At 38.4% G+C, this 1,153,433-nt stretch overlaps 36 protein-coding genes and 2 long non-coding RNA genes across 67 annotated transcripts; 17 read left to right on the forward strand and 21 right to left on the reverse strand.

Moving 5' to 3' along the window:
• Positions 1–56,217: 56,217 nt before the first annotated feature.
• sox6 (SRY-box transcription factor 6) lies at positions 56,218–215,109 on the reverse strand. 5 transcript variants are annotated; one of them, XM_087793751.1, is made up of 17 exons: positions 214,705–215,109; positions 190,766–190,836; positions 183,387–183,437; positions 165,425–165,665; positions 161,736–161,946; positions 140,244–140,333; positions 126,489–126,661; positions 122,685–122,753; positions 106,171–106,291; positions 100,412–100,491; positions 88,911–89,060; positions 86,609–86,789; positions 86,337–86,524; positions 73,478–73,583; positions 63,531–63,704; positions 62,354–62,570; positions 56,218–60,325 (listed from the first exon to the last, which is right to left on the reverse strand). In XM_087793751.1, the coding sequence occupies exons 3-17, from the start codon at positions 183,419–183,421 to the stop codon at positions 60,019–60,021; spliced, it is 2,343 nt and encodes a 780-aa protein (XP_087649877.1). In that variant the 5' UTR covers positions 183,422–183,437; positions 190,766–190,836; positions 214,705–215,109; the 3' UTR covers positions 56,218–60,018. The 5 variants fall into 5 exon arrangements, with proteins under 5 accessions (XP_087649877.1, XP_087649875.1, XP_087649876.1 ...); XM_087793749.1 differs by having other exon boundaries at positions 106,171–106,294; XM_087793750.1 differs by having other exon boundaries at positions 122,685–122,756.
• alx4a (ALX homeobox 4a) lies at positions 80,092–394,623 on the forward strand. Its single transcript, XM_087793756.1, has 5 exons — positions 80,092–80,105; positions 375,366–375,713; positions 386,220–386,533; positions 392,529–392,675; positions 394,297–394,623. Exons 2-5 carry the CDS (start codon positions 375,371–375,373, stop codon positions 394,615–394,617), a joined length of 1,125 nt encoding a protein of 374 aa, XP_087649882.1. The 5' UTR covers positions 80,092–80,105; positions 375,366–375,370; the 3' UTR covers positions 394,618–394,623.
• plekha7b (pleckstrin homology domain containing A7b) lies at positions 227,479–312,435 on the reverse strand. Of its 7 annotated transcripts, XM_087793742.1 has the most exons (30): positions 312,086–312,435; positions 311,889–311,965; positions 311,753–311,810; positions 269,285–269,368; positions 265,626–265,731; positions 263,914–264,018; positions 262,642–262,714; positions 262,291–262,391; positions 256,337–256,515; positions 254,338–254,730; positions 252,696–253,224; positions 250,095–250,178; positions 248,203–248,331; positions 246,828–246,881; positions 246,550–246,630; positions 244,900–244,968; positions 243,874–243,954; positions 241,697–241,846; positions 240,842–240,943; positions 240,575–240,686; positions 240,281–240,468; positions 238,781–238,972; positions 238,614–238,722; positions 238,468–238,559; positions 237,128–237,346; positions 235,300–235,527; positions 234,094–234,227; positions 233,864–234,006; positions 229,760–229,971; positions 227,479–227,995 (listed from the first exon to the last, which is right to left on the reverse strand). In XM_087793742.1, exons 1-29 carry the CDS (start codon positions 312,166–312,168, stop codon positions 229,766–229,768), a joined length of 4,161 nt encoding a protein of 1,386 aa, XP_087649868.1. In that variant the 5' UTR covers positions 312,169–312,435; the 3' UTR covers positions 227,479–227,995; positions 229,760–229,765. The 7 variants fall into 7 exon arrangements, with proteins under 7 accessions (XP_087649868.1, XP_087649864.1, XP_087649863.1 ...); XM_087793738.1 differs by lacking the exon at positions 246,550–246,630 and having other exon boundaries at positions 312,086–312,433; XM_087793737.1 differs by lacking the exon at positions 246,550–246,630 and having other exon boundaries at positions 238,468–238,722.
• nucb2a (nucleobindin 2a) lies at positions 320,795–327,764 on the forward strand. Its single transcript, XM_087793729.1, has 13 exons — positions 320,795–320,895; positions 321,117–321,242; positions 322,841–322,948; positions 323,035–323,167; positions 323,339–323,442; positions 324,510–324,695; positions 324,762–324,852; positions 324,919–324,977; positions 325,039–325,131; positions 325,889–325,978; positions 326,042–326,212; positions 326,885–326,939; positions 327,004–327,764. The coding sequence occupies exons 1-13, from the start codon at positions 320,881–320,883 to the stop codon at positions 327,189–327,191; spliced, it is 1,419 nt and encodes a 472-aa protein (XP_087649855.1). The 5' UTR covers positions 320,795–320,880; the 3' UTR covers positions 327,192–327,764.
• Positions 328,724–340,448, reverse strand: caprin1a (cell cycle associated protein 1a). Of its 4 annotated transcripts, none has more exons than XM_087793731.1 (17): positions 340,284–340,448; positions 336,119–336,253; positions 335,914–335,976; positions 335,707–335,793; positions 335,356–335,591; positions 335,206–335,288; positions 334,976–335,131; positions 332,808–332,860; positions 332,662–332,745; positions 332,421–332,588; positions 331,897–331,999; positions 331,775–331,836; positions 331,547–331,678; positions 330,570–330,726; positions 329,531–329,719; positions 329,371–329,477; positions 328,724–329,305 (listed from the first exon to the last, which is right to left on the reverse strand). In XM_087793731.1, the coding sequence occupies exons 2-17, from the start codon at positions 336,251–336,253 to the stop codon at positions 329,219–329,221; spliced, it is 1,902 nt and encodes a 633-aa protein (XP_087649857.1). In that variant the 5' UTR covers positions 340,284–340,448; the 3' UTR covers positions 328,724–329,218. The 4 variants fall into 4 exon arrangements, with proteins under 4 accessions (XP_087649857.1, XP_087649856.1, XP_087649859.1 ...); XM_087793730.1 differs by having other exon boundaries at positions 335,707–335,789; positions 335,910–335,976; XM_087793733.1 differs by lacking the exon at positions 331,547–331,678.
• A 3,778-nt stretch (positions 394,624–398,401) lies between the features above and the next one.
• On the reverse strand, positions 398,402–413,764 carry ext2 (exostosin glycosyltransferase 2). 2 transcript variants are annotated; one of them, XR_015711453.1, is made up of 16 exons: positions 413,648–413,764; positions 412,941–413,282; positions 412,604–412,827; positions 412,281–412,370; positions 411,415–411,531; positions 411,110–411,305; positions 410,898–411,037; positions 410,697–410,790; positions 407,733–407,864; positions 403,982–404,171; positions 402,480–402,646; positions 401,084–401,227; positions 400,641–400,769; positions 400,037–400,119; positions 398,889–399,164; positions 398,402–398,674 (listed from the first exon to the last, which is right to left on the reverse strand). XR_015711453.1 is itself a non-coding variant. In XM_087793761.1 (15 exons), exons 2-15 carry the CDS (start codon positions 413,253–413,255, stop codon positions 399,026–399,028), a joined length of 2,160 nt encoding a protein of 719 aa, XP_087649887.1. In that variant the 5' UTR covers positions 413,256–413,282; positions 413,648–413,764; the 3' UTR covers positions 398,402–399,025. The 2 variants fall into 2 exon arrangements, 1 of the variants encoding a protein (XP_087649887.1); XM_087793761.1 differs by having other exon boundaries at positions 398,402–399,164.
• Positions 413,765–414,594: 830 nt separating this feature from the next.
• Positions 414,595–448,922, reverse strand: dagla (diacylglycerol lipase, alpha). Of its 2 annotated transcripts, XM_087793763.1 has the most exons (22): positions 448,644–448,922; positions 448,391–448,553; positions 434,249–434,350; positions 433,941–434,152; positions 431,950–432,051; positions 431,740–431,878; positions 431,574–431,661; positions 430,680–430,814; positions 430,524–430,601; positions 429,858–429,982; positions 429,495–429,645; positions 428,457–428,540; positions 426,967–427,044; positions 426,772–426,852; positions 426,544–426,686; positions 425,635–425,703; positions 425,496–425,568; positions 425,194–425,405; positions 424,742–424,868; positions 421,474–421,652; positions 421,309–421,326; positions 414,595–419,362 (listed from the first exon to the last, which is right to left on the reverse strand). In XM_087793763.1, the coding sequence occupies exons 3-22, from the start codon at positions 434,341–434,343 to the stop codon at positions 418,282–418,284; spliced, it is 3,270 nt and encodes a 1,089-aa protein (XP_087649889.1). In that variant the 5' UTR covers positions 434,344–434,350; positions 448,391–448,553; positions 448,644–448,922; the 3' UTR covers positions 414,595–418,281. The 2 variants fall into 2 exon arrangements, with proteins under 2 accessions (XP_087649889.1, XP_087649890.1); XM_087793764.1 differs by lacking the exon at positions 421,309–421,326 and having other exon boundaries at positions 448,391–448,922.
• Positions 448,923–450,135: 1,213 nt separating this feature from the next.
• On the forward strand, positions 450,136–452,590 carry LOC148076458 (uncharacterized). 2 transcript variants are annotated; one of them, XR_015711419.1, is made up of 2 exons: positions 450,136–450,266; positions 450,860–452,590. It is a non-coding gene; the product is annotated as an uncharacterized LOC148076458 (long non-coding RNA). The 2 variants fall into 2 exon arrangements; XR_015711420.1 differs by having other exon boundaries at positions 450,137–450,262.
• A 202-nt stretch (positions 452,591–452,792) lies between these two features.
• On the forward strand, positions 452,793–454,906 carry polr2l (RNA polymerase II, I and III subunit L). The gene is made up of 3 exons (XM_087793766.1): positions 452,793–452,866; positions 453,353–453,465; positions 454,682–454,906. The coding sequence occupies exons 2-3, from the start codon at positions 453,371–453,373 to the stop codon at positions 454,788–454,790; spliced, it is 204 nt and encodes a 67-aa protein (XP_087649892.1). The 5' UTR covers positions 452,793–452,866; positions 453,353–453,370; the 3' UTR covers positions 454,791–454,906.
• Positions 454,907–455,475: 569 nt separating this feature from the next.
• LOC148076460 (cleavage and polyadenylation specificity factor subunit 7-like) lies at positions 455,476–460,149 on the reverse strand. Its single transcript, XM_087793765.1, has 9 exons — positions 459,683–460,149; positions 458,545–458,736; positions 458,368–458,471; positions 458,110–458,255; positions 457,737–458,043; positions 457,549–457,652; positions 456,833–456,977; positions 456,519–456,754; positions 455,476–455,744 (listed from the first exon to the last, which is right to left on the reverse strand). Exons 1-8 carry the CDS (start codon positions 459,770–459,772, stop codon positions 456,523–456,525), a joined length of 1,320 nt encoding a protein of 439 aa, XP_087649891.1. The 5' UTR covers positions 459,773–460,149; the 3' UTR covers positions 455,476–455,744; positions 456,519–456,522.
• Positions 460,150–460,352: 203 nt separating this feature from the next.
• Positions 460,353–463,091, forward strand: sdhaf2 (succinate dehydrogenase complex assembly factor 2). The gene is made up of 4 exons (XM_087793249.1): positions 460,353–460,475; positions 461,560–461,783; positions 461,849–461,958; positions 462,677–463,091. Exons 1-4 carry the CDS (start codon positions 460,449–460,451, stop codon positions 462,802–462,804), a joined length of 489 nt encoding a protein of 162 aa, XP_087649375.1. The 5' UTR covers positions 460,353–460,448; the 3' UTR covers positions 462,805–463,091.
• A 3,457-nt stretch (positions 463,092–466,548) lies between these two features.
• syt7b (synaptotagmin VIIb) lies at positions 466,549–576,099 on the reverse strand. Of its 2 annotated transcripts, XM_087793769.1 has the most exons (13): positions 575,528–576,099; positions 515,922–516,025; positions 510,244–510,320; positions 508,303–508,443; positions 505,688–505,888; positions 499,506–499,853; positions 491,616–491,738; positions 476,539–476,674; positions 472,555–472,822; positions 471,736–471,905; positions 471,350–471,464; positions 471,083–471,282; positions 466,549–469,700 (listed from the first exon to the last, which is right to left on the reverse strand). In XM_087793769.1, the coding sequence occupies exons 1-13, from the start codon at positions 575,574–575,576 to the stop codon at positions 469,596–469,598; spliced, it is 2,037 nt and encodes a 678-aa protein (XP_087649895.1). In that variant the 5' UTR covers positions 575,577–576,099; the 3' UTR covers positions 466,549–469,595. The 2 variants fall into 2 exon arrangements, with proteins under 2 accessions (XP_087649895.1, XP_087649896.1); XM_087793770.1 differs by lacking the exon at positions 505,688–505,888 and having other exon boundaries at positions 575,528–576,098.
• Positions 576,100–587,785: 11,686 nt separating this feature from the next.
• LOC148076463 (SMAD family member 6-like) lies at positions 587,786–605,289 on the reverse strand. The gene is made up of 4 exons (XM_087793771.1): positions 604,159–605,289; positions 600,545–600,592; positions 599,799–599,873; positions 587,786–588,693 (listed from the first exon to the last, which is right to left on the reverse strand). The coding sequence occupies exons 1-4, from the start codon at positions 604,826–604,828 to the stop codon at positions 588,074–588,076; spliced, it is 1,413 nt and encodes a 470-aa protein (XP_087649897.1). The 5' UTR covers positions 604,829–605,289; the 3' UTR covers positions 587,786–588,073.
• Positions 605,290–614,089: 8,800 nt separating this feature from the next.
• tmem208 (transmembrane protein 208) lies at positions 614,090–616,725 on the reverse strand. The gene is made up of 6 exons (XM_087793181.1): positions 616,579–616,725; positions 615,661–615,756; positions 615,521–615,580; positions 615,202–615,338; positions 614,526–614,610; positions 614,090–614,441 (listed from the first exon to the last, which is right to left on the reverse strand). Exons 1-6 carry the CDS (start codon positions 616,582–616,584, stop codon positions 614,304–614,306), a joined length of 522 nt encoding a protein of 173 aa, XP_087649307.1. The 5' UTR covers positions 616,585–616,725; the 3' UTR covers positions 614,090–614,303.
• A 209-nt stretch (positions 616,726–616,934) lies between these two features.
• On the forward strand, positions 616,935–622,620 carry slc39a1 (solute carrier family 39 member 1). The gene is made up of 4 exons (XM_087793813.1): positions 616,935–617,388; positions 618,736–618,866; positions 619,998–620,291; positions 621,539–622,620. The coding sequence occupies exons 1-4, from the start codon at positions 617,274–617,276 to the stop codon at positions 621,890–621,892; spliced, it is 894 nt and encodes a 297-aa protein (XP_087649939.1). The 5' UTR covers positions 616,935–617,273; the 3' UTR covers positions 621,893–622,620.
• Positions 622,621–626,479: 3,859 nt separating this feature from the next.
• LOC148076466 (uncharacterized) lies at positions 626,480–630,229 on the reverse strand. Of its 3 annotated transcripts, none has more exons than XR_015711456.1 (5): positions 630,152–630,229; positions 629,739–629,844; positions 629,290–629,342; positions 627,188–627,318; positions 626,480–626,995 (listed from the first exon to the last, which is right to left on the reverse strand). It is a non-coding gene; the product is annotated as an uncharacterized LOC148076466 (long non-coding RNA). The 3 variants fall into 3 exon arrangements; XR_015711457.1 differs by having other exon boundaries at positions 627,177–627,318; XR_015711455.1 differs by lacking the exon at positions 627,188–627,318.
• Positions 627,793–631,478, forward strand: LOC148076467 (retinaldehyde-binding protein 1-like). Its single transcript, XM_087793877.1, has 7 exons — positions 627,793–627,844; positions 628,244–628,372; positions 628,440–628,638; positions 629,690–629,868; positions 630,911–631,069; positions 631,142–631,252; positions 631,313–631,478. Exons 1-7 carry the CDS (start codon positions 627,836–627,838, stop codon positions 631,457–631,459), a joined length of 933 nt encoding a protein of 310 aa, XP_087650003.1. The 5' UTR covers positions 627,793–627,835; the 3' UTR covers positions 631,460–631,478.
• A 1,250-nt stretch (positions 631,479–632,728) lies between these two features.
• Positions 632,729–647,487, reverse strand: LOC148076468 (monoacylglycerol lipase ABHD2-like). The gene is made up of 11 exons (XM_087793772.1): positions 647,185–647,487; positions 646,320–646,371; positions 645,463–645,678; positions 640,926–641,101; positions 640,557–640,724; positions 639,089–639,272; positions 638,133–638,225; positions 637,654–637,752; positions 637,478–637,547; positions 637,325–637,409; positions 632,729–635,668 (listed from the first exon to the last, which is right to left on the reverse strand). The coding sequence occupies exons 3-11, from the start codon at positions 645,669–645,671 to the stop codon at positions 635,460–635,462; spliced, it is 1,293 nt and encodes a 430-aa protein (XP_087649898.1). The 5' UTR covers positions 645,672–645,678; positions 646,320–646,371; positions 647,185–647,487; the 3' UTR covers positions 632,729–635,459.
• A 2,575-nt stretch (positions 647,488–650,062) lies between these two features.
• On the forward strand, positions 650,063–661,349 carry LOC148076469 (lactadherin-like). Of its 2 annotated transcripts, none has more exons than XM_087793773.1 (10): positions 650,063–650,212; positions 652,606–652,731; positions 653,307–653,438; positions 656,958–657,071; positions 657,158–657,339; positions 657,400–657,555; positions 657,664–657,808; positions 658,633–658,835; positions 659,558–659,713; positions 660,677–661,349. In XM_087793773.1, the coding sequence occupies exons 1-10, from the start codon at positions 650,149–650,151 to the stop codon at positions 660,818–660,820; spliced, it is 1,422 nt and encodes a 473-aa protein (XP_087649899.1). In that variant the 5' UTR covers positions 650,063–650,148; the 3' UTR covers positions 660,821–661,349. The 2 variants fall into 2 exon arrangements, with proteins under 2 accessions (XP_087649899.1, XP_087649900.1); XM_087793774.1 differs by having other exon boundaries at positions 658,651–658,835.
• A 5,132-nt stretch (positions 661,350–666,481) lies between these two features.
• Positions 666,482–668,529, forward strand: mibp2 (muscle-specific beta 1 integrin binding protein 2). The gene is made up of 8 exons (XM_087793028.1): positions 666,482–666,700; positions 667,033–667,123; positions 667,322–667,367; positions 667,501–667,696; positions 667,825–667,896; positions 667,974–668,080; positions 668,146–668,236; positions 668,296–668,529. Exons 1-7 carry the CDS (start codon positions 666,675–666,677, stop codon positions 668,229–668,231), a joined length of 624 nt encoding a protein of 207 aa, XP_087649154.1. The 5' UTR covers positions 666,482–666,674; the 3' UTR covers positions 668,232–668,236; positions 668,296–668,529.
• Positions 668,530–678,277: 9,748 nt separating this feature from the next.
• Positions 678,278–682,851, reverse strand: bloc1s6 (biogenesis of lysosomal organelles complex 1 subunit 6). 4 transcript variants are annotated; one of them, XM_087793782.1, is made up of 6 exons: positions 682,726–682,851; positions 682,536–682,600; positions 680,980–681,145; positions 679,886–679,973; positions 679,711–679,797; positions 678,278–678,787 (listed from the first exon to the last, which is right to left on the reverse strand). In XM_087793782.1, exons 2-6 carry the CDS (start codon positions 682,582–682,584, stop codon positions 678,668–678,670), a joined length of 510 nt encoding a protein of 169 aa, XP_087649908.1. In that variant the 5' UTR covers positions 682,585–682,600; positions 682,726–682,851; the 3' UTR covers positions 678,278–678,667. The 4 variants fall into 4 exon arrangements, with proteins under 4 accessions (XP_087649908.1, XP_087649906.1, XP_087649909.1 ...); XM_087793780.1 differs by lacking the exon at positions 682,536–682,600 and adding an exon at positions 682,407–682,509 and having other exon boundaries at positions 682,726–682,846; XM_087793783.1 differs by having other exon boundaries at positions 682,536–682,632; positions 682,726–682,823.
• Positions 682,852–682,893: 42 nt separating this feature from the next.
• Positions 682,894–692,950, forward strand: slc30a4 (solute carrier family 30 member 4). 3 transcript variants are annotated; one of them, XM_087793776.1, is made up of 8 exons: positions 682,894–682,947; positions 683,153–683,681; positions 685,722–685,868; positions 687,642–687,795; positions 688,872–689,172; positions 689,284–689,389; positions 689,472–689,606; positions 691,201–692,950. In XM_087793776.1, exons 2-8 carry the CDS (start codon positions 683,264–683,266, stop codon positions 691,353–691,355), a joined length of 1,416 nt encoding a protein of 471 aa, XP_087649902.1. In that variant the 5' UTR covers positions 682,894–682,947; positions 683,153–683,263; the 3' UTR covers positions 691,356–692,950. The 3 variants fall into 3 exon arrangements, with proteins under 3 accessions (XP_087649902.1, XP_087649904.1, XP_087649903.1); XM_087793778.1 differs by having other exon boundaries at positions 682,930–682,947; positions 683,308–683,681; XM_087793777.1 differs by lacking the exon at positions 682,894–682,947 and having other exon boundaries at positions 683,108–683,681.
• Positions 692,951–695,174: 2,224 nt separating this feature from the next.
• Positions 695,175–697,353, reverse strand: coxfa4l3 (cytochrome c oxidase associated subunit FA4L3). The gene is made up of 5 exons (XM_087793254.1): positions 697,211–697,353; positions 697,072–697,130; positions 696,889–696,977; positions 696,751–696,811; positions 695,175–695,553 (listed from the first exon to the last, which is right to left on the reverse strand). Exons 2-5 carry the CDS (start codon positions 697,108–697,110, stop codon positions 695,485–695,487), a joined length of 258 nt encoding a protein of 85 aa, XP_087649380.1. The 5' UTR covers positions 697,111–697,130; positions 697,211–697,353; the 3' UTR covers positions 695,175–695,484.
• An 837-nt stretch (positions 697,354–698,190) lies between these two features.
• Positions 698,191–703,583, reverse strand: afg2b (AAA ATPase AFG2B). 2 transcript variants are annotated; one of them, XM_087793786.1, is made up of 11 exons: positions 703,414–703,583; positions 702,761–703,328; positions 702,510–702,695; positions 701,715–701,999; positions 701,463–701,648; positions 700,737–700,904; positions 700,057–700,266; positions 699,152–699,379; positions 698,947–699,081; positions 698,419–698,544; positions 698,191–698,358 (listed from the first exon to the last, which is right to left on the reverse strand). In XM_087793786.1, the coding sequence occupies exons 2-11, from the start codon at positions 703,265–703,267 to the stop codon at positions 698,221–698,223; spliced, it is 2,169 nt and encodes a 722-aa protein (XP_087649912.1). In that variant the 5' UTR covers positions 703,268–703,328; positions 703,414–703,583; the 3' UTR covers positions 698,191–698,220. The 2 variants fall into 2 exon arrangements, with proteins under 2 accessions (XP_087649912.1, XP_087649911.1); XM_087793785.1 differs by having other exon boundaries at positions 702,761–703,583.
• A 1,107-nt stretch (positions 703,584–704,690) lies between these two features.
• Positions 704,691–726,452, forward strand: nnt2 (nicotinamide nucleotide transhydrogenase 2). Its single transcript, XM_087793784.1, has 21 exons — positions 704,691–704,943; positions 705,377–705,606; positions 706,678–706,877; positions 707,173–707,260; positions 707,325–707,413; positions 707,498–707,685; positions 708,994–709,127; positions 709,194–709,385; positions 709,895–710,045; positions 712,197–712,358; positions 712,440–712,550; positions 712,616–712,761; positions 714,054–714,249; positions 715,806–716,039; positions 717,228–717,388; positions 719,800–719,979; positions 720,045–720,204; positions 724,362–724,443; positions 725,568–725,686; positions 725,989–726,104; positions 726,173–726,452. Exons 1-21 carry the CDS (start codon positions 704,814–704,816, stop codon positions 726,317–726,319), a joined length of 3,216 nt encoding a protein of 1,071 aa, XP_087649910.1. The 5' UTR covers positions 704,691–704,813; the 3' UTR covers positions 726,320–726,452.
• A 191-nt stretch (positions 726,453–726,643) lies between these two features.
• On the reverse strand, positions 726,644–730,103 carry dtwd1 (DTW motif tRNA-uridine aminocarboxypropyltransferase 1). Its single transcript, XM_087793084.1, has 4 exons — positions 729,048–730,103; positions 728,821–728,958; positions 727,312–727,597; positions 726,644–727,187 (listed from the first exon to the last, which is right to left on the reverse strand). The coding sequence occupies exons 1-4, from the start codon at positions 729,354–729,356 to the stop codon at positions 726,958–726,960; spliced, it is 963 nt and encodes a 320-aa protein (XP_087649210.1). The 5' UTR covers positions 729,357–730,103; the 3' UTR covers positions 726,644–726,957.
• An 8,827-nt stretch (positions 730,104–738,930) lies between these two features.
• Positions 738,931–743,958, reverse strand: fgf7 (fibroblast growth factor 7). Its single transcript, XM_087793790.1, has 4 exons — positions 743,535–743,958; positions 742,819–743,397; positions 739,722–739,828; positions 738,931–739,647 (listed from the first exon to the last, which is right to left on the reverse strand). Exons 2-4 carry the CDS (start codon positions 743,108–743,110, stop codon positions 739,432–739,434), a joined length of 615 nt encoding a protein of 204 aa, XP_087649916.1. The 5' UTR covers positions 743,111–743,397; positions 743,535–743,958; the 3' UTR covers positions 738,931–739,431.
• Positions 743,959–768,422: 24,464 nt separating this feature from the next.
• Positions 768,423–775,206, forward strand: cops2 (COP9 signalosome subunit 2). Its single transcript, XM_087793788.1, has 13 exons — positions 768,423–768,587; positions 769,036–769,149; positions 769,769–769,849; positions 769,933–770,058; positions 770,138–770,227; positions 770,303–770,380; positions 770,784–770,958; positions 771,046–771,224; positions 771,327–771,379; positions 772,896–772,993; positions 773,100–773,182; positions 773,905–773,963; positions 774,696–775,206. Exons 1-13 carry the CDS (start codon positions 768,534–768,536, stop codon positions 774,838–774,840), a joined length of 1,335 nt encoding a protein of 444 aa, XP_087649914.1. The 5' UTR covers positions 768,423–768,533; the 3' UTR covers positions 774,841–775,206.
• Positions 775,207–775,413: 207 nt separating this feature from the next.
• secisbp2l (SECIS binding protein 2-like) lies at positions 775,414–789,212 on the forward strand. Its single transcript, XM_087793791.1, has 18 exons — positions 775,414–775,607; positions 778,612–778,826; positions 780,048–780,369; positions 780,478–780,616; positions 780,975–781,198; positions 781,542–781,566; positions 782,102–782,217; positions 782,559–782,669; positions 782,742–782,852; positions 782,934–783,101; positions 783,187–783,328; positions 783,437–783,609; positions 784,446–784,578; positions 784,698–784,860; positions 786,188–786,408; positions 786,491–786,645; positions 786,721–786,940; positions 787,009–789,212. Exons 1-18 carry the CDS (start codon positions 775,587–775,589, stop codon positions 787,632–787,634), a joined length of 3,285 nt encoding a protein of 1,094 aa, XP_087649917.1. The 5' UTR covers positions 775,414–775,586; the 3' UTR covers positions 787,635–789,212.
• Positions 789,213–789,780: 568 nt separating this feature from the next.
• Positions 789,781–798,694, forward strand: LOC148076480 (SHC-transforming protein 1-like). Its single transcript, XM_087793431.1, has 13 exons — positions 789,781–789,870; positions 791,072–791,416; positions 791,483–791,553; positions 794,108–794,159; positions 794,215–794,328; positions 794,420–794,473; positions 796,683–796,734; positions 796,893–797,022; positions 797,447–797,582; positions 797,809–797,881; positions 798,049–798,139; positions 798,226–798,373; positions 798,441–798,694. The coding sequence occupies exons 2-13, from the start codon at positions 791,087–791,089 to the stop codon at positions 798,582–798,584; spliced, it is 1,395 nt and encodes a 464-aa protein (XP_087649557.1). The 5' UTR covers positions 789,781–789,870; positions 791,072–791,086; the 3' UTR covers positions 798,585–798,694.
• A 13,787-nt stretch (positions 798,695–812,481) lies between these two features.
• On the forward strand, positions 812,482–864,876 carry fbn1 (fibrillin 1). The gene is made up of 66 exons (XM_087793792.1): positions 812,482–812,761; positions 812,852–813,089; positions 815,300–815,382; positions 816,804–816,902; positions 817,106–817,201; positions 817,315–817,410; positions 823,816–824,013; positions 825,520–825,645; positions 826,320–826,445; positions 828,483–828,635; positions 828,717–829,001; positions 829,865–830,020; positions 830,084–830,203; positions 830,276–830,401; positions 830,833–830,955; positions 831,736–831,858; positions 832,949–833,101; positions 833,580–833,633; positions 833,744–833,869; positions 833,951–834,076; positions 834,153–834,272; positions 834,389–834,526; positions 834,593–834,643; positions 834,713–834,838; positions 835,475–835,702; positions 835,777–835,902; positions 836,500–836,628; positions 836,852–836,977; positions 837,520–837,645; positions 837,739–837,861; positions 839,054–839,179; positions 839,564–839,689; positions 843,077–843,199; positions 843,504–843,626; positions 843,719–843,844; positions 845,251–845,373; positions 845,448–845,570; positions 845,638–845,805; positions 846,947–847,015; positions 847,083–847,208; positions 847,753–847,875; positions 848,436–848,594; positions 848,664–848,735; positions 848,802–848,927; positions 849,017–849,139; positions 850,636–850,761; positions 850,829–850,945; positions 851,019–851,144; positions 851,230–851,349; positions 852,863–852,988; positions 854,225–854,377; positions 854,458–854,520; positions 854,582–854,701; positions 854,790–854,909; positions 854,976–855,098; positions 855,572–855,703; positions 856,470–856,595; positions 857,030–857,236; positions 858,324–858,449; positions 858,532–858,654; positions 859,750–859,866; positions 861,145–861,273; positions 861,350–861,469; positions 862,043–862,274; positions 862,340–862,511; positions 863,401–864,876. Exons 2-66 carry the CDS (start codon positions 812,908–812,910, stop codon positions 863,782–863,784), a joined length of 8,742 nt encoding a protein of 2,913 aa, XP_087649918.1. The 5' UTR covers positions 812,482–812,761; positions 812,852–812,907; the 3' UTR covers positions 863,785–864,876.
• Positions 864,877–865,139: 263 nt separating this feature from the next.
• Positions 865,140–867,228, reverse strand: dut (deoxyuridine triphosphatase). The gene is made up of 7 exons (XM_087793834.1): positions 867,045–867,228; positions 866,286–866,427; positions 866,101–866,192; positions 865,707–865,751; positions 865,550–865,624; positions 865,325–865,395; positions 865,140–865,249 (listed from the first exon to the last, which is right to left on the reverse strand). Exons 1-7 carry the CDS (start codon positions 867,172–867,174, stop codon positions 865,193–865,195), a joined length of 612 nt encoding a protein of 203 aa, XP_087649960.1. The 5' UTR covers positions 867,175–867,228; the 3' UTR covers positions 865,140–865,192.
• A 1,334-nt stretch (positions 867,229–868,562) lies between these two features.
• On the reverse strand, positions 868,563–882,412 carry slc12a1 (solute carrier family 12 member 1). Its single transcript, XM_087793828.1, has 26 exons — positions 882,091–882,412; positions 881,122–881,262; positions 880,116–880,191; positions 879,293–879,388; positions 878,557–878,696; positions 878,224–878,334; positions 878,030–878,141; positions 877,790–877,917; positions 877,531–877,615; positions 876,556–876,716; positions 876,383–876,490; positions 876,183–876,306; positions 875,549–875,650; positions 875,086–875,241; positions 874,908–875,007; positions 874,723–874,834; positions 874,463–874,603; positions 874,055–874,161; positions 873,351–873,433; positions 872,259–872,384; positions 871,895–872,023; positions 870,553–870,664; positions 870,320–870,406; positions 870,126–870,261; positions 869,336–869,403; positions 868,563–869,267 (listed from the first exon to the last, which is right to left on the reverse strand). The coding sequence occupies exons 1-26, from the start codon at positions 882,334–882,336 to the stop codon at positions 869,132–869,134; spliced, it is 3,123 nt and encodes a 1,040-aa protein (XP_087649954.1). The 5' UTR covers positions 882,337–882,412; the 3' UTR covers positions 868,563–869,131.
• Positions 882,413–888,372: 5,960 nt separating this feature from the next.
• ctxn2 (cortexin 2) lies at positions 888,373–889,982 on the reverse strand. The gene has a single exon (XM_087793793.1). It carries the CDS (start codon positions 889,764–889,766, stop codon positions 889,521–889,523), a length of 246 nt encoding a protein of 81 aa, XP_087649919.1. The 5' UTR covers positions 889,767–889,982; the 3' UTR covers positions 888,373–889,520.
• A 5,516-nt stretch (positions 889,983–895,498) lies between these two features.
• Positions 895,499–901,923, forward strand: myef2 (myelin expression factor 2). Its single transcript, XM_087793794.1, has 17 exons — positions 895,499–895,651; positions 896,447–896,640; positions 897,297–897,349; positions 898,043–898,050; positions 898,145–898,238; positions 898,400–898,588; positions 898,665–898,818; positions 898,910–898,959; positions 899,033–899,093; positions 899,371–899,469; positions 899,924–899,980; positions 900,051–900,152; positions 900,233–900,295; positions 900,371–900,460; positions 901,180–901,340; positions 901,405–901,456; positions 901,543–901,923. The coding sequence occupies exons 1-17, from the start codon at positions 895,545–895,547 to the stop codon at positions 901,704–901,706; spliced, it is 1,698 nt and encodes a 565-aa protein (XP_087649920.1). The 5' UTR covers positions 895,499–895,544; the 3' UTR covers positions 901,707–901,923.
• Positions 901,924–902,356: 433 nt separating this feature from the next.
• Positions 902,357–910,994, reverse strand: slc24a5 (solute carrier family 24 member 5). The gene is made up of 9 exons (XM_087793179.1): positions 910,986–910,994; positions 908,417–908,672; positions 906,129–906,212; positions 905,945–906,048; positions 905,630–905,730; positions 904,297–904,580; positions 903,414–903,620; positions 902,811–902,912; positions 902,357–902,737 (listed from the first exon to the last, which is right to left on the reverse strand). The coding sequence occupies exons 1-9, from the start codon at positions 910,992–910,994 to the stop codon at positions 902,415–902,417; spliced, it is 1,470 nt and encodes a 489-aa protein (XP_087649305.1). The 3' UTR covers positions 902,357–902,414.
• A 4,680-nt stretch (positions 910,995–915,674) lies between these two features.
• Positions 915,675–917,987, forward strand: LOC148076487 (E3 ubiquitin-protein ligase RNF128-like). The gene has a single exon (XM_087793803.1). The coding sequence runs from the start codon at positions 916,031–916,033 to the stop codon at positions 917,096–917,098; it is 1,068 nt and encodes a 355-aa protein (XP_087649929.1). The 5' UTR covers positions 915,675–916,030; the 3' UTR covers positions 917,099–917,987.
• Positions 917,988–944,252: 26,265 nt separating this feature from the next.
• sema6d (semaphorin 6D) lies at positions 944,253–961,565 on the reverse strand. 4 transcript variants are annotated; one of them, XM_087793797.1, is made up of 20 exons: positions 961,339–961,565; positions 957,015–957,174; positions 956,057–956,168; positions 955,520–955,580; positions 955,344–955,406; positions 955,149–955,250; positions 954,966–955,056; positions 954,702–954,821; positions 954,350–954,438; positions 953,483–953,697; positions 953,288–953,419; positions 952,629–952,784; positions 952,317–952,490; positions 951,618–951,758; positions 951,346–951,423; positions 951,205–951,263; positions 950,670–950,726; positions 949,995–950,177; positions 947,952–948,190; positions 944,253–947,872 (listed from the first exon to the last, which is right to left on the reverse strand). In XM_087793797.1, the coding sequence occupies exons 2-20, from the start codon at positions 957,124–957,126 to the stop codon at positions 946,745–946,747; spliced, it is 3,312 nt and encodes a 1,103-aa protein (XP_087649923.1). In that variant the 5' UTR covers positions 957,127–957,174; positions 961,339–961,565; the 3' UTR covers positions 944,253–946,744. The 4 variants fall into 4 exon arrangements, with proteins under 4 accessions (XP_087649923.1, XP_087649924.1, XP_087649925.1 ...); XM_087793798.1 differs by lacking the exon at positions 950,670–950,726; XM_087793799.1 differs by lacking the exon at positions 949,995–950,177 and having other exon boundaries at positions 961,339–961,564.
• Between the last annotated feature and the right edge of the window lie 191,868 nt (positions 961,566–1,153,433).

Below are 1,153,433 nucleotides of genomic sequence, written 5' to 3' on the forward strand. Positions count from 1 at the left end.
TGCTGGGGTGTGTTGCCGTATCATGAGGTTGTCATCCGGTGCAAGAATGTGTGTGTGTGTGTGTGTGTGTTTGAATGTAAGACAAGCTCAGTGGCTGCAGGTGTGAAAGTAGCCGGGGCTGTGAACCGCACACACTCCATCATCCCCTCGCACTTCCTCTCTCCACTCATTTATGCTTCTTTTTCCCTCTGATTTGGTTTTACACTGCAGCAGTGTGTACTCCTCATTTGCATCTCCTCCTCACACCCTCGTGCCGTCACAAGGAGCCCTTGTCACACACACACACACACACCGAGACACACACACACCGAGACACACACACATCAGAAAGTAACAAGCAAAGATAGTCAAAATGTGCAAAAAAAAATGACACACTTTGAATTTTCTCCTTTTCTGCCGTAGTAAAAGTTGTAATGTTTATTTTCACTTTAAGTAGGCAGAATTATTAGAAACGTAATTAATCCGCCACAAAGGTGTTTATTTTTCCTTTAATCAAATCATTTTTTAACTGGGATTTAAGCTGTGAATATAATTATTTAACCTTGAATAAGTAATAAAAAAAAAAGATGGATTTGGGATGATTGATTTATTAAAAATCGAATACATGGTTTTTTTTTTAAATTATCTTGAAGATTAAAACAAGCAAATATGTGTAAATATGTAAAAATGACACATTTAGAATATTCTCCATTTCGTCTAAAAGTTGTAATGATTATTATCACTACTACAAAAATAGGCAGGAATGTTATAAAACATATTAAATTAACCACAAAAGTGTAGTTTTTATTTTTTATTCAAATCAGTTTTAACTATAATTTAAGCTGTAAATATATATATTTGTAACCTTGAACTAATAAAAAAGAGGTGAAAAAGATGGATTTGAGATGATGAATTTATTTAAAATCTACCACGTTTTTTTTTTTAATAATCTTGAATATTAGGAAAAAAGCAAGTATGTGTAAAAAATGTTGAAAAATGAATGTGTAAAATTGAGACACTTTGAATTTTCTCTTGTCTTTACCTCAAGTAAAAGTAGTAACTCCAATTACAAGCATATTTAATCAACCAAAAAGCTAGTTGTCGTGTTTTCTTTTAATTAAATCTTTATTTAACTGCATTTTAAGCTTTAAATATAATGTCATGACCTTGAATTCAAAATAAAAAAGAGTGATTTGAGTTGATGAACTTTCTCTTAAAATCGAATTCATTGTTTATAAATGATCTCAATGATTACAAACAGCAATTATATTACTGTCTATATCTTTTAATTGTACATATTATTTGGTGAATATAATTATATAAATGTTACCTGTGGTAAAAGATGAATTTCAAAAAGGTTTTCTTTGTATAAATTTACCAAAATGTACTTGTACAGCCTTGAATCTGTCTAGGGTTGAGTTTTAATGATGCAGCTCCTCTGATGTTGCTTTTTTTATGAGAGAATTTTGTTGCTTTTCTTTCTATATATTGACATAAATAGACATGTTTGGTCGACCATGGAAAGGAGTTAAAAAAAAAAGATCCTGCTGGCGAACACGTTTACAGAGATGTGGATTCATGTTGTCATTGTTAAGAATTACTGAATAAATAGATACAAACATTATTAATAATAGAGATGTTTTAGTGACATGTATTAGTTAAAAACGAATAATTGGTTTTGCAAATAATGTCTTTATTAAACCTTCATCAAAGATTCTTGGGGTAATGATTATGTAAAATACAAAATAAAGCTTTTATTTTTAAACAAATTAGGTTAGATAAGAGATGAAAACAATTCTTCATTAGTTTTATCACAGTAGAACAACAAAAAAATGAATAAATTAATTATGTATAGACTTAATTTGCTATTAGTAGTAATTAAAAATAATAAATTCAGGTAAATTCAAATGGAAACAAAAGTGTTTTGTTGTTGCATGAAATAATATGAAACTTTTTCCTAACTGACATAAATACTTTATAACAAGACTACATGAAACAAGTCGCAGGTCAGACTTATTATCTCTTCTGGTGACGGACACGTCTGACCCCGAGGAGTTCACACACAATCGCTCATTGATTTTCTAAAGACGCAGTGTTTAATAAATTTAGCAACATTCTCCGGGACCAGGTGGTCAATGATTGTCTCTTCTCTCCTGATGAGCATTTCCCAGGCATGACGGGAATAATAACCTTTTTGTTCTTGTAATTACAGCGTTGTCGCAGACAAGAGCACATTTGCATTTTAGACAAGCTCTCGTTCTGATTGTTGCATCTTTGGCTTCACAGCGAGCGCCGAGCCCTCGCTCTGCACCGACTCCCCTATCAGCACCGCCGAAGATTCTTTAATATATGTTTGTTTGTTTTCATTTCTTTTACACTTATGCATACTTTAGTGATATTTTTCCTCCCACCAACGATTAATTTAATCTCGCTGCCTTCTTCAAGGTCTTTTCTCCCCCCTCTGTGCCCCCCCGCCCCAACTCCCAGTTCAAGCAGAAAAAAGGGAGAGGGTCGGAGGAGAAAGGGAGAGGAGGAAGAAGAAGAAAAAAAAAAGATGCTGGAATCAAATACGCTTTAACGGTTTTTGACTGCTTTTGCACTATTTTCTTTGAGTGGATTTGAAGCAGGGCTGGGCCGCTTCCTGAATATCTTACAGCATCCTCAGTGTCTTTATCTACAATTCCACTTATTTACTGATCACTGGAGGAACATCTGCTCCAACACTTGCCCCAAATCTAAGAAGTGATGTTTTGCAATATAGCATTTAATTTTTAATGCCCAAATTCAGTTCTCCTTCAAAACAGAAGAACTTTCATAGAGACGCTGCTTTTGATGACAACCAAACAACATCCGATAGCCGGGGAATCTGCTGGAATCTAAGGGGTAAACAAAACTCCGGCAAACAAACAAGTCAAGTAAACAGCACATGTTGACAATATCAGAGCTTCAGATAAGTTTCAGCACTTTCTTCATCTGTGTCCGGATACACAAGTCAACTCCTTCATTATGTTTCATCAAATACAAAGTTTGTTTTTTAGCTGCTCTGCTTCTCTGGAAATGTGATTGTTAATACTGCTCCAACCTCTGAGACTTTTTTTTATTATTACATCACCTTTAAACTGTAAATCTGTTTATTTGAAACAATTAAACCATGAATTTATTAAGTTTCCTGGTCAAAATCATGGCTAATTTACTGAATATATACATGGTTGTTAAAGAATAAATCAATGTCATAAATTGCACATTCTGTAAAATTAACATTTAATCTTTAAAAATGTAGTTTTCATTGTAACAAAAATGTGTAAATCTAATAAAAAGTGAATAACTATAAACGTAATTCATTGGTGATACGATACATATCACGATACGGGGGCATCGATACGATATATTGTGATACTGTAGTAACAAGGATATATTTGTAGTATTGTCCATTACTTGACTCAGGTGTTGTAGAATTTACAGACCACATGACCCTTGACGAAGTCGTAACTGAATTAATTTGTTTTGAAACCAAAATACACCCAAACATCAGCTTTAAAAGCACTTGGTGTATCCTCTTGTCCTCGGTCGTCACAGGGATCTTGCTGGATTTCACTTTTCCTCAAGAGGACTTAATAGTTGCTGCCATCTAGTGGCCAGAAGTTTATTTGCAACACAAACATGACCAATCACTGTAAATATTTGCATTTTAATTGTTAAAGAAATTAATAGAATTATACTAACTTTATTCAAACTTAACTTAACTTAAAAGAACTATAGTAATATGATTTGAAAGCAAAAAATATATTTAATAAATATTAAATAATATTATTAATAAATATATTTTTTAAAACATCGATACATTGCTGTTGAATATCGATATAGTATCATAAAAAAAACAACATTGAAATATTTATGTTTATCAATAAATTCTTTTTTTTACTTCCCTACAAGTCATCATAGATGTTTAATTTTCATTTAAAGCGACAGCTCCCGTCAGTCTGAATTAATTTAGAAACTTTTATTCAACACTTTGAATAAAGTGCTCATGGAATCGACTGGATCACAATGAGAGTGATTTTGCTCCGACAACTTCCTGATAATTCAAGACAACATAAAAAAAACTTGTGATAGATGAAGAAACATGAGCGATGCTACTATTTTCCAATACTATCTTGTGTTCTATGAATCGTCGGCTGCCTCGTGTGTATTTCGGGGAGAAACATGTACAGATGGTCTCGTTCCTCTCGGGACCAGTGACCGAGAAAAACACTTTAGCCTCCGTCTGACCTTTCACCTCCCTCTCGCCGGAATAACACACTCTCTCTCCGCGGGCTTGTGTAAATGGGACATTGTAATTGTAGTGTCGGAGCGGCTACCTGGCATTCAACTAGCCAAATCAGACCGTTTGTGTTTACACAAATACCAGACATAAACATACGTGTCTCCTGGTTCTGGAGCGCTCATTGAATACAGGGCGTCGGGGCTCGGACCCGCTCGGGCTCTGAGTGGTGTCTTTTTCATCTGCTTTGACAGCTCCTTATCACGCCGCTTGTGTCACGGAGGCCGGCCGCCGCGTGTCATAACAACACGGCTTCTTTCCAGCTGTCAGTCACTGTCGGGAAGTGATATTTACGCTGATGTGTGTTTGACCGTCGGAACAACCCTGGTCAGTGTGACGCCGTTTTTTTTCTTGAAGAGACGCCGGGAAATGTTACTGGACCGTCCGTGGCTTTTGTCTTCAGTTGAATCTTTAAACAGGGTTTTTATGGTAAATACTGAGACAAAAGGAGCAGTTTTAGTAGTGATGGGTTGATGAGGCTTCATGAAACAGATGTGTATTGAAGCCACTGTGTCATGATACAGGAAAGGCCACTAGATGGCACTCTTAGTTTGTTTTTTTATAAAACCGGGAATATTGTTCAGACTGTGCCGTCTAGTATGTATCATGATCCAGTTTTTTTCACTGCACTGCTGTTTCATGAAGCCTCATCAAACCATCACAAGTTTTTACTCCTTTTAATTTTGAAAAATAATTACAAAAAAACTATTCACTTTACAACTGCTGCAAGTATTGATGGTTTGATGAGGCCTCATGAAACAGATGTGTATCACTGTGTCATGATACAGTGTCTTCAGATTGAAAGGCCACTAGATGGCACTCTAAGTTTGAACAATATTCCAGGTTTGATAGAAAACAGAGTCATCAGTGAAAACACTGGATCATGATACAATTGAATAATATAACAAGGCATATTTTTCAAAGATGATAAAGCAGAGAGTGACGTATAGCTGCCTTTCAAAAGTATCAAGATACTGTTTCATGAAGCCTCATCAATGCATCACTGCAAGCAAGTAAAAGTTCCCTTTTCTTTACATAAGGCGAAACTTTGGCTAAACCGTAATCCTACCAAGAAGTCCAAAAAAAAAAAAAAAGAGTCAGTGAAAGTCTGAATAGAAATGTTGAATTTCTTTGACTGTTGTTCTGACTTTTGGTTCAAAGGTCAAACCTGCTCATGTTTTTCTTTATAGTTTCTGTTGTGTTTCTCTTGTGGATCTTTTAGTCCTTCAAGATGTAAAAACAACAATAATTACACAGTTTTTTTGTTGTCATTTTTGTAAAGGCAACACGTGAATCTTCGGTGGTGGAATTACAAAATAAAATAATGAAATAAAATAACGTGCACAATAGGCAATAGAAAAACTAAAGTCAATTTCTGTTTATTATTAATATTATTCTTTTTTTAATTATTATATAAATTACCACAGTTGATAACTGTTAAAAAAATGTTTTAAATGAGAAACCTTTCACAGTGATTCTTATGATAATAATAATAAATGTAACCAACATTATTGCTCGACTGACAATAAATCTCAACACAACGCTGTAATATTCCTGAGCTGGTTTTATGAGCAACAACATGATCACGCGTAGAGTTTGTGTTTCACCTAATTTTGTTAATAAACAAGTTTATTTTTGGAGTAAACGTGATCTGAACGACAACATCATTCAAACGGTAATAATCCAAACATTGAAAATCACACATGTTTTTTATTTTTCTGTGTGGCCTGGTTACAAATGATATTATTGTTATTTAGTTTCAATTCTTGTTTTCTGATTTTGGGGGTTTGCTGTAGCAAGTCTAGCTTCTTAACTTATCTTGCACACATCTTAACTTATCCACACACACACACACACACACACACACACACACACACACACAGACACACACACACACACACACACACACACACACACACACACACACACACACACACACAGGCTCAGACAGTCTTTTTACTTCTTCTTTCCCCTGAAAGTGTGATCGATACATTGTGCAGCAGACGGCGTCTCAACAAAGGTAAGAATATGTAAACTTTTGTTTTACACTCTGTCTTTGTAAGAAAAAGAAACTTCAAATGGAGGAAACATCAAACACAGAACCGCACACTTTGATCCGACTTTGAATGCAATGAAGTTACATTGCATTAAAATTTCACAACTGGACTTGGAAATAGAATAGTGTAGTGGAACCTGTACGAGGAAGAGCCCAGTGTTCTGCAGTGAGACCAGCTTCAATAAAAAAAACCCTGTGTTAGAAAATTCAAGAGAGAATCTCCCCAAACCCCAGAGATCGGAAGATTTATTGACCAAGAATCTTCTGTGTTTTATCAAATTACAAAAGTACCAACTCTTCATACAAATGCTTGAGTGTCTGTGGCAGCTTTTACTTCTCTTTGAAGTTGAAATTGAATAAATTCCACCTGAGCTGAAAGACCTTGTTTAGTGTAGAATTGGCAAATAGTTCATAGAACTAAAAAGCTTTATACTTAACACAAATAAAAGAAAACCTTAATGCTCATTAAATAATATAATAAAAAATATGAAAGCAGATTTATGTATGTGTGTGTATATATATATATATATATATATATATATATATATATATACATGTATTTTTATGTAAAATCAAAGTAGATTCATGATCATGTTGATATAGTGACCAATAAAGTTTTAAGGAAAGATAAGAGATTCTACAGAATTCTAATGAAGGTAAAACTGATGTTAAAGGAATATTCTTATTTGCTTATACTTCCTGTTACAGACAGTTTAGTAGATTTTAACTGTGTAGTAATTTTTTTTTTTAAACCTGTGACACAGACTGATTAAAATATTTGGCCCCTTGTGTGATTGAGTTTGACACCTCTGATCTAGAAGAATGTGATTTTATTTTATTTTAGAAATTATTTTTATTAGTATTTTTGAATATTCAGTCTTGCCTGGTGGTGACGTTGTGATCAGGTACATTTCAAAAGACTTCAATAAAATACGTTTAATGCTGAAAAAACTAAATAATAAAATGATTATTAATGGATACATTCCATTATCATGGACGGAATTTTTCAACTTCATTCATATTTAATGACCTCAATTTAAGACGATATCTGAACCAGGCGTAATAAGTGTGTGTTGACAAATCAACATGACAGGGTCATGCTGCTTTACTTACGGTTTTGAAGGAGAGAGCCAGGGTTCTACAACAGTCTGCTACAGCTGGTAACAAACTATTCTTTTGTATGGAGATGAGACAGTTTTAGTTCAAGAATCTCTTGAGGATGTTACCTGACTACATTTCTCCCGAGATCATCGAAGCATGGATTGCTGGGAAATGGACAAGTTTGCATTAAGTCTTCATTTTATATTAGTTACGTACTTACTTACTATATCGGATTCACTATATGCTCCCTCAGTCAGATGCCAATAAAAGAAAAAAAGTAGAGCAGAGTTGCACCAAAAAAAAAAGACACCGTAAAACCAAAGGATAAAATACTTTTCAGAAAATGTTCTGCTCGGCAAAAGTCAATTTACTGTTTTTCAGCCGAAAAAACTTTTAGCAGTGAAAACTTGTAAAATGTAAAAAATGTATAAAGAGATAGGAAATTACTCAAATATGTTTTTTAAATGTTCTTTTTTTAAATTAACACTTTCAGTGGCCAAATTGTTGGTGCACCACCCTCCATAGTTAGACACAAAATAAAAAAGAATGCGTTCAATACCTTTTACATTTTGTTAAGAATAATTATTGAACATCAAAATGACATATATCGTGACATTACTAGATACTAGATTTAGACTTTATTAATCCCTCTGGAGATCTCCTTTGGGATAAAAGGTTTCCAGTTCACAGCAGAAGGTAGTTTCGTAAGAACAAAGTGCAAATATAAAGAACAAAGTGCAAATATAAAGAACAACGTGCAAATACAAAGTGCATAGATCAGAGGAAATAACAAAAAGAAACGGATACAAAGAACAACATAGTTAGTTCTTGCAATAACAGAATAACATCATCCTTATGCTACTGCCTTTTTAATTAAATTAAAAGTTAATATTAAAATGATTTGAAATGTTTTATATCGTTTAAATAGTTTTTCGTAAGAACTTAGTTTCCCCATTTCTGCCGTGGAAGTAACCCAAGAAGACGCATGGTCACGTGAGCAGCCATGTTGTGATGCAGTGGAGAGGCAGGCCAGTCAGACGATCAGAAGTTTACAGCTGTTAACACACTTGAAAGTGATTAAGTTTGGAGGTGGGTCTGTATTTGGGGTGGGGATCTTTTCCATTAGCGGCTGATGAAATAATGATGAGCTTGTGAATATTTACTGCGATATTACAGTGAACGTAGCGTGTGACCCACTTTGGAGTTTTCGCATCTGAAAAAAAAAAAAAAAGAAGGATAGAACCCTTTGATAATTCTTTGACTGCAGACACAAGTTGACAGTTAGTTTTAGGTATTAAAATCCACTTCTTTGAAAAGGTGCTGGAGTTGTGTTTGTGTTGCCGGGGCGACAGGCGTGACTGAGTGATGTGCGGTGTAATCTCTCGGACATGTTTACAGGACGTTATTCCGAGAGAGGATACGTGGGTTCGCCTCATGAAACATTTATCGGGGAGGAGTGGAGAGCAAGAATGGAGTGACAGAATGAAACGAGAGACTGACGAGCGAATAACAAGAAAAGCGTTTGTGTGATGACATCCTCGGATGAAGCGACACACACACTATGAAAAGTATTCTTTTTCACGGACGAGCACAGGCGTTTGAAAAAACACACGCGTGTGGTTTCGGAACATGCTCCGAGGGCTTAAGGAGGCTTTGAGTGAGATAACTTTGAACAAAAACCCCGAGGCTGAGCTCTGACACAAAGCTTATAATCTGAGCAAATGTTCCAATGAAACCTTCGACCAGCAACAAATGTTGTCCAGGACTCCATGATTCACAGGTTGGTGGACGAGACCTTCAGCATCTGTGGTCGCATAGTTGGTTCAAACATGATCACAATACATACATCTTGTAAATAAATATATTTTATTCAACATTGTGCATAATGACATTGAAGAGACAAAATATAGATGCTTTTTGACAAAACAAGGACCAAATTTACGCTTAATTCTATATTTTTGCTAATTGACGTTTGAAAATCTATTTATACAACTATTTTATGCACTGAATTAATTTATTTAATTTTTATTTTCAAATATTACTTTTTTTGTTTGACTTTCTTCTCTCATTTTAATCATAGTTATTCTATTATTAATATTATTTAATAGTACAATTACAAAAAAATCTTTTTTTTTTTAAATGTACAATTAATGCGCAAATATTCAAAGCGTTTTTTGTTGTTGCTATTAAAAGCCAACTAAAGGTCACAAGTTGGAAGCAGGTATTATGTCCTTTGCAGGAACAATAAAATCCTTTTTTCGGCCAATGACTGAGGACAAGAGGATACAGTCAACTCTATTATCTTTTAACATTGATTTTTGGGGCAGTTTTTTTTATTCAAACAAATGAGAGCAGTTACACAGCAAGTACTCAGACAATACTACACGTATATTCTTGTTCCAATTGCAACATATGTATTGTATATACAGTATATATTGATTATATCGTTGCCCCTGTATCGTGATGCGTTTCGAATACCCATATGGTTGCCGATACACACCCATAATGTGTCTGGAAAAAACTAAAACAGATGTAAAAATATTAAAACATGGCATTGTGAATATTAAAGTAAGACTTTTTCCCCCATCAATCTATTGTAAAGTTAAGTTACATTTTTAATTGTTTAAATGTGTGTTCAAATTCAACGCAACATTTTTGTTGAAGTCAACATTGAGGCGGATCAGCTGTTAATGCAAAATGTTTAACTGCAGCACACGAATGAATAAACAACGTGAATATTTGAGTGCTTATCGTCAAATAAAACATTGAATGACTGTTTTATATATACACACTAATGTAATATAAACCATAAAATAACCTTGAATAAAAATTGAATATCGATACAGTATCGGGAATAAAAAAAATATTATATTGATATTTTCTTACACCCCTACTAGCAACGGGGGTCCACCACACCTCCTCTAGTAGAAGAACTCACATTTCTCCGATGCTTAAATCTCTTCACTGGCTTCCAGTTTCTTTCAGGATCAACTTTAAAATTCTGGTTCTTACTTTCAGATCTATTCATGGTCAGACTCCTCCTTACATCAGTGATCTGATCCAGCCTTACACCCCAGCTCGGGCTCTGAGGTCTGTGGATCAGAATCTACTGATGGTTCCTGAACACGGTTCAGGACCAGAGGAGAGAAATCCTTCCAGACTGTTGCTCCTAAACTTTCGAACGATCTTCCTCTCCCTCTGTGTTTGATGATCTACTGACTCCTTCAAGAAACATCTTAAGACATTTTATTTGTGCAGACTTTGCTTTATTTTCTGGGACTCCTGAGTCTTATGTGTCTTTTAAAATATAGATTTTAACTGTGTATTGCTTTTGATTGTTAAAGCGCTTTGTGACCCTGGTCTAGAAAGACAAATAACCTTTACATACTTACTTATAAGATAGACATGTATGATCCTCGTAGGGAACTCTCTGAATCTTAAGATGCCTGGTCTTGCTCTTTGTACCTCCAGATGCTACTGGACTCTTGGGGCGTTGAGGGAGCCTGGTGTACATGATCCTCATACGTGACTTCCACACAGACAAGGTCATGCCTCTTCGTATTAGCCTCAGAACAGCCCGGGGAATAACGTTCTTAAACACTTGCTATTAGTGCCACACTGAGACCAATTACCAGCAGGCAAAGGGCGAGCGGCGAGCCGACGTTAACGAGTCCTCGCAGGTTAAAGTGCTCGTACGTAGCAAAGGTCAGTGTTGTCATTTCAAACAGGACGCTGTTGTAAATAGACCTCGTATAGATACGCGAGCGACAAGGTTTAATGAAGTGGCCTGTTACCGACGGAACCGAGATGGCGTCCATTAGGAGGCCCTTATTGCAGCGGGAGAGCATTATTGTCATTATCTGAATTGTCTTCAAACTCTCAGGATATCGACTCGCATGAGTGAGCGACTCGCTTCGGCACCGTTGTTGATCAATGCAACCTTTTATTGTTCCGGCGAGTCCTTGGAACGGCAAAGTCATGTACGTCATTTACCACACATTTCAATATGTTCTTGTGTCTCACTCGTGTCGACTCCATCCCCCCGCCCCCCCTCTCCCCTCGTCCTCCATCTCCGATGAAAATGTTTTAAATTAAACGGTGAGAAACTTTACTCGTTATTTTTGTCCGTGTTTGAGTGAAAATTGCAAGCCTGTTCACGTCCACAGGAAGTCGGACTCCTGCTGTTCCACGAGTGAAGAACTGTGAACAGTCACATGTCGTCAGTGACATGTTGTTTGAACCGCGGAACACACTCGTCTACCATCAACAGGCTCGTCTTTACCAGTGGAAACGAGGATTCGCTCGCGTTTGTAAGTGTGAGGAAGTTATGAAAGCATCACCAATGGTTCAGTTTTATCTTAGAAATCATCTTAAAGGGATTCACACATTTCTTCTCAGGCTCATGTCGACTAAAAGTTTAGATTGTTTTCAAATGAATCTGTGTCTATTTGGAGTTAAAGGCTGAAATGTTTGTCCACTTTTCCTCAAACACACAGTTACATCTCTTAAATCCTGGTCTGTATTGAGTATGGAGTGTTTCCTATTTGTGTAGCATTTTAGCCTGTTAGCTTCTGCTATAAACAAGTTTAAAATCTGGAATTTTTCAATTTATTTCGGAAGAATTTCTCATGTCCAGGCTTTAATGCAAGAGGGACGTTACAGACGAGCAGTATGGAGGTATTTAGAAGTTTTTAAATCGATGTTTTGTTGACGAAGAAAAGTCTGTGCCATTTGTTAACACCATATGGACAAAGGTTTCTACTTAGTAACTCAGAAAAGACGGATTCATCTTAAAATGTTTCCTAATCCCAGTCGATTTAGTGAGTAGAAACTGAGTGAAATTTGTTTTGTTTTTTGGGGTAAACTATGACTTTATCTCTTGGTTTTATAGCTGCTTTTTTTTGACAAAGTAAAGTCATCTTTAGAAACAACTCGGTGTTAAGGAGCCTAAAAAAAAAGTCACTGTTAGTTCAAATTAGCACGTGAGGTTGACCTGTCAATTAAACAGCAGCTCAAACAGTGACTTGTCCTTTATCAACACGTCGGTAGTGTTTTAGCGCCAGCATTTAGCCGTGACACATTCTCCTGCAAACCATCAACGCGACTCATTTCTCGCCGCCATCACGCACTTTTTAAATGTCACCAAAAAAAAAAAAAAAATGCGAATCAGCAGGAACTGTTATTGTCAGCAGGAAGGGAAAACTTTTTTATCCAAACTCATAGACGGTAAATAAAATAGATGGGAACCAGACGTCCAAATTATAATCGTAAAAAAAGTAAAATTGGTTAAATTTTCAATGCATATGGTTCAAAACCTTTAAAAAAAATACACCGAATTTCCGGCTGCTTTCTTTGCGCCTGCAATATTTTACTTCTTAGCTTAGCAGGGGACTCTAGTCCAGAATCCTCAGGAAGTTAAATCATAGATAACTATTTTTAAATAACTATGTTTTTACTTCCGTAGCTAAATTATTTTTTATCAGTTGTACCATAAACATACCTTTAGAATTAATTGTGTGGCCAGATATAGTCAAGCTCCTGCCTCTCTGCAGATAAATAAATAAGAATAACAGTAAAATAAAATAAAAAACAGTAAAAAGATTACATAAGATGTACAAGCGAAATAACATCATTTATTGACAACATGTTATTTTTTAGATCATCAGTTTAGGTTAAATATCAAGCCAGATGCTCCAACACAAGCAAACCTTTCGTATCAACTGAGAGTAAAGTGAATTTGTGCGACAGTTGGCATGTTGAAACTGTTATTATTGATTTTGAATTCAATAAAAGGAAAAAAAAAACATCTCAATCGACTCATCGATTGGTCGTAAAGTTTTTAAACATAAGTGAAAGACTTGGATGCGAGACTGACTGCTTAACCCTTCGTTGGTTATTAAATAAATCGATGCCTGAAGAGGATTTAGAAAGCACATTAGCTTGAGGACACTGATTCACATGTTATATTTATAAACACGTCCGTAAATGAGTAATACTTATGGGTGGAATCCATGCGTTTCATACATTTATACATGCATTAACAGAAATTTAAAGGATCATCCTGCATTCTCGGCTCGGCTTCTTACCTTATTTCTTATTAACACGTCACCTTATTACACTTAGTTATTCGGCATATCCACGTGAGATACCTTCCTAAGTGTCGTGGTCCGGGACGTGGCGTATGGATTATTCATCCTGGGCTGACGTTCCATGATCAAGTGACGTGTCGAACAAGTGATCCGTGATCGGATATATCGGCATCTGGAAAAACAGAAAAACCTTCTAATGTCCACAGTCTTTTATGTACAGACGGAACATTTCCTTTCCTCGCTCGCCACGGAGGGATGATCAGATGGAGGAAATCAGGTCGCTCTCTAAATTTCCTCTCAGCTGATTAAGACAAACTGCTTTTCAGCCATGGTTACCCCGGCCAATCAATTAAAGTAATCAATTAAAGGCCTGCCGGCTGAGCCTCCCGTAATTGTGGCTCGAGTAAACACACGCTGCTAATGCCGCCGACGAAGGCGTAACAAAGCCGCGGTCATTGAAAAATGCAAAAACAAATTAGAATCTATTTCTAATAAGAGTTTATCTCTTCGCCGCTCTTGACGAGTCATTTGTATTTTAATGTTAGGTTTGTTTAAGAGCACTTGAACTACTTTAGTCTAAACACCTGACTTACACAATTGCTGCGTATTTTATATTTAACTTCATTCTTAAACAAGTATCGTATTGGAAACTGACATATTTCACTTTTTTATCCACTCTATATTGTTTTATATTTTCAACTCTACCAGTGATCCATAAGGAATTTGATTCCGGGACACTGAGAAGAAACAATACTTTAAACAATGTCTTTATTTAGGAAATTATTGGATTTTCTTTGAAGTAACATAAGTAACATTAGCCTCACAATTTAGGAAACTTGTTTTGCTCAAGTGTAATTTCAAAAAAAAGAATCATGTAAATGACAGAAAATGAGTAAAACATCATCTTTTAATGGGACCATTATTGCAGAGAAATCATTCCAGTCTCATTTTGATTTAGCATCATTGTAAAATGTATTCCATACACTTAACATTTTCCTTTGTCCATTTGTTTTTGCTGTTTTTATCCACGGTTTGTGAAAATAATGTTGACATTTGCTCAGTCCAGAGTGCAAAAACGGTCTCGGGCAAAATGTTCTTAAAATATTGAAAGCCTCGTAAGAAAGAAAGTCCAGGACGGATGACATTATTAAGAAACCGTTTAATTAAAGATCGAGTCTAGACTAAGGCCTGGGAGCCAAATCCTTCCCACCAAAGCTGTAAACACCTGTATTTTAATTAAAATAGTGACAGCATTTTTTTTAACTCTTAAACTTATATATAGTGTAGGTTTTTTGACTCACTATTTGGGTTAAGTTTTCGGCACTCAAATAATGACGTTTTTCGCACATCAATTATGTTGTGAATAAAAGTTCTGCGTGGATGTCGGCATTTAAAACTTAATAATAATGCAATTTTGGTATTTGGTTGAAGAATTTCAACCTAAGGTTTCTTCCAAGATAAAACCATAAATCCCTCAGAAAACTAAAACTGTATTCAATTATATCCAGTTATTAACTCTACAAGGAATAATATACAACCAGTAACTTGGTCCAAATGAAGGTAAAGTTTTTGTGAATAATTTCAACAGGTGATTGACGTGTAAAGTTTGGACGTACAGGTTTAGACGGGTTTATTAGAAAGAGGTCTTAGTAGAAATAAGAGGCATGAAGCTCATGACACATTTTTTAATCCAAAAAAATCATCTAGATATTTGTTTAATACATAGTCAACACTGTTGTGTTGCTCCACGCTGCCAGAGATTCGGTCCCAGGACGTTAAATATTGAATGAAATCGTCAGCCAGGCGTCTCCAATTGGCTTTGGTGGCTTTTTGATAAAAGTGCCAAAAGAAGCCAAACACGGCCCAGTGTTCCAGCACGTCCTCCAGTGAAAACAAATCCTCCGAGGAGGGTGAAAGGGACTCTTTAGCCAAGCCGGGCCTCTCCAGCCCTGGCTTCAGGTCGACGAGGTGAGGAGGCTCATTGTACTTCAGGGGTCCTGGAACGACACACCGGGCTCTCTGACTGGATAATGGTGTACTTCTCTGGTTAAATACATTTCATTTTCTCAACTTTTGTGAGTAGCATACATAGATGTGTAAGTATGTGTGTGGAACATTAGGGTATAACACATGTTTCTAACAGATTTGTCACGAAGAAACGTTTCTTAACCATATTTTAACAGCAGTTTGTACATTTGGTTTAAATAAAGATGTTCTTTATTCCCCTACATTTGGAAAAACCTGTCATCTGCTGCTTCTTTTGGCTTTGTAGCGTCTCATTTACACGACGTTTACTAGAGAACTGGGGACAACCGTGGGCTCCGTATGATGGGTCTTTGTTGTATATCTGCGTGACCCCTTCCTCTTTATGAGGTCACCGTTTATATGTGCACGCTGACAGGAGGTGGATTCAATAAATGCTCATGGAGTCGCGTCCTGATCTTCCACATCAAGGCATAAAGTCAAGTATGCTAACAAATAGCCAGGAGATGCTTAAGTCCTCAAGGTCAAAAACACACACTTTGTTATAACAGATTTTCCTGAATATTCCCAAGACACATTTTGGTCTTAAGACATAGTCTTAAGACACAGTTAAATAACTTTGTTCTTTTATGAATATGATCATGGCTCTTTTAAGTTATAGGTTTTATGTATCACAATTTTGTGAATGTATCCCTCTATATATATCTAGTTATATACTGTGTATAAATATATATACTTTACATAGCACAAGGGGCGTAAGAAGGAGAATTCTGATCAACTTTATACCCGATTTATAACATAATAAGTGTGAAATATTTCCATAATTCCAGCTCCTTTTCTTACCTGTAAGGACGCAGGAAAGATGGCAGAATAACAAGGTCAAATTCAAATACATTTCTATCATATTTAGAACATAATTGTTTAGGATGAACTCCAGCATTTCCGCTTCTTATTCTCAATTGTCAAGTCCCAAATTTCACTTGAACATTTCAAGTTTTAGATCTTTTTATGTCCGTATAGTTCAGCTAGATTTTTGTAAAATTTGTACTCTATTCCAATATCAAGTTGCATTACATCACCACTTTAATCATTTGGGGTTCTGAGTCAGCCATGTTTATTATTAAACTGCCTTCTTTAAAGGTAAAGTTTAAAGTTTGGAACAGACCTGACATTTCATTAGAAAAGCACTGAGAGAGCGCAGACCTCTGCCAAGCACCTCATTTTCAACTCCAATAAAGCACATACTTGATTGTCCGACGAAATTTCGACTGTCAAGAAGACGGAAACACTTTCAAGTGGTGTAAGTTGTTCAAAAGCAATGTCAAAAAAAAGAAAGAATCTTGAACCAGTCTGTGTTGCGTTCCGGTTTTTTTTTAAAACAAATTCTTCAAAAGTTTCCTGGATCCGGGTGGTCATCTGGAACACCTTCAAATGCTAAAAATCTGGTCCTTATTTTGATTAACTTTGCCTTTGAGATTTAACTCCTAAACTTATATATAATGTAGGTTATTTGGCCCATGAATTGGCTCGAGTTTCTGCCGATCCAAAAAAAAAGTTTGACGCGTCTGAATTATGTCGGAAATCAAAGTTGTGCGTGGATGTTGTCATTTTAAATTTGATTATACAATTTTGGTTTTTGGTTGAAGAATTTGAGCTCAACTTTTCTTCTAAGATGGAACCAAAAATCCCTCAGAAATGATATACAGTTAGTAAACTCTTTAAGGAATAATACACAACCAGTAACTTGGTCCAAATGTAGTTGTACAGGTGCAAATCATAAGGATTTCTTTTAACAAATTCTTCAAGAGATTCCTGGATCCGGGTGATTATCTGGAACGCTGCCAAAATGTTAATAACCTGGTCCTTTACTTTTGACATCAGACAAAAAAAACAGGAAATCCGAGCCTTGTTGGTGGTGATAAAAACCGATCCACTAAATCACCACCAGATATCGTGACGTGAAAGTTGTGAACGAGCCTGTATTGTGTGCTTTGTGATCATTGAGGGAAGTGCCTTTTCCTGCTTCACTTCATTATCTAACAGCCACATAACATAATTTAACATTTCCTTTGTGTTCGGGGACACCGCCGCAATTAGCTAACAAGTGGGTCATCCATTAACCAGGCCCACGGCCCCTGCGAGGGATACAAGCCTCCAGGGCAACACTCAACAATTCTCTGTAATAGAACGGCTCGGGGAGAGCCACCATTAGCAAACATTTAGGAAAATCACAGGGAGAAGGCTGCGCCGTGTAATTGTATTACTGATTATTTACAACAACAAATACACTTCATTGTGGTTTTTATCTTCGTGACCGTATTGACAATGAAACCGCCTTCAACAAAGAAGGGCTACTTTCACTTTTTTTCGGACAGGGTTGATATCGTAGGTGTGGGTCACTCCTTTGAAATCCTTAAATAAATACTTAATGCAGGATTATTTTATTCCTCAAGAAATAATTCATCCAACACACTAAGATTTGTAACGGTTAACCGGGCCGGCACAACAGTGTTAGAGTAAGACTCAAGGTTGATCAATAGAGGCCTTCAGGGGTTTTTTATTTTCTGTTCCTTGATCAAGGCTGTCAGATTAGTATAGGTACAGTGTAAATAAGTCGGCTCCTGAGTGCAGACGGCGGCTCCGCGGCGCAGGTTGAGGCGTCGGCGCCTCATTAATATGATTAGGAAAACAGCCTTCGGCGGTGAGGATGCGGCGCAGCCCACAGCGAGGCTCACCGGAGGTCTGGAACAGTGCACCGGCACAATGGCGGAGTTTGTTCTGGATTTTTTCCCGATGCATCTTTTGCAAGTCTTTTACCGTTAGTCCACAATCTGAGGATTTAAAAACGCTACGATGGCATCAGTAGTTAGAATTAGGGTTGTCATACCGAGAGATTAATCGCGATTAATTAATTACAGTCATGATTAATCGCATTAATCGTATTCTGAATCTCTATTTTTAAGATTCTTTTTTGTAAAAGGATATTTTTTGTGTTGGTCTTCTAGTGCGTGGTTGTCGTGATGAAAACCATGGTCACAGTGAAGTGGATGTTGATCGTATAATTCTCGTTTTTAGTGTTTATAGTGTTTATTTCAAAGACTTTATCCAAAGCGGATGTTTTGTTTTACGTTCTAATGATTTAGACGAAAGGATGACAGAAATATTCAGCCCTGCTGGTGGAAACTAAAGGTTGCAGCAACACTTGGACTTAAATACATATAATAAATAACTAGAACTGCATCTATTAAAATCTGCTTAAAACAACAAAATTACTTTATGATAACTTTTTTCTTATTTTTAAATCTTTAGGTCCGACACAAAAATGAATAAAGAAAAATAAACTTGAAGACTTTTCTCAGCACTTTTTAGGTGAGATTAAAAATAGATTCATTACATCAATTAATCACAGATTATTATTAATTAATCAAATGTTTACAGGAATATTTATTTTAAAATTGTAATATATATATTTTTTAAATATGTATCCAGTCAAAACTTTTTTTCCAATTATCATGGTAACCAATTTATACAGAATATCAACTGCATTTGTTCAAGTGTGTTTAAAACAATAAATTACATCATGAAGACACTTTTTCTAATAAATCAATCCTAAAATCTGTAACAAAAACTTATTTAAATTAAAAAAAAAAGTTGATGACTATTTTTCAGCACTTCTTATGCGAGATTAAAAATAGATTAATTCGATCAATTAATCACAGATAATTATTTATAATCAAAATGTTTACGGGAATACTTATTATAAAATTTTAATAATTGTTTTAATTTTGCATCCAGAAAAAACTTACCAGCCACAGTTACAATGAAAACCAATGTATACATAATATTAATGACTTTCTTGTATGTCAATCTTTTTATCCAATACAATGTAAATTTAATAAAAAAAAAAAAAAAATTGGACTTCTCTAGGCAAATTCTATGTGAGATTAAAAATAGATTAATTAGATCAATTAATCACAGATATTTATTCTGAATAATCCGCTCAAAAATCAAAAAAACATTAATGGAAAAAGAGAGTTAGAAAAGAAGGACAATACAGGAGGCGAGTGGAGAAGAATATTTAGACACAGATCCTGGTAAAAAATCTTCACACCTGGTTAATCCAAGTGCAAGATTTTTAAATCCGGACCATCAGAACCAATTTTGAGAAGCTCACGCAGAGTTGGAAAGATGATCGTCATGGCAACAAGGATAACCCTGCCAAGGGTCAACGGGGTCATTACAAAACTGGCAAAGCATCAGGTATTGACAATATTATTCTGTGAGTACTGAAGATCCAAGTGTAAAAAAAAAAAAACGGGGTCAAAGTTCAACCATATTTTCTACTCATCGTCAGCTACTTAACGTATTCACAGAAATGTATTTTAATGCCTCAAATGTACTTTCTTAAGGTTTTTAAAATCAAGATAACATTGTGCAGCTCTACACTCATAAACATGTTTGTTTAGCTTCTCAAGGTTGACGTTGGAAAACGGCGGCTGATCTCAACTAATGACATTAATTCAAAACTCTTTAAAAAAGAAAAAATCCAAATCATGAACACTCTGCGAGCACCTGTATAAATATTTGTGCTATAAAGATTCTTCCGTTCGAGGTGTCAAAAGCCAGGAAGAAGACGAGCGACGCTCCCGCTGATCCTCATACTTGACATTTTTTCTTCCGTTTTTTTTTTCAGTGCCACGAGTGTTATCGAGACGTGTTCGGCAAGATAGGTGTAAATATGACACATAGTGACTAAAGATGCTTGATTAATGTATATTTTGAAGTTGGATATATCTTTTTAGAGTATTATTTAGTCTTCATAGTGTATGTTTTTATTCCCTTCACATCTTTTTTATGATTTAAAGTCGATATTTTATCAAGTTTGTCACTAAAATGATGCTTTTTATTTTAGTTCTAAAACAATTTTCCATTCTAGAGCGCTCCACATGTAGTCAGTACCGCGAGTCGCCGGTAGATGGTGCTCCACTGCGGGACTACACGTTACACAGTGTTGGGCCTGAAGCAGTGACAGGAAGAGGTCAAAAAGTTTGAGAGTCGACAGATGTGGTGTTTAAAAGTGATGGTTGAAGGTAGATGATTGGATGCATCTGCGACGACGTCGCCTGAAGTGTCGCCGGTTCTCAGATCAGATAAGTCACAAAAAAAACCATCCCAGAATGCTTTGTTTTCCACTCCTCAAAGGCGTTTGTTCCTCCTGTACGGTGGCGGTGGGAACCTGCCGGCGAAGAATACTCTTTCTCTCAATGTTCCTTATCCCCCGGTGGCGTTGGCGAGGTGTGGGAATATTCAGCGTGGCGGACACTGTTGCTCCGAGATAGCATTCACACAAGAGCATTCAAGCCGAGGAGGGGGGGGTGTTGGGGAGCCAGGGGCCTCACGAACGCTGCACCCGGCTGGACAATGTGCACTATCTTTGCTTTTTGACACAAAGAATCAAGGTTTGATTGTAGGGTTTGGCAGGACTCGCTCGCTGGTTCCATTCTGGTTAGAAAACCTCTCGACTCTGTTGCTTTGAGTTGATTTCATTACATTTGTATTCATTGTGTTGATATGAAATACTTTTATTGGAGCTGACGTATGTACGTCGTATACAATCTGTTGTTCTTTGCATCTTCTTTCGCGACTCAACGACATCGTCTGAGATGATGTGATTTTATATGTTCATTTTATACATCTCAGACTTTCCTTCACATCAGTTGAGAGTATAACTGTATGTATTTTAAAATCACACACTTTGAATCGTTGTTTTGTATCAAACATACATGAACAATTGTAGATTAATCAAACAATTTTCAATGTGATTTAACTATTTTCAACTGTAATTTAACATTTTTTAACTGTAATTTAGCAATTTTTAACTGTAATCAAACAATTTTCAACTGTTATAAAAAAAATTCAACTGTAATCAAACAATTTTTTACTGTAATTTAACAATTTTTAACTGTAATCAAACAATTTTCAACTGTAATAAAAAAAATTCAACTGTAATCAAACAATTTTTTACTGTAATTTAACAATTTTTAACTCTAATCCAACAATTTTCAACTGTAATAAAAAAAAATTCAACTGTAATCAAACAATTTTTTACTGTAATTTAACAATTTTTAACTGTAATCAAACAATTTTTAACTGTAATTTAGGTTTTTTAAACTTTAATCAAAAAATAGTAATGAAACTATTTTCGACTGTAATTTAACAATTTACATAATGTATTAACTGCAATAAATGATTTTCAACTGTAATTTTGAAAATTAACAATTATAACTAATTGATTTTCAACTGTAATTTAACAATTTTTCAACAGTAATTTAGCAAGTTACAAAAATAATCAAAAATGTTTAACTGCAATAAATGATTTTTGACTGTAATTTAACAATTTTCAACTGTAATCAAAAAATTCAACTGTAATCAAAAACATTTACAAATATAATCAAACAATTTTCAACTGTAATTAAAAACTGTTTTCAAATGTAATAAAACAACTACCAAAAGTTTTTTTTAACAATATAAGATTATTTTTTCCAATTTTCTCATTGGTTTGAAATCACAATAATAACTTAACTTAACTGCATGTCTACTAGTATACATTCATTCATCAGTCATTTTTAAAATGCTTGATCCATTTATTGAACAGAACAATAATTTAATTAAATAGTTTGTGGGATCAATTAAAAAGTCTCTAAATGTAGTTCTAGATGACAAAAGAAGTCGACATCAACATCAAGTGTGAATACGATCAAATGAAAGACAAATATCTTCCCTTTAGTGGCAATAAAACCCAATCATGGAATTTAAAAAGTTGTGCTTTAAATCAAACCCACCACAGTAAACACTAATAGATAATAATACTATTGATTCCCCTGATTGATCCACATTGTGTGCAGTAGAAACACAGCTTGGTGATTTAATCAAAGTTAAGATATTAAACAACAATTGAGTATAAAATAATCAGGTCATTGTCACGATGTGTTCATGGTTACATTCTTCTGTGATGTCAGCAGTGGCGTGTGATCCACTCGTGTCTCAGCATCAAATGAGGGCCAAACGTCTCCGATGGAAGTTGGGAGCGACGCCGCCTCCCACTGAGGCCCCGGCGTCGCACGGGATAAATGAGTATTATGATTTTTAGGCATAAATGGCTGTTTCACCTAATTAATCCGCCACATCACAGGCGGGTTTGACTCTGTGAACCCGGCACATCAAGCACCTCGGATCAAAGCCGCCATCACTGTTAGGATCCGGCGCCTGCGAAGAAGGTGCCTTGTTTGTGGACGTACGCCATTAACGGCGGAAGAATACGGCAGCGCAAAATTTGTTTATTGGTCGTTAAGGAAATGATGTCGCAACTTTGGTTTTTGCAAATAAGAAAATGATAATTGGGTTTTCTGGTTCTTTCTGAGAGTCATTACTGTGATGATGGGTTTAACCAGATCGCTCCGGTTCAAGATGTGGTTTGGTTTGTGTTGGACTGAGATCGATATGGAAATATATTTGAGATATATCCAAAAATCATCATTTCTTACTAAGAATTTTCCTTAAAAATGACATCAGCTTCGAACACAAGTGAGACACAAAGAATCTCAAAATAATATTTAAAAAAAAAGATGCGATAAGTCTGCAGTGGTCAGTGGCAACAGAGGACAGAAAAAAAAAAAAAATGTTAATAGTGTAGGTCGAGTGTATTCACAGAGTAAGAAACTATTTTCAACTTTAGTTCAACAAGTTTAAGCTGAAACTGAACCTTTTTCAATTGTATTTAAAACTTCCAACTGTCATTTAAACAGGATTGTAATTAAAACTATTCACAACTGTTATTTTACCCTTGTCTTGCCTCTGGGTCAACGTGACCCGAAGGCGCTAAAACAAATGTGTTTAACATTGTTAAAACATATGTTTTTGGGCCAGAGATAAGTAAGTAAGTAAGTAAGTAAGTAATATTTATTTATATAGCGCTTTTCGAGACCAGGGTCACAAAGCGCTTAAACAATCAAAACAATACTCAAAAAAAAGTACATACTTTAAAGATCAAGATAATACTGAGAACAACACAGGAGTTCGATAACACAAGCTTTATCAATATTCAAACTACTTTTGTATGTATTTAAACAATTTTCAACTATAATCAAACATTTTTAACTGTAATTTAAATTCTACTCTAATCTAAAATGTACATTAAAAAAAATAAGTGAATACAGAAAATTAAACAAAAAAACCCCCCTTTAAATAATGCTGTTTATTATACATACAATGATAGTTTTCCAGCCGTTGAGATTTTTAACCTTTTATTTACATTTTATCAATTTGAATGTATGACAAATGTGCGTAAAACCCGATAAAACCAATATAGTTTATACGATTATTCTAATGTTGCAGAACAAAATCACACATTTAAAAACATATTTTTACTACATCAAGAAGACAAACAAAACTAATTAACTGAACTTTTATTTAATAATGTTTTATTGTGCCACACAAACACACACACTTCCTAAGCATAGCTAGCATTAGCTTCACAACCATGCTAAGGAAATAAGTGTAAAAAAATGAATGTTTTTGCTTGAAATTGACTCAAAACTGTCTGAGACTCTTTTAATTGTCCTTTTCTTTTCTTAATGCATCTATTTAGGAACATTTTAATCTCCATTTCACTTGATTTATCCTCCATTTTATATGTTTTAAACTGACCAGGGAACGACGGTACAACTAGCATGTGAGGAAATGACGAAACAAATGATCAATAAGTTATTAAAACTCCTTCTCAAGACTCTTCATAAGACAGTAATGATCTTATTTTTCCTCATTTACTGTTCTAAGATCTTACTGTTATTGGTACCATCCAATGGTATCGACATCATAATACTTTTAGTACTGCAATACTGTACTGCACAAGCTTATGCAGCTCAAAAAGTTATTTAAATAAGAATTCTGTCAGATTTTTGTCTGCCAATCAAAACAGGTATAGAAGCAGAGCACATCAATAATGGCGCTCACCTCGCACCATAAAGACTTCCACACTGATCTTCAAGCCTCCTGCTTCAGATCGGGGAGGACAGGCCTGAGGTTTCTTCATTCAATGCACTTGTTCTGCTCCAATAAAAAGCCAATCTTCTGCCAACTTTCCACACATTCTGCGTCAACGGAGAGCGGCTCCATTTGTGATTTTTCTTTTTTTTTTCCTTTTTTTCTTGCGCATAAGCTCGTCTCTTCCACTTAAATGATTTGCAGTCGCGGTGCTTTCTTTTGACACGTGCACGGTTCCTGCTGACATTAGAGCTTAAATTTTTTAAGCAAAGAAAAGTCATTTGTATGAAATAATAATGACCATCTCAGACATTATTTTTGCAGCCTCTGTCGTCGCCTTTTTTCTTTCTCTCCGTTTACCGCAATCTGTCAGACCCACTTTTCACAACTTGTTTTTTGTCTCGCCGAGGTTGTGTGTAGCTTGTGTTCTTGTGTGTGTGTGTGTGTCTTGATAACTAACTCCTGCCTTAACTTCTGCCTTTCTTAAAATTAAACAAACTTTCATGTAATTTCTATATATATATCTTTATATTGCAAATGCATTATGGGTAAAACAAATGCAAAAGTAACTTAAAGTAGTATCGAATTTAAAAAAAATATGATGTTGTGTTTAAACTTGTGAAAGATTCATATTAAAGTTACGAAACAGTTTACATATTTATTTATTTAGAGGTTAAAAGAGGGAGGTTCATGAAATGATGCATTTGAGTCAAGTTATTAAACCTAAAACATTAAAATCTAATTCAAGTTATACTACTTAAACTAATAAGGAAGTTACTTTCTAAGTAACTAGTTTCAAGGGAAAGGAACTTTTTTTTTTAATAGAGGGATGAAGGCAAACTTGTACAGGTCAGTGAAAGGTTGGATGATATGACTAAACAATTCAGAAAAAAAGGTCAGAACAATAAATTAAATACAAAAAAAATAAAAGTAAAATAAACGAGGGTTGCACTGATCATTATTTTTGTGACTGATACAGATCACTACTTTTTTTCTGTTGCAAATAGCAATTAATTTCCAAGTTAACTTTTCTTTGAATTGATAAGCTGATCAATTGATTGAAGTATTCAGTTATACCGTGTTTTGAATTTAGTTTGAAAATATCATGAGTTCTTGAACGCACCATGGCAATCCCATTATCATTGAATGCATCATTCCTGAGGTGAAGTAAACATTCCTGTTTCTTCCTGTGTTTACCTCGTCCACGTATTTATGGTTAACATATTTGAAAAGATTTATAACAAAGCTGTCATTATCTATCGTGTAAGAATGTAAAACAGAATATTATAAAAAAAAAAAATTCAGGCCTTGAAACCACTGCCTTTCACGTAACTCTGTTGTGCTGCCAAGTAAGTTAATTAAGTTAAACGCAAAAACTAGCATTGTTAACTAAATAATGCAGTAAGAGTGACGTACCTTTCTTTGTGTGTTTTAATGTACGTGCTTTTATTAATCCAAACAAAGTTTTATATGGAATGTTATGTACTCAACTGCTTTGCTAATGTTAGCATCGCTAGCGGTTAAGCTAGCGGTAGCAACCTGCATTAGCCTCCAACGTGATGAATTTCTTTCCACGTTTACAGAAAATACCAGTCAAAAGAGTGCTGTAAAAGTACTGTATATTAACAATAACTATAGTTGGCAGATTTTGCAAAATGCATTAGAGATGAACCTTGCATGGACTGAGTTAGTGAATAATTCAGACGACAGTATATTGATTAAAGTACAAGTGTGTGTTATAAAAACAATACAAACAACTTAATTCAACATTTCATTAACAGCACCTTCTCACAGGCATCCTTCCGCCGTGTGGTGTTTTTTTTTTTTGTTTGTGTTAATTTTTAAAACGCCACTCAAAACATTCTCCATAATTCATCGGCGTTAGCATGGCGGCGTCTGTCGGCTTAAGTGACGAACACGCGTCTCGTCTCTTCTTCAAGAGCCGCCGTTTGTTTTGTCGCTGTTCCTTTGTGTCGGCACGCCTCCAGTCTCAGCAGAGTGTCTGTGTCACAAAGCATTAGGAAGTATGAGATTCAGGATGTTCCATTTAATCTCCTTGACTTCCCCAGTTAGCAGAGGAGCCAAGCGGCAGCGGAGGGAGCCCCAGACTCCCGTGGAACAAAGCTGGCTGACATGATGTTTTGCCTGAGGGGCCTGCACTCACTCTCGCTGGCATGGAGCGCCGGCTTGTAAAACAATGGGAAACCAGCCCGACTGACACAGGCATTAAACTGCAGTCACTTTGAATGACAACGGAGCATGAGAGGAGCCGTGGCAGCACTGCCGCCATCGATACTCGTAAATCACTGGAGTGCTGCTGCTGCTGCTCAGCTTTTTCCTGCGCGCTTTCATCAGGAGGGAGGAGGAAGATACCGATACTGAACGCATCGTGGCTGAGTAAAGTACAAAATGTAAAGAAAAGATAGAGCTTATGAACGCATCGTGGTTGAGTAAAGTACAAAATGTAAAGAAAAGATGCAGCTTGTGAACACATCGTTGTTGGGTAAAGTACAAAATGTAAAGAAAAGATACAGCTCGTGAACGCATCATGGTTGAGTAAAGTACTAAATGTTAAGAAAAGATACAGCACCTGAACACGTCGTGGTTGAGTAAACTAAAAAATGCAAAGAAAAGATACAGTTCGTGAACACATCATGGTTGAGAAAACTAAAAAATGTAAAGAAAAGATACAGCTCGTGAACGCATCGTGGTTGAGTAAAGTAAAAGAATGTAAAGAAAAGATAGAGCTTATGAACGCATCGTGGTTGAGTAAAGTACAAAATGTAAAGAAAAGATACAGCACCTGAACACGTCGTGGTTGAGTAAAGAACAAAATGTAAAGAAAAGATACAGTTTGTGAACGCATCGTGGTTGAGTAAAGTACTAAATGTTAAGAAAAGATACAGCTCCTGAATGCGTCAGGGTTTTGTAAAGTACAAAATTTAAAGAAAAGATACAGCTCGTGAACGCATCGTAGTTGAGTAAAGTACAAAATTTAAAGAAAAGATGCAGTTCGAGAACGCATCGTGGTTGAGTAAAGTACAAAATGTAAAGAAAAGATACAGCTCGTGAACGCATCGTGGTTGAGTAAAGTACAAAATGTAAAGAAAAGATACAGCTCTTGAACGCATCGTGGTTGAGTAAAGTACAAAATGTAAAGAAAAGATACAGCTCGTGAACACATCGTGGTTGAGTAAAGTAGAAAATGTAAAGATAAGATACAGCTCCTGAACGCATCGTGGTTGAGTAAAGTACAAAATTTAAAGAAAAGATACAGCTCGTGAACGCATCGTAGTTGAGTAAAGTACAAAATTTAAAGAAAAGATACAGCTCGTGAACGCATCGTAGTTGAGTAAAGTACAAAATTTAAAGAAAAGATGCAGTTCGAGAACGCATCGTGGTTGAGTAAAGTACAAAATGTAAAGAAAAGATACAGCTCGTGAACGCATCGTGGTTGAGTAAAGTACAAAATGTAAAGAAAAGATACAGCTCCTGAACGCATCGTGGTTGAGTAAAGTACAAAATGTAAAGAAAAGATACAGCTCGTGAACACATCGTGGTTGAGTAAAGTAGAAAATGTAAAGATAAGATACAGCTCCTGAACGCATCGTGGTTGAGTAAAGTACAAAATGTAAAGAAAAGATACAGCTCGTGAACACATCGTGGTTGAGTAAAGTAGAAAATGTAAAGATAAGATACAGCTCCTGAACGCATCGTGGTTGAGTAAAGTACAAAATTTAAAGAAAAGATACAGCTCGTGAACGCATCGTAGTTGAGTAAAGTACAAAATGTAAAGAAAAGATACAGCTCGTGAGCACATCGTGGTTGAGTAAAGTAGAAAATGTAAAGATAAGATACAGCTCCTGAACGCATCGTGGTTGAGTAAAGTACAAAATTTAAAGAAAAGATGCAGTTCGAGAACGCATCGTGGTTGAGTAAAGTACAAAATTTAAAGAAAAGATGCAGTTCGAGAACGCATCGTGGTTGAGTAAAGTAGAAAATGTAAAGATAAGATACAGCTACTGAACGCATCGTTGTTGAGTAAAGTAAAACATGTAAAGAAAAGATACAGCTCGTGAACGCATTGTGGTTGAGTAAAGTACAAAATTTAAAGAAGAGATCCAGCTCCTGAACGCATCATGATTGAGTAAAGTACAAAATGTAAAGAAAAGATACATTTCCTGAACGCATCATGATTGAGTAAAGTTAAAAAAAAAGGTAAAGAAAAGATACTGCTTGTGAATGCATCATGGTTGATTGAATCACAAAATGTAAAGAAAAGATACAGCCCCTGAAAGCATCATGTTTGAGTAAAGTAAAGAAAAGATACAGCTCGTGAACGCATCGTGGTTGATAACAGTAAAAAAAAAGTAAAGAAAAGATACAGCTCGTGAACGCATCGTGGTTGAGTAAAGAACAAAATGTAAAGAAAAGATACAGTTTGTGAACGCATCATGATTGAGTAAAGTAAAAAATGTAAAGAAAAGATACAGCTCGTGAACGCATCGTGGTTGAGTAAAGTACTAAATGTAAAGAAAAGATACAGCACCTGAACGCGTGAGGGTTTTGTAAAGTACAAAATTTAAAGAAGAGATGCATCTTGGAACGCATCGTGGTTGAGTAAAGTTAAAAAAAGGTAAAGAAAAGATACAGCCCTTGAACGCATCATGGTTAAGTAAAAGTAAAGTAAAGTAAAACACAAATATACATATCTCAGGAAATAGTAAAATAAAAAAAATAATCTCATGAACTCAATGTTCATTCGTACAGTAAAAAAATGTGCAAAAAATAAAAACAATAATCTCATGAACTTGTAGATGTGGAGTAAAGTTAAAAAATGGAAAGAAAGGAAACGACATCAGGAGTTTTAAGCTCATCCCTTTTCTTTAAGTTAAATTTAACTAAAAAAAACGATTTGGCATTTAAACTCCAATAATGATATCCAGCGGGTTCCCAGTAAGGACTGAGGACGAGAGGATACAGTCGACTCTAGCATGATTTTGAAATATTTTGGTTTCAAAAGACACCAAAGTAGTCGACAATACTACAAAAATACCCTTGTTCCAACAGTATCATGATATATTGTATAGTTTTCCCTGTATCGGGATACGTATCCTATCGCCAGATTCATATAATTGAACACCCTTAATCATGTTAAAGTGTCTTTATATTAAAAGCCACTAGATGTCAATTTCTGCTTAATAATCTTTGGCTTTGAACTCTTAATTTAATGAAAACTGGAATCTTTTTCATCAAAATGAGAGCGCCATCTAGTGGCCATTCAAAATGAAGACACTGTATCATGATACTTCATTAGCTTTTTCATGAAGCCTCATCAACACTTGACCTACAATGAAAACTAAATTGATTAGCTTAAAAGGAATTGTGTATTTTTGCTAAAAGTCCCTCAAGAACTCACATTTTGAACTAAGAAGACAAATAATTCAGCAGGTTGTTGATGGAATGAAACTCGAGCGAAACAAAAACACACGTCGACACTTAGTGGCAGTGATTGGAATATCAACTTTCTACAAAATAAAGTTTTCTTGCCAAATGTTGTTGTGGTCACTCTTGTCATCCTTCTGGGAAAACTGTGTCGGCGGGTGAGTCGTCGTGACCCGCTTGAGTTACCGGTTAAACGGGAGCAGATGCTCGGCCCGTTCCGAGACCCTTTGCAAGGTTTTCCCTTCCATGTCATAATGATCCGAGAGGGGCAACGAGACGCAGCGTTTGACCCGCGTCACCCTGAAGAACACGGGAATTACAATCAAGGAGTTATTTAGATTTTGTCCTGATTTGACCTCCGGGGCTCCTCCGGCTCGTGCCAGGGTCGAAAAACCCCTGAGCGGCTCGTGACAAGTCATGATTGAGTGAGACTTGAAGGACCACCCTGATGAAGACCAGAGCTCCCCTAAATACATTTTTTTTTCTTGCCTTTTATTCGGATGTCAACACCCCCGAAAACAGGTCAAAAGGCTTCATGCGGTGTCGCATTTCTTTTTTCCCCCGTGTGTCCTTGGGGAACGCCTCGCTTGCATCCTCCACGTCTCTCATTTGCACACGCCAGACTGCTAGTTGCCGCGGCTGAATCCAGATCATGTCATGAGCCGTGTCTAGGAGGCACTTGAAAGGACAAGATGAGAATGAGGGCCAGGAGCTGGCATATGGTGCTGATTAGCAGGCGAGTTTACAGGGGTTCTCCATCCACGGAACATAATCAGACCTTTTCCCCGACATCCTGGTGGCTAAATATCATCTCGCAGACTCTGATTCCCCTCAAGATCCACCCCGAGCGTCCGTCTGGAGGATCAACTCTTTCTTTTTTTAAACTTCTTTCAAAAAACCTGCCTATTGAAAAAAAAAACGAGTTTGTATTTAATGATTTGCTTGTAAAAAATGGAATTAATCAAAGATGGATCCGGTGGTTTCTCCCTCAGGGATCCGGTTGAATGATTCGCGAGTGCACCGACGAGTGAAAAATATATATTTTCAAATCACAAAACTCTTCCATTTGTTCTGCGACGGCACGCGTCTTCTCACCAGGCACGACTCCACTGGAAAAAAAGCCAAACTTTTTTCCTCCAGCCACAGTGGAAAGCGGCAACATCTGGCTGCTCGTGTAGACACTTATTAGGATGAAATTAAGTAGAAATGAATGGGATGATACATGACAGGGTGCAGATGTTCAAAGCCGGGGTGTGAAAATCCGAGGGCAGGAACCCTCCTAATGAATTCTGTGTCTCGGAGCAGGGGTGAGGTTTCGGGTTCACAGGTTTGGAGAAGGGAAAAAAAAAAAAGAAAAAAGAAAAGCTAATTAATTCTGAAGCAGGAGAAAATAAATGTTTGTTACTCGGCGCCTGTCTCATTAAGCCTTGGCGTGCTCGGGGACACTGTTATGATTTGCAATTAATCCTGCGATAGAGCCGATTGTTGGTCATTTATTAACTAATTCATGATATATTTGTGAAATTAATTCCTCTCGCCGGATATTTACATTGAGCCTGAATCGAAAGACGGCAATTAAATATGTTTTTGATGTTGAATTCTAGGCTTATTTCTAACTTATGTTTCTTATAGTTTTCATGATCTGCTCTGAATTATGTTGCCTTTTTTCTAAGGTATATCAAGTGATGTCAAACCTAATCATATGAGGGACCACAAATATTTCAGCAAATTTGATCCCAGACTGATAAAAATGTGTATTTACTAAACTGCCTGTACCTCAAATTCCTTTCCTTCAAAATCAGTTTGACTCTCAGAGGTAGTCAGGGACTGTATCGGCTAGAATCTTGCGATATGATATACGTATCACGATACATTTACAACGATACGATACATTACGATACTGTATTGCTTACGATATTTTGAGTTTCTTTCAAAGAATGTATCCATCATGGTATCGTAAACACAAAATGCTAACATCAGCTGAATTCAACATAGTGATCTGTATTTGTGCCTCAGGGTCAAGGTCACCCAATGGCTTGAAAACAAATGTGTTTGTGGTATCCCTTCTGTTTTCTCTGGGTAAATGTAATCATTCCATTTCCAGAAGCAAATTTTCAAACAACCGAAGAGAATTTCAGTGTATGTTGGCAAATAAAGATGTCAACAGTTCTTCTTAACCCAGAGACAACGCAAGGGATACCACAAATACATTTGTTTTCAGGCCTCGGGGTCACCTTGACCCAGAGAAAACACAAGGGATCCTTCGAAACACATTTTTTTCTGGCCTTTTGTTCACCTTGACCCAGAGACAACACAAGGGATCCTGGAAACACATTTGTTTATAGGCCTCTGGGTCACCTTGACTCAGAGACAACACAAGGGATACTTCAGACACATTTGTTTTCAGGCCTTTGGGTCAAATTGACCCAGAGATAACACAAGGGATCCTGGAAACACATTTGTTTATAGGCCTCCGGGTCACCGTGACTCAGAGACAACACAAGGGATAGTTTAAACACATTTGTTTTCAGGCCTTCGGGTCACCTTGACCCAGAGACAACACAAGGGATCCTGGAAACACATTTGGTTCCGGGCCTTCGGGTCACCTTGACCCAGAGATAAAACAAGGGTTTAAAAATAAACGACTGTTTGTTGCAAACAAATATTGTGATATTTAAGTGTATGGATATTTTCTTACAATAGGAAGTCTTTTTAATTGTTAACATCGTAATCTTCCTTCCTTAAATTGTCTTTAACACTTAAAACGTCATAGGTCACCATAGCAACATGAACATTTATCTACTTTAGATTTCGAACCAACAATGACTCGGCCTTGATTTCAACACGTGTTGACGTTCCATTATGTTGTAACTTCTGGCAACCCTTGTAGTTTTTAAACTCTTTAACAAATGGCAGAATGATGGAGATAATTACAAGAAGCAGGCTTGAGTCGACCACTGTTAGCGACAGAACAACTGAACCTCGAAGTTTACTTTCGACATAATCTCTCCGAACTTAAATTACTCGTCAAGTCGATTTCCTGCGTTTCGAAGTGACTAATATTGTTTAAAAATAAGACCTCTTTCCTGCGTGGTTGTCTCTATTTCCTACCCCTTAATTCAATTTACGTTATTGACTTCATCCCCTGTGCTTCCACGTGGGTTTCTTGGTTTTTCTTTTTGTGGTTTTCCACCGAGAGTCCAAAAAAGTTTATTTGGAGACGGTAAAATAAACCTGTGTGTTCTTCAATTGACTGTTCACGTGTCCTGGCCGTCCTTTGACTCTCACCCCCATGTCGCTTGGATGACCTTTAACCCTTGTGAGCCGATACCAAGAACATTCCTGATTAAAATTCCCTTTTATTTTTTTAAATCAAATAAAAAAAAAAAACAGGCAAAGAATACATTTCGACAAGCGGTGTGTGCGCAACATCTGGGTGACTGACGGTGAATCATTTTCGATTCTCTGTGTGTTTCCCTCTGACTGTGCAGCCTCAGTCTTCCTGGGCTGGCACTTCCAGCAGGAAACTGACAGTATTATGTGACTCCATGGAATTTTTAAGAGCGCAGCAGCCAAGCGGCGTACATGTAACAACAATATCGCCTTTGTCCGGGACTTCCACTTCTCCGCCTAAATTTTAAAGGTGATGCTGAATGTACTTTTTAGACGTTGTGATTATCATTGAAACATGTTTATTTATGATCAATAAATGAGTGCTTTATAGTATATATCTGATTCATAATGAAGCTTCAATGAGATTTCCCATTTAACTTAAACTTAACTTTCTATTTCCATCTGTATTATTGTTTTTAAATAAACGTTCCGACTTCCTCTTTCCAAAATTGTGAGGGAAGAGGATTTTTTTTTTTTTAGGTCAACAGAGCAAATTGTGTCCGTGACAGAATCCACACTTTGCCCAATTTGTCGTCTTTAATGAACGCCCTGAATGTAAAACGGATTGTAATTGATCCTAAATGCACTTTAGTGCTTTCAAATCCGTGGATTTCGGGGTAAAAAGAGATTTAGATTAAAGGTCAGAGAGCTCTGCCAAAAACGGCTCTAGGGCTGAACTTCTCTTTGCAAGAAAATGGGATAAATAGTTGACTTAACTTTTGTTTAATTCCGTTTAAACTTCAGAAGACACGCGTTTATTGTGAGGAATCGTCGCCGTTTATGTTTCTGGCTCTTTGATCATGAGAAAATACAAAAGAAAAATGAATGTTTACAACATCTTTTCATTCTCTTTATTATTTACATAATAGATATAAATAATTTCGCCCCAATTTGCATTCTGTTGATGTTGGTTCAATTTACATTATCTTCTTTATATTTCCCCCTTTTTTTTCTTCTGGCCACCCCTGTAATGAGGGATTTGATGAGTGCCGAGGCTTGGTCCGGGTTTCGGCAACTCAGCAGGAAGAAGATAAAAAAGAGGGCGGGGGGGGGAGAAGAAGAAGAAAAAAAAAATCACACGGCATTAAAAACAAATCTACTGGGGATCCACCAGAAGCTTAAATGAGCCAAGACGATTAGAGGGTCAGTTGGTCAGAGTCTGCAGGCTGTAAGTGATGCCACTCACCTTGGCTCACCGGAGGGGTTGCCAGAACCCATCCTTCAATATCAAAGGTACGAGAAGGAGATCCAGTCAAGGTGAACTCAAAGATGCAGAGAAGCTTTTGTTAGATCTTCTCACTAGAAAGAATGGTGGAAAAAAGGGTTTCCTATTTTTTTTTAGTATAAAATAAAGAATAAATAAATAAATAATAATAATAAACATTTTGTGTTTCACTCGTTTTCACTAGTTTACAGGTTTATTTTTTGAGTAGACTTGACTAAATCCAGGGTCTTGACGTGTCAAGAGTCACAAGCTAATGTCACTTCAGATAAATATGATCTTAAAAAAACAAACAAACATGTTTTAGACAATAATAAACAATAGTAAATACATTATAATGCCTCACACAGGAGGTTTTGGGGCAACAGCTGTAAAACATTTTCCGTTGTTTTATACAGTAAATCTCAATCTACTTGAAATGAATTCTTCCGTACGGTCATTCCATTTATAGATAAATGGATAGATGGATGGATAGATGGATGGAGTGACTTTATTAATCCCTCTGGAGACCTTCTTTTGGGTTTCCACTTCACAGCAGACGTAGACGGTACAGCAAATTTCATAAGAAAAACAAACAAAGTGCAAACAGAAGAACAAATACAAGGGACAAAGTGCAAGTATAAATATTTATAAACAAATAAAACCCGTCTAAACTACAACTGTCACCACCTTTATATGTTTTTGCATTATGTTTGTATATTACTGTATTTTGTTCGACTTTATTACTGTTTGTAATTTAATTTCAAAAGAAGTCTATGTTGGCAAATAAAGCTGTTTCTGATTTCTGATTAACCCTTGTGTCAGGGTCAAAGTGACCCGGAAGCCTGAAAACAGTTCACCTTGAACCAGAGAGAACACAAGGGATACCACAAACTCATTTGTTTTTGGGCCTTCTGGTCACCTTGAGCCTGAGATAAGTGTTAAATAATACTGGAAATATAAATGTATAATTCAAACTTCTCTGTCTTTTTGTTTTGTAGTTTTAATCTAGAAATAGTTTCATTATTATTAGAATTTTTTTTACATTTAATATGATTCAGATTTTCTGCTAAATTTAAAAAAAAAAATCCTGAAAAACTCTCATTAGAACTGGACTTTAGGGTGACAATGAAACAACCGGGCCTTCATCGAGTAAATTCTTCTGATGAAAACCTCACCTTGACTCAGAATTCCGGACCATCGGGAAGCTTTGTTTGGGTCCAACACTGATACCTGACCGGGCTCCGGGGCCAAGCACCGGCTTTTGTCAAGTGGACAATTTAACGAGACGGCTCCGTTCATGCCTGTTGGCTCCTCCAGCGTTAATGGATTTCTTCATCAAGTGTTTCTCCTTTTTCCCGGGTTTTTTTCGCACTCCTTTTCCTCTGGACTTCTGGGCCCCATTCCAGTGCCGGAATCCTTGCTACCGACTTTGATATCTTTAGTTAAGTGATCCATCGCTCCAAGCCTGGCCAGCTGTTCTGGAAATCAGGCCCGGTTTGGGCTTCCAACACCTGATACTGCGCACTAATGTGAAGTGAAGAAAAGTGTCTAAATTGCCTGTCACTCCTTCCCTACACAACATTAGTCCACACGCTGTGATGTGGACTTGTGGTGTCGCACCATTATCTGACGGAGGAATCAAAATCTACCATTTATAACCACAGGGTTTCAGTTTTCACTTTTGGTGATAGAACCGCTCTTTCCCTGTCCGTACCCAATACTTATTTAAATACTTTTCATCCATTCTTTTCCCCTCACATTCCTCTAATGCTTGTGCGAGAATTCAACCGTGTGGTCAAAGTATTCTGTTGGTTGACAAAAGAAGTCAAAAGTGCATTTTAAAATCGAATTAAAAAGTTCTTGCGTGACAATTCTACTTGTGTTTGGTATCATTTAGGTACTTTTCAAAAGACGCTGGTGCTTCAAACCATGGGTATCTGTCGATAAACTGAAGAAGAAAGTCTGTGTATTATAAGTTTTTGAATAATACTAAAAATACAAATTCTACGGACTATAAGTAGCTCTTAAGATCTTGCCCTGTATAAGTTCAATGAAAACATGTATATGAATACAATTATTATTCTCATAATGAAGCTTAAATGATGATTTAATGTGCAGTAATTATGGTGATTAAATTGATGATGAATGGTGGTGTATCTTCAAATATAACCCAAAACCTTTGACAAACTTAAGTGAAGTTTCGGTGATGACTCCATGAGCCAATCATCAGCCAGGATACAGAACTCATGCTCTAAAGAGTCGGCGTCGCCTGTTAACCAATGGCATGCTGTTTTATAATTACACGGCTTCTTAATATCTGGTGCGCATTAGTTGATTTGACCAAGTTATGTTCTAGCAGAATGGTTTTGGGGCAAAATATTCAGACACTGACTCAGACCTTTCTCTCAATTTCTCTCTAAATCTGATGCTAAACTGTGTGAGACGGAATGAGTGTCTTTGCCGGCAAGTATCGATGCAGAGTGAAAGTGCTGCAAATCCCTGTCAAAATTATATTTTTTAATACATTTTGAATGTTTTTATTTTAGACATCTCACATTTATTCTTCCTTTCTTCCCCCCTATGCACTTATATGTATCAGTTGTGCCTTAAATATCAACTAAAGTGTTGATATAAGTGTGTCTTAAACAGATGTTGAACCTCTATTGTCCTCATCAGTATGTTTATGTTTGTACAAAACTCTTTTCTTTGAAAAATGTACATTACGGACAATTTTTTTGGCAATATAATGCTGTTTACCATAACCACGCCCACTCTCCTTTGATTGGTCAAGCATCGAGGATTGTCACCGCACATCATCAATCCTGGAAGTCTGCACCTCCAAAGGGACTCGTTGTAAAAACAAAGCGGGGGTGATCACATCTGGCTGATGGGGGTTTGAAGCCATTCTTACATCATAATGGACTCCGCTCTCGTAACCACTTGTTCGCTCATATTTTAGAAGGGGGAGAACTTTATACTGAATACATTCAAAACAGTGTAGTTTGAAATTAGTTTCCCTTTAACAGACACTATCTTTTCTCTCTGTCGCCTCTTATACTCTTTCAACTTCTCAGTCCTTCATAGAATTGCTGAGACCATCCTACTTGTGACGCCATTCTTCTCCTCTCTTGTGAACGCATGAACCGCAATGATTAATACACTTTTTGGAAACTTCAAAATGTCCTGGTATAAAGTAAGATGTTGGTCTTAAACCATAGATCTCTCTTAAGAGTTCTTTGTTTGCATTAAGTCATGTCTTCCTGTGAGGCCGAGGGCTCCGCTGGAAGACAAATAAAACATGTCGACTGTTCCAGGGATTATACGTCTTATTTTGAAGCGCTCTCAAATAGCAGGAGACACATTTAGATGAAGAGATGTGGAAAAGTACATTATAATTTTCTGAACAAGTTGAAAGGCTCTAAAAACCAGAGTTAATACGAAACAGACGGCGGAGTTAGTCATCGCCGCAGTGATTCCAGGGAGAGCATGTGTCTCCGCAAGGTGCCAAAATATTTGACAGCTTAAATATTCAGCGCTCTAATGTTGTTTACCCACTGAATTTATAATAGAAATGGACTACAATAATTCCGCTTCGTTTTTCTCTTAGCAAAGTGAGATGAATCCTTTTATCGTCAATCTTCACAGAAGGGAAAATTCTTTTCACAAAAGACATTGAAAAATAACCAGCGTAATCTTTCCCGCTGTCCACATTCTACCCATTGACTCTATTGATATGGACCCTTGTGAGACTTATTTTTTTTTTAATCATTCACAAATATTAAGTATATATGTGTTATTTTTCTTTCCCCTTTTTTGTGTATCTTTTTTAACTCTCTTCTACATGTTGTTTTATTCAATTAGATTTTCCTTTTTGTGAGTAATTCTTGTCCCAGAAAACATTTGTTTTAATTCACAGTTAAAGCAACAATACATACGTTTAAAAGCTTGTTTTTAGCGCCCCATGTGTCAGGAAATTGCAACTGCAACGTTGTAAAATCTCTATGCACCATAGCTACATATCAGATGTTAATTTGTTTATTAAACAAGATTTCAGAATCTGGTTTCATCTTCCTAGTAAATTTAAAAAGTTTTCAGTACTTCAAAGAAAATCTGTTTGGTGGTCACATGACACTCACAAACTCTCCTGGTTGGTCGTCCAATTATGTCGGACATTGTTATATTAATAGTGAAAACTTGATTGATCTAAATTAAACCAGTTATCACAGTAAAAATAATATTTAATTACGTAGTAATATCATCTACAAGCCTGTATGATTTATATTTATGGGATGCATACATAACTGAACTTTTTCACCTTTAAAACAAATAAATAATTGATTCATATCTTTATTTTGTATATATATATATATATTGCTATTCTTACTTGTGTGTTTTGCTTTAGTTTTCCCATCATCCCCTCTGACTTCAGACATGATTATCCCTGCATTAATAAACACTTTGTCTCGTCATTATATTTCCAAGTTTATCCTTAACTATCGTCATCAGTTTAATTAATATCTCCACCAATCAGCGTCGAGTTATCACAACCATCACTTTACTAAAAAAACACATTGAAACAGGCGTGAAATACAAACAATAGTTGCAGTTCGTCAGAAGCTGAATTTAACGAACATAAACCCGCCCGCAGAGATGTTTTAATTGTCAGAGGAATACATGTGAGGCCCGAGTGTTCCGGACGACTCTGTGATCCGCGGCCCAGTATCAACATTAATGAGAGATGTTAGAATTACACTAGATATTCAAAAGGCAGCGCGAATCAAAAGGCTCAGCCACCTCTGGGTGGAGGATAATTGAGCCGGCTGGCTGTGTTCTCGCTCAGTGGGCAGCGAGACAAAGACACGCTAATCATCCCGCAATAATTGATACTAAGACGGCTTTTTGTTTTAGCTGCCGGCGCCACAGGCGTTGCCCGAGCGCTAACAATACAATTATGCCGAACTCCTCTTGAGTCAGACAATTAGCCCGGCTCGCTGGATGTTGAATATGCTAACTAATTAGATGAGAATAATAAAGATTGTGGCTTCAATTCTTAAACTCTAATTATCTGTTTGGGGAGTCTGCGGGTTTCCCTGGTGGTCTCATTGTGGAGATTATGCTTCTTTTCTTTTGTGCTGACTCAAACTGAACATGCAACGTTAACTACACTTGTTTGTCCTGAATTATTCTATTACACCGCCTCGATCGCAGCCTGGTTATTATCTAATACCATCATTTACAGATCCGGAAGTTGTCTCGTTGGAAACGCCTCTAATCTGAGATTAATTGATCTAATTAATCTATTTTCAATCGCACCTAAAAATAGCTGGAAAGCGGCTGGATCTGAAGTTTTTCTCTTCTTTTGGCAGATAGACTTACGTATAAGAAAATTTCCTCACATATTAATCTTACCTGCAATTATTAGTGATTAAATATGAAAATGAAATACAATAAAAAATCAGGTCTAGATTAAGTGCTAGAAGTGTATCATTTTTTTTACCCCTAATAACACAAGCAAATAGTAATGTTAGAATAGATAACTGTGATACAATAACAACAAAAACAACAAACACTGATTATGGTTAATTAATCACAATTAATCACATATATCCAAACCCATAGTTTTATGTTCATAAAAACTGTCCTTATTTAAGATAATCAGATCTGTGCATAGAAACATTAACATTCAGCAGTAGTTTTGCAAATATTGTGTGACAAACCAAAATACACTTGATATACACATTCCTTCCATCTTAATACACAGTTCCTGGTTAACATTGATTAATATGGTCAAGAAAAGACATGTTTACATCATTTAAAACTAGTATTTACTAGTGATGTGCTGATGAAGCTTCATGAAACAGTGTCATGTTGTTTAGAGGTCAGTAGGTGGCGCCATCAGTTTAAAAATGATGTTTCATTAGAACAGTTGTTCAAAACAAAGAAAAAAAGGGCAGAGACCGCCATCTAGTGGGCTGTGAAGATAATGACACTGCTTCATGAAGCTTCGTCAGACCATCACTAGTATTTACCTCTTCACTAATAAACATTTGAAACTAAAGAAAACATTTTGTTGCAGATGCTCAAGAGTTAAATGTGTTCGTCTCCTTCTACTTTTTACCAAGGGTTAGGATCCACAATTACAGGAACATTTGAACCCACTTTAGTGCTTTGATTTTCGGCATCTTGGCCGAGAAGTAAATGTCTCTCATCAAAAGCACGTCCTCACACGTTCTTTACCTACACATCGGACCCCTGTGGTGTGCTTTGTAGCATTTGATAAAACAGCTTGAATTATCATAGAGATGTTTAAAGTCCACACTTTTATCTTTTCAAATGTGCATAAATTAGGCTTGACGCGTGAATAATAAATGAATTTGCATTATCGTCTTGACTGAGGGGCATTCCTCCGCTGCGTTGCACATACTGGACCCCCCCCCCCAATCATCATTCTGAATTCCTTAACCAAAGTTTGAATTATTAAAATGTTACTGTAATGCTGCCTTGGTCATCTAGTCTGTATGGACCAGGGGTCTGATACTGGACTGGCCGGGGGGTCACCACAGTTAAATTCTGGTCCAGACTGGGCTGCAGGCCGGGGGGTCTTTTTTATTTTGCACGTCTTTCATCCAAATTGGATTTTGTTGTTTAATGTTTGTGTGGTTTTACAGTGAATTTTGGCCCTTTTTAACATCTTTCTTTTTTTTTTCTAAAATAAATTAGTCCCATATTTTTTATACAAACCTTCCAACCAGAGCGAGCTTCATGTGTACAAATGTTAATTTTAGTTTATGTATGTTATTTGATTTATTACTTTAATTTGATACTTTTTCTATTGTCATCATTATTATTTTTGTTACCCACCAGTTAAGTTAAGGACCCATGATGAATTATTGAACATTGTGCCGTGTTCAAATCGGCATCAATTAATGATCAAACTTGTGCTCACGTTAAACTGTTTGTACCTTTCTGGGCTTCAGCCAATCAAATAAGGTCTGAATCAGCGGATCTGTTGAGTGGAGTCTCTCAAGGTTCTGTTTTGGGTCCGTTTTTTTTTTTTGCTGTACTTGATTCCCCTTGGTAAAATCATTCAGAGATTTCCTGATGTTTCTTATCACATCTTTGCTGATGACATCCAGCTTTACTGCTGATGCAGAGGCTGCCCAGCTTAGTCAATTGTTTGCTAGAAATCAAACAATGGCTCAGTGAAAACTCTTTGCAGCTAAATCTGGACAAAACTGAAACTCTGGTGATTGCTCCTGATGATAAGATTCCAGGGTTGAGTCAGTACTTGGATGACTTAGGTCAGTCTGTCAAACTGAGCCTGAGAAACCTGGGTGTTGTATTTGATGAAAACATGTCTCTTGTTCGACACTGCAGAAAACTGCCCAGTAATGGTTTCCTTCAACTGAGACAAATCTCTAAATTTAGGAAAATTATGTCACAATACAATCTGGAGATTATAATCCATGCGTTTGTGTCTTCTTGTTTAGACTATTGTAACAGTTTATTTTCATGTCTAAACAAGAAGGAGTTGTCTTGCCTGCAGATGTCAAAACTCTGCAGCGAGAATTCTGAGCTGCTCTAGTAGAAGAACTCACATTTCTCCGATCCTTAAAACTCTTCACTGGCTGCCAGTTTCTTTCAGTATCAACTTTAAAATTCTGGTTCTTACTTTCAGATCTATTCATGGTCAGGCTCCTCCTTACATCACTGATCTGATCCAGCCTTACACCCCAGCTCGGGCTCTGAGGTCTGTGGATCAGAATCTACTGATGTTTCCTCGCATATGGTTCAGGACCAGAGGAGAGAAATCCTTACAGACTGTTGCTCCTATGCTTTGGAACGATCTTCATCATTGATCTACTGACTCCTTCAAGAAACATCTTAAGAGCCTTTTATTTGTCTGTGTTTGTCTCATGCCTTGGCCTTTTAGAGTTTTTAGTTTGTATGTATTTTAAAAAAAATTCAATAGCTTTTGATTGTTCAAGCGCTTTGTGACCCGCTTTACAACTATTACTTGCTTTTTTACTAAGATATACACACGATACAACAACACAATTCATGTGTGATGTAACCAGGATCAGAACCAGTCTGCATCCCTGTGTTCTCAAAATTTGGGTTAAAGTAAAACTACCCAGTAGTTCGACTCAACGCTACAAAAACATCGAATACATGGACATGTGCCAGCGCAACGGTCATCAACGTGAACATCTCCTTTGATGCCTCGTCGGGCAGAAAAACTCTCGGACAAAATGTTTGAAGTGTCTGTCTGTGTAATGATCTCTAATTCACTTCAACTAATGCAAAATATTCTGGTAATATTTATTTTTTTGAAATGAAAATAAATTGTGCCCCCAGGGTCGGGCCCAGATTCCAAAGAGGATCACCCAAGAGCAGCAAATGATTTAATAAGCCACCAGCCTGATGATGTTATGGTGGGCCGCAGAATGAGGGATTTTCAAAGTGTGGCCAATTAGCAGCACTTTGCCACGGTGCCAATCTTTGTGCCGAGGACGAGGAGGGCTTGAAAACAGCGCTTAAGAATATACACGGGGATTAACCCCAAATGTGGGTAACCTGCAGAGCTGTAGCATTTACTTGTTTTGTCAAGTGACACTGTTGTATGATGGGACAGAGATTGTACAAATGATCGTCACGACTGATTTAATTTCTATTTTCTGGTTGATAATGACAGTGTTGAATCCCTGAGACACAGGGTTTGATCTTATGTTGGCTTTCGTAAAACACTCAAATGTGTCAAATATATTGTTTATTTTTATGTGTTTGTTCATACCAAAATGTTTCTGTTTTTCAGGGCTAACAAGAGCTGGAACCTTCACTGGATTGTGACAATAAAGTAAGTCGAATTCCATCAACAAAAATGGTTTATTTAACCCAGAACAGCAGATTATCATGAATAAATCAGTTTGCCTTTGTTTTAGATAAGTATACCCTTTAGTGTTCACAATGACCCAGAGAGGACACAAGGTATACCTCATACACATTTGTTTTCAGGCCTTCTGGTCAGCTTGATCTGCTCTTTTGATCCAACTGAGCCCCAGAGGCTGAACAGCTTAGTCAATTGTTTGCTAGAAATCAAACAATGGCTGAGTGAAAACACTCTACAGCTAAATGTGGACAAAACTGAACCACTGGTGATTGCTCCTGATGATAAGGTTCCAGGGTTGAGTCAGTACTTGGGTGACTTAGGTCAGTCTGTCAAACTGAGCCTGAGAAACCTGGGTGTTGTATTTGATAAAGACATGTCTCTTGTTCGACACTGCAGAAAACTGACCAGAAACTGTTTCCTTCAACTGAGAAAAATCTCTAAACTTAGGAAAATGTTGTCGGAACATGATCTGGAGCTTTTAATCCATGCGTTTGTTTCTTCTCGTCTGGACTATTGTAACAGTTTGTTTTCATGTCTTAACAAGAAGGATCTGTCTCGTCTGCAGTTGATTCAGAACTGCAGCGAGAATTCTGACCCGCTCAAGTAGAAGAATTTCTCCGGTCCTTAAAACTCTTCACTGGCTTCCAGTTTCTTTCAGGATCAACTTTAAAATTCTGGTTCTTACTTTCAGAACTATTCATGGTCAGACTCCTCCTTACATCACTGATCTGATCCAGCCTTACACCCCAGCTCGGGCTCTGAGGTCTGTGGATCAAAATCTACTTATGGTTCCTCGCACACGGCTCAGGACCAGAGGAGAGAAATCTTTTCAGGCTGTTGCTCCTAAGCTTTGGAACGATCTTCCTCTCTCTTTGCGCTTGATGGAGTCTACTGACTCCTTTAAGAAACATCTTAAGACGTTTCTATTTGTTCAGGCTTTTCCTTGAATTTCTCGAACTCCTGTGTTGTTCTCAGTATTATCTTGATCTTTAAAGTATGTACTTTTTTGAGTATTGTTTTGATTGTTTAAGCGCTTTGTGACCCTGGTCTCGAAAAGCGCTATATAAATAAATATTACTTACTTACTTACTTACTTACTTGACACAGGAATAAAACAAGGGATACCTCAAACATATTTGTTTTCAGGTCTACGGGTCACCTTGACCCATAGACAACTCAAAAAGTTAATAATCAACATTTCATGTACACATTGATGTAATATAAAAAACAAATCTGAACTGGGAAGAATATTTTTTCAAATTGTATTTTCTGCACAGCTCAAATCCAATTTCCAAAAGTTTTTTCTCTCAAACAGTAACCGTTATCAAACCATATTAAGTTCAACCAATGGCTACAAAACTAGAGGCCATCAATCAAAAATCAACTCAGGATAACTTGTCAGTAGCTTTGCTTGGAAATGTACGACTAACTTCAATGAAGTTACTGGAAAAATGTTGCAGAAAATGTTTGTTTTTTCTACTAATGAATGGGATTTAAATATTGGGGAGAATCTGTCTGCGAGGGGCAAAGCTAGAGGTCAAAGCCCTCGGGCACGACTGCATTTATTACTGGCTTCTTTCTCTGTGTCGATATTGTCCAAATAATCCATATTTACAAGCTGATACTTCAGTGGTGGGTGTATAAATGCATTAGCATAGGAGGAAAAAAACTATTTTTAAAAAATATTTTAATCGTAATTATAAGTCAGTATAACAAGAAAAAATGCATTTTACTCGTTCATTTAAGTAAAAAAGAGGTTTATAGATGAAGGAGAAATCTATATTTTCAGAAATGTAAAGAAAAAAAAACTGATTTTTTTGTGGTAAAGTAAAAACCAGTCCATTAAATTAATTTTATAGTTGATTTTGCACCAAACAAACCATGAAAACAAACATCAAGCTAGCAGGCGACGATGCTAACAGCCGTGTGTTCCAAGTACACACACTGTCACTCTCCCTCTATGATTGTTCGACAACTCAAGTCGGAGCTTAAATCACAGCCTACACACACACACACACACACACACACACACACACACACACACACCGCCATACACACCCATTATTCAAATTGAATTCACTTTTATTTAAATGACCCGATGAATGATTTACCGGTTGCACTTTTGCAATGTGAAGTGTTATACATTATAATGGTGACACATTTGTTTGTTTCTTTTAACCCCACGCGTGCCGTATTAGATAGACCGTTCCCAGTCCCCCGGGACCCTGCGCTCCGAGTACCAGCGTGTTCATCCATTAACATAACTATGTCCATGATCCAGTTGGAAAGCACCAACAGAGTGGCCTTGTTTGGAAGGCAGCGGTGTAACACACGGATCAATGCTTGTGTGACAATAACCAGAAGTGGTTCCGAGTCAACCTGCGAGTGTTTATTCAATAATTCAATACATTATTGTTATCAATGAAATAAAATAGAATATAACTTGGAATTTGACTTGTAGTCAAGACTGAACAGAGAGCAATTTGATAGCCGGGAAAAGGTCATAGATAACTAGCGTCAATACTTCCTGTTAAGGAACAGTTTAGTAAATACACATTTTGTTTTGGCGAGCTTGTTTTTAACACCATGTGTAACTGAGTGGAAACTTAGACTTTTCTAGATTGAAACCAAGACTCAAACAACCAGGCCATAAAACTAAATAAATAGACGTCAGCCTATGATCCATCCCATCACTTGATTGATAAGAGGGCAGTCAGATGACATCCAAATTTGTTTTTTTTTACACCAAACTAACACTGCAAATTGGTTTTCCTACCGGAGAGTGATGCGACTGCACATTTCATCCGTTAATTATTGTCAAATCGAATACTTTCTTGTTGTTTTTTCTTGGACTTTTGGATGTTTTTATTCTGTTCATATGAGTTTAATAACAACTTTATTGACACTACTCTGTCATGGAAAATGATGTATGTGACGGTCAAGCTTATTGGAGAAGCCCAGTATTGGTAAGCAAAGAAATCAATTGGCTGCTTTTTGTGTACAAAAGGTACCGACACACTTATAGATTTAACTGGATAAACCGATGGTCAATTGTCAAATGTCAAGGATCGCGGGATTGAAATTTAAACGTTTTGATCGAGTCACATTATTCCAGTGCAAGTCATTGGAGTAAAGTCAGGAGACAACAACCTATAATGTTAATAAATAACACTATTAATAAATGAGAACCTTCACGGACCAATATTAATAATAATATATCATATTTATTGAGCGCTTTTTAGGACACAATCTCGTTGTGTTGTCCGAAATTATCTAGTGTACATTGTACTTACAAAGACTTCCTGATATATTTTTTAATATATACATGTTTTTTCTAGTTGTTACATATACAGTATAAACACTCCAGAGTTCTGCAGAGCCAATACTTTTCTAAATGGTTCATCCGTCTACATTAAAACCATTGAGTTGTTAGTTTGAATCCCGGTCCAATAACTTAAGTTTTTCTGAGTCTTGAATATCTTGAGTTGATCTATTCATTTTAATGATGGAGTCCTTATCAAGTTATGAAACTAACAACCATTTAAAACATTTTATTTATTCTTATAGCAGTTGAATCACTTGAGTTCCTATTATTTTTATGTATTCTCTGTTTTAATAAAGGCAGGAGAAACAGTATCATCTTTTTTTTTTAATAAAGATACCTTAATAAATAAATAAAACAACAAATCATTCATCTGTGAATAATCATGTGTCTTTTTCATCCTCATTTTTTCTTCTACCTTCAATCTAAAAAAGCGTTTACGTTAGGTAAAAGCGTGTCAGAAGAATGCTAAGCTAATGATAATTTGAAGAGCCGCTATATCCGTCTACAAGTCAATCAACACAGACGATTGTGTCTTCAACACCGCGAGCGCATTCGCCGAGAAGAGAAATCCATATATCAGATCATCCGACATCTGCGGCGATACCTCCATGAAGAGCTATGCAAATCATATTCATAGAATTACACCAAATTACAGATGTTGTTCAAAACCCTCTGAAAACGTGATGATGAATCCTTTTTTTTTTTTCTTTTCCTTCAACTTCTTGCTTCTAATTCATCGGGCCTCACCAGCTAAAGTATTGGGCGTGTGAAAAATGCATGAATTACTAATTAATGAGGCATTTTGAAGATTTACATATTCATAAAGGTGTGTAATTCAAACACGCACCAGCGATCTGAGTGATCGCTCGGAGAGAATAACACATATTCCAAGAAACCTTTATTTGGCCAGAAAGCGAGGGAGCAGCGAGCGCTTTTTAAAACGCATTTATTCTTCCCCACAGAAATTCGCTCAAATGCGTTGGGAAACAAATGCGCGGGTGGGATGCAATGATGTGAAACAGTATGCAAAATTACATTTTCTGAAATATTGTCCCGTGTGGATTTTTAAAAGTTCATTTAGCAACAACTGAGCTCCTGACGACAAATCAGACTGATTTGCATAGACGTGATCTGTTTTCCGTGTCATTCGGGTGAAAGAAAGAGAGACACGACCCGTCACGTGATGGATGGATCCGGTTTGATTCCAAAGCTCACCAAATGAAATCCTGTTAACGCATATACAGTTTTTTGCATAATGTTATGGTTTTGTGAGTATTTTCTTAGTTGTTTTTTTTACCATCATATCTGATGCATTTTTACCGAAACCTCTGAATGTTAGTCCCAAACTCTGTCTTAAAAAATGTGTCAATGACAAAATTAATTAGAAAAAATATAAAAATAACATATTTTTAGATGCAAAAATATCCATATATTTTACTTTTGGCCACTTTTATAGCAGTTTATTTAAGACTAAAATACCAATAGATTTGTCGGGGAAAAAAATGACATGATAAATTAAAGGGGTTATAAAAGAGATGTTACAGTATAGATGGATAGATAGAAGGATGGATGGATGGATGGATGGATGGATGGATGGATGGATAGATGATAGATAGAAGGATGGATGGAGGGATGGATAGATGGATAGATGGATAGATGGATAGATAGAAGGATAGATGGATGGTGGATGGATAGATGGATAGATGGATAGATGGATAGATGGATAGATGATAGATAGAAGGATGGATGGATGGTGGATGGATAGATGGATAGATGGATAGGTGGATAGATGGATAGATGGATAGATGGATAGATGGATAGATGGATAGATAGAAGGATAGATGGATGGTGGATGGATAGATGGATAGATGGATAGATGGTTAGATAGAAGGATAGATGGATGGTGGATGGATAGATGGATAGATGGATAGGTGGTTAGATAGAAGGATAGATGGATGGTGGATGGATAGATGGATAGGTGGATAGATGGATAGATGGATAGATGGATAGATGGATAGATGGATAGATGGATAGATGGATAGATAGAAGGATAGATGGATGGTGGATGGATAGATGGATAGATGGATAGATGGATAGATAGATAGATGGATAGATGGATAGATGGATAGATGGATAGATGGAGGAATGGATGAAAACACATAAATACATAAGTCAAAGTTGCCAACAAAGTAAAAAAGTAAAAGTGCATGTTAAGCACGAGGGATATCTGTTGTAACATCTTATGGCAGAAGGAACAAAGGATTTCTTAAACATTATAATAAATTATTTAATAAATAAATAAACGTTTGAATAAGAAAATTCTCTCATACTAAAGAAAAAATAACAATATTCATATCTTAAAAATAAAATAAAGACCAATGCAAAAATGTAAATATAGATAAATTATAAATAAACTAAATCGCAAATAACTCAAATAAATTGTAAGTTATTAATGTCACAACATACACTTGGACCACAGGAAACACTATAACTCACAAATCCAACATTAAGTTTTTATTATAGAATACATGGAGGAATGCATGTGAAATGTTTATATGTGTTTACTGGTTCTTAAGCCTCATATGTATTTTGAGTACTTCATGTTTCCTGGCTTCCACTCTGCTCACTGACTCTGATAAATACTTTTATTACAGAAAATTCTAACTATAAAACTAGCAGGTTAGCATCAAGAAAAGTAGTCCCTTGATTATGTAATGAAGTAATCCTGGGCCGTGGATCTACAGGTGTTATGACCAGAGCTTTTCTTTATGCGAACCTACTGTTTAAAAGCCTCCATTTTCTATTTCCCATGATATCAGTTTGATTGATGTTTGTTGGTACATATGTTTCATCGATGGGACGCGGTGACTGAGATTATATCACGGTGTCAAACTGAGTCACACAAGAGCCAAAATCATGGGCCAAAGGAATTACAACCTCATAGAAAGTATGATTTTGATGTTGACTTTTCATTCTTTAGGGATTCATTTATCTTAATTTTCTCTCTGTTTGTGCTCTATTATCAAATAAATTCATAATCAGTCATTATCTTATCTTAAACACTGACATATTTATATATCAAAATCAACAATAATCTACAAACATGGACAGGCCACATATAATAACTAAAGAAAAAGTGCCGGTTAATGTGTTTTAAGAGCTTTCAAATCCAACAAAAATACAGAAATGCTAGAATGTTTGGCAATAGCAGTCATCCCAGTTAAACACATCTTCACTCACGGAGCTCTTGTTCTGCTGATCCAAGTCCATCTGGCACCAACCTGATCGCTGTCCCACCACCGCATTGTCCTCGACCTCCTCACGGCTTTGTGAGAAGCGTCTCAAATATAGTGGGCGGAGAAACAACAAACAACATTCACATGGTTTCCAAGCTTTCCTCCCAGCTATGCGTCCAAGAATGACAAGTTCAACAAAACCATGTTGAGTTCTTCACCCGGGGCCATTGTCTTCGCACATTAACTCTAAGCCGGGCCTTTGCAGTCCAGGCCAGCATTTTGTCAGCTCTGTTCGGACCGAGCCCAGCACCAACAGCAGGCCGGGTCTTTTCAAGCGCCACACAGAGGCTGATTCACTCCTTTCTCCCGGCTCTTTGCTGACACTGCTCACAATGTGAGGAGCGAATACAAAGGATGCAGTCGGGATGAGGCACATGTGGCCAAGTTGGCCATTTTACATTTTCTCATCTTCTGCTCGAAAACATCACCTTTCATTTGAGCTGCTTTTAAAATATGTTGTTTTGGAAATTTTATGGTTTTTTTCTGTCCTCATTTTATTTATATAACATACAATTTGTATTTATAGAACACTTTCAAAACAACACATTTAGTGAATTAAAAAAACAATAAAATAGTAGAGTATAATTTAACAATAAGACAACTAGGAACATATAAAACCATGAGATCAAACTCATTTCAATAAGAAATATGTGCTTGGATAGTAGATAAAAATGGATAAAAGTGAGTGATTTATTGATGTATGGATATTTAGATAGATAGATACAAGGATGGATGGATAGAGGGATGAACAGATGGATCGATGGATTGATGGATGGATATTTAGATGGATAAATGGATGAGTGGATGAATGGATATTTAGATGGATAAATGGATGGATGGACATTTAGATGGATAAATGGATGGATGGATATTTAGATGAATAGATGGATTAATGGATGGATATTTAGATGAATAAATTGATGGAGGGGTATTTAGATGGATGGATGGATGAACAGGTATTTAGATGGATGGACGGATATATGAAAGATTGATGGATTGATATTTACATGGATAAATAAATGGATGGATGGATATTGACATGGATGGATATTTATATGGATGAATTGATATTTAAATGGGTAAATGGATGGATCGATATTAAGATGGATGGATGGATAGATGAAGGATTTAATGGATTGATGGATGGATATTTACATGGATAAATAAATGGATGAATGGATATTTACATGGATGGATGGATGGATATTGTCCATTGTCCAAACACATGTTGGCCACTACTGTGCAAACGTGAATAAAACAAACAATAAAATAACCACTTAGTACTAATAAATAAAATAAATACAAACATACATGACCAAATGAAATAAGATTCTAAAATAAAGGATTTAAAACATCAAAAATAAGCAGTGTGTTTGGTCAAAAGTATTTAAAAAAAACAGATATTTATATAAATATACAGATATTTATAAATATAATTGATTTGTTCTACCTTTACTCTTATTTTCATCGAACCGATTCTCCTCCAATTGAAAACGAGATGAAGCCAAACGTGCCACAGGAACAGGGATGATGTCTGGAGGAAGCATAAGTTTGAATTTAACCTTGCAGGACTTTTGGAAGACACTTCTGAGCATCAGGCGCCGGCTTCTGGCAGCTGCACAGGGAGCCTGGTGGGTCAGCTCTTCTCAGGGAGCTGCTCCTCCACACTAATCTATTTTAAACCATCTGTGAAATTAGCAAGATTTCCTTTAGTCCTTCACCTCCAAGGATTAAAGCATAACTCGGGGTATATGTTGCAGTTTACTCTCCGCCAGTTCTTTTTTTTTCCCCCCTTGAATAAGTCGCTCCGACTCGAACCGGGCCTCGGAGAAAAAAAGTCATAGATTCGCCGGTGTCGGCGTTATTTAGCAGGTTATGGGCAGAACAAGCTTTTACATGGCAGGTGTTCCACGTCTGAAGCAGGAAACATTAGTCAAGGTGAGGCCTCATCTGCGCGCCGGCGCCTCTGCCAAAGCAAGTACAATGAAGTCATGAGTCAAGTCTAATGAGAAAATCTGATAAATAGCAGCTGTTCTTGAGGAAATGAAGCCTCTGACGGATTCACTGTGTGACATATTCTCGCGGCTGCCGCGTCCAAATGAGGGAAAGATTGTTCCGCCGGCTTCGCTCGCTGCTCACCTTCCCCTCCGGTGTTTAGTCATCAGGAAATAGAAGTCCCGCCGCTCGACGACGGCGATGTGCGAACGGTAATTGTGATCAGACAAACATACACATCTTTGTAAAGCGCTGACAGACCATCGGAGCACCGCTCTCTCTCGCGTGAAACAAGCGCTCGCCATCTACGGAGCGTAAACGCCAGCCGATGGAAAGAATATTGATGGATTTATCTTCGAGTGCAAGGAGCAGCAATTTCAACCCGGGATTTTCCAAATTTGCTTTTCACACTGACATGGATCAGAGAGGAGCAGGCGTCTCATGCCTGGAATGTTAGACTGCGAGGATCTCTTGACGTTTGACAAGCAGGAAACAACTGATTTGAAAGTTGTTTTTTTTATCTTTTTCGGCAAGATTTTGACCCAATAAATCATCTGGTTTTAAAAGAATATTCTTGGCTAAAAACAACTGAAGATAAGGTTTAAAAGGTGGAAAAACAAAACCCTGGAAGACCTTAAAAAAGCGTATTGTTGGTTCTAGTGATGGGTTGACGAGGCTTCATGAAACAGCTGATGAGGCATCATGATACAGTGTCTTCATTTGAAAAAGACCACTAGATGTCACTCTCTGCTTTATAATATTCGGCTCTGATCTAATAATTCAATGAAACCTGCCATTATTTTTAAACGTATACCGCCATCTAGTGGCATCTTAAAATGAAGACAGTGTATCTTGGTACAGTGTCTTCACTACACAAATGTCTCATGAGGCCTCATCACTAGTTGGTACCATTACGGCTATTATTGTGTGTTAACTTCGCTAAAATCAAGGCATTGTAATTGCATACATTTTTTGAAACTATTCAAACATTTGTTTTAAATTTAAAAAATATTGTGAAAACAAAAAAAATAAAAGAAAATGAGGTAACAAATGCCAGAAAATCAAAACCGAAACACTGAAATAATTTATTAAACTAGTTTTTAGTACGAGTGATGGTCTGACGAAGCTTCACGAAACAGTGTCATTTTTTTCAGAGTCCACTAGATGGCGGTCTCTGCACTATTTTCCTTTGTTTTGAACAACTGTTCTAATGAAACATCACATCATTTTTAAACTGATGGCGCCACCTACTGACCTCTAAACAACATGACATTGTTTCATGATGCTTCACCAGACCATCACTACAAAATATGGAAAACTGTACTATGTTAGTTGTTGGTAGTAAAGTGTACCTCTCTGAGATTCTTCAAAATACTTCAATTATTAAAAAATGTATTGTGTGCAGACATTTTGAAAATTCACTATATAAAATAAAATAAAAATGTAAAATGCAATGTCTTGTTGTCAAACCAAACAACACTCTGAGCTGAAATATTAATAAAATTGTGTATTGTTCAAAGCGTTTCTCTAATTAAAGAAATACTGATACATGTTAAAATATTAAGTGTATTTCAACATGTATGTGCACAAAGTTACTTCAGAAAAATTAGCTTCTGCCTGACATTAGAAGGTTTTGAGAGATATTCGTAAAAAGAACAGTTTGTTAAATGTAAAATATTAATGATTCATAATGAAAAGAATTCAACACGTACATTAAAAAAAATAAAGATTAACAGAAAAATGAAATTATCATTGGTACGAAACCCAATGTGTTTTCTATGTAATAGTTTGTTCATAGTAGTGAATGGTGTTTATTTCTACAACGCTCTTGAATGCACCCTCGCTACCCCGAAGTCATTGAATGCATCATTGGTACCCAGTGCATTATGGGAACTGTTTGTTCGTGAGTGTTTTCTACATTTTTAACATGTTTAATTTGACCCCATGTTTGAATCAGAATATCATGATGAAAGTTAAATTAATTAACTTTCATTCATTAATAGAGTCAAGATCCAAAGATTAATGTGTTATCGATTACTTTAAATAAATAAGGGACCTTGTGTGAATGGATGTAGGTCAGAATATTTTTTATTTATTTCATATTTTGTTTTACCTTTATGTTATAAATTAGGATTATAATGTGTTTTCTGTCGTGAATTTTTTTCATTGTGATTCAAAAGAGATGTTTAACCAGCCGTGGTCAAAAACTCTTGAAAATCAATGAAATTGAGTTGATAGGAAAAATATTGACCTCCAGAGTGAACTTTATTTTGGCGCCGATCACTTGAATAGATAAATAGAACGTTATGCTGCAGGTGCTGAAAGTCCAACATAGCGATGATGAGCTTCATATGGCGTCGATCCAGACCATGATGAGAACGACCTCTGGAATATTTGACTTTACATTCAAAGACTCGCTTGAAATATTGTTTCTATACAAGACATCGACTTCATCAAGTCTGGGGTTTGCATCACTTTACTGTCCAATCTTTCAAAACCATTTTAGAATTTTTTCGTTCCAAAATGACGTCATGAAACACATTTTTTCAGGTTGTCGATGAACAGTTAAATGTTCTTGTTTATTTGCATGAATCCATTCTTTGAGCTCACTTATCTACGGACTTGTCAAGGACCCCAAAGAAAGCAACTCAATAGTCTCACTTTCTTTGTTCTCACTATTTTTAGACCAGCAAATACTCGCCATGAATCAATTTTGAAATCAATTTATTTTGACTTAGGGTTACGACTGTCGGTTGGTTTAGTCACGTGTAACAAGAGAAACAATTCACCAGCCTGAGAAGTTGAACGCTGTTCTTACTACTCGCCTGAAGGCATCACAGAGAGTAAGTTTGACTTCGGAAAGGTCAGATAATCATTAAAAAACTCGACTATAATGTCTTGTTTAATTTACTAACCCATTTACTGTTTACTACTCTTTTTTATTGTCTGTGTTTTGCTTATAAGTAAATGATCTGCCCTGCAAGTTTAAGTACACATGACTCTTCTTCTGGTGCTCCTTGGTTCTGTGCACTATTTGCTTTGAATTATACTACATTATTTTATTGTATCCACACTTTGTGAGGCAAAAATAATAAAACTCAGAAAATGTATCGTTTTATATGTATATAATATTTCAATTACTTGTTTTCTCAGATTTTCTGTACTTTTGTAATGTACATTTCAAATAAAAAGAAAATCGATCTATATCATTTTAATCAATATTTATTGTTTTTTTATTTTGTTTATTTATTATGATCATTATTATGTCTTTGTTTTTCAATTATAGTTTTTGTTATTATTTGCTTTAATATATGTACTGTATGTCCTAATAATTTTATCTACTTCTGAAATAACAAAAATAAGAGTAAAAAATAAGATTTATTTTTATTTTTTATTTCTTATAATGTGATTGCGATTTTCCATGAACTTAATTTGAGCAAAATATCGTGCAAACATGGAAGATAATTTGATGCTTTTTCATTATTAAGTGGTGATTATTTTCACATTAACTTGTATTTTCAAAAGATTTTTGTTCGTGCAAAAGCATTTTTCCTGTCGGGGCTGATTCTAAAACGACATGAGCACACGCTCGGTTTTTTTATTCTCTGATCCTGAGTCACTTTTTCTTATTCTCTGTTGCATTATGGGCAAATGGTTTGGATGCAATACCGAGACCACAGACTCGTTCATTTAGATGAAAGGGAATTCTGTCTTGGCAGAAAAAGAAAAGCACTCAGGGAGCGCAGACCTCCACCAAGCAGCTTATTTCTGCCAAAAACATGATTCTCGATGTTAATGTTACTAATCTAAGCATCGTTGTTATCAGGCTGCTGATCTAGGATCAGATAGTTAGTGGCTTCATGCCGGGACCACTGTTGCGTTCAAGTGTTGTCGGAAAAATCTGAGCCCCAACTGTTGTCGCCGCAGTCGGATGAAAGTCGTTTCGTCGACCATAACCGGCTTGATGTCGTCATGTTTTCGATTTTGTTGCAAATGGACGTAGCGCGACATTTCTCTTCCTTCGAGAGTGACTTCAAAAGATCCCTGGATCCAGACGGTTATCTGTAACGCTCAGGTAATGACAACAACAAAGTCGTGTTTTTAAAACAAAATGTCTCTTTAATTTGTAAGTGTCAACAGCAGTACAAAAGATGGAGTGATGTGACAAGCTTCTGTAACACAATGTCTTTTGTTTTTACAGAAAAGGAGGAAATTCTTGAGGTAAATGAACATAAAGAGGAAGTTCTTCAGCCCCTATTATTATTTTTTTTTCTTTACAGTTTACTGAGACATACAGAGAATGGTGTCACATCAACATGTGTCTGGACTCAGTTTCGGGGGGGAATATATAAACCTTGTACAATATACACACTTCTATGGTGCTGCGGCGACACCGACGTGTCACTTTTTTCTTCTTCTTTAAATATTAGATTATAGTATATTAATACTAAGTCGAGGAGTTTGCGCTCAACACACACCACTGTAAAAATGAATCACCTTAAGTTTACCTCACGTCAATACTGCACATGGAAACCAAAGACTGCCTGGTGTACACGTTCGAAGCCAAGCAGAAATAATTAAATTAAATAAGGAAGGAAAAACATTTTTTTTTTAAGACAATAATACTCCTAGCAGATAAATGATCTGTTGCAACGTATAGAGAATGTGAACACAACCGTGATGGCAACATCTTTTTAAAAGTTGAATTAAAAACTTTACATTGGACTGTACAAGATATTATGATAAACTATTTACATATTGAGACATAAACCTTTTTTTTTTTTTTCTCGAAGCAGCAACAAACACTATGTATTTCATTTTTCGCTAACAACACCCAAACGATACTCAACCTTAAGTACCTACCAGAAAAAAAAAAAAAAGGGGGGACAATTCGATGTAGAAAAGTCAGGGCTCCCGTGACGGAAGGAGCCTCACACAGTGTTGCTTGAAAAAAAAAAAAAAAAAAAAGCAAAAGTACCAAAGACAACTTTGAGAAACATTGTCCCGAATGACGATCTGTACACTTCTGAACAGCAGCTAGCACGTCAGTCCAGCATGTCGTTGAATTGTGCTGATTAAATTAACACAGAAAAAAAGAAAAAAGAAAAAGAAATCCCCGCCATATACATCACGATGTTCAGACAGAAAATTAAATTACAGTAATATTGACACAGCATTGAAAACTTCCGATGGTCGCTCCGACAATTTTTTTTCATCCGAGTTCTTAAAAATGGCTGAAACCTCATGAACAATAAAAAATATAAGCAAAAAAAAAAAAAAAAAACACACCGGAAAAAAAATAAAAATGGACAGAATAGAAAATAAATAAATGCACGTTGCCAACTCTTAAAAACATTGTGTGGCGTCAAAAACAAGCAATTTTTTGTTCATCCTGGTTCTATCAATGGACGCACATTTGATCAGGACGATACAAAACCGTAGCATGGATTTACAGCATCGGACCTTGATTGTGTCTTGATCGGAAACATGTGATCATCAAGTGCTTTATTTTCTTTTTTATTTATTAAGTACCTTTTCTTGATTTAGATTATCACAACAAAGTCTGATTCTTAAACATTCCATAGAGAGTTTTGTTCGTACGCTCTTTTCCACAAGTTACATTTATTCGTAAGTAGTATTTGATGGATTGACAAATTAAAAGAGTTAAATTTGCTTTTTAAAAACTTGAATACTGGTCACAAAAATACTTGACTATAGCCTGGCCAGTGAAACATACCAGATACACTTAAATTAAAACTTTAAATCAAACGTTTTTGGAAAAGAAACCCCTCCATATATTAATGGCACGTTTATCGTATAAAATTTGTTCTGGACCTAAAGTCAAATTCTTCCCAAAAACAAAAAAAGAAAGTCCAGCATCTACATGAGGTACAGGATTTGACAAAGTATTTCTGCTATATTTACAATAACTGAAAGGATGAATTCAAAATATTTATCGCAGTAATTGATCAAATATTTCCCTCTGATTGTCTTTTGACTGACAGTTTTAGAGCCAGCTGTGGCTGAAAATAAAAGTCAACTAAAAAAAAAAAAAAGGTGTTCATTCATCTCGTTTTTTTTTCTTTAAATGTATTTTTGTTCCGCATAAATAAAACAAAAAAAAGCACATAAAAGGATTGAAATCTGGGCGACCCACTTAAGTCCTGGGGGGAGTATAGAGGGTGGGGGGGTTGGTTGTCAATTTTTCAACAGCTTCACATTAATCAGAATCGATTAAAAAATACCATTTATATCCAGTGCTTGTAACACTTAAGGAAACGTTGTCGTCCGTAGAGTTCTTTTTTTTTGTCGTTTTTGTCTCTCCGTCTCTCTCTCTCTCTTTCTCTCGGCCGTCAAGTTTCAGTTCAGTGAAAAGTGTCTTTTTTTTTTTGTAACTCCTAGCGCGTCTGTGCGGCGGCGTCAGAAAACTATTTACAATCACGTACAAATCAATCGACGGCGAAAACAGGAAAAGGGGAGGAGCCAAGTCGACTGGATTTGAACCGTCGTTCCTACTGGTGAAATGAAGCGACCATAGAATGGTCGGACCAGAAAAAAAAACCCCAAAAAAAAACATGTTTGAGACGTCAAGGGCAGCGATGGTCGGACTCATGCATTAATAATGGTGTGTTTCCGATGATATCCAGTCGTCTGTCATTTTAATAATCCCCCACAGCTTGATGCACTTGTTCCATCTGCTCGCCCGGCAGCCCGGCGCGAGGGGCCGAGGTGGGAGTTCGGGGCGGAATCCTCACTTTTCCAGCACTTTGATGGAGAGCACAATGAGGCCCACCATTTTTTGTATTGTTCGCCGTTCCCCTTCCCCTGGTGCTGAGGCAGATGGTCGCACCCCTCGGTGCCGACGGTTGCCACGGGGCCCCGGGGTCAAAGGAGAATCTCTCTCCATCTCACTCGGCTTATAATTGATTTCAGGAAAGATAAGAGAATGTTTTGACCATTTGAAAAGGATCAGGATAGCATTTAAGCTAACGATAAATGAACGTTTGCGTCAGAACTTTAGTCATTAATATGAAATTGTCTCTCTTTTCGTTCGGAAAACTTCGTAAAAAGGAGAATTTAACCATAAATAAATCGATTTTTGTCGCGTATATTCCAGGAGATTGAAGTGAAGCAATCAACTCCACTTCTTTAAGACTTCTTAGTTTAAGATTTGCAAAGAGAATTAACAGAAAAAAAAAACAACTTTCTTTTTTAAGACTTAAGAACGTGTCGTCCAAATAGGGCTAAAGTGTTTAACGAAATCTCCTGAAGCCACACATTGTACGACGTCAATTTGGGAAAAAAAAGATTGTAAATGCCACCAAAGCTGCCGTTTCCCGTCTGTTCCAATCCCCGCAGATTTGTTCATCCTGGCCTGATTACAATCGCCTCAGATTTTTAAGGAATTAGGAAATTTCGGGGACTGTGTGGTCGCACTTGGGACCGTGAATGAAAAAGAACGGGCCCCCGGGGGGAAGCATGTATGGTTGATGCATTTACTGTCGCTCTCTTTCCAAGAGAGTTTGCAACGTCTCGTTTTCTAGATTTGTTCATGTGATTACGGCGAAAACAGGGTTAAGGGATCTGCATTAAGAGCTCAAAAGATTGTCTAAGACTTACAAAGATTCTCTCAAAGGACTTAAGTTGAACAAGTTGAAATGTTTTTGGCCAACCCACGATAAATTTGTTTTTTTTATGGTGATGGTTAGTTTGTTTTCTTTTTAAAACATTCCAGCTGTACCTGAGTGAAGATGACATTAATTTACGTTGTAAAACAAGCGGATGAACTAAGATTGAAAGACTTGCCCCGTGAATGAAATAGTGTTTCTTCAGCCACTCTATGAAAATGTTTAACCGGACCCCCACTTTTCCCCCCCCGTCCTGTGTCCACGCCCGCCTTCAGTTGGCACTCACTGGTTCCTGTGTTTCATTTTCACTACTATAGTCTGATTTGGGCTCGTCCTCGAAGTCCTCATAAATGTCCATTTCGTCCTCGCCGTTGATGGGCTCCGTGGCGCTGGCTAAGGGGTTGGGCTCCAGCTTCAGGTTATAGTTGCTCTGGATGACGGGGATGGTGGGCTCCGGGCTCGCCGAGGCGCTGGAGCACTCCGAGGTCATCTGAGGCGACGGGGTGGTGGTGGCCATGGACATGGCTCCCGGGTAGACCAGACTGGCACTGGTGGAGATGGGGATCTGCGGGGTCTGCCTGGAATGTGGAGGATATGTTTGTGTTCAGATGAATGTTCTTAACCTCTTGAATCATCATTTATCAACCATCAACACTGAAGGTCATGAACATAGAACAGAAAACTCTTTCAGTGATGGATACATGAACTTTATGAAGAGTGAAGACAGCACTTTGTTCATACAAGTGTAATATTTGAATCCTGAACCTTTGTTTTCATACACGTGCTTGACTTTTCACTGGATGTGTGCAAGAAATGTAAAAAGGTGAATATAAATATAGGAAAACCCTATAAATGCAAAACAGTTTTCATGTTCAGTTACCATTTTCTGACGATATTTATTTATTATATTTGAAAATTGTTTTTAATTACAGTTAAAAGTTGTTTGATTACAGTTGAAAACTATTGAATTTAATCCAATAATTATTTAATTAAATTAAATATTTATTTGATTAAAGTCGATAGTTGTTAGATTACATTTGTTTGTTTTTTTATTATAGTTGAACATTATTATTTGATTACAGTTAAAAATTGTTTGATTATAGTTGAAAACTATTTAATTTAATCAAATAATTATGTAATTAAATTAAATATTTATTTGATTAAAGTCGATAATTGTTAGATTACATTTGATTTTTTTTTATTATAGTTAAAAATAATTATTTGATTACAGTTGAAAATTGTTTGATTATAGTTGAATTTTTTTGATTATAGTTGACATTTAAATTATTATTGTTAAAAATTATTATTTGATTATACCTGAAAATTGTTTGATTATAGTTGAAAATGGTTTATTACAGTTTAATTTTTTTTATTATAGTTTAAAATTATTATTTTATTATTGTTGAAAATTGTTTTTAAATTCAATAATTATTTATTAAAGCTGATAAATGTTTGAATACAGTTGAAAATTGTTTGATTATAGTTGAAAATTGTTTTTAAATTCAATAATTATTTTATTAAAGCTGATTAATGTTTGAATACAGTTGAAAATTGTTTGATTATAGTTGAAAATTGTTTTTAAATTCAATAATTATTTTATTAAAGCTGATAAATGTTTGAATACAGTTGAAAATTGTTTGATTATAGTTGAAAATTGTTTTTAAATTCAATAATTATTTTATTAAAGCTGATTAATGTTTGAATACAGTTAAAAATTGTTTGATTATAGTTGAAAATTGTTTTTAAATTAAATAATTATTTTATTAAAGCTGATAATTGTTTGATTACAGTTGAAAATTGTTTGATTATAGTTGAAAATTGTTTTTAAATTCAATAATTATTATTATAATAAGTCTATAATTGTTTGATTACAGTTGAAAATTCTGCAGTTGAAAGTGTGAAATGTATACAAACTACAAATTGTGTAGAATTTAAAGCATACAATTCTATAATACTCAAAGATATACTGGACACAAATGAAAATTACTTTGTGAGGTTGAAATAAATGAATCAATAAAATAAAATACAACTATAAATCTCAATAGTAATATTTATGTGTAATGTGTAACATGGAATGAAACAAGTCATCAGAAGACACATAAACTTTGCAGCATAACTTGAGAAACTAACATTGCTATACTTTCTTGTGTATATTTCTACTCTAGTATTCTATCATTGTACCATCAACAGGTCTGTGTGCAGCAGATGAAATAATCCTCTCTGTAGTAAAGACATGTCCCGACTCCTTCACTTGTCATGAGATTTCTCAGATGACAGGCGGCAGAAGTATTTTTTAAAACCCCCACTTGGTCCAAATTGACGACACCTAAGTCTGTTCTGAGGGGTGATTCATGGTCTCTCAAGAGTTTGACTGACACGCCGACACCTGGATGAAGCCTCGGCTGTTTACCAGCCGCAGTAAAAGAAAGTGTTAAGCTACAGTCGCCCTGCAGGCTTCCATAAACCCACACTTGAAGTTTATAGCCTGTAATCACGCGCCAGCGTCGGGCCACAGCTATTGTGGGGCAACATGGCCGTATAATAAAGATAATAAAGATTTAAAAAAAAAAAAAGATCATTCTCAGTCAATAAAAAGTTTGGCTCACCCCACCGTGAAGAACTGTCTCATCTCCTGACGCCGTGAACGCATCATCTGCTTGTACTCTCCGATGCGGAGCTTCTTCCCGTCGATGATGCAGGTCCTCTTGGGCCGGGGCTTGTACTTGTAGTTGGGGTACTTCTCTAAGTGCTGCTTGCTCAGGCGGGCCTGCTCCTCGTAGTACGGCTGCTTGTCCTGGTTGGACATGGACTTCCACCGAGAACCTGGACCCAAATACCAAATCATTAGATTCATTTTTTATAGACTTTATTTTTTTTACTGTCTTAGTAGAATAATCCTCTGACTCTCTCTTTTCAAGTTTAAACTATTATGTACTTCAAGAAAACATGTTTTTATTCATGTGTTTTTCCTCAAAGGGTCTACATCTGGGCTATAGAATACTTAGGGGGCCACTGTACACTTTACACAGGGACAGTTTTTAAATCAAAACATTTCCAAAAGTTTTAACCCTTGTTTAAGCTCAGGGTCAAAGTGACCCAAAGGCCAGAAATCAAATATGTTTGTGGTATCTCCTTGTGTTTTCTCTGGGTCAAGGTGACCCGAAAGGACTGAAAACAAATATGTTTGTGGTATCTCCTTGTGTTGTCTCTGGGTCAAGGTGACCCGAAAGTACTGAAAACAAATGTTTGTGGTATCTCCTTGTGTTGTCTCTGGGTCAAGGTGACCCGAAAGGACTGAAAACAAATATGTTAGTGGTATCTCCTTGTGTTTTCTCTGGGTCAAGTTGACCCGAAAGGACTGAAAACAAATATGTTTGTGGTATCTCCTTGTGTTGTCTCTGGGTCAAGGTGACCCGAAAGGACTGAAAACAAATGATTGATTTATTGGAAAAAAATTTTTTTTTGATAAATCCAATATTTTCATAATAAAACATTTTTACACATAGATTTTAACATTTTAATCATAATAATTGAAAAATAAAACGTCTAAATTCAATATTTATGAATCCGTAGCCTTTTAAATTCAATGTAAAAATGTTGGTGTAATATTGTCACCATACTATACTGACTTGAAAAGTCTACAAACTAAAAATATTTTCTTTTGGATTATTGGAATTCGAAATATCACACTATACGTGTAAAAGAAAAAAAGCATAAATGCAGAAAATGCAATTAAAATAGTCTTAATATGAAAGAAATTGAATAAATTGTGGTGAAACTCACCCAGGATCTTGCTGATGTTGGAGTTATGCATGTCAGGGAAGGCCTGCAAGATCTTCCGTCGCTCGTCTTTGGCCCAAACCATGAAGGCGTTCATCGGCCGTTTGATGTGGGGCTCGTTGTTGTTTCTTCCTCTAGTTTCCCGGAACACTCTCGCCTCGGTGGAACCAGCGCCCCCTGTTGAATTCAAAAATGATTTGAATACAGTCGATAATAGATAGTTTGATCACGGTTGAAAATTGCTTGGTTTCAGTCAAAAATGATTTGATTATAGTTGATATTTGTTAGAATTAAGTCGATCATTGTTGGATTACAGTTAAAATTGTTTACTCGCATAAATATTTATTTGATTATTCATTAGAATATTAAATGGTTAAACTTTGGATCTAAAAATCTTTCAATTTTTGTTTTTGTTTAAAGCATTACATTGTTTTTTCCTTTTTAAAATTTAAACTTAAAGTGTAAATATAACGCTTAACACTTAACACATTTTAATATTCAAATTCTCAGAATTAAAAATATAATATTTTTAGTTTGTAACCTTTTTAATTTAGTATTGTATGGTGGAAATATTACACCAACTTTTTTTTACATTGAATTCAAAAGGCTATGTATTAAGAAGTAGTGAATTTAGAAGTTATATATTTTAAATATTGCGATTAAAATACCACAGACTATGTGTAAAAATGAAAATTTTGGATTTTTTAAATTAAATAAATAGAAAATTCGACATATACAGTGTATATATACAGACAAGATTGAAGTGAATTACCAAAAAAATAAATAAATGTAAAAACGTTTCAACATTTGTAATGTTTGCACTGATGTTCGTCCATCTTGAATCAACCAAACCATCAACTTCACGTCCAAACTACGAACACACACTCCTGCTACTGTACGACACACACACAGCTTCTCAATCAGGGCAGAATCACAGAGAGAGTTTCTCTCCGGATTAAACTGTACATCAAACTGATAATGATTTCTGTTTGCGTGCGCATTTGCTTCCTTTTATATGTAAGATGTGAAAGAATTAAATAAAAGCAGTATGAATATTTAAACAAACAAAAACATGTTGATAAACAAGGCTTGAAAAATAAAGACAAAAAAAAATAAAAAAAATCCTTCCATATGCTACGATACATCTTTAATGATCTCAAGTCTGGAAAAGAAAGCTCGAGATGACTCATGCATATTTCATCATCCACATGTGAAGTCCTCTCATTAGACCGGTCGGCGAGGCCGCCTTGGCACGCGTTACCTGGGGTTTGATTTCTATTATCATTTCAGACGATAAACAAATTCAAACGGCTAATGAGTGACGGCGTGCGGCGACGTTAATTCCTCAGTCACGGAAATGTCGCTCGCTTCTAATCACAGATCTGCTGCTACTGTTCCATTTCCAGTTCATTGTGGAACTGATGCTAAATATTAACTTGTGAGTCGAGCGAGTGGGTTTAGAGAAAATAACTGATGAGTTTCTTGATCTTTTTTTGAATTTCTGATCAAATATTATCTGTTATTTATAATATAACATCTTTATTATCGCTTTTTTTTGTCTTCTACCAAGTATTGGAAATTTGCTTCATGGTCCCTAACTTCTGGTCCAGGGTCCAGTATGTTGGCCATGTCTAGCTGAAATCTTTTTTGAAGTTTTATCCATTAGTACTGTCTGGCAGATGTTTTATTTTGAAAAAAGTCCAAATTTTCTTTGGAGTATTATTACCATTGACAAGTAAAGACATGTTTAAGTTTTTTTAGTCAATTTTACTCAAAACATTTTCTGGAAAACTAGTTAAAATGATTAACACGCAAACGATTTTGTCGCAGGAAAGATTAGTCTTTTTTCGATTATTACTGTCTGGCAGCTGTTTTATCTTTAAGTCTACATTTTCTTTGAAGTAACATAACCACTGACACGCTAAGATGATTACAATTTTTATTTATTTTTACCAGTTTTATCTACCAGTAATGGTATCTTATTGAAACTTTTTTTTACATTAAGATAGAAAGATAGATAGATAAAACTTTATTGTTTGGTCGGTCCATGAATACAATGCCAACATTCACATTGGCATTGACATGTTAAGACCATTTTTTTTTTTCAGTCAATTTTTCTCAAAAAATAAACCTGTAAACTATTGAAAAATAAAAGCAGTTTCCTCTCAAAAAATCCGGTCTAGTGCTTTTGCTGAGTCAGCGTTAGATCAAGATCTACTTTTAATGCTCTTTACATTTGTTTTTTCTACCGGTCATGGAATTTTATTCAAACTTTTTTTTATACGTTAAGGTCAGTTCATGAATACAATGCCCACATTAAAGGGGTCCACGGTGCTAAAAAAAAAGGTCGGGGACCAGTTTAAAGTAAGATTTAGATTAGATTAGATCAGATAGTTCAAAGTCAAAAGTCCAAATTTTCTTTAAACTATGATTACCATCGACACGTTAAGACGATCGTTTCTGTCAATTTTACTCAAAAAGGTAAAACCTGTAAACTAGTGAAAATGATTAAAACGCAAACAGTTTTGTAGCAGGAAAAACTTCAGATCGGTTTCATCGATTATTACTGTCTGGCAGGTGTTTTATTTGGAACAAAAGTGTGGGAAAAAAAGGTTTAAAGTGACATTTAGATTAGATTAGGTCAACTTTCTTGGGATGTCCTTCGGTAAATGAGATTATCTCTAAAGAAAAATTAAGAATATTTTGATTAAGTAAATATATGCAACATGGATCTGTGATCGACTCGCTGCATACACTTCCTGTTCTTATATTACAGTCAATAAAGTTGAATTCGAAATCTAAAGGACGAACAAGTCGAACAAGTCAATGTGTTGAAAACCAAAACTATTGGAAGTGAATAAAAACTGGATCTATGTGTTGGAACAAGAGTGTGTGAAGATTCATCCTCTCAAGAACCACCATGAAGCCATCAAGGCGAGAGAAGAAAAAAAAACGTTCCTCCCACAGTTCGTTAATTTCATTTAGCATGCGCTCACTGTACAGAATGAATTGATTTCACTTTGTTTGCTTTTGACAAGCATGTTTATTGTGCAATGAAATGTGGTGTGGCGGCGGCCTGACAGTATCCATCAACGGCGGGCAATCTGCTGACTGCCGGGGCCAGATGAAGGTATTCATTAGCTCAGGAGCGCGGCGCTCACTCAGACAAGACAGCCAGTGTCTGCACTCTGGGATCGCCGGGCGGTAATTTACGAGGCCTCCGCCGCCATTACTCTATCACTGACACTGATTCAGCAATTTATATACTGGCGTGCATGCATACGAGCGGAGGTGAGCGGCTCACGGGGAGGGGACAAAACAAGTGGCGGCCATCAGTTAGTGCCACAGCCATAGTTAAGCATGTGACGCTGGAGCGACGCCAGATCAAGCAGGTTTTTTTTTTTCCTCTTCCTGTTCTGTTCCTGATCCAGATCCAGATTTAAAGATGGGATCCCTGGCTGGCTTTTGAACTTCAGAAGGAAGCATTCTTGTCCTGACCTCACACTGTTTCCTGCCTGTTATCATCATATATTTATCATATTTATATGTATTTATATTCAGGAATTTTATTAATTTTATCACCTAAAATATACTTGCCTATTCAAACACCTATTTTTTGTAACTATTCCAAGTAAAAATAAAAGTTTTTCACTCATTTATGCTGATTAATAATAATAAATAATGAGCGATAAATAGGTTTTATTCATTGAGTAAAAATGGGGGCCAACTTTTTTTGAAACAATCAAATTTTTGAGGGGTATTATAGCTACAATTTAATACATACGTTCCTTTATTTTCTTAACAAATTCTATCCGACCCGGACCATGGCAAAGTAAGGTCCGCAGGCCACAAGCGGCCCTTGGCATCCATTTATTACGGCCCCTAATGAAGTCAGAGTCAAACAATAATGATTTTTAATAATAAATAAACAATAATAAGACATAATTCAGGCTTATAAAATGTATAATACATGTATTTATTTAATTGTTTTTAATTTTCAAATTCTGAAATTGTTTTCAACCAAACATTAACTTGAATAATATTCAATAAAAATATTTCACATATTTATGTTTATCTTGTTATTGCGCGGTCACACTTAAATATATCATTTATTTCTTGATTTTTTTCGTAACTTGATCATTTAAAAACATATCTAATACCATTAACTTTGTTTGTATAATATTTGAATAGATTTTTAAAACTTTTTTTTTTCAAATTAAGACTTCTACCAGCACCCTACACCAGTCTCACTTTATAATGTGGCCCCTGGGAAATTTAAGCTCAAATGTGAAACCAAATTTTTAACATTTGGTCCCCCAAAAATATAATTTAACACAGTTCTGTATGTGCTAATATATCGAACGATAACAATATAGTTTGTAATATACAAAAGAATCCAACTGTTTGTCCCTAAAAGTTTCAGATGTTTTTCTACATTAAGGGCCAATCTGCTGAGGGCCAGTGGGTCGGAACAATTACAGATTGTTTTTCTCTCTTTCATTGACAAAGTGTGACACAGCTCTGACATCCTAGGGATCAGTTTGTTAGGTGTGCGATTGTGTAAATAAACACACACAGTTAGCAGTGACAGAGGGGTGTGTGTGTGTCGGGGGGGTATGTGGCCCCCACGGGTGGGTTCCGGGGGAGCCGGCGTAACGGACGGGGAAGTGTTGCTTAATAGAATTTATTGTGATTCATGAGGCTCGCAGCTCAAGTGTGACAGAGCGATATGAGAATCCTCCATTAATTTCTCTCCCAGAAACATTGCAGATGAGCAGCATGAATTACAGTGAGAAAGAGTGATTGTATGATTATCAAGGGAGGAGGAGGAGGAGGAGGAGGAGGAGGAGGAGGAGGAGGAGGAGGAGGCGTTGAGTGGATAAAGAGGAAGGAGACGATATAGGTACCATAACGTTTGTTTACAACTCACTCTGTTTGGATTGTGTGAGTCATCTGTGCGCGACATATCTCATCTTTATAGGTCCTCGCTCGTCCACGCAATCATATGTTCGCGTCCTTGTTGAGTTTAACTGTGATTCTAGGACTTTTATAAGATGGTTTGTGAGAAACGAAAATTATTAAATATAAAAACTCTCTCTTTTGTGGCTTTTTTTCATAGTGGTTTAATATCCTACGCGTTATATGTTGGTGCAGTTGTTAGGGACCGTCAAGCCAAAAGAAAAAAAAAAGGCTAGAACCGACCATTTTTTATTTTTTTTATAATTTTGTTTACTTGTATCATCTTAAGAAGTAATACTTACTACTTTCTAATTTAGTGTCTAACATTATAAAGTATATTTAACATGAATGCAACTTTGTTTTTAAACGTTTGCCAGCTGCTTTAGAAGTCTTTTGCTGAGCATTTTCAACATTGTGTTTTCACTGAAATGCATGTGGTAGTAATTGAATGTATCTAATCATAATCATAATAATACAACTTTTTTTAAATCCACAAAAACTTTGAACAGAATGTCTTTTCACTAATAAAAAGTGTATCTTAATACTGAGCTTCATATACTGTACATTCATAAAGGTTCAACTTGTTTTTTTAGGTACAACAACCCTTCATTCATCCAGTTCAAAAAATGTTTTTTTTTTAAACCGTAAACACTTATCATTGTCGACTGTTTCCAGCTTTAAATGTGTAAAGTTTTACTGCTTTAAGCGACTAATAGATAAATAGATGTATCATAACTGTGATTGTTCTTAGGGACCAAAAGAAAAAAAGGGCAGAAACGACTCTTTTTAAATTTCATTTACTTGTATCAGCTTAATTGAGTAATACTTTACTTACTACTAAATACTACTTTCTATTTTGGTGTCTAATATTATAAAATAGATTTAACATCTATAAAACTATTTTTTTGAATCATTTGCCAGCTGCTTTAGAAGTCTTTTGCTGAGATTTCCTAAAGCGTTTTTTTTCACTCAGCTTCATATACTGTACATTCATAAAGGTTCACCTTGTTTGTTTTTAGGTACAACAAGCCTTCATTCATCCAGTTCAAAAAATAGTTTTTTCAAACTGTTAAGACTTATCGTTGTTAAAGAGTAAAGTTTTATTGCTTTTAGCGACTGATCGATAAATAGATAAATAGATATATCATAACTGTGACTGTTGTTAGGGGCCATCAAGACACAATCAAAAAGAAAAAAGCAGAACACAAGTAAAGAAAAATAAGAAATGTCAACAAACAAATAAAACCCAAATGTGCCAGTAAAATATGAATAAACCATCAATTAAATATTGCATAAAATATATATGTTTTCTAAATATGATCTCAGTATTCATTATTTTTGGGGTTCTATAAATGAAATGAAAAAACGTGGCCACCGCCTTCACTTTGCCCAGCGATGGTGTATCTCAAGCACATCCTACTGAACATTTAAATGAATAAAAGGCTGTTTTTCTTTCTTTCCCACATCTCTACAAACCCTCCTCTGGCGATGCTCGGGACACAAAGAAGCACTAAATGTGAATAAACCATCAGCAAAGAGGCCAAGGTCGCCGTGATGTTTGCTAATGTCATTATCGGAGCTTAAAAAGAGCTAATGATTTAGCAGCGCGGGTCGTGGCTTTATAAACTCAAGGAAATGCTTCTATTTCCATCCCCGCTATTTTTCCAGCCTCTGCTCTGAGGACTTTGGTTTCTGCATGCTCTGCAAATATTGGTTCAACCTAAAGCTTGTGTGAAGTGACGACAGAGGAGCTCTGTGCTCGGTGTGGGACGCTCTCTTCTGGAGGGGAAGCTGCAGGACACCGAGGGGCTTTCACGGCCCCTCTAATGGACCAAACGCCCAGTACTTTTCCTTCTATAAAACAACTGAGGAGACCTGTGCTAGAAACATTCCACTCATTCTGGTTTAGAACCTTCACTTCATACTAAGAAAAGTGCTTTTGATGATTGAGATTGATTATAAATAAGTGTATTTTTATTCATGTTATCGACACTGGTCTGAAATGTGTGTCTCCTCATTGAATTATATTTATTTAATTACTTTTTTAATGGTTAAATTACAGGTTAATATGCATATAATTCTACAAAACTTTTTTCTTTCCTGGCAGCACAAAGTCAAATGTATGGATTTATTTTCATTTTAATTCCTTCAGTTGGTTTATATACATATACATAAAGTAAAAGTAGAAATGTATATGTGTTTTTATTCATTTTGTAATTGATTTAAGTAAGAAAGTAATTTATATTTATAGTGTGATATTTTTAGAGTGCTTTTATAGCCCGTTATTATTATATTACTATATTTCTTTCCTAAAGTGAACACATGAGACCTGATTTTTTCTTATTTGTAGGGAAGAAAAAATAAAAAAATAAAAAAAACGTTTAATTATTAAACATTGACGTTTTACAGAAAACATAAAAACAAATAAAACAGTAAATAAAAAGGTTTAATAGCACTTTATTTTGTTAATTAATGTCTATTATCGAATGATTTAAATTATATTTTAACTTGGTGTCAAATTAAGATGTTTGACAAGGTTTATAAAAAAGGAATATTTCAAACTTTTTATTTTACTGCTGCCGTAGAAGTCTTTTGCTACCATTTCTGCCTTTTTGGTTTTATTGAAATGGGTGTAAATAATAATAATAATGAAAAAAAAGACACTTTTAACATACTTGACACTACATTTCAGCTTGAATTGTTTCTTGAAATCCTATTTCATGAAGTGGAAATATACTTTTTTAAACAAATAACATAATATCAAATAAATTAACATTTATTTCTCGAGTTTCTCAAGGACCTTATAGGTTGTAATAACTAAGATTCAGTCTCAACAGTGAGCTTCAATGTGCGTTCATAAAGGTTTCAAGGTGCATCAGTAAAACAACCCTCGATTCATCCGCTGAAACTGTTTTTTCAAACAGTAAACACTTTGTGGTTCGAGTGTTTCTCGTCTTTCAAGTGTAAGGTTTTTCACCGCCGAGAGTGACAGATAGATAGATATTTGTGGCGCAGGAGAAGAAATGGCGGCTCTGTCTTGAGTTATGTTGCCGGTGCTCTGGCTCCCGGCCACGTCCGACCCCCCCTGGGAAGAAGACCTCCCTTCTCCTTTAACCTCTGCTCGCTCCTAATCCATCGCTCACTGGGAACGCCAAAGTGAGGCGTCTGAGCCTTTTTCCCGTGGCCCTGCGCGGGGATTTAAAAGGACACTGCCCTTGTGTGTGATTCTTTTTCCGCTTCGAGTCCACGGTAGCGGCACAGGGAGGGTCCCGGAGGGGGACCCCCGAGGCACATCTGTCTGGAGAGAGACTCCTGGTTCACAGGAAAAGTCATTGATTCCGCGAAAACCCGCTTGTTATAGTCGAGGATTTCTCCTAAAACACACCGAAGACTGTCGATGTCATCGATGACGACGGGTTACATTGTCCCGAGAAATATCTCCGAGACATTCTGAGGCATCAAGACATGAGTCAGAGACGTTTTCCCCCCTTTATTCCTGAAGTTCTGCGGCGCCATGGTAACGCCCCGCAAAATATTGACGCCCGACAAACATCGGCCGACGAAGCTTCTCGTGCCGAAGGCGAAGCCACAAAAGGCGGGATGACGCGATATCGCGACGGTGCGAACCAGAACTGACACCTCCCGTGACCCACAACCTGGAGAGACCGGGAGAGAAGCCAGCTTTGTCCTTCGGCACTTTTCTGTTCCACGGCTCACCTACTCGTGAAAACTTTCGCTTAATTCAAGAGGTATTCGCATTTTACTGCACCGACACTCCTTCCTGCTGCCACGCCATACTTGCGGGTTTGAAGCCTTCTGTGGTCGAGTTTAGGATAGTTTTTTATCTCATATCTTTGAAGGTGGAACTTATATATATATCTTTTTTTTACTACGATGACTTTTGATATCACCTTAACTTGGTTTCCAAATTTGGATATTTGATTTGTTTTTGTAAGATGAACCTTTTCTTTACTTTAAAAAATCCAACTTTTCATTAGCCACCTGCTGTAGAAGTCTTTTGATGACATTTCTGTCTGTTTTCACTGATATAGTGGTAGTAGTATAAATGAAGCTAATAATAATAATGAAAAACATTTTTTTTTATATACTTGATACTAGGGGTGTGTATTGGCAAGAATCTGGAAATACGATATGTATCACGATACAGAGGCAACGATACAATACATTTTGATACTGTAGTAACAAGGATATATTTGTTGTATTGTCTGAGTACTTGACTCTGGTGTTACAGAATTTACAGACCATATGACTCTTGACGAAGTCTTAACCACTTTCATTTGTTTTGAAACCAAAATATGTTCAAATATCAGCTTTAAAATCGGTTGGAGTCAACTGTATCCTCTCGTCCTCAGTCATCAAGTTTAGTTACAACACGATATGAACAATCACATTAAGTGTATATTTATATTTTCTTACACCTTTACTTCTGATGGTAAAGTTTATGACCATTTTTTGCTTGAAATTTGATCTTATATCTTTGAGACTCACCTTTGAAATAGACTTTTTAAACAAAATGAATCTTTAAATTTCACCATCGAGTATAGAAACTATTGTCTCAAGCAGGAGTGTAAGAAAAATATGTTGATATTCATTCCAAGATAAATCCAAGGGGGTAAAAAAGTGTGTCCATCTTTTATTACAGAATTATTTTTAACAAATAAAATATGTATTTGCTAAGATTAGCACATAAAAATAAAAAAAGGATGTTATTTTTTCACTGAATATCGATATATTTTTCTTACACTCCCGCTTGAAACTATAGTTCTGATACTTGATGCTCACTTTTTATGCTTATTTTAGCTTCAAATTGTATTTTATTTAAGCGCACTTTTGTTATTAAGACTCAACTGTGACATTCACTTTTTTAAAACCTGAAACATTCTATTAAACGAAGACTAACAAATGTGTTTTCTTGCGACGTGAGTCTCAGCCTGAGACTGAACCCAGAAAAGCGAGCGTGAAACTCTTACCGTCCAGATCCTCCGGCCTGGTGAGGTCGATCACTCTGTGGCCGAGCTTCCCGTCCTCGCCCAGTTTGCTGAGGTGATTCCCGATGCTCTCGTAATGCGCTCGCTCCTGCAGAGAAACACAAACATAAGTCCAGATCCACGGCGACTCGAGGAAAGAAAAAAAATGAAAAAGCGTGTGATTATAAAAAGGGTCTTTTTTTTGAAGAGCTGCTCTTTTGACACCGGCTAAGATGTAGCTTTTTTTTTTCTTCTCTGGGCTCCATTCATGGACGGCGATGATGACTGACAGGAGGAGAGGAGACAGTGAGGGCCAGGGGTGCCGTAAACAGATTTGCAGAAGGGATACTTTCAGATCCCGGAGCCACACAATGGGGTCGTGGCCCCTTCTTTTAGCGGTGCTCAGATTTTTATTTTTTTTCCTGTGTAATCTTCTTGTGTGACATCCTCCCCTTCAAGTCCTTCGGCGCCCGGAGCTCAATGGACCATCATTTATTCAGAGTCCGCACCGTGTTTGTCGTGTCACTTTGAGCTCGGATTAAACTTGGCATCGTGTTGTACTTGACGCACAATGAAACCCTGTCACTCGGGCACTCGGCGACAATATCAAACGTCATGTCCATGTGCATTCACGGAATAAAATAACAGCTTTCAGGGGGTCTCTGAATAGTTCCTGCACATTACACTTAATGTATTATGCAAGGGGAGAGAACGCCGACCGCGGCTCCCTCCATTGTGGACTGACCTACTTCCTGTGTGAATAGACAGGGCATTAGCGGAGCACTGTCTTCCTCTCTAAAGACTCCACTACAAGACGGACACTTTGACTCCGCGTGATACAAACAATCCCCCCCCCCCCCCCGACCGACCCCCTCGCTCCTCTGGATTTGTCTGGATGACACTAAAAGCAGCCATTCAGGAATGAACTTTTGTTGCATGCATTCAGTGTCCGTCAATAATGCTGCGATGACCTCCGACCCCTTGTTTTTACACATGCCTATGACCTGCTACAGATGTGCAGGTGAGATGAAAACACATCTATTGATATAAATGAATCGCTTCTTTCAAACCATTCGGATCAGAATTAACTTTTTAAGTCACGATTAAATAGCATTATTTTTTAAAGTATTTTAATGAGCTTTTTATCGTTACACGTGTTTATTCAACACATATAGATATTTTTTCTTTTTAAAGTAACTTCTTGAAATATGTATATTTACACACACAAATATACATATATTAAAACATATAATGTATATTGATTAAAAGATACAAGACTATAATACAATTAATAATAAAATATATAATAAAATTAAAAAAAATACCAAGCAAAAAAATAGGTCTTATGGTGTTACTGACAGTATAAACTATAATATTATTCTATTAAATAATGCATTGGGGCTTGTAAATGCAACAAATGTCATTGATTTAAATCATTGTTGTATGAACAAATTTCATGTTAATGACCTTAAAGTTTTTTACTAAACTTTACTCACTTTTTGACATTTTCCAAGAGAACTATTGATCAAATCTTAGCTACTACACATTTTCAAATGCATAAGAAGGATAATTCCAGTATTTAATATATTTATATATATATATATATATATATATCAAATACTGGTATTATACTTCATTCTTATTTACTTAGTAGTAAAACAATTTTTAACTTTTTTTTGTTCTTTTTTTTAAACATGATTTTATTCAATGTATTTTTATTCATTTTTACTTTATACTGTCATCACCACATAAGAAATTGTTGTGTTTACTGGCAATAAACATGTTCTGACTCTGATTGTTTTCTATATAAACTATAATATAACACTTGCAAAGGCTACAATTGTCAATTATATTTACATCAACAATAAATGTATTTTTTTCCTGAGAAATCCATTTAAAAAACTGTTTTGTATCTAGTAAAATAAGACCAAATATAATTAATATTAACTACAACGTTTTGGTTGAAATGGAAAAAAAAAAGAAGTCATTGAAAAAAAGCACTATTTCTTGTCAGTCTTCTTCATTGTGTTTTGATTCTTGTCACATTTGTATTTATTCAAGAGCAATTCCTGGGAAGAAAAGGACTCCGGGGAGGACGAGGCGAGAGCGAGAGCCAGCACTGAATTACGCCGTCATACTCGAGGAGACGGTCATTATTTATGGCCAGCTGAGTGATTCGGATATACAATTAAGCACTACCTGCTTACGGCCTGTGATTAGAGCCTGTCTATCTGATGGCCCTTTGCTTTACTTAAGTGTTTTCTAATTATGACATATGTGCCGGTCCCCGCTGGGCCGCCAGACGCTTTGTAAAAGGAAGATGAAGTACTTTTCTCTCGGCGTGACAGTGTAAAGCAGCGCATGTGCGTGTATCTAAGTGCACACTGAGCCGAATTCATCACGGGGCCCACATTATTGCTCTTAATGAAAGAAGCTAGCAGCGCGATGACAACATGACTGATGTTCGATTAGCCCGGGCGGGCGACGGGCCGCCTCGGATGCCGCCAGGACGAGTCCGGGGGAAAAAGGAAGACGCATCGTACTGTAAGATCCGTAATAAAGTCGTCGACTCGTTTCCTCTTCCGCGCTCCGTCGCTCCCTCCTGATCAATCAAGTCCTTTTATAAACTCATGATCATTAAGCATCATGTTGGCCCGAGAAGGGCGGAGGAACCAGGAGCCATCCATCAGAGGCGCTCATTAATAACGGCTGTGGCTTCATACTTCAAGACTTCAAGTCTTTCGTCGCCGTCAACACGTTAAAGCGAGTTAAGGCTCAGTTTGTTTCGTCAACTTGTCCAGGTGTGCGAACACGGATCCACTCCCGTATGTTTCGTAAAACTTTATAGACTCGTCACACACTTATTGGTTATAACATTGTAATTTATTTCACTCCGGCATCTTATTTTTTTTAATGCTTGAGAAATATTCAGTGAATTAACGCGTCTTTATAGCCTGTGCATCAAGTGCTGTGATAAATTGACGACACTTTTATTAGTTTTATGGTCTCATTAAATTTTTACTGATCACTCCGATGCAGAGGACGCTCGACTCTGACGACAGAGATCGTCCTGCCAGGATCGGACGATGGCCCCGTTTTTTTACAGGTGACGCGCAGGGTCGATTCAATCAATGCAATTAATCGCGATTAATTGATCACAGTCATGATTTATATCATTGATATTATTTGTTTTAAATCTGTCTTTGAAAGTTTGTTTTCCAATAGTCGTATGGGTTTGACGCGGATGAATATTGTTACAATAAGGGGTGTCAATCGATGCAATTAAACAGGATTAATTAATCACAGTCATGATTAATCTCATTGATCTAATATTTTTCCGTTCTGTCTTTGAAAGTTTGTTTTCCATCAAAAGAACCTCAAACACTCTTTAAAATAGTCGTTTGCCTTTGATGCGGATGAGCAATGTTAAAATTAGAGGTGTTAAACTATACGATTAATCACGATTAATTAATCAGTTTCATAATCTAAAAAAAGTTTCTTCTTTATTGTGTCTTTTGCAAGTCTTTGACAGTTTGTCCACAACCAGAGGACTCTCAAACACTATTAAAAATAGTCGTTTGGGTCAAACACGGATGAATATCGTTACAATAATGGGTGTCAATCGATGTGATTAAACAGAATTAATTAATCAGAGTCATGATTAATCTCATTGATCTAATTTGTTTTAAATCTGTCTTCGAAAGTTTGTTTTTCCATCAAAGGAACCTCAAACACTCGTCGATTGCCTTTGACGCTAGGTGTTTAACTATACGATTAATCACGATTAATTAATCAGTTTCATAATCTAAAAAAGGTTTCTTCTTTATTGTGTCTTTTGCAAGTCTTTGACAGTTTGTCCACAACCAGATGACTCTCAAACACTATTAAAAATAGTCGTTTGGGTCAAACACGGATGAATAATGTTACGATAAGGGGTGTCAATTGATGCGATTAAATGTGATTAATTAATCACAGTCATGATTAATCTCATTGATCGAATTTGTTTTCGTTCTGTCTTTGAAAGTTAGTTATCCATCAAAAGACTCTCTAACACTCTTTACAAAAATGTTTGCCTTTGAAGTGGATGAGCAATGTTAAAATTACAGTTGTAAACTATACGATTAATTAAGATTAATGAATCACTTTCATAATTAAAAAAAAAGTCTTCATTATTATGTGTCTTTTGCAAGTCTTTTATCAGTTTGTCCACAACCAGAGGACTCTCAAACACTATTAAAAATATTTATTTGGGTTGTCTAGGCAACGATAAAATGACAGGTTTCAAACTGTATGATTAATCGCAGTTAATCATTACTTTCACGATCAAGAAAAGGTTGGTTCTTCATTATGTGTCTTTAGTAGGTTTTGCCAACGAGATGACTCTCAAACTTAAACTATTAAAAACATTTTTTTTGGGGTTTGATGAATAATGTTCCAATAAGGGGTAACAGCGACATGATTAATCGCATATTTAATCGCCATGTTTATCATTTGTTTTTGTTCCGCATTTTCCCTCTTTTTGAACAATGTTAAAATTAGGGCTGTCAAACTACATGATTGATCAATTACTGTCTCAATAAAAAGAAAATCGCTTTTCAAAGCTATTTTTAAGTGCGATTAAAAACGATATTAATCAGATCAATTAACTTCGGATCATAATTAACAAACCTCTTGTCGCCACTAACACGTCATGATTACAAAGGGAGGTCGGCTGAGGTCTGAGGACCGTCCTGGGCGAGCGGACCTGAACCTTTAACGCTTTAATCTGGCAGAGCGAGGAACATGTGGCGCAGGATCTGCTGCCGTTCTGCCCGCAGGGCGTGTTCCTGGGGCTGCAGCGGGTGGTGCTCGCCCCGTGCATTGTGCCTTTCACCGGCCCTGTAATTACATCGCCCACTGCCAATCATGACACTCCTTTATCCTGCTGCTGCTCAAAGAGGCTGCAGCCCAGAGCTAAAGATTGTTTTTAGTTTTCAATGATTGTTGCAGAAAGAAGTGTCACAGCACGTTATTGAGGAGGATTTAGGTTTTTCAATTTTAATGGACTATTCAGTGTAATGTTGTCTTCATAACAGTTTGCACGGAAATAATGAATAAAGGGAAGAAATATTTGTTCATAATTAGGAATGGAATTCAAATTTGATTCAATACTGACTGTAACTAAGACTAGTACCTTTGAAACTTCCCACATGTTGCTTAAATAATCAAACACTTTGTCCAAAAACTTCTTTTGTTGCATTTCTTTGCTAAATAAAGTGATATTCCTTCAATTTAAATAGGCAAAAATAGTACTTTGAAAGTTTTACCATTGTTACACTGTATTTTTTAAGTGGCTAAATTGGGTGCGTACTTGAGTACATGAGTTTAAATCAAGATCTCTAAATAAATATACTGAAAACTTCATCATCTGCTTCTACACAACATCAAGACCACACAGTTACACAATCTATCTATCGAACATGTCTCATTTGTCAATAAGAGAAAGTTATTTGATTATATATTAAGTTTTCTCATCATCGCATTTATTAACTTAGATTAAACTAGTTAAGATACTCAGCATTGACTGGGTATAAAATATACATTTAAAAAAGCAAATATTATTGGCTTCAAGATTCACAAAAGAAGCTAGAATTCTGGAAACTTACTTATCTAAGACCCACTGAAAATTCAAATATTTTATATCAATATTAAAGTTTTGATTCAAATTGGACCCATTTGAATTGAAAGCCTTACAATAAGAAAAAGAAGTAAAAAATTCCGGAAATACCCATTTTTCTTAGTATGTGATACATATGGTTTAAATTCCATATACATTTTCATGGGGGTCTTTAGTCCCCCCCCTTGATCGCCTTCCGCCCTCAAAACCACTTTTAAAGTTGTTTTGCGTTGAAGTCTATGAGACGTTTAGCTCATTTTTACAGACGGTGCAACATTTTTGTTTTAGTTAAGAGAAGGAAACAGAAGTGTTTTGTAATCTGATAGTATTTTGCTGCTATTGTAAAGTATCTGTAGAAATTCACAAATTGTCCTTTCAAGAAATAAGATCCTTTTGCAAACATTCTTGCTCGGATAATAAATCCATTGGGAAGAAAATAGTTTGCAACATATATATAATATAAGATATATATTTTCAGACATTTCATCTCCACGTCCATGAGTCGGTTTTACTTGACGGTGACGACAAAGAAAGGTTTATTTTGAGAGTCTACGGAGGAGACGCTCACAGCAACTGGATGTACTTTCCAAAAGTACCTACATTTCTTCTTTTTTTTTGCTCCATAGTGGAAAATAAGCGCTCGCACATGCTTACAATTTGGGCGACGGGATCCTTTAACAGCTGCAGAAACCTTAACAGCCACTTAAGCTGGATAATGTGCCGAATTGTCTCTGCTCGTATCACACACCTGGTATGTGGCATCGGCCGCGATGCAGGGCTTTACGTATCGAGTGTCAAGTCATCGCCCCCGTGATCCGCTGGGCCCTCCAACCGGAGTCTGGGGGCCCCCGCTGCCGGAGTCTGCAGATCCTCGGCGGCTCAGGGCCCTCATCTGTTTTGTATTTTTATTGTAACCAGTTGCAGTGTTATTTATAATCCCTCAGCCTTCCAGGAGTTTTTTTTTTTTTGTTGCAAGTTTTGAGCCATTTAAATGTTAAGTACATCCAGCCATGCGGTAAAACCGCCGCTGCTTTCATGTCGACCGGTTGCTCTTACTCTTACTCCGCGAGCTAAAGCTAATGCAGGCAGAGTCAACAGTAGCAGCCGCAAGAAAAAAAAAGGCTGGCATCTGTTCTTATGGTTCTCGACGTCACGCGGAGACGGAGCAGCTATTCTGGTGCCACTTGGCCTGCGGGGGCATCACCTCATTTGTTTAAAACAGTAGAGGAACAAGGCTTTAATTAAATTAAGGAGCTTAACTGTGTCACGGGTTGGTGAGCTCGCTCGGGCTCCGGGCTCCGGGCCAGCCACGTTTTTTTATTGTTTGGTTTTAATAAAAGCAATTTTTACAATGATTGTTTATGATGACTTATTGTTGTTGGAAGGTCACGCGCCGTAAAACGGGACCTCGAGTAAAAAGTGCATTTGTCGGAACCAACAGAAAAAAAATAAAACCCCAACGTCATGTCCTTATCTTGTCTTTCTTAAGAAGATATTTTGAGGAAAATAGATCTTTTTGGAAAAAATGTTTTCAAGCTAAATGGAAAATACGACACAAAGTACTCGCCACATTCAGAAGTGCCATTGGTTCTGATGACTTGGCGCCGGATTAAAGGCGGTCGTTCAGAATCCTAATTATGCTTTATTTTTCATTCTCTCAGCAAACAATCCGCCAAAACCATAAATGAAAAAAAAAAGAAAGAAAATCTTTAACAATAGACCTCGCTGGCTGTGGTCGGCGTCATTGAGCAGAGCGTAATCGAATTTGGACGGAAAAAGGCGCGTTTGCCGAGTTGCGTCGCGGCCAAAAAATGCTCTGGTTTTGTCCAAGACGGCGTTCAAAGAGAAGGACGGTAGCGGCAGAATTTTCAGCCTCTGAATACTCATAACTATGGCGTTAACTATCGTAGCTAATAGGTTAACTATCGTAGCTAATGGGTTAACTATCGTAGCTAAGAGGTGAGAAATCCAGTTGTTTTCAAGGATGACGTTTTAAATGCCGCGTCTGGATATTTACAGGCCGAGGCAGGAAATGGAACAATTGTGATCGATAGCGAAGGAAGGTGGTGTCGAGGGGTGGTGGGGGGGGGGCAGGGAAGGGTCGGTTCAATAGGTTAATGCTGACCTTTCACCTCTTGATTCCAGTTAGTATCATGTCAGCAGAAGAATGTATTTCATCCTCAGTCAGCGTCGCTAAAGTCAGTGTCAAGATCAACCGACGTGATTTTAACGTGTTTGTTTCATCGTGTTATATTCTCTAATACCTGTGATCTTCGAAAATACTTGAAATACTATAAATCCTTGAAACTGTCACTGTTCATTTGTATTGTTTTGGAAATACCAAAACATTTGTGACGGTTTTAATTGATCAAATTTATGACATTTTATAAAGTGAGATGTTTTTTTTTTTTTTTATTCTTGAAGGATATATTTTCAAGCACCAAAACCTTCACAGATAAGGAGTTTTTCTTTTTCATATTTATTGTTCAAGTCGTAAAAATATTGCACAAGGTACTTCTTTGGAAAACTTAAGTATCAATTGTTTGACCTTGAAAGTGAAATTTCACAGTTGTATTCCTCAATATTCAGGGAAGATGAAAATAAAAACAAACTGGATAAGTAGTGAGTTAAACACGTAGCATTTGTTTACATCAGTTTTTGTTTGTAAACAGCAAACAAAGAAGAAACATAAATTTTAAAGATTGGTTAGAAAATGTAGAAACTTAATACTACGTAACCCTTCTGTTGTCTCTGGGTCAAAGTGACCCGGTGGCCTGAAAATAAATGTGTTTTTGGTTTCTTTGGCATTGTATCTAGGTTAAGATGACACTGTGACCAAAACATATGTGTTTTGAGGTATCCCTCGTTTTTTTTAGGGTCATTGTGACCCGGTGGCCTAAAACAAATGTGTTTGTGGTATACCTTGTGTTGCCTCAGGTTCAAAGTGACCTGGTGGCCTGAAAACAAATTTGTTTGTGGTATCCCTTGCCTTCTATCTAGGTTAAGCTTATACAGTGGCCGAAAAAGAAATGTGTTTTGAGTTATCCCTTGTGTTGTCTCTGTGTCAGGGTGACCCGGTGGCCTGAAGACAAATGTGTTTGAGGTATCCCTTTTGTTATCTCTGTCTCAAGGGGAACACCGGGTGACCCCGGGACAACACAAGCGATAATAACGTCACTATATATGTGACAACAACATTCTTAGATCAAGAAAGATTTTCTATAGAATTGATTGTATCGTACGCTATATATTTTTTAATTTGCTCCTTGGCAGAGGTATGCGCTGCCTCATGCTTCGCCATTTTATCACTGTGTTTTTCCTTTCTATACCGTACTGGTTTTTCTATTTTCCACTTCTACTCTAACACTACGAATGTGGTGGTCTACGTGGTCGCGATGACCTTCTTCCACAGTGAAAACACGGCTCCTATCCATTCACCCGTGACCCGCCCAACATAGCTTCTCCAGTTATAGCGCCAGTGCATAATAGAAGAAAACAATTCCGACGGTTACAAATGGATTTTTTCGACTCATCGTACTCGTCCGTAGGCACGCGCCGCCTTCTAAGTAAAAGCCTCCTCTGGCTGAGGAAGCAACGGTAAATAATGGAGGAAAGTAATTGCCCTCTGTAGACAATAATACGTCGGGATGAATATTTCAGAACAGCAAATTGCTGAGGGGTTATAAAAGGTTTTATTGTAGTAATGGGATATAGTAAAAACAGACAAATAAAAAGAGAATCGGCTGCTGTAACGCATGAATATTTTACATGTCCTCAGGTGAAAGAAGGCTTTTTTTTTTCTCCCGTGGAACTTCCGTGTTGCCGAATGGTTCCAGAGGTATTGTCCTGATCAGACACACTTTGTATGGAAAGATGAATTGATCCATCTGTAAGCAGCACTTAGACCCACTCCTCTGCCCGGTCATTACAGTGGGATAAATCAATATTTAATATCCCTCTCCTAACAGCTGCATCGGATGATCTTAACCTCTCCTTAATCCCATTTATGTTACCTTTCCAGAATCCCGGTGGCGTAAGCTCTCGCCGTGATAAACTTCCAAACAAGAGACTGGGACGGGGAGCTATTAAAGCCCACATCATATTTATGTCAGGTGATGCACTTTCTTGAAATATTCATATTCTGTAACTGACCAAACCTTTTATCCGAGGCAACCCGATGCCTCTTTGGTCTGTTGGCTTGTATCAGCAAAAACTCTCTCTCTCTCTCTCTTCGTCTCGTTCTGCCCGCTGAATTACAGCCCACTGTTCTTTATGGCAGCCGAGGGGTGAAGATGATGGGGCAATTCTTTTAGCTGACTTGATAAAGTGTCCCTGTAATTCTCCGGGCGTCCTAATAGGCAGAGTGTCTTCGGGGAAAATAAGACGCGGCCTCTGCGTGATTTGCGTCGGCTGGAGTTCAGTCGGGGTGTCATTTAGAAAGACATAAAATGAAGGAAACATTTAATTAAAGTTTTCTTTTTTTTTTCCCCAAGTCTCGCTCGCCTTCCGAATTTATCTGTTTTTGATTTAATATTGTCAATTCCCCTGTCCTTGTAGTGCAGTCAACCTTTTTTTTTTTTTTTTGCACATCAGACTCCATTCAATTTGCCGTTATTATTACCAACCTTCAGCTAAAAAAAAACACCTAAAATATCACAATTTTAATTAAATCAATACCAGAAATTCATTTAGAGATTATTATAGTTACGCCATTTAAGAAAATGGCTTTAATCAACAGTTGTGCTGATCGTTACTGAATGATATTTTTAATAAAAATACCAAAAGGTGTGAATAATAGGTAAGAAGTTTTTGCTTCAATGTCACATATTCATTATTATCTGTTTGATCTTCAAAGTTATATCTAAAGTTTTTACTTGAAAATTCCTTAAAAAAAGGAGGAAAAACTTTCCTAAGCTCGAGTCCAAACCCTAGTCCTAACCTTAACCTTAGCCCTAGCCCTAGCCCTAGCCCTAGCCCTAGCCCTAGCCCTAGCCCTAGCCCTAGCCCTAGCCCTAGCCCTCAATACATAAATTAAATATTACAACCAGTAAAAAAAGTGAAGGTTAAGCACATGAAATGTACATTTCAAATTAACGCTGACTCAGCAAGCGCACTAAGGCTTAACTTTCCATAACATGGTCCGATATAACGCTTTATGTTAAGAAAATGTCTCTGGTTTACACACTTATTTTGGGAGTAAATGTTAGTGAAAACAAAGCTCTTGACTTGTGTAATGTTAATACTGGAAAAAATCTTGTCTTTTTTTCAAAATAAAACACCTTTCAAACAGTAATAATCGATGTGACAGAAAATATCTACATCATTTATTCGTTCTTTACGGTCAAACAAATGTATCACCGACTTAATTAGACGTACAAAACTGTTTTCTTTTCAACAAACTTGACAAAATCTACTGAATATATGAGAAACATGTTTAAAAAATATAGCCTAAATCACTGATGCTGTGTGATTCGCCACCTGTTTAAAACGCTAAATAAAAATAGATATTCATCGACTTCTTTACATATACATTGACCTACTTGAGGCTGTTTGGTTAAAAGTGTTGTGGCCCCTGAAATATTAATGAGCATCGCTCCCAGTTCCTGTCTGCTCCTCACCGCCAACTGGCAACATGGCATCAAGTTGAAGAGCGGAGGACATTTTTCTTCTTTTTTTTTTTCTCGCTCCTTGATTGACTCGATGATTGAAGATATTTTTAAAGGGAATCCCTGGGAGTGTGTGCTCCCGGTACAAAGCCGTCCTGTTCCGTGTCGAGGGACGCCGAAGGGCCTGCGAGTCTGCTTTTATTGGGCAGAGACTTCAGAGTGTTCTTATCCCGAGCTAGACACTGCCCTGGCCCGTCATGGCCTCCAACACCGACATCAACCGGGCCTTCTCTGCATGCACACGCTGATAAACTCGTTCGAGTAAACACCACTATGCCAGTGCTCGTCATTATGACCGCCCCTGGACCTCCATTAAAGAAGTCCTCCTGTCTTAGATCAAGATTCACTCTTTTCTCTCCTCAACAGTTTCTTCCCTTTCGCTTCTTTTTTTTTATGGTCAAAGAAAACTTGATTTTCTCTGAACATATATGTAGCAATAAATGTTTAAAAGAAAAATAATTATGCTACAGCAACGACACAAAAGTTTTAAAAGCTGACACTAAAGAAATAGATTGTTTATATCAACTAGTTATTTATTTACTGAGAAAAATACAATTCTTTGCCAGCCTTTGGTGTGGCTCAGGGGCCACATGTGGCCCTCAGCCTGTATTTTTCTGGCCCAAAGAAGGTTAGTGATGAAACTGAATATCTTATTCATAGCTTATTCATTTGCCATTTATTTTCAGCCAGATTAAATAAATAAACATATAAACCCTTGTGTTATCTCAGGGTCATGGTGACCCGAAGGCCCTGAAAAAAACAAATGTGTTCGTGATATCCCTTGTGTTATCTCTGGATCAAGGGGAACAACCTCTGTGGTCTCCAAAATATATATATATATATACAGTGGTGGAGGTCGTTCTTGATGCAGAGACATCCCAAGGGATACCACAAACGCATTTGTTTTCGGGGATTCACCTTGACCCAGCGATAACACAAGGGTTATATTTACTCTGAATCAAAAGCCTTTGGAGCCCTTTGGAGCAAATTTCAAGTGGCCCACAGTATCTGTCGTAAAATGTATGATTCAACAAGGTATTGTGAAATGGAAAACATTGATAAAATAAAAATAGTTTTAATGCGAAAAGGCGAGTAAAGTGAAAACACCATAGAGTAAAGATGCGAAGTGTGTCAATGCTGATACCAAAAAATAATAACTCAATTTTTATTGTTTGTTCAACTTGTAATAAACACAATTACATGTAAGATAACCCTTGAGGTCCATGTTTAAAGTGGGGCCCCTGTTTACTCCCAGTCGGGTCCTAATAAGAAAAAAGATACTTTGCCTGACCTTTTTTTTGCTTAATATGTAAAAACAAATCAAGTATTTAGTCATAGTATTTAAAATATGTTGACCTTGTTTAATTAATCAAAATGTTCCCATTGTATTAGTGATTTCCCTTCATTCCTTCCAACTTTTGGCCCCAGAATACTGAATTTAATTATCAACCCCTGATGCCCTTCCTCTGTGCCCACATGTTTTTCAGAAAATGATATTGGTTCATCTTTACATTGACTTCAGTATCGATAGAGTTCCTACCTTGTCGTTCCTGCAGTTGTTGAGTCCGACTGCGGTGAGCGCGGCCAGCTTGGCGTCCATGCCCTGCTGGTGGTGCTGCAGCTGCTCCCTCTGGATCTGCTCCCTCATCTTCCGGGCCTCCTGGATGGCCTTCAGCACCGTGTCCTGGTCCCCGAACAACGCGGTGGAGTTCAGGCTGGACAGGATGTCTGCACCAGAAACTTAAAATCACCCCCTGATACACCATCTTTATCAAGACCATCTGGACGGGGAGACCAGAACCGAACGCTCACCTAGCGAGGAGCCTCGTCCCAGGGCGTTCCCCAGCGGGCTCGGGATTCCCCCCTTGCCAAGGAAGCTGTTGGGGCTGCTCTTGCACCCGGAGAAGGGGTTCTGCGTGGGGGACGTGGGGGACTTGACGAGCTCGGTGGTCTTGGGCCGAGCGGAGAGGTTGAGCGGCTGCGTTCCCTCCTCCTGCAGGAGTGTAAGCGAGGACAGATGTGAACACTCTTCAGGAGGATGCATGAATATGGACCGGGTCGCTCCTGCTCAGAGGTTAATTATATCTTATATACAGCTTATACTTTTCCTCTCCTCCGAAACGTGTCTTTTTTTTATTTTTTTTTTCCCGCCTGAGCTACAGCACTGTGATCTTCCTCACAGTTGCTCAGCGCCTTTGTTCAGACTAATTAAAGCAGATTCTGCCTCTCTGTACATCTTCATCTGTTCTGCTTCTCCTCCTCCCGCCTCCCTCTATCTGAACTCCGGGCTGCAGGAATAAATAATGACCAGATAACGGTGCTGCCAGTGATCAAAGACAGCTGTTCCAGTCATCAGACGTCGACTCGCATTATCTACTTCATTAGCTTGTTTTCTTATTTCATTCATCATCGCTGCTCGCCGGTTTTTTTTTTCGCGCCCGCCTTTGATATTCGCCATTCCAAAAGTATATATTGAAATAGAACCTTTTTAAACAGTGCACAGTGTTGACCTTTTTAATTAGTTACTGATACAGTTCATTTTATTAGCATTTTAGCAATAGGTAATACAAGGGTAAACATGTATATTATATGTTATAGCTATAATAACTTTGATTTTATACCCAGAAATCTAATTTTCGTCATCGTAAACGTGACCACTTTTATTATTCATTCACGCAGACGTCAAATAAATGAGGGCGTGCGTCGCAGCACATTAATCGACTGTTCATAAGAGGATGATTTTCCACGTGATGAACATTCTTGTCGACGAGCCCAAGTGTCTTCCTGTCCAAACATATGGCTCGGGCGCCCCGGCGGGGCCCTCGGGGGCCTTGTTATTGCTGTGCCAATAACACTTTTTTTTTTTCAAGCGGCGGAGCTTAGAGAAGACAAACAAATGAAGTGAAGGCGATTCTTGATCTCGGGGCAAGTCTGCGGAAACACCTGAGGTTCGACTCATTACATTTGCCCCTCGTTTGTTTGGTCAACAAATCTGTTAATTATTGAACATGTGTTTAAATTAACAACATTTATTCAAACATTCAAACTCAACATTGCACATGAGGTGCCATCTCTCTTAGCAACCCTCTCAGTAACCGAGACCTGAACTACCCCTGGAATGCTTTGCCGCCCAGCCAACCAAACACAGTTGTTAATCACGACATATAACAAGCAACATAGCAACATAGACATATAATTCAAATACAGTAATGTAGCAACGGATCAGCCATCGATACATAGAGCATGTTTGTAGAACAGCATCATGGGAGTTCACTGTTCCGTTAGCAACATAAGTAAGATGTCTGTGGTAATTCTGTGTTTATGTCTAAATCAAACAATTGTAACAGAGTGAACAATGAAACTGAGATGAGTTGTTTACAGCTCATAACAATATATTTGGAAATATGTTGTGTGCAAAAATAAGTAAGCAGTGAAACCCCCATGAATAAGATTTTCCCAATGTGATGGTATTTTATTTTATTCTATTTCGTATTTTATTATTTATTTATATGGCATCCTATGGTAATGTATCCTATTTTATTTTTTATTCATTGTAATTAATGTATTTTATTTTATTAATCGCTTTTATTTCATTTGTATTATTTCATTTTATTCATAATTCAAATTTTCCCAATGTGGAAAAAAAATAAAATCATTATTTCAATTTATTTTCATGTTATTTTATTTAAATTACGTGTAATACATTGTAATTACTGTATTTTAATGTATGAATCTTTTTTCTTTCGTTTGTATTATTTCATTTTATATATAAATAAGATTTTCCCAATGTGTAACTTTTATGGTAATGAATCCTATTTGAATTTAATTAATTGTAATTAATGTATTGTACTCTATGAATGTCTTTTATTTCATTTGTATTATTTAATTTTATTCATAAAAAATAAAGTCATTATATTTTTTATATATATATGGCATTATATGTTCATGTATCTTATTTTATTTTAATTATTTGTAATGAATGTATTTCATTGTATTAATCTCTTTCATTTGTATTATTTCATTTTATTTTCTTTATAATGCCTGTGTTGTGTTTGCATGGCCAGCAGCAGATAAAAGTTCTGATGGTGACTAATACTGAACCAAAGCTCTTCACCTTCACTTGCATGATGGGACTGGAGGAACTCTTGTCGTTCTTCAGAGATGACGGAGAAATTGGGCCACTTGCGTTGAGCGGCTGGGTGAGGGGAGGCATCTTGGCTCCGGGGGAGACCTGCATGCTGGCGAGCTGGGCGGCATACAGTTGCTGTGGAGGAGAGGAGGGGTGAGGATGGGTGAGGAGGAGGGGGGGGCGAACAAGGCGTTAACATCCAAAAAACAAAGTTTTATATTCTGTCTTTTCCTCCCTCGACTTCTGTCTCTGCCTTCATCCCCTCCCCACTCCGTCTTACGTCCTCTCTTTCCATGAGGCTGGCAGAGAAGCTCCATCAAAGGTCTTAACTGTATTTCAAAGGCTGAACCCGGAGAGACAGCAGTCTTCTAAACCACACAGAGATGGCTTTCATTCAAGATACTTGGAGCCCTTATTTTCCACTCATCACAGAGAAAAAGTTTACAGAATGGATGCGAGTGTGTTAGCAAGAATCTCTCCTCCTGTTGATCTTTTTTTTTTGGCCTGTGATTTGCCTCCACGCATGTGAGACGGTCCACAACCTTACAAACCCAAACCTCAGTTGGACCGCCTTCATAGAGCGAGTCCAACGTAGCCGTTATTAAATCTTGGTAAAAACCTACACAAAGAACACTGATGGAAGCGCCGTGATTTTCCTTGGCCTCACATCTGTGAGACGTCGGACTCTATGAGATGTTACCACACAAGTGGTCGCGTCTGCTGAAGCACTCTGCAACCAAATTGCCTTTTACAACTTATAATATTATTCGAAAGAGGATATATTATACAACTTGGAAATGAAACGTAAGATTGTATCGTGGCTGAGAAAAAAGAAATCCTAATGTTGACCTGTAGAATATTTTGATTTTCTTAATATCAGTTTGTTGTTATGATAACAGAACTTGGTCACCATGGCAACAAAATCAGCTTTTCCACAGTACTAAATATGAAGTTTATTTTGAGCAAATATAAAAGATTTAAGTATTGGAAAAGTAGAAAGTCTACATGCAGAACGACATCATCTGAGGCTTCAAATATTAAACGTACCAAGTGAAGTGAGATATACAACTTCAAAACCTAAATAATTCCATGTTTAAATATAGAGGCTTTTACAGCCTGCAGGCAAATCATTAACTCATCAGTGTTAACAGTTTTATTAAAAAACACTCTTCAATAATAAACTAGATCATGTTTATTTAGAATATTTTTCATTATTTTCAAGTTTTGGAATATTTCCTTTAAATCTAAACTTTTATTTATCGCACCTTTTTTATTTCCTGTTTGGTGCTGTCAAGGTTTCTGCCCTAAACATTCCGAGGTAGTTTTTTGTGTCTATAAAATAATAAGATAAGATATTCCTTTAAAGAAATTTGAGTTCTCACAAAAGTACATATACACATAATATTGAACATACAGTACACAAATTAAAAAATATAACAAAAACAATAATAATAAAAAATGTACAGTGGAAGCCAAAAATGGTAGAAATCATTTGTGTAGATGTATTAATTATTTATTATTATAATTATTTATTTTTACTTCTAAATATCGTAATTTTCACCACATTACTGACATTTTTTTTTCTTTTTCTGCAATTAAAGTATTTAATATCCAGTGTTGAATTGCTTGTCTTTTGTCCCTTTAATTAGTTGTCAACATAAATTGATTGAAAGAAAATTAAATAATAAAATAAAGTGCAATTACTCCTGGTTATTTTTTAATTGTAGTTTTCCCATTACTTTGAGATTTTCCTTCAGGTCCCCTCTTTATTTTCTTTTTCTTGGCCCCACACAATGCAATAACGTGGCCCACTAATTCATTTAAGCGCACACCGCTGTACTTTGGTTAAAATAAAAGGCACAATTCCTCTTTTTATCTGTTCCTGGTCCACCTCGTACTTAATATGAAAACCAGTATTTTTGTTTTACGACCAGCCATGTGAAAATAAAGGTTTTATTGAAGACTTGATGAATTGGAAGGAAAACAAAAGTGGGTTTGAAGCAGCATTTGTCATCATTACAATACTTGCTAATGGAAAACACACGTGGAATATATATATATATATATATAGTCGGAGGTAAAGTCCTTAAGTTTGAGGAAGTCTGGAAGAATCGAATTTCTCTTCCTCCGTCCAATCAGCGAGTCTCGTCTCATTTCCTGGTCCGACCGACGTCTGCATGTGTGTCGAGGCAACATGACTCCTCTGACTTGAGCGTTTCTCAGCAAACAAAGCACTATATGGGCGATGTATCTCCCAAGATAAACACACATGCTTGTAAGAAATGTTATCTTCCACATTAGCAGCCGCACAAATGGAACATTCTTCCCGGGATAACAACAGCACATGGGCAGCGGAAATGACTGATTATGTTCCCACAATGATAGCACACCCCCCCCGCCATCACCCCGACGCCCCCCCACCCCTGTCACAAACGCTCTTTTGTCGCTGAAACAGAAGCTTTTACTCCTTCTTTTCTCCCCCCTTCTCAACTCTGCTGCTCTTGATGAACGAAGAGTGAAGGAGATGAAGAGCGACGGCCCGACGCTGTTGCTAGAGGAGTGTGTTTGATTGACAGATGCTTCTAGTTGACATGCATGGCCCTGACCCTTTAGTGAGGAGAACTTTATTGTCCAGGGAATCCTCTTAACTACCCCTTTTTTTTCTCTTTTTTTTTTTTTACCCTCAAATTAGACCCAACCAGGATGTCGACGCTGATAAGTGGGTCGGTGTGTCGAAGTCATTTAAATGAAGGTAGTAACCAGGACCAGACAAACTTAAGACGGTTTATTTTCTTTGTGTAAAAGTATCTGAAGAATATTTAACCTACTCCATTAACAATAATAATTGTGTTTATTTGTTGTCCCCTTTACATCGACCGATCTCAACTGGTTACAGAGTAAAAACAAAAAAAAATCCTAATAATATAAAACCAGGATATGAGTTAAAATAACAAAAACATGTCATTGCATATAACAACAAGGATTTTTAAGATAATATATAGAAGTATATATGGTAGAACTAAATGTTTTACTGAATACAATTGCCTGTAAACCCTTTTAAAAACAATCGGTGGATTGATGGTTCGCACCAATAAAAACAATCAAAAGTGTTGTAAAAGGTTTTTAAAGATGTAAGAAAAAAGAGTTTTCTGTTTTTTCAGTTTGGTTTTAGGTAACTGCAGAAACCAAAATACAAGTCTGTTCCTTTTTGACCAAAGATATGGCCAAACTGCATTCACAATACTCACATAAAAGTAGTTCGTATTTGTGTTTCTTTGCGTTGCATTTTGGCCTCAATTCACCCAATTTCCGTAAACTTGGTTGGGTGCTACAGAGGTGCTACTTGAAGCAGAGAAAAAGAGGCCTAAAGTATGCTGGACTGGTCCTGGAGACCGTCATGAACTGAAATTTTGGCCTTTTTGGTTCACAAAGGCCAAGAAGGCCGAAAACTACCATGCGCTAATTATTATTATTGCTACAATAACGTGAATAGGATCATCTTTTACGTCTTATTCCATGAAGATTTTTTAAACTAGATGGTTCTGAAGCTCAAATATAAAGGAAGTTAAAGCCTTTTACAAGTCCTTCAACTTTTGGGCCTTCCCTCTGTCCAATTTTTTCAAGGTTTTTCTATCTTAAAAAAATACTTCGGGACATCTGCGCCAACACACCAGCACTGACCACTCTAGCCACTGGTTAACTGGGTTCACCTACACTTGAGGTTCTGCTCACAGCTATTCAACCATGAAACACAAATACTTTTTTAAAAAAGGCCGATAAAACTGTAGTTTCTGTGCGTTGCTTTTTGGCAAAGGCTGTATGTTCCGTAAAGCGTGAAACTCCAGTTTAGATTTTGCAACATGCCGTTCTCAAAGCAACGAAAAACAAATTTAACAATGAACAATAAAGGTATTTCTGTGAGCTTTATGGGTCAAAATGTCTGCCATCAACAAGGAGGTTAACATGGAGACTAACTCAACAGCTGGAAGTCCTTCTAAAAATCTGTCCCTCAGGAAATTTTGGTTGAAGTGCCCAAATTTCACTATTTACCTGTCATTAGATGACTTACAGTTACCAACATATCTGAGTCTTATCTTGGGCTTGTTGGGGATCAATGTCTTCACACGTTGAAATAAATAAGGTGTACATGTTTCATGGGTCCCTTCTACACCCTTCTACATCTGAGCCAGCATAGATTCCAAATGAGAGCAGCATGCCCAAGGTCAGCCTGTTAGCCTCTGCTAATTAAAAACAAGCCCTCTAGATGCCGCAGAGGTTAAACGGGGAGGTTTACTTTCTGCGACATTAAACCGAGATTACACACTCGACTGATGAGGTTAGACGTTTCAGATGTCGGGTCCAGAAGATGTGCAGGAGCGCTCTGCCCTTTTACCCCAGAAATTAAAGAAAGAAAGGAAGTATCTTTGGTTACCTTAAGCGTTAGTTCACCCAAAGTTACATTTTCACTCGTTTTTCTGCTAACCCTCATGTCGATGAAAGGTTGGGATTATCTTCAGAGTAATCTGTTCCATAATAGAGTTATAGGCAAAAATGTTTCTTCATTTTAATGTAGCGACTCAGTTGATGGTCTCAGTTGTCTTTGTCTTCATCTTCATCCAAAAAGACAAACTTAAAAACAACCAAATACCAGTGTGATGCTCGTCTGTAACGTCCATCTTGTATTGACGCATCGACATGAGGAATTTTTCCAGAAAAAACTTAAATAAGTCTGAATTTCAAGCTTGTTCAGGGAGCATACTAGCATGTCTATGGCTTATATGGCGATATTTTCCCGGAGTACTTCCTGTCTGTATCGCTTGTTATTCTGATACAAACAAGCTTAAAACATTACTTTGTTTAAGAATTTTTGCAAAGCAATTTCTCTTGTTAAAGCTTCAGTACAAAATGGACGTTACAGACAAGCTGTAGAGGTTTTTAGGTTTGTCTTTTTGGACGAAGATGAAGAAGAAGACGAAGACAAGGACATACATTTGTTGCCTATAACTTGAAAAATAAAAGGATCACTCTTAAAATAACTCCAAGACTATCACTTCCGAGGGACGTTTGCCGAGACGAAAAGGTTGACTATCTGTCAAGTGAAAATGCACTCATCGCCCTGAAACCACAACATTCCTAATGACCAATTAACATCGCCTCCAGATTGATGTGGCGAGCGATATCTAGTGGCCGCCGCTACGTTCATAATTGCACACGTCGCCGCTTTGTGTGTCTGTCTGTCAACGTCTCATTCACCTCTGCCTGGCCGAGGGGAGCCGAGCAATGGGCTGGAGATGAGGGCATTAACCGTGCTTGGGTGCACCCCGCCATTTAAAAGGCAGCGCAGCGCCAGCCCTGTTTGCCACAAGGCTTGTACAGGCTCATTGCCCAGGGCAACTAGGCAGGCTGACCCAGCCTAGACCCAGATGTCTGGAGTGGAGAAAGCCGTCCTGGTGCACTGTGCCGATGCTTTCCAGTATGGCCCAACATCTGTCTCATCTGCTGGCGTCCAACCTGCTCGCTCCGGCCCCTCCTCCTTATCTGACATCTACAGTATATACGTAGAACTTTCTTCTGGAGTCCTTTTTTTTTTTTTTTTTGCTGTCTGGCAGCCAGTGTTTTTGCTTGTGTAAGTATGTGTGTGTCCTCCAGAGCCAGGGGCCCCAGAGCCAACTCTCCCATTCAGTGCTGCTCACTGCATTATCCACTCTATCTGTCCATCTGTCCCTCTGTTCGCCGCTGCCTCCATCCAGCTGCTCACCTAGCCGTCCTATTAGCCAGCCCCTCCACACACAGCTAGCGCCGCTGCACCGCTCTGGGTCGCCTTCAAAGACCGAGCTCCTTCGCTCATAAACTCAGAAACAGCTGCTCTCGACAGTATGTCTGTTCTCTATCTCCTTCCTCCGACCCCCCCACCCTTCCTCCCTCTCTCCAAGTCTCTCTTTCAAAGTCAAAAAAATGCCTCACTTGTTAATGATGGAAGCTTCACATCTGTACTACACAGGCGTTTACATCCAAACAAAAGATAATGTACGCTCCCCCACTTTTCTTCTGTTTGTCCCCCCCCCCGACGGTGTCTTCTTATCGGTCGTCTGAGCCACTCGTCGCGACTCCTTCAGATGTCTTGCGGCGTGACTTCGCCGGATGCTTTTCATCTTAAGAGGGGCTGTACGAAGATTGGGCGTCGAGTTACGCTGGTGCTTACAGGTGCCGCGATAAAAAGACGCGTGATGGTAATTTGCAGTTTCGAGATGCTCCGTAAAAAAAGTATATATCCCAATTTTATTCAAACGCGAGCGATCATTTATCTGACCCGGAACAACAGATACATTCAAAATCCAGACTTCAGCAACGTGTGACCCTCAGAAATCAAAATTTTCACTATGAAACTGATTATCTATAAATGTTCCTTCCTGTTTATAACTGTCTTTTATTTTGTACTTTTCTTATAAGTAATCATTTCAACTCTTACATCCGACATCTATTTTACTTCATTGTTTTCCAAATAAAAATGTGTATAAGTTTTTAATTAATAAAAATCAGTTTTACAGAATAATATTAATACATATGTAGTGTGAAATATTTTAACAGTTTACTAATTTATCAAGATAATTATAACTTATGTTGAATATGAACATAAAATGGGAACAGTTTTTGATATCCTTACTTATAATATTAGGGTTGTTTGAAATGTAAATTTTATTTGTTGTGAAGAATTCAAAAGCCTCACATTTCTATAAATTATTGCAGATGCACGGTGAGGATTTTTCCCAGTTGGTCCTAACATTTCCTTTTATCACCTTTGTTAAGATGTTTGTTTTTGCCTGTGTTTTTATTCATCTACCTGTACATTTTTTAGCAAAATTGTCACTTGTATGGCCTCTAACTGCTGCTGCTCACATGGCCATGTTGGCTGAGAACTAGCAACAACAAAAACACTTTATAAAACACAATGAATCACTAAAATAAATCAACTTCCTACGCGGTTATGGTCTGACGAAGCTTCATGAAGCAGTGTCATTATTTTCACAGTCCACTAGATGGCGGTCTCATTTTCCTTTGATTTGAACGGCTGTTCTAATGAAACATCACATCATTTTTGAACTGATGGCGCCACCTACTGACCTCTAAACAACATGACACTGTTTCATGAAGCTTCACCAGACCGTCACTAGTTTTACGGTGAGAGTTTTGTCAAGTTTTTTAATTTGCTTGACATTTACGGTGTTAAAATAATGCCAGATAAGCTTCTTGGCAGATGTTTACACCATCTTGTGTTATCTTGTATATGTTTATTTAATTCCATAGAATTGAAGACGTCTATGTCTAGTTGCTGGACAACGTGAGCACGATTTCCTCTGTTTGCTTAGGCGTGTCACTTGCGATCAGGGCGAGACAGGCCGGGACGGATCCATTGTTTTTCGGGGGCCGTTCTTGAGCTCATCCCGACACTATGCCGGCCGCTAATGAAGAGGGGCACGGCATGCTGGGATAGTTTACCGGTTCCCCTCTCCTGTGAGTTGAAGACGGGAGCCAATCTGTCAGGAGAACATTGAGGGAAATTGCCCAGTTGGTACAGCAACGCGAGGTGACAGCCACTCGTAGTCTTGTATTGACAAGGAAATTACTGTCTACAACACTAACACACATCTAGGAGATTCATTTACATCCATCAGCTTTAAGCCTTTTGTTGCTTTGTTGCTTTGCTCGTCTCCTCCCGGAGAATGGGCGGAGGAAAGAATGGCAAAACCAGACTGTTATGACAGAGATCGCGAGGCGGCAACGCGAGCGACATTAAGACTGACGGAGCGGCAGATTTCTCCGGCTCGGTGGCTGATCGCATTACCTCGGCGGCATTGTGGAAATTAATTCCTCCAATAAGATCTTCTTTTTTTTTTCACGTATCGCATGATATGAACTCGGATTCATTTGTGTAAATTATAGCGTGCGGATGACGGAAAGAGATATTTTAATTGTTGGTGTGGAAATTGAAGTTTGTATGAGAGTGTCTGAGGGATTGTACGGTTGAATTATCTTGAGTCTCCGGCGATAAATGGAAACTTCTATCGTGTTTTTCGTTTTTCTCGTCTTTTCTATGGGTTTTTTTTTTCTTCACAACCTCATGATATTTATCGATAATTATTTTATGTTTACCAGCCTTTTCTCAACACTTCTTTCCTTCTTTATTTAGTAGAACTTTAAAGACTGAGGGCTTCAAACAACCTCCAACTCAGGGTCTTAACAAATTATCTGTTGAATCAATTAAACAGGAACTTTAAAAAAAAAGAAAATTGCTTTTAAAATTGATCCAATCCGTGAATCTGTGTCTCTTGTGTTTCCTCTTTGAGCATCTATTGTTCCTTACATCCATTTCCCTTTATTTTCATCCATTCTTTTGGAAACAACCGGATTAATTGTTCGTCGAATGGTCAAGATCAAGCATTTTTATTGTTTTTGGGTCAAAACGCCAACGTTTTTTGGCAGCTTTGAATCAGTTTATTCATAAAACCTGAGTTTTTTTCTTCACTATTACAGTCATTGTGTAAATATGACTTAACTATAATCCAGCAAAGCCTCTTAAAACCATTGAGGAAAGTTACAAGCTTAAACTGGCACACTTTAATTGTTGGAGGAGGTCAGATTAAAGTTCATTGAACACCTATTTTGAAATTCTTAAATTTGAATACCATCACAGTATGTTTTATCTCTAAGACAAACCTTAATATTACTATCGTGGATCACTTTTATGATGTCGGTTTTTGCAGGATAATAAGCAAGGAAAGGTGGAAAAGGTTTAGTTTTTTTCCAAAAGTTCTGAAACTCTTTAGACGTCTGGCTCGACGAGACGGTTTTAATCATCGTTCCGGTGCTTTGTGGAGCCGGTGGTGGCAGTTTGTTGATCCCGGCGACGTAGAAAAGGGCATGTTTGACTTGCCTTGCTGTTTTAAGGGAGTCTCCAGGCAGAGTAAATAGCAGACAGCAGGCAGGATCTGTGACAGGCTTCAATTAATGGGAAATGCACCTCTTTTTGTTGACTGTGTTTGGTAAAGGTCAGGGAAGCCATGGTCTTGGAGGCTCTGTTTTTGCCCATTCCCAGGGTTAGATACATACGCAGAATTAATGACTCCCGACCTGTCCCCCCCCCCCCCCCCCGCCCGCCTCACGCTCAACCTTCAGATACATGACTGCCTGATCTGACCTCATCGGCCGCCATAAATAATTCAGACGTTTGTAGCCAGAACTTTTTTTTTTCTAGATAAATAGAGCGAGCACTCAACATACATTTCCCCCTAAACTGCCTTCATATCTTTGACTGACAGCCGTCCGAGGATCACAATGAACTCCAGCGCCTGACGGGGCCTGCGATCGCGCCTCATATCCCGCCGCGAGCACTGTCAGGACTTGCCAAGGCTCGTTCACGCCGACAGAGGTAGCCTCCGAAGGACACATGCCACATATATCAGCGAGCGAAAAAGACTCCCTCTCGACTCCAGTCTTGAACTCTCTTGTTGCGTCTTGTCACTTCGCTGCAGAGGGATCGAATGCCATGATGGCTCCTTTCAGAACCCTCAACAAATGTTTGACAACGAACAAAAATCTTCTGTAAATGATCCTGAACTTGTGTGTCACAGCGAGTTGTCCTTGAGCAAGACTTTGAACCCATCATCGCTCCTGGTGCCGCCTTGATCTCAGGCTCCCGATCAGAAATTAATAAAGCACTCACATTCTTTTTTTTTTTGTCCTTTAGGTATGTTCTACTTTCCCCATAACGCTGTCAATCACAATAAAAAAAAAAAAGGTGAAATTCTATCCTGGGATTTTGAAAACACAAAGACGCAATCCTGCTTTTGTACTTTTTAAAACCGCTGGATAACGTTGCCGTTCAAAACTCTGACGACAAGCGCAAAGATAATTATCTATATTAAACATGATGCCCTGAGGCTGAGCTCTGACCCGAGTTCATCTTCTTTAAATGATGTGTACGAAGGCATGGGAAGACAGGGCGGTCGTAAAACAGTTTAGCTGTCATCTTCCTCGCCAATCAATCTTCCTTCCTGCACTCCCTTTTTTTTTGTTCTCCTCCACACAATGATAGAACAGAAACATTTCAGCGATGAAGTTTGATTTGTGAGAAATATTTGATCTGCTTCCACCTTAACTGGAGAAAAACAATCATATATTCCCACTCAATATAATCCTAGGCTGGAAGAGAGGGCGGGAAATATCTGGATAAATTAAAGTGACGAGGCAGAAATGTTTTAATTGTTTCAGGTGCAATACTTGCCACTGCTTTTAAATCATATTTATAAAGTATTTTTAAACAATTTATTAATCTATATATATTTATAAGTTATATATTTATTTGAATTTTCTATTTTCATTATTTTTCTTTTCAGATATGCCATCATTACTATTAAGATTTAATTAAAGATCTATATAATATGGAATAATTTGTACATACAAAATTAATAATAAATGTAAAAAATAAAGCCAAATAGTTCAGAAAATCAGTAGGAAGAAGTATTTATACTTTTTGTTTTATTTCCCACCCTTTTAAAATTATTCTTCATAGCAACTGTCTACTCAGATATCCATAAAAATACACAATATATAAGCTCTCAAATCAATACATAACTTACATATTGTGTCAAATGATCTATATTACACAATATAAGTAATTTTTATTTATATAGCGCTTTTCCAGACCAGGGTCACGAAGCGCTTAAACAATCAATACAATATTCAATAAAGTATATACTTTAAAGATCAAGATAAAACTGAGAACACAACAGGAGTTCCAGAATCAAGGAAAAGCCTGAACAAATAAAGATGTTTTAAGATGTTTCTTTAAGGAGTCAGTAGATCCATCAAGCGCAAAGAAAGAAGAAGATCTTTCCAAAGCTTATAACATGATATAGTAAATATGTATATGCATATACAAAGCAAATATCCATATAAATACTACATATACATTATTATTACCCCCATAAATGCAACCATCAACACTATCCTTTTTCTAGATTTACACCTCCTCCTCCTTATTTATCACCCTTTCTCTTCTATATACTTATTTAGAAAATAAAATCATATTATAGTGTTTTTTTTAAGATTTATAATTGAAATTTGTTTTATTTCTGTCTCAAGAAATTCACAAACAAGCTTTATATGCTTTTCCATTGTATAATAACAACGGATCTTAGAGGTCTTCATGAAACTTATTGAGAATATTTATAATTTTAGAGGATAATCACTTGTATTTTTCCACCTTATTCCACTTTTTCTTGTATCTTCCTCACCAATAATGTTAGTTGAAAAAGAAATGAATGACAATTTTCCCATAAAATGTTTTTGTGGCCCCTCACGAGTGCAGCACGAGGCCCCTCCAGGATCTAAACGGTTCACGAGGAGCTCATGACTCGGCCTGCAGCTGCACTGCCCTGCGTTGGCGTGTGCGTCGCTCACATTCTTTGTCATCATAATACACATACCTGGAGCTGGAGGGGGCTGAGTCCTGACGCCGCCGCCGCTGCCATCGTGGAGGGAATGAACTGCACAGGGTAGTTATCGCCTGTCAGCGAGAGAAAACAATACACAGGTTGAGACAATGAGCGACAGGACAAGTGCCAACACGGTTTTGGTTTCCAACCACAGACACCTTTCTACCTCCACGACTACAGGAGCTGGATCGCGTCTCCACTTTTTCCTCTTCGCTAAAAACAACTGTTCGTTCGACACGTATTTCTTTAAAAAGTAGTTTTGTTTAAAGCGTCTCCTGTGGTATTCAATTAGCGGTGACGCGAGAGAGTTTTCGGCGTGTCCTCGCACGTCGCCGCTACAGATGTAGACTTGTTCGGACTATTGTTCCGCGCAACATTGTTTTTGACTGATGGCTGCGGCAGTCGTGTGAAAACAACTCGCGCGTCAACTGGTCAGGACAAGTGCGAGGCACAATAGCAATGTTGAAAAACACACGCTCACAGCTGGATACTTCACACGGATGCCTTCTCTTGTTCCTGACTGAGCCTGTGAACTTTTTACTTTTAACCCTGTGTTTGGAAATGAAAACTGTCAATTTGTTTAAAAAGAAATCCCTTTTAAAATGTGCAGCTTCGTATAAAGGTTCCATTTAACATGTTATTCATTTAAAAAAAGGGTTTTTTAATACATTTTTTAGCGCAAATGATGACCTATAAAATGATTTTCCAACTCAGGCATGAATCCCTGATGAAATAATTTTGTCCACTTTTACAAATATAGAGATAATTCAATTTTCAACACCAGATAATAGACAATTGTTAAAATCCCAATCAATTAAGAAAAAACATAACGTTTTCTTTGTCAAATGTATTCAACTATAGGTTTGTCATTTGACTAAATTTGCAAAAAAAAGGTAAATTAAGTTCTCATAATATGCAATTATAATTATTGTTGTAAAACATATCAAAAATAAAAACAGAATGACCACGGCTAGCACGTTTAGCGATTGGCTAAGCTAACAAGAATAGCATTAAATGTCCTTGTGTATTATTACACAAGGTAATATTGGTTTTAATCTATCTTTTTTTACAGGGAGGTTAAGGCAAGCGTAAAGCACTCTGTGTGCCTACAAAATGAGTGCAAATAAATCACATCAAATTGTGCGTACAATTGCCTGTTTGTGGCCTTGGCTCATTTGCTGTCTGTGATGTCACTTAAAGGAACCAGAAAAGCTGAATTAAGTAAGCATTACATGTAAAACTGCAAGGCATAAAGCATGATTCTGACGTAAGAAATGATACAAAAACAAATGTATACTACATATCAAATATATACTTTTGATAAGAACACAAAATGTATCTATGTGCCCTATTTTCCTTTGTATTCTTTTCTTAGCATTATTTTCATTCTTCTTTATATTTTGCACTTTGTTCTTTTGTTTGCACTTTGTTTTAATGAAACTTGCCGTACCAAACTGGAAACCCAATTGTAATATAATAAATCTATCTATAAAAATATGGTTTTGAATATGATCATTTGAGTGTTTGGTGCTAATTGGTCGGATGTTCCCTCGTTCTTTTCAAGCTAACGGTTGCTAAACGAGTGTGTTTCATGACTCCTGGTCCGGGCGGCTCAGCCAGACAGGGCTACACGCTCCAGATTGTTTAAAAAAAAACACGTGTCTGGAGCAGGAAGCGGCCGGTGGAAGCGTTGGCCTCGCTCAGACCTCACTTCTGCTTGTCACATTGCCTCGCCGACATATTGAGCCATTAAGCCTCCGACAAGGTAAATGTCTGCACCTTCTCTTTCACTTTACTTCCTGCCCAAAGGCACTACTTTGCAATCTTGCACAGCGATGTAATACAGAACATGGAAATCCAATCCACCATTCAGTTGCAAATAAAATCACGCAGCAGAAGTGCTTTCCAGCGCTGCTGCTGGCGGCGAGGGGGGGGGACGTGAAGGGGGTCACCCCGTGGTTATTTCAACAACTCCTCGTTTTTTGTCCCGCTGCTGCTGTTTGTGATGTAGGAGTTTGAAATAACAAATGGCTGCATGACCGGAGATGTCATGTGAAACCTGGAGAGGGTCATGTGCTAAATGAGAGCAGCGCCAGGGCTGGAGAGTCGGGGGTGGGTGGGTGGGTCGGGGCGGGGGGGGTTATGTGGGCACAAATAGTCTATGTGCCAGCAAAATGCTTGCAGTGCCAGGTCAGTGTCATTGCTGGAATGGGAATGGCGGTGGGTCCCATACCCACAGACGACTAGACCTGGACCACCGAGGTCAGTTTCACTACTCATGTGGTCCCGTGTAATCTAATCACGGTCGGGGATCAAGTGCCAGCTGATGTGGGTACATACCTTTTCTGGATCTGGTCAAGTGATAATGATTTACTTCCCTTTTCCTTTCTTGTCAGTGGAATCGAATAACTAACGATGAGAACTAAAAGAACTAACTTCAGTTCTCGTTCTGTCCTAGAAGCCTTGGGATTTATTGTATGTACTAGGAGGTCTCAAGATATATGTGTCATACATGAAATGATATCTGATTTTTAACTATACTTAATGCATTATTATTAAAGTTTTATCCGCAAAATTTCCAATGGTGTCTTTATGAAATTAAGTACCTTGGAAATTGTGCATAAATTGAAAACTAAAATTATATGGTAATCCAATTATTTTTGTCCAACGCCCATTATGTTTTTAGTACGGAATTAGATGCTAAATACTTAATAAGAACATCAGTTTTCTCTCTATTATTGGTTTGTATCAATAAGTGAGGCTCAATATATCGTCATGGCATCTAAAACTTTATCTTATTTTATTATTTTCAAAGTGCTTGACAGGCATTTACAGTGTATAGCTTATGAATTATTTTTATATTAGCTTTTATTTTGGTGTATTTACTTTGCAGCTGGAGTTTATTCTGCCTGTACTACCCATTCAGCTACTAGTGCTGGTGAAGGTTCATGAAGCAGTGTCAACTTGTATAGAGGTCAGTAGGTGGCGCCATCAGTTTAAAAATGATTGGATGTTTTAGTTGGAACAGTTGTTCAAAACAAAGGAAAATACATCTAGTGGACTCTGATTCATGAAGCTTCGTCAGCATCACTAGCATCTTCTACTTAAACTTTCTGGTTCCAGTCCGTGGTGTCAGCTCAGTTTGGGTTCCCCTATTTCCTCGCATACAGTATCTCTAATGCCTTTTCTTTCTGTATATATTTCATCAAAAATTTCCAAGAATCCAATGATTGTTTCAATTAAGTATCTTTTGGCTTCTTAAACATTTATTTTATCTTGTTTTTCTTAATAATAAAGCCAAGTTTGTCCTTTATCAATTATTCCATTTTTCATCTTTATAACCTTTCTTAGTCTGGTAAACCGTCAACAAATCCGCATTTGTTGCTAAAGAATATTTTTTATATCATTTAAGAGTGTAACGCAGCAATTCTGGAAAACCGAACATGTTTATTTTCTATCTGTATAAACAGAATAGACGAACTATAAAACCTCTCTTCAACTATTTGTGTAAACGATGACTTTTATGGCTGTGTCGGCGAACCGTGCGATCACCGGCCATCGAGCACAGCCGGGCGACGGTTGATGACTTGCCACCGTAGCGTCGGCTCGACTCCGGTGCCGTGCGAGCTCGGCGGGGGGGCCCCGGGGGTCATAAGCAGCGGCCCCCGCGGGAGATGCCTCACGATGATAACATTAGATTAGCGTTGGAAGTGAACGCTTGGCCACACACTTCATGGAGGACGGACCCGAGCCGCATCCCGTGGCCGCGGCAGGTGGCGGCGATAACATTGTACTTTCTGCTCATATTGTGTTGAAATAACAGAGGTTATGAAATGACTCCGCCAGTCATTTCCAGACCCCCCCCCCCCTCCCCCCGCCCCCTCTCGCTACTTCTTCAAATACATCATGAATTATGCAGCAGAAAACACATGGCAACCTCTGACCACGATTCCATAATAGCCTCTGTTATTTGAACTAAAACATTTTCCATGTCGGACCCATTGCAGAGAGCGCACTGTTGAAAGTCTCCCCCTCAGGCACTTTGTTTAAGCTGTCATGGCTCCACAGTTCCAAAATAGCTGACTTTGTTTTTCATCCTGTGCTTCTATACAACATTCATTAACAGCGTTTCTATACCTTTATCGTGCTGGTGCAAATACTGCTGATTTTATATTTACTCTATTTTTTTTTCTCAAGTCTGGATTTTGCAGATGCGTAAAATATTGTGTTTCTTTCACGCGAACATTGAGATGTGTCAAAACACGGCTCTGGGAACATTTTACTCGACAAGTCGTGACAGTATTCTCTTTCTTTTATTTTAAAGACGGCTTTACTTTTGTGTTTGACCGGATTGAAAAAAAAAGAAAAAAGGGAGGGGAAAGACTTGCAGTGACAGGCTTTGAAAATTAGTCATAATCGGAGGGAAACCTGTTGACGAACAAAACAATTACCTGAGCTATTGTGATGGGACGACTTCATCGCTCGTGAATCGTGTGAGTGGCTGCTATTGAGTTGCATCAAGTAGAATCACATGACGACACTGGAAAAGGCCCTTTGTTTCATTCAAGCTAAAAATTGCTTTTTGTGTTCGCTTTGGAAATTATTCTAATTACGATGTGGGTTGATAATACCTTCACTTCAATTCAGAAACAGTGTCTTCGTAATAGCAGGATTATGTAAGGGTTACGGGGTGCAATTTGATACTGTAGGAAAGTGCAAATTTCTTTAAGAATTTGTACTTTTTTAAAACATGGATCATCCATTAAATTGTTCTAATAATAATACATATATAGTTAGAAATAATAGTTATAATATAATAGATGGATATTCTTACAAAATAATTAAACTGGTAATATAAGAGATGGTGGAAATTGTCTCTGGTTTTGGTGAAAGTTTAAAGGTTTATTTTTGGGAATAAAAATGCGTCAAAGTCACAGGCTAATGTTTCTTCCAGAGGAGAAAACACCACATTTTTCAAGACACAAAAAAAAGCAAACAGTAATAATCAATAAAACTGAATTCATATAAAGTATTTTATCCTTTTTGTTGACCCGGTTTGAAATACTATCCGATACCAGCCCGTTGAGAGTGATTTTTGAGGCCACAGATTTAATTCAAAAATATTTAGATACTTTTTTGACACATTCAATATTTTTGTAAGGGATTTGACACATAATGTCACGAGTCACGCAAGATGAAAGTTTTTGGTTTCATGATGTGGTCATCATTGTTTTAAACCATAATCAAATCGTCTTCGAGTATTTTATGTAGAATCTAAAAAACACTTTCCTTTATTTAAGTGTGTTTTTCGGAACGTGCTTAACAGGTATATACAGTATTTACGGTATCTATGTTATGAAGGTCTTTGTATTTGCTTTCATTTTATGTTGAGGTTTAATCTGCAATATTAGTACTTCCTTGTTCCAGTCCGTGGTGTCCGCTCAGTTTGCGTATTACCTCACGTACCTGTAATGCCTTTAGTTTCTCGTTTGCATTGTATTTACTTCATCGAACAATCCCTTCTTTAACGGAAGGCGCAGTGCTTTACGTAAATAGTCAAGAATATATGAAAAGAGTAAAAGGCCATCATGATTTAAAATAATAATAATCAAAACGTAGTTCATCCTCTGCACAGTAATGTAGTTCTATTAAACTAGTATTCTGGATTTAAACATGTATTTTTTAGACTGAGGAGAGCCCTCACTCGTTCCGACAGTGTGTGTGAAGACATTCAGAAACAGTGAGCATACCTGGCTTATAAGACATTCCTGGAGGGAAGAGAAAGCCTTGCTGGGCGGCGGCTGCCGCTGCCAGAGTGCGCTGGTCGTGTGGAAAAATGGGGATCATGAGCGGAGGCATGTGACCCTGGACCTGCTGGACAGATAGGGAGCAGAGATCAGAGGAAGCCCTCAGCACAGGCCTGCTACACACAGAACACAGATTCCACTCCGGGGGAGGCCAGATCACAGGTCTCTCTAACGCATGCTGACAAGGGAGGACGGGCCTCGCTCGCTCGCACAATACCTGGCAGACCTGCGCCTGCTCTTAATCCAAACTACAATTTCGACCTCAGCACTTCAAAGGCTCCACACGCGCACATTGTTCCAGGAGCAGTTAGCGGAAGGACGGGAATGAGAGTGAAGGGGGGAATCTGTTGGAATGCAAAACTTCAACCGAAAATCAGCGAAACATGTTTTGAAATATTAACCCTCCGTGACAGGAGCTGGCGAGACTCGTATGCGTCTTAGGCCTGGATGTTCAAGTCTGAACCCTCCAGTCAAAAGGATTCTGTGTGATAAACTCAATAAAAGAAAGACTTTTTTTTTCCAAGAACCATCACTAAAATCTAAAAGCATAATCTGAAACTTTGCATCACTTTTTTGTCATTTGAAGAAGTTCTGCACAAACACCACACACCTGCTAAAGACTGGGGTAGATGTTCTTCAAAACGTTGTGAGCAAATTGCCTTTTTTGATTCAAAAGTTCAACAAGAACTTATTGTATTTCCACTAAGATGAAATCGACGAGTGGACAGTTTTTACAGCACATTGTATTAATGTGTTAAACTTTTTCTACTACAATCACAGAGTGTAGCGTAAAAGTAAATTCTTTTGACTGTCCTTTCAGTAAATATTTGGAATGCCCAGCCTCTGGTTATAAGCCTGTGAAAATAAAATGCTAATCAATAAATGTAAATACTGTATCTACAATATAACAACTATGATGTTTTCTTATTATACAATAAGAGTTATTAGCAGCATCCTTGTAGCATTGTGCAAACATCATATGTTTTAACAGGCCTTCAAAATAAGAGCATTAGAGAGCACGTCCCTACATATTAAGCAGATCTAAGTTACTAATTGAGCCGCATCTGTCAAATGTAATTTTTGATTTTGTGCGGCCCAGTAACACCTGCCTCATGGACCGTTACTGGTCCACAGACCAGGGGTTCTGTGGTCCCGTCATTTAAATGATAAATAAATTAGAAAGTAATATATTATTTCTATTTCTGCAACATAAAAGGTAAATGACTGACGTTATGAAAAACATTGGCAACATTGTGGGAAAAAAAGCAGAAAGTCTGCTTGATTAAGTGAGTTCAAGGTTTAATCTGACGGTGCTGAACAGTCCATCGGATCCTCAGGGAACACGGCGGGCCCGTTTAAAGAAGTCCATATTTGCCTGTCAGTTCAAGTCGCGTGTTAACTTTCAACACTCTCCGACACAGAGTATGGACACAACTCCCGGCCTGTGTGAGTGTGTCAAGGGTGGTTGAAGAAGCGTGTGTCTGCAAAGTGGTGTGTGTGTGTGTGTGTGTGTGGTGTCGTAACGGGGGCCAATCTTACTGTCGCCCCCCGCTTCCTGACTCTCCGTGATGGGGAGCAGCCCGGCTACTACGAGACTCTGAGGCTTAATCTAGCGCAAGCCAGGCCACCTCAGGGGAACCTGCCTGGAAAATAGGTTAATAAAGGTCACCCCCCCTCACCCCCACCTTCTCACCCCACCTCCCCAAAATAAACACTTTACAGAATGTTTCTCTATTCATTCCTCTTCAAAATCAACTTGCTATAAAAGGGGGCCTGGGTGCAATTACTGCCGCGGCACTGGGGCATGAAATAAGCCCGGGTCTGAGAAACGACTTTCCCCTCATGTTCTGGCTGAGGTCTGCTATGATCTCCACTTTTTTTTGCTCCCCCTGTAGACCACCGGACCCGGTCCCGACCCGCGTCTCCCTTTTCGCTACTTAAACCCGCTTTATTGATCCGTCCAGAGGTGCCGAGCCGAACCGAAAGAAAAACTAAATAAATAAAAAAAAAAAAACGTTTTATGTCGACTGAGCTTTTACTGAGGTGAAGTTGCAGAAATGCATTAGAGAATAATAGAAAAGTGTGTAATTCTTCCAGAGGTAATTTTGTTACCAAAAAAAAGTGCTTAGGCGGAAGAAAAATAAATGGCCGAGGAGACAGCGACAAATGACCTTAAATAAAACTTGGCTTTATGGGGATTTCAGCAGCAAGTTTCCATGCTGAGTGAATGATAGATGGATATTGGCCTTGCATGTACGGACCAGATGGAAAAACACAATAATTAATGTCACAACATGCCATGAGGCCAGTGACAGGCAAGGGCACACAAGGGAACACAGCGTTTCTCAGTCTCTCTTTTCGGACTATTAAACCAGATGGTGTCTGTTGCTGAGTGTGCGGCTTTTATTTCCACAAGTGTGTAACCAGGTACGGCAGCAAGAACACGGGCGGTGCGACGCATTCGAGATTCCATTTTTTCTTGAAAATAATCCTATAAATGAAACGTGAGAAGCAAGTGTTTACTAAAGCGAAAGTTAAACGTCCACTAAAAACTTCCCGAGTGTGACTCGTGAACACTTTTTCGCTCACACTTTTTCATGCTTTTTTGCTCTTTATGTCGATTTAACTCTTGTGTCGTTCACGTACGGATGCTTTCTCAGGATAATTAAACGAGCCCAGAGTCACAGCGACCGGGAATGGTTTACGTCACAATATAAAAGGTGCAGTTTGAGTCGATCATTCTCACGTTTAATTTGCCGTCACTTCATTAAAAAACAGACCAGAAACGTCATAATATGGAAGTTAATGTACATGTTTTACCGCTATGATAATAGTATATATAAATATATAATTTCCTATGGAAGCTTTTTTTCTATTAAAGACCAAGCACCCCTTCAAACTGGCAAACTTTAGTAAAATTGAGTTTGTATACTGTAATTCTCTTTATAAAACAGCATTCAATTAAATACAAAACTCAATCAAACTGTTTGCGACAGCCGCCCAAATTTAAGCCATAGGTCATATTTTGTCTGACTTAGTTTGTTTGTCGACAACAAACCTGAAAATGAATTATTAAGGAATTGCGATTTTTGGTTCTACTTCTTGGTGCTCCGTCCTCTAACCAATCGTAAAACCTGAAGTTATGAAGCCAATAACTCAGAAGTTTTATTTTGTAGTTTCACTTGGATTAAGGAAGTGTGTCGTATGGCTATTATGTGCTGCTGCTTAGACTGGCAACCTCAGGTAAAAAAAAAAAACTAAAACTTTAACCGCCTAAATGTACATAATGAAAATAAGCAAAATGTACGAGTTGAATTTCTAATTTTCGTTTATTTTATAATATAATCTAGTCACAAAAACATAAACCGTGTTCAATAAAATCAAATTATGAATGAACGTTGTCATCACTATGTTTGAGAATTGTGTTACCGGTGGCGCAGTGCTAAAGACCCATAGCTCCCATAGGGAGAACTGAATGGCACCTTGGCAGGGGTATGCGTTGACAAAGTGCTTCCCTCGGTTACCACATTAGCAGAGTTTGGTAGAGTGATGGCTGACGGCATGTTATGCACCTTGGCAGGGGCATGCGTCGCCAAAGTGCTTTTCTAGTTTACAACATCAGTAGAGTTTGAAACCCATCACAAGTGTTGGTGCACATTCGCAATTTTTACACTGATGGCCTCCGGTCTTCTGCAAAAAACTCACTCAAAATAAAGACTTTTTTGGGGAAGAATTCTTCTCTCGAAGGCTTCAATACAAGATGGAAGTTAAAGACGAGCAGTATGGAGGTATTTGGATGATTTCAAGTTCTGTCTTTTTGGACGAAGACAACTGAGCTCCAGTCACTACATTAAAATGAACAAACATTTTTGACTATAATTTTAAAAAAAGGACAGATTACTCTGAAAATAACACCAACCCTTAGTAGACAAGAATGTGGGTTAGGGTCAGGGTCAGGGTCAGGATCAGGATCAGGATCAGGATCAGGATCAGGATCAGGATCAGGGTTAGGATCAGGATCAGGGTTAGGGTCAGGGTCAGGGTCAGGGTCAGGGTCATGGTCAGGGTCAGGGTCATGGTCAGGGTCAGGGTCAGGGTCAGGGTAAGGGTAAGGGTTAAGGTTATAGAAGTATGGGTGAAGTTTGGTCGAGGATATGATAACAGTTATTTCCAATGGATTAAACAAAATAATTTCTGAGATTATCTCTTGACCTGACAAGCCTAATCCAGAAGGAAACAACACACTTATCGTAACAGACAGAAGACATTTCTTCTGTGTTCACCAGACACTTCAGATAAAGTGTTCAAAAGTGCGTCAGTCTCCGAGCAGTCGAGGAGGAATTCTTCCGGCTTCATGACGTCATCCTTCTGAACTCCATCCAACTGTTTTATTGGATCAATACCACAATAGCGGCGAACAAAAAGCACGTCCTCCCGTTATGAAGCGACGTACTTCCTTCAAGAGACGTATTCAAGTTCAAACATGGACGGGCCGGCTGCCCAGGATGTCTCAATTGCCAAGATGGTGTCGAGGACTCGGGCGCGAGTGAAGTGCAGCAGATGTGAGCGGCGGCTTCTCTTCCTTCTTCATTCAGCGTCATTGTTGTGCTTTCTGCACTTCCTTTTGTCTTAGCGCCGCTAAGTAGCAGATAATGTGGTTTCACACCATCTGCCCCGGGCTTCATTAAAGATACATGAATGGGCCGTCTTATGAGGAACAGGTGCCATTGTTCGTCCCTCAAGACCGAGTGCGACGGATCCGACTCTGAATACTTGACGAGGAGCATCTGTAGTGATCAGTCAGGCAGACTTCGCCGAGGCTGCCGGCACGACTCCGACAGAGGTTTTTCTTCTGGGGGGGCCTCGGTCGCCTTTTAACACGTATCATCAATTTAGATGACCGGATGAGGTCTGTAGCAGCCATGTGCACAATCTGTTTCCTGTTGCTGGAGATGTTTCATAGTTTATTAAGAAGATGCTTGGCTTGTGTACTCGTGGTTTTTACATTCTTATTACACGTTTTCTACTCTGGTTCTTGGTGTAAATCCATTTATATGTGCCTAAAGGACAGTGTAAGATGATAAATCCAACACTATCTTGCTATTTAAGAATGAGGGGAAATTAAGAATGAGAGGAAATGACAAAATATAATTTCTTGCTTTGATTGTTTCCATTGGTTTTTATAGCCTTAATAACAATAGGTTTTGATTGAGTTTTCACTCTTATAATAGTCACAAATATGTCATATAATATGAATTAAAAATGTATTTTTTTCTAACAAAAAGCTATATTCTCTGTCTGTCTCTATGTAATTTATGTATGAATAAAGAAAATAATTTATGTTACATCAGAGTCTGTGAAGAATTAAGCGATGGAACTCTCTATATAAACTAGCGAAAGATTTCTCTGCCGCAGCTTAAATATTGAATCAATGCTTAACATATTTCAGCTGGAAAAGGAACACAGAATTTGGAATAATAATATAAATCAAAATATCTATATTGTCTCAAGTACCACTTATTTGTAGGTTTAGATCTTGGTTCTTCTCTGTGTCTCGCCCAGAATTCCTATAAAATCAACTTCAATATAATAATAATAATAATAATAATAATCTCTATTTATATAGCGCCTTTCTAGACCCATGTTTAAGTTCATCAAATCAAGCACATTATAGTGTGTTATATATGCGTCTCTTATTTATTTATATTTTATGTTTTTTTTAAATAATAACAATAGATATTAAACTATAATGAAGCTTTATAAATATAACACTAACCATCTAAATTACTGGTAAATATTTTAGATATATCTTTATTTTCAATCTCATATTCACAACCCTCGCCCATCATCTCTGTCCACTATTCTCTTCATTTTGTTTCCCTTCTTCTCAAAGTCAATCCTCAAACGTGGCACTGACTGAGTCGCCAACAATCCCGAGTGTGATTAGAGACGAAGGAGCACTATCAGCTCTCCATCCTTGTCCTGTCAACACGCATGTTCCTCAGAGCCTCTCTCCACAGAAACACCCTGGAGGTCTGAGGACCCCCCGCTGGCTTCTCACCAACCCTGAGAGATGCTTTTTCTTACAGCCACCGAAAAAAAAAACCTTCCTTCTGTTTCCTCAACTTCATAATCGGATTCAACTTCAACCGACAGTGTTAAAGAATAATTCTCATCTTTGAAGTGTTCAAAATATAAAAGGTGAGAAACAAGAGTGTCAGGTATTCTTATTAAAAAGTTTCTTTTTTTTCTCTTGACAGCTGATTTTATTATGTGCCGGAGTGACGTCTGATCAACACGTCTTCAGATCATGTCTACATTTGAACATTTATAATAGTATTTTCCATTAAAATGTAAAGTTATAATAATTTTAAAAAACAGGATTGTATTTGTGTGGATCAATATCTTTATATTCGTGAATTAACTTTTAATTTAATGTACGATATGTACATGTATATTAATAAATTATCACAAAATGATTGAGGAGAATATCACTACTTCTTTTTTTTTCTCACTTGAGTAGCTGTCGGCCTCACGTCTCTGTTACCTGCCTCTTCACATATCTTCCCTCGGAGGGCGTCTGTCATTTTTAGGGCTCCAGCTGTTGTGGGAGAAGCTGGTAGTTCACACTTCCTCTCGTCTCACGCTCTCCGCTGAGCCGCACACCCGACTGCTGCGAGTGACTTTAAACAAGCTGCTGCTTTCAAATCCACCCACTGAACTTGAGAAAACAATACCAAATAAAAGCTGGATTTTACTGATGATTGGTATATATTTTCATTTACTTTTTAGATATATATTTATCCATTATACTGATTTATTGTATATATATATATATATATATATATATATATATATATATATATATATATATATATACATATATATATAAATATCTTGGGTATGACACTTGTAGAGGACAGCGCCATCTAGTCACAACTCAATATTTCTTTCAAAACACTGGAGACTTCAGCCAATAAACAACTTCTTGTTCACAGTTTGTTTGTTTTTTTGAAAGCAGCCATTTTAGTTTGTCCCTCTTATGATGACAGAAACTGGAGCCTTGAACACACCACCCCAAAAATCGCCCCAAACCACCTCTACTGTCTACTGTTTGCTCACCTACACTGTCCCGTCTTTGAGACGTGAACAAGCAGTTGTAAAAAGAAACGTAAAATCTGTAAGATGAAATGTTTTACCTGCGGAAACTGTTTTGTTTGAATAAATTGTTAAAACTCCAATTTGATATTCTAAAATAAATGTATTGTATATTTTCACTTAAAATAACATATTTATTATGGTATAAATGTAATATATATGTTTAGAAATCATAATTTATACTGTGTATATATATATTTTTTTTTTTTATTTAAGAGATAAATCACCTAAAACTTTATTTATCTTTTTTAAATATTTGAATGCAATCTTTCAACTATATCTTTTCATGAGAGTAAATGGTTGTTTGTTCTTGAAAATATATTGTATCTGTTCCTTGTTTTTAGTAGTAACATTATTCTAGCCGGAAAGATTAGTTGACTTAACTAATAAATCGCATATTTGCTTGCATTTTTCCTTCACTTTCTTATTTGTATTTATTTATTTATTAAATGTATTTAAAAATTGAATTATATTTAAGTATAAAATAATATTGACCGCAACACAAAGTTTTAAAAGAAAAAATATATATATTTTGTCAATAATGAACATAAGTAGACGATGAATATAATTGGTCTCAAGACCAATTATTTGTGGTTTTTGGACTGTTTTCTATGTGTCCAGTTTTTGGGCCTTATAACCCTTGTGTAATCTCAGGGTCAAGGTGACCAGGAGGCCTGAAAAAAATGTGTTTGTGGTATCCCTTGTGTTTTCTTTGGGTAAATACATATGAAGTGAAGGAGTCAGACCTCTGGGTCACCTTGACCCTGAGATATCATAAGGTTTAAAGATGGATTGTGATTTATATTTGGGGGGGTCTTCTTTAATCACACAAACATTGGCAGAATATGATGTTTTAAGTCAAAATTCAGCAAATTATAGTCAATTTTACGATGTGTCTTATTTATTATTGAATTAAATTGTTAATACATTATATTAAAGTAGAAATAAGAGAATATTATTTAAGCATCAAGAGCAACACAACGTTTTATTAAAAAAAAAAGATTTATGAGCATAAGTAGATGATGAATCCCCAGGATCATGCGACAAAAAGACCATTCATCCGATCATATTCCTGGTTTTCTACCTGCTCTCCTGCTCCCCCCAAGTCAAAATACATACATTTCTCTGCTTGTTTTAAAGCCCGGCACTGACAAAAGGCTCCATTCATTGTGTTTCACTGGGGCACGGTTGCACTTGCACACCCCACCTCCACAACCCCCCCTTTAAAACAAGAGGCTCCTTTTTGGCGTTGGCCGTGGACTGAATGCTTCGCTTTGGTGCCCCAGCGCTAAGAAAACACTCGGCACTTTCTCCCCCGTCCGCAGCCCAAATCTGTTAATGAAACTCTTTCTCCCGGAGAGTGTGCCGCTGCCGAGGGCGACGGCCGCGCCGAGCCAACCCAAAGACAAAACAGTTTGCACAACATTAGCAGAGAAAACACGCTTCATGCAGCGAGGCCGAAGAAACTAAGTCAACATCACACTGGAGGACGTGTTCCCCGCTAACTGATGTTTTCCTTCGGCCACAATAGAGGATCGGGGCGCACAACGCCGCGCTCTTATCCAGCCCCCCGGAAAATATTGAAACAGGTGACGTCCGATGGATCGACGGTATACATCGAGTCGGTGGGAGTCGAACCCACGAAGCTCCCCCCCCCCCCGCACGACAAACTGTGCAAATTCAAACGTGTGAGTTTGTCTATTAAATCAAGGGGTCCCCCAGGCTGCGCCGCAACCCCCTCAGGTGACTAATTTTTAGTAGACCCTCAGGTGTGATCTCGCACATTACAGCCGTTTGTGAGCCGGTGTTCAGATGGAGGCTCCTAATTATCGCCGCTTAAACTGCTGAGGTGTCTGAATACAGAGTCTTCGACGCACTCTTTACCGTAACGACGCTACAACCTTCGCTAACGTTCTTTATTGACTCACGTTACGGGGAAGTCCATGAAACAAGGGGATGTGTTTTTTTTATCGGTTGTTGACTTCTGGAGGAGAAAGTGTGGCTACACTGATATATCATGATATTTTTTGACATGATATTGTGTCGATATTCATCAGCAAGTGTATCCATTATATATTTATTTTTCTTATATAAGCATTCAAACGTCTAGTTACCATAATTCTTTTCGTTTATAGTTCAATAAAGTATGTGAAAGATCAACTCGAGTTTTTATTTACAACTAAATTGAAAGAAGTAATTCAAGCCTTCGCAGATAAAGAAACAAGTAAATCCTGAGAGATCAAGGAGATGACTGAGGACGAGAGGATACAATGGATTCCAGCAGATTTTAGAGCTGATGTTTGGGCATAATTAGGTTTCAAAACAAATGAAAGTAGTTACAAATTGGTCAAGAGTCATGTGGTCTGTAAATTCTGCAACACCAGAGTCAAGTACTCGACAATACTACAAATATATCCTTGTTACTACAGTATCATAATATGCTGTATAACACTCCTTATTAAACAAGTGTAAGCTAGAAAGGTTTTTTTTACTTTATCCTTTTACCTTTATCCATACAATCTAAATAAATAAAGTTTATCTTTTCTTATTAGAAATACAAACAATGTATAGTCACCGATATCTTCATAAATGTACAAAAAGGCAGGTCAAGTAAAGTAGAAGTTGAGCTAAGTTTTTTGTAACTGATTGTCATGTACTGTATTTGTTTTTCGTGAAATGATTTACAGTTATGCTAAAAAAAAACAACTTAGTATACAACAAAGCTTAAACAGTAGCAGTTTTTTGTTACATTGTGTAAAAGCTAATAGCACTTGAGCTATATATTTTAAGATTTAAATTTCTATTTCTATTCTAAGATTCTAGTAGCTAGACTTTCAGTCCTACCATGTGCTTCATTAATAAAGTTTTATATCATTAAAGCAGAATTAATTAAGGGAAAAATAATTTTAAATAGTGAGCCCTAACAGCATTTTTGTGACTCCTCATTGGCGCAGTTGTAACATACTGCATATTAATTTGTTTAAAAACGGGAGGAAGTCTCTTGTAGTGACATTTTTGGGTTTATGAAAACGCTATAAAGTAGTTTGGTGGTCACCTGACTCCACTTGAAACCATCATTACAGAAAAAAGAAAATCGAAATGTTACATATTGCTGCTTTAACTGGAAAACATACCAATTAATATATGTATTTTTACAAGCTCCTAATGAAAACATAACAAAGTGAAATCAAATCAAACATTTTCAGGCGAAGATAATGCGTATTTTACGAAGGACACGTTTACAAAGATCAATGTAATCACCTGTGCGAAAGCTTCCCTCTGTATCTGCTCCACATCATCTCGCAACATTAACATTTATACGCCGCGTTTTACATCTTTATTGTCTGAACCGCACACGACTTTATCCCAACGTCAGCTTCTTTTTCTGCCGCCCGCCCCGAACGAGAAGTCACATTTCATAACTAATTAAATTGATCCCGCCTCACCGGCAGAGTCCACTAAAGGGAATTATTTGTTAGCAAGTGTCAATATATTAAATCAGCGGGGCTAATGAGTCGGGTCATGGCTCTCTATTATCTTCAGTCGTGCATGTACACATCTTCATCACCTCACAGTCTCCTTAAATGGAGGATGAACCGCCGGACTGAGCCTCCCTGGGCGGAAGCCAAAGCCCCGTCTGACTAGGCTGTTAATGCCTCGACATAATCCTGCGAGCCCGGCGAACACGGACTTCTTCGGTACGAGGAAAAAAAGGCGCTGACGGCAACACACCATCGTCTCCCTCCTCTAGTCGTCTCTTATTATGCTATCACTTCCTTTTGTTCGGCGCTAATTGGCCGCTCGCGCATTATTTTTTAACAATGTCTGTTTTTTTTTTTGCTCACACTGAGCAAAATCGTTTGTCCTTCGGAGACAACAAAAGCATCCCAGAATACACAAATTAGCGCTTTATTTGTGCAATTACATACACACACACACACACACACTCAGAACCCCCCCCTGTTTATTTAAACTCATGTGACGGGTTTAAAATATTTACCATACCCTTCTAATTGGAAACCATTTGCTTTACTATTTATGACCGACATTGTCTCTGAATAAATGCATGCAGCGCTTCATGTGGATTCTCTTTAGAAACAATTAGATCCCAGAGAAGCAGAATCAAAGAGAATAATCGTCTGTTTCTGCCTGTTCATGCACACAAATAAAACAAGTATTTCCACACGAGGCAATTGAATGCATGAAGATAATCTTTGCAAGTTGTAATTGGAAAGTTTAACGTTGCAAACATAGATGAAATAAGGGGTTTGTTGAGGTTTATACAATATTCAAAGATTTTTTTTCTTGCTTCTCTTGTTGGCTCTTTCCTTTCTGAAGTTTAAATGTTAATTCATAATCTCTGCATTGTTTTTTTTCGCAGTGCAATTATTTATACTTTCAATATTATTGGTCATTATCTATATTTTAATCACATTACAATTCTACCAATGTATATTTGTTTAGTAATTATTGTTGATTGTTATATTTTAAACATTCCATTTTTAAACCTTTTTTTATTAAAGTTGACTTTTAGGAATGTAAACTTTCTCAGGATGTCATCATATATTTTAATATAATGTAATTTAATGTGAAAAAATATGTGTATTTTTTTAAGTAAAACACATTTTCACCTGCTTCTGGTTCTGTCATTATTTAATTGTTTTTATTTGCTGGAATACATTTTACACTTTAAAACTGGATGAACTCCTTTTTGATATTGTTTTTTATCTGCATCTTTAAGTGTCAAAGTCAAAGTACAAAATCTTCCCAAAAGTTTTTTTTTATACAAACACCATAAAAAACACATGTATTGATATTAAATATGTTTTTTTTAATCATAGTTTTAACAACTTGTGAAAAGCTTAGAGGATCATAGTAATTATGTTTGGTTCAATGGTAAAATAAAAATTGACAATAAATCTTAAATGATTTCCCAGCGAACCGTAATTTAGGCATAAATCAAAGAAAATAATAAGAATAAAGTCAAATTAAAATCACTTCTTTGAAAGTGTAACTACTGTATATTTGATTCTGAAATGCAACTTTTTTCCAACTTTTTGTTCGTATCCATCAATTGTTCTAGTGTTGCATGACTTTAATGTTGCTTAAATGTCCATTGATATTCTCGCCGACACCTCACTTCACAACTGGTTCGACTGCATTGAGTCAAAACTAACGTTTGTAAAAATCTCTCTATGCTGGACACACAGGCCTTCGTTTGTTTTGCCCACCGACTCCTACACAGACATGAGAAAGAAATATATAATTTACTCGTCTCCTCGCTGCATTAATGTGTCGCTTCCGCGTTTTAAAAATCCCATCTTAATTGTCTACAGCCACGCAGGAGTCATTGAATGTCATCTTTAATCACGGAACCTTTGGCTTCAAACTATTGAATGTTGTGGCTCCCCCACTGTTTATTTACGCCATTAAAGATACATATGAGAAGGACTTTGAAGCCTTTGAAGCGTTCGCTGGACAACAATGTCGTCGCCTTTTCTCCCTTCAAATCTATTTGCCTGTGTGTGTGTGTGTGTATCTATGTGTGTTTGTGTTGGACGCTTAAATGTTGTTGTTTTTTTGTTTTTTTTCGAAACATTCCTGCGAGTGAAACGTAATTAAGCAACAACTCCGACCTCGAACATTGTGTTCTCACTTCTGACACATCAATGTCATGGATGAGTAATAATGCTCTATTATGTTCCATATTTGTTTGATAAGAGAGGGTGAAGAAAAAAAAAGGTTCTATCAAAACGCTTCCAGATTAAAAGCCTGTTTCATCTGCTTTCAGTTGCCTGTTTGTGAAGATAAAGTTCAAGCTGACCTTTGAGTAAATATTTATTCTCTTGATGTTCGGTATCAATGCAGAGGTTTCCGTCAGCGCGTCCGTCTACTGTACGCCCGGCGTCTTCTCCGGGCGTCCGTCAGCTCACGTGACGATGGCTTTTCGATTAATTCTGGAGGTCACGACCTTGAGGATCGGCACCTCAGCACTGTCACTAATGGTTCAAACTTTTTTTCCTTGTTTTTATAAGATGTTTGAAACAAGAAAAGTGAACCACAAAAATGTTGGATCAGCTGATATTATCAGAATAATGGGCCCATTTAAAGGGAAATTTCACCCAAAAATTCACTCATTATCTTCTCACCCTCAGGCATTGATACTTACATAGTCATGAACTGTGACACTGAGGCTTGGATATTACCCTGAAGAACTGGGAGCTTCCTCCACAAACCATCTTAAAATATAGACTTGTTTAATTTTCTAATGTTGAGGCTTCAATACAGGAGGAGCGTTACAGACGAACAATATGGAAGTATTTGGATGTTTTTAAGTTTGTCTTTTTGGAAGAAAATCCAGTCGCTACATTAAATTAACAAACATTTTTGACTATAACTCTAAAAAAAAGAACAGATTAATCCCAACCCTTAATCGACAAAAGGGTGAGCAGTAAATTAAGTTTGACTCTTCAGTGAACTATCATTTAAAATTTCATCTGCCTGTCAAGTTAGATCCTTCAATAAATCGCGCAGCGGACCTTCTAATATACATGTTTAAATGTCACGTCTCTTCTTTTTTTTTTATAAATCCTGAATAGCTTTGCTAACTAAATCAACTCTGAGTTAATCTCCTTCCAGGATTGAGAAAGTGCCAAGATGATTTTAAAGATGGCGTCGAATTAATGGCGTGCCAACAGGGCTTCGAGGGAAAACACACAAAAGCTGCGAGCTTAAACTTGTGATAAGCCCCCCGGGGGGGGAACACCGCAATCCAAACATCTGCTATCTTAAAACAAGTGACATTGTAATCCCGGCGGACAAAGACCACGGATCTGGGGTTTGGTTCTCTAAATCTACTCAACAAAAACATGATTAAACACTTTTTTTTGTTCCTTTAATCTCTGGACTACCCAGTTTGTTTCAGATACTCAAAAATGTTTTTTTTTTATATAAATAGATTTAATCAGATACGAGATAAGCGGGTAAAATACACTGAAGAGATTTCGTATCCATCGGCTCCACTTTTAAAGAAGTCAACAGCGTGATCGTTGAAAAAGTATCTTCAGTATTACCACATCAAAGTTTTCTGCCTCCTTAAGTCTGATCGTTGCACTGATAGTTATCTCTGTCATGTTTAAACTTGCAGTGTATCATTTCACGGGTGTCACGTCACATGTGAAACCAACACCTGTCGACCTTGAAAAGTACTTTATAGACTTTCATATGGATCTACAACATATTAGATGTTAGATCTACTTTTAAACAAGTTGGAAGTCGTTTCTCCACGATTGATTCTTGATCTGTGTCGCGTTTATCAGAAATAAAAAAATAAAACAACTCAAAACAAGTGAAGTACCTGCTGAGGGGCCTGCTAGTGCTCATTTCATGGAGGACTCTTTAGAGATTCTCCAGAGAGCTTTGCCCAAATGTCTCCCACTTCTTCCCAGTGTATACTTTCATCACTTAATTAAATGCAAATGGCCCCTCATAACTCCTCGCTGGAGAGGGACGGGGTCAAGTGTGTGATGGAATCTACTTCTAAATATCAATTTCAAACACTCCAACAAAGATGCAAGTAAAGTCTCCACTTGAAAGCTCCGTTACTTCCCTCTTTATATAATGATCCACAAAAAAGACAACAGTGAGACACGTTCGAATGTTTGGAGAATCAATCCAGGTTGTAATCACAACTTTACTAAGGACTTAAAGTGAACAAAAATTCCAATTTAACTTATTTTCTTCTCGCCCTTATGTCGACTAAGGGTTTTCGGAACTTTTTAAGTAATTTGTCTCTTTTTTTGGAGTTGCAGGTGGAAATGTACGTCCATCTGATGGTCAGGAATGAGACACAGGGAGCTTCTTAAAAAACAATTACTTATTTCAGGGCTTTAACACGGACGAGCAGTTTGGAGGTATTTGGATGTTTTTAATGTGTCTTTTTTGGAGGAACAAGAGTGAGCCCCATTCGCTGCGGTTATGTGGACGTACAAGACTGGGATCTTCCACCAAAAACCATCTCAAAATATAGACTTAATTTCTTAATGAACAGTTTCTAGTGTTGAGGCTTCAATGCAAGATGGATGACAGACGAGCAGTTCTAAACTATTTGGACATTTTTAAATGGACAAAGAAATTGAGCACCGGTCGCAAAAGTCATATGGACGTAATTGCCTCCAAAAAAGACAGATCTAAAAAAAGAAAGAAAAATCGAACAACCCTTAGTCGACATTAAAGTGAGTAGAAAATGAGAGACTTTAGAATTTTGGATGAGCTATCCCGTTATTAAATAAGTCTCAAGACCACTTATTTAAGGTCCTTTGTTGGTATTTTCCTATCCTTTTCATCTTTTTAAAAGACACCTATGATGCAAACGTTGGTGAGATCAGGAGACAGAAGGTCGTCAATGAGATCTTGGTCTCTTAGTCCTGAATTACTTTGTCTCGATCTCAACACTTTCTAGTCATAGTGGTGTCTTGATCTCATCTGAGGAGCTCTTCACCTAAGGTATAGTAAGTTGGTGGAGACCTGCCAGAGCTATCGTGAGACATTCTTGAATTATCTTAACCCTTGTATTATGTTTGTGGTATCCCTTGTGTTGCCTCCGGGTCAAGGTGAACGACCTCTCTGGCTTCCATAAATACATATGCAGTGCTGGAGGTCGTTCATCTTAAACACGAGGCAAGACCCTGAGATGACACGAGGGTTAATCTACAATAATATCCAGTTATTTCGGGCACTTTTCCCAAACGTAAGATGAATGAATGGTGCGATCTCGCTCTGTTCTTCTCCCACATCTACACACCAACCATCTCAAGACTTTCCACTCAGAACTGGACGTCTTTGACGCATCCAATGCTACCAAGGCCTTCTGGATCGAAAGGTCATTTAGGCGTGTGACGAGAAAAGGAAGGTCTACTCCCTGTTCTCCCTTTTATCCAACAAGGAGGTGAACATCCTTGAGAGTCCTGGCCTTGGGGGCGTCGAGCACACGCTGACTGTTGCTAGCACCATCCTGGCAGGGTGGTCCTTCTCCCTCCCTCTTATCGCTCGATAGTTTAGCAAAACTCCAGATAATGAAGCTGGTCGTCGAGCAGCTGACTTTGCACGTCCCTTCTGGACTCTCCGTCGGCCCTAATGTACCTATTAGCAGCAGCTAATTATTCTGCTTATTAAAGCAGCTCCATTCATCGGCAGGGAATTAACATTGGATACGGCTGATGTTTACGTGTCAGATGAATCACAGATGAAGAGGAGATGCTTGCACAGAAGTGTGTTTTAACGGTGGACACGTCACTCACCTGGATCTGCTGCTGGAGGAGGTTGATTTTGTGTTGCTGCTGAAGAAGCTGCTGCTGTTGCCTTGCAATCTGCTTGGACGCACAGAAGAGTGGACTTCAATTACAATTTCACTTTTACTTCATGTTTCGATGGGCTTAGCGTGTCACGGGGGGGCACATATGGGATGTCGGATTAAAACTAGCTAAATCTATAAAGGACACTTGAGTCAACTTGGTTTTCTTGTCAATTACTTTAGTTCTGAATCATTTCTTTATGTTATTTTCTGATATGAGTTCAGGAGGTGTATCAAGTAATAGATCAGATGATAACATTTTGATCACTTTTCTTGGAACTGTCTGGTATCAGGTACTTTCCAATGCAGTTTATTTTCCATGCGATGCATGTCCTACAGATCTTTTTATTAGCTGATCTGTGTCTCGACTAAGAGGATTTTTTGCTCATTGTTTTTGGTCCGCAAAGGCTGAAAACGGTTGTCCGCTAACTTGTCCCCAATTATTAATGTTATTAATATGTTAATAACAGGATTTATTTTGCTTTGCCTCATTCAAATAATGGTTTTAAACCAGAGCTCTGTTGCTCAAATATTACGCAAGTTACTGCCTTTTAAAAATCCTTCAATGCCTTTTTTTAGCCCCTCATTTTTCAACAATCATTAGCGCTTATTTAAGTTCATCCACGCATGTTAAAGGGACAATCTTTTTCTTTTTTTAATTACATTTCCTTTGCATATTTTCATCTACATTTTTTCTTGCAAAAAAAAGGGGCAACCGTGGTTACTGTAGCTAGTACAACTATTAAACTGATGTTTCTTTCAGGAGTTTTCTTGTCCGTCAAAATAAATCAAAAGACAATTAAATAACTGTTTTAAGATAAAGTGCCTAATTGTGACGACTTGTCCATTTATATATAAATATACTTGCTGAAATACGCGGAATTGGTGGACTAGGAAATACATTTAAAAAAACAAATAACCCAAAACTCTGAGTAAATTGAGGCAGATTATGGGCCTTAAATTATCCTTATCTAATATATATTTAATATGCCTTCACTTAAAACTTGAAATTTGACCATCAGCATCTGAATTTCCAGTCTTATGCCCCCCTTGTAGCCCCCGACAATAAACAAAAAGAGCTTAAATTCTGGAAATATTTCTTATGCATTATGTCATAAATATGGTTTCAAATTCATCAGAACTAGTTTGCGTTGTGTTTTTCAACAAAGAGACCCTTTCAAGTCGTATTAAGCTCCGTGATGTGTGATGTCGTCAGTTAAAAAAAAAAGAGAGAAGAGCTGCAGGTCCTGGTAGAGCAGGATGATATATTTATAAGGCGCCCGAGAAACGAACACAAGTGTAATTCCTTCAACCCCGGATGAAATGAAGTGTGCAGCGCTCCGTCACATTAGCGGAAACGTGGAATTAAAGATTTACAGGAGACGAGCGAGATGATTGTGATGAAGATAACTGATGCGGACGGAGCGGGAGTGACAGATGTCGCCTCTCGCTCTGAGTGACAGTCCACATCGACCCCCCCCATTTCCCCCTCCGTCCCCCTCCTCCTATCAATTCATGGAGCATGACAACCTAGTTTTAAGTGTCATTTAATTTTCATTTTTAAATATAATTACAAAGTGTTCACTGTAAGGTAGCGGCCGTCTGCAAATGTGTCAGGATTAATTTGTGCCGGGTTCCTCACGAGTGTCAACAGTTAATTACTGTGTTGTATCTTTGACGGCTTGATGACATTCAGGGCTCTCAGCGGGCTTCTTCTTCTCCTCCCCTCATCCCCCCATCATCCCCCCCGATTCATTAATACTGCTCCATTTTTTTTAAAATAAGATCAAATAATAAAACATCTGATGTCTGCGAGGGCCGAGCGAGGTTTTTGCAAATGAGCGGGCATTGATTGAAAAAGATATCAATACGGTTAATGTATTATTAGTGTACTTTCGGCAGATGCATTACTCGGAGGTATGTGGTGTTTCTCTTCATTTACGCGAGGAGGTCCTGAGCGCGAGCCGAGGAAAACTCTGAGTGAACTCCTCGCTGATAATTGACTCATAGCCATTAAGATGGCGGCGGATAATAAAAGTGTCGCCCGTGTGGATAGTTTGTGTCCTTATTTCTTCTCCGACATTAACACACTTCATGGCCTCTGCTAATTTGCTGATTTGTACAATATGGCTCATTGGCCTGATTTGTGCCGCGAATCTAATGCCCGGCTTGTTCTAATAGGAGTCGATATAAAAAGATAGAGAGGACTTTTTCCACGTTTAACGTTTATCTCGTCGCGTTTTCCCAACATTTGTTCACTCGAGTTACGAGCGGGACTCGCGAGAGCGTGACGCGACATTATTCCAAAGTTAAACACGGAAGAGCGGGTTTTAGGGTCGTGCCTCGGGTATTTTTTTAGTAGCGCTTCGGTTTGAGTTACAGTTCGACGTATGAATGTGTTTATTGACGCTCGTTTCCCGAAGAGAGATGTTTAATAAACACGTTGTTATTATCTGTTCATCACTAGACGACGCTGTCGTTAAACTGTAGGCAGATGTGGACGAAAACAAGGACGAAGCAGTTTGAATACAGATTATTCCATTTTAAACCTGAGAAAAGGTGCGGCCCGGGGGCCACACTGGGTCCCCTGACTCCATCTATGCGGCCTGCAGGAAACTGGCCATTTAGAAATGTTCAAATTGGTTTCCATTAATACTTAACTAGTTCAACGCTACATATAATTTCCTCAAGATCTTTGTTAGAATATTTATTTTTCCTGTACTGCTTTTATGTGATATTTTTAAATAAAATGTTAATCAAATTAAATATTACACAATTTGTCTTAAGAATGTTTGTTTAAATATCTCTTGTTTGCCTCTTGGGTTTTTGTTTTATACTTTTCATAGTGCTTTTACGTAAGAATTTTTAATAAAACGTATATAAATTGAATTAATAAAAATTACGTTAAATTATCAGATTTAGAAACTTGTATTCCCATTGTCCCATAATATCAAATTACTTATTTGTTCCCTTTCTTCTTTTGGCCTTGACGGCCCCTTAGAACATACAGTATATAATGTGGCCCCTGAGGAAACACAATTGACCACCACTGGCCCAGACATATCAGACATATCTTCAACAACTGACCAATTTTTTTTACTTTGTTTATTCTTTGTATAACTTTTCAAAGTCTTAATACAAATTGTCTCATGACTTTACTCACTCGCTTTTTTTTCCCTTTTCCTATTGAAAATATGTATTAATCATCATTTTTTAGACTATGAAAGACAAAATAAAAAGCCAAGAAATTAACCAAGACTAGCATGTAGCAGCTATTAGTTTGAAAGATAATACTTTCATAGAATTTCATAGGAATTCATCTTTTAAATAAAAATAACTAGAAACGTTAACATAATAACCAAAAACTAATCTTGTTGGTTTTTTTCAATAACATTATGTCATATTAGCTCTTATTGCTTTTCTTTCTTTACTGCCTTCTTTCAAGCTTTTTTTTTCTTTCTTACGATATTTGTAAGTATTTTTCTTCATTTATTTTGGCTTGACGGTCCCTTACAACAGTCATGATTTATGATGCGGGCCCTGGTCAATTTTAAGTCGCTACCCTTGTTCTTGGATGTCAAATTGAATACATTTAATTTACTTTCAAAGCAAAGTACGAGGGAAAATGATAAAATCACAAGTTTGACATCAGATATATGTTCAGCGACATATATTCCAGGAGTCAGTTTGACTGGCGAGACAGTAGAACCAACACTCGTGTCCATCAGAATCAAACATCGTAGAGAGTTACCTGCTCCTGCTGCTGCCGGGCCAGCTCCATTTGCTGCCTCTGCTTCTCCATCTGTGACGCCGCCAGTTTCTTCTGCTCGTCGTGAGCGGCCAGCAGTTGCTCTCGCAGGCTGATGAGCTGACCGATCATGGTGGAGAGCTGGTGCTCCTTCTCCGCCAGGCTCTCCGGAGTACCTGGAGGCCGGAGAAGAACGCATGAGGGGAAGGTTTTTCGACTGGGAGAGTTTACGAATGCTTCTCGGTGGCCTTCGACTGTATGTCTGCGAGTCTTTGTCCGAAACGTTGGGTTCACGGAGTTTCTATATATAGAGGTGAGAACGTGTGCTATTGTGCGACGCACAACGGCGAACCAGCCGGACAACGAGCGAGAACATTGACTTCAGCCGCGAGTCTTAATGTCACACAGCAATGAAAAGTGTTGCTTTTAGACGAAGGGAAAAGAAGGGAATTGTTATCGGTTCCTGGACAAAGACGCTGTGGGAAGAGTTCCGACTGTGAGTCGGCTTTATATGAAATCTGACCGTTAAAGGTATATTTTTTTGATTCTAGCGTTTGTGCAGCTACTGCAGCAACTACAGTTACAATTAACAACTATGAAGTTTCATTGTCGTCCCTTTAAGAAAGGAAATAAAATGCTAGATATTTTTTTAAACCTCGTTATTAAGGGATAATCATTGCCGGAAGAAAATCCTTAGTTAGACCAAAGACTAGTTTTATAGCTTATGTATAGTGTCATGATTTTATTATTTTCCCCTGAAGATCATTGGTCAAGATGTGATGTTGTTTCATTGTTCACTGATACACAATGTTCCACACAATCGTCACACACTAAACAAACTAGGCTCTGATATCATCTCATCTTATTAATTATCTTCAATAAGGAGACCTCCTGATTATCCCGAAGGAGACCTCCTGATTATCAATAAAGTTCTACCTAACCTAACCTTAAAACACCAAAACAGCGTTGACCCAAAGGAACCAGCCATGAACGAGTATAAATATCAAGAGCGTGGGATGAATCTAGAAGACCAGTTAGCAGAGTGAGAGAAAATATAGTTTGAGTCCAAAATACTGACTTTCAAACAATTCAATAAACTTAAACCAATAACTATTTCATTTTTATTCTGAATAATTCCTCTGGTCGAGACTTCAATACTACGTTACAGATGAGAAATACGGAGTTATTTGGATGTTTTTAAGTGTCTTTTTGGATGAAGACGAAGACAACTGAGCTCCAGTCGCTACATTAAAATGAACAAACTATTCTTACTATAACTATATAGAAAAAGGAACAAATTACTCTGAAAAATAATCCCAACCCTTGGTCGACATAAGTAGAAACTAAGTGAAATTTTGACTGTTGGGTGAACTATTCTTTTACAAACTTCCAGTGTGTGGAGGTTGTGTAGGAAAAACGACTTTTTGTCAATGATCAGGTACTGGTGGTTTTAAAAAGTCAAAAAATCAACCAAAACTTTCTAAATTTGAGCAGATTTTCCTTCTCTTTCACACTGTCATTCATTGTCTTCTTGCTACCTGCGGTGGTGGTCCTGTTTCTGAAGAATCGTAGCTGCCCACCCTCACATGTGACTTTCTCTCTCTCTCTCTCTCTCTCTCTCTCTCCCCCTCCCTCTCTCTCTCTCTCTCTCCCCCTCTTTCTCTCTCCCTCTCTCACTCCCCCTCTCTCTCTCTCCCTCCACCTAATCAATGCTAAGTGATCCGACCATTGACTAACACCGCCAACATAATTGCCAGCGAGAGGCTAGACAGTAACTCACTAACCGCCCACTCTACTCGTGCGTGTGTGTGACAAGCCGATCGGCGACAGACACACACACACACACACACACACAAAATAAAAAGAGAGTAAAAAACCGAGGTAGGAAAGTAGAAACCGAGAGAGCGCCGGCTGGCCTTGGGCCAACAGAAGCTAAATTCTTTCCTGGGTGTCTTCCTCTCGTCTTTTGTCCACATCTGTCTTGAGTTTTTTTTTTTTTTTTTTTTCTCCCGGAGAGCTCCCAGGGGCCCCCTCCACTCCAACTATTTTAATTTGACTAAACACCTGATTTATTTGATCTCCGCGATGAGGAAAGCCGTTTGTCTTAATAGCGACTGTCAACCTCCAGATCCCATTCACAGCAATTTACTGGCGAGCAAACGTGAACCCTGGTTAGCCTTACTCTTCCTCCCCTGAATGGAGCGATGCAAGAGAGAGCGGCGATTCTCCATTTATCCTCCCCAACGGAAAAAAAAAAAAAAGAAAAAAAGAAAGCGGCTAAAAGCAGCCATTCATTGGTCCAGCGAGCCGTTTCTAAAGGCCTGAATTGACTTCTTATTCAGCTTGTTGTGAATGACTTATCTGTAATATTGATACAATCACCAGCAATTTTGTTAACCTTTTGACAGCGGCCACGCTCGCGACAGGTTTTCGACGGGAACATGCGTCGCCGTCGCCGTGACAACAAATCATTGTTGTCGATGCTGGAGTTTTAAGGGATGGAAGGTGGAGAGAAGAAGAAGAATGACCTGCACAACAAACCAGGGGCTTTAAGTTAAGGTGACTTTATTTCGCAGCCATGTTAAAAGTCAATCCGAGGGATTTATTCTTATTTTAAAATTATTAATTTTATCTTCATCTTAACACAGTTGACATAGATTCATATTAAACCCAACCCTTTACCCTGGTAATATCCCTGGGTCAGAGTGACCCAAAGGCCCGACATAATCCAAAAATGTATTCAATTCAATTAATTTCATTTCATGAATGTCCTTCGTTGAAAAGTTGTTGTTTTCTTTTATTTATTTTCAAATTAACATAATTTATATTCTTATATTTAACATATATAAGGATATCAATTGTTACATGGTTGTATTTGTCAACTCAGCTTGTCGGTAGCATAGCACTGTTGTCGACTTGGTAAATATATCATTTAGTTTATATTAAAAAAGAAAACTTAATTGTCGGATTGTATGTGAATCTGTCTGCTTCAGACCTCGGATCCTGCATTGGTTTGAGGTTTGAGTTTTGTCTTTTTTAGTCTGTGATGTCAAAGGAACAAAACAAAGATAACATGTTAACATTGTAATCTGGTTGTTATTTATCAATATTAACGTAACCACCCCATTAACCTAGTCTTATCTCTGGGTCAAAGTGACCCGAAGGCCCGATATAATCCAAAAATGTATTTGATTTTTCACCACTTGAAAAATGTCCTTTGTAAAAAAGTATATGTTTTTTATTAATTTTCAAATTAATAGAATTTAGATGCTTATCTTTAACATATATTATAAATTGTTACAGGGTTGTATATGTCAACTCAGCTTCTCCATAGCATAGCACTGTTGTCGACCTAGAACATATACCATTTAGTTTAAAAATAAATGTAACTTTGCATTAAAACAAACAAAAACATAGTAAAGAGTAAAGAGCATCTTTTCTTTATAATATTTAATATTGTTTTAAGTTAGTAAGTTAGCTTTATATTGAAATAACAAGACATGGCAAAAGTTGAAAATAAAATGAATAAACCTTTTTCTAAAAAGGAAATGGACAAGAAAAGTTACATATTTCATTGAATAACTCGTAGGTGATCCAGCACTTTAATCCACCCCATAATAAGTTTTTGTTAAATTGTCATAAAACCTTAAAATCATTCAGTCGCTCCTCACTGTTGTCTGGCGTCTGCCATTCATGTCAAGTAAGTGTAGAATCACTCACACATGTTTGTGTTAGTTTGTCGAGTGTAAAAACGTGTGTCCGTGTTAAATTATGGATCAGCTTTAAAAAAAAAAGCCGATAAAAGTTTCATCGGCTGGCGGTGCAGGAGCAGGAGAGGGACTCGCTGGCGGTCTCGGTTTCTGACAAAAGAAGGTTGTTCCCTGCATATTGCATGACTTCTAACAGCTCCGACACTTCTGCTCACGCGGATGCGTCCGCGGACCAGATCCCACCTGACATGCTTCGACATCCCTCGCCTCGGGAGGAGGAAACAATACGAGCCAGAACCAGGAAGTGAGCAGTCAACACATCTCAGGTCAACAACTTCAGAGACAGCCTTCACCTTTTTTTTTTTTTTATCTTCCGCCTCTTTTTAAACGTCACAAAGTAGGCCAGAGAACATCCACGGGTGACTAAATAAATGATAAGAGAAACACAAGCCGAGCCACGGTTGCTGGGGAGGGATTGGGGGGGTGAGAGGGGGGGGATTTCAGCCTTGGGGTCTTTGGATAAAAGGCACTTTGTAGGGGTGCGACTTTGTTTTGTCCAATACCCACATCTCCCTCTCACTTGGCTCCCCTTCTCTCGGCTCTAATCAAGCAGTCTCTAATTTGGGTTCCAAGTCCAGTACCGGGGAAAAAAAAGAAGGAGGCTTGTTACTTTGAAGAGTCCCGGGTGAATAACACAGATAAAAGATTCAGGCACAAAAAAAAAGAAAAAAGAAGAAGAAGAAGAAGAAAAGCGAGGGAGGGCGAGGGCAGAAAAAGGGGGAAAATCACAAGGCGCCCTATTCTCTTCCTTCCTTTTGGTCCGGACAGCTGAGCGACCCGGAGTGAGTTTGGACGAGACTGGAATCTTATTGTCCCGGTATGGTGCAAAAAAAAAAACCCAAAAAAACAACTCTCCGTTTTCCTCCCGGTCCAATACTTCCACATACGTGTGCTCGCCGGCACTAAACACATGTGGCGCGGCCACATTTGTTTGCAGTAATACGGTGTTAATGTGCTTCCATGTCTTACAACCAGGACAATATGAGTAACAGCTGCTCTACCTGGCTGTCTGCCGCTGCCATGATATAAAAGCTGTTAATCTCGGCAATAAAACACCATTAACAAGCGCGAGCGATGACTCACGCGCACGTGTCGTCCATCGGCGGCGACGACTCGCGATTCCTGCCTGGATGTGTAGTCGCTCGACTTCTGGGTTCAAATCTTATAAAAAAAAAGCTGCTGCAACGTGATAAAGTCTCTGGATTCAGATTGAAGTTAAGGTACAATAGTATGTTTTTAGAGGACTAGTCTATGGATGAATATGTTTACCATGAAGTTAGATTTCCCTTGACTAGGAGTGTCAATTGATGCGATTAATCGCGATTAATCTGTTTTAATTTTTAACTACTGTTTCTGTCTATTTTCAAGGTCGCCTCTATTTGTCTTGTTCTTCTTGTGTCTGAGTTCTCCCTTGATTAAGAGTTTCCATCGATGCGATTAATCGCGATTTATTAATCACAATCTTTTTTTATATGTAGTTTTTTGTTGCATTGATAACATTTTTTATCTTAAGCTACTGTTTCTGTTGTTTTTTTGTGAAATATTTGTATTTGTTTTTTTGTTTTTTTTTGTGCTTGAGTTGTCGGGGAGATTTCCCTTGTTCAAGAGTGCCAATCAATGCGATTAATCGCGATTAATCTGTTTTAATCTTTACCAACTGTTTCTGTCTATTTTTGAATTCGCTTGTATTTGTTTTGTGCACCTTGTGCTTGAGTTGTCGGGTGATTTCCCTTGATTAAGAGTGTCCATCGGTGCGATTAATCGCGATTTATTAATTACCATCTTTTTTAAATGTAATATATGAAATATGAAATAATGAAATATATTTATGAGTGTTGTTATATTTGTGCTTGAGTTGTCGGTTGTGATTTCCCTTGATTGAGAGTGGCTATTGATCCAAATAATCGCAATTAATTAATTACAATCTTTTTTACTTTTGTTGCATTAATCATGTTTTTGATATTTACCTACTGTTTCCGTTTCTTTCTTGTAATACCATTTTTTTTTGTGTGTTCTTCTTATGCTTGAGTGTTAAGGTTGATTTCCCTCCATTAAGAGTGGCTATTGATTAAAATAATTGCGATTAATTAATTGAAGTCACGATTAATTTGTGTTCTTTTATTGAATGAATCACATTTTTAATCCATACCGTTTATGTTGCTTATTTTTAATATCATTTTTTATTTGTGCTGATCTACAAGTGCCTGTCCGGGTGATCTCCCTTGATTAAGAGTGTCATGATGCAAATAATCGCGATTAATAAAATACATTTGTGATCTGTTTTAGTTTGTTTTATTGCACATTTTCACTATCACATCACTATTTAACTGTTTCTCTTGCATTTTTGCTACATCTTTTTTAATTTTGTCAGTCTTCTTGTGCTTGTCAGGGTGATTAAGCGTGTCGATTGATGCGATTAATCGCGATTAATTAATTAAAGTTATAATTTGTTTTTTTATTTTGTTTTTACTTGCATTGATTGTTATTTTTTCATCTTAAAGTTGAATTTTTTTTTTTTAATCACTTAATATAAACCTGATTTTTCGATTTATCTTCCTTATTCTAAGACAATAGTCATATCCCGCCCTGCTCCGTGAGATTAACGCTTGCGGCACAATTTGCTAAATATTTCCTCCTGGCACCATCATCATCATCGCGATGAATGTCACCAGAGATTGTAGCACTTTCTATTGAATCTCTCTCCGATAATGAGTCTGTTTCCTTTGAAGTGGAAAAAATACGTACAACTGTTTTCAAGGTCTAGCTTTTCTACGAAAATGTTCAAGTCAGCGAAGGTACCAGAGCTAAATGTCTCCAAGTCCTTGTAGGAGGAATTAAGACTTTGACGTTATCTTTTTTTTTCTTCTTGCTTTCACCGAGCTTTTATTTCATGGATCCGTCTTTCAATCAGGATTCCGCAGGTCGCCGGCAAAAAAAAAAAGGGTTCGACTCACGGAGGCAAATTCAGATGTTATTATCACAAATGACGACTGAATCTTTTCATCGGCAAATTGAAACGCTTTAATTTGTCAAATAAAAAAAAAAATAAAAAAAAGAAGTAGAAGAAAATCAATAGTAAAATAAGGGTCGGAATATTGACGCGGCTCAATAGAATTCCTCTGCATATTAATTCGCGCACAATCCGTCTCATAGTTCCAGAGCCACAAGCTAAATTCCTCAATTCATTAGAGGAGAAAAACACACAGTCTAACACTCGGCTACATTCATCTGGCAAACGTTGCCTGAGGAATAATGATTTACTGTGGCTCATATTTCACCTGAGTGCACAGGCCAAACAGGCGACTCGAGTGTTGTACGCCAAAATGCTAACTGAGGCTTTTTTCTTTTTTTTTCACCTCAACTAGAAGGAATTTATGTAGGTATTTATGAAGGAATTAAAGGGTCGCGGGGGTGGCACTTTCATTCATTGGAGCATTTATGATTCAATTGAAGCTCTGAACCTGACAAGAAATGTATCGCGTTCTTTTTCGTGACAAGAGGTCTTGATACGAAGCAAATAAAAGGAACGTGTTCATTTGGTTTTGCTAAAATTTGTCCCTAAAGGGCCACATTATGTAATACAATTACTGCAGAGCCAGAGAGAGAAACAGCTGAATAAAAGAGGCTCAGTATGATAAGAAAACTTCAATAAATAAATGGAGCTATGGAAAAAAAATATGACAAAATGGTATACTTTAACAAATATATATATATATATATTTACAATAATAAGAAGAAAGAACTCAAACAAGTTTATTATTAAGAAATTAACTGGTTATGAATAAATATATAAAATAAAAATGATATTATTTATATTGCTATGTTATTTTACACGAGAAAATGTGTAAATAGAATATATTTAAAAAATATGTTTGTTTTTTTGTATTGCTAAGTGCGCTGTTTTCTAACTTTTTATAAAACAAAGAAGATACAAGTAAATCTATATTCTCAATAAAAGATCTATTAATATAATATTTTTTTAGAAATATATATATTTTTTTAAATTGCTTAGTGAGCGGTTATTTAACTTTTTAAAAATGAGAAAAAAAGAATTTAGAAAATCTATATTATTACTAGAAAATCTATAAATTGAATATTTAAAAACAAATCTGTATTTTTCTATTGCATAGTTCGCTGTTATTTTCCTTTTTTTTAAATGATAAAAGATAATAGAAAGCCTATGTTCTCAATAGAAAATAAAAAAAATATATATTTAAAATAACTTTATAGTGTATACATTCCTTAGAATGCTGATATTTTCATTTTTTTTAAATTGTAAAAATACAATTATATTAGAACATCTATGTTACCCATAGAAAATTAGTTAGTTTAATTTATTTATTTTATTGTCTTTCAAGTGAGTTTACAGTCAAATAAACCTTGATTTAGCGACAGTAGAAAAGAAAATGGTTGTGCAAGCATGTTACCAAACTTGCTGCTTCTCTGCCGGATGAAAAATCCCCAATTTATCGTATTGTCGTCCAGAATCGCGTTCAGAACTATTTACAGAAAAAAAACACATTCACACTGAGCTTAACTGCTGACGTGTGATGAGTCTGACGGACGAGCCCGAGTTTCATTTCCCAAAATCCAGGGGCTGCACAGGTAGAGTCACCCCGAGATTGGTCTCAGCTGCCAGCGCGCCCTGCCCTGTGTTCTCCCCCTAAACAGCTTCCACTTATCTTGCTGCCACAGGAGCGCCTGTGTGCGCCCGGACCACTGTCATGTGGACACCATTCTAAAATTGATTGTGACTGTGCAATGGCCCCAATTTTCTCGCTTCAGATTTCAAGCTGCCGTTTCAACAGCAATGTACAATGTTAAGCTTTTTTTCTTCTCCTGCCTTAGTACCTTTTTTTTTTTATTCAAATTCCAAGAGAATCAATGCAGCTTGTGTTCCTATTCGCTAACAGATTTTTCTGCATGACTTAAAGCATATTGCGCCGTTATTTTCTCACAGAAAGAGGTTGAGAGCGTGGAAACTTAAATCGCTTCTTTGAGTCGACACACAGAGCAACATTATCTGGCACGGCAGTGTGTCGGGTCAGTTTTTTTTTAACTTTACAAGAAGTCACTTCTGTTTTTAGAAGAAATCCTTCATGATATAATTGATTGTATTGACAAGTTTAATTCATTTTTTAATGTTTTTGCTTAAATCTGATAGTATTAAACGCAACATTTTATCAATTTGTGTACTTGGAAAGCGTAAAAATGGTCACTTATGTCATCCATGAATCGTTATCAGGCTTTATTTTTTATTGATCTATCTATTTTTTCAATTAATTCATTTCTTTATAATGTTTTCTCTGCCTCCTTCAACCACTGTCTTCGAATTATCTACTACTATTCCGTGGTTAATAGTACCTAAGTGACTGTATTGGCTTTAATGTTGTCCTGATGGAAAAGTTTAAATTTTTAAAATCTTAACCTAAATCTGAGAGTCTGGAACGCAACATTTTATCAATCTGTCTACTTGGAAAGCATAAAAACTGGTCGCTTCGTGATCAATGAATCGTTATCAGGCTTTGAAAGCGATGATTTCTTCTTGATCCATGTGTTTTTTTCGATAAATTGATGTCTTTCACATGTTTTCTCTTCACTTTCCTCCGCCTCCTTCAACCGCCGTCTTGGAATTATCTACTACTATTCCATGGTTTGAAGCTACTACACAATATTTCACTTCTCTATTAGAAATCGTTCATGATATAAGGGACTGTATTGGCTTATCTGTAGTCCTTATGGACAAGATATAAAAAAATAAAAAAAATTTCAAGAAAAACACACATTTCTTCATATCTTAACTTGAATCTGAGAGTCTGGAACGCAACATTTTATCAATCTGTCTACTTGGAAAGCATAAAAACTGGTCGTGTCATGATCAATGAATCGTTATCAGGCTTTGAAAGCGATGATTTCTTCTTGATCCATTTGTTTTTTTTCAATAAATTGATGTCTTTCACATGTTTTCTCTTCACTTTCCTCCGCCTCCTTCAACCGCCGTCTCGGAATTATCTACTACTATTCCGTGGTTTGGAACCCTTCCAGCGCACCTTCTCTCGCTCGCTCTGTGGTTTTTGTTTTAGAGATTTCATCTGGCTCCCCATCGTTCCTGCAGATTGACAGCTGAGCTCAGGTATGAAAACAAACAGTTTGCCCAGGAATCGAGGAGTGAAAAGAAATCCCTCTCTAATGCTCCCCCTCCAACGGCACTACTGTTGATACTAATACCTGCCGACGCACAAGAAAAGGCACTTGGAGATTTTGAAATCCTTAAACCTTTGTGACGCTGCCGTGTTAAAGCAGACCACCTGCTGGATTACTGCGCTTTCCCTCACGCTCAACCTTTTATTGGAGAACACACACACACACACACACACACACACAGACACACACACACACACACACACGCGTGTGACAATACACTGTAATTACCGTTGAACTGTTTGCACGTCTTGAAGAGCAAATTGCTGATGTGTTTGATACTATTGTCCTGTTGTGTTTGTTTATCGTCGGCATGTGCAGACTTACAAAGTATTTCACGGCATGTCGGGACACAACTGTACGGAAAGGAATGTCTTTTTTTTCTTTTGTGTCCCGAGTTGAAAATATGAGTGGACGTTGGGAAAGTGGGAGCCGGAGGTAACGAGACAACCTTCGCTGGTATTTATCTGGATATCTTGAGGTCTTTGTGAATCTATTATCGTTATTATTGTAATATATTTATTAGTCTTGAGTTGCATTTTTATTCCTTATGTAGAACCTAATTTCTACCTTGTTTTTATGTTGAAAATATGTGTTTAAATTGGTTAAAATATATTACATTTGTACAACTTTTCAATGAATCTTCGTCTGCAACTTTTCCTTAACATTTAAAGAGTTTTAGGATTAGAGACATTTTGCAGTTTCCCTTATTTTTCAACATTGAATATCTATTTAGAAATAAAGTCATCAGTGACTAACAACATCAGAGCTCGCCTGACAAAGTTTAGTCCCTGAATTATACTGACAGAACCTTCACTTATTCTTTAACGGTTGACAAAATAATATTGATAGAAAATATATGAAAAGAAAATCGTGTTTATTCGTCAGGCACTACTTTTGGCTACATTTAAGCACTGACAATTTTTTTTATTGAAATTTCACCCGCAAATGTTCAGTGTTTGTTCATCGTTGTGTTGCAATTAAACTTCTTGTCGCTAGATGGCAGCATTCAGTACGCTCTCGGTAGCTAAAGGAACAATGATATTCCTCAGATGACTAAGGACGAGAGGATACAGTCTACTTTAGCCGCTATTAAAGCTGATGTTTGGACATATTTTGGTTTCAAATCAAATAAAAAAGTACTGATTTGGCACCATTATCGGATAGCTATCGTTACTCTGGAAATACTGTATCTTTAACGTACATTTATTGACGCCTTGAATACATTTATTTATTTATTAGTTTGCTTCTCTGAGTTTGTCAAAATACAGATTCTACTAAAGTTTTCAGGAAATCTTTGTAATGGTATCAGGGATGAACCAATACATTTTGGTTAAGTTAAGAAATACCATCTGACTCCACTAATATTTTGAAGGTAAAGGAGCTAGAACTCCCATTCTGAGAAAGGAATCGAAATATTGCGATAAATTAAGTGTGGGCTTGGTGGAGCTGTTCGATATCTTGGGTCCAGTTTCCCGTTTTTGTACGTTTTTTTTCGGTGTGTACTACTGTAGTCATCCTGGGCCACAAGGCCACACCGTTCGCGCCGCTTTATTCCGACCCTTCCACCATTAGAAAATCCTCTGCTTTATGGTTCCACTTTAGAGTGTAATGGTGAGGTGTTTTCTGCTCACTACCTTTGTTTGTGTGTTAATTACGCAGACCTTGTGCGTCTTCAACCCTGGGCTTTTTTTTTTTTTTAATTGCCTGTATTTACATCTGGCAGACTTCAAACGCTGAGAGAGAGAGATTTGTAAGGAGGTGTGTGTGTGTGTGTGTGTGTGTGTGTGTGTGTGTGTGTGTGTGGACCCTCTTTGAAATGTCTACAGTCAAATGAAATCGCAATCTAATTAAAAAATCTAAGGCTGCGACTGCGATAGAAGACACATTTATATCGGCGTATAGACCGTCTCAATAACTCAGTGGCAGACAGAGGGCACACTGTTTATTATCTCACTGCCTACCTGTTTACAGACAACATGTAACCTTTGGTTTACACTCGTCAGACCCGGAAAACGCCCTGCTTGTAATTGAACGGGGGCCGGCTTCCTGAAGGCTAAATCATGTTTAACATTTTTACTTTGATCTACAGTGTCACGCCGCCGAGGTGCCATGAATCAAGCGATAATTTATCCCACGGTTCATTAAGGTTATTGCCCATGAATATAATATGGGCGCCGCGACCCGGTTCCCTTTTCCCACCGGTGAGAGGGGAACACAAGTCGGATGTAATTCAAAACCTCAGGTTTGTTTTTTTTCGGCGGATGCTTGATGTCGGCGGTTGATTTTCACGCTTACGGATTAAAAAAAATATATCTAATAATTGATGTAGAAAGAAAGAAATGTTAGAAATATGATTTCTTCAAACAGGTGTTTCAGAAGTGGCCTTGAGCGCTGAAAAGGAATCCAGCAGTAATTGTCAGTCGGTATCTTTTTTTGATTTTTTTTTTCATCTAAATCTTAAAAGTGTATTTTTTTTAAGAGGCTTCGAATGATTAAAAGGTTTTGGTTCTCCCATCGAGTGAACCCTCTGAAAGAAGTTATCAGAGATTGTCTCGATATTAAGAAACTTATTTCATATTTTTCACTTAATTATACAGTAATAGTGTCGGAGTACTACCAGGTTTTTTCTTCCTTATGTTTTTCTCCTCATGCTCTATATATTTACTCCTTCAATTAATAAATCAATCAAATATGAACGTATCAGTGAATCTATCAATGAGAAACGAACCATAAATATAGTTTTATTTCTGTCTACAGACCTCTTTAATTTGATATACATTTGCTATACTCTCAATATTAACAGATTAATGATGTATTGGTTTTATTTATTTGTTATTATTTTATTTAATTTAGCAAAAATAGTTTTCATTGTTTGGTGTTTTTTTAAAAAAGCTGCTGCAACTAAGTATTAGGTATTTATGAGTATATTGCTCTTTATTATTATAGTTTCAAATATTAATTTCATTTTATTTTAGCTCTTGAACGAAATAAATTAAAGTGATGAATAACATCTTCCAACTGAGCCGTCCATGTTTTGGGAAGTGATGTTTTTTTTGGTCCTTGAACAGTAAAATAAAAAAAAAATGTATGTACATGAATAGATAACAAGCTCTCTTATATTTTACTCCAGGTTTACTGTTTTATTTAAGAAGGGGTCTTTCATTTTCCGGCGCCGCACATCTTCGTCCGGTCTGACATTGTTCATTCCTCGGTTCATGACGGAGGTTGTGCAGAACCGGTGACAGCTCAGTGTTATCAGCCAGCTGGTATTGTGCTTCCCTGCGCTGTATAAACACTCCTGCTCGCAGTAACAGTCAGTGCTAAGAACTGAAGGAGCGGCCCTGCCCACCCCCGGGCTCACCTTCACCCTGTCGTAAACACACATTTTGGGGGAGTACTGATTTGCGCTTCCCAGGGCGTTCACCGCGTCAGACATTCCGCTCTTTTTTGGACGAAAACCCAAACTGCTCTTTTATTTATTTTTTAGCTCATCAATTGTGGCAACTCGACTGAATCCCCGGTACATAGACACGAGACAACAGCTATACATTACCGACGCGCTAAACTATTTCGGCGAGAAGTTCTGGAGACAGTTCTTTGGACCCGGGTCGAGACATTCCGAAAAAAGGGAAGATAAGGGGAGAGAGAAATGAATGAGGAGGGCAGCCAAAGGCTTTGTTTTAATTCAGTTTACAAGGCCGTGTGTGATAATACGCAGCGCAACGATGAAGCATGTCTGATAGGAACGAGGGGGAAAGCTGTGTGGTACAAGTTCGTCTCCTACCTTTCACTTCTGCCAGAAGTTCATTGGTGTTGAGCCTCTCCATCTTTTCTTTCCAGTCCTTTGAAAGCAGCTTCTCCATGCAGGTCGACTCTGTGAAACAGAGAAAAAAAAAAAAACGGTGAGCCTAATTTTTCTCGATATGACCTCCTCCTTTAATGGAACATGGCTTTTCTTTGAATGATTATCAAGCCATATGAATCATTTTTACTATTCGCTCTACACCGAGAGGAAGTCGGGGCGCAGGGGGAGAGGGAGGATAGGGCGTTTCGTTTAATAGCATTACAGCGGCGGCATTAAAGCTGGCGGGTCTGACAAGTGAGAGATGAGGTGGAGGTGGAGTGAGACGGGAGCCAGACATTGTGGGGATAACATAAGGGCAGAGACACTCATTAATTGGGAGGCAAGGACTGAGACTGGGTAGGTCCAAGCATCCGTAGGGCCTGCCAATGATGAAAACAATTAACATTTGTCCGGCGGACAATGAATCAGAGCAGGAATGGCTGCAATCTGCCACGCTGTCGCTGGGGTAGCTGATAAAGAACACACTGGGCCCGACTGACCCGGGCCTCCGACATCAGGGGTCAACTGGTTCCCATTTAAGCACCGGCCGCCCGACTGTAGCACCTTGAGGTACATTTACATGGAGCCGTTTCCTTTGAATATCCAGCATCGTGTTAGATTTTCTTCCTGTTTTGACTTGAAATTCACCAACATTTGGGAATCGATTTCTGTAAAGGTCTTTATGAAGACAATCATAAGATAAAAAAATGTGTTTTTAAAGTTTAAATAAGTCATTAAAATAGAACTGTTTCATCAAATTCTTTGCCAATGGTATTTCAACTTTAATAATAGTAAACTCCCATGATGCTTTTCTACAGACTGCGGCTGATTTGAAGCAACAATACTGTATTTATAATATATGTCTGCCATGTCAACTTATAGTCAGTTGGCTTTTTGGTTGGCTGGGCGGCAAAGCATTATTGGAGCTGTTCATGTCACCGTAACTAAGAATGTTGTTAAGAAGAGATGGAACCTGAAATGCAATGTTGAGTTTTTAAGTTCAAGAAAATGTTGTTAATTAAAAAATAAATATTAAACTTCTGGTTGGCTGGGCGGCAAAGCATTGTTAGAGCTGTTCAAGTCACCTTAACTAAGAATGTCGTTAATAAAGGATGGAACCTGAAATGCATTGTTGAGTTTCCAAGTTCAAGCAAATGTTGTTAATTTAAAAATAAATATTAAACTTTCCGGATTAATCCAATGTATGATGGTTTACTATCATCTATTATCCACTTAAATGAAGGTTTTTCCAAATTAAATTAAAATAAAAGGCTGTAAAATTGTGCCGTAAAATCAAAATGGAAATAACAATAAATGTGTATTGAACGGGATGTTATTTCAAATGGAAGACTGCTCATTTAATGCAAACACAACACTTGAGACGGCGCTGTATACAAATGGGTTGATAATAAAGCGACAGGAACATTGTGACCTCGCTCCTATTATTATCCTGGACAATGTTTACAGATGGCAGTTTTGAATACACACAAGGAAACGTTTCATCGTGGCCGTCCTTCACATGTTTGGATCTATTCAACAAACCAAACACTGTTCAAAAAAAAAAACAACCAAACTTTAGACGGACTGGGGAGGAACCGTGGGCGGCAGTGGTGGTGGGGCGGGGGGGGCACAAGATGTTGTGGTCTTGTTTAAGAAAGATCAAGCAGAGTGTCCATTTTGTTTGATTGTCCACTTCCTCTCGGAGTGATGGAGGTCGACAGGACATCTTCAAGCTCACGGTCATTATAACATTACTTTTGCTTTATTGACTTTCCAATCTCAAGCGCACAGTTGGCACCCTTGACCCCGGCCCCCCAACAAAAAAAGGGATAGGGAAAAAGAAATGTGTTGTTTTGGTGTGTTAACTTCCTGTGTGAAACCAAGACCAGGGGAGTAAACATGCCTCTGGTCAAGGTGAGATCCCTGCAAAAGTGTTTAGCTCTGACTCAGATATCTATACTAGCATATATGCTAACAGGCTCAGTGATCTATATTAGTACGTATGTTAACAGACTCAGGGGTCTTTATTAGCATGTATGCTATCAGACTCAGGGATCTATATTAGTACATATGCTAACAGACTCAGTGATCTATATTAGCATGTATGCTATCAGACTCAGTGATCTATATTAGCATGTATGCAATCAGATTCAGTGATCTATATTAGCACATATGCCATCAGACTCAGTGATCTATATTAGCACATGTGCTAACAGACTCAGGGGTCTATATTAGCATGTGTGCTAACAGACTCAGGGATCTATATTAGTATGTATGCTAACAGATTCAGTGATCTATATTAGCACATATGCCGTCAGACTCAGTAATATATATTAGCATGTGTGCTAACAGACTCAGCGATCGATATTAGTACGTATGCTAACAGACTCAGGGGTCTATATTAGCACATATGCCATCAGACTCAGTAATCTATATTAGCACATGTGCTAACAGACTCAGGGGTCTATATTAGCATATGTGCTAGCAGACTCAGGGGTCTACATTAGTACGTATGCTAACAGACTCAGTGATCTATATGAGCACATATGCCGTCAGAGTCAGCAATCTATATTAGCATGTGTGCTAACAGACCTCTGCGATCTATATTAGCACTTATGCCATCAGACTCAGTAATCCATTTTAGCATGTGTGCTAACAGACTCAGTGATCTATATTAGTACGTATGCTAACAGACTTAGGGATCTATATTAGTACGTATGCTAACAGACTCAGGGATCTATATTAGCGTGTATGCTAACAGACCTCTGCAATCTAAATTAGTACGTATGCTAACAGACTCAGGGGTCCATATTAGCACGTTTGCTAACAGACGTTTCAGAACAAACACAGATGTTGCTCCGGCACTCGATCATTAAGGACTGTTGTAGATAATGCGGTGCCAGCTTCCATTCTACTCCAGTCCTCCCCTCTTCCTTCCACCTTCCTCCCAGGAAAAGCTGCCACTCCCTCGCTTCTCCATCCCTCCGCTCACTCCGACTCTACCTGCCAAGTTTTCCTACCGGAGCGACCACAGCTGGAAAACGCCACTGTTCTCTCTGTAAATGGTAAATAATGACCGGGATCAGCCGCTCAAATAACTCTCAGACGGAGAGAGCGACGGCAGAAAGCAGAGGCATGTTTGAGAAGAAAAAAAAAAAGTTAATGAGTCTGATGTCTGGCTTCTTTCAAGCCGCATAGTTCAAGAGGAATTTGAAAAAGCTTCACGAGACATACATCAACTTTTAAGAGAAGTGCAAATATTATTGTTCGCCTGTCGGCGGACGATCATCTCGAGGAGATATTTGATGAACTTGTGAAGTTTGTCGGACTCAAGTTTGTTGTCCTCTTTTAAGTAGGACATCACATACTGGGGGGAATCGACCAAGAACAAGAGATGAGTCCAGTGAGTTTATTTTTATTTTCCTTAGGGGGGGCTCTTAAATCTCTTGTACCCCCCCCCCGCTTCCATTTTCTTTTCCTCCCCCTTTCGAGATAACATGCTCTGTGGCTGGGGAGCCGAGCATTCAGCGGGGATGAGAATGGAATGAAAACAATAGCCCTTATCAGGCTCTTATTTACATTTTCCCAGCGTTGCTGCACTAGACGGCTTGGCTTGTCACCAGGCCCAGATCTGCCCCACTGGACCCGGACCAACTTCCTCCAGCCCCGATGATTCCACCCGGTTCCCCCTGGACCCTCCGTCTGGCACGGACCGGGTCCACTGTGCAGCTTTGCGCAGATAGCAATACACAAAACAAAACTACTGGAGTGTGCGTCCAAAGACGTGTTGCCATTCAGACGGGAACGTTATTGGATTGCCGAGCCTGCCGGGATCTTATTGTCTCCTCTCTTGGGCTGAGACTCTGGAAGGGTTTCCTGAACACTTTCCCAATGTGTGTTTTGTTTTTTTTTGCAAATTCTAAATTAAACAAGATTATAATTATATGTTCGCGTTAAGCCATGTTTAATACCACGAGTGGCGAAGAATGTCGCTGGAGATCCTGATGACAGTCGTCCTCTGAACACTGTCAGCAGTGAGCAGAGAAGCAGATGGAGCGCAAATGCTCTTCCCATGATGCGACACTAATAGACTCAGGGACTCATTCATTCCTTGTGCTATTAGAGTGTTTAATTCTGAGTTTGGGGGCAGGAGTAGAGTGAAAATATGTTTCTATTCCATGTTAGTATTTGTATGCTTTTCTTGAATCTATGTTGTTTATACTTGGATTTTGGTAATTTTTTCTTTTTGTTCTTTTTTTGCACTTGGTTCTTGTTCTTGTTTTATAAAAAAAATTTACCATAGGAGATCTCTAGAGGGATCAATAAAGGGTATCTATCTATCCATCTGTCCATCTGTCCATCTGTCCATCCATCCATCCATCCATCCATCCATCCATCCATCCATCCATCCATCCATCCATCCATCCATCCATCCATCCATCCATCCATCCATCCATCCATCCATCCATCCATCCATCCATCCATCCATCCATCCATCCATCCATCCATCCATCTAGATATTTTGTCAGTTAGCTTCATTTAAAAAGTAAAAGTCACATTTCGTCACAACAAAAAACAAATCTGAAGTTCTTATTGAGTTAACCACGTTTTAATTGATTTTATTATCTGAATTATCTTCGATTTAAAATGAAAAATTAGGAATTTCAATCATGTTCTGACTTTCAGAATGAACGCAGAAGTTGAATGGATTCACCAAACATACCACCGTGTTTTTCAACAACTGCTTCGCGGCTTCAAAAGCACAAAAACGTTGTGTTTCAACACGCAGAGGCAGGTGTTTTATTACACGCTGTTGTCAACAGTGAAATTGTTCCGACGGTCTTCCACCGCATTCTGAGCTTCTCTCTGTTTCCGAGCCTCCCGGGAGAAAGATGATCCTCGGGTTCGAGCGCTTGTTGTGTTAAAAACCATTAGACCACAAATGTCTGGTGTCAGGAGGGCTCACCGACGACTCTTTTGACAACATAAACAAGTAAATAAACCGTTATTTTTTAAATGTTTTTCATCCTAAAAGTGTTGAAAAACCTCAAATTTCTTTCAAGCCAAAGTTTCGTGGTCGTCCGGCGAAGGCGACGCTCGATGATCTTGGCAAACATCCACTTACTTACTCCGGCTCTCGCCCTGTATTTCAATTGTCTCAGCCTCAAGGGGAAACATTTAATGAGCAAATCAATGATCAACTGACACTGACCATATAAATAATTTCCTCCTCCTGAATTCACGTTCCAGAATCAATGCGGTGAGCCATGAACCAAAGTAACGGGGTTAGATGACTTTGTGCGTATGAAATATTGTTTTAACGCATTTACCATTTCTTCTGGTCGTCTATAGTCAGTTAAACAATCAGCATCAGGAAGATCTATGAACCTCTGCCTTTTATCTGAATCTATGAAAATGAACGGCGGATAATAAAAAGGTTTTATCACAATAGCTCGTTAAACGCGGAGTGAACTTCTGAAGACACTTCCATTGTGTTCATAAAATGAGTCGATGGAATATGAACCGTTTCTCATCTATGAAGAGAATCTATTGAAATACAACTGATGATGTTGTGCGGATAGAACTGTATATTTAGTGTGTATTGAACTCAACATCAACATACATTTAATTTCACGTGATTTATCCTTGATCGGTTAGTTTGACGGAACCTTTAGTTTGGTCCTTTTAATGAGAAGATTTAATCCTGTGTTTAAGTCCCTTGCCATTAGTCCAACCATTTCATATATGAGGGACTTTTATCGTTCAACCATCTTTTGGAATTTACTTCCAAACTTGCCAACTTCCAAAAGCCATGTTGGGTGAAATGACCCAAAAGACGTGTTGGGTGATATTACCCATAAAAAGGCACTTAACTAGTTTCCCTTCAATAAAATATTATTTTAATTTTATCACCGAATGTCAAAATAATGCATGAAAACAAAGTCAAGAAGGAATCAAGATTATATTAACATGAACTGTATCCACTTAAATGTATCACATTTGTCTCAAAATTGCATCAAAAGTATAAAAAAAAATTATAAGTTATAAATTAAACTACATTATAATTATATGTTGTAATAAGTCATATTCAATGTGTGGGGAAAACGCCTCCTACGAACTTAAAGGAAGGCTAGGTGTTCTCTAAAACTTTGAGTGAGCTGCATGTAAAACTTAGTCCGAAGTTATTTTCTTTTTTAACTGAGCAAACCACTTTTCAATCGGAATAATTAAATTGAAATGTTGAAGTAAAGTGCTCTCACTCCTTTAGAATGAAGAAAACTGCTCATAAAAATAAATAAAATACGCATTTTCCTTTGAATTATGCCTGTAATTACCAATGTTTTAAATGAACAAATGAAAACGCAAACTTCGTAACAGCTCTTGTTTACCAAGGTTTTTTTTTTTTTTTAAGAATCTGAATCATCATCCAGTTAAAAGTATATTAAGGTAAGACACCCATCATAACCTCATACTTATTCAGAAAAACGAGCCGATGTCTAATTTCTCATCCACTCTCCGGCGCTCGGGGAAACAAATCAAAAGTCAAGATTGATGAGGAAGAGAAAAAAAAAAAAGGAAAATGACTGTGACACACTCCAAGAAGTCTTTGAATATCCTAATCACAAACACACTAAAAACAAGACCCCATCACGGCGGCAAATAAAACATAATAATTACAAGAGGCTGGCTCGGGAGTGAGATGCAGAGAGAAAACATGTTTTTGTCATCCAGCCGGTAGTCCCTCAGACAACAGCTGTTAGATGCCGCAAATACTCCTGGAGTCTCCATAATCATGGTGTTATTGAAGTGAGGACAAAAAGGGCACTAATTGCACGGGAGACGCAATAGGTTACACACCCGGGTGATGCTGCACAATGCAAGTGCTAAAGAGAGAGCTGGAGGCAAAGTACACACTGTTGTCGCTCATTTTCAGGCAATTACCTTTTCCCCGTTTTCCAAATTTTTAATAACCTTTGCCGTCTGCGGAGAAGTTTTTTGGTGCTGTTTAGGCTTTTTAACGTGCAATTACGTGCACTGGCATGTATCAATAAAAGAGGTTCAACTTCTCCAGTGTATTGTGTTGCACCTGCACGCCGCCGAGTGCCACAACCGACAACTCGTCATTATTCCACTTGGTGAACATCTCGGGTTTCTATAAAAGCATTTGGACTGAGCCAGAGCAAACATTTGGTTTTAATGATCAGTAAATCGTCTTCAGAGGAAAAAAAACAGAAAAATATTTAGAGTTTAGGAGATTTGTGGACTTGAATGTAACACAGGGGCAAACAATTATATTTCTGAGTCACAAAAAGATTATTTTACAATTATTATTTCAACTTATATACAATAAATGATAATGTTCTATAGTGTATTTCTTAAATTTACTTCAAAAATCATTCTAGGAAAATAAATACTCCCAAAAAGGACAAAAAAAGAAGGTAAAAGGTCCTAAAATTATGTAATTAATGTGTTTAAAAAGGAAAATAAAATTGTAAGAGTGCAGGACGGATGTAAAATGTCAACAGAAAAATGTTTTAATCACTATTCAAATGGTAAACTTTGCACCAATAGCAAGACCATCATCATAAATATATGTTAAATGCAAATATTAATTTCTTTATCTACTTTTGAATCTTCATCAGAAAAAAGTAACATAGCTAGATAATGTATAATCTTTATTTTAATCTAAATAAAACAGAATATGATCAAGTTTCTTTAATTCCTTTGAGGAAAAATGAATTCTGAAAAAAAGTAAAATAATTCATCAAAATAAACAGTTTATAATGTTGTACGTTAAAATGAATAAAAAAAATATATACATAAATAAAATTGTAAGGAAAATGTTTTAATTGTTATTACAAATATACAACTTTGTCATAAATATATGTTAAATTAAAATATTAATTTCTTAAGATTACATCTTTTTTGTTTAAATCTTCATCAGAAAAATGTGAATGATAAAGAGTTTACGGGAATCGTGGACTTAAATGTCGTACGTGAAAGGTAAAGACAATCATAAAACACAATTGAAATGCAAAGATATCTTTCTTCAAACCAGTGTTTCATCCTGTCATTCATCTTGAGTGTTTCCGCCGCCACAGTAGCAGACACAACTCAAACAAGCCGATGTTTCCAGGCACGTAAACCTGCTTCAGGGAACTTCCTCCTCCTCCTCCTCCTCCTCTTCTTCCCTTTAACTGCATCGGCCGGCGTGTTAATCCCGCCGCTGTGACCTGGCCATTTTGCCGAAGCGTATACATACGCAGCACCCTGACCTCTTTAAATAGGACACATGTCTATCAAGCATATATGAATTAACCATCCCCATGAGGCGTCACCTCCTGAGCTGAGCAGCATGTGACCTCTCCCAATCCATTTTACTGCGGCACTCTGTGGCAATCAGGCTTGAATTATTAAAGTGAGCAGTGAGCAATGATCAATTCATTGCGGCCCTCGCTCGTAGACTGCCCGGTCGTACTTCAGCCGGAATGACATTGAGAACACTTGAGTGTGCTTCCAGACAATGCACATAAACGTGAATTATGCCAGACCCGATATGTCAATAATCATAACTGTACAGGCCGAGGCCATGTTCGGGCTAAGCCTACAGGAACGCTGTTAGATCACCGAGGGCGACGAGAAAAACCTCCGACGCTGCTTCTTAAACACTGTTGGACTCCTTATAGCTGCTTTTTTATGAAGTAGCATTTGTGTCTGTGTCCTTAACACACTTTAAATCAACGCAAATATACATTTCTCCAACTTAGAAAACCTGTCACACACTTTGTTCATTCAGTCATTTGTTTCTACCACTCATCGTTGGAGCTTGTCCCAGCTGCCCAGGGTAATAGGCGGAACAGGTCGCTAGCATGTCTCATGAGACAAAAAGACACATTCATCATATACACACACACCTAAAGACAATTTAAAAAACTCCATTAACCTTTGGATGTTTCTGGACTATGGGAGGAAACCAGTGTTCTCGGAGTAACCCCAAGCATAGGGTTTCCAAGATCTCTGAAGCTGGAAGCAAACCTGCATTACTAGTGATGGTTTGATGAGGCTTCACGACACGACTGATAAGGTATCATGATACATTGTTTTCATGTTGAAAGATGGTCCTTTTTGTTTTGTAGTCTTTGGTTCTGATCTAGTTCAATGAAACTTGGCATTATTTTCAAACTGATTATGGAGACACTGTATCATGATACTGTTTCATGATACAGTGTCTTCATTTTGAAAGGCCACTAGATGTCATTATCTGTTTAATAGTCTTTGGTTCTGATCTACTATTTCAATGAAACCTGGCATCATTTTCCAACTGATTATGAAGACACTGTATCATGATACTGTATCATGATACAGTGTCCTCACTTTGAAAGGCCAATAGATGTCACTCTCTGCTTTATAATCTTTGGTTCGGATAGTCTAGTTCAATTAAACCTGGCATCATCTTCAAACGACAGTGCCATCTAGAGGCCTCTCGATCTGAACTCACTGTATCATGATACCTCATCAGCTGTTTCACGAAGCCTCATCCACCCATCACTAGCGACAACCATCATTCTTAACGTAGCCATCGCTAATATTTATTATTGGATCACGAAAAGAAGGTTTCACCGACGTAACTGATGCACCAGAAGCACATTCACACACTCAAATAAATATATTTTAACATGTATAAATTATCCGGATTCTTCCTCTTGGGATGTATTTCTTCAACTGTCTTATGAAATAATGCCCGAAAACATCCTTTTATGAAAACAACTGCATGCATTTTGGGACTGGAACATGCAAACCGAACTAACTGCACTTGTCAGCAGAGTAAAACAAAAAGTAGGATAAGATTGAATATGAGGAAGATGTTGGTAAAATAAGAGTCAAAAAAATGTGGAAACTTTCCTGCGGAGGAGAGGCCCAGATAAACCAGCGCTGCAAGCCCCCAAAACTGCAATCTCCCCTTAAGCCGAGGAGCGGCAGCTGGCAGAACAGCTGGTGAATAGGATTAATGTCAGAAGAATGAAATAAAACTCAACATATGTCCGAGCCTGAGGTGTTGGGACTGTGCGTGATTGTGCCCCCGATGGATGCCATGTGTGCAGCTGGAAGGAGCTGCTGTGCCGCTCCGCTCTGCACAACCACAAGGTCACTTTTAAGAAGTCGGATCATTAAATGCTTGGATGACAAACATTTACTTTCACAATTTGTTGCTCCACTTGTGCGGCGAAAAAACTGTCTATCGTTGGAAAGAATTGAAAGAAAACTCGCACCGCTTCCAATAATTCCTCCATGTGTGCGTCTGCACCGTGTTTGTGTGTGTTCTTTTTTTTATTTTATTAGGCTTAATTCACACTTTTGTGGTCCACAAATGAGCATTAATTACAATAATTCCTCTCTCAAGTAAAACCTCAGGGCACCTCACATCAGAGACTCTATTTTGGACACCCTACAATTGAACTGTCGTTTATAAAAACTTAATCAATTCAGCCAAACCTTCTGATTTATTCATCAAACTAATAAACGTGCAGAGGGAAGTCATCAGTGTGATTTTCCAAATGAACGTGTGTGGAACCCTACAAGGACAAAGAGAGACTAATGGGATGCACTCGGGTGCCTTTACAATTTGCGCCGTAGCCAAGAGTGTTGTATTCACAGCTGAACGTAACTTCTGCATGGATGTTGCATTATGAGACACAATATCTGTGTGTGTCTTCGTAACTCAAACGTAATTGAAAGAATAAAAATAATCAACATATTTAAGGTTGTGTTTTTGCATTAACCATTAGAGTGCTGTATAATAGAATTGATCATTACACAAGTCAAACTTTTGCACATGATATGACAATATTAAATAGATAATATAAATTATATATATATATATAATTTTCTAGTTTATTTATTGAATTATTTTCCTTTTTTAAAATAATTTGCTCTTTTTACTAAAACAATGAGATTTGTTTTGTTCTGTTTAGGAAGGAAGTTTTGTAAACACTCAGCAGCATTTTTATTTGGAATTTGCAGAATTTAGAAATGGACTCTATATACAGTATATATATTTAATTTCATAGTTTATTTATTTCATTATTTCTCTTCACAGAAAATGTCCTCTTTTTTTTACAGAATTTGCTATTTTTACCCAAAACATTTTTTTTGTTTTGTTTAGGGAGGAAGTCTTGTATACTCACAAAATTGAAGCGGCATTTTTATTTGGAGTTTGTAGAATTTGCAGAATAAATCTTTAAATATTTTTCCTCACTGGTCAGTCGCAATATGAACATCAAAAGTCTTTTAGTTTTTCTGGAAAAAACTGTTTACTTTATTATTATAAGTAGTAGTAGTAGTAGTAGTTTTGGTATCATTAATATTGTTTATATTAATTTAATTGGTTTTTATGTATTTCTTGTTATTATTGATGTTATTATTAATATTATTCACGTTATTATTTGGCAAAACTAAAACAAGTTGACATTAAATCACTATATTTGGATCCAACTTCTGATACTTCTTCCATGGAGCTCCAAAAGTCTCGGTGAATTGAAGCCGTCGGTTTAAGGTTAATCCTGGTATTTCATGCCGTGCGTGTCGAATAAATGTTAATAATGAGTCATGACTCTGCCTCCGTAAATCTTACCCCTGGGCTGGAACGCCAGCTCATTGTTTCGAGTTCACGATGGGTAATTGATACGAGGCATTAATGCATATTAAACACTCAGCCCAGTGCATATTTGGAGAATTACACTCAGGTAGTTTTAAAAGATTGATGTCGTTCATCAAATAATTATAATCATCGGCACTCAGGTTTTTGCAGTGCAATAAAACACATCTCCGTTCATTCCTCCTGACATCCTCATCACACCCCGGCGCGTGTTATTGAACAAGGAGAAGGAAAAAAGACGACGAGTTTCGCAGGAAACATCTGTTTTCGCTGATTAAAGAGTCTCTTTGTTCGCGGGAACGAGCCGTCAAAGTTTGTCACGTTCGACTCGTGTAATTGCTGTTTGGGGAGAAAAAGGAAAAAAAAAACACAATGCTAAACGTGTTACTACAGCGGCTGCGACACAGGTTGTCGTGTTCGCTTGTGTCGGAGTGGATCTGTTCGCCGGATGGCTGACGTACCGCAGACTTACAGAACAAGTCTGAAATGTGCTCTGAAATCATTAGCAAGTGGCAGGGAGAGTCTGTGCCCGCGGTGTGAGTTACACTCTCACTATTTTGATCCTCGGTCAGATGACACCGGCTCTTTTGTCAAGTTATGTGTGGAGAATGCTTCGGAGCCGAATGCCAGGATCCGGAGGGGTTGAGCGAGAGTGAGACGGTGCTTCTCGCCCTCCCTCCCATTGTGAGTTAGCCTCTGACAACCTTAGCTGCTCATCCCCATGAATCCAATAACCCCGTTCCTATTCCTCACTCTTGTAAATGTACAATAAATCTATATCCATGCGTCGCCGCCTTTCTGACAAATATAGTATCATTAATGGCCTCTGCCTCCTTCCGTGTCAGCGTTTCGCCATCTATGTACCTACTAAATACTGCCGCGGTGTCACGTAAGCCTTTACAAACTTCAGCGCAGTCGGGAGGGTTTATAAAACGGATCTTTTTCCTCTCCTCTTAGAAAGTCATCCGGGGCCACACATGCATGGATAAAAAAAAAAAAGTCGCCCCGTCCACACCGGAGTGTAGATCTGTGACAATGTTGGCCTGAAAGACAATCGTCTGACTTGTGTGTGTCAGAAAAATGTTGTGTATTTGAGGTTTTGAAAGAGAGTCGTCCCTGATCACTGATGGTTTCCACCTGTTCCCCCCCCTCGACACTCGGTGTCGTCCTTTGTCTCGTGCCAAAGTGTTCGTCCTGAACCTCCAGCCCTTGATCCTCTTAAGTTGTAGTGTTTTTGTTTGTTTTTGTTTGGCTAATTTCACTAATAGCTTTTTTCTTCCTCCTCTTTTGAGCGATTTTTTGTTTTTAATTGCCAAAGTGCCTAAGAAGTTTAGTTCATTGCTATTCTATTTCTCTTCTTTAGTGAGTGACATTTTTTTTATATCTTGTCTTTATTTTAGAGGTTTTTTTTGTCTCAGTCTGTTTTGTTTTTGGTTTCTGTGAAGAAATATACTTGTAAATAACAACTTAATTCTGTCTTCAGCCCTGGCCTGACAGAGAGTTTAGTTCCACTTTTAGATTTTATTGCGAAGTCTTTAGCTGCCTTTTTAGATTTGACTTCAGTCTTTAGTTGAAGTTTCTTTCTGTTGTTACTTTAACCATCATCTTTCAAGTGCATTTTCAGTCAACTTCATTACTGAGCCTTTTGGTCTTATCATCCGCGACGAGTTCAAGTTTTAGTCGACGGAAATTACTTTACTTTCTCCTAGTGATGCGATTTATTTTCATCTCATCAACACTGTTCAAAGACCGAATCAAAATGCTTATGGTTACCTTGACTTTTCTAAGATGGCTAAGAAGTGCTTTGTTTGACCATCGCCTGACCTCTTTAAAGAATTCCTTTAGATGTTTATTTTAAGAAAAGTGCACACTCTTTTAGGTTCGCTTATTTTCTGTGAATCTAATTTGTCCCACGGTATTGAATGCATCATAGCTTCTTTTTTTTCTTAAAGTATTAAGGCCAGGTGTTTTGCAACATAACGATAAAACAATGTTTTTATATTGTTATATTGCTATTAAAATGTGTCCAACATTAAATTCCTCTCTTTCTTCTAGAAATGTTAAATACTTTGTTACACTTGTGTTTCTTTTATATCAGCGTTTATTTCCAAACAGTAGAAAATAAATCATATTTACTATTGTTTCGCTTCATTAATTGAGTCCGAAAAAAACGAAAAAAAAACAGATGATTTCAAACGTAACGTTCACCAATGCTTTGAGTTGTATTTCTCACTGCATACAGTTTTATTTATTTATGTGTTTTTCTGCTACATCTGAATGTGTGATCTATGAAAACAGTTTATCTACATTTAACTCCTTTGTGGAGCAAAAAGTTTGGTGACTCTTGTTCTAAATAATGTACCAACGTTTTCATCTAAGATTCAAAAACACTTGACAATTTTCTTTTCTTTGTGTTTTGTTTACTGCTGCGATCTCAACACTATCTTGTTATCATTCATTTTACGCTAAATATCAACAATAAAGACTGTGTTGAATCATGAAGAGGAGGTTTGTCACCTGCAGCCTATGAAAATGTGAGATAAAAAACACTAAAATAATTTCACAACAATATTGAATTTCACGTTGAATGACCGTCTGACTGAGACACCTCTGATAAAGTGACGTTTGAATCGTCTTTATCCTGCTTTAACAGTGTTTATTTCTCTGTAACGCCGCTCATTACACCAACAATAGACGCACGAACATGTGGATTGTGTGAAGACAAGTACGTCTCTGTTGGTCCCTGGCTGTGATTTGCCTCTAAGAGACACCGGTTTCCTCCTATCGAGGGGTCCCGAGCGAGCCAGTAAGCCAGGATCACAATGGGAGTTTTGTGCTGCGAGGGTTCGGGGGGGGGGGGGGATACACTTAACAGCTGAAACCCGGGAAGATGGCCCCTGGAATGCTCCGCAGCAGTTGCTACTGTTGACTAATCGGAATATGAGAAGCAGGGAAGGTGATCTTGAATGCAAAGAATGGCACATTGAAGAAGCAGCTGCTTGTTTTGTCATCCCAATGACCAAGACAGCAAGAAAGTTGTTCCCGGTTTAAAAAAAAAAAAAGAAAAAAAGGAGGGCAACAAAATCCTTATCTGAGCTTGTGTAAAGTGAAACCTGTGTTGGCTCCTCGTGTCATGCGGGGGGGGAGAGGTGGGCGGGGGGCTCTGTTTTGTAACAGATAGTAAATACATAATTCGGGGATGGGAACAGACACCCTTGCACTATTCCCGATGTACAGCCAGTGCGTTTAGTCCCGGGCTCTGATCTTAGCCTGGCACTGAACCACGCTGACACCGGAGACTGGGACGGACATTTATTGAGGGGTGGGGGGGGGGTCTAGATAAGGGGGTCAATAAGGCAGGGTGTTCCTGGTTAGGTGAGGGTGACGTCCATCCAGGAAAAATTAGAGGCCGGTGGATCTTTTTTTTTTTGGTAAAAGTTGACATGTCGAGCTGGCGTCGGGCCCTACAGGCACGCCGCCGAAAACTGGATGTAACGTCTGCCTCACAGGGCGACGAGAGGGTTGATTGGCAGCGAGCAGAGGAGCCGCTTTTGATCATGTGTCCTAACAAGCGCTTCCAAGTCATGTCTCTTCAGCCTGAACAGATCTACATTACCTATTCAAACAAAAGTGACGGACCAGAGCACGGCTCCGCAGGGCGGGGGCCACACCGCAGGCCAACACACACCAGTGGAGCACCCCCGCGGACACCCGTCTAGCCACACACACACACACACACACCGACCCGCGGAATATCAACCATCAAATAGATTACTCACGTCAGGGAGAAGCGAAGGAGAGCGAACAAATGATTATTAAAGGAGACGGAAACATGGTTGGAGATGTTGGAATGATGTGTTTCCAGGTCGTCGTGCCAGGGCGGTCTTGGCCGGGCACTGCCCGATGAAAAACCTCCAAAAGATCCTGCTTGACTTGATACATCAGGGTTCATTATTGAAGAATTTGTATACAGAATTTAAGCCCCTTAACCCTTTATTTATTTGATTTATAAAATAAGTCGAAGAATTTATATAATTTTGGAACCCGTACCACAAACTATACATTAAATACTTCTCTTTATAGTTGAGTGGAAGCAACTGCCTGCTGGAAAGTTTGTAAAATATTGACAATTTTTACTCAAATAATTGAACTTCTAATATTTCATTTGAAACAAGGGAAGTGCAATCTTTGTTTTCACTATTTATGAACTGATTATTTGACTTTTTTTTACACCCGCACTTTTGATTTTGTTTGTTGTTCAATACTGATCAATAGTGTGAATTATTAATTTTGTTTTATATACATTTGTCACCTGGTTGAGGTGAGGTGCACAGGGAATTGTACTTGTATTTCTTTCGTATGTACTTTACGTACGTTTGGTACTTTATTTTAATACATTATACTTAGATTTTGTCAACTTGCACTTTGTTCTTTTTATTGGACTTTGTTCCAATTTCACAAAGTAGACCTCAAGAGGGATTAATAAAGTTTTTCTATCAATCTATCAATCATCTCTCTATCTATTAAGGCCAGACCTGGGCAAAGTGCAAATCATTTTACAATTTGAGTTTTTTTTTTCTTCATTACTAGTCTCTTAATATATATAAAGGGTTTTTGTGTTTTAGGACTGTACTTTTTTCCCTTTAAGAAGATTTAAGTTGTTTTTCTAAATGGAAAAACTGCTTTATATAAAATGAGCAATACAAAACTTGTATATAAGCTATGATAATGAATCATTTGTGCTTTTCTGTCATTTATTTTTTTGCTTGACGGCCCCTCAACGACATCCACTGTAGAAAATGTGGCCCCTGAGTACATTTAAATGGTAAACCACTGATCATTTATGTTGTTTATATATGATGGTTTGAATTAAACGTTCAATAAAATGACTTTTAAATCAGATATTTCCTGCTCTGGTTTTTATCAGTATCTCCCACTAGAACTAGAACTCGCTTTTTTTTCTTTTTTTTTTGACATCAAATTCAACTGAATAAAGCAGTGAAACGTTCCGTCATCGTTCGATCTGTATCGAGCCTCGGCGCCGACCGCGGCTGACGCTGCGACACCGATGGTGTTAGAAGAGTCAAGAGTTCATCAGCGCTAATCAGACCAAAGGCTAAGGATCTTGATCCTTCTCTCTCTTCCTGATGCTTCCACCGTTTCCTGAATCTCATTAGGCAGCTGCGCCCGGCGTCGCACACAACACCGATCGCAACGCAGATCCGAGGATAACCTTCCGAAGTCAAAAAAAAAAAATAGGGGTGAACTTCGAGAAGGATTCACGTCTTTTATCGACACATCTCTGACTTTTGTTTTAATGACGATCCCTGCGTTTACCTGTTTGTCTGTTTCAATGATAATTAAAAAAGGCTTTTGTTGTGCGACCAAGTGGCCTGTTTGCTTCTAGTGTGTGCAGTCAGTCATCCGCGAGGGAGTCAGTGGCCTTCAGGTGTGTTATTCCACTTCACCACCTCCTGCCTCCTCTTCGTCTAATCAGCTTTTATATCGCTTTGTTCGTTTTCGACGCCACATTGTGCGACTTTTCTCTGATGTATAAACTTTTCTTTTTTTTTTTACAGACGATATGATAAGTAGAGGTTTGAACCGACGCACCTTCCACGGAGTGCGTTTTCGCTTACGCGTCGTAAATTAACTTAAAGTTGAACTTAACAACCCAAATAATCAATGAGATTGCCTCGCCACATATTTCTCCACGATCAGGAGGCGTAACAAGGGTTGCCGGCGTTCAATTTAGATGATTTGGCGACGACCCAGAAGATGCACTTAAAGACAGGAAGATAAAAAAGAAAAAAAAAACGTCTTTGGAAAGATCGTTAATGCAACAAAGTATTCTTGTGTTGACTATTGATTCACACTTTTAGTGCGTAAAGTAAAAAACGACTTTAATCGCATGTAAATCAACTCGCGGTCACCTTGAACTTCCTTTATACTGTGTTTGTCTTGTTTTTTTTCCCCCGCGTAATAATCGCGGCAGACATTTTTTTTAAATCTTGCCCATAAATAATCAATTTACAATACCTGGTGCGTAAACACAAGGCACCGCCGTTAGCTCTGATGGCCACTGGGCCCTAATAGAGCTTTTACAGCAAAGGTGACTATTCAGCTAAATGTGGCGTTCGCTGCTCGGAGGACATTTTCATACATTAGCACAGTCACAAGCACTTAAAGCACTTTAAGGACCCCGAAATGGAGAGTGAAGATAGAAGGAAAGAAAGAGGTTATGAATAAAAGAAGGACGGAACTGTCGTACCTGAGAACCGAACAATTGCTGTGTCGCGTCAAAACCAGGAACTTTGAATCATCTCCTCGATGACCCAAGCTTTGTAAATACACTTTTTATCACTTCTCAATTTGTACGTCCCACACAATAACTTGTCATTTTTAAACACACAATTTATTTTTGCAACTTTTTAAAGTTAAAGCTTGAATAAGGGGAGGGTGATCTTAAAAACAAAAACACCCTGACAAGGACGGGGGATGTGAAGGGTTGTGTTTTCTAACTCGCATTAAAAGGGATAGTTCACTCAAAATTTAGGAGGTATTTGGATGTTTTTAGGTGTATCTTTTTGGGCGAAGTAGAAGTAAGCCCCGCTAGTGAACGTCATATAGACCAAAAAGACATTGATTCTAAATGTTCCTAACCCGTAGTCCACACGAGGGTGAGGAGAAAAAGAATGCAATTTAAATTTGGGGTCAGGGTTAGGTCTAGGTCTAAGATTGGGGTTAAGGTTAAGGTTAGGTCTAGGTCTACGATTAGGGTCAGGTTTGGGGTTACGGTTGGGGTTACGTTTAGGGTTAGGGTTGGGGTTCAGGTTTGGGTTAGGGTTAGGTCTAGGTGTAGGTCCATGATTAGGGTCCGGTTTGAGCTTAGGGTTGGGGTTAGGGTTGAGGTTGGGGTTGGGGTTAGGGTTAGGTCTAGGCCTAAGATTGGGGTTAAGGTTAAGGTTAAGGTTAGGTCTAGGTCTACGATTAGGGTCGGGTTTGGGGTTACGTTGGGGTTACGTTTAAGGTCAGGGTTGAGGTTGGGGTTAGTTCTAGGCTAAAAGTTAGGGTGAGGTTTGGGGCTAGAGTTAGGGCTAGGGTTAAGGTTAATTTGCGGTGAACTAACCCTATAAGAAAGTTTAAAAATATATTCCTGAGCACAGATCAGAGATATCAGTTTAGTCCCGTTCAAGAATTCAATGCGATCTCTGGCGTTGTGTTCGTTCCACACAGTTTAAACGAAGACGATCTATTACATAATCATTTAATTTCCGCTCATAATTAACTCTCTTATCACCCAGGGGGTTAAAAATATGGTATGCAATCCATGACGACAATGGATCGGGGCCAGACAGGGAATCCCAGGAAAGAATGGTAGCAGATGGCGTGTCTCTCAGGACCCCGGTGATCCCGAACCCAGCAGACACCAAAGACGCAGAATTAGACACAACAGTTGTCATGCTTAGATAAGCGATATATTTAGCTCATCAGTTGCTTGCGCCACATTAGCGGCATCATTAAGACAACAAATGTTGAGTCCAACCTTCCTGTGTGCTCTTTAATTGTTTGATCCCGCCTTCTTTTTCCTTTCCATGCGTGACTCCTTCCATAAACAAACCCCGGTCTCCTCGATAAAGTTCGCTTCACAGCGACGACTCATCGTCGCCGCCGCCGAAAGACACTTCAAGTGCTCTCCAGAGCACAGCCTTGCTCAGCGGCCGCGGCGCGAGGACGGCGTTCTCGAACCTCGTGAATCTCTTGACTTCTAATTTCCTCCAACAAGGGAGTTTATTTCGGGGGCGATGACACACGGAGCATGAGGTGCACCGAGTCTCTATTATTAACAGGAGATTAAAACAGCTGTATGTTCCTCTAAAGAAGCCGCTCCTTACGGCTAACATACGGCGCCCGGATTACAAGCTGCACTTGACCATTTAAATTACTGCAACAAACAGCCTTCACCAGCTGGGGCTTATTATCATAACACCCGCCGCTGCGATACCACAATCTTCTACAGTCCACTGTGCCGCGAACATTCTGAATAAACAACCCTTTTTTTTTTTTAATGTATTTGACTGACGATCAGCGTTTTTTTTCTACTTTCACCGTACTTCATTACACCATTTCCAAAGACAATGTCAGCAAAAGACTTCTACAGCAGCTAACAAATGGAAGGATAAAAAAGATATGGAAAATCTTAATAAATCCAGTGAAAATTTGACACATTTTAGGGAGTAGAGTTGAAGCTAGTAATGGTAAGGAAGGCCTATACAATTACAAATAATTTGCTGCATATTAATGTTTTTTTGGGGGAGGAAACTATAGAATGTTATTGCTTGAAATGTAAAATAAAATGAATTTTTGTTTTTGGTGCAGTCGTGGGCTATTTAATTCAACTTTGGGCCACATTACATTTTTGAAAATAAAGATTTAATGACAAAAAGCACAACATACTTGAGTGTTTGAAGGGAAAAAAGATCAACTGTTCAAGTTAAATATATATTTAATCATCTCAATGAATCATAATAGAATTTGGAATTGTTATAAAACTGTTGTAATGTAAATATTTTGTATTGAATTGATGAATTGAATTGGATTTAAGACGCATTGTTGATGAATTGAATAAACTACATTAAGAATGGTTATTTTAAAGGAAGAGTAGGTGATCTTGGGCAACTGTTTTAGAAAGTTGAATTTGGATTTAACCCTCTTAGACTCTCACCTTTGCTGGTGATTTCTCATCAAAAATCCCCAAAGATATGAAAGATAAATGAGTAAACACCCCAAAAAAAAGGATTGTTTCTCAAAAGGTCATTGACTTTACGACAGTATTTAACCATGACTTTCTTAGTACTTAAGCAAATCTCTGACATCATCTCATAATCTGTCACTTTTAAGGATTAAAACCATGTAATTACATAAAAAAATATCCAATATTTACATTGGCTAATTTGTTTGAATTACTTGTTTCTAATTCTTTAAATTATTCACAGATATTATGAAGACGAGAAGTTGTTTAAAACTAGAAACACAGGTGATTTATTTATATGTATATATATTAATATAATATACGCTTTTCTAACTTCCCCTTCCAAGTGTTACATCAGGAACGTTGAGCAAGTTACAAAATAATTAAAAGAAATAATAGAAATAACATACAATGCCTGATATTCTCGACACCGGCTCAGGACTTTCGTCGACGAAAGATCACACTTTACACAAAAGTGGTAAATGTTGTTTTTTTTAGGCTAACAGAGGTCTAATGTATTCATGTGATAAAATGCTTTAGCTAAGAGCTCCCCTGACACCGAGGAAGACGTCGGCGCTCCCGGGAGGCTCCGCCATTTGATTGGATGTATTTCTATTACTACAGCACTAATTAAGAAGGGGGGGATGTGTGTGTTTCAGCAGCTCTTTCAAATATTTGTTTTCCTGCCACACTCTGGAACGTCTGCAGGCTGTGGGCGGAAGAGACTCATTCTTATCGTGGAGGTTGTTTCAAATACATCATCAACGCGCACGCGCGTGTGTGTGTGCGATCGGGATCGGGGTCGACAAGAGTTGTGCGTCGCACGGTGAACGATCGTGACGCGTTTGCTTTGGCGACGACGGAGACTAAACAGACTGAGCAGAGGCCGGACTGGGAAAAAAAAGAAGAGTTTTCCCAGCTGAGCGTGTGCATGACAGAGTCAGGAAGTTATAAAAGAAAAAGAGGGAAAACCATTATGATGCTCTCATCCCACACAAACAAACACAGCCTGGGGGATTCATACCATCTTGCTCTGTCTTTGTCATCTCCTCCAGCTTCTTCTGCTTCAGAGTGTCCACCACGTCTGCCAGGCTTCCTTTGCGGCGCTCCGGAGTTCCGAACGCTGATCCGCTCAGCAGGTCGCTTCGCTCCCGGGCCCCCTCCTCGGGCTTGTGCGGGGACGTGGAATTGTTCCGGAAGGAATAGAGGGAGCATACTTTATTGCTGTCAGATTCCTGCAAGACAAACAAGACGAGTTTAGGGAAGGCGTGGAATCGTGAGACTTCACGGCGAGTTGAGCTCGAATCAAGTGGTTTTTTAACCTCTTTACATGCGGTGATCTTGACCACATGAAGTGAGTCCGAGTGTGTCTCTTTAACGATGAAATAAAGAGGTAAACTTTCATGGAGGATATTCATCACAACATTACACCCATTTTTAGTGACAACACAAATGTGCGAATGTCAGCAAAAGACTTCTACAGTAGCCAAAACATTTGATGCAGAATAATTAAAGTCACAATTCTAGACATTTTAGCAAGTGTTAGTAAAGTTAATGATATTATTCCTTAATTTTCAACATAAAAAAACACTTTTTTGTGGGTGAAAAAATGCATTTCAATTCACTAAAAGGTCTCATTCCATCATATTTTAAAAGAAAGATTTGAGGAAGAAATGCGTGACTGACAAGAATAAAGAAGTAAAATGAAGAATCAATCGTTGAAAGTAAAGGTATAGTATACTTTAAAGGTAATTTATTTAACTTACAGAAAAATACATTTAGAAAAGATTAAAAAATATTACATAATTGTTATTTTATTCTGCTACTTTATTCAAACAAACTTCATTGAATATTGTTATCTTAAAGGAGGGGTAGGTGATCACTGAAAAGATGTTTAGAAAGTTACATTTTGAAATAAAACCCCTCTCTTCCATCACTAGATACTGTTTTGTCTTTTATTAATCAAATTCCAAATGACAGATTGACATTATAAGATCTAGAATATCTTGTACAATTGTCATTTTATTTCACTTTAGAGTTGAGACTCAAATCAAGTGATTCTTAAGCTGCTTCCATGTGGCGATGTTGAGTGTGTATGTCTGACATGATGAAATAAAGAGCTACACTTTCATGCAGTATATTCATAATAAGCATTACTTTTCATCTGCAGACTACACACACACGCACAAAAAAAAAAAAAAAAAAAAAAAAAACCCTCCCGACTGTAATTTCTCAAATTGCTTTTGAGTGTGCATTTGTGTTGGAGTGACTGCTGTGTAATTTGTTCATTTTCTAGTGGAGACCTATTCTCAGCTGAGTGCCTCCAGCCATCGTAAATCTCCGTCCTGTCTCGCGCTGTTGTTGTTTTGCAGTCCCACCTGTGTATGGTTTAGTATTTAACTAACAGTCCTGTCTCCTGGCTGATGGGCTGAGTGCTCCCGGTGCACAGACACAACTCGCCGACTGAAGAAATTAAGAAGGAAGAAGAAGAGGCAGGAAACGCTCCGCAGATGTGAGCGTATCATTAGCTCACGGGGCCGTCGGTGGAGCGTCTGACAGAAGGTCGTGTTAATTATGATTCCTCGGCTCCGAGAAGAAGCAGAAGGTATCCGAGCTGCAGCCCCTTCATCCGGGGAATAGTTTCGGTTTTTGATTTAAACCTTTGGCCCCCCGACTGTAAAGCAAGTGCATGTGTGTGGCTACATGTGTCTTCATCATGTACGGCTGAGCTCTGGTAAAAAATCTTCCTCCGGAGAGTCACCAAAATAAAAGCTTCTTTTTTTTTCTTTTTTTTTTTGGGAATGCAGTAAACGGGGCGCTAAAGGAATGTTGACAGGACCGTTTTCTCATCCCTGTGTTGCATGTCGAGGCCCCCGGGGGCGGAGCGGTGTTGTGCGAGCGAGCGAGGGTGGTCTAGTACCAAGCGCCCGGGTGGCACGACTGTCCGACCGACTGCGCCTCCCAAGTCTGCGCTGGATGATTATGCAGCGTGGCAGAGGCGGTGGAGAGCGCTGGAGGGGAGTGAGAGGAGTGCCGGGTTAATCAGCTGGCACAGGATCAGGGCACAGCCCACACAGACCCACAACACCCGAGTCATCGGTGCAGGATCCTTGCTCTGTTATCTGACACTTTCTTCTGCTCATTAAAGAGCAGCAAAAAAAAATCTCCAGGTCCTTAAATATTTTCATAATATCAAAAGATTCATTCAGCATCAGCTGGGATTCACGTAGTATCGTCTCTTTGCCGATACTTTTTGTATAAAGCTGTGAGAATGACGCCTCAATTCATTTACGATTAATCGCGATTAATCAAGGCCCATGATTGATATTATTTAGACAGCACTAGTATTAAATATAGTAGGAGTTACCATATATGTAGAAGACATTGTGCACTTCATCTTGTGGGCTTCATTTTTTTAGTCTCAATTTTAGTTATCCTAACTTCTGATGCAGTCTGAATATTCCTTTTCAAATTTGCGATTAATCGCGATTAATCGAAGCCTATGACTGCAATGAACTTGTTTGTTTATTTATTGTAGCTCTGTAAACCTTTTAGTTATCATAGCTGTAGGACATCATCTTGTTGGCTTTGTTTTTGTCGTTACTTGCGTATTATAACGGAGCATGTTTACATGTATTTACCATTTTCTTATTTGTGATTAATCGTGTTTAATCGAAGGTGATGATTGTGATTAAAACGCTTATTTTAGGGCAGTACTAGTGTAGATTCTGGGGAAAATATTTTGTAAAACATAGAGATACTATAGTGCACATGTACGTGTAAATGTGTATTTTTTATTTGCGATTAATCGAAGCCCATGATTGTGATTAACTCAATTATTTTTTAGAGCACTGATATAACTTATGCCCACTTGTTGGTTTCATTTTTTATTCTTAATGTTATTTATTCATGTCATCTACATTTACATATAAAATATAATTTTGCGATTAATTGTGATTAATCCAAGCGTATGATTGTGATAAACTTTTTGACAGCACTTCAAAAAACAGATTCCATTTTTTTTACCATGGAGTTACCATGGCTATTTTTTAATCTTAGGTATACTTATCTTAACTTATTTATCTCAACACCATTAAATGCACATCTCAATTTTAAATGTGCGATTAATCGTGATTAATCAAAGCCTATGATTGTGATGAACTCGATTCCTTAGACCGGACTTTTACGAAAGTTCTGATTTCTGTTACAATAGCAAGCTTTATTGTACTTATCTTAACTTATTCATCCCAGTACCATTTACATTTGCGATTAATCGCGATTAATCCAAGCTCACGATTAAGCCTGGTCGACCTCACACGCACACACCTTCCTCTCCCGGCTCACAGTCCTCCAGCTCGCATTCATGTTGAGCTTGGCTGCAGACGTCCTCACAACAGCAAAAACAACTGTTGAGCTACCGAGGACAGGATTTGTTTTGATAGCAACAATGAAAGTAAACTGAAACAGAGACGTTCCGGGCCAAGTTAAATCATTGCACCGCCGGGACTTGAACTATTACTCAAGGCGAGTTAAGGGGTCTGTAGTTGGAGCTCAGAATAGCCTCGTGAGTTTGTGAGGTTGATCGATGCACCAGGAGTCGAGTTTTTTTTTCAGTAGCTTTACATGCTTTTTTTTTTTTTTAAATGAACTTTAACTGGTTTTAGTTGCTTCACGGCTCTGGTCGCGAGTGTGTGGTTTTTTTTTTTTCCTCACCATGCGTTGCTGAGCAGACACCAGGCTCTCCCAGTCGCTCTCGGCCGGAACGCTGCTCAGCGGCTGCAGCTCGTCCGGGTGGGTTTTCCCGTGCAGCAGGTTGTGCAGCGGCAGCTGTGGCGTGCAGTGAGCCTCCACGCTCTCGTCCTTCTCCCAGGACAGGTGCTCCTGGCTCATGGCGTCTTCTCCGTCGACCGCCGAGGTGAAGGGAGAGGTGGCTTGCTTGGAAGACATGACTCTGCTGTGGAGGGAAAGAGAACGGAAAGTTTGAAACATGTGGCGCTAGAAGAAGAAAAAATGAAGCAGAAGTTTTCTCATCGTCTCATGTTGTTATTAACATCCTCGGATCATTTAGGTACTGTTATACCAAAGGAAGAGAGGAAAAAGAAGCATTAAACAAGATAAAAAAGTTAATAAATCTCTATATATATTTACAAAGACTCCTTTTTCATATAACTCTTCTAAATATTCCTAATTCATTTAGGAGAAAAAGAAAAAATCAATTAAGAAGGACAACATTTATTTCTCAATTTGACAAAAGGCGTTTTTTGTCAAAAGAGAATGAGGAATGATGTTAAATAAAAGGTAAGTAAGTAAGTCATTTTTATTTATAAAGCGCTTTTCCAGTCCAGGGTCACAAAGCGCTTAAACAATCAAAACAATATTCAATAAAGTATATACTTTAAAGATCAAGATAAAACTGATAACTCAACAGGAGTTCCGGAAAATCAAGGTGAAATGATTAGGTTTCCATTGATCCTCTGAAGGCCAAGAAAAAGATACGAGTGAACATTTTATTCTTCTGTAACTACGACCTTTTCAAAAAAAAACAAAGGCTTCAATGTTTCGTGCGTCAGAAGCAAGAATTGTATCATCTCTTCAACAAACCGTTTAGCTCTGGTTTTTTTTAACGGACTCGCAAACACACTCGGAGGTGAGCGCAAAAGCGGCAGGAAAAAAAAAGCAGCGGTGGCCCTTATTTAAACGCCACGTTCCTGAGCAGCTGCACAAACACAACTCCCTCGCTGAAGCAGGTAGACAGCTGAGACCTGTCTGTCCGTCCGACGAGTGTTTCCGGCTGCGTCTTCAACCGGGTCTCTCCATTTTAATCAACCCCCCCCCCTCCCTCTACACACACACACACACACACCCCTTTAAACTGCTTCCGGTAATTACATCCAAACCCAAAGTCATCTACGAGTGTTGAGTGCTTGTAATTGAAAATCAAAAAAAAAAAAAGTCAGGCGAAAAGTTCAGAGTGTGTCGACACGTGTGTGTGTGTCGAGAGCAGTATTTTTTATTAATGCTCCCAAAAAGCCGGAGCCTCGAGTGCAAAACGACGACGTCGTCCTCAGCGGAGAGAGTGAAACAAAGCACTGCTTTTGTATTACACACTAAATCAAGTGGTATTATTTTACCACTAAAATATTCAGTCTCTCAGGCACTCTTACTTGGGTCTCCAACCATCCGTCAAACTGCTGAGGCGTGAGCGAGAGAAAGGGATTTTTTTTTTTTCGAGAGCGAAAAAGGAGTCTCCGTCCTCTTGTAACATGTGTCTACAGCAATCTTGTTAAAGAATGCAACAGATCTGCAGCAGCTCCATAACAGTATTTGTCAGCAGGAGTTAATAATTTATTAGCAGCGCTGGGAGGGCTCGGCACGGAGCAGACCCTCTGCCCCACCCCCCCAACCCCTGACAAGCAAACCCCTCCACAATACTACCTCGTATCATTGAAAGGGAAAAAAAAAAAAGGAGAAGTGCGGCAGTAATTCTCTGAAAATATCCGAAGGCAAGCGTATAATATTTTATTTCTCGTATTGAAGCCAGAATCACCCAGGGCGAAGATCTAAAGGTTCTCAGCGAGCGATAGATCAATATAGACACAACAAAGGCACCCGAAGAACATCAACTTGAACGAAAGGTATTACCTTATGCATGCAGATTTTTCACCCTGTGTTTAAAATACCTGAAGAAAAATTCATCCATAATTGAAGCAAGTTTATTCGAGTGGAAAATAGCTCTTTCGACGAGCCCCCCGGTCGCACAATAAGAATAGCGATCGATAACCGGTTGTTTCCGAGCCTTAAAAAAAAGAGTGAGTTTGAAGGCAGCACTAAGGGTCAATCAAAGGAGAAAAGAAAGTCTAAATATAGCTGACAATATTGCATACGTTCGGGGGATTAAGTTCCTAGACGCTTGGGGATGGGGGGGGTTTATGTGGCCCCCCGGAATGCCTTTGCGTCAAGAATTGTTCCCGGTGATACTGTTTCATCAGCGTGCGAAACAACCTCCGCCTAATTGAAGAGTATTAGAGAGGCAGCAGGTCTTGTGATCGAGTCCTATCCCATTTCCTGTCGTCGTTAAAAAAAAAAAGAGGCAAACACTTGTCCGTCTCGCTCTGGCCCCCAATTTTATGGGTTGAAAAAAAAACCTGCGTCTTATAGCGGCCAAAAGAAATAAACTTTTTGATAACCGGATGAATAAAAAATTAAAAAAGCTGATGTGTTACGATAATTCTTAATAATAAAAAAAAGATCTGCTTAATGGTGAAATGACAGATTTATTATGCACATCACACTATCAAGTATAGATGATTTACTTTTGCATCCGTATGGCTTTCCAACGAAATTCTGTAAATTTATGAAACTCGTATATTTTGACCCATAAAATAAGTACTTTTTAAAAAATGTAATATTAACACTTGACACCGTCACCGTCCTTCTATAAAAGCCTCATTTACAAATGTTGCACCACCAACAGCTTCAACAAGAGCCAAAGGTTTATCTCAATTAAAGCACATTTCATGAGACACTAGGTATGCGAGGCGGTGTGTGTGGAGGGAAGGAGTCGAGCCTTCTGTGTGTGATTCTAAAGGTGAAGAGAGAAATCATCTGTTTCCCTTCAGGGGGTTCCTCCTGTTCTAACAGGTGTCGTTGTAGGGTTCCTCGGGGTTCTTCACCTGCCATAATGAGATATTACTACCTGACAGCTCCCAGCTGGAGGATCATTGACACGGAATCCGCCGTTTAGCACAATTAAATTATCGCTCGCCATTTTGATTGTGTCACGCTGTGCGCCAGCCGGATTTTTTTCCCTTAGTTTGGAAACATCGTCGACTCGCGCTTCAGCCGTCACACTGGTTTTGTTTTAGGTAAGATATGACGTGTTGTTTTTTTGGAATATATCAACTATTATGTAAAAGGAAAATATCTCTTTAATCAGGATTTTGAGTATACTTTTAATTGAAGCCCACTTATGTATATTTTGGGATATTTCTTACATAACCCTAACCTTAAACCTAGCCCTAACCCTAACCCTAGCACTAGCCCTAGCCCTAACCCTAACCCTAGCCCTAGCCCTAACCCTCACCCTAATCGTAACCCTAACCCTAACCCTAGCCCTAGCCCTAGCCCTAACCCTCACCCTAATCTTAATCCTAACCCTAACCCTAGCACTAGCCCTAACCCTAACCCTAACCCTAACCCTAACCCTAAATCTAACCCCTAACTCTAACCATAAGCCTACCCCTAACCCTAACCTTAGCCATAAATCTAAGACTAAGCATACCCCTAAGTCTAAGCCTAAACCTAACCTGACTTAAGGCTAAGGCTTCCAATAACCCCTTATCCATTGTTATTGTCTTACATTTGTTTAATAGATATATTTTTAAACCTTTTTTAGCATTTAAAAAACAGGTGGTGGCAACAAAACCAACAGCACAAAAAGCTTGTTCCATACCACCATGTTTGACGAAATGATTCCTAGATCCAGATGGTAAGTTGGATCAGCACTAAAATTTTGTTATACGTTCTTGGTCTATTGGTACGTTTTCGAGGTACTTCGCTAGAATTCAGACCTAACGATTCTCGGATCTAATGCGTTGGTTTACTAGTAAATACAGGAAAAAAATACTGAAAAGTTTTTAATTAAATAATAATGGATTTCCCTGTAGATTACAATTCAAAACAACAACCGTTGCTGTACAGTTTGGTAAATGGTTGATTTTATGTGGGAAAAGCTAATGGAGCATTACACATCTTTTCCCTTTTCTCGTCTAAAAGCATCGTCCTCCAATCATTCCGAGCTTCTCTACGATATTTCTCAGTTTATTTGACATGTATTGACACAAATATTGTGTCTACATCGCCCTCCTCTAATGAAGTATAAACGACCGGGAAACAGGTTCTCCTCACTCTCGACTCTTCGGGGGAGTTGTCTCTATGAAACGGTTGAAATTGTTCCAACCATTATTGTTGACCTTCCCCTGCTAAAAAGTCAACTCAATTACAACGCCACTTCATCCCCTCTTCACATGCCGTCCCGATGCCTCCTCTATTAACAACCCTTGCCCGGGGCTGAAACCCACACGATCGCCCGCCAGAGCGAATTAAGCCGGGCCGCCCTAAAGTGCACACTTTGCATAGCGAGCCAGGGAATCTAAAATGACTTTGCGGCGTTAATTATTTGCAATAATTTGCTGGCTGAGAAACGGTCTTGTTCCTCACTGTAAACACTTGTACAGCTGCCCCGACAGCTCGGTCGTCCCTGCCTCCTGAAGAAGAGCAGATACAGGTGCTGGAGTGATGGAGTGTTCCTGTATGACTCCTCGGTGGAGGGTCAATTAGTGCGGGAGCCTCAATAGGGCCCTTCTCCACGTTTTCTTCCCATGTGGCATTGGGCCTTTCAACCGCTCCAAGGGCGGCGACTCGACGGCTGTTTATTTATACAAAATGTATTCCTTGTATTTCTTTATCGGATGCTTGAATATTTCCTGCCCAACCTTGATCTCCGCGGCTGACCCCGGGAAACAATGAAAAAACATCTTTACAAATCATGTTTTTGAAGCTGAGGAAAAGCCTCTTGTCATTTCTCTCTTTCAACCCCCCCGCCCCATCATTTTTCCACCGCCCTATAAGAGGACTCCTAAGAGGCAGGTTCTGCCCGACTCCAGCAGAACCTCACAGAGAGCCGTCGACTAACACAACAACCGCTCGCCGAGCAACAGTGGAGCTTTGTGACTTCGTAGTTGACAGTAAGTTATGAGCCCTTTGTGAGCCGGGGGAAGGAAAACAGAGATCGGAATTTGGCAGGACCATTATAATACAGAATTGTCCCCGTACATGGAATCTGAAATTTTTCACGGCAACAATAAAGCATTGTCGGCGCGGAGAAAAGCAACGGTGACAGATGAAATATAGAGTTAGGGGCCCACTTTTTTTTTTGGTGGAACTGTAAACAAAGCACTATTCAAAGCCAGGTCCTTTTTTTTTCTGTCATTTAAAACGACGACTTTGTCCGCCCGGTGCAATTGAATGAACTTTTATAGTCGCCAAGAAAACGTGAGGCCAGAGGTTCCAAATTTTACTGAGGGGGGGGAAAAAAAAAAAAGAAAAACCCGTATGAAATGCACAACGAGCCCACAGTGGATCGCTATGAAATTCAGCCGAATGAGTTCGATAGTAAAAAAAGAATTGGCTTTGAAGACAGAGGGACTCTTATGAGAGGGGACTTGTGGGGGGTCATTGTTCTCTATGACAAGTAAACCATGGGGCCCAGTCATTGGCCTTTTCCATCGTCGCGGGCATTATTGGCAACACTTGTGCCCGACAGAACTGGTGTTGGTCCGACACCCGTTGGTGTGGACATCTGGAATGTCGGGAGACAGTGGGCCATTTTTTTTGCTCTCGGTTAAAGACCTCACACCGTCACAAATATTCCACATAAACGCTTAAGTTTTGAGGTCACTTTTCCTTTTCTGAATACATTAATAGCATTCATTGGGCTAAAAAAAAAGAAAAGAGGGGGGTTGTTTGGGTGAGAGGGGGGCACATTTGTCTTCTGACGACTAGACCTCTTTGGCCTCTTTGTCTTTGGACCCCGTGTGAGTGTTTTGAGGGCTGTGAGAAGACGGATCGCTGGGGAGAAGAGCGGAGTTTCATGGGACACGTCAATTGGAAAATCAAAACAGGGGTAGTTCATTTGCTCCACCCAGATGAGGCCATGTAGCCCGCGATGAATCGGGGGGGTCAGGCCGGCCACACCTCGAAAGATTTATGATTAAGGCTTATTATGTTGGGGGGAAAAGTGACATTGATTGCTGATTTAAACCTACTGAAACCAATTAATTTTGCCAGGAGTGAATAGAAAGCATGGTCAACAGTGTGTGTCATTCTGACAGCTCGGACAGGGCGAGGGGAAGAAGCCGAAGCAAAAAGTGAAGGATACGTTAATTGCCGGCTCTGTTTGGAGGCTGTTAGAAGTTGGGATGAGTGATTGACAGCCGATACAAAAAAAAAAAACCGAGGGACCTGGAGCAGAGCCAGGAAGCCCCGGTCACTGATCTGAGTAATTGCCCCCAAAATTTCGGTTCACAGAAGCCACGCACCGTGTTTTAGCAATGCTAAGATGGTTTCTCTGAGAGGGGCCCGGTGAGTAAATGAAGGCGAACACGGCCTTTAATAAAACCAGAGCTGACAGACAGCTGAGCCGGACTTGATGCCGACTCAAACGACCCCGATGTTCTGCCGGACCAACCTCTCCGGCTTCGACTTCCAACCACACACACCTACCACTGCGAATACACAACAAACGCCTCAATTACATTCAGTGTTTCTTCCTGTGGTTGTCGGCTTCGCTTTGTTTACCAATTCCCCCCTTTTTTTTTTTCTTCTCCCTGTTCTATCATGACACGGCTTGGAAATGAAATCATTAACTAAATTGCTTCTTTTTTTTTTTCTCCTCTCTCCCTCTCTTTCTCTTCTGAAGCCACAAGTGTGCGTCAGGATCTGTGTGTGTCTGGCGGCGGGCCACAAGCCTCTGGTTCCCATACAAGCCTCTTGCCCCGGCTCTGTTGTGGTTCCCTGCCACCGCACTCATTACGCTCGTACGCAGCACGACGCGGCGCTGCATCGACTCCTAGAAGTCGGAATTAATCGGGTAATCTCAAGACACCACTGTTCAAACAAGGAGGCCCATTGTTCCCCGGGAAACACTCGCCCAGTCGCTCTTTTAAATCTCCATCGCAGGGTTCTGAAGGACGTTACGCGAACCTGGTGTTGTGGTTTTTTTTTGTTTTTTTTTTAAAAACATGTTCAACATATTCTTGGAAACTTTTCAATATTGTCAGACACCCGAGCAAACAGATGGAAGGCAAATATGAAGTGAAGGCCGGACAAATATGTGATAAGAACACAGGAACAGTGGTTGAGAAGTGCAACATGATCCCACCTACACACACATGCGTGTACACACACACACAAACACACACACACACTCACAGTAACCCGTGTTTTTATCTGTTTATCACTTCTCCACGGAGCAGCAGATGTTACTTTCACAGGCTGTTGTGTCAATTCCTTCAGAAGTTCAGCTCTTTCTATTCACCTCCAACCATGACCGAAATGAAAGCAAATTGTTTACACACCAAACTGAAATCCTTTTTCTTTTTCTTTTTTTTTACCGAATATTCATCAAAATGAAAGCCTTTTGGAGCAAGTTTCCAATTAATAGGAGTTGGTTCTGACCAAGTCACCAGAGTTGTGCGATGTCACGCACGGAACCACAACCGACACGGTGAAATCAGCGCTGACAAACATGTGAAATGACTATGATCCCTGCATGGGAGTTTAAAGTTAATAACTGCTCATCAACCCGACTGACTTCCTGTCTCCGGTTTAAATTAGTCAAAATTATAGAAGTAAAATAAAAGCATAGCATTGAGCAGCGACAAACGAGTCAAAATAAAAAGATATACTACCTATATCTTACATTTAAATAACTTTTTTTTTCTTCTTTTTTGATATCCCAGCTAAAAAAGGGCGAGAGGTAAGGACACCCTGGACAGGTCAATGAGCCACTTAAGCACAGATAAATGTTATATCCTGGTGAGGTTCATACAAGACACATGTAAATCTGATTTATAGTTATTTAACCCCTTTGTTGACCATCTAGTCACATCATAAAAACAAAGTTCGGGGCCCTTTTTTGAAGGACGCCCCCCACCCCCCAACATGTTTACAGTAGGACCCCTAAACCACAGAGAAATCTTCACTACGTAGCACTCTTGGTCTGAGAATAACTACAGACTAGTTTTAAAATAAACATTTTAAAAATGACGTATGGCAGCTGATTGATGAGTTTACTGAGAGGGGGTGAGGCACAGACAGATTCGTTTTTTTATAAATCGAGTGACTTGTTTTGAGACTGAGTTAGAAACAAATGGTATTATTATTATTTTATTAATTCAAAAGTTATAAGGCCAGCAAGTGTGGGTTCACCTTGTGCTGCTCAGTCCTTCCAAACCAGCTAAAAAACTATAATATATCTTTCAGAGAAACAGAAATACATATGTGTAGGAGTGAAAATGTACCATTACTAATATAAGAAATAGTTTAAAAGTAATTATCTCAGTTGGTTTAAATTGTTCTAGTTCATCTTGTGAAATAGGATAAAACATAAAATCGAAATAACTATATTAGTTAAGGGGTTTATTAAGTCAAAGTCCTTTTCAAAACATGTTTTCGTTGCGTCTTTACATTCAGTGTGTAGTGACTCCAGGCCGCTTGTGTTGTTACATAGTTATTAATAACCAAATATCAAGCGGCCTGTGGTGAAGCCGTTCTGTTCGCAGAACATATTGTTGACTTGTTTTATTTCCAGAGGCCTGAGTAATACAGATGGTGTTGTGCCGAGTGTGCAGAGTCTATAAAGCTGCGACACCAGAGACCAAACAGCGTCGGGCTAGTGTGTCGACTATAAATGGCCGCTACATCACAGCGGCTAAAAATACAGCATCAAGTTTCCTCTGTTTCTCAGCCGCGAGCCCTGCTTCTTCTCGCTGGCTCCGAGTTTCTTTTTGAAAAAAAAAGTTAAGTCTCACACATCGCTCCGATTTCCTCCCCTTTAAAGCTCTGAAGTGTTGCATCATGGGACAGCGAGCGATTGTGCAGGAAACACACCTCAAGTGGATTCAATCATAAACACCACTCACCGGTGCTGGTTCTAATGGTGCTGATGACTTAATCTTTACACAAACCTGTGTTTCAACCGCACACACACACACACACACTCGCGGATGATTGTGTGTTTTAATTGAGTCTCAGCCTTTGTGTTGTCTATTATCTCTGACTAATAGCATACATCCAAGCTCTCATTATCAGAGTGGCTCTTTATCCGGGACCCCTTGCTTGATCCAGTTGGAGTTGATGCAATATGAAGCGAACACACACACCCGTCAGCGTCGATCTGCATATTCAATAACTTCCGTAATTATATGCACAATTCATCAGATGGGGTGTGATTGCAGGGGAAGTGGAGGAGAGTGGAATAGAGAGGGCGCCGAGAGGTCTGATTCCTGGAGGACTGAAGTCTAATCACAAAACTAACATGATAATTGAAATCTAAATTGAAAGGTTTTGCTCCGAGTTAGTCAGACAGTGAGTGTAGACGTGAGGGTGGGTGTGGTGTGGTGTGGGGGGGGGGAGTAGTCACGAAGACGGAAAAATGCATTTATATACAGCCTCTTAAGATAGTGGTACTTGTCAGCAGCTGCCGAATGATAACATGTATATTATTACACGTTTATTACCGTCATTTTTGCTTAAGATAGACACTAACCTTAACCCTAAAAATATATACATTAATTGTATTTTATTTTTCTTCACCTGCCATTTTATTATATGTGTGTCTTATCAGGAAAAAGTGTCAAATGTATTTTCAATGTGAAAATATAGACTTTATCAAATGTACATAAAGTGATGCAGAAAAACATAAATGGTTTTGGTAGCTGCTCTAGAAGTCTTTTGCTGACAATCCTACCATTATGTTCCCACAGACGAGGTTGGATTATGATATATCGTAGTGTTCGTGCGAGTATATTGACCCCAAATGTACATTAAAGGTTTTTTTTCAGGTTAGATAAGGAGAACATCATGATGTTTACTTGTGTTCTCAAGTAATTGATAAAGTTGTGTTTTAAAATAGACTTTGATCACAGAAGGGGCCAAAATATATTGACAATGTAAGTCGAGGTCCGAACAAAATGGTATTAACAGGAAGTTTTACTTTTATTGGAGGTGTGTATAGTTAAAGACATCAATAATATTACTCCTTGTCTGTTTTTTAAACCTTTAAACATCTTTTTAGGTCACGAAATTAACACAAAACCATCCTGAAGGCAACATAAAATAACAGATTATTATTCCCCCTTAATATTTAGCATATACTACCTGGTTTTATTTCAGAAATATCTTCTCTTAATCATACTTTTGTCTTTATTTTTTTAAGGAAAGTGTGCTTCTTGTATAGAAGAATTTAATTAAATATTATAGTTTATTAAATTAATTGCTTCAGTTGAACTTAAACTGTGATATTTTGAACATGTTTTCATCGCTCATGCCGCGGCTGAATGTCGTCCAAGCGTCTGCGTCAGTTCTTTGAAAAGGAAAAACAGGAACAAGTTGACCGTGACTCCCATGACTCACTTCAGCCTATAGCTTCCACTCCTCAGACGTGGAACTCCAGGAAACATTTATTCACCTGAGTAGTATCTGGCGATGAATTAAATCAGAGAGCATTGTCTCCCGCCTGTCCTCCATTTCACCTCACTGTCTTCGCATTCATGTTTTACTCATCGCCGCATTAAAAAAAAAAAAAAAAAAAAAAAAGAAAAAGGAAAGTGCAGAAAAGTCCTCTGCCGTCCTCCCTTCCTCCCCCTCTCCGTCTCTCGGCTGTCGCTCTCCAGCACAGGATTCATATTCATCCCTCAATAACGTTTAATTAGTAATGCCAAATTCATTAACCTATACTGCTGTTACGCTGGCCTCAGCCATAAATTAGCTTAATGTGAGCCGACGTATTGCGGCTGTAATAAGGGACATAAAACTCAAACAGATACTGTTCTTCCACTGGATCATTTTAACTCGCCGGCGTTTTTTACAGCAGACGATTAAATCATCCGCCGACAATCGGCAAACCTGTTTAGCTTAATTGATGTTTTAATAAAAAACCTCTGTTTATTCAGCTCAGGGTTTGAAATGAAATATATTTCAGGGTTGTTTTTGACACATTTCACCTCAGAAAATACACATTTAAAGTCGTTATTATTTGGCAGAACTAGGAGAACGAGGGAAATTCGTGGCCCTTTGTTTGTATCTTAAAAGAGTCAAAAACCACCGCACTGTTTATGTTTTCACACTTTTATTTATTTTATTTTCATTATTAGTAAAACTCTAATCTTGTAAAGGTTATTTGTTATTAGTTATTAGATGCATTTCAATAAAAAGTTAAAGTTAGGCAGTTAAATAACAGGATACATTTATTTAGCTTCACTATTTGTCAAACTTGTATTGAAGTTGTTGTTTTTTTCTGTTTTGTTTTTGTTTTTAGTGCTTTTTAAGGCTTTTTTCTCCTTCATTCCTCGTTCTTTCAGCTTGACAGTTCCTTACGAATCTCACATTAAATTCTAAAAGCTGTTTTGGAAACCAAGGTTGGATTTGTGAATTATATAGAAAATGTAACACTAAAATATAACTTTTAGACGAAAATATAAGTTCTAAGGCTAGTGTAAGTGGGTCTGTCACTCATACTGCTCAGTCCTACTAAACCAGCTAAAAATCACCAACTTTAGTTTTTTATAAACACCGGGAGTTAAAATGTACCATTCTTAATATGTAAAAGATTAATTATAAATACAAGTTCATAACGCTAGTCGACTTATTCAGTATTTCAGTTAGTTTATAACTTTTATATATCTGTATTAAACTGTTGAACAACTGCCACATATTTCATAAAGTAACTTAGGACAAAAGTGCTCATTCAGCACATTTTTTTCAACAGTTCTGCACCAAACTTTTTCTGCCACTTTTTGTTGTTGGTATCAAATCTTTTGTTCGGCTCTTTTCCCTGCATTCATTGTTTTATTTTTGGCTTGCATCTGTCGAAGCATGAATGGTAGGAAACTGCGTTAAGATGTTTTAAAAAAGTACATTATAAACTGAGGAGAAACTATAAAATAAATGCTCAGTAAGAAAAAGCAAATATGATGTCAAGTTGTGTAAAAGATGAATTGAAAATATCATCCTCATAACTAAAGATTAGTCTTTTCTTATCCGTGATCCCTTCATAATCTGAGCCCGTCGGTCTCTGTCGTGCTTTCAAAAGAGTTCAAATGTCACTTTCTTATTCAGACGAACATCTTCAGTACAAAACAGCCTTCACTGTCCAAGGATTACGTGCCGACCTCCGTGACCTTCGATCCCCCGGCGCTCTCGCCTAACAGCTCGCACCAAAGAACCTATCAGGATCTTACTTGGACCACCACAAAGGGTCTTGTCCTTTTTTCTGAACACTCTTCCTCTCTGTTTTCTTTTCCTCCTCGAGCATAGGTGATGAAGGAACACTGCGCCATTGTTTGCTAGCAGATGGACCTCGGGGTTGCCCGGGCAACCGCTCTAATCCGCCTATTTTTTACCACTTTATAAATTAACAGTCTCCGAGTGCTAGCCTTTTAAGCAACGGGGCCAGCGCTCGCCTTTAATTAGCTAAGATCTGCCGGGAGACGCCGCGATAAGCTAATCGAGATTTAACTAAATAACGACAAAAGCGACTCCCCCCCCCCCCCAAAAAAAAAAAAAACCCCGGTGCCAAGAACGACAATAATGAGGGCGCTATTGAGCGTTAAAGATTCTGGCCCGCCATCAAAACAGAGGGGATAATTGTTGTGGTGTTTTCCATACAATCAACAAGCCATTGTCTGGGACTTGAACACTACGGAGAATAGAAGCCTTTTTAATGATGGGCCGGTGCTGCCATGAGGATCCTGAACAAAGTGCTCACACAGGAAGGACCTTGATAGACTACTGATTTCCTTTGCACCGTGGTTCAAGACAGCTTTGTTAGGAAATGTCTTGTCCTCTTTTCGGGGTTTTTTTGTCTCTCCTCCCGCTCAAACAGCCCCGAAATGCATGAGAGGAGAAGCTTTTACGCCCGGAAAGACTCGCTCAAAGAATGATGTTCAATTGTCTACTTCCAAAACTGGACAAATTCACTCAGAAAATATTAGTTATTCAATCAAGTATATCTATCTCAGATCCCGACAGACACACCTACGGATTATTAAAATCTTCATTTAAGTTCTGTACCTTTTCGGACTTTGGGAGGAAACCAGAGGTAACTCAAAGGAAGGAATTAGGAAGTCAGAGAAAGGATAAACTCAGAACAAGTTAAACGTTGTTATCATATATATTATCGTTAGCGTTAACATCTCCCATAAGACATTACAGGTAAAAAACATTTACTTTTCAGTACAGAAATCAGGTTATGTTTGAAGAAATGGCTTCTGTGATTTGAATTTCATCAAATACGTTTGACATTTTTGACGTGTAAACTTGGCAGCTGCTGAAGAAGTCTTTCGCCGATATTTCCCGTTTTAAATATGGCTTAAAGTGTAAATGGAAGTCGAACATTTTTGAGGATAATATAATGTAATTATGTTATTTCCTGTTTAAAAAGGTTCTGAACAAAATGTTATTAATCATAGATTTAACTTGTTAGTAAAAGTGATAAGACATTAAACATCTCAAAGATGAAAAGTGAAATAGATGATATCTTGAAATGAGGAATAAATAACCTAGTGACTAGTGATAGTATAAACATGTAAAACAGGGCTGATTCCAAAGGTTTAATCAGTTTTAAAGTCTCCTTAATCAGAGCCTTGACTTTGGTACGGAAATGAAACCATGCAATATAAATATACTTTAGAAACATTTGAATTAGAGGATCTCAAACTCAACTGATCAGTCTATTATTTGATTTAGTTGTTGAGAACTTTTGTTTGATTTTACTGTGAAAACTATTTCAAATGGAGGATGAAGTGAACATCGTCAAAAGGATAGTTTTAAGGACTGAATTAAAATTTAAACCGTACATTTTTAGGTTAAACAAGCACAACAACAGCTTAAACGTTTTCTCAATTTAAAGGAGGGAATCCAAGACTTGAACTCTGAGACCATGGTTCTCAAAATAAGCAAGTTCCAGCAAAATGCAGAACATCATTATGTTCCCTCAAGTATCTTTTAAAACTTGTAATCCGAGCTGCCGCAGATCAACGATAACGGGAAGAATTCCAACATCTTTCTAGTCCGAACGCTCGACTTGACATCGTCGCCAGTCTCTGAACCCGCACATCATCTTCTCAGACGTCGATTCCGATCGCGTGTGATGTTCGTCATCCCGGCTTTATTTAACATGAAGAGTCCATTAGATAATTGAACGCTAACTGCATTATGGACGTGAGGGCGACCGCTGCTAAATCAAAGATGATCGTGGGCCAGCCTTGAGAAAAAAAACATTAAAAAAAACTACAAATGTTTTGCTAAAAAGTTGCACTTTTTTTCCTCCTCACCCTCGCCGGGGTTGTGCAAACACAGCGCTGCACTTATTAGCCGAGTTCCATTGTGAGCCGACGTGAGAGACAGAGCTGGAGGGCAGGAGGAATGCTAAGTGGGCCCCTTAGCCTAGTCAACCTTCAGTGGGTTTCATTTATCTTCATCTTGTTAGACTAAATTAATTAACAATCTCAATGTTACACACTTTCTCCTTTCATTACATCAAATAATGGCAGAAATGTAGGGGGAGGTCCGGCCCACTGGGACTAGACAGAGACTAAAGACATCTCTCTTTTTTCTCTCTCTTCGTCTCTCTCTCTGTCTTGCTTTCTTTCTCTCGCCTACCTACCTCTCTCTCTCTCTTCCTCTCCTCTTTGACTACACAAACAAAAACTGCCTAAACGTATTAAAAATGGATCTAAAACTCCTTGACAAAGAGTGGAGCTGCACATCTTTCTGATAACGCCTTCATAAATACTTGTTTATATTGATGTATCTTTTTAAAACGGTGCCACACCATCAGGTGCAGAAACGTTCTCGTGACGCTCTCTTGAAATGACTCGACCTGGAACAACTAAAATAGATTTCCGCTGATGAGATACGGACGGCTTCCAATCGTTTAGCGCGTCTGCTAATCGCCGCTGTTCTGCTCTCTTGACCTAATTCAACACGCTGAAGAAGAAGAAGAAGGAAAAAAAAAAAGATTTTCCTGCAGAGGAATGTCAAGCCGCCACATCCCCTTTCCTCGCAACCACTGCAGGGCACAAGTTCTTACCGGGAGCTAACCCCTTGAGCAAAGCCGGCCCCCTTTAATCTGGCCCTGATTGTTTAGGACCTTCAATCTCCAGCGCCCGGGTGTCATATCGCAGCACTCTGCCCTTCTTCTTTAATTAAACTCGGACAGAAGGACGTGGATTAGCGGGCGACAATAATGTCTTCACTTAGAACAGTCGCTGTTCTCTCGCGGCATCGGAAGGACAAAGGGAAATTGTTGCGGCGGAGGTCAAAGGTCGCGGTTGCACCATTTAAAAGCGGCGTAGATGAAAACACACGAGCAAATACTGGCACAAAGAAGAGAGGTTTTCGTCTCGGAATCAAAGGGATTTATATTGATAGCAATCAATGTGATTTTTTTTTGTAATGTTTCATTTAATAAAACTTAAAAGGTATTACATTTTATGTGGCCCATAGGATGGTCTGCTTAATGTAATGTTGATTTATATATTTGTCAGTGTTATATATATGGTTGGGAACATGGATACAGTCTCTTCCAATAGAAAGTAAAATGTGCGTTCATGAAAAGATGGACACACAAATACACAACCTGTTACTTCCAGTTGACAGTTCGGTAAATACACATATTTGCTAATGGGTTTAAGCTATCACCTTGACCCAGAGACAACACAAGGGATACCACAAACACATTTGTTTTGGGGCCTCCGGGTCAGTTTGACCCTTAGATAACACAAGGGTTGAAGTATTAAACTACGTAAAACAAAATTGCATTTTGTTATCTTCACAAGTTAAATTTTTATGTCCATCTTAATATAAGGATGTGCACATACGCATCCTTATATTAAGAAAAACTATATCTAGGAATAGTTTTTCTTTTGGTTTATCTTTTTTTTAATATGGTATAGTTGATGTATTTATGTATGTTTAAATGTCTGTATATAAATCACGGCAAGAAAAGGAATAATATGCAACAAATAGGAGGCAGAAGTGTCCAATAAATCAACGTATAACTTACTAAGTTTGATCAAAAGTGTCAAACATTCTAATAAAGCGATAAGAAACTTTTTTAATAAAAGATCTTTAAGTATGTTTTGCTATTTTCTGTATCATTATCTATATACTTTACTTACATCTCCTTATCAGCTAAAGTTATTTCTTGACTTTCTCAAGTGTCGAAAACTAAATAAAACTAACATCCAAACGAAGCCTTTTATACGAACCAAACATACAGTTGGTTTTTCCTGCGCCGAGCGTCTGCAGATGAATGAAACAGTGTGATGTTACATTAAGGACTTCTTTTTTTTTTCACTGGCAAATCAAATGCATGTTAACAAGTAGGAGCTTTTTCATATTGAATTCCTGAAGGACGTTTTGACTGGCAAAAAGGACTCGTATCAAATTGTCCTTTCGCGACTCAACACCAGCAGTTCAGAGAGCCAGAGATAGCGAGCATAGAGAGAGAGAGAAAGAGAGAGAGAGAAAAAAATGCTGTTAATTTAATCAAATAAGTGACCTTTTTGAAAAAGAAATCAAAGAGGATTCATTAGCTTTAGTAAAGTTTGGCTGACAGCGGCTTTGAAAGGCAGATGCTGCTGCTGTGGCTTCTAATGAGCCAACCCTAATTAGGAAGCAACACTGGAGCCTGGAGAAGGTGGTTGACTAGGAATGGCGCCAATGGTAAATACACGCTCTTGTTTACTTCCTCTGTGTGCCCAATGACAGCAACATTTCTTTTAATTAGAATCACGACCGGGGTTAAGACAAAACTGTAAATCTTTTACGTTTGAATACAAAACAAATACCATCGGACAAGAGAAGTTTGGAGGAAAAGTCGTGCGTCGTTTATTTTGATTTAACTTTAACCCCCGGTCGCATGTCATGGTATCAAACTCATGGACCGGGCTGAAAATAAAAGTAGTATTAAGATAAGATAATAGTCAAAAACTGATCTTGATGTATGGCAAACAACGTTTTCAGATCAATTCTACAGGAAATATGGACATTTTTTCGGAACATACGGAAAAATGATATCAACTATTCTCTGGTAAAGTTCATATTGTTGATCTCAACGTACGCTAAAAGACTCGAGAGGGGTCTGGCTGCAGACCCGTCTTCTCAGGCCCTTCCACCTGCTCTACTAAGCCCCTACTTTTCAGACATCTACCTCTATCTGGGTCCTGCCAGTACAGAAACAACGTAATTTTTCGATCGATTATACCGGAAATATGAACATTGTTTCCGAACAGATGGAAAAAAAGGTCAGTGACTACACTGTGGTCAAGTTTAAAAAAAATCATATACTGTAGTTAACATACACATACATAAAAAAATGATAGCCTTTAGTCAAAATGGCCGAACGTGACTTCCTGCTCTTGCACGACTTGTGTACTTACTTTTACATGTGTCTGAGCGTAGACTTGTGTTACCACATGCTAAGGCTAGCCTCGTATTCGTGTTGTTTTGACTGTATTTGTGGCCGACGACTCGGTTGTGTTTCGTAGGCATACCGCTAGAAAGAGTTGGTTTATTACTACAACAAAAAAAAATTGACCCCTTGTGTCACTGAATTTTAAACCACTGCATTTACAGGATTCATCGCATTAAAGTCACAATCTTTGGGACGCTATGAGTCGAATAAACTGATAGGTCGAGCATGCACAGTTTGTCCATCAACAGCGAACTCAATTCAGCATGTTAGCGACCACGTTCGACCTCGTCTAAACACACACACAAACACAAACACAGGGCAAAGTCTAAACTGTGTGTCGCCCCCCCCCCCCCCCCCCCTCACCCCCCCTCCTCCATTATCACCCTGAATGTCAACAACGGAAATGAAACTAACCTCAGTAAAAAGCTGCTACGTAGAAAGCCCTCCATGTCAGCGAGTGGGGTTCTGGTAGGAGAAATCACAGAGAACCATTTTTCATCAGGAAGAAGAACAGCAAAAAACACAGAGTATACATCTTTCCCCTACAATAAGGGACGTCTTTAATTACGGCAGAAAATATGACGATAAAGCCGTCCTCTTTTTTTATGACATCATTAATTATACCTCATCCCGTCCAGGGATCGGATTTGCATACTACATTGGTTTTGCGCTGAAGGCCTGATGATATGGTTGCATCAAATAAACTCTCCGTCGCTGATCTGCGGAGCCTGTTTTTTTCCACTGCTGTTTGCAGATATATACATGTACATCCAGCGGCGCGACCACAGATCCCAGCGCAGCTCCAGTTTGTTCAGAGCGGTGGTCCAGCTGCTGCACATGTGTGGCGAGTGTGCTGCGGCTTCTGGATGCCGGGGCCACCGGGGACCTCGGCTCGGATTCGCCGTGCCAATAAGTTAGGGAAGATGTGGTCATGATGTCATCACCCGGAGGGGTCGTTCAGGAGCCGAAAAACGACGGAGGAGACGCGTCTGAATTTGACTTACAGCGAGTTTCCAGCGAGCGCGTTATTGGTTCTGCGTAATGTATCGTTTTATTGTTTTAAGGCTGGTTCGGTTTTTCTCTTCTTTTTTTTTTTGCGTTGTAAAGATCAGCGGCGCAGATTTAGGGCGTGACGGTGCAGCCGAGGGCTGGAGCGTGCGGTCGGATGAAGTCATTACAAAGCAGCTCATGATATGAAACTATCTTATCTTGAGTACCTTGTTTGCCAGGCCGCAGAGCTGAGCCTTATCTTGGCTCTTATATAAATAAGGATATTGTTTAGGCTTCATGCAATACGGGTTCCAAACCAGGCTAACTTTGGTTAAACTTTTTCCTTTTCTTCCAGCAAAATAAAAACACTTTAAACTTTTCTTTGAGAGTTCAGGATCAGTGGTTAAAAATCTGCTCAGAGGTCTCCAAAATAGACCAATACAGGGTAAAATAATGGTTGACATAAACTGTAATGACCAGACCCAACATCAAGCTTCATTCTTGGTGGTTTCACGTTCCTTTATGAAAATCTTTCTCTAAAATTTGGAAATATATATATTTTTAAAGTGAAAGCCACTCATGTACACACATCTTTAAGCCCCTAAAATAATATTTTAAGGACCCTTTCCAGTACTGTACCGGTGTGACGTATCGATTTGCCACTGGTATTGGTTAAAAAACCTAAATAATACCCATCACTGGCAATGAATACTTCTACCAACTGGATATTTTTGACGGCCTGTCTTCTGCTTCAACACGAAAATGACTACTCGGTTTCACAATCTTTTAAAATATCAAATGGAGCATGATTTGAGTTGGCATTGAAAAAAAGTTGTTTTCAAGATATCCAGCACTTTACACTCAGCCCCCAGCACTGCTTCTATACCTAATAACAAAAGCAACCAGGACTTTTATAAGATACAAAACCTTTTCAAAAGGACACTTATTTAAAGGCAATGTCACTTAGTTTAATATATTTATTTGTCCCTTTGAAATTACTTGAACTTCCATGTACTAAAAAAGGTGCCAGCTTCATTTTCTTTTTACAGATTCTGAATAAAGATGTGGAAACTGCTGTAGGTTAAAAGAAGGCCAAACGTGTGGAAGGGTTTTTTACAAAAAGGTGTAACTTTCTAGTGCTCACAATAACAATAAGGGAATTGGCGCACATTGGTTTTCTGTCCTTTTTAGCGGTTGCAGAGGAATCAGGAAAAATCGAAAAGTCAGGATTAGTCCAGTCACAGAGCAGTTCATGGGGGTTATTTTGAGCCCAAGAAGAGCTTAGTAGGACCCCTGTAGTACCATGAGAGAACCAAGCTGACTCAAGTGTACTTTATAGATAGATAGATGAAGTGTATTATTCACGAAGATTATAATTCGGGACAAAGAAACTACAAATGCAGGACGGAAATCATTATGTTTTTCTCCTATAATAAATGATTGAACCATTGCTGTTGTGGTATCAGTACCCATCAGTGGCTTTGAAAACCCTTCCAACCATTCTTTTTCCTCTAAGAATCACTTTCTTATACATATATACGGCAAACAAATGCGGCTTCTCCAAGTGAGGACCATTCAATGTACCGTCACTCCCACAATGGAAAATACTATTCCAGCTCCGCTTCTGACCGAAAAAAAAAAAAAAAAAGGCCGACCACAACAGCGAATGACATCCAGTCAGTTTAACAAACACCTACAAAATTTTTAGTGACACGGGCATAATTTCGCTTTTTTCTTTTCCTCGCCTCATCTTGGCTTATGAGACAAAAGCCTCTGAGAGAATGGAAAGAATGAGCCGGGCTCAAGGACACTGTGCCTTTCAGTCTGGCCAGCACTTAGCCAGGCTGTGGATCCGCACGGCCCAGAGGGCTCAGTCAAGACTTTTCTCACAATAAGGTGTCTGGGGAGGTGGGAGTGGCGTAGCCGGGGGCGCCGCCTGCTCTGCTCTTTTCCCCACTCAACTGGGCCCCGGCGAGCATAATACCATCAACCCGCCGCGGAGCTCACCAGCCAGTGACAACGTGAGAAAACACCCGTCAAACAGTGCAGAACAGATCAAGCGTGTCTCCTCACTTCGGAGTGCAAAGAGCACACATGCTCCACGGCAGCTCGACACAGAAAAACAATTACCCGAAAATAAGACGGGCTTAAGCCTTTTCTGTTTCTACATAATCAAGTTTGTGTTTTTAAGGAGAGTGACGCACGTCAGGTCCTCTTTATTTTTGGTCTCTTGTTCTTTCGCTGCTGATGTTTCCTCAGCTGTGCTTCTGTCTGGAGTCCCATTGTGGTCAGATACAACTGAATTTACCACATGGAAGCAAAAGTGCGGTTTTTGGAGCGAACGGCCATACTTGGACAGCGAGGAGTTTTTTTTTTTTCTTCTTCTTGCAGTCGCTCTTCTCAAAGCAAGGAATGACTTTAAAATAGGGCTTCCATTCAAGGGCAGAGAGATTGTCGGAGTCGTCCTGGACCCGGTTCGAAACGAAAGAAAGGAGCTTCTGCCAAAATCTGCCTCTGCTTAAGCAAGTCTCCCACCATCTGCAACAGGCGCGCTCTATTAAAGCAGTACCATATGGGCAACAAGCTAGCTATTAACACGGCCCCGGCACATCCCCGCAACCTCGCCCAGATTTCAAACTCGGCGAAGGCAAATTGAGTGCTGAGTTAAGACACGGCCAGCAGACATGTGGGTCTTGGCAGAAGTCGCCGCTCTACCGTTGACACGGTGACGGGCTCGATGTTCATCCCAAGTCGCGCGATAAGGTCTTCGGAGGCCTATTGTAACGGGTGGAAACTATGGGGTAAGAGGTGCTATAACCAGAGGTGGTTCTCCCGCTGATGTGAAGCGACAGTTATGAACCCCACAAGGAGATGCTCTGAGGGGTGTTGTCGTCACACAGGCCCAGAACTAGTCTGCCTGAGAGAAATTTGAGTTACGAGTTTGCTTCCTACGGGAAGATCTCTCAAATAAATTAAGTATTATATTTAAGATTAAATAGTTCAAGCTATATGGGTTTTATAATCATAACTTATGGAAGATCAAACGAGTTAAATTGACTTAAAAACTGCAAAAATGTGTGTTAAAATGATGCAGAAAAATAGTTGCGTAAGCTAACCTAGCATCGCAAGAGCCTGTTTTGAACCAACTGTGGGACTACACTTGCTTAGCACATGTCGTTAAACTGATAATTTTATCAAAACTTTTGTTGTTTAAAATAATAACATCAATATTCAAATGATCTGTTCGTGTTTTCATGGTACCTGGACTCAGTATTTTAGCGCTTTCAGAACTTTTTACTGTCAACTGAACCTTAACCAGGCGGGTCGTATTCTTTTTGTTAAATTGTTTATTATAAATGTTTCTTTTTTTGAGGGGAGGTTTTTTCTGTTGTTGCGAAAATAAATGTTAAAAGCAGAAGATTCGAAGAAAAAAAACTGTCGCTTAAGCTAACCTAGCATCGCAAGAGCCAGTTTTGTACCAACTGTTGAAAGACACTTGTGTTGTACTTCAACTGATAATTCCCCAAAAACTTTTATAATTTGGAATAACTTCTTGAATATTCCAATTATCAATTCATGTTTTAATGCTACCTTGACTACTGTTCAGTATTTTAGCGACTGAACCTCTACCAAGGTTCTTGTTTTGTCAAATTAGAAGTATGTTTTTGTTTTTTGTAACTGTCCAGGAAACTGTTATGGGTTATTTGGTTAGGGTTCGGGGTACCCCTAGGGTTGCCCCCTTAACCCTAACCAATTGTAGATTTATATATTTCGAAGATTACAATCTATATATATCTCCAACCTAGTACAAACTTCAAATTGTTTCATCACCTCTGCCAACAAGTTTTTTTTTATCAACATTTTCAATATACTTGTGACATGGTTAAGACTGCTTGGGTTCAAATCCCCTTAGTTTTTGCCTTAAGCCGACACAAATCTTGATGTGTTGTGTTCGGTCACGTGAAACTGTATCTTCGGCGGAGGTATGCGTTAGATTTTTGTTCACTGCTGACACACCCTGTGTCGACTTTATTTCAGGAAGCTTCGGCGTCGAACGCCTCTCCTGTGTTTTCTTGACATACATGCATCCACACACACACACACACACGAACACACACATGCACACACACACACGCACGGCTCAGTCAGAGCTGCCAGATGAGTAGTGAATTAATTTGTGTGAGCCACTCCAACATTAGGAAGGTGTGTTGAAAGGTGTCTGCTCATGTTTCAAATTAAACGCGCTGCTGGTCAGCATTAGCACCTCGCCACCCGTCGGCAACTGACACTTAGGGGGCTGGGGGGATTGGGCGGGAGGGAGGGGAGCCCAATCCGCCGTTCACACTGGAATAATTAGAACATGTCAGGAGGAATTAATTTCCTCATTTTTCAAAAGGATACACAGAAATTACCATGTTATTATATGACAGGGTCCCTCGGAGGATTGGATTAAATTTGATTTCTTGCGCAGCCCACACAACAAATTAAAGTCATAAATAAGATGGAAAGAAGCGGGGCACAGAGCATATGTTTATGGCAACGAGTGAAGCCAAGGGACCAGAAACAACTATCTTCATTTCATTTTATTTAAATCAGGCCGACACCGTGTGTCTGAATGACAGCGTCTTTGCTAATGGCTCCAGATTAGTGGCTCCTTGATATTAACACGGAGATTCAGCAAGTTCTTCTGCAAAGTAAGTGCCGCCTCAAATGCTTCATAAAGTTTAAAAAAAAAAACAGAAAAATCCTCACGACTTTCTGGCGCCGTCCAAAAAAAAAAACTTAAAATACGCCTCGGCGATTGTTGTAGCAACACAAATTCAGCCGCACTTCAACGGAAACTATTAGCTTACCGTCAGGATTTATACGCCAGTGAAGAATGTTCGACACTTTCAAAAATGGGCCCACATTAGACGCTAGCACTCCCCCGGGTACCACAAACTTTAAATAATTTGCAAATCAATTAACTGGCTACTCTCAACGCTACAGAGATTTCACACTCTGGGGTCGTGGTGCATTATCTGCTGGAAACGATTCATGGTGTTTTGGGAGAAAAGTTCATGGTTGAAATCATTAATTCATTTTACTGGACTTTTAGTTATGCATTGCTTTCCGCAGCTGGGGTGGCGGGAAGATTAACGGCATGGGTTGCCTATAGGTCCTGTTTTTCTCTCGGCAGATGCTTCTCTGTCTTATGGTCCAGGCTGAAGGACCTCCAGATGCAGGACACACGTTGTACTTTGCCGTATGGAAATGTCCTCATGAGGACCTCGACAGTGCAAATATAGATGTGCAAGTGACTCGCGGTGACACAGATAAGGTTGTGGACTTGATTGATTTGGGAAACATATGTCAAATTCAAGGCTCTGAGGTTCCAAACCAGCACGTGAAGTCATTTGAAGTGGATGGTTACGGAGTCAAAAATCTAACAGAAAACCTCATAAATAGTTTTAGCAATACTTAAATAAAACTATTGATAAAAACAAGGAAACCAGACAAAGATTTTAAAGCATTCCATGTTTTTTTGTTTTTAAGTGTTATTCATGTTCTTCAGATTATTAATTTCAGTATGTATTTGTTTGTACAAAAATCTCTTTTCATTGAAATATTTACATTGGAAAATGATCTTAAGCCCCGCCCACTGAAAACACTGTTTATCTAGAGATTATAGGTTAAAGGTTTTCACGTTAGTTGCCCTTTAATTGTAATTATTTTTAACCATTCAACCTGTGTTTAAGTTAGTGGATGTGATGGAAGGATGATCCAAATCTGTAACTGATACTTTTTTTTTCTCTGGAAAGTGAATGAATGACATTCTCGCTAGATTAGGTAGTTGACAACAGTGCTAAATGTTGTCGTTCTAAGGTAAAACTGAACTTTTTTTCATTATTTTTTAGAAAATTCTACAATTATAAGTGAGTTATGGATGCAAACGAAAATGTGTAGAATATAAAGTGTATAAAACACTCACAAATGTACTAAAACTGATGACGAGACGAGATGACAAACCAAATACATAAAAACAAAATTTGCAAACCCGTAACACTTTGGGTATTTAGAACATTAGATTACAATTGTGTACAATTACAATAAGAGGAAACACTGAATGTGTTGTTAAAAACAATCAACTCTGGCTTTTTAATGGCGATTAGAATATAAAATGGTTTCGTGGACAATAAAAGTGCATTAAATGTTGTTGTATTTTTGATAGTAATGAAGAGTAAACAGCTTGTACTAATAAGGAGTCCTCGCTGTATTCAAGTGTAGCTGAACATCTTCGACTGAAGGTGCATCGACGTAATTCAACTCAATTAAAAAGATACAATTAGGAAAGTAATGAGAGCCTGTTAGACACCGCAGAGTAATTGACCCGGTTTGGATTGTGTGGTTATTAATGAAAGTCGCTGGAGAGTTGGTTGCTTCTGAATCAGAATCGTGGTGTTTTTTCAAAAGAGTGCTTGCCCTTCTTCTTCGGTGACCCAGTGACGCCCCCTTGTCACCCCATAAACAAAATATGCAACAACCTCAAGAATGAATGGACGGGGATATAAAGCATTTTCTAGAACCAGAGTTATGCCTCTTGAAAGTGAATCTATTCTGGTTAACCCTTGGAAAAATCCGACAAGACCTCAGGCAGCAGAGAGCGTCGGTGGGAGTGATTGTCCCGATATAACCGTCTAATTGTGCATAGATATTGTGGCCCGATCCAATTGTCCACCTCATTTGATGCAGGTGTTCAGTGTGGGTGAGACACAGCAGGGGGGCGGGGGGGAACATACAAAAAGAGGCAAATTGATACTTACAAAAACTGAAACACTCAATCCCCAGCTTCCAGCGATCACTGGCTGGTTGATGTAGGATTCATGTAAGTCACCTGGAGGGACACAGAAAAAAAGGACGGTTAAGGTTGACATTATCCTTGGTTTACTGGAGAACAAACAGGCGACGGATGACAGTATCAGAGCCACTGTTGGCCGAGGGTCAGAGTCCTTCTCCGGCTGAGCCGACACAGCTTTGTTTCGAGGCCTGACCTCTCGTCCTCACAGCCGTCACCGTCCGAGACTGTGTTTAAAATCCACTTCTCCGCTACCTCATAAATCCACCCTTTCCCGCCGGCGTGATTCCCCCAATAAACATCTTTCAAACAAATATCTTTCGTTTTGTTTCACTCCTGCCTGTGAGATGTCGTGTTGTAACGTCTCCAGTCAGAGCCGAGCAAACCCTGACGCGATCCAGACGCGTCTTCGTAAAACACTGAAAAGCTGCTTATTTCACACGACACGGAGGAAAGTGAAGCGGAACAATTGTGTTGTCAGAAAGTGAAAACATAAGTGCCTCGACTGGGAATTAAAACAAGAGCCACGTGTGTGTGAAAAGTTTACCTTTGATTTAGCGTAGCATGTCAACCAAAAACCACTTGTTTTTTTTAACCAAAGTCATACAAAAATCTGAATAATTTCAGTCACATTTTCTACATTCACAATTATTTTGATAACAGACAAATTCATAGAGTTGTTTCTTTAAGGAATGGTTTTAAAAATGGAATCAATACATTCATAAGTGCTTTAAACTTTGGAATTTTGGGATGAATTAGGACTTTTTCTATCAAATAAATTCATTTGGAAACAGAGTTTTTATTTACTGAATTGAAGTTTAAAAATCCGAGACCTCACCGTGAAGGATAATCTACACATTAAGCCAGTATAGTTCATATTGCCTTGTCCATGGATCTTCAGCTTCTTCAGCTAGTTTGTTGAAAGGTCAATTAGTTGAGACTTGCGCTGCCCACTATCCTCGGTGCTGATTGGTCGGGAAAATAGCATCGATATAACTCACATACGTTTCTTTGTGAGCGAAGGCCATGTGTTGTGTTGTCATGCAGGAGAACATTCTGACGCTTACTATAGTATAAACAGAGAAACTTCTGGACATGTCAAAGGAAGGGCGAGTGGGAGGAATGAGAGAATGGCAACTGCCGTTGAGAGCTTAAATATAAGAAAAACAACCTTTATTTGCCTTTTGAAAACCTTATTAAAAAACTGATTGAATAACATCTTTTCAACTCTTAATGTTCTTTCATTATATTTTGCAGTTACAAACTTTCAGACCTGGTCCTCCAGTTGACCGTGGGGTCCGGTTTCTTTTTCAAGTTCATTTTCTAACGTCTCCTTTTTTTTTTAGTCATCGGGATGTCATCACCCAATGATTTATACAATTAGGCCGCATCAGTACCGGCAATTATTCGAGGGTATTTTTTTTTAAGGGGTCACGCTCGACCGGTCCATCGCTAATTTGCTTCCTCGCCACCTCCCGCCTCACTGCCGGGCGAATAAAACAAAAAAACACAAACAACATGATCCGGGGAAAACGTAGCGATTGTTGTCAGACGCGTGGGAGCCTGGACTTGAATGTGCTTAAGCGCTAACAAGATTCGAAGACGCGTCTGAATGATCCGGCCTTGAGGCTTTTCCCGGAAAACAATTGCGCCGACGAGACCCGGTCGACCTCCGAGTGGAATACCGAGGCGGTTAATGGCACACACCAGTTTATCAAACCGGCTTTTTTTTCTTCGACCCAACACTTGTCTTCTCCACACCGACGGTTTTAGATAAACATTGAGTCCCTAATTCGGGCGTTAATTGAGAAGAATGGGCGACGATATCCTCTGCTTATTTAAGTGAATTATTTGTGTCAGAGAGAGAGGGATGAGGAGGGGAAAAAAACAAAAGAATTTATAATTGCATATAATGAGCCGAGCTGAGTAATATTCTAATGAAGCAAATGCAGAGATCCCAGTGGGGTAATAAGAGTCGGTGTCAACAGCCCATTGTAGCTGCGCTCTCTCCCCGCTGTGAATTAGACCTACAGGCAGGAAACATAAAATAGAACGCTCTCCATTTCTAATTAGAGGATCAGAGACTTATTAAACACAATTACAGTCAACTTCTGCGGCTGATTATTACTTCCAGCGCGGCTTTTCTCTCTCTCTCTAAACATTGTTCCAGGGATTCCGCGGGGAGAGACGCTCCATAAACTCTATTAGTCCACAAATGAGATTGTTGCAGGTATAATAGCACCTCTATTAAGGGTCTTCACCGCCCCCTCGTACCAAACAGATCCCACTGTTCAGACTTCAAAAGCGGCACCCGGAGCTTCGCGGCAACCTGTGGCATTTCTGTTCTCTCGCCCCCCGACTCCCCCCTCCCCGACTTCTCACTCTCTCGCGGAGTAACATCAAAATGTTAGCAAACAGCAGAATCCTTGAAGGCTTTTTCTGCGCCGACTGAAGGAGGATTGTTGCTCACATTGTTCCCGCATTCTCGTCTGAAGTAGAAAGATAAGAGCGGGTTTGTTGCAATCGAAAAAAATGTTTTTATTTTGCTTCTGACGTTGACCCATTATTTGATGTGCCTCTGCTTTTTCAAAATATTTGAAGAGTCCCTCATCACGACGATGTTTTAAAGTTATTACTTTATAAAGTCCTGTCTGAAATCTCGGCGAACGAGAGGTTACGAGAGCGGAGTCTATCATGACGTATGTAAGAAAAATCCTCCAGCGAGCTGTAAACACGCCCCGCTTTGTTTATACATCGAGTCCCTTGGAGGTGGAGACTTCCAGGATTGATGACCCTGCGTGACAAACCTTGATGTTTGACCGATCACAGCAGAGTGGGTGTGGTTATGGTGAACAATATTTCGCGATTCGATTTTTGTGGGCGGGGCTTAAGCAATTATTTGAATGTGAATATCTTTATTAAAAGAGAGTTTTGTACAAACACACACAGGAGCACAATAGAGTCCAACATCTGTTTAAGACTCACTTGATTCGACTCATAATTTGACCTTTAAAGATCAGTTTCGAGCTGAAAAACGTTTGCCACCCAACGGTGACTTATTTTGTGTTGTTTCCGTGTAGCTCAGCGACAACTGACGCACACATAAAGAACACTTATCTCACACCAGCATCAGCCGCCACCCGAGATAGTTGCACTCATAGGTCCGACTCCTACACAAACACACACACACTAAAAAAAAAGGTGTTTGATAAGCCAGCACTATTTCTTATCTGTCACGATTCATTCTGTTCTTCACATGTTTGCGTAACAAAGTTTTCTGCTTGACAGTGTTTTATGTAACTTGTGAGTCTAAACAACTTCATTTTCAATTCGCTTTCTGACTCATTTTTGTGAGGAACATACGTCTCTCAATTTGTACAAATTTGGTCCCTTTTTTACGTATTTTATCACATAAATTATTTCTCTTAAGACTACGAAAATAATTACCATCCATTGTGTCTTTAATTGTATTGTGTGTGTGTTGTGGTGAGCAGTGAACTTGGCACGACTTCCTCTCTGCGTGCAAAGATCACTCTTAACGTGTCGTACGATGGACAGACAACCAGGATGTCGTCTCTTACCCTATGTAGCTGGGATATAGTCTTGCGGTAAATCCAGTAAAAGCAGAGTAAAGACGAGTGCATTTCACTCATTTAAACAGCAGTTACATTGAATTCAAATGTTATTTGAACCTGCTTCATAAATGTATCAAATTCTAAGGAAGCATTTCAGGAATCCATCCTGAAAGATAGGCAAATGAAAATAAAAGGGTGTTGACATATATAGACACTCATTTACAACCATGTTCTGGCTTTTTTACCAATATTATTTCCATTAATAGCTTTTTAAGCTTTTGAAATATTGTTTGCTGGTGGAAAAATGTATTTAAATGTATTTACTGTTTTTAATGTTCTGAGCCATTTCTAATTGATTCAAATTTATTTTATGTACAATTAACTTTTGATAGTGAATGTCTAAAAGGTGCTATATAAATAAAATTTTCAATTTTATTATATTTATTTGTTACTTTAATACAGATAAAACAGATTAAAAAACTGAAGCGTTATAATCTGACATTATCAAGAATTATATTTCATCATATTCACGTCTCAACATAAAACTACTGCTTACTAATGAATAATAAAACTCACCTGAGTCGGTAGAATTTTTTGGAGTTTCCATGTGTACCAGCACCTACAATACACACCACTTGGATTGTGTACATTTCGATGAGGTCAGCAAAAACAGAATTACACTGCCTCTCTCTAGTGTTAATAAAAAATAAAAAAATCTACTGTAAACTAAATCCAAACACACACAGAAGTAGGAATTCTGCCGACTTGGTTATTTTTTCTGACAATGGAGGTAATCTCTGGCATCGGCCCGGCTGCTGCTCACCTGCTTCCAGAGTGTTTATCTCAGCGGGAGCAGCAGCCACACACACTCGGAATTTAGGACTGCCCGAGTGAGTTTGGGATGCAAAGAGGTTGTGAGAGCAGACCCCCGCGGGAAATGGACGAAAAAAAGGTGTGTGTGTGTGAGTGTGAGTGTGTGTGTGCAGATAATACCGGCGCAGAAATGTCTGATGTGGTAATTGAACGTGTGTGATTGTGTGTTCAATATCCAGCTCCGTAAAAGTCGACGAAGAGTGTATGGAAATATCGTGAAACAAAACTGTGGAGATATAAAGACGACAACGAGCCTCGATTATTCTCTTATAGAAACACTTGGTCTGTTGAAGTCTAAACCAGGGGTGGTCAGAGATTACAACTTTTTTATTCCATAAACAAGCTTCACTTGTACACACATGTGTGTATTTTTACAATGTTTCAGCAGGAAATGTGTCGCCGTCTCCTTATCTCTTTGAACTCCTGTGGTCTGGTGTGATGGTTTCCTATTAATATCGTATTTCATCTTGCAACACTGCAAATATGACAGTTCTTCTAAACTGAAACCAGAGATCTCATCTGGTCCACTTGTCCCGGGTATTCCCCCCCTTTTTCTATCACCACCAAGTTTACGCTCAAACCCCCTTCGCTCTTCTTGTCCCTTCACTACGAAACAAGATCTGTAGATTGAAAGACGTCTTGACTTCATTTCTGGGCTCAATCTGTAGTCATTTTTAGATACTACTATTTATACTATTTAATTGAAATATGGGCTCTTTAAATATACATAGATGAATCCATTGCTACTAATCTTGATCAAAATGAATCTCCTGCTTCTCGGAATCTCATTTAGACACAATTCTGGGGAAGCAAGTAGAGCACATACCACCTGAATAGTTGTTACCATCAAAAGTGTACTTTTATTTGAAACCTCAAGCCAAAGCAAAAGTGTTTTTTTAAACGTCTCTGCTCTTTTGCAACACCATGAACACGCCCAGTGGTGTGTTCAGGTACTTCATAATTTCTTGTGGTGCATTCAACGGGGAAAATTGTTCACATTCACACAGTTTTACTTGAATTTTGAATTTCAAGTTTAATTTTTGGAGCATGTGTTTGGCAATTGAATTTATTCAGGGGCCACATTTTATACAGTGGCTGTTGTGAGGCGCCATCAAGCTAAAATAATAGTTTTTATTCAGAGATAAATACAAAATAAATGAGTTTGTTAGCAACATCAATACAGTAAAAGGGCTGCGTTTTTTTCCACGTCTGGTTTTAAGTATTCTTTTTTGAAATAAAAGTTTATTTTCACAATAATAAGATGTGTTGAAAGTCTCAGATTTTTTGTAAAGAACAATCATTGATTCTATTAGACAACAAGTCTGAGCTGGTTAAATCAAAATATATACTTTACCTATAATTCTTTCCTTGATCTGTTTAATGCAAAATGAAACACGTCTAAATAGACGTCTAAATGTTTTAGTCCATTTCCTAAAGGTGTTTTGGGTACAATTTTTTAAACTAAAATGTCTCAAAATAAGAATAAAAAAAACTCTTAGTCAAAGTTCACGTACCAAAACTTTATAGTCATTTTTTACCAAATACATGGACAATATCTCTTCGTCTCCACACAGAATTACTACATTTAATGTTTTTAAAAATAAAAACATGATTTAAATAGATTTTTCTGAATGAATCTACAGTAAACCTGTCATTGATCAGACTCATCACTTGTTCAGTTCCTTCTGCTGATTCCGTCAGTAAAACTTGTGTAAAGGTTCACCAGCTCGAGCCACAGAGTTCAAACTCTACTGACGAGAAAGGAAACGGAATCTCGACGGGAGTTACGGGAAGAATCCTGGACTCGCTACAGACGCACCGTCCGACTCAACAAGAGCTTTCATGTGCTGCTCATTTTAATGTTTATCTGCCGTTTCCCTCGCCGTCGAATACCAGGAATGAAAGACTCTTTGACGGAGCAAGAGGGTTTAAAATCGCTGGAGAGAAAAGGACCAACCGTGCAACCTTCTCGATTCTCTTGGACTCGCATTTCTTGTCTTTTCCCGAGCTGGTATCTTAACTTAACTGTGGATGCATTCGACCATTTTTTTTGTTGATTCTACTCTGTGTTTTTGGAGGGTCGGGGGGGGGGGGGGTGTGACCAGTGTCTCGCCCTCTCCAGGTAATGGTTTTATTTTCTTGAAATCATCTCCTAGTTTAGTGTGTGCCGCTGTTTTGTCCCCCTCTTATCGCCTGGAACCTCGCGGGGGCATTTCTAGTCCCTCAAATCCTGTTCGCCACATACTGGTTTTAGAATCTGTGAAATGAGTGCCGGAGAAGCGTGGCCACAATGTCCGCCTGTGTTGGACTGAAATGGGCTTTTTTTTCTATTTTTTTTGTGTGTGTGTGTGTGTGTGTCCGGTGAGATACATAAATGGAAGTTTTTAACACCTCAAAAGAGGCGAGGCCTTTTGTGGAGACAGCTTCCAAGTCTCCGGAGGACGACGAAGACACACCGTGAGTGCAACCCCCGGAACAAAAGAGCGGCGCAATCGGCAGGGGGGCATCACTCTGGCGCGGGGAACATGCACACACGTCTGGGCGGTGTGTACATACGTGACAATATAACTCACGCCCGATGTTAAAAAACCTCGGCATTATCTGCGACACAAACATGTGAAGCGCGGTTTCTCACTGCAAATGGATTCACACATGATTGTGCAAACACGCTCAATACACGCCGTCAAACAAACGCGCCCCATTATTGATTTCACATCCACTGTTTGAAAATAATTCCTTCATTTCCATCCCAATTTGCCGTATTGAAAATTCTTTATTTTATCCCGAGTACAGTCCAACATCTGGCGTCACAATCAGTCTTTAAGCTGGTTAGATGCTGTCAATAAGCATTTAGATGCAAATATCTCCAGGCTGCCACAAAAGGAACAACTTCTGTCAGGAGCAACATAATCAACCGGCAATTGTCTCCTGGTTTCCAGTGACGAGGTCCTGAGCCGCCCGGCGTCTGCATTCAAATGATCCTTGTTATTCCGGGAGCGCAGTTTAGCGGATATTTTTCCAACAGTAGTTCAGTGAAAATCAATCACATGGTGAATTAAACCAGAAAGGAAACAACTGATCCATAAATGATCAGGTTACGACGAGGTCTGCGCATTATTCACCACTCAGGGTTTTCGGCACGAGGAAAGAAAAGACAGAAAATCTTTTTTGATGGCTTTTGTTACTTGATCATGAACGCCGTGTTAAATCTTGTGTAAAATAATACAAAGTAAAATGGATGGAATATTACTTCAGTGTCATGTCTTCTCAATATATCAAATTCAAATTATTATTTTTTTTAAATCAACTGGGTCACTTTGACCCAGAGGACCGAAAACAAATGTGTTTGAGGTATCCCTTGTGTTGACCGTTAAAGGTATATGTTTTTGGGTCTCTGGGTCACCTTGACCCTGAGATAACACTAGAGTTAAGCTCTACTCCAGACCATTTGCGACACTTTTACACAATCTAGCTCTGAACAGTGTCTTTTATTTAAGTTTGAGCAAAGCATAGGAAATACATTTTAGAAAAAGGTGTTTTGAGGTAAAATTTTGAAAAAGTAAAATAGTTAATTGGTTGGTTTGAATGACAATAAGATAAGTCTTTTTAGTCCATTCTTTTATGAGGAAATATTTGTCAAAATATTAATGAAAAGATCAAAACTCCTAATAAAATTGTTTAATGTTTCAATTTTGAATATAAATTTAAACTTTTTAGTCATTTTCTACCAAAACATGGACAATACCTAAAAAGCCTTGCATTTTTTAATAAAAAATATTTAAAAAATTAAGTTTGCCTTTAATAAATGTTTTTTTTAAAGTAAGAGTATAATTAATCTGATTTAAAAAATCCATAACATTTACAATTCAAAGGATACTGTTTCTTTAACTTTTGTGTTGATTCTGGGTCCAGGTGAGCAAATTAGTTTTTTCGTGCCCCAGGGTCACCTTGACCCAGAGATAACACAAGGGTTAAGTGTAGTCTTAAAACAACAGATCCCTTAAACCGTTGCAGAAGCCAAGGTCTCATTTAGGCAACTTTTGAATTGAGTTTGATACGATTTATTTGCTATTTTTGAAACTGGCTTAACCATGAAACCCTGTAACATACAATAGATCGATCAATATTTCCAGGTATTGGGAGTGAAATTAACACAAAAACACTGAATTTAAGAGAATGTTTTCGAACAATATTTAATTTATAGAACATTTTATGTTTATGGAATGCAGACTGAAATAATGATATATAATATTATTATATCTTTTCACTCAGGAAGACGATCCCTCTTTATATTTCACTCCATCTGCGTCAATTCCTGCATCTTCTGGTGACCCTAAAATGTTATTTTAAAACATTTCTAGCCCTCGTGGAAGTGCCCGATGTTTGGCTCCGTCAGGTCGTTATACAGATGAAATAAAGCGACATATGTCGAGTGGAACCCGGTAAGAAAAAAATGATTGACACCTTCAATAAGATCCAAGGGGTCAAGCAAATTAATGGAATTAGCCGCTGCTGCTGCTGCTGCTGCTGCTGCTGTGTGTATGTGTGTGTGTGTGTGTGTGTGTGTGTGTGTGTGTGTGTGCGTCCGTGGTGTAAATCTGAAAGTGATGGGTTGCATATGCTGAGCGTTGCCCGCCCTGGCCCCCAGTACCGCCATTCTAATGATTAACATTATAACCTCTACTCAGCCTTATTTACAGTTGCAAAGGTTATCTGTCTTTTTTTCACCAACGCGCCATTAATAACCTGCGCCGGCAAATGCAAATGATTTCATTGGAAATCGTCAGTTGAGAATATTCCTGCATTCTTAATCTTCTAAAGAGGGAAATGATTTAAAGGGAGGACACAAATCTCCAGTGACGTGGCTGCCACTGTCGGGCCTCCTTCTCAACCCCACCCCACCCCACCACCCCGGCCTCCCACCCCTCATTCCTAATTTACCTCCTCTTGCCCTTTAGGGGAGGAAGAGGTTCAGGAATGAAAAGCTCTTTTTTTTTCCCCCTTTAGAGAAAAACAAATGTAGTGTTTGAGCCACTGATCACCCACATAATCAAGTTTAACACTCCTTTTCTGGATTAAAAAAAAGGAAAAAAAGAGGGTCTCTGAAAAGAAAAGGTCAAATTACCTCCTCAGTCAGGCAATAAATAAGTCAAACAAGGTAAGCGCTTCCCGCCGGCATATATTAGCAGGAGATTCAATTAGCGGGAACTTGGGATTGAACACTGAGGAGCACAGAAGCCGTTCGAGACAATCCTGCGAATAAACAACAAACAGGAAGACATTCCGCCAGTTAGGTCTGCTGCCACGAAAACACTGTCACTCACGCTCGCAAACCCCTCACTCGCTTCCAAACAAAAGCCATTATTTCTGAATAAGAAGCTCTTGATATTTAAAAAAAAAAAAGGAAATTCAACCTTTAAGGGAATGTGAAGCAGAAAAGTCAAAGTGCACCTGTATATTTTTTTTTATAAAAAATACAAACAATAATAAGTTATTTATGTGTTGAGTGTTATAAATATGCAGAAAAGAGAATAATAGGCTGTTTTTAAACTTTAGAATGTTATATTTAATGCTCCAGGAAAATAAGTTAGGACAGTTTTTAACTCTTGAGTCTGCCATGATGCTAACTTAGATGCTAACTTTTAGCTTTATCTTTGACCTAAATGAATGATTATTAACAGTTCATAAAAAAGTAATTTTTTATTTTAAATTGTAAATTAGTTCAGTCGTGACATCACTGGACGTATCTGGAAGCCAAAGATGAACAAAAAAAAAGAGATTTAAGCAAATATAGTCTGGCTAAACAGCTCGACAGCTAAACCAAACGCCTTAAAGAGCAACCGCTAACGCCGCTAACTTTGCTAACTCCTCAAACTTTGTCGTTATTCTTTCCTTATGTTACTCTTAAAACACAAACAGTTACAAAACAGGAGTAATTATTGCAAAAAAAAAGTTGTAATGTGTGGTACAAGTTTGGTACGAATGTTTTAATAGTAGACAAGGTTTGTTTCGTGAAAATTGAAGTTAAATAATAAGTCTTTAAGTCACGCAGAAATCTACTTTAAGACATAAACACTGTTTGCTCAAGACAAACACTAAAACTAAAAAGCTTTTAAATCATGAAGTAAATTCACCTTTTAAAAGTCAAAGTCAAAAGTAAGAAAGTTCCAAGACAAACAGCTGTGTGAGGCTTATGTTTTGGGTCGCATTATGTAAGGCACGGTCGGGGCTCCATTGTGCATTGATCGCACAAGGAGAGGAAATGAGCGCAAAAATAAAAGTCAGTCTGGACCGGCAGCACAGACGGTGGCCCAGCAATCCGCCGAAACAAGGCGAGGAGCGAGACACCGTTCTCCACCCAACCGGCTACAATGTGCCCTTTGTGACATAATGCACACGGCGCGGCAGATTGTGGAAAATAATCCACAATTTACTAGTCCGACCGTCCAATAATAACAAGTGACATCACAACACGCCGTATATATGCCACATTTCTGGGCATATTTAGCGGAGAAAGTTGGGGGGTAAGAGAAACGAGGGGCCAAGCCGTCATTATATTGCCATCGTGTCCTGTGAGGCCATTACAACATGGCACACTCGCTGGTAAACCTGGAGACCTGGCACGTCGTCGCCCTCTAAACCCGATGTTTACTGCGGCAGGAAAAAAAAATCCTCTTTCTGGACCCTTCACGTCCAAATGAGGAGCGTTCTGCGCCTGTTCTCGATGGATAATTGATTTTCAAAAATCATGGTACGACATGAGAATGGCGTTAACTGTCCTGGGAGCATGACAGGTGGGTCACATGAGACGCCCCGGGTTCACATGTTCGACACATGCTTCTGATTATTCACGAGAAGGGAAAAAACGAGAAGATCCCACAACAGGGTTTCAGACGACTTTTAATGTCGTTATTCAAAGTCAAATTCAATTAAGTCGCAATTTAAACGCAAGATGGTTGAGACACGAGAAGAATATATTGATTAGTATTTATCAATAACTGTTAAATTGACCATTTTTACTTCCCTTTCATGAATTAATAGTGATAATACATTTCTTTCCTTTTAACCCAAACGTTTCAACCGCTTTTTCTCGAATTTCCAACAAGATTTGTTTTATAAATGCAGACATTTTTTAAAGCAATTCAAGTAAAATTGTTCATAAACGTGAACAATTTTCCTTGTTTGAACACACCACAAGGAATTGTACGAGAGACATTTAAAAAAACAAAAACGCTTTTGCTGTGGCTTGAGGTTTCAAATAAAAGTACACTTTTGATGGTAACAACTATTCAGGTGGTCTGTGCTCTACTTGCTTCCCCAGAATTGTGTCTAAATTAGTTTCCGAGGAGCAGGAGATTAATTTTGATCGAGATTCGTTGCAATGGATTCATCTATGTATATTTAAAGAGCCCATATTTCAATAAAATAGTATAAATAGTAGTATCTAAAAATGACTACAGATTGAGCCCAGAAATGTATCAAGATGTTGATCTTGTTTCGTAAAATAAAGCTAATTTAATTTTTAAATCTTACAGATGAAAAGCATATATATATATATAAAGGAAAATAGGATTTAAAAGTATTTAGAAATATGTTATACCTTTTTTTTTATTGTTAAATGTTTTAATGTTTTAATGTTTTTAAGTACATTGTTGTATCCTCTGTGTGTGTGTGTGTGTGTGTGTGTGTGTGTGTGTGTGTGTGTGTGTGTGTGTGTGTGTGTGTGTGTGTGTGTGTGTGTGTGTGTGTGTGTGTGTGTGTGTGTGTGTGTGTGTGTGTGTGTGTGTGTGTGTGTGTGTGTGTGTGTGAGCAGAACACAGGTTTGGACAGGCTGGTGACCGACAGTAAAAAAAAAAAAAAAATGTTGAAATTGGAAAAAAAAAACATTAGCCTTTTTTTTCTCTCCGTTGAATGGAGGCGAGATAAGTAGCCTTTAGCAAGGAAGCCGGCGGAGTTTAAGCTTATTATGAATACCTCTCCGAGCGCAGAAGCATGTACAGTGGAAATCAAAGGCAGTAATAGGAAGGTAAGCCAGTGTCATTTTAAGGAGGAAGTCAGTTGTGAAATTGTGAAATCTCAAGAGCCTGCTGACAATCCCCCCCCATCCCCCTCCTTAAAATGGTTTCTAATGGCCTCGGCTATCGCACATCTGAGAAAAAAGTTTGTGAGGCGGCGAGAGGAATAGAACTCTCCGCCATTGTCGGCGACTAATAATAGTCGGGTTTTGTTAAAAGCTTCTGAGAATTAATAAACTGCGGCCTCACTTGAAGATCAACATGAGCTCAAGAGATTTACAAATAAAGTTGGACAATGTCAGCGATACTGTTAAAAATCATAGTCAGAATCTTACAAACAAATAATAATACATTTTCTTGCACCTTTTTCTCGCCGATAAAGTTAGTTTTTAGCAAATATTGTTCTTTTTTTTCCATAAACGCATTAAGACGTGGCATTATTTCTGACCAGTTTTGATTGACAGAAACGTCTTATCACAGTGTTGTTTTATCTCAGGGTCAAGGTGACCCAGAGGCCGGAAAACAAATGTGTTTGTGGTATCCCTTTGTGTTGTCTTTGGGTCAAGATTAACAACTTCCCTTTTCTCCAGAAATACACATGCAGTGAAGGAGGTCGTTCACCTTGACCCTGAGATAACACAATGGATACATCAAACACATTTGTTTTCAGGCCTCTGGGTCCCCTTGACCCTGAGATAAAACAAAGGGTTAAGAAGTTTATATTACGGACAAGATGTTCTTCATTATACACAATATACTTCATATTATTATTTATTTCCTGATATAATAATAGCCTCCATTTTTAAATGATAGGTTTTCTATGTTTATACATAAATATACAAAGATACAGTGCGTTACGGGGTGTTAAAGTTGACGCACTGCTATCTTGTTTTGTTAGCTAGTTAGCTTAGCTGGCAAATGTAACATTCTGTTTAAGATGTCCTTCATTATTAAACTGAGTTCCCTATTTATTACACATTGTATGGCGTTAAGCTAGGTTATGGTCACTTGCCTGCTTGAGGCCTTGGCTCCTGCAAGGTTTGAGTGAAGTCAACAGCTGTCTCAGAGGATGTGATTGGAATAGCTTTAATGATTTGATTTTAGATAGAAAACTGTACTTTTTTTTTTTAATTGTATGTATTGTAGGACCAAGGGTAACTGGGTTTTATTTTCATTAAATAAAATTTAATGAAAATGTTACATGCTAAGGACTTTCTGTAGATTGTGGAAATGACTGAAAAGTTTAGATTTACATTCACGATGACATTAAAAATACTTAAAAAGAAAATTAGATTAATTGATCCAGTTCTTTGATTAATTGATCTAATTAATCAATTTTTAATCTCATCTACAAATGTATTCGTTATCGTGTCAAATCAAAAGAAAAAAGTTTTTGAAAGACTTCAACAAAAGCAGTTTTAGTCCGTTTATATTCTGCTGCATTTGAGACTCAAGTGTTGCTGTGAAGTTTAATTTTTTTGGGTTGAATATTGCAGTTTTCTTTTGTCTAAATTATATAAAAATAAAAGTGAGTCTATATAGAGGATGTGACTGAACATTGTTTTTACTGCAACAATTCAAACACGACACACACATTTGAAAGAACGAGAATAATGCTATTATTTAGATAAAGCACTAATTATAACTGTAATTAATTAATCGCGATTAATGCATTAATCGCATATTGGAATTTAAACTTATATTTGACACAGTTTTCACCAACGCAAAACACGTTTTTACGCCGAATGATCCTTTATATTGTTGTGCGATTAGTAATGCCTGGCGACGCCGACCCGACTCCTCGCTGACTCACTCCGACCACTCCGAGGAGTGACTCAGGGCTGAAGTCTGTCGATGGAAACTGATATAAAAACACACACCACGGCTCGCCGATGCTTTTTTTTCTACCTCTGAATATTCATCCGCGATTCCAGCACATCTGCAGGTTTCTCCTAATCACAGTCACTTCCCCTTTAATCACAGAGACCTAATTAGGTCCTAATAAACCATTTTGCCATCCTCTCCGAGTGCCCGCGTGTCACTCACACATCAAAACCATGAAATAGTGTATTAAGGGCCTGTCAGGCTCAAAGGGAAAAAGCAGCAGCGATGGATACGGCGAGGCAACACCCTCTTACACTAATTGAAATTATAGAAAGCTCCACTTACATGTGACACTTGGCCACGTCTGGAGCTGTGACGTACAACAGCGGCGCTCTTGTGCCAGCGCTCGCTCTGATGTCGGGTGTAATTGTTTAAAACTCAGCGAATATGGCGTACGGCCTCACGCTGGATGTTCTGCCAAGAAGAAAAAAAAAACTCCTCTTTCTGTTTCTATTCTGATTCAGTCCGTCGTGGGCTTCAGGAAAAAAAAAAAAAAGCCTCGATGCTGATCTAGAAGAGCCCGTGTTGGGGATGATGATGGTCCACCACAAGTTGATAATGATGACGCTTTAATTAGAAGCCTTTTCTCTGTCCTGCCCACAAACTCCTCCACCCTGCAGATGGTATCCAATAAATTTAGCCTCCAGTGAGGATGAGGAGAAACATTGTACCTCCCAGCGTTTCTTTTTTTCTTCCTCAGTTCCACCCCTTTGAGCCGAGGGACGTAAAGCTTTTCTCCTCGTGGAAACGACCACAACCAGAGCTCCACGCCTTTCTTTACGTTGACCGGCGTCGTGAATGAGAAGAAGAAGAGAAAAAAAGAAAAAAAAGAAAGGAGAAACATCCTCTCATCGTAGTCCGAGCGTGACAGCGTTTTTATGTTGATGTTTAGGGAGCCTGGTGAGGGTTAGGTAAACACTGTGGTCATGGTGAGTATATTATGGTCTGGGTTGGAATACTACAGCGCTTTATTAACCTTAAGAAAAACATCGTAGGTACAATAAATATTCATGAAGAGCCTCGCACAAGGTTTTTTTTCCAAAATACCTTCGTCCCGGTTGTGTTTCTTGTGTACAATTGTTGACCTTTTTTAGGATTCCTGACAATAGTTTTCAGAGACAGTGGTGACTTTATATGATAAGAACATCTTTTGAAATTGTCGGAGACGTTCTCTTATCCCACAAGTCTCAAGTACATGCGCCAACGCACTGAGACAATGCATACCTCTGCCAAGGATCTAATGCTGCCCATGTAAGATTTTGAAGAAGAAAAAAAACAGGATAAAAATTACATTTATTTAACATGTTCTGTGTTTAAACAAGGTTTTTTTGCGATGGTCGCTACGGTGGAAGCTAGAATTATAGCAACCCTAAAACACAATGTGGGACGAACATGTTTTGTCATCGTAAAAACATAAAGGTTCTTTTATTTTAGGACATTTGTTTGTATTTTGTACAGTCAAATGTCCATTCTGAAGCGATAAGTCAACGACACATCCCTCAAAACCTTTGTGAATCCGGATGGAACCTCAAACTACCACCACTTTTTCCCAGTATTCCCCTGAAAATATTGTTGAAACACATCAGTTTTTTTAGTTGTAAAACAGACTAGCACGTTAGTTATCTCCTTGGCAGAGGTAATACGATCATCATAAAGGTAGGTTTGATAAGGCAACGATTCTTAAGGTTCTTAACTGACTAGTTTGTTCCACAACAACGTGTTTCTCGTGGTCTTGTGTGACTTTGCCAGAGAAGCTCTTGACGCCCAGAGACGACACAGCAAAAGAAGAAAAAAGTTCAATTCAGACATGAAAAAAATGTTCCATTTTCAACAAAAAAAAAAGTTAACTTTAGCTCTGGACCCCTCCCAATTTCCTCCTGTCCCCCCCGACCGTCTCCCCCCCGACCGTCACCACCTCACGTCAGTCATTCCCGCACATACGTGTCCTCCCATTGGTTTTTACACCGACACGCTTTGGCAGAAGCCTCCGCTCTGTGTGTGTGTGTGTGTGTGTGTGTGTGTGTGTGTGTGTGTGTGTGTGTGGGGGTGTGTGTGTGTGTGTGTGTGTGTGTGTGTGTGTGTGTGTGTGTGTGTGTGTGTGTGGCATACATTTACGCATGTATGTGCTGGATGCGGGTGGGTTAGCGTGTGCCAGAGTGACTCTCCCCTCAGATTGCAGGAGGCTCATGGGAAATGTAAAGCACGAGCCAAAACCTCAGACTTTCTCTATCATTTCAGCAGATATTTCACTGAACTGCTGGTTCTGAACGTGACTTGAGCAGCAGAAACTTTCCTCTTCTCGCTGACGAGCGTTTGACACGCCAGACGTTTATGACGATTGTGATATTGATCATAAGTTCTCGTTTCTTACGATTGATTAACATAAATTACTTCAATTTCTAGACGATTTAGAAGATCTAGAAGTTGTTTTTTTCTTAACATGATTTCACGTCATGTCATTCTCTTTGTCAATCACAATTTGAATTTTTACATAGTTTTCTTCTAGTTATATCAATTCATATTGGAAAAACTAATTCAAATATTAATACAAGTTTGTCTGTGTCTAAAATGTAAAAGTAAATAAGCGTTTTTTGGGGGGTATTTTATTGTATTCTTTCGTATAGTTTTCATGTTTTTCAACTTATCGAGATACTAAATCTCCACGGGACTCACTGTTGAAGGTTCTCTCAGGATTTCTTAATACCTCAATAATTCAGGAAAGAATATTACTCTTAAAAATGGATTGAAAAATTAAGTGCAAGTAAAACAAAAAACTAAAGATAAAAAAAACCTCTAAAAATTCAAAATAAATACTCTGTAAAAGGGAAAGAATTTTATATTTTTTAAATAATATTGCTCAAGTGAAAGCCATATGCTTCAGTCTAAAAGCAATACTGATACATAATATTTAAAATATAATATAAAGTACTGACACTAAATCAATTAAATGTATTAACAGGCTTCGTAAAACAAATCAACGTAAGATTTTCACTACACACAGGTTTGTCGCAAGCGTTTATACATTTTATTTATATAGGTAGACTCTTGTCAAAGGTCCTGGCAAAGAAAATATATATATATATATTTTTTTAAGTGGAAACAAAAAGAAGCGAAGTGAGGACATATGCCGTATTTAACTTCATCACAAGTTCATCCCTAAGACCCGTTTTTTCCCATCGATTCCAGCTCCCTCCCTCTTTGACACTTTTGATTTATTTCTGGCATCATCTATAAGCTAAATTTCCACAGAATAAAAAAAACAACTGTCAGGAATATGATTTCTGGCCCAACACATCCGCTCTTTTCCATAACTTCCTCCCCACTTCGCCGTGAAGATGACGGCGCTCCATGATGCAAGTGGTGAGGCGAGGATTGTTTCCATCCCACAGCAAACACACACTATCAGGAGAAGATTGTGTTGTACCGCACGATCACCGACGTTACACGTGAGACGGAGACACGACGACTGTTTTCTCGCCGCAGCGACACAATAACGGTGTGAAGTTGAAGGGTGACGCGGATAAAAGAAATAGAAGAAGAAACAGAGAGAAAGAACGAGGGAGGAAGGCGGAGAAATAAAGTGATAAAAGTGATTTATCATGTCAGGATTTGCTTAGACATGCTGCTCATGTGGATTCAGGCAGTGGTCAGTACCTAGAAGATGTGGTGGAATAGCTAGAGGGCATGTAAATTAACTTGCTGTGGTTCATAAGTAGCACTTTGTCAAAAAATAATAATATTCAAGAAAAATACTTTTTAACTTTTTTTTTTTATTATTTAATATTAATTTTAATATCAATAATTATGATTTAACTTGGTAAAGGTGGTGTTTGCTATTTGAGAATTTTTTGGCTGACATAAAATTTTAATTTGTTATTTACAAAATGGCTCCAAAAGAAGTTTTTTTTCAAAACATGTTCTGTAAAATAATATATTTTAATATAATTGCTTTAATTACAATCTATTTTTTTCTACTACATTATTATTTTTTCTTCTCTCCCCCTTCAAAACTCTCCTACTATGTAATGTGGCCCCGTTGGTTAGTTCCTAAATAATTTCGACACTTTTGAGAACACAAAAGTTAGCGTTAGTTTAAACATTCGTCTTATTATGGTCTTTTATATTTCCTACTTCACAACGTTTAAACAAGCCAGCGCCTGTGCATCAGCTAATACAGTCTCTTAGGCTAATGCTAACAACGTAAACGTGCTAATGCTAACAAAATAAATGTTGTAATGCTAACAACGTAAACGTAGTAATGATAATAACGTAAAGGTACTAATGATAAATACGTAAACGTGGTAATGCTAACAACATAAACATCTGCTTCAACTAACTCCGGAATAATCTAGTCAGTATTACAACTTTAAGATTTAAATCCAACGCTGATGAAAGAAATACGTCGTATACTTTGTGTTTCTCTTTTGTTAGCATCAAACAATCCACTCATGACAACATGTTCTATTCTCGCCAAGTCGGGATCAGACGTGCCAACAAAAAAGTACTGCAACCTGGATATAATTGCCAAATAACACAGTTTAAAAAAGTCACAACGTTTGCTAAAGTCTCTGACGCGATCCATCTTCGGTCATGATGGTTTTGCGATGACATTTTGGACGTTAGAAGGTGAGCGTCGACCCCCCCGTGAAGACTTGTGTTCCAGCCATCGACGCCTGAGAAGTTTGAACGCCAGAGAAATAAAATAACATCACCAGCTGCTAATGCAGAACTCCATGATGGAATCCTTCCAGTCAGACGCAGAAGAAGAAGAAGAAGAAGAAGAAGAAGCATCTTGTCGTCAGGAGACCCTGGTCCAAACACAATAAGGGCCGGGGGGGGGGGGCTCTTGAGTGGGGGTTTTGGGGGGGGTCACGAGGAGTTGCTTTTTGTGTAAAAGCCAACATTACACTAATCTCCTCTCCCTTGTTTCGCTCGCAGGACACGAGCCCCGGGTCTTCTCGGGGGGCTCCTTCGGATCCCTGGCGGAGCCACAACAAAAAACCCCGTCGAGTGGGACTCCGGGGAAGATCTGAGCCTTCCCCCCTCGTTTTTGTCTTAATCCCGCCATTGTGCGTCAAGGTCAGCCCTTCGCCATCATCACGCCCGGGATTAATGGGTTAATAATAACAAGCCTTTTTTTTCTTTAAGCGGCGAGCGACACGTTCTCTGAGAAACAAGTTCAGGTGAGACTTTGACCTCTGATGACCTTGAAGATCATCTTGAAGTTAGAGGAGGATTTACTGGCTTAAGCGTCTGAATTAAAAAGAGTTGAATTTAATCCAGTGAAAGTTTATTGTACTTGTTGAAGCTCCTGAGACGATTCTATAAAAAAAAAAGATCTTCTCGACTTCTATCACTTTCACCCACGTTTTTTAAAGAACTTTGGGTCACAGGGTGAGAGGAATCACCGAAATGTAGGTCAATGTTACAGCGACGACAGTCCGTCAGTGTGTGTGTGTGTGAGAACATCTGCACCCCCCAAAAAAAAAGAAAAAAAAAGAAACCCACCACATTTTAATTACTGCCCGACCGCACTGAGCGCCGCCTTTGATATGGAAATAACGACGAGCGTCCTCGCCGCCGCCGAAACAATCTCCACGCGATTCATAAAAAACAATGACTAATTCCTTCACCTGATTGCAGGACCCCCGTGTCAGAGGCGAGGCCCCCCCAATTAATTCTACATATTAATGTGTGATTTGAAGAGGAGTCGGGGTGGGATGTGGGGGGGTGGGGGGGGTCATCTCTGGCTACCACTGCCAGTCTGTTGCATTTTCAAGTTAATTACGGTTCCAACTTAAAAAAGAAAATGTCCAATTATTTTGAGGAAAACAGATTGAGCTGGAGAGTGAATGATACAGATTAAAATGTCCCCGCGGTGAAACACACATTTACTTCATGTGTGTTCCTTTAATGTCGGCGACGGTGTCGGAAAAGGTTGGTCTAAAAAAAAAAAAAAGAAGAAAAAAACACGTATGAAATACCTAATGATGTTTCGGGGGTTATATTGGATCTGAGCGTTTCTCGCTGTAAAGTTAAAAAAAAGATAAATAAAAGAATGAATCTGCAGAAGCTTCTTCATGGACGAGCATCATCATCATCATCATCATCATCATCCCGTCGTCGCACAACGTAACTCAACAGGAGGATTCCGTCTGTAATGAGCTGCTTGATCCGAGCGATGGAGGATGAGGGAAGATAAGACCCCCCCCCCCACCTCGACCACCGTACGGACGAGAGGTTCTTTCTCTTTTTTTATTTCAAGTTAAAATAAAGACGTGGAACAATCCGGCTCCAGCGTTGACGGAGAGAGAGAGTGTGTGTGTCGTCGGCAGATAAAACACACTCTTCTCTCTCCGCTTTCCTCCCACAGTTGCAGGTTAATTTGCGTGAGAGCTCGTCGTCCTTATCAAGCTAGCTATTTTTTAACTTGGCTACCTGTCCAGGGTGTCCCCTTTGACCTTTAACCTCAAGTGGCAAGAGGATAGATTCAAATATTTCTCACAAAAACACTTTTTTAAATACCTTTAGAGCCTGATTTCTATTCAATTTCACTTCTTTTAACTGTTTTATTAGAAGTTGTTGCTGCAGCTGGAAGAAAAAAAAAAGGTTATTTTCTCTTCCTCTGAAGCGTTTTTCTTTCTCAATATTCGAGGTGAATTTCAACCGTCACACGTCGAGCGTGGGTTCCAGTCGGCCATCGCTCAATCAGAGTTGACCCCCCCCCCCCACCACTCACCCTCGCCCTCCCCTCGCCAGCGTTCCATCACGACGGCCATGATTGTTAAAAGTGACTTCTCGTCGCAGGGATGAGAGAAGAAAAAAAAAAACGCCGTCACTAGTGATCATTGTTGAATTATTGGGGCAGCGATTAGATAACACTTACAAAGACAGATGTCACAACATGTGCTGCCACATTTATTATCTCCCACGACCCCCCCCAACACACACATACACACACACACACTCCCTCCGTCCTCCTCGATACCTTTACCAGGCCTGCTGTTGTTTACCTTGTTTATCATCTGTTCAGATGCTCACCTCGCTGCTACAAAGACACGTCTGTCCTCCACTGACTCCCTCCTCAGTCACAAGAGAAACTCAGCGTCTCGACAAAACCGTCGTTACTGTAAAGTCCTCGCACGTATTCACCGCCTCGTTCGCCGCACGTACATTTTTAATAAACGCTTTTCCACTCTTATTCGACGTGAGGCTGACGTCAACCTTCTTGTTTTTATGTCGATTTAAAGGATGTTCATGGTTTGAAAATAAAGGCCACAAATGAGACTGAAGCAAATCAGCTGATGTAAAATACACAACAATTAAAAATATATGGATTTAAAATTCCTACATTGAGAAAACAAGTGGTTTCTGTGATCAATCAATTCATAAATCACTTAAATATAATGAAGAAAAATCAGATTTAGGTTTTTCTGTAGTGACTATTTCCTATTGTATCTTTCTACAAATAAAACAAATAAATACATTCTGAAATAAAAGCTGGTATTTCAAGTTAAAAAGGTGTAATTCTGAACATCAATTATCAAAACACACTTTCTAACTAAGAGGAAAATAATAAAAGTGAATTTCTCTTGGAAACAACTGAAGTCATGGAGGAGAACAGTGTGTGTGTGTGTGTGTGAAGGTGTGTTTTCATGCTGCTTTTACACACTAAATATTTCATCGTTTGTGAAATGGTTTCAGAGAATTTACGAATAGGGCCGTTTACAACATTCTTAGAACCAGAGCAGCTTCTTTTCTCCTCAGGAAAAAATTCCAGTTATCGTAAAAAAAATCGTCTTATCATCTTTACAAAAGGGAGACATTTTCCGGGGTTTTTACCCGACAATAATTCTTCCTCAAATTCCACTATCTTCAAACGCAGGATTATTGTCCTCTCACGGTTTGATCGACACACTTGGCGTCGAACCGCAGGAGGAATCTAGGCCAGAAACTGAAGAGAGCATCACTTCCACTGGCATCATGGAGTCAAATATGTTTAAATTAAGCTTATTTCTCATGAGACAAAACCTTCAAAACCAAAAATAACCCTCTTTAATTTAAGGATTGATGGGATCAACTCCTCAAGCATGTTGGGGGATATTTTCATGCACAATGTGTGAAATAAAATAGATAAAAAAGTGGCAGCAAAGTTCTGCTATTGCGCCACTAAAAAGGACGTTGGACCTGGACACAGAGCAAAGGGGGGTGTTTGGACAAGTGACCCCCACATGTTGACACACAGGAGGAAATTGAATATGACAGTCTGGAAGAAATGTCACAGAGCGTATCTTAATATTTAGAGGGATTTTAAGACAAACAAATCAGCTTTTTTCAACATTTAAAGCGAGTGTATCGTTGGAGAAAGAGGGTTTAAAAAAAAAGAAAAAGAAAAAAGATGCCGCTGAGAAGATGCGCCAAGTGCGCTTCTCTAGACGCTCCTCAGCCTTTTCTCCTGGAGTCAGACAAGAGTGTCCGTGTATAGTCACCAGTCAGGTCGTGGTGCTGAATGGACAGTCTAATTATAAATGTCCCGGTTCTGCTCCTGCCGTTCGGTGTCCGGACCAGCTTGACCTTATGTGGAAAACCTGCGCGCGACCCCCTCGCACTTTACGCAATAAATACCAGTTTCTCAAATAAAAAACCTCTTGAATCAATCATTTATATTTTTTTTATGACTCAATGCAAGATGTTTTTCAAATGTGGAGCTATGCGTGTGTGTGTGTGTGTGTGTGTGTGTGTGTGTTTGGAATTAAAGTATTATCTGAAGATGATTTAATATTCGCAGTGTGAAGGTGTGTTTTAATAAAGCGTCCGATATATATTTTGTATTTTAAAAGAAGCCCTTCAAGTAGGTTTAAGGTGTAATTTTGACATTTAAAATACAAACCTTTATTCGATTTCAGAGTTTATTTAAAGTCCAAAACGTAAGTTTATTTAATTTAAATTCACACGTATAAGGAGTGCACTTCTCACGCGTGTGTGTTCAAGTTCATCTCCTCCAAATGAACAACTTCTCAATTGAATTTGCGCTTTTTATTTCCCCCAAACAACACAAAGTTTCTCTCGCGATCTCTATAGAAGTGCATCTTTAATTCCCAAAAAAGACACACCTGAGGTCTGTCCTGCGGGTGGAATTTTGTGCTATAGAAAAGTTTTTGACGTTTTTTTTTTCGTGGAGGAAACACTTTTTTGAGCAGCGCTTCACGGAGCCGATATAAAAAAACAACAACTTTAGACACGTTTGAACGCAACACTTGGAAATAAGGAATAAGAATAAACGAGTGTAAAGTGTTAGTGGATTGTCTTTTGGTAAAAAAAAATTGGGTTGATTTTAAACACGCGAGGATGACACTTGTGCGCGCGTCAGTCTGGAGTTTTGAAGTTGCGTGGAAAACACTCCGTGGAATCTTCTTAAATTAAGTTTTAAATTGATATAAAAAGAAAGATATAGACCATGCTGTAAAAGTAAAGGAGAAAGAGCGCAAAAACGGACCGTGGAAGTGCGTGAGAAAAGAAGCGCTCAACAAGGAGAGTAAAATAATAATAAGAGTCTTTACCTTTGATGCCGTGAGTTTTCTTTTTGGGGTGAAGATCGTCCTTCTCGTGGAAAAAAAAAACAAAAAAACAAAAAATCAGTTGCGTGGAAACTTGTGCGAGTTGACTCGAGGCATGTGAGTGTGTGTGTGGGGGTCCCGTGTGAAGTTGAGCGGGTCCGACAAGGAAGGGAGAGAGAGAAGAAGAAGGAGGAAGAAGAAGAAGAAGAAAAAAAAAAAAGCTAGTCAGCGCCTCTTGTTTGACTTGTTGTTGTCTCTCTAGTGTCAGTCTTGGCGATCAATGCGCGCTGCCATGTCGCTCCTATTCAAAACATTTCCCGTCGCGCAACATCAGAAAGTGAGTGGCCAGAGCATTGATCTGTGGAAGGAGGCAGGACTCTCCTCCTCCTCCTCCTCCTCCTCCTCCTCCTCACCTCCTCCTCCCACCCAGGAGAGAGAGAGAGAGAGAGAGAGAGGTGAGAGAGAGAGGGAAGGGGGGAGAGATTTGTGGTGACATAAAAGAGGAGACAAGGAGGATGGTTGTTGTCGCTGCCCACAGTTTAGTCCGTTTAATAAGAGTGGAAAAAAAAAAAGTGAAGCCACTTGAGAAGCGCCTCAGTCACACAGAGAAGACACTTCAAAAATCTACAACTCAACTTGCTTCCCGAAACTTTTTTTAAAAACTCATTTTTCTTTCCATAAACAAATTGTGTTAAAAAAAAGGTCAAACACAAAAGCTTAGTTTTTTCCAAATTGAGTGATTTTTCAGAAAAAAGCGAAATGAAATGGAACCACACAAGTTGTGATCAGACGCCAACACAGAAGCTTTTTTTTTTTCTTTTTTTTGACAATGAAACACGGAATGAACATGTGTTTTACATCAGAGGCCCACACACACACACGCGCGCGCGTGCACAGAAACACACACACACACAAGTATAACTTTCAAACAAGACACTTCATTTGGACTTTTAGTCTCAAACAAAAGCCGATTTTAAATTGTAATAAAAAAAAAGTTAGTCACAGAAAGAGGAAGAAATAGGGGATGGTTGGAGGAGGGAGGAGAAGATGGGTGAGGAGGGTGAGGAGGGTGAGGAGGGTGAGGAGGGAGAGACAACTCATCTCATCTGATCACACGTCACTCACCCTTGAGTTCTGGTCAGATCAATTCGAATCAAACACAGTTGAAACGTCACATTCGTTCTCTCTATTTACACCAAATTACTATAATTGAATTATCAAATTATATATTTAACAACTTCTCATTTTTTTGCTCGTTTTACCTCGTTTTGTGTTTTATCTTTTAATATCTATATTCTTTGAATCAAAATTTTAATGTGTCAGTTAATGAATACAAACGATCTTTTTTGATACACATTGAGCATTGAGTTTATTTACCTGACGATCGGTGAGTTGCGTGTGTGTGACTCTCGGCGTGTGTGTTCTCGCCTGGTCACCGCTGGGAGGTTTCACGGTTCTCATACGCCACCTATTGGTCGAAGCGCGAACTACAACCCAACACTCCAAGAGACGCTTTTCAAGTATTTTCTTGTGACGTTTGCAAATTTAATATTCAGGGATTATAAACCGATGTGTATTAAAATAATTACTTAAACTGAACTGAACAATAAAGTGGTTTAGAGATGAGATAAAATTGTGATTTATTGATAATAACATGTATTTGTATATCAGAGTATAGACGTGAATATAGTATTTATATCATGTTAAATAACTTTTCTTTCTGGTATTTGCTCTTAGAAATGATGTGATAACTATGATAACCAAGTAGATAATAAAGTATACTTGCAGCTGAATGTAAATCCATTTTTAAATTTAACATAAAAACTAAATTCAATGTAATGTCAGCCATTAAAAAATACATTATTTTATTATTATTTTAGACGATATATTTTGTGTTTTATAGTAAATTCTTAAGCACTATGATGATGATGATAATAAAATATACTATATATATATTAAGTGTTTTTGATTTTGTAAGAGTAAAATATTTGTTTCAATAACGATTAATAGTATATAATATTTACATGTATTATCTCATCAGATGTGATCTTTTTTTTTAGTTAAAATGAGTGAATAAATTAAATTAAATTTTTCCCACCCTGGCACACAACAGTTTTTCTTTGCCCACAATATCAAACATACATGACCTTTTTTTTCTCACCACAGCGACAGACAAATATGTGTCTTCAGTATCTCAGGATCTCATGAAGCTGCTGAAGCTGCTGAAGCTGCGTCCAACTTGTTGGAGGAGGCGTGGGGTGGGTTAGGGTGGTGAGGGGGGCATCATTTGCATTTACGATGAGTCTTTGATGCATCTTGAAAACTCAAGTCTAGCCCATAAATAATTGAGAAGGAGAGTGCATGAAAATCAACATTTTTGTTACATTAAATTAACATGTGTTCTTCTCCTGCTCGGCATTCTTAATTAGAGAGAAGCCATTCAGTCGCCGAGTGAAGGGAAGGAGGTGTGTGTGTGTGTGAGTGTGTGTGTGTGTGTGTGTGTGTGTGTGTGTGTGTGTGTGTGTGTGTGTGTGTGTGTGTGTGTGTGTGTGTGTGTGTGTGTGTGTGTGTGTGTGCGTGCGTGCGTGCGTGCGTGCGTGCATGCGTGCATGCGTGTGTGTATGATTGTGTGAGTGTGTGAGTGAGTGTGTGTGTGAGTGTGTGTGTGTGTGTGTGTGTGTGTGTGTGTGTGTGTGCGTGCGTGCGTGTGTGTGTGTGTGTGTGTATACGGGGGGGACATGTATGTTTTAAAGGTGTGCAGCAGGTTATTGCTCATGAAGTGGAAAATGTTTTCAGTGACATTTAATATAATCAAGTCCTTGTATTTGCCTGAAATCTTCTCGATAAATTATAATAAATCATAGGAAAAAAGGTTAAAGTAATATAAAGTCGTAGGAATTCTCATAAAATAACTCAAATAATTTAACCCTTGTGTTGTCTCTGGGTCAACAACAAAAGGGATACATTAAACACATTTGTTCTCGGCCCTTCGGGTCACCGACTTTATATTTTATTATATTTTAAAGATGAGTGAAATAGTAAGTCAATGCTATCAAAACCTTTATTTTAAATTGTTTAATACTTGTATTTAAAATTCGTTTAAATATCTTTCATTAAAGTAAATCATTTAAATAATTATTTATTACACTGTATTAAACTTTAACATAAATCCCTCAAGTTTTGCTTCAGTAAACAATAAAACACTTTTACACTTATTTTTTTAGAATTGACAAATATATTAGCAAACATTTTTACATTGTCTGGAAATGTCTACTAATGTGACTAATGTGAGTTAAAAAAAATTATGATACCATTTAATTTTCTTGTGCATAAAAGTGTATTTATGTTACATTATAGTTGGTTTATTAAATTTTTTAGAAATATGGATGTTTTCAACTTTTGTTTATCCCATGAATTTGTAAGTATGTTATAATATGAAGATTTTTAATCTTTTTCATTTCAAGAAAAATAATGATTTCTGTTTTTATGCTTTAAAAGCAACAATAATTACAAGTATTTTGAAAAAGATATCATGCACAGTAGATACACACGGCGATCTTTAGCTAAGCTAAGCTAACAGCTAACTCTATTATCATGCACAGTAGATACACACGGCGATCTTTAGCTAAGCTAAGCTAACAGCTAACTCTATTATCATGCACAGTAGATACACATGATGATTTTTAGCTAAGCTAAGCTAACAGCTAAGTCAATTATCATGCACATTAGGAAATAAAAATTACTTACTTACTTTCTTACACGACGATCTTTAGCTAAGCTACGCTAACAACTAACTCAATTATCATTCACATTAGAAAATAAAAATTACTTACTTACTTACACATCAATCTTCAGCTAAGCTAAGATAACAGCTAACTCAATTATCATGCACAGTAGATACACAAGACGATCTTTAGCTAAGCTAAGCTAACAACTAACTCAATTATCATGCAAATTAGAAAATAAAAATGACTTACTTACTTACTAACACGACGATCTTTAGCTAAGCTAAGCTAACAGCTAACTCAATTATCATGCACAGTAGATACACATGGCATTCTTTAGCTAAGCTAACAGCTAACTCAATTATCATACATAGTAGATACACGCGACGATCTTTAGCTAAGCTAAGCTAACAGCTAACTCAATTATCATGCACATTAGATACACGCGACGATCTTTAGCTAAGCTAAGCTAACAGCTAACTCAATTATCATGCACATTAGATACACACGACGATCTTTAGCTAGGCTAAGCTAACAGCTAACTCAATTATCATGCACATTAGATACACACGATGATCTTTAGCTAAGCTAAGCTAACAGCTAACTCAATTCAAAGTCAATTCAAAGTTAAGTTTGTCGTCCACGGGTGATTTGTCGGACCACCCGGCTCTTGTTTGGGGGTCTCTCTCTCTCTCTCCCACCGCCTCATTATCCCGTCATTTCCTTGAATCCCGAAGTTACGCAATTAAAGTCCAACGTCATTTGCATACATGCTAATTGTCAGTCACACACCCGGCAAAGTGGGACGCTCTGTTCTCATTAGCTGACCCGGATCCGCGAGTCGTAAATCTGGATTTCATCAAAGTTTAGTCGGAATCTAATATTTCCTTTCAAGTTAACAGAGGAGCACGGATTCGTCGTGTCAACACGAGAAGTGCAACATGCCACGTTCTAATTATATACTTTCAGAGGATCCTCCATCCGTCACAAGTCGTCCGGGCTAACCTAGTGATCTGGATTAGATCAGAGACATTTACATCTCATCGCAAATACCATTGTTTACCGCATTTATTTACATTTTTACCAGCATTTTTGTCCAATATTCAATGATTCCATTTGTGTTTCTTCACCTTCTTGTTTTATCTTGAGACCCAATTGTTGTTTGTTGTTGTCGGTTTGATAACAAGGTGCGGCGGAGAAGCCGTGATGGGGGTCACGAGGGGGTCAAGGTTCAGCGATGCATGCCAGAGTGAAATGTGTATATTCGAAAATAACAAAAACCGTCGCTTCCTCTGCGACTCGTATTGTTTGCCTTTTCTCCGCTTCATCGACCCGGTTCATCCTTGACCTTTAACCTCATGAAGCAGGTGTCGGATTATCAGCTTCTTGTGTTTTTGTGTTTTGAGCGCCGTAGCAACATGCTAACTCACATGGCCTGGGGGGGCCATCATTTTAGGTGGCCTGTTGGATGGTCGGCCTAAAATTAATGAGATTTATTGTATGTTTTTTTTTCGCCAAAGTTGAATTTTATTCCACTGTGTGTGTGTGTGTGTGTGTGTGTGTGTGTGTGTGTGTGTGTGTGTGTGTGTGTGTGTGTGTGTGTGTGTGTGTGTGTGTTCGTGTGTGTGTGTGTGTGTGTGTAGCTACTAGATTAAAGAGCAGCTCTCAGGGGTTTTCCCTTCATTTACAAAAGCCTTTAGCTTTTATGTCGAGAGAGCAGCGTTTGCAGAAGGTGTTGTAAACGTCGCCGTTTAATGAACATTAGTTCTTTGTTAACACGATTGTTTTCTCTCTGTGATCAATATTTGAGAAGCATGGTGTATTTTCCCTTTAGATTTCTCTTGTTCACATTAATGTCAATTTAATTAGATTATATTTGCAGGTATTAACCAATGACAGGAAAGGATTAAGTCCTACTTTGTAGGCACAAAATAGTATAGTACAGTAACTCAACTGAAAAAGGTGTTGGGTAAAGGAAACAATTTTCATATTGTATATACTGTACAGTGTACTGTATTATTTACTTTATTTTTAAAAGTCACTTAAGCTAAAGTAGAAGACAGATACAGGACGCTGTATTAAAAGAAGTTGTCAAATTTTGACTTTGATTTTTATATTTTTTTAATTTTTGATTTAAAAATGAGGGAACAGTTGATTTTAAAATCTTTTTTAAATTAAATAAATAGAATTGATTCTGTAGTAACAAGGATATATTTGCAGTATTGTCTGAGTACTAAACTCAAAATATATCCAAACACATCAGCTTTAAAAGCTGCTGGAGTCGACTGTATCCTCTCGTCCCCAGTCATCCCTGGGATTTCACTGTTCCTTTAGCGTGAATATTTGCATATGAATTTAAAAAAATAGAATAATATTATTTTACACACATTAAAATATGATTGGATCAAGAAAAAATGCTGGACAAAAAATACAGTCCCGTTGAATATAAATACTGTATCGTAGAAAATATATATTTGCTATATCGATATTTTCTAACACCTAGTTTCAACTTTTTATTTGTCAGTTGCTGTAAAAGTATTTGTGAACATCCCTATCATTTCATTTATTTTTAAAGGTGGTGAAAAAGTTTGGATCATCTTCAAAATTAAGAGTTTCTACTGTTGCAGTGCATTATGGAACCTGTCGTACAAGATGGTAGGTCTTAGTAACCCTTCATTTATGTCTGGGTCAAGGTGGTAAGAGGTCATTCACCTTGACCTAGAGACATCACAAGGGATACCTCGAACACATTTGTTTTCGGGGTCTCTGGATCACCTTGACCCAGAGACAACACAAGGGATACCTCGAGCACATTTGTATAAGAGCCTTGGGTCATCTTGACCCAGAGACATCACAAGGGATACCTCGAACACATTTGTTTTCGGGGTCTCTGGATCACCTTGACCCAGAGACAACACAAGGGATACCTCGAGCACATTTGTATAAGAGCCTTGGGTCATCTTGACCCAGAGACAACACAAGGTATACCTCGAACACATTTGTTTTCAGGTCTCCGGGTCACCTTGACCCTGAGACAACACAAGGGATGCCTCGAACACATTTGTGTAAGGGCCTTGGGTCATCTTGACCCAGAGACAACGCAAGGTATACCTCGAACACATTTGTTTTCGGGCCTCCGGGTCACCTTGACCCAGAGACAACGCAAGGTATACCTCCAACACATTTGTTTTCGGGCCTCCGGGTCACCTTGACCCAGAGACACCACAAGATATACCTCCAACACATTTGTTTTCAGGGTCTCCGGGTCACCTTGACCCAGAGACACCACAAGATATACCTCCAACACATTTGTTTTCAGGGTCTCCGGGTCACCTTGACCAAGAGATAACACAAGGGTTAAGCGTTCTGGCCAATGATAAAAAAAAAAATGTTATTTAATTTCATTATTCAGTACAAATGTGTACATTTACGTCGAATAAACAAATGTTTTTGTACTTCTTTCATTCCTAAAGTGTACTTTACGAATCCATTAGTATTGTGTGTTGTCGTGGAGTCGGTTTCGCTCTCTGTGTTTCTTTTTATAGCAGCGAGGCTCACATGCAGCGGAATATTCAGTGATTCCCAACGTTTCAATAATTCAACAAATCACTTCTTACACATTAAAAAGGATCCATGTGTGAAGCCAGAAAATGATTAAACAGCATAAAAAGACTGTTTTAAAATCAAAGCACCTATTGCGTGAGCTTCCTCGGGTTTTTGTATTTGTGGAGCGGGTCGAGGGTTGGGATCCCCGCGGAGCACAAAGGCAGATCCCGACTGTTGTCTGAACCCTCGCGGGCCGTAACAATAATATTTATGGGCTGGAAATGAGGAATCGCTGTCGAGTTTCTGGGTACGACGTCGAGGGAAAAATGAGGAGAACGTTTCAAAGTGAACAATGAAGGTCGTGTTTTATTTAAACTCAGACGAGCAGCGAGCGTTTGTTACTCGGGTTTTTTTCTTCTGCCGACACTTTTTTTTTTTCCGCTCAGTCATGGTCACCCTACGAAACTGTGACTCAAAGCGTTCATGCAAATGAAGGGTGAAACCAGTATGAGGCGGTTTGGAGAGAGGAGAAAAAAAAGATAAGAAATGAACCACAAGGCCGAGAGCGAGAGTGTTTCTCACTTTCGCTCTCATGTTCGTTCTTTCATGAGTCGTTTGTACCATCATGTCGTTTATGGACGATTCAAATTTGACCTTCACCTCTTTTTCACTTCTTAGTCGTCATCTTCTTCTTCAGGGGTTTCCAAACTAGTTTTGAGGAACACGTTTGTCCTAGCGATGTGTTGATGAATCAGCTGATGAGGTATCACGACACAGTGTCGTCATTCTAAGAGGCCACTAGATGGCGCTCCACGTTTTAAAATGTTGCCAGGTTTCATTATATAAGTGGATTAGAGGACAGTGCCATCTAGTGGCCTTACAGAGTTGTTGGCTAAAATGGCTTTAAATCCAAATAACTTTCATGTTGATATGGTGAAGATGTTTAACCCTTGTGTTATCTCAGGGTCAAGGTGACCCGAAGGCCTGAAAACAAATGTGTTTGAAGTATCCTTGTGTTGTCTCTGGGTCAAGGTGACCCGAAGGCCTGAAAACAAATGTGTTTGAAGTATCCCTTGTGTTTTTTCTGCATCCTATCAATGAAATAACAATTATTAACTTTAAAATTATTACTTTCAAATATACTTAACTGACATTGAAGTAGAGGATTGTATGTATTTACTGAAGGAGGATGGACACAATCTTTTAAGTATTAGATATCATGAAAATATTATCTGACTCAAATCTTTTGTTAAATTTTTGTAAACGTAATGCAAAACAACAACAACAAAGCAAAAATGTTTGTTCATTTTAATGTAGCGACTGGAGCTCAGTTGTCTTTGTCTTCATCTTCGTCCAAAAAGACAAACTTGAAAACATCCAAATACCTCCAAACTGCTCGTCTGTAACGTCCATCTTGTATTGAAGCCTCAACATGAGAAAATGACCCGGAAAAACCTAAATAAGTTTATATTTTAAGCTTGTTTGTAGCAGAAGTTATAAGTCGCTCAATTCCTGCCTCATGTCTTTCCTCATTGAAACACATTGCAAGCGTCATGCATATAATATACACTGATGGCCAAGCAGCTAGCATAGCAGCTAGCTAAGCAGAATCTGATAAAAACAACGTAAAATATCCATGATTATTTTTATTATTTAAACTTTTTGAAACAATTACTCACGTCAAGGCCAAAGCCAACCGAGCTATGTTAAATTTGACTAACATTTTTGTCTATAACTCCAAAAACAGAACAGATTACTCTGAAAATAATCCCAACTCTTAGTCGCCATGAAAGTGAGAAGAACATATTGGAAAATATCACTTTAATATAGATTCTCTTGATATACACAAAATGACACAAAACAAAGAACTATAACTAAAGTTTTATTGAATTAACTCAATAATGAAGACAAAATAAATCCCATTCTCTGCATGATCTACTTTGACCTCATGAGGGCCACATAAATACAGTCAAATAAATAAAATAAAATAAAATAAAATAAAATACAGTGCTATTCCCATGTCTATGTCAGACTAAATTGGACCGGAACCAGAACAAACCATATGGAGACCTTCAAGTGTTGAGTGCAGGCGTGATTGTGTGGAACAGAACAGAACCGTCTCCACATAAAAGACCCTCCTTCAGTCTCTTTGAAGTCCAGAGCTCAGAATAACAAATGTATACGAACCGGCAACCCCTCGTCGATACATGCCACGACTCTCAGAGGAGGGTCTTCAGCAGTTTTTTGCAACGGTAGGAGAAAGAAAAAAAAACAGTTTATTGCTAAATAAGCAGAGTTGGAGATGAGATGTTCCAGCGGCCACCAGGGTGTGCAGACGCTCTGGGCTGCCGGTCCTGGAGGACCAGGGAGGAGGATGTGTCTGCAGCCTCCACCAGGGAGACCCTCCTCGCCCTCTCAGGTGCGTTGGAAGCGTTGAACGCCGCACACCAGGAAAAGTAATTACTTCCCAATTAAAGATGAAGACGTCACTCGGGAGGGAGTCGGCGCTCGGAGCAGGAGCGAGGGATGAAGGAGTGATGGTGTGAATATGTCAGTGGGGGGGGGGGGCGAGAGAAACATGATAAATATTTGTGTTGCAAACCGAGGAAACTCATCGGAGTGGAAATATCAACATTTGGTTACACAGCTGTCAATCATTTTTACTGTGACGTTTAAAAAGAACTTCATTTTTTAACTTAATCAATCAAGAATGTTCACCAAAAATCCTTTTTTTAATACGATCCTTTCATCAGACACAAAGATAATTAAGATAAATCTATTCTCCAAATTTGAAAGAAGAAGTGAAATACTGGTGTCAGTACTAGCAAAAAACGAATGAATGAATTATGGTGTTTTCTAATTTACCATCTGGATCTATGGACAATTTGAAGATTCATTCGTCTCCGTGTGGCAGTTACACGTCACCTACTCATGCTTGTCCATTAGGCTAACAATTTTTCAAATGCTAAAAAAGTATGATGTTCAAATAAACATAGGTGTATATTATTGAGGAACAAAATCACATTTCCTAGTGATATTTGAAACTGATTTAATACTTTTGTGATTCAGAAATATTATTACTTCAAATATATTTAGGGGTTTAAAAAACTTTCCAGTATTACATTTTGTTAAAACACCATGGAAGTACATCAGTGCCATCAATATTAAATGGTTTAATATACGTTTTATTGAAATGTTTTTAAGCATTTAATTATTTTTTAAATAATTTAATTAAAAGAAAAATGCACATTGAAAGGTTGCTTTCGTTTGTATTAAATAATAATATTTAATAATGTATTAATTTAATAATATAAATATTTAAAAAGTTAGAATTCGTTTAGTTTTCTAATAATTTGGTTTAAAAAATTGAAGAAAATATTTCACACCTAAAGTTTGATATTTTTATTTCAGTTAATACAAATAAGCGTTCTAAGTTGATTTTTATTTAATTCATAACATTTTAACGTAATATAAAATGTAGGGATAATACCAGACGACACCAGAAGAGAACGGAGCAGGAACTTTCAGCCAATCATGTGACGCGCAGACGATCATGTGACGACGTAAAGGCACAGTTCAGTGTCAACACAGGTCATTTGGTGACACAGTGTCAACCTTGTTTGGACGACTGGAGACTCGAAGAGCTCACACTACGATTCACTTTCACATGATCCGGTTTCTCGTGTCACTCGTGTCACTCATGTCACGGAAAGTGTCGTCGACAGGAATCACACCTCCTGCTGCGGCGAGAACACGACGACACGCCGATAATGAAGGAAAATGTAATAATAAGTGAAACATAAAGAGATGAAAAACGCTTGATTTTCATGTATTTTTTTCCAACTCTATCGATCAGTCGCTCTCGCCTGGTGATGAACAAGGAGATGTTTCTTCAAGAAGCTGCAAGAATTAAAAATGCTCTTTGAAACCTAAGGAAACACTTTTTTTTGTGTTCAAATCTCACAAGTGTTTCCCAACTTTAATCTCTTTTTCCCGATAATAGAAAGAAGTTTCATGGTTTTAACGGATCAAAGAGAATTCCTAGTGTGTGATATGAATCTGACTCAATACTTATATGTCTTCATTAGTTTATTTATTAATACATTATTATTCAGGTTTTGAATCATAATTATACTGTATGTCCTTCTTAAAATGAATAGCTATTTATGTATTATTTCTATGCAACTGTATGAACTTGTCTTTAATTTTAATGTATTGTATTTGAATCATTTTTTATTATTTTATTTATATTAGTTCATTATTTTATTCTCAATTAAATATAAAAATAATTGTTGTGTTTACAACACTTTCAATAAAAGTTTCTGATTCTAGAAAAAAAAAGCTTCTCTTTTCTTTTTCTTGGTGTTTTTTTACATGTTGTTTTTTAAATGAGATCAGATTAATTTATTAAAAATGTTTCTCACGACCAAAATTTTTATTTTATATTATTTTTTTAATGAATACAAGTTCATGTATTTATCATAAAATGCCACTGTGTGGTAATGTATAGATAATGTATGTAGGTATTTTATTTGCATATATTTATTTTATTTGTTTATTTTATTAATATTATTTCATTATTTTATTTTATTCACAAAAAACTGTGTTGTGTTTACAACATTACCAATAAAGTTTCTGATTCTGATTCAATTCCAAAACAACACTTTTTGTTTTCTCCTCTCGTCTTTTTCTTGGCCCTCAACATAAAAAAGGTGTTTATATTCATATTAAAGGTTTACAAAATACAATACATTTGCTTTTTAGAATATTTTTTGGTTGATTGATGCAATTGTATTTGTTTTTTTTATTAGTTTCTTTGCTCCTTTCTTCTAGCTTGACGGCCCCTGACAAAGCTCACACTAAAAAATTGTGGCCCCTGAGGAAACTCAAGTGTTCACCATGATCCAAGTGGATCTAGTGAATCTACATTATTTACTTTTAACTTTTGTAACTGACGTTGAAGTTAATTGAAGCAACTATTTTCTGATCAAAATAATACTTCAATTATACGCCGAGAAAAAAGTAGTTTGTCTTTCTTTGTGTGATCATAGTGTGTTTAATTCTGTGTACTTTCAAGGCTTTTAAATAGTATATTATAGTAGTGATGTGTTGGTGAAGCTTCATGAAACAGTGTCATGTTGTTTAGAGGGCAGTAGGTGGCGCCATTAGTTTTAAAATGAAGTGATGTTTCATTAGAACAGTTGACGAAAAAAGAAAATAGTGCAGAGACCGCCATCTAGTGGATTCTCACTAAAATTACACTGCTTCATGAAGCTTCAAGAGACCATCACTATATTCTAGTGCCGTTGTTGGTCCTAGAATTATTTTAGATTAGATCACAAACACACAAAATCTTGTGAATTGGATTGAATACACAATAAATGTCTGTTTAAATTACTATAAAAATAAAACAAAATTCAACATACACAAGAAAAATCACATTTTCTTTAGTTATGAACTTTATTATTTACAGTTTAATAAATTTCTTTGTGCGACCGTCCGTGAATGTAAAAGTTGTCGTCCCGATGTCAACAAAAATAAAATCCTCTCGTCTCGCCCGGACTAACGCGCCCGGCGAGTGCTGCCGTAGAAACCTTCCGGTTGTTTGGTGTACGGACGGCTGGACCAGGAAGTCCGACATCACGAGTCGTCGACTACGCTACGCAAAACAAACCAAGCGCGGTCGGAGCATGAAAGTATTAGCCAGAGTTCAAAGTGTAGAAAAAATAGATATATTTTTAATCTTCTGCGAGACGATCATGTTATTCACAGCAGCAAAATAGTTCTTGACTAGAAAGTCTTGACTCTGCGTCGAGCTCATAGAGCAGGTAAGTCACCGTCTGAACAAACCATCGTCCAACAACAGAATCCTTCTCGTCCAGACCAGACCGGACCAGACCAGACCAGACCAGATCGGACCAGACAAGTCCAGACCAGACCAGACCAGTCCAGACCAGACCAGACCAGACCAGACCAGACCAGACCAGTAGAAATAGCACCTTAGTGTCCAGAAATCGCTTGAGCTGCGAAGGAAACAAAGATATTTGTGTCAAAAGTCGACGACTGAGATAAACATGGTTTAGAGAATACGTTCAAAAATTCAACGTTTCAAGACATCTTCCCTGTGAACAGACGTCGTCTGTTTAAGTCCATGATCAAGATGGACGCACGAACAAGAAGGCAACACATGCTTGATTGACAGGTGAAATTAACACTAGCTGTGGTACATGAGGCTCTAATTGAGTATTTAATAAGAATTTAGAAAGTGAATAAAAACAAACTCACAAAGACACACCACTGCAGATGTTTGTCCACAATATATATATATATATATATATATATATATATATATATATACGTATATATATATATATATTATTTCACTGCTTTAACTTCAGATTATACTTTCTATATACTCTGACGCTGCATATAAAAGTATCTTCATGTAAAATTCCAGTTTTAATTTCTCAGAAAAGTAAATATATATTTATAAGGCAAAACAAAACTACCATTTAATGTTTTATCATTATTATCTAATATTCAAAGTTTGAAATAAATAATTAATAAGAGGGAATAAAATAATAATTAAGAATATTATTGATCAACTTTATATTAAATAAATAAATAAAATGTTTAGTATATAGTATATATATATATGTATATATTTTTCACAAGAATATTGTAGATTCAAACATGTTTTTTAATATGAACTGAGGATCATAATAAACCCAAAATCAATACATAAAACATTTGTAAATAAAATAGTAAAATAAATAGTTGCACGTTAAGACAGGGACAAGTTAACGACTACTGTGGACAAACCAAATAAATACACAGTTTAGAAACTCTTAATGGCCAAGAACCGTAAGACAAACACAGGAGTCTCAGAACGCAGGGAAAAGAACAAATAAAAACGTCTTAAGATGTTTCTTGAAGGAGTCAGTAGATCATCAAACACAGAGATCGTTCAAAAGTTTAGGAGCAACAGTGGAAGGATTGAAAGTAAGAACCAGAATTTTAAAGTTGATCCTGAAAGAAACTGGCAGCCAGTGAAGAGTTTTAAGGATCAGAGAAATGTGAGTTCTTCTACTAGAGCAGGTCAGAATTTTCGCTGCAGAGTTTTGTTGAACTCCAGGCGAGACAGATCCTTCTTTTTTAGACGCAAAAATAAACTGTTACAATAGATACAAATGCATCAAACAGAACTGTATTGATATTTTTGAAATAATTCAGTTTTTTTAACATACAAATCAAATTTTACTTTTTATAGTAGTTCTTTTTAAATAAGTGTGTATAAAATAAGACAATATAACTTTTATTTATTTATTTTTAAATGCAAATATTCGCATCATTTGTTTATTATTGTGTTGCACTAATATTAATTCATGTGTCTATATCAACAACTAAATCAAATTGATGACAGACGTGTCACCAGTGAGTCCAGCTTCAAATTAGGAAACCAAATGTAATATTTGATATTAAATCACATAAACTACAATATAAAATATATAAATATATTTGTCGACAACAACAGACGACACTCTCCGAGCACGTTTATTCATCGACGGCTGCTGTTGTTGTTGTTGTTGTTGTCGATGAACGCAGCTGTGAACGTCGAGGTGTTAAAAACTCCAAAATCCCTCTTTTGTTAATTGAACACAAACAGCTTCTTGTCGATCCTCCGTAAACATTGAGTGGGAGAAACCATTATCCCAGCGGGGAGGAGGGGAGGAGGCCTCGACCTGCAGATGCTCGTACAGTAGAAGTGGAAACATGCGGCAGCTTACTTGAGCTCAGACAAACGTGTAGTGGATCCCAGCGCCGCGAGGAGAGGGAGGCACCAGAGAGACGGGAGGAAGAGGAGGAGGAGGAGGAGGAGGAAGAGGAGGAGGAGGAGGAGGAGGAGGAGGTGGAGGAGGCGGGGGAGGTGGAGGAGGAGGAGGAGGTGGAGGAGGCGGAGGAGGAGGAGAAGAGGTGGGGCTGTTAGCCTGTGGTGGAACTGTTAAGAAGGAAAGAAAAGAGGATTTTCTCTCAGTAACTGGTAAGCGATGCACTTCAGACGCACAAGAAAAGATGGAGCCGCGGGCAGGGCGGCCGTTGATGTGGAGGTTAGCTTAGCATCGTCGCTAGGAGGAGAAACACGCTTTTTTAAAGACGAACTTCACTAGAGTTTCCGTTTCATGAGGATGACTTTGACGCAGAGATGCTACCGCCGCAGTGCATCGTGGGAATTGTTTTGTCAAGTTACTGGTCGAGGTCAAAGTGGTCAAGGTCAACATCAAAGAAGAAGTTCAAGTCCTACAGGGACGTTCACTTCCTCAATATGACTTCTTCTGTGTGTTTTTTTGTTCTGTTGCCATGGTTTTTGTTCATGTTTCAATGTTTCTTCTCATTCATGTTGTGGCGCCTGAACCAGGGGTCACAGGGTCAACTCGACGGACACCCCAAGACATATAGTATTGTTGAGGTGGCCATTTAAAAAAATAAATGTTTTTTTTGTGCGTTTGTTTTTTATTTAATTGAAATCTGTTCCATCTTAACTATACATCTAAAGTTATATAAATATCTTCATTTATAAACCTTTATAAACCACTGTACAAAGACTGGTCTTAGCGTCAATAATGAAAACATATAAAGTAGTAAATACATGTGTAGAAGCAGGAAATGGAGAATAAAACTATAGAAAGGCAGTTGAAAAAAATAATAATTTGAAAGGCAATACATTTTACAGATGTTTGTCTTATTGAAATATGATGTTAAAGGTTAAGCAAATAAAACTATTAAGAGATAAAATATGAAATAAAATAAAACAGAAAAAAAAGTATGAAAACGACTTATGTTTTTATTTAGATTGTCAATATTCAACAACACTGTATAGATGTTAAAAAAAACTTTATTTTGCTTTAATATATATATATATATTTGTAATCAAAGTTATTTAATGGTTTATATTTCAATAAATTATGTATAAAATAAAACAATTTGATTTGTATACTGTATATACAATTAACATGAGAATATTCACAGTGTTCGTTCATTTTTGGGTTGCAATTAAACTTCAGTCCACAAGATGGAAGCAGTCGTTACGTCTTCTGCAGTTTAAGGAACAAATCCTGTGAGATCCCGGCAATGACTGAGGACTAGAGGATACAGTGGAGTCCAGCAGCTTTTAAAGCTGATGTTAAGACATATTCTCCGATTTCAAAACAAACGCACTTGAAAAAAATAATAACACATTTTAAAGGCGATACATTATCACAAATATGTGTCTTATTGAAATATGATGTAAGAGTTTAAACAAATAATACTATCAAGAGTTAAAATATAAAATAAAATAAAGGACAAAAAAGGAAAACTGTGTCCTAAAATTTCAGATTTAAAATATCCTGGGACTGCTAATTAATAAAAAGTAAATTACATAATAAAGGGAATATAAGTAAGTAATATTTATTTATATAGCGCTTTTCCAGACCAGGGTCACAAAGCGCTTAAACAATCAAAACAATACTCAAAAAAGTATATACTTCATCAAGATCAAGATAATACTGAGAACAACACAGGAGTTCCAGAAAATCAGGGAAAAGCCTGAACAAATAGAAACGTCTTAAGCGGTTACTAAGGATATTAAAAATAAATAAATAAAACATAATCTACGAATTTCGGTTTTCATTTATCATGAACATTAGTAGTAATTATTTGTATAATAATTAAACATAAATTGGATTTTTTTTCCCCCCAAAGTAGTTGTATTGCTAAAAAAAATTGTTATTTTATTTAGACATACAATAAATTATTTTCTTTTATCAAGGCAAAAAAGGTTGGCAACAGTCCTCACACAATAAGTATTTATAAATGACAACAAATGTAGATTAATAATGACCATTAGATCATTAATAATAATAGTTTCACTCACGAGGGTCTCATGTTAACATGCACTGAATCTAATCTGGACCAATTATCCTCGTTTTATAATCCACGACAAAGAAGGAAATGATTTCAAATGAGTGAAACTTGTCAAACAGTGTTTCTTCCTCTTGTGTTGTTGAAGTCACTGGTGCGTGAAACTGAAGGAAGAAAAAAAAAAACTTTTTTCTTTTTTTCCACGTGATATATTTGCATACTCAGACCAAAGCAGTCGAGATTCATGGAGCATCTCCGCGCTGACAAGATGCCACTAAATATATTCTCTGACACTTCCCTGCTCTGGAAATAATGTTATAATTGTTGACTTTACCTCGCGGTGCATAATAAGCCTCGACACACTCTTGACAGCTTTAGTGCTGCTGTGTGTGACATATTTACGTGTGTGTGTGTGTGTGTGTGTGTGTGTGTGTGTGTGTGTGTGTGTGTGTGTGTGTGTGTGCGTCAGGCAGACAGACAATCTGCGGCGGCTCGGGTGTAAATGAACTTGCCTGGCTGCTGTAGAGCATGAAAGAGATGAAAAGTGAGCGTGGCATCTTTTATGCAGGTTCAGAGCCGCGTTCAAAGACGAGTTAATGTTATGCAGAGAGTGAAAGAGAAGAGCTCGACTGGGTCATTGATCAGCTCGCAAAATGGCCTCATCAAGTTATTCCTCCCCTGTCAAAGGAGATTCCACCGCCGCAATTAAAGACCAACTGAGCGTCTCACAAGAATTAATGTTCGGTTATCAGGAAATTTAGCGGCGCAAGTTCTGCGCTCTTAACCCGGTGCTGCCTTTCATGTCAGCGCGCTGGCGTTTTTTTTCTCTTGAAAGAACAACTTTCTTTATCTCCTCGGCAAACCTGGAGACGTCATCTTGAAGGAGAGGAGGCTCAGATGGAGGGATGGAGAGTTGTGAGGTTGGATTTGAAAGTGAGAGGAATTCAAGGAACGTAAAGGGAAGAAAGGTGGTAGACTTTTGGACTTTTATTTTGAAAACAGGAAACAGTAAACAGGTTATTAAACAGTAACGTGTGTTCATTTTTATTTTTTTGTCTTTAAGATGTGTTTTAATCACTGACTTCTTTTCTTTTTTTGCAATAAGATGAAACAAAAACAAGTTGTTTTTAAGCCCAGAAAAGATTTATAACAATGTTGAAATATGTTTTATTAAACACCAATTGCAAAAGGAAATGTACTGCGATGCTTAAACTAAAGAAATAAAAAAATGGATTTTTTTTTCCTCAGTTTCTCAACCGAATGTGAGGGATTTCAAAATAAGGGTCTGATTATGAAATTATTATGTTAATCAGTGTTTTAATTGGGTACAACACGTATTACAGGTCATTAAAAATAAAGTTATATTTTTATGTTAAAATCTTAAGCTCTGGCAAACAGATGGAGCTTAAAAAGTTAAATACACTTTGATGATCATTTTTATTTACCATTTGTAATGTGACTGAAATATTTTTTGAATAAAACAAAACAAAAAAGACACACAAAATAAAAATCATATTTATATTCCTTTTTAAAGAAAAAACACAGTATGAACATGTGTGTTTAAAAAAAGAAAAGGATATGATTTCATTAATTATATATATATTTCTTAAAAGTTTATTATTTTTGTGTTCATTGTAAATGGCTGATTTCCGTTTCCTGTTTTCAGAATAAAACCCTGCAGTTAACCATCTACTCTAATTAAAGAACATTTTGGTTTGCTTCACTCAAATTTCCTTTTCACATGTTTTTGATCCAATAGACACCAAATCATCAATTAGTCAGTAAAATGTGTAGTAAAGTGTGTAGTAAAGTGTGTAGTAAAGTGTGTAGTAAAGTGTGTAGTAAAGTGTGTAGTAAAATGTGTAGTAAGTCACAGAAACAGTAAAGAAAATGAGTCAGAGATCAAATGTAAAAATTCAAGAGTAAATCGATTACAATTAATTATTATTATTATATATTATATAATGGTGATGAGGGTCAGGGTTACGAACCTGCGACCCGCTTGCTTTTGAGCGACGCCTCAGACGCCAGGGCGTAGGACATGGTGATGATCCTCTCCTGCTCCTGCAGTGCAGAGTCCAGCGCCCCCAGACTCAGCTCAGAGGTGTCCACGGTGGAGGCCAGCTTCTGGACGCTGCAGGGAGAGAGTCACGCATTCAGAGGTTCTCGTCTCAGACACTCGTCGACGTGCGTTTGAATCCTGGCTGCACTCTGAACCCACCTGGACTTGGCCAAGAGGTTCTTGATGCGTTCGACCTTCCGATGTCGATCCTCGAGCTCCTGAGGACTGAGCGGCTCCTCTGGCTCCGTCTCCACGTATCGCTCTGGGATCAGAACCTTCTGAGGTTTGGACAGCTGGGACGGAGAAACACAGGATTGTCAAGGTCGGATCCATCGGGTTTTTACACTGAACTCTGCAGTTAATGTTTTTATAAAAAGCAATGTTTTCCGATACGTCATGAAGTAGTCGTCCATACAATTACTTCTGCCAAGGAGCTCATCCTTTTTTTTTGTGAACAGTAGATGTGAAGATCATTCTCATGGAACAACTTTGAAGGGAAGACACTGTATCTCAGATCTTCAAAAAGTGTGGCCCGGGGGCCACGTGCGGCCCTTTAACTGTATTAATGTGGCCCTTATGAGATTGACAATCATGTAAATATTCCTCTTATAGCTAAAAGCATTTTTATTTTGTGCTTATTTTTATGAAATATATTATTATTTTTAAAGATCCAGAATTAATTAGAATAAAAAGCAACAACATTACTTTTTCGTTTTTTTTTTTTTTTGCCCTTTTTCATTCTTTTATTTGTCCATTTTGAAGTAAAAGTTTAGAAAGAAAAATTGCCTTTTACCTCATTTTATTTTTTAATTTTAAACAGTGGTAGTTTAATATACTTTGTTATAAAATGTCGTGAAATAATAGAGTATTTTTATTTTAATTATATATTTTTAGGTTTTGTTTCATCTTTCTTATTGGATTGGCGGCCCCTTACAGTGGTCACAGTATACAATGTGTATCATGATACAGTGTCTTTATTTTAAAACACCACTAGATGGTGCTGTTGGTTAAAAAAAAAAAGACGCCATGTTCCATTGAATTAGTAGATCGCAGCCAAATATTATAAAGCAGAGAGTGACACCTAGTGGTCTTTCAAAAGAATACACTGTATCATGACACCTCATCAGCTGTTTCATGAAGCCTCATTAACACATATTAGTGAGAATAATACAGTTTTAGGAGACATAAGAAAAAGGGTTATTATTATTATATAGTTTGTTCTTGGTGATCTGGAGTTCCATCTGGATCCAAGAAGGTTTTGAAGGATTAACCTCATCATTGACCAACAAGCACCTGCAGCAGTTTTAATCTCCGGTTCAGACTCAAGTGAAGGTCAAGTGAAGGTCAAACAGTCACTTCCTCTACCTCTTTGTTGAGGTCCAGGTCGTAGTCCAGGAGCTCCTTGTCCGTGTCCTGGGTCGGTGGGGTCGTGGGCTCGGAGCGAAAGGTCAGCCATTCATCGGAGTGGGAGCGGGGTCTCTCTTTGTGCTCGGGGGGCTGCTCCTCCCCCTGGACGCTCCTCACCCCCTGAGCCTCCTCGCCCTGCACCGCCCTCTCCAGCAGCTGCAGGTCAAAGTCCTGCTCGCGCCTCCACTGGACCAGAAGAAACCAGAGTCAGATCAGGATCCTTCAGTTAAAGTAGAAACCATGATGATCTGAGTGTGTCTACAAACCAGGAGCATGCATATCCAGGTATGCATGCATAGTTCGAGGTGCAAAAAGTAAAGCGTGCTAAACTACAGAAATAAACAGACGAGACAGTCAAACACAATGGAAATAATATATCTGGAAAAAATAGACATTTAAAGAGCAAAAAAAAGAGTTTTTATTTGTTAAATATTTTTACACTTGAAAATGTAATTTTTAAAAACTAAAAAACATCTTTAGAAATGGCTACGAGAAAATATAAATAAAATGCAATTTTTTTTCAACAAAAATGACAGGAAACAGCGCCACATACCGTTCATGTTCAGAAATACAACTTAAGTGTGACTCGAAGGCAGTTTAGTGCAAACAGATTAAGACCAGTTTCTAGTGAAAAAAGTGCATAAAAGATCCAGAACATGGATCTTTAAAGGTTTATATATATTTATGTTATGTTACATTGTGTCAAAGTATAACATATTTTATACCCATATCCGTTTTTAGACAAATATTTTATGTACATTTAGGAATCAACTATTATTTAAATATTATTATTTTCCTTTTTGCTCTGATGTATTTTTTTGTTTAGTGATGTTTCTACGTTATTTCTGGAATTCTTTTATTTAAGTTATTTTTGTTTGTGTCATTTCTATTTATCATTAATTAAATTAAATTTAAATATTTATTTTTCAATAAAACACATCGTTATTAACAATGTAATCAAGATCAGTCTAACGGCTGCAATGCATTATGGGATTTGTGTTAAAGGTGTTGAAAGTGACATCTATTATTTTTATATATATATATATATATATATATATATAAATTAACAAAATAAAAACGGAATATTTTGTTAATTAAGGATTTCTTTTAACACATACAGTTAAAAATGTTTGAATAAAATGTTTAAATTCAATACATAGTTGGTATATTAGTGTCACAAGACATTACTGCATTTAAAAGGATACAAATTAAATATAATGTATATTTTTCCGAATGATTTTATAAGAATCTCAAACTCTGTGTTAACAAAAAAATAATTTTGAAAATACTACATTTAAAAAGATATATAGATATTTAAAAAAGAAAAATTTCAATATAAACAGTATTGAATTCAATTATTCAATAAAATACAGATTCAACCTTTAATATAGAAATAAACCAATTCAATGATTAGAAAATAAATAAATGTAATAAACAAAAAATTGTAAAAAAAAAAAAAAAAGTGATGAATTTAGGTAAATATTCCGATTACACTGATATACTTACATATACTAATACTATATAAGTTTGACATACCTGGTGTAAGTGGTTGAGAAGAACAGCAAAAACATTATGACCACCGGCTTCACGTCATGTCACATGATCTTTGTCGGTTTCTTTGTTTTCGTGATATTGAGACGTGACAGTCAGGTGGTCATAATGTTACGGTTTGTTCGAGGCTGGAACCTCAAACGCCGTGTTAGTGCAGAAGAACATGCAGCTACAGAGTTAGACGAGTGGAGACTCCATCTACCGCCGTCCCCGTCATGCACGTCTAGTAACATACTGATCCGAAGTCAGCCGAGAGCGGCCGCGAGGACAGCGACGAAGAGCGCGAGGACGAGGAGGAGCGCCGCTCTCCGTGGCTCAGGGTCCGTTTGCGCTGTCGGACCAGAGCCTTCTGGTGCCTCTTCATCCTCTCCAGCTGCTCCTCGGCGCTCATCCTGCCGCTGGGCATCTGAGGGGTGACGGAGTACAGGCGCTCCAAGGCACTTCGGGATCTCTCCTGGGGGGGCAGCGAAGGGGGTCCGTGAGTGAAACACTGAGGCAGCGAGAAGCTGAAAGTGCTGACACTGCAGAAACTGAAGACAAACTGACTCCTGTTTTTCTCTCTTTGAACATTATGAACTAGCAGTGAGAGATTTAAATAACATTCTTACCCGATCATTACTGGGGATGTCATAGTTTCTAGTGAAGATTGTACTGGCATTGAATACATATTGGTTATTTTTTTTAAATAAAAATGTTTGTAAAAAAAAAGAAAAAAGACCAAACACATTAAATACATATTTTTAAGTTGATTTATTTTCCCATCACCGTCTGGTTTTCCTCCTTAGGTACAAAAACTTTATATCCAATATATTATTTTTTGTAATATTTAATTTTCCCTGTTTATTTAAGTTGAGCCTGTGATATTTGCTTTAAACATGTTTAATAAACACATGAACAATGTGGATTTTATTTTTCCATCTTCTTATGTGGCCCTGACCTTTGACTGCTGCAGTGCATTATGGGGCTTGTATAATGAGTCATGTGAGTCCTAATGTGAAAACTCTCTTGACTCACTAACATGTTTCAAAAGTCTTCCTCTCCAAGATGCATTTAGTTCCTCATCATGACCATGTTTTCAACTTAATACTTTATAAAGAAATCTTGGCGAACGAGAGGTTACGAGAGCGGAGTCCATTATAAATAAGTAAGTAAGTAATTTATATTTATAGAGTGCTTTTCTAGACCAGGCTCACAAAGCGCTTAAACAATCAAAACAATACTCGATAAAAGATATACTTAAATTGGTATTATGATATTATATATATATATATATATATATATATATATATATATAATATATAATATTGTGACGTAATAATGGCTTCACTCCTCCTCCAGCCAGCTGTAATAACGCCACGCTTCATTTATACAACGAGACCGTTGTTGGTGGAAACTTCTTCATGAATTGATGACGCGTGGTGACAAAACCTAATTGTTTGACCAATCACAGCAGAGTGGGGCGTGGTTTCGGTAAACAAGATTTAATCTCCAGAAAAAAAAGTGTTTCTAGTGGGCGGGGCTTAAGATCATATTCTAATGTCAATATTTCAATCAATAATCATCTTCAGAACGAACCTTCTCTCCAGCCGAGGAAACGGCTCGTCTCAGCGTGACGTACGAGGAGATGCTGGACGACTGGTTGAGTCTGAGGGCGGAGCCTGATACTCCTGCAGGACGACAGGTCAGTGGTTTCTCAACACGTGACGGGGTTCTGAACCCACCTCTGCTCGGTAGCGTCTGGTAGCCTCCTAGCGTTGGGGCGCTGATGCCGCTGGACCCGTCTCCCGCGCCCATGAGCTCGGGGTCGCTCAGACTGGGCCTCAGTTCCACCTGTGGTTCCGGGACATGGAGTTAAGTCAGGGTTCCGAACACTCGAGACTCGACGCACCTTCTCTGGTCCGTTGGTGAACTGAACGATCTCCCGGTCCCTCTTCCGCTCGTCGGACTGTCTTTTGAGTCCACGGACCGACGTGTGTCTGATGACCGACGACTCTTTGGGCAGCGGGGGGACGGCGGGGGGGTTCTCGTCTGGACTGTACAGCTGAGGTAGAGGAGGTCTGGGGGGCACGTCTTCCTCACACTGCACAGAGATGATGGTTGCTATGAGGCCATGTTCCCAACTAGCGACTTTTCGTCTTCTACTAGCAACTTTATGTCTGCAGCTAGAAACTTTAAAACTGCAGCTAGCAACTTTAAAACTGCAGCTAGCAACTTGACATCTGCGGCTAGCAACTTGACATCTGCGGCTAGCAACTTGACATCTGCAGCTAGCAACTCTACAACTGCGGCTAGCAACTCTACAACTGCAGCTAGCAACTTTACATCTGCAGCTAGCAACTCTACAACTGCAGCTAGCAACTTTACATCTGCAGCTAGCAACTCTACAACTGCAGCTAGCAACTCTACAACTGCAGCTAGCAACTTTACATCTGCAGCTAGCAACTCTACAACTGCAGCTAGCAACTTTACATCTGCAGCTAGCAACTCTACAACTGCAGCTAGCAACTCTACAACTGCAGCTAGCAACTTGACATCTGTGGCTAGCAACTTTACATCTGCAGCTTGCAACTTTACGTCTGCAGCTAGCAACTTTACAACTGCAGCTAGCAACTCTACAACTGCAGCTAGCAACTCTACAACTGCAGCTAGCAAGTTGACATCTGTGGCTAGCAACTTTACATCTGCAGCTTGCAACTTTACGCTTGCTGCTAACAACTTAATAGCTGCTAGCAACTTTACGCCTGCAGCTAGCAACTTTTTGCCTGCAGCTAGCAACGTTATGCTTGCGACTATCAACTTTCCCTTTACAGCTAGCGACGTTACATCTGCAGCTAGCAACATTATATCTGCTGATAGCAACATTAGATCTGCAGTTAGTAACATTACATCGGCAACTAGCAACGCTACTTCTGCTGCTAGTTACATTACGGAGTTAGATTAGTTAGCGAACATTATCAAAATAGATATAATTTATGATACAGTACATGGTCATAGCAATTAATTTATCCCATACTGTGTGGAAACTGTTTAGACAGATATAAACTGTAAACTAAAATGTTGATAAAATTAATTTATTATTATATAAAGTATAATATAAAATAATGCTTTCATTTGTAAAAGAAAAAAAAGAAAATGCGTAGGCCATCATTTTAGTTAAATAATGACATTATAAAAAATAAAATTGTCATTCTTTTTGTTTAATTTTTTTTTTAATAATTTAATTTCCACATTTTTATCTTACGAAATAAACCAGTTTGCATAGAACGACCAAAGTCCACCTCTCAGTGACATATTTGTATTTGTACTATATTCCCAACTCTCACTGCAACAGTCTAAACGCCAGCGCCGTCTCTCCCTCAAATCTGGTAACAATGCTGCCCAAACTCACCCAGACGGGAGCGATATTATTCTCTGTGAAGTGGTACACTGCCGGGCTGCAGGACAGGGTGGGGGTTGCAGGGCCGTGGCTACTGAGGTGGGGGCTGTGCTGCTGCGACGACCTCATCTCCATCACAGACGGGCTTCCAGACACCGAAGGCACCGACGACGCCGACACTGAAGGCACAAACTTCCTCTCTGGGGAGGCAGATGAACAGCCGAGATGTTGTCGTTGCCCCACAGGAAGTGTTCCATGCATTAGAAGAGCCGTGTCTCGGTAATGGAGGCGCGACCCTGCGTTTACCTGGGTTCACGATGGAGGAGACGGTGACTTTGTAATTGGCTTTACTGCTGCTGAGACCCGCGATCACGTCCTCGATCCTCCACAGCTCCTTCCTCAGCTGGAGCTTCTCTTGCTGAAACAACACGATGGTCTCCATTAAAACTTAATTAATTTGACACGTAACACATCCGTCAACATTTGAATGTTAGGGTTCAGCTGTGACCTCACAAAATAGTGTTTTTTTTGTTTTTGTTTTTTTTAGTTTTGAGGTCTTCACTTGGGTCTGACCGGAGAAAGGTCACAGCGGGTCATGTGTCCCTGCAGAGCAGCTTTCAGCCAGTCCACGTCGTTCTCCAGCCGACTGTACTCGTTCCACGCGTTCTCCATCTCCTGCAGATCAGTGTCAGGATGAGTGACAAGTTCACGCGGGACAATACTGTCATCCGTCAAAATTAAATCCCGAGCAAGCTAAGAAAATAAGATGTATACTGTAGATATAAAACAATATGAAAAAAATAAAAACGAAAAAATAGAAAACAATTATATTTAATAATTCTACATTATAGGAATACTTTCAATATTGTTTAATTTTACACACATTTAACTATAAATACTAACACGTAGATATGATGAACACTTTTAAATTATTTATTGTACTTTATTTTGAAGGGCTAGAAATAATCCGAAAAACGAACTTTAGTGCCAAACAAAATTGAAAAAGTGGAGTCATAGAAAACATATTTAATATATTTAGAATAAACTGCTCCTTAATAATAAAACATTATTTTACATTACGTCAAAAGATTAGTTCAAACCTTTCTCATTTTTAATCATGTCAAATAAGAGTTGGAATTATATGTCGAGGCTTCAATACAAGATGTTACAGACGAGCAGTATGGAGATATTTGGATGTTTTTAAGTGTCTTTTTCGACAAAGATGAAGACAACTGAGCTACAATAAAATGAACAAACATTTTTGCCTATAACTTTAAAATAAACTCTGAAAATAACTCAACTCTTAGTCGACATGAGGGCGGGTAGAACGTGAGTGAATTCTGGGTGAACTATGACCATTAAAAATGATGTGAACAACATGAACTTTAACTCTTGTTTGCCTTTAAGACAAAAAAAAAAACATCTCACATTTGATGCTTTTGACATTTCGGCTCTGATGTGAACCACATCCTCCTGCAGCAGCTTCTGCTGGTAGGCGATCTTCTCTGCGTGCGCAGGCTGGTCCCGGTACTGCTCCATCTGCTGGTGGGACACGTCCAGCACCGACTCCAGCTTGTCCTGAGTCAAAACAAGCATCATCAGATGATCTTCTCCTGCAGCTCAAAGTAACCTTAAATAAACAGGATTCATATCATTTTAGATTTAGAAAAATACTATTTTATAATGATGTTTACATGTTATGAATAATCTCTCAGTCGACTTGTTGTTCTTTAGTTTTATGTTTTTAATTATTATTTATTTAGTGTTTATTTGCAGAGCCAGTATCTCTGGAGGAGGATCAATAAAGAGTCATTTCAATAAATCATATTTCAGGAGTTAAATTAAACAGGAAAGCACAATATCAACAGAACGGATTAATTAATACAAGTAATGAAGAATTTATGGATTTAATAAGTAAAGTGCATAAGAAATACGTTTTTAATTAAGATTTCTTTAAAATAATGTTGAATTTTTCAATTTATTGCTTAGTTTTAAAGTAGCCAAACCAAATGAATTTTAGATTAATTTAGATGTTAATCGGAAATAAAATGACAGCAGTGGGTCAGAGACAGTGTTTTCATATATATATTTCAAGTTACCAGGAAGATAAAACAAGAACATTTTTTTGTGTAGCAAAGCAGGTTCCACAACTTTGCAGTTTGCAATTCTGACACTGGGGGGAGCCAGAAATGTATTTTCAATCCAATTTATTGCTGCTTTAAAAACAACGTGACAAATACCTAATATTTGTGACATTTGTGAGGGGTTTGTATTAAAAAAAACTTTTAAAGCTTAAAATGTTACATCTGTAGCTGGCAACATTAAATGTGAAGCTAGCAATGTTAGCTCTGAAGCTAGCAATGTTAGATCTCAAGCTAACAATGTTACATATGAAGCTAGCAATGTTACATCTCAAGCTAACAGCGTTGGATCTGATGCTAGCAACTTTATACTTGAAGCTAGCAATGTTACACCTGCAGCTAGTGACGTTACATCGGAAGCTAGCAACGTTACATCTGAAGCTAGAAACGTTACATATGAATATAGCAACGTTACATCTGTAGTTAACAAAGTTACAAATGAAGCGAGCAACGTTAAATCTCAAGCTGGCAATGTTAGATCTCAAACTAATAATTTTAGATCTTAAGCTAGCAATATTAGATCTCAAGCTAGCAACGTTACATCTGAAGCTAGAAACGTTACATATGAATATAGCAGTGTTACATCTGTAGTTAACAACGTTACAAATGAAGCGAGCAACGTTAAATCTCAAGCTGGCAATGTTAGATCTCAAACTAATAATTTTAGATCTTAAGCTAGCAATATTAGATCTCAAGCTAACAATGTTACATATGAAGCTAGCAATGTTACATCTCAAGCTAACAGCGTTGGATCTGATGCTAGCAACTTTATACTTGAAGCTAGCAATGTTACACCTGCAGCTAGTGACGTTACATCGGAAGCTAGCAACGTTACATCTGAAGCGAGCAACGTTAAATCTCAAGCTGGCAATGTTAGATCTCAAACTAATAATTTTAGATCTTAAGCTAGCAATATTAGATCTCAAGCTAGCAACGTTAGATCTGAAGCTAGCAACGTTAGATCTGAAGCTAGCAACGTTACATCCACAGCTAGCAACGTTACATCCGATACTAGCAACATTACGGACAAGTTAGCAAACCTTTTACTCTCAAACTTAGAACATGCATTTGCAATCTCTGAATTAAACAGACACGTCAACACTTTTAGTAAATAAAATAAATGCACAAACTATTTTTGTTATACGATTGCAATCAATGGTTAAGCACCATGCAGGTAATAAAACGTTTTTTTCTTATATATTTTTAAACCTTTCTAATAATTTATTAATTCGATTTAAACATTAAAAATAGAGTACAGTGTATAATTACTGTATATCAATTTAATCTTTTTATAATCATTTTTTTTACAGTTTAAATTACTTTTATTAAATTAATGATAAAGCATTTTTTTTATATGAGATATGTTGCGAAAAACTATTTTTATATTTCATATTTCATTTATAACATAAGGAATAGTTTCTCGCACAAACACACAGTGACAAAAACACAGAAAAACAAAAAAACCTTGTCGTCCTTTAAAGTGCGTATCTGCGCCTCCAGCTCCTGCAGAATCTTGTCCTGCTCACACAGTCGACTCAACTTCACCTTCAGTAAGAGAAGAAACACAAGACAGGATTTGTTTGATGAGCACCGAGAACAAGCGGAACAGAGAAAAGGAGGATGTTTGGATCACAGAGACGCTGAAGTCTTCGGCTCAACGAGACAAATTGATCTTCTTTGTGTGGCGGCGCGTCAATAAGAGGCGTCTGCAGCCGAAGCCCGGAGGAGTTTCCTCTCATCGCCGAGGCGAGAAATATCAAACGCTCTGGAGCTGTCAAAGTTTGAGGTCAGATCTGGTAACACCAATTATGAGTAATCATAATCAAAAATCCATATTTTTTCGCGCTGGCTTTTTTGGGAGAAAGCCGCCTTCATTGGCAGTGACAGATTTGTTTTCCCAGAAATGGGTTATGTGTTTATGAAAACAAGATCATTCTGCAAGAGTTCACAGTCTTCCTCGTGCGCTGTATTCCTCCCTCTCAGATCTATTTATCATTCTCTTCTATTAATAATTAAGCTGTTTTTATTTGGCCTGCCGTATATTGTTGTTTTTTAATTGCATGAAATATTCATTGTTTCCAAGAAACAAATTTGCTGGGAATTTTCTTATAAATTAGTAAAAGTGCAACAATGCTAATGATGAAAAGCCAGGACATCCATCTTATTTACCTCCATTCAGCGGGAAAACAAAGACGGCGAGAGAGCGGCGCCATCCGGCAAATCAAACTGAAAAATTTAGCAGCTCGTCAGCTTTAAACTCCCATTACATGTATTTTTCCCTTTAAAATTGTGGAAGGAAAATAAAAGTCTCCGAGAGCAGCGTGGACCGGCGTCCCCACAGTGTTGGTGATGCGTGTACGTACAGTTTGAGAAAACACACAAGCAAAGTCAAGCTCATCTCTGGTGGATTCTAGAAAGATTTTTTTTTTTTTTTTTTTAAATGAATAAATAGGATTTTTTATATTGCAACTTATAGAAGGATTGACTCACGTCGGCGTCGCTCTCCGCGATCTTCACAGGCAGCGGCGACTCTCGCTTCAGACTCTCTCGCCCGGTGACCTGTGGTGACCCCGAGAGAGAGTTTTTAAAGACACTTTATAACATCTTCATGAAGCCATTAAAGGAAGAGTCAGCGAGGATGAAGTGATGAAGGTGAAAGAAGAAGGTGTGGATGATAAACAAAATAATGGATTTAAATGCTAACCTTTGAAAATATTGACTCTAAACTAGTATGAAGAGTTTTTTTCTTTATTATTCAAGCGAACAAAAAGTTGCTTCAATGAAAAAAATTAACAAAAAAAAGTTCCTTTAACCAAAAAAATGCTTCAATCAAAGAAATATACATAGAAACTATAATTTCATGTTATTGAAGTAACTTTTCTTTAATACAACTATTTGTTTTGATTGAATAATGCATAACAACTAACTTCATAAACCAGCTCCCCTTAAATAATGATTGAAAGCTGAAGTTTAAAAGATTAAGTGACTGAAACGTACCGACATGAGATTCATTAAAATCTAATAATGATCAGGTTTGGTTGAAGAAAAAGTTTGTTGTTTTTTTTTAAAGTTGGGTAGATGACAAGGTTTACGCAGCACACAGACATGTGTGTGAAATACTGTTTTTATTTTAGTGAGAAGGTAAAAATAGTACAGAATCAAACAAGTACTCTGACTTAATTCTTCATTTATCAATTTTAAATCTTTATTTCTATCACAATAACTGATAAACCTGGACTTCTAAGGCTCCTATGTTGAAAATCTAGGGATGCGCTGGTGACGCAGTGTCATGTTGTTTAGAGGTCAGTAGGTGGCGCCCTCAGTTTAAAAATGAAGGGATGTTTCATTAGAACAGATGTTCAAAACAAAGGAAAATAGTGCAGAGACCGCCATCTAGTGGACTCTGAAAATAATGACACTGCTTCATCTATTTTTAAGTTAAATATTTTTTTCCCAACAAATTACATATAAAAATGAAAATGTATTGCAAAACATATTTGATTGGAGTTAATTAAATTAATATAGCTTTGTTCATATGACTTTTAAATTAAATATATAACCAATAATCTCCAACAATCTCCATACAATAGGACTTTTTTTCAACGGGTCACTTTTTTTTCAAATGTAAGATTCTTTAACATAATTAAGAGAAAATACATTTGTTCTCAAGGGTAATAAAGTAGATTTGTAATTTTTACGCAAAATATCAGGAATTTAACCTTCTATTACATTGGTGCATTCATTATAAATTAACTGAATCATTGATCAATACATGTTGACCAATCACATGTGGCTTTCACACAAAAAAGGAAACATTATGATTAAATACATCAAGTACAAAAAATACTTTTTATCAAAAAATATCTTAAACAATATTCAACAATAAAGTCAATTTTTCATCCTCACTATTATTTAAACCAAACATGAGAATCAAATGTCAAAAAAAAACAAAGTTGAAGATGTTTTTCCAGCACATGTCAAATGTTGAGATGAAAAAAAAAGGTTGACTCGAGCAGATCTTGATGCAACATGCTTCTCCGTCGGATCACATGACGTCATCATGTCATGAACAATCCCCCGAGAACATGCTCCGATGTTCATGTAAGATCTATGGAACGCGTTCGACTGTCATGGTCTTACATTCTGAGAGAAGCCAAAAGCAGGAGGAGCGTTGTCGAGCACTTTATGAACCGACAAGATCATCGGGTCAATACTTTGGATCTGTGTTCAAGCAGACGGTGACGTGTAGGAAAAGATGTCATTTCAATCTGACATCACTCAGAAGAACAAGAATCAGTTGAACCAGTGAACAAAAAGTGCATCATTTCAAAGGGAATCTTGGGAGACAAAGGTTGAGGAACCACAGGAGAGAAGATGCGAGAAAGAAACGTTGATTTAGTGTTGTAACGGGAGCCCACCTTCAGATCTAGATACTCCAGGTCCTTCTTCAGTTGCACGTAAGTATCGTCAGCCTTGAGCAGTCGGGAGATACAAAGTATTACAATCTGACAAATACATTACTTTTTTTCTTTCTGTTACTTTCAGCATCTGCCGGTCAAGTGTACTCAACACACCCCGTCATCACACAACAAAATCTTTAGTCCTTGTAAGTAAGTAAGTAAACATTATTTGTAAACATTATTGTGTTATCTCCGGGTCAAGGTGACCCGCATTGTGAGATAAAACAAGGGTTAAAGCGGCAACTATATAAAATTTAAAATGTTTTTCTAACTCCCCCTAGTGTTGAAAAAATGTACTAGCAGAGCCTTTGTAAACCTTGTTTACTAAAAGTAGAGGACTGAGGACTCCAGTTGGTACTTTAGCCATTATGGTAATGAATGCAAACGCCGTCTATATATATTATTATATAATGACTAGGGGTGTACAAAATATCGATACACCAATATATATTGCAATATATTTTTCACGATAATATACCGATATTCTACAGCACTGTATCAAAAAAACGTTTTGCTTTCAAATTATTTATTATTTGTATTATAGTAGTTTTGCCTTTTTTTATTTCAATAAAGTGTGAAAGAAATAAAAGTATTTTATTATTTATTTTTATTTACAATTAACATGCACATATTCATAGTGTTTCTTCATATTTTTGCTGCAAATAACCTTCTGGCCACTAGATCTATAACATACTCCTGTATGATCACTGCGATGACTGAGGACGAGAGGATACGGTCGACTCCAGCAGCTTTTAAAGCTGATGTTTGGACATATTTTGGTTTCAAAACAATTGAAAACAGTTACGACTTCGTCAAGAGTCATGTCTGTAAATTCTGCAACACCAGAGTCAAGTACTCGACAACACTACAAATATATACAGTATCACAATATATGGTATTGTTGCCCTTGTATCGTGATACGTATCATATCAATAAACTCTTGCTAATACACACCCCTAGTCATGAAACCAATCATCACAGAATTTTTAAATGTTACGTAGTTCTGCTTTAAACAGGTCCTGCTGTGGAAAACTATGAAAAACAATATAAATACAGATATTTAAGTTGTACTTAAGTCTAAACATAAAAGTTTATATAGTTTTGTGTTGACCTGAGTTCTCAGAGATGTTCAAAACAGATTGAAAGCATGACTTAAAAGAACTAAAGAGCCATAAAGCTGTCAAGTCGACCCTGAGATGCTTCAAAGGTCATGCCAGGGTCACAGCAGACTGCACTCATGATTGACAGAGATGTGTGGGGGCTGAGGGGGGGCTGAGGGACCACAATGCACTGGGTCAGGGTGTGGATGTGCTGAGACAGAGGGGCCCCTGACCTGCATGCTGGGGCCCAGAAGCCCGTTGTGCTGCTGGTGCTGCAGGTGAGCGAAAGCGTCACAGGGAACACCGGCCATCTTGGCCTGATGCCTCCGCAGCTGAACGAGGAGCAGCGTCAGCTCCTCCGGCTGCAGCGAGCAGGAGCGCAGAGGGAGGAGACACTTTAGAAACACTTCACAGCTGGACCAGTAGGTGGAGCCTGAGTTCACTCCGTCTTGGCCTAAAGTCTTGCTAACACCAGTTTTGTACGAGATGAAAAAAAGTTTTCAAATATTTCTGATTAATATTTTTGTTCCACGATTGATACCATTTTTTTTTAGATTTCAGTTTAAAAGAACAGTTTTTACCTTTTACTTTTCTTTTTATCTTTAATTAATGGTAAGTGTGAAATGAAATAGAGGTTATGTGTCTGTGTGTGCATGTGTATTTATGTACACATGTGTGTGTTTGCACGTGTATTTATGTACACATATGTGTGCACCTTTGTGTGCATGTGTATCTATCTACACATGTGTGTGCACCTTTGTGTGCATGTGTATTTATCTACACATGTGTGTGCACCTTTGTGTGCACGTGTATCTATCTACACATGTGTGTGCACCTTTGTTTGCATGTGTATTTCTCTACACATGTGTGTGTTTGCATGTGTATTTATGTACACATGTGTGTGCACCTTTGTGTGCACGTGTATCTATCTACACATGTGTGTGCACCTTTGTTTGCATGTGTATTTCTCTACACATGTGTGTGTTTGCATGTGTATTTATGTACACATGTGTGTGCACCTTTCTGTGCATGTGTATTTCTCTACACATGTTTTTGTTTGCATGTGTATTTATGTACACATGTGTGTGTTTGCATGTGTATTTGTGTACACATGTGTGTGTTTGCATGTGTCTTTATGTACACATGTGTGTGCACCTTTCTGTGCATGTGTATTGCTCTACACATGCATGTGTTTGCATGTGTATTTATGTACACATGTGTGTGTTTGCATGTGTATTTATGTACACATGTGTGTGCACAAGTTTATGCATGTGTATTTCTCTACACATGTGTGTGCACAAGTTTATGCATGTGTATTTCTCTACACATGTGTGTGCACAAGTTTATGCATGTGTATTTCTCTACACATGTGTGTGCACAAGTTTATGCATGTGTATTTGTCTTCACATCTGTGTGTTTGAATGTGTATTTATGTGCACGGTGTGTTTGCATGTGTATATATGTACACATGTGTGTGTTTGCATGTGTATTTATGTACACATTTGTGTGTTTGCATGTGTATTTACAGCCACTTGTGTGTGTATCTGCGTGTGCATGTGTATTTATGTACACATTTGTGTGTTTGCATGTGTATTTACAAAAACGTGTGTGTGTATCTGCGTGTGCATGTGTATTTATGTATACATTTGTGTGTTTGCATGTGTATTTACAGCCACGTGTGTGTGTATCTGCGTGTGCATGTGTATTTATGTACACATGTGTGTGTTTGCATGTGTATATATGTACACATGTGTGTGTTTGCATGTGTATTTATGTACACATTTGTGTGTTTGCATGTGTATTTACAAACACTTTTGTGTGTTTCATTCGGCACCAACCATTTTAAATATACATTCAAAATAATTGAATCATGATCATTCTGATCAGTTCCACCCTGAACCTCCAGAGGGCAGCAAACACACAGTTAATCACACTGTTCCCAGGCCTGGGTTAAAGGTCAACTTTTGGCCAAGACGTGGAGAACCTCTACAGCTACGAGCTGAAGCGAGCTCAGCTATGAGAGAGCGATCGATGATGCGTTTTTAATCCGACACAAACAAGTTCCAGACGATCACAAACACACCAGCAGTTTTTCCTGGAACGTGCAACTCTCTAGGATTCGTACCGTCTTCCCGTGCAGGCTGGGCGCGCTGACGGTGTGCGTGATGTAGCCCATGGCTGGCATTGACCTTCTCTCCAGTTTGGAGGTCTGCGGAGAGAGAGAGGGAACTCATCAACAGATGGAGAATCAAAGGGAATGTCTAATGGTGGTTGTTGAGTCGTAGCTCAGTCAAAGTTAAAATGTTGCCTCAGAGTCGAAAACAAATTCGACGACACAGCAGATTCATCTTCCCACATCTCTCTCTCTCTCTCTCTCGCCCAGTTTCATCCTTCTTTTTTTTATCCGAAACAAGGTGTTTGAGTTGTTTTTCCCGCCACGGGGCCCCCCGAATCTGACGTTTCTGCCGAACACACAGAACCGGCGCGGGGCCCGACGCATCGCCTCAAAAGGACGTAAACAACAAGAGGTTTAATTAACGCCACATAAATTACAGCCCAACCTGATTCTTAAAATAACATTTGTTTGCTACCAGCAAGACTCGCTCTCCGCCGAGACGCTTTTTTTGCTGTATAATAGGTTTTTTATTTAAATGTGGGCTCAGAAGAAAGAGCTGCTGAGGCGCGGGTGTGTTCTTAGGGTGCTCCACGCCCGGGGCAGCAGATTATGGGCAAATAAAAGGCGTCTCTTAACGATAAACCCCAGAGATCTACGGCTGCTTGTACTCGTGTGAGTCTGTGAGCCTCACCCATCTGTTACTGACCTACTCTGGTCAACTTCACTGCAGGTCGCGGGTCCGCCCTGGGGCCTCCCCCCGGTTCAATAGTTCCAGAACACATTGCAAGTAAAGCATCAAGACAACGTTCTAGTTTCATAATACACACTATCCTCCACTCGTCAATAAGTCCCCATGATACTTCCTGTCAAGCTGTCTGTGTGTGTTTGTGTATTTGTGTGTATTTGTCTGTGTGTGTTTGTACGTGTATTCATCTGTGTGTTTGTGTGTGTATTTGTCCGCATGTGTTTGTGTCTTTATTTGGCTGGTTGTCTGTTTGGGTATTTTTCAGAGTGTGTTTGTAAGTGTTTTTGTTCATGTGTGTGTTTTTGTCCGTGTATGTACTTGTCTGTGTGTGTTTGTATGTGTATTTAACTGTGCGTTTGTGTATGTATTTGTCCATGTTTGTATTGCCTGTGTGTCTTTGTTTATTTGTCTGCCTGTGTTTGGGTATTTTTCTGTGTGTGTTTGTAAGTGTATTTGTTCATGTGTGTATTTGTATGTGTATTTGTCTGTGTGTGTTTGGATATTTTTCTGTGTGTGTTTGTAAGTGTATTTGTTAATGTGTGTGTTTGTAAGTGTATTTGTCAATGTGTGTATTTGTCTGTGTGTATTTGTATGTGTATTTGTCTGTGTGTGTATTTGTCTGAGGGGGTTTGTGTGTTTTTTTGTCTGTGAGTGTTTGGGTATTTTTGTTTGTGTGTGTATTTATCCGTGTGTGTAATTGATTGTGTGTGTGTATTTGTCGGTGTGTGTTTGTGTGTGCATTTAGCGGTGTGTGTTTGTGTGTGTATTTGTCTGTGTGTGCCTGTGTGTATTTTTGTGCATGTTTGTATTTGTCTGTGTGTTAATGTGAGTGAGTTAAGTATATGTGTTTGTAGGCGTGTGTGTGCCCATGAGTGTGTACGTGTTTGTGTGTGTGTGTATGTGTGTGCGTGTGTGTGCGTGTGTGTGCGTGTGTATGTGTTTGTGTGTGTCCATGAGTGTGTGTATGTGTGTACATGGGTGTGTAGGGGTGTACATGAGTGTGTGTATGTGTGTACATGGGTGTGTAGGGGTGTACATGAGTGTGTGTATGTGTGTACATGGGTGTGTAGGGGTGTACATGAGTGTGTGTATGTGTGTACATGGGTGTGTAGGGTGTACATGAGTGTGTGTATGTGTGTACATGGGTGTGTAGGGTGTACATGAGTGTGTATATGTGTGTCCATGGGTGTGTAGGTGTGTACATGAGTGTGTATGTGTGTACATTAGTGTGTGTATGTGTGTCCATGGGTGTGTAGGGTGTACATGAGTGTGTGTATGTGTGTACATGGGTGTGTATGTGTGTACATGGGTGTGTATGTGTGTACATGGGTGTGTATGTGTTTGTGTGTATGTGTGTACATGGATGTGTACATGAGTGTATGTGTGTACATGGGTGTGTACATGGGTGTGTGTGTGTGTAGATGGGTGTGTATGTGTTTGTGTGTATGTGTGTACATGGATGTGTACATGAGTGTATGTGTGTACATGGGTGTGTACATGGGTGTGTATGTGTGTAGATGGGTGTGTATGTGTTTGTGTGTATGTGTGTACATGGATGTGTACATGAGTGTATGTGTGTACATGGGTGTGTACATGGGTGTGTGTGTGTAGATGGGTGTATATGCGTTTGTGTGTATGTGTGTACATGGGTGTGTACATGAGTGTGTGTGTGTACATGGGTGTGTATGCGTTTGTGTGTATGTGTGTACATGGGTGTGTACATGGGTGTGTATGCGTTTGTGTGTATGTGTGTACATGGGTGTGTACATGAGTGTGTGTGTGTACATGGGTGTGTATGCGTTTGTGTGTATGTGTGTACATGTGTGTGTGTGTTTGTGGCTCTAGATGTAGGGGGGTCACTGTACCTGAGACAGGTGGGCGCAGAAGTGGGCGGGGGAACTGGATCTTGTGCTGTCCCCGATGGCGAGATCATCCAGGGGTCTGACGGTGCGTCGGTCCGAGGGGGTGTGAGGTCTGCGGGGGGAGACGGGCTTGAAGGAGGAGGGCAGCGAGGGAGGGACCTCGCAGGGGGACGGGGGCACGGACAGGGACCTGGGCATCTCCAGCGCCAGCCTGAAGGAGTCCGTGAAGTTCTGTCCGGCGTAGACGGAGGCCGTGGGGCTGCCATGACGGAACTGCTGGCGCTGCTGCCACTCGTAGAGCTGCCACACCGTGCCCTCCTTGGTGGCCAGACGCTCGTCCGTGGACATGCGGAAGTGGCTGAGGCGGTCGTGGGCGTACTTGTAGTCGCTGGGCAGGTTGGCGGTCGGGGAGTCGCCGCCCGACGGCAGCCGCGGAGACTTTGGCAACGAGTGGTAGGTGGTCTCGGAAACGCTGACGCGGGGCTTCGGAGGCGGCGTCCGTCTTGGAAGGTTGTACTCGGCCGCGGGGGTGCTGCGACGGAGGGGGGGGACAAGGACGTTCGTTTAGCTGACGCTCGTCTGAAGTCCTGCCAGAGACCTTGTCCGAGGTGAAGCTGATCATTAATACTTCCTCAACAAACTCAGATGTTGACTTTCTGTTTGAGTGAAGCTGATGTCACTGAAGTAGAAATGTTGGATATAAATCACAACTTCCTGTTCTATCTATTTTCTATGCTTTATTAGATAGTAGTGCTTTATTTAGTTTAAATATAACCTTCCAGGCCACAAGTAATTGATAAATTATACTTATAAAATGAAGGTAGATTCTGAGAAATAAATTGATCTAATTCAGATTCAAACATTAACTTTTTTCTTTGCCTTGTATCATCGGAGAAAACTGTTATTTTATGATTTATACTAAATATATTTGAATAAAAATGAAATAACATACAACGGTGCTCCATTTAATAGAGACATTCTCAATATTAAATATTAATATTTTTAAAAACATGAAAGGTGATTTGTTTCTGATTCATTAATAATATGAAAATTATTAGAAACAACGTTTTTTTTTTAATCAAAGCATCAACTGTATATTAATTTAAAATGATATTCAAGATAGTGAATCACAATTTAAGTGATAAGAAAAGTGGGAAAAAAAAGTGAATGAATAGAAAAAATATATGAAAAAAAGGATTAAAAAAAGAAATAATTAAATATACAAATAAATCAAAGTTAAATGTAAATGAATATATTTCTGGAACTCCTGTTGTGTTATCAGTTTTATTTTGCCCTTTTAAGTATATATTTTATTGAACATTGTTTTGATTGTTTAAGTGCTTTGTGACCCTGGTCTGGAAAAGCGCTATACAAATAAAAATTACTTACTTATATTCATTTTAGTTTTATTTATTTATTTTATTTATTTACTTATACATATAGATTATTTAGTTACGTATGTATTTATACATTTATTAATTTATTAATAATTATGATAATCAAGCAGAAGCAAACCTTCACAAAATGCAACAAAACTAAAATCATTTGCACTCGTCAGTTGAAGAAGGTGCTCCAACTAAACGTCGCCACTAGATGGCGACGTTTTCTTTCATCAACAGAGCAAGTGTCTCGAGGACTAACTGACCTTTTCTGAGGATCTCCCTTCTGGGCCTGGACCCAGTTCTCCACCTGAGCCAGAGCGTTCTTCCTCTGCACGTGTTTCTCGGGGTCGGCCCGGGACACGAAGCCCCTCTGATACACGATGTTCCCGTTCTGTTCGGGGGGCAGCGCCACCTGGATCACCGTCTGCTGCTTCGGCGCCGCTCCGTTCACCAGGTCCGGGGACAGTCGCTCCGCTTTCTCCGGGTGTCCGGGCCGACCTTTGACCTCCAAGACCTGTCGTGGGTTCTGGGGCGCCCTCACGCCGTTCTCCTGCGGAGGGTTCTCCGGCTCCTGGTGCTGCGAGCTCTGGTTGTGCTGGACGTGGTTGTTCTGAGGAGCTGCTTTGTGGAGCGATCGCTCCGGCTTCTCCACCTCCCTGTGGTGACAGTTACACATGTGAGCGTGTACAAGTACACAATACTTTAAAGTTGTACAACTTAAAAAATGCTTTTCTTTTACTGATCTATGTTCTTTTAATGACATTTGTTAAAGTAATACATTTGTTACATACTGTCGAGAAGTCCTTCTTTAGCTTTAAGGTGACCCGAAGGCCCTAAAACAAATGTGTCTGTGGTATCCCTTGTGTAGTCTCTGGGTCAAGGTGACCAGAAGGCCCGAAAACAAATGTGTCTGTGGTATCCCTTGTGTAGTCTCTGAGTCAAGGTGACCAGAAGGCCCGAAAACAAATGTGTTTGTGGAATCCCTTGTGTAGCCTCAGGGTAAAGGTGAACGAAAGGCCGAGAAAGCAAATGTGTTTGTCGTATCCCTTCTGTCATCTCAGGGTCAAGGTGACCGAAAGGCCTACAAATAAATGTGTTTGAAGTATACCTTGTTCTGTCTCAGGGTCAAGGTGATCCGAAGTCCCAGAAACAAATGTGTTTGTGGTATCCCTTGTGTTCTCTCTGGGTCAAGGTGACCCGAAGGCCCAAAAAAAGATGTGTTTGTGGTATGTTTTGTGTTGTGCCTGGGTCAAGGTGACCCTAAGGCCCTAAAAACAAATGTGTTTGTGGTATCCCTTGTGTCATTTCAGCGTCAAGGTGACCAGAAGGCCTGAAAACAAATGTGTTTGTGGAATCCCTTTTGTTGTCTCTGGGTCAAGGTGACCCGAAGGCCCGAGTTCAAATGTGTTTGGGGTATCCCTAGAAACTAACATGAAGTATTTACACACGCTTTACAGAAAATGATTAATACTGTCAAACTCTAGCAGCAATGGAAGCTCAAAACATGGCTTTAATACAAGATACATGCGTTTTATATTTCCTATATTATTTATATTAAGTGAAACACACAGTGGATGTCTAGATACTAAATTCATTTTGATATGGAACTAATTTATTCAATCTCATTTCCCAAAGGATTGATAATGTTATGTATTTATCCATTTATTTTGATTTATACGATATAACTTTAGCACCAATACAATTTCAAATGGCTCTAATATGAAACTAGTCTCTCTTTTTCCTCATTTTTTGATCCCAAACTCAAGTCTAAATATATACTTAAAACATAAAAATAAACATTAATTTGTAATCTATAGAAAGCTTTTATTTTAATATAAAATTAAACCTAATTTCGGGTGAACACCAGGTGGTGTTGCAGTCAAAACTGACATTTTATTAAAAGCATCTCAAGGTCAGAGGAGGAATCAAGAACTGCCATGTTGGTACTGTGCCAGAGGTACCGCTAGGGGGCGGTGTTGCATGTAGAATTTCAGAATCAAATCAGTTTATACGGCACTAATCGCTGAGGAGGGACAGTGGAAACGACCAGAGGGAGAAGAAACATTTAGAAGCACAGAAACATCTTCTTGTGTCTGAGGATGAATCGGTGAATTATACTGAAATATGGTCTGGAATTAATCGCGTCAACATACTTCCCTGAAATAGCAGTCGGGGTTGAGGAGAAGGTTAAATGTTCAAACCCGGGGGGGGGGGGGGGGGGTCTGACTAATATAGGAGGAGAGATTTTTTTCTATTGCCAACCTCCTTATGGTGTGACTCTGCTGCATCAGCGCCGCCTGGTTCATGGCCCGGATCCAGCCGTTCATGTCCTCCTGTGTGTCTGCGCTGAAGAAGTAGGTTCGCATCCCACAGTGTTCCGCCTGAGAGCCAATCACAGAGTTCTTATTGTAGATGTAGGAGCGCATCCCTGTGTGGCTCGCCTGTCCGGGGAGAGCAGCAGAGTCAGGTCCATGAACTGAGACCAGCAGAAAAAAACTTACAAATGAATAAACCATATTCTGCAGCACAAATAAAGAAGTATATCAGTAGCATCAGATGTTGAAATTAACATTTCAAATGTTGTAATTTTTATGTTGAAATATTTATTTAAGAGTTCATTATTTTTTTAATAATTGAATTCAATAGTTACTACTTTTGAAAGGTTAAATTTGTTTCTTCAAGATCTTTTAATACATTTTACATTTTCAAAATAAATTATTTTATTAGTTTTTTTTACACAGTAATACAGGGTATTCTAATTTCAATAATTATGACACCTTTTCCAAATTAAATGTATTTAATTTGTATGCATTTACATGCAATATAAAAACTGGTAAACCTGATAACCTATATATATAGATATAGATATCGTATACATTTTATCCCCAGATGCAACACTAATAGACTCAGGGACTCATTCATTCCTCATTGTATCATTTTGAATTTGGGGCACAAATGTAGAGAAAGGATGATGTTATTTTATGTTAACTTTGTATACTTTTCTTTTTTTTTGTGTTATTTCCTTTGATCCATGTTCTTTATATTTGCACTTTGTTCTTTTTTATTTGCACTTTGTTCTTGTTCTTTTTATGAAACTATCATCTGCTGTGAACCGGAAACCAAATTTCCCGAAGGAGATCTCTAGAGGGATTAATAAAATCTATTTTTACATGTGAAAATTATTGCATTAAGAAAAAAAAAGTGTAATATTATTTGTCTTAGAATATCAAACTATGTGTAAAAGTGCTATCATTTTTGAAATATTCGAATTTAATAATAATTTAAGTCTACAACCTTTGATTTAACAAAAAATTAAATCCAAGCATTCAATATAAACAAATTCAATGTATGAATATAGACATAACTGAATCCAATTATTTCAAAAAACAATTGAATGCTAACAAAAAAAAAGAATAAAAGCTTCAACATTTGAAATGTTAATTCAATCGTATAATATTCTGATGGCACTGATCTACTTCCATAGACGAAGAGCAAAATATTAAATTTTAAAAAAGCCATTAGCAGAATATCAACTTTGAGTATAAATAATTTAACTCAAAGGGCCACTACTTATCCTCAGGGGCCACATTATATAGCAGAATGAGAAAAAGGGTTGAAGAGAATGAGCCCTAATATGAAGTAAAAAAATAAATAATTACATTCTATGCAAATTTCTGTAGTTAATATAGATATATTTATATATTATAAATGTATAACCTGACATTATACATTATACTATTTGCAGTTTATAATAAACAATGAAAAATCAAAAGATTGGAAACAAATGGAATATAGAACCAATGGTGTGTCCCAGATCGTGCACTTCTGCACTTACACTTAATATTTTGAATACACAAGTGTATTCCCTACTGAGCAGTGTGTTAAAATGTAGTGTGCAATGAGCACTCAAACGGCCAAAAGATTGACGGCCGCCATCTTAGTGACGTAGATGATGCTACGCCTAAAGCTACATCGCTAAACGAAGAAACATAACTGACAACACGTCTTCAGAGCAGAGAAGACTGTGTACTGTAAAGCAGTGCACTTAGAGAAGTGCGCGATTTGAGACACAGCACAAGTTTGAGACTCTAATATTAAGAAAAGAAAAGTATTTTAACACGTGTATTTGAACAGACAAATGCAAAACTTCATATCCGTTCATGTGGACAAACACAAAAACCAACATGAACAATGAACAGATACCAGAGCAGATGTGTCAGAAGTGAAGAATCAAAAGAGGCACATCTTCCTCTGGTATGGTCAAACACGTGACGAGAATGGAACCAGCATCATGAAGATGCCTCTCATATCAGGCCTCGTCTGGAGTCTGATCAAACAGCTAATCATGCAAGACGGTGAAGCTGATTCAAGAGCGTCTCCTGAGAGTACTCACTCCGCCTCACACACACACACACACACACACACCGTGGGAGGCGAGAGACCAGCAGCGAATGAGAGAGACAGTGGGATGAGAAAATAAGATCGTACAACGTGAGTCAAATCAGAGCTGACGCAGGCGATGACTTGAAGAGGCTCATTTTCAAACAGTTTAGAAGGACATGAGAGTGACCCTAGAAACCCACACGTCGTACGTGACTGGCAGGATAAAGACGAACGTAATAGATGTGGTTCTGAAGAAACATGTGGAGGATCTATTAGGATCTAAGGCTCATGTCAGGCACGAAGAAGAAGGATGCAAATGAAAACATTCAAGACATTTTCATGAGAAGCTTTTTACCTCTTTCTTTATTTTAATTACATTTTAAACTAAAGGACTTACAAAGACACCCTTTAACCAGGATTTTTTACACAAATATTTATAACTATACATAGTAACTTAATATTTACTTTAATTTAAATGATTGTATTTCCAATTACTTTATTCACATCCCAACAATGTTATAATATAACTTTTTGTATACATTTCGTATACATTTAATACCCAATATAACACTAATAGACTCAGGGACTCATTCGTCCCTTGTGCTACTAGACTGTATAGTTTTGATATTTTAGAAAATATTCAACATTTATGTTCATACCTTTACTTCAACGCATGAATTTTTTTATTAGCACCATTCCCAGATGCAAATAGGCTCTGCAGACCAGAAATGGATGTTTCAATTCTGGAAAGTATTACCATAAATATATATATATATATACACATATATATTATTACTAAAAATTCATATTAAACAATGTAAAGCCTATACAATTATCCAGGAAAAAGAAAAAAAAAAGAAAATCCATGAAATTCAGAAATTAATTTTGGATTTTCATTAATAAAATAAAAAATAAACTGTTTTTATAAATTCATCTTAATGATTGTGATGTCAAATTGAAAATATAATCTAAAAAAAGATTACCTTTTTTGTCCATTATTATGGGTTACCACTATTAACTCGTCAAATAAAGTGTTAGAAGCACTAAAGATGCTTTGAAGCTGCACTACATATAACATTTTGTCTTGAGTAATGATTGTATTTAGAACTGTAATGACTCATGTAATAGAACTATCTTGCTCTTTTTTTTAACAATGCTATTTTGTAATGTGACCACAGAACATATGAATTACTGAGAGACTTTTTCAAGTTAGCAGGAAGATCAAACCGGAAACTGACATAACAAACTTGTTGAGGGCGTCAGAACTACTGATGGTAGTGTGGTTGCTCGCGGTATGGGGGTTTAATCCCAGCTCCGGAAGAGTTTGTGACGTTGCGCCCCTGAGCAAAACACTTTACTCTGTGTGATTGTGTGTATGAACGGGGGAATGCGTGAATGTTCAAGCACTTTGTGACCCTGGTCTCGAAAGGCGCTTTACAAATAACCTTCTTCTTCTTCTTCTTCTTCTTTAGGAAAGACAATGCACTTTTCTGACACTGGGGGGAGGCAGAAACAATCTTTTCAATCAACGTATTGCTGCTTTAAAGATAAATGAAAGTTAATAAAAAAGTGAATAATAGCAGGTAATTACTCTGTGGTCACAAGGCTTGTTTGATGCACTTTAACATTTATTTTCCAGTTATAGAGAAGACCACATCCTTTTTGAATACATTTAAATAAACCATTCAAGTCATTTAAAGACACAGAACTCTCTTTTTGTGTCGACGATAAATTCCCCGACAATCTCCTCGGCCCTGCTGAGCTTCAAAAATAGGCCGAACCTTGTCCTGGGAGTCGTCGTGATTAATAAAAGTTTAAGACACAGTAGCGTCGAGCTATAGATCTTGTAAATTACACGGCGCCGCAGCCTCGCTGAGCTGTGGGAGGTGATGTGTGAGCAAAAAGAAAAAGAAAGAGCGCTTCATTAATATCCCCAAAAGCAAAATTACCATAGAAATTTTCACTGTGATCTGATCGTTAAACACACAGGAGACGTCTCCAGCTCACACACACACACACACACAAACACACACACACACATCCTAAGAATAAAAAGCCAGGGAGCGAGCGAGCTCCGAGGTTTGCAGCAAAATGCCCCGGAGCTGCTGCTGCAACATCAAACATTTAAGCATTATTGTTCTTTGCAACGAGCTCTTTGTTCCACGCAGATGAAGCTGAATAATGTTCACACACTCTCCGTGTAACCACAAGACAAATCCTTTCATTGTCCCGCGGCAGAAGGAGAAGAGATTGTTTCCACATGCAGGGGAAGAGATCCGTCGCTTCCTTTCAAGTGATGATCATCATTTAAACATGTCGACGAGATCCAGGATTTACACATGTCATGAGCTTGTGCGGTTCAGCCAAAGAACAAAACTTCAAAATCATTTTTTTCTCTTCATAATAGCATCTAATTCTTCCTTTTTTCTCTCTCTGTTCTTGCTGCATATGGATGAGCGGCAAGGGACACCCTGGAGAGCCTGCCAGCCCCTATACTGCAGTAGTGTGAAACTGAATTTTCTCAGGGGCCACATTTTAGTGGCTTTTGTCAGGGGCCATTAAACAAACGTACCGTATTTTCCGCACTATAAGACGCACAGGATTATAAGGCGGACCTTCAATGAATACATTGTATACATTATGAAAACAATAACTGTTTTCATAAATAGGGCGCACCGGATTATAAGGCGCATACAATTAAAGATACAGTCAAATGTTTGACTGGGGTTGCATTGGGGTTACAAAACAGTCAGATAAAGTCAAACTCTATTAAGCGCTCCGACAACTCCATTCACTCCCATGGTAACGATGTTCAAATGATGTTTAAAAGGCTTCAATCAGCAGCGCGTGAGACTGGTGTTGTGAGCAGACAAATGTCGAGCGCGTAGCAGAGAAGTTGAGCGCATGTATGACAGCTAGAACGCGCGTGTATGACATGTTGAACGCACGTGTATGCCTGGTTGAGCACGCAGCAGGGTGATTTTGCGCAAATAAAAACAAATGTTTTGAGTGTACAACAAGCAAGACACACTCGCTCAAAAGGTCGCAGTAATCTTACTCCATAGCCATCTGCCATGATGTGACGTGCATGGTAAATCCCACCCTGTGATGACACAATCTCGCCCACGGCGTGTCGGCGTCAAGTGTTTGTAAACAAGTCACCCACCAGGTAAAAAGGAGCTCCGGATTATAAGGCGCACTGCCGTTTTTATGAGAAATTTTAAGGCTCTTAAATAAGTAAGTAAGTAAGTAATATTTATTTATATAGCTAAGTGCGCCTTATAGTGCGGAAAATACGGTAGTTTAAAATCAAGAGATCTAGCTAAAAATGCTAAAATTATTAATTCATTTTCTACTGCTTTATCCCTAATGGGGGGTCGTGGGAAGACTGGAGCCTATCCCAGTATCATAGGGCGAGAGGCAGGGGATGCCAGTCTGCCGCGGGGCACACAAAGACAGACAACCATTCACACACACACTCATACCTATGGACAATTTCCCTCAGTTCCCATTCAACCTCTTTAGGTTATGGACTGTGGGAGGAAAATTTAATTATTATTTAGTTAAATGTTTTCCAATTTCAAATCTTTTATAAAAGCACTTTTCAAAAAACTAAATTAAACTCTCTTCAATCTTTTTGAGGCGCAATAAATATTGACGAGAATTCAACCAAAATTCATAAAAAAAAAGTCATTAATAAGTTTAGTAATGAAAAGCAGTAATAAATATAGAATAAAGTTAGTTTCAACATGACCTTTGACCTCAGGACTCACAAATAGAGTCAAACATGTGACACCCAGGTCTGCTCCTCACAAACACCAACAGATTTTTACCTTGAAGGCATATTTGCGATTGATGTGGTCGTCGGCCTCCACGGGTGCGATGACATAGCTGGGCAGAGGGATGCTGCCGAGGACCGCCTCCTCTCTGCTGTCTGTGGACACAAACACACCAGGTCTGTGAACCAGATCTCGTTGTTTACAAGTGTGTGAGCAGCAGGAGAATCAGGGAGGGCGAGCGACTCTCAGGGGGGAGTAGAGGAGCTTCACTCTTGATCCATTATTCACAGTGATTAATGGAGGCAATAGTGTCTCGACAACAACAGAGATCCCAGAAAAAAAACTATGTCGCTGCGCCTCCCGGGAGGGGGTTTATTGTTTGAATGAAACTTTATTGAAACTCACCTTTGTAGTAAAACAAGCAGAAGTCGGACAAAACAAACCACTTTCGCTTCCACAGTCGCATCCCGGAGCTGTCCTGAGAGGAAGACAAACATGCAGAGATTTTTAAATCGTTGACGAGGAATTCATGTTGAAGTCGAGATAAAAGAAGATCTTATAATACGCAACAATTACATTGACATGGTACAAACAATCTTACATATTTACTGCAAATCTAACATTTCAAACATTGTAACTTTGAATTGTTTGATTGAAATATATATATAAATACAGAATAATAATTTCTATGTTGCAAGGTTTCATTTTTTTACGAGTTTTTATTGTAATCAATATTTTTTTTCTTTATTGAGAGTTTGAATTTGTTTTTTATTGTAATCAATACTTTCTTTATTGAGAGGTTGAATTGTTTTTTTTATTGTTATCAATAATTTCTTTATTGAGAAGTTGAATTCGTTTTTTTTATTGTTATCAATATTTTCTTTATTGAGAAGTTGAATTAGTTTTTTTTATTGTTATCAATATTTTCTTTAATAAGAGGTTGAATTAGTTTTTATTTTAATAAATGGTTTCTTTATTGAGAGGTTTGACTTGTTTTTATTGTAATAAAATATTTCTTTATTGGGAGGTTGAATAAATACATTTGAATATAAATGGAATTAAAAATTGTGTATATTAAAAAGATTGAACTTTTTTTTTCTTTCTAAAATTTAATTTTAAAAATTAAAAAGGCCACAAATGTAAAAATATTGGATTCAGAAATTTGATTTCTGAATTATTGGTATTAGAATATCAAACGCTATGTGTTAAAATCTTCTTTTTTTTTACCTGGAAAATTGCTGTTTTTTTAAAAATTAAATTATGAAACAAAGAAAAATCAACTCAACATATAAAAATGAGAATTCAACTTGTCAATGCAGAAAATGAATACATTTTTAAAAATAAATATTCAGATAAATAATTAATATTATGCTTAAATAACAAGATTTCATCAAAGAAATGTGAAATTCGACCATCAACTGATGTCACCGACATACGTCCATAAACCTGCCGCACAGAAATAAAGTCATTATTTATGATAACCCGGGCTCGGAGCACTGATGCTACTCTAACCGTCTGAATCCAGAACGTGTCTTCGGGGAGCGAACCTTGAGTGCTGCTGCAGCCCCCACACTCCACTGCTCTTGTCGCATTAAAACAAAACGTGATCAAGAGCTTCTTCAAGTCTCCTCCTCGCGTAACATCTGAGCGTGTTTGGAGAAGCACTCGTCGACCTACCTGTTTGTACAGCCATCCTCTCACCACCACCGGCACGTTGAGGTTCCTCTTGATGGCATTATCTCTCTTGCCAAAGCTGTGAACCTTGGCCGAACCTCTGGAGCCCTGCACCAATCACAGGAGGCCAAATCTTAACAGTGTTATTCAAGATACCGCTTCATTTATGAGTATTATATATTGTAAAGCTGCTTTTATCTGTTGTCATCTGGTAGTTTATAAATCAGTATCTATGTCTGTATTTAATTAAACCTCAAACATGATGGAATCATTTTAGTGTTTTTTTTAAACACTAGAACACTGACACCAGAGAGACATATGACAAGAAAAGAACAAACAAAATGGGAATAAAGATAAAAAGAAATAACTGTAATAAAAGTTAATTCATTGACACAACAAGGAAGTTACATATTCATTCATGGAGACAATTCAAAATTAAAAAAATATATAATTTAAACATTTGTAGTGAGCTTAATATTTAAAATAAATAAAAAATAAAAGTAATATAGTATTGCATAATTGTTGTGTTTTCACTTTTATTTAGTTCTCACACTTCCTGTTTTCTTCCCTCAAACAGGAAGTGAGAGATCAAAATAATACCAGTGAAATATAGTAGTGAAAACATGACACATAATAGCATTAATAGCTTATATGTTATTTATTTATTTTTTTTAACACGTTTTAAACCCTTTTCAAAAAAAAATTCTGTACAATTACACTAATAGATGAAGATTCTATTGGAAGATTTATAAATTGATCTTCAATTCCGAGTGTGATTGTGTATGTAAGACAAAAGCAAAGATTAGAAAAAGGAGCACATTCGCTTTTCTTTGTTTGTTTGTTCGTTTATTTTAGCAGCGGAACACCTTTCATGGACCACATTACTGACAAAATATTAAAAACAAAATAGTTGACATAAAAATAATAATTTTAGTCAATATGTATCTGTGCGTTATACGGTTTAACTGTGCAAAACTGTTTGCTAATGCTAAAAAAGGTGCATCTCGAGATTAGCATTAGATTCTTGAGGAAGAATGAAAGTACATTTTCCTCTATAAGCAATGTAATGTCAAGCTGTATATATATAATTATGTTGCACGTCATAATCGGTATGTGTCATTGTGTTGACTTTTCAGAGTTTCTTTTTAATGTTTCTATTGTGTTGTGACTGTAGGGAGCACAGGAGCTGTCAGGATTCATGACTACATCCGACTACATCCATCCATCCGTCCATCCATCCGTCTATCCGTCCATCCATCCATTCATGACTACACAAAGAGAAAAAGGCATTTTTTTGACTTCAATTCCTTTTTAGAATTTCCGTTTTAAATTACCATTTCACGAAGACGCATTAGTTCTTAAATTAAGTACTTACTAAGAGTTTACTCCATTGTTTCGACCGGGGAGCTTGATTTGTCCACCACAGCAGCAGATTGATTTCAAGCATTTTTTCCTCATTTAATGTTTCGTAAAACAAAGTCTTACATGCTTGCCTCATGAATGTTTGTTGTTCTTCTGAATTTGTGCATGAGAGAGGGTTGTGTGTCCCTACATTGAACCCATGACTTCAAAAGTTGTGTAATTTCACAAGTGTCATGTGTGATGTCATAGATGTGTCTCCATCACTTTGTTGCTGTTCTAGACTACACACACACAGTGACGTTAACACAAACTGACAGTGCAAAACAACAAAAAAAGAATCCAACAATCCTCACCTTAAAGCCTGAGTTGGCGTCCACTGAGGTCACAGGCTTGGGTGTCTCTGCGACGTTGTTCGGGGGGCTCTGATTGGCTGCCGGCTGGGACATATGGGACCTCTTACTGAGATAACAGAGAAGAGCGAGAGAGAGCAGTGAGAGGATACGATGACTTTGCTGAGCTTTCAGAAATGACGGACGTGACTTTTTCCCCGAAGCCGCAGCAGAAACCTTGAGTGCAAGTTCAATTTAAACTATCAGGATGTCTTGAAATAAAAAGTGTTTGTTACTTTATTTTTTTTTATCTCAGAGTGTCGAGGATGTGGCCCCAGTGTTTTTACTTCCTGGACTGGATCCAGCACTTTTACAGGATGTGGCATCAACGGAATCATGTTTTTTTTTTATGTGAGGTGTTCATCCCGTTTACCGCCGTCGTCATCGCCGAGGTTTCCCGGGAGATTTGCGGCGTCTTCGCTCCGTCGTTGTTCTCACTGCAGCGATAAAGCTTCGGAAACATTCCGGGAGACGCTTTATCTGGTGTGTGAAGTCAAACATTTGTACAGGAAGCTACTATGACATGATCCGGTCACGGAGAGGTCATGTGATCCAGTATCTGAGAGCGGTGGCATATACTGAACAAACATGTTAGTTCAGCGGTTTTTAATCTGCGGCGTTGAAGTCGAGATAACGTTGTTTATCCGACAAATAACATTGTGATGCGCTTTTCTGTTTCGGTGTAAAGTAGTCACGAGTCTCCTCTGATGCACCGACTTCTGATCCGCACTCGTCGCTCCCAATAAAACCTGAGCGCCTTCAACGCTGACGTCTCTCCTTCATCCACGTATGACTGGATGTTGCATCAGGACTTTGAAGGAGAGATGGAATATCAATCAACTTTGATGTCGGACAGAAAGAAAGAGTATATGAGTTCCATCAGAATACTGAAGGAATTTAATATTTCAAATAATTAAACTTTAATAGCCTTGAATATCGTTTTGAATGACTGAATTACATGGTTTCTGTATTATACTGTTGTTTTTAATGATTAATTGAAGAAAAAAATTAATTTTTTTTTTGTTTTAAAAAGAAAACTGATCAAAAACTGTTTTCCTCAACTGAGGAAAATCTCAAAACTTAGGAAAATGATGTCAAAACATGGTTTAGATCTTATAATCCATTGCTTTTCGTTTAGACTATTGTAACAGTTTGTTTTGGGGTCTAAACAAGAAGGAGTTGTCTCGCCTGCAGTTAATACAAAACTCTGCAGCGAGAATTTTGACCTGCTCTAGTAGAAGAACTCACATTTCTTAACACATTCCTTAAAACTCTTCACTGGCTTTGAGTTTCTTTCAGGATCAACTTTAAAATTCTGGTTCTTACTTTCAGATCTATTCATGGTCAGACTCCTCCTTACATCAGTGATCTGATCCAGCCTTACACCCCAGCTCGGGCTCTGAGGTCTGTGGATCAGAATCTACTGATGGTTCCTGAACACGCTTCAGGACCAGAGGAGAGAAATCCTTCCAGGCTGTTGCTCCTAAGCTTTGGAACGATATTCCTCTCCCTCTGTGTTTGATGATCTACTGACTCCTTCAAGAAACAAATGTGTTTGTGGTATCCCTTGGGTTGTCTCTGGCTCAAGGTGATTCAAAGGCCTGAAAACAAATGTGTTTGTGGTATCCCTTGTGTTGTCTCCAGCTCAAGGTGATTCAAAGGCCTGAAAACAAATGTGTTTGTGGTATCCCTTGTGTTGTCTCTGGCTCAAGGTGATTTGAAGGCCCGAAAACAAATCTGTTTGTAGTATCCCTTGTGTTGTCTCTGGCTCAAGGTGATTTGAAGGCCTGAAAACAAATGCGTTTGTGGTATTCCTTGTGTTGTCTCTGTCTCAAGGTAAACGACCTCCACCACTGCATATGCATTTCTAGAAGCTACTTCCATAATACTTGTTAAATCATATCATAAACTTCACTCTCAATTACCAACTAAAGTAAATCAACCCTCAGAATATAGGATCTTAATTTGTTGTGTTTGCGTGAAGAGACAAAAATGAATATCCAGACGTTATGGTTCTAGCAAAAACATAAAAATGTACTTATAAATGCATTCTGTGTTCATTTAAAGCGTTTTTTTGTTTGAGGGAAACATCGTGTTACAGGCAAAAATGGCACTTGAGAGGAAATGACTGTCAGTTAAACAGAGCGTGCCCGCAACGTGCGAGGAGTTGCTTTGCTTCGAAACGTTGCAAATTAAAACAGACTTCCATTATCCTCGGCTCGTCAGGCGGCGAACAAAGTTTGTCTTCGGCGGCGTGTTCTGAGGGCGCAGAACTACAGCGAGAGTTACGAGCTCAAAGAGATTACCATCGGGCGCTTTCAAAGTAACAGAATGAAAACGTGCCGTCGAGGCGTCTTTTAATCCGCCTGATGGTTTACAAATCCTCTCTGGCCCAAGACCTGGACCGGTCTTAACAAAGAGCTGCGGGGGGGCCTGATGGTGCAGGATCACGTCATTAGTTCAGTGTTTCATGGAGCGTGAGGTTTTATTAGCACCAACAGTTTGAGCTTCAACACGCCTGCAGTGAAATTTTCACTTAGCGTGTGACGGAACACCTGCTAGCTTAGCTGTGATCACACTGTTGCTGCACAGTTATTACGTTTTTTAAACTGTGGAACTCTTGTTTTTCATTAAATAATTATTTAAATGTCAATGAAGAAACATGTAAAAACGCAAAAGTGTTGTTAGTGACACGTTTTATTCCCCTTATTATTATAAACCCACGTTTCTTTTTGTTATTTTTACAAACAAATTGAACACCTGTGTATATAAATAGTCTATAAACATATAATGAGTGTATTTATTTAACTTTTTTATATTTGTTTCATTGATAATAGTACACGCTTAATATGAATAGTGTAAAATATTTCTAAATAACATGAAAATAAATCAAACATGACTTGCAAGTTCTGGCTTTTACAAAGATATTTTTCTTTAAATGTCATCACTGACAGCTGATGACTCAAACTCTATTTGCTGCTTTATACACTATGTTTGTCTTAATATTACCTTGTGAAACATAATGAATAATAAAATTAATAAATTTACTTTTTTTTTAAGTTAATGTTACACCAAGTAGCAAACTAGCAAAGCAATGCTCATTATGAAGTCAAATGTATCGACTCGCCTCACTTTGTTTGGACCGTTTTTGAAGATAATAATCATTATTCTGTGAATCTTCACTTAAATAACAGATCTGTACCTTATAATATTAAGGAAATATCAGGAAATTTGATAAGTAAACGTCTTTAAAAAGAAAAGAAGTCATAAATTGTGTCAAAAATGCGTCTCGAAAGTTCGACGACACTATAAATAATAACGTTAATAGAGATTCATGCCTGAGGTAATAAAATAACATTTGCAAGTCATGTTACATAATGTGTTAGTTAAAAAATATATATTTTCATTGTGCAAAGTTACAGATTCAGTTTGACTTTATTAATGAGGCCAGAATTCTATTTAAATCAAAGATAAATGTGTTTTATATGTATGGTAAATATGGGAATCATATTGATGACAAGAATTGTAAATTAACTTGATGTTCAGTTGACTATTGACCTTCATAATGACCTCCAGCAGCATCAAAACCTTCAGACATGCAGCATGTTAGAGAAGTTACTCACTGGTCTTCTAGTGTGTACTCGATGTTGTCCTGGGACATCTGTCCAGTCACTGGGTGTCGGAAGGATGTGAACCTCAGGTTGTGGCTGCAGGCAGGAAGAGAAGAAGAGAAACATGTCAAAGAATAACTCGAGTGTTTGTGTGTTAGCAGCAGCAGGATCAGCTCAGAGGAGATGTTGGGAATAAAAGAAGTATTGCAGTGAAAGGTGTGAGTGACGCAGACTTCAAACTCACGCCTGGATCATCACCATCACAAGAGACATTTATCAGACATTTACATTGAAAGGTTTGCCTCAAAATGAAGTTGGTTAATAATGTGATGCTGCTCAGATAAACATCTTCAGTCTTGAGCTTTATATACATTATATACGGATTCATCAGGTTTTAAACCTCAGTTGTCGTACTGACCAGAGACAAAACAGCAGGAAGTAAGTAAGCAAGTAAGTAATAGTTATTTATAAAGTGTCTTTCTAGACCAGGCTCACAAAGCTCTTGAACAATGAAAACAATACACAGTTAAAAATACATACAGATTTAAAAACTCTAAATGGCCAAGACAACAAAAGACAAACACAGGAGTCCCAGAAAAGTAGGAAAAGGTTGCTCAAATAAAAAGGTCTGTTTGGAAGGAGATAATATAAGTTTATAATAACTGTGTGTGTGTAGGATGAAGGAGATGTTCTTAACATCTTAACTCTTACTAAATAAACTTAAGTAGGAGGGGAGTTCATCCTTTTATTTATTCATTGCATTTTTCCGTAATCATTTTTTCCACATTTTTCCGAGTAAAATGACATGAACTTTGCAATAACAATTTCAATTAAAAGAAAACTTTGGCAACTATAAACAACCTGACATTCTAAATTATTTTACATATTTGGATCCATAAGCTCAAAACTATTACTACGAAAAGCTAATTTTTAAATAGTAGCTTTTTGCATTAGCATTTGGTGCTACAATAGGGCTTACAATAGACTTCAGATCTATCAAAGTACTGAGTTCAGTCTTTTCTAGTTATAGTTTCTCAAGAAATGCCTTAAGCTGGTTGTAGAGTTAACTAAAGACAGCACAGAAACTTTCTGCATCGCACTCACAACAACAATGACGAACTAGAATTCTATTTATAACCAAATACCTTTCTATGAAATTATGTTTCCAACACGACTCTCCCTCTTTCACATCGAGAAGTGTTATAGAAAAACTCTTTATTCCATTCATATATTTATGTTTTAATTGAACTAGTTGTTAAGAGGTTATTGTACCAAGAAGCCTGTGTTACTCTTGACACATAGTAAGTAAGTAAACGTTATTTGTAAAGATCTTTCTGGAACAGGGTCACAAAGCGCTTTAATCAACAAAAACAATATAAAGCTAAAATACATGCTTTAAAAGGCCAAAACAACATAGAGACAAACACAGGAGTCCAAGAAAATCAGGGAAAGCACAAATAAAAATGTCTTAAGATGTTTCTTGAAGTGTCAGTAGATCATCAAACACAGAGGGAGAGGAAGAACGTTACAAAGCTTAGGAGCAACAATCTGGAAGGATTTCTCTCCTCTGGTCCGGAAGCGTGTTCAGGAACCATCAGTAGATTCTGATCCACAGACAGAGATGTAAGGAGAAGTCTGACCATAAATAGATCTGAAAGTTAGAACAAGAATTTAAAAGTTGATTCTGAAAGAAACTGGAAGCCAGTGAAGAGTTTTAAGGATCGGAGAAATGTGAGTTCTTCTACTACATCACCTCAGAATTCTAGCTGGAGAGTTTTGTATTAACTGCAGGCGAGACAGCTACTTCTCGTTTAGACACGAAAATAAAATGTTACAATAGTCTAAACGAAAAGACACAAACGCATGGATTATAAGATCCAGATCATGTTGTGACATAATTTTCCTAAATTTAGAGATTTTTCTCAGTTTAAGGAAACCGTTTCTGGTCAGTTTTCTGCAGTGTTGAACAAGAGACATGTCTTTATCAAATACAACACCCAGGTTTCTCAGGCTCAGTTTGACAGACTGGTCCAAGTCACCCAAGTACTGACTCAATCCTGGAACCTTATCAACCAGAGTTTCATTTTTAATGTGAAGAAGTTTCTGGTCTGGGTTTAGGTGGTACTTTTGAAGAATTTCTTGGAGCTGCTTCCAGATGATGATTGGATTTTCTCTACAGGATAAGCCTTTGAGGAGTTTTGCTCATGGAGTATTGGAACAGAAATGAGAAACTGATTATTTTTTTAAAGGATTCTATTTTAGGAAAAGCGTGTCTTTTCTTTGTTTTTTATCCAACATTGTGGCTCAGTGCTAAAGTTTGCCGTATAGCAACCGTTTCATCAGAAAAAACACCAAAAATCGAACCATCTTGACATGAAAGGTCAATATTTCACTCACGCCAGATGAAAACTGACAGATTTCAACTGTGACATCAGAACTCCTTGTAGTATTCCGTGTTGATTTCATCATAACGTGAAGAAGAAAACAGTCTTCGGAGCTTCACCGCGAGAGACTCTTTATTGTCTATAAACCGGAGCAGGTACGTTACTTTTGCTTCTAAGAACCATTAGTTTGGTCATATTTAAAGCATAATGAGATGTGAAAAGCTGATAAAACTCAGACTCGTCGTGGACGATGAGCTGGTGGGATGATCTCAGGAGTCTCCGAGATAGCGAGGGAATGTTTATGAGACAGTGAGAGCGGCTTTGATGGATGACTCGGAGATGCCGAAGCTGACAGAATAATGGAGAAAGACCAGGAATCGGGAGTGTTGGAGATGCTGCGCTTTCTTTAGCACGTTCTGTCGAAAATGACTTTGGACGGATTCAGATGAGAAAGGAAAGCGCAGGAAGACGGAATAGATGGAGGAGTTTATACATCGTGGCCAACTCAGAAGAACAATAGTTGGTTAAGGTTCTTGATTGTACATTGATTCAACAAATATGTCAGCAGCTAATATTTCAGACACAACTACCAAGTTACGTCAAGATAAATGAACAATGTCTTTGGGAATATTTAAAGATCCAAGTACTGTATTTTGGTTGTAATCAAGATGCAATTAAAAGTATATCCAAAATGTTCAAATTGTGAATTCCTTGTGTTGCTTGATTAAGTTTGTATGTTTGGAATCTAACCAGGACATATTTAAATTGTGCAAAAGAAAACCCATATATTGGACTTTGGACCAGTTCCAGTTAGGAGGGCGGTTGGTATTTTCTGGAAAAGTATCAACGCTCCGATTTTCGGAAAAAGGATGTATTAATGTGCATTGACCTGGAAAAGCTGATGTATATAGCAAAGGAAAAACAGAAAGATTTGAAGGGTTAGTTCACCCAAAACTATTTCTACACACCCTCATGTCGACTAAGTGTTGGGATTATTTTCAGAATAATCGGTTTCTTTTTAGAGTTATAGACAAAAATGTTTGTTCATTTTAATCTAGCGACTGGAGCTCAGTTGTCCTCGTCCAAAAAGACATACTGCTCGCCTGTAACGTCCATCCTGTATTAAAGCCTCAACAAGAGGAATTTTGCCAGAAAAACTTCAATAAGATTATATGTTCGTGCTCTTTGTAGTAGTAGTTTAAAGAGTAAAACGCGACACAGACAGGAAGTACTACTAAATATCGCAAGTCGTTCCAGAGCGCACAAGGTCTACTGTCTACACTGGAAGCACTCGCAACAATCTTAAGATGAGTTTAAGTTTTACCAGCTTTTTAGATTTTTATTATGCTTTAAATTTGACTATATAATGGTTTTGAGAGCGACTACAGGAAAAAAGGTTAAGTAGGTGCTACAGTTTATAGAAAAAAAGGACTGTCATGATGTTATGGCAGCTATGTTTAAGCTCTTGTCGAGGCTTCAATACAAGATGGATGTTACAGACGATCAGTTTGGAGGTATTTGGATGTTTTTAAGTGTCTTTTTGGACAAAGATGAAGACGAAGACAACTGAGCTCCAGTAGCTTCATTAAAATAAACAAACATTTTTGTCTATAACTCTCAAAAGAACAGATTATTCTGAAAATAATCCCAACATTTAGTCAACATGAGGGTGAGTAGAAAAGTTTGAGTGAACAATCACTTTAACCCAACTTTTAAAACAATACATTGGTATATGTGACATGAACTTTATCTACTACAAAGACAAAGAAGGGAGGAAAAGTGTGTCTATGGACTGTGTATTGTCTCTTTTGTCGTTGTTGCAGTTGTTTGTTTTGTGCGTGTGTAATATGTAAAACAGTAAAATGAAAATAACAATGACGGTAATAAAGCTGCAGCTTGTCTTAGAAAAGACAGAAAGTGTCAGTTGAAATACTTTGATCAGAGAAACTTAAATTGTACATTTGTGCTCCGCCGCCATCAATCATCTCTTTAAACTGTGCCACGTCCTTCGAGATGCTGCTATCTGTCACTTTCTTTCTGCATACCAGATTTCTCAGATCTTAAGTCTAGAAACCACAAACTAAAACACACTCGAATCACTCGAGCAACACACATCAACATTAAGAAGACTCTTTATTATCATGTGTTGTTTCTTTTCTGCTTGAAATCAAACCAGGAAGTCATTTCTGTAGACCAATCACCCTTCACAAACACACAGCTGCAAAGTTGAGTCCCAGGAATGCAGAGGAAGATACAAAGTGGAGGCTCTCGCTGCATCATCATGCAGCAAAATGAAGCGCAGGAAAGATTTACGAGTCGCCTTTTCCAGAAAAGTTGAGAGGATGTTTTGAATCGGGAATGATGCTGAAGCTACAACGAGCGACGTGATCGGAAAACCTGAAGACCGGGAGACGCACACAGAGCCACACACACACACACACACACACACACACACACACACACACACGGAAGGTTGTTCCTGGTCGTAATATGCTGAGCTGCACATGGAGCTCTGCACCAGCATCCCCTGTTAATTAGGAATCTGCATTCTTTCAGGCTTTTTGTTTTTAGCCGCATTACTTCTGAACTATTTGTCACGGAATTCGCAGCATCCCCGTTGAAAACGCTGCGGCACAGTGGATCCGTTTGTTAGCCGCATGTTTGCCGGTCGACGCATGAGACACCGTCGTCCTGAAGGGGAGGAAATTAACTTTTTGCAACAAAGGAGTGACGCGGCAGAAACTTGTCGTTCATCGGGCCGTCGGAGTGATTGTGTCAGCGGGATCTATTTCCAGACCACAGGGAAGGAGACGCTAACAAGGAGGATCTTACTGGTCGTGCGGAGATTGACGTGACATTGTGGCTCCTTCGTATCGACGGAAGCGTCACTTCATCCTGCTTTTTTTTCTTTTTTTTTTTGGTTTGAAGAGATGCAGAAATATTGACAGATGGATCCTGCATTAAACATGTGTATATAACAACATATATGCTGGACTATCACCGTGTTTGACATACAGCTACTCAAAGTATCAACAACAACAAAAATAACTGCATTTAAAAGCTACAGAAGGGTTCCTAAACCCTGGTCCGAGGGCCAGAACTGGTCCATGAGGCAAGCGTTACCCGGTCGTGCATTGATAACCAATAATTTGTACAGTTTCTGTTTTATTTATTTTTGTCAGAAATGCGTTTATGAAAAAAGACTGTATTTTCTCTTAAGCAACAATAGCTTTGATTCCCTTGTGTTAACGCTGGGTGAAAATAAATGTGTTTGTGTTATCCCTTATGTTGTTTCTGGGTCAAGGTGAACGACCTCCGCCCCTGCATATGTATTTATGAAAGTCAGGCCATTTATTGTGAACCATAGACAACACAGACGATACAACAAACATGTTTTTTGGGGGGGGGGTCGGGTCACCTTGACCCAGAAATAACAGAAGGATTAAACGTAAGGAAGCTCCTTTTAGATCAATGAATTTAAAAAAAAAAAAAGAAACTCTATAAAAAAAATGAAAATGAGTGAAAGACAAACTCTATACAATGGGTTTTTTTTTAAGGTTGGTTCCATGATTATGATGGAAAAACTTAACTGGTTTGCGGTGCCAAAAAAGGTTGGTTAACCCTGAGCCACAGAATATTTGAGATTAAATAGAGCTCTACACTGTTATACATATGGTCATTAGAGTATCTTTAAAAAAATAGGATTAATTATGATTAATCATTTGGCTATAGTCGTACATAAATCACACTTATAAACCAAGTCGAACTTAGGCAAAGATTTAGTATTAATCCTAATTAATGCGATTAAAAAAAAAAAACAATTCAATAAGATTAAATATGAGAAAAAGATGGATACTGTTAACAAAAACACTTTTAATTAAATGCCTAAATTATGTTTATGACTTTTAAAAGGATGCATTTCCTCGAGACTGTCACGTTATGATTTAATCATTTTTGATTCGATGGGAGCTGTTTTTCTATTTATTTTTATTATTATTATTTATTATTATTTATATATAGTGTAAGTTCAACTATAAAGTGTCTTGAGCAAACTTATCTATGATTTGACACTTCTAAAATGAAAATTGAATTAATCCTCAAATTGTTATTGAGCTTTCAAACATTTGAATTAAACACAACTTTGAGTAGATCTTAACATATATAAATGCAGATTCACTCCACCTTAGAACTCCTACATATAAATCTGATAAAATCCACTGGATTAAAAATATAAGTTCATAAAAACATGGTTTTTATCTGGTGAAATAACGCAGCGAACAAACACCATGAAAGCTGATGAAGAAAAGTTCATATCAACGTCATGTTCAACCAAAGATCTCTGTAAAGAAATATATAAATAATAAAATAAGTTGTTTATCATAAACAGCAGAAACACGTCTCTCTACTGTTTCCACGTTAAGCTACACCATGACACCTTTAACACCCAAACAACAGTATCAGGGTTCAGATTAGACAACTACAAAAAAAACAATGTCATGCAGAGACATAAACCCTGAACGCATCCCACTCACATTGGTCAGTCCCAGACCCCTGAGCATGTTCACAAGGCTACACTGTTCCCTGCTTCATCATCCAGCCCAGGAAGAAACAGCCTCACCTGCCCTGAGGAAGCGAACCATCATCACGAGCCTCCAGATCTGCTGCTGTGGGTCGGAGCGACGCTCATCGGGGGGAGGATGCAGCGAGCGCAGCAGGTAACGTCTGCATCCGCAGTAAGAGCTGAGCCGGAGAGCCAGAGGAGGAGGAGCTCTACCCGAGGACCACTTCCTCCTGCCCAATTGTGTGGTTTGAGGGTTTGAGAGCAGATCATGCTCTCCCACGCGAGAGGAGGGGGATCCCTCCCTTTGATTTTTTTTTTTTACATGAGCCCCTCTTCTGTGCAAGCGCTTTCTCGGAATTGGTGGCTAGTGTAGGATGGTAGTCGTAAACAACTCACACAACAACATATAAAGGGGGTCCCGGGGGTTTACGTTCTGTTAAACCCTGCATTAAATCTGCAGCATGAAACTAAAAACTTTAATTTAAAATTACAAACATTTCATACAAGGCGTCCTCTCTCTTAATACCTTCTCAGTAACGGTGACCTGAACACCTTCCATAATGCTTTGCCGCCCAGCCAACCAATCACAGATTTCTATCACTTTATAGCAACATCGGTGTAGAATTTAAACACAATATAGTAGCGACCCATCAGCCGCCACTTAATAAAGCAGTCTGTAGAACGGCATCATGGGAATTGATCGATTTGCTTTTGGTACCATAAGTAAGGCGTTTGCGGTTATTAGTGCCTCCTGACTCGTGTTTAATTATATTTAATTTACAAAAATTATAATTATAATTATAATTAAATCACCTTTTTGTAACAGAGTTAAAAAAAAGACAATGAACTGCAGTTCAAATAATTCTTCAAAAGTTAGACTACATGAACCGTGGCCACATCATGTCCACCATATGACCACACATGGCCCGCAATCAAATGATGTAAAGTACATTAATAGTGTTGCCAAATTCACACACAACAAATCCCATAATGCACTGCAATTGAAGATAAAATGATCCTGTCTGGAAATTACTTTTTGACTTTGACCTTTTGGTGATCGAGTTCACAACTACTCCAATCATGCACATTTAACACATGTCATTGTTCTTTTAATCAAAGTTTAATAGGAGGGTTCTTAAAAAGGAAATATTAATATTATATATATATATAATATACATAAAATAATACGGATAAAGAAATCGAGTGATAGGACGTGGACGTTTACATCTATCTATAACTTGTGCCAACTGTATACTTTATAAAACCCCAAAACAAGACTTAAAGAATGAAAGATACTTTAAAAAAAAGTTTGTATTGTGTCAATATTATTTAGAAAGTGTACATGAGGCCCTAGGCGAGCTCAGGGGGTAAAGTGAGTACTGACTCCGATTCTAAATACATGTTAAATGCAACAAAAAATAACTACTTGAAATGCCTTGTTGACCAAAAGAAAAAACATGGACAAAATGAGGTTGAGAATATTTGTTAATTTTATGCCTGGTTCATAACGTTTACGGCAAAACTTCCAAGATAAATGTGCAAATTTCATCTAAATTTACAAAGTGTTAAGTAAAAAAACATGAAAATTAATTGATCAATTGTAGCTACAGCTAGCATCACGATGAATGAAATTGGCAACAGTTCTTCTGATGAAATAACCCAAAATTATTTAAAAACAATAAACACTGGACCTGAATACTTGACATCATTTCTACATGAATAGTTCGCCTCTTCTAGCGTCAGGTTCCAGCAGGAGACGGCCTCGGTTATCTTCATAGCAGAGGTTCACCGCCGACATTGACCCGTGAGCTTCTAATCCCGAGGTATGTGGAGCGAGGAGGCCGACGGTATCAGTGGAGTTCCAGCAAATACGAGGTGAGACCCGTGTTGGCTCAGCTGTTGACACGCAGAGATGTTTTCGGCCACCTTGAGAAGCAGGTGTTAGCAGGAGCGTCACTACTTATATAATATAGATGGACTGGAGAGAAGAACATGCTTTTTTTTGTGTGTCGGGATGTTTTAAAAAAGGAACGTTTACTCTTGAGATTTAAAAACAAATGGATCTGACCTAGTATGTGAAGTAGGGAAAGTCTAAACTTATGGGACAGTTCACTTACTGTATCAAATAAATGCAGTTTTGGTTTAAAACACACATACAGTCATAGTTAGAATCAAAAACTCAGGTTTGTTTGAATAAACTATTTCAAGTACAGCTTCATATCTTGAAGGCCGAGTAAATATTTATTCTTCTCCTCTCCTAAAGATAAGCTAAATGATGTAATACAGCTTAGTCTTGTTCAAAACAATCTCCACCATTGTTCTTCTAGGGATCTTCACATTTGATATCTAAATAAAATGTCAAATGAAAACAAAAACAACGACTTTGATGTTTTCTAGCTCATTATATTATGGTGGAATTGCACTTATGGTGGAATATCCTACTTTTTACATCTATATACTGTGACTGTTAGAAGGGGCAAAAGTAAGAAAGGAAAAAAAAGTCATTAAATGCTAAATAAAAGTGTTATTATGCCAAAAAAAGAGTTTTATGAATCAAATTATTTTCAAAGAAATAAAAAAAACATTACCTATAAATAGGACTAATGGGAAAAAGGACAAAGAAATCTTAAAAAGATACATGTATAGTTAATCTAGTAATAGATGTGTTAAATATCCAACAAAACATTTCTAAATTGTTAGTTTAATAGTATTATTTTTAATTTATGCGGGCCACATATATGTTGCCAGTCACTTTGCTAAGGTCTATTCTAAATCATATTAAGGCTTTATTTAAATATACAATGTGTATGTTTCCGTAAGAGACTCATTAAAGTAAGTAAGTAATTTATATGTGTAGAGCGTTTAAACAATCAAAACAATACCCAATAAAATATATAGTTAAAAGGTCAAGATAACACAGAACAACACAGGAGTCTCAGAAAATCAAGGAAAAGCCTGAACAAATAAAAATGTCTTGAGATGTTTCTTGATCAGAATATTATGTAATATCAAAAGTATATAGGAATATAGAGTAAACATGATATAGAACAACCTTTCAGTTTAACTGTTCAAATCTAAATCAGGATATTTATGACACGATTGGGGTGAGAATGTTGTTTTGATTTGGCCTTTATCTAAGATGTCTTTAAGGAAACAAATCATGTCTTTATATTGAACTGTTATGATGGTCGGGACACTGAGTAGCACAATGAAAGTGACAAATGAGAACTCATTTTAAGAAGTAAAATAATGACAATTAAAGTTACATTTTTTTGCTTTAGGAATGTGTCAGGAGAGCCTTTATTGTCTTGCATTTTTAAATTATATATCATAACAGCTGTTATGACTCACAGCTTCCTTATTTTTCCACTAAAGTCCTGTGAAACTCTCTCAACGCAGCAGAATATGAACCGATCAAAGTCTCATTGTGGCTCTGATTGTCATTTACAATGAAGCAGGGTCATTCATTTCAGTGGCCAGTTCCGCCAATCCAGAAGAAAAAGGGCAATTATTGGATCGAGTTGCTGAATTACATAGCAAAAAAAAAAATTCAATCAGCCGTCAGGAGAGAATCAATACAGCATCAAGCCGTTGAGATGCCGGTCGAGCCCAACGTCCTCCTCAGTAGCGGAGCTGCTCGGGTCATTAGGAATATGCAGCATGAACGCTTGTTACAGCGTAATTACTTGTTGCTGTGTGCAGCAGGAGCGTCACACGCTGGCCAACCTTTGGCAGGATTCATAGCAGGACACTGCAGCTTCCACTGTCATGCAAATGAATTTGAGAAAAAGTTCTCCGACTTTGAGCCACAAGGACACGAAGCAAACAAATCAAGTGCAGAGTCATTTAATCGCTCCTGTAATTTAGCATCTCCAATAAAAGAGGGAGACAGTGAGTTTATAGCTGGATTAAAACATTCTTTGTTGCTCATCATGAGCTCAGGATTGTAGCGGCTCACACGTAAAACACTTTTGGATCGATCAAAAATGACATCAATTCATTCTAATGTTTGTAATGTCAGACAACACAACAGGCGATCAATGATGCGATTGATTGATGTCTTTTAAAATGATTTTTAGAGCCTCACATGTGTGCGAAGATATCAATGTTACTGATGTATTACGATATTTATTTTTTACGATAAATATCATTACACTGCTATATTACGATATTTATTTTTACGATAAATATTGCAATGCTATATTACGATATTTATTTTTACGATAAATGTCAATACACTGATATATTACGATATTTATTTTTACGATAAATATTACAATGCTATATTACGATATTTATTTTTACATTAGATATCAATACAATGATATATTACGATATTTATTTTTACGAGAAAATATCATTACACTGATATATTACGATATATATTTTTACGATAAATATCATTACACTGATATATTACGATATTTATTTTTACGATAAATATCAATACGCTTATATATATTACGATAGTTATTTCACGATAAATATCAATACAGTGATATATTACAATATTTATTTTTACAATAAATATTAAACTGATATATTGCGATATTTATTTTAACAATAAATATCATTAAACTGATTTATTACGATATTTATTTCTACGATAAATATAAAAAACAGCACTGTTTCGATTTGATTGTTTCAAAACGTATTTTATTTTTTATCGCATTTGTATGATTTATGTTTCAATATTTAATTTACAAATAATGTGCAAATATTCGTGGCATTTGTTCATTTTTGTGTTACAATTAAACTTCCCGCCGCAAGATAGCAGCAGTCATTACGTCCTCCGCAGTAAAAGGAACAATGATATCCTGCGAGATCCTTGCGATGACTGAGGACAAGAGGATGCAGTCGACTCCAGCAGCTTTCAAAGCTGATGTTTGTACATATTTTGGTTTCAAAACAAATGTAAGCAGTAACGACTTCGTCAAGATTCATGTGATCTGCAAATTCTGCAACAACAGAGTCAAGTACTCGACAATACTACACATATATCCTTGTTATTACAGTGTCACAATGTATTGCAATATATCATATTGTTGCCCCTGTGTCACGAAAACTAATTATATCATCAGATTCTTGCCAATACACATCATTACTCCACAGGTCACAGTTGATCTACCTTCCTTCTCTCATGTAAGGTCGTAGGTGAATCTACAATGGGGCGGGTAATTTTCAAGGTAATGTCAAAATGGCGGCTTAAAAAATAAAAAATAAAAATAGGACCTTCAAGTGACCAACTATGATTACCAAATAAATACCTTTTCAAATCTCAAAAAGGAAAACTTTTCGGGACATGGTTCAGCCAATCAGCTGCGTCGTCACATGGAGCCTGGACATATTATGTTGGGATGAAAAGTCCAACACACTGCCCTCTAGTGGTTCAGTGGAAGTTTTGCTCACTCATAAAAAAAGCTTCTAAATCATTCCATCGGATCCGTCTCCTTCCATTCGGCTTTTTTCTAGTCCCCCTGAGATCTGGGCTCTGATTTTTCAATTTGATACTATAAATGTTGCCTAAAACAATAAAGACCCTCTTACCCCCCCAAACCCCCTCTGACATTCTCCATCTCCACATTGTGTCGCACATAACATCTCCTCCACAATCACTTTACATGTAAATCAGCAGGTTTAGATGCACAGCACGTGTTCCACAAGATGTTGGAGTCACCTCAACCGAAGCAGCTCCTGCATATGTGCCTCATTCATAGAGTGATTCCTCAACGTTCAACTGGGCCTCTTTCACCTCTGCTGCTGCCCCTTTGACCCGACCTTGCATGAGAGGAATGTACTTGAGCAGGTTTTGTTTAAGTCATTTTTTTCAAATCGGTACTTTCAGATACAAGCAATTTTTTTTGTTTTTTGTATGTTTAAAACTCCGTATTTTATTGAGTAAAATTCAATCAAACAAGGTTTGCGCCCAAAGGAAAGAAGCATTAGTCATCCCAGAATAATACATTGGGTTTTTTTTTCAGTTTTTATAGCTGCTGCTGTTTGCCAAGTACTATTGATTAGAGAAGATTTAGATTTTCATCTCATTGTCTCTTTTTCCTCAACACAAAAGTACACCTTTAACTGACAGTGAATTTTAAATGAGACGTTTGTGCAAAAAATAAAGAAGTTGTGTTTATAAAGTACCACAAAAATGTGTTAACAGGGATGGTTTAAGAATGAATTGCGTTGAAGAGATGAAGCAAATCCTTCAAGATATCCTCCTAAGACACCTGAAGACATTGTGAAAATTACACCTAAGAAAGGTGTCTGAATATAAAGGATTATTTAAGGAACTTTGCAATATCGGTGTCTTGTTTTAACACATGTGTGACATCACGACACGCGTTTAAACAAGTCACGGTTCAAGCCATTCTGCATGATTTCATGACAAGAATACTTGTGTAATAGTGATTTTCCAGCACGAGTTCAGACGTTGACGTGAGCCGTGACCCAGAGGTGTTAAATGGTGTTTTGTTGGAGCTCAGCATGTCGAAGAGAGCAGATCACAGGATGTAGGCTTGACTCCTCTGTTCTCTAATCATGGGTAAAATTGCGGCACAAAAACTGAAGCGACGTGAAGCTTCTGGAGGCGAACACTTGCTGCTCAAAACTCATTATTTAAACCATCATAGGTCACTTTCATTTGCTGGGAGTGAATTTATAACTTTGAACTTTACCGTACGATCAATTCTTACCTTAAATCTAGTTTATATAAAAGTGAAAACACAGCCTCAGACCACATATGTTGAGACTTTAGGTGTTGCATGTTTGTATCAGGCATTGTTACTTCAATTTTGGTGAGAGGGAACATGTATAACTACTGTATGTCGTACTATATGCAGGGTATGTCCCAGCTACAAAGGGTGCTAGGTGGCTAATACTGGACATTATCCTTATTAACTCTGAACCGAAACATGCACACTTTGGAAAACCTTGTTTTATTTTATGCTTTCTTAAAGGGATTTTCTTTAAAATATTTAAATTTTTACTGAAGGGAATATTGAGATAGTATTTGAATAAAATATTTGATCAGTCAAAAAAGGTTTTAAGCGTCAACACGGAAACACAATTGTACTTTTCCACTTTCATATATGTAATTTTATTGGATTCTTTTCGCCGATAAAAAAATTGAATAAAGAAAGAAATAGAATTAAAAGAAAAAAACAGCTACTTATTACATGCAGACTAACCACACCAATAAAATAAAGCTAAATATGCAAAAATTATCATTTTAATAAAACATTTTCATTTGTATTTGTAATAAACACCTTCACTTTTCTTTATGAATATTATTGTATATTCACCTGTATCTTTTTAAAGGTAAAAAGAAATCCTAAAACGAAAACCCTTATTGTCATCTTAGGGGCCAGAATAGAAATGAATACAGTTTGTTTCTACATGATCTTTCACTTTTCACTTTCATCTTCATCATCACTTTCAACAAAAGGAATTCATTTTAAATGGGCCACTTTAAATGATTCAACCTTGCTTTTTTACTGCACTGTATGTACTTTTACTCCACAGTTTACTACTATGGTTGTTTTATTGTGTAGTAGGATTTATTGTAGGAAATATGAGTGCCCTAGAAAGCGCCTAAATTGAATAAAATTAATATTAAAGTGTTGTGGTTCTGATAAAATCTCAACCATTATCTACTTTGATAATTATGTTTAGAAAAATAAAATATTTTAAAGACACCCAGTGACATTGAACACTCGCTGGTGAAGCTTCATGAAGCAGTGTCATGTTGTTTAGAGGTCAGTAGGTGGCGCCATCAGTTTAAAAATAATGTGATATTTCATTAGAACAGTTGTTCAAAACAAAGGAAAACAGGACAGAGGCTGAATTTAGAATCCATCTTGGAATACATTGTCAGTAAAAGAAGTTCCACAACAAGAAGAGACGTTTGTCGAAGTTTAAAAGCAGTCTTCAGGTCCTCGGGGGATGTTTTTAATCATAACTGTGTCACATGGATGTTATCAGGACTTCACTGCCGCTGATAAGACCGACACTAATAAAATAAGTCTTAAAAAATGACACCTAATTAACAAGACGGACATAAAAACGACGGTAGAATCGAGGCAAAGGTTGTCGGTTTGGCCCCGAAAAGGAGACTTTTTTCCCCAGCTTGTGATTAGCACATCAATGGAAGCACTTCAAAGGCAATTTGTCTCCGTGGACACGCACACAAAAGCACTTGAGCAGCAACATCAAGTCTCATCAGAAGGTCTGGACTGATGGCTGAAGATGAGCTCCACAACAAATTGAACCACTTGCCTCAGGAAAGACGCAGGTTAATTAGAAGAACATGAGAAAAAAAGGAAAAAAGGAAACTTTATTTGGAGATTTAAAGCAGCAATATGTAACATTTTGAAATAATTTTATATATTCTGTAATGATTGGTAGAATTTTGAAAAGTCATGGCTCAAGCAGTATACATACTTTTACAGTATTTTTTAATGATGGAAGATATAACCCTTAACTGACTCCTCTTTTATTCTAGTGTAAACAAATGGACATGTGGGAAAATGGAGGTTTAAATGATTGCAGTTACTCTTGTGGGACACTAGAGGAAACAAAAACAATATTTACAATCTTACATATTGGTGCTTTTTGAGCTAATGAGAACTAGAAAAGCCTGTTTTTATACCCACATTGTCACACTTTTATATTATCTTTAAAAAGGTTGTTCGCCATCACAAAATGACCTTCAAGTGTTTTTGGTTCTAGATCGGTGGTGGTTGAATTCACTTTCTTCAGGGGCCACATTTTGTGTGGGGCCATCAAACAAATAAAGTTGTGCTAATTTTTTTTTTTTTTAAGTAATAAAATCAAGCCAAAATGGTAAAATAATTATTTTATGTAACTTTTTTTATTTTTATCTGTTATTGAAAAAGTTGTTTTTTTTTAATTTGCCTAAATATTTTTGAGGGTAAATAAATAATCACAAAAATTACAAAAGTCCCCCCCAAAAAACCCCATTGTAGTATTTAGAGGCCAGTTAAAGAAATAAATACAGTGAAAGGGCCACGATTGAACTCAAGAACCTCAAAGATTTATTCTTCTATCTAGAGTTTCTGATTATTTAATTGAAATATGTTAATACATTTTGCTGACTGACAGATATTTTATTGACAGAGGTAACAAAAGACAAAATACAGAACAACATTTTTTGTACGAGGATCTCATGTCATTTAGGTAGGTAGGTAGATAGGTAGAACTTTATGGATTTATTGATTATTTATTATTGATTATTTTCACTGAAAATTTGTTTAAATATTAATGCACTTAAAACAAATATTGAATGTCATATGTTCAACGTTCTTTTTACCAGGAGATCATTTTATTATGCATGTGAAGATGCATGTTATTGTTACTGTATTGCACTGTTTATGTCAGTAGAACTAGTTATAACACAAGCCAGAGATGAATGAACTAAGTTGTCTTGATTATTGACACTATAACCTTCAATATCCAGTTAAAAATATTATCTTCCCAGTTGGGTAAAGCACATTTATTACAGTATATATGTACACATCCCAACCCTCCAATATATGTTGTTAAGAGGAATTAAATCAAGTGTATGAATTCTATCTTCCCCAAAGCTTTCCTGACGTTGTTCAGTCAAGCAAAGACAAGTCGTGATTCTATCTGGAATAACTGCGGAGAAGAAAAAGTTTCTTTACTTTCAAGTCTACTAGTTACCGTTATGTAACCTCGATCTACGCACGGCAGTTCATTTTAAGTGCATTAGGTGGATGTAAATGCCCTGAAAATTGAAATATTCCAGCAGAAAATTGAGTGAACTTTTCCTTCTGCGACGGCGGAGAAACACCCGTGCATCCGCTTAAGAACTGCAGCAGAGCATTTTGTTGCATTGGACTGCGGCGCCAATAAAAACAGTTTAGCCTCCATCACAAAGCCAAACACAGCTAATCGCTTGGCCGTGCAATGTAGGACAGCGGGTGCGGCGAGGGGGAATGTTAAATCTGACCAGAGATGGAGCAAACGCCGCTTCCTCTGAAGCCTTCGGGAAGCGTGATCCACTTAGAAAATAATATTAAGAATTCAACACGCCGCCAGCGATCGTTGTCGTAACACTTTTTAATCAGCGTTTTGAAATCAGACAAGTGTGTCTGATTAAAGAGGTTTCCATTCTCCTTAAGTATTGCCTCAGAATTCATCGGGATCTGACCGGCTCACCCTTGATTCCCCGGAGGCAGCTCCGCCCACGCGTGGGCGTCCTAATGAGCCGATGGCTGCACCGTAAGCAGAATTTCCGACTACAATTGTGAAAAGAGCTGCAGGTTAGAGGAGCTCAACAAAAGACACAATAAGACGAGTTCAAGTGAAGCCCACATTCCGAACCGTGCGACGGTAAATTAAACAGCAGGTCACGGCGGAACAAAGATATTAGTTTACAGCAGCAAAGATTGATGTCATGGCCGAAGACATCACGTGCAAATTCCTTTTTAATTAAAAGAGCTTCGGCCTTAAAATAAGTTGACCGGTGCAGCGACCTGAGCAGAGACTGACAATAAACAATGACGGTAACAAGAGACTATGAACTTTGCGGTGAATAGAAGTAAAGTCCATCTGTTCTGCAGGGTGAGAGGCTTTTATTTGTGCTTTTGTGTTTTTTGTGAACGCTAACTAGCACAACAGCTAACACTGGGTCAAACAGTCGTACCAGGGAAACCGGTCTGCTGCTCCAAGTCAAGCCAACTGTTAGATGCTTAATGCAACTAAAAATGAATTCATTTAGTTTATAGCAAGTGTTTCAATTTAAAAAGTCAGATGTAAACCAAGAGAAGGCTACAATTGATCTTGTTAGCCTTTATGTAAACATGGATGATGTGTCTCAAATCGCATACTTCTCTTAGTATACTAAAAGTTAGTATGCGTCAGGATAGTTTACGTACTAACTAGTATGCAAATTCTCGACAGATAGTATGTCTCAAATCGAACTCTGCCGCTACGCACTAACAGGAAATGACCCAACAGCTTATTTTTCTACTACTATTTAACGATGCTTGCAACCAGCTGTTGGAACACTATCGCCACCTTCTGGCAGCACGTTTTGCAAGTTTGGAAGAAATAAAGAAAAAATATGAGAAACAAAATATTCGCGAGATATTTACACCGGTATCAGCACCGAAGACATGTCATCCTTCTACTGTTGGCTGAAAATGCACCTGTAAGTATATGCATATATATATGCATACATATGACGTAACTTCCGTTAACAACGTCACTAAGATGGCGGTCGTATAGGGTAGATAGTGTCTATCAAACCATACTCAGTTTTGTGGCCGTTTTTTTTGTGCGCCATGCACACTTAATTGGCATACTAAGAATTGAGACGCACTTGCGTACTAAAAATACTAACTTTGAGTACGCAAGTAAGCAATTTGAGACACAGCACAATACATTGATAGAAAATAGAGGAATTCATTCATTAAATAACTTAATTAAAAGCCCTTAAAACTAAGATGGTAAAATTTGGCCACAGTCAAATGCTGGCAGTTTATAATTTACACTTTTAGGTCCAAATATTTCTGATCCAATGACAAGAAAATAAACAGCGATTTAACAATATTCTTTACGACCAACGCACTACATTTTTAATATATGGCAAAAAACACTACTGTGCTCACCATGTGACTAACATACAGTAAAGAAAACAATGTCATAGCTATTGACGTCATTTTGGTTATTGTCAAGGATGGAAAATGTCTAAAAATCAGTAATTTAACCCTAATGGGCTTTTGTTGTTTTCATTATTATTATTACTACTGTTGACCAAACAAACAAACATTTAGTTTCACCAGGAAGCTAATAAACAGGAAAATAAATATAAAATATTGTTTCTTAACTGTGTAAAATATACAAGTTATGAACGGAACCCAAACTGAGGAACATCTGATTCCATCGGCAACAGATAAAATGTGTCAGTAAGTGGACGTTATATTATCTGCTGTTTTTCACATTTACACCCGATCTTTCTTGTCGCCTGTACAGATCTCAGCCACACCACGTATATGTCAAAACTTCACCACACAACTTCACGAGCCACAGCAGAGCCTACCGGCAGATCTCCTGAGCGAGGTCCAGGCAGCAGCACTTGTTATCCGAGACACTGAATCCATGCATTTTGATGATAATCCCAGGGCAGGTTTGAGAGATGGACACGGTCCGGGGATGAGCTACCATAACAATACTCCTGACACTGATGGATACATATTGCATATGATCAGATAATCTCTTTGATCTCTCTATGATCCTGCAACATTAAAACAACTAAATCCAACAATAAACAAACGTGACCCATAGAAAATGTATGAATTGTTGAAATGATTATTATAAACGAGCATTAGAAACCTGTTGAGTTTCTTATTTGGCACGTAAGCCATGGATAGAAAGCCAGTCAAACCAACATATTCAATATATATACAGTATATAAAACATAGATAGATGAGGTGAACTCACCAACCAGCTGCTCCCATTCTTCATCAAGTGGATCAGTTAAGATATCATATCCTGTCCCACTCTCTGAGCTCAGTTAGGCAACAAGACTAATCTACTCCAAATCCATCGTATCCTTCAGGATTAGCGAACTAATCCCGATATTTTAATACCATTTCATTAAAACCATGTCACTTGCTGGTGCTTGTGCGTCTTCTGCTTCCAAATAAAAAAAATAAAAAACAACATATCCCTGGATCCTCCGACAATCTGTCTCGGCTTACCCGGTGTGAACATAAGTCTGTTACACCATCACCTAACCAGTCTGCACCGATCAATCCACCTTAATTTGAGATTAGTGGGTCAATTAAACGGTACTTCTGTCTCCAAACTTGAACCAGATAACTCGACAACAATTCATTTACCAATGAACAGGTTGAATTCGCAAATTTGCCTTTTTTAAACCGAAAAAAAAATTCAAATTGAATGTAACATGAGCGAAGCTTCTTGGATACATGAAAACTGCGAGGACATTTTTCAACTGCATTCATATGTCTTTCTTGAAATACAAGAATTATTTTGGAGGCGTTTGTCTTTCCTACAGTTTGTTTATAAAAACAAGTTCTACTCAACTCTTCCTATTAAGTTATCATTTCACAGCGGATTATAAAATCAAAGATGTAGAAATGTTTGATTTGATGATATTTATTCTTTAACCATCTCATATTTTTACAAAGATGGAGTCAAGAATGTCAACTCATGGGTCGCAAATGGCCCTTGGCCCAAAAGTTCGAGAGCCCTATTGTAGATAATACAATGTCTTCATTATAATCCTTTGTTATTCATATTTTAATCTGCCGTTTTGATATAATTGTCTTTCAAAAAAGTAGATCATACCAACCACAGCGTGACGACACCTCTGCTAGCATGTAGCTAACAGTACCATGGGCGCGAAGGCAATTCTCGGTTCGACATATTTCTATGGCAACCTAATTCAGACAAAAAAACAGGAATATGTAAGCAAGTGCCGTACTGGGAAATCAGCATTCCATTTGTGCATGTATGTTTAATTCAAAAACAAAACTTTATGTTGCTTATGTTTGTTTATTCAAGTCTCAAATCATTGAATTGGTAAAAGATGCAGAGGAATATCAATCATCGAGGCTATATATTTTGGAGGTCAAAATCGAGATAACTATTAATACGTTCTATGGAAAGGATTGTGTTGGCCTGGTCAGTTTAGAGGAAAACATGCCCTGATCTCTGCAGTGAAATAGAAGTGTGTCCTTGAAAAACAGAGGTTCTTCTTGGACTATACATCATCCTGATGTTTACACTTAATTTACACAGACTCGATGATTGGTTTTCCTTATCATGTTTCATGAAAATATATATATACTTTGAGACTAGAAGAGACTAAATAAATAGTTCTGTTTTTGGATGCAACTCACATGTGCCCACTTACTAAATATACAGTATTCCATTTTTTTGTTTTGAGTTGGTTTTCCATAAAAACATGGCAGATCGACACTTAAACACTGCGTTTATGGATCGCACATATCTTCTGGATCATGTCTTAACAGACACATCTATCCATCGTCATTGGCTTAGGCATAGTTAGGTTATTATAGAGGACAAAATTCCTGTTTCTAGAAAGTTCCTCCAGCTCTTCTGAGGATATCAACAGGTCAACCAAGATGCATAATCTCTCGAGGCGGTCCTGGACCCACTCACACAAATGCCTGCACATAAATAGATTGATTAATAGTGAATTGCTAAAAAAAAATCACCTCATGATAACATCCTAATAACTCGGGTCATAAAGCGAATCATCGTAATAATTCTGTGTGTGCGAAGCTCAGTCATTTTGATTCTTCGCAGCGAAGACGTGTCGGACACCTCGGCCACAAATGTCACTGCAGCAATTGTGAAATCAGCTGAGTGTGTCTGTGATATCACCATCTCCCCGCCGGGACCTGCAGCGTCCCGGGCTCGCCGTCCATTGGACGGTGGATACAGAGTCTGACACACTTGCAGCGAGAGACGCATTTATCTTCGCATTACTCCTGATCATAGCGTGAACAGAACCTGCCACCAGAACCCACCAGCGGTCCGAATCATCAATAGATAATGTATGTTATACGTTCATCGACGACCTCTTCTTGTATTCCGTGCACTCCTTCTCTTCCAGGGACAGGCGGACCATTAATTCCTCTAGAAATGTTAAATGAACCGCAGAGGACTTGTACGCTTCATCATGTGACCTTCTACTTTAAGGATGGCATTCTCCCCGCGTGTTACGGATCGTCTTCTATTGTGAAATGTATTAATCCTGCTCCAGTTTTTTACACTCCTTCAGCACTGACATCAATAATCTCATGGTGGGATGATCCAGAATAGCCGTCTATAGCTGTAAAGATTGTGTTTTCTGAGCCAACTAGAAGTGACCAGAGATCCTCACTGGTCTGTTGCAAGGTTAAGTTGTAAATCAGGTTAATTTTACCAAACCAGTACCGGTCAATTTAACAAGTGAAAATAGGTCCAGAGCAAATAAAAAGGATCAAAAGTGTATAGTGACTTACATAAATTATGTTTTAAAGTCATTATAGATGTCAATAGAACACGTTTTTGTCGTTATTACAAGTCGTGGAAAATGTCCCACGTCAAGAAAAGTCAGAAATTAAATCAGCAACTTAGAATGACTTTTATTTATAAATTCTTTATTAGTTTAACTATCGAAACTGTTGCTGTTAAAATGGAATACAGGTTCTGATAAGCACAAAGACACCGAGTAATTCAAACCCATGTTGGAGCTAAGGTCTCAAGCAGTTAAGTTCCAACGCCATTTTATATGATTGATTAGTTTCTTTTTACTACCCCATAACGCACAAATGACAGGGAAAATGTTAGCGTTAAGATGTTCAGATGAGCCAGATTAAATATTAATCCATCTTTACTAGCCAATAAGAGTTAATAATTCCAAGGTCAAGAGCTTGCCTGCTGCGTTGCAGCCTACTGCCATCAGTGTGAATAGGTGACTTAGTGTAAAGCAAGTTCGGAAAATGCAGCAATAGTGTTGTACAATTAATAATCATTTACCATTCATTTTGTTCAGGGGTGGTAACATTTAAATGTGATCAATTAAGATCCAAATGATTTTATTTTTGGCTCAAAATAGAGACATTTTAATGGTAGAAAACATTGGATGTTTAGAAATAAGCTGTACTTAAATATAGTGCATCTTGTCTATTATGGGGTAGTAAAGATTAATGGATCTGCTCAATAAAAACCAATGACAGCTGTGTCACAGTAAAAAAGGGGTCATTAAAACAGAGACTAAAAAGGTGGGGGAATAATTTTTATAGGTCATAATCTTATGGCTTTTAATGGATGATTTCATTTTTAATGCAAACTTGTTTCATAGGATGACCTTGCAGCAGTATTAGTCTGACCTCAAATGATAGGAGGAAACGATTACTGCTAAAGTAAGTCAAGAGCTTTATGAAACCACTGTTATCGGAGAATTCCATCCACCTTAGAAAAACATATTTGTCCGATAACATCTCACGACGTGACTTCGATGACTCAGACGGTTGCTGTTTTCAACAAACCCCGCTATGATCCACTACATTCCTTCACAGGTGCAGCTGTTCTTTTCCTCCCATCTGTCAACTGATTATTAACGTATCCGAGTTCTTGTGTTTCCCCTTTGTGATCATTTATGTATTTACCCAACGGTGAGGCACAAACACAGCTGTCTGGATTGTTTCACATCTGTACAAACATGCTTCACACACACACACACGTCAACACTGTTGCTGCATCACACTCATTATCATTTTATTGAGGAAATTAAGACGGATTAATGAAATTAGGTGGGCTAACACTTGGGGAGTAGGGGGGCTAAATGTGTCTATTTTTAGATCGGGAGCAGCAGGAGCTTGTGGAGACATTTCGAGCCTTATTAAGTCCAGCGTCAGTGGAGGCATGGGAGACCACATCTGCTGCTCATCTGGTTAAAGGGGATCGTTCTGGCTGCATCTTAGCAGAACCAACCCTTCGGTGGAATTTCCATCCCACTCACCAAAGCCCCTAATACAGTCTGGGGGACGTTAAAAGTAGTAGCACACACACACAAAAAGCACAAAAACCATTATGTCTATTCTAAGAAGTATTAAGTCTCCCCGGGAAACGAGGAGCTTTCACGAAGCAGGGTCACCTCTTTTCTCTAAAGCCGTCTCCGCGGGGATGTCCTCGCCACCACCAGATTTGGGATGTGATTTAACACGTAAAAGGTTTTAGCAGAAGTCACAAAAGGATGACCTGGAATGAAGCGCGGCGCTCGTGACGCATGCACCAGTCAGTCAGAAAGTCCTCGTTTAACCCTTGTTTGTCCATGTATTCGGTCATTACGGCGAGTCCATATTCAGCAAGTATTGATCCGGAGACAGCCCGGAAGCCTCCACCCCGGTCATCTCTCTGAGAATGTGTTGTGTGGCGTTTACGGCTGCCCTGAGCTCAGAGCACTAGGCTGACCAATGCAAGAATCTGACGGACGTAGAGCTCAATGCAGGAGTTTAAAAAATAAAATAAAAGTCTTCCATCTGTTAACAGCTGTCCTGAACACTTTCATGAGTCATCAGCTGCTCAAACTCTCACTGACCATGAACCTGCCGACATAAAGACGTTTAAGGACTCACACCGAGGTGCTCTGATCAATCCAGCTTCCAGCTGACGCTTTATTTTTCCCCCCGTCAGGGTGAACAAGCAGCTTGAGAAGGAGCACATGAGGTGATGCAGCAGACAGTGACAGAGACGAGCTACTGTCGCGTCAAATGTTGTATTTTTCTTTAAAAGATCAATTAAAGTGTTAAATTAAGTGTGCCTTAAATAGATGTTGGACTCTATTGTATCATCATTATGTGTCCGTTTGTACAAAACTCTCTTTTCATTAAAATATATATATATATGACAATGATCTTAAGCCCCGCCCACATTTTCTGGAAATTAAATCTTGTTAACCATAACCACGCCCACTCTGCTGTGATGCGCGTCGTCGATTCCCGGAGGTCTCCACCTCCAAGGGACTCGCTGTATAAACAAAGCGGGGTGTGATAACAGCTGGCTGGAGGAGTGAAGACATTATTACGTCATAATGTAATGTAATGTTGTTTGTCGAGATTTTAGATGGGGGAGAACTTTATAAAGTAATAAGTTCCAAACGTGGTCATGATGAGAGACTTCCTGCAATCCTGCACATTAGTTTACCTTTAAATAAATGCAAGTGAAACTTCTTTAACACTTTTGTTCACTTTGATAAGGTACAATCCAAATGTTTATTTATATAATTGAATCATAAGGGATGGACAGAGGAAAAATATATAAATCAAAATCTATATCATCTTTAATGCAGTTTTGTTTTTCAGGAAACAAATCATTAATATATCACAAGACAGAGCTCAGCCAAAAAGGAAAAGCTCTTGATTTACCGTTACAAGATTGAGTACAAGATGAAAATGAGGAGAAAGGACAAGAAGATAGACAAATTAAGTAAAAGAAAGAGGGCAAAAAGGGAAGAATAAATAAATAAATACAAAGGAAAGGAAGGACAAGAAAGTGAGATGGAAATAGGGAAAGAAGGATAAGAAGAATAAGTAAAATAAACAACAAAGGAAAAGAAGAATGATAAGAAAAAGTTAAAGTAAAAAAGAAGATAAGCAAATGGGAAAAGAAATAGGGAAAAAAAGGGAAGTGAAGATGGAAAAAATGGGGGGAAGCGTCACAATTATTCATAAAAGTCAAATAAAATAAAACAAAAGGAGAAGGACAGGAAAAAGGAAAATATTTAAATATAAACAATATAGAAGAGAAAGATGAAGAAAAATGATGGACAACAAGTAAAATAAGGCCAAGAAAGTTCATAGAGGTTATACAATTTAAGTCTGACTCTTCAAAGGCAGCAACATTATCAACTATAATAAAGGATTAAACAGCCTGAAACCTTCACTGAACCAGGGATCTGTGTTTGTGATCAAGTACCTGGATAAGTATGTCTTCTGTTTTGTTCACCTGTATAATCAGTCAGCCAGCAAGAGTTACTGTCCCGGCATACCAACCAGTCATATTCTCAGTCAATTTATATGCTGCATAGAATCCATCTGCGGGGCCGGGCCCCTCCAGCAGCTGTGCTACAGATTGAGGAGCAGAGTCATGTAAACAAGTACGTTCCTCTGGGGGCCTCTGTCTCTGCTGCTCTGACAAGGTGGATGCTGTCGGCCTTACAACGTGGACATCTGCGGATTAACTATGTACACATTACACGGCAACACAGTCGCACTTCTGCTGACATCGACAACAATCGTTGACCTGTGTTTATGAGCCACTGCAGCAGCATTTCTGCGCCGCTCTTCTCTGACCAGGCTAGTTGCATTAGCATGTTTGAAATGTATATATTTATTCGTTTGTTTCAGAAAGACTACACTTCACTAATAAAACCAGATTTGCCTTCATCAAATGGGACGTGATTTTAATAAATTAAATTCTAGTTAGCCGTCATTAGCAAAACTCTTTTGTTGTTGTGCTAACGTGCTAGCTGCGGCTCCGTTATGTTAGCTAAAGTCGCGCTGCTGTACTTCCTGTTAAGAGGCAGATTCTTGTTTTATTTAATTTAAAAGTATTTCTTTTATTTTGAGAATGGGTTTTTCTGGCAAACATCTAAAGACAATTTTATTTGTTCAGGCTTTTCATTGATTTACTGGAACTCCTGTTGTGTTATGAGTTTTATCTTGCCCTTTAAAGTATATACTTTATTGAATATTGTTTTGATTGTTTAAGTGCTTTGTGAACCTGGTCTGGAAAAGCGCTATTTAAATAAAAATGACTTACTTACTTACTTTGTTTCGATTGAATAATAATAAAAAGAAATTCTGCTGCCGCCATCGTTACCTCCAGGTTATCTGTTCAGCATTAGTTTCTTGCAGCAAAAAATGTACAGTTAATAAAAAAATCTGCTGTCTACCCGTCATAAAACATTCATAACGGTGAATAAAGTATTCCCTCTAGAGTCTCATTGTGATTCTATGGCCACCGGAGCAGGACACCCTCACATAGCGACTGTCCTCGCCATGTGTGCCACAAAAGAAAAGAGAAAAAACCACGGTTCAAAATCATGTTTCTTAACATCCGCAGCTGTAGCAAAGCAAAGTAAAACTATTGGAACAAATATATAAGCCATTGAAAAATGAATTTTCTTAGGCTGACTGTGGTGATATTTATATATTCATTTCAGTATTTATCTTTAAATTATGTAAACTTGGACTTGTGATCTTTTCTTATTTTTCACGGTACCATTTTTTCAAGCAAGCACGGTACCATTAGCATGTGAAATGAGCTTCATTTTTTTGGCCACAAAAGGTGCAGAGACTAACTAACAATTCATTCATTTAGATTTAGATCTAGATTTAGATTAATTTAGTTTCCTGTGAGTGTCCATCTTATCTTTCTGTAACAGATTATGCTGTCATCCATATGAGAGAAGACTCTCCATTATCCTCTTGTGACGTCAGCCATTTTAAAATGTATGTATATATCACTGTCCGTTAATATTTATTTCTACAATGAAGGTGTTTATTTTGAGGTTGAATCTACTGTAAATGGGTTTGTTTACATTCTAGACTAGCTTTTTTTATAAACATTGTTTCTGGCTCCCCTAGTGTTGGAAACTGTAACTGCAATATACCGCATGTAAGTAAGTAATATTTATTTATATAGCGCTTTTCGAGACCAGGGTCACAAAGCATGTACGTTTGCTCTTCTTATGTTAGTTTTTAGTTTAATCTTCCTAGCAAGTAGAAAAAGTCTCCAAGTACTTTAAATAGAAACTCATCTTTTACCTACTCCTGAAGTAGTTTGTTGGTCACATGACACTCACTAGACTCTCTGGATGGGTCAGTCAGGCAAAGCTACATAGTTAAGAAAAAACATCTATTCTACTGCACAAGACATAACTGAGTCAGATTAAAACAGTATATTGTTTAAAAAACTTTTTGAAAACAAATGTTAAAATGGTACGTAGTGCTGCTTTAAACAGACATGATATAGTTTTCCTCAGTTAATAAAAATGGTATTAATTCAATATTAATATGAAAATAAATTATTTTTACAGGAATTATGTGTATTTGGATTCTCTGTATTAAAGCAGGTGTGCTCCAGTTAGCATTGCTGGTGTTGAACATGCGGAATTTGTCTTTTTCTTGAATGTGAAAATTCAAATGAATGCACTAAATACATGTAGTGTGAGCTATGAAAGCAGTGATTTAATATTTGAGGCATGCTTATAATGTGTAATTGGAGTTATCAACAGTACTTTATTCCTACATTAGACACATTCACCTGGCACTAGTTTGACCCAAGTTTGTGCCATGAAACATTTCTATATCCATAAAACAAATCAAATAGAAGCCACCAAAATATTATATTATTAACCAGTTCAGATAATAAAGAAGTATAACAGTGCCATAGGAATATGGGTTAATTGAACTTTGCACTTTGTTTTATTTAAATGTTGTTTAGGAATAGATTTATTATTATTATTAATCCAACTTTCAGCAAATCATGCGACAAACAGACAATCACGTGACAAGCTAGAAGCAAACTGTGAAGTAACTGGCTCAAATATACCAATATTTTCATATTGAGTTCATAAGGCTACGAATAAAAATGTGTATTTATTGTACATAAAATATCAATCTTTAAGTTTAAAAAAAGGAAAATGTAACCTTTCAATATATAACTTACATACATACAATTAAATTATTATAAATAAATTAAAAAAAACTATTATACTTCCATAAGATAATTACTTAAACATTAAAAAAAGAAATGCAACAACCAATACAAATATATTGCAGCCATATAATTCAACTCTGGTTCCCATGTTGAGAACTACAGCCATGATGACTCGAGTGCCTGAAATGCAGCATTTAAAGCTGTAAACCTTTATAAAGAAGTACGAGGTAAAACAATAACATGTGAATTATTTACAAAAATATTACATATCTTTGAATTAGAGAAATATAGAGTTCCTACCTTTGACCAAATGTCAAAACATATGTTAAAATTGTCATAAAAATATAAATAAATAAAAAATACTTTCACTGTAAAATCACATTATCAACCCGCATGTATTTGTCTAGAGTGATACTCACACGTCAATAGATGAACCAGGAATAGAGATCCAATAGGAGCATCCAAATACTGAGCTTGTGACAATAACTGGTCAATAATAGAGTCTTCAGCTGCTCTCTTGTCTGCACAGTGAGGAAGTCAGCAAGCCTGGTGCTCAGACAAAACAGCTGCTTCAGCGCTCTGCTCTTAATCACTCTGAGAAACACTGCCGGCACCAACAGGACATCTATACTCAGCCGCCCAGCACAAGAAAAATAAATTGTATCGAGTCCTGTAAAGATCAGGAGCAGAGAAGGGTGTGGAGTCTGAAGCCTCCACTCGCTCTGATGTCTAGAGACGAGCAGGTCTCACTGCATTGTCCAGTCAAGTCGAAGTGCTGACCTGGGCTTCGGGCTGCAACCAGAGCCCTGCGTCTCACTCGGATACCCTTAGATCTGGTCGCAGCCCACTCAGCCATCCAGGCGGAGGCTTCGGGAGCTGGTAAGGGATGTCGCTGTGTCAAGTCAATAACGTGCAGAGACACGGGGAAGAACTCGGTGAGGGAAGTCCGAGTCGATTCATCGAATTAACTACAATGTCCTGGAGAGTTATTGACTTAATTCCTGCAGTGTTACCTTCACTTGGTTTACAGTATAATCCACCTGTTAGTCATGTCTATTAATTTGTAATTATAAATACAGCTTTTGATTTGTCCCTAAAATAAATAAAAGCCGATTCAAGTTTTTTCGACCATTTGACATTTATATTTTCATATTTTAGATCAGGTGACAAGTTAAAGATGTTTTTACTAGTCCCTTGCAGACATTAACTCACAAATTATTGAAATTGTTTAAAAATAATTATTGATAAAAATTAAACTACAGCAGTCGGTGCAACTAACAAACAAACAATTGAAAGTGTCAAGAATTGTCTCAGTAAACTCCTTTCACTGTTAATAATGTATATATTACATTTTAGCATATTTTAGCTTTGCTATTGTTATAATTTATTTTATATTTACATTTGCAAAATCATTTATTTTTGTAATTTTTATATTTCCTTGATCCTTGTCTCTTTGCAAATGGATGCTGCTAGTAATATAAAGCTCTCTCTGTGAAATAAGTGATCAAAATTAGTGATCCTGAGTCTCCACAAAGGGGCCTTTAAATAAAACGTATTAAATAAGAAACGTTTTAAACAAAGACTAAATAGCACTATCTAGCGGCAACAGATGGAACAGCAACGATGGTGTTGACCTGGACGTGTAATTGTAGCTCTAAAATAAGACGTCAAACAGAATGTGTTTCAGAAGCCTCGCGCAATGATTGAACTGCTACTTCTATAGATGATAAATAAAAAGGTTGAGAACTGAGCAATATTCAATTGGATAGCGTGATAAATGAATGTACTAAGTGCTGCAGAGAGACCAGAGCTCCACGTCCAAACATCTTCCTCGAGTGGGAAGAAACTTAACGTAAGTGTCTGCGAGGAGATTTACGATGTCTCTCTCACCACCATATCATTTGATTAATGTGCATTTATATTTGAAAGACAAATTAATCAAACTAATTTAAGTAGGTCCAAGACAAACATAAAAACGGTGTCTTATCAGAGGATTTTCCATGTGTATGGCTTATATAAACAATTATCTTTGGCAGGTGTGATCTGAGAATATGTTAGATTATACGAGACATAAATACAATCATTCATTCATGACCTTTCGTAGCAAACAGGGTTACAAACTAGAAAGGCACTCGGGGAGCGCAGACCTCTGCCAAGCAACTTATTCGCACTTCGATTTCTTTACCTAATTAGCCGTAGATCTTTTTAGCATTTGAAATATGGTCGATTGCAATGAGCTTGATGAGACATCAGTACAGTTGGATGACTTGTTTGCCTGACAACAACTTTGTGCTGGAGCTCCTTCTACACCACAGAGAGTGAAGAACCTTCCGAGGATCCGGATGAATGTTCAAATGGACTCATCGTTTCCTCTACCATGACCTACAAATATTACATTGAAATTTGGTCATCTTGAAAATATGCAATTTATAAATAGCAAATTATATATAAATATAAATAAACTTTTAATTATTTGTCAATTTATGTTTTATTTATTTTCAGTGTGTGTAATGGAAACCCAGCTCGACGACAGACACCAAGGACGACACTATTGTGGCAACAAATAAAACTTAAATACAATTCTAATGTACTGAACCGAGTCTTCAAGACGCAATACGTCAGGATTTAATTTAATCAATTTTCACAGACTGTAAATGCAAATGATCAGCTCTGCGACATTTGCAGACACATTTTCTATTTGATGCCATATTTTAAAACCATTAAATAAACTTCAGTTACGTTCAAGTCTCATTTTTTCTTATTTAAAACACGGTCCGTCTCTTCTTATTCATGTTTTTGTCGCTGCAAACTCTTTTGTCTGCGATCAGAGCCCGGTGGTACCTGCACCTTTCTGCAGGGCTCCAGTCGGGTCTGACAGAATGCGGCAGAGAAAATTGAATTCTATAGGAGGGAGGTACACAAACTCTTCGCTCGCTCCTGAGAGGCCAGTCAAATTATTCCTGGGCTTCCTTCCTTAACTACAGAACGTCAAACTGGTTAAACAGCGGAAGCGTTTGAAAGGTGATCGTTTTTCAACACTCGTATGAAAGTTAATGCTGAGGTTACCTTCCTTCAGTCTGGCTTTCCTCCTCCGCCCTGGACGTCTCGGTGACCGGCTCGTGGTCATCGTGGAGGCCGGTCACAGCAGAGGGCAGGCAGATGTACCAGCAGGATCCCATCTCAGCTCTGGCATCTCTCCGTCCTGCTCCCCCCTTCCCTGACTCCAGCTCCGACTGTCAACCCGCGACTTCTCCCAGATTTTTATCCACATCAAACCACTTCATCCACAGCGGGTCCCATCGATAAATAATGCAAGACAAAAACAGGCCGTGTAGGACGCCGTCTTTCTTTTTTGAAGCAGCACAAGAGACGATTGTAGTCGTGACTCAAATCGCTCTTTGTAGTCGTAATACAGTCTAGTGTATCAACTTTTTTTGTCCGATCATGGCACAACAATTGATTGACTCGCCATCACACGGACCCAAATTGATCACCGTAAGCAAGTTGACAACTCAGATCCTTCTACAATAAACAATCAAAGAGTGTTTTATTTGATCAAAAATAAACTGTATATACCGTTTAGTTATCCTACTTTATACGTCATCAAGTTTACTAGCGGGTAGATATTGTTACAAAGATATATTGCCTTTTCTCTACAATATTGTACCTATATTCAACATCACTATTTAAACAATGTTTTGTTATAATTTTTTCGCTTCCAAATCATATTTGATTATTTTTATCATAGTTATTTTATGGTTCACATTTCAATAAAGTGTGTAAAATACATAATAATATGAATTATTTACAATTAACATTCAAATAATTACACCGTTTGTTCATTACAATTCAACTTCATGCCGTGATATCCTGGCGATGACTGAGGACGAGAGGATGCAGTCGACTCCAGCAGCTTTTAAATGTGATATTTGAACATATTTTGGTTTCAAAACAACAAATAAAAGCAGTTACAACTTAGTCAAGAGTCATGTGGTCTGTAAATTCTGCAACCCCAGAGTCAAGTACTCGACAATACTACAAATAAATACTTGTTCCTACAGTATTTCGTATTGTTTCCCCTGTATAATGATATCATATCGCCAGTTCTTGCCGACACACACCACAAATATTTACACACATGAACACTGGAGAAGTTAAGACAGCCATCAAATCACGGCCCAGTGATCATCTTCAAATATCAGTCCAGCGTTTCTGCTGCAAACAGGAACGTGTTGCTCAACAAGAGAAGTTAAATAGATGCAAGGCAGAAGAAACCGCAGAGTCAGCGTTTGGTCAAAAACTGCAGGATACAGTGTGAGCGAGGGTTTCCAGATTAATTTATACAAATAATGTGCGTGTCCACTACTTTCACGGAACAACTTTTTAGTGAGAAAATCCTTTTTTTTCTTTTTTTAAAGAAAAAATGTATTCTCCTTACACAGCAGTTTCCGCAGCAGACTTTTCATTGGTGGCTGTTAACCCCCAAAAGAAATGTTGCGATTTAATTTTCAGCATTAGCTTCAGACGTGGCCGTTATATATATATGTGCAATACAAATAAAATCTGTCATTATTATGATTATATCATAGGTATGACAGAAAAATCAATATCGTAATTTCTCTTCTTCATCGTTTTCATTGACATTTCATCAATTAAAGGGAATTTGCAGTTAAATAACGAGAGAAAAAGTTATTATAACCATTTTTTTTAAAAAAGGTTTTCTAGGACAGTATGTTTACTATGTTACTCTTTGAATATCCATCGCTCACTGTACATAGTACTTCAAAATACGTTCAAATTCTAAACAGTACTAATACTTGTTTCTAACTGGACCCATTATTTCAAATCTTATTTTGCAAAATCACTCTTAAAAAATCCCAGTTCTGCAGGTAGTTGAGTCATGCATATTGTATCAGTATCTTCAGTATCTGGTTGAAGGTCTACCATGAAGTGTCAGCTGTCACTCATGACTGACAGGTAGGCATTTGTTCAACCATGGTGGCGACCAACAGCAGCACTTCAAAACACCACTTATATTGCTCACTACAAGTGTGGAGTAGCCTGTTCTAGCTCATAATTTTCTATGAATAAAGATACACACTTTCTCTGACAAGCCTGTCCATCACCTCTGACTCTGCAGGAATCAAATCCATTTCTCTGCTGCGCTCCTGTTGCCAGGAGAGCTCTGTCCGGCTTGTCACCCGTTTCCAATGCTTTCTCTAAAGCCTTGGGAAGACGATTTTCCAGGGAGCGTCCTAGTTCATTTACATCCAGGCTGCTGTCTCATTTCTCCAGAGGATTAGGATAACGGTCATTAAATTATCTACTTCCTCTGAGATATTTCCTGAAGGCCACAGTCATTTTCTGCATTAATGAGTGCGGAGAAGCCTCATAAGTTGAGCTTAATGATCTGATTGAGTACAGAGAAGTTTAAAATGGTAACTGTATTAATCATTTGTTTTGGACAGATTCGCTTTCTCGAGTTTGTCACGTTTGTTATCAAGTCATTTCCCAGTATCTCCCTTCAGATCAGCCGCAAAGACAAATCAATAGAGTAATGGCCACAACATTATTCAAACACCAATTAAATGACTTCCATCACTGACAACATCAGTCCCACAATGCACTGCCACAGCTGAACATCGACAGGAGAAACTGTGCTTAAAGGACAATAAATTACATTTAGACTTTCTTTAGTTCTGTAATTATTGTATCTTGTTTTAAATTGGAAAAAAAAAAAAAAACACTTTTATAGTGGAACTGTAGCTTTCTTTTAAACAATGTTCTTCACTGCAGAGATATTCTCATCTTATGAAGTAATGACACAACAAGAATCTTCATTTTTTTTTTTTAATGCAAACATTTGCATCAGAGATTTTACGACATGGCAATTACACATTTTTGACATGTGGGGTCGCCAAAAACAACATTTTTAAACCTATGGGTTGTTACTTTAATAGCAATTTTTTTCAGATATTTCAAATGTTGTTTTTTTTTCAACAAATTAATGTTTTGCACATTCACATTTTACTTAGTTTGGATTTACTTCAATATACTGAACTCCTTTTGACATAGGAGTAAATGGCATGTCTTTTCCTGAGAACAATAAAATTCATGGCAATTACAAAAAGGTTATATTTAAAACAAGGCGATTAGATTCTTTTGATCGCACTATATGATATTTTTGGGGTTTCTTTTTCCGTACAAAAAGTACTTTCAATTATGTTTATTTAGTGCACCTATAACTTCTAATCCCTTACCCCGAGAGAAATTAAAGAACAAAATACAGCAGACAAAAGCTCAGGTCTCCAAAGAGCAAAAGATCTTAATTGAAAAGTAAATCCTGTTTGATCTTGGTTGAACCTTTGTTATTTACTCCTGATATTTTTTCCTGTAATAAGGTTGTCACAGCGGTCTACGAAAGAAGAACTCAATAACAAAAGTTGAAGCGAAATAACAAAGTTTGAATTGCTGCTTCTTCAAAACTTCTTCAAAAGATTTGTTCCTTTACTGATATTCTTCCACTGGTGTGTGCAGAGTCAACATTGTTCTTTCTGATACTGCGTCTGCCTCCGAGTTTTTATAAGGACGTGAAGTTTTTACTCTTTTTACTCGTGGGAATCGATCAAACATCTCACAAAGATCAATGCTTATGAGCAGAACTGATCACATTCACTTAATTTACAGCAGCTTTAAATGGGTTTTAACACCCCGTGTCTATTGATCGAGAGAAGCTATCTCTCACCTTGAACTAATGGCTACGATAAGTCATCAGTGAGCTTTATTTGGCAGGCTTTAAATCAAAGTGCGAGACACAGATTGTTATTTATCATTTTGATTTCATTTCACAAACAATGCCATTATTCAAACATAACTTTTCAGAATAATTATAAAGTATAAAGTAAGACAAATTGTACTTGTTTAAGAATAAATTATGTCCTTTAGTAAATCTTTCCCATCTGTAACTGGAGGTAAATAATTACACTAATATTTGACGATTAGATTAAAATTAGACTAAATGAAACAGAAAAATGAATGAAAAGAAAAATGTATTGATGGATTTTGTTCTCCAAATATGTTTTTGCTTCATCATTCAGCGTTTCCATTCAGCCAGCTCTCATAATCAATAAGAACCAGTCTATGAAATATAGATCAGGCACATTAACTCCAACATGTATTTAGACTCCAGCCACTTTACTCGCTCCTTCAAGCTGCTTTACCGAGTTTCGGATTAAATCCCGAAACCGCAACACTCACTCTACGTTTTGCCTTCCGTTCCATTGATTAACAGCCCGAGGAGAAGCGTCTCCGCACACATTCATCCAAGATCTGCCTGCTCACCCCTCACGGGGATAAACAGGGATGATGTGGGGGATCAGCTTTAAAAATGGGTCACTTCCTTTGAGATTTCTCATAATGCACATTTTACTTTAAAAGATCTGCATCAGTAACACTGTCACATCTTCTGAGGTTTATTTTTAAGACAAGAATATGGCATTAGAATAAGAATGAGGTGGAACTAGTGATGGGCGGGTGAAGCTTCACGAAACGGTGTCATGTTTTTTTAAGTAGGTCAGTAGGTGGCGCCATCAGTTTAAAAATTATGTGATGTTTCATGGGAACATTTGTTTGAAAACAAAGGAAAATAGTGCAGAGACCGCCATCTAGTGGACTCTGAAAATAATGACACTGTTTCATGAAGCTTTGTCAGAACATCACAAGTAAAAATCTCCCATACTTGCACAAGGAGAAGTGTAAGTTAAGTCAACTACTCTAGAAGATGTTGCATCAATTGGGGAAAATACCGACATTTAACATGGATTTAAATATTTTAAAATCAGTGAGATTAACCCTAACTCACCAACTCCATCTCTTTGTACCTTCTGCGTGCCACAACTTAGCTCCAAAATTATATTGACAGAACATAACGCATAAGCCTTGTACGATGAAAACATGTTCAAAGCGGAGCGTCTTTTGACATTTTTTAAAATATTGGATTCATTTTGAAAAGGTACTTTGATTCCCAAGTACAGGTTTTGTACAAAAGAAATGCAAAATCCATACCCGTTTACTTAAACAACTGTGTTTCTCTGGCCTCTCTATTTAAGTAAAGGTTGACACTGCTACACCATGAAGATAATTTGTTATATGAGGCAGAAGACATAAACGTCCTCTATTTCAGTTGATAGAGCGAGGAATTATATTTCCTATCCAGGGTCTATAAATATAAGGTTAACTGCTTCACACTGAAAATATACCATCTTGACTCCCATGAGAATAACTTCAGCAAATTTCAACAACAGCTGATTTTCAGTTATTTCTAGGACGCGACTCTAAGGCCATTTTTTAAAAACCTGGAATGACCCATTTAAAAAAAAAACAAGGATGTTGCTGATGATTTCTAACTTACAATGAACTTGTGGACTTCCTTTGATGGCCAATTTTATCCTAAACCAAATTGTTTAAAGGACAATTAACCAAGGTGCCTTTTTTATATTTTAATACAAATAAATGTGGGTTTTTGCTCGGACCCACATGGAACTACTAATCCAGTGAGTGAAGTGAAAGAAAATAATGGGGTTTTTTTTCCAGTGAGGACAAAAGATTATTGTGCTCAAGAGACTTGAGAAGAATCGTCTGACAGACAGATTTAATCAATATGATTCCCACCTGTAGTTCGCTGTATACGGGCATGATATTGAACTAAAGTAATAATTGACATTGATAGCCACTGACATTCTCTGACTTTAAATTAAATGAGAGCTGTGTTTGTCCTTTATATCCTTGTACTATAATTACACACGGAAGATACACTTACAGATGTACCTTCGTGAATACGTTCGGGAAATTCTTCTTCATTAAAAATGATACGGTGGAACATTGAAGAATCCATTAAATCAACAATATGGAAACTATTGAAGTCTATCAAGTCTCACTCTAAAGAACAATGAAAACACATTTTATTGTCAGATTCACATTAATGTTTATTTTATTATAGTGATTCAATTCAATGCTGTTTCAGTCACTTTTATATTTTCATGTTGCTTTGGGTTGCGTTGGGATAGTTTGTTTTACTAAACCTTTGTTTGGAAGTTGCTGTGGCTTGGCTGGTATCATGATTTAGATGACGAGTCTGTAGAGGACAGAGCATGCATGAAGTAGAATTTCTGTTTCAAATTAGGTAGTATATTTAATAAAGTTAGGCAAATTCCATTATTCAAGAGCAGATTTGGAATAGAAGTTAATCGATTCAGAACCTTGTGATTCGAAATCGAATTAATTTAGGAACAGTATCGTCATTTTGGAAGGTTTTCAATGCTGAGCCTGACCCAGTTTCTCAAAATAAAATGATAAAGTATCAACACATTTGATTCTTATAAACCATCTCTCACCAAATCATATTATCTCACTAGTGTGCAGGAAATGACACTCACTTATTTAGGAAGAGCACTGAGGGGCCACATTTGGTGGATCAAAACTATTAATAATAATAATATTCTGCGGCTACTTCAAAGATCTTCCTGTTATATAGCATTGATTGTACAGATAAGATGGAACAGTGTGGAAAAACTCATACAATTAAAGAAGAAATTCCCCAATTTACTAAACATTAAACTAACAGTTATAAAAAAGCAGCTGAAAGACCTACCGGCCCCAACAAGAATTGACCTGGCGTGGCCCTTCAGTTTGAGACCCCTGGTTAAGAAGGTCCTGATAGATCTGAAGAGTGAAGATGTTCTTCCTGAATAAGATTGTGCTACATTTACCAGTTGGAATAGTTTGTAAAGGATTATCAAGTCAAGTTTTTTTGTAGTATTTAAGGTTGAATTGAAGAGATGATGAAACCAATAACTTTTCTAAAGCCACACAGAAACCGCAGAAGAACACATTTGTAATTTGAATCCAACCGAAGCGTGAACAAAATAAAATTAATTTACATGAATGCTGTTTATAAACAACCCACAGTCCCAAAACATACGTCTGCCAATATTTCAAAAGTCACTTTAGCTTCTGTTATAAGGGGTTGCCAGTTAAAAAAAAAAAACATTTTTGGATATGAATCAAGGTTCAACAGAACTGCTGGATTACATGGGAGTACATTTTTTACAAAAAGAGCACAGACTGCTCCATTCCAGTTTTGTCTTTAACTCCACTGGAATTTGCTCTCAATAACAAAGAAACAGCCAGAAAAGCCGATAAAAAAAAAAGAAAAAATCGTGATCCTTCCTGGAGCCAGCTGGGTAACAAGTCGTCAGTTTATTTACAGCCCGGACTATATATCAAACTTCTCTGCAGTTCTTTGTTTGTTCTGGTCCACAGACAGTGAGAGAAACAATGAGTCATCAGGGGAAGAAAATAATCAGGTTTTATGAGTCGTCGACTACAAGAAGGAATAGATTCTTTTGCAAGTCCTTTGTTAATAAAAGAAAATGGAATTGTTGTTTTGTTTTTATTAGCAGTCGCTTATAGAATATTGTCCCTTTGTGTCAGCGCTTGAGAGAAAGCGAGTGACCGCTAAACAATAGCTAGGTTGATATATTAGCCCCTAAATAATCGCCTTCTGTCAGGGGCCAACGAGGCAGATCTAATGAGACACGACTGGACCGTGGGTGGCGCCGCACAAAAAGCCACAAGTGGATGTAATTGACAAGCAAAAAAACTAAAATTCAATTTTTTTTTCTCAGAGCGATTATCAGCCTCGAGACACACATGAGGGTCGAGACATAGAAGCACTAGAAACGCTGCTTGACAAACAAATCTGGACACGGATCAATAAAAGGCTGCGAGGATCTGATCCCGACAAACTTTACACGGCGGCGTGACTTTGTAAAGCCTCCTCTACCTTCAATAATGGAATCATACCATAAGTCTCTGTCACCACATGGTCACACCCCCCCTGCAACCTTTACAGTCTCCCACTGCTGCGCTTGCGTACACACACACACACACACACACACACACACACACACACACACACACACACAATCTAATGGAGAGCATAGAGGTCCTGCGTGGAGGATGTGAGGAGAATTTTAATAGCTTTCCTGTCCTGCTCAGCTCTGCCTCCATCCACGAGGCAGTAAGCAATAATAGTTTTGATCCACCGAATGTGGCCCCTGAGTGCCCTTCTTAAATAAGTCATCGTCATTTCCTGCATACTAGCGACATTATATTATGTAAATAACTGATTTAATTTGTGTTGGCTTTAGATCGACATCCCCCGAGATGGTTTATAAGAATCAAATATGTTGAGACTTTATCATTTTATTTTGAAAAACTGGATCAAGCTTAGCATTGAAAACATTCCAAAATGACAATACATTTCCTAAATTTGATTTGATTCATAGGGTTCAATTAACTTATGTTACAAATCTGTTTTTTAATAATGGAATTTGCTTAACTATTTTAGATATACTACCTTACTTGAAACTAAAATTCTACTTCATGCCTGCTCTGTCCTCTACAGGCTTTCACTATGGGTTATTTCCCCCAAAAAAATCCCCAAACTTTCCTAAAAACACAGTTTATGGGGAGGTTTAAGTACAAAAAAATTGAAAAAAGATTAACTCCTAAGTCTGAAAGTACACTATATTATATACAATTGTAATACTATCAATCAATCAATCAAGATAATAAGGGAAATACTAAACAAGCTAAATCGTTTCAAGTCCTGCGACTTTGTTCTTTCACTTGGTGAGATTTTCATTTCGAAACAGTGATGTGCATGTGTCACAAGTTATAGCAACTCCCTTCCTACTAAATTAAAAAGTCATTATTCTCACGTTTGTACATCCTTGGTTTCAGAGTTTCAGTCAGATGTTTACGTTGCATCAAGACGTAGTGTAGTTCCAACACCTGAAGAACATTTAAGCCTTTGTTTTCCACCGGTGAGTACGAGCGTAATTTCTACTTCCGTTATCCTGATGGTCTTGGAATTGTTCTCTTCAATTTCACACTTTGGTCCCAGATGGTTTGTTGCTCTATTGATCAACATTGTACATTTTTTATGAAACGGATTAAATCAATTTGTTTTTACTCAGCCCGATATACAATTTCACAATCAGACTTGTTTTATAGATTTTGTTCGGCCCACTTCCTTGACTGTTAAATACATGTTGGCCCCTCGTGTGATCGAGTTTGACGGCCCTGCATCAGAGCTTCTACTGCTGTAGTGCAGTATGAGTGGTGGGAGAGCTTCTGTTGTCACTTGTAACAGACTTAACATCAAGGGTCTTCACAACTTCTACTTTTCTGAGAGACCACACGTGTTAATCTCGAACCTTAGGGGCCAAATCCTAAGTTTAAGTTAAAGTTAAGTTTACATGGATTGTTTATTAGTTCAATTTTCATAAGCCATGAAGACAGTAGTGTTTGACATCCTGTTCTCAAGTGAGTGAAAAATGTCACTTTCGATGACACAAAACTAATGGAAAAAAGAATATATACTATATTTTAACACCAAAGATAACTTGTAAAAGTTAAGGGCGACAGCGTTCTTTATTAAATGTTTAAACTACAGAGATACGGCTTCTTGATCTCGTACCTCGGACTGGGTAACATTTTAGCTCCTCGCATGATTGAGTTTGACACTGCTGACCTACATGGAGTAACCTCGGATACAATCGCAGTCATAAAGAGATTTGTCTTCACGCACACACACAGACATTCAAATACAATGAGTGTGTTAAGAGGATCTACTTGTTACAATATCGGCCTCACAACTGTATTGACGACCGGGATGAACGGTACCGTTTAGAAACATCTTGGTGACAACATCACGGCATGGACACAGAAGGATAACATTTTTAGAAAGAATTTGATAAAATATTTATTCTAAAAATATAGAGTTACATATTACACCCAGATTTTGAAACAGTGGGCCCCCGACCTCAGGTCCGTTGACCCGGTACATGAGGTATTTGTTACTGGGCCGCACACAATATAATAAATAATGTAATACATTTTTTATCGATTGATTATTACTGTCTGAAATTTGATTTATTTTGGAAAAGTAACTTTAGCCTTTGACTCTTTACACGTCAAGATGCTCATTTTAGTCAAGTTTACTCAGTGGGGTTGGGGGGGACTTAAGCTTATCCCAGCTACTTTGGGGCGAGAGGTGGAGGACACCCTGAAAAGTAGGGGTGATACAAAATATTGATATGGCAATATATTATTTTCTGCTATACTGTATCAATATAAGAAAGCACTTATATATATATTTTGTTTTCCTTTTTTTTATGCAAATTATATTTTATGAGGGGCCATAATTTGTCTATGGTTTAGGTATGTGGGTGTATGAATGGTTGTATGTCTTTGCGTGCACTGTGACAGACTGGCATCCTGTCCAGGGTGTCCCCTGGCTGTCGCCCGAAGAAACCCCCATAAGGGATAAAGAAGTAGAGAAAATTAATTAATTAATTAAAAAAATTCAATCAACAACAATTGGACATATTTTGCTTTCAAAACAAATGAAAGTTACGACTTTGTCAACAGTCATGTGGTCTGTAAATTCTGCAACACCAGAGTCACTACGAATATATCCTTGTTTCTACATTACCACCAGGGTTATCACTAGGATTTTTTTTTACAGCGTAGGGGGACCTGTGCACAACGCCCCCAAATGTTTGGAATTTGTAACACTCTGAAACACCATTTCCTGCATTTTGAGGGCCAAATTTTTTGTTATAAAAGGCAGAAAATAAAGACCAATTCACACTGTTGGGGGTCAAAATCACAGCGTAGGGGGCCCCTATGCTGAAGGCTGCTGGCGAGAACCCCGACCACAATACATCATATCGTTCCCCTCGTATCATGACACGTACAGCATCGCCAGATTATTTGCCAAATACACAGACAAAGGTTGCAAGTTTGTCTGAGAGACGCACAACCATTCGAGAATTCCGAATTATTGATCAACCTCTGTATGTTTTGATGGACTGAGGGGAGGAAACTGGAGTGTCGGGAGTAAACCCATGCAAATATGTCTTGATCAAATCGACATCTTCAACTATTATATATATTTAAAAAAAAACATTTTTTGTATTTTTTGATGACATGAAACGATTCAATCTGACGAGGTCTGACCGAGACACAACATACACCTGATCTACTCTCGCAGCACCTGCACCTAAAAAACGAACCCCAAGCTCCAGCATCTTCTCCTCTCGACCCGCCGCGTCTGTCCCGGTGCAGCGGCTGCAGTGCAGCTCTGAGCAGCAACGCGTGGTGCAGTCAAAGACTAGCAGACAAACTTTGCTCTACAACAAACCGCGCACTCACTTGATGAAGTAGCTGGCTCCCTCTTCCGTGAAACCTTCCTCCCATCCCCTCGGGAGATCTAGAACGACAAAAAAACATTTTTTGTAAAATGTGTCTCAGGTAACTCGTGATGCTTCCGGGAAAATCCGTGCCGTACCTGAACGTATCATGTGTCCGGAGTTAACAGGTTCTCCGGTGCGAGGATGAAGCCACGAAGTGCCGCGACTTTTATCGCTGCAACAACATGAAAGAAAAGAAAGAAAAAAAAAACACCTGTTACCGAACTATTGCTGGCTCTTGACCCGGTTCTGGTTCAACCCGCGCGGGTCCAGGAGGGTCTTAGACTCGGCTTACTTGATGAAGAACACTCGGCCATCTCGGCAAACTCCGTACGACCAGTAGGCAGGTAGAGTGTCCCGTCCGAGAGGTGCCGCCATGATTCCTCCTCTCTGGCTCGGCTGATCCCCCTCTCTCTCCCTCTCTCTCTCCCTTCCTCCCTCCCTCTCTCTCTCTCTCCCTCCTTCTGTCTCTCCCTCCCTCTCCACAGACGGTGTCCAGATAATACCCAGCACGCTGCGCGGCTCCTTCTTGTTAAAGGGGAAGTGGGAGTACGTTTATTTCCTTGTGATCCCCTTTAATTCTTCCCACGAAGAAGAAAGACCATCAATAATGACCTTTATCAAGACTTGAGGAAAAAAAAAAAAAAAAAAAACGACGCTAAAAACGGTGCAAAAAAAAAACCGAGCGAGCTAATCCTAGAAACTACGTTTGGAGACATGTTTATCCTCTAAAGGCTATTAAGGGATTACGTGGTTTGGCCTTTTTAATGAATCTTGACAAGTAAGGGGAATTTCTTGTGACGTCACACGTGGTAGAAATAAGGCATTGTTTGAGAAAGTCCAAGTAATTTAGTTTAAACTTATTTTTGGCTTTGTGATCCCTTTTTAATAATAAGAAAAATGAATTGATTCATATTTATCTACTCTAGAGTTAATATACAGTGCGTGATAAAACACAAGGTTATTATAAGCAGACGTTAGTGGGAAGAAAGTGCAAGGATTGTTAAGCATGATTTAAAATCTGCGATTAAGTTTCCTGAGAGGCCACATTATATACCAGGGAAAGCTAAAGTTAAAAAAAAAAAAAAGAGGACAAGGGCATTATAAAATAAGCTTGAGATGTAATGAAAAAATGTACAGTTTCTCATTAATTGTATTTAAAGATTGTTAAAGTTCGACTAATGTGTTGATTTAAGTGAGTATTAAATAGATGTTGGACTCTATTGTACTCATCAGTGTCTGTTTGTACAAAACTATCTTTTCATTCAAATATTTACGTAAGAAATGTGCTTAAGCCCCGCCTACTTAAATCTGGAAGTGTTTTTACCATAACCACGCCCACTCTGCTGTGATTGGTCAAGCAATGTCGTTTGTCACCGTGGCATCAATCCCTGAAGTCTCCACCTCCAATGACTTGTTGTATAAACAGAGCGGGTCGTGATGACAGCTGGCTGGAGGACAAGTGAAGTCCATTATTATGTCAGAATGGACTCCGCTCTCGTAACCTCTCGTTCGCTAAGATTTCAGACAGCGAAAAATGTTCTATAGTAATAACTTTAAAACATGATCATGTTGAGGGACTTACTGCATCCGAGAAAGACTTCAACGTTTGAAACATGTGAGTGAGTCAGAAGAGTTGTGTAACAACAACACAAAAGATAAGGTGTAGTTAATAGGGGTATACAGTATCGATTTTTTATGTATCAGTTAAAAAAATATATTAAAAAAATGTGGCTTTGAAGTCATTTATTTTTCATCATAGTTCTATGGTTCTATGGTTACAGTTCAATAAAGTGTGATTACAATTAAGTAATTATGTTTATTTCCAATTAACATACAAATATTCACAGGGTTTGTTTATTTTTTTGTTCCAATTAAAATTCCAGCCACTAGATGGCAGCAGTCATTACGTCCTCTACAGCTAAAAGTGAAACGAAAAACCCAATAGATTCTGGTGATGGCTGAGGACAAGAGGATACAGTAGACTTCAGCAGCTTTTACAGCTCATGTCTTGACATATTTGGGTTTTAAACCAAATTAAATCAGTTACGACTTCGTCAAGAGTCATGTGGTCTGTAAATTCTGGTCCGTGTGTCAAGTACTCGACAACAAATATGTCCTTGTTACTACAGTATAACAATGTTTCTTATCGTTTTTCGCTTGTATCGTGTAGCATCGCATGCTAGTAATTATGCCATGACATAATAAAAAAGTAACTATTTTATTGTGCAATAAATTATTTAGAATTGTGATATAAAACACTTTAATTTCTCAAATATTCCACCATAAACAGACAAATAAACAAAGATCAGTAATGAGTTAAATAACAACATTGATATATTATCTGCGATCTTGTGAGGGCTGCATGTGGACCTCGGGTCGCACTTTTCCCATCTGTGGTTTAAATGGACGTGAAATATTCCTTTAAGACCATAAAGTGAGGATTCATCTGCTCCTTTAGCATGTATCCATCATCCTCACATCACCTCGACTGCAGTAACTCTCCGTGGACAGAGAACCTTCCAGACCATGTCACATTATGCTTACAGCGCAGCAAACAGGGCCCGGCCCAGATAAATGTAAACACTTCCTTGATAATTCATCTGCAGTGTGCGATTACTCGGCTCAAAGTCAAAATAACAGCAGCGCTTGAGTAATGCTGCAGCAGGAGCAGCGGGGTTTTGAAAAGGTGGTGCACCCCCTTTTATGTTTCCTATGCAGGCGTTCTGGCGAGCAGGAAGCAGCTGTCATCTGTCAGGATGTGTCCGAAAAGTTTTTGACTCAGGAGGGATTTTCTTAGCTGTACTTTCATTGTACATCAGTATTATCAAAATGTGATGAAAATGTTCATAACGTGTGAAAATACTCGACGTCTGGTCTGCTTAAAATAATCTTGATTTGAAGTATTTGCCGTATTGTGCCAGGGTTTTCCCCCTTTTTTTAGAAGCTGGGATAGATGTTTGAATCCTGGCACAAAAATATGTTGTAGAAAAGCGCTGAGACAGCACATGCCTCTGCCAAGGAGCTCCTGTAATGTGAGATCACTGTATATGATTAAATCAATATTCATAATTCACGTGACTCACGCTGGCAAACTCTTCAGTTCCCCGTATTAGGACCCGACAGACACTGTTGATCTTGTTTACATTTCAAATTTTGGGGGCGTCATACTTCAGATGGTAGAGTGGTTGCCTGCAGTCCAAAAGGTTGAAGGTTCAATCCCAGCTCCAGACAAGCTTGTGTCGTTGTGTCCCTGAGCAAGACACTTTACCCTGATTGCTCCTGATGGTAGACTTGGCGCAGGTGTGCAGCCTACTCCCATCAGTATGTGTGAATGGCTGTCAAAAAGCACTACCAAATTTCCCCTCGTGGGACAAATAAGGGATTCTAAAAAAAAAGCTGTAGTTTACTAAAAATAAAATCTAAGTTTGTGGTTTGTTTTCCTTTATTCTATAGTTTCTTCTGTCCCTGTCTCTTGTCTCGCTCTGGGCAGTTTAATGAAACATTGATGGAACCAGGTTCCAGTCCGTGGTGTCAGATCGAACGCTTTCCTTTGCTGGTAATGTTGGCCTTCCTTATAGATATAGTTGTTGTTTTTTCTTTTGCTTTTGAGCTTTTTCTGATTCTAATCCTAGCATGCTTTGATTTTTTTTTTTTTTTACTATCGTACACTTGTGTTTACAGCTACACTATTCTTAATTTATATTTTCAGATTGTTCTGATTTCAGTTTCAGTTTTGCTTTTGCATGTCTTTCTCTCAGAATCCATTGATACTTTTGATCGGCCTTCCTTTCTTTTCTTATGGTGTAAATCGATGGTTAATTTGTTAATCTTAGTGTGTCTAGTCTTACTATTCTCAAGTCACTACAGGTATACAATATCCAAACTAATTATCAATAAATAAATCACATTAAAGTGCATTTCTATAGATTTTTTCGTTTTTCTCAAAGTTTCCTTCTTATTCGTATTTGCTGAATTTTTCTTGTGTTACCTCCTTGGCAGAGGTAATTACATCACAGTACTCGTGAGGATTTCGCAAGGGAAGCGAACTATATAACAAACTTTTTGAAAAAGGTGTGCTCGTTCTTTTTAGTCTATTTTAAAGATTTTCTTTCCTCAAATGTCAACCTCCCTGTGAGAAGTCCCAGGATGTAGCCATCGATCCACAAAAGTGCTGGCCTCGTGTGATCTTTTAGGAACGGGGGGATTGGATGGCCTTTATCTCACATGATGCTCCTTAACACGGGACTGAACTGATCACACAATTACAAACGCTCTCCGCCAGGAAAGTGTGGACTCGGCACTTTCCCCCGGTCGACACGGGTCCCTTAATGTATGCAGCAAACTAGATAAGCCAATTATCACTTCTCAGCGTAATGAAAAGGCACTTTCTGAGATGCAGATTCATTTACTCATTTTTTTTAGCTCGATGAACTGAAGAGTTCCAGGAGGATTTATTTTGTACGGAAGTATATCAGTGCCATCAGAATGTTGAACGGTTAAAACTGGTCAAATGATGACAATTTGAATAGTTTAGTTGAAACACATTGAATTATATATCTTTTAAATAATTTAATTTAATATTAATTTGTTTTGAATTAAATCATTAAATTCAATTTATTCATATTGATAGGTTAAATATGTTTGTTATTATTTATTCTAATTCAATTTAATATTTTCATTAAAGAGAAAACAAATGCATTGATGTTTTTCATTACTCATGACGTGTTGATATTCTAATTCCAATGATTCGAAAATATATTGTATATTGTATAAATCAATATTTTTAAGTGAATTTAATTCAATATAAAAACAATGTTAGTATAATAGTGACACCAGACTATACTAAAAGAGCACCGAGCTACGTGATCCAACTTTTCAGGCAGTCATTGTTTGTTTTTGTTTTCTTGGAATTAGAAATTCAATCTCTATGTTTAAAAAAAAAAAGGAATTTTATTTTGAAAATAACTTTTTTTCGAAATCAGTTATTAAATAAATCAGTTCAAACCTTTTTATACAACTTATTGAATTAAATATTTATCAACATAATGAAATGTTTAATTGATAAAACAAGTTTGATCATATGAAATATAAAATAAAACTATTCAATATTCTGATGCCACTGATTTACTTCCATAGACATCCCAGGAGTCCAGAAGGTCCAGTAGGGATGTGCTCCTCATGCAAAGGTGTAATCACAGCGGGCATCAGCCTCCAGACGTCAGAACACGAACAGACACCAGCGAAGCTCCACGTAAAGGCAATAAACTCTGTCAATAACAGCCAATAAAGGCACTCAGGACTCAATTACCTGGCATTGACCGAGCAAATAAACACCTGACAGGAGGCGCTCACGAGCTTCGGTGCCATCACCTGGTGTCGACCCTGCTCATCCGAAACGCCACCTTGCGTGACCTTGTGGTGATATTATCGTCGCCCAGCCTTACATGTGTGAGACATGCTAATGTTGCCACACATGGATGCGCAGCTCTGCAGCACTGGAGCTGCCAGTGGACCAGCAAGGTGACTCAATGTGACTGTCAGAGAAGCTCCTCCTGCTGAATCACCGTGAATCAATTCTCCTTCGTACCCGATCAATCATCCGTTGATTCTTAGACCTGATTCAAGTCTGCGTCATGATGGTCACGGGTGTGTCTGCTGTCCATCTGTCCACGTGTGTGTCTCCTTCACAACATCTACTTTGAGTGAGCAGATGATGAATGACCCTCCAGCTGCTTTATTTATGGCACCAGCCTCCACACGCGTGTTCTGATGATCCATTATGTTCAGGTGTTTTCGTGACAAACTGATTCTCGCAGTGATGCTGAGATAACCATTGATTGTGGAGATAAGACTCAGGTCTGAGACTCACCAGATGAATGATGTTGCTCGTCATGGAGGTCACTCTTCAACAGTGTCGTTTGCCAGGACTCGCGTCAGGTGCAATGTTGACAACAGCGACATCTGCTGGAAGTGGAAAAGAAATTTTTTGTACACATGTAAAATATGTTTATTGTGAAGCGACGTTTTATTTTATTGAAATTCCTTTTGTTTGACCAAATCAAAACAGAGTTATCTAAAGACACATTTAGATTTTTTATTTTATTTTGAAAATGATGTGGTTGTTTTTTAAGCATTTAAAATATGTTTTTCTTAATTTGCATTCAAATCGTGTCTATATTAAAAGATTCATTATTTATTTAGTTTTGTTTTTCATATATAATTGAATTTAAAAAACTCGATTTATTTTTAATATTATTTTTTATTATTTTGAAAAATAATTGGGTTTGTGTTTTTTTTCTCGAAATCAGTGATTGAATAAATCAGTTCAAACCATTTATATACAACTTATTTAATTAAATTATTCTCAGTTTTTTTTTTATTTATCAGGGGATTTGTTATTTTTTATTTGTTTGGGTTTTTTTTCGAAATGTTATTTTTTAACACATGAATTATGATATTGTTATTCCATTGTTATTAATTCAATATTGTATAATTTGTAGCATTTTAAATTCATTCAATTCACTTAAAAAATTGTATAAAAGTGGCAAGATTTAAAGAAACATTTAAAATGGTAAATTCAATTATTCTTTATTCACTGATTCACTTCCATACTTTATCATTTAAATGACAATATATATATATATAAGGGAGGTGAAAAACAGGTCCCAGGTGATCACAATGAGCGACAGTGACAAGGAAAAACAGGCAAAAACCTCGAGCAGAACCAGACTCGGTGTGAACGGTCTTCTGCTGTGACCGGATGGGAGGGAGAAGAGAGACACAGGAAGGGAGAGTGGGAGAGGACAGAGGGAGAGAATAGAGAGAATAGAGAGCAGTGTAATGTAGGGCAGCAGAGTCCAGAGAGGGCCCTGACGAGGAATCTAGATCTGTTCATACTGGGATGACAAGGTTCTGCTCATGGTCTGTCCTCGTGCGCTCAGTGTGATTCACTCGTTGTTGATTTGCTGTTTTTATTTTAATCGTGTCTTGAGATAACTCTGTTGTGATTTGACACTTTAAATAAAATGTAAGTTTATGAGTTTTGAGTCTTGTCTAGTAAATATTATAGGAAACCTTGACAAATAAAGCTTACTTTCACTTCTCCCTTAAAACATTTACCTCTAGAACTCAGCTGTACTCCATGTTATGTTCCTAAAAACTTTTGTTTTCTTTTCATTAGAACTCACTTAAAATCCTCACATACAACTTGACCTTGTATTTTGTATCATATCACAATGATTTGTGCATCATTAAGGCTGAAAAACTGTCACTGCTGCTCACTGGCTTCTTTTGACAAGCACTGACCACTCTGGACTAGTGAGGATGACTTTTTTCTGTTGAGTTTTTATGTTGTTTCAAGATATATTTGTACCATTAAAACAATTTTCTACTCAATTATTTGTCATTTTGTCATTTTTCTGACTCGACTTCATTCCGATAATGAACTGGGCCACAGGATGCCGAGACTGAAGCCATCTGTAAGAGCAGATGCTGCATGACTGCAAGAAGTTAACCATCAGTTCTCCTGTGAGTCAGCGACTCTTTAGACTTCCACTTGGAACCATTAATCACAAAGTGCTGCCTCGGTAAAATCTCAGAGCGAGCTCACAGATCATTGTCGCGCCTCGCTCTGTCGAGCAGAAGTTTATCAGCGAAGGATCGCGACAAAAGGTCACTCACTTGACCTGCAGAGACTTTGAGGACCAAGAGAATAAAGAAAACTAAAAAATAGTTGGGCTTCTTTATTTTATAAGCAAAGAACGGTCAAATTAAGAAGTCTAAATGAAATTCATTATTAAATCCACAGTACTTGTAGAATGGAAGAGAAATCTGACAAATGATGTCCTGGTTTTTGCCTGTATTTATACAGTCGAAATATAACAATGATGTTTCTGACAGCAAATATAAAGCCTTGCACTTTATAACTTCCAATTTATCCATAAATAATGTTTTTCTTTTTAGTACCTGTATTTCTCTTACAGCCGTGTGTAAAAAGTACATGATTCTATTTGCAGCTTTTGGTTAATTTCTGTTTCTTAAATATGAATAAAAGTAGAATGTGGCCCCTTAGGAAATGTAACTGCCAACAACTTCCTCACTCCTAATTATAATTGCAAAAATATATTATATAAACAGCAATTAAGTAAAACATTTCCTTAATTTACTCTAATTATATACATCTAATAAAATCTAAAATATTGAATTTGATCTAAAAATACATTTTGTTTATTCTATAAATATCCAAATCACACATTATTAATATTGTGTCATGTTAATGGTAATTCTTGTATTTACATATATCATTTTTGATCTATTTTTTTTCTCCCCCCGATTACTTTAATTCAGCTCTTGGCAATATTGTTCTTTTAAGATTGTATCTACAAATGTCTGAACCCTTTAGTCCATCAAAGATTTCAAGTTCACAACCTTGACGATAAACAAATAAATTCAATATAGAACTAAATGTGTGACATCAGACATTGAATTAATCATTCTTTAGAAACAATTCTGTGTAAGAAAAATCAGTGTTAACATCCGGGAAACCAGGGAGTATGAAAGTAAACGTCCTTAAATATGAATTTCTCACACTTCATTTTTACACTCTTTTTTTTATACAATTTACACATCAAAATAATAACAGACTTAATTTTTAAATTGAACCTCTATGCGCTATTTTTCATTAAAATAAATTGAGCATTTAATTATTTTTTTTTAACATTTATTTACTTGAATTATTTATTTTAATTAAATTGAATTTGACTTTGAATGTATTTCTACATTGGGAAAAAAACAGCGTAGTGTAGTTTAAAGACATTTATGTTAAAACTCTAAAGGCAACACTTGCATAATCCCATCTCGTTGTTTTCAATCGATCTCGCCATCGATATTTCCGGCATCCGCCGAAGTCCCGCCCCCGCGGCCCCTCGTCATCGCGCCACGTACGATCCAGTGCAACGCAACATGCTAGCGCGTTTGACTGACACCTCCCGCGACCAATGAGCTCGCGGATCGTACTCTCGTAGCCTCGCTCAGCGACGAGCGGCTTTACTTGTGTGTGTCCACTCGATCCAGCAGCTGGTTCCGACGATGGTCGCCGACAAAGTGAGTCCAGAAGATCATGTGTTAGAACGACGTCTTCAGCGTCACAATCGTTACTTTATTTACCGTGTTATTGTTTAGATATGGTGGAGGGATGAGCTAAAGCTAACGGCGATTATTATTAGACGAGCTCATGTCGTGATGTCGCGATATAAAGCGACATGACGCGTCTGTCACACGCACCAGCGTCTCCAACTTAAAGTCTGGTTCTGTTTCCTGTCCAGATGAGGTGGGCCCTGGTCACCTGCCTGGTGCTGCTGGTCAGCGTGGACTCGGTCCCCATCAGTATGGACAAGACGAAGGTCAAGCAGCCCGAGGAGATCCTGGACCTGGAGCCTCCAGCCAGTGTGGTGAGACCCTCACGACCAAGACCCCCCCTTCCTGCTGGTTGTCTGGAATCTGACTGTCCCATCATTGAATGGATCCACTATCTTGTGAAACTCTCCACTTGTGGAGGAAGATCTTTACTGATCTGATCCAGACTTACACCCCAGCTCGGGCTCTGAGGTCTGTGGATCAGAATCTACTGATGGTTCCTGAACACGGTTCTGGACCAGAGGAGAGAAATCCTTCCAGGCTGTTGCTCCTAAGCTTTGGAACGATCTTCCTCTCCCTCTGTGTTTGATGATCTACTGACTCCTTCAAGAAACATCTTAAGACGTTTTTATTCATTCAGGCTTTTCCTTGATTTTCTGGAACTCCTGTTATGTTATCAGTTTTATCTTGATCTTTAAAATATATACTTTATTGAGTATTGTTTTGATTGTTTAAGCGCTTTGTGACCCTGGTCTGGAAAAGCGCTACACAAATAAAAATTACTTACTTACTTACTTGAGTTTAAACCAAGGGAAGAAACAAATTCATAAACTAAACCTATATTATTGAAGCTTTTTATAAGTAGTTTTATTCAGAGTAAGAAGAGTTTATTGCCGCCTGTGTGAATATAGCAGGAGGCCGTCGGCAGTGACCACCTGTCAACCCAAATATATGAGCTCCAGAGCAAATACAGCTTTGTTTGGCGTCTTAGAGATGAGATGGAAACACTTTCAGTGAGAAGCGTCTCTTGTTCTCAATCTGTCTGAGTTCACACGTTTATTATTATTATTATTATTGCCACCAATAAGTTCATGAAGAAATGTATGGAAAAACTATTTCCCGAAGGAGACCTCCTGAGGGATCAATAAAGTTTCTTTTTAAAGTGTTTACGCAAGTAAAATACTCCACTTTAGTTCTTTAAAGAGGAATAGTTTGCTCGCTGTGGTTTCAGCCTGCAGCTGTGTTGTTTCAAATGTTTGCTCTTTAAGTAAACGTACACAAACGCTACAAACGCAAAGATCAATCACAATCTGTGTGTGAGATTGTCACATACTTGCATTATTATTTTATTTAATATGATGTTTATTTTAATTATATAATCGTCAAGAAACATCCTAATACATTTTTATTTGTGCAGGCTTTTCCTAATTTTCTGTGTTTGTCTTGTGTGTCTTTTTAAGTATATATTTTAACTTAATTAACTTACTTAACTTTAATTTTGTGTATTGTTTTTGATTGATAAAGCGCTTTGTGACCCTGTTCTAGATAAAAGGCTTTACAAATAACCATTACTTAATTACTTACTTACTTCCTACTATGATTTGTTTTGCATTTATTTTATTGCAACCACAAAAAATCCCACGTTGTGTTTACACCACTGACAGTAAGATTTTCATATTCTGGTTATCATTCTTTTTTTATTGGATTTATTGTTTTTATAATTATTTTTATGATTGTTTATTTTAACAACTGAACTGTATTTGTAGATATGTTTGATCTTTTTTTAAGTGATCTGCAACAACAACAAATAGAAAGAATACAGGTTTATTAATCAATAGAAACCTAATGAAGAATGTTTTTTATGCTGACAATCGGTTTGTTTTTGTTGCTAAACTTGAGTCTTCCGCTCCAGGACACTGGACTGCACTACGATCGCTACCTCAGGGAAGTCATCGACTTCCTAGAAAAAGATCAACACTTCAGAGAGAAGCTCCACAACACAGACATGGAGGACATCAAGGTGAGTGACCGCGACGGGTCTCTCGTCTGCACTGGTCTGTGGTCACTGAGACGCCGGACTTTACGTCACGCTTCTGTCCGTGACAGCAAGGGAAGCTGGCCAAAGAGCTGGACTTCGTGAGCCATCACGTCAGGACCAAACTGGACGAGCTGAAGAGGCAGGAAGTGAACCGACTACGGACGCTGATCAAAGCCAAGCAAGACATCGAAGGAGGAAATGGTACGATTTGTTTCACGCTCGACAGCAAAAACAAACGTTTGAACTGCTCTGCCGCTCATGAATATGCACGAGATCTTCTGGATTATCTGCCGCTCCCCTTAAACCAACACGTTCAGTCCTGAGATCTGAGGAGGTCCTCGCGTGACGCACTGTTCTTCTTCTCACCCGCAGACATCGCCGTGGATCACCAGGCTCTGCTCAAACAGTTCGAGTATCTCAACCACATGAACCCGCACACCTTCGAGGTGGAGGACCTCGACCGACTCATTAAATCGGTAAATGTCACTTTTGTCGCACAATGATACGTATGAAGCACGATACTGTATTATACTGTAGTAAGTAAGTAAGTAATTTTTATTTATATAGCGCTTTTCCAGACCAGGGTCACAAAGCGCTTAAAAAAAACAAAACAATACTCAATAAAGTATATATTTTAAAGATCAAGATAAAACTGATAACACAACAGGAGTTCCAGAAAATCAAGTAAAAGCCTGAACAAATAAAAACGTCTTAAGATGTTTCTTGAAGGAGTCAGTAGATCCATGTAGTATTGTCGAGTACTTGACTGTAGTGTTGCAGAATTTACAGACCACATGACTCTTTCATTTCATTTGTTTTGAAACTAAAATATGTCCAAACATCAGCTTTCAAAAAGCTGGAATCGACTGTATCCTCTCGTCCTCAGTCATCAATGGAATCTCATGGCATTTAATTGTTCCTTTAGGTACGGATAACATAATGAATGCTAATATCTAGTGGCTGGAAGTTTAAGTCAAACAAAAAATGGACTAATATAGTTGCATAAAAATAAAATGGCGACATACCGGTTTTTCCTTTTTTTTTTTTCAATTTTCTGAAGCACTTGTGTGGTACATGTTGGCCCTTTAATTGATGTGCCCTGCACATACTTTGATATATTTATTTATATAATATAAAAAATACTTTAATGTGCATCAGGTAGATCAGTGGCATCAGAATATTGAACTGTTTTTTTTTAATTATTGTAAACTTTTTTAAGCATTTAAATATTTAAATTTAATAATTGAATTCAATAATTCGTTAAGATTTATTTTCTTAATAATTGTTTTTTCTTTTTTTAATAATAATAATAATAATATTATTGAACATGTATATATGTTTTATATTGTAATTTAAAAAAAATGTACAGTATATAATAATAATAAACTTTACATATGCCCAATTTTTTTTCAACTGTCTTTAAGATTTATTCTTTTGTCATCTTTAACATGGAAACTAAACTTCAGCACTTCTTGTAAGTGGCTTCAGTTCAGCGGCTCAACAGGAAGTGGTTTCTACTGAGGTGTTTCTCTTCTCCTTCAAGGCCACCAACGACCTGGAGAACTTCGACAAGGAGCGTCACGAGGAGTTCAAGAAGTACGAGATGATGAAGGAGCACGACAGACGAGCGCACCTGAAGGACCTGGACGAGGACGAGCGCAAGAAGGAGGAGGACCACTACGAGGAGATGAGGAAGAAACACGCCGACCACCCCAAAGTCAACCACCCCGTGAGTGTCCCGGACCAAGATGCACTGCTTCTACGTGTTTCTTAACGCTCGTGGTTCTCCTCACAGGGAAGCCAGAACCAGCTGAAGGAGGTGTGGGAGGAAACGGACGGTTTGGACCCAGAAGACTTCGACCCGAAGACCTTCTTCAACCTCCATGGTGGGACTCGGTCGCCCCCGAAATATTTCTTGTGTAAAACTAACTTTTTTGTTTTTTTTAACGCAGACAGCAACGGCGACGGATACTTTGACGAGCAGGAGCTGGAGTCGTTGTTCACCAAAGAGGTACAACAAACTTTTTATTTTCCTCGTGTGACCAGAGCGTCAACGATTCTCTCCGTGTCAGCTGGAGAAGATCTACGACCCGACCAACGAGGAGGACGATATGGTGGAGATGGAGGAGGAGCGACTGCGCATGAGGGAGCACGTCATGAACGAGGTGATGGACGTGAAGCTGGAGCTTCTTCTGTGGTTTCTCTGCTCCTCAACTATGATGTATATCAGGGAATTTTGTTATTGAAATGTATATATATTTTAAAGGTTTAAGATTTATTTTTCTTGAATTCAATGGTTTCTATTATGAAATGTTGAATTTGTTGTTATTACAAAATCGAATCCAATTATTTTTATATTGAATGGTTTGATTATTATTTTATTTTAAAACAATTAAATTTAAAAAATGAATATTTATGGAATTATTATATTTTTACACATAGTTGTATTAACCAACTTTATTTTTTGAATTTTTGGAATAATATTAAAATTAAAATAAACTAAATTACAATATTAAATACAAATTAATTAAACCTTTCAATATACAAATGATTAAATAAACGATTAAATTATTAAAAACAAAACCAAAAAAACCTTGAATTGTTTAAATGTTTTTGGTTGTTTTTAAGCATTGGGTTATATTTTTTAAATATTGAAATCAATAATTTTTTAATTTTTCTTTTTCTTTTTTTTTTTTAAAAGTTTTTCATAAAATTATTGAATATAATAAAAGGTTACTTCTATTTTTTTGGACTAATTTGATTAAAATAAAGTAATTAAAAATGCATTTTTTGACATACATTCAACAATACATTGATATTGTATTTTTTAAATAATTCAATATTTTAAATTTATAGCCTTTTAAAAATTTGAATAAAAACAATTGAAGTTTTAACATTTAAAATGTTCAACTCAAACTCCAGGTGGACACTGACCGCGACAGGCTGGTGTCTCTGGATGAGTTCCTGGTTGCCACGAAGAAGAAGGAGTTCCTGGAGCCGGACAGTTGGGAGGTGAGACTCTTTTGAGACGTGGTTCCATCATCTGGACTTGACCCGACCCGTGCTCTCGTTCAGACGCTGGAGCAGAACCAGCTCTACACCGACGAGGAGATGCGGGAGTTCGAGGAGCATCTGGCCCAGCAGGAGCAGGACCTGAACATCAAGACCTACGACCTGCAGAAGCAGAGGGAGGAGCTGGAGAGACAACAGGCGGAGCTCAACGCTCAGAAGATGGAGCTGCAACAGGTGAGCTCTCGCTTCGTCCCCTCACCTGTGAACAAGACCGAGTGTACGGGTCAGGAACTCCTTCCCAACGTTCCCAGTGTTCGTCTTTTCTGTATCAGCCGATCCTCGGTCCATCTGTATGGAAGTATACGAGTGTCACAATATCAGAATATTGATTGATGACTGAGGACGAGAGGATACAGTCGACTTCAGCAGCAACTGTTATGATGTTTAGACATATTTTGGTTTCAAAACAAATTAATTTAACATTTCAAATGTTGAAACTCTTTTTTAATTTTATTATTTAATTCAATATTTCTTAGCTTGAAAGTTTGAGTTAATTTTAATTTAAAATAATAAAATGTAATAAAAATGAAAATGTACCAAACTATTTTATTTTAAACTTAGTTTGATATGATCTATATATTTATATATATATAATTTTAAATAATCTTTCTAAATTAAATGTTTTTTCAATTGTTTGTCCATTATATTCAATGTAAAAATGTTGGTATAAAAGCGCATATCGAATTTAAAAGGCTATAAATAAAGAAATATTGAATTTAAAAGATTGATTTTTGAATTATTGGAATTAGACTATATGTGTAAAAATAAATGTACTCATTTTGAATTAAATAACTAATAATTGCTACTTTCAATCAAACTTTCTACTAAAAGACTTTCTCCCTGCAGGCGGTCGAGCACATGGAAAAAATAAAAGTCCTGAAAGACGTTCCAGAAGTTCAAGGTGAGTCCGACTCAATTTCCGGAGGTGTTGCCGTCGTCATGACGATGAACGTTCTCTATTCCAGTGGAAGGAAACGCCATCCCAGAAGTGAACGAGTTCCATCAGGACGCAGCAGAACATCACCAGCCTCCGGACCAGATCCCGCCGGAGTCGCCTCAGGAGCAGCACCATCAGCAGCCGGTCCTGGACCAGCAGACGCACCAGATGGTGCAGCAGGGCCACCAGGAGGTCCTGCAGAATAATGTGCTTTAGGGGGAAGTTCTGAGGAGCCTCACTGACTTTTTCAGGCGGACTCGAAGGACCGGCGTCTCCGCTGAGCCGGGGCCACTTTCACGAGCAGGACCGGGGGTGGGGGGGGTCTCTGTGGGGGGACGAAAAAGAACAATCCAAGTGTTAAAATTTGAAATAATGACAAAAAAATAATTTTAAAACTGTTTTCGCTGAGTTGTGTGTTCTGTTGCCATTTTGGCGCCGCCCTGTGGATGAATCGTGAACCACTGCTGCTGACATGAAGCTGTTTTTTGAGTCCAAAAACATTTTTTTTTTTTTACAAAGGTACGTTTACGATCAGCTTATTCTGTGAACATAAAATCAAACTAAATAGTGAAAATTCCAAAAACGTTCAGGAAAAGTTGCAATTATATATATATATATATATATATATATATAAATAAAAGTTATTACGAACTTGTAATTGTGTTAAATTTTGATTTATTAGAATTATTTCAAAACAAAACTGGATATTATTCTATTGTACATAAACAAATTCATGTTCAATGTTTCGAGTTTACTTTTAATTTAATAAATTTGTTGCTATAAACCATCGCTCTGCTTCTTTCTTGACTTCTTATGAAGGTCTGAACCTGGGCAGGTGCATTCTGGGTCACGCTGTGTGTGTCAAGGAAGCTGTTACAGCTCCCCCACTGTTCGAAGGGTGTTATTGCACCATTTGAAAAACTACAGTAGGTTTTATTTGTAAACAGAACAGGGTGACAAGGGAACAAAACAAGACACCATTAAAAATACATTAACATTTGTTGTAAAACTTTAAAAGGCCAAGACAGCCAATGCAGAGTTCTAAGGATTCTGGGAAATGTGAGTTCTCCTACTAGAGCGGGTCAGAATTCTCACAGCAGTTCTGAGACAGGTGAGACGGCTCCTTTTTTAGACATTGATTGTATTAAATATAATTAAATAACATTAATTAAAATAATTATAATAATACTGTAGCTAATAATACATATTTACTTATATAATGGTTGACAGCTTCTTGTTAAGACAAAAATAAACTATACCCACGGTCACCATGTTTATTTGTCTGCAAGGATACAGGTTTTTTTTAACCCTTGACATCTTTGTTGTGGGTCACCTTGACCCAGAGATGACTCAAGGGTTAAGTCTTTCTGAAAGCTTCTAAAACTAAAGCCATGATGGAAATAATTTGCAAGTAAATGTTTACATGTCATACTTGTTTGTTTTATTACTAAATCATTTTGACTGCATTAAGAGTGCATTAGTGTCACTGCTTTTAAAACGTGGGCACTTCAATTTTTTTTGTTGTTGCAAGAAATGCTTTGAAATCGATATTGAATGAAGCAATATTTGGATGTTTGTGGTCAGTAGTGATGGGTTGTTGATGCGTCATGACAGTGTCATGAGGCATCAACAAACCATCACTAGTAAGAAGTACCAGATTAATATCGAGGACATTCTTCTGTTTTTAGTTCGGTTCTTCAGAGGTTTGAAAGTGGGCGTGGCCTCGAGGAGTCAGAGGAACAAATGACTTAATAGATCACAACTTTATTGAAACAGTCTTGACCAATTACATCGGCATACAAAGAGGTTATGACGCAGGTGGTGACGGGGATAAAAAAAAAAGAAAAGAATTGTTGAATGTCTAAGAAAAGAGCATCGGGTTCAAAGTGGCGAACAGCACAGGGTCGGCGGGAGGAAAAGAATCCTGGAATCAGATCGACAGTGGCGGGTATTTTTTGCATTTTTTTGTACAAAAAATAAATTAATGAAATCTTTCAAGTTTACAGGAATAACCATTTGTTGTTTTTCGTAGCACACAGACCTGCTCAGAGTCCCCACGTGTCGTGGGGTACAGCGTTTGTGTTCAAACGTTAAGAGGATGTGACCCCGAGAGGTCGACCGACGAGTAGAACAGAAGTTAAAAAAATAAACAAAAAAAAAAATAAACATGAGAAAGAAAGCGTTATAAAAGTGAACTTGGTGAACATCCAAAATCCTGAATGTTTGACGTGGTGTGACCCCCTTTAGGATCGCATCGCCTGGACGTTGCCCCGGGACAACCCTCGCGGTCCTTGGCCGCTTCCTCGCTTGTACCCTTGTTGGTATCCCTCCTGAAAGAACCACAACCCGTCAGCAAAAATCACTTCATCCCCTCATTAGGTGTTCGGACTCGTACCCTCTGGTAGGTGGCGTTAGAAAAGTCCCGCGGCGTGTTGTACTGGTTCTGACCGTAGCCGGGGGACGGGGCGTTCGCGAAGGGGGGTCGATAACCTTCATATGCTCCTGTGAGAGGTGAAAGTTCAGACCTGCTCGTCACAGACGGCTTTCCCTCGTACCTCTGAATCCGTTGGAGGATCCTCTGTAGCCGTTCAGCACGCCGCCGCGACTGCTCCTGGGTCCGCCCCGGGGCGCCGCCCGACTGTTGTAGAAGGACTGACCCGACGGGCCGAACCCGGCGCCGGCGGAGGAGTCTTCGTGTCCCGGTGTCGGCACCGCCTGCGATTGGGACTGGAAGCCTGAGACCACTGCGACACAAGGAGGAGGAACATGATGACTGAGGTGTGAGGAAATATCCATGTATCTGTACATGTCTTATAAAGATACTCCATCAATACTCAACAGTACTGTATCAATACTCAACAGTACTGTAAATGTTAATGTGTGTGTACTGGCAACAATACTAACAGCAATACTATACGCATCACGAAACAAGACAATATAGTGCAATACTGCTGGAACAAATATATATGTAGCATTCTTCGATTACTTGAAAAGCTGCTGGAAACAACTGTATCCTCTCGTCCTCAGTAACCTAGCTTTTTTTAATTAAACACAATACAGTGTTTGTAATTTTTTTTAAACTTATAACTGACATGCAAATGTTCACAGCATTTGTTTATTTTTGTGTAGTAATTAAACTTCCGGCAGCAGTTGTAACATCCACTGAAGCTTAAGAAACATGAAATTCCGGGGGTGACTGAGAACGAGAGGATACAGTGAACCCCAGCAGCTTTTAAAGCTGTTGTTTGGACATTTTGTTTTCAAAACAAATGAAAGCAGAGTCATGTGGTCTGTAAATTCTGCAACACCAGAGTTAAGTACTCAATACTACAAGACAATACTACAAATAAATACCTGTTCCTACAGCATCACAATGTATCGTATGGTTGCCTCTGTGTCTTGATACTTATTGCCAGACTCTTGCCAACACACTCCTACTGGAGACTCCCCCCCCCCCTAAGATTCAGCAGATCTGTTCTAAAAACCTTTAGCACAATATGTGATCAATGAAAGCCAAAATCTAAAACCTAAAAAAAAAAAAAAGCGCAAAAATACAGTATTTGCATCAATTAAAAAAAAATCCAGACTGGTCACCTGACTGTAGAGCTTCCTGTGGAATGTCGGACTGGTCCACGGAACCGTCGGTGTGACCGAAGCCCTGACCGTAGCTGCCGGGGAACTGGCTCTGTGTCTTCAGCACGTCTTCTTGACTCTCACCAGCAGGGGGACCCGAAGCATTCAGGTTGAATACCTGACGAGAAAACATCAACATTTACTTACATTGTATTTCAGTTTTCTAAATTATCTTTTAGAATTTAACATATGTCATTAATATCATTATATTAATAACATTTTAAATCATATTTAGTTTGTGCTTTAACTCACTTCTGAACCATCTTGCACTGTTACTACTGTAAATTGTTATAGATATTATTTTATTAATATAGTTTGTTATGGTTTAATATGTGCACTGTATGTTTATTCTTATGAGTGATGGGTTGATGAGGCTTCATGAAACAGTCATCTAGTGAAGACAATGTATCACGATTCAGTGTTTGGCCACTAGATGGCAATCTCTACTTTATAATCTTTGGCTCCAATTTTATAATTTAATGAAACGTGGCATTGGTTTCAAACTTACAGTGCCATTTAGTGGCCTTTTTAAAAAGTTTCACGAGGCCTCATCAACACATCATTAGCATGTATGCATGTTTTCGTGAACTAGCTGCTGTAATCAAATTTTCCATAAAGGAAATATCTTATCTAAGACAAGATTTAAGCCTTGAATTTCATCCAACTAGTTTCATCGAGTCACTTAGATAAAGTATTTCAAAGATCAGCTGCACTTCCTGTTGACGACAGACTGACGTTTGAACCTTTGATAGGAACTGGACGAACCAGTAGTAAGTAACAATTAACACGTCTCTGGATCGTCAGGCTCAAGTGACTTTCAAACAAACATGTGGAGGCAGGAAATCATGAGGACAGACGAGAAGAACAGAAGGAGGAAGTGAAAGCGAGCGAAAGGAGAGTCGAGAGCGTCAGTGGAAACACGTGGATGCTGATCGTACCGCTTGCACCGACTGGAAGGGCGCGGCGTTGACGTTGATGCCTCCGATGTGGGCGGGTTTGGAGACGGGCGGGTAAGCGGAGGACAGGGGACAGGGGGCGGAGGACGGGTCAGAGGACAGAGACAAGGATCCCTGAGGGGGGGGGAAGAGGAAAGGAGAACCGAACGAGGAAGGAAGAAAATGAGCGGAAGAAGCTTTTATTTTGGAGGAGGCTGGAGCTGGACCTACTTGAGACGAGTCCTGGGGTCCGGTCACCGAGGTCATCTGAGGGAGCCTGGACTCCGAGTGAGCTGTTGAAGGCGGAGGAGAGTTAGTCCCAACACTAGCCCCGGTGAAGAGCGCCGACTCACGGGACGTCATCTGCTGCAGGTCCAGCGTCTGGACCGGCTTCATGGGCTGAGCCGACACGATGGCCGGGTCCAGAGCCTGGCCGTCGAACTCCAGCATGGAGTCCTGGAGGAAGAGAGAGAGAGCAGGTGTCGAATCAGAGCCGAGACAACAGACGCACAAACATCCACAACACACTGTCCATGTTGGCGAGAGTCAAATATTTATCTAGAATCTCTGGTGTTTACCGTGTGAGTCAGATGTGTGTGATTGACAAGACAAACATGTTTTCCCCTGAAGAACAAGATTCTTAAAGTGCTTTTCTTGTGATAAATATCTACGTTTATTGCTACTTAACAATGAACAAATGCCGTAAATATTTGCATGTTAATTGTAAATAAAAATATACATATATTTTAAATACATTTAAATAAAATGCAAACCATAAAATAACTGATAAAATAAAATACTATTTGAAAGACAAAACAACATTATTATGAAAACATATTTTAATTGTATCAATTGCTGACATCGGTGTAAAGCTCACCTGCATGAAGTTGTACGTGCCCTGCAGCTGAGCCATGAGGTCTTGAACCACTTGTTTCCGGACCACCGGGTCGGGCTGTGGCACCGGAGCCACGTGGTTGACGGGGGCCGGCGGTTCCGGGGCCAACCGGGCGACGGGGGGAGGAGGGTGCTGCAGGGAGCTCACCAGCTGAGGACACAGAAGAGACGCGCAGGTGAGACGCGGGCCGGAGGTTTCGAGAGGGAAAACGCCGGGTCGGTACCTGGGCTTCCACCGACCACTCCTCCGCCTGCTCCTTGTCTGTGCTGCTGTAAGTGGCTTCTGGAATGAACTGTGTGTTGACGAACTGCAGGGAGAGACGGAGAGTTCAGTCGCGGTCGCACTCGGATGCGAGATATAAACTCTCACCTCTGTGGTTTCTACTTTTATTGACTCGGCAAAGGTTTCAGTCGCGACTCCTTCTGGAAGACACAGAACAACTTCATGAGCTTTTTCGTCTGAGCTTCAAAAATATTTCACTGATTCTTTAAATGACAAGTCATTATCTCTTGTTTGATTGTTGATGAAGTTGACCTCGGTTTGAGCCTTTAAGTTAGCGGTTCAAACTCAAACACCCACAGGATCATCATCTTAAACAGTCTGAGTTACAGGCTTAAAACAGAACCAAACTTTAAAATGTCCTTAGTAACAATGTGTTGATGAAGCTTCATGAAACAGCTGATGAGACTTCATGATACAGCGTTTTCATTTTGAAAGACCACTAGAGGTCATTATCAGTTTGAAAATAATACCAGGTTTTATTGAATTAGTAGCTTGAAGCCAAAGGTTATAAATAGGAGAGAGTGACATCTAGTGGCTTTTTTTATATATAAATTAAGACACTGTATCATGATGAATTAATTAATTGTTTATTTGGGGCATGATGCATGTCCTGAAAGGGAACAGTGGGAGAAGCAAAAGCTTATCTAGGCCTCACCCCCATTTACATTGTTTTCACTAGTTGGTTCAAGTTACTCCCAGGACAGAAAATATTTGTGTCATCTGCAAATATTATTAATTTTAGAATGATTGAGACTTTGCAAATATCATCTATGTATAGTATAAACAGTTTTGGCCCCAGAACCGAATCTTCTGGCCAACTTATTTTTTAATTGTCTGTCACCTATTTTAACATAGAGATCTCTTGTGTAAATAGCTCTTGACCCAATCCAGCTATATTCCTCTAATGCCAAATCGATATAGTTTAGCTAACAAAATATGGTGGTTATTTTGGACAGTTGCGGCAGTATTGAGATTGGTGTGTAGTTAGTAAACTCGTATGCATCACCATGAACAGGGGAATGACCTTGGCAACTTTCCTTTTGGTGGGAAAAGTCCCAACTGATGATAGCTTATCAGTTTCATGAACCTCATCAAACCATCACTAGTCTGGCATGATTATTTGTGTCCTAACATTTGATCAACAATTGCATATTAGCGCTGACATACAATCATTTCCATGATCTTTAGTCAACGGTTATTGCTTCAATCAGTCGTCTAATCTGATAACAACAATAATTTAACAATTTAGTGTACACTGCAACTTTGAATCCAGCACTGAGCTTCTCTTATACAACCATCAACAGGTTCCAAGTTTCTAAAGCTAAGGTGTCAAACTTGTTCCTCCAAGGGTCAGGAAGGTTCAGGTTGTTGTTCCAACCATGTAAACACACATGTTAACCAGTCAGTCGTAGCAGCATCTGACTGACAATGAATTGATCACATTCTTAAGAAACCTGTTTCAACTATACTTGCTTGACTTACAATGAAAAAACGATAGAAACTGAATTGAAGTTAACAACAATTATATTAAAACACAGCTTTCAGTTCATTTTGATTATAACGGAGTAGAAAAGAGTCACGCAACACCACTACCTGGTCTCAGAAAAGTGCTAAAGGATGGACAAGAATATTTTGTCACATACGTTTAAATGACGAAAGAATATAAAGAATTAAGAAGTAAATAACAGTGGTTGGCAGCAGGTTACAGTTTTCAAACATGTCAATGTTATAACGTTGCAGCAAACGCAACAAGTATTTTTAGACGAATGAAATCATCACCGTAAATGTTGATGGTAACTACTAACAGGCTGAATAACAAAGTACTTATGACTGGTGTTTGAAGTTGAATCGGCTTGAGCGCGTTTCTTTCAGAGACCGCCGTGCTGCTGGTTGACATTGCTGCTCATGCTTCTCCTTCATGTTAATGTTACGCTTTCGAGAGCTGGAGTTCTGTTGCACGTTGATATTAACTTACAGCGATATCGAGACAGAATCATACACACACAACTTAAATTTGTTGTTGACGGTTTTTCATGTTTGACATCATTGCGATAATGCAAAACTATTTTATCCAAGTCAAACTTTCCATGTTCAGATACCAACTGTTGACCTTCATCAATCATCAATCCGTAACACTTTATTCTGCAGTTGTTGGTGCACTTTAGAGACAAATTGGTCCCGCAGGACTTGAGGGTCCTTTAAATCATCATGTTCCTCCTGATCCTTGAAGGATCCTTGCTCTGTACCAGACTCACCAGGTTCTGCTGGCTTCTCCTCAGGAATGGCCTCGGCCTCCACGGTCTCCTTCTCCTCGCCCTTGTCCTCTTCACAGGTGCCGTTCTGGTGCGTCTGAGGCTGGTCGAAATACCCGCTCAGCAGCACCTTGTCAAGGATGTCCTTCAACGCCTTGTCTGAAGCAGAGGAATCATAAATCAACTTTGATAAAAACAAATCCACGACGACGAACTTGTGCCGAGCAGCTTACACGAGGTTCCCGCCACAGGCTTGTTTTTGCCCTCCAGCAGCTCCCACAAGTGCACCGACGCTTCTTCATATTGGTTGGTCAACCTGGGACACAAACATCAACACGATCGATCAGAACCCGACCTCCTGTCTCGAGTCCAAAGTTTGATACCTGAAGTCGTAGTTCCGCTCGGGTCCGACGAGTTTGTAGAAGTCGTCCAGTGACGTCAGCTCTGCCTCCGTGAGGAGGGGGGAATCTTGGGGCTGCTTTAGGTCCTGCCTGACGTGGTCGTCTCCCAACTGGTCCAGAATGAACTGCAGCTCCAGCACCGTCTTCAGCCGCTGCTGCTCCAGCTCTTCCTTCTGCAGCAGTTCTCTCCTCGCCACCTTCTTTCCCGCCTTCTGGATCTACGGAGGGAAGCGTGGACGCTTTGTTTGTCAAACAGTGCCTCAGGTAACCCAGCATTTATTGGATTTGTAGATAAACACACAACGTCAAATAGTCGCTGATGGAACCTCTCACCTCTTGGCCCAAGGCCAGGAAGCTCTTCTGGAGTTCCCGTGCAAACTCCAAGTTGTTCTGAATCTCTTGGTACTTCGCCAAGGCTTCCTGAAATGAACCCACGTATAAAATCATTGAACATAAGTACGGTTCGTCCATTAAATCTGATCACGTCAACCGTACAATTTAAACACCATAAAAAACAAGATGAAGTAAAAGTGGACTTGCCAGCTGATCCTGGTTCAGGTTTTCACCCTTGTCCTTCTTGGCCTGATAGTCATCCAGTTTAGACTGGACAGGAAGAAAACATGTTTGAGCCAACAGTTGAAAACACTCCGAGGACTTCACGGTGTGTTTACTTTGACAAGAAAACTATTAAACCGTGATTTCTTTCTTTTACATTAACAAAAGAAAGGTGAAAACTCTGCCGAACCTTCTTCTTCTCCATGTTGCGAACCTTCTTCTCGACCACACCGAGAAACTGCTTCATGGTCTCCGACTGACTTCCATTTCCAAGATCTGGACTCGCAGACTGAGCAGGGTTGTTGCCAACCATCGCCGATGGCATCTGCATTGGAGGATGAGAGTGAGAGAGAATGAAAAAGGTGAATTGTCAAAAGCATATTCAGATTTCAAGAATGAACCCAACAACTCGTCCAAAGAATCTTATTTCACACAACTTCCTTAAACACAACCTGCATCAAATGACTAAAACAAAGTGCATGATTTAACAATTGTGTAAAACCATGTCTGGTCTGTAAGGCCCGGATGAAGGTTCACTACTGTTAGTATTGACGGTTCAACAATTTTATATGCCCACCCTAAAACAATACCAAATATACTATAGCAACACATTTTGTCATCATATTCACATTAATATTTATTTAGTTTAGGGATATCATTGTCAGCTTTTACAAAGTCAAATTTTCCAGATGAAACTTCAAGAATATATAAACGTTGGTTCCTTGTTAGATTAAAGACTTGGAATTGGAATCTTATTTAACTAAACATAGATATAAAAATTATTTTGCTGATACCCAGACAGACAGAGGCTACGCCAAAGATGTAACTATGATCAAAAAGGTACTTCTTTCGTAATACTGAAAAAAATTATACCTAATTAAGATACACCTGATCACAAAAAATAGATTTGATAGCCATGTTTCATTCGACAGAGGAAGCCTCCATTATCTCCATTTTACATCAAATGTTGCCTTCCTAGTCGAGAATCACAATCACATTTTTAAGGAGGATGTCCAATTTTGTCCAGATGTCCTACAGATTGTTTTCTTATTTCATAAGTTGTCGAGTTCGAGATTGTCGGCTTGTACAAGAAGGGAAAATAAAGTTCTCTGCATTTAACATTAACATTCTCTGCTGACGAGGGGTCATTTTTATAAAAACCCATGAGAACCGCGAGGAAACTGATCCGTCTTTGCAACATTATCCTACACAAACAATCGCGCCACATTGTCCATATTTCACAAAGACTTACATTTATCGACTCCTTCATGTGCCTGTGGAGGTTTGTCCTCCAGCCAAAAGCCAATTCATTCTAAAAAGTGCTGATTCTTTTATACTCCAAGTTTAGATCTACAGCCATACTACAGCTGATGGCTCTATATGCAGCTAACACCCTACACACTAGTGAACCAACACTTATATTAGGTGGTTAAGATGATTAAATTGCAACAAAGTTGTGTACATAATGTCGTATGGTTGCATGCATCTAAACATACATCATGCATCAAGAAAAAACCAAACAATAAACTTCTTATGAATAATGATCACTGCTACACTCTTATCACTTGTGCATAACTTTGATTCTTATTTAAAATGGTGCAATCTTTATTGATAAAATTGGATGCACCTCTTCCTGTGTGAACTGAAGACAAAAACGATGCCCTTCAAGAACGCAGAGAAGACCAAGTAAGAAAGAAATGGTGTTTTTCTATTCAGTTTGGGTTTTATTTACTTTAGTTTCTACTCCTCGTCCCATAATTGGGATCTTTGGTTTGCAGGCCAGGGCAAAATCAAAAAGGAATCGATCAAATGAATCAGCCCCAAAATTGTGATCAATCAATATGACGAGCAAAACTAGCTCTAATATAGTTAATATGGTTGGATAACTAAAATATCAACAAGCTTCGCGTCTATGAGTTTATCTTATCTTATCTTTATCTAGTCTTATATTCAAGTACATCGTATTTTTCTATACGAACTCTGAAGTCTCAGAAGTAAACAAAAGATTGGGCCCTTTTTATCGTGACACCCAAAACATCATGACATCACATAGCAGAGAATCCCATCTGTGTTTCATTACATTGTAACTAAACCCCAGGACCTCCATCACTTTCAGCACCATATGGGATACATAGGTATACGTTTTGGTGCTAAGCCTTAAAAAACAAGTTACTCATTTGCAAAAAGCATGCAAAATCTCAACCCAAATGAAAAGTGGCTGATGGTCTTTCAATGAAAGTGAGAAGACGGTATATTTATGACAAACAAAACTAGCCACTAATTCATTATCTATGTTGAATTTGAGAACAAATTGGCCAGTAGACAGATCTACCAGTTCAACACAGAGATGGATCACAATAAACGGGGTGAGAACAGTATATTACATTCAAATTCCACTTGTTTTCTCAAAACCATTATGTAAACTAACATGGGAGAGTTTTCTCTTATGTTTTTAGAAGTTACAGGGGATTTTTGTGCAGCACTGCATGTCCATATGGTCTAATGGTGGCAAACAGGGCCCACTTTTCTTTGACCAAAAAGACTCAATCAATCAATCAAACACCCCAAAACATCCAAATACCTCCAGTCCATACTGTATGTAACGTCTTGTATTGAAGCCTGGACATGAGAAATTGTTCAGGAAAAAAAACGAACTATATTAGGCTTTATTTTAGAGGAAGCTCCAAGTGTGTCGGGACACATCTCTGGAAAAGACACTAACATTACACAAACAATTTTTTTTTTTCACTGAAAAATTCGTCACGTCGAGGCTTCAATACAAGAGGGACGGACATGGAGATATTTGGATGTTTTGGGAAAAAGAAAACCCTTGTATGAACATATGGAACCCCTGTAACTCCAAAACGAGATGAAATACTTTGAAACTTCTTCCAACCTTAAGTCGACATGAAGGTGCGGAGAAAATGATTTAAACCATCACCTAATGCACCTTCTGTAGGTATGTGTGTATTTGACGCTTCCTGAATATCTTTTGTTGCATGGTTGTGCGTCACTGTGTTCGTCTTAACTGCTGCAAAAACAATTGCCCGACAGGGACAAAATAAAAGTGGTAGTGGTCGTCGTACGGTTCGCGTTGTTCTGGTCACAACTATACAGCAATACTGATGGCGTAGAATACTTGTTAATCGAAGATATCGAAATTATCGGATTCACCGGGTACACACGTCACCCACATTGTCCCAAGTTTTCACTCGACAAAACTCCATCACGTGACATCTAAGGCGAGTAAAATGTTAATCGGAATCACTATAATAATACATATTATAGATTTATCAGTGAGTCTGCCAATCGTTTTTTTCTAATTGGTCATTGTCATGTCATTTTTTTTCCCCGTTTGCTTGCAATCTGATTCAAGACAAGTCAGACCAGTCATTTAACTGAATACAATGAATTAAATCAATTAAAAAAACGTTTATGTTTCCACAACTGTATATTCAAACAACACATACGTGCATTGGTTAAATCTGGAGTATTTATTCATTTTCTCCGTATTATTTTAAGAGCCAAGCGTTCTAATTCAACAAATAGATTAAAAAAACATTATCATCATCATCATCAAACATATTTGACCAGTTTCTTTGTGTAACAATGAGACCAACATTGTGAAAAACAAGGATTAAAAAAATGGGGTCACACGTAAAACATAGAACCCTATTGACTTAGTATTAAGGTTCAACAGATGATAGTTTACATAAATCAATTCATCTTTAAAATTGTACACACATAACTACAAAGAGATTATATATATATACTGTATACTATGTTGGTTCATAACAGTCTTCTGTCCTGAAATAAACGTTTTTTAACCGATTTCTCTCCCTAAAAAGCATGTTTTTCTGCAGGTGTAGGAAGATGAAAACAACACGCAGTCGCGTTAATATCATGTTCTGTGTTTGTTCCTCAACAACGCTCAGGAATACAACTATAATCCAGATACCTTTCGAGAAGATCTTCTCAACCTCCTGCCACTGGCGGACCTGAGGTTATATAAGTGACCAGTCCAGCAGAAAAAAACACGGTGGAAGGTTCGAGTCTATCTGGGCCGGACACGTCTGGTCTAGAACACGGACTGGGTTTTTTTTTTTGGTTCTGTGAACCGTGTAGCAGACGAAAACACTCGTGTTATTGAAGCCCGGATCTTATTGTTCGCGAACAGCGAGGACGGTCAACGGTCGCCCGAGGATCTGTAGATCTCTAGACCAGGATCTCTAGACCAGGATGGAAGGTTCGCGTCCAGGTCTCGGACAAAGACGATGTCGTAAAGATGACAAAAGACGATTAAAAAGAACGAACCGCTTTGAGGCTTTCGTGGGTCGCAACGTAAAAAGCCGTACCTTTGCACTCTTTTGTCTTCGAGCAGATGTCGACTGACAGCTTCTAAGACCTTCTGGGGAGGATTTTACTTTCAGACGTTTTTTTTTTTTTTTTTCAGCAGAGATGCTCGGACTCACACCGGCCAACCGTGCGGGATGCTACTGAGCTAATGGCTAAGAGGACCCCAGAGCAGGTGACCGGAGCACTGCCTGACTAAAAAAAAAAAGATGGGTCCTTTTTGCACGAGCACACGCACGAAATGTTTTTTTTCTGTAAAAAAAACTAAATGTATCAAACAAACAGGTAATTTGATCAAAAACCAAATGAACAAAATCAAGTTTGCTCTATGTTGTTTTTTATTCCAATGAAAGTGTGCTAGTATAGTAAACAGTTATTTATAACTGTTTAATGAAAATACACTGAATAAATATAGGATGAAGGACACTTGAAGTTTAGTTTTAGGAAAATAAATGTAGCTACAAACCTTTCTACTGAGCAAGTTCCTCAGTTTCCCCGAGCCCTGTTAATTTATGACTAAGAACCAAGATCTTAGACTTGAGAGGTGCTGATCCTCATCCCTGATGACATGGTTCAGGACCAGTTAGATAAATCCTTCCAGGCTGTTGTTCCTAAGATTTGGAATAATCTTCCTCTCTCTCTGTGTTTGATGATCTACTGACTCCTTCAAGAAACATCTTAAGACATTTTTATTATTATTTTTTATTTATTTTTGCAGGCTTTTTCCTTCTTGCCCTTTTAAAGTATATAGTTTTAACTGTGTATCGTTTTTTTTATTATTATTGTTAAAGCGTTTTGTGACCATTACTTACTTACTTACTTACTTACTGTATTTTTTATATAGGCGTGTGTGGCTGCAAAAATACAATTTGTATAGATTCCCCTCAGATACTTATTTATTTTAAGTCTTCTATATATTTACCTGTCTTTTTGTGCATAAATTGTGAAAAAAAAGAAAGAAAAAAACGTTTTGCTGTGACATATCAACTCAAGTCAAGTCAAGTTCTTTTAATTGTCAAATATGCATGTATTAAGACATACAGCATAAATGAAATCGTGGTCCTCTCTGACCAACAATGAAAAACATGAATACGGTTAAAATGTTTTGTTTTGTTTTGTTTTGAAAATATGTTGAAAATATAAAATGCATTAAAGTGCTTTAAATAATGATCAGTTGATTGATTGTTACACTTTAATTCTTCCCTGTTCAAAAGATTAGACATACAGTACATACTCATTATATTAAGACATCCAGGTCACATATTAAAAATCACAAAACAATTATACAAAATAAAAAACAATGAATAATAATAAAAAACAAGTGCTTGGTTCTGTTTATCTATTTCTTGTTTTGTGTGTCATCTAATTTCATTCTTTTATTCTGTACTTCCACCACATAAACATGTCCTGACAACACTAAAAGTTTCTGATTCTGAAATGAAAATAATAATAATGCTAAATGACAATAGAATGATAATAAATTACAAATCACAAAATAAAATAAACACAATAATAAATGAAATAATCATAAACATATCAACTCCAATAAACAGTGATACACTATACAAGTGAAACATTGAGTTCTTATTAAACATTATGTGTTTTTCATTGGAATCTCTCCTTCCTACAGCTCATTGATTTATTAAATGTGAAACCATTGACGAAATTTAATTTAATTTTTTTTTGTTTATCATTCAATCAAGTTCTCTTTTTTTGTTATTATTAAAGAACAAAACCATTGTAATCCATTTTAATTTCCCCCTCTATAAATCAATTGGTGATACGAGTAAAACTAATATTTATCTCTTCATTTTTTTCTTTGTTCATAGTAAATTTGTTTTAAATGTATCAGAACACGATGCCGTCACATCTGATCATGGAACTGTAATGACAAATAATTGCCAGAAGATGTCCTCAGTGTGCAGTTCTCATACTCGAAAAAAGTTTGTTTTTTTTTCTCGGTCCATAAATCATGCGCACGTACGTCCGAACATCTTTTTTTTATTTTTGTTTTAAAGCTTGCTCACAACGTAAAGACAACTTCCATAATGGATCCAGGCTGTTGTGGTGCGTTCAATAACGAGCCAGAGTGTCAGACAACTGCAACAAGATGCACTAAACTTTCACCCACGTTGAAATCATCACTCGTGTACAGTTATAACTGGAAAATTACACAAATAAATGAATATGTGAAGTCGTACATTTAAAAAAAAAAGAAGCTTTTGAACATTTTCCCAACATGTGGTTTAAGCAGCGGCACCGCTAAAGTTTGAACTTTGACCCAGAATTTTCACACCTCTCCCAATTTTTTTTTTTGGTCCAGTGAAGTCAGGTGGGAAGTCCAGTATATCTTGAGCTCCTCTCCCTCTGTGATGTGGCTTGTTTGAGTAATGGCCGTACATCCCTCTGTGCTCTTCTGCTGCTGCACATCTGACCGGATTAAATACGTGCCGAAGATTTATAGGCTGAAAAAAAAAAGACCCACAAGAGCCCCACAAACACTTCAGACCATTTATAACATGACTCAGCCGAGAGCGTGGACGCATCTGCTAAACCTCCGGCCTCACCTTCACTGGGTTCCTCTAGCTCTCGAGCTTCTGATGTGTTTCTTTTTCGTGGAGCGGCGACAACAGGAGGAGAGGCTGGATTAGCCATGAGAGGCATTAATAATTCATGGCCACATATGTTAGACACGTAATCTCCGCCGTTAACCACGAACCATTATCCTTATTGCAGCCAGAGAAAATTTTATTCAGCATCATGCAACACTGAGGTTTTGTTGTCTGGCTTGTGGTTCCAGAGCAGATTTGTTTCCATCAAGTCTTTCAACACGACCGCGTTCAGCATCTTCTCCGTTTGATCCTTTTTTTGAACGAAAATAAAAGCGCTCGTCTGCAATGTTCCTGCTCTATACAGTGGAACCGCAACATTCTTTTTGACGAAACCATTAAAGATAAAAAACACATAGAGTTTGTGTTTCACTCATTTTTTACTAGTTCACAGGTTTATTTTTTGAGTAAACTTGATTTATACAAGTGTCTTCAAGAGTTACAAGTTAATGTCATTTCACAAACTTTTTTTTACTAACAAAACACCATTCAGACAGTAATAATCAATACAACAGAAATCACAGTATTTTTCTTTCAGTGCCACCCGGTAACAAATACCCCACGGACCGGTACCAGTTCTGGATCACTGCTCTAATACTAGCATCATGACAAAACATCATTCAGACAGAAATAATGGATACATCAGAAATTATTTAATATTTCTTTCTTTCTGTGCCACCCAGTAACAAATACCCCACGGACCTGGACCAGCCATGGACCACTGCTCTAATACTTGCATCATAATAAAACATCTTCCAGACAGTAATAATCAATAAACAGAAATTATGAAAATTACATTTTTTCTGTGCGGCTCAGCAAGAAATGCCTTAGGTACCAAATTGAGTCCGGTGATTTCGTACTTCTCCCAAAATACTAGCGTCATAAAAAACATTTCAGACAGTAATAATCAATCGAACAGAAACTGTTTATATATATATTTAGCGTCACTGTAACAAAAGCCTCTCAGACCGGTACCAGAGACCATTGGTCTAATGCTAGCATCACAAGAGTGTGCGGCCTAGTAACAAATACCCCACGGACCAGTACCAGTCGTGGACCACTGCTCTAATACTTGCATCATAATAAAACATCTTCTAGACAGTAATATTCAATAAACAAAAATTATGAAAATGATATATATTTTTTGTGGCTCAGTAAGAAATGCCTCAGGTACCAAATTGAGTCCGGTGATTTTGTACTACTGCATCATAATAAATACTGGCATCATAACAAAACACATTTCAGACAGTAGTAATCAATCGAACAGAAACTATTTATTTGTAATATTGTTTTTCTTTCTGAGCGGCACGGTAACAAAAGCCTCACGGACCGATAACGGAGGTCATTGCTCTAATAGTAGCATTACCACAAAAACACCTTCCAGACAGTAATAATCGATAGAACATAACTGTTTATATATATATTTTTTTTCTTTCTGAGCTGCACTGTAACAAAAGCCCCGCGGACCGGTACCAGAGACTATTGCTCTAATACTAGCATCACAACAATACATTTTCCAGACAGTAATAATCGATAGAACATGAATGATATGAATTGTTAATTTTCTGTGCGGCCCAGTAACTAATGCCTAAGGGACGGGAACTGGTCCGGTGATTTCTTACTACTGCCAAAATACTAGCATCATAAAGAAATACCTTTCAGACAGTAATAATTAATGGAACCGAAACTTTTTTATTTAGATATATATATTTTTTACTTAGCGTCACGGTAACAAAAGCCTCTTGGACCGGTACCTGAGACCATTGCTCTGATACTAGCATCACAACAAAACACCTTCCAGACAGAAATAATGGATAGAACATGAATGGTATGAATTGGGTTTTTTTCTGTGAAAATCAGTAGTAAATGCCTGATGGACCGGTACCGGAGACCATTGCTCTAATAGTAGCATCACAACAAAACACCTTCCAGACAGTACTAATCGATAGAACATGAATGATATAAATTGGTAATTTTCTGTGCGGCCCAGTAGCAAATGCCTAAAAGATACAACTTCCAGACAGTAATAATCAATGGAACACAAACAATTTATTCATACTATTTTTTTTCTTCTAAGCTTTACGGTAACAAAAGCCTCAGAGACTGGTACCGGAGACCATTGCTCTAATATTAGTATCACAACAAAACATTTTCCAGACAGTACTAATCGATACAACTTCAGTAACAAACACATCCTGGACTGACACCGGTCCCCAGGGATTGGAGGCCACTCCACTAAAACTAGCATCACAACAAGACACAAAATAACACGAGCGAATAAAAGTAGCTTAACAAGGCGCAGATTCATTCACTCTGAGATTCTGCTTCACAAATCATGTTTGATTTGGTGTCCGGACGAATCAAAATGTCCGACAGGCGAGAAGAGCCTGCAGGTCTGCAGCGAAAACACATTACGGCATCATTTACATTTATAATACGCGCAGTCAGAAGACACATAAACACGCGTGGATCTGGACAATGACAAATGAGCGACTGTTTTTAAAAAAAAGGGCCGATACATGTGCGCTCGTTTCCTTACACGCCGCCCGGACACACATGCGGACGACGTCTGGCCAACATCACGACTCTCCCGGATCCCTCAAGTGGCTCTGGTGAGACGTCAGTCTCGGCCCGACCACCTCGACTACACGCAGACGTATAATTCGATCAGCTTTGATTGCCGTACCCGCGACAGGAATAACATGTTTGTCCATCTCTGCCGTAGTCTAGAGTCGGTACGGAAGCGGGCGTCATGGCGACGACGGGGGAAAAGGGTGGACGTGGCAGGTGCTCTGCAGATGATCTGAGGTCAGGACGCAGATTCGGCGTGAGTAGGTTTGAAGGGAGAGGCGGAGGTTTGACGTTAGACATGCGACGTCTGTCACCGACGGTGGACGCGGCATCTGCAGACGCCAAAATAGACGCTGGATGGTGGCACGCATGTTGACTTTGGAGAGGCACTGCAGGCGAGTGAGCGGCAGGCCAGGCCTGGGCTTAAGTTGTGTGTTTACGTCCATCGCTTTCATGTTTGCTCGTCCAGTTCCCTGCGAAACCCAGTGTTGAGCTCAAGTACAGGATTCTACTTTTGTTTTCTAATTTGTTTTTGATCTCGAGACTTTTTCTGTGTAAGTATATGAGTGACATTAAATTAAAAGTTAAGCATTTAATAATAATAATGGGTGATAATTGAATGCAAGTATTTCTATATTGACAGGTTGAATTATTTAATTCAATAATTTGTATATATAAAGTTTATATTGTCTTTAAATGAAGTCATTTTATTTCAAAATAAATTTAATTTTCTTTAATGGTATAGTTTGAATTTCCATATAGTTTGATATTCTATTGAAATATTTTTAAATATTTTTCTAAATTCATTACATTCAATATAAAAATGTTGGAATAATATTGTCATCAGATAATATTTAATTCAAAATATATTATTAATTGAATTGTATTCAAAAAACACATTAATAAATAAATAAAATGTAATTTCGAATTATTGGAATAAGACTAAGGATATAACTTAATTTTGAAAATATATACAATTCTTTAAATTCAATTATTAAAACATGGAACATTTAAATACATAAATTATACATTTAAATGTTTTCAATAAAATCAAATTCAACCTTTCAAAAAGAAAGTTTTGAATTATTAACAAAAAACAATTTAACCTTTCAAGATATAAATGATTGAATTCAACTATTGAATAAACAAATTTAACCTTTAACAATAAAAATAATGATATACAAATACTTATCCCCCCCCAATTAAAAAAAAAAAGTTTAACATTAGTTTAAGAAATTTTAATATTTCATTAAATAAATGTTTGTATTCAATTATTAAGGAAAAGTAAAAGAAAAAAAACCCAATCCCTTCTAAATTCGAATTCATAAATTCAAAAGTTTCATTACTTGAAATGTTGAATTTAATCCTTCAATACTCTGATGGCACTGATATAAGTTTTTGGCTTTTCTCAACCTTAATTATAGATATTGCTTTTTAGTTACCTCCTCCAAGGAGATTATGTGAACAAATAAATGTGTGTTAATTAAACCGTCCAGAACAATATGTTGTTTATTTGATGAAAGATTTTATTTTCCCCAAAATACCTAAATAGAAATATTTAGACTTAAATTTGTTTGTTCTTGTTTTGTCTTAGTACTTCAATTTGCTTTATAGTAAAAATATATTAAACTATTGTTATCGTGGTTGTTTAACTTAGACTTCAGTTTATTTCTTCAACAATCCTCACGTCAGAAAAATGAGACACATTGACGTGTCATTACTAACAACTTGTCCTTCAGTACAAAATACTTGGAACCATTTTAACATTTGTGTTCGTGGGTCACGGACGACGTTCGAAAAGCATCTTTTCCACATTATTACAAACCTTTGAGGCGAGAGCGACTGACATCTGAAGACGCTAATGAAGCTGTTGGAGCTGCAGATCCACCGCCGGTGTGACGATGAATTCATTGAGCTGCAGCCGTTTGTTGCTTCCCAGGGAGAAACACAGGCAGTAGAAAATTGAGCTTGGCTTCGTTCCCACTGTCAAACAAAGAATTATGTTCGACTTTGTCTTGGAAAATATCGGGGAATTCGAACCGTGAGACGTTTTGTTGAGTTATTACGAGAAAATTTGTAGCGAGATTGAGTTGTAGATATGATTTGAACGATGTCTGAAAGTCTATCTGACATTAATCTGCTCTCGGGCGGGATCAATGTTCTACCTGATTATCCTCAACTCGAGGTCCAGGAGCTGCAGTGTGGATCCAGAACCAGGTGGAAAAGATCTGAAGAAACACAGGTTAAAACATTTATCGATTCATGTCATATAACGTATTACATGCTTGTGTACTTTGTGTGTTTTTTATTATGCTACTGTTTTTTACCATCATTTGGTAAAACATGTAGAAATAAAATCAATAAAATCAATGTCTTAACAAATAAATGGAATAAAATATATCCACGTATATATCTTTACTTGGTTTAATTCTCCTTAAATATCTTAATCACAAAATTTTGTACAGATTATTGGATTCTCCCAATTCACAAATATATATATAATATCATATTTAATTTCTACTATTTATTATCAACTATTTCAACTATTATCAACTTATTAGGAGCAACAGCCTGGAAGGATTTCTCTCCTCTGGTCCTGAACCGTGTTCAGGAACCATCAGTAGATTCTGATCCACAGACCTCAGAGCCCGAGCTGGGGTGTAAGGCTGGATCAGATCACTGATGGAAGGAGGAGACTGACCATGAATAGATCTGAAAGTAAGAACCTAGAATTTTAAAGTTGATCCTGAAAGAAACTGGCAGCCAGTGAAGAGTTTTAAGGATCGGAGAAATGTGAGTTCTTCTACTAGAGCAGGTCAGAATTATCGCTAAAGAGTTTTGTATTAACTGCAGGCGAGACAGATCCTTCTTGTTTAGACATTAATTCTATTCAATTTAATTAAATAATATTAATTACAATAATAATAATAATGATACTACTACTACTACTTCTGATAATAATAATACATATTTACTTATGTAATGGAGCTAAAAGTTATCAGCAAAATTAGATCGAATTAAATAAATTAGACAGAAGACAAAGAAGGCGCAAAATCACAACGAAGAAGTCAACATATCATATTTCGTACCATGATGAGAGTTAAAAAAAACAAACAAGGAGTTTTCAGGTTGTAGCATTTTGTTCCTTCTATAGAAATAGTTTTATAATGTACGTATATATTTATTTATAATTACTTAAGTGAGTATTTCTGTAGATGTTTTCATGAAGTGACTTGTTTTAACACGCTTCTTGATGCATGTCCTACGTGTTATATTTATGACCTCCCGTAAGTCATTGGCGACACATTATTGGGTCAAAGGTCAGCGGGTTCACGTCTGGGTTCTGGAGGCGAAGAACAGAGCGGCGCTTCAAGAATCCGCAAAACAGCCACCGGGTTGTGTTTCACTAGAAAGAAAGAAGAAGAACTTCCACCTCCTGGTTTTCATTCTCAGAGCATCTTCCTCCAGACAGACATTAGACACTAGAAACGTGGACAACGACTTTAAAAAAAACAAAAAACTTTCCATAAATCCTTTTTTTTTTTAATAGCAAAACCAACATTGACTTGACATCAACGTTGGGTCCGGAGGACAGAATGAGACAAAATAATGAGCGTGTCCTTCCAGATGCAATCAAGAGCCGAGTGTCCTCCAGCGACTCCACTGCTCTTTGTTCCACAGAACCAGAGCAACTGGGTTTCGACGCTGGTTCTGCTAAACAAACAGAGACAAGCAGTGATTAGAGAAATCAACAAAAATCCTCGACAGGACATGAGCACATGGGCCTCCGGGGCCCGGATCGGATTCTTTTGGGAAAAAGGGTGAGTCCAAAAGAAGGGAGCGCGAGGCGAGGTGGCGCGAGGGGGCCGGTGAGGAGCCGCCGAGGGACCAGAGGTGTGAACTCGCCGCCGAACAGACTCTCTCAATTTTGGTCTAACGTATCCGTCATGGGAACATCGCTTGTATTTTCTTTTCATTACAGGGCCAATCTCTCCGCGATCCTCTCCGACGTCCTAAGAATAACAGCAGGGTTTTATGTGCACGAGGTCGTCGTGGATGGTCCAGGACACGGACCTTTATCGACATGATCCACGGATACGTTTGGTTTTCAGCAGAGATTCACTTGCATTTGGTAAAAACGGTCAAGAGAACTTGACAGCACTGTTGTTTTGCTGTTGTTGTCCAATTACAAATTATTTTTAAACTATTTGTTTTTGTATATTCCAACTACAACTACCTCTGCAAATGAGATTAAGTGCTAATCTATATGATTTGTTTGTTAAAAAACTAATTTCATCGACATGGATCCACTGATACGTTTGGTTTTTAGCTGAGATTCACTTGCATTTGGTAAAAACAGTCAAAATACCAGTTGAAATCCTGGGAGACAATTTCAAAGCACTGTTTTTTTTTGTCGTAGTTGTCCACTTTTAAATGTTTATTTTAGTATATTCTTATATTTAGTTAAATCTACCTCTGCTAATGAGTTTAAGTGGTAATCTATATTATCTGTTTGTTAAAAAAAACACATTTCATGCACATAGAGCCACTAAAAGATTTGTTTTTCAGCAGAGATACACTTGCATTTGGTAAAAACAGTCAAAATACCAGTTGAAATCCTGGGAGACAATTTCAAAGCACTGTTTTTTTTTGTCGTAGTTGTCCACTTTTAAATGTTTGTTTTAGTATATTCTTATATTTAGTTAACTCTACCTCTGCTAATGAGTTTAAGTGGTAATCAATATTATCTGTGTGTTAAAAAAACACATTTCATGGACATAGAACCACTAATAGATTTGTTTTTCAGCAGAAACACCGCATTTGGTAAAAACAGTCAAGATACCAGTTGAAATCTTGGGAGACAATTTCAAAGCAGTTTTTTTTTACTGAAGTTGTCCACTTACAAATGTTTATTTAGTATATTCTAACTATAAATATCTACCTCTGCTAATGAGCTTGAGTGGTAATATATATTATCTTTTTGTTAAAAAACACATTTCATGGACATTGAACCACTACAAGATTTGGTTTTAGCTGAGATTCACTTGCATTTGGCCAAAAAGTCAAGATACGACTGCAAACCATTTCCCAGCACTTTTGTTTCAATGCAGTTTTTGTTTTCACTTTTTATTGTAGTAGATTCAACTAACTACCTCTGATAATACGCTTTAGAGAAAATCCATATTTTTTGTATGAAAAGGAAAAACAATCAAACACATTTCAATGAAAATGTTCAGGAAATTTCTATAATGCGACATGGAATTATTGATTACATTTTGACTCATTCCTGAAATACCATCTGGATCCAGAAATCTATTGAAGGTTTTAATCACTCCCCGTGGTGCAGAAGGAGACGTAGCACAGGTCTCGTTGGTTGTTTCTGCTACATGTGTTTATGAACTCTACTGCCACCTGTAGTCCCATCGAACTAACTGCCATCAACACCATTTCAAATGCTAAAAAAGGTTCATACCTCAATAACAAAAGGAGGCCAAATCCTTAAGACATCGAAGTCACGGGTCAAACAAAATGTATATTATCCAGGAAGTGTCTGATTGCAACATTGTCTTTTTATTCCTGGGACTTAGTGGGAAACGTAAGAATAATTTAAATTCATTATAACTTTTTATTGCAACTATTTATAAACACGTTTTGTAATAAAATAGATTTCAAATACACTTTTTTGTTCTATTTCAGAAGCAAAAACACAATTCACTGTCTTGGATTATTCAAGAAGACAAGTGAGTGAAGCACACACACACACACACACACACACACACACACACACACACACACACACACACACACACACACACTGTGCCTGCTTCAGATCAGATCTGACAACCAGCCGACGCACACAAACGTTCTCCACACATGAGCACGACGTCTGTTAAGTGTTTTTTTTTGCTCTGAGCTGCTGTTGAAACGTACAGATGTGAGTGAAGTGTGCGCGTGAATATCTGAAGATACCATGATGATGATGATGATGATGATGATGATGATGGCGATGATGGTCCAGTAGCATCTGCCCTCATCCAGGAGCCCCTTCTGGACCTCAACGTCTCGCCGATACGTTCAAGACGAAGGATTGATGTGAGAGTTAAAAGCTTCTTGGATCAACTATAAAGAACTACTGTTTCTGTATCTGATGTCAAAAAGTTTTTACTCCCAGATGATTTTCTCTTTATTTCAGTACTTTAGTGATGTCGTATGATGTTAAAAAATAAAACATATGTACATTTTAATTCTGTACCAAATACTGGAGTGTATTAAAAATATAATGTTCCAAACATTTCTTCTTATTCATACTAGAGCAGAGCAACAAAGTATATATATATATATATATATATATATATATATATATATATATATATATATATATATATATATATATATAGACAGAGAGATAGATACAGTAGGTTTCTAATGTTTAAATATGAAAACAAGTGGAGGAAAGAGAAGAGAAATGTTTAATCTTTAAGAAAACGGGTATCGATCATTGTTGAGAAAGACAAAAGAAATGTTTTTTTTGTGTTGACTGACAGAAAAGGGTGATCATAGAAGAATCCTAGGAACCTACTAGATCATCACTAGATCAGGATCCATGTTAAGGTTTTCACAAAATGTCTTATTTGATCAATAAACTGAACATGTTTTTGTCATATTTAGTTGAAATAACTTGGAAAAAGTTGAATTATTGCACTTCAAATTCTCAAATTGACTTTAAGACTTAAACATGCTTGAGGAAAATAATACCAACATAGAGACAGTAATGAATAAATCAAATGGAGTTTGTGTTTCACTTATTTTCACTATTAAGCAGGTTTATTTGAAAACGTGACTAAAAAAACATCATGATGTCTCAAAAGTCATTGGCTAATGTAACTTCACAGAAAAAGAAAAAAAATCGAAAAACTCTTCAGACAGTAATAATCAACCAACTCTATATAAATGTTTATTTCTGTACGGCCCTGTAACAAATGCCTTAGGGTTTAGGTTTAGGTTTAGGTACCAGGCTTTTGGAACCACTGCTGCAAACAACTGATATATTTGAATGAATTCAATCGACATGAGTTTTTAGTTTTGTAAAGAAATTACATACATCAAAAAAATAAACACCCACATTTCTGGATCTTTTAACCCTTGAGTTATCTGAGGGTCAAGGTGACCAAGAGGCCCGAAAACAAATGTGTTTGTGGTATCCCTTGAGATATCTCTGGGTCAAGGTGACTCGGAGGCCAGAAAACAAATGTGTTTGTGGTATCCCTTGTGTTGTCTCTAATAGGTCAAGGTGACTCAGAGGCCAGAAAACAAATGTGTTTTTGGTATCTCTTGTGTTATCTCTGGGTCAAGGTGAACAACCTCAAACATTTTGTTTTCGGGCATCCGGGTCACCTTGACCCTGAGAAAACACAAGGGTTAATGAAAAGTGAGCTGAGCCAGACCCTTACATTTCTGCTAAATGTGCCTGAGATGCACTTACTTGGGTGGACGGCAGCTCAGTCATCTGTGAGGGTTCTTGAAGCAGAACCACCGGTTCAGATGGAACCATCATGTTCCTCCTCTCGTCGGATTCTACGTCAGAAGTGGCTTCGGTGGAGGAGTCCTGGAAGATACTGTTACACTGGCGGCGTGGCCGAAAATAAACAGCTGGGGATGAGAGGAGATTTGTCAAAGATGAGCGGAGCTAAAATATCTGTTGATATAACGTTGGTGGCTGAATATCGCGCCGGTGCCCTTGAATCATCTCCCAGTCTTGATACCATGTGTGAACGAGGGAAAAGTGGCTCCATTACTTCCCAACCAGCAGAACTGGAGAGTGTCATCTTCAAGAAATAACTCCTCAACTTATCGTTCAAGGAAGTTCGAACGTTTTCCCATCATAATGCGTGCAATCATCGGCGGATCCAGACACTTCTCTCCTCGTCTGCACGCAGATTTTTTTTTAAAAGCAACCGTAATCAACCGCGACGACGTTTCCGAAGGCCCAGCGTTCATCCTTCAGAAATCCCACCGAACGTGAGTGGTTGTGGAATTCCGGAGCGCCATGCCAACCGTGAAGCCTCCCTGCCTCTCTGCAGAGCGCTGCATGGACGGGCAATTTTCCTCCGGCTGAACCCGGCAAAGCTGCTTCACCTGGAACCAATCAGTAACACAATCGAAGGGTCCCGACTTGAAAGCCCATTCCTTTCCCTTTGATAGTCTCGACTGGGTCGCCTGCTCGGCGCTGGAAACAGACCTTTTGTGATCTGCAGATAGAAGAGAAGCCAGGGATTGAGACGAGTATCCACCCATCAAAGTGTATTATGCAAATAATCGGGAAACAAAGCTCAGATACTCTGTGTTTACTCTGACTTTTTTTTTTCTTGCTGAGATGAGGCAGGAAATTGTGCTGGCGTGTGGAAACTTGAAGTATTGTCGTCGTCCCCTTGTTTTTCCCCCAGACTTTGTCGACTTAATTTAACATGTTGAATCACAGATAAAACTGGTTTGTGGGTTTCTGATACATAAGAGCTTTTTGAAGCTATTTTGAGAAGAATCTTATAAAAGTCTTTTTTTTTTCATGCAGTGTGATTTCAATTGAGTAATTAGTGTAAATTGAATTAGCCATTGATGGAAAGCAGGAAATCAATGGGACATTTGTTCGGACAGAACTTCACTGCAGTCACAAGTCGGTGGTGTCGGGCCAAAACTTTGACCTTTCGCTGGTCAGGCCAGTGAAGTCAGGGCCGGACCGAGTGGACCTTTCGTACGACCGACTCTGAAGATACCTGCGGCTGCTGTTAAAATAAATGAATAATCATGATGACAGTAAAAATAAATCATGTAGAGTTTGTGTTAAACTCACTTTCACTAGTTTACAGGTTTATTCTTTGAGTAAACTTGACTGGAAGAAATGTGTCAATACTTACTGGATTACTTACTTATTAATTACTGGATAATGTTACTTCAGAGAAAACTTTCAGACAGTTATAATAGACCAAATTTATATAAAAATGTGTGTCTTTCTTTTATAAATGACGCATGGATACTGGCCCCCGAAAAAAGGGTTGGGAACCACGGTTTTTAAAAAAAACTGACCAATATTTCGGAATGAATTCAATCTAAACGAGTATTTAATCTTGTGAAGACTCACATTAAATACACCAAATTAAATTAAAAAACAGCCATGTTAACAACCTTGTGAAACTTTGAAACACATGTCTATATATGTATATAAAAACGATGACAAATGTGCAGTTATACACTTGTGAATGAATAAAATAAAGGCAAATACACAAAAGATAATTCATTTAAAAAACAGCCATGTAAACAACCTTGTGAAACTTTGAAACACATGTCTATATATGTATATAAAAACGATGACAAATGTGCAGTTATACACTTGTGAATGAATAAAATAAAGGCAAATACACAAAAGATAATTAATTAAAAAAAACAGCCATGTAAACAAACTTGTGAAACTTCACACATAAGTCTACATATGTATATAAAAACAAAGACAAATATGCAGTTATACACTTGAAAAATAATCAAATAAAGGCAAATACACCAAAAAAATTAAATAAAAAATACAGCCAGGTAAACAACCTTGTGAAACTTCATACGCAAGTCTACATATGTATAATAAAACAAAGATAAATATGCAGTTATACACCTGTAAATTAATACAACACAGGCAAATACACCAAAAAAATTAAATAGAAAAAACAGCCACGTAAACAACCTTGTGAAACTTCACAAACATGTCTACATATGTATATAAAAACAAATATGCATACACTTGCAAATGAATAAAATACAGAAAAATATACAGACATACAAAAAACAAAAACTTAAAAACAAACACAATTTATAAATGATCGATATATAACAAAACTCAACAGACAAAAAAATCTGATATAATTCTCCATTGCAAACAAGCCAAAGAAAAGAGAAAACAATGAGAAGAAGTACACACACACACACACACACACACACAAACACACAAAACATAAACACATTTAAAAAAAAGCAGACATGATAGTAAAGTACTTATCAAAGCAAATATCTAATAACACACAAACAAAAAACTCAACTAACACCAAAAGATGTTCAAGGACAAAAAGTAAAACAGTAAACAAACTCAAATAAACGAATAGAACATAAAAGCAAAGAAACAAATTAAAACAACTTTGCATAGCAGAAAATAACTACAAAATGAATGAACAAAAAATGAAAAGCAAAGACAAATGCAACAATGCAGTGAAGAAAACACTTCCAAAATACACAAATTTACCCAACATTACATACACTGGTTATTGCTGCTGATGATAAGATTCCAGGATTGAGTCAGTACTTGGGTGACTTAGGTCAGTCTGTCAAACTGAGCCTGAGAAACCTGGGTGTTGTATTTGATAAACACATGTCTCTTGTTCGACACTGAAGAAAACTGACCAGAAACTGTTTCCTTCAACTGAGAAAAATCTCTAAACTTAGGAAAATGTTGTCAGAACATGATCTGGAGCTTGTAATCCATGCGTTTGTTTCTTCTCGTCTGGACTATTGTAACAATTTGTTTTCATGTCTTAACAAGAAGGATCTGTCTCGTCTGCAGTTAATACAAAGCTCTGCAGCGAGAATTCTGACCCGCTCTAGTAGAAGAACTCACATTTCTCCGATCCTTAAAACTCTTCACTGGCTTCCAGTTTCTTTCAGGATCAACTTTAAAATTCTGGTTCTTACTTTCAGATCTATTCATGGTCAGGCTCCTCCTTACATCACTGATCCGATCCAGCCTTACACCCCAGCTCGGGCTCTGAGGTCTGTGGATCAGAATCTACTGATGGTTCCTCGCACACGGCTCAGGACCAGAGGAGAGAAATCTTTTCAGGCTGTTGCTCCTAAGCTTTGGAACGATCTTCCTCTCTCTTTGCGCTTGATGGATCTACTGACTCCTTTAAGAAACATCTTAAGACGTTTCTATTCGTTCAGGCTTTTCCTAGAATTTCTCGAACTCCTGTGTTGTTCTCAGTATTATCTTGATCTTTAAAGTATGTACTTTTTTGAGTATTGTTTTGATTGTTTAAGCGCTTTGTGACCCTGGTCTCGAAAAGCGCTATATAAATAAATATTACTTACTTACTTACATACTTACACACAAAACACACATAAAAAGAGAGGATGGATGGAGGAGGTTAAACATCCAATAATGTGCCAAGAAAACTATGATTTGAAATAGAAGTAAAATACTACCGCACACACACAGGAGAGAAATGTGTAAGAAAACAAAAATATTGCCAAATACAAATTTCCAATAAGAAAAAATCACACAAAATGAAACACACACACACACACACAACACACTGACAGGTGCGTTCATCGACTCGGGGTCAGGTAAGCACCGACTCTGACTCCAGCCTTCATGGAGTCTGTGCTCCGTAACCAAAAGCACATGACGGCGCTTCAAGTGCCAGAACCAAAAGACGAGGCTCTTCAGATTTCCTTGTGAGCTCTCTGACATTTCATGTGACACAAGTATCTGCCCGACAACTTCCTGAAGCCAGAGAGAGGAGCGTCTGCATGAGAGTAACTGTCCTGCTAAATTGAATAAAGAACATGACTCTGATTAGAACGCTCTTTGATGGAGAGGTTTTTTTTTTTCTTCCTCTGGCAGCTCTCAGGACATTCCAAGATATTAGACCAGTGAGGGATCTCTCTGTGTTCCCTCTCAGATGACCTCTGCTCCGGGGGGTCAGCGGTCATCAATATTAGCGCCTCGCTTGGCTACTTAATGGACGAACAAAGTGTCATTTTCTGACCGGGCCAAGAGGGAAAGTGAAATCATCCTGATGTAAAGGAGCGAACGATCAAGACGATCAAATTACTGCAAATTACTTTCTTCTAATCCTTGAATATTTATCATTGAATTTTAATCTATTTATTCCTCTAATTTTTATCTCATCTTTTCTCAACTGGACACAGCGTTGTCTAACTAAATTACACGAGGGGCCAAAATATTTTGCTTTTCTAAATTAGGGGCCAAATGTTTTTTGTTTTTTTATAATATGATTTTGATGTTGACTTTTTATTCTTTGAGGCTAAATTTATGTTGTGTTTCAACAACACAATTTACATTTACTTCAGTTTTACTCTTATTTCTCACCATAATGTTGGTCACACAGACGGCACACAGACAGACAGACAGACAGACGCACATACAACAGACACACAGACACACAAACAGACAGACACACAGACAGACAGAGACATAGACACACAGACACACAGAAAAGAAAGACAGACACACAGACACATAGAAAAGAAAGACAGACACACAGACAGACAGACAGACAGACACATAGACACACAGACACACAGAAAAGAAAGACAGACACACAGACACACAGAAAAGAAAGACAGACACACGGACAGACAGACCGACAGAAAAGAAAGACAGACAGAAAGACAGACAGAAAAGAAAGAGAGACAGACACACAGACACACAGACACACAGACACACAGACAGACACACAGACACACAGACAGACACACAGACACACAGACACACAGACACACACACAGACAGACACACAGACACACAGACACACAAACACACAGACACACACACAGACAGACACACAGACACACAGACACACAGACACACACACAGACAGACACACAGACACACAGACACACACACAGACAGACACACAGACACACAGACAGACACACAGACACACAGACACACAGACACACAGACACACACACACACACACAGACACACACACAGACAGACACACAGACACACAGACACACACACAGACACACACACAGACAGACACACAGACACACAGACACACACACAGACAGACACACAGACAGACACACAGACAGACAGACACACAGACACACAGACACACAGACACACAGACACACAGACACACAGACACACAGACACACAGACAGACAGACACACAGACACACAGACACAGAGACACACAGACACACAGACACACAGACACACAGACACACAGACACACAGACACACAGACACACAGACACACAGACACACAGACACACAGACACACAGACACACACAGACACACAGACAGACACACAGACACACAGACACACAGACAGATTCCTGGATCTCTCTCAGTTGGTTAATGTCATTAACCAGCTCCGGTCTGAGAGCACAAATGTAATTTGTGAAAACAACTCTGTGTTTGTGTTGATCTTCAAACTGTTGCCTCTTCAAAACCCCCATGATGCAACTCACCAATCCAAACCTCACATCAAAGCCAGCATCTGATCTTTGATCAGGTCACATGACGGACAGAGATGTGATCTCATAACGCTTCACGACTCTCTCTAACTTAACTCGTCACTTAACTGAGAGAATCCACGCACATCTGGGCGCATGTTCGGCAGCTGCCATGACCTCTGACCCCCGAACCGAGCATCCCACATGCTGCTGCTGCTGCCGCCGCCGCTGCCCCCCCGGGGTTCAAAGGTCCCGGCGACGACAGCGAGCACCTTGCTGCGAGGTTTCTGTCTATCCACCAAAATAAACACCGGAGGGTCCGAGCCCCCCGCCATCACCTCCTACTGAGGCTCAGAGATAAAATGGGGAGCACGAGGGATCCCGGCGCTTCCAAAAACTGTCCGGGTCAAAGGTCATGCCAGGAGATCACAGACCGGTGTCACGGAGACGTTGACGAGACGACGTCCACGAACACCTGCTCTTGTGTTTTTACTCGAGCCACATGTGATGGTGCGGAAGTTACTTCTTGCTTTTTTAAAGTGAATTAAAAAGTGAAAGTAAATTAATTAAAAGTGTGAAAATGGAGCCAGAACATCAGCCTCGTCCTGACGGGAACCTAATGAGATGGAAGGAGGTCGAAACATCTGGGACCAGCTGCAGCTCCCGGTCAGCAATGAATCTGCCTGTCAAACGCAACAAGGTCCAAACTAGGGTAAAAAAAACAACTGCGTCCAGTAACTTGATTTGTTCTTAATTTTGTCTTCTGAGTGTCTCCATATGGAGCAAAGAATCTCTGCAGGAGCAAAACTGTATTCTTTTTTTTTCTCTTCTGTTGTCCCGGCAACAGGCTGATATTGATAGATTCTTTTTTATCTTCACTTTAATACTGAATAAAACGTATTAACTTACTTGAAAAGTATTCACGTGAGGTATTAATGCAGTTATTTCAAACAGCCATTATTCATTTTTTATTTATTTCTGTTTTTTGATTATTAAGGTACTGTTTAAAAAATGGTTTTATTTTGAAAAAAAGACCAGATTTCCTGTGAAGTAATTTTAGCCTGTGACTCTTATTTTTTGTTCGCATAATTGTTTGCAATTAATTATTACTGTCTGAGATTTTTAATCATGAAAAATCATGAGGCTAAACAGATTAGCCTGTGACTCTTGACAAAATGTTTGCTTCAGTCAAGTTTAAAAAGTAAAAAAAAAAACAACAAAGGAAAAAAAAAAAAGGAAAAAAATAGCAACAATTATTAAAAACAAAAACTTTTTTTTCTTGTTTTTAACTCATTACTTTAATCTAGAAAACACAATTAAAATTGTAATCATGTGTAAAAAAACCCACAACATTCCCGAGTAATGCAGCGTTTTTCAATCACTAGACCATTGGTCTGTGAGTGTTTTTTTACCCCCTATTACGTCTTCTACTTCTACTTCTACTACTAACTCTACTTCTACTATTTCTACTTCTACTTCTACTTCTACTTCTACTTCTACTTCTACTTCTACTTCTACTGCTTCTACTCTACTACTTCTTATTTTACTTCTACAATGTACTTTTACTACTAATTCTACTTCTACTACTAATTCTACTACTTCTACTACTTCTTCTACTCCAACTACTTCTACTATTACGTATTCTACTTCTACTACTAATTCTAATAATTCTACTACTTCTTTTACTAATTCTACAAATTCTACTACTAATTCTACTACATCTTCTACTCCCACTTCTACTTCTACTACTACTTCTTCTACTACTTCTACTTCCACTACTACTATCTCTCCTACTTCTACTACTTCTACTACTAATTATTCTACTCCTATTACTTCTTCTACTACTAATTCAACTACTTATTCTACTAACTCTACTACTTCTTTTACTAATTATACTAATTATTCTACTAATCCTACTATTTTTTACTACTAATTCTACTACTTCTACTACTAATTCAACTACTTCTTCTGCTAATTCTAGTACTTCTTCTACTCCCACTACTACTACTTATTCTACTTCTACTACTTCTACTACCACTTCTACTACAAATTCTCTTTTTTTTCTTCTTCTCCTTCACTTCTTTTTCTTATTACTGTCTGAAAAAAGGACCAGTGACTCAATACACTTTCTTTGGTCAAGTTTACAGAAAATAATTATTCTGTAAACTAGTAAAAACTTTCTGGTTTCTGATGTTCTGGTCGTCGCTTCAAAAGAGACACAATATTAAAAAAGAAAGTGATAACACAAGAGAGTTTAATCAAACATGTCCGCGCACTCGCATATCTTACACAGGTTCTCAACTCAAGACAAAGCAGAGGTTGTGCAGTTCAAGGCGTCTCGTAACACGCCGACATCTGGACATTTGCAAATACAGGGTGGTAAGGACGGGGAAAACAAATTGCTCCACATTTGTGTAATTTATTCAGAATAAATGCCTGCTAGATTGGAGCCTGCAACCTATTTGCACGACATTATCTCTTTTAGAAGTGGTCGGAGTCAGACACCAGAGCCACGGTTTTATACTCGCGCATCAATTCTTAAATGTCTCCGCTTGTTTGAACCTGCTATCATTTCAACTGTGAGAGAATTAGATTAAACTCTAGCTTTTATTAGTAGGTCATCAAGATCAAGGGTGTCCAGGAGCTTCATCTGAAGGATCAGATCTGCAGCTGTTGGCTGCTACAAATACATATTTCTTTTATTGACTTGGATTCCTGCAACAGTGGAACTTTAATAAAAACACAGTTCGGCAGATGCTTATTGTGATGCTTTATCAGTGGGTTTTATAATTTAATAAGAACTAAAAAGAACATTAAGATTTAAAACATTTTGCTGTAAATTAGATAACTTTATCCATGTTGTTTATTTGAAGAAAGAAAATTGTGTCGTTTTTTTTATTTGTCCAAATCATATTGTGTTTTTATCATAGTTATATTATGTTTTTTCATTATATTTTGTTTTAATTCAAGTGTATTTCAAATAAAATTACTATTATTTAGAGTGTCTGTTCATTTTTGTGTTAAACATCTGCCATCATCACGGCCTGCACCGCGAATCGAAAAAGGAAATCCTGCAAGAAAACTGAGGACGAGAGGATACAGTCGACTCCAGCAGCTTTTAAAGCTGATGTTTGGACATATTTTGGTTTAAAAACAAATGAAAGCAGCTACGACTTCGTCAAGAGTCATGTGGTCTGTAAATTCTGCAACACCAGAGTCAAGTACTCGACAATACTACAAACACACGGTATATTCTTGTTCCTACAGTTTCTCAATACAAAGTATCATGACCCCTGTATCGTGATACCTATAATATAACCATATTCTTTCCAATACACACTCCTACTTAGGAATAAAATATTAAGTACTTCTCAAGAACAAGGCAGCAAGAAAAAGCAGAAAATATGGAAAATTAATTAATTTAAACTATTAATGGCAACTAAAAAAGTAATAATCAATTTTAGCTCAATAGCAAAGTAGAATTTCTGGTTCAAACATCTACACAAACTGCATTTCACTATCAAGCAAATAAGAAGATCTGTTAAATAAACCATATATTCAACACGTTTTTTACAAGCGACCTCCAAGCGAAGCAATATGTAACCAAATCTAAACTTTCAGGAGAAAAAAAACCTCTCAGCGCCGAGCGTAGTGTGTGTGGGCGCGGTGTGTGTGTGTGTGCTCTGAATGTGATGAAGAGGAGTAATTCTTTCAGCAGATCATATCAATAAAGATCCCAAGATGATCACCAGACTCGTGCGGCGGTCACATGTGGGATGGATTTACAGGTTCTAATAAACTTCCATCTCCGCAGTCGCGATATTGAGTGTCTGGATGTGTTGAGCAGCAGTTTTCCACTTCTTAGAAACCAATATCTGTCCTTTTCCTGGCAGGTGAAGGAAACATCGCTGAACCCGTTCCAGACCAGAACACTGGGTGGAAATAGTCGGGAGTGAGTGATTGCTTTAGTGTTCAAACGAGAACTGAGAGCAAACATTTTGACTTAAAGAGGCGTCATATGGATGAAATATGGATATGGATATATGTTAGTAAATATGGAAGTACATCAGTGTCATCACAATATTCAATGGTTGAATTTAACATTTAAAAAAGTTGAAATGAAGTTTTTGTCTAAGCATTTAAATATGTTTGTTTGTTGGTGGCACTATAATACCACATTTATATTGAATTTAAAAGGCATCACGTGAAACAATATTACATTTAGAATATTTATTTTTGAATTATTTTATTAAGAATAAAAAACTCTATGTGTACAGAAAATTATGATGAAATTATAGAATTTAATTATTGAATCAAAACAAATTCAACCTTTAAATATGGTTGTTTGTTTTTTGAATCCAATAAAAAGAAAATCCAAATAATCTAAACGTTTAAAAAAATTAAATGTTTATTTGATCAATGAATATACTGATATACTTATATTGCATTAACCTAATTTGGCTTCAATCTCCTCTTAACGGTTCGATTAGATCTTGATGTTTTGTCCAAATGTTGGCAAAAGTAAACAGTCTTGGCTAAAAAAAAAAGGAACAAGTATAATGTGAGAAGATGAGGTGTGTCCTTTGACAGGCGGGCGACCTCTCACCAAAACCAGCTGAGTTACGGAATCAATTTAAGGAAAATTCTGACTTCAAAAGGAGAACTGGATTAAGTGGTAGAAAATAAATGAATGGATTTTTGTTTGGACAATTAATTTAATTTAAATTCTGATGACGATTAGACGACGCTGTTTCTTCTATCATTGTTTAAAAAATGAAACGCATACCATCTAATCATGCACTGGTCCAACCTGTAGTCTGCCGACCACTAGGGGGCACCGCATGGTTCATACTTTATTAAACTGACTAAACTAATAAGCCTTAACTTCAAGTAACTCATGTATGAAAGAAAACAATGTCGGAATAAAACACACATTCATTCAGTTTGTAATTATATTATTATTATCCATTTTTCTAATATTCTAATAAATAAATGTAATTTTCCATTTTGTTTTCATTAAAATGCAATAAAAATACAGCGGTTTTTCCCTAAAGTCATTTATAATCATGATCGAAATATCAATCAAAATATACATGATTATTATCTTTGTCTAAGTCACCGAATCACCTTATTGTTTTGGATTGTTAAAAGCGCTATGCGACCCTAGACTAGAAAGGCGCTTTACAAATAACCATTACTTACTTACTTTCTACACTTTTGCATACTAGAAAAGTTATCCTTTTCCCAAATAAAAGTTTTTTAAAGCCAAAAAAGAAAACCAAGTGAGCTCACCTACCGATCCTCAGCCACCACTAACACCATCTGTGTGACGTTGTGTTAGAAAACAACTGTCTCTGCCGGTTCATCTGTTCACTAAGAGCCTTTAAAATAAAGACTAGAGTCTCTATCAGACAAAAGTACTTATGAAACACGGTGACTGACTCTAGTCCCCAGATGTCCCCAGACCAACTTTCAAAGCATTTAAAAAGTGAGAGTATTGTATATCCGCCTTGTCGGGCCTACATAGACTTTAATTTGTCCCAAGATCAATCGCTGCTGGTTTTCTGAATTTTTCTGTTTAATTGGATCAGGAATCTGCTGATCTGGTCAAGTCTCCAACTCATGTGAGACCACTTTCACTTCTAAAACTCTTATTCTGGCTTCAAACACTCAACCTGTGCCAATTCGGTCAAACTACAGGGAAATTTCTTCAGGACGAATTAAAGGTCAAAATCAATAACGAATAATAAACCTTCTGTTTACATGGTTGACCTACTTCACGCTACAACACTATGAAATATAAAAATAAAAAGTTAGAATTTTGTTCAAACCTGCTCTTAAAACAACTCACTTCAGTTTGGTGATGAATCACCGAATGAGCATCATCGTAGGAATGTTTTCACGTGTGATAAAAGAGTTTCTCTCTTATCTGCCTCAAAGCTAAACTAGATTTAGACTAGATTATCAAGTTATTTGAACAGGTAAACATATTTATTCAATAGCCAAGTGAAGTTTGAGCCATGATTCAGTTTCTAAAAGTTCTTATCCTGCACGTCTGACAGCACTGGCTCTATACAGCATGTTTGAGAAGGAAGACAATGGAATTGCACAGACGGAGCTGCAAACATCTGGACAAAACAATGTGACGCCTCCAGTCCTCATGCAATCCTGGGCTATTTTTGACTGCCCCCCCCCCCCCCCCCCCATGTGAGGAGTCAAACCCCAGGATCCATGCCGTGCTGAAACTAACTTTTCTGAGACATTCATTCATGGTTTTTTATTCTTAGGAATAGAAGAAATCATATCTGAAACTACAATTTCAGTTGCGTGGCTCATTTGAATCTTTTTAACTAAACTTTTTATGACGTTAATAGTGTTTTTTCTTTCATCAACACAAGTAGAAAACATTTAAGTTCATCTGAATAAAAGATATATTGTTGTGAAAGAAAGTATTTGAAAATGTCAGTGTCAATTCCCAAACTCTAACTCTAACTCTAACTCTAACTCTAACTCTAACTCTAATTCTAACTCTAACTCTAACTCTAACTCTAACTCTAACTCTAACTCTAACTCTAACTCTTACTCTAACTCTAACTCTAACTCTAACTCTAACCCTAACTCTTACTCTAACTCTAACCCTAACTCTTACTCTAACTCTAACCCTAACCCTAACTCTAACTCTAACTCTTACTCTAACTCTAACTCTTACTCTAACTCTAACTCTAACTATAAAATAACTCTAACTCTAACTCTAACTCTTACTCTAACTCTAACTCTAACTCTAACTCTAACTCTAACTCTTACTCTAACTCTAACTCTAACTCTAACTCTAACTCTAACTCTTACTCTAACTCTAACCCTAACTCTTACTCTAACTCTAACCCTAACCCTAACCCTAACCCTAACTCTAACTCTAACTCTAACTCTAACTCTAACCCTAACCCTAACCCTAACCCTAACTCTAACTCTAACTCTAACTCTAACTCTAACTCTTACTCTAACTCTAACTCTAACTCTAACCCTAACTCTAAAATAACTCTAACTCTAACCATAACTCTAACTCTAACTCTAACTCTAACTCTAACCCTAACTCTTACTCTAACTCTTACTCTAACTCTAACTCTAACTCTAACCATAACTCTAACTCTAACTCTAACTCTAACCCTAACCCTAACCCTAACCCTAACTCTAACTCTAACTCTAACTCTAACTCTTACTCTAACTCTAACTCTAACTCTAACCCTAACTCTAAAATAACTCTAACTCTAACCATAACTCTAACTCTAACTCTAACTCTAACTCTAACTCTAACCCTAACCCTAACCCTAACCCTAACTCTAACTCTAACTCTTACTCTAACTCTAACTCTAACTCTAACCCTAACCCTAACTCTAAGTCTAACTCTTACTCTAACGCTAACGCTAACGCTAACGCTAACGCTAACGCTAACTCTAACGCTAACGCTAACTCTAACACTAATTCTAACTCTAACTCTAACTCTAACCCTAACTCTAACTCTAACTCTAACTCTAACTCTAACTCTAACTCTAACCCTAACCCTAACCCTAACCCTAACTCTAACTCTAACTCTAACTCTAACTCTAACTCTAACCCTAACCCTAACCCTAACTCTAACTCTAACTCTAACTCTTACTCTAACTCTAACTCTTACTCTAACTCTAACTCTAACTCTAACTCTAACTCTAACCCTAACTCTAAAATAACTCTAACTCTAACTCTAACTCTAACTCTAACTCTAACTCTAACTCTAACTCTAACTCTAACTCTAACTCTAACCCTAACCCTAACTCTAAGTCTAACGCTTACTCTAACGCTAACGCTAACGCTAACGCTAACGCTAACTCTAACGCTAACGCTAACTCTAACACTAACTCTAACTCTAACTCTAACTCTAACCCTAACCCTAACTCTAACTCTTACTCTAACTCTAACTCTAACTCTAACTCTAACTCTAACTCTTACTCTAACTCTTACTCTAACTCTAACTCTTACTCTAACTCTAACTCTAACTCTAACTCTTACTCTAACTCTAACTCTAACTCTTACTCTAACTCTAACTCTAACTCTTACTCTAACTCTAACTCTAACTCTAACTCTAACTCTAACTCTAACTCTAACTCTAACCCTAACCCTAACTCTTACTCTAACTCTAACTCTAACTCTAACTCTAACCCTAACTCTTACTCTAACTCTAACTCTAACCCTAACTCTTACTCTAACTCTAACTCTAACTCTAACTCTAACTCTAACCCTAACTCTTACTCTAACTCTAACTCTAACTCTAACTCTAACTCTAACTCTAACTCTAACTCTTACTCTAACTCTAACTCTAACTCTAACCCTAACTCTAACTCTAAGTCTAACGCTTACTCTAACTCTAACTCTAACTCTTACTCTAACTCTAACTCTAACTCTAACTCTAACTCTAACTCTAACTCTAACTCTAACTCTAACCCTAACCCTAACTCTTACTCTAACTCTAACTCTAACTCTAACTCTAACTCTAACCCTAACTCTTACTCTAACTCTAACTCTAACCCTAACTCTTACTCTAACTCTAACTCTAACTCTAACTCTAACTCTAACCCTAACTCTTACTCTAACTCTAACTCTAACTCTAACTCTAACTCTTACTCTAACTCTAACTCTAACTCTAACTCTTACTCTAACTCTAACTCTAACTCTAACCCTAACCCTAACTCTAACTCTAAGTCTAACTCTTACTCTAACTCTAACTCTAACTCTAACCCTAACTCTAACTCTAACTCTAACTCTAACTCTAACCCTAACCCTAACTCTAAGTCTAAGTCTAACTCTTACTCTAACTCTAACTCTAACTCTAACCCTAACTCTTACTCTAACTCTAACTCTAACCCTAACTCTTACTCTAACTCTAACTCTAACCCTAACTCTTACTCTAACTCTAACTCTAACTCTAACTCTAACTCTAACCCTAACTCTTACTCTAACTCTAACTCTAACCCTAACTCTTACTCTAACTCTAACTCTAACTCTAACTCTAACTCTAACCCTAACTCTTACTCTAACTCTAACTCTAACTCTAACTCTAACTCTTACTCTAACTCTAACTCTAACTCTAACTCTAACTCTTACTCTAACTCTAACTCTAACTCTAACCCTAACCCTAACTCTTACTCTAACTCTAACTCTAACTCTAACTCTAACTCTTACTCTAACTCTAACTCTAACTCTAACTCTAACCCTAACTCTAACTCTAAGTCTAACGCTTACTCTAACGCTAACGCTAACGCTAACGCTAACGCTAACGCTAACGCTAACCCTAACCCTAACCCTAACCCTAACTCTAAGTCTAACTCTTACTCTAACTCTAACTCTAACTCTAACCCTAACTCTAACTCTAACCCTAACCCTAACTCTAAGTCTAAGTCTAACTCTTACTCTAACTCTAACTCTAACTCTAACTCTAACTCTAACTCTAACTCTAACCCTAACCCTAACTCTAAGTCTAAGTCTAACTCTTACTCTAACGCTAACGCTAACGCTAACGCTAACGCTAACTCTAACTCTAACTCTAACTCTAACTCTAACTCTAACTCTAACCCTAACTCTAACTCTAACTCTAACTCTAACTCTAACTCTAACTCTAACTCAAAGTCTAACTCTTACTCTTACTCTAACTCTTACTCTTACTCTAACTCTAACTCTAACTCTAACTCTAACTCTAACTCTTACTCTAACTCTAACTCTAACCCTAACCCTAACTCTAACTCTAACCCTAACTCTAACTCTAACTCTAACCCTAACTCTAACTCTAACTCTAACTCTAACCCTAACCCTAACCCTAACTCTAACTCTAACTCTAACTCTAACTCTAACTCTAACTCTAACCCTAACTCTAACTCTAACTCTAACTCTAACCCTAACTCTAACTCTAACTCTAACTCTAACCCTAACCCTAACCCTTACTCTAACTCTAACTCTAACTCTAACGCTAACGCTAACGCTAACGCTAACGCTAACGCTAACCCTAACCCTAACCCTAACTCTAACTCTAACTCTAACTCTAACCCTAACCCTAACCCTAACTCTTACTCTAACTCTAACTCTAACTCTAACTCTAACGCTAACGCTAACGCTAACGCTAACGCTAACCCTAACCCTAACCCTAACTCTAACCCTAACCCTAACTCTAACCCTAACTCTAACTCTAACTCTAACTCTAACCCTAACCCTAACTCTAACTCTAACTCTAACTCTAACTCTAACCCTAACCCTAACTCTAACTCTAACTCTAACTCTAACCCTAACTCTAACTCTAACTCTAACTCTAACCCTAACCCTAACTCTAACTCTAACTCTAACCCTAACCCTAACCCTTACTCTAACTCTAACTCTAACTCTAACTCTAACGCTAACGCTAACGCTAACGCTAACGCTAACGCTAACCCTAACCCTAACCCTAACTCTAACTCTAACTCTAACTCTAACCCTAACTCTAACTCTAACTCTAACTCTAACTCTAACCCTAACTCTAACTCTAACTCTAACTCTAACTCTAACCCTAACCCTAACCCTAACCCTAACCCTAACTCTAACTCTAACTCTAACCATAACTCTAACTCTTACTCTAACTCTAACTCTAACTCTAACTCTAACTCTAACTCTAACTCTAACTCTAACTCTAACTCTAACTCTAACCCTAACCCTAACTCTAACTCTAACTCTAACTCTTACTCTAACTCTAACTCTAACTCTAACTCTAACTCTAACTCTAACTCTAACTCTAACCCTAACCCTAACTCTAACTCTAACTCTAACTCTAACCCTAACTCTAACTCTAACTCTAACTCTAACTCTTACTCTAACTCTAACTCTAACTCTAACTCTAACTCTAACTCTAACTCTAACTCTAACTCTAACTCTAACCCTAACCCTAACTCTAACCCTAACTCTAACTCTAACTCTAACTCTAACTCTAACTCTAACTCTAACTCTTACTCTAACTCTAACTCTAACTCTAACTCTAACTCTAACTCTAACTCTAACCCTAACTCTAACTCTAACTCTAACTCTAACTCTAACCCTAACTCTAACTCTAACTCTAACTCTAACTCTTACTCTAACTCTTACTCTAACTCTAACTCTAACTCTAACTCTAAGTCTAACTCTAACTCTAACTCTAACTCTAACTCTAACTCTAACTCTTACTCTAACTCTAACTCTAACTCTAACTCTAACTCTAACTCTAACCCTAACTCTAACTCTAACTCTAACCCTAACTCTAACTCTAACTCTAACCCTAACTCTAACTCTAACTCTAACTCTAACTCTAACTCTTACTCTAACTCTAACTCTAACTCTAACCCTAACTCTAACTCTAACTCTAACTCTAACTCTAACTCTTACTCTAACTCTAACTCTAACTCTAACTCTAACTCTAACCCTAACTCTAAAATAACTCTAACTCTAACTCTAACTCTAACTCTTACTCTAACTCTAACCCTAACCCTAACCCTAACCCTAACCCTAACTCTAACTCTAACTCTAACTCTAACCCTAACTCTAAAATAACTCTAACTCTAACCATAACTCTAACTCTAACTCTAACTCTAACCCTAACCCTTACTCTAACCCTAACCCTAATCCATGTATTTACATTATGAATAATATTAAAATGCAACAACTTCAGCCTAATCATGCTATTTATCTAGAAATCCTTTCTTAATTGTTCAACCAGTTTATTATGTAAATGTTACACGCAAACATTCCTATCCAAGGTCTAGTCTCAGAACTAAGCTATTAAACCGACGTAGATATGAACACACATTAGATCTTAAACTGAGCTGGGATCAGAAAAACGTTATATTTGTTTCCAGGTCTCTTGTGTATTTGTTAAACATTGAGTAAACTTGTTTAAAAGCCATTAAGATAAAATATTTTTTGATTTTCTCACATTCACTCCAACATTCTAGTTTGATATGATATTCTTACAGGTAGGATTCAGCCACTGAAGCTTCTGTTCCAGCATGAATCTGACACAAGAGTGTTGGAATTCTGTCAAACTCAGATGACATCTGTGACCGTCTTCTTTTCTTATTTTTTTCTTTTACAGTAAAATTAAATAAAATAGATTAACGGGCCTCTCCGCTTCCTGTTCTGATTTCCGTTTTATGTTCATTTCCATCCTCCAACAAAGCCGAGTCTCCACGCTGCATTAATGCCCATCAAAGGCCTCAATCAAGCCTCGTCGCCACGGGCTAGAGAGGCTAAAGTTGAATGTTGGCAGAGCGGCGAGGATGTGGGCTCACGTCTCCCCCATGTTTTCTTTGCAGCCCCACAAGTATCGGGACGCTCCGGAGAAACAAAGCCCTGAGACTTAAAGGGCCACGTCGAGGTCACTTGACTGTGCCAACAGTCTCGCTCATTGTGCCACACGGACAATGTCCGTATGTATTTCACTGAGAAAGCGGAAAAGAATCGGAAAATAAAACTCAATTAGGCAGGGCATCCGAAAGATTAGTCACGGTGAGACTCAATGGACTCTTGGTTTGTGTGTTTCCGGTGACAAAAATGACACACAAAGTTGTCTCCTGACTTCTTCTGCTGGAATAATACACTTTTTTAAAAATGCATCTAAAGCAAATCAATGCACTTTTGTTGATTTACAGCGCAAAGTGTTGTAAAGTCACAATAAATAAATCGATATATATATCTAAACATTTTTAATGTTGATCTTTTTTAAGGTTTACAGATTAAATTGTGAAAGTTAAATAAAAACAAATTAGATCATGTAATAATTATTTACAAAACTCGAATATAGTTTAGGTGAAATTAAAAAGTCCTGCTTTTATATTTTAATTGAAATGAAAAAAAAAAGTTAACAGACGATCAAATTAGTTTTTGCCATTTTGTTTAGTTGTTATTTTAATGCTCGGTTATAATTATTTTAATTTATACATTTATATTGTTTTTCATAATAATTCCAAGTGTATATAAAAGATAATTGTTGTTGTCACTGGTAGTAATAGAAGTAGAAAAAAAACGCCTAAAAAATAAAAAGCTATTATGATTGAATGATTTAGTCTTTACTTCTCTTTCTCATTACGATTTTTCATTTTCATTTACTCACAATATTTGTGTTGTCATTAGTCATTAAGCATAGTATTAGTGTAGTATTTATTATTTATTTGTATACTTAATAAAACGTATTTCTATCTCCATTTCAGCTAAATTGATTTAATTCTGATTAAGTTTATTTACCGCAGTATATCTAATAAATTAAACTTTTGAAATAACATGTTGTTGTATATACTATTAAGTTTTTGGCCAACACTTCAAAAACAAAATCCGAAATAGTATTTGCTTGTTAAATGATGAGATTTAAATTATTGGAGATGCTGTCATTGACATGGTTGTTGACTGTGATTTTGTCTGATGTTGCGATTAAAATAAGTTGCTTTTTTTTTAACATCTTGACTCAGACCCACTTTTTCCTTCTTTTGATCAAAATAGGTTTTAAAAATATATGTTAGAATGAAATTATTCTTCGATGGGGTTTAATTTAACAAGAATGTATTTCACTAATATAATTCAGATCACAGATACACACATGTATCATGAAGACTGCATCGCACCTGTTCAAGTTCTTCAGACCGCTTGTAAAATAAATCATATTTTATTTCAATTAAATAAATATTATCAATGAAGTAAACAACAATGAACGAGTTGAAAAATATAAAAGAGTGACTAGAAAGCCACCTGTCAACATTAGCGATTAGCATGTGTGACGTGACAACTTCTCACAAGACTGAAAAATATAGCGTCAATTATTAACTATTTGTGGTTTAAAAAAATGTACATGAAGATCTTGTGTTCTTAATGACGTAGTAATAGTTGAATAAACATATGAAAATGAGCCAAAATTGTTTAATAAACTACAAGAAACAGCTAGCATGTCTCAATGCTAATGAGTTTAGCTTTCAAGCTAACTCTGCTCTTGTTATACACAATTAGAAAAACTATCATTCTTTTGTCTTTTGATACGAAATAAATAATAAATGAATAAAATAAAAATTATATTTCTAATCTTTTAGATAAGAAGACATGCTTGTTACTCACCCGGTACTGATGTGAAGATTAATTAGGATTTCATTAATTAATTAATTAAATTAAGATTAAAGTAAAAATAATACGACAAAACAATCCGAGTGTCTCAAATAAGACAGTTTATTTTCAAATAAATAAATTAAAAATAACTTAAATTACTCAAAGTACTAAAGAAATAAGAGTTTATTTTTCGATAGGATACTGAGAAACGTGATGTAACAGTCTAGTAATTAATCAAAGAATAAACAATAAACAAACATTTTAAAGAAAGGATTAGAAGATTTAAAAAACAATCATTTGACAAAGCAACATAGAAGAATTTGCCAGCAGGAAGTTTGCGTTGAAATAGTTTATTGTCTGTTGATTATATTCCATTTGTAAACTGTAATTTAAGATAACTTGGAGTGCGATTAATGTAACTTCCTGGTTGTATTGTTTGCCATGTTCTGTTCAGATGTTCACCACGTGTTGGTATCAAGCTGAAGGCTTCGAGCTGCTGAAACAACACTTCAATGCTTCTCAAGTTTCTGTATCTATTTATTTAAAAAATGTTTTTTTTTTCTTCCAAAAATGTCATGGAGGTGAACTCAAATCTCATCCCTCTTGTAAAGTGGCTGGAGCTCATTTGTCGACTTCTGTATGTAATGATGATTTGTTAACATCTTAACAGTGAGTTTATAGAGAAAATCCAGCGTCACTATTTCAACAGAGGTCTTATTGTAATTGTTAGCATGTTCGCCGGGTGGTTTATGATTCTATAGGTCAAAGTTCAACCGCATAAGGGGTCAGTTGTAAGTTCACCAGCACTTGTCAAATGTAATATATACTCAAAATAAACTTGTTTTCTCCACTGTTATTACACATAATTACATTCAACAATGGAAATAAACATAAATATTATCATAGTGGAGGTTGGACAGCGAACGTCTAACTTTGCTACATATTTGTTTTTTCTTTTCCTGAATCCAATTTATTTTATATTCTGTTTAAGCATCTATAGATTGCTGAAACATTCTCATTATTAAAAGTCAAGGTTTTCTTTATATTGCCTCATTTATCTATAGCTTTTGTTATGATGCTACGGTCGCTGATTTAGTTCTACGAGTTTATTAAATGGTTAATATTAATTATTATTATTAGTTGTATTGGTTAATATTTAATGATTGGTTGTACAGGTTATATTTCATTAGTAAGTAAATTACTAATGAAATATAACCTGTACAATCAATCATTAAATATGAACCAATATTTAATGAAAATTAAAATTAAAAAATAAATAAATTCTAATCCGATATTAACATAAAAGCAGGAATACATCTACACTGCACATTTTTTATGTTTATATTCAGTCTTCATATTATGAAATAAAAAACCCAAAACATAAATTATTAGTTAGATAATTTATTGAAATAAACAATTATTATGTCTACATATAATTGTTTTCATATAATCTATTTTGATCAGGTTTAAATTGATCAGGTTTAAATTAATATACTTTAAAATAAATGCGATTTAATGAACATATAAAATCAGAAGTTTATTTTATTTGTTCAGACACGGAAGATTGATAATTATAAAATGTAAGTAAGTGAGTAATTAAGTAAGTAAGTAATATTCAATGCTTTTCTATACCAGGGTCAGAAAGCGCTTAAAGAATCAAAACAATACTCGTAAATAAAATATATATACTAAACCGAGTTCAAGTGGTAATGATCTGTTCAAGGTGTTCCTCGACATTCATCCTAAATAGCTGGGAAAGATATCTGTGAATGATCAGCGTCTCTTTTTTTTTTTTTTTTTTAAAGTTTAGAAATAAATAAAAACAAGACATTTTTTAGCGGATTCGGGTGCAAAAATCGCTTGTATTGCGCAACACTTTTGCACATTTTCATTATTTCTATTTAGAATTGATCGATTGTATTTAGTTGTTTAAGCGGATGAAAATGAATGAATGAATCGTTTATTATTTTTTTCTTAGACACGTCAATTTGTCACATTTATTATGACATGGCCAATAAAAAAATGTAAATCAACCATTTTATTTCACTTATTTTAATTAAAAACGAATCTCTAAAACTTGTTATTCATCTCAAATCACAAGCCTGTGTTCAAACAAATAAATGAAAACATGTTTATTTTGTGGAAATCATAAATAACTTCTCTAAATACCCCGGATGAGCGGAGATGCTCCCCGTTGTTCGGAAGCAGCGGTTTGGCTCGGGGGGGTCGAGGGGGGGTTGGGGGGTCCTCGGTCAGTGGGGGACAATGGCGCGAGTGTGCGTGGGTGACGAGCGTGTCCGATGGAGCGTGAAATCCCGCCTGTCCGCTCCACAGCTTCATCCATGTGCACGTGAACTAATGACATTATTGTCATGAGGGAAGACCCCCCCACACCCCCCTCAAAGTTTTCTCTGCTAAAAAGCCAGAGTTCGGATCCGATGTTCAGAACCGGAGCAGAAGTTCCGAGTGTAACCAGACCCAGCTGGGACGGAGAGGAAGAAGAGGAGGAGGAGGAAGAGCGAGGGAGACAGAAAGAAAGAGAGAGAGAGAGGACATGAACCCCCAGAGCTGCTCCTCATACGGCGACATGACATCCATGGATTCGTACTACAGCTCCACGGCAGCGCCAGGCAGGGACCACCCGGTGGACCACTTCAGGACCTTCGGCGGCCCCCCCGACACCAAGTACTCTCCGGGCTCCTTCCTCTCCGGCAAAGGTCAGGGGTACCCGGAGAAGTCCAGGAGCCCCTTCCAGCAGGAGTGCCAGTCATTGGACGCCGGTGCCGTTGGGCAAGGGGCTTTCAGCAAATACCACCTCTTCAGGTCCTCGTGCAAGACTCCCCCCGAGGACGAGAAGGTGCAGCAGGAGAACTCCGGGGCTCTCATCTCCTGCTACGGTGAGACTTCTTCTCTTCTTTTCATCCCTTCATCACTGGAACACCATGAACTTCATGAACATGTTGTCGCTCGACGCGCTTTAAATATCGTGTTATTGTTATTTTTAATCGTCATAAAATGGATCTAAATAACGAAAATATTATTATATAGTAACTTTTTTTGTGTGTAGCAGGTGTGTGGCGTCAGTTAATATGTGTTTACAAATAACACGTTTGTAATCGTTTGGTGCTTTTATTTAAACAGAAAATATTAATTAAAAAAATGTAACCGATAAATAAATTAGCAATATTTTCAACTGCATCAACTAAAGGAATCAGCGGTATTTATATATCCAATATATTCATTTTAATAGTTTATTATATAGAATTTATATTAATTTATCAATTATTATTATAACATGGTTTATCTTAATTTACATTTTTGTAAGAAGGAAATGTAATAAACATTTGTTTTTTAAGTTTAATATTTATGTACAGAAATAGTTCAGGAGATTAAAATAAATTAAATGACAGTCACAGAAGCGAGAAGAGCGTGTTTTTGTTTTTCATAACACGCGCGTCTATATAAGAAACCATCGCGGATTCAAATTCTTTGTGAAACATTAAACATTCATTATTTAAAAATACATTAACAGAGCAAATACAAATGTATTTTATATAGGATTCATTTAAAAGCTGAAGATTCGTTCAACTTGACCCACAGAGACACGGCCTTTAAAAAAAGATTATTCTCGTTTGAAACTTAAATTTAGGATCGATCCCGTTTGTTTATTCATCTTTGTATCTTTTATTTTCGATGTTTTTAGTGAATTTAATGTGAATAATATTCGCTTCAATACGTTCTTTAAATGGACGTGAACAATAACAATATCTCGGCTTCCACGGTGGATTTCAATCATGTTTTAAGCAATATTTCGTTTCACGAAACTCATAAAATCAAAACTAAACGATTTAATTACACAACTTTAACAGGGAAACTAATATTTTTTAGTAGACACGTTTATTTTGACATGTATTTATCATTAGGACGATAAGAAAGAACCATCGAAAAAAGTCTGAATCTTCCCTAAATGGAAAATATGAATTTATAATCATATAAACGTGTTTTTTAATGCATATTTAAATCAATATTTACAAGAATTATGGGCTAAATTCAAATCGTCACAAAGACATTTAATATTTTTAAAATTACAATTTAATCGAATAACCAAATGGTTTACTTACTCAAAGTATAACAATAAATGAAGTGTATTAACGGTGACAGGTCAACACACAAGTGATGACAAACACAAACATGGAGACACAAATACAAATAAAAGAAAGACACCGAAAGTCATTCTTGTGTGTTTTCCTTTCGAAGAGATAAAAAAAAAGTGCTAATCTGCGCCATTTAATCCTCGATCGTGAAGTTGAGTCAGACAATTGAATTAACAGGTTTTCACGGACCGTGACGTGTCCGGAGAAGTTTTCACGTCACCGCTCCCACGCTGGCCTCAATTACGTCCTCGTAACGAGGGGGAATAAAACTTTGACCCTCCATTAGTGGACCCAACTTTTGAGGACTGTGTTTTAAAACCAACTGACACGCGGAGACTCAGCTGCGCGTCACACGAACGAATTCACATTTTTATTCTTTTTAGAACAAATTTTTACGTTAAATACGTGATAAATAATTCACATTTTTTTTAATCTTATAATGTTATTTGACACAACATCAACCAAAGGAGTGATAATACTAAATAAAAATAACATCAAAATCAAATTAATTTACCTTTTTATTATTATTAATTGTTAAAGTTAAATTCGTCCTAAAAAAGAATGTTTCTTAAATACATTTTAACACTTTTGAAGTGAAAATAAATAAGAAGAATGAACGTGTTCGACAGTTGGTTCTCAATAAATATCATACAAGGACGATAGAATATAAATAAATAAATACAAGTAATTCGTAAAATAATCAAACTATTAAAATATATTTAGAAAATATGAAGTAGAAAAAAACAAGTGACGTGACTTGAAGATTATTACTATTTAATTTTACATCAATTATTATTATGCATATTAAGAGTAAACTCTCAATAAAGACCTTTAGTCACGTGACTAACAACCACCATCAGTTTATTCACTTTACAATAAACTCTTGAGGAATCAGGAAACAAAAAAAACATTAAGTATTTTCCCATTAAAAATGTGGGTCAGTTACAATCAGTGTCAGCTTCTCCTCCGGCATCGATTGGAAGCAGCAGGATAAATATAAATGATTCCTGATGTTTTTATTGGATTATTTCAGTGGATCTCTGTGTTTCCTGGCTCCAGGATTTCACCCAAAAAGTGTGTTTTTACACGAGGTCCTGGCGCGGATGTTGAGCTTGTGGCTGGAGGTGAAGTGACGACCGACCTCGAGGTCGAGCTGTCGACAACAGCGGAGACGTTCTATGATAACGGACGTACAGACGAGAGCGATAAGACGCCGACTTTATAGTCGTCGTGTTCTGGACGTGTCTTTGACAGGCCACATGGATTCCTTCTTTCATCGTGGACTTTTGACACGTCCTCGTCCCTTCTGGTGACACTTTAGTTTGATAGAAACAGACACAGAATTAATTTCTGTCAAGTTTAAATTAGTACCTCAGTTACTAACTACTCCAAATGATACTTTCAAGTCCAATTGAAGTACTGATACCTCCCTCTGATTCTATCCAAATTAAATTTGTATTTATTTTAAATAGTGCCTACACTTTTACACGATCTTTCACCTTCTATTTCTACTTCAACTGCCTGTACAACCAGTACTATGTATGCATGTGGAATTTACATGATACAAATCGACAAAACAAATTCTTCCACTAGTAAGTAACCAATTACCTTTACTTTGACTGGATTTGCTTTTGCGAGAGATGATTAAAGCATCAATACGTAATATTTAAAGTATTGCTTTTGGCTCCCCCCAGTGACCAAAGAAGGTTATGGCAACGTTGTTAATAATGATAATCATACATCGTACTTATCTAGCGCTAGATCTTTTTTTTTAGAGTTTTTTTCTGTTTCTGTACAAAACGTAAAAAACACTTGTTTGTGTAAGTTCCTTGTTTTATCTTCATGAGTATTTTTAGAATAAAAAACATTTCAGAAATGATTGAAAAAAAACTGTCAAAATGTTACATAGTGTTGCTTTAAGAAAATATATCAAATGTTGAAAGATGAACGAGTGTCAATAATAATAAAAATATATCTTATTTTTGGATGACTCTAAACAAACGACTTAACAAGATCTATTAAGAATGATACTTTTGTTAAAAGTCATATATTTAGTAAAAACCAAAGGTGTTTTGTCATGTGACCTCCGCTGGTGTTTTATCGATGCGTGCAAGTAATGATAAATATCGTTTTAATTATTCAACCGTGTGATTATTTAATATTAATATACTATTAGATTTTCAAATAACGTCGAGTGGAAATACATTTTAAATCAATATATGTCATCAAAGTATGCTTAAAGTATTTTTAAAATAGGATTTTTTACAAAAGGATTTTTAAAAGTCACAGACTAATCTCGACAAATAAAAAAATTAATAAAACATAGCATGTCTTTTAAGTTTTAAATAAATACAGAAATTAAATATAAAAAAAAGTAAAATAAAATAAGGAGAAATTATTGAAAATAATTATGTCTCTCTTTATCAGCAAATAGATCTATAATTACTTTTACACTTTTGTCAAAAAGTATTTCAACTTTATCCTTACAACATCTCCTAGTATCAGCTTCGCATTCTTTTGTAAAAAAAAATACAAAAAAGTATCTGCTGCTACTATTATTTTTTCTCTTTCTATGTATACTGCTAACAATACTACAATCCTCTTCCTGCTTCTACGTTGACTACTTCTACGCCCATTTAAAATTAGATTGATTTTGTGTCTTTAATCTACTGACATCTATCCTCGTGGAATCAGATACACAAGTATCTGAAGATGTACTTGAGAGAACTGGTGTAACGTGACTCCAGAGGTAACTGCTGGTCTCTCCGGTCCCACAATAAAAGCCACAAGTGTCCTCTGGAGACCCGTCCTGAGAGCAGCCACCTCGTCCCGACTCCCCAGAGACGTCTCTCTTTCACCTTTGATGTTCCCGTGTCTCCTGCGAGTGTCTGAGGCCGATGACCTTTAGCTCGGCCTTCCTGCCGTCCACTGTTTTAGGGAGGAGAAGGAGGAGGAGGAGGAGGAGGAGGAGGAGGAGGAGGAGAAGAAGGAGCAAAACAAGCTTCTCTGTGGCAAGAAACAATCCATTTGCAACATCCAGAGTCCAGTTCTGACTTGTAACTACGTCTCCGTCACGGAAACACTCGAGTCTTCTCAGAGTTACTGATCATCTCAGGAGAACATTTAGAAGAACTAGTGATGCATCACACAGATGTTCACCGTCCATGTGACCTTCACTTCAATTTAATATTCCTGGAGACATTTATAATTAAATAAAAATAAATATGCTCATTACGGAAAAAGAAAAAAAAAATCCAAATAGTTTTCTTGGTATTTGCTTATAATAAGAGGGCAGGAATCTATCCCAGCTACCCAGGAGAAGGTGGAGAAAATTCAAGATACAGCATTTTGTAGGAAAAAAAATAACTTCACCAATTAATAATATAAAAAGGTAAATTAATCACCTCTATAAATAATAAATGAGGTCAAGGAGACCCGTAGGCCCGGAAACAAATGTGTTTTGGGTATCCCTAGTGTTGTCTCTGATTCAATGATGATTTTAAGTTACACAAACTTAACATTTATTCCTTAATTTTTTTTTGTGATTACAAATTGAGTTTTAAAAATAGTATCAAATATATATTGTTGATATTTTACAACCATTGCATTGAAGGAAATATGTTAACAAAAAGTTCTATAAATATATTCATATATTATAAAATATACACCGCCTTCTTAGGGAGGGGTTCCCGAGTCATGTTGAATTAGGAGGAGGCCCCGGGTCAGACCCAGGTCAACAAAATTATCTTGGAAATGTTTTATTCTCCTAAAAGAGCTGAAGGAAGTTGCTTCGACTGCTGCCCCCACGATAACTAGTGGAAAATTGATGATTTAAAAACGATAACTTAACTGGACCATGATCTAAATTATCTTGTGTTACAAATAAAGTAAAATATTTATTATACTATTACTGTCACAGACCCTTGTGCAGATCCACCGTCCACGGCAGCTGCAGACGGTCATAATGTTCTTACAAACACATTTTTTAAGAACGAACTGTTTCGCTTTTTCTTCATCACCTCCGATCCTCACGTAAGTGTCTGAAGCTGGAGACTCTAGAGACCGGCGTTAATAAAAGCCAGCGCAGGAGACGCGCCGGAGCGAGTCGTGACGTGAGTGAAGGCGACAGGACTCGGGATCGTTTTACCATTTAGCTAAAAGTTTGGCAGAACAATTTACATTAGAGCGCGTCGGCAGCTCCGAGTGAAAAACTGCTCCCGGAGTCCAGAGGAACACGAAGGTTCGGAGATGAACTCTGGAGAAGATCAGAGTTTTTCCATCGACAACTTCTCCTGCGACAGAACTTCATCACGAGTGGATTTGTAAATAGTTCACGGCAACATAAAAGTGTTTACTGAAGCTAACAGATGAACAACACGTTAGCTTTACTATAGCTAACAGATGAACAACATGTTAGCTTTACTGAAGCTAACACATGAACAACACGTTAGCTATACTGAAGCTAACACATGAACAACACATTAGCTGTAGTGAAGCTAACACATGAACAACATGTTAGCTTTATTGAAGCTAAAACATGAACAACAAGGTAGCTGTAGTGAAGCTAAGACATGAACAACATGTTAGCTTTATTGAAGCTAAAACATGAACAACAAGGTAGCTGTAGTGAAGCTAACACATGAACAACACATTAGCTTTACTGCAGCTAAAACATGAACAACAAGTTAGCTGTAGTGAAGCTAACACATGAACAACACGTTAGATTTACTGAAGCTAACACACGAACAACACGTCAGCTGTAGTGAAGCTAACACATGAACAACACGTTAGCTATACTGAAGCTAACACATGAACAACACTTTAGCTCTACTGAAGCTAACACATGAACAACACTTTAGCTCGACTGAAGCTAACACATAAACAACAGGTTAGCTTTAGTGAAGCTAACAGATGAACAACACGTTAGCTTTACTGAAGCTAACACATGAAAAACAAGTTAGCTTGTAGCAAAATAAAGAGCAACAAAATATGGAATAAAGCAGAATTAAATTAGAGTAAATGTTAAATAATGTAATTTAATTAGTATTACGAAGACTATATTATGGTCTTCAACACGAGGCAAATATTTAGTTTTTCTCTGGAAATATTATGTGAACTACAGACATTTAATAACATGTTAAATGTTTAAATATATTAGATATTATGTAATATATAACAGTAATATATATATATATACAACAGACATTTTTACTTAACACAAGATTAAAAAACAAGACAAAAATAACAATAACAACCATCTTTTTGCTTTTATGATGGAGTTCTGTAGTGTTTGTTCCTGTGAGAAAAGTTTTTGTTGGTTAATTGAAAAACTGGATTTCATGCCTTTTTTTTAAGTAGGAATTTTGTTCGCAACATCTTAATGTTTATAAATCACTGGAGCAGAACGGTGACTCGTGCGAGCATTAACAATAACACAAAAGTAGTGTTTGACCCGAGACACATTTGGAAGTGAAGACAGTGGGAGAACAAAAACCTCCGAGCGGTGATTTATCAGAGTTTTTTTCTCTTTTTTTTTCCCTCTCCTTCGCCGGCTGTGAAATCCTCACAATCTGCAGAGATCGATCATCGCGGCTCCGTCAGCAGAGTTGGATTTCAAAGTGACCGTACTTATCAAAATGTTGGACGTGGAAACTTGCGGAGAAGAGATGATTCTTCCCGTGAATCACGTCAACAAACGCCAAACGTGGAATTCCGGAAGAATAATGTTATTCCCTCGTAAAAGAACCAGCGGAGCTTCTAGAGAGAGACTTAAAAAAAAAGGAGCTGGTTAACTGGGTTACCTCAAGGGTTTGGATGCTGGGACTTCAGGAGGTTTGAGGCCCACATGCTGACTCGCTTTTTCCCCGAAAGTCCTGCCCTCCAAGAGCAGGAGAAGGATGGAGGAGAGCCAGAGCTTCATGGCACGACTCGTGCTTGACGTGAAATGTTGGGAAGAGAAACTCGTTCTCCTCTCAGGCCACATGAAGAGCCGACGCTGTTGTCGAGCGAAAACCAAACTGACAAGAAGTGAATAAATATATGATTTGAGGACAGAAACACTCATTAGTTCCATTGAAATACATTAAACTGGAGAACAATAAAAAAAGAATGATTTAATTAAATTATAATTTAGTCGACAACATGTGTTGAAAATTAGTTTGTAAGTTTGCTTAACGTTGAGAAAGTATTTTGGTAACTTAACTACTTTATCATTTTTAACCCTTGTGTTGTCTCTGGGTCAAGCTGACCCTAAGGCCCGGCAAGAAATGTGTTCGTGGTACTCTTTGTGTAGTTCTCTGATTCAAGGTGAGCTGTAGGCCTGGAAACAAATATGTTTGTGCTATCTTGTGTTGTCTCTGGGACAAAGTGACACGTAGGCCTGGAAACAAATGTGTTTGTGGTATCCCTTGTGTTGTCTCTGGGTCAAGGAGACCCGTAGGCCCGGAAACAAATGTGTTTTGGGTATCCCTAGTGTTGTCTCTGGGTCAAGGAGACCCGTAGGCCGGGAAACAAATGTATTTGTGGTATCCCTAATGTTGTCTCTGGGTCAAGGAGACCCGTAGGCCTGGAAACAAATATGTTTGTGGTATCTTGTGTTGTCTCTGGGTCAAGGAGACCCGTAGGCCTGGAAACAAATATGTTTGTGGTATCTTGTGTTGTCTCTGGGTCAAGGAGACCCATAGGCCCGGAAACAAATGTGTTTTGGGTATCCCTAGGGTTGTCTCTGGGTCACCCTGAGATAGCACAAGGGCTAGGGAAGGACTTTTGACTCTACAAAGTAATCCCAACAAACAGTAAAAAATACTATTTATTTATATTTTATCACCTCATCTTTAAAGTGTTTAAAAAGATGAGAATTTAATCGTATAAGTAAATAAAGTAAGTACTATCAACTGATCTAAATACATATTAAAATACATATTTAAAAATGTACAAATTATAATGACAATCACATGACAAATCCCAAATAAATAAAAAAGGTATTTTTATGTATTCAATATATGAATATAACAAGAATTGAACAAATATTGGTGAGACAGAAAGAAGTTTATTTATCTATGTCTCCTTCGGGGGAAATATCAAATTTCAAAATCTCAATTGTGAGGAAATAAACAGTCTCCGTGGAGCAGACTTCCTTTATTTATGTTTCCTGCCGTCTGGGATGTTTTCTTCCTCAATAATCTTGAGATTTATGGACTTTCATTTTTACACAGTGATCTGACCCGAGTCATCCGAGTCAACGGTCTGGTGCTTTACGGCCACTTAAACCACACTTTGAAGTTGTTTTGGCTCAAACCATCCGTCGCACCAGGAGGACGATCGAGTCCCGACTTCGGATGAAGATGGAAGTGAAGCTCAAGTAGCTTCACGTCATCTTTTGACGTGACATGAAGTCTCGAGTCATAAATACTCATGTTTTCTGAAGATCATCCATCATTCAAAGACAGTGCATGTGGAGAAGTATTGAACAGGGAAAAACGTCTTTTGACAAAAAAATATATTTAAAAAAGGTTAAAAAAAACCCCTCCTCTCCTGCTCTTTTTATTTTACAACATTATATCACGAAAACGTTTCATTCATCATTTGAATAGTTAGTTGAGTTCTAAGTAAAAAACAACCCTTTGATGACGACCCTCTAAAAACATTTTTATTTTCAAACCATATAAATAAAAATGGATTCAAATAAAGGCAAATCCTTTAATTTGAATTGATAAGAATTAAGGAATTTCATATAAATATTTTAGTTTATTTAGTAATATTAGTAAGTATAATTAGTAATATTTAGTAATATTACTATTGCTAGAACAAAACTTTTTTCTTTTTTAAAGGCCACATATGATTATATCGTGACCATAATTTGGCCCACAGGCCTTAAAGTTTAACTAATCTGTTGATGCAAGTGTGTTTTAAATAGGAATCTGACTCTATTGTATCATCAGTGTCTGTTTGTACGAAACTCTATTTTCATTTAAATATTCATGTTAGAAAATTATTTTAAGCCCCGCCCACTGAGAACACTGTTTTCTGGAGATTAAATCTTGTTTATCATAACCATGCCCACTCTGCTGTGATTGGTCAAGCATCAAGGTTTCGTCATAAATCCCAGAAGACTTCACCTCCAGGGGACTCGTTGTATAAACAAAGCGGAACGGAACGTCATAACGTGCTCCGCTCTCGCAACCTATTGTTTGCCGAGATTTCGGACGCGGGGAACTTTTTAAAATAATAAGTTCAAAACATGGTCATGATGAGGGACTTACTGCATCGTGGAGAGGAAGATTCAACATCTAAGAGAGTAATGTTGAAGTTAACATTGGTTGCTCTTTAAGTTTGACATCTTCTTGTTTTAAGGCTATAGAACAATTTAAAATATATACCAGAAAACTCTCCGACATCATTTTAACACAGAGTGAAGACTTTGATACTGTTCTGTGAAAAGGACTTCACATTTGTGTGGCTTTTAAGATATTTTGCCGCTGATGTCCAACAGTCGTCTCCTGAGGGAGGGCGTCATTAAAGCACAACAGTAACTTTGTTAGCGAGAACGAAGAGGTCTGGAAGAAAATACACTTTGTCCTCATAAAATATACACTTTTAAGAGCCAAAAAAAATCTCTGATCATTTTTCCACGGTTTGATGCTTGTGGTCCCGTCCAGGACGTCGATTTCCTGGTTTAACCCTGACTCACTTCTGAGCAGGGAACCTGAGTCTCTTCCGTCCCCGATCTAAGTTGGTGAAGATATTTTGAAGCCATCTCTGGACATTTGTCCATGCAGACGTTTGTCAGGTTAGCTCCTGGAGGTGTCCGTGCTTCGGTAGAATAGTCAGCGCTGAGTCAGCGGCGGGGCCGCCGCGATCCCAGTCCATGTTGGGAGATGTTCATCTCGGAGACGTTACTGGATATCTAACATTTGCTCGGTGTCACGGCGACATCCAGTCGAACGGAGAATTGTGACAAATTGTAGTTATTTGAAGCGAGCGGTTCAGTGTCGCACGAGTTGTAATGAGTTTTTGAAAGAACATACACAAGCGTCCCATTGATGTCCGGTATCAGCTCATTCATTAGCCTATCGCTCAACTATCAGCCATTAAAAAAACTCATAGCAAGCAAAATTTAACTTGAAAATTCAACTATACATCTACAAGATGATTTGAACACAACAGAAATACACATCAAACCTCATTTTCTGGGAGTAAATATGTCTTTATATTCAAATACAATGACCAACCGTGCCTCCTTTTTCCCAGATAAAGACAATTCCGATTTGACGGACTCCAACTTGACCTCGATCTCGGACCACACCGGGATGGACTACCTGAGCGTGAAGGACCAGGTGGTCAAGGGCACCTCCGACCGGCCGCTGGGCACCGACCTGGCCAACTCCATGGACAAGTCCGACGGCGCCGACAGCAACAAAGGCAAGAAGAGACGCAACAGGACCACCTTCACGAGCTACCAGCTGGAGGAGCTGGAGAAGGTTTTCCAGAAGACGCACTATCCCGACGTTTACGCCCGAGAGCAGCTGGCGCTGAGGACGGACCTGACCGAGGCCCGGGTGCAGGTAAATACTCTTTGGAATCCAACATGTATTCAATCTGTAAATACAATGTGAAGACTAGAAAAGTACTAAAAAAGAGAGCAGACGTTCGACTAGCTGGTCATCTACACCCATATTGAACTAATACTATTGCCCTACATTTATTTATTTAAATACCTTTTTAGCGTTGCAAAATGCTTCAATAGCAAAGAGCTCCACAGGTCATCACATGGTGGCAACATTCCCAATACGAAACACAACCAGTAGGCGTGAGCAAGAACAGGAGCTTGTGCCTTATATTTAATCATCTGTTCCTCGTCCAAGGCTTAACTTTATCTTCTTATACAGTATGAGGTAGAAATTGATTTTCTATTGCAAGAAATTCCATTTCTTCCACCTGTTTTCTGGCCACCTGTCCACGGAACCTCGGGGTGAGGAGTTTATTTCAGGCAAGAAGCCAGGACGTGTTGCAGGGCCATGATAGAATATTCATGAGCAGACACACATCTAGATGATTAAGAGTTGGAAGGGAACTCGCTCACAACTGCACACACTGGCTCATACAAGATCCAAGTTTTCCTCAAGATGAATGTGACCAATCCTGCTCTTAGGGACTGGAAGACAAATGTATTCTTTGTTCATAAAACCATAAATAAAATGGTTGCGATGGGTCTTCAAGTCAAGCCGTTTGAAATTATTCATTCATTCATTTGCTGTGCCGCTTATTCCCTTATGGGGTCGCAGCTTCATAGGACGAGAGAATGGGGACACCCTGGACAGGACGCCAGTCTGTCACAGGACACACAAAGACACAAGGACAATTTCCCTAAGTTCTCAATCAACCTCTGTTTGTTTTTGGACTGTGGGAGGAAACCGGAGTGCCCGGAGTAAACCCATACAACATGGGGAGAACATACACACTCCAAACAGAAAGATCACAAGTTGGTTCCCTCCTGACCTGGAAGCGAACCATCAACCTTCGTTGCTCGTTTGAAATAATTCCATGTCACAAAAGCAGGCGACGGATCAGACCAAAAAAAGTCTACACCCATAGCTTGTGACGGTTCTCGACTGCACCTGACCTTTATGATCCCACTCAGAGAATGCTAGACCCACTAGACCAGCTGATCCACGATGATCCTATAGGCTGAGACGACAGGGGCCCCGTAGTCAAAAGTTCGTAGCCCTTTAAGAACCCCTTCCCTAGCTAACAGTACCATTGGCGACCTTTAAGATTTCCTCCTGGTCACCTAGTTTTGTATATGTCCGGTATATCCGACTGGTAGGAGACCACTTGTAGACCCAGGCTAAGCTAGAAAGACAATGTCTCCCAGTGGTTATTCTCCGAGAGAAGCAAGAAGACGTTATTTGGGAAGAGGACATTTGGACCACTTTGCTCCCTGCAACCCCAAATCTTGGATAAGCAGCGTAAAATGGATGCATTCGTGTAGTGCACCGGTCGGCTACAGATAAACTCCAGGTCCTGACAGTTAACTACTGATGACAGACAAACCTTTGCACGGAACACAAACATGTTTGCAGCAGTGGGTGAGCGTGAAGCAGTGGCGAGGAGCGAAAAAGGTTTCTGAAGAACGCAAGCCTGACTTTGCAACATCTGCAGCTCTGCAGAGATAACGTCACTCACGGAATAACATCAGAGATTTATCTGCTGGCGTTGGGGGAGGAAGGGAGTGGGGGAGTAACTGAGGCCAGGGGGGCCCACAGGGCTGAGGTCTGAGCTGCCTGGGCCTCATATGTTCGGATTCAAGACTTTCATCAGCTCACAATGAGCCCGCTGTGGGATCAACAACAGTGGACGTTTTTGTTTGGTTCCCTTTTTCGGATTATCCATCAAACCTGGAGCGTGCACCCGACGGTCATCCTCCCGCCTGATTTACATGAACCCATTCTTCTAGTGTGGAGACATATGTCGGGGTTTAGGTGGAGCATCGATCGCGGGTGTGCGGCACATGTGCGCCTGAGTGTGTGTGTGTGAGTGTGTGTGTGTGTGTGTGTGTGTGCGCTCACCAAATCCCCAGGATTCTCAGTGTTTTTCTTTCATTAACTTCCTGTTCAGACAAGAATGTGTCCCCGCTGAGGTCTCCAGGGTAGGTGTGAAACCCTTCCCTAGAGCCCTGAGGCAGGCTAGCGTTTGATATGTGTAGAACATGAGCGATGAATATTTCTCTCACTTAAATACCAAAAGAAAAGAACTATGGGAATCATACACATGTGGTTTCTGTATGTATCTCGGACCTGGTTGAAAACCTCACGCCTTCTCTGGAGCACTCTAGGAAAAAGATGAAAGGGAAGCCTGTCAGTCAGAAAACTGGGCTCGACTTACACAGAAACACCGGCGCATCATCGTCGTACAATCGTACGCATCTCATGGAACATGTGTTCATTTGCTCTTGTTTTCCACTGACATATACGTCAAAGTTTTATTGGTGCTGAGTTGAGGAGGCTCTTCAAAGATTGTTTGTTTACTTTGTCTTTCAAAGAGATGAAGTCAGTCTCATCCACCACAGATACACCGGAGGGGTCAGAGGTCAAGTGTCAGGGGTCTTAAAAACATGGAGTCTGGATACCTCTGTGAGTCCAGACATTGTCTGGCATTAAAGATCCAAATCTAAAGAGCAAAGAAAATGGAAGGAACAACATGTGGATAAACATGTGATATTTTATTAGTTTTATTTGTATTCTGCACAACAAACGTGTTTTCTGTTGGTGGTCGCAGATGTCAATCACTTTTGATTGACAGTTGAAGAACTTTAGATGATTTTGTAACTTATCTGGCAGTAAACTTTACTTTAGTTCAAACCTCGTCAAAGTGCGGGACCACATGTGGCCCTTTGACGTATTCATGTGGCCCTCATGAGTTCAGAACAAAACCTTAAAATAGTTATAACTTTTGTACCCATATTGAATCTTAAAAAATAAGAACAATTAAAAATAAATTGTAAACGTTCTATTTTCATGTTTTTGGACCTAATCGTCTCTCATTGCTTTCTTTTCTTTTTATATATTTTTTTTAATTTATTGTCCGTCAAAGTGCTTAAACTATATTTACTTTCACTTTAACAGTCTTATCCTGTAAATATTTGTAATGTATTTTTTGTTCTTTTTCTTTGTAGATTTACTTTAAGCAGTTTTTTACGTCTGAGATCAAAATATTGGTCAGTATATTTTGAAATAAAACAATAATTTAGAAAAGATAATTAACTTTTTCTTTTCATTATGTGTCTGACACAGAAAAGAAGTAGTTTTTAGTTCAATTGAAACAATTAATTTTAAATTGTATATTGCCCTCAATTGAAAAAATATTACATCTGTGTATAATAAACATTATATATAGTATATGATCTCCCCTCAAAAACTCACTGTATTTAAAAAATATATAAAAATACTTTAAAAATGACATTTCTCTCATATGTGAAACTTCGAGTTCAAGACGGTAAATTAATTTAATGAAAAATGAAGCATTTGGATTTATAAGCTGTAAGTTAAAAACTTCATGGTTGATCTAAAATTGAGATATTAGTCAATAAATTTGTAATTCAATCATTATTACAACAATACTTTGCAGAAAATAATAATAATAGACGAAAATATAGAATGTAAAGTAACCGTTACGTCGAGATCTTTACTTTAAATTCTGTATATTTGACTTGAGATGAACAGGTGAGCAAACTCACAAAATAAATTTGATTTAATTTCTCTAATTGAAGATTCCATCGGCTCTAAGACCTGAAGTCACATCTCACTCCTGGTCATGTGTTCCTCACACACACCGTCGGACCATTAAAGAGTGTTTGGGATTCGATTCCCCATCACGGTTATCGTCACCTGGTCTCTGTAGCGATTACTGCGGTCGTACAATGTATTCTTTGGCGCGCGGCTCTGAGGAGGGAATATGGGAAATTGAAAAGTCAGTTGGGATTAGAAGGTTTGTTTGCGCTTTCCTTTTTAATTTCCTGAAGCCGCGAGTCCCGGGCCCTCAGATGTCGTCTCTTCAAGAAGCGTCGAGAGCCAAAAATATAATCACACTTTCTTGATCATTTTTTTTCGTTCTCCCGTCAGAATCTCACCCGAGATCGACGCCGGGGCCGAAACATGCGAGCGTGTTTTGAGGAGCCAGGGTTGTCAGCCGCCACTTCCCTCCCGAGTCTGTTGGCCATTACGGAGAAACACAGTTTCGTGTTGCACTCTCTGCGTTGTGACAGTAATTGGTAAAGACCTTGACAGCTTAAGTAGCTGGTGGACTTTCAATGAGGCTTTATTTATGTTTCAGCCGAAGAGAGCGAGAGCAGAGAAATGCCAAACCGGCCCCAGCAGGAGAGCTGTAGCCGGCTCACGGCGCTTTGAAGTGCGAGAGCCGCCCGCGGGATTGATAACCCGCCTCCGCTGTCACTCATGTCAGCTTCAGAAACCAAAGTGAAAACCAAATCCGAGGCTGAGCCTGGCTTCGGTTTTCCAACACCCCCCAAAGCACCAATAATGTGACGGAAACACTTGTGACTGGAGTCGGTTGCTTGTTAAAGACCATTTTTTAACGTCCCCCCCCCCCCCCCCGAAAAAAAAAAAACCTCTCCAAAAATAATTGAGGTCAGCAAAGGAAATCTTGAAAAAAAAAACCGATGGTCAATTATTTATTAAAAAAAAAAAAAAGGTTGTTGACGAAATCGTCCGCCACAAGAAAGTCAATAATGGTGGAACGTTGTAAATCAAAAGCGGTTTTTGTTGCTGAAATATTAAAAATAAATGTTTTCCAGCCGACATTCCTGTCACTCATGTGACTATGAGTGACATCATGGTCGCTGGTGTTTGTCAGGAAAGACGATAACAAGGAGGAATATTTAGTTTAGTAAATAACTAAAGTTTAGAAAAAAGCCGAACCTAAAAAGAGGGTCGGTTTATTCATAGTAATACGGTAATAATACGGGTCTATTGCTACATATTTAGCATTAATTCATCTTTTTCTTTTTTATATACAAAAAGAAAATTTGAAATCTTCTGAATTAACACACACACACACACACACACACACACACACACACACACACACACACACACACACACACACACACACACACACACACACACACACACACACACACACACACACACACACACACACACACATTATATATACATACTGTATATACACTCAAACACACATTATCCCAAAAATACTTTACAGAAAAAAACAAACTTTTTCTCGTCATCATGTGTCTGATACTATATACCTTTTTATAAAGAGAACAAAGTGGAACAAATATATATATGTATATTTATATATATATATATATATGGGCATAATATTTCTTTACCAAGACGAAAATATAGAATTCAAAGTAACAATCTTGATGTATCAGAGTTACTTGGAATTCTATGTTTTTGTCTTGGTAAAGAAATATGCCCATATATACAGTATATATATATATATATATATATATATATACATATATATATATATATATACATATATATATATATATATATCAGTTACTTTTTATAACCTTAGTGGTTTTCTAAGGTCGAAATTTGTTCTCATTATAAAATTGTATCTTCAGTCAGACACATAATGAAGAGAAAAAGTTCATTATTTTCTGTAAAGTATTGTCTTTATAATAGTTTTAGATACAAATGTACTAATATCTCAAGTTCAGATCTTAACCATGAAGTTCTTAACTTCACCAACATCACAGCTTACGAGTCGAAATACTCGTCACTTCATTCGTCCTTGAATGTCTTGAACTTAAAGACGAACCACAGAGTGTTTATTCTTTCTGTCGACGAATGTTTTACATGTGAACGTCGGCGTCGATTAGAGCTAAGCTAAGACTCTCGCCTGCACTCGTCAGAGCAAACGAGCGCCGACGCAGCGCAGACGAGTGTTTACGGCACATGACGCTCCGTGTTTACAGTTTGTTTCCTTCGCTTCGTTTTCGCAGCAACACCCTCAACATTCCTTCGCTCAAAAACACTCGGCGTTAATTCGTCTTCTCGTGATCCGCAGGTTTGGTTCCAGAACCGACGAGCCAAATGGAGGAAGCGGGAGCGTTTCGGTCAAATGCAGCAGGTCCGGACCCACTTCACCACGGCCTACGAGCTGCCGCTGCTCACGCGCCCCGAGAGCTACGCTCAGGTTGGAATCTTTCTTCATGTTAGTCACGAATGAAGCTTTAGAACCAAGAACTGTTGTCCATGTGTAGCTGTAGTGAAGCCATTCAATCCTTCAACACAAGTCTCTGTTTAATTTCCAACTTTAGATAAATATTTTAATTATGTGATCCATGATTCATCCAACAATTAGGGACTCCAGGCCCCGGGGCCAAATCTGTCACACCAGGTATCTAAACGTATAGTTTATATATATATATATATATATATTTTACGTTCACCATGCAGTGTTTCTAAGTTAAAGACTTTATCAATATTTTTAAAAACCTATTGGATTAGATTTAAGAACAACTGGACAATAAACCAATATTGAAGAAAAAACAAACAAAAAAAACCCCAACGAAACCATGACATAGTATTAGGGACAATTTTAGCCAAACATTATTTTGTAGTTACAGTTAAAACTTTCATTTTGAAAAACAAATCCTTCCAAAATTAAAGACATGAAAATAATCTCGAAATTTTACACAAAATAAGACAAAATCTTAGTTGTCGTGTTCAATTTTTAAGATTTTTGAAAATTCGATCCAAGACATTTTAATAAAATCAAGGCCTTATTTTTAGATGAATTATTTTAATGCTTTTTAAGACTTTAAGGATCCACAGACACCCTGGTGTATTAAAAATTGTATTTATAAACAGGGGATGAGGCCTCTGTGTAGTGAAGACACTGTATCATGATCCGCAGTTGAAGAGACCAGGTATAGTTGCTGAATTAGTAGATTAGAGCCAAAGATTATAAAGCAGAGAGCGCCATCTAGTGGTCTTTCAAAATGAAGACACTGTATCATGATGCAGTGTCTACGCTACACATAGTGTTTCATGAAGCCTCATCATCCAATCACTGATAAAGAGTAATTTTCAAACTGACTACCACCTAAGTATGTGGATATCAAAGTCCTGTGAGATGTTCATCAGCGCCCATGGAAATGCTTTCTAACCAGCGAAGATCTCAAATGTCCACAAATAATCTGGACAATTCGGAAATGTGAAGAACTGCTGCAGATGGAACGATGGGAGAACAGATGTGCTTATGTCGAGGTTTAAGGGAGACACCAGAGACGATTCATGCCAAGATTAGCGATCAGTGACTCCTGGATTAGATTATTCATTTCTCACCAACTCTTTCTAGTATACGAAATCAGGAAGTTAAAGCACTAATGACTAACATCATTGTAGGTCCAGTTCCTAGAAGATTCAGTCATACTTATATTCAAAACTAAGATCAGAAGTATTGATCTAGCACCACAAAAAATGAAAAACTTAAATAAATGTTGAAAAAAATTAAAAATGGAAGGACATTGTCGGCATTAATGACAAAATACTTCTGTGACTCACGAGTCCACAGTGATACGTTGACGAGGCCTGATGAAACTGTTGTGTAGTGTATCATGAAACAGTGTCTTCATTTGAAAAGGCCACTATAGTTTTAAACAGTTTTTTCATTGAACTAGTCGTTCAGAGCCAAAGATTCTAAGTCAGAGACTGCCATCTAGTGGTCTTTAAAAATAAGGACACTGTATCACAGCTGTTTCACGAGGCACCATCGACCCATCACTACTAACCAAGTGAAGTTTACTAATATTTTCCTTCGTCTCGTTTAGATCCAGAACCCGTCCTGGATCGGCGGCACCAGCGCGGCGTCACCGGTGCCGGGCTGCGTGGTGTCATGTGACACGGTGACCCCCTGCATGACGCCCCACCCCCACTCCGCCAGCGGGGTGAGCGACTTCCTCGGCGTGTCCGGCCCCGGGGGCCACGTGGGCCCCGCTCACATGGGCGGCCTGTTCGGAGGCTCCCCCGGCATGCCGACGGGCATCAACGCGTACGATCTCAACATGGACCCGGACCGCAAGACGTCCAGTATAGCGGCGCTGCGCATGAAGGCCAAAGAGCACAGCGCCGCCATCTCTTGGGCGACATGATCCGCTCGCACCTAGCCGACAGAGGGGCCGCGTTGGATCCCCCCCAAAAAGATGTCTAAGATGGACCCGGGCCTAGTGGCGGGCGACTTAACTCTGACAGGAAACACCCTCCGAATATTGCAACTGAAGGTTTTTTCAAGAGTGCGTCGAACTTTTAAATTTCAATTCATTGTTCAAATACAGGAAAGTGTTTTGTGTGTCGCTTGTTGTTTGGAGTTTTTACTGTTATTTAAAATTCAGTTTGTAAATTTAAAGACAAATATAATTGAGAAGAAAGTTCAATATTCCAATTTTTTTAAATGGTAAAGCCTGGAATCCACCTGTCGCTGCGACCAGGAAGCCATGTTTGGGCCTGAGAGGCCTGGGAACAGAACCGGCTCTGTGTCCAACAACACAAACTCAAACGTGGACACGACTTCACCCCCTTTTTTTCTTTTTTTTTTGGCATTTCCACCCTCGGGAGCATTAGCGAGAGAAGTGCCTGGTAGTCGTTCAAAGTTGCCAGAAATAACAGGAGAAGCAGCGGCGGCCACCTTTGAGCGGAGTGTGTGTCAACACCGAGAGGACGTCTAACAGGTTTTCGTCTTTGTGCCGAACCGACCAAACATGAGGCAGCGCTGGTTTCACTGTTTTCGCTCTTTCAACACAATCTCGTCTCGGCATCGTCGGGCGCACGAGGAGACGTGGATTGCAGATTTTTTTCAAATTGTTCTGACGGTTTTTAAAAGGATCGAGGCCGTTGTTGAGCGACAAGACGAGCGATGATTTCTGCTGCAGCATCAGACACCAGAACTACCGTTTAGAGCCGAGATTTAACTCTTCAGGAAACGTCCCCATCCAAAATATGACCCTAAAATAGGCTTTTTTTTAATCTTCCTCTCTGCTGACGAAAAAGAAAAAGTTTCTATATTTGCTGCTTTGACCTGTTAGAATGCCAGTTTCACTACCAAAGTCACTGTTGTTTTTAACTATAATAAAGTCAAGTTGGAAATAAATCCCAATGGAATTTTCCAAATGGATAAAAACACTCCTTATAATCTACATTTTTATTAAATCATGAAACATTATTCCAAATGTTCACTTTTGGTTCCAATTTTCAATCAGCTCAAGTTAAATCTTTTTTTTTTTTAAATATAAAAGTAGTTTGTTGACCTTGATTTTTACATAGAAATGAATAGATTCTTAGATCTTTCATGTAAAAAAGCGACAGTGACATTTAGTATTCAGACTGGCATTACAAGAGTGAAAATAAAAAACATTTTATGGTATTTAAAAAAAAAAATGAAATCAATGCAAAATATTTTAGCCAAAATGAAAAAGGTCGAGGGTTGAAAAGGCTTAGATTTGTGCGAGAGGGGCAGAAATATTTTACCCCGAACCCAACCGTTGGAAAAGCAAGATGGTTTCGTGAAGTTCTGTGGCTTCTTCAAATTAGTCGTGGAATGTCTTTAAAGGAGGATCATTTTAATTGAAAAGAACCACATAAGATTGTGACGCTGACGTTAGATCGTTGTCACCATCTGTGCGCTTCCAGCATTTTATTAAAAAATCCTCCTGTTCTGCAACGGTTTGACATTTAACCCCTTGTTGCCTGGAGTAGATCTGATGGAAGAAACTAAAACTACATCATATTGACAACATTAAAAAAAATTGACGATATTTGGATTCAAAAACGGAAATTATTTGAGAGTGACTGGGTTTGTACAATCAAGGAAGAAGAAGAAAGTTCCCCGTCGACCGATGAGAAGGATTTGAAATGTTTACATATAAAAAGTAGCTTCAGTTTCTCCATGTTTACTCGGCACCAGAGCCGCTCGGCAACAATGACAGAAATAGAACAGCAGAGATTCTTTTTCCCCCCGAAACATGTACAAGTGTTTGTTCTCCGGCTCGGAACTGAAGGCAGAACAAAGAGCTCCACGCTTCCTGAGAGCAGAACCCGATACGGTGCCGTGCACCTTCAGGCAGAGCAACCATCGCTAATTCCCTAAACGGAACCACATTGGCGGCCAGGTACGAGCTTCAGAAGGGCAACCTGCGAGACCGGCGCTCGTTCGAATTACATCCAGTTCGGATTCTCCGTCCAAATCCGAAGCATATGGACGGTCCCCGACTGTACGAGTGCAAGACCTAAAAAAAAAAAGCTGAGAATCTGCCTTTAAAAAAAAAAGAAAGAAGGATCTGGGGGCCCCTTCGCTCGGGCCGAGGGGTTGGATGGAGGGCGAGCCGCGAGGGCGTCTGCTGTGTTCCGGTGTTCTGGGAAAAGGACAGTGCACACAGCTGTGCTCAGGGGCTAAATGCAAAACAAACATGCCTCACACATGCTTCCCCCTCAGCTGTCAGGGCTCTGCTTTCAAAGACCCCCCCCCCTACCCCCCCAAACACACACACACACAATGCACTGTGGCTTCTCCTCCGCTCACTGTCCACTCGTCCAGAGCTCTGGCTCAGCGGCAGCCAAACCAGGAAGGCTTTTTAATTAATGTTGAGCCCTGCGGAGGCTGCGGGATTGTGTGTCAGGACGGACGGGACCGAGTGTGTCGGGGACAACTCTCTGAACCAGTAGCTCGGGATGTTTCGACACTTCTTATTTGGCTCTTCTCTATTTAGGTCCCGTCGTCGACGACCAAACGCAAAACAATGAAACCATCTCGTTCTAATACTACTGAGGTCGGGGGGGCGAGCAGCATGCAAGGTGTGCCTTTGTATTCATGGTGTTTGTGCTGCATGAAGGATTTGAAATGTTTTCATTTAGACTTTGTTTGACTTTTTTTTTTTTGTATGTAGGTGTGTTACATTTAATTATGTGTTTTTGTGGCTCCTTTGATGTTTTGTTTTTGGATGGAGTGATTAAAACACGATAAGTTATTGCACTTCTTCCCGACTTTCTTTTTTGGAGAACCCGAACCTGTGCTGTGTCTCAAATCGCATACTAGCTATCAAAGTTAGTATTTTTAGTGCGTCTCAATTCTTAGTATGCGAAATTTAGTGCGCCATACACACTAAATTGGCGTACTAACACGCCCACAAAACTGAGTATGGTTCGATGGACACTAACCACCCTAAACAGCCGCCATCTTAGTGACGTTTTAAACGGAAGTTACGTCATATATGAATGCATATATATTCATATACTTACAGGTGCATTTTCAGCAGGAGGATAAACACGTCTTCGGTGCTGATACCAGCTTAAATATCTCGCGAATATTTCGATTCTCATATTTTTTCTTTATTTATTTTTCCAAACTTGCAAAATGTGCTGCCAGCAGGTGTCGATAGCGTTCAAACAGCTGCTTAGAACATCGTTAAATAGAAGTAGAAGCTGTCATGTGATTTCCGGTTAGTGTGTAGCAGCAGAGTTTGATTTGAGACATACTATCTGTGGAGAATTTGCGTACTAGTTAGTATGTACACTAAACTGATGCATACTAACTTCTAGTATACTAAGAGTAGTATGCGATTTGAGACAAAGCAATCGTCTGGTTTTTAAAAAACATTTTTTCCTCCTGGAACGTTCGTGTCTCCCCCACATGCGGCGAGGGCTCCTCAGAAATCCCCTCGCAGTCCCGCGCTTTGAAGGGACGCGAGCGCTGAAACGAGATCGCACAACCCGCGAGAGTATCAGCCTAATTGAAGTTGACAAAAATACGAACTGCGCCCTCTTGAACCGCTGACATTGAACAGGGCGGATTAGACGAGCGATATTAACAACAGGTGACGCGGCCAGGAGAGCGAGGAGCAGGAACACACGTTTAAGAAATGAACCCATACATTAGCCAAAACATGTGCTTTATATTTTTTATTATAATGACAATCAAAGACGCTCAAAAATAAAAAAAACAAAAGGATAAAAACATGATAAAAAGAGTGAGACGGGTCAGAGTCGTTTGACGGATGGACGCGACACATGAAAGAAGCCTTTTTTTAAAACGGTTTGATCAACCGTTTTCGTCAAATTAAATATGAAAGCATTAAAAAAAGAAGTGAAGAGCCGTCATTTCGTTTTTGGCTCTTTTGTCGGGAAGCAATTTACATGACGACGGCACATTCCATGAGTCTGCGGAGAAATCAACAGTATTTTTCTTTTCTTTCATTCACAGACTAGATATATATTTAAAAATATTCTTAATGTAACGGGATAAATATTAACTATATATACAACTCTGTTGAACACACACACGCGCACACACACACACACACATACACACGGTTGTTTCTCCAGCAGAAGTTCAGTGTCAGATCAGAGAAGTCGTTCGTCTTCAGGAACCTACCAGGAATGAAAGGATTCTGCTCCGGGAGTCGAGCCTCAGAAGGAACAGGAACCCGACGGATGAAGAACATGCACCTCTTCAGTAAAAACCCAAGAACTGCAGTGATGAACGACGTGTTGAGTCCGAGAAGAAGAAGCTCAGAGGCTGCCGATGTTTGGAAAACTCTTGAGCTTCTCGGGAAAGTCGTCCTTGTAGAGGACCGGGTCTGCTCGGTGCTCCACCACCTTCAGGGGCATCGTTCCGAAAACGGACGCGAACTTGTTGATGCACTCGGATCTGAAGGACGAAATTAGATTTTACGTTGGAGGCCGACGTAAACCGTGATCGAGTGTTTTTCCTTGTAGTCGCAGGTCATTTTGAAACTATTCCAAATAGATTTTGGTTTTATATATTTGGGATTATCCCGACGAAAAGACCATTTTACATGTATTGAGGTCCCTCGCCAGGTCGGGTTCCCCTTCCAAGGACTTTCTTTTGCATACGGTGCTACTAAAGATCGGCAAAGCTCCTCGTTATCGTACACACCGCTAAAAACAAGTGATTTTTTTCCACACAACCTCAGAACTTCATTAGAGGAATCTTAGTTATGGTTTCAACAAAACGGTGAACTCCCATGATGCCTTTCTACACACTGCTCTACTTAATAGATTGAGCGGATTGGTCGCTACGATAGTGTTTAAATACCACGTCTATGTTGGTATGTCAAAAGTGATTGACAGCTGTGATTGGTTGACTGGGCGGCAAAGCATTTACGGGAGCTTAGGTGACCAACTGAAAGGGTTATTCGGAGGGATCGGCACCTTGTGTGCACCGGTTCCAGGTTCAAAAAAATATTTCTTTATAAAAGTTTTTAACATTTTTAAAAGTAAAAGTCACCACTTGGCAAATTTGTATTGAATGCTGGGGATTTTCAGAACGTAACCCTTCGCAATAAACAAGGGACCAATGTATGTTAAATAAGTACAAGTATAAGTTTTTACTGTTTTGAGTGGAAACTCTCCACCATGAGATCGACGGGAGGTCGACTATTAATTGAAAATATTTCCGAAAAATTATCTTTACCAGTCCACCTTGACTAGTGCTACATCTATTCATTTTTTGGTTGAATTAAACGCTAATAAATGAGGGTTTTGTTGCGGCACACGTACCTCTCCACCATGTGCGTCTGGTCCAGGGACAGCCCATCGATGGCGGTGCACTCCGGACACTTGAACTTTTTCCTGGGGGTCACCTGGACGACACAAGAGTAAAGTCAGTTAAGTACCGACACCAACGGAGTTCTGCTCCGTTGTTGGTCTCACTGTATGTGAGGGGTACACACATGATGCAAATAAAAACATCTTTGCCGTGTGTACTGGCGAGTTTACAGCCAGATCTACTGCAAGTGCTCAAGTCGGGGGACTTGGGGGTGATTCTTGAAAGGACTTGTGTGAGATGTGCTCGGGGGTCAGAGCACTTGCACAGGAACAGGGAAGTGTTCGACTTGTGATTCGGTGGCAGAGTGTGAGTGAGTTTTTGTGAGCTTAAGAAAACAGTAAGAGTTGGGGGGTGCTGGGGGGTGGGGGGGTGTCTGAGTGGGAGTCAGATAAGGGAGGTTAAGGTTGTGCCTCGATGCGGGCCCCTGCACCTGGGCGAAGTCAGCGTGATGTGGAGGAGGAGTGAGGGGTGAGAACTGATCAGACCCAGAAATCCTGGTGGGTTCAGTCAGTCTTCACCCCCCGTCCCCCCCCCCCTCAGCAGACATGAACGTACCTTTATCGGAGCCTTGCCGGTGATGTTCGCCACCAGGAAGTTCATGGCGATGTCCTCGCAGTTCATGTGCGCGTCCACCCAGTTCTTGATGTCTCCGGGCATCTTGTACGTGTACAAGTAGTTGAAGTACTGAAGGCGAGCGTGTCGAGGAGATAAAGAACAGACGCGTTATATTCAACGATAACCCCCCCCCCCCGTCCACGTAGGAGGATCCCGGCCCCGGGACGTCCTTTGAACTTAAGTAGGTGAGGGAGACTTTAACCGAGAGGTGATAACCTTGCCCTTCTGCTGACACTCGGGCTCCTCCATCATCATCTTCTCCATCACCGTTTGAAATGCATCTCACTTAAATTCCTGTTTTCTCGCTCACCGTAGCGTCTCACGAGGATTCAGGACTCGATACAGGAGGTCAAGAGAAAGAACCTCAAACGTTTCCGACTCACCTTGTGGTAAAAGGCGGCGCCCGTGAGAACCATGGACACCTCGTTGGTCCACTCCGACTCGTACTTCCATTTTCCCATCTCGTGATCCCAGAGGTGCAGCCGACCCGGGTACCCCACCAGCCTGTCGGGGAACTCCCTCCACACCTTCGTCGGAGGACAAGACGGAAGAGTGGGGATGTTTGAATTAGAATCTGAACTAAATACTACAAAAACAATTCAAAACGGCAACAACAGAGTATTTGCCATGAATATCTTTCACGTGGGTATCATCCTCATGTAATAATAATAATGTAATATTAAATTTGTTGTTTAGAGAAACAAAATTACTGTAACATAAGACACACTGCCAATGAAAGTCCTCTTGTTTGCATGGATATACATGTCAAAGTACAGATTGGAATCCAATAGGATCTGGAATCCTAGTAGTACAGATTGGAATCCAATCCTACTACTAAACTGGGATATGAATATTGGAATTCCAGTTTGTACTACTAGGATTCCAGATCCTACTGGACTCCAATATGTACTGTGACATATGTCTATTTATATCTATATACGTGAAAGATATTCTGGAATAAAATGCTTTTAAATCATATCCAGGCATATTTTATGATTTATATATGGATTATTTTTCATATAATGTATAGACAGTGAATTAATGGAACAAATTACAGCGTATTTTAAAATGTCACAGCATAACTAAACATTGAAATATCCTTCCTTACAAAATTTATTCTGTTTTATGTTTTAGTTTTTACCCTTAATAAAAAAAGAAGAGGTTTTAACATTATATTAAGACCCTTTTTCATTTATCTTTTTTTGGAACGATGGCTTCTTACCCCATTAGAAGTTTATAATGTGGCTCAACCCTGATGTAGCTTTTAATAGAAAGATATTAACTTGTATGTGTACAACAAATGTAATCTATTTTGAATCTATTTTGAAAAACAATTCACCAGCTCTTATTTGAAAAGCTGTTTCCAACTGAAGTTCAACACCAGCAGCCAACAGTGATTCTGTTGGTTGGTTTAGAGTTCCTCTCATTTTGTTGGACAACACCTCCAAAGTATGCTGTGTGTAATTCTACATAATTATCCCGAAAATGGGCACAATTTCATTAAATGCCGCCTAAATACATGCGGGCGATTACGCAGAGCAGGTATGGAGGCATGGAAAGCATCAACTCTGTAGCTGTCATCATTCTTCACACATCAAACACCAGCAACAGGCGGTCAAATCCTCACAAGTGGAGAATGAGACTGTAATCTCCCTGAACGACTTTAAACGCCGGGATCAAGTCGAAATGGTTCCCTGCTTTACCGCCGTCATGGGGGAGATGGCAAACTATGATCAAGGTTGGTGTTTTTCTTTGAATTTCCTCGGGATGTTTTCCCACCTCGTAGCCAAACTGGAGTTCGTCCGACGTCAGCATGATGATGTCATCGTCGATCGCCAGCACCGCCTCGGTCTCGATCTCGTCGTACGGGAAAAATCGGTTGCTCAGTTTGTTCTCTTTGGTTCGTACCACTTTGAGAGGGACGGTGATTTTGGGCCAAAGAGACTCTGTGGAGAGAACATGGAGAATGTTGTTTAAGATGCTGGCATTGACCTTGTAAAGATTTGTTCCTACATAACTTTTAAAACAGTTGAATTGACAGCATTTTATTTACCAGGATGAGCTTCAGTCAATGAAACAAAAATAATAATTTGCAGTATGGACCGTTTAGGAGGGCAGACACTGACACATCTGACTATCCAAGTTGAAACTGCTGTTCACTATTAGCAGACATTTGAAGTCCTGGCAGGGTTTAGCGTGACTTTCTGCACAAACCTCAAGCGCATGCAAAAGCGACCGCACTGCAATTCTTCACGAGGCGACCAACAAACGCGCACATTTTCAAAGATCTTGGACAGTGTCCATGTCACGGACAACGGCGCAGAATGTGTGTCCCTTCATTAATGGAGCGAATGTGCGCTGGCAGTCGTGAGGAAGACTTTTAGGTTCGTCCTAACCACGCCTGACAACGTCACGTCAAACCCTGTTGTTTTGACAACTGCTACGCCCCTGTCGCCCCAACTCTTAACCATAGCTGTCATTTGTCTGGAAGACAGTGGTCCTTCACCATATCGAGGTTCACAATACACGGCATTAAGCTGCAGTCAGTAACAACATAACTCCGGTTACAAACAGATGATTTATTTGATCAACAGGTTAACTCAGTGGGAGTACTTTACCCATCTTATGGTGACAACAAAACAGCCATGATGCCTTTCTACGCTGCTTTATTAAGCGACAGATGATTGGTCGCTGCAATACTATATTTAAGTTAAATGTCTCTGTTGCCATGTCAAAAGGGCTCGACATCTGTATGTGGTTGGCTGGGCAGCAAAGCATTATGGGAACCGTTTAAGTCACTGTTACTGAGAGGGTTGTTGCAAGGAATGACACCTCAACTGCAAAGTTGAGTTTTCAAAGAGGAGAAGAATTTCCTTAAAACCTTAATTGTGAAACAACATTTTCATTAATGGCCAAAGTAAGAAGAGTTTAAATAGAAACAAGGAGACACAAACGAGCAGCCAGTGAAGGCATCATATGAAGTATGGTGTCTTTCCTGGTGTCGGTCTGAGCCCTGTGAGTGTGACCCGTTGATGGCCTCTTGTTAATGCTAATGGGTCACAAAGCTCCAGCCAGGCGCTGCTGATTCCACTAATGAAAAGGCAACTCGCCGCTTCCAGAAGGGACTTCAAAGTCTGCTCGCTGGTTCATTACATTACGACCAACTCGACTCCTGCTTCGGACTGGATGAACCAAGCTTATCGTCCGACACTTAATAAGAAACTTCAGCACATAATTTGGAGTAGAAACTGGCAATAGCAAAGAAAGATAATGATGTTTACCTTCAGGAGGACTTTTGTTTTGGTTATTCCAAACAACCAACAGCTTCGCCAAACTGGGCACTTTGCTTATTTCAGTGATGACTCGGAAAAGACTCTCAACACGGTCGTATGTCAGCACCACTGCTGTGAACCCTGGTGCTCGAGGTGGTATCAGCGGCAGGAACAGTGGACTGTTCACACTGGACCACTTCTGCAGGAGACAAAACAGAAAAGAGAGATTAGGAAAAGTATATTTTTTGGTACTAATTAGGGGTGTGTGTGTGTGTGTGTGTATCATGATACAGTGGAAACGATATAGTGACAATATATTGCGATATAAAGTAATACTGTAGTTACAAGGGTATTTTTAGTATTGTCGAGTACTAGGCTCAGTTGTTGCAGAATTTACAGACCACATGACCCTTGACCTAAATGTTACTGCTTTAATGGGTTTTTAAATAAAAACATGTCCAAACATCAGCTTTTAAAGCTGCCGAAGTCGACTGTATCCTCTCATCCTCAGACATCCTTAGGATCTCACAGGATTCCAATGTTCCCATTGCTACGGAGGACATAATGTCTGCTGCCAACTAGTGGTGGGATGTTTAATTGCAACACGAAAATACAAAAAAAACAAAACGGGGTGAATAATAATAAGTTAATTATGAGATAAAGACAGAAAACACATCATTTGTTTATCATCTTTGGAGAAGATAAACCATAAAATAACTTGATTGATGATAAAAGAAAGAAATGATTTGAGAAGCAAACATATACACATATTTTTTTAAAACAACTATTCTCTAAAATGTCTAAATGGTATCGTGAGTATAAATGTCGTGATTTAGTGTGTTCATATTTTCTTAAATTCTCATTAGAGATACATCTTTCTCATAAAAATCATAGAGCAAACATCAAGTATCTTGAGGCATTGAAAAAATAGAAATATTCTCTTGAAAATCTATTTTTTGCTCGAGGTAACAATCGCACCAAATACAGCAAACATAGAATCCAATTATTTTGTGGTGTTGTTGAAGGCAACACGAAGCTAATAAAAACAAACAGATAACTTGGTTTCTCCCACAAAAGTGTGTCAACACAACAAGTTGAACATCTGCACACATCATCTGTCTCTTTGGTAACGATAATAATAAAAAGAAGAAGAAGACATCTCTTTACAGCCGAGTGGAAACTTCCCCGCGGCCGTTTTCACATTGTCAAAGAGCGACGGAGGAAACAATTAAACTAACACATCCCCGCAGATTCATTACAGACAAATACGGAGGCACAGGCCACTTAACCTAAACCCATTTGTCAATTAGATGAAACGACAGCTGCAGCTTAATAAGTTGGTAACACATCTCAAAGAGTGGAACACACTTGATAGTTGCTCTTGAAAGGCGACCGAGTTCAACTGTTAAAGTTTAGTGACAGTGCAAGAAGATGAAAGCAAGAAAAACACCAGTACATTTGTGATGTTTTGAAGCTGAGCTGAAGCCAATTAAAACTAGAATATATTCAACCACTTTAACAAATAACACGACTTTAAACAAAATGCCTAAAATAGTAGGTGCTGGTTTGCCAGTTAACTGAATGACTTATCCTTGCAAACAAGATTTTATCAGAGGGTTTCAGTCGATCACTTTAAATACTTGAAATGCATTTAAAGTCTGTGTTACAACTTCATTCGATTGTTTTATAATTAAAGTAAAAATAATTTGACTGCTTCAAACTTTCATAGAAACTGTGTTAACAAATCTCAAACTTCTCCTGGAATCGGCAACCGGTTCTAAGCATATCCGGGCTCATGTACGCAAGCTAACGTTAAAGATTCCTCCACCTTACACATGTACACGACATAAAAGTGCCAAACAAAAAGCAGCTTGTCCGTTATCCTGAAAACCCCCACTGACGGCACCAGCAATACTTTAGAAAATCTGCTTTCAATTACCAGCCCGAAGACGACAGGAGGTGCTGGTGGTAGAGGAGGGAGGAGAGAGAGGCGCAGTGTGCACTGCCTGATTTATTTACTGTTCGACTTCTTTTCACCGTCCATTTACTAAAGCCAACGAGAAAACAATTGTATTTCCCTCTTCTTATGTTAGAATTGTCTCAAAGTCAACGGTCGGCCGGTGACACTGATGAACTGGGATTTTACATCGTAAATATTCAGTAAATGTGATATTATAACAAGTTAATCTCAAGCGCGTGTTTATTTTAATGACTACAATGGTCGAGAGAAGTGTTTGTGGTTCTAGGACCTGAGGAAGGATCCCTGCCTCTGACAGATTCTGTGGTTTTTGGGCTCCATCAGGCCATAACTCTCAACCTTCAATGGCAGAGACGAACATCAGGGCTTTTCAGACCAAAGTTTTGAGTAGAAAAGGCAGGGATGGTTCACTCTTCTAATACGTCAAACAAATCAAAGGATAAATCTTAATAATTATTAGAATGTTGTATGTTTTGCGAATGCGTGATCAGATATTAAAGGGTTCCTTCAGCTTAAGGCAAGTTACAATTTAAGACCAAATTGACAAGTAAAAAAAAACAAAAAACCAGCACGATAATTACATAGGTGGAAAGAATATTTCAACCAAATGTTTACTTCAAAGTGAAATAAACATGTCTTTTTAGTCGATTAAAAACATTTCCTTCACTCACATCAAGCAGATTTAAAAAAAAATGTCCAGCACAAAGTACACCGTGTCTCGTACATGTTCAACCATGAACAAAAATGTTGCTTGGACAGCCAATTTTTTTTATTGAATTCACGCTTCAAAAGTTTGCCCAAAGCGAAATTCTCTTTCCGAAGTTGCTACAAGAACCACATTTAAGTAGAACCGCAACGTTCATCTGCTATAAGTCTTGACTGTAACCACTTCACTTTTATGTTAGTTACGCTGTTTTATATCGGATCAATCTTTTTAAATTAAAGATGTAACATCCTAAGATTTGAAACTAACATAAACTATTACCTATCACGGGTCAAATTCTAAGACTTTGTAATTTGGATTTCAGACATGTTGAGGCCAATTGAGGAATTAGTTTGAAGGATTTAATCCCTTTTAAGATTTTTTAAGTATCCGCTGGATTCCTGTATTTTAAATCACACAAATCTTCATCAGCAAACTCCATGTCCAAATAAACAAACTACAGTGAGCTGCAGGTTTGTGTTTGTGTTGTTGTCAACTCTGAATGTTTCTCCTAAAATGTATCGATAATGTCATAAATTAGACTAATTCTACCAAATGTTTGTCATTAGGGAAAATCTCAACAATAAGGTGTTGATATTCAAACCGATTCAGAGATTTTAACCTGTCAAATTGAAACAGGCCTTAGAGTCGCTGACTTTAAATGAGGGAACATTTTCAACAAATGTCACCGTGCACACCCAGAGATAGTTTGACATGCAACACTAGCATTTGCATGTGGCAGCTTGACTGATGCGGCAATCGCACATTTTCTCACACACATCGTCTGGAGTCTGAGGACACACTGGATCAGAGAGAGCTGATTAACAACTCCCCAGAGATGGTCATAGTCAGGCAGTCTGCAGCCACAAAACCTACAACCACAGGGATGCCAAACACACACACACACACATCATTCTTCACATCCAGAGTTTTGCACAAACAGTGATTCAAGACAGAAAGAAAATGCTCCTCAAAGAACAAACAAGGAGAATCAGAGCCAAAGCTTTTTTTTTGTTTGGTGCGTCAGACATCAACATGACATTGATTGATTACCAAGTTAAAAACAAGTTAATACATACCACGACAGGTGGATTGTTCCACTCCTCATAAGTGCGGGCAGCATATGGATAAATTCGGTCATTAATGATCTGCAGTGTTGTCAAGCCGATCACCTTCATGGAGCTGAAATAGGCTTCCCAGAACCAGCGTGCCTGAGGATGCAGAGGAAACAAAGACCTTACAGTAAACATTAAACTTGAGGTAATACAAAACACAACAAAGGAAAATATTGTTATTAATATAAAAGCAAATAACAAACAAGGTTTGTTTTCAACATTTTTCACTGAAGGTACTTGATACATAGCAAACACCACCAAGTGGTAAAATGCCAGTCGTCTCAGAATTTAAGAATCACCAACAAAAAGTCGACACTCGTGATCAAACCTTGCTTTGACCATTAATTAAAAAATATTTCAGGCCCTTTTTACTTTTTACTTTTTTCTTCAAAAGGGAGCTACACTGGGTTTAAATGTGCTCCTGGGTAAGGAACGGTCATATCTCATGTGCAGGTCATATTTGAAGCCATAGTGTCAAATACAGAGAATTAAGTCATAGGTTAAAGTCTGTAAAGAAGTATTTGGTTCTTCTTCATTCTCAGGACCTTTAAAAAAAGTCAAGTTCTGAAGCACTCAAAGATTTCTGACTGTTTTACTTCAACGAATGTCTGATGTGAAAAGCAGACGTGGATGATAAATGAACTCTTAACCCTTTATGTCATAGTTTTTGAATCCCTTTAGACACCATTTTGCTACAATCACATGACCGGGCCTGAGCAACAATCTACATTTTAACAGCACATTTACCCCCCAAAAAATCTTGTATGTGGTTCTTAATAAGGACCCTTCAAAGTCAAAAGAGGAAAGATTCGGTGTAGTCTAAAGCTGTGCATTACACAACAGCATGTCAATATTCCCTGTAAAAGATGATTAAAATACAGTAAAAATCATCACATTGAACTGAAACTATGTTGATAATAAAGTGTTGATAAATTAATAAAGAAGGCAAAAAAAAGATAATTTGGTTTAATGCTTGTCCGTGTGAGGAACCTAATGAAGCTTCAAACCACTTGAAGTCATACCTGACATGAATCTAAACAAAAAATCTCATAAAACTAGACATAACGACGACGTATACTTCCATCTAACGGACAACAAAATCATATAAAACGTTCTACCTCTTAGCATCCAGGAGACAATAAAACTTTAGCCTATTTTCTTTTTCTTTTTACAAAGCATTATACGTTTATGCAGTATACAAGGTCAGCTTTTCTACTGAAGGAGGGGTTAGGATCAATTCAAAATGACTTTCGGCTCTTATAAGAGAATCCCAACGGCTCATAAATCAGTCAGCGATGAAAGTTTCCTTTTCAACTGGGGGGAGGGACAAAGTAAACTGTGCTGGCCTGAAGGTCAATCCCACCGCCCTCCGCCCTCATCCAGCGCCTGCAGAATATTTTATGAGACAACGGGAGAGCAAGAGAGATCCAGTTTTCTACCGGAGGTTCCACTCCTGTACTTGAGCAATTACTAAAGTGCGAGACGATTTCTATATGCTGGGTATTTTAAAACCAAGTAAAATAAAATGGCATGTGGAACCAATCATACATAATTGGTCATTCTAAATCACAACCATATCTGAGTGCAGCATTTATGAACAACCACCAAAAATAATCTAAATGGATTTATGCTTTGGGCCAAAACTGGTAGCTAAATCCAGGAAAATAGCTAAACAATTTGCCTTTCTTGTTCAATAAAAAAAGCAGCAAAAGGATTTTGAAAGATTATTTGTGTAACTAGACCCAATAACAAATGCTCAAGTTAAAATCAGAATCGCATAAAATTGTTTCCTTTCAATGTAGAAGTCTAAAGGCTTGAAAATAACATGACTTACTACCTTATCTTTTTGGCTTTGAATTCTGTGTTTCACACAGTTTTTTCAAACACAACTTTTTCCTCAACCCTGACAAGTCATTTCTCGATGATGAAAGTGAGTGTAAAGAAAATGAAAAGAGTAAAAATGAACTGGTACTGTTACAATCTTAGCATGTTCACTAAAAAGGTACAACATACTGAACCTTAAACCAGAATGTAGGGATTGAAGTTTTAGAAATGCATCTATAAATGTAAACAGAAAGAGAGTTCTGATTAAACCATCAACCATCTTTTTTTTTACTAATGACTTTGGCAACGTCGGTTCAAAGAATGTTAGTAGAGTGTTGCAAGAAGATGTAAATCTTCATTACATAAATCATATTGAACTGTGGGACGAAGAGAATTCAAACTGAGTTTGTATATAATGAAGCTGGGGTGTGAGGAAAGGTGGTTATTACAGTAGACTGAGCCCTCTGCTGGACCATAGCGGAACTGAATTGGACTCGTGACAAGTGCAGCCTTCGTTGTGGTAATAAAACAAGTGAAAGTGAATCACCTCCAGAAAATTCAATGTAAACAGAACTATTAGCAAGGAAAAACATCCTTTTAGTAGAACTCATTATAAAATCATACCCACATTTCTGTAATAAAAATGCAATTAGTGTCAGAAATGATTTACAGCCCAACGTTTCCTCTTCTGCTACACATTTATAAACATGATCTTATTACCTGTATGGATTGAGGAAAATCAACCAAAACAAATGTTTTGGGTTTCAGAACCTCCAGCAGCTTTGCATTTGTAATTTGACACCAAGCATATTGCAGTTTGTTAAGCTACTATAATTGGTAAATGGTTGAGAGTTGAAACAAGAGAATGAGGTCCAGCTGAACTGGTGAACTACTTTCACAGTTGTTTACTGTGGCTCGATACATCAATTAAAAAAAATCCAAAGCATCTGAAAACCATGAATAAATCAAAAAACAAGTTGTGTGTTCCACCTTTCTCCATGCAAGAATTTCAAATTTAAACTAAAAACACTGGCAGTTATAAGAGGAACAAATGGACGCTACTTATTACGTTAACATCTAAAAATAAAATAAAAACATGGGTACCTGTCTCTGCATCTCCTCCACTTGCCTATGCGGAATACTTTTTAGGATAGCATACATCTCAGATATTTTCTCTTCTGGAATAACCACTGAAGCTCTGTTAAAAAAACAAGAAATTAATTAATGGATGAATGAAAAAAGTGTGTGAATGTATACGACTTTTTGATAATTCTCTTTTTTTAAGGGGTATCCACAGTAACAAACCTTTTCCAGTCGAGCACTTCAGAGAAGGGAAGGATGTAGGAGTCAGCCAGGATAACGGGGACACAGCCAGCCTGCAGCACATCACTGAGGGTGGCCTGACCCAAACGTGCCCCTCTCAAGACCACACAAAATGATGACTCCTGCAAGACAAATATTAGAAGTGTGTAGGTGTGTTTGTGGAGGTTTTTAAAAAGAGTGGAGATGATTCCCACCTGCAGAATCTGGGGATAGTCGAACACTTGACCCTTGAAACAGCGTTTGCGTGCAGACGCGGCCCCCTGAGAGAGATTGCTACATTTGTCCAGGAGCAGCAGAGCTTCTCCATTTTCTTCCTTCAAGCGCTCCAGTTCGGCTCGGTATTCTCGGTGAATTGCAGTTTGAGAGGAAAGAATGAAGTAACGCCGGGGCCTGGTGGGACAAATATAATATCAAATATTAAACACCATTTTAAAAGAGAACGGGTGGTAAAACAGAGCCTAAACTACTTATTTATGAATAAAAATGTCAAAGGTCTCACCCAGGCTGTCGATCAGGCAGTTCCACATCAGAAGAAAGGGGGCTGTATACTGGAATGCTCACATCATAACCTTGTCTGTAGGTCCACGTTGAGAAGCCGCCACCAGCCAAAAGTGCTCTTCATAAAAACAAAACATTTCCATCATCACAGATGTCTCAAACAAACTGAACATAAACACATTCTTTTCCGCAATAAAGCATGAAACTAAACCAGAGAAAGACATGCATTTATTAAAAGTGGATGTTAATACATCTTTTAAGATGAGAAGTTGAATAATAACATATTATAGTGACCGAGATGACGGTTTTAGATTAACTCGTCTCTAAGGAAACAGAATATATAAAGTAGAAACATGAAAATTGTATTCCACAGGTGGTTCTGATCAGTGGGATAAGTCAAGGAAATTCCCTACAGCTACAGGTAGTGTTCACCGTCTAGTGGATGTGTATTTATGGAAAATACCATGAAAGTCCTCATCCCTGTAGGGTATAAAACACCAGGAAATTCTTGTCTGCTCAACAATCCTACCAGATGTCACAGCTACAAGTCGTTTTTGCGTCAATTAAAATTGACAATACAATAGTTTTCTTATAATACCATTAAATTAAAATACATTTCAGTAAAATTCATAGGGATTGGGCATCGATGACCAAATTGTATTTGCTCTGGAATATATTTGACACTAGTGATTTCTGAACCTAAAACATTTATGTACAAAAAGTTCAGGGAGAAAGGTGTAAAGTATAATCTTAATAAGATAGCAACAGACAGGCAGGACTAGCTAAAATGCCAGGCACATTGGTATACAAGATATACACAGATTTATGACATCACATTATTTCATAAGAGAAAGGACATCGTCATACCTGTCTCGAGGCACATCCAAAGCTGTATTATAGTCTGGGGGTCCCCCAGGTAACATGTTGAAAAGCAGGTGATTCATTCCTCTGTCCCACCTGTATGAAACATTATAAGTTTCCATTAAAACTTTTTTAATTATACATTTTATGATAGAAATTAAAAACATTAGACTTTTAGCAAAAAATATGTTAATCCATCCAAATTTGCTTTGAACGAGTGTATAATCCCGTCACTCGGGACCTTTTGCATCATTTTGAACAGGAAAGTAATGCATCCCAAACATTAATTTGTATAAAAAGCATCAATATTGGGAGTGTAAGACACCCACCTGGATAACATTGAGAGAGCCTGTGCAGTCTCTCTGATGCGCAAGGAGTTTTGGTTCAGCACATCAATGGATGGAATGAAAAGACAAGCCCTGGTGACATCATCGGTGTAAAAGTCACTGTCAGAGATGGCACTGAGGAGATCATTGTACTCTCTGGACAGTCCAGTGCTGCTGATCGGAACCCCAACTTCATCCACAAACCTCTGCAGGGGGTAAATGTAAACCTACACAAACAAAGAGATATATTGAAAGTGTTTTAGAAAGATTTGAGAGCATTAATAATTTACTATGCATAAATAGATTGTGTTGATGTGTTGACAAGTGGAACAGAGATGACCTTGATTCTATTTTTGGGGTTGTATCCACATCTGTACACATCAAAACAAGTGTGCATGCGGCAGCTCAGGTCTCCCCTCTCGGGAATGGGACTAGAGACCGGGAGGCGAAACAAGGGGGCGTCGTGGACGCTGCGTTTATCCAGGGTCCAGTCGGCCGTCGATTCAATGGAGTGAGGCCAGAACTGGAACATCCCAGTGGCGATGAGCCCGAGGAGCACCACGGAGAAGAGGGTGATGTAGTAGATCCGGTGCTTGGTCTTCATCCGCGGGATGAGGGCAGGACCCCGCGAACTGTATTTCCCAGAAGCATACATGCCGCAGTCCCTTCTGTCCACCAGCCACTGCCAACACAGATGTTGTGACAAACGTTTTATCAAACGAGCAGCTGTAGATCTTTGGAAACATAAAGGCCAATGTTTGGGGCATAAAAACAAACAAACTGATCGTAAACAAGAACGAAACTGACAAGCTATAACAGTCGTGTATTCACCATTAAACGAGAAGTTCGGTAACATAACCAGTCAATAACATCATGTACAAATACTTCGAGTTAATAGAGAGAATAGTTAGTGTTTGACAATAGTTTATTTTGGATAAACGGCAAAGCTAACTCTTTAGGTAGCATAGCTAGTTGTCAGGGGTTTGTCTGTGTTAAAAAACATTAATATTGTATGCGACTGAATGTTTTCAAACGTCATTTACGTACCTCTGTTGTGAACCGGTCAGGTATTGTTTCTTTATGTTGTTAAATCATGACATCGGTTTGAAATCGCAGTAGCTGCTAAGCTAGCATGAAGCTACTGTACCGTTAGCCTGAAGGAAGCCTGAGTGAAGACTCTTCTTCGGCGTCGTATTTCGGGCTTGTTTTTACTGCCCTCTAGTGGACATTACACTGTTTAGCATCAGACAAACGTCATTTCCCAGTATAGTAAAAGCAAAACATGATTTTTGTAAAGTTGTGGTCAACAGTATAAAATTGAATTAATTAGATAAAATACAATAAAAATAAGGAGATTAATAAAGTACAATAACATGGGTGACTCGTACATTTAAGTGTGCTAAAATCAAAAGTGACAGTGCAAGTTTACAATATTTAATAAGGAACATGAAATGAGATTAAAATAAAAACAAGTGTCATGTAGAGTAAAATAAGGGAAACATGAAGTTGCTACTAGACAGTGATTTTGAATTCAACATTAGAAGTGTTCATGATCCAGACAGTAAGAAAAGAAAACATTCATTCATATTATGTTACCAGGAATAACATTTTATTTAATTTTAACTAAGAAAATGTAGGAAATGGGAACTCAACTAGGACTATGAACTCAATCAAAGTAAAGAAATTCCATGGTCTGTAGAAGTGCCATTTATTGAAATAGATAATTGGTTCTTCTATAAGTTTTTCTATTGCTTATATTGTGAGTTATCTTATTTCATCCTTGCAATACAATTTTGTGTAAAAGGGAATAAATATTCCCTATTTTTATTTCATTTGTTTCAAATGATGTAATTGTTCATTCCATTAAAATAACAAAACTATTTTACCACATAGAGAATCCAGGAATAAAAGCAAATCTTCAATTACCACAGTTAAATGACAAATATATAACCTTGTGTCATGACAAAAAGAGTCTTTTAATGAAAGACAAAATGTATCTTGGTTTGTTTATTCCATTTCAGGCAGGGAGGGATTAAATACATTCTCACTGTGGGTTAAGGGGAAGCAAACCAGGTTTACATGGACAAGACAGAGTTGAAATATTCTTTCAATTCAATTTGTTTTCTCTTCAACACTTTCAATAAATTATTTGGGATGAAATATTTTCTTTTAAATACATCAATGTTGGCATCTTTTTTATATAGTATCCTTATCGTTATACAGTTTTTCTATATGACTTTATTGGAATTCATTCTTTTTAAATAGACATCTGCATAAATAATTACACATAGAAGATGGTGCTGTACATGTTTTTGGTGGAAACCACGACGCTGTCAGTCAGCACTGTTTGTGTTTGACCAGCAGACGGAAACGCTACTGGACATCGCTGCTCTTCGCCACACTGCCTTCTGGGTAGGACGTCTGTGACTGGCAGCTGAAACTAGCAGACTGTGAACTGGTAGAAAGGTTTAGCTGCATGTCGGCTCGTGAATCATAGCAACTACAGGTTCGTTGGTCAAACTGCACAAACCTAAAACAGCATCACATTTGTTAAAAAAAAAAAAAAAGAAGATAAAATGAGCATATTATTACCATGCTGTGGTTGAATGTCAAATACGTATCCACATAGACAAAACCAAAAAATTGAAATATACAACTCTACATGGGAAAAGTCCAAAATAAATGTTCCCCACAGTGTCCCAACAACAGAGTAAAAAAAAAACAACTGACATCAAACCAATCTGTTGCAATAAAGAGAATACCATCAAATATAGCAATAAAAGTGATAATATCTGTAATAAATAATGCAAAATGTGAGCCACGGCTAACACTTGGTGACGTGAACGATGTGCCACATATGTAGAAAGACATGATGTAAACGTAAGAGCACATTGACTGGTTTAGTTTCAACCTGAACACACAGATTTGAACCAGATTAAAGGGAAGCAGAAAACCTCCACATCCTTGTCGAGCAAAAGCACCTTGAGAACACGTTTCATATTCTGGGGAATGATCCAGTCCTGGCGGAGAACCTTCAGGCAAAATTAAGATCATCTGAGAGAATGTTTGAACATAAACAAAAAAAAGGTTGATCTTGAAATAAAATTCTGTAAATTGAAGACTAATATTCGGCAAACATTTTATGGGATTTCTTCACAGATCTAAATCTTATCTTGTGTAACTATGAGCATGAAACCCTCTAGAACACACCTGGGCAAAGTGCGGCCCGGGGGGCCACATGTGGCCCTTTGACTGCACTCATGCGGCCCTCAAGAGGTCAGAGTAGAACAAAGACATTATTTCCGACAGCTTTCAATTTAATATTGAGTTTATAATTGTATTAACTCTAAATATATATATATATATATATATATATATGGATTTTTTTTTTTTCCTTTCTGATTTTTTTGTTTTTACTTTTATGAAAATGTCTTGCCAATCAAAATTATTGATCATATTTTGAGAAATAGGTTATTTTCCCATCCTTTTCTTTTACTAGAAAGGTTTATTAAAGTGTTTTGACATAGCCAGGTTTATTTTATGCTGATATTTCTTTCTTTACTATTCTTACTTGCTTTGTTTTTTCAAAGTTTTTCTGTCATATTTTAGCTCTTCGCTCCTCTCCTTTGGATTGACGGCCCCTCACAACACTCACAGTATATAATGTGGCCCCAGAGGAAATTTAATTGCCCACCCCTGCTCTAGAACGATGTAGCTACCAATCCTGCTAACAGTACTCCCATTGAATGGATGTCCAAATGTTACCCAGCGTAACAAAACATAAACATCACTCCCATTTTAAAAAGATCGTGAATGATCAGTTTCAACTTTTGTTGTGTAAATAAACCTAAACCCTTGAGATGATTCTTGGTTTCATTGTTGATGCCAGAGATGTCACAGTCACATTCTTCGTTTAATAATAAGGCTATATATTTTTAATTACTTGCACACTCTCTGTTAAATCCGCGTGGACACCTCTGAGTGGAAATATCTCCCTCGCAATTTGATCCTCGGCGAACATTCTTCCGAGGCGGCCTCTCTGTGAAGGACGATCCAGGCCCACGTTTCAAACGTCGACGATCAGAAAACCCGTTTCAATAACTTGGTGTCGACTCTACTCTTGGCACCTCACTCATATTTTTAATGGACGAACGTAACAGGAGGACGAAAAGTAGAAAAACGATTGACCTGATTTGAGTCACACACTATAGACCAGGGAACTCAAACGACGAGATATTATGGCCTGACGCTAGGAGACCAGACGTGTAAAGAGTCAAGAAATGCCTTGAAAACCCTCATGTAATTTCATGGTAAAGGAAGATATACCTTCTAAGCCTGTACTTAACATTGAGATGAAGAGGATATTTTCAGTGTTTGGTCGACGTTTTTGCATCTATGTTCAGTGGATATGACCAAAAGTTAAATATTTCCGGGTTAGTTTTCTAACCTCATAGGCAGCAACTTTTTTTGCAAAACCCACCAAATCAATCCAATGCTAATAACGGCACCGACTCGTTGCAAATACACATTTTCACACCGACACTTTTCTCACGTTCTAAACTAATCGATATCTACTTGACACTCTTCTCGGCTCCTTTTCGAGAAATGGGAGTAAGTGTTTACATCGTCGTTGAATGAAAAAGTACAAGCCATGCTACTCTGAGATGCCGAAAAAACATGCAGCTTGACATGTGGGAACATGGACAGCAGCTCCCTGAAAGTAAACCTACAGTCGTGAGGAAACTAAGTTGGTCGTTGGCGCCTGTGATGTCGGCGAGCAGCCTTTAACTGACCCTGTCGTCGAGGGCTAATGTAACAGTCTAGACTCGACACGATGGCTCGACCATGAGATAATAAAACATGGCCCCGGTTCCGTGTTGACTGATATCCACGTACAAAAAATAATGACATTTACAAAACAAACATATTTGGCAATAGAAGGAGTTACATTTTTGGCAGGTGGGTGGAGGATTGAGTGATCTGTGCAAGAGTGTCCAAAGGTCATTCTCTGCGGGCGCAACAACATCTCCTTTTGAAAGAAAATGACAACATTAGTCATGCACTATAAATAGTCAACAAAAATAAAAACCCACAAACATCCATAGGCGTCTGTAATTACTTTTTCACAATCACTACTTTTTTTTTTCTTCTTAAGACACATGAACTCTCACCAGAAAATAAAAAAAAAAAATAAAAAAAACACACTTTCTCTTTCTGAAAGTCTGAATAGACCTGAGGAACACTTGGGAACGTTGTCTATTGATTGGCGTACTGTGTGTGTGTGTGTGTGTGTGTGCATCTTCACATTCCTGAAATCAAAAGGAAAGGCTTGATGTCGGAGCTGCTGATGGTCTACGAGCCTCTTCTTTCATCACTGCTCATGATGGTTCCCCCCCCGGGGTCGTCGAGCGGACGCATCTCTTCACAGGCGAGATGACATAGTTCAGGAATGGCATCGTGAAGCTACAGTTGTTCTTGTTTTGTTTTTGTTTTTTTTACCCGAAAGCAGCACAGCCCCCTGGCATGCAGAGAGAGGTAATCTTCTTTGAAAAAGTCATTGCAATAGTGTTGAACTCCTGACGATGGGTTCCATTACATTTCTGATGGGTGAGTGCATTCCATTGCATGCATGTTTCCTGTGATATGTTTTATTATCTCGACCCACTTTCGGAGTAGAACCACTACACCATGGAGGACAGCGTGTTCTCCTCCCCGGGCGAGTGGCTCAGGCTGGATGTCCGCAGGGGGAGTATGGCGGGCGGGGCGCACTCGGCGGGCGAGAGGTCGTTGAGCTCCTCGGACGACGACAGCGGGAAGGACGGGGAGAGCGAGATCCCCGAAGACGGGTCGGCGGAACCGGCGAAGGTGCGGGGAGGCTTGGGGACCAGGTTGGGCTCCAGCGTGGCCCTGGCCAGGAGCTGCTTGTCGTCCAACCCTTGCGTCTCGTCCAGACACTCGGCCTGGCCCAGGGAGCCCCGGCCGGACTCGGACTCGCAGTCGGACAGCTCCAAGGGGGGCGAGCTGCTGCCGTCTAGTCTGAACAGCGAGTCCAAGTATTGGGCGAACTCCAGAACCGCCCGACTGGGGTTCCCGTTGGACATCTGCGACGGAGGCGTGGAGTCGGCCGGTCTCAAATCGGCGCTCATGTCCATCTCCCACAGTTCCTTCTCTCCGTCCAGGGATTTCGATCCCACTTGGGGACTGAGGGGGGCGTTGGGGGTGCTCCCGGGGCTATAGATGCCCGGTATTCGTTGGTGATCAATAGTCATGCGGTGACCGTTGGGCTCGGACTTGACCGTGGGCGTCAAGACGTTGTTCATGAGAGCCGGCGACTGGTGTCCGCTGTAGTAGGGCGTGGCCGGGGACAGCTGCATGGGGTAGTCGGGGGTGGAGGTGGATTCCAGGGTCGGAAAGAAAGGTCCCACCTCGCCCAGGTGCTCGGGCGTGGCCTGGCAGAGACAGTCCGCGGCAAGCAACTCGGTGCGAGAGCTCAGCGACGGGTTCTCCTCCGGGATGGTGGCGTCCAGCGGGAACGGGAGGCCGCTCAGCATCGGCGAGCCCCTCAGCGCGGCGGAGGAGCGACGGGAATCCAGGCTGTAAAGAGATTCTGCATCTGAGAGGCTTTCCATGACCGCGAGCGGAGCCTTGCGGTCTCTCAGCTCCACCGTGAGGCGCTCTCGAGCTCCCCTTAGCACCACAGGTACTGGAGGAGGAGGGCACTCGGAGAAGCCGTCCAGAGAGATCTCGGACTGGGCACAGGAACTAGAGGAGAGGAAAAAAGAATAGTGACAGGACACTAAACAGACGACGTACAACAGACTAAAGAAAGATACGAGAAACGTACTAGAGAAGTTGGTTAACCTGCTGATCCTCAGATAAATATCAAGAGTGTCAAACTCAAGCACTCAAGGGGGCAGAATTCTCAACAGGGGTCGGAAATTAAATGCATTAAATGGTTTAAAGCTGACTGACTTAACAGGAATTGGAGAAAAAAAATGTGCCTTTTGTTTTAACTCTTGATGCCATTTCTAGCATAAATCATACCTGAGGTAAAAATACTACTTATTTTGAGACTAGGTAAATGTAAAGAAAAATGTGTAACATCATCAAGATTGAAAGTGTACATTATAATCTTCATTTTCATCAATGTCACGTTTTTATATTTTATTTTATTATTTCAATAGCCGTCGTGTAATGATGGGCGTGTTGAATATACTGTATATTATATAAATATACTTATTTAAGAAAATGAAATAAAAATATAGTTAAAAAAACATTTAAAATCCTCCTTCAACTCTGGATTTCCTCCTCAAAGCATCTGCTTTTCCATCTGTCATTGAAGTTTTTTTTTCTTTTTTAATATCCAAGTTCTTCTCTTGCTAGAACACAGCCTCTGGAAAAGCAAATACTAATCTAAATGTGATCTTATTTTATTTTTAATTACCATTTTTTAAGCAAACTAAAGACATTTCAATCTCTTGCTGGCTGCAACAAATGCCGGATTTTGCCCCTTGGCCTTGAGTTTGACGTATTAAATAAACACAATTATGTGAGATGCGAATTTAAAACCCAATCGTGATCGAACTCCTGGTTGGATGTTGATGAGACTAATACATCATTTGTATGACAATTAAACTCGTCTTTTAGAATCGAAGACACATTAAAGACATGCGGTTTAAATACTTTTGAGTGTGAGGCCAATAAGAAAATACACGTGTGATCTGATTTAGTATTTCAACATTGATGCCATTTGTATGGAAGTGTATCAGCGCCGTCAGAATATTGAATGATTGAATTTAACATTTCAAATGCTGAAATTAAAAAAAGTATGGAAGAACTTTTTAATTTTGATTTCTTTTAATTATTATTATTTTTATACAATTTTTAAAGCTAAACAAATTCAACCGTTTAATTTAAAGAATACACCATACTTACCCTTCACCTGTAAAGAGTTTACCTTGACGAAAAATAAATCTTATTAACTTGTCATAATCTACTAAAATACATTTAAAATAATTTAGGCGTGATTCTGTTTTTATGGATTATCGATCGTTTCGAGATTATGTCAACATTTTTCGTTTTTATTATTATTTCACAAAACACAGTGGCACTATTATACATTTCTACATTGAATTTAAAAGGATATAAAAATATATATATATATATATATTTTTGAATAATAATAATCAGAATATGCAAAAAAAACATTTATTAATTAAATAAAAATGGTTTGATGAAGAAATTACTGAGTTTAACTATTTAAAAATATATGTCAATGCTTAAAAAACCTTAAATAAACGATTTAATAAAAAAAGTTTCAACATTTGATTTGTTAAATTACAGCATGAAATATACTGATGTCACTGATACACTTTCATACTATTGTCAAGTAAAAATGTAATGCATTTCCTCCATGTGTAACATAATGCATCTACGTCATGCAGAGTGAGTGTGAGGTTCAGGGGGTTAACGTAGAAAAGATGATACTGGGGAGACGTGACAGACACAAGTCTACTTCTAACACCTCTGGCTACAGAGAAGAAACACGACGTCATCGTCGTCAGGAGTCGACACCGACTTCAGACAAGGGTTGGACCACAGAGGGCGAGGAGGGAGCTCCATACTACCATACGTTGCAATGTTTCTGTGGTCAGACAGCGTGCATGCGTGCATGAGGAGGAGGCAAGAGTTAGTCATGCTTTCCTTACCGTAGCAAAGGTTTTTGTCTTTTTTTGTTTTGATTTAATATTAAAGCGGATGGGCGACAGAAATGATAATTTTGAGAAAGCAAAATTAGTTGATTTATTTGTAAACACATGCGATGATCCAGCGTTTTTCCAGCTGCAAAAACGAGCGAGTCGTCAAACACTAACCGAACACTGCTGTTCCTGCGGTGATGGACGGCAGGCGTCGGCTGTTTGGACGTCGACGTCGTCGTCGTCGTCGCGTCCATGAAGATGCTCTCGGGGTTCAAGTCCACCTCCGTCGGGCTCACCATGATCTTGGCTGCCGACAGCAAAGCAGTTTTTCCTTTGTTGTAGTTCTCAAGCACCTGGTGGAAGAGAATGGATTCACTTGTGAGTCTTCTCAATGGAAACAATGTTATTCTCAAGAATCCAGAAACTGCTCATGATATTTATGGTCAACAAACACATGATGTTTATAAATGAAACAGCAGAGGATCCCTGAGCTAAGTAATGCATATCAACTACTGACAGCTAGAACTCACTTGTTTCACAATAATACATGTTTTCGTTCAGTTTTCACAACACAAATGAACATTTTTACATACGAGACAAACATTCCAACGTTGATTAAAAAAAACCTGCTTTAGGTCCATTCTCAGCCTTCATGTTCTCTGAACACCTTCATTTATCTATCCTTCTATCTATCTATTAATGATCTTTTTAATTAACTTTTCATTTGAATGTCACATGAAAAATAATCCTTGTATTATTAAGAAATAGTTCGATTCTATACGTAATAAATAGCTGGATGTAAATAAATAATTCATATTTAAGTAATATTATTTGCATTATAAGTTGGCAGAACAAAACAATAAATAAAGCAAAAACACTCACTCAAGAGCCATCAAAAAAATTTGAATTCATTCATTATTTATACTGTATTTTATACAATTCGGCCAATCATGTTGACACTATTATATATGGTAACCAATTAAAAAAAATACATTTAGAAAGTTGGAATCAGAATATGAAACAATGTGTAAAAATAAATATATGTAATCATAAAAAATAAATTCTGTAAAATAATAAACATAAATTCAATTATTAATATTCAACAGTTTAATATATAAATTATTGTCAATATCTTTCATTTGACCCACAGTTTCCCAAAGCTGGAATTAAACCTGCAACCTCAATGTACCCAGGATGTATTATTAACCCTTTCATCTCTGCTCCGACCTGCACATTTGTTGAATTGAAAACACAAAAAAACGTAAAATTTGAAAGGAAAATAATTAAACAATGTTCTGCCCTTTGAAGAAATAGAATTTCGTTTTAATAAATCACCAAACAGTCCTGGTAATTGTAAAAAATACATCATATCTTGTACAGATTCAGCCAGACACATTATTATTATTATCATTATCAGACAACGATCATTGAGACGTTCCATAAAAAAGCCAAGAGCGAAGCTTCTCATAAACATGATCATATTTACGATCCAGCATTTTTAACAAAGTCCTGTTTCTCTTTATTCTGTATCAGGTATCAAAGTAATGGAAGATAGAAAAAGTTGAAAAAAGGAAATAAAGAAACAATATTTGGAATGTAAACTGCTGTGTAAAAAGAATGGTTTTGTTTAAATGTCGGTTCAAATCCCACAGATACAGCCTTTGACCCAGAATCCCACATGTTGAGGAGAAAGACGAACTGATCACATCGTAGTATTAATACTTGGTGGTAGAAAGAAAAAGTCTGATCTGACTTTTATTCTTTTTAAATCCCTGTGTAAGTGCTCGGTATTGTTTTTCTCAGGAAGTTTCCAGTTCAGAGAACAAAACAATCAACACTGATGTATGGCTTGGATTCCTTCAGGAGAGACTAGACCATGGAAGAATGTTCAACCTGGAAACCGTTAGCGTCACTGTGGGAAGTCTGAGGAGCAGAAGCAGGAATCAAGTCAATGCGACCGATGGGAGACTCTGACACGACTGACTGAGGAACGCATGAATCCTCAACAGATGGTTCAGAAAGGTGGTTAGAAAGTGACGGGACAGACACAGAAGACTGACAGGAATCAGACGCAGAGGTAACAGAAACAGGTTCAGGATCTGGAAGTGAAGAGAAGGTTTGAGAGAACAGCTCGGGTCGTTTCGGACAGTCTGGAATATACAGGTCTTTGTGGGTGGGGCAGGATGGATGAGGGGGAGGGTTAGAGATGGTTTCTGACTGAGGGGTTAGGATGTCAGGGTTGCTGATGGTCGGGTCGGTGACGTCGAGCTCCTCTGCAGTCGAGCGTTCCTGCTCAGACATGCCACATAACGGCTCCAGTACCTGCAGAAACATCATATGACACAACTTGAAGACTTGCGGCTACTGTGTGAGGTCAAAGGTCATGTGTGTTGAGAGAGGAAAGAGCCCGCCAGCCAACCAACCAAATCCAGTCGCTCAGAATCATCAACCCAGAGCAGCCCCTCGCGCACAGACAGAAGCAATCGAACCAGTGAAGAACATCACTTCCATGCATCCATTCACATGAATCACCTGTAGTTTGAGGCAGACATGTAACCAAAAACCCTAAAGATTTACTCAACCAGAAGCCAAATACTGTTAGTGTGACAGAGGAGTGAGTGTTTAACAAGTATAAAACATTCCTTGAATTTAAAAGAACACATAAAAGCAGACAAAATGTTTGACGAAGAGGAAGATAGGTGCCCATTATTAAGAGGTTTGTCATTTAAAGATGTCCATTTTTATTAGAAAAAAGGTTAGTTGTATGAGCGCTTCATAGAAATCAATCAAACATTGTTTAAAAATGTCTCTTTACTGATTTGACTTAAGATAGATAGATATATACATTTAAATTAAGATCTTTGTCAGTCTTTTTTTTTTCTTCAATATTCACTTTCTACTCCTTTACTCCTGGCATCAAATATGATCTTAAATTACTTTGAATTTACTAAATTTGTTTGTTTAAATTAGTAATATAAACAAGGCAAACATGTTTATTAAAAAAGTATACAAGAAAACGACTATATTTTATTATTATTTATGTTAATAGTTCCATGTTTGAGCAGAAATAAATGAATAAAGCATAAAGCAAAGCAAATAACCACATTTTATTTTTAAACAAGTTTCTTTACTTAATTAACTTTAATATACATTTAAGTTAAGATCTTTGCCAGCATTTATTTTTCCTTTAATATTCACTTTCTTCTTTCTACTCCTTCACTCCCAGCATCAAAGATGATTTTAAATTAATTTTGAGTCATTTATTAGATGTGTCTGTTTAATATAAACAAGGCAAATATATAAACTAATCAAATATACTCATTTTCTTAAAAACATTTAAAAAATGTTAATACTTGTGTGTTTAAGCAGAAATAAATCAAATCAAAATAACGTTGTGAATGATATGATTAAGTGTCGTCGACACAGGAAAAGGAGAGCAGACCTTGTTCAGTCCATCAATCACCATGTGAGGCATATGCTCATTTAGCATGGCAGGCGATATGATGACCTCGTTGAAGGCCTTGTTGTCTCCCCAGAGAGCAGAATAGGTGGGATCGTCCTGAGAGCAGCTGAGGACCAGAGATGAAGGGAAGAAGAGTCAGTGACCAGGAGGGAAAAACAACAAAACACAATTAGAGTTGAATTAAATAAAGATATTTTAGGTCCAGTTAAACTTAGCTTCTGGGATTTTTAAGTTGTGATTCAGATATTCTTCAAACTAATGAACTATTATTCATTTAAGGTATGATTTTTTGGGGTGGAGGGGCTAAAGAGGCATAAGAACCAATCAGAGCATCAGCATTATACAAGTCTGATTTGAGCGCTGCAGCTCTGAAGTTGTTAAAGGTCAAAATGAGGTTTATGGGTAATAAATCGTGGTGACAAAAGTCTCACCATGTCTCTGGAGGATGGTTGTGCACCACGTGAATTATTCGTCCAGGGGGGTAAAGGGGCGTCGAAGCTGAAAGTGCAATGCTGAGGTCACTCGGGTGGAGCCACAGGCGACTGTTGGGGGGCGGGACTGGCTGCTGAGGCTGAGGATCCTCATCCTCGACCGGAAGCTCCGATTTGGGGATGCACTTGGTGCCTCCTGCAATGATCCTCCACTGGAGGCACGGAATAAAAAAATGTGTTAAAGTCAAGTCACAAGTGCGGGGTCAAGGTTCAAGGGTCGGAGGGTGAAGGATTTAACTCACCTTTGGCTTATTACTTTTCTGCAAGACTTCCAGAAGGTGGCGTCGGAAACCTTCCAGTTGCGAGAGGCCGAGCCTGCGAGACGTTACATGTAGAGAGTCATTTTTTAAAGAGAGATTTTAAGGACATACAAGAACTTACCTCGGGACCAAGTCCTTTCCCAACACCACCGATGTGACAAACTCTTTGGAGTACTCCATGGCATCCTCGCTGGGAGAATGAAAAACAATTATTAGACGTATCACGGGACGGGAAGACAGGCAGAGAGCAGTGGGTGTGAATGAACGACATTACAATTCGTTTTTTCGAGTCAAATACACTTTATCTCACAACATCCACACAGTTACCTCCTACAGCAGGCCAGTCAAACTCAATCACGAGTGGAAAAATTAATTTTGGCACTCCGGGTTGTAGGCCAAACAAAAATCTATATCAGTCTAATACAGAGATTCTACAGCTTAAGATAAATGTATCAATTTGAAATTAAATTTAAGATCAACTCGACAATCAACCAGAATTTAAAAATAAAAAAAAACCCACCATATTTATTACACAGGTTTTTTACACAATTTTACCCAATTGTTTATGTTTTTAAAAATGAAATAAAGACAAATGTTTATTACAGTTGAATAAAAAGTAATGACTCCAATTGTGCTGATATTTAAAAAGGTGTTATTTAGGTTCATGAATTGAATGACTTTTAAGAGTTTTTAACATTCAGCGTGCTCCATGTAATAGGTTCACTCTCAAATTATCTTAACTAACTCTACGTTTTTTCTTCTATACCACACAATGTACAAACTTTAACATCAGCTTTAATTTTATTGATGAAAACCATCATTTCCTAATCTAATCTTAAAGTCCGACATCTTTATAGGACGTGACATAAACATTCATCCACCTTCTTGCACATAAAATGACTTGATGTCTCAAGTTTGACACAATAGTCCAACAGGATTCTGGGTAATATTGATCATCAAGTATACATCAACCTACAGCCTTTTTTACGGAGGCTACAACAGACGATCGACTTCATGCTGGTTTCCTCACCTAAGAAGGCCTCCGGGCGGGGAGTAGGAGTAGCAGAGAAGGGTGGGGTACTGGGGTCTCAGCAGGAAGGACAGGATGGCAGCAGTGCCTGCGCCCAGAGAATGACCCACGATCACCAGGCCATAGTGCATGGTACCCTTGTTCTGCGAAAGAAAAAGTGATTTACCGTTAAATAATGGGGAGAAATAATTAGGAACGACGCGTTAAATGAAGCGGTCGTCTGCGTACCAGGTCCCTTCCGAAGGCTTGTGACAAGATCATTTCCTGCTCCAGTTTCTTCTTAATATATTCTGCCGAGTACACCATCCCCTGAGAGGGAGAGAACAAAGGAGAGAGAGAAGAGTCAGTTTCAAGATGAAGATAAATGTGGAGGCTCTAAATTGGTAAATGTAATGTAGGGTAAGTTTGGCTTTTTTAAACAACCTTGTGCCCGAGCCACGTCCCCTGCTGCTCCTCGACCGGCAGCCGCTCAGAATCCCCCGTCAGGTCCGTCAAGGCATCCTGGACACACAAGAACACACTGAGGAACGGGAACAGGTAGATACAAGGGAGATAAAGACGGTCAGGACAGAAATGCTTCACGTCAACCTCGATGGTCATTTAGTGATTATATAAAGAGAGGGAAGAACCATTAATATTTCTGCTCTTTATTCCCTTTTTTCTCCCTCTAAACCACTTTTTCTACTTCCAAGTGATCTTCATTCATTCATTATTTATTTATTAGTGCTGCTTTTATGATGTGTTTCGTCTTCCTCTTGAGTCATTGTAGTGTCTTTTATGTTCAGTAGCTCCTTTTACAGGTTTTTTATTCTTCTCAAGAGGAGTTTCTTTGCCAGATTCTAGTTTGTGAAAACCTTCACATTAGTCAGAATTTCTCATTTTTGTTGCTGGCGAGTCCACAGTTGAACTCATATTATTGGAGAGCTCGGTGGACAAAGTTTAAAACGAGCATGTAAGTATGTTTTAGAGAAATTCCCTCTTTTTCTACGTTTCTTTCTTTACTAGTTCATGTATTTGCAGCGATCTCACTTTTATAAGCCAACTTCCATCATTCTAGAGCCCAGGATATGATGGAGTTAAGTCACAGAAAATATTGTTCACTGAATGATGTGTAACAACAAGAGCCTCAAACACTCTTTTATTCATTTTAAATATTTCAGAAAGTTGAAAAATAAAATATAAAAAAAAGAAAGATTGGATGTCTAGATATTAAAATAAAGAAGATTTATGAATACCATTATTAACAAAAATCAACTTAAAGAATGTTTTAACAAATAGCTAAACATGACAACAGATCTTTATTTGTTGTTAAACAAATCACAAAAAAAATCCATCTACAAAAATCTTTACTACATTTTTTTATTTTACACCCAGCTATGGAATAGGGAATAGAAAGGAATGTAGTTATCATTGTCTTTTTTAATGATTTAGTCACTTATTATTGTTTGTTGTTGAGTTTTATTTATTTAATATTGTTAATATTTATTTTATTCTTGTTATTGGATGATAATCATAAAGGGATTGTGTACGAACTACTCCTTGTTCCTTGTCCTTTGTTAAACAATTTTAATGCATATGTCATACATGCCTGTTATTTATTTAGTGTTTTTAAACTAATAAAGATATTTGAAATTAAACAAAAGAAAAGTAATGTATGGCGTTGTTACCTAAATCAACTTAAAGAATGTTTAACAAATAACTAAAAATGTTTAGAGATAAAACATTTATACATGTTAAAAACAAATAATGCAGAAAATAATGATCTTATCGATTCATATATAGAATAAAATCACTCAGCAGAGTTTAAACCATTGATTCAGATCATTGCTCGTCTCCTGTTGCTGGGAAATCACAGTCTTTATAGTTTACACCTGATTGACGTGAGCAAATAGCTAGAAAACGCTGATATTTACCTTGGGCGATAATGTTCCTCTGATGCTGATGACGACCTTCTTTTTTTCGTGATCCACGGCCACGAAGAAGGGAGTCTCATAAACCTGAATGAAGGAGCATACAGAGGGTTGAGGCGTCTGGATCGGGTCCAAGGTGGAGAGTGTTTGTTTAGGGAGACGATAAACAAAGAGTGGGTTGAAGGGACGATTCTAAATGACAGTCGGAGTGGTTGTAAAAGATGACGCGTGATTATAAAGTAGCCAGACATTGATAGAGTAGAGTAGGGGAGTCGAACTCAAAAGGTTATTTTACCAGGAAGAATGAGTCGGATTGTGATATAGTCCAACTATTCTTGGAGGCTCTACATATATAAATGATCCCTATGTTTCTCCTTCTTCATCAAAATCATCAAATACATTCTTTCAACATAAGTTTTATTCTTTATGAAGTCGCTGTATAATTGTTGACATTCATAATAAGGGTTTAGGAAGGTATTGATACACTTGAATATTGTGATATATTTGTTCACGATACAGAATAGATAGTTAGCACTGGAGTGATTTTTAAACGTAATTATTTTAATTTTTGGATTTCAAATCTTTTTTCTTTTTTTTTTTAAAATCATAGTTATTTTATGTTTTTTTTCCCAATCAAAAGCAATTATTGCCTCCTCTGCAGCTGAGGGAACAATGAAATCCTGCAAGATCTCGGCGACAACTGAGGACGAGAGGATACAGTCGTCTCCAGTAGCTTTTAAAGCAGATGTTAGGACATATATTCTGTTTTCAAAAAAATTACGATTTTGTCACAATTCTACAAATATAGCGTTGTTCCTAAAGTATTGCAATATATTGTATCGTTGCCCTTGTATCGTGATACGTATTGTATCGCCAGATTCTTAACAATACACACGCCTAATTCAAAACCTATATTCCTTAGCTTTCCTTCATTTTTTTAAAGGAGTTAGACACGTGGATTTGACATTAAATTCTCAGGAGATCCACAAGGATGGACTTCGTATTTTTCATTTCTGTATGCATGTGGAGGGGTTCACTCACGGCGTCGTGGCAGGACGTGTAGACAATGTGAACTTGCTTGAGGTCCCTGTCCAGGAAGTGTCTGCGTATGGCCAGAACATTGCAGCCACAACAGTTGTCCTCCTCCACCGTCACGGACATGGACAGCCGAGAGCCAGACACTGACGTGCAGCTGTGAAGAAAAACAGGATGTGCTCACGAGCGAGGCAGGTACAGCTGTCGGCAGAAGGAACTTTGTTTGTGTTTGTGTATCACTCCGCCGGTGTTGTGACTAATGTGGCCCTGAGCTGATTGCCACTTGGCATGCATTAATGTATAGTCAATGAAATGGATATCGCAGGAGATCGTGAGACTCGAGAGCCAAGAGCATGACTCGGTGCTTACGGGCAGGAGCTGGCGAGGCGGCACAGCCCACAGGCGGGCTTCCTCATCAGGTACATGGGCCAACCGTACGCAGCCAGAGCGAAGAGCATGTAGTAACACACGTCTTTGTACATGGCCATCTCAGTCTGGGAGGAAACAAAGTTCATGTGAAAGAGTGAAAGTGTTATCGCGACGCCGTTAATAAGTACATTTTATAGCTGATTAACATTTATCACAAGTCATACTGAGGCCATAATACATGGTTATACATCAGCAATAAAACTGTCAACTGCAAATTTTCCCTTTCCCTTAAAACTGCACGTCTTTGCTTATGATTTAAAGTGATTGTTCACCCAAAATTTAGTACAATTTTCAGAGAAATCTGTGGCTTTTTGGAGTTAAAATTTTTGACTTTTTTTTTATTACAACTTCTCTTTATTTGAAAAGGGACAATTATAGACAAGCATGTTTTTAAGTAGAAGAAAAGAAGCACCTTTCATGACAGTCACATGGACATACGTTTTTTGCAGATAACTACTCAAAAAGAACATGAAGATTCTCCAACATTTAGTCCACAAGAGAGTCAGTAGAAAATAAAATGTAAAATGTTGAACTATCCCTTTAAGGTTCTGCCCTTTTTCATTTTATAAAATAACAATTTTAATCAGAAATTATGTCGGTACTTACAGAGTTCTTAAGGTCCAGGTATCTTGTGTTGCGAGTGACAGGCATCCCAGATAAGAAGGCTAAAATATCATTGTTTGCCTTTTATGGAGAAAGGAAAGAGAATGTCAAGACTTCTACATGCAAAATGTAAAAAGAAAAACAATTCAATGTTCAAACCTGGTCCAGAATAGCAGTTCTTTTGGACCTCTGTCTCTGCCGCAGCAGCACCAAGCCAGCAATGATATCACTAGGCACAATGTCCAGGTCTCTGAAGAACTCGGCGAAAAGGCTGGCAACTTCTGAATACGCATCCTGGACAATTGGACAAACTTCATTCACCCAGCATGGCCACGTTTGCTCTGATTCCAACTGCCAATAATACATTCCCACCCAAACAACCCAAGTCCCTTTTTTTACACTGTTCAAAATCTCAATCTTCAGGATACAGACATCGCTACAAGTCTTCTCCCTTTCCTGTGTTTACTGCTGACACTACAACATTTCAATCTTTAAATTAAATTGTAAAAAAAAAGAAAGAGTTTAAACTTAATAAAACCATTTCCATGAAGACAAGAAAAAGTAAAGCAAGGATGCAACTAACTGCTATCAAGATGTAGTTTTCTCTGAACCATCAAACAACAACACAACAGCCAAGAAAGAAAAATTAACAATGAGAATTATACTGGCAAGTTTGCCTGAACATTTCTTTCAATAATTCAAGCCTTTCCCTTTACTAGCCCTGAGTCATGTTCTGCACAATCACTGGGATGCGTCATGATAGTTCTCAGAGCTCCACCTCGTCTTAAAAATATGATTTAAATATTTACGATCTAGTCCAGAGAGACGTATATCATCATATTCATACCATTAAACATTTAGAAAATGAGCAATAAAGTTAAGTCAATTACACCGTAATACAGGGACATCATTGACAAATAATGATTCATATCCTGTTAAATCTTTTCCTGCGTCATCAAGTTTTTGGCTCACAAAAATCACTTGACGCCTTTTTTTTTTTTTTAGCCCCAGGCAGAATATTTGAGTGTAAAGTGAAAGTCGACGGTGACTCACGGACTGAGTATCCTGGGCTCTGGTGCAGCACATGAAGAACTTGAGTCTCCTGCTCCAGCTGCTGGCTTGTCCTTCCTCTAGTCTGTGTCTGTGGAATCATCAAGAAAACTATTAGATTTATTTTAACCGTTTCGTCACTTCATAGGCAGGAGCCGCTCGTCTTCACCTCAGAGTGTAGGTGGTCAAGTTCCTCTGCCGTCGCCGCGTGGCTTTCAGTTTGACGAAGGTGCGTCCGGTCGGATCGAAGGTGCACATGAGTGTGATGCAGACACTGAGGATCACTAGCCAGTTGCAGGCAACGATTCCTGCCGAATGAAAGCGTACGGACATTAGCATCCCAGTAGAAGCTGAATGTGTTTTTTTTACTCCGACTCACCCAGAGCCAGGTTCTTGGCAGTGACATCAGAGCAGGGCTGGTAGTACTGCATGAGCCAGACGATTCCCACCACAGCGTAGACGAACTCCACCAAGAGGATGGCTGCATGGAGAGAGGATCGTAGATGAGAAGCAAATCATGGAAAATAGAATTGACAGATAACATTAATCTTAAGTATATGGGACGGAATTCTTGTTTTTCATTTTCATGTCTTAACAAGAAGGATCTGTCTCGCCTGCAGTTGATTCAGAACTCTGCAGCGAGAATTCTAACCCGCTCATGTAGAAGAACTCACATTTTTCCGATCCTTAAAACTCTTCACTGGCTTCCAGTTTCTTTCAGGATCAACTTTCAAATTCTGGTTCTTACTTTCAGAGCTATTCATGGTCAGGCTCGTCCTTACATCACTGATCTGATCCAGCCTTACACCCCAGCTCGGGCTCTGAGGTCTGTGGATCAGAATCTACTGATGGTTCCACGCACACAATTTAGGACCAGAGGAGAGAAATCTTTTCAGGCTGTTCCTCCTAAGCTTTGGAACAATCTTCCTCTCTCTTTGCGCTTGATGGATCTACTGACTCCTTTAAGAAACATCTTAAGACGTTTCTATTTGTTCAGGCTTTTCCTTGGTTTTCTGGAACTCCTGTTGTGTTATCACTTTTATCTTGACCTCTAAAGTATATACTTTATTGAATATTGTTTTGATTGTTTAAGTGCTTTGTGACCCTGGTCTGGAAAAGCAAGTCAGTAAAACAGTCAACAGTTCATGGGTCATGGACTTGTACTTTGATTCTTGAATTCAGTATCTTAATCATCTTTAGAGAAGGAGGACAAACACAAACCCTTCCATCAAATTATTTACATTCAACAATACTTTAACTTTCATATTAAGTGTTTGAACAATTGTTGAAGTTCACAATCTCTGTTCCTCATTTTATCTGAAACACTGGCACATTTAGGACAAAATATCGACATTGAAGTTTGACATGACGTGATCTAACCAGTACTTTTGACATGTCACTTTCTACATTTTAAGATAGACGTACAACAAGATCTTCTGACCTCTACGTCCTAATTTTCCACATCCAAGAAGTGCTTGTCTACGTTTAGCAAAAACACTAAAGAAATGATTGTAAATAAATCTTCTGGAAACTTTAACAGTGAGACAGTAAACAGATTATTCAATTTGTGTGTTCTGAATTATAATCTATCTCCAACGTTTCAATTGACACTGTTACCGCTCGCTTCTACATTGTGCCTTGTGACGCTAATGCCTCCTGCCTTGGAGCTCATTGATCTTAATTTATATTTAGAAATCAGAGGATATTGATACAAAAATGTAAGCAAAATGATGGATAAAAATATATATATAATTGTATATTAGACAATTTGTATTACTTGTTTTATCTTACGTTTTTTACTGTACAATTTGGTTTTATTTTATCTTTGCTTTCTCGTTTACCTTTCTTTTAACCCTTGTATTAACCAAGGGTCAAGGTGACCAGAAGGCAATTAATAAAAATAAAAAAAAGGTAATTATTTTATACCTTGTGTTGCCTTTAGGTCAAGGTGAACGACCTCCACTGCATATTTATGGAAGCCAGGGAGGTCATTCACCTTGACCCTCAAGCAACACAAAGGATAAAACAATTACATTTGTTTTTGGGCCTCCGGGTCACCATGACCCTGAGATATGACAAGGGTAAAGACATTTTTACAAATACATTTTTTTGTATTGTTTTGGCTCCAGTTATTTCCTTATAATATAAATGTTTGAGGGTTGACAGATAAAATTTGACTCAAAACACAAAAAATTAGTCTGTGTGCCATCATTTAATTTGTAGCTCTGATCGTGTACTCGCAGTTCTCACCAGCTCTGTAATTGCAAATGTCATATTTGGTCTTTACAACTCACTGGAAGACATTCTTAGACAAATACATCTGTCAAATGCTTGACACATTTCTGCTTCTGCTGCGACCGTCCTTCTTACCCAGACGGATGTAGATGACGTACTGCACAGCTTCCCTGGGCTGCGTGTACAGAATGCTGCCTCTCATGCTCAACCACATGATGGCGCTCTCACAGATCAGGCAGCTGACCAGGATGCCCAAGTACCCTCGCCCATGTTCCACCAGAGTCACGGAGCACGACTGCCCCGGCCCGTAGGGGATGCCGAACAGAACCACAGACAGCACCACGAACCTGGACGCCATAAAATCAGAGAATAAAGAAGAGAGAGGCTTGAAATGACTTCACCAAAATATATATATACATCTTGTTTATGAGCGGATGACTCACCAGATGCAGTGCAGCAGGAAAAGAAAGAGAGCGGGCAGCACCAGGTCATCAGTGCCGACTGACCAGCGCCGCCGAAACATCACCATTCCAGGCATCACTGCCCTATAGGAGACAAAAGACATTCAGGTTCAAGGTTTTACCAGTTTCTTTTCAAATGTAATGTTTAAAGACTTGAAACACTTCAGGTTTTAACACTACCTTGGACAAAAAAACTGTTAAATTACATTCTCAACATACATTTTTTTCCTTCATCACTATTAAAAATGTTTTTATTTTTACTAGGATTGGCAAGAATCTGGCGATACGATACGTATCACGATACAGTGGAAACTATACTTTATTTTTTGTGATACCGTAGGATATTTTTGTTGTATCGTCGAGTACTTGACTCTGGTGTTGCAGAATTTACAGACCACATGACTCTTGACGAAGTCGTAACTGATTTCATTTGTTTAAAAATCAGCTTTAAAAACTGAAATTGCATGTATCCTCTCGTCCTTAGCCACCGCAGGCATCTCCCGAGATTTCATTGTTCCTTTAGCTGCTGCAAGTGTGAAACACAAAAATAAACAAACGCTGCAAATATTTTTAGGTTAATGGTCAAAATTTGTTTTAATCGAATCACTGTATCATATACATAATCAACTCAAATATAAACCATTAAATAACAAATGAAGTACGATTTGAAAGCCAAACAATATTTTTATAAACTGAATGGATACAGTGCCATTAAATATCTATACGGTTTGTGCAAAAATGTTGCGATGTTCAAGTGTACCAATATTTTCTCACAATCCTTAAAACTCAACAACTCATGGCTCTTTCCTTATGATATACCCAAAGGCTACTAGTCACTCAAGGGGCCAACAAAGCTACAGTTGAAATCTGAATTTATGAATCTTAGTCCTGGCACTGCAAGGTTGAGGTCACTGCTGGTGTGAACCACTGAAGATGTGGAGACCTTGGACGGATCAATCCATCATGGGGTTTTCACAGAGAGCAAGAGGTCAAATAGACACAAGTGAATGAATCGAACGATCAATAGGTGAATTTAAATTATAGCTTAAATCTAATCAATTGACAAAGAGAGAAAGATGTGAAGTACCAATGCTTTTAAAAACACAAGGCATTGAGCGAGTAGTGTTGTAAAGAAGATCATTTTGTCATAAAAAATTTCAAGTTAAAAAGAGGTTTTTAAGAGAAAAATTGTGGAGGAAAACTGTAGGCAGTGCAGCCATAGAGAGGCTGATGCAGCCTTTATGAAGAGCTGCTCCTGCAGAGCTGTTGAAGGCCTGAGGGAAGATTTCTGACTATATATAGAAGGTAAAGAAATATGGAGAAAATGCGGCAACAATAGCACGTCAACAAATTTCCTTCCTGCCGACTGCCAACAGCTTCCAAACTACAGTAACCTCAATTACTTCGCTCCACTCACAGGGTTCAACTCGGAAATTGCCTTCAACCAAAAGTGAACAAAAGGGTGAAGTGCAGTTACATAATTTACAAAAAACTCAAAAAGAAGAAGAAACCTTTACCACACATGGTTCATCCTCACTACACTTCTGCTCACTGACACTGAGCATGTTTCCTGTCGCCTTAAGCAGGAATACAAGGCTTTGTTGGCATTAATGACAAATATTTCGGTTCAGTGCGAGGCTAAATATAAAGATTAGGCTTCGCCCATCTGTGCAAGACGTTTCCTATTCAGATGCATCTAATCCTGGAGGCGCGTTACAAATATGGAGGAGGGAAGCACATTATCCTGAACATAAGATGATTTTAGGTTCCTCGGTTTAAAGACAGCCGGTGAGTATACAGATGTGACACACACTCCAGTCATTCGCTTTCAAATATACTGTGTAATAAACATATATTATTGCAACGTTCCAGACGGATAACCTTTATTTAAACAGTGTGGATGTGACTTTAGTGTAAAAAAACAAATCCAAACAACAACACGTCACATACTGTACACACAGATGTTTGTCAATAAGACATGGTGTGTTGACAAAGGAACGGTTACATAGTGTACTAGAACAATTTTTCAGAGACTGGGATACAGACCAAAGCAAACCCTTTTCACGTTCCAAATTGATTCTCTTCCTATTAAACTGATATAAAACCAAATAATGAAAAAAGAAAATCTAAAAAGAAAACTAATCATGCATTCACATATGAACCTGAAGAAAATGATTGTGATCAAAATGTATCTTGGATGATAACGTAATGAAGTGACTCAGATAAGGTTTTTATTCAGATTGAAACTAAACATCTATTTTTAGTGAAAACAATGGCTGAGTAAACAAAAAAAAAGAGGAAACACTAGACTTGTTAAGACTTCTGTGTAATTCGATCAGAGGTTATCAGCCAAAAAAAACATTTTTATTATTTTGGGACGTTCAAAGAGTAGTTAAAGTGTCAAGTATTTTATAATCTGCAGGAATTAAGCCAGGTTACAATATAATCAACAAAAACTAACATCACATTATTTGGAATTGGGAGTCTAACGGTGGTTCCAATGATTTTAGTATAAATACTTTGTTTTGTATTTCTTATGTAAAATCCTTTATTAATGTTTAATATGTACAAGTACAAGTTTATTTCAAGTTTTCGTCCACCAGTCACTAGGAAAACACTTCAGGGTGTATACTTCAGGGGATTTACAGTAAACACTCGTTGGCTGCAAGAGACTCAAGGGGTTCTTTACTTTCTTCTTCTTCAATTTACTGAACTCTTATGAACCTTTTACCTTTGCTCCTTTTGCTGCGGCAAGTTTTCTTCTTGTAGCAACGTCTGACTAATCACCCACAAGATCTCATGAGCGAAAAGTTAAAATAAACTTCAAGTAAGCAAAAACTCAAATTGTACATGTTAAAGAAAACAGAAATACAAAATTATGGATTTAATCAAAAATGATAAGAACCACAGTTAAAGGGAGTATTAAAACAAAAAGTTTTGAGGATAAAAGGTAAGGTAAGGTAAAACTTTATTGATATAAAAACATAAATTTAGAGCATTATCACAAAAACGTCTTTCCTTCCTTGATCGATTAACCATGTTAGAACCATCCATGTTTTGAGAATATTGAGAAAAATTAAAAACAAATTCCCAACCCAATGACCCTTGTACATTTATTCTCTCCACATTGGGGAAATGAGAGTATGACCAACGCAATTACAATCTTTCTGATCTGCAACTCATTTGGTCTCTGAAGGTCACGGAGGAAGTACAAGCAGCAGGAAATACAATTTGCATAAAACAGTGTATCATTCAACAGCTCACACCGTGACAAAGCATGCTACAGTGTGTATCCCTGTTCAAAAGGTCAGAATCTACGACAACTCAAGGACTATTAAATGAAGGTGAACGATTTGTAGGCGAGAGAACCCAATCCCCATCAACACCCTTGGGTCCCAATGACAGTTAAACACAGCAAATAATGACAGGAAGGAAAAGCATTTTAAATTCATTTGAATGATATTAGTTTAATGTTTTACAGATCACCATTATTGTTACATTCCTGTCGTTTATGCTGATGCTCTTGAAAGGAATGAAACTTTCCAGGGAGGTTTTAATCTGGAGCATTATAGGTCGACGCCTTTAAATCTTACCAGGAAGGAGGAACAGGAGGTTTGATTCTAATCTTTGTTTGCTGTGTCTATGTTTTACCCTCCTCCCATCTTCATCTTTTTTTCCAAACAAGTACCTACTTGTTGTTTTATTTATAAATGTTTTTAAATAGTAGATAAAAATCTTTTTGCATTTTTTTGACACTGTCACAGTGTATATTATAAGATCTTAATGTTCTATATATTGATTCTGGTTGAACTGATGAAACATTTTTCTGGGTGTGGCTAATTTGACTTTAGAAATACGGTTTATATTTGTAAAAATAAATACAAAACATAAAAAACACCCGCTTGTATAGTACAAAGAGAAAATAAGCCATAAAATGCAGCACATTTTTTGGCTTTTTCTAGTTATTATAATATAGTCTGAACTATTGCTTAAACCAACATCTGCTAGAGAAAAATCTTAATTTGTGTTTTTACTAGAGCTAGAATTACATGGCAAACCGAGTTTATTAGAGTTGAAATGTTTACTCACAAATGTTAAAATAAATTCTCAGCTTTAGACTTCTTTATTATTTATATTTATAGTAGCTCCAGGTGATGTCATGAGACAGAAATAGACGTATTCTTAGCTCAAATTCCTTTCATGAGTTCGCCTGCCTCTGCGAGCGACACCACTCTACAGCACATTGGACGTAAAAACACATCTCAGTCTTTATAAGTCTTTATATTTCATTCCTTCAGTGTCACAAGAGATGCAGTAGAAAGTGTTTTTTTATAAAGAAATAAGAGAGTCGATCAGTATTTACGACACCATGATGGCCGTGGCGTTTTCTAACACGGACCATCAGTACCAGAACACGCCTCCGTGAAGCTCCTCAATCCATCCTTCACAGGACCAGAACACACATGTGGCCGACACCAACACAAACACCACGAGTAAAGTCGTTAAATACGGAGTTCAACGGTGGCCGTGGAGTCGCAATAATTCACAACTTGAAGCTATTTAACAGAGAGCTATGCAAACAGTGACGATGACCTACTTTAAATATTTGATGCACAAGAGAGAGAAAGATTAAATTATCTCAGACATTAGGAGAAAAAAATAACATTTAAAGTACTACAGTGGAGGATACATTAATTCTTGAAAAGGCTATACCACAACAACAAAAAATTTAAGATGCCATTTAAAGATTAAAAGATTAATTAGCCATAAAATTTTATATGATACATGTAAAATTCATAGGAAGGATTGAAAGAGGAAAAAACAAAGCTGTAAGCCAGCCAAGAGTAAATCGTACTTATTGGAACTAAAGAATAATTAAAAATAGCCTCTGATGGAAGTAAACTATGAAAAACTTGAGCAACATTCTCAGCCTGATATTTAGTGACAGTGATTGTATCATTTAAGCAAAACAGGTTTTCAGTCTAGCGCCAAATGTTGACACCTTAAGAAATCTAATCTGCGGTTGCTTATAAATGGCCTCATTTGAAATCATTTCCAAATTAGTTTCTCAGACGAATCATTAAAAAAAATCATACGTAAGTGTGACATTCATCAATTCACAAGTTTAATCTGTGTCTGGACCGGAAACAGAGACATTCATCTGAGCTGGTGAGACGATAAAACGCACATTTGTTCGGTTATATTTGGAAATAACAGTTCACTTGCTGCCTTAAAAAAATTAATCTTAACTCGGCTTGAGCTTGATCTTCATATCAACTCTGAAAATGATATTTGAAAAGGTTTATTCTACAACATTAATCCACTTGATGTCAGGGTTTATTTAATATTTAATTACTTGCTTAAATTCTAAAATAAATAAACCCAGATTAGTGTCAAATTTTAATGGTTTGTTGTCACAACTTAATATTTAAGCAAGTTAAAAAAAAGGATTAATTGCACAAATCATTTCAAATCAAGTTGAAGTTAATAGGAATTCAACATTATTAAACAAGGCAGGATTTTTAGAGGGTGTGTGTTAAATGATGACCTACAAACTAAGTTTAATCTATACACATGTGTCAGAAATATCAGATATTCTTGAGTAAAACGTAAATTATACTTACTAAAACATGAAATGTTGAGTTCACAGTGTAAAAACATGTCAGAGCAGGCGTTAAAGAAAACTAGTAATGAGGTAAAAGGCTGATAAATATTTGTCACTAATACATTTGTCATTTCCTCCTCGAGGCACGAGTCATGCAAACTTTTTAACCCTTTCATGAAGCTAATAGATGAGTGATATGACAGCACGTGTGTGTGTGTGTGTGTGTGTGTGTGATGCTGTTGTGTTCCACAGCAACTGCGTGCCAGGCTCAGACTCGAACCCATGTGATGCGACAGACAATAGCAGGGCCTTATTTCACCTTTGTTGTCCGCATGGACAAAGACGAGCGGACACTGACTGGAGAGCTTTAAATACGCCAAGATAAAGCAGTGCGGAGCGTTTGATAAACCTCTCGTGAGTCGTACACTCAAGTCATGTGACGTCGGTCGTGTACACCACGAGTCAAGTACACTCAAACAATGAAACAGATACAAGTGCTCATCATGAACAAACATGTGGGTCACCTACCGGGCCCTTTTGTGTCCATTTCATGTGCTCGTGGAAACATCAGAATGAGACAAAGTGTATTTAAAATTGTCGTTTTGGGAATAACATTATTCGTGTAAATCTCAGAAATCAGAAATATTTAAACGCATTAAATTAAACCATATTTATTTAAAAGTTCAAATTCCAATACAATTGTATTTATTTTCATTATAAAAACATATGCATTAATTAGTAATATTGACGTTCAGCGCACTGTATTTCTAAGTAATACAGGTCATGTCTTAAATAATACAAACAATTCAACAAATGGTTTTGGTACTGTTGGCCGATCCATGTACCTTAAGTACCTGAAGAACCCATGGTTTCACAGGGAATTTTATGATACAAAACACCAAAGAATAATTTGAAGGAAGGTCATCTAATTTAGTTTTAAATGTTGTCCCTTAAACATGCTTGTGTGAATTTAAAGAGTACCATCTTAATTTATCAGCCAATTTTGTCAGATTCTGAAACATGACGTGACTAAAATAAGGCCAAATAAGTTGAAGAAATTGGGAGTTTTAAAAGGCAGTAACTTGGCAAATATTTGAGCTACAGAACTCAATTTTAGTTCAAAAACTTCCTTGGAACGAGATGAAGTAAATGATATAGTAAGAAACTTGTTAATGCACAACAGTTTTCGGCCTACTCTGGCTTTTGTGCGACCATTTTAGTGTCTTAATAAAAGTATTGTTGAAGTCCATCTATCCTACTTTAAGTACATGTACTGGATGTACAGTTTATGCCACGATATGTGTTTTATACTCTTTGACAAATACAGAATCAAGGATCTTCTGTCCAAACAAATCCCAAACCGACCTTGTATGTCATCGTCACGAGTGTTTGTAGTAGTTTGGGTGTGAGAATGTGTGCACGGGGAGGTGTGTGTGTGTTTTTGTGAAGGAGCGTGTGTGGGAAAAACTGGTTTAAATAAAGATGATAGTACTCGACAATCATCATGAGTAACTGGTTTCAGACTGACTGTCAAACATCTTTGTCGTGACAGCTCACGGAATACATTTCATTTATGATGATCAAGATCGGACCAAATACACAAAAATGAAAATGCTCGTTGATCAACAAACTACAGTAAAGTGCAAATGTTTGCAATGAGAACTTGAAGCCCTTGCGTTACCGTTATTTTTCAACATATTTTCAACGTAACCTTTAATTTCTTTGTTGAGTTCCTTACAGTTAACAAAGCTAATTCTCACGTTCGAAGTACGAGTTATGCTACTGTATCATTTCACAAATAATCCGAGAACTTTGAAGTTTGCATCCTTCCAGGTCAAATTACCGACTGAGGAACGAGAAACATGACAAATGTTCACCTTTAAATAGTATGAGAACTTGTTTACCAAGATTAAGTGACAAATTCCAATCTTTAGATGGTGGAAATAAGTGTTTTTGGGTCGCCTAGAAATGTTTGAAACAATATCAGACCATTGCAAAAGTTAAGCGTTCATCGTACATCCTGATTTTAATATGTTTTTTTGTTAGATATGAGATACTAAACTAATGGAAGATTTTCAATCCCTGCTTATCATCAAAATAGGATAATTGTCTCTAGGATATTTTCCCTTTAAAGCCAAATATTTTCTGATGCAAACCAGGTTAATCTAACGGATCTTCTTAGCACCTCATCTATGGTAGGAACTGAACGACAGTTGGACCGAATTATGCAAGAAAATCCCGTCACAGTCGCAAATCCCTCTGTTCTTGGAAAGAGTTTGTCGGTGAAGATTCTCCTCATCAGAAGTCACATGGTTACTTCTACTCCCACCGTTACTCAAGAATTTCTCACTACACCATTACCAGCATTTCCACATACCTCCTGTAAACGCTCACCTCAAACCCACACGCTCATTCAGTCACTATTCATATTTTAAGGGCATGTACGAGCATGAAAGAGAACACCGGCCTTTGCACCACTTCTCAGCGAAGAGAGAGAGAAAAAACCCTACATTCTCTCCTCCAGCCTTGCACTTCTTCTTCTCTTCCTCCTCATCTTGCTTATCCAGATTCTGGTTTTGTGTTGCTCATCTTTTTTTAGACGGGAAGCCATGTGCCACTCACTCCTACTCTCCCTCTGCCTCTTTCTCCATCTTTTTCTCCCACTGCCACCCACTCGATTCCTTTCACCACTTCCCACTCCGTTTCTCTCTCATCTCAGCTGATGCGTTCGTATTGCACACAACAAAATCATGTCGGTGTATACGTGGAGATTTCCCGTTGTTTGGGTGCGGATGCATTGGCAGCGTCGAAGTGGTTAGTGGCTCAATGTCACCGAAAATCTGCTCAGATATTCCCGCCCGCAGCAGATCGAGTGTCTAAATCATACTCCCCGATACTTGATCTGCCGCCAACTGGCCCGAGCCGGTGATCTCTGCAGCCGGAGACTGATTAGTAATCTTCCATTAATTGTGGTAAATGACAAATTGGCTGCGCTCACAGCGGTCGGTAAATGGCTGCAGCAGAATCTGGTGATTTCGGTTCTGCAGTGTATAGATTTTGTAATTCATACCTGCCTCTCTGTGCACACACCTGCCTGCAAAGCATCCAGATCAATAGTGAAGAAGAGCTCCTGATAGTCTTTTTTTCCTTTCTCTGTACTTTGGCTTTTTTGGGCCAATTCAAGTCTTGAAACTAAATCTTCTCCTCTGGCTACAAATTTTTAAGATTCTGGATTTTAAGAATGCAAGGTTTCTAGGGCTGTGTATTGATCATAGTTTTTTTTTTTTTTTTTTAATAATTCGGTACCTTTACTTCATTACCTGTAGTATAAATGTTTTGATACAAGATGGATAAGTTCAACTATAACAAAAAGAAAATGACACTACACATTTTACAAATCTTGAGTTAGGTCTTTCAGCTTTGGTAAATTTCCACTTCAAATAGTTTCTTGGAGAAAATAAATTAATAATTTCCAGTAAAAAAGAACAAATATCAAGTAACAAAACAAACAAATTCGTTTAACATTGACTGCCGTTGTCACTAATCAGTTTATCCTCCGAAAAATCCACAGATTATCAGGCTTTGGTCACGCGTGGGTATTGTTACTTGGGCCAAGAATGTTTCGATACTACTAGCGAAAGAATTTCGGTGGTTGCCACACAAAAGTAAAAATAAAAGGTTCCATACCAAATTTTTTACAAGGGTTGAATCAAGTAACATCAATCAATTCTTTTGAAATTGTGGCTGCAATACTTTGTCCTTTCACTCACAAATATAATCAATAATTTCATACCATTAAAAAAAGGAAGCCTTTTCTCTACTTCAGTTTTGGCAATTTCACAGAGTGGATGAACATTTTCTTGAACAGATTTTAATCATTTAAAAAGGGCTACATGGTTGGACAGCTGGTCCAGTGCAGCATCGTTTGTTTTTTTGGACCAAAGACAATATCTAAAGACGAATTGCAGATTAACTGAGAGAAGACTATTAAATTAGTGGAGAGCTCACAGTATAATCAATATTCTGACTGGATTAGTTTAATCTAGTGGCATTGGGTGACGTTACAAAAATGGCCTGAGATTTTACATCCATCCAAATGTGCCATGACAGCAATCCAAGAAGTGCATCTTTGGGGAAATTATCTGGGAAATATACCTTAGGTTTTACCAATGCAGCGCAGATAAACATTTAAAGAATCAATAAATCTAGGCCAGGGGTGGGCAATACAACCAGTCGATCGCGAAGCTGTTGCGAGTAGATCGCGTGATTTAATAAAATATGATATAAGAAAATAGTAAAGAGAGCTCTGATTGGCTGCTGTGCATGTCAATCAAATGGTTATTGAGCCATATGGTTGACAATTTGATTGACATGCACAGCAGCCAATCTGAGCTCCCGCCTCTTCCAGTGAATGCACGGCAAAGTTCATATGAATCGAGAATAAAAAGAGCAAAACGTGCGACAGTCATTTTACGCAATTCAGAAAAACAATATAGAATTATAAGCTTGTTTTTTTTAATAATATATCGAATAATATATCAATTTAGATTCCTGCCTGGTCACTTGTATTCCTTTTCTTGCAGTAACTTTCCATTGATCTGTTGTTGACACTAGAGTTTTGTGTTTGGTGGTGAAATGAGGAAGTAGCGTCGCATGCACATGAAGCAACATCGTACATCGAGATGGCAGGAGGCGACAGTGAAGCTAGTTCGTCACACTAAGGGACAGAGAAAATGGTCTGGTAGTCTTAAGTTAGGCGTAGAGAGCAAGTGTTCAACCAACCGAAGAGCAAAATCATTAAATATACAAGGTGTGGAAATGCAAATAAATAAGAGTCTGACTTTCATTTGAGTGGATTAATTATTTATGTAAACACAAACGAAGAAACAAAGATAAACATCAACTGCCTGCGTGACTCAAACTTATCTTCATCCAACTGTGAGCCAGTTTCTCACATTCATAGTTGGAGCGAAAACCAACCGTTGGTGAAGAGTTTTTCCAAAATTGCCAGGCACAAAAAAAAAAAAAAAATGTGATGAAGTGATCATTTGTTGTGCGACACTTCTCAGCACTGGCACCTACTGTCCAAATGTTCAACTCAGATCAACAATCCAGACGGATGCAAGGACAGTGGCGGCTCTTGACGTAAATCAACATAAAATAAAAGGAGATAGAAAAACCATAAACTCTTTTATTGGGTTGTATCGTACAAGGCAATGCAAGTTCAAATAAACAATGTGGTTTTCTCTCCAGATATAATCACACATTATCTTTAGCCACAAACTCTATAGGCTGTTCACAATGATGCGGAACTAAAGTTAGTTAACGCTCAACAAATTGAGGAACGGTGGGTGGTTTGTACTGGAGACACGTGACTCATACAGAAAGATGGATCCAGAGAATAAAATACATTTTCTGCAAATTAAATATAAGTTAACTTCCAAGATATATCTGTATATACCACAGCCAGTGTGAAACAAACTGTTTGCTTTTTCTTTTTTTTTTTAAATGTTTGATTCTAGGATTTGCATGATGGTTTTGCAAATATTTGCCTTTCATTACATGAAGACGACTCCAGACATCGGGGCTGCTTTCTATGTTAGCTTCAGCATCAACGTCCATGGCTTCAAAGCGGTTTAACCAGAATTCATTTTTAATTAAATTAAAATTGAGGTTTACATTGTTCTTCGCGTGAGAAATTGTGTCATTACTTTTTTGGTGGGTAATGTGTGACTTCCTTCATACAAGAGTGACGAGAATATGTCGATGTTTAATCACTCAAGGCATTTTCTTCTGCCAATACAAGTGATTGACATTCACACGTCCTAAAGAAACCAAAAATATTACTTGACATTCTACGTGCGAGTGTAAGAACAAGTGAAACATTCCTCTCGCCGGTGTAAAAATAATAATTGCTCTGGGTTTAAATAGTCTCCACTTCCAAAATGACTTCTAAAATAGCAACGTGGAAATAGATTAGTTATTAAAAAGCTCCAGGAAACTCTAAGAGAAGTTAATTTCCAAATCCATAATTGGATGCTTTAGATATTCGAAGAGTTGATGTGCATGTCAAAGAGGGACTTAATGGGAAAAAAACAAGTTTGATTCTCAAATTAAAAAATCCAGTTTCCAGTGTTTGCATGTCTATTAAGAGGTAAAGTAATTAAAATTGAGATGATCTGAGTAAAAACTTTAATGTTTGATTTGATTTTAATCATATTAAAATGTTTCTCCGGAATAAAATCCCAGCAAAGAATTCCTTACGGTCCTTTTCCTAAATCATTGATGATTTGTTTCTTCTTAAATTCTCATAATATTTTTCATTAAAAAAAAAAAGAAGTTGCTAGTGAATGTTGTGACGAATCATTCTTATGGTTGAGAGAAAGCATGCGGCTCTTTTGTTTCTGGATTTTCAGTCCTTTATCTGCCCGTCTTCCTCTGACTGTGTTCAGCCTTTTGAGCTACAGTCACGCATTGTTCACGACTGACATGTCATGAAGGAGGAGTGTTTCTTCGAGGAGACTCCTATAATTTAATAACCATCATTGTGACCATCAAGCTCTACCAGTTTGTTCGGTTTAGGCAAAAGTTACGATTTAATTCACAAGTTTTCAGCCGGCAGCAGAGGTCAGAGGGTGAAGTGAAAAATAAAAGAGAAGAAAAATGATCTTACATGTTGAAAAACTCATTCTTCTGGTATGTTTGTTATGCTCTGGAGCAGTTAAGAATAAAACATCCTCCCCATTTCCGATGAGTCACAGTGCTTCAACTTTCACAACACGTTCAGAAGCGGACAAATTGACCATTAAAAAGTTGAAAGGAAATGAGACATTGTTAACCGTTGCAATATTTCTTTGTGAGCACAGTAATGTGATCGTTTTTTATTCCACTACTGAGTGCTCTGAGGAGTAAAACTTAATTAAATCTCCTTTTTTGTCCTCCTGGTTGTTGTCAAGGGTTTAATTGTGTTCACAGGAACCATATAATGAGTACGACTAATACAAGTCATTCATCTGAGCGAGTAAAATCATCACCAACGAGGAGCGAACTAGCATCTGGACATCGACCAAAACAAGTAAAAAGAAAACGTTTCTAGCATTTTAAACTTCTGAGATTATGTTACGGCTACTACAAAGACACGGTTTCTTTGACCCTTGTGTTATCTTGAGTTTCTTTCACCTTCACCCAGAGGCAAGGGATACCACATACACGTTTGTTTTGAACCCGAGATAACACACGGGTTAAGTGATGATTAGATAGCAACCGTTAAAAGCCTAACCTTGTAACACAAAACACATGGAAGCAGTTGAAATTGAAAAATGTAATTTAATTTAGCAGTTTTTTTTTTTCCACCAGTTCTAGTGATATTAATTGTGTGGAAAGTGTCAATCGCTAGCTAAGCTATTCCAACGCACTTCTACAGTAGCTGAAATAAAAAAAATGTCATTGGTTCTTTGTATATTTTGAAAAATAAACCCCAAATTTGGTAACTTTCTGGTAAAACGAACCTGCACTACCTGTGCCTAACTTTGTTCTTTGTTGATATTCTGTTTATTAGTTGATTATTTATCTATTGTTGATTATTCATTTATTTAATTTTCTTTTAATGTCTTATTTAATGTCCTTTCAACTGTCTACTTCCTGTTTTGCATCGTGGGTCTGGGAGGACCACAATTTCATCTATGCTGTATGTCTTGCATACATGTATATTTGACAACAAAATAACTTAAAAATTGACATGTTTACGGCAGAAAAAAACCATTTAGTGGTTATCGAAAGAAAACAATATGAACTATATCACAAATGGAGTGCATTAGGCACCGCAGAATGGCTGCCATGGTTCTCCTTTTCTATTTATTATTTAATGTGTCATCTTATTTCATTCTTTTATTCTCTACCGACACCACAAAACATCTTATGCTTCTTTCACTGCACTGTCAATAAAAGTTGAAGAAGTCTAAATCTGATCTTGTCCTGTGCAAGGTGCTTAAAAATGACTTTTTTTTCTGCTCTTTAAAAAAAATTAAACAGTATGCTTTATTACAGTGTAATGAAAAGAACTGGGACACAAACTAAATACATTTACAAACATGCATGTGTAAAACTGGTCTGATGGCAACTTGTGCCAACCAAATATTATCATATTGACAAACTGTAATACCATGACAGGAGGTTCTCAAAAATTCTTCTTGTCTTCAGTACTGTTCAATATTTTATCCCTAAAGATTCAATTTTCTGACATACATCAACTGTACCTTAATATTCAAGAGACTTTTAAACGCAACATGGATCTTCCACCATTCAAGTTTGTTGACATGGCGTGAGCTCCTCGTTTGAATGAAAGAAAGCAGGTCGTGTCAGTGGAAATAAGCACGTTGACCATGTGGAAGTGAGGACAACAAGTAGATCAGCAGTATTGTTGTGTAAGCCTGAGGTTTAAGGACCTGAAGGTGTCCTCCTGCGGGGCCTGCACGCGGGTTTTCTGGCCTCAATTCCTGCTCGGATGTCTATCATCTCACCTGTATGTCGACGATGTCTCGCCGAGAGCCACTGCATCGGTGTCGCTCGCTCTCCCATGTCCTCCCGGACTCGCTTCTGGACCCACGGAACCGACGTGGAAAAAATTCTCGCGGGTCGATCAGAAAAACCTCTTGAGCGTCATTTCAAGTGTGAGTGAAACAGCTGTAGCTCCCCCCAAAAAAATGGAATCCGAGTGAATTCATGAGATTTTTCTTTGATTTTTAGTCACTAAAAAAAAAAATCCCCCCCAACCTTTAGGTCCGACGTCAGTGGATGGTTGGCACCAGCACCAGCACCAGCAGCTGGACGACTCCCGAATCCCGGCGAGCAACACGGAGGCGGCATTTCCCGAGAACCCGGCCCATCCCTGGGACACTTTTCCCACCCCTTTGGTCGAGGAAAAAAAATCTGGAGACCCCCGCCCCCCTTTCCGCGTTCAGAAATGGCGCTGTGATCACGCACACCTGACCCGGTTTTTCCGCCTCGGTTCATGGAAGACACTGAGATCCTGCGGAGGAAGAGCAGCCGCCGGTGGAGCTTTTTTTTTCCTTTTTTTTTTTTTTTTTGACACCAAGGAAACGAGCGAGTCGCTCAAAGAAGAACGCGTCAAGATGACTCTCGCCCCCAAACGTTTCACGCGCTAACGTTAGACACGAAACGGGTGTAGATTTGACCCCAAACTATTGATAAATAAAGTAAAGTGGCGACATTACTAACGTGATTAAACCATAATATATACTGTATGTATTCAAATAACACTATAACGCGCCAAATGTGAAACACTTGCGTATAAATGTAATAATTGATCATTTTAGTTAAATATTTTATCGTTTTTAAAATGTATAGTTCATATTTACACATTTTATATACAAACATTTTTCCTGCCTTCTAAAAGGAAGTTTTTCCTCGCCACAGCTCACTGCACAGTGTTTCGGTTCTTGCTCTTTGTTGAATTGCTGGGATCTATTTTTCCTTAATCCACTATAGTCTTACTTCAACTGTATAGTGTCTTGAGATAACTTTGTTATGATAAGACACTTTAAATAAAATTGAATTGAAATTGAATTGAAATTGAATTGAATTGAATTGAAATTAATTACTATAATTCCTCCACCATTAATAAGGAACAACAATCGTCTTTTTTTTTTATTCATATTTCATTTCTCGATCACGACTGTGCCCGACGATGCGTATCGTTTGCACGACGTCACGATTTGGATGACTATCTTGACTCTCCGTGTTCCTCTTTGGCTCGGCGTACGTTGGGCGTGGTCGAGCGTCACGTCAATAAATCAACGCATGGAAATAACTGGACTAGTGTCGAGACAGGCTCGGGTCACACGAGAAAAGTGTTTGTGATACGCATTTATTTTAACGTCGGCTGATTTAGAAAGCACAAGATTGCGTGCATTAAAAAAAAAATGGATCCAACAACTTGTGGATTGATTTAATGGCATGTGACACACGCGTACACAAACAACAACAACACAATAATATGCGGACAATTTTCAAGAATACTTGGATAAAACAAATGTAATTTTTTAGTTTGTGATCGACAATGCGTGTTGTTATTTCCCGACTGAAACTGTAAAACTAAAAAAACAAAAATATTTAGTCAATATTTAATACAGAATAAAATAAGTTAACATACTGTTCCCAACTATTTACAGACCTCATAATGCTAGTTCTGAACACTATAAATCAAAAAGATAAACTCCCCCTCCAGTGAGCATCTCATGGTACAACCCGCTCTCTCCTCCTCCTCCTGTGTCCTCCATCTCTCTTCTCTCTCATTTTCTTATATTGAGGACACTCTGGCTTCCAGCAGTTGCAGCAGCTCCTGTCATTCATTTTCCCGTTAATCTCATCAGGTAGGTAGGTGATGCTTTCATTCTCTACAACTTGACGTTTATTTGTATTTTACATCTTAATGGCTTGAGGGTCCATCATCAATCCTGCTGGAGCGTTTATTTTAGCTGCAGTCAGAGCTGCTCGGTTGTTTGAATTTTGAGTGAATCTTCATTAACATCAATAGCCTCTTGTTCCTCTGCCCACATCATGTGTTCTATTTTAAGCCTCAATGAGTCATGCAGTTTTTTCCATCAGGGCCCAGAAATACAGAACTAAACCATGCTTTTTTTTACGATGACTTCCACAAGATCCCACGGTGAACTATGATTTAGCTCTTCGTGGGCAGGAGCCTGGAAGCCCTCGTTTTCCACCGGGAGATATTTAAATCAAGATAGCAGAGGAGATGTTGGTTTTTCAGGCAGAATGTCACAGCTGTTTAGACCAGAATTAAACAACCCCCCAAGTGAGTTGCCATGAATGTCAGATTTTTCCAAGGTCACATCTGAGGCCTCGCTCCCACCTGACTGCTCGTCTACAGGCATCATCTCTCACCCTTGTGTTCTAGCTCGATCTCATTTAGAATCTGGCCGTTTGTGTTTGCTTGTTTTTTTCTTCAGCGAAGCAGCACTGAGCCGACCTTATAAAGTCTCCTCCAGACCAACGCCACACCTCTATACATGGAGGCCAAGGCCAAGTCCACAGCTCCAGCAGTGCCGAAGGCGGCGTCCAAAGTCGAGAAGAAGGAGCCGGCAGCAGCCCCACGCAAGGCCGACCCGGTCCCCGCCACGCCGGAGCCCGAGGTTCCTCCTCCTCAGGACGGGGACACGGATGCAGGTGCTGATGCTGCAGCCTCTGGCACGGACTCTCTGGAGCACCTGAAACCCTTTCTCATCGGTGGTGCCGTGATCGCCGCAGGAGCCATCTTGCTAGGGGTTTTACTTCTGGCGAGGAGAAATTGAACCCCAAAATGACCGTCCTCATTGAAATAAGTGAGGTGATGATTCACTGTATCATTTAAAAAAAACCTGATTGGTTCACAGACTTCCACAGTTAAAATGAAGAATTCTGATCAATGTTATATCGTCTATTTATCGATTTACGTCACTGGGGGTCTGCACTAACATAATGTACCCATCTAATAATATTTATGAGGCATTAATACTAATAAAATATGCATGGAACTGTAACATTAAAGTACTTCTAGAACAGTATCTCAAAGTTAAAAAGCAAAAGCCTCTGTTGGACACAAACAGCTTTATCTCCTTTTTAACAGAGTTTGCTCAATATGTTGAAATATTTTGTGCTGCGTTCCTGAACCCGAAATGGTTCTGGAAGACACACCGAATCAACACAAAGCTTTATGTTCATTTTGCAAGTGTGTATAGTACATTTTTTGACAGAAATGTAGATTATTTGCACATATATGGGGGTAAAGATGAAAAGAATAAGAAAACACATCCATGTGTTAAAATATAAAAAGAGCTTCTAAATAAAAGGCGAAAGAATGTTCACTGATATAATCTCTTACTATATAAAAAGAACGATGTTTGTTGCAGCGATTTCATGTTACCGATCAATAACTTTTCATGTGAGACACAACATCCACAACTGTCTGTGAATCATAAGTACTTATCCAAGGCTGGCCAGTAAACTTTGCATTATCCGGCTGATATCAGACAAACATGGAAGCTGACAATCCTTATATTAATCCCCTTATTGTTGTTTTCATTACACATCTGTCAATATCTATTCAGTAGAGTTCACCTTAATACAGAATTAAGATGGAGGACGCACTAGAAGAAAATATCTACTCAGAAAACCCAACATATTCCAGTCTGGTATTTGCATTTGTATAGACACAACCCCATATTTAACTTCTATTACATTGTCTTTCCACAGAAAAAAAACAACAACAAAAAACACCTGGGATACATTCTGGTTTAAGTTGGCATTTAGAGTAGATTTAACAGTTAATACAAAGAGCCAAATCAATTGCCAACAAAAACAAAAGTTCATCATACATTGTCCAGTAAACTGTACAAAAATGAATCCTATTTTCATAACCTCAACAGCGTATAAATGCAATAATACAGGTAGGACTCCATTTATTTAGCACATGTGCTAGTAGCGAGTTATTAGATGATGTAGACATGCTGATGATAGTCTGTGTTCACAATGATGTAAGAGATGAGGATAACAGAGTGTTGAGTATGAGAATCGAGGGATACGGTGCAATATTTTTATATTTCATTTCAATTATAGTTTTCTTTTGGCACTCTCATTTCAATACAAATGTACACAAACAGGTTGTTGTTAAACCTTTATTAAAAGCAGTGAATCCACCAAAATATGTGTCAACATTCTTTGTGTTTGGTATCTAGCTTCAAAAGCTTAATAACTTGATTTTATTTTATAATGTTATGATTTCAATGTTCACAGATCTGAAAACCACAAAACGAGATTTTTAGGTGAGATGAAGGTGATGAGCGCGGGAGACTTACCTCACTTCCGGGTCAACGAGCTCTGTAGGAAGTACATTTAAGCTTCAACCGGAAGTATAACAATTGCACATTGACAAGCAACAACGAAAGGGAACGCGTCGCTTTCTTCCTTGTGGACAAATTGTAAGTATAAAGACTTTTTAAATCATATAATTTAATAATGATTTTCTTTACACTGTGCGAAAAAACGAATGTACGCATATTCGCGGTTTAACTTCTTATACTTAACGTGTGGCTAAAATGCTAAACATGTGTTAGCTAGCCTATATATAAATGTCTTTATATATTATAATTTATATATTATAATTTTAAATTCTAGTAAACAAAAATAGTCTTTTGACATCGGTGTACTTTTTTTTCGGTTCCCAATGATTATTTTGTTTTGTGTTGATGGAATGTGTTGCTAGTTAGCTGTTAGCATCCTTTAAGATAACGTTTCTGCCATTTGTTTATATCTGAGTTGTTGTTTAAAAGTTCGTTATCATTAAATGTAGACTCGGAATGGGGTAGTTATCCAACACGTTGTGAAAGGGAGGCTATAACCCATTTTTAATGTCCCCATTGTTTAAAGAGTAAAGGCAGTTCTTCATCTTTATTCTGTCCTTTAAGGTCTCGTCAGGAGTCAGGATGATCATTCCAGTTCGGTGCTTCACGTGTGGAAAGATCGTGGGAAACAAATGGGAGGCGTACCTTGGTCTGCTCCAGGCCGAGTACACAGAAGGGTGAGACAAAAATAACTGTTCAACTGAAGTACCCTGTATTAAAATGAGTCGGTGTCTAAAAAGTCTAGATTCTCAGTCCTCCAGGTCATGGTTATCTTGAGGTTCCAAAGTGCTATTATGTTTAAATTCGTTTTAAAAACTCCAATATTTTTCATAGTGTTGTGGGTCTGTACTACTAATTCACTCCAAGTTGTTATTATGACAAAAATGCATATTCTATTTTGTTTCAGTTTTATTTACCATCATTCACCTGTAATGCCCTAGGAGTCTCACTTGTCAACTAAATTGTTCCCGTAACTCTATTAAGTTTTAGATGGATAGACTTTATTAATCCCTCTGGGGACCACAACAAAGTGCAAATGAAAAGAACACATCTCGAGAGATGACAAAGTGCAAATATAAAGAACATGTATGTCAAAGATTAACATAGAATAACATCCTCATTTCAATCCACTCCTGCCTCTATATTCAGAATTATACAGTCTAATAGCACGAGGAATGAATGAGTCCCTGAGTCAATTAGTGTTACATCTGGGGACGAGCGTTCTTGCTCCATCTGTTTCGCTGTTAAAAACATTAAAATATATATTTTTATTTGGTCTTGGGTGTATACGAGAGATGATAAAATGCACAGAACACAATCTTTTAGCAAGTAAGGATTAGAAATTAAATTTGAGTACACATTAATTTAGACCACCTAAGCTTGTACAATGCAAATGATGCTTGGGGCAAAAACAAAGAGGATTAAATGTTTTTATTTACTCTTACAAATATATTAGATCCTGTTTTTATTCTGTTTTAAGTAATGGAAACCAATGCATGTTGATAACAAGAATTCCGTGTGCATGTCTGTATTCATCCTGACAAATGCATCAATTAGAAGGTAATAACTCGTATGTACTTGGAACTTTGCCATGTCGTTTCCTGTCCGTGCTGTTTAGTGATACAATACAATTCTATAAACGGTTATTTCATCACTCAAAGAAAAAAGTTGGGCTGCTCAATCTTACAGGTAAAGTGTTCTCTAACAAATATGGTCACTCCTTCTGAAAATATATATATATTTTTTTAAATCGATGGACAACTATTGATGAATGTTGTTGATCTATGATCGGAGTACAAGTAACTCGGTAAAGTGCTCTTGAACATTGAAATGTATTGATAAAAGAAGAGCATAAGTCTGCATTATTAATTGACACTCTTTCTCTCCGTTAAGCGATGCTCTTGATGCTCTGGGCCTGAAGAGATACTGCTGCCGACGGATGCTTCTTTCCCACGTGGATCTCATCGAGAAACTGTTGAATTACGCTCCGTTGGAAAAGTGATCTGAAGAACTTGCAACTGTGGTGTATGTGGGTTAAAAGGACCCAGATATGACACAAATGTTCAGAATTCATTTATTGTGCGTTATGTTTTTTCTAAATACAACAGTTGATTTTCATGAATTGTGTTGGCTTTTGTCTCGTAATGAACAATGAGGAACATCTAACCCGTTACACCCATTTTTCCCATAAAGCATAATTTGAGCGAGTCCGGTCTTTATACGATTTTATTAATTTTACAGCAATTCTCAAATTAAATGGTGATTAGAGGATCATTTAAAATATTAATGACAAACTTTTGTACACAACTTTCAGAGCTAAACATTTGCTGCGGTTCTATAAAAAAAATGTATTCAAAGATCAAATGTGTATGTTATTGTACACCACTTTATTAGTTTGTAGTACACAATTTTACAGATTAAAAAAATAAACCTTAATCTTGATTTAAACTCCAGGTCGACTAGCCTGGGACTTGCATGTATGCTAGTTTAAGTTGAATTATTAACCCACATTTTCAAGGATGAACGCACTATGGTGTATGTTTGTTCAGTTCTACTGAACCGTATTACTTCTACAGGATACTCTTGTTGCACTCACCTGCTGGTTCTCACTGAAATCATGGAAGGTGCAATTCAACAACTTTTAACAAGACGCACACTTCGGCCAAATGAACAACAAAATTGAAGAATCTGATTTGGGTTTTTAATCGTATGACGGAATACAAAAAAGTTTTATATCAGGTGTCTTAACATGCAACCACTAAAATCATCTGTAGGCCATCAAACAACCATAACAATTACACTATTCTTTTAAAACAAGTAAATGTCAGATAGTGAACATAGAAACAAAAAACAGGCCTCAGCGTGGAATACTGTTCCTCACCATGATATAACAACATATTTACAACTTGGTGCAGAAGCAACGTGTCTTTGCTTTAGCCGCTCACGTTGCACGAGCCTGGAAGGGAAAGAAATGGTGCAGATGAAGAATTTACATCGAAAGTTACATACAGTCAGACAGGTGGCAGTAAAACAAATATTATTTAGATTAATTATGTTAGAAGAGCTTGTTTCAGGAAAAAACAAGAATCAAAATGAGTGAGTACTTTTTCCATTAAAATAAAACTTCGATCAAGTATAACTTTAGTTGATCGGGGCTGTGATTCATCTTGGTTAATAAGACATTTAAATGATTAATAATTACCTAACCCCTGTTGTGTTACCGGTTTATCATGCCATATTATGCCAACAATAAATACTAAATAAAGGTATTATATGAATGTGTTAATAACCTAAATATAACCATTTCAGGCCGCATCATATTTATTTCAGAACATTAATGATCGGCTTATGAAGCTTCATGAAGCAGTGTTATGTTGTTTAGAGGTCAGTAGGTGGCGCCATCAGTTTCAAAACAATATGATAGTCCATTAGAATAGTTGTTCAAAACTAAGAAAATAGTGCAGAGACTGCCATCTACTGGGCTCTGACAATAATGACACGGCTTCATGAAGCTTCATCACGTATACACGCAACACAGAAGTCAGTGTATTAATTTGAGAACAATCCATCTGTGCTACGGTGAATAATTTGTGATAAAACATAAAGGAGTGAGAATCATTTTGGCTACTGTTGTGTCTCAAATTAGTTTCAGGTTGATTTAAAATAATGCACAAAAGGTCCATCAATGATTGTTTTATGATATCAATTCTGGAGAAGGAGCCAAACTTACCAAGTCAGCGATGGTGCTCTCTGTATTCTCTGTGCCGTCCCTGTTCTCTGGAATGCTCCCTGGAATGCCCCCTGGAGCGCCCCCTGTCCCTCTCTCTACTCCGGGAACGATCCCTGTATCTGTGTCTGCGCGATCCTCCGGCACCGTCTCTGCTGGACGAGTGTTTCCTGTCGCGGTCTCGCTCGCGATCTCGATCTCTGACTCGATCCCTTTCATCTTCTGAAAAACTGCTCTTCCTGCAAGATCAAGAGAAACGTTGGTCTCGGTGGCGCTGAATCGCCCTGATGCCGAGGCCGACAGAAGAGTCGACAGACCTGTGGGTGCCGTTTCCCTGGATGGAGACGAGACAATCTTTGAGGGAAGTGACCAGAGCTTGGCATCGACTGTCACTGTATACTCTGGACTGCTTGATGATGGCAATGGCGGTTAATAGAGTCTCCATGGACTCTTGGTGGTCTCCTGCAATACAATCCAAAGTTAAAATTACATTTTAAAAATTGCGATTAATCGCATATGTTCCCTGATTCATTACGATTAATCACATTGAATACCTAAAATCCAGGAAGTAGATCATAGAAAGGTTCTCAAAAGTGAATTATGAGATATTTAGTTAACTCAAGGAGCTCTGCAACGGAGGAATAATATAACAGATTGTTTTATGTCAACAAACGTGATCAACAATTTTTTCTATGTCCAACTGCTGTGAGCCATTTCTTTATACACGCAATCATGGCATAAAAAATAAATTAAGTTCAGTATTTATTTCATAATACTCGCTTTACGATCACAGACAGCCTGGTTGTCGTCTATTTGACCTTTAGTCCGTGGTCAACACGTGTTAATGTGCGACAAAATTAATGTCGACTCTTGTAGTTTCTTGCGTTATCTTGCCCATCCCATGTCTGGAGATAACATTGTTATGGTTTGACTATAAATATAATTTAATTGACTTTGTTTTCAATCAATATTGTTGAAGTGGTTTGTCTGTTTAAGAAGATTTAATTATATTATTATTATAATTAATTCTTACCAGTTGTTGCTCCCGTCACTGCCTTTGTGATGGCAGAGCTAGCCACGGCTCTATTCCTGTTAATAAGGTCTTCAAATTCATGGTCCATCATCTGATGCATGTTTCTAAAAGCAGAAACAAAAAGTCTTTCTTACGCCGTTACATTGATGGAGGGACTAGTATCATGATTGAAAACTTTTATTTCATACCTGTCTAGACGTGGCGGAAGAAACGCTGGATTTAGATGAAGACTGGGAGGTGGTTGATGACTTGACATTTGGGGCATTGGAGGGGGAAACAAGGGAGGAATAGGGGGAGGGATATTTGGTGGCATAAGCGGGAAGGGAGGAACTAGATGACCAGGGTAAAGACAGGGTTGGGAAGGAAACGGGTTTACAAGAGGAGGTGGTACGAACGGCGGCGGCGGCGTTGTAAGGTGTCCAGTTTCTTTTGGGGGCTCTAGGTTGGACACATGAGTCTCTCTGGAGGAGATTGAGTGAGCGCGCATTGGAAAACCTGACGGGAAAAACATACGTTCTTGTAATCAATGACTTCGACTTCAAAAGTGCAAATTTATCTTACGTTGTTGTGCAACGTTGTGAAAGAAACTGTAGTTATGACGAGAGACATAACGACATTCTATCTTCTCTCCGCTCAGTGTAGTACCGGGTAGTTTCTCGATCAACATTCGAAAGGATTTCTCTGACATGACCGTCAGCTCTGCATAGCTGCAATGAAAGAAAAACATATTCTTATTAAAAGCCGTCACCTTTAAGAAATATACTCATCTTCAAGCACGTGTTTGGTTGAGGACAGCAAGTCCACGAGTGGAAAACTTACCCTCTTGATTGGCCGTTTGCTTTGTTTTCTGCAAATTTGATGTCGACAACGTCGTCGACACCCAAACTTCTGGCTTTACCAATAATGTCATTATCGGAAACCCACTATAAAGAGAGACGCAGGGAATGTTGGTGAGAAATCTATTTTACAAAAGGATTTGAAATCAAAACAACTCACCCAGGGGAAATGTCCTACATACAAAGACAAATGTCCATGATTATTTTTTTTGTCCTCTCCCGTCAAATCAGCTTGATCTTTCTTGCCCTCAGCTTTGTTTTTCGGAGGAGCCTTGTCCGAATCCCAGTCTACAGAACCAGTCAAAACCTCGTCGTAAAGATCATCATTGGTTTCTGAAATTTTGTCCATGTCCTATAATGGTATAAAGAAAGAGATTAAGCATTTTAGTGGGTCAATAGAAAAAGGAATACACAAACTCACACCTATGGACAATTGCTAACCACCCTCTGAATGTTTTTGGACTCACAATTGAAACACGCGCAAACATGGGTAGGCACCGCAGAATGACTGCCTTGGGGATTGGTTCTGTATTTATATTGCCTATTTTGTGTGTTATCATATTTCATCCTTTATTCTTAACAATTCCCATGTTGTGTTTACAATGCTGGCAATAAAGTTTCCGATTCTGAGAACATACAAAGCCCATCGCAACCTCCATGAGGGAATCAGGGGGCAGAACATGAGTGAATCTAAAGATTAAATCACTCTTTAATCAGAACATTTCTAACGGATATAAATCTGAATGTTAGAACTGTTTAAATGACCAAAATGATGAGATTAAAACTTTGGTTTGAAAACTTAATTTAGTAGTGTCAATATTTAAACAAATGATTTGAAAACTAATTTAATGAGTATATAACATTCCTATATATTTTTCTTTATTTTTGGAGGCTCACTTTTATGAGGTCATTTCCTCACTTCCCGTCATTGTAAATCATCATAACAATGCTTAAAATGTAAATGAGTGAATCAAAAAGTTTGTATTTATTTTTATTATATGTTCAAATCATTTGAGTCAATTAATAGACACGTTTGAGGATGATATACCATTTTCTTAATAGAAATAAAAATACAGGCGAGCAATAGCAGTAGAAAAAAAAGTTAGAGGAAACATGCAAGTCGTCAATACGCCAGTAGGACTCAACAAAAAAAATAAATCAAAAAGTTAGTTTAACGCAGCAAATGTACATTTAGTATAACAATTTATATTCAAACAATTAAACAGAACAGCGTGAGAATATAAACATTCATCCGACTCTGTTGTTTATAGATGCAAAAGAAAGATTCTCATCATCACCTCATGGTTGTCTTCCTTGTTACTGTTGGCGTCCGTGTCTCTCCGCATCGAGACACTCGGTCCCTCTGCATACAACACATCTTCATCCATCCTTCAGGCTTGATATCATTCAGCCAATGTCACTCTTCTTTAGTGTGGACACGCCGAGTTTTTCACTCGCATTATGTGAGTAAAAGCAGCAGAAGTTGAGATAAACCGTACCGGACGGTGTGAATGTTAGCTTACAATCCACATCTGCCCACGAGCAATATCGTAACACAAACAATTACACGCCGAACACACTATCGTTTGCTTTTATAAAGGCTTTGTGTGTTTAATGATCTTAATTAAAAGTATACAGATTTGTGCACTTTACGCAGAAACAGCAAATATCCGTTGTTTTGCAGTGCTACGTGTTCGCTAATGATGCTAGTATTTTGCTACCGGAAGATTCCAGTGCGGCGACTTAATGGCACCGACTTCACGATTAACATGGTTCCTATGCCTTCGAACTGCTTGTTGGAGTCGTATATTTAAGTTGCATTGAAAATTACAATACACCTATTTTATATTATATTAAATGTATATAATTATCATTCCGTTTCCCGTTTTAATTTTCAAGATATAATAGGCCTTGTAACATTTAATGAATTTTCATCCGGCAGGTCCTTTGTCGAGCTTCCGGTTGTGACGTCACATCTGCTTGTGTAAGTTTACGTTGTGACTCCTCAGCGCTCGGTGACCTGAGCAAGTAATCTTTCTATATATTGTAAAGGAAAGAACAAATATGCTCTCCTCTATCATCGCAAAACGAGTGAGTTCTTTTTCTTATAGGATGTGTCGTTTGTTTTTATGATGTACGAAGCTAATAATGTTTTTCTTTAGTGCGACTTCTGGATCAATGGTGACATAAACAAATACACGCATCTTTTATTTGATCCAATTGTAATCCAGTGTGGAACCTTTGCTTGTTCTTTACATTTGGTTGTGTATGATGGTAGTTGCACAACAGTGCTTCTGTGATCTTATGCAAGTCACCTCTGAACGATCACTTCAAACGTTATTTACTCTGAAGTCACTGAATATATGGCAATTATGTCACATATTTACGTGTTTAAGTGAACCGAATTGTATACTTTATACATCCTAGAGAATAAACCAAAATGGTAAAAAAAAAAAAAAGCATGGTTTTGTGTATTATCCTGCCAATAATCAATTGATACAATTAATGATGTTATTGGACAAATTGATCTGCACTTAATCTAGTTTATGTGGATATGTTAGTCCAACAAGAGATAAAGTATTTTTCTACCTAGTTTTGAAGCTAGAGATGTTGAATAACAATAATAGGCATGTCTATTGACAAGAACATGGCAATACGATACAATATATTGTGATACTGTAAGAACAAGGATATATTTGTAGTATTTACTCTAGCGTTGCAGAATTTACAACCTTCATGACTCTTGACAAAGTCGTAACTGCTTTCATTTGTTTTGAAACCAAAATATGTCCAAACATTGGCTTTAAAAGCTGCTGGAGTCGCATGTATTCTCTTGTCCTCAGTGATTTTTTTCACTGTTCTTTTAGCTTCGGTGGAAGTAATGATTTTTTTTACATCTAGCCACAAAAAAATAATCAAGCGCTGTGAATATTTGCATGTTAATTTTAAAAGATATTATTTTATTTTACTCTCACTTTATCAAAATACAAAGCCTAAACTAACATTTAAAAATTAAATGAGATAAGAAAGCAAAAAAGAAAAAATTGAAAAATCCATACAGTACTGTTGAAAATTGGTATAAGACTGTGTTAGAAATGTATTGTATTTTAATATATGGGTGTATGAATATTGTTTCACACCCCTAATGCTCATTATGTGTGGTCGCCCCTCTTAGCTCGTGACAGGCTTGTGCCAGGCAGCACGGAGGCCGGCGCTGAGCGGAGTGATCCCGTCACGTTGCTACCGTGGCGACTCTCCAGATGACACGAGAGGCGACTTGATCGAGATTCCTCTCCCACCCTGGGACGAAAGAGCCAGCGAACCTCTCGACATCAAGAAGCGTCGCCTCCTCTATGAAAGTCGCAAAAGGGGGATGTTGGAAAACTGCATCTTACTCAGGTTAGTGAAGCACTTTGGTGTTTTGTTAACATTTCTATGAACTTTTCCCTTTATTCCTTCTGCAGCCTTTTTGCAAAAAGGTACCTGAACACGATGAGTGCTCCTCAGCTGAAGCAATACGACAGAATCATCAATGAACCGAGCAACGATTGGGACATTTATTACTGGGCAACAGGTGAGGAATATCTGCCGTAAAAACCAACAAAACAACATTTTCATTAGGGGTGTGTATTGGCAAGAATCTAGTGATAAAAAAAAAACCCAGATACAGGCGCTCCGATACGATATATTGCGATACTGTAGGAACTAGTATATATTTGTGGTATTGTCGAGTACTTGACAGACCACATGACTCTTGAAAAAGTCGTAACTGCTTTCATTTATTTTTTAAATCAAATTATTTTCTAAATATCAGCTTTAAAAGCTGCTGGAGTCGACTGTATCCTCTCGTCCTCAGTCGTCAGCAGGATCTTGCAGGATTGTGTTGTTCCTTTAGCGGCAGAGGACGCAATAACTGCTGCCATCTAGTGGCTTGAAGTTTAATAGCAACAAAAAAAAATGAACAAATCCAGTGAATATTAATGTTCAACTTAATTGTAATATAAAATATATGATTTTATTTTTCACACACTTTATTTCAATATTAACGGTACAAATAAAATATGATTCGAAACAATATCAATGCAGTATCGTGAATTAAATATTGCGATATATCAGTGCATCGATATTTTCTAAGAACCTTCTTTTTCTAGTATCTGCAGTTTCCATGCTATAATATATAGAATAATGGTGAAAATCTAACTTTTTTTTTAATGACTTCATGTGTTCCTTAATGAAAAACATCCGCCTTTTGTGTCACACCTCGTAATACATGATTGATGTCGTGCTCACAGAGGCGCAGCCCACTCCCGAAGTCTACCAGGGGGAGGTGATGGAGATGTTGAAAGAATTCACAAAGAACCGCAACCAAGAACAGAGGCTCGACGCCCCCAGCCTGGAGTACTTGGAGAAGGAAATGTGATGGAGCGTCTTCCTCGTCTACATCATCTGCGTTCGGTTCGTGTTGATTGACACTTCATGGTCACATCAGAGACGGAAGCAGGACTTCTATTTATGACTGTAATAACGACAAGAGGTTTTGTCTGCTGTGCCCTTGTGTCTCTCAAGTATTGGGGAAAGTGTCTCCACACAGCCATGAGAAAATATTGGAGTTCTTCGTCAAAAAAACAACTTTCATTTTGAAAGCACGGTCCAGCGGGCCATTATGAATGTATTCCTTGGTTTATTAAATATGTATCATATGCTGCCTTTCTGTGCCTCGGTGGTTATTTTTAGAAAACCTACGTCTCGACTCACGTGACGACATGACCGTCTCTTACATAATAAATTCACCTGCAGTGGTTCACCGCTTGGCGGCAGCAGAGTCTCGCACTTCGCGGGGTCTCACCTGGACGTGACCGAGACAACACCTGTTACTTCATCCTGTTGGAATTTTGGCAGAAGTTGTCGCGCGACAGGTGGTCTAGAGAGAAGCAGTGGAGACGAAACAGTTACAGGGATTGTGCAACTTAAGTAAGAAGATAACTATGACACATTTATAACCAGAGTGAATGACACTGAAACTAGTTGATAAATATGAACAAACTCAATGTAACTATTGTCAGTATGCAAAATACAAGTAAACATAGCATGTGTTCCATCATCTAACCATTAAAGCAAACGACAAAGTCATGTAAGTCTGGGTTAGCTGCAAAAAATTTGGCCTTTTATGTAGATCATAATCTGAATTTTATTGTTATCTAAGTGGAAAAACAGTGCAGACTCTTCAGTGCATAAAAAATACATTATACATTAATTTTTACATTAATAAAATGAAATAAACATAATATAAAAACGAAATATATTACACTTATTAAGTAAGTAAATAAAACTATTTAATAAATATTAAATAAAATGTTGCTGTGAGGAACCAGAAGATGGATCTGCAGATTCAAAGTGAAACTGATTATTTTCTAGACAGACATCATTGTGTTTCCAAAAAAAAAAAATCCAATATTTAAATCCACTGCTTCTCATAATAATGCTAGAATTCATGTCATCTTGAAAAAATAATGAAGCATTATGTCTCTCATTCATTTATAAAAACGCATGATCATCTAGCTCTTCTTGTTCAACATTTTTAAATTAATCGTGGCCTGGTCTTGTGTTATGACAGTCCAGAGAAACGTGCGAGGAAAATAGAAGGGAAACACCTCGTGGCCAGACGTGCACAGCATCCAAAAACTAGAGACGAGTCGGAGCCGCCTGTGGAATGGTGATATCTCACAAGTGTTATTCACAGGGGGAGTCGCACTTCTCTTGACTGGACGATGATAACTTTCATTCTGGAAATCCATCTCATTTACTTGTCTTCGAGCTGGTTAAATCTGGAGGGATATATATTTTTTCTTCCCCTAGGGCCGGTTTTCATTCACAGGAAAATACCTGGGATCTTTGGAATGACCCTACAAACACTCCACCCCGCATGCGAGATGAGAAGCATTTCATCTTTAAGAGAATAAAAGACGCCACCTGTGGCTGCACCGGGAGCACAGATCACTCCTTCAGAGCTTCAAGCCTTGTTTGGAGTGTATATTCATCCCTTTCCCACGCACACCCACTGTGCCTATCTCCAGCCCGGTGCTCCTGTCATCCTCCACCGCTGCTTTCTGTGTCGTGACAGAACTCCGTTTCATCTACAGCCTCTTCCCTGCTTCACTTAAAATTTAATACCGTCTTGTTTCTTCTCTGCCTCGTGGGAAGCTTGTCCTGCATCTTTCTTCTTTGAAAGATTTGGCCTAAATATTGATTTGGTCCAAACATTTTCCACTCATATGTCTCTGTTGTTCTTCATGTGCTTTTGGTCAGAACAAATCAAGTGTTTTTTTGAAGTAGGAAGAATGGAATCCAACAGTGTCACATTTGTCAACAAAAGAAAACTGAACCTGATTGTTCAACTCTTTGCTCTCCTTCATTTGTTGGTTGTGTTCTCTTGACGTCTCCACGGCACAACGAGGCATCTGTTCTCCTCAACACTTGCCAATTTCCTCAACACTCAACCAGCCAGCTGGAAGAACACAAGACTCGTGGTGCATTTAGGTGCGTCCAGATACGTCCCGAAGAGCACTTCAGAAGGTCCGTGCAGCTCGACGTTGTTAGAAATGAATAAATAAATTATAATAAATAATAAATACTGACAAATGAAATCTAATTAATTGACGAGTCATGTGAGAGCCATTCATTGGCTCATTAGAGCAGGTGACTTGAGTAACAATGATAATCCATTAGGTCGTCTGTCGTTGTCACTTATAAGATGACGCATGATCAGGTTTTCAAGTCATGAATCAGTTTTAGAACTTGATAATCAACATTACAAACATGCTAAATCATTGGTACATCTTGCCTCATAGTAAGTGTTCCATTTTGTTTGTTTTTTACCTTCCCCTGAGAGGTTGTCTAATTGCCTCTAATAACAGGATGAAAACAGTTTGTATCACTATTGTCAGTATGTATTGATAATGCTTCAAGGAATAGATGTTTTCATTGGTGGTTTAATCAAATACAATCTGTACCCATGAATCATTTGAAGATGTGTTTGAGCTGTGTAGTGTTGTGACTTTTTGTTACTGCCCCCTGCTGTACAATTGAGTTCATTACTATCAATATTTTAAAAGTTAAAATGGCATAACTATCACTGATTACATATTTTCTGCTTTTTAATGCTTATATTTTCTCATTCCGTGCCCATTTTTTTCCATTTTGCACACCAGCTTCATCTAATTCTACTTCCTGGTTCTGGTCCGTGGTGTCAGGCCGTCCAAACTCACTTTTGTTACTTGTATTCTGTTGTGTTTTCCCTGGAGCAATGTGTTTTGCCATACGTTTGTGTTGACAGCAATGCTGTTTTTGATTTATCTTTTAATATATTACTCCTCATGTTTTATCACTCTAGCCTTCTAAGTTGTGGACCTTAGCAATATGTGTATTATCAAACTGTACTTAACATGTATGAGTCTGACATAATTGTATTTATTCAGGGAAGCTGGTAATTATCTCACCAAGCAATTTAATTTACTTCAACATTTCCCTTTATTTATACTGTTATTTGTAGCCTCTTTGTTATATTTGATCATTTCTGTTCCTTATCTTGTCTTAAACACTGGCATCTTGATATCAACATGAACATGAGTCTGCTTTTATTTTAACCCAACTTTGTCGCAGACACATAAAAGATTTTGAAGGGCTTGATTAAAGTTTGACACACATATGGAATAAATAAACCAGACAATCCTCTTAAAATACTTTTTAACATGTGGATTTGTGTAATAATGTGTGGGAAATCATCTGATTTTAAATCATTATATTTATTAAAAAGAAGCTACAGAGATAAATTGAATTATAAATCCAATGAAAACTTAAAAACAAATGGAAGAAAAGCAACATAATTATTAACAATAGACTTAATTTCACTAAAATGGGGTGATTGCTGTAGTTCCAAAGACAACTAGCGTCCCAATCAAGAACATGAATATTATCTTATCTACAAAATCCACAATAGACGAACGTACTCCAGCACAATATGCACATTTAAAAAGGAGTCAAATGAAATCCACAGTTTCTATTCACACAATCCAAACGATCTCTTTAACATCTTTGACTACTGATGGATGGGAAAAGGAGGTAAAAACCACGACACCTCAGTGAATTCAACAAAATCAGAGGTCTGTTTGTTTTTATATACATTTATATTTTTATATACACTGTACATATTTAAGAAAAATAAATGGTTGATATTTAACATTGTGCACCCCACGGATGTTGAACTATAAAAACAAAAACAGACACAGACGCAGTGATACAGACGACTGACACACATCAACAACCCTCGTGAATATAGACAACTCAGTATCTTTTGATCTCACACACGACGATTCACATCATTTTTCAACAGTTTGGAAAGAAACAAAAAGCTGCTGGTTAACCTCTCTTTGTTTCAAGCAGGTTTCAAAGAAAGAAATAAAAGAAGAGAGTCCAGAAAAACAACAGAGAGCTGGTTCAATGTACAAGTGACATAATTAAAAAAAAGATGTAATTTAACAAACCCTGACTCGTGGTAAAGCAACAGCTGAGGTTGTACTGATCGTAGTGACTTGACCAGGAAGTCATTTGGAATGTAATGTGGTCATCGGCAGCGTCACAGCAATGGCCGCTTCACAACAGCATCAGGAGCAAACGTTCGATTGTGTTTCAAGGTAACGGGATCCGGGCTCTGACCTCCAAGAATGTTTCACCTCCTTGCATGACAGCGAGCATCTTGTCAATTTCTCACCCCCTGCCGCTCCCCCCCTCCTCCCTGACACTTGGAGAGTGAGCACATATGGCGACGAGCAGGACGTGGTCGGGTTTATAAGGCACACACAGAACACTTTGTGCCAGAAAGCATGTGTGCACGACATGGTGGGGGGGTGGGGGGGCTTTAAAATGTGACGTTAAAGGACGCAAGACTTTGGGGAGTCAGATCAGATAACCTGCTATAGAATATCCATATTCAAGATATCATCAAGTGTGTCATCAATCGTGTGTTTCTAATCTGCTTGAATGGCTAAAAACAATCCTGCTAATAAAGAGAGGTTTGGTCCAGCAGTGTTGTCAATAAAGAGCAGTGATTCATTAGCAGTGACAACATTAAAACCAAAAAAAAAAAAAAACACGTCTCTTTGTACATCTGCTTCATTTAGAAAAAAAAAACACAATCTGTGTTGTACTGGCAGACACACACTCACGAAGAAGGGACGCTCACACACACACACACACACACACACACCCTGTTCATATACTACCAGTGCAAACAAACACACATGCACACAAAATAGAAAACAAGATCTTTAACTTCAGAAATGTGTCACATTAAAGTCTTTCATAGCACCTGGACCAAGCTAGTGAGCGATTTCCATTTGTTTAATGTATAAATTACAGAGATATTTACCAAGACAGATTCCAGGTCATTTTCTCACCACAATATAAACACTTTTTTATAAACTATCGACAGGCGGCTGGAGCCACGTCCAAGCTACATGTGGAGCGACGAAGGACACCCTGGACAGCTCACCTGTCGATTCAGACCCAAAACACGCTCTATAACTTAAAAATAATTTAGAATCTTCAATGAATGAAGAAACACTGGAGCGCATAAGGAACGATATAAACTCCATATTGAGATGACGTAGGATCACTTGTTGTGAGGCTCCACCATTTTGCACCTAAAATTTCAGACACAAAATTCTTCTTTTTTTTTTTTTTTAAGAAATCGAAAAATAGAGCCTCATTAACGTATGTTTTGCTGAAAATAATGTCCATTTTATGGAATCTCTAAAAATCAACACATGTTACATCAACTATACTGAGCTCTGTATCCTTCCTTTCCATCCTTCTATTGTTTTCTTAACATAATATATCAAATAAAATGTATTAAAATATAATAAATACATTATACATTACTGATCAGCAGATAAAAACTGATACGAAAATAAAGAAAAGTGTCTGGATTTGGATCATATTACCATTAAACAAAGGTAACAATAAACTTAAACATTTTTATAACGCCTCTTTTGTTTTATTTACAGATTTTTAGAAGTATTTTTTTTTTAGAAATCTCTCTTACTTAAGCACCGAAGCAATGAAGCTGCATGAACGAAACCTTTAAATAAAAAGAAAAGTATAGAGAAATTATATTCAAGAATTTTTGCAACTATTGTTTTCAGATTGATCTAATAAAAACATTTTATTTAATTGAAAGCTCATATTAATATGTAAAATAAGTAAATACCTAAGATATAAATAATAAAATAATAAATTAAAATATTTAACTAATGCTGGTCAGAAAAGAGTCGAGGAATTTTTCTTGACAGTATTTTTGGAATTATATTTTAACTATAAACACAGGCGTCTACTGGTCACTCTATTGACTTTATATGACGTACAAATTATTTTATATAACTTCATTTAAACGTATATTTAAATCTAAAACGGCAGTGGTTGAATACTTATTTTAAAAACGAATCTCACTCAGTCACATACGCCCTTAGCTGTGTGTGTAAGGTAAAAAAATAAACTCAAACTGTTTATATTACCGGCGTCACACTTTTTTTTGTTTTTCTCTCTGTTAGTTATAAAACGTCACCGAGGGTTTACGTCACATCACCCACAGCACTGACAGACAACACTGGGTTTCAACCAATGACGGATTATTACACCGAAGTGGAACGTAAATGGGTCCATTCAAGTCCAGTTCCAGTTCAAATATGGCACGCTCCACTCCTTCATTGGCATCTTGGCTAATTCACTCGTGGACATGGAGGAGTGGTGATGGACACACAAGACGATTATACAAATATTGGTCCAGGAGGACATTTGGATCAATACCTACTTTGAGTTTTTTTTAACTTCTGTTACCGGCTGGATCCGTCCTCTGACGTTCAACAGATGAAGATAGACTTATACTTAGAAATAACCTGGGACAAAGGCAGTCATGACATCAAAGACCTTTCTGGTAGTCCAGGACACAAAAAAAACGAGAGGATAGAGGGAGTCAAGTCGGAAAGCATAAATCGACGAGGGGGTCGTTTTTAACAATGTTGTCTCGTGGAATCGGGGGAGAAAGGATATCAAAGAGGCCTGAGAACAAAGAGACGACACACAGGACTTGCAGTTAGAGGGCACAGGAGAGCATGGGCTGAGGAAACACTCGGGTCGGCAGGTTGATTGCTGGATCCCTCAGGCTTTCAGAGCGTGCCACTGGGCTACAGTGGTACGAGGATGACCCATCATGTCCTTCCAGTGTTTTACTTCGGCGGGGCCGCTCTTCCATGACAGATATATCTGTGGAAGAAAGAATATTCAGGTTTCATTTAAGCCATGAAGACAATAGGAAAATGTGCATAAAGGAAAATACCATCATGAAGAAACAATAGAATAGATAATAGAAAATATTTGAGATGTTCCCTTCACCTTCCATGGTCAAGCGCTTTCACAGATTTTATTTTGCAAACGGTACTGTATAGTTAAATATATATTAAGTAAGTAAGTAAGTAATTTTTATTTATATGGCGCTTTTTCAGACCAGGGTCACAAAACGCTTAAACAATCAAAACAATATTCAATAAAATATATACTTTAAAGGTCAAGATAAAACTGATAACACAGCAGGAGTTCCAGAAAATCAAGGAAAAGCCTGAACAAATAAAAATGTTTTAAGATGTTTCTTAAGTAGATCCATCAAGCGCAAAGAGAGAGGAAGACATTTTCCAATGTGACAAACTGAGAGAACTTAAGTTTCTAATTATAGCATTCATTAACGACAAAAAAGCGATCTCCCATGGTGCCTTTCTACACACTAATCTATTCAGTCACGTTTACGATTGGTGGCTACATTAGTGTATTTAAATTAATCGCCTTCGTTGCTATGTGAAAAGTGATCGACAGCTGTGATTGGTCTGCTGGGCGGCAAAGCACTAGGAGAAGGTTGTCGAGAGGGATGGCAGCTAATATGAAATAATTGAGTTTGCAACTTAACATACTTAAAAAAAATGAAACAAGTGAAAAATTGGAAACGTAACCCCACAATAAACAAGGTAGCACAGCATTTTAATATAGTCAGTTGGGGTGAAGTTAGAGTCAGCGATAGATGGAGTTAGGAATTACATCGTGGTCCCCAACCACAGAGCCGTGGATTTGTACCGAGGCATTTGTTAACGGGGTCACAAAGTATGTATCGAAGAAAGCTCTAATGATTACTTCCTCTGGCTGGAAAAGTTATAAAGACATTTCATTAAAACTTTCAAAACTCTCGATACAAGGAACTGATTATTAAAAATGGTTCTGGTACCAAAAATAGATGATTGTGTGGGTAATTTAAAAGTTGTACTTTTTAAGTTTATTTCCTTGAAAGTGACCAACTGATGCCACATTTAGCAACTAGTTAATAAAATTCAATCACTGACCAGCTCCTGATATATAAGAAGTTTCTATATTTAAGTTAAATTGCGGCGTAAATACTACAGTACACTAGATGGAGTGTACAATCCATCTACTGTGAGTACAAAATGGACATTTCACGGTTAAACAGGTGATCTTTGGATTTGGTCCAAAAATAAATGTACATGTTCCAGCAGAGGTCAGTAGAGACTGATGTAGTGATGGATTGATGCGGCTCAGATGGTGAGCCAGAAATACACTGAAGGGGGAACAGGAGAAGGAGATACCTTCCCAATGACATCATTCCGACTGAGCCTGTCCTTGTCCATGACGGTGATGATGATGGTGGTCTCCCTCAACACGTGGGCGGGCACGTCGAAGGGGAAGGACTCGTTGAAGACGGGATTCAGGCATCGCTTCATGGTGACCGTCTTCTTCTTCTCCACGCGCTTGTCCTTGTTCATCAACCACACTTTTACGTACGGGTCTGTGGAGGGATTAGTCATTGAGGATTCCAATGTTCCTGGAATACAGCACAAGTTGTTTTTTTTTACCAGAAGTGCCTCCGATGTCCATGGCTTTGAGGTTTCGCGCTTTGATGATGCTCACAGTGATGGTGTTGGCCGTGGGGTTGTAGCACAGAGAGACCAGCAGGTCCCCTCGGCTGCCCTGCAGACACAACACACCGACAGTTGTTTACTTTCATTCAAATTCTTCCCCATTATGTTCCTTTTTTATCCTTCTGGCTGTCTGGATTCTCTCCATCCACCTGTCATCCTCTCTCTCTTCTCCGATTTTTTCCGGCAACCAAACCTCCCCTGGGATTGTCACAGGATGACATCACCGGTTACATTCTGTCCCATCATCCTCTTCCCCTCCTCCCCGCCCTCCTTCCTTCATCCTCCCTTCATCCTCCCTCCCTCATCCTCTCCACACTTACGCTGCCGTCGCTACATGGGTTCAGCTCCTTCCAGAAAGTCTGCATGTTGGCCAGGTCCAGCTTGTTGAGGGGGATCGACACCTCGCCTATGGGGTCGTTTCGGCTGAAGCGGTCGTAGTCCAGAACCTGCAGGTATAAAGTCCTCTGGACCACCTTGTCGTAGGGGAACCCTGCGGAACACAAAGGAAGACCTTTAGCAGAAGTTAAAAACATGTAGAATGAAATGATTTATGAAGCAAAGAGTTGTTTTATTCTACAGTTTAATACCAACGCACCCATCATCTCAGGAAACATTCCATTTTCTTATTTATAGATCTAAGCCTCCGCTGAGGCGTTTAAATGCATGTGATTTATGGCTGTAATCGCAGCTAAATGAGCACCAGGTTATACATGAAATGTCAAATTTCAGGTCCAGGAAGCTCATCTGCCTGTAATTGTGATTAAACATCACGGCTGGAGGACCTAGATGTCAGTGGTTTTAAATGAAATTGAATCTGGGATTTCATTTTAAACAAACAAATAAAAAAACAAGCTGTTATTCAGTTTCGATTTAGATTTAATTTTCCAGATTGACCAACTGATTGTTGTCAAATGAGTTTTAGACTATAATGTAACTGAATTGATATTTATTTGACGGTAGCAAACAATTTTGCTGAGTAAAAAAAAATTGAAAGTATACTGTATTGTAAAATATATCAAGGCCTTGTGTAGAAGCCAGGTTTTCTTCAAATTGTTGTTGTGACTCATGCCTGCAGTGGCCTTACTAGCAAATTAATAAATCTCCCGGGGGGTAATGAGAATGGTCCGTGAGTGTCAAACCTTCGAACAGGAAGGTCTCGTTCCAGTGGGGGTTGAGATTCTTCCTCTTCACTTTCGTCTCCAATTTGTGCTTCTTGTCAGGCAGCAGGTAGAGTTTGACAAATGGATCTGAGGTGCCAGAAAAGTCCTTGGCGGGCAAATCTTGGCCCTTGAGAATTTTGACGGTGAGTGTCGAGTCCTGGAAACTGTATCCCACGCTGAATTGAATACGTCCAAGCTTTTCGCACACGGGACCCTCGTGGTCGTCCTCCTCAGAACCTGGTGACAACTGGAGACGTGACAAGAAAGACATTATATTTCTGACCGTCCAACCGTCCCTCCGTCCTCCCACATCCAGACTTACCTACCTACCAAACTAGCTACCTACCTTCTGACCTAGCGACCTACCTAGCGACCTACGAAGAAACCTACGTACCTACTTGCCTGCCTGAATTATTCAAGGTAAGGGTTTTTGATTTAGTACAATTTTGAGCAAATTCCCAGAATTCAAACACAGTTTAAAGCATGTCTGTTTGAACTGGAGATCAAATTCAAAAAGGTAGAAGCTCCATGATAAGTATTTATTAGGCCATTTTGCGATGTCTATCTTTACGCATAACTGTATTTATAGCTGTACACAACCGATGAGACGGACAGAATACACAACCGTCTCTGATGTGATACAGATTGTGGGCTTGTCGGCAGAAAGCTGCCAATAACGGTGTGACCCGAGAGAAGGAGGAGAAGGAGAAGGAGAAGAGAGGGGGGAAAACCAGTTTAAAAAGTACAATCTGATCTGGGAACAGGCTAAAGGCATTACTCAAGGAGCAGTGGCAGAAATGTAATATCCAATTTTCTATTCTCCCACACATTTCTGGTGGTGCTGCTCGGCCTCATTGGCCATGCTGAATCTGATCACTTTTCATTATGCAGTCCTTCACCCAACAGCTGGCCTAAATTGCTTCCTCACAATTTCTGGATTTGGTGCCTGCTCTATTTTCCCTCAGCATCACGTCTTATTCAAATCCTAAAATCTCTTCTATCATCCCTAGTACTGTAAATAATGCACCAGTCAACATTTTACGGTGTCGAAATCCTGCTTGTTATATAATAACTTGTTATCTTCACTTATCTTCTCACATAAGATTTGATGAATTGGACCAGGTCTCGGGACCCACAGCACCTCCTGACTACACCATGTGACCTGAGTATTAAATTATTCAGTGTTGACTATTATTACGGTATTAAAACATTAACTTCCACTATCCTGTTTAAAAGACACCGATGATAGTACCTTGGAAATAAAGAGTCATTTAGGTCGATTCAAAAAAAGAAATCAATAAATAATCCAGCGATCTTTGTAAATGCCAAATCAGCTGTTTTGATTAACAGCTGGCTGATCCAATGAAATCTTTAAACGACTCAATGGACGGGCCTTATAATACTTAATAACTCCCACCATAAATTGTATTATTTAATATTTGTAGTTGTTTTACATGAGGTTAAAATGTTATAAATACCATAAAACATGTAAGGACATGAAATTATTTCATTGTGACGAACATATTCCTAGTATCTAAAAGCGATGTTGAAATACATGTTTTCCCAACATAATACATGGAAGTTAATTTATTTTAATAAATCAATTGCATGCTGTGTTTTCATTAAATTCAAGTTTATTTATTTGAGCATGAGCACCAGTACCTAGAGAGCCGTAGAATTGAACGAGGAAGATTTTAAAACGTGCATGAAACCATAAGAAACTACTGAACACCATCAAGATCTAAACACCTCTAAGTCAGTATAATTCTAACCTAAAAGTTTGACGTACAGTATGCCAAAAATGATCCATTCTAGTGTTGTTTTGTCTTTCTTCCAGTAATAGAATTGTCTCCAAAGTGCATGATGGTTATTTTCAGCATGAACAAGGGAGTTGTGTAATATGCAGATGCCTGAGGCCAAACTGAATGAAAATTACCATTAAGCACAACCAAGAGAATTCCTAAGATGCACCACAGAACCCACGTAATTATACTGTGCTACCCATTTCTGCCATATCCCGCTACACCCACAGCACTGCGTGTTCTTTCACAGCTAATTACCAAACTCCGTCCAAAAAGGTGAACGTCTCCTCCCCTCTCGCTACAGGGCGATGATTACTGTGGATTTCAGGGGGTTGCAGCAGAGCCGTAATGAGCTGTCATGGTCAACAAGTGTATGGTAGGATTTCATAGCATTATTTCTAAGTCACATCCCTGAAGGAACACCTCCATGAGCACAACGAATTTGTTTAATCTATGTCATCACGGCACTCAGTTCACACTATCAGAGTGACGCTTGTACAACAAAGATCAGGAAGTTACTGCTGTTAACTCTAGGGTGTTACTAAAAAGCACAGAGATAGTGCATACCTCCACCAAGGAGCTCTTTTCCTTTGACTTTGTACAAATAAACACAGCATACACTGAAATAGAGTTCATGATTCAAGAATTGTACTGCAAGGAACATTAATTGAACCTTTAAAACCCATTTTAACTTTACATGACATGACATCAGTTACAAAGAAGCATACGGAGCACGAATGCTTCTTCCAGATGCAACACTAATAGACTCAGGGACTCACTCCTCGTGCTATTAGACTGTTTAATTCTGAGTTTGGGGGCAGGAGCGTGAAAGTATCTATTCTATTCTATTCTTTGTATATTTTCTCAGTGTTATTTCTTGTGATCTATGTTCTTTATATTTGCAATCTGTCATCCCTTTGTTCGTTATTTGCGTTTTGTTTCTTGTTCTTGTTTTTCTGAAACTATCTTCTGCCTGTTAAGTACATTTTTTCTAATGTTTGATGTTGCACATTGTACCAAAACTATTTCATAATAAGTGAATCCCCTCCACTAATAATGGCATTAATAAAGAATTCTGATGCTGATTATCATGTAGCGCCAACAACCTTGCCAAAGGGTCAGAGTCTTTACCTCCCTCGGGTGTGACAACATTCTAATACATAATCATTGTAACCTACTTGCCCCAAAATGTACTTAACAAATAGGCACATCAATTACTGATCTCTACTGTTGACCTAATAGATTTCTGGTGCCTGTCCAAGCTACTTAAGAGCAAAAGTACATCTCAAACATGTCAAAATAAATTAGGAAAAGAATATTTATGCACACACACACACACCAGGAGTAATGGGAGAAGCCTGAACAAGTATGAAACTTATTTCATTATGTGATTAGAAAGTATGCAGTGCTGAGAAGATAGATGGACGGATGGATGGATGGATGGAGAGAAATTCCCAATTAATTAAAAAATCTTCAAAACCTTCCGAAATCGGCACAGAATACTACTGAATCATGTCAACATGAGTTCAATTCCATTTACTAATTTTTTAATTATGCTCTTAAACCAACAAACCAACGCCGAAATAAACAAGCCCATTTTAATCGATAAATAATCTTCTTTTTGTCCATAACCAACCAATCGTGGGTATTTTTCTGGAAATATAAATCTAATCTTCAAGGAACCATTAAAACACTTTGTCTCAATCCCTAAATATTTACTGAAAATGTAAATCGAGGGTTTTTAAAATTATGGTTTGGAGATATTTTCCCTGATACATGATATCTTTCAGAGAAACACAGATGCAGGTTATCTCAGGTCATTAAACAAATGTATTTTTCTTTCAATTATTAAGTTAAACCAACATTGATCAAACCATTCCTTTCAGTTTACATAGTGTCGATTTTCTTTCTAATTGTTACGTAAGAAAAAACTCGACCTGTTTTAAAAGTGCTTATACAGATGATAAATAACTAATGAGTCAACGTGCTATTCTGAGATTTTTCCACTCAAACAAGAACTCTCCTCTGACTCCTTCCCTGCCTCGCCACTCTCAAAAGCTCTTTCCTTCATCTCAGATCCTCTTCCTGGAAGACGACACGTTCCTGTCGGCACCGACAGGAAGTCAGGCGGTCAGATATGGAGAGACGAGTATGTGGTTACCATGAGTAAGTCACTGTTGACGGAGTTGCCCAAGTCCGAGACGGAAGAGTTGGCTTCGTGGTTGGCTCCGTGGCGACGGCGGCTCTCGTCTGGGGTGAGACCTCTGGGGCTGCTCCCGGCTTTGTTACCTGGGGCGCTGCACAGAAGAGTGAAAGGAAATTGTAGGTCAGCGGCAACTATGAACCAGAAGCATTATTCATGGACTGATTAGTTAAGAGACTGAAGCTAGAACATGAATCAGCCTTTTTGTTTTGAATATACATTGAATGTGATAGGACGGTCACTGAACACATGCTGACCCCTCTTAAGTTCAACCTATGACCCTGGCTCCAGGTCACTGCCTTCTCTTTCTTGGGCGCTGTTTGTCTGGCACCGAGCTCTGCAGACCATGAACACCCCCAGAGCGTTTCAGTTCTGACATGATGCTTCAAAAAAAAATGCTCTGCAGCTCTTGTTCTGACTAAGACTAAGAGGCGTGATCACATCAAATTAAAAAAAAAACAGACAAGAAAAGCAAAAAGGCTTCTGGCCTAAGTGAAGGTCAAAGAAGAAGTGTGTAATTTTGCCCACAACCACAATTTCCAGGGTGTTAAAACGTTAAGTTGCTATAGTAAAACTTCTCAACTTGTATTCAAGACCAAACACTCTAAAGAACACACTCGGGCTCTTCTTAAAGGTCAACGAGTTCATTAAAGCGATTTCCATTTAATGCGATCGCAGCTTTGTTATACCATCAGATGGTTCTAAACTTTAACAGCGGTGTGATTTATCTCTACATTAATACCGGCTGTTTATTAAACAAATGAATCTTTAGCGACCTTTTCAGTGAATTAATCTGGTTATAGATCATTACGTGGGTTTAAAAGATCGTGTATGAGAAAGGAACCAGGCTGGAGGGATTTAAATTGCACCTGTTACATCCACAGCAGTCACAAATGGCTTTACATAAAAGCAAAGTTAAAAACATTAGTGTGACAAAAATATTGCTACAGTAAATGTCAGTACCCCGTTATAGTAATACATCGATATACAATGGTTATAAACATTTGCATGATATTTTTTCAGACATTTTTTTTAACCACAGAGTCGGCATTTTATCCGTGGACCAGCATTTAAATAAAAACAAAACTAAATGACATATTAAGCAAAATAAAAAAGCCCTGGACGGGATGATGATGTTACTTCGGACAAAATGTGGTATTTCTCTTAAAATAAAACACCTTCAGATAGTTATTATCGATATAACAAAAACTATTTAAAATATAAAATAACGCCGCATGGCTGCCAGCAATCTTCCTTCCCTTTATATACATTCTCCATAGACTGGTGTCATCTCGTCTTACACTTCGGCCAGGTAAACTCTCTACTGGGTCCCCGTCCCGCTGGTAGGGAACCACTCGTCTAACTGATGTATGCAGACGATCAAAAGCCTCCTTGTCGGACATAATAATATGAAAAATCAACAAAGGTTTCACGTATACGAGACAAAACAATTCTTCATCGGGTGGTTGAGACAACAGGCTGATGACAGATGAAGGTGGTGATGAAGATGATAACCAGGGACAAAACAGTTTGTCTTATATGTCTTGTCCTGTTATAGTATACAGGTATATTCTAACCATGTATTGTTTTTGTTTGTTAAAGTACTTTGTGACCCTGGTCTAGAAAGGCGTTTTACAAATAACCATTACTTACTTACTTACTTACCATGATTACCTGTGACAGATGTACCTTTATTCAGAGACTGTACAACACCATCACCGGGCGAGCACTAGATCAAGTCGAAGCTTAGCTTGTTTATTAACTGAATATATCATAGTACGTCCCTGTGGATGTTATGTAAGCAACGCATTCATATTCATACTTGTCATGATCTGATCAAAGACCAGACACAAGGGAAAAAACTACAGCAAATAAAGGAGAGAAAAGCGAACTTGTGTGAAAACAGATTTTGTTATTAATTCCAGGATTAACAGGATGAATCTGAGGTTATGCAAATTATAACTTTGCGACCCATAAACATCCAACTTGAGATAAGAAAAATAATGTCAGCTTCAATTCAGAAATACGACAGCCGCTTCAAAACATCACAGGATTGTGGAGTAAAGGAACTCTCAGAGATGGACAGGGGTTTAACAACAAAGGGACAAGTAAAAGGAATGAGCGAGACACGATAAGCGAGAAGATGACAACACAACAGCAGAGTGACCACGAAAAAGAATAGATTCGTCACACAGTTTTTTTTTCTTCTTATCCACCAGTCATAGCAAGCAGCGCACACACACATTGAATCGTACCAAATGATAGTCAATTGAAATCTTCGAATCTTAGATTGTCATCAAGCACTCGCCGGTACTTTAATAAGAAAGACGGGAACAGATTTGGTTAATCTTAGATTGATGATGTTGTGTGAGATTTCTTCCTCTGAAAACCAAATATATTTTCTCAAAAACGGCTTCAGTTTGACCTTTCTTTCAATGATGGGGCTGGAAATAGAGCTTTATATTAGGGATGATGATGTAGCAGAGCATTGAGTTCATTCCCAATTCATTTTCCGTTTTTTTACCTTTTAAAATAATCATGAGGAATTCATGCTGTTGGTTTTAACTGATGCTTAATCTCTCACATCGGTCAAACAAAAGAGAATAATATGAAATGTCACTTTGTTGACCACAATGACCTCTTTTGCCCTCTTTCTTGTGGGAACAGTCTGCAGAGTGACTGGAGTAGAACCACCAGACTGATGAACTGCTTCTTTCCCACAGCTGTCGGACTGATAGAATGATTATTATTGATGCTAATGTTTTCAACTGTTTAACATTTTTCATTTTTAAATGATATGCCAAACGTGTTAAGATATTTTGTTCCTGAAAGAAACTAGCAGCCATTGAAGAGTTTTAAACGAGAAGACACAAACGCATGGATTAAAAGCTCAAGATCGTGTTGTGACATCATTTTCCTAAGTTTAGAGATTTTTCCTCAGTTGAAGGAAACAGTTTCTGGTCAGTTTTCTGCTATGTTGAACTAGAGCCATGTCTTTATCAAATACAACACCCAGGTTTCTCAGGCTCAGTTTGACAGACTGACCTAAGTCACCCAAGTACTGACTCAACCCTGGAACCTTATCATCAGGAGCAATAACCAGAGTTTCAGTTTTGTCCACATGTAGCTGCAAAGTGTTTTCACTCAGCCACTGTTTGATTTCTAGCAAACAATTGACTAAGCTGTTCAGCCTCTGGGGCTCAGTTGGATCAAATGAGCAGTTTTTGGTAAGAAAGATCAGGAAATCTCTGAATGATTTTACCGAGGGGAATCAAGTACAGCAAAAATAATAAAGGACCCAAAACAGAACCTTGAGGGACTCCATACCACAGATCCCCTGATTCAGACCTCATTAGATACACTAAAACTGCGCCCAGAAAGGTATGATGAGAACCATTCTAACACAGACCCAGACAGTCCCACTTCATCCTTCAGTCTTCTCAGCAGGATCTGCTGATCAACTGTGTCAAAGGCTGAGGTAAGATCCAAGAGAACCAGAACAGTGTATTGAATCACCTGACATCATGATGTCACTGGACACTTTCAGTAAAGCTGTCTCCGTAGAGTCATGTTTGCGGAAGCCAGACTGAAACCGCATGGATGTCGCTCTGATCCAGGAACAAAGTCAACTGCTCAGACACCACCTTCTCCAAGATTTTGGACAAGTATGGGAGCTTAGAAATAGGCCTAAAATTACTGAGGTCAGTCTGGTCTAAGCCTGGCTTTTTGAGCAAAGGCTGCACAATGGAATATTTAAATGCATTGAGAAAAACCAAAATCTTTTGACCTTTCAGGAATATTCCCAGCACGTTTTGTTGTTTGTGAGTTAAGTATTTTGGTTTCTTTTTTACCCTTTTCCTCCGAGTATCTGTAACTTTTGATACTGTCAAGTTTTATTTTATTTACTGGTGTCTCGCACCATGTGTGTGAAACCCTAATAGGATATCCATTATACGGATGAGTTATTTGAGGTTTAAATATGAATTTAGTCTCGCAAACAGAGACTGTTACAAGTCACAACCAGAAATCTCATTATCAAGGCTCTGAGGTGAAAATGATGAAAATTCTACTTTGGGAGTTAACAAGTTTCAGCTTGTCAGTAAAGAATTTAATACATTTCGGGAGCCAGGCAGATGATGATAAAGATGTCTCACGTTTACAGAGGTACCTGTCCATTATTTGAATGAATGTACATGTGCAATATTTAATATCATTAGATAAATCGCTGCTTTATCATCTTTGGCTTTAATGTACTCATGTAATTGTTATCTTCATCAACATTTAACGTGAGTGCCATCTAGTGGTCAAAGTCATCGTATCAGTGAGGCCTCATCAACACCATGAATAATTCAATGCATTATTTACAATATTCAAGTCAATTAAAACGGTGACATATTCACTTTGATTTCAGATAACTTGGTCTAAAAACAACTCTCCTAAAAATCCATACAGCAAATTAACCAATTGAATGGAACTTTCTCAAAAACTTCATCAGCCACGTGAACATCTCACAGGAGACATTTGTCAATGGACCATTGGGCTCGTAACTTATGACTAACAACTGGGACTTAAACCCAAAGAGTCCATAAACGCTTTCTTGTGCGAGTGTTGAGTTGAATGACAGTCTGACACTAAATCAACGACCGGTGCCCGGAACATCAATCTCCCACTGCTATCCATTATTTACAATGGAGATTTCCCGCCGTGCTCCAAGGAATGTTTGTCCGTAAATCCTTGCGGCAAAGAACTTGTACCGTTTTAAAAAGAACATATCAAACCTGTGGATGGCGGCACTGAGGGAAAAACCTGACACACATGTTCATTTATTGTATTTTTAAAAACAACAAATAATTGAATTATAGATATTTATTTTGCTCAATGATCAGCGACCAAGTATGACTTGTGCTTCACCTTTTTAGGATTGTTGGGGGAGTTCATTTGTCTCGAGATAGTCGTTGAATTATTTCATATTTATGAAACTTCTCTGCTTACATTTTATTTTGTAAAATAAAAACGACCTCGAGAAAAAAAAGAGCAAGAAACCTGCCATCTAGATTTGAACTTTATTGGTCTGAAAATTTTTCTGTATGCTGATGACACCCTTGAAATCTTGTTAGCAGTATTCCTGCTAATTGTTCACATATTTTTGTTTGAATTAAATCATCCGCGACTCCTTAGAGAAACACAAGCACCAGACCTTAAGGCGGTCCGCCTGCAATTACGACCCTATTGCAAAGATTTGTTTGCACATTGTAATCAAATAAAAGCCCCTGTGCCCCCTTTAGCTGAACTACAGGTCCATTAGCTGCTTAAAAAGGCTCTCAGTTTTATCACGCTCACTATTATCAAGCTTCAAACAGTTTAAGGTGTTGAACCAGAGCTACTAAACCTGCCTGTTTATCTGGCGGCAACATAGCAACCGATTTCAATATGAGCTTCAGTTATTTTAATGATGCTTTTGTTGAGATCTGTGGAGAGAGGTCTGGCCGGGTCTATCTGTAACTCATGAAACACATTAATTTTCTTCAGCTTAATCCCTTAATGGAGTTGTGGGGGCAGGGGGGGGTTATCACACCGACTTGAGGTGAGACATGTCAGCAGTCCGTCAAAGAGCTCACACTCACATCCAGCCTCTCTGTCGCAGGTGCGTCATATAAATATCGAAGATGCTTCATCAATGAGTAAGTAAAGGAAACAAAACATTGTTAAATCTTCATAAAAAATCGATCATCAGACAACGAAGTCTAGCACTGACTCACACTTTTCTTTAGTTTATACAGTATTTTTCCAGTCAACAGCCATGAGTGTTTTTTGAACCTCCCACAGTTTCTATTTATGCATCTATTTGTTCCTCCTGCCGCACGTGCGTGTTGACCACTACATTATTTTTGCTGTGCCTTTTACTATATTCTAACCATGTACAGAGACATTTAGAAAAAATATCCCTATATATATATAACAAAATATATATATATATATATAAGTTTAGATTACTATCAATATGAACTATAAAAGCAGTGGAAATACTGTACCAGCCTCCACCAAGCAGCTCATTTGATATGACCTTGAGAGATTATGAACATTTGCACGGGCCTCAGAAATACATTTCAATCCATTCATAATGAAAGGGATGACAATAAAAATCCTTGAATCCTTGAAATACTTTCAGTACAAACAGAAACATGCAGATTTGTGGCTATAAAAAGTGTCATAAAAATAGTGAATAATATTAACAGATAATGTTAGGATTAAATGTGGAAGCTCGCAAACCTCAATCGATTTTATGCTTGAATTAAAAATAATAATGCTTATTTAATACTTTGTTTGTTTCATTGTTTTTTCTATTTTTATATCGTGCAAGTGGCTGTAGATTATTTGATATTAAGCACTAAGTACAAGGTGGCCCATACCTTTTTCAGCAGTGTTGTCATCTGTGTTGTTTAGTGTTTTTAAACTTTTTCACTTTATTTTGCTCGTTAACATTATCTTTTTATTTGCAGTGAGATATAAAATATTTCTTATGTGTTTTGAATTATTACAACTGTCTCAAAATAACTTCTTCTCTAACAGAAAAACAAATGTATGTAACCGCTTGTTGTTATTGTTGCTTTAAATACTTAAATATCTGTCTTTTTACTTGAGGTTGTACTTGTTCCCGTCGCCCGTCTTGTATGGGGCGGGTGTAACCATGGTAACAGGAGCCTGCAAGTGAGATCATTGGAAGTTATATAGACACAGACTGCTGATGCTTTAAAGACTCGAAACGCTCGCGGGACTGTCCTCAGAGCACCCGTGAGCCACGGAACCGTTTCATAAATGTCAGAAAATGTGCGTAATATCCTACAGCTGTTGTTGTCAAAACAGCTGTCAAAGTGATCTCGTCCTCCATTAGAGTAACAGCTTGTTTAGAGCAGGTGGAGACAGATGTGAGCGATACCAAGAAAAAAAAAACACGCAGAATCTCCGATGGGTTCGAAGTCTCCGGAGAGAGTTCGCTTTATTTTTAATGAAACTGTAAACTGTCCCCTTTGACCTCACGCCCTCAATCTTCCAGCGAGTGTCACGGTGTGTGTGTGATTGGAAGTAACAGATTGCTTGATCAAAAAAAAAAGATGAAGTCGCTATACTTTACACTCCTAATTTATTTTATCTCTCGCACATGAGCGGAAAACCCTTAAGCCAGTAAATATCTGAAGCATTAACTCGTCCGTCGTACTGGTGCGCACACGCCGTCCACTGGGAAATCTCATTCCATTTTCTGACATTCAGCGATGAAATAAATTTATCAGTGTCTAACCAAGCTGACAGGCTTCTCCACTGACAGGAGCGCTTCTGTGACATCATCCCATCAAGACGCCAGTCAGCAACCCCAGGAGAGGGCGGGGCAGCGGAGTGAGGGAAAAAAAAAAAAAAAAGAGGGTGAAGACACTACCGCAGGGTAAAATCACTAGGTTTCAAAGACGCTCTAGAAAAAACAAGCCAGATCTGAGTGAAGGTGGAGGCAAAAAAATCATCTGGAGGAACACAAATGAGGAGCACGGGAGGGTTGTGGGGGGAAATTGATGAGATGGCGAAGGGAACGGGAATGGGAGGTGGAGGGTGAGAACATGAGGGATGAGGGTTACAAGCGGGTCCGTGATGGGAAGTGGCTCTCCATAAACACGTTCTATATGGCTGCTGATGTCCATACGGTGGCCCGGGCGAGCACACGTGGAACACAATAAAGGCTCCATATGCGATGATGGATGGCGCTCAGGGTTCTCATGTTAGCACTCGCGGCTGAAGGGGACAAATCACTCGGTCACCTCCCACTCAACACTAGTTAATACGGCTAATAGAGTCCTCGGCAGTGGAGTCCATCTTCATGCTAGATGAGAAGATCACCACCACTATGTTACTGACCCCCATCATGTCACTCGTTCTTCACCGGGAACACTATCAAGGTGACATTGATGACCGTTAATGCACCCCCCCATGACAAAATGGAATACATCAGAGGCATGAGAACATAAAGCAGAGGTGGACGATTACATCGTGTGAGAGGCCAGACTTATGTAGTGTGACGGACCAGAAGGAAGACGGGATGAAAAAAACAGTAACACACGTGTTGAACAGTGTCTTTCTATTTGTTTTAAGTGTGTGTTTCGTTCTTGCATGTGCTGCCCTGTCCAGGGAAATGGTGCTTTCCCTATGGGGACAATAAAGTAACAAAAAGGTGAATATTCTAAATAAAAATATCAACAACAAGCTAGTCTTTAATGAACTACAAACATTGCATTTGGCCCATTGGCCATATGTTGTCCAAGTGTGACTTAAAGTGGATAATATTGACATTTTTTACCTGTTTTTAAAGATGGAGTAGGTGACCTTCGAGAATGGTTTAAGCAAGCTACATTTTTTTTTAAGTCCATCCCCTTTCTTCAGACTCTCACCTGAAGCACACCTTGAGTTGTGTGGGTATTTATCACGTATATCAGGGTCTCAAACTCAATTAGACAAAGGCCCAAAATCTTGAAGGATTCAAGATTGTGAGCAAAACAAAAGTTATATTTACTGAACTCTAACAAGTCTCCAACCAGTAGTATAACATTCCCATCAAATTAATTCCCTTTGACTTTAGTTTTACTTTTATTGTCTCTTTATAATAGTTAATATCAAAAGTCTCAGTTTTTTTTATCTTATCTTCTTGTTATTAAGATGGATGGATGGACGGACGGACGGACGGACGGACGGACGGATGGATGGATGGATGGAATACAATAAAATAAATACGTAAATACATACAAAACATATTAAAACACTAGAAAATAATTCAAAAGTTGCAAAAAAAAAGTAAAAAGTGCATGATAAGCATCAGGGAGAGATCTGTCGTAGCATCTAATGGCAGAAGTGGTGGCAAGTGCTCCAGGAAAACATCTTATACCTCAACTTCAAGTATTTTTTTTTCCTAATTTAAAAATTCAAAACAGTAACACATTATGAGGCACCATTTTCCTGTTATGAGGCTCTTTTCTAAACATGTGCAACAAAAATAGGGAGATCTTGCTTTATCTTGTGAAAAAGTGTAATAGAAACCCAGCTTCTGCTTCATACTCCACTCCCACAGAACCAACCAGCAGGCAGTAACCTGCGTACTGTGTCAATTAAAGTGAAAAATACCATAAACCCTTCTGCTATGACAGCACCCCCAAGCTTTCCCCCACAAGTTCCTCCCTCAGGAATATTCTCCTGGAGTAAAGCAACAACCAGGGGGGAAAATGTTGAATGAGCTCCCAAGTTGTATCTGACATCTTTTTATTTTGTTCCAAAGGAAAAAAAAAAACTGTTATGACCTACATGGCTTTTCCTTTTCAATCACCTTTCCTGGCTGAGCGTCGGTGCTGCTGTGAGGAGCGCAGCCCGGCGTGGGGAGTCATTAAAGGGGTTGACTCACTGCGGAATCTGGCTCAGACCCACAACAGAAAGCAGTGGGACGTGACAGCTAATAAAGGAAACGTGTGCTTAGTAGTGGACACTTTGGCAGCGACTTAGCTGGAGGAAGTTTCTGTCATTTTTTTTGCATCATCGTGACGAAACCAATTACTCAAATGAACACACATCTTTGCTCTGACAGAAAGCAGCACATTTTAAATTGAGCCTGACAATATTTTCCCTTTTGTTTCTACTTTCCTGGTGCGAAAAAAAACCCCGCGTCCACCCACCAAAAAAAAAAAAAAGCTAGCTGGGTCAGAGCTATTATTTGTGAACACAAAACTAATCCAAAACCCAACGCCACTGAGTAAGCAAACAAATACAACATAAACATTCGGCCCGGAGCACATTCTCTGGACAAACTGCGCGGCCCGTGTGTTCGCTTTACGGCTTTATTTTCTCCAGAGACAAACTCAGTGAAGCTGCAGAAGCCAGCACTTTCTGAGGCAGATAGGAGGCTTCAATTATGGCCGATCCAAAACTTAAGACTCCAGACGATTATTCAGGCGGCACAAGAGTGCAGAGAAAGAGAGCTTTACAATGTTACATTAAAAACAATGAATAAACTTCTAGTCCTGCCTGGAAAACATCTCATAATGAGATTGTTAATTCCTAATACGGCTGCTCAAGCAACAGTTTGATGACCGAATCAATGGTGTTAGAGTTGCTGTATGAACAAGGTGGATTAAAAAATAAAAAGGATTAATCGAAGGTATTTAGGGTTCATTGCCAGTGATGCCATATGTGGGGTTCCTCAATACTTTACTAAAAAAGGGCAGACTTTATTTTATCTGTCAAGGTAGCGGCTAAAAAACTTAATGTGAACTCACTAAACAGGAAGAAGGAGTCTGATGTGGTACTTTTGACTCTTTTTGAGTTTATCTCTGTGTTTGAACTCCTTTACTAAACAATCCAAATTCCTTTCCATCAACTCAAGTTTTGCTCTTATTGAAGGTCTCTCCATACTTGTCATCCATAATCTTTTTTCCCTAATCTTATTGGAAACATAAGCATCTTCATACACACTTTTATTTTTTGCCCCCAAATAAGTAAATAAAATAAAAATAAAAATAAATAAATAAAAATAAAAGACTTGTCAGTTCAACATGTGTATTATGTGATTATGTTTTTTCATTTCTAAAATCAAAAGTAAACATTACACCTGTTGATGTTTACGATAGCTAGTTTGGAAGTGACGAAGAAAACATTTTTCCAGCTGAGATAAGTAAGCTAGCTTTTGGGGCTTACTAGCATCTCTTTAGGATGTCTATTCCTTTTCTGCTCAGGTCCTCCTGAAAAATGTATTCTCAAGCAGAACTGAGAAAAAGTCAATTTCCTCTCCCCCTCCAGACATTGTGGGCATTAAAGATTCATTTCCGAAGTAATGACGTCTGCAGAGGCGTCGTAGTTGTGCTTCCTCGTCAAACTTGAATGCAGCAGGTTTACACTGATCACCCATCAGAGGATGGAACATAAAACAAACTGAAAAAACAAAAAGGCATGAATGCACGGGAAGCAGCGCGGAGAAACACAACCCAGCCATCAGAACCACTCATGATCCTGCTTTTTTGTTTGCGAACGCCGTCATTATTTTTCAGAACACCCTTCAAAATCCTTGTTGCTTGTCATTATTATTAATAATAACACTCTGTGGCTGATGTCATTTCATGAACGGCTTCACAAAACACCACACAAGTACAATTATCTTAAGTTGAATTAATGAGTTCATTTCTCACTCGTAACAACTGCTTCTGTAATTGAACCAGTAGCTATTCTTAATTCACCTTCTTTTTTTAAAATTCAGCCTCCTAAAGTAGTTACAGAGGAAACGATCACACTCCAGAGCACAATGAATCTGTGCAAGGGAATTATTTTGGGATGTAAAGTACTGTATGTCTAGGTCAAAATGTTGGTTTCAATCACGTTAAACGGATAAAATGATGAATAGAAAATAGCATTAGGTTTAAAGATGCTCAGAATGAACAACCAATAAATCGAGCGTGCAGCCTCTTGAACTTAAATAATGCATGTATAATATTCACCAGTCCGCTCACATACTCGCTGTAGTTACGGTCCAGAGCAGAGGCATGTGCCGACAGAGTGATGACTTGATTTTGTTATCTCTGTGCATGCGGTCGGTTTTGCAGCAACAGTTTTGCTGAGACCGTCTCAACAGAAACGGGTTCAAAGGTTGTGTCGTGACAACCTGCATGTGGGTGATTATGTCCATTCTGCTGCAGGGCTTCGTCCGGTCCACCACTGTGAGCGGAGGACTGGTGCTTCGTGACTGAATGCTTGGATGGAATGAAGGAAACTGCTCTATTAAAATAAAATAAAAACTCCTTATGAACAACAACAACATAAAGTACTTTGACTTGTGTCTATAATGTTAATAACAGAGAAAATAAAATAGGATGTAGATGGTTGTAGTCTTTAGCAGTGTTGGGTATGTAACTTAATAAGTTAAAATAGTAACTTGGTTCTTATTTCTTTCAAAAGTAACTCAGTAAGGGTTAGGGTTAGGGTTATGGTTAGTTAACCCTTTGTGTTACTTTAAAGTAACACTCACTCATTACTTACAAAGTGTAAAGTTATTTAATATTAGCAACTTTTTGTAAGAGTAGAGGAAAGGTAAATTTGTCACAAAATGTATGATCAATGTAACCCTAATTTATTTTGTTTTATTTTTATTTTGTCTGAATTGATGAATCACATCGGCCAAACTTACTCTTGGCTGCTGTGTTTTTTTTCTTTTTGGCTGCTGTGATTCATCAATTCAGCCAAAATAAAAATCAAACAAACAAATAAAACGAAATAAATTAGGGGTACATTGATCATAAATTGTGTGGGAAATACAAATCCTTGCCTGATTTATTTCCTCTAGGAATTTATACACACCAAAGTCACCTTTTAACACAAACATAATAAATTAAAACAATTGAATTGAACAACACTGCATAAAAATAAATAAATGAAAACAACACATAACACTGGTAATAAAAATCAAAATGGACCATATCAGATAGCAGATACGACCAAGTGAGCAACCATTAATCTTTTAGCTTCTGGCTAACTGAGCTGTCAATCAAATGGGTTCAGATAGATCGTCCAATCATCAATGGAGATGCTGAGCTTCAAGCTCCACACCAGTCATTCTGTCATTTTTTATTTATTTTGTAGCAGATGTTAGTCCAGCACGTGCACAATCCACCATAACACCGAAGACCTTTACAGTGAGTCGACACCACAGCCAGTCAGAGAAATAAAGATCATGTGTGAGTCTTTTTTGACAAGCTCTGTATTGTCAATTGAAGCCACAGTGATTCTTTTATTTTCGGTCGGAGTAGCTCTGAGTGCATTTAGTTAAAACATATGCCTTTCTTTGGAATTCACTACAATATTTTTGTAATGCACATTTTTTTTTTTTATTCATTCTTTCCCTCTCAGTTTTGAAATAAAATAAAATAATTCATTCATAAAATTGATTAGTTTACGCTTGGACTTCACATATTTGCAGATAATAATAATAAGTTTAGGATTAAAAAATTAATTAATTAATCATTTTTTTCATTGTCCATTTTTTTCAAATCTGTACACATGGACTCGGACAAGAAATGCATCTTTAAAATTAAATAAATGATGATAAATGTACATTTATTTATGAATGCATGTATGAAAATTCATGTGTCGTTTCATTATTCATATATTGATTGAAAGATGAATCTTTAAAGAACCACCTTCCATCAGTGATCTGATCCAGCCTTACACCCCAGCTCGGGCTCTGAGGTCTGTGGATCAGAATCTACTGATGGTTCCTGAACACGCTTATGGACCAGAGGAGAGAAATCCTTCCAGACTGTTGCTCCTAAAGAACGATCTTCCTCTCCCTCTGAGTTTGATGGATCTACTGACTCCTTCAAGAAACATCTTAAGACAGAAGAATTTGTGCTTTTCCCTGATTTTCTGAGACTCCTGTGTTTGTCTTATGTTTCTTGACTTTTTAAGTATATATTTTATTGAGTTTTGTTTTGATTGTTTAAGCACTTTGTGACCCTGGTCTAGAAAAGCGCTTTACAAATATAAATTACTTACTTACTTACATAAGATTTAACTGTGTAAACAGTGTAATTAAAAAGTCATTAAAGCATCATTACCTGCCAAAGTTTGCAGCTGCAATTCTTTTTTTAAAAAAACAAGCAAAAGACTGTTGGCTCGGTTTCACATTTCTTGTTAAACCAGCCGTTACGGAAAGGAATTCAGACCCGAACCACTGATTTAAATGTGTTTGATTATCTTGTGGTGACATGTTAGGTGACCCTGTTGTGTAGTGAGGAGTGACAATATTTCTCAGTGACTCTTGAGATTCACAGAGGTTCAATATAAATGATCGTAGGGAGCTGCAGCTTTTCCCAGCTACCTAGGGCAACAGTCTGGAGACACCATATACAGATTTAGTCGTTCACCCCAAATAAAGATTAGCCAGGATTATAAACTTGACTTTAACAATATGTCCCAAGAGCTTCAACAGCTGCAGTGCATTATGGGATTTGACGTGTCTCAATTTAGTAAGCTTTATGAGTCTGAAGGTTAAACAAAACTAAATTAGGTTTATAAAAATAGAGCATTCATAATTGTTGAATGGATGGTTAAAGAAAATGTTTTTTTGAAGTGATCTTCATGTTTTTATATTTTTTTCATAAATGAAAATAAGAAAACATGAATCATTAATTAACAGCCTTCGTCTCCTGGGAAGCGTCTATTTTTAATCACGTCTCCAGAGGCTCGGGAGTAAAGGTCTCCCTCACTCTCTTCTTCTGCGTCTGACAGCTTCCTGTCGTCAGGTATCATCATCATCTTGTCTTTTAAGTCTACTAGCTTTAAAAAAAAACAACAAAAAAAACACAGAGAGCAGATGAAAGAGGGAAGCGAGGAAGATGGAGGACTGGATTACTCTACACTACTTGGCTGGGACGACCCGCGTGAAAAGCTGGTTCTGATTAAAGTCGGGTTATTCGGTGTCATCCTCGCGATGAGAGGCAGGAGTGGACGAGAGATACGTGAGGCAACACCGGCATCACAAGCACAGATACTTTCTTAAAACACTTTCCAGCAACAACCGAGGAACAACATCGCGAGGAAATATCAAGGCCACACTTTCATCAAGGTTATGATGAACTTCGGTGAAGAGTCTGCGAAGCCCATTAGTGTCAAACATTCTATCCTTCAGATCACTGGAGTGACAACAGGACGGCCTCGCTAACATCAACCTGGATTGAGAACAATCTTCTCTGACAGTTGAAGCTTTTAACTTGCGTTGTTGCTTAGTGACTGGAATGTTTGGAAATCAAATGTTTTTTCTTTGTTTCTTTACAACTTTTTTTTCACTAATCCTTCATTCAAGTGAGACCAACTACTGAAACTAATTAAAGACAAATCAGATGTTGTTTTTTTTCCTTTTTAAAAAATGGTGACAAGATCATTTGAGAATTCTTCTTCAAATGTGTGTAGTTAGTTTTACCGGCGCACACAAAGCAAACAAGTGGACCGACCGTCTTTCAATTTACCTCTTCTCGGGGGTGGTTTCATTTTCTTTGTTTGCCGGCGCTTCTTGTAGGTCCGGGAGGTTGGCGAAGTCGTCCTGCTCGGCCAATCCGATCGCTAGAGAAAGAACCACCATCTTGCCCTCACTTGAAATCACAAACATAGAGAGGGACAGAAAATAACATGGAGAGATTGAGGGTGTGATTCATTAACTCACAAAACAACTGTGTAAAATCTATGTGTATTTTCAATCCTCGTGGTGCAACACTTTCCTTTTGGGTTAGTTAATAGACATCTCCAAGGCAATGATGCGTACCTCCTGCGATCTTGACTTGTCTACCACGGTTATCACATATTTGATATTTAATTGCTGCAACAAACTAGAATAAGAATGCACAAGATCTCAGGAAAAAAATGAAGGGTTTATATTGTAGATCATTTAATATATTGTATGTTGGTTTTTGCTCATCATTGATCTTAATGTGAAGTTATCCGATCTTTCGATGCTAATTAAAACCTTTGACTAAACATTAACTTAAAGTGATACTTCAAACTTCACTTTTAGAGTTTTTTTTTTTTAGAGTTATAGACAAAAGTGTTTGTTCATTTCAATGTAGCGACTTGAGCTCATTTGTCTTCGTCTTCATTTACGTCCAAAAAGACACTTAAAAACATCCATATACCTCCAAGCTGCTCTTCTTTAACATCTTGTATTAAAGCCCCAACATAAGAAATTGTTCAGAAAAAAGTAAAATTAGTCTATATTTTAAATTTCTTTGTAGCAAGTTACACGTCTGTCAGTTCACGCCTGAAGTCTTTCTTCATTGAAACACATTGCAATTGTGCATGTGCAAAATTTAAGCAGCTAGCCTAGCGGCGTGCGCTAAAAACAAGCTTAAAATATAGAATTGTTATTTCAGAAGAATTCCTCATATGTGCTGTCAATACAAAACGGACATTTCTGACAAGCAGTATGGAAGTATTTGGATGTTTCTAAGTAGGTCATCTTTGGAAGAAGCAACATCCGCTAAAAACAAACTTCAAATATAGACTTGTTTGTTTATTTTTTTCCCGGAAGAATTCCTTTGTCAAGGCATTATCACAAAGTGGACATTACAGAGGAGCAAAGTTTGTCTTTTGGTCGTAAAATGAAGACATGTTTGTCTATAACTCCAAAAAGGAACAGATTGCTCTGAAAATAATCTCAACTCTTAGTCAACATGAGGGTGATAATAAAAAATAAAAAAAAAGACAACAATCAGTAAATAAACATAGACCTCTCTGTAAACTAAAAAGATGAAACAATAATCAATCACATTACCTGGTTATGTTAATTATAGCCGCTAATGACGTACAATAACTCGCTTCAGGGCTAACTAGCATCCCGTAAGAGTGTTTTTATTTCTGCAAAGCTTTTCCTGGAAACTGTATTCTCAAGCAGAACCGAGATTATGTCAGTTTTCTTTTTCCCCTCCAGATTTCTTGGGCATTAATAATTCATCTCAAAAGTACAAATGTCTGCAGAAACATTGTTGAATAATCTTTCCTCGTGAAACTTGAATGCAGCATGTTTACACTGATCAACCAATCAGGGGATGATAAAGTCATAAAGTCACATTATCCTTTCATTTGAGCCCTTTTTACGCACATCTGAATTTATATTCCAGCCTTTTAAGGAGACTTAAAACAAAACATATTATTCAACAAAACAACTTCATTTTTATTTCTATTTTTAAAAAGCTCTTCTTCTTCTTGTCTTGGTTTGAATTGCTACAGTATCTGCTGCAGAACAGAAAGATTTAGCAACAGCTTCTTCCCTGCTTCACTGCTGAATGCAATATAACCTCGAGCAATGCACTATTTAAAACATTATTTATTTGTTCTATTTATATATATATTGCATTATTAATATGAATATTTATACTTGTATATGCATTCATTATATGTAATTTTTTTAACATGTATTTATTCTGTTTATATTATATTGCACTATTTATAACTTATTTATATTTATATTTATACAATCACCCTATGCTGTGTTTTAAACGGTTGCCAAGCTTCGAAATTTCGTTGCCAGTTTTCACTGCTGTGTTCTTCTGTGCGATAAAGAAAGTCTAAAGTCTAACCTTCCTGGTTGTAGATGCACTTTCATGAGTCCCTTTGTGTGAAAGTGTCTGAAAAATTACCCCTTATGTGATATAATATACTTTTTATCAAAAGACAAGCAACAAAAAAGCGTTTTTTTTTTTATGAGACATACCTTCAAAATGAATTTCAGATAAAGTTATGACCTTGTAATACATCACAGAAGGAGCCATGAATGCATTCTCATGACCTTGATAAAGAAAAGTGAAGACAACTGTAAACATTTAATCTCTTAGAGAGAGAGCGAGGATGGAAAGGACGGTCCAGGTGCAAGTGGACGTCTAAGTAATGAGTGGGCCGAGGAAAGTACTGGCCGACTTTTAGTGTATGTTACCAGGACGGTGTGATGATTTAAAAATGTATAAATCGATCAGCTCAACGTGTAGAAGTCGCTCGCTCTCCATTTCCATTTCCAGATCTTTTCAAAAAGCGAATGTATCTGATAGCATTGGATGCTGTTCCTGACCCGGCTCGTGTTTGTTGGTTGAGATCTCTCTTTATTTAATCTAAAGGACGTCGTCGCAGCTGTAGTTAAGAACGGGCCGTGATGAGGCTCCTACTTTAATTGCTCTACGCTTCTCAGCCGACACCGGCTCTGACGACATTCTCTCGCCGCTTCGGGTCGTCCGCGGGGAATTGGAACACAAACGGAGAAAATCAGAATTGGAGGTTCTCGGCCCCTGATGGAGGGAGTGTGCGCGGAATACCAAACACCTCTAACCTGTTGTGAGAACGACTCTTTCAATTGTTCATTAGAAATGAGCTAAAATCCCGGACCTTCCCCGAAGCTGCTCATTTTACACCAAATTTGTTCTATTTTTTTTTTTATTATGTTCCGCCTAAAATTATTGCGCTCAGTAATCATATCAATATAATTTGATAGCTTCTTCTCTTTTTTTTAGCATTTGATTAACCTTTAAGCAGTCTGGATCTCACTTGCACATGACCTGTCCATAATACACTAGTACAAATGAAAAAAATATTTCTGATTATATTTACAGCAGATGGAGATGATCACATAACCTCCTTGGCAGAGGTAATTATGGGCCCTGAAATTCCAAAGACAATAGAATTTCTAGTCATATCCACCAGGAAGGTAATGTGATAAGTCTTTTTTTCATCTTCGAAGAAGGGATCTTAATTTTATTTTTGAGAAAAAGTTGCCAACGGGACAGATGTTTATATTTTAATGGCGTTTGAAATTTCCATCTGGATCCATGAATCTCCTTTAAGGATTCTCTGAAATAAGAGCTGCTGTAAGTAAGTAATTTATATTTATAGAGCGCCTTTCCAGACCAGGGTCACAAAGCGCTTAAACTATACTTAATAAAATATATACTTAAAAGGTAAAGATAACACCGAGAACAACACAGGAGTCTCAGAAAATCAAGGAAAAGTCTGAACAAATAAAAATGTCTTGAGATGTTTCTTGAAGGAGTCAGTAGATCCATCAAACAATGTCAGATTTTCTTCTTCATTTACGGTGTGTTCTGCTCGAGTGTGTGATGGAATTCTACCTGCCACCTGTTGTCTAAATAAATAAATTCAAATGTATCAATTATTATTTATTTATTTATCAAAATAAAAATAAAAATCACAGTAAATGTGGATTTCAATCCTTATAAATTGTATGGATTCAGGACCAGCTTGGTTAGTTGACCGACGTCTGTTTGTCTGCATTTAACTACAATAACATTGAGATTCAAACCATTAAGTTGTATTTTTAGCCTATTCAAACATGTGGACCTGAAGACGGAGCAGATTCGTAACATCTACGAGGAGCTCTACAGCTCTTATCCTCCGCATGCTTAGGTGTCGCTTCATGTCTAATTCTGTTCTCATTCTCACAGGTTATATTTTCTACTTTTCCACAGAGTTCATTTGAATACCCAGGTGCCGTGTTTCTGGTGAAAGTAGGGCAGGTGCTGGAGGGTCTTGTAAACCTCCCCGGTGACATGGAGCTGCTCGTTGAAGACGTGCTTTCACATCTTTACTTATTCCTCTCTTCTAAATGAGGAGTCTTTCATTAGACTCCTGCAGTCACGGCAGCAGCTGAGTGTGATTCTCAAATGTGTTTGGAGCACTTGATTTGTATCGCATGTGATGAAGCTGTTGCTTCACTAAACCAGGTGACTTGATGAAACCTTGAGGGACCAAAGGCAGCTAAAATAGTGCCAAAAATAACAACAAACTCCATTTTAATTTAAATTTTAGATCTCTCAGATGCTATCACCCTCTCGATCACATGGTCAGGGGGCCAAATCTGGCCCGCCAAGTCTTTTTTGTGGCCCGCTGGATGGTTGGCTCTAAATTAAACTAGATTATAGTTCAATAATAATCCGGAATATGAGAGGTTTGATGAAGGACATAGAGAGATAAAAATAGGATAGATTGAGAATGAAAAAAAGACAATATCAAAATAAAGAAATACTAAAATGTAGTTTGGCCTGCGACTAAGTGTACTAAAGGAATTCAGGACTGACAATTTTAACATTAGTTGCTGCCACTGACAGCATTAAATGGTGCGTTCACCCAAAACATGCGTGCTTATTCCATGACGTAACGACCTCCCACCACTAGTTGGCAGTGTTTAAACTTTGGCATTCAAGCATCTATTATTTGAGAGAGGAAATTTAAAATGTCAATGTCAGGAATTAGTCCAAAACATTGACGTTCGGTCACCAAACACATTGACAAGATGCTGATTTGGTTTGTTTATCCCACTTTTAGTGAGTTGAGTTTAATGAGGACCACTGCGCCTGTTGCCAACACTTCACCAGCAACAAGCGCCGGATTGTAGTCTTCGGTATACGGCATGCCATGTCTGAATTCTTGTCTTGCATGATTGTCTGATTTACCTTGTGTTTAGTTCACCCAGTGCATGTGCCTGCTTTTTATTCTATTCTTTGTTATTTTGTTTTTTTACCTGAGTTTGTTCTTCACTTACAGTTGACCCTCTAAGACTGTGATATAAAAACTTGCGCTTCTTTGTTGATTTTTTGGAAGTTTTACATAGTGAATAAACTTTGTGTATCCGTGTTCTTTCCATTCTTGCATGTTGTTTGGTTTAATGCATATTTGGATCTGGATCTTATCTAGATCAAAATTTACTTATACATTTCGTTACCATTCTTCTGCAGAACAATGTTTGACATATATTTTAAAACAAAAAAAACACAATATTTAAAAACTTAAAACAATCTTTAAACAATTTGCACACTGTCAACAAAAACAAAATTTTAATTTAGCTCTGTTGATTGTAATTTTTATTTTTTATACAGTTTTTAATTTTTAATTTGTATTTCATCATTATATATATATTTTTAATTTACTTTGATTTATTCTTACTTTCTACTTACTTTTTTGTATTGTGTATTGTATTGTGCCAGTAGAGACAAAGAACAGAATATCTAAACAACGTAGTTCTTTGACAAAAAACATTGTTTTCTTTTCCACAGCTTAGAAAAAAATGATGAAAAGTACTTTATATTGATTAATAAATGTTTCAGACATGTGTAAATTGATGAAAAAATAATATTCCATGTTCAATATCCCAATCAGTGTTTTCAGTTCAAGGTTCATGGGTTTTATCTTTCTAATTTTCCATTTAATTTCTCCCCTGGAGCATGAAACAAAGACAATTCAAGGGTAACACTTGTTCTTTAAAAGCTTAATTTGAAAGAGATTCTTCTATTGTTAGCATTTAAGGAAGTCCTCCAGTGCGCCACGAGAGGATGTTTGCTGGAACATTATCGACAACAAGAGCAGTGTATTCACACTTGAGAGGCATCAACTCACCGGGGAGTTGTAAACGGCATCAACATGAAGCTCATCGATGATGTGAATGGATTTGTGGAGATGGCTGTAAAAAAAGAAAAAGAAAAAGACACTCCACCCAGAGGGCGCTGACATCATTACCACCCACACCAGCTGATCGATGTGACTTTCAGCTGCCACTCCGGTCCTCGTGACAGAGATTCCTCTCTACCGACTGAACATAGATGCACAAAATCTGCTTTTTTAGTTTCCTCCTCGGGTCAGAACCTGACCAGGAACAACAGTTCCTTCCAGCGCTGGCCTTATTAAAATGGTGATTCAGGAAGTCAGGGAGGTAACTGGCCTGAAAACCACAATAAAGAGACGCCGAGGGGGGAAATAAAGTGTGTACGTGTTTTCTATGTTTGTGTTTCCATATGAGAGGATGTAGCTTTACGTTGGCCTGCTTTCTCGAGCATGTCATATGCAATCTATCATCGACGGTAAAGCGGAGGACGCTCCTCGCTCGGCGGGAAAAAAACAACATTTCCTGCACATGAAGAAGCTCCTACAGCAAGTGGAAAACCATTTTGTTGTATTTCCAACCCTCAATTTTACTCTTTACATTCAGATTGAACCGTGAAATAGGTTGACAGAAAAAAAACGCTTCTGACTTTTACGGAACTTTTGAATCTTTTCAGTGAAGCTATTTAACCCTAGCGTTATCTCAGCGTTATACCCTTGTGATATGTCAGGGTCAAGGTGACCCTACATGTTTGTTTTTGGGTCACCTTGACCCTGACATATCACAAGGGTTAAACAAAAATAGTGAAAAGAACAAACTTTAAAGAGAGCGCAGATGTCTGCCAAGCAGCTCTCTCACAGCCATAATATGATTTATTTCACGACTGAGTTTGAAGCGGCAGAGATGAAAATCAGAACCTCGAAATCTGATGATAAATACTCACTCCTAGAGGAGTTAAATTATCTTGGCGTCTTGTTCTCGAGTGAGGGAAGAATGGAGCGCTAGATGGAGCGTTATGATTTTCAAACAAGAATCTAGATGCTAATTCTGAACACCATTTAAAAATCACTTCCTTCTCTTATGATTAGCTTTTATTTAGAACTATATGAAACATTTTTTCAAGTTATTTTGTCTACAGGAAGACACTTACTAACACATTAGCTTCTTTTTAAACGTAATAAAAAATAATTAGGATACGAAACGTCTCAAACTAGTTCCCAAGTGTGCTGGAGGAGATGTGGCGAGAAACAGAAAAGTCTAAGAGTGACTCATGAAACCCAGGAAATGCACAATTTGACTAAAAGCAAAAACTCCAAACCATTGTATATAGAACTGTCGGAATATTTGCATATTCTCGGGCGAGGTAAAAATGACAAATGAGGAAAAATATTTGAAGAAAGAATTTCATTAGACCACGAGCCGATTTCTTTGTTCCAGCTACACCCTCATCGATCTCATTAGAACAGGAAATGATGCGTTTATTGTGTTTTGATGAAAAAAGAAGCTCTTGTTTCTTCTATTAAAACAAATTGCAAAGTAATTTAGATCTTTTAGTGATACAGGGAAGACTTTATTTTGGATTGGAGTGAATGTGTTGAATTTAAAGTTTCAAAACTCTTTATTTGAAATTATTTTTGTCACTTCAAGAGTTTATCTTTTATCTTCATCTCTCACCGTTGTTATTTTTGGCTTATTATATTTGGTGAAAATGGTTGTAAAATCGTGTTAAAATTGACAAAAGCATATCATCTCATTGACAGAATAGAAATATTGAAACTTTGAGGCAAAAATAGTCAGTTTTTTCTTTCTTTACTTCTGACATTAAGGAAGATTTTGACATAAAATCAAAATCAAACCTGCAACTTTCTTACTGTTAAAGTGCAAAAATATTGCAGTCGTATTTTATTTAATTCAATTATATATTTATTTTATACAAAATATGACTTTTTAGATGTTTTTTTTCGTGTTTTTACAAAAACAAACTTACAGAAACGACCTGACGTCCAGCCCTCTGTGCCGAATCTGCTCCACCATATGATCCCAGCTGCCCGGGTTTGACCGCGACCGGCCCGCTCCGGTCCCTCTGTACCGGGAGGCTGTGGCAGGACTCCCCCGGACCCCCCGTGGCCCCCCGCGGTGGCCCCCGCCCCCTGGACCAGTGTGCAGTTGGCCCAGGCTCTGCGAGGTGACGGGCGGGTCGTTGGGACCCGGAGGGGGCTGGTGAGTGAGGGGCTGCTGGAGGCTCTGCTGCCGGACCAGGGGGCGAGGGCGTGCCACGGCCGAGGACGGGATGTGCTCCAGGGTGGAGGTGGTGGAGAGGGAGGCGTCTCCGAAACTGAGAGGGGGGAGAAAAAAAAGGTTAAAGTTGCCATAAAGAATATTTATAAAACAAGCTTCAGTTCATTTGTTGAAGCCATAATAGCCAATGAAGCGAGAGAATAAATAACAAAGTGGAAGAAAGAAGATCAATGTGGAGGAAGATAAACTGTTAAACCTCTCACACACACCGGCTGAATTCTAAACGTATCGCAGGGGTGTCGACGGTCTGCGATGCTAGATGAGGACCTTTCACCTCGAATCAAGTGTTGAAAGTATCTTCTATATAATTAAATTTCATTTCAACCGGAGGTTAACGGGAGTTGAGTCTGGATCTGCTGAGAGCGTGAGCCGCATCTCTGTTTGACCTACTTTTACTTTCCCTGCTGCTTCTTCTCTGCACCTCCCTCGCTCGGTTCCTTTGTTTCCCACTGAACTCCCGAGAGGTTGTTTTACCAAAATGTGGGATTCAATTAACACCTTTGTCACTTGTTCTTCCACGAGCAGTTATGTTTCTGTAATAACGAGAACGTATTATTATGTTATTATATCTTCGTCATTTTCTTATTAGGCTTCTTTTCAGAGAAACACATACATATTTGTATTTGTAACAATAGAATTGACACAATTTGATTTTCTATATCATTTAATATTAATTTATATATCATTTTTTAATATTTGTTTTTTAATAATTATTTATTGTTACTATCTTTAACATGCAAATGTTTTCTTCAGTTATAAATTTAAATTATTTAAATTATTTAAGAAAAGAAAAACATCAATGCATGTTTTGTGTCCATTATATTGTTGCAATTTTGCCAAAACAATTACAATAACTAATAATAATGTATGGATATAATAATAATAGTAATAATAACTATTTGTTCTTCTATTCTCACGTTTCATCATCATTAGTTTAATAATAAAAAAAACAAAAAAACTGAAGGTCATGTCAGTTATATTGAAGGTCATTATGTATTTTATGTTAAGGCAGAAACCTAATTAGAACGAGCCACAAAAGCTGGTCAGGCCATTGGTGCGTCTTGAACTTTGAAGGTGCAGTGGGTTATATTAGGCACCAAAAGTCTCTTGACTCTGCAATTAGTGGCGTTCTCTTCATGTCTTCCTCCGACCCTCGAGCCCCGGACCGGCATCAATCGGGGTCCACTCCACCTCCGACCCCCTGTACTTAACGTCTCCTCTCCAATTACTGGCCTGCTACTCTCACAATCATACAACCACGCTCCAGCCTTGATCCTGCCCTCGATCAAAGCTGTCCCCAATGACGACAGTCTCCGTCTCAACGTCTCCGTCTGCAGCCCAGGAAGGAGGATTTGCTGCCTGTACTTGGGAGACGTTCACGGTCGGTGTTATATCTGGAGTCGCGCTCAGCAGGAGGAGGGGTCCGGAGGGGGAACAGGGGGGGATAGTATCAATAAGAGATAGAGCCAAAGATAATCGCCGCACAAACACACTTTAGATTTAGCTTAATAAGACTATAAGTTGAAGGAATTAAATACAATTATTTTGGAAAATCTAAATCCACATTGACGCGCTTAAGACCGTCTTCAGTAACAACATTATAAAAAAAAACAATAACATAAATTGAGATTGAAATATTCTTTTCAGTGAAATAGAAAGAAGAGCTTAGCTTCTGGGTGTAATAGTAAGGAGCCTCGCGGAGTAATACTATAGACTCTCGCAAAGTATTACCCCAAACTCCTGCAGAGTAATACCACGGAGCCTCGGGGAGTAATACTACAGAACTTCGCAGAGTAATACTACGGAGGCTCGCAGAGTAGTAGTACAGACCCTCGCAGAATAATATTACGGAGCCTTGCAGGTAAGACTATGGAGCCTCAAGTAGTAATTCTACTTAGCCTAGCAGAGTAATACTACAGAACCTTGCAGAGTAATACTAAGGTGCCTTTTAGAGAAATACAACCGAGCCTAAAAGATTATTACTACAGAACTTCGCAGAGTAATACTAAGGGGCCTCAAGCAGTAATCCTATAGACTCTTTTGAAGTATTACTACGAATTCTCGTGGAGTAATAGTAAGGAGCCTCAAACTCTAGCAAAGTATTACTATAAACCCACGTGTAGTAATACTACAGAACCTCGTGGAGTAATACTAAGGCGCCTTGTAGAGTAATACTACGCAGCCTAATGGAGTAATACTACAGAACTTCGTTGAGTAATACTAAGGCGCCTTGTAGTGTAATACTACGGAGCCTAACAGAGTAATACTACGGAGCCCAACGGAGTAATATTACAGAGCCTCGCAGAGTAATAATACAAAGCCTTGTGGTGCGGCTTCATAGCTTACTAAAGTCGTACTTAAACTAAACTATAAACTTAAACTATTTTGTGCACCGTGTAACAAATACAACTGGTTTGAGCTTAGTAGCTACAACAAGAATTAATAGATGCGAAGCACATTTTTATAAAAAGTTCAGATTTATGTTAAAAAGTATATTGAGCGTGCCTTATAATTACAACAAATATGGTTCACATAAAACATATTTACTGCCTCATGACATTTTAAAAGAAGGTGATATTAATATAATATTGAGATTTTAAGCTTGCATGTGACCATTTGATGGTTTACTTTTGCCACAACAACACATTTAAAAAAAAACCATCTGAAGTGTTCAGAAGATTCTTGTGTGTTATTAGGTTCCAACCACAACACAATTTCTTTCCCCATTTCAATTCTGCTTCAAGAAGACAACGAAGGTACACAAACAAAAAAGGTGTAAAACTTGTATTCATTGATGAACATTTTTCTTATTTGACACACGTGTTCGCTGAGACTCTACAAGGATATCCCTGAAGGACAAAACATATCTTTTAAATAAAAAGCGCCTTCTCTCTGTTCCCACGACTCTTTCAACCTTCTCGTCACAACTGATGGACCGAACGTGAAGACGATTTACGACACGAGCGCTCACATTACAATTTGGGTGGATCTTTTTATGACGTCCTTATTGATTAATGTGAGATTTAATATGGCTCCCATGTAATAAATAACAATAATGACAAGGTTGTTGGTCGCAGTCGCCTGTTTTCCCGCCCGTGACAAGAGCGGCCGTCATGTGTCATGATAATAAATGGCCCGGTAGTAAATGAGAATAGTATCTACGTAGAGCAAGTAGCATTAATTTAAATGTTTAAAGACATAAAACGCAGAATACGTCTTGAGTAGGACTCACTGAGGAGTGGTCGGCGCTCGACGCCTCATGAATTTTGCAGAAACAAACATGTTTTCTTGAGTGACGTCTTGATAAATCCATACATCTGCTCGAGTGCAAGGAGGCATTTCTTCAGCCGGGCGGAGGGGGGGGGGGGCTCATACATTTTCATGTCTGTTTGCAGTCATTAATTTAGCACCAGATAAATCCAGTCATGTGAAAAATTGCAGATCTCTCTGCATTTGAGGATATTTTCTCAGACTGTTGCATTTTCTCGTGGTTCTTTATCAAAGCGTGCAGCAGCAGCAGCAACCGTCCTCGCAGCAGCACCCCGGCTTTATCTGCTTTATCCTGTTACCGACTCACAGAGTCATTTTCACATCCCCTCTTGCTTGAAAGTCAATTAAGATGACTTTAAACCTTGAATGACTTTGTAATTACGGGGAATTGAAGAGCAGGAGACGGAGCCGGTGGAGAAATATAAACAGTGACGGCTGAGATACAAAGACGAGAGACTGGGGGAAAAAAAGGAAACAGCTGTCTACAGATCTGGTGCAATAATATGTAAACAATGATTGTCAATTACCATCTTCAATATTGGTCATTCATTGAGTCATTAGCTGATATTGGGGTGACCTTATTAACGCTGCTACAAATATCACAAACAAGTTCAATAAAAGCATTGATTTATGATGTAAAAATCAAACATTCCACTGAATAACCGAACTAGCAAAGATCTATATTTAAGATGCATTAGTTTGTGATTTAATGAAAGATTCTCATATAAATCAGAAAGAAGTTGCGTGTGTCGCACCATTAAAAATAATCGTCATTCATTCTTATCAAGATTGAAGGGTTTATTTAATTCAGTACGAGAAAGTATTTTATATTTTGGACGTGCGTGAGTGTCTGTGAGGGAGTGATTTGTGCTAGAAATGTCTGCAAGTGAAGGAAGATACTTGCAGAGGTGCCGACACCAGCGAGGGCATGTGATTTGAAGAAAAGGTGAGATGTTACAGATGAGAAAAAAAAAAAGAAGTTATATTTTGTAAGAAGGCAGAGGATGAGGGTCAGGGAGATCGAAGCAGGAGAGCAGGAGAGAATGTACTGACCGAGCAGACGAGTAAAAACTGTGATAAAATGGATGAAGCTGTAGTGTTTGAAGATATTTCTTAATTTATCCTTTTTCATAAAAACAACATCAAAACAAACACATCGAAAGGTCGGAGATGGCAGTTCCATTTGTTAGATTGGAAATTATTATACACTATACGTATGCGCCAAACTTAAATTGATGCTAAAAGATCATCAAAATATAAAGTATAGGTTACTGGCTTCATCTAGGAGCTTGGACGTTTGAATACACATTCACAGTCAACATTTCACTCCAGACTGACACACTGTTTTCGGGGCAAGCTTGGAACAGACGTAGAGTCAAGACAACGGTTATTCAAACGTGTTTTTCTGCCCTTTTCACACCTTGGGTCGTGGATCAAAAGAACGAAGCAGGGACACACCCGTGAGGGGGGGGCTAGGAGACAGTTACCTCCACCGAAGAGCATTTGCATGATTGGAAAAGGAAGCAAAGTTGGAGGAGCTCTCCACAGGAGATCGTGACACAGGGTGTTTGAGGGAACCAATAGGGCGATGGGGGAGGACCTCTCGGCCTGCAAATTTGCCTTAAATATAGCAACGTTATTATTGTTCGGAACCGTCGTTCCCGGAGCTATTGACCTGCAAAGCTGCCGGCAAAGAGCGTGTCCGATCGATCGTAAAAGTTTGTATCTTTGTTTGACTTGAAGCGGCGAATAAATGACCCGATACACTCACCTTTTTTCTCCATAAAGCAAAGTATTAAGACCCGGACGTGACGTCGTGTTGGAGCGACATAAACGGATTCCAGTTTTAACCGTTTTACATTCAAGTGGAAGAACTGATTTATTAAGTTACTCCTTTCAAGAAGAACCTTGGTCTAATTTTCTAAACAAAAGTGGACGACAGTTTTCAAGACAATCTTGCAATGACACCGTTCCAACATGCTTTTGGCCAAAAACAAACAAGTTCAACTTCTAGGTTTACTCCGGTTTCCTCCCACAGTCCAAAAACATACAGAGGTTGATCAGTAACTTGGGGAAAATTGTCCATAGGTATGAGTGTGTGTGTGAATGGTTGTGTGTCCTGCGACAGAGTGCCATCCTTTCCAGGGTGTCCCCTGCCTGTGGCCAGATGAAACTGGGATAGTTTCAACCCCCATAAGTGATTAGGCGGCACAGAATTATTTTTAACATAAAATGATTTAACTTCACGGTAATATTTAAGTCTGCGACGAGCGGCTCCGCTTGCTAAAAAGACAAGCTCCGTCTTTTGGACATCTGCTTCGTTGGAGAGCGTCGTCACCGAGAGCCCGGAGGAGAGAAGTGTGACTGTGTCTCTGTTCAACAATACGCTGACATGTGCCGCCGGGGGAGTTTTCTTTGTCAACGTCGATCTCTCAGACTCATTCATGGGTTTCAGGTAAACACACTGCAGCTGGTTCTGATCGCATCGTCCACGACGACACCAAGACAAGAAACCACACACAACTCTTACCCAACCTTTTTTTGAGTCCCTCCGTGTGTGCCCCCCCGCCCCGTACATCCCGGTCAACACATGCCACTCACTTGCCAAAGCGCAGGCCTCCGGCCTGCATGTGGCTCTGGACCGTGTGCCACCGTCCAGCCTTGATGCCGCCGGTCAGCATGCTGCGAATGCTGTCGCTGCGACTGGGCCCTGCCCCAGACCCCGAGCAAGCGCCGCCCCCGCCGTCGCTGGCACCCGGCGAGGGTCCGGCACCGCTCTGCCCACTCTTGTCCGCGGCCCCACTGGAGAGCGCCGGGAGGGTGCGGGGGGGGGGGGCGGAAACAAACAGAAAGACGAATAGAAGATAGACGGACGAGAGACGGACAAACGACAGACGGAGAGAACCAAGAGCAGAAATGTTATCACGGAGGTCGAACCAAAGACATCCCGGGGCTGAGAACCCAAGTGAAGATTGACGATGTGACTCTGAAACCCTTTTTTTTTTCCCCCAAATAAAAACTTCCTTAAAAATCATAGTTGCCATCAAATCTGAGCGGATTCATTCCGGAGTTTGGCTGGAGAATCGCTCAGACGACCTACAAGGATCTCTCTTTTATGGCTGCAGTTCCCTCTATAATCATTTTGTTTTTAAAAAACCTGGTGAGAAATGAAGCCCGGAGACGAGCGTCTCAATTCTCCCCCAGAAAAATCAGTTGGCTGTGGACTGTTGCGTCGTCCTGTGAATCTCAAAGGTTATCCGTCTTAATATTCATCTTGAATCTCATCTGCCGAGCGTGATGGAGACAAACGTGTTTACACAAAAACACAGTTTTGAATGAAACGTCTCAATGGAATAATCGTATTTGTCCGACAGACACGAGCGTCTCTGCCTCCGCGACGTCAACACACAAGACCTGAGACCGGGTGGAGACGGACTACACAACACACAACACAACTTCCTGTTGAAGACACCAGAGAAGACGCGGACATGACGAGTATGTGTGATAGTGAAGTGACTCCACAAACACACAATATTTGTGTTGACCTCAGAGATAGTTTGACATCATTTCCTTTGATGTAAGATTGTTATCAGATACATCGTATCATCCATCCATCTATCAATCCATCCATCCATCCATCCATCCCTCTATCCATCTGTCAATCAATCCATATATTCTTTCCTCCATCCATCCATCTATCATCCCTCCATCTATCTGTCAATCAATCCATCCATTCTTTCATCCATCTGTCTATCAATCCATTCTTTCATCCATCTGTCTATCATTCCATCCATCCATCCATCCATCCATCCATCCATCCATCCATCCATCCATCCATCCATCCATCCATCCATCCATCCATCCATCCCTCCATCCATCTGTCTATCAAGCCATCCATTCTTTCATCCATCTGTCTATCATTCCATCCAACCATCCATCCGTCAATCAATCCATCCATTCTTTCATCCATCTGTCTATCAATCCATCCATCCATCATCCCTCCATCCTTCTGTCAATCAATCCATCCACTTTTTTTATCCATCTGTCTATCAATCCATCCATCATCCATTAATCCATTCATCCATTCATCTATTAAACCATCTATCCATCCATCCATCCATCCGTCTATCCATCTTTTCATTGTTAAAATACCCATCCATCACTCCCTGTTTGTCCGTCCATGCATCCATCCATCAATCCATCCATCCATCCATCCATCCATCCATCCATCCATCCATCCATCCATCCATCCATCCATCCATGCATCCATCCATCCATCCATGCATCCATGCATCCATCCATCCATCCATCCATCCATGCAACCATCCTATAAAGATAAATACAAAAAAAAAATCATAATCTAGTTGAACTTAGAGATGTCATTAAACAAAATGCTGAGTCATCAGAATTCACACGATTAAAGATCATAAAGAGTGTGACGACAAAAGCAGAAACAGAGTGAATGAGAAGGTGAGCCGTTTAGACACGTGGACGGATACAGACTCACAGACACAGACTGATGCCTCCGACTAAACCAACCTATGTGAGCGTCCAGGGTCGCGGCGGCTCACTGAGATGCTCAGAATCAGACGCCGGCCTGAATAGCTGGAGTTTGATTGGCCCGGTTAGAGAGACGGTAAAGGGTTCAGGTAAAACAGATCTGCTCTGTGAGGGCTGTCCGTCTCCATGGCAACGCTCAGTGGGCTGCAGGTGAGTTGTAAAGAGGGTCTAATGAGACTAAGCAAGAAGGAATACTTTGCACGTGTCTTTCTATCCTCCATATGTATTGTCCGTGGTACAATTTAATTTCTCCGGCAGACTTTATTTTTGTAAAGCATAATAAGACAGGCCTATTATGATCTTAAACAAGCAATACAAGGCCAGTTGTGCCACATTGTGAGACAAAGGTGCACATCTCTATCAGGTGCTGCGAGGCCGGCGGTGCATACTAAACACCTGCATGCTGCGGACCAGCCCCGATACAAAAAACATGAGGATTATCACGCTTGACTGGAGACTCGTGTTGATGAGACGTGCCAGACTGAATTCTAAATGATCATTTTCCTTCGCTAGTTTGTCCTGTCGTTCCATTCTTATTCATGGATCCGATTGCATTTCTCTGTTTTCACTCAACTTCAGGGAGTTTTCCAGGGGTTCCATGCACCCTGACCGGTTCATGATATGGCACTCCCTTACCAGACGTGACTGAGACTCACTTGGGCGTGAGGCGAGGGTCTCCATAGGGGGCATAAGGAGACATGTTCAGGAGAAACTCTTTGGGCGGGTAGGAGCTCCACCTCTGCTGCACATTGCTGCTGTCGTTGTTGTTCCAGAAGTCTCTGTCCAGATCGTTGTGGCTGCAAAGATACACACAACAAGACAGATGCTGATGAAAGAAAGTCAGTATAAATATTTCATTACATAAAGAAACATCGGTTCAAAACACATACATCCATTGTAGTAGTCAACAGTATTAATATTAATGGAGTAAGAAGCAACATTTTGATCTTAAACTTCTCTTAAATTAGGATTTCAGTTTGTGGAAAGCGCGTTAGCTTCCTTCAAACTACTTTCACAAGTATAAATATTTGAAGAGGATTGCATATGGGTTTTACATTTGACGATATAGAAGTCTCAAATTACATTTTTATGATTGAAATTCTATTAAAATAACGATTAGGTTATGACAAATCTTCATCTTTTATTCATGTTCACAACTTTGAATACAATTCTAATTAAGTATTTATCAACTGCATCATCTTCCGACAAAATTTAGATCATTTTCAAAAGACATTTACCAGTGTTTATGTTATAAACCAACCTATGTTGCGCTATGGACCAATTTAATGTCTGCATTATAATTATGGACCGAAAACCAGCCAAAATAAAGCATATAGTTTGTATTTCACTAATTTTCACTAGTTTTCAGGTACATTTTTTAAGTAAACTTGACTGAAGAGTGTGTCTTGTTGTGTCAAGAGTCACAGACTAATGTTACTTAAGAGAATACTTTATTTTTTTTTCAAAATGAAACACATTCAAGATATTTAAATCAAAAGAACAAAAATTATATACATTTCCTTGTGGCCTGGTAACAAAATATATGTATGTATGTTATATACACAACTGTTACTGTATATATTACATTGAATCCTTATAAGTGTAGCCTTATTTTGTTGGTGCTTATTAGATAAAAACCCAATATTAATCAATCAGTATCATCTGTCTTTATTGAGAGCCTTTAAAGGATTTTATTATTATCTGGAGGTATTTTGGTGGAGGGAGAAAAGCTCCACCAAATTGGATTGTGATTGGTCAATTGACCAATCACAGTTTGGTTACACGTTACTTGTTTAATTTATTTTCTATAACAATTTCTCATGTTGGGGCTTTAATACAAGAGGAACGTTACAGTCAAGCATTATGAAGGTATTTCTAGGTTTTTCTAACTCCAAGAAGACCCAAAATACTCTCTAACTTCTCCTTACCCTTAGTTGACATGAGGGTGAGCAGAAAGAAATCTTAATTTTTCATTTCAGCAGAGTGGTTAGAGGGGGAGATTTAAATGGCAGCGAAAGAGAGTTGTGTCGTAGCTAGATTGGTGATATTGCCCTTTTAAAGGCACAATTTCGTTGAAAAACCAAAAACATTTGTACTTTTAAAGCTGAGATAACTAACTCAAGAAAGAAAACGTTTTTTTTAAATCAGCGCGTTTACTCAAGGTAAAAAAAATAAATGTATCTGTGTTATTCGCAGATGACACTGCTATCTTTTTGCAACTGATGAGACTTCCATCTGGCTCAACACCTGATTTTGTGTTTTAATATTTTTTAGAGCTTTAGAGAGTATTTCTACTTCAGCTATGTATCCAGATTTACAAAATAGGTTTCTTATTATAGAGAGTTTTATTGATGTTTGTTTTTAGGTGAAGGTCAAAGGGTCAAGCTCATGGTTCGCCTCTAAATACACCCGTGTTGATACAAAGAAATAAATAAATAAAAAAAACATGTAAAATACATTTTCACATCAGTCATATTGTGACAGATCACTCCGAGGGCCTCACAAAAGATACTATTTACCAAAGTGTTGACCAAAAAATGAATTCAACAGCAGCTTATTACAGGCGGACTGCCATCCACAACCTCCATCACACCTACTTGATGGCATTTTCCCCTCGACCTCTCACAGACTCTGGCGAGCTGGCAGCCTCCACTCCAGGTTTATTCCTCTTCCCCTGCAAAGAAGTCACACACAGACACACATTTATGGCCACAATATATATATTTTTTCAAGTCAAGTGTCTTTAAGTTGAGCAAATTAAGATGATTCTTATCCGTGAATGTTTACGCCACCTGAAGGTAAATCCCAACAAGAACCTCTCAGTGATCTACATATGTTGCATTAGTCTTCAGCTCATGACTCTGGCCCGGATGTTCCCAACCTCACTGACCTCCACTTAGATGTGACAGATTTCAGACAGAATGTCAACTTCAGGGCGAAGACCTTCGACTGAGTGAAGACAGACCACATAACACTCAGCCGCCGGACCGGACCACCTCTCTGACATCAGCTGACACGTTAGCTGGAGGTACCGTTAATGCGCTTTAATGAAGAAGAAATGCTGCTAAGAAATGCTGCTGGGATGCGCGACTGTTTTTAAGAAATTAAAAATACGAAATCTCAATATACATGATCGCTGACTGTGGAAAGATGTAATCAGACTAAACAATGGGATGATCGTTGAACAGTAACTGCTTTGGTTTGCTTTTTTCCACAAGTGGTGCAATTATTTAATCCACTTCGCTGGTACGTTAATTAAAATGATGATCCAGACTCTAAATATAATCTTGTAATACGAAACTAGATTCTACAGAAAATGTCCTGTTTCTGGTACTAGAACATTTAATATACTGTAGTTTTATACGTCCATTACTTCCTAGACTTTGACTTTTAAAATCTTATATACATTTAACATCCATCTTCAATCCTCACATCCATCATTTACCCATTCAACTGTCAGTCTATCTTCCGTTCCATTCATCTGCAATCCTTCCATACCTATTTGGTCTGCCTATTTATAAAACTTCTGCAGCATTGATCTATGTTTCCATGCATATATATATACACTTGGCTTCCACCTTTCGATCTCCTGATCAATATTACAATCATGTGAGCAAATGCTTGTTCAGGATTTGTCTGTTCTCTATTCACATGAAGTAAACATGTAGGTTATATATGGTAAATGTATTTTGTTGCCATGAATTCTTTAAAATGGTCACAAAAATAATTGAATGAAAATGACAGAATGTATAATGAAATTATTTCAATGGATGCTGTAATTGACCAGAGAACTGAACAAGCCAGCCATAGAGAAACACTAATTAAATATTAAACAATAACTGAGAATATCTTCAACCATGAATCAGATCCTCATATTAAAGTGTGGTTTGTGTTAATGCAGCCTCCTTAAAATCCACGTACAACTGTACCAGTTGAATTATAGCAAATAAGAAAAATGTCTCTTTTTTTTTATCAAATTTTCATATCAGAAATGTTTTGGGTCTAAAACATACTTTACAAACATTATTTCACATAAAAATAGTTAGTTAAGGCAGATTCAGGACCTAAAAATTGAAATGTATACTTATACTATTTAATATATGTTAGCATATGCTATGAATTTAAATAAGGTTTGACCATTTTTTAATATTTTTTTTTTTCATATATAGGAAGTAACTGCGAGGGAGTAGAGAATGTAATATTTAAATTGTAGGTGAACTATCCTTTTAAGTTTTTCAGCAGAGTGGTTAGAGGGGGAGATTTAAATGGATGAGAGTTTCAGTTTCGGCTAGATTGGTGCACCTTTTTACCGAAAAAATATTTTTTCCGATTATTACAATGGAAGCATTTAACTCGTATAATATAGGATATACTGTACATATATATTTTAATAACCCAAAAGACAAGAATTAAAGTTTTAATAAATAGTAAAAACACATTTCCAGTTATTCGTACATGACAGTTCTTGCTTTTCCCCCCCACTTATTTAAATTTAAATAAAACAATGAAGTACAATTTATACATATATTTTATATATAACATACAGTATATTATGTGACTGCCTTGAAAATGTAATTGCCTGCTGTTGAGTTAGACTGCAATACACTCTTAGAAGCTTTCAAGTCTCTGGCTGAAAGAAGAAATATCAGGGGTCAAGGGGTCAAGCAAGTATCAATGTTTGATTCAGTCAGTTATCGGAGAATTATTGGACATCGTCGAGTACAGTTATTCATCGCTGCTGCACTGTTAGCCTTCAGAAAGCAGGTATTATACGAGACCTTCCTCGTCTCAGTGACCTCATACATGGAGGCACATCGTATATGTGGATCTTTGCTTTATCGCCGCTCACTTTTACTACCTAATGGAAATGCTTTCAACACACACACAATGGTTACAGTTTACTGACCCCAACGTTTTTATTGAACTCTTGAGGGTTTCTCTCTTCCCAGCTGAGTCAGAGTGAGACGCCGCTCTTACATAATGTTTTATTCATCGTAACAACAAGACTGTGAAGAGAATGTGTACCATAAAGTAACAGACGGGCCTTCGGTCAACGTCGTGCGTGAGTGGCTCCTGAATAGCAGGGAAAATAATCTATTTTTTATAGAAATTATTATACAACGTATATGCAGGCCAGCCGTGATTCGGATCTACAGATTTTAATAGATGATCAGAGCTTGTGTAGTTCGCTGGTTCTCGACTTATGCTTCTGTTTGTTGATGGTAACAAGATGAGCTCTTGTGATTTCAGCAAACAAACACAGGAGTTTGTCAATAATTCAGGAGCAACACCGATGTTAAGAGCCGCGTTGCACCAAAAATGAAATAACCCAAATAAAGTTCAGATAGAAAATGTTGTTCATTTTGTTCCATGAATTTAGGGTGTAATAGAAAAAAGGCAATTATTGAAACTGGTCACATTCATGTGTGCGTTTTGGTGAACCTGCCTTAACTAGTGTGTTTCCTTCATATTCTTTCTACAAATCAATCTTTCTTAAGGCACATTCTCAATCTGTAATGTGTCATTTTTGCTATCATCAAATACATCGTTCATCACGTCCAGTTTCCTACTGTAACCTCACCAAGTCAGGAGAGTAATCGCACACATGGTGAACACTACACACACACACACACACACAGACATCAAGATTAATATAAGATTCCACCAAAAGCAGCTCATCTATCATTGAGCGGAATCATGAAATCTTTAGGAGACTGCAGGACGGTGGAGAAGGTGGAATGTTAAGAGAATGTGGGAGGACGTGACAAACAGACGTGGAAGAGAAAGACGGACAGTGAGGACAAAAACGATGCCGGTCGAAGGGTCAGGAGGAGAGAAGAAGAGAGGAAGAGTTTAATGCTTGGCTAATAATAACTAGAGGCTGATGGATTATACCGACAAATTAATCCTTCTATACTCCAGTGAACTTTAACAAAAATGTCCTGATCAGACCCAAATGTTGAATCATCAGTTATATGAATGGAATTTTGGTTGTAACTAGCAAGAATTTCCTCTTTGCTAGGATCAAAAAATTGGACACATCCTTGTCAAATGTCACAGCATGTTTTTCAAAATGATTTGGGAGATGTCTTGGAGATGCTTAAATAACTATTCTGTTTTGATCTGCTTTTATTTTGTTAGACCTTTTTCACGTATTTCCCTTAACAGGTTCATGACAACCACCTTAAACCAATCTACAATCAGCACCCTGCAGCTCCTATACAAGATCTCTGGTTCCAGTCCGTGGTGTCATTTGTTATGATGTACAGTATGATCTTCAATTATTTAATGTGTTTTTTTTTTTACACTTTCAGCCACATGCTATGTTAACAGGTTATTTAAACTATTTTCTATCTGAATTTTATTATATTCTGAGAATGTTCTTTATTTATATTTTAATGTTTATTTCTTGCATATTATTTTTGTTTCCCAGTTATTCAACATCTAGGAATTGTGTGGAATGAGGGTAAAATCTCCCTATAGGATGGGAAGTAAATATAATCTAAAATAAAATAAATAATATATAAAAAAAAAAATTCACTGTAAAGTGTGTTTTATTAAAATGTGTACAGTTACCTGAAGCTGGAGTCAAACCTACTTCCTGTGAGGTAGCAGCATTATTCGCTACACATCGGTTGTGTCACATCACCCTGACTCTAAACCTCGTTGTGATTTTTCCTCTCAATGTTCATTATTTTCAGAAGTCCTCAAGTGAGTCGACTGAACCGCTCCCGAGTTAAAGTAATCCAAGACTTAAAGGCTTTGTAAGCAGCTTGATAGACTTTTTTTGTGCCCCTTCCTTGAACTGAAAACTCTCCTTCTGTTTGCATTCCTGAGCAATACTTCACTGTCAGACTGTTTCCTAACAACTGGGCCTTTGACGCTCTGGAGAATTTGTTGGAAAGAAATTCAAGATTTTTCCAGTTTGTGAAAAGGTTATCCTCAAGATCAACTTGACCATCCATAGATCATCAACCACTAAAGCTCAGCTATAACATCAACAACAATCCAGACCAAGTGTTAATATTATTCGAGCGTTCAGACTTGAGGTAATGTCTGAACAAGTGCAGCTGCCAATGACCTCTGAGTCAGATTATAATCCGGCAGAGGCGAAAGAAAGCACACAAGAGCTATTTATGCACAATCCTGACTTAAAGCTTTGACCTTCTGTTGTCAAAATTTCGCTAGATTTTTCTCTCGGTTGAACAACAAGTGAGATTTAACCTTTGGAAGTAAGCAGCATGTAATGGAATTGAAAAGACACACTGGATAGATGGACGGATCAAATGATGTTCAATAGTGGAATAGATGACATTTTGACAAGATCACAGAGATAAAATAATGGTCGGGCAAGATTAATTGAATTTACAGAACAATTCATCACAAAAGTGACATTCAGCACAAGAGTGGTGGCTTTGTTTTTTTTTCTGCTGATCAAAGAGGACGATCTCTGGGCGAGACAACAAACAGATCAGCGGCTAGAACCATCAGAACCACTTATTCTTCTGAACAATAGCTGGAAATACTTTAGGTTAACTGTGCCGGCTGCCATGTTGTTCTGTGGTTGCTACTCACAGACGACAAATGTTACGCCGGAGATACACATTAAAGTGTTTATTTTGAGAAATATAAAACTGAAATATATTTTCTAAATGTATCCTTTTTATTTTTATCATATTACTAATTAGATTATATTGATTAATATGTATGAATATATGTTGGATTTATTTGGGATATATATATATATATATATATATACAGAAATAAATACAATATAATCATTGTATTTATGTAACAAATATGCTACATTTTTTTTTATATATACCAACACTGCTTTTTTGGTTTTGTTCAAATCTTGTATCAACATTTTGTCATGTAGAACTCTTATGTTTTTTCATTATTAAATTACATATTAGAGGTTTTCTTGTAATCGTATTTTTCGTCATTTTATTTTTTGACACATTTGTGGCTTTTTTTGACCATTTGCTATTTTTCATTTTTACTTTGCAAAAAAAAAAAATCTTGATTCATCATCTTTTTTATCAGCTTTATATAATGTTCTAAATTGTTCTAAGCTTTAATATATACAACAACATATTAAGAACCAATTAAAAAAAACGTATTCATGACACTTTTATAACTGTCAAAATAATTAAATGGTCCATTATGTACAATCCTGGATTTTAGAATGACTGGATTATTGAAAGCGTAGTAACCTCGATTTGACTATTGTGTCTTCGGAGGCCATATTTGAAGAGCAGAGATGGATACGTACCAGTTTCCGCTGACACCAGGTGCAGACGCCACACAGGGCCACCAGCCAGACGCCACAAACTACAAAAGCAACAGACACCAGGAAAACACTGAGAGACACGGAGCCTGCAGGAGGGAGACAGAAGAAGAAGAGAAAGACCGAGAGACAGTCAGCAACATTTATCTGAACAGGGTTTTACAAGTCTTGGTACAAACTGTTCATGTTCCTGCAGCAGACTTAAGAAAATGTGGGTGTCTGGGAGGTGGAGTTCTGAGCCGATCGTGAACAGTGTCAACAATGAGCTTCAGAGACCTCATCAGCAATCAAGGTCACTTCAACCACCTGAGTCAAGACCTGTATATCAGACCAAAGATTTTGCTTTTTCTTGTTCCTTTCTGTGGATTATTCCTGATGGATTTACTCTATTTTGCTGCTTAACCCCCGAGTTCTTTTTTTTATTCCTTAATAGTGATTGTTTTGTCCTCTACGTTTTATTTTTTGTTTCCAGGTTCGCTGTTTTTTCCTTTTGTTTCCTGATATATTCCCCAGTTCTGTGGATATTTTGTTTATAAGATATTTATAGATATTGGAATTTTGTTTTCTTTGTTTAGTATTTGTGGTATTTTTATTCTTGAACTTGTTATTTATTAAGTTTGTTGTTTATTATAAAAGTTGTCTGCTGGTAACTAGGTTTCTACCTTGTATATATTATATATATATTTTCAATAATTTCTTGCGTTTATTCCTGGCTTTATTTTGAGCAGAAAACACAATGTCATCAACACATACCGGGTTTACTCAGATAAGCCATCAGGCAGAACTCACACCATCCTGTCCTCCATTTAAGACGAGATCTGGCTGTGACCTCTGCTGTTGTCTCTCGGATAATGAACAACTTACAACGGATCATAAATATGCAACCGATACAGTCGTAGTTTCAGAGAGAGAAATCCGAAAAAACATGAGTATGTACATTCTGTATTCCTCTCCTTGTACAAGAAAAACATTTCAGTGACTCGGAACCATCTCTTATCTCTTTTTCTTTAAGACAGATCTCTAACCTGACACCAATGTATCCATCCTGATGGGTTAAGGGTCGTTTTCATCCGTTACTATGGGGTCAAATGTCGCCTGAAATGGTGCTAAAAAACTTCAAGTGCCTGAGACGGCATGAGTCAGAGGTGATTTACAACGTGGATTTCAAGTGTGTCTATAACTGTCATGAATAGTTTAATAAATACATGTTGAATGTTTATATTTTACACAAACATTTTTATCAGGGAAAAATGAGTCCAAGACCGAAAAAAGACTAAGAAATCTTCGCCAATCCGGTGACATCATGGTATTTTAAATCCAATTTTTGTATATATTGTTTACAACAAATTCCGAATACGTCAGCCATGGAAAATTCCATGTATATATAAACCAATATGGACTGGCGGATAAAGTTGCTCTTGAAGTACTCTTGAAATACTCTTGAAGTACAAAGTATCGGACTGTTTAGAGGCGCTTTGTGCTTGGTTTCATTTAATTATGCTTAGTCTTTTCAGGTTGGATTTTCCCTACTCTTTACATTGGTAATTTTCCGTTTAAATGCCCTTATACACCTGCTGGATCAGAACACTACTAGATAAAAATCGTATTTTCGTTGACCCGTTGTCAACATTTCCTTAAAAATTCAATTGGAATTCCTCTTTCTGCGATTGTGTCTAGACGAGGGCAGTATTAGTTACAAGTGTCCTGCTCTCTAGTGTCTCACTCCTGACCAACATTTGAGAGGCGATGTCAGAGGATGTCACGTCCTGTCTTCATCATCCGGCAGCTGGAGACACAAAGAGCGGCCGTGAAAAGACAGCGGAGCATTAAACTCCTGCTCCTCGCTCGCTGCATATATCAACAGCTGCACACATGGACGAGGCAGATCGGGTCACGATGCCACAAGGCACACATTCACCAGCTTCTGCTTTCTCTCCGCCACATTCTCCTCTATCCCTCTGCGAGTGAAGACTTCTGCTTGACGGATGATGACTTGAAGCAAAGTCTTTCCCTCCACTGCTTTTTTCTTTTTTTTTTCCCACCTGCAGCCACCCGAGAGACTCGGCAAACAAAGAGGTGAAAACATAATTTGACTCTCTGATCTAACCTGCCGGAGTGACGGAGGATTCTCTCCTCTGTCAATGATTTCTTTTCATCCCGGCATGAGCCGCTTCAATATTAGCATGTTCGTGGTCGTGGATGCACAGCAGAGGTGGATTAGTCAAGTCAACCTAATCATCGTCTACTTGGCTGCTTCCTTTAATCTTTTCCTTTCATCTCAGCCCAGGCTGATAGAATAAAACACGTTGAAAAGTGTTTTTAAAGGGATTCCTTTAAGCCTGTGGAAACATATCCTGAATGATAATCGCGCAGCATGTTTTGTATATGCGATGCTTACATGTTGTTTATCACATAAAAGGCTCTTTTCTATTTCATCGTGAAGGACACCAAGTATGTCAATGACTATTGAAGTCACTCTGTAAGTGTTGATTCTTGACGTCCCAGCCTGGATTTAGTTCTATAGAGAATATTTGTGTCACCAGAGCTGGGCATTGCTTTTTTTTAAATTATTTTTTATTTATTTAATAGCCTTTCGCCAAACTTGAAAAAAATGTAATAATAATAAATGAAACCCTAAGATCAAAATGAGAGGTAACTTTCAAGTGGATTATGGGTCGTACAAATTCTGTAAACCAATCTCACTGACTTAGTGTTTTACATATGAGACAATTAAATGTCTTTGGAATGTAAAATATGATTTTTTTTATCTCCTGAGCTGTATCTCAAATCGCATACTTGCGTACTTAAACGTACTTATTTTTAGTGCATCTCAATACTTAGTATGTGAAATGTAGTGCGTCATGCACACTGAATTGGCGTAATAAAATGCCCACAAAACTGAGTATGGATCGATGGACACTTTCTACCCTATACGGCCGCCATCTTAGTGACGTTGAATTCGTAAACGGAAGTTATGTCACTACCACTCAAATGGAGGCGGCAAGTTGTGTTTCATTTTGTTTTTACTGTTGTCATGTTGTTTTGCTGTACAATTAGTGTTTTTTTGACATTTTTTTGACATTTACTTTGACATATCTGCTCTGAAAACGCGTCGTCAGTGACGTATCTTACGTTTAGCGTCATCCACGGCACTAAGATGGCGATCGTTGAGGGTGGAAAGTGTCGACCCACACTCAATTTTATGGGCAATTGAGTGCTCACTGCGCACTACATTTTCACACACTGCTCATCAGGATGCACTTGTGCACTCAAATATTAAGTGTATGTGCAAAAGTGCGCGATTTTGACACCCCCCAGAGCTCCTTCTGATTCAGCGTTATGGTGAGATGTTTTTTTTCATGCATATAATTATAGTTTTTTGCTGTTGTATTTTTACTTTTTTCTATCTGAAACACCAGTCTGTGAAAAAAAATCCAGACATTTAACGGGTCATTGGTACAAAAAAGGTTGGTGTACACGATCATTTATCAAACATTTGTCAGACATTTTGAAGACGTTGAGATCAGACGGACACAAACACACATGTAGAGACAGAGATACTATTTTAATACATATAGATTTAACGTGTTTTTATCGTTTTCATCATGAGTTGTTTCCTTCATCTACAGTTTCTTGTCGCATTGTCTCTAATATCCTTCATTGGTTCACTGTCTTTCGTTCCCCTCCACTCTTTTGTTTGCCAGATAAAGCTGGACCTAATCCTGGATCACCTGCCGCCTGCCCATGAGCCTCTGATGTGTGTCTCCTCCTGTATCTCCTGGTCCTAAAGCTTACTGTTACTTTTCTTTGAGTGTGTTTTCACACCTTAATGTGCTTTTTCTTTCTTCTCTATTTGTTCCGTCTGTTGTATGTATGTTGACCGCTACTGTATTTTTTTTTATCATATCTGATGTTATTTTCTTTTCCATGCTTGTTTCTTAAATTTAGTGACTTGTTCTTGTCTTGTCTTGTCTTGGGTTTCCCAGATCCAAACGTTCTTGAGGATGTAAGAAGGCTCTTAAGAAGTGCCAAGATACGAGTATTTCCAGGTAACTTCTTAACTGCCTTCTTAGGAGAACCCTTAGATCAAGTCAAAGAACAGGGTTGTTTATGTTTTTTATGTGTAGTTCTTAGTAACCAATTGTATGTTTTACTTCAATTATTGGAGTAAACTTTTAACTTATAGTGTGTTTTACCATTTTGCTAAAAAAATCCTATGCCCTTGAATACATCATTCACGTAACATCATTTAATCTTTAATAGTTAAGTCATAGCAGTACTATAAACTTATAAATGCATTTGTGTGTGTAAAACTCAAATGTTTAATTCAATAAAACATCTTTTTTTTCTTAATTGATCATTGTTTTATTATTAAGAAAAGTGGATGATATACATTTCTCTGACACCGAGGGATCTCTTAGCATTTAGTCTCTTTAATGGCTCGTCCTTCTTTCACATCGTTCTTAAGAACACCCCTAAGAAGAACGTAGCTCTTACGAGATTCTTAACCAATCTGGGAAACCTGGCTATTGTAAGCTTCATTGACTTACATTTATAATCAAATAAAATGAAAATATAAGAGTTATGGGAGATTTTACTGAAAATTAAAATTCAGCGTCAGTTACTACGAAGATGCAAAAACACAAAACATTCAATTATGAGTTTAAATCATATTCTTGTTATTTCTTTCTTATAATGTCAAGTGTAGGTGATGAGCTGTTCTAATAGAGAAGAGGGTAGTTAAAGTAACTTTATCACAAAAGTTTCTAGTGAATTTTTTGGCTAAGCTTCTGTTAATTTATAAATTTGTTATGCAAAAAGTTTTCTAAAACAATTTAAATATTTCTAATTACACAGTCAAAGGTTTAGGTCATAATTCAGTTATTTCATGACCACTTGATGGGAGTCCAACAATGTTTCTTCTGATTCAGATCAAAATCAAATTAGAAGTCCTCATCGATCTGTATAAAGCGAAAGAAAGCAGGTTTGTTGGCATCATTTAAAACTACGCAATTATCATCTTTAATTTGATTTCTTTCCTTCCTCCTCTTTCAGCCTCAGTGGAGCTGGTGAAGTTCCTCAAAGCAAAAACCTTTCATATTTGCTTATCACCAATTTAGCAAAACAAAAAGTGTCCAGGACTTTGAAGGATGAGAGAAAATAGTCTTCATTAAAGAGGAAGTGGAAAAAAGCAGATTCCTTTCAGACGTTTCTTCCGTAGCAAAATCTCGGTGTGTGACTTGCGAGTTGGATTCTCTCTTGGTGGTTCTCAGCGGGGAAGGCTTTTGATTTTACGCACTTCAGAATGCTTTACTTTCCCCAGCAGCTCCTCTCTCGTGGAAGAAAAGACTCGCAAAAATGTCACAATGACCTAAAATTCCACAGGTTGTTCAAATGTGCTTTAAAATATGTCTTTTTTTATGCTTCTTTGCAGAGAGGCTCTATTTTCTGCCTCCGTGGTTACTAGAGGTGTTGCCAGACATGGCACTGAGAATCAGATGTCCAACAAGATGTGCCAACCTGGCTGGTCTGCTTTGTCGTGAACTCTGGTAGAGTCTACAGTGTAGTGGTGCCGCCACAGGGGGGTGCTAGCATCAACTGAAGGTGACATTTATTTTCTCCGATAAGGTAATTCTCAGTGTCTATCCGTCACTCTAAGTACCCCAGAAATGGTGGAATGGATCCAATTGAAATTTAAAACGCCTTATCCCTATGTCATCAAATAACATCATGGTCGATCTGTCAGTCTGTCCATCATTATATAACATACCTCACCACTGTCTCCGATGCTTCTGACGCAACAGACTTGTCAATTACTTTCATAAAATCTACAAAAACCAAGTGCCGCTTTTTCCATCTCTATGCATTCCTTTAGAATCTGGATTTATTTCAAAAATAATATTAAACGGGGAGATGAAAATGTCTGCCAAGCTTTTAGAGTCCACGCCATCTGAATAAAATACAACAAGTCATAAAGTAGACAACTGTTGTGCTGTTTATTACCGACCACCTTCTGTTGCCAAACACGCATCAATCATTTACATAATAATCGCATCGGAATAACGTGAGTAGAATTTAAATAGCAATACTTATTAACACCTGAGGTCAGATGCATAAATCTGTGTGAAGTAAATTACAGCCGTTCCAAATACATGCTAGTGTGTGTGTGCATGTGTGTGTGTGTTCAATACATGTGGTCGTCGCTTCCTTCAACCCTCTATTATTAATGTAACTAATGATCCATTTGCATAGAACATGATATGAGGCAAGTGAAACCAGAGACCGTAATAAAACACGCCACAATAGAATTGATTGTAAAGTGAAGCTCTTGAACATCTCAATATAATTTCATTGTTAAATGAAACTACTTGATGCAAATTATCGGGTTTTATTAGTATTAAATGTCGAGTTTTGTATTTCAAAGAAAAGTAATTTATTTAATGAATTTACTTAGCAGCGGTCTTTATTTGCCATAATCCGAGTGACCACGACCCTCGGAATAAAAGACGTGGTTGGCTTTTAAGAGCCGTATTAGTCGCTCGCATTAAAATTACCCACACACAATTCCAATATAATCAAACTAATGAAAAGGCAATTGAATTCAGTCAGCTGCTGTCCTGTGAGGAAACAGAAGCAAATACAAATACTAGGACAAGAAGCACTTCCCAGTCTAGCAATAATAATAATAAAACATACTAAAACCAGCATTACAATTTAAGGCAGCTTGTATTCAACTCCAAACAATGGTCAAACAATATTGGACTGTATTGTAATAGCTCAAGAACTGGTGGTGTACCCCAAGGATCTGAGCTTGGTCTCTTCATTTACTTATTTTCTCACTCTCTAAACATGTGTTACTATGACAAATAAAGCATCTTTGATTTCATTTAACAGTTTTTTTCAAACCAAAGATTCACATAAATGCATGGCCTCCAACATTCAGAGTCCAAATCTAGCATTCCTGTTGTTTTTAGTGGCCTCAAGTATCAGTATTCAGTGTATGTCTACTACACATTATGACTCAGCAAAAAGGGGACATTATCAATTCAATTTGAAACTCTAAAAAACAATTATAGGGGAAGTTGATGAAAGATGGGAACAGAATAACACCACTTGTCTAACTTGGCTATTCAACTTCACGGTGACACATTTGTGTCATTTTGGTTTCAGTCTTTTTTTCTTAAACTTAATTGTATATTTTATTTAGCAAAAATGGTCAAAATCATTTTTACAACTTTACAACTTTACAATTCCACCCTCCTCTTCTAAATTATTTGATTATGTTTTTTACACAAATACCTTAATGTCAAACAGCCAAAATGCCTTCAATAAATGTCTACTTTTAGAACAGCTCCTGAAACAGCATCCTCTACATCCTTCCCAAACATGTGAAACTGTCACCTACTCCGCGGCCACTGATTCAATGTTTAAGAAAAATAATAAAAAGTATATTTTTAATTGTCTACTACATGCACACTGAAATACAATTTGCAAGATTGACCATTGATGCAGTATTATCATATGATATTCAAAATATACGTCTACCTTTCTGGGCGCTGTTTCAGTGTATCTGCCCATCAAATAAGGTCTGAATCAGTGAATCTGTTGTGTGGAGTCCCTCAAGGTTCTGGTTTGGGTCCTTTATTGTTTTTTCTGTACTTGATTCCCCCTCGGTAAAATCATTCAGAGATTTCCTCATGTTTCTTCTACATTTTTGCTGATGACAACCAGTTCTACTGCTCTTTTGATCCAACTGAGCCCCAGAGGCTGAACAGCTTAGTCAATTGTTTGCTAGAAATCAATAATCAGAACATAAAAACAGCTGACAATGGCTTCAAGAAACATATTGAGAGATTTTTATTTGTGCTTTTCCCTGATTTTCTGGGACTCCTGTGTTTGTCTTATGTGTCTTTAATTTTTAAGTATATATTGTAACCTTGTATTGTTTTTGATTGTTAAAGTGCTTTGTGACCCTGGTCTAGAAAAGCACTTTACAAATAACCTTTACTTACTTACTTACATGATTAAATATTTGTATTAGAGCAAGATCTGTTTTATTAGTTGTGATGCAAGAACTTGGTCGGCACCACGGGGCTGACATTTGCTCTGAGAAAGAACTTCACAACTGTAGTTTAGTCGCACAGTCTTCTGATCACATCACCTCTGTCCTCCATCGAGTTCTCGTCCCCGGTGTGTCCAATTTTAAATCCTCCTGACCTGCTAACTCTTCCACTCAGGTCTCAGCACCCCGTGATGATCGTGTTCTCTCTGCCTCACCTGAGCTCAGAAAGTCTTTACCTGTACATGGAACGTCTCCATGAGCACGTTTAACTTATCGTTTGTTTTTTTAGTGTTCTTGCTTGGAAGCAGATTGAAGCAGGTATTATAAATAGTATCTGCACCAGTGGAAAAGCAATACAATCAAGGTAGAGTCGAGTTGAGTCAAGTAGAGCTACTTGTGAGCCGTCGGAAAAAGGTGCCGTATCCAACTGCTTCACAGCTTTAGGCTGAGGGTTTTTTTTAACTTCATTTCTATAACGGTGGATGTACAGAGTGAACTTTTAAAAGTTTGGATGTACTTAAAACAGAAAACTGACCTATTTTGTCTTCTAAAAACAAAACACATTTCATCACTCAAATAACACCAGGGACAGTCAGAAACAAAGAGTTTTTATTTGAACAATGCTCTTTATAAGAGTCTGTGAGTGTCATGAGCCCAAACTCTTCTAAAGCAATGGGCCAGAGACAATGTTTTGAAGTACTTAGATACTTTTTGAAGTTACCAGGAAGATAAAACCAGAAACTGATACAACAAGAACCAAAATAGAAATACAAACGCTGTAATTGACAATGGCGCGTTGCAGTTACAATTTCTAAACACTTGGGGTCGCCAGAAACAGTATTTCAGATCTAACATGTTGTCGCTTTAAGAAGATGATGACGAAGAAGAATCAGGCTGAAATAGAATAGAATAGATAGAATAGAATAGAAACTGTGGAACATTCCTGTTTTAAACTATTCAATCCCTGTCGCGACTCTTCTGAGATTTGCTGTTTCGAATCAACAGAACAAACAGTAAAACCTTCTGAAATAAATTTGATTTACACTTCATTCTACTAATCAGCTTTGTGTTGATGACTAACATCCCTAATTCCCTGAATCCTCCAGTGCCAGAAGGCTTTAATAGTTATTTTTAAGGGACAGAACAGTCCCTTTCAAAGCATCAAAACACACTAAAAAAAGATGGCGACTCACACTCAACCTGTATGAGTGCGTAAGAAAAAAAAACACTCTGCGGAGGAAGCTTACTCCTCTGCATAATTCCATTTACTGGTGGAGGACGATCCTCTGAGGTATAAATGCAGATGATATCGAAAGCAATAAACCAAAACTCGATGGTATCTTCCAACAGGGTGGAAATGGAGGCAAAGATATCGATATCGAACAGCAACACGATGGATCTTAATCAATTTCTCCATCAGCTTTTATTACGGCGAGATATTAGACATCGTTCAGCCGATGACCTCACTTCAGATGGATTTGCCAGACATGAAGTGGTACAACGGTCCCTCGCGAGCACACCAGTCTTTGATAAGGTCACGGACCAGCCCCCCCTAGACTCCCTCCCTGACGTGGATTTGGGTGATAGCAACCTCCGGAGATGAGCGACACCTTTTATAAAGTGTGTGTTTGAGAGAGCTGGAAGATTCCAGGTGACTGGAATAAGGAACAAAAAGCCACGTGTTGCACGAGCGTGTCGCTCCCTGTGATCTCCAGACCCTCCGCTGAAGAAGGAAACCGATTCGTCTACGGCGAGTTATCTGCGGCACAATGACCGCCGGAACCGAACCTCATTAAGATGCACTAATCATCATCAAGAAGTCATCTCGAGGGGGAACAACGGATCAATGGTAATAAAGTCCGTTTTGCTACAGATACTTTCAGATCTTTGGTTTCAGGGACATTAGGGGAGACAGAGGGTTGTTCTTTAAAGTCCAGAGATCCTCAGGGTTCAAACTTTTTTTCCTGACATGTTCAGACCACATGTGGGGTGAGAGTGATGTCCAGTGTTAATCATGGTTAACTAAGGACCTTAATTGACCTGAGCAGGCGACTCAGAAAGGTTCTTTCACGCAACATCGCCCCCGTGTCCTCCTCACACCCCAGTCTGTCCACTCTGTTCCACATCAGCTGACCCACTCACAGATCCCACCGAGTGGAAGGAGCTCCCTGTGACATCTGTGTGGATGGAAGTCTGTAAACTGTTCACTGGGTTGACGTCCCTTGTTTTTTACCAAGCGTGTGTATGGTATGGACGTGTTTTTGGTGTGAATATTTGAGCTGTGACTTTAAGCTTATCCTCAGACAGAGAAACATTCCTGAGAACGACATTAACAGAAAACGACATTTCTTCGGACACGCTAACAATGATTGTTTGCTACAGCAGCGTCCGTACTGTTCTTAAAGCTCAACTAATGTGTTGATTTAAGTGTTTCTTTAATAGATGTTGGACTCTATTGTATCATCAGTATGTGTCTGTTTGTACAAAACTCTATTTTCATCAAATATTTACTTTAGAAAATGCCCTTTAGCCCCGCCCACTGAAATAACTTTTTTGGGAAATGTTCACCATAACCACACCCACTCTGCTGTGATTGGTAAAGCATCCAGGTATGTCACTACAGGTCATCAATCTCATAAGTGGGACTTGTTATATAACAAAAAGGGGATTGATTACATCTGGCTGGAGGAGTAGTGAAGACCGTTATTATGACTCGTAACCTCTTGTTTGCTGAGATTTCAGACGGGGGAGAACTTTATAAATTAATAAGTTCAAAACATGGTCATGATGAGAGACTTACTGCATCTTGAAAAACGAAAACTTCAACATTTGAAACATGGGAGAAATTAAGAGTGCTGAGAGCAAGCTACATGTTGTATTTAAAAGTAAAACCTTCCTCTGTTCAGAATGTTCGCTGAAATCAAGCAGAGATTGAAAATTACAAAAATAAATCTGGAAATTCCCAAACACCAGGTGGCAGGAATTCGGTGAAGAGATCTCATAGTAGACTTGCTTGTGGTTCGAGGAGAAACAAATGTAATTTTTTCTTTTTTACATTTAACTAACAAATTCACAACTGCCTAATTCTAAATAAGCCCAAAATCTACCCAGCATGCACTCTGTTACGTTGTCAAAAGATAAACTATCAACTGAATAAAATGGTTTTATAAAATCTCTTCGTTAAAAAAGATATGTTAATACTCTGCAGCTCACACATCGCACCACTTCACCGCAGGATACATCTTGATATTTATCATTTGTTTTCAAAATTGTATACTTTTGTATTATTTCATTGTTTTGTAGATGGACCATGACAGTGTTTTTATTTTTAATCAGTATCTTGTTCTGATGAATTGTTTCTCTTTATAATAAAACACAATATAACATAACGGTAATATTTTTATTTATTTAATACAAATATGTTTGTTGATAATGTAAAAAAGAGAATCATTAATTAAAAAAAAAAAACAGCCCAAAGTTACATCAAACTTTTCAAAAACAAAGAAGGTTAATTAGCGATTTAGAAAGAGCGTTTCATTATTCAGTAACTTCAACTGTTGTTTCGAGCTAATCTTAGTTTTGCTGGGAGAACAGTGAACCAATTAATAACTTTGCTCAAGGGTTCCTGTGAGTGGGCGGGTGAATCCACTCTCATCAGCTACCGTTGTTATCGTCTAAGGTACAAACCGTTCGCGCTCGCACACGTGTAACGAACGTATCGTCAATTCAGCAAACATGGATCATGTTTTCATGAAGCTCCTGCAGTGTGTTGGGCATCACACTGTGTCAACAAGTATAAACACGACGCCGCTGCCATCAGCCTCCATGTTGTGATCCCGCACCAGTGACGTGAGATAACGCCGGTGATCTTTCAATCGTCGTTGGAGGTGAGAGACATCGCACTCGTTGCTATTCTTCTCTCTCATCTTCAGAGGCTCTCTGTCAACAAGCCAATGGTTGCACTCGTGCTAATGATTCGTCTCGCGACACAAACCGACTGTTCATCCGTGAAAGATGCGTCACATGGGTTTGGATATGAGCGGCACGTGACCAGTCGCCCCCGAGTTGTGATTATTATTGTTCAGCTCTTTGTAAAACAAGGGAGAAGGTTGCCCCCCCCCCCCCACCCAGACCCCCGTCCCTTCCACCTGCTGTGTGTTGGTGCTGTATTCACGTCGCCCCCGGGGGCCGGGCCTGGCACTACACAGAGAATAAGCGCCATTAGTCACAAGAGACCCCCCGCCGGAGCTTCCCTCGCCGTGGGTTGGAACAACATGGAAAGGGCCAAATGCCAGGGGAGGTGACCTTTGACCCGCTCAACAGATGCTCTGATGAAGAGCAGGGACCAGTGGGAGGAACATGGCCATCCAATTAGGGAGAGAACCGGAGGCGACTAAAACACTCTTTCCATGAAGTGTCTGAGGTTCAGTGTTGATTCAAGAAAACCTTTATTTAATACTGCAGCGCTGCTGTCTATTTGTTAGTTATTAAGTATAGCTGAAGTAAGATTTTATAAAGACTGAAAACCATGAAAAATATTTCAAATAAAAAATGCAAAGGCCATGTGATTTAGTGTTAAATATTTAATTGTCTGGACTTAAGGTTTGAGCAACTGTGGTTTAAAGCATACCTTTGAATGAGAGAAAAGTCATGCCAATGCCATAAAGTTAAGGAAGTAGTTCAAACAGACGAATAAAGTCAACAACAAAAAAATCGGGCTTTTTTTTTGTAGAGAGAAACACCTCCTAGATCGCCAATCAGATCTCTTGATATCACATTTTAGGAAAACTTTGCATTGATAAGTCTGTCAAGGACGTGATATCTGTGATTATCTCTTAAAATAAGTCAAAAGAACGTACATCAATGAAATAAAATATATATTTCTAAATGACCATCTGAACCAATAAACCGTTTGAAGGATAAGTCACTCTGTGTGTAGTCAGCTGAAGAATTATTTTGTTTGATATTTTCTTGTGTGTAGTGCAAGCAAGTTCTGGAACACTACTGACACCGACGGTCACACTCTATGAATTGTATAGTATTATAATAATGTGTAAAAAAAACCCCAAAAAACAACAATTTTAGTTACTAAAAAAAGTGTCAACTTATGGAAATAATGGAATTATTTTATTAATTGTATTATATTTACATTTTATTTTAACATTAACATTTAAAACATGTAAATCTTCGTCAAAATAATTAATTAAAAGTTGTGAAAAAAACGATTTATATTTACAATTAAACAAGTAGTGAATAATAATATAAATTCTGCCTATATCCAATCAGTCTATCAGGTCCATAAATTACTGCTCAATATTTTCTTCTATTCTCGAGAAAACAGAGTGAAACCACAACGACCGATTTAATGCGACTGTCAAGCTCTCGACGGTTCACTCTTGTACTTTTGCCGCTGAACGCATTTGCCGACAAGAAACATGATACGACTGATGCAATTAGCAAAATGTTTTCCAGCCCAGTCTGCAGAAGTGATCTGATAACACACCTGAGCAACACTGCTGTGACAGCGACTCGTTCACGTCCCTCTCCTGCCACAGGTGCCATGAAAACAATTGAAACTAACTCAAACAAAGACGACTTTAATGGTTGAAAACACTAGTTTTAATCATATCTCGCTGCTCTGATTCGGATTCAAGAGAAATAAGAACTTCAGTCAGAATAATAATATTTTGCTAAAAAATCTCACTGAACGTGTGAAAACTTAAGGGGCAGAAGCAACGAGACTGAATTGTTCTTTGGCTCCAAGTTTGCATCAGTGGATCCTCTCAGGATTCTTTTGACTTTCCATCATCCCTTTTTTTTTCCCTTGTCCAAAACTTTGTTGCTAAGACAGAGCTTTTCTCTTTCACCCTTGAAGTACAAGAGAAACGCCTGGAGGATAACGTTTTCACAGACCATGGGCTTGGAGAAAAATCTTTTTTCTTTTTACATTGCTTTCCTTTTTTTCAGTGGAATCTTAGAATATGATAACAAACCATGGATCTGTGCATGTTTTTCTTGGTCTGTAGCTTTTAAGCGTAAGATTTTCCCTATTTTGTATCTATAGAATATATTCATATCATAAATTATAACTATATTTAATGTCTTTACTCATGTTAATAGATGTCCATATTTTTTTATATATAATATATTTACAAGATTTTATGTTTATATATGAACAGCTTAATCGAGACTCTAGAAAGTGTTAATTATACATATATATATACTGTATATTAAAAGTTATTTGTAATAGTGCTGTTTAGTTTTGACTTTTGACTCAAGGAAATAAATGACTTTACTGTTGCAAAATCATCTGCTTATCATTTAATGAACTATATTTCTTATGATATTAATTTATTTTTTATCTACAAATCTTATGTCTTTTTAGTCATGGAGGGCTTGTATGGATGAAAACCCTGGAAAGTTTGCCAGTCCATTGCAGGGTTAATAAAGTTGAATAAGCGCTTTAAATCTCAGTATGCTAATTGACGGTGGGAGGAAACCAGAGTGCGAAAAAATAAATAAAAAAGATTTTCTGAGGCTGCAAACCACTTTAAGTAAGTACTGGTACTAAGTACAGTTCTTTCTTTCTCACAGCACTTTTTTTCTCAAACAGGCACAAATGTTTTTTCTTTCCCTGTTTTTAAAAAAAAATTAAATGTATTTTTCGAGCCCTTTGATTCGTGTTTTTTGAACGTGTATTGAGCTCGTTCCACCACAAGAGTCATACGTTTTATTTCTTAAAACCCATTTTGAAAGTAGAGCAGCTTAAAAGCTGACCCTCTGACATCAGCACGAGCGACCCCTCCAGCTTTAAAAATGAAGATATTTCCGTCGATTCCTGTTGTATCCGCAGCAGATTGACAGCCCCACACAGATAACCGGTAACCTTGAAACTAGTGACAGATTGCTGCTGGTCAACACTCCTGCTGATACGTCATCTCCTGCCGAGTGGTAATGTGCTCCGGTCCCAGCGCTGGCCCAGTCCCTTCACCACTTCAGCAGATTGCTGACCTTTATCACACGCCCGAGTTTCCTCCGCATGCGACAAGGAAAATAAATCTTTGTCAAAACACGCCGAGACCATTTAACCAGCAGGATAACAAAGGCCTTTGTTTGATGGTGTAAATAAACGATGATATTCTCTGACTCGTGTCTCGACCGTGACAGTCGGAGCGAGGAGGTGATGAATTAATAACCAGTGAATTGACTTAAATGTATTCGGAACATGAAGCTCTGCTAAGTATATACGTGGGCTGGCGAACGAGCATGAACTATCTATGAAATAATACATAATTAACACGTAACCATGGAGACGGCCCGTCAACATGTGTGCTGCGTTCTATCACAGCAGCTGTACGTCTTTTCACAGAAGCTCACACACATTCAAAATCAACGACTTATTATATATAGAATTTTAACAACTTATTGAATTACAATGACTTATTGTTTACAATGAATTACAATGACTTATTATATATTGAATTTCAATGACTTATTATATATAGAATTTTAACAACTTATTGAATTACAATGACTTATTGTTTACAATGAATTACAATGACTTATTATATATTGAATTTCAATGACTTATTATATATAGAATTTTAACAACTTATTGAATTACAATGACTTATTGTTTACAATGAATTACAATGTCTTATTATATATTGAATTTCAATGACTTATTGTATATAGAATTACAATGATCTATTATATATAGAATTACAACGACTTATTATATATAGAATTTCAAATAATTATTGTATATTGAATTACAATGACTTATTGTATATTGAATTTCAATTACTTATTATATATAGAATTTCAACGACTTGTTGTATATTCAATTTCAACGACTTATTTTATGTAGAATTACGACTTATTTGACATAGAATTACGACCTATTATATATAGAATTACAACAACTTATTTTATATATAATTTCAACGACCTATTATATATAGAATTACAATGACTTATTATATATTGAATTACAACGACTTATTATATATAGAATTACAATGACTTATTTTACATAGACTTACAAAAACGTATTATATATTCAATGTTAACTCAGTTGAGTCCTTCATAATGTATCAGCCAACTATTCAGGACTTTACATAAAGACATATGATTCATTGTCGATAGTTTCTTTACAATGAAACATAATTTAGCAACTGTTTCTGTTATCGGACTCAAGCAAACTTTTATCTAAAATGATGACCAAAGACTCATGTTTGTTCTTGTTTTGGGAGAAAACCAAAGTTCTTTTTTATCATCTAAATTCTAAATATAGAATTGATTTCCTTTTTATCTCCATTGAAATATCCGTAGCAAGAATACCTCTAAAGATTTAACCAACTTCTCAATGAATCTGTTTAATTGTATTCGCTCACAGACGGACCGACCTCCGTGGCAGAATTAATAACATCCAGCATTAGATCCACAGTGATCCTCAAGTGAATTCTACGTCACGTGTTCAATATTCAAAACAACAACTGTAACATACGCTGCATGATTTTAAATTCACGTCCGTGCAGCGGCAGACGGTGAGCGTTGAGAAACTCCCTCGATGATATGTTTATCTGTGATCACCTATGATGTCCTCCAGGGTTAATTTATGCAGCGCAGTGATGGTTCGACACAACAATGGTCATTTACCAGTGAAATGGGAAACACAGTTACAGAAACGTACTGAAATATGTTGTAACAAATAGACAATAATTGATATAAATAGTAATAAAATTGCATTTTCTTGAATATTTAAACATGTTTTGTTTAAATGTACTCACTTTAAGATACATTTTACAGTAAGTACCTTGACTTGCAACAGAAAATTTACCGCATAGAGGACTTTACCTCAAATTAGATGCTAGTTTGTTTTAAAAAAATAAAAATAGTTAGTCTCTGTTGCTGTTTGCAATTTTTGTCAGTGCACCATATAAACAAGTGGTTCTCAACTGTTCTGGTTCTGGTCCTGGACTTCCCGAACAAACATCTCCGAAATCCACAACCTCTCCTCCGCCTCCATCACACTCAGCACTCTCTCCCATGAGTGTGTGTGCTGAGCCCCCTCCTGTTCACCCTGCTGATCCACTCGTGCTTCCCTAAGAGCTTTCACGATGTAAAGTTTTTCCGACGACACAGCAAAGGTGGAATGCCTTAAAAACAACAATGAGTGGGTTTACTGACAGGAAGCGGCACATCTGGAATGTAAGTACAGAGAAAATAACCTCTGCTTCAATGGTGATGGAAAATAACTGAGCTGGTGTGTTGATTGTGTTATCACATTTGCTTAACCACAGCTATGTTAATAATTGGTTGTGTTTTAAAACAATCTTTGGTCTTAGTTTAAAATGAAATGTGTGTGTGACTTTGCTTCACTTGTGTCATTTTACCAGCTTTAATGTATTCCAGTTTGTGCTTTTTTGTTCTAACTTTGTTCCCTTCGTTGGTATAATAAATAACTTTCGATGGAGTATAGGTTGTGACTGAAACAGTTCTCACTTCAGAGTGAAAATCGAACATTCGATAAGAAGGTTCTGTATTAAACTCTCCTTGCAAGTAAAATTCTTCTGACTTTAAACCAATTCTAATCTCCGATGTCCCTTGTTTGTCTCCGTTCACAGCCTTTAGTCAGATTCCTAACCTTGTAAGGAACAATTTGCACAAGCTAAACGTGAGGATGATTTCATAGTCGTACATTATTTGAGCTAGTGACTTATTTTAGAGGAATGGTTCACACAAAATTCAAAGTTCACTTACTAATTTTCTACTCACCATCATGTTGACTGAGGATTGTGATTATTTTAAGAGTAATCAGTGTCTTTTTGGAGTAATAGGCCGAAATGTTCAGTATATTTTAAGTTTTTATGCAGTAGAAGCTAAAAGGCTAACATGCTACACACACAGGAAACAGTCCGGGTAAAAATCTACTCTCTACACTGGGAGCTTTCTAAGGATCTCCAGCCTTAGTCAACTTGAGGGTCCGTATAAAAACAGTGAAATTGGAGTATTGTTTATAGACCACCTGCTCTTTGTGTCTATAATATCATGGGTAAGCAAGTGTGTGAGGCAGTGAAGTCGCCGTCATTACGCTCCTGCCGGACCATCTCTTTACCTCATTGAGCCACGATGTCAAAAGCAATCTACGTCTGGCGTGACTCTTATAAAAGCCCCACGAGCGATGCCCCCCGACAACAACACCGGCCACTCTTCAGGTAAACATGCAAGGCTGTCAGGCGTGATGTATGACCACTGCTGGGATCAAGCTAAGAGGAAACATCGGGCAAAACAAACACTCATGAATTCTGTTGTCGGGCTGAAAAACCACAGAACACAACGTTTATTTTTAGACAACAGCAGGCGCTTTGTTTCTCAGAGGGCTGCAACACCAGAGACCCCCTGAAATAATCGGGTACCCTTGACTGGCAGGTGAGTTTATCCAAGCAAAGCATCTCCGACATCTGCGGCCATCAAAGAGCGTTTGTGTTGGTCTGTTGTCAGTAATGAGGAGAACCCAGAGTTTCTCTCGGTATGACAGGGCGGCGTTCAGGTGGATGAGCGCCTGAAGAGTCATCATGACTCACACCAGTGCAGACACACAAACACGCATGAACAAAAAACAAAAAAAGATTTCTTTATTAAGCAAGAGGATCCTGGAGTGCTCATGAAAAAGTGAAAAATGAAATGTCAAAACCTTTATCGGCTGACATTTAGGTTAACTCAAAGTTCTGAGACGGAACATGCTGTACAATTAAAAGATTCATGAAGGTGACAAAACAGACGTTTAAGGTGGGTTTAAAAGAGACCCCCGGAGGGAGGAACACTTTCATGTCGTTCTTTAAATTGTTATTTATTTCCTCTGTACTGAAAAACACTGGTACATATTTTTCCTTATTAACTTTGGTACACGTTGACATAGCCGTTCTTCATTTAGCTTGATTTTAATTATGTTGCTCGGCACTGCAGGCGCCTCCATGCCTGGCCGGGCACCGCGGTGGGTCTCTGCTTCCTCGCCTCCATCACAACACAGTTGTGGTCTTTTTACAAATAGTTTTATTGGTGCTGTGGGCACCTTTCATTTCTCTTTATTGGGCACAACACAATGGTTCTGAACTCACCGCCGCACGGTCGTAAAGGTCAACGGTGGATAAACAGACAGTTTTATATTGGCATTGTCTTTAATTCATTTTATTCCACTTGTTCCCATCAAAGGGGTCACAAGAGCCTTTTCCAAGAGGAGGTGGAGACGCTATGAATAGTTTTCCACGGGAAGACGAACTACCACCAACAGACACAAGTTAGAGACATTAATTCACAGAAAGTTGACTGACTGTGTTGCCTCAAGCTTGGTTTGTTTGCATGTTTGAAAACTGTTCATTTAAGTATGATATTTAATTTTTATATAAATAAGGTAATATATGCATTTATATATTTAATTTAATTTAATTTTTTGTGATTTGTACCAAGACCATGGCAAATTTCCCATGAATGAATTAATATGAATCCAAAATTATATATATGTTTAACCAAATACTTAAAAAAAAAACATTTCAATAAGAAAAATGGACTTTAAACTATACCTAAAGAAAATATTATATAAAGTCATGGTTCAATCCCGTCTACAATTTTTCAAACCAAATCCTTGCAGGAGGCAAGGTCTTAGTTTGCGAGGTTCCTATACATTTTTTATAATGGTTTATTTTTCGGGGGGATAATTTAAGTCTGTAAAGCTTCACCTTGTAGTGCATAAAACAATGAGCATCATCTTTAGCAATAATTACAAAACTATTTAAACCATCCTTGACACCAATTAAAGTTAATTTAAGCACTGTCAGACCACAGACCTCTGCCAAGGAGCTCTATTATGTTTAAAAAAATAATTAATCCATGATTAATGAATTTTGTTGGCTCTTGGCAAATTCTACATTCTTGGTGTCTTACACAGAGATAACGTTTTGGCTATTTGAACGAGAGCGTTGATAAGCCATACAAGTAAGTGACTTTCCTGATTAAACTACAGTAAAAACTTTCTTATCTATTAACACATTTAGAGTTATGATGTTCCCAAACCAACAAACCACAGCCAACAAAAATATAACCTTCACCTCTCCTTGGTGGAGGTAATTACAAGCCAAAGACAGTGTAATTATTGGAGGTCATTCAGTTCAATCTGCCGTAAAAAAGAAAGAAGCTTAACGTAAAAAACACATTATTACTAAATTGCCCTAAAGCAACAAATGTCAGAATTTGTAGAGCAAAACTAAACAAAAAACCCAACTCTTTGTTCTTCACTTTAAAAAGACCCAACAAAACCACAACTAGTCTTACAACCACATCAATAGTCGTCACCATGGCAACTGTGGCGGTGTAAACTTAACCCTTGAGATAGAGGAGCTTCAAGAAAAAGCATAAAAGAATGACTTACAATAGAAGACCTTACCCTCTGGCAGAGGAACCTTCTGATGTTGTATTTACGTTTTTAATACTTTTCTCTCTTTATCCTAAGACTGATGGAACTCTGCCTATGACACAAGTTTTAATTCCATTCTAAATGCATGTCATTACAGCCACCATGTTTTCCCAGCACGATACCGTTCACGGGCAAAGGTTGACAAGTTTATTTCTGACAACTCTCACTTCTTGTTTTGCATACTCTGAGCATCTCTTCCCCGGAGCGTCGTAATCACGTAACGGAGCTGATGGTCTGTGATATAATGAAAGCTGCAGGATCCGAATGAGTCGAGTTAACAATAAATACTTTGGACACAAAGAGACAAAAACGACTCAAATGTTTGTGAAAAATATATACCGGCTAATGATGATGCCGAGTGACTCCTCTTTGGGTTTTGTAAATGAATTCTTAATGCAGTGTAGCAGTAGCCAGGGTGTTAAAAGCTTTATGAATCCATTTTCTCACCATTTACAAACCACTTTTCGCCGTTTCTTATCAAATAAACAATGGATGAATGAGTCCTTTTTCCACCTTCTTTGCCTTTCAGTTGCACGAAACCTGATGATACGTCTTGCTTTAGCGCTTCCTCGTTGGTTTTTCACTCGGATGCAGTTGTAAGAGTGAGTATAATTCCCTGTTGCTCACTTTCTTTTCACTATTAGAGAGGCTCCCGTCAGCTCATCCATCCCTGTGAATGCAAATCTGTAAGATATCTAGTTAAAACCGCTTTGCTTTGTGGAGCAGTAAAAAAAGAAAAACTTCCCCGGGGTCCACCTCACTGATTTAATTTTCTCTAATCGTGGATAGAATCTTAGTTTGGAACTCTGCTTTTAGAAAATATCAGAAGCCACGGAGCAAATGGTGAACAAAACCATCCGACAGAGGCCTCGAGGACAAATGTAGGATACGTCCTTGAAATAAATCACATCTTGTTGGCATCCGTGCCAGGTAATAAGATATTTTTAGCATACGCTGCGGAGTAAAAACCCTCATAAAGCCGTGTTACTCACGCCAGCGCGGGGGAAAAATTCCAAATATTCCCGGTCAAGTACCTGAAAGCTTGCGGCGGTGATTAAATTAATCATTTAATTGATGTCACTACAAGTGTCTACTGCTGGATCCATCTGGATCTGAAAGCTTTTCTGTGTTAAGCCAGGATAGTCATTTGACTCTGGATTTTCTACCACAGTCCAAAAATACAATGATGTTCTCTTTCCTGTTGTGTTACTCCAAACATAAAGTACCACAGTTATTACCAAACAACTTGAACAAATCCCTCCCCCTCTGGACCAGCTGGACCTCCTGACAGACCACACATTTACAGGAGCTACAACATCCCCTTGTCCTTTATCACACTCAGCACTTGCTCTCTACAGGGCGTGTGCTGAGCCCCGTTCTGTTCACCATTAGGTTGTACAACTGCTTTGCAAGGAGATCAGGCTGTCAACTTCTGCATTCATCCTAAGAAAAATAAGGGAGATGATGATGGACAGCCGTGGACATGTCTGGGTGTCCTTCGCTCCTACATCAGAATGTGGAATAGAAGCATGAAAAAAGCCAAAGGGTGTTGAAAGGTAAGATGCCTTCCTACCATCATGGACTTCTACGGCAGCAGAGGCAGAAGGAGAACCACCACAATTATCAAGACTCAAGCCGCCAGACTGAGGAACAGCTTTCAGCCTGATTAATCTGCAGACAGTGCATTACTTATGTTGTTTATGGTGTTCTTAACTCCTTCAAGTGTCTCCATTAAATGTCTACGTTTATGATTCCTAGTGAATGTTGACAACAACATTTTTGATTTTACAAAAAGGGGCGCACAGTGGCGCAGTGGTTAGCGCGGTCGCCTCAAAGGAAGAAGGTTGCTGGTCCGATTCCAGGCCGAGGCAACCTTTCTGTGTTTGTATGTTCTCTCCGTGTTGCATGGGTTTACTCCGGGCACTCCGGTTTCCTCCCACAGTCCAAAAACATACAGAGGTTAATTGAGAACTTTGGGAAATAGATATGACTGTGTGTATGTGTGAATGGTTGTCTGTCTTTGTGTGCCCTGCAACAGACTGGCGTCCTGTCCAGGGTGTCCCCTGCCTCTCGCCCTATGATTCTGGGATAGGCTCCAGTCTCCCCGCAACCCAGACCCCAGGATAAAGCAGTTGTCAATGAATGAATGATTTTACAAAGAGGAAAATATATGATGTTGAGTTCTGTGGAGACAATAACCATTGACAGCAGTGCAGGAATAGATAATGAAAAATAGATGCTGGACTCTATTGTATCATCAGTATGTGTCTGTTTGTACAAAACTCTTTTCTTTTAAATATTTACATTCGAAAATGATCTAGAAAATGTTTGTTTTTCTGGAGATTAAAACTTGTTTTCCATAACCACACCCACTGTGCTGCGATTGGTTAACATCAAAGTTTGTCCCCGTGCATCATCAATCCCGGAAGTCCCCACCTCCAAGGGACTCGTTGCATAAATAAAGCGAGGCGTGATTACAGTGTATGTGGTATTTCATCTCCAGAAAAACCAAGCATTTCCAGCGGGCAGAGATTAAACACATTTTTCAAATTAAACATTTAAAAGACCCAGAGGGATGATACAATAGAGTCCAACATCTATTTAAGAGACAATTAACGACACATTAGTTGAACTTTAAGTGAAACTTCAGTTTAGAAGACAAGATCACACCTTCGTTGATACCTTTCTAAATATGCTCCAGGTTTATTTATACCTTTACACCTAAAGACAAGCTGTGATGTTGCACAGTCTCGAAATATAAGAAGATGTTTTTGTCTTAGAGAATCTATATCTAATCTTATTTCATTGCTGACGAATAACAACATGAATTCGCTTAAGTCCGAGAGTTCGTAGTTAATTCATTTATGGCTGTCAGAGGCTCAGAACTAACATAGGTGACGTCACGAGCATGAACACGTGTAATGAACGTTCAAGCCATTTATCTCTTTTTACGCCTGAACGAGTCTGCCACGTACGTTTGATAGAAAACCTTTCTGTCAATCATTCATCATCATTTGACCGAGAATAGATAAACACAAAAAGCACATCAGAGCCACACATGTCAGTTTGACCCGGAGGGACAGAATTTTAAGTTTGAATCTCGACACACAAATGCATTCACTGTCGATGAATAGTGTGTCAGGAGACTCACAAATATGGGCATAAATTCCACTGCAGCCACACATTGAGAGCTGGTTTAAATCCCCACAGGAGACAGAAAATGAACCTCACACGGCCCTTTGCTCCACTTTCTGAGCCACTTGAACCATTTTTATTGAAGTGCTGAACCATCACCCAACAAAAGATAACCACCAACAGATCACAGCTCAAGAGCATTAACTTTTAAGTATTGAATAAAACATTTATTGACACCATGAACTGGAGATTTATTCAAGGATGTTTTACTTTATTCAAGTCTGTACAAAAGTATTGCTCCAGAATTCATGATAAGTCATACAAATGCTGAGTAAATATCCCAATGACAAACACAAAGCAAAAATAAACAAGTGTTTTATATTAAGGTTTTTCTGAATATTGCTAAGCAACTTTTTGATTTGGAATTTTCTCTTTAATTTGTGTCCAAGTGTTTCCATATCTTGAGTATTCAGGTCGACACTTCCCCGCCAAGTGATGCATATCTGATGTAAATTTTGACTAAGATCTTGTTTACTTTTATAATTCGGCAGCATATGTTCCTGAATGATGCATATTCTGCACAAGCAGATCCCTTCTTTCTCGCCTTTCAGAGCTACTGCATAGAGTTTATTTAAAAATTGAAATCATTTTTTTTTTTGTTTCAAACAAGGAAGAGCAGTTTTTCTCAGTGGAAGGATATTTTATGCAGGAAAAACAAGAGTCTTTATCTTGTTTTTATAGATAGAATGCATATGTAAATGTAGAACAGGTTTCTCAACATTGCAGTAACACTGTTCCGACACCGGGGGAGACAAAAACATTGTTTCCAATTGAACATATTGTTGTATTATTTTTTTTTAACTTGTGGATACATAGCAACTTAATCCTGAGTAGTAATGTTATTAGACGAAAAATAACACATTTTAAAGCCTTATTAAACCATTATTAATCAAAATGATAATATAAATTATTTCCACGTTTCCAGCTCATATTTTCTTATCTCTCCCTGTTCTGCCACAGAGTTCTGATGTCATCACGATTCCTGATTATTGAAGCTTTTATATCTTCCACAAACGTATCCGCAGCTGTCGAACATCGTCCACATTCATGACTTTGAATAATAGCACAGTCGAAAAACCCCTTCCGAACACTGCTTAAGATCAAGCCGTTTCTTTTCTTATCCCGACTCCCTTCATCAAAATCCTTTCTTCCGATATCGAGCGTGTGGCCTTAATTCAAGACGTTTGGACCGGTGCCGGGATGGAAATAGTAATTGTCTCGGTGTAACATCGGCGCGGCGATACCATCAGTCTTCTATCGGAGCTCTTCCGCCCGCTATCCAAACTGTCTGCTTCTTCCTTTATCTGCCCCTCTCACTCAAAGACAAACCTGCCCCCCCGCCCGAGCTCCGCCGCCGCTACACGTTCTACTGTATGTCGAGGAAATTATGGAGGATATGAGCGCTCGCGTAATGAACTCAGCGTAAGATGAGAGAAGAATGACATTGCGGGATAATGACTGTGGAGTTAAAGCTGTTTGACCTTTTACCGCTCAAACAAATGCATTAAAAGTCCTATTACACCCCTTTCTGTGCTGCCTGACCCCAAGTCCTGTGTCTGGAAAGAGACCATTTTTTTTTTTATCAACAGATCAGGCATGTAGGAGAAACATAACATAAGCCATTTCTCAAAAGTGGGCGTGTCTTATAGCTTCCAACCCGGCGCCAAGTATATATTCATCACGTTGATCTCATATAAGACACAAAAAGGGTCATCGTACAGAATGTTATTATCCCCGACAAGGATACGAGAGTGTCGTGAATGATTGTCGAATGTGTGCCAAGAGCAGCGTCGTCGCTGCAGCCTTGTCACAACGTAATAGATAGACGGATGGATATGTTCGCCCGAGTGTCCGGGAGGATCCAACAGTGAGATTTTTATTTTGTCTCATAACTTTCCACTCGGGATTAAAGTTGCTTCTATGTGTCCATCTACTGTTAGCTTTGTCATCATTGACCTTGAAACTCTTGGATTTGTTCTCTCCAGCTTGACTACTTCTACGTGGTCACGTGACTGTCTGCGCTTCACATGATTGGCTGAAAGTTCGATCAAGTGGCTCGGTACTCTGTTGATACTGTCTGGAGGCACTCACAGTATACCAACATTTTTATATTGAATTTAAAAGCCTACAAATTAAAATATATTGAATTTAGAAGAAAAAAATTGAATTATTGGAATTAGAATATCAAACTCTATGTGAAAATGTTGTTTTTTTTTGGTAATTTTTTATTTTTTCTCTTCAAATTTCTTAGGTCAGATTTTAAAATACAAATTATTGAATTCAATTTTTAAATAAACACAAATTCAACCATTCAATATTTACATTAATAAAATTAATTATTAAAATAATAATAATTCAATGGTTAAAAAATACCCAACAATACTTACATTTAAGCATTTCAAATATTAAATTCAACAATTCAATTTACTGATGGCACTGATTCACTTCCATAGACAATCAAAACTTCAAGTTCCTTATCATGTTTTAAATGATCCTTGAGTCTGTGACAATTGATTGATGCTAATTCAAGATCCCTCGTATCACCAATTCCCAATGTTCATTCACTAATTGAGTCCTGTGGCCAATTTGTTAACACACCGTCTTAATCTTTGCGGACCTCTTCCCTTCCCCATCCCACTCATCAGATAAGTCGAACGTCCTTCAAAGAGCAAACTCTTCACTAAAAGGGTCGTCCTTCATTAAAAAATGTGGGGCGAGAAGAAAGAGGGTTGTTGAATTTTTTTTTTTTTTTGCTCACGCAGAACTTGAGGCTTACATAAAGTTCAGCTCAAGTTCAGCTAAATAACATTTTCCGCCTGCTTCCGTCCTCGACGGCTGAGGTCGTACACCCGGGCACGTCTTCTCTTTGAGTTTGTAAGTCTTGGAATTAGGCCAGGAATGGTTGGAGTCGCCGAGCGCACAAATCACAGCCGGCACTTATACACCGAGGTTCTTACTCGCACACTTTCAGAGGAATCACATAACTTTATTAAGCCTCAACAAAAGCATAATCAGACCGAGACAAATCTCAAGCTGTCCAGTGAAGACACTGTATCGTCTTAACTTTGAAAGGCCACTAGATGGCACTCTCTGCTTTATAATATTTTAGCCATAATCTACTGATTCAATGAAACCTGGCATCATTTTCAAAGTGAGAGTGCCATCTAGTGGCCTTCCAAAATGAAGACACTGTATCATGGTACCTGTAATTTAAGACACTGTATCATGATACCTCTAAATGAAGACACTGTATCATGATACCTTTAAATGAAGACACTAGATCATTATATCTCTAATTTAAGACACTGTATCACGATACCTTTAAATGAAGACACTGTATCATGATACCTTTAAATGAAGACACTAGATCATTATATCTCTAATTTAAGACACTGTATCACGATACCTATAAATGAAGACACTGTATCATGATACCTCTAAATGAAGACACTGTATCATGATACCTTTAAATGTAGACACTATATCATTATACCTCTAATTTCAGACACTGTATCACGATACCTCTAAATGAAGACACTGTATCATGATACCTCTAAATGAAGACACTGTATCATGATTCCTCTAAATGAAGACACTGTATCATGATACCTCTAATTTAAGACATTATCATGATACAGTGTCTCCACGATGAAGCTGTTTCATGAAGCCTCACGGACCCGTCTCCACCAGCAGTCAGCTGATGAAGCTTCATGAAGATTATTTCCAGAGCCAAGTATGAGTCTCTCATTTTTCTAAAGTGTATTGCAGATACCAAATAGACTGAGCTTGACGCTTACTCGCTTGAAAAATAGGGCATTACTTCATGAAGCTTCATGAAGCCTCATCACTTTAAATCAGCGAAATAATGGAGACACAATAAAAACATGAATATAAAGAGCAACATCTAGCATTAAACACATTTTTCTGTTTGAAAAAAGATTGACTTATTCTACCTCGCGTCCTAAGTCGCCCCTAAACTCTTCAAGAGAGAAAAAAAAGCCGCTTTATAGAACACGTAGACGCCTGAAGTTAAATTCAGTCAATTTATGTCCACGGCTGAATGTGTTTTTCTGTGATACGAGAGCAGAAACTGGCTCGCGGGATGATCACATGACCCGGGGTGACGGAACTTCCCCAAAAAACATATTATCAGGAGAAGAGGAGAAAAAAAAAAGTCAGAGAGAGAAAACATATGAATTAAAATAATTTAAATAATTACTGAGGCAAGAAAATGAAAATAAAGAAGAAGTTCTAAATTTAGCAGCAACATGTTTTTCACTCAGAACTAAAGAAAGCTTTTATGATCCGCGTTTGTCAAAGACTCGCCGACTTGATCCGGCTGACACGAAGCAGACGCCTCGTCAGGTCATAAAGTAATCAGCGGCTGGTTCTGGCAGAAGCCTTCTCCGGCGGTGTCGTCACTCCGGGGTCCTTGTGTGGGGAGTTATACGACTTCATTACTGGCTGCTAGACCTTAGAACACTGTTAACTCTTCCTCACGGCGCCGTGATGGACGAGGAGGCTGAGTGGCTCGGACAGGAAGGTCCATGTGTGCACTTGTCTGTCGCTCCCTCTCTCCCTCCAGCCGCCTCTCTAGCCCGGTGTCAATCTTATCAACAACTCTGTGACTTTAGGTCTGACTCTTATCAATGACCTCCATTTGTTCACGGAGCGTTTAACCGACAAATACGTAAAAAAAAAAAAACACACACACCTATGAATGTGTGTGTGTGGGTATTTAATGGGCCGGACCTCCGATCAGACGGATCATCAGTCAAAAAAGTGTCCCGTCCTCTTTTTGACAAGAGAAGGTCTTGCACTTTAGTCTTCATCTACGCTCTGGTGCGTAGCCATTAACGCGGACGTAGGACACCTTCATCGCCCACGCCATCGGTTTTAATGCGTCCATGACGAGAGTTGAAACAAATCAAGGTCAGGATCAAATCCAATCTTTCACAAAGTTTCCAAACTTTTTCACGTGTCATAAAATATGATATAATCAAATATATATATATATTGAATGAATGCATGTATACTCGTTGGTATTTATGTATTAATTGTTGGGTTTTCTTATTGTTTATTATTATTATTTCTCTCTATCATTGTAATTAACACAATATTTCCATTAATTCTTGTATTTTACATGAGAAGGTTGTTCACTGCAAATGTATACATGTTTGTATTATTATTATCAATAAAGTGTTCTTTGCTATCAGATGAAAATATGTGACCCCTGACCTCAACACGGGTCGGGATCAGCTTCAAGGCATCCTTCTTGTCTTGTCGTGGAGCCGCTACGGTTCCCATTCCTTCCCCGAGTAAAAAGCAGATAGAGTGAATTCAGTGACTTGTCTCCTTCAATCAAAGGCTGCGGTTGGAACTAATGTGTCTGAACATGGGGGGGTTGGGGGGCTCGGGGGTCTGGCTAATGGTGCCTTGGCCGCTCTCTGCCCATGGAACCCCCTTGAGTGTGCATCCGGCTGAAGCCGGAGCGACCAGGACTCCTTCCGGAGACGCTCCCGGGTTCAGTTTTTAAGATCATTTCCAGCTCCGTCTTCTGGTCTCATGAAGAGGTGATGAGTTTCTTTATCTCTGCAGGAGTCACTCTGAGATGAAACACCTCAGAAATCACCTGGTGTTCCTCACTTTTTTCTTGTCCTGACGACTCTGAACAAGCTCACTCTTCTCTTGCTTATTGTTGCATTTCCATCCCGGAGTGGTGGCCCCCGAACGTCTGTGTTGTATAATCTTATTTAATCCCCCGAAAAAAAAGGCTTGAAACCAACAACACTGACTCAAGGATATTTCACTTCTTTCTTTTTTTTCTTTTTGAACAGGGATATTATTTAGAGCAACACGCTTCACTGGGGTGAAGCCTGAACTCTCGGAGCGAGAGGAAGATGCTTCATGCTTCGCTCCGAACGAAGAAAAGATTCCTGGTCATGTGTATAATTGTTGCTGCATTGTTATATAAACCGGACCTGCTGTGGAACAAATCTGATTATAGAGAGATGACTGGCAGTTCTTAGGGTCACGCTGAGCTCAGGTGAGTTACGAACGACGGTGGGGAAAGTTATCAGAACCACTTTTGATTTTTCACTCTTTGTTTAACTGCAGCCATTCGCTAAAGTCATTTAAGTTCATTTGTTTCCTCATTAATGTATCATATTTAAGTAAGTAAGTAATTTGTATTTATAGAGCGCTTTTCCAGACCAGGGTCACAAAGCGCTTAAACAATCAAAACAATTCTCAATAAAAAGATATACTTTAAAGGTCAAGATAACACTGAGAACAACACCAGTAGTTCCAGAAAATCAAGGAAAAGCCTGGACAAATAAAAATGTCTTTAGATTGAACTCACGTGTTTCTTCTGATCCTCCTTGAGATGGTTCGACTCCTTCATTGAGTCCAGCTGTGTTTCATGAAACTGATTGGACTTCATCAGGAAACACACCTGTCTATATACAAGAGCTTACAGCTCACAATGCATGTCAGAGCAAATAAGAATCATGAGGTCAAAGGAGCTGCCCGAAGACCTCAGAGACAGAATTGTGGCACAGTTCTGGCCGAGGTCACAGAAGAATTTCTGCAGCGCTCGAGGTTCCTACGAGCACAGTGGCCTCCATAATGATTAAATGGAAGAAGTTTGGGACGAGCAGAACTCTTCCTAGACTTGCAATCGTGAGCAATTGTGGGAGAAGATCCTTGGTAAAAGAGGTGAAGGAGAACGCAAAGATCACTCCTGAGATGCAGTGATGGGAGAAAGTTCCTGAAAGTCAATGCAGCTCTCCACCAATAGGGGCTTTATTGCAGAGTAGCCCGACGGAAGCCACACAGGTGTCAAACCGGTCCAGAGAAGGGCCGAGACGGTGCAGGTTTTTGTTACAACCAGTCAAGCACACATGAGTTAACGAATCAGGTGTGAACTTAAACAAGCAACACCTGATTGACCATTAATTGATTATTGTCTTCAGACGTCTGATTGGTTCAACTATATGTGCTGGACTGGTTGGATCCAAAACCTGAACCGTCTCTGCCCTTTTCTGGACCAGTTTGACACCTGTTGTATATACATATGAAAACCTGCATAGAGTTTGACAAAAACACGTGAAGGACTATGAGAGGTTATTTATTATCTGGTTTTATGAGACCAAGATTGAACTATTTTACCCACAGTTAAAGGAATAAAAGAAAAATCAGACGATGACTGAGGAAAAGAGGATACAGTCGACTTCAGCAGTGTTAAAAACAAGTGTTGGGACATATTTTGGTTTCAACGAAATGCAAATATATCCTTGTTCCTACAGTATTAAAATATATCACAGTATAAGGTATTGGTGCCGCTGTATGGCTAGATTCTTGTCAATACACAGCCCTTGGTACTACCCACCGCCATTAATCTCCTCCTGGTGTTTTGCTTGAATCTGTGCTGAAGAAGTTTCTCTTATTAAAAAATAAATCTTCCTAACGAGAGAAAAACACTTCTTGGAAAAGTGGCAACACAGTGTGAAACAGGATTTGAACGCTCTCGTGGCCAGCCTCACATGGTGTCAGGTCTCAAGCGGCTACTCTGCCCGGCGCGAGCGTCGTCCGTATGTTCCGCTCCGGTCACACTTCATCCTAATCTCCAGGCTCTTCCGGCGGGGAGATATTTTACCTGTCCACTCGCTGTAATCCACCACAAGATTGGCTGTTAAACTGTTCGGCGCGATGAGGTGAAGAAATCATCCTCACAGAAGTTATCGTCTAATCCTTTTAGTGATGGATGTTTTTCTTTACAGATCCCACTGATTCTCGTACCTCTTGATGACATGCTGTCTCGAAGAAGGGTTGGAGAAGGAGAATTTGATGGATAAACTTTCAGCAAAAACAGAAAAAATAAACATTTTTAAACAGCCATTTATCTGATATCTGAAGTTTTGTAACTTGTGCCTAATATAATCCAAAAGATTGAAAAAAGCAACAGACAGTTAATTTATATTCTTCAATTTGTAAAGAGAAAGAAAAGAAAACATATCTTAGCAACATTTTCATCTTCTCTTTCACAGGAAAAATATACAACCAGAGTAAAAACCTGTCACTTTTATGGAAGTATAGCAGTGGCATCTCAATATATACTGTTTATGTTTGAGCATGAAAGGCTTTTTTATGCATTTAAATATTTTGTGGATTAATATAATTTAATTTGTAAATTGAAAGGTTGAATTGTTTTTTTTATTGAATAATTGAAAACAATAATTTGTGTATTTGTGGTATAAGAGTGCCAAAATGTTTATTTAAAAGTTAAAAAAATATGAAATTATTAAACTCTAAATTAATTCATTAAATTTGAAATAATTTTAATATTTTCGAATTCTTTTTCACATAGATTTTATTATTTTCATAATTAGTTTTATGATTCGTCTTTATTTTATAATTTAATTTTATTATTATTATTTTTAATTGTTTTTAAAATAATCGAATTATTTAATAAAAAGAATAACAAATTCTACTAAATAATTAAATAAAAATTAATTCATAAAATGAATTATGAAAATAATCCAATTTTATCTTTATTTTATTTCATTATTAAAATAATCTAAATTTCAGGATTTAAAATGTTTAATTCAAGTGTTCAGCTTCCTGATGGAACTGATCAACCTCCATAAACTCGCCTCCGCTGAAGGTTCCCGGGAGGCTCTCAATCCTCTGAGGAAAGGTTAGCTCTCCTTCTGTTCCTGGAATGGTTCTTTCAATTTATACAACCTTCACACCTTCACAGAAGTCACCCAAAGTGGGACCTCAAATTGCTTCTCTCAGAAGGTTGATTGAACGTGTCACGAGGAGTCAAACGGCGTCAGCACGCGCTCACGTTCGACGCTCCGTCCGTGGGTTTGATAAGATGTCAAATCAGCTGATTTTTCTTCCAGCACTGGTTCACCTCAGACATTTAAATGGCTAAAGCCGTCTCTCGTCGTCTCCTCGCGGGTCACCTCCTGACTCCATCTACGCGACCCAGACTAGATTTGACCGGGCCGGTCTCAAACCTCCTCGTCACATCCTCGAATACATATAAGACAATATCTGTCTCTCAATGTCTGTAAAAGCCTCATGTCACTGTCGTGCGTCGGCCTCCACGATTAGCAGCAACAAGTGGTGATTTTAAACGTCAGCATTTTTTCCCGATATGTCCAAGAAGAGAAACATTGATGGAGAAGAAAAGCTAATGGAGGTTCAAGAGGAAAATCAGTGCCATTCTTCTGGCAAATAGTTGACACATTTTGGACAGTTTTCAGTTTCAAACATGCCGTTTGATAAATATAGATTTGATGTATTGCCCGTCACTATTTGGACGGGAAAAGCTTCTCATGGCCAAAACAGATACTGTATAATGAAGAATTCTATTGAGCCTCCAAGAATAAAAGAATAAAAACAGTGTGGTAATAAATACATTTAGTTCAGCCTTCGTACTTACTAATTTACTATATAATTTTGCCGCCAGATTGAACATGTTTGTTCCTGTCTCCCTCTGGTGTTACAGCAGTGTAATTGCAACAATGTGGGAAAAAAAACAGCGCGGTTGCCACATACCACATGTGTTTATCAAACAGGATAGTTTTCTCTTTTGCATCAGGTTCTACTTTTTTTAAAAGTCTATAAATTGATGATTAGATTGTGTCATCTTGTTCTTTCTCTTTATGTTCTTGTATTTATTTTATTTAGATTTATTCTTTATGAAAAATTGCTGTGGCTATTGGAAAAAAACAATTTCCCGAAGGAGACCTCCAGATGGATCAATAAAGTTGTACCTTACCTTACCTTACCTTAAATACTTAAACCATTATGGAAATAATGGTTTAAGCTTTAACCTGCTGCTGTGAAACATTATTTGGCTGAAGAGCATAGTTAAAATAATATCTACTGCTTTAAATATGAACATAATACTTACGGAAAAATAAAATTTCCTTTCTATCCCCTCATATATATAATGTGTTTATGTAAAAATGTGATATGTATTCAAATGATTAACATGTTATATTCATGCCTTACAAATGCTCTGATAAAACTGCAAACCTTCCTTCGATGAACGAGGGTCTCAGAAGGTCTCTGAGGTTTTCTCACGGTTTGAGTTTTATCTCACGTCTTATGCAACCAAGCAAACGATCATTTCTGGTGCTATTATAGCGAAACCATTTACCGAACGTAGAAGTTTACATAAAAAGAATAATAATCTGTCTCCGGAGCGGGCGACTCTAATTAATCCACAGCCTGTAATTTGTCGTTCAATCATCACTAGAACATCGACTCCTGGTTTCTCTGTACAAAGAAATGATAACGCTGCAGATACTTTATAGTGTCAGGATTTTTTTTTTTTCTGGGGAAAATTAATTGAAATATTCCAGGAAACAGATGTTTCCATCTAGTCTTAATAGACATACAGTAATAGACACGAACATCTGGCTGCAGGACTGAGCAACTATCGTGAACACTTGTTGACGAATTTGAATCATTCTTAATGTCTTAAAATCAAAATATTAAGCTTTGACAGGTAGAAAATGACTATGAATCGACAAAGGTATGTGTCCAGATACGCCATCTAGTGGGCAATACAGTCACGAGTTAATCCCAACCAGCAGCTCTAAAACATGTTGTCTAATGAACAGTTGAACCCATTTTGTCACCGTAATTGGATGAAAGTTCATTTAATGCATTTTATTAATTCTCTTTGAATGTCAAGTTTTACATTTCCATTACTAGTTTTAAGGTGAGGGTATGAGCAGCAGCAGTGAAAGGCCATACAAGTAAATGACTATTCCTTCCAACCCTCCTAAACCTAAATGGAACTATTGAACATCGCTTAAATGTATTTATCTATTACTTGTTACATAAACATTATCTTTAAAAAAAATACAATGAAAAACTAAAAGCTTTGAACGACAATCGTCTGTTTTGGGAACATTTTTTATTTATTTCGATTCAATTATTTGAACGAACGTCCTTGAACATGTTCCTTTAACCATCCTGGTTTTACTGTAAATGTATTTAAGACATTAAACCAGTAAATATTTAAAACACATAACTTAAATAATACAGATAAATACATAATACAATACATTAAAAGCCTTGTAAAAGAACCCACGATCCCACCTCCACAGCCTCAAACCTTAAATTATTCAGTTCCCTGCGTGTGTTGTTGAGTCAAAATCACTAAGAACACCAAAACTAATAATTGCTGCTAATGTCGTAGTGATTCCTTCCCTCGTCCTCTCAAGGACAAATGATCTTATCCTTTATTTAAACAATCAAATATTCCCTTCAGACGTCATACGTCCAGAGGGAACAGAACTGTGGTGAGAATAGATCCTTGTGCACTAGTTAAATATGAATATATTCATTATACACAGTGCAGGTAAAAACATTTAGACACACTTTCAAATTCTATTCTTTTTCATGAATATTTATATTGTAGATGATCACTGAAGGCATCACAACTAAGAGTGAATACACATAGAATTGTTACTCGACAAAAAAGTGTGAAAAAACTAAAACTTATATTCTAGTTTTATATTCTTTATATTCATTTTTTGATGGGCCTCACCTAACATGGTTTTCACTTCACGACGTTCCAAATCAGGGTCACATAGTTGAATTATTAACGGGGTTGGACCATCAGTGGTGCTGTGCTGAAGTCAGACTGTGAGAGTTCATATGATGACAAGAACCAATCGCTAAAGTCAAGAGAAATGAATGGCCACCATTATTTAAAGTGACGAAGGTCAGTCATTCCGAAAAATCGCTAAATTAATTGAATGAGCCCAGAAGGTTCGTTCAAGGCTGCGTTGCTTTCATTTCAGAAAATATTGCTTTGAAGTTAGAAAATCTCTTTAAAAATCTGTGTGAACAAACATAATTCCACTCAGATTTAATAGTAATAAACAAATAGCAAAATATTTCCAAATAGATAGAGTCAGACACTTTCTAATCAGCAAACATTAGTCACACAATCATTGAATGAACTAAATACCTTCATAAGCAGTTCTCCCAACTACGGGAGCCTCAGGAGGACATAAGGCAAATATGAAAACACCTATTTTCACAACGCAATCTGGAGATTATAATCCATGCGTTTGTGTTTTCTCGTTTCTATTGTAACAGTTTATTTTTGCGTCTAAACACGAAGGATCTGTCTCGCCTGCAGTTAATACAAAACTCTGCAGCGAGAATTCTGACCTGCTCTAGTAGAAGAACTCACATTTCTTGGATCCTTAAAACTCTTCACTGGCTGCCAGTTTCTTTCAGGATCAATTTTTAAAATTCTGTTTTTTACTTTCAGATCTATTCATGGTCAGGCTCCTCCTTACATCAGTGATCTGATCCAGCCTTACACCCCAGCTCGGGCTCTGAGGTCTGTGGATCAGAATCTACTGATGGTTCCTGAACACACTTCGGGACCAGAGGAGAGAAATCCTTCCAGGCTGTTGCTCCTAAGCCTTGGAGTGACCTTCCTCTGCCTCTGTGTTTGATGATCTACTGACTCCTTCAAGAAACATCTTAAGACATTTTTATTTGTGCAGGATTTTCCAAATTTTCTGGGACTCCTGTATTTGTATTATGTGTCTTGGCCTTTTAAAGTATATATTTTAACTGTATAAAGGTTTTGATTGTTAAAGCGCTTTGTGACCCTGGTCTAGAAAGGAGCTTTACAAATAACCTTTACTTACCTACTAACTATTTGATGTTAAATTTGAGCCAAAGACAACCAACCGGTTGGACATTATAAGTCTGATAAAAAACAAGCTACATTTAAGCTAATTTGAGTCGTTTTAACATGTTTAAGTCTGACACAATATGGAGCACAAGGACAGTTTCTCAAGACCTCGGTGGTGGGAAAAGATCAGTAAATGGGATGAGCTGAAAAGATACGAGGAGCCAGACAGACCTGCCGAAGTCTGCTCAGGAATCTCATCGCTCACGCCTCGGAACAGCCGCGCTGACCTCATTTGTTGCAGGAGTGTAATTATGAAAGCCTCAATGTGTCATGATGATGGCAGCTCTTTGTTGAGGAATAATAAGGAGGGCTGGGATTAACATTATCCTAGGTTTTTTTTTTATCCTCCGCTCTTTGAAATGTATTTGGAGCGAGAAAGAGCACGTCCTGCATGTGAACATGATGGTTCTAGAACAGCTTAATCGATTCACAGGTGAGGAACAAAAAGAGGTAAATGAACGTGTTCTTTTTGGTTAAAAGCAGCCGCGGCCTCAGAGAGTTTGAATTGAGAATGTGGCTCATTAGAATCGGTCCGGGACAAGAACCGCCCGAGTGCATCCGGTAAATAATTAGTCATTATTAAAGGTAGAGTCGAGCTGGTATTCCTTGTCATGATTAATTTAGTTCAGCCTCTAATATGTCATTTCTAATTCATAAGTCAAGTCAAGCTCTTCCCACCGAGTCTCCTCCGCTACAGCCGGAGGGCATCGCGGCCATAACCTGATGCACCTTTGCCATTAAGTGGAGCAGTGTGTGTGTGTGTGTGTGAGGCCGTGTGTGTGTCGACGTGCACATGAGTGTGTGTTTGTGTGAGGTCGACTGTTGTGGATAAAATTTAACTACTAGAGGACAAAAATGTCATTTTTGTCCTTAAAAGTCCTACATAGAATTAACTCACACAAATGTTTAAACCAAGATTTTATTATTATTTATTTATATATTATTATATATCAAATATATATATATATATATATATAAAATTATGGTGTAATACTATACCCTATGTTTAATTACAATCAAATAATTTACTAAATGAAAAATAATCATGATTTAGGCATTTTTTGAGTATTAGCTCCAAGCTACTAGCGCTAGCATAATCTGGATTTTTTTTTTTACAAAGATAATGTATCTTTAATTGTGGAAAGCTGATGATATCATTTAATTTGATATAATTAACTTATTGTTTCAAATACTTAAAGTATGTACAACACAACTTTACCATCATGTAATGCATAATAAATGAGCCAAAGCTTAGCATAGTTTAGCAACATGATATAGCTAACGTTGCTAACTGCAGTCGAGAAAAAAATCCACATGATAAAAATAACAAATTGCTAGAACAAATTAACATAATATTTAAGCTTTTTTAAGACATACAAACTCCGAAAAACAATTTGAAACAAAGTCACCTAAAAAATAATTAAACTAGAAATTCCAGAAAAAAAATTGAATTTTTTGGAATATATTTTATAAACTTGTTTAAACACTTTGTAAACTTTATATTTATTTCAATGTTTTGTAAATTTGTTACATATTTAACTACTCCTACTTTTAAATACTTTCTTTAGTTTAAACATTATAATTAATTCTTTAAATATCCAATTAAACATTAACTTCAACAACACATTTTTGTTATGGCAGTGAAACATTAAAAATGTATGGTTTATGTGTCAAATGTAAGTCATCTTGTACTGATGGAATAATAAATGCATCTGCTCTATTAAAAAAAAAAACCACCCTGGTCACAACAATAACAATAACAAATGCTTGTTGAAGGTTGCATGTGTCTTACATCATGTTAGCGTCTTTAAAAAAGAGTTTGTCCCGAGCAGTATTTGTAACAAATGCTAATATGTGAAGCTGCTGCAGAAGAACGACAAGGATTTTTTCTACATCCTGTATCGGCTACAACGTGAACCAGGCGTCAGTGACACCTTGAAGGTGTTGTTAGTCCATCAAAGGACACATGGAGGCGACGTGGAGGCGACCACTCACGCTAATGCACAGCCTCCCAGTCACCAGTTAACCTTAATGTTCTTGCACCGGGAGAGGAAACCGGAGACTCCACGTGGCCCTGAACAAATGGTCGCCTGGAGCCGGACTCGAACCACTTATGTTTACAACAGCATCACCCGACTATTTTTGTTTATGTCTGCATCGCACCGGGAATCTGAGAATGTAATCTTCTCAAGAAAAACACATTCTCTTCTATTCCGTGAGATAAAAGGGTTGTTTGTTGATAACACAGCAGAGGAGAAGACGGGTTTTGAGGAAACCATGCGGAAAGCGTGGACACGTATTATGCAAACACATCTGGGATTACGTTTTTTCTCTCGCATTTTAGGCTTTTAGCCGATGTTTTATCCACCACAAACTAAATTGTTTTGCTTTCTTAAAACTCTTCTGTGTTTTTTTCCCTCTGCAGCAGTTCATTCGTCTGCGATCCACGATCAGCCGAGTCTAAATTTCTGCATAAATCAAGAAGAAAGATGAAAAAAAGGAGAAGAATGGCACTTGTTAATGGAGGGATTAACAGTGCAGAGATTCTCCGTGTTATGATAAAAGTTCAGCGGAGTTTAATGATGTTATCCGACTCCATTCACGTCAGACCTCCTCGCCCACTGTCAGGCAAATTGAATTAAAAAAACATTTTCACTCGGTTCTCTGTTAAAAAAAAAGAACATTTGATGAAAACTCATAAGCGATTCCTCGGAGAACCGGATGAACAATGATTATTGCACCAGGAATTTACTGGAAAACTGTTTTAAAATGGTAATTATTTGGGGCTGACGGACGCCATCACCGGCAGCCAAGACTTAATGTGTTCAGTTTTATCTTCAAAAAAAAAAAATACTACATTAAAGCAAAGGAGCCTCATTTTAAGAATCTACATTTAAATATTGCTGGTGATGTCATCATGCCTCAGTTGTGTGAGCTTGTCGACCACATCTCTAGTTTTAATCACTAAAATACACCTATTGTTTTGTGAAACAAAAATGACATTTTGACAGAAGGAAAATTATTCAAGGCTTACATGCATATTTATGATTTAACAGCCTGTAATTTTATAAAATAATATTGTGCTTTGTGTCATGAAAGGAGTTTGACTTCACAAGGTTCTGGGCATCACAGAAGAGTTGAAAAAAAGTGAACTGAAAGTCCTTCAGTCCATCGATGACCCTGAGTTGTCCATACGTGTTGTTGTCTGGCAACCAGAGTCCCTGTGATCCCATAAAAAGAGCTTCAAAAAAGCGGAGACAGCAAATTTCATTAAAAAGCTAAAAATGATCTACTGTATTTTATTTTTTTAATCATAGACTCAATGATGTTTTGGCTTTCTTTCTTTATTTCTCAACACTTTAAGTTGATTTTGTTGTCTTTTTTTGATAGTTATTTACCAGCAGCAGCCGTTAAGCCAAACAGCCAAACGATTTAATGAAAATTCAACTATAAATTCTATAAATGTTACTTATTTTCATGCTTTTCCTTAAAAAAAAAAAGTCTTGTTATGTTTTCTATGAATTATCTTTTAGTTGTTGTCAAATAAAATGGAAACATAAATATTAGAAATTAAAATTTAGATTTTGCAAAATATATGAGGTAATATAAAATAAACAAATAAACAGAGGTAAACAAAGGTAAATAAATATATATTTAAATAGCAAATAAAGGAACAGAAAAATGTGTCAATGTTGCCGGGGCCAAACACAAAGATATACAAAGATGCACTACATAAAATAATAAACAGAAATTGCTGATGTAAGCAATTATAAAAAAAAGCAAAAAAAAAGCAGTGCTTTCAAATCATATTTTATTTTTTTCTTAATCATAGTTATTTTATGTTAAATATATTATATTTATGATATGAAGTAACATAAATAGATATATATATATATAATTTCAATTAGCAAATTTTGCAGTTTTTCTTCATTTTTGTGTTGCAATTTAACTTCCAGCAGTCATTACATCCTCCACAGCTACAGGAGCAAAGAAATCCCTGAGATCCTGGTTGTTGACTGAGGACAAGAGGATGCAGTCGACTGGCTGATGTTTGATTCAAATTAGTTTGGCCCCTGATCTAGACTGTGAATTAGATTCTGGCCCCTTCTGTGATTATGTTACCACCGGTCGACACTCTGACTGACAGGAAGTGACTTTTTATCGTCGCCAGTTCATTGTGTGTTGGATACAATTTTTATATAATACTTAACACACTTTTAGTTTGTTTAATTTTGTGCGTAACATTTGTGAAGTGAGTTGTTTTTTGTTTCTAAGCGTGTAGAGAACGTGCCACACATGCTGATTCAAACGTTGACAACACATGTTGACTCAGGCGCGACCTCTGACACTGGTTTATCTTGCGTCCGTGTGTCTGTCAGCCCGGGACCAAAATAGCTCCGGTTTAGTCGCGCTCGACTGAGGAAATACTGGATATTATAGAATCAGCCGAGCCGCCCCGGGAATTCTTTCTATTCACACTATGGACGCACGACGACAAAAAAATGTGCGAGCGCGACTCTCGGATCCTTCTTCTGAACCTTTCATTAACACACTTTTAATTCACTTTTGGCAAGAAGGCAATCCGTGTGAAAACTAGCAGGTCGACATAAACACCATCATCGATGTAAACATCTCGGGCGCCAGACTGCAACACTGCCTTTTTACAGACGCCACGGACGCATCCATTACTCTAACCTGTGCGCTCGCACTAATGCGTGCATCTCATTTCCCCGCAGAATAGACGTGCACGGACACAACCACATCAACAATATAGCAATTACCGTCATCAGTGTCAGCGCGCAGGTGGTGGGCGTTTAGTCGTAATGGAAAAATATGGACGGGGTTGAAACACAACAGGCTTTTTAAAAACAATTTATATTTCTTATTAACGCAACACCTGCCGGTGGTTTGGTGTTTTCCTGCCGCCTGACAATTACACACGAGCTCGGCGAGACGTAAGGCCATCCTTCAGCGCTGACCGCTCCACGAGACAACAGATCCGGCAGGAGTGAGCGGACTACTGATGAGAGGGAGGGGAAGCCAAACGTGGGATTGGATTGATGCAGGTAAATACAATAGATATGTATTGGAGGAGAAAGGGAAATATGCTTTATGATGAGGTTTGTAGGGGGGAAGAAAAAAAAAAGATGGATTAGATGGAATAGTAGAGGAGAATTTTAATGCAACCTGTTTTGCATTTTTTGAAAAACAACTTTCTGCTTCTGCAACAAGCTGTCGTCGCTCCTCAAGGCTTCAGCTTCATACAGTCGATGACGCCCGAGGAGAAGGAAGACGAGCGCACGTTTTCAGCCGCACACCAGCCAGACCCGGGAAAAAAAAAGAAAAAAAGGAAAAAAGGCAGGCGAGGCGGCAGACATCGACCTCAGGTGCCTCTGCCAAAAAAGTAAACCACTTCATCCAGCAGAAAAGTATTTTTTTCATAAGCCTGAACAAGAAGAATCGGTGGGGGAAAAAATGGGCGACTCAGACAATCTGAGTTTGCTTTTTTGGTTCACAGATTAAAAAAAGTAGTCGTAGCTGTAATGAAACTGATCCAGCAGACGGACCAGAAATGAATACACTGGTGGAGGAAGGAACTTATAACAGTAAAGAGTGGACCAGCAGAAAAAAGAGCAAACGTCAACATGACTCAATTAAGACTAAACTTCAGAGAGTTGTCGTTTCATCATCTACGGTGGCTGGGAAGTGTCAAATAAATGAAACCCTTATACAAAACTACAGTTACCGGAAACAAATGATGCTTAAAGTAAAAGTTTCAGACAGTTTTACCAACTCAAGTTTACATACATTTTGAATCTGACATACAAACTAAAGTAAAAAAAAAAAAAACGCGTTTTCCAGGAACACATTACTGTTTGAACTTTGTATTATTATTTCAAAAGGTTGTCCAACAATTTTCTAAACTTGTTTCAATATTTAAAAAAATGTTTATGAGATTTCAAATTAATTTCAATATTTTCAACAACCCTAAAAATAAGAAACTGAACTTCATTCATTCGTATTTTCGTCATCTATCGTGGCTGAGCAGAGGGAAATAAATACACAAATATAATTAGAATTATATGAAAAAAATCTACAAAATATTTACTCAATAAAAGAAATACAAACAGACACCAGACGTACAAAACTCAAACAAATTATACATTTGTAACAAATTTTGGTTTAAAAAATATCTGTTATGAAATTCAAAATAATTGTATGAACTAAACTTGTTGATACAATAATTGGTAAACCTTTATCAACATATACAATGTTGAATGATTTGTAAACTTGTTGAAAATATAGAGGATTTATTCATAATTAATAATTAAAATTGTATTTCAGGAGTTTATAAAAAAAAATGTTTTGCATATTCCAGCCAATGTTGATTTCCACTGACATGTTTTTGTGTCTGATTGTGTTTAAATATATTTACAGTCGATATTAAAAACACGTGTATAATCCCAGCTACATCAAGTGAATGGTGCCGCAGGAGCTGACAGGAGCTCATAAAGAATCTTTAGAAGATAATTCATTAGTGCGTGCAATGGTATAGAAAATTAATATTTAAACTGATGAAATGGATGGTGAGCTTTAATTTAGAGGCTGTCTGGACCACTCGTGTGTTGATGGGTCCTGGAGGAAAGTGGTCTCAGGAGGACGAGGAGAGAGGGAATAAGACACGAAGAGGAGAGAAAGATAGAAAGGAAGAAAGAAGGCTGATAGAGAGCAGCAGCATTATCAGGAGAGAGAGATTTTTGAGTCGTCTCTATTAAAAGTCATATATGAAAATATTTTTCAGTCGGTTGTATAATTCTGTCTCAGGATCCATTAAAGATTCAGCGATGACTGTTTCTGTTTATTATACAACCTTCCTGCTCTCTCGCTTCTGTTTCTCCTTTCTATTTATTTCCTCTGTTCCTAATAAAAGTATTGAAATATCTGAATTTAATGTACATTTACATTTCTTCCTGAAGAGGAATTTCTAATCTTTAGTTTATTATTTTTATTATTTTATTATATTTATTCCTCATTGTGATTTTATTGAATCATTGTTGTATACAATTATTGTAAGATAGTAATGGTGGTTTAAAAAAATAATAATAACAATCTAGTTTGACATTATTTATCATTTATTTTAGTTAATATTGAGTTATTTTTCATGATTGTCCTTGTAATTAATTGTGTAATAAGGAACGTTTTTGTTATTCTAATTTAACTGCTAATTGTTTCAGATTTTAATTCATTATTAACTCATTTAAAAATGTAATTGTTGTTGTTGTATTTCCTTCTATTGAATGGAAAAACAATCAATCACAAATTCGACTTTTCAATGGAGTTTTTTAACCTTTTTTCTTGTGTTGTGTAAGTGTTTTTTTAGCCACACACTCGTTATTTTTTCATCACACCAGCGTTTTTCCTGCTTCAGTCTCATCCCATCAAATTTGTAAGAGCAGGATCTGAGGCGAGACATGCTGGCTCTCACTCTGCAGGCTCCACATCTACTGAGCTGGACGTCCAACAGCACAACCTGTCCTCCGACAAGATACCAGCCAAAGCCTGATATCTGCGGCTCATCAGACAACATATCTAACTCACTGGAAATCAACATGTGAGCTATATTTAATGGTCCCCGAGGGCCTGGTTGCGTGGGCTCATTTCATTGGCTGTAGAATACCTGCAATCAAATACATAGACCTAAGTGTAGTTGCCGGGAAAGAGACTGGATCTAAAAGCTGATTACGTAAAATCACATTATATCGGTCAAGAAAATTGAAGCGTAGATATATTTATGATCAACAAGAGAAGTTGAGGGATCTTTAGGGACTTGTTAGTCAAAAGCTGTGTGTGTGTGTGTCTTTGCGTCTCCCTGAGTGTGCGTTTGTCGTCATCAGACTCTAGGTTTGTGTCTCAACCCCACCATCTGTTCCAAGGCTCTACCGCTGATATCTGCTCTTATAATATCCTGTTCTCCGTCTCACGAGCCTGCCGGGTGTCACCAGCCAACCGTCCGTCCAACAGGTTCTCCAGCTGCCTCCTCCAGAGAACAGACCATAAATAGTCCTGGGCTGAGCTCGTCCAGAGAGCTCCGAGGAGCCGCTGTGGGGAGCGTGCGGACTGTCGAAAAATCCCTCTTTTTACCTGCCAGATTGATGTCGCCGCGACTCTCGGTGGCTTTAAGAAAGACGAGACGTCCTGCTCGTCTCACAGATCATCAAATATAGAGCCTGAGTTTGAAAATGTGTCGCTTCGCCCTGCAGTCCGAGATGCATTTGCAACAGAGAGCATGTTGTTTCGTGATACAGTTTCAAATCTTCTTCATATCTGAAGCCTGTAAATCGATATTTAGATGAAGCCCAAGTTTGCATTTGTCACTAGGCCTAATGTAAAGATAAAGAACAATGAATATAATTTCTGAAATAGATCAAATAAATAGAAACGGTTTATAAAAGTAGATGTGCCTGCATGACGACGTTAAGGTGTTGAGTTTACTGAGTGAGACGATGAGAAGTTGGTGTTAAAAAACAAACAAGTTTGCGATGCAAGTTGTTGTTTGTTTAGTCAGAAAGAGTTTTTTTGGGAGGATGGTTTGGCAACTTTTTATCATATGTCCTATGGATATGTTCCGCAGTATCTGCTGCAGAACAGAAAGATTTAGCAACAGCTTCTTCACTCTGGTCATCAGACTGCTGAATGCAATATAACTTTGAGCAAAGCACTATTTAAAACATTATTCATTTGTTCTATTTATATATATTTGCACTAATTTATACTTATTTATATTTATACTTCTATATACATTTATTATTTGCAATATTTAAAACATTTATTTATTCGGTTTATATAATATTGCTCTATTTATAACTTTTTCATATTTATATTTATACAATCAACCCTATGCTGTGTTTTTTAAACGGTTGCCAAGCAACGAAATTTCGTTGCCAGTTTTCACTGCTGTGTTCTTCTGTGCGATGACAATAAAGAAAGTCTAAAGTCTATATCAGCAAAAAAGAAAATCACATAATGCTTATCAATTGTTACAAAAAAAGTGCACTTTTCTTTTTAAATATGTAAAATAGAGACACGTCTGAGAGTGATGTGTTAATGAAGCCTCATGAAACAGCTTTGTAGAGACTCTCGCGATACACTTGCCACTGATGGCACTCTTGAGTTTTCAAACACTTCAAATTTAAGTTAACTTTTGTGCCCCTAAAAATAAATTGTGAAAATATTGACATCGTATTTAGAGGAAAAGGTTATTTTTCTGTCAGTTTCTTTACCACAACAGGTTTATAAATATGTTTGCCATAGTAAGGTTTATTTCATGTTAATATATCTTTCTTTAATAATCTCGTTTTTTTCATCTTTTGCTCCTTTTTTAGATTGATGGCCCCTCACAACAGTCTCAGTATCTAATGTGGCCCCAGAGGACATTTAATTGTCTACCCTTGCTTACTCTAAAGTTATCACCACTTTATTTATTTGAATAATGCAGATATATTTTACTTTTTCAGTTTAAATTCTTATTACAAAGTTGACTAAAAAAGGGTTCCACCAGCACGGGTTACATTTTTTAATGTCTGAATTCTCTGTATGTTTCTGACCGTGGGAGGAAACAGGAGTGCCCGGAGAAAACCCCTCGGAAACAGGGGATAAAAATGAGAAACTTCCCAGAAAAGGCCAAAGGTTGCTTCAAGCTGGAAGGGAACCCGCAGACTAGAGAAAATGGAAAAAGCGATAAAACTCAGGACACCTGTCAGCTTTGGTCTTAAACGAGAGAGAAAATCAATAAAAATGTGGATTTCTTCAAAGTAAAGTAATTTAGTGGAGTCAATACAATTTTATATTTTGTTTACTGCAGGAATCAAGTGTCTGCTTGAGTTAAATGTTAAATAAATAAACACAATTCAATCCTAAAGATGTATGAATATATAAACCTACTTCACCTGTTGTTTACGTCTTTTTCTAGAAGTGTTTTCATCAAGACTGTCTGCTGGAATAAATGAGATCTACCTCTCAGACATGCTGCTGAACAAGTCCTTGTACAGTCCGTTTGTACTGACGTGTGCAATATAAAAATTGAGGCAATACAAGTAGATCTTGCAGCAGTTGATGACAGTTGCTATGCAACATAACTGCTGCTTCACTGGCTCACGTAACATACACTCAATGTATTTTCATGAACTCACTTGCAAATTCTCACCTGGTCGTGAGACGACATTCTTGGCACCTCACGACTCTGAAGTGACCTCAAGCTTTGTCTCGTCGCCACGGCGACAGACTGGGCAAACTGTAGACCGGGGGGCCTTTGACTACATTTATGTGGCCCTCGTGAAGACAGAGTTGAAGCATAAATCTGATCATGTAGAAAAATGTTTCAGCTGTTTTTAATTGTATATTTGCACTTTGTCATTCCTTGCACTTTGTTATTTTTATTTGCACTTTGTTCTTCCTTTAATGAAACCATCGTCTGCTGTGAACTGGAAACCCAGTTTCCTGAAAGGCGATCTCCACAGGGATTAATAAAGTGTATCTAATCTAATCTAATTCTTAACTAGTTCCACTCTGTGCCCAACTGGGTAAAGTTTTTTGTTCTGGGACCAACTTTTTTTAATTTTCTCAAAAAAACAAAAAATCTTTATTTCAAAAATATATTGAGTGTTTATTATATTTATTAAAATTTTAATCTTATAAGTGTTTAGGTTTTATCTGTAAATCCAATTTATATTATATGTAATAATATACAATAATTGACAGCAGTCATAGTATAAAATGTCGTCCCTGAAATTTAATTGCACAACATTGGCTTAGATCCGAACCTGATTAAAGTGTGGCCTGGGGGCCACATGCTGCCCTTTTGGCTGTATTTATATGGCCCACATGAGATGATGTAGAAACCGAAAATTTGATTTTGTATTTTATTTCTATTATTGATAACTAGTCAAGATATAATGTAACAATAGGACTTTTGTCTAATGCTTTTGAATTTTTTTTTAGTATGAAAAAGTTGTTGTATGTCAAATTTAAACAAAAATCAAAGTAAAATAGAATATGATAAAATGATCATTTAAGCCTATTCAGCTCCTTTATTTCCAGCCACTGCAATAAATGTGGCCCCAATATAGACAAACAGTGGCTTAGAAGCTCCTCTTTATTCTTGATAGAACCTAAAAAGTGCCCCATCTGTAGGTGAGGCTTCGCTCCACTTCATGAGTGAAAACTCCACGTTCTGTATTGTTCAAACCTCAGCCGACATCCATTTCAGAGACCTCTCGTTGATGCATCACAAGAATCTGTTTCATCTCTCGGCCCCGGCCTGAAGTGTCTGCTGCACGGCTTCAATGAGTTCTGCTGATTAAAAAGGAGTTCTGTCTCTTCTCCCCTGGTTTCACCATCTCTTTCAAAAGCACTCACTTGGCAGAGACATAACAAAGATATACTCTCTCCTAAAAAAAAAAGAAAAATCTAGACTCCCGCGCTCTTCTTTTGCTGTCTCCTGTTATCTATTTCTGTCCACCAGCCCCCGATATCTGTCAGTAACATTCTCAGCCCACACTACAGAGGTAGTCCTCTCTCCTCTCTTCATCCACGTTCCTAAATCTTCTCCGCCATGTTCCTGCTCTGCCTTCCCGCTCGCTCGCCGCTTATCAATTATTGCGAGGCGCGGGAGAAACCCCGACGCGCCGGGAAAACAGGGTCAAGAGAGAGGAGACGTAATGAACGAGTACTTCAGTGTCTGGTCTGAATAGATGGAGGACGTTCGATCTCCTCCGTGAAGGGTTTCCATGAGAGCCACGAGCAGATGAAGACTCATCTGTTTCTGTTTTCAAATCTGTCTCACGCTCTCGTTTAGCTGCAGACGTCGATAGTGGTTTGTTTGGATTCGCAACTGACATTTGATTATGAGATTGAACAACATCTGCGTGTGATCCTAATGTCGTGGAGAACAATCGTAGTACATGAGACAAATCATACAATCGTAATACATGAGACAAATCATACAATCGTAATACATGAGACAAATCATACAATCGTAATACATGAGACAAATCATACAATCGTAATACATGAGACAAATCATACAATCGTAATACATGAGACAAATCATACAATCGTAATACATCAGGCCCGTCATCGACAAACTGTTGAGACACAACGCAAAAGTATATTTGTTTTTGAATGTGTCATCATCTTGCAAGAGTTTAACACATTTATTTGGAAATAGCGTCACTTAAATTGCTTAACTTTACAAGCAGTGCAACTAAAATAAATAGTTATATATCTTGAATTATCGGAAGCATGTTTAAGCATATTTGCGATTCACTTATCGATCAACTGTTTTAAAGCTTTTGGGTGCAGGTCTTCTTTTTAAATTAATATGTCTTTTAATTTCCTTTTTTTTTTTAATTGAACAACACTTTTCAAGCCATCATACGACTCTATACTTAAAATAAGAGATTCATTCTTGATACTTTATACTTATACTTATATAAGCAGATCAGAATCAAGTTTATGCTTTTTTAAGTTCATTTTATCTTTTTTTGTTTTGTACTTTTTGTACACATATTACTGTAATCTTGGATCTAGACTAGTGTTTTTGAGGTTTCATGTCAAGTTCAATAATCTTCACCGATATAATTCACATGCAGGTCCTGGGGCTGTTTATACTATATTGCACTATTTCTAACGTATTAATATTTATATTTATACTTTTTATATATACATTTACACTGCTGTGTTTTTTTAACGCTTGCCAAGCAAAGGAATTTCGTTGCCAGTTTCTGCTGTTTCTTCTGTAAAATGATAATAAAAGAAAGTCTTAAGTCTAAGTCTAAAGTCTACTAAAAGGGTCGTACACACAAAAAACACGCAGACATACTTTTCCACGCCAAAGTCCATATGCATCAATAAGGAAAAGAGCATTAAAAAGGTCGGACTTCCCGACACGTTTGACGGAGGTGTTCGTCCTAATTTCCTGCTCAGATGCATGTCAGCCTCACTAGTTGAGATGTTGGCGTCATGGTTACGATTTGAGTGAACGACCGTTTTTAGTAGAAAATCCCCAAACTTCTTTGTACATGAGGCCCCTTGTTTTATTGTGGCCCCTGCCAATTCAAAACTGCTCTTATGTTCAAATAAAAGTAGCTTATCACTCACACATGACCCAATAATCTGCAAAATGCAGATGGGAGGTTGTCTGTTAGAAGATTCATGTTTTTGCTTCAAGTAGAAAGAAATTGTGTAAGAAATGTTTAAGTGTTGTATGTGGTGAGAGTTGTTTTGGGTTATTTTGTAATTGGTTAAGACTGTTCTCACTTATTTTTCTTTATAATTCTCGTTATGTACACTGTTTGTATAATTCGAGGATATTTTATTAAATTTTTTTTTTTTTATTATTATTATTACATGCGGTCTGAACATGGACAGATCATTTTGCTATGGTTTTTTTTTTTACATTTCCTTATCATTCAGATTCATCTTTCAGTGAAGACGCAGCATTAAAGTTGTCGTGAATCTGAAAAAAAAATCTAAACTCAAATTGTTCAGATCTTTGAATACTTTGTCAGAATTTCCCCACAATTCACATCTGAACTCCCCAAGATTCAATTTACTCATTACAATCATTTTACTCACTGATTCACAAAGCACAAAAATCACAGAGGAAATGAATGTTCTCATATAGTTCAAGTCTTAAATTCTCACTCCAGTCATCTTTTCTATAATCAAATCAACAGTTCGGAACTTTCCAGTTCCACCAATTGTTTGGTCGGATCGTACCAACAAGTATCGGCGTCACCAGACGACTCTCTACTGTACTTCACGACAGTCGTCCTCGTCTCTGACACGTCTGCGTCCGGCTAATAAACAAATCCACGTTCCTCCAGCTGTTAGCGTCGCCGGGTTCAGGATCCACTCGGCAGGAAACACGACGTGACAGTCGACGGAGAAAAAGGGATTCATTTGCTCTGGAAACACCGATGTGTGCTTTCTTTCGTGGGAGCGTCTCCCCGTCTGTCTCTTCTGCTCAGCCACGACTCCTGATCTCGCCTCATGTGCAGTAACTATGAGAGCACCTGAGTGGAACACCGCCATACGTCCCCCGAAGGCGTCGCCGCCTCTGCTCGGTTCAGACGCGACATACGTTCATTCACAGTTTCACGCTCGTCTGATTCCGTTGGTTTTGGATCAGTTTTGACGAAGAGCTGCTGAAAACTGAGCACTTTTCCGACGCCCTGATATGACGAGCTTCTGTCTCTCACCCGTGACCGGCCCATGGTCGTCGGGAGGAAAACTGGAGACACCTTTGAGTGTTTTTTAATGTGTTTTTCGATGGGGTAAGTGGGGTTCCAGAGCGAGAGCGTATGTGGAAGCTGCCACATCCAGTCAGTCTCCTCCACCTTATCCTGTCCTGATGGTCGTCCCTCGACGCTCTCGTCCTCCTTTAACTATTTAGAGCAGAAATCTGTCTGGTTTCTCCGATGAACGCGCTGGAGATTTTATACTTAGGTCTTAGGTTTGTGCATCTTATCTTAATATGAAATCGTTTTTTAATATACCAGTTGGAAATTTGGCTTTAAATATTGTTGAATTTGCAATATTTCGTTCACAGTTTAAATCAGATTTCACGTTGTTGTTGAAAATGCTAAATTTAGAAAATTGTAACTTAAAAATACGTTTTATTTTTATTATTTCTGTTTAAATCAGTTTACAAATAAAATTACATTTGAGGCTTTGAATGTATATAGTAGTAGTTATTGGTTTGATTACATCTAAAGGCCACCAAATGATTTAAAGTTCAACTAATGTGTTGATTTAAGTGTGTTTTAAATAGATGTTGGACTCTATTGTATCATCAGTGTCTGTTTGTACAAAACTCTCTTTTCCTTGAAATATTTACATTAGAAAATTATATTAAGCCCCGCCCACTGAAAATACTGAAATCTCATATGCCATAACCACACCCACTCTGCTGTGATTGGTCAACCATCTATGTTTTGTCACTTTGTGTCGTCAATCCCGCAAGTCTCCACCTCCAAAGGACTCATTGTATAACCAAAGCAGGTGTGATTAAAAGTTTTTCCGAAGGAGACCTCCAGAGGCATCAATTAAGTTCATCCATCTATCTATTACAGATGGATGGAGGAGGAGTGAAACTGTTATTACGTCACAATGGACTCCGCTCTCGTAACATCTAGTTCGCTAATATTTCAGACAAACTTTATAAAGTAATAAGTTCAAAACGTGGTCATGATGAGAGACTTACTACATCTTGGAGAGGAAGACTTCAACATTTGAAATATGGGAGTGAGTCAGAAGAGTTTCAGAGTAGTCGACCTTGAAGTATGTTCTTCATGTTTCTATATGGGTTTACTACGTGCACTCTGATTTCCTCTCACAGCCCATACAGAATCCAAAACTAAATTCACATTAAGAAACTGTACGATACAATTATTTGTCTTCATAATATCAAGTTGTTCACTTCTAGTCACCAGCACGTGATTTGGTTACATTTTAAACCAGAATTTCCAGGATTTCGTGAAGAGTTAATCAAAATAATCACAATTATTCATAAATCTGGCAACAGTCTGACGACAAACCACAGCATCAAGACGACAAGTCGGAACTACACTCTTGGACGTACTCACTCTTATGAATAGTGTAGTTTATTCAAATAAATCCGAAGCCAAGATTGCAGCAAGTCAACCTTGAACAAAATGTGAAGTGGCAGGATTTGTGTTTGATGTGTGTCCAACTGTTTGTCATGTTTTTTCACACTGTTGTGTTTTCCTGCCTCTGTTGGCACAGCAGCTGCACGCCAGATTCACAACACTGTTTGTAGAATCCAGGATGAAGACAACAAGCAAAATGGATCAAATCCAGGGATGAAGTCGTGCAATTGAAAGACTTCTGTTCGAATATCATTAGTTTTCCGAAGTTCATCAAAACACCCGAAGTAAGTCAGTGTATAAACACACAAACATTACCAAGATCTTCTCCAATATCACAAGACACGCCAAATTAAAGAAGTTTTAATCCCTTTTCTTATCTCAAACCACCTTCAAAAATTGGACTAAAATCCATATTTAATATCACAGTGGTTTTATTCTCGCCTCACTGGCCTCCAGTCAGTTTTTAGAATGAATTTTGAATCTTGAGAATGACCTTTGAAATCCTGCAAGTTAGAATTCACCAAAATTTCCTCCCAATTTAATCTCTCAGCTCCTCAGGTACGAGGTCGTTGTTACAGAGTTGCACTTTAAACTCACCCACACCTTGAAGGTTGTGAACCAACGGTTCTGAATCTATTCGGAAAAAACACTTTTGTGTAAAAAAGTAACTAAACTAAACTTGTTTTATTTGGATTTGTATCAGTGTTTATGAACACATGGGAAGTATTTGTTGATGTCTTCAAATCAAGCATCATGAATAACCATGAGAAGAAATTCATGCAGATAATTGTTCAGAATCTTTATGAAGGTTTTAAAATGTTTTTAGAGTGGAAAACAATGTTACAACTCATTCTCAATATATTTTAAACTTAAACATGACCCAAACAACCTAAAAAAAAGCATCATTTTCTGTTTTTTTTATTTTGAGTCTTTTTTTTACTGTGATAAAGAAACAAAATGCTAAGCTAGTAATGCTAACATAATGAAGCAGTTTAAACCCAACAAGCATCATGACAAAATATATTTATAGTTTTAAAAACCTTAATCTAATGACAAGTCATTGTATTTGGCCTCTCTGTAATAGCTTTGAAATATACATTTTATAGTAATTAAACTATTCTAAAATACTGTGGATATTATGAATTGTTTTATCCATGTAATGTATTAAAGTAATTGTTTACTATTATTTATCCAAAAATAAAGTGAATTTTTCAGCATAGTCTTTCATATGATAATTTCATGGCTAAAAAAACATAGTTAAATATTAGAGCATCTTTATCTCCCGTTACAAATTTTGTTTTACATTGGTTGCCAACATGTTTTCTGAATCTATGTAAAGTGTTTAGTTTCTCTTTATATCATGATGGTTTTTCTTTGTCGTTTTCGTATCAATATAAATACGTATAATTTTTATGTTTTACTTTATTGTGGTTACATTTAACTCAACCTTCAGCTTTCAGTTCGGATAACGTTTGCTTCTGTTTACATGTAATAATGTCTATTATTTTCTACTTACAATTAAAGTTGGTTTGTTTGTTTTTGGATCCACTTTTTCATTCTTGATTCAAATATGAAGAGTTTCCTCTCGACAGATTTCCATTTAAAAACCATCTTTGAATACGTTCTTGCGCAGACAACAATTAAAGAAGGCAGGAGTGTAAATTCCGGGCAATAAATGGCAGCTATTAATCTGATGCAGCCTGACGCAGACGACAGCCAATAAGTAAAGACACCATCTGCTGAAGTGGCGAAGAGTAAATGATAACCACGAGTGTAAAACATGTCAAACATCGCTAACACGCCACGTCACCAGCAACAATCTGTTTGGCAGATTTATGTCACTCTTTACCGGGACCTTGTCTTCCGTGTCAGGGTCACTTGTCGCCTCTTAACGCCAAATATTTTGGCCTGTCTTGAACGGTCTCAGTGTTTTTGTTCGTCTGTCCGCTCTTCTTGTTACGACGGATATAAAAAGATGTTTTTCAATTTAATAGTGGCATTTAAGACATTTTAGATTTAAATAAATTAACTTTCTTGGCACAAAAAACATGTTTTATATATTTATGATTTCTGTTATATTGGTTATTACAGTCTAAAAGGTGTTGATGTTTTTATTACATTGTATTTTCTGTCATTTATTCATTAATTTAATCCAATTTTCTGTGCCTCGTTTCCTTATGGGGGTCGCGGGCGGGCTGGAGCCGATCCCAGTTTCTCCGGGCGAGACGCAGGGGACACCCTGGACAGTCGCACACATTATTCATTAACTCTTGATACTTTAAGATGCATGTTTCTTTGAAGTTTACTCAAAAAATACATATTTAAACTAGTAAAAATTACACAAAACTCTATAAGATGTATTTTTACTAATTATTAACTAAAGGTCTGTGAATAAAATTTTGACATCAAACCGGTCAACAGTCAAAAAATGTTTAGGAACACCTGCCTTAGAGCACTTTTTTTTTTTTAACATTATACCCCAGTTGTCAGTGTTTAAAGTAAGATAAAGAAGTTAAAGTGGGATTTGTTTGGTGAAGGATGCAGAAAAACAGAAAATTCAGATAAATTGAGCCTCAAAGAATTAAAAAAAATAATATAAACTGTTCGGTAAATACACATTCTGGAGTGCTAAAAGATGTTGGCTCCTGCTGTGGTTGAGTTTCCTTAGATTTTTATTTGTTTATACTTGAGCTGGTTTTATGCAGATGGGTGCAAGGAGCCATTATTACTGCTGGCCGACGTCGTCGCTCTCTAAGTGCGTTTCTCATTAAGCGCCGTGTGATTAATCAAAGTTGCCTTTTAATATCTCAAACTTTCTTTTCTTGGAGCCAAGATGTTATATTTCACGTCTAAATCAATGTCGTTTCAATCTTAACACATCCAGCAACACTTCGGGACGCGCCGACGCATTTCCTGTCTCCACGCTTCCTGACACGCGATCACGAAATCACCTCGGCGCGCTGGTGCGTCACGTGGCGACCTGCTGGAGCAGGACCTGACGACGAGGCTGTTGGACACGGAGGACGAAGGTGACCCGTGTGTCACCGTGAGTGACTTCGTCATGCTAGCGCTCTGGAGCAAAAAGGTAAAAACATTTGAGTCACTTCATTTAACATTTCATGACTGACGTGTTTATCGCTGCTGTGAGAGACGTGCTGGTAATATTGTTGAATTGACTGCATTTAAAATTATAATTATGATAAATATAGACTTGCTTTTAAGACAATAAACACAGTTTTTGTCTTCTTCACTTTCATAATCCCTCCTTGTCATTATGATCAACATGTATTGGAAGTGATTTTGTTGGACTTTAAATGTGTACTGTCTAAACCTAAATGTTTCTGAAGCTTCATCTGTCACATAAAACCACTTATGTTGGCTGCATTTGGCCCCCGAGACCCGTTTTATTTTAAATATAAGTGAATATTATACCAAAATACCACATTTATTCTGGCAGTCAATGATCCTAAAACTCTTTATTCATCTTTTTATCCCATTTATTTACTGAATTATTTCAAATTTAAGCCAGTTTGATGATTTTATTGTATCTTTTTATTCATTTATTATTTACATATACTTGTGTTTGTGAGTCTGTCCTTGAGGCTAACAGGGTTGAAAGTGTAGTCCATTAGTGGCCCCTGATTAGATCGATGTGGCCCTCAGCCTCAGTCAAAAAAAAAGGCCTCCAGCGCTCTTGAATGAAGGACATGAAATATTTAAAGCTTGAATTTAAATCAAGCTAATGAAGTTGAAAATGCCAACAAGTTGAAGTAGGTTAGTGCTCATTAAAGGTTGACATTTAACTTGTCATGTCAAACGTGTGATTTATACAGTATATATGACCTTCAGATGAAAAAGGCAGCGATGTTTTTGTAGTAACAGTTTCAATAAGATGAGATGTATATTATTATTTTAAGTTACTAAAAAAAACTATCAGGTTTGGCCTTATTTACGCTTCTTTTTTCTGGAACTTTTTGGGGAAAAAAAATGTTGGACATTTGTCTTTTTTTTTTGCTGTTGATCAAAAGTACTTTTTTAAGTAGTAACTGGTTGAATATTGACATGTTTTGAACAAATCTTGGGGCCAAAACTAAAAATTGAAGTCTGAGAAAGCTTGGAATCTTGAGTCTTGCAACTAATATACTGTATTTGTTTTATTATTTTTCTTCTGCTTATTACTGGTTTCCCAGCTACCCTGGGTAAATGGCTGGGGACACTTTGTCACCTGTTATTGACAGGACACATACACAGTAAGCCAGGGGACCCCAACCTTTCTGTGACAGGGACCTAACATTGGAATTATATTCATCAACCTACAGATAAAACTTGTAAAAAATAAATATTGTAAGGCTGTGTTTCACTTATTATTAGTAGTTTACAGGTATTTTTTTTGAGTAAACCTGAAACAATTGTCTTGACGTGTCTAGAGTCGCAGGCTTATGTTTGGTTAGAGAAAAAAAACAAACATTTTTTTCTAAATAAAACACCTTTCAGATGTAATTATAAATATAACAAAAAAAATTAATGAAAGAACGTTCTTGTTATTGGTCTGAAACACGACTATGGATGTGGACACTGTGTTTGCCAACCGGTCCCGTGTCAAGTGCGGGCGAGCATCAGGTGTCCAGATGGAATCGTAGTTAACACTCCAGATGTTTGAAGTCGCCCCTTCACCCCCGAACTGCCACTCCTGCATCCTGAGCGTGAACATCCCAGAAGCTCTGAGCAGCAGCTCAGTGCTCGTGCTAAATACGACACAATGTGGAACAAGTTGAAAAAGAAATTAAATAATAAACTTCACTTCTTCTTTATCTGGTTCTAATGTGGAGCTGTTCAAGGTTGAATCTTAGTAGATGTTTTTCTTCTCTTGGAGCTTCGCTTGTGTACTTTAGTTTGGAATGTTTCCGCTACTAACTATACCTTTTTATTTTGGACGATTTAAGCATATCTATGGAAGTAAATGTGTGCCATGTAATGTCATTGAATTTACATACATTGAAATGTAATTTTATTATTTTCTACATTTAATTCTTAAAGCTGTATACATTTCTTACTCGTTGGATTTTACACTGAATTTATTCATGCATTGGAAAAAGAAATTGACGGCAACAAATGACAGTGATTGTAATTTAATTTGTTTTTTAAAATTCAAATAAAATAAATAAAAATGAATCCATTTACATGAATTTTAATGAATTTCTCTTCGACTCCAGAATGTTTTGTGAAAAACAATAGATGTTTATCCACTTTAGACTTTCAGAAATGGTTTCATTCGTGGCCGACCGTTGACGTGAAGCGGCGTTTTCAGTATCCTGGCTGCTGATTGGCTTAGACAAACAGCTTTGATTATCAATGATCTCAGTTTTCAGAATCACAGCATGTTATCTTCTCCAACTGCATGATGTGTTGAATTGTAAATTTTAAAGCCCTGTGACAACGAATGGTCTTTGTCTTTTTTTTAGCCACTCCTTGACATGTTGAAGACGACGGAAAAAGCCTTTTCTGTTATCTCAGAGTCAAGGCGAATGGCCCCAAAAACAAATGTGTTTGTGATACCCCTTGTGTGTTATGTCATATGTCACCTTGACCCTGTGATAAGACAATGGTTAATAAGGGTAAGTGGAGAATTTTGTTGCCTTATCTTGTTGTGATGTATTAAGTGATGTAATAAGGCAGACGTCACCAGCCTGTTTCCATCAGTTTCTTACACACTTGTGAAATAACTTTATATATATTATTATGGATGATAAATGATAGTCCTCTAATTCACTAATCACATTATTGATTATTCAATAATTGCAAATTCAAATATAATGAGATAATTAAAAAAAATGTGCTCAAGCACCAAGAGTTACTGGTGTTAGGTGACCTTGAGACTTTTGAAATTGCGCTTTAAAAATCAAACAGTTCCCATTGAAGCACCATTTGATCTGGCAGTGGAACAACTCTGGACTCTAGAAGATTTCAAATACGACATTCCGGAAGCAAAAAACGTTTTATTAATTTTAAATTATTCAATGAATTAATGATGATTCAAACATCCTGATGACATCCAACTTTTTTTATTAAATCTAATGAAGAAATATGTTAAGAAAACGTAAAAAAAAAAAAAATGGCTTAGAGAAATTATAATAATAATAAATGGAATAATAATAATAAATGGAATAATAATAATAGTAATAACACTAATAATAATAATAAATGGAATAATAATAATAAATGGAATAATAATAATAAATGGAATAATAATAATAATAATAAATGGAATAATTATAATAAATGGAATAATAATAATAAATTAAATAATAATAATAAATGTTATAATAATAATAATAGTAATAACACTAATAATAATTATAATAAATGGAATAATAATAATAAATGGAATAATAATAATAAATGGAATAACAATAATAGTAATAACACTAATAATAATAATAATAAACGGAATAATAATAATGTGATCAAACATTACTAATTGAAATTATATTGATGTTTTATTTGTAAATGGAAAAATATTTCTGGAAATAAAGATTTCAACTCTAAACATTAAACATTTGTTGGAAGATTCAAACAGTCCTGTACTATATTTAACCTAAAAGAAAAACAAATGCATCTTCAATCTGGTGTTTTGTTGTGTTTTCTTAAGGCAGATCAATAGAAGCTCACACATTTAATTGTCCCACAAAATCTATTAAACGGATTTCCGTGGCTCTGAGTGAGCCTTAAGTCGGCGGGAAATCATCCTTAATGGCTCTTTTTACACGTGAAGGTTCAAAACCCTTGCTTTTGATGATGGATCACATTCACAACTTGACTCTGTGACTCCTTCACTCTCATCAGCATCAACCTCAGAGCGAACACTGCTGCGTCATGGACCAGAAGAAGAAGTCTGTCAGCATCAGGTGGTCCTCAGTCACCTGGACTCTTCCTTCCTTTCTTTCTTTCCAGACTGGAAGCTCCAGAATGGGCGCTGGCAGGACCACCAGAACCTACTCTCTCTCTCCCTCCCTCCCTCTCTCTCTCTCTCTCTCTCTCTCTCTCTCTCTCTCCATCATCTCTCCATCATCTCTCCTCCTGGATGGTTTTGTCTCATTACACACCGTCTGCTCTCTTAATTGTCTGCTCAGACTGGACAGTGGACACGCATCAATTACCACACAACACACACACACACACCACACACACACACTTGTCATTACCGCGCACGGTTGACCTTGTGCGTCCAAAACCAACATGGAGCAAGAGTGGAGACAAATGGAGCACAACAAGTGCTCAAGTGTCAGCAGCCACACTACACTGTCAGCCTCAATGCTTGGCAGAATAAACACACACCACCACACACACACACACACACACACTCCCTCTCTCGAGCTTGGCAACATCATGACACACTCAAGGGCATCCGGCGACCCTCTTTGGACCAGCAGCATCACCCACCTCTGCCGCCGTCTTCCTCTCTGTTCAGATGCATGACTCCTCTCAGCATGGACTCATCGAGGCTTCTTCTGGTCGCGACGAGGCTCTGGTCTCCAACAACAGTTCTTCGGCTCAAGTCTCATTCCACTCTGGGATCCTCCTCCTCCACCCCTCACACACACACACACACACCCCCCTGGTTATGGTTGTGCTGGGCTGGCACGCATGGATGGATGGATGGATGCGCGCCGGCACCACTTGTGCGTCCTTCCCCCGCTGATCTGGAGCATGTGGTCCTGAGGAGAGGGTTCTTGCGCGTCAGTCTGGTCCTCGGTCACTTTCTTCCTCTGACAAGGTTTTTTTTTTTTTTCTTTCTCACTCGCGGAGGTGGAGGAGGGAGGAGACGGCAGGCAGACGGGCGGGGTGTCGCGGAGTAAGTGGAGGGGAGGTCGTCGACGGATCCGCGCCCCCTCAGTGGTCCCCCCTCCTCCTCCTCCTCCTCCAGACTTGGGGGGTCTCCGTCTGAGTCACATCGTCACAGGGTGGACTCTTATTATTTTTTAACTGGACACCAGTTGATAAAAAGCACAGTTTATGCAACAGAAAAAACAAATACAAAATTATTAAATAAATAATTTAACTTGCAAATATAACCTTGTTTACTGGATTTAAAAGAAAATAAAGCAGTAATTCAACAATAAAAACACACTAATACCAGGGTTATTTTAGCGGTCATTCACTTCACCTCCCGGTTATAAAAGTGAATCATGTTTTTGCAGAATTGCTGCAACGTTTCAGTCTCTCGGGTGTTTTTTTCCTCTTCTTCCGTCGGTGTCGGTCATGTATCAGCCAGTGTTCCGTCATTATCATTATCATTCCATCACAGTCTGAAGCGCCATCGAGACACATTGACTCGCTGTTCACGTCCGACGTGACCTGCGCTTGCACCGCGGCTCATTGACGACCTCTAGCGGCCACTGGTGGGAAGTGACAATAGACGCTCGACAAAATAGATAAAAATAAAGTTAAACAGTTTATTTGAAACCAGTTCCAATTCCACTTACGATAATCATATTTTAGGACATCCACGTAATGTTAAAGCGTTATATCGGGGTCAAGGTGACCGGAAGGCCAAAATAAATGTGTTTGTGGTATCCCTTGTGTTGCTGCATATGTATTTCTGGAAGCCAGGGAGGTCGGCTCACAAGGGATACCACAAACATTTTTTTTCAGGCCTTCGGGTCAACTTGACCCAGAGACAATACACAGGTTATAAATGTGACCTGTGAAAGTTATTATTCTTTTTATTGTAACCCAGATGCCATCAATATACCTTTAACCCTTAACTTAACACAAAAACTACTTAATTGTATTAAACTTAAACTAAATTAAATCATGTTGAAACTGTTTGAGAACTTGGATCCTGCGAAGGTTTCGATTAATCTTATTAACTGAATGGATTATATCAAATGCAACTGTAGAAGAATGAAATCTAAACCTGCGTGACAGGCATGAATTGTTATTTTATAAAGGATTTATTTTTTATTATTTGGAACAAAACCATAGTTAACAATTAAGGTTACCACTTAAATAAATGTAAAATGGTTGAATTTCAATACGTTTGTTGAAAATTCTATGTCGGGTTTTTAACACATTAAGACATGCAGGAAGGATGAGAGTCAACCCTCCTCACCCTGGTAACCACTTGTTTGAATCGCTCCTCTCAGGCCCTGATCGTTCCTCTCATACCTGCTGGTTCAAGAGCAGTTTCCTGCTTTAAATGGAGAAAAAATAAGATTATTTTTTATATTTATAATGACTGTGGAACGTGCTTTATGTCTTTAACAAGAACAGTTTGGATTCATTTGAAATATGGTTTTAATTTTCACTGCTCTACAAATGGACCAAAGACACACGCTGGTGAAAAAAAGTTTATTGAAGTTATACTTTTACACATACTAATAGCATTTGAAGTAAACTATACTAAGTGTTATTTTTTGGAACTGCATCAAGTGCCTTAACTCAAGGTCAAGATGACCCCGGAGGCCCGAAAACAAATGTGTTTGTCATATCCCTTGTGTTGTCTCTGGGTCCAAGTGGTCGACTTCCCTGGCTTTCATAAATACAAATGCAGTGATGGAGGTCTTTCACCTTGATCCGGAGGCAACACAAGGGATACAACAAACACTTTTTTTTTCAGGCCTTTGGGTCATCTTGACCCAGGGACCTTGAAGTGTGCCTTGACCCAAACACAAGGGTTAGGCATACTTCAAATGTAACTTTAGTTCAACTTGGAATATATTTTTGTCGTATTGAAGTATACTTAGTGTAAATAAAATACATGAATTTTAATAATGCACTAATCTCTGAAAACGTTTTTTACCGGGTAGAAAATGGAAACATGTTTAATGGGCACTTGAAGTATAATAGAATTCATCAAGTGAAAAACGAATAATATTTAAATATAAAAGTAGTAATAGTTGATTTTTAAAATAAAAAAAGGTTTTGTATAAAATAAATTCTATTAAATAAACTTTAAACCACAAATACATTTTTACTGCAAAACCTTTTCAACCAAACAAATGCAGAATAAAATGATCAAAGATTTGTTAATTTTTTCAGAACTATTGCTGAAATGCGTTAAAAAAAAAGCCAGATTAAGTCGATGAAACTTACTTGAACACAACAATCTCTCTGGGAAAAAAAAAAAAGGAAGAAGAAGATTTTGCACCTGTTCTTTGAACTGATGTGCAGCCGCGTTCATTCATCATCCTGGCAAGTATTACTGTTTAGTGATTTCTTCATTAGGCTTTTCTCTCACAACACCTGCACGGGCTTCTGTCGGAGCGTGAGACTTAAACGAAGGCTCCCGCCGTGTTGTGCATCCCCACTTCAGCAGCGTGCTGTCGGCAGATTAAAGTCATGAATCATCCCACACTTTTTCTTTTTTTTTTTTTTTCCCAGCCAGCATTAACCATTCTCTATGATCGCGCTCATTAAAAAGAAATATCGTGTCAGCGACTCATGTGTAGAGAATCAAAAACATCCAAATCAAAAGACCCAACATTCCCATAGATGTCAGAGGATTTTATTTGGTGCTTGAGTTCCAAAAAAACCCCCTCAAAAAATACAGTTTCCAGTGGTAATAGTGAAGGTGTTTTGTACGCCGACTCTGGAGCAGATCTACAGCGATGGAGAGTCTTGTTCTCGCTGTGATAACAAGCTTCTGGGTCTGACACCTTGAGAGGGTTCGCTGTAACGAGCCGAAGAGAGGAGGTCTCCTGCTGCGCCCATGTTGGAACTAGTTTCTCCATGTTCTCGGAGAGACGAGACCATTTAAGGACGGAGCTCAGGGAGAGGATCTTTTCACGATCCTTACTGTCACTTCGGAGAAAGTGGGCCGAGATGCAAAGAAAAGATATGGAGGTCGTTACGAGCTTTGGCAGATGTTTAGGTCGACATCGAGAGGTTCTCTCGGAGTTCTGTGTCGCCTGTGGACACCTGGTCGTCTGGTGGGTGTGCTCGAGGTAAGGTAATGGATGTTTCATGCAGGAAATAAGGTAAGATGAGGATCAGCTCCTCCAATTCTCATCTCTGACATACTTAAACATCAATAAAGGACAAGCTTTGCACAATAAAACCCATGTTATGAGATGCTAGTTAGCCCTTAACTAGTTACAAAGCTAGTGTTTATTCATCCGAATTGTTCCATCTAATGAGTTGATCGTGTCAATATATAATAAAAAATAGTTATGATTGTGTTTGATTTGTTTACGTTCCTCTTCTTTCACTTGAGTCGTGTCATCAGATATCAAAATGTTCTTGTTTCGGTTCATAACCCAGTGAAGATGTTTGACGTCGTCTCTACTGCATGACCCTCGTAAATGATCACATGACAAACAAATAAATAATGTGAATAATTTGGCTGTTTCTTCAGGGGTCGCCACAGCGAATCAACCTCCTCCATCTAAGCCTGTCCTCTGTATCCCGCTCTCTCACACCAACCAACTCCATGTTTTCTTTCACTACGTCCATAAACCTTCTCTTTAGTCGTCCTCTGGACCTCCTGCCTGGCAGTTCCAACCCCAGCATGCTTCTACCAATGTACTCACTATCCCTCCTCTGCACAAACCATCTCATTCTGGCCTCTCTGACCTTATCTCCAAAACATCTAACATGTGATGTTCCTCAGATCGACTCATTCCTGATCCATCTTGGTCACTCCCAACGAGAACCTCAACATCTTCATCTCTGCTACCTCCAGCTCTGCTTCCTGCCTTTTCCCCACTGTCTTGTTTATCTTTCCTTTCATTCATGCTGATACTCTTTTATCACACATTTCATTTCATTTCAACATTCAAATATTTTAAATCCATTTAAATATCTTAATCAAATATTTTAAATTAATTAACAAGCACTAAATATAATTTCATGAATTTTCCAAAACCTTTTTAGTGAAGTTCTGATATTTAATTTGTACTATTCTTTTTAATCTTTTACCTTTAATTTTCCAAAATCAAATTAAAAATGTTATTTTAGCAATTTAGTTATTTTGTTATTCAGTAAACAAAACATTTCACCGACCGTTGGCGTCTCTGGACTGAACCCATTGTGAACCTGGAGCGTCTTCTCTCTCTGACTGACTGAGACCCTCCATGAGGTCACAGGTCACAGGTGATCCACATTAGTGCCAATGGCTGAAGCAGCTGGTTTGCTGGTGCACTCTGGGAAGTGTGGTTCTTTGACACATTCTGAGATTCAGCTGAACATTACTCCTGACACTTTTCTCCACCCATTTCTCTACCATCATTCTTAAAGCAAATACTGCATCTGTAGTACTCCTTCTAGGCATGAAACCATACTGTTACTCATGAATGCTGACTTCTGCTCTCAGTCTAGTTTCCACGACTCTATCCCATAACTTCATTGTACGGCTCATCAACTTTATTCCCCAATAGTTACTGCAGTTCTGAACATTTCCCTTATTATTTAAAGATAGGCAACATTACATATTTTCTCCATTCCTCAGGCATCTTCACACTCTCTCAGATCTTGTTGAATATTCTAACCAGAAACTCTACTGACTCTCCTAGACACTTCCATACCTTCACGGGTGTATCATCAGGACCAATTGCCTTTCAATTCTTTATCCTCTTTAATGCCTTCCTCACTTCATCTTTACTAATCTCTTCTACTTCATGGTTCACAGTAGTCACCTCTTCTACCCTTTGCTCCCTTACAGTTTCCTCATTCATTAGGTCTTCAAAGTACTCTTTCCATTTTCCTATCACTTCTGTGGCACCTGTCAATACATGTCCCTTTTCCATCTTTAATGCCCATCTCTATCTCTCTGTTTTGCCAGCCTCTATAAATCATTCTCTCCCTCCTGACTTTCTAACCTAGTATAAAAGTCATCATACACCCTTTGTTTGGCCTTTGCCACCTCTACCTTTACCCTGTACTGCATCTCCCTGTACTCCTGTCTGCTCTCTTCAGTCTTCAAACCCACTTCCATCATGGCCTCGACGGCTTCCAGCGCCAGATATTGGGCTCGGACACCATCTGGTGGACAATTCGTTGTACTACAGCTGGACCTCTGTGTCCGTCTGTAGGTGCATTGATTAAAAAAGACTTGTTTTGTCCTTTTTAAGTTCATCTGATAAGTTGTTATGATGTCATATTGACATCCAAGAGTAAGAGATATACAGACTCAGAGATTTATTTATTTCTTCTTTTTAATTTCATGCTGGATTTTCAGGACTTTCCAGGATAATTATTTCAAAGCGAAGATGAAACAAGAGAGAAGCCGAGGCGGAGCATGTGTTAACAAGGACGGCAGCCTCTGTAGTCCTGATGTTGCCTTCAGGGCAGGAGCTTGTAGCTGCAACACCAGTGACAGTCAGTAGTGTTTTCTCACTTTCTACCTCTGGGTGACTGACAGTTCCACAGAACACCTGAGACAATCCCATGAATCAGTCTTGGACGAGCAGGTTCCAACACAAGAGCTTAATTTCATGTGAATCTCTGCCGATCGCTCCTCCAGTATCACTTCACTCACTCTTTGGTGAAGAGAAAAATAGGTGTGTTCCATCAGAACCATGAAGTCCTGGTGATGTGAATAAACAATGAACTATGAACAGTTGTTTTTTCAGTGTTCTGGAGCTGGTTTGGTGATCTTTGAACAAGGGTTGACAAAAAATAATGGCAAAAGAAAGAGAGAAACAAAACATAACAACAATAATAATGTATTTGTATAGAAAGTGATTTTTTTTAACCAAATATATAATTAAATGTAATGTTATATGTCACTTTTCAGTTGTTATTTTAAGGTTTTGTTTTAAATGAATTAGGGAAAGACATGTTATTTAGATGCCAGTCGGGTCACTGCCTTCAGGTCTGCTGCGGTGCCTTATTAAAGAAGATAAAGTATATTCTTTTAAAACTATAAAGACCATCAATACCTTCGACAAAGAAATCAACTCAAAAACATTTTTCTTAAAAAGGTCATTTATATAATTCTTGTTCAAAGTGGTCATAACTTGTGCTCTGCAATTCCATCTGGATCTAGGAAGGTTTTGAAGGTATGATCATTACTGATACTGATTAGGATTCAGCAATATAAATATATATTTTTAAAAAATGGCTGTGTTTTATATATATATATATAGATATATATATCTATATATATAGATAGATAGATATAAAACACAGCTTATCAAATCATAAATATGAAAAAGCTACCACCTGTGGTGCTACAATATTTATGATGTTTTTGTTTATTCAACACATTGTGTTTTGGAGGCTTTTAAAGATAGTAGAAAGTCTAGTGGTTGGTATTCCTAGAATTCAGTTTTTAATTATTGCCATGAGCCAAAGAAGAAAAAGGGTTGTTATAAAATTCTGGGAAATTAGCCCATTGGCAGATGTATGCAGTGGATAAGTGCTTGTAGGTTTATTAGGGGAGAAAAAATTGTGAGTTTTGAAATAATTTAAGATTTAAAAACAAGGATCCTGCCACCCTTTCTTTCTTTCTACTTCTGTAACCGAATACTCCTGTGAATTATTGCATGAGAACTTTGACGTTAGAGCTTCTTAAGACCTGCGTTCATATATCTGTCTGCAGTTATCTGTGATCTCTCATTTTATCATGCAGCTTATCATCATTCATTCATTTCAAGACGTCCCTCCTGAGGGCACTTGGCAAAAACAAACAATCGAGAGAGGGCGTCTCTGTCGCTTCTGACAGGAACCTGGAGCTGGAATCTTCACCACACTGGCATCACGTCGAAGCCAAATGCTCATTTTGGAAGTTTGGCTCCGAGTTGGAGTGACAGCATTTCCTGCTTCAGCTTGAACTGCCACAGTTTGGAAAATATTTCACCTCCGCAAGAACCTGGTTTTCCTAGAATACTTTTCCTCAGTGTTTTAGTTAATGGAATTTAAGAATGAAAGTTTAGGAGTTGAAAAACTTGAATCAACATTTTTAAATGCATATTTTTGTTTATTGTAATGTTATTCTTGTTGTTCTAAGAAACCAGTCAATTTTAAGTGGTGGCATTTTGTTTTTTATTGTAGAAGTTCCACATAAAATGAGCAACAAACTTACTTTAATTCTGCAAATGAAACCCTCGATACTACACTGCAAATGATTATTTTAAAATAAAATCTCGACGAATGCACTCCAGCTGTTTAAACTATGCAATGCTTTTGTTGACAGTATTTTTTTTTTCTGCTTCCCGACAACTTGATATGATTCATTTTCTGTTTTTGTTTCCCATGTAAAACGTTTTTTTTAAGTTTTCAAATTGTTATTTAAAGTCAAATAGATGTGAACAGTACACTGTAAAAAATAAATCTGAAGGTGTGTTAATGTCTTATTAGTGTTTTTGTTTTGTTTTTTCTTATAAAAGTATATTTTTGATATATTAAGATGGGCTCGTTCCATTAAACAAATGTACATTTTAAGAGATTAAGATGAATTATATATATATATATATACATATAATATTATATATTAAAATTAAGCTTGAATTTGTTTAATTAAAGTTTGAAAAAACTTTCCAATCAGGTAAGAGACATTACGTTTCTAAAAACACGTTTTTTATATATACATACAGTGTATATATATTTATAAATATCTCAGGTGACATTTTTGTCTTTTAACATCTTGAAATAAAAGTTTAAAAATTCTCAACTGGTCAGGTAAATTAAGATTAAGATAAAGTCAAACAGTTTATACCTAAAAGAAATACTTGTGTATACATTTTAGCCCAGTTGTGTATTTTAAACATAACTCTGCACTGAAAAAGTATTATGACGTCAGAACCACCTCCAGCTAATTTGAGAGGGGTTTTTTTGAAGTGACTGCAGGAAGCCATCAGGTGAGGTTCTCTGAAGAGCGTGTGATCTTAAGGGTTAAAGCAGCAGTTGAAGAGTCTCTTGGCTGGAGTTCAGGCGCTCGGGGCCATAGAGGCTCTCAGCAGCTGAGGGAGGAGGAGGCTCCAGAGGCTCCAGAGGCTCCAGCGTCTCCAGCGTCTCCCCCCTCCTGAGTCTCTGTCTCCAGATAATTGCACTGTGGCTGACAGACATGGTGCTTAAGGTTACAAAACAAAGACAGGCTGGAAAATAAACAGCACCTTCGACGTTTACTGGCCGTTCGAGTCTGAGACGTTGCTCAGTTTTATATTTAGCCGGTGAAGGCGGAGATGCTGGTGGATGTCATGATGGGGCGCGAGCGTTAGCGTTGGTGAGGTTAGCAACTTTGAGAACTTCATGATAGTTCACAAAAATATTACAAAATATGCCACAGATTTAAAATATGTTGTTTTGTAAAGTTCATACAGCAGAAGTTATTTTAAAAAAAGCATTTTTTTCATAGTTTATTTAGATTTTAGATCTTATCTTCAACTTTTAACTTAGTAAGTTTCTTTGCTTGTAGAGAACATTTATATATATATATTCCACAACTTTTTCTAACAAACAATGTGGCTATTTTAAAAGTCTTTACAAACACACTGCAACTGTCATAGTTGGTGTTTAAATAAAGTTATTTTAAACTAGTTAATAGCGACCGTGTGATGCTAAAAGGGTTTCAGACTGTTGGTCGTTCTACAGAAACATTCATTTTGAATTTAGCAAACTTTATTGCGTGAACGCTGGAGGCATTTTTGTCTTCTTACTACTACTAATACTTATACTTCTTCTATTATTTCTACTACTACTTACAGTATACTACTTCTACTTCTACTTTTACTACTAATTCTACTAATAATACTGCTACCGCTTTTACTAATTATACTTATACTACTGCTTCTACAACTTCTACTAGGTACTACTACTTCTACTTCTATTACTAATGCTGCTACTAATTCTACTACTTTCTCTTCTCCCACTTATTTTACTCCTACTTCTTCTACTTCTACTAAAAATCCTACTACTTCTACCACTACGACTTCTACTACTATTTCTACTCCTTATTCTATGACTACTTCTATTACTTCTTCTACTCCAACTACGTATACTTCTACTACTAATTATTATACTACTTCTACAGCTTATTCTAGCTCTACTACTACTTCTACTTCTACTAATAACTCTACTACTTCTACTACTACTTACTCTACTTCTAATACTACTTCTACTTCTACTACAAATTCTACTTTTTTATTCTTTTTCTTCTTCTCAACCTTTTTCACTTTATTTCCATGTTTCCATGTCTTTCTTCTTTATGCATCATTTCAACTGTTTCCACACAGTTTTACTTTGAATACTAAAACTTTCAAGCTTCTCAGTTCACAGTTTCATCAGATCCAGTATTCACACTGCATTTTCTTCTGGAAATGCACATTTAGTATTTTAAATTGCTTCTTTGAACACAATAAAATGTTTTTTTATAGAAAAAAACAAATGTTTCAAGTCTCTTCTGCAACGTTTTCATGAGTCCCAGACCCGAGAAGTCTCCGCTTGAATCCCTCGACTCTGTGATCAAGCCTTCAGTTCGGGCGCTGAAGAACTTAATTGCATGTTCCTTCGCTCCGCCTGCAGAGGATCAGGGTCGCCACAAAAATGTCTGCTGATGCTTTTCAACCCCCCGCCGTCCCCCTCGCCTGCTTCCCTTCTCATCACATGGTGCCCTCTGATATCACTGATATCACCCAGTCTTTTTGAGCAGATGTTATCAGAGACGATTCTTCTGCGAAGACTAAACTTCTCCCGGAGTCGACTCTGGGCTGAAGTGCCCTACTGCGGTTTCTTGTGTAATCCCTCAGTTATGTGCTTTATTTTCCTACCGCTGGCAGTCCGGCGCCTTTTTTCACTGCCGGCCGTGGCTGCTGCCTTCTTTTCCTGCCAAGATTGAACGTTAACAAAATATGATCAAGCTGTTGCTGCATAATTATTAAAAGTGTTTACAAACACGCATCAGGAGCCAAACCACTGATGGGTAAAGAACTTTTTTATGGATCCAGGAAAAAGGTGTGACTGGAGTTTTTGTTTTAGACTAAATATAACCTCTGGAGGTGAAACCAGGCGGTTCATCTCTTCTGCTCTAAATATCTACACGGAGGGTTTGAGGAACTACAAGATACTTTTTACGAGATGAATGAATTTGTCACAAAAACAGCTCAAAGTCACAGAAGGAAAACATCTCTTCTCCACGGAGCCAGAAAAATGTGCCTTCACATCACAACACTTCCATCAATGTTAGCCAACTTTGATGTAACTTCCAAGAACTGAAATGAAAGAACTGTGTTTAGCATGTAAATAATGAAACATGATGAATTTGTTTGTTTTCAAAGAGCGGCGAGTAAATAAGTGCTCAACGTCTAACCATGAACGATTAGGAACAAGAATTCAAAGTCATTTCAAATGAAAAGAAATGTAGCTGTTGTGTGGAAAAGGCTTTTTTTTCTCTAGATAATTTGATGTAACAAGTATTTTAATGTAATATATGGAGTATTTTCTGCTTTATTTTAATGTAATATATGGAATATTTTCTTCTCTATTTTAATGTATTATATGTAGTATTTTCTTCATTATTTTAATGTATTATATGCAGTATTTTCTTCATTATTTTAATGTAATATATTGAGTATTTTCTTCTCTATTTTAACGTAATATATGGAGTATTTTCTTCTCTATTTTAATGTATTATATGGAGTATTTTCTTCCTTATTTTAATGTAATATATGGAGTATTTTCTTCCTTATTTTAATATAATATATGGAGTATTTTCTTCTTTATTTTTAATGTAATATATGGAGTATTTTCCTCTCTATTTTAATGTATTATATGCAGTATTTTCTTCATTATTTTAATGTAATATATTGAGTATTTTCTTCCCTATTTGATGGTAATGCATGGAGTATTTTCTTATTCAGATCATTTAAATCAATGGAGAATTTCCCTCTTTAGATCATTTGATGTATCACGTATTTTGCTTTTTAGATCATTTTAATGTCTGGAATGTTTTCTTCTCTAAATCATTGGATGAATTTTGTTTATTTTCTTCTGTAGACCATTTGACGTATTGAGTATTTTATTATCCATATAATAGGATGTATGGAGTATTTTCTTCTCCAGATCATTTCATTCATGGAGTATTTTCTTCTCTAGATCATTTCATTCATGGAGTATTTTCTTCTCTAGATCATTTCATTCATGGAGTATTTTCTTCTCTAGATCATTTCATTCATGGAGTATTTTCTTATCTGGATCATTTTATTCGTGGAGTATTTTCTTCTCTAGATCATTTTATTCATGGAGTATTTTCTTCTCTAGATAATTTTAATTAACATTTTGATGTATCATTTGAAAAGCCTTTGTAATGTAAAGAATAATCATCTTTTGTAATCGATCACTTAACTTAAAGCATTCATAAGACACCTCTTGATCAATAACTGCTCGTGTTTTCAACCAATGATTGTCTTTGAAAATGGAAGTTGGATTTATATTCAATAGCAAGTGGAGGAGTACAGAAAGGAAGAGAATGATGTTTTTTCATGGTGGAATTCTTGATCAGATCCAGCTCATAGACCTTAAATGAGGTGAAAAGAACAAGATCATAGACATAACACACACAGTAACTCAGCGATAGATTCAAAAGTCTTGTTTCCTCATTTGGAGTAGAACCTTCTGGTGGAGGCCTTCGGGCAGACCCAGGACATGCTAGAGAGACGATGGAGGGGAGATCTCTATCGTCTCTCTAGCAAGAAGGTCTTCTTTGATTCGACCACTTTAGTCACATGGTGGGATGGTTCAAAGAGACGTACACCACAAATGTTCATTTAACACAAATACTTTATTGACAATGTGTTCATGGCATGTTTACTGACGGACCGATGAAAACATAAAACAGCTTTCGGTTCTGAGGAACGGGTGAATATGTAAGAATCCAAAGTGCTTCTTCTTGTTCCTTTTTCATAACGTCCATATCCACGTTTCATCCTAAATATAAATAGTAGCATTGTAAAATGACTCAAGTATTTACACGTATAATATATCTTATAAAATATATAAATTTATATTAAATCTAGGTAGATTACAATTCCGATACGGGTCAGGTGTGTGTTATCTGTGGTTGTTGAGCAGGACTTCCAGCCAGCACGGGCAGGAGGTGATGAACTGTCTGGAGTAGCAGGGGCCCCATCCTTTAGCAAAACTGATCTGAATACTGTGGGGGTCCCAGGGCCCCTCCTGGCTCTCCGGCTTCACGCCGTGCTCCCTCATCCAACTGGAGCACTCATAGTCAAAAATCTTGAGGGAGAACCCGGGGATCACCCTCTTCACGCTGAACCCACAGGCACTCAGCATGTCCAGAGTGGGCGAGTGGACGAAGACGGGGTGCTGACTACGGTTGTAGACCCAGACGCCGTCGGGCTCCTGGCTCAGCACGATGCCGAAGCCGATCTTGCAACGGATCTGTTGGACGCTGCTGCTGCTGCCGCCGCTCCTCTTGCTCCCCGAGGAGGCGTGGCTGCCCGGGTCCTCGCGCCGACTGTGGTAGGCGTTGGCCTGGAGCTGGCCCAGGCAGAGGCCGGTGCCCTGAGGTAGGTCGTAGAAGATGCTGAGGGAGGACTCGTAGGCCGGGTAGAGGCGACCCACGCGCGTGCGGTGCTCCCAGTAGGCGACGCTGCACCAGTTGGAGTGAGGGCCGCTGGAAGACGAGGATCCGATGGAGGTACCAGTGTCTGCAGGAGAGAGGGACATGAATATGGTGTTCAGATCATTGTCAAGATGGAAAACAAAGACGAAAGTCGCCGTTGCACGACTGTTTGGTTCTATTAGTCAGATTTTTGGTTTGTAAAATATCGAAGATGAAAACAAAAACAGATGAGTCGTCGTGTTCTGGAGTTCATGTGGATCCAAGAAGCACTTCTCACGCTCTACCATTTAGCTCTTTGCTATTACAGATGCTTAAAAATGTATCATGCATAGATGATATATTGATAAAAAGATCAAATTCCAATATTGTTAAGAAAGAATTGTATAGATCTGAGCTCTATTGACTTATTTTCTAGTTCAATACCAAGTGGAGGACATTTTGTTTTCGTGGCTTTCCAATATAAGGCCATCAACTACAAGTCCCATAATGCACTGCAGCGATACAATATACAACATACAATTCTACCCAACGATCTCATTAGCTGGAAAGAACAAGAGTATAAAAAGAAGTAGCTTAAGGAATTAATCATTGAAAACAGGGTTTAATTTGTGTATGTTTTTAACCTGTTAATGTGACCACAATTTAACCTGCACTTTATGTTTGTATACTTGTATTTCAGTGTTTGTTTAGTAGTAGTTGCCTCCCTTTTGTTTACCTATGATGTGACAAAAGAGATCTTGATCTCAACGTGTCTTTACCTGGTCTAAAAGTGGCCCTTATGTAGATTTTATTATGGGGCCTGTGACCGTTATCCAACCAGAGATTGTGAAAAATAAATATGTTTAAATGTCACGCAAGCTGTTAATGATGTCATGATTCAAATAAAAACTACTTGAAGTGAAGCTGCTCGGCCAGGTTTAATGGTGTCTAGGTGTTTAATCAGAGGAATGACATTGTTGGTACAGATTATATTTAATTCATCACAGTTAAATATAATCCATTATTAAGTGTATGAAGGGTGTTTGACTCAAGAGAGACGCAGCTGATGGATTCTTCACATCCCAAGTGAACCTGATCGATCTACGGCGACTCCTGGAATAAACTTTTTTTGTTGTTTTTTTCTGGAAAAACTTCTTCCAGGTCCAGAGTTTGAGACACAAGTGGGAGTTTTGGAAAAGTATTCAGCTCTCTGTCAACCTAGTGCAAACCCACGAACCCCCTGACCCCCCTAGCCCTCATGCTATCAGCTCACATTAACTCCCACACAGAGTGATGCCATTATTTTTCTCCAGAGACTCTATTGACACAGAGGATTTAAAGAGCCATGTGCCTGTGGCCCCATTCCTTTCACGTCCAGCAATCATGTGTGTGGCTGTAGCGTGTCTTGGTCTGTGTGTGTAGGTGTGTGTGTGTGTGCGTGCACACGTCACGATATTGAGTATATCTACAAGATAAGTTGTTTTTTTTGTTGTTTTTTTAAATTAAAATGACAAATATATAAATGTATTTAAACATACACGGTGTCGCACACACACACACACACACACACATTGCACTTCTCATCTGAAGCCCACGTGTGTCATTAGTGAATTCCAGGCTGGCAACTCCTGCGGTCTGGAGTTTTTACAGCTCTCCAATAAGAGAGCTGCTCAGCTCGCAGGATCTCTCCCTCTTTTTTCTCTCTCTCTCTCTCTCTCTCTCTCTCTCTCTCTTTCTCTCTCTTTCACACACACACACTCCCACAAACACACACACACACTTTTACAAGCCATGCTCTTCCCTATAATAAGGCAACACAAACATGTCAGGGGAAGCACGAGGCGACGTTATGAGCTCGCAATCAAAACGACTCCTTATTCGTTTTTTTTTTGTGTGTTTTTTTTTACATTTAATTATAGATTTTCTCACTTCATTTGATCGTTTAATATTGTGCAAGAATTCTTGTTAAAGGGTCTCTTTCATGTCACTAATGAGTTTGTCAAATTAAAGTGACAGACTTTATGGGGAAAATAAAAAATAAGTGTATTCTCGCTCTGATAGTTTTCTTCTCAGATGTCGTAAGAGTTTAGAGAGGATTTACGTCTCGCTCCGAAAAGTCAACATGTGAAGCAAACAAGACGTCTGTGAATAGAAATGTGTAAATAAACATCTAAAGGCAGCGCTACAGTTATTATTATTTGTTTATTTAATGAAAATGTTGTTTTCTGTCATGATGGGTTTCATTTTGAGCAGTTTTCATCCAAAGTGTGTTCTTAACTACACAACTCCTGGACCTAGTCGGAGAATCTGAGAGGGTCACATGACCACCAAACTACTTCACAGGAGTGGGTCAGAGACAGTGAAAAAGTATTGAGAAACTTTTAACCAACAAAGATAAAACAAGAAAATTGACAAGACAAGAGGCTCTTTTTTTTTGTTTTGCTAACAAATGTGGAAAGAAGCGAAGGCTCCACAAAATTGCAGTTACATCTTTCTGACACTGGGGGAGCCAGAAACAATCGTTTTAATCTAACATACTGCTGCTTTATACACTTGGTGATCTTATTAGGAGAAATCAAATTGAACTATGAGGATGAAAAAACACGTTGGCCTGAATTTAGCTACAATTCCCAGGAATGCTGAACTCCTGAATTGAAGTCAAACACACAATCAAAAGCTTCACTCACTGATGCAGTGAAATAAATGATTGACAGACGGAATATTGTTGTTGTTTGTAACATGTCGGTACATCAATGGAGGCTGCAGTAACGCTGCTCTCAGAGCTAGCCATGTAGCAGACACTGAGCAGACACCAAATGCAGACAGACATGTAAACACCTGCCCGAGCGCTCAGACCACCTCTGTGGTGGTTCTGACTTTGGTGGTCACCAAATTTAACTAGAGCGACACAAAAGTAGACGAACAGCTGCGCCGATGTTTTCTTATTTAGTCACTTATCTTATCTTAACTCATCGCTATGAACGCATGAACGACATGAAGGGGTCGACGACATTCCTTAAAGGAAATGTAAAGTTCAAGCTGGATGTTGATCGTGGTGTTTGTGTTTTCAAGCTCAGAAAGTTAAAACAAAAGTGATTGTTTGCATGTTTCCGTGTGTGCGTGAAGGCTGGCAGCAATTACAGTGTCCTGCAAGCGTTTAAGCTCGCCACTATTTAACAGCACAGTTTAGCAATTAGATAAGTAGCCTTTGTTATTTCATTTCAACATCAGTGTCTCTTAGTGCCAATCTCATCTGGTACACTGGCGCTCCGTCGCGGGACACTTGAAACAAGTTATCTATGGATGTTATCTTGTTTTCTATTCAGTAATGTTTGATTAGGATCTAATTTCACACTGTAAAACTGTCGCGTTTGTTTACACGAGCGATGAGACGGAGAGAGATACCTTAATGTAGGTTCTTTGTAGTTTATAGTGATACTTATTTAAGCATTACAAATAAAATTGATAGCATTGAGCTCAACACAACACACACCCAGTAGGAGCCCAGAAGAAAGCTGACATATTCTTCAAAAGCTTCTTGGATCCAGATGGTTATTCAGAATACCACTTAAGTTTAATCGATTGTATCTTAATCTATCATCAAACTCTTATTCAGCGTATCATCTATAATTTTTGAACAGTTGTCGAGTTGTCTTGTTAAGAGAAAAACAGATGAGTAAATCAAAGCTTGAGGGCCTTAAAAAACACAAAACACATGGAAATTAGCTGCTTAGTAGAGCTGTGTTTCGGCAAGAATCTGACAATACGAAAGGTCTCACGTTACATCAATATGATATATTGTGATAATGTAGTGACGATATATTTGTAGCGTTGTTCGAATACTTGACTCTGGGGAGAATTTACACACTACATGACTCTTGATGTCAACTTCTTTAATTTGTTTTGATACCAAAAATGCCTAACCATCAGATTTGAAACGTTGCTAGAATCCACTGTATCCTCTCGTCCTTAGTCATCCCTGGGATCTCACAGGATTTGGAGAAGACGAAAAAAACGACTTCTATATACACTTAATTGAAATAAAAACTATTAAAGAACTATGATAAAAAATACAATTTTATAAGAAGCCTAAACATACCAAAACAGTGCTGTTGAACATTGATACAATTAAAAAAAAAAAAACATAGTGATATATATCGGTGTATCAATATTTTCTACACCCCTTCAGTACTTGGTATAGCAAAGGTTAATATACCAAAGGTATACCAAGTACTGAAGATCAGACTCAAGAATCCTAAAAACCCTTCGGCAAGTCGGGACTGTATTTATTTACCTCGAAAAGTATTAACTTGAAAATGAGACATTATTAAATAAAAAAAACAATGTGAAGTTAGATCTGAGTCAGAACAGAAACTTTAACCTGAAGGCGGGGTGAGGGGGGGGGGGGGGGCTATAGCGGGAAGTGAGGGAGCAGAAACAAAAGAGACAAAGTGATAGAGGGAGCAGAAAAATGAGTGTCAGAGAGAGAGAACCTGCCAAGCATAACCAGCATCCATGGAAAAATGAAGAGAGAAAGAGACTGTGAGAAAAAGAGGGAGGGAGGGAGACCCTCGTCTTTCATCCAGTGCCAAGCATTAGATTCCCCTCCAGTTATTAGACTCTTCCACTGCGTTGAAAGAAGTGGGTGGTTTTGGGGAGCGAGTGAAAAAAGGGGGGGCAGAAAAGGGAGGAGAGAGTTTAGCTACTGACTGTTGTTCGCCGTTTATGTTTTGATTCAGACTCCAATGTTGGGAAAAGTGAGGGCCGAGCAGCGAAAAGAAAACAAGCCAAGTGTTTGTGAACAACCTCCACCCTGCAATCTCTGGAGCTGGCGTCTCCACTATCTCTGCCATCAGAGGACGCGTTATCGCCAGACGTGGCCTTTTACAGTCCAACGTGGCGGGGCTCACAAACACAAACATACACATTCCTGCACACGCACGCTCGCCTTTCTTCGCCTTTTTTTTCCATCCTCCACTCCATCTTGGGATGTTTCTGCAGCCACGACTTATAGACATGAAAACAAAAAACTTCTCGGGAACGGTTCGGATATTAACTCTCTCAGGTGAAAGTTTTCTTAAAGAGGAAGAGGGAAAAAGTTTCCTGTATCGGCTTCGTCGCTACAAAGTTTGGCCGAAGACTCTTTAGGTTTTGGAAAAGATTGTTGCATCCTGGACGACTGCAAGTCTTTTATCACCCGCTTAAAAACGTTTGACGTCATAGACGAGATATATGATTATATTACTGTGGCTGAGAACCAATCAGATTACAGGCAGCCGTCCCCCTATCATCATCATCATCGTCATCATCATCATCATCATCATTATACAATCTACCATTTACACAGAGATAGGAAATGAATCCAAACATCCTGATCCAACAATATGATTTTATAAGGAAGAATTAGAGTATGAAATTCCAAGTCTCAGGCCGGCTCCCCCCCCCTCACCCCTTCCAACACATTCCTGGACAGGCCCTCTTCCTCGACACTTCCTCCCCCGCTCAGGCCCGTCACAGAGGTCAAGTTGACAAGTGTCTCATTGAGACTCACGCGGTCTGACAGAAGACTTTTCACACCTTCAAACATCATTGAACATATGGGAAGTGAATGGTTCGGAATCCTGCAAAAAATACATTCACTCCTAAGAAGCAGAATCTTGTTCATTATTTACTATGTAAAGAGCTTCAAAGTTGCATTCATGATGCGACTGTCTTTAAATCAATATATTTATAATGGCTCAATCAATCGTGACCCACTGAACTGAACTTGCCGACGTCATCCTCACTTGAATATTTTTATTCAATGAAATGAAGTCGTTTTACGTTCTCACACAGCGTCTGCTGCCAGATTTCTTTTTTTTTTTAAAGTCGATTTTCCAGCTACATTTAACAGAACCGCCCTAAAATAAACAGTGTTCCTACTTGGAAAGTGCTACATTCCTGCTCCAACATTTACGACATTCAGTTTGGTCGTCGAGCTGTTCCTGCTGACAGACCGAGGCTTCAAAGTAAAATGTAAGGAAACTTCCTAAATAAACAAATGAGAGGACAGGTTATTTCTAAACACTTTTTTTTTTAACAATCTTTGTTCATTAACAAAAGAAGTTAATTAAAGATGATAAAGATCTTTTTTTAAACACTTTATTTATTTATTTTTATTTTTATTTTACCAGCTATTGAATCCTTACATGTAAAATGTTTGTTTAAATACAATTATATCAGATTAATTTACCTTTCATGACCTCATATTCCGAATTCTGAAGAAGAAAAATGTTAAGATAAAATAACAGAAGACAACTAGCATAACTATGACTTAATAAAGCGTAGGTATAGTATGTATTATATAAAAGAGGATAATATTATGGGAAGTATTATACAATCTATAATGTAAAAACATCGGGGAAGAAAATACTTTTATTTAAACACACTTAATAAATATCATTCTACAATGTAAAATATATATATCTTAAAGTTGTATTAAAAATAATAATATGAGAAAGAAATAAACATGATGAAAGAAAAACAAACAATAATAATAAAGCGGAAAAATAAATAAATATATATATACTGTAAATATATATATAATTATAAGTATTGTTCTTCTCTCTGCTACCTTTTCTATCTTTAAAATAATAAATTAATAAATTAAAAAACTAAATCAAAACGACATTACACGTATTACATAAAAACAGGAACAGGAAATAAAGGCATGTATTAATATAAAATATAAACTAAACAACATGTTTGAATATCTTAGAAAATACTTATTTACACTTCGGAACTACTATAGGAGTTTTAACATGGAGTCGTTTTTATGAATCCAAAAAAAAAAAAAAAATTCATGAAAAAAACCTTTAAATAGATTAGGTTTGACTCACGGTGACAAGAGTCCCAGTACATACTGTGGCCCCTCTGGACGTGTCTGGCACTGATCATCAGTTTCTTATTTTTGGAAGACAAACTTTTTCGATGGCAATCAATGTGTAAAAGCAATTATTGTTTAGAATCGAGAGGAAGAGTTTAAGAAGAACAGACACCGGATGATATAAAAAATAAAAAAAAACCTGCTTCCTAACACAAGCTTGAGGCATTTTGAACAAACTCGGAGCACGACACAGTCTCCTACATCTCTGAAGAATCTGAGCCGGTCAACATCTGCAAAGAATCTTTAGGTTCAGCAGCGTGGCAGGACTCCACAAACCAAATTGCGAGTTGGCAGAAACTCTGAGGGAACAACAAAAAAGCCACAGCCAGTCCTGTAATTCAAACCTCCTTTTAAAACTCTGAAGGCACAAAAACATGCGAGAGAAGAAAGACATGAAGAAGAAAAAGAAGAAGGGGGAAAAAAGGAGTAACTTTTCAGACTAGGGCGGATTAAAGATAGAGTCATAAAGAGGAGACAGTTGACGACGACTTGGATGAAGTTTAATGTGAGATGTTGTCTAATGACGACAAAAGATCAGACTCTGAGGGAGGGAAGCCATGGTGGAAAAATATTTGAGGAAATGGTAAACGGTTAATGGGCCAGTACTTGACATTGAATTTCATCGTCTAATGTGTCTCAGTCAAGCATAAGAGCCGGGGTTTGTCCACGTGCCAGCAAACGGGCCGGAGGTTCGGGTCACTAAGAGGACCCGTCTAGACTCAGACTGATAGATTCTCACTGTCTGCAGCTCCGCTTGTTTACCTTCGGTCTCCTGCGCCGTGTTTATGCTTCACGGGTTTCCATATCTACGTTTCCCCTTCGCTTGGCCTGACATGAGGACATATTTTTCAAAAAACCTTATCCAACGGGTGTCGATCCAGGTCCGACCCGGATCGCTTCACGAACTTGGTCTTACTCCGCTCCCTCCCGACTGTCGTCCAATCTTCCAGGAATGTCGCCCCCCCCTCCACACTCCATGTTTCTTAAGCATTAACGGTGATATGTTCAAACTTGTATCACATGTCACTCCCCAGAGTCAGACCCCTCGATCCCCCCCCCCCCCTCCCACTTCTGTGAGACCCGACTCCCCCCCTCACCTTCCCAATTTCCCAACATTCCTGGGCCGTGCCCCATCAGTCAAAGGGCCGATTCATGGGGTTAATGCTGCACGAGTGCAGACAGAGCTTTGAGACAGGATGTTTGGCTCATACCTCGCTATGCGGGCAAATAAGCCACGAAAATAAAATCACCGGGAGGAAGGAGGCGAAAAGGTTTTTCTTGTCTTACCGTAATATGTTTACGTTGCTCATGAGCTGGAGGACGAAAAAACCCTCGGGTCAACCAGGTTAATCGGTCGACTTTAGTGTTCATGATGGGCACGTTTAAGGCAGAAACACCAGGTCGTACCACTGGGTGTCTTGTCGGGACTGGAGCAGGAAGTAATAAAACCGGCAATAAAGCTCCGTCTCGTTATGACCATCGAGCTTGAAGATGAATCAGACATTACAAAAAAATACCTTGAAGGTGAAACTAAAACTGTGGTTTCAACGTCTACACGTGCGAACTGTAACACCGATAATAAATAATAACCCTCTAGAAAAAGGAATAACCATTTTAAGACTTAATTGAAGCAAAGACTGACAAGCATTTATGAGCGATTGTTAAAAGAACAAAAAAGTACAAAAATATGTATTCATTCATAAGTTCATGAAGTATTCAATATTTGTGAATTACAAAATAAATATAGTTTACCTTTGCAGTATTACATATGGTGACTCACGCAGTAACACTAAGGTGACTTGCGGCGCTGCTTCGTATTTTACCAAATTTTTAACATATTTTGGATTTTTGTAGCACATTAAATTGGTTTAAGATCAGTAAGTTGAACACATAGAATTAATACATAATGTTTATAGGGTGTGCTGTGCATTTTTCGGAAATTTAAGTATTTTAGATGCACATTATAGTCTGAAAAATACGGTAAATTAAGTTGTTTGATTCATCTGTTATATTATCTATAATACAGGGGGTCTATAAGAATAAAGATGTATTGTTTGATTACTACTGGAAGGGCTTTGCTGTAATGGGATTAGGAGGTGTTTGACAGAACCCTCTAGTGGCTCTATAGCGCAACTGCGTTTCACCGATTACACAATGGCTACAAGCCTCGACACCCCTAATGCTAACCCTGATCAACAAACAAGTTCAAAAAGCTTTTGATCCGTGATACGGCTGACTCAGCATTGACACGAGTCGGAATCTTTCTTAAAGTGTTTTTGTTGAGTATCGAGTGTAACTTCAGTCAAACTCAAACATTAAAAAGCTAAGCGTCTCTCACTGGATCAATTCATAAGCTCTCTGACAGCTTTTTTTTCTTCCACAATGACATAGTCCAGCCAAACTTCCAGCTCACATTTCCTCTCGGCCGCCGCTGCTGCTGGAGAGTTGGTTTAAAGGAACGCTCACTGATTGAATGATAAAAGAGGCCAGGGCAAAGGTATGTATGGACTCCGCCCTGCTGCAGCAGCTTACTTCTAAACCCTCGGTAAACATCTGGTTAAAAAGAGAAGACAAAAAGATGCACGAGTGCTGAAAAACATGTTCCGAGCTTCTGCTTATTCCCAAGAAAAACATCACAGGGTTGTGTCAAACAATCAGGTGTAATAAAATGAAAAAAAGATCAAACAAACACGCAGAATATCTGCGTATTTCATTGATGTTGCGTGTTTGTTTTACGTGCTTTGAGGGTTTCAAGGTAGAAGCCGACAGACAAGAAAGTCACATGTTGAAAATGTTCTGTGTGACTTCTGTGATGTCTCCTTTAAAACCAGGTCTCGCCTCTGAAGAGAAGGGTATAGAAGGCGGGGTCTTTGAGACCACACACACACACACACACACACACACACACACACACACGCACACACACACACACACTGTCTGGCACTTACACTTCACATCTTCTTGCAAAACTGATCCATTTGTTCTAAAACAACACTTAAGTGTTTGTGTTTATTTAAGGTGCACAACTTTTTTTATTGATACTAAGACAAACAATTTCCTTTTTATATGTACAAAGTATATATGTATGTATAGATTTGATATTTGATATTTTTGTCTTTTTCCCACCTGAGGAGTAACTCTTTTTTGTTCTTTTTGTCATGTCTCTGGTGTAACCTTATGATGTCGTCCGCTGTAAACCATTCTACTCAAAGAAACAGTGTCTTTGTAATAGCCAGAAAGTGTAAGTGGTACACATAAAATTACAAAACATATAGTATAGTACATAATACATGATCTGAATAATGAAATTATTTTTCAAAAGTTGGTTTAAAAGATGTGTAATTTAAATGAATAGTTTCAGAGCCAATTTTCAAAGGACCTTCAAGGTTCTTATTCATTTACAAGATCCATGAAGTAAAATATCAATTTATTTATCTAAAATGTGTAGATTTTTTAGTATATTGTTAAATTAATGTTTAACACAATTTTTAATGGATCATGAAAGATCAATGACACATATACAGTATTTCTGTTAACCATATGATTTTATATGTTTTCTAACAAACTAAACTGCTTTTAAATTGATTATTGTTACTATTTGCTACTGATACTTATTGATACAGAACCGCGGGAGAAAAATAAAGTATCCACCATCATTCTGGTGAGAAACTGGCTCAATTACTTTGACAAAAGTGTGTTTCTGGACGTGCAACATCTCCCAGGAGCCCGCCTCCATACACACTGCTCTGGTGAAACGACACAAACTTCACATATTCCCGTTTCAACAGCGTCCTCAAAGGAGAGTCGAGAGGCTTCTCAGGTGAATTTGTGGGTTACTCCTAACCTCTCCAGGCGACCCCAGCACTTAAACAAATAAAGCTACAGTTTCATCATCTAGAGGGGGCTGTTTCCTGTCCAAAGTCAGCCGACCCCCCCCCACCCTCCTCATATACACACACTAAACTCTACACCTCACTCTCATCAGAGACGCCGGGCTCCCCACCCCCCAAAATGCCAGCCTCTTTCCACTGCTCAATTGCTGAGAGAAATGGAGGGATTTGGGGGAAGAAAGAGGGAAAGAGGGGGATGGGTGGATCACGAGGCGAAAGAGGGATTGGGTGTATGCTCCGGGATCTTATTGCAACTTCAACTCACTCCAATGTGTTTCGTACAGAGAGAAACGAAGCCACGTGAAGGAAAGTTTTGACTCTATTTTCAAGCCAACGATGATTTCCATTCACACTGGATGGTCATTAGTGTTTGTTGTGTTTTAGAACTTCTCTCACCTGCGTCGTCTCGAGGCGCGATCGGAGGTGCGTTGAAGACGGGAGGCGCAGTTTCAGTGTTAAACATAGTAGAGTCTAGAGAAGTGACAAAAGATTAAAGGTGAGACACGGAAAAGTTTTGTTTATCTAACGGTTCAACTTTATAAAATGAAGTGAAAAACAAATGAAAGGTTTTCGTCTATAAAGAACTGAAGAAACAAGTAAGGAAGTAATATTTATAGAGCGCTTTTCCAAACCAGGGTCACAAAGTGCTTAAACAATCACAACAATACTCAATAAAAAAAAATTTTAAAAAATCAAGAAAAAGCCTAAGTGTAAATATAAAATCTGTGAAATCAAACAAATTACTTAACAATGATTAGTTAAGGTTGGCCACAGCGGTTAGCCAACTATGCTTACAGACATTTTTTCTTACAATTTGTCTCCATTTTTTGTGTCTTATTAATCCCCACTACAATTAAAAAAAACGGCCTTAAGAGTGTCTCGACGTTATTGAAATTATGTAATCAAAGTATTAACATAATTGAATTCCTGCAGTTAAATGTAATTGTCCTCAGTTAGAAACAGGTTCTGGAATTACCTTTTTTTTTATATACTGTATATAAACACCAAAACAAAACGGTCTAATTTAAACAGCAGGACTGTTTGTCTCTAGTCCGAACTTGTTTGCTGTCATGTTGCATTAAACTGAACGTCCCTAAATTCACTGAACTATTCCATTTTAATCAGGTTAGTGGGAAACTCACCGAGTGGCTTGTGTTCATCGGAACAGGAATACGGAGGAGGAGGAGACTCTGGAGAAACAAACGGCAACCATTAGGACAAGAGTCTCGCAGAAAATTACTTACTTCAGTGTTTTCACAAAATAAGTTTAAGCATCTTAATTGAATGTTTAATTTTCTCTCAATCTTTAGACTGACGCACAACCCAGATGTTAAAACTCAACTAATAACGCTTCCCTGTGTTAGCGTTTAGCGGCTAATTCTTTAGCATCACTCTCGAACAACCATCAGATCGTACATTTGTAGTAAATAATAAAAATAAGAATAAATAACGCCACAATAAGTGGCTCACATCTACCATTATTGATATATAACATGAGCAAGTCATCAGCAAAGATGGAGAGTCGTCCACGTGATTGATGTGTTGCAGCGAAGCCTGAGGATTTTTATCTGCTCTGAATAATGTCAGAAACACTTTGACCGGAGGAGAGAATCCTGAGCGATCCCTCCGACTCTGTCTATGATCAAGCGTGGCAGATGGACCCACTGAATGCTTCCTGCACTCCTTTATGTCAACAGCTCTGAGACTCTAAAGCAGAACTAAGCTTTGTCTGGAAGAGATCACAGTTGACTGCTTCATCTGTTTGATACTTTTATCCTGCCAAAGGAGAAATTGATATCAGCGACATGTCGTTTGTACTGTTAAGTCCTACACTGTAGTAATGTTTTTACACAACTTTTGCTGTGGATGTTAGTGTCGTAATGGTAAGTGTGCATGTTCTAACTTTGCTCACCATAAAAAGGTGTACAAAGCAATTTATCAACTTGTTAAAAATAATAAATCAAAACAAAACTGTTATTGTGTTCATTTGCTTGTGTCAAAGCTGGTGATGATGATCTACCATAGCAACAAATGTTATAGTGGAGATAGATGATTGGTTGAAACAATAAGAATAAGAATAAGAACAAGAACAAGAACAAGAACAAGAATAAGAAGAGTAAGAGCAAGAGTAAGAGTAAGAGTAAGAGTAAGAGTAAGAGTAAGAATAAGAATAAGAATAAGAATAAGAACAAGAATAAGAAGAGCAAGAGAAAGAGCAAGAGCAAGAGTAAGAGTAAGAGTAAGAGTAAGAGCAAGAGCAAGAGTAAGAGTAAGAATAAGAGTAAGAGTAAAAACAAGAGTACGAATAATAAGAATAAGAGTAAGTAAGAATAAGAATAAGTCTAAGACTAAGAGTAAGAATAAGAATAAGAAGAGTAAGTATAAGAATAAGAAGTATAAGAATAAGAATAAGAATAAGAATAAGTCTAAGACTAAGAGTAAGAATAAGAATAAGAAGAGTAAGTATAAGAATAAGAAGTGTAAGAGTAAGAGTAAGAGTAAGAGTAAGAGTAAGAGTAAGAGTAAGAGTAAGAGTAAGAGTAAGAATAAGAATAAGAATAGGAATAAGAATAAGAATAAGAGTAAGAGTAAAAACAAGAGTAAGAATAATAAGAATAAGAGTAAGAGTAAGTAAGAATAACAAGAGTAGGAGTAAGAGTAAGAGTAAGAATAAGAATAAGAGTAAGAGTAAAAACAAAAGTAATAAGTATAAGAGTAAGAATAAGAGTAAGACTAAGACTAAGAGTAAGAGTAAGAGTAAGAGTAAAAACAAGAGTAAGAAGAATAAGAATAAGAATAAGAATAAGAATAAGAATTATAAGAGTAAGCATAAGAGTAAGAGTAAGAGTAAGAATAAGAATAAAAGGAATATTAAGAATAAAAAGTAAATTAAGAATAAGTATAATACAACAATAATATATATCTATCTAATAACAACAACAAAAACTGTATAATTGTTATTATTATTCACAGTTGTATTTCAAATGATTTTGTCAAGCACATCCAGATAAGCTTCGTAGTTACTGTTCCTAACAGTCGTAGGAGCGACAGTTGCTCGCAGTGTAAACATGGAGCAGCAGGAGGAGGTTTGCGGCTGCGGCCCCTTTAAGAGCAGAGCAGTAATTGTCGAGTCCTCAGTCAGTCAGATAGCAGCGCGTCAGTCTGGCGCCAGCTCTAAGCAAACTGTATATTATCGGCACTCCTTCACCTAAATAACAGGAGGAGGAACCTTCTTGTCGGGGAAAAGAGCCCGAGTGCAACTTGAGAGCTTCAATTGAGAGTTTTGCGCGAATTTAAATCAAGCACGTCATGTTTTTGGAATGTAAAGAGGCAGTTTCTATGTTAAAAAAAAAGAAAAGATGTCAGGAAAGGATGATAAAAGTGTGTAACAAAAAGGTTCTTCCACATTCTATGTGCGTTTGAACATGTTAAACCTTAGATAGGTAATTGGTTTACAAAAACAGAAAGTCGTTTGACGTCTAAAGCTGTAGGGCTCAACACAATGTAGAATGTTGTTTTACTGTAAACTCTTGGATGAGACATAAATCTTGATGTTGCAGGAATGTTTAACATCTTTTCATCATGACCGAGAGCAGGTTTTTGGCTCCAGGGTTCTCAAAACAGTTTCCAACTGATGTGGACAGATGAACATGACAGCATGACGGACTGAGGTTTATTTAACTCTTGTTATATCCATAGAAAATATAAGCTTTATGTCGATGAGTGCTGCAGGTTTACCAAAAGTGTCACTACAATTTAAAAGTACATATTGTATTAAACGAAACAACTTTAATTCTTAATACATATTTTTCTGTGTTTTTGATAGTTAAATCTTATTTTAAAAAATACTCTTCATCTTAATGAATATATAAATAAAAATAAAATAAATACATAGTCAGCAGTCACATGAAGTATATATTTATTTGACTAAATAAGCAAGTGGGTTAAGAGAATCTGTTTTTTGTGTTGATCAAGTTCATGAAATGTATTTAAGGGATCAAAGCTCTTATTAGAAGTGTTGGAAATTAAATTGTGAATATGAATCTTGCAATACTTGTCAATATAAAGAAGGGAATAAAACATTTCCCCATGTCAAAGTCCCACAAATGATTAGTACCTGACATATTGATTTAAAATTCTATTTTTTTAGCCAAACTTCGTTAAAGTATTCAGATTAGGCCGTAAAGAAAATATGTTGGTTTATCCTGACAATTACAAAGACACTGTTTCTTTGTCATCACCCAAACCCTTGCAGGAGCCAAGGTCTCAATCAGACAAGTTTCCACACAATTCTTTAGAATTAATTTACTTTTTCATTGGGTTATTCCATTGATCTTATCCCTACAATACTATAAATGATAGAGGATATGAATATGTTTGTTTTTCTCCCAAATCACATTACAAACCTGTCATTTATCTGATAAAACATGTGGCAAAATACAAATAAATGTTTGTTTAAATACATGAAGGAAGTATGCCTGAAATGGAAAGGGTTAAGGGGTGTTGACCATGAATTAATCCGCTCACCTGTCTTACAAATACTGTATGTATTTCTATAGGAATTTATGACTGAAGTTTGAAAATCTTCCTACATTGAACCTTGTCATAGATGTTTATATTAATGGATGGTTCTGTTATCCACAAAATCTACTTACTTCAAAAACACATATAATCAACAGACTATTTCTGAGGTACACAAGAAGCATATATTTATACTAACTAACAATGTTTCGGGGAAGTTGTGTTTGCTCCTCACCTGGCCCACATAGGCGACTGTAGTGGTATGGGTTGCAGCAGACATTGACCTCGTCCTCCCCGCTGAAGTTCTGACATGGACTCAGGGTCTTGAGTCTGGACGAGGGCTGCAGGTCGCTCCATCTGAACGTCCTACACAGAAGGTACTGAGGAGAGACTCGCAGCTGAGTCTTTGGCACCATGACGCACTCGCTGGGCACCCCTCCTTTGGTCTCCACCGTCTTCACCAGAACCTCCAGACTCTTCTCCTTGAGCTTTCGTAAAAAAGCGTAGGTGCCACCGGTCAGATCCTGATCCTCCTGACCCTCACACCTCTGTGCGCCTGGACCCCCGCTGTCCTTGCTGGGACCCCGACTCTGAGATCGAGGTCTTAGATCCCACTCCCCGAACAGACAGCAGGTCACCGTCCTACTGGTCTCCTCCTCCTGGACCCGTCCGCGCTCCTGGACTCCTTGGTCATCCTCCAGTTGCTCCTCGTCCTCAGCAGCCTCCGCCGGACCGAGTCCGGGACCGCCGCCGCCGCCGTGGGTCACCTGCTCGCTCCTCCGGATCTTCCTGCCACACTGACCCCCCTCACCTCGTCCGCCTCCATCCCGTCCGTCGCCCTCAGTGACCACCAGACGGTTTCTCCAGAGTCGCCGTACCAGACCCGCGCGTTTGGACTTGAACATACGACAACCTAGACGGTTCGGGACGCGTCGTGTCGGTCCCGTCCTCCGGGTCTTGGGTGCAGCAACATCGAAACTAGACTCGTCCTGGGGGAGTCCGGGGTCTGGCTCGGTGCGCGCACCATGCGCAGCCGACTCGGGTCTCCAGCCGCATTAGGCGCACATACGCGCGCATGTGGATCCGCTAGACCAGCCCTGAGAAGAAGGTCTGTCCGCAGGCGCGAGTCTGTCCCATCCTTCCAGCCCCACGATGCCAAGGAGATCCTACACAAAAGAGCCAGACCATGTCCACAACAGAGCCCTTTTACAACATGTGCGGCGGCAATGGTTCCTGATCCAAAAAGGAAGCCCAGAAGAACCAAAAAAGTTTTTCAGAGAAGTTCTGACGAGTATAAATCCAGAGGACGAGGCGCCGGACGGAGTGTGTTCAGAGAAGAAGTTGTTTAAAAGTGAGCTGGAATCACTTTACTCTCCACTCCCCTGCGAGTCCTCCTCTCACACACACACACACACACACACACCCGCGCACACGCACACGTCAACACGCACACTGCCGTGCACAAACACACACACACGTAAGTCAAGCTGGATAGAGTGAGGACAGGTTTCGACTGAAGGTGACTTCAAAATAAAACTCAAACTTAATTAAAGGCAATGATTCCGTAAGAAATGACAATAAAGTAGAATATTCACTACGGAAAATAAATAAACAATAAAAAAAGGGAAATCAAAAAACGTTTAAAAAAAATCAAACAAAGAACAAGCATTTGAGTAGTATTATTTTTAAGTATGTGTTGCATTGTCAAATAGATTTCAGTTTTAAAAACTTAACTGTACCGTGTAAGGGGTAAGGTAAGGTAAGGTAAAACTTTATTGGAGGTTGTGAGTTCAACTCCCAGTGATTATTGTAAGTAAGTAAGTAATTTTTATTTGTATAGCGCTTTTCCAGACCAGGGTCACAAAGCGCTTAAACAATCAAAACATTATTCAATAAAGTATATACTTTAAAGATCAAGATAAAACTGATAACAACACAGGAGTTCCAGAAAATCAAGGAAAAGCCTGAACAAATAAAAACGTCTTAAGATTATTGGATGTCCTTTAGCATGCGAGTAACCTGCTGATGTAGTTTATCTAACTTTGGTTAATCTCTATGATAACCATCAATTATAAAAATCAAGATAAAACCAACAAATAAATAAGTCAATTTAAGCATCTATTTATTTGTCTATTCTTGCTCTTCACTGTGTGTGGTGCTTTTATTTTTGCAGCCCAGGACTGTTCCTGCAGTTCAGACAACCCCCTACCAGCAGGTCCACCCCCCACCCTCTCTCTCCCACTCTATCCCCTTCTGTCTCTCTGGTTCTGGAGCAGTTGGTTGGTTCCCGCCATCATGTGCCAGTCTAGACACTTTGGCGGCTCGGAGCTGCACTGATTGTTGCGCAAACAGAGCTTCGAGTTCCTCCATTCTTAAAGACACAACATCTTGCTGCTCCATTTGAGAAGAAGGATATTGAAGATGTAATACATTGTACCTCTATTGTGTTTGTATAATATCCAGCAGTCACCAATACCACGTATAAAATAAATTCATTTCATGAAATTCAGGATTGTTTCAGGACGGTATCATGTCAGTATCATTGGGTTCAAGTGCTAGTAAAGATCCTTTTGGATTTGTAAGTTTGGCTGTTTGTTATCTTCAAATCTTCCATTTTGGACAATAACCCCATCATATTCCTACACTAGATATATGCTTCTGGACATTATTTTAAAAGTAGTTCTTACATTTACTTTACATGAAACAACATGGCCAAATGATTCTTCTGTGTTGTCTTTTTAAATTTGTACCTATTGTTGTTTGTATTGTTTTGTTGTTTAAGTAAGTAAGTAAGTAATTTTTATTAATATAGCGCTTTTCCAAACCAGGGTCACAAAACACCGGGTCTGTGAAAGGCACTTTACAAATAACATTTCTTACTTACTTACTTACATTTCTTGAATTTTGTCTCTACCTCGGTTACAAAGTATCAACGGTGAATCAATGAAATTGCAATAAAAAAACAACCAATATCTATCTCCCTTTGCTGGTTACCGCCCAGAAAAAGAGATCCTGTCCCACAGAGAGTTAAATAATCTTAGGATCCTGATCAAGAATGAGATTGACAGGTGGATTGATGGCATCAGCTGTGGTACAGACACTGTTCTGATCCGTCATGCTGTAGAGGGAGGTGAGACTCAAATCAGTATTTCAATCCATCTCCGTCTCTACCATCAACTATTCTCACGATCTCTGCGAAGTGACCTAAAGAACAGGATCACAAATACAAGAGGGCCAAGTTAAGTTTTCTCCTCAGGGAGGCTGGACTCTCCGTTAGATATACTGTAGGTTGAGATGAGTTGCCATCCACCAGGGTCTAGAGCTACTCCATGTAAAGAGGAACCAGATGAGATATCTATGGCATCGGATCAGGATGTCTCCTGGACCCCCCGTCGGTAAGATGTTCAGGGCAGGTCACGTCCGTAAGAAACCAAGGGAAGACCCAGAACATGAGCACTCAAATGGCAAGAAAAGTGTGGAACGATAGACGCTTTCCCGCCTAAATGGCCGCCATTTTAGTGACGTAGATGATGCTAAACCGACGCTGACGACGCATCTTCAGAGCAGATACCGTCGTAAACGTCTCGATAAAAACACCAATTTTACCACTAAGCAACACAACACAGCGATCAGCCTTAAAAAGTAGTAGAAGAAGAAGCTGTCGAGTCATTTCCGGTAAGTGTGTAGCGGCAGTGTTTGATTTGAGACAGTACTACAGGTTGAAATTGTATCATTGCGCAAGTAAGTACGGTCATACAGTGAGTACAGTGAACTTAGAAAAGTATGCGATTTGAGACACAGCAATAGTGTCTTCCTTTCACAGCTGTTTCATGAGGCCTCGTCATAAAAAAACGTATAATTGTTTTTGTTGTTTTTTTGTTTATTTTGGACAATTTGGGGGTTTTTTTTTCTAAGGAAAATGAAACCTAGTTATGGCAAGAAGAAGTAATAATAATAATAATAATAATAATACATTTTATTTAAAGGCGCCTTTCTTGATACTCAAGGTCAAAATACATAGGTGACATACATAAAACATTTAAAACACAACAATAAAATGTGTATAAATAAAAAGTAGCAGACAAGGTTAGAGGAATAGCATCAAATGGAATAAGCAGTTTTAAACAGATGTGTTTTGAGTTGAGATTGTCTACTATGTCTATGTATGTAAGATGCAGCTTTGAACGATATAAAATGTACATTTTGCCCTTAATATATTTGCACTGGTCGCCTCTGACGTAGGACAGCTTACATAGTTTAGTTCAAGGAAAAATAAACACGCAATGGAAACGTCAGTGTGTGAAAGACGTCTGAATTTTAAGGGTATAAAATTGCCAAAACATTGCCAACGCATCTCTTTCTAAATTAGCAGCATAGAGCACATGGTGGTAGACAGTCGCAGGGGCCAGACGGTCACAGAGGGATAAACAGGGGGGCACATGGGGGTTAGGTTATCCCCCCCCCCGCCTACACCCCACCTCAGAGGCTCCTGGCCAGCTCTCCCACCGAGTGTGTCTGTGCCAAAGTGAGTGTCTCTCATACTGCTTGATACTGACACTGTCTTCCTGCGAGTCTGGTCCGGGTGGAAGACACCACCGCAGGATTAACACGTGTGTTTGTGTGATAGTTCACACTCCGTGTCATCAGAGTGGGCCGCGTGTGTCCGCCGCACGCTCAGCTGTAATCCCACCCGGGCCAGAATTCTGCAAGAGACCGGCAGAGCTTCCTGAAGATGTCGGAGTCGAGTTGCAATGACACTCTGGAGCCAGTCGAAGGGAAGAAGGAGGCGGATCAGTCGGGGTTCACCGGGCACCTGTTGAAAATGTGATTCCCCTTGTAACTTAATCAGAAGCAACCAAGGAAGAGGAGCTGTTTGGAAGAACCTCGTCCTCTGATTAATGTTTTAGTGGTCTCATCAACACATCGGCCTTTTCCAGGCCATGAAACCCGATCCATCAATGCAGGATTGTCTTTAAAAGACTCCAGGGGCCAAAAATTAACATGTACTCTTTTTAAAATACGACTTCAGGACGTGGTTTAAGTGCCTTTTTGGTCTCACATATATTGTAAATTAAATTTTAGACAAAGGTCACAAAGTGCATAATTAAAAAACGAATAAATGAAGTGTATCAATAGAATAACTGAGAGACAGTAAAAGCCTACAAATGTGAGTTTCCAAGCAAGTTACATTTTCCAAAGCCATCCCCTGATTTAGATCTAGATCAACAACTCGAAAACCCTTTTTTTACCGTGTACTTCTGGTTATACAAAAAAAAAGCTTCCTGAAAATACTTTTTCATTTGAGAACAGAGGCTACTATAAATGTTTACCATTTAAACACTGAGAAACGTGTTTTTAAAATGTCTATTAAGCGCGTTAATGAGTGTTGATTCTAAGAGTCGTGTGTTGCTACTGAAGTAGATTGAGTGTCCCGCACCAAACCACCTCCCAAAATAAAATGTCAACTCTGCGTCTCCGTGTCTGACCAGTGGCAGACCTGCAGGCTCCCGGAGAGGCAGAGGAGTCCTTGGGGCCAGGTTGGGGGGGGGTTGGGGGGGTAGGTGGGGGGGGGGGTCAAGACGAACAGCGTGTCATCGGCTTCATCCCTCCGGTAATGGCTCGTCTCAAGACCAGAGACATGACAGGCACCGTGTTGCTCGACCGACGCTGCAGTTTACTCAGCACTCAGTCGCACACATAAACATTGGTGGTCACACAAAACAGTCCCGATGTCCACTTACAGGCCGAGACCACTCAGACTCCGAGGGCCCCCTTATGAAAACATGAGATAATGTGAAGCCAGACGTCTGGGCGACAACCACCAGCCTCCTAATCAGGATCTCAAATATGACAGTGATTGATGCCATCAGATGATTCCGTCTGACCCAATTCAAAAACAAGTTATCTAATATGTAGTGTCATATACTTGATACTAATATTGCATTTCACATCGCACAAGGATCTCAGCGTGTGAAATAATTAAGAAGAAATTAAAGCAAGTGTAAAAATGTACTTAAGAAGTCGTCTTGGCACAAGTAGTACTCGTGGCTTGGGGGCCAAATACGGCCTTTCCGAGTACATTAATGTTCATGTTAATATGGTGATCTATTAAGATGCCAGTGATTATGTTTCCTATTATACAGAGACCAATAACAGTATAACAGACATAAGTAGAATTTGATACTCCCAGTTAGAAAAAGTTTGGTTAACATCCAAAATAAATTGGCCCGAAACAAAGAGTGCTGAAGGATTTTGGCTGTTGCTGCAAAACCTGAATTTGCCTCCAGGGGGCATCAATAAATATCTCATCTCTCCTTTTATCTCATAGGATAACAGCAGGGGTCGAGATACGTTTAAAAAAAATAAAAAATAAACCTACTCAAGTAAAAGTACTATTACGCTTGTGAACCTTTACCTTTACATAAATTTAAAAAAGTACTTATGTATAATAAGTTGAGATCAGGGGTCTCAAACTTCGTCCCTCAATTTAGTACAGGGAGAGCAAGGGACTTCATTTTTGGTTCAACGTCAGATGGTTGAAAAAATAAAGATCATCGCATCAAAAGTTATATAGCTTTGATTATATAGTTAAGATGTAACATATTCATAAACAAATAGAAAAATTTAAATGTAAGTATGAATTAAATTAGTCATCCCGGCCCGGTCTCCACAAGAATGGACCTCTGGTGGCCCCCCAGCCAGTTGAGTTATACCCCCACTCCTATTGTTTCAAAATCCCTGAACTTTATCTGCCTTTCAATGAAATTCTAGCCACATGTTCGACTTCCACGCTCAGTCCAGGCCTGGACCAGCTACCGGCCGCCCTGGTTTCCTCATTAATCACTCTTCGCCTCTTCCCCCGCGCTCCCAAACACGGAGGCACTAATTAATGGAAAGCACTTTATGACGGAACACAAGGGTTTCCTGGAAATTAACCACTAATCTAGTGGTCCATTACATCTAATAGCTGGAGGTGGGCGTGGAGGAGTCGGAGAAGTCGGCGTCACGGAGGAGCACGAGCTGCTTAAGAGAGTGTGTTAACACTTGTTAATGTGGACGCAAACATGAGACATGTAAACTGCTGCTCATGATGATGGATGCTGTGGCTGACTGGACCAGTTGAGACCGAAAGATACTGCCGACATTAGATGATTAGAAATAGCTGATCTGTAATTGTGTATATGAAGAAATTGGGTCAAGGTCATGCTATTAGATTATTACCTTTTATTTCCAGTCCATTTCTTGAACTATATATAAAGTTAAAATGACATTTTTACCAAGGATATGGATCATTTCATCATCGCCAGAACTTCATTTATAAGTGAAAGCCTTTGAAGCATAACTTTAACATAACATTTTTTAAATAAAAGCAATATTTCTTATAACAATTTTCTTTTGTTATATAGATATATATACAATTATTTATGGCCATATAACATACCTTCCATGGCCCTTATGTAAATCTTAAGTTCTCAAGTTTAATATCAACTTGCTAGCTTAAGAGTTCTAGTTGCTAAGGAAATAAAACATCTGCTCAATCAACAATTAGACCTAAAAAATGAAATATAAATAGAGTTTTATGCACGAAAAGGGAAATATTTAATAAAGAAATGTGTTTCACATGATATAAATGTCTTAAATATATTTTCTTCTAGATAACTTTTTTGATTTAAAGAGGAAATTATAGTTGTCCTTTTCGTGTCAAAGGTTTGATGTATGTATATAAACCGCTTTATTGCAATTAATACAATTTGAAATCACATTTATTTCAGTCATATCGCTCCATCTGCTGAGAAGTCAAAGTCCAAGGATATGAATCAGTTTTGTTTACCTTCACGTGATTGTATTTTGTTGAGTCGTCCATCAGAGGGAACCTTATCTGAGATGGAGGAGGAAGGAAAGAGGATCAAAACAAAGGAAGCGGAAGGGAACCCGGTTTGATGGAGACGGTCCTGCATTAATACTGCTCATGTGGACAGTGGCGCCACGACGTCCACTAATGGCTGTGGTCGCTCACGAAGGGCCTTTCACTTATCGTTCATTTTTTTTATTTTGAAGGAAGTCGTGCCGGATTGACCAAGGATTGATGGGATGTCTACGAGGAAATGTCGTTCAAGAGCACAACAATGCGGCGACAAACCTGAGGCGAAATAAAGTCTTGTGTATTCGTCACAAATATTTTGAAAGTTTTCAATTTTAAAAATTGTCCAAAAGTTGTTACAGTGATGACCAAGAAAACTTTTCTTTATACCCTTCAAGGCCAATATGAATGGAGTTGGATTTTTATCAAAAATGGGCGATAATTGTATTGACTTTTCGTAATGTTCAGCCGTCCATTTTCATTGGCCGACTCCCTCATAGAGGCTGCTGAGCTGGAGCTCATCACGGCGACTTAGGCAAGAGGCAGAGTGACACTCCGGACGGATCACCAGTCCATCAAAGGGCACGTAAAGGAAGACACACCAATTACCTGTATGCGCTATAGGTTTCCAGATGATGGGAGGAACCCGGAGTTCTCGGGGGGGGAAACTGATGTAAGCACGGGGAGGACAGAAAACAGCTGGAATCGAGAAAAGAAAAGGAACAAGTAATCTATTATTATTTAGCCTGACAACCCTCCTTTTATTCCTGTCCTGATGACATCAAGACCAATTATGGTCAAGCAACTGGACTATATATATATATATATATATATATATGATGTAAACCCAGGAAAGATCATAACTTCTCATCATGTCCCAAATTCTTTTGAAAAATGAAGCTGTTCAAAGCACTAGAAAGTAAGTACAATGTATGGATCAGCAGTCTATTTAAACGGCCAGCTATAATGATAACTTGTACAAAAGTAACGGTTTAAATGGTGATCAAACTAACAAATGCGAGTCAGCCTCTGTGGAGACATTTGTCTGTGATAGTCGATGATATTCTTATTCTACACATTTTGTTCAAGAAAAATGTCAATATTTAGAGCCAACCCGAGAACTAAACTGTGGTTTTATTGACTTAAGACTCACTCGGCATCTCTCTGCATTGCATACGATTCCCTTCAGCAAACTTCAATGGAGTCCTGAAGTTCAAGGGTCAAAGGCTCGACTGTCGCCCAAATGCCCCCGAGTTTCCTGTTTTGTCTGCCCCGGCGACACTAAATGGATTTCAAACGTAAAGTCCACATTCTGCCTGAGACAAAATGACTCCACTAGTTGGTGCTTATCTCTCTTCTTCTTCCTGTATTTTATCTCCCCGCAGCCACAGCAGCGTCACGACCTAAAAGCTGAAAACAAGAGTCGATTTTTATTTTGGTTAAGCACAATAGTTACCGTTACAACTTTAAGACACTCTAGATAAGTCCTACATTTTACTTCAAAAAAGCACACATTGAGTTTTCCATTACCAACACTCTGCAAATGTGGCAATTTGTGGATGAAAAAAAAGAATATTAAACATTCTTGTATCGGTTCATACTCACCAAATGCCGCGCTAGCAGGAAGACGCTAACTTGTTAGCTTCAGAACTAACCAGACACTGCTAAAACGACAATGATAGTTTTACTCTTTTCCCAAATTAATTCATGTTTGATGTTGCTACGATAAAATATACACAAGTACGCTATAGAATAAATATAGTACAATGTTTAAATAAGACAGGGAATTAGTCGCGCCAAGTTTTACTAGCTAGCTTGGATTATGTAGCATCTCTCTTATCAAACTTCCACATACCAAATGAGGTTTGATAAATTAAACATTGGACACTTGTTTTCTGATTTGGGACAAATAATATATTTAATGAATTAAAATTAAAATCGAAAATATTTGTGCAGAAAACCAGATTTAAAATAATGACAATTATTTCAAAGTCAAGTCAACGTTCCAATATAAAAGCAATTAATTCACAGAACCATAAATATATTCAAATAATTGTGTAGATGAAGTTTGCTTCTATGGTATGTAATCAATACAAATACATGCAATTTTGTTTATCCGAGTGGACGACATGAGAACACAACAAAAACATTTGAAAAATACGCATTACGTTCTATAATATAGAGGAACTCTTATGTCAGAGATATATTTTGCATTTTTACATCAGACTTTTTTCTTCGATTCAATGCCAGTGGCCTGTAGGCTCAATAAATCTCCATGAAGACAAATCAAATTTTGACCATGACATTGAATGAAGGGGGAACTTTTAATTCCATAATTTATGGAGCAAATCGAATCATTCCAGGGTGCAGCAGGAAAACAAACAAAGAAAACAAGATTCCACTTGATCAGATTTGGATTTGCGTTCCATTTAATACCGAAAAGGTCCTGCATGATAATTCATAGAGTTTCAATATGTGGGTATATTAGATTGTGTGTGTAAAAATAGTTCTTGGCAGCATTAGAATCTCTTCATTTGTCGGCGCTCTTGTCGCCTCTGCTTCTTCTCGTTCACTTCCTCCGGTGCCGACGGAGCCTCCGCCGAAAACCAAGGTCCCAAAAAGTTCACCCAGAGCAGGTGCAAGGCTCGAGCTGGAGCCTAAGACACACACAGGGCCGAGTTCAAACACATGAACAGCAGCGCAACAAGAATGTCAAAAATCTGCCGTTGAAAAAATCTCACCAGTAGCCAAAGATACAAGAAATATGAGGAGATGGTGCTCAAGACTTGGACTATGGCGGTGAGCAGGATCACGTCCTTTAGGTGTCTGCAAGAAGAATATGAAGAACATTGGTTCAGACAAATGGAGAACCGGAAGCATGCTTTCTAGCTATTTACAACTGTCAGCAGAATATGATCAAATTTGATGAGCACTTTTCATTAAAACTTACAAGAATGTTTCACTGAAGCCCCGAGTTATCTTGTTGTGCCAATAGATACGCCACAGTTTTATAAAGACCAGGATGTTAAATGACATTATGTCAGTTATAAGCATGGGATTATTAGTGATGTATTAGAAATAGCACTTTTTTCTCTAGAAAGGAAATCCAGCAGTCAAAATGCATATTAGACCAGTATCAGTCATTGGATTTTGAGCGCAATTCATTTATTAGATCCTCTATGAGTTTGCTAAAATTTGGTATTAAAAAAATGTGATCCATCTTGGAATAGGGGCATTGAGATGTTAATATCTAATCCAACTTTTAAAATGTATAAATACTTTTGTAACTTCCTGCAACTATGCTAGTGTGAACACATAGTTTAAATATTCTATTATTACTTTATTTATCACAAACACAAACATGTTTTCTAAAGCTTTAATTGTGACTTATATTTAAGTTCAAGGTGACGTCCTTACTCTGCCATCCCTTGCTCCATGTTCAAGTCTATCCCTCCGTCTAAAAGAGCTCCATCCTCAGAATAGGCTGGTTTTGCCATAGCTGTCATGGAGCGATAACTGCCGACGTAAACCGCCAGAGCAAACACCAGAAACAGCTGAGAGAGGAGAAGGAAGACAACGTTAGATTGATGATGGTTAGAACGGCATCAAATAATATATACACATAAATAAAATACATGGTGTTGTGTTAAAAATCATTCTCGAATGCCAAAGTACTTTCCCTTTAGGATTTTAAATGACAAAATAGCATTGGGAATTAAGGTGGAGTTGAACTTACCCATGTCGAAAATGTCGAGTAACTGTAGAATATCAAAAGATTTACAGCTGCATATATTGCCTGCAGAGAAAAAGAAATTGAAGAATCTGAAGTTAACACAGAGAGGCAATACTTTCATTAAAGGTAATGGAGGATCTTACATTTGCTCCCAGGATGACTCGCATATAAAACTTTAATGTCGATTCATTCTCTTCAAGGATTTGCTTCTTGCCTTTAGTGCCAACTTTACCTTTGGGCTGAAATGAAGAGATGAAGACATTTTAGGAAATGTATTTTAATGATACCGTTTGCAAACATTTACATCATATCATATTAAATATTTTAAAAATAATTATTTTATAAAATGTGAAATTAGTTTGAAAGGACAATTATCATGATCAAATCAGTTAAAATCATAATAAGAAACTTTTATTGCCAGAAATGTGAAGTCAACATGGGATTTTACTGTGTTGGCAGTACATAATAAAATAATTAAATAAGATTAAGCGAAAGAAAAACAGAACAACCATGGCTGCCATTCTGCTTCAAGATCTTACTTTAAATTGTTTAATTGGTTTCCCCCCCTATAAGAGTATAATTTACCACATCAATATATATATATATATATATATATATATATATATATAAAATAGGTTTGCAATAGTGTGCAGAGGAGAAAACCTAAATCAATGACAATCAATTGAGAATAGTGCGTAGAACAACAAGACATTTATGGATAATAGATGTTATTTAGTGTTAAGCATTCAATGTTGCTAAAATGTTTCTTAAAACAAAAAGTGACAAATGGTACAGATCGAACAACACATGCGAGTAATTGAAACAATACATTTAACTTTCATTGAAATTGACATTTGAAGTCCATATAACATAGAACTTTTAATTGGAATTTGACAGTTATGTTTGTGTGGATACATTTGTCCATTTTTTTAAATGAATACTTGTTTGTATGTACACGGTTTTAATTCTTTACTATAAATTGAAGCAAGTATTTCCATTGAAACAGTACATCGAGGTCTAAAGACTATTTAAGACACAGACTCTCCACGAGTCAAACTCACCGCCATGAAGTCTCAGACTCGGTGCTTGTTCGCTCTGTCCCACCTGGGCTCGACAGCTCAGACAGGCGAAAAATATCAAAATAAAAATATGTGTATTTTTACGTCAGGATTCTACGTACACATCAGCAGTTAACGCATGAAGGCGGCGTTTCCGGCGATTGAGATTGACGTCATCTCCTGCGTGCGGACACAGGAGAACAAATAGCGCCATCTGCTGTGTCTCTGAGATAATCACAATAAATAGCACGTTCGAAATTATGACAATATTTATTTAAGAAACGTCAAAATAATTCAGCATATATGCAACATATAAATGTGAATTATCACATTAAAACAAATTAAATAGTGTTACTACGTTAAAAGAAACCACCTTGTCATAAAGATTTCATCATAAAGACACAAATATGTAATTTAATAACATGGCATAGTTATGCTAGAATATTTATTAAAAAGCGCATTTCGTGTTGTGTAGTTTAGGCTTGGCGCCGTGACGTCATCGACTCGTTCGCGTGCGCGTCGCTATTTGACCCCGTGGGGCCGCCGTCGCACCGACTGTTTGCCAAACAACAACATGATGGGACTCGAACCCACTGAAGTCACATCTTCTTCTCACAGTCAAACAAGCTCCGCACATCCCATCCAGAGACCGCACCGGTAGCAGGTCACTCTTGTGTTCTCGTGATCCGACCTCAGCGATGGAGTACCTGCTGCAGGTGAAGCTGGCGGCTCTGTTCGGGCTCCTGGCGCTGACGCTTCTTTTCGGATTTATTCCTGCGCGAGTCAAATGGTTCCGGAACTCTAACGGCACAGGTACGGTTGTCATCTTTTATTTGAATGTGAAAGAAAAAGTGTCAAAGACAGATTCAACAAAGACTCTTATGTATTTGATAAATGTATTAAAATCTTATTGTAATTCTCTCTATTTGCAAAAACGTTTTAAAAAACTTTTAGTTTCTTATAAACCACAAGTGTCTTGTCTAAAAGTCAGGAGTATGTTTAACAAACAACCACCGATGACTAATAATTAATTACTCCTAATACTATATATTTTAATATACAATACTTATCCTTATGTGTTAAGGCAGACCCCTCTTTGTCCCCCCTGGCTGGGGTCAGTCACATGATAAAGATGAAGCCTTCCTTGTACATACATGGTCACATTCTTATTGCAACACAGATTTTTTGAAGAGAACCGAACACATGGAAGTGAAAGTGCAAAGCTCTTTTAAGAGTCATAGTAGTCACAGGTTTGCTCTAAACACTGCTTTTTGAATTGATTCGATTTTTGGATTGTAATGAGCCATGATAATTGATAGGATTGATTGGATCAGAATTAAAAAGAAAAGGTTTACCAGCTGATCTTTAAATGTATTGTTTTAAAAAAGGCAGTTAAATATTCAAACTATTTTATAATTGTGCTGTGTTTTAATAGTATTCATTTAATATTCAGGGTCTTAAGTAAAAAGTCGTACTTTAAATTGAGTCTAAAGCTTGGAAATTATTTTCCATTATTGTACATTACTCATACATGACCAAGAAACCAAAGGTGTGCCAGAGCAGTTCACTTCTTTCCCTCCGAGACATAAAGACAATCATTAAGTCAAATCGCACACGCATGACTTAAAATGAAAGTAATCAGCCAAGTAAGTAAGTAAGTAAGTAAGTAATATATATTTATATAGCGCTTTTCGAGACCAGGGTCACAAAGCGCTTTAACAATCAAAACAATACTCAAAACAGTACATACTTCAAAGATCAAGACAACACCGAGAACAACACAGGAGTTCGAGAAATTCAAGGAAAAGCCTGCACAAATAGAAACGTCTTAAGATGTTTCTTAAAGGAGTCAGTAGACTCCATCAAGCGCAAAGAGAGAGGAAGATCGTTCTAAAGCTTAGGAGCAACAGCCTGAAAAGATTTCTCTCCTCTGGTCCTGAGCCGTGTGCGTGGAACCATAAGTAGATTCTGATCCACAGACCTCAGAGCCCGAGCTGGGGTGTAAGGCTGTAAAATAAAATAAGGCTGTAAGTGAAACCAACGCGATTATAAGGGCGAGGTGTGTTCCAGGAATTCAATAAAAATTATATTAAAAGTCATATTTAAGCTTCCAGCACTGAAATAATTAATATTTATTCTTCATATTTTGTGTTTTCCCAGAAACCCATCGCACAGTTCTCAGTCTGATCAGCTGTTTCGCCGGCGGAGTCTTCCTGGCGGCGTGTTTGCTGGACATCATCCCAGATTATCTTTCCGACATCAGCGATGAGCTGGTCCAGCAGAATGTGCAGGTGAGGACACGTTGACGGTACAAACCATTTCACTTTCGCTTTCCCAACAGGAGTAGACACACGAGTTTGTTTGTCGACAGTTGTTAAATATTATGATTATAATGTTATTACTGTGTAATATAAAACTAGACTCTAGACTTGTTAGTTTGTGATGGAATGTTTGCTGTAGACGCCTTTAACTAACATTCTTTTCATCTGGATTTCACTAAAATAAATATATTTGTTGGTAAAGGAAGTGTTTCTACATGTGGGTAATAAGTCAAAGTTTAATATAAAAAAGTATAATTGTGCTTAAAGGCCAGAATTTGATGTCAAACACAAGGAAACAGGATCTAAAAGATTAAGAAAAAACGATTTACCTTGGAGTAAATATTGATCCTAGTAGGACCAGGAGAGTTTTATCAAAGAAACGTTAAGCCGACCTTTATTTTTTACCACTTCTCTATAATTAGTTTTGCTTCCTCTTGAATGACGCCTCAATATATCAACCAGAAAGTACGTCACAGGATGTGGAAATACAAATCAGTTCAATGCTTAAAAAAAACAAGTAGGAAAGTGGTGATTATTAACGAAGTGAAAGAGAGATCGTAAGTGTCCCAGATGGTTCACAATTCCTGCTCATTTTATCACAACCAACACGTGAGTGGATGTCACAGATAACGGGCTTCGTGGTCACACCCGTCACTGCGAGGATCCTGCTGCTGCTAATGGAGGGGTGACCACTTCATAGGAAGTGAAAAAAAAATGCTTGACATGGTTTTTAACTCTAACCTACATGGTGTGTTCATCTTAAAACAGGATATAATGGAAAATCTTGCAAACGTGTCTCGATAATGAATGGAAAGTCGCTGTAGGACTTGATAGATGTCGACATTTTCAAGAATATTACTCAAGGAATTTTCTTTTGCTGTCGTTTCATTCTCTAGGAAGAGCAACATAAGTGGCCAAGAACCAGAGACACAACATCATAAGAGCAATACAAATTCTACCTAATATGCTATCTAATTATATAGTGTTATGGTCTTAATAAAAGCGTATCATAAAAACACATCCAACTGTAATAATGATGCAGATGTACCTGGTGTAGATAAACCTCTCACTAATTTAAGTGTTTTTTTATGGTCCACACAGACTAACTTCCCTCTCCCTGAGTTCATCATGGCGGCGGGCTTCTTCATGGTTCTCATTTTGGAGAAGCTGGTCCTGAACTGCCACGGCGAGAGCGGACACTCGCACGAGAGGGCGCCGCTTCTACAAGACCCCGCCAACGGTCACGCAATTTCGGATCTCGAGGGCAGCGGTCACCACGTCCACGTCGACTTCCAGGCGCACTCGCCCTTCCGCTCGTTCATGCTCTTCCTCTCTCTGTCGCTGCACTCGGTCTTCGAGGGTCTCGCCATCGGACTGCAGAGCTCAGACTCCAAGGTTTGACAGAAACACTACATTAAATGTGTTTAGTTATTGTGGTAAATATATGGATCTTTGACTCGTTTCTTCCTAAAGAAAGTCAGCCCCTGGCTCTCGAACAGACGAAGGGGTTTGTAACACTGGCTGCAGTGGAATCTCACAGTCATGAGGATTGAATCTGTGTCACAAGATCCACTTCACATACGATCAGTGTCGCCTCAGGACTTCTCCTCTCCACGTTATTCCTGACCTCTGACCCCATCCACTTCAAAAATGTTCAACAACATTCATGCAATGACTGTCTTTAACCTAAAAAAAACTAGAAAAGGGATTTAGAAAAATATATTTCTAAGCTTAGTGTTCAGGCTTCACGATCATTAGTCGACTCCGGGTGAAGTTTTTTTTATCATTGCAAGTAAATTTACTTTACACGCTGGTCCACAGATAGCATTGTTTCCCAGGAAACCGCTGGTGTAAAGATTAATACGGAATCAATAACATGTGACTTTGTGTAAATAAAATAATCTTAAGTCACATTCAAAAGTAAACAGATGGCAGTTTGAATGGTATTATTTTAAACAGATTTCTTTTTTTCAATAAAAAGAACTCTCTAAACACAAATATATCTTTGGTTCTATGGGTCACAGTATGTTTGTATAATATTAAAATATTGAATTAAAATATATGTATAGATGAGAAATACATTTTCTGATGGTTCCTTTTGGTCATTTGTAATATCACTATTCCTTTACTGTCTTCTATGAAGAGACGCATCTCAGAGTTCAGCCTATGCATTGTGCACTCAACGACTGCTTTAAACAAGTTATCTTAGATGATAAAATGATTATAAGTTTTGAAAGTGTATTTTGCCCTCGAACGTGATGTGTTCCAATCCACCGTGAGCCATTCTTATCTTCTAACTAATGATTTACATTTGAAAGGTGTTTAACCTACGTCATGCTTAAGCAAATACATTGAGAACTAGAAGTGATTTAGAAAAATCTTTACACCACCGGTTTCCTGGGAAACACAATGCTATCTGTGGACCAGCGTACAATACATTGAGAATACTCGTATACGTTAATTCACTTCATTTGTCATATTATCACATATGTCTGGATTTTCACATTTTATTATGGTTTGTAGACTCTTGTGTGTTTCAGTGTGAAATCACATTTAGTAATAATAGTTCATGATTGTAAAAAACAAAACAAATCTTCACTGTGTATTAACGTTCTCTATCTTAACCATGCTTGTATCTCCAGGTCTTGGAGATCTGCATCGCCATCATGGTCCACAAAAGCATCATCGTCTTCAGCCTGTCCGTCAAGCTGGTCCAGAGCGCCGTGCGCCCGGCGTGGGTGGCTGCCTACATCGGCGTTTTCGCCATAATGTCGCCGATGGGCATCGCCATCGGCATCGGCGTGATCGAGGCTCAGTTGAAAGCCGGGGCCGTGATCCAGGACGTCCTGGAGGGCCTGGCTGCGGGGACGTTCATCTACATCACCTTCCTAGAGATCCTTCCTCACGAGCTCAACTCTCCCGGGAAGCCCTTGCTCAAGGTTCTCTTCATCCTGCTGGGCTTCAGTGTCATGGCGGGTCTGACTTTCCTGGGCTGATGTTCTTTTAGTGTTATATTTTAGATTTGAGGGGGAAATCGACGGAGCAGTACTATTTTAATTTCTAAAAAAAAACATTTTTAGTATTTGATGCAGTTGAACTGATGGTACATCCACTGATATCAGAGGTAGAACAAAAAAGAAAATAACAATTGTGACCTTTGTTTATCACTGGCATTGTTTCAAACATGACCTTTGACACTGTTGAGAAAACTACTGAAAACTACAGTCCTTCACTGTGATGTGTCAAAAAAATGTTAGGTACGACTTGGCTTTTAGGTTTATAACTTCTTGTATTTGTTTAAATTAAAAAACTCTGCTGTTTAAGTTTTTTAATAGTTTTAGCTTCTGCTACAATAGACTACTGAGAGGTGTGTACGTTTAAGATTTTATGCTGTTTGTGTTACAGTTTAAATGTTGACTAACATCCAGATGCCTTAACAACAGGAAAGAATACTAAACTATGGAAACGGTATTTTTACACTGCTTGCACTTTACATATCAAACGTTGTTGGTTGATGAGCTCCACTATTTGAACAAACTGATACTACTGAGAGTTGCTCTTTGCTCTAGTTAAAATATCCTCAGTCGCATCTGCATGGACATGTATGATTGAATTAAGATATCAACGTAAAAATGTTTTGTTTCTAAAACATGATTGATGACTTGATGACTGTTGTACAAACTACCTGCTGTGTAAATGCAAAAAGTAAAATTTAAGAAAATGATTCTCCTTGTCTTTGTTAATTGAACCAATCTGCATTCGTCCACTGCCCAAGCACAAGCATAAGAGTAACACTAGATGGCGCTGTAGGACATTTCATATGATTTAGTTAAACAAAATGACATACATTTCATGTTATGTGATCGTAAGCATTATCTACTGTAAATATATAACATAATTGTTAATTATGTTGATAATAGGACAAGCAGAATATTATTTTTCGTCGATAATTTATAATCCAGAATGCTAGTGCCTCCTGCTGTCCAATTAAGCTCATTGATAGTAACAAGACTTTTAAAATTATATTATATTTTAATACAATAAATAAATTACTTACTACTGAGCATTTATAATATTAATCAAGAATATTATTTTTGGATTATAAAACTATTTGTTTCCTTATGGTTTGTCTTGTTATTCGCTTCTCGTCTCTTGAACTGTGTCGTGTCAAAGTTTCTACACATCATTCTAAACGTAATCTTCACAAGCGCTATGACATAATACTTTTACCCCTTAAATGTATTTATAGCTTTATTTCCTCAAAATGAGTATCCTTTTGACAAACTGTGTCCATAAACAATGTAATAAAATCTAACTGAAGAAGGACTTTAGTTCAAAGTGAGCTATTGTCTCCACTTGATACGTTCAGGGCCTCATGTACGAAGGTTCGTGGATTTCCTTCTAAAAACACTCAAACCGAGAAAATGGTGCACAAAAATATTCTGGTGTATGAATCTGTGCGCAAGCATGAATCCAAACACTTTTTCCTTGTTCATCCAAATCAACTATAATTGAGCGCAGACGGGTTCATCCCTTTCCAAGCCTATGTCAGTCATAAATGAATGAACCAGATCCTGAGATTTATAGTTCTGAAAACATGAATATAAACTATATTAAGAGGATGGATCACACTAAATTAGTTCAGACGAGCTCCAGTACAAATGTTTATATTTTACATGTAGGTTTATACTACGAATACTTTCCCACCGAGTATTTTTCGGTCTAAAAGTCACTAATATACATCTAAATGTCCTTGGACATCTAGACTAAAAGTGTTCTACCACTGGGCTAAAATTCAAGGTTTTTTGCCGTCTATTGATGTCTAAAAGACGTCCAAGTTTAGGTTAGGTAGAACTTTATTGGAAATTGTTCTTTTTCTCCAAATTATCCACAGCAAATGCAGCAAATTTTCATAAAAAAATATCAAAATAAAATAAGAACAAGAACAAAGAGAAATAAAGAGAAAGAACAAGATGATACAATCTAAGTCTAAAGATAAAGATAAAGAACATAGATCAAAGAAAAATAACAAAGACAAAGGATACAAAGACTAACATAGAACAGAACATCAGGACACTTTTACTCCACTCCTGCCCCCAAACTCAGAATTGTACAATTTAATAGCCTGAGGAATGAATGAGTCATTGAGTCTATTTGTTTTGCACCTGGGAAGGAGCATTCGTGCACTCATTCTTCTTCTCTGCCATCATCCATGATGGACAGTAGTTTGTCCAGTGATCTCCTCTCAGCAACTGTCACCAGTGTGTCCAGCTTCATGCCAACCACAGAACCAGCCTTTCTGATCAATCTGTCCAACCTGTTGACACTCCTCTTGGAAACATTCCCACCCCAACACACCACAGCATAAAACACTGGCCACCACAGACTGGTAGAACATGCTGTTAAATGATCGAAGCCTCCTCAGAAAGTACAGTCTGCTCTGAACTTTATTATAAACATGGTCTGCGTTGCAGGACCAGTTTACTGTCCAGCCACACACCGAGGTACTTATAGTTATCAACTATCTCCACCTCGTCGCCTCTGATGGACACTGGACGTGGCTTTAGATCTCTTTTAGACGTTTAAGTTTAGACCTTTTTAGACGTCTAAATTTAGACCTATTTTAGAAATCTAAGTTTAGACCTTTTTAGACGTCTAAGTTTATAACTCTTTTAGACGTTTAAGTTTAGACATATTTTAGAAATCTAAGTTTAGATCTCTTTTAGTCGTCTAAGATTAGACCTCTTTTAGACCTTTTTATGCGTCTAAATTTAGACCAATTTTAGAAATATAAGTTTAGACCTCTTTTAGACGTCTAAGTCTAAACTTATTTTAGAAGTCTAAGTTTAGACCTTTTTAGGAGTCTAAGTTAAGACCTCTTTTAGACATCTAAGTTTAGACCTATTTTAGACGTCTAAGTTTAGACCTTTTTAGGCGTCTAAGTTAAGACCTCTTTTAGACGTCTAAGTTTAGACCTCTTTAGGCGTCTAAGTTAAGACCTCTTTTAGACATCTAAGTTTAGACCTCTTTAGGTGTCTAAGTTAAGACCTCTTTTAGATCTAAGTTTAGACCTCTTTTAGACGTCTAAGTTTAGACCTTTTTAGGCGTCTAAGTTAAGACCTCTTTTAGACGTCTAAGTTTAGACCTCTTTAGGCGTCTAAGTTAAGACCTCTTTTAGACGTCTAAGTTTAGACCTCTTTAGGCGTCTAAGTTAAGACCTCTTTTAGACGTCTAAGTTTAGACCTCTTTAGGCGTCTAAGTTAAGACCTCTTTTAGACATCGAAGTTTAGACCTATTTTAGACGACTAAGTCTAAACTTCTTTTAGACGTCTAAGTTTAGACCTTTTTAGACATCTAAGTTTAGATCTCTTTAGACGACTAAGTCTAAACTTCTTTTAGACGTCTAAGTTTAGATCTCTTTTAGACGTCTAAGTTAAGACCTCTTTTAGACGTCTGTTTTTTCATTTTTCAGTTTCAGATAATTTACATCCATGTTTTTCCATTTTCAGTTTCAGATAATTTACATCCATGTTTTTTCAGTTTCAGATCATTTACATCCATGTTTTTTCAGTTTCAGATCATTTACATCCATGTTTTTTCATTTTCAGTTTCAGATCATCTACACCCATTCATTTCATTTAAGGTCAACTTTAGAAAGACATGTAACCTTCAATCCAGAATTGAAAAAACATGCAGGATACTTTCATGCTCTCATGATTGTGACATAAGAGCGGCGAGCGGGGCCACGTTCTCTCATGCCTGATGGGATCCTGAAGGGACACTGACGACCTGTTTTGTCAGAGAATAAGAGTTCATTCATGAGCTCCTGCTAATGAGAGCTGCTAACAGGCAGCAGGATGGACGAGTACAGTAATAAGTCTGTCGGCTCTGAACGACAGAGGCCTCAGTGTGACGAGCAGTTAAAGTCCCACACAAGCTTGTTAACCACCCCTAATTGAAAGAATCACTTTATTCACTGCTTTATTTCAGACTTGCTTGTTTATTGGGTAAGTAATTGATTTAATCTGAATTATTTTTTAGACTGAGGTATTTGATACGCCTCTATTTTTAATATCAAAGCATCACAATAGGATAAGTCAAAACAAAAGATTCCATCTGGAGTATAACACAATTTATAATAACCAAATTAATCAGAAGTATTCATTTATTTCAATAAATTAGTGTTAAACGACTATGATAATGTTCACTGCAATTATTTCATCAGAAGAATCCAACCTTTTTTCGACCAAGATTGGTTTAATGTCGGCACTAGATGTAGTTCACTGACCAACCCAGATAAAAACAGTAAAAAATAAATCAAATTGATTTTGTGTTTCAATGGTTTTCACTAGTTAACAGGTTTATTCTTTGAGTAAACTCGACTGAAACAAAGATATAGACGTGTCAGGAGTCATAGGCTAATGTTACTATCATTTTTCAAAATAAAACTCCTTTCAGACATTTTAAAATAAATTAAACAGAAATGATTCTTTCTGTGTGGCCAACAAATACCTCATAGACCAGTTATGGCCCCTGGGTCGGGCACTGGGGACCCCTGCATACTAAAATGAATACTTTTTAAATTCAAAAATTACCTACATCTGCTAATTAACTATTCAGTGGTGCAGTTTAATGATGTATAAAGAAAGCTTAACCTGGATAATTGGAGTGCCAAAGCTGGTTTGACATGAGAGCCTGAGAAACTTGTCTCAAGAAGGCCTTCAATTGTAATTGTTTTACATGAGAAAGTGCATTTTCTGGAACAACCTTTTCAACTGTTTATCTTTTTCATCATATCCAGTGGAAACTTTATCACGGTCGGGTACAACGAGAACGTCTCCTTACTCGACCGTCAGTCTGTGTTTTCTTGCTTCTTCTATGTCCAGCATCAGAGTCAGCAGCCACACAGGGAGCGGATCTTTCTTCGGGTTTGGTTTCCTCTTCTGCACCTTTGCTGGATATTTCTTCGGCTCCTTCATTTTCACTTCCTTCTCCACACGTGTCTTACTTCGAGCTGTTTTCTCCAGATCTTCCTGGTCCATGTTCAGATCTCCTTCAAGTGGCAAATCCATTCAGTTTTGATGAGTTAGGGTGTTTTTCTGATAAAAAAAATTATTCATTTGATCAATTGTTTTATGCTTTTCCATTTCTGAGAGCAAATCTTACTGTAAATAAACTTGCGTTTGACTTTGTTGTTATGATTGTCGCCGCTATTTTTAGCATCCAAACATTGTTTTTCCAAGGCAAAGACGACAACATCACCCCTCGTCCCTCCCTCACCTACTATTTACCGAAGATAATCCAGTCGTAGTAATCCACCATGCCGCTTTAATCCTACTTTGATTGACATTTTTCAAACTCCTCCCCTTCTTTTCCTCACTCTTTTCGGGCTCCATCGCCACTCACACTTCTCTCATCCTGCCTGTGTGAGGTAAGAGGGCATTTCTTGATTCATTCTTTTAAATCTATTATTGTTGCATGTCCTGCTATTTATAAAAAACTATCTAGTTACATCTTTACGGGTCAATAAAAACAGAATTTTATCCACTTACCTTAAATAGTAGGATTGTTCTGGGTGACCAATTTGAAAACTGCTAATTATTTGTGGATATTAAATTATTTTATTATTATTATTATTTGTTGTACATGCAAAATAGTGATTTTAATTAATTTATCGTACTCGGGGAGGGAAAAACAACCTTTTATTCATTCCTTTTATGAACATTAAGTTACATTTAGCAGGATTTCAACTTTTGTTTTGATATTGAACCAATTTTTTTTTTTTTAAAGAACATTGTTTAAACTTATTATGTAAAAAGATGATGTTAAATACTGTACATGACATGAGGATTAACTACTATTTTAATCGACAATCTAATTGAGTCTAAGTGTTTGTGGTAAATCTGTTTACAGTGAAGCTGCTGGAGGACACTGCGACGATGGCTGCTGTGAGTTGGAGCTGCTGTTTTGAATCTGCCATTATATTCTATAAGTATTAAGGTCGCTAAAGGTCGGCGTGAGAGCATGAAGGTTTGACTCGCATGCTCTGTGGTACTTGCAAGTGGATTATGGAACTCAGAAGGGCTTCTAAGCTGTTTTTAAGAAGTGGCCTGAGAGCTCTTTATAATGTAGTCATGTGAATGAGATTAGCGGCTGTCTTCTGTTGTGCATCGTTTCGGGGTCCGGCCAGGAATGCACTCAATAATGTGGCAAGTCAAAGTAATGAGGTGTTTTTGAAGCGTTGAGGGAGTGAAGAATGTTGCACCCTTTGATACAAATTAAACCCGGAGAAAGTCCAGACAATACCAATTATGAAATATGATTTAAATCGTTTTTTGTCTTTACAGACTGGAACTTTTCGGATGGTGTCGGAGGAGGAGCAGGCCATGAGGTCCAAGCTGGAGCACTTAACTGTGAAGGATCATGGACCTGTTTTCGGTCCTTCTCACAAAATACCTCCCCACACCGTGCAAAAGGTTTTGAAATAACGACTCGTTACTTATAGTTCACTGTCTTAAGTAGATGTTTGTCCGGACTTTGTAGGCGAAAGATGAGCTGAACGAGACTGATGAGAGGCGAGCATCTTCTCTGAAGGAGCTGCGAGCCATGATCAAGGACCGAGCCACAGACGACCTGACTAAACTGGTGTTGGAAAGATTGGGGGATAAACCGGATTCTCTGCTACTGCGTTTCCTCAGAGCTCGCAAGTTTGACGTGAAACGAACATACGAGCTGATGAAGGGTAAAATCAAAAGATTGATAGTTTTACTATTGATAGAGAATAAGAAGTGCAATGTGATTTAAATTAAATTCACATAGTTAAAGCATGAAAAGGTTTTTGGACTTTTTCTCATTGTCAGGTTTATGCTTTGCACAAATGAAGAAATAATATTATCTTAGTAAATATCTAGTAATACTTTTCTTTTCCTCAATGCACAAGAATAACATAACCACACTTTTTTTCTTTCATCCCCAGCTAAATATATGTCACTTTTCTGATTTGAATATTTGACTTAATCTATATATCTTTTGAAAATATAAAGGAAGACAATATCTTTATTGTTATCAATGAGGAAAAGAGCTCCTTTGTGAACCCGGTGTTCATTAAAAGCGTCCTTCGCGGAGACACAGAGGCATGTGCTCATTAGTCGTGAACTTTCAGATGCTTTCCCGTGACAAAGCCCATCTTTGTGTGCAAATAGGACAGTTTTCTTTATTTGCGAGCTCCTAGTTTTGAGCTGGGAACGTCACAGGAAACCATTGTGTCGACGTGAGACCAAAAAAGTAGGAGTGATTTATTGACGTAATTTACTTTACTTTACTACTCGGATGTACTCGGAGGAGGTTTTATTTTAATTTTACGAGTAGATTAAATTAAAAGTAAAACACTCACCTATTAATGTTTCCCTGCAATCTGCTTCAGGATGCCTTCAAAATCTTTATGACCTGGAAGAAGTGTACAATCGATCGTGTTATTAATTGAACGCTCACGTACATGTTGTGACTCATGAACAGGAGCTTGTTTGTGTGGCAGAGGAATGCGTTTATCAATTTTCAATTGTAGTTTGCGGGTGAAAACCTAAACAAACAATCTTTTGTGGGTTCATTGGTGAACTATTATTAAAGTGACAGTCGAGTCTCCGTGTTTTTCATTTAACCAAAATAAAAACTAAATCAACACTTGTTTTATACGATCTTTAAATACATGTTGTTGTTGTTTTTACAGAAGAAATAAAGATATAAATCCCAACGTTATTGTGAATTAAACTTAAACGTCGTCTGGTGTTTCCCAGGTTACATGCGCTTCAGGAAGGAGTACCCGGAGCTGTTTGAAAACCTCACCCCAGAAGCGGTCCGCAGTACCATTGAACTGGGCTATCCTGTGGTGCTGCCGAGTCGGGACAAGTATGGACGGGTCGTCCTGCTCTTCAACATCGAGAACTGGGATCTGGAGGAGATCACATTTGATGAGGTGACGTCACACATGTCACTTATTTAATGCATAACGTTTTATAATTTAAAAAATAATAATTTCTTAATTTGTATTTGTCAATTAATATTAAGCAAGGTCGTCTAAAAACTACAATTGACTTAAAAACAGTCCCAACTTGATGCTAATATAACTTCAAAAATATTGCTGGATGCTAAGCTAACACAAATTAGCAGCGCGATTCCTCTAAAGTTACATTATAAAAATGGAATATCGAGTTAATAATGTAATTTATTAACTCCTCGGCTGACTTTACAGTTCTTACCAGACAGGAATTTGACTTTTATTTTCAATATTTTCGACAAAAGCGTTGTGTCGTTTTTTAGCTACTCATTGCGTCGACGTCATCTTAGCCATTAATCAAGCCACGGCACTACGCCATCTATTGGTAATTAAACGTTACTGCAGCTGAAGTCTGGAACTACGCAGCCCCGGATAAATAATAATAATAACAATAATTCAGGGGAGTTAAATAAAATCCTTTAGGAGGGTTTTGTTTCGAGTTTATGCAGCATGTTAAAACGAACAACGCACTTATCAATCAGTTACATGCATATTCTCAATCAAAACTCATTTTTAAAGAAACTTAACCAGGAATCATGGATAACAAATTTGCTTTAAGGTAAGGTAAGGTAAAACATAAACAATACTTTAATTTATCTGGAGTATTTTACAAAAAAAGTACAAGCAAAAGATTTCTCTTCAACTACATCATGGCCTGTAATATATCCAAATAAATATTCCGATTTTTTACATAATACAACCTAATATCTCTCAGCAAATCTTGTAAATACTGAGGCAGTATTTCATGGCCACAATTTACAATGTATATATATATATATATATATATATATATATATATATATGTATACATATATATATAAAACACAAAAACGTCTTTATTAACAAAGTATCCATAATTTCTTACATTATTACCTTAGTCTTTTATATGTATATTGTTTACTAAGTCACCCCTGATCCAGACAATAATAGCAGTGTAATCGTTTGTGTACATGTGCTGCAGATCTTGAGAGCGTACTGTGTGATCTTGGAGAAGCTCCTGGAGAACGAGGAGACCCAGATCAATGGCTTTGTCCTTATCGAGAATTTCCGAGGCTTCACCATGCAGCACGCCTCAGGGATCAAACCGACGGAGCTGAAGAAGATGGTGGACATGCTGCAGGTCTGTTGAAACAAGGTTTCTAACTTCATAACTTAAGAGTCGAGATGTAATACATCTGGTGATGTTCTGCAGGAATCCTTTCCGGCTCGTTTCAAGGCGGTCCATGTCACCCACCAGCCCTGGTACTTCACCACCACATACAACGTGGTCAAACCCTTCATGAAGAGCAAACTTCTGGAGAGGGTGAGTCCGGAGTGTGTCTCGACTCGTCACCATATCTAAACGGCTTCGATGCGTCCACAGGTCTACGTTCATGGAGACGAGCTGGAAAACTACCTCAAGGAGTTCGATGAAAATATCATCCCGGCAGAATTTGACGGGAAAGGTCCCACATGCGACTACCAGAACATCGCCAACAAGCTTTTCGGATCTGAAGACACGGCTCTTTGAGAGTCTCGAGACTCGTGGTCTTCTCACCCTTAGATGCTTCCTCAAGGATCAGCTGCTGTGGGGCTAGCTTGATAATATAGACCGTTTACAAAGAGAAGTTTCAAGAGTAGAGGAAAAATATACATTATCATATAGATTAGATATTTCTTGTGAATAGATGTTTTCTGTTTAGAGACATTGTGAGATATCATGTGACTTGTTCGGTTTGCCTTAAAAGTCTATTTGCGCTCGATGATGAAACATGTAGGTGAGAGAAAAGAGACATGGAGAGATTGAGATGATGGGAGGCTGCATGGAGATTTGTGGGTCAAAGGTCACTGAATACAATGACAAAAATGAGTGTAATGGGGGACTTCGGTATTCATTTTTATCATACTTGTTTATCATACATATTTGCGTTTTCAATAAAATAGTTGTTTTTTTCACACATTTCTTCCTGATCCATCATTTCACTTTCATGTAGTATGAGTATTTTTTTTATTTTCATCATAATAAAAATACATAAACATGTAAATACTACATAAAAATACAGTAGTATTTACGCGGCAACACTTTTCTTAATATATATAATAATTCTGTAATGTTCATTGTAGACCCTTAAGTTATCTGTAGATGTGTGTCTGCCTTTAATATAGTGTACAGTTGCCTCAGCTCTGGGCTAAATAAACATTAAGTAAATATAAAGTAAATATTCTGGAAGTAAATAAGGAATTTGCTCACTAACTACATGATGCAATGAAACAACAAACAAAACAAAAAGTAAACAAAAGTGCAGTGTGCTATCTTGTACCCAAATAAATAAATAAATACATATATATATTAATTTATAAATTGACCTACAAGAGTTCTTACATCTACCACAAGAGGGCACAACCGAATTTAAAACATCTTACTCGACATTGTGGTCATCCCTGGAGATTCATTCTTCAGTTATTAAGGAAATCCACAACCTGTAAAATAATAATCGCTATCTGGCAAATTTGATTCACAGATTTATATTTATTTTCCTTCCGCATTAATATGAAACCATATAAACTGGGGATTCTTAACCCATTCAAGGCCAGGTCAACCACTTTAAAACACGTCTTTAATTGGGATTAAAGGGAATGAGATTGAGCTGGGGGAAAGGGTGTGCAACTTTAAACTGGACTAAATATTAAGGGTAAAAACATAATAGTGAAAGCGTGATCAAATGTATATTTTCCCCAAAATAATAATTTAAAAAAGGGTTGAAAAACTAAAAAAAGAAAACTACAAGTGTGAAATAGATTCTTTGTACAAAATAATTTATTTTGAAACACAATAACCATACACACTTTGATGATGAAAAAAAAAATCCCATTTACTCATTTTGTGAAAACACAACCTTTGTTAACACCAGGTGACTGTAAACAGAAAATTAAGCTGCGTTTTATATCCCAGGAGGAACCTTGAATGATTCCCTCAGTTTACAGGGGTTATCCTTTCTTAACCAGATTAAGACCATCACCTGTTGAGTGATATTCAAAAAACTACTCCCTTGTTCGTTTTTTACTGTAAACGCAAGATACTGACCCCTGCAGACCGAGTTCAGTTATTGTTTCGTTTGTGTTGATTCTGTTGGCTTTTTCTTCCCAAGACGGTCATAATGTAATGGCCGATTGTTGCATGTATAACAGGACAAATGGATTTCAGTCACACAAAATGTCAGAAGATTTCCCTCCTTGTCGGTTATTGTCTTCAAATATTTTAATAAACATATACATATATATAGCTGTACAGTTCATATTTCTTTACATCTAATAAGGTGAAGACGTTTTGGTTTTGGTCAATCGGAGGTGACGTACACACACTCGTCAACACTCACACTCTGATGCAGAAAAGTAGTACAAAAATACACTTGGAAAAAAAGAAAACATTTTACATCCAAATCTGCATTTTCTGTGCAAAAGTTGGAGGAGGCAGAGAACTTCAAGATCACAAAACATTTCTGAAAACAACCGATGGTACACGTTTTGTGCTGGTGTCGAATGTTTTAGCAAGTTTATTTTTTCTTTTTTTTTTTTCAAACAACAACAGCTGATGTTAATGGAACTTAGACATGAGTCATGTGTCTGTGGGTGATGAGGGCTGGGCAGGACTTCAAGTCGAGCTGGCGACGGCTACTTTTAAATCAGGCGGCAACAACACAAAGAGCATGTTGTAAAGATCTAATATCGTGGAGTGAACTCTTTTAATTCACTATAATACGGCCGCATGAGTGGAAGATGCAGCGCTGGTTCCCTTTTTGTTGAGTGGCAGCAAAACAAGCTTGAAACTTTAGCGTATCTCTGTATGTGGTCCTAGACTATTGGTACCAGCATCGGGACCATCTCTTGTCGCACACCCAGAGTTTAACACTTATGAATATTTTTACTGACCAGCTATGTTGGAAAGTATGAATCGGAGTGGAATTGAAAGAATGAATGTGAGAATTTTGTTTAAAAAAAACAACAACAAAAAACTTACTAATACTATCAAACTCTAGCCTCTCTGATATGGTCGTACTTTACGCCAGCAGGTCAAGTAGATGAGTTGCAGCAGCATAAAAACACGGACAGATGTCATATAACTGCATATTGTTCCCCCATATTTTTTTTACGTCCCTCATCACAGTGGTGACTCACTGATGACGGATCTCTTGGCTGGACTTTTGCCTTGGCTCAGCACGTCACCCAGACTACAACTCGTTTCTCTCAGCAGGTCACAACACCGCGACACTTCGTCATAGAGCAATGTCAAGTCAAAAGCTAACTGTTTAGCATCTGCTATTTCAGAGTGTGTGAAAGCAATCATCAGTAAACCCCCCCTCAAATAAGATAAAAAATGTTGGTTTATAATCGCCATCATATCCCTCCCACTCTCCAGCTACGTAAACATCAATAAGGTTGAATGATTATCCCACATTTCGTTTTAAAGCTGAGATTTTGGGGGCATTGACAGACATGAGATCCATCTGTGAAGGCAGCCAACCAGTGGCTACATCTTTGCTACATGTATTATTACTAGGTCTTTTATTTTTTAGAATAACTTTTGTGCCTTTAAGAGCACAGTTATGATTTCCTGAATGTTGCTTGTGACATTATCTTTTCCAAAATAGCCTCTTTATGAAGCAAATGTTTGCTTCATTGTGACATTTGATGCAAAAAAAAGAGGCAGATTAGTATAATATTACGACTTTAGTAAAGTAATTAGATTGTAGCCTAAGAGGGCTCTGACCAGACAGCAAAACAATGAGAGGAAAAAAAAACACTTTTGGTCATCAAATAGAAAGAGAACCTGGTGTAAAGTGCACAAAAAGAAAGTGACAGAACATAATGACGGGCATGGGTCCACCTGGGGTTGATCCCTGATCTTCTCTAGTTATTAACCAAGTAAAAATATTCCTTTTTTGTCTACACTTAACCTTTACCCCATGATAAGTGAAAAGGGTGGATTTTTTTTTTTTGCCAAGCGAACATTCACGTCTTCAACCAATGGTCTCTCACACACACGCACACACACGCACACACACACACACACACAACCCACAGACAGACGAAGTGTGTTAAGACAGCAGAGTTTGCTATATGGCCTTGGCGGTGATCAAGTTTGAGCTTGGTTCAGATGCACGCAGCGTTATTCAGTTGTGCTGTTACAAACTCTACCTCTCACTCTCAGTGTCACACCTCTGTTAGGCAGGATATCTGCTCAGCTAGCAGGTGTTTCTGCTCTACATAGGAAACAGAACAGAGCACGAAGGCAGTTTTTTTTTTCAAAAAATGGTTTGTTCTAAATCTACGATTTGGGTGACGATGACTATACCGGAGGGTGTTGAAGGTGACGAGACATGTGGGCAGGAGGTTAACTGTGAGCAGCACCAGAGGAGAAGGCAGAAGAGAAAGAAAAAAAAAAACGAAACTGTTTCACGTTTGGTTCAGGAGTCTCCCCGGTGCTGGTCCAGTGTCACGTGATCGACGTACGGAAAAAAAAGACACCACACCTAATCTTTCTCGTCTCCACAGGAGCTGTCGCTCAGACTGTCACTTTGGCACTTTGGTTTCTGCTTCTCCCACTGGCACATGGCGTTGGCGTACCCCACGATCACCTTGTCCATCCAGGTGAGTGGTTTGGGGAACAGCACCGCACCCTTGAAGAAGCCCAGGTGTCCCCCGTGTAGCGTCAGCGCAAAGATGACGTTCGGCTTCTTTGCTGAAAAGACAATTTAGAGAATATTTCTCGATTAGCAACAAGCAGGAATGGTGAATACTTCTCACTTATCTAGTGCTTTTTTGAATACAAATTCGGGTAAATAATTACACATTGATGGCAGTAGGCTGAGATGTAGCGAGCAACATAACACAATAGAAACCAGTAAATAAGGCTTACTTATTGTTACTAGGGGTGTGTTTTGGCAAGAGTCTGTTGAAACGATACATTGTGATGCTGTAGGATCCATTTGTAGTCAAATATTTCCAAACAAGGGCTTTAAAAGCTGCTGGAGTCAACTGTATCCTCTCATCCTCAGTCATCACTAGGATCTCACAAGAGTGTCAAGTTCGACTTAACTAGGTGCAGATAGTTTCTCTGAAAGTTTGCTCAGGAGTCTGGTTTAGCAAGAGCTGACAATATTTACTCAAGCATAACGAAGTTCAGTGAAGAAAGGACGCTGTATACATGCTTTAAGATTAAGGCCTAATATTTCCGTTCAAGTAGAAAAACTAGACTCTACTTTGGTATTTACATGCACACACTGTGGCGGAGACTAGCCGGAGTGGTCTGCCCTGCTTCACTTTCTCCTATCTGGGTTAGTGGGAGAGTCTGCTACGGTCGACTGATCATTCAAGTCCCACAGGGCTTCTACTAATGTCAGCTATTCTTAACAGCTGCTCCGAGCTGGTCTTCTCCTGGAGTGATCCGACCAGACACCGGGCGGCACAGAGCACATATCAGAACATCCTATAGAAGAAATTCCTGGGATAAAAATACTTCACTAGACTTTTAGAAACTCGACTATATTAGCTCACGAAATCCGAGCTATTTTAAGCGCTGTTGCGGTTCTGTTAACTCTTTTCCTGTTGAGTCTGAGTCACTGTTCTTTCCAGGCTACGGGTCAGCTGAAGAGCTTTTGGGATGAATGTGTGACGGTCAGTCCTCTTCCCGTCAGGTGTTAACCATATCTTCATGCCAGGCATTGAAGACAGGTCAACAAGTTCAAAAGTATGACTGGTGATGACGAAGCTATTTAGATAAAGCCTTTTCTCAAATATTTACTGTAAAAACACACAATCATTTCAAATATGAATTATACTAGCTTTAGTCTAGAACAGAATTAGCACCAAAATACTGTATTTACTCAAAATCCTCAATTCTAACCCGATATACTTTCCTTTTTTAAAATGTATTTTCTGGAAATTATATATATATATTTTTTATATACATTTAAAAGACTTGAGTTATGCCTGTCCAGCAGTTTTACATAACATGGATTAACAGCAGATTGCATCTTCCAAACCCATGTAGGAGCCAGGGACTCAAGCAGCCAAGTTTCCAGAAAATTCGATATGTAATGCTTAATAGATTATGATATGTAAAAAAAATGTTGTTTGATGGTTTGTTTGTTTGAACTGTTATGTTCAATGAAGACGGTTTTTAAAAGCATAATATACTTGCCAGCCTAGTTAGTCCATAACAGATCTGAAATCATCATCCCCTAAATAATTTAAACAATTGCCTAAATGGATGGCAAAAGCCAGATGTGTCCTGACAATAACAAGATAGTGTCCTCATGACACAATGATTTAAAAAAAAGATGGTTAAACACCCAATAATTATAGAAAAACATGTCTCAGGAAAAGCTTTTGTTACCGGCCAGTGTGCGAGGGATGTTCAGCAGTGAGTCATGAACCAGAGGATCATCAGCAGAGTTCACCAGCAGCAGTGGTACGTTGACCTACAACAGAGTAGACGTGTCAATAAAAAAACAAACATTTACCAAAGAACCTAAAAATGGGCACTTACGTTGTGAATAAAGTGAACACAACTTTCTTTTTCGTAGTATTCTTTTAAAGAGCTGTGGCCGTGGAATTTTCTTTTGAGAGAAAAGAAGGGTTGACATGAGAATCCTTCTTTGGTCCAGTAAAGACCATGTTTACGGTTGAATGACTTGAGGCACCAAACGGCACAGTTTGACTTACCTCATGATGGTTTCATCAATCTGCATGAGGGAAGTCGCCGTGAAGAGGCGACTGAGCTCTGTGTCGATTAGTCTAGCAGAGTTTCCAAAGAGACTGTGCCTAAAATACATTTAAAAAAAAGGTGTTACACCTTAAAGAATATCTTCTTTAAAATACAGTTTGCATCTTGTCCTATATTTTAACAGAGAAATCAAAACCGTGCAGCTTATGTAAAATTTATAGCCTTTTTTTTTTTGAGCAGTCGTCTTGCAGGGACAGCATAAATAATAGAATAAAGAAAAATCACTTTATAAATTCAGTGATGCACACAGTGTCATTGAATTTACAGATACTAAAATGGTTAAGCTAATACTAGACTCATGACACACACAAAAAACTGTATCTGCAAATTGAAGTCCCGCGACGAGAATCACTGACACAAGCGCTCGTCTGTCTGGTCAAGACGTTCATTATCGTAATGTGCGAGTCGGACGTGATACCTGTGTGACAGGATAATCTTCTTCATGTTGTCGGCCATGAGGAAGTTATAGAAGCGTCTGAAATGGTCCCACTGCAGGAATGTTTCCTGAGCCCTGAGGGAGATACGCAGGAAGTTATTCAATCCACAACAACACACTGGTCGTCCTGTGTAATCCTCTGGACAAAGAGCAACAGGGAAACTAAACCATGCCACATCAACAAGCTGGAAACTAAAAATCGCTTTTCTTATTTTAGAAACAAAACAGAGAACATGAAGGTATTTTTGAGTTTTAGAATTGATCTACCCTTTCTTTCTTTTATCAATGTTTTTCAGCAGTCAAAGTCAATGTTAATTTGATACACAATTATTTTAATTATTCTTGAATGACGGATTATACAAAGGTACAAACGGTGACCAAAGAATGTCTCTTGCAGGGTTCCATATAACATATGTTTGTTTTAAATATGCACTCAAAGTTTAACAACGTCCTGAATTTGGCTGTTTGTCTGTAACTGCACACCAAATATATCTCTGTCCACACACATGTCCCAGATAAAGGTTAAAATGTCTTTGTGTAACCTTTCCACAGACCAGACAAAAGCAAACAATATGAATCACAGCCATAACATACACGCTCTTAATAATTGTCCGGACATTAGGGTGCGGTAAAACTCGAGTAGCTTCATGTTGATATTGTAACCTGTAAAGATGCCAGTACACAAGTAACACATTTTATAACTTTATAAATCAGACTTATGCTGACTTTCATAGTAAGGAGTAGTTAGAGCATGGTTATATAAATGATGCATCAATACAAACTCATAAATCTTAAGGGTGCGTGAGAAGATGTGGAGACGAAACAAATGTTTGCTCTATGACAAAATTAACCTTTAATCATAAAATATGTTCAGTGGGTTATAAAAAAAATTGTCGTGATGAGTTTTAATGGCGTGTTTACAGTACATAACAACTCACCTTAGGGCACTGTACCCTTGGCAGACGCTGACACAACACAGCACTCTGTCCTGGTTGGTCATGTTCTCGCCCAGGAACTTACAGACGATGTTCCCGCCCAGGCTGAAGCCGACCACAATCAGCTTTGTCTGAGGATACATTCTCTTAATGTACCCGACCATGGCTCCGAACTCCCACGTGCACCCTGGAAGGACGGAGGTGCAGCTTTACAAATCAATAAGTGAAACCCTAACATGTATCAGAGAGGCTTATGGTCAGCAAGTCTAAAGGTGCCTTCTCCTATTCTATTATTTCTATTCACATTTCTTTTTTATTCCTATAGCTATAAATGTTTATTTCTACTTAATTTGTTCTTGTAAAAAAAAATTATATTATTGTATTCATTTTATTTCATATCTTATGGAACTTTGTATTTATGTTCCAGCAGTCAAAGTTAAATTATGGATACAATATTGATGATAAATTATATACTTGTAATCTTGATTTATTGTAGCTTTAAGTTAAATAAACACAAGTATCATCTGCCTGAATTACACATTATACGAGGTAAAAATGAAATCAATAAAAATAAAGAAACCTTCTATACGTTTTTTAATCAATTAGTTCCTAAAACAACCAAGAAGAGCTGTCTTGCCTGCAGTTGATACAAAACTCAGTTGCAGCGAGAATTCTGACCCGCTCTAGTAGAAGAACTTACATTTCTCCCATCCTTAAATCTCTTCACTGGCTGCCAGTTTCTTTCAGGATCAACATTAAAATTCTGGTCTAGAATAGCGCTCTACAAATATTACTTACTTACTTACTATCAAAAATGGAAGTTTGGCTAACACAACACTGTGAATTATCAAATGATTTTGTTTACTAGTAAGAATAAAAAAACAACCTCCTTATGATTGTACATAACAGCATGTCAGCTAAAACACAGACAACAGGCTATAATCAGCATAAGCATGTATTTGTACATTGCAGAGAATTCCATTCCTACTACAGACAGCTGCTCACATCTATTCCTGTGAGCATAATGATCCCTGAAACCTACCCAGTGACTCTGCACAATTCCTCATTTGAAGTACTTTAGTTTACAAGTTCTACAGTAAGTGAACATTTTCTTTGTACACTGGTCTGTCTTACACGTAAGATGAATATACAGTAAAATATCCAGAAGTCACATGCTGCTTACTTGATATAAAAACAAATCCATTCCATTTTAATTTGGATTAACCAATAACGTACAGTAGGTAGGAAGAAGATCTTCATCGATATTTTCTCTATTTTTTATTAGCAGAAATTAAAGTTTTTATATTGTGACCAATAGTCATGAAATTGTGGTAAAGGCTTGCATTATTATTAAAATGATTTGACATGTTATTGACATTGTCACTATGGACATTCTGCAAATATTATGTAACACAAGCTGCAAGTTAAATAAAGAATTATTCTGGCTTAACTTGGTGTGGTTGTGTCTCACCGTAGGTAAACATGCGCGGGGACGTGAGCTCAATATTTGGTAGAGCTCCCAGGTGGTTGAGCACGGCGCAGCGGTAACCATCCTTCTGGGCATAATCCACAAACGTCCTGACGTAATGTTTCTCACTATGGTTACCAATCCCAGGGCATATCACCATGGTGATGTCATCTGTTGAAATGAATTAAAGATAAGCTACATCAAATACGACGCATTGAGTCACAGATAAAACCATCGTTGCAGTTGCCAAGTGATATAAATCGGTTCATTTGCTTCTCATCTTTGTTAAACCTTTGAATAAACAGTCACCGACGGCCAAAGCTCTTATCAGCACATGTTATACTCAAAGGGGAAATATGTTTATGGCATCACCTCCTGTTCGATGGTCCCCTACTGCTTCAAAGAGGTCGAATGTTGCAGTCGCCCCATCAGGCATAGGTAGGTATTTTCGGACTCCAAATGGGCTTGGAGAGCTCACCCGACCAAGCTTCCCGTACAGCGCCGTCTGTAGGTGACCGCTTTTGCCCCAAAGCAGGGGTGGAATGTACCTGGAGGAAATAAAAATGAATGATTAACTAATCTCTTGAAACATCCATGACTCAAAATAAATACATCTGCCAAAAGGATTGTGTTTTGGTCAGTGTGTATCTAGGCCCTAATTACACTGTACTGACAAAATATATTTTTTCGTTTAATATTGTTTTGAGGGCACATTTAAGCATTGCAGAACGCAATACAGGTTAGGTCTCAGGTGGACAACAAGTACGACCCCTACCCTCAGAACCCAGAAGGTGCGGGTTCAAATCCTGGTGAGAGAACCATTTCTTTCATGTGCCCTAAGCCAACAACATTAAATCATGCAATTACTTTCGGTTTCTTTTTTTTTACAATATAATGTATTTTAAGTTTTTTGTTTCAAGTCACAAAAATCTCTTGTTCCTGTGCTTTAAAAATAAAAATTAAAGGACGAGAAATACTTGCTACTTTGGCAAGTTTTTTGCTAAATGTTTGCAATGAATTTGTATGAGAAGTCTATTTACAAAGATATTCGACCAGTTCTTTTAGCTCGTCTGCTCGACAGGTGCAGGCGTCCATGTGAGGTGGAACAAAGATCGAACATGACTAGTCAGGGTCACATTCCTAACCACTGAGAAATAGGACTCTCCCTTGAGAACAATTATAACACATTTGAAACAAACTTATCCCAGTTTGTTCTTCAATACTTAACTAAAACAGACACCAACAAATTGCGTGTGACCGTGAAAGCCTTTCCTTTTTAAGAAACAACATAAAAAAATACACTTTTTTTTATGTGTCTGGTCAACAATCACAGTTGCATTCGTATACCTTTACCATCAGATTCAGTTCAATTCATTGCATGAATATATTTTTGAGATTACATTTAACATCCGTGTTACAAGTTGATACAAATCGATGGATCAATGCAACAAAGTGGACTGGTCTACAACAGGTCTACCAGATGAGCCAAAACTAAATGTACTTCACGAAGACACTGACTTGCTTTAACATCTGCTCAGTGCTCTTAAATGTATTCTACTAAACCAGCTTTTCTATCCTATGAGTCACATACGAGTGTATTATTTTGAACATATCATATTTGTTTTATGGATATGCTCTAAACTGTATCAATTTAGAATTAAGCATATCAGATGAATTGTATTTGAGTAACCAGTTTACACAAATATGAGGCCAATCCCCTGTATTGGGATGTACATTATCATTAAGCAGTTTTTAAATGACAAGTTAAAATTGTAAAAAAAAATTAAAAAAAATGATTTCAAAAGAATGCAGAACTCTTCAAATAGCTAAGATATTGGGGGCGCAATCACCGAAAAAGGCTTTGTTAGAAATAGTCAACAGAGAGAGACGTGATGAGAAGAGAAGAAAAGATTCAAACAACTGCCAAATATTTAAGAAGAATCAAATGTGAAGTAACCAGGAACCCATTGTCCTCCAGCGCCCGGTTCCTAAACTGTAACCTACTTGGAGCACCAAGAAGTACAAGGGTTTCAGCGCCCAGAAACATGACCAAGGTAAGACGGACTTAAACCCCACCACTCCCGAACAAGACTCACAAGACTAGGCCAAGAAATATCTGAAGACACTTTCTTTAGGCAGCGGTACAGTAAAAAGTCTGGATCTCCCAAGAAGACTACTGTATTGTTTTTATGTAGGACAACGCTTCCCTGACATGCATAGTAATACTCCTGTTTGTGTGGGTGTGAGCCGTCAGTAAAGGCCTCGAAGCTGTATGAAAATGTCATGGAATGTCAAGTCATTCCTCAACTGACTTTAACTCTATTTAGAACAACGAGGCTCTTCTTAAGTGGGAGATTTCCAATAAAGAAAACAATTAAACTTGAAAAGTTGATTCAAACCACAACAGGAAACTGAAAGACACATGAACGGAAGGCTTGTGAGTATTACTAATAATAATGGTGGTGACATTTGTTCCTTTATTAAAATGTTTTTTGCAAAATGAATCGTCCCAAACACAACTCATAATTGTGCACCTGGTGTAAGAAGGACTTAAGGAAACTTGCAAGACTAATCTGGAGAGGAGGTCATGTGCTCAGCTCGGTCAAGACATTAGTAGATCAAAAGAACATGTCTAGACTCCAGCCAGATCCAAATACACTACCTCTGCAGATTTATGACAAATCCTTCCCTCGGGAACTCTTCACCTCCATTGCCACACTGTTGAGGCCCTAAACACGATGCTATGGATATTTTACTTCTGTTTCCTTACTTCTACCTGTACCTTTTTGCTTTAAGTCTGCATTTTTAATAATGACCCTTCATTATTCAGATTGTTTCTATGCATTCCAAAACTCAATCTTGATAAATGTTAAAGAAAGTGAAAAGTTTAGCTTGTGGATTGTAAACTTACTTGTAATAAATTAACATAACTCAATTTGATTGATCATATCCATCTCAAACGCAACACGTTGCTTTAATGGGTAGATCCTTTGTTTGAGAGTTCAAAGTTTGCTTCCCCTTTTTCACTGCCCGTTGTTGTAGGCGGGATCAGCAGATGAGGAAAGATTTCTCTAAAGGGCAGATGATCATGTGTACACATGGGTGCGCCTTTCCACAGCACACGGCACTATAATTTGCAGATTAGAAGTAAAAGGGTTCAATTTACAACAGTTACACAAGAGCTGCTACAGTGTCTCCACGATTTCTCACCTTCGTGTCGGAACAAAAAAGGGTGCTCTTACATAAGTCTGTAAAAACTCAAAGAACAAGTGATCTAGTGGAGTATTCTTTGTAACCAGTTCCTACACTGCGAGTGTTGATCCACAATGGAGGAATTCAGAAGGTGTGGTTGAAGGCGAGAGGATACCAACCAGGAGTGGATAAAAAAAGCCTCCTGTATCTACTATTAATCTGGGCATCCAAAGAACTTTCATCTTTAAAGGGCAACTAATGTGTTGATTTAAGTGTGTCCTAAATAGACGTTGGACTCTATTGTACTTGTCAGTATGTGTCTGTTTGTAAAAAGAAACCTCTCTTTTAATTGAAAAAATTACATTGGAAAAAGCCCAGCCCACTGAAAACTCTTGTTATTATCCGGAAATTAAATCTTGTGTAGTGAAGCCCATTATTACGTGATAATGGACTCGGCTCTTGTAACCTCTCGTTCGCCGAGATTTTGGTGATGGGAGAGAACGTTATAAAGTAATTAATAAGGTAATAACTTCAAAAAAAATCAAAAACATGCAGGTAAGTCAGAAGAGTTTTCGCAATAGTTGCCCTCTAATCGTTTTTCTTTTTTCAAATAAAAAGTTGTTTACCTAATTTTACGTAGGAGATCTCCAGAGGGATTAATAAAGTCCATCTATACATCACCATCAAACACCATTTCCTACTTAATGCTAATGTTAATTAAAAAATATATATCTCATAGAAAAACAGTGTTTTATTGTTATCATCATGATTTGTAATTATACTATATATTAAAAGAAGTCATAAACAGGGTAAGATTATTATTTTTATAATTTCAAGTTCATGATTTGAAGCAGAACAACAAGTACTTAAGCATAATCTCACTATGTTGGCTCCACATTAATACCATCATAAGGGACAGCAAAAAAGGGTAATGAAGTTCAGCTTTAAAGCACGTTTGTTTTTCTAAACAGCAAGACTACAAAGTCGTCTCCTCTGTTAACCTCCCTCTGTTCCCCCAGAACGCTCGTGTCATTGATCTCTGTTACACAACACCACTGGATGTCACTATGGGTGTAAAACGTGACTCTCAAATAACAATTTAACTTTCCGAAACCTGTTTCAAGACAAATTCCTTGGGTGTTTATTGACACTGGAAGTCTAAAAATGCAGAGCTGAAACAATCCTGCATCTTATTGGGCCTAAACATGAACATTTGGCAGGAAACCATCAAACAATCACCAAGATAAAGCGAACTGTTGCCTTGTTATTCACTCGCATCGCAGCCCAAAAGCTGAGGAACTATCAGTTATATAAGCAGACAAAAAGTCAAGTCTCCAGAGACCCTCAGCAAACAAGAGCCAAGATAAACAAAACCACCATGTGTCGAACTTAATTATTAAAATTATAAATAATTCTTCATTGTGAAGGAAATATTTATATTTTAGTAGAACATTTTCAACAACTTTTAACCAGTTTTATAGTTAATTAAAAGCATTATTTTTTTTATTTTTTTTTGTGGAAAAGCCTGCTCTGGTATTACAAGCTTTAACTTGTTTAAATATAATAAAATGTATTTAGAAACAGAAAAAGTGTTTGGATTCTTAGCTATAAGTTGATCAATGACACTGCGAAGCTAAGAAACGGGCATCATCCGCAAACAAACCAAGTTCTCTTATCACCATGGTAACAAAACTAATGAACAACAACAACAACTCACTCTTTGGTCAGTGGATGACAGTACTTCAGCAGGAAGCGGTTCAGGGCTGTGTCCTGGTACGTGAGGTCAGGAGGCGCTGTTGGGCTCTTGAGGTTCAGGCAGCGCACGACGACATAGAGCACAGTGGCAACAGCTGCCAGCTTCATGCCATCAAACATTGCTGGCAGCTCTGGAGAGATGGTGTGCACGTCTGTTTCGTGGGTGGCCATGGTTACTCTAGAGAAGGAGAAGAAAAAGACAAAATGCCCTGAATGATTTATGCAATAACCGACTGGGATCACATTGTCGACAGGAAGGACTGTCGATTGAATAAAAAACTTGATTTAGTTTGATCAAAAATCACTCAATTTTATTGGTCACAGTTTAGTATAAATATGAAATTATAACCAGCATACTGTTTATTTGTCCACCTATAGATCATTTTTGAGGCCCTTTGTATCACATTTTGAATTTTTTGAATACCTGTTAGAAAGGATGATGCCGGCTAATGCCCTATGTTACTTCTATGAAATTAAAATAACAGATAAGAGACTATTAAGACAGCATTCACAAGAAAAATTTCAACTGGTAGATATCAGCAAAATATATAAATTAAACACATAATTGAAGGTTGGCTGAGGAAATGGGTTATTTCTCAGAAAAACATTGAAATGTCTTGTGTTTACATGTTAATCTCTGGAACATAATTTCCAGTAATGAGTAACTGTTGACAAAGTAAAATGGGGAAGATACCATGAGGGACTTCACAAGATTAAATAACCAATGACTGTAAAACGACTTCCTTAAAATAGTTCAGTTTTTGTAAAAAAAATGATTTAATTAAATATTCATTACACTCAATTTCAGGAAGAACTTACCTGGTTATATGTCACTATTGTTCTTGAAATAAGTCACAGTGATTGGTCCAACCTATAGAGAAATAAACACACGTTTATAACATGAGTGATCATTTACAGGAACGATAACAACATAACCTCACATCAAATGTAAATAAGCAGTGAATGAATATGAATAGCTAGTATAATACACCTTTATTAAATATCTAGAGATGAAATATAAGAATATGTTGTAGTCATAGTGTCAACTGAACAAATACTGAATTGTTACTACAAGAATGTATATGATACATTGTGATTAATTATTTTTGAAAGATCCATAGTATGTGGTTTTAAAGGTCAGATTCAGCTGCACAAATATAGGTGTTTAAAACGTGTTTATTTCACTGCTGTGTGGTTTGGCTGTTTATAAGGTAATACCTAAAATCATTAGAATCATTGCATCATTTTCATAAATGATCATAAACGTTTTTTTTCTAAAGACGGAATTATAGTATCCAAAGACTCCTCCCCATTTACACCAATTAATTGGGGAACATCCAGTTCTAACTGTAAAAGTAAATGTGATAAAAAAAAAATAGACAATATTTGAAGCTTTTATTAAAGTTGTTGCTCGTTTGTATTTGCTAGCTAACAGCCCCCATGACACGCATCTTGTAAAAAAAAAAAAAAAAACCTATTGGCCAGAAAAGCATCTCGTCCTTTTAAACCGATGTGGAATTTGTTATAACTTGTGGTATTAAACGTATATATATATATATATTAATGGAATTATTATTGCCGTTGGATAAATTCCGAGCCCGAATTTTCAGACGGTTTCACTCGTTTACTGTCACTAATCTTGCCGCAGAACCACTAACATCACAAACGTCGATAGCGTACTCACCACAACCGGGATGGGAAATAAACACTCAATAAATAGGTCCTTGTGTCGTGGGATGCGACGGCGGCTGAAAGTACGCCCGTGGCGTTCGATTAGTTCTCTCGGGGATCCGCTAAAGCATAGCTGCCTTGTGTGTTTTTAGAGAGACGCCCTCTGATTCGCAGCTGAAGCTAACCACATTAGCCACATGAGCTAACGGCAGCGCTTGACAGCTTCCAGTCACATCCGTGAACAATGTGGGATTTGCATAGGCTCTCTCCCATTGGCTGAGAAGATCATGACGCAACGAGCCGTCTTTACTGCAACAAAATATATATCTATTTTTTAAATTAATAACGAATTATTTTATATAGCAATAAATGCATCCATTCAACACGTATGGTGATAATAAAAAAGAAAAAAATCTACAAATGAAATAAACATATATTTTTATATATATATATGACCTGTCCAAACGGATGTTCCTCATTGTAAAATGTGCTCTGATAAATGTTACAGGGATTATGTAATTTAGCAGCTGTAAAAAGAAATGTTTCATCGCAGATAAGGATTGTCGGTGTTAGGCGTGACAGAAACGTGAAGAGTTACGTAATACTGGTTTACAATCGTCTTGTAATACCGGGGAACACCTGCGTGTGGCGCTTGATGTCTTGATTGATTATATCGAATATTTGGCATGTTTTTATCGTCTCAAACGTAGAATTTTAATAGATACTTAGTCCGTTTTATTATTATTTATTTTTCATGTTTTATCTTTGTATATGTGACTATGTAAGTAAATAAGTAAGTCATTTTTATTTACATAGCGCTTTTCCAGACCAGGGTCACAAAGCGCTTAAACAATCAAACAATCAATAAAGTATATACTCTAAGTCAAAACTGATAACACAACAGGAGTTCCAGAAAATCAAGGAAAAGACTGAACAAATAAAAACGTCTTAAGATGTTTCTTGAAAGAGTCAGTATGTCCACCTCATATTGTGGTGCAAGTTCAAACCATTGTTATATTACATTTTGAAATATTAGATAATAAATGTCCCAATGTTATATTTAGAAATAGATATTCAGATGACAAACAAAAATGTAAAACTATCCTGGTTTACGTTTTTGGATTTATTGTTGGCAGTTAAGGGCTATTATAATTACGCTACCACAGCGCCATCATCTGGTGTGAACCGTATAAAACAGCTTTATACACAAGTGCATTGAAAGCAGAACAAAAAAAAGAGTAAAGAATCATTTGACGATAGATATCGTAGTCATTGCTCACGTCTAACCCACAAAACAATATATGTGTAAATTCAGGATATTAATTTACGTGACATATATCCATTTAATATGTCATTTATTTGTGCTTGTGTGTGTGTGTGTGCTGGCTGGAAAAAACATTTGCGCGAAGGAGACCTTTAGAGGGGCAAACAAGGCGCTATAGATTGCTTTTTATATGTATTTATAAATGGAGTTTTAATACAATAAATACAAATTAAGGAAAAACACAGTTGAAGTCCTGTTATACTCATTATACTCATTATATTTTGATATTACTTATACTATTTATTTCTTCTGTTATGTAGCTTAAATATTTTCAGAAGACATCACTATATGTATGGCTGAATAAATATGTATTTGATGAATAACTCTTTTGCAGAAAAAACTGAGAAATACAAATGAGAAAGAATGTAGAACAAAAATAAAATAAAATAGAAATGTTTTTGTTTATTATTTGTTATTCTGACATTGAACTTGTAAGTAATGTTTTGATGCAAGCATTGTTTTTTGTTTTTAAAGGTCTGCATGTTTTTCGAGTGTTACTGACCATATGCTGACAAGTATCTGTGCTGTTAGTTATTCCACACTTTTTAATGTTAATCAATCAGGTTTGAACAATTCAACAGTTAGCTTTGATTTGACTGAGAATAAAAATGAAGTGATTTTGAGGCATACACTGTGTTTGTGTCGCTCTTGTTCTTTCCCTCTGGAATAAATACAATTGTCTCATCGCTTTGGAAAGTTAAAGTCAAAATATAGTCCTATGATGTCTCTTTGCATGAACAGGGTATCATACATGTTATAAACTAGAACTAATTAAAACCTGGACTGTTTCAATATTCAATCAAGAAATTTAAACTTTTTGGAACCAGAACATTTCTGTCCAATGACAAAATTTGAATGTTGGAGATGGAGAAGAGGGAGGTTACTACTGGTTAAGTTGGAAGAGACCGAGTTGCTGTGGCAACCAATTATAGGTAATGTTGAAATGAGGAAAAGTAATCAATATCAAATGGATAGACAAACTGTTGGTTCATTTTCCTAATATTACTATCTTAAATTAGTATTGAAAAAAAATAGATTGGCTCAATGAAATGTTGGATGATTAGGCTGTAAGTTGTGTTTGTCTTTTGACAGCTAATTTTTTTACGTCACATTTTATTTTGTATAATTTTGCTGTTTTTTTTCAACCAACATCTTTATTTTCAATATTAATATTATACTGTTTTTTAACCCCTTTTACAATTTAAGGTGACAAGAATTTATCCTGGAGTTCATAGATTCACCTCCTATTTAGAGACAATTGGAAATAAATACAATATGAAATAATCTTAATTATTATCAAAACATGCATAAATCATCTGAAATAAAGTTACCATTATTAGTAAATCCAGATCCACATTATTCATAGGATTTAGATGCTATCTATGAACTGTTGGTTAATTTCTGTTAACCTTGTGATCCTGATTATTCAATTACTTAAATCCTATTTAAATCTACCGTAAACCAATGTTTATGTTCTTCCTTCCAAGCTCCTCCCACCAGTGTGACGTCACTGGATTTCAACCCCGGTAACATAAAAACGCTCCTAGTCAGTCAGTCACTAGTTAACTCACTGTATGATACTGGTAACCAGCGAAGCACTAAGAGAAGAGAACAGTTAAAGTTTAACTTAAAAAACTACAGCGTTCTTCAAATATGAAAACACTATCAGTCGCTTATTTCGCAGCAGCGGCTCTTGTCTGTCTGGGGACTGTCCAAGGTATGTGTTTTTTTTTGTACTGTCTGCAGTTTCGTCAATTGTTGTTTTTCACACCGCAGCTATGTATTACACATGTCATCCTCCAACTGGTACACACACTTGTTTATTTCTTATTTACCTGCCTTACGCTTCTCTGTATTACAGTTTTGTTCTATTTTGTGTAAATGGCGAAAGTGAAACCGGCGATGTTAAATGAAAGCTGCGATTATCATCCATTCATCTCTGCCTGTTAGATTTTTAGTTTTACATTTACTTGTTTATTTGAAAATTGTTTTAACTTAATGTTCAACACAGATTTATATTTGTTCAATTTACTAACAGTATCCAAAATGCTTAGTGGTTAATTTATTGTTTTTTTTCTGCTTCCTGTTTCGCTGATGAAGTTTTTCCTGATAGTCTTGGATTTATTTAACTTTTTTGGTGATTTATTTATCTTGATCGTTTTAAAAGTGACTCACTCTTACTTGTAATTTGTGTATGAGTTGTGATTATATATATCTTTTTATTTCTGCAGCAGAAAAAAAAGGAAAAAAGTGTTAAAATAAGTTCAGTTGGTTCAAATCTAATTTCCAACTTAAATACCTTTCAAATAAAATATTCATCTCACATCATTGATCCCCAACCTAAAACAGAACCAGGTAAAGATTCCTATAAAACCATATTTAGATGTGTATATGAATGTGAATGTCCTGGCCTTATGCAGTATTTTTAAATTGTACGGATCCAAAATAGAATTTGAACCCTCAACCTAGTGCTGATAGACCATCATGTCTGGACCTTGTTAATGAGGTCATTTATTAATACAGACGGTTCAGATGGAGTGGGAACTAACACCATATGTGCTTTAATCTGGAGTCAACATTGAATGGATGTCTGGTCACCTGGTGTAAATCCGACCCGGGAACACCTGACGCCTAAACCTGATCATGTACATGATGAGAAAATGAAAGAAGAGTCTGGCACGTAGACACGTCCTGAATGTCTTCCTCACCTGTTGGTCAGGTGTCTCGTGTCCTGAGCCGTGCGCCAGACACCACGTTGCTTTGTTGTGTAACTGGTCATACCTGAAAGAGACCATTGGTTCTCGCCACCTGGCTTATCCTCGCAATCCCTTAATCCAGCACCTGTTCTGTTGTGACCGTCCACGCCGTGGAACGTTTTTGTGAGTTTAAAATTAGTTGTTTCTTACTCTTAAATTGACCTCCTCTTATATAACCACGTGTACTCTGAGGAACCTTCTAAGAAAGACTTTTATAACCAGTGTCTTGTGTGCTTAAGTACTTTTGAAATGACTATTTTTATATCGGCCTAATATTACCATCTTAAATTGGTATTGAAAAAAAAAGATTGGCTAAAAAGAAATCTCGGATTATTAGGGTGTAATTTGTGTTTGTCTTTTGACATCTTTTTTTTTGTCAAATTTTATTTTGTATAATTATAAGTATTATAACTATTTGTATGCAATATCTTTATTTTTAACTCCAATATTTTTTTCAATTTAAGTTGACACTATTTAAAGTCTTAACTATCGAACTTTTCATTTAATTCAAGAATTTATCGTGGAATTGGATTCACTTCATATTCAGAGAAAATTTGAAATAAACACAATGTGAAATAAGGTTAATTATTATCAAAACATGCATACAAATCTAGAATAAAGTCACCATTATTAGTCAATCCAGATCCACATTATTCATAGGATTGAGATACTAACTATGTATTATTATCAACTTTGAAAATTAAATTAGCATTACTTAAAAAAACATGATGATGTAGAAAATAAGGTCAAAATACCTTATTGTTTCCATCAATACTTGCCATTTGATGTTCAAGGTCTTTGATAATTATTTGACTCTTGAAATTTACTTTCTCTACTGAAAGTTTTCCCCAAAAAATCTTTTTGGTTCCTACAGTACTTGCTTTTCCCAAATGGATAATGTTTATTCTATTTCTCAGCTAAGTGAGGCATGACTCATAAATCAGAGCTGCCACACCCGTTGGAGTCTCAGCTGTGCAGGAAAAGTGACTCAACAGATGTGCGTCACCGCTGAACCCACAAAACTTTTGTCCTCGCAAACGTCTGAAAGTAAACAACACCAGTGAAGCTAGGGCTTCTTTTGGAAGCAGTGGCCAACTTACTTTGAGAGTCATGGAAAGACACTGAGGGAATTGTGGGTTGTATTTCCATTAGTTGTCAACGTTTATTACAGACTCATGAAATTGCCTGCACTGTGTCGTGGCAGAAAGTGAAGTTAGAGATGGATTTTTAGGAACGGAATGTCCTCATGAATCATAAGTGTTGTTCAGGACCCTCTTCTTTTTCCTCTCTGGTATTGCTGGCAAAATAAGACAGAGTGATTTCAGCTGGTCAATCTTTTCTACTATCCCTGCAGGAGACTACTGTAAGGTGAACCACTGCTTTAACGGGGCAACATGCGTGACCGGAGTTGGAGACGAGCCTTTCCTCTGCATCTGTGATGATGGGTTCAGCGGCGACACCTGCAACCTGACGGAGACAGGTACAACCTGGAGACCAGTCTGTCAAACTGAGCCTGAGAAACCTGGGTGTTGTATTTGACAACGACATGTCTCTAATACAACACTGCAGAAAAATTACCAGAAACTATTTCCTTCAACTGAGAAAAATCTCTACATCTATGAATATGTTGTCACACCATGATCTTGAGCTTGTAATCCATGCATTTGTGTCTTCTCGTTTAGACTATTGTGACAGTTTATTTTCGTATCTAAACACAAGGAGCTGTCTCGCCTGCAGTTAATACAAAACTCTGCAGCGAGAATTCTGTTCCGCTCTAGTAGAAGAACTCACATTTATCCGATCCTTAAAACTCTTCACTGGCTTCCAGTTTCTTTCAGGATCAACTTTAAAATTCTGGTTCTTACTTTCAGAGCTGTCTTGGCCTTTTAAAGCATGTATTTTAGTTTAATATTGTTTTTGTTTGTTAAAGCCCTCTGACCCTGGTCTACAAGGGCGGTTTACAAATAACCTTTATCTACTTATTTACTTACAAGCAAAAGAAGAAAAAACACGATTACCAAGGTGTCTTATCTTCAATCTTCGTCTGCTTCTCAGGCCCTTGTAGCCCCAATCCCTGCAAGAACGACGGGTCCTGTGAGGTCATCGCTCCCACCAGACGCGGAGATGTTTTTAACGAATATGTTTGCAAGTGTCTGCCTGGATTTGAGGGCGTGCACTGCCAATCAAGTAAGTTCCTGACGTGTATACATTAGGTTGTGACATATTATTTACATTATAAGCGTATGCATTTGAAATATGATTTATAAAGTTGTGAAACGATAAATGGGGTGTTCAAATATTAAATCTTCAATTTCTTTGACATAACAACACTGATAAATGTTTAAAATATTATTTATTGATAATTTGGTGATATATATTTATATATGTTAACTCAGAAAAAAGTGTTGTAATGTCAGCGTTTTATTTATAATATAACAACTAAATAACGGGTGGTGGAATTCTTCAGCTGGCCATATTTAATTTAATTAAAAACATTTACAGGAAATGCAGGAACGGTAAACTTAAGATATTTCTAATGTTTATAGCAAAACAATATTTATAATAATTTAACATTTGTTTTCACATATTTTAAAACCATATGATGGGTGACTTGTAGTTCTAAATAGTATAGAAGTTGGAATTAACTTAAACATTGAATCACTCACTTGAATAACATAGAATCATACTGCTCCGTCCAGCACGTCGCTCACCGTAAATCATCCAGACAGATGATCCACTCATTGAGCTCGTCAGCTGATCCTTGTTGTGGAACTATTTGGGTGATTTAAACAACATCGTGGACTTCTTGTTCCCTTCAGGTTGTAAGACAAAGACGCACAGTTTAGTTGACAAGATATGCCTTCAGAAGGCTGCGGCAAAATGCTCTTGATATATGTAATTTAATTCTATTAAGGGAGGATCTTTGCAGCCTCTCAAGCGAGGAGGTCATTTCTCAAGTCTTATGCTGCATGTGAGTTGTTTTGTCCTGGACCGGTCATCTGTCCCCTGCCTCTACGCCTCGAGAGCTGGGACAGAGTCCAGCAGCCGTGACCTCTAAATGGAAATAAGAGGAAGATGAATGAGTGAGTGACGGCTCCTGAATGAATGGCATCTCTACGATAAATGCTCGTCCCTCCTTGATATCTGTTTCGCCTTTGTACCTCACACGTTCTCACGAGATTGGAAAACAACGGGACAAGCCAAGGTTGGAAACGCTTTCATTAGGAAAAGGTGTTAAATGAATAGCAGGTGACCTACTTTCACCACGAGGTTTTTCCAAGAGTCGCCCCGGCAACACCATGAAAGAACCTCATTGACAGAGTTCGGTGCTCTAGACAAGTCCAAGTCTCTTTGCATGCAGACATGCCGCTCTCCTCTCCTACACTTTTTTTTGTCCTTCCCTGATGCGGCATCACTCCCGGAGCTCACCGACCACAGCCACTCGTACCAAAGCTGTGAACTGTCGACCTTGTGGATTTTAAGTCGTAAAATTGATGTAGAAATGAGGGTGTTTGAGTGAGTGCCGTGGACGGACGTGTGAGTTGGATAGGGTCAAATTAAAGCTGTATTTTTAGGGATGCATTTGTTGTGAATGAACGAAAACCTCACTGAAGGAAACCTCACCACCAATAGTCGTATTTATGTATTCAAGTCTAAGCAAAGATGTAATTTAGCTTCCTGCCAGACGTCAGAGGAAATACTCCGTTATAACTAATGATATGTTGCAGTGCGCCGTATCTGCATTTAGATTTTAACCACTTAAACAGGGTTTTGGTAATAACCGAGACGAGGCACCAGGAGAACTAATGTGATGGATTCTTTATATTAAAGACGAGAGGAGTCTAGTAGAGAAACATTTTCAGCAGTTTCTCACCGGAACCTTTTTTACCTCAACATTTCCGTTTCAATTCGATTTTAGTCATGGATTTATGGGAACCAAATAAATATTTTATTAATGAGTATTTCTTTATTTTATAAGCCTACACAATTGTCCACGATTACATGTATTAAACTGGCTCTGAGGGGCGGGGAGTAACCCAAGCAATTTTAGATAAAAGTTTAAATGTGCGTGTCTTCGAAAAACACTTAAAACGTGTCAAAACAATACATTAGATTGCACTTGCACCGTTTCCGACACTAGGTGGAGCCAGAAACAATTGTGTGAATATTAGTGAACTTCAGTGTAGTTGTTGTGACAAGCTAATGTGTATTTGTTTACAAGTCTAGGTAAATATCTTGTTGTTTCCTGTAGTTTCTCCTTTTGTTAACCTTGGTAGTCTTTCAGTTCTTCAGGAATAGAAAAACACTGTCACTGACCCACTACTGTGAGGATTTTTTGGTTACATGAATACTATTTGAGCGTGTCACTCAGTCACATTGTATTAGTGTTCATTCATTCATTATTATAATAGCTTAAGAGTTTCTCTTGTTAAATAAAAGTAGATAGATGGATGGACAAACTTTATAATTCTCTGTTGTAGGAGTTCACATTTTCCTGTCATTTGTGTGCTGGAAAGTTGAATTACTCACTGAGGCAGTCCCAGCGAGTTTGTCATCTTAAACACAAACCTTGATGACATTTTACATTCGTGGCAAAGCATTTTGACCGAACCACATCAGGGGAGTCGAGCACAGACATCGTCTTTTCCATCTGTGATTATGACTGCATCTGATAAGACGGAAAAACCAAACTACTTTCATGCATTCATTCTTTAATGCTTTCAAAATTATTATTTATATAGGGAATCTATCCTTCTTGACTCCTGCTTGTGAGAAAGGTGCTTGTATTGATCAGTTATTGTGACATACATACACGTGAATTGGATCTAATCATAGGGAAGTTGATGTGTTCTATCTCCAGGTTCAACCGCCATGTGCTCGTGTCCACAAATAAGTTGGTTGTTGATGTTTTCGTCGCTGCCCATGTGTGTCGGTTTCCCAGTCGTCTTCAATCCTCTTAAGTGTTGATCCCGCTGACACCTGTAACCTCGGGTCAGACGGCAGGAGGCGATCTGGGTCAGTGAGGCGGTGTTGGTGACATACGGCTGTTTATCATTGACGTCACTCGTGGATCTTGTTGTGCGAGGATGTGGACGGAGACGAGTCACTATCCCGTTTCGAATCAAATTTAAAATTGCTTAAACATTATTATAGCTTTCATTTTCTTAATCATTCTTAAGAACTTGATTTGTTGTGAATAGGCTTGGTTTGAAGGAAATAAAAAGTGTTAGTGCGCCACCGTCTGGACACCTGGGAGAAGTACAAAAAAAATAATTCTTCCTAATTCATAAAAAACGTTATATCAAATTTTAGAAACTCCATGTATTTAACCGATGTATAAACAGATCATATAATTTGTTTCTATCCCGTTACTTTCAATGTGTTTTTCTTTTGTTTGTTTGTTTTTTTTCAGAAACTATAAATATTCTTAAGTAAGTAATATTTATTTGTATAGCGCTTTTCCAGACCAGGGTCACAAAGCGCTTAAACAATCAAAACAATATTCAATAAAGTATATACTTTAAAGATCAAGATAAAACTGATAACACAACAGGAGTTCCAGAAAATCAAGGAAAAGCCTGAACAAATAAAAACGTCTTAAGATGTTCCTTGAAATGTGAGTTCTTCTACTTGAGCTTAACCTGAACTCAAAAACTATCTTTTTCCATCCTTTTGATCTAATGAAATATGAACTCTTCTATCCAGATGTGAACGACTGTGCCAACCAGCCGTGCACCAATGGAGGCGTCTGCAAAGATCTGGACGGCGACTACACCTGCCAGTGTCAGTCACCGTATGTCGGGAAGCAGTGCCAGCTTCGTAAGTTTCCGTCAAGATCTTCCTTTCATCGGGATGTTTTCACAACAACAATTTGCATCGAGAATGAATCGCTCTTTTGTTTGCAGGTTGCACGTCTCTGTTGGGGATGGAAGGAGGCTCGATCGCGGAGTCCCAGATCTCCGCTTCCTCCGTACACTTCGGCATCCTGGGCCTCCAGCGTTGGGGCCCCGAGTTGGCCCGACTCAACAATCAGGGAATCGTCAACGCTTGGACGTCCGCCTCCCATGATAGAAACCCCTGGATTGAGGTCAGTTTCCTGAGTGATGGTTGGAACGTTGATGGAACGCTGACCTCCTCGTGCCAACAGATCAACATGCAGAAGAACATGCGTCTGACGGGGATCATCACTCAAGGAGCCAGTCGCATGGGAGCCGCCGAGTTTGTCAAAGCCTATAAGGTGGCGAGCAGCTTCGACGGGAAGAGTTACGCCACGTACAAAGTAGACGGGACTCGAAGAGACAAGGTAGGACTGCTGGCGGTCGAACACACACACTTGCTGATGCTTTATATCCTTCATCTAAAGATGCTTTATATCCTTCATCTAAAGATGCTTTATATCCTTCATCCGCAGATGTTTAGTGGCAACACGGATAACGACGGCACCAAGACCAACATGTTCGACCCGCCCATCGTGGCCCAGTACATCCGAATTATCCCGGTGGTTTGTCGAAAGGCTTGCACGCTGAGGATGGAGCTGGTGGGATGTGAATTGAACGGTAACTTTTCATCAAAACTATGGCAGCTCGTTAACGGAACAGGAAATTCTGATGAGTGTTACTAGGAGCAGTCGTCATTATCGATTATAATTTATTACTTATGAGTTGTAGAGCAAAAACAATTCTAAAATTGACTTGAATTATTGGAAAGAATCATGCAATACTATATAGGTTAGGTAGAACTTTATTGATCCCTCAGGAGGTCTCCTTTGGGAAATTGTTTAAATATATTGAAAAAATATATTGCAATAGTGTAGGAACAAGGATATATTTTTCTAATAAAGAAATAAATTGTAGGAAAACTGGTCATGGCATATAAACCATTTAATTATTTTAATAAACCTCTACAAATCATTCTGCATGTTAATTTTAATTAAAAAAAAGATGCAGTACTGTTTAATATTGTTACGGTATTAATGAAATGAAAAATCATGATATTTAAGTGTATCAATCATTTCTTACACCCCTAAAAAAAATCCTAATTCATGGGTTTATTACCTTAATTTAAAGGGTTAAATCTACGCCCCTCTTTAGAATATTCATATTTATTAAGTATTTCACAGTTTATTATTAGCAAAAGTGTTGCAAGAGTTTGTCTGCGTTCATTTCTCTATATCTCTTTTCATTCTTCTTCTTTCTTTGTTGCTATATTGGGGTGTTTAAATCATTTTCTCTCACTCATACGCTTCCTAACTGGTCATTCTTTCATGTGTAATATCTTGCCTCGTCCCTGGGTTCATTCATGTTTCTCATCTTCCTCTCCGGTGCTTTTTTTCCTTCTTCTCCTCTCCCTCTCTCCATCCCTGCTGGCTTTTCATTCACAGTGTATTCAAACACGGCAGGTTGCTCAGAGCCCCTGGGAATGAAGTCCCGCCTGATCTCGGACGGACAGCTCTCGGCCTCCAGCGTCTTCCGCACATGGGGGATCGACAGCTTTACTTGGTTCCCTCAGTTCGCCCGCTTGGATAAACAGGGGAAGACCAACGCTTGGTCGCCCGCTTCCAACAACCGCTCCGAGTGGATCCAGGTGCTGATCCAGATCATTGTACTCAGAGGATCTTTGTAACAATTAAAAACTGTTTGCTAATAAGGAATAACTAAATTGCCCAAGCTATTGTGAAGGCTTTGACTGTTGCAGCTCTGCTGTATGGAAGTATACGAGTTCCATCAGGATATTGAGGGCTTTTATTTAAATATTTCACATGTTTAAAGTGAAATTTAGTTTATTTTTTTTAAAGAATTGAGTTCAATACTTTCTTCATTGAAAGGCTGTAGTTTTTTCCATTGAACAATTGAATCCAATAATTTGTATATTGAATTTGTTCATTTTATATTTTTTTTCACAAAAAAAAAAGAATCCACTTCTTTGACACATGATAGTCTGTGCATCACGTGATTGGCTGATTATGTGAAGGCCCCTTTATAACAACATTTGATATTGTATATAATATGAAAAAATATTGAATTAAGAGATTTTATAATTATTGTTATTATAATATCAAACTATTTGTTTAAAATTAATTCATTTTAAGAACATTTTTTTAGCTATGTAATTTGTTTAAAAAAAAAAAAAGAAACTTTCCATAGACAAATAATTAAGTCAAAGTTTTAACATTGGTTACATTCAATATTCAGATGTCACTGATTTACTTCAATACTGCTTCTAGAAAACCTTTAATAACGCGGTAATTTATATCGTTAATATTTACCTTATTGAAAACAAGACTAATATTTCTGTCTAATCACCAGGTGGATCTGGAGAAGACGAAGCGAGTGACAGGAATCGTCACACAGGGAGCGAAGGACTTCGGTGTGGTGCAGTTTGTGTCTGTGTTTAAAGTGGCTTACAGTATCGACGGGGAGTCGTGGAGCACCGTGAAGGACGTCAACACCAATGCAGATAAGGTCAGTTTAAGTGACGATCAATCACTCTTTAGCTTGTCTTTGGAACTTTATAGTGAAAATATTCTATTGTACATTATAAGTGTATTTTTTTATTGTTTTATTAAGGTAGTGTTCATGTCTATGCATCCTTTAGTGTTGTCTATTTACTGAGTTGTAAGTAAGTAATTTTTATTTGTATAGCGCTTTTGTGCTTCATTTAGATTTAGTTGGCCTTACAGACATAACATGAAAAAATTTATTAGATTTCTATTTATTTTAACAAAACAACATTTGATATTACTGAAACACTTCACTTGCTGTAAATAAATACAATAAACACATCAGCGAAGAATTCAGAATCATTTAACACGTTTTACCGCCCTCTGCTGGTCGTGTTTGTCATTACAATCTCCTTATCCGTCATAGATCGAGATAGATAAACTTTATTGATCCCTCTATGCATCCTTTAGTGTTGTCTATTTACTGAGTTGTAAGTAAGTAAGTCATTTTTATTTGTATAGCGCTTTTGTGCTTCATTTAGATTTAGTTGGCCTTACAGAAATAACATTAAAAATCTGCTCAACATCAATTATGAGTTTACTGAGGGGGTGTGAGGCGAAGAGAGGGTGGTGGGTGTTTGAGTGCGAGTTGCAGCACGTTTAGAAGAAATTTATATAGTTGGAAAATGATTTTATTTCACTTTACTGCTTGATTTTTAATTTAAACCATATTATGACCACCAGGGCTGCTCACTCCTAGAACACAAGCTCAAAATCACCAACGATAAAACGCCAAGAGGGAAAGTCTGTTATTTTAAATATTATCTAGTTTTAAAATATTTGCTAGCATCTCATACTAGCAAATTAAAAAAAAAAAGGTACGAAAATATATTACAAATAACAGTGACCTACATACAAATAGACTTTAACACTCTGGCACATACTGTGAAACCACAAATCTATATGATGATGTTCTGTGCTCCAGCTTTTCCAGGGCAACATCGACAACAACACGCATAAGAAGAATTTATTCGAGCCTTCGTTCTACGCCCGCCACGTCCGAGTGCTGCCCTGGGAGTGGCACGAGCGCATCACACTACGCCTGGAGCTGCTCGGTTGTGAAAACTAAAAGGGACTCCATCGTTTGTCATCTGTCGTCAAGTCATCGCCATATAGACTTTTAATCTTGTCGACCCACGTTTGAAGCTCGCGCAGACGAACGCGTGGATTGTCGGTCAAGTCGGGTCGGCTGGGACTAAAACACTAGCAGCACTTTTAAAAATGTCATTTTCTTGTACATTAAAAACGTGTGAAAGCTTTTCTCCTGAGACGGTGCTTTTACCTTTTTTTATAGATCATGTCTGCTTGTTCTTCTGACCCGGTGATGAGAACATGCTGTAAAATGTAGAGTTTCTGCTGAATTCTGACATATTCCAGATGAATTAATGAGTTACATTGACAACACATTGAGAATAGAATAAAGTCTGTGATAAACTTGAAAAATGTCACTTGTTAAATGTGTATATTGTACTAAAAGGTGACTGTCTTGTTCAGTAACTTTTTTTTCTGTAATAATATTGTGTAGAAAATAGATGTTTTACATTTTTTTTCTATACTCAACCAGTCTTGGACTGAGTTCAATAAATAATTAAAAAGTGTGACTTTTTTTATTTTAGTTATGATATGATTCAAGCTCCAGTTTCTACCTCTGCATAAGAGGTTTGTGTGACGTATGAAAAAAGGACAAGTATCACTGAATTTTGGCGTTGGATTTTAATCTGTATCCAGTAATGTTATGTGTATATAACTCAGTAAAACAAGAGACATCAGCAGGAAGAACCCTAAATACAGTGCGTACGTTATGCAAGTGAGTTCTGGAATTCTACTGCCACTTCTTGTTACATTGCGCTCATTGCTATCAACTACATTCTAAATACTAAAAAGTATTTGCTTATATAGATTTTTTTTTAATTGTGTGGTAGCAATAATACATTTACAAAATATTTCATCGATAATAAATACAGGAACACAGCATCATAACAATAGCTACTTGTAATAGTTTTATATTTCAGTCATTTATTACCTAAAGATAGTCTTATCGGAGTCCATTTCTTTTTTTTTTAAAAAAGATTAGATTTCTACTTATTTTAACAAAACAACATTTGATATTACTGAAACACTTCACTTGCTGTAAATAAATACAATAAAAACATCAGCGAAGAATTCCGAATCATTTAACACGTTTTACTGCCCTCTGCTGGTCGTGTTTGTCATTACAATCTCCTTATCCGTCATTCATCGAGATAGATAAACTTTATTGATCCCTCTGGAGATCTCCATCGGGTAATTGTTTTTACACAGCAACACAGACAATAAAAAGAAAGTGCAAGGTGACACAATCTAAATGTAAAGATAAAGAACATAGATTAAGGATACAAAAGTTAATATTGAATAGAATCATCTTTTCTCTCCACTCCTGCCCCCAAACTCAGAATTAAACAATCTTATAGCACGAGGAATGAACGAGTCCCTGAGTCTATTAGTGTTGCATCTAAGTGGTTTCCTTGAGTGTAATATAATATTGTTTGGCATAAGGAGTAACGTTTTGTTTAAAGAAAATAAATAAATATTTAAAAAGAATGTCTCTATAGGGATAAAGACTGAAATATGACACTTCTATGAAGATATTTTGAAAGAAAAATAAATCACAAATAACTTACATACAATTTACCTTTTATTAAGCCTCGATTTTAGAGAATGACAAATTTAGATTAGTTTAGACAAATATATAGACAATATCTTTATTATTGTGTTGGCTCTTAACCAAACCATGATGGTGACGAAATACACTTTAGTCACCATTTTTCTTTCTTGTAGTTTAAGTCATGGTGAGAAAATACTGCGGAGGTGTGGACATGCCACACTTCCCTAACACCTTGCCAAGACGGGCCTGGTTCAAGTGGACCCAGTTTCTGTTCCTGGGGACGACAGACCTCCTGCCACGTAGCCTTTGAAAAAGGGTAAAGACTTTTGCTTTTAGAATGTCTCCTCCTCAGACCGTTCTTAAAGGTCATCACGTCATCAACACGTGGAAGGAACATGTGTTGGTCGGAGAATTAATCGCTGGTGTTTCTCGTCGTGAGTAAACAGGTCTATCTTGTAATCAAGCATGACTTGTTGTTCCTGGAATTCAATGGTACTTCATTACACACCCTTAGTTGGAAATAATAAAATGAGTTGCATCTCATTGACGTGGCGTGTAGAAAAATGAAAAAAAAGTCTTCAAGTCTGTCTGTTTGTTTGCGTGTCCGTCCGTCGATCCATCTGTCTATCATAGTCTGTATTGTTCTTTCTGTTTCTCTCCCCTCTTGTGTTGTCTCTCTCAGGTGAATGACACCCAGATGGAAACTATCAACAGTTGACCACTTAACCTCCCTGGTTACAGTCCGTGGTGTCAACTCTATACTCCAAATTTGTATAAAGCTGTTCATGTTATTGGCGCATTGAGCTTTTCAAGCCTCATCCACATTCATGTGTTTTTATCTGAACATTCGGATTTTCCTTCCCTTGTGTTGACAGCTACGCTATTTTCAGTTGTATGACATATTTCCTTGTTTCCTTGAGTTTGATTGTGTTTTACTTCAGATCCTCTCTGTGTGTACTATACCGGCCCAGTGAGGTTCTTGGTTGTGTTTTGTTTCATCAAACATCCGACCCTCCGACTATGTACTGACCACAGGGGCCTCCATAAAGCCTCACCTTTTCCGCCAATTGGTCCCACTTTTGACTTTTACAAAGATTTATATACGAAATGCGTATCATTTGGTGCGGACGGGGATGAGTGCAAGAGACCTTTGGGTCACGCTGAACCATGTTCTTGAGGAGGTTCGACTTCTCACACTCGAATTGTATATTTCTTGTCCCCTTTTTTTTATGGGTGACCTGCAGGTGGCAGTAAGATGTTTCAGTTGAGTCCCTCAAGACTTGTGAAAAAAAGGAATTACTCAAAATACACTGAAACTCCAAAGAAAAAAAAAATCTTGAATAATGGATAAGATTTATGTCTTTGAAAATATTCAGAAAATGTAGCGTTTATAACAACAAAATCCTATTAAATGTGAAGAATGATGGAAACAAAGAGTGAAGATATACTTCTTAAAGGAACTCAGCAGATTCTAGATTTCATTGTACATACCGGACAGTTTCGAGGAATCAGACAGAGAAGGAATTGTCGGCATCTCTCCACGCTCAACCATCTCTTTTGTCATATTTCTTGACACCACAACAAGCCGTGATTGAAAAAAAGACAATGCTGGAGAAGGAGACACAGATTCTTGGTATTTCTGTAACTGAGGACAAAAACTCCGTCAGCAATGTACACTAATGGGAAAACTAGTGACCGAGGTCATTTAGGTGAACATTGAAGAACTGTTCGTCTGTTGATAACCATCCAAAGAAATCTATACGGCATCAAAAACTGATGTTATAACATATAAATGGAAATGTATAATGTAATATCTACTTGCATTTTATTTACCGTTTTAATATCATTAAAGTCATTCTTGATAATGGTTTTCAAATGTATATTATTTAATGAATGTATGGTAATTGGTCTAAATAATGATTAAACCCAACATTATCTCACTGCTTTTTAAATAAAATACTGGATTTTAAAAAATGTTCTTCCTTCTTTGTTCAGCCACTGAATACACTCATTAGTTACTTAACTTAGCAAGAACAGTGATTCCTGGTTAATTCTGACGACGCTAATTGTGGCTTTTTCCACATAAGGACCATGTTGAATCTCACATTACCGTTTAAACCGCCTCTTCCACCAGTATGTCTGTAGCAAAAGTGCAATTACAATTTGGATCTGATGCGTAACGTCAGAATGTTAAACCCACCTAGATGGTAATTACATTCTTTACACTGTTGATTTACTTTCACAAAGAACGAATGAAGATTTTTTGAGAGGTTTTGAAATAGTTTCCGAGGTCTTAACTATTTTTCTGATCCTTTTATTTTAACACTAAAACTTGGAAAACTTGTAAAATGTGGGTTTTTTTTGCAGGAAAAGTTTATTTTCTTAAAGGCTTTGATGAATAAAGGCATGAATAATGTGATTATTTCTAGTCTTTACGTTTCCCAGTCACATTTTAAAGATGACACACTTCCCCTCACATGGTGATCAGATGCAAAGCAAGCTTTACTATTAAAGCAATACAAGGAAATTAATTATATCTACACAACCTTGACATGATAAATGAAGTAGGTGTTTTGATTTGCTTCCACACATTATTTAAGATAAATCTGTCTAATGGCCAGACCTCATTGTTCTGATGGGTGTTAACAAAAATATTTTTGGTGAAGCCGCAGAAAAATGTGTCATTTAGTCGGTCGTTGTAAAACCAGCAGAAAAAGGTCAGCAGTGGGCTGGGGAAAATGTGGTTCATTTTGCTTTTGTTTTGGGTTGAAAACGCCCAAAACCCATCGTATAATATTATGCAATGCGTTTGCCTGGATTAACTAACTCTGACTGAAGTATCTGCGACATTCCCAGACCATAGTTGGTTCTGGAATCCGCCCAGTTGTTACCCGGATGCAACGCTTTTTCCAAATATTATCTGATGTAAAATGTCAGTAATGATTCATTGACTGATACACTTTTCCAAGTTGGGAAAATTGTTGTAGCATTTCACAAAAGTTAAAAAATAAATAAGAGAAAAATATTAAATATACAGGTACATACAGTACACATTATTTCTTCAGGCTTTTCCTTGATTTTCTGGAACTCCTGTGTCGTTCTCAGTATTATCTTGACCTTTAAAGTATATAGTTTATTGAATTATTTTTTTTTTGTTTAAGCGATTTGTGACCCTGTTCTGGAAAAGCGCTATATAAATAAAAATTACTTACTTACTTACATGATACATTACAATACTAACAATAATAATACATTAAAATTGATTTTAAATTATATTGAAAACAGAATTTTATATTTTATATTTTTAATGGAATTAATGATTCATTTTGAATGAGTAGATACAGAGTATACATAGTATACAAACATTTTCTCAATGATAACAGACTTTTACTTGTTTTACTTGCTTTTATTGTATTATATTTGTGTGTTCACTGTTTTTATTTTTGTGCTTTATTTTCTTTTCTTGAACAATTGCTTTTTTTCTTTAAAGTGATATATAAAACATATTAAGACGTTTTTATTTATTTATTTTATGGAACTCCTGTTGTGTTCTCAGTTTTATCTTGATCTTTAAAGTATATACTTTATTGAATATTGTATTGATTGTTTAAGTGCTTTGTGACCCTGGTCTGGAAAAGCGCTATATAAATAAAAATCACTTACTTACTTACTTACATAGTATACAAACATTTTCTCAATGATAACATAGTTTTACTTGTCTTACTTGCTTTTATTGTATTATATTTATGTGTTCACTGTTTTTATTTTTGAGCTTTATTTTCTTTTCTTGAACAACTGCTGGTTTTTTTTTTTAAAGTGGTATATAAATAGAGCTGATTTTTTTGTGAAAGTACGCACATTTTTTTGTTTAAAGTCCAATTTTATTCGACTACTACGAAGGAAAACAAATGAGGTGTATTTTGTTGAATGAAGGAGGCGTACAAATGGGTTTTGCGTGGGCGGAGCTGCGGCGACACGGTCTTTCCTGATTGGCCGAGAGGCAAAAACGCGTGCGGTCAGAGGTCTTTAAATACCCAATCACAGCGCTCCTCTCCGGTATGTGTGCCAGTGCCTGACAGCTCAGCTCTCTCTCGGTGGAAGACCAGCGTTCGAGCGACACGTCCTCGCCTCCGCTTCCCCTTCAACCACTTAACTCAAGTGCCATGGAAGGCTCCAGTAGTAGTTGACGATCCCTTTTGCAACCTTCTCTTTTTTAAGCGTTCTTCCCGTCTGGTCACCAGTCAGTCACCCGGTTAGTCGACTTTCATCCACGGAAACCATGAAGTACATCATCGGCATCGGAGGGTGAGTCTGCAGCGATGAATGGAGCCGGTAATGCTAAGCTAACTGGCTAACTTTTAGGCCCGAAACACGTGGAGGTGGGAGTGTTCCGGTGTGAAAATTCAATTATTACCACAAAACCCTGATTTTTGTCTAAATTATATTTAGTTTGACGAGGTAAATAAAGGTGTAAAATGTATAGAAACCGTAGGAACATGAGGAAGCGGTGAGCCATGTGCGCCCTGACGGTCACGGTCATTGTCAATGCAGCTGCTGTCAATGTTAAAAACGTCAATGTTTTAAAATTGGAATAACTTGTCAAAATCTTAAACTATCCATGTTTAATTGTTTTACAGCGTAACGAATGGAGGGAAAACCACCCTCACCAACAAGTTGATCAAGAAACTGCCCAACTGTTGTGTCGTCCACCAGGATGACTTCTTCAAGGTAAGCATGATGTAACAAAAAGAAAAATGGAGTCTCCAAGTTATTAGGTTCATCATAGCTTACTAGATGGTTTTTTGGGGGGGGAATAAAAAACAAAATGCTGCTAATGTTAAAAATGTGGTCCACCGTGTCAAACACAAAGTTTCCATTAAGCAGCATCTAGAACTAGTGTGTACATCTCACCGATGTATGTTTCAGCCACAAGATGAGATTGCTGTGGAAGATGGCTTTAAGCAGTATGATGGTAAGCATGGGTTGTTGGGGTTTGTCCGTCGTCCGGTTTTCGTAGCCTCTGCGCATGCTGCCCACAGTATATTTCTCCGCATGCGTTCTTCCAGTTGAATGACTCACACCCTTTTACTTTATTTTATTTCTAGTCATCACTGCGCTGGACATGGACGCCATGATGAGCACCATCTACGCATGGCTGGATAATCCTGTGAAGTTTGAGAAGTCTCACGGTGTCAACAACACCCTTGACACGGAGATAATTCCCAAGGCTGAGCATCATCATCATGAGGAGGACGAGACCCACATCCTCATCGTGGAGGGCTTCCTGCTCTACACCTACCAGTGAGCACATTCAAAGTCTTCAGGAATTAATAACTAACAATAAAGCATTTACTTTGATCTCTACAAACTCTATTAAACATTTGTCATGTAAAGAAATGCTAATTCTGTTCCACTCCTGGTTTGAACAGGCCTTTGATCGACGTGCTGAACCAACGCTATTTTATTTCCATCCCATACGAAGAATGCAGAAAGAGGAGGTGGTAAGTTCCCAGATTTCGGTCGATAAACGCGACGTGTTGTCTTCTGATTGTGTGACGATTGTTCGTGTTCTCTGCAGCTCGAGGGACTACACGGTGCCAGACCCCCCAGGACTGTTTGACGGTCATGTCTGGCCCATGTATCTGAAACACAAGAACATCATGGAGGAGTCTGAAGTTGACGTTTGTAAGTTTCCATGAGTGTTACAGTTTGATTTCGGTGTCATGACCTTATTTATTTCCTGATAACAGTGCAGCTAGATGGAACCAAGTCAAAGGAGAAACTGTTCAACTTTGTCTATGGGGACATCCTGAACCAAACCATGAAGACTCTCTAACAAAGGTAAAGGATGACATGGTTTTTCTATGCTATAAACATGCAACTAAATTCCTCTTTTGCAGGTCATGCTCACATGATCAGCTACAAGAGTGCATATCCAGCCCACAAGAAGAAAGTGCAGAAGTTTCTACCTGTTAGCACTTTTAGCTGACTGCAATGATTTCTTTTTTTGTAAATGTTTAACTGGCATGATTTTATATTGACCATATTTATTAAGTTACAGCCTACACTCTTGAGAGATGGTGGATGAGTTCAGAGGACTGCTGCAATTGTCAATAAATGATCCTCTTCCTAAATCTTGAGTCTTTGTCTTTATAGGTTTCACAATTTCATCTGTCACATTAGTGTAGATGGTTATAGGAAGTGGTTGCCTTTGTAGTTATTTTTAAGCCGATCTAAAGCCCATGTGCAAGATTCTAACTCATGTCTATCAATCTGCATTCATGGATTGTTTTTCCATGAATGAAACGCTGCTTACAAGGTTTACTATGGCTTTTCTGTATTTCACACTTTAAACCGTAAAATTAAACTTTAGACATGCTTTGTTCCTAGTGTAAGAGTCAGTCACATGACTCAACTCTGCCTTTTCTATTTCCTGTCACAGGTTTTCCAATGAGTCATTTTTAAACGTCCATGTCGATAATGGTTTTACTTTGGTTGAATATTTTAGTTTTAAAAAGTGACTTTTGCTAGATGCACTTATGCTAAATGTTTTCACCCAAGTTCAATTAAGTTTATCGTTGGTTTTGATGACAACTGGTAACTAGTTCTAAAAATAAAATGCATGTCCAAATAAATTACAAAAGATGTATTAAGTTAGCATAGAGTAACTTCATAACAATGATTAATCCTTGCATGTAAACTATCTTACTTTCAGCCCTGGTTCTATCAATTTATTCCTATACCATTGATGAAAAATTGAACATTGGAAACCTCGGCACAGGACCGACCCAGTACTGTTATAATACATTTGATTTAAAAGTGCACCTAGAACTCGGTCGCTTCTCAGAACCAACAATAAAATTACACAATACAATAAAACCAGCAGGTGAAGGGAGGAGAGGATAATAAAATGAAATTAATTAAATGTTTTGAACATCACCTAATGATAGTATTGTGTTGATCCTGTGTTAAAGAATCCATCTCCCAATAAACATATTTCATTTATGGCAACTTCACACTTAGTTGTTGTTGTGGTAAATTAAATATTAGAGCTGACAGAGCTAGAGCTGCTCAGTCTAACTGAGAAATCATTTTGTTATTCCACAAATGTTAATGTACTCAGATCTATGGTCACTGTCAAAAATGGCCCATGAGAAAGTTTAAACACTTCCCAGCTTGTTTCACACCAACTCAACACGAAGGGATAATGATAAAGAAGCTGCAGATAAAGTACAAATGCCAGACATGTGACTTCCTCTCGTTCGAACAGGGAATGGCAGGTGAGGAATTTTGCAACAACAGATGCGTGATTCCCAGAACACCAACTGAGAAAGTTGCACTAGTGTGAGATAAAGGTTGGTGGGAATTTTAAATGTTTCTGTTGTGACAACTGTTGTGATCATCTGTTGATGGGAAAGCCCCTGCATCTTCTTCACAAGTCCAACTTCAACCTTACAATGAGGTGCACGAGAACAAAACATTCCTACCACAGGATCCGTGTGTTCAGAGTCAAAACAATCCACAAACTCCACTCAAGAGGTGAAGAGTTCAGTCATCAATGAACCTCAATACATTGTGTGAAGGTGGGAGGATAGCGGAGTAATAACCATTTCTTACTTACTTACTGTGAAGAAGAAACAAGACATGCACAGGAGAGTCTAGACTGAGTGAGAAAAATTAAAGAAAGATTCAAAATGTTCGTTATTTCACAAGACCTCAAAGTTGGATCTCTAGTTCGTGCTTCAACTCGCTTTACTTTTGCAGCAGAAGACCTGGTGGTGATTATAGTAGCCTCCTGTATGCACACAACCAACACAGCATCGATTTTAAATACGTTTTTAAGACAAAATAAACTTATATCAATTATTATTTTTTCCTTACACTTGGATCCTGAATGTTCTTGTATGTGTGTCTAATATGCACCAGTTTGTTCCCACAGAAAGAGCATTTGCTTGCTTGTGACAGTCATTTTGACACCGTGACGTTTGCAGCAGAAAACCAGGCATTAATGGAGGGTCAAAACACTTTCATGTGGCAGTTTTCTTCATTCAGATTTTAGATGTCCATTACTTTTACACTTGTATGTCGTAGATGGTTATCATTGATGACATAGGTTTCGTTAAGTAACATTATGTAACACTACCTGGTCAACATTACGATGGAAACAAAAGGTGGAGAACTACATTGTTATGCAGAGAAGCAGATGGAGTGCTCCTCCCCAGATGCAACACTAATAGACTCAGGGACTCAATAATTATACGTGCTATTAGATTGTATAATTCTGAATTTGGGGGCAGGAAGGGAGTGAAAGTATGATGTATTCGATTCTATTTTACTCTTTCCAACCCTATTTCCCGATGAAGATCTCCAGAGGGATTATTAAAGTCAATCTATTTATTTTTTATGTAATATTGAGATTCACTCCTATTGGAGAGATAAATTATTATTCTATTATATCTCTTCCACTATAGGAGCATTTGGTCTCATGTTTCTGAACAAGGACAGTGTTACCCGTCAGTAGCTTTCCACTTTTTTTTCTGTCCTTGTTTCTTTCCATTTCACAGCTATGTCTTATGTACACACACTCCCACGGTCATGCACACACAATTTTCTGGTATGGTCTGGGATTTTGACGTCAGTTCTACATCAAAATCGTACGACTGGAAAATTAAAGCATGATACATTAGGAAATGAGTCTGGGACACGTAGCCACCCTTCATCGATAGGTTTACATTGGTGTTTGGGTCAAGCAGAAAAAGAAAGAAGGGTGGGGTCGGGGGGGGGGGGGGGGGGGTAGTGAGATCATGTTTCATGCTATAGATCTCTGGAAAATTCCTATAGCTCTTTACTTAAAGATTTGATCAACTTTTGCTCACTAGTCGCACCTCAGGTGGATTATTCTGTATTGAAAACATCAAGATCTTCACAAGTTGGAGGCAAATTTTTCATAAGACAAGTTGTGGAGTGTCGGCTTCTCCCACTGTGCTGACACGCACCGAAGAAAAACTTATATAACAGTGACAGCTGCTCCTGAGGCTCGCGCTGGAGGATGAAAAAAAAAAGGTGATGATGTGGCCAGTATACATTTTTGAATTCAGAACTTGAATCATTTCTCTTTTAATCAATCTTATCTTGAAGACACCAGTCATCACAGAACACATTTCTAAGATTCATTTTCAAGGCGTCACAGACAGACACAGGTGGAACTCTATTCTCTGACGCAAACCATCCAACGTTTGGATTCCGGTTCTCCTGTTTTGTAAAAAGCTGTAAAAATATCCTTTAGTAACACAGTCTCCTCAAACAAACCTTTTGCTTTTCCTTTTCGGATTTACATGATTAAATATTTCTCCTTCTGAATCAACAGTTTAACAGAAATTATCTTTTTTTTTCAGATCGTAAAGATAAAGTAAAAATATATTAACAGTCTAAGCTTTTAGAGAATTTTTTACCAATGTTTGAGTTTGTGTTTCAGCATTATTTATATGGAACGAAGACTGAAAGTTTGTAGTCTGAGTTTGGTTTCTCAATATTTTGTGTTTTACTAATTTTTACTGGTTTAGCAATCTGCCCTTTTATCAACTTAAAACACCTTTCCGGCAGTAACAATCAATAGAACATATTATTTATTCCTTTTCTGTCCCGCTTAATCCCCTTGCAGGGGGGCTGGAGCCTATACCAGCTTTGTAGGGCGAGAGTCGGGGGACACCCTGGACAGGATGCCAGTCTGCCGCAGGGCACAAAAAGACAAACAACCACACACATGATGAAAAATAATCATTTTAATAACAACAAATGGACTTTTATGACCCACCAAGACCCGATTAACGGAGGATCTTTGAGTCAAGTTCTAGATTCACTAGATTGTTGTGATGGCTGCACAGACCGGATGCATTCTGGTGTTGATCTCCCGACACCCATGTTTCTTGTGGACTACAACGAACCCTGCAGTTTTCTCTACCACATGAGCCACCAGACTGGGGCCCAAAAGGACTGGCAGAACCGGATCACACCGGTTGGTTTTGTATGTGTGAGTTTTCAAGTGTGTGTCTGCCAGCATTGCTGCCGTAGCGTGTCCTGCAGTGTGTCTGTGCACACCTCTCTGGATCCGAGCAGCAGCAGAGAGGAAGCGACCGTCTGCTGTGGTCGACTTAAATACAGTCTATAAACAACACCCTAAAAACTGTGTCCCGACCTCTAACTCCATAGAGTGAAGGGTTTGAATGATCGCGTCCACCTCACGCAGGTCAGACACCGAAGAAAAGCCCGTCTCAGAAACTATTTCTCCACCACTAAGAGCTCGGCGAGCGTGTTTATTTCCTGGCTTGTCTGCTTCTGTTACACAAATGAAGAGAACAACAAGTACAAGGCCCGTTCATTAAAGCGAATCATCCTGCACCGCAGCTCTTCAAAAGCTCCTCAGCCCACGACTGTTTTCTAAATATACGTCTTTTATAGTCGTCAAAGAGGAGCCCATGAAACCAGCTATTGGTGTCGTAAAAACACTGTTGTGACAATTGTTGTAGAGGCTTGTTTTTCGACCTCCCAAAGCTGCTGTGGCAGGAGAGGCTTCAACTCTGCACCTGTAGAGCACGCTGGGGAAACACAAACTCTTCACATAGTGTGGTGCAGCCGCAGCCTGTGTTTACACTGCGGACGACTGGCCTCGGGAGGAATAACACCACATCTCAGACACAACAAGGCATTTTTTATAAAACCCCGGCCAGAGATTAGACACTGAAACTGTTTACTGGTTGATCATGTGAAAGTGAACTTTAATATCTAGAGTATTTTAAAACAAGCTCCGCAAAATGAACTCTCACTGAAGACACCACAACAACATCAACACCCGTCGAGCTGCTCGTCCATGTTGCACTGCTTTTAAATACGGTTGTCCTTCAGTGCTGGGAAAGGCGCCTTCAAATAAAATGTATAACAATAATAATAACGATAATAATAATAATAATTTGTATTATTATAAACAAACTTGCTTACACTTGCAATTCTTTCTGCACCACAGAGAGCGACGAATGGTCAAAAGGTTGTATTTCAAAACACCACCAAATGTAATTAAATATGTAATTCTCTATTCTTCCTAGGTAAAATGAAAAAATATTGTGTTAATGGTCAGAAGAAAAAACAGAACAAACTTATGTATGGGGGAAACAATTACACATTAGTAAAGTGGTAATTGGTGGTTACTACTAATATATCTTTTCAGAGTTTTTCCTCTTGTTTTCTTCACCATAAGGTGCACACTGTGAGCTCAAACAAGAATATTGTGCCAAATGTCGCAGGTGACACCTTCACTGATAGTAACTTTACTACATTTTAATTTAAAAAATGATGTGTCTAATGTCGGATGGTTTACTCAAAATCAAGGTGGATGAATGTATTAATGTACTGTTTATATTTTGATCTATACAGATGCTAGTGTTTAAGATAAGATAAGAGACCAAAGAGAGTAATACTGATGTTGATGGATAGAATTTGATGAGAAGAACAAACACAGAGATACATAAAAGAAATAAAAGGGTGAAAAGACAATATCACTATCTAAATTATACTCAAGGCAAAACCTCGACTGTTGAAATATTATGGCTTGTTCTGAAGCTTCAACAGCTGCTGTTAAATCTCCATTAAGGAGAGTTTTTCAAAATCAATTTAAAGATGAAATGAAAAGAAGGTCATAGGAGAAGGCTTCGCTGAAGTTGGATTAATTGTTACATAAAAACTATATTAGCATTAGCAAGGTTTTAACACGTATAGTGGAAGCAGAGATCAACAAGTCAAATTAAATTTCCAAAACATCACATCGGTTCAAGCTTACAAATAAGAACTTTATAGAGCTTGTAGCGTCAAGCTTGTAAAAAGAACCAGAACGCCGCCTGCGTCACTATGAAAGCTCTTTTTTTTTAAATTAAATTCCTATGACAGAAAGAGAAAAAATAAAGAAACAACAGAGTATAATAGCACAGAGGTGAGGCATCTATTGTCAAACTACATTTTTCTTGAATGGCCTCTGGCAATGACTCTCACAGCAGCAATGAAATCTCTTCGTAAATATGGTTTAAACTCTAATAAAGTCAATTTGTTTGCTTTACAGATGAACCAAAACACTTTATGAAGGTGTTGTTATATCAAAAGGATTTACAACCAATTTTTTGGGACCATTTAAAACCTGAAGTAGAACCATTTTTTTTAATCATATTTCTTTCAAGCTTTTTAGTGGAAGATTCACGTCTTCATTTGCATTGTGACGCCTGCGACAATGTCTGTTGCTTTTTTTATCACCACATATTTTTGCACCCCGACTCTGCTAAAAACATAAATAAATGTACAAAAATGAACGAGTCCAGCGCTGCAGTGGTCTAACCACCGAGGCAATGGTGCGAAAAAGAAAAAAAAAATCTGTTCTGTCCTACATTCTTGTACGATTGTTATAGCCGCGGCGACTAATTCCAGCAGTCGGGTCGGCACGCGTCTCCTGAATGGTTCTGTAGCTCTATATAAAAAAACAAAACAAGTTACGAATTTGGGCCCGGCAATAACTCCTGAGCTCGTCTGCTGGATCTGACCACAAGGGACTGTTTAGGTCCTCTTCCCCGCTCGTGATCCAGGCAGCCTCGATAAGTGCTGACCACTGCCGACCAGAAACACCCCAGAGGAGTTATAGCACCGAAATGGGGGCGCTGCCTGATGTCAACAACATGTTTATGAGTCCGAATATTTCATCCTCCTATCAAATATATAATCATAAAGTCGTAGGTGACTATGGTGGAATCATTTAAAAACGTCTCGGGGTTCTCTCAGAGGCCGTGGTTACTGAGGCCCGAGGTTCAGTTCCTCCTAGATTTTTTTTTTTTTTTTTTAAACTCGTCTCCGCTTTTAGAAACTTGGCCGACAGGGAAAAACACAGCTCCCCCTTCCCCAAAAGCCACAAGCGAGTCACAGACACGGAGCAGGATCTGATGCCGGAGCAGACGACCTCGGTAAACAGTGATTCAGACGGTGAGGAGTGGGAGGCTGCGGCGGGTCCAGGCCTCTCCCAGACTACCATAACAGGAAGCTGATGATTTGTGCGTCACATTATTATTTCCCTCCAAAAAACCTTTTTTACTGTTTGGTTGGCGCGGCGGTCGTCGTGCCCACGTCGTGCCATGTGAAGAGCTCGACCAAACGTTTCGGGAACACTTGTTGTGGTGGAGTTGAACCAACGACAGTGACGGGCGCGACTTTCCCTTCCATCAGAAGAAGTCCTTGCATAAGGTCGCCCACGCACGTCTGCATTAGCGGCGCGGAGGACATCAGTAATTAGGTTTTTATGACTCAGCGAGTAGTGAGGAGCAGCGGATTAAATCAAAACATGTATTTTTAAACCATTACTCTTATTTTTCAAAAACAGACTTAAATAGACTAGTTCATGAACTCTTAGCTGCGTTGGAACACAAAGGTGCGCACGGAAATAAAACTGAATGGAAACAAAAATGATGATGGATTAATCATAACTGTCGAGAGGTTTTTAAATAAAAACATTATTTAACTCACTAATTCATTGAATTTAACTTTTATTTTTTTCAATCCGACCTTAACATTCCAGAGAAAATTCCTCAACTTGAGTTTAATTTCATTTTAATTGATCAAGGTTTGATTATAAAACAATTTTGTTTTGTTTTGAACTAGTCATTTTCAATTGTTATGGTCAGACGAAGCTTCATGAAGCAGTGTCATTATTTTCAGAGTCCACTAGATGGCGGTCTCTGCACTATTTTCCTTTGTTTTGTACAAGTGTTCGAATTAAACATCACATAATTTTCAAACTAATGGCGCCACCTACTGACCTCTAAACAACATGACACTGTTTCATGAAGCCTCAACAGCACATCACTATTTTACAGTAGTATTTGAATCGCAAGTGTTGCCTGCAACTTTTAGTTTCGACCAGCAGGGCTGGCTGTTACTGTGTTATGTAAGTTATCGCATAAAAAACAAGTATTGTAAGAGTCACCAGACCAATTAATTTCCACTTCAGGGTGTATCTGACCATTGTTTCACCCAAACAACTTAAACATTTAAGCTCAAGATTGCAGAACAAAACAACATTTTTCAACTTGACATTACAGTTAAAGATTTAATAAATAATTATCAACAAAAAAAAATAAAGCACTAATTATGACTGTAATTAATTTATCGTAATGAATTTAATTAATTAGTTTGAATTAATATTATGTATTATATTTACAAACAATAAAATAAGGTCAATAAACCCTTTTGTTTAATCCTTGGTGATGCATTTAAGGATTTCCTGCATTTTAAATTGAGAAATAATAGGTTTCTAGAGCTACCATTATAAATATTTTAGCCAAAATATGAAAGCTAATGGTAGTATAGCTCACAGAGAGGAGAGAGAGAAGTTATTTTGTTTGTATTCTTTTCAATGTAAAAACAGGTTTTAACTGATGAAAGCCTGATGATGCTAGACTTGTCAGGCAACTATGTGACCGGAGAGGATTTATTTCTTGTTGATTTAATCATAATTTAATTAATCAAGTTGACTTATTGACCATAAAAACTCAGGGATGTGGTGTTTGTCGATTTAGTTTTCACTCTCAGACAAACAAAAGCTGTAACCAAGTGTTTGATTCAGATGTTGCATCTCTGCTGTTCCATGTGTATTCCAAAGCCAGCCTTCATTGTAAAAAAATATTCTTTCCAAAAAGAGTTTATGTCCTCACTGACCTTTTCTACAACGTACTGTATATAGTTTTTCCTCATTGTTTATTTTTATTTTCTTGACCCAGTTTCACAAAAAGAAAGACAAACAAAGTGACTTTGTTGTGAAATACCCACTCATTGGCGAAGGGCGATTTATTTAGACTCACACAAAAATGTTTAAGAAAACACCAACTGTTGGCAGAAAAAAGAAGTTTAAATGAAGGTTGTGGTGGTTATCGCGTCCATCAATGGAGAACCGAGTCAACCCCTCACCCCAGAACACTTGTACGAGTGGGTGTAGAGCCAAATGTTTGTTTTGACCAGAGTTTTACTTCTCCAGTTGTGAGAATAAATTCAGATCTTGATGTGAATAAAAGGAGGTCCGACAGACGACTGGGTTGCTGCGGAGGAATGTAACCTAGTGTCCTGTCAACACACTCCTGTTTTTTATTGAGGCTGTGTGACAATGGTGGTTAACATGAGCAGTGGCCAGAGCTGTTGAAAACATCTGCCATGTGCCTGACAACTGAGTCAGCATTAATCATTGTGTTCCATTATTGCCTCGAGTTTGAACACATTCTGACAGCAACAAATGCAGAGTGACCGAGGTTTTAGGTCAAAGTTTAATGTCTTGATGTGGTCACATCCTAACCTCTGCATTATAAGGTTTTTTTTTTATTTATTATTACAAATAGAGATATGAAAAATATAACACTAAAATCAATTGTAGAGCCTAGAATGTAAAACAAGCAATAGTCATAACTGATTGAAGTCTGGTTAAATTCCTGTACTTAATTGCCTTTAAAAAGTAGAAAAACAAATATAAAATCGAGTCAATATGACAAATCCGAGCCTGTGCTGCCACCTCGTGGAAAAACGTGAAGTTACTACAAACATGTATCGTACTTAAAAAAAAGACACACAAATATTTTAAACTAAACGATACAAGCCCATTATTAATTCAACTGAAATTTTATTAGAGAAGAAAGTAATAATATGTTTTTTATATTCAAGTAAATATAACTAAAATGTATATGAAAAGCTACTTGAACTGCCGTTAAGTTAAAAAGGAAATTACTCATCGCAATTTCATAGGAAATATTTGCAATATGATTTGATTCAGGAAGATAAAGACGTTTATAAAATAATTTATAAATTTATAAAATACTGAGTTCATGAGTCCATTTTATTTTGTGACATCAATCGACAGTAAAGGTTACAACATACTTAAAAACTGTAAAAGGTTTCTTCTGATCCGAGTGGTTTTAGTGAATCTATTGTGGAACCAAATATTCACATTAAACACATTTGCATGACTCGGTTCTTGTCTTTGGCCACCCGTGATTCAAGTAAACTCTGTCTCAATCAACAATTTACAGATGATTCGAAATACATTTTGTCACAAACATGTCTTAGTGTGATTTGAACAAATAGGGAAATACTAGTGAGCGCCTTCATAGTCGTTCATGTTTCTGTTTACACAAGAGTCTCACAATCGGTTAAAGATTGTGTTCCTTTGTAAAAGGGTCTGATGTGACAACAGCTTCATTTCGTCGTCTATGATCTTTTGGCAGGTTTGGCGATGAGCTGTCGTTCTCTCTCCAGCTCCTTCTCTCGCTGCTGCTCCTTCTCCAGCGCCTCCTTCTGCTTCTGCTGCTGCAGCTTCAGAGCTCTTTTCTGAAACACAATCCAAAGTTATATAACATTATATTATTTTTTTTGTAAGACCCAATTCAACCATAATTCACTACATTATCAAAGAGAAAGAAAGTCATTTTATTTCTCTGATTATGTGTTATTTTCCATACAAATGAATAAGAAATGTAATCATCCGCCATTACATGTTCACAACAGGTGGTTCAGGAAAAGCAACAATGGTGGAAATTACTTACTTATTACTTATAAAAGAGCAGGTCGCTGACGGGTTTAAAGCTAAACAGACCAAAAACCTTTTTAATCCTTACACAAGTCTATTGCAAACTTCAGCATCAACACATTTTTTTAAATTAATTTTTAACATAAAATATCAGACAGAATGAAACAGTTACTAACACCAAGATAATACAATAAACAAGTAAAAGGCACTAAGACTGCGACAGAGTCTCATGCCGTGTTAAAAGACAGGGAGTAAAAGTGGGTTTTAAGACAGATTTTAAAGTGATAACTTCGGGCAACGTTGAAAATGGGTGGCTGTGGTTACAACATTCGTTTTTTAATTGTTAAATCAACAATGTTTTAGGTTTTAAGATCGCTACAGATTAGACAAGTAGAGAATGTTGCTAAGCTAACATCACTAGTGGCCCAGTAGTCAAGACCGTTACTCAAATACCACTTGTACTTGATCAAATTATTTTATTGATTACGATTGAATGCCTTGTTTAAAAGGAAAAAAAAACATCTTAAATGAGCTCCTTGGCGGAGGTATGCCCCGTCTTAGTGTCAGTTTCTAGTTCAGTAATTTATGCTTCACTTGCACGTCGTCAGGATTACTGCAGTTTCTTTTTGAGTCTCTAATATGTTCAACAAACGTGTAACCTGAGAGAAAGTTGCAAAGGAACACATTTCAACAGTAACAGATGTTCACCAGCGCACAGTTATACCTTGAGTTTTGTTGTTCTTTCGTGAATGACGATCATCTCCTTCCTGATGTTGACGAGCTTGTTGTGGTAAACTTTTGCTTCTGTAAACTAAAACAAAGGAACCACCAGAGAAGTGAGTATATCTCAGTGGTTGCTTTGCTGAACTTGGAAAGTCATAAATGCTGTTGGAAGTTACCAGAGAATTCAGGTCCAGTAAACTGTTGCACTCTTTGAATTTGGTCACTTCTTGATCCAGAGTGTCCAACAGAATCACTTGGTTTTGTCTGAAACAATTAAAAAAAACAATCGTCAACTGTTTTAAGTCAGGCGTTTTAAGTATAATTAAAGGAATCAGGGGATTGTAAAGCAAGATAAAGAGTCTGCATTTTGACTTCATCTTCCTTTAATAAACCATTCAAAGCAAATGAACATAAATGAAATTCTCAATAACCTTCAGAAACTGTCCTTTAACCTGTTAACCATCTTCCATTCTGACCTCATAACCATCTTACCCCAACTACTGCTAACCTTGCCTCCTAATAAAGGCCAGTCAAAGTAAAGTAAGTTATTGAATGATTAGTTGTAAGTAAAAAAAAGCAGAAAGCAGTAGGAAGAAGTAAAACACTTTAATTTCCTTCTTCTTTTCCTTCTTCTCTTTCTTTGTTTTAACTTTTATTCAGTTTAAAACTAAATATTGCCCAATACTTCTACACAGAGATCCATAGAAATACATAATTTATAGCTCAACACGGATATCAATACATAACGTATATACACAACGTCAATATTTATATCAACATATAATGGTAAAAATTAAAAATACATATTATAACACAATATTATATATTATAGTATAATATGGACACATTTAGAAAGCGGGTATCCATAGAAGTACATTATATATCAACACCTATTTCACTAAATAACATATGAAAACTACAAAAATATCTATACAGACAAATAATTCTAAGAATAAAATTACACACATATCCTTGTAAAGACATTTATAATGGTACAAAATCATAACATTACATAGCAAAATGTATATGCATATGCCAAGTATATATCTATAGGAGTAGAAACTACAAACACATAATAACCATATAGCAAGTTAATTTTTTCATCCTGTACTGCCTTATAAAGCGCCTACACACATTTATGAAAACTAGTAACTGAAATGTGTTTAAATGTATGGGCAAACGAAACATGTTCCAGGTACAGAATGTTTTAATATCTGTAATGTAAGTTACTTTAAAAAAGGCTAACTTCAACCACAGGTGTGTAACTCACGTGAGCTCCTGCAGGGTCCCCTTGGACTTCTGCAGGTCTGGCAGGTAGTGCGAGAGCAAACCCTCCGTGAGCTTGAACACGGCTTCTCTATCCACACACTCGTCATCTCCGTCCATGAAGGCTCGCCCGTCTTGACACGTGAGCTCCGGTGCGGAATTCTGAAGATCTAGGATTTCAAAATAGATTAGGATTTTAGCCATCTTGGTGACACAGGCATGACTTTAGCCTAGGCCAGGGGTGGGCAATTATAATACTTCTAAGGCCACATTAAATTCTGTGAATGTTGTTAGGGGCCGTCAAGCAAAAAGAAGACAAAAAAAATCCCTAAAAAAAAGGACATTTTTCATTAGGCTGTGACTTTTATTAAGCTAAATTAGCTGCAATTTTATTCATGTATATATGAGTTTTTTTCAAAACATTTCTTCAACTAAATTATCAAAAAATGTTTTGAGGGATTAATATATACTCGAAAAATTACACACAAAAAGTAAATAAGTGTTATGTTGAAATGTAAATGGATATTAAATACAACACTTTGCCCAGGTCTGGCCTTGGCTTACACTTGATTTAAATGTAACACCTAGTAGTATTTTTTATGTTATGAGTATTACAAAGACACTCTTTTTAGAGTAAATCAAATACAGTTCTCAAACAGGTAAGTTCCCACACAAGGTAAATAACACATGATTGATAGAAAACATACTAAAATTATGTTTTTTTTAATTGAAATTAAATGTTAACCTGAATGTTACACTTGCTTTCCTAGCTAGCGGATACAAGTGCTAGCCGCCATTCTGAGGAGATATTGACCACAATCTCTCTCTAAAAAAAAGGGCATATTTTAAAGATAAAACTCTAAATTGTGTAAATATCCAATGGAATAAAAGGTATAATTTATTTAGATACATTTTAATTAGCAGTTTGTATGTTCTCCCCGTGTTGCTTGGGTTTACTCCGGGCACTCCGGTTTCCTCCCACAGTCCAAAAACATACAGAGGTTAATCTTGTCCGTAGGTATGAGTGTGTGTGTGAACGGTTGTCTGTCTTTGTGTACCCTGCAACAGACTGGCGTCCTGTCCAGGGTGTCCCCTGCCTCTCGCCCTATGATTCTGGGATAGGCTCCTCTCTCCCCGGGACCTCGACCCCGGGGACAAAGCCGTTTTCAATGAATGAAAGGACATTTTAATGAAATCAAAGTTTGCATTGTTTCCCGAATTCAGTGTATAATATCGGTTTAATTCATTCATACAAAAATAACACATGTGTCACTATAACGTTGATCATACTAACAGGGATTGGGAAATATTCTTTCAGTTCATAAGTAACTTTTAAACATGCATATCTATGATCATAATGCAAAGTAGGTCACGAGATCCGGTCAGAAACACGAGCGATAAGTTCATTTACGACTTCGTTATCAAAAATACCTCCATTGGAAAGTTGACTTTGACTGACGGGTCCTTCATCGTCACTGCCTTCCATCCTTCCCAAAAGCAGCTCTCTTGTTATCCTCGTCCCCCCTTTACAGCACTAATAAAAACAGAGAGATATTGTACCTTTTTTATCTGTACTTCCTCGTTCTTTCTCTTGTCTGGAGATCGACATCTAAAAGGTCTCGGTCCTGCATCAGAATGTCAGCGTCAGAGTTTTTAGCTTAAACGATAACACCAGCTAGCATTAGCATGTGGCTACCCCAGATTTACGGGCGTATATTAATAAATTAAATTATTAAATTAAAAAACGCACCTGTCTTTTTATGTTTATCTCCGGTAAAAAGTGTAGATCGTGGGGTTTTTTTTTAAATAAAGGAAAAGGTTTACGGACCGAGTCCCTGTCTGGTTATACACAAGTCATGTGACACGCCTCCTGGTCACGTGACTCAAAACATGCGAGTCACTTCCTCCTCCTGCGGCTCGTTATATTACTACAGCCCGTCAGCAGTCACTGGCACATCTCTGGTCCGCACAGGTAAGATACTCTCTCTCGTGCACTCTTTTTTATGAAAATGCGCGTGCGTTTTGGGTCGGAACCGCTCACCCAAAACACAAGCTAGTTTAGCCACGGCGGCGACTTTTGTAACGGTACCACTGACAGTCATGTAAAAAAAAAAAAAATGGTTGATGTTATTTTTCAAGCTTCTCTTTGTGTTTTTTTTGTCTACTCATCTCGCCAGATGTGATCCGAAACTAGTATCAATGATTTCATGAAGAGGCAGTAGAACCCCCACACAGAGACACCCCCCCCCCCCCCCTCTTTTGCATGAACTCTCCACTAAAGTTAGACCATGCCGGCCGGGAACATCATAAATAAGGTTCGATCCGCTTTTAGGAGGGATAGTAGCGACCAGGGCTTCAGCGACACGACCCGCTTCGACCTCTCCGATGAGCTGGAGGAGGAGGAGACCCCCAAGTTCAACCGGCTCAAGGTGGTGGTCTCCGGCGGGGGGGACATGAACGGCGGCGTGGCGGGTCCCGGTGGCGGCGGCGGCGGCGGCGGAGGGTCGTCGGTCAACACGCTGCTGGTGGAGGCGGACGATGACTCGCTCATAGACTCCAGTCCCGGTCCGGACGGCTCGGGTTTGAACATGGATCCGTGCGACAGTTGCAGCAGGAAGAGAGACTTGATCAAGCAGAAGAAGGTGATGAAGAGGCTGGTGGTCGCTGTGGTGCTTTATACGCTCTTCATGATCGCCGAGATTGTAGGTGAGTCAAGATGCGTCTGGGAAAAGAAATATATTCAAGTGTACTATGAGTATTCCTGTTGAATACTAACATTGAAGTGGTATTCTTGATTTTTTTACTTTTGACATCCCTTGGTCAAACAAGTATATTTTAGTGTACTATGAGGAGTATACTTGTTCTATACTAAAATTGACGTGGTATTCTTGATGTTTACTTTTGACATCCCTTGGCCAAAAATATTCATATTCAAGTGTACTATGAGTATACTTACATTTCAGTGGTATAATTGTAGTTTACTTTTGACATCTCTTTGCTAGAAAAGTAGATTCAAGTGCACTACGATGAGTATACTTGTTCTATACTAACATTGACGTGATATTCTTGATGTTTACTTTTGACATCCCTTAGCAAAAATATTCATGTTCAAGTGTACTATGAGTATATTTATTTTATACTAAAATTGAAGTGGTATGCTTGAAGTTTACTTTTGACATTATTTATCAAACCTATGTATATTCAAGTGTTATAAGAGTATACTTGTTTCATACTAAAATTTAAGAAGTATACTTAAAGTCTACTTTTGACATAGTACTGTTAACTTAAAAATAGTACACTGATGTGCAAACTGTGCAAAGGATTATGGCCGATGGGTTGAAGAAAAAAGACTTTTGGTGTTATTGTTAGATACAAACATTGCTTTGACAAATTATTACTATTATAAATCTACATGTGTTTGATCATGTAGTACTTGAGTTCAGGTTTATAGCAAATATTACATTTGCTCATTTGCATGACCTTTATTTATCTTCTTTTGATATGTGTTGCATCTATTGTGACAAAAATATGTTAGGAACGCTGGCGTATGCCAGGGAAACCTATGGTTGCTGGTTTGCTTCCCATGTGAGTTCGTTAAATACCTAGTACACTGGTGGTATAGTGAATAGTGTACTCTGTGTAAAATTGAAGTATACCTCTGTTAACTAAACCATATAGTTGTAGTAAACCTAGTACATTGGTAGACTAGAGATGACTACACTTGAAAGTGTACTTCTGTAAACTTAAAATCTTACTATTTACTCTGAAGAAGTATCAAAGTAGTATACCTTAGTAGACCTACTGTACTTGAGTATACTTGATGAAATCAAAGTATACTACATTTTGCCGAGGTCTCTCAAGGGTTATTTTAGGGAGAAAATAAGGTAATGAAACTAAACAATGGTGCCTCGTGTAGAAGGAATAAACTCCAGCACCTGCACATTTACAGTGAACATAAATGAAACATCTCACCCTCTTCTACCTCATTTATAAGAATGGAAGAGTTTGAGTCTGACCTAGAAAAGAATTCATTGTCCCTCGGCCTGGTCAGCCTAAGGAGAGGTTAAACAAACATCTTGATTCAAAGGCTTTGTAAACATCCAGTCCTTCACCACGACAAGTCGATATACGAGTCACAAGGTTTTGAACGAGTCTTTAAAATCGAATCTATTCATGGCCTCAGCACTTGTGAAAGTTTTCTACACTGACGGTCACTTTAATGAATGATCTTCATACTTGACCTCTTTTCTTCATGTTTTTTGTGTTGTCTTGATGAATACCTTTCCTTTTGAATGCTGTTTAATGATTATAAAGATTCCTTAATATCAACCAGTATAAAGACTTGTAGATTGAAACATGATGCATGTGTTTGTACCCCTTCTGTGCAATATTTTTATATTATTTGATTAGTTGTATGATTTGTGTGTGTGTGTGCGACAGTTCATGTTGTTCATCAAACACAGCAACGGGAACTATGAAACCCTTTTTTTAAATGTTCTTTTGTGCGTATTTTACGATTCACAACCAACCCAGATTAGATTAAATGTTAATAATTAAGCTTGGACTTGACGTTTTAATGCCATAATTGATCCAGGTTATGGTTTCATTTTAAGGAACATTGTTTAAAGTGAACAGGTGACATGTTTTGACACGTAAAAAATGTCTTTACAAAAGGATGTTAACGTTGACAAAGAACAGTTGTTGCGTTCCAGATTTCATCAGAAACCTTTTCCTTCTCTCTTGCAGGCGGTTATGTGTCTAGTAGTCTGGCCATCATGACAGATGCCGTGCATCTGCTCACAGATGTGATCGGGATTTTGTTTTCTCTCTTGGCCCTCTGGCTGTCCTCGAAGCCCCCGACCAACAGATACACCTTCGGTCTGGATCGCCTCGGTACGTTTGAGAAGCTTTTTGTCCTGCTTTCAAAAATTAAATAATTGCAGCTAATTTATGTATATTGTTATGAGAAACCATAGATTTATCTAGTTACTTAAAGCAGACATGTCAGTAGAATCAGGTTTTTTGGGGGAGGGGGGGGTTTCCCACAATTTCTTTTATTCTTTTCAAAAAATAATATACAACACACACATTAATATACTACAACACAAACGTATACAGGTTCAGGATAAATACATAATCGAAATGGACACAGAAAAAGAATAATACAAAACAAAAGATAAAAAAAACTAAACAAAAAACAACAACGTACAAAAATAATAAAATGAGTGTGAAATAACAATTCCACGAATAAATTGAGGTCCGAGAATATATTGTATGAAAAATGGTTATAATCCACAACTTTTTCCACAATTAACAGCAGTCAGCTGAGACAAGAATGTTGTCAAATGAAGTACATGAAGTGCGCATTAGCCAATTGTATTGTAACAATTTAAGGCGTGTGTTCGTCGTTTGTGACTGAGCTTTTGTACAGACCCGTTCAGGTTTCATTTAAACCCGAGACCACCTAAAAAGTTGATCAACTACACATCAAATTGTTAAAAGTGTCTGCCAGATGTAATTACTTCAATGTTGATGCCAAAAAAAGAAAACTTAGTATCCACAGTTCTTAGAAAGTATTGAAGCGGCTGAAATCCAACAGCCTGAATTTAATACATTTATTTTGAATGTTATGAAATATATTCTTGTCTACTGTGAGTCGACTAAAACATCGTTAAAAACTTCACTTTCTTCTGAAACTGTACAAAACGTCAAAGATTATGACGGCAAATCCAAATAATTCAGACCAACCTCATAAGTTTTTGCTACTTTTTGTCCCCAGAACGCACAATTCAATGTGTGGTTGAAGCCGATAAGTGGTGACTGTTTGAAGCACGATGTACCTTCTGCAATGTAGATATAGACAATATCATTTTAAGAATAATATTAATGTAGAAAAACATGAGGCATAATTATTCTTCAACAATTTATTCAAGTGAAAAATAAGATGGTGTTTTAAGGTACTTTGTTTCCACAATATAGAAGATCCTTAAATAACTTCCTTGACCCTTGCAAGGGCCTTGAGAAAGTTAAAATCTGAAAAAACTATTGCTACTTTTATGCATTCATTAAAGTCTAAAATGCTATTTAAATAAAAATAAATGAGAAAAAAAAACATTTTAATTCAGCATGCATAGTAGCTACAGACTAGACCCAGAGACAATACAAGGCTTTTAGCAAAATTATTTTTTCCACAACACCATTTTTTTAGTTAGTTTCCATAAATTTGGCCACTATTATACCGAAAATAACATCGAAGAGGAAAAATAATAAATAATATTTTGACTCTTTGAACTCAAGAATTGTCCAATATTTGACCTGTAAATAAAGCTTCCTGTGATGTAATATTTTGACGCAAAAAATGTTCCCCATTTGTGAGAACGCAGCACGGATGCTTGTTTTTTCCGATAATGACGATCGCTCTACGCAGGAGAAAAACAAGTTGTCTGTTTACGACGAAGAGAGCAAGCGACTCTTCATAGTTTAAAATGTAAAGGTGGTTCAAGAATGTAAGACATTTGTTTTGTCATTAGTCTCTTCAATAGCAACATCAAAAGGTGTGCCTAAAGAAAACATGGTTAACTGTTCTAAACCGAAACTAGAACCTGATCATCTACTCTGTAAACTCCTGGTCTGGGAAACATGTTCAAGTCTTGTTATGGTTTCCAGAGGTGGTCGCCGCCGTCTTCAGTGTGGCGCTCATCTACATCCTGACGGCCATCCTGCTCTTCGAGGCCGTGCAGAGGACCATCCACCAGGACTTTGAGATCGACGGCGACGTCATGCTGATCACAGCAGCTGTAGGGGTCGCGGTCAATCTAGTGTGAGTGGAATGTTACTTTTTGAAAGACCCGTCCACACTATTCCTTCTCTCTGATGTCTGGATAAAAGAGACATTGAAAACTGACTCGCCCTTGTTTGCCAACAGAATTATGTTCAGTAGAAATGTGATAAAACTAATTTAGAAAAAAAACAAACTATAATTGTATGTTAAAACTTATTGTTGCAACCTTAAATTTCTGAAAATATATATCATAGTAATTTATAATTGAATAATAGACCGATAAATAAGTAGCACGTATGTTCAAAATTCACAAAATAAATGCTAAATATGACAAGAATAACTGTACTATGTGGCACAAAGTTAGTAGTGATTTTACATTTGAGAGTCAACATCTTGAAATACGGATACAGGTGTCGGAAATGCAAAGTCTTATTAACAATTAAATGCAAAGATGGAGTATTTACATGTAGAAACTATTATTGTTGAGCAATGATATGTATTTAAATAAACATACAAACAAAATCATTATTTTAATTATAATAATTCGGGTTTAAAGCTGTCTTTTTTAAATTAGTGCCAAATAAAATAAATATTTAATACAATAAAAATGCCGGAAACGATATACTATAAATACAATTTATAATATATTAACTATAAACTACTACTATTTAAATACAATATTTAAATATTGTTATATTTAAATAAAACACTTGAAATCGATCGGAAAAAAAACGATTGTTATAAGTTCTATTTTAATTAAAGGAAAAGTTAAAATTAGAGCCACATTGATACTTTTTTAAGGAAAGTATAAGTTTTTAGTAGAGGCTCAATCTTTTTTGTTGAATAAATACAGGAAACAAGGAAATGCGTCATAGATAAAGTTTGTGGGATAGTAAGACTGTCTTGTCAAGGTCACTGTTGTTATCGAACTGATAAAGGCTCTATATTGATCATAATAATCCGGTTACGTTGTGTTACGCAGGAGTTTGAACGAGTTCACCTGAGGTTTAGTAAGTCGGTCCAAAGTGTGAACCGAACCCTGTACATCCTGTCGCCATTAATGTTTGACTGCATCAGCAGACGCACTGATACAAACCATCCTTCATTTCTTACAGTATGGGCTTTTTGTTGAACCAAGATGGCCACTTGCACTCCCACGGACCCGGGGGTGGCCACGGTCACTCTCACGGTCCCACCCACGGTTCCTCCCACGGTCACGGTCATGGCCACGGTCACGGTCACAGCAACGGTCAAGATCATGGTCACTCTCACGGTTCTGGGGCTCATTCGGGCTCGGAAGTGGTCCAGCAGAAACAGACCGGCAGCCTGGCTGTCAGAGCGGCCTTCATCCACGCTCTGGGAGACCTGGTCCAGAGCGTCGGGGTCCTCGTCGCCGCCTACATAGTCCGATTCAAGGTGACGCCATTACACTGATTTCCATAAAAAGTAAAAAAATGTAATCGGAACTTTCAAACCTAATGTGCCTATGATCAGTGAAACTAATGGAAGTAACTTCTGTGTCTGCAGCCGGAGTATAAAATGGCCGACCCCATCTGCACCTACATCTTCTCCATCCTGGTCCTTTTCACGACATTCCGCATCATCCGCGACACCTTTGTCATCGTGCTGGAGGGTCAGTGACCTTTTCTGTTTCTCTGAAGAATCTGTGCTTTGGTGAACTTGCGGTGGTTGAACATGTTTTCCGTCGAACCCAGGTGCTCCCAAACACTTGGACACTCAGATGATCAGAGACGACCTCCTGAATCTGGACGACGTTCAGTCGGTGGAGGAGCTGAACGTCTGGGCGCTGACGGGAGATAAGTCTGCGGCTCTCGTGCATCTCCAGCTCGGTGAGTCTCGGCTTCAGCCTCGGAACGATACACAGTGATTCAAACGCATGTCTTTGTTGTTGGTGAGACTTCCTGGCTGGTTTTGCTGGATCTTCCTGTTTTATTTGGTAACTTATCACCAGGAAAAGTATCTTTTTTTTTTTTCCTGATACCTGAAAACACTGATACTTGTTGCTTCATCTTGAAATACCAGGAAATATTGGTGGACAATGTTGGCTGTGATGAGCATGAACGACAAGCAAGATGCACAAAAATATTTTTGTTGTTATTATTGAAAGGTTAAAAAAAAAAAAAAAAACACTTTTTACTACCTAAATGATCCTACAAGTTAAGAGTATTGCCATACAAATTATAAGATTCATAAGGTTATAAATTGTATTTCTAATCAGTGATGAAGACAAAGTTACTGCTTTAAGAGCCACATATGTTGTGACTTAACCTAAATCATTTGTTATATTTTAAAAATAGGCGACGGGTATGATTTAATTTTGTGTAGTATGAGTTGGTTGTATGTATTTTATTTTTGATTCAGAAAGAACTATATTTGTTAAAGCACTTTACTTTTTCATTCCAATTACAGTATTTATATTTCATATCGCCGTCATCGCCGTTAGAAACTAAATCTCGTTAACGAATAACTTTAAAAATATAGATTCATAAGTGACCTGTTTAATAATTAAATTAAATATACAATAAATGGTGGACTAGCTGTTGGACACATTCCTACGTGATGAGTTTTCTCTTTCTATTATATTCGCCAGTTGTGATTTAGGGCGTTGTTAAGTTCATGCTGATAAGTGCTTCATAATGATTGATGACTAGCTAATCTTCTGCTAATACATGTGAGTCAGTAGTTTATTAACTTTAATACTGTATTTTTCCAAGATGAGTTTTGAGCCGTTCAAGCTTCTTCTGAGCTGGAGAGAAGAATGGGGGGAAAAAAAGTTAGAAGCCAGATATTTAAATTTGTGTAAATGAAGCTGATTTAAGAGGAAAGATGGAGGGGAATGGAGGTGAAGAAAAAGGTGCAGCCATGGTGGAACAAGACAACTGAGAAAGGTTGTTAGAAGGAAGCTTCATAATGGGTCCAAACTCGGCCCTCATACGCACTGTCGACTACAGATGTGACGATGAGGCCTCATGAAACATATGACGAGCTATCATGACACAGTGTCTTCATTTTAAAAGCCACTAGATGGCAATCTCTGCCTCCTAATCTTGGCCTCTGATCTACTGATTTAATGAAACCTGGTATCTTTTTCTAATTTGGAGTGCCATCTAGTGGCAATTAAAAATGAGTACAGTCTATTATGATGCCTTGTCAAGTGTTTCATGAAGCCTCATGAAACTTTCAATATGAAGAAACCGTATCATGACACGGTGACTCTCTGATTTATAATATCTCTGACCTACTTGTTCAATTGAACCCGACATCCTCCCAAATCTATAGTGCCATCTAGTGGCTGCTTAAAATGAATATGTGACGCAGTGTAGTTGGGAATTAATTTGCAACATTACACGAAACACACAAATTAAAATAAAATAAGGCTTTTTTAAAATGTTGCTTCAATTGTATATCTGTCTTCCTTTGCAGCGCCCTCTAGCGACCAAAACTGGGAGGAGGTCCAGGCCAAGGCCCGACACCTGCTCCTCCGCACCTACAAGGTGACCAGATGCACGGTGCAGGTCCAGACGCACCGGCAGAGACAAGTACGTGCGTGTGCGAACTGCCAAGTGCCAAACGCCTGAGCAGGCGTGAACTTACCTGACCTCCTGGGAGCCTTTTTTTTTCTCCGAGAGCCTCTCCAGGCTTCCACATCCACAGTTGCCGCCGCAGGAGCCTCAGTAATAATAACCCGTGAGCAGCGTCCGTGCCAAAGACTCTTGATACGACGGTTGAATCGAAAAAGTGAACTCTGCAGAGCATGAATGGAGGCGGTCAGTAAAAGAAAGTATTAGCACGTATAAAAGAACCGTTCCTTTGATTTTTACCACAGTATTTGTTCGTTTGATGAATTGTGAGACAGCATTAACAATGTCTTGATGACGCGTTAAACCCTGACAATCAAACAACTGTGACAATAACGATTTACGGCCTCGAACACTCCCGTGTATCGCGGCTCGATTGTGTGCCGAGCACAGCCCGTTCTGATATCATCGATCACGCTTCAGGTCGACGGCGCTTTTATTATAAACCGTTTGACCTTCGGAACGCGTCGTTGGAAATCGCCTTGTGAAACGGGTTATTTAGGACATCTCTTGTGTGTTTTAGCTCATGATTCAACTTCAGGTGAGAATATGTTTCCAGCTGAAAAGCTTCGCTGTGACTTGCTGTCTGCAGCAAGACGCCGGTCCCCCATCTCTAGACCACATATCCTGTTTGCACACTAATGTGTCATTGATCCCCTTTCACTGATGAAGGAAGTGGTTTTGTCTCAGCTTTCGGGAAATAACGATCAGATTTGTAGCTAAGTTTTGTTTTTTTTTAGGCACAAAATGTCACATTTTTCGTGCCGTCTTCCTGAATCAAGTGTCTCAAGTAATGCGAGAGTTTGGTTTGTTCGATTTCCTCCACCGAGTTGTTTAAACCTGCTCATGAGATAAGTGGGTCAGACACGTCCCAAGTCTGACCGGGGGTCCATTCTATGACTTAAGCTTGGAATATTAATTATTAATCAAATCGAATTGTATTAAGAATGTTGCTAAACGGATGAATACACCTCATTGATCATGATGAATTATTTACTCACATTAAGTGCTTTGTTTATTTATAAATTGCTAACTTGACTGATTCTGTTTGTAAATTGCCTTTTTTTAAATTGTGTTAACTTGCAGCACTTTATATAGACCTTATGTTTATTTGTTTTATTTCCAATGATTAGACATAAGAACACAGTGATATTCAGCCCTCCTGGTGGAAACTAACAGTCTTGAATACAGAAAAACTTAAATGACTAACTGCATCTGTTCAAATTGACAAAATACTTTATAATTTCTTATTTATAGCTTTTGATCTGACACTAATACATTTCTAAATGACAATAAAACTCAGGTTTTCAGCGTCGTCAGCGTTTAAAGGTAAAATTAAACTGGATAAATACATTCCATAATATTAAACGCTGGTTTCTAAAAAAAGAAAAGAAATGGTCAACAGCACTACGTTAACAAGATACGCTTTTGTAAATGTAGGCATCACTTCTTGCCAATAGAGGGCTCCCTTCACTCTCGCGCGACACATTATCATTAAACTCCTGAAAACTTGAGTTTCATAGTGATTTAGAATATTTTACCATTTCTGGAAAACTTGTCAATTGTGGTGTTTTAGAATAAATGTCCCTCAAGAATGTGTTTTTGTACTAATTCAACCTGACCTTTGCTTTATTTCAAGTTACCCTTTTCAAAACATCTTTAATACCATGTTTATATTATTTGACCATCATTTAAATATTAAGAAGCTAAAAGGATGATCGTAAATAATAATAGTACCACTTTAGATCATGGAAAACGTATCACCAATAATAAACTATGCCTGTGTTTAACCAGTTACTAATAGGTGTCAGTTGCACGAGAATGAAAGGGTTCTCTAAACCACACGTTAATCATTAACAATACATCAGGAAGTTATTTGTTTATTTACGATTAAAATGTGCTCCTTGCTGAATTGTGTTTCTATAATAATGCTGAATATTTTCTTCTACACCAGAGGTCGAGCGAGATCAGTCTGAGGTTTTGAAGTTACTCAACTCTCTGAGCTATGGTTGATAACCGGGTCACATGACTCGTCCAGTCACGTACACAACAACCACCGTCTCTTCCTACGCAGTCATTGTTTCCTGAAATAACTCAAGAGTAAAACTGAAAATGTAACATTGAACACATCGGGTGCAGTTACAGGATGTAGGGAGGAAATATTTCATCTCTTGTGACTTTTCCTGGTGACTTCAGAAGACAAAGGGTTGATTCTCATCGAGGTTAATAATTCATCGTCCGGACCAGGAGTGTCGGAGAGAAGCAGATTAATGTTTCCGGGTTTTACGATATTGAAAGGGTCATTGGAGGATTTAGCTGTTAAACAATCCGTTCAACAATTTTATTATTGGAAAATAAACAGTTTATTATTACATGAAAGTGTTTTATAGACGTACAACTTGTGTCTTACTTTCTCTGAGGTGTAATTTTCAATACACTGAACATGGATTTGAATGCTTGTTCTGGTATTTTGTTTTTGTTTGATTTACAATTAATTACAATAAAATTAAAAATTACAAACGGTACCTGAATGACGACAACCTGTATACAAATGAACATTTCAGCAAAATGTTTGTTTACATTCAATTTATTTTCTATATCCATTATTTTCATTTACAATGACATGTTTTATTGTCCATTAATGATGTCTTTGTGTTTTCTATTTCAAAGCGTAACTTGAAAATTGGATTTTTATAATAGGACAGATGATATCATTTAGTTCTGGATTACCGTCTGATTCCACAGACCTTTTTGAGGTATTCAAACTGAATAACTGTTAATAGTGGTGATGGTTTTGTAAGCTTCATGAAACGGTGTCATGTTGTTTAGAGTTCAGTAGGTGGCGCCATCAGTTTAAAAATGATGTAATGTTTCACTAGAACAGTTGTTCAAAACAAAGAAAACTAGTGCAGAGACCGCCATCTAGTGGGCTCTAAAAATAATGACACTGCTTCATGAAGCTTCGTCAGACCATCACTAGTTCTTCTTCTCTTCTGCCTTTTGTTAAGTGAGCAACCTCCGGTACACTTCTGCCACCTGGTGTCTCATTCTGCTCATTGCCATCAATAATATTTCTTTATTTGTTTTGCTTCACAAAGAAAACGTATTAACAAAGGAGGAAAACCCAGACAAGATATACAGACTCTATTTAAATTTTTTATATTAATTATAAAAGCTAGTTCTGAGTTTTTAAAGCAATTAATAAAAATGAAAGATGTCCAACCCAGTTGCACGTCAATAATCTTCCTCCCAAATAAAATTCAAACAAGTCATCATCCAGTCACACGAGGCAGACCGGTTTATTCAGGTTCAAAGTCCCGCAGATGGTGTTTATGATGCGTTTGTTGGTGTAAAGTTATTGCTTCCATTGAAGCGCAGAGACAAACGCTAGAGATACTGGAAGCCAAACCACATTTATGGACGTCTGATGAGTAACCTTTGACCTGCGCACTGTTGTAGGTTGTAAAATTAAATATTGTTGTGGGCGTGTCGTTGTTGCTCGGACAACACGGTAAGAAAAACACAGTTTAACAACTCTTTGTAAGCCAAATGTGACAAAGAAAGCTCAAACAAAATGGAGTGCAATAAACAGGTCAGTTCCAGGATTATAATTGTTTATTTTTCAGTAATGTTTATTGTTTTTAAGTGCTTTCATTCAACAGATTCAATCTTTTCTATCACCACAAACATTTAACTTTCTAAAATTCTGTATTAAGCTTCCCAAATATCTCATTAAAAATAGTTATTTCTGATCAAATCAAGCCTAAAACAATATTTTCTTGACTCTAATGCTATAATCTGTGAAAGAAAATGCAATAATAGAACATAGTTGACCATTTATTTGTAGTTTAAAACATCCAATTTTTGATTTCATTCATGCGTAAATACACAGCAAAGATTAATATTTAGAAAAAGTTTTTCACAAGTTTAACTTGGCCGTAGAAGCATCGTCGTTGCCATGGCTACACGATGGCAGTGTCTCTCTGCTGGAGGCTGCACGAGGCACTAGGACTAGGAAGACAAAAACCCCACCGGTGGAGCAGAAGCGTTCCCTCACACTGAGGGTCAGAACGTCTCAGTTGGTGCAGGAAAGATTCTACTAGACTGATGGGGGTTGAGAGGAGCTGCTTCACTTGGTCAGCCTTCTCACTTCCTGCAAATCTTTAGATGGTTTCCAACTCTTATCGATGACGAGAAACTGAAAGAATGAAGAAGTAAAACAACATCACTAGAGTAGTTTACATGTGATTCATTAAGAAAAAAACTAATGGAAATATTAAACTTTGTTATCGATCAATCAATCAATCGATCGATCTTATAAACAGTTGAATACAGCAGAATATCTACAAATACTTTTATAATTATATTGATATAAATTAACATTAAAAAAGAGTATATTGATCTTGTATAAACTACATCATTTAGTTATTTCTGCCCCTAAAGATAGTTAGTTATTCACTTTCTTTCATTCAGTTGACGGCTCAGAATAATTTCCAGTGAAACGGATTCTCTGAAGTCTGATCTTTACGCGAGTCATCTAACCCTTGATCTCTTCCTGGATAGATTTTCTCGTAAAACTTTATTATCAGGTGGTTTTCTGAACGACCTCATTTGACTTATTTACATAACAACTCTGCTCCGAGTCTCTGGCAGACGACTGAGCTACTCTGGGTAATGCTGAGAACTATGTTTCTTTTTTTTGGTCAAGGCTAATGACGTCATGGACAACAAATGGATGCTCACAAGAACAGAAAGTGTTTTTTTTTTTATCCACTACAAAGCGATTGTAATAGCAGCCACACGTCCCAGAACCTCCAGCCTTGACTCCTGGATCACATTCTTTTCTACCTCGGAACTTGCCTGCACATTATTCATCTATTTTAAGGCTGGAAAGTAAAATCTACAGTCGCGCTGCATTATATAACTGTCAGTGTAAAGTAGAGGGACTAAGATTTTCAATATATGAAAATGAATAAGTGGAAGAAAATGTGGAAAACAAAGGTACACTTGTAAAAATTATCTCAGAAACGACAATATAGAAAGACATTAAATATGTTAAACTATCTGAAAAAGCCAAAGAAAAAGAGAAGGGGAGGAAGAGGAAGAGAGTAAATTCAGGAGGATTATGCAATTTACAATTGCAAAAAATATATGAAATTATGGAAATAATCCTTGTCTTTTATGTTTAATATTGAATATGGTTTCATTTAATCATAAATAGATCCATTTGAATCTTCATCCGGGTCTTCTGTCAGTAGTTTACATGATAATAAACAAACAGTTTTACACATATTTTTCATTATAATATGATTTTATATTGATTTAATCACAAAAAGATATGATTACGATGGTATACAAGTGTTTAAATGTCTGTTCTATATATTTGTTTAATTACCTTTTGTGGATTGGATGGATCGATTCTCTCCCACGGTTCTGGATTGGAAGTTTTATTCAAGCTAAATTTCAAAACAGTAAAAAGGATCAGAAATGAAACTTGCTCATATGGGTTGTACATTAGTATCAAAAGACTCACATCACATCAGATTTATTGAAGAGGAAGTATAAACCAGTCGACGTGGACCCAGTTGCAGCAAAAGCCATGATCGCGACCAAAGGAATAATCTGGAATAATAATACAAATAATAATAATAAATTAAAAATGAACAAAGATTTAACAGCATCCACTCATTCCTAACAAAAAAAGGGATAGTCTAACCTCCTTTTTCTTGGACAGCATATTCAAGAATCCCCTCATTTTTCAGCTTTGAGTCGAACCTGAGAGGAACATTGGTTTGGGGTCCAGGAGTGAAAGGGTGATGGAGTGTGTGTGTGTGTGAGTGTGTGTCAGCGCTCACCTGTCGTCGTCGACGCTCTCTTGAGTCTCTACATCCACACAGATCTGATGAAGGCTGAGATGAGAGATGTACGAGGTTATCGTCACGTACACTCTCACAGTTTCCTGTATCGAAAAACAATTAAAGCAGCTCCAACTCACTATGAGGTCGATCAATAGACGTGTGAACAGCGCCCTCTTGTTGTGGAACGACGAACTGCTCGTATGTAAGTACATTTCACTGAGCGCTTCAACAAAACAAAATTAAAGTTTAAAAAGGTTTAAAAGGAGACGTTTGTTGAAAAGATAGTTAAGATTCTGAGGGATTTTTAACATCAGCAGTAAATCTGCTAGAAATGTCCCCAATTCATGTGTTGTAAAAATATAGAAAATATTTCGACTAGTTACTCTAATTATAATTTTCTTAGGTCCTTTAAGTTTTTTTCCTCCCTTTTGCTGGTCCTTTTGTGAATATGTGATGCTCCTTAAAATTTAAGATTAAAAAAACGTTTTAAATGAATTGGTTGTACACATTTAATTATTATTTTTTTATATTTTTTATTAATTAAAAAAAAACTTGCCTTTTTATTGACGCATTATATAATGTCAGCCACTTTGCCCCCCAACCTCTGCAACTCCTTATCACCAAACTAAGATAAATAAGACCTAAAAACCCTTCTTTTTTAAACTACACTATGGAATACATTTTACTTATTGTATCTCTTTTAAATATATGTCTTGCTTTTGTTTTTAATGTGTCTTGTAGTGTGTCCTAAAGTGCTGTGAAAGGCGCCGTAATTAAAACATGTTATTACTTTTAAGATAGAAAGAATGACGCAGCAGAGCTGGAAGGATGTGTTTGTGGTGTGTGTTAGTGGCAGATAAAGTCACGTGTGTTGTATATTAGCGGCTAACACTTTAGCAGCCATGCTCTTCATAAGAAAGACGATCTTTCCCAGATCTGATCAAGTAAAGCTGATTCAAAGCAGCAATTAGACAAGATTGTTTTTCTTCTTTTATTTAAAATATCCATCATCTTACAGAAGACGAATATGTGTGTATTTGTTGTGCCGTGAGGGAGGGGCTGGTTCTGTCCAGAGTGTGCAGGAAGTGTGTGTGTCGGACGACGGACGCCTGCATGTTCTCCTCCTGCAGCGCTAGAAGAGCCGCCTGGAAGTGAGACACGGTTAGAATTCAGTTTCATATCGTGTCGGTTTCACGTCTCCTCGCCTCTTTGCAAAGGTTCTCCAGGTCTGCTCCGGTGAAGAGGTGAGTCCTGGCGGCCAGATCCTCCAGATTCACCTCCGGGTCGACCGGCATCGCCCTGGTGCACACCTTCAGGATGGCCAGACGACCCTAGAAACCAGGGGAGGGTATTTAAATTTCCTCAGGGGCCACATTTTATACATGAACTGTCATGAAGGTTCATCAAGCAAAACATAAAGAAGCGAAAAACCTAAAAACAACAGGAACCCTTAAAAAAACCCTAATAAAATCAAGTTAAAAATATAAATAAAATCAAGCTAAATAGTCTAAAATTCTAAATTTTTAAAATGAAAACAATTATTTAATCTTTTAAATGGGTAATAAATACTCACAAAAAATCAATACAAAAAATGAGAACAGAAGTCCTAAAACAAAAGCCCTGTAGTCATATTTAGAGATAAACTCATAATGATACAAATAAATACTAAATTATACTATGAGTTTTACTTTGATCTGAACATCACAGGAAAGATGACAAAAATCTTTTTTCACCTGCTGGTCAGGTGGAGGTACGTAGATGATGTGGTCGAGTCTCCCCGGCCTCATCAGAGCGCTGTCCAGACAGTCGGGTCTGTTGGTGGCCGCCACGACCATCACCTCGTTGTTGCAAACGTCCTGACGCTCCATCTGTCGGAGAAGACGTCAAAGTTCAATCGACAGCTGCTCTTTGTCACGTGAGGTCAGGTTCACATCAGACCTGCTCGTGAGAAGAACTCTCCTCTCCTGAACCCTCCACCTGCAGCTTCCTCTCCGTTCCCCTTCTTTCCACGGCCTTCAGACCGACCCCGTCCATCTCGTTGAGGAGCACGGACAGGAGTCGGGTTTGTACGCTGTTGGACGAGCCGCCCGATCGAGAGCCCACGATGGAGTCGATCTCATCCAAGAACAAAATACAGGGAGCACAAGCTCTCGCCTGACGGAAAAGCTGCAAGAAGACCCAAATAATAACTTGATAAAACACAAGCTTAGACAACATTTAAGGGGGAGCAGGGGTCCCCAACTTTTTTCCCCTGAAGACCAGTTTACTGTCGGCATTATATTCATGTACTGACCTTCTGATAAAATATTTAACCCCTTTGTTTCATTAATTTATTTTATTTGTATTTAACTTTCAGCGATTTTGTCCTGTATATTAATATGTGCTATGTGCATTATTATGTGTATCATCGTTATTTGTGACTTATTTTTTCGCTTTAAAGAGAAAAGTTAAATAGAAATCCACTCATTTGTGACATAAAAATATGTATAACTTCTTAATTTATCTCAGGAAAAACGGTATCTAATATTATCACAATTTGTCTTTTTTTTGGCAGCAGTTATATATTATATTGTTATATGTTATATATAATATTTATTCAATGATTGGCTTAAAAATAAATACATCATATAATAAATTATAAATACATTTGAGTTTGTGTTTATCTAATTTTCACCACTTTAAATGTTTGTTTTTACAGTTTTTACAAGCAGATAGTGTCAAGAGTCACAAACTAATGATACTCAAATAAAGCAACTTTAAAAAACAGTAATAATCAATAATAACCTGTGGGCCCAGTAACAAACGGGAGTTGGGGTCTGATGTTGCAGAATATAAACAAGTACCTGAGCTAAAGCCTTCTCTGAGTCTCCCACATAAGGAGAGTAGAGGTCGGCACCGCTGACTGACAGGAAGGTGCAGTGGGAGGCACCGGCGGCCGCTCTGACCAGTGTGGTCTTCGCACATCCTGGGGGTCCGTACAGCAGCACGCCGCGAGGACGAGACAGACCCAGACGAGTGAAAGCTTCGGGGTACATCATCGGCCACTCGATGCTCTGCAAAACACCAGAAATGCATCAAGATGAGAACTATTGAATTAATTAATGAGGAGTTTACGAGAAATGTTCAGGAAAGTGGCCTAAATTATCACCTGGAGCGATGGACAGTCTGTTTCTAATGCAAAAAACTGTTAAAATATATATATAAAGTTAATGTGGAGCAACAATTATTAACAATAATAATAAAAAAAACTGTATGTAGTGAGAAGCTTTGTAGAGGTGTGTGCATTTTTTGATCATGATTTAACATGTTGCTGTATTTCATACTTGATTATCTTAAATGTATATGTACTGTTGATAAGATTCTGCAGATATATAATGTGTTAACCTTTACTTATTATTTTATTATATTTTATTATTATTATTTTCCGACATCTCTCAGCTCATCATTTCATTCGTTTCTTATTTCATAATGAATTCAATTTCATTTAAAGCTCCAAATCACACAATAACTCTTTTTTTTTTACCTGTCTTAGTTTCACTTTTATGTCATCAAGACCGCCGATCTGATCCCAGGTCACCGGGGAAACTTCAGTTCTGCCCAGACTGCTGCGCAGGCAAGATGGACCCACCAGCTTCAGAGCCTCCAGGAAGTGCTTCATGTCCAAAGGTTTTTCTTCTGATCCCTGGAGACGCTGGAAAAATACATAAATGATATCACGTTATTTGACATCCAGGAGGAAAGTTGCCTCGATGTTTGATTGTCCTACTGAACAGATGAGACTTAAGTTCTTAAGATAAGATAAGATCTTATCCTAAGACCCAAAGACTGGTAATAACAGTTTCCTCCACAGTACATGTTATTATTTGTTATTACATATTGAGACTGAAAGGACGTAATGAAACTAATATTAAGGAAAGCTTGATTATGAAGCAGCTACTCTTGATAAGAAATATTTTTAATTTTATAATTTTAACAATATTAGAATTCATTATTTAAATAAAATGTAATTTCATAATAAAACAAGGATCCAAATATTCATTGTTTCACATGATATTCTAGGATCCTCTTTGTTGTAGCATTAGATGATTAAGAGACTGAGCCTCGAAGAATGAAAAGACAATATCATACGTACTTTCTGTTACTAATTGTTTGATAAATGCACATTTAGTTTGGCCTCGTTTTGGTTAAAGATTTTGTTTTATAATTGAGTTTGACACCTATGATGTCAATCAAGACTGAGGTTGGTCACCTTCGTGTTTTCCCGTAAAGCCGTCATGGCGGCTTCCCTGCAGAGGGCGCTCAGGTCAGCGCCAACATAGCCAGTGGTTCTTCGTGCTAACTCGCCAAAGTCCACCCCGGGACACACCGGCATCTTCTCACACAGGACGGACAAGATCGCTGCTCTCTGTGTCAGGGTCGGAGCTCCGATGATGACCTGAAGAAAGTCAGTCGTTTAAAACCCCTAATAAATATTTTTACTTTCTTTCAATTCCATGTGTACCTCTCTGTCGAATCTCCCAGGTCTGCGCAGAGCTGGGTCTAAGCTGTCCGGTCGGTTGGTTGCCCCGACGATGAGGAAGCGGTCGGACTGGTCCACGCCGTCCATCAGTGTGAGAAGCTGAGCCACAAGGCGGTTCTCCGGTGCCGACGTTCCGGTTCTTCTCGGGCACAGAGAGTCCAGCTCGTCCAAGAAGAGAACACACGGACCCTCTGCCGCCGCCTCACGAGCTCGCTGGAACACGGCTCGCAACCTCTCCTCGCTCTCGCCGGGTCGAGCCCCCACCACCTGGAAATTCACATTTAATATTGAGATTAAAATTAGCTTTTCTTAAAGAGTAATCTTTCTTTTAAGAGCAAACCTTTGATAGATGGTCAAAATGACTCGTGGTTTGACGAAATCAGTACCCCGATATATCGGGATATTTCCTTTTAAGATACTCTATCGATTATTTTATAGTTAATATTTCAATAAAGTGTGTATAAGATTAAATAAATGTATTTTTTTTTCGGGTGACGACTGAGGACGAGAGGATACAGACGACTCCAGCAGCTTTCAAAGCTGATGTTTGAACATATTTTGGTTTCAAAACAAATTAAACTAGTTACCACTTTGTCAAGAGTCATGTGGTCTGTAGATTCTGCAACACCAGAGTCAAGTACTTAACAATACTACACATATATCCTTGTACAGTATCACAATATATGGTATTGTTCCCCTTGTATCGTGATAAACATCTTATATACACACCCAGTAAGGACAGAACATTTTATGAACAATTCAAGCAGAAACTTGTACCTCTGGTCCTCTGACCACCACCAAGCTCGCTCCAACGTCTGAAACCACTTTACGGACAAGCAGGGTCTTCCCCACACCCGGTGGTCCCACCAGCAGCACCCCTCTTGGGCAGGACACCCCTAAAGAAGCGAGGGTCCCTGGGTATAGCAAGGGCAGCTGCAGCATCTCTCTCAGCGAGACACTCACCTAAAATATAGAAGAAAACCAAACCAAAGTTCACATATTTATGAACGGTTTCATCGACTACTGACCTCGTCCAGACCCCCGAGAGGGACGGCGAGTTGGTTCTGGTTCTGGTGCTGTCGGACCGTCTGGACGTCTTTGATTTCCAGGCCGGTTTTCGAAGTGAAAAGTCCAGCCGATGCCGTGTCAGGGGTGATGCTTTCGATGACCACGGACCGAATCTCGGTATCGTAGTCCTCCAGGTGGATCACGTGGTTCTGGTGCAGGTAGATACCTTTTAACATGTCTTTGACGAGCTCGTGGATGAACAGAGGACGAGTTCGTCTCTTGAACTCCACAGTCTGGACCAGAACAGTCACTTTCACACACTTTAGTTTGGAGGTGGGGACGGGCGTGAGCTGATGAGGGTCCACCTGTTGCCCTCGGGTTGTTTTCAGACCCGGCGAGGAACACCTGGTGTCCACCTGTAGGAAACCCTCCGCCAGGTCAGACCTGGGCCAGGCCGTGCAGAGGCAGCTTCCCCCGGCCAGAGACACCAGGACCGGGGACCCCAGACTCAGACCCAGCGCTGACATCACACCCGGACCCAGCCTACATCTCTGAGACCCCTGGTCTTGTGGGTCGATTTGCAAAAGCCTCAGAGACATTTTGTCAATAACTAAATACGTCACGTTAAGACAAACATGGATAAGAAATAATATTAATCTGACATTAAACTCACTGTGTTGTGGCGAGACACGGCTAGCATGCTAACAGCTACAAACAGCGATTAAATGGAGATCGGTTTTGCATATTGAAAACGATGTTTGAACTCTTTTTGTCAGATTAAAAAACGGAATTTAGAGATTACTGTTCGATTCATGGCTTCCACCGGGAGACACGTTTGTTGACAAATCCATGTGGCTAGGGAGCAAAGATGGCCAACCAAAGCCTATACCGTCAACTCATTTCGTTCGCATGTCAGATTTCAACGGTCCATACATTTTACAAATATACAAGAAGACACTGGATATACATTTTATAATTACATATCTAGATTATTAAATGCCTAAATTAACTTACTTAAAATAAGTAAGAATAAGAATAATAATTAAGAATTTCATTAAATTTGAAAAAGAGAAACACGAATAAAGAATTTTTATCTGAGTTTGACTTTTAAATATGTTTTTTAAAAACGTTTATAATTAATTAAAAACATATTTAGCTATTTTTGATCATATCATTTATGTTAAGTCTGTTTTATTTTGTAACGCGGGTATAGTTTTGGTCGATCAACATCACTCCATTTCCGCCTCTTTGCCGCCCCCTAGCGTACAATCGAAAGAGCTGCACTACTTGAGGTTTAAAAATGAAAACTTCATGTTTTTTAATTTGCCCTTTGAGGTATTTTGCAGTCGTTTCACCTTTTTGAGGGTATGTTCGTTACGTCTACGTCGCACATGGAAACACAGGAGGTGTTTTTCTTTCCTTTCTTTAATCTGGTTAAACCTGTAATTGGCTGTCTGTCTGCAGGTGTTTAAATCTGTGCTCAGACCGGTCAGCAGTCCAGTCACATGCGTGTCTATTAATACAGGGCTGCAGAGATATCACACTGTGGAAGGGAAGGTCGAGGTGTCTGTTCTTGAGAACACAAGAGTGGATTTTGGGCAGCAGTGTTGTGCAGGTGAGGTGACCCCAAACTTCCAGTTCATCAAAAAACCCTGAGGTTCCTCTTTTGACTTAACACTGAAAGATTTGATAAAGTATTTTGAAGTTTTAGGACTCATTTAGTTAGACTTGTTGGTTTTAACTGAATAAAAAAAGTGTTAAATCACACCTCAACACCTTTGGATTCATTATTTAATGGCCTGTATTTATACCCACAATCCTCTGCTTCCTGGCACAGGTTCGTTCCCTGGCGTCATAGTTCCAGATCTCGCGGAGACAAGTGTGTGTGACCAACCCTGCGTGTGCATGTGTGTGTGTGTGTCCTGCTGAAATGTCACACTGCTGTCTGTAGGCCCAAAGAGCAGACCGGGAGTGTGGGAGGACGAAGAGGATTTCAATGTTAATGCATTAACTCGTTACAAGAGCCTGTTTATTTTTTGTTGTTGATATTTAAGAAGAATCTTGCGAGTGGCCATGTCGAGTGTCCTGCGCTGCCTCTCGTCCTCCTCCACGGTCTGGACCCAGCGTGGGGTCTGCTCCAAGATCTCCGGACGGCGGGCCTTCAAGACTTTCCCCGTGTTGTGGGACCAGTCGGCATCCAAAGGTAGGAACCTCTTGAGATGTTTCCAAAAAGGCTGTCTAGTGAGAGGGGAACACGACGGGTCAGACAAAGGTGACGTGTTCGGGTTCAAGTGCACTGTGACCGGTTCTATTTCTGGAGGCTGAGCTGCTTTCGTGCAGCTTGTCGGGAAGCGTGGAGTGAAAGTTTTGTCAGTTCCTGTCGCCTTTAATAAGTGTGTGTCTGGGGCTTGTCTGGAGTGAGAGTGTAGGCCTCCATGTGAACAAGTTGCTGGCTCAGAGCCAATCACCTGCTCCTAAAGTCTCCATGACATCAAGGTCACGGCGCCATGTATGGAGAGAAATGTGCAACCAGACACTGTTCCAGGCGAACAATCCACGCATTGCCCTCGTCACTAGTTTTATTGACTTAAACAATATTTTCCTACCTGTGATTAAAACCCTGATCTTGTCCTCAGGGGTCCCCTACAAAGATCTGGTCGTCGGCGTTCCCAAGGAGACGTTACAAAACGAGCGACGCGTGGCGCTGTCGCCCGCCGGCGTGCAGGCGCTGGTCAAACAGGGTTTCCAGGTGCAGGTGGAGAGCGGCGCCGGAGAGGGGGCCAAGTTCTCGGACCAGCATTACAAAGATGCCGGGGCCACCATCACAGACGTCAAGGGGGCCCTCGGCTCCGACCTGGTCCTCAAGGTTTGAACAATGTTTTCAACTCGGTGATGTTAATAATTAGAAAGTTAAGAGTTAATATGAAAAAAACAAATAGAAAATGAAAATAAATATACATGTCAAACTCTATCAGTGAAACAGATATTAAAGGAAAGGAATTTGATGCTTCATGTTTGGTGAAAATAACATTTGTTCAGCCCATGACATCTGATTTAGTTTGACACCCCTGCTCTAGAGACTATTATACGTGTTATATTACAAAACTGTGCAATTTCCAGTTTGTATTGTATTCTTATCTTGTTTTATTGAGACATGGGTCTCATTTTTTATTTAGCAAATATCTACTTTTGAAACTATAAGTCAACTACATAAAACATCCTCAATTTTATGTTTCAGATTTTAATATTTGATGAAATTATAATTCTGATCTTTTTCACACTGACTTTTATGTGATTTATTTTAACTGGATTAACCAATGGGTTTTAATGCTATTTGATCATTTTATTCTACTCTGCTATTTTGTTAACTAAAGGTATTGATCTTCTCTCATACTGTGCTGTATCTCTCTGTATTGTGGTATCTTAATTTTAAATTAATCGTTATAATCATGTTATTATGTAAACCACTTTGAGGCCACTGCATGTCTGGAAGATGATGTATCAGAATCAGGATTACGTTTATTCCCAGTATTGTAAATGAAAAAAACTGAGCCAAAACTAACATCATTATTATTATTATTACTATTATTATTATTGTAAGAATTGTGATGTTTGATACATTTTTCCTCAGAATGACTACAGTTAGCACTGTTTGTTGACTAGCTAAGTAACCAAGTATAACATGCTGTTTAAAATGTCCTTCACTCCAAATTAAATGAAAAACTTAATGGTAAAGGTTTCCATATTTACTGTTAAATGCTAATACTTATTTCAAAAGACCCTATATAACGATAAAAAAGTCAGAATTATTGTGTCACATAATAATTCCATGTAGGTGTTTCTGGAAATGTTAAACTTATCTTTGTCCTTTTAAAAAATGATAATAAAAAAAAGCTTCTGAAGTTCTTACTTACTTACTGGGCTGTTTCATCTTCAGGTCCGGGCCCCGACTCTTATCGAAGCAGACCTTCTGAAGCCCAAGTCCACTCTGGTGAGCTTCATCTATCCGGCTCAGAACCCGGACCTGATGAAGAAGCTGGCGGAGAGACAGAGCAACGTACTGGCCATGGACCAGGTCCCCAGAGTCACCATCGCTCAAGGCTACGATGCCCTGAGCTCCATGGCCAACATCGCCGGGTGAGCAGTAGACCTTGACCTTGATGAACCTTAGATCGGTATCAAGTCATTTTTACAGCAGCATGATTGTAATTGATTTTGATGTTTTTTATTTTGATGGATCAAACTTTTCTTTAAGGGGGTTAAAATGCATTTATTGGAATTTTTCCATATTTTAAAGGGCAAAAAAAACGTTCACGTTTAACAGAGGATTACAAATGAAAAATTTCATCTGGAAAGCCTTAAGTCGTTCGGGACGTCCGTAGAGTAGTCAATTAAACTATAATTTGGGTGTTAAATCTTTTTGTATTCTTAGGTACAAGGCCGTGGTTCTGGCTGCCAATCACTTCGGCAGGTTCTTCACCGGTCAGATAACAGCAGCAGGAAAAGTTCCCCCTGCAAAGGTTGACTTTGTAATTCTCTGGCAGTCGTCTCCGAGGTCTTACTCGCGGTCGCGTCTGCTCTCAGGTCCTGGTGATCGGAGGCGGAGTCGCTGGCTTGGCCGCGGCCGGATCGGCCAAGTCCATGGGAGCCATAGTGAGAGGATTTGATACCAGGTGCCTGTTTAGAATCACAATCCTGGATTCCTGTTGTGTGTTTATTGTTATTTATGAGTAAGTGGACGGTTCTCTGGCTGTCAGGCCCGCAGCTCTGGAGCAGTTCAAGTCGTTCGGCGCCGAGCCCTTAGAGGTGGACATCAAGGAGTCTGGCGATGGAGTTGGAGGCTACGCTAAAGAGATGTCGAAGGAGTTCATAGAGGCTGAGATGGACTTGTTCGCTCGGCAGTGTAGAGAGATTGACATTCTCATCAGCACGGCCTTGATTCCAGGTCAGACATTTGATTCATCTTTAGCTGTGACAAGAAAAATCACTATGAATTAGATCATGAGGGTCGTGTGAACTTTAATCTATTACAGCTATTCTGTAAATAATTTATGAATTAGTAATAAACACAAAATGTGAATTTTAAATGTAAACATTGAATTTAAAGTAATAATGAATTAATAGTAATGAAGCAGATGTTTCATTATCAGAAAGGTTACGAAAAAAACTTGTGTCAAATTTATTTTAAAAAAGCAGTAAAAGGTAAGAAAAAATTCCCGTCCTCATACATGTTCTGCACCACCCTCACACACTTCTCAGAAGCTCTGGATTACTCCCAAACAAAACAAAACAAAGAATGTCGATTACTAGGGTGAGCAAAAGGCTACTATATATACTGTAACTTTTTTTTAGGGTAAAAAGCATAAATAAATAAAGAGCCAAATAAGCTCAAATAAATAAAAATAAAAATGTATAAAAAAGGCTTTTAAAAAACAAAACATTTATTCAATCTACTCTGAAAATCTTTTAAGGAAAAATAAATAATCACAAAAACAGGAGGAAAACATTCTTGTGTTGTTATATGCTGTTCAGATAATAAACACTTATTTATTAATTATTAATGTTGAGTTAAATTTTCATAAACCAACTTTAATGTATGTATCTCTTATTTTATTATTTCATTTTTATATTGTATTCATTCCATTATTCTTTTCTTTTTTTTAAACGTATCAAAACCACAAAGAAAAATCCCTTTGTTGATTTAACTAGCATTATATTAAAATGATATTGTTAGAAAGTAGATTAAATTATATCAAATTAAAAAAGGCTTAATATTCATTCATGAGACTAAGTTTTAGTGTCAAGTATTAAAGTATAAATGATCTACTTCCCTTGTTCTGAACCAAGACGACCTGTACTCGGATCAGGACGTGTCAGAACATTTTTATTGGGGAAAAACACAGTGTTCTGTTCAGTAAAAATGGCTGCTAATATGATATTGACAGGCCACAGAGTTAACAGTTTCTTCACGAGAGCCAGGCCTCCCTTTCTCCAGCCAGCTTCCACTGAGACAGAATTAAAATAAGTCCAGCCTGAACAAAGACGGAATGAATCCGTCTCCTCCTGGGTCTGCTTCGTGGTCTGCTAGACATGCCCGAAAAACCTCAGATGTGAAGGAGAGAAACTAGTATTGGAGTAAAAACATTCACACTCTCATGGCTGAGCTGGTGCTTAAGTTGGTAGGGATGTCTGAGGAGGTGATTTAAAATGCCAGAGTTGAAGTTAAATGAGCCACTGAGGTTTCCACCTGCAGGAAAGAAAGCTCCAATCCTGATCAAGAAGGAGTTTGTGGACACGATGAAAGACGGTTCCGTGGTGGTGGACCTGGCGGCCGAGGCGGGCGGCAACATCGAGACCACGAAGCCGGGAGAGCTTCACGTTTATAAAGTGAGTCCGTTTCTGTCTCATTCTGGTTCTTCTGAAAATTATCCTCATTTGTTTATCTTCACAAAGGGCGTCACTCACATCGGGTACACGGACCTGCCCAGCCGCATGGCGACCCAGGCCAGCACGCTCTACTCCAACAACATCCTCAAGCTGCTCAAGGCCATCAGTCCGGACCAGCAGAACTTCCATTATGAGCCCAAAGATGAGTTTGGCTACGGAACGATCGATCATGTCATCCGTGGAACTCTGGTCATGAAGGTGAGTTGTTCTTTTTTTCAAATTTCCTATTTGTCTCCTGGCTGTTCCCGCCATCGCTGGCAGCCACGTCCCGCCTCCAGACGCGGCTCTGTCACGGCTGGAGACGAGGCCAGATCAGCACTAAACTTCACTCCCAGATGGGAAAAGCTCGCATTTGATCCCAAGAATGTTTGAAAATATACTTTTCCAGGAATTTTGGCTTTGGCAAACTGTTTATGGCAGCGAGAGCATGCAACCCCAGCATGACATATCACTTTACCCCTCGTTAAACTCGCCATTATTGAGGCCACATAAAAGAGAATTTATCTTTTTAAAAACCACCGCTCATGATTGCTGCTTTTTTCAGCACGATGTCCTGCACAGTGTAACTCGAGCGGTTTCCCCATCCAGGCGAGATCTCCCACAGTGCACTATTCTTTCGTCTCGTTCTCACGCAAACACGGAGGAGCCTTTTTATTTCCTGTAACTGTTGCTTCTTTACACGCATGTCTTGCTTCCCATCCATCCAGGAAGGCCAGAATATCTTTCCGTCCCCGCTCCCCAAAACGACTCCTCCAGCGCCGGTGAAACAGAAGTCAGTCGCCGAGTTGGAGGCTGAGAAAGTGGCTGCTGTCTCCCCCTTCAATCGAACTCTGACCTCTGCCTCGTCCTACACTGCAGGTCTGTGACTTGTCAGTGTTTCTCAACATGAATACAAGGACCAGGTTTCTTAATTTCATTGATAAATAAGTAGCTCTGAGTAGGTTTCTTTGAAACTCAACCGTACTTGCTTAAATACAAAATGCTTTTCTTTAGGGGCAACTCATTTGAAAACCCAACTTTCCTGACTCGCACACATGTTTTAAATATTGTCTTTCTCTCCAAGAAGTCCATCATCATGAACATGTTTTGAACTTATTACTTTAAAAAGGTCTACCCCGTCTTCAATCTCGTCGAACAAGAGGTTACGAGAGCAGAGTCCATTATGACGTAATAATGGCTTCACTCGTCCTCCAGCCAGCTGTAGTCACGGCCCGCTTAGTTTATACAACAAGTCCCTTGGAGGTGGAGACGTTAGGGACCGATAACGCGTAGTGACAAACCTTGATGTTTGACCAATCACAACAGAGTGGGTGTGGTTATAGTAAACAAAATTTCATCTCAAGAAAAGCAGAAAAGTGTTTTCAGTGGGCGGGGCTTAAGATCAATTTCTAATGTAAATACTTCAATGAAAAGAGAGTTTTGTACAAACAGACACTGATGATACAATAGAGTCCAACATCTATTTAAGACACACTTAAATCAACACATTAGTTGAACTTTAAAATAAAAAAGTATATATTAAGATGTGAGTAGTGGTGAAAGCTAGCTTTAAAGTTAGTTTGAGTTTTAATTGTTTTCTTTGTCTTCGGCTGAATGTATCACCTTTAGTGCTTTTCTTTCTTCTTTTCTTTGCATACATCTCTCATGGAATGAATCTCTCACGGCTTTTTAAAAACCAAACACACTTGCATCAATTAAACTGCTCCTAACATTGAAGAATTATGTTGGAAAAACAAAATTACCGGACTAGTTATCAAACCTCTCGACACTATTGCACCTTAAAATTAGATGTGTTTTGAGCCTCAGTGATGGCAGAAGTTTGTATACCGTTTATCTTTTTTTATATCGTTTATATATTTTATATCAGTATTTATACATTCCACTTTTACAATGTCAATTTGCTGCCAAGTCTTGGGGAATGTATCTGAATATGTGTGTGCTGCTTAGGTGTGTATGATGAGTATTTAAGTCTTGGATCTCTAAGAAACGCTCTCTCATTCTTTTGCACAACTGTCGTATGTACTACCAAATGAAAATAAAAGAGATTTGATTTGATTTGAGGTTGTTTTCAGTCAAGATTTTAAATGCTCAGTTCTGTACTGTTAAACCCCAAAACAAACTGGTCACAAAAAAATAATTAACAATAATTCTTTATAGCATCAGACTTCAGGCAAAAAAAACCAAAAACATTCATACTTGGTTCTGCTCCTCAGACAAAACTTCATGCAGCAGCTTCCAGTACCCATTTATGGAGATGCTTCATCGTGTTTACTGGTCGACAGAAGTACTGAGAACAATGTTCAGTTCAAACAAAATCATTTAATATTTCAACTCTTTTTGATCAAAGCAGGTGAACATGTTCAATTAATGGGATTGACTTTTCTTTCAAGTACCGTGTCATAAAAACAAACGTAAAGGTCAGAAAAAGTTGTATTATTAACACGGTTTTATTGTTTTTCTGATCGTGTTTACTGCTTTCCTTCGGGGTTTCTTTTTCCTCCTTTGCTGTTGCGCCAGAGATCACATCATCTTCCACAGAATTCATAAAGACATATGAAGTCATGCTCAATTTTGTTAGAGCCGCAATTGAGATGTGGATGTAGAGACTTCAAAGGAAACCAAAAGCACTCAAAAACTCGGATTTTTATTTTACAAGCCGTGCAGTACATTGTACCGGGCAGAAATGTTTTGATCCATCGTGCCAGAATTATACTACAGTGTGTGAAAAGGTGGGACGCAAAGTAATAATTTTGATTAGACATTAAAGTATAAGTCTTGCTCTATAACACCTATTGCTCGATGATGTGTTGTTTCAAAGATGAATGTGCCTGTTAAACAGAAATAGTTGTGTAACTAATGTCAGACTTCTGTCTGGAAGATTCACTGCAACTCCTCTGCTTTCCATCAGAACAAAATATCTTTCTGACCTAAAATATTTTTATGCTATACTCTTTAAGATGATTTATGTTTTTAATAGTTTCTGAAGAACAAAATGTTTTCTCGCTGCAGGTCTGTCCACCTGTCTGGCTCTGGGCATCGTCTCCCCGAACGCGGCCTTCACTCAAATGGTCACCACGTTCGGCCTGGCCGGAATCGTGGGGTATCACACGGTCTGGGGCGTGACCCCGGCGCTGCACTCTCCTCTCATGTCGGTCACCAACGCCATCTCAGGTCAGAGGTCGTTTCTTTTTTTTAACTTCTAAGTGAAGGAATTTTTTTTAAATATTTTGAACTCTCTTTCGCTCCGATCAGGTCTGACGGCAGTGGGGGGTCTGTGCCTGATGGGCGGAGGTCTGACTCCCTCCTCTGTGCCCGAGGGTCTCGCTCTGGCGGCCGCCTTCGTGTCCTCCATCAACATCGCCGGTCTGACTCAACAACAGTCGTGTATTTAAGGTGATGTTATTTAAACGATGTTTGTCATCGTCCAGGTGGTTTCTTGATCACGCAGCGGATGCTGGACATGTTCAAGCGACCCACCGACCCCCCCGAGTACAACTACCTGTACCTGCTGCCGGCCGGAGCCTTCGTGGGAGGATATGGAGGGTCGCTGGCAGCTGGATACAGCATTGAGCAGGTGATGAAAACACTCAACACACTTTCTATACGAAAAGCTTTCACTCAAAGCAGCGGACCTGAGGCATTTGTTAATAGGTATTATTTACTGTATGTAATATCTGTTTTATTCATTATTTCTCTAAAGTAACATTAGCCTGTGACTTTTACAGACTATAGGGCACACTTGAAATTGTTTGATCTGGTATATGTTTTAATTGTAGTTGTACTGACCTCAGACCAATTATATATGGTACAAGGTAGTAATGCTATGAATTAATGCACCTTTCATCCTTTTGAAGTGGATCATTCATCGATTTTGCACCTTATAGTCCCAAAAATATGGTTTACACAGACGACTAGATAGATAGATACATGTATTTATCTTGAGAGAAATTCACAATTCTAGCAGCACCGGTTACAGATAAACATGTCTTAAAATAACAAAATTCAAGAATACAAACTTCTGGGAATGTACAGAAAAAATACAATAACATATAAAATAAACAGGTAAGATAAAGACTGAAAATATACCAATATTAGCGCTGTTAAACTAGCTATTGTAAAAAAATATATAAAATTACAGAAGGGAAAAAAAGGAATAAAATCCAGATCAAGATAAACGATAAACACAATATATATATATACACAATATATGTACTATAAAAGTACAGAAGGCAAATAATATTAAAACTGAGACATACAGAAAGAGAAGATATGTACAATCTAATGAGAGTAAAAGTGATTTTGTTTGTTTGGAATTTTTGATAAAGGAGGCCAAATACAGAGATAATTAAGACGTTAAAACTCCAAAAATAAAAAGACAATATCACATTAGACTTGTACTTCCTGTTAAAGACTGTTTTGTAAATGTACGAACAGAAAAGATTTTGAACTCTTGTGTAATTGAGTTTGACTTGAAAAAGAATCCCTTTTGGTAACAAAGATGACCCTTAAACTGGACGATACATTTGATTATGTATCGTGACTAAAGCAGCTGTTATGTGATCGCTCTCTCTTGATGTTCCCGGCAGTCGTGCAGAAATGTTTTGCGGTGAAATGGTTAGTTTGGGAGACTAAAAAACAGTCAGTACTCAATGTCGGAATAAGTGTTTTTGTGTTGGCTCCGAGAGAGAAACATTCACGAATGTTGATGACAGAACTTTTTTTCAGTTTTTTCATAATATTTTGACTTGAGGTTCAAAAGAAAATCTGTCAAATATTGCACCACTTCTTTTTAAGAATGTTCAGCGCTTAAGCGGTTGGCGGTCGATGTGTTTTGCTGTTTTAACCGTTGATGTCTCTGGACTTCAGATGATGTACTTGGGTTCTGGCTTGTGCTGCGTCGGAGCTCTGGCGGGTCTGTCCACTCAGGGCACCAGTCGCCTGGGAAACACCCTCGGCATGATGGGAGTGGCCGGCGGTATCGCCGCCACTCTTGGTTCGCTTCATCCTTCGCCGGAGCTGCTGGCCCAGATGTCGCTGGCCATGGCCACTGGAGGAACTCTGGGTAAATGGCGTTGAAGAGTTGATCTAATAATATTATGTTCACTTTTAATGTGTCATCGCAGAAGCTGTGATTTAAGTCACATCTCATCCGCTGATGCACGTTTTAAACCAAAGCCATTATTAAGTGCTGACTCTTAAATTCATGTCCTTTTTTGAAATATTTAGTCAAAAAGGAAATCAGATGGTTTAAATCTTGAGGAGGAATTGTTTTCGTTAATGTTTTCCAAAACCACATGAAACAATCTGGCACATGAACTCGTGTGGGTATGCCACTGGAAACCAAAGAGGATTAGGAAAAATGAAATGTTATTTTTGTTGCTTTAATAAAGAGCTCTTAAAATATATATATCGTTTTTTTATAGAATATAGAAGATTTTATTATTATTAATAAGAAGATTAAATCAGATTTAATATTATTTAAAGGGGTAAAAACAGAAAAATTAGAAATGTTTTTTTACTACAATAATACCCCATATCAAAATAAATTCTATATTGATTTTAAGTATAATGTTTCCTAATCACCAAATTAAACACACCTCCAGCAAAAAACAAACACCATTGGTGATGTATAAAGAGTCAAAAGAAGGATGATATAAGAACTCTTATTTTGAAAGGGATTAATTGTAAATAAGCCTCACAAGAAATGGTTATACACGTCAAGTCACCTGATGAGTTGACAGACATGTTGCTGTATTGAAGATGCAGGACACAGAAAGGATAGTAAAGATGATTGACCTTGAGGTGCCATGAGGTCAAGATGGAGGTCCATGTTTCAGTTCTCATGATTGCAACTACACTGCTCTGTGTGAGTGTGGACGTCGGGTTAGATGAACGTCAGCTATTCATCAAGATTATACTTGAGTTATTTTCCTGTCTCTCCATGGATGAAATAACATCTCACTTCGTTCAACAGGTTTAAACACCATTTCAATTCCCAACTTTCTAAAGTATTTTAAAGCAAATTAAGAAGTAATTCACGACCCATGCCAGTTACCAATCCCAGTTTGCGTGTAATAGAGGGATCAATCCATCGTAATCCTGGCTCCCGACTTCCTGTGTTTTATGTCTGTGTTTGGAAAGTATTAAACCCACCAGAAGCCTTGTGGTTACTCTGCCACATTCGGCGATCTGTGAGCTTTTTTCCTAATTCATCACAGAGCATCCATCACTCTGTCCAGCTGCAGATTGACGTCTTGTATTGACGTTAAGTACTCTCGGAGATCAGGCTGATAAATGACTCTCCAGCACACAACACACACACACACACACGGGCATCAAAGCATGTTTGTCTTCAGAATATTTCCTGATTACAAATCAAATGTTTAAGCTTCCATCCGATGAACTTTGAAGTTCAAGAAGTCGTTCGGAAAAGGGACTGGAAGGCAAGTCTTTTAATCATGTGCCCCCTTTTTTTTTCTTAACTTTTCTTTAAAGCCAATCTCCTGTCGAGTGCAAGCAAAGGTCGTGTCTGGAAGGAGCCAGGAGTAGTCCTCCTTGAGATTTACCGAGATCTGTCTTTTGTTTTTCTTCCCCCTATCCTCTCTCCTCCACGTTCAGGTCTGACCATTGCCAAGCGCATTGAAATCTCAGACTTGCCGCAGCTCGTGGCGGCGTTCCACAGCCTCGTGGGCCTGGCAGCCATGCTGACTTGCGTGTCAGAGTTCATGATTGAGTATCCGCACCTGGACACCCACCCGGCAGCCGGCGTGGTGAAGACCGTGGCGTATCTGGGCACGTACATCGGGGGCGTCACGTTCAGCGGCTCGCTGGTGGCCTACGGCAAACTTCAGGGTGAGTTAAAGACGAGATGGTTGTGTTTTTACCCTTGAAACAACTGTTTAAGTTATCAATTAATGTTGTCTACAAAAAGAATCAAATGCAGACTTTATTATGTTTTCTTTTTTAGACTCATAAGAAGTTTATGTTGGGTTCCATTTCTCAAGATACACTAGTTAAGAGGCTTCGGAATTCATAAAAGAGATTATCTGCAGATTTACAATTGTGTTGTTAGCTACTTGCTAAATGTAAACTGCATCATCTATGTTATTTTTTTTCCCTCTCAGAAATAACACATTGAATCATTTACTCTGCAGTATAGGAAACATGAAGATAAAGACACTCAAAGGGTTCCATTTTTTTACATTTTTATTTTAGTTCTAACAGTTTAACATGTATTTTTGAGGACCTTTTGTTTTTTTTTAAACTTATATTTGGATACATTTTAATTCAACGGTACTGTATTAAATCTAATCTATTTGATTTGTATATATTTAAATAATTTACAGGAAAAAAAAGGTTTACAATAAGACTAAGAGCTAGAAACCCCCCAAAAAGATTCCAAAATAAAAAACTGATTAAGGTCTTGCCAAAAACTACAAATAAATTTAGGAAAAAAATAATACATATTGTATAGGGTCTTTAAACCTGATACGCTGATTGACATGTATATCCATGCTAGCCGTGCTACATTTATTCAAAAAAGTGTGACACAAGTCTACAACAAAACAATATATACACTTAGTAGCCATGTTGTCGCTTGTTGCATAAACATAATCTTAAATATCACAATGTGTGTATACATGGCTTAAAACCAGTTGTTTATATCGTGAGTGATCATTGTTTAGTGCCACAGAAAAAGATGCAGTTTTCATCCTCACAAACATTTACTCTCAAGGCACTCATCCATCCTCCTTCATGGAGTGAGACTCTTGAGACCATGTGTTATTCCGGGGTTTCCGCAAGTTAGTGTTTCCACAATTGGCCATTATTACTGTTGCGTGACATGAACAGCTGAGGAGATTTCTGGTAATCCGTCTCGGGGTGCAGAGCAGTAGCGGTTGGTGCAGCCGCTTGATTTGTGGATGGAAGAATTGGATAATGTGTTTGAAGTTCATTTTGACGTGATTTATCTCGTCAAATGATTTCCTGAAGCTCTGCATCATCACTTCCAGACCTTCAGTGAAATGTTTTCGGTTCCAGGGATCCTCAGCTCGGCTCCTCTCATGCTCCCTGGACGCCACGTGCTGAATGCCAGCCTGATGGCGGCGTCTATGGGAGGAATCGTGCCCTTCATGCTCAGCACCAGCTACGGCACCGGCATGTCTTGTCTGCTGGGGGTCTCCGGCCTGTCCGCCGTGATGGTGAGTTATTAATGGGGGTTTATACCAAGTCATGAATCCATTCATTCCGGAGTCATAAAAATATTTTGTCATAAGTGATAAACTTCACTATATTTTTTAGTTCATACTTGAGCGGTGGATACATGTCAGGATTATGATGAAAGACAAGAGATAAAGACAACTTTTGGCTCATCCTCATGGGACTCATATCAAGTATTCAATGGGTTTTGAAATATAAAAATATTTTTTAAAAAACAACCTGAAACGCAACAGTAACGAGATCCCCTAATGTTGATACTGCAACACATTAAGATAGGAGCAATGTTTTCAACAATTAAAAAAATATATATAATTTTTCTTTTAAGTTATAATGTGTTTTGATTTAACGTGTAACGTTTTGAAGCGAAGAAATGAAACTACAAAAACTAGCCTAGAAGTCAACCATTTTACATGGTCCGCCAGATAATTGGGTCAAATAAAAGTATTGAATATTCATGTTGATATTGTGACCCGTAAAGATTAAGAGAGTGTCTGAGCTAAGCTAAGGAAGACGATGATCACTTAGACTTCCTTCAAGCATTAGACTGAGGACAAAAGAATGATGTGTTTGGTAAAGAGGACAAACAAAGAGATATTTAAGACGATCTTCCTTTCTCTTTGCACTTGATGGATCTACTGACTCTTTCAAGCAACATCTTAAGACGTTTTTATTTGTTCAGGCTTTTCCTTGATTTTCTGGAACTCCTGTGTTGTTCTCAGTATTTTCTTGACCTTTAAAGTATATACTTTATTGAATATTGTTTTGATTGTTTTAGCACTTTGTGACCCTGGTCTGGAAAAGCGCTATATAAATACAAATTACTTACTTACTTACATTAAACGAAGTGAAGACACGTTTTGTTCTGGTCCGTTGTCGACATGTTATTGAGTTTGACACCACTGGTTGAGACTCTTGTTTCCTCTTGAAGGGGCTCAACGGCTCAACTATGTTTAACATTTTATAAACAAACAATAAAAACTGCTGTGTCAGGCACTGTGTGCTCAAGATGACTATTGTTTGTGCTAGTTTTGGTGCAGCGGTTGCTTCAATGATGTTTTCCATCAACTGTTTTAATGGCAACGTGATGCTGTTCTCGAACGAATTGAGTACGGATTGCTACTCAAAATGCATTGCATCCGTTAAAAAATTGCCCTTTTGTCTATGTTGTGAGAGAATATCTATCACTGATGTATCGCGATATTTTATTTTCACAATACTGCATTGGTTTTCAACATATACAAAGATTCAAAGTATCTTGGTAAACTTCACCTTAGAATGTACAATGGTTTAGTATATATAAAAAAAGTTTTTATTGACTTTTAAATGGTGTCAATTTAACTTTAAGATTAATGAATATGGTTTAGAAAATATATTTTAAATACATTTATTAGATGCTTATTCGAGAGGGAATTCATTTTCTGCTTAAAAACACTAATAAATATCAGAATTATTTTCTGAATGACGTTCAAACACACATTATGTAAATTATATTACTTATCGTTTGTCGCTTTTTGATATGTCATTAGGTCAGGGTTTATTTGAGTGACGGAGGTAGATCACTCGTCATACGTTAAGAGAAAAATGGATTCATTTATCTTTCAATTGTTATATAAAAAAACAGACAGATTGATCCTAGACTTGTGGCAGCCAATGCAGAGTTTTAAGGATTGGGGAAATGTGAGTTCTCCTACGAGAGCAGCTCAGAAATTCTCGCTCCAGAGTTTTGAATTAAATGCAGGCGAGATGGCTCCTTCTTGTTTGGACTAATAATTATAATCTATGATGAGACATTTTTAAAAAGACGTTTACATTATATAAGACAACTGTGATCTGCAAACAAATGTTTTTGTTTCGGCTTTGAAATCATATTTTATTTTTATGGTTTAAAGTTCAATAATATGTGTGTTAAATATAATAATTTCATTAAAAAAATGTTCAAGTGAATGCAAACATTCACTGTGTTTGTTCATTTTTGTCCTTCAATTTCACTTCCGGCCGCTAGAGGGCAGCAGTCATTACGTCTTCCGCAGCTAAAGGAACAATGAAATCGCGCTTGATTTTTTTTTTTTAGAATCCCTTATTAGTCCCGCGAGGGGAAATTCGGTAGTGCTTTTGACAGCCATTCACACATACTCCGGCGATGACTGAGGATGAGAGGATAGAGAAGATTCCAGCAGCTGACATTTTGGACATATTTTGGTTCAAACAAATTAAAGCAATTACTATTTAGTCTAGAGTCATGTGGTCTTTAAATTATACAACACTAGAGTCAAATATTTAGACAATACTACAAATATATTCTTGTTTTTACATAGACAATTTCTCTCAATGTATGGTATCGCCAGATTCTTGCCAATAAACAACTCTTATCTTCCTCATTGGTCTCCCTCAGGGTGTGACTCTGACCGCGGCCATCGGAGGTGCTGACATGCCCGTGGTCATCACGGTGCTCAACAGCTACTCGGGCTGGGCTCTGTGTGCCGAAGGTTTCCTCCTGGACAACAACCTGATGACGATCGTCGGCGCTCTGATCGGCTCCTCCGGCGCCATCCTCTCGTACATCATGTGCGTGGTGAGTCGACGTCCACCACAGAACACCCTCGAGCGGCTCACATTTGACTCCTCTTTCCCCCTGAGGCCATGAACCGGTCCCTCCCGAACGTGATCCTGGGCGGGTACGGCACCACGTCCACCGCCGGCGGCAAACCCATGGAGATCGTGGGCACTCACACCGAGGTCAACGTGGACCAGACCATCGACATCATCAAAGAGGCCAACAGCATCATCATCACTCCAGGTACCAGACGCGTAACCAATGATCATATCCTGTCGCAGAAAATTGTTAAATCTGGTAAATATTCCAGTGGTTAATGGCTCATGATTGCATCTCCTGGGGAAGTTGATTTTGTAAATATTTGTCAGGGGGATTATCCAAAGACTTTAAACGGTCGCTGACAGCGCTGCGGGGATAAATCTGGCAAGACTAGACCTCTAAAAAGCTGTTTACACGAACTTGGAAGACTTGCAGATGGTTTTTGCTGCTTCAGTTCGATATTGATTTCATTATTTTCTCTGCAAAAAAAAAAAAAAGTAGATTTCACAGCCGTGGCTTGTTTGTGATATGGATGACACCATTCCTCCCATGAAAACAACATTCGAAGCATATTAACTAACAGCTGGCAGGAAGTCTTTGACTCATGTGAGGGAGTAAAGCATCAATACGTAACACTCTGACATCATTCATATATTTCCCGTATTTAATGATTAATGATATAATTTAGTTATGACGTGCCAGTAAATCTAATCTCGATAATATTTTATCGAAGAGCTTCACTGCTGACAAGAGTCTCATGGGACCACTAAACTCTTTTACAGCAGTGGGTCAAAGAGTTTTCATACGAAGTACTCTAGGAATTGTTGAAGTTACCAAGAAGATATAACCAGAAACTGACTCAAAATTTGTGAACAACGTGGCTATGGCGCAACAGATGTTCCTCGACATTGCAGTTACACTTATTCCTCTGATATTGGAGGAGCCAGAAACGTTTTTATTTTCGTACAAACTGTCCACATGTGTTGTAAAAATATATTTTATTGGTTAAAAGTGAAGTTGGGTCTGAGACGGCAGCATTCCCTTTTAAAATCCCATTGGGTAAAAGGTAACTTTATTCTCCTTGACCACATCGATACAAATCCTCAAGACAATAACATGGTAGTGTTTTGGAGTTTGACCGTGTTGCTGCTGTATGGCTTTTAACTGCTGCTGCGCGTACCCAAGTTTTTCGTGGGTTTTTTCTTCAATGTCTCGATAAAACATTGTTTTTTTTCTAAATCACACAGTCCAAAAACATACACAGGTTGATCGAGAATTTGGGGAAATTGTCTCTAGGTATGAGAGTGTGTGTGAATTGTTGTCTGTCTTTCTGTGCCCTGCGACAGACCACCGACTGGCATCCTGTCCAGGGTGTCCCCTACCTCTTGCCCAAAACTGCGATAGGCTCCAGTCTCCCCGCGACCCCGCTAAGGGATAAAGCGGTAGAAAATGAATGAATGAATGATACAATCAAATCACTAAAATATATATTATTTTTTAAACAAAATATGTCCTTATTGCATTTTTGATGTTGTTTTATGGTTGATAGGTAATATTTGTAGAAAAGCCTGAGAAGAACCAGGCAATGCAGCAATTTTAGTTTAGTCTTTTTTTTTCTTTTTTTAATTCCTTTATTAATTTCCTTGTTTGCTATGAAAGATGTGGAATAAGCTCCTTGACAGACGTATACAAATTCATTTGTACAATTGAACAAATAATTTATAAATGAAATATTAAAAAGAAAATTGGATTTACTTATCATGCTAGAAATGAGCAACATATTTTACCATACAACAATTGAACACACTTTAAAAGGTTTAAAAAATAAAAAGTGTATATGGTTTGAATATGATATTTCAGGTTGAGATGAGGATTTATTTGAGGGACCCTAGAGAATAAAATAAAAAGTGAACATGGACAAGGCTCAGTTCTTCATCTCAGACAGGACTCACTCTCTCCAAGTTTTCGATATGAATGTGGTTTTATTCAGAGATTGACTCACGGTGTCGTCGTTATTGAGATGAAAAAGCTGCTCTTGAGCCACAGAGTAGACCTAGAACATCAGCAGAAGCCAGTTGAGAGCGATCCTTGGTCAGGTGTGTACTGGGAGGAGGCCCAGGACACGCTGGAGAGAACATTGGACGTCAAATGATATTTATTACACTCGTGTAATGCTCAATATAATCATGGAAAAAGCCAGAAAACAGTCGACTCTGAAGGTGGATGGAGTCGTCTAAGCATCTAAGACACCTGATGCATAAATCCAAAAGAAGTAATAAAAGTGCCCGAATTTAAAACCACAAGAAATTGAACGGTTTGAACCGTGTCCCACTTTGGAATGTCTGGACAGGAGACGTGTTAGACCGACCGACGTTGAAGATCCCCAACAGCTCTCAACCCTCACATCAATTATCAGACTCCTACGAGACGTTGACAGTGAAGGCCGAGTTTCCAGCAGTGAGATAAATACATCTGAGCAGATCTTTGGACTCCTAAGGTGGTGTTCCGGCGAAGCCCACTAGGGGGCGCGGTGCATCCACTGGTGCGAGGGGGGTGGGGGGGGGGGCTCCCTGACGCATGCGACTCCCTGTGTTGTGAGTCGATGACAACATCTTGATTTATTAAATCGAAAATCACAACCTCGCATGACAGCCTCGGCGGCTGATGAGTGGCCCCAGAAAAGAGGAGTCACTCTGTTTTCCACTGGCCCCCTGGCTCCAGGCCCCCGCGACAGCTGTGTGGTCCAACTGAGATGGTTCCGATTAAGCAAACAGTGAAAAGTCATCCGAACTATTGAGTCCAGACTCTCTGTGTGCTGTCAACAACAAAGCGGAGCAGCCGAGGAAACAGAAGGCTCCGCTTGTCTGGGGAATTAGAAAAACGCTGGACGCAGGTGACGCCTTTTCCAAAGAAGCCTCAACTGGTGCTGAACTCCACTCGGTACCTCGTGGCCGGGGTCACGCCAGGGTTGGGGGAAGACGAGGCAAACGGCTCTTTGCACGCAAAAGCTTTTCTGGGAACAATGATTCTCAGACGAAAGTTTATGATCTGATGCACTTGCGGTGCGAGAGAGGAGGAAGAGGAGGAGTGAAGGAATAAATAGTTTATTCTTGTTGAACTCTTTCAGAATGTGTTTTAAAAAACAGCATTTTTTTGTGTGTGTGTTGACCAAACAATGAACCGCACTGCTGTGGGAGACCAGAGACAATGAATGACAAGAATAACGTTTTTTTTTTCCGGTGTGTTTGGTTAGTGGAGAGATCGTCCGTGTGATTGTGTATTTAATATTGAATCTCTGTGTGATTGTGTTGATTTGTGTTGACCTACGGACGGCTGGCTCACCAGCGATCGGCTCCAGATGTTAGTCAAGTTTCACCTTCCACTTCTAGATGAACTGACAGGTTCAAGATTCTCTCTAAATCTGTCAGATGATAGTAGATCATTGGAGCTACACTTGAGGGTCAAGGGCTCAATATGACCCAGAAATTCTAATGAAGCCCACAAGGTCTTAAAATGAATTTCAGATTAAAGTGAATTAATAAAATATATACACTTGCCAAGTCAATACTTAATTAAAAAAACAATGTGTAACAACATTTTGACATTTTTGCATTGTGACTGATAGTTAGTTTTTCTTTTATATTTTATATATACATATATAATTTCCTTTTTTTTGAAAATGTCAAACTGTTTAAAAAATACTCTTCATTATGTAATTTTGTCTGTACGAGGGTCAAGTGACCAAACAAAGCTTTTTAGCAGTTGGCAAGAGATGGTGTTTTCATATGAAGTACTGAGATAATTATTTCAAATTACCGGAAACCAAAGGCTCTTTCAACATTGCACTTACACTTTTCCAACACTGGGGAGAGCTAGAAACAACGTTCTAAACATTACTTATTGTGGTTTTAATTCAGAGAAATATGAAAGAAAGAAAAAATGTACAGTTTATCACTATTATAATATAATTTTCAATAAAGAAAATGTTTAATTTTAATTTTAAATTTATTTAAAAAATATAAAGTTTATACTGCAACTTACCATCGGTAGATGAGAATTAAAATATATTCTCATTTAAAAACAAAACAATTCAAGGGGAATTTTTGGAGCATTTAAAATAAGACATCTAATTCAAAACTTCATTATGTTGTGTTTTAGAAAGTTCATTTTGTTTTAATTTATGTCAGAGGTGCGTCACATCGGATGTTACACTAACGTCACTACATATTTTCAGTTTAGGTTTTATAGCTTTAATTATCGATTCAACTGAATTAACTTTATGATTCCTCTTTTCTCATGATCTCCTTTGACTGGATTCTCCTGCGACTGTTGACGTTGACCTTGTGTGTTGGTGTTCTCAGGCTGGGGCTTGTGTGCAGCGAAGGCTCAGTATCCGATCGCAGACATGGTGAAGATGCTGAAGGAACAAGGCAAATCTGTCAGGTGCGTCTCTTCTCTCGCATTCTACTTCCTGATCATGTATTTTACTGTGTCTTCTGTTTATCTGGGGGGAAATTCTTCACTAAAAATTTGACACATAAAAAATTTGGATCAAATGTATTATATAAATATTGATGTGTATCCAGAAGTCTCCGATATCATCGCATGTTCGTGGCGTTACTTAAAGAGACAGTGTCTTTGTAATAGCCAGAACATGTTACAGCAGGGAAATAAAACTGTAGAACAGGTGAATATTGTGATTTATTTTTTAAATAAAAAAATTATACATTTGAGGAAATTCATTCGTATTTACTACACAAAACACTTATTGTGCTTTTAGATCCATTTAACCTTCAAGATTTTAACCTGATGACGAAGCAGCAAGAACTAAATGTTTAACCTTGAAACCTGAAAAGACGTGACTGTGGTCTATGTAACTGAATTATTTTCTTAGGTAAAGCTTCATCATTTCATCTCTAAATTAGATCATTTATTGGACACAGATGAGACTGAGAAGTGTAGATGATTGATGCTTTACATAATAAATGTAATTGAAAAACAGGGAAAAATGTAACATTTTGAATTAATAAGGTAGATCAAAATTTTATGTAAGACTTTCGAAAGCTGTGAAAGTTGTCAGCGTAAAAAAGATGAAATAAAAATGATTTAACAAGTGTTAATTTTAGAATTAAATTAAAACATTTTAAGATGTAATTCACAACACTTCCATTGATAGTTTTGATCGTTTTCATGACATTTAAGAAGCATAAAAGTCACTGTTTTCATAGAATGACCCGGTTCGATCAGTCTTACCTGAATCAGGTGAGAGATGGTGGAGCTTTGACTTCTTGCGCTCTGATGCTTTTGCTCAGCCCAGCTGAAAATACTCCTTTAAACCATTTTTTTTAAGAGGCCAAGAACCGATCACATCGTCACTGAATGAACGTTGTACTCTTGAACCATCTCTAGCATACATGAATATTTTTCCAACCACAGACGTCATAATGGTTGCGGAACAATAAATCCTGATGAAACGGATAAACAAGGAGACATTTTCTTACTTATTTTGCCCATTTTAACCATGTATTGCAGGTACATTTCAGCTGCTCTGTTGTGTGTATTTACAGGTTTGGAATCCATCCAGTGGCTGGACGTATGCCAGGCCAGCTGAACGTGCTGCTGGCCGAGGCCGGCGTTCCTTATGATGTGGTCCTGGAGATGGACGAGATCAACAACGACTTCCCAGGTAAACTTTCCTTCAGACGCACGATGGCGTTCGTCGACGAAGTCTGTTGGCAAAAATCGCTCCGTCAATTGCACCATAAAAAGTAATCACAGCATCTTTCATCTTCGCCTGGATCTCGCTGTGATCTGCAGACACGCCATGTTGTCCCGGGAAACCGACTTTGTTTTCCTAGCAACAAGCCGGGCTCTGTGAGACACATGGTTCTGTTTATGAGGGAGATAAGTGTGGTGCTGGGGAAGCTAATAACAGGACAATAGCAGGGCGTCTTCATGGCATGACTCCCCTTCCTTCGATGCCCACAGAAACTGACTTGGCGTTGGTCATCGGGGCCAATGACACGGTGAATTCCGCGGCACAAGAGGATCCCAATTCCATCATCGCCGGAATGCCCGTCCTGGAGGTGTGGAAGTCCAAACAGGTCGGTGCAAGTTTTTCCCTTTGCTTTTCTCGGGAGCAGAACTTGATCTAGGCACGACACTTTCGCAGGTGATCGTCATGAAGCGTACTCTGGGCGTCGGCTACGCCGCGGTGGATAACCCCATTTTCTACAAGCCTAACACCTCCATGCTGCTGGGAGACGCCAAGAAGACGTGCGACAGCCTCCAAGCTAAGATCAGAGAGACCTTCTACTAGACGCCGCTTCAGTTTGTGTGTTTGGCTTATGGAAGACTGGACTGTAGCTGTAGCTCTGACAGACCAGGCTGTCTCTAGCGTTCACCTTTTGACGATGTAAATGGTTTTGTAAATAAAAAATATTCTATCTCCAGCCCCGTCTTACTGATGACCATCGTTGCACAAGCGGATTCCTGCTTTGCTTGTTGCTTTAGTTTCATACTTCCAGAGCGTGACATCACAACGCCAGACACGATTCAGATGCGTTTGATCGGCATATTGATTAAAAAGAAAATCAAAAACAAATTTTCAATCAACATCAGAAACTGCTCGTTCAGGCGAAGAATGAGCTCGTATTTTTATTAAAGGCTAGAACTCAATTGTGCTCTTTGATTGTGACGACTTGATGTTTTATTTGTCCTCTGTTGAATGTCTGAGTGGAAGATTGGAAGATAAAATAAACAAGAAAAAAACATTTTCAGACTAAATTTCAAGTGTTTTGAGAAGAAGCAGAAACTTGAAATTTGAGTTTCCCTGTAAACAAGGAGCAGTTCTGGAATTTCTCCCCACAAATGTATAACTATAAATCTCTGTTATTTCATCCAAAAAGAAAATGAAAAAAAAAATGAAATCTGCTGCTCAAGAGTTTGTTGCAGACGCTAGCTCCTCCCAGCTGAAGTCTTTGCTTTACTGATCACCAGGTACAGGTAGGAGTAGAAGAAAAGAAGGTTGTCGTATTCTCCGTTGTACTCTTGAGCAAGGCACTGCTCATGGAAGTCCTTGAGAAAGTAGTAGATGGCTTCAATGGTTGCCAAGTGAGTGTCTGGTTTGCCCTTCTGACTGCGCCAGAAACATGTTTTCCTGGTCTTCAGCTCTACCTGCAGCAGGTCTGGAAAAGAAACAGTTGGGGGGGGGGGGGTTACCAAGTGACATAATGCAGAGGGGTCAGAATGAGGTCACCTCATGCAATCAGATCTTTGAACCCCGAGACAAGTGCAATTTCATGTAATTACCTTGAAGTCGCTCGTCTGTGACGATCTTGCTGGTCTGGTTCCACGTGCTGTCGATGAAGACCACCCTCTGGAGGAGCAACGCCCTTGGCAGGGAGCCCCTCGCGTCAACCGGGGTCCCTGACCCGCAGTCATCGGCGCTCTGTGTGGGGTTTTGAGCCTCGCATTTCAGCCTCTTTGGGGAGGGTTCACTTAAGGAGTCGCGTGACCTGCTGTCAGATCTGTCGAGCAAATGCTGCATCATGTCCTGCACCTGGACCGACCCCGGCCCGGGGAACACCAGCACCACCTACGAGGACACGATCCAAATGTTCAGGATGTCGAGGAGTTGAAGAAACACATAGAGCTTTATCACAAACATCATTTATGACTTTATCACTGACATGTGTAGAGACTGTATCTAAGCAGCCCCTAAGAGGACAGAGGATAACATTTTTGCTTTTCTCCCAATAATAATCTTAATTACTTGAAGAAATATATACACCACACATGAATGAACAAGAGACAAAACAAAGTTGGCATTATTTAACATCAACAAGAAATAGACATAAATTAAATATGAACTTAATAGGATGTGCAGTGAAATAGAGTAAGAACGAGGGTCAGAAAAAAAAAACTTTTTTAACTACTTCTTTTCCATCTACAATAAACTATTGTTTGACTACAGTTGTTAATTGTTTGAATAAAGATATTTTACTACAGTAGAAAATTGTTTAATTACAGTTTAAAGAATGGTTTTATTAGAGTTGAAAATGATTTGATATGAGTTATAATTGATTGAATATAGTTGACGTTGTTTGATTACTGTTGATTACATTGTTGAATTACTCTGATAATCGGATATAGTTTTTAAAAATAATTATTTTACCGTTGTAAATTGTTTTGGATTGCAGTTTATAATTTGATTTACTACAGTAGTAATGTGATAGTTACTTGTGGATATAGTTGTTTTTTTAATTCTTTTAAATTTTGTTTTTAAGTTTCTCCATTATATGGCTCTTTCTTTTTCTTGCTTTTCGCTTGCCCTCAAACAGTCACCGTATATAACGTAATTTTACTTTTACTTAATTTTTTTCATATGTTGCCTGAGAATTTCTTCATATCAGATACTTAGACACAAAACAATCTTTTCAGTTCTTTCAGTTCAGTTTCACTATTAACATTTAAACACTTGATGAAGCAGCTCAAACTCAATATTTAACTTTGAGACTTGAAAAGACGTGACTTGAGTCTTTGAAACCAAATGCTTTTCTTGAGTAAAGCTTCATCATTTCATCTCTTGATGAGAATTATTGGACACAGATGATACTGAGAACTGAAGATGATTGAAGCTTTACAGTTGTCTGGCTCAATTTGTCAAAAAAACCCAAAAAACTCTTCTGATCTGCCTTAACATGCTCTCAGAGTTCCCCAAAACTACTAGGCAAAGGAAAACCATGACTTGGAGTTGTGTTTTGGTGAAGCAAACATGCTCAGATCAAAAGTTGTGACGAGGTCAACCACCTCACCCACCTTGTTCTTGTCATACTCAGGTATGCACGGGTAGGTGTATATGGTGACATCAGCGGGCGCCAAAACCTTGGCGTGGATGGCCGTGCTCTTGCTGTCCTTCTCATTAGGGTGTTTGATGATGTCGATCTTGACAGGAAGCTGACAAACACATGACATCATGTTTAGCGAGTTGACGTACAAATTGACGTTAATTCTCCGGCCGAGATCAATCGCGACCTTCGACTGACCTTAATTACGGGGACTTCTTTCTGGCTGAGACCCACTAATGAGCAGCATGTGTAGCAGAAAAACTTCCTTGATCCTCCACATTTATCACACTTCAACCTGCCCCTCTGCTGCGCTTCCTCCAGCCCCACATGCGATGCCAGTTTCAGGCCTTGAAGAAGCCGCTTGGCAACGTCACCGGCGTCTGATGAATCACAGGAGACGGTTGCGTTGTCACGAACTCCGGGATGAAGCTTTTGGTACCGGTCCAGACCACTCATGTTTTTCTTTAAATGTTGACAGACTGATTTGGAGAACTTGGAGCTCAACATTTCAGTGCTGCGCACGAGTAACAAAACAAGACACGTACGTATCAGGAAGAGGAAATTAAGATAATCAAACTGGCATGTATTGTTTGTGTGTTGTTTATGTTTACTAGACAAAATGGTTTGAGCTGAATTGTGTTGAGATTTATATCAAACTATTTATATACATTTAACTTGAGGCGAATAGGAATTTTAATGTGTTTATTATATATTAATTAATCATTCAAATTTACTAATTTAAGCTGTATTTACTGAAAAAAACAGCTTTTTTATTTAATGACTCATGGGAAAAAGTGTGTAACAAATATCACACAGCTTTATAGCTTAAACAAAGTTTTATTTTGACACTAGAAAGGAAATTGTCTGTATCTAAATTATTATATGATTTTTAAACTTCTTTATTTAATAAAAAGAGGGATGCGTGTCCATATCTACATAATAATTGAATATATACGATTAAAATTGGCAGTCAACGTAAATATAGAATTATTTCTGATCCAATCGAAACTCGCATCCAATATTTACTTCATAACCTCTCCATGCGGCGCTGCCGAATGACCGCGCTGCTATTTCAGTCCGGCTAAATGCTAATGCTACATTTACCTCATGGCTGTAAAGTCAAATGGCGGTTTAACATGACGCAGCGTCCTTACTATATTATTGTTGTCGACTCTGGACTGAGAAATAAAACGAATTTACCGTTTTGACCGTTTTTCTGAAGCGAAAACATGGACAGTATGAGATCGAGCACACCAGCTTGTTTCCCGTCGGAGTTTAAAAAGTGGACACCAAGCGGAACCAACAGTAGGAGCTACGGAGCCCGGGAGGAGAGCAAACACGCAGCCGCGATCAGATATTAAAATCAAATATTAATAATAATTATTATGAATAAATTCACAGCCTTCTTATTTAACCTTACTCGAACTTATCTTACCCACCTGGACAAGCTTTTAAACTGATATTAATAGATGTTCTGGGTAAACAAGTTTAATATAATATAATATGAATAATATAACACAATATTATATTATATTAGATAACTATTCTAAGTAGCTTTGTTATTTGTATTATTATTATTGTTGTTTTCATCTGACTCTGCTTCAAGTCCATTGGAATTTTACAGCATAAATCGATCTCTAAATGGAGGGGTCTTCTTAGAAAGCCTTCAAAGAAGAGCAAAAGAAGAAGAAAGAAAAACAATACATGTAACTATAATTATTATAATTTTATTATAACAAAATTATTATTATTGTTATTAAATATTATATTATATTATATTATATTATATTATATTAAAATATACTATATTATATTATATTATTTTATATTATATTATATTATATTATATTATATCACCAATTCTTTTGGGCTTTTGCTATCTTTAATAAATAATTAATTCTCTAAATCAAAGAGTTTTCTGTCAGACAGCTTCTCAAGATATGTTGCAGAGCTGGAGGTGTTCTGGATCTCAGCTCAATACACACGATGATAACATCTGTCCAGAGCAGATCTGCAGCACTCACTATAGGCTGCTCCAGCTATGCCTGTGAAACACATGCTCAACAAGATACTCTTGTGTCAATAAGATCACTATTCAGTCAATTATAGTTTAGTTTGACTGGTATTCTAATACTCTAAGTGAGAAAAGACATCGAATGGGAAAATATCACTCATTTTGATCTATATGAACCAGAAAATCAAATCTACTCACATGACTTTGTCTCTTTATGTTAAAATAATATAGTTTGATCAGTCATTCACTGTGTTTCTAGCCCTACTTTGATTATACTTCAAGACGGTGCTGACATCAGAAATGTCTGGGTGTGTTTTGGGTTTTTGCCAACACAGACATTGCTGCTTACATACAGTGTGGTGGATTCAGACAAGCTGACCGCGTCTATTTACTCTAGGAAGCAGCAGCCTGTGGATTAGCTCAGCGCCGTGTTGTTACAATATATATGCTTTTTCTTCATTTGTCAAACAAATGTATAGACGGTGTCAGTCGTTGTGTCTTGATTGTGTTCCTGGTTCTAATTGATTTCTTGGCCGAGCCTGGTCTGGCAGACTCGACAGATTGTTGTGGATCAGAGATTCTGTTGGCCTTTTTCATGCTGCAAGTTTTCACTTTTCACATCTGTGGAGTGTCTGAAATTAGAGGCCATGGTTCTCACAGCCAATTAAAAACAATACACATGGGATTCCTCCAGGAACTCCAGTTTTCTCCCACAGTTATCAAAGCAACAACTGTTATGAGCGGTTTGTCTGTCGATTATGTGCCTGATGGACTGGAGACCTGTCCAGTGTGTCCCCTCCTCTCGCCCTTCTTAGCTTGCAACAACATCATTTAACAGAAGAGATAAAAGCATGATTTTCCTTCTTTTATCATTCTTTATTTTAAAGTGAGAGTGTTCGAAATTTAAAAACAAAAAAAAACTAGATAAGAAGCAGAGAAGAGAATTATGGGTTTTACAAATGCACAAAGGAGCTGAAATAATGGAAAACATTCTTATTATTAAATGCGTTTTATGTATGGTATACAAATATTTTATTTGAATTTCTGCAGGGGTCTTCTGTCCCCCCTTTTCGCACCCTAACAATTCACAGAGGCAGCTGAAATTATCCAAATCTCCCTTACTTGGTCTGTAATACATATGATTTAAATTTCATAAAAATTGGTTATATTTGATGAAAAACATTGACTGAGAATTTTGTCCAGACTTTAAGATCAAGCGCACACATCCTGCTATTTAATGATAATAGATGACACAATTATGTACTTAATTTAATTGCATTTTATCATAACTTAATGTCTTATTCCTTCAAATGATGTTTATGAAAAGCTCCAGCTCATTATTTGCATGAAAAACCTTAATAAAGTCATCAAAGAACAACTAATCAAAAGAGAAAACCTGTTGTTTTCTCAGCTCAAGGAGTGCATTTGAGAATAATTATAGCCTCAGGTTTAGGAGAAAAGCTGGCGCAACAATAAAAGCAATCTGGACCTTCGTATTGCATGTTGCTTATCAGAAACACGCTGTTGGACACTTTCTGACAAAGGAAAGATGTGGGTCGGGGAGCGTAGCATTCAAACACCTTGATGAAATTGTGTCCTGGCAGGAGAGGCTGTTGTTTTGTCATTTCATTTACACAGTTTTGAGTTCTGATCCTATGAACGGTGGGGATATAGATCCCGTGTGCAGACTATACATTTGTGTCGAGTCTAATTGAAGGTCTTCAAGAATGCTTTCCTGTGATTTACGACTTTTTCTTCTCCTTCAGACTCTTCTACCACTGGGTGAGCCTTGATTTACTGAGGTTTCTGGAGAACGGTTGAAAGAGAATACGAGGTAAAAGGTGAAGCTGCCGCTCCTCACAATGAGACGTCTCACGGGGAACTGTATCAGAGACTGTGCGATATTGCTCTGGCGGTCCCCGGGAGGTCCTGGCTCTCTTTCACAGCGGTCTGGTGCTCTGAGGATTCCGTGCTAAGAGGCTGTAAACACAGAATTCCCCAGGTTACATAACTACACGTTTCCTCCGGGGAAATGAAGGTTTATGGTCCTGAAATGTATCAAGTTCAGCTGGGAATCCAGTCGACCCCCAGACCCCCCCCCTTTTCCTCCTGCCCCAAGACCACCTCTTCACCTCGCACGAGACTGCCAGGTTTCTTGCTTTAACTCTATTCGGCACTTGGGTTCTTCCCCGTGGTTCTGTTCACAGCCAGATTCAGAGCCGGTCCAAGCTTGTCATTGGTGTTTCTCTGCACAAGCTGCTGTTAATGTGGCGCACATGTGTTCCACTGCAGGCTACCGCACGAATGGAATACCAGTGGTCTGTAGTGATTGTCAGAGACTCCTGATTAAGACCGGAATGATCAAATGGTACAGCCTTACGTGCACTTAAGTTTAGCCTGAATTATAAAAGCTATAATTCTCTTGCAAATTCCCCCAAAGGGGTGAATTAAACATTTCTCATGAGGAAATTAAATTAGGAAGCTACATTTGTTTAGTTTACGGAAAACGGTCAATATATTTTAAATTATTTATTTTTTTAACTCATACTGTAGAGTTTAATATTCTTAGTCCAATAATTTAAAAAAACAAAAAACTATTATTATTCATAGCCTTTTAAATTCAATTTTAAAAATGTTATCAAATTCTATTATACCAATAGTTTATAGTGAATTTAAAATGCTACTAATTAAAAAAAATTAAGGTTAGAACATTTATTTTGAATCATTGAACTATGAATATCAAACGCTATGTGTAAAAAAAAAAGAAGAAATATTTGAAAATATATGTAGCGTTTTAAAATCAATATAAAATGGTGGCACCATTGAAACCAACATTTTATATTGGATTTAGAAAATTTATTTTTTAAATATTAATTATTATTATTAACCTTTCAATTTTCTAATCATTGAATTCAATTATTTAAAAAAAACGTATCATCCTTTCAAAGTTCGAATTATTGAACTTAATTATTCAATCAAATATAAATCTAATCTAATAAAAATCGAATTTGCCGAAGGATATCTTCAGGGGATTAATAAAATGTATCTAATCTTAAAACTATTAAATGCTTTACAAAAACGGTGTTTTAAAGTTATTACTTTATAAAGTTCTTTATAAAAAATATATATATATTTTCCGCCACTTTTATTCTTGTAAGACAACTTCCGGTAACTTGTCAAATTAGAATAAAAACGATGAGTTGTACTTTCCTGAAAATGTGAGTTTTTTCTCAGTTTTTCTTTCTGCTTATCGTATTGAAACGTCTAAGGTTTGGAAAAATGTAGTTTCTAATGTCTGAACGTCGTCGAATGTTAGCAGTTAGCTTGATGCTGAGGTAAAATGTTATAATGTTTTCTCAGTAGAACTAAATGTTTAACTGAATTAAACTCTTATTTCTGCTCGAACTGTCGAGACACCATGATCAGCACCAGATGGACGCGTGTCTTCTGCAATTTGGGAATCAAAGGATCGAATTTTGAAGGTAAGAACAACATGTTATCTGTACTTATTTTTACTCTTACGTGGTGCTATTCTAGGTAGAACCTGAGGGTATTTAGTGAGTTCATTAAATCTTTATTTATTTTATTTTTTAAATTGTGTATTTATGATAACAATTACTTTCATTAAACCTTAACAAAATCCTTTTTTTAAATATGTGAGGGCAAACTGTAGTTTTTATATATATTTTAAAGCAATAATGAACACTTTTACAACTGTAACAAAAACATGTATATCAACACAAACTATATAGAAACTATTCATAAATACTTTCATGCAATCGTATGTTGATAGAATGAAACTTACCTTAAATAGTGATTTATGGCTTTATGGCCAACTAACAAAAACAACTGTGTTTGAATTGAAATATGGTGACACAGCTGCATATAGTGTATGATAAATAATAATGCATGATCATTAAGGATGTAAAAAATGACAAGAGTTTCATTGAAAAAAAATGACCACCTTGCTCTAAAAAGTCACCCTTTGGATCCAAGATTGTTTCAATTTCTAAATATTTTTAATTGTTGGTCAGCAACCAAAGAATGAGGTCATCTGACCACGTAAATATACTGGTATGGTTTTTGTTTTTTTTCATTATACCAATGTGGTATAAGCAGGTTATTTCACAGTGTTGCAGTGTAATACCACTGGATTTTATTTCTTTCCTGATATTTAAATAACCAAACATTTAAATTGTTTACTGGACTATCTCACTATCAGTACAAGATCTTGGTAAAAATGCAACACCGGATGCAAATAAATATTGTGACAAATATGCCTCTTTTGCATGGTGATTTTTGTTTTTCTTTTGGTCAGTGAACTAACTGTCTTTTAGTTTAAAACTGTCTTACATTACATAATGTGATATAGAACTCGACCATTAGAGGTCACCATTAACAATCCTAACTGTAAAGAAAAGTAGCTATAGGAAGTGGTGGTTAATTATTAGTATTGTTATTATTAGTATCATAGTTATTTCTGATTGAGTGGTATAACATGGCGTGGATTGTGTGTCTCCCTTTTTCTTGTTTGGATTATTTATGTTGCATTATCTATCTGCACCAATATACAGCATACATGGCGATACATCGAGATATTATATTCCACGCTACTGTATCGATATTGTTTTTTTTATGGTTTGCAAAACATGTTTTATGTATGGTATGTATAATTTAGTTTTATTTATGGTTCACAATGTGTGTGAAAATGTGTGTGACAAATAAAATTAACATGCTTTTGTTTTTTTTTCTGTTGTAATTACACCTACAGCCACTTATTACATCCTCTGCAGATTAAGGACAATAAAATCCTGCGAGATCCCCGCAATAACTGAGGACTAGAGGATACAGTCGACTTAACGCTGATGTTTGGACATACAGTATATTAGTTTAAAAACAAATGAAAGCAGTTACGACTTCGTCATGAGTCATATGGTCTGTAAATTCTGAAACACTAGAGTAGTACTCGACAATACTAAAAAATTTGGCCTTGCTTCTACAGTATCACAATATATCGCAATATATCATATCCTTGCCCCAGTATCGTGATACGTATCGTATCGCCAGATTCATGCCAATACTCAACACTACTATATACGGTGCCAAGGTATGTGTATCTCAGTTTATTTTTCAATGATGTCTTCGTTCAAACTACCTAAAGAGAAGGTTTAAATATTTGAAAGAATTCTAAATTCATGTCAGGGAAAATGTTGTTTACTGTGTAAATAAAGAAGATATCAGTATAATAAATTAGTTACAGGATACCAGTTTCCCCTGAGGACTGGGAAGGACCGAAAGGTTGCAAAGTCAATACATTGTAAGCTTAACCATATGTTAAAAATAATTGATGGTAGTTGTATTGGGAGAAAAATCATATAGAAAGTGCCATATTTGACAAGAGGAAAATATATCTAGGAGACGGTGTTTGAACCATGCAAAATAATTGTAAATTAACTATTTATTTTGCTGCCTGGAAGGATTTCTCTCCTCTGGTCCGGAAGCGTGTTCGGGAACCATCAGAAGATTCTGATCCACAGACCTCAGAGCCCGAGCTGGGGTGTAAGGCTGGATCAGATCACTGACGTAAGGAGGAGCCTGACCATGAATAGCTCTGAACCATGAAATGTGAGTTCTTCTACTAGAGCAGTGTAATAATTTGTGATCCCTCTCTAAAGTTTAAAACCTGTGTAAGTCTTTTGTTTTGTGCTCGCTAATGTTGTTCAGTTGGCATATAGAAATGTAAGGTGATTTCACAACGTTGTCGTTAGAAAACATTACGTTTTATTTAAGTATGATTAGATCCTTGATCAAGTATCAGATTCCAAACCAATAAAAATGTCAACATCTGAGTATAAAAAACACAAACACAAGTAAGTAATTTATATTTGTAGAGCCCTTTTTCAGACCAGGGTCACAAAGCGCCTAAACAATCAAAACAATAAATCACTATACAGTATTGCCTGAACTAGTTTTATTCGTGAGATGCAGGAGAGGCACTGAAAAGGTTAAATGTGTAAAAGACATACCTAATCATTAAAGATATTCGATGAACCTACCGTCACAGTTAGCACTTCTTTCGGTATAACTGCAGAGTGATTCCATGCATAAGAGTCTAAAAATGATTTGTGACTCAGGAGTATTTTGTTCAACAAAACCTGTATGTCTTGGAAGAATTTAAGATCATAATTTCTGTGTCTGGCATGCCAGCATTGATTCAAATCTCTTGGAAGTCTGCAGCCTCACGTCTATGACAGTTCTCGCTCGCTGGTGTTGGCCTCGGTGTCTCCCGGTCCTGCTGGGAATACACAGCCTTGAGTCTGAAACGTGTTTACATTTTGAGTATGTTACAAATTATCTGCTAAGACTAACTTTGCGTGACTTGGCAGAAGCCTTCACCTTGCTCAGATGTTGTTTGGGTCAAATATGTTTCGGGGGTTTGCGCTCTCGATTTAACTTTTCTTCATTTGACGGGGGGTTCTCCGAGCCAGATGTGAACCCGGGCAAAAGGTAAAACTCGTGGCATGTCTCATGGTTGCGTGTCTGCGGACCCTCCGCACGAACATATACGTACGGGGGAAACCCTACCTTTTCTGCTTGTGACGGATGCATCAGCGAGGATGATTAATGCTCATTTATATTTTAAAACACACCTGGTTTATACACGTGAAATGGTTTCACCATTGACGTGAATCCAATGAGTCACGATGCACATATGTAGGAGTAGTCGAAGTACGTTCTTGTTTGTCTGAATCCATCTCTTAAATGGTTATTCAATCTTCTGTACGACATCCTGAGCTTCATCATAACTGGGAAATGGGCCAGATGGATTCTTCTGAGGTCCATTTATGGCAATATTGGTCTTGGTTTTATAACTTTCTTCCTTCATTTTTTTTTAAACTTATATTATAAACATTCTCAGTTACACATTCACTTCCAGGCAATCTCACAATAGAAGTATAACACTCGAAATATACATTAGTCTGTTTTTACCAACGATATATGTGATACGGTGGGTTGTGGGTTTGAATCCTGATACTGTAACTAATGGGCAGTTGTCAGCAAAGTGAGTGGTCGTGAAAGCTTCAGCTAAATAACTTGTATTTTGATGATGTTTCACTTTTGTCTGGCGTTGCTAAATAAATTGATACAGATTTATGCATATACTAGTCAACCAGGGTTCGTGGATATCAGATTTTGTTCATTTGAAACTCGTCTTATGTCTACCACCACTGAGGTTATCTGACTCCTTTAAAAAAAGAGATAATATTAAATCCGCAGTTGGGAAATAATAATAATGGGATGAGAATTTAGTAATTCAGGTGGTGGCTGTTATCTTCTGGACATCCATGAAACTTTGGAAGTATTACACACGAGGGTTTATGTTTGTGTGTGTGTTTGAATAAAATAGTTCCCAAACGGCATTCTTTGAATTTGACTATTGATAAATATTAAAACTATGAATAATTAAAATAAAAAAAAGTCTCAAACTATATACGTTCAACAACAAAACCACATTAAGTGTTTAAATAAAAAGCTTGGGAAATTAAAAATAAATATATTTGCACTACTATAATGTTATTTCTGTATATTTAAATTAAAAAAAGAGACTTAAAAACTGTGTCAGTAAAGTAGCCATATTCATTTGTAATGGGTAAGTTCATAGATTGAAGAGAATAAACAAGTCAGTGGCGGTGAAGCTACAGCATTTAATGAGTATAAAATACAAAAATCATATCACAGTGGTTGATTATTTCTAAAGGCGTTTTGTTTTAATTATTAAATATGTATAAATAAATTTGCCTGACATAAAAATATTGTAACATAACTACTTTAAGAAAAGATCTAAAAAGAGGCAATAATATTAATCAGTGCTGAAACACAAAAAAACAACCCACAATCCCCCAAAAACCTACTGGTAAATGTTGTAAAACTGATGATAAAGCAACTTTTGGAATACATACAACGACATTCTTGGATAGTAAAATGCTCATTTGATCATTGGATATATGTGTCTTCAAATATTAGATTACAACATCATAAATATTGTATAAATGGTTAGTCAAAAAAGCTTCACAGAGTTGGTTAGTACAAGGGATTTTAATCTTTTAGCAGCATAACATTTCAGTATTTTTTAAGTGAAACACCTCAGTCAGTCAGGTCAACAAAACAAAACCCTCTTTCTGCGTTTGACTTAAATAAGTTCTCCACCGATGTTTGTCTTTTAGTGTTTCTCAAAAGACAAGTCCAGCTTGCTTCGCTTCATCTTGAGAATCTCCATCGTGTAAGCTTCGGTCTCGCCTAGTCCTGACTGTGTAACACTTGTTTTATTAAAAAAAAAGACAAATTTATGAAAAATAACATTTTACTCACAACAACAAGTAGCAAATATTCAATGTACTTTTAAAACAGGAAAAGGTGCTGATGTCGTGTTATACAAAAATACATTAGAAAATGATTTTGACTGGAGAACTGTAGAGAGAAGTGTCAGTAAAGTGTTTACACATGTCTGATAACTTATATAATACATTATATATAACGTATACAACTTGTTCATTCGTCGTTCTCGTGTCAGTCCGTCCGTCTCTCCTCCTCTTTGCACTTCATGGGGATGAAATGAGACGCGACATGCTCCCTCCTGGTCTTCTTCCCTCGCAACGGCTTCCCCCTCTGAGACAAGGCGATGAACATCTCCTTGCCGTTTTTTGTCCACTTCGAGGAGGAGTAAGCGTTGAAATAATTTTCTAGGAAGACCTCTTTGAAGTTGCAGTTGTCATTGTAGATCCTCTGCAAAGTCAAACAGAGGTGATGTCAAGTGTTAATACGAACGACTCTTTCGTTTGACCTCAAAGTTTTGTTACCTTTCCTTGCAGCTGTCCGGCCTTGTTCATGCAGACGTAGATCTGACTCTTCACACCTTTGATGGCCAGGATGCCTCCCTCGGACACTGTCCTGATCTCCAGAATACCTGCCAGACACGGGGTGAGGAAATGAGACGGTTTGAACTTTCGACACGCAGCTCTTCATTTGTTCCTCGTCATAAAACCTGAGGGAAAACCCTGCGGCTAATCACTCACTGGTCTGTGTGGCTTTATTGAAGCCATGTCCACTGGCCTGGGTGGCCGTTACGCGGAGCAAAACTGATGCCATAGCACATATGGGAGACAGATTACACTCAACTGCTTCGCTGTTTGAGCTTTGCACGCTACGTTTCAGGCCTGCGTTCTGAATCCGCACAGGAAAAAAAGGTTATATTTCACCTGAGCTTTAATTTACTGTCCTGGAATTCACCCATTCTTTTTTTTTCTTACTTCTAGAAGCACTTTAATAAAGCTGTTATCTTGGTTTGATTTTCCATGTCAGGCATAGAACACAGCAAATCACAGGTTGCTCATAAAGGAAAATGTTGTTATCAGTTCACACATGCTGCAGTAATTCTTCCACGAGACAAGGGAGGGAAGAAAGGGAAGACCTCTATTAGAGCCCTTCAGTCTGACGTTAAGCATGCAGCATTGCAACGTTGGCCGGATCACAAACAGATGACAGTCTCCTAATCTTGGAATGTGGTTTGCACTCTCTTTGCATTTGATGTGCGAGTGCTCTTCAGCGTGTGCACGAATTTAAGGCATTGATCATAACAAAAAAAAAAGAAAAAAAAATGCAGGTAAGTTCAAGTATCTTCAAACTACTAATAGTTTCACGATGTTTCTCCTAGCATGCGTATAGCTTGAATCCTATGTTTTCCAGTCGTGCTCCCTCAGCACCGTAGGCTCACTCCCATAATATTATAAGTCGGTGCAGTTGTTTGGTCTACTCTGAAGATGGGGGGACTTCTCCACACAGACAAATCGTTAACATTTTGGCTCTGACGCAGAAGCTTCTCAGGCTCTCCTCAGCTTGAACAGATTTGTCAGCACTCACTGGTCCGGCCTCTGGCTGAGTAAACTTACTTTGGGGATAATCTCCGGAGCCTTAGGAATCAAACTCTCTTCCATCAATGTATAAACATTTTTTTTCAAGTAACGTGTTTTCCTGGTCATTCAATCTTCTCCATTCATTTATGCTTAATAGACTTAGTAGACAGGATTGGTACTGTGTTGCATTAAATAAAATAGTGAATTATTTATCACATTTATTAAAGAGATTTTAATTGTTGTTGGAAAATTGGAAGAAAATAATTAATTTACTAATTATTTTTTTGTTAATAATATCAAATTTTATTCTCACATGATAAATATTCAATCATCTTTATTTCCGACATAATGATAGGATAAAGGTCAGTCTTGTTTTTCTTTGCGTAACCCGATTACAGTTGTGACTTTCAGCACTTCTGAGGCAACGGAGACGGATGAATGACCCCCGTGAATAACAATGTGAGCTCTGCTTTCCATTAGTGCAAAGAACAACAACTGTCAAAAATAAACCATTTTTTGTCAGCAACTTTGAATCGGGAATCTCTCTCGTGCTCTGTTCTTGATGAAAGACGAGATGGCTGTGGCCGTTTGTTACGGGTCAAGTCAGCTGGCCAACAAAGATGATGCTCGACGGAGGTCAATCCAAGAGTATTGGCTTCCTCACCATCCACATCTGATCTCTTATTAGTTCACATTTTTGCCTAAAATTTGGCCTCAATACTTTTCTATACGAACGTTAATCTTCTTTTTTTCAAACTCTGAGTTGAAAACAATACATCCTTGTGTCTGTAATAAGCCATAGATCTTCCTTGTTTCTCATGCAGCTCAATCTCTTCAGCTGTCTCCATCAAGACGCATTATAGTTTATCAGCAAAGACACATTCTCTACTCATCAGCGTGCTTCATGTCTGACAGTGTGCTGGATTTCATTAGTCAAGATGACGTGTGGACGTCTACTCTTTCATGTCATGTCTCTTAGTTACATGTCCACACTCACTCCTAGCATTTAAACCTAAAAGCTGAATTGATATGATGTTTAGAAGTTGCCTTATCTTTTATATGGTCAGAAATCATCCACAAGATAAATATACAGTTTGTATAATACCTTTCTTCAAATGGCAACACATTCACAGAATACTGCACTAAAGTAAAATTATCACCTGTTGTGCTACACAGCAATACGTTTCATATCTGTGATTTGTTCGTTGTAATTTTGTGGTTTAGACTGTGAGAGTAATTTGCTCATTCAGTTTAAACTGGAGACCTCTGCCAAGAACTCAAGCATATATGCGTTTACGATTGTTTGCTGATGTTGTTTTTATGTCCTCTCTGTGTGAGTAACAAGCATCCATGCAGTTACTTCAAACAAGGCAGTAGTTTGAGTGGCTTGTCAAGTATACTCTGAACTAAGAGTTCAACCATGTATTTAAGTGAGTTGTCTTTCAGATAATCCAACCTTCTTGATGTCCTTTTATTTACTAACATATACAAACCAAGTTGTTGGGTTGGAATTGAAATTGATTCCCTTCGTGTTGGTGGGCCAAAACTTATCTCCAGCTTGGTCTATATGTCCAACATCTATTCTCAGGGGTCTCAAACTTGCAGCCATTTGTGGGCAACAACATAATATTCTGTGTCCCTCCATTTAATTCAGGCAGAGCATGGATGTTTCTGTTTAACGTCAGATGGTAAAGAACAATTATGTTATAATTTATATAACATTGATTATATATTTAGGATGGAACAGGTTTCTTAAATATAGTAACAAATACAATTTGGGAAAAATTACCTAACTTCACAGTAAAAAACACTCAAATCCATAGACAACAAAATCAAATTTGTCAAATAAGTTCAGAAGACTCACCAGGTTGAGACCCAGTCAAAACAAAAATCGACCCCTGGTGCCCCCCCCCCCCGCCCAGCGAGTTGAGTTTGAGACCCCCACTTTATATATTTTGACAACTTTCGTTTTGCCGAAGCCATACCATTGAACCCAACAGTTGACACCAGCCTCCCTCTACATGTAGCATTACTGTAGACTTACTGTAACAGTTGGTGGGGTCTTGAGTCCCAGTGATGTTGCCATAGTCGTCGATTGTCAGGAACCACTGGGTGCTGCTGAACAGCTGTCGGATGCGCACATCTCCTCCCTCCATGTAGTCATAGTTCCTGGTGTGGCGCTCGTGTTTGGAGCAGTTCATGATGGCGGCAAGTTGCTCTGGAGTGCAGTCACTGTGGACCACACTGACACTGCTGAACAGGAAGAGCGCTTGCAGGTAGAGTCCGGAGAGTAGATTCGGAAGGTTCCAAGTGAGCATCCATTTGAGCATTATCATTCAATGCAGTGGGCATCAACGGACAACATACTGAAATGGGAGAAGAGATCTTCAACGCTTGGGCGCCCTGTAACTTGACCTCGGGGACGGAGTGCTTCCCTGTTGAAGGGGATCCCAAGTGCTGCAGTTTAACTCCCAACGTTTTCTAGGATGCAGCTGGAAGATCTAAAATAGATGGTTGGCGATAAACTCCCCTAGTCCGGCGTCGGAATGATCACGTCCATACTGTGGAGCCATATTCCGTAAAAAGGGTGTCACAAAGTCAGAAAATGGAGAATGAATGGTCACTGTAAAGAAAGAATATAAAAAATGGTGAGGTGTGTTGTTAAAATGAAAATAAAATAATTTTCTTGTTTAAAAAATGTGTATTTCAGAATAAAACATCAGATAAAAACCTCATTCTGTTGATGATAGAATCACTTACATGTGAGCTGAATGATGACAGGAGCTGTGTTTCCCTTCAGCACCAGTTTTATCTGGAAGGCTGCTCAGTGCTACAGTCGCCGTCTCTCTGGTGAAGCAGGATCGCTGCAAGTCAGAGCTGTGAGATTCCGTCAATTCCTCTAGACGTCTCCCTGACTCTGGCCGGCCGACTCTGTGCATCTTCTCGTGTCGCTGTGCACTCCGCTCAGATAAATGCCTCCCGCTGACCTCACTTGAGAGCAATTAGATCTCAACCAGTCAGCTGTCCTTGGCCGAGATGTAATGAAGAAACACCCTCTGCCTGCTTCTCTTCCCCGCTGTCACTCACCCACCAGACATGAGAGGGAGCTATAAACTCCCACAATCGAGGGCTCTCCACGGTGTAGTCTCGTAAATACTTGCACAAAATTTGCATGCACTCGCTCTTGAAGCCACAACATCTGTCTCTTTTACCACAAAATCTTTTCAGATAGTTTAAACATTCTTTGATTGTTGGTCCATTATCATTTTTTTTCAAGTCACCATTCAAGCACACCCAATTATTTAAAGATTTACCACCCAAAGTTTTAAAAAGAACACTCTTCAAAGCAGCCTTTTCTCGTACTTATTAAGCAAAATAGTAGGAAGCAATAAGTTACGGCTGACAGGTATCCATCCAGCCGGAGAGAACCAGAACACATAACCGCTCACAAGTACTCATCTCCACGTCGGGGGTCATGCACTCTTTCACTTTTTCTGTTTGTATTTAAAGGCACAATTTATTGCCTTACATACCAGGCTGTTCCTAAGACGCACCACTTCAAAAGTTTATAGTACCCTAATGACGCAGCTCCCCGGGGAGGTCAGGCCTGCAGGCCCGCCGGAGAAACACTCCTGGACTAGCAGCTCTCTACACTTACAGTCGTTAAAAAGAAGATCTATGAGGTGTCACTTCAATGCGTCCTTTTTAGAAAAGTTCACACTTTTGACGTGGCAAACATGTATTTATTTTTTGGGAAGATGTAACTCTTTTTGTTTCTCCTCATGGCCGAGTTTTGTGCTGATGTGCCAATGAAGATGTCCTGCTTATTCAAAGATGAAGGTTGAAGTAAAACAAACCAAAAAATGAATGATTTCTTTTTTTTTATATTGTGTCAAAGTTCAAAGTCGTCAAAAAGTGGTCCTTGTTAAAGCGGTTTTCCAGTTTGAAATTCTCAAGAATGTAATGTTTCTGTAAAGAAAATGATAGGAGGTATCCCTTGCTTCTCTGGCTCCCTTTCGTGGCATGGAGTGGCGGAGGTTGTTCACCTTGACCCAGAGGCCATGTAAGGGATAGCTTAAACACATTTGTTTTCCGGCCACCAGGTCACCTTGAAATTGAAAAGCACAGTTGAATTAGACAGCTGGATAAACCGTTTTCACAGTATTGATCAAGAGTGTTATGGTTATTAACTTCCTTGTTAAAATTGTTCCACTATTTTTATTTATTTATCGATGAAAATCAATGTAGAGCCAACATTTAAAAGCCAATATTGTTGCATTAGTCTTGGTAAGGCCAGGGGTGTCAAACTCAATCACGAATGGGCCCCAAATATTTTAACGCTGCCCAAGTTGCGACTCAACCAAATTTCACGCTCACAAATCAAAAGTCTGAAAAGAATGTGATTTCTGGGGGGTTTTCTCTATAAAGCAAAGTCTGTGGTTAGTTACAAAATACAGGAATTGTACTTTGGAGTGACTCATAACACACGGCCCAAAATGTATTGATTTGTATTTCAACCACATGAATCTTTTTCAGAATAAGTTGCTGAGTTTTATAATCTCTGCTTACTGGAAAAACACCATGGAGGGCCACGTTAGGACACTATCATTATCATGAGTGTTTGATGCCCGTAAAGTGTTTTGTGAGTTTGATTTGAAACAAATTATCCTTATATTTACTATAATTGTTTTAAAGAGTTTGAAACATATGACTTAAAACCATAAAGCAATTGTCCCTATCCTGAAATCTCATCTTTTAATACACTAGTGCTAATGGATTTATATATATATATTTTTTTAAACTTATTGGCAACCTCTGATAGGTGGTCTACTGACGCTTAATCTCCTTTAACCTAAACTTATATTAAGAGGTGTTCTTAACTCAAATGTTAAGGACTTTAAAGCTACTAACTAATGTGTTAATTTAAGTGTGTGTTAAATAGATCTTGGACCTCTATTGTATTATCAGTACGTGTCTGTTTGTACAAAACTCTCTTTCCATTGAAATACTTACATTATAAAATGTGCTTAAGCCCCGCCCAAAACGCTTTGTTATTCTGGAGATTAAATCTTGGAAGTCTCCACTTCCAAGGGAGTTGTTGTTTAAACAAAGCTGTTTTCTGAGATTGCAGACAGAGTGAGAACTATATAAAGTAATAAGTTCAAAACATGGTCATGATGAGGAACTTACTGCATCTTGGAGAGGAAGAAGTCAATATTTGAAACATGTGAGTGAGTCAGAAAAGTTTGGTTAGTTTCCCTTTTAATAAATCAATATTATAAACTATGAGTCACTAACATTTTGACTCTGTTAGCCTTTGAACCCTGACTATTGTCTGACAAAGAACATGCACTATAAAATATTTGTAAGTCAAATTATTCTTGTGAGGCCAAGCAGGAAATCAGGTTGAGTCATTTGAATAAGTCATTAGAGGCTCTTTTCTGTAACTGTATCACCCGCCATGAATGAAAAGGCAGGTTTTAGAAAGAGGAGCTTTTCAGATGAGATCATCGTGCCTAGTCATGCAGACAAAAGAACACAGTGACTCGGTGTTCCGGTGTCAGACCAAACACTGTGTGGGTGAGTAACACAAAAATAAAACATGTTGTACATTGTTGACAGCCGCAAAATATGTTTTCGTTGTCACGCAGGAGTCCAGGTGATCATGAGACAAACTCAAGTAAATAACAATTCTCAAACATGTATCTTCTGCCATTAAAGCATCCCAACCTTACCCATGATTTACTTGGATCAAATTCATGTATAATAACCACTATTTGGCTTAAAGTGGAGTAAAAGCATGTACGTGACCTTAGTCGACCATGTTGTCGGGGCGCAGGAATATGCCGTCGAACAATTGGCTGTAGATCACAGCCCTTGGATCCGTTTAACGAGAGTCTGGTTCACAGGTTAAGGGCGACATCATTGACCTCGCCTAATGAAAAAAGAGCGGAGGGAGTGACATGTCAGTACTTAATAATGTGTGTTCATGATCAAGCTGTGATGAGGATCTTTTGGCATCTTTATAACTTTATAAAGTTCTAATCGCACTGAATACTGAAAATGTTGAAAATAAATATGTTTGAATACAAGATGTTTGTTTTTTAAGTGAAGAATTATATGGAAGCCTATTCCTGCCACCAAAAAGTAGAGAGAAAATAAAAGATAAAGACCAGTAAAAAACAATAGCCCTCTCCATTAGGAAAACAGTTGTTGCTAGCGATTATATGTTAGCTTGAGCGTCACAGTGTATCTCACGTGATTTAGAAAGATTACAAGAACAGGGCGTGCTAGGAGGTTGGTGTAGTCTGCCACACTCTACGTTGTTTTTTTCAACTTGGTTTCCTGTCATGTTAGTTACCAGAAATATTTTGACTGAGTTCGTGTGGCACATAAACAGTGCAGACCACCCAACAGTCATGTTATCTCTTGTTAATATAGTTCACAGATGCTCTTTCATCTTTGTTATTCATATAAAGAGCCGGTTAGAAAAGCTTCTCGTCATTTATTCTGTTCATATTTTCATGGACGAACCTTCTCAGAGCAGCCAGGATGCAGTTTAGTTGACCTCAGGATCACTGCTTTTGCAGATCATGTCAAACCAATCTTCAATTCTTACTGGAGCAATTTACTGAAAATGAAGCAAATTCTTTCTTATATGCTGATATTTGCTATTTGCTATGATATTTATAAAATCAATACATTACATTAGCATTAAATACTCAAATCCTGTTCGCTCTTCTTTTCTTGTCCTTCACACCCACTCTCCCAGCTGGTCACGGCAGAAGACTTTTTACAACGAGTCTGGTTCTGCTCCAGGTTTATGCCTGTTAAAATGATGCCTTATCCTCGCCACTGTCGCTCATTGTGATTCACTGGGAACTTATTCACTTATTTTATAAAGTGTTATTTAAACTGTAACGTGTCTTAAGATAACGCAATATAATATAATAATATAAATAAACCTTTATAACGTTTTTCTGTCATAGACAATGTCTTGTACCACATCATTTCCCTCAGAAAATGTCATAGTGTATAGGAAATAAATCGGATTTAATTCAATTTAAAACACTTCACTGATAAGAGAGCAAATCAGCAAAGTTGAGAATTCCTTAACTGTTTTATTATAATACGAAAAGTGCTCAAATGTTTACTTCATCAAAGGAATATGACCTGTAGTTCTTATATTTATCACTTGTACCTTTGATTTTTTTTCCCACGGAAGTCTTTGAAGATAACCCAAAGTGGTCTCGTAATACATTTGATTGTGTCCGCAAACGAACCCCACCAGGAATAAATAGAGCTAATTGTGCGCACACATGTGTGCATGCACCATGCAGGAGTTTGTTTTACAGCACGCTGCAGTCGAGCGATCAAAGAGGCAGAGCTGTCTGGAGTTTACAGTTGTATAGGAAGCGCGGTGGCCGTGAGGCAGCCATAGCAGACCTGCGTGAGTGAACCTCTTTAAAATTCAAAGACTGGATGCCCTCAGCACCAAAACCGACAAAACCGCTCTCCGCCTTGTTTATCCCCCTTTTCTCTCTCTCGGCTGCGCTCCACTGTTTGGAGTAGAGGTCAGAGCTTAAGCTCTTACAACTCCTTTTATTGATTCCCTTTACTGGAAGGTATGTTGAGTCCCGCTGAAGCCAGTAGAGTTGGTGAGGGTTAAGATGATTGCGGCGTAACACGCGAGCACACCAGCACAAGCCTGGATCCCACTTTGAAATTTCGGGTTCTTGAACTCTTGTCGTGTGCTCGCCCGCTTTCCGCGTAATCATATCTTGGCTTCTCAGATGTAATTCCTCAATGCGACCTGACAATGCTTTTTTTTTTCCCCCCCTTGTTGCATCTGTTGGCGGCACCGAGCTGACCTTCTGAGGAGCTTATGACTCTCACAACTACAAGTGTTTTCCAGCAAGAATATATTTTTGGGATGTATCCCTTTGTTCCATCTTAAGATCCTTTAAAATAGTTCACACACAAAGCTTAATCCAGAATTTATGACAGTTTCCACGATTATAGCAGAGACATCTGCCTCCACAACGGATCTTCTCTCAACACTCTAAAAGCATTCCACGAGAGAGAGCAGAGCCTCCATGTCTGTTTGTTTGTGTGCGCTGGTGGGTCTACCACTATTCTTAGCACTATTTGAGGCTTGTTTGGGCTTCGGAATTCCCTCATAATTGAGGATCTCTGGAGATTGAACCTCACAACAATGCCCAAGAATAACCCAGACACACGTGCAGCACCAACACACATTCTGAGCATGTACAACTGCTTTTAAATAAACAAATATATAAATAAATTTCAAAAAATGAATATCTTATTTTCAAGATTGAGTTACAACATTTCATTGAGTTAGTGAGTTGGTAAGCTATATAAAAATGAGGAGTCTCCTGTTACATAAAACTTGATGTGACCTTTTATTGCTAGAGTGCTTTTGATGAAATGTAATGCAGCTTATCTTTTATTCACAGAGGACACATGTTCAACCACATTTGTTTTTAAGGGATTTAATTTTTATAGGCATGAGTTCTGTAGGCGAATGAAAAAATGTTAAAAATGACTCCAGATTGTTTTGTTTTTTTAAATGGCTAAACTTAAGCATCCCAACATTAGTTCTTTGTTGGAATACATTACAACTTCCCTTCTCTCTCCCTTGTCTCCCCCCACTATCAAGTCTGGTTCAGAACGTCCCCACCGGACTATCCTATTCAATCCACTTACAGAATATTTTCCTTCAATGTTTTGCGTCAAATAATCAATTTTTTTGGAACCTAATTGCTCACACAAATATGAATTTCTTACTAACTTACAAATGTTAGCCACATTGTTTGTTAGGTTTGCTTGGACAATTTCTGAGATTTTCAGTCTGTTAAAAAAAATTTCCTGAAATGTTTTTTAAAGGAAAAACTTGATTGTGTTTCCCACATACGTTGAGTTCAACACCACCGATTTAAAAATAGTTTTGAGTGATGTTTCTAGATTTTGATGGTGAATCTGTATTTTCATTCATCACATAATTCACTATATTTTTCCTTTTTGATTTCTTTATTTAAGTTTAAGATCTTGGATACATGTATGGAAAAGTTATTTAGTATGTTTGAGCTTTAGTTTCAGATTTTTTTAAGATGCAATATACAGTTGTTTTGTATTAATGTGATGTATAGTTTAGTTTTTAGAATACATTTTAAATGACCATTGCTTTGTATTTCATTAATAACCAACAAAACAATGTCAAAAACCTGACTTTTCATCTTAATTTATAACTAAGTATATGAGAGCCATTCGTATATAAAATAGTATTGAATATATGCTCTTAGTTAAGGTACCATAAATGATAATATTTACTATAATGTATGTGAAAGCAACAATTACTTTGTTCTGGTCCATGCATTATAAAAAATAATAATGTTGACATCAAAGCTCATTTTGAACAGTAATTCATGGATAAGTTTGGCAAAAGCGACAAATCTAAATGATATCACGTAGTTAAGAGTCGGTGTAATTAAGGGTTGTTGAAGAATGTGGACCAGCGTAGAGTTTCTCTGTCGGGGGAATACTCTGATCCCGACTAATGCAGGAACAGCTGTTAGGGATCACAGACTTAGTCGCTCGCCTTATCTGTTCATGTATCAGAGAAAGCAGAAGCCTTTCCTAAAACAACACACCCTGACTCAGCGGACTTAGATGAAAAAGCAAATGTTAAAATCGCATCTTCTGACTCAGACCATTAGGGTTGTTGATATATATTAATCACTGGTTGTTTGTATATTTCAAAGATTGATGAACGGCAAGAGGTTTTGTATCGATATGTGAGAGGTGAAGTTGCTGGACTCAAATGAGCAAAACCACTTCCTACAGGAAACAGCAAAGACAATTTTTGAGCTACAACTTCCGTCAATCATCTGTTAAAAAACAACTAATGTTTGTTATTGGGCAGCAAATGAGAAGAACAATCTTCATTGAGTAATTTCATTGAACCTCTTTTACAGATAAATACTTCACTTCTTTGACTGGTTTAATTCTTGATCCTGCACTTCTTAAGTCTTCCAACGTCCGAAGTAATTGTTGAGTGAAAGATTGCTTTTAATTATTATGTGAAAATTGTACATTACTTTGGAGTCTCTTAACAATGAGATTGCCATCATGAATGAAAAGAAAACTTGTTTCTCTTTTAAACAAAGCTCTTCCAGATGAGATCCCCATCATTCAATTACTTTCTCCCCCTTCTCTCCCATGGTCCTACTTTTCTCCGTGTCATGTGGACTGTGGCCGTCTGAAAATGGCTTTAGTATAAAACAGCTGGCGCGCTGTTTTTCATTTTTTTTCTAATAATATGAACATGTGAACCCTTTGCACGACACACTTCAGGATTGAAACCAACAAATAGCGTGCAAATAAAAATGCCAGAGTTCATCAACGTGTGGGTCGGTACATTCTATCCTAATCATACATGGAGGGGTGGGTTTAGGAACAGCAGGGTGCCGTGTTTACAACATCGGCGAGGTGAGGCACACAAAGGAGTTTTACATCATGAAAAGAGGCTTGCGCTGGGCTTCACCGAGCTAAATTGGGCACTTAATGAACTTGGCATGAGCCTGACACGGGAAAGGACTTTGAAAAAAGCAGAGCCGGGCTGGGGGCACCGGGACCAAACGCTTTAACGCAGTGTTCTGGGATTTATGGCTGTCTTTAAAGACAGTCTAAAACATGCTGTCAAATTGTTATACTGCCCTTGTGTATTCAGGACCATCAAACTTACAACTACATTGTCTAAACTGTGGAGAAAATGTGATTAAATTCCCTTGCATTAAGGCAATGGAAATAAAAAGAGCTAATTGTGTCTTATTGATCTGTGAAATTGAGTAGAAATGCAACCCATAAGTCATGCGTTAAGTTTTGATGGAAAATAAGTTGTTAAAAAATTATCTTTGGATCACTCAAGGGATGCATGTTTTTGCTACTCATACTGCAGCTTCTTACTTCTACTAAGAAGGAGTAAGGAGAAAAAAACCTAATATTTAAAAAATAATGAGTGGAAAACAAGGCGTTATGGCTCTAACGAAAAACCTGACCAGGAGTCGAACTCACTGTGTTTGCGTAATAGCACACCGCTTTCTGTACTGTATTTATTTTTCTGCTTTTTTACTGTCTTGGCCAGGTCACTCCAGGAAAAATTGAGATCTCATTTAGTTTTACCAAATAAAATATATTAAATTGACTAAATTGCTAGGTAGATAACCAGGTAGATAAGAAGCATTCTCCAATTTCCAAACTTCATTGATTTTACCAATTAAATAAATGTAACGCATTTTGTCATCACATTAAAAATCAAGTATTTGACTATTTCATTTAAATAATTTAATGTTTGTGTAAAAACAGTTAGAATGAATATAAGAGATTGACAAATTCTTAAAACCATTCCTAGGTCCAGATTGGATCCATCGAATCCATCTTTATTGTGCCACTATAACATTCCCCAAAAGTTTAATTCAAACACGTTCATCTTTTTTGAGTTATTCTGTTACTTTTATATAAAATTAAACCTAACATAATCTCCTGTGTGGTGTTACATTTCTTTTAAAGAAACCTGCATCTAAACTCGGTGACAGGCTTCAAAAATAAATCAAAATCTAAACTCTGAGCAGGAAGGGAAACCTTACTTGAAGAACCTGGAGAGGCTGTCGGAGGCTTCAGGACAACTCTGGCCCTTAATCTTCATTGAGGATACGTCTCTGTCTCGGTCAAAGATTAAAGTTATTTTAATGGCAGGGAGTAAGATGCAGAGCAGATCAGGGGAACAGGAGCTGACATGAGAGGATGAACAGACACGTGTTTGGAAACCATCAAATTTATTAGGAAAACTGTCTCTTAACAAGACTTAGATGCACTCCATCATGCAGTATTGTATAAGATAACACGTTTAATTTAAACCATTTTTAAATATACGACTTTCGCAGTATGTATGTATCAAATGTATCTAAAATGTAGCCATATTAGATTCAAACACTTCATTTAAGCACAGTTGTAAAGCAGTCTAAGTGCAGTCTATGTGTGTGAGCTACAGTTTTAGTTTGTGTGTGTTTAGTGTTTTGTGTGTTCAACCAAATTAAGATTTCACTGAAATGTGTGAGCTTGTTTGTATTTGTGGGTGCTAATGATGGGGTCGACGATGAGTTGGACTTTGATACAGTGTTGGGAAATTTTACGAGTGTGAGTTTGAGATTGAAAGAACAGTATATAGAGTGTGACCGGCTTTTATGAGGGATTTGAGTAATACTGCGGTAATGACGGCTAGTGCAGTCGTCACAACAGCAACATGTTGACAAGCGCTGGTGTGGGCTCAAGCCTTTGAAGCTGAGATTGTGATTCATCGTTTCGTCTGTCAGGAATTATATTCATTAACTTAACGTATCCCGAAGGCAGTCACTGTGGAGAATCGATTGGAGCCGTGAGCCTAAATGAGGATATTTTCTTTCGGTAAAGCAAGAACTAGTGTCCTTAATGTTACCTTTGGGTTTTTCCATTCAGGACAAAAACTTAAGTTAATTTCTCAGTCGGTGTCTGGTCCACATAATAAACATGCAAGTCAGATTATCTGCTTTTTTTTCACGATAAGATGATAAGAACCACTTTCAAACAGATGCATCATCACACATCACATAAAGCTTTAACTAAATCCATCCAACTTCCAAAAGAAGGTCACTTGAGTTTAGGGCTTGGAACAAAAACAAAACGTACAAATGCTCAAGACAGAGCCTCTCAACCAGCATGGAATAGGCACAAGCCCACTACTGGTCGTAATTGAGAATTAAATTAAAATAAGACCCCCCGTCTCTGGGTGGTTATAATTGTTTAAAGTGATTATACTGCAGCAAATGGCAAAAAGGTAAGACAGCTTAATTTCCATTGTATCCAGTGTCGCTATTATCAATAAATTACCTTGAATTTTTGTATGTCAGGTTGATCAACGCCTGAAGCACAGTTCTATGAGGAGATTATTAAACCATCTTATTATTTTTTACTTTTTGTCTTTTTTCGTGTTGCCCCTTTTGTAATTATTGAATAATCAATAATGTGATTAGTGTGGTAGAGGAATCCTGGCGAACAAGAGGTTACAAGAGCGAAGTCCATTATGATGTTATATTGGCTTCACTCCTCCTCCACCCGTCGGCAATCACGCCCCCTTTGTTTATACAATGAGTCCCCTGGAGGTGGAGACTTCCAGGATTGATGACGTGCATTGACAAACCTTATCCTTAGCCAATCACAGCGGAGTGGGTGTGTTTATGTTGAACAAGATTTAATCTTCAGAAAAACATGTTGGGTAGGGCTTAAGCACAATAGAGGTCCGAGATTATTTAAGGTACACTTGAAAATGTTGGTGACCCCTGTTTTAGATATTATATTAAATATTCTAGGGTTCTTTCTTTTGTTCACTTCGAGGAACCATAGAGGCAACAAACTGAATCTATCTTGGTAACTGTTGAAAGAGATGTGCTTGGCCACAGCACGACTTGTTATGCTTGCAGGAAACGATAGTACATCATGTACAATCCAGCATTTATGAGCAGCTGACACACAATACTAGAAGCTTTTCCGATAAATCTATGATCATCTTTGGATCGTGGCTGTAACTGGATGATAGAACAACATCGAAAACTCTGGATGCAGTACCTGAAAAAAAATCTAAAAATCCCTTAGTCTGACTCTTCCAATAATATTGATCGCAGTTGACCAGGAAATTGGTTCTCATGATCAGTTATCTATGAGATCATGGAAACCTTTTCAAGTCCGTGCCTGCATATCAGCATGCTGTTATGAACTGTTTGTTCTCTCATTTGATTAGACCAGGATCGATCTTTTTAACAGATGTTCTGCTCATTTCTCACCTCTCACTGAAGCTGTTCAGACCGGAGAACCATCCTATATATTCTCTTTTGGCTTCTGATCAGTGAAGATTATAAAGATGTCCCAAATTGAGTCCATTTGTAAAAGCATTTCTTTCCGTCGTCCACCTCCTTGATCTTGATTTAACGTATCCATCTCATCCCCTTGTGACCGAGTGTCCTTTTCTTGAAGAGTTCATCAAATAAGTAGATAAAGTTTTTCTATTTCATGTTATTTTTTTGACATCCTGTGGTTCCCACTCATCAATCCAATGTTTTGATTAATGTTCAGAATGATGCCAAGTAGCCCTGACGGGCCAGAGTAGTTTTTCTCCCGTTTTTCAAACATGCTTAAACAATTAAAAACTATCCGAAACAGTCGTGGCAACACAAAATATAATATTGTGGATTAGCCATTCCCACAGGGTGGAGAGCTCTGTTTCACAATGTGCTTTTAACTCAGCTCATATCTCGGGTTGCGTGAGAGTTTTTCATATCTCATACACTTGTAAATCACAATTGAACAGTAGTAACTCTGCGAATGAACCACAAACACACCTGCTTTTAATTCAGGCCCATGGGTCCTGCCAAGACTGGGACACGCTCAGAGACCACCCCTCTGCGCAGATTTACTGGCCTCATCACCTCTTCTGAATACTGTAGCACCTGCCCGGTGCCCGTCACACTGGGGGCTCCCTCCGCCACTGCTGGGGGTGTCGTGACTGTGGAAAAGGAGTCAGTGGGAAGAACTCAAAGACGTTAAACCTTCAAACTAACAATTCAGTGGCATGCGAGCAGAAAATATGAGAACTGAGAGTAATAAAGCATGCTTTTACTGACATACAGGTGTGTTAACGGTACATTTATTACTGTATCATTAATGTACTTTGAGTTATGAATATAATACCTGTTCCTGAGGGAATGCAAGATAGAAAAAACGTCAGTAATTGAAATATATTACCTCTGCCAAGGAGGTTTTGTTATTATCACTGTTTGTCTCTATCGATGGATAGATATTACTTTATTAATCCAACGGGAAAAGTACCTCATTGCAATCATCGGATTTCAATAATAAATGATAATGCTTCAAGTAAATGATACTGCCACCCGTTGTCACGTTAATCTCATTGCAACCAATTTTATATTTCAAATGCTAAAAAAGTTCCAAAGTGGATAGATAAAATGAATGTTTGGGGAAAGTAATATAAGGTGTAATCCCAGTATGTGTGTGTGAGCAGTTTAAACCGTCCATTTTTAAGTTCCTAACATGTCAACGACCCGAAACTGAACTCGAGGAAGTTCGTCTTCCGTGACGCACCACAACCTGCTTGTTATTTGTCATTTGTTGACTGAGCTAGAAACTCTTCTGTTTCAAATGATCCCACTTCCCTCGTAGGAATTCCCACTTTAGCGAGCATTTGTCAGTCTGACATCAGCACTGGAAAAACAACTTGGAATACATTTCATCAGAGTGCAAATGAGAAACGGCCGATGGTAAGGCTGAGGAAAAAATAATGTTTTTATTTGAAGACGAAAAACTGTATTCATTGTTAAGAAATTATTTCAAATCGATTTATATCCTTAACCCTTGTGTCATCTCTGGCTCAAGGTGACCTGGTGGCACTTTGACCCAGAGATGACACAGTGTTGGAAAAATATCACGTTCACATACAGTACTCTTTTTTACAGATGCAAGAGTAGTTTGTTTAACTATAAAAGACAACATATTACATCTGCATTTTACATTAAAATATGAATTATAAAGTATAGGTGTACATCATTTACTGTGTTAATATATAATAGGCATTACACTGATGTTTATAAAACAAATAATACTTTTATTTAAACAACCTATTGGAACCATAAAAATTGAAAGTGCCAGAAACCCTGTGGTTTTCTGAAACCCTGCCATCCTTGGACGTCAGTGTGTGGAGCATATCCCATATTATACAGGCGAGAGGCAGGGGAAACCCTGGAAAAGACGTCAGTCTGGCGCTGGGCACACAAAGACAGACAACCATTCACATACACACTCATACCTACGGACAATTTCCCCAAGTTTCCAATCAACCTGTGTGTGTTTTTGGACTTTGGGAGGAAACCGTAGTAAACCCAGGCAACACGGGAGAACATACAAACTCCACACAAGGTCACAAGTTGGGTCCTTCTCAACCTGGAAGCGAACCGGCAACCTTAATGCTGTAAGATCTACTGTGCGTATACCACTGCACTACTGTGCACCCGGATAACAAAATGATTATTAAAATTGAAACTTTGTAAACCCCTAAAATTTGCAATGAGTGCACCTAACCAAGAGAATACATAGGAATAAACTCATATTAACTGATCGACCACACACTTAGCCACTTAGGCTATACGTGCGAAAAGAAATACAAGAGTAATCTTTGTGTTTATAGACACAACCTGCTTTAATCAAACCTGGCACAGATGTGAAGTTATCACGCAATAACCGGTTAGACGATCTCCGAAGAATTTGCCATAATGCTACGTATTACATAATGTCATTTGTGTTAAAGGAGGCTCGTGCTCTGTCCGTCCGACTATTGGATGGATGATTATCTCACATGAAAAGGCAGATCATTCTAACCAGAGTAATTACCCGACACTGGAGTTAAGCAGGAACAGAAGGTGGCAGACTTGTGTTTGCTTTCCATTTTGAGCTCTGGCGCACACTCGGGGCCACCTTGGAGTCTGAAAACCATTATCCACGACTGTTGGTCAAAAGTGCAGAATGTATTGGATATCACTTCAGCGAGCAGTGGGGCAGGCAAGACCAAATGAAGGGGGGATGAAGGGAGACTTGGAAGAAGAGGTATCGTGCGAGAAAGGGTGAATTGAGACGAACAGAAGTTCAACGAGCCCTTCCTAGGCCAACGTCTCAATTACAGGCAGCTCACCATGTCATTCAGGTGAATGAGTTTGGTTTCACAGAAACAAAGCAGCGTCACAAAGTGATGTAATTCAGAACAGCCTTTTGTCTAGCTGAAGTTACCTTCCTCCTTTTTCTGGCGCACCACCTTTTGCATGCAAAAGCAGATTAGCTATAGACATGCTTGTAGACAGACCTTCTCCCCCCATTGTCTCCTTCACACGCACCCACAGAACAAGCATTACGTTGGGTCACGCACACCAAGACAACTTCAATTGCTTTCTCATGCAGCTTTGAGTGATTTGCTGACAGATACCTCTTAAAGTAAGACCAGCAAAGAGTTGTTTAAAATGTGAGTGCGACTGGATATATGTGCCTTTGATTTACCTCGTATTTGGTTTGGCTCTGTAAAGATGTGAAGCCTTAACCTAAGCTATCTTTACTGAATTATATTGTTTTTCTGGCTCTAAAATATTGAAGCATTATGCTAACTATGAGACCATTTCATTGATCTGACTTTATCTGTCTGGAAGCCTATCTGGTGCGAGGTCTGACCACCAGAGACTCTTCAAACACACACTTAAGATGTTATCTTTCCAAATAGGCTCATAAAGAAACACTTGGAAGACAATCCTGTAAGATCACCGTAAGAAACCCTCAACAGCTCCACGAGTCTGCTCCTAGCAAAACAACAGGATTCTTTGAAGACGCCATAAAATGATGTTTAATTACAGTTCTGCCGTCCTTCATGCATTAACATTATTCTGAAAGGTTTAGATTAGATAGTATTACATTTTGGCCACTTATGTCAGTTTGTGTCTTTAAGTAACTTAGGTTTATAAGAAAGCCACATGTGTCTAATTCAAGGCAAATTAGACCATGTTATGTTTTCTCTCAGATGAATCACTCCAATTAAAATCAATGCAGATGGAGGTTCATTTTCTATTTATTTACCAGGAGAACATATTTAAGATAAAGCCAAAAAACATATTATTGATATAAACCAATATACAGAAACTCAGGTTAGGTATTTGATAACTAGCAATTTGCCATTTTAGCTTTAAGGTTGTCTTTTTCTTATGAGTGATTTGTGATGAACACATTGAATATTCTGTATCTCAAAGAAGAATATGAAAAGGACGCACTTCATATTTTTAACTTACAATAACTTTAAGATTTGAATCTCTTATGTGATTGAGTTTGAGATTACCAGCATAAGAAGGAATCAATAATTTGTTTTGTCATACAAATCAATATGAATGAATCCCTGGGGTCCTGGTAATGTTCCTAAATGATGCCTGATCCATATGGAAAAAAGAAAGAAGGTAGGCCAAGTCTGACACGTTAGTGTTTAACCTGGTTCCTTGCTGGAAAGAGTGTCGAAGGGGCTAGAAAAAGTGTTTAAGAATTAAAAGCATTTTGTTTGCAGAGCAATCTTTTCTATCAGAATGAGAAACCTTTATTGCCAGTGTTGAAAACAAAACTTGAGGATTTTTGTGGTATCAGTACAGAATAAAAAAAAATGAAATAACACACAAAGTAAGAAATATAAAAACAGAACCAAGCATCAAGTTAAATTGATAGTTCACCTCATTTTCTACTCATTTTTCTACTTTTCTTTTCTACTCATGTCGACTAAGGGTTGGGATTATTTTCAGAGTAATCTGTTTCTTTATGGAGTTACAAGCTAAAATGCATGTCCACATGACGGTCGCCAGCGGTGTTCATTTTCTTCTTCATCCTTGTACAAAAAGATGGACTTAAAAACATCCAAAATACCTCCATATTGCTTGTCTGCTCGTCTGTCCATCTTCTATTGAAGCCTTGACGTAAAAAAAAGTGTACAGTATATTGTAAAGTGTTTTTTTTTTTTATTGGAAGATCCCAAGCTATCAGCATAAATCTCTCGCATGAACAACGACACCATTATTAACTGAGAGCTTGTGTGAGATTCGCTCGTCTGAAATCTCGGCGACAAACGAGAGGTTGCAAGAGTGAAGTCCATTTTGACGTAATAATGGCTGCACGGCTCCTCAAACCAGTTGTTATCATGTCTCGCTTTCCGAGATTGTTGATGCACGGTGATGAACCTTGAACAGTGAATTACAGCAGAGTGGGTGTGGTTATAGTAAAGAAGATTTTATCTCCAGAAAAACATTGTATGTTCAGTAAGCGAGTTTAAGATTATTTTCTAACGTAAATATTTCAATGGAAAGAGAGTTTTGTACAAACAGACACATACTTATGAGTACAATAGAGTCTAAAATCTATTTAAAACACACTTAAGTCAACATTTCAGAAAACTGAGCATTCGTCGCAGCCAGAATTTTAGGTGAACTATCTCTTTAAGGAACAAGGTAGGTAAAAGATCTAATTTGAAGAGAAGATTCTCATTTAATTGTTATTTTCTCCAAAACCAGATACATTTGATTTGGATGCACAACAATCAAAAACAGATTAAAAGTTCAAGATGGATGAGAAAATAATGCTCAATTGTCTGGGAATGTAGTTCAATGGAATCAAGTCAACGTTAAAGAGAAAATCTTAATATATCTTGTACTTTTATGCGATCATCTTTAAGCAATCATGCCTCGACATCAATCATGACAGCTCCTCAGCAGCCCGCTACACTCTCACGCTAACATCCTGATGTCATTTAATACTCTCTACCGAAGGGATTGTTGTTTGTAGACGCTTCCACAATAACAGACTTTCATCACGTTAAGCTGTGTTACAGAACAAACAGATTTATAAACAAAGGAAACGAGTTGATGATCTTACCCAAAAGCCATTCAAGTGTCATAAATTCTCGGGGACTACACGTCGTGTTTGACAGCTGATGATTCACCTTCGCATGAGTCGATGAGCAAGTGCGTAGCTTACTTCAATACCTTTTTCTTTTTTTTCTTTTTCACAGTCTGACCACCTGCGTCTCGCACATGTCATGCAAGTGCCAGTTAAGACATAAAGTAAATGGAAGCCAGACGTACGCTTTGGGGTCTATTGTGAGTTGTATGGGGGGGGGGGGGACGTGTAGTGGGAAAGCTGCACACTCCCTCCGCACTGTACACAACAGTCATTAGCCAACCCATCTGCTCAACGCTTGCATGCTAAGCTGTAATTTTCAGACCGGTGGTGTGTGTGTTGGTTTTTGTGTGTGCATACATGTGCGTGAGAGCCTCACAACAGAGGGGATGTGTGTGTTTGTGTGTCAAGTGTGTGTCTAGCTATTATCTGGATGTCATCATAACCACAAAAATCAGGGCCTGATAGTACCCCCCCCCCCACCCCATACACACCCACACACACAAACACACACACACACACACACACACACACACACACACACACACACACACACACACTCCTATTCCTTTCCCCAGCACGAGTCACGAGAGCCAAGGTTCTCCTTTGACCACACACACATATACACACACACACACACTGACACATAGACAATGAATCATGCTTCCCCATATTGTAGGTAAATATCTCCAGATTGGTAGAGCGGGATGGAATTCCCGTCGTTGTAGGATAAGCGCCCAGAACCATTTGTAAACCCTCTTCATCGCCGCCTCCTAACTCCTTACAGATTGTAAAACTCAGCATTTACATATTAAGTTACTTCGCCGAGCTTCTCAACTCTTCTCTCGGCGGGTCATAACAAACCCCCCCTACACACCCTCCCCCAAAAAAAAGAAAGAAACGAACCAAGACTAAAAGTATTTGTCTTTCCAAGAACTTAAACCAAACAACCTTGATTCGCTATATTAATTCAGATGGTTTCCTCACACCATAGGTTCGTTTACCGCCGTCTAAATATGTGGTCGGCCAGCATCAACACAACTTTTATCGTTTGTGTATATGTGACTCTGAGTTATATAGGTTTACTTTGCTGCATGTTATGCATTAAATCACGGGTTTATATGTGTGGCGGTCGGCCAGCCACCTCTTAGCTACAACAGCCAGGTGCTTCGTCCAGAAATATGCTTGGTTTCATCACATTTATTTCATTCTGCCAAGAAATACCCAGTGAATAAATATGAGCATGAAGATCTGCAATAATTCAAATTCAGGCAAATACAGAAAAACTATCCTTCTTCACAATGCCGGACCAATTCTATGTTCTCATTAGTCTTTTCGATCCCGTTGCTCAATCTTTCCTTCACTTGTGGAAAAGACCACAACGTCTCAACCTGGGACAGGAAAAGATATTCCACCATTTTCCTTTTAGTAGCCATTTATCAGACCCTGGAGGAGCTGATCCCCATCCACCACCCACCCATGTGTTTTCTTTGGTGGTTAGTGGGTATTCTCTGTAGAGATAAGATGTCTTCTGTCATTTGTCAAGAACCTTCTCCTTCTCCTTGAGGTGAAACCACTTGAAATGGTTTTTAGTTTTATCATATCTAAAGCTCCCATCCTTTTTCCCAGGCGGGGTTCAGTTGAATGACAGACGCATCCAAGACAAGTGGAGAAGGAAGAGAGATTGATGAGCACTCCGTCTAAGTTAAGACATGGGTTTAAAAGTGGCAGAAAAGGAGACGTTTTCATTCGTCAACAAACTTCAGAATAACCATCTGCTACTGTGGAATAGAATGTTACAGTTGTCAGCCAGAGTAATGACCAACGTTTATAACCAAAATGCTTTCTAATGGTTCGAAGCTGCGGTGACTAATCAGACTAATCAGACTAATAGTCTAACAAAAGCAGTTGTGGTTTGTTTTTTGTCTCGGAAAGTTTTTTGTCTTAAACTCATCTTTGTCGTCGATTCATTAAACGATTAAGTGAGTCACTATCTTAATGTGTCCCAGCTAGCCAGGCGTGAGGAAGTGCAGACAGTCAGAATTCCTGTTGAGGTTTAGCAGGAGGCAGATCTGCTTCTCTTATCAGTGAACCTCAGAACCAAGACATTGGACGTAAATGTGTGTCATTAGACTTTGTATTTGACAGACTTTAGAGGGAAAATAATGTGTTGATTTAGTGTGTGTTAACTGATCCTGGACTTATCAGTATGTGTATGTTTGTACAAAACTTTCTTTTAATATCCATATTATAATATCCATTACATTTCATGAGCAATGACATCATGAAAAGTGCTTAAAAAAACCGCTTCATTTTTCTGGAGATAAAATTTGGTTCATCCTCACCACGGCCACTCTGCTGTCATTGGTCAAGCATTAAGGTTTGTCACAACGTGTCATCTATCCCGGAAGTCTCCACCTTCAAGGGACTTGTTGTATAAACAAATTGGGCGTGATAACAGCCGGCTGAAGGAGGAGCAAAGCCATTATTCCATCATAATGGACTTCGCTCTCGCAACCTCTCATTCGCTGATATTTCAGACGGGGGCATTATTTTCCCTTTAAATTAACATTTAATTTGCTTACACATTGAATTCTACACTGAATTTATTCAAATTCAAAGTCTGATGGAACAAATATAATTCCATACCATACTGCTTGGTTGCCCAGGTGTTAACGCTGTTTTAGCACCTAATTTCCTGCACTGAATTTGAATACATTTTTTTTGCATTGAAATTCTTTTTACATTAAATGTAGTTACATTGTAAGATTCAATGTCAGATTTGAATAATTTAAAAATTGAGTGTTAGAAATTCCTATTAAAAGTCCGATGGCACATTTACTTATTACTATTGATATTGATAAGGTTGCAGACCTTTTTTTCTGTTCTTGGTATTTTTATGATATATAAATGACAACAAGTGTGAAATTATTTTAAATTTTATCGCTCACCAATCTTAAGACGAGCCCTTGTTTGGCCCTTGATCTCTGAAGTTCAGATTTGAGTCATAAATCATTTATTTAATTGCCTGACTGTGATAAATCCTTCCCTCAAAACATTAAAGATGAGTCATCAGTGACATTTTTAAACAATTTAGCAAAACAATAGAGTTGACCAAAGGATTGTTTAATATCTCTAATGGATTAAATCTGTGTCTTGAAATGTGTTCAAATAACCTTTTTTTTTTTAATAAATGTTCAAGCGCTAAAAGGAGTTGTTTAAAAACTTTTCATGGACTTGACTTCATACAATGTGTCAAGATTTCATTTTAATCGGTTCTGTCAAGTCATACTTGGTCAAAAGACAGACATCCCACTCAACACTTAGGACTATTGAACCGTAACCTGACAACTATAATTTAATACAGAGGAGAAAAAGTTTTCTTGGTGTGAGCTTGAATTCTTCAAATAAAATGAAGAAAATAAATTCAAGTCAAGTACCCTTCATTTTCTCAAGTAGCATATATATATAAATATATTGGGCAAGTAAGCTTGTTATTATTAAATATAAACAACAAATAATAATTGTCAGAAAACGATCAGAGACAATAAGTAGATTGTGAGTAAAGGTCACATTTTTGCACGAAGACCGAGAGAAAAATGACAAAAATCCCTTCAATTGTCCAAGATGAAAGATTTCTGAAAAATCTAATTTGTGTGCATGCAATGATTTCATTGCTCGTCTCTTCAAGACAGCCGTCAGGCATTCAGTTTCCCCTCCAAGCCTTGACAGCTCCTTAGAACAGAAAGAAATGTTCTTATCATGACTCAGAAACCTTGGCTGGACCTGCAAGGGCAGTGTAAGTGTTGTAAGTTAAAAAAAATGTTAGTCAGATATGAAAAAATGCATTTTCTGAGAACAGACGAGATCAAGGGTTGTTTGGCTTTTTGAAAAGGTTTTTTTTTAACTCTTAAACATGAAAAAAAATGTATCTATTAAAACAATTTGCATATAATGTTGCATAAAATATAAATATTAGCTTGTGTTCGTATTCTATAGCAACTTTTTTCGCCAAGAGAATCCATAGATGCTCTTTATTTAATATTTAGTTGTGTGGTGGATATATATAACAATAGATATATAACAAATATTTAGATATGATTTTATGATTTTTGTAGATATGAAAAGCTATATGGAGACACTTGCTTGTTTTACAAGTAGTTTTTGAAAGGAGATATGTTTGTGGTGAGCAACCAGAGTAGGTGTTACATTTTACAAGGAAGGACAAGTGAACCTAAAAGTATGGCTAAAAGTCCAGACCAGACTCTGTCATGGTCTTTTCCCAATACAATCGTGTGAGCTACAGATTAAATAAAGCCTTATAAGTAGGATTTTAAATCTCTTAAATTCACAGTTTTTTGGAATGCCTCCCAGATAATGAATCATAATTGTATAAACAGGGGGTCTTTCCAAATCCCACAATACTTAAGGGAAGTGATTAAGAACTCAAAACCTTGTGTTTCGTAGAATTATTTATGTTGTTTGCTTTCTTGTGTCAAGCTGTGTATAAATGGTCAACTTTAATTCCAAATGAATCTCCTCACAACCTGGTGGCAGACCACACACACACCATGTGAGTCGCAGCCAAGGCATTCCCATCAAACACAGAGTCATCCCAAATCAAAATACCTTGAACTCCAATCCTCGTTCCCTGAAGACTCAGAGCGAGTATGCGTGTGTGATGTGTGCACTTGGCTGGATGGGACGCCCTGGAATAACAGCCCCACTTGATAGGAGGTGTTGCGTAAAATTGAGACATGCTTCAACATACCTTGTAAAAATGAAAACAGAAACAATAAAGGGGGAAAAAAAGGGAAAAACAAGCTGGATTGTCACGCATCCTCTGTTGCTAAGAAAAGCAGGCCCCTTTGATGATTGCAGACTTGTAACGCAACAATGCTGGCATTCGGTGAAAGCGCACGTTGCTTGGCAGGTGTGAATACTAGAGTGGAGTAATACGTGCCTTAAACATGTACCGATGTGGGAGTGATTCACGGTGCGGTTGGCAGCAGCGCCAGTTGAAAGTGTGGCACATACGAGCACATGTTTAACAGACCGATGTGCTGATGTTGTCGTCGACTCTTGTTGCCTTGAGTGACCATGAGTTCATATGCTCTCTTAATAATGCACTTATTTAGCGTCAAGGAGGTTTATTGCTTATAATAATCACACACTTTTAATGCATATTCTTTTGCGTTAAGGTGTTTGAAGCTGTAAATACAAAGCAGAAACTGCTGCTGAATTCTAGTTCTACTGTATATTGAAACATAATGTACTGTAAAAAAAATCCCAAAATAAAGGTTTTATTGCGTAATTTAAAAATAAATCAACTACATGCTGGATGATTGTTGTTCTCACTTCGTTCATGACGTTAAATATTGAATACAAAAGAGAACAGTTTGCTAAATGAAACTATTAATAATATGAACTAGTTGTACAAAGTATGAGATGTTATTCTATCAGTTTAAAAAAGTATAGGATGATTAAACTACAAAAGTCTGTGGACATGTAATTTATCAGATTTTAAGCCAACGTGAGTCCATCGGCTGTCGATGATTTCCGTGAAAGACAAAATGTATTAAGTTTGGTCAAATTTTACATAAATATTAATATTAATATTTCAGAAACCCACAGGGACAAAACTTAAATTTAATGTTTTAAATTAATAAATATTATCTTGGTAGAACAGAATGAATGACTTTCATGGTTCATTTTTACCAGATTAAAAGGGTATTCTGTTCAGGTAAGCAAAACAATAAAGGATTCCAAGGTGAATTAAAGAATCTTATTTTCTGTCGTTTACAGAAGAACTGTAGAAATCCTACTGGCTGTTAGGAGTTAGAAGCTGAGATGAATCGATGAGATATAACCACTCAGTTAAACTGACTGCATTGCAATATTACTGCTCTCAAATCTAAAGGTAATATGTTTTTTTAACTTTTAAATGCATGATTAAATTACCCGGGTGATCACCGAGAAAACATACAAACCTTTCAAATATTTAAACCAACATTTTTCCTGTTTTTCTTAAAACTAATTTTGGCCAAAGCGTGGAATGTGTTTCGTCAAGTATTATCGTCAGAGAATTGTATTGAGAGTTTTTTTTATTGATGTTGACAATGATATGTTGTTTAGAATAGACACGCTGGTCCTGCCAAAGAAGGCTTTGCTGATCTGAGAAGGGGGGGAAACGCTGATCATTCATTACTGTTTCAATAAACTTGAATTGTTGACCGATCGTTTACACGCACTGTTGCTTGATTGAAACATCCTGGTCATGCAACAAAAGGGTGTGAGCCCTTAGTCACGTCTACAAATTCCTCATAGAAACATGGAAGCTGGCAGGATAGAGAGTGATGTTTGGATGAAGAATGGAGGCCCATAAACCTATTGGTCCTGACTCTGGAACAAGGGTCACGAAAGTGGTGAGGTGGGTATCCCTGCAGGTACCAAAAGAGTAGCGCATGTGCATGTTTAGATAACTCAACACAGCAATATATATGGATATTTCTTTCACATTCATTTATTGAAAGTCAACATCGATTTTTTTTTTTTTTTTTTTTAACTTACAACGATATATTTCGATTCACTGGCACAATTTCTGAAACGATGTTAGGGCTTTAAAATCATGTTTTAGTTTGTATTATGTTGTGTCTTTGTGATTTATATTTCAATGAAGTATGTGTTTAATTCAATTATTAGTTGTTTTTTTAAATTATTAACAATTTGTTTGTTCATTTTTGTGTTGCAATTAAACTTTCAACCGCAAGAGGGCAGCAGCCAAAGGAACAATCAAATCCTTCAAGATCCAGCAGCTTTTAAAGCTGTCCTTTGGACTTTTTTTCCAGTTCTATTAATTCAACCAAAAGGAAGTTGAATGAGGAAAAAATGTCACTACCCTAAAATCCCCAAATAAGGCCTATCGGAATATATAGCATTGCATCGTAAGATCATCATATCGTATCGTATTGTATCCTGAGCAGAATATATTTTATCAAAATGGAATTAATTAAAGAATCAATGAGTATAAGAGAAACATAATTTATCATCAATAGTATTATATATATATATATATATATATATATATATATATATATATATATATATATATATATATATATATATATACATATTAGGTGTAAAAAAAAAACTAATGGTAGCCCTTAGAGTCACACAGAGCCCTTGTAATAGTCCGGTACTCTGGAATTGGTTTTAAAGGTTATAAAATTGTCACAAATTCATGATCAGATAATCCATAGGTTTATCTGTGTTTCATGTCTTGACTTCACAGCTTTGCCTTAACTTGAAAAATAAACAAGTGACACACTTTCCCTGATTCATATGAACAAGAATAGAATTGCTTCCATAATATTACATTTTAGATTGACTTTATTAATCCCTCTGGAGATCTCCTTTAGGCAAATTATATTTTAGATTCTTAGATTGTATGGGATTATATTGAGCCACTCTTTCTTGAGGGGTTTACTTCAGGATTTACCAGTTTATGTTGAGCAAAAAAAATTGCTGACCTAAATTGACTTACCTGAACAAAATAGCATCTTTAGGAATTGTTGTTTTGTCCTGAGTTGGATGTATCACACCACTGGCAAGTGAGTATTTGTATGTGGTCACTCATACATTTTGATCATATTCTTTATATAAAGTAAGTAAGTAAGTAAGTAAGTGAGTAGTTTATATTCGTAGAACACTTTTCCAGACCAGGGTCACAAAGTGCTTAAACAATCAAAACAATACTCAATAAAATATATACTTAAAAGGTCAAGATAACACCGAATACAAAGCAGGAGTTCCAGAAAATCAAGGAAAAACCTGCACGAATAAAATATTATATTCATCTTCTTAATCTTTTAAATAAAAACGTTTATTGTGGTTGACAATGTGACAAAAAAAAACGATACACACTGTTTAAGTTAAATCATTCTTTATGACATCACAGTCATCAAGTTCGATCTGGGTTTCTTTTGATTCTACCTCTAATGTTGATAGATGTTCTCCTGACCCTGCGTAAGGTGATCCAATAGCGCCATCTATAGGCGGGCGCTAGTTCCTTGTGCTTCGTGCCAGCCTGACACACCACCTCAGCACCGCTGCAAAACACAGCACAAGGCCGGGTAACTCACTCTGAACCGGGACGGGGTGCAACCATTCAAAATGTCTGATATGGAAGATGACTTCATGTGCGACGATGAAGACGACTACGACCTGGTAACGACTCAATTGAACCCGATTTGTTCTTTTTTTAAACACTTGAACTGGAGGCTTGCAGTCCGTGCTAGCTAGCTGCTAGCTGTTTAGTTAGCATGCTTACTGTAGCTGACAGCGGTAAACGAACGTTAGCGTGCTAGCTGGCCACATTTGGTTGAATGGTTGCACACGAATGTTTTCATTTGATAGTCTTAAGATATCCTCGTTGGGCGTCAGATACTTTGGTCATTGGTCATTGTTTGTTTTTTGGTCGGAATACTAGAAACATTATGATAAAAGGCAAGTCAGCCGGCTACTTAGCAGGTCATGTTGGTAGCTAACGTTAGCTGAAGCACAGAACTGGGGGAGGCTCAGTCCTGTGCTTCATGATCCAACTGGGAGTTTGGACTTTAGTTGAATAACTATTTCCATGTATAGCCTTGTCACGTTTACTATTGTATAATTACAGGAGTACTCAGAAGACAGCAACTCAGAGCCAAACGTGGACCTGGAGAACCAGTACTACAACTCCAAAGCACTGAAAGAAGATGATCCCAAAGCAGCACTCAGCAGCTTCCAGAAGGTGGAGTAGATCTCTAGATTTGACTTGTCTCCTGCACAACACATGTTAAATCACAGTGGATGTGTTTTATTCCTTAATTCGATTATAACCAATCGCTTTGCAAACACTTCAGATGGGTCAAGGTGCATATTATGTTCCTTATTTATTACTAAAGGTCAATCTGAAAAAAGGCCCCACAGGTAATGTTTCCAAACATAGCAAAGGCTTGAATATGATTTGAATCTTGCCTCAAAGGTCTCTGTTGACCAAGTTAGACATGCACACTGTTTTTGCATGCGTACACCACTGTATTAGTCACCTTTTAAATGTTTGTGGTAGGACGCTAAAGGAAACGGGTAAGATTTACTAGGTGCCCAAAATCATGTTTTAAGACCACCGAGTATAGCTTTTTCACTTTTATTTGTGGTCCGATTTGCTTCAACCTTTGCTACACTAACATCATAAATGAGTCACATCAAGTGTCAGTCTGAAATACCTATGGGAATTGTGTCAACTCTATGCGGAGGAGAGTGTTTAATTCCTGCTTTAAACCTTAAATGCACATTTAAGGTAATGCATATATTCTGTCGGTGCTCACCTTTTGAATTTCTGTATTTAACAATGTTTTGATCGTGTTCAGGTTCTGGAGCTTGAAGGAGAATCGAAAGGAGAATGGGGGTTTAAAGCACTTAAACAGATGATCAAAATCAACTTCAAGCTGGTGTGTACAGTTTTATTTTTTGCCAAGGATTTGATATACAGATATCAACATTCTTAACAATGCATCTCGATCCATCCCTTCAGACCAACTTTCCAGAAATGATGAACAGATACAAGCAGCTGCTCACATACATTAGAAGTGCTGTCACCAGGAACTACTCTGAGAAGTCTATCAACTCCATACTGGATTACATCTCTACCTCCAAACAGGTACACTTTAAGCATCTGCATGTCTCTGAGTTTGAATTGGGAAAATCGGATACATTTGTTTCCATGTTTTGAATTTCAGATGGATTTGTTACAAGAATTCTACGAAACCACACTTGAAGCGTTGAAAGATGCAAAAAACGACAGATTATGGTTTAAAACAAACACAAAGGTATTGTTGTTTTCCTCCAAATACAATATAAAGAGACATTGTCATTTTTATATTTGTTTTTTTTTTATATTATAGCTGGGGAAGCTATATCTAGAGCGAGAAGAATATGGAAAACTGCAGAAGATCCTTAGACAACTGCACCAGTCGTGCCAGGTATGCAATGTTTGAGTGTACATTTGTCTGGCGTGTTAACAAGTGTTGAGTGATGTTAACTAATCAGAAAAAGACTGATGACATTCACAAACTAGTCATTATCCTGTTTTTTTATTATTAAATAATGATCTATACTTAATATAAGAAATGTTGAAGGGTTTTTGTGGCAGCCAATGCAGCAGGTGGTTTTTGAATATCACAATTTAAATGTCTACCACAGCTTCCCAATGATGGAACTGATTTTCATATACTTGCAAACTTAACTATTAAAATGTTGTATTTTGATATGAACTATTTCTCTTCTTAATCTATTTTAATGTATTTAATGATTGGCATCAGATTTGTGAAGTAAAAAGTGAACGCAATCTCATGGTGGTATCTTTTTTTTTCTACTTAACCGTAGACGGATGATGGAGAGGATGACTTGAAGAAAGGAACACAGTTGTTGGAGATCTACGCGCTGGAAATCCAGATGTACACGGCGCAAAAGAACAACAAGAAGCTCAAAGCCTTGTATGAGCAGTCACTTCATATCAAGTCTGCTATCCCACACCCGCTTATTATGGGTGTTATTAGAGGTATGTCTGATGCATAATTTTTATTAAAAGTAATTTAATACTTCCTCTCTACATTCACTGACTTCCCTTGTATCTGTTCTCACAAAGAGTGTGGAGGGAAAATGCATCTGAGAGAGGGAGAGTTTGAAAAAGCTCACACAGATTTCTTTGAGGCCTTTAAAAACTACGACGAGTCTGGAAGCCCGAGAAGGACGACATGCCTAAAGTACCTGGTTCTTGCAAACATGCTAATGAAGTCAGGAATTAACCCCTTTGACTCACAAGAGGTATGAAAGAATTGTCCCTTATATTTTTTTCTTTTAAATGACTTGCATGTGACTTTTGATAAAGCAATTTGTCTAATCATCTTTTCTTTTTGTTTTATTTAGGCCAAACCCTATAAAAATGATCCAGAGATCCTAGCCATGACGAACTTAGTAAGGTAAGAATATTTCTTTGTTAACCTTCCCAGTTAGAATTATTTTAGATGCATTTTCAATCAGCAATGATATTCTTACTACTTGGCCAATCCCTGCCTTACAACTCCTGTGGGATTATGTCTCCCAAATGCTTTTAATATTTAATATACCAGTGTCTCATTCATCACACTTTTGTCTCCTGATTTTATTTTCGGTGTTGTTCTAAAGCAAAACAAAACACACTACGTCTGCTCTGAAGCTACGCAGTTACATGCACGTTCTTTTGTCTGTTTTCTGTCCCATGGTGGTCAGAACGTCCATAAAAGTACTAAAAGATTAATGGGTTCCTTGTGGATCCACACGCAGCTTTGCCTATGCTCTCATTGTTCTTCTGTGAGTCAGAGCGTTGACCTCGATATCAATGTTTCTGGTTCTTTGCTTTCCTTTTTACTTTTAATGGCATATTAATCATATGTACTGATCAAGAAACTGGACTTGCTGTTATCTGGCTTTTATGGTCCCGATACTTGTACCAGGACTTACGATACCCGTGTTAAAACATTAACTATCTTGCCCTAATGCGAGATAACAATTTTCATGTTCCTTTAGGTGTTTAATTAAGTGGTGTTTTTGGTGTGATTTCACCCCCACCCTCTTAAAAACCTGCGCTCAACACCACACTGCTCTGACCCTCATGAGAGTAGCCCCCTGATGTGCAGGCACACTAGCGTGTGACAGCCGGGAAAATATCGGCTTTTTTTTTTTTTTTTAACATTACATGATCAAACCGATTCCAGGATTGGATCGGTGCATTCCTAGAGCTCACGATTAGAAACTGTTTTACTGAACTAAAGTATAAATACTTTTCATGACAAGGTCACAAGTCAAATGTCAGAGAAGAAGTACACAATTTCATTTAGAACAGGTCTGAGCTTTTCTTTTGAACACTTTGTTTTTTGACACTGTTCTAATTTGGCCCCTGCTAGTTTGAATGCCTACTTTAACCGTGATGTAGATGTGCAGGTATTGTGGTGTTGTTTACTTATAGTTGTTTATTTTTATATCATTTCACCGTGAACAATTGGGGTGGGCTACTACAGCTCTACAACTAGTTAAATAGTACGATAATTCAAACATTGTTGAGGTTAAATAATGAATCTTCCTACTACATGCCTTACTACTAATACAAATATATAAACGACTATTTCTGAATGCCTAAACATATTGGCAAAAAACCCTGCTGTAGATATAATTCGAACCACGAATGCAAACACTTTTTATATGTGGTCTCTCGTAATTGTGTTTTTCTTCTTTTTTCTATTAAATTTCTTCTGGTGACTGTATGTAGATACATTTGGGGATACAAAAATACATTTTTTTTACAACGACCATTATTCATTGTACTTTAAGTCAAGACAAGTTATTTTTTTCTTGCTTGTATAATGTTTAGACTTTGCTTCGGATGCCGGGGTGAGAGGTTTGGTGTGGCTGATTAGGAAACAATAAAGTTGGAATGTTTTTTGTTTTTTTTCCTTACAGCGCCTACCAGAACAATGACATCACCGAGTTTGAGAAAATATTGAAAACAAATCACAGTAACATCATGGATGACCCCTTCATCAGGGAGCACATAGAAGGTAAGTAGCTGTTTCTGTTGGGTATTGAATCACAATGATTAACACCAAAGCACATCTTAAACGCTGTGAAATTGCTTGTAAAATGATTTTGGTTATTTTGTTGCAGAACTCCTACGGAACATTAGAACTCAAGTACTTATCAAACTCATCAAACCATACACGAGAATACATATCCCGTTCATTTCTAAGGTAAGACCTAAAAGGCTTTTTAAGACTTTTCAAGTCCTGTTTCTAGACTATTGGATTGAACTGCATATGACTTCATGTTGTAAAGAACAAATCATAACAAAACATGTTAACACCTTATATTTTATCATGACCATGAGCTACATCTAGTGTAAGTCATCTAATCCTACACTGTTACTAACAGAGAAAAATCTATATTTAGACATTACAAAATGATTTAACCTTTTAAACAATACTGTGGCTCTGGTGTGACATGCAGCAATGTAATCCAAAATAAGCCTCAGCCCGGAGTCATTAGTAATTGCATATGTATATTATATATTTTAAAAGTTAAAACGTGCATTGTTAACTTCAAAAGTAGAGAATTTTTGAACTGTTAATTGTGGGTAAGAATAGCTGTTGACTAAAGCTATGAAGGTATATATGTTTGTTTTTGATTATTTATACAATTTTCTAAAAAAAATAATAAATATTAAAGTAATGGTGGTCTGCATTGACGGGTCCTTATTCTTGAATTTAATTTCCATCCTCCTGGGATCCACTTTAGGTCATGATAGTTTTAAACATGATTGTATTTACTTCTAAGTCAACGCTTGTGATTTTCCTTTAAAAATGTAATGCATTGTTGTGATTGTTGGTCAACCTTTTAAATGGTGATTCCACTATTTGCTTTAATTGAAACACTGTCATGTATATTTATGAAATACTGCTTGTCTTTTTTTAAGGAGCTGAATATTGATGTATGTGACGTGGAAAGTTTGCTGGTGCAGTGTATCTTGGACAAGTAAGTGTTAACATTTATGAGTTTACGTAGCTTGGAGTGAGAATGTTTTTATTAAAGCGCAGCAGTTCCTCATAGCTGAGATTGTTTTGCCCTGAGAGAACACAGTGATGAGTTTGCAATAACTTTAGTACCTTTTAACTTTTTTTACTGGAGATAAGGATTAGCTTATGTTATGTTGGCTCGAAGCCCAGACGTAAATGATGTATGTTTCATAAGTGCTTATTAAATGATCCTTAATAATAATGGCATTGATTTTCTTTTGCTTACTGGAGCACCATAATAATGATTAAGGTTATTTAGGACGCAATTGATGGGAATTGTGTTCAAGATCAATCAAGATTAGATTGTCATTCTGGTGATAAGATCCTCAACACTTAAAGGTTGTATATTGGGCAGTAGGAAAATGTCAACTTTAAAAACATTGCTTCAAGTTTAGCCATAAAAACATTGATCTGAACCTGTGTTATCCCTTGAAATCATAAACAAACCGGCATATTCATGATTCTGACCAAGGCCTCGCCTGTGGTCTTGCATGTTAAAACGAATGCACCGATTCATCCAGTGTTTGTCGTGGCTGTCAGAAAAGAGGGGAATTTACTGTTGTTGGGTTACGGTTATTTTAATGTCATGGTGATGTAGTTTAATTAATTCTGCCTACGAGCAGGATTAAACATCTTTCTCACGCCACTGTTCATATAATTCACTTCTTCACTGTCCTTTCTTTTTCTGCAGTACAATCCATGGCCGCATTGACCAGGTCAACCAACTACTAGAACTGGACTACCAGAAGAGAGGAGGCGCTCGCTACACAGCTTTAGACAAATGGACAAACCAGCTGAACTCACTCAACCAAGCCATTGTTAGCAAGCTCACATGATGGCATTCGAAAATCAAGAGACAACAAAAAAAAAAAATATGGCATGTTTGAAAACATCCACAAAGAATGCTACTGTGCTTCAAGTATATCGTCTGAGAACCAGAGACACAGCACACTTTTTGTGAATGCCACCCCCACCAAGAAGACTGAGAACACGTTCAAAGTGTTTCCCCCCCCCACCCTGAGGACGAGGAGATCACCGATACTCATTTTTCGCTTTCCATGTTCCCGATTGGCAGATCCTTTCCATGTGCAACACAAATGCTTCAATTGTTTAAAAAATATAGTTCTGATGTGTATAAAAGTGTAAACAGTATTTTAATGTATACTGTTGCCTGTTGGTAATAAACAGATTTCCTCTCGGCACTGAAATGGTTAATTTTAGGACGCACGTATGTTCCTTAAGATGTTCACTAGTATATAATGAATCTCAACCGAAACGTTTCCAAAAATGAACAACACGCAGGGGCGTTTCAGTGATGTGTGTGTTAACGTCGGATGAGGAAAAACGCGCTTTTCTGGTCCTTGGCGGCTTCCGTTCGCTCGAGTGACTCCCATTTCCCCACCAACAGTTGTCCGCACTGGGAGCAGCGAGCTGACGCAGCAGCATCACCCAGCGCCTCCACTTTAAAGGCTCACGGTGGAAGACATTAAGTCATTCTTTTACCATGAAGAAAATAAAAGGGCGCTTATCCTGACGCCCACACGGTGGCCAATGAACATCTCCTCCGGTGTTCTGGACTGACATGGACGCAAGTGACATTAAGGTTAGTCTTTTCTGTTTTTTTGGGGGGGTATATTTTTGTTTTTTTCTCTTGCTAAAGCGTTAGCATGTACTCGTTGTGTTGGTATGTTGTTGTTTTTATCATCTCCACACCTGTGAAAATGGTTTCAACTGTTCTGCAAATGCTTTTTGACTGTAAATGTGCTTTAATTCCAAGCTAATAGTGACACTAGCCATTTAATAGCTCGACGATAAGAGTATCTTTCTAGCTAGCATGCTAACGTCAACAGCGCTACCGTTCCCTACATCTTGAATTTTAAAAACACAAACGAGACATTTATTGACAGCTTTAGTGGTTCATTTGTTTGTTTGTTTTTTACCAAACTAGGTTATTCAACGCAATTTATCTTCCTCATTCCAGAGCATACATGTTAGCGCTTGTAGCTTTCTATTGCTAATCGTTTCCGCTGGTTTTGGAAAGAAGACATTTTTCTTTTTTCATCGTAAAAATGTCAAAAACCATTCGCACAAGACGATAACATTTCGATCGCCTTCCCGTTAGTGTGTGTTGTCAGGAGAGGTTTCGTCGATCATCCGGTTCTTCCACATGCATGACATTCCACTGAAAAGTTAGGGTTGGCTCTGCCCAGGTGTTTACGCATGCCTGGATGTTCCGCGAAATGTCAGCAGCATTGTTTACATCTTTGAATGTTGGATACAATGTTATTCTCTTTGTGATTTATCTGCGTCTTTTTAAACGCAACTTATTTATTTTTTAGTTTCCTAAATGGATGCAGACGTTACCACGAGATTAGCATTAGATCAGGTTATGTCAGCCTTATTATTTCTCTGAGCTGGGTTCAGATGTGTTCCTTCCATGTAAGAAAGTGAACATGCACAAACAACAAAGGCTTGTGACATCAGTGCTCATCCCTCAGAGCTCTCCCATCCCTGCCGATGCACATCTTGGCCTGACCTCATTGCCACCTACACAATCACTGCCTTTCTACTTCACACTTGTAGAGGCATTCTTGTGTCTTTTAAAAAAAGAAAAAAAGTGTTGCATCCATCATAGCCTTCAGAACTACAGTTGCCGTTTGTGCATACAGAAAGTGGTATAATTAGCTTATCCTGCCTCTCCTTTATCCTCTCAAACCTAATCCATTACCAGCCACTATACAACAGCTTGATGTTCTCACCAAGCGTCTCATGCAGTTATATCCATTTCTTTAATTCGTCCGAGCCAAGTTGCTCTATTTATCAAATACAATACAAGTTGATGCATCTTCCGTATTACTGGTACCGGCCTGGTATCTAACTTTGGTTCTTTGGAATGGAGACACAAACCAAAATACTTCAGTAGCACAGAGTATTGAAAAAGCTTTGTCTATCCTTGCCCGTGCGTGATCAAAACTTTAGAATGTGTTGATTTGTTAAACTGATAAGCAACAAAAGCAGTGAACATACAAATGCTTGATGTGTCACTTGTTTGCAAGTGTTCTTACAGGAAATGTGTGGTTTGTTTCTTCTGTAAGAAAAAAAACTTGTAGTGGAATTTACTAAAGCTTAAAAATTAAACTCAAGATATGTACCATTTAAAATCAAATTCATCAAACCATACTCGAATACATTTCCTATTATTTCTAAGGTAAGACCTAAAAGGCTTTTTAAGACTTAAGAAGTAATTTGGGATTAACTGCATATGACTTCATGTTGTAGAAGACATGGAAAGGTAAAAGTGTTAATACCTTAATATTTAGTATTGACTATGAGTAAGTGTTAGTCATCTTATGCCATACTGTTACTAATAATCAGTTCAAAATCAATATGTAGACCTTAAAAGATGATTTGGCCTCATAAACATGATTGTGGTCCTGTTTTGAAATCCAGCAATTTAATCCAAGATAAGTCTCAGTCCAGAGCTAAAAGTTTGCATTTATAGAGTTGGAAGTTTTAATATATTTTGAAAAGTTGAAGTTTCAGAAGTAGAGCTTTTCTTTCTTTTTTTTTTTTTGACTGAAGCTATGAAGGGTTATGTTAAGTTTTGAATATTTATATATTTTTTCTAAATAAACTGTTTATTAAATGAATAGTAATTGATTCTTGCATTTCATTTTCAAGTCCATTTTGTTAGCATTGACCTCATGAAATTGGAATTGGGGGGGGGGGGGGGGGAAGAAACTATCATTCGGGAACTAGTATTGAAGTAAAGGTATCAGTACTGGTGTACCGGTATCGAAGTGAAGGTATTGGTACGGGTGTACTGATACCGATACCACTTCTTATTGTCCCCCAATTATTCTTAACTGTCTAGTAAATAAATTATGTATTTGCGTTAGTCCTCCCTGGCTGTTTTGCCTTCAATAAGGAATTCTCTCTCCTGTTATTTTGTGTGGCAACGATTCAAAAACTTGCTGCAAACATTCAGTGATTGACATGCTTGTATTGCGAAATACATTTTCAGATGATTTTTGGCAGTCTAGAAGGTTTTTGGTAGAAGATGTCTTCTCTTTCTTGTATTGTTCAAGAAGATTTTTTCTGTATTTCTTTCCGACATTTATCTTTAAATGGTTTTTCCTATATTGTTCAAGAACATTTTGATATTCAGGACAGTGTGGGTAAATTGTTATTGGAAATCGAAGGGTAAGGAATGGTTTTATTTTTGTAAATGCAGGCCATTAAAATATTCCCACCCTCTTTCAGTTGCAACAAAATCTTTTCAAAAAGCAACATTTTTTACTTTAACCATGCATATTGATAGCCGACATGGTGAGTGACCAAACTTGATTTTACAATTTTATTCTTTTTTAAATTGACGGTAAATAGTCATTTAAGTGAGTTAACCGTATATGCGTTCTTTTTTTTCAGTAGTAGTAGTTAAAAAATGCAGCACTTACAGAGCTATTCTAATGGTTTGTAATAGAAACTGTTGATTTCCATTTGCATATATTGGATGCCAATGTCCCCGTTTATGGAAAAAAAAAAATCACCTTTATATAAGTTGCTTAACTGTACACAATGGTTTGATTTTGCTTTTCCTTTTTTAGGATGTAAAGCTGTCACCAGAAGTAGAACCGTTCATCCCACAGAAGAAAGGTGTAGAAGGATCCCTCTTTACGATGAGTCTTTCTGGAGAGTCTAATGGTGTAGGTGGAGGAGGAGGTGGTGGTCTTGGTGGCGGCAGCGGAGGTGTGGAAACCACTCCCATTCCAAGCTACCTCATCACTTGCTACCCTTTTGTCCAGGAGAACCAACCTAACAGGTAAGAACCACAGCAACTGTGATGGACAAACTTGGTTGTTTTGACTTTGACCTCTGTCAGGAGTTGTTGGTTCCCCTTTTTTGTGTATGCCTTCTCAAAGCATATGACTTCACGTGTCAGCAGACTTAAGTAGGACCTTCACCATTCCCTTTTTCGTTCATAGAAGTGCTACTTATGTCCAGTGTCTTTATTTAGCCCAGAACATCATGTCCTAGAGCTCTTACAGCCACATATAAACAATGAGCTGCAATATGCCAATTAAATATATCTAAACGTGTAACTAATGAATGGAAACCTCTTGGTTTACACTGGATGACGATCTGTACTTGTATTGGTCTTTTCTTTGTCCTGAGTGATCTGCTATATCCTACACACTTCCGCTCTTTGTTTCTGCTCTTTTTGAATACAAGGAAATGCCTGCAGAGGAAAGTTGGCTGTGAAAATAAAATCTGGATCTTCCATTCTGGGGATTACGTACAGACAAAAGTAGTTCGCTCCATGTCCATGTCCGCATGCGTGTTCAGTCAACATCGGAAAGTGATGAACAAAATAAACAAAACGTTTTTATCATGTAAATCTTGATGTTACTCTAAAGGGCGCAGCAAAAACTCAACTGCACATCCGTACAGTGACACCTGCTCTATGGTACAGATGTTATTGGAATTAAAGTATCTCCAAAAGATGAGACCTTTACAAATGATCTAGTCAGACAATTGTGCACAAACAAATGAGCTATTCGTAAAATCCACAACTTTGAAACCACCTGATTTAAATAATCATACCAGAAACACTATACTTTTTAAAATTAAAGACTGATGAATAGGAACATAGAAGAAGTATATAAATGTTTCACACCTTTTATCAGAGTATAAAAAAACACATTTGGTTAAAAAAAATAGCAAGAAAATACTAATATAAACAGGAACTCCTGCAATATATCTTTAAGGCAATTTTATAGTTTGGTATTAATATTTTAGAACAAACTATAAACTTGCGCGTTTCAATTTACTGCAGTTTTACTTTGTCATACAAACACAAAATTGTATGCAATATCTCTTTCATCTGTTAAACGTGGAATAACGGGGAAACTCAATTTCCCATCTTCAAATCCTTAAAGATATGTGCTATGTTCATTCTTTATGTTTGGACTTGTTTTTAATGACTTTTCCTTCGAAACATCAACACCTATTGATTTTTGTTTGTCTCTCATCTATTTTGCAGACACCATCCCATGTATAATGGAGGGGAGCTGCGCTGGCAGCAGCCGAACCCCAACCCAAGTGGGCCATACCTGGCCTACCCCTTCCTCTCGTCCCCACAGCCTCCCGTGTCTAATGAATATGCCTATTACCAAATTATGCCTGCACCGTGTCCACCAGTCATGGGCTTTTACCAGCCCTTCCCTGGAACGTATGCTGGACCCATGCAGACTGGTGTCGTCTCCACTGATGTTGGTGAAAGGCCTTCTTTGCCTCTGGGGTCATCCTATGGGATGGCAAGCCAGCGTGGGAGAGCGATAGCGCGGCCTAATATTCTCCCTAAGGTATCACTTTGAATCAGACACGATTTATTCATACATTTACACGTTGCAGTTTCATTCATTTTTAACGAGTCGGTTTCCCTTTTCTGTTTGTTTCCTTCTTGCACACAGCAACAGCTAGGTCTCTGCCCGGCCCCGAGAGGTCGTCGACCCCCCACGAGGAATGTAGCTGTGCAGAAGGAGGTGTGCACCATCGGTCTGGACGGTAGAACTAAGACCGTCATGCTTGTGGATGCAGCTCAGCAGACTGGTATGTTCGTTGAGGACTGTTTAACTAGATTCACTGTCTATACTCGTCTTCAATTTAATCTCATGATAATGTTTTAAATGACTTGTGTGATGATAGAAAAAAGTGTGGAGCATGATTGTAAAAGATGTTACCTGATCCGTGCTGGTAAAGCAGTGGCAGGTTTAACAGGTCAATGCAGGGGAAGTTTGAGCTTCATATGTAAGCCAACAACAATGTGGAGTTTCTAGTTTGTCAAAGGATCACTCAGTTCACATGTCGTCAGTGTCTTTAAATAGTTCATTTTAAGTAATTAAACGACTACAGGAGTACTATAAGATTAACTACTGCTTCTATAGTCATATTTTTTTTTTCCCTCCAGATTTGCCAGGTGAGATATCGGGTCGTGCCGCTGCTGAGCGAGCAAGTCCACAGCTGTGGAAAAACCGAACAAAGAGAAGACGACCATCTCATACGGCTGATGGCTACTTGGAGCAGGGGGCCAGCGAGGTCGACATCGACAGTGACAGCGGCTACTGTAGCCCCAAACACAACCAAGGAGCAGGAGTTCCACTGCGAGCAGCAGAGACCTCAGTAGCGTCCACGGTACATCTTCTCTTAAATCCTGTAGCCCAACTATGATGAGCATGACGCAGTGACGCTTAGTTTGTCTTGGAATCTTTTTTTCTTAGTCTGTCGTGTGTTTATAATAACCACAGTTTCCATCCCCAATTTAAAATATGCAGTCAGATTGACCTATTTTGATTAATATGTGTAAAGATTGTTGGTTTATCACTTTGTTTTAGTCCCACGCCATCTGTGCTTAAATTAGGAGTGACTTACTGAGCGAAGCAGGACGCAATGTTCTCAAAAATACTGTATTTTTAAAACGTGAAACAAGAAAAACACTGTTTTATTTCTGAAAGTAATTTTCTTTTTCTGTCTTTAGGGAATTGAAGCTGGCGTTATGACAGGTATGTTTCCCACATTTATTATTATTTAAAATTGTTTCATTATTTCTTTCAAGTAGAGTCTACTTGGATGTCTAGGTGTGTTCAAATCAGTGGTGACAAGCAGCTCGTTCACTTGGAAAGTCGATGTAGACGCACACTCTTTATTCAGTAATGTGACAGGTTTGCTGCAACCTGGTCGCATTCTCCATGCTGCTCTTACGACATTTCTCTGTAATGGCGAACAATCTGAAACTCGATTGACCTTAAATCTGCCTTTCGATTGGTAAATAAAGTCATCGAACTGAACTGACTTTTCATTAATGCACATTATAGAAACTACATTACTGCCCCTCTGATTTAACATTTTAACTCAGACTTTAAACCCAGACTGACCTACTTCAATTGCAAGTCGACAGGAAGTCGTTCAATAACTGGCAACCACTACCTGTAGCTCAGGTATTTAGGTCATAGACGCATGTTTTTTTTAACTCACCATTAGATTAAAATGTGAGTTTGTCATATTCTTAAAAGTCAATAAAAACATTTTGTCCTCTAGCTGGTAACTGGGTAAATGTAGCTGCTCAGCCATCCCAGAAGACTTGGGCTGAAAGAACCGGCCAATTCCACAGAGCAGACCAGAGGAAAACTATGGAGCAGAAAACCCTCTTACAGGTGCTGTCAATGTCTAATTATGGAACTTGGCCAAGAGTTGTGTGTCTTGTTTTTTTCAATGCATTTTAATTTGTAGAGAAATTACCACATTTTTTTGTTCTTCCATGAAGTCTAAAGAGTGTCACAATTCTCCCTCACAGCAAAATATAATTGACAAATGTATCGAATGTCTGCTCACAAGTTTAATTTGACTGTAAATATACAATCATATCTTTATATGACATCACAAAAAACGAGTGTCTGTCTTTGTTTACCTTACTTGGTGAATTTCAGCCTGATTTTGTAGTAAAACATTTTTTTGATTCTTGGACATTGTTGAAGCTCTTCTCCTATTTTTTCAGGATTTCCAAAATGGCTATCAAGGTCGTCTACCAAACATGCAGTCGGACAAAATGCAGAAGACGGCAGTTGTCCCTGGCAGTGAGCTCACGCCGGAGCCCCTTTACTTTGAGGTGATTGAAGGAAAACAACAAGGCTTTTGTCTTGTGAAGCTTCTTCTTATTTTAAATCGAATTTCTCTGCAGGATGAAGAGGAGTTCCCAGATTTGGCTTCTGCAAGTACAGCCCAGCGTTGCACCAAAACTGACCCACCCCAAACTCAAACGCACGGACAGTCCAAACTCGCCCAAAACCTGGTATTTAACGATGGACTATTTCATATATTCAACGTTTGATGAACTGAATTAAAATGAAAAATGTCTCTTCTATCTAAACAGCTTGATAATCTACCAGAAAACTCGCCCATCAATATTGTGCAGACACCGATTCCCATCAACACATCAGTGCCCAAGAGGGCCAAGAGTCAGAGGAAGAAGGCTCTGGCGGCTGCACTGGCCACTGCACAAGAGTATTCTGAAATCAGTATGGAACAGCAGAAATTGAAGGTATTGTCATGTTCAGTCAGATGCTGTTGATTCCTTCTAGATTTTTGCTCAACGTTAACTTCACATTTCCTCCTCGGCTCTGCAGGAAGCGATCACCAAAGCGGCAGGTAAAAAGAGCAAGGCTCCAGTAGAACTGGACCTCGGAGACATGCTGGCAGCTCTGGAGAAACACCAGCAAGCGGTGAAGGCCCGGCAGATGACTAACACCAAACCACTTTCCCTAACTGGTACTTGAACAACTTCTACTCCAAATCATTGAGTCATAAAACTTAATGTTGATAGAAAATGTCTGATTTCCTCCTGCTTGATTCCGTTATGTTTGTCTTTTAATCCAGTGGAAACAAGCAGCTCCTTCCATAGTTCAGGGTCAACCAGTTTGGCCTCCATGTTGAAGGGCCACCAGCAACCTTGCTCAAGTCCACTTGGTGTTCTGGATTACACTCCTCGCATCAAGAAGGGGAAGGAGAGGGAGATCCCTAAAGTGAAACGACCAACCGCCCTTAAGAAGGTATTTTTTTTAACGATTGAAACCACTAAATTAAAACTAAGGTAAATATGGTTTTATGTCAACGGTTGAGAGATTCTAGTTGTCCATCCCCATGTTGTAGTTCACAGATTTCTTATTTACTGTACTGTTTAAATGTATTGTAGAACGTTGTAGTAAGTAACGACAAAACTCATTGTCAATGTTCATATCGTACAAACAGGTGATTTATTTGGCCAGCAGATCAGCAATCATCATTTCACTACAGAACTTAACGGTTGTTCAACATCTTTGCGCTCTGTATTACAGGAAAACTCATTTGTTTGGGATCAATCCTTCAGAATAGTCAGATTCAGACATTTATAATTACCGCACCCAACCCTACTTATGGTGCCAACAAAACCGCAAACTCCCGCAAGGCCTTTCTCCAAACTGCTCTATTTAGTGACTGCTGAGTGATCGCTACAATTCTGTGTTGCTACAAGTTCTACGTCTATGTTTGCTATGACAAAATAGATCAACAGCTGTGACTGGTTGGCTGGGCAGCAAAGCATTATGGGAGGTGTTCAGACCACTATTACTATAAGAAAGTTGGCATCCCATATGCAATGTTGAGGTTGACAATTCAACCTTTCTAAATTATTAGTTATTAAAATGCTGTAGGTTTTTGAGAATCTAAACCGTGTGAGAATGTTGATGACAATTTGAAAAAGCTTTATGAAGAGTGAAAGTAAGGATAAGGAGGCGTTACCCCCACAATAAAGGAGGGACCTCTGTACTTTGTGAGATGACAGTCGTTGTTTTAATTTGTTCTGGTTTTCCAGCCTCTGTCTAACTTCTGTTTCATCGCTTTTTCGTAGATCATTCTAAAAGAGCGGGAAGGCAAGAAGGGTAAAACGAGCACCGAACAAGAACCTACAGGCAAAGAAGAGCAAGGGGACGAGGCTCTGAACTTCACTGAAGATCTTGCACGAGAAGCTACGTCTCAAGAGGGTAAAAATTTCATAATAAGTTGCTCAAACGAAATCACCACAACATTTCCTTGTACCTCGACAGGTTATGAAATGAATCAGAAATGTCTTGTTTCTTATCAACTCCTACTTGACTTGCAGAAAACGGTCTGAGCGTGCCCAGTGACACGTCCCTCTCTCCGGCCAGCCAGATCTCTCCCTACAGCATCACCCCGGTGTCACAGGGTTCTCCCTCCAGCTCAGGCATCGGGAGTCCCATGGCCTCAAACGCCATCACCAAGATACACAGTCGACGTTTCAGAGAGTGAGTATAAACATGGACTTTGTCAAAATCAGAATTTCAAACCAATATTTTTGTTTTAAAGAACAAACTGCAAGAGGCTTCCCTGTAACGCTAATAGACATTTTGAATCTGTACAATGAAGAATGGTGCCACAGATGTTTGGGACAATGTCCTCTATCAGCAAAATTGTATGCTGGCGATCACAAAAATGCCTTTGTCCTTGGTTGACCTCTCCTTCCTGTGGGCCTATTGTTCTTCCCCTTTCCACTAGTATTTAGCCTCCAAAAAGGCCTCTGTATATAAACGCCCTCTCTCTCCTCTGACCACCAAGATGCCTGGTCCTCACACTAGTCTGAACTCGCTGTGACCTTTTTGGCAAATCCTAAAGATGTTGGCTTCAGCGAACAATACTCCGCAGATGAATGTATGAAGTGATCAAATCGTGATGATCATTTTAAAGTTAAGACTAAATAAGAGGGAGGCTGAAACACTATCTGGGAATAAGATTCTTAGAGTGCAGAGACGGATCCTCTTGTAAAATGGAGAAGCATAGATATAACTTATAGATGGTCCGTACTGATTCCCAATAAAAACTTGGATGTACTGTATATCACTGACATCAGAATATTTAACGGTTGAATTGAAATTTAAAATGTCTTATTTTTTTAAGCATTTATCTTTTACTTTTTTTTTTATAATAATTGAATTCAATTGTTTCTATAATAAAAGGTTGAACATTTGTTTTAATCAATAACTAAATTTAATTATTTCTATATGAAAATGTTGAATTTGTTTTTTTAACTGTTCTTTGTAAAACATAAATAACTGAATTATTGTTTATTTATTTTTACAAAGTAAGTTTGATATTCTAATTTCACCAATAATAATAAAAAAACTATATCTTTTTTTTCATTTGTAGCCTTTTAGATTGTATAGCATTTTAAATAAAATAAAACAATGGTATAATAGTGTCACAATGAAAAGTTTGATGAAGAAACTCTGTACTCTTGGTATTGTTTGGTGGTAACATTGTTATATTGAATTTAAAGGTACAGTTACAAAATATTGAATTCGCAACATTTATTTTTGAATAATTTTAGATATGAATATCCAACTCTATTTGTAAAAACAACTCTTACCCTCATATAATTTAAATAGATATATATCATATTTTTCCTCTCATGCTAAATGTGATCAGTGCATGAACCTTCCTGAACATGCATAGAAATGAACTTCATTGGTACATATATCACACCAACATAAAACTCAACTCAACAGTGGGTCTGCAACTATTGATACTGAAATATTGGATCTTAACTTTTTCCTTCTTGTTTCTGTCCATCTCCAGGTACTGCAATCAGGTCCTGAGCAAAGACATCGACGAAAGTGTGACCGTGCTGCTACAGGAGTTGGTCCGCTTTCAGGAACAAGTCTACCAGAAAGACCCCAACAAGGCCAAGTCCAAACGCCGGCTGGTCATGGGCCTGCGGGAGGTCACCAAGCACATGAAGTTAAACGACATCAAGTGTGTGATTATTTCTCCCAACTGCGAGAAGATTCAGGCCAAAGGTGATTATCTCATGTGACTTTACCATTGAGAAGACGGTTGACTTGTGGCGGATGAAATCTGAGCAAGTGTCTGGTCTTTCAGGAGGTCTGGATGAAGCTCTTTGCAACATCATAGCCATGGCTCGGGAGCAGGAGATTCCGTTCGTGTTCGCCTTGGGTCGTAAGGCTCTGGGGCGCTGCGTCAACAAGCTGGTCTCCGTGAGCGTGGTCGGGATCTTCAATTACTCCGGAGCTGAGGTTTGACATTTTGTTAATATATCTGAGGAACATCTTGAAAGACGGTGCTGAAGAAACGTGTTCCTTCCGCGCCAGGGTTTGTTCAACCGACTGGTGTCTCTGACGGAGGAGGCCCGACGAGCCTACAAGGACATGGTGTCGGCTCTGGAGCAGGAGCAGGCCGAGGAGGCCCTGAAGAACGACAAGAAGGCCCCTCACCAAATGGGGCATTCCCGGAACCACTCGGCTGCTTCCGCCATCTCTTTCTGCTCCGTCTTCTCTGAACCCATATCTGAAGTCAACGAGAAGGAGTATGGTAAGAGTCCACCATTTATTTTTGTGATTTGATCCAAAGTTATTGAGTTAATCTCTGCATCCCTTCAGAAACGGATTGGAGGAAGATGGTGGAGAACTCGGATGCCCCGGAGCTTGTGGAGGTGGAGAAGACTCGCCCTCCTCCAGCTCCAGCTCCAGCACCACAGAAAGACGTGGAAGCACCTCCCCTCCCACCGAGCACCACCACGCCCCAACCCCGGACAGCGCCGGCGTCCCAGAGCGAGAAGGACGAGGTCCGCGTCGACGACCGCCTGGAGCTGGCCTCGCAGCAGAGCACGGAGACGGGCTCGCTGGACGGCAGCTGCCGGGGCCCCCTCAACTGCTCCATCACCTCCACCACCTCCACCCTCGTCCCCGGGATGTTGGAGGAGGCGGACGAAGAGGAGGAGGACGAGGAGGAGTACACCCCTGAGCCCATCTCCGTGGAGGTGCCCACCCTCAGCAGTCGCATCGAGTCCTGGGTCTCCAAGACCTTGGAGAACCTGCAGCTGGGGAAGAGTCAGGACAGCACAGAAGAGGATGAGGAGGAGGACGAGGAGGAGGACGACGAGGACGACGACGATGATGAGGAAGTGAGAGGGCAGAGCGATGACGAGGAAGCGGCCAACGCTTCTGAGGTGACGGAGACGGGCGAAGAGAAGAAGGTCCAGGAGGACCTTAAGATCACTGGTTGATCTCCTAACATGTTTCTGTCGTACGTCCTCTCGTCTCGATGGAACCAGCAGCTTTTCCTTTTGTCCGTCTCCCCTGACACCAGGCATAATCTCAGGTATTCAGCCACCCCCCCCCCCCCCCCCCCCACACTCTCACACCTGGACTCCTGACCAACTGACCAGTTCTCCTCTCAATGAAATCCAGTTTGCTCCACGACCTGCAACACTTGAATCCAGAGGAAACTTTACGAATTGTTCCCCAAGAAAAAGGTTTTTGAGCAACAACGATATATATTTCCAGACAGAAACTTCCATCTTACATCCCAGTTGGTTTACAGCTACAAGTGTGCGCTTGGTTTGCTTTATTTGCAGTGTTGAATAGTTTAGTTAACGATGTGTCGTCACTAGATCACCGTCGATGGATTTCTTCATCACTAATCAGGTTTACCCTACAGAGTATTACCGTGTCAGGGGGTCTTGATTTGCCCACGTCTTTACAGTGTCTCTTAATTTCTAGTCTCAGTCATTAAGATTATTTAACTTCTGAGAAGCAAACAAGGTGTGTAAATAACCCTTTTACGTGTGTTGAAGTGTGTCTTTTTGATCTTTGCCCGGCGTGCAAATGTATTTGGGGTTTATTTAGTTTGTTACAAGATGACGTTTGTGCTGCACAACACGCATCCGTTGAGACCCCGTCGTTGATGTTTGCTCCCCCGCTGGTCCCTGTACTCGACTAGTCGCTCACAAAAGGCCGATGACAATTTTAAATTGTGCAAATGAAAAATCACTACCAAGGCCTTTTTTAAATGGTTTCTCTCTGTGTATCAAGACATAACCTGTTTTTTTTTTTTTATTACTATTCTGACCAGTATTGACGAACAGTGATCATCTGCTAAAAAAAAAATAATGAGCTGGTGTTGTATGAAGTTCAAACTGATCAAGTCAAAAGGAACAAACTGACTATATTTTTAGACGGCCGAAGAAAGCCAACCTAAAATCCAAACGAGTTTTCTTGCACCTGAAACTGATGACACCGTGTAAATACAAGTGTACAAAGGAGATCTTGTTTTGTAACATAATTGGGGAGGAAACGGAACAACCCTCTTCTTAAAGCCATTTGATAATTTAATCTTTGTATCCGTTGGAATCCAATATAACGACGCTATGTGATGTTGAGAGCATTCATGCAGTATGTGGCGCTGTTGGAAATGTGCACCCTTAAGGGTGGAGACGCTTGTGTACTTTCATACTTGAGATCCCGAAAGCTATAGTTCTTTTTGGGGTTCGACGGACGGTACCCTGCGTCTGTGATCCATCGCCATCACTTCCATCTTAGTGTGTGAAGTTTGTCCGTGGATAGAAAGTGTGTTTTTTGCACTATGTACATACAGTACCTCTTATTGGGTTCTTGTAACTAATGTGAACAAAACGCAGAAAATCCCCCAAAAACGGTTAAATGAAGTACTTTTTCAGTGTGATCTTTGTCTTTATATATTTATGACTCTTTCAGTCACTAGCAATGTTGTTCTCATATTCTTGTCACTCAAAAAAAAACTATATGGATATGATTAACATCATTAAAATGTTGTTTTATGTAAAAAATAATGGTCTGTTTTTATTTAACGTCATGTATTGTTAGAGAAAAACAAACTTGAAGAGCTTTTAGTTTTGTCTCGTCTCTGGTAGGTCAGTATACGAGACCCCAGGGGTCAAATCTAGACTGGTAAGTAACTGGATGGATGGTTGACTTTATATCTGATCAACAAGAGTTTAAAACAAGCACCAAAACTGTATTTCACAACCTATATCACTATCTATATTAAAAATATATATTTTAAAGAAGCCAAGTTGTTTAAATGTATTTTATTGGAGTTAACGGCATTGCTTTACATAGACCATTTGAAATAAATATGTCTCTAAATATTAACTTGTTCTGTTGGTTTGAATTGTGTAAATGTTAAGTTCATATTTTATTAAATTAACATATCGATATTATTTTTAAATGGAAGGCGTATAAAAATAAATCTAATAGTCCAGATTATATACTCTGACGTTTCTACGTCTGACGGAAGCAAAGTATCTCCCACACTGCCCTCTGCTGGCAGTGACAGGTTACTGATCCGATACTCGCAACAGACGCTACTATCTTAACGTCTCTCATTATGTAAACGAACTTAAAAATAGAATAAATAAAACTTCAATATTCATTTATTTAAGATCAATTCTAGTGATATCTATATCAGTGATTGTACTTTTGGTAAGTGGACTTATGATGCTTTATATTACTTGTGTTTGATATACTATGACCAAACAAAACCTAAATCATTTAAAATGTTTGGTTTTTTTTCTGTGTTTTTATTTTCACGTTTTTCTTTTTTTGGTACGTTCTCTGCTGTGTTGCCAGTAATGCTAATGTTAGCAACTTAGCTTGTTACACCTGAAACTATTTGCTTCATGACAAACAAAATAATTTAAGTCTTACAACAAAAAAGGCATCAATTCGTAAATGCCTTTTTACCGCAATATGTGTAGAGTTGTTTTATCTATGAAGCACATGGTGTAAAGTTCAGAGAGTAAACCAAATCTCTACATTGTAATTGGTTTAAACTGGTACAGAACAATTGATTGATTTTATTACATGGATTTTATGTCGCATCAAGATTTAATATATTCATCCTTAATTATTACAAAAACAGTCCTTCAATTTTTAATATCCTTTTTGTTTTTTTCTAATGTCCGACTTCACTGTCTTGGTGGAATAAATATTCCAAAATCTTTTTAGAAATTGAAAAGAACGCTTGGTTTTTATACAAAATATCTAATCAAGTGCTGGAAAATATTTGACTCTAAAGAAAGCAGGAAAACACCTGCTTGTTATACAGTTTGAGAGGTTTATTGTCCTTATGATTTTTGTCTTTCTGTTCATGATTTTGTCAGGAAAAGGTTCCCCACAGATCTCTGTCCAACTGATCGACGCCAAATAAATCTGCTAAGATCTTCAGTAACTTCTCGATGCATTTTCACCATTTCATCTTTGTCTTCTCCTGTCGCCACTAACATGATTCAATCCACTGTATGTGTGTCACTGCGGGGAATGACTCACCCACGCTGCCATCCGATTGGACGACGGTGTACGGATGGGAAGTGGAGTGAGTGCTGGAGCTGCCTATCAATCTGCTTCTGCTTGACTTGCTACATCACTGGATGTGTGTGTGTGGGGAGGGATGTGTGTGTGGGGGGGGGAGGGAGCGACGGAGAACCTCTCATTCATGAAACCGAGTCAGTTCATTCATGAAAACCAAACCCTTCTTCTCTACCTCAGACTTTTGACTTCTACACATGCTGGTGAGCTATTTTCTGGAATGTGTTTCAATATTATTTTAACGTTCTTTTACTTGTTTCCTTCCATACTTATTGAAAGTATAAAGAATTTATTATTAATCTCCTTGTTTTTTCAGTTAGATTTGTAGAAAATGCTCAAGCGCAGCAAGTACGACCGTCTTCACAGCGACCCGCTGACCTCTTCCAGCGATTTTCCTCGTGGGCCGCTGTCTGTCAGGAGACCTTCATTCCTGAAGAACATTTTAACCAGTGGAGCCTCGGTGCACAGACCCACGTCTGGACTGGACCTGAAGGCACAGACGAGTCTCGCAGCAGATCGCCTATGGACCGACAGCCGGACTTTAGGAGAACATCCATGGAATACGAAAAGCTCCGGCTGCCCTTGTGACACCTTCTGTCGCTCCTGTGTGGGAGACGACCAGTGGATGATGGTGAAGAAGGTCTTCCACCATCACATCAAGGTACCTCCTGAACACTCTAACAAAAAATGTTTCGGTGCTGAATCGTGTGCTGGTCGTGTTCCTCAGTACTTGGGCAGTGTCGAGGTGATGCACTCCATGAGAGCTCTGGACTTGAGCACCAGGACAAAACTGACGCGGTAAGAACACATGAACCCTTGTGAATGTTTAGTACTTGTTCTTAAGCAGTTTACAGTTTGAAATTGTTTCTTAAAATGCCTTTTTTTATGTGTATATGATCTGGTATTAGTTTAACTGTCTCAGATTGGATTTAAGGAATACTTTTCCCGCTTTAAGTCCCTTCAAATAATTGGCCAGAATTTTGTCTGATATTTTTTCATGCATGTAGGGAATCTTTTTGTTTTGGAGAAGAATGTTTTCGGCTGAATGTTAGCAAGTGATAGGAAAGTCCTGAGCTTAAGTACGTTTATTAAATTTACTTAACCACATTAAATAATAATCTCTCGCTGATTGTGTTAGATACAATCTTTGACCCCTGACCTTAAGGGATGTTAACTTTGTGTTTGGAGTGAGATAATTAACGGCTTGTTAAACTGCAACGAAGATATAACAGCGACCGAACAGCTCTGTGCTTCACAAAGAATTCAGACGGACGTGTAAGCTTGTAAACTTTCTCACGCGTACAAGTAAAACATGTGACTCTAAACCAGATCTGATTTCTATTCTTTGTTTAAAGCATTAAGTCAAGACTCCTAATTTGACACTAAGTCCAATTAAGTTCTTGCTTCAACAATTTTTTTAAATCTGTGACAAGATTTATATCATTATACTGTCGTTGGGCTAGATATAGGATAAACTTTTCCAGATGATAGATTTCTGGGGCTGACCTCTGTTTCATATATGCAGTGAATAACACAATCACAGTCGGACCATAGACTTTAGGTGATGAATTTGTCAAAAAGAAAGAGTCGATCTCTTTACATAGAGTCGACAAGGCTGTCGTCTGAAAGAAGGTTTGAATTGAAACGTCATTGACTTCTTTGTACATCTGGCAGAGATGTTGTCAAAGTCACTCACATGTTTCAAATGTTTAATCTTTCTCTCCAACATGCAGTAAGTCTCTCATCGTGACCATGTTTTGAACTTATTACTTATTACTTATAAAGTCCTCCTCCGTCTGAAATCTCAGCGAACGAGAGGTTACGAGAGCGGAGTCCATTGTGACGTAATAATGGCTTCACTTCTCCTTCAGCCAGATGTAATCACGTCCCGCTATGTTTATACAACGAGTCCCTTGGAGGTGAAGACTTCCATGATTGATGACCTTGATGTTTGACCAATCACAGCAGAAGGGGCGTGGTTATGGTAAACAAGATGTAATCTCCAGATAAATGTATTCAGTGGGCGGGGCTTAAGATCATTTTTTTTATGTAAATATTTCAATGAAAAGAGAGTTTTTTACAAATAGACACTGATGATACAATAGAGTCCAACATCTATTTAAGACACACTTACATCAACATGTTAGTTGACCTCTAAGATCTTATTAGTTAATACTTTGGTAGGAGCATGTTTTTACTTGAGGGATCGGTTGGTTGTCAATAAAGAAGTCGTCAAGTATGATGGACATTAGAAAAGAAAGATAATTGTTTGTTATGAGGATCTACAAAAGGCCAAAGTAGATGTTAGCGAGTGCAATAGAATCCATACAATCATATACAAACCACATGTATGTGGTGTTATATTGTGTGGTTCAAAGGAGACATCAGGACGGAGAATACTCTTCAGCAGATGATGCCACACTCGTCGTTTGACTGGCTTCACGTGGTTCTTTTGCTTTGCATCAAATCAGGAAATGAGATTAAAAGTCGTCACATGTCGGAACACTTCACTTCACAGCAGGATGCAGCCGCTCCCGTGGACATTACCAGCTCTGTTCTTCAGCCGCCGGAAATCACATCGAACGCATTTTCTCTCGTCGGGCGGAAATGACTTTGGAAATAAAAACCACTTATGCTGTCAAAACATATTCATTAAGATCTTTAACATGTGATTCCTTAATCAGCGCAATAGGAAATTCAATTATTTTTTAAGTTTTATCAACAGTACAGCTTTATTTAACTGCAGTGTTCACTTAGTAGCATTAGTAAGTTTGTAGTTCAATAATATATACTGTCCAGAAATATTTTACATTATTTTAAAGGCAAATCATTTTTAAATTCTTACCGAACGTGAAGAAATGAATCAAGGTTTTTATATTCAGTGTTTTATTTTCCTTCTGTTTTCAGGTCAAAAGAGAAGTCGTTTTGCCTCCTGGAATATGAATAATTAAACGTATATAAATCATTAGATATTTTTTAAACTTCTTTAAGTTTCTGTAGCGCGTCAACATGGAATTCTTTTAAGATTTCACTTGTCATCTGCTTTTAAAGCCTGAAAGAGCTGCAGGCGTTCTGCTTTTATTACCATTAGTTTTCCTCAGGATACGCCAAACCGTCATTAAAGGAATCTGGGTTTCTAGACTTGTTCTCCTGAAGGAGTTCTTGGAGCTTCGCTGGAGTTTTTCATGAACTTGCTGAACCTTTGTTTTCTGATGTTCTACCAGATACTTTACCAGCTTTTCTCTTTAAACTTTTGGTACCAAGTCCAAATTCTTTGGCCAGTTGGTTGAAGGAATGAAACTTGATCTTTTTCCACCAGGATATTTATGCGTTTCTCACTTTGTTTCTCCAGAGAGTCGATCAGCAGATTATGTAAAAGAAAGTCGGCCGTAGAAGCTGAACAGGTGAGTCCCCAGCAGACATAAAATGATTCCTGTGAGTCTGATGTTTTGTGATCAGTCTGAAGGCAACATTCTGAATTCAATCCTGGGGAGGGAGAGGTTCTCCGGGACCAGCGTCATCCTCAGCGTCTCCTCCGAGGGCTTGACTTTAATCTCCGCCTCCTCGCTCAAGGTGTTTATTTTAATTTTCCCTTTTTGTATCATCTTAGATTTCTGTCTTTCTTTAATTAACTTGTAGTTTTATCTCTTCTTCTTCTGATCAGAAGCTCGTGCATCACTCCATGTCTGCCGTTTCCTTCGCCTCAGGAGGAGGACCAGTAAGATGTTTACAAATAATGAGTATATTTCACTGTTTGTGTCAAAAGAGTGTATCATTTTTGTAGAAATGTAGGACGAATGTAGACATGGTCGCTGTCAATAAGGCAGACGGGTCCAGAAGAACCATCTGCAGACTTCTAGTCCGTGGGTCATCTTCAGATGATCAAGCGTCATTTAGTTTTTTCCCCACAATTCTATTATTTGTAGCTTGACAGCAACAACATCAAATGTTGTTCAAAAACTGCATTTTAAATGTTGCATCAGTTTGGGGTTTTATTTGAGTTAAATAGGAATGTCAACCACAATATTTTGGTCATGCTTATTGTTAATTAAGGTCAAACTAAGTAAAGTAAGTAAGTAAAGGTTATTTGTAAAGCGCCTTTCTAGACCAGGGTCACAAAGCGCTTTAACAATCAAAAACAATATACAGTTAAAATACATGCTTTAAAAGGCCAAGACACATAAAACGAACACAGGGTCCCAGAAATCAAAATCCTGTTCAAATAAGAATATCTTAAGATGTTTCTTGAAGGAGTCAGTAGATCATCAAACACAGAGGGAGAGGAAGATCGTTCCAAAGCTTAGGAGCAACAGCCTGGAAGGATTTCTCTCCTCTGGTCCTGAACCGTGTTCAGGAACCATCAGTAGATTTTGATCCACAGACCTCAGAGCCCGAGCTGGGGTGTAAGTCTGGATCAGATCACTGGTGTAAGGAGGAGCCTGACCATGAATAGATCTGAAAGTAAGAACCAGAATTTTAAAGTTGATCCTGAAAGAAACTGGCAGCCAGTGAAGAGTTTTAAGGATCGGAGAAATGTGAGTTCTTCTACTAGAGCAGGTCAGAATTCTCGCTGCAGAGTTTTGTATGAACTGCAGGCGAGACAGATCCTTCTTGTTTAGACACGGAAATATAATGTTACAATAGTAAAGACAAGAAGACACAAACGCATGGATTATACGCTTTATACGCTCCAGATCGTGTTGTGACAACATTTTCCTAAGTTTAGAATTTTTTCTCAGTTGAAGGAAACCGTTTCTGGTCAGTTTTCAACAGTGTTGAACAACAGACATGTGTTTGTCAAATACAACACCCAGGTATCTCAGGCTCAGTTTGACTGAGTGGCCTAAGTCACCCAGGTACTGACTACAATAACCAAAGTTTCAGTTTGGTCCACATTCAGCTTCAAAGTTTTTTCCCTCAGCCATTGTTTGATTTCCTTGCGATCAATTGACTAAAATGCTCAGTGTCTGCAGCTCAGTTGGATCAAATGAGCAGTAAAGCTGGATGTCATCAGCAAAAATGTTGTAAGAAAGTAAAAAAAATGTTGTGAAAAATGATCGACACATAGTTCCTACAGGTTTCTGATATGATTAGAAAGTTGTTCTGTCGATCAGAAAATTACGTCAATTGACTGTAGTGTGCAGTTTCACATGATGTATCTGGGTCATTCTCTCTGTGTGCAGACCACTTCCCCATGTTTGAATTCAGGCCATTGATTGTGACTAAAACATGAATAAGAGGCGGGAGATCAACACAATAGTTGCAGTGAAAAATCAATGCGGCTCTGTTCGGATCCATTCAAACAAATGTCACCGTTACAATACAAGTTGTCACATTTCAAATGTAAAAGAATCTATGACGATCGCTTCAATACACTCATAGTCTCTATTCTGCTAATAAAGGCAGGTTTGAGATTATATTGGACCGTTAAGGATCACTGCAACATGTTTGTTTTTGCACAAAACTAAATATTTTTTTAATATATTAACTAAAAATATGGACATAAATTCAAGTCATATAAAATACTTTTCATTAACCATGCCCACTCTGCTGTGATTGGTCAAGAGTCAATGGTCAATTATACCCAACGACCTTCTAACCTCTGCAGACAGCTGCTGACAAACATAGTAAAATATCTTGACTATTATCGGAATAAATGATAAAGTCAAAGTACAGCAGAGTTGAGCTGATAATGACATGGTAATCACATTAATCCCTGGTGCCAAAGATTTGCTATCTTTCATATATTGTTATAGAAATTGTGTTTGTTATTCGGCATCATTGCTTGTGTGGAATTACAACAACATTCCAACTTGCAGCAGAAGTAGAAGAGAAAGAAGGCGAGTAAATACATTAAAAAATGAAGCAGGTAGTGCTGCGTTCAAGATTGATAAACGTCATGACAACATATTCTTCCTTTTTTTTAGGACTTGTCTGATTATGTTGCATATGTTGCCAAAGACACTAATAACTTAAGAGGTGAGTGTGTTTCCAACATTCTTACTAGTGTTTTCTCCTTTAACTCTGATTTGAGTCACCAGTGGTCGTCATGTTATGTTTGCCATCATAATGGATGGATAGATGGATGGATGGATGGATGAACTAATAGTTGCATAAATGTGGATCTGTCCTCTCAGCGTGTCATATCCTGGAGTGTCCACCCGGCAGATCCAGGGATGTGATCCACAGCATCAGCCGAGCCTTTGAGAGTCGCCTCCAGCAAGTTCTTGCTCAGGAACCTGCATCTCATCGCACTGACCCCACAAGGTTTGTTTCCATAACCTTTTAGCTAAACCCTTTTTTCTTATCTGAACCCTGCTCTTTAACCGAGTTCACATTTTGTGTAGTAATGACAGCGGACAACAACAAAAAGTGTGTTTTATGTGTGTACCTTTTGGTGCATCTGTGTGTAAAGAAGCTTGTTTTTTGGGTTAATCTATTGTTTTATTTAAAAATAAAATATTTAACTTTAAACTAATTAAAGTAATATCATTTAAATAACCTCATAGTAAACGAACTTGAAACGGCCACAAGAGGGCGCAAGCGATGCCTTTGTCAAAGGCTGGTATAAATCTAAGAAAAAGGTTATCATGAGTTTGTATAAACTATTTATTATGATGGAGCCAATGTCATATTAACAGCACGTGTGTGTCCAATTGAGTTGGCGTGACGTTGATCATTCCGTGTACAGTATCTGGGACCTTCAGAGCCTGGAGGGATCAATCTGGACGAGGAACAAACCAAAGGCCTGTCGTGCTCATCCCGAGTATTACAATGTTATTCCTGGAAAAGAATGGAATGCTTCGAGAGAGAGTGACATGACACCAGTGAGTTGCTCTATAAAACATTAGAAGATATATCAGGTTGTTTTGGGGGCAACAGACGGATGGAAGAAATGTTTAATATCTGATTAAATGTATGTAGTTTTGTGACCAAATGTCTGTTTTAACTAGAAATAAATTATAAAAAGACTCAGACGAACGAGCCAGTTTGTCTCAAGACCCAAATAAAACATATTTAAACGTTTTTTTCTAACTGTCAAATCCTCTCCAGGCTCCTCCCTCTCGTCCCGTTTCTCTTTACGAAAATTGCTCCATCTTAGATGCTACACCAGCGACCCCTGCAGGTAGTTATGAGCACGACACCAATATGTCTCAACTGCAATAAAACACTTTTTGAAAAGCTAATCGAGAATGTTTGTTGAGAGTAATAAACTTGATGCTCACTTTTCTTAGGCAGTAACCGATGATATAAAGGTTTAAATGAGATTTATTTCAATCTTGATCTCTGCAGACACACAGGTCTCTGGGATCAGATCTGATGATCGACTCTCAGAAACATGGAGACGAACTAAGATCAGGGACGAGATCTGGTTTCATGGAAGGTAATAATTCATCGTATTAACAGATAATTGGACGTCTTTTACCTAATAGTAATTATTTCCACTTGCGTTCACATCATTTCCGTCAGGTTGGGTCGACTGAGGGCCGAGTCTCTTCTACGTTGCCGCGGCGATTTCTTGGTGCGAGAGAGCAGCTCTTCGTCTGGACAGTACGTCCTCAGCGGGCGAGATGCTGTGACGGTGCAGCATCTGCAGCTGCTGGATCCAAACGGACAGGTGGCACATTAACACGTGACGCACCTGGAAAAAGGCAGAAACGGCAATAATGTTTTTTTGATTCTAGATCCGAACCCAAGATCGCGTTTTCTTCGACATCAGTCATCTGCTGCGTTTTCACATGGACACTCTGACGCCCATCGTCTCTGGAGGCAGTGAGCTCTACCTGATGAAGCCGGTTCTTCAAAGCTCTGGACTAGAACATGTTTGAGAAGCTCGTAAACATGTTGAGTCATGAACATTCTTCTTCTTTATTCCTCCTCTGGTACTTTTGTAATGTACACCAGAGTACCTGAACCTTAAACCAAATTTTTGTCAGAACACTTTTGTATCTTTGTCTTCTTTTTTTAGCACTATCTACTGGTTTAATTTCATCTTCTCCCCCATTTCTCCCCCATTTCTCCCCCAGCCAAGTTTACGTAGGTGAGTTTTAGAGTTTTAAACAACTATCATTTCAGGGTTTATTCGTGAAGTTACAAATGTAACTGGAGGTTTTATATACGGTATTTTCAGAAATGTAATAAAGGCAAACTTGATTATAATAATAATAATAATAATAGTAATAATATTTTATTTATAATGCACTTTACATTTACGAACTAAATCGATTTTTTCAAATTATTGGTTTGTAAAAAAAAATACATTTTCAGGATGAAAAAAACAACAAAATAACTTCCAGTTTCACAGATAATGTTTGAATGTAAAAATCTGTGTATAATGTGGGACCAAAACTTAAGAGGAAATGCAAAAATAAAAGAAACATAATTAAAACGGTTCAGGAAAAATAAACAAAGACAATGTAAAAACAAAAGTTCTAAAACGGCTCTAAAAGTATTTAGAGCCGTTTAAAATGTTTTAAACGAAAATGTCGATTTAACACATAAAAACTGTTAAATGGAGTTTCTGTGGTAAATGATTATCTTTACTTATACATTCATCTTGTTCCCAAATCCACAGGGTGGCGCTAGAATTCTACAGTTAATTTTACTGAACAGAATGAAAGTTTTTTTTTTTTAAAGTGAACTGAAGCCTTTATAACTGATAACAAAAGCGTGAATTGTGGGTATTTGTGTGTTACAAACCAATAATTCCTGTTCATACTTTTAATGCATTCATTTTTATTTTCTGTTTCTAGCGTCCACCAGTGTCCTCCTCCTGGAACACACTGACGCAGGAACTTCACATCATTCCAGCAGGTTTGTTCAGGGAAAAAAGGGGGCGACCTACTGGAAAACAGGCAGGTGGTCATAATGTTATGACTGATCAGTGCAAGTATCTGGAGCTGCTGAAAGCATGAACAGCAGCTTCGGTCTGAGATGATTTGATGCGAGAAGAATGCTTGAGTTCAGGCCAAGAGCATCCGTGGAGAGAGCGGCTCTCGGGGTCTCACCCACATTAAAAACACCCTCTGCACAGCCGAGGAGCGTCACGGCACCAATTTAGTGAATTATGGAAAACCCAAACTTAAAAGAGCCATCATAAAAAAAAAAATCTAATCCTCTTAAATCCCAGAACATGGTCATTAGTGGAAAATTAACAGGTTTTTCTTATTTCCGAGCTCCAGTCCGTCCCTCTGGGAGCTCGCTGACTCACCACGTACCTCGCCCCGAAATACTCACCAAAAACAACAATGACCTAGTGTCTGACGCCAGACATGTGAGCTCTGCTGATGGTCACATGATGTCAGGCCTGTGAGGTCACCGCCTGACCCCCGCCATATGTTCCAGATATTCCGCCGGGGTCAGTGTGTGACCGTTGAATATTGTTCGGTGGATGTTCATGTTGGTTAAATCATGGATCAATGTGATAATAGAAATGGAATGTGGGGGATTTTCTATTATCTCGCATCTTTAAAATTAATTGTGAGGGCGAGTGGTAGTAACTCAAGATGACCCCGTTTTATCTGGAGTTCTAATTTGATTTCAACGTTTTGGCTCTTGTATTGTTAACTGTTTTAGTGCGTTTTGAGAAGTGTTGCATCCAAGTCAGTGTTGTTCCATTGTTACATCTGCCAAGTAGGTTATGTGATTGTTCGCCTTTAATCGAATGTATCAAATACTGTTGAATGTATTTCAATATTAATTGCGGAGAAAATTGATGATAAAACAAGGAATGGATTATCCATCTGGATCAAGGGTGGTTTTAAGGGTTGAATCGTTCACTTGTATGGCCTCTAACCGCCGCACATCTGCCTACAGAATGAGCCAGAAAAATGAAAACCTGACTTCATAAATTACAGATTTATAATGGATAATAACCCATTCAAATCACTTAAAATCAGAATCAAAAACTGTTATTTCCAGTGTTGTAAACGTAACACAATCATTTGTTGTGGTGACATTACACAGTATAAAAATGAAATAATACGAGAGTAAATTCACTTCATGCTTTTTTTTGGGGTTGCTACGTAAGATTTTAAGAGCTATGGTGGTTCCAGGTCAAGAACTTCAGTCATAGAAATGTACTTTATTGATTGTATTGTGTTATCATTAGAGCAGACCTGGGGGCCACATGCAGGCCCTTTGACTGTATTTACGCGGCCCTTGTAATGTCAATGTTTGATCATGTATAAATGGTTCTAATGCATTAAAAAGTGTATTTTTTATTTATTATTCATTTACTTTTTCACATAACACTTATTATATTATTATATATTATTAGAACACTTTTTCCCTCCTTTTGGTGTCTAATTTTTCGAGTATATATTAATCCCTGAAAACATTTTTTTTAAGTTAGTTGAAGAAATATTATGAAAAAAACTTGTATATACAAGAATACAATTGCAGCTTATTTATCTTAATAAATGTCACATTTGTCAAAGACATATGTCTAATAAATGTCAAAAGACATATGTCCTTTTATTTAGGGATTTCTTTTCTTCTTTCTTTTTGCTTGACGGCCCCTAACAACGTTTACAGACTTTAATGTGGCCCTTGAAGAATTATAATTGCCCACCCCTGCATTAGAGTGTTGTTGATCGATGTACTGATGGATACATTTACTCTCTCATTGCTTCTCTGTGTCACTTTCACTGGAAAGAGAAATCTAAGATTTCTATTCTGTGACTCAGGTTGTTCAGTAAAAAACATTACTCACTTCTTCCTTTGGTAATTCGCAGGAGCTAATCCCAGAAACTTTCATTCACCGCCTGATCGGGCTGTTTTGAAAGGGGGGAGCGAGGGGGAGCGAGGGGGTGATGGTCTGGGCAGTGGACTATGATTATTACAGATCCAGTCTGAGCTGCTGCCACCGACTCTGACGGCGTAAATGATAATGATCTGCCAACTGGCGTCCGTGAGGAGCGTCCAGTGATGTCACCGCTGTGAGGTTCTCCTGCACGTTCACCTCAGTCGACCAACCGTAGACGTTGCTCAACGGTCCTTGTTGTCGGGTTCTTGGGTTACTCCCGGAGAGTGGATTTTGGTAACAGATCGAGGGGTGACCGGTAGCTGAAGGTTCAGCTAAGGTAACGTTGAGAGAGAAAGTTAAAGAAAAAACGTGAGAGCCTGGAAGAAGAACTTCCCTCAAACCGGGGCGTTCCGGGTTATAGTTTTTTGGATGAATCTCGTCCAAGTCTTAACAATATTCTGCAATGTGAGTGGAGTTTAAAATTACATTTGGGCCATTCCTTCCCCTCACAATATGTCTAGTACAATCAATTATTTAAGACATAAATCTATACTAGTTTTTAGTAGAGATTTATGAAGTAAGATTTTATTTTAATCCTGCTGATTGAAACCAGAACTGTTGATGCTAGCTCGCTAGCTAAGATAGCAATCCTACCATTTCGTTTAAGAATATCTTCTCATTATATTACAGTTGAATATAATGAAAAATAAATTGTCGATCCATTATCCATATTTGTGGCTTAAGCTGTATAACAACCAAAAAGAGCAGATAAATGAAAGTGTGTGGTAGGAACTTGCCTGCTTGAGATCTTGGCTCCTGTAAGGGTTTAAGTGATTTAATCTACTGTCTTGTTGTGAAGAGAAATTGTAGTAATTTTTGGCAAAAACGATAGTCATGAAATGACCTATTGAGGCGTGTCCTCTTTTAATCCTCGTTATCTCAGGGTCAAGTGACCTCAAGGCCCGAAAACAAAGGTGTTTGTGGTATCCCTTGTGTTTTCTCTAGGTCAAAATGAATGACGTCCACCACTGCATATGCATTTCTGAAAGCCAGGGAGGTCGTTCACCCTGACCCAGAAACAATACAAGGTTTTTCTTGGTGTTATCTTGATCTTTTTAGTATATATTTTTGGAGTATTAATTTTTTTGATTGTTTAAGCGCTTTATAAATATAAATGATTTACTTACTTACAAACACATTTGTTTTCGAGGCTCTTGTTCACCTTGACCCTGAGATAAAACAAGGGGTACCACAAACACATTTGTCTTCGTGGCCTCCGGGTCACCTTGACCCAGAGACAACACAAGGGATACCACAAACACATTTGTTTTCGAGGCCTCTGAGTGTCACCTTGACCCTGAGATAACAAAAGGGCAAAACATTCCCAGAGGTGCTCGGGGGTAAAAGAAGGAACAAGAATGAAGAAAAGAAGAATTGATTTAATGGAAATCATTAAATATAATAAGTCACACAAGTGAAGTCATAATAAATATGTTTTTGTAAATTGCTCTTGACATGAAGACGACAAAGAAACGGCCATAAAAAACGTTTTATATTCAGATCCAGATGTTTTAAATTTGCAGATGAACGACTATTATTTAATTATTCATCACACATTTCTCACCATGAGTTGAACAGAGAACTTGTTAAAAGAATCGAGGCTGAAGTCAAGAATCTGGGTCACCGGGTGTTCCTTACACAGACCTGGACGGGTCCAGGAATATACTCAAGGTTTTCAGGAACCTGCATAGAAGGTCAGGTCAAGGCCGGTATCAACAACAGGAAAGTGAACTGGAACAATGAAAGGCACCAGGAAGTGTCTCAACTTGCACAATCATTCGTCCGCCGAAAAAAACTCTCTTGTTTTTGTTCAATGGAGACACATGTGTTCTTCCGTGGATGCAGTTAAAGAGGAGCCAGAATTTTTTTATGTGTCCTCGGTAAACAAATGCAACAAATGCAAAAAAAAAAGAAGACAAATTGCTTTTTGTCCCTCGACCTATTTCCTGTTCCCACAAGTCAGGAACCGGCGATGGCTGCGTGTGGAGAGACATGGGAGTGATGTGAATGAATACATACAGCGCCGGGTGTGCATGTGAGCGCGTGCGAGCGTCCAGGCAGCGGCTTCTCTCGTTGTATAAAACATCGCATGTCTCGGAGACTGTGAGAACCGACCCGGAGTTAAGCAAATCTCTAGGGAAATTGATTCATCTTTGTTGTGCAGGATTTTTAAAATCTACTCGGTGATTTGTAGTGACAACATGTTGTTTTCAATTATATGAGGGTGAACGCTCTTTTGGGTTCCATGTCGTCCTCAAATACCAGCGTTTAAAAAACAAGATACACTCATCCTTAGAGGTTGAATCTTAGAATAGAAGAAGAGACTGAGATAAGTCGTTTATCACAGACTCAAGAGTAGAGAATTTGGTGAGTTTTTTTTTTGTCTGTAAAGAAGAAAGAAGGTTGAAATCAGGGGGTCATTTGAGGTTTGTTTTTAATTACAAATATTTTAACATACTTCTCCATATGTAGCTTCATATTTAACATGTTTTAGTGTTTCCTCTTGAGCTTGAAAATGTCAAACATTATGACTTTCCAAGAAACCTCTTTGGTTAAATTTATAATTTAAATATATTTTTAAACCTCTATTTTATGACAAAAGTTCATTTTTGGTTTGTTTAGTTCGGTGTAAATGTACATCAGTGCCATTACACGATTATAATGGTTAAATGTAATAGTTCAAAGGTTAAAACTTGTAAATGGATAAGCCTGGTAGATTATAACAACGTTATAATACTTGGTTTAAAAACACAACAAATTAAAATTGAATCAATTAATAACTTTATTTTCTTAAAATATTGTTACCAGATTAATAGCTTCTATGTGTCAATTTTGTGCGTTTAATTATTTAAAAAAAAAAACTTTAAAAAAAATTAAGCTTTTCAATATAACATTTATGTATATTGTTTATTCAATATAAAAATAATTGATTTTGTTTATTCAACATAAAAGCATTTCAACATTTGAAATGTTAAATTTAATCATTTAGTATTAGGATGTCACTGATCCATGTTTGACCCACTGGTGTAGGTTCTTACGCACACATTTGTTGTACATGACACATGACGAACTCTGCCACGCCCTCTCTCTGGATCGCCGACCACGCCCACAAACTCCCAGGTCTCTCAGGGATGAAAAAATGTGCTTCTTTCAAGATGTTTACCCTCAACAATCCTAGAGAAGAAAACCTCCACCAAAAACCAAGCTGCTTAGAAAGCAGATGATCTAACGAACATCGCTACTCTGGCTGTGGAATGTCTTGAGATGGTAGTGAACTCAGCTCAGGGTGATCCTGCACAGACGGACTTGCTGACTTCTAAATTGCCCTGAGATGTAAACTGAGACCGAAAACAATTAAAAAAAACCCCGTCAGATTTAGCTCCCGCTGCCACGTGGAGCTGCCAGATACGTTCTGCCAAACCTTGTCTTGTCAACGCTTGTCACCAGCCGACCGTCTCTGAGATTAAGAGTTGAAAAGTCGTTGAACAGGCGTCTGAGGTTCGGTGGGTCAGATGTGACTGATATCACGGGCTGGGATCCTTCAGGTCCCTCACGAGCTCCTACATCATCGTGAAAGGTCTTCATTAATGACTCGAGGAGAATAAAAGGGAATTCCCAAAGTTTTTACTGCTTGTTGTTTTCAACTTTTTCGTCCTCCAAGCCCTCGCACCCAATATGTGGCGCGCCGTGTGACGAGGACCATATGGTGGCGATGATGATGAAAAAAAGGACACGCATGTTGTTGCCGGTACCAGAAAAGCGGGTCGAGGGGACGGCGCTGAGAAATATGAAAAAGAGGCTCCTTCTCCTGCTCTGCTGGTTTTTCTAGAAATATTTCACATTAATATTGGCAGCGCTCGTGCTGCAAGAAGACAAAAGGAAATGAACCGTGGCGTCCGGAGCCAAAGACAACACAGTGTGTGAGAAAGTCTCGCTACGGTTTCAAGCCGTCAGACCCCGGAGCCGCCGGGGGCCCAGCAGAACCACCTGAAGTCCTGTTTGTACACGGCGGGCTCTTCTTGGCTCGTTCGTTTATTGTTTAGCAAAACCTCGCCGGCTATTTTAGGGAACAACCTTTTTTGGTCAACTCACGGTGAAATAAAGCGTCTCAGCCAAGACTCGGACGGGGGCGGGGGGGGGACGGGGGGACGGGGGCCACATCTCCACGGCGACCGTCTCACTGGAAATGACGTCCGGTCTACGAAAGGTAGAGCTGAGGACAGAGACTCGGTTTCATTTTCATATGGTGGCTCCTCAGCCTCGGGGCCAGCACTAATGACTGTTTACTTGTGGTGTGGAGTTCGATTCCCGCTGTGCAAAGACCTGGGTCAGGACGGGGACAGTGACCTCGATATCTTTTTTGGAGAACACCATCGGAGTCGCCTCGAGGGGTCACGGGTTTTCAAACTCGAAACACAAAAGAGTAAAAAAAAAAGTTGAGGTTGTTGCACCAACTGAGTCAATATTTTTCTGTAACTTTTTTCACTTCGTCACAGCGTTATCATGTGAGACACTGGACACATGGAGACAAATGAAGGGACACCAGAAGAAGTGGGTCCTGGGGACCACATGCGGACCTTTCACTGTATTTATGTGGCCCCCATGAGTTAAACTAATCATGTAGAACTTTCAGACAGTGGTGAACTAACTCATTTATCAATTAAATTAATTTAATTTTGTTTGTATTACTATTTATTTGTTACCGGTTTAACTCTTCAAATGACTTTTATGTTAATATTTTGGACATTTCTTCTATATTTAAATATATATTATAAACTTTTTAAAAAGTGTATTCAACATCAAATAAAATACTGTAAAATGAAACATTTTCTATTAGCTTTATTATAATGTATTTGTTATGACATACTTTTCCTTGTTACTTCACTTTGTTTTAGTTGTATTTACACCCATCTCTTGTTCTTTGTCCCTTTCCATCCATCCATCCATCTATCCATCCATCTAAATATCTAAACATCCATTCATCCATCCATCCATCCATCTAAATATGTAAACATCCATTCATCCATCCATCCATCCATCCATCCATCCATCCATCCATCCATCCATCCATATATCCATATATCCATATATATATATATATATATATATATATATATATATATATATATATATATATATATATATATATATATATCCATTCATCCATCCATCCATCCAACCATCCATCCATCCATCCATCCATCCATCCATCCATCCATCCATCCATCCATCCATCCATCCATCCATCCATCCATCCATCCATCCATCCATCCATCCATCTAAATATCTAAACATCCATCCATCCATCCAACCATATATCCATATATATATATCCATCCATCCATCCATCCATCCATCCATCCATCCATCCATCCATCCATCCATCCATCCATCCATCCATCCATCCATCCATCCATCCATCCATCCATCCATCCATCCATCCATCCATCCATCCATCCATCCATCCATCCATCCATCCATCCATCCATCCATCTAAATATCTAAACATCCATCCATCCATCCAACCATATATCCATATATATATATATATCCATCCATCCATCCATCCATCCATCCATCCATCCATCCATCCATCCATCCATCCATCCATCCATCCATCCATCCATCCATCCATCCATCCATCCATCCATCCATCCATCCATCCATCCATCCATCCATCCACCCACCCACCCACCCCTAATATTGATTTATATATTAACATCCAATAATCGACAGGTACTTGTGTTCCACATTAAACGATGATGTCGAGTTTAAATATCGAGGTACCATAACTGAAGCTGACGCATTGAAGTTAAATGGAAACATGAAAGTAGGTCGGAGGATCGTTCCTGACTCTAGCAACTGTGGCGTCTACAAACGTCATCCTGGAAGTTGGAAACTCTCTGAGCTGGGAGTGATTCAACTTGTTTGCATTCCTGTTGCTCCCCAGTTGACGTTCTTGAAAGATACTTGTTTGTGTTTGAGTTCCACGAAAGTTGGACGTCTCCATGTGAGTGTCAGTCAGAGCCTCGACTGATAATACAGTCCAAACCACCGCACACAAGACTCATCAGCGTGACACTTCCAGATGAGGCGTTCAGGGCCTCGTTACCTTTGCTTATCTGTCTCCATCAGTTACAACATGACGCCTTTAAAGGGCAACTACTGTGAAAACTCTCCAGACTCACTCCCATGTTTCAAATGTTGAAGTCTTCCTCTCATGCAGAGAGTTCCTCATCATGACCATGTTCTGAACTTATTACTTTATGAAGTTCTCGTCAAATGAGAGGTTACGAGAGCCGAGTCCCATATGACGTAAGATTGGCTCTACTCCTCCTCCTCCAGCCAGCTGTAATCATGGCACTCTTTGTTTATACAACGAGTCCCTCAGAGGTGGAGATTTCTGAGATTGATGACGCGTGGTGACAAACCTCGATTCTTGACCATTCACAGCAGAGTTTTCAGTGGGCGGGGCTTAAGCACATTTTCTAAATTATATATTTTAATGGAAAAGTAGTTTTAAGAGAGGTCCAAGATCACTTTAAGACACACTTAAATCAACACATTAGTTGACCTTTAACCTTTCAATTATGTTTTTTTCTTAAGATGGCCGCTGTTTATCATTTGACTCAAAAGTCCGGCTCATATTGTCATGAAGATGGAAATAATTTGAGTTGATAAAATAACGTACAAGAGTTAAATAAGGATATTTTTTTCAGATGCAGGATAGTTTTCCGTCACTGACCCAGTTCACCTTGAACTCTCTCCTAGACAGGAGGTCAACCTTCCAATCGATCTTCACGCTCCGTGACATGCTTCGGTGATGTAGGAATTTAAAAAAAGCGTAACTGGAGTAAAAGCCTCTCACTAGTGGTCGTGTTTTTAAACTCGCAAGACAGTTTTTCTAGATGCTGTCAGGGTGTGGAGCCACCAGCTCTCAGTATTTGAACCTCATGAGATCAGAGTCATGTGAATATACTTTGATTTCATTATATTGTTGGTATTAAATACTATTTTCATGTATTTATTCAATTACATTTATTCTTTTCTATTTTTTTTTTCATGAATGTATTTATTACACTCTTTTATAAGGTCATTGGCTTTAAACCCTTGGTCAAAGTGGCCCGGAGGCCTGAAGACAAATGTGTTTGTGGTATCCCTTGTGTTATCTTAGGGTTAAGGTGACCCAGATGCCTGAAGACAAATGTGTTTGTGGTATCCCTTGTGTTATCTCAGGGTCAAGGTAAACCGGAGGCCTGAAGACAAATGTGTTTGGGGTATGCCTTGTGTTATCTCATGGTCAAGGTGACCCGGAGGCCTGAAAACAAATGTGTTTGTGGTATCCCTTGTGTTATCTCAGGGTCAAGGTGAACCAGAGGCCTGAAGACAAACTTGTTTGAGGTATTCCTTGTGTTATCTCAGGGTCAAGGTAAACCGGAGACCTGAAGACAAATGTGTTTGGGGTATGCCTTGTGTTATCTCATGGTCAAGGTGACCCGGAGGCCTGAAAACAAATGTGTTTGTGGTATCCCTTGTGTTATCTCAGGGTCAAGGTGAACCAGAGGCCTGAAGACAAACTTGTTTGAGGTATTCCTTGTGTTATCTCAGGGTCAAGGTAAACCGGAGACCTGAAGACAAATGTGTTTGGGGTATGCCTTGTGTTATCTCATGGTCAAGGTGACCCGGAGGCCTGAAAACAAATGTGTTTGTGGTATCCCTTGAGTTGTCTCTGGGTCAAGGTATATGGTACATATGCAGTGGTGGAGGTTGTTTTTCGCGCCTGCGGGTCACCTTGACCCTGAGATAACACAAGGGATACCACAAACACATTTGGTTTCAGGCCTCCATTTCTTTAAGAGTAAGAACCAAAGGTTATTGCCTAAATAGAGAATATTAGTGGATTTAGAATCTTTAATACAAAAAAAAAAGAAGATGTAATTCTGCTATAATCTGCCAATACCTCTGACTGAAGGGGTCCCTTAGGGGCCTTGGCCTGGGGTGGCATCCAGAAGGGAATTATTTAAAGGTCATCAATCCTTTCCTTTGCTTTTGGCAGTTTCAAATTTTCATTTTTATAAAGCAAACGGGTTGGGTTTTGTCAGTTAACGACGAATAAAGTTTGATTCGATTTGAAAATGCTGGTTCTAGCAGCTGCTGAAAGTGTTTCACTGAAGGTGCAATGACTGTGTCATATTAAGAGAGGAGGAATCTCTTCTGGTTTAAGAATTATTGAGGAATGGTTGGAGGTGGGCCGCCTCTTTATTTGCAGGGTGTGTCCACAGACACGGAGCAGTGTGTGTGAAAACTATCACTGCACTGGACAAATTCCTCCAAACTCACACCAGACACAGTGTAAATATTAACAGGATGTAATTCAAGGGTAGAGAATTTGGATAATAGAAAATCTTTATCGATATCAAATGTATTTGTCACAACCAATCAGAAGTCTATAACCACATGCTGTTCGATGCTGTGATTCAGCGACTTCTGCAGAATTTCAGGCTGTTTTTAGGATTTTTTCACCGATTCTTTTCCTTCTATTCGTGTCAATCCTTAAGCTAGTCTGGACAGTTTCTCCGGTCACCTCAGGATCTTGAAAGGTTTAATTGAAGGTTTAATTCTTTACGGAGGCGTTGACCGCTGAAACATTTTTGTACATTTATTGAAATGTTTCTTTTATGAGATTAGTCTTGAGTCTTGGTTAATGTGGCGAAGAGAAAACCCAGTTACCCCATTGACAGATTTAGTTGTGTTCGCTTGGGTGTCTTTGGCTAGCTAGCTAACTTACTAGCTAATTCATTTAGTTTAAATAATGTGTTATTTAAAATGGGGTCTTTAAACTAGATACATGTCTATCCACCAGTATATCTGTTGTACGCTTGCTGTACAGCTAGCTAGCAAGCTAACTTAGGATACTTTGATGCAATAATTAATGTATTACTATTTGTAATATTTAATATTGTGCTGTATTTCTCTCTTTAGCTAGTTATCTGTCTGTCTTAAGCTAGCTAGGTCTTTATATACCTGTCTGTCCTTCTGTCTTCCGCTTGCTGTACAGCTAGCTAGCAAGCTAAGTTAGTACTTTGATGATATAATTAATGTATTACTATTTGTAATATTTAATATCATGCTGTATCTCTGTCTTTAGCTAGATAGTTATCTGTCTGTCTTAGGCTAGCTAGGTCTTAATATACCTGTCTGTCTTTTGTCTTCCACTTGCTGTACAACTAGCTAGCAAGCTAAGTTAGTATTTTGATGATATAATTAATGTATTACTATTTGTAATATTTAATATCATGCTGTATCTCTGTCTTTAGCTAGATAGTTATCTAGGCTAGCTAGGGCTTAATATACCTGTCTGTCTTTCTGTCTTCCGCTTGTTGTACAACTAGCTAGCAAGCTAACTTAGGATACTTTGATGAAATAATATGTATTACTATTTGTAATATTTAATATTGTGCTGTATCTCTGTCTTTAGCTAGCTAGTTATCTGTCTGTCTTAAGCTAGCTAGGTCTTTATATACCTGTCTGTCTTTATGTCTTCTGCTTGCTGTACAACTAGCTAGCAAGCTAACTTAGGATACTTTGATGAAATAATTAATGTATTACTATTTGTAATATTGAATATCGTTCTGTATCTCTGTCTTTAGCTAGTTAACTGTCTGTCTTAAGCTAGTTAGGTCTTTATATTCCTGTCTGTTCTTCTGTCTTCCGCTTGTTGTACTATTGGCTAGCAAGCTAACTTATGATACATTGTCAAAATTATTTATTATTTAATTGAATGTTGCCTGTCTTTCTCTTGCTATATATACCTAGCTAGTAAGCTCACACAGTATCCACTTTTTAAATAATGTTTTATTTCTTATTATTTCTGGGTATGTATATAGCTAGATACATACCTAACTTAAGTATTTCTATTTGTCGTTGACTAATTTTGGATACTTTGATTAAATTATCTGTATTACTAGTTATAGTAACATTTAATATTGTGCTGTACATCTGTCTTTAGCTAGCTAGTTATTTTTCTGTCTGTCATCTGCTTGCTGTAACTAACGTAGGATACACTTTTTAAATAATGTTTTTTTTAACATTATTTTGTCCTCTAGCTAGCTACTCATTTGCCTGTCTTTAGGTTTAGGATTCCTGTATTATTAGTTGAATTTTATTTAATAGTGTGTCTCTTTTCTAGTGGTTCATTCCTACAAGACGATCAAATTGTTATTAATTTGTGTTGTATTAGTGTTTACATTTACTTTTGGGATTTCAATGTTACATTAAATACACAATTTGATACAATTAAATACGCATCAAATTTACAGTTTTTTTCTTTATCAAAGCCCAAACATAAATCTGCTTTACCATCTTTCATTTAGGCTTTAGTAAGTAAGTAAGTAATTTTTATTTGTATAGCGCTTTTCCAGACCAGGGTCACAGAGCGCTTAAACAATCAAAACAATATTCAATAAAGTATATACTTTAAAGATCAAGATAATACTGATAACACAACAGGAGTTCCAGAAAATCAAGGAAAAGCCTGAACAAATAAAAACGTCTTAAGATGTTTCTTGAAGGAGTCAGTGCACTTTAAACTAGTATTTGAACCCACAGTTAAAGTTGAGTTGAAAACGTGGATAAATTATTGATTTATTTGAAAATAACTGATGCAATAAGAGAAGCACATTATAATCTATACTTATATAGTATTCGATTATTAGAAAGTATCAGTTTGACTAATATTTAAGGAGAAAGGGTTAAAAAAAAGAAAGAAAAAGAAAGTCATGGCCACATGATACACAGCAAGTCTGGCTTTTTTTTTTCTTTTTCACCGAAGCTTTTGTATCGCGAGATCAGTAAAAAAAAAAAAAAAAAGAAAAGAAAAGTTGAGAAAGCAGGGATGAGGAAAAGTCTGCAGTGACGGAGCTCTCACTCGGTTCCTCATCATCTGGAATGTGTCAGACTTTAGTGCGCAGAGTCAACACACGACTGATGCGCTTCTGCTGGACTGCACACGCGAGCATGCGCATCTATTTTTAGCGGCTTATCGACAAGTTTGAGACTTTTTTTTTAAATCGCACTTCTTCCTCACGTACTTACTTGTACAGCCATACCTGCAAGAAGAAGAAGAAGAAGAAAAAAAGAAGAAGAAGAAGCAGCATTCCTCTGTCGGGTCTCAGGCGACTCTCCTGGTCAGGAGACAAGGTCAGTTCCCGCCACACTTTAGACAACTTTTCACCTTCTTTTTCTCTCTTTTTTTTTTTAAATAAAAATACTTTTTCGTTGTTTCCACAGCTTTGACTCCAAACTGCAGAGGGTTTGCACGAGTTTTTTCTTTCTCGGCTCCAGAGATGCAGGACACTCCGCGGGGACGCCGGCTGGTGGTCCTGGTGGTCCTGCTGCCGCTGCTCGCCCACTGTCAGGACGCCCCGGAGCCGCTGGACTCCACCGGCGACACCGAGCTGGTCACCAAGCAGACCGACTCCAGAGCCAGCAGAGCCAAGAGGAGAGGAGGCTCGGACGTTCTCAGAGGGTAAAGAGACTTTTTAATGTTCGGGGTCAACAGGTGTCTTGACTAGTAAAGATAAAGGCACGTTTAAAAGTCAACCGACGACAAATAAATTCAATTAAATTAGTTTTTTTGACAGCATATTACAGAAGCCAGCATCTATTATCTATTTCATTGAATAGCAATGTTTTAAGGGTAGCTTAATTGTTGGATTATCACAAAATAATTGGGTTATGATGTAACGATAATAGATCACCACAGATATTAACCCACATGTTCCCGGTTTTACTTTTTAACCCCTAAAATTCTGCTTTTTTTTTTGACTAAAAAAATACTTTTTAACTATTGAAGCATCCATTTTCACGTTGACCCAAATGGCTTTTCCTTGATTTTCTGGAACTCCTGTTGTGTTCTCAGTTTTATCTTGATCTTTAAAGTATATACTTTATTGAATATTGTTTTGATTGTTTAAGCGCTTTGTGACCCTGGTCTGGAAAAGCGCTATACAAATAAAAATGACTTACTTACTTAGGTGGATTCCTGTATCTAGTCACTATCTCAGGTAATAAAAAAGTATAAACCATACTTTTTTTTATGTGTCACAAAGAACATTGGGAACTATTTTAATCCCATACTTCATCTCAGGGATGTCCAGGAAAGGAGGCCACGGAAGTAAAGCAAACTATTCAGTTTTTATTCATGAAAATGATCATATTTAGTGTATTAACATTTTTTAAAGTAGCAGCTACTTTAGCCTCATGAATGTATTTTTTTCAAACTATTGATCACAGTATAAAAACTTATTTTTTTGAATTCTATCAAATGTTGCGAGTTATTAAGTGATTTAATGGAAAAGTAGAATCTTAAGCATCTTAAAGTAGTTTTCACATGATTTCAGTTGACATCGTAGGACATAATAATATGCTGCAGCTTTAATAGTTGAGACCGTGATTGACACTCAATGTGATGGGAAGTTGGAAGAAAAATGTGGTAATTAACTATTGGCAAGAATATTACATTCCTGCTGCCTTCAATAATAAATGAAACGCTAACAAAGAAGGCTGTTGGTCGTGTGTGGCTGTGGCAGAGAAAGCGAGTGAGAAGGAAAAGAGAGAGAAATAAATTAGTTTTCTAGCCAAAAAACACCACACCCCATTTGTGGATAAATCACATCTGCAGCTGTACACAGTGGGTCACTGCTGGAGAGGTTTATTGTGTGTGTGTGTGTGTGTGTGTGAGAGAGAGAGAGAGGGAGAGAGAGAACGAGAGAGGCAGAAGCAAAAACAAAAGGAAACATGATGACAAAACACAGCGTATTATGGCCATCTTATGTCCTCCCTTCAACGTTCACCGTCTTCTGGCGTTTTATTTGACAGAGTAGAAGAGAAGTTATCAAAACATCTGCTGAGACAGGAAGGACATCGAGGCTGAACGCAATGTCACGCTGACTGTCCTGTGTAAAAATGCATCTTATAGCTCGAAGCTGGTGGATCTGTGTGGAATATACTTTAAAACCAACGGAGGTAGATGATAAGCCATGGGATTTGAAGACCTGTAGGTGGCAGAGGCACTATGTAGTCGGTGTGGACGTCCTGCTGGGTGAACGGCGTCATCAGTTTTTTTTGGGCCAAGCTTCTTCCTTGTTTATTTGCCCCCCGGATCCCACACCACCCTCTTGAGATGCCTAGAAAAGTCAGGAAGACCAAAAATACCTCAACACTGCATCACATCTCCCTATTTTAAAACCACATTCTGCCTATGAAACTGTTTTCAAATGTCGTTACAATAGACTGGATTGTCCTTCTATTAAAGGGTACTTGTGTAGTTTTATGTTCTCTATGCACTGATGGATTTCCTTGAGCGATTAAAAATTGTTTTGATCGAAACTTTGTTAAAGTTAAATTTCTTAATCAATAGGAACTTGTGTTGCTATAGAAACCGCCAAACTTCTACTCAATCTACTGTGAGTGGAACACATTGATGCAATGTAATTAAACATTTAGCTAATTTACTTGTTTTGGTGAAAAGCTGTACTTTTTTAAATACTTGTGGTGTTATCCAAAAATAGTCCATCTAAATTGGGAAGTCTCTCACAAATATGGGAATTACAAATATGGATGTAGAATATCACTCAGCATAACTCTGAAAATGAGGGTGAATAGATTCCAGTGTAGCAAGAAAACTGAGTTGTTTGTTGGCCGTATTGTTCATATTCTAATGCTGTGTCCTCGTAGGCCAAATGTTTGCGGATCAAGAAACAACGCTTACTGTTGTCCAGGCTGGAAGACACTCACTGGAGGGAATCAGTGCATTGTCCGTAAGTACCGACTTGTTTTAGTTAGTCAGATATATTATATATATATTTTTAGGGAAAACATAATGCAGGGTTTATATAGAAGTGGATTTTTGATTTAGATTTAACTCTGAAAAGTCTCATTCCAACATGAATTAATAGTAGGCCATCGGCTTTTCTAACATTGTTATTAAACATGATTTTTTTTTTTTATCACTTATCTAACATACCGATGACAATAAAACAATACACATTCAAGATTTTTGTCTTCGAACCCAGTTGTTTCAACCCCTTTTACTATGTTGAAGAAAACATTGTTACATAAACCATGTCTTTAGAATCTTCATCTGAAGTTGTGCTATGTTTTTTAAAAAGTCTTTATAGGTTTTCAATTCTGAAAATCCAGAGAACGAAAAATGTACTTTTTTTTTTTACAAAGGGTCAGAAAAGTCACAATATTAAGATATATAGTTGATAGTTAAGTGTTCAGGTTTAAAGTGAGTAATGGTCACATTCTCTTTTGTGTAAAAGGCATTATATAAAATTTGAGAAAAACTTTTTTGTAGCCAGGAAAGCGCTCATCTTAGAGGAAACCTGTTCAAGCCATTTGTGGCTTAAATGTTTTTCTTTCTGTTGAGTTAAAACTCTGAAATGGAACACGGATTTGAGTAGAAGTTACAAATGCCTAAACCAAACTTTAGCAAAGTTCTGTTTCTAAGTATTTTGAGTTTTTGAGTATATAGTTGGTGATTCTATTGATATAAATGTATTTCTCTGCAATTCCTCAAGTCCTTCTTGACTTGATTGATTTAAAGTTCCTCTCCATTGTGATAGAGTTTGGTTTTTCCTTAAATTTCTCGCCTGTCTTAAGTGGGCAGGAAGTTCTGCGTTTCAAGAGTTCTATGAGTGCTGTCTGGGCCGGCGGCTGGCATCAGGCCTGTCCCAGCTCTAATGGCATTGTTTGGCAACGGGGTTCTGGGAGAAGGGGTCAGTTCCTGGACTTCACCTGATGGGAGGCGTGGGCCGAGGATTGTGCCAACAACAGTCTGTGGGAATGAGAAGGAGCTGGGGGAAAAACATTCAGCACCAAAATACCGACTAACCTTTATAGCAGCAGGAGTCGGAGAAGAAAATAGCTCTGCTCTCCGACCAAATAGAATTCTATAACTTAACCACCATGAGAGGTATTGACCATGTTTGGTCTGTGGTGCCTGTAAGATTGTGGTATGGTATGTAGAGTTCAGTATGGGTTTCAGTTTCTGACCTCAGTTGCACTATAAAGAAGACAAACGTGAGCATTTAGACACGCAGCAGCGACATAACTTACATTTCCTCTCACATGTAAGGAAGATGGATGACCACTCCCTCCCTCTTGACTAAATGTTTCACCTGCCAGTGAGGCTCTTTTTTTTTTATCATGCTTGATCGAGTGTTTCTCTTTTCAGCAATCTGTCGGAGTTCTTGTGGAGACGGTTTCTGCTCCAGACCAAACATGTGTACCTGTCCCACCGGTCAGATTGCAGCCTCATGTGGATCCAAGTCAGGTTGTGTAACGTTTTTGCTACGAACTTTTAACTTGTTTTTTTTGGACAACATTGTAAGAATGATTAATAAAGATATACTGTGTTTAGAGAGTGTTTAAAGTCATCACTTGTGTTAACTGGTGTTGTACACTTAACTGCAAGTTAAGAGGTCTGGATTGCATTATTATGTGTCTCATATTTGGTTTGGTTTGTTCTGTGAACAGTGGCGAATTGCAACATTCGATGCATGAACGGGGGAACATGTGCAGAAGACAACTGTCAGTGTCAGAAAGGCTACGTGGGAAATCACTGTGGCCAACGTAAGCACCATTCTCTTCCATTCATTCAGTTCCATAACTTTATTTTTTCATTCAGTACCCATTTCTTTTAATTGGTTCCCAAATGGTTGTGGTTTTGTCTTTTCCTTCTCCAGCGGTGTGTGAAAATGGATGTCAAAACGGAGGACGATGTGTGGCTCCGAACCGATGCGTCTGCACCTACGGCTTCACCGGGGCACAGTGTGAAAGAGGTAACCACCAGTGTAGCTTTTTTTTCTTTCTCACTCCTTTTCACTATCTCGACATCACCTTTTCTCAAGTGCCTCTTAGTCACAGTGAAAAACGTGACTGGATGTTCAATTGTTTTTGTGACAGAACACATTTCCTGCTTAGTCATGCCGCTGGCTCGAGGAATGTGGTTTGTTGTGGAACATTTGTATGAGCTTGAGTTCAGAAATGACCATTTTTTTCCACATCTGCTCTCAAAAAGAGGGCTCTGGAGAATGTAATGTCTCTGTAAATATTGCTGTTTGTTAACTGAGGACCTCTCGATGGCCCGTGGGTGTTATCTGGCACGAGCTCGGCTCCAAAACATACAAACATGCACAGGCTGTGACAATTTTGATTAAAACCTTTACATACGTTAATGTGAGTCTTGGGATGGTGACCTCTGGAGTTCAAGGTTGTGACCTTTTAAAGCTAATATTTGGAGTAGCAGCCAAGCTTTTAATTAGCGGCCTACTCTTTTACTGAACTTGGCTTCGCAACGTTGTCAACTGGGACAGAGTTTGGTTTTGTCATCTGGTTTATTTTTTCTCCAGTTAAACAGAGCAGGATAATAGCTTGGCCTTATCTGTGGCCGACGCTTGCTGGATAGTGTTGTGACTTTTTCTGTCCAGCCGGTCATGTGAAAGGCTTGAAAGTCAGATGGAAATAGCTTTTGAGTTGAAGCTGTGGCATAGTTAATGGAAATAAAACAGAAATGTGGTGCTGTTGTGGCTGCTATTATAATAATAATCGAGATTTTAACTGGCAGTTAATTTGGCCACAGCTTGTGTCTTGACACAATGAGCATACTTGAATTGCTCCAGTCACAGATACCATTTAAGAAATACTGTATAAGGCATCGATTTAACGTCTTAAATTAGTTTGTTTGTGGTTTTTCATGTCTTGTGATCTCCCCGAGGAACATTTGAGCACTAATAGTAAATCCTTATCTACCTTCTAGGCAACACTGCTGTAGACCATATTGTTATTTTATGTTTTCTTTTATTAGATGACTATTTATTTCTTACATACAGATATTTTCTTTAAGTTTTATGGTCTTTCCTTTAATGCCTATCATTGAAAGACATAGTATGTAAGCAAGAACAAAGTCCTGCTCTGCAAGAATTGAACAACATTGTTGCCAACACAGTTCAGCACAAAGTCATTTCTTAGAAAACAAGAAGCAGAAGAAAGCAAAACAAAATAGCTACTGGAGTAGAAGGATAAACAGTCGATATTTCCAAGGATCAGTGTCATCAGGGTGTCAGTGCAATGTTCATCTCCTCTGTGGGCTCATCCTCCTTCAACAAGGGAGCCGTCAAAAAATTGATGTCCGTCAGCTGCAAATTTTTAGGAAAATTTCAGCCAAATCCCACCGCATAATGATAATAGTCTCTGCTATTACTACTAAGCCACCAACACCACTATTGTCTGACTGCGTACACTCTTCTGAACCTTCTTTTCTAAGAACTTCTTCTGGTTTCTGGCGACCAGGGTGTCCAACTGATGGGTGAATTAGAAAATGACCACAGGGGGATGAAGGTTGGAGCGGCTGTTACTCAATATCTCAACAATAGTCTCAACTATATTTTGGGCATTGAACGCCGGATTGTTCAGTCGCACCAGGTCACCATTTGGTAAACTCTGTCAGACATTTTGGTTTGTATTCCTACTGAGAATCCAAAAAAGACGTTTCTGCCGAGCAAAGAAAAGCTAAACTGTTTCAATATAACGTTGGTGTTGATTGATGTGACGGTGGAATGAAAGAGTTATAGAAGAATAAGATCTGTAGAGCATTGTAAAGTCTAAGAAATGAGTTGGGCCTAAACCCACATCATCAAGTCGAGTCTCAGGATGGTTTAGTAATCTAGAAAAGGGTATCACTTTTAAGTCTGTTTTGTGGTCATAAAGAAGCCAGCATTAGGTGTGTCTAAGAGTGGTGGAAAACACTGTGGTCCAGGTGGTTGATTTTAATGGTAAGTCCCATGGCATCAGTCTTTGTTCTCTCTAGAGAAGGTCTCTTTGCTCTTACTAAAACTGAACCTCAGTTAGGAGCATAGATATGAAGGTTGAATGTATAATTTCATACTAAGACATTCACAAGACATTTAATAAATAAGACATGATGGGTGATATAATCATGTCGGGCAAATTATAAAAGGGTTTATACGTTATTATGTGTTGTCGACGCATCACGGTATAAATCCTTTTTTAATCAAATAAAAACGAATAGATTTGTGTACGCCTGATCTTAATGTGTTAAACATTGCTTTACAAAGTTTGGTTGAAAATTAGATTGTAGACTACTGACCTGAAGGCTAAAGACCCACAATTTCGATGAATCTAAAGAAATAATTTTTCTCTGGAATTTCCGCTCCTGTTGTTCATTAAAAGTGTGTGGATAGAAGGGCAGAAGACCCCACTGATATTTCAATGAACTTGAATGACATAAAACCATATCTATAATATACTTAGTAAGGTACATTTCCAAATGTTCAGCTTCACTTGTAGGGGTGTGCACTGGGAGACAGAAGACCCCTCTGAACATTCAAATAAATCCAATTTTAATGTTAATGATTTATAATTCGATGCCAAAGTGACAACTGAAATAATTTGTTGTCCTCTATTCATAGCACATTATAACTGCTATAAATTGATCTAGTTGTAAAGATTCAAGGACACTTTACTAAAAATCTTATTAGTACATTACATTTAGTTCCATGTTGCCTTTAATTTAAAGTTCTTAAAGTAATTTGTTTAACATTACCCTTATTAATTCTGTCATGTCTAAAGCCTAAATTCCTTATTAAGGCGAATGAACCTTCATAGATGAATATTTGTTGTATACAAATGTAGCAGCGTACAATTGTCATATAATGTTCTACTGTTGTGAGTTGATATATGTGACAACATTTTTCCACTCACACATGTCTGAGATAACACTTGAGGACGTTGATTTCTGCTGAAGGACCTGCAGAGCTGTGTGACTTGTGAGTCACACGAAGTAATTGGTGATCTGCTGACCGGTAGTCCTATCGCCGGGCACAGCTGACTGCAGTGGAAAGGCAGCTTGACATATCAACGTTTTCTTTGTTGCTTACAAATGTGATTTAGGCTGGAATGTGGATTTGGTGAGATTCCGCTAGAGTGCAGATGATTGCATGCAGAGCTCTTGGCTCCTGCTCCAAACCTTCTCTCGGTTCTGAATCAATGACTCGAGGCTTTTGCAGCGATGCCTTTGAGATCATGTCAGGCACTGAAGTCTGACTGTCGAGAGCAAGACTGAGCTTAAGTACCGTTACACGTGATCCAGCCACCTGACTTGAATGGTGTAATTAGACAAGGGACTGACATGTTGCTATCAGTTCTAGGCCAATGCAAGTCCCAAAAGTAAGATAAACTAATGTGTGCGTATATATTTGCTCCTCAGAGGATGATAAAATGGTTTTGGAATGCCCCACCTCGAAATCTCACAAGTCATTACCACACTTTTCACTCAAATGTTGCTACAGAGAGTTATATGTAACTGTGACCTACAAGGAAAAACATCAAGAGTCCGAGGAAGGGAGGATATGACAAAGAGGGACCAGATTACTTGAAGTTGGAATTTATCCAGAATTCTCTTTTGACCTACATCCTGTCAGGGTTACTTCCTGTTCACACTTTATCTGTGTTTGTAAATAAACTTACCAGACGACAACCAAAGGTACTTTCCGGATTCTGTGTTTAACTAACTGTAACAAGTCTCTGTTTTAGCAAAAGTAGGTTCCGCAATGCTTTATGCTTTCATCTGTTCTGAGGTCATCTCTGACTGGACTGCAAATAAGTTCTTGGACTCCATATGTGTGTGTGTATGTGTGTGTGTGCTTCAGAACAATTGTGCGCGAGTATGTGCGATAGCTCCCAGATGTACAGGACATGGGTGGATCCCCCAGCTGTACGCAGTTCATGGAGACAGTAAGATGACGAATGAAATGACACCACTTTCACTCAACAGCTGTCGGCCTCTCCCTTCTTACCTCAGCCAAATGTTTAAGTACTTTTGCTAGTCTTCGCTTCATGTCATTATCGTCTATACACTGAAGCGGCTGCTCACCTGCAGCGTCAGAAGGTGGAAAAGAAAAAGCAAGATCCTTATTTATATCCTCTTATATTGATCCGTCAATTTAAATCAACCCAACAGTGAGTGATGGTTGAATGTAAACAACCAATTTAATAATTGAATTCATATTTTTTTTACCGGGCCTACTCATATATTTGAGATACAATTTTGTAAAAGAAGACCGTTTGGAGTGCCTGAATTCAATAGTAAAAATGCAGCAGTTTTTATATGTGAACTATGTCTTTACCATGTCCTAAATGAAAACAACCTTAAGTTGTTTTGACTAGTAAAATAAGGTTTTTCAGTAAAAGCACATTGATCTTCTGTTTTATCATCTGATCAGTATTCTGTCTGAAATTATCTGCTTTATTTTAAAAATCACTAATCTAATCCAAGTACTTCTGGAGGTTAAGATGCGTAATTATATATTATTATACGAAGCACGACCTCAGAATTTACTCCATATTATACTGAAGAAAACTTGTTAGTTGGAAAAAGAGCTTCTCGTACGGGAATGGAAACGATTCGATCTCCAGTACAGCAGAGCAGGAGGCCGAGTGAAAGCGAGATGACCCATTTCTGTTCAAACAGCGTTGAAACCAGAGGCAGAGACACGGCTTCAGCTGTGCTGCACGTGACGGGTCTGGGCTGGGCCCGGGTGCACACGGGAAATTCACAATGTCTCGTTTGTTTTAAACGACATCACTGTTGAATTTGAGAAAAAGGGGGGAGCCCTCTTTTCTCTGCTTTTTTGTTGTATGCTAAGATATATAGCAGCAAGTTTATGCTTTTGGAGTCAGTCCAGAATATTATTTTTATCTGGGATGAGTTTCCTGCCGTCTTCCTCCTCGACTCCGCTGTGATTTATGAAGCCTCGCGTTTTAAGACTGAGGGAAAATTTTTGCACTCACGTGTATTTTAAGCTAATTAGTTTTATTTCTCGATCGCCAGCTGGTGTGGAAATCACCTTCTCTGGTCCAGAGACACACCCAGCCGGCCGGTCTTCTGGAGTAATGACTTATTTCCCCTCTCGAGGTTGATTACAATAGTTGCTGCAATGAGTTGTTGTTGTCAAGCTAAATAATAAACCTTCTTTATCATCTCCAATCACAAGATTTGAAGTTCTTCTAATGTCATGCCTCACGAGAATTATCCAGGTTAATGGTAGTAGGTTTTTTCCCAGAGACGCCCTGTCACACACACACGTACACACACACACACACACACACACACACACACACACACACACACACACACACACACACACACACACACACACACACACACACACACACACACACACACACACACACACACACACACACACACACACACACACACACACACACACACACACTATATAGCAGACACATACACATGCACCTGAAAGCCAGACTGATTAAAATGCCTGGACCAGACAAGGCATTCTTTATGGGGTGTGTTACTATCCACTCAACAGTGCTTTCATCACGTACTGTATAATGTAAATTGTGGAGTTGTAGATGTCATCCAAAGTTACATTCCTTCTTTTTTTTCCCAGTCTTTCTGTCTGTATATGTCAGGAAGACAGTCACTCCTTGAAACAAGCCCAAGAGTCTGTATTTCTTTTTTTTTTTTTACTATGTGAGGTTTGATTGTTCAGAGCAATCTAGAAAGCTCTGCTTGAAAAAAAAAAGTGGCTTGAATTTATTTGTTGGCTTGTGGTTACATATTAACATATTCTACTGCAACGGGTTCAAATAAGGAAAATGGGTTTGGTTGGTCCAATAAGGCAAATGTAAACCGCTGGTCCGGGAGAATTCATGTCCTGATCAATCATCTTTCCGATGATGATGTGAACTGTGTTGTACTGAGTTTCTCTAACAATTTTTGTAGCTGTTCTTAAGGGATTTATGCTTAAAAAATGTAAATAAAAGATTAGTTTTTGGCGAGTTACAATCCGTGAATTCCTAACTTATAAACTTTTATAGGGTAAAGAGAAGTCAGCAATAGTTTCGCAAGACTTTGTTTTGCCTTCAAGTACATTTTACATTTCAATTGGCTCAAAATTCTTTTGGTAACCACATTTTATCATGTAATTTGGACTTGAAGTGTTATGTCATTTGATGCCACAATTCATGAAATTTAAATACAGACATTTTAAATAAACATTTTCCCATTTAGGTAATAACTAAAGTTTTTTTTTTTATATAGGTACCATTAAAATCATTAAATTTATCCCTTGTTATTTAATGCTTTGAATCCTTTTCTAGTTGATGATTGTTTGTTTTTGCCTCCCCCCCGACAGACTACCGTACAGGGCCATGCTTTGCATCAGTGAACAACCAGATGTGCCAAGGTCAACTCACAGGGATCGTATGCACAAAGACTTTATGTTGTGCCACCGTGGGGCGGGCGTGGGGACACCCATGTGAGATGTGCCCGGCGCAACCTCACCCATGCAGACGAGGCTTCATCCCAAACCATCGCACAGGAGCGTGTCAGGGTAATGTCCTTTTTTTTTTATCCAAACTTCTGTGCCTCCATCATTTCCTCATGTCTAACCAGCATCAACTCTCCAGAGGATTACTTCTAATTGGGTTAAATTGGGGTGGGTGGCAGTGCCTCCCACATGTGTGTGGAATGCCCACAAACACCCGCTGTGGTCGGACTTGTCAGAGTCAGTAACACGGGTCAGTTGTGGTGCCACGTGGGAGAGCTCATTTTTAGTTAGATGGCCCTCAGCCTGCATGCCCCAGACCCAACAACAACAGAACCTCTGCAGGGGACGCTGATCTGAGCCAGAAGAACATAGAGCAACAGCCCCAAAAAAATCTCTGCCCTAATCGGCCAGTTAGTAATCACCCAGAAACACGCAATCAGAATTACTAATAAAGTTGAGAAATGCAAACAGCGAGTGACAACAATGACTGAGTGAATTCAAAGGAAGATCACAGAATGTTTTGCCACAACTGGAACCATCTGTTTCACTGTCGACCTTCCCTTTTCTGTATTCTTCTCACTGGTTTTATCTCTTCCTTGGTTGACTTGGCTTCAACTCGTGTCCCTCATGCAGGAGACATTCCTCTCTGACTGTGTTTTTTTCTTTATTGCTCTGTTGATCACAAGAAGTACCAGACTGTTAAGAAAATAAATTATCAACCATGTGTCGGTACAGATTTCTTTTGATCGGATATTTGCAAGTCTTGAGTTAGTTATTGTCTTTTGTTTTATTGAACCTGTTTCTTGTATGAGCCGGTATTTGACTTGAAAGGGAAATTTTAAAAATTCCATTGCAATTTTAAGATGTGTTAGCGACATGTTTGTCTAACAAATAAATTATTATTTATTTAATAATTACTTTATGTGATGATGAACATGTTTCTTGTATGAGCTGGTATTTGACTTGAAAGGAAGTTTAAAAAAGTCCATTTCGATTTTAAGATGTGTTAGCGACATGTTTGTCTAACACATCAATTATTATTTATTTAATAATTACTTTATATGATGATCATCATGTTCCTTGTATGAGCCGGTATTTGGCTTTAAAGGGAAGTTGAGAAAAGTCTATTGCAATATTAAGATATGTTTGCGACATGTTTGTCTAACAAATAAAGTGTTATTTCATTTTAAATAATTATTTCATATGATGATGATCATGTTTCTTGTTGAGTTCATGTCACGTCAACCTAGTAACAAGACTTGCTGTCTTGGTCCTTAAATGGTGGATGGACCCTGACCTTTTCAACTTCATGCTTCACTGTTGCTGAACTTGAGGTTATTGACTTGGTTTGACTCTTGTTGTTCTTGGTTTGAACCTTACTTTGGATAAAAGTGTCAGGTTTTGGGGGGTTTGAAACTTGACCCTTCAGTTAGAGCTACTGAGGTTCTGAATCAAATTTTAAATAAGAAACAGTTGTCATCGAGAGGTGTTACAAATGAAGATGTTAAAATGTTCAATGTATATATAAGAACGTGAGAGTCAGCTTTAACTCTGTCCTCCCTCTGGCAGATGTGGACGAGTGCCAGGCCATCCCAGGCCTCTGTCAAGGAGGAAACTGTATCAACACAGTCGGGTCTTTTGAATGCAAATGCCCTGCTGGGCACAAGTTCAATGAGATCTCACAGAAATGCGAAGGTAAGAATCACTGGCTCTCCCTGTAACTTCAATGAAAGAGAAGTCAAGAAAACACTTTTTTGGTTTTAATTAACACGTTTTGGTTCAATGATAATTACTGTGTCTTTGCTTAAAGCTGAAAATACAGTCAATTAAGTTAAACAAACACTTTTTCACACAGTAATTTGATTCAAAACTACACTTATCATGACACTCAATGTTAGGCTTTGAAATAAATGCTTTTTCTGCTTGTTTTTTCTCCCTAAACCCTTGTGTATAAAACTTCAGGCATGTCTAAGAAGGTTGGATGCTTCTTTGAAACACTTCATTGGGATTTTTTTAACCAGCACATTTGTCAGAGATTTCACAGAGATTCAAATTCAGGATAAAACATTTCAATTTTTTTTTAAATGTTGTGGTTTTCACTTTCACTCAGTCAAATGAGTGCTTTTTGATGTCCAGAAATAATTGACGAAAATGTCTGGCGTGACTAATGATTTCGTGTATCTGTGCCATGACGTACACATGAAGGTGAACAATAGTACAACCTCAAAGATATTTTTTTAATCTCTTACTCACACTAAAAAGTTGAATTTTAGAAATAACTGCTTGTACATGCCGACCTAGAAGAACGTCAAGTGAGCAAGTAAATAACAGATATTCTCTAAAGTTTCTCTTTCCCTTTTTTTTCTCAGATATGGATGAGTGCATAAACATTCCGGGTCTCTGTGGAGTTGGTGAATGCTCTAATACTGCTGGCAGTTACTTCTGCAAGTGTCCTCAGGGATATTACACTTCAGTGGATGGGTCCAGATGTGTAGGTGAGCAAGTTTAAAAAATGTCTCTGTATTGACTTTTGCTGATTGCTGTTCATTCCAGAACACATGTAACAAATCAGTCAAGCATAAAGGCTGCCTCCACATTGTGTCTCCTATTTCCACTTCACTTGGGTTCCCCTCACTCTTTCCCTGGCACTTTGAGCTCAGGAAAAATAAAATCCCTCCAACTTTCCAGCTGGTAGAATTTAGGTCAGCAGTCACCTGTTTGTTTCTGGTTCCAAGATAATGAGTTGTAAGGAACTGATGAGGGATACTGGACTAACTGCTGATGTGTGTCGGGCTCATTGCTGCATAAATGTCTTTGGTTTTTTGATGAAAGTGTTCTAATGGTCCAATGCTACGTACACACTGGAATACTGACGTCGATTGGTGACCAAAATAGATTGATAAAAGCAGGTCGGCCTGACAGTTGTGATTGAAAACAACTGTACTGTCACGTAAAGATACAGGTTTAGACATAATTTATTTGTCTTCCTAACACTCTTTGGATGTTCCTGAAGTGTGACCATGTATTGTTTAGTGGGTAGCATGTATCACAGTCTTAAATTTGTTGACAGCCTGAGTACAAGCACTAACACCCCTATGTTAGGGCAGGGGTGCTCACCCTTTATTAGCATGTGAGCTTCAAAATGATGATCACTTGCACTGAATTAATTTGGGTCGATACATAAGGACATTTCATTAGCTGAACCCGAGGATATTCAAAATGCCAAATCAGCTGTTTTAACTTATCTTATTATTGATCTTTCTGACTTGTGATAAAGAAAGTGGCCCATTGGTCTATTCTCTAACTAGTAGAAGGCTGGTCCAATCAGCTGTACCTTCACATACAATGTTTTCCTGGACTGAGTAGAGTCAATAAAAAAAATTGTAAATATACTCCCATTATTTCCAAAGTTAAGGAAAATGGTCCAGAAATCCAGATTTTACAAGAATAAGGTGACTGAGTAAACTGATGTCATATGCAGCCTCATCTTTCTCTTGACAGAAAACTATTTTATTTTTATTACATTTTTTCACACTTTCCAAATGATTAATCTCCAAGAAAATGCTTTTAATGTTGCTTCATTGGGAGGACACATCTGCTGAAGAAAGTGTCTGCTGAAAATCTTTTTTTAGTATTATATTTAATTCTCTGATGTTAGATCTGGCAAAACCTCTTATCTTGACGGACTCTTTTTTCTAAATAACAAGTAAAATTTGTTAAAGAAAAAGTTTGTAATACCAGCCTGAATCTTGATTCTGTCTTAATGACCAATGTGTAAAAACAATTTGAAATGTTGACTATTTCAGAGTCAATTGAGTTCATATGAACTATGCCTCACTGACCCAAAACTTATCAGGAAGGAATTTAGGTCAGTATAGCACTTTAAATTTACATTCGCTCATGCATACTCACAAACATATGTGAGCACAAGTTCTTATAGCCCCCCCCCAAACCCCCCACCCCCCCAGGAGAGAATGTTTGCAAGGAAGGAATTTCAGACTTTCGATCCAGAAGAAATCTCGTGCCAAAATCTGTTTCCCATGCAGACACTTAAGTAGAAACATCCACTCTGACCTATGAGGGGCTTTACTGATGTTTCTCCAACCAACTCTAGGGCTGTCTGTCAAACCTGACTAAACTGGAAGAGATGTCAGTTTTATCGAGTGTTTCTGTTTGATTTGTGTATTCAAAGTTTTAAACTTGTGTTGAAAGCAAAAAAACACGGTTTATAAAAGGTGATGTCCAAAGGTGTTCCAGTTTTGTCCAAAACCAAGAAGCATCAATATTACAATCACTATAAGAAAAACTTTCCGGTGAAGCTCACCTGAAGTTCCAGTGTGTTTGTTAGTGTGGCTAAAAATCAGAATATTTTCTTTAAAAAAATAGAATAAGGTGAATACGCAGAACGTCATTTAAGATTTCTAAAATCATTTTGTGTAACTAGTTTGTGTTCCTCTTGTGATCTTTATGACTGACCTACTTTTAACGCCATTTTCCACTTTAATGCCCTAAATAAAATGTTGTTTTACAAGACGCTCGAGGAGGATACTGCTATGCTGGATTGATCAATGGACGCTGCGCCAACGAGCACTCACAGCTGTTGACTAAAATGCAATGCTGCTGTGATAGTGGGCGCTGCTGGTCGGATGGATCCAACCCTGAAATGTGTCCAGTTCTCGGAACAGGTGCTTTCTTAAAAACCCCTTATGTTCTGTCCTTTTTTATTCTAGTGATCTATTAATGCTCATCTTTCTTGTCACTTGTAGAAGAATATAAGAAACTCTGCGTCCAGATACCAGATGCAAATGGTGGAAGGCCGATACCAGGTCGCGTCCCTGGTTCTCCTGATTTTCCAGGCATCTACCCAGTTCCATTTCCTGGTCAAACAAATGGTCAAGGGCCTCAGCAAATCCCTCTGCAGGTCCCAGGAGGACAAAACCCAGGACAATTCAACCCAGGACAATTTAACCCAGGACAATTTAACCCAGGACAAACCCCCGGACAATTTTATCCAGGACAGTTCCCAGTGCCACTTCCTATTTCACCTGGAGGTATGTTTCCGTCATCTTTGATGTTGGTTTGGATCATTGATCTTTGAGTGATGTAATGCCTTCACAAAATAACTCTATTCATTCAAAAATATATCTACGTGATGTTAATGTAATCCTTAAAAAAAGTACATGAGAGCACAATGGTTTAAAAATTGCTTTTGTTATCTGTATATAAATATTCGGTACTAATTTCTGAATTAACTCTTTGTAGTCAAAAGCTTTTCATCAAAGAGGTTGCCTTTCGAAGTTAAATTAAAAATACCTATGCAAATGGGAATTTCTTTTTAAACTTTAAAAAGTATTACGATTTTCCTCAGTGAATGCTATGTGTTAGAACTTAAACTTGAAAATAAGAGAAAAACAACTTTTTTTATACTTTCACTTTTACTCTGACGAAATATATCAGTGAAAAATGCTATTAAACTGCAAATGAATATTAACTAATTAAATGATACATTTAAAAAATGTACTTGCAAATGTCAGATCTCAACCAAAAAAACTAGACATGTAAGTCTAAGACTACGTTAAGTTATGAAAAATCTGGAAGTTTTATTTGACAAAAGAGAAAGAGAAGAGAAACATTTTTTAAAATAGAGACTGATTCCAGTTAAATTTTGGACTTCTCGGTAGAAACATGTTATCATTTTATTTTATTATTATTATTACTATTCCTCCTAATCGTTTTATAAAGAACACTTTTATAAAATAAAAATGGATGTTATTCAAGTCGTCTGTTTGTAATTCTCTCACATGTTATGACACGAACCATGTGATAACTATTCATATCCTTAACCAAATCACTTTCTGATGTAAACAGCCGATCTCTTGTAAGATTAAATGTATAAACCACTTGTATCCTTCAGGTTCTGGGATCATCCAAACTCAAAATATCACCAACATGTGTCAGGCCTATCGCAACCTCTGCCAGAACGGCAGGTGTGTTCCCATGGCTGGTGGGGTCGGATACCGATGTGAATGCAACATGGGCTTCAAGTTGGATGGCAGAGGAGAGTGCATTGGTTAGTCTAACTAGAATAGTACTAGTAATAGATTTGTTTACGAGCTTCACGTGTGTTTCACAGATTATGACGAATGCGATAAAAGTCCGTGCGCCCATGGCGAGTGTGTGAACACCCCCGGGTCCTACATCTGTCGCTGTCCTGCTGGTTTCCAGTCCACTGCAACCAGAACCGAGTGCAGAGGTAAAAAGGAATCCGCACACTAGCTCAAAATGCAGAAAATATTTGTTTTTTGAGTACTTGGAATCGTTCCAGATCTCGATGAGTGTGTGGCCAACGGCCGAATCTGCAACAATGGCCGTTGTGTGAACACGGAGGGCAGCTTCCATTGTGTCTGCAACGCTGGATTCGAGATCTCCACTGATGGCAAGAATTGCGAAGGTCTGGTAAATTTAACAGTCTATCCTGTTATTAAAAAATGACTTTTATATATTGTTATGATAGTTTTATGTCCAGTAGAACTTGCATTTAGAAGTAATGAGTATTAAACCCAAAGCCTGATTCAGACGTTCGCTTTTATGGACAGGATATTGCGCAGCCAAGCTGGTTCGTGCGTTGCAGACCATTAACTGAAAAACATATATTTTATATTATGACCTGACTTTTCCAAATGACTGCAGCCACTAAAATACGGTTCCACTGCTATAAAGATCCCTACTCAACACGTGCTTTTACTTCTACTGGCCCATTTTGACTTGATCATTACTGATAAGAAATAGTTAATATCATGTAATCACATGGACATGCACAGTGTTTCGACTGTACATCACAAAAAGGCTGTTCTTGACTGTTCCTCCCTCTCTACTTCACAGACCAGGACGAGTGTCTGATCAGAAACATGTGTCTCAAAGGACTGTGCATCAATGAAGATGGTAGTTTCAAATGCATCTGCAAACCTGGTTTTCTGTTGGACTCCAGTGGACGCATGTGTGTAGGTGGGCTTGTCATGCGTCTTCACCCCACCCATCTCTCTGTATCACCACTGTTGCACAATTCATTTGGGAGGTAACCATCCTTCTGGTATGTTAGCCACTTTATCGTCTGAGACTTATGCACAGGGCAGAAATCCCCCTAAAAGCCTTGGAAAAATCCCTTGCCATCCTGGCAGGCCTGCTGGACATGTGGATGTTTGGAGCCCGCCCATTCTGACTTTCTCAGGCTTCCCCAAACATTCTCAGTGAAAAGAAATGTGGACTTGAGTCTCTCTCAACAGCCAAACATATTTTGATGTAGAAATGCTCATTTGCCATATAATTAACTAAACAAAAATGACTTTAACTTAAATTAAAACACATTTTAATCAACAGCTTTTTAACTACATTTAACCAATAATTGTCCTTCATGTTTCTTCTAAAGCATTTTTCAGCATCGTTTTGTCATCAAGTTGACCTAGTTTTGAAGAAGTCAAATAAATAAATAGTGGAATTGGGCGGGGATCATATGAGCTGCCATAGAAAATCATGAGACAATCCTTTTTGTCTGGAGAACTTTTCCCCAAATTGATTTCAGAACACATGTCATACTCTCCACCATCATCATACATTGATTATCATTTTTTTTATTGATTTAGTTTTCATTGTTCAAGTTTTAAATGAATACAAAAGTAGTGAATTTTCTTTTCGTGTTAAGATATATAAAAACAGTACTAATATGTAAAATTATTACATTATTTATATATTTTTCTTGACTGTCTGTTTCCCTAAATCTTCTTTCAGACATTGACGAGTGTGAGACTCCAGGCATGTGCATGAACGGCCACTGCGTCAACACCGATGGGTCTTTTCGCTGCGAGTGTATGGCCGGGATGGCAGTGGGCCTGGATGGACGCGTCTGTGTGGGTATGTCAAAGTTTTCTCACACTTTCTCATGGATATTGTAAATAGTGTAGAAGGAGGAACTCACGACATACTTCTGCTGACACACAGTCATCTGTCTTTAATTTGGCAAAATAAAACAAACAATGCACACAATGTTTTGGGTTTCATCGAATGTTTCCTCTGGAGCTGCTTAGTGGTTAACTTGTAATTTTAACCAGTGTGTAATTCCCATTACATCTGTTCAATAAAGAAAACCATGTGAACCACACAACTAAGTCATCAGGCATGAAACGTCCTCTATATTTAGTGGATGAAAATAGGAGAAATCTTTCATTAGTATCTTATTGTTAGTGACAGAAAAGGCTCAATGTGGTTGCACATATCCATTTATTTTAATTACACGATATGTCACATTTTACTTCTTGTGGTGAATTGTTTTTTTTTTAAATGGGCCTTTGTAAAGGTTTTTTGTTGCTATCAATCTGAGTCCAGGGACTCTATGTGATCAAATGTGTCACTTCTACTCTTCTGAAGGCACTAGAGTTCACTTATTTACAAGAATATTAAATTGTTGGAGCTGCCAATGGAAAAATAGTAAATGCATGTTCAATATTTATATGTACAGACAGACACTTTATTTGCATCTATTTCATCTATGTGAGTCTCCTTTCTTATAGACTCTGTGCCAATGTGTGAGCGAGTTTATGTTTCAGTATAATTAACATGAAATGAGCCTGAAAACAGAATTTATTTATTTATTTCTAAGGAATTTATATAGAGAATAAATATATAATGATGAAGATAAAAGAGACCTATGCTTAAACTTGTTTCCTGAATTAACAGAGCCCTCTACCAAACCTCATTTGCGAACAATTCTAAGTATGATTTCATGAACATTCCAGCACTTCCCCTCTGACGTCTCTCAGTGCATTGTGTACAATCTTGTCCTTCACACCAGTATTTCCAGGATGATATCAGCCCAGAGGAATGAATTATAAACTTGGTATTAAGTTGAAAACACCCTCTTGATGCTTTCGACAAAAAAACCTCTCCCTTATTTGTGCGTCACTAAAACTTTTTCTCTCTTTTTGTCCCCTTTTTGAAAAAAAAGACACACACATGAGGAGTACGTGTTACGGCGGCTACAGGCGAGGACAATGTGTTAACCCGTTGTTTGGAGCTGTGACCAAATCCGAGTGTTGTTGTGCCAACACTGAGTATGCCTATGGAGAACCCTGCCAACCCTGCCCACCACAGAATTCTGGTAGGAATACCCTATGACTCATAAACATGAAACACTATTGATGACGTCAGATCAGTGCAGTCTGTGTAAATTCTACAGCATAAATTTGAATCATGAATTAAGCTAATTTTGTTGATTATTTTCTGCCCTCTGTATCACAAGATGTAGAGTTATTTCGTTCTAGTCTCTTGTCCTCAATGCAACAAGTTTCTTCCCAAAGGACAGTAGCGTTTAAGTTGTGTTACACCAACGCCCACTGTTACGAGATAGCAAGCACACACAAGTGTCATTTAGTCTCTTGTCATTAGCGAATCTAATTAAAGTTCTCGACTAGAGGATGCCAACATAGTGCCACATTAAGAGGACTTGAGTACACATCCAGCCTAAATTAAAAGCAAAGGATAATGGCGGGGTATTAAATGTCTGGCTTTTGGCACACTGGCAACGCGATTGGTTTTAAACCTTGTTGTTATTATCAAATGTTTGTGTTTCATTGCAGCCGAGTTCCTTGCGTTGTGTCCAAGTGGCATCGGAACAACTGGCGATGGAAGAGGTATTGCCTGCCTGTGATTGTTCCATGTCTTTCATGTCAAAAAAAACCCCCAAAAACATTTTGTGATTTCAAACAAACTTTCTACCTCAAATCCATCTTTGCTTTCCCAGATATTAACGAGTGTGCCCTCGACCCCGACATCTGCCAGAATGGAGTTTGTGAGAATATGCTGAGAACATACAAATGTGCCTGCAACGAAGGCTTTGAAATAGACTTGACGGGCAAGAACTGTGTGGGTAAGTGAATGTTAACAAGTGTCAGCTTCTTAAGAAAACTGCCTCAAACCCTTATATTTATTAACGTGTGTACCTCCTCAGATATCAATGAGTGCTTGATAAACAGACACCTGTGTGACAACGGCTTGTGCAGAAACACACCAGGAAGTTTCACCTGTCAATGTCCGAAAGGATATCGCTTTGATTCCGAGACGGACGTCTGTGAGGGTCAGTTTTGGCGTCATTATGGGAGTTATTGTGTTAATAAAATAGTATTAATAAGCATTAAGAATGTTTCTTGCAGATGTGAATGAGTGCGAGTCAAACCCATGCATCAACGGAGACTGTAAGAACAACCAAGGATCGTTTGTGTGCACATGTTCGATCGGGAGTACCATCGACGGCTCGGGGCTAGAGTGTATCGGTAAGTCATTGTTTCATAATAAATTGAGTGTATTTTCATTCACATGTAACGATCAAAGGTCATAGAAAAAAGTTGCTCTGATGGTCATTCAAGTTTGAAATGTTTGGTCAACATAGAAACCGTTAAGAGCAATTGTTGGCTGAAGATGATCAACGGTCGCTGTGAGGTCAACATCAATGGAGCCACGCTCAAGTCTCAGTGCTGCGCCACGCTCGGAGAGGCCTGGAACAGCCCCTGTACCAAATGTGAAAAGGGTGAGAGCCGAGTATATGTCAAGATACGCAATACAGTCTTAACTCCAAATGATCTTTCACCCTCAGATCCTATCTGTGGGAAAGGATTTGCTCGTGTGCGAGGCAATAATTGTGAAGGTATGAGAAGATACTTGTGTTTATGCCAGTGGCTCACCTGATGCTTTGTTGACCTCTGCTTGCTGTCAGATGTGGACGAGTGCCAAGTGTTTCCCGGTGTGTGCATCAATGGAAAGTGTGTCAACACTCCAGGTTCCTTCATCTGCCAGTGCCCTCCAGGAATGACTGTTGATATCAGTGGAAGAACCTGCATTGGTGAGGACTGAGTCCAAATACATGTATTAACCTAACACCATGCAAGGAGAGATTATCCTGTACATTCTGTAATAGACTTATTTCTGTCCTTTAAGGAATATGAATCAAACTGATACAACTGATACATTGGTCATTTTAAGTTCATATAATTGTTCACTCTTTTAAATTAACAATGTTAATTGAACAACATTTTTTTAAATCGCAAACGTGCATATATGGAGCTATCCGTCTCAAAAACTCTTCCAGTAACGGGGGCCTGGTCAGCTCCTATAATGCTTTGCCGCCCAGTCAGCCGATCACAGCTGACCATTTAAATACAGTATTGTAGCGACCAATCGGCTGTCACTAAATATGGCTAGAAGGATAAATCGTTATCATGGGAGTTCACTGATTTGTTGGCACCATAAGTAAGTTGAGTGCAGTAATTAGTGCCTCCCACTAAGATGTATGGTTTAGTTGAGTTCACTTGTTGTTCAACTTAATTTCGGAACATGAGTTTTGACTGCCGTTTGGAAAATATATTTAAATATGTAGGACTGTGTGCAAAAAAAACATCAGTGAAACAGCAAAACCATGGAATGTGAACTGCGATGAGGGATCACTTTATTTCAAACTCTACCCTCTTGTGACCTCCAGACCTGCGGACAGAATACTGCTACCTGACCCACGATGACGAGCGCTGTGGGGCTTCAATTCCTGGGAAACATCGCGTTGATGCTTGCTGCTGCTCAGTGGGTGTGGCTTGGGGTCCGGAGTGTGACGAATGTCCAGAAAAAGGGACACAAGATTATGCACAGCTATGCCCCCGTGGACCGGGCTTCTCACACAGGGGTGACTTCATAAATGGGAGACCCTTCCTCAAAGGTATTGCAAGAGTGTGAAGTGTTATAGAGACATTAGATCTTCATAATCACACCTCTACTTGTTCCTCTTCACAGATATAAACGAATGTAGGATGATAAATACACTTTGTTCAAATGGAAGGTGTCGGAATACCATTGGCAGTTTCCGCTGTCGCTGTGATAATGGATATTCTCTGGATGCAGATGAGAGGAACTGCACAGGTGAGCAATTAAATTGTTCTAACACAATCCAAATAATGTGTTGAAGATAATAGTTGCAAGTGTTTAGGAAAGACCTTTCTCACCATTAATGCTATGTATGATCGACATTTGACCATTAAGTTCTCAACTACACGAAAACTAAAATTTGTTTGATCTAATATGGGCCATATTTGCATCATTTTAAAAAAAAGTGTAGTTTCGTCCTTTAACAATTATATCTTTTAATGTTCACCCATTCGTCATCAAACATTAGCTTGAGATGATTTTTCCATAAAATTGGAAACAATCGATGAAGGTTTTGTGTATTTTCCTCAATGCTTTTTTAATCCGAAATTTCAGGCTGGCAACTTTGCATCGTTTTTAAATGAGCAGAAAATCCATCTTAAGGCTTTTCCTTTACTGAGGATTTAACTGTTACTTGGAAAGGAAACATCACAAACTATGAACCTGCTTAGATCAAATTACTTTTTTTTTACAAAATAACTTTTTTTTTAGCTAAGAAAATCTGTCTGGTTTAAAGCTTCCATGAAGAACTTGTTCCATTTGAATTTGAACTTCTACTCAACTCTGTCTGAATGACTTTTCCTTTATGCGCAGACATTGATGAATGCAGAATCTCGCCTGACTTATGTGGACAAGGCAGGTGTGTAAACACAGCAGGGGATTTTGAATGCGAGTGCTTCGAGGGATATGAGAGCGGCTTCATGATGATGAAGAATTGCATGGGTGAGTTGATTTTCTTTCACCTGAACAGAGCAAAGACAAATTAATAGTTAAAGTTTTACATTTTTTTTAAAGATTACTTTGTGTTATGATGAACGACTGAGTTGACTGCAAAAATGCCTCCTGCATAAATGTTAATAGTGTTTTGTAAGGTCAACCTCACAATGAAAGCAGGTGAATGTGTAAAGAATTGGTTTTAAATACGTGTTTGTTCTGCCACCAACAGACGTTGACGAGTGTGAGCGTAACCCCCTGCTGTGCCGTGGAGGAGAATGTGTCAATAATGAAGGCAGCTTTGAGTGCATTTGCCCTGATGGTCATGAGATCGCCCCGGACGGGTCGGCTTGTCTCGGTGAGTTACAAAGAAAGAGTAGAATTACAGAAATACTTTATTTGTTGACGGAAATCTTCTGTTTTGAATCCTAGCCTTGAATGTGGAGTAATATTGAAACATATTTTGCCAATACAACGAAAAAATAAATGATGTGTGGTCATTTTACAGTGTTTATAATTAATTATAATTAAGAATTTCAAAATAATTTAAACGTGGGCGTTCCTGCTCTTGTTGTTAAATACATGTCATTCCGATGATCTAATGCTGCGTGTCGTTCCGATCATGACCTAATGCTCCCTTCTTTGATCCCCTTGCTTTATTTATTCCTTTTATCTGCAGCTGAAGCAATGAAAGCCTCATCTTTGTCTGGGTAATAGTCTCCATTATCTGATGATGTCAGACATTAATGGGATGAGAGTGGAGGAGTGTAATAAACCTTAATCCTACAGACAGATTTATTAGTAATTATTAAAAGTTGGTGAAACATCTTTCGCTGACCGACACGATATTGTGATAGTTTTGTTCTTCCTGATCCGACCTGATCTTTTGTCTGTTCGCAGATATTAACGAATGTGAGTTGAGTGACAGGCTGTGCAGGAACGGTCAGTGTGTCAACATGGTCGGCAGCTACCAGTGCGTCTGTGTCACTGGCTACAAATCAACCGAGAGCCGAGTGGAGTGTGTGGGTATGTTGACTTTTTTTTTGTTGTATTTATCATGCTTCATCGTCCTGCCTCAAACAAGTGGGCCAACTCCATGTAACTCTTTGCTTCTGTCAGACATCGATGAGTGCACAATTGAGAACGGAGGCTGTGATAACTTCTGCACCAACTCAGAGGGAAGCTATGAGTGTAGCTGCCTCAGCGGGTACGCACTCATGCCAGACCTGAGGACTTGCACTGGTGAGTGGTTTTGGATTTTTATCTAGCAGACCTTTTTTTGCTCATGTTTAATGGTGAATGTTAGGATCTGAACTGCAACTTTTTATGTTTCATTTGTGCTTCACATATGTTTATAAGCCGTGTTTTAATGCAGTAATGGAGGAAGGGGGATGGATCTGGGAAAGGGGATGTTGAAGGGAAACAGAAAGCTGAAAGCTCATGTGGAGGACAGAGAGTGGGATTAGATGAAGCAAGATCTAAAACAATTGATGTATAATTTAGGCTGTGAGAGGTTGTGGTTCACAACTTAACATTCAGGTCCATAAGGAAAGAAATATTAGTCCATAGAATTAATCAGTAAGAAACAAACAAGAAAAAAATCTATATTTTCCTAAATAAAAATAAAATAAAAAGAAGTTTAAAAAAAAAAGAAGTAATTTTGCTGTAGAAAAAAAAAAAAGTAAGGTTATGAAAGTCAAAGTACTAGAAGGTAACATAGAAAATAAAGAAAGTTTTAATTAGGTCTAAACCAAAAAATGTTGACATAGTTTGAGATGTCCATATCGATTGACTACATGTTCAGGAGAATTGATACTTAATAGGATTTGTTTTTGACAAATTTCAAATGAAAATGGCGCTTGTTTATAAGAGTTTCATCCATTGCTTATTCACATTTAATTGAGTTTTGTCCATTTAAAACAATATAATAAACAAACTAATAGTTGATGAAACGATGTCAAATTGTTTGTGAAACCATGTTTTTTAACAGGGTTTATTGCACTGTTCATCTTGATAACATAAGATAAGAAGAAAATGGCATGTAAGTTTTGGAAACGAAAGAGAAAGACACAATGCCAACAACATCAAGATAGAATTCTGTGTAGGATTTAAGTGGGAGGTAGAATAAAAAAGTTAAAGTTAGTGAAACTGAATAACCAGAAAATGTCGACTACATCAGCTCAAATACATACTATTAATGAAACACAACTTAGTTAGTTACTTGGACAATTAAGCATAAAATTAATAAGTTTACGTATCACAATCCCAATTAATCAATTGGTGGATTTTAACGAAGTCTTAATTGTATAACAATTAACAAAATGGAGAACAGAGGAGGTCGGTTATATATAATGGGAGGAATGAAGGAAGGAATGTTTTTTTTGATTTAAATAATAATAATTTCAACAATTCCATGAATTTCTACACTTTCCAGATATCGACGAATGCGAGGAGAGTCCAGAAGTCTGTGATGGGGGCCAGTGCACAAACACTCCAGGAACCTACCAGTGTCTCTGTTTCGATGGCTTCATGTCGTCTGAAGATATGAAGACTTGCCTGGGTAACGGATCCACACACACATAAATAAATATTCACAACTGAAGAGAGCTGTCAACCCTTGGAAAATGGGGGAGTGACTCAGATATTTGAGCACGAGTGAGAACGCAGTGATGAGTAATATGTTGTTGTTGATTTAAAGTGAACACTGTGTTAGACTGGGTAAGTGGAGAGGAATGCTTGACATCTGAATGTCTGGTTTTAGTAAAAGGAAAACAAAACCCTTGTCGTCCTTAATTAGAGGCAAAACATGCACTCTCTCAATGTTGAGTTTATTAAATATTAACTCTTCACTTTCTGTTCCTTCACTGATATAACCTGTCAAACATTCTTATTGATCAGAGCTGTTCCTAGAATCTTATATATATATTGTGCTTGTTTATTGTAGACGTGGACGAGTGTGAGCTGAACCCAAACATCTGTCTGAGCGGGAATTGTGAGAACACGAAGGGATCCTTCATCTGCCACTGCGAGATGGGATACTCTGTACGCAAGGGAACAACAGGATGCACGGGTGAGTGGAACAATCTTGCATAAACAGAACACAACCTGCTGTCGGTTGATGACAGTAACATGAAGAGTTTACAGAAGTGTGATGAACATGTGTGGGTGTGTGAGTGCGTTGGTGTGGTGGGAGGACGAAAAAGAATATCTTCGCTGTGCTACAAACTCAGAGGTCGGTGCTGGATCTGCTACTTAGATGCAGCTGCAGCATTTGTCTCCACTTCAAAAGCTTCTGTTTGATTAGACGAGTATCACATTCCCAAACACATACCTTTGCAATTGTGACATCAGCAGCACTGGCTCTACTCTCAGCTGCATGAATGCATCACTTTGCACCTCTTTTGATTCTTGTGGTGCTCTTTCATTATGGTCATTTCAACATAACTCCATGGTTGCAGAAGGTCTGGTCCATTTGATCACCTGAAAAGGATTCCAGACCAAATAAATACCGACTGGCCTTGTTGAAACCTAATAAAGTCGGTTAATGCCTGCCAAGACATGTCAAGTTCGATGTCAGAGCTTGTGACTGAGGTTCATTTAGAAGGTTACAGGAACAGCATGTCTCATTTTAATAACTCTCAAACATGCATGCTCACTTTCCCGTTCAAATCCTGATAAACTGTATTGGTTAGAAACTGGAACTTCTAGACTTAAAATACCTGTTTGAGAATCAAAAACGGAACCCTCTCAGGCAAACAGGATGTTCTCTGGTTGAAAGATAAGCAGCTAAAACTAGAAAATGTTGTTGTTCTATTTGCCTTTATTCAAATCTGTAACGTCTTGTGTCATCTGCTTGTATGTGTGTTGTGCTCTGTGGCTGTGTGTCTCTGGCTGAGATTAAATCCAGCTGTTGGTGAATCCCACAAGAATTATCTCAATATTTCATTCGACACCAGTATACACTCAAGGGCAGGGTGTATGTCTGTGTATACGCTTATGGCTCTTCCACTTGTTTTATTAGCACATAAGGAGTGAAGAAGCAACCGACGTTTTTGATGAAGAGCATATGTTAATGAAAGGAATTTGAAAATATTAAATTAGACCACACCCATCTTCTTCTTCTTTTTCTTCTGCCCATCTTTGGTCCAAATTGTTAGTTTGCGTGACGTCGTTTTAGGGAGTCGAAAGTGAGTTGTTCAAGGCAATTTTTGTTGATGTATTCTAAATGAGAATCCTTTCTATGAGCCTATAACTTGTTTAAATAGACAGCATATTAAGGTGGAGAGTTACCTTCATCTCTTACAACATCAGATCGCTTCTGACTGAGCCAGCTGGTGAGAGAATCTGCGTTCCAAGATCATCACGGTTTCAATTAAAAAAGCGTTTGATTTCGTGGCTCTTGTTTTCGTATGAATGATGTGGACTAAATTTAACGTCTGGTCGCTATAATAACCCTCCTTCATTACACACATTTAGATGAGAATGAGCTTAGCAAGAAATGAGAAATGTTTAGTTCCTCTGCCAACATTCATGAGTTTAAGCTCATGGTCTGAAACATGATCACTGATTAGACACCAGAGACTAATCAGTTCATCTGGTCACAGAGTTTCATGGATTTTGAGTCTTTCTTACACATCCTGTCTTGTCAGACTCTACTGTATTTAGAGCACATGTCTCCAACTCAAGGCCAGATGGACAAATCTTTATGTGGCCCACCGGATGGTTTGCTTAAAGTAGAGTAATGAAGCATGTGGTTGACATATAAAGAAGCCAGTGTTTAAGATAAGAAACACAGAATGTTGATGTCAACAATTATGCTGAGACTAATAAGAATTATGTGAAGGAAAGGGAGTTCATGTGTTTGATGAAAGACAAACACAGAGAATGTAAGGACAGATTGACCCTTTATAAATGAAAGGACAATATCGCAATAAGATATTAAATATTTTGGCCCCTTGTGTATTTGAGTTCAAGATTAAGAGAATAAAATGTCTAATGATGGAAGATTTGTCACGGCTACCTTGTTAAACAAGAAGGAGCTTTCTTGCCTTTTTTTTACTACAAAACTCTGCAGCGAGAAGTTTGAGCCGCTCTAGTAGAAGAACTCACATTTCCCTTATCCTTAAAACTCTGCATTGGCTGCCAGTTTCTTTCAGGATCAATTTTAAAATTCAGATTTTAACTTTCAGAGCTATTCATGGTCAGGATCCTACATACGTTCTCCTAAGCTTTGGAACGATCTTCTGCTCCCTCTGCATTTGATGGAGTCTACTGACTATTTATTTGTGCAGGCCTTTTTAAATTTTCTTGGGGCTGCTGTGTTTGTCACTTTGTTATCTTGGCCTTTTACAGTGTGTATGTTTTTTTGTTGAAGCGACTTGTGACCCTGGTCTTTGAAAAGATCTTTACAGATAATAATTACTTACTTATTTAATCATAGGTTCCTCAGGAGGCATAAAAAAAGGCTTTTCAACATTCGGTCACGTTAGAAAAACCTATAGTCACTAGCTAACACTCTTTCTACAATCTCAGTGTACAAGTGTGTGTGTGAGGCGTTTTATCATCAAAGAGCTGAGTTAAATTATCTTTAATTTTCTCTGTAATCTAGGAAGATTCATTCGCTGCCAGCCCTCGTATTAAACCCATCATTAAATGTAGTGTAAATATGCAGGGCCCTCTCTTCAGGGAAACCATAAACCAAGCAGCGCTGATCTCTAATTGACAGTGTTTTGAATTACTACCCTCTCAAAGGCAGACACACAAAGAGGCCTGTGTCTCATTGGCTGGTATATCTTAGCGTCACAAAGGTGTTTATAGCACGGCTTCTTGCTGTACAGACAAATCGGCTCTGAATTAAAGGTCTCGAGCTGTCAGGTATTTACGCTCCCCATGTACGGCAGCAAACAAAAACCGGTCCTTTTAAATTGTTTACCCTTTATTGGAAATTCAAAAACCGACTTTGTTAGGACTAGCTAAGAAAGAAAACATGTGCGTTTTAAGGGTCAGTGCCAGGATGTATTATGTTTGACTTAAAAAGGAAGTAGCATTTCTGTGTTTAATGAGGAAAATAGGCTTGAACAGAAAATCAAGGCATTAGCACTCGGGGTGTCATTCTCTCAAGTTGGTCATTAGTATTTTTAACTGGAAAGTGAAAAATGTGTCTTTTGATGTGGGCGACGTGAGCATGTCTCGGATGGATGAAGCTTGAATGACTCAGCTCTGTCATCTCCTTCTGTATAAACACACGTCAGTCCAAGCTCCAACACACAGCCCAGTGCCAGAGTACACACACACACACACACACACACACACACACACACACACACACACACACACACACACACACACACACACACACACACACTCCACCATAGAGTCAATTCTGACCAAAAACTATCAGACCAGGGGATTGAACATAATTTTCTCTTCATAAAGTATTTATTTTTCTCATTGACAGATATAAATGAGTGTGAAATCGGAGCGCATAACTGTGACAGACAAGCCACATGCACCAATACAGCCGGCAGCTTCAAGTGCAGCTGCGCTCCGGGCTGGATCGGCGACGGCCTTAAATGCACAGGTATTTGCATTAACTTTAACACATGTTCTTTGTAAGATCGTGGTTTCAAATGAATGCAGTTTTTGCACTTAATAATGTTCACAAGTCTCATTGTTTCGATTGTTTATTCATTTTTATTTTTTGTACATCATTATTATCTTTGTATTGATATAATGCTCATTATAGGATGTCATTACATTACAATACTGCCTTTTTGTTGATGAACAAAACTGTATCTCCAGCACAAGACCTCATCAATATTAAAGTCTGATAGAAAAAGATAATGTTTCAATGACATTCACCTTGATGTGTGTTGCTGCTCTAGACCTGGACGAGTGCTCTAATGGGACTCACTCGTGCAACAACAACGCAGACTGTTTAAACACCATGGGTTCTTATCGCTGTGCCTGCAAGGACGGATTCTCTGGAGATGGATTCTACTGCTCAGGTCACATTTCCAACCCAGAATTAAACATCAGGAACCCACTGTTTTAAATGATCAATCGACCAGTTTCTCTCTAATTGCGTGTGAATCTGCAGACACCGACGAGTGTGCAGAGAACGGTAACCTGTGCGACAGCGGTCACTGCCTGAACATGCCGGGAGGCTACCGCTGCGAATGTGACATGGGCTTCATGTCCACCGTCGATGAGAAGGCTTGTGAGGGTAAGTTCCGTCCAGATCATCCCATCGTGAATTTTAGTTTTCAGATTCAAAATGGTCTGACCTCGCATTGAAAGGCTGTTTGTTCCTCGTCTAATAAGATACAAACAATCCAAACAAATGCCTTCAAATGAAAATCATGAGATGCGGGAATGGGAATTGGAAAGTTAAGCATTTGATGTGATCAGTTTTAAGTGGTTTCAATTGTGGAAAAATGAGTTTTGTTTCAAATGTTATAAGAGCCTTTACAGCCTTTCCTAAGTGAATACAATGGTAGGAAAATGTAAGTTGAGATTGGATGTATTGCTATTAGAATACTTTAGCAGTACAGCTGAAGAAAAGAGCTAAACAACGACTGATTTTTAGGATTTCTCATTGTTGAAGAACAAACCTGCACAGTCCAGGGGCCACTTGTTCCTCCTTGACTCTACTTATCTGTGAAACTGTTTTGATGGAATATTTTTTTCATTCCATTTATTATTAGATGACTTCTAAATATGACTTGTTTGAGCTTGTTTTAGGAATTATTTTTCATTCTTTTCATTGATCCTTTTTGTGAGTATTTTTGTCCCTCAAATTATAGCGAAACCAAAATCTGTCAAAGAAAATATATTTCAAAATAAAGTGCCTTTATTTTTCATGTATATTTTAAAAAAAACATCACAACATGAAATATTAAATTAAATTATTTATCATTAGGTTATGGCACCATTTACCTTTTCTATATCCTTGCTTATGACATTGGATTTATTTTATTTTTTTCATTGTACTTGTTTCTTGAGTATATTTTATTCTTATCATATTGAGATATTTTACGTGCTCCCTTCTTTCTTGATGCTTCATGGCCCCTGGTCACAGTTTATTTTGCGGCTCCGTTGGAAATTCAATTTCCCACCGCTGTCATAGAATTATATGTGAATAATAAAATTGAACCCTGAAAACACACAAAAAATGTGTTTGGATTTAAACTGAAACTTACTTGGTTATTTGATTTATAAATTGAACAGACTTTTCAGTTTGTCAATGAGGTTTGGCTCTATCTACTGAATAGTTCAGTTGTATTAAATAATCTTTGTTTCTGAAAATTCTTGACAACCATGAAGACGAAACAACTTCCCATTCCTTGAAGCTATTCTCAGTGCAGGATTGTAATGGCCTAATGATGTGGAATAGTACAATTATGTAACATTGGCAAGTTCTCTGAGCGTGTACGTGTGCATGTCTCAAGGATTTTGCCCCGGAACTGTAGTTCTTCAACAGAGGTGCGCGGCCTTCACTTCCTCCTGTTGGCTGCCAGTTTCCCAGTGTGATCCCATGATCCACTAATCCCTAACAGCTGGACTTCTCTCTCCTCCTCCATCGCTTTCCTCTTAACAATCTCTGTCATTTTCTAACTTTTTTTTTTACAGACATAGACGAGTGTACATTTTCCAACATTTGTGTCAACGGACGCTGTGAGAACATTCCAGGCCTTTTCAAGTGTGAATGTAATCCTGGTTATGAGCTTGACCGGAGCGGCGGCAACTGCACAGGTATGTCGTGTGTTTTGACCAGCAGATCAAAAAGTGCCCGACAGGTGGTCAGTTCTGTTTTTCTCTTTTAACAGATATCAACGAGTGTTTGAACCCCACGATCTGCATCAGCGGCGTGTGTGAGAACATCGCTGGAAGCTACCTGTGCAACTGCCCGCCAGACTTTGAACTGAGCCCCAGTCGAGTGGGCTGTGTGGGTGAGACTCCAGGAGACAATCAAGCACAGGCTTCAATCTTCCTGTTTCTAACCGTGTTTATTTACAGACCCTCGGTCTGGAAGCTGCTACCTAGATATTCGCCAGAGAGGCGATTCATCTGAGAATTTGGATTGCACCAATGAAATCGGGGTCGGCGTTTCCAAAGCGTCCTGCTGCTGCTCTCTGGGCCGAGGCTGGGGGAACCCTTGTGAATTCTGTCCCCCTGTTAACTCCAGTGAGTCCAACACAACTGTAAACACATGCTTATTGTGGCAGTGACACAACATCTTTGTTAAGTTCTTAATTTATGAAGTTCTTCCCCGTCTGAAATCTGGGTGAACAAGAGATTACGAGAGTGGAGTCCATTATGACGTAATAATGGCTTCTATCCTCCTTCAGCCAACTGTAGTCACACCCCGCTTTGTTTATACAACAAGTCCCTTGGAGGTGGAGACTTCTGGGGTTGACGCGCGGTGACAAACCATGATGTTTGACCAATTACAGCAGAGTGGGTGTGGTTATCATAAACAAGATGTAATCTCCAGAAAACCCAAGTGTTTTAGTGGGCGGGGCTTAAATACATTTTCTAATGTAAATATTTAAATGAAAAGAGAGTTTTGTACAAACAGACACATACTGATGAGTCCAACATCTATTTAAGAGACACTTTAGTTTCTCTTTAACATAATAAAATAAATATAAAAAACAAACTTACTTTTTTCAATTTAAAAGAAAAAAAAACATTCATCTCATCTGAAGTTTCCAATTCCATTTTCGTGTCAATGTGGTTTGTGACGTCAGTACTTTGCTTTTCTTACTGGAGGAACCTTCTAGCGTTTCAAGTCACCACCAGTCAACTCTGCCAGCTCTGTGGTTGGACTGAAAAGTCAAAATAGGTGTTTGTTGTTTCTGCAAAGGTATTCAATCAATCACTAAATCATCGCTTATTAAATCGTCGCCACTCTTAAGTTTCTCAAATTACTGCCCGCAGCTGGGAAAAGTCTGAACCAAAAACAAGGAGTCAAAACTGCCGTCTGTCAAACGTGATAATGTGTTGTCAGTTCATCTGTGCCAGTGCGCTGGCTTCATGCTGCTCACTCTCATCTTGGAAGGAGTGTATGTTTGGTGTAATTGGTGTTGCTGGTTAAAGTGAAGCAGCTTTGTGAAGCTTACGTGGAATATTGACAACAGATGGATTTCTTAAAAAGAATGACTCGGTTAAAGAAAGTTCTCACATCTCCGTCAAGAACAAACACTGCTTTTTAATTTATTTTTTCTGGGAATCATTTCTCTCTCTGTCCTTGAAAGCTGAGAACTCTGAATTATGTTTTTTTTTAAATGTTGCACTGGATTTAGTGTTTTGGTCTTTGTAACAGCGGAGTACAGGACCTTATGTCCCGGAGGAGAAGGCTTCAGACCCAACCCGATCACTGTCCTCCTGGAAGGTGAGCGATCCTCTGTTTGTCAAGACTATCAAAACCAGCAGAGGCTGCAGTGATGTTTCTTTTTCAGATATTAACGAGTGCCTGGAGCTGCCAGTCGTGTGCCAGGGAGGGAAGTGCATCAACACTTTTGGCAGCTTCCACTGTGAATGTCCCAGGGGCTACTCGCTTGACGAAGATACAAGAATCTGTGAAGGTATCAGATACCAACAGGCCCACAAACATCTAAGGGGCAACGCAAAAACACTGTTTCATGTCCGTCTCACTCAGCCATGTTTCATGAGAAGGAAGGAGAGTCCATTTGTTTGAGTCCTTGTTGACAGAGAAGACAACCAGACTAAGACTTATCGGTCCCTGAGCTGCTGAAAACAACAATTCGCTTCGTTCTAGCTCAACTCGCACTGCTTATTTTCTCCTTGTGATGGGATTCTGAAAACGCCGCGCCTGAAGGGCGGGTGTAGCTCTGATGTGGTCTGGCCTCCCCCTAGGGAAGGACACTGAGACCCTGCAGACAGAAGAGATGACGTGAGGAGGGGCAAGCCAGAGCATTTATAATGGGGACAAAGAGTGAAGATTTAAGATGAAAACCATGCTGAGATGATGTTTGTGTTCACCACAAGCACAAGATAGCACCAACATATCTGTAATCTGTTAAATGTTAGCATCTCTCTCACGGTGTCACGCAACATGAACACGTCTGAAGGAGATGATACACAACGTTACCTTTTTCTCTTGTGCAGATATCAATGAATGTGATCAACCCGGCATCTGTGGTCCAGGCCAGTGCTACAACACCATCGGGAACTACACCTGCATCTGTCCCGTGGATTACATGCAGGTTAATGGAGGGAACAACTGCATGGGTAGGTTTGTGACAACCATAAACAACATGACAGAAATGTGAAGATAAGTTGAGTTTAGTGAGCAGAGGTAGACAATACTTAAAAGGAAACTAAAGTGAAAACACAACACTCTCCTGACTCACTAACATATGTCAAATGTTGAATCTTCCTCTCCAAGATGCAGTAAATCCCATATCATGACCATGTTTTAAGTTATTACTTTATAAAGTTCTATCCATCTAAAATCTCGGGCAAACAAGAGATTACTAGAGTCCATTATGACATAATAATGGCTTCATACCTCCTCCAGCCAACTGTAATCATGCCCCGCTTTGTTCATACAACAAGTCCCTTGGAGGTGGGGACCTGGGGATTGATGCTGGCAGTGTTAAGCCCTGATGCTTGACCAATCACCACAGAATTGGTGTGGTTATAATAAACAAGATTTAATCTCCAGAAAAACAGTGTTTTCAGTGGGCAGTGCTTAAGATCACAAGACACATTGTGTTGATGTCATTTGTTGCTTTCCACATTTGTTAATGTTGATTACATTTTTTTTTTCCTTCTCAAATTGCGAATAGATATGCGTAAAAGCTACTGCTACAGGAACTTCTACTCAGACAACAGAACTTGTGATGGAGAGTTGACCTTCAACATGACCAAAAAGATGTGCTGCTGCGCCTACAACATTGGCCGTGCCTGGCACAAGCCGTGCGAGGAGTGTCCGGCTCCCAGTAGTGGTAGGTTGTGGCACGACAAGACTTAAGTCGTGAGACGAAGTTGATACAAATGAATGCTTTTGTTTGCAGTCAAGTTCCAGCAGCTGTGTGGCAGTGTGAGGCCAGGATACTACATCGACATCACCACCAACCGTGTCATAGGTGAACTTTTTTCTCCTGATTAGACTCTTTGTTCTTCCATGATCTAAAGTGTATCTTTTTCTCAAGATATCGACGAGTGCAGAGAAATCCAAGGGGTGTGTGAGAACGGCGTCTGCATCAACATGATCGGAAGTTTCAGGTGTGAGTGTCCGATAGGTTTTGTTTACAACGACAAGCTCCTGATCTGTGAAGGTAAGCCTACGCCCTCCCCTAATATCAGTGGATACATTCTTTAGATGTATTGGTGATTGATCTGAATCTGGTCACTTCCTCTTGTTAAGACATCGATGAGTGCCAGAACGGGCCAGTTTGTCAGCAGAACGCCGTCTGTCTGAACATGCCAGGAAGTTACAGGTGCGAGTGCAAACACGGATATCGCTTCACCCCCACAGGACAATGTCTAGGTAAGACTGCTGTCATGATGGATGATCACAGACCAATCATTTTATCTTTCAACTGAAAAACAACCTCATTACCATGTTAAGCAGAAAAAGGAAAACAAAATAATTTCAGGCCAAATTATTGGATTACTGGATCTTTGTAATTGAAAAAAAGTGTTAAACTATTCATATATTTTTCCTTATATTTAAAGACCAGGATGTTTTTTTTCCTTTCTTGTTAGTTAGTGTATCGGTATGCAGTTGTCCTTATATTAGCAGCTTGTAAAATGTTACTTAAGTTTTGGATTTCTAAACAACTTAAATACAGAAAAACAAACGTCACCTGCAATATTCTTAATAATGTCATTTTTCTTTCAACACCAACGTCTTTTTTAGCGGTTTTATGATTTAACAAAATTAAACAATGCATATTTTTAAAGTGCAATATCAATTGAGCGTAGTTGATTAGTTAAATATAATGTTTCAACTAAATTTGGTTTAATAATATGAAATGAAATAAAACATGTTTTAACATTTTCTTAATGGTTTTAAATTAAAATTCAAATGTCTACAACATACCTCGACCACCATTTAATCAATCATATGAGAATCTGTTGCAAATATAAATCCATTTCAATAACTCACACACAAGACAGTTTTAAAGATGAATCATAAATTAAAAAATATATTTATACTTATTTAGCTTTAACAACTGAGACTTTAGTTAATGTACAAACTTGCCAACACACTTGTAAAAACAGTCCACAAATAAATTATAGTTTAAAGTTTAATTCTAGAGGTTATCTTGCACTTGTTCATTTAAAATATATTTATATATATAAACCATCTATATATATATATTTTAATGTATTATTTTACTATAAATGAGAAAAAAATTGAATTAGGCTGGTTATTTGTTACAGCTAATGATCTGGGAAGTTTATTTTAGTTGTTTCTATTTGGTAAACATTGTGTTTGATTCTGCACCAGCACCAAATGACCCAAGATTATATTAAATCTGCGGAAATGTCGGTCAAAGTAAGAGGAAACGGCCGCCATACTCTCTTTCCGAGTTAATGGTTTTGTGGTTCGTTCAAATCCTCACGTGTACAGAGAAAGCACACGTCGTATTACGGAATAATTAAACTGAATCTTAATCTGCGGTTTGGTTGACGGTGCCGCAGAATATCTGTATCGTGTCACTGTCAGTTTGGACGACCTAACTGATAAGACCAAATGTAGCATCCTGTTTTGGTTCTTGCTCTTGCCAAGTACTAACAAGAAATCGGTCATTCCTGCAGCTAAAGCGTCGTCGTGGTCTGATAATGATAGATGTTGAATTCATGCAACTTCCTGGACGATAAAGAGCAATTTGTCTAGTTTGATATCCTGTATCAACACAGACGGATTTAAACGGATTTGCATCTACCACAGTATTTCGATATTAAACTATACAAATGTAAATAATAAATGAGGTTTACTTGTGTTTTTGATTCAATCTCTTATAACCCTGTTGATAGATCGTAACGAGTGTGCGGAGAATCCTTCCGTCTGTAATCCTGGTCAGTGCATCGACACGCTGGGAAGCTACCGCTGCATCTGTCCGAACGGCTTCAAACCGACGCGGGACCAGTCCATGTGTGTTGGTAAGGATAAATACTTTCCCAAATATGGTGTTGTTTCCACTTGTTGTGACGCCTCGTCCGCCCGCAGACGTCGACGAGTGTGAGAGGCAACCATGTGGAAACGGAACTTGCAAGAACACCGTGGGCTCCTACAACTGCCTCTGCTATCCTGGATTCATGAACTCGCACAACAGCGACTGCATAGGTGAATCCACACGTCATTAATTAAAGCAACATCTGAAGAGACTGTACTAATGACCCTCTTTTTTTCCTCTCAGACATCGACGAGTGTTCGACTCAGAGAGGCCTGTGTCGTGACGGCCAGTGTGTCAACCATGTGGGAAGCTTCCTCTGCATCTGCAACGACGGCTATGAACTCACACCAGATGGGAGGATGTGTGCAGGTCTGAGAGAAGCTCTGGATATGAATCGAAACCCAAAATCGGACTCTTTACTTATGATTGTCTCTTTGCCGTTTTTTTTTTCAAGATATTGACGAGTGTGCAATAAATCCTGGCACATGCGGCGCAGGAACTTGTCTGAATCTGGACGGATCGTACAGGTGTATCTGCCCTCCAGGCTACTATCTTCACGAGGAAACCTGTGAAGGTACTTTAGTTTTTATTGAGGCATTTAGTCCCTCAGTTGTGTTCATCGTCTTCTATCTGTCTGTCTGTTGGCAAAATAACTCTCAGGTTATTATACTTAAATGACTTTTTAAAGAGGTGTTGATAATGGAACAAGAAAAATAAATCATGTTTCAGTGGTTTTCCAAATTACAATCTTGATCCATATGTTTAAAAAGTTTCCTTACTCTCTTTTTATTCCTTTTTTCTATTTACAGATTCTCATAGCCTACAGTCTCTTGTTGTTCGATCAAACATGTTCGTTATTTTTCTAACCCTGAAATAAATTACACGGGTCAGATTAAAATATATGCCAATTATGGGTTAAAAAGAAAATCTCAATGTGGGCGGAGATGAGAAGCTTGGCAGAGGTCTGCACTCTCTTTAATGCTTTTCTAGTTATACAGCTTTTATTACATTTAAACATGGTGTTTAAAACTATTATTTGTTATTAACGGATTGCTTCATGGGTCATCATGTGTTTTTATCTATTCTTGTACACTTCAACCAAATGTAGTTCAATTCGTTTTATAACTATAAAAAAGCACTGACGCATCTCATACCTTTGCCAATGAGCTCATTTCACATGACTTCACAAAAAGTACTTACAACAAATAATGAAACTACTTCCATGAATGCATTAAACGCAGCAACTCAACCAATTTACCACCAGGTTGTTCAGTCAGTTACATAACAACTGAACCTACCAACTTTTAAACACAATTGACCAATAACTAATTTTACGGCCATGGTCACATAAAAGTTGACTTTTTTAGTGATTTATGAAGTTGGGTTTTATAGAATTTGCTACTTATAAACAGAGCTGCCGCTGATTAATCCATTCTGAACACATGTGGATCAACAGAAAACCACCAGATTCTTATCGCTACTAAATAAGCCAATCTCTCACTATCTTGAAAGTCATTATCAAAATCCCTGCTTCTGGGATTGAAGCACAATTGATTTTAATCATTACATGTGATATTAATGAAGTATAATATCGATGCTAAAATCAACCTGGTATAAGTATAATGTACTGTACATTGTAGACTTTCTCACGTTCATGTCTTGCTGTACAAGCAGAAAATAAAAGGCTGCTTCTTCTGCTCTTCTTCAATTTCCCCGCTGCTGCACAAAACTGCTCTTCTCTGTTTCACATGTGGGAGTGGGCCCGAGCTAGAAGGCCTGGATTGTTTATACAGTTGAGCTGATGAAGAGATATTCGGCAGACTTCAACACATTCCTGCTTAAGTCTCTGTTCCTGGAAAAACTCTAAAATTCTGAGCATCAATAATAGCAGCAGCTGGTCATTGAGATGGCTCAGTATGTGACATGACGACTATTTGACATCAAATGAGATCACCCCATGACGTATTTGTCGGATCGAATTCATCTTGACCTCGCTCGGTTTATTTATTTGACGGATAAGAATAATTTCTAACCGAAGTGGCAACTACGATCCATGCAAGTGTCACATGTCATTATTTCATCCTCAGATATTGACGAGTGCTCGCAGCTTCCTGAGATCTGTACGTTTGGAGCCTGCTCCAACACTGAGGGAAGCTTCACCTGCTTGTGTCCGGAGGGCTTTCAGCTGTCTGCTTCAGGGCGCAGATGTCTGGGTGAGTGTGTGATTTTGACTTTTATTTTGGCTCCGGGTCTTAGTACATTCATAAATTACTGACAGAACTGGAAAAACACAAAACGTGTATCAAGAAGAGAGCAAACGATGAGGTGCAGTCATTGCAAATAGTAAACTGTAGTTGGTTCTGTGTAGTCTGTCTCTGAGTGTTGGTGGAGAATACACAGCAGTTACTGCTGTTGGAACCTTCAAAGCTCAGTGTAGATAACACACTTTGTTCCATCTGGGTCTTCATGGTGGCTCCTCAAACAAGGCCAAAGGTTACTGCAAGAGGATCACTTTTCCATTTCCTCACTTGTGCATGCCCTTTTTTTTTTTTTTTTTTTTTTAAGAAGTGTTTCTAGGTTTGGGCGGTGGTGCACTGAGTTAGGGAGTTCCCCCTCAAACACTGATGTGATGACATCATCAGTTCAATGAGGTGATTCAATTCCTTTTCCAGGGTCAGTGGTGCAAACTCACAGGGAAGTGTGAGTTATAAAACATATATCTGACATGAATAAAAATGTTTTAATCGCTCATTTATCACCGAGTAAAAGTTGGGTCAACAAACAACAAACAAACTTCATATCATATGTTGTATTTGAGATATTCTGCATCTCAGTGAACATCTAGTATATCTGTGCCCATCGTGCGTTCAACTATACGATTATATGGGTTTTACCTTTTTAAATACAGTCCTGTATTTATTCAACTTTTGGTTTGGTTGATTTAATTTACTGTTTCACTTGCTTTTTTATTTAAATATTATCTCCAGCTGTTTCCTCTTTTGTCTCTGTGATTTCCCTCATGTTCAGTTACTCTGTTTTTTATTGGCAAATATATTCTCCTTTAGGAAAACATTTCGTCTTCTGTCCAAACACCATGATTTTTCTGAATGAACTGCTCCTTTGATTTGTACTGATCCGCTGAAGCGACATAAAAAGTATACATTGTTAAAACTTTTTTTCATGTCCCTTTAGTTGCTCCGCCCATTTGCCACGTTTTGACCAAAAATCCATGCTTATGTTAGTGTTGCTGAACCTGTATGTTAAATGTACTCTGTGGCAGCATCTTTCCCGCTCATCAAAGTAAAAGAATACATCACTTTTTCAAGCAGTTCTTTTTGTCGGTTCATAGTTTACACCCAGATCTCAAATAACTTTGGGCAGTTAAACCAAAGACTGTTAATAATCAAATAAATCTGTACAATAATGTCTGAATGACTTCCTGTGTACAGATGTTCGTGTTAACTATTGCTACACGAAGTTTGAAAACGGACGCTGCCAGGCTCCGAAACCTCAAAACACAACAAAGGAGGCGTGTTGCTGCACTCTAATGCCGGGCCAAGGCTGGGGAGACCCATGTGAAATCTGCCCAACCCAGGGAGAGGGTACGTGTTATGAAGCAGGATTTCCAGATGTGAAAAGTCGTTTACTTCAATGATCTTTTCTGTTTTTTGTTGTTTTCCAGAGGCGTTCCCAGTCCTCTGCTCAAAGATAGGATACACCCGAGGAGTGGACGACAATCCAAAGGGTGAGATTCCTCATTCGGTTACTGTTGCTGACGACAATCAACTCTGACATGTCGCCGGCAGATATCGACGAGTGCATCAACGACCCGTGTGTGAACGGACAGTGCATCAACACGGACGGCTCGTTCCGCTGCGAATGTCCGATGGGATATCGACTGGACTCGAGAGGAGACACCTGTGTCGGCACGTTTTTTTTCATTTTAACGCTTGAAAAGTGTCATGTCCTCGTGTGTCCTTCCAGACTTTCCTTCTTACACATTTTCCACCACAGATACCAACGAGTGTGACGTCGGTAATCCCTGCGGTAACGGAACATGCACCAACGTAATCGGCGGTTTCGAGTGTGCATGTGACGATGGCTTCGAGCCGGGCTCCATGATGACGTGCGAAGGTTTGTGCCGATGATTCATCTCTTACTGTAACTTAGTTATGTAACTTCTTGTGTTTTCTGCCGCAGACATCAACGAGTGCTCCCAGAATCCCCTGCTGTGCGCCTTCCGCTGCGTGAACGTGGTGGGCTCGTACGAGTGCAAGTGTCCGACCGGCTACGTGCTCCGAGAAGACAAGAGGATGTGCAAAGGTACCACGTGTCTATGACTCACTCGTAAACTCCGCTAGCCAAGGTCCATTAACTGGAAAGTGCTGGCAGACACAAAGTACCACGTAGAGACGGGCCTCACTATAAAGTTACGTAAGGTAACATCCCCGAAAACATGCTCAAGAGTTCTTTGTCTCTGACGGCGTATACACACTCTTGAAACTGTGGCTGACCGGTTCGTTGTTTACACCGACGCTGTCAGTCGCCATGGCAACGGGCGTGTTTGCAGAGAAGCGCCGTGGACAGGAGGAACCAGTCAGTGTCCATATCGTCATTGTTTACGTCCAACCTCCAAACAGACCACCAACTCTCCCACTTCACGCCTGTTTGCACTTCAGAGCTGGTATCTGGCTGCAGGCTCGGACTCGGAGAGAGCATCTGCATGACATCACCGCTGTAGTCGTCGTATCACGCATGAAACCTTGACCAAACCAACCAAACACTTTCTCTTTCAGACCAGAACGAGTGTGAGGATGGTTTGGACGACTGTGCCAGCAGAGGCATGACTTGTAAGAATCTGATCGGTACATACATGTGCATCTGTTCCCCTGGATACACTCGCTCGCCCACTGGAGAAGGATGCATGGGTGAGTCTACATCATGTCCACCAGTGCATTGACTTTGCCATGAACTATATTTACACAAGGTTTTATTTCCCTTTGAGCTCTGAAATAAAGATGAAATAACACAGTATGAATAGAAAAATGACTAGTCAGCAATTACTCACAATGTCTTATATGGGACTTTTGTGTCCAAACTATTCCTAACACACGCAGTAAGTGTGTGTTTTTGGGCCTTTGTGCACATCCATACCTTCTGTTATTACCTCCACTAAAGAGGTTATGTTTTTATCTACGTCTGTCTCTTAGAAAAATAACTGAAAAAAACAACATATTCAAATAAAATTTTCAGAAACTGTTGACAATTGCATTTTGGTAGGATTCCAAAATCCATTCCAGGTTTTGATGGATGTTTAATTCACTTGTATGGCCTCTAGCAGCTGCTGCTCACAAACAAAAGCTCTGTTTAAAACTAGCAACATAAATCAAAACTGTAAATCTTAACTCAGTAAAACACAGCATATGATCAGATTTCAAAAATGTGTGTTGATTCTCAATGAATAAGGAGCTACTAAATGCTAACTCTGTAGTTTCTAATAACTAAAAAAGCTGACACTGCATGTTAGTGGTCACTATTCACTGAGATTCATGTGATTTGATGCTGTGTGCAATGAGCTCCTTGGCGAAGGTATGCACAGTCACAATGTTATTCCAATGCACTTTTTTAACTGTATGAAAATCCCCCTTGAAATACAGAACAAAATTCATTTGTCTTTATCCTCCTCACCTACAGATCTGAATGAATGTTCCGCCAAACCGGCCGTCTGTAAAAATGGTCGATGTGAGAACACTGTGGGAAGTTTCCGCTGCAAATGTGACCAAGGATTCGTGGTGAACCCCACACAGACCGAGTGTATTGGTGAGTCTTCGCTTTTGTCGACTTTTAAATCATAAACAATGATAGAATAGATTTATAAACCACTTACAAAAAGTGTTAGCGAATCTCAAAAAAGTATGTTTCGACAAGTCTCCTCCTATCTTGTTACAAACCATGTGTGTTGCTGTCAAGATAGTGAAAAGCAGGTCTTTTCAAAGGTTTCCTCCTAAGCCTAAATATATATGTCTGGAGCACAGTGATGTGCGAAAGCTGGTGAGAAACACTCAAAAGAAAACCCGTAACTATCTCGACCTTGACGGACAGTCGCGATAGAACACCACGAGTTATCTGCTCGCGTCTGGCTCTCTGAGGTCAAGTCCTGCCTGGGTGGCTCGATCTGTTTTCCTTTGCCACCTCTTTGTTTGTTCGCCTGTCTCGCTCTCACATTCTCCCTCGTTCTTCTTTTCGTGGTCCAGATAACCGGCAGGGCTTCTGCTTCACTGAAGTCCTGACCACACTGTGTCAGATGACATCAAGTAACAGGAACATGGTGACCAAGTCTGAGTGCTGCTGCGACGGTGGCCGAGGCTGGGGTACCAACTGTGAGATCTGCCCTCTGCCCGGGACCACCCACTTCAGGAAGATGTGTCCTCTAGGACCGGGATACACTACTGATGGCAGAGGTACTGGAAGATCAAATTTTCATTCAGAACTTTCCTAAGGGCAAGATATGGCTGAGCAGCTTGTGAGCTGTTAAACTCATCGTCTACTGTGTCCTGTTGAAATTTAGACAAAAGAAATTTAAAAAAGATACACAATATATAACATTTAGGGATGCGTGAAACTATGCGTAGTAAGATACAGGGACAACAAATATTGTAACACTGTAGTAACAAGGATATATTTGCAGTATTGTACTTGAGTACCTGACTCTGATGTTGTAGAATTCACAGACCAAATGACTCTTGATAAAATCGTAACTGGTTTCATTTGTTTTTAAACCAAAATATGTGAAAAAATCTGCTTTAAAAGCTGCTGGAGTCCACTGTATCCTCTTGTCCTCAGTCATCATCCAACTCTTGTGCGATTACATTTTCATTTAGCTGCGTAGGACGTAATGACTGCGGCCATTTAGTGGCCGTAAGTTTAACAGCAACTGAAAAATACATTGCGGTCGAATATCGATACAGTATCGTGGAAAAGAATAACACGATATATCGACATATTGATACTACTTATGTATTGAAATAGCAACAGATGAGCGTCTCATTCCGTTATACTCCTTGTTGACATCGTGACACAAAAAGCAAGTGCAAGCATAGCACTTTCTTTGCGTAGATATTATAAAAACGTTAAATGTTTCGTTTTCTGTATCAACTTCACGTCACTTTCAAAGGGCCATGTTGCATCATCATTACTGCAGGTTACAGTAAAAAAAATCAGCCTTTGTCAAAAAGCGACACCAAGTGACTACAGTTTTATTTTATTTTTGATAAATCTTTTATTATTTACGGGTAAATAGGCAGGTCCAAATAGTTTAAAGGGCCAGACCCGGCTCGCGGGTTGACAAGCACCACCAATAATGTCACTATTGTAGAAGTGATCAATAGTTGTCTTCTTAAGTTATCAATCTTATTCCTCCAGTAAATGGCCTGAAATATCATCCTTTTTTACATTTTTTTTGTGTAGAAAACATATAATATATTTTATATTATATTTTCTATTGATTGATTCTTCCACAACTTGTACAAACCTTTCATCTCTGTCCAGACATCGATGAGTGTCGAGTGATGGGTAACTTGTGCAAGAACGGCCAGTGCATCAACACCTTAGGATCCTACGGCTGCACCTGCTCCGTCGGCTACACCACCGACATCAGCGGCACTCGCTGTGTTGGTAAGAATCACTTAAATCACTTGTTTTTTCCTTCAACCAGCAACTCCTCCGTGTTAACAGCCGACCTGTGTTCTCCCGGCAGATGTGGACGAGTGCATTCAGGCACCGAAGCCTTGTAACTTCATCTGTAAGAACACGGAGGGGGGGTACCTCTGCTCCTGCCCTCGAGGATACATCCTGCAGGAAGATGGGAAGAGCTGCCGAGGTAACACTCGCCGCTAATCTCTTCCCAGTTCAGTTCTTGCTTCGCTGAGTTTTGACGTCAGAGGTCCAGTAGTGATGAGTTCTGCTCACAGTTCAAGACCTTCCATCCTTTGTCTTGCTCAGTTTCCATCTCTAGTAAGATTTCTTTAGGTCACTGGTTAAAACCCGGACTGACTCACATCCTGAGGAAACACTAAATACTATCTAGATTAGATATTTGTCTAATATTGTGGAAATCTGATTTGTCACAGCAGCAAGTCCACAATACAAACAGATAGAAAACGTTTAATTTAACATATATCTATGTATATAAAAAAAATACTATTAGAAATAATAGCATTAAAATAATCCTATTATTTTAATAAACCTGTTCTGCATGAGGCAGGCTTCAGAGCATTGATGCTGGGGACACATTGTCAGAAATAATTAAAACATTTTTATTAATATAATGGCTTCATTAGATGATAAATGTCTTATAGTTCTTTACTATAATAGTATAATCCAAGAGCCATGATGGACGTCAGCGTCAAAGAAACACCAGTAGAGAGGTTTATGTATACCTTGGAAAGAACATGTAGTAAGAAGGTGTTTTACTCAACTGCAGTGTGTCCTTTGACTTTTGTGAGGGTCAGAAGACAAACATACAAAATAAAAAACAAAACGGGGGGGTTCTAATACGATGGGGTATTTAATTGAAGCTTCAAAAAGGTTAATTTAACATTTTTGTTGATTGTTATTTAATACATTGTTAATAAAATGTGTAAAATTTAAACAACATTTGAATGTTATTTATTATTTTGACTAACAAATCAACAAAAACTAAATTCAAGTCTTAAATTAAATATATTTTTAGATAGACTCATCAATGAAATACAAACAATACACATTGAAACAATATCTCAGCCTCAGACTAGTTAAAATATTTAAATTAAATTAATAATCTTGTCAGGATTCATCACAGTTTGACCACTACCTCACGAGGACCACTTGCATAACTGTCTTTATTCATCACACTGCACAGGTCTGCCGTAATAATATCTATAAAACGTTTAATGTACATTTTGGGATGATTTAAACTGTGTTTTATGTGTTGCAGATTTGGACGAGTGTTCATCCAAACAGCACAACTGTCAGTTCTTGTGCGTGAACACCATCGGCGGCTTCACCTGCAAGTGCCCTGCTGGCTTCACGCAGCATCACACCGCCTGCATCGGTAAATACAAACACAAACTCAACACATTAAAAACTTCCTTCTCTATAGAGAAGTTCCTTCACACTTGTACCACCGACACACTCGTGGTACCGCTTGATATCGCGCTTGTCTTATTAGGCCATTCCGTGGAGCTCAGTGATGCTCTGTTATGGAACATTGTAGTGGATCGTCATGACGACCGGCGTCTTTTTTTTTTCCAGACCATAAAGCTTCTCCGTCTACCTCACATCACGTCGGAGACAGAGAAGCCTCAGTCTCTCTTGGTTGTCGTATAAACACAAGAGTAATGAAGTTAGTAAGTCAGAGGCAGATTGAAGCATCGGAGCATGAGGACGAGTCGAACCTTCATAAGTGAAAATTTGAAACTTGAAGATTAAAGAGATTTTTTTTCTCTGGAACTATTTCAACTGTAAACAGGGTTTTTTTTTTGCAACGCAGACCGATTTAATGATGGAATTATATCCAGGGATCAACCTTCAGATGAAAACAGTAAAAATAAATCATAGTCGCAGGTTTATTTTTGAGTAAACTCGACTGACGCAAGCATTTTACCTTTTTTAGAGTCACAGACTAATGTGACTTTAGAGAAACTACCATCTTTTTTCAAAATAAATCACTTTTCAGACATTTATAATCAATAGAACAGAAGTTTCATGACTCACTCACATGTTTCAAATGTTAAAGTTTTCATGTAAGGGTGCAGTAAGTCCAACATCATGACCATGTTTTGAACTTATTACTTTATAAAGTTCACCCCCGTCTGAAATCTCAGCAAACGAGAGGTTACGAGATCAGAGTAATCACAACCCGCTTTGTTTATACAACAAGTCCCTTGGAGGTGGAGACGTTCATGATTGATGACAAGCGGTGACAAACCTTGATGCGTGACCAATCACAGCAGAGGACGAAAATCCTGGTTATGGTCAACGAGATTAAAGTATATGTATATGTATATATATATGTATAAATAATAAAGTATATTCAGTGGGCGGGGCTTAACCACATTTTCTAATGTAGATATTTCAATGAAAAGAGAGTTTTGTACAAACAGACACTGATGATACAATAGAGTCCAACATCTATTTAAGACTCACTAACATCAACAGGTGAGTTGCTCTATAAATGTTCTGCTCTTGAGGAATAGATCCAAAAAGGGTTTTTGTTTTAATATACATTTTGCTCACACCGCTGTGTATATCACCTACCCCATCTTCGGATGTCTGAAGAATCACCTGAATCTATGTGTGAAAAAACAAACATCGTCTTATTGTCTTACAGACAACAACGAATGTGCGTCCGACCCGAACCTGTGCGGCTCCAACGGCGTTTGTCAAAACTCTCCCGGGAGCTTCAACTGTGATTGCCAGAGAGGATTCTCCCTGGAGACCGGCGGACAGAGCTGTGAAGGTGAGCGGACGCCATGATGTGTAAACATTCAACTCTTGTGATCGGGGAATGAAGACGCTTTTGACTTCGTCCTCAGATGTCGATGAATGCGACGGGAATCACAAATGTCAACACGGCTGTCAGAACCTGGTGGGAGGATATCGGTGCAGCTGTCTTCAGGGTTACCTGCAGCACTACCAGTGGAACCAGTGTGTGGGTGAGCGACAGCTTGTTGACCTTTGACCTCAATACCAGTTGATCTCTGCACAGTGTTGACATGAACTGGAGGGTGTGAAGTTCATTGTATGTAGATTTAATGTAGCTGTGTTTGTAGCATTTTTTCAAATAAGTCGTAACATCAGCTTTTAAAAGCTGCCGGAGTCGACTGTATCCTCTCGTCCTCAGTCCTAGCCGGGATTTCATTGGAATTCATTGTTCCTTTGGCGGCAGAGGACAAAATGAGTGTTGCCATCTAGTGGTCGGAGGTTTAATTGCAACACAAAAATGAACAACAGCAGTCAATATTTGCTTGTTTATTGTAATTATAAAAATGTAATTATTTTATTTCATTCACACGTCATTGAAATTCGAACCATAAAATAACTATGATACAAATAAAATATGATTTCAAACCTGAAAAAAAGATATCATGAGTTTAGATTTATGGATATTTTCTCAAAGCGGTTTTAACCACCATGTTTACCCGAGTTTGAAAAGTCCAGACTGACCCGGAGGTTTGTGTGTTTCTCCTCCTCCTCCATGTTTACGCCACAAACAAACATGGCACCAGACGAGAACGAGTGTCTGAACAGTCAGATCTGCGGCGGAGCTTCGTGCCACAACACCCTCGGCAGCTTCCGCTGCCTCTGCCCCACGGGCTTCAACTACGAGCAGGGCCACGGCGGCTGCTCCGACGTCAACGAGTGCTCCACCACCTCCAACCCCTGCAAGTTCGGCTGCTCCAACACGGACGGCGGTTACCTGTGCGGCTGCCCGCCCAACTACTTCAGAGCAGGACAAGGGTACGTCTGCCGTGGGACCCCGATGATCGGTCGGGGGGACTCATGACTCGCGGTCTTTGTTTCAGGCACTGCGTCTCGGGTCTGGGCTTCAGCGCCGGAGGTTCTTCTGCTGAGCCACACGGAGGGGAAGCCGACGATAACTCGCTCTCTCATGAGGCCTGTTATGAATGCAAGATCAACGGGTACCCCAAGAACGGACGCAAACGCCGAAGCACCAATTCAACAGAAGACATGCAGGTACAGGACATGTTGTCTGAGGTGACGCTTGTGAGACTCTCTTTAAAAAATACAAAAATATAAAAGTAAACTTCCAAACGGGCCCAAAATATCAACTTATTTTCTAACTTCTTGGACCTGTGCACCAGTACTGCTTTCTTTGTCTCACTCCTGCTCAGTGAACTCATCACTGCCGCTATGTTCGTTAATCAGATTTTCTTGTTTCAAGTTAGAGATTTTTTTCTTTTTAATCCCGTCGACAATATAGTAGTGATTTTACTGAGAAGCCTGAGTTACTCTTGATGCATCTGATCTATGTTTGGTTGGTGGAGCTGCTGTGATGAAAGATGATTTGAAAAGTTGATTTTCAAACTTGAATAATAGATTTTTTTAAATTTGCGACACATTTTCCAAATGTTTAAACAAATGTACAAAATTAAAAAATAATTTGAATCAAATTTACAAATTTAAAATAAATGATATAATTAAAAAAACTAATTTACATAATGAGAATGAACATTTACATAAACTGAAACCAATTTAAAACATGTTAGACTGGTTAAAAAAATCCATAAAAAAAACTTTACATGTACTATAACAAATTAACAAAATAAAAAATAAAAAATTACATTTAAAAAATCTGCAACACACATACATACAGAAATAAATTCAGATAATCTGAAACAAATGTAACATTTTTATATAATTACAAAATCCTGAAACAAAATATGAAACTGATACCATAATCTGAAACACATTCACATAAACATGACACAAATCTACATGATCTCAAGTATGTTTACATAATATGAAAAACCTTTACAAAAGTGTTTGTGTCACATTAGGTCCGAGTCATTTAAGATATTTTCGGAGAAACTGTTGATATTTTCACGTTTACTTCCGTTCACAGGAGACCCAGGAGATGGTCAGCCTGGCCAGCGTGGACCTGGACGACACCCTGAAGTTCCACCTGAACATCAGCGTCCTGAGCAACAGGGACCACATCCTGGAGTTCACCCCGGCCCTGTCCACCCTCAGCGACCACGTGCGCTACAGCATCGACTTCGGCAACGACGACGGCGTCTTCAAGATCAACCAGAGGGACGGCGTCAGCTACCTGCACCTGAGCAAGAGGAAGGGCCTCCTCCCCGGAGCCTACGACCTCCACATCAGCAGCGTCGCCCTCTACAGGAAGAAGGAGCTGGACGTGCTGGAGGACCGGCACGACAAAGACTACCTCACGGGACAGCTGGGAGACATCCTGAAGATGAGGGTGCAGATCATCCTCCATTAACCGACCGAAGCAAGCTGACGTTGAGATGCTGCTGCTGACCCAGGGTCAGCTCACCATCATCATCCCCCGGCCAAACATCTCTGACTCTTCTGACTCTGGGTCAGCAGTGAACAGCAACTTCCTCCTTGTTCCTACACAGAGAAGGGCTCGCCACCAAAAAAAAAAGAAAGAAGAAGAAAAAGACAAGAGGGGGAGGGGAGACCATCGCCAAAGGTGATTCTACATATCATGGATACAACGGCAGGATGTGTGAGAAGCACAAAAACAGTGTGTGAATGTTTTGTTTTTTTTAATTATGTTGTATAATGATATGTGGAATCAGGTGCCGGTCCGAGGCACTGTGAGAAGCACTGTTGGCTTCCTGGATAAGACGACGGTTCCCAATAGTCTGGAATCAATTCATTTCCTCCCCTCAGGTAGAGACTGAACAAAACATGGAATCAAACCTGATCTTAATTTAAATGGCGTTACGTGTGAGGAGAGGAAAAGAAACCCATGATGGACTATTGAGATGTAGCCATGACTGAGCTCGAAGGACTTCTACTGCATATTTAAACTCTTCTTCTCTACAAGACGACAACATATTTACTGGTGCTAGCGACAAAAAAAAAAAAGAAAAAAGAAAAGCGTATAGACTCTTGAATGCACTGTACTACCGTACAAAACACCGCCTGATCTGTGGTTCTGAAGACACGTCCGTTGCAAACAGCTAACGTCCATATCCCGCCTGCTCTCCTCTACGCTCGTGTACATTGTGTTTATATGTAATAATCAACGCCACTTTTTAATCTATCAAGCATTTGTAAAAAAAAAAACAGAGGAAGCCCCTGGATTAGTAGGGTCTATAACGGTGCTTGTAATGACCAACTACTTCCTTTGTGTACACACACACACACACACACACACCTGCACACACACATGCTGATGATGCCGAACCTGGGCCTTCATGATTATGCACTGAGGCCTCCACGGCCGCACATTTCTCTCACATGTACGATCAGTGCTGCACAACCGGAGCAGCAGACTCCAGTCTGGCCTCCTGCTCACACCAGTGAGGGTTTCATGTTAATTCACAATAAAAGATAACCATTTCCGGTGTGGATGTATTGAAAACGCCCTCCAGAATCCGCTCAAGGACTTATTTGCCCTGCACCGCCCTCTCCTGGTCGTTTAATGGAACTGCATCCCAGCTACTAGGCATCATCCTGGAGTCATCCCAGCACTTCAGGGTAAGCGGCAGAGAAGAATATTGGACGTAGTTTACCATGTCAGTCTGAAATATTTGCTACATATTTGAAAACTTAATGCTGCTAAAACAGCTGCTCATAAATGTTTAGGAAAATGAGACGTGTAAATAGAAAAAATGAACTTTATTAACAAACAAAAAAACAACTTTATTTAAAATATTTCAGTTGCGTCCAGTAGACCCGAATCCACCTGCTCCACGCTCGGTCTCGTCCAAAGTCTGAAAGGAGACGGTTCATAAATCGCAGATAATATAAATAAAAAAAAAAAAAGAGATGGCGTTAAGATTCTTTACCTTCTCCTCCACCAGGTCAGGGTAGAATATTCTCTCACAAACCAGCTGAGCAACTCTGTCGCCTTTTTTCACTGCAGGAGGAACAACATTTCAAGGCGTCAGTTTTCACTTCATGACTTACGTAACATTTAGACGGTCGTCTGCTAGACTTCGTACTCATGCAACACATATAGTACTAGTGAATGCCCTTAAAAACAACAGCAACTGATGTGTATTTTCTCTCACCTTCAAATGGTTCCTTGTTGAAGTTGAACAGAACGACACCAACGTTGCCTCTGTAGTCCTCGTCCACCACTCCAGCTGTGAAAACATGAGCCTCCATTATTAAAACTGATGTTTCTCTTATTCATGCATTAATTTTTTTGGACAAACGCTCACTCACCACCAACATCAATGAAGTATTTCACAGCCAGTCCAGACCTCGGTGCTGAAGGAGGAACATCAGTTTAGAAGAACTTTAGATTATTCCGGCTTATTATTATTATTTTCTGGAACTCCTGTTGTGTTTTCAGATTTATCTTGATCTTTAAAGTATATACTTTATTGAATATTGTTTTGATCGTTAAAGCGCTTTGTGACCCTGGTCTGGGAAAGAGCTATACAAATAAAAATGACTTACTTACTTATTTTAAAAAATATATAGGTTTAATTTACTCCAAACATAAATCAAGTTATCATTGCACATTAAAGTAAATATATTGTGGATTTTATACACATACTCAGGTACATATTGGCGCCAAATCTGGTTTCTTATCGACCGTTAAAAAAAAACTCACCAACTCGTCCATAGCATCCTTGAGGGACCGCGATCTGAATGTCCGTCTTCACCACGACCTTGTCCAGGGGCCCCAGCGTGTAGTCGTAGGCGCTGCGGGACGAGCACGAGCACAGACGTGAACACAGACGTGAACACAGACGTGAACACAGACGCGTCGGTAGAAAAAAAGAGTCAGTTTCGCACCTGTACAGGTCGTATCCTGCAGCCCTCGCGGACCCTCGGGTGGGAGTCGTCGCGTGTTCCGAGAGTTTGGCGAACCTCAGCACCGGGTTCGCCTCCGGCCTCGGCCTCTTGGATGGAGAGACGGCGGACGAATCGACGACACCTAGGACCGGCATGTTTGTTCAGGGTCAGAAGTGAACAGAATCTTCCCGCGTTTGATATTTCCCGCGCGAATAGTGCTCCTCCTACTCCTCCTTGTGTAATATTTAAACCGGAAATAATGATTGAAAAAAGAAAACGTCATGTTTATTAATAATTTGAAGACAACTTGTATGTTTATTTATTTTTAATCGTGTTTCAAAAGGTCAATAAAAAGTCTGTCAACGTGACGTCACATAATCGCGACAGCCTGTTATGTAAATATGAAAACACAACAAGCGTTAAGACAATAACATCATTTCTATAAATAATTTGAAGACAACTTATATGTTTATTTATTTTTAATCGTGTTTCAAAAGGTCAATAACAAGTCTGTCAACGTGACGTCACATTATCGCGACAGCCTCTTATTTGAAAATGAAAACACAACAAGCGTTAAGACAATAACGTCATGGTTTTAATGACATGACAACCTTTACAACTCGCACATGGCAGTAAAGCAGGATTCAAGTAACAACATCGACAAACTATTTGACAAAACCTCTCGTTCAAAGCAGGCACACGAGCAGATCTAACGTCACTAGCTAACGTCACTAGCTAACAACACTAGCTAATGCTAACCGGTGAGTCTTTTGTTGCTTGCATGTAATGCCGCCATCTGGGTGAAGACAGAGCGGGTTGTGGTCCTGAGAGCAGCATCTAGACCCGACTTCAGTCCTTGTTTGAGACTGTTAGGTCTGCAAACAAGCATTAGTTAGAGTTAATCCTGGCTGAAGGCTGGAGAAGGTTCAACGCCCAGTTCATCGTTTTGATATTTAGCTCCTCCTAGCGGCCGATTATAGAACATACACAAATAGAGACAATTATGGAAGTAAATCGGTGCCATCAGAATATTGAATAGTTGAAATAGTTATTTTACTACTTTTAAATTCAATATAAAAAAAATCGAAGCATTTTAAATTCAATATATTTTTAAAGCATTTTTAATTCAATATTAAATGACTTGAAGCATTTTTAATTCAATATAAAAAAAACACCATCATTCCTGTTTAAAATCCTTTGACACCAGATTCTACCGATTGATGGTGAGATGTAGTTTAAGATGTTTCAACTCCAGACGTTAAAACAAAGTTGATACTTTGTCATGAAAATATCTAAAGTGATGCAGCAGTGATGACGTCACCTGATCGTTTATGCAAGTATGATCCAGTCACTTTGTACAATGTAGGCTTTCTATTTTTTTTTTTAAGAATTTAAATTGCTTCAAAATTATATAACATTTAAAACACTTCGTTTTAAATAAAAATAATTGAATAATTGAAATAATTTAAAAAAAAAATGGAATAATTGAAATTAAAATATAAAAAAAATATTTAATAATTGAAATGAATTCAAACTTTCGATATTTGAAAAAAATAAATTCAACAATTCAATATTCTGATGGCACTGGTGTACTTCCATTGTAAACCAGTGCCAGTTCGCCTCTTCATTGTTTGGCGCATGTGAGATGCTTCACAAATTGCACTTTTTGTATCAAGCAAATTTTGAGAAGTAGATAAAAACACGTATTTTCCTTCAAATAATCAAATTAATTGTTATATATATATTATATAATAGTATTATTATAGCGTCATTTATCCTATAATATTGATTTTTTAATTTGTTTTATTAGTCACACTGAGTGTTCAGTTCAGTCATATTAAAGTCATATTATTATTATTATTTATGCCAAAAGGTTTTTCAGGTATTTGATATAAGACATTAAATGAATAATCAGTTCTTGCACAGTTAAGTAAGTAAGTAACTTATATTTATCGAGCACTTTTCCAGACCAGGGTCACAAAGCACTTAAACAATAAGATAACACGAGACGAACACAGGAGTCTCAGAGAATCAGGGAAAAGCTGCACGAATAAAAGTGTCTTGAGGAGCCATGTTTATTATTTTACACAAAGTGTTCATATATAATTTAATAGATTAGCTCAAGAAACATGTTCTTTCCTCTTCTTTCACGTCTGAAAAGATACATTTTTTTTATTTTTCTAGACTCGTTCTGATTCAACCTACAAATGGCAACAAACGTCAGGAAGAATCTGATGTAACTGAACGTCTTCTCTCCGACAGCAGTGAGACATCGAGTTTAGGTTTGTAACATTTTATTTTACATTTTATTCCAGAAAAAATAAATCACACCTATTTACACGTGAAGGAGATCAAACATCAGGCCCGTCTCCACCGAGGCGTCCTGCAGAAATAAAAGCCAGCATTCTAAAAACATCATTGTGTCAAAAACAACGGGATGAAGATCGATAAAGAACGAAAGACGATACAGACTCACGGATTGTTTACAAAATGACAACTTTAAATAAAATGACATGTGAGGGTCGATGGCTTTAAAAGGCACTGTCATGATAATTTTTCATTTTATTCGGTAAATCTTTTATTCCCAAAACTATATATATTTATTCATAATAAGTTTTGACCTGGCGGTAACCAATCACATTCATCTCTACCTCCTTTAACTTTGACTGTGAGTTCACCAAAGATGGTCACCAGCAGGTCATATATATACACACATCTACATCTTCACCAGGCACTTAAACACTCGTATAAGGATGGATGTATTTCCAGTTGTTGCTACTGGAAACGCCGGCGTTATGACATCACACACTTGGTTGGTTTCACACGTGGCTTCTCGGCGGCGGCGCTCAGGAGTAGAACGTCAGCACACTCTTGTGGTTTCCTCGGATGAGCAGAGTGGGAGGAAGGTTTCTGGTCAGAACGTCCAGCCAGGCCATGTAGAGGTAATCGGAGATGGTTTCCTTGCGGGCGATGGGCATGCTCCTGCGGGGGGGAGGGAGAGAAGCTCAGACTCGGCCTCGTCGTCTCACCTGTTCTTTTTAAATACTTACACGATGATCAAGTTGGCGGATTGCGAGTGTTGGCGGAGGAGCTCGTTCAAGCGCACCTGCAGGTTCGTCTGCAGAAGGAACCATGAGAAGAATTGTTAATTCATTTTATCTAAACCTAGAAAATCACATGGATAGACGGAATCATTGATATTTGAATATGAAATTAATACAATGCCAAGAAAGTGGATTTGAGTCAAAGTTGTCGCTACAGAATCCTTCAAGGATCCAGATGGTAATGCCGAAAACAACTGATATTTGATCCTTTTCTTGACCAAATATCAACAAATAAAATCATTGAAATCCGTTCCTTCCTTTTTTAAGATCATTTGATGACAATTAAATGAAGATCAGTTATTAATACCTCCTTGGCAGAGGTAATAATAACTGAGATATTTATTTTTAACAAATCTACCTTGAGGTGTTTTTCCAAATACTTGTATTTAATTAAGAAAATCAACTACACAAACTTAACATTATATGATCCAACTGGGCTAAGAATGAATTCATATTTTAAGATTTACTACAATTGTGTCTTATAACAAGATCATTATTTAATTTGTTGAGCTAAAAACAATATAAACAACCAAACAAAGTAATATCGCTTTAGTTACTATTAATATGAAAATTATATTTTATTTGGTCAGTTGTTGGAGGCAAGTTATAAGTTATTACTGCGTGTTAACTGTTGTCTATGATGAAAATGAACTCATTTATGAATATCAAACTCAGTTTTTAATTTATATTTATATTTATATCTGGCCCCTGAGCGTCAACCTCCAGATGAGCTCACCTTCTCCACAAAAACGTCCAGCTCCTCATCCGTGATCTTCCAGGGTTGTTGTCTGCGCATGACCTCCACCTCCGCGGCCACCCTGGTGCGCTCGTGCAAACGGAACGGCTCGATCACGTCCTCCAGTATCTTCAGGCTGAAAGTACGGAACATGTTGCCGCGTCTGAGAACGTGAGGAGGATCCAGTGACTCACCTTTGATTGCTGGGTTTGACGGTGAGGTCGTCGATGACGGTGATGTCGCTGCACTTGATCCTAAACTTCTTCAACAGCAACTTCATTCTGCAGCACAAGGGGGGAAAAATTGAGTTGATTGTCCAGAAGTGCATGAAATGTTTGTCTATATGTGATGTTCTGGGAGTCCCTGGTCTCTTGCCCCAGGTAGCTGGGACACTCCCCCTACAACAAAAATGACGGGAGGGACTCACTCCTCTTTGTCCTGCTCGGTGCGTCCTGCCTGGCCGGGCACAAAGATTCTTAATTTGCAGTCCTTCCACTTCTTCCTGGTGGTGAGGATGTAGGGCAGCAGCAGAGTCAGACCTGTGAAGGTGACAAACACCGTCATTTATACAAATATATCCACCAAGGAGACAAAGTCGAGCGATGATTTCACACTCCTTAGTCAAGGAGCATCTTCTTCTAGCATATTTATGAACCTGTCTCTCCTCATAGCAAAACATATTGAGTTTAAAAAATGTTGTTTTACTGAACATTACCGTAGCAAATAAGTCATTTCCTTGTCTGGGTCTTATCTTTCAACATGGTTTGTGTTCTTTACTTACTTGTCTGCCGCAGTTTAAAGAAGGTCTGACCTTCGCGTTTGTAGCTTTTGTTTTTATGATCCGTGAAATCGTATTTTTATTCGGTCGTAATTCATCACGTCCTTCATTAGTCTGGTCCCATAAGACCTTTATTTTTTTGTTTCGTGTTTTCATCGAACCCTTAACCGCACGTCCTCCTCTGGTTCAGAACTCGTCTTGGTTTTCTGATCACACAAGTCGTGTTCTCGACCTCCAAAAGTTTTTTTCTGGTTCTGACCCCAAACAGCCTAACGTCCATCTTAAACCAGGAGCTTGAGGAAGAGCCAGTTCTAAAATTTAATCATCAATCTTGTGTCATGATTTGTGGATAGTTGTCATTTTGAAATGGTGGAAATGTACAAAAAATCTGAAATTTGAATGTTTTTGTCTGTATTTTAGGTAGTTTTTTTAAAATGTATTACCATTTAGAAATCAGTTTCATCTTAACTATATTATCGAAGCTATAACATATTTGAGTCCTTAACCTACAGAGATGGAGTCCTTTGCTCATACTTATTGTAACATAAAATAATGTAAGTAAGTAAGTAATTCTTATTTATACAGCGCTTTTCCAGACCAGGGTCACAAAGCGCTTAAACAATCAAAACAATATTCAATAAAGTATATATTTTAAAGGTCAAGATAAAACTGATAACACAACAGGAGTTCCAGAAAATCAAGGAAAAGCCTGAACAAATAGAAACGTCTTAAGATGTTTCTTAAAGGAGTCAGTAGATCCATCAAGCGCAAAGACCATAGAATGTCGTCCTTTGTACCAAAAGTTTAGCACATCTGGTCCAAATAGTCTTGAAACTCATGTTCTAGTCTGAATCAGATGCTTTTCCTCTCTCACCATCATGTTTGATAGACTTCACTCCCTAAAGACCTTGAACATTTGGAATGTCTTTCCTGGACGGTCACAGTGTCTTTGCTCTGAAAGTCCTTGAAGCGTCTGAGTCTCTGGACTCACCTCCGTCATCGAACAGCCACCACACGTCAATGGTGCCCTTCTGCTGCTTCCTCTTGAACTGAGCGCTGGCCTCCTTCAGCCTCTCGTTCTTCTCGATGACTCCCGTGGGCGGGGGTCCGCACACCGACACTGGCAAAGGTTCACAGATTCAGGAATTAGCCGACGCTTAAGTAGCTGCTGGACAGAAATTGTGGAGCTAAAACCTCCCTTCAGAGAGATCTTAAGAGGGAGAGACGGACTGCTGCAGTGCTTTGCTGCACATCACGCACTATTTCACCACTTAGCTGAGCGATGCGTCAGTTTTAGGACTTTCATTGTTCGCTCGGATCTGCCCGCAGTGCGAATCAGACAAAGTGGGTTTTACCTCTGGTGGTGAGAATCTGCTGAGATGGATTCCGGGATTTCCTGAAGAGTCCTTTGGATTGTTTCCCATTGATATTCATGCCGTTTTCCATCGACATCTGCTCCTTCGCTGCTTCCAGCGTTTCCTCTGAATGGAAGAAGATTGAAGTTTATAATCAAGAAAGTGCTCAGAAGTTCATCAAATATTTTTTTCCAGCTCAGCAGCAAGAAAAATGCTTTAAAGACAATTCCTTATATAGAATGATGGGGTTTTAACGATAATTTTGTATTTCTAATGCAACAAATGAGAAAATACTGAACCAACTTCTGTGGATGACGGTAAATGATTTGATTTATGAAGCTGTGTGACTCAGTCATGTCCGCACACGTGCAAACAGTTCACATTTCCTTTAGTCGTTCCAAACAAGATATGAGCTGCTTATCTATTTATTAGCAGATGTTGAATGATATTCTAATCTACAGAACAAAGTGTATGTGACTTGTTGACCAAAAGTGATTTACTGGCTCAGGTGAGTGACGGCCTTTAAAACAACATTTTGTCACTTCGATTTGTTGTGTTGTGCAGATTATTCTCCTGGCACTTTTGAGTTTTTGTTCGTTATAATCCTTAAAACGTTGTTGTTCAACTCTCTTCACATTATTCATTTTACACCTAAGTGATGATGTTTTAAAATGTTAGATTTGGTGAAACTATGTCTTTAAAAAGTGTATCTGCAACACTATGGAATCTCTGATGTGCTCTTGCCAAATACAGCACGTGCATTAGTTTACAAAGCCAGAGAAAAAAATCCAGTTCTAGCTTCAAAAATTCTGTTCGATGAATACGATGTTAGGCAGTGAAGGTCAACGTATGTCAATAAAAGTGAAACATTTCTCCTACTAAATAATGACTTTTCTGAATAAGAATTATCGTGAAGAATAATGTGAGAAGATAAAAAAAAATAAAAAAAATGGTCCAAAAAAAAATCCACCAACATTTAGTATAGAAAATGTAAATGGTTGGAAATATTTACTGCCCAATTGGGAGAATACAGAAAGTGTCAGAAGCACCACAGAAGTTGTGAAAGACATTGAAAAACATGGATCTACTCACCGTCTGCCTCGACCAGATGAGACACATCCAGACCCTGAGTTAATCTCAGCATCACAGTTCCGTACTCCAGGTCGAAGGCGTCACTGACGGAGAGGAAAGTCATTCAACTTTAACATGGAGTTTCGGAAAATATGTGTTTTTATTTCCAACGGACTTGTCAAACATTAAACCCTGTAATGTAGTACGACCTGCAAGATAATTTATATATAATATTATTGTTTAGCTCACTTGTGACGATTATATCACAGTTTAATAAACAATTTAACTTTATTTGCTGTACTTCTGCCTCCTTAGTGATAGTTAGACATCATCAAGTTTTTTAGAATTACGATGATATATACAGAATTTCTCTTAAATTCAAACGTTCTTAGGTGACTTGTTTCCCCTTGTTTTGACAGGGAAGCCTTTGTGTTCAAATAAAAAGTAAAATACATCGTAGTAAAATGTAAAAGTAAAATATGTTATAATGTTTTAGAAAAATATTTTTATCCACTGTTCAGTTATGTATGTAAGAATAAACACACTATTCTTATCAACCCTTCATTATTAAAAAAAAAAAAAAAGTTCTTCCAGTTCCATGTTTTTTCTCCTCGGTTTTGGATTTTAAACAAAATACAATATATTATTGTTATAATATAATCATATATTAAAGGCGACACATTGTGAATGAAACAGGAACGATGTTGTCAGTTTGGTGAACTTACTGCAGCACCCCCACATAGTTCTGGACTTCTTTCGAGCTCATCTTCATCCACTTCCTCATGAATCCAACCATAAGCGTGTTCGGCTTCATGCGTCCAAGACCAGCAGCCTGTTTGGAGATCGGCATGATTTTTAAAATAGTTTCTTAAAAACTCTTTTAAGAGCACAATTGTCTGTTATCGTGTGTTTGTGTTAATGAATGATGCTGCTAATCTCCTGCTGTTTGAACTGAGCCATCCTGCCGAAGATCTGACGCCTTATCTTGAGTCCAGGTCATGAGTTGAGCTGCCTCTGGTCTAACCGTGTCAGTCTTGGACCATAAAACCGGATTTAAGATACAATTGTTGTCTTCGTTTCTGGGTTAAGGAGCTTGTTGTTGTCTCTATAAGTCTGCAGGTGTGTCCACTGACCTGCAGAAGACTGTTGGTTCCTTCTCTGTAGTCCTCACAGGCCACCGCCGCGTAGAAGGCCTTCCTGTTGGTCTTCCTCAACCACTGCTGGTTCTTCTCCATGCTGAGGTTCATCAGCTGGAGAGCTTCCTGTTTCTGACCCTGGTGGCAAGTCATGGTTTTAGATGTTTGAGTTGCTGTCTAGGTGGTCATAATCATGGTGGCTGAACAATAAACACAATAGGAAGTTCATAATGTCGTTGTAGCTCAGGTGGACTCACCACGAACACCTCACAGGTGATACAGAGTCCATAGTTTTTGGTGAAGGAGGTCGCGAGGTCCAGCAGGGCCGGTCTGATCCGGGCCCCACCGTTCAGCACCAGGAACTGAGGCCTGACACATGTCACATGGGTAAATTTACACCCCAACGACTCCAGTGTGAATCCGAGAAGCAAAAGTGTTTTACCTGAAGTTCTTGACGTGGTCCTCGACTCCGGACAGCGACATGGCGTTACTGACGGCGCTGACGAACGTCACCGCCTGAGTGGACGAGCCCCAGTTGACGGCTGCGGAAGAAGAAGAACCCGGGTCAGGTCAGGAGACCTTCTGCGATCAGGGACCGCCGGTGGAGCGGCGTGTCTCACCTGGCTTCTTCACCGTCACGTAGATGTAGAGCAGGATCTCGATGACGTACGTCAGCAGAGCCGCCCACCAGTTGATGACGAACATGACCCCGCAGCAGAGCAGGGCGCCCAGCAGGGACAGCCACATGTTGTAGAACTTGTAGCCCGGACGCCACCCTGATGATGGACACACATGATGTTTAGCCTCTGACATAGATGTGTATACACTTTGTTTATAAACATATATTGTTTGACTTAGAAATATCATTATAGCACAGCTACTAATACTAGTATGATACCAAGTACCACTACTGCTTCTATTACTGCAATTAAAATTACAATAATAATAATAAATGAAAAATATTGACATGCCTGGCTAAGGTTAGAGTTAAACCCAGTGCATTGTCCATTTTTAAGTTTTACTGTAGGTAATATCAATACAAATAGTTTTAATTAAATTAAATCCGTTGCCATGGAAACTCACCCGGAGATTTCGCCCAGGACGCGTGGAAGCATGAGAAGTTGATGAGGGCGTACGACGCCAGGAAGAAGTTGGAAATGATCGGAGCGATAGTGTTGAGGTTTCCTGTGTTGAGCAGATGGAAAAAAAACATTTCCATTAGGATTTCACACAAAACAGCTTCTAGGTTTATGTTTTTATTCACTTTCAAAAGTGAAAAAAATCTGCTGTTCTAGTACATTTCTCGATAGAATTAATTTTCATTAAATATTTGTTTAGATTTGTCTGAATGACTTACTATTGAAGGATACAATCATGATGAATACTAAAAATAAGCTTTTAAGTAAGTAAGTAAGCAAGTCATTTTTATTTGTATAGCGCTTTTTCAGACCAGGGTCACAAAGCGCTTAAACAATCAAAACAATATTCAATAAAGTATATACTTTAAAGATCAAGATAATACTGATAACACAACAGGAGTTCCAGAAAATCAAGGAAAAGCCTGAACAAATAAAAACGTCTTAAGATGTTTCTTGAAGGAGTCAGTAGATCCATCAAGCGCAAAGATAAATAAATGAAGATTTGAATCGTCCAAACCTCCTGATCACATTAATAAACACGACGAACGACACCTTATTATAACATGAACGACACTGACCGACGAGAATAAAGGCCACAGAGATGATGAAGGTCAGGATGTATCCTCGAATGGGCTCGTCGTTCTTGCCGTGTCCCTTGGCGAAGAAGTGCAGCGCCGTGTAGATGTTGTCCTTGCACAACGCCTGCAGTGATGCAGTGAAATATTTTAAGTGCCTGATCCAAGAGGAGGGTTATTGTTGAATAAAAAAAGGGTCTGACCTGAAAGACTTTGGGGGCGCTGACGAGGGAGGCCAGAGCGGAGGAGAGGGTGGCAGAGAAAGTTCCGGCAATGATGAGGGGACCGAACCCAGACACCATGGTCATCACCTGACGAACAGTAGTATTTGAGTCACGGTGATTATTTAACACCCGAGCGCTGAGTTTTTTTTTACCTGGAAGTTGTTCATGGAGCCGTATTCACAATCGGCGCCGGGTTCAAAGCACGACGTGAAATTGTACCCGAGCTCACAAGCAGCCATTGCCGGGCTCCCCTCACAGTTTACAGGCAGGATGGTACTGTTGAGCCCTGAAGCGTCACGGACCACCGAGGCAGCTGAGATCAAGACGTCAGGTGTTAGTGAGCAGGAACGTACAGGTTTACTCAGAAGTACGACGGTATAAAATCCCCAAATCCTGTTAAAATTCTATTCAAATCTTGAAAAATAGATTCTGTCGTGTTTTGGGGTCTTTTTTACATTTGTAACAGACTCTGAGTTGTTTTCTACCAGTATTAATCTGGGGATTGATCGTTCAATTTGTAACAGACACTCAATTATCTTCTGCCAGTATTGTTTTGGGGCTAAATGTTACCATTTGTAACAGACTCTGAGTAAGTTCTGTCAGTATTATTCTGGGGATACATCGTGATATTTCAAACGGACCCTGAGTTTGGTTCCATCAGTATTATTTAGGGGCTAAATGTTGCCATTTGTTAAGGACTGTGTTATTTCCTGTCAGTATTATTTAGGGGCTAAATACTGCCTTTTGTTACAGACCCTGAGTAATATTTGGCAGTATTAATTGGGGACTTTTCCATTAGTAAAAAACAAGATAGTTTTGTCAGTATTAATAAGGGGCTAAATGTTGCTATTTGTTACACACTGAGTTATGTTTTGCAAGTATTATTTTGGGGACTAAATGTTACCGTTTCACAGACTGGGTTATGTCTGCCAGTATTTTTTGGGGGCTAAATGCTGCCATTTGTTACACAGTCTGGTTTGTGATCTGTCCTTATTATTTGGACCTAAATGTAACCTATTTAACTGAGTTGCGTTCTGTCTTTGCTACTGTTTGTGTCAGAAACTTTGCACTTAAGGTGGTGTCTGTGTTTGATAACTAACACAAACAAAATCTCATGGAAAACTTACAGACACAAAGGGCCACTGCCAGGTATGTCACGCCTGTGATCAAGATGGCCAGTAAGGTTCCTTTTGGTATCGCAGCCTGAGCATCCTGAGGAAGGAGAAGAGTTGTACTTCAGGGATAGAGGTCGAAGATGACGTACAACAGCTGTGGAAGACGCTATTTTTGTCGCTATTTTTGTTGATGCTACAAATCTAAGCGCTCGATACGTAATTCGGTCACAAGCTTGAATATGAGAGAATGAAAGGATTGTTTCAAACGTACCTTCAAGTCTCCAGAGATGTTGGCTCCAGCCAGGATTCCGGTGGCGGCCGGAAAGAAGATGGAGAAGACGGAGAAAAACGACTCGCCGTCTCGAAAAGCCGGCGGAAAGTTCTCCAAAAATATATTCGCTGTGAAGGAGAGAAAGATAAAAAAAAATTGACAATGAAGATACTTGTTTGAGAACAACCTTTAGATTCACTCAATAAGTATTTGTATACATGTTATTGACACTAAACTTACCCCGGTAGTTGAAGAATCCCTGAGACTTCTTGGTTTCAGTCGCAGGAATAAATGTTCCCACGAACACGTTGACGATGGCGATCAGTAAGATGACGAGCAGAACGATCTGGGCCTGCGGGTGCGAACGTAAAAAGAATGAATCCCGCAGGATTGAACAGTGTTGTCTGCCGTGATTGTGTAGAAATCAATCAAACCTTGGCCTCCCACTCCATCCCGGCCAGAGATATTCCCAACAGCAGCACGACCGTGATGCATCCTACGATTCTGATGTCGTTGAGAGGATCCACCATGATTGCGTCGTAGTCCTGATAGAGCAAGAGAAAAAAAACATTCATTTAGCAATATTTAGCTGCAAAACAAGTTCCGAAAATCACTTAAAACTAAATTAAATTAAATGAAACCGTGGACAAAATGAAGATCCAAAATCTCCACCTTTTTGGTGCCTACTCCCATTCATGCCATGACATTATGTGTCGGCAACAAGCCCTCACACTCTTGTAATACATTCTCAATCGAACGCGACTCACCACTAGAAGCTCCACCACTGTTTCCGCGAACCCCACCACGTACATGGATACGGCCACCGCGTTAGCGAAGGCAAAGATCAAACCGATGGACCCGCCGAATTCCGGACCCAAACTCCGGGAAATCAAGTAGTACGCCCCGCCTGAAACAGACAGCAGGGAACACACGCCCGTAGACTTGAGTGGACGTTTGATCGATGGACGAAAGGTTAAGAAAGACATTTGACTTCCCAGCGTCCTCTAACAGTTCAGATGCAAATCGATAGAGGCGCCTGTTAAAGCCATCAGTCGCTCCAGTTTAGGGTAAAAGTAAATATTTGTTGACACTTAAACAAACGCATGCTTTTTATGATAAAAAAAAGTGTCCAGAGATTCATGGCCTGGGTGTGGACTAGACGCTCATGTGGTGCCAGCAGCTATAAGTCTGTCGTGATATTTCACTGCTAAACATCTTGTTGAACAAGTTTTAGTTCAACGGTAAAATGACGTGTCAACAGTATCGTCAGTTTTTTTGTTTAGTGCTCGTGTTTAGTGTGTTCCAGATATATTTTTACATCTTCTTCAGCGGATGTTTGTCTTCGACAGTCGATAAGAAAATGATTTTCTGTCGGCCTGAGCCAGAGTTTGCTGCACAAAGATCAACTTGCTAATATTGTTTGAGTCAATGACACGTGGTGTTTGACATTCCTTCAGGGAAGCGTGATTATGAACCAATGAGCTGTGAACGTGTTGGACTCACCTCCTCGGACGACGCCGTTGGTGCAAATGGCCGACATGGACAGACCCGTGACGGTGGTCACGACACAACTGAGAGCGATGACCACGATGCCCAGACCTGACACACACATTGAGTTTCTTGTTACTCACTCATACAAAAAAGTGAAAAACTGTTTGAACAGTTTGAACTTAAGATAAAACTTTATTTACATGTAGAAGCCGGCGGATGTTTTTAGTTCCTCTCATTAGAAAGCTGCTGTACTTTAAATAAATAAAACATTACCATTGCATTATCATGGTCTATATATATATTTAAAAACATCTTAATCATATTATTATTTATTACTTGATTATTGTATCAAGTATATCAGTTAATTTGCTTCTATTTTATGAAACCATGTTAATCCTGAACAACTGGTTGTATTTTTAAACTTTTGTTAATTTCGTCATGATTTTAATGTTTTTTATTAATTTAAATAACTAAAATTAAATTTAGTTGAGTTTATTTAAATACGACTCTTGCTTAGCTATTTTGAGTTAGAAAAAGTAACTCAAAAGACCTAAATGTATGTGTTTTTTTTTGTTGTTTTTTAAAAACTATCGACTACTATAAGTAATATAATGTTAAATAAAATAATCAGTTTAATGTGAGCAAACATGTGTTAAATTACAGTTAGAAACATTAAAAGACATGAATAGCTTAAATACACAACCTTAATTATATGTATATGCTTTTTGTCATTTATAATTAACATGTATTATTTGTAAAAAGTGATTCTATTATGAAAGACAAATGTTATGAAACAGCCGATAATATATTGACTATGACTTTCTGGTTGACTTACCCCACCCTGCTTGTCCAAACACCCATGACAGGCGGATGAACAGCATCACACCCCAAATGTTCAGCATGCATCTTACCTGGGGAAAAACACAAATGTTTCATTGATTTTTATCGTCATTAGATTTACCAAGAAACAACAATAATAACATTAATTGCATGACCTTTTCTTTCCTGTCATGTTACATCATCACACATTGGTTAAATATTTGAAGAGTCCTTTGTCTCTGTTATTTGACATGTTGAATCATTAATTTGAATGTACATTTTTTTCATTCATGAACTTTCTTCATGAAAAATACAACTTTTTTTTATACTTTTAATTGAATGTATTGCTGGACAAATTAACTGATATAAGGTCAAATTCTGCAAAATAAAAGTTTTGAACAACTGAATGAAAAAAAATATGTATTTAAATCAATTTTTATTAGGGTACCTCGACTGAACAGACAAAAGTGGTCAAAGACATTATCCTTCTTCCACCGTTTAAGAACATTAATCTTCTAAGTGGCTCATCTTCTATGCAAGTGACTAATTTTTCTCACCTTGACGGAATATTGACGTTGTTTTGTGCTTATTTTGTGTGTCTGGGCCTCGTATTTCAGCGTCTTCTTTTCATTGATCATAAAAGCTCATGAAGACAGAGTCCAGAACTCTCTGCTCTGTTGGGTACTCCTTTAGTTTGTCTTTTGACCCCTGTGACCCTCAAGTGAGAAGGTTATGAGTTCTAAAATCTCAGTGTAACTCATTCGTTCAACTTCAACTTGGTTTGAATTGAGATCCATATGAGAGAGAAAGCTTGTTCGTGATCAATAATGTTGACATGCTTGGATGTTGATGAATGTGTTGGTAAAGGATCAATGTTTAAATGTCTTTTTTATCTTTTTCTACCGTAATGCTCTTTAGCGACCCCACCTGACCCCGACGCCTCCAGTAGACATCCGTTTACGGCCCAGCGAGCCTCTCTTCTTTTCTGTAGACGTATCCTGCCGTGACCCGGCATAACTCACCAGGACTCCTCTAATCCAGCCGAACTTCACTCCTCCCGTCGCCTCCTTCAAATCAGCCACGGACTCCACGTCCTCCGAGGGGGTCTTTTCGCTCCCCTCGTCGTCGTCCTCCACGGTATCAGGCACTGAGATGGCTCCATTCTGGGGAGAGAAAAAGTCAGAAGTTTGTGAGTTGATCAACCTTTATTTCTTGTTCCTTCTGTGTGAGTTCCGAGGATGAGAATATGGTGACGTGTTTTTGTGAAGTTCCACTCTGCAGACTCGGAGGAGATTCAGCCTGTCATCTTTTTAATTAAGAATTGTGCGTATTTGGCTTGTGCTCGCCGGCTCTGCAGAAGCACACGAGCGGAGACTCGGGAAGCGAGGGCCGCGGCGTTGCAGGAAGATGAAGATTGATAACGCTTTTACCGAGACATTACACTGAGTCCGTCCTTGAAAACTAAAAGTAACGCCAAGAGGACAAAATAAATTTCATTTCCAAATGTTATAAAGCCAAACTCAGACTGTTAAATGACTCCTGAGCTTCTTCTCTGATTAAGAGCAACCCAAAGATATTCACTATTTATCTGTAAATTATCTCCAAAGGAACTTCTTGTGCTGTGAAAGTACTTCAAACATCCTGAAACTTCAAGACAAAACCTTTTTTTCTTCTACCTTGCAGGTCAAAAACAAAAAACAAAGTTCAAGTGATTTGGTTCCACTTGTATAACTCGATGACCTATGACCCTGATTCTTTTGCAACCAAAGGCGTTATAGCTGCCCAATAAAGAAGTCGTAAAAGTACGTAACTAGCTTCAGTATAAAGTAAAGCTATAAAAATTCTAAACATGTAGCCGGAGAGAAAGAAAATTGTTTAAAAGTGTGTTAAACTCTGACGCTCATAACAACTTTTTTATTGACCAGAACTCGGCTATAAAACCCGTCGTGCAGAATATTTAAAAGAAACATGAAATATTTGTCCACACTCACCTTCTGGAAGACGTCGTGAAGCTCCTGCAGAGACGGTCTCACCGCCCGGTGGCCACTCACGCTCCCTGCGTTACGGTAGAAGTCAATATTGGGCACTCGGTCGAGGGTGTCGTGACCGAAGGCGCTGACCACCGAGGGACGGACCGTCCGCTCGTCCCATTTGGCATTATAGCCGGGGGGTTCGTCCAGGGTGGCGTCGTAAGCGGGGTTCACGTGCTCCCCTCCGTTGGACCTGCGCGCCTCCATCGGGGAAAGTAAGAGTCGCTCGGATTCAAGGGTTAAACAGCTCTTCGGAGCCTTCGATCATCCGAAAACCCTTCAAAAGTCGTAGCTCATTGACAGACAAGACCTCCTGTCTGAGACGCTCGCTCATAAACTGGACTTATTTCAGATGGCCCACCTTTATACCATCACCCCAGGGTCAGAGACTGCCTATCATGCCATTGGCTAACGCTCAGGATCAGCCCTAGGAAGAAGTGAACAAGGGGGTGTCAATTATGTCCTTGCTCCATCCGAGGGGACACAAAGGCGTTGCTTAACGATTAACCAGGCCATAAACACCTAACGCGAGATAAAGGCGCTCATTGCCCGAGCCGGCTTGACTCGATCACTAATATTATGGTCTGAAGTGCGGCGCATAGAGCTGGAGAGCTTTTGCCTCAGACACTTTGGTCTCTGGGATGGATCGTAGGAATCCTCCAAATAAAAGTTCACAGCCATCGTCTCAACACTGATTTGATTGATGTACATCAAGATAACTGACTGACAGATTATGGCCCCACCAATAGTTTTCCTGAAGAACCAGTTAATAACACACCGTGAGTCATTGGAACACGCCGGAGGCATTTTCTTTAAGAGCTCATGACTCCTGAAGTGACGCTCAATGACTTCTCAACGGGTAAACTTCCTTATTGCTGAAACACCTGTGTCGTTTATGCACGGATGAAAGACCGGCTAATGGCTCTAGATCTGACCTTGGATTTATTGCAGGAGAAAACTGCCTCACATGTTCCTACGTCCAGTTGGATACACAACAATCAGTTGCAAAACAGAAAAGATTTTGAGGGGTGAGACTACAGGTGTTGGATGTTATTGTAAGAAGACCAGAGGTTTCTACGCAGTCCCTTTTGAAACAGAATCGTCCATTGACTAATATGGTCTCTCTTGAAGCGTCCTCAAGACCAGCTCCTGGGGGCTGTCGTTTCATTATCTTTTATTTAATATGTGTTTTTATTGGTCTCACTCGAGGGTAGTGCAGATGGCCACTTATAAATGAAACCACTTAACAGTTTGTACACACTAGCAAGAGAAGTTTGTTCAATTATTTTTCTCTCAGGCTCATGATTGTTGAATCTGGATCGAAGAAAAGGGGATCAAGTTTTATACCTTTTAAGAAAGAAACTTTACTGTTCCACTCATCAAATGCCAGGAAAAATATAAGAAAAAAGTTTTTTTTTTACTGTCATAGATGCAAGTTCTTAATAGAATTCATGGATATTGCTTTATTCTTTTCACTGTAGATCTGCTGCAGGAGCTGTAAAAACATTTTTAAAAAGAACTTCAGAATATCTGCACTGTGTTTGATGTCTGTAGGGCTCGAAAAGAGAGTCTCCAGGGAGCATCATACTGCAGCAGTTCCCCCGAACTCTTCATCTTTTTCTTCCCACTCCAACGTGAAAAATGTTGCAAGTCAGCAAAAAAACACTTTTAACCGCATCTTCAGTAGATTTCCTACTTCAAACCCGCTTCTACCCTGACATCAGTGTCATAATGTGAAGGATACTATTAATAAGCCCTTTTCGAGAACAACCCAAATCTTAACCTCAGATTACTCAAGGTCAGCACGATAAAGCGTCATAAACTGTCGTTCTGTTCATTTGAATGAAACCTATCTCTACGTCTGCACGTCTCATTACATCATAAAAAAAAATATTTATTAGCATTATTAGTTTCTATATACTTGCAGAGTCAAAGACGCGTTTATTCAAGCCATTATTATTAAATATTAATTCTTGGGGTTTATTGTTGGTGATGTCACCAGAAGCTCAAGGTTGTCTGTGAGCAAAACAACTTAAATCAGATTTAAAATGTTGTTTTCATCTGTAGCCAGGATCATTTGAAGAGCAAGACAAGCTGTTCAAATGCATCGTGTTGTGCAAGTGAGTTCTATGTGCTTTAAACAAGTTTTTAATGATATAAATACAATTAATACAGGAGAAAAATCATGGCAACAAAAAATGAGGTGTTGGTACTCTCGTGTGCTTTTCTAGTTACTAATAATTTGGGAATTTTTCCAGGTTATAAAATGTGGTTTTGTGGAATAAAAGCATGACATGAACCGACAGAGTTACATAAGTCTAAGTCCTTTGCTCATTTTATTTCTCATGTAAAGTAGTAACTTAGTCATTTATTTTTATTACATTTTTATAATTTCGGTTGTATTGATCTTTATTGCCTGAAAGGTGTTTTATTTTTAGATCAACCCTATCCATTTATTTTGGAATTTCCAGAGGTTAAATTAGTAGGTGATTGTTGAAACGTAAAATGCACTTTTATTTGTAAAATATATTTAATAAAAAGTCATTTGAAGGGCTTAGAGTAAAAATGTTAATTCCTTTATTGTGTTGTTCACTAAAGTGTCTTTAAAACACTGTTCAAGGTAAAGAAGCTTTTGAACTTCTGTTGGAGATAACTCTTGTGTTATAATCATAAACGTGGATATTTCATGACTTTGTACTCATTAACTCTTGTTTAAAATGAAAATATTTGTTCAACTTCCTTGAACTTAATTTTTTTCCTCAACTTTTCCTTCATAATAAATGACCTGCAGATACTTGAAACAGATGTTTCTGTCAGGCATGTTTTAGTTTTATGAAAACTGAAGACAAAACTTTAAATTGGCACCAAGACAAGTATCACTCATTTGAAAATGAATGTTAGATTAGTTGAGTAGGTAATTATTTACTAATTTACTAGAATTATCCAAATTTCTGCTCAAGTGTGACGCCAAATAGTTACTAAGTGATTTGATATGATAATTGTTTAAATAATGAGTATTTGAGATATTATAAAAGGAACATTAGGGCTTATGCTTGATTAACCACTGCTGACTAAACCCCCTAAATGTTAATGTTTCTTTAGATAATATAATTGAGTTGAAGGGAGTTCCAACGAGTCAAACAACTAGTAAAATCAAGTTAGTGTAGCTCTTATATTAGAAAATTATTTATCTCACTCTTGTACTGGTCCAAAGACCACAAGAGATAAAAGTTGTTCATCGTAAAACGTCTGTAAAGTTACCACAGTATTGTGGTCACATTGTTTGACGGTCAAATTTGCATAAAATGAAAGACCTATTTTCTTTTATTTTTTGAAACTACAATTTAAGAGTCTTCGGGTGACGATTGCAACAGTTTTAATTGGCCTCTTACATATAATTTGTATCATATAAAATAGCCATGTTCTGTGGCCCACAGTCTCTGTCATAAAATGTTTTTATTCGATATATATATCATATTTTAAAACGTTTTTTTTTTATTATCACAAACGAGAATAAATAAACTAAAAACAGCAAAAATATATAATTAATCAATTAAAATCAAACTAAATTGGTTATGGGTCCATTTTAATCAGAATGATGAGATATGACGGAAAAAAAGAAATGGTTGCCACTTTAAAATAAATTGTTCATAGAGTGAATCTACAGAATGAGACATTGATGCACAAAAATAAATCACTCTGATGTTATAACTATATACCTAAAGTGGCTGCTTTTGTATGCAATTTACCTCTTTTAAATCTCAAGACAATCTGAGCAAATATCTAATTTTAACCTTTTTTTTCTACCTTTTCTTGTACCAAAATTCTAGTGTATTCATTGGATTTGGTCTAATATATTGTCACTTAAGTAGATCACAGAAAAGCCCGGGAGTAGTGATCAGGTCGGGACAGATCAGAAGGAAGGAAGTAACTGAATGTTCTTCCTCTTATTGAATTCCAGGTGTCTATGACACTGAAATAGGACAAAATGTGAACGAGCCTCTGACGTACGTGGTTGTACAACTGCGCCATTAAAATATAAACCAACACATCATAAAACAATCCAGCATTCATGATTATCAGAACTCCTCTTTAATTCCAGAGCAGGTGTTTTTCCTCTTTGTATAGATTTGAGATAAGGCGGCGACCAATAAGGATGAGGTAACGATTGCATTCTAAGAGCATGAATGTGACGAGAGAGAAACAATGCATGAACCTTTTTTTCAGAACGAGAAGATTCTGAACATTCCTGTGATAAGCTATGAGCCGTAACTCCATCGACTGATCTCATTCAGAGTCACGGGAAGACATGCTGGGGTCAAAGTTAACATCCCACAAGTTAATATTCCTCCAGGAATAACAATTACAAAATGTTCTCCTTTAAATCCTGTGATCAACTTCAGTCTTAAATATTAAAGTTAGACTTTTATAGAGAATCAAACATCTGAGTTTGTCGCAGGTTTATAGTGAAAACTGAATTCTTTCTATTGACCTTTTGAGAAATGCAGTGTGAATCGATGACATTGTCAAACATACGCCGGGTCACACTGATGTATCGTCTTGAACTATAAAATCTCCTCCGTTTCAATCCAACCTTTTCAAATTGAGACAGAGTGAAAAATTAAAATAATGGATACATTTTAAAAAAATATCCTCGTCAAGTAAAGAACATCCCATAATAAACTAAACACACCTCACTTTTCCTGTCCACATTTTTCCAGAGCAAGATTTTTGATGTGAAATGATTGAAGTGACGTGGGCATGATGTTTCATTTTAGAGATTCTCTTTCATCAAAGGTAGCAGAATATCACTCGGATGCTTGGCCCCAGAAGTACTTTTTGTTTACCTCAATCAGCCAAGGTCGTGGCAGAGGACATGTTTTTACATTCACCTAAGAGATCCGGCTGAGGATGTTAAAAAAAAAAAAAGTACTTTGGGAACAACAGTCCATGAAAAATAGTTTTGCCAAAAAATCCACTGATGACGGACTAAAGTACAGGTAATACCTCCAGGTCGGTAACAGAAGATGTGACACAACCTTGAACTCATGCGCCCCTCGGCCTTTAGGTAGACGGATACTGCGGCATTTTGTAAATGGTCATTCAAAGTATGAGGTTTTACTTCTTCTAATGTAAAATGTTGTATATTATTTGGTTATTTTGAACACATGCTGTTGAGAATGGCACTTTATGTTTGTATTCTGTTTCATCATAATGCAGTATGTCCAAATGAAAAATAGTCTACAAAACAGCCTTTCTAGTTCAACACCGCAGAAAACTGACCAGGAAAGATTTAGAAAAATCTCTTAATTTAGGAAAATAGTGTCACAACACGATCTTGAGTTTATAATCCATGCATTTGTGTCTTCTTGTTTAGACTATTGTAACGTTTGTAAGTTTATTTTGGTGTCTAAACAAGAAGGAACTGTCTCGCCAGCAGTTAATAACAAACTCTGCAGCTAGAATTCTGAGCCGCTCTAGTAGAAGAACTCACATTTCTTGGATGCTTAAAACTCTTCACTGGCTGCCAGTTTCTTTCAGGATCAATTTTAAAATTCTGGTTCTTACTTTCAGATCTATTCATGGTCAGGCTCCTCCTTACATCAGTGATCTGATCCAGCCTTACACCCCAGCTCGGACTCTGAGGTCTGTGGATCAGAATCTACTGATGGTTCCTGAACACGGTTCAGGACCAGAGGAGAGAAATCCTTCCAGGCTGTTGCTCCTAAGCTTTGGAACGATCTTCCTCTCCCTCTGTGTTTGATGATCTACTGACTCCTTTAAGAAACATCTTAAGACATTCTTATTTGTGCTTTTTCCTGATTTTCTGGAACTCCTGTGTTTGTCATGTGTTCTTGGCCTTTTAAAGCATGTATTTTAATTGTATATTGTTTTTGATTGTTAAAGCACTTTGCGATCCTGGTCTAGAAAGGACCTTTACAAATAACTATTATTTACTTACTCACTTATTTACACTCACTGAGGTTGTGTTGAAATCAAAAAACGATACAAATCAAATATATTTTAATAGGTTTAAGGAGTGATATTAAGGTCAAGAGTAATTAGAAAAGATAGTTTCAATGGACTCGTGAGTGGTCATATTATAGTAATAGTTTTACTGTAAGATCACAGATCTGTAATTATAAGTAATTGAACATTCAAGAAAGTGCATTTACTTTTGCTTTATTGAGTCCATGGGGAAACCTGTACCACCAGCCGAGCAAGCATCATCAAGCATCCATAGACAAACCATCCGTCATCATCATGAAATGCCGAACAGACACAGACAGGAACAAGTGCTCTAATATCTCTAGATGAAGGCACATAAACCCATAGAAGGTCACAGTAAGGCAGATTCACAGCACTCAGGAAAAAACAATTGAGAAATAGCAAAGAGACATTCAAGATTTCAGTCCGGGTCGGCTGTTTCGCAGATTCTTTTTCAATCTCAAGAATTAAGGGAGCCGGTGCGGATGACTGAGGAAGGTTGAGAGATAAAGATGAGACGTTCCACTTGAAGAATCCAGGGAGAAACAAGTCAATGTCGAACGTTTTCTCCGCAGACGGGTAGTGTCTCTTTCACTTACAAATACTAGCAGCACTTTGAGACTCTATTCCCCCCTTTTAAAAAAAAAATCTAGTTTCTCATAAAAGTTAGTGAATCCTTTGACAGGAAAATGTTGTTGTCCATTTATCGACGTTTTCTTTAGTCTTCCTTGGCAATTGAGAACTGCTTCCAAAAAGGATTTTTGGCCACAGGCGTCACCCATCCGTCCAAAAACAGCAGCAGCTCCGAGTTGTTTTTGCATCATTTAGAAAGATTGAGCAGTTGAAGTCACAGTTTTAGTTCGTTCCATCACCTGGAAGAGTTCTAAACAGTAACTTTTTTAATATATCAGCCGCATGACTTGTCGACTAAAAGCACATGTTTTCGATAATATACCCTGCATCCAGTTACATACAGCAGCAACATGGCCGCTGCCCAGCCGATGGGTCCCGTTACAAATCTTTTCCCTGAGTCTTCGAAAAGTATCTTATTTACCCACAAAATGTCTCCCTCTGCCTACCAGTCATTCATAGCAAAGTGTTAAAGGGAGACTCGAGCATTTGTCGTGTCATCTCATGAGCTGATACACAAAAGAAGAAAGCCAGAATATGGCCATTTCCACGGAGCAAGAAAGCCAAACTCACGCAACAAACACACAGTTACATAGAGGAAAAAAATGCTCTCACATTTAACAGCCTTGTGTCCATCAGAGAAACTTGGGTTCGATGTAAGGTGCGATGCTGACAGGACTTCCACCTGCGTCGGCTTGTAAAGACACATCGATAACGTAATTCTATGTGAGCGTCGGCGGCGACTTCTATAAACGGATGTGCATGTCCCTGTGTTAGGTGAGGGCGTACTCGAACGTCCCCTTCTCCAGACCCTCGATGCCATCGGCCCAGTTGGACGATGGCATGCTGCTGTAGGGGTCCAGCAGGATCCTGAAGCAGCGAACTATCAGCAGTCCCAAGAACACGAGTAGCATTCCCACGAGGGCGAACGCTGTCTTCTGTTCCAGAGTCAGCGAGTGCGCCATCATCTCGTTTCCACTCATGGCAGCAAGGGAGTGGTTGTAGTGGACGCTACACATTGTGAGTCAACATCTAGATGCCTCATCTCTCATCTGAGGAGCATCTCAAAGCCTTCATGTTACCTGGACAGAGACGATGCGATAGAGCTTTAGACCACTCTTCTTCTAGTGTTTGACAAAAATCAATTCTCACATGAACACTATCTTTGGTTAATCATTGAGGGAATGCAAAAAAAATTGCGCGTTGACAAATGGAATGGCCAATTTCAGCGCTGCAGCCATGAAAGGATGCTTCGGGTATCTAAAAATAGCTTCTCGGGAATGTATAAGCATTCCGGAGACTTCTATCTCTCCCTTTCGCTCTCTGGGATCTAGCAGGAATTCTCAAAAAGTAACAATGACAGGAAGGAGGACGACATTGACATGACATCACAGGCAAAATGACAACAAGCGGGTTAGAAGTGCAGCGTGTCGCAGTGCATCGGCGGCTGCCATGCATTGGGAAAGCATGAATAATGTTGTTTTGAGGACGAGTGTTTAGCTCTGGAGGGAAGGAATCTGTACCTGTTGCACTCAACTGCTCATTCAGACATGCTCTTGTCAGTGAGGTCAGGAGAGTGCCGGTCATAATTGCCCATTAAATCGACTGCATGAGCAGCAGGTGGCTCCTGGCTGGATGTCACAGGACGGACCCTCGCTTAGAGTTAAGTGACTGGGAGGACACTGATCAAGTATGGATGGAGAGCCAGAACCCGGAGGGAGAACGTAGGGGTGCGGGAGGCACCGCAATGACAGCTCCCCCAGTTTGTCTGCTGAATAAAAGTGGCTGTCTCACCGTCTCTACGAAGGCATCCTCACAGACCTGTTGCTCCACTGCCTTCTGAACGCATCTTCTTCCTTGGTAAACCCACACATGTGTCCTTGAATGCATCCATCGCTAGCACTGACTCAGCTAGCTCAATAAAACAAAAAAAACAGGAGGCGAAAGATGAGAAGATGTGCGGCAGGATCTGCCGCCGATGTGTCTCCTCCTAGAGCTACAGCACTTGTCCTCGTGCTCCTTTACTTTCTGCCTCCTTCTCATTATCATTCTGTTTCTCTGTCCGCTGGCTGCTGCTGCTGCTGCTGCTGCATGGCAACCACTTGTTAGTCTCACTCTCTGCTGTCTCAGTCGTACACAACATCACTCCCTCAAACACCAGCGAGGATGCAGCAGCAGAAACTCGCCGTCTTTGCTGCCGGCTGTCTTTTAACTGTGTCTCTCGTAAGTGGCTACACCAAATTAAGATGGAGACGACCGGTCAGAAGAAATGCTGCCTCTCACTGCTCAGGGACAGTAAATGCTGCTGCAAAGGTATTTTTGGGAGTTTTTTTTTTTAATTAAAATCTCTATGAACTTTATGTCAAAAAGTGCTGAACACACTTTAGCATTTGGGTAAAAGGAGTAAATGTTGCTTTTATTTTGACCTGCAGATTTTTGTTTCTTTTAAGAACAAAGCAGAAAACTCCACCCTTGTGCCCCCTTTTAAGATGAGGCCAATTTAATTCATCTCAAACCACAACTTTGGCTCCAGACCTGCTGTCTCTACTCGAGGTGGTTAATCAATGTCAACGGGCCATTTATAAACATTGGAAAAACCTTTATCAATCTTTAAATAAATCAATAGGTAAATCCTTGCATGACTCCTGAGAAGTCGGTTGCCGAAGATCATGTGCACGACTCGAGAAAACACCATTAAATCAGTATTCAAGATAAAACATATTTGGCCTGTGTGGCCATTCTTATGTCTACTTTTCCATCCATTCACATTAACATCTTCAACCCTGTTTTCTGTCACCAGCCGCTTTTGCATCGTACATTATTTTAGTTTCCAGAACATTTTTATCGACCAAACCATTTTTCTTCAGCTGTGGTGTATCCTTGGATTGAAAGGCATAACAGAACAATACAAGCTTTTAGTGAAAAGCCTGAATTAAATGGTAACTATTGTGCAAATCTACCTTTCCAGATTTACACAAATGAGATTTTATGTCCAGAAAAATGGTTTCAATGGGCGGGGCTTAAGCACATTTTCTAATATAAGTGTGTAAATATTTCAATGAAAAGAGAGTTTTGTACAAACAGACACACACTGATGAGTACAATACAGTCCAACATATATTTAAGACACACTTAAATCAACATATTAGTTGCTGTTTAAAGTAATTTAGTGAAAGAAAATGTATGTTTTGATACTCTATTAAAGCATACATCCCAATATAGCTTTTATTTGGGGAAAAACCAACAGAGAACCCCAGTAAGATTGTTGTGAAGATCGCACAGTAGAACCAATAATTGCAAAAAAAGGCAGACTATTAAAAGAAACAAAAACATGACATGTAAATGTTTAATTGTTTAAATGAGCTCCAACTTACTGTGAATATGTTCCATTGTTGTCTAGTGATTATATTGACATCACAGTGAGTGTGAGATGAATTCCTTGCTTATGTAAACATTTTGGGATCTTAAAGTTGATAACTATCTTTCACACTTATCAGGAGTATTAGTCATCTTTTTTTCCCTAACCACACAGAAACTTTAACACTCTCCATATTTCTTAAATTTGCTGAAAGTTTCATCTACGTTTTTTCAAACCACATCGACGTTTGGCTCTACCTCATAAATGTGTCAATGGTCTTTCGCAATGTCAACCCTTCAAGATTGTGTAAAGATATATTAACAACCCCAGCGTATTGCATCATACTAATACATATTAACGACCACACCAAGAACACTCGTGTTACGAATGTGCAGCTATTTTTTATCTCAGACAGAGGTCGAACTTGGGCAATGCAGAGGTCTAAGAATCATTTTTATGGACCTTTCAAACGATCCCACCGGCTCTGCAGTGCTTTTGAGCCGCGGTGAAGTACATTATAAACCTAATGAATGGTTCATAATAATTTTATAATGGACATATATTTAAAAATTCCACAATGAATTTGACAGTTTCACTTCAGTGAGGGTGATGAAGAAGAAAAGAAAATAGTAAAGTAAGGGTTTTTGAGGGTCACATATGTGAAAAGTTATGAAACTATCAACTTCAAATTCACTTAACCTTGAAAAGTTACTTCACACATGAAATCTGATCAGTTCATCGACCTGGTTACTGCAAGAAAATGTTCTGTTGTAAAGGTCAATGAGCCTGCGATGTCATCAGTTAATCTGACCCATAGTTCTAATCTTACGCTGTTGAAACCCATTCTGATTCTGTTGTGGACTTTTATTAGCATTATCTAATGAGCATGAAATAAAGGATCAAACTCTCATTTATTCAAGGGGGAGATGGAGAGGTAGGTTTTCAAATCAAGTGTGTGGGTTTCCTCAAGAGCTTCTTTATCGGGGGAACTATGAGATATAGATCCCAGTTTTGACTTCTTCCCTGTGACGAGAATTAGAAAATGATACTCAAAGTCTATGAGGTTCGTGCATGATTAAATATTACATGAAATATCTGGGTTTTAACCAATGAAAAGTGTATAAACTTATGCATTCAATAAATATATTATATTTAAATAGGATTTTCTCCAACCTAGATTTATTTATTTATTTATCAACATCATCCTGCAGGGAAATTAATTCAGCTAATTCCTTTAATTCAGTCCTTATTTTTACCAACTTGTATTAGGGTTGGATTAGATCTAGCTTTTAGCCATGTTTTTTTTCATAAGTTTTTCTGAAGGTAGTGGGCAACTGTATCTTTTTTTTTACATTCACCCATCTTTACTCAATGTGAACCGTCCATTTTTGTTTGATTGAATTGTAGCATTGTCTATGCGGAATTCCTTGTATATATTAAATATTAAATTTTGTATATTCCTGTTCCACAAAACTGGCTTTGAAATATTAACATTCTTCTTCCACCACCTAGCAGAGGTCAGGCAATGTGCTCTGACTTTTCTCTGCCCAGAAACATCTCATGAAAAACATTAAAAAGTGTGAAAACAAAGTGTAGCGTCCCTACTACAAAGAAGCGACCTGGGTTGGTTCCCAGATGAATATATAGAACTCCTCTCGCTATATTTCTTGACAGCAGGAGTGGTTCAACAAAAAAAAAGAACATCGCAGGCTGTCCCAGACACCGTTGAAAGGATTATATCATTACTCATCGTAATACCTCTGGACTGAGGCGGTTCTAGTTGGACAGTGATAAAAAGTCTGGCACTATTTATATCAACTAATCATTTCCCTTCAACCCAGATATGCGTGATCATGACTATGAATTAACACGTAGGGTCTCATCGTCATTAGCTGTGTTATGCATGTTTTTAGTGAATGCTTAAGCAGCCTCGTCGTTCCAAGGAAAATGCAATTATCTGTCGACTAGTGAAAAAAGCCCATCAATCAATAGTTGAGGGGATGATGAATTGACTTGGCTCTGTTTGTGGATCAATATGGCAGGACATTTACTGTTGGACACTGTGAGTGAGTTTGCCTGTAATATTACAAATGATAGGTATTACTGCCAATGCCTAATGAATACCCGAAATAAGAAGCAAACTGCAAACGTACGTAACAGAAATTACCTGATGCTAGCATCTTCTGCACAAAACGCTCATCATACACAGTATTTTGTTATTGCCCAACTGGGAACCTGACATCGTCATCAGAATGTCCAGACAATTTTTTTAAAGGAATGTGAGGTTCTTTAGCAATAGAAACAAACTTGATATTTCTTTGTTTAGATATTCTTTACAATTTAAAATATATCTAAGCAAGCAAGTAAGTAATGTAGAAACAAACTAGAGCGCCTTTCCAGACCAGGGTCACAAAGTGCTTTAACAATCAAAAACAATACACAGTTGAAAATATCCTTAAAAAGTCAAGACACATAAGACAAACACAGGAGTCCCAGAAAATCAGGGAAAAGCACAAATAAAAATGTCTTAAGATGTTTCTTGAAGGAGTCAGTAGATCATCAAACACAGAGGGAGAGGAAGATCGTTCCAAAGCTTAGGAGCAACAGACTGGAAGGATTTCTCTCCTCTGGTCCTGAACCGTGTGCCCAAGCTGGGGTGTAAGGCTGGATCAGATCACTGATGTAAGGAGGAGCCTGACAATGAATAGATCTGAAAATAAGAACCAGAATTTTAAAATTGATCCTGAAAGAAACTGGCAGCCAGTGAAGAGTTTTAAGGAGCGGGTAAATGTGAGTTATTCTACTAGAGCTAAACCAGTACTCTAATCACAAAATGAACATTTAAATTACAAAGGACATATACACTCTTGTCAGGGTTCTTTCAAGTAAAGAAAGTGTTACGTTCAATAAAGTATTGTACAATTTAAAACTCTTCACTGGCTGCCAGTTTCTTTCAGGATCAATTTTAAAATTCTGGTTCTTACTTTCAGATCTATTCATGGTCAGACTCCTCCTTACATCAGTGATCTGATCCAGCCTTACACCCCAGCTCGGGCTCTGAGGTCTTTGGATCAGAATCTACTGATGGTTCCTCACACACCATTCAGGACCAGAGGAGAGAAATTCTTCCAGACTGTTGCTCCTGATTACTTAAATACTTACTTACTTAAATTTGGTAAACAGCACCAAATTAACTTTTCCTATATACTGTTTGTTTAGTTATCATCAATACAATAAAACTTTTAAAAACAGTTAAATCCTGTCTGAATTTCACTGACTAAATCAAAGCGACGGATAACGAATGGCACGATTTAAATCGGCTTTCAACGTGACGTCAGTCCAAACCTCGCGAGGTTTGCTCAAAGCGTCTCCCGCTCATCCCGAACTGCGCAGCTCTTCAGATTCGGGGCATTTTGTGTTGCGTTAAATCCAAGACATCATGGCAGACTGTGTGATTCCCGACAACCTGAAACTAGACGATTTCAACGACGCGGGCGTGTTAGGACTGGAGGACAACACAGACGAGACCAGCAACGGCGTGAAAACGTGACTATGATTTATTTTTTTCTTCCAGTCACCACCTTCTTTGTTGCTACCGTTAGCCGACCTAGCTAAAATGGAGCCCTCGTATGCTAACTAGCGTTAGCTGAGCCGTTGTTTTAGCTTATCCACGCCTTTTGTCCCGCGGTTTTGCTATCACTTATACAGGATTATATTGCATTTATAAATACGTATAGATAAACATGACGTATATATTGAATACGGTTTTGAAAATGTCCTAAAACGATTTCGTTTCCGGTCTGGAGGCATTGTTTTAGCCATCAATGAATAGCTCCTCAAAATAAATAAAAATAAATGATGGTTAATGTGATATTGTGACATGTTATATGTAATTTCTGGTAGGGGTATTCATGTGTGGGGTTGTATACATTTTCTTTTACATTAAGGTCATGCCCTGATAACAATGGTTTCTAACCACAATAGGTTTGTAGACAATGAATGAAGTCGAGGATCCTTTGATATATTTTAACTGCATTGATGACTCGATTGTTGAGGGCAAAAATGACTTTTATTCAGACAGTTAAACTTTTTTAAGAACGTTAATTATATTGGTTTTGTAAATCAAACAACAACACACGTTATATGCAAACAAAAACAACGTAAATAAGAATTATAAATGAATAAATAACACGCAACAAAATGGGTTGGATTTATCTTTCCTACAACACGACATATAACACAGTGGGAGAGTCAAACACTTTTTATCATTTGTTACACAATATACTACTTTATATTAATATGTTTAATATTCTGTATCTCTTTTTTTGTTTTTATTCGTAGGGATGTTGACGACTCTCAGTCGGATAAGTATGACCTCAAGGACAAGTCGGCGTTCCGGAGAGGAAACCGCTTCCATCCTTACAAGGAAAGATCTGCTGCAGATCGAAAGGCTCAGCAACGGAATCGTGTCTTTGTCAGCAACATACCTTATGATGTGAAGTGGCAGGCAATTAAAGATCTAATGAGAGAAAAAGGTAATGAATTTATTCATGGGCTTTCTCACTATTTTATTAGGAAATAAATTCCCCCAGGTTCTACTCCTCAGTTCCACCTTACTTTGGATGCAACTGGAGGGAAATACTTTGATTTATTCATGGCTATTGGAACTCTAATCTTTTGGAATCGACTTTTGTAGCAGTGTAATGTCTGTGTGAAAAGGAAGATGCAATTTTGTAATGAGCCATAATGGTATTGTCAGTTTTGTAAATGTAAATTTCAATCTTTTAGAAGAACAGATTATCTTATGATGTGTTGCATCTGTTGCAAGGTGAACCCTGAATGCACAACTGAAATAACCGCTAACTGTTGCTTTAAGTGGGTCCGTAGTGCCCTCAAAGGTGAACGGTGAGCCTTAATGATCAACTGTTGTGAATGGCATTTGTTGACAACTGATCAATTTTTGAAGTGTCTTGAATTTCCCAGGTTAACTGTAGCTGTGTACTCTGGCCTCAGTCACTGCCCAGAAAGGCATGGTGTTGTGTGGTGGGATGTTGGTCTGGGGTGACTGTTGATCATTAATGGGACATCTCTATCTGTTGAGGATTTGCCAAGGCCCACGGCGTCTTGAAGACTTGGTGATTTAAATTATTTTGTTCTTTTGGTATTTTTTTCCTTTGTATGTCTCATGTAGTTGGTGAGGTTACATACGTGGAGCTCTTTAAGGATGGAGAAGGAAAGTCAAGGGTAAGTGAAGTGGCGAACTTGCTGCACAAGGTTTTATTAGCCCATTAGTTGGCTCTTCTTAATCTAGTGCCTTTTATGTTTTGATACGTTGGCTCTTACTATGTTACTGTACTGGAGAGTCTATGTTGTTAGAGCCTGATGATTGACATTCACTTTCAAGGGAGATGTCCTGTTGATTTAATGGAAATTTAAAATGTAAGAATACCATCTAGCTTTTGTTGTTGTGTTTTCAATTGGTGTACTTTTTGTTTCTTTGGCCATTTCCCAAATGGATTTGTTGATTTTTGTCTTCATATATCTCCCCAAAGATATACAACAGGTTCATTTTTAAGACTCTTAATGGGTGACGTGTATATTTGACATGCACCGTCTTTTTACAAATGTGTGAAAAACCAAAATGCAATCCATTTTTTTTAATGCCCTAAATTTCTACCAATGCTGTCAAATCTGATTTGTCACAATTTGAACCAATTTTTTTATTGTACACATTCAATTCAATGTAACAACATATTATTGTTAAATGTTTATCAGAAATGTGTTTTTAGCAGTTAAATAATTATGACCAATAGACAAGTAGAAATAGATGATCATAGACTGTTAATAGACTGGAGCTGTGTATGCACTTATTAACTGTATTTTGTCTGTACCCTCTTTTTTGGCTATGGGTCCTCCCTCTGATGTGACATCTACTAGGGTTGTGGGTAAGAGATGGGACACCTTTTTTATATATATATATTCCATCTTTACTTTGCAAAGTGACCGGTTTAACTGATTGTTTTCTCTTCAAACCTTTAGTGTGGTGGAGTTCAAAGATGAAGAATATGTGAAGAAGGCGATTGAAACTATGAACAAGCATGATCTGAGTGGAAGACCACTCTACCTCAAGGAAGTAAGACAAACTATTACTTCCTTATGGTCATTCAACCTAATAAAACGTTCACATTCAGGACACGTTTTTAATTAAAAAATAAAGTTTGTAAAAATGGATTGTAAACTTATATTATTGTTATATTTGTAAAAGAATGCACACAAACTACTTTCCTGTTTCAGGACCCTGATGGTGAACATGCTCGCCGTGTGCTGCAGCGCATTGGAGGAGCACAAGGTGGTCGTATGCAGGACATGGGTCCTGGCGGGATAAATATCCCCCCTTCCATCATGAATAACCCCAGCATTCCACCAGAAATCATATTGGGGTTGCAAGCTGGGCGTCTGGGAAATACCGTTTTTGTTGCTAATGTAAGAATACATGTTTATCAAAGTCGAAGGTCTGCATTGAAAGATGTGAAACTAAGTTGTGATTTTCTTTTTTAAGCTTGATTTCAAGGTTGGCTGGAAGAAGCTGAAGGAGGTTTTTGCTATGGCTGGTGTGGTCAAACGTGCCGACGTGAAGGAAGACAAAGATGGGAAGAGTCGCGGGATGGGAACTGTCACTTTTGAGCAGCCACTGGAGGCAGTGCAGGCAATTTGTATCCTTTTAAATATTCAAATACTTCACACACACATACACTTTTGCTCTTTATTTTGACACTGCAATGTTAACCTTGACTCATGACGAAGCCATGTTCAATGGGCAGATGCTCTTTGACAGACCAATGCATGTGAAACTGGTATGTTATTTTCTATTTAAACGCATCATTTGAAGTGCAGTACGTCCTCTGCAACCTGTCTTTGTTCAAACAGGATGAAAAAACTCAACCGCTCGATGATTTCCGCTCAGTGGACAAATCAGCCCAGTTGCCACGTAAGTATTGATTTGAGATCTTCTAAAATTAACTGTGTCTTCTTAACTTTTCAATATTAATATTGATTGCGTGCGAATCATTACTGTGACCAAGTGATGCAAACTTAAATATTTAGTAACTTGTTACGGTCGCCGCAACTATATCAGAATATCAACTGATAGACTTTGTTCATTTTTGTGTTGCTTGAGTCATTTCCTGTGAGAGAGGTTCATACAATTTTGAAAAGTTAAACCTGCACATGTTGCATTAACAAAACCATTTGTTTGCTCTGTTCAGGTGGCTTGGGTGGAATAGGAATGGGACTTGGACCTGGTGGACAACCAATCAACGCCAACCGTCTGAGTGGAGGAGGAAACGTGAGTTCTGGGCCCGGAGGTTAGTAACATTTTACTGCTAATACTTGATAGATAAATGTGCTTTAAAACATTTCCACTTTTTAAATGCTAAAACAATATTTAATCTATGTAACAAAATATGAACAATTTAAAATGCAAATTGCTGATTTGTTTTTGTTTATTAATTCATTGATATATAACGTATCCCATCATGCACTTGAATGGTAAACAACTTTTTGTATACCTCTTGGTTTTCTACCACGATGTGTTGCTCCTGTTATGGTGTTATTACAACTTTATTTCTAAAGTAGTTTCTGAAAGATCAAGTGTTAAATTACAGGCTATTCAATCTTTACATCTGCGTATCTTGCATTCTTATTTTAATGCCATAAAGATTTAAAAGTTGTTTGGTTTAACGAATCCTGCTAATAAAGCTGCATCTGCCTTTCAAACACACGATGGAACTAGGAATAACACATTTCTTTGTCCAACAGGAATGGATGGTTCCAACTTCGGGATGATGAGAGCTGGAGGAGGAGGAGGAGGTGGAGGTAACTGCCTTTAAGCCTTTTATTGAGCCCTTTGAACTGGGTTGAAATGGTGCTTTTTCTGCCTTGAAAGGAATGGGTGGCGGTGGCAGTGGTGGCTTCAGTGGCATGGACAACATGGCAAACATGGGTGGTTTCGGGGGAAGAGATGTGGGGGGTGCTGGTAGAATGGGAGGTAAGGCCTGGGTTAAAAAAGTCTCATGATCTTGTTGAAGTATTTGACAAATGATGCATTTGATTTTTTTTCTTTCTAAGATATGTTCCGTTCAGCCATGGGCAGCGGGATGGACCGGGGCTTTGGAGAGTTTGGAGGAATGGGTAATTACTAACTTCTTGCCTTCACGTGTGCGATGGGTTTTCCTTCCAACTGAACTCCTTGTATGTTCGGTGCAGGGGGAGGATTTGGAGGAGGCGGAGGAGGAGGAATGGGCAACGGAGGCATGGGGAACATGGGGAACATGGGGAACATGGGCACCGGCCTAGGTAACTAATCATCACTACGACATCCTGTTCGTTTTTAGTTTAATGCTCGTAACAATGCTCAGTAGAAGGTAACGTGCACGGAATTAGTTTATTTAGTTATAATGGAACCCATTTATAACTAGTAATTTAAGCATATTTGATTAAATAGACAAGGCTATCTGTATCATCTACATATGGTAGTCGTGTGATCGGCTTTGTTTAGTTGATTCCAAAACGTTTTTAAAAAACAATCTTCCAATATCCAAATAGGATTCCTTTAAAAATGAACATGTTGACATGCAGTCCTGTAGACCATCTTTCGTTTGTTGGAATTCCCCGAAATGTACAAGCAAATTGATGCATAAATGTTTGTTTTTTTCCCCAAACTAAAACTTAAATTCCAAAAGTTTAATTCCATCATTGTCCTTTACGTCAGGCCTCACATTGTAGACGATTATTGGTCCTATTATTTCTTAGGCCTCCATTCTAAATACTGTTTGAACAGATGTTGAAATGACACCAACATTGATGGTCTAGTGATCGATGCACTGGGACTGGTGATGCTAGCGCAACATACCTTGGATCGTTGGTGACTACGGGCGTGAAATCCAGAGTTTACCATCAGACTTCTGAAACTGAGCATTGTTTCCGAGCATGATGTAGATTCACATTTCATTTAATAAAATATTGATTCCTATTTTCTCTGTATCTAGAATTGGTTTTGTCTGCATTAATTGCAGGTGGGGGAATGGGCAACATGTCAATGGACCGGATGGGCTCGGGCTTTGACAGAATGTCGGGGGGCATGGACATGAACCGCGGATTCGGAAACTTCGGCGGCGGCGGATCCGGCCACATGGGCGGAGGCTCGAAGGGAGGCTGTCAGATCTTTGTGCGAAATGTAAGAGAGATTGAAGGCATGAATGTTTTATGACCCGTGGTGCTGAAATGTCCTTTATGTGCAGCTTTCCTATGACCTTACCTGGCAGAAGTTGAAGGAGAAGTTCGGTCAATGCGGTGTGTTCGCCTTTTTTTTCTTCTTAAAGCAATAATGATGAGTCTAAAGAGCTTCACCGCTAACATGCTCTCTCCACTTGTTCCAGGTCACGTGATGTACGCAGAAATCAAGATGGAGAACGGAAAGTCAAAGGGCTGCGGGACCGTGCGGTTCGACTGCCCGGAGAGCGCCGAGAAGGCGTGCCGGCTGATGAACGGCACCAACATCAACGGCCGGGAGGTGGACGTGCGCATGGACCGCAACGCGTGAAACCTTTTTTTTTTGTAGAGCGCGTCAGACACGTTTGTAAATTCAGCCCTTCTGCCAGTTTAACTCTTGTTTTGTTTTAAAAACACTACACATACCATCCACCGAGTTCATCTTTTCTTTCGTTGATATTCTTTGAATAGCTTTTATCGTTTGTTTTGTAAAACCATTTTTAATTTAGAGGGCAGTTTATTTGAACGAATAAAAAGTTGATTTTTAATCCTGCTGGTTGTGACATCTCAGTCGTGTGTGAACCGATCTGTTATCTTGTTCCTCGACACGTGTTAACAAGCCAGTCGTCCTCGCTGACCATGGAAGTTTTGTTTTGAGGTAAAAAAGGAAACCAGTGGAAAATTCTGTGCATTGGTATTTATGGCGGCGGCTTCCTTGGGGGTGACTAAGCTCCGGCCCGTAAACCCTTATCAGTTGCATTGATCCCTTTTTTTTTTTGTCTGTGTTGACCCACCCGAAGAGAAAAAAAAATCAAGATCAAACGAGCTCACATAAAAACTTTATTACTTCCGTCAACACTGAGAGTCTTGAGACGACAGACCTGGGTTCAGATGTTTGATCATTTCAAACCTCAAGTGGATCATTCTGGCTCTTATGGCTCAAATTCTTCTGAGGAATCTGAATGTGGCCTCGAACCGTGTACTGTGCCTTTTTTGTCTTTACCACGTATTATAGCTTAGATGCTGGACATGTAGGGGATCAGTCTCCACACAGCCTTATTGGATTATTCCCGATAATCCCCAGCTCGTAGAGGATTGACAGCGTGGCGAACAGAATGTAGAAGGACAGAGAAACGATCCCCAACTTCCAGTCTAATTTCCAGCCGTTGATGTGAACGGCGACAAAAAGGAAGACGATGGAAAGAAGGAGCGTCGCGGAAATGAAGACCAATCCCGTGCTGTTGACTTCCACCGGATTGTTTGTGTCCAGGAAGGCGGTCTTGATGAACCACGGGAGGCCCAGGCACAGCATGTCGAAAACATTGGACCCCACGATGTTGGACATGGCCATGTCGGCTTTCCCTGTCGGGAGAGAGGGTCAATTATAACGGAAACGAGCTTGTAAACATTTGGAGATTCAGTTCTTGGTTGTTACCTTCTCTGGCTACCATAACACTTGCAATAGTGTCTGGAATACTGGTGCCAGCAGCCAGAAGAGTGAGGCCCATCACTGTGTCTGGGATTCCCAACGTCTCACCTGTAAAGAAAAATATACTTTACGTTAATTGGTTTATAGTAGCTCCATTTTAATATTCACAATATAAGAACTATGGACAAAACTTGTCCAATTCAGAGCTTCCATCTCACTGTAGGGTGATCACAGTTCACAGCCGGAGGAGAGCTGCTCCGTGTGATATCACATGACCCACGTACTCAAAGGAGAGAGTCGTAATCCTGCAGCGGCTGGTTCGGCACATGGCCCGCCGGGCCGACAACAAAACCACCCTCTTAACTCTCTCGGGACAAAGGCATTTCAGGAATTACCCAGCAGACCCGACATGTGATTCTACTCGGAGAATTTCCCTCACAAGTTTCACACATCATGATCCTCTGAGCGCTTCATGATCAGCAGCTCGGCTTGTAAAAAAACAGGATTTGACTCGACTCGTCCCCTTTGCTAAGATGAACCCTTTGATCTTAAGATGAGTTCATGTGCATTAGTGAAGAGAAACATCCAAGGAAGAAGTCCAGCTCTTACCAACAATGGTGACCATCCACACCAGGAGGTAGGTGAAGCCTGAGATCCAGACGGCCGACATGATAAAGGTCACCATGAACCACGACCTCCAGAACCTTCTTCTACAGTCGGGCACGGTCAGGAAGAGCAGGAGGATGATGGGCAGGGATAGAACCCAAAGAATCCTTTTGAAGTCGTTCTCCGGAACAGCGAACACACTTTTCTGCTCTGCAAAATTCACACACAACAAGTCTTGAGAGTTTGCTACAAGTCGAGGAGGAGAAAATCGGCGATGAAATGATTTTTCAGTTTAAATATTAATTCAAAACAACTCTCAAACTCCTTTTTTTTTTTGTTGGTAAACCTGGCTTCCGTTAAACATAATTAAAGACCTTAAAAATGTACCTGATAATAAAGTTTATTAAACTAAGAAAACATAGCAATATATTAACTTAAATTAAAGGTAAATAGAATCAGGTGATCCTCAGCTTATACAATTAACAGAAAGTTGACAGTTTTTACAGATCCTGTTTTTTTTTCAAGTAGAATTATGGTGAGAAAAACTTTTTTTTTGTACAATTTTGAGACAATTTAATTAAACTGAGCTTATGGTGTTCGAAAAAAGCTAAGTAAACTTTTCCAAGGAAGAATGAGTAGCTACTTTTATCATCTATTTTTATTGAATTCTTCTTCTTGTATCTCATCATTTATTTTTTATCGATCGATATGTGATTGTATTTGAAGTTAGAAGGCCACAAAATAATTTCTTTCAGGAAGTCACATGGCTCAAAAGCTGAGTCTGGAACAGTAAATAATTAAAAGTACACTGAACAATACAAATTAAACATTGACTATATTATATCATATTAATAATCTACTAATAATAATAATAAAAAAGTGTTACCATCAGGAATCTCATTGAGCCCGTGCAGGCTGAGTGACAGGTGCGAGTACCCGGAGTCGTCCTGATATATCCCGCTGTCCGTCCTGGATCGACTGTGGACCCGAAGACTGGTCTCGTCGTTCCAGCCCATCAGCCGGTCCCGCTCCGTCTTTTCTCCGGAGCCTTTGCCCAAACACGTGCAGCAGGGACTGAACTTCCTCAGGACGAACTCGCTGATGCGAAGGTCAAAACACAGGACCACGATGTAGACGCCGTAGACCAGCAGCAGGCAGGCGGCGTCGTACCTGTGGACGGGAAAGTCTGTATCAACCACCAGATTCTGGGTCAAGTTGAAAGACGTTGACGTTTACTTGATAACTATTTATGTCACACTTTCTATTTGTCAAGAAAAAGTCAATCTTAATCCAAGGAAAGGCACATAAAAAGTAGAAATCAAGTCGGTGGTTTTCTAAAAAAAACCCCACCTAAGGTCCCATTCTATTCTGTGACTGTAACCATTCACATATCAAGACTGTCCACACCGAGTCTGGTTCTGCTCGAGGTTTCTGCCTGTAACAAACTTTTTTTTTTCCTTGCACATTGTGATTCGCTTGGATCTGTTTTTCTCCTCTTCTTAAAGTGTTATATCAACTTTTAAGTGTATTTGTATAACTCTGAAAACACAATATAACTTAAAAAAAAAGAAATAAATTTAATTGAGTTGAATATTAACATAAGAGAAAATCCGCGACAAAAGAAATGAGGACCAAATTGTGTCAAACAAGTGTTACTTGATGGTATGGTGTTTAATTTATATTTATATTATATTAATATTTTGTACATGAAGCATGAAAGAGGTGCACAATTTCTTTAAATTCATTCTGCGGGACAGGAAACTCACTCAAAATATTAAAATGAAAGAACATGCAATGTCTTGAAACAAAGAACTTTAACAAAGATCATTTATAATACGTTAGAATTACATTTGTTGTTCTTTGACCTCAGGAGGGCCATGTAAATATAGTCAATCGACAGCGTTTGGCCCCCATAAAAACTTGATTCAGTATTTCAGTGTAAACTGTTTCAGTGTAGTAAAAGTAGTAGGACACTTGGACCGTATTTAATTATATAGCGTGTCAGATTTGGATTGCGGACCACATGTTTTTATGTGTCTCAAAGTACATTACTACTAACTGTGTTTATAACACTTTTGACATCATCTGTTTGATGATATGTTCGTGAGACCCTTTATTTTCCACCAGCGATCAGAGAAGACACAATATTATTTTTCCGTTTAGTAGATTTTTACAAGTAGGCAGTGCAAAGTTGACTTTCCATTTGCTTTGTCACTTACCAGTACACTTTGTTATCTGCTATTATAGCAATAACTGCGGCGACACTGATGCCGTAAGCCAGACAGTCCCTGAACAGAGGCCAACAGGTGAGGCGACCTGCCTGATAGAGGAAACAAAAAATAAATGTTTCACAGATGATAAAACTCAATGTATACAATCATTACTAGCACTGACCTAGTTAGTAAGTGTGGCTGGATTTGGAAGAGAGCGTTAAATGTAGCAAGTGGTCATTAGTCGAATAGCGAATAACTACTGAGGACAAGAATGCAAGTGGAACTGAGGGTTTAACGTCAGTGCTGTGTGTAAGAATTCACCATTGGCGCCAAGATCCCACATGCTGCACAGATTCCTAAGAGGTTGTAGACCGCTGATCCCACAATGGTACTGACCCCAATGTCTCCCTTAGTCACGAACACACCTAAGAAAAGAAAACAATCAGACATATGTACTCTGCGACTGAGATGCGGCTGGAGGTTTTATGCCGAGCAGGTTATTTACCTAAGAACGCTGTGACCAGCTCAGGTGCAGAACTTCCAGCTGCCATAAAAGTAGCTCCTGCTACATCCTGTGAGAGTCCAAGACCTGAAACAAGGGAAATATGATCTCAATTTTTGTTATTGGATTGTACTTTAGAAGATTTGTACAGCCACTGGGTGAAACTAACACAGTTGTAGTTTGTTATTGAAGCTGTAATAACCTTTGTATCAGGAATAAACATCTTGATTTTTACGATAACTGTATTTCCTTACCAAAGTACTATTACATCTTATCTTATCTTCCGGTAAGGCAAGTTCAGATTGCAGTTAATATTTATTTTTGCAATATAATGAATGTTTCTTTAATTGTATAACTTAAATTTACTTCAGCCTTTTGACTTTAGATTTACTTAGGGTATGTCGATTTTTACTATAGATTCACTTTAGGGTATGTCAATTTTTACTATAGATTTATTTCAGGGTATGTCAATTTTTACACTAGATTAACTTTAGGGTATGTCAATTTTTACTATAGATTAATTTAAGGGTATGTCAATTTTTACTATAGATTTATTTCAGGGTATGTCAATTTTTACACTAGATTAACTTTAGGGTATGTCAATTTTTACTATAGATTAACCTTAGGGTATGTCAATTTTTACTATAGATTTATTTCAGGGTATGTCAATTTTTACACTAGATTAACTTTAGGGTATGTCAATTTTTACTATAGATTAACTTTAGGGTATGTCAATTTTTACTATAGATTAACTTTAGGGTATGTCAATTTTTACTATAGATTTACTCTAGGGTATGTCAATTTTTACTATAGATAGACTTCAGGGTATGTACATTTTCACTATAGACTTACTTCAGGGTATATCAATTCTGATTATAGATAGATTTTAGGATATGTAAATTTGACTATAGATTTACTTCAGGGTATGTCAATTTGACTATAGATTTATTTCAGGGTATTTCAATTTTGACTATAGATTGACTTTAAAATATGTAAATTTGACTATAGATTTACTTCACGGTATATCAATTTTGATGATAGATAGACTTTAGGATATGTAAATTTGACTATAGATTTACTTCAGGGTATATCAATTTTGACGATAGACAGACTTCAGGCTATTGACACTAAAATCCCAAATGGCAGCTGTTTTATCATATATTTCTTTGTCAATGAGCAATGTCGATGGATTTTGCAATTCAACCTCGGGAGCTTTTCCTTTCACTTTAGGAATTAGTCTGGCTTTCCATCCAATCAATCAGAATAATCTCAGACTGTTCCCACTTATGAATGCGAAATACTCCAGCAATCTGCTCGGAGCTATATTTAATTAAGATTGAAAGCTTTTCTTACGATGAGCTGGAATCTGGGGAGGTCAAAAGAAAAGACTCTCTTCATCTGAAGTCATTCTGGGCGATAATTCTCAGTGTGTGTGTGTGTAAGATACTGTGATATAAGTGTAGATCAACTTAATGTGGCAGGAACTCTTTTGTTTTGGACCAGGAGCCACAACAAAGAAGCCCCTATAAGGAGGTCATTGTCTTATCCTTATGCAAATATTAATTAAGCAAATTGGCTTGTTGGAGTTTTCAACTCTCGACTAATCATTGATTTTTATTTGATGAGTAACAAAAGGGGATTCAAATCATCATTATGGCCTGTAATAAAATCAACAACAGACTTTTCAAAGAGTCCCCCAACTCTTCAGTTAAACCAAGAACCCAAGAGTTGGCATCATGTAATACATTTTCTTTTCTCTTCTTTTAATTAGTTATTTTCATGAGTTTTTCTTATTCCCCAAAATAAATTAAAAGAAAATTGGGACAAAAGTCTAAATAGCTTTAGATTTTCTATGAATTATATTTAAATATATAAATATATATATATAATTATAAGGATTTATAATAAATATAAATAAAGATTAATTCTAATATTTAGATCGTTTTGATTCCTCTCTTTTTAGCTAAGCTTTTGACAAAAAGAAAAAAAGAGAAATTTCAAAAGTCAAGAGTATAACAATTGCTCCAATAGGTCAATCTATTCTAATGTTATTATTATCTTTTGTTATTACATCATTTAAATCCAATGTTTTTATTACGACATCTGTATTTCTCTGTGTTGGTCTGGTTCTTGCAAGTTTTCTGCCTACATAAAAGCATTGTTTCCTTTTCACAAAGACAGGGCTGTTCTTAAAGAGAATATCATTTAATTATTGTTCAATTAATCAAACATCAAAAATCTGGCGTGATGTCGCGAACATGTTCGAACACGTGACGCTGAATGTGACTTACGTTCACTGATCCCCTCCAGCGAAGGAAGGAAGTAATCGTCGCAGACGATGGCCACGGCCAGCAGCATGTAAAAGATGATCATGAAATAAATAACCAGCCCTCCATCTTTTCTCTCCTGCACCGTGAAGAAACCGTCGGGGAACTCTGAGGACTGAGGCGCGATGCACTCGGTCTCATTCTCTGGAACAGTAGACAAACAAACACACTGATGAATATCTCCTCCAATAACACGCTTTTTAGTCGCGCCCTTCGTCGACTGTTTCACGCTGGTTTCACCACAATTTGACCAGTAAATGTACTTTTAAATACTTTGGAAAATAGTCAATAGTTTCTTGTACTTACCCAGTGCTCTACGGACCCTTCGCTTCTCTTGAGCCGTATTAGCCGTAAACGACACCAGATGAACGGTGCAATACAAGAATAAAACAAAACCCAGAAAGTATGGTATGAAGTCTCTCCTCTTCCTTTTCTGCAGAGATGCGAGCTGAGACGCGGCCATTAGTCCAGAATCGATGTTATAATAAAGTCCTCTTTGGAAGCTCTTATAAATAAACTAACTATCACAAGTGTGGTTGAGCTCCACATCTAGACTGGAAGCCACAGTAGTACCAGAGCCAGAGGGAGAGACGGCGGTGGGGAGAAGGAGTCTTTAAAGAGTGGGGGTATCACGAGTTACAAGTCATTCCACTTGAGTACACTCATGCCTGAGGCACACCATCCATGAAATGTGAGAAACAACATGTGGTAGAATCAATTTATGCACTTTCAAACTCTAAACTAACCATTAATGCAGTGATTTTGGTTGAACAAACTTGATTATTGACAAAGATAGACAGGTTCATGTTTTTAAAATGATTTCAGCCGTCGATGGAGGATAACATTTCAAATAAATGCCCAGTTACGATAAATCTATTTCTCTTTAGCTTGATAACATTGTAAGAAATGGGGTGAATAATTGCCGTAGCAACCCAGTTCAAAATCAGTCTGAATTACAGGTTAATTCAGTTTAATGAGCGCCTGCATGTAGAGGAATTAAAGCTGCTACGTTTCATTACAGGCAGAAACCTTCAGCCTTCTGTCACGTACGAGCTCGGTAACACTTGTTCTCTGACAGGCTGTATCAAGTGTGAAATTAGATTAAGGGCGAACAGGACATTGTCAAAACTACTTTCAAAGTCTTAGCAAAACACCTTAGATGGTGGCATGATCAACACAACTTGTAGTTCAGCAACTTGATATGAACCCACAAAGAGGGAATACTTATACAGAATACTATATGATCTAGTGAATCTATACAAATAAAGTTATAAGTCAAGACTAAAAGGTAATACAACTGTGTCTTTGAGCATAAACATGAGTACATAAATCTTGATGAAAATATATCTGTCCTTCATTTAAAGCTTTGTTTCCAGCTTTAAATGAAGGACAGATATATTTTCATCAAGATGTACGTACTCCTGTTGATGCTCAAAGACCAAGTTTTAACAACTATTGGTCTTTGTGGGTTCTTATTAAGGGCAAAAATGATCAGAATGAAGATAACTCATATTACTACAAATATAGATATATATACAGAAATATATAATTTCTACAATATTTCCTGTGCATATTTTCAGCTATTGTGGAAGGTCAACTAGGTGTGTACAAATTAAATTAAACAAAAAATTTCCATGTAAATAATATCAGATTATAAAGTTGCCTGACCTTTACAATATAAATCTTTTTTTTCTTCCTCTCAGCTTAACTTAAAAATATGTTTGCTCTTGTTTTTGTGATATTTATCTTTATAAAGCAAGTAAGTAAGTAAGTAAATAAATTATTAGTAGAGCGCTTTTCCGGCTTAATCTTAGACGTGAATTCCAGGTAAAGTTAAGTAAAAGAAGCAATTGTTTCCTTTTTTCCATTGTTTTTACTTTATGGCACCTAAGAGAAGGTATGTGAGAGGCCACATGATGATGCCCGGGGGTACGATGATGCCTTCTTGGTGAACACATGACTGATACATTCTACCATCCTAACGATTGTTGCTTCATTCCAGGGTTTGTGTTATAGTATTGTATCCAAGAACTGACAATATGTTGTCTTCAGGTATAAAGATGTATGCTGCTCAGCAACGAAATAGGCATTAAATGGAGTCAATCCGTATCAGAATAGTAACTCAGGGTCTTTGTGGACCAACACAAGATCTACAAAAACATGTTGAATGTTTTATTTTTCTTCATTCCTCTACTTGTAATTTGTAAACATTTATTTTATTTTATATTATATAAAAAACATGCCCTTATTTATAAAGTATAAGATTAAGAAAATACACGTACTGTTTTTCTTGAAAAAAAAACGTTTCACATGTCTCAAACATAATCTTACTAAGGTAGTCGTGTATGACTTTTAAAAAAAACTGTTTCATTGTTATACTGGTTTATTTGCTACCTATACTTTATGTTGTCAACAAATAAACTACACAACACATATATGCAACGGTTGCATTCTCACTGTCAATACAAAACAGTAAAAACACAAAAATTACATTGCCAATAATTGATAACTAAATTTTATTTATGTTTGATACCTGCAACATGTTCGATAGTTTGTTCTAATTCTACACGGAAAATAATTTATATATTTAAAAAAAACAAACTTATTTGATCTACTTAAAGGTTTTCGGTGAAACACCTAAGCTGAAAGGTTCCCCCTGCATCCTTTAATAAACTGAATTAGACGTTTTAAGTGTAAAATGTTATCTTTAAATGAGGTATAAAATGAGAATATAATTCGCGGTGTCAAAAGAATGTAAAATTCGACATTTGGTCACTTTAAAAAACCATTCTGGCCATAGTTTGAAATGTTGCAAGTCGGAATCTTTACGACACTGCACCGTAAAAAAAAGCGCGGTCTATGAACGCGTTTAAAGAAAAATCCTGCTTCAGTCAAACAGCGACGACCTCTGCCCAAGAACAGCAGCTACAAGTTGGACATGTTTCGACTTGTTTTAGACCCCAAAACCCCAAAGTAAGTCACCAGTTCGACCCTCACCTCACTTCGACGCTTCTCCAAGAAACAGGTGGGATGATTTAAATCACTTTATGATCATTTTTCAAGCTAAAGTAGCATTAATATTGAAATAAATAGAATAAACGCATCCATTGACCTATTGACCTTCTGCTCTAAGAGTCCAGAATTATTTCATATAACTTACTTGTACAAACGCATGAATGAGGTCAGATTTAGGATTTTTTTTACAACACATGTTTGTGTTGTTTTGTTGCAAAACTTTAACATGATTACCTTGTTAATTATTTTATATATGTTTATTGCTTAGGCTGGCCATGGATATGAAATATCCTCCAAAACACATGGTCACGAGGGCAAGGTTTGAACTAGAAAACCTCTGCGAAAAAGAGTTTTATTTGTCAAAAGGGTTGTCAGAAAAAAGCCACATGTGACCCCAGAACTACAGGTACCCCTTTATCTAAGAGACAATCTACCTAAAGTCCTATCAATGATATTGTCAGGTTAAGTTTGAAGTTATCATTCCTACAAAGAAGCTGACAAATATATTTTGTTGTTGACTTTTAATAAATGTGTGTGTTTATTTATCATCTGTTTTCATATTAACAAGAATAATATTGACATCCATAACTCATGTGATCTGTTAACTATTTCCCAGTTTTTTTTATTACAGTTTAATTTCCTTTGTGCTGTCTATGATGAAACTGGTCATTGGTCAGTTGCACTATTTATTACCATTTATATCAGTCATTTAATGTCACGTTTGTCAGCGACTGAGCAGTTTTGGCTTCATCAGAAGTTGCTAGAAAGTATCAGGGATTTATGTTTAGTCTATCTAGCTTATTTAGAGTGAACTTTGAAACTGTTGCCTAGCTTAAAGTTGTTGAAACTTACTGTTTATCTTCTCCTTTTACCCATGAAAAACATTGAAAGATTGCTTACGTTAAAAAAGTGTAGAACTAATGGATTATTTCTCAAAATTAAAGTAACAATATAAAATGATGCATGATTAGATTGGAGTAGAAATACACTATAAACAAAAGTCACAAAAGAAAAGAAATACGAATAAACACATTATTTTTAATTGACTTTAAATAAAAATGTTTTTTATCAGTATAGTCATATGGTCAAAAGGCTCAGAATTAAATATGCATCCAACAAAATTGCATCAAAATAAAGAAATAAATAAAAAAATAAAGAAAAGAAAAATACCTGTGCCAGTCAACAGCATTGAGATCAGGTTAAACTGGATAAATTGACCTCTGTCGCCATCTACTGGCAGTATCTTGAAGTACATGATCTTCTCACACGCATGCTCAGAATCATTACTAAATCCCACTTTATGCTTTTACACAATTGCCACTTTTCTCATACACTTTGTGACATAATAGCTGGTATTGTGTTGCTCTTTTTGACAGTCAAGTATAAAATAGTTTTCCAAAGCTATTGTAAGTAAAACGTATCTACACATATATCTACACAAGTTTAGCGTAAAAGTCTTTGCCAAGGTCCGCTTTCAAATATCATTTTAATTGACATTTCTTAGTATGAATCCAACATTTCCTTCGATGTAGCAGTTACATAAGTTCGTTATTTTCATTTTCAGGTCACATCTTTGGGACCTGAAATAGTTAAATAAATAATCTCAAATGTTAACAAACACGCCTCGTGCGAGTGTTTTATTATGCTTTGGTTGTGTAAACCTTTAATTTTCACCAAGCATGATTCAACATATTTTCTGCATTCTTGTCCACACATGTTAACCACACCTTGTTCATTCTTATGATTTCCTGAGTGTGAGTAAACGAATATTTTATGTAAGAACAGTTTGTGTCTTTGCCCATCTTATTGGTTTATTTATGTATATTCACAAAACACATAAATTGGATGTTAATGATTAAAAAAACAGAGTCTGCAGTAATAAAAGCGAGATAAACAGTTATCAGCGACTCATTATTTGAACATTGAACAGGACATCGCCCATAAAACAACTGAATTACCTGCATTTGTTAATAATCGACAGCACAGCTCTCCGTCCTCTATAGGTGAGAGCACATCAAGAGACAAGTTCATACATTAAGTAACCAGTTTGTATATCTATTGAAATTGCTTTTGCATCTACTCACTTTTTTATTTGATTAAACTAAAGCTGTGATTTAAAGTTAAATACTGATATCCCAACTGTGCGTAACACTTTACATATAATCAAATTTCCAGTTGTACAACAATAGCAACATTTAGGTTGTGTACAGCTAGATGAATGTGTGTGTCACTTCAACTTCACAAATATCACATGATGAATTGTTTCATTAAACTTGTTGTTTTAATGGGGATCTAATTTGTTCTATAGTTTTTAAAAGGCCCTATAGATACTAAAGTATAAAGCCCTAAAGATAAATGATTACACAAATAATGTAACGTATTGTAAACTCTGGTCTTACACAACATTTCTGGACTGTTTGAAGAAAGAGAAGTTGTGGTGTGATTCGTTGGCTGGAGCTTCAGACTCCATTACAACATGAGACTTGTCACAAGACAGGCTCATATTTGGTGATAAACCTCACGTAAAGCATTAAACTTCCTCATGATTCATTCATTACTTTCTTATAAACTCATCTAGAGCCCATATATATACATATATATATATATATATATATATATATATTAAAACCTGTGATATTTATTCTTGTGTTGCGAGTTTCATGTCAATATTTCCATCTCTCTGTTATTGTTATAAGTAAGTTAATTTGACAACTGAATAACTTTTTTTAATGAAAGTGTTCAGCATCAGTCTTAAAAAACTTTTATTTTATTTATTTTTTTAGACAAAACTGTGAGAAATATCAAATTAAAGGCCCCTGGAGGAAATCCATATTGTCGTTCTGTACTGTTAAACATTTGTAATTATATTGGAAAGCTTTAAATGTATAATACCCACATTATCCGCCAAAAGCTAATGTGCGAGTTGCTTGACTGCAGCAGGCAGTTCTATCAAAAAAAAAAAGATGGACCAGACAAGGAAAGTAGAAAACTAATGAGTAGGTTTTGGTCTGTTGAGAGAGAGTTAAACCAATCAGCAAAACCTGATTAAATTAGAATGAAACTCATCCTTCAGTGGAACTTTAGGGCTTTTGGCAGATACTGACTTATTTCGAGTTTCTTCAAACCACCTGAGGGTGTCACTATACACTGTTTGTGTGCCATTTCATTATGTGTATTTATATTAAATTACGTAATTCTGGTGTGTTACTTTGAAAGTAGCTGTCAAAGTATCTTTCGAGAATCTATATTGTGGTTCATTATGATTTTATAGAATTCATTTATCTAAAAATACACTTTAGTAAAACCTGTATTTGTTTAAATGGGAATTGATCCATTTCTACTACATAGTGAATCTAAATTTAAGACATTTACTTACCCACTATTTGCCTTATTATAATTACTATTATGTGAATGTTTTTCCGTCTGAAAGAGTGTTTGTATTTTAGATTTCTGTCTTAAATTGAAACGTTACCTGGTCTGTGGAAGGCGCTTTACAAATATACTTGCTTACTTATTACTAAGGTAAGGTAAAACTTTATTGATCATAAAATATGTACAGGACATGTTACTAACATGGCCCTAAATTTATTTTAGTTTTATTCATTTAACCCCTTTAAATCATTGATTTATCAGCTATAAAATCCACCTGGATTTCCAGAATCTTCGATACCCCAGATTCATTATTCAGCAGTAGGTTCTGTGTAGGCCAAGTTGGTGTATGTTTGCTGGAGAACTCGGCTAAAACAGTTTGGCAGGAATTCTTTCCGTCTCATTTGTCACCGGCAGCCTATTTTTCACTGTGTGTGTTGTGTGCTTTCACTTGTGTGTAACTGGATACAATGGAAACTTGACAATACTTCACTCCATCTCAGCTGACACGGTTCATGTTAGCAGTGTCGTACAAAAGCTTTTAGCCGACTGAAGAAAGACAAACAGGAGAAATGTGTACTTTATTGATCTTCTTTGGCGCCTTTGTGAGTCGTACATGTCCCCTCCTTGAGGTAAACACACATATACACTAGTTTCTAAGTTTGCTAGTTGGCTTCCTTCAGGTATGACCTCAGCCACTGAATTTGAGGAAGGAAACGAGTCAAACTGGAAAAACCAGCTGATTTGCTTTTCTCATTGTTACACAAGCCACCGGTTTTATGACTTTTCCACGAGTGCCGTGTCTCGCTGCCCTTTGCCCCCTTAAATAACTCTTGTAATTTTTTTTTACTACAGTATCTATTTTGCTGGGTTGTGCCGTGACTCTGGAAACCGGCTGTGTATGTTCTGTGTGCTTCGACTTGTCGAGGCTCAGAACCCTGCCCTCTCCCGAGCCCGCGGAGTGTTCAAGGTTCAGGAAGATAACGAGAGGTGAGTGAGTGACGCACACCTAGTGTTGTCTTACCACAGGCTCATATCAGATTACCGTCGTGAGCAGGTTGGCTGAAAAGATATTTGTCTTCGGATCGCTGTGGCTTAAACAACCAGGAACTGGAACTCTCAGGACTTTTTTTTTAAAGAATCTACAAAAAGAACACTTCCTGTTTTGTTTTGTTTTCCCAAAAGACTGTTGCCATGGATCGAAAGACACAACACGGTTTGTCGCTTCTGCTGTGTTTGTCCTGGCTCGTTCACTGTTCGACGGCTTTTGTTTTTTGGACTTCTGTGCTGGAAACAAGCTACATTGACAGCAACAACAACAAGACCGTGGACCAGTTCTGCGAGTGTGGGGTTTACGGCCGTAACTCCTACATCGAGAAAGCCTCGGGGGTTCTCTCCCTGCCCAGGGGAGACCCTAAAGGCTGCGGTGTGTACAATGTGTACAATCGCAACTTGAGCTCGCCTCCGTGGATAGCTCTTGTTAAAAGAGGCAACTGCACTTTCAGCGACAAGATCAATGCCGCCAAACGTCAAGGTGCCGTCGGCGTCGTCGTGTACAATGTGGACGGCAGCGGCAACAGCACGACCCACATGACGCATCCGGAGGCGGACGAAATCGTGGCCGTCATGATAGGCAACATCAAGGGAAGAGAGTTTTACAACTTGGTGAAAAATGGAACCGAGATTTACATGCACATCGAGGTCGGCAGCCCCCACGGACCGTGGATCGACACCTACTGGCTGTATTTCCTCTCGATTGCTTTCTTCATCGTGACCGCCGCCTCGATCGCCTACTTTGTTTTCATCTCCGCAAACCGCCTTTTGAACATGCGTGCGGAGAGACGCGAAGAACGGCGGGTGAAATACGAGGCGAAGAACGCCATCGCACGCTTGCAAGTGCGCACGCTTCGCAGGGACGACGAGGAAACCTTGTCCGACTCTTACATGTGCGCGGTGTGCATCGAGTCCTACAGGCCAGGTGAAGTGGTGACTGTGCTCACGTGTGACCACATCTTCCATAAAACCTGCATCGAGCCCTGGCTGCTGGAGAGGCGGACCTGCCCCATGTGCAAGTGTGACATCCTGAAGGCTCTCGGGGTCGAGGAGGAACCCAAAGATGACATTTCGGCTCACTCGCCAGCAGAGGTCACTGTCATCACAGTCGCAGGACAGGAACCCTTGTATGAAGTCCCACTCACAGGTGCAGACCATCTCTATGACAACAGGGCCTTTGAGGAGGACTCACATCCTCCAAGACCGTAGACGGCAAGAACAACAACAACGTCGGAAAGAGAACAAACGGGGACACAGATGCTCTATCTTGTTTGTAATCATGACACCTAGTTTGTGTCCTGCAGTGATTGACACTTATCGAAATAACAGTTGACAAGCTCCTACAAAATCATCACGTTCATTTCTGAATTCTGATTATGTTTTTCCAACGCATCAAAACTACTCTAAGAAACGTGGACTTTGGTCAATTCTCGCAAGATTAAGTCTCTGTCATGGTTGTGATTCCAAAGAACACTCTGATAAATGGATGAAGGAAAAACAATTTTATGATCACAAGTCTTGTAAAGTTTTATTCTCTTAGCATTGAGCTTTATCTTTATGTTTTTGTGGAAATATTAAGCAGGTTGTCAGGCTGAACGGAAAAACACACCCATGTATACCTCGTCTCACCGTGACTCACACAGAAGACGAGTCAATCACACCTCGTGATCGGTTGGAACTATTTTAAATTGGGTCCGCAGTCAACTCGTTTTTTTTTGGTTTGTGGTATCAACAATGTGATTATGGAAAGGGCTGATTAATGTTTTTTTGTTTTTATTTGTATATTTAAATTCATTTGTCACAAAGTTTTATTTTTTTAATGCAACTTGTAATTCTACATATTTCAGAGCTCAATCATCACAAGAAATGTGAGGAACGATTCTTATGATTCCTGAGATGAACTGGTGATGCCGACTCGTGTTTTTGTTGATAGGATCTGTGTTAATAAAGTATATTTTTATGTTTGAATCATCATGACATGGTTAGAGATTCTTGGACTCTTCAATTGTTTATTTTTAACAATGGATATCAGTTATATTAAATCACATTGATGCGTAAAAAAGGATTCAATAAATTCCTCAAAATGAGGTCAACTTCACTTGTTTGTGTTTCTTTAGAAATGTTTTTAAACTCCCTTCAATAACTGGATTGAAGAAAATTAGTTTCTCCTGAGTCCTGGGAATGAGAGCAATACAAAAGCATATAAAACATTGAGCAGCAGGATTGGACAAAGTCCTTAAGTAGGCATCTATCTGGAACTAAGGGCTGTGAACCATTGATCTGGAAGGCTGAGTCCTGCTTGTTAAACCAGTTCTTGTTGATACACGGATGTTTTCCAGGGAGTGTTTGGTGTCCTGCTAGCATTTAGCGTTCCTAGCAAGTGAGCTGTCGTTTCTCAATTACCTCAGTTTCAAGGCTTTGTTTTGCCTTTCATGTGTCTTTAAACTGCTGTTTAATATCTAACATTAAAAACCCATTTTTTATCTTTTAGATTATAATCTTATCTTTACTGGTTCCTCTTCACTCACTTTTATGACTACATAGAAATTAGTGTTAAAGTCTTATGGCTATGTGCTTATAAAATCAGATGTTTCGTTTTTCAGCAAGTGATACTTTTGTTGGCATAGGGCAAACATGACTTTGGTCGCGGGAATCTGTGGTGCTTTGTTTGCAAGTGAGAGGACAATGTCTGAACTGTTTGGTGTCAGAGCTGAACTCTATCCAGAGGGATCAATAAAGTGTATCTATCCCTCTTTATCTATCTATCTATAATCTGATTGATTCTCATTCCTGCAGTGTGAGCTCAAATTGGTAGTAAAGTAGGACTGTGAAACGTAAAATAATGAAATCTGGAACCTTAAGGATAAATACAGATATATAGTTATTCAGCATATTCTGTGATCTAAACTGTTTGGCATTTGATTCCCTTGATGTGTCTTCTCACTCTTCCTCACTGAACAAATATGCTGGTAAAATTAGTTTTTTCCCCCATTTAAATATATTCCTAATACTTTTGTGTAGATTATTTGTAGTTTTTTTTAAATAGTTTTTTGCTTGTAAACATAATGGAGGGTGACAACTGTCTAAATTGGTTCACCAGGGCATCTGAATGTGATTAGCGAGAAGTCTGCGGGTCTTCGGTTATTCAGTCTCAGAGAGGAGGAGAAGGAGTGTAATTACCTTGGCACAGTTCGGACTCCATCAGCCTGCACACCTTGTGGTTGAGCAGCTAATCATCATATTTCTGAAAGTAAGAACCTGACCCAGCAGGTTAAGCTATGCACACTCGAGGCATTGAAATGGTAAGAAAAGAACATCTGAAAACATACACCCTTTTATTTAAGTTTAACATTTGTCCTTAAAGTGTTTGTTGAGATAGAGTAAGTACAGATCAGATTTTTTTTTTTAAATACATTGGTACGATTTGACTTTTTTTTTTTAATTTATTTTAAATCTGGTAACATTTAAGAATGTATTTATTTTTAATTATTTCCCGGTCGATGCACGGCCATTAAAGCAGAACTAACAAAGCAGTGAAGCGATTGCAGTGGTTCCACTTCAACATGGTTCATGTAGCAACTTTGGGCAACAGGGTGAAGTATAAATGCAATGAAAACTGACCCTCCAACTAACTGTTTTCTTCATGGCTGAAAGCGGTACCAGGCAATGTGTCTGGGGCACAGTGGATATTGTGCAAGTAATTGTTGAAATTGGTGCTTGTATTTTACTTCCACGGTATTAAAAACAACTTTACATTTAACTGTCATTGAGCTGTAGGAACCCTTTAAAACATGTACTGGTCTTGATATTCCACAACCCCTCTAATTTAACTACAGGTTTGCTGTGTTTGAGCATGTGTGTGTTTGTATGTCAATAAAACTGCCATTTGTCAGTAAAAACAGGGGAAAAAGTTCATTGGATCAGGTTGTGTAAACACAAGTTGACCTCTCTAAATTGGTTCTCTTGCCCCCCCAGGTGGTTTCTCAATGTCATGCCTTATTAGCCGCATGTGTCCATTGATTTACGACTCAGGTGCACTAAACTGTGAGCACTGGTTCCGTCTGGGTTATGAAAGGTTATATCGACTAGGACTGAACGATTATTGAAAAAAATATAATTGCAATTATTTTCCGAAATATTGCGATTATTTTCCAAAATATTGCGGTTTATTTATGCAATTATTTTTTCAGTTGTCCTCGTTTTTATGCATTTTTTTGATCTAATACAATAAAGATTAATTTTACATTAAAATGTATTTCTCTTTGATTCTCAAGATAAAGTTATTATGTATTTTTTATGATAAAGGAAAATTAAGCATACCTTCAAATAAAGGGAGAAGATTTATTAAGTAACTCTAATTACACTTGTAAACAAACAACATATTCACTGCAAATTCTAAAAACTACTGTAAAAACAACATGCTAAAAGTGTGATGTAAACATTTAAATTTATGAGTCAAAAAAATCATGCAAACTTCAGTGCAGAGTAAAGGAAAGTGAAAACACTAGTCAGACATTCTTCTTTTTCTTACTGCTTGCTCGTGTGTGTTTAAGTGCATTTCCTGTCATACACAATAATATATTATCATTTACACAATTTGAATTGTGTAATTGCATAAGGTAACTTTTATGAGCACACACACGGACATACATATGTCAGCAGACACACATATCGATTTGAATGTACGAACCAGTGTCAGGATGTAAAGTTGTTGAAAACTCTGTAATTGTTTTATTACTGCTATTCTTTAGCTTCTCTAGACGTCACTGATCAACGGGTTAAAACGTCTCTCTCCGCTCGCTTGTCATTTTGACGGCTTGAAAATTAAATGAACATTAGAGTAAATGGCAACCTCTGCAATATAAAAATCGCATTTTTGAATATCGTGATTATATCGCAAATGCGATTCATCGTTCAGCCCTAATATCGACTTCATATGTTGTAAAGTGATGTGGTTGCGTCTACTGAGAATGTTTAGCTCAGCCGCTGTACATACCACGAGGTCTTTCAGCAGCCTGGTAATGATGTCACATTAGCACTGTGCAGCCCTAATAATCCACAGTATTATCAGTATTCACAGGTCACATGGTTAAAGTGGTATCACCGGGAGGCAGAGAATCAATATTGTACTAACTGGCCAGCTGCAAACAACTGGCAAGCCCTAGGAAAGAGAGGCATGCTCAGCTCAGCGGTGGTGCTCATCTGATTTATTGCTGCTGTTAAAGAGAAAATTGAGTCAGAAGGTTCTCATTTAATGGCGTACAAGTCTGTGGCCGCGCTCTGATACACCACTTGACCTTCACATCCAGATAGAAATCAAAGTTGCAGAGAGTTACGGCGGGAGGATTATCTTTTCTTATGACTATTCATGAACATTTGATCTTGTCAAGAGCAAGGCTTTACAGAGGCCACTGAATTGAATAGTGTTGTGCGGCATTCAAGGTTAACCAACAACGCCACCAGGTGGTGGAGTTTATATTTTCTTCTTCTTATTTGATTAGGTCCGTTTCATTACCATTGTTTTTCTTTTTAGACATTTTTATTTTGTACACATGTACAGTGTTTTTTTTTTAACTACAATACGACATTTTCAGCTGATATGAGAACACTGCTGGCTAAAGTAGAAAGAACAGAGCAATAAATTGTTGATGATTTGCAAGGTTAACTGGCAATCTTTGTCCTCCAATAAAACTTTATTGAGAATATGGAAAAATAAAAATAAAATGTTTCCATGACGCGTATTGCATAATATGTTTGGATAACAACCAGGAAAGCATAAACTTTGAATCTGATGAAAGCATGGGTTTCTTGCCTATTAAATGTTAATCATCTTCCAATCTTTCTGAGATAATGTTTATATTTTGTTGTAATTTAAAAAATTGCCAACAATCTAGTACCATTAGGAAAAAAAGGAAGACATGTTTTATAATGAAATGTTAAAGGATGTATGTAAGAAGCTATTGAGAAGATATTATTACTATATTATCATTTTAAGTCCAGTAGTCTACATAGGTAGTCAATGTGACCCTAGACTATAGGAATGTGACTAAATGCCCATTTTGTTCTAGTCCTTGCCGTCTAATCTTTACATTTCTGATCTTCGACAGTTGTCGTCCGAATTTAGCTGAGCATAAGAAAGTCTTGTAATTGAATTACCGAAGTTGTTCTTGTTCCAGTCTGCCTTTGTAATTATCCTAATGAAAAAGGGAAATCTGATTACAAAAGTGCAGTGGAAAACACTGACTCAATAAGTGCGGCGTAAAAAGCGAGTCCTGCGCTGCTCATACCGACCGTGAGATGAAATGGATTACTGTAATCCAGTAATCAAGAGCAAATATTACCTCACTATGTCCAGACTATACCATTTAATTATCCAGATTATGTGAACGTTAGTAGCCGGAGTGCCCTTAAAAGATTGATTTTTTTTTTTTGTTTGCAGCCCGACCATGATGTCCTGACCTCAGCTGTGAGCCAGTGTGTTTGTTGAAGATATTTGATGAGGTCACTCTTTCCTTCCTTCCACTGTGGATCCTTTCAATTGTTTGTCCGGTGAATCAGATTATGTGAGGTACCCTCAAATGAAGTGAACAAAACAACTTTCATCCTGTGTCACTGAGAGAACTGACCTTCAACATCCTGCACTCGGGTCATCGGGTTTCCTGCCGACTCATACGAGAGCAGTGAGTGTAAACAAATGTAATTGTAGTTCAACAAAGGAAATCTGGTGTTGGCATAACTACGATGTTAGAATTTACACCTCAACTGTAACTTTATCTATCTTTTCCAAACATGTCATTTTAACACAAGCTATTTTTTATTGTCTTTCTTGGTCAAGTGCGCCATCTACTGGAGAACTCTAAAATCGCACCAACGTCACGTACTGTTTTTTGTTGTTGTTGTGTTCACTTCCCACAAGTGTTCACACAATAATTCAACAATTACAACAAAAACAACCAACCCCAAAAACATTAATATAATACATAATTTAAGAGCTTTGCTAACCTGTAGACCCTTTCTGCCTGAGTGTCGGGTGATGCCGTGTCGATACAATGGCAAAATACTGTAGTATCATATTCGAATACAATTGAATATCAATACTTTTCGAGGTAATGATATTTTTGACAACCCTACAGCAGTCGTATCTTTTCCCACACCCGACACCCGACATGGGCTTCAAGGAGGTTAGAGACTTGCTTAGCTTCCTAGAGCTAGAGTCAGTGGATATCCTGGAAAGAGAGCCTGGAGGAAACCCAAACAAGCACAGGGAGGCGTGAAGTTCACCTTAAACCATGAATTTAAACCCAATTTAAACTAGTCTGCTCATTCATTCCTTTGATAAATCTTGATATTTGAGATTTTTTTGAGGTGTATATTTATTTTTTCGTGGTTAAAATGGAAGCTTGAGGGTGCTTCGGCTGAATTCAATCTTTATTTAAGCTAATTGTCTTTCTTTCACAGACCAACGATATTTGAGAAGAAGAAAATATAAGGTGAAATGAGTATAGAATGATTTTCCACTGGAAACCTGGCGAGGTAATAAACTCTCGTCCTCTCTATTAATGTCGTCTGGGACAGAGATGTTAAGACTGGATGAGCTTCTCTGACCCACTACGGTCAATTCTATTTCCTGGCTTCACACACACGGGTCACCTCTCTCCGATAAAGGGTGCGTGAACTGCTTTTGAATGTGTGTAATGTATAAAATATGAGTTCCATTTCAAATATGCCCCCATTTTCTGGCATTATATTTCAGTTTTTTTTCTGGTAGTGCCAGTTTTCCACCCCGTTTTAATCATCGAAGCACAAATGAATGCATAGATCGCAGAGAGGGGAATGAACAGATGAAAGAAGGTGCAATGAGCCGGAAGGAAAGAAATAACATGAATTTAGGTCTGCTATGAGATCACCCTCCTTCTACATCCCCATTCATGTCTCGGCACTGAGGCAGTCTCCGTCCCGGACTGGCCTCGCACTTCTTAAAACCAATTTATTTGGATGGGAAATCAATTTGATCTTGTGCAGCAAGTCCCATCAATACTCCTGATTGTATACTTTTACGGAAAATGATTTGTCAGCAGTCTTGCCGCGTTTGTGCCATGAACCATTATGTGCAGCAAAACATCATCTCGTCTCGTTTTGGAATTGTTTAGCCCAAGGCGTGTTTTTTTTTTTATAAAGTTTCCTCATAACAGAAGTCGCCTTTCAGCGCAGTTTGATAAAACAATTCATTGATTTTTCTTTTTATGAACTTAACTGTAATTTTCTGTGAGAATAGTCGTGCTTATCTCACTGAAGGCACACTTAGAGATGTCAGGGGCGAGTTTGTTTCCACTTTTGTTGCCCCTCCAGCTTTATAACTGTGGAACCATTTGCTTAATTGCAAAGAGCAGCACAGATAGGAGATGTAATAAAGGCCATTGCCTGTGAGGTTTCGGGGGAGTGATATTTATGCTGATTATGAGTGCGACTGGTGAATAAAACTGAACGTAATGTGCTGTGACAAACTGCTGTGTTGTCCACAAATAGGCTACAGCCTGTTGTGTTTCCATTCCTGCCAGCGTTAAGTTACAGCGTCCTCTGTGCATATGTGCGTGTCGCCCGCCATTGTTACAGCGAGGATAGACGCATCTAAAGTGACATAACTGAAACTTCAGAACCTTCTCCATCTCTTTCTGTGTCACCGTGCCGTGAGCGGTTTTTCCTGACCGCAGCACACATTGACCGAGTCACAAGTACCATCTGTTACGGGCCCTTTTTTCCTGTTTTTCCTACACAATTTGTCCACAAGCTGTGGCTGCCATTTGGCTACCAATAAATGTCACTCTGAGGTTTGTCCTCATTATTGTACACCCGGGGTCGTTTCTCGGACATGGCCATTTTAAGTTCAACGACGAAATATAAGTGAGGGAATATTTTGTTCATAGCGTGATGGACCGCCTGGATCTGTCATTAAAATGGCATCAAAATAAATAAAGTCAACCCCAGCAAGAGGGACCGTTAGGGTTGTCACGATAGTAACATTTTCTACCATACGCGGGGGGGGAAATGTACGATGTTCAATACCATTTTCGATACCCCAAGGAGAAATTAAAAAGCCATATTTAAAATAAATAATTTCAGTAATCGGAGAAATGCAAAAATAACAGTCGTTACCACATGTCACCACACATTATTAATTATTTTAAAAATAGTTGCCCAAAAATAAACTTTAACTATGATAACAAGTCTCTGGTCTGAGGTAGTGCAATAAATAAAATAAAAAACGAGTTTCATATCCAGATGCAACATTTTAGTATCAATACTTTTTTTGAGTTTCCAATAGTTTTGACAACCCTAATTGGCGTTAGTGCTCTCACCAAAAACCGCATATTATTACTTATGTTATATTTTGAACACTAAAGGTACAGTAACATACCTTCCCCATATTTTGGCTGTAGAATTACTGTCAAGGAATGGTGTTAGAGTGAGACTCCTAAAATGTATTATCTATAATAATATGAAAAAAAATACTGAAAAAAAAATTCCTTGATTATACAAGTACTCTTGTAGATCGCAGCTTTAAAAAAAACGGAGGTTTCAAACTTTGCCCTGAGAAATCTTTGCAACCAGAAACCGTCTCTTATTTCAAGACGTATGCAATAGAATATTAAAAGGCTTTATTTTTTCGTTCTTTTTTTTTATTTAGCCAATCTTCCAGGTGCTATTAAAGAACATGTGCAACTCTTGACCCAGTTGATGAGGCTGCACAAGACACGTGTCGTGTATTTGGAAGTACCTGCAACAGAGCAATGACGGTTTATGATGAGGAAAAGGTAGTTACTCTCTGGCTGCCCTCCCGATGCTGTGAAGCCTTTTGTTGATCAGCAGGAAAGGGGGAGTACTCGAATAAAGAAGAAAAACAACACGTATTGATTGCGACAGAAGATTGACTGACCTGAAAAGAAGAGCTGTGTAATCAAGAAGTTGTTGTGAATAATCACATGCGTCGAGCATTAAATAACTTGGAAAACTAGTAAACAAACAAAAAGTTCTAAGCGATTCAGATACCAGACTGTCTAGTAAAGATCAGAAACCAAAGTGTTGCAGACATCAAACGCTGGAATAAGATTATAGAAGCAATCTACCAAATGAAAGCAATGATAGAGCAACATCAAAAGTAAAGCTCCTGTGATGTTTTGAAGCGTTTGCTTCGTGTCTGCTGTGACAGGTTTTTCGCCATATTGCCTCCTGATGGATTTATGTATGTTTGATTATTATTTCAGAAATATCTGGGATGTAAAAAACGGGTAAATCCTCTTTGTCCTTATCTGCCAGCGATGATGATTCCTGAAGGTAGTTTGGTACGACATGACAAATACGCACCATTACTGCGTCATATCGTAATTCAGATTTATGATTTAATGACTTGTTTGTGATTGTCCTGACACGAAGGCCGACACGTCAATGACGTGGAAAGGTGATACATGATGGTGCATGTACGTAATGGAATATAAATACAAAACAGGGGGTGTGAGATTTAAAACTACAAGCCACAACACTGATATGCTTAGCAACATTGTGCCGTGTGTAAGTGTGCGTGGTTGCCCAGTTTGGTTGCAGGCCAAAAAGTGGTAGACAAAAGTGCCCCCATGTTTGTACAGGCGTAAGTTATATCCCAGTAAATCTTGCTTTGTCTGAGTAATGGGATAACCAGTCATGACTGTGGGCGGAGTGACGCAAAACTGATCTGAGACATTGATACAACTCTTGCCTCATGTAGAGTCATCTGGAATATTACATGAAGCTGCCTAAACAAAGAGGCTCTTAGCCCGAGGCTGAAGGGGGGGGGATGTTATACCACAGAGGGAATGATAGAGGGAGTCGCTTGACAGAATTTGTTTGTGTTCACCTTTTCCCGACCGCAGCCACGCCTTTTTCTAAGCTTCCTGAGTGGTCTAGACTGCGGTTACGTTTGTGGTTGAGTTTGACTGACAAGCAGAAAAGATATTGCTTCTCACTCCCATCCCCCCCAACAAATCCTTTTTGCAGTTATTCTGCAAATTAAATGGTGTAAAGGGGTGCCATTCATTTATATTTTCTGTCCGATAAATAAGTAGTTTTACCTTAAGGTATTGTTACAGAAATAGATTGTTAACCCATGCATTTTATTAGATTGAAGTCACCAGTCCTTAGGGAGTCCTTCGAAGCTTAATCATTTACACAGTGTTTTCTGGTCATTTTTTGAAGCTTCTAAATGGAAATAGATATTTGTTAATTAATTCTTGATATTTAGAGAAGATTTAGTACAGTAGAGAAAAAGTCCCCCCTTTTTTTAAAGCAATGGTCTTTTGCAAGATTTTCTTGGACCGATAATTAATTTCTGTTACGAGAGTAGCGCACCAAAAGCTGGATGCTTACTGTCATTAAGATGAAGAAGAAAATTTGATAAATCTGGCTATCGATGGTGGAAATTGAAGAAAACTGTAGGTAGGCTTGCCATCTATGAATCAATACTGATGTATTGGAGATGGCAGAGTAAAGGACGGACTCTACAAAAGCCTTCAGAGGCGTTCAAATCGGATGGAGCATCTTAAAATGCATTTCATAGACCTACTACCACCACTCTGGTTGATCTACATATTGTTTGCCATTTTACCATTCACAACCACTAAGATTTGTATTAAGCAAATATAATTATTAGTTTTCACGTTTATTCATTGATTTAAAATAATGTATTTATATGCAGGAAGTTAATACTGTATACCTGTACTATCGCATATACCTGCAGTTCATATATCTATATATATGTTGGATTGTTTTTCAAAAATCAAAATCCTTAAAATCATGAAAGAAGTTTAAAGTTTAAAAGTATATCTCGAGGCGGTTGTTCAGGAACGGGGGTAGAATAAAGTGCGAGACCTAAAGGGGAATTGGGGGTGATCTGGGGTGGTAAAAGGAGAGCCAGGCTGAAAGGCAAAGCTCTTAGTCTATTGTTCCAATTATGTCTCTCAGCTGACCTGGGAACACCTTGGTGTGTCTTAGGAAGATTAGGTTGATGTAACTAGAGAGAGGAAACAGTTGTGACTTCCTGCTGAAGCATCTGTCCCTGAGATCTAAACCCGGATAATCGTGTTAGGATGAGATGAGAACATTTTTAATGTAAATATCTTATTAAAGGATTTGTAAGGCACTAGGCACAAGAGTCAATCTGCATAACGTGTCCCCTCTACCAATTTAATTGACCCCCCTCGGGTTAAAATATGTATAAAGGGGGACAATGGTGTCTGACAGTTTCTCCAGTATGGCTCAATACAAACTCCATTAAGGGTTATATATTTTCCTCTCCTCAAGGACACGCAACAAGCTCACGGTGATGACAAATGGATGAATGCATGTTGTTCTTTAAATAAATAAATGTCTCTATTTGTACATGCTTATACTTACAAGAGCCCCTTTTTACAGCTAATTTAAAACTCACTGAAGGCCATAGTTTACATTGTGCTCTGGGTAAAGGAAAACTTCTGGCCAAAACACCCAGAGGCTAACATAAAGACTCATTCTCCTCCTTCCCCTGATCTGCTTTTTTAAATAATTGTAATTTACAGCCACTGGGCAGAATGGTCCCTCTGAGATTGGACGCAGCAAGCAAACTTAAATCACCTTTATTACACTTGGAGCAGGAGGTTTGGAGGAAGAGGAACTTACTGAAATAAAAGATCAATGCAAGCCTAACATTGGGGGGTGGAGGGACACACACCACACCACACACACACACACACACACAAAGATACACTCATCTGATTCCAGCTCTTATCTCCAGCCTGAGGGAGTCAAAGTCAGGGAGGACCCCCATACAGAAATAGTTGACATGGCTCTCCACAGCCTTGATTACTGCTTCAGATCTCAGCAGGTGAAGGACAATATTGTTCAGCTCTGAAAAAAAACTGAGAATCTAGTTCCACATTTGCATTCATTTCTGGTCTCGAGTGTTCACACTTCCTTATCTCTTTGCTCAATTCCCATTGGAGAATATCCAGGCTTTCATTACGCACGTTTTGATGTGGAAGCATTTTCTGATGGATTTCTATATTAGTTAGTTTTGATCATGAGTCCTATGGCTGCGATATGCGTGGGGGTGCTTGGTAGTTTGCGCCTGATATTTAATGAACCAGCATTTTGTTCTTGGCCATGCGAGCCAAATGACTTAAGGCTACAATAGATTAGCCTCCTTGTAGTTTATTTGGCCATCTTATGATTATGTTCATTAGTCGATAACAATACCAGAAAATGTTTTTGTATTCAATGCCATGGTTAAAAAAAATCCGAAACTGTGCAAATAAATGAGAAAATCAACAAATATTATACATTGAAACAAAGTTACTACACATTCTTCCACAACGATTCCAAAGTATTTTCAAATGCAACTCTGACTGGCACGTTTATATAGCAGAAGTCACTATTTTGACGGTGCCGACAGTGTGCACATAGTGTATACTGCCGCCGCCTGTACCGCCAAGAATGCGTGTATTTGGTACTTATGGTAACAAAAACAGATGGTATTGTTGTATCTTTTGCATGCTGGTACTGAATTGGTACAGCAGATGTGTTTATCTATCTGGAGACAGTTGTAATACATGTATAGCCATATTCCTTCTCTTGGCCTGGCAACGACACTGACGAATACTATACTGACTTCGATATGGTAACATATCAAAGTAAGTCAAGCACACCAAGTCATTTCACGGGTATCAACTGCCAGGTGACAGTCCCAAGACGAACACGGATTAATGAAAGCCTGCCCTACTTATTATACATCCAGGTACCCCCATATCCAACATCCTTTGTCCAACATGAACTGTATGATCTTCCCTCGCCAAGTCTGGGCCTGATCCACAGAAAATAAATCTCTCACGAACCGGTCCTTTTCTGCCAGTGTTAAAAAACAGAGCCATTTTGGACGTCCATGTGAAAACACCATTGTACACACACACAACATGTTTGTGACATTGAAATGAATATGGCATGAGTCTGTACAACCACTTAACCAAGAAGAATGAAAACTTTAATGAGTCACAGTTCAAAAATCAATAGACATCATAACATTATGAGGTTAAGTGATTAGTTGGTGTTGTACTTTTTGACTAGTTCTGTAGTTTTTCTTCAAGTTATTTGAAGACGTTTTGTTTGATTCTGAATCATGAAAATACAAGATTGACTTAATTGTTCAAGCTTTTGTGCAAAACATCTACAACCAACTTAAAAGCATTTGTGAATAATTACCACTCCGTAGTCTCTTTCTGTTATGAAGAGATGACTGAAGCTATGATGACCCTTTTCAAATGACCCTTGTGTTGTCTTATGATCCAACACAGAACCTGTGCAGCTATGGCCGACTCTGACATCTGAGCCTAACTCTGGCTTTAATTTTCCCAACATGACCTTTTTCCCTGACCTTTCTGATATGGTCTTTCCTGCACCCCCAACCCCCCTAGAGTAAGACCAGACTATATTCTTCTCAGTTACTTTTGACTTATTTTGCTATCCGTCTTAATGTCAGACCATAGTCTAAAGCGATCATCTTGAGTACTGTCCTTTAAAACGTACCCTTTTCCTTCTATCACGTACCAACTCGTCATGACTGGTTATAAAATGTATTTTCTTTCTCTCGAGATCCACTATTATGTTATGTCTGCATTCTAACTAAACAGTGGGTTTGGTCGTGAGGCTTTTCCAAGGCTGGACCGATCTCTCAGCTGGACGCTTTATCGGCGCCAATATGAGCATCATCCAGATCAAATGACATTTGTGTCAATACTTTTAATAAGATGCTACTTATATTAACACAAGTAGTTATTTTAAGTTAAAATAAGTCAACAATAAATGCGTGGATGAGGTAGACTGAAAAAAACACGATGTCTGTTAACTTCCTCTTCTCAAAACGCAAATGATGTATTGAATGACTAGATTGCAATGGTAATTTCAAGATGTAGGATATTTTACTACCTAACATGAAACACTTTTTAACTGAACCATAATCACTTCAATTAACAATTTAATGCACAGAAAAGCCATGCACTTCTTAACAATTTAATTTGCAAAATTTGCAGAGGTGAACATACCTATTACTTTATTGATACATTGAGTTTTCAATGTGGGTTTGATTACTTCACTGCTTTAGTTTCCAAGTTATTTAATTTAATTTGACACTTGTAGTTTCAACAGTTTTCTGTTGTTTTAAAGGTTGTGTTTTTTTTTTTTTATTCTCATTCAGCGTTAATTTTTTTGATAAATAGTTTTGTGTGGTCAATAACAACAATAGTGACTTGGTCTGTTGAAGTTTTTGTGGGACAATCCTCTTAAATCAGCCTGTTAAGACTCCAAAAATCAACCATCGGTTTAAGCTGAAAAAAACAACGCCTAGTCGTTTTGTTTTTGCCCCTCCATTTTCTCAAATACTACAGTGGCAAATGTCCAGTGGTGGGTCCACCGAAACAGGATTGATGGTGCAAAACCTCTCAGCATTGTACCCTTAAACTATTACCCCCAGGCTTAAAAACTATAGGAGTGTCCCTTAAAAGATGGAAATGGTTTTTCATCATTTCACACCTCAAAACAATAAAGCTGTAAAAGGTCTATAAAGGGAAGTAAATGTTAAAGGCATGAAAGATAGTATGTTATACATTATGTAAATTAGACTTTTGATCTTGACTCTTTAAAGTTATAAATATCCCCTGTAAATATGTCATGTTAATTTCTAATTTATATGTATTTATATATGAAACAGCCCGCTCTAGAGAACCCGGTTAGTGGATCTTAATAGCATTAGGTTTCTGGAAAGATCCGTCCTGGAATGAACCCCGACACTTTGTTTACCTCCCATAATAATCAGCTTATTTCACACAAATGGCCTAAATGGGAAGATAATCATCAGAGGACACATCAGCCTGTGTTTATCTCTCCAATCTGACCGTTTTTGTTATCTACGGCACTTATAAATGTACCTTCTTCATTTGCACTGACAAATATTGATGTTGCCTCACTGTGTATTGCTTCGGGATACTAACTCAACAATATTAATGACTTGATTGTTCGGAGATAATCCTCACATTCATTATCACAATTGAATGTTTATTCGCCCCATTGTCGGGACGGCTAAAAAACCTCCGCAAAGACACGGCGTCCTCGACGTTGTTTACGAGAGACGTCCCGCGGAAGTGAAAGACGAATGAACGAGGTGGTGAGCGTGTCGCGGAAAGTTATGAGCAATCACCGTGACAACATCAGCCTCGTGTCCTATTTAATCAGCTCCGTGTGCTAATGCGTTAATCAAGATTCAATTTCTTATTCCGCCTCACATTTGTCTTCTTAACCTCACGGAACACATGTTCATCGCCGTCTCCCTTTTCTCGACTGTCTCTTAAGAACTGCTCTAATTAAACACGGGGTTGCTGGTGCTACAGAGTCTTCCAGCTGAGTAGAGGAGAAAGGCTCTAATTCCAGCTCTCAGGATAGAACTCTGACACACAATGGCCTTGACATCCTCTCTGCCCCCCATAGATTTCCTCCTGAAAGCCCTCTCCTCAGGCAGCTTTTTAATAGGCCTCCCCCTCTCCCAGCATGCACACCCACATGCATTTAAACACATGTCCCGGCGCACACACGTGCATCCACGACGCATGTACAGGTACACACAAACGCACAAAATACGCCACCGGACCCCCCTGTGTGTGTCTGCCACTTGCTGCTTTCAGGCTTTTTGAAGTGCTCCTAAGGCCAAATGACAGCCCTTTTGACTGTCCTTATCATGCAGGGGCCCAACAGGTCGGCTAAGACCGACTCGGTATTGTAAAATGTGCACCCCAGAGGACACTTATGCCGGATAAAGGTTCAGTGTTATTTTCTCCATGTGAAGTACCTCCCAAAAGGCTTTAAATAGATCAACTAATCTGCAGAAGTGCTAAAATAAAAGACAAGGCTATTTCAAAAACGTACGGGGTCCTTGACATGATTTTCAACCAAGATGTCTTGTAGAAGAATTGGCTGCTGTTGTTATTATGTGTTAAATTAAATAGTTCTTCCATATATCATCATTAACCTCATTATAATGTTGTTGATCGTGAAATTCGGTTGTTCTAAGTGGGTCAATTGTTATTTAATGAGGTTGTCAAAAAAGATGTAAACAATCATGACTACAGTGAAGTTAAAGGAGAATTTTGAGCAATATCAACAAATGTTTGATTTTTGGATAGTCTTTGAGAAAGAAGATCAAGTGTGGAAACGGAGCAGATTATGAATGAATAAGGAGTCTTTTTAATTGAACCTCATCGTACGGGTCGAGAAAATGAACTCGCACTTGTCAGAGGACGAAGAGTTCATTGATGGTGTGAAGGACCTTATTCGCCTCGGGAACGCTAAATGGTTTTATAATAATTGAAACGTTCTTAAGCACCGTCAAAACCAGAGAACATGCATACAAAAGTTGTTGGTTGATGGGTTAAAGAAATGGGTGTTATATGACAAAAATTAAAATGTATCCACTAGTGAAGATGAATGTTATACTCCTGAAGTTATGGTTCCGCTGTTAGGGTTCCGTTCATGTTCTTTAAGGACCCTGAAAGTGGAAAAGACAAAGTGAAACAGCTGTTGCCTTTGAGGATTTTCTTGTTTTCTTTTGTAGCCAAACTATTAATTTATATAGCACACGTTTCTATTCAAGGAGAATGGTATTAAATAAAATGAAAAAACACTGCAAATAGAGGGGTTAAAATGCGACATCACATAAAAGCCAGTCTGTAAGTGTGTTTTTAAAAGAAGGCACAGACTCGGCCAGTCTTATCTCCTCGGGCAGGCCCTTCCAAAGTCGAGTTGCCCCAAGTCTGTCCCCCTTTTGATTTTAGACTCTGCTTTGGAACAGCTAGCGGGGCCCTGCCCGAGGATCTAAGACTGCGAGCCGGCTCATAGGAGGTCAGCATATCATGAGGTGTAAGAGGCTCTCTGTGACTGTCCTCGTCACTGCTGTCATCTTCCTGTCTTTTAATACATGCATCGACCTCATTGGTTGTCTTCCCCTTCTTCTTTTACCTTCTCCTCCAATTCTAACACAAATGTCCGCAAACCATCTGAATCAGGTTCTACTTGATATTCATAGACGCTAAAGATCTTAAAAAAAAAGATCAAATGAACAAAGTACAATTAAAAAATCAAAGACAAATCTATTTCCATCATAAGCGACGTTGTGGACCTGTTGACCCAAAAACAGCAAGTGGATCATTTTACTCTGTGATACTGTGTAGGGACACAGAATGTAGATAGAATTGCGACTTTGGCAGGTTCATCCAGGTCATTGTAAGTTGAGTAATTCTTGTTACCTGGGTGTTTGCATCGTGCATTATACCTCTTTGTACATTTATTTAAGGGTGGAAAGCGATTCGGTGTCATGGTTTAAATTCATAATTTTAGCATTTTTAAAAAAGAGGTTTAACTTTATTGATTTTTCAAAAGTAAAATAAATATAGATCTTAAAGTACAAAATAACAAGGATTATTCTTACAATTTGGAACCAATTCTTCCACGTATAGACCTGCAATCTGCTTGTTGACAGCATGTATTTGACAGAAAAAGAAAAAAAAACACTAAAAGCAGTTATTCTAATTCTATTTACTTGGATTTGTAAGATTTACGTATAAAACATAATATTAATGAATAATAATAATAATAAGCATAATATGGTGAAATTCTAAGAATGAAATGACCAGGGTATATAATAATAACAAATGTTTACAGTTTGCATTATTTTGCAACGCTCTCCAGACAATGTCTGCAGAATAAAAACTATTGTAATGTTGCATCCTACTGCAACCGTTTCAGTCCATTATCAATAAAAGATAACATCATGTCTCTCTTAAATGTGACGTCTCATGTGCCGTGATATAAAGCCTATTTTAGGTTTTTGTGTGGGCATGTGCTGTGGGGCATGGAGGCGGTTCGATGCTCTATCCTGTGATTTCTTGTTATTGGAACGTTGTCGATGTGTTTTTGCCCTGAATGATAATTCTTCCTGTTGGAAAGACCAGAGGTTGTTGTGCAACATCTTGGCGTTCAGCCCTTCCTTCCTTATTCGGTCATCATCGTCTCTCTGTCACCCTTTGCTCCCTTATTTCCTTCCAGCCATTGCCCTTCCATCTCTCCAGACTGGAGACTCCGGGAGCAGGAGAAAGCCTAGTTAAGATGGGGAGAAAGGGTGGGAGGAACCTCTTTTTTCACTCTTGCAAACACACTACAGTTTTTGTAGAATAAGAAGAAAAAAATCATTTTAACAACTGATGCAAACCAACAAGAAGAGGAAAAATATCAGCTTTCAAACATTTGTCAAATATGTGTACGTTCTTTTTTTCTTAAATAAGCTGTTCTGGCCTTCAACATCTATGAAAGAATAGAATTATTTTACAAAAAAAAGAAAGATAAATACATAATCAGCAAGAGAAAGCTGTTTTGTTGATGTGGCCCTAAGTGTTAGTCTGTGATTTATTTTTAATGATGGCTCTGAAAATGCTTTGGAGGCGGAAAATTGGGCAACTTGTTCAGCCGCCCGCTTCTAAAATCTCTCTGTGTGCTGATGTGTACAGACTATAAGCCCATTGATCTGCAGGGAGACTTAATTTGGTCTGGCACTAATGCAGAAGGCAGCTAACTTTATGTTGTTAGCCAAGCAATGTTCAATTAACCCGCACTCAAGTGACCCACATAATCTGATCTGTGGGACCCACACCATCACTTTGTGTTTTGATTCATGTGTGCAGGTGTGCAGCTGAAAGATTCCGATATAAAAAAAACAACAACTTAGAAGAGATTTGTTTTAGGTTTTTTTTCCCCCCAAGCTCTTTATGATGCAAGTGTTTTATCATCAACTCTGCACGAGGTTAGGTCATTCAAACGACTTGCCCGAGGGTCAGGCTGATACAAGACGCTGCAAATGTGTTTTCCAAGTATATTCCACCATCAGGGGCTTTCCCAGGCTCCGGGCTCAACCGGTAATGAGGAGACCATCAGCTGGATGCGTTCTCGTACGCCCAGGAGGGGATGGGCGTGAGTTCGTGCGGGCGTGTTCCGAGGTGCGTGTCTGGGAAGATGCCTTTTCTCAATGACAAAGCCCTGGTAATTGTAGACTAGGTTTAGTCATAAAGCAATTGGGATTATCCACTGGTTTACTAAACAAAGATCCCTGAACGCCCACTTTGCAGAAGTCAGCAAGGGGAGGAAAATGTTTTTCTTTATCTCCCTGAAAAAATCAACACTTCAGGAAGGATCTTATCGGCTCCGATTAGCATTTGATTTATTATCGGTGACATCAGCAAAATTTTCACCTGGGCACAACATTTGCTGTTTACACTGAGACTTGTGCTTGCTGCGACTTGCTTTCTCCCAATCCTCTTGCAAAACATATTACTCAAACTCACAAGGCAGCTTGAGCAGATGAATTTTGGAGGGATAAGCGTTTTGCTTTCCTTGGGAGTGTTAAATTGATATAGCAGATAAAGATGTCCATCGTCGTCTTCTCCACCGCTCTTCCAAACTTTATGGCTCCTTGTGCAGAAACAGTTTTAACAAGAATATGCCAAGAATATATATATATTTTTAAAATGTTAAGTTCCAGTCATTTCTGTTCTGCTTTATATGAAACAACTATCAAGTTTTAATTTCCACCAGCAGGGTGATTTTGCCTTGTTTGCTTGTCTACTTTAGAATGTGAATGGCCATTGTTTTCACCTCACAACAACACACAAAAAAGACAAATGGAATAGTTGAGTTTATTTGAAAGAAGAAATTTGATTTTGTGTATTAACAAACTAACAAACAGTACTAACTTATCGTTAAGAAAATATTGTTACGCTGATTTATCGCAATATTTTTTTACCACCCAACTGTATCGACATTCAACAGCACTATATTGATTCATAAAAAAGTAAGAAAACATTATTTAGTTTTTTTGCAATTGTTTTCCTAGACTTTCAAATAACGTTGTATTCGTCATCATATCTCTTTTATGATTTATATTTAAATAAATTGTGTGTAAAATAATTTATATATTTTTGCAATTTACAATTGCAAATGCAAATAGTCAAGGTTGTTTTGTGTTGCAATTAAACGTCAGACCACTAGATGGCAGCCGGGATTACGTACTCTGCAGCTAAAGGAACAATGAAATCTGGTGGGGTCCCGACGTTTACTTAGGATGAGGGGATACAGTCGACTTCTGCAGCTTTTAAAGCTAATGTCTGGATATATTTTTCATTTAAAACAAATAAAGTAGTTACGACTACGTCAAGAGTCATGTGGTCTGTAAATTCTGCAACACCAGAGTCAAGTACTCGACAATACCACAAATATATCGTTTTCCTACAGTATTGCAATATATCGCGATATAGCATATCGCCAGATTTTTGCCAATACACACCCCTGTAATCAGGTTATCACAATCAATCCAATAATTTGTCACTTATTTTACAATCGTGGAAGTCATTAGTCACTTGAGAATTCAAAACCTTCCTCAAGGTATAACCAGAATCTACACAGAAGCGTATCTAATAACAACCAACCAATTTTTCATATATGTGGTTTACAAACTTAAAAACAAATCAACTTTAATGAAAACTAAACGGGTGACTTTCCTAACAATATCATACTGGGGTAAGGACTCACTCTTCTTTGTACCTATTTATACAGTGACTTCCTCAGGTGTTAGTTGATATTGGCAATTAACTGTAGTTCAGATAATTCAGATTGTGTTTGTCCATTCCAGTCGCCTTCGTCTGTTCCTTTTTGAAATACTGTGTCCCCTCGCCTCTCGAGTTGGTTACAATCTTCTCCGTCTCGTTGTCTGAAGCCGGCACACGTTGTGACAGCTGCACGTCTGCACTTCATTTCATTTTCAATATCTCACACGGCTTGAGTGATATAATATCCATCCACCTGTGATTTGTCAGTGCCGTGACAAACCAAATGAAAATTGGAAAGACACCTTCTTAGACGAATGGACCAGAAAGACTGGCACCTGTACTCTACATTGAAATTAGATGGATGACTACACTTTATACTTGTGAAATCTTGATGGGAACACCTGGAATACTCACATTTGACGAGCCACAACTGGTCATAGAGGTCCATTGACATTGAAACCTTTTCTTAATTTTTACATTTTTTTATACCAAATCCAAACTTAAGTCAACAGAATTATCAATGTGGCTGACTAAATGAATAACACAATTATTAAAAACTGCTTTATGCAGTAATTTGGTGGTTTTGAAAACCAGCCATTGCAAAGACGACAAAAGTGTTGCATACATTTTGGATTGCTCCTTTCCCCCATTTAAATCTACTATAGGACATGAGTGTGTGTGTAGCTCGACTCGACTGGACTTGAATCTGCTCCTTGTGTGTTGTGTTTCCACGTGGCTGTCATAACATAGCGCTGCAAAACTGGGTCTAGGCAGTGGTCTACTTACAAGAAACAAAAATTTCTAGACTGCGTCAACGTACCATGGGACAACTTTTCAGACTGCAAATACGCAAAAAATGGTGGGTTTTTTTCTTTCTTTCTTTAGTAGCAAAAGTAGCTTGGCTTGCTTTGGACCAGAGCAGAGGAGGAACAAAAAAAAGGACCTTTATTGAGATGCCATCCTGGTGGAAACGCAACACAAACTGAGTGAATTCGAGTAGAGTCAGGCTAAGACGAGCTGGTGGAAAAGGGCCGTAAGTTGCAGGTTAGTTTTTTGTTTTTGGAGTTGGTATGTTCTTTAAGTTAACTGTGGTTTTCTCTCGCAAATAAGAACAAAAACGTGTACTCTCACGTGTCTGAAGTGTTAATTGTGTGAAATGTCCTTTGTCTTTGTGTGCCCTGCTGTTTGTCCCCCACCTCTCGCCATAAGCAGCTGGGTTCGCCCTCCACCCCCCTCTCACAACCTCGACAAGGGAATACGCTGTAGAAAATAAATGAATGATCGAATAATGACTTTCAAGGGAAAATGTGTCAGTATTAACCCCAGTATTTAACCAATCACCAAGTCATCCACCAGCAAACTTGTAGAGCTTGCAGTAGTTGCTCTTCTCTCTGTCGGTTCTGGAAGCATAACCAGCTGGTAAGAGGCCATGGGGCAGAGCCATGAACAGATGGAGAGTTTCCATCTTCTCTATGGCAGTTGGAGCAGCGAAAAGTGAAGTCCTTAAGTGAGGAACTTGTTATTCCTGTAGCCCAGCAGCAAATAAGTATCCATATACAGACACAATAAAGACTTCCTTTTGTAGCAGTACAATAAAGATGCATCAATGCTTGACATTAATGTGGTTTTAGTAAAAGTGTAATTCAGCTAAATGTTGCTTATCCCCTGGTTCAAATAACTGTCTAATCTGTAGGACGTCACTGGATTAAGTGATTAGCTGGTACCTCGGGTTTAAAAAGAAGAATTGTTATTTTCTCCTATCTTAATAATATGCTAAAATCAGATTGTCTTACACTTGCATTCTGAACTAGGAATCAATGCTATTATTTAGTACGGAAAAAAGTTATGGATTTCTTTTCTTCGTTAGTTCTTGTCTTGACCAAATCATAGTAGTTTTAATTATACTGACTGATGCTTCAAATTGCCTTTTCATCCTCATCATTCATAGTTATTAAAGTCCTGATAAAATATTATTTTTAGGTGAAACCTGATGGTTGGTAGATCTAATCTTAATCTGCAGAATCTCTGGTAATACATTGTCTTATAAGACTCGCTCTAATTAATTCCATATGTATACTTGCTCATTAATCCTCTTAATTAAAACGAAACACAGATGGTCGGGGCACACTGGCACAAAAAAAAAAGGTTGTCGTGTCATCCTCCTGAGGTTATTTGGGAACGTGGAAGGCACAGAGACGTCTTAGCCAGAGTTATATAATATTCCAATGAATTAAAATCTCTCTCTCGCTCCCTCTGTGTCGCCCTTTGATGTCAATGCGGTCGATTGTCGAGCTTGGCCGAGGCTCGGCACCCGAGAATTGAGAAAAGTCACTCGAATGTGCTGCGCTTTCATTCTTTGTTGCGCTGTTTTGTTTTATTGTTTGGCCACAGCAACGCGCATGTTTGTATGGAAAGTCAAGGCTGTGATGACTTTTTGATGCAGTGCTGGACAATAAATGGGTTCGTAGTGCTTGAATGAACGAGTTGTTTTTTTTGCCTATGCCAAGAATATTTCTAAAGTAACCATGAAATATTTACTGGAACACAACAATCGAAACATTTTCCTCGTCTTTTGTCCGGTCATGGAACCATTTTAGCAGAAGTCTTCTAATTGCTGAGTCAATAATGACTTCCATCCTGTTTGATTTCGCAGAAGAAGACAGGTGCTGGCAACAGTCCACCGACAAACCATCAAAGCTCCCATACACCATGCTTGAAAGCTAAAAACATGCATTCATCTTCACTTGTGCCTGTTGACAGGCTTTGCTCCGACAAAACATTTACCAAGATTTCTTTTTTTTTTGTGCAGCAGGATGAACGATTCTTCACTTAAAACCAAATTCAGCTGTATTCACCGCAGAGCAAGAATTGAAAAACGGGTCCATGCAACATAACAGAGAATATATATTTGTTTAAAACATCAATGACTGTGTAGTCGGCTGTTTCGTTAGCACTGTTGTGTATAATAAACTATGATCTTCTGGTTAAATGCTGGTGTTGCAACCAAAACATTAACTTCTCCATAATGTTTCAACTCCACGTTCTCTGCACGAGTACAAGTTTGATCTGTCGATTGAGAGGATAGATCAGAATAGAAAGAGGCACTTCTTTGTTACGCCCCCAATCCCAGCTAAATTAAACCCCAACCCCCTATTAGAAAGCCCAGAGAGGAGACTGTGTCCCGTGTGTGTGTGTGTGAGAGAGTTGGCGTGGTGAGGAGGTGCGAGCTTTCAGGCAGTCATGCTGAAAGCAAATGAAGGAGCACTTGTGTCAACATTCTGACTGCAGCAACGGGCCACAAAACCTTCTAGCCAAACATTCATGGGGCTACATCACCGCCCCGAATGAAAGGAGTCTCACTCCCAGAGCCCTCCTGCCCCTCTTCTTATTTATGTGCAGATTAGTGTCAGGACGGCTCCTGGCTCGTGTTTCGCTGCCATTGTTGTTTAATTAACTGACTTTGTTTGCGTTGCCATTTTATATGTTGGTTTGAAAAAAACCTTTGGGGTTGAATTTCTAACGTTTACATCATTAGTTATTTAGCAAATTGTGGATCTTACCAACGCTGTAATACGAGGTGGGGGGGGGCTGTGGTGGGTCAGTTAGGATCAGATTTGATAAACTATAGAAGACTGGCTTTATTAGAAAAAATGGATTCCTTAAAACTTGCTCGGGTAAATATGTTGTGTGTTAAGTTCCAAACATCTCGTGTATCACTGCATCTACATCTACATGAAAACCAATGGATTGCATTAGTGGCGCTAATGGGCTTTAAAAATCCCTGAACACACCGAACCTATGGGAGAGAATTTCGGATTTCACTTCAGCTAAGATACCTAGATAATCCAGTTAATCGATTAAGCCTGCCTGTAACGGTTTGTTCGATTAAGATCTTCCCCTGAGTCAGCTTCTTTAGAAACTTGGATGCAAACACCAGCTTAAACTTAAGAACCAAAGACAATATTAATATAGTATTAACATCAGTGTGTAAATAAAGAAGTTGTGCATTGGTAATCTTGTTTATGTCAACATCTTGGCTAAATACACAAACATTTCTGCTTTGTTGTAGATTGTGAAGATGCTGATCAATAAATGTGTTAATTTGGGATGAAATGCCTTCACATCATCTTGAGGTTCTCTGTTGTTTGGACCTTTCAACCAAAGTATATTCATTCACTTGAAAAGATGAAAATACAGAATCTGTGTATTACCTTTTTGAAAACCTGCCATTGCTTCGTGCTTCTCCTGAAGAGAGGATTATTAGGAATAGAGTATAGAGTAGAGCTAGTTTTGTAATAAAACTGTGTCTATATTTTGAACATTTTCTAATGGAAAAACAACATCAAACTGGCATTATTCACAATCATTTTAGTTCAACACAACCTTACAACCCCCCTCCCCCCCCCCACAGATAATTATATTCCTTTTCCAATAAGCGAAAAATGTATTCTGATAAAAGAAAAAGAGATAAATCTTCCAGACTAATATCTAAAGCTCTCACAATTCTGTACATATTTGTAGAAGCATTGTCCTTTGTTTTCTCAGCCAGAAACCTGTCGCTTCGAGACTGTGAGTCATCGCTCTGATGTGCTAATTTTTTTGTACCTCTTTATTTAAACAAGTTAATCGTTTCAATTTACAGAAAAATGCTCTTGAGGCTTTTTTTCTTGTTTGCCGTTATCACACTGTTGCTTTATATTGACAGACTGAGTGTTCGACATTCAATAGGCCACCCTTCGCGACATTAATAAAATAGTTTCACTGTGCTGCTTGTATTATTGCATGACTGAAGCAGTCGCCAAATGTGGTTAATCGTGCCATTCTATTAGTCCGACTATTCTGTGCATCTAATCGGTTTTTGTATGTAATACAATAATGACTCCTGACACCAAAACTGCTGATTTGAAAAACTCGAAAATGTGATTTATTATGTGTCATGGTTTTATTTTCCGCTGCTCATTTTATAATTGTGTTGATTGTACCACCAATCAGAGTCACTTTGCAGAACATCTCCTGATAATGTGTTAGAGACGGATGTGATGAATTATGCATGCACAACCGACGTTTTTCGTAATGGATGTCTCTGTCTGGAAAATAAACATTAGTTCACTTTATTCGTCATGAATTTTACCAGAAAGTGTTTGTGTAATTATGGTCCCGGCCCACAAAAACAATCGATGCTTTCAAATACCACATCTTTCCAGCTGTGATGTTGCTGAATGGACGTTGTTACAACTTGGTTGTCCATCAGCGCTGATTTACGGAGCTATTGATTGAAGATGATCAATACAGGAAGTTCATATTTACAACCTACTCTAGAAAAACCGTCTATCTCTGCTTCATTTCTGAGAAAATTAAACGCACTGGAGTTTCTAAAGCGAGTATCTTGGAGTTGATGCTTGAAGCCTGTCCAGTCTGAAGGTTGACGAATCCAGTTTTTGACTTTTAATACTGATGCTCCTTATCGACACAACTTCAGTATTTTCTATTCAGTGTTAAATCAACGTGATTTTCTACAGAAGTAGGTTTTCAGCTGAATAAAACTATATATTAATAGAAAAAAAATAACATGTATATTGTGCTTAAAAAGGAGAGATCTTAAGGCTGCTTGTGATTGATTATACTCGACTCCAGAATTGTCAAAATGTATTTTTCTGTACATTTTTTTATTATTAAATGACCTTAAATGCTTATTTAATATACATTTACTGTATATATTTTTTCCATGAAGGTTTTAAATATATAGATTGTTAACTTTTGCAATTAATTTCTTTCCGTTATTTTTTTATCTTAACGGCACTGATCCCCAACAACTGGGCCAGGTCCAGGTAGCAGTCTGTGAGACACTTATGAGGAAAAGAAAATGTAAGTCGTACAATTCTGTTTTGTTTTTTTTACTGTCTGGAAGGTGTTTTGTTTTGAAAAGAAAACAGATTTTCTCTGAAGTAACACAAGTCTGACTTTCTACTTGCAAAACGTTCGTTTTTTTTGCCACGTTTACTCAAAAAAAACCTCAAAAAATAAACCTGCAAACAAGTGAAAATGAGTAAAAATGCAACCTCTATCTGAATTCAGCTCAGGGCTAGTCTGACTAAGCGTTCTACTGAGGTGAACTTTTCATGTACTTTGCTTCTTTTTTTTTTACTAGCCGTTTTTATCTGTCATACCTTGAAGGCGGGTCATTGAAAACTATGGCTACATTAAACAAGTTCCCCGTTTAAAAAAAGGTTCAGCTGCTCTAGAGGTTTAAAGATAAGATGCTAAAAGCGCAGCGTCTCCTTTAGTTAAAAACTGAAATGAATGAGACATGTTTCCCCCCCCTTGAAAACCTCTGCAATGCTTTTCCCACTTTGATTTAGTTCCCTAATCTGCCCACAGATCCTTGTCTGCAGCGACATTATGCTGTGTCCAACTAAGTGCGTGCGTGTAATGGGGTACGTTTGTTTCGCCACAGCTCATTGATAGCTTAGATCTCGTGCCCTCGGCAGCCCAGATGTTGCAGCTCTGCAGGCATTTCCCAGATGCTCTCTGGTGCGGTTCAAACATCAAAACGACGGAGATCTAAAATTAGTTTGCCGCTCATAATCATTCTAAAACGTCCAAAGCTAACTGAAATAGCTCGTCCAGGAGGCGTTCCATTGACCATTCTATCAGGCTGTGTCGCAATGTTTTTCAGTGTGGTAATGTTTTATTTCAACTATACATGCCGTGTTAAAAAAATTCAACAAAAAATATCATGAAACAAATACCATATTATTTACACATTCACAGTACAATTTTACAATATATCTACAAGCTCAAATACTCTAGAGGTCATATGTACAGCTGGCCTTGCATCTGCATGTTGCACAGTATTCAAATCAAGATCACAAAGTCTTGTTCGCCTGCAAATAAAATAGTAACATAGTGTATATAAAGGCTTCAATTTAGATTGCAACAGAAGTTCTAATTGCAATGTACAAGGCAGTTGAGCAGTGTTCGGTGGATGGATGTTTGTCAAATGTCTGTGTGCGTGTCTCAGGAAAAAAAAAAGAGCGTCCAAACACCAGCTAGATGACAGGCAGAAAGTCTTTACATACAATCATCACTTGTAAACAAAATGTGGCTTTTGGGCTACACAGGCAACTGTCACTTGTAAGGAGACCATGAAAACAAAACGATGTACCTTCTGCTTTATAGTTATTACAGACCAATGAGAAACATTTTTTTGTCTCTAGGAATTACAAAATTTGCATGAGAGTTGGCTTCCGTGTGAACACTGTGTTAATACGTTGGCACACATGCAGGGGTGTCTGCCATGTGCCAGTTGATCCACAGTGCAAGGTCTTACTTCCCTACATCCCACTGTCAAGAAAATACATTCACTGCATGGCAACTATGTGTGTTCATGTCAACACAAATGGTGAAAAAGGAAAAAATGTCTCCGACATGAATCAGTTCTCTATATTCAGTCATAAGTAGAATACCTGCCAATTATAATTTCTTATGTTCAGATAAGGTAGTGATTTTTTAAGGGTTATAAAGTGTCTCACATTGTAATTGACGAGATAAACAAAGGGACCAACATTGCCAATATATATGTGTATACTTTAGCAGATTTTTTTTTTTTCTTGAATAAGGCACACAATGCACAGATTCAGTTTCACACCCCAAAAATAATTATACTTCTTATATTTATAGTATTTAAATATATACAGGTTCTTGTCATTTCCAGCATGACTCATTTGGACACATCGATACATGTTGTGTTGTTGATTGTACACTGGCCACTCACAGAAAGCTGCACAGGGAACATAGGCTTGAGAGCCAGTGCACCGGTGGGCATATATTTACTAACCATGCTTGTCTCAAGCGGTTGATCAGATACTGGGTAAGAGGGAGTCTGGTGTTCTTTTAATTGGGCACAAAACTACTTGGAACAGTGAGGGGCCAAAAATAACAATTCCACACCTGTATGCAAAACCACATTTTAAATATTTGTTTCATTTAATTGCATTTCCATACATCATAACACCGTCAGTCAAAATTCTGTTATTGTCTTAGTTAAGAAATGTTTCTTATAAAAACACTGTTGCTACATTAAGAAATGGATATACAGGGAATGGAGCAGGTCAAGTCCATATGTCAGATTGAGTATTATTCAGGTGAATTTATAACACAACACTTTTGTAGCCAATAACCTTGGGGCAATATCAGTCATGTCAACCTCCCAATAATGATTGCTATAGCAGCAAATATGCCAGAAAATCTCCTCCCGCCCTTTCACTAGGTGTTACCAATCACTCCAGAAACCCAACCTAAAATACAACAGTTTAAAGCAAACTGAATGCTCATTGGCTACATTTTTTTTATAAAAAAAAAAGTGGTGTCCCTATGGATAAACTGGTAGATTATTGTATTGTATAAAGAAATGTGTACAAATATGCTACACTCTTGGTATCCTAGACCTTCCAGAATGTGTTGTTTACTTTTGGTATTGACCAGAGATGCACGTAGAAGCCTTCAATGAGGTTACCATTGTTCATGTAAATGTAGCCATCAAATAATACAGTGGCATAAATCAACAGCGTTGTTTTTGATAACCAGGCGGAGGGGCCACGTACGTTTCCTGCCTTCTTAGCATACAAACACAATTTGTTCCTTGTCACACTTTATCGATTTTGTTCTGTCCTGCCTCAGCAGTCTTAACAACATAAAGGCATGGTCTACATCTAGTTCACATTAATGGGAAGACAGTGCAATGGCAGTGAAAAATGAGACCTATGCTTCAAGTATTCTATTGTTTTTATCAAGTGCCTCATGAAAGACACTGTAGTGGCCACAGCCGCTGTCGCAAAATTGTGTGCCGTTCTTGTAACACGCAACACTGATGTCCAAACATAGGACAGAACAACCAAATGGCTATGGTTCAGATTTAGCCGCTAGCTTAACAAAAGGGATGATGGAAATGCATGGAACTAAAACAAAAAGCCTGAATGAGGATCTTTGGCCACACATGTGGTTTCCCTTTTTAATGTGAACAAATGTGCATATCATTTAAAGGGGGGAGCACAATTCAATGTGATACACTTTTGGGCCCCTCCTCATTCATTGTCCACACAAGCCCTCATAGCTCAAGGCTAAACAGTATTTACTTTGAGCCCATCAAGTATTGTCTGTATTAATAACTGTACTTATTGACCACTCGCATCTGTGGAGTCTGTGGTGAAAACCCATTGGGTTTAGGTGGCACATCTGGCTTTAGCGATGGGGTCCTTTTAAGCCCTGTGCGAGGAAGTGAGCCATGCCCACTATAGCTGCTCTGTCGGGAGACAGAAGGGGGGTGGTTGGGATGCAATCCCGCCCCCATTACTCCACTATGAGAGTCAAGTCTGGAGGGGGGCGTTGGGGGCATGTAACCCCCTCTGTTCATACTATGTTGGCGAGAAAGAGACACCCCCATAGTGATGCCACTGGGCGAAGTGGACAGTGATTGCCTATGAGAGGCACTCCGGTGGAGCTGGTATCCTCCTCTCTGCCTCTCAAGAGTGCCTCCCATGCTCAAGCTGCCCGTCGGTGTGGTCGGCGTGGTAGGCAAAGGCACATCCACTCTCTTGGTAGGACTGTGCCTTGGGAGGGAAGATGAAGGAGAGTACAGAGAGGCCTCACGACTGGGTACTTTAGGTGGTAATTCCATCATTTCCTCCATTGTCTCTAGCGTGAGGTGTGGCCTGGGACGGGGCCCTGATCCCTCTTGAAGAATAGCCTTGGGGTTGGCCACAGAGTCATTTAGATGTTTTAAAATGTCATTGAGTGTATTTCTAGCATCCACAGATTTCTTCTGCTCCTTCTTTCCTCTAAATTCAGGATTCTTAATCTTCCTCTCAGAGGTGTGTGGCAGTGTATCATCTCCATTGTCATATTTTGGATAATCATGTGTAGCATTAGGCAGGACTACAGCACTGGGGATATGGGCGTGTCCAAGGGAAGGGTGGGGGTGAAGGCTGTTGGCAATCGGAGGTCCAGGAGAAGAGGGAAGGAACTGAGGACTCTTCGCAGAAGTGTTGTTTTCCTTACGAGGTCCACTGGCCTTTCCGTGAGCTCTTTCCCACTGGTTTTTGATCGGCTGAAGGCCCTTCTGCTGGAGAACCGGGGTGGAGTCAGGTGTTGGCAGTGCGGTGAGATCGGGTGGCTGACAGGCGTCCCTCAAGATCATCGTTTTCGTGTCACAATTGGGCGTTGTTAGAGCCTTGTCACTGCTCATTAGGTTGGTGTACATCTTCGGGGCATCGATGTTGGTCTGATACTCCTTCAAATGGAGACCAAAGATGATAAGTACAATGTAAACATTTGCGTTGTATTTATCACTAATCTTGACTATACTGTACCTTAACAGGACTGTCGAAGAGACCATTGAGCTTGACAAAACTTCCGGTCGAATGGGAATTTGAGGGTCCCGATTCTGTGTCTGTATGATTCCTGGGAGCCTTGCGGGTCACATCTCGATACCAAAACACCGCTATACCACTTAGGAGTGCTCCAGTAAGAAATGCAGCAAACACACAAGTGATGAGGATGTTCATATGGACCATCTGGTTACTGGTACTTGATTCCAGTGCCCACACATCTAAAACGGATAAAAAAAAAAAAATTAACCTCAATATACACATTATTTCACAGGCAGGTGAAACTCAGGACATGCAATGTAACCAGTCAACCACAACATATTTATTCACATCACTCTTTTCCGCCTCAGAAAGATGAAAAAGAAATGTGAAATAAAACCCAGGAGATCTGTTCAAAAAGCATTTTTTGTTAGTTTGGAAGAGAGAATGTTGAGAGAAATGGTGATTTGCATTCACAATTGGATGTCATCCAGGAATACAAGACTTCATTAAGGGTCTGAGAACCAGATTGTTATTCTCGAATTAAAGAATCAAGGAAGTAGATCGTAGGAAAACTAACATTGGTTTCTGTTGCTAATCTATCAGATTTGTTAGTAACCACAGACAGTGAAAGTGTTAGTCATTCACCAGGCAGCCACCAATGACCAACAGCAGAGAAGGCCCAGCCAATAATCTACTAGCCAGAGTGATCTAGTTAGAAATGAACTAGCCTCTTTAGGATTATAGAAGCCAAATTTCAAAGAAGAAAGAGTTGGTTGGAAAGATTGTTAAAGGGGTGTTTTAAAAATTGAAGAAAGAAGATTTAATACTAGAATTTGAAAAGTTAATTCAGGTATACAAAAACAAATCTTAAACGATATCCTGATACCATATTTCCTCTTTTACTTGTCAATAGGTCTAATGGTGGGATCTACTTAAAATAGAAAATATTTATTAAACATGTCAGCATTGTTACAACAAGTTAGATTATTGTAAAATTGAAATTCACAAGCACCTCAACATAATAAACCATAAAATCTTAAAGACACGTCACTTTCAAAATGCAAAACAAGATGGTGTTAAATTTAACTGGAATCTTCCTCTTAAATCAATAAAGAATGCTTTTGTATATAAATACATTTAAAGATCCCTCAGCACTGTGTGTATTGTGGGTTAAAACCGAAGCCAAATATAAAAATAATTTAGTGTTTATTCACGGATTGTGGACTTTGATGTTTAAAGTTTAAGATCATGTGTTTATTTGCTAAATGTGATTCAAGTTTGATAATGCAAACTCTTATCCAGGAAGACATGCGTCTCTTTCTGCCAAAACTCACCATGTCTCAGTAACTGCTCAAGTGATTATTGAAGAAAAATCTGTTATATAATGACTGAACGTCTGTAATCTCTCTTTGCGGTTTTCTTTTGGCACCGTTTTATTTTGTTGCTGTGGTGAGAAAATGGTTATTAGAACTTTTGGAAATGTTCCTACTCTAGAATAGTCTTAAGAACTACTCAATGTCCCATTTCCTGCTTTAACAAAAGCACCCTGGAGCGATGCGATTCACAGAAGGGCTTTAAGAACGGTGCCTACAGTGAGAAAAGCGGCTTGAGTCGTAACGAATTAACCAAATCTTGTATGTTTAAGTGAGGCATTGCCAAATGAAGAAGGTATTTTCCATGTTAACCAATTGTGTCGGAAACGGATCAGTTGGCGGTCCTTCAATAGGATTTTCAGGACATACTGTCTTCGAATTTGATTATTATTATGCGAAAACATCCATCATGATCACCTATATATAATATAAATCAATAAATATAGACTAGATTATGCTCAATAATGCAAATTATCAAGAACAATCTAAGGTGGGTCATGTGCGCTTCTTGAGGAAATATGGTATCAAAGTATCCCTTGTATAACCCTAAATAGCTGTCACAATATAAACAAATGCATGGATGCCATTAACAAAGCAGTGCAAGTTGTTTTTGTTGGCAGCTATCAGATTGCTCAATGCAGCGTGCTAGCTGCCTCCCTGTGGGCCTTACCCTCTTGGCCCTCTGGGATAGAGTCTAAAGAATGGGAAGAGGCTGGATCATCCTGCAGCACAAAGCCTGAGCCGTAGAGCTCTGGACCAGACCCAAAGCTGGGGCTGTGAGTAGGAATGAGTACTGGGGGGGGAATGGGGCCACTGGGCTGGACAGTGACTGGCGTTGATGAAAACTCCATGTCTGTGGTGACAAACAAACCGTTAACAAATGGTGCAGATGTTTGCACAATGCATACTGTCATCATCTTGGTTAGTATGCACGGACAATGAGTCATTCCAAGTTTGTGTTTGACAAATAAAGACACGTTCTTGTCATCTGCATACAGTACATTTTGAGAGGAGAATGGTTGCATTGAAAAGGTCCTACAAGAGGATCTACTGAACAGTGATGTTGTAGTTGAATGGGGGTGAGGGGTGAAAGGGCGGCTCAACATGCAGTTTGTGGGGGGGTTGCAAAATGAAACGAAGAAAAGTCAAAAAGGGGCAAAGTGAAGATGTTATTAGGTAATGCTTTAACATGTGATGTTTGTGATGATGAAAGTAGCAGGTCACATAGACATTCCAGGGAATATTGATGGGGGAATTAAATGAGTGGTGGCAGTTTTGAAAAGGGACAAGGTCGGAGATGCTGAACTCAAGGAAAGAAACCATTTGAATAAAAGATCAAACTAACCAGAGGTAGGGTCGCCAAATGATTTGTAATCTGGCGCTGATGTAGTGCCCAAAAATGCTAAAAGAATTAAAAGGACAGGAAAGTATTATAAAGGAATTAAGCAGTAAAAAGTATAAAAGAAACAATATAACACTGAGAGCGTACTTCACTTGGTTTAACAGTAGGTACGAAGCACTGATAAAAACACGTCTGTCTCTCGTTGCCCTCTGGTTCTGATCCGTTATGAGTTTCAGCTCAAGATATGTTAAATTGGTGCAATCAAAGATGCTCGTATATCAAACTATATTCAAAGTTCTGGCGTCAAACATTTCAAGAGCTACATTTTTTGCACCAGGTTAACATGATTATACATGTTCGTGCCTCACGGGCCGCATTAGTTGCATGTCTCTGTATGTCGTGGTTAATTGTACGTTGACTCATGTGGGGCTGGTTATTGGGATGGTTTTAGTCGTGAGTGTCCAGGCGTGTATGTGTGGAGGACTTCTTAATCCTGCGTGTTTGTGTGTGATGATGGATGACTTGAAACATAACCTACCCTGACACTCAGCCAGGTGGGTCGTGTTCCCTCCCTCGACATCCTGCTCGTAACCTTTCCTAAAAGAAAATGCAAAAAGCAGAGTTAACCAAAAAAGCTGACATCTGTGAAATTCTCACTAAAGCTGGCATTTGAACTCACAGAACACCAGGCTGTATCCGCTCACAGACTCCATTTGGCTTCCAGCCACAATAAGGATCTCTTGATGCAATGCAGGCCCTGAAGCCACAACAGACACACACATTAAGTTTTTTTATTTTACTTGATAAAATACTCATGGAGCATTAGCCACACCACAGTACGTAAAGCTTCTCAGTTTATGACATTAGCTGGAATACAACTCGCAAATGCCAATGACTTCATCCACAAATCACTTTTCAACCCCCCTAGTGGTGCATTAATGCGTCACTCACTTGTGGCAAGAAGAGTGTCTCTCACAGCGGCTCAAGGGAATACGGATAACGCAGCTGGAGAAGGCAACATAGAGGCTATGTGCATCTTTGTCGACGTGCATGGAGAGGACACGCTTGTCATCCTCGTTGTAAGACAAGCACCTGCCAAACACACCGAAAATGAACATTCATCATACATATCTCAATGCCTAGTATAGTAAAGTACTTATGCAGTTCAGGAATTCATTACATTTCTTATAAAGCAGAGTTTTAGGGAACCTTGTTATACTTTTGCTGCTTATTTTTGGTTTTTGAATGTTTTTTTTTAAACATGTCTTAATATTCTCACTACGTTCCAACACTGTCCTAGTAGACGCAGCCAGTCATTTATATTTTAGTAACTGGCATGAATGAAATTTCCAAAATCTGTGGTAGCTGACTTGTTCGATTAAACCATCAACCTCATCAGAGTAGCTGTAGTAAGTAAGCCTTCAAACCAAAATTCATCTACTGCGTTCACCCAGATCCTGGGGATGTATCCATAATTCATTGCTTGATGTGTTTTCTGAACTGAATTATTTGTGGGTACAATTTGTCTTGGTATGCAGTTTTTCCCACCACAAAAATAGCAGTTGGTACTACATTTTGATAGAATTACAGAGACCAGTTTACCCAATCATAGACGGGAGTAGAACTGAAGAAGATATTCGGTATTCTTACTTGTCTTTGTTGTAGACGTCTATCTCTTCCAGGAGCACGCTGTCGTTGAGAGATGTCGGCGAGGTCTTGGCCAACACTTTTAGAATGACCCCGGACTCGGCCCCAATAAAGACCACGGTATGATTCTTGTGAGGTCCTGCTTCGTTGTCCACCGCTAGCGCCGTCAGTCTGTACCTGAACACAGAACATGAAGCTGTTATTTTTATATGTACCTTTCAACAAAAAGTTAATTTTAGGAGGGACCATGACAAGACTTAGGGTCCTCTGTAGGACTTTTGAATAGCAATCACTATAAAGAATCATTTTATTTACCTGACACGCGTCTTGGTGTACCAAGGTTCATCTCCTATGGAAGGCACGGATGCGTCCATCAGGGGATGAGACTTGATGAACTGCAGGGTCGCATCGGGGAACCCGACGGAGCTGCTGACGGATGACGCTGGACCTTGACCTGCACAGCAACCAGGCCTGGAGTGATATAAGCACACAGGACAATCTGTCAATAGGCGGCCCGTACGATAAAATATGAGAGGGAAGTCGTATGCTTATTATATGGAAAGTGCACAGTGAGAGAGGGTCAAGGGAGCAGGTGCCTATTAGGATCACAAAAAGCCTCAGCTGGGAACATTAAATATACATATGCATGGTTATCCTTCATGAATGATTTAGGGAGGTAATGAGGTGCTTCAAAGATTCTATATTTTAGACTGAGAGCACGACTGAAAATATAGATGCCATCCAAAATCAAGTTAAAAATGCATAGTGTATAATTATGACCTATTAATAATTCAGTCAACAGCAGATGGCGACCATCGGTGCTTGATCAGATGATAGACGTTGCCTATTATAAGAATTAAAGGAAACGTTTACCACGGCCTCATTGGTTTTGATCATTAAAGAAGTTGAAATAATAGTTCTTTTTTTTTGTGAGGATTGTTTTAAAAAGAAAGTTTAAAGGAACGAGGGCTCACCGAGGAATTGGTAGCTTTTCCTCCGGGAAAGGAGTCCATACAGAGTCTGCGGTTTTCTGCTCCTTAAAGCGACCCAAGAAAACTTTCTCGATGTCGGCCATGGAGAAGGCACACACCGCTGACCCCGGGATGCTGGTGTCGAGATAAAGCAAAAGTTACAACCTCGTCTTGCTGTTGTTACGAGTCTGAGCTTACCTGTTCATCTGCGTGGTGAACACGCCCACCACTGCGGGGGCTCCATTCATGGTGATGTCAGTGATGGACTGCAGCACGTCGAAGTAGAAGAAGGACTCCCCCGGCACAGAGCAGTTCAGTCTGGCTTTCACAAAGGACGTCCAGTGTTTCTCCAGCACTCGCTGTGATCCGCCATTGTCGTTCTTGCAGACCCGGGCCACTCGGGAATACACAACCTGTCGGAGGGGTCGGGTTGAGGAGAGGACAGAGTCAGGTGGAGGAAAGACGCTGAGCATCGGTGAAACACTCATGATGAATAATGCATCGTTCCTCTTTTAGCAACATAGCCTAACCATATTATCAAAGAGTGTTTCTGAGGAGCACACACAAAAAAACATCCCTGATACCCTTAAAAAATAAACATCTATCTACCGAGCAGATTGTTTGATGCAATTGGCGTCTTTTAATAATTGAGGAGCACAAACCACCTTTAGAGCCCAGGTGTCACTCCAGCATTAGTGGAGCATAAATATTTATCAACTGTTGGCTGATGGAAAAATTGTGGTTTCCTGTGGCTCAACCAGAGGAGCTCAGGATGGGGCCCGATCAAATCAGAGGGTTGGCTTCAAACCCAGAACATCCTAATGCCCTTGGCATGTGTGTATGAGTCATAAAGAGCCTGAGACAGCACAATCTCAAATCCTTCCACTGTGTGAGGGTTTTACATTAGTAATATGTCCCGACTCTGCCGTCGCATCGATGTGACTCACGAGCAGTGGACAAAACACAAATCACGATTCCAGGATTTTTTTTGTTTGGGGGAGGTCTTTTCTTTTCACACTTAAACGGAAGTGAAATGCATCATTATCAGCAGCTCGCCAGTCTTACCTTCCCGAGGTTGCTGTGCTCCACGGCGATTTCCCTGTAGAAAAAGTACACATAATTCCCATACTCCGCTGCGTGCAGGAAATGAGGTTCTGAGGGAGAGACAGAGGGAGAGAGTTGAAGAGCATTTCTGCAGCGTCACCACCACGGCGAGTGTTGAATATTTCAGAGATTTGTACAAGGCTGTGTATGACTGGAGTGACCTAGATTGCCACAGAGAGAAGACGGGACGGGAAAGCGTTCTATCCCGCCCAAAGTACTATGACAGACACTTATACATCCGAAAGGAAAATATTTTCCCTACATACATAAAAGTATAGTTTATTTCCAGACACAACAAGAGCGACGCACACACCTTTTAGCCACTTGGAGTCGTATTTTATCGTCCGTATTGGTGATCCATCACCCATACTGCGATATATGACAGAATCTGTAGCCTGGAAGTCGGTAACCGTGGCAGAAAAAAGTTTCCCCTCTGAAAGAAAATAAAAAAACAAGTCTTAAAACGGTCGCGTGTCTCATATTTTAAGATCGATGATGTCGGACATTAAGGTCACGATGAGGGCAGCGGTAGTAACACGTGAGTTCTTGCTCCATTACACCAAGGTTTGACCCTTACCGGCAAAAAGGGCGACGTTTGTTTGCCTCGGGTCAAACGGGCATTTAGCGGCTCCGTTGATGTCCTCTCCATCAAACTCAAGGTTATCCAGCTGATCGAAGGAAATAAAAAAAAGAGATGTCAATACATCAATAAGCTAGTTTGAATAACTTCTTGGATCATAAGACATAAAATCATAGATACCCTGTAGTATCTGCACTTTGGATTAAAGCTATTTGTGCCGCAGATGAAGACCAAGTCGTCACTTCCCGGGACCAGAACCTTGATGAAATTATGGCAGTCGTCCTGGAATCACATGGAGGTGGATTGTGTTAAGAGCATTCAGCTTCGTCCAAATTGGCAAAATAACCAATGCAAATGAAATCATGATAGACATACCTTGTGTTTCCCCTTGAGGGCACACTGCTCTCTGTCTACCTTGCCTGATCGCCATGTTAGCTTCTGAAAACAGAAAGAAACGGTATTTAAACAGACTCACAGGTTTCCTCGTCCTTTTTCTTCTTTTTTTTTTACTGCTACTAGATTCATGGTTCGAATTTAAAGTTGAATCTTACCCTGTAGGGAATGATCTCATTCCGGTAGGATTCCCTCAGACTCACTAGGTACACCTGGTCTCTGAGGACAACAAAAACACGTTCTGTTCTGTCATCAGCTCTACCAAAAAAAATGTTTGCGCAGCACCATCATGCACAGATGAAATATGTGAGTTTAATTTAATCCGTGTTGATACGGAGAGCCGTCAACAAACACTTGACAGACTTTACAACAGTGATGTACGTCTTGTCTCTGAGATTTCCTGATTAAACATTGGAGTGGGCGAGTAGATTAATCCCGAAACCCATATATCTAAAAAAAAAAAGATGCCAAGAAAGCCCTGACAGAGCATCAGGAAGGAGTGATGGATGCATTTCTTGGATCAATACTAGCCATATTCATCAGATGTAGGCCAAGAAGCCACAGATCCAATAACACTAAGAGCTTCCCCGCCTCTCTCCTCTCATGCCACTGTTTACCTGCCAAGGAGTGTCGGAGTGAATTGATGTGGGGGTTGTGTGAGCGAGAAGGAAGAAAGATTTGTGTGCTGTGTTTACCTGCCAGCAATGAACAGAGTGTCCTGTATCTTTGTCATCAGCTGAAAGTCAAGGCGATGCTGCGACTCATTACCAGAGGGCCTGCCTCTGAATACGGGGTATCGCCTCGAGACTGTGGTGCACACAAACGGAACAGCATTACTTTAACTCTCCATGGAGTCGAACAACCAACTGTCCATAAAAAAAGTCATTAAAAGTTTAAAAGAAATGTTCCCTTCATTTAAACATCCACCCCTTTTTCTGATTAAAAAATGTCTTAAGGGAGGCACCTGGTGGGAGCTCACAAGGCAGCGGGGGCATCGCGCTCATGAAACCAGTGAACCTTATCGTCACCGGCTCTCCTTGTTTTGAAAATATTTTAGCCTTGAAACTTTTACATGCATGGATAGCGGGTCCCAGCTGTCTGGAGCCAGCTCTAAATCAGTTTGACCTACTGCACTGGTCACACCTCCCACGGTTGTGGTGGAGTTGAGGCCAGACAAAAAGGGAGCAAAAGTCACCCAGTCGACGGCTCTTCTCCAAAACTTGTCAATCATTATTGTCGTATTAAACCCTGTTTACATGTCAACTTATCGCACTTGCGACTTGTTTGGGTTTCCAACTGAAACCCTTGATCTACATTACCTAAATTTGGTTCTAAAGGTTCCTAATAGCCACATTGTTTACCTTCTATTATTATGTTTCATTTCAGTCTGATTTTTTTAATATGCTATTTACTTTTATCAACACGTTTGTAGGAGTAATTAAAGTACTTATAATGTACCTACTTACTAAACATTACACTAAAGCAAGCCTTGAGTCGAAACACTTTCTTTGTCTTGGTTCCTCAGCGACGGTGATACATTAGCAGAAGCTACATTGGGGAGTTTTAAAAGCTGTCGGTGTGGAACTGACGCTGATGTCATTTCTGATCTCTACGGATCCCAGCAAAGGTTACCACGTGTGCACGAGTACTCACATTGTGCATCAACCACGTCGTGGGGAACGAGGTCCTCTGGGAAGCTGACTGCCAGGAGAGTGTGAGCGGCTGTCAGCAGTAGCAGCAGCAGATGCAGAGCTACCTGGCCCATGGCTGCTCACAGACGACCCTTCCTGTATCGCACTTGTGGGGATGTTACCTGGGAAAAAACGGCATTGAATGTAAAAATCTGTTACAAAAATGGCTAGTATTGCTGGCACAGATACTTTCCAGCATCATCACTTTATAACTGTTGATAACAAGGTCTGACTGGTAGTTTCTCTGCACCACTATCTGCATCTGCTGTTTGGATAAAGGTCAGCCAATTGACCGGTGGGGTGTCACAGTGGGTTGGAACGCTACGGAAGTCCATCCTGATAGAAATGTGGCTAGCCTGCTGTCTCTGTGCATCTGTGTTCTGATTGCGATGACCTCAGCCAAGCCCAACACTAATCAGCACATTGCAACCTCATCACCATCACAGCCCCGACCTCGGCTGACTTCTACTGGTCCTCCATCGGCGTCTTTTGCTCTATCCTTCATGTGGGCCGCTGCACTTATTATCATCCTAATGGCACTTTTATTCACTCATCTGATGAACATCAAGACTGTTGATGGCAGTTTTGATCTCAAAGTCATTTGGAATTATAGTCGGTCAGCGATTTTTGGGGGTGATTGACGGATGTGGAGCTGTGGCGACTTTCCGAGGGAGTGGCAGGGGTTAGTGTGTAAGATGTATCGCTCAGGGAGACGGTCTGCGTACGTGCATATTAATGACCGGTGTACATTCAAATATTTATGAGGCAAACAAATAATTCATGGTGGCAAAGCCTGAACGGATATAAACAATTTACTGGGACGGACGTCACACTGGCGAGGGGATGGATTAGCTGGGAGCACACTGGGCTACGTGCACACTCATGACTGCACATACATAATCGCTCTTTGACATAGTGTAATGTGATGACTGATGTGCGTGCACGTGCACAAACACACGTGTGCACAGAGACGGTATTGACTCGTTTTTCAATTAGCCCCGAAGCACACCTGCTCCAGAGCTGCCAGTGGGTCCGGTCTGCCAAACCATTAGTGCTTTGATTGATCCCAACAGGAAGCAAGCAAGGACAAAATGTGGATGTTGGTTTTTTGTTCCTACATTTGGGTCAGAATTCAAACTGGATGAAAAAAAAAACAATAAATGTTTAATGCTGCTTTGGAGCCTTGGCACAGTTAGCAAGTCTTTATTTAACAATACCCTTGGTTAGACTAAAGCCAAAATACTTCTAAAGAGATCCAGGTTTTCCAATAATCAACACGTTTGATTTCGCTAGAAGTAACCATGTTTAACCCGTCCTATCCATCATGTTTTTCCTCATGGACGACGATCGTATTTTATTTTCAGTAAGACCCGCGGTGTAATTTGCCACTCGGAGGAGTTAAAGTGATGGATTCAGAAATGTATGAGCGCGTTCAACTCATCAACGCTGTGTAATTATAGCTATTCAGGCCTCTCTGGGATAGTTGGGCCTTTGAAAGACCAATGCCATTAAGACTGATTAATGCATGGCCACGGACAAAATGGTGCTACAACTCTATTAGTACACTTCATGGTAAAATTAAGGCTTTGATGGGAAGTTTTCAGAGATAATCGATGTGGAAATATAAGCACTCTGATTGGTGGGATGGCTTTATCAACATGTTGCTCAGGCTTAACGGTTAATGTGCTCTTGAACAGATTTAAAACTATACTCCGATGGATGTTGCACATATTCACAATTAAAACCAAAAAAAAACAATTTTGCTTCTCATGAATAAATCCTATCACTGACATTTTCTCTCCTCTATGTATCAACTCCAATAACAGAGGCTCAGATCTCCGGTGGTTCCTGAACGGTAATAGACGTGGAGCAGAGAGAACCTTTAATGTAAAACAGAAGCAGAAGACATTCAGAGGTCAAAAATCTAAAATTACTACTCAATCTCCAGTGAGCCCAGCATGTTTTCTATCGACCATTTCTTTGCGCTCTCTGGTTCCTGCCCTCCAGTGAGTGTGTGTGTGTGATCGAGAGGGGCTGTGTGTGCGAGTCTGCCGAACGTATAGGCCTCAACAAGCCATGAGACGTTGGGCTTGTCACGCAACTCGTTGCCGTTCAGCTTTTCCTTACTTTAACTCTGTTATTACAGGCTTTTCGATGTCCCACAAACACGCACTTTCCCCACCGACGCCGTTGACTAAAGCTCTGTGTTAAACTCGGGGGATGGGGGGCCGTAGGGGGAAGGGGGTCTGGTCTTGATGGATGGCTAAATCTGCCGCTGAGTGCAGGGATAGGCAGCCCAATTCTGGTAGTTAAAACTGGGATTTAGAGATCTTAAAATGACAGATTAACACACATTCTCTTCACACTGGTTTCACTGACTAATGTCTGCCACCGAGAGTCGTGTGAAATGCTTGATGTTTTCTGGCAGCAAAGTCCTACAATTGGCTAATAAAAGGAGAGCAAACAACATCGGTGCGTGATGTTTGGGACGTCGTGCTTGAATGTGATGGGTGGATGTCAACACACAAAACAATGGGAGGCTCAGCTTGACATGACATCCTGCAAACATGCTGTAAACTCGGAACGGCACAGGAAACGGACAAGAGATTGGTTTGGGCTCTACATACTTCACACTTGTTGTAAACATACGTGAGTATGCGGGCAAGCATGTCTGACTGAGGTGTGACCTATGAGTCGGTAGAACTTTCTCCCGGGAAAGCATTCAGGATTCAGCAGCACAAGTAGCCAAATCAACTCAAATTGACACAGAGTCGTCCAGAAATATTGGTTCGGTTTTGCTAAAAACAAGCTGACATACTACCAGAAAACATTCAGAGCGGCTTGATTCTACTTGCTGCTTACGGGATTTGGCAGACAACGGTGCCACCGAAAACCCTGTTTCCCCCATTTTTGTACCTCGCATTGCCAGATAGAAAAGATGTCAGAAATGTCTATGTAGTAGTTTTGCTACACGAGCAAAAAAACAGCTAAATTGCAGGTGTGATCAGCAAACAAAAGCGACTACGACCAGTCCAACACAATGGAACCCCACCCCCGGTCATTGGCCCCAAATTCAGAAGCTCCTGAAAGGGGGGTGGGGGGGGGGGGGGGGGGATTTGACAAACAAAGCAAACTATATAAACACATTGACTCCAAATGCAACACAAAAGGAGAGGGCTTTTATTACTCAGCCATTTTGCTTTGAAAAGTCTATTTTCCGAGCAACAGAGACGGACCACTATGAGGCCCTGCGAGGTGGGTCAGCAGAGGTTCCGGGTTACAGCTGGCTCTGTTTGGGGTCAACTGTGTCGTTCTGGTCGCTGGGCTCTGACCCCTGTGGCCATTCAGGCAGAGTCGGGCAAGTTGGGTGTCAACAAAGCAGGCGGTTCAGGTGTTCCCTCCGATCTGGGCGCTCCCGCCAACACCAAGTTTGCAGTGACAGTAGCTGAACTAGGGGTTTGAACTCTGACATATTGAGTGCAAATAAAAACGCACCTCGCATTAATCATTTTTTCTATGGGTACAGTATATAAAACTCTACCCATATTTACGTTGGTGTGGGCTTTTGTTCTTTCGTATCAGCACGGCACTTCAAAGCAAAGATTTTCGAGGTGCGATCCAATCGGTCGTTCAGCACCCGGGGGCTGTTTTGTGGCATCTGCTCGCAAATCTCTTTGTGCGACAATCAATTTGGGGATACTTCATTTGCTTTTCAATTTTTCCAAGTTCCGTGTCACACCTTATTCTCTTTCCTCGCTCGCACAAAAAAAACAATCAACACAGTTCAGTCCGCGGGGCTTGGATGCTCGTATTGTCCGGTCCGGGGCGTGAAGGCATTCAAGTTTTGGGCCGTGGTAAATCTTTTTCATGGCCCTTTAGTGCACATGTAGGACTCATACAAAAGACAACAAAGACAGACAGCGGTGGTGTGACAACAGTGACGGGATGCATTTAACTGCCTTCACAGCACTAACACAAGCTGGGCTGGGCTTCCGTGCCTCTGTTCTCTCTCTCTCCCAGGAAAGGTGTATGTTAATAGAAAAAGGGAACAAAATAGGCTTCTCGACAGCCATTTAAATCCAACTATATTCTATTTATTTAATTACAAACAATGCATGATGAATAAAATGTCTTTAAATAACATGTTTTGTTCTTAAATGCCACTTTTAAGTGATATTAAAAACAATTTTGACTGTTTCTTATATATTATCAGCACTAGTTTATTTTCTTCAAGCGTATATTTAAGGCTATTAAAAAGGTCTCTGGTTAAAAAACCACACACCTACCTCGAGTATCCCAATTGTCTCATGAATGGAGCAATCCCGCTGAAAGCCATATTCCTTTTGTAATCCATTCAGAAGATAAGAGAAGAAGAAAAAGCAATCACCCAGGATCTTATATTCCTGTTATCTTAAAACTCCATCTGCCTTTATCGCGGTGTGGCTCCAGTGGACGCGCTGCTTCTCTGCCGCTCAGACGCACCGGGACTCGGGACTCGCTCCGTCTCCGTCCTCGGGCCCCTGATCTCTGATGGCTGATCTTCAAAAGCAAGAGCCACGACCAAGAACCCCCCTCCTCCCTCCCGCCTTCCTTTTCTCTCTCTCCTTTACCTCCTCCTCTCTCTCTCTCTCTCTCTCTCTCTCTATCTCGACACCAGCTCTTTCCTTTACTATTAACTTTTGCGAACAAGAGGGAAAAATGTATCCACATGAACCGAGTGTTTTCTTTAACGCGGCTGCGTATTTACGCACGAAAAACCCCGGATTCTAAATGCAATCCTTGTGAAAAAATGACAGAAAAATGAAACTTTGACACGAATTAAAAGGCATGATTATAAAGAGCGTTTGTTTTGGTCTGCGGTTGACAAAATGTGCGGGGTTTTTTTTGGTTCTACGTGCGGCTCCTCGTAGTGTGTTTGAAGCGTGTTCCAAAATAGTTTGGGTCTATTTCTGTCCTGCACTTTTTTTTTTTTGCACAGCGGCATAGCGACGTGGAAATATTTTTTTTTCTGTTCCCCTGGCTGGACTTCTCTGCTGGCCGCCGCGCAACAAAGTGAAATCCAAACATGACGTGCAAATAAAAAACAACTCACCTCATCTTTTTATATCCTTTCTTCTCGAAGTAATCCACAGGAATATCACAAACGCATAGCATGAGCGTCGCGGTGAATCAACTTGTCCAGGCTGAGAAAAACAAACTAATGCTCGGCAAATGGTGTAATTCGAGCCGTGCTAAGTCAATCCATCCAGGGAGAGATCCACCAATGAGCTGCGCTGTTGCTCCAGTCCCTCCCCCACCATCCATCCCCTCCTCACTTCTCTGCCTTTGCTTTGGCTTCCTTCCTTTCTTTTCCTGCAGCCTGGAGAGAAAGAAAAAAGCAACTCCCCCTTTTTTTTTTCTTTCCTCCCTCCCGAGTTCTCCTCCTGAGTGACCCCGTGTTGCCCCCCCCCACCCCACTCTTCTGTTACACCCCCATCCCCCAACTCCAAGTCAGCAACAGAGCCTAGTAAAAAAAAGAAAATAATTTCAGCTGAGTTGAGCCAAAGCTGCTGCTGCTGAGTGAAACACATCTTTGGAAGTGTTGGGATTGAAGCAGGAGACGCTCTGAGCGCGCCATGAAATTAAATTTTCATGTTTGTTTAAAAAGATTCCATGTCGCCAGTGAACTATCAAGCATTTACAACGTTTATGAATTTGTCGATGCATCTTGTCGCTTCAGTGTCTTGACACTCTTTCCTTGATCTGCAAAACTCAATGAACTTTCTTTTTTTTTTTTTTCAACCTGCTGCCCAACAAGTGATTGGACTCGGAGGTGGATCGGTTTGATTGAAGAGAACTTTCTTTGACACGGAAACTCTTCGATAAACAAGATTTATCAAGATATAAAACGTTTAAAGGAAAAAACAAAAATGAAAAAAAAAAGTCTTTAAAAGGATATTACCTTAAAACACTCAAGTACAATGACGATAATATTTGTAATAATTTATTTAAATAATATTTGTCCAGAAAAGACATTCATTACATTGAAGAAAAAAAAACACAGATAAAAGTACACATATAAAATGTAGAGAAACTAGAGGAGAAAGACAAAACTACAAGCTAAATAAGAAAGCAAATATGCAGGAAAATGTGTTAAATATTGTAAGAAATATTCACAAAACTACATCAGAGATTATTTTGGTACAAATATATATATATTTTTTATTTTATTTAAATTGTGAGATTCTGTAGCATGTCGATCAGGGGTGTCAAACTCAATCAAACAAGACCAACATTACTGATCAGTCCAAGTTGTGTGTCTAAAAACATTTAACAAACAGTTAGAAGTTTTACTGCAATGTTCTCAATCTTGTCCATTATAATGATCTCCCAAAAAAAAAATTCTTTCAACATATTTTTCTACCTTTGTTGGAGGAATGATGATTGTTGACGTAGATAATCTGTGTATATTAGCTTCTTTAAATACTTAACACTGAGGTCATTAAATGAGTCTTTGGTCCAGATTTGGCTCCTGGGTTATGAGTCAGACACTCGTACTGTAGATATTTCACAACATGCTAACGTGCTAATACGCCTTGACATGTTAAAGGAAGGGCGAGTGTAGAAAATGATTATTTCTGCATCACATTAAGCACAGAATGACGTAAATAAAACATGAGTTAAATGCGCACTTATGCAAATGGTTAGAAAGATGGGCTTAATTGTTTCTCTCGTCTTTCCACAGGGACTGTTTATCCCTCCGTCCACACCGAGCCGTCATCGGAGGTGTCAGGTCATTCCGGCCAGGTCCGCGAGGCCGAACAATGGCGACCCATTTGCACCCCATTAGAAATGCAGGTTAGCAGATGTGTGAGATTGTCTCCCACACCAAACATCCTCTCCCACTCACGCACACCCCCCTGACAGGCTCCATTATGAGCCGAGAAAAGTGGGATCTGCATCTCAATACTTGCACAGGAAACACAAGTTCTGGTTTTGCACCGCCTGATCTCGGGTCTGACACTTTTGGCATTGTCTCGGCGTGTCCCCTGACTCGTTCCCACCCTCTTCCTCTATGGTTTTTGAATCACTTGTCAAGGATTTCGGAACTGCTAGACGTTTTGCTCGGAGAGCCATGATCAGGTTCAATTTTATTTCCCCGTGTTGCAGTTTTCTATCAACCTATGACTCAACACTTTGATACAACTATTCCCATCATCCTCCCCTCGTTCTGTCCGACTCTCACGGGGTCTTAAATTCATCTTTACACCAGGTAATGATTCTGCTCCGGCCGCTTCCTACAGGTTCTCAATCAGCCCCTAAATTTGTGAGCGAAGGGGGCGGACGCAAGTAAATCAATTTGTCGAACATTTGCACTGCCAGTGTCAGAGCCAGTGAATAGATGTATGGATCTTCCCAACGCTCGGTGACTGATCGCGTTATCGATCACCTTCACCCAAGCACTTTTAATTGCAATGTCATTGAGGAAATGTCACGATTTAGACCCTTTTGATGAGATTTTATCCACAACTGTTCAACTTCTTTTTCATACTAAACTCAAGCGTGATGTCAGAATTATTATCAGTTTTATGTATTCTAGTGGAGATAAATTAATGTAGAAAAACAGGTTGATGACTTGATTTTCTTGTTATTTATTGCTACATGTTAATGATACAAACAAAAAAGGAAACCCATTCAGAGTAGACCTGTCAGGCTATTCTACATTATCACAATCATCCAAACTTTTTTTCATTTTCATTTGTATGTCAAAAGGGTAAAACAGTAGTGACATTTTACGTGGATTCTATTGTTTGTAATAACCATTTATTAGAGATTCGTCATCGACATTTAATACATATGTATTTTTTCCGCTATATTCGTACACAAAAACACGGCCGCACGCAAGACGGAGTAAAAGCATATTCAGCTCTTCTTGAACTTGAAATGACTCATGTCAGCTTGAATGGAGTTTAGCTGGAGACGACGCAACGAGTTCACGGTCTGGCAAAAGAAAAAGCACCGAGGATGAAGCGACTCTGTCTGGTTTAGGCTTCATGAATAAAAATGTAATTTAAGCTGATATGCATGGCGTACTGTTTACATCTGCGACGAAAACATTTTTGTATGTTGCCATTTTCCATCTCGGAGTCACGATGTACTTTCGCATTAAAATGAATTAAAATCTGTCAGTGCTCAGTAAACACATCAGTAAAAGGAGCGGAAGGACAAAAAAAAAAAATAGCAAAACAAGGAGGGATAATAAATAAAAAAAACAAATGTAAAAATGATCAACAGAAACAGCACTTGAAAGCCAGCTTTCCAAAAAGTGTTCTTAGAAGAAAGCACAGACTGTGCAACTCTTATTCCCTCAGGCAGGCAGCTCCAGAGTCGAGGCACCTCGATGGAAGTGCTCGCTTATCTTTCGGAAAAAGAGCTAGAAGACATGTCTTGTGTCAAACTAGTACTCAATTCAGTTGGATGGTAATTGACATAACGTACTATGACTAACAAAAAAATCAGAAAAAGAAGATCCATAATATGACAGAAACAACCGCTACTTACGGTGTAACTTACAAAGTTTGACTGGAGAACAGAGTCGACCCCTTCGGTGTGAGATAATCTTGGTGCTCGGAGACCTGGAGACGAGACAGTTTCTCAGCCTAGTTAATCTCTTGTCGGGTCAGTGTACGGACACATGGTAGTACGAATGATCCTTCACCAAGGACCACTTTATTATCTCTAGATTTGTCAGGATGATGAGGAACCACCTCTCAAGTTGACCTGTAAAAGAACACCGCACGCAGGCTAATAAAGTATTTTTCTATTGAAAAGGAGGAAAGGATGTGACTGTAAATCTGGAGTATTGTCCTCTGTCGAGAAATTTTCGAACAGTTTTAAGCGTCACCAGAGAGCAGTCATTCGCGGAAGTCCAGGCAGGAAGAAAGTGGTTTGAGACCGGGTTTGTTTGTTGAGCTTTAAGCATTGATTTTCGGGAAAGATTACGAGTTAGAGAAAATGGGAACGAACATTTTATGATGGGGGTCAAACGCATTCCTGAGTCAGGAGGATCACCTGGGGTCATGTTGAGACAGAGTGTGAGCCGGAGAAGTCGGGAGATCAGGGGAGTTGGCAATACCGAAGACACTAAACTCTCATATTTATTTGCCAAACTTCTGGGTCATACACCCCAACACTGCTGGCTGAAACGGCAGCGAGACCTCAAGTGGTGTTTGGTGTGCGATATGTTATCAGAGATTACTGTGTATATGCAATTTCAATTTTCTTTCTACCTTTTGTATCACCTGCTTTAGAATCTTTACGCCTAAAATACTTCAATACTTGAGCATTTAAATCATCAGTGGCTGTCCACTCACAGAGAATCCCAATAAAGTACTTTGCCATTTGACCTCCTTTTTAATGGTGGTAAACATGCCGTTTGTCAATAATAACATTATATATTTTCAATATATCAGCGGGTTCTACAGACCAAAAAAGGTATTCCTTCTTTTTCCCTCGTTGCCCTTTTGTTTCAGCATTGATCACATCATATGTCTGCAAATATGTATCCCTATAATTCCTTTATTGAACGTTCCCAACAGGAGTCGCTCATAAAGATGATCCGTGACCTTCCTATTTCTCCTGTAAACGTCAGGAGTAAGAGATATGACCCACCAATAAGTCACGCTACATAAAACTTTAGCTATTTACAAATGTCTATGAAAAAAGCATCCTGATTAAAAACCTTTAAGAAAATTGTATCCATTTATTTTTATTAGCTCAGCAGTTTCCAGTAAACCCTGTGGATTCCCAAGAGTGACATTTCGATTCAGTTCTAAGTAAACACAGTAAAAAATGAAATTGGGCCTAAATCTGAACCATGAGGAACACCACAGCCACTTAGCAGGTATCAGTGAATATTGTAGATATAGCACTTAAAATGTCTTGCTCTTTGTCACTAAATCCAGGCAATCAATGTGATGGTACTTTTAATGACGCTGGAGAAAGATTGATAGGTGACTGGAGACCGGTGGACACCGAGGGTGACTGGCAAACAAAAGCCATAAGGGGTCGGACTCTTCTCAAGCTTTATGTGTTCCCTGGAGAAACCTGCTGTTTGAAGGTTGTCCCCTAGAGTGTCAAGGGGTGTTCCCTGAGGCAGCATGTACTAAGAGGGCTGGTAGAAGACTTGACCATTAGTGGGGTCTGTAATATACGGCCTCGGACACCACTGCAGATGGTTCGGAGTCAACGAGGGAGGTTGGAGGCCAGCGAACCCGAGGGCTTGATGTTTTACTGCTGCCATTTTCCCACCATGAAACACTATAATATCACTCTCATTTGGACTTAAAACAATTTCATAATTAAAGTTTCATTTCTGCCCGCCTCAATTTACAGCCCACATCGTGTCAGGGTGAGATAATGGTTTATTGGCGGCTGCCGGGTGATTTTCAGAAATAATTAGAAGATGACAGTCGCGGCAACAGTCGTGTTTCAATTAGAAAGAGAAAAAAAGCTTTTGTGTTTTGGCTTTGAATGTTTGGTCAGATGGTCTCCTCTCTGGGTGGGTGCAGTCTGGTTTGAGTCTCTGTAGTGACCCCTGATTGATTAAGAGGTCGCTTCTGGCACTTGACAGGCCTCGGGCACCATTTGTCACCTGACCGTGCAGTCCTGGTGAGAAGCTTCACATTCTGCAATCTGCAGGCAGACTTTTGCTTCCCTAAATCCCCAACTCAGACGGCTCCATGAGGGCCACCCATGATTCGGATCTTCTTTCTGGCCATTTGGATTGGGGTACTCTGGTGGATAGTTCTGAAAACCAATTGCAGAGTCCATGTATCTTTGAATTCTAAGCCAATCTATTGTCGTTGTATTTTAGTGTTCTTGGTATTTTTCAGTGAGAAATGTAACCAGAACAGCACTGAGGTGGTGCATGCCTCTGCAAAGGGGCTAATTTCACATGACAAAGAAACTATATTATTATTTTTCTGAAAAATCTATTGTAGCAACATTCACTTCTGGTGACACCCCAAACCAACTACCTCATTGAAGAATATTGTTTGAGATGAAAATGGAAAAAAAAAGAGAAATCAATAAATAAAACTAGTACTAGTATTACTCAGTTGTCAAATCCAGCAATCCAAGTAATACTTTTTCACTACAGCAACATTAAATTTACTATGCTTATTTCAGTGATCTGATTTTCTGTATCTAGCTCCTTACGCAGCAGCTACTAGAGCAACGGACCAAAAGTATTTTAATGAATCTTCAAAACAATCTTGAATCCAGATGGTTTCACAGAACAAACTGTCACTTGCTCTTTTATTTGAGCGAAATTAAGTAAGTTCTAAAATGTTGTTTCTGGTGCCACAGAATCTAACATGATGTCCTTTGTTCTTAATACATTTGTCCTTAATACATTTGTTTGAAAAAAGAGCTCTTTTTGATATATATTTTTTTAATCAATCTTTAAAATCTTGTACAAGAACAGTAGAAAATGTTTACGATTAGCTGTATTGATTAAAACATATAAACTAATATTAACGGCTGGGATGAGATTGAAACAAACAAACATGCCTTTTTAATCTTATAAACATACATATGAACTATAAAACAATTCCAAACATTAGTTTTGTTCTTAACCAAATCAAATCTTTCCATTATTACAAAGACAAAAACCCTCTTTTACAACAACGCCTTCTATTAGTTTTGATGAGTTTTCTTGTGTTGCGCCCCCCCCCCCCCCCCCCCCCCCGCCCCCCTCCTGTGGCTCGCCACAGAAGTTTAGAGTTCATTTCCTGCTGACTCCAGAACTCAAATGTCACTAAACCACTTCAGTGGAAAAGTCAATCCATCGAGCGGAAGCTCGGATGATAGCTCCACAAATAAACCATGAATGACAAATAACAAAAAAAACGTGCGATAGAGAGGCAGTATGTTATTTTCTCAACCTCGGTTCAATTTACACTGCCCTCCTTTAATTGAAGTCCAAATGTCATTTTGACTTTTCGCAGCGTGTTAAGCCCTTTTTCCACCCACCGTGTTAGGAAATCTATTCAGCTTTATCTGCTGCTGCCTTTATAGAGGTAGTAAGTGAATGAGTAAGGGCAGAAAGGGTGACAGACTTTATCGTCTAATAAACACGCAGGCAGTGAAATAAAACCCTATTTGCAATGAAATGAAATGTGCTATTTGCCCACATTGCTCCTCCCGCTCCTGCTTTCATAAGATTTCCTAGATTATTAGATGGGTGAGGCGAATGGATTCAGTCGTAACTTGTTTTCTACCTTCGACGTGAGGAGTCGACTGTACCTTTGTGCACCCATGATGACTGTCACAGTTCCTAATGGAATCCCTGGAAGCTTATGAGACAAATTCTGATATGATTTAATGGTGTTTATTAGTCTTTCTGGGGGAAAATGAGAATGCTAATCTTATTCATAGCCCGGGCTGCGGGTAATTTGAGGCCGGCAATAAGCTGCCATATCTGCGTGCGCCGCCGATGATTGAGTGACACATATGACATTTTCCACTCATTATTTATTGATCCCGGGTCCAGATCTCATCTGAATGTTTTAATCCGGCACGGCTCACGACCAGAAGCTCGATAAAGTACTTTGGGTGTTTTTGGCCTCCTCTTGATGACGTGTAAAGAACACGATGTTTGTCCATAATAAGATGTTGCGTCTGCGTTCCCGGGGGTTTATTGTAGCCAGTTCACCTGACATTGACCTTTTCCAATTACCAGTCAAGGAGAGCAGCATATTCAGGTCCCACTTTCTTCTCCCTCGTTGCCCTTCATTTCCGCGTTGATCCTGTAATATGTCTGCGAAAATTCACCGTGTAGCTCCGTTAATGAACGCTCCCAACAGTAGTCAACCACGAAGATGATCCATGACCTTCCCATTTCTCCTGTGATGCATTTAATGAGCTTGCACGTTAAGAATAAAAGATTTGACTCACGAAGAAGAATAAAAGTGCGATTGTGAGAGTGTGGCTTTGAAAAGAGGGCATCAGAGGTTCCACTGTTCACGCGCTCTGTGTCTATTCGGATACAGCAAGCGTCCGCTAACATAGCAGCAGACAGGTGGACCGTACAGACAACAGCTGTGTGGGGAAGCCCGATCTCCGGTGACCGGCATTACCGCTGCATTTCCGATGGATACAGCATTTGACGTGCACACACAGAGGTCTGGGGCAGCTGTGAGGTGCCATTCAAAAGGCCCCAAAGTCAACTGCAGTAACCCACCCACACAGAGCTCAATGTCTCCAGCCCTGATACTTAACGGTCAGAAGAAAGATGGCTCTGTCTATGCATCCCCAAAACAAATGGAATTTCCAGCAGGCGTCTGTCTACAAGTGTCTGGCCGTCACGCTGACTCCATCAGGCACCCTTGCAAAAAGAGGGCCCCACTTTATCCACTCGTGGCCTAAATATTTACCTACCCCCTCCAAAACGACGTCCCACCTCCCATCCCGGGTTGTCAGTCGACAGCTAAGTCTTCCTTGGAGCTCGGGGGCTATCAGGGATTTAAGGGAAAATCCTTTTATCCATGGACTTTCTGCACAAGCACGGGCTAACAAATGTTTCATGTCAGCAAAATACCATAAACGCTACAAATAGCATTTTCTGCTTTTCCTAGATGGCAAACAAACTTTTCTGGTAACACTTTTAAAATAAGCTATAATACACTGGCATTTCCGTGAAGGCGTTTCGAATTAGTAGGAAATGCCCTCTTTAAAAAAAAAAATGGTGTTGCGGATCAGGGATGATGTCTGGTGATTTACTCTTAGCTGGGTCGAAGTGGCTAATGTGGGGAATTAAGCTCTCGGCTCATGGTAATGTCAACGGCTACCAAATCCAGAACAGCCGTCCAAACAGCCAGCTGGAGGTCATCTAGCTCTGACAATTGATCTGTTTTAAATGAACCATTGTGTGACTGAAATACTGCTGGACAATTCTCATGCTGATATATTTTTCATGTTTAGTTCCTGCCAAATTATTAAAATACATTTCCACAGACCACATGCTGAAAAATGTTCTTTTTATTCAGATTTCTCTTACATTTTAGAATTGGAATAGAAATGGACCCATTCCTTTCCGTTCTCTATAGTCAATAGGTAGTGGGGGCGAGCTAAGGGGGCGCAGACTTCCTGGAGAAAAATTGATTCTTTCCAAGTTGAATCGAGAGAAAGCATCTCTTCAGCAAGTCCTGGGTCATCCCCGGGCCTTCCTCCCAGTTGGCAACTGACAAGAGAGAGATGTCAGGAATGCATCCTGACAAGTTGCCTGAGCCACTTCATCTGACTTTCTTTAACGCAGGGAGCAGCTCTTCCACTCTTTCACATGACTTAGCTCCTGGAGAAAGGGAGGAAACCCGGTGGAGGAAATTCGTCACATCACACGTACTTGATCTGAGATTGTCCAGGCGGCGTAGAAGGCTCACAAGTGCAGGTGTGTGCACAGATTCCTTTAAGACCTTTGCTGTTTGACTCGTATCTTTATTCACCTTTTCCTGAAAGTTAAATGAAGTCGCTTCACTGATTTGTTGGTTCATCTCCAGTTGAACTCTTGTAATAAGATAAGAGATACCTGAATGCCTAAAATGATGTATAGTACAAGGCAGAAGTTTGGTAAAAACCTTCTGGGCTCATTTGTTTTTCCACATTTCTCAGACTGACTGATCATAATTCCGTGAGAATCTTTTATGTAAATAATCATGAAAACTAAAAAAAAGTGATTAAGAATGTGTGTCCAAAATTTCTGCCTGTACTGTAAAGTTTTTATCAAGTTAGGAAGATATGAAAAAAAAGAATTAATTATGAAGTATTGCGATACTTTGTGTCTACCTTGGTCACCATTACAAAGACACAAGAATGAAATAGTTGGGGCTCATGAAGGGGAGGATGTATTGAACAGAATGCAAAACATGGAACAGGTTTTGGATTTGTGGTCGGATACATGGTTCAGAGAAAATAACTACGAATAAATAGTTCTCACAATGACGATGAAGAACATTCTTAAATTATTACATTTATACATTATTGATAACAAACGCAACAAGACATCTGCAGTCAAGATACAAATACATTTTTATCAGGCAAAGTTAATGAAAGAAGATGAAAAATGTATCCGGTAAGAGACATTTTAGACAAACTGCAAACCTTAAGGCAGACACAACACATGCTGGTGTAATTAAAAGACCATATAATATGAAATAAAACTACACTCATACTAAACTATACTAATACAGTTCAGTTTTAATGACTCTAATACAGAATAATAAACACAAGAAGTATGCTACTCTTACAAAATCAGGTCCTAGGATGGTGAATTCAGAGCTTTATTCTATTATTTAATTCTAAATCTTCCTCTACGGTCCTTCTCTGTCCATGTGGCTCCCTGTGAACATCAGGAGGTCTCTGAACTGGTTTTTCAGATAATGGATTTCCTCATTACTGTTTACAGATAATAAGGATCGTAAACTTGTTTGATGTCGGGACATACCAGACGATCTGATGTCTCCAGACGCATCACGAGGAGTCGAAGCGTCCCACCAAGATCGCTCGCTCACGAAGCTTTCACGCAGTTAAAACCATTTGAGTAAAAACATGCTGCATATGAAACACATTTTCAGTTTTAAGGTACGAGTTCTATTAGGGAAGGAAGCTATGCTTCATAGTTTGGACCTGAAACAGGAGGTCGTAAGTCATTAAATTCCATGTTTCTGCTGTGTTTTTTTCGCCTCAGACAACTTGAGCCAAAGTTGACAGTGCTGTAAAGTGCTCCCCCGCTATGCTGGAGGCCTCGGATCAAATCCCCATTTGCTGTTGGTGCCGGTCCAAGGTGAAACAAATGGAGATGGTCCTGTCATAAAGCGGATTGGTTTCTAAACTCCTGCCAAGCGAAATATGCGGGCCGGCTTGTTGTGCGTCTGCTTTGTGTGAGAACCCCGTGAAAATATCTCTGTTTCTGTGGTAGTGCTGGTCGACCAGGTATTTCCAGGTTCAAACAAGTTTGCTAGACCTGGCGAGAGACTGAACCTTGCTCACCTGTGAAGGAGGTGACCGTCGTAAGGAGGGCAGCAGGACGAGGTAATCCTGTCTCTGCAGGTCAACCATCAGACAAGCTGTAGCAGCTCCACTTAGCTTAGCCTAATTAACACACACCAACAGGGAAATCTCCCCTTTGCAGCCACACACACACATGCACACACACACACACTTTTCCAGCCGGCCACACATCACCGAGTTAATACTTTCCAGTTTCTACACTTGGGGGTTCGACCAGCTCCGACATGCTCAGGCTCCTGTTACTCCTCACCTTATTTTCTAAGATAACAAGTTTGAGAGTCGTTTCTCATACAATCAATCAATGCTGCGCTCGGCTCTCTTTGGTTTCTTTCTTTTAAATAATATCACTCTCTGGATCACCTGCAGGGATACCCATCCTTGCTTGACTTCTTCGCGGCATATTTCTTTTCTGAAAACCCTTGTTTTTCTTACCTACGTTAATCTTCTTTCACCACAAAGAATCCATTTATTGATCCATTTTTGTAATTGGATTTCTTGTTTGCGTGAATACCTCTGAGTCCCAGATGATTTTTTTTTTTTAAAGATTCTTCTTTTACTTACTGTTACTTCTCTCAAGGTGGTTATGTTTTTGTCGCAGTCTGCTATTATTTTATGTAAATCTCAATAATAATGCAAGGAATAATTTAGACTCGGCAGCGTTTTCAATGTTCCACCCGTCTAGTTTCTATGCGCTGCTGATGGTAAAAACTACGGTGGCCTTGAATGACTCGAGAGTTTGACCTATTTAATCTCAAAGTACAATTAAATCACTAAAATGAATAACATTTATTGTGAATAGGGTGATGCAATTGTGTTCATATTTTTCTCTAAAGGTTGCTATAAGTAAATTAATTTATATTTTTTGGTGAATTTTATGATCATAGAAGTTGTCTATAAGGAAATGGGAAATGAGACCCTCGACGGAAGTATACAATTTCTCTTTTACTTTTTTTGTTTTTTTATTAATATGGGCGAAGTGTGGTCAGTGGGCCACATTCGATCCTCTGTCTGTATTTATGTGGCCCTAATGACCCTTTTATATTTCCTTTGTTTTTTTAAGTTGTTTCTTGTTGCTTTTTTAATTCTGTTGTGCCAAACAGTGCCTAAAATTTAGATGTTCTAGTTCTAGTTTTTTTCAACTTAATCTCTCCTCTGTACTATTTCTCCTGCTGTCTGTTTGTCCAATCTAAAGTCAATCTATTATACTTATGCTACAAATGTTTGCAACGCAAATTTATGCTCATAGCTAAACGCAATGGTTAAAAAGACTCATTTGCATTTTTGCTACAACCGCCCACCCTCCCCTGCCCACTCATTTTATTAAGAAATACATAAGCACCATACAGTCAAACTGAAATCCGAGGAAACGCGATTATGATATCTGGGAAACTGCCGGAGGAGGAGATAAAAGATTAATACAATAAACATAAACAGAACATTTTCACTTTCGCTGATGGTTTCTTTCAGGGTAAATGTCTGTCGGCACGATTCTTTAAATGATCCTTCCTGTATCGCACTGATCACTCTTAGCTGATGATAATCTTAGGTGATGATGTGAGCATTGATTCTCCCCGTCACCACACAGTGTTTGGAAATAGTTGCCTCGTTGTTTTTATATTTGTGTCCATTAATGTAAAGAAACAATTGAGTCAAAATGTCTTTATCAAATATAAGTGTTATCTCTTAAAAAAAAGACCAAAGTTTCTGATTAAAAGCCAAATACTGCAATTTATTTCCAATTCATCGGCTTGATGGGTAAATATTTGTTCACCAAAACACTCAGTAATGTTACTAACTAATTGTGAGAATATAGGATTCATGACATTTCTATAAAATGACTAAATACTCTCTGAAAATAGATCCTAAGTTTACACCAACCACACTCTGTCAACACAGTCTGCAAAGACTTTCAGAGACTTTCACTGATTGTCATCGACCAGGTGGAACTTGAAACGACACAAACACACGGAGACAGTCGTATGTGTGTGTGAGTATGTGTGTGTGTCTGTGTGTGTGTGTGGTGGTGTGACCGATATGTGCAGTCCTGGCGTCTGACCCTCACACGCCTGACTAAAACATTTTTCATCCTCCTCCCACACATGCCTCCCCTCAAGTGTGTCTTGCACTAAATGGTGGTGTGTGTGAGAGTGTGTGTGTGTGTGTGGGGGGGAGTTTTAGGGTATCAGATGTCATTTAAAAAAAGCTGTTGTCAGGCCCAGCTGAAAATGGATCACGGCTCTATTGAGTATAAATGATGTCCTGGTGAAAACAGTGTGGCGTCACAGCATCCAATTCAATTGGGCTGGCATATTTTAGGAAGTCGGTTAAGCAGATTTGTGAAACAGATTATTCCACTTCTCCCAGGAAATCACATCTTTTCCTCACCTGGAATTATTGTAATATATTTTTCTCTTTACGCTGATCCCCTTTATTAGGGAGAAGAATATGTTAAGAATGTTGCAACGATACTTCCTGTTGTTAAATATACACTTTGTTTGGCTGATTTGAAGTTTTTTTGGACCGTTATCAAGTTCGACATCCCCCGGTCTGGGAGTCTTGAATCCAGACTTTCTAAATGATAGAAGATTGATCGAAGACGTTGTTTCAACAGTATCAAAACAAAAAAACCCCCATCATTTCTTTATTGACAAACATTTCACAACTGTACCTAACTTAAAAACAGAAAAGAAAGTGATTGTAAATAAAATCCGCAGATCACGATTTCTCGTTAATCTCTTCCTCTTCTTGTGGCGATCGTCCTTATAACGTGTAAATATTTAACTCCCGATCAAAAGTGCTCAAACAAACTTCGAGGAACAGCCCGACTCTGACGTTGTGTTTGTGGTGAGATGTTCGCGGCAGAAAACAGCTGCTTCGGATTAGAGCCGAAGGAAGTCGAACCAACGCAGAAAGGTTTAGAGTCAAAACAATGGAGCTGGACTTGACCTCTGACCTCTGCCTCCATTCATCTGTTGATAAGATCGCGCCAAATCCAAGCAGGCCATTAAGGTGATCTCTTAACGGACGGGCGGAGGAAAAAAAAAAAATGACTTGAGATTTCAACATGACTGCGAAGTATAGGAGTATGATAATTAATGGCTTCCATTAGCAAGAAAAGCCTTTCTCTGCACTTTTTCTTTCCCTCTCCTGTTGAAAGGAGTGCTGAAGCAGCTCAGCCCTGTGTTTCGCTCCCACCTGCGGCTATAGACAAGTGGTATCATGCATGTTAAATAAAGTCCTTCCCCTCCTCTGAGCCCATTCCTCAAGTTAAATCAAGTCTCCCCGCCTCCTCCCTTTTTTCCTCCTGATTTCTTAAGCTCCAATAATTTTACATTTGTTTTAACGGCAATGGAATATGGAATGATGAATATAGTCCCTGTAGCTTGATGGCTTTATTTTCAAAACCAGCCTCACCTGCACATATGTGGGCACATTTGCTGCGGGCTGTTAATTTTATCTCCCCGGTGATGGAGGCTGTGTGTCGTGGACTAAGTGCAGTCATTTAGCAAAGGTTACTACTGCAGTCATGGATACAGCCGATGATTATTCATACCAATGAGCCTTATCCTCCGTAATCGTGCTTAACATTCAGCGCTTCTCTTCATTCCCAACCCTTTTTTTTTGGCCAATTTTCTTTCTGTTAATTACTTTTAACTATCCAAACACTGGGTTCCCGCTCACCTCCAGAGTGCTGCTGCTTCACATCACGTAGATATTTCTGCTGGATTGATATTCATGGGATTATGTCATCTCGCCCACTGCTGAGATATGAAAATGAGGCTCCCCGCAGGGGCTCTCAAAACTATTTTCTATCCTTCGCTGGCAGCGTTGCAGGCGGGCCCCTGGTCAGCGACCTGAGCCTTCTCATTTTGCTAAAAGCCGAATGTTGCTGAGTCGGCGCTTTCCCTCGGCGAACGGCTCTGCCCTGGTTTTTTTTTTTTCAAACGGTTGAATAGAAACCTTTTCTGTTGCAAGTGTATGTGAAGGTACAATAGCTTTAAAAAAAACACCATTGAGGGACCAGCAGGTTAGTTTGATTCAGCAGAGCAGCTGCACTCGGCACCTGAACTCCACATCATTTGAAGTATCTTTAGCAGAGTCGCTGAGAAGGAAAAAAAATGATTCGTCCAGTTCTGATAAAACCATTTAACTGTTGGAAGTCGACGCACACTTTGATTTAAACGTTTGGCTCCCGTAACATACAGAGCTGAACTGTTGCGGTTCTTAATGGCAGGGGTCCCCGGCCTTATTTATGCACCGAGGTCTGGTTTAATGTCGGCAATATATTCACAGAGCGCTCTTCCGATGAAAGCAGCTAGTTTTCTTTAATGCTAGTTTACTTATTTCTTCATGTCTCCAGTTAAGAGTCACATGCAAATATACAGTACATTTTGAGAAAATCAGTTTTTTCTAAATAAAACATCTTCCAGACAGTAATAATCCAGAAAGGAAAAGCTCTAAACTAAGGAAAATGGTGTCACAACATGATTTAGATCTTATAATCCATCCCTTTGTGTCTTCTTGACTATTGTAACAGTTTATTTTGCGTCTAAACAAGAAGGATCTGTCTCGCCTGCAGTTAATACAAAACTCTGCAGCGAGAATTCTGACTTGCTCTAGTAGAAGAACTCACATTTCCCCGATTCTTAAAACTCTTCACTGGCTGCCAGTTTCTTTCAGGATCAACTTTAAAATTCTGGTTCTTACTTTCAGATCTATTCATGGTCAGGCTCCTCCTTACATCATTGATCTGATCCAGCCTTACACCCCAGCTCGGGCTCTGAGGTCTGTGGATCACAATCTACTGGTTCGGGACCAGAGGAGAGAAATCCTTCCAGGCTGTTGCTCCTAAGGAACAATCTTCCTCTTCCTCTGTGTTAGATGGATCTACTGACTCCTTCAAGAAACATCTTAAGATCTTTTTATTTGTGCAGGCTTTCTCCTAATTTTCTGGGACTCCTGTGTTTCCCTCAATGTTGTCTTGGCCATTAAGAGTTTTAAAATCTCTGTATTTTTAACTGTGTATTGCTTTTGATTATTCAACTCCTCAGTGATCATGGCCCAGAAAGGCACTTTACAATAACTGATACTTACTACAACAGAAAGGAAAGATTGTGCAGCCCGGTATTAAATGGCTCACAGACTGGCTGGGGACCACATTTTTTATTGGTCTTGTCACGTGTTTTTAATTCAAGGCAACATTGTGAAATTGTGTAATGAGTTATGGGGGCTGTCAATCGTTTGGAAATTAATCTCAGAGGCTAGGCTGTAATTAACTCCATGAATCCCAAGTTTTAGATACACTGGATTTACTTATAAATGTAAGGTGTTATCAATAAAACAAATCAATGTTAAGTGGTCACTAGTAATTGTGCTGGAAGAACCATCTTCCAACTTTTGTTTCAGTTTTAATATGTGATAATATGAATTATCTCTTGATGCTTGTGTTAACAATAACAATACAATTAATAACAATAAAAAACACAATTACATTTACAGTTTGACAATAACAAATCATATTCAGATCACAGGAGCCAAGATCTCCAGCTGGCAAATTTCCCCTTAATTTAAAATGATTTATTTTGCTCTTTCTGGTATTCAGAGCTTTACTTTACATCCCAGTTACATATAAAAATAGTATTATCTATTTTAACCGTAATGTAAAGTGAGGAAAATGATCAACTGCTAGCTAAGATATTTAATAACGGTGCTAGGTAGTTATTTTAAGGTAAAACATGTCTCCTAGATCACAAAAAATGTTAATATTTATGTGGGTTATAAAAGTGTAAGGATGTACATTTCTTTTTTCAATTGCTTGTCTTGGATGCTTATTTTTCTTCTCTTTTAAAAAAAACAAAACACAAAGTAGAAATGGCACCAGTATCCTAAAAGGAACCTAAACATATTGTTTGTATTAAAAACAAGTGACTTGCTGTTAATGATAGAAATATCCAAATGTTGAAAGGTGGACACATCAGGTCATTAAACATGTTTGGATATATTTGATCCAATTCAAACCAACTCGACTGGTTTACAGCTTCTACTTATCTTAACAAAGGTTTGAATAAACACAATAAATAAAGGAACAGTAACGTGACTGCAGTTTAAGGCTCGACATCACACGCAGGGTTAATATCTGGTGTGAACATGTTGTCAGCTGTCTGTGTCATTCTTTGTTTTCCTGTTGTTGTTTACGCCTCCGAGCCTGAGCTTACATGTTCAAGCACATCCATGACTGATGGGAAAGCCGATCCCTGAACTTGTAACTGTTGAAACGAAGCGAGGCTCTGAGAGCGAGCGTACGAGTCACGCTCTGACTACAGTCTTGCGCATCAGAACCTGGCCCGCGGGGGTCTGAGCTGTGGTTTCCATGATTTGAATAAGACTTGTGATTAGACAGCAGAGGTGGACCAACTCTCTGACTAAAACCTCTGCGTGTGCAGTTTAGGACCGACTCTCTGCGGCGGCTGGAGTTCCCCTAAGATCAAGAGCCTACTTTTGTGGAGATGACTGTTTTTAGCAACAGCTGTCAGGAGGGAAGACTGACATGGCAGACGAGGAGGCAGAAATATCAACTCAAATAGACCCGGGCACTTGTTTTTGCCACCGTCGTGACGTGACGATGGTGGTACGGCTGCCCGAGCACGCCGGCGCTTTGTAGCGTAACACAGCAACACACCTTTACTGACTCACCCAAAGCGACAGCTGCACGAGATCTCTGGGTGTGTTATGTTTTTTTACTTGGAGTTCTTTGATGAGGAGCTTATAAACTCTCAATGCTTTCGTCAAGGAAATCGACTCTGACTTGTCTGAATATTTGGCCAGTCATTGGGAATCAGGCAAAATTGGACAATCAGTAAATTTGACGGTTTGTTTTGGCCTGACAAAACATGTTGTACCGGACTTGTTATAGCGGAGAGTGGCTTTATTGGCAAAGCAGAAAAATTATAAACCATTGACATGTTGGAATAATAGAGCCAGAAGGCAATGTCCTCAACTAACCATTTGTTGTAGCTTCCTATCGTCGCACAAGGTTAATGTCTTTAGGTATCTTTAGGCTCTTTCATCCAGGAGAGGCTCAGGGTAGGACTCCAGTATCTCCATGTTAAAAAAGCTAATTTTAGGTCAAAATATTTCCGGGACAGGCTTGAGATCTTAAACATCTGGGTTGGTCATGTCTGCCATCAGACTGATGAACAGTGGTGCTCTTTAGGCATTTATTTCAATTGTTACTTCCTGTAAACAAGGTTAATGACATCTGTAACTTTCTTATTTTTAGTTATATTGCTAATATATTTGTCCCTTACTCGTTCCATTCCTAGTGAAGGACCATAAAAATCCTTGAATCAAAGTTAAGTTTACTTGTTTTCCTAAAAAGACAATGTTTCTAGAAGCCAACCTTTGAGCATCTGTATTTGGGTTAACCTGTCAAAAACATTCACCATTTAAAGATTATAGTACGATATAATTATGTATGTTGTTTTTGTGCCAAAACTTCAAAAGATGTGTGAAAGTCCATCCCATCATCTGTTTTGCTTAATTCACAATTGTCTTGGATTAAAATCTTAGTGCGTCTACAGTGAAGAATTCTGTGAACAATCAACAATAAGATGGTTTTGATTGATTTCAAGAGGCAGATATTCTCTCTTAACAAGTTCAATATCCTCTAATTCGAAACATATTGTTCTGATAGTCGAAGCTCTTATGTCTACCAAGAGATCCTTGAGCTCTTTCCCACTGCAGGAAGGTTTATAATAATAAAAACTAATAGCGTTTTAATTAGTTTTCAAACTTCTTTACTTTTGTGCTGCTCATTGTTGTTTTTGTATTGATTTGTTTTTGCAGCACTAGTATATATTGCTATATTCTTATAGTTTATTATTGATTGTTTTATTATTGTTATATTTAAGGTACTGTATGTTTAATCTCATGCACATTTCTGTTTCCTACTGTGAACTAGCTGCTGTGACAACCTGTGGGGTGAAAAATTAAATGTCTTATCTTAACTTATCTTCTAGTACACCGTTATTTACATTAGTTCAGTTACAAGTCATAATTTTACTTATTGATATCAAGACAACTTATTATATGATCGAACCTCTTTTTATTTATTTGATTAGTAACATCATTTCAAAAAATATTTGTGTGACCTGAAGGAATGTAAACGTGGTAGACGTGTGTGGTAGAGTGCTAGGGCTAGTTTCGTAGATGGTCATGAAACTCATTTGCACTTTTTAAATTGCACGAAAACTTTGTCTTCATGTCGTGGACGAGTGCGGTCAGTGAGGTTACGCAGCCTCTGGAATAACTCTGCCCTCTCCTTCAGCACCACCACAACAGTGATGTAGCTTTCTCTCTGCTCTCCAAGCAATCGGCGTATAATAATGTAACGCCATCCCAGTTTCCACACAAACAAACTCGACACTCACGCTGTCGGGAGACATTAAACGCATCACCACTGTACGGTTGCACTTCGTTGTTCGCCAGCAAAGTTACCCGTGTCTCGAGGAAAACCTTCTGAAGCCTTCCCACGACTCTCTGCACAAACTCATCTAAAATCATTTAGAGTTGTTGTTTCGCTTCCTCCTCTCTTCTTCTCTCCTCCCGCTGCGTGAGATGTAGGAAATGTCGGAGATGTTTGTCTTTTCAGCCGGGGCTCCGTCATCTTTTGTGTGTCCCGTTTGAAACAGCATGTCAGCCAGGCGGGGCAGCTCTGTGAGGATGTGTGAGAGGAGGAGAAAAAAAGAGTGTGTGCTGAATGAAATGTTAAAAGTGGTACGCCTGCCTGCACACACACACTCACACAAACACTAGCACACACACACACGCACTTGCACACAAAACAGCCTTCGGCCTAATGGGGACTGACACTCTGACAAGCTCTGTGAGCTCTTTATCTGGGCCTCTTGCATCACACTGGTGTGTATGTGCGTGCACGCCTGTTTGGGGTGCGGGCATTTGCATGGGTCCCTTTGCATCCGAGCGTGCATGTGTGTGACCCCGGCAGTGGTAGTCGCCAGGCCCCCAGAGAGTTCCTTAACCCCATAACAGAGTCAGCTTCATTTACATTGCAATGGGAGAGTGGCAGGGCCTCTTTATGGACTGTTTGCTTTCGCTCTAGAGCAAGAGCCTGAACTTTACACACGCACGCACACACACACACACACACACACACACACACACACACACACACACACACACACACACACACACACACACACACACACACACACACACACACACACACACACACACACACACACACACACACTAGGGAGAAACTCTGCTCTTACTCACTCAGTTGTTTTCCAAAACTGTTTGACAGTTATGCCCTCTTTCAGCTGAAGTGTCTGTTCGGGCGGGCATGCATGTTAGGGTGTGTGTGCACATGTGAGGGTGTGTGTGTGTGTGTGTGTGTGTGTGCACATGAGTTATAGGGGGTCACTGGGATTTGGTCCGTCTGACCCGAACCATGTGTTTGTCGGCTAAGTGTTTTTCCACCTCACACCGCTCCAACCCCTCATAATCGCTGGCCCGGGTCTCCGAGGTTCCTATCAGCGAGCCGGACCCACACTTCAGATAAACGCCGCCTTCGGGCATGAGAGTCGGATCAGAACCGGCTCCATTGTTTCCAGACAGAGGGATCCTGAAGCTGCGGTTGGCACTTGTCTAATAATAGCAAGGGGAGTGTAGAACATCTGCAGGTACATGAAATTCTACTGTATATCTGCCAGAAGTTTGAACCTCATTCTAGTCTGGTGGATAATGTTGACCTAATTTACACACTTTATCTTCCCACTTATCGCTCCTTCTGCCACGTTTGAAGTGGTCGAATCAACGTTGAGCCGTTGTTTAGTGCTGTTTACTGACTCTCTTCTGATAAATCGGAGGAAAAAAATCGTTTGATCTCGAACCTCATACAAATGTGATTGATTAGAAAAAAGAATGATACAGGAAGTTGCTCAGAGTTTCTAGTCTGGTAACAATTAACTTGTACAAAAGATCCGTTACTTTTACAGGCTTTTCGTCACCTTTTATCTTTATGGAGCCATCAGAACGGAGGCTTGATTAAAAGGCTCATAAGGAAATGATCAATGTTTTAGTTGATCAGATGTAGTTTGCATGTAAATACCAATAGTGCAAACGAGGACAATTTTTTTGTTTGTTAAAACGTCTAAACTGGGAACTTAATTTTAATTTAAGTAATTATATGATCACCATAATAATATAAATCATATTTTTTCTCTCCTTTGTTTAAAAAAAATTAAAGTAAAATGTATTTTTAAAATGAAAAAAAATCCTGATATAATACCTACCAGTTTTACATTCCACTTTGTGGCTATTTCAAACACTAAATTTCACAATCGGGGCATGACGACATGATGAATCAAAACATAGAAAAACTGAAATGTAAAGCTTAACCAAAAGGCAACTAATGTCAAACTCCAACTCCCATGTTTCAAATGTTGAAGTCTTCCTCTCCAAGATGCAGTAAGTCCTTGATCATGACCATGTTTTGAATTTGTTACTTTATAAAGATCTCCCCAGTCTGAAATCTCGACGAACGAGAGGTTACGAGTGCGGAGTCCATTATGACGTAATAATGGCTTCACTTCTCCTCCAGCCTGCTGTAACCACGCCTGCTTTGTTTTTACAACGAATCCCTTGGAGGTGGAGACTTCAGGGATTGATGATGCGTGGTGATGAACGTCAACACTTTACCCATCACAGAAGAGTGAGTGGGTGTGGTAAACAAGATTTCATTTCCAGAAAAAGTGTTTTCAATGGACGGGGCTTAAGATCATTTTCTAATGTAAATATTTCAATGAAAAGAGAGTTTTGTACAAACAGACACTGATGATAGAATATAGTCCAACATCTATTTAAGACACACTTAAAATAACATCTTATTTGTATTATTTGTATGATATTAAACACTGAACTGGTTTGCTTGCTAGCTTAGCAGTTTTACTCGCTGTCATTCTGAAATTCAATTAAGCATTTTGATATTTTTACTTGGAATCTTTTCAATCTAAATATACAATTGCTATTTATGCCTGATATAAAAGTATGTTTTTTGTTTAGTTAAAAATGGCTTTTTCTGCACGACTCCTGGAAACAAAGCTGGTTTATGTAATGTTTAATGAAACATGAAGTCTTGTAAAGTCACAGTGTGATTCCAGAGATCTCTCTGTGACTGGAGTTGAACCTCTCATAAAGAGTTTGGTGCTGTTGGTAACCCGGGTCGTGGCCTGTAATAACAGCGGCTCGGTGCAATGAATGGTGCCTTGCCTCTCAGCGGAATGTCTGAGTCTGGTTTCTCCGGGTAACTTTTTACTATGTTTTTTAAATCAGATGATAATTTTTAGGTACATTTAAACATGTTTTGGGCCGTCCACCACTTCCCCTTCCTGTTGCAGATGAGTCATTGTGTGCGAGTTCAGTCACCGCAGCAAGAGGCACCGCTGCCTCGCGCTGATGGGAACCAGATGGAGGTTTTTTCGCTGGAATTGCCCATTCGACTCACCATTTCGGCTCTTTAAACGGTCGTAATCTCTTTGTGTTCAATAGGGTTTGTTCTTTATCCGTCTGCTCTGCTCACCGAGTGTCTCCTTTTTTAAGACTGGATTACTTTAAGGGTTTATTTTAACTGTACACATGTTTCAATACAGTTACTTTCACAAGTTTTTCCTTATATTCGACTTTTTCTTTGTTCGCCGTGCCCCGTTGGTGAGAACACCAGCTGACTATCCCGGGCACTTATGAATGCAAACACACCCTTTTTCTAATGTGGTGAGGAACGAGGGGCGTTCTATCATCAGATCCGAACCGCAGCTGTGGACAATACCAGCTGCTGTTGAACAAGCAACAGTTTGGCAAAGATGAAAAGAGTTCCTGGAAAGAAAGAAAACAGAAGTAAGGGCCAGAAAGCGCAGGACGCCGCCCCGTGGATGAGGGAGCGTGGACACTGCCAGTCACGAAGCATGTTAAAAAGACGCCCTGGTTTTGGGCGAGGGGGGTTCACTCTGGTTTTTCTTCCTACGCTCCAAAAACATAAGTGTTGAAACACACGCAGGAGTCTTCTGTGGAATGTAGGGTTTCTTAAAAACACCATCCTTCTGCTATTTTTACTGACTCATTGAAATGATTGGAGGGTGATTATATATTTTACTCAGCTTGTCCCTCTACGCTCTCTGTCTCACTGCAATATGATATTCTTATTAGCCCGAGAATACTATTAAAAGACCAACATGTAATATAATTACGGATAATTATAAATTGACAAAAAAAGGGTCCAAAGAAAGTGCGTTTTGACCTTCAATTTCCAAGATCACCTGCTCCACCTTTAAAGTGATAGTTCGCCCGGAATTCAAATTTCACTAAATGTCTACTCACCCTTATGTCGACTAAGGGTTGGGATTATTTTCAGAGTAATCTGTTACCTACTGGAGTTATAGGCTGAAATGTATGTCCATATTACCATTGAAAAAAACTTATTTTTGCAAACAAAGACACACTTAAAAACATCTAAATACCACCATACTGCTCATCTCTAAGTCTTTGTATCCTTTGTCTTTGTTATTTTTCTTTGATCTATGTACTTTATCTTTATCTTTAGACTTAGATTGTATTATCTTCTCTTTATTTCTCTTTGTTCTTGTTCTTATTTTATTTTGATTTATTTTTTATGAAAAATTGCTGTATTTTCTGTGGCTATTGGAAAAAAAACAATTTCCGGAAGGAGACCTCCTAAGGGATGAATAAAGTTTTACATTACCTTACCTTACCTTACCTTATCTCTAACGCCCCACTTGTATTGAAGCATGAGGACTTGTTTGGATTTTTGTCAATTGTTTGAAGTTAAAAGGCCAACATTCTACAAAGACAGGAAACACTGGACTGTTCGCTGCCGTCATATGGACATAGATTTCTGCCTATAACTATAAAAACACACTTTATTCTGAGTATAATCTCAACCCTTAGTCGACATGAGTTTCAGTAGAACATTTCTTCGTAACAGGAACAGAAGTTCTGGTGCTGGTGGGAAATCCCAGTAGTTTTAATGAGAACCTTCTGTCCTTGATAGAAAATGTTTGCTCTTGTTTCGCTATCTTAAGCATTTTTTTTTTTTCATCTGGTTAAAACTACCCAAGTAAACCAAACAGACGAATAAAACCAGAATCTTTTATGTGCGTGTTAAAGCTTTGTGCCCGCCTGCTTATCTCGGGCTCTGTTTGCGTTTTACTGCCCATTAAAACTACACCTGCAAACTCCAACAACTTTACGGCATCGACTGAAAAATCTCAGCAGCCGGAGCGATGGTGTTGGTTGTTGCGTGTGTTTTTTCGTTCTCTTTTGACCAATTCCATTGATTTGAATAATTCACCGGCAGACCTATATATAGAGTTAGGACCGCTGAGTGCTGTATTTTTAGCTGAAACCTGGATTTATGTAAGTCTGTTAAATATAATCTCAGGATTTAGTGGTAGATTTCTGCTGGACGTTCCTTCAGATGAGCTAATAGCGGGTCAAGAGAGCAGTCATACATCACTTTGAGTAAACATGTGCTCCCACACATGCAGCCCGGCCCCAAGAGACGGTTTTAAATAGACAAATGTGTGGCTGGGAAGCAAAGTGAGCTCATAATATTATGGAATGCTATTTGAATGAAAAAAAAACATACTCGCTGTAATAAAAAAATATGTTGGCCACTGAGATTAAAGTGCAAAAGTAGAATAATTAATCTGTTTTTTCTTGTATTTTTATACACGTGATGACGAATGAAACGCTCAATAAGCACTTGAATCTGATCACTAGGACGATTTACAAACGTTATGTTTTGCAAGGTTTTACATTTTTAAAGTCTGGCCACGAGCTGAATCTTTGAGAAGAAAGATCAGGGCAGTGAACACGGGCAATTGGGCTGGAAATTACAATCAGGCTTAAACAAGGAGAGTTCGGCTCTTGTGCCAAATTAAGATGAATTAAGAATGCTCGTAATCCTCCATTGATGTTTAATCGCCCACAGCCAAATCTACTCTAGGAATGTTTTACTCCAAGCTTGGATTTTTATACATATAACAGGGTTTTTCAAGGTGATTTAAAAATTGCTGGTGGATGATTACATTACCATATTTATGATAAAGTGTGGCCGAATTAACCAAATATATATAATATACCAAATAAATATCACCATATTCGAATAGGGTTTTCAAAGGTAGTTTGACGTCTCAAAACTTGATCTTATATACAGATCTTCACAGGCATTCAGCAGAAATTCAAATCATCTTAGTACAATATGATACATAAATAATAACTGTTTAGATAAGGGGTGTTATAAAATACTGATATGGCGATTATATAGCAATAATTATTTGCATTATACTTCGATATTCATCACTACAAATCATACATATATTTTTTTACTATAGGTATTTAATTGTTAACGGTACAATAAAGTGTGTTTAAAATAAAATGATTAACATTTGAAATAAAAAAAATGAACCTGCAAATATTCACAGTGTTTGTTTATTTTTGTGTTGAAATCGAACCTTCTGCCCCTAGATGGCAGCAGTCATTGTATCGTCCGTAGCTAAATGAACAAAGAAATTGATGAAAGCAAAGGTGGTTTTCGGTTGGTCTCGTCATAATTAAAACTTCCAACGACATTTTTCCAAACAAAACGACATCATTGGATTGATTGTAATGCTGTCTGTCACCTGATTGGTCTTTTATTGTGTTATCTCTGTAGTCCCTGTAAACAAGGAAGCAAATCATTTTTATTTATCTGTTCACAGCTTTGTTATCAATTGTATATCCAGTTCTACTAGAAATATTATAAAGAGATAAACGTGTAAAGTCCCTCAAATTCCAATTAAGTTATTACATTACATTATTATTAAAGTATTTTTTTGAAATGTTGTTCATAATTTTTTATACCTTTTTATTTCAGTATTTAATTAGTAATTGACACATTTAAAAGTACAATCTTCTAAAAGTATCACATTCTTCTCACTGTCATTTTTAAATATGTAGTCCGCCAGTAGTATTGCGTTGTAATAAACGACATTGAAGAATGGCTAATTTAGAAAGTACTACTCCGTGAACATGTCCAGACTTCACGGTCGTGGAGCCTCCACGAGTGGAAAATAGATAATAGCGACTGGTTAAAACCCATTTAGTGCGTGGAGAGAGTGTTGGGCAGGTTCTTATCTGCGGGCGGACGGGAGTCGCAGCGACAGCCACAATTAGGCGGCGTAGCTGCAGACGGTTAAGGGTCACACTCAGTAATTACTCTGTCACTGTAACGGGCGGTAATCGCGGTAAAATACTTGCTACAGATCAATGAACAACACACTCTTGGCAACCACCGACACAAGCACGCTTCCAGTGTGTGGCGGCGGTGGAATCATTTCTGGGCGGAACATGCAGATGAGAAAATGAATCACAGACGACTCGGTTTTTTAATTAAAACCCGGGCCTGACCTCTGGACCTGCGCCCGTGAATCGCCGGCATGTTGTGACACCCGACGCTCTCATTTGTTTGCTGTTGCACGGCGGCGGGTTGAAAAATATTGAAAGTTGTTCCTATGAGTTATTATTGCAGCAGGAGTCCCCGGCAGGTCTTTGAGAGACAAAAAACAACAATGTTGGCTGGAATGCCTTTAAAAAAAAAAAAGAAACCTGAACTTTGTGTGGCACAAGACGTTTATTTATCACTCAGGAACGAGGCTCCATCGCTCCAGGCGGGCCCTGACACCAGCCGTCCTCCATACTTTATGTATTCACTGTGGATAAACGACGCCGACTCTGACAGTCGGGCTCCTCACGCTGAAGTATGTTAGGTTTGTCTGCGCGAGAGAGAGGTTGTTGTGATGAATCCCGGACGTGCGAGACGGTCCGGGCGAAGCCCGCGGCAGTCCTTGAGAATCCTCTGCTTTTGCTCAATGATCGAACTGTCTTTTTTTTTTTTGCCTCACCATATCTCCCATTTTCCTCTTTTTTTTTGTTGCCTTGACTGTCGATCAGTCTCGTCTTCATCCCCGGGACTGTTTCTCTCCGAGGGGTTTGAAGTCCTACTCGTGGTTGTGGAACTGCTGGGATCATAAATAAGAGCCACATTGTGCCCACTCAGACGTATTGATCACAGGCGTCAGCCCGCATGGCAGAAATAGATGATGATTGATGGCTGCAGAAGACTTTTGACACAATTTGTGAACACCATTTTTTTTTGATTCGCCGTGTTGCGAGTTTCTTGATATATTGTTGCGACTATTTACACCCACAGTTGACTGATAACATAATTAAGGCTGTGTAGTGATCTGCAGCAGCTGGTTTTCCCCCCTGCACGCTGAACCTAGTCAGTAAATAAAACTCCGGCGCAGGAGGAGGTCACGTGACATTCCTGGCGCTGAAAAATCAAGCATCTTCGTAAATACACATTTGAGTCAGAAAGCAGATGGCGACGGTTGTAAAGCACCGCTTCTCCCGACAAAACACCGCTAATGATAATAATTTATCCGTCTGCGCTGGTGGCAGGAAAGTTTTGGGAGGTCAACGTGATAATTGTTTCATAAATCAACAGAGGAGTTTGATAATATTTCACTGCTTAGATCAGAGCGATGTTTGTTTCTATGGTTGCAATCTTAGCTGCTCTTTGTTTCCTACTGACAAGGTCATTGTACGACAAAAGAAACACAATGCGTTTTGATCTCGTTCCATGAAAATTTGAAACAAAACCATCATTATGAAGGATAAAAAAATGTTGCGAAACATGTTTCAATGTCATTGAAAACATAAAGTAATGTGCAAAGGTTTTAGGCAGATGTGAAAAAATGCTGAAAACTAAGAATGCTTTCAAAAATATAAATAACAATCGTTTATTTTTATCAATTTACAAAATGCAAAGTGAGCGAACAAAAGAGAAATCTAAATCAAATCAATATTTGTCGTCGCTACCCTTTGCCTTCAAACCAGCATCAATTCTTAAAGGTACATTTGCACAAAGTCAAGGTTTTTGTAGGATTATAGTGATGTGTAGGATCAACCAATGATACCAAACACATGCTAATGATCCTCAATTTCACAAGTAGGTTGAAACACAGTCATTAAGTGAAACAGATACAGATGTGTAGGAGCTTAAAACTGGGTGAGGAACAAACTCCGCTACCAAGCTGGGGTTGTGGAACAGTTTCATGTCACAGGTCATACACCATGTTAAGACTGAGCACAGCAACAAGACACACGGTAGTTCTACTGCATCAGCAAGGTTTCTCCCAGACAAAGATTTCAAGGCAGATTCAGGCGGTTTCAGCTCTTTTGAAGAAGCCCAAAGAAACAATGTTGAGTCTGCCAAGAAAACTTAGTGCAGCAGTTGAAAGACACATGAAGCTTAGTTCCCTTCAAAATCTAAATGTCTCCAGCCATCACCTCAGAAACCAGTGGTACACCATCCAGTGTCTGGAGAAGTCTGGCCAGAAGTGTCTTCATGGAAGAGTTGCAGCCAAAAAGCTATTCCTCCGACATGGACACAAGGCCAAGCGACTCAACTATGCACAAAAGCATAGGAACTGGGGTGCAGAAAAATGGCAGCATGTTTTCGTGACTGATGAATCAACATTTGAAATATTTGGCTTTAGCAGAAGGCAGTTTGTTCGCCAACGGGCTGGAGATCGGTTCAAAAATGAGTGTCTACAGGCAACAGTGAAACATGGTGGAGGTTCCTTTTTAAGTTTGGGGCTGCATTTCTACAAATGGAGTTGGAGATTTGGTCAGGATTAATGGTTTCCTCAATGCTGAGAAATACATGCAGATACTTATACCATCATGCATCAGGGAGGCGTATGATTGGGCCAAAATGTCTTCTGCAGCAGGACAACGACCCCAAGCAATACAGCCAATGTTATTAAGAAATATCTTCAGCGTAAAGAAGAAGAAGTGCTGGAAGTCCTGGTATGGTCCCCACAGAGCCCTGATCTCAACATTATGGAGTCTGTCTGGGATTACATGAAGAGACATTGAATTTATTATTTTTGTTAATAATAAATGTTAGTGTAACATTGCAACTCTGTATCACATAATAGAGAAACTGTATCACATAATAGAGAAACTATCAACTCATTCAGCTGTAATTTAATATTAAAAAGTTTTGCCGCTAGCTTAGCTAGTCCTTCACAGTGTTAGCTGCACAAATGTACCGTCTCTTTACAATCAGTATATTGAATACTGAATTTATTCAATCTCTAAAATGGGATGCAACTTGTTTATGACGAGGGGAAAAAGACACCGGGATCACAATAAAAAAGGAAAGTTAAGATTTAAGTAGGTCATCATTTTGAATGAATTTAAATATGGCTTGTCATTGATCATTTATTTTCCTTGCGTAGACAGGAAATGGCCATGCTTCCGTAAGATGACCCTCTTATCAGTAAAGCCGTCTTGTTTTTTTTCAAATGTCATTCAGAGCATTTTTTGAAGGCGTTTGCACAAGTCACGTGACCCGAACAGAGATTTGATCGTTTGGAATTGACTCATACTTATCTATAAGACTTGCACAATTCAACCAACGGTCTCATGACTTGACTTGTACTTCAGCCTTTGGCTTGAGAAGAAAGGATTACACAAGAACTGCTACAACTTGCACCTGATTGGTTGAAAAATATACTTTTGTTTATCTTGATTCATGTTCATCAATCAATATGTTATGATGTCTTAATTTAGTTCAACGACCCTACAACACTTTCTTAAATCATTCGGTACATGACCTGAAAGCCGAGTCGCACAGTCATCTGGAAATTTCCGATGTTTATACAAACGGGTCAAGAAACGTTCGCCGGATGAAACCTTTTCTCGGCACTCGTTTCTTTTCAATTGAGTCACAGGAAAGCGCTGGAAACGTTGTAGGTGAACCACACAGCGACCCGGAGTGCTGCGAAGCCGAGCGTGACTCATCGGCAACAGAAAGCTATCACCATCTCTATTCTGACAACTCGCCTCAGACTATTGTGGTAAACAAACGCTCTCACAAGCGCGGAGGCACCAACTGTTTCAAGGACGCTCAATATGTTCGACCGCGATAAATGTCAACACAATAAAAATAGTACTTAATTACAAAATGTCTTGGAAATAAAGACTTGATTCTTGACATTTTCAAACGGCGAGAAATGTTTTTTTTTCTTCCATATTAGAGACCCAAACTGCTCAAGAAGAGGTGGAAGAAATGGATATTTCATGTGATTATTTTTCTACAAGCCGTCGCTTATTTACAACAAAATCAGCGTTCATTGATCCGTAGCAAGTATTTTAGTGAGATTACTCTTGTTACAGTGACAGAGTAATTACTGTGTGAGACCCTTAACAACATTTCTTGAATGTCAACGAATCTGTTCATGTAATGGTCTCTAAAATAGCTGTTGGACTCTATTGTGTCTGTTTGTACAAAACTCTTTTCATTGAAATATTTACTTTAGAAAATGTAGAAAAGACCCACCTACTGAAAACACTTTGTTTTTCTGGAGATAAAATCTCATTTACCATAACCACTCTCGGCTTTGATTGGTCAAGAATCAAGGTTTTTTATAAATCTTGAGAGTCTCCACCTCCAAGGGACTAGTTGTATAAACAAAGCGGGGTGTGATTACAGCTGGCTGGAGGAGGAGTGAAGCCATTATTACATCATAATGGACTCTGGTCTCGTAACCTCTCGTTCGCCCAGATTTCAGACGGGGGAGAACTTTATAAAGTAATATGTTGAAAACATGGTCATGATGAGGGACTTACTGCATCTTAGAGAGGAAGACTTCAACATTTGAAAGTTGTGTTTTGACATTAGTTGAACTTCAATGAGACCATCAACAACAGTCAAGAGCTCTTGAAGATTTGTTGTAATGGTGAGATGTGCAGTATTTATTATGCACTAAACAGTCATGCTTTTTGATTTGTACTGCTTTTAACTAAAGGTCTGTCCCTAAATACTAACATTAAACCGAGCAGAAAATGTTGGGGACCCCTGAGCTATAGTAAGTAAGTAAGTACTATTTGTAAAGCGTCTTTGTCACTGTTGCTACACAGGCTTCTAAGAATGAATTAAAGTGATCCACAGAAGTTGAGTGCACGAGAAGTTATTTGTCTTAACTTGGCTTAAACCAACAAATACAAGTAGTTGTTGGAAAACAAATAGAAATTCAATGTTTACCAAATGGCTAAATGTTTCAGCAACAATGCATCCCAACATCTTTGTTTCCACTTGTGAATCCAAACCTTGTTTGGTCAAACAAAGTCGAAGTGCCAACCTCTCTTTCTGCCTGCGAGCATTAGGCCCTCTCACACATTAATGTCTTCAGAGCAACAAAAGAGCCTTCATCACATGATCCGCACTGACCAGCCAACTGCTGTCAGGCCAGTGAGAGGATTAAAGGCACTTTCCAACAAAAAAACAAAACCTCCGCATATCAGCAGACTGACAAGCTGGATGGAAGCGTGGGCTGAGAAGTGTTTGGCTGAGAAAGGGAAAGGAAACCAGGACTTTGGGGCGAGGAAGGGGGTCAGTGAGGTCTTGTGGTTCATTTTTTTTCTGTCCCATAAAGAGGTGCTTTGAAGAAAAAGATTCCGATTGAATTCATCTTCTTGTTCAAAGATGAAATAAAAAACATCGTACTATTGATATCGCATGATGTATTTTCAACTTTACAAGCAAGATTCAGAGAGAGATGCACCATGATGAAAAAAAAGTAAAGGAATTGAAACTATCTTCATCAGATAAAATGTGTATTTATGAGTTTACCTTATTTTCTCCTGTGACTCGATCTAAATCACATTTTCTTTCTTACTCTGGACTTGGATATTAAACGTTGAGGGTGATTCATGGCACTACAAGTGTTAGATAATGGTTCACATTACCATGAATACCCACAGTTGAAGTAGCATCCTGGTCGTGGTGTCCCCCGTCTCTCCAGAAGTGACTGCTGGGATTGGCTCTGTTGACCCTGGCCTGCTGGTACAACAGCTTGGCAATTAATCATTGTGTCACAATCTGTCCCCCCAGTGTTCTACCAAGTGGATTGATGGACCCAGATTTCCACAAGATGCATGTTCACATGCACTTTCAGAGATCTGGGAATCAGAGGATTTTCTGTTGTTTAAATATTTCTGAGTACTTAATATTTTCCTGCCAAACTTTTAGTCAAACCAGGTCAGCAAAAAGATGCAGTTCATCAACTGTCCACTTGAGCCTGGCTGCAAAAAGAACTGAGGTTGGGTACACAGCCACCCCCCCCAAAAAAAACACTAAGAACATCAAAATATATATTAAAAGGCTTAGTTAAAAACTCGGGTCTCCCATAAGTATCATCAATACACACTGTGTATGTTGTTTTTTCCCCAAACTTTACCCATTCATCAGTTGTCTTGAATTTGCTCAAAAGTTGTCTAACACTTGAGAACGTACAAAAATGGTTCACCTTAACTTATTTAAGTCCAGATACTTCACACATGATGAGGTCACACACTTAAAAAGCAACTACGGAACAGTTGAATAAATCAACTGAAACATAGAATAGAAACATTTCTATTAACAAAAATATCTTTTTCCAAGTGTCCATTTATTTTGTCACTTCCTGGTCTGACGACGTACAGTACGATACTTTAGCGTCTGGGCTTTAGGTTACGACGCTGCTGATTTGCTGAAATGTTTTTGACTAAAGATAATTAACTTGCTTGAGAGACTTGCAGGGATTACAAACTTTTAATAGCTGTTCTCACTTTAAAAGGAAGAATGTTGAAATGTATAGATTACAAGTAGGTCTTAAAAAGTGGCAGCCAATCGGCGGCGACGTCATATGTAGCCCAGACACATCCCATTGAGTTGAAAGTCAAATTTTTTGTTAATATAAATGTTTTTGTGGGGTACAAAGTTTCCTCAAATCGTTCAGTTTTGTTCACTCATAAATAGCTTTATGAAAGTTGTTCAGCTTGTGATTTCAATATGTAGGAAGTAGTACGATGGACCAAAATGGTTCTCGCGCCAAAAGACTACATTTCAAAGATGGCTGCAACCGAGCATAAACTTCAAAACTGGGTTGCAAGTACCAGAATGTGACGCCAAACTACGTCGATATTTTAGCAACTGAACCTTCCGTCTTACAGACAGTTGACATGTGACCACATTCTAACACGACTGCTTTAGTTTACAAAAGCTACATTTAAATGAGAAAACACATGGAATTAGCAACAACTAAACACATATTTTTATGTGCCTGTCAGTGTTTCTGCAGCTGCTTTACCGTCATATCTTTATCACCATATTCAACATGTTGGTTTAAGCTGTAAGTATCTAGCCGTAAAAGAGATATCGGTGGAAAGGACTAATTAGTAAAGTCATTAGGCTTCCAAACCACCCACACGCTGTCTTTAATTAAGCTCTGACAATAGCACACGTCAACCACACGGCTTCCAATCTGAAGTCAAATGTCAGCGTTTCCACACAGAGAGGACCAGCCTGCCAATGAAAGCCGTCATTTTGTGGTCGTCGAGGAGGCCCCGTGTTACCACATCCAGTTTAGTGAAATCTGTCCAATTCAGAGTTTGAAGGTCTTTCATCTCCCAGGGCCCGATCACTCTAAGCTGAGAAACAGGAGCTAAGGGACCCTCAGAGTAAGACAGTCCGGCTCCCATCAGACCCCCTCCTTGTTCTGCCGGGTCCACCGGGGGCCCTCTCAAAGGAGGCTTTCAATATGGTATTGAGGCCCACTTCCAGGTTAAAGGGAGCCCAGAGATTTAGAGCTGCGGTCTGAGTGGGAACAAATGGTTTGTTTGGTGAGGGGTATGAAGTAGCTTACAGCCGTCCATCAGACTAAAAGTTTCGCTGACTTAAGTATTTAGTCGTGCCGCAGCAGAACTAATAAGACGGCGATGACAGAGTGGCTCACCCCGGTTTGAAACCCTCTCGGAAAACACTCGGCCAACGTCTTCCGAGCAAAGTTTAGATGCTGTTTTATATTATTTATTGATGCGGGGAAACTTATTTAAGAACTTGAGACCAAATGCCAGAAAATGTCCAACATAAATTAAAGTTGGTGACACATGGCGTGGCATTTTCAGAAACACAATTATACTGACCTGCAGGGGACTGACATTTAAAAGAAACACATTCGCCCCCATCACAGGAACGACTCCTGGAAATAAAAGATGAATCTATGCATCTTTGTGCCGAATTAAGGAAGTTGATGGATCAGGGTCAGTGAAGCAGCTTTTTTTTATTAAACCCAGTTTTTCATTAGTTTATTTTTTTTATTATTTGACATACTTTGGTTATTTTTTAATTTAGGTTTACCAAAACTATTATCATAATCAGACACAACATATGACTTTTTTGTGTGGTTTGTGGTACAAAAAAGTTATTTTACTCATTTGACCTGAAATATCATTTTCTTTACCCAAGAATCCAAGTTACATTTTCAATATCTGGCAGGTATTGAACATAACTGTGGACCTTACAATTTAATTACAGCTTAAATGGGAAAAAAAGGACCAGAGGTTCAAATTGAGTTTTCAATTGTATAAAAGGGCAAGAACTCCAAAATGACATGAATGAAAATGTCTGCATATTTTCAACAACATAGTATTGTGTGTTACCAGGGATGAGTCATAGTGACATTTATTTCATGAATTTGACACTTGTTTTTTTGGGGCCAATCATGCAATTTTTTTTTAGTCTAAAGGCTGGTCCGTGGAAGTCATGTCTCTATTAAACTGGTTCATGGTGAAAAAATGTTGGCGATCCCTAATTTAGATGTCAAGACGCATTAAGTCTCCATTAGTTGGTACCAATGGAAGTGAATCTTTAGGTCGACTGTATAATACATTTAGAACCGTTTTCTTGACTCTACACAAGTGTACGTCGAAGGTCACCTCCTTGAGCAGGCTGTCTTCTATCTTACACCCCATTTACCTTGACTGGCATCTCTTCTTCATTTGGGAGACGTCACCCCTGTAGTCTCTCTCCGCCTGTCTCTGTGCTCGGGCCCTTTTGTGGGAGCCCGAGCCCCTGACTGGGCTGTATAATGTGACTGATGTCCTCTGGGCAATCTGCTGTCGCGACAAGGACGTGCTCGGGTCCAGAGGCTGATTGGCGCCCGGCTAATAGGGAGGACACCGCGACCTCCATGGCTGTCAGGTGCCAAACTACCCGGTTAATTATGTATCCAGTCGCTTCTGTGCCATAGATTCCCGACCTGCCACCGCCTGTGTGGCGTCTAGACCTGCAAACCTTTAGAGTTCAGGAGCCTGGCCCCCCACATGCTCATCGTTCTGTGGGTCTTTTTGTGCGTTTTTGAGCCGCCGGCTGAAATTTCTCAACAGAAAAACCCGCTGCTGCTTCACAGTCCGTATTTCCCCAAGTCAGAATTTCATGGATCAACAGTGTTGGTCATTTCATCACAGCGTTTTCTCTGCAGCCTCCTTTTCCTTTAATTCATCAACCCAGTTTTCAGTCCTGCTGGTTCGCCTGACATGTTTTATGCCTGATGTACGTCGTAAATATTCTTCTCCGGCCGCTCTAAATCATGTCTCGCTTTGTTCCATGGCGGAGCAAATAAATATTGATGTTTGTGCATCATCTCACCTCCAACCACTAGATGATCTTCCCTCATCTCCCTTTAATTGACTGTCAAGGATGCTTTTATTCTGTTCCATGTTTGCTAAACCTTCTGATGGTCCCAGACAAAGACTGATGTTTCATTACTTATGATTCAGACGCAGCTTGATGAGATGTGTTCTTAGAGGCTCTTTATTGTAGATTGGATATAAATGGACCTTGACTTTTAATCAAATCATTGAAATATATTGTCATTAAACTACCAATTACGGCTAGAGCTTTTTAACCAGAGCAATTCTCACAATAATTTTGTATATATGCTAACATCTGTGCACCAATATTAGGATGAACTAACCATTACTTACTAACTTACCTACTTTGAATCCTCATTTTCTGCAAAAGAACCACCAGCAGCAATGTTTCAGGTGCGTCTTATGTTCTTAGTGCAAGTAAAAAGTTGGGTATCCACTGGAAATGTTCTATACCAGTAATGATACCAGTGGCGGGCCTTCAGAAAATAAATTAAATTTTTTTATTTAAAAAATTTGCGATGCAGTGTGTGTGTCGTGGCCATGGAAACCACACAGACTGCAGTCGGAGTGATATTTTGATATAATGCAGTGATGTTCATTTGATGATGATCTAAACGTCTTATTGACCTATAACAGTACCCGGTCAGATCCCTGTGGTGTATAAAGAACCTTAAAGCAGTATTGAGAGGTGGATTCATTCAAACGTGCGCCACTGAAGGCCTATGTGTGAAATGCACGGCCCGCCACTGAATGATACTGACGCCTTCGCTTCAATACCGGTTCCTGAGCAATACTTTTCTCAATGGCAATTTTACAAGCTCATTATAACAAAAACGAAAATGACCTACTCGGATACCTTTTTTATCTTTAAATTTATCTTTAACAATTGTTTATCTATATTTTACATTGGAGGGTTGGTGTTTTGCTAATGGCACATGTGTCAAACTCTGTCTGAGGGCCAAATCTGGCCTTCGTACTTATTTCCGTGGCCCACATGAGCTTCAAATGTGTGTCCTTGAATCTAAATTGAAATAAAAAACACATTTTTGCACTACAACCAGACTCCATGAAAAACATTTTAACATCATGACCCACCAAGATTTAAAATTTCCAGCTTTGTCCTTCGACTGGCTACTACGTAGAAAAAAAAAAAAAAATCCAATTATGGAATATAGATAAATTTTTCATTCTATTTCCTGTAAAAACAGCATCAGTTCGACTGATCAATAAACATAAATTTGGGTTTGCTAATGACTTGGGTTGTGTTTAACAGTTTCGGCTCTTGCATGACTCAACAGTTTAAAAAGTTAACTTCATATTCACTTAACAAAAGGTGCATGAGAAATAAACCAAACCTTCTCTATCATACTTTGACAACAGGAATATATTTTGAACACGATATAAGATAACATTTAGAAATCTCACGAGGGCTTTGACTGGATTCTTCTTTCTGCGTAATTGGATTCCAGACTTTAATGAAAATGATTTTATATTCTCCATCGCATCTCCTAGTAATTGCTCGCCTTCACCTAACAGAGACAAATCGTTCGGAGCAAAGTCACATTAATTATGTAAAAATTTGTGACTTGGTTGGATAATTAAACCGTTGGCTGAGTCTGAAGAGCAGACATTTTAAAGATCAGTCTTCTCGAAGACAATTTCAGGATTATATGCACTTAACTTGTGTTTCTAAACACCAACAGTCCTACTCAGAAATATTTGAATGAATGCATAACAATTTAAAGACTAGCTTTCTTTTCTCTTCTTATTATAATTATTGTTTTTCAAGCACAGTTAATCCAATCCTCTCAATGTGTTGCATTATTATAATAAACCTGATCTTGATAATCCCTGCTGAAGTTAAAGGAAGTTTTCACAGAATGCCTCTAAAAACTGTTGATGAGAAAAAGGGAAAAAGTCCAAGCAACGTAACATTTATGAATGAAATGCTGACACTGCCTTTTTTCTAATATATTTTACATTATGTGAGAGATTTAACATCTTACAAATGAAATGAAGGATAAGCATCACCTTTTTTAGATGAAGATTATGGTTATTATCAAATACAAGTCACCATCATATGAATATCTTGATATTATAAGTAAATAATTAATCCTAATACAAATATGGGTTCCTAAACTTGCAGCCTGCACGCCATTTGACGCCAAAATGTTAAGGAGTGCAAGACTCCATCCGGGTATAATATCAGATTGTTAAGGAATAAGGATCATCACATCAAATGTTATCATTTATACAGCTTTGATTATATACGTATTTAGTGTATAATCCTAAACAAACCCCATATAAAACAGACAAAAATGGTCGCCGGCAGTTAATAAAAAAACTAGCAGCTAGAATTCTAAACAGCTCTAGTAGAAGAACTCGCATTTCCCCGATCCTTAAAACTCTTCACTGGCTGCCAGTTTCTTTCAAGATCAATTTTAAAATTCTGGTTCTTACTTTCAGATCTATTCATGATCAGACTCCTCCTTACATCACTGATCTGATCCAGCCTTACACCCCAGCTCGGGCTCTGAGGTCTGTGGATCAGAATCTACTGATGGTTCCTGAACACGCTTCAGAACCAGAGGAGAGAAATCCTTTGGAATGATCTCTTCTGCTCGCTCTGTGTTAGATGGATCTACTGACTCCTTCAAGAAACATCTGAAGACCTTTTTATCTGTGCAGGCTTTTTCTTAATTTTCTTGGGGCTGCTGTGTTTGTCACTGTGTTGTCTTGACCTTTTAAAGTTTATATATATAATGTGTATAGATATGTATATGTGTATATATATCTATATATATATAGAGAGATATATATATATAGATAAGAGGAACAGTATTTTAGGCAAACACGTCTCACTGCTTTTACTCGTAAAATGTAGCCGAGCTGCTCATTAATAAAAGATGCCTTGAGTCTACGTCAACGCTCAGCTGAGCCTTACATCTCTGCGACTGAATCGCAGTTGCCGGTCTGACGCTGAGCATGTACGTCACCGCCGTGCTCAGAAATAACTCGGATACTATGACTCAAATATTTATCCCGGGGGGGATAAAGACAGACGTGCGGCTCTCCGGCTCCAGCATAGTCCAGATGATGTTGCATCAACTCCTCTCTGAGTCAGTTAAACTTACACTTTACTCAAGTTTCAATGTCACCGTTACTCATTCTTCGAAGTTTGTGAAATACTGAAAAACTCCAACAAGTAAGCTCAGGTAAAGTTGCGCCATATTCTGTTTTCTTCCTCTCTTGCGCGCATGACCGCCATTTCTTGTGACGCCGCCGAAGACTCACCTGTGTGGTGATGGAGCTCCTGATCATGGCGTGTTCATTACTCTGAGGGATGACAAGTTAAGCCTCTCCCTTTTCCTGGTCCCGTCTCCAGCAGCCAGTCTGGTCTAAAAAGCTCATCTTAATAATCCATAGACGTGAGGCGGACACATCCCTCATCAACGCTGTAATCCGCTGTCAGCTACGTTTCGGCGAAATAAAACTTTGTCTCCTCAAGACTGCTTTCTCTCGCACAATGGGTTTGTAGGAAAAAAAAGAATTCAGGAATTACCCTGGCTTCTGTTTGCCAAAGACTTCTTAAAAACCAACATGTTTTTGATCATTCAATTTGGATTTGATGAGTGTCAATGCATAGGATTCTGTTATCTTTTGGATTGAATATATCCTCTCTTAATGATGATTAACTGTTTTTTTATTGAATATATGAATAATTAGAATTGTTTTCAGTATATGACCTTTGATATTAATTATCTGCCTTTCTGTTCAAAGAATTTCTAAAGTAGTTATATCATGCAGTAACAACATACAGCCTCCACAGCTTTTTTAACATGATCATCTCTTGAAGATCTAAATATTTAGAAAATATAAAAAAAGTTATCTGGTTGACTTACTCATCATAAAAAATGATTTAACCCAAAACATATCTTTATGTCGCTTCTCATACCGTCTCACATGCTCGTGTTGCATCACTTTATCTGTGTTTACTTTGCACACTCATGATGTTTGGAGTAGATAATAAGATGATGTCACTGTAGAGACGTTCTGACGAACATAAGCGCTTAAAATGATGCAAGTTTAGTTTGTTTTTACACCAAACTATTGTATGCAAAATGCAGTTGTGAAGTAGTTCTGCTGTTTACTGATCAAAAGTGTCACACATTTTAGGCATTATATACAAGAAATTCAAGTATAGCATCTACAATCACAATTATAAGTGTTGGATAAATGAAGGAATGGATTGATAGATAAATAAATCGAATGAGGAATATAAAAATGAATAGAATGAAGAATAGACATTGACGAAAAGATGGACGGATATACACATAGAGGGATTGATAGTGGAATGGATGAAGGGATAGATGTTGAGATGGATGGACCGATTTAGCTATAGATGGATATATAGATAGCTTGATGGATAAATAGACAGATGGAGTGGTGAACGGATGATAGATGGAGGGATAGATGGATGGATACATTAATATAATGAGGAATATATTGATATAGTGAGGAATAGATGGAGATTTAAATGGAGGGATACATGAGTGGATGGATTAATAGATGAACAGATAAAGGTATAAATGGATGGATAAATAAATAAATAGATTAATGAAATGATACATAGGGATTGGTTGAGGGTATGATGAGATGATAAGTAAGATTTTAAGAGGTTAATTGTAACTGTGGCTCACCTCTCGTTATAAAAAACAGCCACAAATGTAAAGTTAGCAGGTTGTGAAATAATGAAAGCTACTGCAGTAAAACACGACAAACACCTCTAACATAATGGAGGTGTTTTGAATCGCATCATATTTGAAGGGAATGTTGTTCACTTCTGACCTGCTGTGGTTAACGGGTCACGGTTGAAGAGTCATTAACCAACCAAGATGAGAGTCGACCCGGAGCCTGGTGAAGAGCCAAGTGCCTACGAGCCGACACTCTAAACGACAAACTCCCCCTCCTGGGATCAGCACCTGCGACTGCGGGGGTCACATGGGTCGGGTGTTGTGGGGATTAGGCGTCAGTCAGGGGCAACGGTCCCGGCAGTTCTGACCCCCTAAACGGACTCTTGAGACTTCGCAGAAGTACGCTTTTGTGCGAGGTTGAGATGAACCAGCCAGAGTCCCCTCAAAACAGTTCCCACAGAATAAAATCACTGTAGAGGTATCGACTGGGAATCCTAAGATACCCCGAGTTGAGTTGGAGAAGAGGATTATGGGTCTCTTCACTCAGAGGACGTCTCTGATATGAGAAAGAAAACCTGATCATTGCAAAAATAATGATGATTTACTGGGATTCAAAAAAAGTTCTCTCTGTTTTTCTGTGCTCTCGTGGCTGCATGTTCACTCGTCGGCCTTATCATGGGATATCTCTGCGGGCTGATAACGTTCTGGCCAGTTTACCAATGGCTGGATATTAATTGGGCTGATAAGAACAACAGCAAAGACAAACTCCCTGAGCAAACAGGCAGAATGAGGTCAACATCTTTCTTCAAACATGCCCTGAACGCCTTTACATGTCTGGACTGTTGTTTCCAATCTCTTCACTTCGCTTTTCCTCATTTGAACCAACAAATCTGCAAAATACACTCTTGCGCACTCCGATCACTCCGGTCCACATCAACGGAAAAAGTAGTGATATTTGCCGGTGTCGGGGAGATGAATATGGTCTTGGAACGGCTCCGGCCTCAGCGCTCCGGAGTATTAGTCATGTAAACAATGTCGGGTTATTAATGGTAAAAGCTTCCTCTAATGATCCAGTACTCGCATGAGTCTGAAATATCAAGTCGGACCGTAAATAGAAGTCGTACATCATTCTAATAAGTGACGGATGAAGGGGGGGGGGAGTGTAGGGTGGGAGGGGCGGTCCCGGTGTTAATTCACTCTCTTTAATTGATATGCCATTTAGTTGTTATACATCATGACGACGTTGTTTCAGAATTCAAACAGCTTCATTCATTATCGTCCTGTACACGGTTTTATTAACAACAACTTTCTCAAGTCATCTGTTATTAGTTTTAATACATTTTTTAGGGGGAAATTTTTTGAATTCATTCCAAGCATTTTCTTGTCAACAATCTTTCTGATTCCACACCAATAACCACAAGTCAATGAAAGTGGTTCCACCGGAGGTTCTGCATGATACGATACAAGTCACTTTTACATTTGATGCTTGATTATTGGTACCTAAACTTGAACTGAATACTCGGACAAGAAGTCCGCGATGTAACGCGATCTGTTGAAGTTTTAAACGTCAACAGTTGCTGTAGAAACAAGATATGATTGTCTTTGTTCAAACAACGCATTTTGTATTCGGTAATATAAACTCATTTTCAAACATAGTCATTAGAAAAACAAGGGTCACTGATGCTTTACAAAACAACGTCCAAGTAATAAAATGTATGCAAAATTGAAATGTTGTACAATCATCCTTGAAATTGTTTTTTGAAAATGAATTTGATGAATTAGTTTTTGTTATTTTTTTGCATTCAAAAATACAAGAGTTTATTGTATTTTAAAACCAACAATCAAACAAACAGTCCAAAAGTCTGGACACACCATCTGGGCTCATTATATTTATTACATTATGACTCATCTTAAATTCTTAAAGTAATGATAGCCACTGATTTCTCTTTACTTAGCTGATTGGTTCTTTCCATAAAATGAATAATAAGGTTGTCCAATAAGGCTGTATCAACCTCATTTCTGCACAACCCAACTAATGGTCCAAACCCCATTAATAAGGCAAAACATTCGAAAAAGTTACCCTAAAAAGACCCAACTGTGAAGTAAAAAACATTCAGGTGACATTTTGAAGGTCATTGAAAGGATGACAAAGGCCTTCAGAGAAAAATGTGTCTACTAGTGAAGAAACTAGAATAGTGTCTTAAAACATTGGTGAGATAGTTCCACATCAACCAATCTTTAACATCCTTCTTGTTTCATTTTCATGTCTTCATTAACAATGTTCTGTGTCTTCAGTGCAGCTTGTTAGATTTATGTATTTTATCAGGCCAAGAGCTAAGAGCACATATTTTGCAAAGAGAATTAAAAAAAACGAATTTAAATGTATTTTATTCAAAGTTCTTGCAGAGTTAAATGTTTAAATATGAGCTGGTAAATTAACTCTGCCTCCTCTACTTATGTAGAAATGAAAATGGTGGATTCCATTTCCATAAAATAGGTTAGCAAACACAATTTCCCAAACTGACTGTGAGGGCAAACAGTATTTGGTTCGTGCCTAAGAACTTTTTAGTTAGTTTTCTATTGGCTCATGTGGAGTGAGGGCTATAGTTTGGTTGTGCAAATGTTGACTAGGCAAGAGTAAATAACATGTTTTAGCAAGAGTGATGACAACTGGATCGGGACCAAGACAGAAGTCGAATTCTACTTAAAGAAAAGGCTTCACAAAAAGGTGCTTAATCAGAAAAGTGATAACTTAATTTTCGGGAAAGTCATTTTCCAACAAACACCTGAACTTGTACACCTCTAAAAGCATGAATGTCAGTCTTGTAAACAAAGCTAACAGTTCAAGTATTAATACAACTCATGTATCATCTTGTAAAGTGTTTAAAACTGCGGCAGCAGATCCAAAGTCTTAAAGTTTATGGTCTTGAAGTAAATCTCTTGAATTTGTTGCACCGACTTCAGTTTTTATCCAGTTTTGCCATTTGACTGTTAATCTAATAATACCCAAGACCCAAATCTTGCTTTAATTTCCGTTTCAAGTGATTCCATTTCCTTGCATAACTCCACCAGGGATGGAAGTCATTTACAAATCTAATCAAATGTGTTGAAATGAAGCTGTATATGTTTCTTAGCGAGCGGCGCGTCGTCGTCGTCTTGCCGGCGCGATCGCTCCCTGGGGAGCAGCCATCAGAAGCCCCCGTTGTCTTGATCACGCTGGATGGTTCCTGGAGAAAATTGGCGCGATGGCAAATTTGTACTTGTCAAATGTTGAGTAATCAGAAGCCAGCCGGCCGTGAATAAACAAATTCACTCCGCTGTGCTCCGGCATACTAACTAGCGTCTCCCTCAATATTGCCGGTAATGAGGTGTGATTATTTTTTTTACGGCCCGAGTTGTACGGTCAGTGACAACGATACTTCCTTAATGAATCGGAATTGTACCTGCAAATTCGTTTTAATTGCGGCCATTTACGCGGCGCAGCTGCAAGCATGTTGGTTTTAATATGTTCAATCAGGGTGGAACATCAACTGGTACTTTTTCACACCGTCGGAACATCTGAAGAGCCTCGGGGAACCATCGCTGCCGATCGTGGAAGAGCGAGACGGCGCAGTAAAACAGTCGGAGGGAAACATTATCTGGAAAGGCAAGTGGAAGTGTCGTCATGACCCGATGATTAAATTCGGCGATTATCTTGGAGATGGAAGAGATAATGGGGAGCTGACCCAAGTGGTACCGGCGCCGATCGCTCAATATTGTTGCAGTCGAGGGAGGATTTTGACTCTTTCTTTTCCTCCCGTTTCGTGACAGAAACACATTGAAAAGTGTCTCCACATTCAAGGAGTGGCAGAACATTCAGGGATTAATGCCGGATCTGGTGTTTTGTCCGTTCTGTTCATGACCTTGAGCAATAAAAGCAGACTGTAGCATTTGAATTTGTTATGGGAAAGAGAACTTCGTGACAAACCTGTAAACCAGTTGATAAAGATGTCGTGTTGACAGATTTTTATTTGGGAAGGACACATAATGTGGACTTAAGAGGAGCTCGCTCGCTCTTTATTTTCATAAAGACATTAAAAAAAATCGAGTTGAGTCATAAAATAAAAGCTGTTAACCTGGTTCATGACTGAACATGAAGTGTTCAAAGGAAAGTGTTATTTGGCTATGATTCACAAAATCAATATTGATTCAGGTGCTTCAATATGTTGCAGAAATTGAGATAAATTTTCTTCCACTAAACGTCCCACTCATCATTTTTGAAGTATTAGTAAATAAACGTGAACGTTTAACATGATATAAACAACAGACATGAGCCCACATTGTTCCCCTTTTAAAGAAATTCCTGCAACTGTAAGATTTCCATGTCGGATCTGTAGGAAATCTTTTGAAAAGATTTTCAATTTTATGTTTCTTGTGATAAAGTGTATAGATTACAACAGTTTACTGTACATACGCAAACCATAAATATTATTATTGCACAAATAATATTAATAATTTCTGTACGAAGTTACTGAAAAACACCACATTTCTCATCGGTAAAACCATTTTATGACTATTATAAGTATCTTCTGATGAGAAGGAATGCAGGTGAATGAACGTCTTACAAGCTGGAACTTAATTATAAAGGTCACCAGGAGTTAAAAATATGAATAATGTTAGAGTATTCAAATACTGTATCTGATTTTTTTAAAAGCAACTCGGTCTTATTCACACAAACAAATGCAGGAAGAGACAAGCTATAAATACAAAAAGACTAAAAGCATCAGTTTGTATCAACTGTTTTTTTCTTTTGGAAATGTGCTTAAATGATAAAACTTTGGTAATGATAAGAGATAGAGATATTTAAATAAAAAAACAAAAACATATAATTTAAAACATTTAAACTTATTTTTAGGAACTCAGAATCCATTACGAATTTTCCACAAATCGAATCATTATAATTCCACATCAAAGAATGATTATTTGTTGCTGTGGGGTTTGGAAATTCTTCAAAGGATTCCCTGCCATTAAAAAACACATTTATTTTATTTATCTCTTTTTCTTCAGTTTATAATGGTATTAATTATTATTGTTGATAAACACAAACTGGGATCCATGATGTTCAACAAGCTGTTGTGTCTTTTTTGTATTAGAACTGTAACTAAAGAGAAGCTAAATGCTAACATTTCTCTTTGACAGGTCTTTCTCTTGAATCCTATTAAGAAATAGATACTTCTTGGCCAGTTATTTGATTTGAGTTTAGAAAAAAAAAAAATGAAGGGGCAGCAGAATATCACAACAAGGGCAATAAATGTCCGATAAGTTTTAAAACCCCGCTCTAAGAAAGAAAGTCTACCTTGATGCTTGTGTTTACGACCGAGAAAAGATGTTTCCGAACCCACCACGAGACCACTCATCTCGGATGTGAACCCAGACTCATAAATGGTCGCCCTCATAATCTGCTTGACCAATTTCAAAGCAGGATCTTTACGCTGATGAATATCCGTCAGCCTGATGGTGCAATGATTCACACGGACACAAGAGTGCAGATGTTATGGTAGAGTTTCTCCACTTTTATCTGGAGATCGATTCACCTCCGCTCTGAACCTCAGACTTTTTTTTATCGGAGAAGGACGATCACTCCTCCGGGACATCATCAATCACACAATCGCACACATAGTGTATTTCCAATGACCCCGGCAGCCGTTTGACCCGGAGGCGCGGTCGAGATCGTTGCAGTACCGGTGGGCAAGAGCACATCGTTGGAGATGAATTACAAGTAGCCCAAGTTTTAAAAGCACCTGGTGCTCTCGGATTTCCTGTAGTAAACATGCTATCAGATCTGACCAACCAGACGCGGCGCCTTTTGTGAGCCTTGGCACTGGCATGAGGTCGGAGACAGGCCTGGACGCTGACTGCACATATAAACACAGACTCCATATCGCGAGCTGAAATATAATCCCTAGTTACTTCCACCCCCCCTCCTCTTGTGCGTCTGCCTCAGTCGCCATGGCCTGGATGTTCTCCGGCAGAAGTGTCTTTGGAGAATGTGCGCTGGTCTGTATTCAGTTGTTTATGTGAGGAAAGTGCACGTTGGGGTCACTTGGTGAGTCGTTGTCTGGTTTCCATGTCAGCTGTATGACCGGTCCCGACGGGTTCTTTTTGTTTGATGGTGAGCGCCATCGAGGCTCCACTAGGGGTTTGCTGTATTCCGTAATATGGACAAGCCCAACAATTTGTGATGACAAAGGATTACTTTGTTTCACCCCCTGAGCCCCGGCGTGACCCGGGCCTGTATCATAATAATAGCTCAGTGTGACGGCCATATTGCTCGGCTCAGACCAAATGGTAGCTGACAGTTGTTGCTCGTGAGAGAAGATCTGCTGTTGGACTGTAGTTTGAATCCCAGGATCGTCAAGTGGACGTGGATGCCTTGGACTCCAGGCTTTATCTGGCATGTTCTCAAAGTTTGTGATAAGAATTCGAATCATCTAATCTTTCTTAGAAACTACTTTTCGCCTTATTTTTTGTTGGTGCGCATCAACCTGTTCATTCCTGACATCAGGGCAAGTAAATAAAGGGCTACATTTTATAATGTCATTATTAAAGCTGGGTGACAATTGATAATTTTAATCGCGATTGATCACATGATTTTTCTGATTAATCTTGATTCATCATACATATCTTATATGTACAATTGCATACACACATTCCAATAATGAAGTCAAAAAAAGTGCACTTCTAATTCAATGCTCTTCTGCCATATGAACTCAAGTGCTGTAACAGTCATTGAGGGGAAAACTTTCAACATCAGCATTTGTAAGTAACACATATTCAGTAAAACTATAATAATAATAATAATAATAACATATTCAAGCCTTTAATGCTTAATGCTCCTATGCTCTGTAAACAAAATCAACCAAAATCATGAGCCACAATTCAGACAGTCGATCTATGAGCTACAACAGAAATTTTTAACAAATGCCAACAGAAAATTTCCAAAAATAATTACACCTGACACTGACCAATTCCCCCCATTGAGTTCTTAAAGAAAATATTAGTCAATGTTCGAGTTTGTTAAATCCAACGCAACATTTTTTGTTAAATCCAACGCAAAATAATCCCAAAAGGAAAAGATTAAATGAGACGCGCAGCCTTGTTGTCATTCATTCAGACCTTCAACTTAATTTTTTTTTAGAGCATTGAAAAAAAACAACCCCAAAGAAACGTGGCATTGTTCTCTTTAAATGTCTCAGCGATCTTGCTTGTGAGATATTAACCTTTTTTTTTTGTTATCATTGTATCTACATTAGAACTTAATTTTCAGAATAGAAATGAACAATAAGGCATAGCATCAAAATATGCTCAAAGCATATTTTTAATTATTGAAACATGTATTGAGGGACACAAATTATAAATAAAGAAAAAAGGAATTAAAGAAAAAATAATAATTTCCATTGAATTTAAAATTTAGTATTAAATTTGTTGCCATAAAATGGTAAAAAAGTACAAAATAAAATCGTTTTACTATCAAAATGTATCTACATGACCTCGGGGGGCCACATGAATGCAGTCAGAAGGGCACATGTGGCCCCTGGGCCCCCCCATAGTCCAGGTCTGCCCTGAATAGAGACGGCCCATCCATTGCTCCACACAAACAGACTGAGTAAGTTAACCTCTGTGTGTGTTTTTTGTGGATGGTGGGTTGAAAGTGGCGTGCCCGCGAGAAACACGCTCAAGCAAGAGAATAAACAAGCTCAACACAGAAAGGACACGAGAACGCCTCAAACTTGACTGAAACAAAACAGCATCTCGCTGCGAGGCTGCAGCACTCGCCACGATCATCACGCTGCCTTAAATCAAACGTGCTCTCCAAAACACACAGTGGATCTTCTAAATGTGATCAGGCATGAAAATACAATCATAAATCCTCCTACGGAAATGTTGGATTCCAGAGAGGCCGTGTCCATTAATCATATTGGATATGTATTTTTATTTAGATGATCGTGTTATCATATCATTTTTAATACATTTATCTTGAATGCAAAAACAACCATTTGTATTTCCATTTCCATTTTTCAGCAGTAAATCGATGACTTTTGGCTCTGAACTTAAAAAAGCTCATCAGAACGATAAGTGTTAATAGCTGGACACTCGTTCTGGACTTCTTGGCCGAGCGAGTGTTGAGGGAGTTTTTCCTCGGTTTGGTGGCTGCCGGCTCTAATCTCTGCCCTAGGAGGAGCTCAAATATCTTCGGGATCACAAGCGAGGGAAGGATTGGGCATAAATTCAACGGACGGATCAGAGCAGCGCCTTGAATCGGTCTGTCCTTTTGATGGAAGATCTGAGGTGAACGGCAAAGCTCTTGATCCATCAGTTAATCTGCACTCCTACCCTCACATATCATCACCAGCTTTGGTTAGTGACAGAGAACCATATCATTAGGAATTCTTCTGCTGAGAAGAGCGTTTGTTTTAAACGCTGGGAGGAGGCCCTGGGCCGATCCAAAGACGGTTTTCGTTTAGGTTGCAGCCTATGTTATCGAGGTGTCTGGAAGTTTTACTATATGGAGAGCTGAATATCATCTGCATCAAGAGTAACATTGGAAAGTTTCCGCAACAATTCCCCATATCAAATCATTATTTATCTGTCGGATGACATCGTCTGCCAGCTGTGTGGACGCCCGGCCAACCAAACTATACCTCCGCTAGATAAAGGGGGGGATCCCAGATCTTCAAAAGAACCCGATTCACGGGAGCCCAGTCGAGCCCGTCGGTTTTGACAGGACCATTGTTTGTAATGGCTATTTTGTGGTGGAAGGGGACGCAGGAGGGTCGAGTATCACGCTGCTCAGCCGAACAGCAAGCCCACTGTTCTCCAGCAGAGCAGTCTCAATTAGTTTGTCCAGTAATCTCCCTCCGCTGTCACATGATCCGGGCTGTGTAATAACACACAGGGGGCAGGGGCCGGCCCAGTCAGGAAATGAGATGATCCATGGCTGACAGCTTAGACACACAGAAGCCACTTATTTGTTATTCCTATGCCGAACAGACCCCTGTTGAATGTGTAGAGTACAGTGTGATATCGGAGCAGAATCGGAGATTAAAAAGATAAGCATGTTACAAAAGCATTTTCTATATTATGCGTAGGGACAAAATCCTAGAAGTAATACATTCTAGCTGCTTCGGAATAAGATGACAAAAGGTGTAGGCAGCAATATGAAGAGTCGTATTAAAGTGCCTCGCTGCATAAATGAATCCTGGAGCTGCATAGTGAGAGTTAATAGGACGAAGGGAGGTAATTGGACTTCATGCAGAGCAGAGAAGACACGAGATGAAATTAAATTATAATCAAGGACAATAAACACTGAGCTAAAGAAAGGATTCCACCAGGGAACAAAGAGAACAGTTGAGTAACTTTCAAAATAGTTCAGCAAAACAAGTGTCAATGTTTCTTTAAGATATGTCTTTATTAGGTAGTGTTTATAGTATAATAGTAATTTAAATCAAATAGAATTAGAAAATGAAACAATATTTAAAACGGCACTGAGTAAAAGCTGTAAAACAAATGCATATTTAGGTTCATATGGAAATTGGCACCGTTTGCATGAGTTAACTCAACATAGGTTATTCTTAAAACATGTAATTTTAAAACATGTATTCCAACACATCAGTCATTATGGATCACTCATCCTTCATCTTCAGCCAGTTAAATGATCATCAAATAGAATCAGAAAAGATAAGCTCATATGCTCTGTGCTTAAAAACACGCAGCATTGTACAAGATACTTTCCATCCCGGTCACTCCTTGTTTGAACTAATGATACAGGACAATCAAACCAAGAACAAACGGACTTAAAAACTGTTTTTGTCCGATAGCAATAACCTTCCTCAATGAAATAAAAAAACACTCTTAACAAACATGATACGGTGGAGTCGTGCAATAGCAGGAGAGAATGAATGGTGACATGGTAGAGTGTTACTGTAACTATTATTTATTTACTTATTAATGTAGTTTTTAATATCTGTTGTGTGCATTTTAACAATAGGGCATCAACAAAATGCTGTTTAGGCATTAACTGTTAGACAAGAAGGATCTGTCTTGCCTGCAGTTAATACAAAACTCTGCAGCGAGAATTCTGACTCGCTCTAGTAGAAGAACTCACATTTCTCTGATCCTTAAAATTCTTCACTGGCTGCCAGTTTCTTTCAGGATCAACTTTAAAATTCTGGTTCTTACTTTCAGATCTATTCATGGTCAGACCTTACATCAGTGATCTGATCCAGCCTTACACCCCAGCTCGGGCTCTGAGGTCTGTGGATCAGAATCTACTGATGGTCCCTGAACACGCTTCAGAACCAGAGGAGAGAAATCCTTCCATGCTGTTGCTCCTAAGCTTTGGAATGATCTTCCTCTGTGTTTGATGATCTACTGACTCCTTCAAGAAACATCTTAAGACATTTTTATTCGTGCAGGCTTTTCCTTGATTTGCTGAGAATCCTGTGTTGTTCTCGGTGTTATCTTGACCTTTTAAGTATATATTGTTTTCAGTTTTGTTTTGATTGTTTAAGCGCTTTGTATCCCTGGTCTGGAAAAGCGCTCTACAAATATAATTTACTTACTTCCTTACTTTCTTACACCGTTTTAAATCTTCTTGTACATGTTGCAATAACAATAAATGACTGATTCTGAATTCAGAAGTAAATGTCGGATTAGGATTAGTCCACGAGACTTTAGTCTCCATGTTATCCTAATCATAAATCATAAATCACAACAAAACGACAATATCTGCTGCTCTGACCCCAACTGAACTCCTGACCCTTAAAACCTTCCTTCTTTGTCTGTGGGTGAAGGGTTGCCACAGCAAGCGAGTTCCCCTCACATTTAACCCATGTTTATCAAACTTCTTTGGTCACTTGTGTCCTCTCTATGTCCTCCTATCCAGGATCCTTCATGGTTGTCTTCCGGTTCCTCTTTTGGCCAATTCTTCCATTTTTTCCAGTCAATAAAATGTGGAACAATCTTCAGCCATGACTCATCTAGCTCTGCTTCTTGTCTTGTCATTAGGGTCACACACACACACTTCAACACCTCAACATCTGTCTGAGGAGTCATGCAGGGTCTATGGTGTTTAAGCTAACCATGGTGTTTAAGCTAACCTGGGATGAACTCATCGTTTGACTTTGCGACTTTGTAACTAAACACAGTTTGCAGAATTCATTCCCCCAAAAAATTTCAAACTCCTAACAGGCCTCTGTCAGTCACCCTGAGCTCCACAGAATAATCCGGCTCACCAATTCTCACATTACTCTTGCTGTCAGTTCCCCCCAATCCCCCCCACAGTCCCACTGAAATATTCAGGCGTTTCTGTCGTTGGACGGCGCGAGCAAGTGGTTTCCGTCCACGCACAAGCCAGAGAGAGAGTCAGAGGGAGAGAGACCTCCTCTGAAGAAACTCCGGTTCAAAGGCTGAGACTCTCTCCTCTCTCCTTGGCTCTTGGCGGAGTCGGAGATCAAAGCTAAATGCCGAGCAACAAATGTGTGTTTCTGTCGCTCGCGATTTGTCCATGTGTTTGATCAGCGGCCTCCCTTATCTCCCTGACTCACTCTGCTGCTAATATTTAGTAATGGACTGCCTTTCATGAGACAAGGGATAAGGGCATGATGTGAAGGATGTGACTCCGGCGAACGAAGCAGATGGAAGGCACTTTGCTGACAAATTGCACAGATTCCAAAAACGAAAAAAAAGAGGAACTGTAGTCCGTTGCAATTTCCCTCTGTCTTGAATAATAGATTCTGCTGTCCTTTAGTCTTCCTTGTAATGCTCCTGTCGTATTCAAAGTCTTCACTTCTGACAAGAATGTTGTCTTTGCATAATTATTTGGATCAGAGAACGTTCTGTTTTTTACTGTTGGAATACATGTCGCTGCTGAAAAGGAAGGCGATTCCCCCAGGATGGACTAAAAGGCCTGTTTATTCGGTTGTGGCTGCCTTTGCTCTGGCGTTGGAGGAAGTTGCTCGGCTTTTCCACTTTCAAAGTAAACACAAGAAGAAAATTGTTTAAAAAAAAAAAAGGTATTTGTTTAGCTCCAAAAGAATACAGAGGTAATCCGCAAAGAATTAAACACATTTTTGAAACTCTGAAATTCACTGACGCTGGATGTTTCCTCTGGGCACAGAGGTTTTTTCACGCCTAAAAATGTCTTTTGCTACCTCAAGCAACCTCTAAATGGCACTTCAAGGAATTTAGCCGTCTAATCTCATTACTGCCCTTCTTGTTCATTCAAACGAGTTTGAGTTGTGTTGCTTTATTCGTAAGTTTGACTGGATCTCCGCCATTGGAGGGATTTTGAGGTGAGAGTGCGTCCAAGGACTCCTTGGAAAAACCCCTGCTGGTAAAAGTACTGTTATTAGAACGTTGTTTAAGGTTCTTGCGTCAAAATCCAGATCCCCCGCTGAGACATCACCCTTGTAGCCAAAGTCAGGGGCGCTCCTATGACACCAGCTGGCCGGGCGTGGAGAACACCACGGGGTGTTGGGTCGTCTAAGTCCGCCCACCTCTGTTCAGGTCAGGAAGTAGACAAGACAGCATAGCATTAATGGGATGTACCATTGAGTTTATCAGAGATTTACCTTATTTTGACAAAGACATTTCCATTGATAGGCTGGTGTACGCAGATATATTTACTCGTCTTGTTTCCTTCATCTCTGTTCTTAAGAGCATATTCTTCAGTAGCCAATCGTAGAAAACATACATGTGTGTCAATTTCAAAAAACACAAGTCCTAAAAGAGTAGCTGTTCGGCTTGTGTTGCCTGGAATGGTCCGGCAATCTGTTTTGGTGCGACTCCTCCTCTTTCTCGGCGCCTAAAATAGCTCACTCTTGACTTCACTTCAAGGTTGTTTCACTTTCCCTCGTTTTATTTCTGTCTGTTGCATTTCCAATCTGTCTTGTTATCCAGTTTGCATAACAACCTGCTGAAGTGCCAGACGTTTTTCATCTCATTAAAAAGACAACGAAATGTAATTTGATGGAATAACTTAAAAATGACACATTTACATCGCAAGTCTCTTCTGTTTTAATACTACATTTTATTTGCTTAATTGAATCTATTTTTTGACTAATGTACAAATGTTTATTATGTATAGAAATCAAGTTACATTTTATGTATTCATCTGTATTCTTGGAAACATACAAAAAATGGATGAATGGATATTGATCTTTGTGAATAATACACATAGGACAACTTAACAACTTCCATTTAGCTGTTGTGCCACAATTTGTCGATATTCACTCAAAATTGTGTAATAGTTGACCCCGGAACACTGCGAATCATTTCTTCCAAAACCAACTTTTAAATTCAGATAACATTTGATGGAAAGAACAGTTGGCTTTTCCACTATATAGTTCCAGCCTCGCCCAACTCTACTCAGTTGACACAACTCAAATGTGATGCGTTTCCATCGGCCTTGCAATCTTGTAACGATGACCTTGACCCTTCATAACTCAATAACTCCGTGAAAATTAGCCTGAAAGTTGGATATTAGACGAGGTCTAAAGCAGGGAATAACTTTTCGGACAAACATACTGTATTCCATCTTGCAGTGTTTTTGTTTTTTTTAAATGGCAGGTCCTGGTAGTCACGGTGATGACTCTTAAGTGAGGCCACTTTCCAAACAGTGGCTGGCACTCGGTCGATGTAACCTTTTTGGTGCTGGCTTGGCTCATGGAACCAGAGCGGTGTAGGTCCTTAAAATAGTATCAGCTTCGATGTGCTGTGCTGGTATAAAGCAACCCAAACCAGATGGAGTCGAGTAGGATACAGTAGTTACTGTATAAGATGAGCCTGTGGAAAAGAATCCATTGTGGTTGGAAGTATCAAATAGAAATGGCTGAAGAACTTTTTTCGAGTTTAGTTTGAACATGTCTCTTTGTAACATCCTGATGTCTCTGTCGGAAATATATCGGAATCATCCATTATGTGATAAACATTTTAGTAAGTGTGATATGAATGAGGAGTTCAGTTTTCATTTAGTACTCCTCACCAAAACCCATTGATGGTTGCTCAAAGGTTCCCTAACATTTACCGCCGTACCTCATGCCCTTTGATAATTCGAGTCTCCATCAGATTCTGGAGGAAACCACCCAGTGTCTAGTTGCAGGGAGGCAAAAGGACCGAGCCAGGGAAAGTCTCGGGGGGGATTGGGTAACTGGTGGGCCGGGTGCCATTGACAAGGGTCAGACTGCTCAGAGCTTGAATCTCTCTTTGATGCTGATACCATCTTCTATCTGTCTGCTCAGCTGTGCTCCCCATTTCACCGCTCGGCGACTTTACATCCGAGAGCTTCCGCGCGAAACTCGCGTCACCTCCAGTAACGCGAGCGTATCTTAAGGCAGTCGACGGCCTTTAATACGAGCCGTAAACACTTGCTCGGTGGAAAGAAGTGGACATAATAGTTATGAATTTGAGTCCCAGGACGTTATTACCCATCTGAATGATCATTAGTCTCAAATGTTCATTACGACTGCAGGCAATTGATTCCTTATCTTGTGAGTGATTTTAAGAGTCTTTATTTCACACTCGTCCGTTATAACTACAACACATTTAAGCTGATTTTATGTGCGCTCAAGCCGTCATTGTTCTTCACATGTGTGTGTAGGGTAGACGCCCAGCCGGGCGTATGGCTCGAGGGATTGTTGTGGAGGAGCTGATAAGTCATGTATGAGACATACTTTACATTATTGATAAGCATCCTCGTGGTAGAACCGAGATGGAAAACACACTGAGGCCGTCTGGATGGTGAAAACAATTTGCCGATACAAAATGGATACATTAAATTTTAATCACGGTGCTTATTACTGGTTCTATATTAAAATGGCTCTCCATTTGGATTTTTCTTCGGAAGTGGACCTTGTGGAAGATCTAGTTTAAATAAAAAAAAGGGTTTCAAGTGAAGTAAATCCTGAATGATATTGTCTTTCAGTTTTATTATGTGGAGAGGCTTTTATAGAGTGGTCTTAGTTTATGAGAATAATGAAATGAAGTGTAGTGTTCTCTATAAATCTTTTGACCAAGCTGGAGTTCATCTCCAGAGTTCAAGACTACATGATACTATTTTGTAATAAACCGTGGTTGGATTAAATCTATCAGGGAAAGTAATGTTGTCCTTGTTTTACAGCTGCATAACAGCTGGAATTGTAAACATTTACCACAATATCTTACTTAAGTCTACTCACTGAACATTTTCTCTCGTGTTGTTTAGGATTAAAACAACCTCAGGGGTCTATAGTACCCAACCTTTCAAACAGGATCATTGGTAGAAGTGCATCTACGTACGTCTATGTCAAACTAAATCACACAAGGGGCTAAACTAAATTAAGATGGACAAAATTGCTGTAACAAGAAGTCTGATTTTGATATTGTCCTTTCATTCTTGGAGGGTGATCAGTCCTAGGTAGTTCTGTGTGTTTGACCACTTAAACTAAACACTTTGTCAAATTAATTTCCTTCAACGTCAGTAAAGCTATGTTTAGATTATCTGTTCCTTATCTTATCTCCAAGGGCAACTAACAAATACCCTGACTCGCATGTTTCAAATGTTGAATTCTTCCTCTCCAAGATGCAGTAAGTCCCTCATCACAACCTTTTTTTCAAGTTATTACTTTATAAAGTTCTCCCCCGTCTGAAATCTGGGCGAACGAGAGGTTAAGAGAATGAAGTCCTTTGAGACGTATAATGGCTTCACTCCTCCTGCACTCAGCTGTGATCCCGCTTTGTTTATAAAGTCCCTTGGATGTTGAGACTTCCGGGATTGATGCTGGTAGTGACAAACCTTGATGCTTGACCATTTAAAGCAGAGTAGGCATGGTTATGGTAAACAAGAGTTCATCTCCAGAAAAAGTTTTCAGTGGACGGGGCTTAAGCTCTCAAAAATATATCTAAATTTAAAGACACTTAAATCAACACATTAGTTGACCTTTAAACACTGGCATTTTTTTAGGCCACGTCAGGCCTTTAGTTTTGAAACATGTGTGTTAGATAAAAAATATGGTATTTTCCTGTCATAACCTCTTGCGATGTCATCTTTAGTGGCCTTTATTTCACGCATTATCTACTTCTGAACCTGAATGAGAACAGAGCAGTACTCGAATGTAATGTAAATGACGTCTTTACGTCTGCGTTTGAGCACCGATGATGAATGCTAACGACGCACTATGTTGTGTAATAAGATTAGTTAGATCTCACTTAGACAATTAGCATGAGTGGAAAAATGATTTGCCCATGTTGGCTCCATCGAACCGAGACGCCCGATTGTCGCAGCCAGATACGTGGCCGAGTGTGAGGCATGTGGCTAGAGCGAGACCAGGTGGAGAATTTAAAGGATCCACAGGTCGTCTTCAGAAGGAGGTGAATCTTTGAGGGTAAATCCACGAGCAACACTTTCAGCTTTGAAGTCTTTGTATCAGCATCAGAGCTGAGCCAAAAAGAAAAGGCTCTTGATTTACTCACCACCTTGCTAATCATCTATAGTGGACTCTGGGGAGTGACTGACATAAGTACATTTCGTTTAAATTAGTTTTCTCTGCACCGTGGACTTACTGATGGATCGATTAAAGACCCCGAAGTAGAAAAACCTGCCATTACACCTTGAGAGGAGGCCACTAAAGTTGGCATGGGCACTGGGACTGGAGGCCTCTTGGATGCCATTGTCGGAGAACAGTGCCCGGAACAGTGGAGCGATTATAACACCGGGTTGTCATGGTGATGCTTGATGTTTCTTCAGAAGAGGTGGTGGCAATTTTGTACAGGGGAAATCTGTGCCTCTTTTCTTACCCTGCTGAAAATCTAAGGTAAAAAGTCCTAGAAATATGACTTAAAAATTGATGATTATCTCCAACGGCAGATGGTAAAACCTATAACCTTCTTGTGTTTAGTCTGTATAATCTGTGTGTTTCCAGTTTTCTCCCACATCTAAAGTAAACTAAAACCAGTAAAATAAGAAGACCAGTTGCATTTTAGGGCGAGCTAGCCGATTGGCAGCCAGACATGTGACTTTGACCCAAAACCAACTGGTTTTCGTGTCTGAGATTAGTTCTGTCTGTGTTGCCTTTAAAAGACATGCCGACCCAACGCATTGTTTCATTGATTATAAGTCGACATGTGTTTGATTTCAGAGCCGTAGTGAGTTCTTAGCTTCACCTCCTCCAGACCTCATGAGTCTCGTACTTGGGCAGAGCTGGAATACACCAAGAACGAAATCAAAGCGAGACGCTCAGCCATGCACTGGGTCAGTGGAATGTCTGTAATCATCTGTGATGGTATAATCATAGTCAAACTCCACTCCAGGCTCACATATCCTCTCATGCAATTCTGCTTCTCCGTGTCTCTGTCTGAGTGAAACTGGCAATCTGACTTTTTGAGAGCTTTTTTTTTTTTTTTTTTTTCAACCCCTCAACTTCTGAAGAGTCTTTATCATGCCAAGAGTTCCTTTATGTCGGCTAATCTGCGCACGCCTTCCACATTTTAATCTGCATCTGTGTATGAAGACTGTCCCAATTGGAGTGCCATACAGCAGAAGATTTATGAACCCAATTTGTGCGAGTGACCTTTTCTGCCGCTAACGCACCGCCACTGATAAGCCCGTTCAAGTGTGCTTTTAAAATGATGTTATTTCCGAAAAAAAACTCTTGAGACGGAGGAACATACGAGCGTATCAGACGTTTGAAGAGTCTCCAGGATTAAAATGTTTCGACCAAAAGGCAAATCCACGGAGGACAAATTGGGTTCTGACTAACAAAAATGACGGGTTCGGATGCTGCCGATGTGTCCTGTAATCACGGCTGATGCTTAGCCAGAGAAGCATCAGGCTACAAATGATGCTCGTGGATGAAAGTACTTTAAAATCTGTGTCGTGAAAATGTGTAAAATGGTTAAGCTTTCATTAACCTATTTTCTGTGGGGGGCCCGAATTGAGCGTTTAAATCCGTTTCTGAATGAACTGACAAGTGACTCAATATTATGGGAGAGCGCCCGCTTTAGAAATATGCCCATGAATAGTTAAGCTCCATTAGTGTCAATAACATGCGAGTTCACCGCATGAAAAACAAACTTGAAACGGTGCACTCAGGGTGGCTTCAAGGTCACACTATGAAATTCTTCCTAAATAGCAGTGGAGCACCAAAATACATTCATACTCTTCAGTCCCCGACGGATTTGAAGGACAGGTTGACTCCCCGAAGGTTCGGTTACTTCAGTGAGGCAGCGGATGGTTATTATGCTTCTTGCCTCTCCAACAAGCATCCAAAACATCTGGGATCTCTTCAAACTGTCAGCTCATTTAAATTTGGCCTGAAAACATTCACTTACACTTTGAAACTTTACTTTGAAACGATCATATTCACTTATTGTCATGGCAACGCAAAGCAGAATGAAAAATGTAAAGATGGGATAGAAAAGTTAGTTTTGATGGTGCCGGAAAAATGTTGAGGAATCCAATTCTGGTAGTAACATTTTGTTTTTCTTTTTTAAATGTCCAACATCGATGAATTGTTTGTGTAGAGTTGGCTTTGGTCCTGAGTCCTCTTAGCCTCCTACCTGAGGCCAGTTTAAAGGTGTCACCTGTAGAACTGCATCACCATCTGTTGAAAACAGTAGAGTCTCTACATCCGTCTCTTGTCTTTCTTCAGAACTGAGCCGATCTTCCACTTCATTCTGGAGGTGGTGAGTGTACACGTTGGTTAAATGACTTCCAAAAAGACGTTACGTGACCAAATAAGGTCGAACTATGAATGGAAACACTTCGGTGCGACTTTGAGAAGGAAATTGAAATTGTTACTCATTTGGATTTATTTGGGTTTCAACCACCTTTACATAGTTTTAAGTATTCATAAACAATATTACAAAATAAGAGTTGAACGAAATGACAATAATCCAGGAGCTAGCATTGTCTATGTTGCTAATGCTAAACCAGTGATTCCTTACTGGTGGGTCGCAACTTTTTTTTTCTAGGCCAATAGATATGCTTTTGTTTTGGAAAACTATGAGAAATTTTAGTGTTTTATAATTTCAATATGTGAGGTTCTTGCTGCATATTATGTTCTTCAAAATGTTTTTAATTAAATAGTTTTCGGTTTAGTCCATGATTTTGGTCATGACTTTTAATTTGAACGTGAATAGCGGCTCCTAAAGCCAGACCATGAGAGAAACACTGCTCTTGACAATAGATAAAATACGATTATTTACATTTGCCGCACAATTTGTAAATTAATGATTTCACATCAGGAGAAGATTAAACATACAGTTCAAGTAATTAAAATAATAATAACAATTAAAGCATATTTAAAAAATATATACAATACAAAATAAACTGGATAAAATAAATATATATATAAATAAATAATAAATAATAAATAAATTACCATTACAAAGCAAAACAGTATTAGTGTCTGTTGTGTGAATATTTTACAAGATGTTACAAGAAAATTACCCAGAATAAGCTGTTTTTTTTCTATTGTTTTTCGCCCAAAAGTACAGTGTCTCATTTATTATCAAAGAGCAAAGAACAATAATGCATCTTCCAGGCATGACATTTAATGTAGCGACACTTATTTCATGCAACAAACATAACTCAACCTAAACAGGGGAAAGTTAGTTTCCGTGGTTACGTACCTCAATAACTAATCCATGTTAGTTGTGTTATGAAGTTCTCTGCTTTGATCTAGAAACCCTGCCAGCAATGGTACCAAAAAGACGATCCCGAAGAACCAAAGGATGTCACAGGTATATATAGTGAACAACAGAAGAGAGGGAAGTGGAAATTTTATGCCACTTTAAAGAGGCTTAATGAGGGAGCTCAAGCTGCTCTACCTTGCCCACAGTCCCAAGGGCCATCACTCCTGCTTTGAGGACGTAGCGTCAAGCTTTTAGAGGTATTCTAAGTGCACTCCTCGTGCAAATATATGATTTAGCTTAGGAGTACGGTTGTAATTTTTGAGCCATTCCTCATTCTCCCTGCCATACTTATTCCATTAAGATGAATTAAATGCATTTAAAGGGACCAAAGTGAGCAGCGAGGCACTCTGCCATCCTTCAAATTAGAGGCGGGGAGGTTATTTAGCAGAGCCTTTCTCTGATGCTTAATAGTCTCTTTAAAAAAATCTGCATGGTTTTGTCATTGGCAGCGACATTGCTGAGGAGATTGATCGAAGTGTCTTTCATTTTCTAACAAATGTATGTGCTAAAGCAAATGGGAAAAACATCCGTGAGGAATATAGATGAGCGAACGCGACGTGGAGGGGTGTTCATGTGAGGCGAGAGACACTTTAGCTGAAGGTATATTTGAGAGGTGTGCTGTGTGATTTCATTCATGAATGGGTGCGACTGGGTTTCACGTTTTTTATATACCACTCTTACCATACTTATTTATCTTTTTTTTTTTATCACGCATTTTTTTTCCCCTATTTTAGAAATGGTCATTTTTACTTCAAAATATAAAAGAATAAAATACATTTATATTGTGATTTCTACAAGAAATAAATGCCACCTTATATATGGATATAATGTAGTCATGTTTATATACATGTTCATTTTTGTCTTGCTAAATACATGTTTCTTACAAGTCTAGTTCAGAATAATAATAATATATTATAATAATGAAACTAAAAATATACATTACTCAGTTCTCTTCTCAATATACAGTGAAAACAGTGTTATCTTAACTGATATGGTAAATTATACAGCTCAATAATTCAAATAATTCCTTCATGAGTTGTACTCAGAGAGCAATACCTTCTGTCAACACAACATTGTTAATTTAAAAAGGTAACTATACAGTACATAACCACAAACACTTTCATATGTAAATAAAAAATAAAACTGACTTCAATGGAGTTACCATCTTAAATCAGATTATTATACGTTCTATAAATTGATATAAGCATCAAGAACCAATATCGTTCTCATTAGACATTTGAACAGTTTCTTCTGGTTGACCGGTTACATCTCGCATCAACAAATATCGTCGTCTTGCTCCTCGTTAACTTTTTCAGATGAATTTTCACCGAGAATATCAATTTCAAGACAAAATGTTGGATGGAAAAACCAGCTGGAAATGATATTCTGCACGTTGATATTTCCATAGATTGAGCTACACAAGCGTCCAAATAGAATATAGAATATTCCTGACATTCTAAAGCTACTTTGAAGAGGAAAAAAAGTTCTCTTCTCAAGCTGCACTTTTGTTCTGAGTGTAAGTGCCAGTGGATTGTTAGTGTTTCCTCTTTGGAAACATCTGACAACACATGTTGAGTGTTAAGGCCATTCAGGGAGCGGCGAGCTCTGTGTTTGATTGCATTTACAGAGAAGCATAATGTTGTTTTTTTTTTTTGCTGGACAAGAGCCGTCTGTTGAGAATGTGTGGAGACTTAAGTTACCCTCCCTCTTTGTTCAGTGAGCGTGCTCACAGGAGCCCAGCCTGTAACCTGGCAACCGGCAGAATGTTTAGGGAAATTCCTGTGTGGTCGCTGTGGCGTATGGAAGAGGATGATTCTAACTTATAAAACACACATGTTTTTGAGTCATTTGGATCCTGTTAACCAATTTCAGAAGTTAAAATTTACATAAAATGTAAAAAAAACAAAACTTAATTAGTATTATACTTTTGTGGAAGTAATTGGTAGAAGACACAAAATCTATGTTAATTTAGAAATAGATTTTAATTATGGTTGTAATTGTGTATCAAGTATATTTTGTGTAACCACTGATCATACCCAAATCTATCAACCAGTGGAGTAAATAAAAAATATATTTAATTTCTTTTTAACTCGTCTTGGTGCTTAAACAGTTCCCACAACGGTGCCTAAAATAATAGAAAACACACAGATATATTTAAAAATATATGATATGTTTTACTCAAACAAGTATTTTTGGGAATATTTCAAAATGTTTTTTCGACAGTTACATACACTGTACAAGTTAGCTACTTTCAATTATTATTTTTAGGTAAAATTATTTTTATACATTTATATATATACAACTGTATATGTATAAATATGTGAAATTGTCTGTATTTAAAGTAAAGTTTTTTATTTGGGACAATACATAATACCAAAAACCAGTAATACCAAATATAAAAATTAACATAGAAATGAAGCCCAGAAAGTTGTATTCATTGTATGCCAAATGTTCAGCCTGAAGCTTTTAAATGTTATTAACCTTATTGGTCGATGTTAATGTTTATTTCTTTCACTTTAATAATCCTAAATCGTAGCCATTAGCTCTAAAATCTCAAAAATAATTTCCAAAAGTACATCTTAGTGACCGAACAAACAAAACAACTCTACCTCCTAGATTAAAGGTTTAACATGTATAAGCAAAGATGCTGAAGATTTAAACATAGGTAGTAAATAATAATTATAATTTTCCAAAAAGATCTTTCTGATAAGTGTAGCCAGAAAGAAAACAATAATTGCTGCTGCAGACGAGTGCATTGAAATGTCTTCACAGTGTGGGACTTGTTCACAGGGGAGGGGGCAGAGAAAAGGGAAAATTAATTTGAGACAGGAGCAGCAGTGAAGGAAAAGGAGGCGGGGGTGAAACCAGACTCAAGCTTTTCAGAATCAGAGACGGGGTCCAGAGAAGTAGTTCATGGCGGTCCAGGAAGGGTCTCCGGGTTCTCCCCTCTGTCCCCTGTTTACACACAGCAAAATATCGGACAATTTCACAGCTCCCCTTTCAGCGGCCGTTGAAAGGGGACGGATTCCTTCCTGGTTACTCACCCTACATCCAGTGAGAAGACTTGCTATCATGGGAAAATCCAAACCTTTGGCATCCTCGGGGTGCTACCTCTCTGCAGTGCACGACGGCCCCACTGCGAACAGCGGCCCCGCGTAATGCCTGTGAAATCCATGTGTGCATGAGGCTCAGGGCGCATTGCTGGGATTAAATCAAACAGGACCTCTTATTCAGGGGGTCCACTCTGTAGTGGCGGGTCTGTTTGTATTCATGTGCTTCTTTCACTGGGGTCCAGTAGGGCCGTCTCTCTGTGTTTGCTGCTTACGGGAGAATGTATGATGCTTTGTTTCTTATATGTGGCCTGACCCTGCCAGATGCCAGGGCCACAAAAACGTCTTCTTCTTAATCAGACAGGGGGGCCCAGAGGGCACGGTGGCACACAGCCACTCATGCCTACCAGCCCAGACCTTGGAATGAAGGAAAGGCTGTTAATCTTTGGTGCTGAATAAAAAACCAAAAACTACCGTTACGTCTGCATGTTTATTGCATGAGTGAGTTTGGATTTACATTATTATTTTAGTTCCACAACAATTGTGCACAACACATGCATAGTGAACTGTTGAACATTTGTGAAGCTGCATCTATTTCCCTTTTCTGGTGACAACGAACGATGCTGTCAAAACTCTGTATAGATACATCTGCATAATTGATGGAAGAACACCCACCTGTCTGAAGTAACTACATACCTTCCTAAGTCTGTATCACACTACCATAGTACCTACCTACTGCACTACCTACTTACTGCATAACTTTCCTATTGCACTGCATAACTTTCCTAATGCACTACCTTTCTACTGCAATACCTTCCTACTGCACTACCTTTCTACTGCACTACCTTTCTACTGCAATACCTTCCTACTGCACTACCTTTCTACTGCACTACCTTTCTACTGCAATACCTTCCTACTGCACTACCTTTCTACTGCAATACCTTCCTACTGCACTACCTTTCTACTGCAATACCTTCCTACTGCACTACCTTTCTACTGCACTACCTTTCTACTGCAATACCTTCCTACTGCACTACCTTTCTACTGCACTACCTTTCTACTGCAATACCTTCATACTGCAATACCTTCCTACTGCACTACCTTTCTACTGCAATACCTTCCTACTGCACTACCTTTCTACTGCACTACCTTCCTACTGCACTACCTTTCTACTGCAATACCTTTCTACTGCACTACCTTTCTACTGCACTACCTTTCTACTGCACTACCTTCCTACTGCACTACCGTTCTACTGCACTACCTACTTACTGCATAACTTTCCTACTTCACTACTTTTCTACTGCACTACCTTTCTACTGCACTACCTTTCTACTGCACTACCTTCCTACTACACTACCTACTTACTGCATAACTTTCCTACTTTTCTACTGCACTACCTTTCTACTGCACTACCTACTTACTTCACTACCTTTCTACTACACTACCTACTTACTTCACGACCTTTCTACTGCACTACCTATCTACTGCACTATCTACCTACTGCACTACCTATTGAAAAACCTACCAAACTGCTAACCTACCAGACTACCTACTTGACAAACTATCTTCCTTATGCACTAGCGCTATATAAATACAAATTACTTACTTACTTACTACCTACCGCACTACCTATTGAAAAACCTACCAAACTACTTACCTACCAAACTACCTACTTAATAAATTATATTCCTAATGCACTACCTACCTACCTACCTACCGACCTACATCTCTCATTACCTTCCTGCCTTATTATCCATAAACGTAAAATGCAAAGATTCCATAAAATTTATTCTGAGCTATATTTTAAACAAGGCTCCACAAGATGTAAAAAGTGTTTCCCCCCCTGAACTAAATTTTCCTTGGACAGAGGAAACCCAGATCTCTTTATAGCTCTCGTAAAATATGCTCAAACCAGCCATGGACTCTCTTGCCCTCACAGACAGCTGTGGGCCTCTCCGAGTCCTCAGCGTCTAGTTACACAACTGACCTCACTCACAGAACAGACTCATATTGAGTTATTACACTCTCAGCGGATGTAAGCAGAACTATTAAAACAACATTTAACTGCGAAGACTAAGTTAACCACACGTGTACCGTGACTCCTTTTAAATGTTTTTCAAAAGAAATGCAAACGTGTGGGAAAGCGAGCGCTTGAGCTTTGAACCAGACTGTTGGGATCCACCAGTTCAACTGGTGCATAGAAAGATTATTATCCCGCACTTTTTTTTAGTTAGTCTTATCTCTTCTTGTTATTTCACTGCCATGAGTAGCTTGTGCAGATTCTTGAGATGATCTAAAGCTTCTCTCTCTATTTACCGGCCACAGCTTCAAATAAAAAACTACGAGCGGGGACACAGCAGGAGGCCTCAGTGTTGCTAAATCTTACCTGTGTACCCCTTGTTGAAAATTCCCGCCTCATCCTTATGGAAGGCCTATTTTCTGCTGGCAATAACTCAAAGGACGAGCAGAAAAGGATGAACTGTAAGGATGGAGAGCTGTTTTTCTGGAGGGAATAAATAAGCTTCTCTTGTTGGACAAGCGCTTCCGACAGTCCCGCACAACAAAGCACATGCTCACGTGTACTTCTACACTGACTCACCCTGCAATGGATGGCACTCGTCCAGCCACATCACGGTGAAGGGATGAGTCCTGACGCAGGGGTGTGTGTCGGAGGAATAGAAGAGTGTGTTCTTCTGTGGGACAGTCCATTATGCATACCCCCACAGTCTACGTCTGAACGGCTGGGGAACTAAAAAAAAATGTGCAACCGGCTCATGGAATTTAAATGGATCCACAAAAAGTTGGCGGCTCAATTGAAATGCAGGGGAGAGTTTGGAGCGCTGGCATCCCTCATTTAATGATCTCCCCTGTCATTTGTCTTATCTGCAGAAGCTGGTGGGCATGACATCTTCAGTTGGCAGTGACTCACCAGGAATGGATGCTCTTGTGTGATGCTGTGTGGCAGTTCCTGGCAGTGTGACATGGTCAAACACGCCCCACCTGTGTGGCAGTAAAAGTCTTTTCACAAGGAAGCTGCACTTTTTTTTAAAGGTGGCACAGGTGGAAGTAACATAAAAAACTCAAGTCCCACTCCAAAGATTTTCTTCAGCTTCAAAACAAGGTTAAACAATAATTATAAATATTGTTTTTTGAGGCCCAGTTCCGATTCTCCGTCTTAGCCCTACCCCTTAGCCCTTCCCTAAAAACGGGGTGTCAAGGGCTAGGGTTAGAAATGAATTGGGACAGCCCTACCCTTTACCCCTAATTGTTGCTGCTGAATGAAAACTACGTTGTATCAAAATATATGTAAAAACAAGCGTAACAACAGTTTAATTTTATGAATTTTTCAAAGTTTTATTTAACATATTCAGTATGAGTTGTATGAACATTAACAAAAACAAGGCACAAGGTTTCAAAACTGTAAACATGAATGTGTAAAAATGTTAACTCTCATCAACCAGTGTTTTTTAAAAAGGTTTAAGACTCCTACCTGAGGATATCCAAAACTTTGCTGAAGAAGTTGCAGGGTTGGAGGCTCCTGATGCACTAGGAAGGGGGGACTATGAACTGCATGATTGTGCTGTTGTGCTTCTGGCTTAGTGCAGGTTCCCTGGGCTCAATAATGTGCTGCAGGACAGACACACATGGACATTATGACCCAGAAATTAATGGACATAATATACAAAATCAGTATAGTGTACATTAATATATATAGTGTCATTTTTACGAGTGATCTTGTTTTCAGTGCGCCACCAAAGCATAAGATTTCGGCAAGAGTTGACAGTTTATCCATCAATGTGTCGCCGCCTCAGCATCGCTTTTCTGTCCACGACTGAGTCCGCCATTGTTGTTTTGATGAATGTAGTGGATGAGTGACGTGCACATACCTTCCTGGATACATTTCCAGTAGAACGTTTGTATCGTCTCCAAAGGTTTCCTCTCTGGATCGTCCCTTCAAATCGTTGTCAGATTCTAGCGGCGATAACAATTTTGTGAATGAAGGAATACTGTATCCGACACTAAAGCAGATTTAATGTTGATATTGAAGGGGGTTGGTGGTTGGTTTTGATAGACATGTCATCATCAATGGGTCAGTTTGAATGATTTGATCTTGTTTTTATAATATACCACATTCCACCTGTTATATACTATTATATAAATGTATACACTTTGGATATAAAGTCTGTCTTGTAAATATATTAAGAAACGCTCCAAACATACAAACGCTCTCTACTTTCCAGAATTCTAGACATTGGCAGGAAACATTTTATGACGCCACACTTCCGCTCAAAAACATCCTGCTGCCCTTTAATCTCCATCTTGGTCCTTCTTCCACCTGGGTGATGGTTTCTCTGTACAAACACCCCCCCCCCCCCCATACACTGACACTGCCATCACCCCAATTATGCTCGTCTATGTGCCTGGTGTTGACCACCTTTGGTGTCACTTCCTGTCACACACATACACTTAAGATGACTACACATACACACAATTTATGGCTGACTTGGTCAAGAGGAAGTTACTGTGTATTTTCTTTGCAATATTTTCTCATTTTTAGTACGTTTTTGGATTTTACTGAGACAAATGAATATGAATTTTCACTCTTAGAGGCATCAGCTAAATAAAGGGAAATAAACCTAATAAGTAAGTAAGTAATTTGTATTTATATAGCGCTTTTCCAGACCAGGGTCACAAAGCGCTTAAACAATCAAAATGATAGTCAATAAAATATATACTTTAAAGGTAACACCGAGACAAACACAGGAGTTCCAGAAAATCAAGGCCTGCCTGCCTGAATAAATCGTTAAAAAAAATATGAATGCAGTTGATTTGAATATCATCCAGACATGAGATTTTATTTAGATGATTTGACCGCGGTGTTGCAGAACTCGTGTGCACAACACACACAGGAAGGAAAAGCGATAAAGAGTTGCCGAACGCGTGCTGCACATCTCTATTAACAGAGATTGACAGAACCTTTCAAACCTTTTTATGACCACACTGAACTCCAGAAGACCACGAAAATCAAATTATCCTTACTTTGCTCTATTATCAACATTTCCCGGAAATTTAATTTGCTCTAACAATTTTTGTGTTATTTTGCTAACAGACAGACAGACGGATCACATGTCCTCCTTGGCAGAGGTAATGATCTAATTGTTATTGAATAATAATGACATCTTGGAACTGGACGCTGAGAGCGTCTTCAGCCCGAGTGTCCATCAAGTCATGAGTATTAGAGAAGAAAATAAGATTCATTCTACCTCCGCCATGACACGACTGCGGTGTGTTAAGAATATAGAGCAGGCTGATGTTGTTGGAGCTGTGTAAATAATGTTTTATGAAAATGCATTTGTATAATAGAAGCAGACTTTGTTTGCTCTGGAACGCGTTCGTTTTGTTTGGCATAACAAAGTCAGGAAATAAAGGCAAAGAGTTGAGTGTTTTCACGGAATAATTTTCCACAGGCTACGCTAACACAATTGTGGATGATGATGACTTTTTGCATTAAAGCGAAGCTGCCTTTTTTTTTTTTATGTTCATGCTTTCAAAGAAAGGTGTAACTTCTGCAGTCAAGACTTCATTTTGATAATGAGACAAACATTAAGGTTAAAGCTGTGAAATCAAAGCTGCTGTTTTACAAAAAAGAAAAACAAGAATCCAACTCCAGGAGAGGTGGTGGATGTGAGTGAAGGTGCTGCATAAATCTCTTACCTCGGAGCTATTTAAATGTATGTTGAGCCCCCCTTCCCTCCGCCCCCCTTCGCATGGATGGTTTGTATACCGAAAGCTTTTCACTCATCTGGACGAGGTTTCAACCTTGTGTCTTCATCTAGCCTCTGGCGGATTTCCATCGCATCAGAACAAATAAATACATTTGAAACAGGCGGAAATCAATGCAGGGGTTCATCATGGTCACGTACATCTGTGGATTGACAGCAGTTTTGCTGCTTTTGCTCCTATTTATACAAAGGCTTGACCATCCAGGTCGTTCGGATCCTAATTCCAGTGTCTTTGAGATCTGAAAAATGGGTCGAATGCTTTTTAAATAATCCAAAGTTTCCTTTTATTTTATTTTATTTTTTACTGTGGAATTGCTTAAAATAAACCTTTTAATAATCAAATAAACTTGTGCTCATCATGTTACACAAAAAAAAGTCAAAATGTTCCCTTGATATCTCTTAACACGCCTACCAAAGACCGAATACTGAAAATATATATTCTAATCAAATATGTATAATTGTCTTTTACACACAATTTTCTATATTAATAGGTCAAAAGAACCGTTTAACAAAAGTTTGTTGAAAATACAGATAAATCATTAGAGAGTCAGACCTGTAGAGAAGAAGCGAACAAGTTTCCTGATATTTTCATGTCATCATACCAAGTATTAGAAGTTTTCCAGTTTTTTTCCAGCGACATATAAACTCTAACGTATGCTGGCGCGCTCATGATCAATTACACCTACCGCCCGTGACACCGCATGAACCTCAGAATCCAGCGTAAATGATGGATTTGTTATTCACCCATTCATCACCCAGACAGCCCTACCTTGGCTTTTGGAGTCTCTCCAAATAGGAAACCTCCCGAGGCCTTGGTGTTAGTTTCAGAATAAAAGAAGAAAGAAAAAAAAAAAAAAGCTTTTTCTTTTTATTTATTAGGTCGTATTTTCTACATGAAATCTTGTATATTAGATTCTCTATGCTGGTGGTCTTTGCATGATTCCTTTACCAACATGGTTTTAGTTTGGTTTTTAAGTTTCTGCCCATATGGTCTTTTAATTTCAATATTTTGGCAATTTTATCTATATTGGTGTGTTGATCTGGAAATGTGATGAATTTGTAAATAGAAAGAAACACAAATAACAACGTTGTGTATTTATTCCACAGAGATAATCATTGAAATGTACATGTTTAATAATAATTTAATTAAAACAGATCTTTATATAGGTTTTAGTGTAGATTGAATATTCGATGAGGCAACTGATCCATTCACTTAGATATCGGTTCCTGAAAGTTACCTTATTTTAATTTTAAAAGATAAATTGTAAAAGTTCAATTGTTCAGTCTTGGTCAATTTCCATTTACAAAAAAAAAAAAATAGTTTTTCTTCAGAAATATCCACACAATATCAAGTCTTTCGGTCGGTGCTAGAACTGAAGTTCGATACGAAGCTCTATCTGTATATAATTTGTGTTGCATGTTGGAGACAAATGGAAAAAAGGGAAACTGATGTAAAAATTTGAGGTTCAGATTCCTCTTGAATGGCACAAAAAAAAATGAATCCGACAGTTTGTGCGATCAATTACAATGCCCCCCCTGCATGCTGGACCATGTTATGTGGCAACATGAACACACAACTCAGGACTCTAGATTAATACATTACGCAAATAATATGACCATTAACCGACCCTAAAACAGAACGAAATATATGAACAATGTTTTTTTAATGTAATTTAAAAGACAGATATTTTGTAAAATGACTTTTCCTGGTTCTTGGATTGGATCTAAGACACTTTAACACACAAAAACACCAAAACAAACAAACAACAAAGATGGAGAAGGACAATTCATACAGTAAAACAGTTAAAATAATTGGTCAGATGTTGTTAGTGACGTTGAAAACATGACTCAATAGTGGCTTAAAATGCAAGAACATGAAGCAGATGCTTTTGAAAGTCTGTTCCAACTCTCTTGTCATCACAACTTCAAGAAGAATACGTAGAATTATCTGATCAAATAGGTTTGAAATGAAGTCATTTTATTAGATGGAGTTCAAGTTTCAACTGGATCATTTAATTCTACCATAATATTGTGTTGATGTAATTATTTCCTAAGCTTCTGATTGACACTTTTGAACCAGACACACAACAGCCAGCGGAGTAAAGACTCATTTAAGTTCCAGAGTCGTACCCGAGGTCACCGTGGATTAAATCTCTCTAACTTCCTCCTCAAATGTGCCGAAGTCTGCAAAAATTAAAATGAAGGTCTAGAAATGAAACCCGCTGCTTTTCATTAGCATACAGTGGCGTTCCACAAAGTTCCGCATGCATTAAACATGGACCATGTGACCGACTTGGTAGCAGCTTGCTTTGATCTGCACCAAGAATCCTACAACATCATTATTCATTATCTCCTCCGTGTTTGTGTTCTTCATGTGTGTCAGTGTGTTGGCCCGTCCTCAGCCTCACACTGCTCTGATCTGAACCGGGCACACACACACACACACACACACACACACACACGAGCACGCCAAGCACATGCACACACGAGCACCCGGAGCAGGCCAAGCCATCTGCCGGATCCTGATCCAGTGTGGGCTCCGTCGGTCCCGCACCTAGAGTGACCAAACAGTCCAGTTATCCACCATGTTGTCCACCGGCCAGCATCGCAACCAGCACCACGAGCAGCCAAGCATTTCCAGCCACAGGAAGCAGCTGAATACATTTTGATTAAACCATTTTCAGACGGATAATCACAGATTTCGCAGAGAAGGAAGTGCTGGCTGGGAGGGTAATGGGGCTAATAGAGCCGGTAAATGAAAAGCCAGATGATGATAGTGGATTTCATCAAAGCTTATATACATGACAACGACCGTGTCTGGGGAGAATCTTTGTTTGTCAAGATGTCGTGTTATATAACTTTTGATTTTGTTTTTTGATGAATCCTAAACATATCGTCCGGCGAAGTCTCTACATCTGTCTAGTGAGGGATGATGAGTCCATTTAGAAACTTTGATCCGGTTCGAGTTGAGCTTCAAACATGAAGGTTGGTTTATGTTTTCTCACTAGTTTAGCAGCAAATGCAAACATTAGACTTCATAGCAAGACTGGTTACATTATAAACTGTTGTTAACTGAGAAAGGAGGGAAAATTGATTTAAGAAGATGGAAAAATAAATAAGTGAAAATCCTGGATGATCAAAATTCAAATACAAAACTTATAAAAAGGAGAAAAATCACCATTTGATTAAATATATTTAATATGAAACATTTTATTTAAATAAAAATTGTTGATGACATACAATCACTTTAGACATGTGCTTTAAACTCAAAATACTCACAATATGGATGAAAAAATGAAAATATGAACGCAAAATGGAATAAAAACATTAATATTTAGAATCCAACTTGCAATTAAAAATAACAAAAATAACAACCAAAAAATTCTTAGTTAAAAAAATCACTCCTTCAAGAAACATCTTAAGACATTTTTATTTGTTCAGGCTTTTCCTTGATTTTTTTGGAACTCCTGTGTTGTTCTCGGTGTTATCTTGAGCTGAAAAGCGCTCTATAAATATAAACTACTTACTTACTTTCATGATCAGTTTTACAGTTTTACTCCGCCCTGTTAAAGGCCACTTAAATGGAGTCAAGGACTGCACACGGTCCTCATGCAGTGTTTCACATTAGACAAGTTGCTGGTTAGTTCATGCTAGTTAGTTGTACTTTGCTTTTCCATTAAGAGATTTGCGATTAAACGATTGATATGTTAACAGTATTTTTCCACAATGACACCATTTATTCTCACCACTTTGAGAGAGTAAAAGATAGTTTAGTGTTTGTCTGTCGGACCATAGAGCGAACTACTGATTCCAAAGGTATCGTTACATCGTTTGAATTCCAAAAAAGTCCGACTTTCACTTTCGTGTGATCTCTGTGCATGGTTAAGTATTAGTTTTGGGCTGATGCACAAACGGTCAAAAAAGGATAATGATAGGACCAAACGCCTGTACCATCCTGCCATAATAATAATGAAGGCGAGTCCTGAGTTTGACCCGTTGTGCCCGACACCGTCTGCATTACTGAACAGCCAACATCATGGTTAGCACTCTTCCCCGGAGGCATGCAGTCGTCGAACATCAAACTATTAGTGTTTATGTTTGACCGGCTGAACTCTTTATCTTTTATGATTATATAAGAGAATCATTTGTGCAGCTGTGTTTTGTTTATTATGGTGAACTTAGGAGGTCAATACATGCGTTAGTGGGAGTTTGATCTCGCTTTAATACATTATGCTCTCCACTCTTGCTTCTTAGAACAACCTTCCACGTCTCGCCAACACCAGTTTAAAGGAAGTGATTTTCTGAAGACGGATGTTTGTCTTTGCTCCACACATTGTACTTCCAAATAAACATAATTGGCTCCTGTCGTGTTCAATTTAGGGTCTTTGAGGAGGTTTTGTCAGAGGAGACGCAGACCTTTGAATCCTGTGGCTGGTTCTCTTTTTCTGAGGCAGCTGTTAATCACTTGTGACCAAGAGAAGGAGTGAGAAGTACACAAACAATGCTCAAGTTCACAGATTGTTTAGTGTAAACGAAAGGTTGGCATCAGCTGAATGTTTGGCTTCAGGGAGAGAACCAAGAGGGATGTACATCATTACGTCGTGTGAATAATTGCCTCGTCAACACTTCTCTATCAGCGCTACAACCAGGTTGTACAGGTTAAGTATCTGGAACGCCGTGGTCCAGGACCTGGCCAGGACGGCTGACATGATAAATGAGATCGTCATATCTGCTGGCAAAATCAACCTAGACTTTTCTGACTCTGTTAAGTCTGATAAATGATCCTAATTTGACTGAGCTATGTTATATACTCTGCCTTGAAACCAAGTTATCCAGGTGCATCCATCAGTTGGCAAAATAGGCAAAAAGTGCTTGTGTTTCAATTAAATTTCATTCATTTGTTCATCTTATAATGGAGCGAGATCATGCCGGTCCATTCTTAACCCTTGTGTTATCTCAGGTTCAATGCTACCTGCAGGCCTGAAAACAAATGTGTTGGAGGTATCCCTTGTGTTGCTTCTGGATCAAGGTGAATTACCTCTGTCGTTCAATTTTGACCCTTAGATACCAGAAACCAATTTATTTGGGCCTCTGGGTCACCTTGACCCTGAGATAACACGAGGGTTAAACAATAGAAAAAACCTGACCTTAAAAAACGCAGCTTACAATGGAACCACTGAGGATTGGGAATGATTTAGTATAGATTCTGTTTAAATACACGGCCAGTATTGCCAGCACCAAACTTAAGATAAGATGGTAGTCGAACAAATACATTACATTAAGATAAAGAAATTCATAATTTGTCAGAATGTAGCCTAAAACATTATAACCCAACAGAAAATATCTTAAGTACGTATTCCACCAGATACACATTGAAATCCACAATCTAAAGATTTCTGCTGAAACATATGGCTGTGGTCTTTCACTTCCTGTTGCTAGTATTGGACTGTACAGGATACAGATGTAGTGTTAGCCAGATGAGGTTTAGTCGGTTTAAATTATGTTTGCATCTTGCAAACAACAAGCCTATTTTGTTGAGACTACGTCGACTAATACGCACTTACAGGTAACTCAAGTCAGTCACAAACCTTATCATGAGAAATTGTAAAATGTAAATAAAATCAAAAGGTTTAAAAACACACACAAAAAAAGCTAATAATACAAGTGCTGTGGTGGAAGTTGTTCATAACACAAGAGGTAAAACTGAATACTTCCCCTCGATATTGATCTGATATCCTGATATTGATACTATAGATATTTGGATCCTACTAAAATAAATCAACTGTCACAAGACTTTTAACACATCACGTTTTATTTTAGTGTCTAAACAAGAAGGAGCTGTCTCGCCTGCAGTTAATGCAAAACTGCAGCGAGAATTCTGACCTGCTCTAGTAGAAGAACTCACATTTCCCGGATCCTTAAAACTCTGCATTGGCTGCCAGTTTCTTTCAGGATCAACTTTAAAATTCTGGTTCTTACTTTCAGATCTATTCATGGTCAGGCTGTTGCTCCTAAACTTTGGAACGATCTTCCTCTCCCTCTGAAACATCTTAAGACATTCTTATTTGTACTTTTCCTTGATTTTCTGGGACTCCTGTGTTTGTCTTATGTGCCTTGGCCTTGTATAGTATATAGTTTTGACTGTGTATTGTTTTTGATGGTTAAAGTGCTTTGTGACCCTGGTCTAGAAAGGCGTTTTACAAATAACCATTACTTTACTTACATTACTTGCATAAAGAGAACCACATTTTTTTTGCTGTCGTCCAAGACAATTATTAATTCATGAAAATGTTATATTGATTTGATGTAGTTTGTGTTTTATAAAGTCACGTGAAATAATCTCCTTGGTTAAGCTGTGCACAGTTTCCGTTCTTCTCCCTTTACTTGTCGCTTCAATTACCAATTTAATCAAAACCTCTTCTTTATCTCACCCTGGAAGAAGAAAAAACCAGCATGTCCGACTGAAAATACGTTTTTTCTTTTTTCAATCCCACGCAGCCCTGAGAGCTCAATGAAAGATTCACCACAGACACCGTTTCTTACCATTTATCCAATTTTATCTTTTGCTTCTCTCTTTGCAGTGTGTCTGCCAGGCTGAAACATGAATTTCCTCACATCCTCATATCCCAGGGTTTATCTTGCTTTAAATCTTTACTTTTCTGTGAGTCAAATCTCTGCCGGTGGAGGTGAATAATTCATTCCATGTATTAACCTCGATACTTAGGAAGTCTCACTCGCTCTTCATTCTATCACAAACACACTTTCACACTCGTCTATATAGGAAATAGATTTTTTTAAAGCAGGATGTGACTGATCTTTGAAATTGAACAACTTGTTTATGATTTATTCACCACTCGCTGGATATGGTTTATGATGTGTGTGTGTGTGTGTGTGTGTGTGTGTGTGTGTGTGTGTGTGTGTGTGTGTGTGTGTGTGTGTGTGTGTGTGTGTGTGTGTGTGTGTGTGTGTGTGTGTGTGTGTGTGTGTGTGTGCGAGGGAAACACACAGTCACACACACATTTAAGTGCACTGTCAACAAACAGGGGATCAGTCGCTCTTCCATCTGCTGAGTGTGCCAGCCTGCCTCAGGCATTAAGACACCTTCAGATGCGTCATGCACACACACACACACACACACACACACACACACACACACACACACACACACACACACACACACACACACACACACACACACACACACACACACCCTCGCGTGCACAGCAACACACAAGGCAACACAGTTCAACAACACAACAGAAGAAAGTCAAACCACAACAGCATTTTCATTCTAAAACTGGAGCAGACAGCTCAGTAACAAGAGGCATAAATTACTTCATCGCCCCAATGGAAGAAATCCAGAAAGAAAAACGTAGTTTCGTTTCCGTGGAGAGTTTTTTTTTAAGCGGATGAATCACATCTTCCCTCCATCAGCCCTTCTTTTTTGATCCGTCTGCCATGTAAACTTTCAACCATCCAAGCTGCAGACAACAAAAAGGCATAAACACCTGCCACACCTTATATTTGTAGCGCTCTCTACAAATATAAATTACTTACTTATGAAAACTGAATCACCGAACGTAGCATTATGGGCTCATGCTAGCTCTGGTTCTCAGCTGCCGGGACCGCCCCTGTATTACCATCAGGGGCGGTCCCGGGGCTCTGGTGCCAACTCAGTATTAGGGCAGCAGTATGGATTTCTGTCACTCTCCCACATTAGCTCATGGATTTTTCCCTCACGTATCGTTGGCCTTAATGCCCAAAGTCAATCCTGACCCCCATGCCGTGACTGAATCTCTCGCTGCTTAAGCTAATCATATTTCAGGTCTTTTCCTTCAAATATGGGTCACCAGGCAGTTAGTTAGAGCGAAACACTTCTAGTCGTACTATTTCAATCTTAACTGTATTTTCAGACAAACGCCATCATCTATTCATGATGCAGCTGCGGTTTGTTTTGAATTAAATATGACGGCGTCGTTGTTTATTCGGGCACCTGGCCGTGTAACATAAATAAAGATGACCGGGTTACTCACTGACGGGACTTATCTGTCTTTTAACAGGTCGCAGATGTCCGGCAGGCTAAGCCCCTTAGCTCGGGACCAGGAGTTCTCCTGACGTGACGGGACTTCTGATCCTGACTCGGATAAAGCTTACAAACACCTACACCTGGCTGTCTAAGCTCTCTACCTGCTGCCTGCCAGAGTGTGTGACAGTCCAGAACAGCAGGGAGGTGAGTTTGGCTACGATTCACATCTGTACTGTAGTCGCTTGGCTGCCTTTTAGTATTCGGAGACGTTGAGAGATTCTTGGTGAAAGGAGCGACGTGAATAAAACATGCTTGAAATCTAGCAGCAAACAAAGTGAAGCGGCAACAACAACTTTCTTATTTAGGTGGAACTGGACTGTGTGTGTGTTTGTGTGTGTAAACAAAACTTCTTTAAGAGTGTTATCTTAAATTGAAAAGTGGCTGAAACACAAACCAAACAAAAAGTTCACAGGAAAGTTTTAAAGCGGGCAAAAAAAAGTGATGGCATTAAAATGATATTTACTTATGGTCGAGAAAGTTAATGCGAAGCTCATTTTTTAAACATTTTTTTTGGAGGTAAATCATGAAAATTGAAATGAGAATCTAAATCGGAAGCAGCTTTTTTCGCAGGAATTGAATAACAAAACAGGAATTTATTTGTGTTCAAGTGGAAAAGTGAGTCAATCATCGACGCAAACATCTGCGGCGCAAAATGGTTAGGCTAAAGCTACTAAAGAAAAATCCATATTTCATTAGTTTTTTAGGCTTTTTCTTCTTTAATACAATTTATAAAAGCATATTATTGTAGTCTCTGGCATTTTGGTAGTAAGATAACATTTACTATTAACATCTTTATGCTGAATTTCCATTGGTGTAAAATGATTTCATGTTCTTGTGCCTCTTTAAACTCAAGCATCTGTTTGGAATTGTAGGCGTCGTCTTAGTAAATCACCTGCTATCTGTTGTTCTGTTCATGTAAGTGCCGTTTAGTAAACCAGCCCATAATTAACAGGAATTTCTGCTAAACTAAATGGGGCTTAATTGCAACACACTATCAAACTATTGCTCATGTAAAGACTCAAATCTTCAACTTTCTTCGCTGCACCAATTTTGAACAAAACGATAAAAATAATAATGTTTTTTGTACTTTGTCCAAAGGCAACATTTCCTTTGTCACAATCGCTTCCTTTTCCTCCTGCAGCCCTTCCTACAGTCAAGGTTGTGTGCGAAAAACAGGAAAAACAACATTTCAAATGAACAATTGTTCGCTCAGGAATCTTTAGCTAACGCCGCGCGACACGACGCTTCAACGCACGAGTGTCGAAAGACACGACTTGCTCTGTCATTTCCCGTCGTTTGACAAGACGCTGTCACTCGTGTCTGATCCGTTTCGTGCAACGTCACCGTTGTTGTTGGTGTCGTCGTGCGCTTTCATTTTTATATGTGTGTCTGTGAACAACTTCTGCATGACGTGTGTTGGTGTGTGTGTGTGTGTGTGTACACACAACACCATCTGCCTTTCAGCGTGCATCCAAAATCCCTGATAGCCTCACGTCCTTATTTCCGAAACAGCTGATCAGTCATCCAACTAGCTGCCTGGCAGCTACTTCAAAGACGAGCTGGTCTCTGGAGAGCCATGTGTTACAAGCGCACTTACTTGTACAAAATAATCACAGTGGCTGTCGGAGAATGGCAGGAGCTGCAATCAAACCGCACTCGAGTGCAACTTCCGCCCGGCCGTTTGATTAGACGAAAAAAACCGTCCAAAAATGTATAGAAAAGCACTTGGAGGAACGTCAACACTTCCCTGTTTCTTGGGTCTTAACTTTCAGTCACATGACCCGCTGCAGAGCAGGTCAGTCCATAAGAATGTGAAACGGATCACCACTCGTAATGTTTACAGTCTCCGGCCCCCGGTCCCACTGTCGGTAAGCCATTCTGGGAAAAAGAAGGGTCAGTCACTGATATCCCCCCTTTCGGCCCCCGTCACCAATCATGGCCCGCCCGAACCAGTCTGGGACTTATTAATAGACCCCACCTCGGACCGAGCGACCACTACGTCACGGTGGGACTTACCTCTCGCCGCCCCCGGTAATTAAATTTCTCACACTCGGGGCTCGTAATAAAGCTTCGACATGACAGCTCGGCCTGTACGCGTCCGAGTGACCTCTTAGTCCGGAAGACACATTCTATGTTTGTATTTGTGTAGTCGTGACTCTGGAGGGCCCGGGTTGGCGGGGTCTCCAGTCGGGGGGTGGGGGGTTTGGGGGGCAGACACCTGTCTCCAGCTCAAAGAGAGGTCAGTTTCCTGGGGCTACGGGAATGCCAACGAGTCAGCATCTCTGACACGGACGACGGCTACATTAGCAACACACTCGACAACATGGGAAATACAGGATGCCGTCGGTATTTTAACCGCCTCTATTAGGGCCTGAACATGAGGGCCGGGATGAGATGTGACCACCTGTCTGTCAGGTTGTTGGAATTCTTTTTTTAAAGTTCACAGGGAAGGTTATTGGAGAGTAGATACAAATGGTTTAAATGGAGAGAAGAATCAATTTTCTATTGCACGACTTCCCTCTATTCATTGTTATATTAGATTAATCTACTTAGACCCTATATTTAATCAAAGTGGGAAAATAATAATGAGCATTAAGTGAAAGATCGCCGAAATTTTTTTTTTTTAAATAAGAATAATTTACAGCTAATTTCAAGCTGTGCAAGAAATTAAATGAAATGCTAGCTAAGGTACAAGATTCTTTAGCTAGTTTTACCACAAAATCATTTGAAATCATTAAACTAGAATGTGTATTTTTCAGATAAATAAGACATTAAAGGATAATTAATCTTGTTTTTAGATTCTATTTACCATTTTGGAGTTGACAAATTATGCGTCATCTAGTCAGGAGATCAAATTTCCAGACTATAGCTTAATTATTTTAAGTAAGTTTGTCCAAATTCATGGACAGATAATGTCTCTAGCACAGATGAATGACGATCTTTTATTCATGAATGGCCCTCCACTGAACCGTGAGTGGTTCATGGCTGGTCAGTGGTACTATTATGCAAGATACTATAAGTATTAATATCTCAAGATACAAGTATTTATATCTCAAGTTTGGCTCAAAATGTTGTTTATTTTCTAAGTGTGTCCAGAATATTCTTGGACTACTGTGAACTTCACACCAATCAAGCGAGCTAACATCAAAGTAAGAAAAACTTTGTTTTTACAAGTCTGATTCTAAATATCTTTTTTTTTTTATTTGAAAAAAAATGGACTAGTTTCAAGCCCTTCGGAGATATCCCATTACCAGGCTGGTTCAAACTTGCTCAGAGAATTCTTGTCACGTAAATCTTCCCCCATATTTCAACTAGCATTTTAGTAGAGAATGAGAACTGAACCCAGGAGCGAGAGAGGAAGAAGGTTTGCTCTAATTAATTCTGTTGTCTTTGAGTTCACATGACCCACTTTTTTAGGCTTTAACTTCTTTCTCAACCCAAACAACATAAAACTGTACAGCACAGGCCAGTTTCTGTCAGCTTGGGAAAAACATTTGCTGTTGAATCTGATCAAGTCTCTACTGACTTATCGTTACAAATATGAATCAACTGAACACATTTCAACACACTGCTAGCTAGTACCTTATATTAAACTTAAAAAAAAAAAAGACTAACTCAAACGGACTTAAATGAGAAGTGGTTGATAAACAAATAAACTTTCTTTGCCATCAGGGGAACTCCACTATGGAGAACTGGAAACAGTAACGTTTTTATGACTCATATTTGTATATATTAACCATTATAAAGAGCAATGGTCACATAGATCTAATGTATTTTTAAAGAGTTATGTCTTATGAAAATCAACTTCTTTCTGTGACTCCTGTGTTTGTCTCAGTGGTTTCTTGACCTTTTAAGCATATATTTTATTGGGTGTTGTTGTTTAAGCGCTTTGTGACCCTGGTCTGGAAAACTGCTGTACAAAATATATAATTTGATCGCTTAAGTGTATTTAAATTGTGTGTGTTTGACAAATAAAAGTGTCTGCACTTAAACCTAAAACAGATTTGTGAAACCAACATTATACCATTATTTTCAAGTTTAGTGATTCTAGACGCTTAATTCCGCATCTCGAATCTCCTGATGTCACATGCTCTGCTCTAATGGCTCTGATTTGTTCAGCTGTTTAGATAAAGATAGCCTGCAGTTGTTTATGCTTGTGACCACTTTAGATCCTCTCCCAGTTTTCTACATGGATGGAAAACCCGGGCTGGGATGGATAAATGCAAACCAGAAGTCCAAACACACAGAGTGTGGAGAAAAACCTCCGAACAGCTTTTGGGGATTAACGCTACATGATTAAACCCTGTTAGCATATGGATAAACAAGTTAAGCTCATGCATGTGTTTGTGCGTGCATGTTTATGAGTGACACGCGTCCTGCCAAAGTGTACATCAGGGAGAGATTTTTTGGCAGAAACGTTTGGAGTGAAGTCATCTAATGAGGGCAGTGGTCAGAGCTCACAGCGACAACGCTGCGGCGACTAGCGTGATGTTGGCCTCGACCTGTGTGTGTTCAAGGCTCGTCGTGGTTCCCTCCCACAATCCAGAAACTTACCGAGAATTTGAGAGTCAATGTTAATAAGTTTGTTCCAACACGTTTTCCAGGTTTTCCACGATTATTTTTGTCCATAGACATTTAGGTTTCGATATTATCTACAGAAGTTTCAGTAAAACTTTCAATCACTGAAGCTTCGATCTTTGTGAATTCATATTTGAGTAAGTTTCACCTGTGTGAGCGAAACACAACTTGTTTAAAACGGTGACATCATAACCCTGTCTAACTTGTTTTTATACCTGAGAGTCGGAGCCTTACAAAGACAATGGTGCACTTTAGCTTATGAGCGGTTCAGAGACAAACATTAAAGGACACCTCATGTGAAAACCCGACTCGCCTGACTTACTTAAGTGTTTCCGTTTTGAAGTTATTTCTTTATAAAGTTCTCCCCCGTCTGAAATGTCGACGAACAAAAGGTTACGAGAGCTGAGTCCATTATGACGTAGTAATGGCTTCACTCCTCCCCAAGCCAGCTGTAATCACACCCACTTTGTTGATACAATGAGTCCCTTGGAGGTGTACATTTCCTGCATGCCAAACCTCGGTGTTCGACCAATCACAGCAGAGAGGGTGTGGCTTTGGTAAACAACATTTTATCTGCAGAAAAATGGCACATTTTCTAATGTCAATATTTAAATGAAAAGAGAATTTTGTACAAACAGACACTGATGATACAATAGAGTCCAACATCTATTTAAGACACACTTACATCAATACATTAGTTGAACTTTAACATTCTCTTTGGCTTCCATTACAATGAGCAGCAAACAATTGTTGCTGAAGATATGAAAACTAGTTTGATGGTTTACAATTGAGAAGCACAACCAGTCAAAACAAGTTTTTATATTTGGTGCAAACCTTTGTTTTCCAAAAACTAACATCGAACAAGAGTTGTAAATATATTATATTCTTGGTCGCCGCAAAGGTCACACGAGAAAATATCCATGCCACTATGATGTCTTTTTCTATTTGTTGTCAACTGTGCCTCGTAATGGAATTTTCGACCGAGTCGTCACACTTCACAGTTTTCATTGTGCCATGTTTGTATGCCTTCCAGGTTCATTACAACACCACATACTGGCCTGTCCTGTGTATTACTTTGTTTTGGGAAACATATTTACACAGATCACATTTTTACATTTACTATATATCTCGATTTATTAACACTACCAGGGGATTACAAAGAAATAAATACCATGTGAACGTACACCATGATATATTGTAATGTATTTAAAATAATGCCTTCAATTCAATCTTTTTTTTTTTGTACTTCATCCATAATAATCACCTTATTCAACTATTGCCTGCGGCGCAGCAAGCTTCCTGAATTTCATGTTTCACTTAATCTCCTGCTTTTGTGTTAGATGTGGGTGGTAGCTTGTAATATTGCACAAAATTGAGACAATTTCCATGCCGAGTAGAAATAGGGGTAATAATACCGTGATTAGGCCGCGCGGAGCGGAATTATCTCGGCGGCGCGGCAGAACAATCTCAGCCTACTGACCGGGATTAATGAGAATATGATTGCATATTCACAGCTGAAAAACTTTTAGGTGTCAAGTATAATAAGCAAGAAACGGGTAACGCGCTCTTGATTAGCCGATTAGCTTCATTACAGAGTCCTCTCCGTGCACTCTTTGATCTCCTCCATCTGTATATTTTAAAGTCATCAAGGCAAACTAAAACAACTCGTGATTAATTGGATCACGTGAGACTTATTTTGTTGTCGGGGATGAACAAAAAAAAAAGTGGGTCAACAACTCTGACCTATATATTATCCAGCATTTATTTAGGGTAATGACTCTTTTACGTATTTTCTCTTTCTACATTGGTCTACATTCTGTGAAGTGTTTGTAAAAGTTTAGGAAGTGTCCAAGGAAAAAAAAAAGGAGTTGTATGACGGGCCCATGAAAAGGAATGTTCATTCGTATTCCGTCCCTGTGACACCCTTAGTCGGTGCCCGGGGCAACAGCAGCAGGACAGACGAGCGCCGCGATGAACTACGACTGTGTCGGACCAAATAAAAAAATATGGGTCATCCGGCAGCACAGATGAAAGATGCATAGCATTGCCTGTCGAGGTGGAAGCGGGCTGGAGATGTGGTAAATATAGAGATGCTTCCATCTCCTCAGCACGGACAGTTTAGATGACCACAGGGAGGGATGGAAGGGGCATCTGCAGGGTAGAGCATCGGGGGGGAAGAGAAGAAGAGGCAGGGAGGGGCAGCCATGCAGAGAAAAGGATATTTATCGTGGGCGCTGGGAAGCTGTAAGACGCCGAGAAAAAAAAAGGGACTTTCTCAATCTCATCCTGATGAAAGGCAAATACAAAAATCAGTGTGTGAGCATCCGAGCAGCTGCAGCCGGCTCACAATATCTTCCTCTGTTTGTCCGTGACTGGTGCTGATGACAGTGCCGGCATCACAATCACAGCCCGTTCAGATACGTTTATTTTTACAACTTGTTTACAAAGAAACCATGCAGGTTCCGACTCATTCCTGCCTTTTTTGCTTTTTCTTTTCCGAAAAAATTGACCTTTTTTGTCGCAGAACCAGCGGGGCTCGTCTTGGAGACGGCAGGTTCTGGAGTCATTTCAAGGCCATTCATTCTTCATGAGGTCGAAACCACCTTTGGGGAAACCTATTTCTTTGGTTGGCTTTGATAGGGCCGCAAGTTACAATTTATTTGGACCACAAACCTTTGCAAAATTGTCTTTTTTTTGTGTGTGTGTGTTTCGGTATTGCATTTTACTTTTTAAATAGTTGCCGCATACGGAGCCCTGGAGGTGACATGAATGGATGTCGTGATATTCGTATCTGGAGACATTCGTATCTCTATGATTTCGACGAGCCAGTTCAAAACACTAGAGCTTAAAAGGACCAGTGATATCCTCCAGTAGTGACGATGTAGCAGCTATTTTTAATGACTTAGTTTTCACCATAATAATTTTAGTTTCTAGTTCTTTTAGTGTAGCCACTAGATCAGGGGTCCCCAAGCTTTTTTATACCAGGGACCAGTTAAACCAACCGAGCAACGTTTAGACATTAAAAAGTAAAAATACAATTAAGTGCTAAAACAGACATGATATAATTTTCTTCCGTGTGTCACGGTAACAAACGTCTTACAGACCACTGCAGTAGATGACATTGTTCATTGTATAGTGTATAGTGTGTTCGCTGACATGGGTACAAGTTGTCTTACATGGTTTTGCTTCCTGATCTGGCGCTCTTTAGCTTTGGAATCTGAACTTCATGAGTAAGTAAAGTAAGTAAATAAGGAAAAGTTATTTGTAAAGCTCCTGTCTAGACCAGGGTCACAAAGCGCTTTAACAATCAAAAACAATATACAGTTAAAATAAAAGTTTAAATGCTTTAAAAGGCCAAGATGCATAAGATAAACAAAGGAAAATTCCCAGAGAATCAAGGAAAAGTCTGCACACAAAAATGTCTTAAGATGTTTCTTGAAGGAGTCAGTAGATCATCAAACACAGAGGGAGAGGAAGATCGTTCCAAAGTTTAGGAGCAACAGCCTGGAAGGATTTCTCTCCTCTGGTCCTGAAGCGTGTTCAGGAACCATCAGTAGATTCTGATCCACAGACTTCAGAGCCCGAGCTGGGGTGTAAGTCTGGATCAGATCAGTGGTGAGCTATTAGAGTAAGTTTTAATTAAATAATAAAATCCCAGAAAGAACAAATATTATCACTTTGTGCTCTTTGAGTGTTTATACATGTGTGATCAAACACAATTTATTTGTTTATTATTATTGAATTCATTGACGACCATGTGATCGGTTAAGAGACCAGAAGCAGAAGAAGATGGAGCTGGAAGAATTATTGAACCGTGAACGAGAAGGACTTGAGAAGAACTGCCTTCGTCTCACAGGACACTCACAAAATCAAGGTCTGAAACCAACATTTTCTTTGGATCCACCTGTGAGCGAGACCTGTTACCTGCTCGTCAATAAAACTCATCACTTCCCCGGTTCGAAATATCGTCGACGGCAGAGATTTTGATTAGGTTTCTGCTCCTCAAAAATAATACAATTCCTGGCTAAGCTGAAAAGAATCTTTTCACGAGTCATTCCTTAATTTAAAAAAAGAGCTGAAAAGATGCTCTTTGTCCTGAATATACGAAAAAAAAAATGTTTAAAAATGTCATTAACGTCACCCCTGGGGCTTCATAGTTGCATCTTCATAAAATAAAGAAAACTAAAATAACGATTTGATCCAGCCTTTATGTAATAGAAAAGCAACGTAACAGTTAATAAATATAAGTGAGGCCACAAATCAAACTGAAGCTCTGAGCTGCAACATTAGAGCTGCCTTTTTTACGATCCACCATCAATTATACGACACAGTTATTGGCGGCGGATCAATCAAGAGCTGTTTATTTGGAGTTCAGGGCTGGACTGTAGTTACTTACATCATCTACTGTGGGAAATTGTATCGAGAGAAACCATCTGAGTCGTCACTTCTTTCTTCAGATGCCGGTAAATTACTGCTGGTCGACGCATTAAGAGTTGAATTGTTTATTGTCTTTCCTGGGATTCGAGTCAAAGCAAATCCCTTTTGAGTAAATAGCTTCATGGACAGTCGATGAAGAGACGAACGACGGGTGTCGATTTTTTAAGACATCCGACGTTCAATTGGAAATGTTTTAACTTTGTCCTGAATTCTTGCCTCGTTGGACATTCACAAGCCAGACTTCAGACGTTTGCACGGAGGGAGTATTCGACATTGAGGATAAACTCATCGCTGATGCTTTATGATTCATAATGTCTGTCAAGAGGAAGGGACCTGAGGCGAGTCGGGGAGACAGTGGATGTTCTTGTTTTGAAATTCATTTATTCATCATTACTTTCCCCTCGAATATTAACTTTTACGTGAGCCTTCATGCTAAGAGTCATGTGTGGTTACTGTGGTGAATTGAAATGCTTGTGTCAAGGACACCTGCTTAAAGGAGAAGAGAGAGACAGAGACACGCCCCCTAGAGGATTCAGATATGCCAAGGAAGGAAGCGATCACAATTCCAACAACTGACACAAGGGGGCGAATTGTTGGGTCAGAAATCGATAGACAAAATGTCACAATTCTGTTGACCCGACCTTGAGAGAGAACTGCATTATGTTACTGATGTGAAAGTAAAAATGCACCTTGAAGTAACGGTTGGGATTATCTTTAGAGTAATCCTTTTTCTTTTCGGAGTTATAGGCAAAAATGTATGTTCATATGACGGTTGCGAAAGGTGCTCACTTTCTTTCTAAAATCACCCAAATATTTCCACACTAGTCGGGTCTAACGTCCCTCTTGTATTGAAGCCTCAACAAGAGCAATTGTTTCATAAAAAATTAAACAAGTTTAAATGTTCCGCTTGCCCGCAGTGGTAGCTAAAAGGCTTTTGGCTACACAGAAGGTAAAGAGTCAGGCTTAGTTTGGCTTAGTGTCTACTGTCTACACAACACTTTCCTGCGATGATGGGGGGCCAGAAAAGGAGGGAACAAAAAAAAGTGCGATGACAGCAGGGGAGCCTTGATGTAAAAATGTATTGTTTCCCATAAAGCCACACATAAGAAAATACAAGTGTCCTGGTTCTTCACAGAAAAGAAGTCAAGAAATAAATAATAACCAAATAATCCTCTTTGCAATCTTCACAGAAAAACAGTCCATGGAACATTAACTTTCACAATTGTGCTGTGCACCATCTTAACAGGTAAGTAAGTTCAGCTGGCCCTAAAATTTTGATTTATATTAAACCATACCTTCTTATAGAGCCAAAAAAATGTAAGTAGGTGTAGAATATAGGAAACGAAAATGTATTATTAAAATTTTATTTAACTTCTCGAAAAAAAATAATTTAACCCCAATAAATGGTTGGTCCTATATTTACCAATTGTTTACAATAGAAACATGGTTTTCAAGTGTTAAATTGTGAGGTTAGTTGGATGAATTCTGATGTTTTCTCTATGCCAAGTTAAACGCCACCAATCAGAGAATATCCTGTTTGGACCAAAAGCTTTCGATGGCAGTTCTCCACGCAGGTGTCAGCGTCAGCTCGGTTGAAGCTCTTTATGCAGTAAAGCCAGACAAAACCTCTCGTAACATGTCACGGTGACTAATGTGCCATCATTAGGGCGTGTGATTACTCATGAAATGTGTCTGTTTACAGTCAACGGCGAGACTTTCTATGCGGCTGCAAAACATTGAACAGATTTGTGTTGTTTTGTTCGCACATTTACCACATTTGGGAAAACATAAACCAGGATTGAACAACATTGATTTAAATGTGCTCGACTCAAATCAACTCCTGTTTAAAAAAAGCAACATGTGCAGATCAAAGTTTAGCCGAGTTTTTCAATTGCAACCTTGTACGGGGCGAGGCCGTCTGTCACAAGGTCCCACCTGCAACCTGTCACCCGCGAGGTCAAACCCGGGCAGCCTCTCATGATAAGTGGCCTTTTGTTAAGATGAATGCTTCAATGGTCGCTTGTCAAACTGTCTGCTTCTCCAGGCTATGCTTAATATATGTGCATAACAAGAGGTAAGGTACTGCGATCGCTCAACAACTCTGTGTGAAGACTTTAAGTAACGTGAGTCATTCATTCAAAGTTGGGCCGTGAAACGATCGGCTCTGACAGATCCTGATGGTTCTGGATGATGTGTGGAGTCAGACTTTGATAAAGTGGAGAGGCGGTTCAATCGATCGTCAATCACGATAAACTGGTACATTATAGTGTTTTTCTGTTTTTTTAAGTGTAGTTCTTTAGGTATACAGTTTTTTAGTCATAAGTAGGCTGCCACAAATTAATTTTAAGATATATTTTATCTTAATCTACTGGCAGAAAATTAGATTGTATTAGTGAATTTATCAGATCATGTGTTAAGATACATTTACTTGACAAGTTATTTAAAAAAAAAAAAGATCTTTGTATTGTGTCCTGGAGATAATTTAATAAATAGAGAATTCTAGATAAAAGTACTGTAAGTACTTGAATGAGCCGGTGATGAAATGGGGGTATGAATAAAGAGGGTAGCAAAGGGTTCTATTTATTTTTATTGATCAATACTATATTAAAGTTTACAAATATGGCCTTGCTGAAAAACCCTGTTAAAAGTGAAGATTGTACATTTCATTAATATTGTACCTTATATATATGCGCCATATAGTCTATAAATAATGTTAAACTTTGAATACACATTTTATGCTCTTCATTCTATGAGTAAATATTATCATCGTTTGTATTTTATTTTTATAAATGTTCACCTTGGCCCTGAGACAACACAAGGGATACCACAAACCCATTTGTTTTCGGGTCACCTTGACCCTGAGATAACACAAGGGTTGAAAGTGGAAGATTTGACAATTCATTTCAGCCACGTACACGGGTTGCAAGAAATGTTTTATAAAATATTTTTCCAAGAAGCCTTCAATCCCATGAGCCTTTGCAGGACTTATACATACATGTGATTGTCTTTTTGACATCAGTAAGTCATTTTGATTTAAGCATTTGGTTCTGTAAAATTGTAAATTATAGTCAGTCAACAGATATTTCCAATTATTTTCTTTGTCCTTTGCCCTTCTTCATCCAAGTATAATCAAATTACACAAAAATAAGCTTACAAGTTTTGGTTATGGTTTGCTTTGATGTTGTTTAATTTAAATCTCTTTCATGTTCCGTTTACCTTCATCGAAGGTTCCGTTCCGGGTCGTTTGACTTTTTGAAGGCAAACTCTTCACTCTCTCTGGGCTGAGGAATTAAAATAGAACTTGACTGTTGAACAAACTCAATAAAAAACAGAGCAGCTTCCTGTTCATGAGAAGAAAAAAAGTTTTGTGTGACCTCGCTTTAGTCAAAAATGGATAATTGCGTCGCTACCTGAGGGGAGGGAGGATGTGGACGAGGGTCGGGGGGGCAGTGACTGAGAACCTCACAAAGCAATGAACCCGTGAAGGGGCGACAGGACAAGAGGCGACAGAGCAGTAAACAAAGAGGCGACATGGTTTTTTTTTACGTGGGAGTTCTGTAAGAGGTGAGACGAGGGCTTAGGGGTGTAAGGGTCCCTGTTGAGGGGTTAAGATAGGGTTTCTGGAAATGTGAGGGTCAGTGCTGAGGGCGGGGCTGACTCAGACTGACTGTCTCTTCCTCGCTCTGGGGTTCAGAGACAGAGACTCAGCCGCCGGTCTAGACGACAGTCACCAATCCAGTGAGGAGTCAAGGAGAAGTCACTTACACCCCCCCTCGTCCCCCCCGTCCCCTCACCAAAAACATCCAGATTACTTATCCCAACTCCCAGGAGACAAAAGGCTGTCCTGACACCACAAGAGGAACCTCAAAGGAAAAGTAGATCAAAAGCTGGCCTTATGTCCAACCTTGTCATCCAAGACCACAAATCCCAGGCATGAATGCTAATGCTTACTCCGTTCACGGCTCAACTTTAATGACACAAAAACTTTTGTAGAACGGATTAAAAAACGGAGTCATTCATAATTCCTTCACTTCGCTTTTATCTGCTTCAGAGCATGAGATGTGACTTGAAACAACTGCGTAGCTCACAAGTCCAGAGAAGTGTTGTCCTGCTTACAGCATCATTCATAAAACGTATTGTAATTAAACAATGAACTCAATTTAAGAAAAACGTTATTCACAAATAGAACCTGTCATCCCCTTAAAAAAATGTTTTTCATACTATAAGGAGCACTAAAAATCCTTAAGTTTTCTTAGAAATAAACATTACTCCTTATAATCCAGTGAGCCGTATGTATTTATTCTGTTGTGCTTAGTGACCCAGACCTATTTTACTTGGTACACACTGCCAACAAATCTGTCAATAATTTTTTAAGGAAGAATATGGTAAACCTTGACGCAGTACAAGTCAATACAGGGATCAATAAAGTTTTACCTTACCTTACCTTACAACAAGACTCCGTAGTACAACCTCAGGGGCTTGTGCAGTAATACTACAAAGCAGCACCGTGGTTAATGCACCCAACAATCTGGTGTGCCTTATGTGGGGTTGGATATTGATTGAAGATTTTCGATTCCAGTACTGATACTTAAACCTTCACAGCTCCTGAATGTTCCTTTTTCGATAACAATTTTATAAAATCAATTCTCACAAAAGTAAAATAATATTAACCATATTACAAATCTCGAGTTACATTTTTCAGCGTTGGTATATTTCCACTACATGCAGATAAAAAGATGGATGGATGGATGGATGGATGGATGGATCCATAGATATGTCCACTGCAAAAAGAACACTTGCTAACAAGTGACAAATCAATCTGGTGTTCAAGTTTTTCTGCAGAGAAATCAACAGGAAATCTCAAGTTTTGATCACACTTGGCATGTTTTGATACTCGATACTACGAAAGCATTTATGTCGGTGCCAAATAAGAACTGAAATTCGAAGCCCTGGTCTCACGGTCATTGATATTATGACACATGGTGCGCCATAAAGTCCAAATATTAATAAATAATGGCTCATATCATAGTTTTTATTTAATTTTTTTAATGTATATTCTTCTAATTTGTCTGTGACCCATAATCTTTTATATTCTCATATTTATTTATTTTTAAACTGGCAGAAATGAGGAGGTTGTGTCTGTTCTTTCCCAGCTTCTTCTGCTCCTGAACTATTGACTCTCTGCTCCTCTCTCACCTCCAGGTAAACATTCGAGCACCTTGACATAACCTTGGCAACACATGAATAAAAACCTGACGCGAGTCGCTCATGTCGAAATTAAAAATGAATATCGTGTTGGCACACAGACGTCGGCACTTGCCGTGTCTTGACGCTTGTTTGCTCCGCTTTTCATTCTGAGTTTTGAATGCTTGTCATCACCATTATGAGTGTGTGATTGAATACTTAATAGTTTGTCTTGATTACAATGGAAATGCTTTTGACTTCAGGAGTATTTGGGTTCAGATTCTAATAAAAAAAAAATCAAAAATCTCTTTTCATTTGAGATCGTTGACTTGCCTGCCAGCTGTTTGCCTTCGTGACCTCCAGCTGCTCCGCCAAAAAAAAGGTCATTGTCGATCCAATCAGAGTGATTTGGGATCCCCACACCCATCTGGGCCCAGATAAATGCATTACGTCCAGGAACCCGCTGTGAGCGTGGGTGTGTCGCCCTGCCTCTTTCCAGCATCCTCCTTCCTCGCTCTTTGTTCTGGTGTTACCAGGCGTGATGCGAGCGAGCGAGCGCCGGCTCCTGAGCGAAGGACCACCGCTGATGACTCATCACGGTGATTGGTGGCTCGCTGTCCCTCCGCTGATAGGCTGGCGTCTCGCTCTGTTCAAACACACGTCTAATCGGACACTTTAACAGGCGGCTTTGTTCAAACACACACTGGGAATCTGGCAAACACAGACTGGTATTTTTTTCGTGCGTGTGTGCTCTTTAGCGGGCGGCGATTTTTAGATGATGTCACACTTGTTTTTTTTTCTTCTGGTCCAGCCCTCATTCTGTCACACTGACACCATATTCTAACATGTCCCTTGATATCGTCTCTCAGGGGCCTTTTCTCCTTCTTAAAAAGTCTTTATTTTTCACTGTCACTTTCTTAATGTCCCTTGGAAATATCATCGCTGCCATGGGGGTTTCCCTCTGTGGCAGCTTTACCTGGAAGATTCCTAATTTCAACAGATTTGGTTTGATTGTCATTCCTTCGTTCATCGTCTGCCACTGAAGGGTGAACGCTTGATCGGAGCCTTTAGATCGTCTGTGTGTGTGTGTGTGTCCTGTGATGGACTGTTGACCTCTCAAGGGTGTCGCCCTGTGCAGCTGGGATCAGCTCCAGCCCTCCGTGACCTTTCGGTTGTTCTTTAACTTTGATCACACAGGCCAACCGTGTCAATTAGTGAACCATTGGTGTTCGCCTTCGACATCCTGAGTAGGTGTTATGCTGGTCGTGCATTTGTCTCCGTATGTCTGGTGCAACTTACCAAAAGTTTTGTCTTGAAATAACGCAGTTCTCATGTTACCCACATCCCTGCATGTAGTTTGATTCCCGTCTTGATTTCAAAACACTACGACCATTTCAGAAAAAAATAAAGAACGTCAGCAAAAAACTTCTACAGCAAGTAAAAGTTGATGCATTCTATTAACATTTTCATATGGAATAAAGTGTTTAGTTTGATATGGCGTCAACGTTTAAAGCACAAAATACGTTTTTAATTAAGGTTAATAACAAGAAACCAAAGTAATAAACCATCTGTTCAAATGTTTTTTTTCTTCAAAAAAAACCTTTTTTCAAACAGAAAAGTGTATCAATCCTTCCACCACCATACAAAAATTAAGTAAAACACACATCAATAAGAAAAGCTAAAGAGGTAAAGACAGCAACGCCACAAACACAGAAGTTTCCAGCAGTTCAATTGTAATTTGACAGAAGCACATTGTGAGTGTTTAGCGTCATAAGTGGAGATTGAAGAGAATGACTATAACCTTTATTTATATAATGACAACAAATATTGACACTCCTGATGGTTATTTTCTCTTGTTTTTGTTAAATTAAAAATATTCTTCGACAAGTGTAAAACCTGTCATATTCAATAATCTGCTCTTATTGTCCTTAATTTCCTTAAAGTATTGTTACACGGTACGACATCTCTCATGTCACCATAGCAAGTCTACCTCCTCCACCTTAACCAGTCTTGATCCTCTGAAGTCACACCTATTCTCCGCATGTCCTTTATCTTATCCATGAACCTTCTCGTGTGTCTTCTTCTTCTGATTATCTAAGTCATTTATGTAATATCATTTTATATACTCATGAACAGAGTTTCTTCCCTCACTTTATTTACTTTCAAGAACGGCTAATATGTGTGTATCCAGCAGTCCACACCCCCACGTCCCTGTACACATGAGTTAAATTAAAACATCGCCAGTTTGGCAGCAGCGTGATAGTGGAGCTCCAGCAATGCATACTAAAAAATAGTTAGCTGTCATTTGAAGACTTTTTCCAATAAAAATAATAGCTTTTAATTAAACATGGGGGACAGCTGCTGAACTGATGCCAAAACCATTAGTGAGACGTGTTGAATCCTTAAAGATGCAAAATATAGACATGAATGGATTTTAGTTTACACAATACATCCAAACTGTTACTTAAAGAAATGAAGGTTGGGTTTACATGGCATCAGATTAGGGTTAGGAATTTATATATATATATGTAACAGTACAGATTGGAATCCAGTAGGATTCCAGATCCTACTAGTACAGATTGGAATCCCATTTCCTACTACTGAACTGGGATTTTGGAATTCCAATCCGTCCTAGAATGATTCCAGATTCTACTAGTGAATTCCAATTTCTACTAGGAGTGATTGGAATCCTAGTACTGTATTGGGATCTGAATATTGGAATTCCACTCTGTCCTAGGACAATACCTATAGTAAGCATGCAAAGTTTTAAAGACCACAACTTGTCATTATCCAAAAAGTTTAAAAGCATAATGCATGGTATCACTTCTAGTACGCCCTGATCTTGGAACATCCTGTCAAAGTCGAGAGACCCAGATGCGGAAGTAGTACAGAGTTCCAGGTAGAAAATCCAAAACGGTTTAATCACAAAAAGGTATAAATCCAAAACGTGCCCAAGAACGGGTGTCAAGAAATAAAAACGTATCCACAAATGAAAACAGGTACACAGGAAACTCAGGACGCAGGCAGGGGCGCGGCTGGCCGACAACTAAAGAGGATCAAGAAAAAACTCACGTTAGAACTAAAGATACTGAGAACGTCAGAATAGGAACAGTCCAAAAACACAGTAGATTGGTCCAGAGACAAACGGAGGAGCCAAACCTAAGTCAGGAGCGGCTTCTTTCGGGACGAGATGCTCCTTAAGAATGAGAAGAACCCGCCAAGAAATAAGCCGAAAACCGTGCACACCTGCCTGCGCCTGTCACAGAAAGTAAACAAAAACAAGGGCATCATGTGGTCAACATGACACATCCGCCGCCATCACTTGAACTGGCTTGGGAGGAGGAAATTAGCTCTTTTATACCGAGTCACTAACTTACAGTTTTTCTCTGATTTACATATCAATATTAAGATCCCAGTTCAGTTGCAGGATTCCAATCTACTAGTACAGATTGGAATTCTAATCTGTACTAGTAGGATTCCAGATCCTACTGGATTCTAATCTGTAGTGTGACATATATAAAGAGAGAAGCTAAAACTCATGGACCATCCAATCTGGTTGAGTCAAATTTCTTAAAATCCCCGATATTCCTCTGGGGGAAAGATGGTGGCCGACATGAAAGGAAAATTGAGCGAAAAGATTTGGCCACAACGCTCCTTAAAAAATGAATCAAGATCAAAGAAATGCGATCAACCCAATTTCCCACGCAACAGATCACCTGATGAAACTTCACAAAGGTGTAACCGAAAAAAAAAAGAACTTGCCACCACCTCTCTTGATACATTCTCAAAAATTAACTCCGGATGTGAGCCCGCCTTCACCACACCATTTTCCAATTAACCTCGGAGGCGGTGCAGATTGAGCTCCTGAACCGAGTTTTGTGGTCGTAATAAATCCGCGCCCCCTCAAAGTTTTTCATCAGACGCCGTGGTTTCATCAGCGTCCTCGGTGTTGCTAATCTTTCCTTCTCCATATAGTCTGTTAATGAAGGGATTATACTTGCATGTGTGTTACTTTTAATGAATCTCACTGTATCAATAACTATGAGCCTTCATTGATGCGAAAAAGTGGCTCATGTACTATTTATTCCTCATTTGCAAACATGACCCAAAAATAGAGAAATGTTTCCCCTTTTTTTTTCCACTTCAAGTCTCTTTTGTCTCCGTGAGCAGTAAATGTCTTGAAGACTAAAGAACCATCTGGTCTTTTGATCTTCTTCAAATCTAAACTGATTCCCTAATTTAAGAAAGTTTTGATCCAGTTCATACCCGTGACCTCACGCGCATCTTCTCCGAGGGGAACGACTTCCACTCACAATGGTTGCTGTGCTGCGTCGATCAATATTTGCATTAAACAGACCTTCATTCGACTCCCACAATGCTTTGTAGTCGCTGCTTGTCACTGTCTCTTGTTTCAAATCTCGAATGAATGGCTGCCATCTCCCCCCCCGCCCCCCCACCCTACAGAGGCCGCCTTTTGTCGTCCATGAAAACGTTGTGCGAAACGTTGTGTTCTATACAAACAACACAACTCTGATTGATATGCTTTTGTTCCTCTGGAAAAGGTTTTCCAGCATCTTAAAGGGTACACAAACACTCATCGCCACGGACCCTGGAGGATGTCGAGGATGGAGGTCTTATTCTAGGGAGACTAATTAATGAAAACGAGAGCGAAGGATGTTTGCGAATCAATATTTTTGAAGTCATTAGAGACCGCGCCGCTGAAGTCTACATGAGTTCAACTTAATTGTCATCTGATCTTAAACAAGTTTTTTTTTTTTTGTTGTCAAACTTCCTCGACTGTTCCTTAACATCCCTCTCATCAACTCATCTCAACCTTTTTTTCCGTCTCTTCATCAACTTTGAACCCCGCCCTCTATTTTAGTGTAGCCACTAACTCAGTTGTAGAAGAATAACTCTGTGAGAAGATAATTATTTCTCACCATTTTCCCCTTTTATCTCCTTTAAAAGTCCTCACAGCGCACTCATCAAGGGAACTCGGCCAATGCCCAGGAGGTGAACCGACAACTCTCTCTAGCTGCTTCCATGCAAATGATGTTCCTGTGTGACAAGTTACTGCAAATCCCCCATAAAGTCTCTCTTGTGTAAGCTTTTGAAATACCTGTGTACACGTTGAGTATCTCAGTACTGCGTACTGGTACACTAGTTCATGAGCCAGAGAAAATTGGAGTCTGAGAACTTTCTCACGTAACGTGACACTTCATCGACTAGTCAACAAAACTTCAGACTGAGCTCATGTGTGATGTAATAGATCAAAAGTGAGAGAAGTAAAAATGAAAAACAACATGAAATGAAGATCGTGCTCTTCAAACAAACATCTCAAGCGTACAATAAAACAATTTTTTAACTGACCCAATTGTTTTTGGGGGGGGGGGATTGAAAAGATGTTTATTTCTGCTATTTGTCAGAGTTTTCTATTCAACTGGACCAACTATATACTTCATACTTTATTTATGTTGTTTGTTTTGCTTTTATTGACGTTACTGGACTTTACCTGTCTTTTGATAGTCACACCTGCACATGCATGATCCAATATAGTTCATACTGTTTCTTCTATTAACACGACTAGACAGGCTAGAGATGCAAAGACATGAAACCAGAAAGGATGAAACTAAGGCTGACAAAGAAACACTGAGATAATTCAACGAAGAATGTTGGATTTATTGCTATAACTTTATGCTTACCTTTAAAATTAAGGCATTTCAATAGCATATATCAATGTTAATGAACGAATAATTCAATTATACAGTTGGAAATATTTATTCATTCTTCATAATCATATTTTGTGCCGTGTTTTTACTTTAGTGCGTCACATTGAAATGAATAATGTTTTTATGTAAATCCTCATGTGGAACTGAAAGGTGGTTTATTAATAAAGATTTATGATTTGATTTTATAAACCGTTTCATTCCTCAACTCTACTTATAATAATGAACAAGTAACTGACTCTCTTGCTGAAAAATATAACAATATTTTCCATGTGGGCTGAGAAAATAATCCAAAGAAAAGAGCCAGGTTTGATGCATTGTGTGCTTCTTAATTCCCACATAAAGATCTTCATAAAGCAGATTATATACAGTGGTGGTGACGTACAGAGGATCCGATAGATCTCATTGAAACGTGTTGACAGACTAAGAATATTCTTCTCATTGTCGTCTCAGTCTCTTTGCCCGGAAGTTGGTTTAACTCTTCGATTAAAGGAATGACTTTGCATCACATGGTAATGCTTGACATGAGCTGATCTCTTTAGTGAGCTGCTCAAAGGGGACCAAAAGTGAGACATTGTTTTTCTATTAGGACCTACTGTTGTGACGTAGATGTTGCTGTGAGCACAACTTGCTTTTGTGCAGCGAGGCTTTACATCATGCAAAGTGCTGCTGCGGTAGGTTTTAAATGTATTGCAAAAATCACACGGTTGTTTCTGCCTACGTTAACACATCGTCTTGTTTTGGCAGCGGTGTTTTAGTGTTAAAAGTGTTTTGGCCGAAAAACGACTTTCACCGCTGTCGGTGCATTCCTAATGATGTTATATTTTATATTTTACCATGAACGCAATTCTATTGGTGCATTTCACTTCAGTGTCACAACACGATCTGGAAATCCATGCGTTTGTGTCTTCTTGTTTAGACTATTGTAACAGTTTATTTTGGTGTCTAAACAAGAAGGAGCTGTTTCACCTGCAGTTAATACAAAACTCTGCAGTGAGAATTCTGACCTGCTCTAGTAGAAGAACTCACATTTCTCTGATCCTTAAAACTCTTCACTGGCTTCCAGTTTCTTTCAGGATCAATTTTAAATTCTGGTTCTTACTTTCAGATCTATTCATGGTCAGGCTCCTCCTTACATCAGCGATCTGATCCAGCCTTACACCCCAGCTCGGGCTCTGAGGTCTGTGGATCAGAATCTACTGATGGTTCCTGAACACGGTTCAGGACCAGAGGAGAGAAATCCTTCCAGGCTGTTGCTCCTAAGCATCTTAAGACCCATTTATTTGTGCTTTTTCTTAATTTTTATTTTGGCTGCTGTGTTTGTCTCTATGTTGTCTTGACCTTTTAAAGAATGTATTTGAACTGTCTATTGTTTTTGATTTGCTTTGTGACCCTGGTCTTAGAAAGGCGCTTTACAAATAATTACCAACATACTTACAAACGTAATGAACATCCCCGGACTCTGAATTCCCAGCTCAGATGTAGACAACACTCCCACCAGTTGACAGTCAGGGAAGATTATACTGAGGCTATTTTCAGAAACCTTCATCACATTGAAACAATTCTGTTAATACTAACATAGAATTAACTATTTTCAGACATCTTGGGACTAATAATGTAAACTCATGCACAACAGTGAATTAAATTAAAGAAAAATGTAACATTGTCTTTTTTCTCCATGTTTGTCTGAATTCATGAATTATTTATTTGGACCAACAAGCTCCAAAATGACGTCAATCCCTTTCGTCGCCATTTTATTTTCCCAATTGTGCAACTAGAACATACCATAATAGTCGCCCTCTTTTCTTCCGAGCTTAGCTGAGAGGATGTGGTCACACCGGTCTTCAGTCCAAACTCCATTACACCAGAGACCATGAAATATAAGATGAATAAAAATGCATTTCTGTGTGTAGTCTTGAGCACAGTGGTTCTCCCTGCAGGCAGGTGAGAAGTAAACACTAGAGCGAAAAGGTGACCCGGCATGTAATCTGCCTCTTCAAACAATGGATAAAGACTAGGAGGCAGCTGTTTTTAATCCATTTGTGAAAAAGTGAAAGTCATGGATTAAGCCTGGCGTTCCCAAGTGAGCTTCCATGCAGGATGCAGGAAAGATTTAGTAGCGAAAAAACAACCAAAGCCAACTGAATAGAGGTTAAAAATACCCCAGAGCACATTTTTGCTCTGTCATTTCTACCCCTTTGATTGATGCAGCAACGTGTCTTCACTTTTTCTCTCCCTTTTATCTGCCTCCCCTCAGGTATTTCAGGAAAATATGTTAATTTCACATTCCAATTAAGGAGAAGTCACTCAGAAAAAGGTGAAACAAGGTTTATTCAGAAAAGATTTAATTTTCTCATCATATTTCTGATTTAGAACGATTCATTAAAAAAAAAAAAATCTATTCTGCCTGTTTTAGGGTCACATGTTTTATTTACTAGATTAAATCGGGAACACATGGAATTGGAACGAAGATGATCTGGACATTTTTAGTAGGTGTGTAATGGTCTGTACATGAAATGCAGCAACACATTAATAATACATACACCCTACTTTCATGCATTTAACACTTGACTTCACTTTATTTTTCATATCTGGCTCTTCTGTCGCTGCAGGAACAACTTATTATCCCAACGTTTTCTTCTGTCCTTCACCGTGAAGAACTGTGTCAAAGCACTATTTTTGTCTGAAGCGTAAAGAAGCTCACCTGATAACCCACAGGAACTGAAGCGCTTAAGAGTCAAGCAGACTGCGCTCCGACTTTATTAACACCTGCAGAACAATTTCTCAAGAAAGTTCAATCTGTCAACAATCCAGCAAAAGATTTATTCTTTATCAGGTTCCTGCAGGGCGAGTGTTGTCGGAGTGACAGGCTGGCAGCTCCCCGAATGAACAACAGTCCATCAGTCATCGCTGCTAAACCTTGGAAAAACTTCTCCTTTTTTTTATTGCTCAATTAAGAATATGATGTTGAGATCATGTGTGAGGAAGTTTAAACGTTGCTGCAAGAATTGTATCACATCATTGAAGTCAAATAAATACATATAAATGGTTCTTCTTATAAAAAAATTGGTTACGTTTATTATAAATGTAAGAAAAAAACATGCTTAAATCGAAATACATATGTAGACTTTTCAGGTCAAGGACCTCGTGGAGCTCCAATCTCTACCAGAACCAAAGCGAGCTGGTTGTTAATATGACTGTAGAACAATAATTCCGCTTGATTTATGACATAGGAAAAGTGTTGAAAATTCCACTCTGTTAGTGTATTACTTAGAAATAAAATAATAATAATTGACATTTATATAACTCTATTGTTTACCTGACTCAATTTCTCAATGGAAAAAAGTTCTATACTATCAATGTTCCAGTTATTTTTTAGAAAAAATAATGGTTTTACAACATGTGATTACAGTTTCATTGTATGACATGGCTTCCCTGTAATTTTCCTTTATTGGGGGGAAATTTGTCCTATTTATATACACAAAAAAGAAAGAAAATTGGTGGAAAAACATTGTTGATTTGAAAAAAAGAAATTTGCCATTAACAAATATAACACAATAGCTGTTTGGAAAAGGCCAACTACAAATGAAAATATTATATATATTTTTTATGTAATCCATATTTTTATGTAGGTGCATTTGCAGAGGAAATATTACATGTAATAATAATAATACTTCATAATAATATATTTATTTTTATATCCATGCACCAAATGAATTTAATTGATATAAGTTGACAACAATAAACATCATATTGCTTTAAATTGACACATGAATAATACACAGTATAATACGAACCCATTAATCTTACCTAAAATAAATGGAAACCTAATTTACATTTTTTAAACATCAAAGATACAATATACCATATAGTTCGTAATGGTCTGACATGATTTATTCATTAGTTCTAATGTGAATCTTGGATGTGGAATAGCAGCCGTGCTGTGATTGATGGTCACATCAGTCATGACTCTCTGGCACCTGCACGTGCACGACGTCCTCGTGACTCATTGCGAGAGTTTTTTCTTTTTTTTAATTTGAACCACTGCAGTCTCATGAACTGAAGAACTCCAGTAAATATCTTCATCCCCTTAAACCCGGGCGTGAGTGTGGAGCGAAGCAAGCTGTTCACTGACGAGGATAAGGACAACAACTGTCACTATGGCTCCAATAAAAGATGCGAATCACCATGTTTTACCTCCGCAGTTTGAGTCATATCTCCGGCTCTGGATGTTGTTTTTCTGCTGCAAATCAGTGAAATGTGTCTCTAACTGTGACTATTAAAAGAAGAGAATCTCCTTCAGGCCCATTATGTCTAATTCCAACTTGGATAATTGAAGCTTTTGCAATTAGCTTAATTAGTCTAAATGTTTGTGCCGCTCAAATGGTCAGACTGAGTCAGAAAGGACATTATTAGAGTTATTCATGCTCTTAGCTGCAGAAAAAAAAGAAAGAAATCAATGGAGCTGGAAAGTGGCTAATAAAAAGCAACGCAACAAAGTGAAGACTGATTGAGGATAAAGGAGAGAAGACCGGTGGAACGTGACTCAGAGAAGCCTGGTGTTATGGACGGCGGTATTAATCTGGGACAGTCGGCGGGTCAATATTGTCTGAGGCGTCGACCACTGGATGTCACTGTAAATGATTGATATGGCAATATCCCGCTAACCCAGGTGGCTGTTGAGCCTGGTACTCCTGCCGATATTTACTGAGCAGCACAAATCTATCTCTCCGAGCTTCATCATGCATGTTACACGGACACACACTGGCGTGTAATTTAACCACACGCTTCGCCTGACACTCCTGATACACACGTCGCATCCTGTCAACACCTCTTCAAATCCACAACACTCTCCCTTATTTTTCACTTCCTTCTGAAGCTGATGGTAAATACATTTGCATCCTCGTCTTCACCGGAAATCTTGTCTTCAACTTATCTCCATGGAGCAGCAGCGTGACCTCAAACGCAACATAACAAATCGCCTTCAAAACTCCTTCTCTCGGCGCAGCATAGACGAGCCGATACAAGGATCCCGGAGTTCATGTCTCCTGAAGTTTCCCTGTGAGCGGATTCTGACACTGAGCCCAAAGGTCTGCTGAGAGGCAGCGGGAGATAAGATGTTGTGTTGCTAAAAAGGCTTCATACTTTGGCAGCGTCAGCCTTTTTTTTTTGTTGTTTTTTTCTTCTCCCCACTCACCTCCGTCCGCCGGTGTCTCCCGATCCCTTCTGGTCATCTTATCGGCTTCAGCCGCCGCCCGGAGGTTCAGACGGACCATGGAGCGCTCGAAGTTTATAACGCAGATTAGACGTACAGACGGCTCTCCAGTGTGTCGTCCGAGGCTCCATCATGGCCGCCTAATGAACATTAAGCTATTAGGTTGTTTACTACGAGTTGTTTTGTAGAGCAAGGCTTCCCGCAGTGTGACACGGGAGGAAGATGATTAAAGTAATAATCTAATTATCTGTTAATAAGTCCAACTTTTGCGTCTGGACTTTATAATACTGCTCCTCCACATCCAGACAAGCCAGGTAAGGTGGCTCAGAATGCCTACTGGACACCTCTCTCGGGAGGTGCTCGGGCCATGTCCAACTGGAAGGACACCCTGAGGCATCACTTGGAGCGATTGGTATCTTCTGGTTGGCCTGGCAACACCTTCCAGAAGAACTGAAGAAGTTGTCTTTGCAGAGGATTGTCTCAGCCTTTTTTGATGCCTTCGCGACCATAATAAGAGGCGGACTGGCGGAGCAGTTGAGAGAAAAGAGGGTAGAATGGTTTGAGTGAGTCGTGCAAACACATCTGACTATTCAAAGCCTTCAAAGAAGAAGTAGCAAGAACTGGACTGTATGGAACCTACAGTAACCTGTCAAGGACCACAGGCCATCTCCGATCTTAAACAGAAAGGGCTGAATATAAATATATATATTACCCTGGATAACTGGAGGATATGATCGTCGGACAATAATTCAGTGACATTTATGACGTAGGAAAAGTGGTGAGAATCTCTTTGGCCTCAGGGATGTGCACGTGACATGCTTTATATCTCATCATCTTTTTGATGTGAGTCAGAAATGCTGTCTTTCACATCAGCTATAATCTCTGCTTTAATAACAACCTCAGAGTTCAATGGAGCCTCTAATTATTACGTTTAACTTGAGCTTTTATAAATATCTGGGTGTGTTTGATGTCATTTTAATAGAGGAAATGTTTACATTTTCTGTTTAACTATTAGATTAGATTATTAGATTCTGTGTTTGCAAAATACACAGTGGCTGACAGATGTATGCTAATGAACACTGCTGAGACGTTGAGTTCTTTATTTTGTTAAACACAACATATGATGATCATTAGTTTTATTGGAGGAAAGCTTTGTAGCATTTTTTTTACACAGAGAATAGGATTTATTTGATAATAGTCATCAACATGTCAATCATTTTAACGGCTTATAAAATGGCACTTCCCTCTTTTTAATTAAGAGTTAAGTATTAGTGTTATTATATAGTAATATATAGTGTTTGCAGTTATCAACCCTTGTGTTATCTCAACATTCTGGCTTCCAGAAATACATGTGCGGGCGGTGGAGGTCGTTCACCTTGACCCAGAGACAACACAAGGGATGCCTACGTACAACACATTTGTTTTTGGGCCTATGGGTCACCTTGACCCCAGAGATACCACAAGGGTAAAAACAGATCTAAATGTGATCTCACCTCCTGGGTGTTTGCTTAGTATTTCCTAACATTCATTTATGATGACCACAAAATGAAGACAACTACAAAACTAGCCTTGAAGACGTCATTGTACATTTTGTCTTCAGAGTCCATAGGTTAAGGGTCATGAATTTCATCTATAAAGGGTTCATGGTGGTTCAGATGCAGATTTCCAGGACCATTATCATGTTTTGTTTTATCCTGAGAGTGAAACAAAGCAGACGTTTATTTTGCTGTATTTTAATATATTTTTTTGCTGTCAGAGTAAATGAGATGGTTTTGGAAACTTTCCTATTTCAGGTCACACAAAACAACGCCCTTTTTCCTGTCAAAAAAGAGTGCACATATAATAGCACTTTTGTTTTTATTTACTTAAATTCAAATATTACGTTATTTTCCAAAACCATTTACAACATTATAACATATATTTTTAACCAATTCAAAAAGAAAACATTTTATTAAATAAAAAAAAATATATACAAATGTTTTTTGGATCAAATATCTATTTGTATACATTTAAGTTTGTTTGTTTCAATTGTGATTCAAAAACAGTGGCATCACGGAGTCATCGTGAGGTTGACCATGTCGCTGACGTTTTGCCGCTACTATCAGTCCAGCCGTCTGAGTGATAACCGCTTCCAGGGAGTTTTATGACTTTCTTTGAGGCACACGGCCCCCGGCGCTTTTTTAAACACCGAGCAGATTATCAGTCACTAGATATCACCGAGCCCTCGTTTGAAGTCTCTGGCCCACATTCTCCAATATTCTGCGGGGTGGACTTGGCACTCCCGGCTCCTATTGACAACTCTTGTGCTGACTCAGCATATTGAATTGGCAGCACAAGCCGGCACAGGTGCTGGGAAAACCTGTCTTTGTTTCTGGCAAGAGTTTGTTTTTTATCTGCTCCTACACTCCCTTCATCCTGTTCAGTGGTGGATTCAGTCGTAACACAATGAGTGTTTGGGGTCCTGTAGGAGGAAGACTCCAAGCATGTGTATGAATATTTTAAAAAGTATTTTTAAAAGTCTATTCCGGCTTTTATCTCTCAAACTCCTGCTCATCATGGAGTGACCTTTTGGAGTAGAATCTGGATATAGTCGAAATGTCAAATCGGAAGATACTCATTAATATAAGATAGAAGATAACTAAGTGAATGAACCAGTAGTGGTACCTTTAATCAAGTTACTTACCTGGTTATTCCCTCACAAAAGAGTCGTCGATGTTCTTTTTGCTCTTTGGTTGATCGTTCTAATTTCATTCAGTGAGAGTGCTTCCTCCAGGGGGCAGCGTGACATGTTCCCGGTGCATCCTAGAAGCGACAACACAATCTCTTTCCCCTGAAACATCTTGCTTTTTATATCTTCGCCTTTCAAAAACCTCTTCCTTCTAGAGTAAAGTGGACCATTGAGGAAGAAAACCGTTGATCTGGTCAATTTTCAAAGTAAAACACTGACTTTTTGAATCACATGAGATCTTAACCAGCATCACAAAATCAACCCGTCAGATGAAGAAATACAATTGACACCAAGGACAATGGAAAAGTAGGAGCTTATAAAGAGCATTTGAGAAATGTGTTGGACGATGAAACAACCAACCAATCAACCAACATATGGTATTAAAAAGTGAAGCCAATGCAACGATCCATGAGTTGTACACTTGTTGCACCAACATAGATTTTAGTGAATCCAAGGGGTAAAGGTCAAAACGTTATAAGGCACAATAGTTTTTTTTAAGATCGGGGTCAAAGATGGGTCAAAACCAGGTCCAATGTAAATGTAAAAGCTCAACTCTGGCTACAGAATATACATGTTTATCTTTGTCTTTGTCAGAAGCAGCAGCAGAAGAAGATTTATAAGTTTGAGTTCCAAGTCAAACATGACCACAATCTATGCATATTCATAAATACTGATGTGGAGAAATTCTAAAGACATAGAATAAATGCTACTGATACCAGAGTACCCTTGACCATAGGAGGTAAACTATATTAGAAGTATATCATAGTAGAAAAAGGAGGCATGTATGTCATTCTTTTAGAATCAAATTCTGGACATGAGTCATCGAAGGCACCATGATGGGGATGAAATATGAATGCTGACACCTCCCACAGTTCAATTGCATGAAATGATTACTTTTCAACAAAGTGTGTGTGTGTGTGTGTGTGTGTGTGTGTGTGTGTGTGTGTGTGTGTGTGTGTGTGTGTGTGTGTGTGTGTGTGTGTGTGTGTGTGTAAAAGGTGTGTGTGATTGACCACTCTCCAAGGTGTCCCCAGCCTCTCACACCAAGTAACGGAGGTGGTCTCCAGTTCTACAATAACGGGGATATGTGATAGAGAACCTATGAACTAACCACCATTAATATTTCAATCATTGCGACCAAAAGAGGTGAGAATTCAATCTAGAGAGTGAGAATCCAATGTGAAAATTTCAGTTGCAATGCCAAGAAGTTATATTCAAGCATTTATTTTTTTGTAATTTGTTTTGTTATGATAGAGCTCTCTGTTGAAAATCATCTTTTGAGGTGTTGGAGATGAACTGAGATGAAAAGATGTCAGGCTGACAGTTGTTGTTTTCTGTTGATGCTTTAAATCGGTTGAGCCTGTTAAAAAGTCAAGCAAGACGGTAATTAGAACGCTGCCATATTTAAAATGTGGAAAATGAGGTTGCACTCGATTTCCATTTGCATTGCAGATCAATTCAAATGTGATGCTCGCATGAATATGCACCGGCAGTCAAAGGAGGACACTTTCTGGCTTCCCAACCGTTAGCCTATTTAGACTAGTGTTTATGGGAGGAAAGAGCATTTGGTGGTGGGCTCCTTGGGCAGAAAAATGAAAGCCAAATGTGAAGTGGCACAACAGAGACCCTTGCAAAATGAAGTTGGGTCTGCACAGAGAGAGCCAGAAAATAAACAGTGTTTTTTTTTCAGAAAACAAACTCTGCTCGATGCTAACAATGAATGTTTCACTCAAGCTCTGCTCTCTGGAGGACCGGCTGTCGCCCCCTTTTTTTTTTTTCCTTCTTGCAGCTCTGTGGGTTTTATTTTTAACAGATTGAAGAACTAATTCTTCGATAGAAACTTGTATACCTCGCACCGTGTGAATGTCGCGCTATACGAAGGTTGGATGTTCAAAAATTCACAAATGACCTCACAAATACTAAACTACATTGCAATTGTGGGTCATTTGGGCTATGATTATACAACACTTACTTTTATTAGTGCGGTATTTGACTTGAAATAACAGATTCCTGCTAAAAGTCGATCAGAAAATGTGAATTTTAAGACCAAAAATGAAGAAAATGATGAATCAAATGACAATTGGGTTCATGTTATTAGTCCAAATACATACATATGTCCAACAGGTTTCCTTATTATCTATTTTATTATTTTATGGAGACTTTTAGAAAAGTCATTACAATCCGTTATTATTGTCTTGACTATTTATTTGGTGTTATCAGTATTAAACACCTTTGTTGCCAGTGTTGTCAACACAACATGGGATTTTTTTTGTCTTGGTAGTACAGAATAAAATAATTAAATGGCATAACACACAACAGAACTAAGCACCAGTTGTTATCCAGTGTTTTGTTCCGAATTTTACAAATCAATAAACTGCTGCTCACCTTAAAGGGGTGATTAAATGGATTCTGGTTAAACTACAAACTTATTCAGCACTAAATCCATTATTCTGTAAATATCAAGGCAAAGAGAAATCAACTTAAAAGCATGCTAAATATGGACTTAACTGCCGCGGCTTTTTCCTTCCTAAATTTGTTGTACTTCATTTATGTTTTACTTCTCTTGCCCCGAGCCTGTTATTCTTCAATTTTTGGCCCATAAATAATGAATGCTGTGTGAGTGAGTTCAGGCCGAGTTTGGCTCACAGGCCTGCAGGCATCTCAGTGCAATAGAAGGGAAGATAGACGTGGAAAGTGGTCGAGTGACCGACTGTAGGAGCCAAGGCTTGGCAAGTGAGCAAAAAGGGAAAGATTATTTGCCTCAGTGGAAGAAAGAAGTGAGACAGACAGCGAAAAAAACAACTGTATTCTGTGACCCCTGTCTGACACTGAGTGATATGGATACAATACTCCGGGGTTTCCTTTTGCCATGACATCCAGTGTCAAGACTATTTTGGAATTCATCACTTGGCTGCACATCCACTATACATGAAAGTGGATTCTTTTTTTTTAAACTAGGATTATTTCCATCAGCTCATATTTGAGAGCAACTGCCATATATTTGACAAAACTCAATCTGAAACTGTATTTTATTTTCTAAAAAATATTGACCAGAAAATGTAAAGATGTTTTTTTACCAGCCTGAGGTGATTCCTGTGTGTCTTTTCTGTCTTCCCACACTTTAATGGGTTTTCTCTGGGCACTCTGGTTTCCTCCAGTGGACAAAAAAACCTTGTTGACAATCGTAAGTTTGTTTATGAATGTAGATCTGCATTTCAAATAGAGCTAGGGGTCTCAAACTGAAGTGGCCAGGGGCGTGTTTATTTTTTTTTTTAACGTCTTTGATCAAAATTAAATTGATATTTTAAGTAAATATTGTAAATAAACTTATGTCTTGGCTCCATAATCAAAGCTGTATAAATGATAATATTTGGTGTAATTATTTTGAATCCTCAACCCTCTGACAAAGATGGAGTCCCTTGTTTGGCCCACAATAACTAATGTTATCAATTTTATCTCATTTGAGTTTGAGATGACAGTTCAGGAACTTGTTTTAGGCTGCCAGCAATATATTAAAATACATACAGTTGGGGTTTAAAATAAACATTATTATTAATATGTTTTTGAAGAACCTCAAAATTGTGTTCAAACCAGGGTTTTCATGATAATAAAATATTTAGATTGATACAGATTCTAAAATATTTAATACTTGACATGATTTTCGATACCAAATGGATAAAAAATTACCCATGAATTGAAAAATATCCTACTTTTGAAAATGGGTATCATATCCGATATAAAATATTAATGAGTGAGTTTTGATGTTTTGACAAGCCTCGTTCAAACTCTGCTATTTAAGAAAGTCCACGATTGATCAGGAATGGTAGCGGATGAAAAACAATTAAATAAGAAAGGAAAGCTGGTGTACTTTGAGGAGTAGAAAGCGGTGTCGGCGGTGGAGTCTGTGATGAAGGAGGACAACTTGTATATCCGACACAAACCACAAAGATGTTTTATGCTAAAACTGAGGCTTAAATCAATTACTTTACAGACTTCCTGATAAATGAAGACAGATTGTTGACTGTTAAACTAGAAAAGTTGCATTTCCAGAAGAAAATCTTTTAACTAAAGTGCTAGAATAAGTAGTAGAAGTAGTAGAATTTGTAGTAGAAGTAAAATAAGTAGTAGGGTAGTAGGAGTAGAAGAAGTAGTAGAAGTAGAGTTAGTAGTAAAATAAGTAGTTTAATTAAAAAAAGAAGTAGAATAAGTAGTAGTAGAAGTAGAAGAAGTAGAAGATGTAGTAGTAGAAGTAGTAGAGTTAGTAGTAAGATAAATAGTATAATTAGTAATAGAAGTAGTAGTAGAATTAGTAGAAGAATTAGTAGTAGAAGCATAATTAGTAAAAACTGTAGTAGAAGAACTATAATTAGTAAAAACAATAGTATAATTAGTAGTAGAAGTATAATTCGTAAAAACAGTAGTATAATTAGTAGTAGAAGTATAATTAGTAAAAACTGTAGTAGATAACTATAATTAGTAAAAACAGTAGTAGAATTAGTTGTAGAAGTAGTAGTAGAAGTATTATTAGTAAAAACAGTAGTAGAATTAGTTTTAGAAGTAGAATTTGTAAAACAGTATTAGAATTAGTAGTACAAGTAGTAGACAAATGTTTGTTTTTTTAAGTCAAAAGAAGTTTCTAGGTGTGAGTAGATGAAGATGAATGTATCTTAAGGTACATTCATCTTCATCTACTCACACAATAAACACTGCTAGAGACTCAACCAGCAGATAAATAGGATTATTAAATTCTGCCACAAATATCTTTTGTATTTCTGTCATAAATCTTATCACCAAGACCGGCTCAATTTCTAACTCACCCCCGTGGAAGAATGGATTGTTCTCCTCCTTTTACAAAGGCACTCTGTGGAGAAGTTGATTCAAATGAATAAAAACAGTAAGGTGCTCTGAAAAAAAACAAAAAAAACTGATGTTTTACTCAAATTGTATTTCTCCACAGTAAGTAAAGAAGCCATCACCCACATGCTGCTTTTTTTTTCCACACCCGATGTTTTCCTTCTTATGTTTTGGTGGAAAAATTGCAGGAACTAAATCACCGGCTGCAGTTTCCTCTTTGCATTCTGGACGAGATAGTTGCTGTAATGCACAAACTGGATCCTGATCGACCATCAAAGAGTTGAGCTTTTCCACCATTCCTCTTTCAGTTATCGATCGTGGGGCGGGTTGATGCTGATAGCTGAGCTGCGACCAGCTCGGGAACTAAGTCCCAGTGTTGCCGGTGCTGACGAGCCCAGACCTGCATCATCATTAAAGAGCTAAGCATTGGCAGCTCGGCGCTGTTCTCCCCTGTCTCCCTCATGATGAAGCACTGATGGGACTTTAGGTAGATAGGTTTTTTAGCACACATCAGCTCCCAAAAGTGCATCAATAATTCACTCTCACTGTGGCCTATTGTAATTATTCTGCATTGAAAGGCTGCCAGCCATCACAGCCGTACGTCAATGAAGTAAGCAATGAGATGCAAAAAAAGAAAATCTCCTCCTGCTGCACTTACAACCTGATTGGTTTGTCCTTGTAGCCATCAGCACCTTAAACCACTCACACCATCGCCCTGATTTGTGTTTGTGACGGAAGGTGCTTGAATTAATCCTTCCTCACCAGGACTTGTCGACACTTATCTTGTCAAAATCACGTCCAGACAGTTTCATGTGTAAACAACTATTTGATATACTGTTAAGAATATTCTTTATTACTACTCTTACTTATTACGGTACATATATATATTTCATTTGTTCCACCATGAATCATCAAAGTCATTGAAATTCCATTCCATTAAATTAGTTCAGAGCCTGTTTGTGCAGTTCATATTCCAATGCCACAGGTGGCAACAGTGAGTGAGGTATACACATCAGCTTGTAGGAGTAGAAGAACACAGCAGAATTAAAACGGTGACAAAATAACAACTGAATGAGATGAATATGATTTTTAGTACTTGACTCTGGTGTTGTAGAATTTACAGACCACATTAGGTCCTCTTTTTTTACACTCTATCTTCCTTCATTTTGTTCATTTTGTTCATTTTGTTCGAGTTGCATCAGAGTTATACTGTGAATTCAGAAAGTATGTTTTCTGAACATGAAATACAATATCTCAATTATGGATACAATAAAGAGGCAAGAACAAATATAATATGGGTTATGCTTTGGGTTAGGGTATATGTTATTCTCTTAGGTACTGGTACTGAATCTCTATGTTTTTGTACGTGACAATCTTCCTCTCTCTCTGTGTTTGATGATCTACTGACTCCTTCAAGAAACATCTTAAGACATTCTTATTTGTGCTTTTCCCTGATTTTCTGGGACTCCTGTGTTCGTCTTAAGTGTCTTGGCCTTTTAAAGCATGTATTTTAATTGTTTATTGTTTTTGATTGTTCAAGCGCTTCGTGACCCTGGTCTAGAAAGGCGCTTTACAAATAACCTTAACTTTACTTTACTTACCTTACTTATCTAAAAACCAATGAGCAGTTCAGTGTCTGCGCTGACATGTGCTCGCAAACGTGAGTGAAAATGTGACAGAAATGACATTCACGACTCTTTCAAAGAATCCAAACAGTGACAAATCTGTTAGTGGAATTATTATTCATCAGATCCAAATGCCACCAATTGCTTCTGGACATTCATTACAAATGGATCCAGATCTCGCCTGGGAGTTCGTTTTTTGTCGACATGTTTAATGCGCCTTGACAGGTATGAAGTGAAAGTCACTAACCAATCAGCAAACAGACTAATGGACCGACATGTGCACACAAAACAAAGACGCAGGGACAAATACTTCAAACCAGGCTCTGGATCCGAGTCCTGAAATCTCATTAGTTTCTGGCTGTTTAGTTTTCTGTCCTTCACTTTCTCAAAGCCCATATAGTCTGCGCTGAATATAGATTTGGGTTTTCATCAGTCGGTGCACGAGCTCGTCATAGGAGATGGCAAACAGTGAGACGCAGCAAAGTGGACGGGGAACAACGGAGCGGCACAAAGTGACGTCCCTCTTTCACCTCTTTATCGGACGAAGCAAAAGCTCGCCCGGCTGAGAGACCCGGCAGGAAATCAGGAAGGTGACTAACTTTTGAAGGAGGGTGATATCAGACAAAGAGTTGCGTCTGATTGAGCTGTGACGGACTCATCGGGCGAGGCAGGGAAGGAGATGGAGGGATGGAAGAAGAAGAGAGGGAAAGTGGTGGTCTGACTCATAATTGTTGGGCTGCGTTTGTGGTCCACCCTGACATTAGCGTCCAGCCACTAATGTGACATTATCTGTCCTGATGTGTGGACTTTGTGTTTCGGGGCCTCTGATCCAAATGCATGTGACTAATTGCTTTTGATGAAATATTTACGAGATATACACCGTTGGACTCGTGATGGAGTCTTAAGTCATGTTTCCTGCAAATATATAAAGGAGAAAAAAATATCTGTTGGATAAAATACAAGAGCAATATGAAACCAGGTCTCATTAATCCTAAAATAGCCGTCATTGCTGGAAGAAATGCCAGCGAATAAAGAGAGAGGTCATCTGAGAGACCAAGGAAGGGGTCATAGCGGATGAGCAACTCTGTGAGTTGATGATAACAAACCACCAAACCTCTGAACCACAGTTGTTCAACTGAACCAACATGGTTTAACAAAGTCATTTGCCCTTATCTGGTGTTTCGTTCTCCAAAATATGGTTACTTCCTCTGATTCCGTCCTGTTTTGTCTCGTCCAGTCTAGTCCTAGATTGTCCTGAACCAGAAATAGAAACAAGAATGTCTTTTACGTTTGACCTTTCCCTTTAATTCTGTTTCGTCTTGTCCTGTCCAGTAATGTTTTTGCCTTTCCTGTCCTGTATAATGCCTAGTCCTGACCAAGAACACGAAACAAGAATATACTTTGAGAGCTAGAGCTAGAGCTAGAACTAGAGCTAGAACTAGAGCTAGAGCTAGAACTAGAACTAGAACTAGAACTAGAGCTAGAGCTAGAGCTACAGCTAGAACTAGAGCTAGAATTAGAATTAGAATTAGAATTAGAATTAGAATTAGAATTAGAACTAGAAATGGAACTAGTACTGGAACCGGAAACAAGAATATCCTTTGACTTTTTACCTGCCTTAGATTCTATCTTGTCTCGTCCTGAACCAGAACTGGAACTGAACTAGAACTAGAACTAGAACTAGAACTAGAGCTAAAGCTAGAACTAGAGCTAGAGCTAGAGCTAGAACTAGAACTAGAACTAGAACTAGAAGTAGAGCTAGACTTAGAATTAGAATTAGAACTAGAACTAGAACTAGAACTAGAACTGGAACTGGAACTGGAACTGTAACCGGAACCGGAACCGGAAACAAGAATATCCTTTGACTTTTTACCTGCCTTAGATTCTATCTTGTCTCGTCCTGAACCAGAACTGGAACTGGAACTGAACTAGAACAAGAACTAGAGCTAGAGCTAGAGCTAGAGCTAGAGCTAGAGCTGGAACTGGAACTGGAACTGGAACTGGAACCGGAACCGGAACCGGAACCGGAAACAAGAATATACTATGAATTTTACCTGCCTATGATTCTATCTTATATTGGTTTGTCCTGAACAAGAACTAGAACCAGAAACAAGAAAATGCTTTGACTTATACCTGCCTTTGATTTTAAATTAGCTTGTTTCGTCCAGAACTAGAACCAGAACCAGAAACAAGAATATCCTTCAGCGTACCCTATAGCCTTTGATGCTATCTTGTCTTGTCTTGTCTTGTCTTGTCTTGTCTTGTCTTGTCTTGTCTTGTCTTGTCTTGTCTTGTCTTGTCTTGTCTTGTCTTGTCTTGTCTTGTCTTGTCTTGTCTTGTCTTGTCTTGTCTTGTCTTGTCTTGTCTTGTCTTGTCTTGTCTTGTCTTGTCTTGCCTTGTCTTGTCTTGTCTTGTCGCCTTGTCTTCTCGGGTATCTTATATAGTTTTTATTTTGTACTAGTTGTTAGCTTATCTTATCTTCCCCTCTGAGATGTTTTATTTAAAAAAAAAAAAAACTGAAAAAACAAATGGGTATTTTTCAGCCGTTGGCACCGGAGTATTATGGGAAGCGTAGGATAACTGACGGGAGTAATTATAGGAATCATGAAATTGAACTACCAGCCGTGTATAATTTCATCGTTGGCCAGAAGTTGCCCATGAACCCCGACGTTGACATGACAAATTTCGAAGCGTTTATCGGTGTCAGGGGGGAAGAAAACTTCTTAAAGACTCTCACTACCAGATGTGTTGTTCTCTAGGAGGCAAACAAAAAAAAACAATGTCGATTTAATTGCTTTGTTTAGTTTCCAAGAATCATGCAGCTGAATTTTGACAGCGTGCACGGCACAGCTGCAGTGTGAAGCACCACTCGTCTAATGGCGTATTCTCTCACGCTCTCTGCGCTAAATAGTAAATCAGACTGAAATACCAAAGGCATCTCCTCCCTGTACACACAGAGAGTCGTGGTGTTATGAAGAGATAAGAAAAACTCTGGCACCGTTCACACCAGAAACCAGCCTGAGAGGAACTAATCCGACGGTCACTTCTTTGTAAGTGAGTGTAAGCCGGGGGGCTCAGTGATGGACATGCTGATACCCGAGTGGTAGTTGGTGTCTGGGTTCATCAACGCGTTCCACTCAAAGACTGACGCACAGCTCTGTTTGTGTAGTTATTGTTGCAGACGAAGTGAGAAAGAATGGTGTACAGGTGCAGAGTAAGTGCCGACTCATCATTTACTTGCTGCGTCAAAACAATAATCTGTCAGATTTAGAATCAAAGAGACTCAAACAATCTGTGAGTGACTCACGGCTGGTACCTCGCTATGAAGGTGTGTTTGTCGGTCTCTTGGCTTTTAATGACTTCTACACCCACTGGGTGGGGGTCGAAGAACTGCTGGGTACTCTCTTCCTCCCAGTAATCATTCCTCCACACGTCACCTCTACAGTCTGACACCCGGTTAATTGACCGACTGGACTTTTTTTTTTTTTCCCCCACACCTCTTCATGCCACACTTCCCATCATGCCACATGTTCTCGCTACTTGCTCTCTTACTCTTGCTTCTCACTACGGTTGCTGTCGTCATTCCAAACGAAGCGGAACTATAGGCTCATATTTTGCGGCTGAAAGGCTCGAGTCCATGATGAAGAGATGGTAGAATGTTGTACAAATTAATAATTCTAAAGCAACTGGAATTCTTATTTGAAGTACAGTTGTAAGTGATGTAAAATGTACCACATGACGAAATGTACCATGTATTTTATTTTATATTTTACATCATGGTATTTCTAGGTGAAATTGTCATGTACTTTCATGTTGAGAGTTCAGGTCCAGTTTCCTCCAGAGTGCACTTGTGTTTTCTAGCGGATCACATTAGCAGAAGCAAAGTTTGAGTCGAAGTTGCAGTCCAGCAGTTTATAACGGATAATAAAAGTCAAAATACAATGCAATATCAATATTAATTTCATTGATTTTATAATCAAATGCTAATCCTGACACAAGGCGTCTCAATTGCAGTATCTGGAGGTTTCCAAATGAGCTGTTGATATTTCGTGTCGCAGCGACCGTGAAAACTTCCCGACAGAGAAGCTTGGTGACTAATATCTTCAGGGATCAACATGTATTGGAGTTGAACTAGTTTTTTTTCCGGTACTTTTCTTTTTTTCAAGTTTAGGTTTTGTTCAGTTGTTTGGAGCTACATAAAATACTTTTGACACATGAGGGATACATTTTTAGCCCAGATTATTTCTCGTTTTGTCTGGTAAAATGATTACATCTCTGTTTTTATGCTTGTCTTATACACAATGTTACTTATATTTGTTGTAAGAACTGACAAGGAAACAGTCACCAGGGGGCCCCGGTATCAGTAACTGCAAAAGGGGAAAGATTATGTGCTGAAGAAGACACTAGTTTTTATTTAGACTTTTTGCACATTGTACAGATGCTATTGAGATTGAACAAGAGCAGAGAAAAGAACATTTAATAATATTTCTGCCCCTTATTTATACTTTTCTATTCCCCTGAACAGTAGATTTACTTCATACTTGTTTTTATGGTTTAATTATTTTGAATTAACATTACTAAATTATTTCTTTATGATGATTAGTGTGATCATTACTTATCTCATGATTGTTTATTATCATGTGAGGATTCTCTATGTTAAGTGCACATTATGTGTGTCATTTGATAATATATGGGTGACGATTTATGGGTATCGTGTGATACTATATGGGTGACGATTTATGGGTATCATGTGATACTATATGGTAGACGATTTATGGGTATCATGTGATACTATATAGGTGACGATTTATCGGTATCTTGTGATACTATGTGGGTGACGATCTATTGATTTCATGTGGAACTATATGATTGACGATTTATGGGTATCATGTGATACTATATGGGTGACGATTTATGGGTATCATGTGATACTATATGTGTGACGATTTATCGGTATCTTGTGATACTATATGGGTGACGATCTATCGGTATCATGTGATACTATATGGGTGACGATTTATCGGTACCATTTGATACTTTATGGGCGATTATTTATGAGTATCATGTTATACTATATGGGTGAAGATTTATCGGTATCATGTGATACTTTATGGGCAATTATTTATGAGCATCATGTTATATTATATGGGTGATGATTTATGGGTATCATTTGATACTATATGAGTGACGATTTATCGGTATAATGTGATACGATATGGGTGATGATTTATGGGTATCATGTGATACTATTACTTACTATATGGGTGACGATTTATCGGTATCATATGTTATTTTAATGGCGATTATTTATGAGTATCATGTGATACTATATGGCTGATGATTTATGGTTGTTAAAGTATGTGATACTACATGGGTGATGGTTTATTTGTGTCATGTGATACTATATAGGTGATGATTTATGGTCATCATGTGATACTATATCACTGATGATTTATTTGTTTCATGTGATACTTTATGAGTGACGATTTATGGGTATCATGTGATAATATATGGGTGACGATTTATCGGTATCATGTGATACTATATGGCTGACAATTTATTGGTCTCATGTGATACTATATGGGTGATAATTTATGGTTGCCATGTGATACTGTATGGGTGATGATTTTTGGGTATCATGTGATACTATATGGCTGATGATTTATGGGTCTCATGTGATATTTTATGGGTGATGATTTATGGTTGCCATGTGATACTATATGGGTGCTGATCTATGGGTGTCATGTCATACTACAGTATATGGGTGCTGATCTATGGGCCTCATGTGATACTTTATGGGTATGATCTGATACTTTATTGGTGAAAATGTATGGTTGTCATGTGCTCAATATATGTCCAACTTCATGAGTTTTCAAGTTGTTCCACTCTCTATTCTTGGAGTTTAAGAGTCAAATACATGTCTCTGTTTGTCATTTGATGAGAGGAGTATGAAAGAAAGCAATATTCTGGAACAAAACAAAAAGTATTTCAGAAGAAGTTCCCTATTTTGTTACGATCAATCATTTTCTGACAATGATGTGTTTTTGTTCTATAAAAACCAGAGTATGGGGTACAGTTATTTTTTCATCCTGAACTTCATTCAAACACAACTACATTACGACCACTTTACTGAACTCCAGGCGTAAATCCTAGAAGTTAATTTCAATTCTTTCTTTCCTCTCGACCGTGGCTTCGAAAAAATAAACACGCTCCTGATATCAGAGCAAAACGACCCATTTGGGGTTCGGGGATTTATTACCTGAAGCATTTATGAAGAGGTCCCGGTTGGACGCTGCAACACATGCAGACACACAGACATTTGGAGGGTAGAAATGGTAATTCCGACACACAGACGAGGGGCGTAAATCCACTGCTCATTGTGAATTCAGCACGTTGGCTGTATTGTGCAGTAGTGAGCCTCTTTATTCAATTGAGCTGCCATCCATCCTCGCTATGGCACTGAGAAGGCACGTACAGGCAGCTCCCACAGGAGCTGTAGACTCACTCACACTCACCGGGGCTACACACACACACACACACAAACAGTGTTGGGCTGCAAACAATCATTAGCAGCATAATGACTTTATGCAACTCTCTATACGGTTATTATAAGCAGATGAGGTAGACCATAATACTTCCATAGTGAGTGTTTGTGTTCGCTCCTCGATGCTTATGATCATAAAAATGTGTTGCACGACTTTTCGCCCAGAATATAGTGTCATAATGCCTTTTGTGTGTAATAAATAGAAGGAAAAACACAATCCGTGGTGAGCCACAGGAAGCATCAGAGCAGAGCTGTTGGAGGTTGTGGGGTTGATTCAAAGGAAGTAGATGCGGATGAATGATTTTTTTTTTTTAGTTGTGAAATCATTTCGATGAGATGATTGTTCAATTGTTGCGCAGCTACCGTCTACGTAGTTAAAACAAGCCTGACTCAATGAGGGAGGGTGTGAAGGTGACGAGTGTGCCCTTTAATGCTGTTGCTCATGCTTGTGCTTAGGAAACATCACATTGTTGTGTATGTATTTATCCACGCCTTTAATTCATGGTGGGATTTTATTGTTTAGATACACTTGGAATCCCACAGTCTAGTTTTAAACTGCATATTTCCACAATGTTTCTACTATATTTAGGTTGGTAGAAAAGTAACAATCCATTAAAATCTCAACATAATATTAGAAAATTATTCTTGTGTCAAGAAAATAATATGTAAGTTTTATTAAACAATTTCAGTATATATAATAGTTATTATTAAAACAAAGAGCCTGCCCTAATGGTGTAAAATGGTTAGATGTATCATTTAGTTTTGAAGAATTAGCCGAGAAAAATGTGCTTATGCATATAACCTGTGTTTTGTTAAAAAGGAAAATGCTTGGCTCATTTCATTTGGTTCAACTACTGCCAAATGGGTAACATCAACAAAACTTTTGTATAGTACCAAATTATTTTGAGGATGATGAGAGAATTATTTAATTTTTTACAAAAGTATTCGTTAAGTCTGGTTAATAGTTGACTCTACTTTTTTGTTTAAATGTATGTAATGTAATGGTATTTATTTGTGTAGAATCCCTAGAACTATAATTTTTGGACAAATGCTAGAATTTTTCTCTCGATAAAACAAATGCAAAACTAGTTCTAAATATTTATTCAGTACATTTTTGTATGGAACCTTTTTCTTGGATCCATCCAGAAGTTTCCAGGTATTTGCGAAAAGTTGTCACAATTTATTTTCAAAACTATTTCTAAAACTATCGCAGCACTTTTTCACAAAGCAAAACTTTCCTTGAAAAACAGTTTACCACCTACAAAACACAAATTAATAACCAACTGTAATTTTTCTAATGAAAATCATTCATTAAAAATCTATATTTTGTTGAATGTTTGGTCGGTTTTTCCCTCGATTTTTGACTATTCTTCTGTTAATTTCTAAATTAAAATACTATTTTCTATAATACTCCCCCAAGCTTTCATAATGAAATAAATATTAAAATGGCTATAATACTCTAATATTTAATTACTCCACACATATTTTTTTAATCATACCGCGCCAGCGTCACACTTGATACATTCCTCCCGCTAAAAAATATTCCTTCATATGAAAGCATCTGTTTCTTTTCCCTCGTATGAAATGCAAATATAATGAAAGCTTAATGAATCTCATGGTTTCCACAGTTTGTTGAATCAGTGTTCAGGATGTAAATACATCATCACGGGAGTCGACTCACAGCCTCCCTCTTCGTTAACTTTTCATATTTCAATGGAAACAAGGAGTCATATTAATCATCGATGGTTTTCGCGGAGGACGGCGCAGCTTAGGCGTCGCGTTGAAATTAAAAACTAATGAAGAATCTTATTTTCTGGTACATCAGTCAGGAGAGTCTTAATTAAAGCCGCGGTCGACGTCCCCCCCCCCTCGCCACGGCTCGTGCTGCTGGATAATATAATTGTGTTGATTGGTGTGAGGAGAGCCTGCTGAGATGATGAGAGGTCCGCCAAGGTGGGCCTCGGCTGAACCGAATTAAGGAGGGCTCCGGTCTCTGGCCTGGGTTTATTATTATCACGCTGACGGTGCGACCCCCGGCCCCGTCTGCCTCTCTGCCCACGTGCGACGCGTTGACACGCTGTCATGTCCTCGCTCCGCCTCCAGGCTTTGATACCTCTTCTGGTTCTCCATGTTCTCCTGCTCAGACTTGCTCGGCTTCTCCAAATATTTTTAGTCGGAAGAGCCTCGTGCACCGACACGGAGAGAGGGGAGTACCTGTCATGAATCAAACGATTCATGTGTACCGATGATTAAAATCAGACTAAGAAGTAGTTCAATAACTTTTTTTTTTTTTTTTTTTACAATTGCTGCATTGCATTGTGGGACTTGTAGTCTGAGAGATATACAGATATACATTATTATAGTATATATTATGATATCATGATATATATATACATACATACATACATATGACATTTTAACTGCAGAGCAAGATGGTTGTTGTTCACCTTTGACCTCTCTGTGCTCACTTCAGTTTACTCTGGCTACTCCGGTTTCCTCCCACAGTCCAAAAACAGTTATATATGAGTCCATTAACCCAAACATACAATGGCCCAAACTTGTTTAGCAGAAAAGGTTATGGATGGAACGAAATGTATTTTTACCAAAATGTTTATAACTGTTAGTCCGAGTGTTAAGTCCAGGGTGTCTGCTGCCTCCAGCCCTGAGCAGCTGGGATTGGCTCCAAAAAAAATGAATGAAAACCGTTGACAATGAGTAAGTAGGTAAGTTGGATAATTGGCATAATGAAAGGATTTAATGGTCTATATTTATTTTTTACTTTAATGTATCCAAAGTGAACAAACCAACAATGTAAGCAAATATAAATTAAAATTAAATCAACTCGGGTCTCGATTGAAAAATAAATCAAGACTTCTGTCCGTGTACGTGAATCACTGTCGTCAGATTGTTTTGACATTTGTAAACGACAACAACAATTAATTAACTCAAAACAATGCACTCATTGTTATAGTTCCTTGAGGGGAATTTAAAAAATGAAGCCACAATTGTTTTTATGACCTCAAATCTCTTTTCGTTCGTACAACACTGTCAATCACTTAAAATAACAACTGATATAAGATTTACGAGCATTTCTTAAATAAGTTTATTTTAAAAGTATACACATACTTGAGTCTAAAGGACAAACAACATTCTATTCACATAATTCTGTCATGCATTCGTCTACACTTCGGACATCAGTAATCTCATTACTGTGGACTCGCACAAAAACATAAATGCCTCGCAGTACAATGGCTGCAAGAACAGTTTATTTGAGATGCTTCAACGACTCTTCACAATTCGATTGATTTTCCGTTGCCGCTGAACAACATCGCAAATGGCAATGAAGCAAGAATGGATATTGCAAACAGTAAACATTGAAGCAAATAATAGATGACATTATGTTCCAGTGTTAAGTGGATCGGAAAACTTGTTTTATTATTGCACATTCACCGTGACCTCGGTTCACTCTTCTGATTCATGTCTGTCTGTAAAGAAGCCACGAACTTCAACGATGTGTTCATGATCGAGCTGCGTAGTCAAGTTTCCCTTGTGACCTCAAGTGAACTCTTTTTAGTGGCAGTATTTGTCTAGAATGTTACTTCATTCTGGTGTTTCTCTTTGGTCAAGAAAGGTTTTGATTGATAATTCATGGACTTGTATGGCCTCTAACTACTGCTCCATTCAGATTCAGAAATACAAACACAAACAATGTGTTGTTATCATACCACATCTTGTATTCTTTCACATCATTTGAAATGAGCTTTTCTTAAGGGTTCTGTGCTGCCTTAGTGCTTTTCTGATTTTACAATTATTACAACGAAAGTAAAACAAACATTAACCTTTGAATGAACAAACCAACAACATAATAGAACTATTATTATTGTATTACTATCATTGGGAGGGTAAAGGAGGACAAATAAATGGGTAGAAAAAGCTGTGTCTCTTGTACAACACTGCAAAAAACTGTTTCCTTCAAAAGAGGAAAATCTCTAAACTTTGCTTGCAGTTAGTACAAAACTCTACAGCGAAATTTCTGAGCCGCTCTTGTAGAAGAACTCACATTTCTCTGATCCTTAAAACTCTTCACTGGCTTCCAGTTTCTTTCAGGATCAATTTTAAAATTCTGGTTCTTACTTTCAGATCTATTCATGGTCAGACTCCTCCTTACATCACTGATCAGATCCAGCCTTACACCCCAGCTCGGGCTCTGAGGTCTGTGGATCAGAATCTACTGATGGTTCCTGAACACGCTTCAGGACCAGAGGAGAGAAATCCTTCCAGACTGTTGCTCCTAAGCTTTGGAACGATCTCCCTCTGTGTTTGATGATCTACTGACTCCTTCAAGAAACATCTTAAGACATTTATATCTGTTCAGGCTTTTCCCTGATTTTCTGGAACTCCTGTGTTTCTCTTATGTTGTCTCATCATAATACACCAGCAATGGGTTCATAATACTTATAAGGAAAATGCTATGTTAGGATGAAGAAAAACTTAAATAAAAAACAAGTTTATTACCCCTTTTTTGTCTTTAAAAGGCATTTTGAATCTGCTTTTACGGATCTTTTTTTTTTTTTTGTCTTACAGTACTTGGTGATGCAACCCATTATCTCACCGAAATGTACTCAACATATACATGTACTCAACATATACATGGTCAAATGTTGGATTCACTGTCATCATCTGAAACCAAATGGATCTTGCACTTGATCTTCTAGATTAATCTCCAGGATCTCATCACTAAATCACACGATTGCAAAAAGGTTCAGGGGTCGGATGCTTCCTACCAAGAAGTAGGTGCTGAAGCGTAGAGCGAGGCCATTACTCACCGTAATAAAGTTACCATTTGTGATTGGCAGCGAGCCGTCACCGCTCGTGTGACAGTCATTGTGTTACTGCCTGCTGCTCCAGAATGCTGACATGCTGCGACTGGAAAGGTCTGTTCTCCCACCGGTAAGAAACGGTGGGCGCCTATAGCGACAGACGGAAGAGGCGTCGGAGCGAGGGAAGGAGGAACGGCAAGAAGAGGGAGAATTAAGTTAGGGTGAAGGCAACATCAGGCAGGATCCATCAGCTCCATCTCCTCATGAATATGTAAACCAGACAGGTCAAGTAGGCATCAATGACTCTCCTCCCTCTGGAATTCGAGGCAAGAAGAGGAGCAGGAAAAAAAAAAAAAAAGTGCTTGTCTCTGATGTGAATCTGTCTTTGGCGTGGAATAGATACTTGTCTGATGTGTGTGAGGGGAAGCCACGGGTCGAATGCTGATGTCAGATTCTGATTACTCTTCCCTGGCGTTTTTACCTCCTGGTTCTTAAGTCCGACCCATTAGAATAAACGGAGAAAGTTTCGGGAGCTTAACGCTTTCCTCACTTTCAAGTGGAGTTCTTGTCGTCCCTCTCAGATGTGAGGGAAGGACACGAGGGTCTTATTATTATCGCACATGTGCCAGGAGCCACTCCCTTCCTTTGACTTCACGCCTGCCTTCCCACTTCTGCCCTGATTTGGGTTTAAGTCTTTGAGTCAGGCTTTGGCAGCGCATCAGTGAGAGGGCGAACCTCACCAAACGGCCTTTTTTGATGGTCCAAGACCAAAAGGAAGCTTTTTTTGGTTTTTGGTGTTTTCCTTCATTTTGTGAGTCGCACACACAGTTCAAATCCAGGCAACATTCTTCTGCCGGTGCAAGAGAGCCAACGTTAACCAACAGTCTGATCTTTCTGCTCGTTTTACTCCGCAAATGTGGCCATTTTTCACTCCGGAAACCACTGCTACAATGATTATTTTCTCCTTTAAAAACCTTACGCTTTTTCTATTTGTATTCTGTCGACTCAGTCCTCTCTTTGTTTTTCTTACTTTCTTTTTCAAGTGCACCAGTGCGACCTCATCCTGCCCCACTTACTGATGACCTTTTCCAATCCTCATCTCCTTGAATCACTTCTTTCTTTGTTAGCCCCGTCATCCATCTCTCTCTCGCTCGCCATTCATTACATCATGCCCTCCTTTTCCTAACCCTAAAAACACTCCAACGCTGTACAAGATGACGTTGAGATCCTGCACTTGATCGAAACCATTCAGAAATAGTAATTACATTTTTGTAATATGTTACACAACTCTTAGGCTTGTCCTGTGCTGTATCCCAAATCACTCACTTCTTTATTTACTCTTAGTATTTTGAGTGCACAAGTACGTCCGAATTAGCAGTGTGCGAAAAATGAAGTACGCAATGAGCACTCAATTGGCGCACTCAAATGTCCAGAAAATTGAGTGTTGATCGATGGACACTTTCCACTCTCAACGACCGCCATCTTACTTTCGTAGATGACGCTAAATGGAAGCTAATTCACTGACGCTTCGTTTCGGAGCAGATACCGGCAATAATGTTTCAAGAAAATATTAATTTTACCACAAAACAACACAACAACAATAATAACACAATTAAATACAACTTAATAACTTGTTTAAATTGGCGAAAAGTGCTGTAAGTGTCGGTGATAGTGTTCCAATTTCCGTTAAAGTTAAAAAGTAGTAGAAGAAGAAGCTGTCAAGTCATTTCCAGTAAGTTTGTGGCCACACTGTTTGATTTTTGACAGCACTACCCTGTCAAAATGTGCGCACTGGCCAAGTCAATCTTAATGTGTACTATAAACCAGTGCACTTGGAAAAGTACGCGATTAAGGGGTACAGCACAGATATCTTTTTAGTCCTCTTCAACCTTCTATCTATGGACCATAATTATTGTTTACAGCGCGACCCCAGATACTTACAACTAATGAACGAAGACTACATGGATCAACACAAATTGCAAGCTCATCAACTTTGCTCATAACCAGTGGCTATAATAATTAGATGTTCCAACGTCAGCACCTTTGGTAGTCATGACTGGAATAGATGGCTAATTATACATCTATATGAACCACAAGCAAAGATAATTAAAATATATATATAGGTTTATAAATATATTTATGATGTGGAAGTAGCAATACCGTTTAATGACACAATAATGACTGAATAAATTATAATCAGCTGCAGTGAAAACATGAAAATCATTGCTTCATTTATCTTACAAATCTATCTTGCAGGTTCAGACGCTGCTTTCAGACACTTAATTAAATTAGTCCGACCATCATTAATCAAGAGGAGCAGTGGTGGGAATTAAGTTTGCAATGAAAAAGTATCCAAACCAAACTGGCCAAGCCTCGAAGGTTGGGGAGAGTTTAGCCAAGAATATTGGAGCCATGTTGGAAACTTGTTATAGTTTACAACGATTGTTGGTCGGGAGATTTATTTGGTTTTATTTCAGGGGAAACATCCATTTTTTTTAACCCTTGTTGTCTCTGGGTCAAGCTGAACGATCTCCACCACTACATATGACACCTGACATAATATAATGCTAGTGTATTTAACATATAAAGCCCCAGACAAAACATGGTTAAAAATACAATCTAATATCTCTCTTTTAGTCTAAGAAATCGTAGAATACTAAGGTAGTACATTATTCACAATAAATGACTCACTGGTGTCAATTATGTGAGAATATAAATAATGTCAACAAACAAACAAAAAGGAAAAAAGAGAGTTAGCCTGTTTTTCGAGGTTTAGTTGTTCCACAAACTAAAAAACAATCATGTATAAATGACAAATATCTCTATACAGCTATAAGGGCTGATGACATAAAGGGGGTAAACTGTTATTGATAAATTATATTATTTAAATTATCTCAAAGCCACAATTTGTAATTGTATTTTTCTACCATGTCTTGAGCTTCATATAAACTTAATGCACAGGGACTTTTGTTATTCATTTTTAGTTTTCGTTGATTTGCATGGTTAATGGTGGTTCATATACTGTGTACGCTAGGTTATTGACCTTGACCTGTTTAAATATTTTAGCTGTTTTAAAGCTATCTTAGCATTAGCCTCAAGCTAAATAGTGGTGGTCATAATCCAGCCCAACTACCATTCTTGACCACAGTCCGGATATACAGGTTAACTGTAATTCCAAGATAGTCCTGAAGGTGAATTAGCTTTTTAAAGAGAAACAGGAACTCAATTGTCTAGAAGATGAATATTCATTCTAGTCTGTTATTGTGTGAATGCTGTGACATCACAGCTACTACGGCCCTACTCTATAGTCTACTGTTTGATTTTGGTGTTTAGGTTTTATAACACATTTTGTGCCACCAACAACTTGAAGTTCTTATTTCAATAATGGTTATTTTGATGAATAACAGCGAAGAACAATAACAATTAAAACAGAAAAATGAATAGAATGAATACAAAATCATAGTATATCTAAGAATATAAAGGAAGTTCACATCAAACAGCAAGTGGGCATCAAATTAAACAGTGAAATTTAGTCAAAACAGACATGAAGTTATTTTAATAATGACTTCATAAACATCTCAAACTCACACTAAACATGATTTTAATGGGTTTTATTAATAGCCATCAATCATGAAGTCTTGTGTGTTTTTTCTCACCTGGAACCATTTGTGGATAATGAAATATGTTTGCCAGGTGCCTTTAAAAAAGAATCAATCCATCATCATAATTACACGTCTTTAAGTTTCATTGAATTTCTAGACAAACCGATCCGAGCGACATCAACGTCGGAGTCCGCAGAAAAAGAACCTTTCTCTACGTTGCAAAGGTCAAACAAAGCATTTCATTATTTCTCCTTCATCCTTTAATCCCTGACTGGCGTTATCGGGGGAGCGAGGAGACAATGTGCACCGAGATGGTCAACAAGGCTTTTTAGGGTCATGAATACTGATGAAGAAAAGTACGAAACAAACACACATATTGATAAAAGAAAGTTATCAACGTGTTTTTGACTCTCAAGCAACAATATAATCCCCAGCAAGGAGATTAAGTTCACACCGGTATTACAGCTCAAGACCAATTATTTTTCCTGAAAGAATGAAGGAGAAGCGCAATGTCACAGCTGGGATCAGCATCCCAAACGTGATGTGACAAGCCAGCGGTAACTGGAGCCGTAACAGGTCAGCATACGGCCAGGATGCCGGTGAGCCAGCAGTGTGTCAGGTGGACTTATCGTGCGAGACTCGCGGCGTGTCCGACCGTAAAGCTTTCAGCAGAAACCAGGCATCTGCCGCTCATAATCAAGCCCGAGCCAACATGACGGTATTTATTTTTTACGTGCGCTGCTCCGAGTCGTGCAACCCCGGGTGACCTTTGAGTCCCGCTGACAGTGTTATTCCTGCTTTGTGTTTGCGTGTGACACCTCGGGAAAAAAAAAAAAAAACTTAAATTGGATTATGAGAAAACTCGCAGGTGGAGAATATGAGATGCCAACAGAAATCGAGCGTCTTTCTCTCGCCTCGGCTAGTGTGGACTCAAGGGTAATGTATGCACAGCCATGGCCAGCCGGGACTCACGCAGCGAGAGAGGTCATCGCTATGGCAGCGTTTTCGCTTTTGACACATCCTGGTCGTCTTCTATCGGACGGAGTCCTGATTATTCGCCGACTTAATTCCGCCCTTTTGTTTCCCAGCACCTCATCAATGCAATCAACTAATCACTGCTAATCATGAAATCAAGGCTTTGCATGCGCTGATGAGGCAGTTAGGAATCATACCGGGAGGAAATCCTTCTGCCGGGTATTTTTTTGGACAACTGTGCGGAAGGATTCCAGTGAAACAATAGAGAAAATGAACACACTATGAGACATCATTTACACCGTGGGTGATCATCAGCGATCGGCACAAGGTGACGATGGTGAAAGCTGTGATTTCCTATTTGAATTAATTGAATTATTTAGTTCTGTGTTTCACTCTATTTATTTGTATTCACTTCACTTTTGTTCTGTTTCACAAGAGAATACTTCAGCTTACTGCAGGTTACTACTCCGGGGACCTTGATTTTGCCACCACAGCTTGAGCTTGAGAAGTTTTTCTGTTTTAAATTGTTCTCTAAAGGTCTACAGATACAGTTTTGATTCAGGGAAGTGCATGAGTATATGTCGCTTGTGCTCGTATCAAACAGTTAAAGTTATGAATCGTTTTAAACCATTTTGTGAAAAAGAGAAAGAGATCGAAGTACACAAAGGTAACTAAATTCAATTATTTAAAAAACACAAATATAACCTTTCAATAAACAAATGATTGAATAAACTTATTTAAAAAAATATTAAATGCAAATAAAAACAACCCAACATTTACATTTTTTGGTTGAATTTCAATAGGCACTGGTAGAATTACTAAAGAAATCATGATGTCATCAACAGACAATACAAATCCTTAAATTAGAAAAGAAAAAAGTGTCATTAGGTCAATAACAATTCAAATAATTTGTCTTATTTTACAAAATGTTTCAATTTTAAAATGAAAAAGAAATGGTTAGCAATATAAATATATATATATATATATATATATATATATATATATATATATATATATATATATATATATATACTATTATTAGTCATTTAAATTCAATTAAAATTCTTGTAATTGAATTGCATTCTCAATGCATTTTGTAATTTCGGCACATACCAACTGTTCCGGTGACGCTGGTGAAAGAGAATCCAGTTACAGCACAGATGAGGTTTTGAGGTCACCAGACTGGAAAAAAAAACCCAATCCACTCTGATTGAGCTGAGAAATCCAGACACATTTATGAACCAGGAGAGACTCTGAGTGCGATCATAAAGGGACTGAATAACCAGTGTTAATGGATTCTGTAGCCTCCACTCCGAGAGCAGCTCCCTGGGAACCCTCAGGGTCGAGTGCTTGAACCTAAATGTTCATCGTCCGTGGCTCTCATGCATGTTTATCAAGTGCTTTTCATGATGGCAAACACTCCAAAATAGTCTGGATTATACATGAAGTTTTCTCCGATCCACCTTTATCTCAGGCTGATCTTCTAAAAAGACGCTTTCCCGCCGTCGAAGCAAGAGGCATTTGTTCCGTTGTTTACCTCGGCTATAGATCGCAGGCAATTAGGCGAGTCTAATCGCTCCTCCGGTCCGACTCACCAAATCTCGTAGCTAAGCCTCTGAAAAGGTCTTGCGTCGTTGAGAGAGATTACCGGGCGTTTTTCGTGGCAGGAGACCGGGACGGCTATCGTAATGATTTCACCATAATTAGCGCGGGATGAGAATCGGGAAGAGACGGATACGAGGAAAAAAAAAAACACAATGTGCGAGAAGTAACAATATGTTTGAGGGGGAAGAGGAAAAAGAGTGATGCAAGACGGCGGCGATGGGAAGGTGATATTCATCATCTTGATTTACATGACTGTGGGTTGGTGAGATTTCCTCAGATAAAAATTCTCAAAAATACACTCGCTTCGCACGGGGACGGAAGTCAACCCCCTCACAGGCTGTCAGCTCCAAATCCAGCAGATTGAACATCAGCTCATCAACATTTCTCTCTCTTTTGTAACACGCATTCATCAGCGGCCCGGGATGGATGTAGCTTTAAAAAAAAAAAAAAAAATCTCAAGTCTGTCTCCGGATAACGGATCAGCGTCATCAGTGGAAAGTATTACAGCTACTTTTCATTCTTCCGCCGCGTCTCCAGTCCGTTGCGAGATTTCTGAAGATAATTGGGAACGACGAGGAAAAGCATGTTCATTAATCAAATGTCATATTTTCATATTCGTCTCCCAAATGAGCTGTGGCTCCGTTTTTTTTTTTTTTTTTGTATTTTGGGGCTATGAGGCACAATGAGAATCCATCATTTAGGGATGAGACGGTGTGGAGCCGTGACAACCCGGTCTTCCTCCAGCGAGCTCCGAATTTCATTTGGAGGGAAAAATTCCGCACTAATTATCATCGCTAATGTTGCATTGTGAGAGCCATTAGGATTGATATGATGTGATGATGACTTTTAGAAGACTTTCTTGCCCCCGCTCATCCCCCTGCCACGTCTTAAGGATCCAATCCCTCGTCAGAAACTCCTTATCATGTCGACGACTGACCTTTCTGTGAACCTCTGAAGTTGGTCAAGTTAACAGGAGCACAATAGACGCAGAAGCCTCCATGAAAATACAGATGTGTCTATTTAAGTCCAGTTTAAATTTAAACCATATATATTGCATAAGAAACATTACCAGAAGGAGGAAGTATGGGGCGGTTAGTTTGGCATAAATTAAATGAAAACATGTGCATTTTAAATGATATTTAAACCAGTCAACTTTTGACTTTTCTGTGTGGAGTTTGTATGATCTCTACGTGTTGCTTTGGTATACTCCGGGTTCTCCGGTTTCCTCCCACAGTCCAAAAAACACACAGAGGTTGATTTGGAACTTGGGGAAATTTTCAGGAAGTATGAGTGTGTGTGTGAATGGTTGCATGTCTTTGTGGACTGACATCCTGTCCTCGGTGTCCCCCGGCCTCTCTCCCGAAGATACTATATGGCAACCCCAATAAAGGAATAATTGGCCGAAAATAAATGAATGATTTTACGCAAGAAATTGCTCCAGAAGTTCATTGCTAATAAATTAAATAAAAATATTACCAATTTAAATTATATTTAATAAGAATGAATGAGAATTATAATCATAATTTCCTCTCCTTTCTGCAGTTGTAAGTTAATACTACGAACCAATTTTGTAATGTGGTTTCTAAGCTCATTTTTATATCATCCTTCATAGTTTCTATTCAAGTCATTTCTTTTTCTTTATTTTCTTCAGGCTTCTACTAAGGCAAACCCAAGCCGCTGACTTCCCCAAACAACGCAAGGTATTTCAGATCATTTAAAAAGAGACACACAAGCAGGAGTCCAGTGGAAAATACTTCAATCTCTTGCAGAGCATTCATGAAACCTTCTTTTTCATTTACAATTCTTTATCAGTGACCTCACTACTAATAGTCCCATGATGCACTGCAATACTGTATAAACAAGGGAAAAAAATGCCAGCTTTTTTTTTTGGTAGGGGCAATATAAGTGTGTGGAGGCGCTGTGCGCACAAATACAAACTATACAATATACTAAAACCTAAAACCTCATCTTATTGATAAACCTGCAAGTAAGAGTCTCAATTGGAAATACTTTGGATTCGAGGCTGATACAGTAAATATTAACCTTTAAAAACCTGCAAACACGTCTCGGAAGTTTGGAACTCAACGGAGGAAACACTTGGAACTACTTCCGCAAAACACATCCTATCTTGTTAGAAGAGTTCAAGGTTAGTGAATTTAAGTGCAATATAACTTTTGTCACGTTAAACTTACAACAAACAAACAATCAGTTTTTGGAGATAGAGACACAACTACAGCTTCACTTACTGTAGACGTGCAGGTTTCTAGTAATTAACATTAACTTACATCTGATGATAAAGTTATTTAATGTTACAATACAAGATGTTGTCTTAGTGTTGCTGAGCTCATGTTATTTGAAATAAAAATATTTTTTGTCTTCTTGATTCTTGAAAAGGGAGGTTTAAGATTTTATGGTTGAGAAGTTGCCGTATTTGTACATGTAGTTTTACTTGTAACATCAGGACGAAACCTTTTCTCCACTCATCAAACAAAAACATTATCCAATTATTACCCGGAAACTCTTGTGGTCGACTCAGCCTCTCAGTCGTGGTGAACCTGCCGGGCTGACGGTGCATATTCTGGACAGCAGTGATGGAACCTGGAGATGATGTCGGTGACATGTGTGCTTCAGGCCTGCATGATAGAAATTCGAGAAAGTGTCAAAACGTCATCATGGAAACAGAAGAGAGTTGAAGAGCGGATGGATGTGTTTTAGAATCATAAGCCAAGTTTTGAAACTGACATGACCTGGTCAGTTACAGTGGAGGTTTAATACTTATATGTCTAAGTCGAGAACACAATCATGTTAGAAAATGACCAAAAAACCAAAGAGAAATTTTTGTCAATTAGTTTAACCCACTTATTTTACTTTTTTTGTTACAGAATGATTTTTTAAAAATTTTTCCACGTTTTGTGGATTCAACACAAAATTGCATTTTTCTCGAGATTAAATATAATTTACCATAACCACACCCACTCTGCTGTGATTGGTCTACTATCGAGATTCGTCACTGCATGTCAGCAATCTAGAATATCTCCACCTCCGAGGGATTTGTTGTACAAACAAAGCGGGACGTGATTACAGCTGGTTGAAGGAGGAGTGAAGCCATTATTACGTCATAATAGACTCCGCTCTCGTAACCTCTCGTTCGCCAGGATTTAAGACGGAGAGAGAACTTTATAAAGTAATAAATTCAAAACATGGTCATGATGAGAGACTTACTGCATCTTGGAGAGAAAGACTTCAACATTTGAGTTAGGAGAGTTTTTGAGTTTGACATTAGTTGATCCTAAAGTGTTTCTTAGTATAAAAATATCTTAAACACCATTTACCGTCACTGTTAATGATGTCATGTTGAGTATATTCGACTCAGGCTGCAGTTGAAGGTGAAACTCTGAAGTTATTTCAATCAACAATTAGTTTTCCCGGCTCCTCGCGTCAACCAACTTTCAACGACTGTTATTCTGGAAACGGCAAATGAACCCGAGGTGGACAATCAACGCTTCCTTTGAACTGGTGTTCCGCTTCGTAAGCAGCTTTCCCTGCCATAAGTATGTGTCGAGCAAACGCCGAGCCTCGACCACAAGTTAAAATATTTAACGCCCATAACTCCCCGATTGCTTTACAGTAAAATGTGTCAGATCTTCTCTTCCTGTTCAAGGATTAACCCTAATCCCGGGCGTCGTGGAAAATGAAACGTGGAATCTTCCTCCGCCGGCCCCCGAGAAACAAATTTTCGCTCATGTCCCGCCGCCCTCTAAAACTGAGCGTCTTCTCTGTTGGTGAGTGAAGGGATGGTTTATTCACTTAATGAAACAGAGAGGGATATGTGTGCGAAGCGAGCCACTTAATCCTCGTCTGCCTGTGTAACCGCTGCTCCGCAGACCTCCATACGTCAGTTAGCGTTACGCCGTAAATACCGACGCTTAAGCCCCTCGTGAAGCTCCAACAATTATCATAATGTTCCGTATTAATGTTTGCTAATCAGCCGATCCCATTGAGGTCGACGTCTTCGGGTTGAAGAGTTGAGGAGTTTGAGCGACTGGAGGTGTAAACTTGTTTTCGTCCCACCGCTCCGCATATAAATATCCCACTAATTACCAGGAGACTCGGCTCGCTGCCGGCCTGCAGGTGTTCAACCACTCACTCATTATAACGTCCACGTTTTCCTCCGCTATCAAGTCACGCAGACGCCGGTCGTACTGCCGTCTTTTTCCTCAAGTAATGGCCTCGGCTGACAATTAAAGCGGGTTTTTATTACGAGCGGCTACACCTGCAAGAGTCATTAGCAGCTGACTCGCCGGCCACAGGTGGTCAGGGAGCTCTGCTCGGACGGTTTATGATGTGCTGGCATTAGCTCGATGAAGGTTTCCTAAGCTTTGGAGTGGAATTACATCAGGAAAGTTAGTGGGTGGCACTTTCGGATCTTTAAAACAAAGCAATCTCGTAGTCGTTAACCAGTGAATTAGAAACCGTAGTACATTCGTAAAAAGTATTTAGTAGCTTTTTACATTTTTTCTTCCAGTTTCTGGGGATTCATTATATTTTTAATTTCTTCTTTGGATGGACTTTACTGTTCTGTAATGTGTTGTTTTGGCATCTTTTTTCGATTTGTCTGGTCCGTGTGATCTTTTTGTCTTAAGAATTTTGTCTCGTCCAGTTATTGTCGACCCAATGTGTTGTTTAAAGTTGTATTTTAATCTCTTTTACTGACTCAATCATATTCAACCCAGTATTTTTTAAATTTTTAGTAGAAGACAAAATAAAGTTGTTTTTTTTCTTCTAAATCTAATTTAGTTATACCCTAATTGTAAGTAAGTAAGTAATATTTATAAAGCGCTTTTCTAGACCAGGGTCATAAAGCGCTTTAACAATCAAAACAATACCCAATAAAATCTACTTATTATTCTATTATTGTTTCCTATAAGATCTTAAGAATACTTCGATCCATTCCATGTATATGGAAGTTTTTTTTGTTTGTTTTATTATTTTTATTGGAAAACGACAAATTAGATCATAGTGTACATCACAAAACTTTCCTTGACTATTCCCTTTTTTTTAACATACATAGAAGACAAAAAACAAAATAAAACAAAACAAAAACAAATCAATAATAATACAAAAATAGAAGGAAAACAAAAGGACAATACAAGAAATCAAACAACACACCCACCTGCACCCTCCCCATATTCATAACATAACCTCCAGATAAGTTAAAATAATGAGTAATACTCCTAACCACTCTCAGTCAGACTTTAAAATATGACAGAAAATCTGTAAGATTCTTTGTTAGGATTTATACAAGAAATATCTGCAATTAAAAGAGTTTTTAGCCAAGTAAACGTTTATGTGTGTTTATGTTTGTGTCTTGATTTATCTCATTATAATCATGGAATGCCTTAGAATGTCTCAGTGTTTAAAGTCAATCATACGTCATTTTCTGTTGTTGTTGAGTTTCGTTCAGAAAATGTTTTGTACACGTTGATATATCCTACAGTATTGAATGCACCATCACCTCTCGTTATTGAGACACCACACTTTTCCTGTGGTTTGTGTCGACTTGTCTCCCTGTCGCATTCCACGACACATTCCATTTATTTACCGCTGTTTAGGAATGGAAGTGCGTCCAAATGTCTTCTTTTTAGAGACGGTCCTAGTCCCTTTCTTTGTCTGAATACTACACTGTGTAGCAACACAAGTGTCTAAATGATGTAGTCGTGGTGTTCCACAATCCAAGCGTGTAGAAATAACATCTCATTTTGTTCAATATGGATTCAAAAAATATTTTTAGACAAGAAGTTTTTGTTGAAATCGTATTCATTAAAGAAGCGAGGGACAGACTTCAGATCACCCTGAGACTCCTGCAGCACTTCTGGGTGAATAACAAGGCGTCACAAGGTCAACAAAGAAACGTAACATAAGTCCCCCCCCCCTCAGGTCTTGACCTTCCTACCCTATCAAGTCTAGACGACTGCAGAGAAAATGCAATCTTGTTCTTTTAGCCTTCACCTGAAGCTCATGGCTGTACATGAGTGCAGGGAACATACTGAGAAACCAAGATGGTGAAGAACTCCAATGTCATCGTTCTCGCTCGGAATGTCGTGGATCTTGTTCTCAAGTGAAGGGAGAATAGGGGAACTCAAAGCATTCAAGTGGAAATACGCTTTTCTACGACGTTCAAAGACACATTTTTGTTTCTTAATCTACTTTCCCCCGACATTTGCTGCTGTGATCCCCATCATTTCAAACACCAGCCCTCACGAACAATAGGATGAATAAAACTTCTACTGTTTGTGCCTAAAGCGTTTTTTTTTCCCTCTGCTTTCTAGACGAGCCGCAAAAGCCGCCTGGCATAATAGCATCAACAAACACTGATAATAAAAGAAAAGAAAAAGCTGGATGTGTGATGATAAGCCAGACTTGTCATGCCTTTTATAACAATCTCTTATTAGCGGATTAATCAGACGTGCCGAGGCGCTCAATTACATGTCTAGGAACGAAGAACGTGTCGTGTCAATCCAGGATCCAGGCGTTACAAGCAGCGCCGGATTATCGCGTGTCATCCCTTGAATGTTGGTTGTTCTTGGTAATCCCTGATGAAATGTTTTGAATCTTATTTTAACACTATTTGTTCGGGCAGGCCAGTTTTTTAATGGCTCATTAAATATCTTTCATCACATTTCAGATCATCAGTGACCTACAAATGTGTTGTAACCACGTTGAAGGTTCAACTCAAGTGGACCTCCTGACCTCACGATAATTTAAAAAACATCATTTAAAAATCTACTTTTAACACTCAAATAAAATGTGACCTGCTATGATAAGTAAAAATAAGTTATATTCAGATGATCAGCAGCAGAACCTCATGGTATGTTTTTTATTTATTATAGTGATATTAATATCTTAGGATATTCAAGAAAACATCCAAAATATCCCTCTTCTGGTCACCAGTAATTCCATGATAAAACTTTGGTCACGTTCATGTATTGAAATCCAGTGGCCTTCTCGACTCTCAGCTCGACTTCTGTGAACAAACGGTCAAAAATCAAGTTAAAGGGCTTATTGGGTTTATTTTCAAAGTAAGCTGTTCCTTTTTAAAATTATAGAAAAAAATGTTTGTTCATTTTAATGTAGCGACTGGAGCTGAGTTGTCTTCGTCTTCATCTTCGTCCAAAATAACAAACCTAAAAGCATTCAAATACCTCCATACTGCTCGTCTGTAGATGGATATATATTTTTGCCTATAACTATAAAAAGGAAAGGGTTACTTTGAAAAAAATCCCAATCCTTAGTTGATATGAGGGCAAGTCACAAGACTTCAAGACACCTTTTGACTATAAATGTAATTTTAATTAAGAAGAAAATCCCTCTATATCAAATAAAGCAATACTAACGTCCTAAACCTGACATGTCATTAACTTTATAACTTTTCTGATGGTCGATCCTCTTTCCATCACTGCTGCTTTTTACGTTTTACTGCCTTGATTATGTTTTCAATGCATTTAAAGGATGTTTCACTGTTTTTTTTAATGTGCTTTGTAAAGTGACCTTGAGTGCTCAGAAAGGCTCCTTTGAATAAAATGTTTTTAGAATTAAAAAAACATGCACAGGTTTGATAAATAAATAAATCACACGAGGGAGGTCAGTGAACTAGAAAACACAGCAGGCTTAGTGTTTGACTTAACCTTTGTGTTATCTCAGGGTCAAGGTGACCCAAAGGCCCGAAAACAAATGTGTTTGAGGTATCCTTTTGGTTCATTCCTGGGTCAAGGTGAACGACCTCCACCACTGCATATGTATTTATGGCAGCCAGGGAGGTCATCATCTGAAATCCAGAAACACAAGGGATACCTCAAACACATTTATTTTCGGGCCCTCGAGTCACCTTTTTAACATTAAAGATGTCTTGACTGAGACGAATATGTGAATCCATAGAATCTTCAACACAGAATCTCCTCCGAGATGTTTTGAGTGACGACAAGCTCGTCTCTGAGCGACTCGCATTATTATCAAAGATCTGCACCGCAGGCGCGAAACATTATAATCTGGATTACAGCCTGTACTTGGTCATAAATTTATCTCCGCAGGCTAAAGTATCTTTTTTTATCCAGGTTGTGTAAACCAATTATACGAGCACCAACACTCCCCTCAGGTCTTGCTCCACTTTCCCTCCCATTTATGTCCATTGACTCATTTAACGACGGCGTCCGCTCTTAAAACGTGTCTGTTGGGAGCAGAATTCTGAACTGATAAATGATTATCATCGATGTCCACTTTTGGATTAAAGCAAAAACAATTAGATGATCCTTCAAATGTATGATTTCCTGCTGGTATAAGCGGCGAGGCAGCGCTATTGATTTATCCAAATTGTGTGAGGGCAGAGACGTCTCAGGCAGCGGGCGCTCCCTTGTCGGCCAAAAATGAATAATAGTCCAAATAGCGCTTTTGGGAGTCTTCAGCGACCAATCTTCTCCAGCTGCTGCAGTTTACACATCAAAAATGATCTTTGATTTTCCTCTCAACAAATCATTTAAGGTTTCCAAACTCCCACAGACTCTTCAGAAGAGAGCGTCTCCAGTTTCAATTATTCTGCGACTTTGAGGAAAAAAAAACTCTGTCTTACACGTTCTCATTCAACTTGAATGACTTTTATAGCACAGGCTGGCTTTTTAGTCGTAATAGAACTGCAGCTTTGAGCTTTTCCGTGTTCCTGTTTTTCTTGGCAACTGGAGCTGTGTCGGGGTTTCAAGAGGATGTAGATGTTTTATTATTTATAATTTTTTATTTTACTGTATTTATTGTAAGCAACATGCCGCGATCAGGAGGAATGCTTCATAACTCTATATGACTGAATTATTGTTGCAACGGTCTTGTCCTTGTGAACCTCAGGCTGTTGCAGTTCTATAACCTGCCTCTAGGTTTTAGAATGTAGGCACTACCTCTGCCTCCATCTCAATAGATTCACTCTCAAAGTATCACCAGATTGTTATTATAGCTTCAAATGTGCATGTTCAGTATACAGTTTTTGAGCATACTACAGAAATTTAAATTTAAACTTTACTTTATTTTCTACTCGCCCTCATGTCGATTTAGAGTTGGGATTATTTTCAGAGTAATCTGTTCCTTTTAAGAGTTATAGTCTAGAATGGACTTTCATTTTAATGTAGTGACAGGAGCTCACTTGTCTTAACCCTTGTGTTATCTCAGGCTCAAAGTGACCCGAAGGCCTGAAAACAAATGTGTTCTTAGTATCCCTTGTGTTGTCTCTGGGTCAAGGTAAACGCCCTCCCTGTCTTCTATAAATACATGCAGTGGTGAAGGTCGTTCACCTTGACTCAGAGACAACACAAGGGATACCTCAGACACATTTATTTTCCAGGCCTCCGGGTCACCTTGACCCTGATAACCACACGGTTTAAGTATGTATTGGACAATATCTGCGAATTGCGTTATTGAGTTCATCAATCCCTCTGGATGATTTGACTATGATTCTTATTATTTCCCAAAGGAGTCCACGAGCATAAAAATAATTAATTAAATGTAAAAATCTGCTTTAATATTATAGTATATATCTACACTACATATACTCTGGTGCAACATACCACTTCTCAGTTTAAAACATTGGATTCCTGAAGACAATATCTTTTATCGTGATAACATGAAATATTACTGACTGTGTCGTTGAAAATAAACGTGAGAAAAGAACTATTTTATGCCGTAACCCTTTTGAAATGCTTCCATGTTCAAAGCAGGCAGGGGTGAAAAAACAAAAGTAGCCATTAAAATGATATTTTGAGGAAACATGCAAGCTATTAAAGCGTCCCTGCAGCTATTACTCCGGATTTCCACATCACCGTCTCCTCCTGGTTAACTTCTCTTGCTTCAATTTTTACCTCCAAATTGTTTTTTTCTCTGACTGCTTGCAACAATAAGTGAAAAAAACCAGAACAAATTTAAATGAAATTTTCAGGAAACACACATAATGGAAAATAGAAGAAACTATTACATTTTGTCAATTTTCTTAAGTTTCATCTGTTTTTTGGAAGTTTTGACCGATTCTTTTCTGTCACTTGTTTGGCTTCCAACCACCGCTGCCCACCAACTCATTTCCTAACCAGCAAAACAAAGAATTGAAAAAATAAAAAGTCTTAATAAAGCAGAGCCAATGATATAATAAATAACATGAATCAACATTGTAGTGACAGGTTTGTCGCGATTGTCTATTCAACATTATTAAACCCTTGTGTTATCTTTAGGGTCAAGGTGACCCAGGGGCCCCCTTAAAACAAGCGTTTGTGGTACCCCTTGTGTTGTCTCTGGGTCAACTTAAACACATTTGTTTTTCGGGCCCTTGGGTCACCTTGACCCTGAGGTAACACGAGGGTAAATAATTGTCAGGTAAAACTCTGGTATTGACTATCCTGCCCCTTCCATCTACTCAAAGACCATATACACTGAGTCTGGTTCTGCTCCAGGTTTCTGCCTTTGAAAAGGACTGTTTTTCCTTGCCACTGTCCCTCATTGGGATTTACTGGGACCTGTTTTTCATTTCTTTTGTATTGTGTTACAGCATATTGTCTTGACACTATTAATAGAATTGAATTTAATGTAAGACTTTACAATGATAGTAGTACAGTGGTTAAAACATACACTTTAAAAATGTAATGCAATGAGCTCCTTGGCGGAGGTGTGCCCTCCAATATTTACGTTGTAATTTCCACATCTTGCTAAAGTTGTATTGTGTTGTCGTATCTGATGAATCATCTTAATATCTAAATCAGTATTCAGTGTGAGCAAGAATTATGTTGTGTTTCTCTCGCTGCTGCGTCACCATCGGTTACCAGGTCAGACGTACAGTCTCTGCCCGCTCAAGAGGAAAATGGCCGACCTCGACCCCGGCCTGGGCGTCGCGCCGTGATCTATGTGACTTATTAGCGGGGCGGCTGGCAGGCGACGTCACCTGAATTAAAGCGGGGAATTAAACCCCCGGGCTAATGGTTTGGACCGAGAGGGGAAATTGACCATGTGTTTGGCTGCGGCTCCTTTCTTCTGCAAACTAGATTACAGAGCACAGCAGCACAAATATTAGAGACCGGCACACACAACACAACATTTTAGTGAGCAAACATGAAGATTAACAACACACAAATACAAGTGCAAACACGCCGAGCGCAGACATTAAAGTGTGTGAGTATGTGTGTGTGTTTTGGGGGGGGGGGGGTGCAGCTTCACCAAGATTACAAATCTCTATTAACCTGGTCGACCCAACCACTCACTGTTAATGAGGCCAAAGATAATACATCCATAAATATTTGAGCACAATCCTAAAATACACACGGCGGCAGCTGTAAACCTCACACTTCCATCCAGCGCACATGATGGAAACACTTTTAATTTGATGCATTTATAAAACATGCCGAGTCTGGGGGTGCGTATGAAACTTTGAAGCATTTTAAAATGGTAAATAGCTCTTTTCACAATATCTATCTTTTGGATTTGAAATTAATTTCACCCAGTGTTGTTGTTCACAACGAATCACCCATAACCTTGACTGAGAGAAGAATTAGACGAGTCTAATGATAAGTGAAGAGCTTTTGTTTCCTTCGGTCTTTATTACAATGTCCTTCTGACGGATACTTGAACTCCTGCACCTGTGGAAGCATCTGACTGTGGCAGGGTTAATAGAAAACACTCGTCTGCTGTTCCTCCTGAGGATCCATCTTTTTTACTTTTGTATGTTTTCAAATAAGCATTTTACAGTTTAAATTTTAAAGGAAAACAAGAAAATGACAAAGTTATCTGCTCAGGACTTAGAAAAGTAAATAAAGATTAACAAGTGACTCTCTATTTACCCCTATTAGGTGTGAGTACAATGAGAAAAGTAATTGACTATTGATAATACTGCGGCTTTTCAAAGCAAAAAAAAGCATAAATAAACAAATAAATGAATGAACAATTATTTAAACATTTGTATTTGTAATTGTCAATATGTACAATAATTACGATGCTGTTGATACTTGTTGTAAATTAGTGTTTTTCCCCGGTAGAAAAATACTGTTCTAACCGATTATACTTTTATAGTTCTTTTTTACTTTAAAAGAGACAGTATTATTTAAAGTGCTTCACTTTTCTCATTGTACTTCAACCTAATATGAGGTAAATAGAGTTTAGTTTTGACCAAAGTTGATCTTTAATTACTTCTTTATTTCCTGTTTATAATCATGAATAGATGTATTGTACACTTTGATATCATGTTATTAAGAGTATATTACACAGTGAACAAGGTGTGAGATAGTACTTTATTATGTGTAATAAGTGGCCTATTTTCTGATAATACAGATATAAATAAATAGTCTATTAATAGTAAATATGTTTTCTCCATTCTAAAGTGTTACCGAACATGGTATAAGTACCATTTCGGTCCAAGCACTTGCTACGTGATGATGTCTTTTTAAAAACCATGTTAACTAAGAGACCGCCTTTGTAAATCGGATCATTTTCCAAACATCCGCCTGTCTGTCGCTTCCTGGACACATGTAAATACATAGACAAAAAAATAGATGGCATTATTATAAAACAAACTCTGTTGAATGTTTTTATTACTCGTAAGTTTAATAAGTGCAATGGGAATCATTTTCGTCGGGTGAAAGTCACATGCGTGTTTTTGCTCATACAAATGTTTAATGTTGGTACAAAGTGTCATTTAATTGCTCAGTTGAATTTCGTTCACTAATAAAAAAGCTTTTAAAAAGACGTTAACCTTTGCAGTGTGTGATGGCATCAAGTAGGAAGTGATCGGAATGGAACTTTCACCAGCTATGTTGTCTAAAGCTGAGCAGTGAAAGTGCTAGAAATCTTAGTTTTGAATGGTAACAGGAGTTTAGATGGACAGAAACTCTTTGTCAATAAATGTTTCTTTTGGGCTGGCGCATGAGCAACAGTGGTGAGAAGCCATACAATCCAATAAAGAAGCTCAAAACTTTTCCTGAATTTCTGTCTAACAATTGTCTTTTGCTGCCACTTTTCCTTGACGTTTCATTGAACTCCGTTGAGTGAGAATTGAGCAGTTTAGCTTACATAACAGACAGATAAACGTTGACGATTATCACGACCTCCTTGGCAGGTTTAATTACACGTCAATCATCTTTTCAATCAAAGAGAAGTGTAATGGATATTTTTACTGCAATAAAGTTGTCATGGAATCATTTTAAACTTTCTATTCAGGATGTATGTAGACTAATGAGCCACTCAGATGTATTATATATATATATATATATATATATATATATATATATATATATATATTTCCAAAGATGTTCTTTTTTTAAAGTCTGCACATCAGCTCTGACTTTTTCCTCTCTCTTTGCGCTTGATGGATTCCACTGACATTTTTATTTGTGCAGGCTTTTCCTTGATTTTTTGGAACGCATGTGTTTCTCTCTGTGTTATCTTGACCTTTTAAGTATATATTTTATTGACTATTGTTTTGATTGTTTAAGCGCTTTGTGACCCTGGTCTAGTAAAGCTCTCTATAAATATAAATGACTTACTTACTTACTTTTTCACAAGGCAGATATAGAATATCCTCAGTTCTTAAGGTCTGACGTGAGGAAAAGAATGTATTCAAAGGTTATATTTCAGGGATTATTTACCGCTGAATCTTATTTACAGTTGATTTAAGAGAGAAACTTCACATCAACGGGGCGACATACATATTCATGGCACATCAGTGACACAGTTAAATGAACGTCCGGCCTAATATTCGTGCCGACGCTCCTCCAGGCGGTTTTCATATCTGCTGCTCTTTGCTCTCCGTCGAGCGGTGGCACAGTTTGGTTTGGCCTCGGGCGCCGAGATAACTCAATATTATCCAACAGCGTTATCTGGTTTATTAGAAAACATTGCACTCTAATATCGCATCGCATCTGCTCCCCCTGCAGGAGCAGATCTGTGCGCAATATATGTGGAAAAATGGACTCGGAGAAGTGAGTCCGTTCGCCTGCAGCCGACAGCCTCGCCACCCAATCCCAACAATCAATAGACACTTTTGGACAATATCTGCGAATTGCTTCATGAGGTTGTACAATATCGTGGAGGCAATTTCAGAGAGACATCACCGGGTCCAGAGTGTTCCTGGATCAATTAGACCCGAGTACATTCTGTTGTACCTGGAGCAGGAAAAAAAAAAAAGGCCATTCAGGAAACGGTTTGTTGTGATTGTCGTTTAACGGCCGACTCTCCGTCCACATCGATCCAACCCCCTCTGAATATGGGGCATCAGCAGGAGTCCAGCAATCTGCATGTGATGTTTTACTCTTTGAGATGTTGGCGAGTGTTTCCTCCCCGGGTTTCACTGACAACTGAGCGAAGAAGCGCCATTAATATCGAACATCCAAACACGGATCAAAGCCCTCCACACCCCCCCGCCTTCCCTCGCTGCCTCCGCCTGGTGCTGCTTTGGCCTGCATATTAACATCGCCGTAATTGCACTTTCTGTTTGTTTGTGGCTTACGTGTTTGTTTAGATTGTGTTTGAAGCCTGGTTTAATTAAACTGCGGCCTTGGTGTCAGAGCTTTTAAACATAAGGGGAAACTGAAAATGTTTGCGTCTCTGTGTAGACGACGCCGCCGAAGGAAATTGTTGATAAAGATCCGGGTTAATTATGACTTAAAGCGTCGCCATTATTTCCATCCCGTCCCCACTTTCAAAACCGCTTGAATACGACGGCACGAGACACTCAACTGCTTCATGTCAAGCAGTGGAGTCAAACAGAAAACGTTAATACCTCTGCCAAGGAGATAATGTAGAGCACTGTCTTTATCTGGCTGTCGATGAGCAAAATTAAGTTTCACATTAATGAGCGAAAATGTTGGAAGTGTTTCTGGAATTACCATCTGGATCCACAAATCTTTTGAAGGCTGTCTAACTCTTTGTCAATAGAGTGATGTGTGTGTTTTGCGAGCTCTCGCTGAGTGTGTCCCACACTAAATAAATAAAAAAAATATTCTAGTTAAAAAAATGAAAATACATGTAAAACTGAGCAAAGGTCTGCAATTTCTAAATGTTTTTTCAAGTTTTTTTTAAAAATGTTAATAAAATAATGATGTAAAATCAGAAGAAAAAAAGGAGTAACATGCATCATGGCATGATATAAATAATAATATACTCAAATGCTGCTGTTCTATTTGAAGGTTTCTGCCTTCTGTTTGTCGTCACCACTATTAATCTATGATTCACACATTGTTGATTCACTGAGAAATGTTTTTATTTTCTTATTTAAACTGAATTTAATTAACAGTAAAATATGTTATTCACACAATTTAACTTCTATTAACTTACATTTGTGATATCCTGTAACATTACTGTCGGAGTTTAAGCAGTTTATTTTGAAAGTAAAATAACATGAAGTAAATATATTCAAGATATTCTACATGTGGTCGAACAAAACATCTAATCTAACGCCAACAAGTTTTTCCTGTGTTTTTCCTGCGCCTCAGCCACCAGTTTTTCTTTCTCTTTTTCAAATCTGTATTCCACTTCCTCAAACCTCATTTAGGTTTGCAAGAGATATCTTCATCCATTTATTAAATTGAGCCATACTCATGAAATGGCTTTTCAATTTCCACAACTATTGTGGCTCTCTGAAGTGTGCTCATAATTGGGTTGGAGTAGCATAAAAGAAGTTACCAGACCACGGAAACCAAATATGACCTTTAAAATGACTTTTTTCCCCCTTTTTTTTTTCCCGGTGCATCGTGCAATTTGATTCCCTGGAGAGTGTAATGAGATTTTCTGAACACTTTCTTCATGCATGGAGGACGGACATCGACTCGACTTCTCTGCGAGAAGGAGAGAAGCCTGTTTGTTTGCGAAAGGAATTCCCAAACAACTCAGCGGCTTAATCAATGATCTTGTTTAGTGACCACTCGGGCTATTATCGGACTTATTTTTAAATATTTGTTCAGCTTATCAGATTAGGCGGATTGCACACAAACAGATGGCTTGATCCCTTTTAGTCCACTTCTTACTTTGGAATTATTTTCTCCAGTCCATTTCACTGTTGAATCTTATGTTTAGCAATGGTCAAATGTGCCAAGAAAGAAAGTGCAACATAATATTTGTTAGACGGACGGATGTTTTATTGATTGTTTGGTTTATTTGTTACCAGTTAGGCGTCACAAGTTGTCCTGAAAAAAAAGAATTCTCTTGTTTCTTATGTTCATTATTCCAGGTCAAAGTTGTGTCTCCATATAAAGTGGTGCTTCCGTACATTGGCCTGTCAGCATATTAGAAAAACAGATGTTTTCCTTGAATCCATTTTAAGCGTTTGCACTTTTAGTCTTGGTCACGTTTCCAGACAATTTGTTGGACATCAATGAATCTTTACAAGTGCTGTTCAGTTTGGGCTCCACTTCCACTGTTTCGCGACCAAACACTCCACTAATTGTCGGTTGGATCTCGGAGAAAAGGCGGGATTAAAAAAAAAATCGCTGGATTGTGGAGTATGCAAAGAACTTGAGCAGAAGTTGAAATCCTGGTGCGGTTTTAAAAGGGATGTAAATAAACCCGGTTGTTATGCCAGGAAGAGCGAGGCCAGTAAAGCTAAAACCGGCGACGGAGGGAAGCGCAGACACACAACCACACAACGTGACAGCCAGTTGATGAGGTGGGATGTATGGAGTGTGTGCGTGTGCGTGTGTGTGTGTGTGTGTGTGTGTGTGTGTGTGTGTGTGTGTGTGTGTGTGTGTGTGTGTGTGTGTGTGTGTGTGTGTGTGTGTGTGTGTGTGTGTGTGTGTGTGTGTGTGTGTGTGTGTGTGTGTGTGTGTGTCCCATATATTCAGTTTCAACGGCCCCAGGGTCATTCTTTTTTTGTGTGTTTTTGTGTAAGACTGCTTTGTCCAATCTTTTGTGATCTTAACTCCCTCATTCATCTAGTAATGTCTGGCAGCCATGCTGGTGAAACGCTTCTATAGTCACAGTGGTGTTGAATTTACACGACCCCTCTCACCCCTCTTGTCTAACTGTGTTGCTATAACGGGTTTATAACTAATGGCCTGTTGATAAAAAATCTACTGCTAGTCCCATAATGCCCTATAACAGTTCAAGGTCATACTGTGAACTAAATTCAATTAAAAAAGCTGTGGCGAAAATAGATATGTAAGCGAAATTAACTTAAAAACACCAATTTCTAATAAAAACTTCAAGAAATAATTTTGATAACCATCTGGATCTGTCACTCTTTTGAAGGATTTGTTACTATCTGAAGGCCCTACAATGCTACTGGCACCACCTGTAGCAAGTTAGGTTAGGTTAGGTTCATTGTTATTTCAAATGCTAAAAAAGCATCTCATTTTATAGAATAAATACATGTAGGGCAGTAACAAACAGTGTTAAACCTTTGGTGTAAATTTGATATAAGGTATTTCTAGTTTTTAAAAGGTCTATTTATCTTCAGTAAAAACATGTCAACATGAATTGGTTCAGCCGAACTACAATGTGTTTAAATAGCCTTGCTGATTAAAGCGTTGTTGTTTTGCACAATTACCTCCTCGATCATTCGTGAAAAAAATAATGAAGTGTAAACAATTAGAGGTTCATCTTAGACCCAATTCATTGCATTATAACAATATGTCTTAATGATAATAGGATATAAATAAATGGAACATGATGTCGCCTATTACATAAATTAGGCTTCGCGTCATTTCGTTTGCATTCCGACTTGGAAGTAGAACTCTGGGTCACGACTAATTGATCGTGATCGCAGATGCGAGTGCGTTTCTCGAGGCCAGTCCTTCAGCCGAGTTGGAATCCGACTCACTGACCGTTGCTCCGGCTGCGAGATGATGAAGACGCAAGAGATCAGTGACTCCAGGACACATCACTGATGAGGAGTGTATCATGTTGTGAACTAGAAAAGCACTCGGTGAGCACAGACCTCTGCCAAGCAGCTTGTGTCAACCTATGTTTATCAATCAATCTATACAATTAGATGCCTTTTTAGCATTTGAAATATTATTTTTAAAAAGCGGAAGTAGAGTTCTTAAACTCCCAGTAGAAAAATCAGTTGATTCTGTGTAACAATATTTGGAAGAGGACCAGTAAAATGTTAGGATTATATTTAGGGAGGTTCAGGGAGAATAAACTTTACATACAATAGCATGACCTGCAAAAAACTACACTAAGGTTCATGAAAAATACATTTCACCATAACGCTGAATCAGCAAGAGCTCTGAACTGGTTGCAACAAGATTTGCATCTAGAGTATGTATATTTGATTGTATGCCGACGATGTTGTTCTGTATGTGCGTGTCTCTTAGCTTTTAGAGACTTTGTTCCATTGTATGAGTTTGTGTTTTCACGAGTCACTCGCTAATGTTATTTGAGAGAAAATGTTTCCTGTTTCCTTCTCTATGCAACACCTTTTAGGCAGCATTTGTAAATAGAACATATTTTTATAATTCTACTTATTTTTATTGTGCGCCCCTGAAACCAATGTCCCACGTACAGCTACTAGTCCTGGATCTACATGATTCTGATCTACTGATCTACTCCTCATTCTATTTCTTTTCAAGTTATTTTGATTTAAAAATATTAACAATAAATGCAATAAAGTTATGAGATATAGCATCTAATAAAACATTGTTTTTCAGGCATCATCAGTTGAGAGAGGATTCTGAGCGCTGTATATATAGGAAACAGGCTCTCGAACTCAACCAGACAATTTCAATTGACAGGAGAAAAAAAACAGAAAACTCATTACTGGCACTCTTGCCTGAGCTAATAACAAACACCGGAGGGTCCTTGAGGTCCTTGCGACCTCTGGCTCTTATCAGGTTTTGTTCATTAGACATGTGTGGAGACCTACACATTCAGATAAGTTTCCCCTCGCTTGAAGGGTTGAAACATTTTTCCCGTCTTAATCAGTACGTACCTCATGAACCTCGTGTCATACGAGTCGCCTACTTAGAAGCAGGTGTGACTAAAGTTCTCATCTGAGACAGTGATCAACAAAAGCTCTTTTCTTTTTTGTTTTCCATAATGAGGCGAAACAAACCGGCCCCTGCAGTCTGAGCCTCGGTCATGACATTGTGCCGCTCCTCAAGGTCATCCGATCACCTCCATCCCCCCGCGGCTCTCTCTCATCATCCGATCATCTCGGGCCGAGATGAAAAATCGAAGGTCTTGTTCAGCAAGAACAAAAAAATGTCAATTCCTCCCTTGATTCAATTAAGCGGAGGAGAGTGTGAGATAAAGCTGCTGCTGTTTATCATGGCCGGAGTAGAACTCAATATCGAGCTATGTTAATTAGAACGCTGCGGAGAAAGCAGATGACTGTGGGAAGCAGCGTTTCCACAAATAGTTCCTACCCTCCCACATCGATTGATCTGAAGGCAAAAACACATGGATGTTCTTACTGGAGGGTACTTTAACGAATATATTCTTGAAACAGTGAGATCATTATCAGCGCTTGTGTTCTTTTGTCTTGAGGAAACAAAACTTCCTCACGTTGCTTCATAGACACAGACTGTATTTTATCTATAACTTGTTTTACTTTTTAATCACATGTTTTTAAAGTTTTACTTTTACAATGATACAAGTATAATTTTTGCCACAACAATGTGTGATTTCAGAACATAATTTTGGGTATGCTATTTGCAATTAATTCAGTTTCTAATCTTAATTTTACTATTAATCCATAACCCCTCGTGAAATCATATTTTAATGGTTATAAATATATTAAACTACTGTGTGTAGTTTTGTTAAATGTACAGTTTTATTTATCTCGGTTTGAAGAAAAAATGGCATTTAATTAATTTGTAAATATTCGTATAGCATTCAATTTATTTTTGTTATTTTGTTTATTATTTGTTTTTGTAAGAATACATTAATTGCATTAACAATTTTCTAAAAAGCATTTAGAATAATGACATCCTTTTTTTGTTTATATATTAACTCCATCTACTCTGTACTTTAAATACATTTTTGACATTTAGTATTTTGCTTTTCCTTCTTTACTTGATGTTATGACATTCATTTCTTTAATTGAACTTAAGTAAAAGTAATCACCTTTATTTTACTTTTAAATTAACAATAAATGTATATGATAACAACCTTTTTTTTTAATGTACAAATCTAAATTCATCTTTGCATCAACCCTTGTGCGACCCGTGTATATTCAAGAGAAATACAATAGCTCTGTGGTATGAAACATTATGAACATCTTCGGCTTCTTCTCATGTAGACACTGAGACCTCTGACCCGCAGGAATTGAGGTTCTGTTAAGTGACCTCTAAGAAAACACAGCAAGACATGCTGGTGACGGACCGAACATTTCAGAGATGGGCTGGGACAGATAGAGGGCACGCAGAACAGGATGGCATATGGGAAAAATTCCATAGTGGAATCCGACAGGAAGTGAAAAATGACAGATGGGAGTGAAAGGAGCTGAAGGTCATTTGCAATAAATCCAACAGTGACACCAGAGCGATCGCTCGGTGTAAAGGGATCCAGGAAAAAAAATGTAAAACTGACCCGACCCATGAAGGTTCACGGGCAGCTTGAGCTCTATGAAATGATATGCAGACCAGCAGGGACACAAACTATTTCTAAACACACTTCAGATTGTTGCCAAAACATTTGTCAGTTCCACAACAGTGAGTCTCAACTTTTCAGTTATTGAAAAACTTTTTTCCTATCCTCCATATAAGTCCGGGACAAATACCAACCTGGTTACCTAGACTACTAGGAGGGGAAACCTGGACAACCTATGGAAATATCACAGTGATTTCTTCACCAAAACTATTGATCTTCCCCTCACACATGAACAAAACCCTAGGACAACTGCACTTAGTTTCCTAGAGATTTAGCTCACATTTAAAGAACATTTCCCCCAATTCCAAACTAAAAATCAATGTCTTGATCCTGTCAGTACATGATCAAAAGCTTGTTTTGATTGGCCATGTTTTTATGGCAAACTGATTCAAACAAACACGTACTATATAATAGTGTCGGTGCACGATCTGGGAAATCATCAGCCAACTATTTGTATGCATGCGTGTCAAAAACACAATTTATATAGCCAAGAATTGAATGTCTCACCGAGTTGAAAGATGAAAAAGAGAACAAATCATTTACTCAAAACATCAAGACGTTTTGTCTTCGTGAACGATTAATTAAAAACGACACAATTTGCTTGATAAAGTGGGTGCTTCCAAAAAGAACTACCATTTCTAAAATGCTGACCCAACAAAAAACTTTCTAAAACGATGCTAAAGACGTTATGTTATCGGCTATAAAAATGAAGTTGTGTGCACTGAAGGATCCTGTCGTGCTCGACGTCTATTATTGATGTTGTCATGGCGCCTTCAAAAATGAACCTAAAACTTCCCCCCGTGTTGATCTGATATTTTTTTCTACTCCAACTAAACCTTCAGTTTGTATTTTTGCACAATTTTCTATTAAACTGATTAATATTGATCTGGTCTACATAACTTCCTTCAGAGGTTAATTTAGTTCAACCAAATTATCCAAATGAAAATAACAGACATTTAATCATACATCAGTACGTACATGGTCAATAGTCATAGACAAACACAAATCCCGACTACGTTACACTTAATGTCTGTGGAAAAAATCAATGAGGTTTATGTTATTAAAGATCCAAAGAACAGGTCATGTGGTCAATGTAATTACACCTTTGGCTAGTGTGTAATTACCCTCCTCCCTCCGCGCCGCTCTGTCATTTCACCGCGTGTCGCTCCGAGTCACTTCTGTTGGTTCCCCTGTGTTTTTATTTGAGCCCCAAATAAATGCAAGTGACACGTGGGCTTCTCATAAACCGTGGTGGCCTCGGGTGCCAACATGTTTATTGCGTGTTGACCACAGTAGAGACCGTCTAAATATTGTTGTCTCGTAACGCGGCCGCGTTGTCTGCATCCATAACAAGTAAAGTCATTATAAAACAGAGCTTTGCTTTTCACCCGCTCGCTGACATGGATCACATGCTTGTAATGGTTTTCCTGAATTATTAATCTGATATGCCGGGCTGTCGTCGGAATACTGAACAACCCGTCAGGAGAGGAGCAGCGCAGCAGAGCAACATTCTCATGCTGAAGTGATGGTTCACCCCGAGATTCAAACTACACTCATTTTCTACTCGCCCTCAAGTCGACAAAGTGTTGGGATTATCTTCAGAGTAATGTGATCCTTTTCAGAGATAAAGACAAAAATGTATGTTCATGCTAATGTAGCAACAGGCGCTCACTCGTCTTCATTTTTGTCCAAAAAGACACCTAAAAATATCCTAATACTTTTATAAAGAAGTATTGTTCTAAAAGGAATAAAAGGAACTTCAATAAATCTTTGTTTAAGCTCATTTGTAGCAGAAGTTTAATGAAGCGATACAGACAGGAAGTACTCTGGGCAAATATTGCTATCAATTCCAGTGTAGATAGTAACGTGTATTTGCTTTGGAAGCACTCTCGATATTTACCTGGAGTACTTCCTGTCTGTATCGCTTGATATTCTCAAGACTTCCGCTACAAACGGTCTTAAAATATAGACTTATTTAAGTTTTTCTGGAACTATTCTTCATGTCGAGGCTTCATCACAAGATGGACGTTACAGATGAGCAGTATAAAGGTATTTAGATGTTTTTAAGTTTGTCTTTTTGGACGAAAATGAAGACGAATACAATTGAGCTGAGTAGAAAATTCAAACAAGAGTTTCCACTCTGTATGTTGAGGGACTTCCGTCGGTCATGATACTGCAACATGGAGCTGATATAGACCCGAGTGCCAGACGATCCGCCTCGTGTTTATGTTGTTCAGATGAGTATCGGCGCTGTTGCCGAGTACCGCTCGGCTCGGTTTTCAACCACTGTCACAGTAAGTCATCAATCATCTCCAGTGGACGCTGAATCTCGATCCGTTTTTTTTAGTGAAATGATCTGTGACAGCCGACCACAGCAGCTGCTCCACCGATTATCTACGTCAAGGAAGTCAAAAGATACCGGAGAAGATAGAGTCAGAGGAACATCCTCATCAGGGCATTACATCTATCACTGTGGGACAAATATACATCTGCCACTTACAGGTAGAGTGTGCGCATGATTGCGCGCTCGACCAAATACTTGTCGTCGCTCCACAATTAGCCGAAGCCTGAGTCCTTCTCCCCAAAAGACGTTCTGCTCATTACCTGCCGTTTGTACTTGGAGATCTCCCGCAGACTCAACTGGAAAAAGAAGTGTCATCATCACCATAAATAACATCCTCCTTCCTCGCTCCTATTTTTTGCCCGGCAGTGTCGCCGTGCTCTCAGCCGCTCGCTCTGAATGGTGATTTAGTGCTTTATGTATCATTTAAGGGCTCATTTGAATAAATGTTCCTTACGTTCATGAAGTTTCCCTCGGTGCCCGCGGACAGGCTCGTGGTTACATTAGAGGAATGGAATACTTTTTTTTTTTGCAACTTTAGCTGAATGTTTTATTCTTTGTCTACTCGCAGAAGGGTGGATTTTAAAGCAACTCGTCAGGTCTGTCTAAAAGTTTCAAATCAACATGTTATTTAAATGTCTTAAAGACAATATTGGAAGATAAAATTAACTAATTTTCTCAGTAATCCGTTCCTTTTTAGAGTTATAGAAAAAAATGTATGTTCATGCTAATGTAGCAACAGGCGCTCACTCGTCTTCATCTTCGTCCTAAAAGACGAACTTTAAAACATCCAAATACCTCCAAACTGCTCGTCAGGAATGTTACTCTCGTGTTTAACCCTCGACATGAGTATTTTTTTGAACTACTTTTTGGCTTAACGTGGCCGTCACAAGGTCAAAGATCATGTAGAAACTATTATATTTTGTGTTCATTTATATTATTCATTATTTTAGTTTACTCTAAATATGACTATTTGTTTTTTGTTGTAGGATCTTTGTCCTCAAATTTTGTCATTTCATGTGAGTATTTTTTTTCCCATCAAAAATAATTAAATAAATAAAAAAATGTTTAGTATCAGATTAAAAAAATATAGTTTGGATGGACACCACTGGTAAGGACTGAGACAAAAGCTTGTTTTCTTTTTGTAAAGTTTAAAATCTTAATCATTTATTGCAGTTACTAGTCACTAGTTGTTTTTTTGGTTTTGTTTCATCTGACATGAACACTTTTCAAAAGTTGTTAAAAAACATTTCAAAATAAAGGCAACAGGTTCTGTCAGTATTCATTTTGGGGCTAAATATTAGAGCATGAACTTGCATGTGTGAGAGCCTCATAAAAGAACAAATGATTTAAGTAGCTACAAGATCTGGGAAAGCTCGCAACGTATTTATGGCATTCCAATCGAGAAAAAACATGGTGTCAAGCCTGCAACCTTTTTTCAGGTGCTATCAGATGATAAATAAAGTTTAGATCCATCTATCTAGTAAGACTTAACTTTAAGTGGAATAAACATGGAAGGCTTCTTTTCTGTTTTGCCACCGAGAAAATCCACAGAAACGTTTTTTTGTGATTTTGTGCAGAAAGAAAAGTTTTAAGCCGACACGCCTGGTGAGGTTTGACATCACCTTCCTGACAACAAATATTCCAAAAGCAAGAATATTCACAGTTTTCCGGTGCTCTGAGAAACGAACGCATCGTGCTGTTGTTTTTCCTCTGGACCACAGAGTGTATCAAAGAAAACCTTCCTGCAGCAACAAAACTTCTGTCTCCTAGTGTGAGACCATCTGTGTCCTTGTTCCGACTGAAAAAGAGACTTGATGCGACGTAAGACTAGAGGATGGGATGGGATTTTTCTTTTTTTCCTGAGGTCCTGCACAAGTGTTGGCGGTCACAGCCCAGCGCACACATCCCCCCGGACGCCTTCCGGCTCGACCTGTGTGTGTGTGTGCCACAACAACAACAACACACACACAGACCTGTCTTGTAAATGGAGACAGGTGTGCAGCCTCAGTCAGCAAGACTTAAACCCGGCTTTTTCACGCACACACGCACACGTATGACACCCACACGCTCGCAGATGTAAGCACACTTGGCTGCCACCTGGGAAACAGATTCGACGGATACATCCGGCCGGTCAGCGGTGACGCAGGTGTTTCCTGCTGCTGCCGCAGCCATAAAAGAATAATAACTGTCGCCACTTAATGGCTCCACATGTTGCCGCTAATGCTATGGTGCGCTGCTGCTGGTGTGCGGCTACGCTTCCGTTGAAACCACTTATAAACACAAGATCCACACACAATGCTTTGTGTATTTTTTTTATTTGACATTATTTGACTGATTCAAATAGACTTTTCATTTGGTTGAAGATGGAATGGAAACCATCTTGTTTACCTTATTTTTAAGGGATGATTTATCTTGAGGAAACAAGATACAGGATCTCAACTATCAACCATATTTGGACGCTGTTGAGAAAGACAGTGACTGATTATTGAACTTTGTGTTGATTTTAGTTTGGGAAGAGTCATAAAGACGGATCTTAGGATCTGCTGTATTTGTATTGCTGCACTGCATTATGGGAACCGACACATGCTTTTTTTTTGTTCCTGAACGATTGCATTTTTATATTTATTTTATTTATTATTACTAGTATTTAGTTAATTTGTTTTATTGTCTTGTTTTTCCTTCTTTCATATCTATGTTGCTTCAGAGGTGAGATGTTGTTTTTTTCACATGTCTGGTGTATTTATGTTTTAAAAAAAACCCTCATCATGTTTGAAAACAAATTCTCATATATACCCCATATCTTACCTGACCTTCATAGCAACAACGTTGTTTCTTCCTTATTCTTCTTCGAGAAACACTAAGAGCTGAAAAAACTGTTTTGGTTGAGTTGATGGTTTAGCTCGTGTCTGGCAGAAGTTTTCTTTAAAGCATTAAAGTTTAATGTGATAGTGTAGACGGTTGTTTTTGAAAGTAATATTTTAGCCTTCAGCAGCTTCTGCTTCACTTGTTGCGAATAAAACAAAAAAAAAATCCCGCTAGCAGACTTTTAAGTCCACACAAGCATCTCAAAGATAGAATACAATATTTAAAACTAAATTACATGTTATTTTTATTTAGAATATCTTTTGCGGTTTTGTAATCTTTAAAAATTCCCGGACAATGTCGGGTACTTCAGCTAGTATATATGCATATTATATAATTATATAGTTTTCTGGTATTTCAAATTTTTTAACCTAAATACACCAATCACATCGTAAACAAATCTGTTTTAAATCAGTCATATTGAGGCTGTACATGTGTAAACGCATGTTATATTGAAGTTCTATTCACTTTCATAAGAGAAGGTAAACATGACTTTATCTTAAATATTTTATGGTTTTCTATCAAAAGTTAAAGCAGATACAAAATCCACAACAACACTGTTACTATCTAAAGCAACAGTTCAGTGGTAAACCAACCATGAACTCTAATGAAATAAGAAGGGAGAGAAATATATTTACCATGGAGAGAGAGAACTGTGAGCTCCTTAAATCACTTCAGTCCTGAGGGCGTGTCGGGAACATTAATCCTGGAGTCGCTATACATTTGTAATTTTTGCGAGCATATGTATATTGTCAGTAGAATTCTGCCATGTTTGTGGTCCTTGTCGCTTCATTTCATTATATCCACTCTCTTTTTTGTAAGTAACTAAACACTTTATTTTAACTCGAGACTTGAAAACAAACATTTTTCCTCTATTTTGTTCTTCAGATTCAAACACATTTATCCATATCTACAGTTTCCATTGTTTCTAGAGTCAACACGAGTCACTAATTAGAAAAGTTTCAGGATAAGCGATGCACGGAGGTGTCAGCACAAACCTCTACATTAGGCAAAAAATGTATATCAAAGCCTGTCCCGCCAGGAAGAATGATCGTCTCCCTGTAGCGTTGTACGTTATTGCTCAAGCGTTACCAGTTGCTGTGAAAGACAAATTGGTCTGGAAACAAAATGTCTCACCATATGATCAGAATCTATCACTGTCTTCCTGGTATATGAAAAAGAAAGACAATTTTCTGCTAATGCATCTTCTTTATTACTCAAATATATCACCAGGCGAGATGAGAAAGAGGAGGAAGGCGGCAGCTTGGCATGTGGAAAGAGAACATTGTGAGTCACACATAACAGTCTGTCAGATACAAACAGGGCAACTTAGCTCTGGTCCACCATATGTGGAAGTGTGGCTCTGTATGAATATGCTGCAGCCGAGCCGCCTTCTGTGACGCTCGACCTTTCTTTATTGCTGGTGATTTAATGAATTCACCGTGAATATATCGAGGATGTGACTTCGGGTTAAGTGATGACACGTCGGAAATTGGAGATGGAATTGTGAAAACATGTGAGCCGAGCATCGGAGGAAACACCTGTGGTCGCAGAAGCTGCTCCTCTTCTTCCTTCTCACTCCGTTGACTCATCGTCCATTTCAACACCTTTCTACCACCGTTTTCTACTCACCCACATGTTGACCAAGGGTTGGGATTATTTTCAGAGGGATCTGTTTCTTTTTGGAGTTATAGACAAAAGTGTATGTTCATGCTAATATAGCAACAGGCGCTCACTCTTCATCATCTTCGTCCAAATAACCTAATAATACCTCCAAACTGCTCGTCAGGACTGTAACTCTTGTATTTAATCCTCAACATGAGGACGTTTTTTTTTTTTTAGAAATAACTATCAGTACTAAGTGCGGCCTGGGGGCCAAATGCAGCCCTTCGACTGTCTTTATGTGGCCCTCACTAGGTCAACGATCATGTAGAAACTAATATATTATGTGTTTATTTGTATTATTCATCACCAGTTTAACTCTGACTCTGAGGGGGGGGGGGGGTTATGACCTTTGTCTTCATTTTTTGTCCTTTTCGTGTGTTTTTTTGCCCATCAAAAGATTCAAAGCAAAAAATAATAATTGAAAGAAAATAGTTTAGCTTGATTTTATTTGTTGTTTTTTTGTCGTTTTCCTGTTATATTTAGATTTTTCCCTCTTTTATTTTTACTTGATGGCCCCTCATTACAGTTAAAGTATGAAGTGTGGTCGGTTACGACGGAGACAAAAGCTTGTTTTTTTTAGATATTTATAATCGAAATAATAAAACAAACAGGAAACACCTTTTAATAATTATAATTATAACTCAAATAAATCCTCTGATTTTATCATTTTTGCTGTTCCTAGTCACCAGTTTTGAGTTTGGCACCAAACTGGTACTTTTTTTTTTCAGATGCTCTTCTTCCTTCTCTCTCCGTTGACTCATCGTCTATTTCAACCCATCTTCCACCACCACCACCACCGACACCCCCCCAAACAACACCCCTCTCACTCCAACACCACCCAATCCCGCTCGACACCCCTGCTGCTACCGCTTTTTTTTTTACTCCCTGGCCTTCGGCAAACTCTCTTCCCCAGACTTAGAATGAAAGAGAGAGTTGCTGACATGTACAAAAAAAAAAAAAAAAAAAAAAAAGCAGGACCGCTGCTGTTTTGTGCACACGCTTCAGTGAGAGCTTGGATTGTTAACTTTTTTTTTTGGGGTGGGGGGGTGCAGAGATGCTTTATATTTATATTTATATATATATTTATTTATTTTCATATAAATAACAACAGAAGAAAACACGGGTCTGCCGGTGTGTTGACAGGCTGAGTGAGAGGGCTATGCAGATCCAGTGTGAAGGAAATGATGGAAATAGAAGAAAGCGGGAAAGATTGATGGAGGAGAGAGGTCTGTGCGAGTGGGTGTGTCCTTGCGTGTGTGTGCGTGTGCATGTGTGTGTGTGTGTGTAAGCTTCTCTTTGCTATCCACAGAATTCGCACTGTGCTCTGTCACCAGGGACACAGATTGCTTTTAGCAGGGTACCCCGAGGAGACTCTTTTCTCCCTCCCTTCCTGGCAATTTTCTCTTTTTTTTCTCTCTCTTTTTAATCATTTCATCCTTCCTGTAACTATTTTTCTTTCCATTTGCTACTGCTGTGGCGCTCTTTGAGGTTAAATTTACAAGATTGTATTCATGTACAAAACTGGATAGGATTTGATCAGTGATCTGGTTCTGTCTGGATATTGTTGCATTGTATTGTGAACTGGAGGTCGTAGTTCTTTTGTAATTATTAAGAAAATTTCACAAATATTGTTCCTCTCTGCTTAAAATTGATCAACAACATCCTTCTTTATTCACTGTTTATAGTTTGATCTAGAAAGCTAGAGAAGCATTAAACGAGAAAAAATGAATATAGAAAATTGCCATTTTATTTTCTATAGTTTTATATTAATTAAATAGCAGATCCTCTGTATTGTAAATAATAGTAAAGTAAAGTTAACTAATTCACCAAAATCTATTGAATATCCTGAAAACTATTTTGTTGTTAAAGCTGTTGCATTATTTTGCATTACGTTAAAAATATAATAATAAACATGCTTTTCTCAACAAATAGTTTTGTTTCCTTTTCACATGAAATCTTTAGAAACGGACAGAAAAGATGATGAAACCTAGAGTTTACGCGTAACAAAGAATAACATTTTATACCAAGAAGTACAATCGACATCAGGTTTTGTTCATGATTCTTTTTTTTAATGTCAAATATCGATTAGTTAAAGACAAAATAAAATCTCACGGACATGTTTGAGTTACAGAAACAATTCTTGTTTAACAGAGGAACGAACAGGTGGTCTATATTTCATTAAAACACGATTTAAATATATAAATTAAGCGAAGAAAAACAAACAAAATTAAATTAAATAAAGATTAGAATAGTAGCGTTTCCTTTCCTTCCCACCAACATCTTGTCAACCAGGAAACTGATGATTCGATTTTTGAAGATACAATTATGTAACTGAAGGAGAAAATGAATGGAAAATATGAAAAAAGAACAAGTTAAAGCTGTGGTTCAAACAGATGTAAGAAGACAAATGGTCAATGACTCATTTAGATAACAGGGAGGTCAGCAAATTAGTTTACAGTGAACTTGAGTTTTCGAGTCGCCACGCCCTCTTCTTCTGTTCCGAGAACACGAGACCATCATCCTCGTCCAACACTAAGTGAACGAAGGAACCGAACAACAGCCATTTCCTGGAGCAGGCAGCTTCCTGCTGCTCCAGATTACAGCTCATTAGTAGTAGCAGCCTCGTCCCACACTTTGTCTCCCCGATGATTGCCACATTGTTTCCTGTGACACTGGCATGGAACGCCGTAGTGAGAAAAATGGAAGAGGTTGAGGCCAGGAGGACGTGGAATAAAAAATAAAAAAAAGACAAGGAGGTGTTCTGTTCCGACTTCATCTCGTAACCGGTGAAACAATAATGTCATCTTCAAGACGACGTGCAGGTGTCACGTGTGAGCATGAACGTATCAAAGGTCACGTAGAACGTCATCGGCGTTTTTCTTTTCTTTTCCCGCCCGAGAAAAGCTACAGCTGGTGGGTCGGCTCGACGGCGGCGCTTGTTGTAAATCTGTCTTTTGTTCGGAATAAAACACGGTAAGAGCGCTTCTCTGGAACTGTCAGCTGTGCCAGGCACTGAATAGTAATTGCTATTGAGCAGCTTTGTGTTTCACATTCATTATCTATTTCTCTTCCTTCCTTTTTGCCTGACATCCTTCCAAAAGTTCCCTTCTGCTCGCTATCCTTGGAAAAGTTTGGCAAAGTTACAAGACGCACGAAAGAAAAAAAAAAAGACAGTGCACCTTATGTTTCTCTCGTCTTGTAGACTGTATTTTCTCCTTGGATCTGCGCTGAGAGAACGACAAGAATATTTCCGTCCAAAGGTGACCAAAAAAAAGTGGTATTTTTCAAACTGGTATTTGAAGCTACAGCAGTGAAATTGCTAAAGTTATGATATCCATTCCTTATAAACAATCATTTCAAGACATGTTCAGGATATAGTGTCTTTAATAATGTATTAAACTGTGTTTTATTGCAATTATAAATATGAATACAAATATAAATAAATAAAAAATTTAGAAGCACTTAAAATCCTTTAAAAAACTTGTGTCGCTTTATGTCATAATTCAAGTAGTACAAACTGACCTGGAACCGATTTCCAAAAGTGTAAATGTTCGAACCATGAGGCGCAGTGTTAATACTCTGTCGGGCGTGAATCGCCATGGTACGACATCGCAAGGAGCCATGATATTACTTCTTGAGGCACCATTGTATTACTTTGCAAGATACCGTTGTATTACTTCGCTACTCACCATGGTATTAACTCACAAGGTGCCATGGTATTACTTTGTGAGGCACTGTTGTATTACTTTGTGAGGCACTGTTTTACCTTGCGAGGCACCGTTGTATTACTTCTTGAGGCACCGTTGTATTACTTTGCTAGGCACCATGGTATTACCTCACAAGGTGCCATGGTATTACTTCGAGAAGCACCGTTGTATAACTTCCTGAGGCACCATTCTATTACTTTGCAAGGCGCGGTTGTATTACTTTGCAAGGTACCTTTGTATTACTTCGCGAGGCACCGTTGTTTTACTTTACAAGGTACCGTTGTATTACATAGTGAGGCACGGTTGTATTACTTTGCAAGGTACCTTTGTATTACTTCGCGAGGCACCGTTGTTTTACTTTACAAGGTACCGTTGTATTACATCGCGAGGCACGGTTGTATTACTTTGCAAGGTACCTTTGTATTACTTCGCGAGGCACGGTTGTATTACTTTGCAAGGTACCGTTGTATTACTTCGCGAGGCACGGTTGTATTACTTTACAAGGTACCGTTGTATTACTTCGCGAGGCACGGTTGTAATACTTCACAAGGTACCGCTGTATTACTTCATGAGGCACCATTGTTTTACTTTACAAGGTACCGTTGTATTACATCGCGAGGCACGGTTCTATTACTTTGCAAGGTACCGTTGTATTACTTCGCGAGGCACGGTTGTATTACTTTACAAGGTACCGTTGTATTACTTCGCGAGGCACGGTTGTAATACTTCACAAGGTACCGCTGTATTACTTCACGAGGCACCATTGTATAAGTTAACAAGGCACAGTTGTATAACTTCGCAAGTAACTATGGTATTACATTCCCAGAATGTAGAATGCTGAAGAAACTTTCCTTCTTTATGCTCCTAGACCCTTAGCATTCCTGGTGCGTGTCTTCCTCTATCTCATGTAAATCCTTGGCATACATTGAATGAAAACACAATTTCAAAGTTTTTGTGTGCTCAAGTGGATACATGGACTGATTTTAAACTTGTCTCACTTTCCTATACCAAGTACCTTCTCATCTATAGCAGAGCAAAAGGTCAGAAACAATCCGATGCTGTTTGTCCAGATCTTTGCATCACTCTAGTCTATCTTCTATCAGTCTGTGTTGGATTTGGGTTTATCTCAGAACAGGACCGGACTGTAAAATCTGAGGAGAGAAAAAGTCTGTTTTAATGTCTCGTCTACGTTTGCTTTAAAAGGAGGAAGAATCATTGGCTTGTGTCGCACTCTTAAGAGTTATATTTGCAGATACTTACAATAATCATTAATTAATGAATTCCTCAGTGTACTCATGAGTAAAACTAACGTGAAAGCTTGGATATCGTAGTCGCACTTTATTCTGAAGATGACGCATTGTAGCGAACATCTGTCAGCTGATTCAGTGTTTTTCATTGTAAACAGATTCTAGATCAGCAACCGTTGTGTTGTCGGCCGTGTGTACACTATAACACTATAGTGTTCTCATTTATTTGTCAATGTATTCAAGGATATAATATGGTCGACCCAAAAGTGAATTCTTATCAAGTAGTCTTTCAGGTGTTTAGCGTTTGAATTCAACCAAACAAACTTTGTGGACGATACAAGATAATTTCATGAATATTTAGACGTAGTTCCAACATTGTGTCAGAAGGTTTAAGCATCCTTGTCAAATTCTCTACTTTCATTATGCACTCGTAGTCTTTAGAGACGATCATGTGAGAAAAGTATAATCCAGAAACTAAACAAACAAGTGGTGATGAACGGTCTAGTCTCCGTGTCTGTTCATGTCGTCCGAGTTAACAACTGTTTCCGTCCAGACATGGTTGGCTGATCTACTTTAGCTTCATCAACTGAGATCCGTTCAGACGAGGCTGAAGTGTCGAGGTCACTAGTGAGAAAAAACAACTGAAAAAAACAAAACAAACACAAGTCTTGAAGAGTTTTCCAGTTCTTTGCCCACAAAGCGCTATGAGCGACGCTGACAGACGCTGCTGGCCACAGACGCTCTCGTCCCGTCGTCTACTTCCTAACATGATCTTTGTTCAGAGCGGCTTCCTGACAGATGTGGAACTGACAGCATATTGTCTGAAGCTGTTGTGGTTCAAGAACACATAGAAGAAAATCATCTTCGAATTAAAGGAAGACATTTTGTAAAAGATTCCTTTTTTTAGAACCTAAAAATTCTCATAAACTGATAGTATATCATCCGCACCAACCTGTTTTTGTGTTGTGTACTTTTTTGTGGTTAGATTTTGATTTTTAATGGATTGTATTCTTGTTATTGTGTGTGTTTCTTTTCAAAATACAGCCTTTTAAAGCTCACGGTTATGTGTATGTTCTTGTTGTGCTCTATAGTGTCTGATTAAAAAAATCTACAAAAATAATGATAAAAACTAAAACTAAAAAAGAGTCTACTTAAGTAAGGGTATATTCAGTTTACTGGTTTGATTTTTCACCTAAATAAAAAAAAGTAGCTTAAGCAAAATTTAAAAATGTTTCTGTTAAGCTAACAACAACATTATAATTGAACAATAACGTTGTTTTTATTAAAGAAAGAAAGAAAAACAGGTAATTTGAGTAAGGACATACCCAGAAATTTGACCTAATAACTAAACTTTAGCTAAAGCAACATTAAAAAACACATCTTCATATATACCTATATACTAAAATGTGTTTATCTGCATAACAAGTTTATAAATCAACGTTTGAGAACAATTAAATTAAAATTAATTTCCAAAAACTGTACTCTTTGTGATTGAAGACATTTCATAATCTTAAATAAGAAATTTAAGAAACAAGAAAGAAAAGGACCTCACGTTGACACATCCTTCAAAAGATTCATGGATCCAGATTGTCATTTGGAAAAGAACTGAAAACCCTTCTGCTCATTATCCTATTATAAATAAATAAACATGCTTTTCTCTTCTTTTTGAGACAGTAAGTTGAGAGGCAGAGATAAATATTTGGACGGGTACATAATGAATATCATTTTAAAAGCTACAGAACCATTTGGACTTTCCTTCTGCGCTTCTTTGGCCTCTTTCCGTCAGAGGAGTTCTAAAGTGTGCCGTACATCGTGCAGCCTAAATAGGACGACAGGTTTTCCTGCAACAGGGGTTAAAAGCAGAGATAAATCTTCCGAGTGCATGACACCCCGGTGAAATATTGCCGGCCATTTCTGGTCGGTAGCTAACATTCAACCAACTGAGGGATGCCCTTTTTTTTTTTTTTTTTTCAAATTAAAGGATTTTCTCCTCCTCCTCTTCCCGGTGCAGACCACTACCCCAGCGTGAGCCCAACAGTTCAGCTGACCCTAAAAACTGCAAATCTTGCCTCGGGGCCAACTTCAGTGTCAACCTATTTCCAACCTGACCTTGAAGTCTTGCGTTTATGCCGCCGAAGCATACAGATTCCATTTTCTGTCTTTCTTTTGCGGCTGCGAAATCCTCAGCCACCGCTGAACCCATGACCTTCTCCAGAAGAAGCCAGGGCGGTTGCCTCTTAAATGGTTTGCGACAAAAACCTCTTTTGTTTTTTACTCCATTTGTAATTCACTTCTGTCAAGTAGCCCTGAAACAATTTAGTCTTGTCCCAGTTTTTTTTGTTTTTTTTCCCAGCATTCCCACCAGTGATGTCCCAGCGCTCCGGCGTGTCAGGACGCCCGGGACCTTCAATTGGTCACAATCTCAGCATCTACCATCAAAACAATCCTGTTGTCATTTGTCACACTCCTTCAGCTGTCTCTTCTCCCTGCGTCTGCAGGATAAGGCGAGCGGGGCAGATGCTGTGATAGCTTCCTGTCAAGCCACAGCGTTGTGTGTGTGTGTGTGTGTGTGTGCGTGCACGCCGCTTTACGCTTATAGAGATGGATGTCCTGTGCGTTGGGGGGCGCCGAGAGACGGCGAGCGACGGTGACAGACAGTCAATCAGTTCGTGATGTGAGGTGATCACACGCCGGACAGATCAATTAGTTATTTGCCTTCAGAGACGCGCGGAAGAAAAAACACAAGCGCTCCTCACACAAATTATCTGCAGCTCAACTTCCTCATCCCTCTTTTTCGCGGCAATCTCTCCAGACTTAATTCCTCAATCCTCCAGCTCCTCTTCTCCTCAACTTTGGATTGTTTATCTCGGCTCATTCCTCCTCCTCTCTCTCACGGCGGCGGCGGTGGGAGATTCAGACGATTACGGCTGAGTAATATCGCATGAGCGAGGCCTGTGAGGGATGAGGGCGAGGGCTGGATCATTTGTACTCGCGCCGGGGCAAAACATTGTGTCTCGGAGCCGTGAGGGAGCTCACAAACTTCCACACATCAAGCCGAGGATCTGACCTCCTGAAGGGCGGGACTCCATTTGCTCCTCGCGGACTTGAACGAGGGACAAGTTAGCGGCATTTGGAAGTTTGCTCTCGCCCCGTTGTCGGCTCATATCGCCAGCATGGATCAGTACATTTGCGTTTTGTTAGGGATGTAGGTCATGTATTGTTTTCTGATGTTTACCAGCCGAATCAGTGGACGCTCCCCGAGGTTGCCGGAATGTTTTACGCTCTCAACCGGAGCTGTGGAACGCTCCGTCCTTCACACCCACTTACAGGCAAATCTGGTAATTGCTTGTCAGAGCAATTTTACACTGCTATCTTTATTTACAGTTCGCGACAGACTCACACTCTCAGGCGGGGAATGTTCTTACTTTTGGCTCATGTGCAGCATGTCGAGCTGAGAGAGAAAGTGAACAGTCATTTGAAAGTGACTCGGAGCTAGAGTCAGCAAACAGGAAGGAGGAAACTCATATCGTCGTTCATTTGCTTCTGTGTTTTAAAAAACAATCATTTTGCTTCTCTTCATTTTTCGGAACATTTTTAAATGCTATACTAGATTTCCATAACCATTTGGAAAAAAAAAGTAATAACAAGTAATAACACAAAAATGTTGACCTCTCAAATAATGTTAAAATGTCTTTTTACCTTCACAAGAGGATTTAAAGTTAACATTGATACTGAAATAGGTCACGAGAACAATAAAAAAATAACGTTTTCCATTCCATTACAAACCAGCATGGCCAGTTCATTCCTTAAAACATGGCGTAAAACATAAGAATCTTGTTCTAAAAGTCCCTCTTGAGAAAAATATGACATAAGAAGATACAATGTTCTCAGCTTCAATCATTATACTGCGTTCACAAGAGAAACAAAGGTACATAATGATAATACAGCTGTATGTGTTCTTTACATCTATTGTTCTCAAATGGTTACAAGGTTGAAACAAGAAATGTAAAAAAAAAACTCCATAAAAACAAGATATTATATAACAAGACAAGTTAGAAAAGTTAGAACTTAGCTAAACTTCCGATTCCCAAGACAATTCAAAATTTGAACATTTTATTTCTGAAAGAAAATCAACTGAAATCAATAATTGATGATTGATAAATGATGAATATTTTGATTGAAATGGGGAAAAATGCTTTTCAGTTTATCTGCGCGTCTTCTTGGAATATTTTCCAAACTGAACTAAAACTTTTATTTAACTGGGAGCTTTTCTTCATTATCTAAAAAGAAAGACAACAGATTTCCACTGAACAGTGTCTATGTTTTTAACTTGTTACGGTGACCACAACTCCTGCAGTTTTTCTAGTTACACTTGTATTTCAGTGTTTGTTTTGTAGTTGTTGCCTCTTTGTTCCACTATGATGTGAGATGCTGTCTTTCTAGGCCAGGTCGCCCCAGTGAAGAAGTTATTGAGCTCAATGTGTCTTTTATCTGGTTAGCTTGTGCCATAACTGAGTTTTGGTCTTTTTCTTTTTTTTTATACAATTTTTCAAACCCAATATTGTTCATGTGTCTGTACTGTACTGTATTGTACTGGACTGTACTGGACCCATGGTCCGTTCCAGGGTCCCTCCAGGATGATCTCCGGCTGTTGTCACTGTAGTCGGAACACAAGGAATTCTCAGTGAAAGAACTGTTCGGGATAATGGAAGTAGAATGTACAATATGCATTCAAAGAAAAACTTTATCAAATATTTTCACTATTATTGCTTTACATTTATTATGTATTGCCACAACTGGGCAGTAGATGTTAAAACAGGCTCAGTATCAATGAACAATTGTGCTGAAACTCTCTGTTCACATTAATAATAATATTACTAATAATACATTTCAAGATACCTTATTAGACACTCAACGGATAATTTAAAAAACAGCAAAATACATTTAGCCGTGATTAAAACACATTAAGTCATGATGGCAGAGAAGTAACGCAGTAAGATGAGTTTTTTAAGTTAAGATTTAAACTTTAAATCGGTATGTTTCTGAGTTTAAGTGGAAATGAGTTGAGATTATAGATTATATATATATCATATTCATATGGTTACCCGACACACAGCAAGATGAACAGGATCCAAACTTCTTCTTTACTTCTTTATTTGAATCCCTGACATGTGCATGTATCTCTACTCTCTTCTACATGCACTAATAAGCTACAAATGAAAGTCTTATTTTCTTAGCATCTTTCCATGTGCAGTGAATTGTGACACAGCGCTGTCCATCCTGGACGTCTGTCCCAGAATAGGCGTCTGAACAGCAGCAGATAAAACATGACACTGTTTGTAAATGGCCATATTCACTCTTATCAGGACATGCCAGTCGCCTGTCCGATGCTTCAGAGCCTTAATATAAACCTCCGGTCGCCCCATCAGCTTCTTCCAGCCGTGTGCGTCTGCTGGTGTTACTCAGACATCTTGTGACAAGACCGCATGCTGCCGCTGCTCCTTGCCAGATTTTTTGGATTATCCTGCGTAACAATGGGCCAAAGCATTGCTGGACTCACTCCACTGCAACCTGCCAGAGTCAGCTCTGCGTCTCGCCCTTCAGGGACCCGGTCTCTCTCTCCCCGATCCTGCACACATGGATGCATGGCCGGTCCGGGAAGATGGACTCCCACGCACCACGTGTTGATGGACTTGTGTTTCGTGGCCGTCCAGTGACCTACATGGGAGTCAATGAGGACTGTTGTTGAACAAGCTTTACGCAAAGATTAGTGGTTCGTCTGCACAACACGGTGGTGCCTGCAGAAGACGCAGATTAAAGTCACAGGAAATCTTGTTTTGTCTTCTTTCTGAATGCAATTGTTGTCATAACAGGTTTGTACTGAAACACCGGCTTCGCTATTGTGTCGTTAAATTAAAAAATATCGTCATTCTTTCGCTTTCGTTCAAACGGATGAGCTCACAGTGAAGATAGTGTAGGTTGTTCCATAAATGTTCTGTATTCGTTTCACTTCTTCTGGCTCTTGATTTGTGAGGCTTTTGGTTTTTACATTTCCTGCCTTTGCCATGTTTTAAAATTGAAGTTTAAGACCCAATAAATACAAACAAATATTCAATATGTAAACAATATGCATTTGAGACTCGATTACTTGAATCTTTATATTTAAGAACTTAAATAATGGCGCAAGGAATCAATAAATACTTTTTAAGGTAAGGTAAGGTAAAACTTTATTGATCCCTCAGGAGGTCTCCTTTGGGAAATTTGTTTTTTTGAGTATTTGTGTGTTATTTTATATCATTCTTGAATTCTGTATGAGAAAACACAAGACATACCTCAAACACATTTGTTAAAGAGCTTCCCGGTCACCTTGACCGAGAGACCGCACAAAGGATACCTCAAACACATTTGTTTCAGGGCTTCCCGGTCACCTTGACCCAGAGACAACACAAGGGATACCTCAAACACATTTGTTTGAAGGCCTTCGGGTCACCTTGACCCAGAGACAACAAGGGATACCTCAAACACATTTGTTTCAGGGCTTCCCAGTCACCTTGACCCAGGGTCAGCACAAAGGATACCTCAAACACATTTGTTTCAGGGATTCACAGTCACCTTGACCCAGAGACAACAGAAGGGATACCCCAAACACATTTTTTTTCGGGCCTTCAGGTCACCTTGACCCAGCGATGACAAGGGATACCGCAAACACATTTTCTTTTGGGCCTTCAGGTCACCTTGACCCTGAGATGACACCAGGGTTAAGGACCTGACAGCATTACATTGCATTCTTGCTACTGTGCGTGTTGTGCAAGTGGGTTCTGTAACACTACTGCCACCGATGGTTCCATTCAGCTAATTCCTATAAATTATATTTCAAATGCTTAAAAAAGGCAACAGCTCATAAAGAAAAATATGTTTTAGTCTAGCAGCAGAATTATACCTTTTCGTGACATTGATGGAAACTTCCCGACCATATTGTAGCGACATTACAATGTAACAACAATTTCAAGAAAACAAATTTATCAGTGAAAGACTTCTCAAGCAACCAGAACACAAAACAAGTTGAAACGTTTGTGTTAAAGTTTTAAGAAAAATATTACCTTGTGTCTATAGTTTCTTATGGCATCACATTTTGAATAAATAATCAATAATAAATAAACAATTAGTAGACATAAAACCAATTAGCAATTTGTCGACATACATGGATTTTTTTTAGATTACTTTCTAAGATAATATAATATAAAATGCTCCTTTATTTGTTCCCAATGTGGGTCAATTTGAGTTGTTACATCAGCATAAATCAGATAAATAATTAAAGAAAATACACACCAGACAAAATCCAAGAGGCATTTAAGCTAATTTTAAACTACAATTATAAAACTGTTACAATTACAGCTTTATAGAAGAACTCAACTGACCTTCATGGACTCTTGTATCAAGAAAATATATCATTGATTTATTCATCTTGTAAGAAAAAAAAACAAATGTTCCTGGTCTTTAAGCGGAAAAAGTAAACGGTACAACAAATACCTACTTGTTAAATATCATATTCTAAAAAACAGTATTATATATTTGTATTTTGTCATCAATATTTACATTTAAAAATAAGTTTTTAAGAGATTACAAAACAACTACAGTTCCGTCACTGATTACACAGAAAGCATCTTTGAAACTAGTTAGTAAGACACGACGCTGTCAGCACTAGTTACAGGTGCAGGTTTAACACCGAGCTGTCACTCTCTAACGAAACAGTTGCTATTAAACCTTCATTAGTGTTGCCGCTTTGTTAGTCGATTACAGAGAGGAGCTGCTGCTGATATTCATTTATAATTGTAGAATCAAGAGGGAGCAGCTTGTGACCAGATGTCCTGGGAAGACACCATTCCCCATTTGTTATTCAAAGGCGGAATGGAAACTGTTGGAATTAGAGGTTAATCACGTCGGAGGGGGGGATGAGATGGAGGAGAGGACGAGTGTAGCAGTGTGATTGTGACACTGTATTTTCATTTCTGCTCGTACCTCCGCCGCGAGTGATGAATGACGGACAGAGAAATCTCAGCTGGAGAAGCGGCTAATGGAATTTTACCGCATCAAGACTGAGATTCAAGGAGGAACACGCCAGGTTACTATTATTCTTTCTAAATGCCATGCCTTGTTACGGACATCCTGCTTCGCCCCTGATGTGCCAGAGGAAAAAAAAAAAAAGAAAAAAGAAAACCAAGCCATTCCAGGATAAAATTGGGTTTGGGCGACCCACTCCTCGGCTCTACCTCGTTTCCAATGAACGTGTCGTGGTGGACGTTGAAAGTGATCTACAGTAGATGAGGTCTCACTGCTCAGTGATAACAAGTCACAGACGCACACACACAGGCAGGAACATGTGAGGGTTTTGTTTTCCGATGAACCGGCAACGATACGGTGGTGGTGGTGAAAGAAAAAATGCTTGTTTAGTGTCAGAGACACAACTTACATGATCATGGACTCTTGGTAAAGCAGAGATCTATCGCAGAGACGTCTTCAAGTGCAAAGTTCTAACGAAATGGCAGATCTTTATAGTATGAATAAAACGTAAACGCCTCCGGTCATTCCCGCTTGTATGATTGGTAAGTAAGTAAGTAAGTAATTTATATTTATAGAGCGCTTTTCCAGACCAGGGTCACAAAGCGTTTAAACAATCAAAACAATACTCAATAAAATATATACTTAAAAGATCAAGATAACACAAAGAATAACACAGGAGTCCCAGATAATCAGGAAAAGCCTGCGCAAATAATAATTGGTCAGCTACTCTAAACAAATTAGCTTCTAAGATGGCCACCTAGTGGTTGCGGATTGTTACTGTAGTTGATTTCTTCTAGAGAGAAATCAGTTTTTAAGTTGACTTACGCAGATGTCTGTCGTTGAGCAGAGACTACAGAGAGTGTAGGCTTGACCTGGAGTACAGCTGAGCACATGGATTTTAATGCAAGGCAATGATAATTAAATATGAAACATAACCAGTTTATCAAGTGATTATAAGAAATGTATTTTAAATCAAGATGATTGATTACAGTAAAATTGTCATGACACGACAACCAAAAGGAGGGAAAAGACGAGTTATAATGGGATGTTCGGAGATCCATGTTTTATTCCCATATATTATAAAATTGTACTCCCGTATTTCCTCATCATGCCACTGATGTGATTACAGGGTCTTGACAAATGTGAGAGGAGACATCAGCTCTCAGCGAAGAACCCCCGGAATACAGTGTTGGAAACACTTTCCCTGCACACGCTCCAGGAATAAGGACAGAATGAATGGAGTCATCAGATATAGAGAATTGATTATTCCTATAAGAAATCTCCCTCACTTGCTTTTCCCGCCCTGCTTCTCCACTTGAGTAAGTTCTGGTCAGTGGTTCGGAGACAGATCATTATTCAGCGCAAGGGTTCGCCTTTAGACCAAATCCAAAGATGGATGCTGTGACAGAAATGTGAAAATTTAGCCGATTGAGGACGGGTTCCTCCTCGTGGCCCGGGGCCCTGAAGGTCATAAATCTCACTGCTGGATGTTGAGTGAAGGGAAAAGAGTCCATCAATCTGTCTATTCATCCACATGTTCCTCCGTCCACGCCTTTCCAGGAGTCGTCCCACCAGTTGAGGAGATGATCCAGGAAGACAATTTCTATGAATGTCAAACATTTATAAGACGTTATAAGGCGTCATAGAAGGTGTTGTACATTATTATAAGAAGTGGACTAGTGTTCAGAATTAACTGAAGTGACACTTAATTTCAAGATTTACAGAACTACTCAAACTTGTAATTTATGTAACATTTTAAGAACTAAAATAATGTTTCAAAATAGGATGGCTTTAGGGCCTTTAACGTTGAAATATGTTTTAATACTTAAATTACAATTTGAACATCTGGTCATAATGAGAATTTTAACATTTAATTAACGTTCTTATACTATAACGTATAATACTTGGATAAATAAATATATCTAGTTGTTTTAAATACATTTATTTTAATATATTGTAGATTTCTTAATAATTATTAATTGATTATTTTACGCCAAACCATCATATATATGACTCAGTGTTGGGAAAGTTCACGATCTATGTGAACTAGTTCAAAGTTCGGTTCAACAGTTTGAAAACGAACTAGTTCAGTTCCTCGTTCATATTTCAAAATTGTCAAAAGTTCCCTGCTGAGAATGAACTATATCATAGTTCTTTTTGTCTATATGTTGCTACGAGCTCTTCTTTTTTCAAAATTATTGCCGAAGCCCATATAGAAATTCAGCGATTATTATATTTGTTTTAACATTAAAAATATTTATATATATCAGAAACTATTTTTCATTTATTGTCAGTATTGTAAAAATATTACAGTTTAAAATCGAATAAATGAAATAGATATACGCAAAATAAGATGAATAAAATAAAATAAAATAAATAACTTTACATTAAAGTGGGTAAATAAAAATGAAAATCTAATTTTGAACCCTAAAGACAGATATGAACGGACAGAGTGTGATGTTCACCGTCATGGTAACAGAATGAACACGTTCACTTTAATGTTCATCAGGCAAAATACACATTTTCACATTTTCCAAAATATGAACTAGTTTATGAACTATCGTTCAATCAAGTCGTTCAGACACAACAGTGATGTGATTACATTACATGTACATTTTCCTTCACAGTTTTTTTTGTTCATAATCTCCATCCTACCTTCATCTGTATTACAGATTGAATACATTGAGCAACTATATTCATAAAAAGATCTAGTTTCTTAGGAAAATTCCACCACTTTCAGACTTTAAATAAACAGTCTTGGACCTGGAACATTCCATCTGTCTGCAGGTAATCTTGAGTAAAACCCAACATCTGGATGTTTGTAGATCATTCTTAATCTTTTCGTACCAAAGAAGTGAACTACAGAAATACATATTAAGAAATATTGTTTATAAAACACTTGACAATAGTCCAAAAATGTAGGTTTTAGCTGCATTTTCATTCATAAAAACAGAAAATATATAAATATAATAAAATAACATACTAATATGTGTGTTTGAGAGGAAGCTAGAAACCGAACCTAATCTAACTGTTTTTCCAGGATTAAAACTAAAACTTTGGATGGAGTTTCTTTCCACTCCTTCATTAAAGGTCAGAGAAATTAGAGACGGAGAAGAAACAAATCGAGCCAGACTCATTCAGAAAAAAAAAAACCTTCTATTTTTAGCGAAGCGGGCCTCTAAGTGTTTGAGAGTATGTCCTTCCCACCATCGCCTCAGCAGCACTCTCTTCATAATTCTTCAGACTGCACCTCTAACCTCTTTAGAGGATATTATGGTCCCTCGCTATCAGATGATCCTTTTACTCCTAAAGCTTTATATACGCTGATACTACCATACTCTCCTCTCTGTCTGCTGCTGCTCAGGGCAAAGTAACCAACGGGTCTAGTTGAAGGTTGTAAGATATTATTTTAGATTGTCACTATGAAGTTATCTACACCACAGCTGATGTCTATGACCTAAAAACACAAACTTGGTCGTTTCCTCAGAACATATGTCAAATGTCTGTTATTGTGACGATCCTTGTGCACATTTTTGGACCGTAAGTGAGTAAATAAGTAAGTAAATAAGTAACCATGCATTCAGTTTAACTATGATGCCCTTATCTTAGATCTTTCACTTGTTGTACAAGTGTCAACATGTATATTCATAATATAATCCAGTGATTCCTTCTCAGATTCTGTCCTTAATCCAAACGGTTTCCAGACTTTTATTATTAATTATATTAACTGTCTGTGTGATCTACCTTAAATTATCAATCCCATGTATAAAGGAGGTAAGTAAGTAAGTAATTTATATTTAAAGAGCGTTTTCCAGACCAGGGTCACAAAGCGCTTAAACAATCAAAACAATACTCAAAAAATGTAAACTAAAGAGGTCAAGATAACACCGAGAACAACACAGGAGTCTCAGAAAATCTCTCTTTGAATAGTCTAAACGAGAATAATAGCATAATAGCAAATCAAAAATGACCAAGAGAAGAAAAGAGCACCTAAAGAACAGCTACAGTATTCATGAACCACATGAACAAAATGCAATAAAAAGAACAAAGCACAGAAGATGACAAAAGGTAAGTATAAATAACATAAATCAAAGAAAAATAACACAAACAAAGGATACAAGATTAACATGGAATTCATCATCTTTCGCTCCTGCCCCCACACATAGATATATACAATCTAATGGCACAAGGAAGGAATGAGTCCCTGAGTCTATTAGTGTTGCAGAGTCCCTGAGGACTAAGGTAGCCTGGTAGCCCCCTGAAGTTTAGGTAGAATAAAGAGAGACTAAACACACAATTATATTCAGTTAAGAACAAACATAAGATTACCACCACATTAGCATTTCACTTAAGTTGACAGCAATAATGCAATTCCTTTTTTTTTTTATCAATCCAGAATGTCCTTGAGATCTCTCGTCTTGTCTCGGTCACCATGAGAGATTCCCCCGGGGGTCCCTCGCTCCCCTCTCCTCACGACAGTGCCCTGCCAAACTCTGTCACCATATGGGAGCATCTCAATGGATCAACGCCGAGGAGCTTTACGAGGCGTAGATGACAGCAAGACAAACTCTTTCTCGGGGACTGATAAACTCTCCCAAGTCACCCGTTTACACCGCGACCGGATGTGTTTGCGCTCCGACGGTGTTCCTCCGTTCTCCCCGTCCGGGGAGGAGGCCGGGCAGGTTTATGGAGGCAGCATCTGCCAGTTAGAAGAGGCCAAGGAGAGCGACTATCTCCTGTATGTTTCTGAGTCCCTGACCATATTCTTCCTGCTAATTAACCTGCTGACGCCTCCTCACGTTCTCAGCCGGCGAGAAATAGGCTGCGCAGCAGGTGCCTGAAAGAAGGTCAGTCGATAATTCCAACCTGTGCATCAAGGAAAAAAAAGCACGTTTAATCATTTTCTGACAGCCTTGTGAGAAAATAAATCTCCTGCATCAGTGAGCAGAGTTTCGGTGACAGCTCGATAGTCTGGGTTTTAACCATTTCACATGACCAATGCATTGATTTTAAGGTCTCTGGGTTAAGGGTGACCCAAAGGCCCCATATAAAATGTGTTTGAGGTATCCCTTGTGTTGTTCTAAATTAAGGTTTTCATTGCCATCGGGTCACCTTCACCCAGAGATGGCACAAGGGTCAAGATATAAGCAGGGGCATAATTTTGATACAATAAACAGTTAGGTAACTTTGTAGCAATACTTGGCGAAAGTATTTGGCTTGTAAATAAAAACGAATGCATACCAGTCATAATTTGTAGCATGTAAGATACAACATTGTTACCTGAAGTGCTACACTGACAAGTGTAGTTTTATAGACTGTTTGGTAATGTTTTGACTGAAGCCCCAGATATAGACCACACACTTGTTTGTGACACAAAAGTCCTTTTCCCACTTATCAGGGAAATATTCAGCAAGACAAAGGTTCCCCAATGACTGTCAACAGAACAGAGGACATTTGATTGACTACGAGAAGTTCCAATGGGATGGAAGGTTTTGACCAAGAGCCAAATTTATTGACACATTTCAGACTTCAATTCAATTTTAAATGGTGCCAATGGGATAAGGAATAGATGATTACATTTTTGGTGGTGTTTCTGAAAATGTGTTACTCTTGGTGGTGCAGGGGGAGCTCCCGTTCTTGCTTGCATCTACTGTGTGTGTTGTGAAAGGGAATTCTGGGACACTATCTCACCTGGTGTTCCAATGTTCTATTGATATTTCAAATGTTAAAAGAAGTTATTGATATTATAAATACAGAGTAATAATATTGGGTAGAAAAAAGTATGGTTGACTTTTCTGAAGATTTATGTTATGTCATGGATCATTTGACCAACCACTGTATAGGATCTCGGGAGCTACTTGTTGCTAACAAGCTAACGTTGAAGACACCTGCCTCATTATATTGACTTTAAAGAGATAGTAAAACCAAACTTTACTTATTTTCTACTCACCCTCATGTCGAAAAAAAAAAGGGTTGGAATTATTTTCAGGGTAATCTGTTAGCGTTATAGGCAGAAATTGACATCCTATTTTCCAGTCTACACTGGAAGCTATCGTGATATTTACCTGAAGTACTTATTGTCTGTGTAGCATGTTAGCCTTTTTAGCTTCTGCTACAAATAAGCTTAAAATGTAGATTTTTCCGGAATCATTAATTTCTTCAAGGCTTCAATACAAGATGGACGTTATAGACGAGCAGTATGGACGTATATGAATGTTTTTAATTGTCATTTTGGACAAAGATGAAGACGAAGACAACTGAGCATCAGTCGCTACATTAGCATGGATAAACATTTCTGTCTTTAACTGTAAAAAAGGAATGGATTACTTTGAAAATAATCCGAACCGTTAGTCGACATGAGCTGGTTTGAATGAATGCATCTTTTACTGTACTTGTTGTACTGTTCAATGACATACATATTCACAGCCTTCATGTCTACGATACATTCATTAGTCATTAGAAAGTCAAAAACAAGTGAGAGGAAAGTGTAGACCTGCTGCTCGACACTCATTGGTTCTTGATACAGATGGCAGTATTGGCAGCGACTCCACGAGTTGACGGTCGTCAAAGATGGAGCCAGAGTTTTGTGCGACGCTAATGTTAAAGAGGGCTTTCATCTTGTAACATTTCGCCATCAGCGTTACATCAGACTTTTTTTTTTACCCTCTGCGCCACAAAAGCCACCATTTGTGATGATCTCTATGAAAATGAGTTCTTTTCATCCATTTTGCGTGTTGTTCATTAGGAAAAGGAGTTATAAATGGGAGCTCTCACAGCGTATGTTAGCGTCAGGCTCGGCTGCTCCCTCTGCCACGATGGGCGACACACACATCCCTCACTCCCTCGCAGGAACAGCAGAATATATGACTGCACACTGCCAGCGAAAAACAAAAATGTGAAGGCGGGGGGGGGTGAGGGTGTGTGGTGGGAGTGAGGGAACACCACGGAATGGTTGAATAATAAAAAGAAGAAAAGCATATAATGGGATCACAGATGGAAAAACGGAACAAAGGAGCGATCGGATTGTTCTTCGGAGAAGGAAAGATAAAGAGGTGGAATGAGAAAGAGGAGGTGTAGTAGATGGTAGGACGGGCACGAGAAGTTTCCAGCCCTCCACCCATCAGAGAGTTCAGCTGTTCAGATGTTTGCTTGGCGGTGAAGGCAGACAGGCAGATTGTAGCCAATGATATGTGTTGGGAGTCGTCTCAAAGACGGGCTAATGGCAGGAGAGCAGAGGCAGATGGCTCCAGACAGGGGGAGATGCATCTCAGTGGTCTGAACCCAGACTGAGAACATTTGGGATCGACAGTAATGAGTAATGTTCCCAAATAAAAGGAGAGATTAACCGAGTGAGGAGGAAAAGGTGTGCGTTAGTGCCGTCAAATGATCACATCCATTATTTTTTAGAAACGTTTTAGAACGACAGTCGGTTTTCACTCTTTAAGAAGGAATGAAATCTGCTCATGATGACTGTTGAGATCGTGGCTTCTTAAGCTCATGGATTGTATTCTAATTTTTGTTGTTCACATGATCTTCATTTTGTCGCTGTGTTGCTTGAGTTTGCTTGTTTTCTTGTTTTAATTTCTTGTTTTTTAATATATTCATAGTTCAACATTGGTTATTAAAGTCATGATTTTAGAAAGCAGTGGTTATACTGCTAGTGAAAAAAAAAAAATTGTAAATATTTTGTTACTTTCCTCTTTGCTGTAGTAAACTAAGCTATGTTCTAAACATTTTTGAAAAGTTCTTCATGTGCAAAAGAGTCAGTTTTTTCTGCTATATAATTGTATTAATGCTATAAAAATAGTAAAAATAATCGGAATAAAAACAGCAATATTGTGGATTGATTTTTGATTCATTATGAATAATAATAAAAAAAAAGTGTAATACATGGGGAAAAAAGAAAACACTTTTCAAAACAAATAAACCAAATACATGATAGCTTTATATCTCCAACAAGTTAAAGTACAGTAAAAAATGTTGAAATAATATTAATATATTTTCTGTAGGTCAATTTTTTAACAAATGTTACACTTAGTCCTCAAACTACAACTATTAATGTGCCAAAATGAATTACAACATACTTGAACCAGGGGGCGCTTTTGGCGCAGTGGGTAGTGTGATCGCTTCCAGGTCGGCAGCAAGGCTACTTGTGACCTTTCTGTGTGGAGTTTGTATGTTCTCACCATGCAACAGATTTGCGTCCTGTCCAGGGTGTCCCCCGCCTCTCGCCCGAAGAAGCTGGGCAGCACCCGCCTGACACCCATAAGGGAATCAGAGGAATAGAAAATGAATGAGTGAACTCACCAGTGGCCGTGTTCAGAAAGCTTGAAGCAGAGATGTCAGCGTGGTGTGCCCCTTTATATTGTTTTTATTGTGTGAAAAGCAGAATTTGCATTTTCTCATTTTGATCTAAGCCCAACTCCACAGGTGGTCTGTGCTCTACTTCCTCCTCCAGCTTAAGGAAGTTTATTTGCTCCAGATGGACTCCTTATAATGAACGTGTTTTTCTTTGGTGGTTTTTAAATTCAGTGGTAAATTGAGTGAAAATTGAGTCACATCTCTTAAAATATGATTTTATACGTGTTAAATAAGAACTTTTATCCGATCCAAACAAGCATTCTTTTGCGGTCACAAGTGTATGATATAGTTATTATTGTGCTTGTAGTTTTAAGCTTACATCTTATTTACTGGAAAGAAAGTTAGTTTCTTGACAGTAAAAAATGACAAATTTACTCTCCGCTCTTTAGCAGCTAACCAGATCAGACTGGATTTCACCGGCTTCTCTTTGCTCCACCAACTTCAACATTTACATTTCAATTGCGTTTCACAAAGCTGCCCATGTTTATAATTTGAATTCAGATGACATATCATTCATCATTACCCAAAGAATCACAGTGGATTGTCTGAGACAGCGAGAAGATCATCTGGATCTTTTGTTCTTCTGCAAACACCAGAGTCTTTCTCTTGTTGGAAAATAGTTTAGAGAAATTGCATTTTTCAAATGTTGCATCAACAAAAGAGTGTGCTGTCCTCGATCCCCGTCATCGTTCGTCGTGTCCGTCACGCTCTCTCGGTCACGTGTGTTCGCCGCATAAAAGCATCGGCTAATCCACGTCCATATTAAATTACAAATGATCTTGTCTTAGTCACTCTTCGTGGCCTTGGACTGAGTCCCGCCAGACGCGTGTCAGAGGACGGATGCCGCCTCGTACGTTTTCGCTGACGCCGTTCGCCACAATGAAAGGAAGTACTTTCTAATGTAGTTGGGAAATGGTCATTACTGGAGCAGCTTTGTCATCATTACGAGGCTTAAACAGGACCAGGAGGGCGAAGGGGCTCATAAGTCGGGAAAGCGGCGATACATTACGTATTAGCAGTCATTAGAGTCTCGGTTTATTATTAGTCGTTAAAATAAGATCTCTCAATGAAATGTTGATCACTTTTATCATTCGAAAGAAACTGGATTACAACCCAGAGTTGGGCGCTGGCTAAGACCCCGAGAGAGATTCAATAAAAATCTATTTATATGCGACCGCCGCCACATATCCATACAAAGTATTCTCCTCTGGTGAAACACATTCTGGGATTTGCGGGTTGTTGGCTTGCTCACACTGTAAAGGTGCTGAGGGAGTGAACATAAATTTCATTTCACACACCAATCATGGCTTTATTTGACACCACCTGTTTGATAATGCTCACGCTGTGGCTCATATTGCGATTTCAAGGCTGAATTAAGCTTTTCTTTTCTTTTTTTCCTGTTACAGCCGCAACAATAATAGAGACAAAATATGGATTAGATATAAATTTATCATTCACGGTGAACGTGTGGAGGAGAAGTATGCATATAAATATGTGTTTTCCTCAGCCACGGGGATAAACAGGTCTGTAAATATAGAAAAATGTCTTTAATATTATTCAAGCCAGAGCTTCTTCTCAGGGTTTCTTCGCCCCGTAACACAAAGTTCTTTGATGATTTAAGTCGGGATGAAAAAAAAGAAAAATCTTTGTCTCCTTATGAAAAGGAAATGTAACATTCCCAGCATGACAACCATGTATTTCCTAAATTAGGCATAGAGGCCAGGAAAATGTAGGTTGCAGAAGAAGAAAGTTTTATTCGTGTGTGAACAGCATCAAGGTGAGTCGTGTCAGCCGTGACATCCAGACTTACATTCCTAGGCCATTTCTGTCAGCTCTCTGGAAATAAGACATTCCTCACAAATCTTAACGAAAAAGGCAAGAGAAGTACGAGATCTGATCTGCGAGCGGAATGTCTTGTTTTTGCTCGGCAGTAAAATAAAATCCTGCCTCACGCCCCGTTGTTTTATCACCGCTGAATAAAACAACCAGATTCTTGTCACCTCGGTTCTTTTGGAGGACACAGCAAGACTTAATAGCTAACATCAGAGATTGATCCTCCATCCACCAAAATGTCTATTTTCAGAGCTTGAATTGAACGTATGCAGACGTGAATGCACTTTATTGAAATTAAATAAACTGATATACTTGAAGAAACATGGTTATGACTTCTGAAGAGCAAGAAAAACTATTTAAAATGTTTACCAGGACAATGAAGAGGTTAAACTATTAGAATATCGTATTATTATTAACACCTCTTCAATTTCCTTTCAGAATCACTTGTATGAATATACAGCTGTTTTAAAAGTACTGTCAATAAAATATAATTCAAGGTTATTGACTGCTCTAATAAACAACAAATGCTCATGTGGTATCCGACAATGGCGCAACTGAGATTTGACATAATTGCACGAAAACTTTGCTGACAAGAAACAATTATTAAAAAGGTAAAACAGACTCAAAAGATGTTTCGTAAACAGATCCAATTCAGTTTCAACTTAAAATGTTGTAGTATACATGTCAGGCCTTCATGTGGAATTGTAATTTTAAAAAAAGGCTCCGTTTGTTTCTTGCCAGCTCCCTGTAGCAGGGGTATCAATTTTGTGGGCCATTCGAGGCCCAATAAATGATATTCTGTGGCCCTCTATTGATGTTTTGATAAGTGGTCCATGAGCAAGGGACTTTGAACAATGTCAGAAAGGTTAAGGAATCAAGATTTATATAGCTTTGGTTATATACTATCTAGTGGCCAGTTGAGTGTGAAACCCCTGCCCTGTTGGAACCACAGAAGAAGAACTACGACATGAACAACAAACAAAATGAAAAGTGTCTTGAACAAGCTCAACTTGTGTTTAATGATATTATTTACGCTGAAATCATAACAAACTTCATTTGAATGTGAAGAATACTCGATTTGTTAATTCATTTCTTATTGGACAACATATATATGACTTTTTAAACATATTTTCTTTGTTTCTAAGGCGACAAGTGGAACAACAGCAAATCTTTCACGTTGACCAAAATGCATAAAGGTTATTTCAGTCCGATGGCACACAGAGATAAACATCCAACATGGGTTCCACATCAAGTACATACATTACACACAGCTGCACGAGTCCCACAGAGCGCCGCTGACCTTGTGGTTCGAGTCCCAAGGACACGTTCATTGATCTTCTGGTGGAGGCGGTCAGTCTGCCAGACTGCACGTTTATACTTAGTCTGAAAGCCATAATGGAAAAAGCAGCAGGGCGATTGCAAGTCTCTCTGTGTGTAAATGTAATCCTTATTTATTTTTTTGCATCCAGTGCTTTATTGCTTCTGTGACAAAAGCACTCATGAAACACAAACATTCAGCAAAGATTATTCAATGAATAATAAATAGCGGGAGCCTTATCCTACACTATCTGTGTTTTAGAATTAGTGTTGCCTTCAGGGCATCACAGAAGCGTCTTTGTTCTTGCGAAAGGACATCCCTGTATGCAAAATGCAATCAGGCAGAATATTGAGCAGCGCCGTTGCAGAATATGCATCAGCCAGTAGTGATCGTCACTTCCACCGCTCTTTGTGATTCAAAACGGCCGAGCAGGGAGCCGTTCCTCACCCGCCGGCCCGTGTACGAGAAGACGCTGTCATGTCGGAGCCCCCCCCCCCCCCTCCAGCAGGTATAATGTCGAGCCCTTGGGCAAACACTTTGAAATAGCTCCCAGGCAAGCGGCGCAGACCCTGCACCTCGGCTCTGATCCTCCCAAATTATTTTAGATACAGGTGAGAAATCCCAGCCGATGATTTAGTGAAAGGGCACGCAGGTGCAGATTTCCCAGAAGGAAGGGGTGACGTGGGTTCGCACGGATATATATATCCAGAGAGGTAAATGTCTAGCTCATTCCCAATTATGGTTTAAGGAGACGGATTGAGGTCGTAGCCCGAGAGCGAGGCTGCAGGAACTGGCCATAAGACATGAGGATCTCCAGGAGGGTGTGAAGGGTGAGAGGACTATTGGAAGTCCCAGCACGCCACCGTCAGAGAGTGGAATGATCTTCCCTATGCCGCCCACTCTTTTTTCTCATGCACGCAGTCGGAGAGCGGTCCAGGGGAAGGGGGCTGATATTGTGCCAGACGCCGATAAAGGCCCCACTGATTCAGCGCTAACCTAGCAACCGCCGAGAGAAAGTGAAGCAGCCTTAGGGGTCTATTCTCTCTCACCCCACTTTAACGTTGTGCTTCAGGAGGATATTGTCCGCTATGATAACTTACCCCTCCGGGGACAAAGCGGCGGTTCGAGGGACGCCTGGCATCAGTGGGTCTAAGTCAACAGCGAGTTAATGATACGGCGAGGTGGGAGGTGTCAGGCTCGGTCGGGACTGACAGCTGAGAGAGGTGTCACTGCTGCTCTGAAAAGGCGGGCTGTTGTCTCGCTTCGGGTCTTTTCACGGAGACTTCCTGCAGACGGGCGCGCAGGGAAGTCTGATTCCGAGCGCAAATCCTTTAAAACACCTTGTCATTAGTAGCTTCTAATTTCACCAGAAGGAGAAAAAAAAACAACAACAACTCTGACTCTAAGCAGTTGTAATCCCTTTGGTGAATATTGACTTAAAAACACAACAAGGATTAAGCGTCCTCATTAAGCTTCAAGAACATGGAGGTTCAAGGACGTTTGGGGTGTAATAATCTTATAATTCGTCTTCACTTCTTCTACAATGATGGATGAATAAATAAAGCCAATCCAATACAGGTTTGTGTGCGTTTCAGTTTGCTCCCTACACGACGAAATGAATCGATCATTTGACTGCAAGTCAGTGCAGTTGTTCACCGAGGAAAAATAAAACCGAATAGATAATAAAACCATCTTCTTCACCAACAACAATCCAATTCCCTATTCTTCATCGGTGTAACTCTTGTTGAAAGTGTGTTTGATAGTTGTCTCTGTTGCTTATCTTATCTTAATCGCTGACACATGTACATGTTACCGTATCAACACAAATCTACATTTATTTTGAGACAACTGCCCGGCGGGCCACGTGAAATGTGACTGAGAGTCAGATTTGGCCTTGAGTTTGACACGCTAAAGTATTTTTTTCTATTCTGTGTTGATCTTTCTAGAATATGGAATAAATAATAGAAAATACAGAGAGAGTTAGAAATAAAGAATCACATTTTTAAACATTTATTTAAGACCCTTACAGGACTTTGCTGCCCTACTCTGTACTCTTTTGTTTCTCTCCCTGTATCCTACCTCACTCTTTTACTCCATTCATCTGTCCACCCCCCGTATCCACCCTCTAAGTCTGGTTCTGCTCAAGGTTTCTGCCTTCTAAAAGGACGTTTTTCCTCGCCACTGCCATGCTGTGATTCACTCACTGTTGATTTGCTCTGATCTGTTTTCCCTAATATTGTAAAGTTTCTTGAGATAACTTTGTTATGATAGGACACTTTAACCCTTGTATTTCAGGGTCAAGGTGACCCCGAGGCCCGAAAATAAATGTGTTGGAGGTATCCCTTGTGTTGCCTCTGGGTCAAGATGAATGACCTCCACCACTGCATATGTATTTATTGAAGCCAGGGAGGTCGTTCACCTTGACCCATTTATTCCGGGCTTTTGGGTCACCTTGACCCTAGATAACACAAGCTTTAAATAAAATTGAATTTAATATCTTCCGCTGTTTTTGGTCTGAATTACAACTAGAATCATAAAAAATGAATCTTAAAAAAAAGCATTGAATTGTATAAACACGTAAACATCACTATCTAGGTTTAAATGCTTGGCAGAGGTCTGCGCTCTTTTTCGTCGTAACAGTTTTCGACAGATGGAACATGTCCGACTTTGAGCAGAATCCCTTGAACATCGTGTTAAAATAGAACATATATGTATTATTTAAGTCTAAGTAATTGAACAAAAATGTGAAAAAAGGTAAGGACCATAAATCTTGCAAAGGTCGGCCAGGTTGACCCTCTGGGATATTGGCCGTGGCGTCCCGCGCTGCTCAAACCAAGTGCATCAGCAATTGTGCATGTGGTGTGTGTATATCAAGTAGTAAGTGTCCACCGAAAGGTTGGGCTCGGTGCGAGTGTGTATCTTAAAGGGCTACAGCCTGTATCAGTTTACAACAGCCCTGCAGCTAATGCGATTCAGGCAGGAGGGTGAGGATGTGCATTTTAACAACTTGGCCAGTGGTGCACGATGGAGCTACGTGTTTGTGCCAGATAGATTTCGTTAAGGGGTGCAAGTTTCTCAGAGGATGGGGGTCGGCTGAAAGATGAGAATATAATCTAAGATGGAACAGAAAATCACTCACCTGTTTATATCTTCATAGCTCACATGCTGCCTTCTGTTCCAATCTCTTTTGCCTTTACTCCTCCCCACTTTTCCAGGTCTTCTTTTAAACTAGCCCATCTCTCTAGCTGTCACTGGGTGTCTGTGTGTGTGTGTATGTGTGCGTGTCCACGCGTGTCCACGCGTGTGTGCTCATAAATCTCTGTGAAAGCCGCTATCAGAAGTAAAACCATTTTATCCATCAGGGACTAGAAACAATCCTGCATGATACACATGCGGCGCCGCAGCCTGGTCACGTACAATTCAACATGGCCGGCGGCGTAGATTGAGTTTGTGTCCTCTGTAAGACGATATGACGGGCGGGCCACGTAATTAATGTGGGCAGAAAAGACGGAGGCTTCTAAACTGAACATCATATCAGGAGCACGAGTCATACGTCATGTCTCCGTGCTCGACTCACTCTGGGATCAAGAATTTGGTTCCACTAGGACAGGGATGTCAAACTCAATCATACGATGGGATAAAATATTATAGACTCAAGTTGCAGGTCGAAGAAACTCGGAAAGTGGGTTTTCAGAACGTAACACCTGCAATACATGGAATCTGTGAAATGGTGAATAGTTTACTGTTCAAATATGTGTTGTGACATTAATCTTTATTACTATAAACCTTTACTATAAACCTTTGCCAAACCGTGATTATCATTTTTTCCAGACTCCACTCAAACGTGGCTTTGATGGTTATGTGTAGTTTTAAGTTAAGAGTCTTACTCGGGACAGTGAAGGCGTCGTGACAATATCTCTGATTGGCTGATTTTGAGGAAGTGTGTGTTGATTTACGGGCTAGAGTTGAAGTACAGAGAGATTTTTGTTGTTGTTGTTGTTGAACAGAGTAAATTGAGAACAGTGTTTCTGTTTTTGCCTTGGCTGTGACTTACAGCATCTGTGCATCAGATATCAAATACAGCTACTAAAACTACCGACCGCCTCGTAGCCACCTCATTCTGGACCACTGTAGTATGTTACAGCTCCTCTGATGGTGCTGCCTCCCCACCCTCATCTGTAACGTTATTTTCCGTAGAAAATTTCCTTTTTTATAAACCTGAGCCTCAAGACAAAGAATACAGTGCTTTGATGAATTTACCGACTAAATCAAGGATATAAAACACAGCGGGTTAATTAATTAAACTGAGATTTAGACGTAGATTTTAAATATATATTTAAATATGCAGTAGTGTGTGAAAAGAATATTCGCAGAAGGTGAACTGCAATATGGTGAAGGATAACTGTTTTTTACCAAACTGTCTCCTCAACCAAATAATCCCATGTTTCTTAGTTTAGATCACATGTTGCACCTGGTGACCACATTTAAATCAGTTTATGTAGCAAGTTACATTTTCTAAAAAAAATAAATGGGAAAGTACTGTATTTTCCGACTATAGAAGGACTGCATAAGGTAAACCACAATATGGCTGGTGACCACTGTATTTACCAAACTGTCTCCTCAACCAAATAATCCTATGGTTATTAGTTTAGATCTCATGTGGCACCTGGTGACCACAGTTCAATCAATTTATGTAGCAAGTTACATTTTCTAAAAACAAAAATTGGAAAGTACCGTATTTTCAGACTATAGAAGGATCGCAGAATGTAAACCACAATATGGCTGGTGACCACTGTATTTACCAAACTGTCTCCTCAACTGAAGAATCCCAATAAAGTTTTGTCATAACATAACATAACAAAAAGGTAGTACCTGTAGAAGTTACTTGTTCATGTTGTAAAATACATTGTGAAATAACATTTCAAACTTGAATTGGAAGTAAAAAAAAAAATTTTCAAAAAGCTCACAGAAAGAAATGTTCAAACCCTCTATATCATCTTAAAATCTATTATACGGGCCGAGGAGAGAAGCCGGTGTTTGTGAAACGGCCGACTGAAGACCTCGTGTGTCTCAGCATGCAGCTTCCAATCCTGCAGCTTCCCCAGAGGTTAACAGGTGAAAAACAAGAACATCTTATGAGAGTGTGTGTGTGTGTGTGTGTGTGTGTAGAGTGTTGGTTACTATCAGGGATCTGTCAACATCGGAAAAGTCAGACTGTGAGAATGTGGACAGCAAATAATAGTTTCCCCACTGTGAGAGGCAAAATGTTGACTTTATATATTTTTCTTTTAAAACTTGAAAAACCAAATGGAAACTATAACTCATAATGTATAAATGAATTTATGTATTTCTAAGATGAATATGTGATGTATGTTTCACATACAAAAGAAAGAAAAAATGACTTAAAGAAAATAAACATAAAGAAAAAAAAGTTTGAATATCCTACCTTTTATAACTTTATTTCAGTTCATATGTAAATACATATATCAAAATATACTTTTATTATAAACATAAAATAATATTTCATATACATCTTTATAAAAATACAAAATATTATACAACATAACATGATATACCAAGCAGATACGCATATATAAGTGAATAATATAAACGCATACATACTACACAATTATCCTGTTAATATATATAATCAATAAAAGGTTGCAATATAACCATCAACACTATTCTGTATATAGATTTATCCTTCATTGATTGTTTAGAAATATGTTGTGTTTTTTTTAGATTGGTCTTTGTTTAAACAGATTTATATTTGAACCTTTTTATTCATTTCTGTCTCCAGATTGTTCCACAAAGTAACTCGACATATGCACATGCTTTTCATATTTATCCAAACCTTTTTTTCTCTTGTTTTAATTATAATATTTAAACCTCTTTTTGTGTCAATTTATATTATTTATTCATTTATTCTGTTATTTAACCACAAAAAAAGGCTGTGTTGTGTTAAAAATACTTGCAATAAAAGTTTCTGATTCAGATTCTGAATAAAACTGTCTCTGAAACAAAAAAACAGAAGCTCTTAATGAAGCTGGACCGGTTGGCGAGTCCATCAAGGAGCTCATGCTGACAGATAACCATTCACACTATTTAATCATTGCCTAAAATGAGGATGTTTTGGGGATGATGGGAGGAAACAGGAGGACATAGAGGAGACCCACTTAACCATGGAGAGAACATTAAAACCGACACAGGTTTGATTGAAGTCGCCTCAAGCTGGAATCAAACCCTTCCAGCTGTGAGGCTGGAGCTCGACCAAGAAATCCAAGTAGAAAAATACACCAGATATGTATGTTGATATGAAAAAAAATAATAAAATATTAACAACATTTAAAAAATACATATTTGGAAATATATATAAATATAGTCATTTTAAAAATGTGTTTGCAATACAAAAGAATAAAACAAGCCCTGAGAATAAAGTAAATGAATACATCAATTTAAACATATATTCCATATGAAATATTACAGGGAAGGATAAAATAAATATTACCAAAGAGAAAAATGTATCTACTTGAGGCCGGAAATCTATCCTTAACTCATAACTTCAACTCATCTGAACAATAAAAAACAAATACAATCAGAGGTTCTGCGGAGAATAAACAAGTCAAACCGTCGCCACAGTTACACCTTGACATATTAAGTAAGTAAGTAATTTATATTTGTAGAGCGCTTTTCCAGACCAGGGTCACAAAGCGCTTAAACAATCAAAACAATACTCAATAAAAGATATGCTTAAAAGGTCAAGACAACACCGAGACAAAGATAGGAGTCTCAGAACTTCAAGGAAACGCCTTATAGAAGCCTTTAAATCTCTGCCTCTAAATGTCGAATCTGAATAAGTGCATCGCTTTGATAAATCACTTCCTAATAAGTTAAGACTGGACGAGATTACCGTTTAATTTCCCAACGTTTTCTAGGAAGGTCTTTATTAGAGCTCGTTCATTTGTTTCACTGGCCCACTTTAAAAACTCTGTTTCACCAGAACTAAATAAAACAGTAACAACTACTGAGAAAAAGATACGATACAAACGGGTTAAAATGTAAAATATATGATTTAACCAGGAATGAAGTCGCTGGAAGAGGAGATGAGGAAAATGCATTGTTGGAGATTATCGAGAGAAAAAAAAGGAAGCAGCTGGCAAACACAAAGAAACAAGAAGGAGCTCAGAGAAACGCAATGAGAGCACGGAGCGAGTGTATTAGTGACAAAGATTAGCATTGAATTGTTGACAGGCTCTTTCATCACAGGAGAGGGCGGCAGCATTGTGACGCCGTTGCTTCCACTCAGGTCCTGACCTGCGGTGGTACAGAGCAGCTCTCTGTGGATCACACGGCTAAACGAATCTATTGTTGCCGCGGCCTGTCCGGGAACGATGCCGTTTAATGAAGACAAAAATCATGTGTTGCTCGCCATCAGGCCGTCACGCAAACACACATTAGAAGTCCTACTTTTCTAGTATCAACACGACTGGAGATGGAAGTTCATCGCTCGTGTTTTACTAGAGAGCCTTTGTTACTCTGCTCTCCTCCTGGTTAAGAGCGCCCCGAGGAAAAGATGTAACAGATGGTAGCGGAGAGTTTGTGAATGCTGCGAACCTTTAGGTGAGTAATATATTAAAGGCTGTGACAGATAATCAAAACAACCAAGCAGCCACACCGAGGTATATAAACATGTTGTTGACTCCAGGGAGGTATTTAAAAGTCATTTGGAAAAGAAAACCAGAAGAAAAACACACGTGAACTTTCAAGGTAAAGTCCTGTGGACAACAAAGTTCTTAAGAACCACACTATCGCTCCACTTTTTGTTTTTCTTCTTCTTCGTGAGCGTCAGCTTTGGTTTAAGGATGAAAGAAATGGTCGCGGTGGTTCAAGAACGAGATGGACGGATCAGTTGTTGGACACTTTGAACGGCTTCAGATTTTTGGAGATGCGTGCTTGCCTCATGTTGGTCTCCTTCACATTTTTATTTTGTTTGTTTACGCTATAATATAGCAGCACTATTATTACATTATTGCATGTATACTTTTTAAATTAACGGTAATTTCTGGTTTAATTTGAACCATAACTACTTATATAGTTGAAGTGCTACTGTCATTTTTACACTGATCTTCGCTATGTGACTATAATAACCTGAGTGAGTGTCATGTGACCACCACACTCTTTCACAGCAGTGGGTCAGAGAAAGTGTTTTCTTGGACTATTTGTACTTACCAGGAAGGTATGACGAGAAACTGACACAGCAATAACCTTTATCTTTATTAGTTAAAAACAATCGTCCATTATGTATTTGCAACGGCACATTTGTAGCTACACTTTTCTGACACTTGGTGTCGCCTCACACAATACTATCAAACTCACAGATTATGGCTTTAAAGGGCAACTAATGTCAAACTCTTTCTTGACTCACTCACATGATTCAACTGTTGAATCGTCCTCTCCAAGATGCAGTAAGTCCCTCATCATGACCATGTTTTGAGCTTATTACTTTATAAAGTTCTCCCCCGTCTGAAATCCTGACGCACAAGAGGTTACGAGAGCGGAGTCCATTATGACGTAATGATGGCTTCACCCCTTCTCCAGCCAGCTGTAATCACGCCCCCCTCTATTTAAACAACAAGTCCCATGGAGGTAAAGACTTCCAGGATTGATGTCATGTGATGATGAACCTCGATGTTTGACCAATCACAGCAGAGTGAGCGTGTCTATGGTAAACAAGATTTCATCTCCAGAAAGTGTTTCAGTGGGACGGCAGACACACACTGATGAGTACAAAAGAGGTTCAACATCTAGTTAAGACACACTTAAATCAACACATTAGTTGTTCCTCCAGCCAATAAGAAAACATTTAGAATACGTTACAAAAACCAAGTATATACCAAACCTGGTTAATTGTATTGAAATAACGACATGTCAAAGGTTTATAATGAAATGCTTGGTAAATGCAAATCAATCCACATATTTTATTTTCAATATTAAAACAAGTCAAGTCAGTGTATTATATGTTTTATTATCTCTATAATTGCAGATGAATGGTATTTATAAACATATTAAGGTCATGGGCAGCATGTTCTTGTGTAATCATTCATGACTATACTGTACGTCAATGTCGATATTTACCTCCATGAATTAAACTAGCGTTGCTGTGAATTACAAGTTTGCCTGAACAGAGAAACTTGTTACATTTTTCTTTAAGATTTTGGGGTTGATTGACAAAAAACCCTGAAAGACCTCACGTTATAAGTGACTTTCCTCAGACTGCGTTCAAACAGGTGCAACATGTCACAGAGACTAACATTTAGAAATCCAAGATGGCTTGTGTGGCAGTAGGTTTGGGGGCCACACATTATATCCCCCCCAACAACACAACTGATTGCAATTCTGGAAAAAAATCCAAATATTTCCAAATACCATGATCTCACACACCAAAGACTATATTTGGTGACAGCTATAGTTGTGTATCAAGGTAACAAATGATGATAAAATACAGAAATAGAGACATTTTTGACTCACACAATCTATGAGTTTTCTTAAATGTCATATTTATATCTGTCACTGAAAAATTACTCATATACACTTGTTTGTCTCTATCATTACCAAAAACTCATCTTGGGTTTTGAGTGGCTTCTTATCCTCTGTAGGTGTTAATTTGATCCTAAATATAAATGAATATATTCAAAGATCTCTGTCGGGATGCATGTGTGTGATAATGATTCATTCATGTTGCAGATGTTCAGGCTAATTGCTAACAGCTAGTTGATATAAATATTACAAGATTATACGACGTAGCACGTTGTTATGAGCTTTAAGCTTGTCACGAGTCAATGTGTGTTTTTGTCAAGTTAAACTTTGACTCGGATTAAATAACGTGTCTCCTTGAAAGATCCCGGAACTTTTGATTTAGAGCGTTCATGACCCGGGAAGGTCTTCCACAGATGCTTCTGAATGTTCCTCACGTCCGGTGGTTTCAACGGAGCACAGTTGGTTACATTATACCGACACTGATCCTAAAATACAGCAGCACGTAAAACGCGGCGTGAAGTCAAAATTTATTATCATGGGCAGCTGCTGCTTTTTTTTTTTTTTTTTTACTCCCTACATTTCATAAAGAGATACAGAGATTTAAGAGTCAATCCATCACTCATGCTCGGACTAAAATATATCATGAAACTCAAATGTCTAGTCGTAAAACTTTGTGGAAACATTTGCGATTCCCTACAAGATAAATGTCAGTAATCCCCTTCTTAGCACCGACAGCACGATCGGTCTCTCTCTTATCATGCGTCGGAAGCTACTGACGGACTTACTCTGACAGATTTGACTAATCCTGGTGTTTTTGTGGAACGTGCCAGTAAAGTCTTCCCCATAATGACGGCTATGATGATTTTTACGTACTATAGATTTAAGTCTATCGTTGCATTTCTATGAAATACTGGCGCTTTTTCAAATAAACACTCCACCGAAGTATCTTTCCTACTTTTTTTAT

Source organism: Callionymus lyra, chromosome 6, assembly GCF_982586985.1.
Source record: "Callionymus lyra chromosome 6, fCalLyr1.hap1.1, whole genome shotgun sequence".
Lineage (NCBI taxonomy): Eukaryota > Metazoa > Chordata > Actinopteri > Syngnathiformes > Callionymidae > Callionymus > Callionymus lyra.

Coding starts and splice junctions, on each gene's coding strand:
- afg2b (XM_087793785.1), bottom strand. CDS start 703,339: ATGTCTCTGAGGCTTTTGCAAATCGACCCACAAGACCAGGGGTCTCAG. Junction 702,696..702,760: donor CTCTCGGGGGTCTGGACGAG/GTCAGTAGTCGA, acceptor TCTATATTTTAG/GTGAGTGTCTCGCTGAGAGA. Junction 699,082..699,151: donor AGAGTTCTTCTCACGAGCAG/GTCTGATGTGAA, acceptor CTTCTCCGACAG/ATGGAGCGTCAGGACGTTTG.
- alx4a (XM_087793756.1), top strand. CDS start 375,371: ATGAACCCCCAGAGCTGCTCCTCATACGGCGACATGACATCCATGGAT. Junction 386,534..392,528: donor TGACCGAGGCCCGGGTGCAG/GTAAATACTCTT, acceptor CGTGATCCGCAG/GTTTGGTTCCAGAACCGACG. Junction 392,676..394,296: donor AGGTTGGAATCTTTCTTCAT/GTTAGTCACGAA, acceptor CGTCTCGTTTAG/ATCCAGAACCCGTCCTGGAT.
- tmem208 (XM_087793181.1), bottom strand. Junction 615,581..615,660: donor GAGTCATCCTGGGAGCAAAT/GTAAGATCCTCC, acceptor TTTTCTCTGCAG/GCAATATATGCAGCTGTAAA. Junction 615,339..615,520: donor ACTCGACATTTTCGACATGG/GTAAGTTCAACT, acceptor CTCCTCTCTCAG/CTGTTTCTGGTGTTTGCTCT.
- LOC148076487 (XM_087793803.1), top strand. CDS start 916,031: ATGGATCGAAAGACACAACACGGTTTGTCGCTTCTGCTGTGTTTGTCC.
- cops2 (XM_087793788.1), top strand. CDS start 768,534: ATGTCTGATATGGAAGATGACTTCATGTGCGACGATGAAGACGACTAC. Junction 770,228..770,302: donor GGTTTAAAACAAACACAAAG/GTATTGTTGTTT, acceptor TTTATATTATAG/CTGGGGAAGCTATATCTAGA. Junction 771,380..772,895: donor GCCATGACGAACTTAGTAAG/GTAAGAATATTT, acceptor TTTTCCTTACAG/CGCCTACCAGAACAATGACA.
- polr2l (XM_087793766.1), top strand. CDS start 453,371: ATGATCATTCCAGTTCGGTGCTTCACGTGTGGAAAGATCGTGGGAAAC. Junction 453,466..454,681: donor CAGGCCGAGTACACAGAAGG/GTGAGACAAAAA, acceptor CTCTCCGTTAAG/CGATGCTCTTGATGCTCTGG.
- mibp2 (XM_087793028.1), top strand. CDS start 666,675: ATGAAGTACATCATCGGCATCGGAGG. Junction 666,701..667,032: donor TACATCATCGGCATCGGAGG/GTGAGTCTGCAG, acceptor ATTGTTTTACAG/CGTAACGAATGGAGGGAAAA. Junction 667,368..667,500: donor TGGCTTTAAGCAGTATGATG/GTAAGCATGGGT, acceptor TTTTATTTCTAG/TCATCACTGCGCTGGACATG.
- LOC148076460 (XM_087793765.1), bottom strand. CDS start 459,772: ATGGATGAAGATGTGTTGTATGCAGAGGGACCGAGTGTCTCGATGCGG. Junction 458,472..458,544: donor ATGTAGGACATTTCCCCTGG/GTGAGTTGTTTT, acceptor CTCTCTTTATAG/TGGGTTTCCGATAATGACAT. Junction 456,755..456,832: donor CAGGGAAACGGCACCCACAG/GTCTGTCGACTC, acceptor TTGATCTTGCAG/GAAGAGCAGTTTTTCAGAAG.
- LOC148076467 (XM_087793877.1), top strand. Junction 628,373..628,439: donor CTCCCCACACCGTGCAAAAG/GTTTTGAAATAA, acceptor CGGACTTTGTAG/GCGAAAGATGAGCTGAACGA. Junction 628,639..629,689: donor AACATACGAGCTGATGAAGG/GTAAAATCAAAA, acceptor GGTGTTTCCCAG/GTTACATGCGCTTCAGGAAG.
- LOC148076480 (XM_087793431.1), top strand. CDS start 791,087: ATGCTCAAGCGCAGCAAGTACGACCGTCTTCACAGCGACCCGCTGACC. Junction 794,160..794,214: donor CGGCCGTAGAAGCTGAACAG/GTGAGTCCCCAG, acceptor TTTTGTGATCAG/TCTGAAGGCAACATTCTGAA. Junction 797,882..798,048: donor TACACCAGCGACCCCTGCAG/GTAGTTATGAGC, acceptor TGATCTCTGCAG/ACACACAGGTCTCTGGGATC.
- ctxn2 (XM_087793793.1), bottom strand. CDS start 889,766: ATGTGTAGCGTCCACTACAACCACTCCCTTGCTGCCATGAGTGGAAAC.
- dut (XM_087793834.1), bottom strand. CDS start 867,174: ATGCTTGTTTGCAGACCTAACAGTCTCAAACAAGGACTGAAGTCGGGT. Junction 866,428..867,044: donor AAGCAACAAAAGACTCACCG/GTTAGCATTAGC, acceptor TGCCGGTCCTAG/GTGTCGTCGATTCGTCCGCC. Junction 865,396..865,549: donor CAACAAGGAACCATTTGAAG/GTGAGAGAAAAT, acceptor TTCCTCCTGCAG/TGAAAAAAGGCGACAGAGTT.
- slc24a5 (XM_087793179.1), bottom strand. Junction 904,581..905,629: donor GCAGATAACAAAGTGTACTG/GTAAGTGACAAA, acceptor TCCCGTCCACAG/GTACGACGCCGCCTGCCTGC. Junction 903,621..904,296: donor GCTCAATGAGATTCCTGATG/GTAACACTTTTT, acceptor TGAATTTTGCAG/AGCAGAAAAGTGTGTTCGCT.
- LOC148076463 (XM_087793771.1), bottom strand. CDS start 604,828: ATGTTCAAGTCCAAACGCGCGGGTCTGGTACGGCGACTCTGGAGAAAC. Junction 600,593..604,158: donor CAGTCGCCTATGTGGGCCAG/GTGAGGAGCAAA, acceptor TTGTTTCTCCAG/AGTCTCCTCCTCCTCCGTAT. Junction 599,874..600,544: donor CGATGAACACAAGCCACTCG/GTGAGTTTCCCA, acceptor TCACTTCTCTAG/ACTCTACTATGTTTAACACT.
- slc39a1 (XM_087793813.1), top strand. CDS start 617,274: ATGGAGTACCTGCTGCAGGTGAAGCTGGCGGCTCTGTTCGGGCTCCTG. Junction 617,389..618,735: donor CCGGAACTCTAACGGCACAG/GTACGGTTGTCA, acceptor GTGTTTTCCCAG/AAACCCATCGCACAGTTCTC. Junction 618,867..619,997: donor TGGTCCAGCAGAATGTGCAG/GTGAGGACACGT, acceptor TGGTCCACACAG/ACTAACTTCCCTCTCCCTGA.
- slc30a4 (XM_087793776.1), top strand. CDS start 683,264: ATGCCGGCCGGGAACATCATAAATAAGGTTCGATCCGCTTTTAGGAGG. Junction 683,682..685,721: donor CATGATCGCCGAGATTGTAG/GTGAGTCAAGAT, acceptor TCTCTCTTGCAG/GCGGTTATGTGTCTAGTAGT. Junction 687,796..688,871: donor GGGGTCGCGGTCAATCTAGT/GTGAGTGGAATG, acceptor CATTTCTTACAG/TATGGGCTTTTTGTTGAACC.
- sdhaf2 (XM_087793249.1), top strand. CDS start 460,449: ATGCTCTCCTCTATCATCGCAAAACGA. Junction 460,476..461,559: donor CCTCTATCATCGCAAAACGA/GTGAGTTCTTTT, acceptor CGCCCCTCTTAG/CTCGTGACAGGCTTGTGCCA. Junction 461,959..462,676: donor CATTTATTACTGGGCAACAG/GTGAGGAATATC, acceptor TCGTGCTCACAG/AGGCGCAGCCCACTCCCGAA.
- myef2 (XM_087793794.1), top strand. CDS start 895,545: ATGGCAGACTGTGTGATTCCCGACAACCTGAAACTAGACGATTTCAAC. Junction 895,652..896,446: donor ACCAGCAACGGCGTGAAAAC/GTGACTATGATT, acceptor TTTTATTCGTAG/GGATGTTGACGACTCTCAGT. Junction 898,589..898,664: donor ATACCGTTTTTGTTGCTAAT/GTAAGAATACAT, acceptor TTCTTTTTTAAG/CTTGATTTCAAGGTTGGCTG.
- fbn1 (XM_087793792.1), top strand. CDS start 812,908: ATGCAGGACACTCCGCGGGGACGCCGGCTGGTGGTCCTGGTGGTCCTG. Junction 815,383..816,803: donor AGGGAATCAGTGCATTGTCC/GTAAGTACCGAC, acceptor TTCTCTTTTCAG/CAATCTGTCGGAGTTCTTGT. Junction 837,862..839,053: donor AGACCTGAGGACTTGCACTG/GTGAGTGGTTTT, acceptor TACACTTTCCAG/ATATCGACGAATGCGAGGAG.
- bloc1s6 (XM_087793780.1), bottom strand. CDS start 682,461: ATGGAAGGCAGTGACGATGAAGGACCCGTCAGTCAAAGTCAACTTTCC. Junction 681,146..682,406: donor AAGTCAACTTTCCAATGGAG/GTATTTTTGATA, acceptor TTGAAATCCTAG/ATCTTCAGAATTCCGCACCG. Junction 679,798..679,885: donor TACTGGACCTGAATTCTCTG/GTAACTTCCAAC, acceptor CCTTTGTTTTAG/TTTACAGAAGCAAAAGTTTA.
- syt7b (XM_087793769.1), bottom strand. CDS start 575,576: ATGCTGAGAGGAGTCATGCATCTGAACAGAGAGGAAGACGGCGGCAGA. Junction 491,739..499,505: donor CTGGACGTCAGGTCGTTTCT/GTAAGTTTGTTT, acceptor TGTGATTTCAAG/TGAGGGCAAGATGGTGGTTC. Junction 471,906..472,554: donor CGAGACCTTCCTGTTCGAAG/GTTTGACACTCA, acceptor TGTGTTCCGCAG/GGTTCCCCTACGACAAGGTG.
- fgf7 (XM_087793790.1), bottom strand. CDS start 743,110: ATGATAATGCTCAAATGGATGCTCACTTGGAACCTTCCGAATCTACTC. Junction 739,829..742,818: donor AGACCCCACCAACTGTTACA/GTAAGTCTACAG, acceptor CGTGTCTGGCAG/GTATTCTGGAGATCAGGACA. Junction 739,648..739,721: donor CCGGACAGCTGCAAGGAAAG/GTAACAAAACTT, acceptor TTGACTTTGCAG/AGGATCTACAATGACAACTG.
- LOC148076469 (XM_087793773.1), top strand. CDS start 650,149: ATGAAAACACTATCAGTCGCTTATTTCGCAGCAGCGGCTCTTGTCTGT. Junction 653,439..656,957: donor GGGCGTGCACTGCCAATCAA/GTAAGTTCCTGA, acceptor TCTTCTATCCAG/ATGTGAACGACTGTGCCAAC. Junction 658,836..659,557: donor ACCGCTCCGAGTGGATCCAG/GTGCTGATCCAG, acceptor TCTAATCACCAG/GTGGATCTGGAGAAGACGAA.
- dtwd1 (XM_087793084.1), bottom strand. CDS start 729,356: ATGTTGAGCTCCAAGTTCTCCAAATCAGTCTGTCAACATTTAAAGAAA. Junction 728,959..729,047: donor AAGAAGTCCCCGTAATTAAG/GTCAGTCGAAGG, acceptor TGTGTTTGTCAG/CTTCCTGTCAAGATCGACAT. Junction 727,188..727,311: donor CACAGACGAGCGACTTCAAG/GTAATTACATGA, acceptor TTTCTTTTCCAG/ACCTGCTGCAGGTAGAGCTG.
- coxfa4l3 (XM_087793254.1), bottom strand. CDS start 697,110: ATGAGGGGATTCTTGAATATGCTGTCCAAGAAAAAGGAG. Junction 696,978..697,071: donor TGCTGTCCAAGAAAAAGGAG/GTTAGACTATCC, acceptor TTATTATTCCAG/ATTATTCCTTTGGTCGCGAT. Junction 695,554..696,750: donor ATCCATCCAATCCACAAAAG/GTAATTAAACAA, acceptor TCATTCTTTCAG/TTTCTCGTCATCGATAAGAG.
- secisbp2l (XM_087793791.1), top strand. CDS start 775,587: ATGGACGCAAGTGACATTAAG. Junction 781,199..781,541: donor AGACCTCAGTAGCGTCCACG/GTACATCTTCTC, acceptor TTCTGTCTTTAG/GGAATTGAAGCTGGCGTTAT. Junction 784,861..786,187: donor CACAGTCGACGTTTCAGAGA/GTGAGTATAAAC, acceptor GTCCATCTCCAG/GTACTGCAATCAGGTCCTGA.
- LOC148076468 (XM_087793772.1), bottom strand. CDS start 645,671: ATGGCCACCCACGAAACAGACGTGCACACCATCTCTCCAGAGCTGCCA. Junction 640,725..640,925: donor AGGGGACCATCGAACAGGAG/GTGATGCCATAA, acceptor TCATTTCAACAG/ATGACATCACCATGGTGATA. Junction 637,548..637,653: donor ATTGATGAAACCATCATGAG/GTAAGTCAAACT, acceptor TTCTCTCAAAAG/AAAATTCCACGGCCACAGCT.
- plekha7b (XM_087793742.1), bottom strand. CDS start 312,168: ATGGCGGCACCTCTCGGACGGGACACTCTACCTGCCTACTGGTCGTAC. Junction 262,392..262,641: donor CTGCTTGTTTTACTACAAAG/GTGAGTTTCAAT, acceptor TTGTGTCCACAG/ACAGCAGAGAGGAGGCGGTC. Junction 246,631..246,827: donor TGGAGTATCTAGATCTGAAG/GTGGGCTCCCGT, acceptor GCTTGAACACAG/ATCCAAAGTATTGACCCGAT.
- sox6 (XM_087793748.1), bottom strand. CDS start 183,421: ATGGAGGGCTTTCTACGTAGCAGCTTTTTACTGAG. Junction 122,757..126,488: donor CCCGGCAGCAGCAGGAGCAG/GTAACTCTCTAC, acceptor TGTGCGTCCAAG/CAGATTGCAAGGCAACAGCA. Junction 60,326..62,353: donor AGACAGTTCTTCACGGTGGG/GTGAGCCAAACT, acceptor TCCACATTCCAG/GCAGACCCCGCAGATCCCCA.
- dagla (XM_087793763.1), bottom strand. CDS start 434,343: ATGCCTGGAATGGTGATGTTTCGGCGGCGCTGGTCAGTCGGCACTGAT. Junction 426,853..426,966: donor GGACGTGGCTCGGGCACAAG/GTTGTTTAAAAA, acceptor TCTCCCTCTCAG/GGGATGGTGTACTCGGCAGA. Junction 424,869..425,193: donor AACCATCCTCCAGAGACATG/GTGAGACTTTTG, acceptor TCTGGTCCTCAG/CTGCTCTCAGGACGATCCCA.
- nnt2 (XM_087793784.1), top strand. CDS start 704,814: ATGTCGAGTGTCCTGCGCTGCCTCTCGTCCTCCTCCACGGTCTGGACC. Junction 719,980..720,044: donor TCTCGTACATCATGTGCGTG/GTGAGTCGACGT, acceptor TTTCCCCCTGAG/GCCATGAACCGGTCCCTCCC. Junction 724,444..725,567: donor GAACAAGGCAAATCTGTCAG/GTGCGTCTCTTC, acceptor GTGTATTTACAG/GTTTGGAATCCATCCAGTGG.
- ext2 (XM_087793761.1), bottom strand. CDS start 413,255: ATGTATGCTTCTGGGAAATACAGTTCGCGGGGTCCTGCCCTCATCCCG. Junction 412,828..412,940: donor ACCCCAAAAATAGAATCAAG/GTCATCTCTGTT, acceptor TTGTTTGTGTAG/GTTTACATTTACCCCCTGCA. Junction 411,532..412,280: donor TTGGATGTGCCTCGAGACAG/GTATGACGATGT, acceptor GTTTTTATGAAG/AGCACTTTTGGCTGGTGGCG.
- sema6d (XM_087793797.1), bottom strand. CDS start 957,126: ATGGGCCAGGTAGCTCTGCATCTGCTGCTGCTACTGCTGACAGCCGCT. Junction 954,439..954,701: donor CGACTCCAAGTGGCTAAAAG/GTGTGTGCGTCG, acceptor TCTCTCCCTCAG/AACCTCATTTCCTGCACGCA. Junction 953,698..954,349: donor AGCACAGCAACCTCGGGAAG/GTAAGACTGGCG, acceptor CCCCTCCGACAG/GTTGTGTATTCCCGAGTGGC.
- nucb2a (XM_087793729.1), top strand. Junction 324,978..325,038: donor AGTCGTTGTTCACCAAAGAG/GTACAACAAACT, acceptor TCTCCGTGTCAG/CTGGAGAAGATCTACGACCC. Junction 325,132..325,888: donor GGGAGCACGTCATGAACGAG/GTGATGGACGTG, acceptor CTCAAACTCCAG/GTGGACACTGACCGCGACAG.
- caprin1a (XM_087793731.1), bottom strand. CDS start 336,253: ATGCCATCGGCGATGGTTGGCAACAACCCTGCTCAGTCTGCGAGTCCA. Junction 332,861..334,975: donor GGAGAAGCCAGCAGAACCTG/GTGAGTCTGGTA, acceptor TGTGTCTTCCAG/AAGGAGTCGCGACTGAAACC. Junction 331,679..331,774: donor GACCCCAGGACTCGTCTCAA/GTAGGTCCAGCT, acceptor CCCCCCCCTCAG/GGATCCTTGTCTCTGTCCTC.
- slc12a1 (XM_087793828.1), bottom strand. CDS start 882,336: ATGGAGGCGCGCAGGTCCAACGGAGGGGAGCACGTGAACCCCGCTTAC. Junction 876,717..877,530: donor GGCAGTGGCCCTTTGTGTCT/GTAAGTTTTCCA, acceptor TCTTGATCTCAG/CTGCCTCGGTGGTCCGTGAC. Junction 875,651..876,182: donor TGTGGCCTTTATTCTCGTCG/GTCAGTGTCGTT, acceptor TGCTCAACACAG/GAAACCTCAACACTATCGCT.